This window comes from Lepidochelys kempii, chromosome 3, assembly GCF_965140285.1.
Source record: "Lepidochelys kempii isolate rLepKem1 chromosome 3, rLepKem1.hap1, whole genome shotgun sequence".
Lineage (NCBI taxonomy): Eukaryota > Metazoa > Chordata > Testudines > Cheloniidae > Lepidochelys > Lepidochelys kempii.
The window spans coordinates 159,296,960-160,440,742 of record NC_136382.1 but is presented as its reverse complement, the minus strand read 5'-3'; the positions used below and the strand labels follow the sequence as shown (position 1 = coordinate 160,440,742).

The window sequence follows — 1,143,783 nt, the reverse complement described above, 5'->3', positions numbered from 1 at the left end:
TGTTTTTAATTAGTCATTTCCTTAGACTGAAACAGGAAACATGAGAAAAAGGTTCTGCAGCAGTAACTGACTACATTAATTCTTAAATGGAAATTAATGGGAAGAATATAACAAGAATAAAGACATATACCTGAGGATAAAATAATCATTTCCCAATTTCAATTCTGACTTGACTGGAGTGGCCACTATGTTGAGAAACATTACAGGTAGAACCAATATTGCATAACACTTGAATGTGTGTATCTCCCAGTTTTTAAGAAGTATAAAACATTAATCTATAGCTCTAGGATTACATGTGTACAGTAGGATGGCTAGCAAATAATACAGTAATGGAAGTGTGGGTGGAGGGAAACAGAACAATAATCAGAAAAAAATTATTTTAAAATATGGGTGTCATCTAACTTTATAGTTAAAATGTTATTAAAAGTTAGCCATACAAAACTCATTCCACCAAAAAACACAATCATTTCCTTTTTCCACATTCAGGAAGAACTACATCAGCCCTCTGGAGTTAGGGAAGGAAGAATATCGTATTTAAAAATAATGAAGTCTAAGAGCTTCTCCACTTAACTTCATTAGGTCGTAGGGCGCTTCTCTTGAATGTGAAATCAGAAAAGGCTTGTGCTGGCAGCCTGGACCTCTAACAGTCTTTCAGATGTTGGGAGAAGGAATTACAGATTAGGCTATGTCAGGGTTCCTTCCCCACTCTGAACTCTAGGGTACAGATGTGGGGACCCGCATGAAAGACCCCCTAAACTTATTTCTACCAGCTTAGATTAAAAATTCCCCAAGGCACAAAGTCTTTGCCCTTGGATTAGGTAAATGCTGCCACCACCAAGTGATTTAACAAACAATCAGGGAAAGGACCACTTGGAGTTCCTATTTCCCCAAAATATCCCCCCAAGCCCTTACACTCCCTTTCCTGGGGAGGCTTGAGAATAAACAAGATGAGCACAGACCAGCCTTGGATTTTTAAGACCCAAAAAAACCCAATCAGATTCTTAAAAAACAGAACTTTATTAGAAGAACAAAAAAAAAGATAAGAGAACAACTCTGTAAGATCAGAATGGAAGTTAATCTTACAGACAGTCGGATTCAAAACATAGAGAATCCCTCTAGGCAAAACCTTAAGGTACAAAAAGACACAAAAACAGGACAAAAACAAATAAACATTTCCTCCAGCACAGCAAATTTTACAAGCCAAAACAAAGAAAACCTAATGCATTTTCTAGCTAGATTACTTACTAACTTTACAGGAGTTGGAGGGCTTGCATCCTTGATCTGTTCCCGGCAAAGGTATCGCACAGACAGACAAAAGCCTTTTCCCCCCCTCCAGATTTGAAAGTATCTTGTCCCCTCATTGGTCATTTTGGGTCAGGTGCCAGGTTACCTGAGCTTCTTAACCCTTTACAGGTAAAAGGACTTTGCCTCTGGCCAGGAGGGATTTTATAGCATGGTAATCAGAAAGGTGGTTACCCTTCCCTTTATATTTATGACAGGCTCAAATATTAACATTACATTTGTGAAATTAAGGAGTTTTTACGTAGTTAACAGTAGCACAGATATTGAGGTGCCTGGACAAAAAAATTCTTGGGAAAGAACAATACAAACGCTTGCAGGATCAGTAAACTTTTCTATGCATGAAGCCTGGACAAATGATCAGATTTTTATTTTTTAAACCCCAGAAAGGAGAGAGAACAGGAGTACTTGTGGCACCTTACAGACTAACAAATTTATTTGAGCATAAGCTTTTGTGGGCTACAGCCCACTTCATCGGATACAAGGAGAGAGTAATGTTGCTTTCTGTCTACAGGAAGAGTGAAGTCCACCTATGGAGAATGCCCTATCAAGGTTCTTTGTGCTATTTAAGATCCCTAACAAGGTCTTGTAAAGAAGTGAAAGATCACAACTAGGGGTTTTCACACTGTGTGTATGCTACAAAGAGGGGATCTGAATTGTGACAGATATGACAATTTTCTGCCAATATCTTTACAAACTTTATTGAATTAAGTTTAAGTATCTTTGGAATCCTCTGTATTGACTACAAAGTTTATGTATTATTGTAAACTGTAGGAAATGTTATGAATTTCAGACTGGGGGAGACAACAATGGACTTTTGGGACAGACAGTATTGATGGGACAAACAGTACTGACGGGTTTTCCTGGGGATTTTTAGAGAGAGGCAGTCTAGCTTGCTGTTGATATCACAGCATAGGCAGGGAAACACGCAGCCTGGAAAAACCCTGGTTAGGAGGGAGAGAGATGTGCATCTTTTTGCCTGACCTTTAGCTTATGTATTAATTATATTGATTACTTAAGAATCCCCAGTTATCACTTTTAGGGTTGCCAGGTTCTTGCCCCAAGATCAAGGCCAGTATTATTCAAATTATTATATAGTTGGGAACCCCGATGTGTACAGTTACAACACTCACACTATAGGAACTCTTTTATATTTACAAATATAGTTTAATACATTTAACACAGTCACAAACACCCCAACTTAGTAAAATAGATAGAGATACTACAGAATGTACATCTGTACATCCATATACTCATACCATCTCCTGTAGAACAACCTGAAATGTTAGCCATCATCTTTCTCATCACCATCACTGTAGGGACAGGATTTTATAACTGTACTATAAAAATTGATGTAAACTTTGAATTAATTCTGCCAGCCACCCTTTCTGAATAACAGAAAGGAATGAGACTGGGATCTTGTTTCCTATATGCATTATAAACTTCCCTCTAGTCATTTCTTTGGTTTAAGGTTTAGTGAGTAAAAGACAGGTTTCAGAGTAACAGCCGTGTTAGCCCAACTTGATTATCATACACATTGTAAGGAGAGTGATCACTTTAGATAAGCTATTGCCAGCAGGAGAGTGGGGTGGGGGGAGGTATTTTTTCATGCTTTGTGTGTATAAAAGATCTTCTACACTTTCCACAGTATGCATCCGATGAAGTGAGCTGTAGCTCACGAAAGCTTATGCTCAAATAAATTGGTTAGTCTCTAAGGTGCCACAAGTACTCCTTTTCTTTTTGAGTAAAAGACAGGATCTTGTATTGTGTCTGTGTTAATTAGATTAAACGAATGTTAAAGGCCTGAGCCACAAAGTAAACTGCTGGAAATGGCCCACCTTGATTATCACTACAAAAGGTTTTTTTTTCTCTCCTGATAATAGCTGGTAATAGCTCACCTTACCTGATCACTCTCCTTACAGTGTGTATGGTAACACCCATTGTTTCATGTTCTCTGTGTATATAAAATCTCCCCACTGTATTTTCCACTGCATGCATCCGATGAAGTGAGCTGTAGCTCACGAAAGTTTATGCTCAAATAAATTCTCTAAAGTCTCTAAGGTGCCACAAGTACTCCTTTTCTTTTTGCCGATACAGACTAACACGGCTGCTACTCTGAAAAATGTAAACTGTTTTGACCACAAGATTTAAGTGAAGTTTAATTTACAATGTATTCTACTGTATAAAATACTGCTGTCTTCTCTGTGAGAGATTGTTTGTGTGAATGAGGAATGAATGCATCAGGAAAAGATAAGGTGTGAAACCCATCACAAATGTCCAGATCCTCAAGAAAAGTGAGAGACTTGGAAACACCAGGAGACAATCAGAAAACATCCATTGTATCCGATGCTAAACATGTTAGCAGCATTGATGGCCTCAGAGGTGAGGCAACCGCCCCGGAAGGCAAGGCAACAAATAGGAGATAATGATGGGAAGCCTGACAATAACCATCAAACGATAGGTTTCAGAGTAGCAGCTGTGTTAATCTGTATTCGCAAAAAGAAAAGGAGTAATTGTGGCACCTTAGGGACTAACAAGTTTATTTGAGCATAAGCTTTCGTGAGCTACAGCTCACTTCATCGGATGCTCAAATAAATTTGTTAGTCTCTAAAGTGCCACAAGTATTCCTCTTCTTTTCATCAAATGATAACAGTGGAAAACCCCAAGATTACTACCACTTAAGGACTAATGATTACAGGATGACATTGCAAAATTGATGGACTCAAATGGGAATTTACAAGTATAAAGCTGGAGTGTTTTGCCATGAAACTCTGGGTTCAGTCCTGCCAAAACCTCGGAGCATCGGATCGCGATCGACAGAGCCCAGCTCCTCACTCGTGTTCAATCTAACTGGCCATTAGATTGACTCGAGCTACAACAGACTGGTAACTATAAAAACATCAACTGGCAGGACTGTTTGCATGATGTGTACGTGTGTGTGACTGAAAAGCATATGCTAACTTTTGTATTCTCAATGAATACGGCATATTTGCCTTCTCTCTTATAAAAGATCCTGTGTGCTTCTTATAAGTATCACATCACCTTCCCCATCATCACCAGGGGCCATCATTCTGGCACCTCCCAAGGACTACATCTTTCTCTCTCTACTGCCCCTAGGCTGGGATGCCACTTTTATAATATGTTACGTTGATGCCGCTATGTTTGACGCATTGTTGTAAGGGATTTTCCCCTTCCTTATTTGTATTTCCTCACCTTACTAACGTTGGAGTGTCTTTTTTCTATAGCTTAGTATATCAGTGATCTCAACTTATTATCATATGCATCAATTTGATACCATGGCCCTTTTGTGATTAGGTATCACATTTGTTATTTCTGTCCTAACTGGCTATTTTGGTTCTTTCCAAGTTCCAAATTGTGATGTACCTGTTTAGTTTAAAAGGGTATGACCTTAGGAAAGCCCTTATGCCAACCTGCTTTAATGCATCCTCTATGTTAAAGGTCACAGCCATACATGGACCTTATGCTTTAGCTTATCACCATCTATCTAGGTCAGGGGCTCTCAAACTGGGGGTCAGGACCCCTCAGGGTGTCACGAGGTTATTACATGGGGGGTCGCAAGCTGTCAGCCTCCCTCCCCCAAACCCCGTTTTGCCTACAGCATTTATAATGGTGTTAAATATATTTAAAAGTGTTTTTAATTTATAAGGGGGGTCACACTCAGAGGCTTGCTATGTGAAAGGGGTCACCAGTACAAAAGTTTGAGAACCACTGATGTAGGTGAAAGGTCCTAAACTTATGTATGCTAACTTTGTCTTAGCTCAACGTATAGGATGTGGCCTGCAGGTCCCTTGTGTTACAGCCAAAATATACTCTAATGTAAAGCTATAATAATAAAACAAATAATCAAACCCATAAGAAAATAAGAAACTTATAAGAAAAGATATATAGGCGAGCAAGCAGGCTAGACTTAGACGTATTTCATGTACCTGTTATGTACATAAGTTCTTTGCCAGGACACTTCTGTGGTTGACTCATGTACCTGTGGTCAGAACTTCCCCTTAAACTCTATTTTCAGCTCCCCAAATACTTTGGGTTTTCCGTTGGGCCGTTTATCTATGCAAAGCTTATCTGTTCAAGGTTCATAGGCCTCAAGCCTTATGCTAACTTGCTAAAGCTAATGTCTTACAGGATACAGGCCTGTAGGTTTCTTGCATTACTGCTGAATATAATGCAAAGCAGATTTGTTGTAATTCAGCAGGGAAAATGTTTGTTTGCACACACAGCCGAACAAAACAAGGATTTTCTGTGACACCTTGCAGATATTTGGGAACTTTGTTTCACTCAAGAGGACATAAAACTCATACAGTTTTTCTCAATTGTTCTTTTCCTTCAAGTTGAAATTGCATTGGAGATCAATGAGCTCCACTTGTAATTCTTGCGGTGGTCCCTCGTAGTCAAATGACAGTGGGCATGATACCAGCTCCAGCATCTTCTCTATCTTCTCAAAGTCAGAGAATCAACAAGAAAATTCTCCGTGCAAGTCACTCATTTTGCTGTACTTTTCTGTCTGCTCCGGCGAAACTTCCAAGTATTTCAGTGTTGGAAAGTGAGCGAACACTTTGTCCTTAATTTGTTTTGAAAACAAGACTAACTTGACTTTGAAAACTCTCACACTAGAATACAATTCATGTACAAACACATTCTTTCCTTGCAGTTTCACATTAAGTTCATTTAAATGTGCCAAGAGATCCCCACCAAAAGCAAGGTCGCACACCCAGTTTGAATTCTTTAATTCAGGGAAATCATTTTCTTTCCCCTGCATCTCCAGAAAAATGCAACTTTCATCTCTGAACTCCCAAATTGCTGCAATTCCTTTCCTAGGCTGAGCCAGTGGACATTTGTATGATAAATTGGTTAGTCTCTAAGGTGCCACAAGTACTCCTTTTCTTTGTATGATAAAGTAAGTCCTCGTGTTCTCAATCAGTGTCTTCAAGAAGGGAAATGAATTGCCAATGATTAAGTCCCCTCGCTCTTATGTAATTCACTATTTTCACTATTGTGTGAACAACATGATCGATGTCCAGGACATTTTTGCAGAGGCCCTCCTGATGTATATAATACAATGCAGAAAAATCACCTCTTTATCAGGGTCATCTTCTTTTACTTTGTCCTGAATTCTTTTTAAAAGTCCTACGTTTTTCCCAATTAAATTTGGCAATCCATCTGTGGTTACGTTTGTCAGTTTACTCCAGGGGAGCTTCAGATGTTCAAGGCAGCCAGACACCCTCTCATATAAATCCGATCCCTTAGTTGTGCCTTTCATTGATTCCATTGATAAAAATTCCTCTGTGATTTCAAATTTGTCATCAATTCTTCTGACAAAAAAATCAATAATTGTGCTGTGTCCTTAATGTCAGTGCTGTCATTGAGAGCTAACGAAAACAACGTAAAGCCCTGGGCTTTCTTGTTCAACTCAGAAGCCAAATGTTCATCAATCACTTCTACACAGCGAGTAACAATTGTCTGTGACAAACTAATGTTCTCAAATTTGTTTTGGTAGTCCGGTCATAGCATGCCAGCAACATCAACCATGCATTCTTTCAGCAAAAGGCTTATTTTGTTTAGTGATTTCAAACGCCAGAACATAACTTGCCTTTGAGGTGGCTTCCTGAACTGTACCCTGTTGCACAAATATTTAGCTGAGCTTTTAAGTTCGTGGCAAGTTTCTCCGCTTTTCTTGCCCATTCCTCAGTTGTTAAATTGCTGCCATAATTAGGATGTTTTGTTGAAAAATGGCAATTCAAACTTGAACACTGCGATGCTCCTTGAACACTGCGATGCTCGCCTGACAAATCAGGCATACAGCCTTCGAGTTCATGTTTGTAAAAAAATATTTTGCATTCCATTCTTTGTTGAAAATCTGACACTCAGTGTCCACTTTTCTTTTTCTTTTCTTCTTTTTTTCTTGCAGCATTAATTTTTGAAAGGGAAAAGAAAATCCTCACTGCTGCCCTTATTTCAAACTGCTGTTTTACAAGATTGCACGCACTTCACGCAGGGCCTCATTTTCAAAAGAGCATGGGACTGATGTAGCCAGCATCGCAAGATATTTACGTGCCAGATGCACTAAAGATTCATATGTCCCTTCATGCTTCAATCACCATTCTAGGAGACATGTGTCCATGCTGATGATGGGTTCTGTTCAATAACAATCCAAAGCAGTGCGGACCAGCGGATGTTCATTTTCATTATCTGAGTCAGATCCCACCAGCAGAAGGTTGATTTTCTTTTTTGGTGTTTCAGGATCTGTAGTTTCTGCATCGGAGTGTTGCTCTTTTAAGACTTCTGAAAGCATGCTCCACACCTTGTCCCTCTCAGATTTTGGAAGGCACTTCAGATTCTTAAACCCTGGGTCGAGTGCTGTAGCTATCTTTAGAAATCTCACATTGGTACCTTCTTTGTGTTTTGTGAAATCTGCAGTGAAAGTATTCTTAAAATGAACAACATATGCCAGGTCATCATCCGAAACTGTTATAACATGAACTATATGGCAGAATGTGGGTAAAACAGAGCAGGGGACATACAATTCTCCCCCCAAGGAGTTCAGTCACAAATGTAATTAACGCATTATTTTTTTAACAAGTGTCATCGGCATGAAAGCATGTCCTCTGGAATGGTGGCTGACATATGAAGGGACATACAAATGTTTAGCATATCTGGCATGTAAATACCTTGTAGTACTAGCTACAAAAGTGTCATGCAAATGCCTGTTCTCACTTTCTGGTGACACTGTAAATAAGAAGAGAGCAGCATTATCTCCTGTAAATGTAAACAAACTTGTTTGTCTTAGCGACTGGCTGAACAAGAAGTAGGACTGAGTAGACTTGCAGGCTCTGCAGTTTTACATTGTTTTGGTTTTGCACGTAGCTATGAAACAAAAAAACCCCTACATTTGTAAATTGCACTTTCACAGTAAAGAAATTGCACTACAGTACTTGTATGAGGTGAATTGAAAAATACTATTTCTTTTGTTTATCATTTTACAGTGCAAATATTTGTAATAAAAAATAATATACACTTTGATTTTCAATTACAACACAGAATACAATATATATGAAAATGTAGAAAAACATCCAAAATAGTTAATGTATTTCAATTGGTATTCTATTGTTTAACAATGCGATTAAAACTGCAATTAATTGCAATTAATTTTTTGGAGTTAATCGCGTGAGTTAACTGTGACTAATCAACAGCTCTACTTTAAATCCTTCTGTAAGACTTGCCTCTGCTATGATGTTTACAAAATCCAGCTTTCATATCGAGGCAGGTGACAAGCTGTGACTGTTCTCCTTTCCCACTTTCCTTGTCCTATTCTCTTCCTCACTACCAGTACTTCACTTAAAAAAAATTCACATAGCTAACAAAGCCAGATTCATTTGTTCCTATGTTGTCTCCACATGTCCTATCCTTTGTCTGTGTATGTTTTTAGACTGAAAACCTTGCAAAGCAGGGATTGTCTCTTTTCTGTTTCTACAGCACCACGTGGTGCCCCCAATCCCAAGTAGGCCTTTGGTCACTACCATAGTATAAATATTAATGATAATAAAAACCTACCTTGACTGGCTCCTTCTGAACTTTGATGGATCCATCATAGTATAGGAACTTTGCAGGTAGGGCATTACACCTCATCGTATGATAATCAGTTCTCTGTATGTTTAAAAAGAATGATTTTGATTATTTTCATTTTGAGTACAAAGTACATTCATTCATTTTGAGTCAAAGTACAAACACAATGGGCACATATTGTTCCAAGACAATGTGCTTAGGTTCACAACAGACTTCAGAATCTTTGCATCACCTGACTTAGCTTCCTAGTTGCTGCCCATCCTCTCCATTTGTGGACAATATTCTGCCAGAGAACTAGATTTGCATTCTTTAGAAGCAGATCACTTTCCCTGCTACTGCACAGTATCTGTACTATGTACACCACTCTCAGTCCTCCAAGACTCAAGGCTTGTCTTCACTGCAGTGTGAAGTCGAGATATAACTCAGGTGTGTTACCTCAACCAACTCCGGAGCTAACACAGTAGTGAAAGCAAGCCTCAAATAGAGACATAAACCTTCCAAAGACAAGACAAGATTAATAATATCCACAGCAGAGTTAACTCCTGTTGAGTTAGCCTCGCTTGAGTGAAAACACTTGACATTATGAAAAAAACAAACAAACAAACAAAAAACCCAACCAAAAACAAAACCAACAACAAAAAAAACACTAAACCACTACACACCAAAAGAAACCCACTCAAGCTGCACAGAGTGATTGTACCAGCAGCCCAGGGTGTTTGTATTTGTAGTGGAGTCCGGACTGCATCTCTAGCTCCAGCATCAGTCTTACTTGAGCTTCAGCCCATGCCACTTGATAGACCAGCTACCTCAACTGTGACTGACAGAAACGTGTTTTTATCTTGTGATAGGTCATGCGCATTAACCTATCCCATTGTAAAAACACAGAGGAGACAGGGCACTCTCACTTTTTTGCCAGGTGAACTAGGCGAGGTCAACCCTTGGCTGGGATCTAGTGTTGACCTCGCCTAGGTTCCTCAGGGAAAAATACAAGGGCCTCTGTCACCACTTAGGATTTTACAGTGCGATAACTATCACGCCTTCCTTATCTGGCTGTAAAAAACATCACCTTTGGGTCTGTGAAGCCAAAGCCCTTAAAGCACCACTTACCTGGAGCCAGGGCTTTCCCTGCAGGGAGAGTTTGGTTAGAGGCAACCTTGGTGTCATACACCTCAAGCTAACCGGCCGTGCACACAGATATACATGAGTATCACAGCAACACGTCATGCCTGCACAGCATGGTGTGTGCACATATGGATCCCCCAGCCCCGCAAAGCGTGTTAGCACCATTTCAGAGGCTGGGAAATCAGCCCGTGACCGGCCAGGATAGGAGGGTGCTTTGCTGCTGACGCAGGCCAAGCGTTTCGCACACACGGGGGGGGGGGGCTTCTTGCATCCCTCCAACCTCCCCTGCCCCATGGCCATCCTCTGTTTCAGGGACTCTCTGCAGCCCCCGCGCCTCTGTATGACCCCCATTATTTCCCACCCCAGATGGGGGGTGGGGGGGCGACGTGGGGACACGCGGCGAGGAGGACACGCCGGGCCCGCAGAAGCGGGGCTTGGCAAGGCGGTGGATAGGGAAGCAGCCGGGGGAGGCTAGAACGTAGTATTGGGGGGGGGGCGGCACGAGGGAGCGGTGTCTGGGGGAGGGGCGATGCGGGGGCTCCCCTCTGCCCCCCGCCCCCTACCCGAGGAGGGTGACATGCTGACAGACCCGGCCTCCCCCGGGGCGGGCAGCGCTCGCGCCGCGGCCACCCCCGCCCCAGCCAACTACCTAACGGTCCTCCTTCACTAGGCTCCCGCCGCCGCCTACGTCACTTCTTGCCCCGCCCCGTGGGGCCCCGAATATTATCTGCAAACACCGTTATTTAATCCTTTAAAATCTTTGTAAATATTCGTAGAGCACAAAGGGGGTGGGGGTGGGGGTCAGTAAAAACGGGTTGAGCAAGGGGTGGGGGGTGAGGCCATCAGCCCCCGGCCAATCAGCAGCAGTGGGGGCGTAGCCGGCGAGACACCTTCTCGCTATATAAAGGGGGAGCGGCGCCGCCGCCAAGCTCCGTCCGCGTGCCAGTCGAGTCAGCCGAGGAGGCGTCCGGGCGGGCGGGCGCGGCAGCGATGGGGAACGCGGTAGCTCGGGAGGACTTCGAGTGGGTTTATACGGACCAGCCCCACGCCGATCGCCGCAAAGCGATCCTAGGTGAGCGAGGGGCCCAGGCAGCTTCCCCTCAGCGCCGGGGCGTCCTGCTGGCGGCGCGTGTCTCCCCCCAGCCGGCTCGCTGTCAGAGCCGGAGGTGCCCTGGGCTCTACCCGTTCCGGCGGCGGGGGGAAGGGCCTGGTGCCTCCCCACAGGGAACCGGTCGCCTCCAGGCTCGCCGTATCCGCTGGCAGCCGGACCCGCTTGTCGCCCTGCGCGCACGGGAGGGGTGCTGCCTGCGGGACGGGGCGGCCCGGTCGAGGGCAGGTGGCGTGTGTGGAGGCCTCGTGGGTGTCCCCAGCGCCGAGAGGGCCCGTTTCGGGGGTGGCGAGCCTGGTAAAATGGCTGCCGAGGAAGGGGGGCAGGCGGGTGACAAACGGGTCGGCCCCTTGAGCCAGGCTCGGAGGCCGAGCTCTTCAGGCGCCTCGAAGGGCCCACCCCATCCGTGACCGCTAGACACCGCTCCTCCCTCCGGCCGGCCTGGGGTGGGGGCGGGCAGCGCGGTTGCCGCCAGGACTTCTCTCCCCCTCCCCCCCCCCCAGCCCTGCTGAGAGGGGGGGCGAGACGCCTCGCTCGGCGGCCCGCGAGCAGAGCCCCGGAATGAGGCGTTTCTGGACTGTCCAGAGGCCGGAGTCAACCCTGCAGATCCGCCCTCCTGGCCAGCGGCTCTGCACGCGCACGGGGAGGCTCCTCGCCCTCGGAGTCATTTTGGGCTGTCTTCCGCTCAGCTGATTTGGGGGAGGGGATTGTCCTGTGGTCAGACACTCATCAAATTGTCATGCCCCTCTCAAGTGCACTCGCTGCGGTCGTTAGCCTCTTTCTAGGTAACGCGCTGGAGGGAGGACGGGTGGGTTGGCTTCCGGTAACGTCTCCGGAATATTTCTTAAAACTGATGGCCTGGGAAATGGTACACTTATACACACGTGAAGGAGAGGAGGAGGAGGAGGAAAAGCTCTAAGAAGAGTTTTGTATTTTGATCTTGCTGGCAGAACTGTTTGAGATGGAAATCGTGAAGCAGGCTGCATTTTCATGATGTGTACTGTTGGGCTGTGTAGTACAGTGATGGATGTGGCCAGTTATATACGAAACTGACAGTGCTTATAGGGTGGTGGAAAGGGAAATGGTGACTATACTACAGTGTTTGCAAAAAGCAGACCTTGCCCCACCCCTGAAGTAGAGGGGCGGACATGAAGAACTACTTAGGGAGAAGTCCATAGGAGACTTAAATAGGACTTCTGATCAGTTGTGACCGGATGAACACTTCCCTTTTTTTAAATTGGGGTGTTTTTTCAGTTAACACTGGCAATGAGCCCTTGTATCCGAGTGCTTGTCTACATAGCAGTAATGCAGACAACTGGGGTGTGATTTCTAAAGTGCACTAGTGTGCTGTGCATTAGTTTGTCCATGTGGACCCTGCTGGTGTGCATTAAAGGTTCCTTCCTGTGTGAATGTCGTGGTCGTTGAAGCAGTGCTACATTAAAGTGCACTAGGGAATATTACAGAAACATTACTTGTTAGTGTGTGTGTGATTTTTTTTTTGGCCATCTACATAGAACTCAAATTGCTAAAAAGAAACACTACGTATAAATTATGGTGGTTCTGCCTCTAACTGATGGGTGGGGATTGGTTTCACTTTAATTTCATTTTCTTGAGGCTGGGAAACACTACTATACCAAATGCAGAGGTTACTTTTTAAACCCTAAAGTGAGCATTAACACCCTGAAGTGTACAAAATAGTCAGTACTCTGACTAGTTTGCGACTAGCTTTATGACAGTGGTCCAGATTTGCCTAAATTAAGTGTAGCTTACACCTCTGCACAACCAAGTCATCCCAAGAGTGGGATGTGGAGGAAGAGCAGTTTTATTAGCTGAGGTTGTCTGTTCTGGGAAGGTAATACTAAGCCTCAGGAAGTTGTATCAAGTTTTCGACCATGCTGTCTCCTTGTCCATGACCACTTAAGGTTAGGACCTTTTGCAGTTTGGGTTGTCTGCCTTGTTTTGCTACAGCTTCCCAAGCCATCTTCCCTGGCTGTACCTATGGTAAAAGCTGGTATAGAGCCTGAAATATAATTATCTGGCAGCTGTGATGTATACAACTCTAGCAAGGACTATAAATCTTTGGTGGGTTGTGTAACAAATGCTGCTTGTACACTCTTGGTCTTAAAGGCATATTAATGCAACTAACAGTACTTTCAGAAGCTTAATTACTGAAGTAAAAATGACAGTTCATAAATAGGAATCTTTACATGTCTGCCCAAGATGAGTCTGAAGTTGCTTATCTTTAATTTTCTCATCCCTAAAAAGGGTGTAATATGTGCCTCAGGTGTAGGATTAATTTTAACTCTGTAACAAACTGTGGAATTGCATGCTAAGTATTAAGAGGCTTTGGGTTTCTAGATGAAAATAACACCAAGTACCACTAAACTACAGCAGCACTCTTTGATCTTGCTCAATATTTCAGGGATACACATGCCTACAGCATTCAAACAATTCCCAACACGTACATGCAAACTACTAATGTAATTGAATTACCAAAAATGTAGGAAGATTTGAGTTGAGTGGACTTATTCCTTAATGAATGGAATCCATTTGGGGGGGGGGGGGGGAAGAGAGGTGTACTAGTAAGCTGTTTGTGTGGCTGAGAAAACTTTGGCTCTACTAAAGAGTACTTGTGACATTTTTCTTTGCATGTAACTGTTTATCTTCTCCCCATAACAGCTAAACATCCAGAAATAAAAGCTTTAATGAAGCCAGACTACAACTTGATCTGGGTGGTTGTACTGATGGTTCTTGGGCAGTTGATTGCATTTTATCTAGTTAAAGACTTGGACTGGAAATGGGTTATGTTCTGGGCGTACGTTTTTGGCAGCTGCATCAGTCACTCAATGACTCTGGCTATTCATGAGATCTCTCACAATAGTGCCTTTGGCAACTGCAGAGCTATGTGGAATCGGTGGTTTGGAATATTTGCCAATCTCCCTCTTGGCCTCCCATACTCTATATCTTTCAAGAGATACCACATGGATCATCATCGCTATCTAGGAGGTGATGGAATTGATGTGGACATTCCTACTGACTTTGAAGGCTGGTTTTTCTGTACTCGTTTTAGGAAGTTCATATGGATTGTTCTTCAGCCCTTTTTCTATGCTATTCGACCTCTCTGCATTAATCCCAAACCAATTTCTCGATTGGAAATCATCAACTTGTTGGCTCAGCTCTCTTTTGATGTTGTAATATACTACTACTTGGGAATTAAATCAGCCTTCTACATGCTTGCAGGATCAATACTTGGACTGGGATTGCACCCAATTTCAGGACACTTCATAGCTGAACATTATATGTTCTTAAAGGGACATGAGACTTACTCCTATTATGGGCCACTTAATTTGCTCACTTTTAATGTTGGCTACCACAATGAACACCATGACTTTCCCAATATTCCTGGCAAGAACCTTCCATTGGTAAGTACACTTTCAAGAATTATATAAAGCTAATGGTAAACTGAAGCTTACTTCAGTGCTTGTTTTAGTTTAGGGGTTGGCAAACTTTTTGGCCCGAGGGCCACATCTGGGTATAGAAATTGTCTGGCGGGCCATGAATGCTCACGAAATTGCGGTTGAGGGGTGGGGATTGCTGGTTCTGGGCTCGGGCCAGAAATGAGGAGTTCAGGGTGCAGGAGGGGGCTCTGGGCTGGGGAAGGGGGGTGTGAGGGCTCCAGCTGGGGGTGCAGGAAGGGGCTCTGGGCTGGGACTGAGGGGTTCAGAGAGCAGGAGGGGGGATTAGGGCAGGGGGTTGGGGCACATTTCCCTTTTGCCTGGCCACATCTCCACCTAGGAGTCAGTCAGCTTTGTGCCTTGCCCTGTCTGCTGGCACTGCCCCTGCAGCTCCCATTGGCCACAGTTCCCAGACAATGGGAGCTGCAGGGGTAGGGCAGTGTGCAGAGCAGAGCCCCCTGGCTACCCTTATGAATAGGAGCCAGAGGGGGGGCCATGCCACTGCTTCCAGGAGCTGCACAAAGCAGCCCCCGACCCTGCTCCCTGGCTGGAGGGGGGCAAGCCTGAGACCCCGCTCCCCAGTGGGAGCTTGAGGGCTGGATTAAAACAGCTAGCGGGCCTGATCTGGGCTGTAGTTTGCCTGCCCCTGTTTTAGTTAAATTTTTGGTTGAAGTAGGACACTTAAAGTAGCAGTACCTTAAGTATCCACTAGAGACTTAAAACTACATTATGTGAAATAATTCTGTTATAGCAATCTTAAGTGTTACTTCTAATTGTCCTTCCCCCCCATCCAGCCTTGCAATCTGTTTTTCTATTTGCTGGGTAGTACTTGATAGCACCTTGCATACTTGGTTTTTTGTAATAATTCAGTTTCTCTTTCCCACACAGCAGTAGAAAAACACTCACTATAAAACAAAAATGGGAGGAAACAAGAACAGTGAAACTACATTCTTTAAAAAAAGACTGCATTTTAGTTTGAGCATTTCTCTTAAATAAAAGCTTGCATAGCTAGTCTGATCCCTTCTGCTTACATAGGGATGCTTCTCTTGACTATTTTTAGCAAACTGATTAACAGCTTCATGTTAACCAGCAAAAACTAAATGTTTACCTCAGACTAACATTGGGGGAGTTTTGAAATTCTTGATGGATCATCCTACCACAAACATTAAGTAAAGCTTTTTTATATCTGCATGCCAATTTAACTGCACCTGTACTGCCACAAATGCAGTACTCTGGCCACATCTCAACTGAGTTTTTTCACTAGTTCCCAACTGGTATAGTTTCCTCTGAAGCTGCAATGGAGACAGTATTGGTTTGTTTTTTGTCAATATTACTACCTCCACATGTGAGATGCAGCTGTTTAGCAATTTTAAGACTTAATTCCTATGTCCTACAATGGAATCTGAGAAATCCTTCAAGTAACCATTATACATAAGTCTGTCTTCAATCATGTCACATAATTTCTTCAGAATTTAAGATTCCTAAAGGTTGTTGCAGTTCAAAAAAGAGCAAGTAGTAAAGTTGCATAACATATATTAACAAATGCCCTTTGGAATACTTAATGCAAACCACACTGTGGGGGAACAACTGGCCTTTCTGCAGGTTTTGAACTGGGAATATTTATTCTGCCTCTCCCTGTGGAATCATTAATGAGGGCATCTTAATGGATTTCTACTCTGAGAAGACCAGTTAGAAGATCCGTATCTCAATGTTCTAAATTCAGTGCCCAGAAAGCACTGATAGTCTCAGATGCATCTGAAGTTCCTAGGCTGCTTGCTGTACTGTATTGATAGGTACCGGGAAAAGGTACTTGGTCAATAAGTGTCACAGGTTGCCCTGACTATTAGTCTTCCATTTCAGAGTAGTTCATCAGCTGTTACTGCACCAATATATCTGCCCTGACTGATTATAATCAGGGGCTTCAAATGCTCATGCCAGACCAGTTGTCTCAATCTCAGACCCAAATTTTCAAGCTTTTTCTCTCCTCTCTTCCCTACCCACATCCCCATTTCAGCTCTGTGCCAACTGCTTGATTGTTCCCAATTCAGAACCCAGTCGTCTTCAATACTTTGGTCCCCTTGCTTCTAAGCCCCTTCTGTGTATAAACTCCTTGGACCACTGTTGGGTGAACGTTTGTTTTTTATATACCAAGTGTTACACCACTCAGTTCTAGTTCAGTCTGAGGCTATGTACACGCTACCACCTTCCTGAATGACTTAAGTTACACCAACCTAACACCAGTGTGGACAGCACTATGTTAGCAGACTGTCTCCTGCTGATGCTACTGCTGCTTGTGGGAGCTGGAGTGATTAAGTTGATGGGAGACCTCTCTCTCCCATCTGCTTACTGTCTGTACTAGCAGTGGTGCAGCTGTGCCACTGTAAGCTCTGTAGTGTAGCCGTAGCCTCATTCAGATAAACAAAAGCAGACCAGTGGCACTTCTTTGGGGGGAGGGGGAAGAGTGTAACACACTCTGGACAAAGAAAGAACCATGATGGGCTGAATATCCCATGTAGATCCCACCTCTGTTAGTTTAGGAGTACCTAAAAAGGCCTTGCCTGTAATCAGATATTAAGCAAGCAGCTGGCTTGGGCATTAAAACAGCTTTGCCTTCTCCCAACAATGCGTGTTAAAACTTTGATAGCTCTACATTGGGTGAATACAATTTACTAAAAAAAACCCCACAGGTTTATTAAAAATCCATTTCATTTTAAATTTGAAACTGACAACCTATAAGGTCTAAATTTATAATCAGCTAATGCTGCTAAAAGTAAATTTCTTAGCACTCCCAGTTGTTTGAAGACTTTCTCTTCTGCTTCTAGAAATACTGGCAGAAACACTGGAGGGGAAGAAGTCTTGAGCTTAAATATGAATAAACCTTAATTTTTTCCTCTTAGGTGAAGAAAATAGCAGCTGAATACTATGATCATCTTCCACAATATAACTCCTGGATAAAAGTGCTTTATGACTTTGTGATGGATGACTCAATCAGCCCTTACTCACGCATGAAAAGGAAATTAAAGGGTGATGTGAAACAGGATTAAACTTCTGCCAACCAAAAGACTCTGCAAAGCAAGATCTAGGATATTTTCAAGTAGCTGGTACAAGGAATTCTTGCTAAAGAAGCTTATTTGTATCCTGAATTATTAAATTTCAGACATCTACAAGAATGCATTAGTGTATCCTAAAACAGACCTCTTCAGACTAATTAGACTACCATTCTAATTAGACATTAGCCTAAACATTCTAACAGTCATTAGTGTAACTAATATACAAAACACATGATTTAATATGCTCAATCTATGTGTAAAATAGTATTTAAGTTTGTTTTAGAATATGTATTTCACAGCAGCTAACAAATCTTGTACTCAAACACCTGTTTCTGGCTTGTCTAGACCTATAAAAGATACTTCAAAATATTTACACTTCTGGCTTGTCCTATGCTGCCCATTCCATGCTCATAACTTAGTCAATTATGGTATTAAAGTTCATACTTGATAAGCTTAATTCTAAGCTAACATTAACTTAAGTCTTGTTTCATTAAATGTGATTTCAACTTATTTCTGTCTCAACTTCTTGGGGGTGGGCAGTAGGGGAGAAAATAACCATCTAAACCACAGTTAGTCAGTGAGTGAATCTGCCTTGTTGGCTCATTCGCTGCTGAACTAAAGCAGTGGCAGATCCAGGTTTTATCAGTAATGACAACTCTACTACCACTAGTATTGAAAACTAATTCATGAGGCTGAGTACCAGGGGGTAGCTGTGTTAGTCTATATCCACGAAAACAACAGGGAGGCTCGTGGCATCTTAAAGACTAACAGATTTGTTTGGGCAGAAGCTTTTGTGGGCTAGAACCCACTTCATCAAATGTGTGGAGTGAAAATTACAGATGCAGGCATTATACTGACATGAAGAAAAGGGACTTACCTCACAAGTAGAGACACTGCCAATGATGGTGCTGCCCCCACTTACCATAAAAAAAAAAATTAAATTCCCAAGCTGCCTCTAGCTAGCTGGGACCCAGTTGTGGATTGCTAAAATCAGGTAGCCTGGACTTAACCCTACCCCTTCCAAAGAGGGATCCTTATGTCATTAGCATTTCCTATGGGTTAGTGTAGGTGCTCCCTGCCTAGTGTACTTGTTTCTGTGGATCATATTCTAAGATGCCTCTCTTCCCCATTCATTGGGTAGGCAGCCTGCAGGCCTAACTCAGCTTTGGCAACTGGTGTTCCTGAGATTGTTCAGGCATCTGACATTAGCTGCTCTGATACTCTGCATTGCAATGCCTGAGTCTCTTCATGGATCCCACCCTTAGGGCTGCCCTTATAATTGACAGATTTTATGACATACTTATTCCATCTAGAAAATGTAATTACTTCAGATAATTAGGAAAAATGTCACCTGAGGTATACAGATGACTAGGTGCCTCCTGAACAGGGAAATATAGCTATTGTAACCAGTTTTTCATAGAATATCAAGGTTGTAAGGGACCTCAGGAGGTCATCTAGTCCAACCCCCTGCTCAAAGCAGGACCAGTCCTCAATTTTTGCCCTGATCCCTACATGACCCCCTCAAGGATTGAACTCACAACCCTGGGTTTAGCAGGTCAATGCACAAACCACTGAGCTATCCCTCATTTGTGCACGTTTAATAATGTAGTTAAAATAAAGAATTAAAAACTAAACTGCATTAATACAAAAACCTTTCCCATATATTCTAGGTTAGTATCTACTTAGAAATATGTCTGGAGAACAGGAAGTGGGCTCTGTAAATTTCTGCATCTTCTAATCCTGCCTCTCTCCTTTTCACTGCCTTCTCTCTTTAAAAAAAAATGCAGATACCTTAGATATGTTCTGTGAAGAATAATTGATATAAAAACAGAAAATTATGCTGATGCCCCTTCTGCCATTTTAGAGTGATTGTTTATAGGGCCAGATTTCTAAAGGCACCAAGAGGGCTTTTTCAAAAGTGCCTAGTTGCACCTTTAAAAATCTGACCCAAAACAGCAGTCCCAAATTTGCATGTCTGTCATCAATTGCCTCCATTAAGTGGTGGTCTTTACAACAGAGGCTGAAAAACCATTTTGGCCTGTGTTTCCATTCTTTTGCCCTTCTCAAGCCACTTTAAAAGGGTCTGATTGCTATAGGAGTAGATGCTTATTTTTTGAATAGTGACCTTGTGATTATGGGTGCCTAACTTGAGTCACTTTTAAAAATTTAGGCCTGTCTGAATTTGGTTAATTCATAAATATTAGTGGCTTAAATTTACAGCCTCCCTACAAAAGTTTAGGTACTTACAACAAATTAACTTATTTGGGGCCTATGACAAAATAGCTGGCTTAGTGTACCATGTAACTGCAATCACTTTTTTTTCCTAACTATGCTTTCTTTACAGCAGTATAGTCAGCTAAGTTCAGTACTTAAAGGTAAACATATAAATAAATGCTTTTGGATAACACTGGAAAAGTGGCTTTTGTGCTGGATGCCTTGCTAGTAAACTAACTTTCATTGGATTCAAATGTAATGTTTTAGATCTAAACCTTAAATCTAGCTTAACCTCCCCAAAAACTTTTATAAAGGGCAGAAATATGAAGCAGCTTGAAATGAACTGTCAGGCTGGAGGGAGGTTACCAGTGGAGTTCCTCAGGGATCGGTTTTGGGACTAATCTTATTTAATCTTTTTATTACTGACTTCGGCACAAAAAGCGGGAGTGTGCTAATAAAGTTTGCGGATGATACAAGGCTGGGAGGTATTGCCAATTTAGAGAAGGACCGGGATATCATACAGGACAATCTGGATGACCTTGTAAACTGGAGTAATAGTAATAGGATGAAATTTAATAGTGAAAAGTGTAAGGTCATGCATTTAGGGATTAATAACAAGAATTTTAGTTACAAGCTGGGGACGCATCAATTAGAAGTAACGAAGGAGGAGGAGGACCTTGGAGTATTGGTTGTGGCCTGTGATGGGATGTTAGATGGGGTGGGATCTGAGTTACTACAGAGAATTCTTTCCTGGGTATCTGGTTGGTAAATCTTGCCCACCTGCTCAGGGTTCAGCTGATCGCCATATTTGGGGTCGGGAAGGAATTTTCCTCCAGGGCAGATTGGAAGAGGCCCTGGGATTTTTTCTCTTTCCTCTGCAGCATGGGGCACAGGTCACTTGCTGGAGGATTTTCTGCTCCTTGAAGTCTTTAAACACAATTTGAGGACTTCAATAGCTCAGACATAGGTGAGAGGTTTTTTGCAGGAGTGGGTGGGTGAGATTCTGTGGCCTGCATTGTGCAGGAGGTCAGACTAGATGATCATAATGGTCCCTTCTGACCTTAGTATCTATGAGTCTATAAGTAAAGGATCAGCTTGCTTTTAATTAACTTTTGGAAGCAGATGGGCATCTGGAAGACTAACATTTGTGTGTTTGGGCAGTGAAATTGTCAGATAAAATGTTAAAATGATTTTTTTTAAGTAAAATTATTAGCTAATGTATTGTTCAATGTCTTCCTGGTTGCTGTTACTTTTTTAGCAAGTTTTCAGGGTGTGTTTGTGAGGGACATTATCTAAACTCTTCTGTGCTGAGAAGGCTCTCCAGTGCCTGAATGGGGGATGGACCATCTTCATTAAAACCTTCCTACTACTTGATAAAACCTATCCTCTGCTGCTTTGAGTAGTGTCCCTATGCCTACTCACTCCACTGTAGGTGTGCTTGCATCCCTGTGCTGCTCATCAAAGGACTTTAGGAGCAGTATCTGTTGGGACCACAAATATGCTGTCTCTCCTCGTGCTGCACCACGAGGCTAGTCCGCACATGTGGGCTAATGCATCTCAGTTCCTTCTCAACCGCCCTTGGCTAGACATGGAGCCATTAGCAGTTCATTAAGACTATTGTTTTAATCTACATACCTATAGTTAGTCTCCTAGTTATAGTTCTAGGGGTTCTCCCCCCATTTTTTTATTTTATCCTTTAAAAAAAGGAATGACTTCATTTTTCTTCCCACTTTTTCCCCAAGACGGTATGCCTGTAAAGAGGCTATCCTCATCACAGATAAGTACACTCAGTCCACTTGTTGCCTCGGGGACAGCCACATACAACAAAAGTGTGGTCTTTGCCAACAACTCGGGCCAGGATCCCGCAAAGACAGAGCTCTGCCAGAAGATTATCTTCATCAAGGCAGCTCTCTGACCCTAGTTGGCTGGTCGATGCGAGTCCTCCCTACAACCTTCTGCATTTTAAGGGCTGTGGGTCAAAAAAGTAGACTACAAACCCTTTTCACAAATGATCTAAGCAGGAAGCTGCCATAGGGAGCACCGAGATAGTCATAAGTTATCACCATCTTGCTCAATATCACTGACACCAAGGCCATCTCAGTCTGGCACCCATGGCTCCCAGAGACCACCAGCAACAGGTATTGCTGGCAGGCCCATGGACCCGATGGGCACAGGCACTGACTCAGCACTAACAGACAGGAGTAAGCACTCCTCTAAAAAGCTGCTCCGGGTATGCAAGCCTGTGTCGGTACCATCAGTGACAGCTCAGCAGAACGAAGGACGTACCCTACATCTCACCTGGGGATTTTCTGCCTCAAGGCATAGCTCCTGCTTGGTTCCAAGACCTAGAAAGCTCCTGTTCAAGAAAGGTACAAGAGGATCTATCACACAGTAGAAAGTCCTTGACACAACATACATACCTGCAGAAATGGTCTAAGATTTCAGAATTGGTGCACATCCCAACAAATCTCCCTAGCATCCATGACTCTTCCACACATCCTAGACCAGTCATGCCCAAACTTTTACTCATGCACCCCCTTACCAGTAATGGAATATGTCTGCACCCACTGGAGAAGGGGCCGGCAGCTGGGTCAGGGCCATAGCTAGGGTGGGACTAGGGGCAGAGTAGGTCTGGGAGGGGGGGGTGTTGCTGGCCCAGGCTCTACTGTGCTCCTCCAGGCATTCCTCCCGTGGGGAGGGGGTGCACGTCACAGTTTGGGGACCACTGTCCTAGACTATGCTCTAACCCAAAATGGTTCAGACTTCCTGTAAGCTCTCTGAGGATCTACCTAGTGGCTATTACAGCCTTTCACCAACCTGAAGAGGGTTACTCAGTGCTGTTGCACCCAACTACAAAAAGGTTCCTCAAGGGTATAGTAAACCTCTTCCATCAATCTCAACTTCCTACCCCCACATGGGACCTGATCCTTGTACTGAAAGGACTGACGAGGCCCACCCCTTTGAACCCATGGCTACCTGTTTGCTAACCTGGTGGGTTTTTTTATACCACTGGGAGAGCTGTCTCCCAGCGCTGGTGCCATGACTACACAGCCACGTGTAGCATAGACTCTCTGCATAGACTTTTAAAATGTCAGAGCGCTTTGACCGTTGCTCTCAACCCAGATGCCCTACTTTTATGTAGAAACTATCTGATGTTTGGCTGTCAGCTTCCAGCCCCCAATTACAAATTATATCACTGCTAAAATAAAGGTAAAAAGCTCTAGCAAGATGCGGCCCTCTGCAAATGCAAAATACTGCCTTGCATCCACTACTTTTTCCTTCTCCAGGTGCTTATCTACATGTCTTCCACTCTGCATGTGCATATACCTCATGCACTCAAGATCAGAATCTTTTGGCCAGCACTATCCAGTGGGATCATACCTTTGCCTTGAGTGCCCTTGTTCACCTCCTACTGAGGGCATAAAGGGTAGAGCAAGGCCAACCAACTCAGTTCTATTTTTCCCCACCCATGGCTAAGAAATGGAACAAAGAGAAGTAACCCTGTGTTCAGAACCTGTGGATATATATATATATCCATCCTCTTAGTTAGTTTCAGTTCAGGTGAACTCTTTTCCAGTTATTTGTTTAGCAGGTGTTGAGCTTTCTGGGTGACCAAAAATCACCCAAATGTAACAATTGTTCATTATATTAAGGTAGTTTAACCCCCTCAGTAATGGGTATTCAAAATGTTTGTTGTGTGTTGATAAAGGGCATGTCACTGAGCAATATTGTTTGTTTTCTAAACAAACTTTAGTGAGGAAAGCTCTTAAAACTTTTTCTTTACGATAAATCAGTGAGACCTTACTCAGACCTGGGCAAACAAGACCTTTCAGGCTTCAAGCAGTCCTCTAAAAATGGCCCAGCAAGTACTGGTTCTTTGATAAACTTCAGGGCACAAGAGCAAACTATCCCACTGCACAGGAAATATAGGAAGTATGGCAAGAGACCACCCTGGCTAAACCAGGAGATCTTCAATGATCTAAAACTCAAAAAAGAGTCCTACAAAAAGTGGAAACTTGGTCAAATTAGAAAGGATGAATATAAACAAACAACACAAGTATGTCTGGAGAAAATTAGAAAAGCCAAGGCACAAAATGAGATCAAACTAGCTAGGAACATAAAAGGAAACAAGAAAACATTCTACAAATAAATTAGAAGCAAGAGGAAGACCAAGGACAGAGTAGGCCCATTACTCAATGAGGGCGGGGAAAGACAATAACAGAAAATGTGGAAATGGCAGAGGTGCTTAATGACTTCTTTTTTTTTACAGGTTTCAGAGTACCAGCCGTGTTAGTCTGTATTCGCAAAAAGAAAAGGAGTACTTGTGGCACCTTAGAGACTAACCAATTTATTTGAGCATGAGCTTTCGTGAGCTACAGCTCACTTCATCGGATGCATACTGTGGAAACTGCAGAAGACATTATATACACACAGAGACCATGAAACAATACCTCCTCCCACCCCACTGTCCTGCTGGTAATAGCTTATCTAAAGTGATCATCAAGTTGGGCCATTTCCAGCACAAATCCAGGTTTTCTCACCCTCCGCCCCCCCCACAAACAAACTCACTCTCCTGCTGGTAATAGCCCATCCAAAGTGACCACTCTCTTCACAACGTGCATGATAATCAAGGTGGGCCATTTCCTGCACAAATCCAGGTTTTCTCACCCCCCTCCAAAAACCACACACACAAACTCACTCTCCTGCTGGTAATAGCTCATCCAAAGTGACCACTCTCCCTACAATGTGCATGGTAATCAAGGTGGGCCTTCTCCCCCCCGCCCCGGGAACACACACACACAAACTCACTCTCCTGCTGGCAATAGCTCATCCAAACTGACCACTCTCCAAGTTTAAATCCAAGTTTAACCAGAACATCTGGGGTGAGGGGGTAAGGAAAAAACAAGGGGAAATAGGCTACCTTGCATAATGACTTAGCCACTCCCAGTCTCTATTTAAGCCTAAATTAATAGTATCCAATTTGCAAATGAATTCCAATTCAGCAGTTTCTCGCTGGAGTCTGGATTTGAAGTCAAGATCCATAAACCTGGAAATCCTGGGCGCCCCATCATCTCAGGCATTGGCACCCTGACAGCAGGATTGTCTGGCTATGTAGACTCCCTCCTCAGGCCCTACGCTACCAGCACTCCCAGCTACCTTCGAGACACCACTGACTTCCTGAGGAAACTTCAATCCATCGGTGATCTTCCTGATAACACCATCCTGGCCACTATGGATGTAGAAGCCCTCTACACCAACATTCCACACAAAGATGGACTACAAGCCGTCAAGAACACTATCCCCGATAATGTCACGGCTAACCTGGTGGCTGAACTTTGTGACTTTGTCCTTACCCATAACTATTTTACATTTGGGGACAATGTATACCTTCAGATCAGCGGCACTGCTATGGGTACCCGCATGGCCCCACAGTATGCCAACATTTTTATGGCTGATTTAGAACAACGCTTCCTCAGCTCTCGTCCCCTAAAGCCCCTACTCTACTTGCGCTATATTGATGACATCTTCATCATCTGGACCCATGGAAAAGAAGCCCTTGAGGAATTCCACTATGATTTCAACAATTTCCATCCCACCATCAACCTCAGCCTGGTCCAGTCCACACAAGAGATCCACTTCCTGGACACTGCAGTGCTAATAAACAATGGTCACATAAACACCACCCTATACCGGAAACCTACTGACTGCTATTCCTACCTACATGCCTCCAGCTTTCACCCTGACCACACCACACGATCCATCGTCTACAGCCAAGCTCTGCGATACAACCGCATTTGCTCCAACCCATCAGACAGAGACAAACACCTACAAGATCTCTGTCAAGCTTTCTTACAACTACAATACCCACCTGCGGAAGTGAAGAAACAGATTGATAGAGCCAGAAGAGTTCCCAGAAGTCACCTACTACAGGACAGGCCTAACAAAGAAAATAACAGAACGCCACTAGCCATCACCTTCAGCCCCCAACTAAAACCCCTCCAACGCATTATTAAGGATCTACAACCTATCCTGAAGGATGACCCAACACTCTCACAAATCTTGGGAGACAGGCCAGTCCTTGCCTACAGACAGCCCTGCAACCTGAAGCAAATACTCACCAACAACCACATACCACACAACAGAACCACTAACCCAGGAACCTATCCTTGCAACAAAGCCCGTTGCCAACTGTGCCCACATATCTATTCAGGGGACACCATCACAGGGCCTAATAACATCAGCCACACTATCAGAGGCTCGTTCACCTGCACATCCACCAATGTGATATATGCCATCATGTGCCAGCAATGCCCTGCTGCCATTTACATTGGTCAAACTGGACAGTCTCTACGTAAAAGAATAAATGGACACAAATCAGATGTCAAGAATTATAACATTCATAAACCAGTCGGAGAACTCTTGAATCTCTCTGGTCACGCCATCACAGACATGAAGGTCGCTATCTTACAACAAAAAAAACTTCAAATCCAGACTCCAGCGAGAAACTGCTGAATTGGAATTCATTTGCAAATTGGATACTATTAATTTAAGCTTAAATAGAGACTGGGAGTGGCTAAGTCATTATGCAAGGTAACCTATTTCCCCTTGTTTTTTCCTACCCCCCCCCCCAAGACGTTCTGGTTAAACTTGGATTTAAACTTGGAGAGTGGTCAGTTTGGATGAGCTATTGCCAGCAGGAGAGTGAGAGTGAGAGAGAGTGTGTGTGTGTGTGTGTGTGTGTGTTCCCGGGAGAGAGGGGGGTGAGAAAGCCTGGATTTGTGCTGGAAATGGCCCACCTTGATTACCATGCACATTGTAGGGAGTGTGGTCACTTTGGATGAGCTATTACCAGCAGGAGAGTGAGTTTGTGTGTGTGGTTTTTGGAGGGGGGTGAGAGAACCTGGATTTGTGCAGGAAATTGCCCACCTTGATTATCATGCACATTGTAGGGAGAGTGGTCACTTTGGATAAACTATTACCAGCAGGAGAGTGAATTTGTGTGTGTGGTTTTTGGAGGGGTTGAGGGGGTGAGAGAACCTGGATTTGTGCAGGAAATGGCCCACCTTGATTATCATACACATTGTGAAGAGAGTGGTCACTTTAGATGGGCTATTACCAGCAGGAGAGTGAGTTTGTGTGTGAGGGGGCGGAGGGTGAGAAAACCTGGATTTGTGCTGGAAATGGCCCAACTTGATGATCACTTTAGATAAGCTATTACCAGCAGGACAGTGGGGTGGGAGGAGGTATTGTTTCATGGTCTCTGTGTGTATATAATGTCTTCTGCAGTTTCCACGGTATGCATCCGATGAAGTGAGCTGTAGCTCACGAAAGCTCATGCTCAAATAAATTGGTTAGTCTCTAAGGTGCCACAAGTACTCCTTTTCTTCTTTTTTTTTGGTTTTCACCAAGAAGGTTGGTTGCGACAGGACGTCTAACATAGTGAATGCCAGTGAAAATGAGGTAGGATCAGAGGCTAAAATAGGAAAAGAACAAGTCAAAAATTACTTAGACAAGTTAGATGTCTTCAGATTACCAGGGCCTGATGAAATGCATCCTAGAATACTCAAGGAGCTGACTGAGGAGATATCTGAACCATTAGCCATTATCTTTGAAAAGTCATGGAAGACGGGAGACATTCCAGAAGACAGGAAAAGGGCAAATATAGTGCCCATCTATAAAAAGGGAAATAAGGACAACCCAGGAAATTACAGACCAGTCAGCTTAACTTCTGTACCCTGAAAGATAATGGAGCAAATAATTAAGCAATCAATTTGCAAACACCTAGAAGATAATAAGGTGATAAACAACAGTCAGCATGGATTTGTCAAGAACAAGTTGTGTCAAACCAACCTGACAGCTTTCTTTGATAGAGTAACAAGCCTTGTGGATAGGGGGGAAGTGGTAGATTGGTATATCTTGACTTTAGTAAGGCTTTTGATACTCTCTCGCATGACCTCATAAACTAGGGAAATACAACCTAGATGGAGCTACTATAAGGTGGATGCATAACTGGTTGGAAAATCGTTCCCAGAGAGTAGTTATCAGTGGTTCACAGTCATGCTGGAAGGGCATAACGAGTGGGTTCCCAGAGGTATCGGTTCTGGGTCTGGTTCTGTTCAATAACTTCATCAATGATTTAGATAATGGCATAGAGCAGGGGTCCCCAATGCGGTGCCCACGGGCGCCATGGCATCCGCTGGAGCATTTTTGTGTGCCCGCACGACACCCCGCTGCCAAAATGCTACTGAGAAGCGTTGCCGTTTCTCAGCGGCATTTCGGCAGCGACACTTCTTGCTGCTGCTGCTTTTCGGTGGCAGCAGTTCGGCAGTGGGGTGTCTGGCGCCCGCCACAGTCTTCTGGGAATAGCAATATGGTATGACGATACCAAGCTGGGAGGGGTTGCAAGTGAATTTTGTAAAATTCAAAACGATCTGGAGAAACTGGAGAAATGATCTGAAGTAAATAGGATGAAATTCAGAAAGGACAAATGCAAAGTACTCCACTTAGGAAGGAATAATCAATTGCACGCATACAGAATGGGAAATGACTGCGTAGGAAGGAGCACCACGGAAGGGGATCTGGGGTCATAGTGGATCACAAGCTAAATATGAGTCAACAGTGTAATGCTGTTGAAAAAAAAGCAAACATCATTATGGGATGTTTTAGCAGGAGTGTTGTAAGCAAGACATGAGAAGTAATTCTTCTGCTGTACTTTGTGCTGATTAGCCCTCAACTGGAGTATTGTCTTCAGTTCTGAGTGCCACATTTCTGGAAAGATGTGGACAAATTGGAGAAAGTCCAGAGAAGAGCAACAAAAATGATTAAAGGTCTAGAAAACACAACCTATGAGGGAAGATTGAAAAAAATTGTATTTGTTTAGTCTGGAGAAGAGAGAACTGAGGGGACATGATAATAGTTTTCAAGTAGGTAAAAGGTTGTTACAAGAAGAAGGGGGGGGGGAATTATTCTTAACTTCTGAGGATAGGAAAGAAACAATGGGCTTAAATTGCAGCAAGGGAGGTTTAGGTTGGACATTAGGAAAAACTTCCTAATGGTCAGAGTGGTTAAGCACTGGAATTAATTGCCTAGGGAGGTTGTGGAATCTCCATCACTGGAGATTTTTAAGAGCAGGTTAGACAAACACCTGTCAGGGATGGTCTATATAATACTTAGTCCTGCTTTGAGTGCAGGGGACTGGACTAGATGATCTCTTGAGATCCCTTCTAGTTCTATGAATCCTCATCAAAACATTTCTTGGCTGCTCCTGTTAAGCAGGGCCAGTTCTAGGGGTGGGTGAGCAGGGTGGTCTGATGCATACTGGTTGTTTTTGCTCTGCAGTTGCTGGAGTGGGAGCTCCAAAAAAGTTTTCCATGCTAGTCAGCAAAACAGCTAGAACTGCTCCTGCTGCAGAGTCTTCCTCTGCAGCTGAAAGGGGTACAATGCAGCACTGCTCCTCTAAGGAGCGAAAGACGTGGGTCACCGTTCCAGGGCCCCAGTAAAAGAAAGGAACAAAATCTCCTCTTTCCACTTTAAATAAAAGTGGCTCAAGGCCTGTCGTAGGTCCTCTGATACTCCCAGAGAACAAAATACTCATACTGTACTTCAATACCACCCAAGAGTCAGTTTTAAGCTGCCTGTGGTATGGAGTCTATGGTACTGCTGTATGGCCTTTTGGTATCAACCTAATCAAATTATTGTTACTCTTGATACTTTTAGCTTCAGCTTACATTTCTGGGGGACCTGAAAAAGGCACTCACTTTCACTGGGCTAGGGGGTTGGGTTTCAGGATGGGGTGCAGGCTCTGGGCTGGGGCCAAGGGATTCGCAGTGTGGGAGGGGGCTCTGGGCTGGGGCAGAGTGTTGGGGTGCAGGAGGGGGGTCAGGGCTGGGGCAGGGGTGCAGGAGGCAATTTAGGGTGCAGAAGAGGGTATGGGGTGCTGGCTCTGGGAGGGGGCTCCAGGCTGGGGCAGTGTTGGGGTGCGGGGGGGGGTCAGGGTGCAGGCTCCAGGAGGGGGCGCCGGGCTGGGGCAGAGTGTTGGGTTGCAGGAGGGGGGGTCAGGGCTGGGGCAGGGGTGCAGGAGGGGTACAGGGTGCTGGCTCTAGGAGGGGGCTCAGGGCTGGGGCTTGGGGTTCAGGAGGGGGCTTGGGTTGCTGGCTCTGGGAGGGGGCTCAGGGTGGGGCTTGGGGTGCAGGAGGGCGTTCCAGGATGGGGCAGTCTTGGGGTGCAGAAGGGGGGTGAGATTCCCCTGCTAAGGAAGGGGGTTGGTGTGCAGGAGGGGGTATGTGGTGCTGGCTCTGGGAGGGGGCTCAGGGCTGAGGTGCAGCCTACCGCCAGACATCACTTACCTCTGGCAGCTCCCGGTCAGCAGTGGGCGCAGCGAAGCTAAGGCACGCTCCCTGCCTACCCCGGTCCCACACCGCCCATGGAAGGGGCCAACGCGCTTCAGTGGCCCCTGGGGGGGGCACATGGCTCTGCGCACTGCCCCCTCTGCGAGCACCACCCCCCGCAGCTCTCCTGGCCAATGGGAGCTGCAGGGGCGGTGCTTGCAGGCAGGAGCAGCATACAGAGAGAGACCCCTGTTCCCTCGGGTTGGGGCAGAGTGTTGGGGTGCAGGCAGGGCCGGATTAACCTTTTGTGGGCTCCGTGGAAGCAATGGAGCATGGTGCGGGGAGGTCAGGCCCCGGATCAAGGGGCCAGCCAGAAGCAATGGGGCATGGCATGGCAGGGGTGGCCCTGCTCCACCCGATGCAAGGGCACTATTTACACACCAGCAGTTGCCAGACGCACAGTGGCCTGCCCGGCCCTGTGCTGCCAGCATACCCCTTCCCTTTGGGGGTGGGCCCATGCCACTCCACACAAGGCCCCCCCCCCAACACTCCTCTGACTCCCTATGGCCAGAGGCCTCCCAGACCCACTATTCCCAGCACTGCCACAGACCCACCCACAAATGCACAGCGCCCTGCACACCACCCCGCCCACAGCCCCACCACAACTGCCCAGCACCCCCCACAGAACCCCCACTCGCTAGTGCCCCAACACACAGAGATCCTCTCCGCCCTTTCATAGCCCAGCACACACCCCCTCGCCCCGGCTCCCCCCAGACCCACTCCCCCAAGCCCTGCCTCCCATCCGCACTCACCGACCCTGCTGGGAGGTGACTGTCTGCTGGGCTGAGCCAGCAGCACAGCCAGGGCTGCTCCCAGGACCAGCAATCGCGCCAGCCCTTCAGGAGTGGCACAATCAGCCAGGCCAGGACCTGTCCCGACCGGGGTCCCTCAAGACGTACTTGCCTGGAGGGGCCCAGCCAAGCCCTCCACGCTGTCTTCCCCCCGCACCTGGCTGAGACTGGCCAGGCTTCTGCACCAGTCCCAGGCAGCTCAGCTCCGGGGAGACAGGCAGGGCCCCACAGATGGTGGGAAGTAGAGACTGCCAGTGCAGCCAGGGGGCAGAGAGGAGCCCTCGGAGCAAGTGGTGGGCGGGGAGGAGCCAGTGTGGTCTCGGGACACAGCGCAGACGGAGCAGGCTGGGGCCCCTTCTGAGCATGGGCCCGGCTCCGTGGAGCCATTGTAAACCTGGCACTGAGTGCAGGAGAGGGTACAGGGTGCTGGCTCTGGGCTGGGGCAGTGTGTTTGGGTGCAGGAGGGGATATGGGGTGCTGGCTCTGAGAGGGGGTCTGGGCTGGGGCTTGGGGTGCAGGAGGGAGTTTGGGGTGCAGCTTCCTGCTGGGCAGCATTTACCTCCGTTGGCTCCCAGTCAGCGGCAGGTGCAGCGAGGTAAAGGCAGGCCTCTGTCTACCCTGGCCCCACACTGCTCCTGGAAGGGGCCAATGCGCCCTTGTAGCCCCTGGGGGAGGGGCAGTGGGCATGTGGCTCCGCGCGCTACCCCTCTCTTCAAGCACCACCCCCAGAGCTCTCCTGGCCCATGGGAGCTGCGGGGGCAGTGCTTGCAGGCAGGAGGAGCACGCAGAGGGAGACCCCTGCCGCCCCACCCCCAGGGCCACGCTGGCTCCTTCCGGGAGTGGAGCGGGGCCGGAATAGGGAGTGTGCCTTAGCAGCAGCCACACTGTGCCACCAGAGATTGCGACCGACCGGGAGATCTTCTAGGATCAACCAGTCGATCGTGATGGACCGGTTGGTAACCACTGCTCTAAAGTCTAATATGAGTTAGATTCAAATTTGGCAGTAGGTTTTCCCTTCGCAGTGCACCATGCCCAAGAAGAAAATATTCCAAAAGTTATTTCAAGTGGAAAAGACAAAGCTGTTCATCTGAGTATTTTAAATGGCAAAAAGAGGTAAGGACATATGAGGTAGATGGCTTAGCTAATTTTTGCTTTAGCGAGAAGATCTGGACTCCATGGTACCGAGTGCCGTGTAAACATCTCAAGCCCTAGTAAAATTAAAATTACTCTAGATCCAAGCGGGAGTGTGCATGATTTATTTTACCCCTGCCAAGCACATGGGAGTTGAGTGACTGATCTAGCTTATATAACTGGCTTTCCCAGTCCTGAGATCAATGCATGTTGTGATTTGCCACTTATGTTGGCCACAGCCTAGGTAGAATGCGTGTGTCAGTGTAGATTTCACAAGAGAGGGATACAGCAACATGTAGCTCCAGAAACATAACCATCATTGATTAAACTCAGCACAAGTAGAGTCATGACTTTTCAAGTCAGAATATCTAAAATTATAATTTCACACCTATAAACAAACCAAGTCTGGTGGGTTAGTTCACATTTAGGAGGCGACAATTTAGAGTAGATATAAACATCTGGTGGTTCACTTATGCCACAAAAATGGTATTACTAGTTGAATGTATGTTAGTTCTTCATTTTGGAGATTAGTTCCCAATGTGTAGGATAAAATATCCATATACAGTAAGCCCTGGAAAGGAGGACTATAAACACTACGTTTAGAATAATAAATTTAACTCAGTGATAGCGTGACAATTGCATTTTTATCTTTAAGCCTTAGCTCCAGCAATAAATAGGAAATTGGGAGTGACAGACGGACAATTTTAAAAAAATGGTTTGGTTACTTTTAATTGATTTATATAGTATGATTCATTCATTGTTTATTGCAGAAATGAAGGAAAGTAAAGTCACTGCCACAGTTGGTTTGCATTCTCTCAAAGTGAAGTGGGTAGTGGCATTAATACTTTCACAGCCAACACTGGCATGCACTTTCTTTGCAAGCAATCAACTCTTTCTCATAATACTGTAACCAGATGCTTCAGAGCTGCCTGTTTTGCTCCTGTTTCCTGCAAGGTTACACTGACATAGAACGAATACTGCTTCCTGCACAGATAACTTGGAGCTAATGGGCATTCTGACTTTCCATCAGAAAGGAACACATCTGCCAAATTCAGAGTCACTGTTTCCTTATAGCTAACCCCCTCTCCTTCTGCTCTTCCTGAGGTGTTTGGGGAAACAGAGCACCCATAATGTGCTATCAATTGTGTAGGGGAAAAGCTTATGACAGGTCTATTAATCAACAGTTTTACAGCTTCTCGTCTGGAAATATTTACTGTTCTAGGTTTCAGTGTTTTGGCAAGTAATTAATGATCAGAAAAGCATTTATATTTACTATGTGAGCCAGTCACGTATTTCCCTTACCATGCATCTGATTTAGCAGCGATAACTGCTCAGGCAAAGGGAGGAGGAGAGCATTTTTAAAGAGTGACATTGCTCAAGGACAACAATTGGAAAGATGTTTGCTTTAAATATTTCTCCTTATGAGCAAAATGTCTCCCTTTTAAAAAGGGGATTTTTCAGAAAATAGAAGAGAGCAATTTTGTTATTGAAGGGTTAAAATCCATTGCTGATGTAATAACCTGGTATATGGATTTGTGTACAGGCCCAAAGTCCAGAGTTTGGTCAAAAGGTCAAAAGCCTAGCACTAGCTAAAAGAAATCAAAATAACCAAAGAGAACCTTGCTTTTGCTAAAATATGGCCTCCTCCCACCTCCCTTTCCCAGGGACCAGTACCTGCCTTAAAACACAAATGAACTTAAAAAACAATCTTTATTGCCATATTCTTTCACTGTTTCTTTGCTTTTACCCCTAGATATGTATTTTTAAACAATCAAAGGAGCTACTTCATTCCTATAAACCCCAATTCAAAATTCAACAAATGTATTTTATACCAATACATTTATTAAAGTACTATTTAAATGTTAATTTATTAACTTAAGACCAGGGGCGGAGACACTATGTAACCTTTGACCATTGGCTACTGTGCTATCATGTCTTGCTGCTAGACCTATCCGGGGTTGTGGAACTGCCTACCCCGTCACTTTCCCCCGCCCATGGAAAATCCATATATTCCATTGTAATCAATTAACTAACAGTGTCTCTAAGCCTAATAAGCAAGGTAACACTCCGTCAGCACTGTACTTAATAAACTCCTGTGCTTAACCTCTACACGGTGTAAATTTATATCCTTTAGTTATGTAAAAATCAACATCCTTTTAGTTTTCGGTAATCCCTTCGAATGTAGGGGCTTGTCTACAAGAGGACACCCAGGAAAGTTCTGATGAATCAACTAAAGCTGAGAAGTTAATGAGCGAGACAAGGATATTAGACACACAAGATGGGTGAGGTAATATATATATATTTTTTTTAAATCAGACCTGAGGAGGAACACTGTGTAGCTCAAAAGTTTGTCTCTTTCACCAACAGAAGTTGGTCCCATAAAAGATATTACCTCACCCGTCTTGTCTCTCTAACATCCTGGGACCAACTTGGCTACAACACTGCAAACAATGTTAATGTGCGGAAATTAAAGTGCATTAACCCTGAGTGGACACACTCCCTCAGAAGGAAAGTGGGCGTAGCTGGTTGTAGCTTAATCCTCCCTTAATTTAGCCCATGCGTACATGGCAAGTTACGGTGCAGCAAACTGGGCTGCAACTCTACAGTGCACCACTTGCTGCACTACTTGTAACAGCCCATGTGGACACTGCTACACCGCAGTGAAAGTCCTGGAGTATGGCCCTGGCATTCGACATCCTGGCTTGCTGCACAGCAACACGTTGTGTAGACAAGCCCACATCTGTATTAGCTTCGCACTTTTAGTTAATTCATCTTAACTTTCCTGAGCGTCTCTGTGAAGACAAGCCCCATCATATTAGCTACTCAAATTAATGCTCCCTCTTATACTTGTTTCAGCTTGATCCTATAGGAAGGGAAGTTATGAGCCACCGTTCCCACAGAAAGCACTCAGCTTTCTGGATTACAGCTTCACTGCAGGAGCACAGCAAATAGTTTAGCTCAGCCTGGAAAAGAAAGGCTTATAAAACACAACTCTTATCTCCCTGGAGTGTTTAAAAACCAAACATTGCAGCACCAAGAACCCAACCTGATTATAAGGAAAAATGAAACTGGCTATGCTGATGTAATGTGCAAGCTAAGGAATATGAAAAGACCAAAGAGCAGTTTGATAAGTTGGCTTTCTAAAAAATTTGCTTTAATAAGCTAAGATCCTCTTAGAAACATACTGTAAACACATATGGGAAAGTTCTTTAAACGATACATATTTTTGAGAAAACTATTCAGATAATTTCAGCTGAGACATCTTGCTTGGCCCATATTGTAACAATGAGAAAATTCTACTTCAGAAGATTTGTCAGAATATGCTAAATTAAGAGTGATTCAAAATCATTAACAGAGATAGTAACGATAAGGCATAGTATCTTTCACTTTTTGCTTCTATTACTGATGTCACAATTTCTCCTCTCCTTGTTAAGAGGTACATGAACCCAGCTTGTTAGAGCATTTGAGACAGTAAAATTATTGCTCTTTTAAGGTGGAGCCCTCCTCCCACACACTATAGCAGCGGGCTGCAGACTTCCATTTCTTAATCCTTTGCATGAACCTTTAAAATTAACCATCTTTCAGTCCGAGGAGTTCCTTTTAATAAGATGAAAGGGAGGTTCTCAAGGGTTCTCAGTTATGATGGCACACACCCATCAAAACAGATCAGACCCAAATTTGGGAAGCGGGGGGGGGGGGGTAAAAATGATCCAATAGCATATGGCTCAACATCTTCTCAGCCCACTTACCTAGTTCTCTCCTCACAGAATGCAATGCTCTGAATAACAGAGCTCATCTTCTGAGAAGGTGCACTTTTCATGTACAACTGAAAATGAATTGTTTGAAAAGTCTAACGTTTTGAAGGGATGTTCATTATAGCTTCTCTGCCTGTTAAATAGTTCACGGGTTAACAGAGCACTGAATTTTAGAAATTGTTCTTCTATGCCTAAAAGTGTAGTTTTAAAATCAGAGGGTTGGTGAGAAGCAGAACTAGAAAGTCCCCATCTTACATTTTACTCTGTTTAACAATCCCAACTTAACCATTGTCAGAGTGGTAATTAAAACATGGCAGATTGCTGCAGATGCAGCACTTAGTAAAAAGTCAAATGAAACCATGGTCAAACTTCTGTTCCAGCTGTGTTTGAGGAGATACAATTCTAAGAGATCAGATGCTACCATTATGAGCCTCTTCAACAAAGCAGAATGACGGTCTCTTTCAGGAGTTGGCCAACTTTATCATTTGCTCAGCGACTGACGCAGCTCTTCATACATTGCTTGATCCTAACAATGACAAGTTAGGTGGGGAAAAAGAAAAGATACTTCAGCACAGCAAGAATGCATGCAATGTTTAAAGGTGACTTTATACACATTTTCCACTAGGAAAACTAAACAGAAATTATTTCTGTGCCTGGTGGCTAATATTTGGCTAAAATATTTACAAAAGAAAATCCAATTGGAGGCTAAAGAGGATCTCTTTTATGGGATTCACTTAAGACAAGTCACCAACAATCTGTAATTATTAACAGAAGACTCTGTTAGCAGAGTTCTTGTATAAGAAGTATAAGACACTGCCATGCTTGTCTGAGACCTTGTCTATGCACAGAACTGCACTGGTTTAAATTTAAGGTGTGATTTTGAACCAATTTATTTAAACATGCAAAGCCCTGTGCAGATAGGGTCTTATTCTGGTTTAAGAGCAATTTATTCTGGTTTAGTTTATGCCTATTCCCAATCCTAAACGGAAATGACAAAGACCATGCACACAGACAGGGTTTTGCCCTGGTTTAACGAAATCTGATTTAAATTACAGTTTAATTAGCTAAACTGTTATACTCTCTCATATAGACTGCTCCTATTCCTGATCTTCTTCCACAAGATGGTGCAGGATGGGGTGATGCAGCTAATGTCTATATTATTTGCCAGATCAAACTTATCTGGCTGAGTGGGAGCAGCAGTTGGAATGGGGTAAAGAATAAGGTTCAAAATGCACTTTTGCACTCCAAAACACCCTCACCACCAGAGAACAGGTGCCCTAAAATGTGAACAATTCAGCAGTTGTTTTATTGCATTATGTAACTCTACTACAGCATCACTTCACCTTATCTTTGGTTGCACAGCAACTAGCCAAAACAATCCCATTCCAGTCTTTACCAGTGTAACAAATAGGCAATTGTCCTACACGCTGCTTCGTCAAATATGTACTTCTCCAACCACTTGAATTCTTGCCTTTGGAGAGCACTTCTCAGAGCTTGTGCAGCATAGAAAGTGTTTAGATAAAGGCAACAGAAAGCACAGCAGAGAATTTCTTCTTGCCTGAATCTCTTGTGCTGGCCCATCCCACACACTAAAAGGAAAGGGAGCATTCACACCGATACTCTGTTCAGAGGATTTATTAGCTAACAGCCCAAGTGAACTTCAGGAAGGAACAAAGCTATAAGATAAGAATTCTACACACCCAGGCTAGAAACAGAGAATTTTTTTTTTTAAATTAGCATTACCATTTCCAATAAATTTCCCAGTTTTCTGCTGCAAGAATGGGACTCCTACTACCATCGTGCCATGTTAAAGAGGGTTTTCTGATTTACAAAGTGACCTTCAGCCTAATTCAGCTATTTGAAGTTTATCCCCTTAGTATATATAGAAAATATTTTATTTTCAACTAGTATGATTTAAAGGTGGAAGTCTAAACCATAATTAAGCAGTGGTTAGTGTCGCTATTGTTCCATTAGGAGCAGGAGAAGCAGCTCAGATCTAGCAAAGCTTTCCAAATGGAACGTAGAAAGTCATAATGCATTTTGGGGGGGGTAAAAGTTGGCTTTCTTGGGAATGTTCTACTGGAAGGCAGGGTACGGTGATTTTAATCAAAGAGATTTAAATCAACAAGCAGGAAACCTTGATTTAAATCATAAATTTTAATCTGGTTTTAAATTTGTACTTCTCAGTTGAGTTATTTTCTAAAAAAGGTTGATTCTCCCTGGTTGGTAACCATTAAAATATGTTCATTGGAAACTAAAAAATAGACTTTATACTAGAGTTGGTAATTTTTTGGTAACCAGGATACACTATATTTGCATACATTCATTCGAGCAATTATATAGCTTAACACACATTTATTCAGATTCTTAATTTTCACATTTTTATTGTTAGAAAGTGGTGAATTATGCATTTCTGATTTACTTGATTAATTTTTTTACCCTGATTTTTGTCAAATCCTACTTGGATAAAAATTGGAATTCAATTAAAAATTCAAATAGAACTGTAAAATTGTGGTTTTATTAGTTAAATGGAACTACTTTAACTGCGCTGAATACAAACAAAAAGCACGTCTATCAAACCATGTTTTGGATTTAATGTGAATTGATTATTATAAAAAGGAAGCAATGACTAGGCCTCCTAGGTGTTAGGGTAATATAAATAAATAATAATTATGTGTAGTTAGTGAATTGAAGTGATTGTTTCTGGTCACCATTGTCTTCACAATTTTAGACCCCATCCTCTCCCACCTAATAGATTTAAAGTGGAAAACAAGCTTTCCCTGTTTTTTCTACTCTCAATCAGTTTCTTAACTTTCAACGAGGTAGTCATTGAACTGAATTAGTGGGATAAACTGAAATGAAGAAAATACTCTCTTCTGCACATGTAGAAGAATCTACCACTATCAAAAGTTGGTTTAGCCTTTCAACAAACTCTAGTTCCAGGTACTTAGCCAGTGACTTCCATCAGTACAGTGGTCTGACTTTCTTTAAAATTCAGCAACAAATAGTTATTGCTTGAATATTATTTTTTATTTAATTTAAATGATTTTAATGCACTATAGTAAAGTTAGGTCTTAACATAGGTTATCATAATTTCAAATTTAATTTTAAATACGTTTTTGTAAAAGGTAAAATCTATTCAGCTAAAAAAAATCGATTTCAACAAAAAAAATCAATTTTTTATTTTTAAAAAAGGGATTTTTTTTTTAATCCACCTTGCTGGAAGGAGGGGCAAGTACAGTGAGCGAGACCAAACTGATCCCATCTCCTCCACTGCCTTCTGCTCACAGATCCAGACTGGTCCTGAATCCTCTTTGGCCAGAAACATAGTAAAACAGGCTGGGCAGGAACTGGCAGAGAGAGAGCAGCTTGAAGCTGGGCTGAGGAGAGCAGCCTCATTTACTGAGCTGAGGAAGGAAAGAGTGCTGGAGCAGGAAGCGAGGCAAAAGTAGAGGGAATGGAGAAGAGTAAACTTCGCTCCCACATTTAAAAACCCTGGGATAAAGAGTACTGTGTACAAGGGTTAATAATCTGTTAAATCTCCAGTGAAAGTACTATTTGCAGTCTAAAATAATGACTTTAAATCAGTACAAATATGCCAGGTGCATCCAGAGGCTAAGCACAACGTCAGTTCTGCCATTCGCTGAACACTGTTTAGAGAGATGTTCCCATTCTGCATTAGGACGAAACAGAGGACCCTTTCAAATTTTTTTTTCACAAAAAATGAGCGTGCGCAACAGAGTGACAGATTGATTCCAGTCCCTCTCCCCAGAATAGCCAACAGCCAGTTGGTTAGGGAACTTACGTGGGATGTGAGAGATCCAAGTCCCAGCTTAATGAATATTTAATTATTTACACAAAGTAAAACAGCACCAATAGGAGAGACAGAGAGAGAATCTGAGAAGGGACTTGGAACCTGGGTCTCCCACATTCCAAGTGAGTGCCCTAACCAATAGGCTACTGGCTATTCTGGGGCAGGTGTCTCTCTGGAACCAGAAACTTTATGGGAAGGTTTCTTAGGTCCAGGATGAAAGTTTCATCAAAGCGGATTCATTCTTGTGAAATGTCTTGGTTTTGATGACTCAGTATTTTCCAGCACAAAAAATGTTTAGTCAAAAAATTCCTAACCAGCTCTAATGAAATAAGGGTGGTTTACATAAACACTTAGTTTGTAGCAAGCTGGGTTGTAAATCTACCCTGCACAAGCCTGCCATGCAACTCCCCTGCCTCAAAAGCATGAGGATTCAGAACAGATGTCATTTTAGCCTAGGCAGGGTAACTGCAGTTACTGGTCTTATTCTTACAAGTACCAATCTTTTAAAGTCTTACTCAAGCCATTTACTTCCATATTATCCTGCATCAAGGAGTTTCACAGGTTAATACATATATTGACTACAGAAATTCATAGCTGAAAATAATGACATTTTTTCTTTGAGATAATATCCACCAGTAAAGGGATATTAGTTACCATGAGGGTATTAAGAAAATTTATCTAATCATTTTACACCTAGCACATTTTGAGTTTGAAGACAGTAGAAGAACGGGCTAATTTATTTTTAGCTCACAATCATACTGTAATGAAAGTGATTTCAATGCTTCATGACTTAAGTCCATAAAGCCAGCAAACACATGGAATCTTTCCAAGCCAGCAGACATGTGGAACCTTTCTATGAGAGGGGCCCTAAAGCAATAAAGGCACTATCTAAATTCCAAATAATTATCCTCTGGTCACACTGCATGAAATGAATGTTGAGAAGTAACGATAGTAAATACTCAACAAATTTACCTGCCATGCGTCAAAAAGAGAATGGTTCATGATTTGACCTTCCAAACATATGATCAAATTAGATGTTGACTTATAAAAGCATGAAAAGGCTGATAATCAGGAAGAAGAAAAAAAGCAATTGCTTTTTCTTATTACAGCGTCTTATCTCAAGACAAAGATGTTATCTTTACATATTACGCTGTACTGAGCTTTTTTTTTTTTTTTCCCCTCCATTCAGTAGGTGCATGCATGGTGGAAGCAAAACATAATGCAACCACAAGACTGGTCTGTGATCTCATCAGATCTCACAAGCTTAACAGTATCTTTAGAGTCAGTTCTTGGATTGGAAACTTCCTTGAAAAATCCAGGATGCTGCAGAAAATGATGTTAAGGAGGTATACTTCCCTAAGCCAGTACTGAACTCTCTCATCACTGTGGTGCTGGAAGAGCAATAATCTTTCTGGATGAGACTTAAAACAGAGAACTTAAAATGCTTGAGTTCATTTATGAAAACTGCCATGGGATCTTTTAGAGTATTAACCCAGATGTCCTGAACAGATTCAAAACACAGTAAATATATTCTGACTTCAGTTCTTCTCACCAGTTTCTAGTGACTATAGCATTCTTCACTTCCTATCCTCAACTGGCTTTGTGTGATGTTAAACAATATTCACTGACCCACAATTTTATAGCTTCTCTTACCTTTCTTGATATAGATGATTTCACTTTCTTAAATGCTTCTTCAAAGTATTTTCGGCTAATCTTGATTTCTCCTTAAAAAGAACACCATACAATGGACTTAATGACTATGATTTACCCCCAATTCAGTATATAAAACACACACCCACATACTGCTTTCCAAATAACTTCCAGACTGCCATTAGTGACAATATCTCAAGTCTTTGCATTTGACTAACTGCTTGGTCTATTCTGCGTAACTGGCTGAGGTCTGAGCCACAGGCTTTATGAACTCCTGAATTTCAATATCATGTCTAATACAGACTCTGTGATCTTGAGCAAGTCCCTTCCATCAGTTACACCATCAGCAAAATGGAGATAATACTTACTTACCTCACAAGGTTGTTTTAGGTATCACTGTTCGCAACTACAGATTAAGGGCTTGATTTTCAAAGTAACTGTAGCTCCCATCAAATTTAGCTAGAATTCAAGGTGCTCAACACTTCCGAAAACAAACAACAAGCAAGCTCTGGTCTACATCCGATGAAGTGAGCTGTAGCTCACGAAAGCTCATGCTCAAATAAATTGGTTAGTCTCTAAGGTGCCACAAGTACTCCTTTTCTTTTTGCAAAGACAGACTAACACGGCTGTTACTCTGAAACCAGCTAAAACTTAAGTCATCCTAGCTACTTGACTCCTGGGTGTGAAAACTTCATACCTTGAGACACATAGTTAAGCTGATCTAAGTCCCAGTATATACACCACTACGTTGCTGGAAGAATTCTTTCTTCAACTGAGCTACAGCCTTTTGAGGGGATGGATTAACTGCACTGAGGGACAAAACCCTTCCGTTGCTGTAGCAAGCGTCTATGCTATAGGAGCACTGCTGCAGTGCCTTAGCTGTGCCACTATAGCCTCCATAGTGTGGACATGCCCCGACTTGCTAAAGATCAAAGAGAAAATCTATGACAGGGCTAGCTTCAGAAGTAAGGGCTCCTCATTTTCAGTCCTACGCTCTCATCAGATTACATATTATACACATATTGGGTTTTTTTTTTTTTTTTACATTTAGGAAAAAAAACTTTCAACAACATTCCAAGTATTCTACACAACCCCCAGGCAGTTCAGCTCATCCCAGCACCATATTGACATTGTTTGGCACTCTCCAGCACCCAGGCAACCGCTTACCCATGTCATCACCCACCCAAACTTGCATAATCTGTATGCATATCAGGCTGTTTCTTTTTCCAGCACTTCCATCCAGAAATTACATGAATAAATAATTAGACTTAATGAGTCTTAAACACAGCCTTTGAGATAACAGGTCTATTGGGAAACTGAATTTCATTCCAAACAAATGGAAAAGAAGTGTGCATTGTTCAGCTCTCACTAGGAAACATAATATATGTGGATTTAATAGACAACAGGATCAAATCGGTACATAGATTTAGTACAACTATCTATCATGCACATAGGTAAGCTTCACATCAGACGTGCTGAATGTACCAGAATGTGTGTTTTTAAAAAACTTTGGTGATTGCTTTATTATGTATTTCATTAAGACACTTTCAGCTTCACTATCCTGCACCACCACTTTTCATGCTGTACTTTTGTTTTTGGTTTTTTTTGGTAAAACAGAGGACTTGAACATCTAGTCCTGTCAATCCAGGACTTCTCATGAACATAGTTAACCACTGTGGGTTTATTTAATGTAAGTCAGTAAAAATGTTGGTTAAAACTATAGCCACCACTAGAGCAAGATTCCACACAGATGGGGCTCAGGTAACGATGATATCTCTTCCAGAAAGGTAAAGTAAAATCTAGCTCAGCATTCCTCCACCTCATCCCCTCTTTTATACCACACAGACAAACATCTGGAAACTCCCTGTGACTGACTCAGAGTGTGTCATGGGGAACACACTGAATTATCGAGAGATCTGTAAGCATTTCACGCTAAATTAATTCTAAGCCATGTCAGGTCCACAAGTCCAACAAGCAATAGTATAAACATCTCCAATTTACTGTGCTGTTGTGACCCAAATGTTTACTTCAGCGTTTTCAACAGTTCAATAGACCAGAATTCCCTTTCAATGGGTTTCAGTATCTATCTTACTGACAGCAGCAGGAGCATTTGATAGGCACCTATAATAGCTTTAAAAAATAAGTAAAATGCTAGAAATACAGATCATCAGATTAATATCTTAAAAGGTGGTCAACTAAGGTTTTACAACACTAGAAACTAGTATTTTTACTTTGAACAGGAGAAATCACCTCTAGGGCCTCATCTACATTAATTAAAAAAACCAACAAAATTTTTCACTTACTAACTGCACCACATTATAGCAATAGTGGGATTTTTAAAATCCCCTAATGTAGACAAAGCATCTGAGGGAGAGGAGAGTATTCCTGTTTCCATGGCCCATTTAATTCATGGTCTTTATGCAGAGACTCCCAAAGGGGCCAATCATCATGGTGGTCCCTCCACAATGTGGACACTTGTCTGCTAAGAAGGGCAATAAAAATCAGATTCATTTAATAAAAGCCACCAAAATAGCACTTGGACAGCAATGACTTTTGGTCCCTAATTGACCCAGAATGGAGTCATACCTGTGACCTGGAGATGGTAGGCCACACATTAGATAACACCTCAGTTATCTGTATGTGCTCAATAGTCTGCCAGAGCTCCAAGTTTGATCTGAATGCTTTCTCTAACTAGTAAAGCTTGGAAGAGGCACTGAACCTGTAACAACAGCCTGGCCTCCTGTACAATTCCTGGATCAGAGAAACACTTGAGTAAACCTGAGGTCCAGCAAAAATGACTACCTACATCTAGCAGACAGATGGCAGATGCACTGTTTGATACATGCCCTTGTCTACAGTCAGACATAAAGAGAGGCCTAAATCCAAACCTGGGAAAACGAGAGAGAATAATGCAAATAATAAAAATGGTAATAGAGTACAATACTAGCTAGACACACCAGTTAGGACAGCGGCCCAACTGTGCTGTACAAAAACATAGTAAAAGACTTTCTTCACCCTGATGATTTTAGAATCTAAGGAAAGTTACAATGATCTAAGGCAGGGGTCAGCAACCTTTGAGAAGTGGTGTGCCAAGTCTTCATTTACTTACTGTAATTTAAGGTTTTGCGTGCCAGTAACACATTTTACATTTACAGGCGCCGGCGGCTGGAACCCCAGACGGAACCCCAGACCAGTAATGGGCTCAGCCCACTGCCAGTGTGGGGTTCCGGCCGCTGGCCCCTGCCAGCCGGGGTCCCAGTCACCAACCCCGCTCAGCCAGCTGCCGGGCCGGGGTTCCATCCATCCAGGCCAGCAGTGGCCTGAGGGGGGCTGGCAGCCGGGACCCCAGACTGGCAGCAGGCTGAGCCACTAAAAATCAGCTCATGTGCCGCCTTTGGCACGCGTGCCACAGGTTGCCAACCCATGCTATATGCAAAGGCATGAATTTAAACTGATATAGTTATACTGGTACAAGCCCTCCCATGCAGACATTCTTATTTCAGTATAAGAGGCCTGTTAGGATATAGATATTCAGGCCTGTCTATAAAGGCCTATACTCTAAGAATTTAGGTGTATTCTTATCACTTGGCTAATTATAGAGGTATAAAAGAAAGAATCAAAATCACTGTCTGCTGGTGTAAGGGCCTTCTCTTACTGTGACAGTCTGAGGCCCTGTTCTTAGGCTAAGGTTTTGGCTAAGCAGCAGAGGCAGCCATAAGCTAGGAAGCGAACAGTCACATCCTCACATTCCAAACTAGTCACATTGAAATAAGGTGCTATTGGGCTGTTAGGCACTATCAGGACAGGATTGTATTCCTATCACCTTCAGAGAAAGGGAAGTGCCTAGAAAATGTAAAAGGAAACTTAGTTTGATAGCATCCTGTCTGGCAAGAACTCACTTATCAATAGCTGGGATGTGAAATCCTCACTTCTGTATTGTTTTGTCATTATAGTTCCCACTTTGCTATTGTTTGTCTGTATAATCTCTCTGGTTCTGTGATTGTTCCTGTCTGCTGTATAATTAATTTTGCTGGGTGTAAACTAATTAAGGTGATGGGATATAATTGGTTACATAATCATGTTACAATATGTTAGGATTGGTTAGTTAAATTTCAGGAAAATGATTGGTTAAGGTATAGCTAAGCAGAACTCAAGTTTTACTATATAATCTGTAGTCAATAAGGAAGTGGGTGGGTGTGGGTGGGAGGGGGTGGGAGGGTGAGGGAAATGGGAGCAGGGAATGGGGGTAAGAAAATTGGAATCATGTTTTGCTAAAGGGGGAAATGGGAACAGGGAATGGGAGTAAGGAAGTTGGAATCATGTTTGGCTAAGGGTAGGAATGGGAACAGGGACACAGGTGTAAGGCTCTGTGGTGTCAGAGGTGGGAAGGAGGATACTAAGGAAGGAAACTGGAATCATGCTTGCTGGAAGCTCACCCCAATAAACATCAAATTGTTTGCACCTTTTGGACTTCGGGTATTGTTGCTCTCTGTTCATGCGAGAAGGACCAGGGAAGTAAGTGGGTGAAGGAATAAGACCCCTAACGAGGCCCTTTTTGGGTTTATCTTAAGTCACTTGGGGAGGGGCTTAAGGAGTTTAGTAATGACTAATCCGAGATTGTCTTTAGAACTCAAGAACAAAAAAGGTAAACCAGGACAGTTTAATTTTGTTTTTAACTTTTAAAAAAAGTATCTGTTTTCCCACCATCATCATTAAGCAGCTGAAGGTCCCAATAGACCCTACTACATTTTTATACTACTCATCACTATGGTATCGGACCCACATTCAAACAATTATCTAATCTTGCATGCAAACTCCATGGGAAATATACCATCCTTGATCTGATAGACACTGGAGAATTATTGTCCTTGCCAAGATTTCACTTTGAAAGACAGGGGAGCAAAGAGACCTGATTTATTGTCACTGAGATTATCATGATGCAATCAGACAAAAGCCCATTTAAACTGAATAATTATGTATATAGATTTATTTTATTGTTGAAGTTACTTTCTGTCTCCAGTGATACATTAAGAAATGTCAAGATGATATGCCAGCAGGAGAGAAATTTCTTCTCCATTGCTTATCGCTAGCCACATAGGTGATTATTTTATTTTTATTTATTTATTTTACAGAGCAAGAGAAATATTTAAGAAATGCTAAAGAATAAGTGTTACCTTATTCTCTTTCACAGCATACAGGTTGATGAAGGACAGAGAACACCCTGGGGACAGATCTCTCTCCCCCTGCCCCCCACACCAAACGATTTCCCCCAACCCAAAACAGGTAGACAGGACAAATGCATTTTCAATTAGATCTTGAAATGAAATCAAATAAAGGCTGGATTTGCCTTTAAGGCTCAGCATTCCAGCATGGGTGCACAACCTTTGCAGCCCCAATACATCTGGAACCACAGCTGCTGCTACACCCTTTTACAGGACATAGCATGTGCTCCTTCTCAGGGGAGGCCTGCTTTGCTGACCAGTGCAGAAGGTATGTGGGCCATTATTCCGCTTTCCTTCTGAAGAGGGCAACGGGAGCTAGCCTCAAGCAGTCATACTCCCTGGTGCAAAGACTGGATCTCTATTAGGCTCCTGTGCAGGGGGCTCAAAGGGGATGTGTGTGGAAGTACTTTACACCTCCCTTTTTAAAGTACTTTGAGATCTACTGATGAACAGTTCTATATAAGACCGAGGCAGGGATGGGCAAATTTAAGGTAGCAAAGGCCCAAAAAATCCACTAAAACTCTTTGGCAGGCCATACATTTTTTAAAAGCCGCCATGTAGTTCATAACGCAGAAGTGCTTCCTACAATACAGTATGTTAACATACAATTAACCATGTGTTAACAGTGTAAAACCTCAGTATTCTCATATATAAAATCCCCTTCGAGCACAATCTTTAAGAGAAATACTAACATGCAGTTCTATTAACTTAGTATGACAGAAGGTGAGTGGGGCTAGACAGAAATTAGATTAGAAAAATGTCACAATTCATAGCCACTGAAACCACAGAATGGTTGTCAGATAGTGACCGCACAGGGATTTTTTCATTCCAAATGTGAAGTTATCCTCTAAAATGTATTCTACCTGCCCCTAAGAACACCAGAAATTACAAATTATTTTAGGTCTTTGGATTAAGATCTTCTAAAAAGGCTTAAAAATGCATTTCACACAATCCCAGACTATATACTAAACAACTAGACTTGCATAGTGCAGGAAGCAAGCCAAAGGCTCTGAGGCACCAGAATTCCACTTGAATTTTTATGACCCTATTGCTATTACAAGTAATACCCAAGGTAACTATAACAAAGAAATTAGAGGAAAAACCCTCCATTTTTACGTTGTGCCTTTCACAGCACTTTATATAGAATGAATTTCAGTTTCCCTGTTCAGTCCAATTAGTTTTCCCTGTTTGTGGGGGATTGCACAGCAAGAGGGGAGGAAAAAAAACATTTTTTTAAAAACAGGAAAATGTGATTTTAAAACTACAAAAATTGGTAGAGGGACTTATGGGCAGATGCAGTACTTGGAACAACTTAACTCACTGTTGAAAAAGACCAGTATTCCAATTGATGGTGTCCCTTTAGTGACAGCTCTTCTATTAGTATTCTGAAAAATTTAAAAACTTTTATTTGGCCAGAACCAATGAGAGATGAAAGGTGTTCTGCTCCTCATGTCAGTTTTATTTGAGAGCACACAGCATGTCAGAATTGGGTTTTGCACAGAGGAAGGTTAAAACACATATCCATTCCCTGGGAAAAGCATAGTAATCAAAAATATTTTCCCAAGCCCAAAAAAGAGACTCATCTTCTCCCAAGACCAAACAATTTCTGGCCCAAGTATTCACAATTACATGTGTGCAATTTACATGTGCAAGCACCACATCTGCTCTATCAAAATGGATAATCCTTCATGCAAGGGACCAGACAATTTCACAAAGTACCTTAGTCAGATTGATTACAATAAATATTTGAAAATTAGGCCTGCAACTCCATGCCCAAATTTGAATTTCTAATACTACTCAAGCTTTTAAGCAAAAGCCCAGTTTCTAATAAATTTAACTTCAGCATCTTTACTGGAAATCCATACTCGTACACCTATTGTATTCACCACTATCTCTTAAAAGCAATGCCTCCTAAGGGTTATGTTTATATCTTTTCTCAACAGAAACCTTCCCACCTAGGTTTGGTTGGCCCAGTATCCTCCAAGAGTTCAAGCAGATTATGTTTATGACTTTTAACTAGTTTAACTACTTTCACCACTTAATCGTCTTCCCACTGTTCCATTTAGACTTTATATGCTTGTCTTACCTTTCTTGCTCTTCCCATTCTGTAGGGCCATTTCCTGTCTCAAGGCACAAACTGAAGCTTCACGCACTAGAGCAGAAAGATCTGCCCCCCTAGAGACAGATACAAATAGAATGGATCATTTTAGGATACATTTCTATCCATCATCTCTATTTGTGATGACATACATACAGCCAGGAGAATGCAAAAGATGCAGAGAAAGTATAAAAAGTGTATTTGTTTAAAAAAAATTGTTGGTTATAAAAAGCATCTGAAATCAAGTGGTGATCAAGGTGAGTTTAAAGATCTACTTCTCTCAGTAATTTACACACCTTGGGGTTGGGAATGCAGAAAATAGAGAATTTGGTACAAAGGTTATATATGCTTCACAAAAAACAATAGTTGAGTTAGATTCACTCAGAGGATCCTATATCACTTGGAAGATTATAAACTACAGTGCATTTGATCCTGAATAAACCTGACACAGAGACAAGAGGAGGGAACAGCTGGCTTATTGATTCTTCACTGAAATGTGCACTCTTGAGAACCACCTAATGCATCCAGAGTAGGTATTTCAGACATTAACTTTGGCTCTGAATTTATTTTGTAGACAAGAACCAAGTACAGCAGCCGTTCCTAGCTTTTTTTAAGTCAGAGTTGCATCTCACAATGGATTGGCACCTGGACATTCCCTATCCCCATGCAACTGTTGTTGTTCTCCAGGAAAGAGGGGAACAGGGCAGCAGTTATGCTGTGAGAAGCTGAAGGCCAGGTATGAAAATCATCAGAAGTATACCTAGAAATTGCTTTGGAAACCCAGATATGTACGTAGATCAGAAATGTTTAGGAAGACGCTATTAGGTTTATTTCTTTTATTTTGTAAGGCTTGTGAACTCCTCTGTGCTAACCCCAGATTGCTTTTGTTTTGCTTGTAACCTTTATGCTGAACCTCAAGAGAGCTATCTTGATGCTTAATTTTTGTAATTGTTTCTTTTAAGATCTAGCAAAAAGCCTAAGTTCCAGATGTGTTTCCCTTCTTTTGGGGTTTAATAAAATTTACCTTTTTTAAGAACAGGATTGGATTTTTGTGTCCCTAAGAGGTTTGTGCATACGTTATTTAATTGGCTGGTGGCAACAGCTGATTTCCTTTGTTTTTTTTCTCAGTTCTTCCCAGGAAGAGGGGTGAAGGGCTTGAGGGTACACCACAGGAAGAAATTCCCATGTTTTCCTTCCTGGGTTCTCAAAAGGGGGGTTTTCTTTTTGCACTTGGGTGGTGGCAGCATCTACCCATCCAAGGTCAGAGAGAAGCTGTGACCTTGGGAGTTTACTACCAGTCTGGAGTAGCCAGTATTAATTTTAAAAATCCTTGCGGGCCCCCACCTTCTGCACTCTAAGTGCCAGAGTGGGGAATCAGCCTTGACATGGGCTTGTACTCTTCACTTTGCTCTCTCCCCAGGCTTCACCTCCTCTCCTTTATTTCATTTTCCACCAGCTGAGCCTGGCAGGCCACCAGCTGCCTTGTGTTATATCTTTTAACCCCACTGGAATTACCAAGCACTTTTTTCTGATCACGCCCCCACCTCCTTACCAACAGCTGGGACCAGGAAAAGTGGGAGCCTGTGCTCATTTAAAGTATTGTCAAATAACCTTGCTTGTGGGAGCTATTATAGACTGGGGTTATGTCTGGGTCTAACTGGGAAACACGTGTTGTTTTGTGACCTCCATTTTGTGATCATAATAATCATTGTGACTTTCACTTGGCAATGCAACTTCCAGATTGGATTAAGACACCCACATGGGGTTGAAAACCATTCTAATCCTGACAAGGTCAGTCTGTCCTGGACATAGTGTCCTCATGCTATGGTGGGGGACACCACCACATGCAAGTGGACCAGACTAAGAAGATGGAAGCTAGGACGGGCTGCCTGGCCTAGGGCCACTAACCAGCCCTCAGACTAATAGGGGGAGGAGGGGGGTGAGATCAGAGCAGGAGGGCTGTGTTATTTTCCAAAGATCCGTAACTCTCAAGTGCTTTCAAGAGTAAAAGTATCTGTGGTAAAGAAACTCTTTTGTTGGGTAGGAAATTGGTACATCAATTTTTCCATAACAACCACCTCCCTTTAAAAACAAAAACCATTCATCTGCAGCTGGACTTACTTAAATAATTAAACAACTCCCTTCCTGAGCCTGTGTTCCTTGCTTTAATGCCATAGTGTCCCAGAAGGGTTTCATTAGCTTACCGAGCTCCCACAGCCAGGTGGGCTCTAGTGGAGAACATGTCTAAGCAACGTGGGCTCAGAAGGCTGTGGCACCAGTTCTGCGGGCTCAGACACCTGGATTGCTGGGTTCCACTGTGCAAGAAAGGTGTCAGACATGAAGTCTGCACTAGGGAGTGTGCCTGAGAGACCCAGAGCTAAGAACAGTGATCAGTCAGGACCCAGAACAAGGGGGCTTAGAAGTACATGGGCCGGGGATTGGAATTGATTTACAGCAGCACTTCCAGAGGGGGAGACTGGGCCAAGTTGTAACAGGAGCACCCAGCACCCTCATCTTTTATTTATAAATACACATCCATCTCATAGAGTTAGATTCACTGCTAGAAAGGATCTGATAAGTTTCTCAGCCCTGAACTTTCATCCAGGATCTCATCTCACATCTTGAATACTGCAATATCCTTTTCCTCTGGCTTTGACAAATGCAGTCTTGCCACTCGGATATCCATTCACAATGCTGCTGCAGAGATGACTTTTCTATCTTTTGTCACTTTGACCACATCACTCCTCTCCACACATCCTTCCATTGACTCCCCCTTCTCTATTGCATCCGACAAACTGCTTGTCTTCACTTTCAAGGCCTTTAACAAACTATCCCCGCTCTACCTATCATCTCTCATTCACTTGAGACTGTGATGCCAGCTTTCTTTGCCCAACTGTTAAATTTTCAAATAAGCACCGTTGCGTGCTCTCCAATGTTGCCCCTCATGCTTCGATGGAGCTTCCCATAAATATCTGCAAAGCCACCTCATTATCCTTCAACACTCTCCTTAAAACTCTCCTTTCCCATGATGTCTACAAAAAACCACCACCACACCCTGGCAACAGTTAGGCCACCAATACACTACCACCAGACTATTGTGTAGGAAGAGGAAACCTGTACCATCTACAACGTCTTAGAAAATCCCTGGAAAAACTTCAAGTGTAAGTGACAGAAATAGAGGGAAAGGCGTTTGAACCCTGAGAGTCAGCAAGTCCAACGTTCCTGTTAATAATAATGTAAAACACATTAACATGAGTAAAACATTTCTCACTGCATGCATTAGAATTAAAAATAGAAGACACTCACGTATAGCAATCACAACGCCGATCATAAGCAATTTCTTCAAGGTTTACATCAACATCCAAAGGGGGTCGGGTACCATCCTAAGGAGTTGGGAGTGATGGGAGAAGAAAAGAAATGGTATTTTTTTAGAAATAAGAAACCTCCAAAGTGACTATCACACAAAGATCATGTGGTCAGGCTGTACAATTTCCTGATTAGCGGGGGATTAGTACACCTCAGAAATGGACAAGAATGAAGGTCTGCAGAACCATTTGACACTGAATTGATTCAGAAAACGATGCTGAATTCTAGTGCTGATGCTCGATGAGTCAAGTTCAGCATTACCCTTACAGAGAGGAGGAGGACTGTCCAATTATGCTGTTCACAATTCAAGAAGAATGTTGAAAAACTGGAGAGGATTCAGAGAAAAGCTACAGGAATACAGGATGGGAAAACATGATTTATAGGGAAAAACTCAAGGAGCTCAATCTATTTATCTGATCACAGAGAAGGTTAAGGGGTAACTTGATCACAGTCTACAAGAACGTGGGCCACAGAAATTTGATAATTGGAGTGCTCTTCAATCTAGCAAACAAAAGTATATAACAAGATACACAGGCTGAAAGTTGAAGCTAGACAAATTCAGACTGAAAATAAGCTGCAAATTTTTAATAGTAAGGGTAATTAATCACTGAAACAATTTACCAAGGGTTGTACTGGATTCATCATCACTGGAAATACTTAAATAAAGATTCCCTGCCCCCCCCCCCCATATGTGCTGTATTTCAAACAGGAATTCAAGGAAATTAAGCAGGAAGTCAGAGATAATCACAGTTGTTCCCTTTGGTCTTGGATTAATGTAAAGCAGGGGTGAGCAAACTACAGCCCACTGGCTGCGTCTGGCCAGTCAGACATTTTAATCCAGCCCTTGAGCTCCCACCAGGGAGTGGGGTCAGGGGCTTGCCCCACTCCATGCATGCTGTGGCTCTGCGTAGCTCCCAGAAGCAGCAGCGTGTGCCTCCTCCAGCACCTATGCGTAGGGGCAGCCAGGGGGCTCCACACACTGCCCCTGCCCCAAGCGGCACCCCCACAGCTCCCATTGGCTGGTAACCACAGCCAATGGGAGCTGCAGGGGCAGCGCCTGCAGACGGGGCAGTGTGCAGAGCCACCTGGCCGTGCCTCCACTTAGGAGCTGGAGGGAGGACAAGCTGCTGCTACCAGGAGCTGCTTGAGGTAAGCGTCACCCAGAGCCTGCACTCGACCTCCTCCTGCGCCCCGACCTCCAGCCTCAGCCCTGATCCCCCTCCCATCTTCCGAACCACTAAATCCCAGCCTGGAGCACCCTCCTGCACCCCAAACTCCTCATACCCAGCCCCACCCCACAGCATGGGCCCCAACCCCCTGCCCCAGCGGAGCCCCCTCCCATACCCTGAACTCATTTCTCAGAGCCCTCATCCCTCCCAAACACCTGCCCCAGCCCAGAGCCCCCCCCACACCCCAAACACCTCATCCCCAGCCCCACCCCAGAGCCCGCCCCCCCAGCCAGAACCCTGACCCCGCCCCCCCACTCCAACCCCCAATTTTGTGAGCATGCATGGCCCGCCATACAATTTCCATACCCAGATGTGGCCCTCAGGCCAAAAAGTTTGCCCACCCAGATATAAAGTGTTACAGAACTATGTCTCTACTTCCTCTCCTCCTTTATACAGATATTCTTAAAGCACGGTGTAAGGTCAACAATGTTGGTTAGCCAAATGTTTTCCAGCTTTATTTAAGAGAAATTTTTCTGGGGAAGAAGTAGACTGAAATCAAATAATGGAGAAACATATGCAGCATAGTTGTAGCCATGTTGGTCCCAGGATATTAGAGAGACAAGGTCGGTGAGGTAATATCTTTTATTGGACCATTTTCTGTTGGTAAGAGAGACAAGCTTTTGAGCCACACAGAGCTCTTCTTATCATAGAATCATAGAATATCAGGGTTGGAAGGGACCTCAGGAGGTCATCTAGTCCAACCCCCTGCTCAAAGCAGGACCAATCCCCAATTAAATCATCCCAGCCAGGGCTTTGTCAAGCCTGACCTTAAAAACTTCTAAGGAAGGAGATTCTACCACCTCCCTAGGTAACGCATTCCAGTGTTTCACCACCCTCCTAGTGAAAAAGTTTTTCCTAATATCTAACCTAAACCTACCCCACTGCAACTTGAGACCATTACTCCTTGTCCTGTCATCTTCCACCACTGAGAATAGTCTAGAACCATCCTCTTTGGAACCACCTCTCAGGTAGTTGAAAGCAGCTATCAAATCCCCCCTCATTCTTCTCTTCTGCAGACTAAACAATCCCAATTCCCTCAGCCTCTCCTCATAAGTCATGTGTTCCAGACCCCTAATCATTTTTATTGCCCTCCGCTGGACTCTCTCCAATTTTTCCACATCCTTCTTGTAGTGTGGGGCCCAAAACTGGACACAGTACTCCAGATGAGGCCTCACCAATGTTGAATAGAGGGGAACGATCACGTCCCTCGATCTGTTGGGATACTTATGCATCCCAAAATGCCATTGGCCTTCTTGGCAACAAGGGCACACTGTTGACTCATACTCGTCCACTGTCACCCCTAGGTTCTTCAGGCCTGGGAAAGGTATTTCCAGTGTCACAGCTAAACGAAAGGTGGAACAGATTGTTTAGCATAAGTAGCACATATTCTAAGAAACCATTCAAGGTAGAGTAGCCTGTTAACAGCTCTGCAGTCCTAGGACAAGAAGAGGCAGTTAGTGGGTTTCAGATTGTTGTAACAAGCCACAAGTCCAGTGTCTCTGTTCTGAACACCTGCATAACGCTTTCAAAAGATGAGCCTCGGAGCTTAAGTTCGTAACTCTGCTAGATGCTAAAAATCACAGACTGAACAGACACTGGATTTATGGCAAGATTTCTGTACCAGCTTGAATTTGTACTATTACCCATTGTGCCATGTGCATCTAAACTAGATTGTAAACTCAATAGTGATGACACCTGTCTTATGTTTTATACAGTGTTGAGCACAATGTCAGTGCTCAAACAAGGGTCCATGTATCCACACTTTCCAGGTTTATGTATCCAGAATGTATGGCTGAATTCTTTGCAATGTGCTGAAAAAACATCTTATCCCCTATTTTAACATGTAATATTTTCCACTCTCCATGGCTACATAATTCAGCCTGGAACACTACAACCTAGGAGTGAGATTACTCAATAGATATTTTATATTTGCTTGTAAACCAATTGTTTTCTGTGAAGTCTTTCTCTCAGAAGGTCCATCTTTATGCAATATAACCAGCAGCTGAACATTTAAAGAAAAACCCCAGTGGTCTTACAGTACAGGAGAGTCATAATTGGAACAGCCTTACTTTTTCATATTATGATGTTTTTCTCAGCAGGCAAATTTTGGACAATTCAATTTTCAGAAGTGGTTACATTTATACTTGACCTTTCATCTGAAGAATCCCATCTACACCCAATATCACCACTGTAATGCAGCTACCTATGCCAGTGGTTCTCAACCAGGGGTACATGTACTCCTGGGGGTGCACAGAGGTCTTCCAGGGGGTGACATCAACTCATCTAGATATTTGCCTAGTTTTACAACAGGCTACTTAAAAAGCACTAGCGAAGTCAGTAAAAACTAAAATTTCATACAGACAACGACTTGTTTATACTGCTCTATATACTATACACTGAAATGTAAGTACAATATTTATATTCCAATTGATTTATTTTATAATTATATGGTAAAAATAAGGAAGTAAGCAATGTTTCAGTAATAGCGTGCTGTGACACTTTTGTATTTTTATGTCTGATTTTATAAGCAAGTACTTTTTAAGTGAGGTGAAACTTGGGGGTACGCAACACAAATCAGACTCCTGAAAGGGGTACAGTAGACTGGAAAGATTGAGAGCTACTGACCTATTCTACATGCAGAATAGTACAGGGAAGGAGAAGTTTTGAACAGAGATGCTGGGGACAAGCTTCCATTCACATGACAAGTACTATGGGATCTTTACAGTGAACTGCATGGCCCTCAAGTTAGTTACTTTGGAAGACTGAAGGGCAGAGTTGACCATGGTGAGGTCTGAACCTATGGTTGAACTTGAGGATTAGCTTTTCAAAATCATCTTCTCATTTTCAATAGGTTTTGGTATGGAGAATTAGTAGAAATTTCCAAGCAGTCTCCAATCTCCAATTCCAATAAGCATCAACTTTGCATTAGAACCCCACAGCTGTATCCTAGCATCCCGCTTCCTGGATTGGCAGGAGTTGCGCTTGATAACAAGATGTTGCATTCAGTCCTCCAAATGGCAGAAGGGCTGGAACATTTTGCATCACTTCAGAACTCCTCCTCCCAATTGCTTCAGGCAAACTCTTCCGCTGGTGGGTAAAAGTGTTTAGATGGAGGGTGTGTACAGTGTGTGGGAGAAGACAGCAAGGGGCTTCTTAGAGCTCTAGAAGTGAAACACAACCCCACCCCCTACCTCAGAAAAGGGATGGGTGAGAGCCACCCACTCAAAGACACATACCTCCATCCTGAATGTGTCTTGTATTTGGGTATGACAAGTTTGAACACATGCATATAAAAAAGTAGTTTGATGCAGGTACTTTAAATATAATCTGCAAAAGGCTTGTGTCCTTTTTTGTTTAAGATGCAAAAAAAAGGCCTGAAAGGGTATGTCTCCCACAACCTTCCTACATACTATCACCTTTACCTGGAGAGGTGTGTTGTTGTTTCTTTACGTTAGAAATACAGGTCTTTATCTAGTTTTAAAGACTTTATGGTGACTGGAAAACTAGTGCAATGATTTAGGCTACGAGTCAGTCACGGATGCTGTGATTTTACAACACCTCCATGACTTCCTGAAAATTATAATTCAGCCCCATGCGGCAGGGCTGGGGCTCTCAGGGAAGGAACTTTTAGTCAGACTGTTTAAAACTTGTATCTACCGAAACATATTCAATTCCAATGCCTAACACACACTTGGGAGTGTTGAATCTTTAAAAAATATTCCTTTCTTCCATCATTTAAAGAATTAGAGTAGCTCAAGACTTCTCCAAGATCCCCATAAATTCTCCAGCTGAATTGGGTGGGGAGGGCAAGAAGGGAGGAGGTAAAGCCCAACCACAATAAAACATTTTCTTCCTACAAAAAGCTTTTGGGGTCTTCTTTGTATACCACAAAACAACAACAAAAAATGGCACAAGCCCAATTTTTAGGAGATACTTAACAGGTCACCTTTAAAAAGAAATTGTTAAAATTACAACCCCATCCCCCATAATGTGTCCTCAAAACTGACTCGTTAAAAAAACAAAAAAAACCACCCCAAAGAACAGTCCCCTCTATGGCTTCAGAGCCAATAACTGACAAGGTAACTAGGTTGTTTCAGGTAGGCTGAGTAAATGGAGAGAGGCTTATTTCCACAATGCTATTATACAAGAACAACGTGTGAGAAATATATCTGAAGCAAGTCAGAGTCCTAGTGGGAGTCAGACTCTTGCATGAGTCATGACAGAAGCAGACATGTTCCAATCTCTCTCCACATTTTGCCTTCCATTATGAGATTTATTAATAGCCCACATATATTCAACCATAACACTGCCTACAATTTCAAGGGAGTTTTTGTGTTGTTTTTTTTTTAAATCCTCTTTCACGGTTTCCTCCACATCATTCGTGGAGTCTTTAAAGTCCCATCCCTTTTTTAGATACAAGCCTCAGCCAATTTTTCAATTCAAGGAAATTTGACGGGACTCTTTCAGAGCCACCAACACACTAGTCCCTTAGTAAAAGGAAGAGGTGCTTCTGAATAATTCAAAACACTCTTCATATCTTATTACTGAGAGAGTATTGTTATGCTGTACTCTTTACCTAAGAGAGAGAAACACACTGCAGCAGGAACAGAATCCAGAGCTCATGCTGGGCAGAGTAAGCCACTACCCACAGATGGAATCCACAATTTAAAAAAAATCTTTTTTTTACATCTACCTCTTCCTGCAGCCCTAGCAAACCCAAGTCTCCTATTGATCCCAATGGGAATCACATAAATAACTACTGCTGAATAAGGTCTATAGCTGGAATTTGTGTCTAAAGTTTTATAAATCCACCATCAAACACCTTGGTGTGACAAAGATAGCAGACCCAACAGATATACAAAAGCATTGTATGCACATTCTTATGAAGGAATGAATCCCATTAATTTGTCCTAATTGTGAACATAACATGGGAACTAGCATTTTCAGTTTAATTCTCAAGTAAGGCAATTTTTGATCACTTATTATTGTTGGTCCATATCAACCTTAATTACTATGTTAAAAAAAAAAAAGTTGGGTGCTTCTTATAATTACTCTTTATTACCAGTTATTTTAATGTTTTGTCAAACTGGGCCCTGCAATTCTTCTGTGATTGTAGTTTGTATAGTATTATTCCACACAACTTAAAAAAAAGACAGTTACCTTTTTCCGTAACTGGTGTTCTTCGAGATGTGTTGCTCATGTCTATTCCACAGTAGGTGTGCGTGCTTGCCACACGCACCGGTGCCGGAAGTTTTTCCCCTACCAGTACCCGAAAGGGGAGCACCGCTGCGCCCCCTGGAGTGGCACCTCCATGGCGCGGTATAAGGGGAGCTGTGTGCTCCCCCCACCCTCGGTTCCTTCTTGCTGGACAACTCCGACAGAGGGGAAGGAAGGCGGGATGTGGAATAGACATGAGCAACACATCTCGAAGAACACCAGTTACGGAAAAAGGTAACTCTCTCTTCTTCGAGTGATTGCTCATGTGTATTCCACAGTAAACAATTCCAAGCTATATCTGTTGGAGATGGGTAGGAGTTCACAGATTCCCAGCCCTACCAAACCCGGCATCGTCCCTGGTTTGGGAGACAATCGCATAGTGCGAGGTGAACGTGTGAACAGAGGACCAGGCAGTGGCCCTACAGATGTCCTGAATTGGGACGTGGGCCATGAAGGCAGCTGATGAGGCCTGTGCTTGCGTCAAGTGTGCCTTCACAATCAGTGGTGGGGAACTCCTGCCAGATCACAACAGGTGCGGATGCACGAGGTGATCCAGCGAGAGAGGCGCTGGGTGGAGATCAACCGCCCCTTCATGTGCTCAGCCGAAGCAATAAACAGTTGTGAACACTTCCTGTACGGCTTAGTCCATTCCAGGTAGAAAGCCAGCGCCCTACGCACATCGAGCATGTGGAGGAGGTGTTCCACATTGGATGCGTGAGGCTTGGGACAGAGGACAGGCAGGAAGATGCCCTGGCCCATGTGAAAGGCGGAGACCTTATCCTTGTGAAAAACCGTGTATGGGGGTCCAGAGGTCAGAGCCCTGAGCTCTGATACCCGCCTGACAGACGTGATGGCAACCAGGAAGGCCACTTTCCATGAAAGATGAGACCAGGCGCACGTGGACAGAGGCTCGAAGGGGGGTCCCATGAGATGGGACAACACCAAGTTCAGATCCCACTGTGGGACAGGGAACCTAGCATATGGGAAAAGACGGTCCAATCCCTTGAGGAACCATCTGGTCAAAGCATAGGAGAACACCGGACGACCTTGCACAGGCGGATGGAAGTCCAATATGGCCACCAGGTGCGCGGCCCTGGGTCCTAAGGTGGAGGAGGTAATCCAGGATAAGCTGAATCGGGGCGGCCGTCAGGGAAACACCCTGCTCAACAGCCCACCTGGAGAACCTGGACCACTTTGCCAAGTAGGCTCAGCTTGTGGACAGCCGCCGACTTTCCAGGAGGACGCGTTGGACCCCTTCCAAACACGTCCGCTCCTCCCCGCCTAGCCATTGAGCAGGCATGCTGTGAGGTGCAGAACCTCTAAGTTTGGGTGGAAGAGAGGGCCTCGGTTCTGGGAGAGCAAATCCGGGCGAAGAGGCAATGGCTGCAGCAGGGCCACCACTAGGCTCATGAGGGTCCTGTACCAATGCTGCTGGGGCCAAGCCGGGGTGATTAAAATGACCCATGACTTGTCTAACTTCACTTTCTCTAGGACCTTGCTGATGAGGGGAAACAGGGGGAAGGCATAGAGAAGCTGGCCTGACCACGGCAGGAGGAAGGCATCTGAGATAGCACCCCGTCCCAAACCCCCTCTGGAGCAGAACCGGGTGCAACGATTGTTCTGCCTTGTTGTGAACAGGTCCACCTGGGGAATTCCTCACACTCGGAAGGTCTGGTGAGCCACCTCTGAGTGGAGAGACCACTCGTGCTGGGAGGAGAAATCCCTGCTCAAATGATCGGCCCATATGTTGCGGGCTCCCGGCAGGTGGAAGGCCCTCAGGAGATGTCATGGGCTATACAGAAGTCCCACAGCCTAAGGGCTTCTTGGCAGAGGGCCAAGGACTGGGTCCCGCCTTGCCTGTTGATGTAAAACACGGAGGCCGTGTTGTCCGTGAGGACCCTGATTATCTTGCCCTGTAAGTGTGAGCGGAAAGCCACACATGCCAGGCGTACCACCCTGAGCTCCCTGACATTTGTGGATGGACAACTCCGTGGTCGACCACAGTCCTTGGGTTTGAACTGTCTCCATATGGGCCCCGCAACCCAGGTCTGATGCATCGGACACTAGCTCCAGTGACGGGGCCAAGTTCTGAAAGGGGACCACTTGGAGCCTGTTGCTCGGGGAGGACCACTACTGTAGGGAGGTGATCACCGGGTCGGGCATGGTGAGCACTTTGTCCATACTGTCCTGGGCCTGGGAGAACTGTGAGGCCAACCAAAGTTGGAGGGGCCTCATTCGGAGTCTGGCATGGTGTACTACATACACGCACGCCAACATGTGACCCAGGAGCTGTACACACACCCTGGCCTCTGTCATGGGGAATTTCGAGACCGAGGCGATTAGCTCTTTCAGGGTCTCGAACCTGCCCAGCAGGACAGAGGCCGTGGCAGTAGAGGCGTCCAGGAGCGCCCCAATGAACTCTATGCGCTGGACTGGAACTAATGTTGACTTGGCCTTGTTTACCAACAGACCCAGGTTGGCAAAAGTGGACAGAAGGAGCGCCACGTAGTCCCGCACCTGCGACCAGGAGCTGCTCTTGACCAGCCAGTCGTCCAGGTAGGGGAAGATCTGGACCCCCCAGCGCCTGAGGTAGGCCGCCATCACCGACATACACTTCGTGAACACCCTGGGGGCAGTGGATAGGCCAAACGGAAGGACCATGAACTGATAGTGGTTCTGCCCCACTAGGAACCGGAGGAAGCATCTGTGCCCCTCGAATATATGAATATGGAAATATGCCTCCTGCAGGCCCAGGGCCACGTACCAATCGCCAGGGTCCAGGGAGGGTATGATAGAGGCCAGGGAGACCATGCGGAACTTGAGTTCGACCATGAACTGGTTCAGGTCCCACAGATCCAGGATAGGCCTGAGACCCCCTTTTGCCTTGGGGATAAGCAAATAATGGGAGTAAAACCCCTTGCCCTTGAACTCCCCGGGCACCATTTCCACAGCTCCCAGACTGAGGAGTCGGCCCATCTCCTGCTCTAACAGGTCCACATGTGATGGGTCCACAGACCAGTGAGGAATGGGGGGTGGTTGGGCGGGGGCGAGACAAGCTGCAGCGTGTAGCCCCAAGAGATGGTGTTGAAGACCCACTGGTCTGAGGTTAGCTGCGACCATTCAGAGAGGAGAGGAAAGTACATAAGCGATTGCGGAAGGGAAGCTTTATTGAATGGGGAGTCCCCTCGGGAGTTGCCTGGGTACCCCCGGCGCCCAGGTTGTGGGGTAGGATGCGACCACCGTTGAGGGTGCCCCTTCTGGTCCTTAGACCTGTTATAGGCAGGCTCATATCTAGGCTGAGAAGCCTGGGCAGCGGCCTGCTGTGGCTTGAACTTGGCTTTGGCCAGCAGTACATAAAGGCCCAGGGTCTGCAAGATCGTGCGGGAATCTTTCATGCCATGCAGCCTGGCGTCCATTTCTGCGAACAGGGCCTTGCCATCAAACGGGAGATCCTGCATAATTGACTGGGACTCCGTGGACAGCCCGGACAGCAGGAGCCATGATGCCCTCCTCATGGATACCGCCGAGGCCATGGATCGAGCAGCCATGTCCGCCGCATCTGACGCCGCCTGTAGGGCAGCTTTGGTGGCAGCCACACCCTCCTCCAGCAGCACCTTTAATTCTTTCTTGTCTCGCTGTGGGAGGGAGACCTCGAATTTTGGCAGTGAGCCCCACAAGTTAAATTTGTATCTGCTCAAGAGAGCTTGGTGGTTAGCCACCCGCAGCAGGAAGCTTGAAGATGAATACAGCTTCCTACCAAAAGAGTCCAGTCTCTTTGAATCTTTATTTTTGGGCATGGGAGCTGGTTGGCTCTGTCTCTCTCTGTGGTTGACAGATTTGATCACCAGGGAGTTGGGCGCCGGGTGGGTGTAAAGGTATTCATGCTCTTTGGCGGGTACAAAATATTTGCACTCTGCCTTCTTTGAAATGGGAGCCAGGGAAGCTGGCGTTTGCCACAGGGCATTCGAAATGTATGCCACTACCTCTTGGAGGGGCAGAGCCACCCTGCCCTGCACCGGGGAGGACAGGACATTAAAATGGGAGTCTGAGGGCCGCTCCATCTCCTCTGCTTGGAGGTTAAGGCTCGATGCTACCCTTTCTCAGGAGCTCCTGGTGTGCTCTGAAGTCCTCTTGTGGGGCAGAGGGGCTGCAACTGTGTCATCCAGAGCTGGGGAGGAGGTTGGCATGGAGCTCTGAGTGTCTGCCGGCACTGGAGGGTCCACCCCTTGGTCGGACTCCGGGCGTGGCGCCGAGGACATATGTCCCACCGATTTAGCTCCCAGGGCCCTAGAGAGCAAGGCCGATGGCACCTCTGAAGCTCCAGTTACTGAGCGAGCCCCCACCTGGGGCTGCATCGAAGGTCACGGTGCCCACTGGTACCACTGCCCTTGCCACGGAGTCCCGTGCCACTGCCTTGCTGCGGCACTGGTGGCACCAGCTGGCCGGCTTGACTAGGCTGACCCAAGGAGGGGCGGCTGCGAGCGGAAGTCGGGCTGACAAGTGACCCGGTGCTATCGCAGGAGGAACGGCGGTGCCTGGAGTGACAGCGTCCACGGGACTGCGACCCCGACGCAGAGGCGTGGTACCGCTCAGAGCTGCTGCTCCGCGATCTGCTCTGACGCTCAGACCTTTGACGGCCGCGGTGCTGGCGATCTACGCCTTTAGCTGCAGTGGCAGTGTCTCAGTGGGGAGCGAGAGCAGGAGTCTGACCGGGAGTGGCGACGGCACCCGTGCTATGACTGACTGCGGTAGCCCCGACGACTCAGTGACTGTCTGCAACGCCTTTCTCGGTGATGTCGGTAATCGCTCCATGGTGTGGAGCGGTGCCGGAAGCCCCATTTGGATGGCACCCAACCAGACAGTCTAGTTGGCGTCAACGGCGATGCACGAGGACTGTGTCCCGAACAATTGCTGGGCGCCGAGCAGGGTCGGGAGCGGTCTCCTGACCAAGATCTGTGCCGAGCTAGGGCAATTGCAGGGAGCCCAGCAGCGGTTTGGCTCTGGAGCGAGGATCTGACACTGGTGGCACTTCCGGAACTGGCATGATCATGATGTCTTGAGCCGCTTGCAAGGCCTCCAGCATCGAAGGCATCCAGACATCTGGAGAGGCCTGACCTGACGTGGCCGGGCTACTCCACTCAACATGAGTCGGAGGCCTAGGGGCTGGAGGGGAACGAGGGCTGCCCGACATGGGTCTAGCCTCTACCCCTACTTTGTCTCGATGCCACTGCGACGATGGGCCTTTCCTTGGCTTCTTGTTTCCCATAGATCGGGAGCGGTGCCAGCTAGTGGAAGGCACCGAAGGGTCACCATGTACCGAAGTTGCTGTGCCCGGAGCCAAATAGGCACAGCGCGCCAGAGCTGGGGTTAGCGCTGACTCCATGAGAATGGCCCGGAGTCTAATGTCTCTTTCCCTTTTTGTTCAGGGTTTAAAGATCTACAAATCTTACAGCGGTCGCTGATGTGAGTCTCACCCAAACAGCACAGGCAATCCGTGTGCGGGTCACTTCTTGGCATAGAACGCCTGCAAGTGTCACACGACTTGAAGCCCAGGGCCTGGGGCATACCCCATGCCCTGGGGCATACCCCATGCCCAGGTACTCTAGCTAACTGAACTGACTGAAAGAACCTACTAACAAGAGGTACTAGCACTAAGCGAACGGAAAAGTTCTGGGGACAAGCTACAGCTAAGCTGGAGCACGGCAGTTCCGACGCACCTTCGCTGGCGGCAAGAAGAAACTGAAGGTGGGGGGAGCATGCGGCTCCCCTTATACTGCGCCATGGAGGCGCCACTCCAGGGGGCGCAGTCGTGCTCCCCATTCGGGTACTGCTAGGGGAAAAACTTCCAGCCCCAATGTATGTGGCGAACATGCACACCTACTGTGCAATACACACGACCAGTCACTTGAAGAAGAATGACCTCTCATAGTATAGATCTCTTTCCAAATACTCACTTTGGTAATGGTCTTTAAAATAGCAAGTCGATCCACAGGTAGTGGCAAACCCACATAGAGTGTTTTATCCAGTCTGCCAGGGCGTAGGATAGCTGGGTCAATTATGTCTGCGGAGGGGAAGACAAAATATAATCCTGAAATTAGATGCAATACGAGAAGTGTGTCTTTAAAATACCATTTCAGTGGTACCTAATACCAATCAGGTTAAAAAAACAGAAAGAGAGAGACTGAATGGTTGGAGGGTGCTGACATAGCTGAACAAGGGAGTTCCACATTAATTCACAAAACGAAAAAATATTTTCAGCTTGTTCTCTTGGGGGTAAGGCAAAAATTCTCGCCAAATCAACTATAGCCAAAAATGTTTAAAGTAATATAAAAGGTAAATTAAAAATCAATGTTCATCTTGGCAAAGTATAGCTATGCAGGTGAAAACACATTCTTATAAACAATCCTCCTTTTTATTGTTCATTTGCATTGCTATAGGATCTTACTTTTCTGGAAGGTAACAGAGGAGAGGATATGTTCTTTGAACATATCAAAATATGAGATGGAGCTGCAAAGCAGCACATGACCTTGGTCTCCTGAGAGGCAGTGCAGACAAGGGACTCCAGATTTTGTTTGGCCTTGGGAGAGAAATGAACACTGAGATGAGAGAAACTGGAATCCTTCATGAAGTCAAATGTTCGCAAGAGCCCATTCACTGTTTTTAAGTACTGCTGGAATCTATGGGAGCTTTTAAGCACCACCAGCATATATGTAGTCTTCAATCACAGCAGCAGCCCATAAATACTAAAATCCTATTGTAGTAAGAGTGGAAAGATGGTCCAATAGTTAGGACTCTAGGCTCAGGTTTGGGATAGACTCAGCTCCACCACACACTTCCTGTGTGACCACAGCCAAGTCACTTAGCCTCTCTCTTTGCCTTCATTTCCCAGCTGTACAATGAGGATAATAGCACTGCCATACCTAACAGAAGTGTTTGAGGATAAATACAATACAGACTGTTAGGTGCTCAAACACCCAAGTAATGGGGGCCACTTTGCATACAAGATTATTAAAGTCTAAAGGTATTTATTAAAAATATAAATTTCTTTGCAGGCAGGTAGGAAGGTTGAGAAAGGATGCAAGGAAACACAGCTATTACAAACTACATACTAATGTTACAATTAAGAAAACCTAATATTAAAAAGCCTGGAAAAGATCAATTAATCCAGACAAAGATCCTAATACCCTTATAGTTCATATATGCACTAACAAAAATTCAGAGGTGTGAAAAATTATGAGAAGTGCAAGACAGGTTCATACCAGCCTAAAGTGATGCAATAAAGAAGGGAATCCAGCAGGATATAAGCTCTTCAGGGGGTAGACTCTCTTTTCTGTGTTTGTACAGTGCTTATCACAGTGGAGCCCCAAAGGAGACTGAGGCATTTGCATGCTACCATAATTTACTATTACTACTGATAATCCTGGATTTAGAACTGTACTCTGTTTTGTGCAAAGGTTACAGTTACATTCGGTGTCTTAAATACCCTTCACCTCTGAGAGAAAACTGTGATATAAAAGGAAATAAACAGGTCAAAGATGTGCTGACCACCTTTTTCTTCTAGCAATACCATCAACAAACCAGCGTTTCACCAAGATACAGCAGTCATGCATCCATTTTAATACACAGACTGTGCATTCAGATGTCCCCAAGTGGTTAATGGCCATAAATTCACCTCTTGTGAACTGAGGAGTTGGAGAAATCTGCTGCTAGATGTAGATGTGATGGGTAAGGCGGCACAGGCAATTTATCCCTATTGCTGAAGAACCCTGGTTTCTTTAAAATCACAGACTAAGGAAATTTATTGGATGACATCATAGTCAGGTATTACTGTAGCTGGCTATCACAGTCAGGAAAAAGGACAGGAAGTACATCCATAGCCATGGCACACAGACATACCTCTAGTGGTGTTAGCTACTGCAGGTATAATGGTGGAAGGACACAGACTGAAGAGTGATGTACTGTAGACTCTTCATCAGGCAAGAGAAGGGTTAGCCAAGATTGGTGCCCAGTCCTGCATTTTTTCCCGTTATTCTTCTAAGCACAGTGCTGTCAACAACATTAGCCTCTTCTGGCACAAATACACTTTCCAGCTGCTACGTGTGTGTGTGTTATGGGGAAAGTTATGCCACATTAAGAACAGATGACAAGAAGTCATTCCAATAGCTAAGAATTGCTTTCAGTGCAATGGTATCAAACAGTCCACATTATGCACTTTTATTCTACTTTCCATCTGAAGATCTCAAAGTGCTTTACAAATATTAAATTAAGCCTCACAAGTCCCCTATATGGTAAATATGATTCCCATTTTACAAAACAGGAGGTTAAGCACAGAGAGGTTAAGTGACTTGTCCAAGGATACACAATAAGTTAGTGACAAAGTCTAGTAAAACACTCAGCTCTAACGCCCACCCACTTGCTTTAACTACTAGTCTATACTTCCTCTTACCCCTTTTTTCAGTCACTGGCCCTTCAATGATCCTGAGAACCTGAATGACTACACTTCTGTAATGGGGAAAGAAAAATTTACTCAATGTTCAAACACACCCCCTAAGGTGGTGCTCAGCATTTGTTTAATCATTTTGGATAACATCCAACCCTTTTCCATAAGTATCTCACGCCACGCAAATTACAAAATGCACTTACACAACAGAGAACATAACTACATGACAGAGCTACCTAAAGAGCTAGGACAAGAGTCAACAAGGTTTGTGGATAAATTTAATATACTCAATAGAATGAGACAGGTTACTAATTATTGCAGACCAAAATCCACAATGGTTTCTAAAGAATTTTGGAACAATTCAAACCCTACTTATAGCAATGATTCTTGACGTTCTTGTAAACTAAGGCCTGGGCTACACCACAAAGTTTAGTAGACAGCATGTGACCAAATGGAAGAGGGCACAGGAGATGCACAGAGTTTTACAGAGTCCCCTGGATCAAGCATATGTACAATAGTTTACCAAAGGGTGACATGTAAAGTCTCTACCAAAAGCCAGTAGCCCACTGATCGTCAATCATTTCAAAATGTGTATATGAATAACATGTAAGAAGTTATGTACCTATTCTGGAAACTATGTTCTCAAAGTCTTGAACTTAAGGCAGGTAATCAAGCAGCGATGTATTAAGCAGGTTCCTTTCAAGCAGGAAGTTGCACACACTTATCTCCCTTTCTGGTCACAAAACATAAGACTATCTGCATATGGTGCAAGATGCTAATTAAAAGATTGCAAGGTCAACAAGAGAGGGAGACCATGGGGAAGAACAAAAACAAAACAAAAACAAGGGTGTCCTGTTTATGAAAAAGAACAAAGAACTGTCCTGATGTATCTAAGGGTACCAAGAGATGCCTGAGATCTTTTACCGAAGAGACAAACTGTCAGAATGTTTTGTCTGGAAAATGCTGCAAAGGTTTTGGGTGAGCTAAACTTCAGTAGACAGGAGAGTATCTTGGTAATGATCTAGGCTTTAGAATGAGTGTTATGATTTTATTTTACATGTTACCATTTGTTTCCAATATTCTGACTTGCTACTTCTCAAATCTTTAAGTGTCCAGTGGAATAGGAGAAGGATACTCTAGGGCTATGCTCAGAGATTGGAGCATCCAATTGCTAACATGTAGAGGAACAGTGGAGGCTGGGGGTGGGAGGATGCTTGTGTTGCTCGAGGCCGGTGGAGTCAGGGGGCTGACGCATGACAAGCACAAGGCTTCCTCATGCTAAGGGCAGGTGGTAGCAAAGTGCCTCACAACCCTGGGTACCTCCAAGAAGAGTAACAGTAATGACTGAGAATCACAGTCCTGTGTAGCAGGAGACATTTTACGGCCTTACACACTTGGGTCACAATGTAGATTTTCCAACTCCAAAATGATTGCCCAGTGACTGACAGCAATTTAGTGTTGCAAATTTCCAGAGCGTGATTGCCAATTGCTTCTCCACTTTCAACGCTGCTCATTTTGGTGTCCCTGCACCAGAGGGCTGAGGCAATTTGGCACCCAGCCCCAGAAATGTGGCCTTTTGCATCCGAATGTTCTGCAGCCACTGCTTGCTGTTCCAAACCTGCATTATTATCCAAACCACCAATCAGTGCTCATTTATTGGGTCCAGAAATGGCACTTTGCCACGTGGAGCTGCTTTGTGAACGCCATCAGCAACCTAGCATTTTGTTTAGTGTCCATCAGCATCCAGTTGTGCTCAAACACCTCTGCATCATGCTCACCACAACCCCAACTGCAGCAATACACCCTCAAGCTGCACAAATACTAGAGAATTGTGCATCCTGTATTAGCAACAGACAAGAGAATTGTGCTGAGGTCTGCAGGCTCCATGCTTCTGTCAGAGAGATGGTGGATACCGACAAGTGCCGTGTGGACTATGAGAAAGTTTTTTTTAAAAATGGAGCAAAAATTCGGGGATGTGAAAAGTATGATGGGATGTAGAAAGTGGCATGGTGGGAACTTGACCTTATCTCCCACAAATCCCTGGGCCACTTGCTACTGTGCCACAAAGCATTGCAAAAATGTCCCAAAAGGGATCGCACTGGATGGTAGTGCGGGGCACAGTGAGGAACCTACTCAGGGCGTGCCACACTTTACATTAAACGCAAGCACTCTTAGTATGTGCCGTGCTGACACAAGCAGCCAAGTGTACATGCGCCAGAGCAATACACAAACTTCAGGGGCTGTACCTTTTGTCAACCAAACTTTGTAGCACAGACATGACCGACGTCTTTGATCCCAGATTCTGGGAAGGTAGTGGAGTGAAAACACAGTACAATTATTTGACCCCATCTGAGCTTTAAAGACCTTTACCTGAGATAGCACTCTGCCTCTTTTGCATTCTCTGAATTTCTTGAAATTCTGGGAGCGCTAAGGCTTAATTCTCTTTAGGTTAACTAGACAGTTGGAATTTGGTTCCACATACAAAAGGAAAGAGATACAATTAAGTTTAGGGTATCGAATCTCTGATATTATGGCAGTAATGAGAAAGATTTAAGAGAGTTCATCAAGGTCATTTGGTATGTGCAACAAGAACTTCAGAAACATCCTGTATTTAAGGGGAAGTTGGAAGTCCTGTTTCAGAACCCTTAGCATGTGACGCCATCATCATTACAGATTTCACAGGACTGGTGAAGAATAAATCCTTCTCTCTACATAAAGTAGGAATCAGATAGTTCCTAAGGGCTTTATATTTTAAAAGTTTTTACAAAAGTTCAGTATGTGTCTCCATTACCAACAGCTCTACAGTATTAAAGGAAGTTACAGTCTTACTTTTATGTCTGGGCAATACTGATACTATTAAACTAAGGCCTGCTCTACACACAGATTTTGTACCAGTATAACTATTTCAGTTAGGGGTGTCATTTCCCCCCCAAACAATAGTTATATTGGTACAATCCCTAGTGTGGTTGCATTTATACGAGTATAAAGGTAATCTGTATCTGCATAGCTTATTCCCTTTTGCATATGGGAGGAACTATACCAAGATAAAGAACCTTTATACCAGCAAACTGCATCCACACGAGGGGAGAAGGTGTTGCACTGCTTTAACTATACCAGAATAGTTAAAGCAGAACAAACTGTATGTGCACAAGGCCTAAGTAGCAACCATTTGTCCATAACTATACTGGAGGCGTGATAGTCTGCCATGATACATAAAACTGAAGAGACCAGAAAAAAAATTGTGTGATCTTTCTACCATTAGGATAGTAAGCTAGAATTTTTGGATTCTTGAACAACTTCAAATTGTGTATTCACAGTTGTCTGTTTTTCTCTGAGCAATTCCAACAGAGCTTCTCTCAATTCCACAAGAGTCAGAATAATCTATTAAACATTTTGAACTGCATCAGTTTAAGGATCACATCCTAAGTAACTATGATAGCTCATTTTCTTTGTTTGGTTCATTTCTCACATGAATTCCAGATCTTTTCACCAAATACACTTTAAATAAATGGGTTTTATGCCATGTAATACATTCATCCATGAAGCCTGATGAGCTAGAGGTCTCAATTTTCCTAAAAACTCATTATTAAATACTTGCTTTGGGCACAAAAAGCTCATTTCAAGGTTCTGTACATACAATAATAGATTTGTAAATTCTGCCAAGATGTCTTCATCTATTAATCCTATTTTTTTCCCAGCTGTAACACATCCAAGAAGTCTAACATCTTCATGCATGTGTTTCTTTCTGCATCCAAAATATTAGCTGGTCATTATCTTTAAGTGATCATACATAAACTGAGTATTTTACACTGTGAAATTACATCCTGCAGCATTCTTTATTCAGTGCTCTATGTATGCATTGTAAGGGAATTAAAGGCCTGATCCAGTGCTCAAGATCTCCCATTGTCGTCAATGGGCACAATGAGGTAACAGCCTCTATGTAATTTAAACAGTCTCCTAGAGAGATGGTGCTAGGGAAAAAAAGTTACTATGTGCCCCCAAGTCATAAGTTCCCTTTTGTAACTGCAAATAATGTACCAGTCATAGAGTGCACTTTTCTAATAGCCTTTGCTTGGAGTTCATTAGCTATACTCAGGAAGTACTGATTGTTTCCAGGAGCAGATTCCAAGTACGGAACCTGCCTTGGTGCCCAGTGGATGCACTGCATGCAGGTAACAGCTGATAAATCACTTCAGTTAGACAAAGGAGTAGTGAAGGCAGCCAAGCCTATGGGGAACATGAATATGACCTGAAAGAAGCCATTAAAGCAGAACTGTAGAAGTATTTGTACTCTTCAGCAGGAAGAAATGCAAACCTGTGCTCTTCAGAACAGCAGCATGTACACTGCCAAAATACCTTCACCCCACAATTCACATTCGGAGGGAGACTGTTCATAGTGAGTGAGAAAGCCCTTTTGGATCCAGATTGCATATTTCATTTCAAACAACAGATTTCCAATATTATTTATCTAGTGCTAAAGGTATGTGGTACTGAACTGAACCTATACCAAGTAAGAGGTTCTCTGTTTGGCGGGATTAACATTGTAGGGGCACAGGCAGATGATATGCCTGTTCTTTAAGTCTGGACATTTGACAATTTACCAGACAAAAAACCGAAAATTTAAAGTGTGCTTTGACAGTTACAGGAAGTTCGATTGATAGATATAAGGTGTGATGGTGTGGTGGAATGCCCCCATTGTCTAATAAGAAGTACTTGCTCAAAAGTTTTCAACAGCATAATAAAACATAGTGCCAAGTGGGGATTACAACTGTAACTGGAGCAGACATGTAGTTTCAAGAGATAGCTGCCCCGACCCCTTTTTGTATGGCTGTGAGACCCCTCTGGAATTACCCCTCCTTCAAGCACTCTCAGACCCAGAATCATGCATGGGAGAGCCTCCCTTTGGGGATACACCATGGCCTGTGCTGCCCCATCCCTCCACCCAGCCATGAGTTCAGAGAAGAGATACCAGAAACTCAGCTGGAAGGAGCAGAGACAAGCAGTTGCAGAAGGGATCGTAGGGCACCGATGAGACCAGACTGCTTTTTTCAGGTTTTATTCTGGACATTCTTTCGCCTACCTTGACTGGATTTCACTCCATTTCCCACCCTCCCTGTCTCTTTACTTCAGCTTTACTCATTATGCCTTGCCTGGTCGCCTTCTCCCCAGGTACCTTATCCCCATCTCTTCAATGTTCCCTCTCCCTTCCTTTGTCTCTATTTATCTAATTCCTTCGTAACAAAACCCCACTCAAATTAAAAACCACAAACACCGAAAGAACTGCAGAACACACACAGCATTTGCAGACCTTCATATTGTTCATTCTAAGTTCTCTCTCTTTGTACCCACTCTTTGCCTTGTCCATTGAGACTGAAAATTCTTCAGGACAAGGAATGCCTCTTACTCTGATTGTATAATCCCTAGCAGAATGAGACCCTGGCCTCAGTTTGGTCGATAAGCGATTCTATTATACAAATAATGTAATGAGTGAGTTTTAAGAAGTGTCATGTTGAAACAAAAAAAAAAGAGACAGTTTTGTGTGTATTAAGTGGAGAAGCTGTTGCTAGCATATATGAAAATCACCCAGGGTACATCTACACAGCAAGAAGAAACCCATGGCAGCAAGTCTCAGAGCTCGGGTCTACAGATTCGAGCTTGCACTGTGGTACTAAAAATAGCTGTGTCAATGTTTGGGCTTGAGCTGAGCCTAGGGCACTAGGCTTCAGAGCCTGAGGGTTCAACCCAAACGTCTACACAGCTATTTTTAAACTCTGCAGCGCGAGCCCAAATCTGTAGACCTGAGCTCTGAGACTTGCTACCATAGGTTTCTGCTTGCCATGTAGACATACCCCAAGATTTCAGGAGTCAACAAACAATGGGGACAGAGTGGTCAGAAACAGAAACATGTCCAGGATGAGAGGAAGGCAACTGAAAAAATAGAGCATGCTAGGGTTCTTGAGAATAATTTTTTTTTTCGGGCGGAGGGGAGGGGTGAAGAGGGGAGAGAAGGAAGGTACTGGAGTGGAGCGAGGAGATGATATATGGAAAATCTGGTATAATATATACAAAGCCATAAACCTAAACTACACAGATGAGCTGTAAACAATATAAGCAGAAAGGAGCATGCACTGTGTGCACTATTTCTAATCTTATTTTCTAAATTCCAAGGACCTAATTCAAAGCCCACTGAAGTCAATGGCAATTTTTCCATTGACCTCAATAAGCTCTGATTCAGGAACCAACTGAGACAGCTTTATATCTGAACAAGTTAACTTCATTTCACATCCTGTTATTTGTGACAACTTGGAATAGACCTCTATCTGCATGAAACTTGATCTATGCCAGGGTCTTACTCTGAACAACCACTGTGCTTTTATGTACACAAAAAGGTTAGTTGAAAGTCACCTGACCTCCTCTGAATATTAAAGAATGCAAACAAAAAATACAAGCAAGACAACACACCTGCTTTAAGTGTCACAGTCAATTAAGCCTTAAAGAAGATTATATAAATTAAGGTTTTAAAACAACCTTCATGTAGAAATGTTTTCTTGACTTCTCTATGAAATAGTGTTTGAGTTCACATCTCCTGCAGTGTTTGCAACCCAAACCTTGCATCATTTTGTTAGTAAATGAGAACCAGAAAATGACTCTTCATCGTTCAAGCAGAGAGAAACATAAGTAGTAAACATAAATGGTGAAGAGTTAAATAGTGAAAGTAGTTTCAGTTGCAGTAAGTTAAGGTGGTTTTAGAAACACAAATAAAAAGTACTTGTTTTTAAAATATATTCTTTTAAACCCGAGAGTCCCTTTGTGGCAAAAAAAGCAAGCATGTTTGTTTGTTTTTTGTTTCTCACCTGGCCTGTTGGTAGCAGCCATAATGAAAACCTGCTGACGATTTTCCAGACCATCCATCTCTGTTAGCAACTGGTTTACCACACGGACACTGGCACCTGCCTGAAAACAATAATGTGGTTCCAGCAAAATTGAGAAAGCAAGCAAGTGAATCATTTAAATACAGAAAAAAGTACTTATTAGTCTTCCAAAATACCACTCCAAGATTATGCTTCTCTCGCAGCACTTTGATCAAGATTCATTCCTGACCACTTCCCTCATCTCCTTTGCTCACCACCAACCCAATTTCATGTGTCACGCCACCTTTGCACCTGGCACACATCTCCTATGTAAGAGGTGACAAGCCGCCTCCTCCTCATTAAATAAAAAAAAATTAGGACTATGCTATCCTGTGAAGCACTCGCCGCTTGAACCACCGGCCATTCTGTTTGTCTTGCTTAAGTATAGACAATAAAAACCACATATACATAGGCTTTGAGAGCCCTGCCCAATTAAACTTCTAAACCAAATACATTTTGACCAGCTCAACTCAACTCATAATTAAATGCAGTAGAACCTCAGAGTTAGGAACACCCGAGTTACAAACTGACTAGTCAACCACACATCTCATTTGGAATGACACATACACAATCGGACAGCAGCAGTGACACCCTCCCAAAAAAGGCAGCAAACATAGTACAGTACTGTGTTAAACAAACTACTAAAAAAATAAGAAACCAGCATTTTTCTTCTGTATAGTAAAGTTTCAAAGCTGTATTAAGTCAATGTTCAGTAGCACACTTTTGAGAGAATCACCATAACGTTTTGTTCAGTTATCAACAACCTCCATTCCCGAGGTGTTCATAACTCTGAGGTCCTACTGTACTAACATCCCCATTATAGCTACTACTGTTCTAAACTCTATTGTATACTACTCAACACATGCTTTAAAATTACAAGATCTTGGACAGGGATTCTATTAGCAGAAGTAGACTTATAAGCCTCTCTTAAAAAAGTGGAATCCTATTGAACTTTGCTTTTCATGAAAGTTAGGCTAAGAGCAATGGCTAGAAATATGCCTCTATTAGCACACAAATGTAAGTAGACATGACAAGGAAGAATAGGTGGAGAGGTATGGGGGGTAGGGGACAAGGGCTCAATTACAAGAGGAGGTTGTTTGGTGATTCTGCAGATGTCTAGTTGGTTGTTTTAAGATTTATAATTTTATTCAGAAATTAAATATACAAAACCATCAACCTGTCCAGATTTGACAGATAATCCAATCAATGGTAGAAACACACACATTATTATAAAGAGCAAATGGAAACACCTAAGATGATAAGAATCCCAACTATGCACCACAAGAATTATAGCTCTGATACTGGAGCATAGTAGGCAAAACAGCACCAGTTTCCTTGAGCTCGATAACCGTAGGACAGGGAGTTCTTAAAATTATGTTGAGGAACTATACATAACTAGGGTCTGATTCACTACTGCATTACTCCAGTTTTATGCTGATGTAATTTCACTGAAGCTACACCAATGTAAAAACTGGAGTAACAAAATGAACCAGGCCCATAGCGTTTATATTGATTTGGGCCCCAAATCCAAGTCCTATAGAGTTCACAGCGCAGGCCTGGCAGGGACTCATCAGCCTAGCTGTGCTTTGCAACAATATAAATCTCTGCACTTTCTGAAGATGGGGTAGGAACAGGGTACTTAGAGGCAAGCTGCTCAAACTCCCTCCTTCCTACCCATAGGAAGGAGTTGCACTCTGCCCAACCCACCGATGACAATGCACAGACACAGTGACTCCATGGCTACACAGAGGGCATGAAAGCTCCAGGTAGCTGTAGAAAACTTCAAATGGGCTCCATCTTTGAACATCTATATAGCAACATGTCTGTACTCATCCAAACAAAGTTGTGCTCTACACTTAAAATTAGCCTAATTTCAGCCATTGGTGTAGCTGCTGTAGCCCAAATCCCTAGCTTATATGAGGAAAGCTGCGATTTGCACTGGTGGAACTCTGATTTCAAGCAGGCATCAACTCCACCAATGCAAATTGCTGCTTTCCTTGTATGCATGGGAATTTGTGCTGGTGCAGCTACACTGATGACTTAAATAGGAGCTAATTCCACATGTGGACAATGCTCAAGTTTCTCTTCCACAAGGCAATCAAGACAGATGGGTTCCTCTGGTGAAGCAGCTATGAAGGCCATATATACCACTCTGCTCCTGCCATAAAACAGTTCCTTTATTGGTTGGGCCAGCACAGACTCAGCATACATGACAAAAAGGAGCTTCTGTTCCCATCATTACTGCAAACAGGGTTCAGGATTTGGCCCGATTTTGCAGTTACGACACTAAACTGCAAACTATTTTCCATTATGGCTTTCCAGTGACAAGAGATATTGCGACTCCCAAACTAACATATCTCAATTGGAGGAATTTTCCATAATCCAAGAGCGATTTGCATATACCTATGAGCACAGAGATCAGCAGGAGTAGGTATCATACCCAATTCCATATTTGGTGCTTGCATTTTTATCTTTGGCTTAAATCTATGGGGCAACCCTGAAATTGAATTATTGTTTCTGGGAGACAGCAGACTGAATGGTCTCTGAGGAAGGGACCAATGAGACAGTATTTGACAGTTTACACAATACACTCCCTACTCTGAAATCCAAAACCGAGTGAAGTTACTTGTGGAGGTGTTTTCAGACTCACCTCACGGTCTGATCTCCGAGGGCACAAAGCGTCAACTTCATCAAAGAATATAACGCAAGGGGCTGAATTTCTGGCCCGCTGGAATACCTGACGTACAGCACGCTCACTTTCACCAACATACTGAAATAAGCAAGACAAAGCTCAATGAAACTACGTGAGACATCTACATGTTGCCTGACAACCCCAATTTAACCCATAATTTGAGGGTTGCCAGTTCACTCCATTTAAGTCTGCCACATCATTTTTTTTAATTGGGGACAAATTTACATCTGAACTGTTTATCTTTGTGATGTCTCTCAGTTACACATGCTCACATTTGATAAAATGTTACATGCAACACAGCTTCAGTGCCAAACAGGCAAGAATCCCCCCCTTTTTTAAAAAAAAATTATATCTGTGGTGTTTTGACTAAGAATTAATAGTTAAATTCTTCACTAGAACCTTCATGGATCTTCAGCCGGTCACATCATTTTAGTTATCAGAGTCATCCACAGATTTGCATCATCTGAAGTTCATATTGTAATAATATGAATATAGAAAGGAACAATTGAAATAGAAGTGAGAGGTTCACTCAAAAGCAGTCAGTCATTACTTGTAAAAAAATTTGTTCAAATTCTGAATAGGAATGTTTCATTTTTCCAAACATGTTCATTTACCATTGTTACACTTGGCACTCATTTATCTTCAAAACTCTCAGAGTTCAGGAGTCAAACAGTTTCTCTTTGCACTTAAGGAGACAGGGATCCCCACTATGGCGGATTTCTCTTTCCCTGCCTAAGGGGATCTCTTTCAGCAGACTTTAGGAAACCCAGGACAATCAATCAAATCCATTGTTTCTAGTTTTACTTCACCCACTACCGATAAGCAGTTAAGTGTTACACTCCTCCAACTCTGCTTTGAAAAACTAAGGCGGAAGCCATTGTGCTCAACACACTTCTCACTTTGAATCAACTGTAGCACATATTAAAATTTAATTACTGTAAGTGTTTCTAAGCCCAGTGCTCAGAAATATGAGAGACTGAAGCTTCAAACTAGTGTTAATCGTTGATCATAAAAAGCAGTGACATTTAAGCAACATATCTTGAACATTGACATCTTTTCTGATGTTTAAACCTCTATTAAAAGTAGATTGGGAATGAGTTTTGATAACATTTTCAAGCTTGATTGCCTCAAGTTAGTTTAGTAGTTAGTTTGCTTAGGTAGGTGGCCTGATTTGTAGATATGCTGAGGACCTACAGCTCCCATTAAGAATGAAAATTTGTCCTTAGTCTTTCTTACATACTGGCAAAGATGGAAGTAACTGGCTACTTCACCAGGCCCCCCACGGCCTCATTTTCTTTACCATGAGAGGTTGTTTGAACTGGGACAGATCTAAGCCACCTAAAATTCTTCTTTCCTCTTTCTAGAGCAGTGGTCACCAACCAGTAGATTGCGATCGACTGATCGATCCTGGAGCCTCTGACAAGTCGATTGTGATCTCCAGCCACTAAAAGTCCAGCGGCGCAGTGGGGTTAGGGCAGGGCTCCTGGGGTGGAGGGGCAGGGGTCTCCACATGCTGCTCCTGCCTGCAAGTACCACCCCTGCAGCTCCCATTGGCTGGGAACAGGGAACTATGGCCAATGGGAACTGCGGGGATGATGCCCGTAGGGAGGGGCAGTGCTTGGAGCCATATGCCTCCCTTTTCCCCCCCGCGCCCAGGGGAGGGCTGGCTGCTTCCAGGAGCAGCGTGGGGCCGGGGCAGGCAGACAGCATGTCTTAGTCTCGCTGCATCACTAACAGGGAGCCACCCGAGGTAAGTGCCGCCCGGAAGGAGCCCGCACTTCTCCCACATCCCAACCCCCAGGCCTGAGCCAGCACCCCGAGCCCTTGCCCCATCCCTGAGCCCCCTCCCAGAGCCAGCACTCTATACCCCCTCCTGTACCCAAACACTCTGCCCCAGTCCGGAGCCCACTCCTGCACTCAAATTTCCTCCCAGAGCTTGCAACTCGCACCCTCTCCTGCACCCCAACCCCCTGCCCCAGGCTCATCTCGGAGCCCCTTCCCACACTCCGAACCCCTTCACCCCAGCCCGGAGCCCACACCCCCTCCCAGTGAAAGTGAGTGAGGGTGGGGGAGAGCGAGTGACAGAGGGAGAGGAGATGGAGTGAGCAGGGCGGGGTAGGTCCTGGATTGCACTTAAATTCAAAAAGCGATCTTGTGCGTAAAACAGTTGGAGACCACTGCTCTAGAGAGCAACCTGCCTGCCATAAGGGCTAGAAGAACGAGGAAGAGGTTATACAATGCAATTTTTGTTGTGCAAACTATCATCTATGTAACGGTTAGGATTCTCACTTGTCCCAGGCTTTAGCCAATAATTCAATGAACAGCAGAGGCCAAGGTGCCATAAGCAAAAAACTTACCATATTTAACAGTTCAGGACCTTTCACAGAGATGAAGTTCAGTCCAGACTCATTTGCTACAGCCTAACAAAAAGATCAAGACAGATATAATTCAGCTCCCACTCTTTATCCTCAGACTTTCTGAAGTCTCTGGGGAATCATCATAGTAAAAATAAAAATGCGATTCATTTTCTCTCCTTGACTGGTTTGGCAAGATTCCAGATGCTGACACTGAGCTGGGATATTATTTTTTATCCTGTCCACTGAACTACGAAGACCATCAAGGAAAAGGAGATCACCTGTCAAGACTTTGTCAAAATATACAAAGCTCATTAGGAGATATACTATCCCTTTACCCACTCCCTAAAAACAAACACAAAGTTTTGGGTTCATCCAAAACAAAAGGGTTTTTATTTTTTTTTTTTGGGAGAAATGAAAAAAAAAATAATCATTTTTGGGTCAAATAAAACATTTTGTTTCTGAGGTTTTTAGCCTTTTTTAAACATAAAACTAAAGTAAAATTCAAAAAGAAAGTTATTTCAACCTTTTCAGATCTTTTGGTGGGGCTGAAACACTTTAGGAAATTCATTACAAGTTCACAAAATATTTCAGCCAACTCCAATGTAGGGTTTTTTTGGCAAAAAACCTTTGTCAGAAAAATTGTGCCCAGCTCTATTTTTAAGACATTGCCTGCACAGTTCTCATTGACTGATGAGAGCTACACAAAAATTTCAGCCCATAAACAGCGCTCGATGTTCAAAGACAACAACTGGTCAGAAAATTTTGGGTGCTGGAGAGGGAGGAAGGCCATAAGAAATGTAATGCTCCAACAGGAACGCAAGAGCATTTGCAATAGAAGGAATAAGGTAAAGAAAAAAAAAAGCACAGCCAACCAGGTCTGATCACACCCCCCACAGTGGAAAATTCCACAGTGATGAGCACCTTATAAATGAACCATTTTCTTTCCTCTATTTACTATTTTATTTTTATAATTTAATTCTTTGCCTTGTTTTTGCCCCATTCAAGTTAAACCATGATTATTTTACTAAGAAACTGAATAACTTCCAAAGAAAATCTTGTACTCCAACTCCTGATGGGGTAAGTGCAGGAGCTCAACTCCTATTATATGGCCGTCAAATATAAAGGGAAGGGTAAACACTTCTAAAATCCCTCCAGGCCAGAGGAAAAACTCTTTCACCTGTAAAGGGTTAAGAAGCTAGGATAATCTCGCTGGCACCTGACCAAAATGACCAATGAGGAGACAAGATACTTTCAAAGCTGGAGGGGAGGTGGGGGGGGGGGGAGAGAGAGGAGAGAAACAAAGGTTCTCTCTGTCTGTGTGATGCTTTTGCCAGGGACAGAACAGGAATGGAGTCTTAGAACTTAGTAAGTAATCTAGCTATATATACGTTAGATTCTGTTTTGTTTAAATGGCTGATAAAATAAGTTGTGCTGAATGGAATGTATATTCCTGTTTTTATGTCTTTTTGTAACTTTAGGTTTTGCCTAGAGGGATTCTCTATGTTTTGAATCTGATTACCCTGTAAGGTATTTACCATCCTGATTTTACAGAGGTGATTCTTTTACTTTTTCTTCAATTAAAATTCTTCTTTTAAGAACCTGATTGCTTTTTCATTGTTCTTAAGATCCAAGGGTTTGGGTCTGTGTTCATCTATGCAAATTGGTGAGGATTTTTATCAAGCCTTCCCCAGGAAAGGGGGTGTAGGATTTGGGGAGGATTTTGGGGGGGGAAAAGACGTTTCCAAGCGGGCTCTTTCCCGGTTATATGTTTGTTGGACTTTATTGCTGCCACCACCAAGCGTCTATGGGCAAAAGGTAAAACAGTTTGTACCTTGGGGAAGTTTTAACCTAAGCTGGTAAAAAATAAGCTTAGGGGATTTTCATGCAGGTCCCCACATCTGTACCCTAGAGTTCAGAGTGGGGAAGGAACCTTGACAATGGCCTGGACCCAGTTATTTTCTGTTAGAAGCCAACTGGTCATTCTTACAAAAAGATCTACTTCTTTTCTAGGACTCTCTGGTCTAATTTTGGTTCTCTCCCACCTTCCAGTAGTCATATGCAGGGTGTGAATTACTAAACTCCTACCTTTGCCAGAAGTGTTTTGCCACACCCAGGAGGCCCTGCAAGTAGAACACCAGCTGGAGTTGTCAGGCCAAGAGCTTTGAATTGCTCTGGATTCCGCACAGGTGCCTATAAAAAAAAACCCAAACAGTTATCAGTGACAGAAATTACTCAATTTTCATCTAACTGCAAACTAAAGCCAAAGCAAAAGGTGCATAACTCTGCACCGAAACTGAACAAGCAAAAATATGGGCATATTTGGAGCTGAAAAATAGGTGAGTAGGTACTGGCTTGTGGAAGCAAATGACTATGTTGTGCATAATTTAGGTGCAGACATTGACTCTAAACAGTTTTATTAAAAACCTATTACTTAAGCCCACCATGAATGCCCAGTTTATGTAAAGGCCTGTTGAGGAAGAGGAAATTGCAGTGAGAAATGCATGCACAATTATTTTACAAGTTAGAAAATAAAGTTTAGCAAATTGTCAGAAAAGTCTTAGACCTAAATTCACTCTAACAGTTCAAAACCATAAAATAAATGTCCCCATAAATGTTTCATCATTAACCAAGACCAATTAGATCAACCAGAGAAAGTTAGTTGTATATTAGTTAGTTCATTCATAAAATTGTGAATATTTTACCAGCAGTAAACATCAGATACAACAAAGCAGAGTTTTCAGAACACTAGAAACAAGGCCTTACAAAATTGGCTATCAGGATCTTAATAAAGACATACAGAACCATGGACAAAATTATGCACTAATACATTCTAGGTACATGTAGAGGGCCCCATGTACCGTGGCTATGGAATTGGCAGTAGAATCTATCCCTTGCCACAGAACTATGCTCTAGAATGTAGGCTTTCCTTTAAAAGTAAAATATTTTCCTAGCCCATATTGTGAAGATAAAATTTGAAAATGTAAAGTGTGTGTGTAAATCAATGCAATTATCCTCTTGAGTTTACAGATATTTTAAAATGATAGCTCAGAGAAGTGCAATCTCTTTTATTCACCTCAATCAGGTATTGCCACCTTTTTGTTTCATAGTTCATCATCATCATCATCATCAACTATTTCACTGGGGGACATGGATCAGCGTTCACGTCGCAATCCCTGTCAGAAACCAGCAGACCAAATTCGGTCATGAATCCTGGTCACGTGCCTCCTGAGGCAAGTTGCACATATGCTAAGACGACTATTTCATGGCTGGTACTTTCATAGCAGAAGCATCCAGCTGATATGCTTATCCCAAAACACCAAACGGCCTCTCATTCCTCTAGGTACCAAATCCCCAGTTACCCCAACACAGCTGCCAAAACTTCCATGATACTTCACATGCAGTTATCCATCACTTCAAAAATTCACAACACACCAAAAACTCAACAAGTGTGGGGACAGTGTAAAATAAATTAAATCTCAGAATTTGAGATTTGTTTGATTGTTTGATTGTTATTATGATTCATTTTTATATTAGTTAGACATCTCTCTGAATGCTATAATTTTAAATGAAAGTGCAGCACAAATTTCCAGTTTGCTACACCAGCATGCTGCAGAATCCTGGGACCTTGTCAAAAAATTTAGGACCAGTTTGCTGTGGTACACATAAGACCCTGTGTATACGCCCAAAGAAAACATTATGTAAGTTTGACTCCGGCTAGATATCTTAACCTGGCACTCCCTAACAGGACTTTAAACAGCATTCATGCCTACCAGTATTGCCATAGTGAGCTCCTCCCGAATGTCCTCCAGGGCTCCAACATCCGCCCATGTCACATCAGGGACGGTGACAAAGCCTTCTCTCTTGGCAGAGGGCTGCACCGAAGACAGCGCAACAATGAAATCATTCATTTCAATGCAGAGCTTCTGCAGCTGCTCCTCAAGCAGGGGATTTTGCTCCTTTAGCAACTCTAGCAGCCTCTGCAATTCATCCTGAGGGAGAGGGCGGTGGGAAGAAGAAACAAAGGACAAGATTTTAAGAACAAATACCATTTTTCTCAGGGTCTTCCCTACAGCCAAAGCCCGTCAAGAGTCCAATGTGGTAACATTCACGACACAGTGCGTGTGAATTTAACACTGGAGAAAGGTAACAGGCGGACTACCCTGGAGTTTAAATCATTTTATATGTATGTTTGTGTGTATATATATATATATACACACACACACACACATATATATACACACACACACACATATATATACACACACACACACATATACACACACACACACACCTCTACCCCAATATAACACAACCCGATATAAACACGAATTCGGATATAATGCAGTAAAGCAGCGCTCTGGGGGGTGGGGCTGCTTGCTCTGGGGATCCGCGAGTCAGCGTGTCTGGCTCCGACACGCTGCTCTGAGTGGCGTGTTAAAGGTGCTGGGATGGGGGCTGAGGGGTTGGATAAGGGGCAGAGGGTCTCGGGGGGTGGTCAGGGCAGAGGGGGGTTGGGCGTCTCTGGAGGGGGCGGTCAGGGGACAAGGAGCAGGGGGTGCTTAGATGGGGTGGGGTCTTAGGAGGGGTGGTTGGGGTGGGAGGTCTCTGGAGGGAGTACTCAGCGGACAAGGAGGGGACAAGGAGCAGGGGGAATACTGCATATACCATGTTAGTTCTAACAAAAATGATTTGCTGACTATTAATAATGGAAATGCTCAAGGCCAAAGCAAGTTCGATATGATGCGGTTTCACCTATAATGCGGTAAGATTTTTTGGCTCCCGAGGACCGCGTTATATCAGGGTAGAGGTGTGTGTGTGTATATATACACACACACAAGTCTAACATGGGCAGTGGTAACACAAACTTTCTCCCACACTGCTCTGGAGAGAGTTCTCTCCACGCTGCACATGCAGTTCTTGACCTCTTCTGTTGGGACTGCCAACAAATCTGTCAAAATTCATTAATTCTATTTAAAAAGGTCATTGCTCATAACAGGTTTCAGAGTAACAGCCGTGTTAGTCTGTATTCGCAAAAAGAAAAGGAGTGTAGCTCACGAAAGCTCATGCTCAAATAAATTGGTTAGTCTCTAAGGTGCCACAATTGCTCATAACAGAGAACAAATTACTGGTTCTGCGTAGCAGCACTGGGAATTTCAGCCATGCATTTACATTCAGTTGTATGTAGCCCTTAAAAGTCGATGCTCATTTATAACAAGCTTTCAGTACATTTCTCTGCATCACTGCATCTATTTTTAGGTTCTGTGGTTAATGCTGTGCAATTGCTATATGCAATTTCCAGTCACCCTCTCTTGTTCCCCGAAGCTGACCAGATCGGTGTTTGATCTTCAGGCTCTGGGTACGGTGGCAGTGAACGACAGAGAGCACCTTGCATTGCTTAACACTGCCCCATCTGGCAAACTGTGGTCCAGACAGACTCTGAAGGGAGAGGGTGAATACTATGCAGGTCTTCGGCGGGAACAATCTCCCTAGCATTTGGAGTTTAAAGCATTGATAATTGAAATCAGCTCCTTACTGAGAGGCTTTTATCAGAGAATTCCTTGACCAAATAACTCCACCTTGCACCATTAACTCTCCCTCTGGTCCTAACATGGTATGGTAATATTAAGGTGGGATGGTAGCTCCAGGATTTCCATTTCAGTAGAGGTTCAAAAGGTCTACAAAATTCTGTCTTTTGGTTGCTTGATTTTCCCACAGCAGTTCATGGAGGGGAAATGTCGGGTGAGGTTTGCTTGACTGTTTCAAAAATGGCCATGTGACTAACATTTTTCTAGTGTCCAACATTTCCTTCAGACCCTTTCCCACCTGCCGCCCCCCCAAAAAAATCCCAACTACATCACTTTGAGGGGTGAAACTCAACAAGTGTGAATGCTTGGTTTTTGTAGATTGGATGAATTGCTGTAGAAAAAGATTTTTGTGTGTTTATTTTTATAATAAGCATATGTTACTGTTGACTGTCTAATGTAGTCCTAGGATACTGTCATCAGAATTGATCTTACCAGTCCTTAGTATACAGATCCCTGAGTGTTTCCCCAATAATCAGAAACCTCTTTGATCATGCTGACATGAGAGTTGCAGCTATTTGCCTTAACAACAAACAACAACAACAAAATCACTCACTCCTAGTGTTCTGGAAACAGGTGAGGAGCATGAGTCATGATTACATTACCCTAATGCAGCTGCTTATTAGAGTCTTTCATCTTCCCTCTACTTAAATTAAAACTACTTTCCTGGACAATATTTATATAAGCAGAATCCGAGTATGCATGTAGAGTTTAGAGTACCCTGAAATATCAGCTCTTAAACCAGAAGCAGTTCTTGCAGAATGCAGGCAGAGAACAACTAATGTGCACAACACATTTTCAGGAAGCTTCCAAGGGCAGTACTTAAATTTACAGCAGATGGGTGCTGCTCACATTCAATGGCCACACTGTTTCATCTTGAGACATCCAAATATTCTGCTATCACGCTGCCTGCAAACACTCTGGCTTGAAACAGAGCCCCAGTCCTGCTACACATGCACAAATGACTTTTTCTGCGTTAAGCCGTATTGTAGATCCAACTTTTACCCTTTTTAAAATGTTGCTTCCCCAAAATAGGCAATGGTGCCATACAGTAGAGGAGATTGAACACCAATGAGTGATATCAGCTTAGGAGAACCAGACCCATAGTTTTAGCACCAAGGTGCAGCAAAAAGTTATAAAACGTTTTGGTGTCATAATACCCATACAGTTTGTACTGTCATTTAGGAAAAGTACATTATAAACCAGATGGATGAAGAATGCTACATAACCATAAAAAATAATTTAGAACTGAATATTGCTGTGATCAGAAATGTTTAGTGAGACTGAGTGGGAAGCTCACAAACAAACTGGTTAGTCTTTAAGGCATTGTGAAATGAGTGTAACAATGGATTAATACCTTAGCAGGAAGCTCTGGATGTTTAGTATCCTTTTCCACTAGTGCTTCTGTTCCAGTCTCCAAGCTTTGCTCAGTCATTGCTTCTCCAGCCCGTACACCTTTCCATTTCTGCTCCTCCAACTTTATCAGGACCCTGTTTACTGTACACATAGCTGCTTCACGACAAAGTGCCATCAAATCAGCACCTACATAGCCTGGAGTCATATGGGCTAAATAATGAAAATCAAAAGATTCAGGGAGCCTAAGTTTTCGACACAAAGTCTGTAGAATTCTGTGTAAGAGAAAAAAAATAGAAGTTGCAACTATTTTCCCTCCGATATGAAAGCAAACATCACTGCTCAGAGATTTAAGTCATCTCAGTTCACTTGTGCAGATCCTAATGGTGCAAGAGGCAAATAATTCACACTTAACTGGAGAGTCGCTTAATGCTGAGAGACACAAAATTAAGCTATATGTTTTCTCCTGACACTCACACTAAAAGAAACCTACAGCATCAGCCAGGTGATGCTCATTTAAAGGTTAAGAGTTTTGCTGAACATATATTATAATCAGCTACAGGTTTTGTTTGAGTTAATAAAAAAAAACCTAACAAACCAACATTGAATTTAAACTGTCACATGACATCCCAACTGGGTTCCACCAAAACTCAAATGGGTTACCACCCACTCAAGTGTTTACTTGGTTCACATTCCTGCATATGACAACATCTATTTACATTGTACCTGCTGCATTCTTTACAAGAACCCCGTTTTTGTTTGCAGAACATGAGCAGGCAGATCTAGTTTAAGGTCCAGCCTTAAAAAGGCACAATCTAAGTATGGAGCAGGTTGAAGCACTTCTATATAGCTAATGAGAATAAAAGTGTTCAAGAGAAAAGATACAGCAGATAGAGGCATAGAGCAATAGTAAGGAATTTCTAGAATGTTGCTCTGGCTGATGCTTGTAAATTCTACCAAGCAATACAATTTACTCGCTAATCCAAGATGATTCCACTTAAATCATGTCATCAATTATGTTCTTCCCTTTACATTAAAATATTTTTTATTAGAACAGGGATACTTTTCCTCTCTCCTAGAGCATTCTCCATGTCAGAGCTTAAAGGATTTCCTCCCCAAGGCCCAACAATCGTTCCACCTGAGGACTGCAAAGAATGCTGATAAGACAAATAAAGATGCAAACCTTACAGAGCCATATTATCTTCCAGCAATACAGAAATCTGGGAGAGAGGAGCTAACCTAGTTTTTACAAACAGCAAAGTTTTATTTCAGTAGGGAAATATTAAAAGGCATCACAAACCAGAGAAATGAAATCCACCACTTAAGTGTCCTTTTAAATTTAAAAAAAACCTGCCATTTGACTGGACGGCACTGATCCAAGCTGCTAGCACTGTGCTAAAACTTTGAATGGAACAATTTATTAAATGACTATTACCTTAAAAAGTTCAATATGTTTTTCTTTACCCACCTAACAGACAAAACTAAGTATCTTTAGTTTTGATTTATTTTTAGTGGCATCGACTTATTTTCTTCCAATTTTTTGGCTCGTTTGACAACAGTTCAAGGGGAGGAAGTGACTCAAGGTATAGAGGTAACAGTGACTGGCTCAGCCTGTGATCTAAGCACTATCATTCCTTCATTTAAGATAATAAAAGCATATTCCTTGACAGAAAAGGTTACATTTTTTATAAGTGTATGATTAGAAGCGGGCATGAAAGCTGCCTAATATGTGCATGCAAATCGAGTTCATATTTGCACAAAGATGTGTATGAGCAAACAAAACCTGCATGCACAACTGATGTGTACACATCTTCAAATAACTGAGATTAAACGAACAGCACTAGCCACTTAGTACCAGTTGGAAACATTCCCTCTATCTTATGGATTCACTGTATGTTAAATGAAACACTAACAATGCCTGTAACTTTTTCCTTTATTCTGTTACACTGTTGTCATGCTCCTATAAAGAAGATTGATTTTTTTTTTCCATTCTTTAAAAAAATGCAGCAATATTGGTAGTTCCTGTGGGCCCACATCTGCAGGAACTGCAGAAAACAACAACAATATGGAGGAATGCTGTTAGACTCCCAACTTCAACTGTTCAAAACAATGATCAAGATTTTCTTGTCTAAACAATCTCTCTCACATGGGAGGAAGATTACTGAAGATTCTACTCACATTCACCATTCCTGCTCCTTGAAACGGCACAAGTTGTGAAATATCAAAATGCTGATAAGACAAACTACATAATGTCTACCTTTTTTTTTTTTTTTAAAAAGAACATGGTTCATACCTCTGTGTGTTTAGTTAGGACGGGTTATTTACCATCGAGTCAAAAGGGATTGTAAAAGGAAAGGTAAAATAAATGGCCTAGATGAGGAGCATCCCAAATACCTAAACACAATAGCCAGATTTATAGCAGCGAAGATGCAACTCCTCTGCCTCAACCCTGGTAACATAGTTGTTTTGCCAGAGCTGAGAAAAGAGATCAAAATGAACAAACTATTACAGGACCTCACACGTAGAAAAGTGTTGGTTGAGTGGCCAGAGACTGTGCAGAGGGTCAGCAAAAGCTGACAGGCTGGCAAGGGGACACAGAAAGAGCACACTGCAAGCGGACCAGTTTGTTTTTCCTAACAAGAGACGAGGATTAGCTCAGTTTACTCTTTCCTTACCAACATTTGTAAGCAAGACACAAGGGCAGGCTTTTCATTGTTTTTACTCTTTTCTCTACAGACTTTGTACCCTTGGGGAATTAATAAATAATCTTGGTTTTGAAGACACTGTTTCTGAACTGTTTTAATCAACCCACTGGTCACAAGTCCCCAGAATGAAAGGGTTTATAGGTGCCAAATGCAGTTGGGCCTATTGCAGTAACATGATTAGGAAACAGGGCAGCTGCAGCCTAGAGATCCACTCTAAGTATAGTTGAGCCACGTGGTTCCACTCAGAGTTCGGTGCAAGAAGTCAAGCCTGTCACCTCTGGAGTCTACTCTAGAGGTACTACAAAGAATCTAAGGTGCAGTTGTGCCCTGTAGCCATGACAGGTGAATAAGGAGATTCAATGACAGAATACTCAACAGCAAAATACATATTGCCAACTCCAGGGTCTATTCTCTTCTTAAAGTTGCCCAGAACACTTGTTAATGCAATGTTAAGAGGAGATTTATACATTCATCCACACGGAACAGCCCTGGATTGGACAGGTAGCATAGAGATATACACACTGTTACCGCTTCTCCACTTACCCATGCAGGCTGATTGGGTGCACGTGGTTATGCGTGCTATATATTTGTCCTTAACTGCCCACTAATTTGCAACAGTTTTACTAATCAGAAGCCTTGGCCTACTAAGATATACCTCTCTCTAGCTGCTTCATCAGGAATCCCTAGACAAATTTCTCGATCAAATCTTCCAGCGCGCCTCAATGCTGGGTCTAACGAGTCTGGTCTGTTAGTAGCTCCAATAACTAGGACCTGAGCAGTGGCAGCCAGATTATTCAGGTCTGAGGATGGAAGGCAATAAACAAGTACTCAGAAAAGAGCTATATCTTCCTATTGGAACATCACTGTTAATGCTACTCTTCTTAAACACATGCTGCAAGAACATATTTACTCTTGATCATAGTTGGGAAACCATCTACTGTTATGCTAAACATCCTGAAGCTGCTTCTCTTTTAACCATGAAAATTTCTAGGCATTTATCTTTATTTCCACTAGCAACATAGTTTGTGCTTTATACAACCTCAGGCATTTGAAACATTTATATATCACTTTTCCAACACATATGTTTACATAGCACTGAAAGGGTTTCCAGAGTGCTGTATAAATGGATCTGTAAATAACAACCTTCAGGAATATTTTCTCTTCACACTCAAAAGAAGCCGCATTTAGGATGAAATGCGGCAACTGTTAATGGCATATAATGACACTGCAACACAGGACAGGAAGTTAATACCACGATATCCAGAAAAAGCGAAGAGTGCCACACTGGATCGCGAGGGGAAATCTAATAAGGCAGAAATAAGTTATATGGAAACGATTTTAACCAGGGAATTGGTCTTAATATCCCCCACTTCTGCAAAAATATGTTGGGATCTTCAACTACCGCAACTGTTCAGAGCTCAATTTAACTCTAATTTTAAACAAGTTAAAAGAAAATCAAAATTGGACTTCAAAAGAGGGGGGAGGTTAATTTAAAAAATAAAAGTATGTTAATTTCATTGCTGAAACTGACCATCCATACAGGTTAGAAGCTGGGCGACAATTCTCCGCTCCATGTCTTTTGAGGCGACTTCTCTTTTTGGGGTGATTGCATCAATCTCGTCTATGAAAAGGATGCATGGAGCATTGGACTAGGAACAAGAACACCAGGGTAATCACTCTCGATACACATAGCATATAAGAAGTAATAATTTAAGAAAAGTGCTTCTCCCATTTCAAAGCTTAAAAGATATTACTGCAAGTGCTGTTATGTGTTCTGAACAACTACCCATTCTCAAACCCCAGCACCCCTGCTCCCAAACACTGCTCTCTTCATTCTCTTAGAGAAGCCAAATACATTATGGAACCGTGCATAGGGCTGAGATCTTCAGGAAACTAAAGCATGAGATTTTTAAAAAATATATTTTATGTTGCTTTATGTCTTCTACAGACACCGCATTGTCGTGATTGTTTGTTGATTTGAAAATATTCAAGCCCAAGACAGAAGCTGAGGCATTTAAATTTTTGTTTGGCAAGAAGTCACTCATGCTGTAGAACCTGGAGCGCTAATACCATGCAACGGACAAGGGGCTGGCATGGGCAATAATGGAAACTATTTGCCAACTCAGATTACTAGAAGAATAGGATCATGTTTTAGGAGCGAAAGCAGGGAGCACATAAATCATTATAGATTTCCATACCATTTCATTTAATGAACTCCATGTTCATAAAAGGACAAAGCTAATAAAAAGTAGCACTTACTTGGTACTTTGGTTCACCAGTGTATTTAAACAGTAACTAATCCTAAAAAAAGTATGCTAAAGGCAATAACAGAGAGGCTTCTCCATTCAGGTCTGCCATTACCTCCCATCTAGAAAGGCAGTTTAAAAGCACATCCCAAAGTTGTCAAGCCAGTGCAGCATGTGCGCCACCTAGCTGCTCGAGCATTATTTCTCTGAGTTTATCAGCACTTTTGGTACAGAAAGAGCATAATTTTGCTATACAGGGATTATAGTACCAGGCATATGGCACATGCTAGAATAAAAAAGTATTTTGTTCATGAGACCCAAGAGTCACTGAAAAAGCAATTTAAGATAATAAATGTAAATGGCTAAGCTAAAAAAAAAAAATTTTTTTTTTAAGTTGAAACATGCTTCATACAATAAATTCAACTGAAAAAGTTAATTTTGATAGCTAAGGGCCAACCATTTTAAAAGCAAAGAATATTTTAATTAAAAAAAAAGCCACTCCACATTATCCATTTCATACCATGATTTTGGTTCTTGTTTCCTTATTGTTTGTAATAATGGCTTTTTTAATTCAAAACAACAGCTCGGGTTCATATTGGGACAAACTATCATGACTCCACTATCCTTGCTTCCTCTGAATCCCATGAAGAAGATTGGTAAATATGTTTTGAGGCCTCAAAATAGTGGGGATGGTGGGGAATGGAAAAGCAAGTATTCTCAAAAGGCAGATATGGAGGACTCTCTAGGGAATTATATAGAGATTTACTTAAAAGTGATTTTTAATAAGTAGCATATCCTCAACCCCTTCTGCTTTTCTTTGCTTCTCATGGAGAACGAGACATAGAGCAAGACACTCTCACATCAGTGTTTGGTCATCACCAACCTGGGCTGGATTTCAGCCAGTAATCCAGCAGTGCTCTTGTTTATTTAAGACTGTGAAGATATGGGAAGATTTAATCCTAACATTTTTCATAGATTCCTAGATCTTTGCCTGCAATTCCCTATTTCATACTAATATCACTAATGTATCCAAATTCACAGATCTAATGAAGAGGTCAACTTCTTAAGTAACACAGAGTAGTAATTACTCCAGTATATACAAAAGCCAAGTATTTTATGTAGTGAATTGCCTGACACAGTGACTATACATTAATAATTGTATTATAATTTATATTTGCATTGAAGGCTCTTTGGGGCAGGAACTGTCTTTTTGTTCTGGGTTTGTACAGCACTTAGTACAATGGGGTCCCAATCCATGACTGAGGATCCTAGGTTCTACAGTAATACAAATAATTCAATCTTCATTTCAAATTGCAGCAGCAGAAAAGGACCATTAAAAGGTTTTATGAAGAGAAAGGATCAAGCAATTTATTTGCTCAGCTCCCTGGCCTCACCACAGCTTGTTCAAACAACTCTCTCAGCTTCTGTTCAGACTCCCCAGAGACTCCTGATACAATTTCAGTAGCGGCTACTTTGAGCATCGGCAGTCCAAGTTCCTAAAATAAATGTAAAGAACATGGTTATGAAATCTCTAAACTTCAAAAATATTTCCTCTTAGCAGGATTTTCTTTGACTAGGTCCCCTAGAACCAGTATTTATACAATTTATGTTATCATAATACCTTACACTTTTAAGGAGCCTTTCAAGAGAAATTTTTAAAGTGCTTTAGAAACCCCATGCAACACCCCTATATCTAAATGATCAGAGGCACTTAACCAAATGAACAGAGCTGGGAACAGAATCCACGTCTCCTGCTCCCACTTTAACAGCTTAATAGCATTGCCACTGATTACAAAACACTTAGATCAGACATCAGTGTATAGACTATGAGGAATTTCAGTGACAAACTAACAGAGGGCTTGTCAACATGAACATTTAGTTCATGGCAAACTTGAGAGTAATCTACCCTACACTAGCTTGCTGAGCACTAAATGTCCATGTGCACCCTAACAGTTCCTTAGTGTGCTTTGAAATGGGAGTACATCAAAGCACAAAAACAAACAACAGATAGTGTGCATCTGCAGGGTCCACACCAACACTTAGTGCACGGCAGACAAGGATTTACACCCCAGCCTGCAGTGAAGTACATGTTTGTGTAGGCTAAAAATACCCAAGATTTAATTCCAAAAGAGTCTATCAACTTTACACAATAAAAGCCTGCAAGTTTTCATTTTGAAAAAAGCTGTGCTCCAATAGCTCATAATTTATGTATAATTTCCAAACTATATAACCTACGGCCATTTAAGTGAATACAGCAATAAAAAACAAAAAAGAGATACTGTATTTACAAGCCTGGCAATAAAAGTCCTCCATTTACCCCCAGAACAGGCACAAAGACAGTGATAGTGCAACTGCTCCATAGTGCCATAAGCTGTCTCTACCCTGAATTGCAGGTACCCTCTACAAGTAGAAAGTAGTTTATCCTCAGTAATAAAATGCAGTAACAATCCCTGACCTCTCTGATGACACCAACTATAACAGGGGTGGGAAAAGTACTGCCCGCGGGCCGTGTCCAGCCCATCAGATCTTTTAATCTGGCCCTTGAGCTCCCGCCAGGGAGTGGGGTTGGCAGCTTGCTCTGCTCCGTGCATGCTGTGGCTCCGCACGGCTCCCAGAAACAGTGGCATGTCCTCCCTCCGGCTCCTACCCATAGAGGCAGCCAGGGGGCTCCGCACACTGCCCCTGCCCCAAGCGCAGCTCCCATTGACTGGGAACTGTGGCCAATGGGAGCTGCAGGGGCAGCGCCTACAGACAGGGCAGCACGCCGAGCTGCCTGACCACGCCTATGCGCAGGTGCCTGAGGAGGGACATACCGCTGCTTCCGGGAGCTGCTTGAGGTAAGCGCCGCTGGGAGCCTGCGCCTGACATCCTCCCAAGCCCCAACCCCCTGCCCCAGGCCTGATCCTCCCTCCCACCCTCCAAACCCCTCGGTCTCAGCCCGGAGCACCCTCCTGCACCTGAAATCCCTCATCCCCAGCCCAGAGCCTGCCCCCCCCAGCTGGAGTCCCCCCCTCCCCCCCGTACCTCAGCCTCCTGCCCCAGCCCAGAGCTCCCTCCCGCACCCTGAACTCCTCATTTCTGGACCCAGCCCAGAGCCCGCACCCCCAGCCAGAGCCCTCATCCCCACCCTAACTCCCAATTTCACGAGCATTCATGGCCCGCTATACAATTTCCATACCCAGATGGACCAAAAAGTTTGCCCATCCCTGAGCTATAAGGATGCCACTTGTAGAGGTGGTTGTTTGATGAGGACAGACCATCACCTTATCTGACAAAGGCCCAACAGTTGTTGTATGGTAACTTCCAAGTTTAATGTCATAGAATTACCTCCCCATGGAGTCAGCCATGTCACATCCCAAAACAGATTTCACCTTCTTTTTTAAAATATCCAGGCTGAATACTTTTCTACTGTAAACAGATCAAACTGTAATGTAATATATGGCTTGTTGAAAGTCCATTCCTTTGAGTGCTTTCAAGAAGAAACTGAGCTTTTAATAAAATATTTTCCCCTGCATGAGGATCTGTCAAGGAATAATTCTGATTCAGATTGCATTTCTGTTATTTAAGTTCTAATGGATGTTTATTTTGAGACAAGATGGGAAGAGGCAAGAGAGATAAAAGCAAAGAGGAGAACGTTCTAGTCCATCTGCCCTCTCTCTATCTTAAGTCTGATTAAAAGAGCAGACAGGAGGAAGGGAAAGCACATATTAGGGCAGTCTCACCCCAGCAATTGCCTGTGCTAGTAATGTCTTTCCACACCCTGGTGGTCCATGTAAAAGAAATCCTCGAGGTGGGACCACACCTAAGTGATTGTATACTTCAGGGTGACGCACGTGTATCAGCATCTTGCACACCTCCTGTTAGAAAGAAGATAAAAATAGAGTAGATAGAAGAAAATAATGTAAACACTAAAATGCATAGAAGGATAACTTCTGTCTCACTTACTTCAGTGACAGATATTAGGGAGGTAAGTTTGGGTTAAGATCTATAGCTAGTCTTGCTGCCCTTATCAATCATTGCCAATGATTTGCTGAGTTGCTATGCAAATCAGTCCTGCTTCGGCTCCGGTTCCCTCATTTTGTATATATGTAGTTTTATTCACTAGGTTCTTTACCCCGTAAGTAACCTAGCAACGGTTTAATTAAAACTAACCTTCAGAGTTTCATCACTGCCTCCCACATCGTCAAATTTCACTAAAGGGAACTGCAGCTCTAGTCCTTTAGTTTTAACTGCAGGAAGAAAAAGGAAGGGAATAAATGAAGTCATTAGAATTTGGACACCGCAGAAGGCAGTGGCTGCAAACCCCAACAAGACAGACACCGATCTGAACACTTGGATAAAAGATTATATAGAACAAATTATTTCTTATGCAACAGTCACACGACTGGACTATTTTCTAGCACAACATGAAGGATGAACGTCTTCCTGAAAGGCTCCAGCCGAAAAGTCAACATTTCAGAAGTGCAGCATATCTCTGATTCCAAATGCTACAGCTGCCAACAACCAACATACCCGAAAAGTCACTTCAGAAATAGTAGCTTTCACCTTTCTGCTTACGCAAAACAGATTCTATTTCTTCATCTACATCTTGAGATTCCTCTTTCCTTCTTTTTCGTCTCTTGCTCTTTGTCTTCTTTCCCTCACTCTCCAAAAACGAAAGGTCTTTTGATTTCTAGAGCATAAAAACACAGAATGATATGACTGAGTCTTCAAATATTTAGTACATAAGTGACTGAGCTTTTCTACAGACACTTGAAAGAGCAGAACAAACAAAATCTGAAGACACATATGGTGTTTTATGCATAGATATTATGAGACTGGTAAGAGACAAGGTATGATCAATCCTTTCCGTATCTAAATCATTTTATGACTTGGTTTTTACTAAGGATTGTTTACAGTGATCTGTCTTTTCTTTTTTTGGCACGAAAGTTCCAGAAAAAATGTGTATACATAAGCTAGGAAAAGATCTAAGAATAAAAATCTGATTTAAATTAGGACTCATCTACACAGGAACTTTATTCCGGAATAAGGCAGGCTGCAAATTTAAAGCACAATAGTGATTCCAATATAACTCTCTGTGTGGACACCCTTCTTCTTGAATAAGGGCATCCATGTGGGTTACTATTCTGAAATAGATATTCCAGTATAGTTTATTCTGCAGTAGCTATTCTGGACAGTTTTCTCATGCAGACAAGCCCTGAATTGCATAATTACTGTAAAGTAACAACCACTGTCTCTTAATATAGCTGTGTGTGTGTGGTGTTTATATACATATATATAAAAATAAACCACCTCCATTAGAAACAATGTTAATTACCAGTAACACACTATGTTTGTACAGCACTTTGCACAGTGGGATCCTGGTTCATAAGTAGGGCTTCTAGGTGCTGTGGTAATACACATACTAATCACCACCAATATTATAGTAAATATTGTGCAAATATCGCTGTATATGCAAAAAAAATACAAATGAGAGAATGGACAGATGAGATTGAGCGTCTTGTTAACTATGTGTTTTGTTTTCAACACAATTTGGTGGACATTTTATTCCACAATGATCCCCCTGCTACGCCATCTCCCCTTGTAGGGGTAAACACTGCTAACTAGGGCTAAAATGACAACCTTCCACATCCACCATCAGCGTTATGTAAATCAGCCAGCACAGTGGTGAGTGAATAGGACGATATGCCTTGTCCACTAGAGAAGAAAAACATCAACTCCACAACATGCCTTTTATCCACTGACAAAGAGGTCCTGGGTGTCTCTTAATCCCAAAACTCCTGTATATTCCCAAGAAGAAAATCCCCTGGTTCTATTTTTGAACACTTTCCATTCTTAAAAACTGGCTCTGGGGTCGCAGTGTCACCATAAGGATATTTTTAAATATACTGAGAACACATTGCCTTAAAGGGTCAATGTAATCACATTTCTGCCTGAAAGCATTTTGCTGACTTTTGTTAAAGAACACCTAAAATTACTATAACTGAAAGACACCAAAGAAATTTATTTCTTTTCAGCTTGTTTACTTTGTACATTGTGGACCTAAGGGCCTCTTTATGTCAACTGACAAAGGGCCTACTCAACACACGTGTCATAATATTTAGCCAAACAGTGGCTTGTCAGGTATTATATAATATCTAGTAACACTGTCGTGAATATTGAGAGATGTATGGAAGGACTGTATATAAAGAGTTATGCATATGTGCTAGAAATATGCTCTTCAAATAAGTTTTGGAGGCATGTGGATTTCAACAAAGGAATGTAGATTTCCCTGTCTGCATGGTTCAAGCTAACAGGCTGATAGAAAAACAGTTGATTACAAACAAAGGACAATTAAAGTACATTTGCATCTGAGTTAAACAAAGTGATCGAGCCAACTGAGAAAACAAATTGATCAGAGGATGAAGGGACTTAGTGCCTGTACCCCAAAGAATTAGCAGCAGGGGAGAAAGAAAAGGAGTACTTGTGGCACCTTAGAGACTAACCAATTTATTTGAGCATGAGCTTTCGTGAGCTACAGCTCACTTCATCGGATGCATACCGTGGAAACTGCAGCAGACTTTATATATACACAGAGAATATGAAACAATACCTCCTCCCACCCCACTGTCCTGTTGGTAATAGCTTATCTAAAGTGATCATCAGGTGGGCCATTTCCAGCACAAATCCAGGTTTTCTCACCCTCCACCCCCCCACACAAATTCACTCTCCTGCTGCTGATAGCCCATCCAAAGTGACAACTCTTTACACAATGTGCATGATAATCAAGTTGGGCTATTTCCTGCACAAATCCAGCAGGAGAGTGAGTTTGTGTGTGTATGGGGGTGGGGGGGGGGATGTGAGAAAACCTGGATTTGTGCAGGAAATAGCCCAACTTGATTATCATGCACATTGTGTAAAGAGTTGTCACTTTGGATGGGCTATCACCAGCAGGAGAGTGAATTTGTGTGGGGGGGTGGAGGGTGAGAAAACCTGGATTTGTGCTGGAAATGGCCCACCTGATGATCACTTTAGATAAGCTATTACCAGCAGGACAGTGGGGTGGGAGGAGGTATTGTTTCATATTCTCTGTGTATATCTAAAGTCTGCTGCAGTTTCCACGGTATGCATCCGATGAAGTGAGCTGTAGCTCACGAAAGCTCATGCTCAAATAAATTGGTTAGTCTCTAAGGTGCCACAAGTACTCCTTTTCTTTTTGCGAATACAGACTAACACGGCAGCTACTCTGAAACCAGCAGGGGAGAGGAGCTTTGTCTGGGTTTACTTTTCAAGGGATTCATTTAAAAAGTATTCTGTACTATAAAAGGGAAGAATAGGGGAAAAAGGATCAGCATCCTCTGATTCTGTGAATAGTGGATCCACCTACCTGAGGGGCTGGAGACACTGATAGCTTGATGTAAGTGAGAAAGCTGTTTAAGCAATGACTGCAGTTTGCTAAAGTTAAGTTTGGTCACTAAAAAGAAGGTTGGGGTTTTTTATTTGTAACCAGACCTGTCTTTTTCTCTCTCTCAGTATCACTTAAATCTATGTTCCTTATCAATAAACTTATGCTTAGTTTTACTATAACCCATATCAGTGCTGTGTATTAAAGTCAGCTAGACTAACAGGCTGGCGTGTTCCCTGTCTCTTTGGAGGCAGCGAACTTGGTAATTTCTGTGACTGTCCAGTGATAGGGGCTGGATACTACAAAGAGATGTCTCTGGGGAACTCAGGAACTGGGGTTCACTGAATGCTACCTACCTGGCAGAACCTCAAGGAGTTTGCTGGTGAGGTGGACAGAAGGGTGTGGCAAGGAGCTGTTGCACAGGTTAAGCTCCAGCAAAAAACTTACCTCTCTGCCTCAGCAAGGGAAACACCCAGTGGCTTATGGTTCTGGACAGCATTTTGTACTGTTTCCCCTGTCTGTCAGTTTCCCCTGTTTGTGTGAGACTTTCACACAGCAACAGGAGAAGCCATTAAAAAAAAAAAAAATTAAGAAAATGTGATTGTAAAACCACAAAAATGGGCAGGGTAACTTGGTCATGTGTGGTTCCTGAAACTATTTTTGACTAATTTTTTTCCCCAGTCTTTTAATCTTGAGTATCTCAAACATAAAGAAGGCGTCTTAAAAAAAAAAAAAGAGTTTGATACAGTACAAATTTGTCTTGCATAAGAACATATAATCTAGTGTTGTTTGCACCAGAACATTTTTGGCAGCTACAATACTTATTGAAAAAAGATGGCACCAAGCAACTAAGCCAGTCTTCCATCGTAACATCTTATATTTACAGAACACTTCAAAAAAGTTAAAATCCACACACTGCTTCATCCACCAATGCAGCAACCTCTCTGTTGAAACACTGTAGGTGTATTTAAAAAGACAGGTTTGCATTGCCCATTAAAGGCTCAAACTTGTTTTTGTATACAATGTGCATCTTGGGGGCATGAGGAAGAACAAATCTGTTCTTCATACTGTAGTTCGAAGTATTGTCTCATAAGGTAAGAAATGTACTAAGCCCCAGCGTATATGCCTCATTAAGTGGTATCATATTTAAAAGAGAAGCTACCTCAGAAATCTGTTTCCTTTCCTCTTCTTCCTCACACAGGTCAATTGAGAAGTTGTCTTCTTTTCTACCTGGGGTTTTATCAATAAACCATCCACCTTCAGAGATCCTAGTATCAAGTGGGGTGCCAGATGGAAGAGCACTTGTTCTGGGTACTGTCATTTGTGCAGGGGTACTGGTTTCTGTTGGCTCATTCTTCGGAGTTGCCAGAAGAGAATCAGGATCTCCTTTCCGGTATAAGGTCAGCAGAGAGCTGTTCAAGTGATTTGTGGACTGCAAAGTTTATGTATTTAAAAGAAAATTAAAAACAAAAACAATTGTTTGCAGATATCTCCCTTAGGAAGCAAACAGTCGTAGTGCGATTCTAGAGTCTCTACTCTGCCCTCTCCCCCCGCCTTTGCTATGTTCCCCTTTTTCAAAAACGGCCCCTAGCCACAGTCCTGCCTCATTCTTCCTCAGGAAATAATCTTTTTGACTCTACAAGGTCTCCAGTTGGGGATTGCTGGTTGACGTGCTCATTCTGACAAGCCACCTGAGATTTGTCAGAATGAGGGCATCAGCCAAGCCATTAGCAGTTTGGCAACCAAGGAGCAGCATGGCCAGCCAGAATGGAGGGGGCATAGCTGGTCAGAGATACTGTGGCTGGTACAACTTCTAGGATGCTGACTTTTAAAAACACCACTAGCACTGGAACCTATATTTTTTAAAAACAAGTCTCACCATAAGGAATTATATGAATTCTAAACCAAAGTTTGGGCCTTTACCAGATGGTATACACACAGCTGTTTTAAAACTCTTGTATATTTTAAGTAAAGAGCACAGATATATTTCATATGTGCACTGCTGTGTTCATTTCAATTGCATTATACCTTACAGAGTGAAATATGGACTTACTAGATGTTCTGAGTAATCATCATCATCTGAGTCGTCTGTGTAGCTTTCCACATCCCTTTAGCACAAAAGTAAGGAGGCAGAAATTATGTGTTCAACATACCATAACAGCACAATGAGACATCTGCACAACTAATAGCAGAAATATTTTTCCCCTAGGAAGATGCTAGGTTCTCCGTGCTAGGACTAGAATACTATTGTGTGTGGGACAGAGGATAGAGATAGAAAAACTCTTCTGATGGCCCTCTCCCCCATCTAAGTCTGGTTGTGGAAGGGGGAAAACCTTCCCTCCTCAGTGCTTCCACCACCAGCTGGGCTCTCTATAGTAGATGCAGCGATTCTGGTAGTCCTGAAATCAGACTTCAAAGCCTGCTGGAACAGCTCACTCAGTTTGTGTGGCTGGAGGTCTTTGAGGAACTAAAGCTGTATTTATTGTAAAATTCTGGGGCTAGAATTCAAACCAAAGATAAAAAGGTTGGAATCATGAGCAGAATACCTCAAGGGGACAAGGAGGAGAGGGGTTTTTGTAATTTTAACAAATAAAAATATATTCTCTATTATTAGCCTTCTTTTGACTAATAGGTAACAAATTAACTGCTGAATTTGTCTTCATTAAAAAAATACTTTAAAACTTCAGTAACACACCTCAGTACATATTTACAGCAACTGAGAGAAGACATGAAATATTCATGTTTGTGTGGCAGTAATAAGGCTTAAGCAGGCTGTAGCCTCTAGAAGGTACATGATCACACTCAGAACAGCTAATGCCAGCGTCAATCCATTAATTCAAGAACAGCAATACACATACAGATTATATGGTTACTATAAAATTAAAAATTACTATAAAATTAAAAAGTTTCTCTGATTTCTTTAGCCATACGCAAACACTTGATTGAATTTGTCCAAAAGCTATACTCTAGGCTGCCTCCCCTTGATGAGTCCAGACCTGGATGAACCCAGATTATCCCTGTGCTGTTAACCCTAGAAATTAAAATGGCAGAACAGCAGTCATTGTATCTCTCCCTGCCAATGCTTGTCCTCTGGACTGTCATTACAGATATCTGCTTGCACAGGAAAACGTTAATATTTAGTAGGTTTAATAAAAAGCCAACAGACTCTTGTTTTAAAAGTAGTTTGATTACTGAAATTCAGAAGATCTGGGTATTTTGTACTGAATTCAACATAGCCTGTCTTAAAAACACTGATACAAATGGCTATTACTGTCACTCTAACTGAGAGAGAGAAAATATTTTAGCACTAATAAAAAGGGAGGCATATTTTCCAGTACTTAATGCAAAGTAGTCTCTACCACATTTAAGGAGGCAAAATGTTCTAGTGGAGTGTGCACAGGATTGGGAGCCAGGAAATCCAAATTCTAATCTCACCTCTAACACTAACTGGTTGTGTGCCCTTGGAAAATTCACTGAAACTCTCCATCTCAGTTTTCCAATGTCTAAAATAGTGATAACACCTGTGTGACAAAGAGGACTAGTAAGGATTTAACAGACAGGCCCCAACCCTATAAACTGCCCTATCCAGGAGGAAGGTGAATCCTTCTACCCATGAGGATCCCTTTGATTTGGGGGTCTGTAGCCTTGTCTTCACCCCCCTTCCCCCCGCACACACACAAAGTATTCTTAAATTAATTGAGTTAATCCGGGTGAAAAGGTAGTTTTAGTTTTTATGTGAGTTAGCAGGTTGAGTTCAAGTCTATGGGCCTAGTTCATTAGAATGTACCTTGAGTTAAGAACCCCCCCCGGCCCTTTTTATTTTTTTTCCCAGCAAAGACCAGGCTTAGGAGGGTACAAGGGCCCGCCTGTGTGGAACTGCTTGCAGGATCAGGGCCTTCATAGTAATATAAAGTTTTTTAAAGATACAAAGCACCGTGAAAATGTTAAATACTGACATTGTTGTTACAGTAGTCTTAAGGCAACAAGTTTTTCCACTTACTCATTCTCTTCTCGTCTGTGTCTTGCTCTTTTTGCCACATGTTCATTCTCTAAAGCTGTTAAATCTTCAAATTCTCTCTCATTACTGATTATACCAAACACTGAAAAAAACCCAGAACAATGTAGATGGCAGCAAGTGCTCAACAACAGCGTAGTCAGTAATTCAGAGAGCTTCTTACAGCTTCTTCGTATTTCAGTCATGATATTAACAGACTTACCTTTCTCAACCTGAATTCGAAAGGCATTTCTTTTTCTTCGTCCATATTCTGCACTGAAAAACAATCGTATAGGTTAGGATCTCACTGAGGCCTTCTTTCATGTATTGTCATTCTCAATGTAGATACAAGTTTCTAAAGTGACACAATCCACCATCTTTTACACAAGTATACCCTGGAACCAGTTATGTGGAAGAGTGACTTTGGTTCGAGCTATTCCAGGCTTTTAAAAAAGATTAGGTGTAACTCAAATGGCATCATACTAAACTCGATTTCTGGTATAAAAGGTACAAAGTGAATCACAGTGGTCTCTAGCTAGTAGCCTTCAGAAGGACATTTAGTGGATATTATGACCAGCATCATCAGCTGGATATGTAGAGCAGTGAGTGGCAATATAAAAGAAGAGACAGCCAAGAGGATTTTCATTCATAATAGGCTTGTTTGTTTTAAATCACACATACAGAGCTAGGGACTGGACAAGGATGGGTCGTTCAGCCATAGTATTATTTTTCCTTTTAGGCATGATAATGAAAAATTCAGCCCCTTTCATCATTAGCAATGAATGTGCTCTCCCAACTTCATGATCAAATGGCTGAGTTCCCTTCCACTAACAGACCATAAATTAAACATCCTCCCAATAAAGAGGCTACAAACACGGACAAAGCATCCTCCTTACCCTCCTTCAAATTCTGCCTTAAAATTCTTTTTGCTGTGATGCATAAAAAAAAAACAACTTAGAAAAGTTAGGCAAATGATAGATTAATATCAGTACCGTCTCATTGTTTCCTTGTGCTCCCTGTCTATCTCGACTTGTTGTCTCTTGTCAATCTTCAATGGTCAGCTTTTTAGTGCAAGAACTATCTGTTATGTGTTCGTACAGCACCTGGCACAATGGCTCGTAGTCTGTGGCTGATACGTGCCAACAATATGGTGCAATTGCAAAAAAGGCAAATATCCTTTTGGAGTGTATTAACAGGAGTGTTGTACACAGGTACAAAATAGCAAGTGTGAATAATCGGGATGGAGAGGTGGGGGATAATAGGGTCCCACATAAGACAAAGCCCCTAATATCAGGATTGTCCTGATAATATCGGGACGTCTGGTCACCCTAGTTGTACATAAGCCACTGGAAGTAATTGTTCTGCTCTACTAGGCAGTATTCAAGTTGAATACTGTGTTCGGTTATGGGCACCACACTTTCATAAAGATTGAAGAGAGTCCAGAGGAAAGCAATAAAAGTGATGATAGGTCTAGAAAACATAACCTATGAGGAAAGGTTAAAAAAATGGGCACATATACGTTCAAGAAAAGACAACTTATCAGGTACTCCCTCATCCTTCAAATATATTAAGGGCTGTTTTAAAGAAGATGGTGATAAATTGTTCTCCATGGCCACTGAAGGTATCAGGACAAGACAATCTGTTTAATCTGCAGCAAGGGAGATTTGGAGTAGATATAAGAAAGATATTTCTAACTATAAGGATAGTTAAGTACTGGAATAGATTACCAAGGGATGTTATGGAATCCTGTCAATGGAGTATTTTAAGAACAGGTTAGACAAGCAACTGTCAGGGATGATCTAGGTATACTTGGACCTGCCTCAGTACAAGATGGACTAGAGGACCACTCAAGGTCTCTTGTGCCCTACATTTCTATAATTCTCTGTGCTACTGCAATATAAGTAAGTTACTAGATATATGTCAGCCAAACAGAATCTTGCAGTGAAAACAATTTATTTTGATTGTACTTCTTCCTTGATCAGTGATGTACTAAGCAACTTTCAATCCCAGTTTATAATAAGGGTAATTCAGAACTGTCATGAGAAATACATTTACATTTTTACAAACAGATATGCAAATACATATTACTATTTCTATTGTTTATTTAAAAAAACAAAACAGAATGCAAGGATTAAGTTTTTTGCTCACCTGTAAGTTTTCTGTAAATCAGCTGCTAAAATTCCAATGTCCACATATCGGCCACATTTATTACTGCTTAGGTACTGAAATGCAGAGTTTATAGAAATGAAAAAAATCTTTTTGCTGAAGTTATTGACCTTCACAAGTTATCATAAAAGAGAAAATTTAAACTGAAAAATCTAAACAGTTTGAATTTGTTTTGCACAAAGTTATCAGATTGCTAAATAATTTGACAGGAAACTATTAACTATTTTAAAAAAACAGGAGTACTTGTGGCACCTTAGAAACTAACAAATTTATTAGAGCATAAGCTTTTGTGGATTCTATGCATCCGATGAAGTGGGCTGTAGCCCACGAAAGCTTATGTTCTAATAAATTTGTTAGTCTCTAAGGTGCAACAAGTACTCCTGTTCCTTTTGCAGATACAGACTAACACGGCTGCTACTCTGAAACCTGTTATTAACTATTTACACAGCCAACCAGCCACATTTACTGGGAAAAGTAGTACATTATATTTGGAGGCCAAACTAACTATTGTCATTAATTGGGGCAACTCCATAGACTTCAACCAACAGAACAGTGATACTCAGATTGGTTAATAATTAAATCACACATATGTGCTGCAAAGAGCTGCAGGACACACATTAGGAAGCACAGTTTAAGTCATTAAGCAATCAGGATGCTTTTACTATCTTACAAACCAATTAAGTTATAAACTTGCACTAAGTTATTAACTTACTTCCTGTGAAACTAAAAACTAAATATGTCCCCCCTCATATTGTTTAAATATGATTAGTACTATAGTAAATGAAACAATACATTCACACTTCTGTGGCTCTTTTCAGTAATGATAGCTAATTTGGCTGCTGAAGCTAGGTCTGAGTATCATTGCAACTGCAATAAAGGAAAGATGGTCCTGCAGCCAAGGCACTGAACTTGGAAATGGAAATCATGGGTTCTATTTCTGCCTCTACTAAACTTTCTGTGCAACCTCATTTCTGTGTGTCTCAGTTCCCAATCTGTAAGTTGCAGGTCATAATTTAACACCTAATAGGGGTGTTGTGAAGATAAATTCATCTTTGCAAGGCGCTTGGGGGGGGGGGTGCCACAGAAAGTATGTGACTCAAATGCTATAGCATTACACCAGCTTTTATTTGCGACTTTTAGTCTGACCTATTTTCACAATAATCACACCCTCACATGGATCACCACCACCAACTCCAAAGGACTTGAGTGAAACCACTGCTTCCCCTCCCTCAAATCAGTAGCTGCCTAGCTGTCTCGGGTTTTCTAAAGGCACCCATTACTGTGCGATCGCAGCTCTCTCTGACCGGGGGAGGTGTGCCCAGCTGGTGTAGCCCCAGGAACAAGGTGACAACTTGCATGGAGCCCAAGGACCGCGCCCAGCGTGTTTTACAGACACACACGGCGCGTGGCGCTGGGATTGGCCCCGACAAATGACACAGCCGCTCCCCGCCCCCAGGGCCCGCGGAGAGCCGGGTCTGTCGCGCGGCGCGGCGGCGGGCTGCCCCTGCTTTGCGTTCAAGGCAACCCCTCAACCGCCCTGGAGGAGCGCGCGAGGGAACCGCGGGGGGGGGGGGGGGGCGGGGCGCGTGACTTGGCTTCCCGGGGCTGGGGACCGGCAGGACCAAGCGGGGGGAGGGAATCCGCACCTGCTTGATTCGCTGCTTCAGGCGAGGGTCCGCAAAACTCCCCGCGCGGCCCCGCATGGCCCAGCGCCTCCGGCAGCTCTCGCCAAGCGAACCGAGGCTGCCCGGGCCGGGCGCCGCCTAAACCCTGCGGACGCGCCCCCAGAACGAGATCAACCCAGAGAGCCACTCTCGAATTCTATGCAGGCACCCGTCTAGCCACCTAAACCACCGACCGAAGGCCCCAGTCAAAATACCGCAACTTTATTGGCACTCCTGGTATTACGAACAAGACCTGTTCTGCGCTAGGGATCCCCTACGGTGCGTTTCCTGCATAGCAGGCGCCCCCGGCCCAAGACCCTCGGCTGCCTGGGGCTTTCTCACCATTCTGCCTTTGGGGCTGAAGATTCCTGCCTGTGGTCTGAGCCAAGCCAAATTCCTTCAGGCATTTTGCATTTATATCGTTTCGCTTCAGCGTAGGAAAGCCCTGTCCAGCCATTGGCCGCTCACTTCACCATTACTGAAGCTGCAGGCATAAAACTTGCCTTGTTTTGTAGATCCCATTCAGCCGTGGACATCAGCTATGTCTTTTTAAAGTCAGGCACAAGAAGTTGGTTGTATTGTGCTTACACTGAGGACCCAACAAAGAACAGCGTTTCAGTTAAAGCCATGCCAGAATCAGTCTGTCAATGGCAGGTTATTATTTATTATTGGTGTTATCACAGTGCCTAGGAGCCTTATGATTAAGCCAAGTAAATTAAATGCAAAGTTTAGGCATCAACACAACACTAAGTTTTACAAGTCTAGGATGCAAGTTGGACGTTTCCAATCCTTTCCCCCCTCCTCCTGGAACTTTAACACAATGTTGTCTTGTCCGCCTTGCACATACTGCAGGTAGTATTATACATTTCTGTTTCTCTTGTTAATTATGTTATTGAAATAACAAGATGTGCACACATAGCCCAGTTAGTAATGCAATAAGAACCTTAACTTTAGGAATGCCCTAACTTTCATGGGTTTTGTTTTATTAATGTCACGAGCATTAAATGTAAAAGTTATTATTTTAAATCCTATGCTAACCTCCCTCCACCCCATTTGCCCAGCTGTGGCAGCTATTAGGATTCTGTGCTTTCACCTGGGAGAAGGAAGTGGGTGGGTTTGGACTGGGGTCCAGGATTCCTGGGTGGGAGTCTGGGGGAGATGTGCTACTGGGATTCTATTCTGTGTAAGGTTCCTATCCCATCCTCATCAGCACAGTATCCCAGCCCCTTCCAGCAATACCCTATAGTGTGTGACACTCTCACAGACCTTGGGAGACAGGCCAGTCCTCGCTTACAGACAGCCCCTCAGCCTGAAGCAAATACACACCAGCAACTACACACCACACAACAGAAACACTAACACAGAATGAAACCCTGCAACAAATCCTGGTGTGAACTCTGTCCGCATGTCTATTCAAGGGACGCCATCACAGGACCTAACCACATCAGCCACACTATCAGGGGCTCGTTCACCTGCACATCTACCAATGTGATATTTGCCAACAATGCCCCTCTGTCATGTACATTGGCCAAACTGGACAGTCTCTATGCAAAAGAATAAATAGACACAAATCAGACATCAAGAATTGTAACATTCAAAAACCAGTCGGAGAACACTTCAATCTCCTGGGACACTCAATAACAGACTTAAAAGTGACTATTCTTCAACAAAAAAAAGCTTCAAAAACAGACTTCAGTGAGAAACTGCAGAACTGGAATTAATTTGCAAACTTGACACCATCAAATTAGGCTTGAATAAAGACTGGCAGTGGCTGGGTCACTACAAAAAGTAATTTTCCCTCTGTTGATAGTCACCCCTTCTTATCAACTGTTGGGAATGGGCCACAACCACCCTGATTGAATTGGTCTCGTTAGCACTGACCTCCCACTTAGTAAGGCAACTCCCATCTTTCCATGTGCTGTATATTTATACTTGCGTACTGTATAGATTCAGTCCATGCATCTGATGAAGTGGGTTATAGCCCACGAAAGCTTATGCCCAAATAAATTTGTTAGTCTCTAAGGTGCCACAAGGACACCTCCTTGTTTTTAGTATATGTCAGGTGCGGGATTTTCCCAGCCTCTTCCCAAAGGATGGGTCCAAGCCTCGCTTCCCAGCAGGCCACCACCTCACCGCCCTGGGCAGCCTTTGCAGGCCGAAGGAGGGAAGTGAAGACTACACTTCCCAGCATGCCGCGGGGTGAGCTCCCGAGGGGGCGGACACTATAGCTGGAGACGGTGGGCGGGGTAGGCGGAAGGGAGCCGGAAACGGCAGTATACGGTGGCCCGGAGGCAGGGCGGCGGCGGCGGCATGGAGTCCGTCGTATTCGTCTTCTCGCTTATTGATTGCTGCGCTCTGATCTTCCTCTCCGTGTATTTCGTATCCTCTGGGCGAAGGGGCCGGGGAGGGGGCGGCGTGTCGAGCAGAGCCGGGGGTGCTCGCGGCGTGGGGCGGCAACTCCAGGAAGGGGGGGCTTGGTGAGGGATAAGGGGTGCTACCCCTCCCCCGGGGTGGGGGTGGGGGAGGGGGAGGGCTGGGGTATCCCGGGTTGGGACACTCCCGGGGTGGCATGATACCCGGGGGATGGGGGTTGGAAGGTGAGTAGCTCCTAATTCTGCGGGGACATGTTTAAGCCTAAAGGCCTGATTTCATTGAAATGTTGTTTTAACAGTCAGGAAAGCAACATCTGTAGATGTTGGGGGTTTGTCAAATCCTGTTTTTGCAAAATCTCATTTGGGGCCGAAGTTGTTTCTCTGATATAGTTATTCTGTTGTTTGGATGAATAATGTGATAGTCATCCTTGTGAATTTCTCTGTGTTTTTGGGAATGATTTGCTAGTAATTTACATAGGATCTTTTAAATCGCACATTTGTCTCTCACTGTTGGCTCTCTACTTTAATTGGAGGATGAAGAACAATTAGTTAAGGATTTTAAAAAATAATTTGTACAATAAACATGGATGTTCCTCTGTCATACACAGATTTGGGTTCTGTTCCAATTTCATCATGATACAGCACATCTTGCATAGCTATCTAACAATAATCCATGAAGGTGCAGAAGATTCTGATTGTTGCTATGACTAAATGTACAAATCACCTACCTGGGTGTTGAACTGAACTCTGCTCTCCACAGAATTATCTCCCTAGATACATGAGCATTCAAAATACTTGTGAATTTTTGTCAGCCATTAGTTTCTTCTGAAACTGCTCGGGTAAAAAGGAAGTTGGAGAATGTTGCTAGGACTCAAAAAGGCAGCAGAGGAATAAGCTGTTACGTGAAAACATTTCTATAACACAGAAGAATGTGCAAAAACATGGTTCAGTAATGAAAGCATGCAGTATCCAATCCTCTAAATACAGAATTTCAATTAATTGCAATATGCTGCTTACACTCATAGTCCGCATAAGGAAAAGCACACTGTGCTGCTTCCATATAGTTCATGTTATCCTGATAACTGGATTTGGGGGAGGAGAGGTGCGCTAAAGTGTTGTTTTAAATCTCAAAAACCTCTAAAAGTTTGAGAAACCTTTGTAATCCAATGTTCTCTGGATTCTGTGGATGTCTTATTCTGTTGGAAATGTGTTCTTTGTGTTAGTATGCCACTAGTTCCTGGTTGAACTACCTTTGTAATTCTCCTTACACAAGGTTTCTCTAATCGCTCTTGTTTATTGTTTTATGGCATTGTTAGGATGCAAAGGGCACTGGGTCTTCATTAAAATCTCTCTTCTTGTTTCATCATGACACAAACGATGGCCTGAAGGGTTTTGTTTCTAAGGTAAATCAAAACCGGAAAGCCTTTAAAAACATCAGGAATATCAAGTGTCTTGTTTTTGCTGGAGAGCTTGAGTATGAACTTTTATACCTCATTTGGGGAGAAGTGGGGGTAAATCTTTTTTCAAAGAGAATTTTTCTGACTAAAAATCCCTTCTCTCTTCTGGAATCAGTTTCTTGTGATAGCATCCCACTTGTTCTCCAGCCGAACATAGAGAAACCTGACGTTGCTAATTTTTTTTTAAAATAGCAGAACTAATGTTTTTAAACCTTTCAGGTGACTTTGTATGTAAAAGAACAAAAAAGTGCACATTTTTCTTCCTTCACAGATTATCTTTAAATAATAGTTCTGATATTAAAAGCACCTCTTGTTTTTCTTGTGGAGTAATGTCATGATTATACATTTCAAAGTATCCATCACCAGAGCATCTGGGCACTATTTATAAAATAAACATTAGTTTGCATTTTTCTAGCACTTTGCATTGGGGATCTCAAAGCACTCACACAAATGTGAACTAATTATAACTCTCAATACCCCTGTCTGATGGTAGTATTCTCAGTGAGTTAAGAAATACTGTATTTGTTTTCAGTTATAAGCATAGGTGCCAACTCTGTGGGTGCTTGGGGCTGGAGCACCCACGGAGAAAAATTGGTGGGTGTTCTGCACCCACCAGTAGCTCCCCACCCCAGCTCGCCTCCGCCTCTTCCCCTGAGTGCGCTGCTGCATCCTGCTTCTCCCCTGTCCCTCCCAGCGCTTGTGCTGCAAAACAGCTGTTTCGCACAGCAAGCACTGGCAGGGAGGGGGGAAGAGGAGGAATGCGGCGCACTCGGGGAAGAGGCAGGGCCAGGGCAGGGATTTCGGGAGGGGTCCAGTGGGGCAGGGAGGGGCCGGGGCTAGTAAGGGGCTAAATTCAATTGATGTCAGAGGGACCATTTGTATAAATAAGTGTCGTAGGACAAGGCCCAGGAATGGAAACTGCGTTGAGAAATAAGCAAGCTCTGGAGTTCCCTAATTTGTGTTCAGTGTGTTGAAGCACTTGGCCGACAGTCATTAGTAAAAAGCATTGTGAGATCACTTGTGTGCTGACTCCACTGTGTTCCACATCTTTTCCTCACACATGTGATATAGTAAAGAGAATAAAATAGGACAATAAATGTAATTTACCTCCAATGTAACTGTGACAGTTTTGCTGTAACAGAAAAGAGTGTCCCAGTTAAGGCCTTAACTCCTCTGTCCTATAGTAACGATGTACCTAATTACTGTGAGAGTTAAAATATAGCTTTGAATTACTGTATGACAAAAGATGTTCCTTATCTTGGACTTCAGATAATAACACTATCAGATTTGGAATGTGACTATATTAATGCAAGATCTTGCTGTTCAAAACTAAATAAAGTAAGAAATCTTATGTTGCATTTAATTTGATAAAACTCAGTAGATCCTGTGTCCTACCATTGGAAACAATAGGGGGTGCTGTGAATCTCAGAATGGTGATGGGTGTTGCTTTTTCTTTTCCCATGCCTTTCTCTCACCTCAACTCCTAGAATGAACCTTTCTCCTATGTCCAACAGTGTGAACTGTGGGGCATTCCCCCTGTCCCTGGTGCTTTTGAGGCAGACAAATAAATTGGCCGTATACGTGCAGCTTAGGCAGCACTTTGCTTAGAATCTCTAGATTCTCTGCCTCTATCCCTGGGGATGAGGCAGACCAATTGTGACATGGTTTTGTGATCTTTCTAATGCTTTTTAGTTACTTTATTAGAAATCTGGCTATAATTCTTGGCCTTTTTTGACCAGAGCAGTTCTCAGGCCTTGTCTACCTGAGAAATTGTAGCATTTTAACTAGATCTGCTTAGAAACTGACGAAGTTAAATTGGTATGTTCCTCTTGTGTGGACATACTTATTTTGGTTTGAGTGGCATAAGATTAGGTTTGGCAGAATTCAGGAATTTTTGAATTTCAACAGATAATATTGATTATTTTTAGCCTTTATTAGTTTTTATCATTTTTAAATTTTCAGTTTCACAGTGAGGCTCCAGCATACTCTCTACACAGCCACGGGGCTGATGACAGCAGAGCTGCAGGGGGCTCCCTGCACAGGTGTGCAGCCCAGAATGCCAGATCCCTGTGGGTTCTAGGGCAGGGGAAGCTGCGTTTGCTGTATGGAGCAGAGACCCCCTTGGAGGGACCACAGTGAGGTGGATGAGTACTTGACTGTACGGGAGGCCACCCTGCTGCTGAATGGCTCCTGCCTAGAGATGGCCTCCTGCTCTTCTGGTTGGTGACTATAGGGGGCCTCTGCCTGGTCATATAGCAAAACCCAGGATACCAAATCCCTGTGGTTGCTAGGTGTGGTAAAGGCTGCATATACTTATTGCTGTCAATGGATTCCCCCTCCACCCCCCCATTTCTGTATGTTAAGTGAAATCAACATTTACAGATCATAAAAGATTTAAATTAAATCCTCCTGATGAAGATTCCCAACTTGAGATAAATCCGTATAAGGCCCTTTTACATACAAGTGTGTCCACTGAAGAGGGTTGCTCCAACTTAACTAAATCAAGTTCTAAGCCATTGGTACCATTTTTCCATGTAGCTCAGGTCTGAGACACTGATCTACACTTGTTGAGGTGGGTCACTTTTCTTGCTTTGGTTGGTTTTACATTGTTGATAGATTTGCTGCCTATTTTCTGAGCCCTGGGGGTACTGTTGTTCTCCGCAAATCAAGATATTTTTTCAGAGACTGTATCAAATTGAACAAACACCAAGGAGTGGGCTAATTGCACTGTAACCAGGGCAGCATGAAGGAAAAAAATAAATAAAAGGATTGATTTGTCAGTTTTCTGGGTTTTGAGATGGTCCCCACCTCTGTGGACACACGCTACATTTTGTTCACATTGTGTACATTTTACTTGTTCAGATGTCCATTATCCAAAGTGATAACTAGTGATTGATATTAAATATGTGTCACTGTGCATTCATGTGTGTGGTTTTTGGTTTGTTTTTTGTTTGTTTACTGGACTCTGAGTAGAGAATCTGAGAACTTTAAAAAGTTATTTCATAGTAAAACATTTTTCAAATATCAAATGATGGGAAAAAATCTATTTCAGATCAGTTGAATGTGTCTCTTTTCCTACTCAGTTACTCTTTTCCCCCCCCCCCCAAGAGTTAAATAGGTGAAGGTTACACTTTTGGTGAATTGACTTGTATGGACAAATAAGCAAATCCTCAAGTGTAGGGAATCATTTTGCTGAGTAAATACTTCTAATGAAACTGATAAAATGAAGAACCTGACTGTTCAACCTTCTGTGACACTTTTCCCAAAAAAGTGGGTTTGTGACTCATGTCCTGTCCAGATTTCATTACATTCTACCTACCTAAATCCCACGCTCCTTGCAGTTGATCTAGAATTTAATATTCTTCTTTTTCTGCCTTAAATTGTTGTGTAGTGTAGCTGTGTGCAAACAGCTATTGTGTTTCACCCCAGAATGTGATGCATTTCAGTGGAGCTGAAGCGATTCATATAGTTGAGTGCTATGTAGGTTCTTTCTCTGGCTTATCACCATGGTATCTGGATAAAAGGCGGTATATACATAGATCTCTAATACAGTGGGGAAATGTTTCCAGAACTCTTTCTTTAGACAAACAGGGTAGATTTTGATTTAAATTACTTCAAGTTAAATATTTTAATCATGATTTAAATCTGCCTGCAGGAAATCAATTATTTAAAATCAAGATTTTAATTATGTTTTGCATTTGTGAGTTTTTTCTTTCCTAAAGTAAGGTTGATTCTCATTGATTAGTAACCACTCAAACATGTTGATTTCCAACTAAGTATATCCTTTTTACCCTAAATTGGAACTTCTTTTTGCTAACCAGGAGGCTACAGTATTGTCTATATACATATGTTTAAACAATTATACAGCTTAACATATGTATATTATCAGATTCTTAATTTTTATTTTTCATAATAGAAAATGGGGAATGATGCATTTCTTATTCACTAGATTTTGTGTGTGTGATTTATATGGATGGAAATTGGAATTTAACTAAAAATGCTCAAAAACAGCATTTTAGTTAAATAAAACTAATAACTTTATCTTACATGTGCTGGAAACATAAGAAAAAAGTTTATCAGAACACGTTTTGCATCTTAAACTAACTGATTTACTTACCAAAGGAAATGTTATCTGTAGTTAGTGAATTGAAGTGATTGTTTCTGGTCACCATGTGCCTCAAGATTTTAGAATTAGTAGATGTCATCTTGCAACTATTTTTTATTCATATATTGGAAGAGGAAAATAAGCTTTCCTGCTTTTTCACTTCCAAGTGGTTTCTCAACTTTGAATGAAGTAGTCACTAGTTGAGTAAACTGAAATGAAGAAAACATTCTCTGCACGTGCAGAAGAAGCTGGTGTAGCACTTCCAACAAACTTTGCTTCCAGGTGCTTAACCAGGGACTTCCACCAGTTCAGTACTTTGATTTTCTTTAAAACTTTGGCAGCAAACATTGACTGCCTAATATAATCAATTAAAACCATATGCTAAATAAAAAAAAAAAAGTAAATTTAAGCCTTTACATAGTTTGTCATCATTGCAAATTTAATTTTAAAACCCCCTTTAATTCTAAAAAAGAAATCTGATTTTAATTTTTTTTATCAGTTTTTATCCACTATGTGTACACATAGAGGTTTTGACATAATTACACTAAGGGTTGGTTCCTTTAGGGGGCGCACTCTGTGTAAATGTTTAAACTTCTGTCATATTTCCTTTTTTGCAGTGGGTCCTCCCAGAATTGATTGGCCATACTATTGTCACTGTATTAATGCTTATTTCATTGCACTGGTTCATCTTCCTCCTTAATTTACCGGTAGCAACCTGGAATATATATAGGTAAGTGCACAGGATTTTATTTTCGTGTTCTCTTGAAATTTCACTACTTTCAGACTCGAGTTTGAAGATAAACTGTATGTTGTCCCAATACATCGTGACTGGATATTTCATTTATATCCTTGAGTTGTTTAATTCACTGTAGGCACTTTTGAAACTGTTCACAAATCTGACCTTTTTAAAATTTCCCATTTAGCCCAAAAGTTTAGAAAATTGGCCTCTCTAGCGCTTTTAGGTGAAAATTCAACAAAGTTTGAGAATTTGAGATTCTTCAGTCTGTTGTTTTTGTTGTAAAATTTATAATGATGAAGTACCTTGCTACTGTGAGTCAGCCTCAGGTTTTCAAGGGTATAATGGCTTGAGCCTTTGAAAATAGTAGCATGTTAATGGAGTGAAATACTGAAAGCTCTGGTGCCAAGATGTTTCCTCTCATTGCTCTGGTCCTGTGTCCGATGCCCATGTGCTTGTTAGATTCCCCTCTTTCAGGTTTCACCCCTCACTTTAAAATCTCACCAAGAGATGGTGTAAAGACAGTTCTTGTACTGCTGCAACTATGTGGGTATAGTGATACAACCTCTGTCGTGGATGTTGTTGTACTGGTATAAAATTTACAGGAATAAGCAACACTGATATTGGCACCGTTAGGGTATATCAGTGTCCATGCAAGGAGGCTATATTGCTTTAACTATTAATTTCTGCACCAATATTGTTTATAACAATTCAAAGATTGTGTATAGATGAGGCCCTAGGTGCTACACTTGGCTATGACTCTTCCCTTCTCTCTGTCTCTGTCCAAACTTCCTGTTCATTGCTTCTTTCACCTCCATTGTCCACTCTCGATTTTGTGCCATCTCCATTGTGCCTTGAACAGCCTGCCATTTTGTGTATCAAGCTCCATCTACCTGTCTTAAATGTGTGTGTGTTTATAAAAAAAAAAAAAAAAAAAACACCCCACACCTATAGCATAAAGCCCTCTCTCCATTTTGTGTGGTGTGTACTAGTATTGCTGCATTTTTGAACTGGGAACTCCTTAGGACAGGGACCTGTTTCTCGCACTTGTTTGGTTGCTGTACAGAGAAAGTGTACGCTAATGTCACCATATTAATGAAGAACATGAGCAAGATCCTTGCAAACCACCATTAACCTTCCTCCAGAAGCTACCTGTAAGATGAAGTGCATGTGGCCAGAAGACCAAATGCTTATCATTTAGTTGTATAATGTTTAACTCAGAGAAGCAATTCCATATTGTCATGAAAGATAAGTCAGAATAATTATGCTTGAGTTGTTTTTAGACAAGACATACAAATTTGTTATTGCCCTTGGCTCATAGAAAAGTGCCAGTCAGCCCATAGCATTTGAGTAGCATGAGTCTCTAACTTGTATACAGTACCTCCCTTGTATCTGTGTACGTAGACTGCGTTTGGCTGTGAAGTGTCTTGTGGTATAAATGCATGAAAGATGCTACATAAACTAAGTGATATTGCTCAAAAAGACTGTTTACCTTGGTAACTGACTAATTTGGGTTAGACTCTTTCTGCAGCAAGGCTGTACTTTTTCTTGCAAGACTTTCTGGGGGCGTTCCTCGGGCTTTTGAAAATCCCTCCTACTTATTTCCCCTTTGAATAACTCAAAGGTATTGTAGTGTCCCAGTCTCTGGAAGAAAATTTAAAGTAGCCTGTCAGTGTCGCTCCTTGTTGGCAAGTGGAGGTTATAGAGAGCAACACAATGCCTGCCCTCCCCATCTTTAATAAAAGAAACAATTCTCAAAGGTCATTTTGAATAGTCCGATTAAGTTTAATTATTAGATGTCAGTCACCCAGAAGTAATAGACCTTCTGAACACACATATCCAGGTTTATTTTTTTCAATTTTAATTTACAGCTGGTATGACAAATTTAATGTAACAATTCGGTTCTGCACTTCTCCTTCCCCTGCAGGTCAGAATTACAAACTGCGTTTTTAATATCACCTTCCGTCTGAGAATCTTGGCATCCTTTACAAACACTAATAAATATACCCAACAACGCTGTCAGTATGTAACTGAACCATTTTACAGGTTAGCAAATGGAGGTGCAGAGAAGTAAATGACTTGGCTGATGTCACACGGAAAGTGTGTGGTATGGGTAGGGATAGAATCCAGATATGGTCCCCGCTACTATCTGTCTGTACAGGAAATATTGTATTGAGATGAACAACAAAAAATGCACGGGTCTGTCAGAATACATTTAGGAAGAGTTGTGGGAGTTTCCATTTGTGAAACTAGGATTAAATATTAAATCATAATCCATTTATGAGCATGAACTCTAAACTGCTATCGTCAGAAAGATTACTCAGAATCTTCTTTCTGAGCTAATGACATTTCAGAAACCAAGTTCTGACCTACAACAAAATTACTGCACCTGCAGGAGTTTTGAGTGGTGCCAGACTATCCGTTTCATCCCAAGCTGTGTAGAGTACAAAACAAACAACTGAAGAAGTCTTCTTAGCTTCCTTATGATCTTAGCAAAACTGTGCTCTGTTAAGAGGCTGGTCGCCAGGGTGAATGTTCGTGTGGACAAAGTTAGGGTCATGTTGTTTTTTTGTTTTTTTAATTCCCCTTGAAATCCTGTATGTTAGGATTACCACACAAATAGCATGGAAGTTTTGTCATGGAGTTCAGTGAGCCAAATTCTGATGTTTATATTGAGTAGCATCTCACTCCACAAGTAGTCCCATTAATTTCTGTGAAAGTTTCATAGAGTCAGAGATGATCTGACATGAATAGGGTTATTCCAGTGTGCCCCAGTGGGGTCAGATGCAGGCCTATACTGCTTAATGAGGCTGAATATGAGACAGCTTTACAGGAACCGAGTTGCTTGAGGCAACAAAGGGGGGAGATTCCCAAGATTCCAGGTGGTCAGCTATTTAGAAATCCTACCTGATCTCCTTGTTCAGGGTCTGGGATATGTAAGATATCTGGTCACTTAACTTTCAGTTCCTCTACTTTTTGCAGGATAGCGGTGATACTTTTTACAGCAGTCTCAAATGAGGCACCATTTGGGGCTTCTGTATTAACACTCTGCTTTCAGTACCCAGTTTTTCAACTTAAAGGGACACAGTTAACTTGAAATCTAACCACTTTCAAAAAAAGTGAAATATAAGTAGTAGTAAGCGCCACAGCTGCCCAAGTAACCCTACCAATCGTGGTGGTAGTAGTAGCATGTTTTTCTTCTCTGGTGCTGTGTGAAAGACCCCACACAAACAAGCTAGGAAACTGGGAGCATGTCTATATGCAAAGGTCCTTCAGAGGTAAAGTAAAGCAATTGAAAAATGGTGAAAATACTTACTCAGTTATAGGCATCTTAGATGTTGCTTGTAACAATAGGTTTAAAAAAATTGTGATTTTTGTTTTTAGTAGGCAACCCTTTAAAACTTAAACAAGAATTAAGAAACTTACTTTAACGCAGCACTGAAATGCTTTCATTTCTAGTGAATTCTAATAGGATCTGAAGTCTCTCAGCCCTCCTTTGCCTCAAGGCTTTATGCCCTGTAGGAAAATCTAATACAAGCCTGTGCCCCTAAGATGGCAGCTCCATGTCACGAGTGGAGGTTGTGAAGCACTGACGTGTATTTCTAGGAACAGTATTGGCAACTTCTTTGCTATATTTATTTATTTATTTTATTTATGTAGTGCTCTTAATATGTCACCTAATTACTGCAATTTTTTTTTTAGAAACTGACTCCAAATAACAATAAATAACTCAAAATTCTACAAGCTTTAATTTAAAATTGCATCTCTTCCTGTTTTGTGTGTCCCAAACCCTCCAGTGAGGGCAGCAGTTCACACATTTACCCCAAAGGCAAAGCAGGTAAAGAAGTGTGGCATTCATCTGCTAAGCAGTTTAAGAAAATGATGCAATATGTTCCCCATGGAAGAGGCACTACCAGGATATGTTTCATACTAGCACAAAGTTCATGTTCTTTGCTTTATTTAATTGAGGCACCACAAAGTAAACTGGAAAGTAACTTTCGTCTCCAGCTTTTCACTTACTTTAATGTTAGGGATTACTTGTAAAAATAAAGAAACAATTAGCCAACATTTATTTTTTTAAAAATTTAAACAAGAATAAACTTGCGTTCAAACACTGAAATTCTTTCATTTCCAATTGTTTCTAATGAGACCTGCATTTTCTGTGTCCTAATCTGCCTTATGGCACTTTGATCACAGATGAAGTGAATCAGAGAAATAATATGGAGTGGATTTCTTTCTTTTGTCCTGGCTGTATTCTGGTTGAATTTACTCTGGAGTTGCATGGCTTATTAGTGCTATGAATAGTCTCTCTCTTTGCTGGCAATATCTTTTCCCCTATGTTTGGTAAGGTAAAGGGGGAAAGCTTCTCGGTACCATGGTAGGGGAGCCAAGTTTCTCTTGTATGCAGAGGCAACCAAAGGTTGTTTTGGATTTACACTTCTGAGATCAGGAAAAGAGGGCTCAGAGCAGGAGTTTAATAAGGATATGCCCAACTAGTCTTTCTGTTACTTCTAGGAAGGTAGGGCTGAGGGGCTATCCAAACTGGATATTAATCTGGGTCATTTGAGGTAAGGGCTGCAGTCTTGGACATATTCAGACTGGTCTTGTAATGGAAACACAGTCAGGTAAAATGTAATGTCAGGTGAAAATACTTGTTTGATATTCATATGATGCTGAAATTTATTTTAGTGGCTTTATTCAGGGTTGAATTTTTTTGCTTTTTGGTAACTATGCTGAGTCTCTGATTTTGTTTGTTCTTTATCCTGGGGCCACCCAATGTCTGTCTCAGACCCCACACTAAAAATATTTGAATTTCTCTATTTCTTATCAACTGACTTTCCTGTTCCCCAGCCTAGCTGTTTAAATCAACCTTGGGGAATTTCTAGTTTTTACTAGACACTGAATAACCTTTTTAATGGCTTTACCACTTTTAAACAAATGGAATAGCTGCTCTAGCAAACACACAGATGCTTCAGATTCTGCCTGCCTAGGAAGTGGGAGGCCAGGACTTCTGTCTCAAGTTCTGAGTGGTAGCATGAACCCAGCTGCTGCAGGAGAATTGCAGAAATATAAAATAAAATCAGTGCTTTGTTTAGTATATTCCCCTTCAACCATTTTGGACAAATATAGGTGACTTTGTCTTTGAACATTCTGGCATAGCTGGTCAGATGTCATCCATTACATGTTGCACTTTGCAATAGGTGGGACTTTATCATTATATACAGCAAAGCACCAAATTCTGGCCTCAAATGCTTATTATTCACTTGCCCCAAAAAACATCCAAGGGGAAAATTTGGTCCAAAATATCAAATGGCACCTTGTCAGAATCAAGTAGGAGTGTAACGGTCCTTGCTCCAGCATTGTTCTCACTTGCTTCACCTCTGGAATACTGCTACCCTTTTCCTCAGAGAATGGATTAAATTATGATTATCTGAGTTTTAGGTTATGTAACAAAGGAATACAAAACTTAGAATTTCTCATCTCATAATAAAAATGAGGTCAACAGCACTTCTTCTCATTCCTGCCTGCTCTCTGATTTGGTCTGTTACAAAAGGTGTTTTCTTCATTTCTATGGCACTACAGAATCAGAGCCCTCCATATATTAGTAAACGTGTTCATCACACACCTCTGAGAAGAAGGGATGTATCATCCTCATTTTACAGATGGGGAACTGAAGTATGGAGAGACTGTGTATTGCCCATGGTCACACAGGATGTTTGTGACAGATGTGGGACTAGAACCCAGATTTTGTACAGCCCATTAATAGTGTCTTAACCAGGAGAACACATTTCCTTTGACTAGTTGTATCTGGCAGTGGAAGATGCTAATTCTGCCCAGAATCCTAGCAAAACCACTAGTGTGTTTAGGTTTAAGCCTCTTCACATTAACACACCTCCTCACTTTCGTTGGGCACTTTCTCCATAAATCTTGGTAACTACAAGCAGTAAGAGAACTCATATGGAATCAGTTATTACCACTGAAACTTTAATATGTGAATGTAGGTATATTTATAGCTTTCCCATGGCCACCTATTGTCCAACTCATTTGTGGATGCAAAGATTAGGTGATATCCAATATCCTGAAATTTATGAGAACAGCTGCTTTGTACTGAATTAGAAAATGACTCTTAAAATGGGGAGCAGTCTTTGTTTTCCTTCAGATGTTTCACTAAGACTTGTTTAAATACTGAGACTAAAATTATTTTGTTTTTAAACCTTTCAGGTTCATTATGGTGCCAAGTGGGAACATGGGGGTGTTTGACCCCACAGAGATCCATAATCGGGGACAATTGAAATCGCACATGAAGGAAGCCATGATTAAGCTAGGCTTTCACCTGCTTTGTTTCTTCATGTACCTTTACAGGTTAGTCTTAAATCTTGTGCAGCATAGGAACAAAGGAATTGTCATACCCCTATTTCATATCCTCTTTATTCTGCCGGTGTAACTGCATATCTATCCTCCTTCTGCAGCCTATTTAAGCTCTTTGCCCAAGTAATACCTTGTGGCAGTCAGTTCCAGGTTGAACGTGCACTCTCAAAATATTTATCTTAATCAGTTTGATTTGTTTCCTTGTTCAGAAATTTAAGAGTGGGCCTGACTAACTTCTAAACTAGGATGATTTAGTTTGAGGGAATCGGTCCTTCATGCACCAGCTTCTAACTGTGATGTCACATTCTAGATTATGCAGGGAAGAAGGGATTCAAGACTCCCTACTTCTAATGTAGGGGGTGGGAAAGCTCTTTTGAAAACAAATGCGCACAAACTCTGTAGCTGACTTAATCCATCATAAGTGAGCAGCAAAGGGTACAAATTAATTTGATTTGTAGTTCAAATTTAAAGGAAAGTAAATGGCAGAATGAGGGCCAATGGGATGGTGTTTCACTTACCTGTTATTGATAGAACTTTAGATTTTTTTTTAAAACAAAATTTAAAAATCTGACTTAATTTTAGTCATATCTAGCATGTCTACTCTGGGCTTATCACTTTATCTTGGCTGCAACTGCACTGGGTAGTTTCATATCTGTCTAATAACAGTTTCTCTCTCATATCTGGTTATAATGAAGCCTATTTTTCCTCTCATTGAAACATTTCATTTAATCTCAAATTTTCTATAAAACTTTTCAAAACATAAATTTGAGGCCTAAACTCCTCAAGCATCCTTTTTAAATTATGCTGTCCTGTGCACAGTGAGAAGGATTGTGAGTAACTACAGGGCATGTCTTTTTTTTTTTTTAAGCTTTGTTCCATGTACATATGTAAATGTATATTTTTTTAACCCTTACATATCTTGGAAATCTGGGCAAAGTATCTTAGTGTAAAATCTTTTGGAAGCAGCATGCAGGGTGTTAAGTGGATTTAACACGGAGAATAAAAAAAGTGATAGTTAATATCTATCCAGTAAGGGAGCTACTTGGGGACTAAATTTGTTTTAATAGACATGTCTCATGCAAACCTTACCATAGGGTTGGCCAAGCTACAACTCGATGAGTTCTGTGACATAGCCACCTGCTCATTTCAAGATGGATCATTGCATGCTGGGATTTACAATCTCTGCAAATCTTGCCTTCATAATAAAGGTGAAGATGTGATCTCTGTTCTGCTTAAGCAAATGAGATGCATCCAACCATGAGGTGCTCAGAGATTTGCATATGCTTCAGTAATACACTGATTTCCTCTTTTTTGTCTTGCCACAGTATGATCTTGGCTTTGATAAATGACTGAAATTGAAAAGGAACTGGTTAGTTGCCAAATTCTGAACCATCCGACTCACTCCAGTGAACAGTTGTGGAGCCAGAGACACTTTTGAACATACCTGGACTGGTGTCGTCATGCAGTATATTTTTTCGTCTTTGAATAAGAAATATTTTTGCTGTATTTTTAACATAAAATATTTTAAAAACTGACAGTTTTTGTAGCAATTTGATTGTGTGGTATGAAAGGAACAAACAGTTATTAGATCTTGTTAGATTCAATTTTTATATGGAACTGATCTTGTAGCACAGCACCTTGCACTCTAAAGAAAAGACAGCCTGGTTTAGCAGGTCTCTGCTCAGGCCTATACCAGTGGAAGGTCCACATCCAAATTTAAGTGCAGGTTTAATACATCTGCTCATTCATAAAGGCCTTTTGTAAGTGCCTCTGACTGTCGAGTTGTCTGAAGATCTATTTTGGAGCCCTGTAGTGGACAGTGCACGCTACAGGCTGGTGCTCCAGAGCAGCTTGTACCCACATGGATCTTTTATCTGCTTAGAGCTATTCCATGAAACAGCATTATGATGAAAGTAGCCTTTAAAAAAAAACAAAACACTTCCATTATCTTATTTTCTGTATGGGGTAAGGCCCCAATAGCAAAAGCGATCCTGCTCTATGCTCTAGTGTAAACTTATCTGTCTCAACCTAAGAGAAACATGAATGATTCTTTTCCCTTACACTCTTGCTACATAATACATTAACCTACATATGGAGTCTCACGCGGGAGTAATCAACACATTGCAGCAAAGGACAGGAAGACTGGCAGAAGCTACAGTAAAGCTAAAGGACCTCTCACTCTAGTTATCCAATAACTTACTGTTCCCATTTCAAGATGGGTGAATCAAAAAAAACACTTATCAAAGAATAGTGTTCTGTATCAACATACTTTTGTCAGATACCTCCATGATGGTCAACTCTAACGTTCTCTTTGACTGCTCTCCCCATGCCACATTCACATCACATAGCTGAGCCTAAACTCATTTTTAGGGATTTTTATTTTCCGGTCAGTGTGTTTACTCTTTTTGATGATGCAAGCCACTTTTTCTAGATCAATCAGTCCATGTTTTTAAAATACAAAGTCTTAGCAAGACTCAGACAGGAAGGGATGAGAGATGCTATCCAAAAGAGCAATTGTATCCCTTCAATTTGATATGAAAAATTATAGTTGAAATTAAACTGATGCTAAAATAATTGCTGCAGATTCTTATTCTTTGAGGCCAGCACTAAAGACCTTTTAGAGTTGGAGAAATCAAGCTTCAGTATCTTGCCTTTAGCTTTCTTGCTGGGATAGCCTTGGCCTTAGATTTGAGGACATTAAACGTGCCATGTTTGGACACCAGTTGTTCCAAAATCAAAACCAATTATGTTTAGCAGACAAAATAGTTTGCATTGTTACCATGTTTACTTAAGTGCCAACAGTATACTCAGCTCTGCACAAGATCCAAAATAGAGATGGTACCAGCCTTAAAGAGCTTAAATAATAGATCCTGCATAGAGAGGATGTGCTAGGAAGCCCAGAAAACGGGGGAGAGTAAGGTTTTGTTTTTTAATGAGTCCTCATGTTAATCCTAGAAGGAATAGGTAGTAGGGCAACAGTAAGAATACTATCTCTCTACTGCTGCCTAGCTTACCATATGTGCAAAGGCAAACTGGACCTGTGCTGCAGCTCCATGTACTTTGTACACTCACTTGGAGATGCTACAATTGAATGTTCCTGAAGAATGCTTCCATAATCTACAGTAGCAGTGAAGAAGCTAAGTAGGATGCCCATCATGCTCTATGCATTGTCAGATCCAGTCTGCAATGCCATCTGCTATCATGCAAATATGCACCTAACTAAGGAAAGGGTGGGTTGTCAATAGCTATAGAAAAATAGGATGCAGAAAGCTTAATGCTGCTACCAACTCCTGAATTAGTACAAATAGTTCTAACCTCTCCCAGCACTTGTGCCTTGTGAGTACCTGCCTGAAAAGCCATGGCTTCTAACTGGCAGACAAAAGGCCAGCTAACACACTCCCCTGTAACTGTGCACCACCTTCCCCACTGTTAATCAGTACAGTCATTTGATGGATGTCTTATTCTGTTGGAAATGTATTCTTGGTGTTAGTATGCCATTAGTTCCTAGTTGAACTACCTTTTGTAGTTCTCCTTACACAAGGTTCATTACTGCTCACTAACTTTAGAAGTCTCATAGAGGAGCAGCACCGGTGACCTCTGCTCTTTCACATTAAAGATCCAGTAGTAGTGTCGTTTAAGGCAGGAAGACTAAAATAGTTGCTCAGTGGAATAGAGGTTGGAAAAAAAGCATCTCTCTGTAAAATGGCATAGTAAAAGCAGCCTCCTGTCCAGTGTAGCTTTTTGTTAGGAGGCAGGGTCAAATTTTCTATTTGTCTTATAGCTAGAAAGGATTATGAGCATAGATGATACAGTAGGGTTCTGTGCTGTTTAAGTGTATTATGACACAGCCTTGCTCCTAGGAATGTGCTGGAGATGGAAGGCTCCCTCCATGGCTAGACCAGTAAGTATACATACTAACATTCATACTTCAATCTAGGTAACTAAATCAGGAGCCAAACAGTAGTTCGGGAGCAGAAACAATACAAATGGCATCTTTTAAGGTATGCTCTTCCCTGCCCCCAAGAGCTATGCTGAAAAGAACAAGTGTTTTGAAATTTTCTGCAGCTCAACTGAAAACCTGTCTTAAAAGATTGGATAAGTAGAGGAAGATGAGTATACAAAGCAAAGTGAACATGGTAGTGTTAATACTAATATCTAATGCTTTTTGTCCATAGGTCTCAAAAGTGCTTTACTAAAAGTGGTATAAGTACTATCCCCATTTTACAGATGGGAAAGGGGAGGTGCAGAGAGGATAAAAGTGAGAGTTGATTACAACTTGGGTTTCTGACTCCATGCTCTTAACTACAGCCTCCCTCTGTCTCGTGGATACACAGATTTTTTGGGGGGGCTAAAGTGCTCACTCAGGCTTGCATTCAGGATAGAAGTAACTTTATCACCTCTTCTCTCGGAAATCCTCTTGGTGCATTCCACTAACTTCAGGGAACCAAGTAGTATCTATTCATACAAGTTTGCATTGCACCTTTTGGTGTTTGGGATGTCACAAAATAACACATGTTGAGAACTTCAGTACCCAGGCAGTAACAAGTGTAGCATTTGAAATTCATAGCCTATTTCTGTGCTGAATGGATGCTCCCTACTGTATTATCCTATACTTCTTACCATATTTCCCTGAAACGATGTGGGAAGACTTCAGCAATGCACCTCTTCTCCAGTCCCTTTAACTGCTACCATATCTAAGGTGTTTTCTCAATATGAAGGTCAACAGTCTAAAGACATTCTGTTAGAGCTCTTAAAATAACTGCAATATGGTGGATGGTCCAAAGGGTGGTAGAAAATGCTGACAGCTCACCTATAGCAACACTCTGACCACTGACACACAGGAGATTTGCTTGAAATTGCCAGTAGAGACAAGGCCTGTGTGAGTGGTAAATAAACCATTGTACTTGAGGGCTACAGGGGGAAAATGTGTGGTGCTTACAAAGGAAAGGTTGCTGTAGCTGGACATGTGGCTCAATGTATATGTATGTACACCAGTTAAATGCCCATTGTGAAGTCATTTAACATAATTCCAGGCAGGAGGCAAGGAACAACCAAGGTGAGTACCAAGGGTGAGATCCCTAACCACCTTGCCATCTGAAAAAAGTGCTACTAGAAGACTAAAGCTGCCTCCTTTTAAAAATAAACCTTTCCAAATCTCATTATTATGTACATATCACCACTTACGGAAAACTGTATCTTGAAAAGGAAGCCTAATGTCCCCCTGGCAAGGTTATCAGACATAAGCTCGTGTGGCTTGAGCTAATGCACTACAAGTCGTAGCACAGAGACTGTGGCTTGGGCTTTCAAGCTGTGGGCTGAAAGTACCCACAGCAGATCGTATTCAGGACTGTAGTAACTTTAATATGGCATCCTTGTGGCACATTCTGCTACTGTCAGGGAAACAAGTACTCTCCATTACTGGGGGTTTGAGAGTCTGAGCTGCAACATCCGTGCTATTTTTAGTGCACTAGGTTGATATCTGTTAGCATGAGTCTGTAACAAGGGGTGAAGATCTGGGGGTGGGGTGGTGGTAGAGTAGAAACATACCCTCAATGATTTCAGTAGGGTGCTGATTCAGTCCTAAAAAAAGCCCTCTTGAAAAGACAACTACTAAGGAATGGTTTTCCAGATAGCTGCTACATTTCTCCCTCTTGTCACAGACTCACTGCTCAGGGCAGTGACTGTTGCTTCAGACTGATTTGAATATATGGGGCAAGTAAATGGTGAAGAGCAGACATGAACACTTCATCTTTACAGATTGCTTAAAATTTAGGGGTTTTGTACTTGCTCTTTGGCAATACAGATTTCAGACCTTGCTGTAAAACTAATGGTTGGTTTAATGCCATGACATTCAGTAGGCTTAGGGTGACTAAGAGGGGAGAGGGCAGAAAGAAAGGGAAGTCTTGCCTTCTGTCACATGATAGCTACTAAGTTATTAAATGGCATTTCATAATAGAAATGACACTAGCCTCAATGTATAATTACACTGCAGAAGCTAAGAACATTTCAGCTAGTGCTACCACCTTGAAAGAAGAGAAATAATGAGAACCTATATTAATACATACATAGACTATATGAATGGTTTCTATTGACTTTTAGGGTGGTGATGGTCAGAATTCACTTTGTGAAGAGTGGGCAGGGTAGACCCAGTGCAGCCTAAGCTTGGATGCTGGTGCTGTTAAACTAAGAAGATTCCCTTCCTGATGTCTGTAGAGATATATCTTTGTTGGTAACATCTACTGTGGAATGGAAAAACCACTCAAAAGCCATCTGTTCTTCTACCCTCCCTGCCCCACCCAAGTATCTTAATATGACTGACTCCAATCTCTCCCCTGATAAGCAGCTGTATGGCCAAACAAGCACTTTAAGGAACTATACTTGAGTGACTAAAGCAATTTTCTAATTACAGTATCAAACTACTCAGATATGAACATAACTTTACTTTCAAAAACAAACAGGCTAGAGCTAATAATCTGTCTCTATATTACATACATTGGCTCAACGGTTGAAATGGGCACATGCTGGGCTAACACTAACCAAGGTGCAGGCTTTCACTACAGCAGCAGTTTCTCAAACTTTCAGAATCTGAATAATATGGATTGTGTTGTAGGCCCTCCCCAACATAGCATAGGTCACTTCCCCTCTTAGTCATGAGCTTATCACGTACCTGTGGTAGCTGTAAGAAGTGTTAACAATACATTAGCTGGACATGAGTGCCAACATCCTACAGAACCATTGCACAGTCTGAGGACTTAGAGGAAAATATATAGTTATCAGAAGACACTGAGCACAAATAGCCTGAGAGGAATGCATAGTAGAGTCTTCATACTTCCAGCTAGCAATTAAAGTTAGTCTGGATTTCATTCTACCTTACTACAGAAGTCAGTAGAATGATTCAGATTTTAGTGTTTAGAATCTGACTATCACTAGAATTTACAGGTGGGAGAAAGATGTATTCTAGATGATCAATAGGAGGGAGCGTACTCCTTTGTGAACAAAAGTGTTTTAGCATCACTTTACAAGAGAGGGCCTTAGTCCTTTACAGAAAGCCCTTAAAAGCTTGCTAATAGTATGTCAGCCTTGGGCTTTAACTTTTTCATGTCTTTTCAACACTGGTACAGTTTTATACTAATTGTTTATATTATAGTAGGACCTAGGAGCTATTGCACCAGAGACTGTGCCAACACTTTAAAAAATGGTCCCAGCATCCTAAAAAGTTTACAATTTAAGTATATAACAAGAGGCAACACGTAGAGACAGCCAGGAGGAGCACAAGGAAACATTGTGACAGTCAGTCTGATAGCCAGTGAATTCAGGGCAGCAGCTGCCTCTGTTGTCAAGATTGTTGTAGGGGTTATGGCCAAGAAGAGATTTAAGAACGAACTGAAAGGTCAAAGACGTGGCTTTGCAGAGGATTACAAAGCCTCTCCTCTAAATTTGTAAGGAGCCCCGTAGCAGAAAGCAAGGAAGGTGCTTATTTGAAAATTTAACGTTTAGATGGTGGAGACTGGCATCAACATCACGATATCAGGTAAGAGAACAGAGAGCAGGGGAAGTGAACGCATGTAGTTTATGCAATAAAAGGGGAAGCTAGGAGGAGGAATCTCCTTTAGGTCAACACTGTAGTTTCAATGCTAGCCTCAAGCAGGATCTGACTTAAGGTGGTTGGGAAATACCTACCCCAAAAAAAGTAGTTTAAATACCGCTGCACAGCATTACCTGGGAGGTCCAATGTAGCAGCACCCTACCGTACTAAGTGCTGTATAAAAAAATAAGACAATCCCTACCCTATAGCATTTACTATCTAGATTATTGCCCTCTCATATGAATGGGAAGGATTAGTCAGTCAGTGCTTGTACTGTGTTTTGAAAGTGCACACATTAATAGGATGTAGATAAGCACAGACTAAGATGCTAAAAAGTAAAGTGCTGTAAGTGTCAAGTATTACAAAACAGCTAGTGTAGGTTAAACCTGAACAAGCAAAGCCTAGGAGTCTACACATAGATACTTTGAGCCAAGTTAGAAAGGGTCAGCTTCATTTAAGTTAGATTCAAATACATATTTGGGAAAATATTCACTAAAAATGCTAAAATATTGAAAGTTCTATTTTAATTGTCAAATCTGAGGTGTAATGGACAGCCAATTGACAGCCATGTAACTGAAGGTTAGGAGTGTTAAGAACTATTCAGTCCAGTTATTCATTCTGTTTATTGAACTGAAGAAAGGGAATACAAACATTTCTGTTAAGTGCTGTGCACCGACATGGAAAAAGTGTTTTTTTTAAAAAACCCTAATAAAAACAAATCAGAAGTTATGTAGTTCCAATTGAACAATTTTCTTTTTAAAGATGTTTAAAATACTACACATTTATAAAATAAAAAAGTTAACAAAGGGTGTTCTGTAAATAATTAGTAAAACAAGTGAAAAATAAATATGAGACCCAACATTCTTATATTTTAATGTAATATAGCAAAGAAATTTAAACTACTAAATATAATCCAAGAGGACAGTAACAAAAAATCCAGAAAGTTTAAGAACGCAATCCTTTGAAACATTTAATATCAGTCCATAGCAAATAGTCATTACATACCAAAAGCTCTAAGTGTTAACTAGTTCCACCACAACTCCATATAAATCTTGACAATTTAGAAATCTTGAGATCAACAGTAAAGTTCTTTTCTTGATCTCTACAGCTTGGTTTGTAAGTACATACATGCTTTGATGATCCATTTTGTCCCATACATTTTCAAGGAGCCAATAACTTTTTTCCATCTGTGCCTAAAAATGTTAAGATTCAAATCTAGCACATTTCCCTAACAAGGAAAAATGTTTAAGTGAAAGATGGGGCACACTGAATTTCAAATTTATAAAAATATACCGATATTAACTGATGCCTGTAGTCAGAGGACATTTCACATACACACAACATGACAAAGTATGCAGTAAAACATGACCAGTACCTAGAACACTTGGTTCCATGTCTATGTAATACACACACACACTCACACTCTCTCTCATATATACCAAATAGGAAAACGTTCACACTTAGCTGTTTTACTGAACCCAGGTAATCTGGTTTAGCAGACAGGAAATGGGTTTATAGTTTGTGTTTCAGCAACAAGAGGCAGCTACTGCAGCAATTCAACACTGCACAATTCAATGAAGTCCACCCTGTTTTAAAAAGAAAAAAGTGTACAAGAGTTAATGAAGTTTTGCTAATTGTCTTTAAAATTAGCAGTTCTTCCTAAATCAAGTATGGTAGCTGAAAATGGACACGAACCAATGTGTATTTTTTTAAAGCCATATATAGGATTGGTGCTCCTCGTTCTAGGAGTTTCAAATAAATTAAATTGAGACAACTTATTGTTTTAGGGATATGGATTTGAAAAAGTCTACTGAAAGTCTGTCTGTCTTCTCTCCTTCTGGTTGTCCCTCATATCAGCCAACAAATTTGGCTGTAAACTAGACCTGTATGTTGATTTCCCCCACCTTTATGTATATAATATACTCAACATAGACTGATTTTGTGTCAGTTCTACTTTCCAGGAAGCAATATCCTAATAAAGAAACCTTCAAACTTTTGTTTGAATTGGGAGCATTATTTATTGGTGCAGCGAGATGCCACTAGACACAAATACTGCCAATAGTGAATTGATTGCATTAGACGTTAATTGCTTGAAACCAGGATGACAAGTTATTGGCAAGAGTTGAATAGTTTTCCAGCTTGCATCTTTGCACTAGTTTTAAAATTATTAGGGTTACTTCTTTTACATTTGAAGAACCTGTACTAAAAGAGTGAGGGAATTGGACATAAAAGTTTTTCAGAACAGAGATTTGTAACAGCAGCTTATTTCCCCCTTTGCGTTCCATCATCTCTCTCAAAAAACTACTTACCTGAACAGCACAGGCACATTCAGATAAATGGTTAAGCATAATTCAGGAAAGATTTACATTGCTGATAATGAGTAGCTATTGTGAATATTTTAATCAACAGCTACAAAAAAAAAAATGCAAAAAACCAAGCTTACAGTATGTTCCCCCAGAAGTATAGCATCAGTTACTAGACATAACTGATTGTTGGGGAGAAATAGGACTCTTATTTGCTCCAACCCTTAGATCCCAGCCTAGGAACATTTTTAAGCACATGGAAATGAACACATTGCAGATGAGTCTACTGCATTTGCTTTTTCCATAGCCAAAGTCTTATTTTTGGTCTATGGGCAAAAAGTATTGGTACTTTTCAAACCACACATTATGACTATGTGGTAGCATGTTAAGAATAGTTTAGGCTGCTCTTTTTAGTCTAGAGTCTAGAACAGTAGCCAGTCATCATTCACAGCCTATAGGCCTACAGGTAATCTTGCTGTCAGACTAAGTACCATAAAGCCACAGTCTCACCTTTCTATCAGTATCTGCATATCACGTGTAAGACGCAGGCACAATGTATATAGCAAACTTGGTAAGACAGACTTCTAGAAATGAACCACACCATCTAGCTGGTACAGAAGCCTTCCCATCTATATTGCATAGTTGAGTTACATAACTAAATTTAAATGGCAATCTCAAAATGTGCTTCTCACTAACCCCATTCCAAAGTGTTCACCATGTATACATTAGGAGTAGACTCTAAAGTCCAGAAGCTTGCCCGGGGGGGGGGGGGGGGGGGTGGAGGAGGAAGAGAAGAAATAAGTATTTTGGCAAGAGAATTAAAGTTTAATATTCTTTGTCACAATTCTCAATGAAAAAGAAGGTACTGACTCAAGTGTGCTGTACTGTAGCTTACACTAGATAGGGAGTCCCTGCTAATAGTTTTAGCTATAGGCGCTATGCTGAAAATCCTGTGAAGTGACTAAGCACAAATCAATCTTCTGGATTTATATTAGGGGCTTGATCCCACATTCCTTACACACACACAAAATTCCCAGTGAAGTCAGTGTTAGTTTTTGGGTGAACAAAGAAAGACAGAATGGGCTCCACGTCATCTAAAAGTATAAAGGGTTAAAAAAAACACCCTTCAGTGACTGCATTACATGCTCTTGGTGGAGAAGAGATTTTTATTTAGGTTTAAAGGAGACAGTAATGCTCTAAAAATGCTTAAAATGCCAAATTAATAGAATATATGTGAAGCCTGGAAAGTATAAATAGCAGCACAGTTGCTGTTATCAATTGTACGCTACTTTGAAGATGTAAAGCACTGTAAAAAATTCAGATATTTGACTTGTATTTAAACCAAAATGGTTAGCTTGCCAAGACTGAGCTCAGTGTTCTTTGCTTCTCCTGAAACCTGTACGAGTATCACTGACACCACAGAACCAAGACGATCATCTTAATGCTGTGACATGCCATCAACGGTGGCAGGAGAAACAGAATGTTGATCTCCAGAATTAGCAGGTCAAGAGAAGAGAACTAATTTTCCATTTTTTGGTTTAAAGTTTGTTTGTAATCCAAGTCTACACAGATATTGAATTCCAATATTAAACACTATTTTATATTTGTTTAAAAAGCATTTCAGCTGAATTTTAAAGTCATTTTAGGAAGCTGAAGACAAATGAACGAGATTGAAGGTACTGAAATTCAGTTCTTATTTCAGATGGGAAAATATCAAAATATAGGATGAGGTCAAATTAAGGATTGGTCTCAGCAAAAAGTGTGTATAATTTAAGTGTTTAAGATTACAAGCGAGAGTCAAAGAACCTAATGGCCATAGTCTGTTAGAATCTCTCTTGTATTATATGCCTTGGGAGCATCCATTTGGGTCCTGGCCCCACCCTTTAAAAAAAAAAAAAAAAAGGGTCTTATGACTGTGTTATTTCCTCCATTCCCATTACCCAACCACAAGTCTGTTTTTTCTTCCCATGGACAGTTATCCCTTCAACCAACCAAGGAGGACACTAGAGTACTTACTTAGTCCCAGTAGGAGACTCAGCCACCCTTTTGTTCACATCTTTCATGATGGCCTGCCTTCTTCCCTGCTCCCTCTTTACTTCATGGCAGCCCTGATACTACCTTCACCATCCAGTTGAGAAGAGGGAATTTAACACCATTCCATAATCAATTGCCGAGTAGTGCAGAAGCACACTAGAGATACCAGGCCACCTGTTTATTTTGAGAAGCATACAGTACTCAAACTGTCTTTTTAATAAGAAATTAAGGAACCATTCCTAAAAATGTCAGGCTATTCACAGCACCAGCACAGAACAAGGTCCAGCAGACACATTTAAACCTGTAAACTTCAAAATACCTCAAAAAACAAAAATCTATGCATCTTTGTTAGTCAAATACTAAGGAAAATGCTGCAGTTGTATTTAAGTTAGGGGAAAAATTATACAAATTGTCAATATGGATTGTAATTTGGATGATAAAGGTACTTTTAAAATTACAAAGCAAAACAACATTATCCTTGTTTCAGGTCCTTCCTAAGCTTTTATCAGAATTGTTGCACAAGTTAAGACAAAACTTGTTGCATGTATTTATGTAATCTAAAAACTGACCTTTGTCCTGTTTATTAAACTACTAGTCTCATGGTGCATTTTGATAGCTCTCACTTCTAAATAATTCTGTTTCTTCATTAAGATGGGAAATGAGGTTTCTTTTAAAAGAATACTTTACGTAGCCTGTGTAAAACTCCTTCCAGCCACTGCTTTTGACCATGTCTTGCATGATACTCTAAAAGAGCATCAGTTATACTGCATTTCATGACACTGTTTTTTAAGCTGGTTTAAATTCCAAATGTATACAAATGAAGTCACTTTAATCCTATAAATAATTTATTTTTTTTTAAAAAAATTGTGCTGTTAACCCCTTTACAGGGCAACGAGCTATGTGAAAAGTACAAAACTTTTTGTCAAGTGTGATATTGAGAGTGCTTTTGACATAGTTCACTGGTTTATCGTCTGGATTGATATATACTGCGCAACGGGCAAGGCTAGAGTCCATGAACCAAGCTGCAAAGATCTCAAGCTAAATAAGGCGGAGAGAGATTTAGAGAAACAAGAGAAGGAAATACTTTCCTATCCAATGTATACTCTTCAGACTAAAGCACTCTTTCTATCAAGCCTTCTAAACTGTTAAATAAAGTTTTCCAAACAAGCATTTAAACTTCATTACACAGAAGAGCAACAAGAACGGTAGCCCGCCAGACAAAAAGGCAGGAGGGAAAAAATATATATACTGAGTTCAATGGTTAGCCTGAATGTAGCACAGTTCTTCACAACCGATGGGGGGGGGGGGGGAATTCGACACGGCGTCCAACATCGTTCTGACGACGTGCTTCATCTCAACTGGTTACTATGAAGCAAGGTGGTAAATGTTTGGCCCCGATCGGGCTTCAGAAATGGTTCTTTTTTCATGACGAGCATGTCTGTCCAGCTATCAATCATGTTGTTTGCACCAAATCCCAAGCCATTTAAAATACGACTAATTTTAAGTTAAAGAGAAGTCGTCTGCTCCAAATTCGCCATCAACTATCCATGCTACTGCATTCCTCTGAGCAAAGACAAGATGAAAGGTAAAAAAGATTAAACTTGGATAAGAAATTTTTTCAAGGTGTAACAACCTCCACTACAAGATATATAATTATAACTTACTTATATACATGTAACATACACACAAATTTAACACGCTTCAGAGTAATCATGTGCTATGGATTTTATCCTCCTCACTGAAGGGGAGCTACTCTTTTGCATTCTATTAATGTATGTAACCAATAATCTTTTCGCTTTAACAAAAAGTAGCACGCTCCGACTTCCAAATATCCTCTCCTCTCTTTCAGGAGATTAATACACAGTATTTGGAGAGGTTTTTTTTGTTACTCAACACACACTACTTAAAACAAAAACAAACAAAAATTAGTGACACTAAAAATAAGCAATGGAGTGGACACTGATTTAGAACGGACATGATTTTTTTCCTACTGGAATCTCTTACTTACTCTGACAATTTTTAGATATAGATCTATACTGGGAAAGGGTCACTACGGAGACAGCCCTGTTGGGCTTCAAAAGTTCCCAGAGAACATTAAGTGAAAACAATTACAAAAACTGTTTGCTTATTTTCAGATTCCTGAAGTATCAGGACACTAATCCAACTATTCCACCTAGGTTATACAAGAGCACTATATAAAATAAATCCACATTGTTTTTACTTAAAGTTTACCCCCCTGCCCCACTTTTCCTGTTACTCATGTTATACAGGCATTTGCTTTCCTGTGGGAGGCAGATCTTAAATTTTAGATTAGCATACAGGTGGTAGAAATGTGAAGGGAAAGGAATGAGGAGAACGTGAGCTGGAAAGCATTTTGGGTTTGTTGGGACTGGTAATAGAATACAAAGTACAGGGCTGATTTAGTTTAAGTCATTACCACCAGACAGCTGTTCAGTGGCAAGTATTCATACAAGAGCTACCATCAGCAGCCACCTTGTTAGCAATCTCAGTAGAAGGGCTAGGGACTGAATAGACATGGAAACTGAAATACCCTCATTGTAATACAGGGAATTTCCTCAATAGAACTGAGACAACAGTGGGTGGGAAAACTTGCAATTCTACTGCCCGTGCTGTACCAGTTCTCTGGGGAAGTGACTAGTCACCAGGGCTATCTAGTATCTTTCAGGGGCATTAAATTCACTTAAGGCTAAATAACCTCATTCTGTTTCCAGAGTGAGGTTAGTATTTGTTATTTAATATTTGCATAACAGTTTGTTATTCTACATGCAGTGAACACAGGCAATGTTAAGCCATCTTGAGGTATCTAGGGACATTATAATCCACTCTAGCTCCATGTTGGGGGTTTAAATGGTTCCTGGATGCCTCTGATAGCATCACTTTCCAGCTGTATATGTTTGGGGGAATATGTAGACAGATTATTTTGTGGTCTGATGATTGAGGCCTTTTTCAGGAAACTCAATTTTGTTTGAGGGTTGTTTACTATATTATTTATATTCTTACTGTATGTTTTAATTATTGTCAAGAAATCCAAAGCAACTGGATGGATTATTTCAATTACAGAAGCTTTCTATTACAGTTTCTTTTTAAATATACATGGAAGTTGCTTTACCTTCAATATCCTGGTTGTCTATGAAAGGTGCTGGTCCCCATATTCTAACAGTGCCATCATCGGAGGCGCTGGCCATCATGGATGGAATCTGCGGGTTCCAGCTCACACAGTTAACTGTACGCGTGTGCCCTGTCAGCTCCGCAATTGGCAGTTCACTACGTTTGTGCCAAATATACACTTTGTGATCTAAAAGAAACATCGATTTGAAGCAGAAGCATGAGAAATATTGAATTAAAATGTTCTAAGCACATAAATCTCCTAATTTTTTCATATTAAAATTGCACTCTTCCAGAGACCTAAAACATAGTATTGCAAAAAAAATTAAGTGTTGCAAATTCTAAAATTGAACCCTGCTAATGTGCAACACCACAACAAGATTTTGGTTTCACTAAAGTCTAAATCAAAGTCTAAAGAGAGGATCTAATCAAGAGTGTGGGCACAACGCAGACATGTCTTATTAAGACTTACAACGCTAGTGAGCTCATTATCTGAGGGAAAGCATTTAAGATGGCACTGAATCTTATAATGGTCAGCCAACGCATGGCCAGAAACACAAAATCAACCTCCTTCTAAGTTAAGGCTATGCTGTTGCAAGTGGATTCAAGCAAAATACTGGTGATCAATGAACAATGTCTTGATAGATATAAAAAATTATATAAAAATTTATAGAGATTTTATATAATTTTTTATATTATATACACACAGATTTATATGTATCTATATATGTTTTATATATAGATATATATAAACACAATATTTAGAGGACAATCCATGTGTATTACATGGACCTTGTGTTAAGATGCAATATTTATGAGTAATAAATAAGGCTGCATTTAGCATAGTTAAAGTACAAGTCTTGGTACTGAGGCCTCCAAAAATTCTAACCAACTTGGTAAATGACCTAATGGGGTCATACACCTTTAAAATTTTGCTGTGCCTCGGTTTCCCTATGTGTAAAGTAGAAACAATTACTGACCAACCTCACAAGGTAAGGATTAATTAAATGTTTGTATGGCATTTTGAAGTTGTAGAGACCTACATACTACATAGATTTCAAATAGGATTCTAAAGAACCTACTTTTGTGAACAGTAGCAACTCCTATTTTAAAAAAATAGTAACTGGTCAAATAATCCATTGCAAATCTCTCAAATAAAAAAAAACCCCACACTGCTTTATAATGAACTGCATTTTATTTAAGACCAACTAGTTAAAATGAGATATTTTCTCCTAATGTAGATTAACAGCTTCTGACAAACCTGTAGATTGACTTGTTACTAAAGGCTGCATCAGGTTCTCTCAAATGGAGCTACGTAAACTGAGCTACAACAAACTATCTACTCACATGTACGTACACTACTAGACTACCTTTTCAGAATTAAAGCTTTAAGGAACAGACTAAGACAACACTTTACACAATCCAATGTGATTCTGAAGGTTAAAAACAAAAACAAAAACACACCTTACCCTGGGCCCTTACAAAACAGGCTCAACTCTCTGACCTACCTGGTAGAATAGGATCTGGGAATCATTTGGTAAAGAAATTGCTTTCTGCTTAATCAGCTCATTATGGTATTTGCATGAAATATACACCTTGTGTTTACATTTTTCTATCCCCTGATTTCAGAGGATAGAGATAAGTATCCATTCTGTTATCAAATAAAACAAAACCAGTGCTCTGTCTATTCTGGGCCATAAGTCCAGCATCTGCTGTGTGGAGAATCAAAGTGTAAACACAAGCCAGTATTTTGGTGCTTGACAGTGGATGTGTGTGTAAAAGGAAAAAGGACACACCAGGTAGATTAAGGCAGAAGTCAATTTTACTTTCAAAAGAGATTTCTTATTTTCTTCCTATAAGTGCAGGTGGTAGCAAAAAGCCTACCTAGCTGACAACATACCTTTACATTTAAGAGGTTATGGCATTCTAATCTGTTACTTTTTTTGTACAGAGAGACTTTCACAGCAGCCACATTTGCAACAATTCAGTGCAAAGAGGCAACAGCCTCTAGCAGTCCGAATCTAAATAAGGTGCCATCAGCTTCAACTACAGCTGGGTAGTTTTTAGACACTGAAAATAAAAAAAAATAAAAAAAGCTGTTCTTAAGATGACCTGGAAAAATTCATTACCACATTAATGTCACACACATAGTAGGTCATAAGTGAAGTGTCAATTAAAAAAAAAAAAAAAAAAGACTGGTGTACTGTAGCGTGTACACTCCCCCACACAAAGCATCAGTATGGCTAGGCACACAAGCCCTGAACTTTCAGGCACACAAGTACTAAACCCCACACTAGACTAGCTCAAAGATGAGGAGGAGGACACTGCATTAGAGGTGCTATCTTTCAGCTGGTATCTTCCACTAGGTAATGACAGAGGAGAAACTTGGTTTAAAATGTAAAGATCTTTCTGCAGTTTCCACTAAAATAAAATATGTAAGAAAGTGTGTCATAGTCAACACCTCTTTCTGAAGAGGCTCCACTTTGAGCTATTAAGTACAAACAGTGGCTACTCAGTTTACCTTTGTGCACTACAAATACTGGGCCTGAGCAGGGGTCAGCCCCCTCAAGTCCCATTGATCTCAAATGGGAGTTGAAGGAGCTAAGCCCCTCACAAGCCTGAACTAGTTCACTCGAAAGCAGTTTGGGACAGGTTCGGTAAACTAAATTCTATACTCACCATAGACTATTTTTAAGTACAAAAAACACAAATCTTAGTCACAAAAGAACAACCTTTGCTAGAGTTGCCATGTCATCAACTGCTGGATTTGAGACTTTGTTTTTCCTCCCATTATAATTAATTCCACTTGAGTTGAGATGACTGCTCTCCTGGAATTAAAATTATCTGACCACACCTGCCTTTGAAAAACTACCAATCAAATGAACTTAAGTTACTCACTACAGAACTATTTTGGCCAAAAGCACAACTGCTAATGTCATGCCTCTCAAAAAACCCAACATACCCGCACATAGTTAAAGCTTACTCAGTGCTATAAACCCATTATAGGAGAGAGACGGAAGAGGCAGAGCATACAGGCTATCCTTTCTGCTAGAGCAGGACTGTTCCTTACTGTATCTAACTTCAGCAGCACTGAGACACACTTTCGTTCACTCCTGTGGACAATAACTTTCTTTTACAGATGATCGTTGCCGGTAACAGCATTAACATTAATTAAAAATTCATTGCATCATCCCCTTTTATACCCAGTGTGTGCTTGAAATGTACATCAACTGACATCTGAAGTCTTTAAAGCCGATGTTACCTTCACTGCCACTAGCGATGAAGTCTTCGTTATGGCCTCCAAAACACGAGTGAATTGTGTAAAACCCTTGTGTAACACCTTGATACTTTCTCACTAAAACTCTGTCTTGCAAGTCCCATAAGTGAACTCCCTGTGGGGGGCAAAGAGCATGCCGAAGGTTATTTTTATTGTAAGACAATATCCAGCACCTACCTTTGAAGTATTGCACTTTTATCATTTGTTCATTTTTGGCATGTCAACAAGCTTAGGCAATAAAACAAACTATAATGTGAAACCGAATGGATCTCATGCACTAGAACAATGGCTTAAATGCTTGTCCTGTCTCTTTTTCTAGCACCCAATTCTCTAGTTTGGGGTTTCCAAAATACTTAAATTCGGAAGTCCATAAAGAAAAGTTATGTGGAACACCAATATTCCACGGATGATAACTCTAGAATATTGCTGCAACGTTGGGAAGCCAAACATAGTAAAATGAAGTGTTTAAATCTAGCAGCAGATATTTTGTAATTTACAGTCAAAATATTTCCCTTCATACTATGTTTTGTTAAGCCTTAAAAAAAAAAGATCTTCCCTTTTGGAGAATCCTACATTTGTTTATTTGTATATATGTACATACTGTGAACTTCATATGTTGTGTATGGAATACTGCTTTGTCTATTGTTTAATATCATTACAGATCCAAAATTCCCTCAGATTTTCTAAAAAAAATAAAATTAGCAGTGGAAAGAAAAAGTCTTATTTGTATTTTTAAATCTATCAACTTACCTGAGTTGCTACATTTAACAAAGCTAATCTGCCATTTTTTGAAATAGTAAATGACATAATAGGATGATCTTCTTGTACTCTGAAATCACAGGACAGACACCATAATGTTAGGAGCACTACTATTTGGACATTTAAAAAAAAAAAAAAGTAACACCAAGAAAGCACAAAAGTTTTCAGTTGCAATACTTCCATTCATATTTATAATTAAGTGGGCCATTAGTATTATATTTGAAAGGGGATTACAACCAGAACTGAGTTTAAGTCATCTAGTTCTATTTCAGTATTTGCTGGGTCCACAGAGAAAGTATACAATGTAGATAGATGTTCTGATACATTACACAGACTAACAGTTTTCTCAACAGGGGAATCGGACTAGATTTATGAGAGTTAAGAATTTGTAAGAAAAAAGGTAGTTACATGTTCCTGTCTGTAAGGTCCTCAAAGTTATAACCCCGAATTCGCTGGTGCGTGTCCGATGCCAGAACAGTCTTCCCGTCGCTCAAACACCAGAGGCATTGCACTCTCACCCCTTCCCAGGAGTCAAGGAGATTACCATCTAGATCCTGTTTAGGAAGGAAATATAACCAAGGTGTTCTTTTAAGTTAGATTTCTAAGCCCTGGTGTACACTATGAGTTTAGGTCGAATTTAGCAGTGTTAGATCAATTTAACCCTGCACCCATCCACACGATGAAGCCATTTTTGTCGACTTAAAGGGCTCTTAAAATCAATTTCTGTACTCCTCCCCGAGGAGGGGATTAGCACTGAAATTGACATCGCCGGCTTGAATCTGGGGTAGTGTGGACACAATTCGACAGTACTGGCCTCCGGGAGCTATCCCAGAGTGCTCCATTGTGACTGCTCTGGACAGCGCTTTCAACTCAGATGCACTAGCCAGGTACACAGGAAAAGCACTGGGAACTTTTGAATTTCATTTCCTGTTTGGCCAGCATGGCGAGCTCATCAGCACAGAGGACCATGCAGTCCCAGAACTGCAAAGAACTCCAGCATGGACTGAATGAGAGGTACTGGATCTGCTCGCTGTATGGATGAATCCTTGCTATCAGAACTCCGTTCCAAAAGACGAAATGCCAAAATATTTGAAAAAAAGTCTCCAAGGGCATGATGCACAGAGCTATAACAGGGACCTGCAGCAGTGCCGTGTGAAAATTAAGGAGCTCAGACAAGCCTACCAAAAAACCAAAGAGGCAGACGGCCACTCCGGGTCAGAGCCCCAGACATGCCGCTTCTGTGATGAGCTGCATGCAATTCTAGGGGGTGCCCCTATCACTACCCCACCCATCTGTGGACACCTGCAAGGGGGGAGTCTCACGCAACTGGGATGAGGATTTTGGGGACAAGGAGGAGGAGGATAGTGCACAACAGGCAAGCAGAGAAACTGTTCTCCCTGTCAGCCAGGAACTGTTTATCACCCTGGAGCCAATATACTCCCAACCGGGCTCCCGGACCATGAAGCCAGAGAAGGCACCTCTGGTGAGTGTACCTTGGTAAATATAATGCATGGTTTAAAAGCAAGTGTGTTTAAATGATTAATTTGCCCTGAAGACTTGGGATGCATTCGCAGCCAATACAGCTACTAGAAAAGTCCGTTAATGTGTCTGGGGATGGAGTGCAAATCCTCCAGGGACATTATTAAGGGGACATTCAGAGGTGGCCGTTCCTGCTGGGCTGTTTGCCTTTGGCTGAAATCATCCCCACTTTTAGCCATGCCGGGGGCAGGGGGAGCATTGTTCACACTGAGCTGTTTGCGTTTGGCCAGCAAGGATCTTCCCTGATACTAGTCACGTAGTGGGAGGAGGAGTGAAGCCATCATCCCAGAGAATTCGGGGGAGGGGGATGTTAGTTGGGTTTGTGTTACCTGTTAACCTGAAAACCGCAGCCCCTCCTTTTAAATGGCCAACCCAACGGGTGCTTGGTATGGGAAAGGAGGGTGCTGCTGTTTGAAACCATTCCCACAAGGTATGAAGATTGAAGAAGCCGAAAGACTGTGGCTTACCATGGCTGCCTGCAAGCCGAATTCTGTTGCCTGGCCCTGCGTGTGTGATCTCTCACAGCAAAACGGCAGGCCCTCAATACAAGAGGCAAAATGCGACCTTGTACCGAAGGCACATGTGCTATGTAATGTTAACAGCTTGGTTCAAGGTGAAAGTCTACCCATTGTTCTCTAAACTGTGTCTTTTTAAATACTACTCTCCCTTTTTTTCCTCCCGCAGCTGCAAATGTTTCAACGCTCCCCCCTATCAACTGTGGGATAGCTATCCCACAGTGCACCGCTCCATAAGTCTATGCTAGCCACGGTAGTGAGAACGCACTCCGATGACTTAATGCGCTTAGTGTGGACATACACAATTGACTGTATAGAGTTGATTTTTAGAAATCAACTTCTATAATATCGACCTAATTTCGCAGTGTAGACATACCCTTAGGAATTTTGATGAGAGGTTTTAGTAGGAGTAACTAAAAGAATGATGCACGAGAGAAGAGTTCTCTTGTCCCGTATCGGATAAAGTGTTGGTGATCATGAGAATTAGTATACTGTTTGGAATCGCCTTCCATCTCCACCCTCAAACCAACACAGAGACAGGAGAATCCCCTGTCCCATTTCCTTTGAGGTTTGACATGGTCGAAATCTAAACTCCTGGCTCAAGTCAGCCAGTTATTCGAAGACCTCAACTCTTTCAACGCCATTGCTATACCCCCAGACAGCAAGAAATCGGACCCCCAAATGGATGGAACTCCATAGCATATCCATAGGACTGATTCCTCCCTCCCTTTTTAAATGTAAATAGTTAAAAAATGATAGCTTCGCACGCTAGAAATTTAAATAGTCAATATGAATTCTATAGAAAGCTAGCTTCCTTGGCCTAAAGTGTTCACTAGTCAATGATTCCTGTGAACCAAAGTCAGCAAATGCTAAAGAAGTTGTTCAAATCAACTAAACTGACCCAGCATATTGATGTTTGTTTCAGTAATACTCCTGCTTTGGTACCAAAGAATGAAAAAGTCTGTCAGGGCGTTAGTATACATGCTACTTTACCTCCAAACGTAGGAGGGCCAAAAGATTCCACGGGTAACTAAATTTATAACAAGTTAAATTATTTTTCATTACATGTTCTCTAGTGACTACCTCAACAGATAGAGAAAACAGACCCATTAACCATGTTACACCTGTTTTTACTAGAGTGGTCAAGCGATTAAAAAAATTAATCGTGATTAATCACAGTTTTAAGTGCACTATTAAACAATAATAGAATACCATTTATTTAAATATTTTAAAATATTTTCCATATATTAAATATAGGCTCAGGGCTTCAGCCCCCACTCCACAAGAGGCTACCTCCCCGCCCAGAGATATGCAATTAAAAAAAAAAAAAGTTAAGTACTAATTTTGTTTTCAGGTAATCGCAGGCATTAACTGCAATTAATTGACAGCCCTAGTTTTTACTCCTAAGTACAATCTGCTGTTTTCAGCTGCAATGAAGCAAGTGTTCGGAGAGGACATGAACACACAGGTAGAACTTACACACTGATAGAACTGTCCACGTTGCCCTCCTGTTACAAAGCGTTTCCCATCTGGATTCCAAGCCACGCTGGTTAAACTGTCTTCATGAGATTGACTCATCTTTGTCCTCAGCTCCCCAGTCTGGAGAGGAAACAAAGAAAATCAACCACTACAAAGTCCAGTTTTGCCCACCCCTACAGACATATAATTAACAGATGTGCATGAAAACTTAACCTAGTGTTTCTAATTATGGACATTTCACTGCATTAATTGAATAAAAAGGTTAAAAAAGTTTTTAAAAAAGGTTGCACACTATGAAAGTCTTCTAGGGAGCAACAAGGAGGTGGAGCTGGGGTCATTCTAATTTTCTTTCAGCATGGGAAACTGTCAGCCATGTTCTGACTCCAGCTGCTGCAATGAGCTCCGCCTCATTTTGCTTCCACTTCAGATCTGAAGCCAGGACAGGCAGTGAGTGTATTTAATGGATTTTGAGGGAAGAAGAAAGTGAAAGATCAATGAAGGAAGGGAAAAGATAAATGACAGGCACAGAAAGAGTGAAGAAAAGAGGAAACCAAAAGAATGCAGAGACAGTCCATTATTTTTTACTAGAAAGCAGAGTACCAAAAATCTTAAGAATGTAAGAATGGTGATAGTGGGTCAAACCAGTGGTTTATCTAGCCCAGTATCCTGTCTTCCAACAGCAACCAGGGCCAGAGGCTTCAGAGGGAATGAACAGAACAGGGCAATTAAGTGATCCATCTCATTGTCCACTCCCAGCTTCTGGCAGTCAGATGGTTAAGGGACTCCCAGAACAAGGGGGTTGGATCCCTGACCACTTTGGCTAATAGCCATTGATGGACCCATCCTGCATTAACTTATCTCATTTTTTTAGCTCAGTTACGCTTTTGGCCGGGGGGGGAGACGGGAGACCAGAACTGCACACAGTATTCAAGGTGTAGGTGTACCATGAATTTATATATTGGCATGTGTATGTGTGTATATATATTATTTACTGTGTTCTTATTTATTGCTTTCCTAATGGTTCCGAACATTCTATTAGGTTGACTGCCACTGCACATTGAGCGGATGTTTTCAGAGAACTGTCCTCAGTGACTTAAAGATCTTTTTCTTGAGTGGTAACAGCTAATTTCGACCCTATCATTTTATAGGTATAGTTGCGATTATTTTTTCCAACATGCATTACTTTGCACTTAACACTGAATTTCATCTGCCACTTTGTTGCCCAGCCACCCAGTTTAGCAAGATCCCTTTGTAACTCTTCTCAAATAGTCCAAAGCTGCTTAAATTTTGTATCATCTGAAAATTTTGCAACCTCACTGTTCACCCCCTTTTCCAGATAATTTATGAACATGTTGAACAGGACAGGTCCCAGGACAGATCCATGGGGGATGCTCCTTATTTACCTCTCTCCATTGTGAAAACTGATCCTTTATTCCTATCTCAGCTAGCTACTGATCCATGAGAGGACCTTCTCTCTTTTCCCATGACTGCTTACTTTGCTTAACAGTCTTTGGTGCAGGATCTTGTCAAAGGCTTTCTGAAAGTACTCTATATCCACTAGATCACCCTTGTCCCCATGTTTGTTGACCACCTCAAAGAATTTTTAAAGATTTGAGAGGTATGATTTCTCTTTACAAAAGCCGTGTTTACTCCTGCCCAACACATCATGTTTATTGCCGTTTCTGATAATTCTGTTCTTTACCATAATTTAAGAGCACCCTACCTGGTACTGAAGTTAGGCTTACTGGCCTGCAGTTGCCAGGATCACCTCTTAAAAACCGGCGTTACCTTAGCTATCCTCCAGTCATTTGGTACAGAGGCTGATTTAAGGTACAAGTTACATATCAATTAATAGTTCTGCAATTTCACATATGAGTTCCTTAAAAACTCTTGGCTGAATACCATCTGCCCCTGCTGACTCTTAATTTATCAATTTGTTCCAAAATCTCCTCTATTGACTCCTTAATCTGTGACAGTTCCTCAGATTTGTCACCTAAAAATAAATGGGTAGGGGGTGGGATTCTCTCTCACATCTTCTGCAGTGAAAACCAATGCAAAGAGTTCATTTAGCTTCTCTGCAATGGGTTGTCTTCCTTACAGTAGCTTACAGTTAACCATTCTCTGGATATTGCATCTTAAACTCTCCATGCTAGGATGAACTTTTGTCCATGGATTGTAAAGTAGGAGTGTCACACTCATCTGAAAGGGCCAAATGCCATGTTTCACTGTGGTCTGAGATATAAATCTACTGGGATATAAATTCTGAACTTCATACTCCCCTCAATCCTCATTGATCTCCCACTGGTATCACTGGGAGGTTTGACCAGAGTGAAATTTTAGGAAGTGACTCTGCTGCCCTTTAGGCCACTACTTCTGCCTTTTGTTTCTCTCTCTTTTCTCCCCTATATACTTCCTTCCCTGAAACAACTCCCTGTTCTCTCAAGGGCTACACACCCATCCCCTAAAATGATCAGCAATGGAATATGTAACCTTGATACTGAAAGGTCTTTTAAGAGTCAACATTCCAACAGAGATTAATAAGGAACAGAGTTTACCTCTCAGTCATGGTTTCAGGCTGTCTGCAAACATAATTATTGGTTTACACTGTTAACTTTATTTCAAATGTGATCTCTGCAGCCACAGGTGCTAGAAACCTTTTTATTTTAAATGACACCTTAGATTCTTCACAATCTGAACTTGTCCTTTAGGCCAGACACAGTCTGTATGGGCCACACGCTTCTTCTAAAGCCAAAAGTAAATTACTCTCTCAACTGTCTCACACACTGAACAAAGAGACAGGACCAAATGCTCTTGGATCACACCTACAAGCATTTCAGCACTATGTGAATGGGTCAGACTCTACCACACTGGCCACTTGGATCACAAAATTAAAGAAACCACAAAACTTGGATTCCTGGCTACTTCCTCACCTCAGAGATAAGCCCTGTAAATGTCACTTGAACATTAGAAACATTACAACTCATCTTTGTAAAAACCATGGCACTAAAGGAATTCACTCCTTATAAATCCTCTTGAAGTGTATCATCCAGACTTCAGAAACACCACACAGTAACTTCTCTCTAGTGTGGATGATCACTTGGAATGGAAACATTACAGTCACCCCTTGGTATTCCAGAATTGAAAGGACAGAAGATCCATGGAGAGTAGACTCACTGACAAATTAGTTTCAGTTCTGTTAACATTTAGTATAGACATTTTATATTCTACCTAGATTTGGGAAAGATCTGGGTCTATTAGCAACATTTTTAATAAAATGAAAAACTGCAAATGTTTCCATGTTCACCTATATAGAAACAAGCTTACTGAAGTGATTTCATCCTTACTGAACAGTTCCAGTGCATAACAAAGCCAACTGCTAGAGTTAAACATGAAATTTTGTATTAATATTGGATTGCTTACTTGTACATTCCAGAGCCAAAGCTCAGAGCAGTCATCTGGGCCACAGGCAACAAGGTAGTTGTCATCTGGACTCCAAGCAATGTAAGAAACACCATATGCATGGCCTTCTAATGTTTTAAGCAATTTTAGCTGGTGTGTATCCTAAGTAAAACAAATACATATATATTAAAAAGACTAGTCAATATTTGACATTAGAATTTGGCTGAGGTTGTCTTGACAGCAGCTCAAATTGTTTAGTCCTGAGTTTCGACAGGATTTCTACCCAATTCAGGCCTATATGATTTGGCCATTATCTTTTAAAAGCAAAACATTCTCTTTCGAGAATAAATCTCTATTTGTAAGTGAGCAGTTATTACCCTATAGAGTAGATCCATATACACACAAAAAAGCCTTTCCAAGATCCCTAGCATACAAAGAGAAGTACTAGTAAGTATTCTGAGAATGTTATATTCTTCCTTTATTTTGTTGACAGAGTTCTGTGCAAAATACTACAATATGGCCCATACCTTAGATTATGCACAATACCTAGCAATTATGCAATATTTAATTTTCAAAGCACTGTAGGAACTTTATGCAGTGGAACCAGTCTTTACACCCTTGTGAAGTAGGCAAGTATTGTTAACCAAGTTTTACAAGATGCTTAAATAAGACAGAAGTTAGGTGAGGTGCCTTGGATCAGGCAGTGAACATGACAGAATTAGGATTAGAATTTCAGAGTTCCTGGATCCTAGTGCCATAGTCAGCTACGACACTTCCAACTGCTAGTTTGAAAATAAAATATTCAATTGACCATAATAAGAATATTTTCCTCCAGTTCTTTGTAGTTTTAGGAATGTAAGAGCCTCCCTTATTAAAGTGATATGTTTCAGGACTGACAGCCAATTATGAAGAAGTGCCTTTGTTTTAATTCTATTTAGTCATTAATACTGACGGTTTAGTTAATACAGCAGGCATTCCTTTTGCCTACTGAATCACTTTAAAATGGTAGTAGAGTGTAAAATGCAAGATAGTGCTGAGCAATAAAAATGGTAGGACAGCTCATTAGAGTGAAGTCTTAAGATATTTATCCACTATTTGACATATTAAGGTGTTTATGGTATTCAACACCTTGTCAGTTGCTGGCTTGATCCAAACCCTGAAATGTTCCAGCTGAGTACTGGCCCATGACACTGTAGTCACACTAGTGTCAAGTCTCATGAGTCTGTCCCAAGTCTCATTAAAGATGCAGCATATAGTGATCACAGCTTATAACTGGTCAATCAGGGGAGTATTTATTAGGTATTTTTACTCTCCATTATTTGAAAACATTTTCTATTTGCCCACTATCCTTTGTGGCGTTTGTCTTTTCCCACACTGAAAAGTCTCTTCATAGATTTGGAAAACAAAAACAAAACAAACACCCAACTCCACTAAATCACCCCAGCACGTAAAGAGTGCAGAGTTAACCTTCTGAACCAATGCAGTACTGAGTCTGCACACAGATCCAGTTCCTTTGTCACTGTTCATTGCTGCTAGCCAAAGCTGAGGAAATGGGATTAGTTTAGTCATTTTCACTGCTCCAGATCAGAACCTTATGGGCAGAAGAGACCATTCTTGCCATTTTCACATTTTCCCAAGCACTCAGAATGAAAGCAAGGACTATTCTTGCCATTTTCCCTGCTGCCCATAAGGGTCCAAACTGCAGCAGTGAAACTGACTAGACTCATTAAATACCAACCCCTTGGGAAAACAAGGACAAGCACAAAGACAGGCACTGGAGGTATTTATGGAACCTGAAAACAGGCTAGAAAAGGAGATAGATTAGGATTATTTATTTGTGCTTACCTGAAAATTTCCTCTCTTAAATAGCAAGGTCCATAGATCCTTAATGCAGAAGGCCCAATGCTTACTGCCTGAAGCAGACAGACCTCAGACACTGGCAGCAGCCTAAACTCCTTCCTCTGAAGTTGCTCTCCAGTTTAGGTTAAGATTTTTAGATTTAATTTAAAACATATGCCTACTTCAGGAAACGAGTTTACAGTTTTTTAAATTTAAGTACATGAACACCTTCATATACCCCTTCGTTTGCCTCAGATGGGCTGGGTGTACAGACCTTGCTACTGCACACACACACCCCCGTTCAGACAGAGGAGTTTTCCTATTCTTTGGTGAAGCAAGGTCCACAAATCCTATAACAGAATTTTGAGCAGTGTAAGAGCTTTAAGAAAGGGAACAAAGATACTGAAATAAACAGATTCTCTCTTACAAAAAACTTGTCTGCAGTGAAACGTGCAGCATTCCCTCCTAAGACTGTACCCACTGAAGTTTAAGAACTATTTCACAGAATTTAGTCAATGCATTGGTTAACAGCCATATGGTCACCTGAATGGCTTTTTGCGTAAGGGCATTAAAATAAGGTTATATTTTATATAACCACAAAAATGCCTGGTCAACAAGGCTGTTCTAGAAATTGCTGGATGTCCAGGTGCACTGAGGTGTTTTTGTTGTTCGGCCAGTTTCTTAACCAAAGGATGCAAAATAATGCAGAAACTTTATCATTCCCAAAGCTATGCCTTCTTGGAGGATTTCTACTACTTGTGGAATCGTAGTATCAGTCTCTGTTCCAGTCTCTTTGCCAAATTGGAAGGAATTTGAAGCGGACATTCAGGAAAAGATATCCTCAGAGTAACCATGATTGTCAGAACAACTGACAACCAAAAAAACTCTCCCCAATTAATTCCTTTTAAATGCCAGGCAACCCATGGTGAAGCACTGCTACAATACAGTCCTTCTGCAGTGTAGAAAGAGGACAGGTCTCTTCTATCGTGCTGTTATTGTAAAATAAGTCCCCTTACGCAGTAATAATGGGGCCTCTCATTTTTCACTTCCAGATGGACCTGACTACAGTGAGAACAGTAGGAATGGTTAGAGCTACACGCGGGTTTTCAGCTGGACAGTGTCTCCATGGCAGCAACCTTCAAGTATCTTCTCCTGGACAAGAATGACTTTGCTGTGCCTCCTGGACGTGAAGAAGCTCATGGTTGGTAGTCCAAAAAGTTGTCACACACTAAAGGCAGGGTTGAAGGTCCCATTCCTGAAGTCAGGTCTCAGCTTCCTTTTGTCTATGAAAAATCCTAATATAGAAGGGACTGGCAAAGTAGTCTATTGCCCCATAAGAACAAGATATTTGCTTCTCTCTGATGGGCTGAAAATGAATTGCCAAGAATCAGGTCCCAGCTGCATTAGAAACCACATCTCCATCTACAAACTGCCAAGAGATCTGCACTCCTCTGCGACAATGTAGATAACAAAGTAGCCGAGTACCACTATCTAACGTTAAAGCTGAGGGGATCCAGCTCAAACGGAACAAGCTTTCACTTAAGGTTAGACTAATAATGGATAAAGTCTAACCAACTTCATTTTACTCTTCAAGACCTCTTTTGAGGTTTTCCTGCTATAACCAGATGGACTTCAACAACTGCACCAATATCAAAACAAACACCCTGCCACACACTTTGCAATGTCTCAGAAGACTTACACCTAGGATCGCAGGGGTGAGTCACATGTGTCTAGGCACTTTTCCTTTTAGCCATCAGGGCCTTGAATCTTACCTTCAACTCCTCTGGCTTTTTTCTGTGATGGCGAGGAGAGGAAATGGAGTACAGCTTGTTGCATCCATTTTTTGCACATCCTCTTGTTAAGGGGATAGGCAATATCTCTCCTTTTGCTTGGGGCTCTTTGGACTCCTTGGGATATATACAGGAACTCTGGAATGCATTCTGAGACCTAGTGAGTTCTCCAACAATCCCTCCCTCTGTTTTAATTTTAGCCTTATTCAAGGCAGCTCTTTTTCACTTGGGATCTTGGAGAGAATTCCACTCCCCCCTGACAGAGAGAGGCAGTACCCCCAGTGAAGGAAGCGGAGGGGTGCTTGGGTGGCACAGGTAGGAAGGTTCCATGAGAACCAAGGTTCCACTGGTCAGAGAGCCTGAGAGGTACTTCCAGGGTTTAGATTGCCCTGTCCTTACCTTCAGGAGATGGAGAACAACCCGGGTATTCCTTATGTCCATGGTAGAAGACTCTTCAATTTATTATAGCTAAGTTAGGTTTTTCTATTATTTACTTATTATCAATATCTTTTACATCAACTTAAGTCAACTACTCAGAGTGACAGATACTACCAAACACGAAGATGCAGCTATGGTTCAGGATTTTGAAGACTGCCCATGTTTTTGAACCATATTTGAATGAGTTATCAAATCCTCATTTATGTAAGGCAATACTCAGTTAAGATTTCAAACCATGGAAATTGCTGTCCTTAAAGGCTGCTATGGAAAGGTTCCTTCCTATCTTTGTTTTTGCCCATATAAATAGAGAGTGTTGGAAGATCCACGTCCTCTTATGGATTGTAGAATTTCCCAGCTTTTGAGTGCATGTTAGATTTTGCCTTTTGAGATGGTAATAAATACTTTATACAAAAGAGATAATGTTTTTAGTATTTTCTTAATCACCAGTAATTAAATCAGTGGCAGTTTTTGCCCTTCACACATTACGTTGAAGAAGTTCCGATTGACATTTTAATGCATTATATGGATGTTGCTGTTTTAAATGGAGTTTTTCTTTTTGTGTTTGCATATGTCATATGTGATTTAATAAAACTGAATTGACTCAAGCCATACCCTGGAAATGAGCAGTCCCCAACCTTGGAGAATCTGCGATAAGACCGGATAGACAGGTGAGCTGGATTCTTGAGTGGAGATGTGCCCAAACAGAAAAACCGCTCAAAGCACACAGAAGAGGGCTAGATAAATGGCTGAGGGCAGGTCCTAAAGTCCCCCCTCACTGGTTTCACCTTGCTGTTCCCCATCTGCAAACAAACAACACGATCTCTCTGTGGCCACACTGGTCCTCAGTGACTGAGGACATAGGCTGAAGGCTCTAAGATACTGTCAGAAACTGTCTGCCCTCACCAGCTAGGGGAGGGCACATCAGTCACCTGCCATTTCTCCTGCACCTCCTTCTGTGTCCACTGGGAGAGGGACGCCTAGGCAATCCCTTTGCTAGAGAGGCTGCAACCACCAAATCCTTCTCTTTGTCACACAAAAGACAAATCTGTCCACGCATTCGATGATGGGGGTAAGAGCAAGAAAAGCAAAGTTCTCCTTTCTTCATGTTTCACTGCCAAACCACTTGCTGTTCTGCTGCTGCAAGGGGAAAACGTGCTGCTGCAGTACCTCAGGCAGGAAAGATCCCCCCCTATAGCCAGTTATGTGCTCCCCATGCCTTCCAAAATCTTAGGTCTTTTTACTCTGAAATCCAGTTGCTCCAGATTTTAGAAGTTTGCAACAGACCAGCAGAATTCGGTTATTAATCTAAACTTTGCAAGGAGAGGTCTGTTTTTCACCTGCCTGTAGTTGTGGAGTCAGAAACTGGTGAACTAGTTAGGAGGCGGAGCCCATGTTACTCCCAGAGATTGAAAGGTCTGTTTCTACCTAAATGCTGAAAGTCCAACGGAGGATCAATCTATGGCCCTTGTCTTGTTGAAGAATAACAGGCAACCTTTCTTCCATGAGACAGATCTCACCCCACTCCAACTGCAAGGAGGCGCTGAGGAAAGGGAAAGATCTAATCTTCTTTCCAACAAGGAAATTATAGGGGAGGTATAACAACAAATGTAAGTTTAACACACACCTCAAGGCCCTGCCCCTGCAGCTCCATTCCCCAAGCTTCTGCATTGGCTTCTGGTAAATATTTTTAAGTCTCTTTCTTTGTGCCTGGCGATCAGCTGTGGCAGCACAGCTACAAAACTAGTATGGATTTACTTCAATTTCAAAGCCAAAAACGCCACAAAAAGTGTTGAACAGGGTCAACATAATTATATTGTTTTTCACAACACTAAGCTGATATCCCCTTACAAAACAAACAGTTACAACATTTCCTACTATAAGTACTCACATTCTAAGACAGACAAGACAAGACAAAAAAGACATGGAACAATAGTTCAGGAAAAGGCGACCATGGCAGGAAACTTTTTCATTCTGCTTGTCTTTAAGGATGGATTTTGAGGAGAGGACACGTGGTAGTTCTTCTAGATATAGCAAGTAGGCAAAACAGAAAGACCAAAGGTAGAGTATCTTTCCCCATAAGTGGTCCCATTTAAGTCAAGATACTAACTGACGTGACAGAATCAGAGTAAGTGAGCAGTCTAGTAGGACTGAAAGTAGTGGAAGAAGGGCCAGAGAAAGTGAGAGCAAAAATATAGGGGCAGATAAGTTTGTAGAGCCTCTGGGTGAGGAGGCTGAAGCTGATGCAAGAGACCAGATTGAATTCAATGTGCGTGGGATAGTCAGAGTGACAGGAAAGAAAGAATTTCAGCAGCAGCATTTTGATTACACTGGACTTTCAGGGATGGGGAGAAGTTTATTTTCAGGGCAAATATGAGGGTCTGAATACTCTTTGCTGAACTATTGATGGAACCCAAAAGGATTCAAATAGACTGAAAATCTGAAGAATGTTTCCCTATCAGCACATAGACAGGGAATAGAATAAGTTTGGGATAAAGTTTGACAGTCTCTCGAACCAGTTATTTTGTTTACGTTCAACAATTACTTGAAACAATGGGAAGAGAAATAAATGAACTCCATATGCCCTGGTAACTATGAAACCAAATGACTGGTACGGCCTAATGCAATTTAAATCCATCTTCAATATGTCCTGTAACAAAAGTGTTCCCTTCAGCTTTACTCAGGAATGCATTTCAAATCTACTGATTGTTAACAGAGTTAATACAGTTTCTTGGAATTTCTCCAAATAACCACCATTAGAAAAGCTGTGTTTCACTAGTTTGTTCTTCTAGTGACCCTTGCTTGCTTAACATTTTGGCACAATTTCAAACACCTAAAGTGCATTTATTTTGGTATGATTAAATAGTATATAATTAATGATTCACTATGAAACTGCTTGCTACTACTGGAGGTGCCATTTTGTACCACAGATCTGCCCTTAAAATCGCTTTCCTTAAATAAGCTAGAACTTTCAATCCATGTTACAAAAAAAAAAAACACAAAAACAACGAACTCTTTTCTAACAGCCTCCTGACATTTATAAACTATAGAGTGGTCTGGCTCCAATTAAAAATCATCTCTAGCACCAAGCCTTGAGAATCCTTAGCAGTAAGTTTTTCCAAGCTGTATGTACACACACAACTCGTCTGTTAACTATTTTCAAGATCCCCCACCGTTCCCCCAAAAGTAAAGAGTTCAACTGGTATATTCCCTCCTAATTTTTTTTTTTGGGGGAGGGGGGAAAGAGGGTTAAGAAGAGGAGACTGTCCTTCAACTCAGATCCTGCTGCAGGACGCAGGAGCAGCTTGCAAATTTATAACTGGGGTTTGAGTAATAACAACCCAGTATAATTTTTAAAGTCTTCTCAAAAGGTTTGAGTTACAACTCTAAGAAACCAGAATATTGTGTGTGCACATGCACGTTGATATGTATATACATATATCATATAGTACATTATGTATATGTATTTGTGGCACATTTCCTAATATGTTTTCAATTAGTAACTGAACATAATTTCATCCAATTCATAATGCGGTTGAAACACCAACATATCACTAGGACCTGAATAATCTCAGAGTGACAGCTCAAGCATTTTATTTACAAGAAAATACAATACAGACAGGAAAGATACTGATATACAATAGCTAGGGTAAGGAGATTTGGCTGGCTTCTTGTAGCAGAAGAAAATAAGCAATATATAGTAACAATTTAAAACGTCAGGAGAACTTAGTCTTGAAGGAAAAAAATCAAAAAAACTGTACATCCTTTCTTGATGAGTTTTGCCAGGTTTTCATAGAACATGAATCAAGAAAAGTTCCTCAAGTTGTATGTACAATGGCAACTAGTAGATAGTTGATGAAACTTCTATATGGTCTGTGAACATTTTATCATTCAAAGATGGGGTGGCATGTTTAAATGGTGAACAGGACTTCTATTTAAAATAATTCAAATAATTAAAAGTAAAGAGGATTTAAAATAAAGGTCTTCACTGAAATAATACCAAAAACTTTAGGAAAGCCTTAGGCAAAAGCACAATGAAAATTTAAGAAACACTGCATGATTTAGAAGAAATGCAGATAGTTTAGGTCTTTTTTATCTTTAAACACACACGTTAAAGTCTGAGCACTTACTGGATCAACCTGCCATATAATAACAGTTGTGTCCTTTGATCCCGTTGCTAGTTTAGTTCCATCATTGGAGAATTTACAGAACCATACTTCATTACAGTGCTCTGTAAGTATTTGCTGTGTGTAACATGGGAACTGTTTCCTGAAACAAAGCAAAAACAAAACCATAGGGTTTGTTAAACACAATCCGATAAACAATTGGTAAAAACTAATTATAAAAGTAAAGATTTCTGCAGTTAACATGTATGTTCAAAAAAAGACAGGATCGTCTTCAAAGCTCATTATGAAGATTAACTAGCCAGTATCAGTCTAGTTTGAGGGCCACTAGATATTGGTGATTTTAAAAAAAGTCATATTCATTAAAGAAACCCCCCTAAATGACCCCAAAACATTAAGATGTGAATATAGCCAATCTACTAAGTCACAAGATCTTACTGTTATCCTCAGACTTCCCTCTCCATTCCTTCCTATTGTTTGTTACACTCACTGCGTCTCAAATTAAAATTATAAGATCTTCAGGACACTAACTGGATCTTCCTAAAGTTTTTTAGGACATACAACAGTCAATGCACCAATCTGATTGGGCCTCTAGACACTAGTGTAATAAAAGTTAAGGTTAATAAATTAACAATTTACACAACTTTTCACTTTAGTTATTTCTGGCAACTCCACAGAAGTGATTAATTATGTGCTAAAAAGGAGTAATGGAAATACTAACTTTTACAAGATCATTTTCAAGAAATGAAACTCACAAGATTTTTAATATAGTGTTTATCACTGAGGTATTTTGTTACTCTGCAAGCTACATACAAACACTACCCCACTTCTGAGCAAACAAAAACAGAGCAGTAAGCTATTTCAATAGCAGCTAATCCCCCTCCCCACCAATTATGTGTCAAGGAAGATCCTACCATCAAAAAGTTAAATTCATGCAGAAAAATGGAGAGAAGTTCGGTTATGTTTGCAGCTCACCAACTGGCACTAACTACAAGTAGTTATGCAGTGTTTGAAATCACCTGGCTGATTGCGTGTGTTATTTATGTCACTATAGCTTCCAGAGATGCCAATGTGCAAGACATTGTGCAAACACAAGACACTCTCTGCCCCATAGAGCTTACAAGTTAACAGGAGCAGGAGCCATTTTTTATGTATTTGTACAGTTCTTGGCACAAAGCAGTCCTGATCCATGACTAGGGAGTTACTGCAATAAATTAATACAATTTAGGTAAAACTAGTCATAAAACATTGTTACAAAATCTTACCTTACACTCAATACTGACAAATTCATGACACAAGTGACTGTCCTAAAATAAGTTCTCTCTCTTTATTCAATAATTTTTATTGGTAAGAGTCAGTGACATAATTAAGCCAATGCTGCAAAAAAGTACTACAAATTTGTTTAGTATGCCAAAGATGTGGATTCCTTTCAAGATACTCTCTGTGCATTCTTTAAGTAGCAAAACACTCTTGGTATTACACTAATCAGAGCAGCAAGCAATATCCTCCCAAAAATCAGAAAAACATAAGGCAGGAAAACACCACCCCACCTCCCCCCTTACAATTAGTTAGAACTGAAAAAAGAGTTGGAGGCATGCCTCCAACGTCATGGCTTTGTGGTTTTTAAGAATGGTTAAATAGAAAATTAGCCTAATTCAATATGTTCTGAGGGGGTACACGGTATTTTCAAATGGCATTTCCCAGTACTGTAACTGTTTCTAGACAATCGAGAAGTTTGTGATCTTAGGACTGTGTAAACTGAATTTGAGACACGGTGGTTATAGGAAGACTTGTTTTAAAGCATAATTTGTTATTAATGTTTACTACTGCTCTGCCAGTTCTAATACTGTATTTCTAAAGCTGCTATCCCTTTTTTAAAAAAATGGGACTTGGTTAAAAAAAAATACACTAAATGGTTTTGTGCAAGAACATATAAATATCAACTTAATGAATGAAAGTCATGGTACACAAGCATCATTTATAGCAGCAGACCTGACCGTCACTGACAGATTCAAGGAGTCCATGCAACTAACTTACACTAATGCAAGGAAACAAGGAGAGAAGAGAGATGTTTTTCTCACTCAACTAACGAAGCAAGTTGCTCAGAAGTTGCACCTCACAGATAGTGATGTATGTATTAAACAGGTACTCAATCACTGTTCTTTTCAGAAGATGTAACCACCCAAGAATATCAAGTTCTGTTCCACAAGACAAGATGTTGGTTAAGAGGGATAGTAGTTTGAACAGGTTTTGTTTAGTTAACTGAGTACTCATGCTCAATCATACTTCTCATACTTGTATTACCTAGGGAGGTGGTAGAATCTCCTTCCTTAGAAGTTTTTAAGGTCAGGCTTGACAAAGCCCTGGCTGGGATGATTTAATTGGGGATTGGTCCTGCTTTGAGCAGGGGGTTGGACTAGATGACCTCCTGAGGTCCCTTCCAACCCTGATATTCTATGATTCTCTACATTTCTGCTTTCACAAAAGTCCTTTATTACTCATCTGCTCAGTATAGCGCACTTAAACTTTAGGTCTTGTCCATACTAAAAACTTAGGTTGATCCAGCTACATTGATTAGGGGGCGTGAAAAATCCACACCCCTGAGTGATGAAGTTAAGCCTACCTAACGTGCCATGAAAAAAAAAAAAAAAAAGAGTTCTTCTATCGACCTAGCTACTGCCTCTCGGGGAGGTGGATTATCTGTGCCACTGTAGTGTTTCAAGTGTACACAAGCCCTTAATGCAGGGGTACTCTATTTTTTGTCAAGATCCAAATTTCTTGGTCAAGGTATAATCAAGGTCCAGACTCCAGAGAAAAAAAAAAAAATTGTTGGATTTTTTTTTTTTTAAATAAGTAAAAAAAAAAATTTCAGGGTCCATTCAAAAGCATCCGTGGGCCAAATCCAGATCACCAGTCTACCTATTGACTACCCCTGCCTTAGTGTTTCCTTATGCTTTATTCTACCATGTCAACACCATGGTTCACCAGTTACTGTGTTTTCACAGGTTTAGAATTCTAAATTTAATCCTTTAAAAACAGACCAAAAGAACTAAATTAAAATTACCGGAATAATAATTTAACAAAAACGTGAAAGTGAATTTATTTCCAGCGTTTACAATGAAAACATTGATCAATCAAACAGACACCATCAAAACTGACAGTGTTGCTAATCCAATATCTGCAAGAGGAAATGTTCACTTTGCTCCCAAAACCTTCAGTGTTTTTTAAATAAAAGTCATCTTCCTATGCATAATCCTACAACTACAAACTGAAGTGGTAGGAGAGGAGAACCAGGTAAGTACGCAGACTCCACTTTCTAGTTCTCAAAAAGGGTTGGGGGAGTTAAAATTGGGTTGATTATAAAATCAAATGATGCAGGAAAGAGTCCCCCACCTGCCCACCATTAAATTCTCCATTATCACAAGGCCAGTAATGTGAAAAAGCTTCACCCACCACTCTGAGCCCTCTCCATCATTCCACCTCCTGAGAAGCAGCAATCCTGTCTGTTTATCTCAGTATTGTATCTGTTAATGTGATATAAGCATGCCAGATTCCAATATTGTCAGAAATCCATACAGATTAACGCCATTAAAAATAAATAATAATAATAATAATAATAAATATGAAAGTGGAAGTTACCAGTAGACTATCCTATCAATTTTAACATTATCCAAGTTTCATTGTCTTTTTAAACTATTAGATTACTGTTACTTTAATTCTATCAATTTGTTTACACATACTTAAAAAGGCCTAAACACAAAATCCAGAATCTGGCTTCCACTGTCTTTAACTCACCTCATTATGCCCAAGCATTGCAGCATGTACGGCGCACCACATACTGATCTCAGACCCCTGCAATAGGTAGGTACAATAGGTTGAGTTGAGGACAGAGTGGAAGCCTTTGTTTTGAAGTGTCTTCTTTTGGGGGGGAAGGGGGGAGGGGAAGAAAGGGGGTACATGAGACTATGGTTTAATTGATATATATATACATATACATACACACCCAGTATGCATGTCTGGGTGTGGAGGATACAAAATTAGAAAAAGATAAAAGTTTGACCTATGTGGGCATATATTTCCTTTGGGTGGGGTTTAGACAAGCCCAGTCTCGTTACATTTGGCCCTTATCAAATATTATTGTATTATTTTATATCACTACATCTTAAAGGAGGTTGTCTCGATTGTATTGATATCACTCTCTTGTTAGCTGGATACAAAACACAGCATTAAACACACTTCTAGACTGGCAGTAAGTATTAAAAATCAATACAGTACACAATTTATTACTGCCCTAACGTTAAGAATCCTTTCTTAAGTACAAGGACCCCAATTCCTACATACATTAAAGAAAGCCTTCAAACCACTAGTTATTCCCCAGAATTGAAATGAAGTGAGATGGCCAAAAGTCCATAGAAGAAAGGAATTTAAGACGTTGTGGCAGTTAAAAGCACAAAAGTCTAAAGCCAAAACAATTACTTGAACATATAGTTATATTAAGATGGTCATTTAGATTCTAAATAAAAGTATTGAAAAGACTATTGAAATGGAAATCTTCAGTTTAAAAAATAGATACCAAATAGTCTAAAGCTAAAAATCCCATGTGGTTGGAGATATTGGCAATTTTTAGAGACAAACAGAATTACAGGGGAGTACTGAGAAGTTAGTAGCAGCTCTCTGTAGTAAGCATTTAATATGAAGAAAATCTTAATTATGAGCCAAAGAATTGAACTGCTACTCCAACCACCAAAAATATAAAACACCATCCCCTTTTCTTGTGCTACTTCAGTGTCCAGCAACTTGTGGCCTTACCCCCTAATTATACCTTTGAAATATCTACAAACTTTGTCCTTACATTCATGTCACTTCTGCTAGATCCCTGAGGAGCTTTAATTGTCTGAAGAAAAATACTCAAAACACAGCAACTGTTTCTCTGTGTGCATGATATACCACCATTGAGTTACTTCCTCCCTGGTGCCTGCACAAGTTTCACAACATTTTAAATTTCTAAGCAACACCAATGTTACTCTAGTTTTAAAAAATTCCTTTATTATCTAAACAATCAATGAGTTTGTGTACATGTGAAACTTGCACTCATATGTAAGAGTTAAGAAATGTGTGTGTTTTCTTATGAAACAAACGTTGCCAAATTTAAAAACATGTATGTGTGTGTTCTGTCTTACTCAGTTTGCATTACACATTTTTAGCTATGACCAAGAATTAGAGAGTGGAATGAATTGCATGTTCTTATTTAATTTCAACTTCTAAAATGTAATAGCATTCATTAATTAAAGGCTAAATCTGGAATATGACCTTGAACAGTAAACATAGATTTACCTTATGCATCCAAGAAGTTTGAAGACAAAGAATGGGTAGTAACAATTTGATAGCTATTAGACACTGACAGAATAATCAAACTTGCAGCCAATAAATTGCGAGTTTGTGCACCTAGATTAAGGCTAAATCCTCAATACATACACCCATCACATTAAACAGTAAATTTCATTCCCTTAAGGAGAAGTAGCCAGACATTAAGAAGCATCTTCATACATGTTCTGTAGTTTGTCTGCACAAACAGTTAAAGTTAGTCAGCTAAATGGACCTGGCTTTTCCCAGTGTACTCCAGCATGTTCTAATTTGAAACAAATGTACCTACATTTCAAAGGAACAATATTATGTAAGTGGATTGTATTATATATTTTTAAAAAATACCATCAATTTTAAAAGTTGAAAAAGAAATTCTTACCTACTACAAACATGGTCTATAAGCAGTGACACAGAATCTAGATTGTTATCTAGTTTGGTATTATGATATAGGCACCGGTCTCGTTGTAGCTCCACAGCTTGACGTAGCAGATTCTGTAAACGCCTTGGGGGAAGCATCACCGACGGTGGTAGGTATGCTTAAAAAAATTAAAAAAAAAAAAACAAACACAAACAAAGAAAAAATACCCACAAAAATTACAAATGCACATTTTATCTTTGAGATCTTTACTGAATAAAAACCCATAAAAAGCTCTAAATTAAAAAAATCCAACTGCTCAACTTGGTTTACAACTGTGTAACTGAGGACCCAAAGATGAACTCAGATTCACTGACGTTTTCAAACAGAACTACACTTTTTCAGCTCTCTGTTGCTTTTGATCAGCAAAAGTTTCATTTATACAAAGTAGACTGCTGCATGCTGATTTTACCAGTAACATCCTCAACTGTGAGAGTCTCCACTAGACCACCTTTTGTACTCACTATGAGGAATTCCCAATTAAAAGATAACACACTGTTAGTACTGCTATTAATGGAGCAGTAGAGTCCACCACATTACAGCAGTGCTTTCCAACCTCTTTTCATTTGCAGACTCCTCAAAAATTTCAAATGGGAGTGCAGACCCCTTCGGAAATCTTCGACCACCCCACCCCAAAGGTCAGCGGACCACAGGTTGAAAACTACTGTTTTATATGATAGACCCATAGAATTGAAATGAGATACCACATGCTCTAGGATCAGACAGTCTCCGAGTCAATATCAAGGGCAGCTGCAATACATCCAACATGTTGGCCTATCACAAGTGAGTGACATGGAAGAAGCAACCTGACAGAGCAGATAGCAGTGAAAACAATTCATATACTTTCTACATATAGCAGAGACACTGAGAACTGAAAGCTGTTATTACAAACAGCTAGAGACAGCATAAGATTGAGAGGCACAAGACCTAAGACCCACAAAAAAATCACTCAGTCATTCCCATTAACCAGAATTACCTTCCCCATAAAGCACCAGTCATTGATAGTAAGTGTAATTAGAATAAACTTTCCTCGAAAGTTATCCTATTAAATGGAATGTACTAGAAAAATATTTGGGGTGTATTTAGAAAAATCTATTTAAATGCTGAACATTAAACATCTTACTCTGGAGTTTGTCCAAGAGTTTAGATCTGGAAGCTGTTCCTTTTCCTTCCCATTCTGCTTTTGCACGCAAGTCTTCTGCATGACTACACATCAGATACCTGTTAAAACAAAGTGAATGAAAAATCCTATTATGGTCTAAACCTTTAAAATTTTTTTTTCAATTGTAAGGATGGTGTATATGGAGATGTTCCTGTTTACAATTCATATTTAAGTGGGGTGGGGTAGAGGGGGTTCTAAGAAGAGAGACCTCTGTTTGGGACCTCCCTCTCACATCAACTTATTACAGCCAGAATGTATTGATCTTTAGGACACACAAAACAGTCACTCCTGACCAACTTGCACTCAAGTGAAAGCTTGGACAAATGTATGAGGAGTCAAAGACTAGACTGGGGCAAATTGAAGGGAACAATGATGCTTTATTTTGTAAGCAATATATTTTGTTTTCCCCCCCATGCAGATTAACCCAAAAGCTTATGAATTTCAATACAAAAATCCCAACTCAGTGGACTCAGAAGTTTACATTAAGTTTGACTAGTCAATGATGGCACAAAATATACCTAGATGTAAACAAAATTGACTATGCTAACTGATCCCAGTGTGTTTGAGGTATACAGATGTGTTTCAAGCTGCATCATACTAAATTTCTGAATTTCTAGCATAATTGCATTGTCAACGCCGCCAACACTACCAGGCTCTGCAATTCGTCCTTGGGATGGTGACGATACAATGCATTAGTAAGATTTATTGTTGGAGTCCGGGTGATGGACAATAGACATTTGCTCTAGTTCTCTTTTGCTTTGTCACTAACTAGAAAGCTTTAAGGAGAGAAGGTACCAATACAAGGTAATGGATAAGAGACAAAACCGATCTTGTTTAGACTGGTCTTCAGGAGAGATGAAAAAAAGAAAGACTGTGCACATGTTGCACCCCCTCTCCCCACTCCAAAACAAAACAACACAACCACACACAACAAACAACCCAACCCCTACATCTACCAACTTGAGAATTATTCAGCTATAGGAAAAGAGACTGAACATGCTTCCTTTAAAGGACATAATTCCAGTCCTTATCAGTTTAGGTTCTGATACCATAAAGGCAGTATATATAAACACTTATTTTGGATGAATAAGGATATGATATGAATCACGATACAACAATACTGTCAGTATAATAAATTTCTTCCCCTTGCCATTTTAAATAGTAGTGATCACCAACAGCATAAATAATTCAGATTTTTAAAACAAAGTTAGTACTAAAGATTGAAGAAGGAGGGGAAGAGATAAGAGACCCTACTTCTGCAATGGAGTTTTCCCCACTGACTTCAACAGGAGTGGGCCAAAAAGGGAGAAGAGTGCTTCAGTTTTACCAAGACATTAATTTTACTTATTCCACATGATTCATGTGCACTTTTAATGTTATGAAGAGAGGGCTCAGGAAATATTGACCAGCACTTGTTTCCACAGAATTACACAATCCCTCAGGATATTCTGTAGAACTAATTGTCCAAGCTTAAACACCCTTACCCACTGAGGACATGAATGCGCTCTGTATTGTATTTCAGTGGTGTCAGTTCACAGCGTAGAACTTGAAGTGCCTCCAGGACCTTGCCATCCTCCAGATATTCCAGGTACTTCTGCTGTAACAGCAAGAACTTCATCCTCTGACATGACAGAAAGCAGCAGTCAGGGGAAAAAGGTTGAATGAAGTTTCAGAAAATGTTTGAGCCTAAACAGAACAATAGAAGCCATTCTACTATACCCTTCAGAAATACAGCTACATGTAATGTATCATTACTTCTGCCTGGTCTTTCAATATAATTGTGGTAACTACGTTAGAAGTGACCCAAAAAATTTTTTTCCACCTGCCTACTGGAGCTCTGAATATCTTCTTCTCCCTATTTTGAACCCATATCCCTTTCAGTCACTATCCTTCAAACCAGGATTACATGGGATTCCCTCAATCTCATGCCCAATCTTTAAAAAAAAAGTATGCTGCATGCTTGTACAAAGCATGACCAGTAGGTCAGCAAGTCAACCCCCTAACTGGTTTTACACAGATTATGTAGGAGCTCACCAAGGGATTCTCTTTATAGTTGTATAACATGCTGTAGCAACGTATTAACTCTGCAACTAGGCAAAACAAGGCACCGTGCAAATTAAACTTGTTTTCCATAAGTATTAACACTGCCATCTTCTTTTTACTGAAAGCGGAACGATATAGCTTCCCACATTTAGGGCTCACTTAGCGTATATTCACTCCTATCAGAATTCCAATGTGACCTTCACACATTTTCTCACATTTCTCATCAATAGTCATTATGTTAACTTTGTTAACATGTTCATGGACACAAAATGAAGGAACGCATTCAGTTACACATTTAAAATCTGGAGCCCCCAAAATTTCTTAACATGCTGATCCTTAAGATGAAAGTGAGACCGTTTAGTTGCTTCTACTTTATATAAGCACAGCCACTTGATGTATGCATCTTTTGCCTGTCTCCACTGCTGCTAGTGGCTATCGCCATGAGAAAAAACAAATCCCAGGCCTTCAACAAGTAATGGGGTAAGAGGAAAACCTGAGAATATCTAGAGTGAAACAAAATTAAATTTTTAATTAATAAATAAATAAAATAAATAGTGACTTACTATGCTTTCCCCATCTCTATAGAAACTGAATGAAGTGCAAGACAGATCATAAGTACACTTCAATATTTGATCATCGCCTTTCCCCATGTGAGTCCAGCAGACCCCAAAGACCATCAGCTTTTCAACACTACATGTATTTACTCATATTAGTGCATTATATAATTGAGCAAGGTGCTAGCCTCTTCAAATCAAGACACTTAAGAAATATAAAACATTTGTGATACCTTAACTTTACATGATTTACTGCATGTTGTTCATTTTTGCACTTCACCTTGGATAGAGTAGCTACACTGTTCTATTTGATCAGTTTCATTTAATTCTGTTTTTCCATACAATAGCTCAATGCTGAAATGTTCTGAGCTGCTAACAATAGAATATTTAAATAACTAGAACTTAATTGAAAGATATATAGAGTAATTTTTGTAAATTAAAAAAAATCCTAAGTTTTAAGACTAAAGGCTAAATTACTTGAGACTGTCTCTTGATTTGAGTTTTACTCAATTTAACATTTGACTGACTATGCAAGCAATATTTTAAAAGAACATTAGTTATCTCTCATTCATGTTGTTTCAGATATATAGTACAGTCATCACAATGGCATGGAGAAAGATACACTACTACAATGAGTCTCATAAAAATCTCATTCCTGCTATGCATTTGACTAGGTGAGAGATATAGATCTTAAATATTTTATCTAGTAGTGGTTTTGTCTGATGCTTTTTGAGGGAACTTAAAACATTTAGGTAAAATATTTGTTTTCCTTCAACTGGAATGCATTCCAGATTGATTATGAATACAGCCTATGACTACTACACTTCATTAAAACATTGAGTGCAACAGACCTTCTGTAACTCTTGAGAACAAACCACATGTATCAAGTTTTCATGTACATGAAAGAAAACTGCTGACTTATTGTATAGCTTTCAGAATTGTATGAAATTAGCTAGATATGCATCATCGGACAGATATTTGTAGCTAATTTCATACTATAGCATCTTAGTTTTCCAATACTCTGATGTCCTGTACCAGATAGGTGAGAACCCCCTTTATATTATTCTCTGTCAGTGCACAGATATTCAGTTTGTTTGCATTCGGCATGAAGAGGAGGCCCATTAGAAAACAGAGTATCTGTACAATTTTTACAGGTATAATGTTGCAGATTTTGGGGTGATGAGTCATTAGAAGTCAGCCTTCCCCTTTTAATACTTCCTATCCACTTATTAGGAAAGTGGAGGGGTTGGTTCCTCATGGTAGGTGATCACCACATACACTGAAGTTTGGTGGGGTTTTTTTTAAAACTTTGTTTTCTCAGTTCTTATCCAGAACTTCGTGTTGAATATTCTCCAATTCTCCCAGCATTATCTCAGACAATATTTTGTTTCCTATGTATCCATCCATTCACTTTTTCTTGGTTTCCCTTATCTGCATGGAGATAACTACTTCATCCAATCACTACCTCTACCCCTTTTTAGGACCATTATGCCAGGTAATGAAAGCCATTTCTGTGGAAGAAGAAAAGAGAAGAGAAAATAATAAATGTTTTTTTTGTTGTTGTGCCAATATCAGCAATTTCATGGAAATCCCTGTAAAAGCAAGGCAGAGGCACTGTCTCCATGACTCATTTTATCCATACTAGTACAAGAAGCATGTCAAAATTGACCAACGTTCAGCCTTTATATTGTGTATAGCAACCAAGGCAGAGTACTGTTGCCAAGACAGCTGAATATGTACATTCTCACAGTTGGTTCAGAGCATATTTTCCTTTTAAAAAGTCCTTTAAACCTTTCCTTTTAAACCTGATGTACAGCATTAAAGATGAATTGAGGAAGAAGTGTTGCATTCTGCTGTTTCTATGACATAATTAACACTAAAATTGGTTCAATGTTAAAGTGACCATACATAGAGAATTGCTAGGGTCTAAGCTTTGAACAGGGTTGAGCAAAATCAGGATTGAAAAATGTTACGTGGTTTAAGTATATATATTGTCAGTGCTTAAACTATAAAACGGGACGAAACTGGATGTTTTGTACTTTTTCTTAGTTTCCTAGTTATATAAAGATTCTATATAAAATATGAACTTCTTAGTGGTTTCTCTTAAAATACTCATCCAAGCTGAAAAAGCAAAGTCCAGGGCCCCATCAACATCCTTACTGTGAAAACCCTGCAAACCAGATAAGCAAATAGCCCATTCTAGAACTACAAGCAACACCATCTTTTGATATTCTGAATGTCCTCAAATTGAAATCAAGAAAATTGAAGTGTTTTGATCTGTGTTTGTGGTTTGAAGTCAATGGAATGTGTGTTCGTATATCATTTAGGAACCTTACTTTAGGCTTTTATTTTTGAAAAACTGACTTGCATATATAAAAAACGAATTCATAACAATTTTATTAGTATATTGAAAATCTAAATAACTTTTCATTGTTAACATCAAAGCAATTTTGTTTTGAAGTGACAATCACCACCACTAAGAGAGAAGTTTAATAAAAATATAATTTTAGCCTCCTAATGCTGCAACATTTATGTACATGCTTAGCATAAATAGTCCTGTTGAAGTCAATGAGAATATTTATGTGAGTAAAGTTATGTGTCTGGTTTGAAGAATCAGGGCCTTAACTTTCAATATTCTGTTTTTCCACCTATGGCAGTTTTGTAAAAATCAAATAAGATACTCTACTAAAAGTGGCACTTAACAATAGCACAATTTTTTCAAGCAAGTTTAACAAAACCTCAACCCAATTTAAATACCCCCCCCCAACAAAAAAAAAAAAGTCACTTGATTGATGTCAGCAAAGTAAGTTATTCCAAACTGGTCTGGATCTCTGCTCTCCTGTCCACAGGGAGGCTGTGCATGCCATTCCTGGGACAGAAACTCTTATCCTGTTGTTGAGTAGCCTCCTCTAGGCAATCCAGCAAAGCCATTGACTGAAACTAGAGGAAGCTGCATCTAGCAACTCTCTTTTAGGTAACCAGGTACAAGGCCTCTGAGTGAAAGCAAAAGGAAAACATGAGAGGATCCTGGAGTGTATCCCCTTCCAATAAGGAATCATTACATCTTTTAGGGCTTCTCTACACAGCAAATTACTCCTGATTAACCTCCATGTGTGGACACACTAATTCCACATGGAGTTAATAAGGAATAGTTAATCTGCTCTTAATTCACACCCTAGTTTATTCCAGATTAATTTTCATGTGTAGACAAGCCTTTAGCTGATACCATAGAGTTAGGAAACCTGAAAGCCCCCAGTTGGAATTCAAATGATCATTGAACATAACTGCAGGTAGAAGTGCTATTTCTCTTAAAAGTGTGATGCTCAAATTCACCTAGCTAGGATGAATACCATTATCTGACAGAATAACCCCAAATCAAGTGTAGACAAGTGAAATTTCACTTGGAAATTACAAGTGCACTGACTGAAATGCTGGCCTGGGCCAAAAACCAAAGTGGATATCCTTACATTTTTTGAAAATACCACCTAACACGGGGTGGGCAAACTTCTTGGCCTGAGGGCCACATCAGGTTTCAAAAATTGTATGGAGGGCCAGCTAAGGGAGGTTGTGCCTCCCTAAACAGCCAGACATGGCCCGGCCCCCCATCCTGCTTCTTGCCCCCTGATGGGCCCCCCCTTCCCTGATGGCCCCCCCAGAACCCCGACCCCTGACTGCCCCCCGCCGCCCCATCCAACCCCTCCTCCCATTCCTGACTGCCCCCCCCCCAGAACCCCTGCCCCCATCCAACCCCCCCGTTCCCCACCCCACCCCCATCCACACTCCCTAAGTACTCCCCCCAAACTCCCCTGTCCTCGATCCACCTCCCCGCCCCCTTATCACGCTGCCTGGAGGACCAGCGGTTGACGGAGCTACAGCTGCACCACCTGGCTGGAGTCAGCCACGCCACTGCACAGCACAGAGCACCAGATCTGCTGTACTGCCCCAGGAGCTGCAGGGGAGGGAAAACAGTGGGGGAGTGGCTGGGGGCTAGCCTCCCAGGCCAGGAGCTCAGCGGCCGGGCAGAAGGATCCCGTGCATAGGCACGACTCTGTGGGTGCTCCGGGGCTGGAGCACCCACAGAGAAAAATTGGTGGGTGCTCTGCACGCACTGGCAGCTCCCTGACCTGCTTCACCTCTGCCTCCCCCTTGAGCGCGCTGCCGTGTCCTGCTTCTCCCCCCTCCCTCCCAGCGCTTGTGCCGTGAAACAGCTGTTTCGCGCAGCAAGCACTGGGAGGGGGGAGGAGGAGAAGGAGGAATGCAGCATGCTCAGGGGAGAGGTCCAACAGGAGCAGGGAGGGGGCGGAGGGGCATGAGCACCCTCCAGCACCAACAAAAGTTGGCGCCTGTGGTCCCATGGGTCGTAGTTTGCCCACCTCTGACCTAACACCAGAAGAAAGTTTTGATTTTCATGTTTGGTCCACTACTCTGGATAAGGCTTTCTTCTGGCTCCTCACCCAATTGCATCCCCCATACTATGTGACACGAAGTATAGACATGGCTAGCCATATTACTCAACGGTAGTACAGGGCACAATTGCCTTTCAGTGGTGTTTACAAATTAACTAAGAGGGGAGGCTACTTTTCATTTTTAGCTCAGGCCAGATGCAGCAGCTGTTTAATGAACCCACAAGTTTAAACTTAGATCAGTAGTTTGTACCTTAATATGCAGCATTTATAGCACTTCCATCTGTGATCTCAAAGCACTTTATGCCCATGTTCACAGACAATTTAGAATATACATGCAGTACAACTCTATGTTCACATAGCTCATTTTTGATCAGAAGCTGTGAAAATTTTGATATCCAGATCACCCTTGACCAAGTCACAATAAAAGTAAGATTCCCTAGCCTATTAAAGCTTACAGCAAAATGTCAGTAAGATTGACTTTTTACATACACCCCCCCCCCCCGCCCACTCAACTTCAGATACATGTGGTTAAACTGCCAGGTTGAGATTCAGAAACCCAAACCCATATGATCTTGGTTCATAAAACACAAACAGCATTTCTTTCCCTAAAGGATATGGCGATTTACTGCACTTATTCTACTAAGTGCTGTTCAACATCAGCTGAATGAACACATTTTTTAAAATCTAAAATTATGATAAAGTTTGACTTAAAAACAGAAACCAGAAGATTGTCAATATAAAGTTGCCAAAGTGTGTACACATTGAATTGAGTTGTTTTACTTTTTTCATGATAGGGTGGAAACAGATTAAGTCCAGGCACTAGTAAGATTACTAGTGATTTAAAAAACAAAAAAACAAAAACCTGAATTATTTAACTCCCCCCACCACTAGGGCCATGAGTGGGAGAAAGATAACCCCACCCCTTAAAATAAATAGAAGTACCTACAACATCACTGAAAGTGCAAAACCCAGAGATTTAATCATCTTTTATTAGATCTGATTATGTTCTATAGATTGTCACAGCTTAGACTTTTTTTTTTTTGTAAAAAACAATTAAAAAAAATCAAGTGAGCTTTCCTTTTACAGTTGCTACTTATTGCTCTAAATTGGACTGAAATCTTGCAATAACCATAAAATAATCCAGACAAATATCTTCCAATCAACGTTAAAAAAAACTTGATAGGTCACCCCTATAAAAGTTTATTAATAGCTTTTTAAAAAAACTCAAATACTAAAACGTCTGACTCTAAAGATATGGATGATAAAACAGATAAAGTCCTATCCCCGTACCTTACATCTTTTATTTAAAAAAGTCTGCCACATGTACAGTAGTAAGAAAATAAATTAAAGTCAGTATTTGTTATTTTTTATTCATCAGACTCAGTTTAGATGAACAAAATACACTTTACAGCATCAACCTAGTTTAGAGAAGGTAGAGTCTGAAAACAAAATTCACATTTCTATGAGTTTTACTCATTTTCCCCAAGGTTAGGGCTGCTGATAATAGCTCATCTCAACTAATTAACCTCTCACAGTTTGTATGGCAACTTCCAACTTACTATATGTTGGATTCTATGCATCCAATGAAGTGGGCTGTAGCCCACGAAAGCTTATGCTCCAATAAATTTATTGGTCTCTAAGGTGCCACAAGTACTCCTGTTCTTCATACTTTGGATTCTCTAAAAGCAAATCGTCCTTGTTTTCCTCTTTTGTCAAGATTACCTATTGTACAAAAATCCTCATAGTTTGACAATTTTTTCATGCACTAGAATAGACAGCACCATTTTGAACGGAATCGCGAAAACGCATATCCCCAAAATGTAAATGTTATCAGAGTTCTAAATTCAATAGATGCTACACTTTTGGGTATGTAACAGGCTTCTGAATTCTCACTCCTCAGGAGACACTGAAAATGTACACATTATTTTGGTATACTCTGTTTGTATAGTCTGTCTTGACCCAGGTTTTTTTTCCTGCTGTCTTTTAAAAAGCTTGCCTTTCAATATTAGCCTGCAAAGCAAAATACAGGTACTAGAACTATAGCTTAATAGAAAAGACTTTGGAGGGGTTAAACTTTCACACAATTACAGAACAAGATGTAACTTCTTTCAGGCAGCCACTGATGTTTTGTTAAACATCTGTTTTTCCTACTTCACTTCCTGTTCTCTCTCTTCCCCTCCCCCACCAGGCAGGAAACTCTCCTCCTGACAACAAAATGAATCAGCTAGAAGTAAAAAGCTAAGCAGCCATCAGCTGATTCCTCACTGTGTACAGCCACAGGCACTTCAAAAAGCAGTGTTACTTTTTTCTCCGCAAATAATACTACAAAACTACACTGAATAGCTTATGTCCAATTAATTTCAGTAACATTTAACATAGTAAAAAAGATGTTTGAAGAAAGACTAGGGCTGTATGTAACCATTTTGATCCTGGGTCATAGAAATAAAACCAGAAACTCTTTGTATGTCAGAGTCCACAAAGTTATTGAAACCACATACATTAAAACCAAATAAGCTGTAACTCTGTCAAGTCACAGGATCGAAACCATAGCGTGAACAGAGTGAACACACATTACCAGACTGGTCTGCTTTAAAAATAATTTAAAAGAGGACAAAGCTCTACAAAAATTCCAAAGAGTGACACACACATATTTGTTCTTTAAAAGCTATCTAGAAAAGCAACAGTATTGTTCATTTTCTATAACAGCGACTATATTCCCATAACATTCTATTGCAGTATGCAAACTCCCACAGTACCTAGGTATTCTACATTGTATCTAAGCTTGGTTCTTTAAGAAAACATATAAAAATCAGCTATTTCAAACTCAGAAGCACTTTTCGAATTTCTCTAAAGTAACTGAATTAAACAAACAGTTTCAACTGAAGTTATCCAATGTATGGATTTTAAATTAGATATACAGGAGTACACAATTTGAATCCATGAAGAAAGACTTTAATAAATTTACACATTAAATGCATTGAGTATTGGTCTTAATATTTTTAGGCTCTCTCTCACATACTACAAAATGACAGGAGACCAAATTAGTATTGTGCTCGAGACTTCAAGCTGCTTACTAAAATAAATACATTAACTCTCAACTAGGTACAAAAAAAGTGTATTACTACAATTATTCCAAACTATATCTGAAACAATTCAAGATGTGTTTCTTACCACAATTGCGTGAGGAGAATGCACCAATGGCTTAAGTTCATTCAAGTCGTTCTCAGCCTGCAAAAATTGGTATAAAAAAGAAACATAAGCTTGAAGAACCATGAAATGCATTTAATATACTATACATTTAACAGTAGTTGTGCTGTCCTATATGCCTCACATACATTACCTTATCCCATTCTCCTTCCATTACATGATTGCGGAATTTGGTAGCAGAAGGATGTTCTAAACGACATCCTGACTCTTGCATGAGAAGATCAACAGTCTGGCTGCAGGAGAGATACAGTGTAAAAAAAAACTGACCAATTTTACCCTTAAAATGCACCACCCACTGCAATAAGCCTGCAATAGATAAAAACTGACTTTTTATGAAGCAAAAGAGTTATAACCAGATTCAGAAACACATGAACAGATAAGTATTCCAATCACTCAATTCACTTCAATAGACAGCTCTCTATCCACAAGAGTGGTTGATTGGTTTGAAAACTTGCATGAAGTGCCAAGATGGTCGTCTTTGACTAACTAATCGTCTCGGACAAGCATGTCTAGATAGAAATAAACCAGTTTTTAGCAGCAAGTTGTCTGCACAGAGGAAAATATAGGTTATAAACACTAGATGTGCCTCTATAACCCTCAGTAGAGAATGGGTATAAAGGGCTGCCACTGCTCTGTATTAACATGTCTGCAGAGATAGTCCTAGCCTTTGTTCATGTCAGGACTTTAAAAGGTTCGTTCCTTAAAATAAAAAATAAGCAAACCCACTAACTTGTAACCCTCCCCCTTTTGTGCTAAAAATAGCATATTTACTGTGGTGTAGCCTATAAACAGTCACAAGCTGTCTCCTGCTGTGGAGAATCTGCCTCCTATGTCAGTGGTGCATTTTATTTTATGTACTAAGTTCATTAGAATCAATCCAGCCCCACAACAGTTTGCCATCTCTCCTTTGGTACTTCCCTTGTAGCTTTATTTTCTGGGGCATCATCTATAGGAGCCCTCCGAAAATCTCAGTATCCACCTAGTTGCTATTATGTTTTATTTAGAAAAGGGGGAGAGGGGTGTTTATAAAATCCAGATGGTTCATCTCTCTGTATTTTTATTTCGCCTCCCTCCACTGCATACTCACCCAAAAATACTGCAGTGCTCTAAGCCACGGAAGAGCCAACCTATTTGTCATTTTAATTTTTTCACTCTATAGATAGCTTTTGAAAAAGCTATTAGACATATGGCCAAACCAAACCTACAAAAGCTTTCATCCAATTACACGAACACAGGCTCTGCAGTCAGAATCCTAAATACTGGTTTAATTCTTCGGTTGGTTTGTTTACAATTAACCACTGAGCTCTTAAGACTTTAACAAAACAAAAACCTCCAAGTGTCCAGGCTCCATTATGTTCACCAGATCACTTCGCCCCCACTACCACAATTGTATTGATCTGAGTTTAGTGGTATGTGATTGGGCTTTCATACTGTCATCTCTGGCAGAGGAAGCTCTACCTGTTCCCCACCACGGTTCAGACCGTCTGTCTCGAATGTACAAAGCTTGAATGGAAGAGCCTTAAAGACAGGCCCCTCACGTCATTATTTTCAACACATCAGGTCTGCCCCACAGTTCCCCTTCATATACACTTACTGATCTCTCTATACAATGGGATATCAAGCTGTGACAAGGTAGTATGTGGGAGAAGGCGGCCCCTTTCCTCCCCTCCACCGTCCAAATCTTACGTATGTGGGTCATAAACAGATTTGTTGGTCTGTCTCCCATGGGCACAAATGGTGCCCTAAAACAGAACAAGTCTCCCAGCACCATTCTTTTCCCCCGGCCCACTCCTGCACCAAGCCAGCCCCCTCCCCCACTTTTGACTCCTCTCTCCCTATCGATGTGCAATTCAGCTACATCAGCGCGGACCTACAGCAGGGGAGGGGCCCGGAGCCCCATTCCCACCCAGCCTCCCTCTGGTCCCTGTGGAGGAGGAGGAGGAGGAGGAGGCGGGGGGGGGTCCACATAGCACCGCTAGAGGCGAAGGGGAGGAAAACGGGGCCTCGCCGTGTGGGGCTCCCTTACCCCCACTAGCCCGCCGCCGTATGAGGGAGAAAGGGATCGGTCTCCCTTCTGAGAGGCGCGGGCACTTACTTGAGGCCCAGCCCGTGGAGGTGCTGCCCTATGAGCCGGATCACGTCCTCGTCGGACTGCGAGAGCCGCTTCTTCTTCTTCAGGGCGCTGCCGCCGCCTCCCCCCAGCTCCGCGGCGGCCGAGCCGGGGCCCCCGGCGGCCGGGACCCCGTTGTTGACGCTCAGGCCGCCGGGGCTGCTGCTGCTGCCGCCGCTGCTATTGGCCGCGGAGGGCAGCAGCCCGTTGGCGTGAGCCAGCTGCTCCCCGGCGGCCGAGCCCGACGAGGCCTCGCCGTTCTGGGCGCCCAAGCAGCCCAGCTCCGGGCCCGCCGGCCCCTGCGGCGGCGGCTGGCCTCCTCCTGCCCCGTTGGCCTGCATGGCGCTGCTGCCTCTGAGCGGGGCGGCAGGGGGGGCGAGCCCGGCGGAGAGCGAGGGGGACTGGGACGAGGTGAGGCCTGCTCTGCCCGCGGAAGCCCCGGGCTCGCCTGCTCCCTCCGCCGCCGCCGGGGAGGCCCGGGCTTTCTTCCGCGGGGGCGGGGAGGCTCCGCCGGTGTCCGAGTCGGAGGAGGAGGAAGCGGAGGCCAGAGTTTCCTCGCCGAGAGCGGCCGTGGTGGGAAGCCGGGGGGCGGGGGAGGCGAGGAAGGGAGGCGAGGGAAGGAGGAGCGGGGCCCTGTCCCCCCCGGGGTCCCGGAGGCAGCGCCGCCGCCCGCTCTGGGCTCCCTCTTGTTATTGCTGCCGCTGCCGCCGCCGCCGCCTGGAGCCCCCGCCCGGCCGCCCCAGGCGCCCGGCCTGCTCCGCGCCGCTGGGTTTGTCACTTCTCTGCCCAGCTGCAGCCTAATGGAGTCCGGGCCGGGACGTCACAGGAAATTCCTATACTGCCCCCTACACCCACTTCCGCCGCCCGGAGCCGGTGTGGAGCCTATGGGGTGGGGGGCCGAGAAGAGCGGGGCTTCACCCTGCTTGTGCAGCGGCAGGGGATGGGGGGAGAGCACAGACCCAGAGGGGGCTCTGCCACGCACCTGTCTAGCTGCCTCCCACCCAGCCCGGTGTGCCTACCTAGCATGTCTCTCTATACACACTGTGTACATGTGTCCTGATCTGTAATACATATGGACAGACTATATATAGGTGTATGCACATCTGTAGGCGAGTGTGTAAATACACACACACGTGTATATATACACACATACTTAGATATATAGATGATACACACACACATACACCCACACAAAGATAGATGGATAGATGACACACACACACCCCAACATCAAATGTGCTAAAAGAACATTATTAAGGTTGCCAAGTGATCACTGAAAAGTTGAATGCCAGAGTTAAAGTGAAACCCTAATTTGGCCCCCTTGTGCCTATGCATTAGGAGATCATCTTTAGTTACATGATCCCATAGTATTTTTTCCACAGAAGCCTACTGCAGTCAGTGCATAGTATAGACAGTTCTCACTTAATGAGCAACTAATCAATATTTTGTTTTCTCCTCATTGTTTAATAACATACTAGTCAAACCCTGCTCTCAATGCAGAATTATTAATTTTTCATGAACTTTATCATAGTGTTCACAAACCTCTATGAATTTATTTTCACAACATCCCTGTGAGGTGAGAGGATATTATTATCCCCATTTTACAGATGGGCTCCCGAGACACAGAGATAAAAGTAAAAAGTTCCCAGAAAGTTTGGATGCCAAACAGATACCTAGGATATAATTTGGCAGAGTACATATCATTACATAGCACTTTATGTGTTCAAAGCACAGTTCCATTAACTTCAATTGTAGCTGTGATTGCTCAGCAGTTTTGCAAATCTGGTCCCAGGAAATGAGGAGTATAAGAGTAGTGACCACATCTGAAAAAATTAGTTTCAAGTGACTTGTCTAGCAACACATAGGAATTCATTGCAGAGGCAGGGATGGACTCCAATTCTCCAGGGTGCATTCAGCTGCCATAACCACAATACTGTCCGTTCTGCAATCATCTGTCTCATCCACTCCATATCTATCACTCCATATCTATCATTTTCATGTGCAGGTGGTGGAATCCCCTTGGTGTGGCAGAGGATGTCCCGGCTGGTACCAGCAGACTTAGAGATCTCCTGGACTACGATCAAAGGGACTGGGTAGACCTGCGGCACTTGATCAGCACATGAGGCTGTCCACCCTGCATGTCTCCTGTTGTGTGCTCCAGGAGGTGAGGGCAGCCTTGTCTCCTGCTTCTCCAACTTTCCTTGAGCAGGTGCTGCAGGAGGGTGCTCCCTGACTATTCCTCACGCTGGCCCTCTGGATCTTGTCATCCTGCCTTGTGAGTCTCCCTGCTGTCCCTGACATGCCACCTGAGCTGGCTGCACAACATCCAACTGATCCACCTCTGAACCATGACTGGAAAAGATCTGTATGCACTCACCATTCATACTATTCACTTCCTCACCCCCGTGTTCCACACCGACACCAGGTGGCGGGACCTGCTGCCACTGGAAGAGGGCAAGGAACCCTGGTGGGCCAGTCTGTGCTCCACTCTGGTTTCACTTCCCACCAGGGATATTAGTTGGTGGCTCCTCTGAGCCATGAGCACAGGCGTGTACCTGACGTGGTTCATGCACTCCTCTGATACATATCCTTCCTGTGATGAGAGGGAGACACTAGTACACATCTACGTAGGGTATATCAGGTGGCAGCCCTTCTTCTGGCTCCTCCAGAACCTCTTACTAAGGTTATAGCTGCATTTGCCCCTGCTTTTCCTGATCTGTGCACCCCTCCTCGTCCATCTTCTCCTGGCTTTGGCAAAGATGGCCATCCATCACACCAGAAGAAGGAAGTTGGATGGGGGGTACTCTGTGACTGTGGAGTCTATTTCCATTCCCTTTTTCAATCATATCTGGGTAGAGTTCCTACCCAGGTGGTGTCTACAAATTCCTTAGACACCTTTGAGGAGTGATGGGCACTGTCCGGGGTTCTCTGCTCTGTGTCCCCCTCTGGCTGCCTTATTTTTAACCTTTGACTTAATAACTTTAACCCTTAACCTGTTTCTGTTTTCTCTTTCATTGTCCCAAGTACTCAACTGTGACTCGGGCTTAGTGGTTCCTCCCACTTAGTTGAGGGGGTGGGCCTTAACTTTTGGGCAGGCCTAGATCTGCCTGTCCCAGTGCTAATACATCTGTCAGAGGCACATCTTCATATGTAGGTGGTGGAGTACCCCTTGGTGTGCTTGAAGATAGTCCTGGGTAGTACCACCAGAATCAGAGACCCCTGGACTACAATTAGAGGGATTGGGTGGACCCCGTGGTGCTTGGCCGGTGGACCCCGTGGTGCTTGGCCAGTGCATGAGCTTGACTACCCTGTGCATCCACCATTTTGTGCTCCAGGAGAGGAAAGCTTTTGTCACCTATCTTGAGTGGTCCTGTGTGACAGTATTCACATAAACTGTGACTGTATAGATCATCATTGCAGCCACTGTTATATATTTGCAGCAAATATTCTACAAAGGTTGCCATGTGAGGTGTCTATAAAAAGGTTATGATTTGCTGGTTGTGATTATGATATCTGTATTCATGTATCAATTTTGTAGTTGAAGTTATAAATATTGGCTATGTACTTGTATCTCAGTGTGTTTGATTCCAAGTAGCCTCATTTAAGCAGTTGGTCAGCTTCTTGAGAAAGGACTATTCTCAGTAAGTGCCCAATCAAGAAACACTTAACTGACAATGGACTTTGGGGGATGCCAATCCACATCTGAGCTTTCCTGGGAACATTCAAACTAACATGTAAACAGTGGTGTCGGCCTGAGTCATGCATGGACATGTGACTTGCCCATGACTCCAAACTCCATCTTGCTGCTGTGAATTCCACAGTAAGAACAAAGGGGTATCCTTCCACCTGGCAGAGAATATAAAAGACCCTGGAAACCCATCCATTTTATCTTCAGTCCTGCTTCTTACTTCTGGAGGAACCTTGCTACAAACTGAAGCTCTGAACAAAGGACTGAATGACCCATCCCAGCTGTGGATGTACTCCAGAAACTTGATTTGAACCTGCAGTTTATCCCATCACTACTACAAGCCTAAATCAAGAACTTTACCATTATTGTATGTAATTGATTCCATTTAACCAGTTTTAGCTCTCATCTGTGTTTCTTTCTTTTTATGAATAAACCTTTAGATTTTAGATTCTAAAGGATTGGCAACAGTGTGATTTGTGAGTAAGATCTGACTTGTATATTGACCTGGGTCTGGGGCTTGGTCCTTTGGGATCAGGAGAATCTCTTTTTTCTTTTACTGGGGAATTGGTTTTCATAACCATTCGTCCCTATAACAAGTGGCACTGGTGGTAATACTGGGAAACTGGAGTGTCTAAGGGAATTGCTTGTATGACTTATGGTTAGCCAGTGGGGTGAAACCAAAGTCCTCTCTGTTTGGCTGGTGTGGTGTGCCTGAGAGGTGGAAAACCACCAGTTTGGGTCTGACTGCGCTGCTCTAAGCAATTTGTCCTGAATTGATACTCTCAGTTGTGTCCCACCAGAGGCAGCATCGTTACATCCTGCTGGAGGGCACTTCCTGCCAACTCCTCAACCTCAGCCCTCCAGTTCTCATCATCAGGCCTCTGCCCTGTGATTTCCTCTCTCCCCCACCCCGGATACCTCTAGTGCACCACCTAAGCTGGCTGAGCACCATCCAGCAGGCCCTTCTCCAAACCATGCCCCAAGAACATCTCTACATGCATGTGCTTCATACCATCCACTTCCTTGCCCTCATGTCCCACCCCAACACAAAAGTGGTGGGACCTGCTGTCACTTGCGGAGGGTGGAGAGCCCCAGTACACCATCCGGACCCACGATCCACTGGGGATCTCAGTTGGCAGCTCCTTCACGGACACATGAACATGGGCATATGTTTGGCACAGTTTACAGAGTCCCCTGACACCTGTCCTTTATGTGGCAAGATGTGACACACATCTACATAGAAAGTGTAAGCTGCTGCCCCTCTTTCAGGTACTCCAGAACCTCCTGATGAGACCCACTCATCTCAGTACCTTCAATAGGTTTAAGAGGGCACTGAGTCCATGTGACATGGTATACCAGACCCTCTGAGGCCCCCTGCTGGAGATCTTGTGACCCTGCCACACCCTGCCCCAAAAAAGGGCAGTGGAGAGGGTCCTCCAAACTGCCTACAGTGGCTGTGTGGGACACAGCCAATCAGGCCCAGCAGCCTAGTATAACAAAAGCTGCAGGGCCAGAGCAGGGTGTTCAGTGCCTTGCTGCAGCTGTATGAGTGTGGGTGTCTGATAGAGCAGTGCTGCTAGAAACCAGGGAGAGTGAGAAAGAGCCCTGAGCTGGTTGCTGGGACTCTAGTAGGAGAAGGCCCTGAGGTAAGGGTGAAGATGGTTTGGGGCCATGGAGAAGTGGCCCTGGGAATTTGAGAAGCCATGTGATATAGTTAAAGGTACATAGCAGATGGCTGTGATCTACAGGGTCCCTGGGCTGGGACCTGGAGTAGTGGGCTGGCCTGGGCCACCCCTACCCCCCATTAGTCACTGGGGGGAAGTGGCCTGGGTATTGAGGCTCCCCAAAGGGGGAACTGAACTCCAGTGGCACAGCTGGAGAGCTATAGCCAGGAAGCCCCAAGAGAGTGAAGACACTGTCTCCAGGGAGGGAGCCTGGGGGCACTGCTCTATCCCAGAGTAGGGACAATCTGAGAGGGTGTGCACAAGAAGTGAGTGCACCCTATTACAGTCCAATACATCTGAACTGATTGCCTGCTGCCCACTTGGGCTTAAGGAAAGGTACCTGGGCCTTATAAAGGGGGAGACAGCTGCATTTGGTTGTTGACAGGTGCTGCGGGGAATAAGAAGGCTTCTGCAAGGCTGTAAGTTAGCAGAGAAGGCTGAACTTCAGGCAAGAAGTGTTGGGAGAGCAGGAAGACAGACCCTCAGAGAGGAGGGTCTCTGCCCAACTTGAGACTATGTAAAAGTAATGAATGTGAAGAGGACAGACCTTTAGTGAGGAAGGACTGGGCTTAGCTGAAATTTGGATGAAGAGTTTGAAAGTTTGAGTTTTTTATTTTAAAAATCTTTTCCAGGGCTTAATAAATTGGATCCCAGAAGGGGAAAGTTTTGAATGTCTAGAATGTGGCCTTTTTAAGGGTCCTGGGTGGGGTGGATGGAAAGAGGCAGTTTTCAGCAGAGCCATGGACACTGCAAGATAGGTGTGCCCTTTGACATCTTCCTACTTCTGGAACAAATGATGGCTGCAGGTGATGGTCTCCTTTACTACACAGGTTTCAGAGTAACAGCCGTGTTAGTCTACCCCCCCCCCCCCAGATGTTCTGGTTTAACTTGGATTTAAACTTGGAGAGTGGTCAGTTTGGATGAGCTATTACCAGCAGGAGAGTGAGTTTGTGTGTGTATGGGGGTGGGGGGGTGAGAGAACCTGGATTTGTGCAGGAAATGGCCCAACTTGATTATCATGCACATTGTGTAGAGAGTTGTCACTTTGGATGGGCTATCACCAGCAGGAGAGTGAATTTGTGTGCGGGGGTGGAGGGTGAGAAAACCTGGATTTGTGCTGGAAATGGCCCAACTTGATGATCACTTTAGATAAGCTATTACCAGCAGGAGAGTGGGGTGGGAGGAGGTATTGTTTTTTATTCTCTGTGTGTATATAAAGTCTGCTGCAGTTTCCACGGTATGCATCCGATGAAGTGAGCTGTAGCTCACGAAAGCTCATGCTCAAATAAATTGGTTAGTCTCTAAGGTGCCACAAGTACTCCTTTTCTCTTTACTACACAGTGCTGATTCATTCCCAAAGCAGTTCCAGCCTGTTCACTGAATGAACCAGGTGTTCTGTAGAAAAGACAGAATGTGATCATGTAATTAAAACTGTATCTTAGTGCATATGCACCAAAGGACTGAATTAATGTTGCATGGACAACCTTAAGTCCTCCATTTCTTAACTTTTGAGTGCTTGACTTTATTAAGATTGCAATGTTCTTAACATGGTTATTTTGACTGTAACTTTCAAAAAAGAAAACTTTTAAAAAATCCATTATGGGTCATCCGTGGGGTTGGGACTTCTAAATCTACTGCAGACATCTGCCACTTCAGCTAATGGACAACTGATAGCAGTGGTAGGTTGTTATCCTCTGTCAGTGATGGACAACCTGTGGCCCGTGGGCCACACGTAGCCTGTCAGGGTAATCCGCTAGTGGGCTGCGAGACAGCTTGTTTACATTGACCGTCCACAGGCACAGCCGCCTGCAGCTCCCAGTGGTCGCAGTTTGCCGTTCCTGGCCAATGGGAGCCGCGGGAAGCTGTGCAGGCCACAGGGATGTCTAGAGACTTGCTAGAAATGCAATAGTTTTTCAAAGATTTATAACTTGGCCACACTTGGGTGGATTTTCACAGAAATACAAGAGACATATCCTTGACACACAGGCCATCGCCACCCTGCTAAACTTAAGTTCTGCTCCAAAACATAGGGGCACTATACCATCTCAGAGAAAAGGTTGCTAGTGTGTGTGTTAAACTGGCAAACCAATGTATTTTTTTACTAGCCTTGTTCTCAGAAATGACAAAAATGTCAGCATGAGGCAAACCCCTGTCATGGTAAATTTCAGCTTAAGCAGTTCAGCTTTGGTAAAATGATAAGCAATTGAAAACAGGGTCTTATAATGGCAAGTATTGGGCAATCTTCATAGGCTGTGCAACCAATCCTACCTGTAATGTGTGTTTCTGTGCATTGGTATATAAGTAGTGTATATAAATACCAAATACATATTAAATATAGACTATATATTGTATATAAATTGTGTGTGCATGCACACATATATCTTTATTACACAGATATTACAGGAGTTGGCCATAGTCTGAATAAAAGCTGTATGGCAAGAAACCTTGCACTCATGCAGAGCTGTATTGACTTTCAGTAGGGCTCTGCATGTATGCAAGATTGAGTTACACTCAGAGGCTCCAAACCTGAAATCAGATCAGTGTATCTCTCTCTGTTCTCCACTGCCTCGTATCACTTGTGCGGAGTATAATTCACTGATCAGAATTCTCCACTTGCTTACACCAGTCAGCATTTTAAATCCACATTACACAGGTGAAAATCACACAAGACAGTAGAGAATCAGGATTATAATGACATGGTTGCATCACAACTTCATTTAAAGATTTGACTTTTGTAAGTCTACTAAAATTGACATGCTTAGTCAGATTCCTGAGGCACATCAAATTTCAAAGGAGGGAGCATGGTGGGGATAGTGACCCAAATTTTGGGTCATTTGAGACTTTTTTTTTAAAAACTGAGATAGAGATCAAAGTATTGCTGTGATGCAGGTGAAAATGGACTCAGTCAATTTTTACCAAGGTAGTACATGCCATTCTCTTAATCTTGGGGGACCCAAATTGTGAATGGGTAATTAAGAAAATGTTCACTTCTTCACTTGAATAGACGTGCAGTCTGGATGGATTACAGTGCACATTGCCAATAAAGAATAAATCTGAAAGGGTTCCTGTGCAGCCACTTTATGCATGCTGGAGTAGTTCGAGGGAATGTGCTGATGCCATTGCCCCCGGTGAACACCCTGCCACTAGTTCAAACCTCTGTACACCTGTGCAATAAAAATTGAATAACTCATGTTGCTTACTACAAGTTGCCTCTTATGTTAATGTGTTCTGTTTTTTATTCAGAGGTTCACTGTGAACACAGAACAGTCAGCAGCTGGTCTAAACAAAATTTTTTATTCTATTAGGTGGGAAGGAGCTGGAGCCAGAGGACTTTGTGTGGTTGGTGGGTGGGAGGGAGGGGGACAAGTAAGAGGGTCAGATAGGGATTGCAGCTGTGGAGGGGGCAAGAAATAAGGGTAGGTGGTAGGCAAGACTTAGATTTCCTGTTTGAGGAGGAAATCTGTGTATTTTGCTAGACCCTGGGGAACAGAAGGTAGCAAGTGGCTATTTCCTGATCTCCGAGCAGATCAATGTGGTGGTTTCTAAGACTTGTATTGTAGAGGCTTGTAACTGACTGCACAGGGACCCCTTTCCACTGAAGGAAAAGACATTGGCAACCCTGGAGTGCACGTGTGTGGATTTTGGGAGATTGCTGGATTACTAGGTTGTAGAAGTTTGCAGGAGAGCAAGGAATACACCATGACATGGGGATTGCTGACTATAGGCTCATTTGGGTGGAGAGATGACCTGCCTTGGCATCATGTTTTGCCCACTCTGCAATGTTTAATGAGTGACTCGAGTTTGTGATCTACTGGACATTGTGATGATTCACTTGGGGAGAAATTATCTGGGCCTTATTCCTGGTGGTGGGCCATAAGCACAGACTGGTGGGATCAAGTCATCATGCAGACATGGGATGAGCAGCAGTGGCTCCAGAACTTTCACAAGAAGAAGCAGATGTTCCTGGAGACTTGTGAGCAGCTTGCCTCAACCCTCTAGCATCAGCATATACACATGAGGGAGGCCAGGCTGCTACAGAAGCAGGCTGCTAGAGCTATCTGGAAGCTGGCTTATGCCAGACCATCACAGGTCCCTAGAGATGCAGTTTGGTGTTGGCAAGTCCACTGTTGGGATCGTGATGGTGGAAGTTTGTGAGGCAATCGGGACTGATGTACCCAAAGGCAGTGAGCATAAACAATGTCTTGAAATAATATCTGGCTTAGCAAAAATAGGCTTTCCAAACTGCGGTGGGGCCATTGGTGGACTCCTGTGCCCTCAATTTGTCCACCACAAGGAGCGTGTGAGTACATAAGGAATAGTATCCTTTTTTGGTTTATGCAGGCCCTAGTTGACCCTCATTATGCAGGCCCATCTACCATGAGAGGTAGGTTCATAGACACTAATGTGGGATGTAGTGGCAAGGTGCATGATGCCAGGGTGTTCTGGAGATTGGAACTTTACCCTCATGGACAAGCTGTGGTATTATTTTCACCCAGTGACATTGTTATAAATGTAGTCACTGCCCCACTATTATTCTGGGGGACTCTGCTTACCCCCTCTTGCCATGGCTTATGAAACCTTCTCCTGATCTCAGAGGACCTGTCATGGAACAAAATTCTCAAACAGACTCTGGTTCAGCTGCAACAGCAGCACAGCACCTAGTGGGCGAAGAGCCAGGCAGCCAGTGCATTGAGCAGACACAGACTGGCACTCCCTGAGTTCTTATGGTTGGTCTGAGTGGCCTCTAGTGGGAAACGACTAATGAGAGGTAAGCTATACTAAGTCTATTGCAAGACATAGACTGTATGAATTCCTTACAGAACATGGCAAAAGAAGGTTCAACTACACACTTGGTACCTGTAGGGTGATGGTTGAATGTGCATTTGGCAGATTGAAGTCCTGGTGTCAATGGCATCCAAACAGTTCTGTAAGCAATGGCAGTCTGCACTATTGTTGCCTGCTTTGTCCTCCCAGATGTTGTGCAGAGCACAAGTGAGCTCTTGCCCCAGAAATGGGCTCAATACACTGCTAGACTTCTAGACAGGTGCATTTTCTGGCTGTGTGTACTGGTCATTACAGGGACAGGATCCACATGTGAAACAAAAATCAGGGATGCTTTGTGCACCCACTTAATGGGCTTGCCTCCTCCAATGGGTGAGGGGAATGATGTAATAGGAAATTAAACAGTATTTGTAATGTGTGCTACAGTCAGCCTGTAGGTGTAGGCCAGATCCAGAGGAGGGTCTTATGAACTTACATGATGCATTATGTATAATCCCATCATGTTCCTCATCACACAGTTTGATTTACTATGAGGGTATGTATGAAAAATGTTAGCCACATCATAAAAACTGGCCACATTCTTTAGACACACATCTTAATTGTGTGATGCTTTGAAATTAAAGGGGTGGTTTATGCATGTTTAAACATGCACGTCAAAGCCCAGTTTATAGATTACTGTGAGGAAGTTCCTCTGAAGTACACGTAATACACCATGATAATGACACCTTCCCTATGGAACACTTTATTTGTAAACAGTCATGTAATAGACACTCTCCATGTTAAAAACCTGATGGGGCAGATCAGCTGCCAGCAAAACTAACAATAGAACAAAAAGTGCAAAACCCAGTGAATATTAGTTGTGAGGAAATGCAATGCACAACAGTGCAAAACACTCATGCTCTATTCAGTGCCACTCAATAACTAATTATATCTGGGAGTCCACTGTCTCTCTGTTCTTTGGCCATTCTAGTGTGTGTGTTGGAATGTGGGCCACTGCAGGAGGTACATTTGGTGAGTCCAACTACTTTGGCTGGGTGGTCTGTGTCACAAGTGTGCATGAGCTATAGGACATGCTAGCATTGAGGGGATTCAGGGCATGAGCATGAGTTGCAGCTGGCAGCTGCAATCTTGCTGCCATAAGCACGGGCATTCTTTCAAAGTCTTTTTCTGCTGCATTCTATCTTCTTCCCTCAGCCTGCATTCTTGCTCCAAAACCTGTGCTGCCAAACTCTTTTCTTTCTTTCTCTGGAATTCCAGCTGAGGGTTGGCCTTCCACAGGATCTTAGCTGTTACTTCATTTTGGACCTATTTCCTCCATGCCCCACTGCACCAAAGCTGGCATCCAAAGGCTCCTGGCTGCTTATATGCGTCATGCAGAAGTTGAAGAGCCAGCGAAGGCAAGTGAAAACACAGTATTACATAGCATTTACTGTACAGGGAGGGGCTACAGCAACTCATGGGCAAAATATGCTACTTTTGTGTAGAACACGCATAGAACCCAACGAAAAAATTTTCTTTGCTCAGACAGTCCTGTGAGCTTCAATCAGCAGCAAGACTTCAGACATCATTGGAAGATGCACTTTACAAACTGAATTTAAATTACTTATAAATCTCCACCATTTTATCCTGGAGTTGCATGGGGCATAAGGGTATGAGGTTCACTATGCTTTACTACTTGTGGTTTTACTGTCCTTAGCCAGGGCAACAACTGGAGAACACTAGAGTTCTGGAGATTCTTGACTGGTAGCGTGACCTTCTGCTCCCAGTTAGCAGAGGCCGGCCATTCATCTGTGCTAAAGAGCTTTCTAGGCATTTGGTGACTGACCAGCATGCTTCTGAATGGAGAGGGCTTGTGAGCTACAGAGGTGGTCGTAATAAGTATGCCCTGTCCTGTGAGAAGTACACAACCATAACCAGCCAAGAATGTTATAATCCATAGGTCAATGAACAAAATAATGCTTTAGGTTGGAGACATAAGGGAATGAGTTTCACCAGTAACAGAAATGTGCTACAATCCCTGGGTTATAATAATAATTTCATTGGTCATAAACCAGAAATTTCTCCCATTTGTATATTAAGAACCAATATGGAGGCAAAACATACCTGCCTCTGATGCTGCTTTTGCCTCCTGTGCTTCTGCTGCTGGTTGCTCTTGGGGAGCCAACCCAAACAGCTCCTCCAGGTATGGTCCCAGGATGTGCTGTAGCTGCTCTGGTGGCATGAAAACTAGGCTCACGTCCCAGGTTTCAGCCGATGGCTGCTGGCTCTCTGGTGGCTCTGGTAACTCAGTGTTATTAGGGTGCCATGCCTGCTTAGCAGACTGTCATATTAAATAGTATTTGTAATGTGGCTGCTGAATCTCCCTGAATCTGGTCAAACTGCTTGTACACGAGGGAGGCAGAAGATGTATTTTCAGATGTGCAGTTACTGTTCCTCCCATTGCACTAGTCAGTTTTAAGCCACTTCATTCGCTCCTCACTGATGGCAGTCTGGTGGATCCCTAGTGCTACAAACTTCTTCAAGATTCCTTTGTACACATGATCTCTTGCACTCCTACTGAAGTTGAAGCTCTTGGTTGCTTTTCACCAGAGACTTACCAGAATTTGACTCTGTTCCTCTGGCCAGCAAGCAGTGCACTTGTTGCGGGGCTTCTTCCCATCAGTGGCCATAGCTAACAAAGGAGACTGTTAAATGAGTTTCCAGATGAGTGGTCAGCATTGAGTGGTAGAGCAACTATACTAGAACCAGGTGGGAGTTGCTTCCAGTTCCTGAGAATTAAGTTTTAGTTTAGAAGGGATGAGAAACAGGATTGTAGGAGTAGCACTGGTGGAATCCCCTGACAAGTCTGGGACTCCAAGCTTGAGCTGTGTCCACACTGCAAAATGACAGGGCTTGGACCTGAGTCCCTGAATGTCTTGGGCTCAGGCCCACTACCCCAGGTGGGCCCCGAGGGTTAGCTGACAAATCAGAAAGGTGTATGTGGATGGTGTGGGGATTTGGGCTCAAACCTGAGTCTGCACCTGGGTTTTACAATGCACAGTAGACATACTCCTAGGAGGCCTTTGCTCCAGGGTCTGCATGTGAGTTGGGTTATAGGAATGGGCGGGGGGGGGGGAAAGTATCAGCAATAGAAATGTTTGTATAGCAGGGAGTGAGGACTTCAGGGAAATGCTTGCAATGGAGTAGGGCTGGGTACAGTAGTGGGGAGTGGGCCAGGGTGGAGGGCAATCCAGTGAATGTGTCCAGGGCATACCTGAGGAGGTGTGCCTAAGCAGGGATGGTGTGGCCCACCTAGTGGCAGTGTGGAAAGGACAGGCTGGCTGGCTCCGTAATCAAACTGCAGGACATCCTATGTACAACTGCTTAAGCAACTTAGGCTTGTTAAGGTGATCACAGTGAATTGCAGGAGGAATCACAGCCTAAATCCTCAGTCTGTGGGGAGAGAGCGGAACACAGGTTCCCACCCAAAGAGAGGTGATAACCAGATCCCTAAGCATTGTGTGGTGCCATCAAGGGGAGGACCCAAAAGTGCAGTTTTCTCAGTAACTGGGACGACAAGAACCAGGTGTGTGAGGGGAGGGGGTTGTTTTTGTTTTAGGGGGCTTGATCAAGTGATCCCAAATTTGGACAACTAACACTATCCTGCACCCCCAAAGAGACATAGCAAATTTCAAGACAATTCCAGTGAGTACGTAGGCTTTTTTTTTTTTTTTTTAAGCACTTAGGAGAGTAGACCTCTAAACAGAAAGCACTGCTCAACCTTAACTATAGCAGAGCTCAGATTTCAGAGTAACAGCCGTGTTAGTCTGTATTCGCAAAAAGAAAAGGAGGACTTGTGGCACCTTAGAGACTAACCAATTTATTAGAGCATAAGCTTTCGTGAGCTACAGCTCACTTCCTCAGATGCATATCGTGGAAACTGCAGCAGGCTTTATATATACACAGAGAATATGAAACAATACCTATTCCCACCCCACTGTCCTGCTGGTAATAGCTTATCTAAAGTGATTTCCAGCACAAATCCAGGTTTTCTCACCCTCCACCCCCCCACACAAATTCACTCTCCTGCTGGTGATAGCCCATCCAAAGTGACAACTCTTTACACAATGTGTATGACAATCAAGCTGGGCTATTTCCTGCATAAATCCAGGTTCTCACATCCCCCCCCACCCCCATACACACACAAACTCACTCTCCTGCTGGTAATAGCTCATCCAAACTGACCACTCTTCAAGTTAAAATCCAAGTTAAACCAGAACATCTGGGGGGGGGGGTAGGAAAAAACAAGAGGAAACAGGCTACCTTGCATAATGACTTAGCCACTCCAAGTCTCTATTTAAGCCTAAATTAATAGTATCCAATTTGCAAATGAATTCCAATTCAGCAGTTTCTCACTGGAGTCTGGATTTGAAGTTTTTTTGTTTTAAGATAGCGACCTTCATGTCTGTGATCGCGTGACCAGAGAGATTGAAGTGTTCTCCGACTGGTTTATGAATGTTATAATTCTTGACATCTGATTTGTGTCCATTTGTGCTGTAATATAGACGCATACACTCAGACTTCTCAAACCAGAAGTAATATTTTGAAGAACAAATGCACCAGACTTCTGTCCAAAAGATAATTGACAAAGTTATAAACAGCTGAAAATGGAGTTCCGAGGAAGAGTGCTGGGTAACATTAACAGCTATCACAACAGCTCTAGCTATGATAGATGTACAAACAGAATACATGATGGTGTGGAATAAATATTTTTATCAGCACTGGTGGCATCTCAGCCAGTCGACTATTCTATATAGTCACATAGTTCATAGACAGATATTTTAGAAATGCAAGATGAAACTAATTTCTATGCTCCTCCACTGTTAATGGTAAGTGAAGAGCATTAAGGCTTTTCAGACTGAGGAGCGGAAAAGTAAAACAATACACCTAAGACACCAGTAAAAAACCACCTAAAATAGAATACTTTAGAGTTTTGACATTTTCATGTTTAAAAGCGCTATCTTGAGCACTTGTAGCTAGCCCTGTAATGTCCCTTGTCCAGCTGGAAAACTGAATCCACGCCCCCCCTTTTTTTTCTTCCCAAAAGTGTACAGCTCTCACTTGTAGACCTGCAAGGCCAAAAAATATCCAGACTTCTTGTCACCTGTGCAGGGCTGAATATTGCCTGTCTGGGCCTGTAATCCTTTTGCGTGTTTGTTTTTTGTTGTGGGATTCTACATTTGAGGGGTGTTGTGGTGTGTGTGTGTGTGGTTTTTTTTTTTTGGTTTTTTTTTTTGTAAATGGTGACTGACTGACAAGCTGCTCAGGGGTTTGGAATGTTAGAATAAGTCCTAGTGAGATGGATTAGTGAGCAGAGTGCAAATGAAGTGGTCAAACATGCATGATAAATTAAGTTTGTGTGTGTACATGCTGGCTTTTCTTTGCCACCCATAGCTCATAAGAAGCAAACAAAAACCAAGGTGATTGAAAAGAAAGGAGTATCAGAATGATGGCATTTTCCAGATTCTAAGCATTCATTTACTTGGCAAAGATATATTTGTAGTCTCCAAAAGATGAAACATGGACTGAGAGCAAACACCACTTTTAAGAGGTTTGTCGTCTTCCAAAAAGCAGCTTTCAAGCAGACTGTGTTTGTGTGATTCCCAGCCCTTGTCACAAGCTAACAGTACTTTAGACTCTCAATACATGCCATGCCTGCATCTGTCATTGATGTAATGCTTCAAAGGAGTCAAAGGGGGCGTCTCACCTTTTGGATGAGACATCAAATTGTGGTCTTGACCACTTCTCAGTAAAGATCCTATGATGCTTCTTACAAAAACAGGGGTGTTTGAACTTGGCCAGGACACTATAAAAATTAATTTTGGGTAATTACATTCCATCTACACTCTATCTAAATAACCTCTGTAATTTCAATGGATACAGTATTCTCCTCCACTTCCTGCCATTAACCTTGTGTAATGCTGCCCTATGGTGATAAAAAGCCATCGGATTTCATCCTGCAGATGGTTCTACTTGAGAGTGTAGGATGTCATTGAGTGCTATGGTATACTGCTCCTAGTTAAGATATATTAGAATGCTAGGTGTATTACAAGTGTAGAGGCAAGCAAGGTAGGTGTTCCAAATGGTAGGACAGCATACTGTTGAGCCCCTGGTGGGTTCCCAGCACTCTCTCACACTAAGTAAAATGCTGTCAGAAAGGAGAAGATGCAAATATCCTCAGTACAAAGGATTGGGTGGTTAAAGACAAACAGTTCTTCGTAGCTGGGGGGGAGCCCAATAGAGGGGTACAAAGGTAACTGTTCATTCCTAGTTGGGGGCAGGGGGAATGGTCAGCTTTGTCCTTTTATTATCCAGCTGCAGCAAATGCCTCACATTTACTACTTGTAGGCAGTAAACCTGGCCTTTCCTTAGCAGCCATCTCCCAGGCTGCTGCTCACAGCTACCAGCCTCTTATGTCTCTCCTTGAGCTTGATTATCACTTTTTTTTTTTTCCTGGTCACTTGGGGTGACTCTGGGCCCTCTGTTGCCCAGATGTTGAATTGAGTCCCTGCCCCTCCAACAATGACATGAACTTCTTTATCTCCAGTTATTCTAGACCAGGGATCAGCAACCTTTCAGAACTGGTGTGCCAAGTCTTCATTTATTCACTCTAATTTAAGGTTTCGCGTGCCAGTAATACATTGTAATGTTTTTAGAAGGTCTCTTTCTATAAGTCTATATTATATAACTAAACTATTGTATGTAAAGTAAATAAGGTTTTTAAAATGTTTAAGAAGCTTCATTTAAAATTTAATTAAAATGCAGATCTTATCAGTTTAGTGTGATCCTTGCCCTTGCTTTTCCTTGCTGAGTTTTCCAATGTCTGGCATGTATTTGGATACTTTAAGCTGCACACAGGCTTCTGAGTGATCAGTTGTTAACCGGCTCCAAGAGGGACAGATTTCATGTGTGAAAATACCTGTTCACACAGGTATGTGGATCCAAATGCTGAAAGCATTGCAAAAGCAATTTTCTTCAAACAGTTAAATTTCACTGGCAGGGACGTCCAGCAGGTCAGAATAGAGGCCCCATGATCTTTCTTGGTAGCACTCTGCAGATCTCCAAAGTTTGCCCACAATTCTGAGCTTTTTAACTGAATGAGCTGCATTTCGTAATCTTCAACACCCATCCACTGGAATACAGACAAATCCAAGTCACTTTTGTTGAACTTTTCAGGTTTAATTAGAAAAGAAAACATTGGGCCAAATCGCTTGAAATCTGTCAGAAAATTCGGATTCCCATTCTTGCATGTACATTCTAATCTCAACATCAAACACAGTGTGCTGTTCCACGTGGTGTGATAGTGATGTAAGCAGCAAATCAGGACTTAAAAATATCCCAGTACAGTGGTGCTGGAACAATTTTTAAGGTGGGAGTGCTGAGCTGCACCCCCTCACTACCCCTGTCTTCACATCTTGCTGCCACAGCTGGGGCCAGCAGCAGAGCACCCCAGGCTAGCAGCAGCCAGAACCCCAGGCCAGCAGCGAAGCCCCAGGGACCGGTGGCCAGGACCCAGGCAGTGTGAGTGCCACTGAAAATCAGCTCGTGTGCTATAGGTTGCCTACCCCTGATCTAGGATTACCAAGACCCTTTGTTTCAGTGACTTTGTAAAACCAAGGAATGGTTTTGTAAATAGCTGTTTTACCAATTTTTGCCCAAATTTTGGACCACGCAAGTAGATGAAAATACTGATTATGTTAAGAAAACCGAATATAGTTAGGCCATTCATCTGGTTTTAAAATGAACAGTCCTGTTTTCTATGGTTTCTCTCCTCTAGTCCTGAGACAAAACTGGACATGGTTTTTGTCCAGTATTGCCTGGGGGATGCCATTTTGAAGAGCACACCACTCTGCACTTGCAGCTCATGCAGGCAGGGGCAGGCCCACACTGTTCTTGGAAGTACCAGAATGTCAGGTATTTCAAGGATTCATGAGTGGCCACCCTAAACACATTACAGTAGGTAGATGTGTTTATGAGCCACACTACTTCCCACATCCTCAATGTCCCTCTTGGCTGAGCTGCTTTGGAAGGAATATTTTCTAAATTCAGCTACATCCAAGATGGCAGGAGAAAAAGCCTAGGAAAAGACACTAGCAAAACAACTGCTGTAAGCCTACACTACCCAAGACTTAGAAATTTAGACTGAAGCCCCTTATATCAAAGCATCACCACCATGAACTGTGTGTGTGTGTGTTTTAAACACACACAGACACACACACCCAGCATTAAACTGCTTTTATTTTCACTACTTTTACTTTTCTCTCCCCCCCCCCCCCCCGTATTCCTACACCCCAATAGTTACTTGGAAAACTGAAGTTAATTTTGTAGACTGATTTTTTTTTCACCCATTTTTAAATTTTGTACTAAACACTGAAATTTTAAACAAAATAAAAACGGGAACTGGAGGGCCTTAAAGGTTATCCAGCTATGAACTGGCAGGGTAGGGACTGGAGAGAAGTGACCTTATGAAAACCTAGATCTGTATATTGTAATTAATTTATTAGGGTTTGGTCCTGCAAACACTATTCATGGCGGGGAGAAAAGGTCAGGTGCTTGTGTGTCACCTTATTACAGAGTGTCAGAAGTTAATTAATATCCCTGCAAAAATGGAACAAATGAAGCTGCCTTAATCTGGAAAGGCACCCAGCAGACAACTATTGAAGGTGGCTGCAGTGCTTTCAAACTTCCCTGGAAGCAAGCGATATTGGAAAAGTTATCCTCCACACTGCTACACGTGGATGCGTGTGAGCGATCAGAGTACTACTGTGCAGTTCAGCAGGAACCCAAAGGGGACTATGAAGTATTAAATAGTCATTCAAGAATAGTTTTAAATCTCTCAAGAATGTCACTTGTAAAAGGCCCAATGGCCTACAAGAAGCCAGCTGCCACGACAAACCATTGACCATTATTTTATAGATCTGCATAATAAAGCTAAATTGTGAGAATGTGAACAGCTGGACTAAGTAGATACCAAATTATCTGAGATAACTAATACTCAGAGTAACATTATTGTGAAAAATGCACTAGACTTTGCAAACAATGGGTATTTGCAGAACTAGTGAAAACTGCGATTCCTAACTAAAGTGTTCAGCAAGAAATGAAAGCAATCAAGTACATATAATTAAAAATGCTTAAGCCAGCATTAAAACAAACTACACTGGCAAACAAATGGTAAAGTTTGGACTTATTTGTAGTCAAGGTGGAGGCAATCAGAGCATGCGGCAAAGGTGTCCAGCACAAGGATGCAGTGTCATTCATGCAACTATTGTGCATCCTTAGAAGAAATTGAAAAGGAATACAAAAGCAAACTTCATTCAGTAATTCATAGCTAAAGGACGAAGCTCTGCTACAGAAACTGAGTTTTTCAGTGGGTCTCTTGGACCTGGTCTAAATAGTTTTTGTACAATTTTAAATTTCAGTTAGCAGGTGATTTGATACCAAAATAGATAAATTGGTACTGATGTGGTCATGTGAAGGTGCTTACATCAATTTACCTTATTCCCATACATATATGGGGATAAATTCTGCCAGTACAACTGCACCCACATGAGAGTGTTTTACTGCTTTAACTATAGCCATACAAAAACTGTGTGTAGATCTATACATTAGAAAGGTTAAAGAGCAAGGGCTTACAACAGATTTGGTTGGTAGTGGGGATAAATGAACAGAATCTAAATTTCACAATAGATCCTGATGATGAGTGCAACACAACCACACCAACAGTATTCAAAAAGATTAGTGATTGCCCAATTTTAAAAATGTAACAACTATTTTTAATTGGCATACACAATATGAACCTATGATCACATACTGGCATGTTGGAATAAGGGCAGGCAAGTTTGAAATAGTAGAGCAAAAAATCCTATTCATGCTAAAATTAAGTAGTCCTCAAAGGCAGATAATCAAATGGGTATATACCTGGTATACTGAACAAAATATATTCTTAAATAATCTGAGCTGTTTAACACAATGGACTGCATTAAGAGTATAATACATCACATTAGTATAGCTCTACTGTGCCAGCAAAGTACATGCACCACATAGTCTCATTAGCATTGAGTAATACATTAAAAGATGACTTAGATAGGATGGTAAAATTAGATGTTGTATGAATTCAGACATCAATGTACTGGGTTAACAGTATAGTCACAGTAAACCCCAAACTAGTTAAGAACTTGTATAGGTCCAAAAAATTTGGTTAAGGCCATCAAACAAAAGAGTATCTCATGAGATCAGTTGAAGTAGTGCTGTCTGGATTTCAATAGGCAAGATTACTTTTAGTTTTGGATGTAAGTCAAGGTTTCTGACAGATCCAAGCTGATAGCGAAAGTGCAAAACTCAGCATATTGGTCTTCTCTTTTGGTAAACATATCTAAGTGACTTTCCTTTCAGAATGCCTTAAGGGACTGAGGTGTACCAAAGCATCTTGTCACAGAACTATAAGGGGATGGTGTGGACGTAATTGTTGATCTGCTAGTGCAGGGTGAAAAATTATCAACAACACAACAAGGCTCTGTTATGGGCCTATATCATGCCAGTATGGATACTGATCCCTGCCCTGTAACAGGGCTATAACCGTTTATAACCCTGACCACAATTTATATTACAGAAGCACTTGGAGGCTCCAATTAAGATCCAGATCCTATTGTATTAGGCCCTGTACAGACACATAGTAAGAGACAAACATTTTACAATATAAACAGAACTGCACAGAAAGGAAGCTATTATCCCCATTTTGAGGAATTGAGACCCTGAGATTAGTTATTTGATGATGTGGCAATTATTTCTTAAAGTACATGAGTAGTCCCATTTGAATTCAGCGATTACTCAAAGGCTAAAGTGCTTTCCTGAATTAAGTTTTGTGTGATCTGCCCGAGGTCACCCAGGCTGTGGCAGAACTAGGAATTGCACTCTGATCTCTTCTGTGCCAATTCAGTATATTAGCCACAAGATCATCCTTCTTTTCTGGGACCAGAAGTTTCTTAACAGTACCTCAATGCATGGAACCTAAAGGTCCTTCATTTTAGTTCAAAATTTACCTACATTCCACACAAATTCGATGTCTCTCCAGCTTTCATTGCTGAAAATTATTTACATCAAAAATAAAAAATCATGAGGTCATAACAAGAGCTAGCTACACTAAAGAAAGGAATCCCACAGCATTTTAAGTTTCTTACATGTGTAATTTTTGTGTCCTTCCTTAGTCTTCACCCATTGTGCCCCACACTGAGGCCTTGGCAGATTGAGAGAGATGCTTCTGTCTTACACATTTGTCTGCCCACCTTCTTTATCCCCTTTAACAGCATCTTTTTGTAATTCTCCCTTTCTCCTCTCTTCTGTCTCACCCATGGTCCCTCTTTTTCTGTTCCCATCCACTTGACACCATTTCTCTGACTCTCACTTTGTCTGTCTCTACTTTTGTTAGTCTCTGCTCCATTTCCTGTGATATATTTACCCCCCCCCCCCCCCCCCGCCCTGTTTCCTGGCCTCTTCTCTCTATTTGAAATATCAGGATGGTAAAGGAAGTGTCTGTGTGCTAACATTTGAAAGCAAACAAACAGCTAAGAGTTCTAGTACTTATGACCAAAGTAATATACATTATTGAAAACTAGAAAGAAATTTGTCGCATATATATATATATAATATGGAGGTGATACCTTGCCCCTTTGACCATCTCATCCGCAGTCTGCCCTCTTATCCATCAATCCTGGAACTACTTCTACCTCTCAGCAGCTTTGGAATTGCTGTTTTTTAAAAAAAAATTAAAACTACCTGTCGTAAAAATATTTCTTCCCCCATCCCCAAATCGAAGCCCTCTCCAAATTTACTCTGGTCTAAGGCACAGGATGGGAAATATGGAGTCATGGTGCAATAATTTTAAGGTCTGATCACTCAAGCTGTCAGGGAAATGGCACTTATGCTGCTGGGAATCTGGGATCATCCTTTCCAGTAGAATACAGTTCCCTCTGTAGCCTGGGAGGCCATGAGAAATTGGACCTTTTTATCATAACCTTCCGACGTACAGAAAAGCTAATTTAGAGCCTTTCCACATGTTCCTACTCTTAAATAACTCCCTTTTTCTTCTTCCACCCATACAGTTGGACTCTTGGTACTAAGACCAACCTGATTTTTACCAAGAGAAGACTTAGAAATATTAGAATTTTTAAATGTGTTTTTAAAAGTTCTGTAAAGCCTGTGGCATACACACAAGGAGTGGTATGACATGGAGGTGTTATTAGCATTTGTTTGGGATGAGTTGCATAACTCATTTGAGTCTTTGCCTCGCATGAGTAATGTAGTCATCTCAAATATATGCTAATGAAACCTTTATACTATTGTCTCTGAAAAAAGAACACAGGGAGGATACATGACACCATGGTATGGTATGAAGGCTTTATTGAATTTGGGATGGCCATATTACTCATGCATAATGTGAGTAATCAGTCACAGAGAGAGAGAGAGAGAGACAATATATTGCCAGTCCTCTTGTTACCTATCAATATATGTTAGCACTATATATGTGCAGATGACAATAGAAATCACTATGCTCCAAGTATTGTTTCTCTAGAAATACCTAAATTTGGCTACAGTTTTCTTTAAATATTAACACTTTACCTTAGAGTTTTAACAAATAGAAATGCTGTTTCTGTGAAAAAGAAGTGTGGACTAGTGGTTAGGGCATGGAATTGGAGGCAGACCCTCATGAGTAGGAAATATTCCAAGGAAAAATACCAGCTTTGTTAAATTGGAATTAAGGCCTTGATCTTACAAATACTTTAAGCACATGTATAATTTTGCTCCTGAAAAATACCATTGACTAAATGCAGGATTGGGAACCTAAAATTATAAATATGTATTGCAACAAGTCTGTCACCTGGAATATCATGGCTGTTGCTATGCTGACCATAGCTACTCAAAACTTTTCAGTAGTATCTGGAAGAAACACAAATCTTTTCTAAAAGCACAGCCCCCTGTCACTTGAGCTAAGAGAATCTCCATTAGCTGTTAGAAGTATGGGGCCTATGATACAGTTGAACAGTTCTGATTCCATTTTGCAAGGGGTAATGGTACACATACATGCTAGGCAATTTGATACTGCTTGACTACAGTAGTGTCACAGTGGCATAAATCTGCTGTAATGAAGTGGAGGATCAGGCCCTGTATCAACATTGTCAGATGAAAAATCCTTATTCTAAAAACACAAGCGTCTGAAAAATAGGAAATCACTGTGAATCATTAAAACCAGACAAATATTGGAAATGAAGTACACCCATCATGACATTCTTTGTAAGGTGCCAATCACCCTCTGACTACTGAATCTGAATTTATGGGGTGCAGTCACCATGAATGTAATACATTCAGGTGAGTCCTGATTCCCAGCAGAACTGCTCTCTTGCCCTAGTTTTGAAACAAGTTATCTCTAAACCCACAACCAGGCACTATCCCCACATTCCATAGATGGATATAGCTCTGTCTGTCAGCACAAAGGAAAGACTTAATCTGGTAATGGAACCTCCCATCTGCAATCAGACCTGCTGAATGGTAGTTTTAGGCCTCTGCAGTCCTTAAGCAACAGCACTACCCAGTGATCCAAAAAGGAGGATATCCAGGGTCCAGTCAGTACAAACATACTGAAGTCGGTGTAAGGCCCACAAACCACTAGTCAGTGGAATTCAGTTTTTATTGATCTTTGCTTTCTTGATCATTGAGTATAACAGATGAATCAAATCTTTCTTTCCATACTTGGCTCTGATCAGAGTTGGGATATTCAGTCCTTACTCTTATTGACCAGTGAGGTGGACTTTTAGAAAGATCAGATTAGAAATATTTCACTGATTTTCTTAGACCTTTTCAGAGGCAGGAAAGAATGACTCATCATTTTGAGTGACACTTGCGTGCAGATAAATAGCGCTGAAACTTGTAGGAGTGTTAATTAGAGCCAAGTATAACCTGTCCTGAACTTGCTTTATTTTCATACATGTGTCTGAGTTGGAAAGTCCATGGAATCATAGGGCCTAATCCTGAAATCTTTATGGGAATTTTGCCTGTGAAAAACTGAGTAAAAACAGAATAGGGTTCTCTGGATATGGTCCACAGTGATTGCCCAAAATGATCCTTTTTTTAGCGTTAGCCATTGTAGTAGCTTTAGATATACCATATATTGGGCATGATTATCCTCTTACCTATACTGACTTGACATTGGTTGAACTCCTGATTCTGATCTCACACTGATTTTATATCTGTGTAACTCCACTGAATTCAGTGTAGTTACTCCTGAATCCCACTGGTGTGAGATCAGAACCAGGTCCATTGAAACAACTGAACATCTACCTGAAGGCAGGAGTTAAGGGGCAATGTAGTAAAAAGACATATGGGAAAGTGTGCTTGCTACTAGAGAATTGTCACTGTATTGGGCTTGATTCTGTAACTCTACCGACAGTAAGGGATTTACACCAATGTAAATAAGAGGAGAATCTGGCCCACGGATCTAGCTTGATTGGGATCCTATGTTAGAGAAGCAGGTGTTTCACCACTTGCTTAAATTTTATAGATAATATAAGGATCAAATTACTCCATGGGTTTGTGAGAAGAAGAGATACCTTACACTTGGCATAGAGGCTTAAATATAACAGGTTTACAGGAGCAATAAATCAGCTTGATTAACCAAGTTGTATTCAAAGAGAATGTGTTACACAAATGCTGCACATCAATATTGTCTGACATGTATGGATGTAGATAGCGCAGGCCATGTTTGGGGTCACATACACTATATTTTTGTTCATTTTTTAATTTCCCAGGTACATAATTTTTCATGAAGACTTGTGGGAGTTTGGTTCCTTCTTCATTCCCTCACTGATACACCATGGGGTGGCTTCTGATCTTATACTGGGTTAATACTGTTCTGTTATTTGTATTCCAATAGCACCTAAAGGCCCTTGCCCTGCCCCTGCCCCACCCCTTCTCTGAGGCCCTGCTCACTGTATCACCCTTCCCTCTGTTGCTCGCTCTCCCTGACCCTCACTCACTTGCTCATTTTCATTGGGCTGGGGCAGGGGGTTGGGGTGCGGGATGGGGTGAGGGCTCGGGTTGCAGGCTCTGGGGTGGGTCCAGGGATGAGGGGTTTGGGGTGCAGGAGAGGGTGGCGGTATGGGGGCGGGAGTGACAGCTCCAGCTGGGGATGTGGGTTCTGGACTGGGGCTGGTGATGAAGGGTTTGGGATACAGGAGGGGGCTCTGGGCTGGGGCCAAGGAGTTCAGAGTGTGGATGGGAGGTCCGAGCTGGGGCAGGAGGTTGGGGTGTGGGAGGAAGTTTCGGGTGCGGGCTCCAGGAGAGAGTTTGGGTGCAGGAGGGGGGCCCAGGGCTGGGGCAAGGGATTGGGGTGCGGGCTCTGGGCTCTGAGAGGGAGTTCAGGGCTGAGGCAGGGGGTTAGGAGGCAGTGGGGGTGTGAGCTCCAGGCGGTGCTTACCTCAGGTGTCTCCCCGGAAGTGGCAACATGTCCCTTGGTTCCTGGAGGAGGGGAATCTCATTTGTCCCAAGGGCTGAATTCATTTGGAGTTTCACTCCCAGCTCATGTGGCTAGGCCTAAGAGGGGATTGCATGAGACCTAATGTCCTAGATAGGGGGTGTATGATGTGTGTACCCCCATACAGGCCCTGAAAAGGCTAATGTGAGCCTGAGAAGCAGGTTAGGTTATCTGGCTGCACCTGGAGGGAGAGCCAGGCTTAACTGTTCATGAAACCCAGCTGGGCAGGAACAGGCTGCTTCATATACACAGAGGATGTTTGTAGCAGAGGGGGGCTGCAAGCTCTGCTACTGGCATGTGGTGCAATGATAACACCAGTACGTGTGCTGCAAATAGCTGCTGCAGAAGCACCGATACATCTGAGGAAGAAACTATTGGAGCTAACCTTTCGGCCAAAGGTAAAAGGGAATAATGAAAATAGAAGTGCACAACAGATTTATGAGGACATGGGGAGCTTAGTAGACAAAATGATATGGATTGCCACAGACTTCCTCATGCTATTGGGTCAAAATAGGTAAAGGGGATATGTAAAAAAGAAAAATTGGGAGAAATAAAAATGTTTAGTCATGGGAAGTCAAATTACAGCTGGACAGTTATTCCCCCATTTGTGGATTTGGAATTGTATGAAAAAATGAGAGAATATGACCAATGAAAGTTCTGAATTTACTTATGGAAAATGGGGCCAGCTTTGCCAAGTCTATACAGACGGATCAAGAGATGACAGCATGGACTGAGTGGGAACAGCCTTCTGTGTTCCTAGTCCTGGAATCCAGAAATCTAAAAGGCTATAGAATTATGTAACCATTCTGACAGATGAACTAATAGGGATAATGTTGGCACTAGCCAAGTAAAAGATGGGCAACCAGCTGCAGCTGTAATTTTATCTTATTCCTTGTCAGGCATTATGACAATCAGAACAGGATTACAGAATGCAGACATGACACAATAAGTGAAATAATATTCCTAACTATGGAAATAATGCAACCTAGTGCCTGTGTAACAATAGCATGGATTCTGGCACATATCGGAATACCTGGAAATGAGATGGTTGACAAAGCAGTAAAACAAGTTCTAAAAAATGAGGAGGCAGATATTAAGATAGCTTTAAACAGGCAAGAATTTAAAATTGTGGTCAAGAAGGAGCTTGTGAAGGAAGAACTATGGACTAATGAAACAAAAGGACAAAAGTTTCATGATGTATGCTCAAAAATCAAAGATAATACTACACTCTACAGTTATGATAGAAAAAGCATTGTAGTCATGCTATAAATAGGTTAAACTTATTAAAAAGAAATAAAGATGGACTGTGTAATGTGTGCAAAACCAAAGAAACTGTTGATCACATACTATGGCATTGTGGGCAAAATTCTATGGAAAGAAAGTTTCTTTATAAAAAAGTAAGTTTGCTTGGAATCAAAGGATTTCTCCCTAAAGGAACTCGTGAGAATGTCATGAAAATGCAACAGTGCAAAAGAAGCCTTGCTGTATTTCTTAAGGATACTAGCCTGAGTGAAAGGAGTTATAAAGTGGCTAAAAATGAATGACGAAAGTGATGGTCACAGCTTTGTATGTTGAGGCTGCTGCACCAATCAACAAAGAGAGACCAAGACAAAGGGGGCTGCAGGGAGAGAGTCTGCAGTCACTGTCTGGGCACTAGAATGTGGAGATACCTGGAAGACACAGGATTGGAGCGAGCTCCTATGACTGACCCAACCCAAAAGTAGGAACCTGTAGCCTCTAAGGCAGGGGTGGACAACCTGAGCCTGAGAAGGAGCCAGAAGTTACCAATGTACATTGCCAAAGAGCCACAGTAATGATTTTGTGTGTGTGTGTATATATTATATAATTTGATAATATATATATATATTATGCATTTATAATGTATAGTTAATAGGGCTGTGGATTAATCACAGTTAACTCACGTGATTAACTCAAAAAAATTCATCGCTGGGATTAGAAAAATTACGATTAATCGCACTGTTAAACAATAGAATACTAATTGAAATTTATTAAATATTTGGATTTTTTTCTACATTTTCAAATACATTGATTTCTATTACAACACAGAATACAAAGTGTACAGTGCTCACTTTATATTTATTACAAATATTTGCACTGTAAAAAATGATAAAAGAAATAGTATTTTTCAGTTCGCCTCATACAAGTACTGTAGTACAATCTCTTTATTGTGAAAGTGTAACTTACAAACGTAGAGTTTTGTATGTAACTACACTCAAAAACAAAACAATGGAAAACTTGAGAGACTACAAGTCCACTTGGTTCTACTTGTTCAGCCAATTGCTAAGACAAACAAGTTTGTTTACATTTACGGGAGATAATGCTGCCTGCTGCTTATTTATAATGTGAGAAAGTGAGAACAGGTGTTCGCATGGCACTTTTGTAGACAGCTTTGCAAGGTATTTACATGCCAGATATGTGAAACATTTGTATGCCCCTTCATCCTTCGGCCACCATTCCAGAGGACATGCAGTTAATGCTTGTTAAAAAAATAATTAAATTTGTGACTGAACTTCTTGGGGGAGAATTGTATGTCCCCTGCTCTGTTTTACCTGCATTCTGCCATATATTTCATGTTATAGCAGTCTCAAATGATGACCCAGCACGTTTGTTTTAAGAACACTTTCACTGCAGATTTGACAAAACGCAAAGAAGGTACCAATGTGAGATTTCTAAAAATAGCTACAGTACTCAACCCAAGGTTTAAGAATCTGAAGTGTGGTCCAAAATCTGAGAGGGACGAGGTGTGGCGCATGCTTTCAGAAGTCTTAAAAGAGCAACATTCCAATGCGGAAACTACAGAACCCGAACCACCAAAAAAGGAAATCAACCTTCTGCTGGTGGCATCTGACTCAGATGATGAAAATGAACATGTCAGTCCGCTCTGCTGTGGATCATTATTGAGCAGAACCCATCATGAGCATGGACGTATGACCTCTGGAATGGTGATTGAAGCATGAAGGGACATATGAGCGCATCTGGCACACAAATATCTTGCGACGCCGGCTACAACAGTGCCATACGAATGCTGTTCTCCCTTTCAGGTGACATGGTAAACAAGAAGCAGGCAGCATTATCTCCTGCAAATTGTAACCAAACTTGTTTTGTCTGAGCGATTGGCTGAAGTAGGACTGACAGGACTTATAGGTTCTAAAGTTTTACATTGTTTTATTTTTGAATGTAGTTATTTTTGGTACATAAACTTACAAATGTAGAATTAACTTTCATGATAAAGACATTGCACTACAGTACTTCTACTGGTGAATTGAAAAATACTATTTTATTTTTTACAGTGCAAATATTTAAAATAAAAATAATATTAAGTGAACATTGTACACTTTTTATTCTGTGTTGTAATTTAAATAAATATATTTGAAAATGTAAAAAAAATCCAAAATATTTAAATAAATGTATTCTATTATTGTTTAACAGTACGATTAATCACGATTAATTTTTTTAATTGCTTGACAGCCCAAAAAGTTAACGACAATAATGACAACTTGTCTTAACCTTTTACTTAGTGGGACTTCTGACAATCTTAGCTTTCAACAATTCCCATGAAGTTTGGTTTGTGTTCAGTTGTGCTCACACGCAGCAGTTCTCTTAAGTGGCTGTCTGTCAAAATCTATCACTGATTGGATTCCCCATGTTTGAGTGTCAAGAGAACAGATTTACAAAGATAGGTTGAGGTAAACATCGAGATTTATTTTAGGGCTGCACCTCCGATGTTGGGGTATTTGGTCCAGTTTTCCGGAAAGTAAGGGTCCCTGTGTCTTCTGAACAGATTTCAGTCTGTCATCTTCCAAAAGTTCTATTTCCATCTGGGATGTTGCTTCGTCAGTGACTAAAGGGGGCTTCAGGCAATTGGCTTTAGCACTAAAAGGGTCAATTAGAAACAGCAGCAAGGAGTGGCACTGTCCAGACCCTAGCGGCTGGTTATACGGTCCCTGGGCTGGAACCCAGTGTACGGGGGGACCTGGGGTCCCGTTTCCGCTCCTGGCAAGGTGGCATGAGTCTGGATAAAGGGACAAGGACATTGGAAAGCCCTGAGGCAAGGGTGTGAGGACCAGGGGTGCAGAGTTAGGTCCAAAGACAGTCTTGTGGGGACATTGGATTCTTTTATGTTGGACTTTCGGTTACTCTGGAAGGGGAGGGCTAAATCTGCCCAGAGGGCTGAGTTTCGGGAAGAGAGACCACTGTAGTGACAGAGCAGTCATAGTCAGAGGGTGCTATACAGGGAGAGAGACAGTATGCCATGCCTGGCCACAAGGAGGCGCTCCTGCAGTGAGTGAACCCCTTCACATGGGGTCTCAGAGCGGTTGTTTCATACGCAAATCCTGTCTCACTGGCTGTTGATGTTCTACCTATTGATTTCAGAGGAATCACTCCTGATTCTCACTACGGTGTTAATGACCATAGTTTGTATTATAAGCGGTCTACTCTAGAAAATTATGGAGGCACTGTATAGAGGGGAGGGCAAGGGGGACCAGCAACATAGTGAATGAAAGTACAGCTTTCAAATTGCAAGCTACATTCTGGTAATCCCCGCTATTTTTGCTAATAAGATTTTCAGCATAGGAGACTTGGAAATTATAATGCCAGAAGAGATTGTTGTGATCATCTAGTCTGACCTCCAGTACAATACAGGCCACAGAACTTCCTTGAATTAATTCCTGTTTGAACAGGAGCATGTTTTTTAGGAAAACATCCAATCTTGATTTAAAAATTGCCAGGGATGGAGAGGTTTCAGAGTAACAGCCGTGTTAGTCTGTATTCGCAAAAAGAACAGGAGTACTTGTGGCACCTTAGAGACTAACCAATTTATTTGAGCATAAGCTTTCGTGAGCTACAGCTCACTTAATCGGATGCATACTGTGGAAAGTGTAGAAGATCTTTTTATATACACACAAAGCATGAAAAAATACCTCCTCCCACCCCACTCTCCTACTGGTAATAGCTTATGTAAAGTGATCATTCTCCTTACAATGTGTATGATAATCAAGGTGGGCCATTTCCAGCACAAATCCAGGATTTAACAAGAACGTTGGGGGGGGGCGGTTAGGAAAAAACAAGGGGAAATAGGTTACCTTGCATAATGACTTAGCCACTCCCAGTCTCTATTCAAGCCTAAGTTAATTGTATCCAATTTGCAAATGAATTCCAATTAAACAGTTTCTCGCTGGAGTCTGAATTTGAAGTTTTTTTTGTTGTAATATAGCAACTTTCATGTCTGTAATCGCATGACCAGAGAGATTGAAGTGTTCTCCGACTGGTTTATGAATGTTATAATTCTTGACATCTGATTTGTGTCCATTTATTCTTTTACGTAGAGACTGTCCAGTTTGACCAATGTACATGGCAGCGGGGCATTGCTGGCACATGATGGCATATATCACATTGGTGGATGTGCAGGTGAACGAGCCTCTGATAGTGTGGCTGATGTTATTAGGCCCTGTGATGGTGTCCCCTGAATAGATATGTGGGCACAGTTGGCAACGGGCTTTGTTGCAAGGGTAGGTTCCTGGGTTAGTGGTTCTGTTGTGTGGTATGTGGTTGCTGGTGAGTATTTTCTTCAGGTTGGGGGGCTGTCTGTAGGCAAAGGACTGGCCTGTCTCCCAAGATTTGTGAGAGTGTTGGGTCATCCTTCAGGATAGGTTGTAGATTCTTAATAATGTGTTGGAAGGGTTTTAGTTGGGGGCTGAAGGTGACGGTTAGTGGTGTTCTGTTATTTTCTTTATTAGGCCTGTCCTGTAGTAGGTGACTTCTGGGACAGAGACAAACACCTACAAGATCTCTATCAAGCATTCTTACAACTACAGTACCCACCTGTGGAAGTGAAGAAACAGATTGATAGAGCCAGAAGAGTTCCCAGAAGTCACCTACTACAGGTTCCTCTAGCCAGCCCTCAGATGCCTGCCTCCCAGCCAAACCCTTAGAGCTTCTGCTACCTGTCAGAGACCCTCATCCAGATTCCCAACCCCTAGCGCCCATCCCCAAACTCACCAACAGCACCCCAACCCTAGGCAGCACCCAGCCACCTACCAGACTGACCCCACCTATCGTATCACAGCAGGATACCCACCCCCTACCTGCCTGAGCCTCAGCTGCCAGGTTTGTGCAGCTCTGTGTCCTATCCCCACAAGTACTTGTTGAAGGGTGTATAGATCCTAAGTTGCAGTCTGTGATTACTTGCAAATGATTTAATAAGCTATTTTATGTTGCTGCAAATAATTGGCATACATTGTCACACATGGAGTTGCACACAACTTGGCAGCTAGTGTGTGTACAACAGCAAAGTGTTTATAGCGGCAACTGGATTGCATATCCTTGTGTGGGTGGGCCAGGCCCACTGCATTCTCCTCCTGGTACAGAGTCCTCTGCTGGGATGATGATGGCAGCTTGCACCACAGCAGTAAGCCTGGGAGCTAATACCCCGTTGTGATGCCTGGGACAGTTCAGATCTCTTAGAGATACTGTTTCAGACTGTCTGCAGACTTGGGCAGCCATTGCTGCACTGGGAACGCTCGTCACATTTTCAATATTTTCTTTGCTACCATGTGGACTAGAAATTTACTTTTAAAGCAACAATTTGAATGAAATCTCAGACTTTGACAATCACATGACTTCAGGAACAGGGGCTGTAGTCCTGGGTTTATAGTGCCTATGTCTTAATCTGGCCCATCTCCCCTTCCCCAAACTTTTACATTCTCTTCTAATTAAACTGTTTTCTTCAAAAATTTAAAGAAATTAAAGACCCTCCTTTCAAAGAATGCTTAAAAAAGGAGGCCTGTGGGAATTAGTCTCTGAATCCATGAAGCTTAGAATCACCTTATTCCATACCAGCAATGAAAATGGCTTTCCGAGACACAGTTTGAGAAACTCTTACTTGTATGCAACATTTTTAACACTTTTTCTGTTGAGCATTGGAGGACCACAGTCCGCATGCTACTTCAATGGTAACTGATATCTCCTTTACTAATCCTACCCTTGCAGAGTTAAGGTATTTATGATCTTATATGATTTTTTCCATCTCTAATGTTTATGTCTGGCTCTAAAATGAAATATAAACTGATGGGAGCTGGGAAAATCTTGCAAGTGCAGAGTATACTGTTGATAACTCTGACACCTAGTGGTCATTTGCAGAACCATAAGGTAGTACAGCCTTAAAGAACCTTATTTAAAATACTGAGTTTTAACTATTTTAAATTATATTTTTAAGAGTAGGACTCCCTGTATGAGGAATGATTCTATTCAGTGTAAATAAACTTTGTTGCTAGGAATGTTGTTAATTTAGTTCACCCCTGTAAAATATTAACACTTAACAAATATTCAAAAAATCCTATGTGTCTGCTTGTACTTACTTGTGTGTCACAAGCCAACTCAAAGAAATAATTGGAAAAATACTGAAAATTAGCTTGCCACTAAGACATGTGGCAGGTCCTTTCATTCCTAATGGTTAGAGATTAGCTCAGAAGCCTGTAAGACTAGGAGGCTTGGGTTCTGTTCCTGGCACTGCCACTCACTGTGTGACTTTGGGCAAGTCCCTTCACCATCTCCTGCCTCAATTTCTATATGTTGGGGGATGACAATTACCTCACAGGGATGTTGAGAATTAGTTAATGTTTGTCAAGTACCTCTGAGAAATTCAGATGGGATGTTCTACAAAAGTGCACAGTGTGATTATTAGTAGCCCAGGAAGCATTCACATCCAACCATGCAAACATCAAGAATGACTGCCTTATATACTGTGTTAATATATATCATACTTACTTTTAAATTATGATAGTATAAAGTATATACCGTGTCCGATTACTATGTGACTTTAGAGCACTGGACAGAAGTTTGTCAGTAGCATCATATGCATGTTGATAGTACCCAGTGAATACAGAAATCTAAGCTTATTATTCATATATAACCACATAGGTATGTGTACAATGCTTTACTATAGGTGAACTGTGTTAAACAAAGAAGAATCCTTGCCAGATATGCTTTAAATGTAATAGCAGTGAACCAAATGGCATGTGGGTATTATAGCGGGAATCTTCATGACGGATGCTGGTTTTCTGGAGTTTCTTAAAAAGAGAAAGATAGGGAGGTGAACATTAATTGGAAGGCTGTGCTCAGTGTAAGAGGTGATTCAGAAAAAGCATGCAGATGGAAAACAGCAAATGAGATGAAGAAAGTAGTGGAGCATAGACACACACCGCAGACATGAGTCTGATGTCATTGAAGTCTATACTAAAAATCCCAGTGGTGCAGGATCAGCCCCAGGGAGAGGGAGTAGAAGGCAGCCCATGTCTTCTTCCGGACTAGTGAATTCAGTTTCATGAGAGCAACAAGGTATTCCTAACAGGGCACTTTGAGGTTATATATTGAATTTCTCAGTAGAGTTAAACTCACTTGGGTTTTGAATTTCTACCAATAACCAAGGAGCATAGCAATCCTCAAGAAACACACTCCCTGGGTCTCGATGTTCAATGGATGGGTTTTTTTTAAGAACATGTTACTAATGTTCAGGAGGAAGGTAAACTGTGCTAGTGAATGTGTGCATTTTGGCATGTGTGTATGGAGCAAGACAGGGCCGTGCAGGATCCATTATTCAGTTGACCACCACTGCTCACTCCTTTATATAATCTGGTTGACCCATCCATCCCGTTTATTTAAAAACTAATGTTGAAATCCTGGTCCCATTGAAGTCCATGGCAAAAATCCCATTGGCTTTAATGGGGTTAGGATTTCACCCCAGTATCTTCTTTTACCTAAACAAATGGTGTGCGGGGAGGTCAGGAGAGGAAACATATTTAATAAAATAACCCCAGACAATTCAAAAAACAAACTTTGCTTAAAAAGGGGGGCTGGGGGAGGTTGCTGAATGACAAGAGTAACATATTTAATCACTTACAAAATCCATTCCCTTATTAGCAAGGAAATTAATAGTTAAAGACATTATAACTCTTACACTGCCAACATAATAAATACATTACTGTATTCTCCTCAAATTCCTTAATGTAATGCCACAACGTTAACTGTGATCCAGAGTAAACTGTATTTCGTGAGTAACTTCAAAATATAAACAATCCTTTTGAAACACACAATCCTTTTGAAAAGGTAACATGACCATTGCAAATTTAGACGTCAATGATCCATATTGATCAGCCTCAAATATACACTCACATATATGTATGTTACCATAAACCAATAATGTTTTGCATTTTTTTGGTTGGATCATATATACAGCATTATTCTCAATTTCAAGTATTTCCCCCCAAAGTTCTACTGTTAGTTGATAAATAACGGATGGTTTAACATTTAACATCACTTAAAAAATTAGCTGCTACAATTAAGATATTTAGATCTTAAAATCAAGGTAATAAAATAACTTCCCATGGGTTAGACTTAAAGCTGTGGTGATGGAATATGCATTTCTTTACACTTGATAAGAATGTGTTTGCTTATTGTGTAGGCAGCATAGGGATTTTGCTGTTATTAACTGTTCATTTTGTTGCTTTTAAATGCTTGGATTTTGTAAATGTTGTAAGAAGGAAGTACATTATCACTTAGCACACTTAACTCCTTTGTTAGATAGGTTTTTGTTGTTGTTTTTGGGGTGGGGTTTTTGTTTTTTTTGGTTTTTTTTTGGACTACAGATAAGAATACAGACACTTTGGTACAACATTGTTCTACAAAGATATATATAGTACATAGTACTGTATTATTGTTCATAGGTACATGGTACAATCTTATTCTATACTGATGGGCCCAGAATTAGATGGTGCAGTAGAAACATGGGTATTTGGTGTAGAAATATTACTTTCTGCTTAGCAGTCCTGTGTTACCTATTTTGTATGTAAATGAAAGACTGAATGTTCTAGTACAATATAGTTCTGGCTTATGGTCATAATTGTTTCTCTCTTTTTTTTTAATGTTTAAAATAGCTCTATTAAATCTAGACTCACATGTTTGTGGTTTCTTTTTAAAACATGAGTTTATCTTTGGTCCAACACAGGCTGGACAACTCATGTCAGAAACCGATTTGTCTGCCAATGTGTTTACAACTCATTCGTTAGCCAGCATGAAGAAGGCCTTGGGTGACAGGAAGATCCCAGTCCCAGCTTGGGAGGATTGCTACAATAAATTTCATGGTGTTTGTTTTACTTGTGCTGCTCCACTTCCTGCTCTCTATTCTAGGAGTGTGTTCCCAGCGCTCCAGTACAAAAGCTAAATTTTTGAAGAAAAGTTCTTTTAAAAGACTCTCAGAATGTGTGAACATTTGTATGAGTGTGTGTTTGTTGCCTTTGTTGGTACAGGTATACCGGTGAGGATAGGTGGATGTGTTCTAGAGGGAGCGTGTCTGACTGATTGATTTAATATGGGTGAGAATGTGCTGGGGGAGGGGAAGGAGTGTTTGTGAGTTCAAGGGATGTGTGTGTCAATATCTACCTGGGGAAGAGTGTATAGGAGAGTGAAGGTTTTAGAGTAGCAGCCGTGTTAGTCTGTATTCGCAAAAAGAAAAGGAGTACTTGTGGCACCTTAGAGACTAACCAATTTATTTGAGCATGAGCTTTCGTGAGCTACAGCTCAAATCAATTTGTTAGTCTCTAAGGTGCCACAAGTACTCCTTTTCTTCTTAGGAGAGCGAAGGAAATCTACATTTTGGAGGAAGATGAGTGTGAGGTGTCGGTACCCGTATGTATACTGTACTGTCTCCTGCAAAGTATCTTGGGCGGTAGTGCCTGGTGTGCAATTACTGAAAACGAATCTGCTTGTCATTGCCATACTGGAGAGACCAATGATCCGTGCAACCTTTCTGACAGTGGTCAGTGCCAGATGCTTCCGATAAAGATCTCACATAGTGCATGTATTTCTGCGATACTGTACTACTGGTGATTAGCTTGTGCCCTAAGATCTGGTGATTACTAGTCCTTTTCATTTCCTCCTGGACCCCTCTCCCTTCAAAGACATAAACTGGGCCACCTGTGCTCATGTTAATTTCAATAGTGGATTAAAGAGTCTCTTCACTTCCAAAATTACTGTTATCCCACCCACTAGAACATCACCCTTCTGAGCGTCAGGGACTGCTCCTGCAATTACTGGACACTCAAGGCACTCATTGGCTGTGAAGTCATTCAGGGGGAAAATAAAGGTGAAAAAGGGGAGCAAATACAAGAAGCAAGGAGAGACTGCCAGCAGCCGCCTCCAGAGCATAGCAACAGGGTGAGCTACATTGCCGTGCAGAGAGACCAGAACAGATGGCTCCACTCTTTTAATCTTCTTCTCACACAACCCTTGGCATGGCTGTATGTGAAACTGTTTAGAAAAGATCTTCCCACAAGAAGAGGCAACAGGAGGCAGACTGTTGATGTACACAACTGTTAGAGGAGATAGAAAGGAAAATCCAAACCAGCCTCCAGAGCCAAGGCTGCTGTTGCATCAAGTAAACTAACATATATAAGAGAAACAAAAACCAAGTTGATTTATTACCTATATGCAGCATTGAGAGAGAACAGGCCAGATTCATTCTGCATGATATCTTGAGTGTTGAGGAATAAAACTATGCACCTGGAGATACAAAATACCTCTCCTGGAGAGGATGGGGGAGAACCGCTATTGTTGCTGTATCTTCTTTAATGCTGTGCCAGTAATTTAAATATAAATCATACCAACTCCATAGGACACTGGGCTTCCAAGCCTGCACCTTAAAAATGGTTCTTGAAACCTTAGTATTTAACAAGCACCAGAAACCATGGCCAGTCTAAAGCTGCCTGTGATAGAGACCATGCTGTTCCTTTTGATCAGCCTGATAAGGTCATGGATCTGGCTCTTTTTTTGAAAGTGGCAAAACCCTTCCCAGATCCCAGAAATAATGAACATTCAACTCCTCATGTCCATCAGTCAGGCACCATCAAACCACCCCAGAACAACCAGTGATGTGTTGTGAAGTTGAGCCCTACCAGTCCTCTTTCAGACTTGAATTTGGATACTTGAAGGATTTTGCCCCAACAAAACCATCTATTGACAAGTTCACTACAATATTTTAATAGCACCAAAATGACCGTTTTCATTCTAGCTCCTTCTACAAGGAGATACAAACGTGTCCTGAAAGAGTCTTGCTCACTGGGATATGAATATTAGCACATGCAAAGCTATAGCTGCTAACAAACCAATTTGAATCAGAATTACACCCAGTGCAGGGATTTCTGAACTGAGGTATGTTAGTCAACAAGAGGAGTCGTTAATTTGCAATCGGAGAGCACAGGAGTTTTCAGCTAGAAAACACGAGTACATTTCCTGGACTGACTTGTGGGAAAGCCTGTAAATCAAGAATTGGATTTTTTTAGCCATCTATGAGTCAAGAAAAGGTCTTGCTAAATTGATCTACATAGTTCCAGGATGCCAATCACCATGGCGTGTAGGCACCAGATACAAGATTTTAAATGCGTCAGTGTCGTCTGTTCAATGGAGATTTTATTCTTTTGGTAATCTGTAGACAAAGATACCAAAGGGAGAAAGAAAACTAACTGATTAGTTTATTGCTTCTTGTGTTAAGCAAAGGCCCATGTCTTGCCTCTTTCAAAGAATAAAAGACATGGAATCATCCTGCTCTCTAGCAACAGGAAATTTTGTAGATGGACACCTTTCATCAAAAATACTTTGCTTGCAATCTCTTGGGGCCTTTAGGTTCTACCATCATACAAATAAGAAGGTATTTGGACCTTGCTTGGTTTTGAAGATGAGGGCCAGGACCTTAAGCTGGATCCAGTATTGAATGAAGAGCCAGTGTAGCATGCAGAGCTTGCGCGTTATGCTACCTCAGAAGAATGCAGGACTGAGGTGATCCTGCTGAGATTTGAAACTGTAGTTCCAGAGAGATTTTTAGATTTCTAGATTTTTGCAAACCAGAGGCTCAGGCCGCTATGCAGCGTCCCTTGGCAATGGACACTTACATTATTTTTCTTTGGTTCTTATTCTATCATGATACAGCTTTTTATATTTTTATCTGCCTCTCCAGGGCTCTGCCCCTTCCATAGACCTGCTGTGGAGTAAAATTCTGGTTTAAATGTGTCCTTTTGTATAGGCTGCCCAATCTGTCTTACTGAGGTGTTTTATACACTTTCACATCTGCAGTGCTTATACATGCTTTTAGTTGACAGCTCAGATGGCAAAAGAAGGGACAGCAGGGGGCACCAAATCTGCATAATTCTACTAAGATGAGATCTGAAAAGAATTTAGGGTCCCATTCATAAAATTACAGCTCTTGTGTATATAGTATAAGTTTCCACACTCAGTTTGGCTCCTGGAATTTCTTCCAAAAGCTGCTTTTTCTATAAAAATAAACTTTATTTCCCAGCAGGTACCATGGCTGGAGTGAGTGGCTATTCTCTACAAAACTTCTTGCATTTCAGTCTTTCTCCTTTTTGTAGAGGAAGAGGTAGGTTCCAGAAACCAAACTGGGGAAGATGGTCTTTCCCAGATACAATCCAACAGGCACTTGTGCAGGTGGTATTGGGTTCATTAATGGTCTGATCCTGCAGCCCTTAAGTGTGCAGATACCAGGGTGGCAAATGAGGAATAAGTAGATGCAGACTGAAAGATACAGACAAGACTCTAATTAAATCAAACTCAGATTTCACTGAGCACTTTGCCATCATAAGGTATATATGAACTGTCATGGGCTAGCATATTGTGATGCTTTTACTTAGGCTCTGTTCTTTTGTACAGATTGAAGATTGTGGGTGTCACCTATTTTTGAACAAAACTACCTGCAACCCCCCCCCCAAGTTTTTGTTTTGAATAGCTTCCCCTCCTGCCCCCCCCTCAAAAAGTTTCACCTGCTTGTATCTGTGTGAGATTTAGAGACATAAATATGGGTCTTAATCTGGAATCCTTCTTCACATGAGTAGCCTGTACTCATATAACATCTCTGGGAACACTGGTGTGAAGAAGAGCTATTTGTGTAAGGAAGTGCTGCAGGACTGGGTTCTAACTTTGGTAGCGCATGAGCACAAAGTAAGGGCTTGTCTACGTGGTGGGATAATGCACATCAGGGGGGCATGATTTCTAAAGTACACTACCGTGTTGAGCATTAATTGGCCCATGCAGACCCTGCTGGTGTATGCTAAAGTTTCCCTTGTGTACAATGCAGCCCTTTTAAATATTTTGAAATGGTTATTTCCTTCCCAACCCACCATTTCAGCTTGCCAGCTAGAGGTTCACTTAGGTGCCCTCCTTACAGCTGTTTAACACTTGAGTGCCTTAGGCCTTGTCTAGTCTGAAGAGAAACAGAGTAGCCAAATGGCCTGAATTACAGCTATCAGTGGCCAGCCGCTGATGTAGCTGCATTGGTGCAATCCCCAAGAGTAGACAGGCAAAGCAGCAATTCTTTTATGCAGGGGTGAGCACCACTGATGCAAAATGCAGCTTATAAGCAATTTTGTCTGTTTATATGAGGGGTATTGTAATACTCGCTTATAGGAATCAAAGGATTTATTATGACACTGCAAGTAACAACTCCAGCATACACAGGCTGGACTAAAGCTTCCTACAACCACCTCCCTCTGTCAAATACAACACAATATCAAGACAAGACAATAATTTAGCATTATGATAAAGATACAGCACCACCTTTGGCGGAGCTGCTGTTTACACTAATCATTACAACCCCTTCCACCCTCCCCGCCCTTGAGTAAGAATTTAAAAGTAGTAACAAAAGTTCTGTTATTGTTGTGACTCCTAGGAATCCATGTAGACTAGCAATTCTCAGAGGTTTTGGTGTTAATTTAACAGGGTGACTGCCATCTGAGTGCCCCCTTTTACCCAGAAGTCAGTCTGCACTGCAGCACCCTGCCTCAGTTTTCCTTCTTGGACTCCACATTGCAATCCAAAGGTAATTAAAATACTCCCCTTCTGGAGTCATGACACACATTGGTCCCAGTTCAATGTCTCCCTTTCCCCATGGGTAGGGCATCCCCACCTCTTCTTCCTGGACCTGGGTTGCACTTTCTTTACTCTCTGTAGACCCAAACTGCCCTGGTGGCAGGGTCTTCTCTGCATGAGCCTTTTTCATGCTGCAGTTTCCTGAGCTTCCCCATCCTGTTTCCTGCTCTCCGCTGGCTCCTGAGAGTATGTCTACACAGCGAAGAAAAACGTGCAGCTGGCCCGTGCCAGCCAATTGGGTCTCGGGCTGTGGGGCTGTTTCATTGCTGTGTAGACTTCTGGGTTTGGGCTAGAGCCCAGGTTCTGGGACCCTGTGGGTTGTCCATAGAGCTAAAACTCTCATCCAGGCCCTCCTCATCTCCTATCCCGACCATCTTTCAATCTACTTTTCGGTGGTCTCCCTCTCAACTTCTTCAGCCATCCAAAACACTGCCTCATGCAATGGCATCTTCCCTGCCCATTCTTATGGTGAAACCCTCCACTAGCTTCTCCTTTTGCACATATTCAAGTTTTTTGTCCTTCACAGATCTTCCCCTCTCTATCAGTCTACTCTGTGTCTTATCAAGTCCTTTGGTTTTATGTCACATTACTTCATACCTTCCCATTTCCTCCTTCTCCCACTTCAAATAAAACAAAAATACAGAAACATATACTTAACCAACGATCAATTTGGTTAGAGTGGGAGTTTGAAGTAATATGCTTGGATTCTATCACTTTCCAACCTCTTCCTGCCTCCCCCCCACTTAGGGGGACAGGTCTGACTGTATAACTGCTATAATATTTGTTTCACTACATATCTACTATCTATACGATACATTCCTACTTCTGAACAATTTCCTGGTAAATGCATTTAGATGTATTTTTGAATTAGATTCTCCAGCTAGTTAGTAAACCTCCTGGGGGCAAGAACTACATCTTCTTTAGTACTTTGAACAGAGATAAGCACCCTGTAGGTGTTTCCACGCCATTATTATTTGTTAGTTAGGTGAGTAGAAAGCAGTGGATCGTAAGTCTTTCAAGATGCTGTATATATTCACCCCCACTACATCCTCCATTTCTGAGTCAGTTTAGTGCAGAGTGGTTGCTAAATTGCATGCTTAATTTGCAATCTACTAAAGTACTGACACACATAACCTAGGTGACTGTCACTTTGATAACAAACTGGGAGTATTTGTAAATCAAGTATGCGTGACAGAAAAAAAAAACCTTTAGAAATGAAACCCTTTGGCAGAGGCTGCTCCATGGTACCCCCTGTAAGGCAAAGTGTGGTACTGAAGGCCTCCCCTGCCTTAATCTAGACATTTGGCTGCTTGCTTGGCACAGGGTGGCCTGTGACCTAAATTCAGCAACATTTTCTAAACAGTTAAGTAACAAAATAACAAAACTCAGAATTTGGCTGTCTGCATCTTTAAATAAAGAAACAAAATTCAAAGGCAAGCACTTAGTTGCAGTACTTGAAGGCCAGGCCCTAGGGTTTGGGCTGGCACAAGGATTTCCTCCTCAATCCCAGCCATAGGTAGGGTTGCCAACTTTCTACTCGCATAAAACTGAACACCCTTGCCCCACCCCCACTCACTCCATCCCCCCTCCCTCTGTCACTCGCTCTCCCCACACTCACTCACTCACTCACCTCATTTTCACCAGGCTGGCTCAGGGTACTGGAGTGCGGGAGCAGATGAGGACTCCGGCTGGGAGTGCGGACTCTGGGGTGAGGCCAGGGATGAGGGGTTTGGAGTGTAGGAGGGTGCTCCAGGCTGGGACTGAGGGGTTCAGAGAACAGAAGGGGGCTCCAGGCCGGGACAGGGGGTTGGGGTGCAGGGGGGTATAAGGGCTCTGGCTGGGGCTGCAGACTCTGTGGTGGGGCTGGGGATGAGGGGTTTGGGGTGTAGGAGGGTGCTTCGGGCTGGGACTGCAGGGTTTGGAGGGTGAGAGGGAAATCAGGGCTGGGGCAGGCGGTTGGAGGGGGTGAGGGCTCCTGTTGGGGTGTGTGCTCTGGGGTGGGGCTGGGGATGGGTTTGGGGTGCAAGAGGGTGCTCTGGGCTGGGATCGAGGGGTTTGGAGGGTGGGAGAGGGATCAGGTCTGGGGCAGGGGTAGGGAGTTGGGGCCTGGTTCCCAGCCAATAGGAGCTGCGGGGGTGGGGGCACTTGGGGCGGGGGCAGAATGCAGAGTCTCCTGGCTGCCCCTATGTGTAGGAGCTGGAGAGGGGACATGCCGGCTGCTTCCCGGGAGCTGCATGGCACAGAGGTTAGCAGGGAGCCTGCCAGCCCCACAGTGCAGTGCTGCCAACCGGACAGTCAACGGCCCGGTCAGTGGTGCTGACTGGAGCCTCCAGGATCCCTTTTTGAGTGGGTATTCCGGTCAAAAACCGGACACTTGGTCATGCTAGCCATAGGTGCTGGAACTAGGGGTGCTGAGGATGCTGCCTCACCCCCTGGCTTGAAGTGGTTTCTATTATATACAGGGTTTAAAGTTTGGTTCAATGGCTTTCTGTACCCCCACTATACAAATTGTTCCAGTGGCACTGATCCAGTGCCACTCACCCAGCTCTGCTACTGAGCAGTAGTAGGCAAGCCTTCTTAACGGGCTTGCTCTTGTTTGGGGCCACTTCTATTTAATATTATGATTCTGTTTTAGTCCTACTAGGATGTTATTCAGCCTTTTTAAATGGTAACTTAAAACTAGCAATACATAATTTTGCTTCATAACTGACCTATCTTTGTGTTTCAATTTATTTGTCTTGTTTATGTCTTTTTTTTTTTAATCTCTTGCTGGCTCCTGATTGGTCAGTATTTGCTCCTGGCCCTTCTAGGCATCTGGAGGACTGTCTTGAAGGTAGCCCAGTCTGACTGTGTTTTCCTTGAGAAGGGGATGTTAAGGTGCCCATATCTCCCAGGGCAGAGTATGCCTGATAAATGCCCTCACCAGGGCTAGCTCCAGGCACCAGTGAAGGAAGCAGGTGCCTGGGGCGGCCAATAGAAAGGGGCGGCACTCCGTGAGTTATTGGGGCGGCACGTCTGGGTCTTTGGCGGCAATTCAGCTGTAGGTCCTTCATTCCTTCTCTTCCTCTTCCATGGCAATTCAGCGGCAGTTCAGTCAGGTTTTTCTTTTTCTTTTTTTTCTTCGCCACTTGGGGCAGCAAAAAAGCTGGAGCCGGCCCTGGCCCTCACAGACCCTTGTAGGCCATGCTTGAGAGGGAAACACATTTGCCTGTCATGTACATAACTAGTGATTGAGTGGTACCTTAACACAGAGGTGTGTGACCACAGAAATGCTGATTTAGTAAAATCTACTACAAAGCTGAACCAAAGATTTCATAGGAATGCTCAATAAAAAGGAGCAACAGTGGTGATTAGGTGTTTTTGCAAGGATGCTTTAGGTCCAGGCCCCATTTTATCTGATCTCTGAGAGTTCAGGGGAGAAGGTTGCTGAGAAATTGTTCTTGTTTGGGGCCACTTCTATTAATATTATGCACAGAATTCTCATCTTCAGAATGTTTTGTAAATTGCATTTGATTGTGCTGCATCTGAAGCAAATTTTCATGAAGCTGTTCAGTCATTGACTAGATATGGAGTAAATTAGGGCCTTTTGTATTTGACTTTTTAATGAGATGATGGTTAACAATAATGTAGTTTGAGTAATTCATAACCCCAAACAATCCCAAAAAGGGAAAAGTACGGATGAGCCTGAACCATAGTGCAGAGCCGGCTCCAAAGACCAGGGGTGTCTCTCAGACTCACTGCTAGAAAGGTTTCTATTTAAAAGGCTTTCCCTCAAAATCCTGAAGGGTAGCAGCTTTATCCATTCACCACCCATTCCTTGTGCTGAAGGTTTCCCATACCTATAATTTAGCCTAAATGAGAGGAGTTAGCCAATGGAGCTGCTATTCCCATTAGGTAAGGAACAAGCGCAGTGAATTTTGTAGGGCACACACCAGCAGAGCACAACTTAATAGTCCCAAAACAGAAAAGCCTAGAGAGTCATAAACTCCAAGTTCTCATCTGCTGATTTCTCCTTCTCTCCCCACCTCCTACACATTTCTGGAGTGGATGGGGTTATGGCTGGGAAAGGGGAGTTTAACCCTTTCCTTGCGAAGTCTTGTGTGAGGTTCATCAACCCTACCACACGGATGTACTGTCAAAATTAGCAATCTGAGCAAGGTGGCTTAAACAATTTCCAAGTTTTCATCAGAGGACTCTTCATCTGAAACTGTTTCCCAGTAAGAAGAAAAGGAGTACTTGTGGCACCTTAGAGACTAACCAATTTATTTGAGCATGAGCTTTCGTGAGCTACAGCTCACTTCATCGGATGCATACCGTGGAAACTGCAGCAGACATTATATACACACAGAGATCATGAAACAATACCTCCTCCCACCCCACTGTCCTGCTGGTAATAGCTTATCTAAAGTGATCATCAAGTTGGGCCATTTCCAGCACAAATCCAGGTTTTCTCACCCTCCACCCCCCCCCCACACAAACTCACTCTCCTGCTGGTAATAGCCCATCCAAAGTGACCACTCTCTTCACAATGTGCATGATAATCAAGGTGGGCCATTTCCTGCACAAATCCAGGTTCTCTCACCCCCTCACCCCCCTCCAAAAACCACACACACGAACTCACTCTCCTGCTGGTAATAGCTCATCCAAAGTGACCACTCGCCCTACAATGTGCATGATAATCAAGGTGGGCCATTTCCAGCACAAATCCAGGTTTTCTCACCCCCCCCACCCCCATACACACACAAACTCACTCTCCTGCTGGTAATAGCTCATCCAAAGTGACCACTCTCCCTACAATGTGCATGGTAATCAAGGTGGGCCATTTCCAGCACAGATCCAGGCTCTCTCACCCCCCCCCCCTTTTTTTTTTCCTGGGGACACACACACACAAGCTCACTCTCCTGCTGGTAATAGCTCATCCAAACTGACCACTCTCCAAGTTTAAATCCAAGTTTAACCAGAACGTCTGGGAGGGGGGGGGTAGGAAAAAACAAGGGGAAATAGGCTACCTTGCATAATGACTTAGCCACTCCCCATCTCTATTTAAGCCTAAATTAATAGTATCCAATTTGCAAATGAATTCCAATTCAGCAGTTTCTCGCTGGAGTCTGGATTTGAAGTTTTTTTGTTTTAAGATAGCGACCTTCATGTCTGTGATTGCGTGACCAGAGAGATTGAAATGTTCTCCGACTGGTTTATGAATGTTATAATTCTTGACATCTGATTTGTGTCCATTTATTCTTTTACGTAGAGACTGTCCAGTTTGACCAATGTACATGGCAGAGGGGCATTGCTGGCACATTGTGGCATATATCACATTGGTGGATGTGCAGGTGAACGAGCCTCTGATAGTGTGGCTGATGTTATTAGGCCCTGTGATGGTGTCCCCTGAATAGATATGTGGGCACAGTAAGCTCATGCTCAAATAAATTGGTTAGTCTCTAAGGTGCCACAAGTACTCCTTTTCTTTTTGCGAATACAGACTAACACGGCTGTTACTGGGAAACAGGTTTCAGAGTAGGAGTTAGGGAGGCCAATAACCTACTTAGTGTTAAGGTAGAGCTTGAGAAATATGAGTGGGATTGTTGGATGGGATTGCTTGTAGTAATAGGGGCAGGCAGCTCTGAGGGTCCCTTACAGGATAAAAGGTTTAGAAACCCTGACCTAAGGGGGAAGGTTAAAAAAAAAAAAAACTGGGCATGTTTAGTCATGAGAAAAGAAAACTGAGGGGGGGCCCACCGGATAAGTTTTCAAATATGTTAGGGGCTGTTACAAAGAGGCCAGTGATCAATTGTTCTCCATGGCCACTGAAGGGAGGACAAGAAGTGATGGGTTTAATGTGCAGCAAGGGAGATTTAGATTAGAGATTAGGAAAAACTTTTAACTATAAGGGTAGTTAAGCTCTGGAATAGGCTTCTAATGCAGGTTGTGGAATCCCCATCAAACCACCTCTCAGGGATAGTCTAGGTATAATTGGTCCTGCCTTGCCATTGCACTAGATGGTCTCGGTGTCCCTTTCAGCCCTACATTTCTATAGTTCTGTTATTCTATGATATAGTTCCACTGGAGCTAAGGGGACTATTCAAATGAGTAAATTCACATCTGATGGACTGATACCATATTTCTCAATCATAGAGATATTTACATGGGTGGAGAATGCAGGCTTGTATAGAAGAGGAGACTCACCACAGGCAGATGGCTCATGGCTGGGTGTGGCATAGCAGGCTTTTCTCCTCTAGTGCCCCCTGGCAATGATTGCTTTGGTCCCTCAGTTGTCTACCTCTTTCCCTGACTCAGTCCTCCAGCCAGGTCACGTTTTGTTTTCACTCCTTCCTGGGTAATAGGATGGACTTTTGTTGTGTTGGATGATATGCTTACATCAGGTTTTCCACCCCTGATCGTGGGCCCCATATTCCTTACATCCTCTCATCCCAGGGCTTTCAAAAGTCCTTATCCCTCTTATCTCAGGGGCGGGGTCAGGTTTTTCACACCACCATCCCCAGTGGCAGTTAGGGGAAACCAGCCCCTTCCTTTCCTCTGGGTTTCAGTCCTAGGACACAGGCCCAGAATTTAAAAAGGTAGCTAGGTGTTGCTACACTCAGCATTTGTCAATGGGATTTAGGTTCTTAAGTGCCTACATCATTTTAGAAAATGAAGTAGGCTCTTAAATCTGTTCGGTGTTGCAAAACTCCAAGCAGCAATGCTTAAATACCTTTAAAAATCTGGGCTCCCTGTAATGAGCTGACAAGGGGTGTCTATATTCAGATCTGCCTCCTGCTACCTCCATACACTTCTTCCCACCTCAGCCTGTCAGCAGGTCTTTCCCACAGCCTCTTTCTGGCCTCCCTATGTAGCCTTCGCTCTTACTATCAGGGTTTTAGCCCACAAAAGCTTATGCCCAAATAAATTTGTTAGTTTCTAAGGTGCCACAAGGACTCCTTGTTGTTGTTTTTACTATCAGGAGAATGAATGCAGAGTTTCTCCTTACAGCCCCCACTTCTGCTCCAAACTTCTTCTGTTTATAATACCACCCAGCACTTCCCCTTTTGGATTTCATCATTAATTAGGCCTGGTCTACCCTCCAGGGGCAAGCAGGTAGGCTCTGACTGCCATTAATCTTTGGTCATCTGTCTAGGATAGACACCCTATGCCAGCGCTTGTGATAATGAAGTTGAAATTTGCTTTCTTCAAATATCCTGAAATATTTGCTTGATATTTGTAGTATGCATGAATGTTCCTGTCAGTAAACTGGTATGCTAGACTGTCAAGGTTCCTCCCCCACTCTGAACTCTAGGGTACAGATGTGGGGACCTGCATGAAAACCTCCTAAGCTTACTTTCACCAGCTTAGGTTAAAACTTCCCCAAGGTACAAATTAATTTTACCCTTTGCCCTTGGAATTTCCACTGCCACCACCAAACTTTAACTGGGTTTACTGGGAAACGTAGTTTAGACACATCTTTCCCCCCAAAATCCTCCCAAACCTTGCACCCCACTTCCTGGGAAAGGTTTGGTAAAAATCTTCACCAATTTGCATAGGTGACCACAGACCCAAACCCTTGGATCTTAGGGCAATGAAAAAGCATTCAGTTTTCTTACCAGAAGACTTTTAATAGAAGTAAAGGAATCACCTCTGTAAAATCAGGATGGTAGATACCTTACAGGGTAATTAGATTAAAAACATAGAGAATCCCTCTAGGCAAAACCTTAAGTTACAAAAAAGATACACAGACAGGGATAGTCATTCTATTCAGCACAGTTCTTTTCTCAGCCATTTAAAGAAATCCTAATCTAACACATACCTAGCTAGATTACTTACTAAAAGTTCTAAGACTCCATTCCTGTTCTGTCCCTGGCAAAAGCAACAGACAGACAGACACAGCCCCTTTGTTTCTCTGCCTCCTCCCAGCTTTTGAAAGTATCTTGTCTCCTCATTGGTCATTTTGGTCAGGTGCCAGCGAGGTTCCCTTTAGCTTCTTAACCCTTTACAGGTGAGAGGATTTTTCCTCTGGCCAGGAGGGATTTTAAAGGGGTTTACCCTTCCCTTTATATTTATAACATAGACTGTCTGCAGTAAATAGATAGGAAAAGGGAGCAAAGGTATGGTGTCTTACTCTGCTGGTGCCTGGGCCACAGCTAGAGGTTGATGAGCCCTGCTGCAGCCTTGGCTAGCACAGCTGAATCTTTTTGCTCAGACAGTAGAGGTTTGTGCATTTAAATTGAGAAGTCCAAGGTTCAACCCCCACACTGCCAATGACTCAAGAGCATGGCATTACAAGTTGCCACTGAAATTAATTCTGGAAAAAAAAATCTGGCTAGTCATTGAGATACTATTGCAGCACGTAAAGCTTACAAGGACAGAATGACCCTATGAAAGTATATGTAGCTCTGAGCTGATATTGTTTTGAGGATTGATTTAAAATGCAATTGAGAGCAGTCTCCGCTAATATATGGTATGGGAAATAAGTAAAAACCCACTCCAATCACATGCTTCTTCATACTATTTCATAGCTACTTTGTAGCCCAATAATTCATAGGACCAGGCCCATAATATATATATTGGGATGGATTCTGATCTTACTTACACCTGTCTAAATCAAATAACTCCATTGATGTCATCAGCATTATATCAATGCAAAACTGGTATAAATTAGATAACAATCTGGCTCAATGTTTCCCTTTAAAAGAACTAAATAATATTGTATTGCAAAATAGTGTTTTTGTGCAGTTCTCAGTGGAAAAAATATATCTGACGTTCTTGTGAGTCATGGTATTTTGTTATTGACTGTTCAGCTATCTCAATTTGACACATGTCATTATTCTCATCCCATGATATGATTAGTTAAGATCACATTTAGCTCTTCCATTTCTCCAGTAATCTCTTCACATTATATTTCATTGATCTCCCAGTCAACAATTGCTTCAGAGATCTAAGTGACAAGTAGCATGTCTCCAGGAAACGAAGTAAGATGGGTACATTGGGAGAGAAGAGGATGAAACAGCGAGAACAGGATGAAACAGCTGACACTTATTATTGCTGAGCTTCTTGTGTCTCACAAATGAAAGTGGGAACCAGTCTAAAAAAGCAGATAAACCTTGCCTTTGCCGTTACTGATGAATACCAGGGATAATAGGGATGAAATAGGAATGACAAAAGAATGAGATGAAAACAATACGGAACAAGGAAAGAAAGCAACAGAACATGTATGAAATACTTTGTATTTCCTTAATAAAAAGCATTATGAAGGGCAAATTTTTTTTGTTTTGATACATCCCAGTCACTGTTTCTATTAGCCTTTCTTTGTGTTTGTGACAATTAGCATCCAGACTCCTGAGAGAGAGAACCAAGGGGCTGAACCCCAAAGAATAAGCAATTGAATCAACTGACTGTATACAATATTTTGTAGTATAAAAGTGTGTCAAGTAAGGCCTTTTATGAAACTAATGACACACTGGTGATTAATACCATTGTGCAATGTATGTATTAACACTATATAAGGAGTTATGGATACCTACTAATAGTATGCTTTAAAGTTTGTGATCAAACAAAGGGAGAAACAAGTTTTCTCCTTCTGAGCCTGACTGGGAGGGACCACTGTACTCCTTTTGGTGGTAGGAGCCATGCTGGCTTCATCCCCTGTGCTGGAAGCAGAGGGGTGGGACAAGAAGTATAAGAGGCGGGCTCTTCAGCTCAGTGAAGTGGGAGCCAGATGTCTCTAGCTTGCTGCAGGATTCTGGGCTTGCTGCCAAGCAGTATAGTGCCCTGCCCATGGAGAAGACCGAGTGTGGAGAGAGCTGCTGGCACTGCTCTCTGATGTTTACCTGGAAGAGACTGAAGGCTTGCAGACTATGGAGCCATGCCAATGGAGGATGGTAGGAGGTAGTCCAGAGGAACAAGACATTAGTCCGGTTGTGCTGCCGGGAAGTGAGTCAGGATTTTTTGTGGGATTCTTGCGGAACTGGTGGTGAGACCACCCGCCACTGTTAAGGCCCTGATCTAAAAGCTGGTGAAGTAGGGTGGGCCAAGGTCCCCCGCTGACAACCCCAACCTTGGGGTAGTGGCCAATTCACCCTAGGCTGGAAGAGCTGAGCCTTGTTTGTGGCTTGCCCCAGACACGAGGCAGTGGGCCTTGACTGTGTGTGTTGTCTGCCAGAGCCAGGAGACTAGGCTAAAGACTTCTAGTTACTCAGCCCCACACAGAGAGCCAGGGCCTATAGACTAATTAATGATGTTTTGGCTGCCTGACACAGAGAGGCAGAGTGGCTTCCCTCTGAGCCTGACCAGGAGGGACCACTACACTCCCAGTCAGGGAAGAGGGTTTTGACCTGCTGCCTACAGTTCAGCCAGTGGCTGAACCTCTTGCAGTATTGTAAGAGGAGAGGTGTGATCCCAGGTGCTCCTCAGTGCCAGCTGGCAGAGGTCACTCAAAACTGTAACTCACACCCAGGCCTGACATACTCATTGCCCAACACGTTGTTGTCTGACTATATGCCTCAAAGGTGTCATGTAATGTATCCAATGTAAACTGGTAGCACAGTGGTCATGAATATTGTGACCAATATGGTGTATTTACAGATCGTATGTAAAGAGTTATGTATGTGTGTTGGAAATATGTTCGTTTTGGGGGACTGACTTGATAAATGAGTTTGGCTTAGACAAAGGAATGGGGATTCATCTGTCTGGGCCAAGCTTCGTAAGCCAGAGGACAATGAAAGTACTTTTACATATAAGCAAAAAGAAAAGGAGTACTAGTGGCACCTTAGAGACTAACAAATTTATCTGAGCATAAGCTTTCGTGAGCTACAGCTCACTTCATCTGACGCAGTGCACTGTAGCTCACGAAAGCTTATGCTCAAATAAATTTGTTAGTCTCTAAGGTGCCACAAGTATTCCTTTTCTTTTTGCAGATACAGACTAACACGGCTGCTACTCTGAAACCTTTACATATAAGGTAAACAAAGCCATCAAGTTAAACAAGCAGGGTAGAAGACCATTTAACAATCACTCCTGGGAACAGAATCTGCCTCCCAGAAAGCCTGCCTTCTCTTGCGACAGAGACAATGGACTCTGAGTAATATAAGGAGAGTAAAGAGACCCTTTAGTGATCCGCCACTTAGGGGACATAGGGAACAGCATCCTGTGAGCCTGTGAAAGCTGAATCCCCTAATCCCATGGTTCTCAACAAGGGGTACGTGTACCTTTGCGGGCATGCAGAGGTCTTCCAGGGGTACATCAACTCGGCTATACATTTGCCTAGTTTTACAGTAGGCTACATAAAAAGCACTAGCGAAGTCAGTGCAAACAAAAATTTCATTCAGACAATAACTTATTTATATTGCTCTATATACTATACACTGAAATGTAAATACAATATTTATATTCCAACTGATTTATCTTATAATTATAAGGTTAAAAATGAGAAAGGAAGCAATGTTTCAGTAATAGTGTGCTGTGACACGCTTTGTATCTTTATGTCTGATTTTGTAAGCGAGTAGTTTTTAAGTGAGGTGAAACTTGGAGTTACACAAGACAAATCAGACTCCTGAAAGGGGTACAGATAGGTTGAGAGCCACTGCCCTAATCTGAAGGGCTAGGGATCCTGGTAACCTGATGTAAGTAGAAAATTGCTTAGGCAAAGTTTTTAACTTGCTAAAATTAAGTTTTAGTGACTAGATACCATGTTTTGTTTTATTTGTAACCATACCTGTTTCTTTTCATCTTGCTTAGTATCACTTAAATTTCTCTTCTTTATTAATAAACTTGTTTTATTACAAAATCATCTCAGTGCTGTATACTAGGTGAAGATTTACTCTTCACTTCATGCTGATGTGTGCCTGTCTGGAAGCAGCAACCTTAATTTCTGTGACAGGTTTCAGAGTAACAGCCGTGTTAGTCTGTATTCGCAAAAAGAAAAGGAGTACTTGTGGCACCTTAGAGACTAACCAATGTATTTGAGCATAAGCTTTCGTGAGCTACAGCTCACTTCATCGGACGCATACTGTGGAAAATACAGAAGATGTTTTTATACACACAAACCATGAAAAAATGGGTGTTTGTCACTACAAAAGGTTTTCTCTCCCCCCCACCCTACTCTCCTGCTGGTAATAGCTTATCTAAAGTGATCACTCTCCTTACAATGTGTATGATAATCAAGGTGGGCCATTTCCAGCACAAATCCAGGGTTTAACAAGAACGTCTGAAGAACAGTGGGGCGGAGGGGGGGAGGGAGGAAGGAATAAACAAGGGGAAATAGGCTTGAATAGAGACTGGGAATGGTTGAATCATTATAAACACCCATTTTTTCATGGTTTGTGTGTATAAAAACATCTTCTGTATTTTCCACAGTATGCGTCCGATGAAGTGAGCTGTAGCTCACGAAAGCTTATGCTCAAAAAAATTGGTTAGTCTCTAAGGTGCCACAAGTACTCCTTTTCTTTTTTCTTAATTTCTGTGAGTGTCCAGTGAGAAAGACTGGACACTACAGAGAAATGTCTTTGGGAAATGGGGTTCACTGTTACCTGCAAAGCAAGGTTTAGACTGACAGTCTCGAAGAGTTTGCTGGCAAGGCAGACAGGCTGGAGTGTCAGGGGGCAGACACACAACTTAGCAGTAGCAAAGCTGCTTAGGCAGAGTGGTAATGCAGTGGCTCACAGTTTTGGGTGTCCTGACAATGTCGTCACAGTGTTATATTTTGTTTTTTCTGAGTAGCTGAATATTTATAAAGATCCAGATCCAAACTTCTCCAATGTTTCCATGGTGATGGTTTAGATTTGGTATTGTGGTTCAGGCTCATATTTATCTTTTGTAGGGAGAGTCTTTTGAGGCAACAGACAGAAAAAGAAGAAGCACAAAGAAAGAAAAGAATTTCTTTATTTATATTACAGCAGTGCCTAGAAAATCCAGCAGGGAATGTGACTGTGACCTCATTGTACTAGGTGCTGCATAAGTACAGAGTAAAATCACAGAAATCATTACAGACCGCAGGGCTGCACCCAGCTCAGAAATATTTTCTATAGTATTATAAAGAGAGGGGCTAGTGTGTCCAAGATCTACATTTAAAATATGAGTTATGTATGAGCATGGCCATTCTCATAAGACTGTATTTTTAAATAAGCAGTAATAGCCCAAAATGCTGCATCTTACATGATAGCAATATTGCAGATATTGCCACTTCCTATTATGGTTTTTACAAGGGATTTTGGCTGCATTGACTTAGGGCCAAAACTATAGGTGTGGGATTGGTTTCTAATCTACAGAGCCAAACACCCTAAAATTCAAAGGTGTTCCAATTTGAGATTTTGTCGCTTACTGGTACAAGGAGAATAGTCCATTTCATTAGTTTGTTTGTGTTAATTTGGACAATCTTGAATTAAATGCAGAGTCGCAAGCTTATAAAGATCCTGTTTTTGGCAGATGACCATTCCATCTTAAAACCAAGATTAGCAACACTATGTGCATCAAACTGCAAAACACATTTTCTGAATAAACATTTTCATAATTTAAAAATATTTATATATACATGTTAGTTTGCTCATTCATGCATGCTAAACACTTCTAACAAATCATTAATTCTTTTAGAATACCCAGACCAGCCTGGTAGTCACTTCTATTGCTTTATACTATAGCACCAATGATCAGGTTTGATTTACTGCACCAATTTGCTGTTCATTGGCCAGCCAGGAACTAGGAGTGCAGCTGTGATAACGCTCTCCATCTAGCGAAAGAGAGGAAGTGCTATTCATTCAAATAGCCTCTTCTCCATCTGATTAGGAGAACTGCTGAGGGACATCATAATCTGCTTTGTTCAGTCATCTGGCTGGAATGGTGGTGTCATGAGTCATGGTTTAGGACACAGGCTTTCAAGGGGGAAGTGGTCCTCAGAGCTTTTAGAGTTGGAAGACAACTTAGAGGGGGAAAAAAAGACAACACAACACCATTAGAATCTGCTGAATTTCTTCTATGCTGAACTTGGCCCAGAGTCTTCATTTCAAAGCTTAGACAAATGAGTATCTTAAGCAAGTTACCTTATTAGTGTGGATGGCACAGCAGGATCTTTAATGACTGTCTGGGGAAAGATTTCTTTTGTGTTACTTATAGACAGTCCCCACAGAAGGTTAATTGTTTTATTCTTAGCTTCTTTATGGAATTCAACCACTCATAAGATAAATGCTTATGTCGCTATGCAAAGATTTGCACTCAAAAATTCCATTTAATGTTAACAGGACTTAATAGAGATTAGTGAGAGTTATGTATGTAAAATTCCCATGCATTGATCATAGGCATAGATCTTAGTTCCAACTATAGTTAACGTTGCCCAACATTTCCCCTTATAAGACCCTGTTTTCAGTTCCTTATAATTTTGCCAAACTTTAACTGTTTGGACTGAAATTTTCCATGCTGAGTTTCTGCCTTTGGTTGAATGTTTTGGAAAGTTTCAGGAAAGGATCGTTCCACTATTTCCTAAAACAACATTAAGAAATATGTGGTGTTTTGCCCAAATAAAAAAATTCCTGCAGCTGTTTTGTTGAGGTGCTCTAGTGCCTCCGAGCTTTGGAGCAGGTCTTTAAGGCAGAGGGGCTGCCTTGTGCCTTTGCTGTTCCCATGAAAAACTACTCCAAATTGCCCAAGTTGTAAGTCTTTGGAAAATCTTAATTCACACGTGCTCGACAGAGATTTGTTAGAGTTTGACATCTAAATTCTCTGAAGATTCCTGTATTGCTACATGGGCAGGCTGCTGCATTCTACAATATGTGGATCTTTCCCCAAGATTAGAGTTCTTTTGCTCCAAAGTACAGTGCATGGCAGTAATCGAGCTTAGAGGTCATGAAATTGTAAATGGCTGTGGTTAGTCCAAATGACTGAGGATGGGCCGAGTATCCTTGCCAACGGTCAGTGGAATAGGGCATTTTTGCAGCTGGAAGCAGAGATCAAATTATATCATGGACATTGGCTTCATGAGCTGCCACTTTTTTCAGGGCTGGCACCTTGTGCTCCAGAGTCTAAGCTTTCATTTAAAATAAAAAGTCTCTCGGCTTTTTGGTTGCAAAGATAATCTTCCATAAGTAAATTGAACATAAACTGATGCAGAGATTTCTGCTTGCGTCCGCACACAATATAAAACAATAACTCTGAGGTATGAAATGCTTCCATTCATTTGTATGAGTTTTAACACTAATGCCCAATGATGGTGGCAATTTAAATATCAACTGTAACTATTTCAGTGTTATCAATATTCATAAGAAAGAGGGGACAATCCTATTATGAAGATCTGCTCAATCTAATGTGTGTGGCATTTCACTTTGGAATCACGAGTGGTCTGAGTTTGGTTTGTGGACAGAATTTCAGAGCATACCATCACTTACATTTTTCCAAACTGAATCCGGTAGCATTCTGGGCTTGTCTACACTTGAAACACTACAGCACTTCAGTGTAGACGCTACATATGCTGACAGAAGAACCCATTCTCTCTTCGGCATAGGTAATCCACCTCCCCAAGAGCAGTAGCTTGACAGAATTCTTCCATCGACCTAGCACTGGGCATTAGGTTAGCTTCTGTATGTCTCTCAGGGGTGTGGATTTTTCACACTCCTGAGAGACATAGCTAAACTGATATAACTTGTCGGCATATTAAAACCAAGTATATATATTACTGGTCTGGACTTTATTCTGCTTACACTTGATAAATGTGATCAAGTCATGATCACTTGTACCTAAGCTACCATTTAATTTTTTTAGAACCACACTGGGAGCCATTGGAGGGACCAGCGTACAGGCTTGATGGGTTCACAGTGGCCTAAACCATGCAGGAGGTGGAAAGCCACATTTTGTACCATCTGAAGCCTTTACATTGTTTTCACATTCAACTTCAGATATAGTGAATTATAGTAGTGCAGTTTGGAGGTAACAAATGAATGGCTCCCTGTTGCCAGGTCCCAATCTGTGAGAAAGGTGTGGAATGTCCTAGGGAGATGGCGCTAAGGAAGACATTTTTAATAATTGATTCTCCTCTTCGACTTATTGCTGAACTTGGATGAACTGGCCTCCAAATCTTAACACTTTGATGAATGGGGGCTGTATGCCTTCAGTGAAAGGTGGGAAACTGTGTTTGTTTTTCCCCTGGCTGACCAGAATAATTTTGGCCTGGCCTGTCAGAACCCCTTGTGGTTAGCCAATGACTCAGGGCTGGTTCTAGGGGCAGTTGAGCAAGGCAGTCACCCTGGCCACTGACTTCTAGCGGAGACCATACTGCTACACCATTCAGCCTCTCCTGCCCCTTTTTGCCACATGGCCAACTAATGTGCAATATATATTTGAGATGACTATCAGGAAAAATCATGTGCCAGCAATGCCCCTCTGCCATGTACGCCAAACCGGGCAGTCTCTGTGTAAAAGAATAAACGGACACAAATCAGACGTCAAGAATTATAACATTCAGAAACCAGTTGGAGAACACTTCAGTCTCTCTGGTCACTCGATTACAGATCTAAAAATGGCAATTCTTCAACAAAAAAACATCAAAAACAGACTCCAACCAGAGACTGCTGAATTGGAATTAATTTGCAAACTGGACACCATTAACTTAGGCTTGAATAGAGACTGGGAGTGGATGGGTCATTACACAAAGTAAAATTATGCCCCCATGTTTATTTCCCCCCCACTCCCCCCCACTGTTCCTCACATATAAGAATATGGAAATGGCCCACCTTGATTATCACTACAAAAGGTTTTTTTTTGTTTTTGCTTTTTTTTCTTCTCTCCTGCTGGTAATAGCTCACCTTACCTGATCGCTCTCATTACAGTGTGTATTGTAACACCCATTGTTTCATGTTCTCTGTGTATATAAAATCTCCCCACTGTATTATCCACTACATGCATCCGATGAAGTGAGCTGTACTTCACGAAAGCTTATGCTCAAATAAATTTGTTAGTCTCTAAGGTGTCACAAGTACTCCTTTTCTTTTTGTGGATACAGACTAACACAGCTGCTACTCTGAAACCAGGAAAAACTTTGTTATCACAGGAGGTATTTGACTGTGGAGCAGTCTCCAAAGAGAAGTAGTGGAAACCCTATTTCTTTGGTCATGTGCCTGAGTGCGTGGCTGGCACACAAATGATGATGGTGGCAATAATAATACATTTGACAATATACTATACCATATACTGTGGGGAACAATCCTGCAGTAACAGGGAGAAAGCCTGAATGAGATCTAATGTCTTGTATGGTTCTTTATCACAGTAATGTATGTATTTGCAGAATTGCTTCAGAACAAAATGTTTTCCCTAGGCTTGCTATGAGGCATCAGCTGTTCTTTAATCAGTGCTAAAGTGGATGATAAATATTCAGGTGTTGGAAGAACCGTGACACAATACAAAGTATGAGGGTTTTTTTTAAACAAAGACCTATTGTTCTGCAATCTATTTACAGCCTCTCTTCAAAATGTGCTGTTATTAATAAACCCTTTAATTTCTAAAGACAGTGCTACATTTCAGGGGGAAATGGCCTTTAGATACAAAAGGATAAAAAGGTCAAAGGATTGCAATGTAAAATTTTACTGCAGCCCAGCATAACTGTAAAGCCCATTATCATTTGCAGCAACTTGCCCTACTTAATGAAATCATCAAATCTTTACTTTACTGAGACTCTGTATTATAAAACATTGCTTCTAGCTAGCCATCCTAGGCCTGTTTTTTAATTATTGGCGTTGGCACTGGATTCAAGTCAGTTCTGTTTCCATGAGTCAAAAGTGTACATTAGTTAAAAATAAAACCTCTTCATTTTGAAGAAGAAAGGAAATTAAATATCTGTAAACACTTGATGAAGAAGAAGAGTCTATATTTGGCTTGGCTTTAATGTAGTTATGCCCTCTGTGCATCAGGGATGAATTTGGCTTCTGCTAAGTGACCCTGGGCAAATTAGTAAACAGCTCTATCACTCAGTTTCCTTTTCTAGAAATGGATGGATGCAGCGTTAGGAGCAGTAGTTCTTTCATGTCTTGTAAAGTGCTTTGGATTTATATAGCATCTTCCAACCATGGATTTCAAAGTACTGTTAAAACAACCCCTTCTCAGAGGATCCAGAGGATCTTCTCCAGAAACGGTTTTGAAAATACCTGCCATTTTGTATAAATGGGTGCATTCCAAAGTGGGGGGAAAAGGAGGAATGCTCTTGAAGCACCTTTGACAGATAAGAAATAACCATGGCAGGGATGGCTTAGTAGTACCCAAAGAGGGGATAAATGCCATCAAAGGCAAATACCTCTCCTTCTTCTTGAACATGGTCTTAAATTTTCATAAGGTTCAGAGAAGCAAGAATTGGACCAGATGGATACATTAGAACCTCAAAGTTACGAACCGACCAGTCAACCACACACCTCATTTGGAACCAGAAGTACGCAATCAGGTAGCGGGGAGGAGTACAGTACTGTGTTAAAGGTAAAGTATTGAAAAAAATAAAGGGAAAGAAGCATTTTTTCTTCTACATAGTAAAGTTTCAAAGCTGTATTAAGTCACTATTCAGTTCTAAACTTTTGAAAGAACAACCATAATGTTTTGTTCAGAGTTACGAACATTTCAGAGTTACCAACACCTCCAGTCCTGAGGTGTTCGTAACTGTGAGGTTCTCCTGTATTTCCCTGACCCCCAAAGGTGGCTAGGCAGTTAGTAGATAAGTACCCAGCCAGATGGTGGCAATTACGAATTTTGCTTCTTACATTAATAATTTGTTAAATATCCTTTTCAGCTACAGAATGTAGCTAGAGATGGAACTCCTTCCCAATAGCTGTATGCCTAGCTACCACCCTCTCCACATTTATATAGCTCCCCAAAACAACTTCTGTTATCTTGCCTTCAAGAAGTATGTTATTTCTCTTCCCCTCTCTCTGTCAAAAACCTATTTTCCAAAAGTGAGTAATTCTGTGATCTTCTTAATGTCACCTCACTCCATCACCCTTCTTGTTTATTACCCTTACTCATTATATGGGGCTAGGTCCCAGACCCCTGCTTTGTTCCATCCCTATAAAGAAGTCTACTTTGAGTTAGCCTACTGGCTAATTCAGGCTCACATCCTGGTTCAGATTTTGAAACACTGGAAAGTGTTTGAAGTGTAGCATTAAGGGCATGGGGGAGAAGGGGAACCCATCTCCACAAGCGGTACACCTGGTCTTAGAACAAAACTTAGACCCAGACCCTGCAAACACTTATGCAGGTGCTCATAAGCATGTGCATTTATGCAGGATGGGGACCTTTACTGTGATCAACATAAGAACAGCCACACTGAGTCAGACCAAAGGTCCATCTAGCCTAGTATTCTGTCTTCTAACACTGGCCAATGCCAGGTGCCCCAGAGGGAATGAACAGAACCAGTAATCATCAAGTGATCCATCCCCTGTTGCCCATCTCCAGCTTCTGGCAAACAGAGGCTAAGGACACCATCCCTGCCCATCCTGGCTAGTAGCAATTGATGGACCTATCCTCCATGAACTTTTCTAGTTCTTTTTCGAATGCTGTTATAGTCTTGGCCTTCACAACATTCTCTGGCAAGGAGTTCTACAGGTTGACTGTGAATTGTGTGAAAAAATACTTCCTTTTGTTTGTTTTAAACCTGCTGCCTATTAATAGGAACGTTCTTATTCTATTTGCATCATAAACTATTCACATCAGCAGTACAGGATGCAGCGGTGACAGAAAATATTGCTTTGTTAGGCAGATGAATCCCCAGCCTTCCATCATGTAAAATGCCCCATGCTCTAATGATCATCATTGGATTCCTTATTCTTCCTTATTTCAGGATCGTCTTTGCAAAGTTCCCTCTTATCCGGGAGGGAGGGGCCCTCAGGGGAATAATTTAAAAGCATTATTTTAAATACCTCCCGCTGAGGGTGGTGGATTTTGCTGTGTATGTTTTAGTGAGACGTTTAAAACCTCACTTATGGGCTAGTTTTATTAACATTCCTCCTGCAGATCGCCACAGCCTGAGCTAGCCTGGAAGTGAAGAGACACACAGGGGTGGTGGGGAGAGAAGGGGGAGAGAGGAGAAGCAACGAATCGTGGAAAAATCAGCAGCCTGCAGGACGCATGTGGTTTCCTGGGGATTTATGAAAACTCCAGAGATCTGCACGCGGTGGAGGGGGGGATGCTGGTGGCCGTGCTCAGGGCCCAGGTTCCCGCTGCTGTGGGGTGCGAGGAGCAGGGCTGCGGGGGGAAGGAGGAGAGAAGGGGAGGAGATCCCAGGACTCTCGCATCTCCTTCTCCTCACCCAGCAGCAGGTGGAGAATTTCCTTCAAAGCTGCTGCTGCGGACTGAGCGGGGGGACTCAGAGCGGGGGGTTCCCCTGCGCCCCCAGCCTGGGATTGTAACAGGAGAGGCCAGTGGGGGCGCGATTGAGCGTCGGGGGAGCGGAGCCGGAGCGGGACCGAAGGGAACAGAGAAAAGCTGCGGAGCGGGAGGAGAGGGCAGCGGCGGGGGCACCGCTCGCAGTCCGGATCCGGGAGGAGCAGAGAGACCCACCCCAGAGCCCCCACCCGGATCGGCGGCTTCTTCTGTGCGCTGGGAGCCCCTCAGCTCCGGGTTCGCCCTCTGCCTTGGGGCCCCCCCCGGTCGCTCTGGGGGTCCCGTCCCCTTAGTTCCGTGGGGTCGCTGAGCGCCGCCTCGCGTTGGGAAGGCCCCGGGACATTGGAGGGGCGGGGAGGGGGAAATCTCCGCTCCCTGCCTGTCCTGGCTCCCCGTCTCCTTTCCCGAGGTCCGATCCCTGCTCTCCCAAGCCGGGCTCCCCCTGGGTGTAGCAGGGCGGAGAGTCTCCCCTCTCTGTTGTTTCCTTGCGGGGGTGAGAACCTTTCCCGTCTCTATTTTGGGGGTAGCGGGGTCTCCTGGGCTTGGGGGCGCCCCGGCAGTGAGCGGGGGTCTCCCCCGGAGGCAGGGAAGAGGCACCCCCTCCTTGAATTTCTGGCGTTGTCTCTCCTCTGCGGCGCCGGGGTCCTCTCTGCCTGATTGGGGGTGCGGCGGGGGGGTTCTCCCCTCACCATGGCCTTCACGTTCGCTGCCTTTTGCTACATGCTGTCCCTGGTGCTGTGCGCCGCCCTCATCTTCTTCGCCATCTGGCATGTGAGTATCCGACACGCCCTCCCCTCCCTCCAACAGCGCCCAGCCCCCCAAAGCCCGGGACAGGAGCAGCCCCCCGCCCGCCCCCCGGGCCGCCATCGCCCCCTGGCTGCCGGGCAGGGAGGTCAGACGCCGCCAAGATCCCGGCCCGGCTCAGCTGCTGGGAGCGCAGGAGACAGCTCAGATCCCCAGCCCCAGTCGCCCCCCGGGGCTGCGACGGGTCAAGGAGCGATAACTAGGAGATGCTGGTAATGCCAGCCTCGGTGGTGGGTGCGTTTAGAAACGATTCCCGACAAAGGGAAGGAAACAACCGATGAGCGCGGGGGGGGGGGGCGGGAGAGGAAGCGGGTGACCAAGGCAGAGGGATAAGTGGGACTCTTGGGCTGAAGAAAACGGGACTTTACAGCACCCCCCCCCCCCAGTTTTCCTTCGTGCCTCCGGGACGTGGCTTTGTTGGCCTGGGCGCTGGGGGAGGTCCCGAGGCCCCGGGCTCAGCGCACGTGGCGTGACGAAGCGGTCGGAGTTACGGAGGCAGGAGAAAAGGAGCAGGGTGGGGGAGAGCGGCGGGTACTTTGCAGAGTAGGAAAGTTAAATCGGGGGCTTGTCCACGCTCCCAGCGCTCCAGCCGCGGCACTGCTGAGGGTGAAGGTCTGCGCAGTGTACAGGGAGAAGTGGGACCCTTTGGCTGACGATAAGGGTAATTTACAGCGCCCTGTCCGGGATGCTACACAGCCAGGAGATGAGCGGAGGCAGAGCCAGCCCTTTGTTGGCTGAGCAGTAAAGCCCAGGGCCTGACCCCTTGTTAAAGACCCCCTGGGACTTTTTGCTGGAGGAGGTGTGCGAACCTTTGTTTCCTATCCAAATTCCAACTCGGCTGAAGAGGCAACCTCAGGATAAAGGTGCCCCTAGAGTTGGGTTTGTGTAAAACAAGCTTTTAGGAGACCAAAGACCAGTGAAAAGAGCCTCAGGATTTTTTAAAAATGACAGTAGGAGATCTTTGAAAGGCATGTTCCCTGAATACTGGGCCTGATCCTGTAAAGTGCTGAGCACTCTCCACGCCCATTGGCTTTTATGGAAATCAAGGGCGCTCAGTGGCTCCGTGTCTGGCTTGGGCCCATTGATCATGCTAATCCATGAGAACTGGGAAGTAAAGTGCTAGTCATTTTCATTGTCCAGGAAAGGAGGAATGGGGGGAACATAAAGAAAAGTAAATTAGATTGTTTCCATTTTTTTCTGTTTTAATAATCTAATGTGTCACTAGCTACATAGATGAGGAAATTTGTGTTAAAATGTGATTTTATTTAACATGAGATTGCCCCCTTTCTCCACCTTCTTTTAATTCTCCTGCAATTATGGATATGGGGTTCTTCATGTCCTGTCCTAACTGTGTAGCTGTGTGGTGTTAAACAGGTAGGGGTGAAGGAGGGGGAGATGGAAGGGAGGGTGCGTTTCAGTAATGGGTTATAGTTAACCCTATATATAATTTGTCAATCAATTTAAAATTATTACATGTTTTGGAATCCTTTGGGATGAAGATGTGCTATATTAATAACAATTAATAATTTCCGTAATGACATAAAAGAACTACACTGGGACCAGATAGGATAAAGCAAAATAACCTGGAAAAGGGAGAAAGCACCATATAGAGCTTATGGAACAGATGTCTGATGGAGCAGGATAGAGGGATTTAGGATTTATTATTAATGAAACATGGGAAGGATAGAGCTGCTAATTAAGGTCTGTTTAAGCATTTCAGGAATATTAAGTGAAAAGATAAACATGTCTATATAGTCCAAACAATTTTTGAAACCTGATCATTCTAACATAATACAGGTGCAGTAACGAGGGGTCTATGTGTTAATGCAACTGTAAAAGTTTTGTGACAGGCACTACCTCTATAAAAACATAGAGCACCTGCAGCTACTGGGCCAAACTGTTCTGATGAACTGGTGTAAATCAGTAGAACTACTCAGTTTTCTCCAGTGTAATAGAACTGAAATTAGCCTAGTCTCTTCTTGTAGAATGATAACAAATAATATTACTTAAATAAGCGGTTTATGAAAGTAATAGAATAACAGAAGATTAAACCCCCACCAATTTTTAAATGTGCCTTCCGTATATATATAAAAAACCTGACAGAGCTTTAATTATTCCCATAATGAGAACAGTAATACTCCAATTTCTTATGAGATTTCACTGGAAGATGAGGGTATATGATGCAATATATTTAGTCTTTTATTCTAAATATGTCAGTGCAGAAACCTTCCCATCTTTTCCCCAGAATCTGACTTTGGTTCTTATATATTTATAATGGAGAGTTGATGTATTCCAAATGGATTCTCAAATTCACAACAAAGGATCTTTTTAACCATTAAGATGGCTTGATTGTAAGTCTCTTTAGGCAGTTTGGCTACTATGACTAAACTAAAGATTGACCCAACACCCAAACACTCACTAATGTTTAAAAGGGGTTGGGAGATTCAAAAGCTGAACCTGAATCTTAATTTTGGAATTATTTTAAAGAACCAGAACAAAATCCCATATTCAGACTTTGTGGTGGCATTCAGAGCCAGATCTAAAATTTGAGTCTTCGGGAAGTTTTTAGAATGAATCCATAGTGGTTCAGAATAAAATTAAAGTTCTCATTTTCATCCTGTACCTCATGCTAAACACGTCAAACTGTACTAATGGTTTGTATAATTATTATTAGTGTTACTGTAGTGCCTAGGAACTGTGAAACTAAAATAAAAGCAAAGACTAACAAAGGCTATTGTGTTATTTTTTATTTATTTTTTACTTCCATAGTGCTTTTTATCTGAGATGCTAAAAGTTCTTTAGAAACATTGATACTTGCAGCATCCTAGTGAGGGAGAGCTAATAAAGGTATATAGTATTTAACGTAAATTATTTGAAGTGTGTGAAAATAAAATCTAGATGCAATGTAGACTTCAGAAACTCTGTTAATTATCTGAAGGGTCAATACTATCTTTCCTACCTAAGGGCTGAGTGCACTGTCCCTGCAATACTCCCAATGTCTGCTTGCATGGAAAGAACTCTCTAGTTAGATGATCCATTGATTCAAACAAGTCCTGTGCATGGTTTACACTAGTGATACTGTTGTTATCACTATTGAAATTTCACAGATGCTAAATTAGTGATGAAAAAGTACTGAAAATTCACACTGTCAATGCACTTCATAATACTAAGACTTAAATCCAGGTCTCCATGGCATGGCAATCATCACACCTCTCAGATTATTTTTATTTGGAATAACATAGTACTAAAGTCATTCTGTATTATGGACACTCTGTCCTGCTCTTGTGTAAAAGTACTAGAGAAGGTGGAAGAGAAGATGACTTCTCTATAAGTTTCTTTTAATCATTTTATAGAATTTAATAGAAAATTATATTCCTGCTATATGATGATTAAAAATAGTCTATGGAAAGGTTAGCATTTTCTGTGAAATTCTGTTGATGTTTAGAGTAATTTTTGCAGACCCCTAGTGGCTTAGAGTCCTTTTCAAATTCTATATGTCTTTTTCATAAGGTTAACGTACGCAGGTCCTAAAATATTTCCCAGAGCTTGTTCAAGATCTCTTATAGGGCCAGATTGTGAAACACTTGCTTATGTTTTGTTGTACCTTACTCCTTGAATAGTTACTTTGAATTCAGTGGGACTTCACGTGGAGTAAGGTACTACTCAGTGTAAGGAAGGGTAGGGCAATTTGGCCCATAGATAATAAATGTCCGATGTAACAAATATTACAAAAATAATTCTAAATGTTAAAATATGACAAGCTGGGATGTCTACATGGACTCTGTATGGGTATGTCCAGTTAGCTCAATTGTGTTAACATGATTGAAAAATCCTATTAAGATGCAGGCTATCATGTATGAAGCCTTGTTAGTTGGCTGTGTTGTTGTCTGGTGGGAGCGTGGCTTCAAATGTGTTAGCCTGCATTTTAATGGGGCTTTTTAGTCATGTTAACCTAATTTGATTGAGATAACTCAACTGAAAAACTCACCTTTGCCCATCAAGATATACTCTATGTGATTGTAAAACATTGCAAAAATGTAACAAACTAGAATATATCCCTCTATTTTGAATTACTAGCTGAAATAGCCTCCGTATGTATATATTTGGCCAAATTCTGCTCTCAGCTGCACTCTTGCAACTCAGCTGACTTCAGTAGAGTTGCATAGTGTAACTGATAGCTGAATTTGGTCCATTTGCTGTATAGTTCTGTAGATTTTTCTGATTTAGTTATTAACCCAGTAGAACAAGGTCATCCTCTTCACTAAAGATCAAAGCTGACTCTATCTCCTCCTAAATCTCAGCTCTCATTGCTGCTCCTTTTAAGCAACTTTCCAACTATCCAAATCAGGATTACTCTTTGTCCTTACCTACTACCCTCAGTTAGGATTCCGCTGGCAGGTTAACATTTATCTAAGCTATGTTAAGTCTTTTTGAGTTCCCAACAGGACATAAGGTGCCACACTCATCCCTGGTATAACTCCATTGATTTCAGTGAAGTTACACTTGGATTGAATGTGCCCCAAGATGTCTAAATTGATGTTTATTCCCAGCTACTTGAAATGCGACTCCCTCATACAAAGTCCTACAACTTTGACACTCACTTCAGATTACTGTATTTGAACATCCATAAGTGGGGCCATCCTCTTTCAAATGTTTTAAGATGAAAGATGCTTCTGCTTTCAGGTTTGTCACATTAAAGGCTATGTTATCAATGCAGAGCATGGCTTTTTTCAAAATGTCTTTTTTTAATAGTACAACTTAGTAACAATTCGTAAATACAAAGTACTGTACTATTAACAGTAATTAATTATATACAATTTTGAGATCACACCACCATGTTTCTTTGGCATTAATGTAGTGTGTCCTGTGAATGCATAACAGTATTTAGCACTCAGTACTATGTAAGACTATATTAAGAATACAATTTTAATGGACAAAACTCATTTCACAATATGGAATATATATGTAGAGAGCAAGTAGGGTTATTCAATGCTTGCATAAAGAATAACATAACATCACCTAAGCATAGGGGGTATTTTGCTACAATCTTAGGTCCAAACAACCTTAGGTCCAAACAGAGGACTCCATTGGCCTAGTTCTCTGGGATGGCAAAAGTAACAATCTTTCAAATCAATGGGAGTTACTTGTATCCTGGGGCAGGAGAATAAGACCCCAAAGCATGACAATCCACATTCCTTTCCCTTATATTTAATGTCATATTTTTTTAAGAGAGAGGAGGGAGAGGGGAAAAACATTAATCCTTAAAAATAACATTCCTATAGTTCTGAGCCTGACTTAAAACCACAAATATACATTTGCAGTCATATTTGTGACAGTGGTGCTAGAACAACTTTTATCGTGGGGGTGCTGAGAGCCAGTGAACCAAACTGTAAACCCTGTATATGATGGAATCCCCTTCAAGCCATTGGGTGTGGCAGCACTGATTATTTATGATGCATTTCCCCCTCCCCATGTTGTGCCTAGACATTATGGGGGCAGTTATTAATCCTACATACCTTTACACAGTGATATGGATTAAAGCTGGCATTTCAGTTTTAATTGAAGATAAGGAGTGATAACAGCAAGGAGGTATGATTCAGGAATCCTCTGTTCTGTGCCTAGCTCTGCTGCTGACTCACTATGTGATTACTGGGCAAGCCATTTATATCTTTCTATGCCTCAGTTTCCTATCTGTTAAATGTGGATAATAGAATTAAATTCTCAGGGATGCTGCGTGTGGTCTTGGTCAATTTATATCTTCAAAATGCTTTGAGATCTTCCAGTGGAAGGTGCTTTGTGTATATATATAATTTTGTTATTAATCATTCTGTATTTTCTTGCTGGTATAGATTTAATTTTATTGGAATTCAATTTTTAGTAGTTTATGCTTGGATTTTCAAAGGCATCTGAGAGAGTTAGGTACTCAACTCTTTGAATTCAATGGCTGTTAGACAGCTAACTCCCTTAAGCTCTGGCTTTCTTTAATTTTTGTCAACCTGCATAAGCTTAACTTTGGAGGTGGATGAAAAAAGCAGAAGGGGATGTCTTAAAGTTCTGTGCTGTTAGGGAAGTCAATAGTTCATTGCAGGTAATCGGTGTACTTTAGTAACCAGCCATATAAGAGCAGGTCAGTATTTTTCACATATTATGCCTCACCTATTTCTTTAGCCATGGCATGGAGGGTAGATGTCTTACCTGGAAACGGTTACAGTGATCTGTGAACTAGCTTAACCCTGGGCCTCTCCTATGTAGAAGTTGCCAGTCATCTTGGTTCAAATTATTTGCAATGCATTAGAGTATGTGTTGGAATGAAAGTTATTTCCTTAAGAGCTTGAGGTTAGCCTGGAATTTACTTCCAATTATATATGGTTAATACCATCCCTTAATGATTGATTAATTTATCTGAGTACACTTTACGATTCTTTGGAGTTAAGGCAAGGGTGGGTCAAGGTTGAGGCACATGGACAGAATAGTTACACTGCCACTGCCTGTTTTGTACCTGTTTGTTGAGGATTTTTCTTCCCTTCTCTTCCCTCTCAGTGGCTGAGCCCATTGATCCCTGCAGATTTCCTAACCTCTCCCATTTAAGGAATGAGACAGATTGAAAACGGAATGCCACCTTCTCTCAAGGCTCTGAAAAGGCAGAGCACCTCCAGGCTGGGCTGACCATAATACATTTTAATAGTCAGCTAATAACCACCTTTGCAAAAGTTTCTCATATTAATGCTGACTTTAGCAGCCCTAACAGCATCAATATAATAGACAAATAAATTTTGTATCTTGAAAAAAGAAATAGATTTCAATTTGTTTACTTTGTCTCATTTAAATAAATAAATCAGCTGAAGGATTTATGATTTGTCGCAAAATTAAAAATAGTAAAATGATTTAATGGGGCCAGAAAAAAAAAGCCAGTGTGTATGTTTGAACTGTGCACATCGAGATTATTCTGGGGAGAGATTCTAAATTGTGAGCGGGTAACCATCTTGAGCTTACAAGTAGCGCCAGATGCTTCCCAAGTCACAGCCACTTCATCATCAATGAGCCATGAATTATTCTGTGGAGACTTATGTGCATTTTTATTGGAGTCACATAGAACTGTTATAATTTGAACACTGGCCAACACTGTATTTGAATTTATGTTGGATTTAGAAGGAAAATGTGCTTATTGCTGGGATTTTTCCTCTTAGTTGGTTTAATATTTTTTTAAAAGCACAAGCAATATGTTTATTATTACAGTGTTTCCTAATAAGCAGGGCAACACCAGTGCCATGTTTTATTGGGCCATTAACACACCTCTCAGATGGGTTGGGAGGAGTGAAGTTATAGGCACCTGTTGTACAGATTTGCATCTTCAACCATACGAGGTGTATGTTAATTCACCCCTAGAATGTCTTAATTCAATTATAAAATGGATCCCGTGTTTTACAGTTGATTTTTCTTCTAAATACAAAAGATCTTTTTATCAAACATCTTTCCAGTAAATGGGGACGTCTGCACTACCATTGTTGTGCCTGTTCAATGGATTAAGAATACTTACCCCCGAAGGAGCGTGAGAGTCAGTGGAGAATCTTGATCCTAGCCCTCTAGATATTGGGGCATCCACAAGGATTGTCAACTCCTTGACCTCTCTTCCTTCCCCAGCTTCTTTGACAGCACAGCTCACTTATGAGCAATATTGCTACTGACAACCATGGTATTCCCAAATATCTTTCAGTCTTTTCTAGTGGCCTACATATTGCACAGGAAGGGTGACAGAATCCAACCTTAGGGACTTTGTATGAGAAAATCTTTGGGGTGAGTGAGGAGCTGTCAACACCAACCTTTGACACAACACAGGAAGGAATGGAGCCATCAAACAATAACCTCCTCCAGCCCTGCCAGTTGATACTTCAGCAATTACGTGCCACACATAGTCACAGTGATACTAAAAATGTATGAGCTTTCTCTCTGGCTTCCTTGTGTCCTGTCTCATGTATTTATATTACCACAAAGACAGTTCCTAATTCAGCACTTTTACAATATTGTTACCCAGACAGGCTAGTTCCATTCTAATATTGTATGATGTACAGTGCCCTTTAATAGAACCATTATCAATTATATCCCTAAAGTAAAGTTCTGCTTCATATAGTGCAGTTAAAATGATTTTATACTATTAGAAGTGAAGAACATTATAAACTCTCCTCTGCATTATGCTTTGCTGTTTCACATTTGGATTTTCTATACTAGGGTGACCAGACAGCAAGGGTGAAAAATCGGGATGGGGGGTGGGGGGTAACAGACACCTATATAAGACAAAGCCACAAATATCAGGACTGTCCCTATAAAATCGGGACATCTGGTCACCTTATTCTATATGCATACTGAAACAATGGGCAACAAGGAGGCTCCTTTGTTCTGGTAGAGCAGCATACAGCCCAGGAGATCAGCATCTCCTTCTTTTGCTTTAATCCCTGGTAATTTTGTATTAACTTCTTTTGATGTGGCAATTGGGCATTCTTTAAGGGTTAATTACTAGAAGCAGCAAATACAGAATACAGTAATCATCCCACTGAAAAGAGTTGCATGACACCCCTGCTAAAAACATAATTGTTGAGAATTTAATGATTTTTACTGAATAGGAAAATGGTGGACAGCTAGGCGGCAGTGTTATCTAGTGGTTAGACTGGGAGCCGGGATTCCTGGATTCTGTTCCATCTCCCCCACTGATTCTACTTTGTCACCTGGTGAGTCACCTAATCTCTATGTGCCTCAATTTCCCCTTTTTAAATAATGAATATCATACTTACCTGCCTCACACGGGGATGTGATGCTTTCTGAATAATTTGCAGCATTGCCAATCCCAAGCATTCAAATATAATGTCTCAGGCCACCAAAATCATAACTGGATTTAAAAAAAAAATGATTTAAAAAAAATAAAGTTAGAGTTATTTGCCTTCTGATTTTTGAGATTGCTCTCTGGTCACATTTTCAAGTTTTATTTTGCAACTAGAAGGGCTAGAAACTTACTTTATAAAAAGAAAAAAGAAAGCAAACTGAGACTCTCACCTAATCACTTGAATCCAGGAACTGGAGCTTTAAGAAAAATACCAAATATTGTGACAACTCTGGAAGAAATGGAGACAATTGGCAATACTGTTTGTACAGTCCTTTATGATTCTTTGATGATAGATACTATGTAAATGTCAAGTGTTGTTATATGGGCCAGCTGTTTAGATGCAGTAAAGTTCAATTTCCTAAAAATTTAAATGCCAACCATCTTCATGCTGTGAGTCACTCTTTAAGTGTTTGAATGTTTAAAGTCAATGTTCCGTCTTGTTATTATGTTTTCAAGTTAAGAGTGCTGGCTAAGTAGTGTAGATTCATAGCTAACATCTCCATGCATGATTTTTTCCTCCCCTTAATAAAATTTTAAAGAGAACTCCTTGCTCACATATTGACAGCCCAGAAGACTAAAGCTCTTTTATACATTCACAGGATGGGTAGAGATAGACAGAAATGGTGAAAATTCTACCAAGATCATTTGGTTACATGCACTTCAACCATCACCTGCCATTACTATTACTAACTCAGCGATTACAACATATCCTCAGAGATGCCATTTCTGTTTGGATACAAGTTCAAGGCTAACCTCATTCCTGAACTAGACCATATCCCTTTAATTACACGAATGTGTTTCATGAGAACATAAGCGACTGGAGGGATAGAACAGGAAGATGTTTTAAGACCAGCATACTTGCCACTTCTGTGGTTATCTTAACCTCACCTTCCTGCTTTACCCACCTAATCCCTTTCTTCTTATTTATGTCTATGCTCATCTTTGATTGCCCTCCTCCCATAACCCAGGTGCAACCACTGCTCGAGCAAACATGTGTTTTCCTTCCCTTGGTGATGTCCACACCCAACTCTGCATGCCCTGTGGATGGAGAGGAAAAAATGGAAAGATCTTGAAACCTTTCCCTGAAAGGCCCCAGTCAAGGCTGAATCCCCACTCTGTCATGCCAAGAAAGAAAAGAAAAGAAAATACATCTGGAATTTAGGCATTTGCTAGATTTTAAAAGAATAATTCCAAAAATTAAGCACCCAAACTAGCTTTCTTGGGGGTTCAGCTTAAAGGTTACAAGCAAACAAAAGCATCAGAGGTTAACACAGAAGAGATCCACAAGCCAAAATAAGAAATCAACCTGATAGTGTCTAACTAAACATTCCCTATCCAAATTATTTTAGGTATGGAAAATATTTTTTCATACCTGTTTCAAACCTTGAACAGCATTTCTGTTTGCAGCATTGCTGCTCCATCCCTGCAGCCCAGAGAACAACAAACAAAGGGAAAGTTTCTTTTCCCATTTTAAAAAATTCTAGCCTTCCCATTGGCTCTTTTGGTCAGATGCCCACTTTTTTTCTTTACCTGGGGGACTTTTAATTCTTTTGCAGATAAAGCAAGTAAAGAACAGCTACCAAGAGGAATTTTATAGCTAACTGGCTGGCTGGGTATCCATCAAAGGGAGTTATCCCCCGGTTTATTGATCACCCTCCCCGCCATCATAGACGGTGCTGGCCAGACTGGTTCAGGTCCGGTCCACACCGGCTGGGATTTCTTCCTGGAGCTTTAGGAAAACAGAGATAATAAGATACATGCACCTCTAATTTTACTAATAATTACATGATGAACTAAACAGTTCTTTTTACATTTCAAGGACTACAATGACTTAGAATGCAGGGACATTTTTACTTGGCTGATTCTGGGAAACCTTCTCGAGAGAGTGCATCAGCCACTTTATTAGAGGCTCCTGAAATGTGTTGTATTTCAAAATCAAAGTCTTGAAGAGCTAAACTCCACCAAAGAAGTTTTTTATTAGTCTCTTTTGTGAAGCCACTTCAGTGCAGCATGGTCAGTCTGTAGGTGGAACCACCATCCTCAGATGTATGGGCGTAGCTTCTCCAGCGCATACACAATGGCATAGCATTCTTTTTCTGAGACTGACCAGTGGCTTTCCCTCTCAGAAAGTTTTTTGCTGAGGAAAATGACAGGATAGAATTGTTGATCTGGTCCTTCCTGCATTAAAACTGGTCCTACACCACACTCAGACGCATCTGTGGTACAACGAATGGTTAGTTAAAGTCCGGGTCCCTCAGTACAGGGTCAGACATAAGGGCCGCCTTAAGCTGATTAAAAGCTTTCTGACACTTTTCAGTCCAGCATTTGGCATTTTTTTCCTGGTCAGGTCTATCAGTGCGGTGGCAATTTGGCTGTAGTGTGGTACAAATCATCAGTAACACCCAGCCAAGCCCAAGAAGGTTTGGACCTGCTTCTTTGACTTAGGGACAGGCTAATTTTGGATAGCATTTACCTTAGCCTGTAGGGGGTTGATAGTACCTTGACCCACCTGGTGTCCAAGGTAAGTTACCCTATTTAGGCCTATTTGACACTTTTGGCCGTAACGGTTAATCCTGCCTCCCTTATGCACTGGAAGACAGCTTGGAGGTGTTCCAGGTATTCTGCCCATGAATCTGAGAATATAGCCACATCGTTGAGGTAGGGACTGCAAATTCCCCAAATCCAGCCAGAAGATTATCTTCCAGTCTCTGGAAAGTGGCGGGTGCATTTCGCAGTCCAAAAGGGAGCACATTAAATTCATACAGCCCTACGTGAGTGATGAAGGCTGACCTTTCCTTGGTTGGGTCACCTAGCAACACTTGCCAGTATCCTTTAATTAAGTCTAAAGTGGAGATGAACTGGGCACGTCCCAGTTTCTCCAATAGCTCATCTGTGCATGGCATTGGATAGTTTTCTGGGCGAGTTACAGCATTTAGTTTACAGTAGTCCACACAAAAGCAGATTTCCCCATCTGGTTTGGGAACCAGAACCGCTAGAGAGGCCCATGCACTCTCAGAGGGGCAGATTACACCCATCTGTAACATGTCCTTGATCTCCCTTTCTATTACAATTTTGTCTTGAGGAGCCATCCGGTAGGGTTGGGCTCTAATTGGGCGAGCATCACCTGTGTCAATGGAGTGGTACACCTGGTCTGTCTGTCCTGGTCTGTCTGTCCTGGGGTCCTGGTCCTGTCCTGTCTGTCCTGAAAACATTGGCACAAAGTTGGTGCACAGCTCCTGGATTTGCTGTCGCTGCTTACGCCCAAGGGCCATAGAAAGGCTCGCTTCTTCCACGCCATCATTGTTTGTTCCTTCATAGTAGACTCCTTCAGGTCACACAGCATCATCTCTCTCCTGAGCTGTAAACTGGAGAACCTTGATTTCTCAGGAATAAAAGAGCTTTAGAGAATTAACATGGTATACTTTAGGTTTTTGGGTGGGGTCTGGGAATGCTGTGAAATAATTAACAGCTCCCAGGCACTCTTGGACCATAAATGGCCCTTCCCACGAAGCTTCCATCTTATTGGCCTGGAGCACTTTCAGGACCATGACTTGGTCACCTACTTTGAAGGAATACTCTCTGGCATGTTTATCATACCAAACCTTTTGCTCTTGCTGAGCATCCTGTAGGCTTTCTCAAGCAAGAGCTAGAGAGTCTTTGAGGGTGTTTTCCAGGTTGGTTACAAAGTCCAAAATGTTAGTTCCTGGAGAAGATGTAACCCTCCCCCCCGCCCCATTGCTGTTTCACCCACTGTAATGGCCCCTTAACTTTGTGGCCATAAATGAGTTCAAAGGGGGAAAATCCCAAACTGGGATGTGGTACAGCCCTATAGGCAAAGAGCAACTGCTGCAACACTAGGTCCCAATTATTGGAGGGCTCATTCACAAATTTACATATCATGGCTCCCAAAGTCCCATTAAACTTTTCCACTAGGCCATTTGTTTGATGGTGATAAGGGGTGGCAACCAAGTGGTTTACCCCATGAGCTTCCTAAAGACTTTTCATGGTCCCTGCCAGGAAGTTAGTTCCAGATCTGTAAGGATATCAGAGGGCCAACCTACCTTGGCAAAAATGTCTTTCTGTCAATGTCATCTCATGGTTTTAGCCCTGGTGTTGCTTAGTGCTACTGCTTCTGGTCATCAGGTGGCAAAATCCATGAAAGTCAGTATGTACAGCTTTCCTCTGGGTGTCTTCTTAGGGAAAGGACCCAGAATATCCAATATCCATGCTGAAATGGAACCTCAATGATGGGGAGTGGCTGGAGAGGGACCACAACCTGATCTTGGGGCTTTCCCACCCTCTGGCACGCCTCACAAGACCGGACATAGGTTGAAACGTCCTTGCCCATACCCTCCCAGTGGAATAACTTGCCCAAACAGTCCTTGGTCCTGTTCACCCCAGCATGGCCACGAGGGTGATCATGGGCTAAGCTTAAGAGCTTTTCCCTATACTTAGTTGGAATTACCAACTGTCTCTGAGGGTGCCAGTCCTCCTTGTGCGCACCAGAAAGAGTCTTCTTGACCTGTTAAAAGAGTTGAGAGGTGGTGGGTCGCTCCATGCCGCCGTCCAAGCTCCCTTGAGTCTCTCATCCACTTCCTGCTCTGTCTGGAACTGCTCCCTTGATGCTGGAGGAGGAAGAAGCACAGATGCTTCAGCACTTCCTTTTGGGGCCCCACAATAGGCTCCTTTCCTCCACCGTGGAAGGACTACAAAGCACCAGAAGGTTGAGTAGGGCGTGGGGAAGAGAGCACCTGGGCAGGAAGGAATCTGGGGATAGAGAGCACATGGAGGGGAGAAGAAGGAGGTGAGGAGTGTGACAGGGTGACATCTTTCTTCTGCTCTGTCTATACAGACTTGGAGACCTTCATTTGTCAAGCACCCCAGCGCAGTTGTATTTTCATTTGCTCTTCCCACCACCTTACTGAGCCATACCCCATAATTATTTACAACTTTGAGTTTTTCCTCAGTTCTCTGCCAAGGAGAGGAAAGGGAAAAGATCTCTCTATTCAGCAGTCCTTCTCAGTTCTGGCTCTGCTAGCCTGCCCCTCTCTCTCTGCCCTGCACTTCCCTCCTGTGCTTCTTATGCTTACTATGTTAATGGGCCAATTTGATCATTACTCCTTCCCCAGCCCATTCTAATCCACTTATTAGGCCCCATCATGTCCACCCTGCAGGGGAATTAATTGGTGTTTAAGTGACCAGGGTGTCAGTCCCAGCACTCAGTCACAAGGAGAAGAGAGAACATGTATGAGCATGAGTGAGTGACAAGGAAAGAAGGAGGGGATAATAAGCATAAAAATTCTTGGTGCTGGGGATAGGAATGGAAGAGGAGAAAGGTGGAGAAGAGGAGGCTGCATGAGTCTGTAAGGTGAAGCTGAATATATGTGTATGTGGACTCTCTTGGGGGAGCCTGTGTAATGAGTCCTGTGTGGTTAGGGTGCAGGAGCCTACATGTATGTGTGAATGGATGTGTGGGGGAGGCAGCCCCCAAAGGTGTGAGTGGAGTCTGGGGGACCTTCAGATGTTTGTGTATTTTGCTGGAATTTGGGGGAAGGTAGTAGTGCATATGTGAGAAAGTGGGAATGGGAGCACAAGACAGAGGAAAAGAGTGGGGAAAGAGCAGGGTCAGCCTCAGGGAAAATGGCACCCTGGGTGAACTTGTATTTTCATGCAACTGGCCTCCGTTGCCTCCCCATCCATCCCCCCATCAACCGTGGTTCCCCTGCCTCTCCCCGATTCCTCTCCCCCAATTGGCCTGAGCTCCCTTCCACAGCATCACACCCCAGGCCCACCCTGCTCCTTGCCTCTTGACCACAGCTCCCTCCGACCACAATGCCTTGGGTGGTTGCCCACATCACCCACCTGAAAGGACAGCCCTGGGAGAGAGATGAAACCATTGGTGAATGGAGGAAGAGAACTCAACACAAGAAAACAAGAGGAAGGGATGGGTGGGAGGAGAAGGAACAATGTTCACAATATAGAAATAATATTGAGGAGATAATAGACTGGAAAGACAGAGAAGATAATAAGGGAACTAACAAAGTGAATGAAGAGAAAAGATGAATGTAAGGGAGACAAAGTCACGTTTAAAGTGTTCACTTAATAGAAAATATAAATGCTAAGACAATATAATCAGTAACAAAATATTGGAAGTTTTTAAAAAAGAAAATGGATGGGATTAAATGGGCTGTGAGGGCGAGACTGGAAACTTGCTAAGGGTCAGCACTGACTAGCTGTCCTGCCTCTTTCCCATGATTTTTGTCTTTCTTACGCTGAACAAAATTCCTTCTCCTGGTCTCTCTTCTCCCTCCCGTCTTCACCTGCAAATATTTTCTCTGGTTGCACCTAGGCCAGTAACTTATTCCATCTGTTTATTACCCTTTGCTTGAAGTGATTCTGCAGAAGCTTCCCATTTACTCTTAGCTTTGGGTTATTATGTCCCTTAGCTTTTGAACCCTTATATAGAAAATACTCCATTTCCTTCTAAGAATGTAACTCAGGAAGAAAAGACAGTGTAGATTTTATGCATTTGTTTTCTCCCTTGATGTTCCATGGGGAATAATTGATATATACTCTATGTGTGATTTAAAAAAAAAGAAACAAAGGAAAGTGGTGGTATTACACGAGAGCATATTGCACAAATAAGCTGCAAATGATCTTGAATGGGGAGAGAAAACAAGGGCAGAAGAACATTTCCTTTCCTCTAGTAATAAACCTGTGATGCACAGATATGTAGGTAATACATTTCAGTTGTTTATTTCCTGGCTGCAGCTTCCTGATCTGGGCCTGGGGTATAAAACAAGGAGTAACAGGGGGATATGCAGCTCCCCTTTTTATACTAAAGCTAAGGGGAGCCCTCCCTTTTCTGCCTGTCTTGTTGTCTTGGATTAACAGCAGTTCCCTGCAGCTCCCTGTACTCCTTAGCTGGGGTGGGGACAGCTCCCCCTCCTGGCTCAAGCTAATGGACCCACTGTATGGATGACTGTCAGAATGGTTAATACTGCTGCCACATCACAGGGGTCAGTGTTCTTTGATGCCAGTGGCTTCTATTAGCTGCTTGTGCTGCAAAGTTAAAATCCAAATTTTCCCAGAATTTGGGGTTATTGGGATCTGGGTTTCTGGTATGTGCCATTATAGAAATTAGGGCCAGTTGCAAAGTTTGGATGTGGATTTGAACTTCCCATAATTCCAGTGTTTTGGGGTATGGGTATTTGGTTCAGACCCATCTTTATTATGGGCTTTCCAGGCAGGAGGAGAGAAGAGAAACTGGTTGGAGAACACATTGTTGAATAACACAAGAATGAGTTCCCTGCTCATCTAGCATGAGACAGTCCCTGGGAATTCACGGTATTTTGTGGCATTCAAACATCAGAGTAAACTAGTTCATAAACAATAAGTCATGGCTTTCCTGATGTGTAATGTCAATGTGTTGTCACCTGCGCAGTCAATAAAGTATTGCCTTGGGTTTTCTGGGTGTAGTTAATAGCTGCCTGTGAACTCTTTAAAAAAAAGTTAAGTTACACCAGGGAGGTGTTTCACCTATTGTGTAATGCGACTTTCTACAACAAACTGTTGGCTTCCCTCTACTGAATGTAGTAATAGGAGGCTTCTAAATAATAATAATTAATTAATAATAGAAGAACTGTGACAACAATATGATGAAGTCCCTCCAATAAAGAAAAACCTGACAGTCTGGGCTTCAGAAATTCCTCCTCAACTTGAAATTTGTTTGAAATGTATTCTGACTGCAGATATAGTAAGTAAAATCATCAGCCTGTTTAGGAACAGGCTCCGTACAACTATATTTGCAACGTCTCTTCCACATAGCTTGCTTGTTTTCATCTCCATAATGAACAGCAGTTTATCAGTGCACAGCTGATTTCCCCAGCTGAATTCACTTGGTGTTACGTGGAAGTCCATGAGTGAGTTTAAAACTATGGTGGAGGTATAGAGAATTTCTGAATTTCTCTGGATGGATTTGGTGAATAGCTGGATCCTCTTTCTCCCACTCTCTCGCAGAGAAGGTTGAAATCCTTCAATTTTGACAGCCATCTGGGTAAACAAGGAACATATTTCAGTGGCTGGGGCCGAGGAGGTGGAATGTCATCCCATATCTGCCAGAGAAACCTCCTCTTTCAATTACCATTGGATAAGATAGTTTTTAAAAGGCCTTTTCACAGCAGTTGCAAAAATCTGTCAATTGTTGCTTGTCAAGTCAGCCATCTGGGAACATCATGTTCTCAACCATCTTACGATGCTGGAAAACTCCCAGTGGCTTGGACACAACCAATAACGACAAGTGAATATGGATTCCTTTCACTTCCAAATTTTTTTTTGCTTTTCCCAGGTATTGCCTGTAGTGTTACAATAATAATATTTAATAACTTACATGGAGACAGGGTCCTTCAAGATAAAAATTGCTATTTTGAAGGATACTATTGCATTCCTTAAAATAAACATCCTTATACACTTCCAAGACTTGGGTTTTCATGACAGAATTCTTCATTCTCAGAATAACAGATGGATTCTTTTAACTGACTGCCACATAATTATCCTTAGGAGTTTGCACTGCACTTGTCCACTTGCTTGGAAATCTGACTTTGCGGTAGCTGAGGCTGCTTGCCACGCTTGTATGTCCATACAGTCATTTCTACATGGAGAAATTTTCCACCATACCAATACCACTGTAGTCATACCGGTATAACTTTCTGTGTGGACACTCTTATTCCAGAATACAGGAATGTGTATAATTATGCCATCAAATTTTCTTGAGTAGACAAAGCTGTTAAAATCATATTTGCAGGGTCAAGACTGAGCCTGTATTGTGAGTATGTGTCTTTAATTTGACATACTGTAATGCCATGTAAAAGACATAGTAGGTTAGCTTAAATCACTGAGAAAGTAAAATGAGATTTGCATGCCTTTTGAGTTAGCTAAAATACTAGTTAGTGCCTAAGAGGCTAAAAATCATGTTTGGTAGTTGGACTAAACCTGATACTCTTCTTTCCTTAGCACAACCAAACAACAAACCTAGAATTTAATATCAAGGAAAAGATTAAGACCAAGTGGCTGGGTGTGAATTGGTGCAATTCAGATTGGAACCAACAGAAATTGTGCCTGCTTACACCAGGGCTGAATTTGGCTTTCAGTTCAGAAATATGTTTTTAAGTCATGGCAGATGCATTAGGAAGTTCAAATCAGATGGAGCAAGAAAGTGCCGTACAGTTATTGATGTGAAATCTGACAAAAACAGTTTTAAACCACCCAAGGGTGAGAAATTGCTATTTTCAATCTTAGCCCCAAAGGCATTGCCTAAAGCAGACAACTAACAACATGTGTTAGTTATGGGGGTTGCGTTTATTACATTTCACATTAGTCCATTACTTAGCCTCTTCTGTAATGCAGTATTCTGCAGGCACTAATCTGTTTAGGCATAGACATTCTTATTCTTCTAACATTCCTGATTTTCTACGTACTCCCAGGCTCATTCTCTTGTTTCCCCTGTCCCCCACAGTAATCTATAGGTTACAGCTTTCTCTCCCCCTCCCATTATTATTCTATGGGTCACTTCTACTCAACACTGAATGCATTAACTAAGTTAGACGTGCGCCCCACAAACACATAAAATGTACACAGCTTCAGCTTTTAAGTGGTTCAGTCTAGAGTTGGGCCAAAATTGGAACTGTCAATCTCTACTCCTTTGACTTTCTAGATGTGTAGGTTCAGATTCAAATCCCTGGATCTGAAGCTTCTGTAAAATATTGGCCTTTAGTCAAAGCTGGAAGAAAACCTCTGTTGTGTTTGGTTGGGACAAAGACAGAATCTCGAAGTATTCTGACAAAACTTCAACTCAAGATCACAGAAATTCCACAGGATCAGTGGATCTTGTGAGAAAAGTTTGTGAGATTTCAGTGCCAGCACTACCCACATCTAACTCTTTGTGTATGCCTACACTACGAAATTAGGTCGAATTTATAGAAGTCGGTTTTGTAGAAAGCGGTTTTATACAGTCGATTGTGTGTGTCCCCACACAAGTGCTCTAAGTGCATGTAGTCGGCAGAGCGTGTCCACAGTACCGAGGCAACCGTCGACTTCTGGAGCATTGCACTGTGGGTGGCTAACCCACAGTTCCCGCAGTCTCTGCCGCCCATCTGAATTCTGGGTAGAAATCCCAGTGCCTGATGGGGCTAAAACATTGTCGCGGGTGGTTCTGGGTACATATCATCAGGCCCCCGTTCCCTCCCTCCCTCCGTGAAAGCAAGGGCAGACAATCGTTTTGCTCCTTTTTTCTTGAGTTACCTGTGCAGATGCCATACCATGGCAAGCATGGAGCCCGCTCAGCAAACTGTCACCATATGTCTCACAGGAGGGCGCGGTGCACATCAGAGAAGCTTTGAAAACCAGTTTCATGACTGGACAGGCTACGGTGTGAAAGTTCTGTTTGTTTCTCCATGATGAAACCCACTGCCCCTTGGTTCACTCTACTTCCCTGTAAGCTAACCACCCTCCCATCCTCCCTTCGATCACCGCTTGCAGGGGCAATAAAGTCATTGTTGCTTCACATTCATGCATTCTTTATTCATTCATCACACAAATAGGGGGATAACTACCAAGGTAGCCCAGGAGGGGTGGTGGAGGAGAGAAGCACCAGGAGGGCTGGTGGAGGAGGGAAGGACAAGGCCACACAGCACTTTAAAAGTTTAAAACTTTAAAATTTATTGAATGCCAGCCTTCTGTTGCTTGGGCAATCCTCTGGGGTGGAGTGGCCAGGTGGCCGGAGGCCCCCCCACCACGTTCTTGGGCATCTGGGTGAGGAGGCTATGGAACTTGGGGAAGAGGGCGGTTGGTTACACAGGGGCTGTAGCGGCGGTCTGTGCTTCTGCTTCCTTTCCTGCAGCTCAACCATACACTGGAGCATATTGGTTTGATCCTCCAGCAGCCTCAGCATTGAATCCTGCCTCCTCTCATCATGCTGCCGCCACATTTGAGCTTCAGCCCTCTCTTCAGCCCCCCACTTACTCTCTTCAGCCCACCATTTACTCTCTTCAGCCTGCCACCTCTCCTCCCAGTCATATTGTGCTTTCCTGCACTCTGACATTGTCTGCCTCCACACAGTCGTTTGTGCTCTGTCAGTGTGGGAGGACACCATGAGCTCAGAGAACATTTCATCACGAGTGCGTTTTTTTCACATTCTAATCTTCACTAGCCTCTGGTAAGGAGAAGATCCTGTGATCACTGAAACACATGCAGCTGGTGGAGAAAAAAAAAGAGGCAGTGGTATTTAAAAAGACACATTTTCTAGAACAATGGCTACACTCTTTCACGGTAAACCTTGCTGTTAACATTACAGACACAGCACATGTGCTTTTGTTCCAAGGTCGCATTTTGCCTCCCGCCACCACGTGGCTAGCCCCTCACCCCCCCACCCCCACCCCGGCTAACAGCGGGGAACATTTCTGTTCAGCCACAGGCAAACAGCCCAGCAGGAACAGGCACCTCTGCATGTCCCCTGAAGAAAAGCACCCTATTTCAACCAGGTGACCATGAATTATATCTCACTCTCCTGAGGATAACACAGAGAGATAAAGAACGGATGTTGTTTGAATGTCAGCAAACATACATTGCAATGCTTCGTTCTACAATGATTCCCGAGTACGTGCTACTGGCCTGGTGTGGTAAAGTGTCGTACCATGGTGGGTGGAATAAGGCTGCCCTCCCCAGAAACCTTTTGCAAAGGCTTTGGGAGTACATCCAGGAGAGCCACAAATGCCAGGGCAAATTAATCATTAAACATGCTTGCTTTTAAACCATGTATAGTATTTTAAAAGGTACACTCACCAGAGGTCCCTTCTCCACCTGGCGGGTCCGGGAGGCAGCCTTGGGTGGGTCCAGGGTGTGCTGGCTCCAGATCCAGGGTGAGAAACAGTTCCTGGCTGTCAGGAAAACCGGTTTCTCCGCTTGCTTGCTGTGAGCGATCTACAACTTCATCATCATCATTTTCCTCATCCCCAAAACCTGCCTCTGTGTTGCCTCCATCTCCATTGAAGGAGTCAAACAACATGGCTGGGGTAGTTGTGGGTGAACCCCCTAAAATGACATGCAGCTCATCATAGAAGCAGCATGTTTGGGGCTCTGACCCGGAGCGGCCGTTTGCCTCTCTGGTTTTCTGGTAGGCTTGCCTCAGCTCTTTAAGTTTCACGCGGCATTGCTTTGGGTCCCTGTTATGGCCTCTGTCCTTCATGCCCTGGGAGATTTTGACAAATGTTTTGGCATTTTGAAAACTGGAATAGAGTTCTGATAGCACAGATTCCTCTCCCCACACGGCGATCAGATCCCGTACTTCCCGTTCGGTCCATGCTGGAGCTCTTCTGCGATTCTGGGACTCCATCATGGTCACCTCTGCTGATGAGCTCTGCATGGTCACCTCTGCTGATGAGCTCTGGCCAGTGTGGTAAGCTGCAGGTGACCATGGAAACAGGAAATTGAAATTCAAAAGTTCGTGGGACTTTTCCTGTCTACCTGGCCAGTGCATCTGAGTTGAGAGTGCTGTCCAGAGCGGTCACAATTGAGCACTCTGGGATAGCTCCCGGAGGCCAATACCGTCTAATTGCGTCCACAGTACCCCGAATTCGACCCGGCAAGGCTGATTTAAGCGCTAATCCACTTGTCAGAGGTGGATTAAGGAAATCGATTTTAAGAGCCCTTTAAGTCAGAAAAAAGGGCTTCATCATGTGGACGGGTGCAGGTTTACATTGATTTAACGCTGCTAAATTTGACCTAAACTCCTAGTGTAGACCAGGGCTTTGTTTTCACTGCCAAAAAAGGTGTGTTTTTACTGTGGGATAACTAACCCATGTTAGCTATCCCACTGTAAAATCCCAATGAAAGCAGGCATTTGTAGTTTTTACTGGGAGGAAGGTAGGTGAGGTCAGCACTCCACTCCACCCTCCACTCATGCTTGACCTTACCTAGTTTATCTTGTGGTAAAACTATAGTGCCGTGTTTCCACTAGGGTTTTAATGCGCATTAGCTATTCCACAGAAATGCAACTTTTTTGGCAGTGAAGATAAACCCTGAATCCGAACCCTGAACTACAGTTTATGCTTGATTCTGAGCTGGACCTGAACACCACCTCCTTGGCCCAAGTACAGTTCTGATTAGAGCTAGCTGGCTTTGTTTGAGTTTCAAAAACAAAGGCATTTTGAAATTTTAGTGATTTTTTTCCCCTCCAGCTTTTTGACAATCTCTAGAACTCATCATCAACCTTTATCAAATAAAAATGTTAAATTGAAATATTTGTATTGCTAATTATATTACATTAGTGCCTAGTTTTGAATCATGACCCCCTTGTGCTAGGCACTGTACAAAATGTAATAGAGAGGGCCCCTGCCCCAAACAACGTACAATCTTAAGTATAAGATGAGAGACAACAGGTGGATACAACAAACATAACTGGTCAACATGACAGGCAGCTGTCACTGCATACCTGCTGCCTAACTGGAAAATAAAAATGAAATCTGCTCTAGTTTCGATTAGCATCTTGAACTCTGTGCACACTGGCTTTTCCTTTTAACCCTCCCATGCCAAGAAAAATAAAAATCAGAGCCCCCTTCAATCATTTGCCAGTGGCATCTCAGCCTTACACCCAGTCACTTCCAAAGCTATTCAGTGACTCACTAATCTGGACTTGGTTATTTGAATGTCGTGGATCACCCCTTTTGCCATGCAAAAGAAGATTTATTATTACTATTATCATTAACCCAACCACGAATTAATTATTTAAAATATACTGCTCAGGAAAGTATTTAAGTAGTGGAGCAAAAGGAATGTCTTTGATCTCCTTTTGCTTTCCCACATTTCAGTTGGCTGTAGTGGGTTATTCATCAAAGCAAGCATTTCAGACTTGCTTGCTTGGGGACCCTAGGAGTTACACAAGAGGATATTGCTGAAATCCAAGATTTTTCTTGTTTTTCTTTTTTTAAAAACTTTAAATGTTTTACTAAAAGGATTTTGGAAAGGAATAAAGATAAAGAAATATTTAAGCATGAGGCTCTGTGGCATGTGAGGCAGGCTCCTGAAGATTTTGAATGATCACTCCAGGAAACAGCTGTCTGTCATTTCCTAATGGAGGAGAGAAAAGCTCTTCATAATAACAGGAAGTCAAGAGGGTTTATTTCCAGTGAAATTATACTTGACACTGCAAAGATTACCCCAAATTATTTTGCTTTATGTCCTATACTTGCTTCAGTGATCATGCAAGTCCAATTTCCAAAGAGGTCTAAGACTTACTTAAATATTATTGAGATGCAAATATGCCCTGCTACAGTAACTTCAAGCATTAGGCAAGTTGTAGCTGAGATACTAAGGAGAAAAGAAAGGAACTAAACCACTTGAGATTATACTGAGAAATTGGTCAATATATCCATCTGGCAAAAGGGGGAATGCTGTTACAGAAATAAAGGTACCTTCTGGGTTTTAAAGATTAGCAGTTAAAAAGAACCAAAATAGGGAATATTGTTGAAGAAACCTGAAAGATAAAGAGTTGATTCTTTGATGGTCTGATAATATAATGCAACTGGAGTTGGATACTTATATCACCGGAACAAAATACACAGCAAAATCAAATAATTTTTGGCAAGCTTTAAAGTGAATGGTCTAACTTTATCCCTGCAACTTCATCCAATAGAGTTACACTAGGCATGAATTTTGCCAGTCTTCATACATGTTTTGTAATGAATCCATGTGCTATAGAGAGACACAGTTAATACATGAATGACACACACCCCTGGGTAGCTGAGAGTAGAATGCTAGGTCTCTACTACTTTACCAAAGGAAGTGATAGCTTTGGGGTGCTAGTAATCAGCCCCCATCTGACACACAAACAAATCTGATACATGATTATACCCATGCCTGCACAAATACCACATAGGGCCTGGATTTGGTCTCTTAGTTTTTGTACTACCATTCCTTTGAATCTGAACTTTGTTCTTAAAACTAGATTTCAGTTTTTAACTAGAGAAAAGAAATTGTAGGAACCAAACCCCATGCAGTTGTTTCTGTATAATTTTCCATGAATGCAAAGCTTTATGCCATCTCTATATGGTAAATTGAATTTGGGAAGTGAATAGTCACTCCAAAAAATACTTATAACGACACAACAGCCATTCAGAAAATTAAGCCTCACACCTGCCATTTGTAAATTCCAGCAGCATGACTTTGATGTGAGAGAAGAGATTAAAGCTATGTCAAATCTCCCAGCTCAAACAGCCTCTAATCAAACTGGAGCCTTCGGGATTCAGCGAAGTTGGTATCTTACGAGCAGCTTTCTTTATCTCTCTGGCTCCAGCATGGTTCACGCAACTGATTTCCCTGCCTTCTGAAGAGTTTGAAGATGAAATTCCTGCTTCATTTCCTTGCCAGGGACTCTTGTTATTTTTCAGGACTTAGCAGCAAATGTAGAATTAAGCAAACTCCTTTTGGAGCCAGTCACTGAGTAAGTCATCATCAGCACTATGTGTCCCTTCCACCCCCATATGAAGGGAGCCGAGTCTACTGGATTTCCAAGAGAATCCAAAGTATGTAGGCCGTACTTTTCTATCCTGGGAAGCAGTGACTCTGAGAGGCGTAGGGGTCATCCTGGATGATCTGCTGAACTTGAGCGACCAATGCAACTATGTGGTCAAAAGGACTAATGTGATCCTTGGATGCATTAACAGGGAAATCTTGAATAGGAGAAGGGAGATTATATTATCTCTGTATTTGGCACAGCTGCGACCACTACTGGAATATCGCATCTGGTTCTAGTGTCCACAACTCAAGAAGGATGTTAATAAATTGGAGAGGCTTCAGAGAAGAGCCACAAGAATGATTAGAGGATTAGAAAAGATGACTTATTAGTGGGACACTGAAGGTGTTCATTCTATTTAGTTTTAACAAAGAGAAGGGTAAGGGGTGATTTGATCACAGGCTATAATTACCTCCATGGGGAACAAATATTTGATAATGCCCTCTGCTATCTAGCGGACAAAGGTATGAGAAGATTCACTGGAAGTTGATGCTAGACATATTAAGACTGGAAATAAAGTGTAATTTTTTAACTATAAGAGTAATTAACCATTGGAATAATCTACCAAGGGTCATGGTGGATTCTCCGTCACTGACAATTTGTAAATCGAGTTTGGATGTTTTTCTAAAAGATATGCTCTAGTTTAAAAATCAATTATTTTGGGAAGTCCTATGGCCTGTGTTTTGCTGGAGATCAGATGAGATGATCACCGTGGTCCTTTCTGGTCTTAGAATCTATGAAATATTTATCTGATTTTCCCCTCTTTTTACTTAAGTAACATTGATTACCATGGTACCACAGCAGTAGTGTCCTTGGTCCTATCATGAGGGCCTTCTTCTCTGTCCCCAAATCCTGGCAGGGTAGGATTAATAATGCTGTGACAGTGCGTTGGATTAGTGCAGCAGAATTTGATAGGCAAGTGGGGAGTTTAAGGTTTGGTTGGTTTTGGTTTTTTAAATGAGGCTGGTTGCTTTTGTTTTTTATTGGTAGGTGTGATGCTGGCAGACATGGTGCCAGCTCACGCCCTGGCCCCAAGCCTCACTAACCACTGACAAATGCATATCTGGAAACCAGTCTGGTTCACCTGTGTGTTAGGATCGTTAAAATAGATATTAGAGTTATAAAAATGTGTATAATGTTTAGACATTTTGGAATGCTTGTAGGATACTGCATGTGTTAATCCTGCGGATAGTATCTGTATTCCATGTCATAAGATAATGTTTAAAATGTTTGCTTTGTAACTATAAAAACGTTTTCTAAGACTGTAGATCACCCACAGTCAGGGGAGAAGCATTATCAAGTGCGAAATGCTAATTTACCTCAAGGTGTTTTCTCCTCCCCAGCAAAAGGTACTCAGACATCAGACAAGCCACTATGGACAAAAGACTTTGTTGATTGCTTTCTGCACACTCCTGAAGAGGATATGTGCACATGCTCTTGTCCCATCACTAGGGCCCTACCAAATTCTTGGTCCATTTTGGTCAATTTCATGGTCATAGCATTTTAAAAATAGTAAATTTCATGATTTCAACTATTTAAATCTGAAATTTCATGGTGTTATAACAAAAGCTCCAAAAAGGAGTTGTGAGGGGGTCCCAGGGTTATTGTAGAGGGGCTTGCGGTACTGCTACCCTTACTTCTGCGCTGCTACTGACAGAGTTGCTGCCTTCAGAGCTCGGCAGCTGGAGAGCGGCGGCTGCTGGCTAGGAGCCCAGCTCTGAAGGCAGAGCCGCCACCAGCAGCAGCACAGAAGCAAGGATGGCCTGGTATGGTATTACCACCCTTCTTTCTGCACTGCTGCCTGCAGAGCTGAGCCCTCAGTCAGCAGCTGCCACTTTCTGGCCACCCAGCTCCAAAGGCAGCAATGCAGAAGTAAGGTTGGCATAGCATGGTATTGCCACCCTTACTTCTACACTGCTGCTGGCAGGTCACTGCCTTCAGAGCTGAGTGCTCAGCCAACAGCCACCGTCTCTGACCACCCAGCTCTGAAGGCAGCGCAGGAGTAAGGGTGGCAATAGTGCGACCCCCTGCAACTCCATTTTGGGTCAAGACCCACAATTTGAGAAACGCTGGTTTCCCCCTGTGAAATCTATATAGTATAGGGTAAAAGCATGCAAAAGACCAGATTTCATTGGGGGAGACCAGATTTCACAGTCCTTGATACGTTTTTCATGGCTGTGAATTTCATAGGGCCCTACCCATCACATCTTGAATGTTGGGGGAAGGGAATAAAAATTCCTGTTAAGGAGAAATTGTTATCCCTATGCTGCTTGAACTCTGAAGGGCAAAGATTTCTAAGCATAAGTGATGAGTCTCCAGCTGTTTAGCTTGGGTTAGCCCTGAAGGACATATAGAGCTTGCAACTATCATCTTTCAGAACTTAAGACTGTTTCTCATTTGGGTGTTTATGTTTACCTTCTCCAAACTTGTCAATAACTCTCATTTCTTTTTAATAAATAAATCTTTAGTTAGTTAGCTAGTTAGTTAGAGAATTGACTACAAGTTTTCTCTTTAGAGCCCTGCGTGGATACAAAATTTGCACCCAACCACTTTGGGGTTCATGCTCTGTTTCTTGGCAGTCTGCCCTGAGGTTGGCACCCATGGTCATGAGTGCGGCTGACTCTAGGGCTGCCCGAGAAGCCGAGGGAGGGGGGAAGAAAGAGGGAGGCAGCCTTGGGGACTGCTGGAGTAGCAGCGGTCCTGGGGGCTGCCCCAGAGGCGGCCTGAGCAGTGGCTCTGGGGGCAGCCAGAGGTAGCCAGTCCCCACCGCCAGAGCAGGGGCCAGCCGTCGGCCCCCAGGACCTCCCAGAACAGCAGCGTCCTGGACTCCCCAGAGCAGCAGCACTCTAGGAGCAGCTAAGATTTAGTCAGGGGTATTTATAGTAAAAGTCATGGACAGGTCAGGGGCCATGAATTTCTGTTTATTGTCCATGACCTGTCTGTGACATTTACTAAAAATACCTGTGACTAAATCTTAGCCTTAGTCACAAGCCATTTCAGGCAGCGTGACAGTAGGTTTCAGAAGAGAGGTCCCATGGAACCTACCCAGAAATCCGAGAGTTAATTCATTTATAAAATAAAGTTTGAAGTGGAGATGTAGTGCAAGCACTGTGTGGGCCTATTATTAATCCTGATTCTTGTGCAGAGATTTTAATACACTGGCTTTGTGCGTGTCTGAATGTCGATGTCTTGTGCCTGGCTCACAGAGAGAATGAAGAACCTACTGCTAGTGCTAGCTAAGGGAGTGTTGCCAAAGGCGGCAACTTGGTGTTCGGGGGCACTGCTGTTGGATGCTGTTGTCGTTTTGTATGAGTTATAAAACTAAAGGCCAGACCACTTGAGGTCATTAAAAAGTCTCTTGGGATGTATGGGCGTTGATCCTGTGTATTGGTCAAATTGAAACTCTGGTAATTTTACATTCTGCCAACCTAAATCCTTCACTCCCTGCAGTTTCAATTGGATAGCTATTCTTCACTTCCTGCTGTAAACTGTTTATACAGTGTTTCTATTTACTGCTAAACAGCTGCTGTGTTCTACCCCAAAGATTGTGACTATCACTGATCCATACTGTAAAGCACTTTGGGATCCCTACTGAGGTGCAACTGCATGCAGAATTTGGCACACTTTGTGCAGATTTAAAACCGTCAGTTTACTACAGTGTGTACTACTCTAATGCCCAGGAAGATCGAAAATCTGGGTAAAAATAGCCCCAAAATGTTATTCTGTTATCCTGGAATGCACCATAACCCAGGGGCTTAAGCACCAGGCTAGAAGTCAGCTGCACCTGTGTTCTAATCCTGGCTCTGGCATAGATTTCTTGTGTACTGTGGGCAAGTCACTGAATTTCCCTGCCTCAGTCTCCCCACCTGTAAAGTGGTTATCTCACAGAGCTGCTGTGAGGATTAACTAATATCTGTAAAGCACTTTAATTTATAAAGTGCAGTAGCATAGGTAGGTAAAATCAACATCCTCTAATACTAGACTTCCAGTGCATTGGAAAGCTTGATTCTAAGTTTTTTGTACTTAGGATTGTAACCTTTGTAAATGGTTTTCTGCTATTCCAGTGGGTCACAGAATTAGATTTGTGAGGCTGAAAATGGAATTGCTCTGTAGCCTGTAACAAAACAATCCTTAAACCTTATCAGCTCCAGATCCAAAGCTAGATCCCAATAATAAGTGATAGGAATGGGAGTGACTACAACCATGAATGCCCTCCTAGTGTACAGATAAGATAATGGAACAATTTCCTCTTTATGGAATGACAACTGCCAAATTTAACTTGTCTGATGATTTTCAGAGATGGGCAAACGTTTAGATCTAGACTTAGAACGAAACTTTGTTGTTTGGGCCTCAGTCAGTATATTTTGTGACCCTCTCCAATATTACTCTTTGTTTTTAGGATATTGTTTTTCTTTCTTTTTTTTAAATGTCTCCTAAACAGCAGCAGCTGACTTTGGCCCATGCCCTGGAGAAACCTGATGATTTGAGAATTGATTCTGAGGAGATAGTCTCCTCTGCAGATCTGTCCAGCTCTGGGTATCTGGAGCAGAGAGTCAGCTGATACCCTCCTACCTTTCTTAGCTCATGTGGGCCTGGCTTCACTTCAGTAAATGAATTTTGTGGTTATGTAATTTTTATGATCTTGTTTTCTCTAAACTGCACTTTTAAATTTCTAAGGAATTTCTAAGCGGCTTGTGGGACAGCTGCTATTTTGTGAGGTGATGGGGAAGGGGGGGGCTGTGTTTTGGGGTAGAAGGATCTGAGTTCTATCACCTAGAAGCTCTGAGTGGTTGCAGCGTGCAGCATAGTGACAACAATGATGTTCTAGAAGGCCACGGATTTTTTACAATGTAGTTAAGCCCCTTCATTTTCAGTTTAAACCAATTTTTACAGAAAAAAATCCCAGGTTTTACAAAAAGTATTTGTTTTTTTATTTTCACCCTACTTTTGAATCATTCAAATATTTAAAAATAACTTGTTTTATTAGGAAAATACAATACATTGCAGGAGATATATGTATTACGAAAATACATCGGTCTGTGTGTATATGCAAAGCTGCCTGATGAAGTAAGGCTATGGAATAGTCTAGAAGATACACACAATAAACAAACAGGCATGCACACAAGCTCTGAAGTGCATGTGCATCTGAATGTACAGATGAATCTCATGCCCACAAAATACACATTTCAAGCTGTTAGCCGATAATGGTTGAAAGATCTGACACACTAAAATGGGAAGAAAACAAAAATCTGTATCAGAATACATTTCAGAACACAAGGAAATATTCAAAAGTTTAAAAAAAACCCCAAAAAACAGGAGAAAAGGATGCACTGCAAATGGTGTGGTCCAATTATTAAATGTAAATATTTATAGGCTAATAGTTCTAAGTCCACAACAGTAAACTGTTTATTCAAATGAAAAGTTTTATTTGGGGACTATAGATACATTGTTTTTTTAAACTCAGAGGTGGCAGTGTGTTTTGAGTTCTGTTTAGTTCTGCAGCAAACCACACTGAATTTCATTAATCAAAGCATTAGTCTACCGAATAGTTTCCCCCCGTCCTTCTGTCCACCAAAATAAACCCTGATATTTACCCAGAAAATTATTAATAGTTTTTCCCACCAATTTTCACCTGTTGTTGTTGTAATAAACACCAATACATTTCCAGGAAAAATTAAATAAAATAAAAACCAAAAATGAAGGGCCCTAAATATAGTTTGAAACAAGAGCTGAAAACTAGTTCTTCCTATACTTACCAGCCAACCCCTGAATTCAGGGTCACTAGACACCAAACGTTTAGCAACATTGCTTAAGATATTAGCAATGTTATCAGGCAGTTGAAGAAGAAACAGTAAACCCTAAACTCAGGCACTGGCGGGCAAAACATTTTTTCAGTTTACATCTCAGCTACACTCCATCTCTTGCCTCACCTGCAATTAGTTATCAAATGTCAATGGGCCAAACTATGCTCAGATGTACACATGAAGCTCTCATTAGAGATTTATCAGAAGTTACTAGCATGCAGGGGAGGACAGAGTTTACCTCAAACTTTTTTGCTGTTCCCATTTCAGGCCAGTATCAATATTATGCCATTTTAAAGGCTCAATAAATGGCCAAGGCCAGATGAGAGGAAGCATTCCAAGGCATTAGTAGTTGGATGGGTGGAGAAAAAAAAACAGGAGACTGTCCCTTTAAGGGCCTGTAATGTAGCTGGGTAGGGGAGGAGGGGAATGGGCTTCCTTATCTCTCAGCCAATTGGGAGGCGCTTTCTGAAGGAGGACAGTATATATGCTGTCTTCTCTTCTCAGCACAGGGAAGATGCTGACAGAAGGAAATCAGAGGTAAAAGGTAGAGCTCTTGCTAGGGAGGGCTAGGAATAGGCAACTTTGTGAAGAGCTTATTGGGATAGAAGAAGATCTCTCTGTGTGGTAGAACTAAGAGCCAGAGCTGAGTATGAGCTTCTGGGGTGTGGTGATGGACTTTATTTTGAGGACCATAAGGACTGTTCTATTATTTAACTAGCCCCAGATGGCAGGTGGGGTGTCGGGGTGGGAAGGGTGTTAGCCACGAGAAAGACTGTGGAGATCTTAAGGGCCCTAAAGATGGAAATGAGAGGCAGGCTGCTGCAGAGCATCTGCTGGCCACAAGGAGGCAACCAGGAGACAACTGCATTGGTACAAGGTCCCACAATGAAGTTTGACTGGAGCTGGGGTAAAGCCATACATGCAGCTAAAACTCTCATCCAGGCTCTCATCATCTCACATCTCAATTACTGCAACATCCTTTTCTCTGGCCTTGCCAAATGCAATCTTGTCCCACTCATACCCATGCACAGTGCTGCTGCAAATATTATTTTCCTAGCCCTTCACTTCGACACTTTCACTATTGAGATGTCGACTCCTGCCTCTGATTGGCCAATGATACCAGTCTCCATCACCCACTTGCAAAGTTTTCAAATGAGTACCTTTATGTTTTCTCTCATCCTGTCCCTCACGCTTGGGAGAAACTCCCCATAAACATCCATGAAGTTATCTCATTGTCCTCCTTCAAATTGCTCCTTAAAATTCTTCTTTACAATGGTGCCTACAAAAAACTGGACATCAGTTAGCCTGCTGGTGTGCTGAGACCACTGCTGTTCTGTGTTTGTTGTTCTCAGATTAGTTCAGCATGGACTGATATTCACCACATTATTCAGCACTAATTTGGCACCTTTGCTGGCAGTCTGAGCAGGCAAGACACAGTGTGAATGGGCTATGAATGGACGATAAATGTAGTCCCTCCAGCTCAGGCCTGTAGTATGTTTTCATTTCAGTATTTTATTTTTAGATGTTTCTAAGATGTGTATAAATTATAATCTTCAAGCCCAAGAGTTATCAATGCAGCACCTTTTACCAGCAATGAATTCACTTTAAAGAATATTCTCAGCAGATTTCCTACCCAGAAATTACTCGTCGTCAGTTTAACAACAAAAAAACCAAACACCTGCGCTCAAGCCAAACACGCCCGTAAGGGCTCAGTGGTCAAAAATTAGAATGGCCTCCCTAAAACACAGAGATCTGGATTTCTTCCTGCCACTGCCAGTTGAAATGTTCAGTTAGATCTCTGTGTAAAGAAATAAATGGAGACTGAAAATCAGCCTCAATCTCATGCAAATACTTCTGTATTCAAAGCTGTCATTGTCTGGAGAAGCATGCATGGGGGGGGGGGGGAATTCAGGCACATCTATAAATACCTTCCTAATGGTCGCTGTTCTGAAACAGGTGATGCCAGCACAGAATCTGTAAACTATGCAGCATAAGAATGTCTAAATTGGGGCAAATTCTGTGCTGATTTACACTTGGAGTTAATGGCCTTGCATGGGGAGAAAGTCACCACAGAGTGTGGCCAGTATGTTTATAAATCAAGGGAACTTTTATTCTGTTGTTTTATTAGATGCATAGTGTAGTGTGAGGTCATAAACACAGAGACATACTTTAAGCAGCAGCTAGAGAACCTCCTAACCAGGAAGTTCCTACCTTTATTAAGCTCCTTGCTACAACACATTCTGGTCCTCTCTAGTAACTGTGGAGGACCAGTATCTTTATAACCACTCCATAGGTAGCTCCAATACTTACCTTTTTCTTCCATCCACAGAACAAGTACAGCATAGGCAGTGGCAGTACAAGCTTCCTGCCATGCTGTGCCCAACAAATATTCCTCAACTCAGACCTCGAAGATCTCTTCTAGGAGTCAGAGGATAGTTCAGTTTCCATAGCCCATCCAATCTCATCTTAGTGCAAGGATATTAAATATTGCCAACTGTGATGGTGTTGGGGTTTGGGGTTTTTGTTGTTGTTTTTTTGTGTGATGTGGATACCAGTCCACCAGTAACTAGAACAATCGCTTATGACCTGAGATGAGGTGGGGGAGATAATTCTGTGGATATCACTGTCTCTGTGTATTATGCTTTTAGAGAGACAAGGTGGGTGAGGTAATATCTTTTACTGGACCAACTTCTGTTGGTGAAAGAGACAAACTTTTGTGCTTACACAGAGCTCTTCTTTAGGTCTGAGGAAGGTACTCAGTGTCACAGCTAAACACAAGGTGAAACAAATCGTTTAGCATAAGGAGTTAACATCATAAGAGACCATTTTAGGGGAAATGGGCAAGTAACACTTTTGCAGTCACAGGACAAAGGAGGCATAATGGGTTATAGATTGTTGTGATGATCCATAAATCCAGTTTCTTTATTAAGTCCATGATTTTTAGTGTCTAATAAAGTTATGAGTTTAAATTCCCAGGCTTGTGTTTTGAAGGTGTTGTGCAGGTTTCCTTTGAGGACAAGGACTGAGGGTCAAATATGGAGTGATCATTTTGTGAAAGGGGTTTGCCCACGGCTGATATAGTGTTTTTGTCTTTTATCATTTTTCTGTGTGAGTTCATTTGAGAGCACAGCGATTGCCTCATTGTTGTTGTGATGCCACATAGTTGTTTATTGGGGCATTTGATGCATTGCATGAGGTGCATCATATGTTGTAATAGGTGTGTGTAGGACCCATGGATCTTGAAAGGTGTGTTGTGGGGGGTATTGATCATCATAGCAATGGAGATATGTCTGAGGTTTTGCCTCTATTATGGCAGGATCTGGTGCCACATGCCTGTTACAACAGGTAGTGTACCTCATTCAGTGCACTAAATGCCCCAATAACAACTACGTGGGTGACATGAGAATCACTACAGTCTCGAATGAACTGACACAAAAATGATGTAATCTACTCTGGCATCCTTACCTGTCATATGTAACTTAAACTGTATGCTCCTCTGGGCAAGGACTGTCCTTCATTTCTTTGTGCAGCGGCTACACATCAGTAAGACTATAACAAACATTTAATAATAATGCTGTGATATGAAGAGTTATCAGCTGAATACATTGCAACCTGTAGTTTGCTATTGAAAATGCCACAATTCTTTAATTTTAAATGCTCTATAACTTGGTAGAAACAGTGTTGTTAGAGCAGGGGACTTGGAGTCTTTGATTTTATTCTCATTTCTGCCACTAGAGTGCTATATGGGCTCTGATCTGGCAAGTCTCAACCTTTCTGCACTTCTGTTTCCATATCTGCAAAATAGAGACAATCATAACTGCTTAACAGGATTGTTTTGAGGATTACTTGTTCGTAAAGCTAGGCAGTTTACATGCTGTGACCACATGTTTATTTCAGTTGCAGAACAGCTGTCTCATTGGATACGTCTACGCTACAAAAAACTAACAGCAGTGAGTCTCAGAGCCTGGTCAACTAGCTCAGGCTTGTGGGAATCACACTACAGGCTAAAAATAGCAGTGTAGATGTTCCTCCTTGGACTGGAGCTTGGGCTCTGAGACTGTCTCCCCTCACTAGGTTGCAGAGCCCGGGCTTCAGTCCAAGCAACCATGTCCACATTTCTGCTTTTAGCCCTGTACCGCAAGCCCCGGGTTCTGAAATTCACCTCCACAGGTTTGGGGTTTTATTCAGTGTAGATGTACCCGCTACCTTTCTGCATTCACCATCTGTTGGTTGTGTCTACCTGTTGTCGACTCTGGGGAGACCACACTGGGAATTGTAGGCCCGATTTTTGCCTCATTTAAACCAACTTTACACCAATATGTCTGTAGTCACTTAAATGGAGTTACTGGAGATTTCCACTACTGTAAGTAGAACAGACTCAGACCCGGTGTGTTCAGGGTACTTAAACACCAGAAAGATACAGACCAAGTAGGTGGAGTTCATAGGAGAACAACAAAAATAATGAAGGGACTTAGGTTACTGATTTATTAGGAAAGATTAAAAGAGCTAATCGATCCAGATTGGCTAAGCAGTGACTAAGGAGATGGTGGAGAGGGATGTCAGAATGACTGAAGAGTGTAAACAGCAAAAGCCAGATCACCCTCCCCAGAGGGAAAAACCTGAGGGTTTGTCATCAGCGAGGAGTTTTCCTTAGAAAGTTCTGTCAAAGGGACAGAATTTGTTCTCCACCTCCCCAGTCCTCTTGCAGAACAAGCAGGGAGTTCAGCCTACATAATCCTCGGACCACCTCTCAGATCGTCATTCTTCTTGGAAGAGCCACTACAGGCAATGGGCCATCCACACCAAGACGCTGTGCCTCCAGACTTTGAGGCTCTGTGGTGGTGGTGGGGAGACAATGCAAGTCCCTCGCTTGGTTCTGACCCTTTGTGACTGGGTGAGAAGTGAGCCAATCTCTCAGCAAAGTGTGGGCTACACTAGAACTGGGTGTTTTTTTTAGCATATTTCCCCTGAAAAAATTAGGAAACAAAAAGTATTTCTTTCTTTCAAAAATTTTCATGGAATTTTCTGTTTTTTTTCAGTGAAGCAAAATGTTTTGTTTCAGTTTTCAGCCCCCCCCCCCCATGACAGCTTTAAATTTTTGGCTTTCAGAGGGAGTTTTTATATTTGGTTCCTGCCTTTCTCCTTCATTCCACTTTTCCAGTGGAAAAGAAAAGGTAGGGGAGAGGAGAAAAAGGTGGGAGAGGAACAAAACTGTAAAATAAAAATAAAAAAAATCTATTTTTGAAAACTAAAATAATTTTTTTTTTCAAAATGAAAAAAATGCTATATAAAAAACTGGAAAATTGTGAACAAAAGCAAATTTTTCATTAAAATTTTCCTATTATTTGAAAATCTGTAAGGAAACAAAACAAAGAAAAAGGCTGAAAAAATGTTGACCTGGTCTCGTCTACACTGTATGAAAATTTGAGAATCCTTGCTCTATGGATCAAACTTTTTCTGGTTGGGGGTGAGATGTGGGGGTGTATGATGTAACTGGCACAAATCAGGTCTTTTTCATTTCTAACTTGTCTGATTTTGTGCTTAACCCCCTTAATGTTCAAATAGCGAAATAATCCTCCACTTCCAATTAAATCAGGTTGCCTTCTCACTTTTCCTTATTTTAACACAACACCCTTTTCCAAAACTCTCAATTTTAGGACTATGGTTTATTGCATTTATCTGTAGAGAAATGAATTCATTTTTGGAGTTTTGATCTCTGAAAAATACTATAGAAGCACATATTTATTGGAGGAGTGATTCAACCTTGCAGCGGGTCAATATGTATGTCCTATTATAGCATGACCTATCAATATTGCTTTGTACAGTGATCTTGTGGCTGAAGATAGATTTGTGAAATGTATATAGTTCTGTAAAATTATATAGAACATAATTAATTCGTTATATTTGGGATGAATTTCAACCCAAGTTAGTAAGAATAGATCTTAGTAACTACTATAAAGAAAAAGACCTGGATTCACTGAAATTATTGCTGTCATTACAATGTTTGAAAAAATTATTTTGCAGATAATCGCCTTTGATGAGCTAAGGACAGACTTCAAGAGCCCAATAGACCAGTGCAATCCAGTTCATGCAGTGAGTACAGCTTGAGATTTGACAAACATTAGATATTGAATGGAAGAAGATGTGCTGAACTGTCAATGGAAAATATGCAAATAGATTTAGGAATCCCTTATGAATGTAGTTGTAGTCTGTAAGAGCAGCTGCTATTTACTCTTGATTTAGCAACCCATCAATCTGATGGTCTCAGGGTGGATTTTTACTCAGGTAGTTCCCTTTCTTGCTGGAGATGGCTTGAGAGCACTTAGAGATTCAGAAAGAGGAGAAGTTGAAATGTGATTGTAGGGGTTTTGTGCATCTCTTAATTTTGAGGCACACTTTCCCCCTTTAAAATCCCTTTTCTCCTCTGCACCCAAGCAGTGGACTGACCGTTTTCTCCAGGTTTGCAGTGTTGTTGTAGCTGTATCGGTCCCAGGGTATTAGACAGACACTGTGGGTGAGGTAATGTCTTTTATTGGACCAATTGCTGTTGGTGAGAGCTTGAAAGTTTGTTGACTCTCTCCGGAACAGAAGTTGGTCCAATAAGAGATATTACCTCACTCACCTCATCTGCTTCAAGAGTGACCCATTGTCTGTACTGACTACTCAAGGGCTTTGATGAGGGACGCAATCATCACCTTTCTGCCTAGAGGCAGAGGTCAGAATTCTCCCCTACACTAAGGGGGGACCAACCCACTCAAGAAAATGAGGTTCCATCTGCTTCCAGTAAAGGGTAATTTGACACAGAGGCTGTGAGCTCTGCTCTACTCCAGCAGCCTGTCAATTATGTAGGAGTGTGGCAGATCTAGCCCTCACTGCCACTGTGCCTCCTGCTGGTCAGTCTGGGAATTAGCTCTTTTGTAGCGCCTCCTGCTGGCTGATGTCTCTCCTGCCTCAGGTCCCGGTGCCCTTTTCCCTTGGGGTTCTGCTGACCACAGTACCCCCATGCTCTGGGTCTCCCCTCCCAGGGGAGCCCCCAACCCTCTAAGCCCACCTTGCCTCAGTGGCTACTGCCAGTCATCATCTAGCCCTCTTTCTCTGGGGCAGACTGCAGTCTGTAATGGCCACTCATTGGCAAGGGGGTTGGACCTGCTGCCTTTCCCTGCAGCCCCAGATCCTCCCTAGGCCTTCCTGTCAGGGCTCAGCCTGGGAGGTCGCCAGGCCTGAGCTCCCCAGCTCAGCCTGCCCCTTCCCCAGCACTGCTCTGTCCAAGGTACCCTTCACTCCTTCAGGCAGCTAGGTCCATCTCTCTCCAAAGCTAGAGAGAGACCACCTGCCTTCCGGCCCTGCAGCCCTTTTATGGGGCCCAGCCTGGCCCTGATTGGCTGCCTCTCAGCCTTTTCTGATTGGCTCTCAACCCCAGCCCTCTCCTAGTGCTGACTTTTAACCCTTGCTGTGCCAGAGCGGGGTGACTACCCCACTTACAAGGAGCCTGGGCCAAATTTAACTAAATATAGACTGGAAGAAAGGGGTACATCTCCTTTGAAAGTCTGTGGGCCAAATTCTATGGGGACAGAAACAGTTGTATCGATTACATATTGGGTAAGTGGCAAAGATTTGGCATCCGCTGTGTGACTGCAAAACAAGTATAACTTAAAAAATAAGGGCATGTATCAGGAGGTCCAGTCAAAGGGTAAGAGACAGCTTTCCCTCTTCCCTTATTTTAACATATTCTTGACCTATTCCCAACATTCCTGGTGTCAAATTCAGTCCTGGTTTAAGCAGGTGCAAATTCTGCTCTCAGGTGAGCCAGTGTTAATCAGAGTGATTGCATTGGCTTCAGTGAAGTTACCCCACATTAATATCAGCAGAACAGAAGGCGGAACTTGGCCCATTGACCTCATTAGGAGTTGCATTTGTTTCTACTATGGGCTGATTGTGGTTCCCATGTAATATCAGATTGGTGTGTTATATACATCTTGCACTGCCACCAAAGGCCAAACAGATTCAAATTACAATACTTGGCCACTTAAATCCGTTTCATGACTAGTTTATTCCCAAAACGTAACTTATGCCATCTTTTATACCACCCTTGAATATGGCATTGTAAGGATAGTCTTGAACCTGAGTCTCCCAAGGAGCTTTGTACTACAGAATCATCGAGCCAGTCTAAAGTTAATATGTATGTTTATGTGATTAATTGTATCTGTTAATCTACTAAAATAAATCCACCCCTAAAATAGTAACTGAAAATGGAAACTGTAGGGAACAATCTCCACTGAAATATATTACAGCATTTTCTATGAAAGTAATATTTAGGCCTATTTATCAATGTTTCTTAATTCTCCTCATGCGTTTTTGTCCTCATCTTGTTATACAGGCACACTTTCTGTGCCTATCTCTGCATCACGTCCCAGTAATTTGTTTTGTTCCTAAACTTGTATAGTGCCCTAGAGAGAGAAACTGCTTTTGTTTTAGAATGCTAATGTAATTGGTTTCCAGGATAAGCAAGTCAATGTCTGTGTGTCCCTGTTCAATTCACGTTGTGATTTAATTAGTTAATTAATTCATTAATCCCAGAATGTTCAGTAGTTTTCATTTACTCTGAACAAACATTGCACAGAAAATGTCCAATAAAATCCTGCAAGTTATTCTGTATCAGTAGCACCATTTTGACTCTCACCTAGCAAACTTTCTGTAATAGCTCAAACTGTATTCTCATGATACTTTCTCCTGTTCAGTGTGGATGTTAATGGGTATTATTCTAGCACACTAGGAGAGATTTTTATGAGAGGAGGCATTTGCTCTGGTGTCATTCACCAAATGTTTTTCCTTCTTGCCTTATTGTGTATCAGTTGGTGCCCACATTTCCATCTATTTAATTGTGTGGACTCCAGATCATACTATTTTAATGTCTTGTACTAATCAGTTTATTCTCACAGCATCCCTGCTAGGTAAGGGAGTATTATTATCCCCATTTTACAGAGAGGGAGCTGAGTCACAGAGATATCAGTCAGGAAGACTATGGCAGAGCTGAGACTCAAACTCAGGTCACCTGATTCCCACTGTAGAGTCTAAAGAACTTCCTCTTCCAGAAGACCAGGCATGTTTATTCCCAGACCTGCAATGGGAGCTATGTTGGCAGAACCTTACATCCACATGGACCGCCCATTGAAGCCAGTGGTGTTTTGCGCAACCTTACATCCCACGTGGACCCCATTGCAGGATAGCACCATAATCTGAGAAGCTTCTTGACATAAAAGGTGCCATGTAAAGGCAAAATATTACTGTTGTACCTTCCACTGTCTCCCCAGACTGAAACCTTTTTTATAGGAGAAATATAATCCTCACAAAATGGAATCAGCTTAAAACAGTTTGAAAAACACAGGCAGTTTAGAGAGAATTGGCTTTACACATTGGTTCATCTCATTATTTGTTTCAGAAAGGTGACTGTAAATAGTAGCTTTTGCAATGTCTAGAGACAAACCTAAACAACCCTCAGGACAATGTACAGTACACGCCAAGCCACTTCTCTAATTTATTGTAAGAAGAGGTGTAAAACTTCACTTACTTTTGAATTGCTCACTCCTCTTGGGCAGAGTGCAACAGAGTCTGTTCTGTGCTAACCGCAGTAAATGCAGAATAATTCCGTTGAGTGTCATGGCGTTACTCTGGATGTACCCTGATGTAACCTAGAGCAAAATCTTGCCTGGTGGCTCGAGTGATATGTGTAAGCAGAGCAGAACATTGTTTTACTAGTGAATTTCTCACCTATGATCCATTTAACAGAAAGCCTGTTAAAGTTTTTGTTTTGACTTTCCTTGCATCAGCTGAGGCTGCATTGTCCTTAACACTGGAATCCTCAAGTACAGTATCTTTCAGTTCATGTAAATGTCTTCTATTTTAAAAGGCTATTTTTAGCATATTACAAATACATTGTAGTAGCCTGATCAACTATAAAAGTTCCACATTGATAGAGCCTCTTGGCAATTATAGAGGTACTTATATAAACAAATGTTCTCTGTGTGGATAGCTCAGTGGTTTGAGCATTGGCCTGCTAAACCCAGGGTTGTGAGTTCAATCCTTGAGGGGGCCATTTAGGGGCAAAAAGTGGGTATTGGTCCTGCTTCAAGCAGGGGGTTGGACTAGATGACCACCTGAGGTCCCTTCCAACCCTAACCTTCTATGATTCTATCTCACTACTGAAGTTAGTGGGAATCTGAAAGTTTGTGTCTCAGTCTCTCTGGACCAATTCAGCCTTAGTGTAAGAAGACACAAATACTGACTTCAAAGTTGTTGCCCTGCTAACTTGATGGCTCAGTTTCATCTCTGGTTTGTTTTCTCACATGTTATGGGGAATAATAATTACCTTCCTCACAAGGGTGTTTAGACAACTGAGTGAATCTATTTTAAAGTTATATGTGAGAGATAAATATTACTAGGCCAAATTCATCCCTGGTGTAACTACATTGATATCTGGATGTAAGCCATGGATGATTTTGGCCCATTATGTTTGTGATATATTTTCTTCAATTAATTACACAATATAACCTCCCACCACTTTTTTTCCACCTTTCTTTGGCAGCGAGAGAGACTAAGAAACATTGAGCGCATCTGCTTTCTTCTGCGAAAGGTGAGCATAAACCAACAGGATCTATGACATTGATGAGAATTGAGACCATCAGATGGCTGTTCTGGGTATGTCCATTTGCCCATCCCACTGATCCTCCACCATCACTCATGAAATCTGAGATTCCAGTGCGAAAATTGGAATCAGTGTTACCTTTGAAAAACAAAGTGGAGGTAATGAGAAGGGGCTGCCATAAGTTAGGATTTCCTGACGAGGACTGAACATTTCAGAACATTCTCAGGTTCAGATTTAATAACCTGCTTTTTGAAGGTGATGATTGGTTTCTGGAGGTGTAACTTGTGACAGTTATGGCCACATGCCCTGTGCTGCCATCAAGATCTGAGGTTTATAATTATTCTTTGCTGGACAGTCATTTACTAATTATTTGATAAATGGAGCATTTTATTTGCATGAGTTCAACCTTTTGAGTTTCTTACAGGCTGAATGAGAATGTTGAGATTATAGAGGCTGACCCTATGATGGTGCTGAGTAACCTCAGTTTATTTGGGAGTAAAGGGTGCTCTGCTCTTTGCAGGACTCATCCAGTAACGGGTTACAAATTCTACTGTAATTTAAGAATGGAATTTTTAAAAGCACTCAAGTGTTGGCCTGACTCTGCTTCCATTAAAGTCCCATTGATTTCACTGGATGCAAAGTTAGACCAACACTGAACATGTCTGGTTTCCTTAGGATGGGATTTTCAATGTAAGCTGTGCTCATCAATGGGAGAATAGCACCAGTGACCATCAGGACCAAAATCACAATGCCCCAGCACGTGCTAAAGAAGCAACACCATTAGCTGGGAGTGAGTACAAGGCTCTTAACCTTGAATCAGGCCAAACACTAGCTGTAGACATGATCACATGCACTTAGCCAGTATATTATGCAAACTGCTTACATCAAGTCTTTTTAACCATTCTGTCTCTGAACAGACCAAGTAAAAAGATCTGACCTTGCAAAAAAGGTTTTAATAAGTGTACCTATGCACTGTATTATAGTATTTAATGCAACATCATGACAATTAGCAAAACATTCCAGCCCTTAGAAGATGTCATTAGAATGTCCAGACTGGAAAGTATTTGTTGCTGCATTGTATTCATCCTGGATGTTTCTGCTACTGTGATCAGCAATGAAATAGCTAACACTATTGACTGCCTGTGGCTATGTTCAGAACAGCTAGAAACTCAGTTTCAAAATGTTGTGATATTGGCAGTGCTAAGTACTGGCTCAGCCTGATCCCAGGGCCTGATTATGTTCTAAACAACTGTATTTGCGCTAGGGAGGGACCCTACTTTATAAAACACTTCTGTTGAATAACTTGATTTATACCAGTTTAGACTGATCATGGGAACAATTGTGAGCACACTGCTGTCAAGAATCATGTGTAATCACTTGCACTGGGCATCTGACAAGGAGAGAAAATATTAATCCATGCTAGCTAAACATAAAAAAGAATCAGTACTTTCCCAGGAACTATTTTGCTGACTCAGCAGTCAGCTAGTTTCCAGCTGTGTCCCAGTTTCTCTGACAGAAAGCAACAGGTGCGTGGCAAATGTATTAATATATGTGAGTCCCGAGGGGAGTCCTTGCCCATAGGAAAGTTTAATTTTTATTGAGCCTGAGCCTCATTGCAAAGATGGTGCTTTCTGGCTAATTACTGATACTGCATACACCAGAGATCAGACTTCTAACTCACTTAAATTGTTTGTTAATGAAGCATCTCCTCCCAGGTTCTTTGGGGACACATTTGTTTTAATTGGGAGATGTGATACAGGAAGAGGAAAAAGGAATAATTACAGAGATGTGCAGTCTTCAAGTCCAATATTTACTAATAATCGCTTTTGTGTACTTAGCAGTTCTGGAGCATTCATGGTTAGTGGCAGAGCTTTGGGGAAGCAATTAAAACACTGAGTGTTTTAAGGACATGGGAATCTGTAGTTTGTAATGAACTCTAAAGACCTTCTGATTACTATAACATTGCTCTCTGTGTGACTGTGAGTAACTAACCTCTGTGTGCCTGTTTCCCTTTCTATAAAATGGGGAAATAGTAACACATACCTGTTTCCTAGGGTGTTGGGGTTGGCTAACATTTTCAAAGCACTTTACAAACATAAAGCCAGCAGTCTTACTGTTAATGCCACTAGAACTGGTTCTTGATTTTTGGCTATTAACCTCTATTTTAAAGGGATTTATGAGTGGTTTGTAAAAATGTGCCTCATTTCACTGTCCCAGGTTCTACAGGGGGGTCTCTCACAAGTGATCATGCACACAGCATCATACAAGTCACATATAGTGAGCCCCAATGGATGAAGAGACTGGATGGTTTGTCAGAATTATCTTGGAAATCCTTAGTTTTTTTTAATGTAGTGGAGCTCATTTGCAGGGTTTGACAATAGCTTGTGGGTATGTGTTTGATTATACTGGAAGATGTTACATAATTTGATTGAGTTTTCAAGCATGGTGGGGTTGACAAAGGAGGGATCCCACTACAGCACAACCAGAACATTCACAAACATCACTATCTGATGTGAATTAATTTGGAAAATGTTTACATACCATGAAAACAATATCTCACTCAGGCAGTATGTAAAGCAGGTGGCATGTATGTAATGTTCTGGCTTTTATGTATGTGTATCGCTGCCCTCTGCTAGATAGACCTAGACCTGCTCAAATTTTCTGCGAGACAATAAAGCTTTGATGAAAAAGAGGCTATGAGCTTTGTTCAGACTTGAGTGATCCCTTGGATTACAATGTAAATGCTTTAAAGATATTATTTCCTGAAGCCAGTTTTAAAACTGGGTTCCCAGTGAGATACTGAAATTCTCCTTTATCTCAGAGGCCTGTTTTTTGGAGCTCTGTAGTATGGTCTTCCAGTCACATGTGGTTTAGCTGGAAATCACACACTTTTTGTGTATGTACATGCCCATAGATTTATTACGTAAGCTGATTTACTTAAAGTATGTGCTAGTGATGCTGATAGCCGTGCAGGCTGGGTCTACACTAGCTTTTCCCCCTCCTAAAATTTGTTACCAATTTTGCAGCTCTGCTGGTGAGAACTCTCCTCTAGGCAATGTGCCAGTGGTGTTTTAACCATCATTGTTTGCAGTGTTGTTGTAGTCATTTTGGTCACAGGATATTAAAGAGAGTACTTTTCCCAACTCTGGAGAAGAGCTCTGTGTAGCTCAAAAGCTTGTCTCTCTCACCAACAGAGGTGGGTCCAATAAAAGATACTACCTCACCTACCATGTCTCTCTTTCAACCATCATGTCATTTAGACCAGCTGTGAGCAGAGAAAGGCATGGTACTTAAAATACTAGTGGCCCACTTGCTGTTGGTACCATGGGTGGTGCTGAACTGGTGTTAGCAACACTGGGAAATTGTAGGGGAAAACGGCTAGTGTAGACACAGCCACAGTGCTAGCGAGAGGTAGAAGAGCTGGGTATTTCCCCTCAGCAATCTGGATGCAGAGCAGTGCTGTAAAGCATGTGTCGGACTTGGAGCAAGCTGTTCTTTTTCTATGTTACCAGGGCATGTCAAGAGCTTAATCCTGCATCATCCCTGGGAAGGTAGAGGAAGGATGAATTGAACTGGCAGGAGACACTGCAGTTTGCTATGCAAAGTAACTGCTATGAGATTTTTAAAAAACAGTTTATAAAATTTAGCACATACCATCTGTAGTCACAAGACTTTTTCCATAGGTGAGTAGTACTAATGTTCCCATTTTACAGCTGGGGGAACAGAGGTACAGTGGGAAAATGAATTGCCCAAATTCACACATCAAATCTGAGGAACAGCTGGAAATATGGCTCAGTCCTTCTGATTTCCTTCTGGTACCTGGTCCACTGGACTCTCCTCATGCAGATCATCTAATAGGAATTTTTCTCTTATTTATATGGTTAAATACCATGATATTTTTTAATATTTTACTGTTCATTATGATGACTGTATTATTACATTATTGGTGCACTGCACAACATTCTCTAGAGAAACTTATTTAATTGACAGATGCCTGATGGAAACTTTTTTTTCTGGTTTTAAGGGCAGTTAGGATTTTCCTATCATTAACACAGTTGGCAACATGGTGGAGCGTAAACATTGTAATACTACAACACTGCCCTAGAGGACAAATTTTAAAAATGGCAACTTAATAGCAGGTAGCAATTCAGATGTGACTATGGACTGCATGGGAACAATGACTGAGTTAACCTCTCATTCCCCAACAGGGAAGTCCTTCCAGGTTAAAGCAGAACATTGTCTGGAAGGAAAATCTCCCATAATATCCTCTCTCAGCAGATAAGCTCCAGACCCCAGTTTGTTCACACCCACCCTTTCATGAGCAATAAAAATGACTCTACTCGAAAAATGATTGCGGGTTTGTTTTTAAACCTAGTTAACTTCAAGCAAGATAGGGATATGAGAAGCAGAACTGGAATTGGAGTCTGTGTGGAAGGGAACTAAGATTTATAAGAGACAGATCTTTCGCCTTTCCTACAGCTGTAAAGAAAGCATTTATGCTAAGTCAAACATAATATCTCTGGAGCTGCAGGATTAGAGACATGCTGAGTCAGATCTTTATCCTTTTATTTATTGTTTGTAAATTCAGAAAGAGCAACAGGGAACACTGCAAATTTCCAGGGTCAAAGCAACTGTAACCACAAAAAGAAAAGGAGGACTTGTGGCACCTTAGAGACTAACCAATTTTATTTGAACATAAGCTTTCGTGAGCTAAGCTTATGCTCAAATAACTTGGTTAGTCTCTAAGGTGCCACAAGTCCTCCTTTTCTTTTTGCGAATACAGACTAACACGGCTGCTACTCTGAAACCTGTAACCACAAAGTGACTTTGAGAGGGACATTTGCCCTCAGAGATGTTCCAGATAATTGAAAAAAAAGAAAAAAAGAAAAATAGGTTTTGGGGAGGGGGTTTACAATTGAAAGATAAACGTTGTATCTTTCTTTTTATTTTTGGTGTATTTGTATAAGACAATCCTGGAGACTAAAGTCCTCTTTTGTAATTTACTATCGCTTTTCCACAGAAAAGATAGAGCACGGAAAGCAGTAGTGCTAGGTTCACCACACTGCCCTACCAATGTCCCTGAGCCATAACCTGGATGGAACACTTCTAGGGGTGAGAGGCCCATAATGATGATACATTGCACTTCTTCCAGTGCACTCCATTGGAAGATCTCAAGACACTTTGCAAACATTCATTTCTCACAACAGCCTTGTGAGGTAGGTAATTATCATTAGCCCCATTTTACAGTTGGCAAAACTGAGGCACAGAAATGTTAAATAACTGGTACAAGGAGGTCACCTAGCAACTCACTGGCAGAGCAGAGATTAGAATCCAGAGGTCTTGACTCCCAGAGGTGAAAGATTAGTGCACTAACTCACTGCCTTGCCTTGTCTGAAGAATAGTTCATGGGGTTAAATGACAGCCAGAAGAGAAAGCTACACTAGTTTTTTTACTCCTAAAATTTCCCAAAATTGCTACCATAGTTCAGCTCCACCAATAACAGATGTGGTGGCAACCCTAGTGTAAATAAGCTGCTGGTGTTTTAACTATCTTGTGAACTCATCCTGCTCAGTACCAGTTTAGGCAATACAATGATTAATATGCCAGTGCTTGCTGAAGCTTTTTCTGTGATAGAGTTCCCACCATTGCTATCATCAGTGTAGATTCATAGATTCATAGATTCATAGATATTTAGGTCAGAAGGGACCATTATGATCATCTAGTCTGACCTCCTGCACAATGCAGGCCACAGAATTTCACCCACCACTCCTAAAAAAGACCTCACACCTATATCTGTGCTATTGAAGTCCTCAAATTGTAGTTTGAAGACCTCAAGGAGCAGAGAATCCTCCAGCAAGTGACCCGTGCCCCATGCTACAGAGGAAGGCGAAAAACCTCCAGGGCCTTCCAATCTGCCCTGGAGGAAAATTCCTTCCCGACCCCAAATATGGCGATCAGCTAAACCCTGAGCATATGGGCAAGATTCATCAGCCAGATACTACAGAAAATTCTTTCCCGGGTAACTTGGATCTTACCCCATCTAAAAACCCATCACAGGCCATTGGGCCTATTTACCATGAATATTTAATTACCAAAACCATGTTATCCCATCATACCATCTCCTCCATAAACTTATCGAGTTTAATCTTAAAGCAAGATAGATCTTTTGCCCCCACTACTTCCCTCGGAAGGCTATTCCAAAACTTCACTCCTCTGATGGTTAGAAACCTTCGTCTAATTTCTAATCTAAATTTCCTAGTGGCCAGTTTATATCCATTTGTTCTTGTGTCCACATTGGTACTGAGTTTAAATAATTCCTCTCCCTCTCTGGTATTTATCCCTCTGATATATTTATAGAGAGCAATCATATCTCCCCTCAACCTTCTTTTAGTTAGGCTAAACAAGCCAAGCTCCCTGAGTCTCCTTTCATAAGACAAGTTTTCCATTCCTCGGATCATCCTAGTAGCCCTTCTCTGTACCTGTTCCAGTTTGAATTCATCCTTCTTAAACATGGGAGACCAGAACTGCACACAGTATTCCAGGTGAGGTCTCACCAGTGCCTTATATAACGGTACTAAAACCTCCTTATCCCTACTGGAAATACCTCTCCTGATGCATCCCAAGACGACATTAGCTTTTTTCACAGCCATATCACATTGGCAGCTCATAGTCAACCTATGATCAACCAATACTCCAAGGTCCTTTTCCTCCTCCGTTACTTCTAGTTGATGCGTCCCTAGCTTATAACTAAAATTCTTGTTATTAATCCCTAAATGCATGACCTTACACTTCTCACTATTAAATTTCATCCTATTCCTATTACTCCAGTTTACAAGGTCATCCAGATCCTCCTGTAGGGTATCCCTGTCCTTCTCTAAATTAGCAATACCTCCCAGCTTTGTATCATCTGCAAACTTTATTAGCACACTCCCACTTTTTGTGCCCAGGTCAGTAATAAAAAGATTAAATAAGATTGGTCCCAAAACTGATCCTTGAGGAACTCCACTGGTAACCTCCCTCCAACTTGACAGTTCACCTTTCAGTAGGACCCGTTGTAGTCTCCCCTTTAACCAATTCCCTATCCACCTTTCAATTTTCCTATTGATGCCCATCTTATCCAATTTAACTAATAATTCCCCATGTGGCACAGTATCAAACGCCTTACTAAAATCTAAATAAATTAGATCCACTGCATTTCCTTTATCTAAAAAATCTGTTACTCTCTCAAAGAAGGAAATCAGGTTGGTTTGGCACGATCTACCTTTTGTAAAACCATGTTGTATTTTGTCCCATTTACCATTGACTTCAATGTCCTTAACTACCTTCTCCTTCAAAATTTTTTCCAAGACCTTGCATACTACAGATGTCAAACTAACAGGCCTATAATTACTTGGATCACTTTTTTTCCCTTTCTTAAAAATAGGAACTATGTTAGCAATTCTCCAATCATATGGTACAACCCCTGAATTTACAGATTCATTAAAAATTCTTGCTAATGGGCTTGCAATTTCTTGTGCCAATTCTTTTAATATTCTTGGATGAAGATTATCTGGGCCCCCCGATTTAGCCCCATTAAGCTGTTTGAGTTTCGCTTCTACCTCAGATATGGTGATGTCTACCTCCATATCCTCATTCCCATTTATCATGCTACCATTATCCCTAAGATCCTCTTTAGTCTTATTAAAGACTGAGGCAAAGTATTTGTTTAGATATTGGGCCATGCCTAGATTATCCTTGACCTCCACTCCATCCTCAGTTTTTAGCGGTCCCACTTCTTCTTTCTTTGTTTTTTTCCTATTTATATGACTATAGAACCTTTTACTATTGGTTTTAATTCCCTTTGCAAGGTCCAACTCTACTTGACTTTTAGCCTGTCTCACTTTATCCCTACATATTCTGACCTCAATAAAGTAGCTTTCCTTACTGATCCCTCCCTTCTTCCACTCCCTATATGCTTTCTGCTTTTTCTTAATTACCTCTCTAAGATGCTTGCTCATCCAGCTTGGTCTACAACTCCTGCCTATGAATTTTTTCCCCTTTCTTGGGGAAAGGCAAGCTTCTTGGGCAGTGTAGCTGCCTCAATGGTGGAAGATGTACTGTAGACAGGGCTTGGGTGATCAGATATGATTTTACCACCCTATAGGGTTTCAACTCTGTCTATACTAAATCCACCAAAGTAGCTACAACTTGTGGAACTGCACCAATTGGGAATTATGGATCTGAAAAATCCCAGTGTAGACACAGCCTAAAATCTAGTGTAAACAAGCCCAACAAATCAGGCCGTGTGTATGATACATTGGCACAGCTGCAGCTACACCACTATAGTGTAGAAGCTTCCTACGTTGATGGTTTTTCCATTGATGTAGTTAATCCACCTCTCCGAGAGGCAGTATCTACCTCTACAGAAGAATTCTTCCATCAACCTAGGTGTGTCTCACCGTGGGTTTGGTCGACGTAACCACGGTACTCAGGGCATGAAATTTTTCACAACCCTGAGCAACATAGCTAGATAGACCTAATTTTTAAGTACAGAACAGGCCTCAGTTGCAAAGCTGGGAATAGAAACTATACCCCTACCTTTAGTAGCACTATAAATCATTTTCAGCACTGATTAAAAATGAACCAGTTCCTAATTTAGACAGGGATTAATAAGCATAGCCATACTGTAAAGATAGGTCTGCTTTAGAGAGAGAATCTTGCATTGTCTTCACTGCCAGGTTTGAAACACAGCCGGTGCTGTCTCCTGCTCTAATGAATAGTAAAAATTTCCTTCTTGCCGCTTAGGTGCCTTTGTCATTAGAGGGGGAGACTGAATTGTTGGCCAGTGAAAATCAGGTAAATTAAGTCTGTGGCAGTAGCAGAACTTGCTGTGATATTTCACAGAACAATGTAGGATGCATTTTGAGTTTTGATAAATTGTTCCTAGGACAAAGACCATAATGAGAACAGAAAATGGCATTACATGAATCGCTTCCATTGACGGAGATTGTAACAAAGCTGGAGTATATGCACTTTGTCCACTCTTGTTAGAGTCCAAAGACTGCATCCTTGTTAGTGGCTTCTTGATGCCTTCTATATTTCCTGGCATACCTAATGCGTTTCTCTTTCATACCTCATGAATATCATGACACCGCTGAGTCTGACTCACCAGCTGGGCAGCAGGAAACCCTGCAGGAGGCTCCTCCTGCTGTGTGATTGGTAGCTAAAACTCACATCAAGGGGCAATGTAAATTAGTTATGAAGAATAACCTCTGCTAGTACGAACTGTGCTGGAGCTATTTGGGCAATCATTCAGTTCACATTTTAATAGCTTACGTGTCCTTATAAGACAATACAGATAGAAGCTTCCGCCCTAGCAGACACTGCTGCACATAAAGTGATTTGAATCAGTATTATAATTTTAAAGTTTTAAAATATTTATCATCTCATATATTATTTTCTTGGGTATTTAAACCATTTGCTTCTAACTTTGAAGCACAATTGTAAAATGGTTCTAGCTAGAGATGGCCTTGAATCACAAAACATGATCTGAATAGCTGCGGATGTAGGGAAATTTGAGTTCAGATCTAAAGTCCATGCCCAACCACTTTCTCTAATGATGGAGCATACTGACACTCCAGCTGTGAACACCCCAAAACTTCAGGGAAGTTTGAATCCCTCTCTGAACTTGACAGCCTGGACTCATCTGTATTTATTGTGCTGAGTTGAAATAAATGTTGACATTAAAACCCCAAACCACGATGAATGTGCCTGGTTTCAGTTTTTGTTACAAACTTGAAGCTCAGATCTGTTCAGGGATCTTTCCGTCTAGGGTTTTAGTTGAGGCCATAGTTTGAGGAAGGTGTCAGACATAAAATACAGCTGCAGACCCAAACTTTCCCAAAGTTCAGGTTGTGTTTGGATCTGATTTCAGGCTCATCTCTACTTTTAACAAGGGTCGGGCCCTAATAAGGACTGACCAGCTAAGCCATTTTCCCTGAAGTGGGTTTATACTATTTTAAACCTTTTCAGGAATCCTGATTCCTTGACAGGTTTGGATTGGTCTTAAGTATCTACTCTGTGACTGGGACCACAAAGACTTTCTTAAACTATTTGATTACCTGAAAAAATCTTAATGCAATTGATTAACAAGTGTTTTGTGTGTGTGGTCTTATTCACCGAGGTGCTCACTTGAGCACTTTGTTACTATCTCCTATTTGATTCAAGGAATAACCAGAAACTTTTACCTATCTAGCAGCCTACAAAAATGTTGGGTAAATATACTGTCGGGAACAATTCTGCTTTGGTCAGGGTGTGGATGAATAGCATATGTAAGAACGTTTTCTTTCTAACTTCTGGGTTGCCATTGTTATTATTTACATTTCCCTTTCATTTTTGCTCCCATTATTTATGGTAGTCCTTGGCAGGCTGAGGTACTGAAATGGATCATTGGCAGAAGTGTTTAACATGTTTAACATGAAAGCCTAATTCTTATTATTTGTATTACAGGAGTGCATCAAGATCCTAACAAAGAACAAGGCTCCTTTGAGCTAGGTGCTATACAAACACATAGTAAGAAATTGTGTGCTTTTCAGGGCAGGAACTATCTAAATAAACAAGACAGATAAAAGGTGGGAGACGAAACAGAGGTAGGAAGGCTGACAAAGGGACTTAGACACCTAGAAAATCACTGGAACAGCACTGTGACCCACAAAGCCCAAGTTAAGTGCTAGGCTCCCTATGCAATGCCTGGGGAGAAAGAGGCACTTTAGAATGCAATCCACAAAACCCAGCACACTAGGTAGGGAGCCACCTAAGCTAGCCAATGGGAGATGCTGAGGAGAGTGGTGTGTGCAAAGCCCTGCCTCTCTTATGGAGGTAGGCACCTAAGGCCAGCTACAGGGAGGTGCTGAGTTCTGCTAGTGATCAGTGAACAGGGAAAGATGTGTGTTTTTCTGCCTAATATGCATGCAGGCCCGATCTGGTAGGCTTGCTCAGAGGTTGCCTATCTCCAAATAAAACGAGCCAGGGAAGAGATGCTCCCTTTAGCTTAATAGTTAGGGTACTTGCCCAGGAAGTGGGAGACCTCCTGTTCAAGTCTCTTCTCTGCCCTGAGGGGCAGAAGGGATTTAAACAGGGCTCAGCCACCTGTCAGGTGAGTGTTCTAGCCACTGGACTATGGGATAATCTGATGTGGGGCCTCTCAGTCTCTCATATTGAAATTGTTCCATTTGAATTAAATAATTGAGCGAGAGAGAGAGAGAGAGAGAGACTGACACTATAGCCCAGTGATTAGAGCACTCATCTGAGAGATGGGAGATCCCTGTTGAAATTCCTTCTCACTGGGGTGAGGGGAGCTTGAATTGGGGTCTCCCACATCCTTAACCACTGGGCTAAGGGTTATAAGAGAGGGCTTCCTCCTTCCCACCCTGTCTTGTGTGGAGTTAAGCAGCCTCTGAGTACAACTACTGGATCAGGCCTCACACGTAAGTTAGGCAGGGGAACATTTTGTGGATCGCTCTGCAGTTCAGGCAGGTGATACCCATCCAGACCCCTATGGTGAGGCAGCTGTGCACATGCTCAGGGGCAGAAACATAGGCACCTAGGGAACTTTTACTGCAAATAATTAAGCACAAAGTGAGTTTAGGTGCCTATAGGGTTAGACGGCAGCCAAGCAGGAGTTTTGTGTATCACAGTGGTGCCTAAAACAGAACTTGGGCACCTAAGTAGAGCCAGGCCAAAGTGACTTGTCGAAGGTTACACAGCAAAGCCGGGAATAGCAATCAACATCTTCTGAGTGCTAGTTTACTGCACTACCCACTAAACTCCACTGCCTCTCCAAGCCAGCATGAGCCTGCAGTGTGTTGAGTGCCTCCCACAAGGATGCTTCAATAGATATTAAGCATTCAGTACCTTTCACAGGATTGGGTGCTGCCTGGTTTAGTCTCAGGTCTGTCTGCATATGTTGCAAAAAGGCTGTCTCTGGAGAATGCTGCATCCTGAGCTGCTTGTAATACTAGCTAATTAGATCGTGTTCTTCTGGTTCATTGATCATCAGTGTAATTCTATATTGATTTTTAATTGCTTACTTTTGTAAGTTTCTTAATGATAGCCTGGAATCTCTCTGATATGCTTTCTTTTAATTTTCTTAGCTGTTTTTTAAGCTCTCAGTTTAGTGATTTGTCCAAAATAGATCCTGGAAGAATTTGGGGCAAGAACTTTCAGTTTCTGTTCCCCCTGATTATGGTATCAACTTTCTGTTAGCAAGCAGAAAGCTACATTTCCTTTTAGTTTATAAATAATAACTGAAAATGTTTGCTGCTTTTTGGGGAGTTGATGTCTTAGGGATTTGATAATGGCGCATGGGACCTTTCATCTTTAGGACACCCATTCTAATCCAGCCCAGCTCTGTACTGACTTACAATTATTATAGTCTGATTGATGGCTCGTGGGTGTGAAATTACTTGGTGGTTTTCAGTGTTTAGATACTTTGGTGATGTGTGCTGTGCAAAACCCCGAGACTATGTTGCTAGAATGGTCTCAGCCCAGGTTTTAGTGGGCAGGAGTCCACAAAACCGCCATCTCACAATTAGTCCTTTTGCAGACTATCAGCAGAGACTCCAAGGACTGTATATAGGCATAGGGAGTGTAGTATCCTCTTGCCCCTCATGGTGTTGGTCAGCTCTGCAGTAGATCAGCAGGGCCATGTGGAGAAGCTTGCAGTTCCACCATACTTGTTGTGCACGTTCTGTCAATATTGCACTTCTGTCTCCAGGGCTGACAATGCAGCCTCTTTTTCCTTACTTTGTAAAACCAATGTTTCTCTTGGCCTTAAAGATAGTTCTAATTAGGGTGACCAGATGCCCCGATTTTATAGGGACAGTCCTGATATTTGGGGCTTTTTCTTATATAGGCACCTTTTACCCCCTACCCCCTGTCCCGATTTTTCACACTTGCTATCTGGTCACCCTAGTTCTAATAACATGTTTAAAACACTTCTAATGGGGTGTAACTTTGTTAGTCTTACACCATTGAAAATAAGATTTCAAGTAGGTTAAAAATACATTAGTACAAAATTTTCAGCTAGCTCATGGAAATCATGCCTTATGCATAATTTATTTTTAGACTGTTTCTGTAGAGAGTCTCTTGTTAGTCAGAGAAGAAATGGAACAATTTGCAGTTTATATAAACAGCAGGATTGTCACCAGTTTGCACAACTTGGGGAAAGATGTTTCCAAGATCTGGAGGGAGCATTATCTCCCTGCAGGGGATGTGGGAGGGAATAGGAAAAGCAAATGAGATATTTTGAAAGTGGTTTGGACTCTGCAGGTTTATGCACCTACATGAACTTCATTTCCATTATCGTGCTCCCTCTGCAATCCACATAGCTGGCCAAGTCTTTCTGGTATACTCCACAGTGTAAAGTCAGGGTTGCTGCAGGGTCTGATGGCCAGACCCAGATCCAAAGACAGTGAGAGGTTTTCAGATACAGGCTTTTGCTTTGGGCCAGTTGCAACACTTGGAATTAAGCTTCATCAAAATTCAGGAAGGATGGGAGAACTTGCTCCAGAGCCACTTCTCATACTAATGGGCCAAATCTAGAACTGATATAAGCTGTTGTAACTCCATTGAAGTCAATGGAACTGAGCTTGCTTACACTGATTTTGACTCATAGTTATAGTTTGACACTGGCCTATTTATGTCCTCTTTATTCCATTTCAGATTGTAACTGTAACCCTTCTGCCCGTCAGAGTTGGCAGCAACAAGGGCCGGGTTCAATATCTAGGGGTTCCATTCCAATAACACAGTGCAAACCGGCTCGAGCCCCCACCCAGTGACCTGGGACAAATATATACCACCCCCGCTGGGCGCCTCCAAGAGGCAATACTTCCCCTCTCGCAAGCACATAGTCTGAGTGTAGCAAAAGCCTTTTAATAACAGAGAGAAACAATGTGGCATTATGTTGGGGAAACACCACCAACAGGATTCATAACACAACCCATGAGCAAAAACAACCCCACCCCAGGCAAACTGGGGCATGCCCTTTTCCCTTTGGTTCTTGAGTCCAGCAATCCCAAATCACCCAAAGTCCCAAAAGTCCAATGCCCCAAAAGTCTCTGTCCCTGGTCAGGGCAGCCCCAGAGTTCGAAAGTTTATCTGCGGAGCTTTACCTCCCAACCTGGATGGAAATGGGACGGGGGTAAGAGGCACCTTACGTGATCTGAAGCTGACCGCCCCATAGCTCCATAGCGGCACTCCGCTCCGCCAGCTGCCCCACAAACTCCTTCGCTCAGCTGCACTCCGCTCCGCCAGCCGCCCCACGAACTCCTTTGCTCCGCTCCGCTCCGCCAGCCGCCCCACGAACTCCTTCGCTCAGCTGCGCTCCACTCCGCTCCGCCAGCCACCCCACGAACTCCTTCGCTTAGCTGCACTCCGCTCCGCCAGCCGCCCCACGAACTCCTTCGCTCCGCTCCACGGCCCACAAGCAGCTCCTGCCATCCACACACTGCTCCGCGTCGAACTGCTCCACAATATATCTTCAGGCTCCCCCACTACTTAACACAACACTCAGTGATTTCAGCTCTTAGGTGAATTCAGCTTGTAGTAGGGGAGCCCCAGTGCTGGTGCACTGTCAGCCCAAAGTGAGCTCAGCAGCCTATAACTAGACTTCTAATGAAATCAAAATTAGCTCTGATATTCCACAGTGGAGAGAGGAGGAAGTGCAATTAGCATGATCACTCTCTTAAATGACTCAATATTGCTTTTCTCCATCCTCCTTTTTTAAAATGTTTGTTGCAAGGATTAAGGTGCTAAACAAAATACAGTCCTTTAATAGAGAGTCTGAGACCGTTAATTCCACCCTCACCCAGGTTGGAGGCATCTCCAGGTAGAGGGTTGGGGAGGCAGATAACATTATGGAAAGATCACCAACTAAGATCAGAGTGTTTGTCCCTCTTTCCTTATCAGAAGGATTGAGGTTAATGGTTATTTATTGAGGTTAATAGTTATTTTATTAATAAACACTTATTTTATACCTATGCCTTATAGGCGTAGTAGAGTAAATGTTATACAATGCTAACAAGAACTCATACAGTTAAAGTTGGCAGTCTTTTTCAGTGGAGTCCGGCTACCACCCCAGAATCAATGTTCTGATTTTTTTTACAAAACTTAGACACCATTAAAAAAATCTGGGAAGTCTGAAAATAAAGAGTTAAGGGATACAGCTATTTCCACACTGGCATATAATACTTCCTCATTTGCTGTCACTCCCATTTGTTTACACTGGGCAGTCCACCTTTGGTTTGGTCTCTTGTTAAGCTTCTTTAATAGAAATGCAGTTTGGGAGCCTACTTGTGATTTAATATGTTTTTTATCAAGAGCCAAATTCTTTCATCTTTACTCACTGACTAGCATTTTATTCCATGAGTAATCCCATTTTCTTCACTGGGACCACTCACAGGGAGTAGGGTCCTACTCAACTTGAGTTTTTGTCTACGCTGAAAATTGTAAGTGTTTTAAGTTTTACACACACAAAATTTGAAGTGTTTCAACATTTTAACATGGATAAATGACACTCCCTCTCCCTGTTCCCCTCCATACCGCCCCCAGCCACCTGCACCCATGCACGCCCTACCCCAGTGCCCTGCACACTAGTACTTAATTTGTGATGAAACAGGTGCTGGGGCTCAAGCAATTATTTTACTTTCATAACTGACACAGCAAGCTTAGAGGTGTCATGGATCAGCCCTGGCACAAATTAAGCACTGCAACGCACCCATTCCATGTCCTCCATCTCCTGGCCTACCATGTCCCATCAGTGCCTCACCTTGTCATCTATGTCCTTACTCCATGCCTCTGCCATGACTAGAAGGGATTCCTGGTTTCTGGCCCAGATGTGCAATTCATGTAATGAGCATCCAGACTTAGGGACACTTGCTATCTCTATTGTCATCTGGCACTGTGAAAAGCTTCACTTCTTGGTCCTCTCTTCATGTGTTCAGCGCATATTCTTCAGTTCTAACTCAAGACAATGTTAATCACCCCAGTGCGAATGTCTGTAGGTCCTCTGAGCTATTGCTCGTGTCTGCTTTCTCCAATACTCATCACACAGCAAGCCAGAATGGATTCTTTTAAATATGTCTCCTTGCAGTGATAATAGAGCAATATAGGAACAAAGTTGTGACAAAAAATAAGTGTTAGCAACCACTCTGCTTCTAATGGCCTCCTGAGAACAGGCTCCTAAGCAGCTCTCAGGAACATAATTATACAGCTGATTCTCTGATGAGCTGTGTACAAGTTACTGACAAACTTTGAATCTCTAACCTGGCATATTTGTTTGATGTGAAGAAAATAAAAGTTTGCATATTATCCAAACAAAAGATTTAGGTTCTCTTCCCATTGAGTTCAATGTAAGTTTAAGTGGAGTCAGGATCAGACTCTTAATCCCTCAAAGTAGAGGCTCTATGCAAATAGGTACAATAAATACAATAGGTAAAGTGGACTGAGTTAACACCTCTTCCTGTTAAATAGGTTGGATAGTGTTACAGCTCGTGCTCACTTTCCCATTGGGCTTCTGCCTCCTCAGGTGGACATTGATTGTACTTGAGACCTGTCGGTGTCTTTCTTGTGAGCACGTTACTCGATGTTCATGAAACTGCCAACCTCAGGCAGACCCCAGGGATGTGGCCTGAAAGGCAGATGTCTGAACATCATTTTACTGATCCCTGAGGCCCTTTCATCAATATGAGCTTGTCTGTGAAATGAATGAGATGGTGGTTTCCAAGTTCCTAATGAATGGATGTGGTACTAATTGTCAGTCTTGCTGCCAATCTTGGAAATGGCCAAAGACTGGATGGGTTTGGGGACTGAATCATCCTCTTGCCCCATAACCAGGTCCTGCCTGGTTATGACTGAGGCACCTTGGTGAGGCAGTGCAAGGAAGCGTGCACCTCTGTTCCCGAGGCATGTACTTATACTGCAGATAATTAGAAGACTTCAGTCTCCAGGGCTGCCAGCCCAGCCTTTGTCACTATTGCCGAATTACTTGAAAACAAAGCTGGTGTTGATGTCACCTGCACTCTCTTGGGGATTCTGCTGGAGGAGGGAAGCTATAAATCTTGTCATGGACTCAGTATGGACTTTGTAAGCATGCAACCCAGGGGCCTTGGTCAAACCTGTTCTTAGTGCCAACCATGTTTTGCAGCCTCCCAAAGAAAGTGGTGGAAGCTGTGTTGCTTGGGTAGGGTGACCATATTTTCCCAAAGGAAATTTTCCTACTTCACATGGCTGACCTGAGGGCCCCCCCCCCACCACCACATGCAGGACCAGGCTGAGGGCTCCACCCGCACTGCCTGCTGGCACAGGGCTGGCCCAAGGCTGCCCTCTCAACCCTACACATGGGGCTGGCCCAAGACCCCCTGCTGCCTGCAGTGTCGGCCTGGCCCAAGCTGCTTACCTGAGCCCTTTCTCCTGCATGGGGCTGGTGTTGCCGCTTGCTCCCCTGCAAATTCCTCCATGGCCCCAAGGGGTCACATCCCACTTTTTTGGCAAAACTGTGCATTTGTCAGTTTGCTTTTGCCAACTGATGATCAGTCGACAAGAGCAAACGGGACAAACGCCCAGTTTTGCCAAAAATGTTGGGATGCCTGGGACAGGGCTTAAAAAAGGGACTGTCCTGGCCAAAACAGGACATATGGTCACCCTACACTTGCGTCATTTAAAGTGGGTTGGAGAGACACCCAGACAGGTGTGGGTGTGACAAGAGGGGAACTTGCACTTGAATAAAATATTTGAGACCGTTGAAAATGCTAAAACGTAATATGTGTATACAATGTGGTGTGTTTATACACAATTCACCAAGCATCTCGGTGCCTGTGATAAAGGGAGCAAACATTTACAGTGCATGCATTCTGGATGTGTGCCCATTCCAGAGCAACGCACACACTTCCAAAGTGCCACTATTTTTCTGTATAATCCAGTTCATTTTCTTCCACTAGTTTGCACTGAATTCTTCCAGCTTGGTCTATAGCTTGCAAGTAGCACAATTTAATAGCTGTCAAATAGGGTGATCACTTGTTATTATTCTCACAAAGGCTTTAATCTGGCAGTTGATATTTCTCGATAAACCCTGCTCGTACTGGGTGAGCTCTATTAAGATGGACTCTAAAGTGAAATTAAATTAACTCTCTCCTCTGAAAACCATGGATTCCGCTCCCCCCCCCTTCTTCCACTGGCATGAATGCAGACAAATTCCACCACTCAGCTTTAGTAAGTGATCATGTGGAAAAAATTGCAAACTTCTCAGCACAGACCTCATCAGGGAGGTGCTTCAGACATCTCCAGACTCCCAAAGGAGATGGTTTCGGGGGACCTTTAGCACTGGAATGGGTTACCTAGGGAGGTAGTGGAGTCTCCTTCCTTAGAGGTTTTTAAGGTCAGGCTTGACAAAGCCCTGGCTGGGATGATTTAGTTGGGGATTGGTCCTGCTTTGAGCAGGGGGTTGGACTAGATGACCCCCTGAGATCCCTTCCAACCCTGACATTCTATGATTCTATGACCTGGATGTTGTCCATCCACTGACTGTTCCTGCAGTGTGGAGGATAAAAAGAGTTCAAGTTACAGTGGGTGGAAGGAAAAAGAGTCTCTAGGCCAAACACAGACTTGGTATAAACTGATGCAGCACCACTGATGGAGTTACACCCTATTACATCAGGCCCAGATTTGGGTCTTTGATAGATTTTATGCATATGCATCATTTGCAGTTGCTTGTTGCTGCTATGTGGATGGAAAAGGACTGATCTATTCTTAACGTAAACAGACTTGTTTCCACTTGGCTAATGAACAGTTTTGTGTCACATGAAGGAGACCTAGCTTCCGGTTCAATGTCCTTTCTCCTTTTATTCCTCAGGATGCAGGCTCAGCCTCTAGAGGGAGCAGGAGAGTTTATGTCAGTTAACAGCTGGATAAAGAATGGCGTGGATGGGCTTGGAAGGGAATCCCATCTGGCCATTCTCTGAAAGAAGGAATGGTGCCTGGTATGAAGGGCTTTTGAAATTGGAGGTGTAAGACAAGTAATAATGTGGAGAGGGGGAGACTTTCACAGGGATGGAGTGGGTCCTCCTCGAGAAGTGGAAAAATTGTGGGGTTTCCTGTTGCTCTGGGATATTTGGGGGCATTAGCTGTGAGCTAAGGGCTTCTAAGTAGTATCAGATTCTTAGCACTTAAGTGAGTGACTTAGCAATAACTGGTTGAACGGTCTGACTTGGCTGTGACAGGTGATTTTCCAAATAGGTGCAGGATCCATTAATAACAAAGAAGGTTATGTAATATTTATTCCGCCACCACTACACTTTTCCAGTTGTAACTACTATAATCTGTCTTCTGTGTCTGTTCAAACATGGCATTATTCAACAGTGGACCAAGTTAGAATATTCATTTCCCATGAAAATGATGTAATGTGCTATAAGTGTGGTAACATACAAGAAAGATCAATTCCAATGCAATAGAATAATGACAAAAGGGCAAATAACTATATAAAAAGCCATGGATGTTTTGTAAACAGAACAACAACAACATATATACAGAAAACAAGAAGCCCAATGGTTTGGGATTGAACTACCTGAGAGACTGCCTCAGCTGTGAGGTAGCTCAACTGCTGCAATTTTGATCCGTGGGGGAGTTCAAGTTGCGAGGAAAATGAGGGTGTTGTCTGTAAGGGAGACTGACTCTGAAAGTCACCTTCCTGTGCCATAGTCCAGCAGAGCCCAGATCTGTAAACTCCTGGAGTTGCTGCAAGGTTCTATTTTCTCTTAGAATTCTGAGGAGGAGAGTACGTACGTGTGTGTGTGTGGGTGTATTCATTGTCTGGTGCACTGGGAGATTAGGTATTTATGATGAGATGAGCGATTTTTTTTCTGTCTATATTAAATTGTACGTTGTAATTGTTGTAAGGGCACCTGGTACAAATGATGGGTTTTGATTAAGGGATTAGCATCTTTTTCATAAAGTTAACAAATTATATTCAATAGACCAAAACACAAACTTACCCTAAACTACTTAAATAACAGTAGGATATAATGCATTTTCCTTACCTCTGCTTCCATGCATTGTACCAACCTGTGTTTCTGCTCATGAACTTTGGTCCTGCAAGCTGTTGATCTTCTTCTCAGATTTCCCTTCAAGGTCTTCCCTCTGGTGAATGTCAGCAGGCAGCATTCCTGGGCTACTACATCACCACTGCTGTTCATCAAGCAGCAGGGCCCAGAGCAGCCCAACAGCAGCAGTGTCTTACCAGTTGCTTTACTTTGACAGTTTTCTCCTCCAGTCCCATACCCTAGCACCTATTTCAAAAGATGCCAAAGCTGTGTCCAGCGGTCATCACTTGAGACTAAATTTTATCTGCAACCCTGTGGGGTTACATACATGTGACTGAGTGCAGAATTTGGCTGTTGGAATGTTCCAGGGCTACTGTCGCTAAATCTATCATCTTGGTACCTTGAATTTTCCTAGAATTGCATATTGTGGTGTCTGGTCTATATAACAGTCACCATGATTTGAGAAAGAAACCGTGAAACACCATTCACTCAGGGACTACATTATTCAAGACCAATTAGTAATGGAATTTGGAGGCTTCCTTTCCTAGGTCACCGGTTCAAATTAAGAGCAGATCAGATGTATCCTAAAGTGGGTACCTTCTGACAGCTGCTGTGTGGTCTGTATGAAATGAGTTAGTGCTCTCAGCCTAATTCCTAATGAACAGGTCACCCACATCAGAAAAACTACCACCAGAATGGACTGTCTTGGAAGAGATGGCAAGGACTGAGTGGACTTGGATTTTGAACAAACCTTTTCCTTTCTAGGAGCCCAATCCAGTGCCCACTGAAGTCAATTGAAAATTTACATTAAATTCATTGGGCATTGGCTCAGGCCCTAGGATGATTCCTCCAGCTTAGAGCTAAGGCATTGTCATAGGTGGTGGAACTAGGGGTCTGGGAGTCCTGCCACTCCCCCTTCCCCGCCCCCACCTTGAAGTGGTTTCCATTATATACAGGGTTTACCGTTTGGTTCAATGGTACTCAGTACCACAAATTGTTCCAGCATCCCTGGGCACTGTTATGGTTCAGGACCAGCTGTACCTTTGACCTCTCTCTCCGTTTCTCTCTGGACACCCTGTGAAGTGACAGGTCTTGCACTTTCACTTCTCTCAGGGCGGAGTCCCCTGACTCGCCATCTCCAGGCTATAGCATCCTGTGTACCAAAGATGATTAGTCTGCAGGCCTGACTATGTTTGGCTGCCTGCATGGATCCCCTTTGGGAGCTGTGACCAGTAGGGGACTCAGTGACTCAGATCAGCTTCTTCAAAACAAAATATTCTTGATATACATCTAAAGGAATGCAGCATTTGGAGAAAAGAGTTAAAACAACACGCAGCCTACATGCCTTTGTCTTACCTAAAGGTTACATCTAACTTATCCAAGACTCCTCAGCCTCAGGGAATGAAGGTCAGTCTGCTCCCTAGCACTCACCGCCTCCTTCTGTGTCCCTCTCAACTTCAGGACTGAGGTTTATAACCCCTCCACAATTCTTTGTTTCATTTCCCCCAGTTGGAGTTCCTTCCTCTTCCCTCCCCCACCCCAGAGTTACCAGCCAGCCTATTGACCAGAGCACTGTGGAGGTAAAACTTCAAAGGAATTGACACCTGTATTTAAGTACTAGTCAGTGGGTTATCTTCAGCCATTGTCTGCCAGGCTGAGGGTGAGCTCCTTCAGTAGTTAACCTTTTGAAACTGGGTAGCAAACAGCATAACGACAATTATATATGCAGAGGTACACATAATATTCATTGGTTTCAGAGTAGCAGCTGTGTTAGTCTGTATCCGCAAAAAGAAGGAGGAGTACTTGTGGCACCTTAGAGACTAACAAATTTCAAAGATAGCTGGGAGTGCTGGTAGCGTAGCGCCTGAGGAGAGAGTCCACATAGCCAGACAATCTACTGTTAGGGTGCCAATGCCTGAGATGATGGGGCGTCCAGGATTTCCAGGTTTATGGATCTTGGGTAGCAGATAGAATACCCCTGGTCGGGGTTCTAGGCATGTGTCTGTACAGATCTGTTCCTGTGCTTTTTCAGGGAGTTTCTTGAGCAGATGGTGTAGTTTCTTTTGGTAAACCTCAGTGTGATGAGAGAGTAATGGCCTGTAGAATGTGGAGTTAGAGACCTGCCTAGCAGCCTCTTGTTCATATTCCAACTTATCCATGATGACGACAGCACCTCCTTTGTCAGCCTTTTTGATTATGATGTCAGAGTTGTTCCTCAAGATGTTGATGGCGTTGTGTTCTGCATGACTGAGGTTATGGGGCAAGTGATGCTGCTTTTCCACAATTTCAGCCCTTGCACGTCAACGGAAGCAATCTATGTAGAAGTCCAGTCTGTTTCGACCTTCAGGAGGAGTCCATGCAGAATCCTTCTTTTTGTAGTGCTGGTAGGAAGGATTCTGTGGGCTAGTATGTTGTTCAGAGGTGTGTTGGAAATATTCCTTGAGTCAGAGATGTTGAAAGTAGGATTCCAGGTCACCACAGAACTGTATCATGTTCATGGGCCTGGAGGGACAAAAGGAGAGGCCCAAATAATACAGATACCTCCCACTTTCTTCACAGACACATTCTCCGAGAAGCGTTGGGGGGAGCTTGCCCCGCTACTGGCCCTGACAATCCTGATCCCTGGATAAACAGAGGACTTTGGTCTCCAGTGGCCAAATCCTGCCTTGCCTTATGTCCATGTAGCCTCATAGAAGTCAGTGAGGTCAGTTTCCCTCCAGATTTACCAGTTTTGTACATTTTACCGATAATGGATCACTTAAAAGACTAAAACCCTAAAAAGGCTATTAAGAACAGGTATATGGGAATGGATTAGGGGATGGATTTAGGGACCGAATGGCTAGGCAGCAGTTCTGTGGAAAAGGACCTGGGGTGACAGTGGACGAGAAGCTGGATATGAGTCAGCAATGTGCCCTTGTTGCCAAGAAGGCCAATGGCATTTTGGGATGTATAAGTAGGGACATAGCGAGCAGATCGAGGGACGTGATCGTCCCCCTCTATTCAACATTGGTGAAGCCTCATCTGGAGTACTGTGTCCAGTTTTGGGCCCCACACTACAAGAAGGATGTGGATAAATTGGAAAGAGTCCAGCGAAGGGCAACAAAAATGATTAGGGGTCTGGAACACATGACTTATGAGGAGAGGCTGAGGGAACTGGGATTGTTTAGTCTGCAGAAGAGAAGAATGAGGGGGGATTTGATAGCTGCTTTCAACTACCTGAGAGGTGGTTCCAGAGAGGATGGTTCTAGACTATTCTCAGTGGTGGAAGAGGCCAGGACAAGGAGTAATGGTCTCAAGTTGCAGTGGGGGAGGTTTAGGTTGGATATTAGGAAAAACTTTTTCACTAGGAGGGTGGTGAAACACTGGAATGCATTGCCTAGGGAGGTGGTGGAATCTCCTTCCTTAGAAGTTTTTAAGGTCAGGCTTGACAAAGCCCTGGCTGGGATGATTTAATTGGGGATGGGTCCTGCTTTTGAGCAGGGGGTTGGACTAGATGACCTCCTGAGGTCCCTTCCAACCCTGAGATTCTATGATTCTATGATTGCTAAGAAATCCACTTTCAATGCTGGGGTGCTTAGCCAGATATATGTCCACGATTAAGCACTTTGTATCTACAATTTGTGACTGTGATGAATCTCCCTTGCTAGAAAGGTTAGTGTTATACTATAAATCAAATTCTGAAGAAGGCGAAAAAAGCAGCAGCGATAAATTACCTGAGTCTGGAATCAAACTGTATAGTTGGGCCATGATTTGTCATCTGCCTAGGACAGGGGTTCTCAAACTGGGGGTCGTGACCCCTCAGGGGGTCGCAAGGTTATTATATGGCGGGTCGCGTGCTGTCAGCCTCCACCTCCAAACCCTGCGTTGCCTCCAGCATTTATAATAATGTTAAATATAAAAAAGTGTGTTTTTAATTTATAGGGGGGGGTCGCACCCACAGGTTTGCTGTGTGAAAGGGGTTGCCAATACTAAAGTTTAAGGATCACTGGCCGAGGAGATAGAGCTTTGAGGGTACTAGAACTGAAGCTACTGGCACAGGATAAGATGTCTCTACATGTGTTAAAAGTTCCAAAGATAAATAAAAGTTCTGTGACTGCGAGATGAAAAGATTCCGAAAAAAGGGAAAGGTTGGGCTCCATTACAATACCATGATAGAGCTCCAAAGGGGGGTCCCTATGGCAGCTGAACTAGTACCAACCAAACTCCAAATGCCTTTTGTGGGGCAGCCTGACCTTAGCTGTGGGGGCTCCAAGACACTGCAAGACATGAAGCCAAGATGCCTACAAAGGTTTCTGCCTGGTGAGAAATGATTGCTGTCGGCAAATGAATCTTTATGGTTGTAAAAAAGACCATCTGAGAAAATTAGAGAAAAAGACCAACTAAGAAAGGGGAAAAGCAGTAGAGATAGTGACAGGGCTCTATGGTCTTGTCTACAGGAGCCTTTCTTCCTTAAAATTTTATTTCCCTGTTGCTACCTATTCACTTCCACCAGCGTTGATGGTAGGAGCGTTTCTAATGTCCACCCAGTTTCTCTCTCTGAGAAATGACCCACGTCTTGGGTCCAAAGAGCCCTGACACTTGGAGCCATGTTGTTACTAGGGAGAGACTTTTCAAGGTTCCCTTCTCACAAGAGTTTGGCACAAACTGCTCTCTAATATCTACATGAGTCTCCCAGTGATTTAATCCTGTTATAGAAAATCGAAATAGTTGAAAACAATCTTCTGGTTTTTTTTTCAAGGGCACTTTAAATCCCAAACAAAAGTGAAACTTCAGTACTAGATCTCCACTTTTCTTTTCAAATGGTTCAGTTATAATACTTAGCCTTGGAATAACTCTTTGTAACCATTCACTCATTTATTCTCAGAACACCCCAGCGAGATAGGCAAATATTATAATCCCCATTTGACAGACAGGGGAAACTGAAGCAAGAAGAGGATAAGTGACTGATCCAGGGTCTCTCAATAAGTCATTGGAGTGGAGTCAAGATTAGAACTCAGCATTCAATCCTGTGCTCATTTCTTTAGACCATATTGCCTCTCATAGACCCATCAGACTTGCAGATATGCTTAGTCTACTGAAAAGCTGTTTTAAACTATAAAAATCACAGAGATGCTTTTCTGATAGACCTGTTCTCTTCTGCCTTTTCTTTTCTTCAGCTCGTGTTGCCTGAGTATTCTATCCATAGCCTTTTCTGCATCATGTTCTTGTGTGCTCAGGAATGGCTAACCCTGGGGCTGAATGTTCCTCTGGTTTTTTATCACTTTTGGAGGTAAGGCTGTCTTCTGTGTACTGGACTATTGTCACCCTCATTTGCCCAATCAACATGCGTGTATATGGCACCGGATAATGAAAACACGGCAATAACACGAAGGATGGATTTCTTTCTCCAATCTCCCTTTCTGTACCATTAGTTGCACAGGTGGATGAAACTCAGTTCTGCTGTGGGTTCATACTTTTAAGATGAAAGGGCCTCAAACTTTAACAGTCAGTCTGGAGAAAGAGGAAAACATGAGGCATTCAGGTTCCAGTGAAGAGGATGGCATGGATTTTAAAGTTTCTACAAACCTGAATATTAAAAGAAATATTTTAATGACTTTTTTTTGGGGGGGGGAAAGGAAAATAAAATAAAAAAATAAAATCTTAGATTAAGTTAATTAACTATTCCTACACAGTGTTGGAACACAAATACTACAGCAGCATAGTTGTGCATGAGAACCAGGAAATGACTAGAATATGAAAGTGAAACTAACCATTGCACTAGGCACTGTACAGACACAGGGCAGTCCTGGCCCGAAAGAGTCTGCTATCTAGAGATATTGATTTCAGGTGTGGAGACGAAACTACCCTCTCAACCCTTCCATCAGGGTTGTGGATCATTGATGGGGGGAGTCTGAGGGATGTTTCCACTTTCACTATCTGTACTTGTGGTTAGGGTCACCAACTGTCTAATTGCACAAACCCAAACACCTTTTCCCCACCCCTTCCCCAAGGCCCCACCCCATGCTCTGCCCCTTCTCGGAGGCCACTTCCCCTGCTCACTCCAGCCCCCCTCTCTCCATTGCTCACTCTCCCCCACCCTCACTCACTTTCATGGGCTGGGGCAGGGGGTTGGGGTGCAGGCTCTGGGAGGGAGTTTGGGTGTGGGAGGGAGCTCCAGGCTGATGCTGGGGCAGGGGGTTGGGGTGTAGGAGGGGGTGCCAGGTGGCTCTTCATGCTGCCCCTGCCTGTAGGCACCTCCCCTGCAGGTTCCATTGGCCGCGATTCCCCGTTCCTGGCCAATAGGAGCTGCAGAGTCAGCGCTCAGGGTGGGGGTAGCGCGCGGGGACACCCTGGCTGCACCTCCACCTAGGAGCCATGGGGACATGCTGGCCACTTCCGGGAGCAGCGCAGAGCCAGGGAGCCTGCCTTAGCCCTGCTGCACCACCAGACTTTTAGTGGCCTAAAATCTCCTGGATTGGCTTCAGTAGCCTCCAGGAGATCAAGCCCGATTCCAGGAGACTCCCAGCCAAAATGGGAGAGTTGGCAACCCTACTTGTGGCCAGATTCTCTGATCTTCTCCAGCCACTTTGTGCTGCTCTGCAGAGTGGCTGGATTCTGGCTGTAGCTGTCTGCAGACAAGTTTTCCATTAGTATAAAACTGGCAGAGGCAGCCTCCCCCATCCCATCCCAGTGGGAGGGAGGGGGCATTGCAGGAGTGGGACGTGGTGGCGTGGAGCTGCTCTATGCCTGATCTTCCACTGGTTAAGATCACTGAGGGACATTAAGAATTAGTTGCTTAAGGTAAAGCTTCTCTTCAGCAGCTCTAATTTATGCTAGAGCCAGACAATGTAGGATCAGGGAACTGCAGCCAGCCCCCTGGTAGCCAAGCCCCCAGTTCAACCTAGCAAAGAATCAGCCCTCCATCTGTCCTTAGGATAACTAAGGGACTTTAATTCCCAGTGCTGTCAGTATAGCACCTTTCAGGAGCACTACATTCCCATAAAAATTTAAAAAGACTTACATCATTTTTATCTTGTCAGGGTCTCTTTATATCAGGAGGGCTAAAGAATGTAGCAGAAACCCACTGCTGTGTAGCAGTGCAAAGAGCAGGGTTATAGTGAAGAAGATAATTAGGAGTATCTTGGTTTCGAACTAAAGAGCGGTAGCTCTGTCGTGGTATTTGCTACAAAAGCTCAGTACTAATTACAAGTGGAATGGCACCGTGTATTATTCTGAGTTTAGAGTGACAATCTAATTCTCAAAAAGCTTGATGGAGTTGTGAATGTGCTTTCTCTCTGGTGGGGCTGAACACATGAAAGCTAATAGTATTTCCAACACAGTTTTCGCAGAGGGGAACACCTCAAGTGTCACAAGAACAGGTGTCTGGCAAGTGTGAAAATTATATTTAATGTGCAAGGCAAAAATGTTGTTTGTGGATGGCAAGTGTTTATCGTCATGCTTTGGGGGGAATACAGTCGATCTTTAGCTGCAGAGATTTCTGGGTATGTATGCTATTACTTTTATTATTATGCCTCTAGTAAGGATCAGGGTCCATTATGCCAAGTGCTATACAAAGACACAGGAAGATGTGGGGTGAAATCATAGCCCCAATGAAGTCAATGGAGCCAGAATTTCACCTGTGGCCCCTTTTGAAGAATCTGCAGTCTATATAAAGATGAGTGAGTGTGACAAATGCTAGAAGGGAAGGCGGGAGAGAGGACATGGTTATCATTAATGAGAAGTTAAACATCTGGTTCCATAGGTTGGCTATGTGCTGGCTCTGCATCATTTAAAAGGATGGGTGGGTTTTTAAATAAACATGTAAATATAATCGGTTACTATCCTGTATTTTTAACAGTAATAATAATACTTCATCTAAGGATCTCAAAGCATTTAACTAGAATTGATCAGGAAATTATTTTTCCCCACAAAATAATTTAGACAAAATCAATGTATTTTCTTCAACATTTTTCTTCTTTTTTTTGAGCTTTTGTTATAAACCCAAACATTTTCAACAAATATGGAAATTTCCCTTGTGCAGAAAAGTCATTTTCCATTCAAAAATTATTCTGGTGGCAAATTTTTCAGCCATATAACAATGCAACTAAGCCATATAATACATGCCGTATGAGTAGGGCCCTATCAAATTCAAGTTCCATTTTGGTCAATTTCACAGTCATAGGATTTGAAAAATAGTAAATTTCATTATATCAGCTATTTTAAGTCTGAAATTGCTGTAATTGAAGGGGTCCTGACCCAAAAAGGAGTTGTGAGGGGGTCACAAGGTTATTGTGGGGGAGGAGGGAGGGGTACTGCTACCCTTACTTCTGTGCTGTTGCTGGCGGGTGCTGCCTTCAGAGCTGAGCAGCTGGAGAGCGGCCACTGCTGGCCAGGAGCCCAGCAATGAAGGCAGAGTAGCTGCCAGCAGCAGCAGCATAGAAGTAAAGATGGCCTGGTATGGTTTTGCCACCCTTCCTTCTGCGCTGCTGCCTTCAGAGTTGGGCCCTCAATCATCAGCTGCCACTTTCCGGCCACCCAGCTCTGAAGGCAGCAGTACAGAAGTAAGGGTGGCATAGCAAGGTATTGTCACCCTTACTTCTACACTGCTGCTGGCAGGTCGCTGCCTTCAGAGCGGGGTGCCCGGCTCACAGCTGCCACTTTCCGTCCACCCAGCTCTGAAGGCAGCGCAGGAGTAAGGGTGGCAATACTGCGACCCCCTGCAACTCCATTTTGGGTCAGGAACCCCAATTTGAGAAATGCTGGTTTCCCCTGTGAAAACTGTTTAGTAATTGGGTAAAAACACGCAAAAGACCAGATTTCATGGAGGGAGGCCAGATTTCACGATCCATGACGTGTTTTTCATGGCTGTGAATTTGGTAGGGTCCTACATATGAGGTATGCAAGTATTATTATATTCTTTTTACAGATGGATAAACTGAAGTGCTTATTGGTTCAGAGAGAATTACCTGTTGTCATGCAGTTAGTCAGTGACGTAGCTGCTATTAGAATTCAGGAATCTTGATTACCTGTTCTGACCACTAGACAACACTGCCACTCATAACATATTAGTATTAGAGAGTAAGTCACAGTCACATAAGGAGGATGGTTTCAGAGTAACAGCCGTGTTAGTCTGTATTCGCAAAAAGAAAAGGAGTACTTGTGGCACCAGCAGGAGAGTGGGGTGGGAGGAGGTATTGTTTCATGGTCTCTGTGTATATAATGTCTTCTGCAGTTTCCACAGTATGCATCCGATGAAGTGAGCTGTAGCTCACGAAAGCTTATGATCAAATAAATTGGTTAGTCTCTAAGGTGCCACAAGTACTCCGTTTCTTTTTTTATAAGGAGGATGGAATGTATTTTTCTAAACAGTTAATCGAACATAGGAAGTCCACAAGAATTAATTGCTACAGGGATATATGAGTAATCTATTTAGATTAGTATCAGATTTCAACAATGGCCAATGCCATATGCTTCAGAGGAAGATCTAAAACCTCCACACTGAACCTTACTGTGGATTGCTATATCATGGGAGGAAATGGGATTTCTTCCTGACTCTGGCTAGTGATCCAGGCCATGAGGACCTGCAACCTGTAAAAATTTGATTGAGAATATTAATGTCGCTCCAGATGTTTTCTCTTGCTCTTTCAGGTATTTCCATTGCCCAGCGGATAGTTCAGAGCTCGCATATGATCCACCTGCAGTCATGAATGCAGACACCTTGAGTTACTGTCAGAAAGAAGCATGGTGTAAACTAGCTTTCTATCTCCTTTCCTTCTTCTACTATCTTTACTGGTAAGCTTGATCATTCCCATGTGGAAGTGGTACAGAGCTGTTTTTTATGTAAAAATTAAGCTTGCGCTATAGACCAACAAGAACAGACAACCTCATTCCCTTTGTCTTGAGTAACCATTTCAGTCCCTGATTCAGGACAAGATCCCTGTTCAGAACAGCACTTAAGCATGTGTTTAAGACCCATTGAGGTCATAGGACTTAAAGTGAAGCACGTACTTACGTGCTTTCCTGAATTGGGCCCCAATGCATCCTTAAGGTTTCCAATACAGTTTCATTCAACCTTCAGTCAAAAAGCTATCTCTGCTAGGAAACTAATTTTTTTTTGGTCCTTTGGATAGTCTGTTTAGATGGATGTCACTCTATATTGATATCATAGCAAATAAGTTACATCAGCTGTTAATAAGATATAATATTAGGGTCAAATCCTGCCCTATGCTTTGCGAGTTGATTCTTACCTAACACTTAAAAGAGCACTAGAAAGGGGGCTCCATGGCTGCAGGTGCATGCTTTGGTCTGCAGCAGTAAGGTGCACTTGGCAGTACCTCTCCTGTGGCCTATCCTGAGCCAGCCTACCTTGCATTATAAAGATAGATAAGGCCTCATCCGAATGTCACTGTAGGTCAAGGAAAGACTCCAGGTCCATGGACAGCTCCACCCCACCCCTCCCCCTTATACTGTCACATTTACTAAGGGCAGAGACGAAAATGGCTGATGCAAGGAATATGCAGGGATCATGTCTAGTTAAGGAGACACCTGCATGATCCTTGCACTTTTGCTGGTAGGAGCCATGTAATTACACTAAAGCAGCTTGACAACACAAATTCATGCTTTTAATTTTAAATGAAGTTATTTTATTTTAGTTTTCCCTCTACTCCTCTCATAGCTGGGATCATGTCCGGTACCCCATCTCCAAGCACCCTTATGTTGCATAATGCTTTGTAAAGTGGGGCTTGTTCAATCAATACACTGCTGTGGGAGGCTGAATGTCCCTTCCTGATTAGCAATAGTGATAATGTAATATCTGCTCACTTGTCAATTACAGCATTATCCTGAGGTCTAAATGCTGCAGGCTGCATGTTAAAATTTGTGGCAGTTAAATTAAAAAGTAATAACTAAGAGCAAAATTATGTCTGGCCAAATCTGTGTGAGAAGGCACAAGGGTCCTGCCCCCTCTTACCCATCTGCTCTCCTTGGCATGAGTCAGATACTGTCTGAGTGGGAAGGACAGGGATTATGCTTTGTTAGCTCTCCTGGCAGTGCTAACTTCACCCATCCCTTCCTTGGCCTGTTTGGAGAAGGCAGAGCCATAGTACCTTTTCCTTCACCCTTTTGTACTGGCCAGCAGACTAGTATCAGCTAGTTACAGTCTTTTCAGAATTCCCTGCAGGGCTCAGCCCCTTCTGAAGCACTCATTTCTGTCATCCTAAAACGTGGCCAGAAACTTACCATTCCAATCTGGCCCTAAGCAATTTAGTGTAAATTACAGAATCACCTATGCCACCCCTACCTATATTATCAGAGATGGAGATACAATGAAGCAGGTCTGTGGTAGTATAATATGATTTCATAGTTATACAGAGTTACACTTAAGATATATGTATCCTGTCCAACTGATCTCTTTATTTTTGATGTTTGCTCCATTGCATGAAGATTTTTTCTTTTAAGAAATGAAACAACATTATTTCAGTGGAAACCCTGCTTTCCCTTCTGGGAATGGCTGGCAGAAATTTCAAAGATCAAACACAATAGTAGAATGGTTTTATTTTCTTCACTTTTCAGGCTCAGACATTGTCCATTATTAAGCTCATACACAACTTGTATGGAAAATGGCTAATGAGTTCATAGCATTTTGAGTGATTTCTGATACTAATCTTGAATCCACCGTAATTCAGTTGCTATAGAGAGATGGAAGGAACGTGAGCCAGTATGGCAAAGGAAGGCATAGGCCGTTAGAGTCAAAAATTAGGAATGGAGGGTAAAGGTTATAAAAATGAAAGTGTTCTGCATACTTCAAAGGGACGCTTTCATATTGGCTCTTTCTCTTTTGCATTCAGCATGATCTACACTTTAGTGAGCTCTTAACTCAAAAATCATCATTAAAGACTGGGAACAACAAAGGATGGAGAGCAAGGACAAGTCAGCCTACAGTGATGCTTGGTAAAAAGAATAGCAAGGAGAGGAAAGCTTTGAACCTGAGCAGTAATACAGTATATGAAAGACACATACAGTAAGAATAATGGCCAACTGCGGCTCTGGAGTACCATGGAGACTAGGCTGAGTAAACTATGCTTATCTTCTGCTTCTCCGTGTATCCCAGTCTGTGGCTGTAAAAAAAACCAAGCAAAAAATTATTACATGTGGAAGCAAAGTCAAAGAACTATTGGCATCTGATGGGAGATGCTGCTTAGTGAAATTGGTTCATCACAAACTGCTATTTCACAAGGAGCAAAGCTTCTCAATGACTATTTTGTACTGAAGAGTGAAGGGCGAGGATCACCATCCATGGGAATGGTGGCTAAGGATGCTGCTAATACACACGTTAAATACACAGCATTCTGAGCATGAACACTCATCGGAATCAAGGTGGGATTCATGTCAGTTATCCAAGGATGTTCATCTGACTCCAAGGAAAAAGAGTTATTGTATCTGACAATTAAGTGTTTTTAATGCTTTTTTTCCCACCCATGACAAAGAAATTAATAACTTGCACTGGTAGTGCAGTGAGTTCCAAAAATATACTGTTCCTGTGATTGAATATCCAGTGGTATATATTTTTATATTCCATCTGTGATGCAACAGTTTATGTATGGTACAATTATGTCTAAAATGCATTCAGTTGTGACCTAATTCTGTCAACCATCCAGTAGCATAGTTTTCCTCTTATTGGGGAAAAAAATTGTTAAAAATCACAATATTATGGAATGGTATAACATGAATATTCTACACACCAGAATGGTGTATACAAGATATTGTACCTGTAAAGGACCAGATTATTTTAGTCTGTAATTTTCTCATGCTGTTTCATGTGTGTTGTCCAGTTTAATCTGAAATTAATGGGCTGTTTAGTGCTTGTTTCCCCACATATTGGACAAGTATTGTGAAGGACGGTCAATCCTTTTTAAAATAATTGAATGCAAATGTTTTTATTTCATCTTAGAATACAGGTTGATATGATGGACTGTGTGTGCTTGTGAATGAATAAATATATATGTACACACACACAATCCAGCTATAAATATATATTAAGGTAAACTGTTTGAAACCTGTGACTAGGGTGCTGCGCTTCTGGAAAGTATTTTACACACTGGCTATTGTATTGAAAACAAAAGGTAATGTAAACAGTAATTTAACTTCTCATCTCATTGAGAAGTCCAGCCCTATACTTCTTAAATGAAAACTACAATGTAATACAGAGATATTCAAACTACACAATTCCAAAGAAGAGTAGGTCACTATAAAGATAATTAATTGCCATAAATATTATTTGGCCAGATCCCATTGGCTTTACTCACACGTAACCCTTATTCTCACAAGTAATCTCCTTGACCTCAGTAGGACTGCAGGATGGGCCATTTGTCTCTACTCAAGGCAAAACTTTCAATCAAATCAAAGGGTGAATTGTTTGAATATGGGGCCAGATTCTGGCCTTCACTAAATTTGCTTTGAACTGCGCTAGAAATGCAAAGCAGATTTAAAGCTGGCCTAAGTAGCTAGCTGAGGATTTCCTTAATGTAAGGGGAAGCCTTGAGTGGCATAGGGCTGGCTACATCAGCCCTACACAACCCTGCTTGTAGCCTTAAGCATAAGAGCTGTGTCTGGTGGAGGGTGTGAGGTCAAAGGGATTTGAGGAAAGATCCCTCACAGCATCTTGCAGGATCAGCCTCCAAAGAAGCAAGAACCACATAGTAGCAAACCAGCCCTGTTTACTAAATGGAGATGCTAAAATAGTGGCAGGCATATCTGAATGCTATATTCTCTTCAAACATATACCAGATCTTTGCAGTTTTCTTGTAAAGGCAAGTTTGATTCCATAGAGTTTATCAAATGGTACAGTAAGTAGAACAGATTGTTTGTTTTGTTTTTAAAGTAAAATAGCTTTGTTTTATGATAAAATGTCTCGTTACTGTAAACAATCCAGAAACTTAATCTGAATTCCTTTGTATTGTGACTGAATGGCCTAGCATCGTAACCAGTATAAGGAGCTGAGGGATGTGTGTCACAAAGGGTAAAGAATAAAAACGTTTGCAAGACTGAAATTATCTTTTTCTATTTCTAGTTTTGCCAGCCTTACTTTAAGAGGGGCATCATGAGTGGAGCAAGAGACAAGAGGTCTGGGTTCTGTCCCTAACTCTCCAGTTGACCTGCTGTGTGCCCTTGGTCAAGACACTAGCTAGAATCAAACCTGAGTCAGGGGAGTGTGTGGCAGGGCTCTATTGTCCCAGAACCTGGGCAGAAACTGACTGTGATTCTGAAAGTCACAATCTGGTTCCTGCTTCTCCTTTGCTTCAAGAGGGAAGTACTCTGTGCCAGCCCTTTGCTGGTGCTGCTTACTTCTCTCTCTGAGCTGGCTCAGCTGTGCTGGTTGGTGCATCGTGGGGGGCAGGGCATAAACTCTGTCTACTCTCTGCCCACCTTTACTTCTATTCACCCTCAGTGGCAGCAGGTTTGTATAATTTTTGGTGGTGCCCAGAATGGGTCCAAGTCCTGCCCCCTGCCACACCTGCCTTGTAAGCTGATAAGTATTTTTTTAAATAATGTAAAAATGGACTGGAAACAGTAAGTGTTTAACAGTTTCCCTATATTGCACAATATCATGATCATAAGAAAAAAATATTTAACTAAGAATATCAGCTTTATTAATACTCTTTTGAATACGGAAACAGCCAAGCACACTCTAGGATCAATAACCCTCAAAAGCAAATACTTTCTAAAATTAAAACAAAATGTAGCCCCTTCTTTTGCAATGTTCTTCAGGAGCCAGCAAACAGTGTTTTCAATGGAATTTTAAAAAATAACAGGGGGAACATTTTTCTGTGGGTCTTAAGGATTTGTTTTTATAAAGCTAATTTTTTAGATAAAGTAGAGTTGTCACCGTACTAAGGGCTTGTCCACACTGGAGTTTCATACTGAGATAAACTGTGCCAGCACAAGTCAGGGTTAACTGGGCATGGATTGTCTACACTAGGGGCTTACACAAATGCAGCTATGCTGGTGTAAAATAACCCCAGTGCAGACAAGGCCTACAAGTCAGACAGTCTAGCACCCACAGCAATGCACACCTAAGAATCACTTATAAAGAACAAAGGAAAGAAATGCCAACTCCAAAGCAAAGAATGGGACCAGGGATGAGGGGTTCACAGCGCAGGAGGGGGCTCAGGGCTGGGGCAGAGGGTTGGCGTGCGGGGAGGGGGGGTGTGAGGGCACTGGCTGGGGGTGCAGGCTCTGGGGTGGGGCTGGGGATGAGGGGTTTGGGGTATGGGAGGGGCTCAGGGCTAGGGCAGAGGGTTGGGGTGCGGGGGGAGGGCTGCGTGGTGGGGAGGGGTTGAGGGGTACATGGTGCAGGAAGGGCTCAGGGCTGGGGCAGAGGGTTGGGGTCAGGGGGTGAGGGCTCTGGCTGGGGGTGCGGGCTCTGGAGTGGGGCTGGGCCAAGGATGAGGAGTTCAAACTTTGGGGTGCAGCAGGCAGGCTGCCTCGGGGCTGGGGCCAGAGAGGAGGACCCCCCCCCCCCAGCCCTCTCCCCACCGGCAGCAGCGAGCTCCGGCTGGAGCTCCGGCCGGGGGAGGGCCCCCCCCCCGGGCATGACACACCCCAACTCCAGGATGCTGCCAGGAGATCTCAGAGTCGCCTGCAGGGGGCGGGGGAAGCTGCCATGCCTCTGCGCCTCCTCCCCTCCTCCCCTCTGCAGGCGCAGCAGTCAGCCTGCCGCCGCCGGCACCGCTCCCTTAGTCAGCAGCGGCTGGCGAGGGAGTGCAGTGCGGAGCTTCAGGGAGTGCAGCTCCCGCTGCCCAGGGCACAGGTGAGGCAGGGTCCAGGGATGCTCGGGAGTGGCACGCTGAGTCAGCAGGCGGAGCAGAGGGAGAGACCCGTCCCCGAACATTGGTGCAGCCGGGCCCCCAGGGCCCTGAATTTGCTGGAGCACGGACGGGCCCATACAACTTGCTGTCCCTGCTCACCCTCTCTGCCCATCAGTGTGGGAAGGTAAATAACAGCTGGGCACCAGCTTCCCTCCCATTGCACAGACTCCGGTGATGCAAGTAGCCCAATCAGGGAAACAAAAAGGTTCCTTATGCCCCCTTATTCCTCTGAATGCATGTATAGCCCAACACATGACTGAGCCATTAACCTTTCAGTGCCTCTGTGTCCTCACCCATAACATGGGGATAGTGGGACCTACCTTGTGACAGTGCTTAGAGCTCTGGATGAAAGATGCGTTAGAGGCTCAAGGTTTTCATACATAACATGTTCTTTGTTTATGGGAGATGAATATTTCTAAAGGAAGGAGATAAGAGATGGAAATGAACCAAGTGTGGGGAAAACAAACCTGAAGGAGGTGCCGGTACATGGAATCTACCTAGATAGTTTTGGGTTGAGATCCCCAAAGAGTGGGCTTACTGACATGGCCACACTGTACCCTGGCCTTGTAGCTGCCTTTTCATGCAGTTGTGCTTAGCTGAAAAGGCAGCCCTGTGAAGGAGTTTTCTATTAGAATCATAGAATCATAGAATATCAGGGTTGGAAGGGACCTCAGGAGGTCATCTAGTCCAACCCCCTGCTCAAAGCAGGACCAATCCCCAATTAAATCATCCCAGCCAGGGCTTTGTCAAGCCTGACCTTAAAAACTTCTAAGGAAGGAGATTCCGCCACCTCCCTAGGTAATGCATTCCAGTGTTTCACCACCCTCCTAGTGAAAACGTTTTTCCTAATATCCAACCTAAACCTCCCCCACTGCAACTTGAGACCATTACTCCTTGTCCTGGCCTCTTCCACCACTGAGAATAGTCTAGAACCATCCTCTCTGGAACCACCTCTCAGGTAGCTGAAAGCAGCTATCAAATCCCCCCTCATTCTTCTCTTCTGCAGACTAAACAATCCCAGTTCCCTCAGCCTCTCCTCATAAGTCATGTGTTCCAGACCCCTAATCATTTTTGTTGCCCTTCGCTGGACTCTCTCCAATTTATCCACATCCTTCTTGTAGTGTGGGGCCCAAAACTGGATACAGTACTCCAGATGAGGCCTCACCAATGTTGAATAGAGGGGGACGATCACGTCCCTCGATCTGCTCACTATGCCCCTACTTATACATCCCAAAATGCCATTGGCCTTCTTGGCAACAAGGGCACACTGCTGACTCATATCCAGCTTCTCGTCCACTGTCACCCCTAGGTCCTTTTCTGCAGAACTGCTGCCTAGCCATTCGGTCCCTAGTCTGTAGCTGTGCATTGGGTTATTCCGTCCTAAGTGCAGGACCCTGCACTTATCCTTATTGAACCTCATCAGATTTCTTTTGGCCCAATCCTCCAATTTGTCTAGGTCCCTCTGTATCCTATCCCTGCCCTCCAGCATATCTACCACTCCTCCCAGGTTAGTATCATCCGCAAATTTGCTGAGAGTGCAATCCACACCATCCTCCAGATCATTTATGAAGATATTGAACAAAACCGGCCCCAGGACCGACCCCTGGGGCACTCCACTTGACACCAGCTGCCAACTAGACATGGAGCCATTGATCACTACCCGTTGAGCCCAACAATCTAGCCAACTTTCTACACACCTTATAGTCCATTCATCCAGCCCATACTTCTTTAACTTGCTGACAAGAATACTGTGGGAGACTGTGTCAAAAGCTTTGCTAAAGTCAAGAAACAATACATCCACTGCTTTCCCTTCATCCACAGAACCAGTAATCTCATCATAGAAGGCAATTAGATTAGTCAGGCATGACCTTCCCTTGGTGAATCCATGCTGACTGTTCCTGATCACTTTCCTCTCATGTAAGTGCTTCAGGATTGATTCTTTGAGGACCTGCTCCATGATTTTTCCGGGGACTGAGGTGAGGCTGACTGGCCTGTAGTTCCCAGGATCCTCCTTCTTCCCGTTTTTAAAGATTGGCACTACATTAGCCTTTTTCCAGTCATCCAGGACTTCCCCAGTTCGCCACGAGTTTTCAAAGATAATGGCCAATGGCTCTGCAATCACAGCCGCCAATTCCTTTAGCACTCTCGGATGCAACTCGTCCGGCCCCATGGACTTGTGCATGTCCAGCTTTTCTAAATAGTGCCTAACCACCTCTTTCTCCACAGAGGGCTGGCCATCTATTCCCCATGTTGTGATGCCCAGCGCAGCAGTCTGGGAGCTGACCTTGTTCGTGAAGACAGAGGCAAAAAAAGCATTGAGTACATTAGCTTTTTCCACATCCTCTGTCACTAGGTTGCCTCCCTCATTCATTAAGGGGCCCACACTTTCCTTGGCTTTCTTCTTGTTGCCAACATACCTGAAGAAACCCTTCTTGTTACTCTTGACGTCTCTTGCTAGCTGCAGCTCCAGGTGTGATTTGGCCCTCCTGATTTCATTCCTACATGCCCGAGCAATATTTTTATACTCTTCCCTGGTCATATGTCCAACCTTCCACTTCTTGTAAGCTTCTTTTTTATGTTTAAGATCTGCTAGGATTTCACCGTTAAGCCAAGCTGGTTGCCTGCCATATTTACTATTCTTTCGACACATAGGGATGGTTTGTCCCTGTAACCTCAACAGGGATTCCTTGAAATACAGCCAGCTCTCCTGGACTCCTTTCCCCTTCATGTTAGTCCCCCAGGGGATCCTACCCATCCGTTCCCTGAGGGAGTCGAAGTCTGCTTTCCTGAAGTCCAGGGTCCATATCCTGCTGCTTACCTTTCTTCCCTGTGTCAGGATCCTGAACTCAACCAACTCATGGTCACTGCCTCCCAGATTCCCATCCACTTTTGCTTCCCCTACTAATTCTTCCCGGTTTGTGAGCAGCAGGTCAAGAAAAGCTCTCCCCCTAGTTGGCGCCTCTAGCACTTGCACCAGGAAATTGTCCCCTACGCTTTCCAAAAACTTCCTGGATTGTCTATGCACCGCTGTATTGCTCTCCCAGCAGATATCAGGAAAATTAAAGTCACTCATGAGAACCAGGGCGTGCGATCTAGTAGCTTCTGCGAGCTGCTGGAAGAAAGCCTCATCCACCTCATCCCCCTGGTCCGGTGGTCTATAGCAGACTCCCACCTCTACATCACTCTTGTTGCTCACACTTCTAAACTTAATCCAGAGACACTCAGGTTTTTCTGCAGTTTCGTACCGGAGCTCTGAGCAGTCATACTGCTCCCTTACATACAGTGCTATTCTCCAGCCTTACGCCATTCTATTTTTAGTCACAATCATTGCAATGACGTTGAATAAACTTGTCACTGTTCTGACTGTTTTGGTCTCAAATACAACAAATTAATGTTGATAGCAAAGTGCTTTGACTACACATAATTAACTGCATTTAGGCTATCATTACTTTTGTCTGTTTCATCCATTTCCTTGGGCCCTTAACCCCCTTGTACAAAGCCTACGTAGCTGGAGAAGGAATCCTCCAGGCCCCCAAAGTCACGTAGAAACTACACCAACCCCAAGGCTATTGTATTGGGGAGGGGGGTGACTGCTAATGAATCAGCATAGTCGCTAACAAATCCATTGCTCCTGCTCCCTTCTCCCTCCCCTACACCTTAATGTGCAGGGATGCGAGTCTGGAATCCAGCATGCAGAGATGTGCATTTCCCTTGTGGAGTCCAGAAATCCTGCTTCCACTCTCCAGCAGCAGAACCACTCTGGTGTCTTCACTTCTAGCAACCCTTGCTCAGAAGGCCTAATCCAAAATCCATTGGAGTCAGCGGACGTTCTTCCATTGACTTCAATGGACTTTGGATCTGGACTATAGATTGCTATAGAAGTGTGGGAGTATCCCCACTGCAAAGCCATTACTGTGTCCCATCTGTGCAGGACTGAACGTTGCATCAATGATCTGAGTCATATTACTGCTCTGGTGAGTTATTCAGTCACTCATTACTTGTGAAAATGCTGCTATATATTGTAGTCTGTGTTTCACTGGGATTAACTAAGGCTAAACACCAGGAATATTTTACAACATACATGCAAAGAAAGTAGTCGTTTTTTTTACAGTTAAACTGCAGGTGTGTGAGTAATTAACTTTTCTCCATGCAAATACTATACATATGTAGCCTGATCCTGTGAGCTGCTGAGCATCCTAAACTACCAATGAATTCTTTAGGCAGATGGGGTGCTCAGCATCTTTTAGTATCAGGCCCACCATGTATAGCTGCTTTAGGAAGGCAGAGGAAGAGACAGAGGGGTCACGGGGTACTGTAGCACTGGAGTGTATTTTCCTTTGCATGGAAATGTGGTCAACTAATAAGAGATAAAAACTAATCAACTGGTTTAAAAAAACCCAAATATTTAAAGGCATTTTATTTTTCTGCATTGACACTAATGTCAGCATTTATAGTAACACCATATACATTCTTCAATCAATCAGCTACTTAGACATAGTGGGGGAAAGATAGGGCCAAATTCTGTTATCCAGCACAAGGCCAGAGTTCATGGAGTTTTCTGCAGGAGAGGGGATACTGGCCCCATGGTAGGGGGAACAACAACCAACTGACTATCCATATGTAGAGTGGTAGCTTTAATCTGGTTAAGTATAAATTTACAAGCATTAATCCACTGATCCTTAAGAGTAACCTCATGACTTTAATACATGGCTCCAACAAAATCCATTATGGTTTCTGGGAACTCTGCTTGAAAAATGTGTCCAGATTATACCATAGAGAGACAGTGGAGTAATTCATACACCAGTGCAAAATGAATGTAAAATGCTACCAAACTGACATTTTCCACTCCTACCTGAAATAAAGTTTTACCACCACTTTTCACAAGTGTAAAAAATCTACACAAAGTGAAAGGCAGAGGATAATCAAGCTGTCAGTGTTGGTTAAAAACTCTGCAGTGTGGATCAGAGAGGAACATTTTGACCGTAGTTGTTTACTATTGTACAATATCATTTCTGTTTCTCTTGCAGTGTTATTGACAACTCTGCAGGGGATGGGGTGGGGGGGAATATGGAGTTAAAAGTAAATATTCACTAAAAAAATGAAGTTCAGATTTATTGAAATGAGTATTTAAAATCCATCTAGTTACTTTAAAACACACGCCTGATATATTTTCACATAAACCTTAACGGATTCTTTGATTGTGAATTACACAATCCAGCAAATGGAAGAATGGATACTTTAACAAAGCTCCATGGAGCATTATTATGTGAAGATGTTTTCTAATTGTGATTTTTCCATTTGCTGTTTCTGGTCTCCCAGCCTGCCAGAGCCGACCATAGTGATGCCCTTGCCCCGCATATCTATAACAACAGTGCCCCAGCGATATGAGAAAAGACAAGCATGGTTGTGCCTTCCAAGCTGCCAAGTAACATCTTGTCATGTAACCATATTTACTCCTGAACAAATTACATCCGCTTTGTCACTTTGAATCACTTGCCCTTTCAGAGGGTGGGGACTTCATATTCAAGAACTTGTACTAGCCACATGCAGCAGTGATGTTAAATTATCTTGACTTTATAGTCATCATGCTGAAAAGTACTTTAAGCCAAGGGCAATTTTCACTGACCTATTTGTCCTTGAGTTTCAGCTTTACTGTATTTCTTGGACTGGAAAGGAGATTTATCTCTTAAACTTTATTATCAACCTCAGTACCTTGTGTTTGGAAGTCTCCCTCCCCCTGCCTTTCATAGAGTGAATTTTAGTACACATTAAAGTGACTGATAGCACTAAACACACTCCTCTGAAAATGCTCCTCAATTCTGACCTTCAGCTTCCCTGCAATTTCAGTCCTGAACAGTCTTGGAGGCAGTAAGAGGGCTGTAAATGGATGATGAAGTTACATAAAATAACCAATGGAAGAGAGAATTTAAACTGGGGGCTCTTATTTACCCATTTTCATAATACAAGAACAGGGACCATTCCATGAAATTGAAAGGCAACGACTATGAAACTGATAAGGAAATAGGCATATAATTAACCTGTGGAGCTCATTGCCACAAGAAATTGTTGAGGCCAAGAGTTCAGTATGAGTTCACAAAAGCCAATACCTTTATATAGATAATGAGATAATCTAGTTACATGTGAGGGAATAAAAATGAATGCAAGATATAAACCCTCATGTTGTACTGTAACTGATGGAGTTTAGCAGACAATTTACTCTATGAACAGGTTATTCCATTATGAAGTTTTATACACCTTTCTATGGTATCTAGAAACAGCCACAGTCAGAGACAGGCTAGTAAACTAGATGGGCCATCAGTCTGATCCAGTATGGCAGTGCCTATTGTGATGGGGCAAGGCCAGATGGCTATACAAAAGTAGTGGGAGATAGATATATTTGCTCCAGGCTAAACAAATCCCAATAAGACCAGGTTAAGTGAAATGGAAGCTGCTCCAGGTCAATTAAGACACCTGGGGCCAATTAAGAACTTTCCAGAAGGCAGGGAGAATGCTAGGTTGATTGGGACACCTGAAGCCAATCAGGGGCTGGCTGAAACTAGTTAAAAGCCTCCCAGCCAGTCAGGTGGGGGTGTATGTCAGGAGCTGTGGAAGGAAGTTGTGCTGTTGGAGAGGCTAAGCAGTACACACCATATCAGGCACAAGGAAGGAGGCCCTGAGGTAAGGGTGAAGTGGAGCTTGAGGAAGTGAAGGCTGCTGTGGGGGAAGTAGCCCAGGGAATTGTACATGTCATGTTTCTAAAAGGTCAGCTAACACACCGCTACTATTAGGGTCCCTGGGCTGGAGCCTGGAGTAGAGGGTGGGCCTGGGCTTCCCCCCCCCCCTTTGCCTGCTGATTAATCACTGAGACTGGGAGACAACAGAGACTGTGCAAGGAAGGATCACTTCTCCTCACCTCCCTTGCTGGCTTATGATGAAAATGGCTCAGTAGACTGTGACCCTTCTTCCTAGAGAGAGAAGGGTTATGTGGAGGGTCACAGTGAGCCTCTGAAGCTAGTGAAATCCGCCAGGAAACGCAGGACCCATGGTGGCAAGGATAGAGCTTTGTCACGCTATATTCAGAGTCTGTTCTGACACAATTGCAAATCCAAAATAAGTCTGCTGAATGCAAAGTAGCTTTTAAAATTATTTCATTTTCTACACTGAGGGTGACATTTTTTACACTGAGGGTGCCTAAGTTCCAATTTCAAGAGACTTGTGTGTTTAGTAGCCTAGGTCTCATGGAAAGTCACTTTTGAAATTTTACCCTAAAATTAGTGTACATATTTATTTAACACCATAAATGTACTTGAATCAACTACTTAAAAATGAAATAAAAATAAGGCAAAATCCTGTTTTCCTGTGTAAAGTTTCAGTAAAGCAAAGAAGCATGGTCATGTGCTTAAGGCAGTAGACTAGCCCTCACGAAATCTGAGTTCAGTTCCTGTCTGTGCACAAGCTTCCTGTCTGACCTTGGTCAAGTCACTTAATACCCCATTTCACAGATGGTGAATTGAGACATTAATACTTTTCTTCTACTTTTCTTTTCCTTGTCAATTTACATTATAAAGTCTTCTGGGCTGAGATTTTTGCTTACTATGTGTTTGACAAGTGCTTAGCTCGATGGGGCCTAAACTGGGATTTGAGTTAGCTGAATGCTATGCAATATTAATAAAATTTTTTCCATAAGAGGGAGCAATCTGAATTCAGTGGAGTTAGTCAGGATTTATTCACACCAATGTAACTGAGATCAGACTTTGACCTTTTGGGTTGCTGCTAAATAGAGCCCTAGCAGCAAATTTAAAGGTGACAGAAATGGTGGTATACTTTACCTATTGAGTGGAGGGAATGTGATGATCTACTGTAGCAGAAAATGCAATTAACACAAAGAATGAGTTAAAATAGAGGGGGATTATGTTATCCCACATCTTTCTGCACCCTTTTCTTGCCTCTTTTCTTAACCCTTTGTCCATCTGGTCATATAACATACACTTACTTACACAGACCTTCCAACATTAAATGTAGGGCTGGGCTACACACCAACTTGCACTGAAATACCTGTTGTAGAGAGATGTTTATGAAAGACTGTGATGTGAAGATGCTCCCTCAGAAGGGACAGCATTGTGAGTGTGGGAATTTGGAGATGTGCCCTTTGAGGTGTAGGTTGGGAACACAGCATGGCTGTGTGCAGCAGCTCTCTCCAGAAGTGCTCTGGTTTGTTTTATTCCTTTCTCATTTGCTGGTTTGTTATTTGATGAACCCAATGATCGTGACATGGTGTCAGAAGTGCTGAATGAGAAGTAAACTGCTGTCATTTTGAAGTTAACTCCTGTGTTTGCAGCTGAAAGCAGAGACAAAGGGAGGCACCAGAGAAGCGTGTGGAGTGGAGCACCAGGCACAGAGGTTTTTCCATGTCTTTGGTGAGCAGAGTAGTAGCTTCACTTGCTTAAGGGGGTGTGTGCGCCAAAAATGGATGTGTTGCAACCTCCATCAGTCTGCCGTTGTCAGGCAATGGTGCAGAGACCTGGAAAAAGTTCAGCCAGAGATTTGATTGTATTTAGCAGCCATAGGGGCAGAGGAGAAAAATAATAAAGTGACATCATCCTGGTTTTTTTTTTGCATGTTGTTGGGGAGGAAGCATCAGATATTTGTAACAAATTGTTTATGTTGAAGGTGTGGATCACAGCATGGCCCCAAACAATGTGTTGCCTTTGGGAAACTCCGTCATAGATGTGGGAAAAATAATCCCAAATGCAGAAAAGTCAAATGCATTTAAAGACAATCTGGTTGAGGAGTTTTTCATAGTTGTACTGGGATCTACCAAGCCTGAGGAGAGGGATTGTCTATGACAATGAATGGAACAATTATTCCTCTGAAACTGGGCATAGGAGCTCAGGTTAATATTCTGTCTGAAAAAGATTATGAGAGACTAAAAATAAGACCAAATATAAATGACAAAAATATAAGTACAAATATAAAAGACAAAATAAGTACAATATAAGACAAAAATAAAAGTAACTGGTTATTGTGGAACAAATATACCAGTGAGAGGGAGGTGTATTGCTAGCATCAACCATAAAAATGCCTTGTACGGGCTCGCATTCATTGTAGTGCCAAAGGAAATGACACCAATTTTAGGCCTTGCTGCATGTGAGAAACTCAATCTGGTAAAACAGGTGCTCTCACTGTAAGGTCATACTAAACCTGGCTATGAGGCACTCTTTTGGGAATATAAAGACTTGTTTCAAGGGTTGGATTGTTTGCAGGGTGAACATACAATCTGAATAAACAAACAGGTCTCTCCAGTTATCCATCCATGTAGAAAGGTGTTATTTGTACTCCGTGATAAACTCAAGGCTGAGCTTGCAAGGATAGAAGCAATGCAAGTAATACAAACAATTGAGGAGCCAACAGAATGGATGAGCTCCCTAGTCATTGTGGAGAAAAGCAAAGGCCAGCTATGCATATGCTTAGGTTTCAGAGACCTCATCAAGGCTGTAAAAAGAGAACATTTCAAACTACCAACCAGAGAAGAGATTATGGCTCAATTTGCAAATGCTCAATATTTCAGTAAATTGGATGCATCCTCAAGGTTTTGGCAGCTAAAATTAACTGAAAGCTCAAAGCTATGCATATTTAATACCCCATTTGGAAGATACAGTTTTTTATGCTTATCCTTGGCATACCTTCAGCACCAGAAATGTACCACAAAACCATACATGTGATCTATAAACATATTAATGGTGTTGACACCTCAATGGATGATATCATCATCTGGGGCTCAACAAAAGAGGAGTCTGATCATAGATTTCAGGAAGTCCTGAATGCAACTAGAGCTGCATACCTCAAACTAAATAGGGAGAAATGTGTTTTAGGGTTTACGGAACTGACTTTTTTGTTGGGGACATTATTTCCAATTAAGGTGTAAAAAGTGATAAGAGGAAGATTTGAGCCATTGAAATGCCACATCTCCAGTCAAAGAAAGATGTCCAACGGTTCCTGGGAATGATTAATTATCTTGGAAAATTCATATCTAATCTATCTACCAAAGCAGCAGCTTTGAGAAACTCCTAGAGTATAAAAATGAATGATATTGGGGTGCAGAACAGGAGGAATCATGGCAAGGTTTAAAACAACAACCGATACAAGAGCCAGCGTTGAAGTTCTGGGCACCAGGAAGGCCTATTAAAATTTCAGCAGATGCTTCACAGTCTGGGTTAGGTGCAGTGATTTTACAGAAGCATGAGGATTGTCGGCAACCAGTGCCATATACATCCAAATCACTGACTGAGGCAGAAACCAGATACACACAGATCAAGAAGGAGCTTTTAAGAATATTGTTTGTCTGAGAAAGTCCATCAGTATATTTATGGACAGACAGTGGAAGCTGAAACGGACTACAAGCCCCTGATAGCATTATTTAGCAACCTACTAAAGCTTATGCCCAAATAAATCTGTTAGTCTTTAAGGTGCTACCGGACTCCTTGTTGTTTTTGTGGATACAGACTAACACAGCTACCCCCTGATACTGAATGACTGTACCTTAAGGATTCAAATAATTTTGATAAATATGCAAAAGTATGGTTTGGGTGTGACCTACATGATCACTGCAGATGCACTTTCCAGAGCAGTGACTCCTATGAAATCAAAAAAGACTTTAGAGACAGAGATACAAGCCTATACAGATCTGATTGTAAAGTCAATTTGCATAGCTAACGGGAAACTGCAACAAATAAGAGAGGAAACAGAGAAAGAAGAATCATGGGACTCCTTAAAGAAGTGACAATTAAAGGGTGGCCTGAAGAAATAAGCAGTTGCTATCCAGGTATAAGACTATTGGAACTGCAGACATGAACTTACTGTGATAGGGTGATTTTTCAAGGGCAGTAAGGTTGTAATCATGGGCGGCATGTGAACTGCCGGCTGGGGGAGGCTAGCCACCAGGCCTGCCCCTTCCAACCGAGACCCCCTTCTGTGCCATACCCCCCACTGCAGCCACCACCCCCCCTCCCCGCCCCAGCCCCGGAGCAATGGGAGGGCAGGTGGTACAGGCTGAGCTGGGGCTACCCCACAGGGAGATTGCAGCCATGCTGAGCAGGAATCAGGAAGGGGGAGTCTGGGGGCAGGGCCATGTCTGGCTGTTTGGGGAGGCACAGCCTCCCCAGCCTATGATGCCTGCTACCCATGGCTGTAATCCCAATGAGCCTCTGAAAAGAAATGCTACAGAAGATTTATGAGGGTCATTTAGCAATTGAGAAATGCAAACTGTCATAAATATAAAGGGAAGGATAACCACCTTTCTATCCACAGTGCTATAAAATCCCTCTTGGCCAGAGGCAAAACCCTTTCACCTGTAAAGGGTTAACAAGCTAAGATAACTTTGCTGGCACCTGACCAAAATGACCAATGAGGAGACAAGATACTTTCAAAGATGGGGAGAGGGGGGGGACAGGGTCTGTCTGTCTGTCTTTGTGATGCTTTTGCTGGGAACAGATCAGGAATGCAGCTCAGAACTCCTGTAAAAAGTTAGTAAGTAATCTAGCTAGAAATGCGTTAGATTTCCTTTGTTTAATGGCTGGTAAAATAGCTGTGCTGAATGGAATGTATATTCCTGTTTTTGTGTCTTTTTGTAACTTAAGGTTTTGCCTAGAGGGATTCTCTGTTTTGAATCTGATTACCCTGTAAGGTATTTACCATCCTGATTTTACAGAGGTGATTCTTTTACAGAGGTGATTCTTTTCTTTAATTAAAATTCTTCTTTTAAGAACCTGATTGTTTTTTCTTGTTCTTAAGATCCAAGGGGTTGGGTCTGTGTACACCTGTACAAGTTGGTGAGGATTTTTTATCAAGCCTTCCCCAGGAAAGGTGGTGTAGGGATTGGGGGGATATTTTGGGGGGAAGATGTCTCCAAGTGGGCTCTCTCTGTTCTTTGTTTAACACGCTTGGTGGTGGCAGTATAGGGTTCAAGGACAAAGCAAAGTTTGTACCTTGAGAAAGTTTTTAATCTAAGTTGGTAAGAATAAGCTTAGGGGTCTTTCCTGCAGGTCCCCACATCTGTACCCTAGAGTTCAGAGTGGGGAAGGAACCTTGACACAAACAATGAATACAAGAGGTGCTGCATTGGCTGCAGATCAATCACAACATTGCTAATATGGTAGGAAACTGCTTTTCCTGCTTGAAATACAAACCATGCCAACAGGCAGAGTCACTGAGACCTCATCTAGTTCCACAAAGGCTTATGAGAAGGTCAGCATTGACTTATTTACCTGGCAATCAAAGGATTATTTAATAGTCACAGATTATTATTCTCTGCATCCAGCAACTTTCGCACTTCACAGTACTAATAGTAAGTCAGTGACAGCCAGCATGAAGAGAATCTTCTCCAGACATGGAATTCCACATAAAGTCTTTAGTGATAATGGGCACAATTTTCCAATGAGGATTTTAGGCAATTTGCCCTAGATTGGGATTTTCACCACAAAACATTAAATCTAAATTACCCCATGTCAAATGGATTTGTGGAAAGGTCAATACAGATGGTAAAGAACCCTGTGAAAAAGACTTTTGACAGTGGGAGTGATTTGTACAAAGCGTTACTGGTTTACCGAAGTACACCCCTGGAGTATGGCTTTTCTCCAGCTCAGTCCTTAATGGGAAGAAGGATCAGATCTAATTTACCAATTACTGGTAGCTTGCTGAAATCTCATAACCATGCAACCATACAGAAGATGAAAGAAAATCAGAAACAGAAGCAGAAATATTATTTTGACAAGGGCCTGTGATTTCCCATCTCTTCACCCAGTTGATAGAGCGCGCCTGAGGAATCACACCTCCAATACTTGGAGTCAAAGAAGTACCATTAAAGAACAGCTGCATCCAAGGTCTTGACGTAGTCCAGACAGACCAGGGGGACACATTTTGACATAGTCAGAGATCTACAAGTAATCCCAGAAAGTTTTAACACATTGACAGCTGAGGTGGACTCTGGCATTTCCCATCTGACTGATTCTTTATCGTGAACACACAAAGGAGAAACTGTCAAGGAACAAGAGAATAACTCAGACTCTAATGAATGGCTGATACTGAGAAGATCAGAGCTGGAGATTAAACATCCTCAAAGACTGATGGAGGTTTGCTAACCTGCCTGGACAAGGGGTATTTGAGGAAAGTGAGTGGTAAAGACTCACTCGAGAGAGATGTGCTGGTAGTCTCTCCTCTCTAGGTACTTGACACATTGGGTTTATGGAAATGTACTACATGGATTGAGAATTTAGTATGTGTTATTAGATACTTAACTGTTTATCAGAGTTAATTTGTTTTTCTTTAAGAGGGAAGATGTAGAGCAGTGATACCCAAACTTGTTCATGCATCCGATGAAGTGAGCTGTAGCTCACGAAAGCTCATGCTCAAATAAATTGGTTAGTCTCTAAGGTGCCGCAAGTCCTCCTTTTCTTTTTGCGAATACAGACTAACACGGCTGTTACTCTGAAACCAAACTTGTTCTGCCGCTCCCATTGGCCTGGAGCAGGGGGAGCCGCAATCGGACGAGCCTGTGGACGCAGCAGGTAAACAAACCGGCCCGGCCGGCAGGGGCTTTCCCTGCACAAGCGGCGGAACAAGTTTGGGAACCACAGATATAGAAATGTTTATGAAAGATTGTGATTTGGAGATGCTCCCTTATAAGGGATAGTGTTGTGAGTGTGGCAGTTTGGAGATGTGCCCTGGAGGCAGGAGTTTGGAACACTGCATGGCTGTGTGCAGCAGCTCACTACAGAAGCTCTCCAGTTTGTTTTATTAAAGTTTTATTTCTTTCTCATTCACTGGTTTGTTATTTAATGAACCTCAAGATCGTTACACCTGCATGAATTTTAATTCACAGCTTTTGTTGTTTCAGTGCAAGTCTGTGTGTAGACACTCTTATTTTGGAATAAAAGTGTTCTAGTCTGATTTTTTTTAATTGTTAAAAGCTAAAACAAAATAAGTCACTTTTACTCTGAAATAAATGTGACCAGATAGACTTGCCATGATATAACAAAAGCTGTGAATTAAGATCTATTTAGTTATTTTAGAGCAAGTCTTCAGATAGCCCAGCTCTGAGGCCTTGTCTATGTATAGAAGTTGCACCAGTTTAACTAAAATTGAAATAAAAGCAGATATAAGCCAATGGCTAAGCAACAGAAGTGTGTCCACACAGGAATTTGCACCAGTTTAAGTAAATCATTTAAAAATCAATTTTTGTTAAAGCAGGTAGAATTTCTGGGTGTGGACTTTGCCTTATGCTACCATTTACATCAGCCTGGGTCCTGGACATTCTCTTCTATTATCTCTGGGTTCAAATTCCAAGGAGGCTGTTTTTGGTGGTGGTGGGTTTTTTCTTTTTGAAATACGCATATTTTCCTTTTCCTTAAGAGATTGTATGTTATGAACTGTGAATGGATTTGAATATATCTCTACCTTCTGTAGCCAACCTTATGTATAAAAGCTATATATAGGTAAGACATAGGTATTATAAGACTGTAATGCAAGGACTGTATAACAATTAGCATATTCAAGGCCTAGCTTGACATGAGCAGCTTGGGAATAAGGAACTAACTGTTAAAAAGACCCTAAGTCACAAAATAAGTATAATAGTAAACAATAGTGTTATGTGCTGGGAAAAGATGAAGTATGGAACCTAGCCTCTTACAGTTGGTATGGGTACTTCCACTTTTTCATGTTCTCTGTATGTATAAATATCTTCTTACTATATGTTCCATCCTGTGCATCCGATGAAGTGCGCTGTAGCCCATGAAAGCTTATGCGCAAATAAATTTGTTAGTCTCTAAGGTGCCACAAGTACTCCTGTTCTTTTTAAATGACTAAGTGATCTGTCGAAGTTACGGACCCTGATATTCTTGAGGTATGGAAGTACATATAATGAAAGGAGGTGGAAACCATCACTGGATATGTATAAGGTATGGAGGACATTAGTGTAACCCATTTATAAAAGGAGCTACCCAGCCTGTATGCCAGTGGTGCCCACATTTTTCTGTTCAACCCCCCCCCCTTTACCAGTAATGGAAACAGTCCGTGCCCCTCCTCCATCACTGCACAGTTGGCTCAGCAGAGGAGTGTGGGCAGAAGGTGGAGCTGTGGGCAGAACTGTGGATGGGGTTGGAGAGGGAATGCGCGGAAAGTTGGTTCGTGTCATAGTAGGGGCCAGAGTGGAGCTGTGGCTGTGGCTGGAGCTGGGTTGGAGGCCAGGAGCAGAGCTGGGAGCCGGGAGCAGAGCCAGGACCAAGCCAGGAGGGGCGCCTCAGGCAAGGCCGGGAGCTGAGCCAGGGCAGGAGTGGGGCTGGGTGGCGCTTCCTTCTCACACCCTGTGGGGGCTGGCCCAAGGCCCATCGTGCCTCCCAGAATGTTCTTCCATGCCTCCCTAGTGGGGCATGCTCCACAGTTTGGGGACCACTGCTGTAGGCAGTGGGATATGTTGGGACCTGTTGACCTGATGACGACCCACTAATTGCCTCACCTACTCCAGGTTTCTCTGAAAGGGATGATGTGAGTAATATAAGTACTGGACATTCTGTATGGACTCTATCACCTTTGCTATATTACGTTTTGTTATTCTGTTTGTTTTGCTAACAAACTTTATAATGTAACTAGTCAGAGAACATGAAGTGGATTGTTTGTTGTGTGCTCCTCAAGGTCCTCATTCTAGTGGCAATGCCACCATTAGAATCAATGTAGCTGATTCAGAGGCAGAACCGTCTCAGACCACTGCCTGGTCGATAAAATTAAATATCCCCTGACTGATCAGGCTACACTTCACTGTTAATTTCTGTGCTTTTAAATACTTTGGGGGTTTTTTAAAGTGCAAAATTCCTTGGTATGAATATCTGTGTGCACACACGCGCACACACACACATACCTAGTAGCCACCTTGAAGTTATAGAAATTTGTTGCCTGTTAGAAGAATCATTGACATCTATTCATTATATTATCGTCTCTATGCAGCTGCCACTTAAGCACAGCAAGCCCCAAGCCATAGAATTATGTATGAAATTATAGTCAGGGAGAAGAAAAACTGGTGGTCATGCACAGCAGTGGCTTTTCTAAAAGGTTCATTTGAAATCTGCTTTTGGGAAGCATCAGTGGAGGGTCGTTATAGAGCTGCTGCTCAGTTATTACCAGCTCCTACCACCTGCTGCTGTTTCAGAGTCTTTTTGCTGGGGAAACTGAAGGGTCAGCTCTAAAGGGTGCTCATTTTCTGATTGCTTGGCCTTCAAGAGCTAAACCCAGGATAGTGAAATGAAACATTTCATCTGACTATGTTTGATCAATCAGACCTTGCATCCACTGTAATAACCTTAAATCATCCCTGAAAATGCACCCTGGGGGTTTGTGAGGGGGTTTCATGCTCCAGGGTACCTACTTTAATGTGTTTGCCTTACCAGGGAAGCTGAAAGCCCTTTACTGTGGACACTTCCCTTTAATGTAACCTTTTCATATGGTAATAAAGTGTTTCTGAAAATGCAAAATGATTTTTCCAACACCTACTGAGCTTAAACAGCAACAAAATCTCCACTTCAAGCATATTCTTAAGTGGTGCAGGATTTTAATGGGCCTTTTCTCAATCATGGTGGAAAGCCAATAACAATGATTTTCTAATCTTCAAGGGATTTTTTTCCATTTCAAACTCCCTTTTGGTGCGCATTGACACTTAGCTCAGCCTCAAGAAAACTCAGAATGTCTTCTCAGGGGGTCCTTACTTTTCCTCCTTAGAAGTGAGCTACTCTTGTTATGCTTAGCACAGTGATCTGATGCATCACGTAATTAGACTTCCCAATCTTTTAAGTGTAAATTGAATATTATACATATATAATTTGAGCAGAATTTCCAGAGAAACCTCTTTGAATCCCGGGAAATGCAGCAAGGTATTATCAGACCATACAAGCCCCATTTTATTGTAGGTCCATGTCTCACAGCCTAGTCAGGGGACTTCACTTTGTATCCCCTTTTCCTCTGTGGTGTTGGTAGCTATGAACCTTTGATTTCTTTACCATTAGCATAGCTTTCATAGTCAGATTTTATTGTCCATAAAATTATTTATCTCTTTTTTTAAACTTCAGCCTCAGTACTTGACTTTGTGATTTTTCTGCAACCATGGGCCCAGATCTTGGGCTATTTTAAGATAGCTGTGTACGACTCCCTTGAGTCAAAGCTGCTCTCAACCCAGCATAACTGGCTCCTGGAATATTCCGACTGCATCAAGGAAACCTCAGGAGGGCAGAGCTCCTATGTTACCATACTGGCCAGAAATTCCTTCATCCCTTGTGATCCCCAGCTGGTGGAATAGCCCCTTGGGGCCACTAACAGCAGACACAATTAAGAGCAACTTTCTTGATGATGAAAGGTGATGGGCTGCTCAGGTGATGGGCTGATCTGTCAGTCCTAGATGTATGGTCTGATGTTCTACCCATGAATCTAGTTCAGAAACATAATTGAACGATCTAGTAGCCTTGGAGATGTGCAAAAAAAAAAAATTAGTAGAAGATGTTCAATGGGCATCTGCCAACGTAATAGTAAGAAGAGCAAATGACTGTAGATGCTTTATACCCTGTTAAAGGACACTGAGCTTTTTGTCAAACCAGTCCAAACTATGAACAATTCCGTTAAATCTCAGTCAGTGAAGGCTTGACCGGCAGGCTGCATCTGCTAAAGCATATTTGTCTAGGAAGATGATAGCAACAAGGAAAATATGCTTCTGCAGCAATACCGGATGTAACCTGTTGATATGTAATGGTAGGATTAAAACCGTTTTTTCCTGTTTCAGCCTGACAAGTGACTATGGTATGGTTCAGATTCCTTTGCTGTATTCAGAAAATTCTCATAATATGGGGCTATGTAATTCCCTTGATTTATGATCAGTGGTCTTCCAGGTCCCTCTCCATGGAGGCACTTGACCCACTAGTTAGAGCCCTATTCCTGATTCCCTAGCTGACTGTGGAATTTCCACTTTTTAATTTAACTGACTAACCACCTGTCCTTGTATTATGAAACAGGCAGAACAGATGTTCCTGATCTCTTTTTGCTACACCATTCATTGTTTTATATATTTTTTCATGTCCTCTCTTATTTGTCTCCTTTCTTAGGTGAACAATCCCATTCTTTACAATCTCTCTCTGAGGTTTTTCATGCTCTGGATCAATCTCACCTTCCTTCTCTGAAGTCCTTATAGTTCTGCCAATCCTTTTTTGAGCTGGGTACTTCACACAACATAACAAATGAGGACACATAATTAATTTATATAAAGGTGCTTTAATATTCTCCATATCATTCACTATTCTATCTCTTATTGCAACTTAACATCTTATTTTTGTTTTTGGATCACAGCTGCACATTGAGAAGAGATCTTCATTAGCTGTCTGCAATGACCCCCAGATCCCTGTCTGGAATGGAAATTGAAGTAAGCCACTCGTAAATTGAAATTAGAAACATATAAATGTAAGACTGGAAGGGACCTCAACAGGTCATCTAGTCTAGTTTCCCTACACTGAGGCAGGGCTAAGTATTAGACCATCCCTGACAGGTGTTGGTGTAACCTGTTCTTAAAAACCTCCAATGATGGAGATTCCACATTCTCTCTAGGTAATTTGTTCCCAGTGCTTAACTACCCTAATGTCTGTCCTAATTTTCCCTAATGTTTTACCTAAATTACCTGTGCTGCAATTTAAGCCCATTACTTCTTGCCTTGTCCTCAGTGGATAAGGAGAACAATTTATTACCCACCTCTTTATAATAACCTTTTATATATTTAAAGACTGTTATCATGTCTTCGTCCTCATTCTTCTCTTCTCCAGACTAAAAAAACCCAATTTGCTCAGTCTTTCCTCAGAGGTCATATTTTCTAGATCTTTAATCACTTTGGTTTCTCCTCTGGACTTTTTCAGTTTGTCCACATCTTTCCCGAAATGTGGTTCCCAGAACTGGACACAGTACTTTGGTTGATGCCTCCTCAGTGCTGGGTAGAGTGGAAAAATTACTTCTCGTGTCTTGCTTATAACACTCCTGCTAATGACAGGTTTCAGAGTAGCAGCCGTGTTAGTCTGTATTCGCAAAAAGAAAAGGAGGACAAGTGGCACCTTAGAGACTAACCAATTTATGCTCAAATAAATTGGTTAGTCTCTAAGGTGCCACTAGTACTCCTTTTCTTTTTACTCCTGCTAATACATCCCACAATGATGTTTGCTTTTTTGCAGCTGTATTACATTGTTGATTCATATTTAATTTGTGTGCACCTATAGCCCCCCCCCCAGCTCCTTTTCTGCAGTACTCCTCCATAGGCAGTCATTTCCCATTTTGCATTTGTGCAATTGATTATTCCTGCCTAAGTGTAGCACTTTGCATTTGTCCTTATGGAATTTCATCCAATTTTTTTCAGACCTTTTCTCCAGTTTGTCAAGATCATTTTGAATTCTAATCCTGTCCTCCAAAGCACTTGCAACCACTCCTAGCTTGGTACCATCCACAAACTTTATAAGTGTCTCTTCTATAGGTAGGGCTCTACCAAATTTATGGTCCATTTTGGTCTATATCATGGTCATAGGATGTAAAAAATAGTAAAATTTCATGATTTCAACTATTTAAATCTGAAATGTCACGGTGTTGTAATTGTAGGGGTCCTGACCCAAAAAGGAGTTGTGAGGGGTCACAAGATTATTGTGGGGGAGGAGGGGTTGCGGTACTGCTACCCTTACTTCTGCACTGCTGCTGGCAGGGCATCACCTTGAGAGCCGGGTGCCTGGCCAACAACCTCCGCTTTCCAACAACCCAGCTTTGACGGCAGCACAGAAGTAAGGGTGGCAATACTGCAACCCCCTTGCAACTCCCTTTTAGGTCAGGAACCCCCAATTTGAGAAATGTTGATTTCCCCTGTGTATAGTATAGGGTAAAAGCATACAAAAGGCCAGATTTCATGGTCCATGACTCGTTTTTCATGGCTGGGAATTTGGTAGGGCCCTATCTATAAGAGTGTCCACATGGGGGCTGCACTAGTTTAACTATGTCAATTTAGCAAAACTACTGGTGCAAGTTAGTATGTAGACCAAGCTCTAGGCCTGGTCTGCACACAAAGTTGCACCTGTTCAACTAAAGGAGAGCTTTTTAAACTGTGATAAGGGCTACTCTCCAGGTTTTGATGGCATCACTATGTTGGTCAGGGGTGTGATACACTCATAAAATTCTTGTCTAGATTCTTCCCTTCAGGAGTGTAGTAGCCTTTGTTATAAATTAATTCTGCTCCAAGGAAGAGCGTGACCACATGAGAGGTTAATGTTTAATTTATGCACATTGACTTCACACCTCTAATTGATTTGCCTTAACTTTCTTGAGTGTTGCTGTGTAGACCTGCTCTTACTTTTGAATATGCTTCCAAGCCTAGGAGTCACTGCTATTCTCCATTGAAATGAGACTATATGGAGGTGTCAGTGACCTGGACTTGGGAAGTCATGCCTCGTGCCTGGAGCAGGAGTCACACCTAATGGTTGGACCAGGTGTCGGGGCCAGATGTTAGAGCCAGAGATCACAACTGGGTTACCTGGAGTGAGGCAGAGCTAGGGGTTGTGGGCGAATGCTTTGAGCACCCACTGAACTGCTGCTGTTGCTGCTGGGCTTAAGAGTCAATGCACTAACTCTCCCAACAATCAGGCAGTGTAGCTTGGAAGTGAAAGGGTGAGAAAATTTGTTCTTGTGAGATGACAAATCCATTTCTTTAGATCCAGGAAATCTGAATCATTTGAATAAGAAACAGTGTTTAACTGCTTTTCTGAACTGACCCTACAAATCTTCTGAGATTTACCTTCAGTGTCATTACAATCACTTGAGAGATAAGAGTGCCCTAGAGGCACTCTTGTATTTTAATCCCCCTTCTGACACTTACTCACTCTATGACCTTGGGCAAATCACCTAACTGCTCTTGCCTAAGTTTTCACATCAGTAAAATGGAGATAATGGTATTTAAATGACTCACAGGAGTGTTGTGCAAGGGGATTTGAAGATATCCAGTGCTACACATTATTACCTACTAAGTGAAACCCTTTTGTATTAAAGGGAGGCAGCATTGTCTAATAGTTAAAGCACATGAGATGTGGGTGTTATTTCTGACTCTCCCATTGACTCACTGTGTGACCTTGGACAAGTCACTTCACCTCTCTGAGTGTTTCAGTTTTCTCTGTTTGTAAAATTGGGATGACAATAACAAGATACCCATTTTTGTAAGGCACTATGAAATTGTCAGATGAAAATTATTATTACAACTCACAAATCCTGGATAGCTTAAAAATAAGGGATTCTTGAAGGGTTAATGTCATAGTATGAAAGTCCTCTTTGCAGCATAAGCCTCTAAAACAGTATCATGTAATTACTTTGGTTTTAAGGAATTGTAAATTCTCATTTGCATAGAAGGACTCCCTACAAATTCATTTAAACTTATCTGCTGTTTGAAGGAAATCTAATGTGTTTTGTTAGCAATCAGAGCAGTTCATAGACCTAGAGGATCTCACGGACTGTGACATGTTGTGTAGGAGTAGTTCAGGTCTGACGGGTGATAATATCAGGAATTAGCAGGAGTTGACAGGCAGCTATCGGAATTATTTAGTTTTTATTTAAAGTCACAGTGTGAAGAGGGGGAAAAAAAAAGCTAAGTTGAGTTAGTCTATAGAATGACAGTGTACCTGTAATTCTCCGATTTAGGCCAACAAAGTTAATACTGTTGAGAATCTATTTGAAGATGAAACCTTGCATAACTAATTTAGTGTTTGACAAGCTATATCACATCTCAAGTACCATAGAGCAATTTGTGTAGGCAAAGTAACACAGTTCTGGCTTACAGGAACAATTTGTAACAGTGGATAAGCAATGCATTCATTTCCATTTGTGGATTCATTAGCAATATTTTATATTCCAGGCAAGTTGGTAACACAGTGATATATTAATTCTATTAAAGATATCCATCCCCAGAGGTAAGAGTAGAAAGCAAAACCACAAACAAGTTCAGATATTAAAAATTAGCATGAAACCACAGTGATAAAACATTTATTGAGAGTGTCACTTTTTTGGTTTTTAAATGTCTTATTTAAACACTAAAATCTTGACATACAGGACCTTGCAACGTGAAAAAGGTTATGCGATCCATTTGACTGACGGTGTTTCTGTTTAAACCATATGTTTTGTTTTTCTGCTTCTTCACAGACAAACAGCAAAGATACTTTTCATCTGAATTTTTTTATAGATTAAGAGAACAAGACAAGAAAGAACAGAAGTAAAGTCTTTACAAAACAGTGTATAGTACATTCACTCTGACAGTCTGCTTTGCATGTGAATACAAAATGGCTACCTGTTTCTGTAGCCCATAGAATGCTTAGAGTTAAAAATGCAGTACATAGAAAATAAAGGAAAACCAATTACATAACTAAGTATATCACACAGTGGTGGCTGGTCATTAGGGACTCGTGGGATAAGCCCCACAAATAGTGTTATAACTGTCATTCAACTATTGTACTGGAGGCTGCAATATCACATGCTATCAATAGGAAACTCCTTATGGGTTGAGCTGCTCTAGCCCATGGAGGCTACTGTACATCTAGCTGCTGCCAGGTGAAGGGAAAGAGGCTTCTGGCCCTGCATCACATAGATGACAGGCAGCAGATGGAGGAGAGGCAGAATAAGGAATACTGTCTTTGGTAGGGCTAGCCCCGCAGGGGCAGAGTATAAGCCTGTCTGCAGCACAGGGAGGAGAAACAGACCAAGAAAGTCAGATGTCTGTAGGGCTGTTTCAGGTCTCATGCAAATACTTCATGCTGCCTCTGCTTTTCCAGAACCAGCAACGGGTGGGGATATTTTATGAGAAGAGGATACTGAGAGTGGTGGAGAGTGTTGATTAGAAGTGAGAGCTTTGGAGGTTGGGCTTGTGTTCTGAGGAGTGTGAGAGAGTTCAGAGCTGATGGGGGTGGTTCTGAGCTGTGGAGAGATGTAGGAAGGGAATGGGGGGAGTTCAGCCTGGGGAGGGGTTCTGAGCTAGCGGAGGGTGTGTTGAATTGAACAGAGGGGGTCTGGGAAGATTCTGAGCTTGGAGGTGAATGAGTAGTGGGGAATGTAGCCAACTGTGTGTGAGTATTTTTGAGGGGGGAGAAGAAGACAGTGTGGTGAGATGGTAGGGTAGATCAGGTGAGGAGACAGGCTGGATTAGGAGAGAACAGTGAAGGGTGACAGAGAAATATGGTTTTCACCTTCTTCACCATTTGTTGTAAGGTGTCATAAATATAAAGAGAAGGGTAAAACCCTTTAAAATCCCTCCTGGCCAGAGGAAAAATCCTCACCTGTAAAGGGTTAAGAAGCTAGGATAACCTCCCTGGCACCTGACCAAAATGACCAATGGGGAGACAAGATACTTTCAAAAGCTGGGAGGAGGCAGAGAAACAAAGAGTCTGTCTATGTGATGCTTTTGCTGGGGACAGAACAGGAATGGAGCCTTAGAATTTAGTAAGTAATCTAGCTAGATAGGTGTTAGATTATGATTTCTTTAAATGGCTGAGAAATTAAACTGTGCTGAATAGAATGGATATTCCTGTCTGTGTCTTTTTGTAACTTAACATTTTGCCTAGAGGGATTCTCTGTTTTGAATCTAATTACCCTGTAAGGTATTTACCATCCTGATTTTACAGAGGTGATTCTTTGTATTTTTACTACTTTTTTTACTGTTTCTTTTATTAAAATTCTTTTTGTAAGATCTGAATGCTTTTTTAATTGTTCTTAAAATCCAAGGGTTTGGGTCTGTGGTCACCTATGCAAATTGGTGAGGATTTTTATCAAACCTTCCCCAGGAAGTGGGGTGCAAGGGTTGGGAGGATTTGGGGGGGAAAGACGTTTCCAAACAACGCTTTCCTAATAAAATAAACCCAGACAAACGTTTGGTGGCAATGGAAGTCCAAGGGCAAAGGGTAAAATAGTTTGTACTTTGGGGAAGTTTAAACCTAAGCTGGTAAAAGTAAGCTTAGGAGGTTTTCATGCAGGTCCCCACATCTGTACCCTTGGGGAAGGAACCTTGACATAAGGGCATTCTTGTTTTCCATTCTGAAAGGCAAGAGAGCTTGAACAGGGTAGAAGGCATCCCTTTTCTTCCTGCTTGGTCATTAAACTCCCTTATCCCCTAGCAAAACACTTCCTTGTGCCCTCCCACAACCACAATGTCCCAGTTTTTCATTTGAAAATATGATCAACATGTAGGGAGAAGACAGCTTTTATTTTAGGCACCAGTTGCCCTTGGCTTGCTCATGTGTGGCCAGATTGCAGGCTAAATGCAACCTATAGAATTCTATTGTGTGGCCAGGACTACCCTCATCCTTGATACAAAAGTCTAGTCCTCAGGCCTAGGTCTTCAAAATATTTAGACACCTAACTCCCATTGATTGAGATTTGGGCCTTAGTGACAACAGGTCCCAGCATGCTATGTCCAGTAGTGAACAAGAGATGATAGACACGGTGGGGATATACAGTAGATTCTGCTTAATAGCAATCTTGATATTAGCAAATTCTGGTTAATGGCAACGTTTCTGGGAACCAATCCCACCCCATTAACATCAGAGTTAATGGGATTCGGATATTGAAAATGGCATGTGGCTAATTAGCAGCTTTCTTTTTTTTTTTAAGGAAGGCCTCACCTGCAGGCAGGTTTGTGAGGCTGCAGCCATGGAACGAAGTATTGTGGGCAGTGGTGTATTATCGCCTAGGCCGAGAAGGCCTAGGCCTAGGGTGGAAAATTTGCAGGGGTGGCAAATTTACAACATCAGCCAGAGACGCCAACTTCCCCCAGCGCTGGTGGGTGCTCGTGCCCCCTGGCCCTGCCCCAACTCCACCCCTTCCCTGCCCTATTTCCTGCCCCCATTCCAACCCCTTCCCCAAAGTCTCTGCCCCAACTCCACCCCCTCCCTGCCCCTATTGGTCCCCTTCCCCAAATCCCCGCCCCGGCCCTGCCTCCTCCTCCCAAGCACACGGCATTCCCCTGGCAGGGAGTGGGGAGAAGCAGGACCCGGCGGCGCACTCAGGGGAGGAGGCGAAGTTGGAGTGGAGGTGAGCTGGGGTAGGGAGCTGCTGGTGGGTGCTGTGCACCCACCAATTTTTCTTCGTGGGTGCTCCAGCATCCAGGGATGCTGCAATTCTACCAATCATAGCGTGTATTGAAACTATTAATGGTGGCGTGAATTTGTAAAAAAAACTAAAAACAAGTTCATATGGGGACGGCAATTATTTCAGGGCCTAGAGGCGGCAAAATCATTAATCTGCCACTGATTGTGGGACATGTGGGGCACCCCCTACAAGCAGGTTTAGAAGGCTGCAGCCAGGGAAAGGAAGTACTGGGACGTGTCTTCGCTAGCTGAAGCCCAGCAAACCTACCTGCCTGCATGGACTGCATAGGAGGTAAGGGGCTGCAGGCGGGGCTGGGGGGAGCAGGCAGCGCAGTAGCAGAAAGGAGTGGCTGCAGCCTGGATGTCAGAGCGGCACCATACATCTCCCTCCACTCTCCAGCTGTGGGCACCATGCCAGGGGAGAGCACACAGGGAAGGAAGCGCTGGGATGTGCCTAGCCCTGACACCTGGAGAGTGCAGGGAGAGGTACAATGTAGCCTTACGGGGTCCCTAGCATCCCAGTTCCCTGTAGTAAGCCCTGACATTCAGGTTACAGCCCCGTCTCCTCTGCTGCCCAGTCTGCAGGCAGGTTTGCAAGGCTGCAGCCAGGGAAGGGCATCCCAGCTCTTCCTTCCGTGGATTCTGCTTTGCAAACCTGCCTTCCGCTTATTAGTAAGTGACAGATAATAACAGGTTTCAGAGTAACAGCCATGTTAGTCTGTATTCGCAAAAAGAAAAGGAGTATTTGTGGCACCTTAGAGACTAACCAATTTATTTGAGCAACTCTTTGCTGGCAGCCAAGGGGTTGTGGAGAAGTGGAATCTATCAAGGGTGCTGAAATTGGCAGTACTGGGGGTGCAGTAGCACTCCATGACTTGAAGCAGTAATAACTAAATACATGGTTTCCGCTTTCAGCACCCCCACTACAAAAATTGTTCCAGCACCCCTGAAATCTTTTGTACTGTGAAGGGCCTTGAAGGAGAAGGCAAATAACTTATGTTTGATACCGTAGAGAAGGTGGAACCAGTGGAGAGATGAAAAGAGAAGGGTAACTTGGTAAAAGTAATGGACTAGGAAAACTATCTTTACAGCAACATTGTGAATGGATATGAGTGGCACAAGATTGCATTTGTGAAGGCCAGAGAGAAGGATGTTATGGTAATCAAGACATGCGATGATAAGAGTTTTAGCTGTGTGGATGGATAAGAAAGCATCTGTAAAATACAGCCTATGCGGAAGTAATTGCCAAGATTTAGACCTAGCCTAGATGTGAGGACTTAGAGGTCTAAGCTGAAGATGACAAACATGTTATGGACCTGAGTGACAAGCAGGATGGTGGTGCTGTCCATAGTGAAAGGAGGTAGTGGCGATGACTATTGGATATTGTGTGGATATTGTTTTAGCTAAGTTGAGCTTGAGATGACAGATAAACATCCATGAGGAGATGTCAGAGAGAGAGGCTGAGATTTTAGTTTGGACAGAAGGAGCCAGGACTGGAGAAGAGAGATTTGTGAGCTCTCAGTGTAGAGATGGTAGTTGAATTTGTGTTTGCAGATGACATTTCCCAGAGATATGGTGTAGATTGAGAAAAGAAGGGGACCAAGGATAGAGCCCTTGGGAATCCCAACAGAAAGTTGGAGGGGGGATAAGGAGGAGCCTTGAAGGGACACTCTATGGAAAAAGTGATTATAGAGGTAGGAGAAGAACCAGGAGAGGACAGAGTCACCAAAGTCAAGGGAGGACAAGATTTTAAGAGGAGGATGGTTGACAGTGTCAAAGTGGCTGACAAGTCAAGGAGGATGAGGATGGAGAACTGATTCTGAGACTTGGCTAGGAAAAGGTCTAGACTTTGGCAAGAGCAGTTTCAGTGGAGTGCCAGGGAGGGAAACCAGATTAAAGAGAGTTAAGGATGGAATTGGAAGAGAGCAACTTCAGACCGTGATTGTAGCCAAGGTGTTCAATGAGCTTAGAGATGGAGTAGTAGTTGGGAGAGGCATATGGAGTAAATTTTGGCAGGGGGTTAAAATGGGAAAGACTAAAGCATTCTTGAATTTTGAGGGGAAAGAGCCAAGGAAAGTGAGTATCGGGGGGTAGTTGTGTTAGTTTGTATCCACAAAAACGAGGAGACTGGTGGCACCTTAAAGACTAACAGATTTATTTGGGCATAAGTTTTCATGGGTAAAAAATATGCATCTGAAGAAGTGGGTTTTTTACTCACGAAAGCTTATGCCCAAATAAATCTGTCAGCCTTTAAGGTCCCACCGGACTCCTTGTTGTTTTAGAGGAGACTGAGAGGTTAGAGAAGAGTAAGGGAGGAGATAAGTGAGCATGAGGACATCAGGAGATGGGATGGGGTGGATCAAGTAGAGGTGTTAGAGGAGGAGCATTAATTGATGTATTGGAGGGGTGAAAGGCAGATTGCCCAGCATTAATTTGTTGTGGGAGGATCTCAGTGTTAATGAATTTATTAGAGGAGGCCGCCCAGCACTCATTTGGTGGAGTGGGGATGATCCAGCTTTAATTTAATTTAACCTCCATCCTTAGAGGTTTTTAAGGCCCGGCTTGACAAAGCCTTGGCTGGGATGATTTAGTTGGTGTTGGTCCTGCTTTGAGCAGGGGATTGGAATAGATGACCTCCTGAGGTCTCTTCCAACCCTAATAGTCTGATTCCATGATCCTAATTGATTTGGTGTTTGGAGGGCAACATTAATTAGCAGCTCATCGTGGAGGTCAGATTCTTTAGGCCCAAGCAGAGACCAGGCAAGAGGGGGCATGTCTTGGATGGTGGCACCAGTGTAGTTTGGCCTGGTGAGTGGGCTTAGTCACTGGGCTAGTAGGTGTGTGGTAAACTTTTTGGCTAGGTGTATGTTGAGTTTTGTGATTACTGCTGTTGATTGACTAAAAATTGTGCACACAGCTAGTCAGTGCTAGAATATTCTATTATTTTGGTTAGTGTGTTCTCTTTTCTCCATCTACTTGTTAGCTTTATCCAACTGTTATCTCTTGCCTCTTGGATGATAAGCCCTTTGGTCAGGGACTGCCATTTATTATATTTGTAAATCACGCCTGGCAACCGACAAACCCTCCATGTTAAGTTGTAACACACATAGAGCTGGAGTAGCAACATAGAAGTCACCAGGCTGCACATTGGGGTTGTCGGTGATGACAGCGGTGGGATTCATTGAGCTGGTGCTCGTAGAAGTCGGCTCTCTGGTTGGATCATTAGCTTCCTGACTGCTGTCAGGTACTGTCAGGTGGCACAACGAGGATGCTGATCCATTGTTGATGAATGCCTGCTGGCTAGCTTCAACGGTGGCCTAGAAAAACTGCATCACACCACTGAAGATGCCATTGCTTGGCTAGATGACTACACGCATGCTAAATAAATAATTATATTTGTATAAGGTTTTCATAATGGGACCCTACTGCAGTGTAAATGACAGGGTACAAGTCCTTGCCATTCATATTCAGGTGGGAGTGCAGTGGGAGTGTATCTCAGTTGCAGCTGGAATAGAATTGCACTCTAGGATGAGGGAGGCTAACCATTTTGTCAACATCAACAGCATTACATTATAGAAATTGACTTGTGAAATATTCATGGCTTGCACTCTGTTTATATAACCTTGAGATATGGAAATAATGATGCAACTCTCTCTTCATTGAAAAGCATTTGACTTTGAAGGAAATAGTGTTAGTGTTTTTCTTTAATTGTAACTGATTTTTTAATTTTTTTAATTCTCTAATTTCTATAAACCTTGGATCATTGTGGCACCAATGCTTCCATTCACTTTATGTTCCTTTTGGCCAACTTGCCCATTATCTGCAATTGGAGGCAAATTCTGTTCAGTTGTCCTTTTTCTTTACTAGCACAATCAAAGAGGATCCTGTTTTTATGTAATTTTTTTCTCCCCGATCTCTCACAGAGAACCCTCTGGGAGTGTTCAAAGTGCTTAGAAAAATTTATTAGGCAGAAAGTTAAGTTGTACTACACATTTCGTACAGAGCTGAGTGATCTATGGTGATGGTAATAGTCATAGACTGCTGTAATGTGGATTAGTGCTTTCTCAGATGCTAATGGCAGATGTTTTGAGGAAAGGTTGTTGATGGTCACAGTTAAGTTCTTCTGACTACTGTAGTAGCTTCAGCTCCAGATTTAATACTGACAGTATGGCATTTCCTTTGATTTTACTCTAATACGATACAAAAATCCATTTTGAAGGCTTAGGAGAGATATAATAATGTTTTGGGAAAGCAATCATTTTTAAAAATTCTTTCACAGTGAAGTTTGAGAAATGAACTGTCTAAGATGGGAATTTTTAGGAAGTGAAAATTATTTAGTATTGTCTCAGAAACTCAAAAAAAATGGAAATGCTAGAAAAATTTGCTAATAACAAAAATGTTGATTTGTGTGTTTGCTAATATTGCCAAAGGAAGGCAAAGTTGTATTATACAGGACAGAAATAATCATGTATTAACTCAGTGATTATACTGTGAAAAATGACCATGCATTAACCACAGGGTCATGCTGTTATTATTGTGAGCAAAGCTTTCTGTTGATTTCAGTGTGTTTTATTGATTTCAGTGGGGAGGTCTGCTTGAAAACTGATAACACAGTACAGCCTAAACTCATGGTCCCATCACATTTTTTTCTGTAGCTGCTGCAGTATTTGAGTATGGTGCATGGAAAAAGTAATTTGAGGCGAGTATTAAGGAGATATGAAGGTAAATTCACTTGAATAGGATGGGTATAGCAGATTGGCTATCTTCTCACCACTCATTTTGAATGTACCTAACTAGTCTGAAGATCCCAATAAGCAACTATAAAATTAACATAGGCCAAGCAGATTTTACAAAGGGTCCACTAGGCCCTTAATATGTATTCAAAGCCACTGAAAGAGTGAAATGGCATGTGCCAGAATTGCACTGTGATGGTAAATAGGCCTGACCCTTGTGTTTCTCTTGATATTTGTTTACAGGAAGTTAGTAAAGAAAACTTGGGTGCAAAATGTTTAAAGAAATTTGAGTCAAATCTTTTATCTCAAATAATATATGCACATACGGACACATTGGTACAAAAATTATCTCACAGGAAAGATCATGAAATGAGACAGTTCAAACTTCCAGGGAGATAATGGCCTGATAATGGTCCATAAATAACAGAGACAGAGAAAGACAGTATGTTACTGTGGATGACAGACTCCTTGCCTGCTTTCTTTTAGGCTTGGGAAATGAAAGAAACAATGAGCTTATAGTTTAATAAAAATTGTATGTAGGTGGATATCAAAATATTCCCCTTCTCACCAGAATTTGGTAGGATCGTGCTCTTTGAAAGGAAGCCTCTCTAGCTGGAACATGCAAGAAGTGGAAAGAGAAAGGTGACTGGTGACTCTTCCTTGGAACAACCAAGGAAGTTTCTAAAACCCAGATGGATGTCTCCTTTGGCATTGGGAAGAAGCCTCATTCGTCAAAAGAGTGAAACAAGAAAAGGGTCTTTATGCACATTTCTTCGAAATGGGGTGTTTGATGGGACTGCAATGTGATAATTTGCAGCATTCAGCGCCTCTCAAATTCCTTTTGTCTTCTGTGGTGAGATGACCTTTTTCTAATATATTGTGCTTTAACTTAGAAATTAGGGTGGAGCAAAACTGCAGACCATTTTTTATAGATTTATAGATTAAATAGCTGAGAAAAATGTTCATCCCTGTTCACACCTCTTCCCCAATCTTGTTTTTCTGAAAAAGTGCCATTCAGAGTTATAATGCTATAGGTTCTGTCAGCAAGAACAAACATACTTTGTTGAAAGTAAGCCCATTTTAGCTTGAAAGCATCATGAAAATGGGGCTGATTTTGAATTCCCAGAGCGTGGCGGAGAGAGGCATCATCTGAGCACAAGACTGGGAGCCAGAATATCTTGAACTGTAATCTCTTACTCAGTCTTTTTGTGGCTGGAGTAGTCACGTGACATCCTGGTCTCACTTCCCCTATCTCTGAATGAGTACTGTAGTAATTTGTATCTCAGTAATGCTTAGAGGTCTGAATCAGCCTCACCCCTAACCCCTTATGTTAGGTGCCTTAAACCTATATAACAAAAAAGAAAGTCCACCCAAAAGAGCTTACAATCAAATTGTTTGACACTGGAACTGAAATCTGACCTCTGATGTTGGGGTCATTTTGGATCCTATAGCAGCCATCTTAAAGACCACTCATTCTGAGACACTAGATGTGCAAACAGGTCATCCGAGACAAACTACAAACTGCAAGTATATTTATATAGGGCCAGATTGGCCTTGCACTCTGCATTAGTGGAGGTGGAAGGACACAAAGGGAAGGACACCCTGTGCAAGAGCTAAGGCTAATTGTAGACCTACACCTTGTGAAGCAGAGGGGCTGCTGCCTCCATGCATCCTGGGTGCGCAAACTGTTTACAAAGTGGTGAGGAAAGACTGAGCCAATATTCCACCAGAGACCTGGCTGGGTGTGGAGAGGGGAGTAGACTGCATTGTCTTGAATATTCCCCCTTGCCACTGAGGAGTGGGGTTGTATATATTTTTGTTTCACTAAAAGCATGCAATACTATATTTTTCTCATTTTGTTGTGGATCAGACTGTGCAGTTAAAGTACAGGTACATATATATGCATAGGCCTTGACTTGAATATTCAACAGACAATCTAACAGGGATAATAATTGCATGTGCTATCCTACTGGGATGTTGTAAGGGTAATTAGCTACATTTTGTAAAGTACTTTCAGTATGACTGTTTTACCATGACTATTCCTCTTAACACAAGTTTCTTCAATGTTAAAGGAATCCATTCTCCCTCCATTTCAGCTTAAGCCTCAAAGGGGTATCAAGCTTTGTATTTTGACAGCAGCAAAAACATAATCACATTTGGATTTTTTTTCCCTATTGGAGGAGTAAAGGTAATGATGTCTTTTGAAACCCTCCATCAAGCCCCATTAACAAGCAGGCAATAAAAGCATAATACCAGTTTTAATCTTTAATACTCCAAGTTGAAACCTGTTTCAGTGCAGTGGACACAAAGGGTGGGATCCACAAAGGAACTTAGGTGTTGCAGTGCTGAGCATCACAGTTCTTAACTTCTAGGAGCCTAGAAAATCACAGGAACAACACCGCAATCCACAACACCAAGTTAGGTGGTTAAGATCCCTATGCAAGGAATGGGGAGACATAGGTACCTTAAAATATGATCTACAAAGCCAACACACTAGGCAGGAAGCTGTCTAAGCTCCCCAATGGGGGATGTGCATGAGAGGGATGTATGCTAAGCCCCACCTCTCTCAGAGATAGTGACCTGAGTGAAGACTGTAAGGAGGTGCCTAACTTTGCTCGTTAGGTGCTCGTAGCAATCTATGAGCGGGAACCAGCTGCCTGGAATCAGACTGTTTAGGTGCCTTTTGTGAGAATGAGTTAGGCGCCTGCCTTGTTCCACACAAAATAGCTGGTGGAAGAGACACTCATCTAATAACTTCTAGCCTAGTGGTTAAAGTAATTGCTTGGGATGTGGGAGACTTAGGTTCAGTTTTCCCCCTCTCTGCCAAAGGGGAAGAAAGGATTTGAATGGGGGTCTCCTACCTCTCATGAGGAGTGCACTGACCACCGATATTGGAATATTCTGATGTGGGGCCCCTCAGTCTTTCCTGTTAAAGATGGTCCACAGTGGATAAATAATGAAAGTGTTTGGAGCAAGGCACTGGACCTTAGGTCTCCCACTTGAGTGTTTAGGGCCAGAATCACCTCCAGTGTCTTTTTGGTGTAGAAGCCAGATTAAAGAGGTTGAGTTTCAATCAGTTTTTAACAGCAGTCACACAGTTAATCTCTTCTCTCCTGCTTATGAGAAGAGTCACAGGGCAGAACTGCAAACACCTTGGCTTCAAATGACAGCACTTAATTGATAACCCTCCCAGCCAAAGCAGATCAGAGAACTGGACCTGGACAGGGGGAATCCACAACTCTTACTCAGACAGAATGCATGTTGCTCTAAAACAAAGTGTATGATCATAAAATCAATGTGGTGTTCCACAGGCATTGGGTGGTGCTTTCTAACATGTAATAATGAGGTGAACTTGGTGCCCACAAAAGTGAGATAGACTGATAGATGGTGGTGCTGTGTGGGGAAGCTTGCATAACAGCCTATACACGCACCATAATAGTCCAGTTCTGAGCCTTTTCTGAGGTGAGGCTGTCATTCATGTTAAATTATGTTTTTCATCTAGACAAGCAGCCATTGAAATGATCAAATTCACATTCACTTGTAACCTACCCTGAAGCCCAACTGAACATATATTCAGAAAAAAAAGGCTCGTGCCTTATTCCGCTGTGCTAACAGCAATGGGTGTAAATTAAACCCGTAGGGATAAGTTACTGTTTCAGGTCAGTGATATAATGGTTCTCAAAGTGTTGTTCATGGCCCAGTTAAAGGTGGACCATGGAGCTGCTTTTTCTCACAATGATGAAGCTTCAGTAAGACTACAAGCGATAATTAGCTGCCAGCTCTACTCATTCTCACACTATTTAGTTTCCAGGTGCATTTTTTTATGATTAAAATAAATAATGCAGGCTCTCCTCAGCACTGTGTATAGCCGCTTTGTCTTTCTTTGTCAAGAGTTTCCTCAGTGTATATTCAACTGGAATCAAACTTGTGCACTCACACAAACTGGAAGGCTAGCAAAAGTACAGGATGACAGAAACAAGCTGAAAAATGACCCAGAGAGATGGGAAGAGGGATTTACAAAGACCTAAATATCAGTTAGACACCTAATTGCCATTTGTGCCTTCAAAAATCTCCCTGTAGTGCAGCAGGGGTTGAAAAGACAAAAAGGAAAGGTTTAGCATTAATAAAATATGAATTCTACACCCAAAGACAGTATAGCACAAATAAATAGCACAGATTGAAAATAGGAGGACGTAACTAAGCAGCCATATCCACCATATCAAGATTATTTTTATATTGTGTCCTCATTTAAATTATTGCTGTTTCACAAGCATGAGGTAACCAAGCATGATCATTACTGCCATGAAGCAGTGGGGTTGGGGGGTGAGGAAAAAGTCTACCAAAGAATCTCTGCCTTAAGAAGTGAGTCTCAACATGAAAGTGTTTATTTGAGTGGCACTGATAAAAAAGCAAGCTGTATTCTATCCATGAACAAGGAATTTCAATAACCCGGTCAAACATCACAAAAATAAGAACCAGTTCTTTTTGATCTCTTGCATGACATAGGTTTTAGTTTTTCAAAATTGTACGAGTTATAGACTCGGGCAGTCATTGTCATGAAGCAAACACCAGGCTATCACGATAAATAAGAACCACAAATGCAGTTTTGATTTCACATTATCTCTCCTGTGCTTGGCTGCTTCCAAGTAGCTGTCACTAACTTTTGGCTCTATGAAACTGGAGGCAAAGGAGTGTGTCATATGCTGTAATTCTTTGTTCTGTCAAAATCAAGTTTATAATCTGCTTTGGTGTCTTCAGCTACTGTCAGCTTGCAATGTAGAATTAAATAAATCTCGGTGGTGAAACAAATAACTGGCATATTGTTTCCCTTTTGTGAAATGTGGGGCTATTTTTAAAACATATTTTATACTCCATTGCTGATTAAAGGTGGAGGATTGACAGCTCTGGACACTGAAATCTTCTATCTATCCACAGAAAAGATTGTGGCCTCTTAAGCATTCTTGTATGGGTCTTACCATCATACACCACCCCTGAGCTGAATAGACCATCTCCACTCCCATTCAGTCTCTGCTGAAACTGCCAATAAGATAACAGGTAGAGGAGAGAACAATTTGTAACCAATAATTTGTTCGTTTTTGCTCTCCCCGCAACTCTAGTTGCTAGTAAAATTTAATCACAGAATAAACTCAACCAGTAGTTCTTGATTTGCAGATGATTCACAAGCAGTTCATTATATGTAAACAGTTTCTGTTTGGAATCTGAATGGCACTGCTTAGCTTTGCTTGTACGTAGAGGTCATGTAGCATTCTGTTCTCTGATTGTATGACTGTTGTCATAAACAAGTGTTCAGTACAAATGCTACTATTTTGAACTGCGTGTTCCAAACTTGCTTTACATGAATGTTCTCTCAGGGCTTGTCTACACTTGGAAATGTACTGAAATAGCTATTTTGGAATAATTATCTGGAATATCTCCTCATGTGGATGCTCTTATTTTGGAACAAGAGTTTCCATGTGGGGTTTTTACACGAAAATAACTATTCTGGTACAGCTATTGTGGTAAATTTCTAAGTGTAGACAAGGCTTTAGAGAACATTCATGGAAGGGGTGAAGGTGTCACAGGAAGTAGATCCATTAACAACAATTTCCCAGATGAAATGAAAATAAAATTTAGCCAAAATTCTTCCGTGTGTAGGGTTTTTTGAAATCCTGGCTAGAAGGACCTTGTTTTAAGATGAGTGCCTTTTGAAAATAAACTTATCACAGGGCTCTGAAGTTCACTGCTTCTTATGTATCTAAATAAATAGTACATGGAAACAACAGCTGCATATTTTAACAAGTGTCAGCTCTGCATTCCCACCTTATGATCGGGCACTATATATATATTATAATCATCTTTAATTTAATATGTAATATTTATTACTAAGTCCAAGCTGTGATATAGATAAGACAGTTCAAGTTTATATTTATGTTCCTATCAAATTATGTTGGGTTTCCAATGATGATATAACTTACTCTCTAGGCTATTATAATTTGACAAGTTTCTACCTAAATTCTTGTTTGGTATTATCATTTCCAAGTGCATTTTTAACCCTTTGAAAATATAAAGGTTTATAAATATTCTTCATAGGAAAATAAAAACATAAGAAGACAGTTTAATTACTACTATGAATGATTTTTTGATAAAGCGATATTTGAAAATACTTCACCACATCTATAACTCCTCAGTTTCCATTTTCTCTATGCAATATCTTGGGGGGAAAGTGCTGGTTTGACTCCACTAATTTGTTAATTGATAACTAGGCTGATGTAGCAGAGGGACAGATTGGCTTCCCTGCTGCTTTTAGTGCTGCTCAGGAACACCCTGCAGTTCATTTCATGCTGAGTCTCCAGCACAGTGTTGTTGTATCTGACCTAATTATTGAATTGGAGTGTCTAAATCTTTACACCCTCCCATTGTTCAAAAACAAAATGGTCTGAGGAAAGAGCCATTAAAATGCCATTAGAAATATCAGGCAATATGTGCTGAGATTTGTGAAACTGCTCTGAGACTGAGAGGGACTGAGAGAGGAGGTGATATACATTATTTACTTGAGTTTTCTATTTGATTTTATTAAACTCATGTGTCTACCAACCAAAGTAACAGTGATTCTATCTTGAAAAAATAACTTTTTAAGGGGAAAGGGGTTGAGTAAGGAAAAACTCTTCACTTACATACTCTAGAGATGGGTTCTCTGGTTCAAATGTCCTCAAACTTTGTGGTGGTTTTGAAATCTAGACATAAATTTGACAACTTGATCCTATTTTTTATTTATTTATTCTGATTGATATTATTGTGTGTCAGGTATACAAATCCACTCATTCATTTAATTATTTTTCTATATCAGACATACTCAGTTCCCTGCAGAACAAAGACCATTTTGCAGGTGGGGTTGGGAGGAATCATGCCATGTTTGGCCAGTATGGCTTACTACAGTTTCAACATAATTGTCAAGATTTTCCTCCTTCCTAAATGTATCTTTATTTGTCTGTGGTCCCCCAATGGCATTGTTTGGAAGTTCTGTACATTGCCACTTGTGGAATGTCTGATACATTAAACCTTTAATTAGTATGTAAATATTTTGCAACTTCAAGCAGCTAGCAAGTGTCACACTCTGGGGGTATGATCTGCTAGTTCTTCTTTGTATGGCAAAAGAGGTGACTAGCAAAGTTCAAATAACCAAGTCCAGATCAGTGAATCAGTGGGTAACATTGGGAGTGGCTTGATGTAAGTCTGAGATACCACTGGTAAACAATCGAAATAGGCACTGATTTACAATGTAGTCCATAGTTTGCAGCTGGTGTTCAGTCACATTGTACATCTGCCATACAATGTTCTAAAATGGTTTCATAGAGCCATTGTTTCTGGAGTAGGTTGAAGCCTGGAAGTTTTTTTGTGGGGTCAGCAATCAGGTATTTGGGACACTGGAAAGAATTTTGGAATACTGTTAATGTGCCTCAGAATTGAATAAGGGTGCTTTAAGGGAGTTTCCAGCACACCCTGGGACGTACAGTTTGTAAATCCAGGAAATTTCAATTGAATAAAATAATAAAGTTTCAAATTAAACAGCATTTGCATAAGGTCAGAGTGGTGCCTCTGACTCTGTTTCTAAAGTATGCATCTCCTGAGTTGTAAATGAATCCCCAGTGCATCTCTCTCAAAGTGCAAGCCTGCAGATAATAAATTTTGTCTTTTTTTTTTTCAAGTCAGTAGGTCTAGTGAATAAGGCGGGCAGTCAAGAGACCTGAGTTTTATTTAATCTGTACCATTGACCATCTGTGTGATCTTCAGTGAGTCGCTTCATATTTTCATGCCTCTGTTCCTCTCCCACCCCCGCATCCCATTGTTTATTTAGAATGTAAGCTCTTTGGGAAAGTGACTCTTTCTTGTGATATTTTTGTGCAGCGTCTAGCACAAGGGGGCCTATCATAGGTTGGTTGATCCTTTGGTTATGTCTACATTGCAATTAGACACCTAGTGCCAGCTGACTTGGGCTCTCAGGGTTTGGGGCTGTTTAATTGTAGCATAGATTTCTTGGCTTGGACTGGACCCTGGGCTCTAAGACCCTGTGAGGTGGGAGGGTCCCAGAGCTCAGGCTGCAGCCCAAGCCCGGAAGTCTACACTACAGTTAAACAGCTCCATAGCCTGAGCCCTGAGAGCCAGAATGAGCTGACGTCTGTGGGCCACAGGGTTTTAATTGCAGCATAGACATACCCTTAGAGGCAAGCTGGGCTTAGCGTTACCTATGGCCTCACTGATGAGCTGAGACAACATAAGGCTTAATTAGTGTCCCCAGCTGTGGGTAATGAGGCTTAATTAGAAAGACTGACCACTAGCTGTGGTGGTGAAACAGGAAGGCTACTATTTAAGTTGGGATGCAAGTAGGTGCCTGTGAAGGAGCCTTGAGCTAGTGCCTCTGAGGATAAGGGAATAAAAAAAACCACAACAAGGTTAGTGGAGGCTGAGTGCTGCAGAAGTACTATCAGTATAGGACTATGAATTAAACTTTTAGCTACCCTGAAGGGTAGTAAATGGTTGTGTGACTTGGCTGGAGTGCTGAGTCATAGAGGTCCTAGTAAGAGAGTCTGGAGAAGAAACTGATTGGGACTGCCTATTACAGCTGAGAAAGTGGCCCCCTGGATGTGGTGTGAGGCAAAGTCCCTTACAAGGCTGTGTCTGGGTAGGTGGGGATGCCCTAGAGAGGTAAGGATGTGTGTTTACAGGGCTTCTAGATGCTACTATAATGCAAATAATAGTGTACAATTTGTAGTATGTAATACTCAGTCATAACTTTAAGGATTTTCCCCCCTAAACTTAGCAAAAGATGCTAGACTGCAATAAGGTCTGTGGACTATCCAGCCCATGTTTCAAACTTCAGTTCTATGAAAAAGCATGCTTTTAAATTTCTTTTGAAAATGTATGGGTTGGGTTGAGGAGGAATTTGGTTAAAGATTTACCTTGGGGTGGATACCAAGTATGGAAAGTTAGGAAAAGATCCAATTTTTCAAGTTAAGTATGTGAAAACAGGGTTATAATTGAAACACTTTTCAACTTAAAGATGTATCTGGGAACTGTTATTAAAAATAAGTATCAGAAAATGCCCTGAAATGTTTCTACCTCCACCTTTTATCATGCTTTGCCTAAGTCACTTCAGCCTACCCTTTATAGAGTTTAGGGAGGTACATGATGTGATTCCTTTCATGTAGTTATTGCCTGTGTGAACTAGACTTGCCTTTGGTCTGTAATAGATCACTGAGTGGCTCTTAGACATCTGCAACTGGATATCTTGTGATTATATGCAGCATTCTGCTCTCTTCCCCCCAACCCCTGTCTCCCTTCTTAAAAAGAAAGCTGGTACTGTTAAAAGACACCAGATTGATTGGTAACTATGAAAATCACAATTTCAGATGTTTACCTGAACTGAACTAAGCTCCAAACCTTTTTAAAGGCTGATCCTTTGAGAATGGCTACTCCTCCACTAGGGGAGTGTACTTTACCACTTTCGAAGTGGGGGCCACTTTGGCAAAAAGCCATCAATGTGAGAGCCACATCAACCCAACACAGACGGTTGACCACTCCAAGTTCTTTGTTGGTGGATATGGTAATATTACCATTATTGGTAATATTGCTTGGGCTCCAGGAGGGGGTGAGGGGCTGGGGTGCAGGAGGGGGTGAGGGGTGCAAGCTCTGGGAAGGAGTTTAGGTGCAGGATGGGACTCCAGGCTGGGGCAGATATCTGAGTGCAGGAGGAGGTATGGGGTGCTAGCTCCAGGAGGGGGTTTGGGGTGTTGGCTCTAGGAGGGGGCACATGGGTGGGGCAGGAGCTTGGGGTGCAGTATGGGGAGGCTGCAGGTTGGGTGGTGGAAGAGCTATTCAGAACCTGCCCATTAAAAGGAACGGCACTTTCTTTGGGCAGCTCCGGCCCCACGCTGCTCCTGAAAGGGGCCAACGCACCCCTGGGGGCACATGTGGCTCTGCACTGCCCCTCTCTGCGGGCATTGCCCTCGCAACTCCCATTGGCCACAGTTCCCCATTCCCAGCCAGTGGGAGATGTGGGGGTGGTGCTTGCAGGCAGGAGCAGTGCATGGAGACCTCTGCTATCCCCTTGGCTTCCATGGGGGCATGCTGGCCACTTCTGGGAGTGGCATGGGGCCAGGGCAGGCAGGGAGCCTGCCTTAGCTGCAGCCCCACTGCCACCGGAGAGTGCAATCAACAGGGAGCCGCATGTAGGGTCCATGGGAACCGCCACTGGCTTGCGGGCCTTGCAGAAGACTGCCTAGTGCAGTGTTTGTCAGACAAGGGCCTGGTGATCTCACAACTTTCCTATGTGACCTTAGGATTTGAACAAAAGTCTGCAGCAATGACAAACTGGAAAATAATCTATTTCACATAGGCCCTGATTAACTTTTAAAACTTTTAAAAGTTAAGTATTCTCAGATGAAATTAGCCTGAGAGGTTACTGTGTTTGTGTGTCGGAGAAGTAGGAATTTTTCCAGTGCCTCTAGGAAGGAACTGGAAATGGGCCTGGAAATTCTTATTTATTTATCAAAAGTAACCCTTTTGTGTTTGTAAATTTTGAAAAAATCTTATCAACACTCACAATATTATTGTTCCAGATAATGCTCCATATATATTGTAGATGAGGGATCCTCCATTTTTCTGCTTCTTTGCAAAAGTAATGGCTCAGCTGCTTCTGCAGCATTCCCTCTCCCTTCTCTGGATCCTGTGGAGGGATTTTAGGGAAATTTTGTTACAGTTCTGGGTCAGATCTGGTCTTTGTAAGTCAGACTCACCTCTTGGAGGGCTCTTCAGTATAGCCACTGCTGAATGCTCATAAATCAGATCCCCGAAATTATGAATCTGACTTAAAAATCCTAAAATAAAGAACTTAAGTTTTTGTTATCTGACTTGTGGTGTTTGAGCCTTCAGGGTGTGCTTGGGTCACATTTTCAACAGTTTCTCTCTAACTAAGAGCTAGAAAGTTTTTTTTTTTTTTCATTTTTTTAAATGAAAGCTGAGATTCTTACATATTAACTTTTCTCTTGAAGCTGAGGCTCTAAATAATCAATCAGCTGTGAAAGAGCTTCCCAGGCACAGTTAGGTCCAAATAACTGTTTATACTTACTATACATAACATGCAAGGCCTAGCTACATATACATACTACTACTCTGGCAGGATTTTGCTGGCTTCTGAAACATAGACAGTGAGGCTGCTAGAAGGCTCTCAAAATATTTAAGGAAACTACCCATTTCCTCAAGCTATAGTTACACTGCCTCTTCCATAATTTATCTGATCTCTAATAATAATGCTTTGTATTTATTTTGTATATTGTTGCAAAAAATCCAAAGCACTTTAAACTTGAATAATAGTAATAAATGTCAGGTTTCAGAGTAGCAGCCGTGTTGGTCTGTATTCGCAAAAAGAAAAGGAGTACTTGAGGCACTTTAGAGACTAACATTTATTTGAGCATAAGCTTTCGTGAGCTACAGCTCACTTCATCAGTGAGCTGTAGCTCACGAAAGCTTATGCTCAAATAAATTTGTTAGTCTCTAAGGTGCCTCAAGTACTTCCATTGAGCACCTACAATCTGCAGTTCAAGTCAATCAGTGAGAATCTGGCCATTCATTTAAGTGGCTAAATGTGATATGTTCTGTGTCAAACACGCAGTTGGTGTCAGAATAAAGCAGAGTTCTCTTGATTCCCCAGTCCTCTCACTGGTCCAGCCATTAGACCTATCTCTGAAATGACTGATACCATTTGAGAGAGATTAAAAATCTGATATCCTTTATAATGGCTTTCTTTTAACATTTTATCCTCTAGTAATCACTAAACTTTCTGCATAATAGTTGCTTATTATATGGTAAACTATTGATTGTTACAGTGAGACTTTTTTTAATATGGGTCAGTGGTAAAATATGATGTGAACTTGTTTTTAATTTTTTAATCTGTGCTCTTCCTTCCATCAATTGTCACTCTATCAATTTAAACTCTATGTTGCCATGAAGTTTAATCCCTATCTCCCTAGGATAGTAAAACCACTTGAGACAATAGTAAAGTGTGGCAAAGCACATGGTGAATAGTAATGCAGATACAGTACTTCATATTCCAGATTGAATGACTAAACTTCCAGCAGGAGGACTGGAAGAAAACATTTAAATATTTCATGAGCTTGACAGCTTTTATAAACTGCAAATCAAATGAAAGGAAATGTGAGGTTTTTTCTTCACAGAATGTGAGGGGTTGTTTTTTTGAGTAATTAGGAAATGCTCAACAGAAAAAGTTAATTTTAGTTTAGTTTGTTTCTGAGAGCAGCTGTGCATTTTTTCGCAATATGCACAGAAAAAGTGAGCTTCATTCACTTGACTAGAGGCTAGATAGAAACCACTGGAGTCAGCAGTGCCTAGGTACTTGTTGTAAAAAGGGTGTGACACACAGGAATGCTGTTAAGAGACAAATCTTTATTTCCTGGTCCATTGCATGACAGGTCAGTTACAAAAGGCTAGACTGCTGTCACATGGCAGAGGTCAATATCCATTGACTCCAGGGACTACTGTTATACTTCTGTGGATCCTATTACTGCAGTGTCTGGGCACCTCACAAAGGCTGAGTTTATATTCACAGTACCGCTTTGAGCTCACTGGAGAACTGAGCTGTAGAGAGATAAGTGACTTCTTCAAGATTGTACAAGAAGCTTGTGGCAGAGCTGGGAATTGGACCCAGTTTTCTTAGACCTAGTCTATTGCCTTAAATACAAGGCTATGCTGCCCTGAAACAGGGCAAGGCTGTCTTACACTGCCTCACTAAGAAGCAGTATGAGGCTATTTTATGTCTGGAGATGGGCTCAAGCTACACATTTTGGATGCAGAATTAGAGATTAATTTTAACTTTTCCCAAAGTACAGAGGGTTTCAGTTTGGGGCTTCAGAATCAGTATGGATTTAAATATAATTTTGCACTGTTTGCAGCTTAAACTTCTCTTGGCTTATGTATGACAAGCAAGTATTAGACTAATACTTTTCTTTGAAAGTTTGTAAAACAATGTACCACATTACTGAAGTACTTTTTCCCTCATTTCATTATGACAACTACATCCTAGCTAAATGTTTCACAGAAAAAGGGTTGTAGACAGTGCTGGTTAAGACAACTTGTCTATTCTTGCTTGACATGTACAGGCACTACTCACTCTTGTCCTATAAGATGCTGGCTTTTGTTTTCAAGTGCAACACTATGCTCTACTTGAACATTGTGAAGCCTCGTGGTGGCACTTCTAGATTGTACATAGATCAAGGGACAATTCCCAAAGATCTCAATGGGAATGCTACTAGTAGAAAACATTACTGTATATATCTGTCAGGCTTTTAAAAAAACAAAGCTCTTCTACTGAACTGAACCAATCTGACTTTCTGTGGGCTTCATGGTAGGAGAGGCTTGAAGGTGGTGGAATTAGGAATAAGTTCAAGGACTGTTTTTCCTGACTAGGAAGTGGCATGGAAGGAAAAGTGAAATCAGCAGTGGGAGAAGCAAACAGATCAGTGGTCAAGGTTGGTGTCATTGGTGGAGTGGATGAGGCAACAGTCATCTGCTCTTGTCTCCAGTGAAGTAGGGAGTGGAATTTAAATGATAAATGGAATTTTTTATTTCTTAAGCTCTGTGTGTGTGTGTTGGTGGCTTGTGTTACCAGAAATGCATTTCTAACTAAATAGGCTAGGACATAACAAGAAATATAGCCTGAGGAGCATGCAATTATTCAGTGTATGGAAGTGAAATAATCATGTCAGGTACACTTCCGATTGCTGGGCCTGCTCGTGTCAACTTCTAATTATACCTGTTCTGTGGCACAGAATAAATAATTACAAGCACTACAGTACTTTGTTGCTGTCATGACTGAAGTCAGATCATTATGCATCCACTGTTCCATTAAACACGTATATACAACCCAGATTAAAATAACATTATGGCTGAGAAGCTAAACTATAAGAGTAAGGCTGTCTTCCAGTTGGTTCTCCTGCACCTTTATCTCAATCCAGTTTTTATTAGGGCAGTGCAGCAGGGTTAGCCCTATCTCATCTGAGAAGTTGAGCAGTATTAGAGCATTTTTAGCTTATTGTCTTTAGAGACAGACTGTTACATTGTAGTAGAACAGGTAGCACTATCCACAAACTTGCCCTGGAAAAAGGGGCAAACCATGAGGTGGCAAAGCTTGCAAAGGATACAAAATTACTCCAATAAGTACAAAACAGACTGCAAGAGTTACAAAAGGATCTCACAAAACTAAGTGACTGGGCGACAAAATGGCTGATAGGTTTCAGAGTAACAGCCGTGTTAGTCTGTATTCGCAAAAAGAAAAGGAGTACTTGTGGCACCTTAGAGACTAACCAATTTATTTGAGCATGGCTGATGAAATTCAGTGTTGATAAATGCAAAATAATGCATATTGGAAAACATCAATCCCAACTATCCGCACATAATGATGGGGTCTAAACTAGCTATTACCACTCAAAGATCTTGGAGTCATCCTGGATAGTTCTCTGAAAACATCTGCTCAGTGTGCAGCAGCAGTCCAGACCGCTTACAGAACGTTAGGTACCCCTAGAAATGGGATAGTGTCATATTTACTGTCTTATGTAAATCCATGGTACGCCCACACCTCGAATACTGCTAGGTTTGCCAGGTATCTGGGGTTCAACTAGAACACCTGGTTGAAAAGGGACCCTAGTGGCTCTGGTTAGCACAGCTGACCAGGCCATTAAAAGTCCAGTTGGCAGAACAGCAGGGCTAAGGCAGGCTCCCTGCCTGCCCTGGCTTTGTGCAGCTCCCCAGAAGCAGCTGGCATATCTGGCCCCTAGGCGGAGGGGCGATCAGGGAAGCTCCACGTGCTGCCCCCATCGCCAGCTCTGCAGCTCCCATTGGCATGGCGCAGAGCTGCCTGGCCCCTCCACCTAGGGGCCAGACATGCTGGCTGCTTCCAGGAGCAGTGCGGTGCTAGGGCAGGCAGGGAGCCTACCTTAGCCCTGCTACGCCGCTGATCAGGAGCTGCCTGAGGTATGCACTGCCTGGCCAGAGCCCATACCTCTGACCTGAGACAGGGTGTTCCTCCTATACCCAAACCCCCTAACTCCCTCCCAGAGCCCCCTCCTGCACTCCAAACCCCTTGGCCCCAGCCCACGGCCCCAGCTAGAGCTGGCACCCCCTCCCTCACCTGCATCCCCCACTAGCCCTGAGCCCACTCCTGCACCCCAAACCCTCATCCGCAGCCCCACCCTATAGCCTGCACCCCCCAGCTGGAGCTCACTCCTGCATTTGGAACCCCTCATTTCTGGCCCCACCATGGAGTCCACACCCCCAGCTGGAGCCCTCACCCTTTCCTGCGCTTCAACCCCCTGCTCTAGCCCAGTTAAAGTGAATGTGGGAGGGGGGCTGGAGTGAGTGGGGGATGAGGCCTCAAAAGAGGCTGGGGCAAGGATGTTCAGTTTTGTGCAATTAGAAAGTTAACACTAAATACTGCATGTAGTTCTGGTTGGCCCCTCAATAAAGATATTAGAAATGGAAAAGGTACAGAGAAGAGCAACAAAAATTATTATGGATTTGGGACAGCTTCCATATGAGGAGATACTAAGACTGGAACTATTCAGCTTGGAAAAGAGATGACGGGGGTGGGGGGGGCCTCGGGAGATATGACAGATCTATAAACTCATGAATGGTGTAGAGCAAATGAATGGGGAAGTTTACTTCTTCACATAACACAAGAACCAGGGGTCACCCAATGAAATTCTAGGCAGCAGGTTTAAAGCAAACATAAGGAAGTACTACTTCATGCAATACACAGTCAACCTGTGGTACTTGTTGCCAGGGGCGGTTGTGAAGACCAAAAGTATAAATGGGTTAAAAAAAGAACTAGATAAGTTCATGGAGAATAGGTCCATCAATGGCTATTAGCCAAGTTAGGGATGCAACCCCATGCTCTGGGTATTCCTAAGCTACTGGCTGCAAGATGCTGGGACTGGATGACAGGGGATGGCTTACCTGATCTATTCATTTCCCTTGAAGCATCTGGCATTGATTGCTGTCAGAAGACAGGATGCTGGGCTAGATATACCATTGGTCTGACCCAGTATGGCCGTTCTTATCTATTGATGGCCATTGGTGTGTGGACTTTATTGTGTGTTATAATGCCTGCCATTACCATAGCTTCCGAGTGCCTAAATGTGTTATGACAATCTTAACTCAGAATGTACTGCTTTTGTGGATCATGCTGCGTTGCTTTGCTTTAATTTCAATTTTAAGGGCTCAGTGACTTCAATGGAAAACTTAAATGTATGAGGATTTCAGAAATTGCCCTAGTTCCATGGAAATACCTACAGAGGGGGCTCTGAGGAAGGAGAGTGCTATGAGGAACCCCCTGTGATGTTACACCCCATAATGCTTTATGGAAATATGCTTATGAATGTACATACATTGGGGGGGAGGGATAGCTCAATGCTTTGCGCATTGGCCTGCTAAACCCAGGGTTGTGAGTTCAACCCTTGAGGGGGCAATTTAGGGATCTGGGGAAAAATTGGGGATTGGTCCTGTTTTGAGCAGGGGGTTGGACTAGATGACCTCCTGAGGTCCCTTCCAACCCTGATATTCTATGATTCTGTGGTAACTGGAATATGTTTTATGCTGCATATGCCATGTAACATATCTCTACAAAGGTTATGATGTACTGAATATATTCATGTATCACTTTTTGTATTCAAAGTTATGAATATTTGCTGTGTACTTATTTAATTAGCCTTAGTAAGGCATTTGGTCAGCTTCTTAAGAAAGGAATTTGGAAGTTAAGCGCCCAATCAAGAAACACTTAATGGACAGTGGATCTTGGAGACTCCAATCCACATCAGAAGTCTACTTGGGGAGGTTCAAGGTAGCATGTGAACAATGGCTGCCGCCTGTAAAGTTCTGAATCATGCATGGACATGTGACTTGCCCATGGGACTCCAAAACTCCACCTTGTAGCTGGGTTTCTAGACGGGGGACGGAGGGGTGTCCACCCACAAGAGAGGAATTATATAAAGTCCTGGCAGACCCCTCCATTTTGTCTTCAGTTGGCTCAAGAGATACCGGAAAGAAACTGGAACAAAGGACAGTAACCACAAGGGTGTGAGTGGCCTCTGGACCCAGACTAGGAGGAGACTAGTCTGTAAAACAAACTTATTGGAACATCTCTGAGGGTGAGATTTCATCTGTAATCACTTTCTTACTGTTTTAGGCTTAGACTTGCGTGTTTTTATTTTATTTTGCTTGGTAATTCACTTCTGTCTATTATTACTTGGAACCACTTAAATCCTACTCTTTGTATTTAATAAAATCACTTTTTACTTAACCCGGAGTATGTATTCATACTTGGGGGGGGGGGCAGCAAACAGCTGTGCGTATCTCTGTGTTATAGAGGGTGAACAATTTGAGTTTATCCTGTATAAGCTTTATACAGGGTAAAACAGATTTATTAGGGGTTTGGACCACATTGGGAGCTGGGCATCTGAGTGTTGGAGAAAGGAACACTTCTTAAGCTGTTTTCAGTTAAGCCTGCAGCTTTTGTGGGATGTTGTTCAGAGCTGGGTCTGTGTTTGTAGCAGGCTAGCATGTCTGTCTCAAACCAGGCAGGGCACTGAAGTCCCAAGCTGCCAGGGAAAACTGGCTCAGAGGTAGTCTCGGCACATCAGGTGGCAGTCCCAAAGGGTGTTCCTGTGATCACAACCTATCACACCCCCAGTGGAATTTTCCCCTCAAATCACTTTGTTATGAGGGACAGTTTTCTCCCTGGGTTAGTTTTCACCACCAAGAAGTGGGTGAGCTTTGGCTCTGCTCCAATAACTCATAGGATGAAATTTTGGCCCTAATGAAATCAATGGAGCTGGGATTTCATTCAAGGTTGCTAAGGGGTTCTTCAAAAGAAAGACATCATAAATTGAGAATAATCAACTTGTGATCACCATACAGCTGAATTGAATTTACCTTGCCCTTTTACCAGAAAAATAACTCTGTATCCATCAACATCAGAATTGGAATCTACCTCTAAATGTAGGTCAACCTTTATAGATGGATTTTTACTAATGTTGGACCCAATCCTGCACCTCATACTCATGCAGCTGGCCCCTTTGCAGTCAATGGAAAACAGATCATGTGCCCACATTCCATTTATTTCAAAGAGACTTTGCTCTGAGAATACAATGGTTTCCTCATACAAAAGTGGCCTTTAAGCTTGGCACTTGTTAGTGCAATACACAGTAATGGCTCTGAAGAATTGTACACTTGTGCTAGTGTTCATGTGTTGCTTGGCAGTGAGCTACAGTGAAGTGACTTCTGAGGCAAAGCCATTTTCTGGCTCTCAAACACAATTTGTGCAGCAGAAATTTAAGAAGTGCACGAAATTCTCTAGTCAATGATTTTTTAGAAAGGCATGGTATGCAGTGTGCTTGACTTTAGAAGTAGTGCTGCTGGTCCATCAGTTTTAACTTGTTTGCAGTTGGTGGCTGAGATCATAGTGCATAGTAATATCAATTTACTATTTGTCTCCTGCATAAGGGTATATGTCCTCCTGGTAAAGATGATTTAGGCAACAATATAGCTGATCTTTATAATCTATAATTATTGTGCTCAAACAGGTTGTAATTCCAGGTGTCATGCTGCATCTTTCTAGCACCCTGTTTTGTCTCCCCAGAGTTCCTTTTAACAGAAGATGCAATGGTGAGTGCACTAGCTTTTCATCCTGTAGAGCCAACTTCAGATTCTGGTCTGTTGCAAGTCCTATTTTTTTTTCTCTCCACATAATCAGGAGCTTTAGTTCTAGCTATGAAATATTGGGAGTGTTTGTTGCGCATCAGGTCTGAAGTGGACATACAGAAGTGGGGATGGAAAGCTTGCAAGGTGCTTTCCTGCACTATGGCAGAAATGAGTTAGCACTCAAGAAGAACAATTAGCACTAAAAATACCACGGTCCAATAGGAGTTGCTATAATACAGTTGTGAGTTTCTTCTCCATACACACTGACATGCACATTCCCCTTCAAATTACTGTTAGCAGAGCTAAATGACACAAATGGGCAAAATGCTCTTTCTCATCTTAACTGAAACTCCCAGTTAACTGAAGTTTGGTTGTGGCTATACTGAGCTAGTAATCTGTTTCCATATAATCCAGTGCTCCTACATCCCCAATCCCTGAAAGCAACCTCTTCCATCTCCAGTGTTAGAAAGCAAGTTGGCATTCTCTGTTCAGTTTAGCATGCAGCTAGTTCCACCAGAGCTAGTCAGCCTGGGTCTGTGTCTAAACAGTGCAGGTAATGAAAGATATGACAAATATTGTGATGCTGAGCCTTTCTGGCTTGTAGGGACAAAAGAGGTGTTTGGGGGGGAAGGGGGATGGGAGCAAGGCTCTGATCAGAGTGTGAGATGGTGGTCCAGCAAGGGTCAGAATTAATTGCTGGGTAAGGGATGGATGGATAGATAGATGTGGAGGTGAGACTGGGGGTCAAAATCACCTTTCCCAATAAATTTGGGAGAGTGGACAACTCTAATTGTCTTTTGGGCAAGGAGAGGTCAAAAATCAAGACAGAAAACCACAATTTAGTGTGGGTGGTTTTTTTTGTTGTTGTTTTTAAATGGGCTGACTCATGATTTTTGATCTCTTGAGGTTGGCAATACTGAGTCAGTAATAACCAAGGATTGTTACTATCATTAAATATTTGGTTGCCTCCATGAAATAAATTAGTAGCCTTAGTTCCTTTCTCAATGGATACTACTTAAAATACTCACCTCTTATATAGAGCTTTTCATCAGTAGGTTTCAAAGTGCTGTAAAAGGAGTAGTTATCCCCATTTTACAGTTAGGGAGACTGAGTGGGAAAGTGGCTTGCTAAAGGTCAAGCAGCAGGGCAGTAACACAGTCAGGAATAGAATCCAGGTCTTCTGAGTCCCAGTTCAGTGCTCTAGTCAGTAGGCAACACTGACTCATCACAAAAATAGCACCAAAACTGGCATCTATTAGCTCTCTTATTGATAGCCTCAGCAGAGACTAAGGATGGAATGACCAAGGAGATTGAACTTGCTTTAATCTTGATTCAGGGGATTCAGACTGGCAGGCAGTAGGTGGGTGGTGGTAGTAGTAAGGTGTGGGCATAGGCTCTACTATGCCACCATTACTCACGCTATATCTGTTCTTTTCTGGGTAAAGTTGACTGATCCTGAAGATGACCAGGAACACCCAAGACTCCCCACCAGATTGGAACTTTGCCTAGGACTCCTGGACTCTGAATGCAGATGCATTGGTAGGTGTCTTCCCTTTCAGACTGTGATACCACTGGGACTGTGGGCCCTTGTGTTGAATGTAACCCTGTTTTACCACTCTCCTCATCTTTCCCCTATTTTTTCTCCATTTATCCCTCTGAATAAATATTTCCATTTCCTATATTCATTGTACTATTCTAGTGTGTTTTCACTCTGGGGGGTATGGAACAAGGTACCCCTAGGATGGAAGAGATCTTCCCCGCTGCTTTCCTGTGCATACCTTTTCTCAGTTGGAGCTGCCTGCAGAGCAGACTCTATTTTGGCCACAAGGTTGCTAAAGTTATATCTGGATAAATGGAGGATTTTAGTCTCTAGTGATAATTCATAAGATCTGAATTCACATTAACAACTTTAAAACTAAAATATTACTATTCTTACAACTCATGGGATTAGATTACATGAGAGAGCGGACTGTTTCTATGCAATAAGAAGGATACAGTTCATATGAGCTTGAAGGGTTGATCAAGCACCACTTTCCTCATTGACAGATGGGACTAAACGTGTCTGAGTGCAAGTGTGTGCATGAGAGAGAGAAAGAGGAAAAGGACTTATTTCAAAATCTTGTCAGAATGCACATTTATGCAAAAGACATCTATAGCATTTCTTTTAGTGGTAAGACTGCTCTCCGTCCAGCTGTTTAAGATGGGGAGTGGGAGAGATGAATATTTTCACTGACAGAGTAACTGCAGGATTCATACTGTGTCGGCTGTATTCAAAGCCTTACTGTGGGTTTACACTGGGAATGCCAGGTGTCCAGATACTAAGGTGATGGAATATGATAAGCTATGAATAGATTTTATTTATATATTTTTAAGGCAAGAAGGGACGCTGATCATCTCAACTAAAATTTTCAAATAGCACTGAAGTCCCATTTTCAAGTCACCTGGTGCTGTATTAGTCAGGATATCCGACTGCTTCAAGCTATGACAGACATGCAGTGCATGTATAATTCAAATAGATTCCAAGGTAAAAAAGGACCATATTGATCATCTAATCTCACCTCTTGTATAACATAGGCCATACAATTTCCCCAAAATAATTCTGAAAGCAGAGAAACATCAAACATTAGAAAAACATCCAATCTTGATTTTAAAAATGGTTAGTGATGGACAATCCACCACAACACTTGGTAAATTGTTCCAATGAGTAATTACTCACTGTTTAAAATATACACCTTATTTCCAGTCTGAATTTTCCAGCTTCAACTTCTTGTCACTGATGTTAGACCTTTCTCTGCTAGGTTGAACAGCCCATTATCAAATATTTGTACCTCAGGTAGGTGGTGGTGATTTTATGTTCTCTTCCAGGTCACTAATAAAAAATTATTAAATAGCATCAGGCCAAGAACTGATCCCTGCAGGACCCCACTAGAAACACCTGCTCGATGATGATTCCTCATTTACAGTTACATATTTAGACCTGTCAGTCAGCCAGCTTTTAATCCCTTTAATGTCATGTTTTTTAATGCAATGGTGTACAGTACCAAGTCAAAAATGCTTTATAGAAGCCCATGTATATCATCACTATTGCCTTTATCAACCAAACTTGTCATTACATAAAAAAAAAATCAAGTTAAATGGGATTTATTTTCCATAAAACCATACTGATATAAATATTACCTTCCTTTTAGTTCTTCTATTAATCAAGCACTGGATCAGCTTCTCCATTATCTTGCCTGGGATTGATGTCACTGACAGACCTACAATTATCCTGGTCATCCCCTTTTTAAAATATTGGCACAAGATTAGTTTTGTTCTGGAACTTCCCCAATATTCCAAGACTTATTGACAATCAACATTAATGTTTCAGCAAGCTCCTCAGACAGCTCTTCTAAAATTCTTGGATGCACATTATCTGGACCTACTGTACAGTGCTATGTAGTAATTTTATGAACACTGTGACTTGGCTAGCAAGGCGAAATAATTGTATATTGGGGTTATGAGACTTGCCTCTAGGAATGCACTGATCTAGCTTAATAGGAGGCTGTGAGACAAATAAACAGGAAGGCCACACTATGGTCCCAGATGGGCAATCTCCCAGTAAAGACAGTAGCATGCATCATGGCTCTAGGCTGAAGTGACATAGCTGTTTTGCCAGGCTAGGAGGATAGAGATCAGAAGATCTATAAACAATTAAAAAGTGACTTAACTCCTGCAAAGTTGGGGTGAGTGCCCATGTAGATGGTTAAACCCCTGCAAAGCTAGTCAGTTGTGTAGTATTCTTTTATTGGGTTTAAGATGGTTTCTCTTAAATGCTTTTTGTTCTAAATACTTTCCTTTAAGGCGGCTATTTGATTGCTGTATTAACCACTGACATTGTTCTTGGAGGAAACAGAACTGGAAGGTCTGGGCATAAATCCAAACTGCTGAGGTAAATCATGGTTAGTACTAGGAGACTGCAATCCAGGGCCCAGCCTGCGAGTGGGAGAATTGTGAGATTCTATACTAAGAGACCTCAAGCAGTCACATGTCTAAGACCTTAAGGGGTGTATGTTTGGAGACCCCAAGGGGGATCAGAGGTACAGCTTACTTAGGAACTATGACACATGCAATAGAATATTACCAAGATATGAATCTGTCATACAGTACCTATTACTTTGTTTAGAAGTATCTTTGGGTTTTTATGCCTATTTCTGCCAGTTTTCTGTGAATGTTTTCATATATTCAACTATTTATTGATCTGTTCATCCTGATTAAGGATGAAATGTAATTTCATCATCGCCTAACTTCCTCTCACTTACTAGAACTGTGTGTTGAACATTCCAGCCTATCTACATCTTAGAACACACACTGAAACACCGCTCTTACTGGGCTAAGAGATGTAAAATGCAGAACCAAATGAGGGGGTGGCTTTGCTGTAATGTACTGGCTGACAGTCTGACTCCATCCTGCTCAACAGTGCATGCGATCATACTGCCTTCTAGTTACTGCTGGTTGCATAGGCTATTTAAGCCCCAATGTTATACAGCTAGTGGAGGTATTACTTAACCTCCAAGTGGCTGAAGCCTGTGTTTTTGGAGCAAAATGTTTACAAAGTGAGTAGATATGAAATGCAAAGGGGGCTTCATGACAACTTATTCTTTTAAGAACTGTTGATTTAGGCAGAGGACTAAAGACTGGCTGAAAGGAGGTGATGTAATTAACCTGTTGCTAATCTCTGAGAAATCCTCAGTAATTAAGTAGTTTCTGATAATATAGAATTAAAATTACTTTATTGAAACTGCATGTTCAATTTCATCAGTTCTCTTTTTACTGGATGTATGTGTGAGTGGTAGACTGTGAGTTCACCACCTTGACCGTGAGTGTCTGGCCATGGCAGACATGTACTTGAGCCCTCTGGGTTTAACGCTGTTACATCATTACAAAAAATAACACATCAAGGAAAAATAAATTCCCACATTCCCAGAATTAGAATCCAAGAACAACTGTTAGTGTCTGTAATGACTCAGTCTGCTGGCAGAGTGATGGGGTCCATCATATCCCCATCTGTTTGTCTGCTAGACCCCATCAGGCACACCCATATATCCTTCTCCCTGGGTCCCATGGGTGTGACTTGACCCTTTTCTTCAATTCTTTCCCTTTTGTGCATGTATAGCATCTTCAGAGCAACATTTTGTAAATGCAGTTGTGGGTCCATAGATCATTTCAAGGCCTCTTCTGTGACATTGTCCAATTCACCTGTGAATCCGTATTTGGGGCACTGTATTATGTGTTCTATGGTTTGGCTGCTCTCACCAGAGTCACACAAAGGGGAGTCTTTGGTTTTTCCACTTGTGTATCAAGTAGTTGCATCTTCCATGGTTTGTTCAGTGTGATCCGAAGTCTGCTTGGTAGATCAAAACCAGGTGGGTGGCTTGTTGGGTTAGTAGTAGAGTGCTTTTTGGAACAGTAAATGAGGTCCAGACACTTTGCCATTTCCTGGCTGGATCCAGAGACATGCAGTCCATAGTGGTTTTCATGATTTCAGGTGGTGGTGAGTTATGTTATCCATAACCTGCTGGATGGGAATTTCTGTGTAGTCTTTGGCACATTTAAATTCTTGTGCTGTGGCTCTAGCTTGATGGATAGCTGGATGTTTGTTTGCTAATACAGCAAGCCAATAGAGGTGTTGATTTGAAAGTTCCTGTGATGATTCTCATGGATTGATTCAGCTGCCTGACCACAAATTGGATACAGCTGCTAGTGCACAGTACTCTGAAATGGAGTACACTAGGGACAAGGCCAATGCTCATAGCTCTAGGTCAGTTGATTTTTCTCTTCTCTCCTCACGCCTGTCCCCCCCCCCCCCAAGCTTGTTCCCACTAAACTTGACAGTTACTGTTTTTGTGCAATTCTGTTGCCATGGTGGAAAGTAGAGACTACAGATTTTGCTCAGATTTGAATTTGCTCTTCAGTTAGGGACCACATCTTGAAAGAAACCTTTCCCAAACTCCCTCGCTTGGGAAGGTTGGGAGTTTTTCATCATGAGAAGCAAGCTTCCCCAAAGATCAGGACCTACCAACGTAAAGTGCACCAGACCCTGCCATAACAGATGCAAAACATGCAGACATATTTCCATTGATACGGCAATTAATACTCTCCAAACACACCTTTTGAAGATCCATGGGTCCTACACTTGCCTATCTCAACATGTGGTGTAGCTCATCCAGGGCACTAAATGCCCTATCATAATACTCTTGAATGAACTAGCACAGAAAAATAAGACAAAAACACCATATCATCCACGGGTGAACAAGTTTCACAGAACAGTCACTCCATATCTGACCTCTCATCCTCAAAGGAAACCTGGCTCCAATTTTGAAAATATTGGACTAGGAGACTAAATTCGTAACTTTGCTAGACACTAAAAATCATGGACTTAAACTCTAAATCCAGTGTCTTTATTATTAAAATCTATAACGTACTAACCCCCTCCCTTTTTTTTTTTTTTGGTCCTATGACTGCAGAGGTGTTAACTGGCCACTTCACTTTGAGTGGTCCTTTGAAATATGTGTTAACTGCTTATGCTAAACTATCTGTTCTACCCTTTTTATTTAACTGTGACACAGCCTCTGAGTACATTTCCCAGACCTGAAGAAGAGCTCTGTGTAGCTTGAAAGTTTCTCTTTCACCAGCAGAAGTTGGTCCAATAAAAGATATTACCTTACCTCTCTGGTCTCTCTACTACAAAGACAAAGCATTCTTTTTTTAATATTCCCCATCCCCTTTAGGTATGAGTCTTCCAGCCCAAATAGATTCAACCACTGGTAGGCATAAATAATCAACACCACATGCCTTGTCAGCTCATCATCCTTATAATGAAAAAGGAAAACAACCGTCGGCATATAGGTTTGGTTTTTTTATGGGTGGTGTAGTTTTAATTGGCATTTATAGGATGTTTCTAGAAAATGAAATGAATGTCTGTACATTAGCTTGAATCCTTTCTCAGCATTATAAGTAATTTATAATTAAGTAATGATGACAGATGTGGAGGGCATTTCCTGGCAGATAATGACTAGAGGAGCCAAAGGCTATAGACAAAAACATATAGAATAACTAATAGGAAAGCAGCAATACTTCATTGTTACTAAAATTTTTTTTCTTTTAATTGACAATCTCTATATTGGGTCACATTACATTACAAGTTCCTTTTTACCAAACACATTCTTCTTTCACAATCACATTCCTCCAGCTTCTTTATGGGTTTGTTCTTTCCTGATGATCCAAACACCAACTCCTGCAGTATTCTGAAACGAAAGCTGTACGCTTTATTCACGTCTCTTAGACAAGTTTTCTATTTTACTATTAAATCAACAAAGGGGGAAACAGAAGCCACCACTGATCCTGGAGTGTAGTCCAGCCATATTAGCAAAGTGGTTTGAGATCCTTAGATGAAACCTACTATATACGTACAACACATTTATCCTTGGTTGCTTTTGTACTCCAAAAAGATTACTGATGTGAAACCAAAGATGATTGCCTGTACTGTGTTTTTTGTCTCTTTATCAAATATATGAATTGTATAATACAGTTGTAGAGCTCTACCAAAAGCAACTTTAATGAAGTTAGTGGAATGTTGTGCAACGTGCACTTGGGGGCGGGGGGGGGGGGGGGAGAGACTTTCTTGATTGATTGACTGTCCGATGGGGCTGCTGCTTCTTTTCCTTTTTCCTTTTAGCATTGCAAATTAATACTGTAGGAATCTAGAAATGAAGGCACTGGTTAAATCTGCAAAGCTGGAGCATATCAGTTTGCTGCTAAATCTCTAATGAAACTCCAAAGCTGAAATAATTCCTGCAGATGGCAAGGTCAGCAGTAGCCTTGTCAGTTTGTTTTAGCAGAGTCTGATTCTTTTTTTTTTTTAACATCCCCCTCCCCCCCTTCATTTGGAACTTGGGGCAAAATATCCTCTTAGATAAGGTGGAAACTTCTCATATAGGAATAAGTGATTGAAAATCATAGGGGTCCAGTGTGCCTGGCTGTTTTACTGACAGTTGCCATATTTAGTGATTTTTTTTTTTTTTTTTTTGCTGTACAGGCTGTATTACATTTAGGCTGTCTTCCAAATTCCAATAGGAAATGGCCTCTCTGCTGAGCTGCTAACATGGTTAGTATCTATTCTAGTGGTAATTTTTAGTGATGTGGACACCTGGGAACTGGCCCAAGAGCCAACACATCCATTTCACCCTTGTGAGAACACACTTAGATCAATGAAGTATCACTAAAGCATAATTAAAAGAAGTATAATTTCACTTCATTGCCATGGAAAGCTGTGCAAAATAGAACCACTAATGTTTGTTCAGTCACAGATTTCACTCTTTGAAAATGAGTGGAGTTTTAAAAATGCAGTGGTGATTTTTCATTTGAGTGCTCAGTTTTTATATCCGTCATATAAAAGCGTTTTGGTGAATCAAGATACCTGAAATTCCGAGTCGCATTTTATTAGTACTTTGTTTTATGTCTCATAAGATATTTCAGTAGGTCAGCCTATTTTCTTTAACTGTTCTTTTTAAAATTACGAGCTTTTTTGTACGAAGCAGGCAGGAATTTTTATATATGAGATTTCTTTATTGTAAGAGAGCCTTAATATTTAATGTTGCTCTGGTAACATGGCAACTAAATTGGCAGTTGTTAGGAAGGAGGTGAATACCCTTCCCAGATAATTCTGGAATATTAGGGTGAAATTCACCCCAGGGGCTTATGTGGGATGTAAGTGTATTTAGGCCTTCTCCTGGCCCCTCTTGTGCAGAGATGGATTTCACCCTATGCCATCTAGGATATTGAGAAATGACCTGCTCTCTATTTATTCACTCTGTCCCTCCTTTTGTGTGTAGGTGGGATGTGGGGGAATCCCCAGTGGTTGGGATGGAAAAATAACATGCAGCAAAGCTGTTGAACAGTCTCCATCCAATTTATAGGTACTGTTCAAAATCAAATATTTTCTACAGTGAAAATGCTTTTTCCCCCCTCCAGGGAAAAACAGTTCACATAATTAAAACCCCCACAGTTTTCATTCTTTTTGTTTTGTAAAAAAGCTTATCTAAACCAGCAAAACTTTCTGAAGTGCATACATAGTGCCTTTGATTGCATGAATCTGCCAGGGTGGATTCGTCAGTGGTACGCTCTGTTTCCCTCCTAGATCCCTTCCTCTAGTTGTTGTATATGATGTGATGCAGTAATGGTATTATGTTTTACAAACAGGATGATAAGGTTCCTAGATTGAGGAATTGATGATCTAGGGGCCTGATCCTGCAAACCTTCATTCGCAAAAGTAGTTTTATCGACTTGCTTCTGCCAGTAAGAAATACTTGCATGAGTCAGGATTCAGGGCTGGGTTCTATGCAGTTTTAAGGAGCTGCATTCTATGGCTTTGAACCTTTCAGGAAGTCACCCTGGCCCTGATTGCTCTAGGGCAGTGGTTCTCAGACTTTCGTACTGGTGACCCCTTTCATACAGCGTGCCTTTGAGTGCAACCCCCCCCCTTTAAATATAATTTTTTAAAAGTATTTTTAATTTATAACACCATTATAAATGCTGGAGCCAAAGCGGGGTTTGGGGTGGAGGCTGACCACTCATGACCCCCCCCCAAGGGGTCCCGACCCCCAGTTTGAGAACCCCTGCTCTAGGGTCATCCCACCCCATACCTACTGCGGTCACATAGCTTTTTCTGAAGATGGCATTCATAGCTCTAAAATGCTGCACCCAAAAATCATGCTGTAAAATTGTATTTGTTTTCTAAATTCTTTCTTTTAAAAATATGACCAATCAAAAATCTCTGAAGGTTTTTTGATGAATTACATTGCATCAGCTAGTGTCCTAAGGTGCTGCCGTATGTTGTACAATACTAGCACACTAATGGTAATAGACATATAATAATACAGCATTGTATACTACATATGCTGTACAAAACTCTGACCCTGACACTTGAATATGTTTCCATAATTGACATTGAGTAATCATTTCCAACAGCTGATTCAACAACCCCATTCCATGTACACAAGTATCTAAAGAGGAATCTATACAGAGATAAGAACACACAATGGTAGCGGAGAGATGCTTAACAGGAAGATACACACACGTCCATCAAGTTGAAAATCAGAAAAGTGTGACTAATAATGTGGAGCCGTCTTGGCTTACTGCTGAAGTGGGTGTATGGATAGACCTCAAAGACTTCAGAGGCCTATTAGTGAATGGACATCATTCATTTTACCAGCATAGTGAAATGCCTGTGAGGTAGGTGGAAACCCATCAGATCCATGGAGATATTAAACTAATGCAGGATGATCAGTGTCACTACAATTAACATAAAAGCCATTCAGAATGACTTGATGCATGGCACAATGCCACACTTACAATGATACAAGAACCATTTGGAAAAAAGCCAGAGAATGACAGTCAAATTGGGGGTATATCATGGCTTTTAAGTCCAGGCTTGTATTTGGGGAATGGACATGTGGGGTGGCCATGCAGCAAAAGGAGGACCCAGAGATATTTTAACTGACTCAATTAGAATAACTTCAGGGGTTCCAGAGGAATGTGTATCTGAGCTGGAGCTCCCCCATCCTTTCATGGCGTGCAGCGTGCATTCTCCTTGTCCTTGCTCCATATGCTGGCTTAATTTCATCATCTTGTGAGGAGCAGGTGCTGGGCTATGAGCCCTCTTTCCCTTACCCTTCCTACCAATAGGAAATCTAAAACCAGAGTTGCCATTCAGTCTCTCCGCCATTGAGCACCAGAAATACACGGTCCCAGATTGTGCCAGCCCTGATGTTGTTTGTGCCTTCCTCTTCTTCACCTCATGCAAATGTACAAACTTGCTGTAAGCTATTTCCATATTTTATTTTAGTTCTTCTGTCATGTCCACTAGGAACTGGAGTGAAGGTGCCAAGGAAAGATGGTCATGTGGCTAATGCACGGAACTAGGAGTCAGAAGATTTAGTTTTATTCCCAATTCTACTTCAGATATTCTAGGTAACCTTGGCCAACCCACATAACCTCAATGACCTATCTGCAAAACAAGGTTGATGATTCTTGCATGCCTCATAGCAATAATATGAGGATTAATTCAACAATGTTTATACAGTGCTGTGATAGCCCCAGAAGGAAAATTCTTTGTGCAAAGTGTTAACTGAGGAAGCTCAACATAAGTATTGGCTGGGCAAGAAGACTGGAATTGGGAACAGGTGGGGGGTGTGTGTGACAGGGACAGAGAGTCCAGAGGGGAAGACTGTGATTGGCTAGGCAAGAAGACTTTTTGATTGGGATGAGAAGCCTTAAGCGTGGAGAGTAGAACTGGGAAGAGGGGACAGGAGGGGGAAGAGGCAGGACTGGGACAGACAGGTTAGAGAGGATGGGACAGAAGTGGTCAAGCTTGGGGGAAGGGAGGGGAAATATAGAGAGAAGGGTAGCATAAAATCTCTCCTTGGCAGCTGTACTGAATCGCCATACCTGTAAGGGGTTAAGTAGGTCAAATAACCTAGTTGGCACCTGATCAGACGGACCAATAAGGAAAGAAGATACTTTCAAATCTGGGGGGGAAGGTTTTGTTTGTGCTCTTTGTTGCTCCCTCTCCAGATAGAGAGAGAAGCCAAGCAGGTACAAGATCTCCTGAAAATATACCTGGGATATACCTGCAGGAGGTCAGACTAGACTATCATAATGGTCCCTTCTGACCTTAAAGTCTGATTCTAGGTTATCTTTTGTTTTAGCTTGTGAATTTTCCTATGCTACAGAGGTAGTTTTATTCCTGTTTTTGTAACTGTGAAGCTGAGCCAGAGGAGAATCCTCTGTGTAAATTTTTTTTATTTACCCTGTAAAGTCACCTTCCATCCTGATTTTGCAGGTGTGATTTTTACTTTTTCTTTATAAACAAAGTTCTTCTTTTAAGAACCTGATTGATTTTCAGTGTCCTGAAGACAAAGGGTCTGGTCTGTGCTCACATTATAACCAATTAGTTGGTATATTATTCTCAAGCCTCCCCAGGAAAGGGGGTGAAGGGGCTTGGGGGGATATTTTGTGGGGATAGGGATTCCAAGTGACCCTTCCCTGAATTTTTGTGTAAATCACTTGGTGCTGGCAGCAATACCATCCAAGGACAAGGAAAGGAATTTGTGCCTTGGGGAAGTTTTTAACCTAAGCTAGTAGAATATAAGCTTGGGGGGATCTGCATGAAAGACCCCCCCCATCTGTACCCCAGAGTTCAGAGGATGGGGGGGGGGCAACCCTGACAGCCTACTATAGCACATTCCCTTCCAGAGCCTGGAATGGAACCCAAGTTTTCTGAGTCTCCTCATTCCTGTGCTGTCAGCAAATATCTGTGAAACCCACTGGCAAAGTGTCCCATTCTCTTTTAGTGCTAGACCACATTCTGTAATCTTCTATATAGGTTTTTGTACCATGCTGTGATGTAGTGGTGCCTAGCCGACAGCCCACCTCTAGTCACATGGTACGGCATGTCAATATTTAGCAGTTTTTTTTTATTTGTTGTGAATACATAGACCTAGGGATTAAGAGGAAGCAGTCCTGGAAACTTAGTGTTTGGGAGGAAGTCAGTCACTGTTTCTTTAAGGGCCTGGGACCAGGAGCCTTGCACAGCAGGCGGGTAAGAGCGGAGCCTTACTCTAACCATTGGGAATGAGCTGGGGGAAGGGACTAGTATATATGCTGCCTCCTCCCTCATAGGAGGGCAGACATCAGCAGGAAAGCCTGCTGAACTCTTCAAGCTGGGACACTAGTTGGGAAAGGGTGCTCAGATGAAGACAAAGCTGGCTAACATCTTTCAGCTGTTCTAAACCACTACCCCACCCCCACAGAGGAGGGCTGAGTGGGAACTCCTGTTTGAAGGAGGGAAATACTGATTTTTCCCATAAGCAAGAGGCAGAGAGACAACCTTGGCCCCAGAAGGAGGGCTGAGGGTGAAACTCCCATCTGGATTAGGAAGATGAGACAGAGGGACTGCTTGCAATACTGTTCAGCTGCTGCAGAGAGTAGCTGGGAGTGGCTTTGAGGAAGCACTTCTGTAGCTGACTAAAACTGTGGGGAACCATAGATCCAACGTGGGGATAGCAGAGTCTGTGCAGATCAAAACCTGCATGGCAAAAGTAGGAACAACTCAGGGAAGTTATTTAAGCTTAGTATCCATGTGGACACAAGAACAAATGGATATCAACTGGCCATCAGGAAGTTTAGACTTGAAATTAGATGAAGGTTTCTAACCATCAGAGGAGTGAAGTTCTGGAATAGCCTTCCAAGGGAAGCAGTGGGGGCAAACTACATATCTGGCTTCAAGACAAAGCTTGATAAGTTTATGGAGGAGATGGTATGATGGGATAGCCTAATTTTGGCAATTAATTGATCTTCGACTACTAGCGGTAGATATATCCAATGGCCTGTGATGGGATGTTAGATGGGGTGGGATCTGAGTTACTACAGAGAATTCTTTCCTGGGTGTCTGGCTGGTGAGTTTTTCCCACGCGCTCAGGGTTTAGCTGATCACCATATTTGGGTTTGGGAAGGAATTTTCCCCCAGGGCAGATTGGCAGAGGCCCTGGGGTTTTTCACCTTCCTCTGCAGTGTGAGGCATGGGTCACTTGCTGGAGGATTCTCTGCACCTTGAAGTCTTTAAACCACGATTCAATAGCTCAGAAATAAGTTAGGGGATTGTTACAGGAGTTGGTGGGTGAGATTCCATGGCCTGCGTTGTGCAGGAGGTCAGACTAGATCATAATGGTGCCTTCTGACCTTGAAGTCTATGATTCTATGAAGTGATAGAGGGATTGAAGGAACAGTCCTTAGTTGTCTAAAACAGCAGGGTGCTAGAGGAGAGGGTGGGTCTGGGTTCCCCTCTCATCTCTGACAAAGAGGGGAAGTACAGGCATCAAGAGTAAGAGGCCAAGAACCACAATGTCCAGACAGATCAAGGGAGGCGTTAAGAGGCCATCAGACTTTTCTGTTAGAGAATGGACTAAGAGGTGATGTGGTCAGAAGGCTAGGGCATGGAAACAGAGGACCGTTGTGGAACCAAGACCGATAAAGGGAGCACTAGAGTGAAAGAACCCCTCCAACACCACTTCCTGACATGAAGTCACTTTTGAGGTGAGAAGCTCAACTACATATGCTGTATCTAACTGCCTTCCGGTAGTTCATTAAGCAACATGACTACACGTGTTCTCTCATCCTCTCCCTACAAGGAGAAGTGTCTTGCAGTGGAGTGTCTTGTTTTGGTAGGGTTTTGTATTGTTCTAAATAAATACACCTGTTGCTGTGTGGGTGTGTGTTAGAAAAGGTAAGTTCAAAGAAATGCGCCTTGCACTTGGAGCAGAAAGTGGTGAGGTTTGTGATGGTTCTTAGCTTTTTGGGGGGGACTTCAGACTGCTCCCTGAGCAAGTTCTGTCTCCTGCACAGACTATCTTTACTCTTATTGTTGAGAGTTCTGTTGACCTCAGTCTTTGTTCTGGAGCTTTAGATGGTCTTTTTAGATATCCTGGACCCAGGTCCATGGAATGCTTTGAAGATAAGAGCCAAGGCCTTGAACTGTCCCAATTCTATGGGAAGCCAGTGTAGAGAGTGGATGTCAAATCTGATGTGCCCACTGCTATTGTTGCCAGTCACTCAGTTAGCTCAAGTGGCAGAGGACTGTGCAGTGGATCTACACAGTCCTAACACTGTTGATCTGTGATGGTGCAACATGCTGGAATTTTTTTCTTTTCGGTTTGCTTTTATAAAACCTAAGAAATTACTGTGTGTGTGTGTAAGTAATGTTTGTAAGCCCTGTGATTAAAAGCTCCAGAGTAGGAAGAGCTTGCTACTTCATCTATTGATGAAAAGGGAAAAGTGTTGCCATAGAAGTCTTCATTACTATAGACTACCTACCTACGATTCTTTTAGTGACACTTGAGGAATCACCATAACTATACATACAGTGGCTCCTCCAAACCTCCAGTTACTTAGAAATGCTCCCTCAGAGTCCAACTGGCTATGGGAGCTCTGATTTCTTAATTTGTCCCATTCAGGGACAACATGGCAGGAAACAAGCAACCCAGGCTTAGAAAAGGAATTTCTTAAACATGTACAAAGCACAATGGAGAGACAAATATTTGGAAAATATCACATGGTCCTGAAGACAGCCCAAGTCTGATCTCCCTTCTCTTGTGAGTCCTGGGTTTGGTCAGTGTCCTTAGGCTAGGCAGCCCTTCCTGCTTTCCCTTTCCTCCAGCCCTTCTGAAATGAGGTGGTGGACACATCTCCACAGACAGTATTCCCACTTTAAATATAGTTCCTGACCCCTTTGGTCAGGTTGCCTAGCAATGTGCTTCCACTGGGGGACTCCCTGGCTCCAATTTCCCACCTCCTCATCCGTTTCTGTGTAGAGAGGTTCTTGTATAAGGGCTGGTAGTTGAGAGACCAGCAGAGTTGATGGCCCTAGGTCGGTCTGTGCCAGTTTCTCATACTTAGTTGTTCAATTAGGTGTCAGTCCCCCATTACAAAACATATGCTCGCAATGGAGGTTGCAATATGATATGAGGGTTGAGCCCCAACTTGAAGGGTACAATACAAAAGGGGAGGGGAAATGAAACAAAATGCAGTCCATAATATAGCATAGATGTATCCTCAATCTGTCACAATACTGACCTTATAAATTCCCCCTGCCCCCCTTTCTTGGCATGATTTCTTTATTAGTGAAATGTTTGCAACCTTGAACAAAGTAAAGGCTGCTTCCTGTCTGCTGCATTGTGGGATGCTTTTAAAGACATTTTGATATCCTTGATCTTGACAGGTAGGAATAAATGTATATTTAAGAAAGGCTTGCTAGAGTTTAGAGTTCTATTTCTGAGACTGAAATTCAATAAAATAAAGTGGGTCTATAGTAATTCATGGTCCTTTCTATTAAATTTTGGTTAAGAAAAACACAGCACCAGGTACTTGACTGATTCAGTATTTTCACTGTGGAAACAAGCCCCCTCACATGTGCTATAGGTAGGACAATAAAAATAGTTAGTTTCACCTTTATTATTTAATATAAAGGTATGTACTGATGAAACAGCAAACCACATTTTTTAACTAAATCACTAGTGTGCATGTGTCCAGCTTTTCCTCTATTGGACAGGATGAGAACTTCTGAAAGTGTCGTAGGCCTTCTCTACATTGTGGGTTTATTGCATGCTTTGCTGAAGTACACTATCTGGTGCACAGTACATAACTCTCAATGATCGTATCTGCTGCACTGTTAGTGGGTAGTAGAGACTCTCTGTCAGTTCATTTGGTAGGTGCCTATGATTCTGAAACAGGAGGTCTGTTCCCAGTACCAACGTGAAGTTCCAAGACATGGTGATATGCTGCATAGTCCCAATCTATGAAGCTTCTAGGTGGACACAAATTTGCCACAATAATTAGGGACAGGACTCAGATTGTGCCAGTATGGAGCAGCATGGCATACTGGTACTTCTCAAGTTGTCATGGTGTTCTCCAAAATATTACTTTCATTCAACAAAAGTAAATATCTAGCTGTTATGATTGGGAAGAAAATATCAGAATTGTGAACTGAATGTAACTGTTGCAGAGATGTCTGCAGAAAGCATGGAACAATGTAGGTCACAATTCAGCATTCATCTAGGTGAGGTGTTCAGTGAAGATAATGTAATTGTTAACATGAACTGCTTCATTTCTCCTGTAGGGATGGAGAATCGCAACTCTGCACAATTCACTGTAATCTGTGTCTTTTTGGTGCCACCGGTGGGTGGCATTTGGGGGATACCACCACTTACTTTTTCCCCAGTTAAGGAGACAAACCCAAGTTGCCTAGCAGAGCCCATGGGCACCTTCAAGTCCTATTGAGAGTGAATCAAGTTCAAGGAACCTAGTGGAACTCGGAGAGAGACTCACATTTTGAACACTTGCACAATCTACTGTGAGCCACAGCTCCTTTTTGCTGATTTATTGGGTGGAGTTTATTTTGGGGCAGGGTGGGAGAGGAGCTGGGAAGACTTGCACCACCTTTTTTCTCCCCAAATTCAACCGATTAGGGATAAATCCAAACCAAAATCCTGGATAGAAACACCACCAAATTATGTGGCAGTCCTTTTATTTAATATAAGAAATAGAAAATTCAGTAAATGCTCATTCAGAATGTTTTATTGTGATATGTATTCTAGGGTTCCAGTGAAAGTGTAATACTTGGAGAGCTGTTTTTGTTCATCTTTATCACACAAGTGTTTGAATTATGGATTTTAATCCATAATCCCTAAAAATAAGGGAACAGGTGGGTTTTAAGGAGTTAGTGCTGTACAATAATTGTTCCTTCCTTTAAAGAATCGGATTTTAAATATGAACATATTTATTACCATAACTTGTCTGATACATGGCACTTTTAAGGTTATGTTCTAAATTTTTGTTTTCCTTTTGGCTGCCAGACTCTGAGCTGTTTCTTATGTGGAGTATGTGCCATTATTCAGCACAAAACACATTCAAATAAAGTAATGATCAAGACTTGTACCTAAGGGGCATAAAAGCTGATCACCATAGGAGTTGGATTTTTTTCCCTTCTATGTACAGCATTGCACAAATGTGTGGAAAATATTAGGATAGAAATGGTATAAAACACACATTGGCTAATTCTAATTAATCATCCCAGGTTTTTCTCTCGTGTTGAATTCTGGGTTGTTTAATCTTTAGAAGAGATTTGAGCCTTCTTATAAATGTATGATTTATTATTTTTAATAGTCTACTCTGGGGTTTTTAGAATGCAGTATAGCAATCTGCTGCATCCTAGTAAACTGATTTAAACTGAATCAGTTTATCCCATGTCTTATTTTTTAAACTTATTAAATCACTTGAGCCATCTGTTTATCACACTGAGTGGCTGTTCTTTCTCTATTCTGAGGTTGGATCATCTTGTCTGTGTATTTCTAATCAAGCTGTTAACTAGCTTTGTGGCTCTTCAGTTCTTTAATGATGTATTTGGGTTGGGTTTGCCTTGAAGATTTTTCGCATCACACTGGTGTTTTAACTTATAAATGTTTCACTGATCTTTGATATACCTTTGTTCATTATCTTTTAAGTACATTATCTTTTCAGTTTTTTCAAGTTCTTTTTAAAATTCTATTTTCAAAAGTGGAAATGGACATTTTCTTGATGCTTTGTGATTATGGTGTCCTAGCAACATAAAGCTGACCTTGTCTTCCCCAGGAAGGGGGTCTGGTCTATTTTAAATCTTACCACCTTTCTATAGTGTATAAGGGCAGGTCTTCAGTTTTTTACCATTTCAACTAAATCATTGTAAGGCCATGTCTACACTACAGAGTTAAGTTGACTTAAATTATGTCAATGATCATAAGCTGCTATAATTATATCACTTGTGCATATTCATGCATTACTTCTTGTCAGCCGTGCATATCCAAAGTTATTGCTATAGCACTGACAGAGCAGTGCACTATGGTTAGCTATCTCACACTGCAAATTGCCACCTTCTCCCACTAGGAGTTCTGGGAATAGATCACAGTGCATCATGGGGGTGGGATCACCACCCCATGATGCAATGCAGTTTTCTCCATCCCATAATTCTAAAGGTTTCCAAGTGCGTTTTTGTGCTGTTTTTTGACAGCCCCTATAAACTTTGTGCCTGCCATCTCTGCCTGAAAGCATAGCTCCTGCACCACTTGCTAGTCTTGTGATAAGCGTTATGAACACAACACAACTGAACCTGCAGTTTTTCATGAGCTGCAAATCTGAACAAGAATCCATGGTGCCTGCCCTGCTGTGTGCCATGGAAAGAAACCATTCAAGTTTCGATATTGGCATTCATGGAGCAGCTGCACACAGTAGACCGTTGCTATTGGGCTTGGGAAACAAGCACTGAGTGGTGGGATCAGATTGTGATGCAGGTATGAGGTGATGAACCATGGCTGCGGAACTTTTGTAGGCACAAAGCCACCTTCCTTGAACTATGTGCAGAGTTTATCCCCGTCCTGCAGTGCAAGGACACCAAGATGAGAGCTGCCCTAATGGTGGAAAAGCAAGTGGCGATTGCTGTGTGGAAGGTGGCAACTCCAGACTGCTACTGGTCAGTCCATGAATCAGTTTGGACTTGGGAAGTTCACTGTGGAGGTTGCAGTGATGTAAATGTACAGGGCCATTAATCACCTCCTGCTATGAAGGACTGTGATTCTGGGCATTGTGCAGGGAATCCCATGGCTGCAAAGCTATCCACTAGTTCCTAACTGTGGTGGGGTGATAGATGGCATGCATATCCCAATTTTTGGCCCCAGGCCATCTTTCGATGGAGTATATCAATAGAAAGGGCTACTTCTCTATATGGTAGTACAGGTGCTGGTGGATCACCAGGGTCATTTCAATGACAATGTGGGGCGGTCAGGAAAGGGACATGACTCACACATCTTCAGGAACACTGCCCTATATAGAAAGTTGCATGAAGGGACTTTCTTTCCAGACCAGAAGATTCCAGTGGGGGATGTTGAAATGCCCATAGTGATCCTGGGAGACAGTCTACCGCTTACTCCCATGGCTCAGTCTGCATAAATTCTTCCATAAGAAATAGCAAGGTAATCCAGACCATAGCTGGAGACCTCAGTCTTCCAACACAAAACCTCCCCTAGTACTGCTCAAGCAGATGTGAGATTAAAAAAGGATCAGGCCCAAAGCTTCCTTTATAGTTGAAGCTCATCTGATAAACCTCTTGACAGCAGCTAACAGAGCAGGTATTCCTTGGGTGAAGAACTGGCAATATACATTGTGGCTTTGAAGTAAATTCCTCTTTCCTGTGTATCCACAGGTAATTAGTTGCATTCAGAGTGGTAGCTGTGTTAGTCTGTATAGGCAAAAAGAACAAGGAGTATTTGTGGCACCTTATGCTCAAATAAAATTGTTAGTCTAAGCTTTTGTGGGCTAAAGCCCACTTCATCAGATGCATGCAGTGGAAAATATAGTAGGAAGATGTATACAGAGAACATGAATAAATGGGGGCTGCCATACCAACTCTAACAAGACTAATCAATTAAGGTGGGCTATTATCAGCAGGAGGGGAAAAAACTTTTGTATTGATCAGGATGGCCCATGTCAAACAGTTGACAAGAAGGTGTGAATAACAGTAGGGGGAAAACTAGCATGGGGAAATAGTTTTTAGTTTGTGTAATGACTCATCAACTCCCAGTCTTTTTCAAGCCTAATTTAATGGTGTCCAGTTTTCAAATTAATTCCAGTTCTGCAGTTTCTCATTGGAGTCTGAAGTTTTTTTTGTTGAATAATTGCAACTTTTAGGTCTGTAATTGAGTGTCCAGGGAGGTTGAAGTGTTCTCTGACTGGTTTTTGAATGTTCTAATTCTTGACGTCTGATCTGTGTCCACTTATTCTTTTGCATAGAGACTGTCTGTCTGGTTTCACCAGTGTACATGGCAGAGGGGCATTTCTGGCACATGATGGCATATCACGTTGGCAGATGTGCAGGTGAACAAGCCTTTGATAGTGTGGCTGATGTGATTAGGCCCTATGATGGTGTCCCCTGAATAGATATGTGGACATAGTTTGCAATGGGCTTTGTTGCAAGGATAGGTTCCTGGGTTAGTGTTTTTGTTGTGTGGTTGCTGGTGAGTATTTGTTTCAGGTTGGGGGAGGGGGGGCTGTCTGTAAGCAAGGACTGGCCTGTCTCCCAAGATCCATGGGAGTGAGGGATCGTCCTTCAAGGTAAGTTGTAGATCCTTGATGCGCTGGAGAGGTTTTAGTTGGGGGCTGAAGGTGACAGCTAGTGGAGTTCTGTTACGTTTTTTTCTTGGGCCTGTCCTGTAGTAGGTGACTTCTGGGTACTCTTCCGGCTCTGTCAATCTGTTTCTTCATTTCAGCAGGTGTGTATTGTAGTTGTAATAACACTTGATTAGAGATCTTGTAGGTGTTTGTCTCTGTCTGAGGGGTTGGAGTAAATGCGGTTGTATCATAGAACTTGGCTGTAGACAATGGATGGTGTGATCTAGTCTGGATGAAAGCTGGAGGCAGGTAGGTAAGGATAGTGGTCTGTAGGTTTCTGGTATAGGGTGGTGTTTATGTGACCATCACTCATTAGCACTGTAGTGTCCAGGAAGTGGATCTCTTGTGTGGACTGGTCCAGGCTGAGGTTGATGATGGGATGGAAGTTGTTGAAATCATGGTGGAATTCCTCAAGCATTATCCATTCATGCAGTTCATACAAAGTTAACTACAAATTTCAAAGAGAAAAAGACAATATTACAGCACATTTCATGTAATTGCTAATATTCCCTTTTGATCTCTGAATCAATAGAATTCAGGAAAAGTTTATCTACTAGTTATATCTTGTGAGATGTTAACAATGTAACCAGATTAGGTAAACCGTCAACTACAATCAGTATCTTATTCTCTAACAATATAAGTTTAGACTTTAAAGCTCTAGTCTAGCTAACATGGCTTTGTTAGCTATGTATAAGGAATGACCCTAATTACCATTTATATACTTTTCTAATGTGTCTTTAAGGGTTGAATTTAGGTCATTTAGCCTGCTAGTTGCTTAACTCTGCCTAGCTCAGTGTCACACTCCATGTGACTAGTAGTGTCATCCTGCAGTGAGTAGAGCAGCCTTGTGGCCATTCTGAGGATTAACTTTGCCAGGCCAAAGCCTCTTCCAGCAGCTACACACTGCCACTCTCTCAGCCTGCAGCTTCTCTCTCACTTCAGTAAATGCAGCATCCTCTTCTGGACTCAGCCCTCTAGCTAGATCACTGTGTAGTTTTTTCCCTTCCAGTGATGTGTATCAAAGTCCCTGCTCCCCAGCATTTTCAGGCAGTCCTCTAACTGCCCCAGGTGTCAGGGAAACAAGGGCCCATCCTCTACTCCAGATTCTGGCTTAGGGATGCTCTAAACAGCATCTAAGGTGTGGTTCCCTCCTGTACCTTGCTGCCTTTCCATGAGCCTCTTCCTTACCTCCTGGCCCTCCCCACTTCCTTCTTGCAAGGCATGAACATGGGCTAGTTATCTCTCTAGCACCCTCCTAGGGAGTAACTGCAGACTATTCCTACATCTTCCTCTGCTTTCAGTTTCCTGTCTTCATATAAGCCCTGCCTGTACCCACACAGATGACTTGCTTCCCCTAATTCTCCCAGGCTGCAAACTGATTGGGCCCACTTGGCCCAATTCAGCTCTTGCAAGGCTAGTGGGGGGAGTATATCCCATTACAGTCCCATTAAGCTGTTTGAGTTTGGCTTCCATGTAGGTTTTGGTAATTTCTACTTCTGTATTCTCATTACTCACTCTGCCCCCAAACTCCTTATTACTCTTACTAAAAACTGAGGCAAAGTATTTGTTGAGCCATACCTAGATTATCTTTAATCTACACCCCATTCTCAAAGAAAAGGAGTACTTGTGGCACCTTAGAGACTAACCAATTTATTTGAGCATGAGCTTTTGTGAGCTACAGCTCACTTCATCGGATGCATGCCGTGGAAACTGTAGCAGACTTTATATATATACAGAGAATATGAAAAAATACCTCCTCCCACCCCACTGTCCAGCTGGTAATAGCTTATCTAAAGTGATCATCAGGTGGACCATTTCCAGCACAAATCCAGGTTTTCTCACCCTCCACCCCCCCACACAAATTCACTCTCCTGCTGGTGATAGCCCATCCAAAGTGACAACTCTTTACACAATGTGCATGATAATAAAGTTGGGCCATTTCCTGCACAAATCCAGGTTCCCTCACCCCCCTCCCAAAAACCACACACACAAACTCACTATCCTGCTGGTAATAGCTCATCCAAAGTGACCATTCTCCCTACAATGTGCATAATTAAGGTGGGCCATTTCCAGCACAAATCCAGGTTCTCTCACATCCCCCCCACCCCCATACACACACACACACACACACACACTCTCCTGCTGGTAATAGCTCATCCAAACTGACCACTCTCCAAGTTTAAATCCAAGTTAAACCAGAACATCGGGGGGGGGGGGGGGTAGGAAAAAACAAGAGGAAATAGGCTACCTTGCATAATGACTTGGCTTAAATAGAGACTGGGAGTGGAAACTTAAGAACAAAGTGCTGCGCTGCTAACAAAAATAGGTGGCCTTTTAAAAGGCCACTATTAAACTAGAGGGTACTAAATGTAGCTATCCTATTCAAAAAGGTGCTAGAAGTGATTCTTGGAATTCTACACCAATGAGCCTCAGTGGAGGAAACTGGTAGAAATTATAATGAAAAAACATATGTTAACATGATAGGGACAAACCAGCACAGCTTCTGAAAAGGAAAGTCACCTCTCTCTAGTCTAATGGAATATTTCATTGTCAGTACAATAGTGGATAAAGGAATATAGGTTTACATAATTTATTTTGACTTACAAAAATCCTTTCTCACTTCAGTTTTGTCCAAGATTTTCAAAAGTGATTATTGATTTTCTGGTGCCCAATTTGAGGTGTCTTAAAGAGGTCTGATTTTTAATAAAATCCTGAGCGCTCATCTCAGACTGCACCCCAAAAATCATGAGACTTTTGAAAATCTTAGTTATTATTTGTATTTCAGATGTGCTAAAGTCCGCATTGAGGGCCTCATAGTGCCAGGTGCTGTATATACTTAGGACAGGGGCGGGCAAACTACGGGCTGGATCCAGCCTGCAAGCTCTCACGGGGGAGAGCAGGCTGGGGCTTGCCCCACTCTAGCCCTCCAGCTAGGGCAGGGATGGGGGCTGCAGCATGGCCCTGTTGCAGCTAGGGCGCAGGGTTGAGGGCCGCTCCATGCAGCTCCCAGAAGCTGTGGCATGGCCCCACTGCAGCTCCTATGTGCTCCAAAGGCCCCTCCAGTGCTCCAGTTGGAGCTGCATAGACGGTGCCTGCACACGGGGCAGCCCAGAGCCCCCTCCTAAACCCCAAACTCCCCAGCACCCCCCCAGTGTGTCCCTACCCACCTCCCCCGAGCCCTCTCCCCCTAACCAGAAGCCTCACCCCCTTCCTGCACCCTGAACTCCTCATTTCTGGATCCACTGTGGAGCCCTCACCCCCCCCAACCAAAGCTCTCACCCCTTCCTGCACCCCAGCGCAAATGTTATGAGCATTCATGGCCCAACCTCCAATTTCCATTCCCAGATGTGGCCCTCAGGCCAAAAAGTTTGCCCACCCCTGATTTAGGAGAAAACTGCCTGCGACAAGGAGTTTACCGTCTAATCTGGAGCTCTCCGGGAAAAGGAGGTAGTCGAAGAGTGAGCGCTAAGCACTGCTATGGATTGGAAACTGGTTTATAGGCAGAAAACGTGGCACCAGGTCCCCTGCGTGGGGTGGGGCGATGGAAGGCTGAGCAGACCGTGCGCCCAGAGCCCAAACGGCCCGGAGAGGGAGGAGGCCAGTATGAGGGGAGGCCTCCGGCCCAGCGCCTTTTGGGGTTAGCCTAGGCGCAGCCACACTGACCCCTGGCGGCCGGCGTGAGAGTCGACAGCGGGCATACAGCGCACGCGCCTGACTGACGAGATCGCCGCGTGGGCCGGGCATTCGTTGGGATAACGGACCCACCTGCCGGCCCCGCAGGAGGGAGCGTGAGGGGAACATGGTGAGCCTGTCGGGCGGGGCAGGGAGGAGCCTCTCCAACTCGGGGGAAAAGATCCTCCCGTGGGGTGTGGCGCCTCCCTGAGGCGGGGAATATGCGGGAGGTAAAACCGCCCCGCAGGCGAGTTGGGGAGCGGCCACACCCCTGTCCCCGTCCGGCGCCGGGAACGGAGACCCTCTCCACTGGGGGTGGGGACTAAGGGGAGGTGTTCGCGGGAAGAAAGTTTCGTAGTCGGGGGTGGGGGAAGCTGGGCGAGCGCCTCTCTCTCGCGGCGTGGGGCGCAGCGGGAATAGCAGGCGGGCAGCAGGTCTCGGGACAGGAGAGAGCGGGGGGAGCCTCCGTGCGGGTCGCTGCGTGCGGGTCGCTGCGTGCGCCTGGGGCTCCCGAAGAGAGTCCGCGCTGCCTGTCCTGGCCGGGTCCCCCCGTCGCGGGGCCGTGGGAGCCCAGCAGGGCGGCCGTTGCAAAAGAGCGCGGGGACGCGGACTGTAGCCGCGCGTGTCGTGAGCTTGGCGAGATCGCTGGCGTCAGGTGTCCGTGGCAGGGTAAACGTGGCGTCGCTCTGTGCGGTCCCAGAAACCCACCAGAAAAGCTGTGGAATTTTAGAGTTCTGGTTTGTTAGTGTAGGGGAGACTTTCCTCTAGTACAATCAGTGAGTCAACTTGGGTCAAATCTTGACTTTGTCCAGTTAACCTGGAAGTCCACAGTAGTGTACTTAGCGGTTGTAAAACGGGGGAGGGTGGGGGAGATGGAGACTGGGCTCCTTTAAAACAGTGGTGGCCAAACCTTTTTCAAATTTGTGATTATTTATTGTGGCTATAAAGCACCTTTTACAAATTAATGGTCCTTTACAATTCATCAAACACTGTAGATGCCTTTTTTTCAGAGTAGGCAGCCCTGTTAGTCTGTGTTCGCAAAAAGAAAAGGAGTACTTGTGGCACCTTAGAGACTAACAAATTTATTTTACAAGATGCCTTGTAATTGCTCAAACAGAATTCTAGCCTCCAGTCATCGAGATTACCCTAGCCACTGGCCTGATCTTCATGCAGTTTTGCTCTGTTTTAATTAAAGGAATAATACTTCAAGGAACTTTGTGAAATTGTAAATTTGTGAACACTCCTATATCTATTTAAAGTTGGTTGAAGTTTGTTTAGCTTGCTTCTCTAACTAAATTGATATACATCTGAGTTTGAAGGGTCAGGGCCTAAGAATGTCAACATAAAATTTACATTGATTTATCTAAAATGGTGCAAGTCCCTGTGTCGAACATGCATTCACAAATGTTTTCTTTCTTCTTTGAGTGGAAACAATTCACAGACTAACCCCTTCAGAATGTTAGGAGGTAGGCTGAGTTTTGCTTTCCTGGAGGAGCATTTTCTCCAGATGAGTACTTGACCCTCATCTGTTCACTTAGTATAGACCTGATGCTTACCTACTGGAACTCTGTCATGCTGCTAAGAAATAAGAATCTGTAGTTTATAATGTGCACCTGCAAGGGTGGATCAGAGCAAATTGAGAACTGCTCCCAACTGGTGAATGATTTTACTCTCATTTTAAGGAGATACATTACCAAATGCTCAGAGGCTATGTGACTTTAAGATCTTTTTGAAAGAAAACATTTAGCAAAGCACTTCCACACATGCTTATGAGACTTAAGCATGTTCTGAAGTGCTCTGCTAAATTGAGACCATATATTCTATCTTTATATTTTTATAGGTGACTGGTGTTCTGTACATTCCCACAGAAAGAGTTGGAACTGGGAACTGTTTTTGAGATGGTTCTAAACTTAAAGGTTATGCCTAAAATGACCATGCTGTCTGTTTGTAGCTCACTCCTGTTGATTAGCAGGAGGATCCCATGCACTTCTTATGTGCCTGCCTCCTAGCCTTTCCAATACAGAATGTGTAGAGGTAATTATTTTTTCATGCACAATATAGTTGTTTTGCTATGTTACAGAAAATGCAGTGTATAAAATCCCCAAATTAGGGAAATGCCTCTTATGTGTAAAATGAAACAAGTGGGTCTGGACGGTTCATAGGATTGGTAATAGAGCCATCTATAGATTTATTGAAGCTGGAACCCCGGTGCTGCAGGGCTGAAGTTGTAGAAATCACATAAAATCACTGAATCCGTGACCGACTCACACATAGCCTTACCTATCACCAATGCACAGCATTTTAATCCTTTAAAGAGGCACTGTAAATCACTGACATCTGAGGATTTGCCTACACTTAAAAAGCTGCAGTGGCATAGTTGCGCTACTGTAGCGCTACCATAAAGACACTGCCTACCCTGAAAGGCAGTAGCTATGTCAATGGGAGAAGCCCTTCCACTGACATAACGCTGTCTACGCCGGCTGTTAGGTCAGTATAAATGTCACTCAGGGGAGTGGAAAATCCACACCTGAACGACGTAGTTATACTGACATAAGTTTGTAGTGTAGACCAATGCTGAACATGAAGGAACTACACACAGTCTGAGACATTTTTCCTCTGATTATGTATCTTCCTCTGGTTTACAAAAATGCCGAATTGGTTGAGGGAGAAAAATATGCTTTTCACTGACCTTTTGGTATGTAGGTCTTGACACTGCATGGTGGATAGAATTTGCAACTTGAGGATCCATAAACTGACTGTTTATGCAGTGAGTTAGCCATATTGGGCCAAATTCTAATTTTAGTTTTCTAAGTGTTAATCCAGAATAATTCCATGAAGAAAAGGAGGACTTGTGGCACCTTAGAGACTAACCAATGATGATTTAAACCTAGCCTGGTGTGAATTGTGTAGCCAGTACTGACTCCTATGCTGCAAAACATTGAGCAACTTATGAAGGCTGAAATTAGTGGGAGTTGAGGACACTGGACAGCCTCTCCTTAATTAAATAAAAGAAAAAAGCAAGACTTTGTGATTGACTTCTAATTTTTAAGCCCTGGACTCGGATAATACATGCTTTCCTTTTGTATGTAATAGGACAACTCATCATGAGACCACAAAAGAGGCATAATCACAGTTTGGTGATTCATATCTGGTAACTGTTTTTCATCGTTAGGACCAAAGATACCTAACCCAGATGGATGAGAAGAGGACATTGCCAAAAACAAAACTGGTATCTCGTCTCCAGTTGGGACCAGAGAATACAGAAATACCACATATGGTTGAAGGAAGGTATATTATGCGTGAACAAGCTGTCAACATTGAGGAAAACAGAAGTTCACTGGTGAGAAATCAGTGTTTTTCTTTTTAAAATGAGATAAATGCTTATGTTGTTAATATCTTATTAACTGTAATCACATTACATTAAAGGACTGACTTAAGGATATTTACTCTTGATTTTAATGAGAATTTTAAGTAGAATTAGCTGTTAGCTAACAGCATATAAATCAGGGGTGGGCAAACCTTTTGGCCTGAGGGCTACATCAGGGTTCCGAAACTGTGTGGAGGGCTGGGTAGGGAAGGCTGTGCCTCCCCAAACAGCCTGGCCCCAGCTACCTATCCGCCCCCTCCCACTTCCTGCCCTATGACTGCCCCCCTCAGAACCCCTGACCCATCCAGCCCCCCCTGTTCCTTGTCCCCTGACCATCCACTCCTGGGATCCCCTGCCCTAACCACTTCCCCCGGGACCCCATCCCCTATCCAACCCCCCGTCCCCTGACTGCCCCGACCCCTTTCCGCCCCCTGACAGGCCCCCTGGGACTCCTATCCACGCCTATCCAACCGCCCTCTGCCCCCCAGGACCCCTTGCCCCTTTTCTGACCCCCCCTTACCGTGCTGCTCAGAGCACCAGGACTGGCAGCACAGTTTTGCACAATATTCTACAATACATTTTAATGCTGTAATCTGAAAAATGATGAGAAATAATGAAAACTCAACTGCATTTGTCAAACAAATTACATTTTATTTTGCATTATTCTGGCCCTCTTTGTTCACTTGCACAGTAATTCATAAATGCCAGTCGTTCACAATGGATCACCCAGCCATTAGTGTGAGCCAGTGAGGTTCTACTGTATGATAATATTTGAATCATGGGGCCATATTTTGTTCTGACTTTACTCTCCGTACAACTCTTTGATTTTAATGATTTCACTGGGTTGCCTGTTAGCCAAATTTCTTTACAAAATATTTTGTTCTCAGTTCTAAGTTCAAAGACATTTATTCCTGTCTATGGAGGATGGAAAAGAGGAGGGAGAGAGAAGTTTATGTTCTGTATGAAAATAAGGGAACATAAGTATTGTTAGATTTATACAAAACATTCAAGTACTTTTATTTGATTTAATTCAGTCATTCACTGGAATATTCTTTAAAAAAAGTTTTCATAAACTAAAACATCTTTTAATCTTACTTCAGAAAAAGTTGTCAATGGAAGCAGAGTTAGGCCATCAATCAGTACTTTTGAAAATCAGCTCTTAAGTGGTTTCCTCGGTTGACTTCAGAAATATTACTTGACCATCAATTCAATATGTATTAAAATTAATGTATTCCTACTTTCTTTTCTTCCTCAGCCATCTTCAGTAGAGAAGTGTCCTACTGTACCCTGTACAGCAGTTTACAGAACAGGCACGGAAAGGAAACACAAAACAACAGTAAAGGAAGGAAAGATGGGCTTTGAATACGTGTATGTAAAACTTATATTTTTTTCATTCTGTACTTCCTGTTTTTTAATTTAAAATGCTGGTGACCCCCAAAAGAACACCAAATCTAAAGCCTTTCTCTCAGATTCTGGAAAGTGTATACTTACTTCCAAATATAAGCTTCATGGCACAGGCCCAACTCTACTATAAAGGGCCAATAATATGTAATTTACAGTGATGTAAATCCAGAGACACACCATTGAAGTCAGCAAAGTTATTCTGGATTTACAGTAGTGTAAAAGATCACAATCTGGCCCAAAGACTATCTGGGGAGGCAGAGAAAGAAGAATGCCTGTGAGCATGTCTATGCTGCAAAAAAACCTGTGGCACAAGAGTCTCAAATTAGCAGTATAGATGTTCAGGCTCTGGCTGGAGCCCAGGCTTCAAGACTCGCCCCTCGTCCAAAAGTTAACACTGCAATTTCTTAGCTCCACAAGCCCAAGTCAGCTGACCCAGGCAAGCCACACCCATGCCGCAGGTCTCTTATTGCAGGTCTCTTAGGCATACCTTGGGAAAATTATAGAATATCAGGGTTGGAAGGGACCTCAGGAGGTCATCCAGTCCAACCCCCTGCTCAAAGCAGGACCGATCCCCAATTAAATCATCCCAGCCAGGGCTTTGTCAAGCCTGACCTTAAAAACCTCCAAGGAAGGAGATTCCACCACCTCCCTAGGTAACGCATTTCAGTGTTTCACCACCCTCCTAGTGAAAAAGTTTTTCCTAATAACCAACCTAAATCTCCCCCACTGCAACTTGAGACCATTACTCCATGCTCTGTCATGTGCTACCACTGAGAACAGTATAGATCCATCCTCTTTGGAACCCCCTTTCAGATAGTTGAAAGCAGCTATCAAATTCCCCCATATTCTTCTCTTCCATAGACTAAACATCCCCAGTTCCCTCAGCCTCTCCTCATAAGTCATGTGTTCCAGTCCCCTAATCATTTTTGTTGCCCTCCGCTGGACTCTTTCCAATTTTTCCACATTCTTCTTGTAGTGCGGGGCCCAAAACTGGACACAGTACTCCAGATGAGGCCTCACCAATGTCGAATAGAGGGGAATGATCACATCCCTCGATCTGCTGGCAATGCCCCTACTTATACATCCCAAAATGCCATTGGCCTTCTTGGCAACAAGGGCACACTGTTGACTCATATCCAGCTTCTTGTCCACTGTAACCCCTAGGTCCTTTTCTGCAGAACTGCTGCCAAGCCATTTGGTCCCTAGTCTGTAGCGGTGCATTGGATTCTTCCATCCTAAGTGCAGGACTCGTCCTTGTTGAACCTCATCAGGTTTCTTCTGGCTCAATCCTCCAATTTGTCTAGGTCCCTCTGTATCCTATTCCTACCCTCCAGCGTATCTACCTCTCCTCCCAGTTTAGTGTCATCTGCAAACTTGCTGAGGGTGCAATCCACACCATCCTCCAGATCACTTATGGAGATATTGAACAAAACCGGTCCGAGGACCAACCCTTGGGGCACTCCTCTTGATACCGGCTGCCAAGTAGACATGGAGCCATTGATCACTACCCGTCGAGCCTGACAATCTAGCCAGCTTTCTATCCACCTTATAGTCCATTCATCCAGCCCATACTTCTTTAACTTGCTGGCAAGAATACTGTGGGAGAGTGTCAAAAGCTTTGCTAAAGTCAAGGAACAACACGTCCACTGCTTTCCCTTCATCCACAGAACCAGTTACCTTGTCATAGAAGGCAATTAGATTAGTCAGGCATGACTTGCCGTTGGTGAATCCATGCTGACTGTTCCTGATCACTTTCCTCTCCTCTAAGTGCTTCCGAATTGATTCCTTGAGGACCTGCTCCATGATTTTTCCGGGAACTGAGGTGAGGCTGACTGGCCTGTAGTTCCCAGGATCCTCCTTCTTCCCTTTCTTAAAGATGGGCACTACATTAGCCTTTTTCCAGTCGTCCGGGACTTCCCCCAATCGCCATGAGTTTTCAAAGAGAAGGCAGTCCTCCTCACCCAATTCTGAGGACTGTATTTAAAGCCTTGGCTGAGATTTATTTTTGTTATGTTTGTTTTTTGCATAGGATGATTTGCTTAGATCTATGGTTAAAATGATTTGCTCCTGATACAAGGAGCTTGCTCTTTACTGCTGTGTCTTATTTCCCATTTCACAGAAAAGGGTAGGAAAACATTTTTCACACCGCTCTTAAAAACAGTTTTACATTTATGCTGGTGTGCAGAAGAATATTTATATCAGTAGTGACAGTTACTTAGTACTAGTGTTTCTGGGGCGTTTGGGGATCTACATATGTATATTTTGAAAACAGTTTCCCAGATCCTGCACTTCATTTTGCTGTATCGTTGGTGCAAATTGACATAGCCAGGCTTTGTCGGATCATCTGAAGTATAGGTCGATCTGATGACATAGAGTAGGTCCTACACCATCCCTTTTTGTGGGCCAGTGCAGGGGCCATGGGTTGGGAAAAGGAGCTGTAGTCAGAGCTTCCATGAACCTTGGAAATCTTCAGGTGCTATAAAAGGAACTTGAATTCGCTGGCAGCTAGTAATTTTAGAGTAGCTGTCAAGATGTTGTGATTTATGCTGGGACACATGCCTATTGTTAGCTTTTGACTGAAGTGGTTGGCCAGAGTGTGGGACTCTGTAGGTTGTTTCCACTAGGAGGAGAAACTGATGATTAGTTACATCTTTGATGCGATCTGGTTTGTTTACAAAGAATTTACCATGTCCTGTTTCCCAGAACACAGGAGGAATCAAACAGCAGACAGTATTTTTTGCTCACAGCTTTCAGTCAGACCTAGAGTACACAGAAGCACACTCTAGGCTTTTTCTCAGGGTCACAATCACAGTGCTTGTTCATATTGTGTCTGGAGCTTCCTTGTCTTCTCTGTTTCTCTGGTGTTTCTCCCCCCATCTCCACCAAATACCTAGCAAAAACCCTCTGACCACATAGTTCTAAATCCTGAGCCACTTCATGTGTGCCTTTGTTTTGGGTGATGAGGTCTGTTATATTAACTGAGATGCAATATATCGGATATGTTAGCATCTTTGGCCTAGTCACTCCAACATTAAACAGTTTTAAACAAGGTTTGAGGTTTAGTATACAAAGACCTCAGCCTACTTAGCACCATGGCAAATGTGCTGTTAAAAATCCTTTTAACCTTTTATTAAAGGTACAGAAAAGAAGAAAAAACAGTCAAAGAATTTGAAAGTATTAAATAAGTCTTTCATTTTAACAGGTTTCAGAGTAACAGCCGTGTTAGTCTGTATTCGCAAAAAGAAAAGGAGTACTTGTGGCATCTTAGAGACTAACCAATTTATTTGAGCATAAGCTTTCGTGAGTTACAGCTCACTTCATCGGATGCATTCAGTGGAAAGTACAGTAGGAAGATTTATATACACAGAGAACATGAAACAATGGATCGCTCTTATTCCAGTGTATATGGTAAGGTGAAAAGAAAAGGAGTACTTGTGGCACCTTAGAGACTAACCAATTTATTTGAGCATAAGCTTTTGTGAGCTACAGCTCACTTCATCGGATGCATACTGTGGAAACTGCAGAAGACATTATATACACAGAGACCATGAAACAATACCTCCTCCCACCCCTCTCTCCTGCTGGTAATAGCTTATCTAAAGTGATCACTCTCCTTACAATGTGTATGATAATCAAGTTGGGCCATTTCCAGCACAAATCCAGGTTTTCTCACCCTCCGCCGCCCCCCCCCCCCCACTCACTCTCCTGCTGGTAATAGCCCATCCAAAGTGACCACTCTCTTTACAATGTGTATGAAAATCAAGGTGGGCCATTTCCAGCACAAATCCAGGTTTTCTCACCCCCCCCACCCCCATACACACGCACAAACTCACTAATAAATTGGTTAGTCTCTAAGGTGCCACAAGTACTCCTTTTCTTTTCACCTTACCTGATCGCTCTTATTACAGTGTATATGGTAACACCCATTGTTTCATGTTCCCTGTTTATATAAATCTTCCCACTGTATTTTCCACTGAATGCATCCGATGAAGTGAGCTGTAACTCATGAAAGCTTATGCTCAAATAAATTGGTTAGTCTCTAAGGTGCCACAAGTACTCCTTTTCTTTTTGTTTCATTTTAACAACATCCTTTCTTCTCGTTCCCTTTAGCAGGAGAGAGTCTTTAAAGGAAAAACCTCCTTGTTTGATAGTCTTTTAAATGGGATTAAAGATGGTAATAACTGTTCTTTTGGGGATAAGAGAAGTTGTTAGTTGAGATGGGCTGAACGTGGGGTTGTTAAATTCAGTCTTAGAAGGAAAAGCCCCCTTGTTTGACAATCTATTAGATGGTATTAAACAGGTAGTAACTGTTTTCCCAAGTTACCGGGGATTCAGCTGGAGCTGGTATGGGTGTCATTGTCCTCTAGGTTCCTCTCTCTGGCCCTGTCTTGTCAGGCATCTCTCAGGAGCAGGATGATGAAGGTGACCCAGGTGACGGTGATACTGAAGCTCACTCCAGTAGTCTCCATCTGTTGTTTCTAGTGTTCTTCCTTATTTGCTCCCCAAAGTCTTTCTTTAAGGACCCAAAAAGGAAGTGATGAGGGGAGTAGCCCATTCCCTCATTATTTTGTCTACCACTTAGGTCTAACATCTGACAAACCAATTTTGGCTCATAAACTTCTGACTCCGCATCATCTATTTTTAACAAGTGTGATTTTTAACATAGTCCTTGAATTATATCAGCACATCCTTTTTGTTTAGACTAATTCAATTTCATACCTCTTCTCATCAGCATTTTGTTGTTATAGGTTTGGGTGACATATTACAAACTTTCACTCAAGTCTTACGATTAAACTCATGATTAGGGTAAATTTGTAGGCCCTATTGTTTCTTGCATTTATCCCAAATGAAGGGGTACTACTACACTCACCAGTTTGTGTTGTTTCACGTACCCAACAATATCATCTCCTGTTTTTTAGCTCTGCCCATCATCCTAATGGGGCCCAAAAGGGTAATACCCTAGGCAACTTACCCCATACAGAAAGACAAGAAATAGTTTATCAAATTACAGTTGATACTGTCTTAGCTACTTACATATTTATATCATCTTTCTGTCAGGAAGTTTTCATGTCACCAACCCAAAATGTTTTACTTCCATTGAAATCTATCTATCTTTCTTTCTTTCTTTAGCTAGCTTCCTTCAGGCAATTGGGAGAGGGCACATACAATGTGCTTTGAAGTGTCTGTTGTTTCTGTGGAATATGCTGGCTGACACAGACTCTGCCCATTTTGTTCTAATAGGAAATCATTACTGTCACAACTTTCCCAGCCTCAACATCCACAGCTAAATTCTCAGTTTTGTGGCTACCACACTGAAATACTGTACTTCCGATACCTCCTTAAATGGTCTTTGTGGGTAACTTTGGGTATAGTCCTGGGAAACAACTGTATCCAATGCATCACTTCATTTATTTAGATGAGTTCTGTAGTTGATCCCTCTTAAGGTTTATTCAGTTAGGGTTCCTACCCTTCTTTTTCCTTGGGTTGTAAAAGTATACCAGATTCTCTTTTTAAAAATTCCTCATATGATCTTACATGTAGAACCTTTTCATCTTATCAGAGGCTATCCTCAAATTTTCTCTAGCAAAGGTGTGTGTTATTTCAGTTTTGAATTGTGGGGTTTCTGTATAGTCCAAAAAATTCATATTTCTTTGTTCCTCTTCAGGAATGCCATACATGAGATTTGCTCTGGTCCCTAGCTCATGCCCAAATATGAAGAATGCTAGGATAGATTTTGTACTCTCATTGACTATTCTATAAGCCATCAAATCATAGAATATCAGGGTTGGAAGGGACCTCAGGAGGTCATCTAGTCCAACCCCCTGCTCAAAGCAGGACCAATCCCCAATTTTTGGCCCAGATCCCGAAATGGCCCCCTCAGGAATTGAACTCACAACCCTCGGTTTAGAAGACCAATGCTCAAACCACTGAGCTATCCCTCCCTCCAAACAGGAAAGGCCCCAATTCATAGAATATCAGGATTTTTGAAGGGACCTCAGGAGGTCATCTAGTCTAAACCCTTGCTCAAAGCAGGACCAATCCCCAATTTTTGCCCCAGATCCCTAAATGGCCCCTCAAGGATTGAACTCACAACCCTGGGTTTAGCAGGCCAAATATGCAGGTTTCAGTCCCCTGGGTGCTGTTCTACAAAGGTAGCCAGCTGAACCACAAAAGTCCTATTGAACTGTTCTGTCATCCCATCAGATTGTGGGTGTGCCCCCCCCCGAAGACTCTCAAGTTTTTTCATTTAAAAAAAGGAGGAAAAGAAGAGGAGGAGGAGAAGGAGGAAAAAAACCCATTTTTTCTGTTTCAATTTTTTTCTGCATTCCTCACTGCTAGAGGATTGTAGCCCCCTGCCCAGAGACATTCCTGGCTCCAAGAGGTGCCTCTCCTACAAGGAGTCGATTCCTGTAATGGTGAGATGCTCTCACTGTGTCTGGTGCCTGGGAGAGTCCCACAGAAGTGCTTCCCCTGCCACAGCTAAAACTGCAGTCTCTCAGGAAGTGGGAGCTGCAGTTAAAACTCCTCCTTCTGGCGAAGGCACTTCAGTCTCCAGGGGACTCTGATGCTGACCCTGGATCGTCCCCTGAGCCTTTAACTTCAAAGGGGGTAGAGTTGTAAAAAAAGCTCAGCAGACTCCCCCTGTAAAGGCTTGTAAAAAGGGCTCCGAGTCGTTGGCCAGCGAGAGGGGTTCCCCAGTACAGTCACCTCAGTACTGACTGCACTGGAATAACATGGGCTCCGAGTCGTTGGCCAGCCAGGAGAGTTCCCTGATGCAGCCACCTCGGTACTGATGGCACCAGCAGTTCTGAAGCATGGTACTCAGAAGGGAGCCTCTGCTATGAGCTCTGCCATACCAGGGGCTCAGGCAGTCAGGCTCTGAGGTAAGGGTACTGCCCCCTAAGGAGAGAGACTGGTATTGTACCATCTATAAAAGAGCGGCACAGACAAAACTCCCATCTAGGGAGTGCTCTGCATCTTCTCAACCTTTCATACTGACAAAGTACCAAGGACATTGCTCCGTGATACCGAGTGAGCTTAGAGTACCGCATGAGCTGTGGTACCCTGGAGACCTGATGGTTGGGGGGAAGAACTGCAATCCCCATCACTTGGTATTGGGGCCCTGGTAAACGCTCTTGGCACCGGGCTGTGTACCACCAATATCCCAGTCAGTGCCACCCTTACCCTCCCAATTAATGAGCAATTCTAGATCTTACCAAAGTCGTCTGGCAGACACCAGCCTCCATCGCTTCAACCAGCAAGAGAGGGAAAAAAACAACAACTTCATCCCTCCCAAAGAGGCAGACTTCCTGTTTCAACATCTGCAACCCAACTCCATCATAGTGGATGTGATTAATGCACAAAGTAAGCAACATCATGCCAAGGTGATCCCATACGATCAGGCTTGGCAGGACGGCATATTTGTTGGTGACATTACAGTTTAGAATCGCGAATTACCAAACTGTCATGGCCAAATATGATTTTATTAATTATGGGAAACTCAATGTATTTATGGAATATTTACTGGAGATACAAAAAGAGCAGTTTCAGGCCATTCTTGGAGAGGGTCAGTTAATTGCCAGACTGGTGCTAGAGACAGCACTAGATGTAGCCGATACAGTGGCCTGCCCGCTCTCCATGACAGTGGTACTGAAGTGGGCTTCTTGGCTACACCTTTCTGGGTTTCCCAAAGAGCTGCAGAAGAGCTCCAATTTGAAGGGCCCAAACTCTTTGTGGAGAAGACAGATTCCTCTCTCTACATCCTGAAGGATTCCCGGGCCACATTACACTCCCTAGGAATCTGTACTGCGAGACAGAAGAGAAGATACACCTCTCAGCCACAGCACAGGTCACAACTTCCTTAATACCCACCATCTTAGCGCTGTTAGGAGCTGCAGCGTAAGGGGACCAGGGCTCAAAACCAGAAGCAGTTCTCACCCCAATCCATGACCTCTCAAACTGCCTCCTTAAGCACTTTTGACAGGCTGGTCAAGGGCCCGAACAATTATACCTTGCAACATCAGCTGCCATCTACATCTGCCTGTCACACCCCTTCAGAAATTGCCTGGCCCTTTTTCACAGCAGTTGGGAGAATATCACCTTTGACAGATGGGTCATGGAGATTATTTCGAAGGGTTACACCATTCAATTCATGTCCCTCTCCCATTCCAACCCTCCTTCCTTGTCCCCCTTCAGGGACACTTCTCACGAGAACCTACTTCATCAAGAAATACATAATTTGTTATGCCTAGGGGCCACAGAACCAGTCTCGGTGCAACTCAGGAGCAAGGGGTTTTACTCCCATTATTTCCTGATCTGCAAGGCGAAGGGAGGTTGGAGGCCCATTCTAGTTCTAAGGGCATTAAAGAAATGCAGGAAGGCGCAGATGTTCAAGATGGTCATGCTAGCAGGCATTATTCCAGCTCTAGAGCAAGGAGATTGATTTCCAGCTCTCCACCTACAAGATGTCTACTTCCATATCTCAATACAGCCATCGTACAGGAGATTCTTATAGTACCGACTGCTCCACCTAGGGTATTCTCCAAGGTTCTCTCCATTGTAACAGTGCACTAGCCCCCGTACAGTTAATAGAATTTATCAGCACCAACCTCGATGCAGTACAAGCAAGAACATTCCTCCTGCTACACGGACTCGCCATCCTGGAATGGATGCCTCACTAACAGGCTTGGGAGTTCACTACACAACCACAAGGTTCAGGGCAAATGACCTTCTACAGAAGCGACCCTCCATATCACTCTTTTGGAACTAAGGGCTGTCAGGAATGCCTGTGTACACTTCCTGCCTTTCGTTGAGAAAACCCACACGAAGGTCATGATGGACTTAATATGCCCTGTATGTTTTACATAAATTGCCAAGGTGGTGCCAGATTTCCTTCCCTCTGCACAGAAGTACTCAGACTTTGGAATTTGTGCATCCATCACAATGTGCTCATCTCAGCAGTGTATTTACTAGAGATACAGAATGTGACAGCTGACAGTCTCAGTTGGAATTTTTCTCACGACCACAATTGGGAACTGAACTCCGAGATGCTTTGAGATATATTTGTCCTTTGGGGAACCCTGACCACAGATCTCTTCGCTACTTACCGGAACAAGAAATGTCCTCATTGCTGGCCTAGGGAAAAATTCACTGGGAGACGCCCTCCTCCTCCCATGGGATGGGGACCTTTTGTCTGCTTTTTCAGAGTTTCCTCTTCTATCCAAGGTCCTGTTGAAAAGTCAATGAGACAAAGAGTTATGATTGCCCCTCCGGGCTAAGACATGTCTGGTTCCCTTACCTGACAGATGACAATATGCCCTCCGATTCATTTTTGGCCCATTTCTCACCTGCTCTCTCAAAACAATGGGTTCACCCGACCTGCGGGTCCTCTGCCTCCAGGGTTGGCTCCTTCTTAGTTCCAAGGCTTAGAGGCAGAATGCTCTGATGAGCTGAAAGATGTGTTGCTACACAGCCAAAAGTTGACTACTCAACCTACCTACAAAATTGAAACCATTCCAAGTTTGTTGTCATTCTAAACACACAGACCCAACCTCGTCTTCCCTTCCTCTGATTTTACACTACATTTTAGACCTCGAGGTCAAAAATCTCTCAGCTCCCTTTAGGTACATCTCGCGGTGAAAACAGCTTTTCACCAACATGTAGACAGATACTCAATGTTTGCTCACCCACTGAAGCGTAGATTCCTTAAGGGCATTGGGAATCTCTACCTGCATGTGAGACCACCCACTCCAGCCTGGGATCTTAACCTAGTTCTCAGGACTTTGACTAGACCTCCCTTTGAGTCCATGGCAACTTGCTCTCTCTTTCATCTATCCCCGAAGACAGCATGTCTAATTGCCATTACCTCAGGTAGACACATAGGAGAAATAGCGGCCCTGATGGCATGCTCACCATTTACAGTCTTTTTTTAAAGACCAAGTAACTCTAAGGCCATATCCTAAGTTTCTCCCTACTTTCTCTGCACTTTGCATGTGAATCAACAGATCCGTCTCCTTGTTTTTTTTCCCCCCTAAAACCACATTGTGACAACAGGGAGATGATTCTCCATATGCTAGATGTTAGAAGAACACTAGCATTCTACTTGGACAGGAGTAAGGACTTCAGGAAATCCCTACGCTCTTCCAAAGGCTCTGTGATATTGGCTCAAAGTACTACTCAAATGGGTCTCTGGTTGCATTAATCACTTTTATTAAGGGTGCAACCTGCGGCCTCCATCCAGAGTCCATACGAACATCATAAGGTCAGTTTCTACTTCAGTCACATTCCTTAAAGATATTCCTATCTCAGTAATCTGTAGAGCAGTGATTTGAGCCTCTGCCCACATAGAATCATAAAATCATAGAATATCAGGGTTGGAAGGGACCCCAGAAGGTCATCTAGTCCAACCCCCTGCTCGAAGCAGGACCAATTCCCAGTTAAATCATCCCAGCCAGGGCTTTGTCAAGCCTGACCTTAAAAACCTCTAAGGAAGGAGATTCTACCACCTCCCTAGGTAACGCATTCCAGTGTTTCACCACCCTCTTAGTGAAAAAGTTTTTCCTAATATCCAATCTAAACCTCCCCCACTGCAACTTGAGACCATTACTCCTCATTCTGTCATCTGCTACCATTGAGAACAGTCTAGAGCCATCCTCTTTGGAACCCCCTTTCAGGTAGTTGAAAGCAGCTATCAAATCCCCCCTCATTCTTCTCTTCTGCAGGCTAAACAATCCCAGCTCCCTCAGCCTCTCCTCGTAACTCATGTGTTCCAGTCCCCTAATCATTTTTGTTGCCCTCCGCTGGACATTTTCCAATTTTTCCACATCCTTCTTGAAGTGTGGGGCCCAAAACTGGACACAGTACTCCAGATGAGGCCTCACCAATGTTGAATAGAGGGGAACGATCACGTCCCTCGATCTGCTCGCTATGCCCCTACTTATACATCCCAAAATGCCATTGGCCTTCTTGGCAACAAGGGCACACTGCTGACTCATATCCAGCTTCTCGTCCACTGTCACCCCTAGGTCCTTTTCCGCAGAACTGCTGCCTAGCCATTCGGTCCCTAGTCTGTAGCTGTGCATTGGGTTCTTCCGTCCTAAGTGCAGGACTCTGCACTTATCCTTATTGAACCTCATCAGATTTCTTTTGGCCCAATCCTCCAATTTGTCTAGGTCCTTCTGTATCCTATCCCTCCCCTCCAGCGTATCTACCACTCCTCCCAGTTTAGTATCATCTGCAAATTTGCTGAGAGTGCAATCCACACCATCCTCCAGATCATTTATGAAGATATTGAACAAAACCGGCCCCAGGACTGACCCTTGGGGCACTCCACTTGATACCGGCTGCCAACTAGACATGGAGCCATTGATCACTACCCGTTGAGCCCGACAATCTAGCCAGCTTTCTACCCACCTTATAGTGCATTCATCCAGCCCATACTTCCTTAACTTGCTGACAAGAATACTGTGGGAGACCGTGTCAAAAGCTTTGCTAAAGTCAAGAAACAATACATCCACTGCTTTCCCTTCATCCACAGAACCAGTAATCTCATCATAAAAGGCGATTAGATTAGTCAGGCATGACCTTCCCTTGGTGAATCCATGCTGGCTGTTCCTGATCACTTTCCTCTCATGCAAGTGCTTCAGGATTGATTCTTTGAGGACCTGCTCCATGATTTTTCCAGGGACTGTGGTGAGGTTGACTGGCCTGTAGTTCCCAGGATCCTCCTCCTTCCCTTTTTTAAAGATTGGCACTACATTAGCTTTTTTCCAGTCATCCGGGTCTTCCCCGGTTCGCCACGAGTTTTCAAAGATAATGGCCAATGGCTCTGCAATCACAGCCGCCAATTCCTTCAGCACTCTCGGATGCAACTCGTCCGGCCCCATGGACTTGTGCACGTCCAGCTTTTCTAAATAGTCCCTAACCACCTCTATCTCCACAGAGGGCTGGCCATCTATTCCCCATGTTGTGATGCCCAGCGCAGCAGTCTGGGAGCTGACCTTGTTCGTGAAGACAGAGGCAAAAAAAGCATTGAGTACATTAGCTTTTTCCACATCCTCTGTCACTAGGTTGCCTCCCTCATTCAGTAAGGGGCCCACACATTCCTTGGCTTTCTTCTTGTTGCCAACATACCTGAAGAAACCCTTCTTGTTACTCTTGACATCGCTGGCTAGCTGCAGCTCCAGGTGTGATTTGGCCCTCCTGATATCATTCCTACATGCCCGAGCAATATTTTTATACTCTTCCCTGGTCATAAGTCCAACCTTCCACTTCTTGTAAGCTTCTTTTTTATGTTTAAGATCCGCTAGGATTTCACCATTAAGCCAAGCTGGTCGCCTGCCATGTTTACTATTCTTTCAACTCATCGGGATGGTTTGTCCCTGTAACCTCAACAGGGATTCCTTGAAATACAGCCAGCTCTCTCTCACACTTTCGCAGAACATTATGCTATCACTGGAGATTCGGCCTCCGATGCCACCTTCAACTCCACAGTACTCTCCGTAGTAACAGACTCCACTCCGAAGTCCCAGCCTCCGGTGGTGGATATTTCTTCGGAGTCAACTACAACGAAGCTCCCATAGGGACGCTACTCGAAGAAGAGGATGTTACTCATCTTGTGCAGTAATGATGGTTCTTTGAGATGTGTCTCCCTGTGGGTGCTCCACAACCCACCCTCCTCCCCTCTACTTTGGAGTTCTCCATAGGGCTCTGCAGTAGAGAAGGAGCTTGGGGAGGAGGGGGTTCTCCCACACAGTGCTAGATAGCCTCAAGGCAGACCATGAGGGAGGGGAGAGCACATGTGCGGGCTCAAGACACTGCTACCAAAAATCTCTGATTAAAGGTGCAGGGGTGCACATACACTTATATTGGAGCACCTGTAGGGGGACACATCTCAAAGAACCATTTTTATTGTGCAAGGGGAGTAACTTCCTCTTTCTTGCCTTTGCCAGCATTTTATCCAATAAGAATTCTCACCTGGGTTGGTTATATTCCTTACCGCTGGTTTTTCCCATCTCCGATACAATATTTATTCTTAAACTCCAAGCTTTCTCACTGTTACCAGAGCGCTTTTGTTGTGGTCTGGTGAGGGGATATTCTGTTCTGGGGTGGCTGCGTTTGTGTCACATTATTCTGATATCAGGGTCCCCTCTTTGGGCAGCTTTTCATTGCTGTAGAATTCCACTCTTGCAACCCCACATTGACTGACTGTCTCAGTGGATGAACCAGGAACATTTTCACTTCTGTGAATTATGGAATGAGAGGCAACTGCCATCTTTTCTTGAATGTACTCATTCCATTGAGCAACTAATTCCTTGCCCTCCTGCTTAAGGGCAGTGTTTGCAATATGCCCTTCCAACAAGGTGGTTTGTTCAAGGCATCAGCATTACTATGCTTATTCCCAGGCCTGTATGTAACTGTGAAATCAGAGCATTACAGTTTTTCCAGCTACGTGGCAAGTTATCCCTCAAGATTGCTGAATCTAAAGAACCACTGCAGGGAAGTATGGTCTGTCCAGATCATAAACTTCCTCCCATACAAATAGTGATGAGAATGTTCTGTAGATCTAACCATGGTTAGAAGCTCCTTTCAGGAGGTGCAGTAATTTGTCAGGAGATCTAAGGGTATGTCTGTACTACAAATGCTATAGTGGCACAGATGTAGAGATGCTGTTGTAGTGTAGACACTACAGCAATGGAAGAAGAATTCTTTTGTCGACCTAGCAGTGTCTATGTTGGGGATTAGGTTGTCTTAAATGTGTGTCTTGGGAGTGAATTTTTCACACCCCTGAGTGATGCAGCTAGATTGACCTAAGTTATAGGTGTAGACCAGGCCTCATTGTTTTTTTCCAAATTGCATATTCCCTTCATAGAGAATTACCTTTTTCACTTCATGCTAGGAGGAGTTGTGCCTTAGCTATAAATGTGAACCATTGCATAAATGTTTTCTCCTAGTCAATTATTCTTTTCTCTTATTTGATTGGATGTTCAAATTATTCATACAAAATAATTTTCTTGTTCAATTCTAGACTCTCAAGAAAAAAGAGAGAGAGTCCTGAAATGGCTCAGTGTGAGACGATGATATCCTTAGAGCTAAAGAGTGACACTGGAAAGAAACTTCCCATGATTCCTGTTCATGAAGAAGTCCACCATGTTATTGGCACATCAGCGTCTTCTACCATAGATAGTGAAGGAAAGTATAATGATCATAAACTTAAAATGGCAGAAAAAGAAAGCAAGAGAAAATCAAATCTGTTTTTTGTATTGGTATAGATGTACTTAGGATAATTCTTATGATGATAAGAAAAAATTGCCTTCTGTGCATTCGTGACAAGAAGGGCACAAATCATGAATACTCCTATTTCAATTACAATCTTATTTTAATTCACTGTGCTCTTAAATATAAACTATTTCTGTCTGTGCGTTTAGTGTTTGGCTAATACATTGATTATAAATCACTTGTCCTCTGTAAAAAAAAAAATAGTGTAGTATTAATGTTTGTTCATTCTGCCTCTGCACAGGATTTTATAATAGAATTGGATTAAGTTTTGCTTGCTTACTAGGAGTGTGATACATCTTGGAATCATTAACAAATGGTGCTCTTTCTTTGAGTGCTTGTGCATGTGTATTCCACTTTAGGGGTGTGTGCACCCAGTGTACTCAAGCCAGAGAATTCTGTGGAGCATGTGTCCTGTACCTCCTGGCGAGTGTTTGAAGGTTGGAGCAGCTCCAGCCCCTATTTGGTTCCTTCTCACTGTCTGAGACTATAAGCTAGAGCTCCCCTTGTTCTGTCTTGGTCTCTTTCCTTTGTCTCAAAAGTTTTTTTTCCTTTGTAAATAGGTAGTAGTATCATTTTTAGCATTTTGAGGAAGTAAGTAATAGAGCAGGCAATGAGACCATTCTCTGATTCAGGACTGCCTGATATAGTAAGATCTCAAACCAATATTCCTAAAAGTGCCTTCTTTAAGTGCCTTCTTCATTCAAGCTCTCAAAAACATGAGAAAGTGGGATCCATCTGTCATGAGAAGATGGAAGCTCTCCCCTTCTCTGTGCTCTTCTCACAAAGAACCAACATCTGAAACTCACCCTAAACCAAAAAAAGAGCTCTTTGAGTCTTAAAAGGATTTTGACCACAGACATTCCTCTAAAAACCTTCCCCAGGCTCTAATCCATACCAAGGTTGGAGCGATGTCTTTGGCCTGACACTCCCCAGTACCATCTCAGCTCTGGCACTGGCCACCAGGCTTCAGTTGAGTCTGGCACTGTCTGGCCTCTCACAGACTTATGATCCAGCAACTCTGTGGCTCCTGGATTATTGGCACTGACTACACCTGAGGCTTATGCTGCAGCTGGAGAGGTATGCCTATCAGTACCACAGACTGCTGTGATTCAACCACACTGAATATAATAGTGACATTATCTGTACTGAAGTCAGCACCAGCATCGGTACTGGTTTCACCCTCTGTATTGGCACTGACTCTACTCTCGGCACGACTGTTGACTCACTTAGTGACTGACACCACTGCAGCTTTTGGTCTTGGTACTGTTTCAAACACCTGATTGGTGCACCTCTAGTGGTTGATATTGAAGCAGATACAACCATCGGTACTGAAGTTGCACCATGCACAGTTCTTGGTGTACATCGCCATAGCATTGACATTTGGTTCTGTGGTGACTTTGAAGCAGCCCCCTATGCTGTTGTCAGCTAAGCCTCATTTGTTTAAGCTGCAAGCAGAGCAGCATGGTACATTATCAACCCATCGTGGCATGGCTCCTCCAGTGACATGGGACTATATTGTATGTCCTCTGAATCAGATTACGGTAGAGCAGTGGTTCCCAAACGTCTTCATGCTGCAACCCCCTTTGGTGTCACCTCTGTTATGCAAAAAGAAAAGGAATAGTTGTGACACCTTAGAGACTAACCAATTTATTTGAGCATAAGCTTTCGTGAGCTACAGCTGAAGGGATGAAGTGAGCTGTAGCTCACGAAAGCTTATGCTCAAATAAATTGGTTAGTCTCTAAGGTGCCACAAGTACTCCTTTTCTTTTTGCAAATACAGACTAACATGGCTATTACTCTGAAACCTCTGTTATGGTGACCTCTAAGGGTCTGAGCTGAGGGGTGTCATGCTGGAAAACCAGGTGCTAGTTCTTGCCAAGGTTTTAGGCCTCAGACAGACACTGACAAATTCATTGCTGGCAGCCAGTCTGTTTTACCTGTGTGTTAATGTTGTTAAGATGGGTATTGAACATAAAACAATGTGTTTAGTGTTTATGAAATGCGTGTAAGTTGCTGCATGCATTAATCTCACTTGTAATATCTTTATCACATGCTAAAAGCAAAAGTAAAGCAAAAACTTAAATATTACCTTTATAAGTGTAAAAATGTTTGCCTTGAAACTGTCAACCTGTCAGAAGGGATTCTCTCTTGCCCATCAGGTAGGACTACCAAAACTCAATGGGCTATTGTGGGACATCATAATACAAAGACTTTGCTAATTGCCCCTGCACAGGTTATGTGCAGAAGGGCTCATCCCATTAGCTTGTATTCTGGAAGAAGGAAATAAAGATAGTGAACAACATTTTTCATCTCTTTTGGTGTTTGGACTCTGACAGGGCTAGAGCTATGAATCAGAATCAGAGATTCCCCAGGGTCAAACTGGGATAGCCCTAAAAGACATTAAGCGCTCACAGATTACTACAACCCTCACCTTTTGTACCCATAGATTGTAACTCATTTGTGTATATATGTTTGCCTGCTTTAACCTGTAAATAACTTTTTCATTTCTTTTTCCTAGTTAATAAATCCTTAGCTTGGTATAGGATTAGAAACCAGCATTGTCTCTAGTGTGAGATCAAAGGTACCAATTGACCTGGGGTAGGTTACTGGTCTCTTGGGCCTGGAAGCAACCTGAATCTTTTATGATCTCTGGTATATAGCAATCAATTATCACTAAGACCAACTTGCCTGGGTAGCAAAACAGACTGGAATGCCCAAGAGAACGGTCTGTGACTTCATGGTAAAACTGTTAGTGCTTCAGGAGTTCATATTTGTTACTGTGTTGTTGAAATCTAATTATAGAACATACAACCAGTTTGGGATGTCTGCCCTGCTTTTTGGCAGTCTGCCTTGAGATTGGAACTCATGGTCATGAACCACTGCGGACAGCATGGGGGGGGAGGTGCTTGAAAAATTAGAAGCACGAAAAACTGTTTTTGATCATTCTGCTACTCCAAACATGTCATTTTGATCCTAAATTTATATTAAAAGTTATCAAGTCTCAGAATACAGCCAAGCAAGAGCCAACTGTGCATGTCCAGTATTGCAGTAATGTGGACAGGAGAAGGTGTTGGAATGGGGAGTGAAGGGAGCTACTGAGACTTGTGTGTGTGTGTGTGCCCTGTGCACCACTACCCTCTGCTCAGGGGTTCTGTCCCCCTGCCCCCAGCAGTTGGTACATGTGCTCTGAGTCCTGTCCTTCCCCTGTGCTCAGTGTCTTCCCCCAGGTGTTTTCTGCGTACTCCCCAGCAGCTGGCCTGATCTCATGCACCACAGCGGCCGCTTCATCGTCTCCTCTGGTCCCGTTCTTGCATACCAGTCTGTGAGATTGTGGGAGCGACAACGTTGGGGCAGAGGGGTGGAAACATGTCTCGCAACCCACAATTTGGGAAATACTGCAATAGAGGACCATTACCTAGCAGATCGAGGCCATCTCAGCACTTGTCTTATTTCTCAGGTAAACACATGAGATCTTGTTCTAGTAGGGTTTATCAACATTGGCCTTGTGGGAGATCTCCTTTGAGTTTCTTACTGGCCACCCATGCTATGCACACACTGGCCTTGTTGGGCTCCCTGGGGAAGCTCTTGGTCCTTGAGTACGGTTTTGCTTATCCATTCCAGACATGGATTTCCTTCACTTTGGCCGACTTTGCAGGCTTTTCAGCCATCTCAGATACTGTTCTTCTTTTGTACCTTGCCAGGACCTATTGAGGAAAAAAGAGTAGGAGTTATAGGCACAGATGGACTCCTGATCCATCTAGGTGCCCTGTGGGTACTAAGCAACAGTTTCGATGGTTTGATTGAGGATGCCAGACCAGTTTTCATGATTCCAGTCTCTCTTCTTTCTTTGTTAACAGTCTATCCCATTTCTTCAGTGCTTGGTCCCAAATTACTTTGGACCAATGGGTCTTATGCATAGTGGAAGTTGGATGCATTCTTTGGTTTGTTTCTTCACCCTCCTTCCCATTCTCCTTCCCCATCCCTTTCAGGGACCATTCTCACAAGGAGCTTTTCCTACAGGAGGTTCAATTTCTCATCCAGGTGGGAGTCATAGACGAGATTCCTCAGTGTCAAAGAGGAATGGGATTCTATTTTTTTAATCCCAAAAGCACAGGGGGTTTCAGGCCAATTTTAGATCTGCATCAACTCAACCAATATCTAAAAAAAGAGAGTTTTGCAGGATCATGTTGGCTTTGATTATCCCCTCCCTGGAGACTGGTATGCCACCCTCAACTTAAATCACCACATGGAAATAGGTATCCTTATCAAGGCCACAGAAAATATTTCAGATTCCTGTCATCTCATTACCTGTTTGCAGTGCTGCCCTTCAACCAATCAATAGTGCTTTGGATTTTTATAAAATCCAATGTATGATGTATGAATATATGATGATGGTAGCTGCCTTCCTGAGAAGGTTAGGAATCCAAGTTTATCTCTGCCTGGATGACTGACTTGTGTGAAGCCATTCCAGGATTCAGTTATTGTCCAGTGTAACTCTCATCCAATCAACTTTCAAGGCACTGGGTCTGTTGATCAATTCAGAAAACGTCTATCCTCTCGCCAGTTAAGAGGATAGAAGTTATAGGGGCAGTGTTGGACTCTACCCCAGCTGGAGCTTTCCTTCCAGAGTCAAGGTTTCAGACTATTCGATCCATTGTTTTAGATCTCAAGACTTACCCAATCACAGCTGCATGGAATTTAGAGGCTTCTGGGACACATGGCCTCTTGAACATATGCAGTCCAGTATGTCACATTGCATCTCAGGATTCTACAAGATTGACTGGCTTCAGTATTTTTTCTGAGCCATTCCCATTGGAAAACATGTATTTTTCACATTTTAGACACTTTAGGCTGGTAGACAAACCTTGTCAATACTTGTGTAGGAGTTCGTTTAGTCCCTCCTCAATCATTGCGAATTATAGTAGAGGATGCATCTGCCCCAGTTTGGGGGGGGGGCGTTGCTCATCTGGGTTCTCTTCAGTCTCGGGTTATGGTATGCAAAGGACCTAATTCTTTACATAAATGTCAGGGAGTTGATAGCTATCCAGCTGGAATGCCAGGTTTTCCTACCCCGTGTCCAGAGAAAAAGTCTGCTCACTCTCACAGACAACATAGCAGCAGTGTTCTGTCTCGACAAGGAAGGGCACATTCATCCCTGCTCTGCCAAGTGGCAACTTATCTATGGGATTTTTGCATTGCCAAATTGATCTGTATCAAAGCTGCTTACTTTGCAGGAGTGCAGAATGAACTGGAAGATCACGTAGACAGGTCATTTGCGAGTCGCCACGAGTGGTCCTTTCATCCCGATGTAGCCAGATCCATTTTCCAGATCTGGGGAACTCCCCAGGTAGATCTGTTTGTAATGAGATACAACAGGAATGCTAGCAGTTTTATTTCTTACAGGGTCACAGTCTGGGTTCCCTAACGGATGCTTTCCTATTGCTTAGGATATGTACACTAGTACATGTGCAATCACTCAAAGAAGAAAAAATGATTACTAACCATGTGTCCATTCCATGACTTGTCTTCCTAGCCTTCTGCATTGGAGGCTTTCTAGCAGGGAGGAACTGTGGGGGTTGGGAGGCCGCCGCTCAATGCTTCACACCTTACATGCAGTGGTGCGCTGCAGCAGAGGATGCTTGAGCTGCCCCAGTGGATACCTCTGAGGGAAAATCTTCTGATTACTGTGCTTGGGGCATGCATGCACCAAGAATGAAATGGCCATGTGCAACACATCTCGAAGAAAGCAGATATGAAACAGGTTAATGACTCTCTTTTTTCTATTCCAAAGTAGGTAACAGCTCAGGTTCCTTCACAGATTCATTCCTCCTTCTCTAAGGTTCCAGTCTGACCTATGCTTTTCCTCCCATAACACTCATTTCCAGGGTTATACTCCAGCTGAAGTAAGATGATTCTGATAGCCTCAGCTTGGCTAAGACAGCACTTGTTCTCAGACGTACACAGACTCTCAGTTCAGTTACCTCTAACGCTTCCTTCAGACAGGGACATATACTGTATTTTCTCTCCTTTCCAAGTCCTAAAGCTTGACTGTTGAATGGCTGGACTGTACTGCAAAGGACTGGGGTGGTGTGTGGGTGTTTTTTAAAGCTGTCCAGAAGATTCTTTTGAACAGCAGGAAACTATTTAGGAATACTTACCTGTGTAAATGGAAACATTTCTTGTGTTGATCAGAGGTTCATAGCTTCCTCCCCTCATCAGAAAAGATATAGGATATTTTATCTGCTTTGTTGCAGGGAATTGGAACTGTCCATTAACTCTCTAAAAGTACATTTAGCTACTATCTCTGCTCTACATCCTCCTGTCCCATGATGACTAGTGTTCTCTAACCCTATAGTAGATTCTGCTATCCCTTTTAAAAACATAACCATCTCCTCATCAAACAGACAGTTCCTCCTTGGGACCTGAATCTGGTATTATTAGCTCTAATGGGACCTCCATTTGAGGCTCTTTGGCCCACCTTCAGCAAAAATTTTCTTTCTTCTGTTTATTACTTCTGCAAGGAGAGTCAGTGAACTGCAGGCTCTGCTGGTGAGGCCCCTGTACACTATATATTTTTTAAAGACAAAGTGTTTGTGAGGTTCCATCCAAAATGTATTCCAAAGGTGGTGTCTAGTATCCACATTAACCAGATTGTCGGTTTATCCACCTTTCCCCCTAAGCCGCATACATGTAAGGATAAGAAAAGGCTTCATATGCAGGATGTCTTTCATGCCCACTTCTTGTATATAGACAGAACAAAATCCTTTTAGATCATCTCCATGTCTATTTATATTCTGTGCAGACAGTATGAAAGGACAGGAGGCTTCAGCTCAAAGATGGTCTCATTGGATAACCTCATGTATAACCACAAATTGTGAGATAGCAAACACGCTCCCTCCTTCAAAAGTGTCAGCTTATTCCACAAGGGTACCAGCAACTTTCCTTACCTTCTTGAGAGATTTGCCTGCAGAAGACATCCATAGAGCAGTGACCTGCTCATCAGTGCATACTTTCTCCAAGCACTGTGCTATTAGCATAGCCTCCAGAGCTGACTCAAACTTTGGGAAAGCAATCCTATAGTCTTTCTTCAGATAGAATCCCAACCCCACCACCATTCCGTATTGCTTGGGAATCACTGAGGTGGCATAGACTTTTGCAGGCACTCAGATTAAAAAAATGCTTACTTACCCATGTAGTAGCTGTTTTTTAAGATGCATGCACATGTTTGTTTCACGATCCATTCTCCTTCTCCTTCTCCGCTTCAGAGTCTATTCTATCATGATTCAGTTGTGAAGGAGCTGAAGGAGGGTTGGGATGGCTCCACCCTTTATAGACTGGCCTGGGGCACTAAGACATGCAGGGTGCATGTTCCAACTGGACAGGTCTGGCTACACAGAACTCTCCGGGTCAAGGTGCACTAGGTATGCACACAGCTGAGTGGAATAGACATGTGCAACACAACTCAAAGAAAATTTTTTATGATACAGGTAACTTCCCCCCTGCCCCCTTTATTTGATAAAAACACACCAAGAGAGAGGATTCCCATTTTTTTTTTTACAGTTCAAAGCATCAGCTACAAAATATATTTATCCAGGTGATAAATCTACCTCCACATATCAGAATTACATGCAGGTCTAATTCTAATCTATGTAAAACCTTCTCTAAGTTGGTGTATTCAAGGTGAGAAGATATTTTATGGTGATCTTGAATTTAGGTTTCTTCCTGAGAGGAGGGGGATGATAAAAATACAGTTTATAACAGTCTTCCCAAAGGCTGAAAAATACCACCTTCCTCCCTTCAAATGTATTTTAAATAAATACAAAATAAAATCATCTCTGGAAAGAATAAAAGCTTCATTAAAATGTATAGAAGGGTTCTGAAAAGAAGTCAATGGCACCTCCTGGTCGTCTTGGCTTTCGGTAACTTGTGGTGCTCCCAAGATGTTAAGGTTGATCCTGCATCATTGAAATCAGTGGAAGTTTTGCAGTTAACTTCGGTGGGTGAAAATCAGGCACTTAAGTCCTAAGCCAAAACTCATTTGGAGGCGCGGGGGAGGGGAAGAACATTCTCAGGGACTTCAATTAGCTTTGGACCAGTCCTTAAATGAGGCTGAAAGGAAGGGCTGATGAACCAAGGGACTATAGCAGATATTTTTTTAAGCGAAATTGAGGGTGCTAAGTGACTTGCAGAATTGGGCCCATGGTGATGGCATGCCATGATTCAATGATTGAACAAAGCACTGAAGCACATGTTTTATTTTAAATGTGCTTAAGTCTGATTGATTAAACATGTTTAAGGTCTTTGCTTATTAGGGATACACTTAAGCATATGCTTCAGTGCTTTGCTGAACTGGGCCCCTAAAGAAGTAAGGACTGGGTTCTTTTTCTCTCTAAAAATGAAAAGGTTAATCTTTAATCTATTAAATTAATCCTTAACTTAATATATTAGTCACAGCTCTCATTGACTGCAAGTAGAATCAAACCCGAAGGAAGGTTAAATGCAAGAGCAAAATACAAAAACACTCCTATTTTTTTCAAAAATGTTGAAGGTAAAATACATGTTCAAACTGTACACTTTAATACTGATTGTTCCATTGTAACAGCAAAAGAAGTTTAATGTGGATTTCCAGTGCATTCATTGTGATGAAGAAGAGGAGTACTTATAGTTCTTTAAAAAAACTTTTTACTGTGAATGTTAGATTTTACATAGTGATATTTTAAAAATACATTTAAATTAGAATGTTATTTAAAAAAATATAAATTGCATAAACGTAAATGAGAATATATATTAACTGTACAATTGTAACTTTTATTCAGAAAACAAGTGAGGCCTCATGATCTACTGTCAGCAGCATAATACTTATATATTTAAACTGTTTGTTACAGACGATGATAAAGAAACTGAAATTCAAACAGTTGTTTCAGAACCAAGTTGCCACACGAAGATCTGTAAACAACAGAAAGCTGGAACATCACATAACAAACCTATTAGGGAAAAGGTTTACTCTTATGATAGAACAGGTATGTAAATCTTAGTATCCCAGACAAATTATTTTCTCAGTTATGCCATTGAAAAAAATGGAGTTACTCCAGATGCAAACTGATGTAACCCAGAAATATTTGTCGCAATGTCTTTTTGGGGACAGCTATCTACTTTTTGGATAAAAATTCTGTGGGACAGTTCTAGTTAAGATGGCACTTTAATTCTGAAAGACATGTCAGTGGCTTATGACTTTTTCTGCAAATTACCTTTAGGGTTGACATTTTTCACACTTTGTCTTAGACCAGAAGTAAATTTGATTATAGGGTTAAAAATATGTGATTATTTTTGAGTTCTCAGGTTAAAAATGACTGTCTAGGTTCTTAGTTGACTTTTAACATTCTGACAATTCAGGTTTAAAACTTCAGTTATGGCATGTACTGAAGTCTCCATTGCAGTGATCTACTCCGGTACCATCTAGATGGATTGAGACGGGATTGGACATCCAGTGTAGGGTACTTGCACCTTTGTCTGAGGTGCCACCATTCAGCCCAAGGGATGAGCCTTCTTCAGACTCTGAGGTCTCAGTTCAGGGCTCCTTTTCAACGCACCACTCACTGAGACAGCATTTGGATGAAGCTTCTTGGGATGCTACCAGACATTCTAGGATCAGGGGTTCTGATTATCCATGGGGAACCTATCCTTATCTGCCCATTTTTAGTGGGCCTTCTGGAATCCTTAAGGACGCTTTGGAGAGCAATTTTACAGGTCTCCAACAACCAAGAAAACGCAACACCCACTAGTACTGCACCATTCTCAGACACCATCTGACCAGCCCCTGGTACCGCAGAACTGCCATCTGGTACTTCATGGTCTTCCTTTGCTACCTTATACATCTTCTGTATTTTGTTGAAGGTTGGATATTAGGAAAACTTTTTCACTAGGAGGGTGGTGAAACACTGGAATGCGTTGCCTAGGGAGGTGGTGGAATCTCCTTCCTTAGAAGTTTTTAAGGTCAGGCTTGATAAAGCCCTGGCTGGGATGATTTAATTGGGTATGGGTCCTGCTTTTGAGCAGGGGGTTGGACTAGATGACCTCCTGAGGTCCCTTCCAACCCTGATATTCTATGATCTTTCTATCTTTCCTTGGCATCGGGAGTTGTGCCTTTAATATTGACTCCTTGATAAATTGCCAGCTGTCCTGAATTCCCTTAGGTTTTCTTCTTATGGGATCTCACCTACCAGTTCTCCAAGTTTTTGTTAGTCTGTTTTGAAGTCTATTATCCTTATTTTGTTTCTCTCCTTCCTGTCCCTAGAATCATGAAATCTATCACCCCATGATCACTTTTACCCAAAATTGTCTCCCACCTTAATATTCACTACCAATTCCTCCCTTTTGGTCAGAATCAAGTCTAAAATCGCTGTCTCCCAGGTTACTTCCTCCACCTTCTGAAACAAAAAGTTGTCCCCACTACATTCCAAATATTTAGTGGAAATGGTCTATTTTGTCATATTACTTGTTCAGCAGATATCTGGGTAAAGACCCCCATTTCTACCAGGTTTTGGGTTTGGGATATTTATTTGTTCTAGAATGTCTCATCCAGTTCCTCTTTCTGATTTATTGGTCTATAGTAGACCCTTACCAAGAAGTCACCTGTATTTTTTTTACACCCCTTTTACTTCTGCCAAACACACATTCAACTACCATTCTACATCTGCTGAGAATGTAACTAAATCTTCTTTTGTCAGGGCTTCCAAGATCAGGATATGGTTTCGTAAACCCAGGCAAAAGAGGTCTCTGGAGGTCCCTTAGAATAACAGTGGGGAAAGTTACTTCATTTATGATAATATCATTTGGTGGGAATAGTGTTCCCGCCTGTCCAGGAAAGTAGAATTTCAATCGGTGGAAAATCTTGGTATCATGAACTTTTCCAGTGCAGTCCATATTGGCATCCATAATTCAGCCTCAGTGGTTGACAAGAGCCTGTATAACAATGGAGTAGTGCCTTTTGCGGTTTATGTATTCGTGTCCATAGTTTGCCCTCTTCAAGAAGCACAAGAGTCCCATCAATGTCCATGGTCCAATTAGGGAACCCCATTGTCTCAAAGTCAGCAACTACTTAGGGACATTGTTCATGCTCATCACCTTTGGGTAGATCACATTCCTGATTGCTTTGGAAACCTGTGCACCACAACCCGAGCAGTCGACTTGTCAACACCAAATTGGTAATCAAAGGCTGTGTCAGGAGTGACTAGCTTCCAGATAGCTATAGCAACCCACTTCTGGAGCAGCCTGGCTGCTCTTGTGTATCGTGATGCTGGAGGACTGCTCCACAGAGCTCTAGAAATGTTGCTTTCTTCATGGGAAAGTTCTGGAGCTGTGGTCATCCCAGGTGTGCATGACAATGTGATCCTAACAGTCTGTGCTTGTGGCCCTGCTCCAGAAGCACCAGTTTACCTAGGGGGCATTAGCAGCTATACTGTGAGTTGTGAGCAGCCTCAGGCAGTTGGAGTCTGCTGCATCTGTATTGTCATTGTCCTCGTCCTCCTCTTCCTCCAACAAATGCTTTTTGGTAGGTCAGAAAGTGCCACCAATATGTGCACCAGTATCTCTTGGATGCTCTGCCTGTTTCCTGACACAGGAGAGAAAATGCAAGTAGGACAAGTTCTTCAAATGGTGACTCCTCTATGTGGCTGGCACTGGTTGCTGGGAGAATGCAGACTCAAAAGTCATCTCAGCTGGATGTGTTTGTGGGCTGTGACAAATTCCTCACAAGTGCCATGGGATGGACAGTCAAGCTTTCTCATAATCCACCATGAACAACGGACTAGAGTGACTACAGCTGAGATCACTTGGCAGCATAATATAGGCTGGTTTGGCTCACGTCTGCATAGTGCAGTGTGGACATGGAAGTGTGAGACCCACGTTCAGAAATTCTATCTTAGGGTCAGTATTCAGTGTGGATGCTCAAGCATGAGCTTACAAATACCAAGCCTGTGCCTAGAGTCCCACAGACCTGGCTTTATGTTACAGTGTGGACATACCCTAAGAAACCTCTTATCTGTTCCCATTCCTCTTCCCCACTATTGGATCCTCACCCTACTGCTGAAGCGTCTACTGCTGGGGGCCTGGCAGGGATAACCTTACTGAATTTGGGGCAGCTCTGGCATTTTCACCATGGGATTTAAGAAAACTTGGTGTAGTCTGAATAGAACAATGTATACTTCAGCAATCCTCCTCTATGTTCCTACTTCTCTCTTCCCACCATTGTTTTGCTTACATAGGCATTGAACTCTACCACATGGAGCTAAGAATGGCAACTGTTGTCTTGTAGATGGACATAGGCAAGCCTTAGCTCTGACCCATTTGCCCTCCTAATAATGCCGAGACTGGGGAGGAGCTGAGGCTGGCTTATCCCAGTGAACAGGAAGGCAGACTAGCTCCCCCCAAAGTGGGCTTATATCCATTGAGAAGAGAGGAATGAGGAGACAGGTTGGTCTTTCTGAAAGTCACCCTGCGCTGCTCAAGTCTCAACTGCCAATTTCCTTTCACTACTCCTGGTAATCTCAGTTGAGCACCATGGTGACAGTAAGCTTAGCATTTCCCAACCCTCCCCTACAGCAATTGCCTCATCAGGAGAAGGAGCACAGAAATGCCTTATCCTGATTTCAGGACCTTATTCAGCTCTCATGAAAGAGTAAGAGAGAGACATGGTGATCCCCTATTGGCCCCAGGGAGCATACTTACTTTTAATAGTCCTAGCACTCCATAAACCACAAAGCTCACTAACCTGCCCTGGTGAGTCTCACATTAATATGGAGTAGTGTGTATGGTGGTATTAGGGGACTAACTGAGAGATATCCTTTAACTTTTGTTATATGTTATCCTTTTGTTAGTGATGGCTGCAAGATACTGTGAATTTGTGCTTTAATTAGTTCAGTGTTGTGTGTTTCTAATGATAGGTTTATTGTATATAACTAACAGTCCAGAAATGTAGTACATAGATGGATCTGTAAGTATCTATAAGGTGGGAATAACAGTACTTTCATCTGATGTATGCGACCATCAGTTGTTATTCTCATAATGCAAATTAATTTGTGGGTATTCATCCCCCTGGTGAATTTGTTCCTTGATTTTATTTTACTCAGCTATGTACCTTGTTTGGGTATGTCTTACAAATATAAAAAGATTCCTGTAAAAAAAAAATTGATTTCCTCTCCCCCCCTCCCAGAACCATTCGATGATGATGTCGTAAAGCATATTTTGAGGCTGAGAAGCAAACTTGGCTGGCAAACAATATTACCACCACATGGATACAAAGCTGAAGAGACGAAGGTGACTAAAATTCAGAAGATTGCACTTAGGGTAATTTTCTTTATTTGTTGAATTTTGCCTTGTGAAAATGAGGATTGAATGTAAATTTAGTTAAAATAGTTCTCCCTTGCCTATTTTTTCCCCTCTGAACATAATTCTGTCCTTAAATCAGAAGAACAGAATGCTCAGCATGAGTAAAGCATTGGTAGGATTGGGGCCTAAACCTTTAAAATCACAAGTAATATAGCCTATGCCTTGTAAGAGGCAGAGTCCTTCTGGGGAGTGGAAGGAGAGAGACACCTTGAATAGTGATGCCTGGCAGTGCTATATTTGTCTCCAATGTCCTGGGAGGGCATAGTAAGAGATGGCCTTTAATAAAGCCAGTGTGGCTCCTGTACTGTGAGATATTTAGCCAGATATTTCTTCACACTCACTGGAGTTCTGACAGCCAAAATATGTCTGTCCCTCTGTAAGTGCAGTAGTGATGGTAAGAGGCCTCCCTGTGTTCTCTCTTCAATCAAGTGCACTCTTACAGAGCCGGACATAGTTTGGGCCTGTGTATGCAGAACAGCAAATTATGCAAGTCCTAATGGGGCAAATATTCTTTGTTATCAACAACAAAACAAAACAGTCTTTTTTCATTAGAAATTTTTCCCTGTATAGAATGGTTACTGATGCCAATGCAGCTGCATTGGTGGTAGTTCAGTGGTCAAAAATGTTTAAAAAAAAAAAAAAAGTTCAGTGTAGACCAGGAATCTGATGTGCAGGAATAAGGGGCACCTCTTCATCCATCTGGATCTTTGAATGCTAACATTTATATAACTGGGATCAGCTTCAAAAGGTCAACTACTGTTGCAGGAAGTCAGGAAAATGTGCTTCATAGTACTAGTTATTCACTGATTGATTCTTTCACATTTGTTACCATTGACCCTTAATTTGTTGGTATTTTGCATTTTTCTTTAAAGTTCTCGCCATTGCATCTTCACCAGTAGAAGCTAGAATGGCAGTGCTAGTGTAGACAGGCTGCTGGTGTCTGTTAGCATTATAACCACCAGCTGTAACGATGGTAGTAAAAAATAGGAATATTGAATAAAAGAAAAAAAAAGCCTTAGTTGCTAGGCTAAGTGGATGCTCCTTATTCATAGAGATATAGTAACAAAATGAAGGCCATTTGGTAAATGAAATTTTGATTTGGAATGTAGGAGGGGATACAGGAAACTTCATTTCAGGCATAGCACTTATATAGACATTGAAGAGTGTTGCAGTGAGTACAGAGCTTTGTGGTAGCCCATTATGTGTGGCTTTCTGGTTTGACTTCTGAGGTATGGAGTAGGTGCAAGCAAACAATATGCCTTTTACATTTAGCTATATTAAACGTAAACATCTAGGTACAAACAGCGTAGGCCATATTTACAGTATAGGAGACTATCCTGGAAAGCAGTGACTCTGAAAAAGATTTGGGGGTCATGGCGGATAATCTTCTGAACATGAGCTACCATCTTATGTTATAACTATGTTATGTTATCTTATAACATCTGATGAAGTGAGCTGTAGCTCACGAAAGCTCATGCTCAAATAAATTGGTTAGTCTCTAAGGTGCCACAAGTACTCCTTTTCTTTTTGCGAATACAGACAAACACGGCTGTTCCTCTGAAACCCATCTTATGATGGTAGGACCAAAAGAGCTAATGCAAACCTGGGATACATAAACAGAGGAATCTCAAGTATGAGTAGAGAGGTTATTTTATCTTAGCACTGGTGCGACCACTACTAAAATACTGTGCCCAGTTATGGTTTCCACTATTCAAGAAGGATGTTATTAAATTGGAGAGTGTTCAGAGAAGAGAAACCAAAATGATTAAAGTATTAGAAAACATGTCTTATAGTGATAGACTCACGGAGCTCAATCTATTTAACTTAACAAAGTAAGAAGTGACTTGAGTACAATCTATAAGTATCTACATGGGGAACAAATATTTGAAAATGGGCTGTTCAATATAGCAGAGAAAGAGTTAACATGATCCAATGGCTGGAAGTTGAAGCTAGACAACTGCAGCCAGGAAATAAGGTGTACATTTTTAACAGTGTGAGTAATTACCTATTGGTACAATTTACCAAGGGTTGTGGTGGATTCTTCATCACTGACCATTTTAAAATCAAGATTGGATGTTTTTCTAAAAGGTGTCCTCTAAGGATCATTTTGAGGAAGTTCTGTGGCTTGTGTTATAAAGGAGGTTAGGCTAGATGATCACAGTGGTTACTTCTGGCCTTGGAATCTGTGAACGTTTAAAAACTCTCCTGTCATGGAACAGAAGAATAATTGGATTGATGTTACTTGAAGAGCTGTATGATGTAATAATAGGTAATTTCCCAGCTAATTCTGATGACATTATTCACCATTCTGTTTTTAGTCAGTCTGTTTTAATTTATAATCCACTTACGGTAAAGTACATAATCAATTTGTAATTATGAAAAATAAGTTGTGCAGTAACTTAATGTATTTATTCTTTGCTAACAGAGACCTTTATTACTGAAAGATAGTGGAGAATATGTATATTGTCTCAGAAGAAGCAGGAACAACCCTAAGGCTCCCTATAATCCATATGATCTTCAAGTTGTCTCTGCAAATACAGCTAGACATAATAAAGAATATTGGACTGTTACTGCATCGTTTGTGTCCAAGGTATCTATCTAATAATTTCAGAATTTATATTCACAGTAGTAATTGTAACTCTGGAGTTCTGAAACTTTTTTGTAGAATGTATATACCCCGCCTCCGATTTATGATCTTACAACATCCCAGTGGAAATTACAGTACTTGCATATTTAAATCATACATTATGACACTTGAACTCCTCTAATACCTGGGCCACACATACAGATTGATGAGTTTGCTTCTGGCTACAACTTAACAGAGCTGGGTCGTTTTTCTCAGGCAAAAGAGGCTTCTGCTTTTAGACCCAGAGTTCTGGGTTTGATACCTGCTGTCAACAAGCCATTGAGAGGCATCGCATTACACTTATATGAAAAAGTAGTATTGGGAAAGTATTTAGGGTGGATTTTTCAGAATTGATCAGCATTGGCCAACATTTGCTCCCTTGAAGTCCATGTTAAAACTCCCATTGATTTCAGTGGAAGCAGAATTAAGCCAACAGTGAGCATTTTTGAAAATCTCACTCAATGTATTTTTATCTGCCTTTTAGTGATTTACAGCTGGAAATAAAGAGGGAGAGCCATTGCCGTATGACTAGTCAGCTGTCCACGGACCACAATTTGAATAAGGCTGTCATAAATATAAAGGGAAGAGTAAGCCCCTTTAAAATCCCTCCTGGCCAGAGGAAAAATCCTCTCACCTGTAAAGGGTTAAGAAGCTAAAGGTAACCTCGCTGGCACCTGACCGAAATGACCAATGAGGAGACAAGATACTTTCAAAAGCTGGGAGGAGGGAGAAAAACAAAGGGTCTGTGTCTCTGTGTGATGCTTTTGCTGAGGACAGAACAGGAATGAAGTCTTAGAACTTAGTAAGTAATCTAGCTAGGTATGTGTTAGATTAGGATTTGTTTAAATGGCTGAGAAAAGAGCTGTGCTGAATAGAATGACTATTCCTGTCTGTGTGTCTTTTTTGTAACTTAAGGTTTTGCCTAGAGGGATTCTCTATGTTTTGAATCTAATTACCCTGTAAGGTATTTACCGTCCTGATTTTACAGAGATGATTCTTTTTTACTTCTATTAAGTCTTCTTGTAAGAAAACTGAATGCTTTTTCATTGTTCTAAGATCCAAGGGTTTGGGTCTGTGGCCACCTATGCAAATTGGTGAGGATTTTTACCAAACCTTCCCCAGGAAGTGGGGTGCAAGGATTGGGAGGATTTTGGGGGGAAAGACGTGTCCAAACTACGTTTTCTCAGGAACCCAGATAAAGTTTGGTGGTGGCAGTGGAAGTCTAAGAGTAAAATAGTTTGTACCTTGGGGAAGTTTTAACCTAAGCTGGTAAAAGTAAGCTTAGGAGGTTTTCATGAAGGTCCCCACATCTGTACCCTAGAGTTCAGAGTGGGGAAGGAACCTTGACAAAGACCTATTAGAAAAAGAGCACTGCAATAATCTGTGCAGTCTATTTCTGTGGTACTGAACTTGATGGGAAACCTAAGTTATTTTCCAGTAGCTTGAAAGGTCTCCTTTAGCACAAGTACTAGAAACTTGTAGTTTGGAAAGATAGACTGAATGACCTAATAGATTGAGTCACTGTCCCTATGCGTGCTCCACTTCAGATGTGCGCATGTCCATGCGCTTTCAATCAGAGATTCTTGTCAGCAATGCCTGCTGGTCTGTGCCTGTGCCCTACACATTCTCATACTCTGGTACAAGAATATACAGGGAGGGAAGGATCTGCCATCACCTCCCTCCTGCCTCCACCCCTGGTACTGACACCTATAGCTCCTCCACTGGAGATAGGAGATGATATTGCCTCAGACATTTCCATCGAGCTTTCCACCACCTTCCCATTCAACCTTCCGCCTTTGAAGTATATCCCAAGGACGAGACCACAAAAACCAGTCGATGACTGACTTGTCAACCTTAGCAAGAACATTTTTGGGGACCCACTCCTTTTCCTTATGCCCCCACAGCATTTTTCTTTTTGGACCCCTTGTGCTCCTTGTGGTGGCCAATTCTATAAGGTGCCCTCATGCAAGAGGACCTACCAAGATCAACAGCCACTGGCACCTCAGGATTCTCTTCCCAGGAAGAGACACCTTCATCTAACAAATCCTCTTCCTCACCAGACGAGACGGTTATGCCCCCACCCCCATTCTCCATGGGTGACTTCAAGGCCTTACAAAAGTTTAGGAAAAGAATCATAGAGGCCTTGTGGAACTGCTTGGAGAAAATAAAAGTACAGTGCTCCCTGGTGAATATTTTGCATATCTCCTCTCAAGAGCAAGATTGCCTTGCCTGTCAGTGATGCTTTGCTTACTATCACGAGCCTGTATGATTTGGGAGAAACAGGCAACCATTCCACCCATATGCTGACAAAAAGTACTATGTGTTGGCCATGGATTCGGAGTATTTTTCTCCCATTCCACCCCTAACTCTTTGGTAGTTGATGCTGTTAATGAAAGGAATAGGTGGTATTGGTCCAGATCAACCCCCTCCAACAAAGAACTTAAGTGCCTGGACCGTCTCAGTTGCAAAAGCTATTCTTCAACTGCTCATGATTTGCCTCAGGACCAAAAGGAATAGTTTCAGACTCTCATTACTGAAGGCCAGATGATTGCCAGATGTTCCCTGTAAACTTTTCTTGATGTGGCAGATGTAGTCTTGTGTTTTATGGGAACTCTGTGGCAGCTCTCCGATCTCTTCAAGTTGCAATGGGGGAGGTTTAGATTGGATATTAGGAAAAACTTTTTCACTAAGAGGGTGGTGAAACACTGGAATGCGTTACCTAGGGAGGTGGTAGAATCTCCTTCCTTACAGGTTTTTAAGGTCAGGCTTGACAAAGCCCTGGCTGGGATGATTTAACTGGGAATTGGTCCTGCTTTGAGCAGGGGGTTGGACTAGATGACCTTCTGGGGTCCCTTCCAACCCTGATATTCTATGATTCTATGATTCTTGTCTCATACACTCCTACAACAAAGAGAAAATATGGAAAGCAGTAGACAGCATAATGGTCTTACCCAGTCTAGTGTCAAACCTCCTGAAGACCAGTGGAAATATCTAGAAAGAGGTCCAGACTCCACAAAAAGGGACTGTCATTTTAGTGAGCTCTCAGACACTATTTTGATTTGTTGGTTGAGGGTCATGAATCACCCCTTATACTGGATCTTGCGCTGCATGCACCAAACCACCCTCCATCCACCCTATGGAGTCTTCCTCTCCCATTTCCTACCTTCCTGGGAGCTACTCACTTCCAAGATCCATCAGTCTGAAGTGATTTCAGTGGGCTATTCATCTAATTCAGTCTTATCCCCCTTCTCCCTTGTTCCCCCCCACTTTCCCTATTCAGGGAACTTTCTCACAAGGGTCTCCTAAGGCTGGAGGTATAATTTCTCCAATTTTGGGAGTGATTGAACCTGTTCCCGCTGCTTCATCGGGAAAGTGTGTTACTCCAGACATTTCTGATCCCTAAGAAAAAAGGGGATGAAGACCAATCCTGGATCTCAGGACTCTGAACATTATCTGTGATTTATCTGTGATTCAGGATGGTAATCCTAGTAGTGATGATTCATCTGTAGAACCAGGGGACCAGTTCATCACCCTTGACCTCCAGGATGCATATTTTCATATAGCTATGCACCAGTCTCACAGGTGCTTCCTATGGTTCATTGTTGGCAAGGACCATTACCAATACTGTGTTTTCCCCTTTGGTTGTTTGACTGCCCTGGAAGTCTTCACAAATATCTTCTATGTCATCATGGCCCATCTTCGTCAGATGGGAATAATTGCTTTTCCTTGTGTGGACAACTGGCTCTTCAGGTGTCATTATTTCCTCCAGGTATCATCAGCAACCAACAGGACCCTAATCCTCTTAGGTTTTGTGGACCCTTTCAATACAGAAAAGTCTGCTGTGACACCTGTACAATTTATAGACTTCATCTGAGCCACTCTAGACTGCAACTGCCAGATCATCTGGGCCGCAGTTAAGTTTGCCACTATGTCCAGCCTCATTTTAACATTACACCGGAGCTCTCAAACCAGAGCAAGTTGTTTGCCTTCAACTTTTGGGTCACATGACAGCCTGTTTGTTTGTAACACACCATGCAAGACTGCAGTCTTGATTCAGGACTGTTTAACAAATCGACTGTCCAAATATGTAGCAATACTTTACAGAAGAAGTCCTCTTCTTCATCATCATCATCATCATCATCTGGTGAAAGGTTTATGTGGGAGTTCCATTTTGTGTCTGCCCCCCACAAAGATCACCACCACAGTTGTCTCCCTAGTGGGTTGGGGTGCCTATCTCCAGGACTTTACAGTTCAAGGCAAACAGACTCCCCAGGAATTGTCACTCCACATCAACTCTCTTGAACTTAGAGCAGTTCAGTATGCTTGTAGTCACTTCCTATCCATTAGAGTCATTTAGTCAGAGTAATGATGAACAGCAGAGAGCCCATGTATTATATAAATTGCCAAGGAACAAGATCTCAGTCGTTATGTGCAGAGTCAATAAAGCTATGGAATTTGTGCATATCCAACCACATAGCCATCTCAATGTCTGCTGGGACTCCAAAACACCATAGACCTCCTGAGCAGGCATTTCTGTCAAGACCGTGAGTGGGAGTTGACCATTTTGGTCTTTCAGGAGATTTGTCTCATCTGGGATTCCCCAGGGAGAGATCCCTTTATGACACCATCCAACATGGAGTGCTGGTGTTTCTGCTTGAGGGAAGGGCATGGTTGCAACTCATGGAGAGATGCCCTCCTTTCCTCTTTCTGATCCTACAGACGTGTAGCTCAAGAGTTAACTGCATTTAAAGTTGTGGAGTTACAATGGTATAAAAGTGGTGTAAGTGACATCAGGCTCACTGTACGTAAGCTTTGAGTTTTGCACAATTTATTTCTTTATTAATTATTAGAACTGAATATTCTCAGTTGGGTATCTGAATGTAGCTCTACAAGTTCCTACAAACTTTCAGTGTTTTAATTTGCATTTCTCCTAACCTTTTATCCCTCAAAGCAGTCTTAGATTTATTTTTCTTACCTTTTTCTAATGGGGGATGGTGGGGAGAGCTAGATTTATTGTTCAAACTGTTATACAGTATTGGTACAAGATGCCTATAATCAGGACTCACCATGAAGAATTCTGTTTTCCACCAAATCCTTAAGAGGCCATCGCTAGATGCAGTCGACCTTGCCACCTACTACTTGTTGTAGTACTCCCTTTTTGAGGAAGCTAATATGAAAGATAGCGAATAGCTGTCCCAAAGGTGCACCTCTCCACTGGCCGTGACCTTAATCTTTCCTAATCAGATACCGGTCCAGGATATGGAACTGAAATGACGCTGATGGATGATCTTCACATTCTCACGGACGAGTAACAATCATCTACTCTCTTAGGGTATGTCTACACTACAAAATTAGGTCGATATTATAGACGTTGATTTTTAGAAATCGTTTTTATACAGTTGATTGCGTATATAAACACTAAGTGCATTAAGTTGGTGGCGTGCATCCTCACTACCGTGGCTAGCATTGACTTATGGAGCTGTGCACTGTGGGTAGCTATCCCACAGTTCCCGCAGTCTCTGCCGCCCATTGGAATTCTGGGTTAAGCTCCCAGTGCCTGATGGGGCAAAAACATTGTCACGGGTGGTTTTGGGTACATGTCGTCAGTCGCCCCTCCCTCCGTGAAAGCAGTGGCAGACAATCATTTTGCCCCTCTTTCCCGCGCAGACGCCATACTACGGCAAGCGTGCAGCCCCCTCAGCTCACCGACATCGCCACTGTTGTGTCCTGGGTGCTAGGATGGCTAACCGTTGTCATACACTGCTTCTGCTGCAACTCTGCTCTGCTGCTATTGTCTCAATAGCGAATTTCTCCATGTTGTCTGTCATGGGCTCCTGGGTACGTGTGTTCTTCCTCGGGAAATGTGCGATGTGCTAACCGTCTTCCTCCACCGCTTTCGCTGCAACTCTGCTCTCCTGAATCCACCTTGCAGGTCCTCTCGTCGTTCTCTAGAAATATCTATTCTCATGGCATCCGTCGTCAGCCACCGCTTCCGCTGCAACTCTGCTCTCCTTCAGATGCCATACCATGGCAAGCATGGAGCCCGCTCAGATCATCGTGGCAGTTATGAGCATTGTAAACATCTCGCACATTATCGTGCAGTATTTGCAGGTTCTGGTTCTGCACAAGCAGGCGAGGAGGCGACGGCAGCACAGTGATGAGAGTGATGAGGACATGGACACAGACTTCTCTCAAAGCACGAGCCCCAGCTGTTTGGACATCCTGGTGGCAATGAGGCAGGCTCATGCCGTGGAATGCCGAAACTGGGCCCGGGAAACAAGCATAGACTGGTGGGACCGCATAGTGTTGCAGGTCTGGGATGATTCCCAGTGGCTGCGAAACTTACGCATGTGTAAGGGCACTTTCATGGAACTTTGTGACTTGCTTTCCCCTGCCCTGAGGCGCAAGAATACCAAGATGAGAACAGCCCTCACAGTTGAGAAGCGAGTGGCAATAGCCCTGTGGAAGCTTGCAACGCCAGACAGCTACCTGTCAGTCGGGAATCAATTTGGAGTGGGCAAATCTACTGTGGGGGCTGCTGTGATCCAAGTAGCTAACACGATCACTGAGCTGCTGATATCAAGGGTAGTGACTCTTGGAAATGTGCAGGTCATCGTGGATGGCTTTGCTGCAATGGGATTCCCTAACTGTGGTGGGGCAATATACAGAACTCATATCCCTATCTTGGGACCGGACCACCTTGGCAGCCAGTACATAAACCGCAATGGGTACTTTTCAATGGTGCTGCAAGCACTGGTGGATCACAAGGGATGTTTCACTGACATCAATGTGGGATGGCCGGAAAACTTACATGATGCTCGCATCTTCAGGAACTATGGTCTGTTTGAACAGCTGCAAGAAGGGGCTTACTTCCCAGACCAGAAAATAACTGTTGAGGATGTTAAAATGCCTATTGTTATCCTTGGAGACCCAGCCTACCCCTTAATGCCATGACCCATGAAGCTATACACAGGCAGCCTGGACAATAGTAAGGAGCTTTCGGTACAAGGTCACATTTTGCTTCTTATATTGAGGGGTTGTCGGTTTTATGTGAGAGATCACACACGCAGGGCTGGGCAACAGAATTCGGCTTGGAAACACAAACCCAACTAACCCCTCCCCCCCACCGAATTCTCTGGGATGATCATTCTCCTGAAGATAACAGAGAGGTAAAGAAAGGATCTTGCTTGAATGCAGAAGACACCAGGACCATACGCTGCCATGCTTTGTTATGCAAGGATTCCAGACTATGTGCTCCTGGCCTGGTGTGGTAAAGTGTTCTACTGTGGAGGATGGAATAAGGCTGCCCTCCCCAGAAACCTTTTGCAAAGGCTTTGGGAGTGCCTCCAGGAGACCTTCATGGAGATGTCCCTGGAGGATTTCCGCTCCATCCCCAGACACGTTAAGAGACTTTTCTAGTAGCTGTACTGGCCGCAAATGCATCCCAAATCTTCAGGGAAAATTAATCATTAAACACGCTTTTAAACCATGTATTATATTTACAAAGGTACATTCACCAGAGGTGCCTTCTGCAGCTTCGTGGTCTGGGAGCCCGCCTTGGGAGAGTTGGGAGGATATTGGTTCTAGGCTGATAAACAGTTCCTGGCTGTCGGGGAGAACGGTTTCTCCGCTTGCCTGCTGTGCGCTATCCTCCTCCTCCTCATCCCCAAAATCCTCATCCCTGTTGCATGAGACTCCCCCCTTGCAGGTGTCCACGGACAGGCGTGGGGTAGTGGTAGGGCTCCCCCTCCCCCAGAATTGTATGCAGCTCATCATAGAAGCGACATGTCTGGGGCTCTGACCTGGAGCAGCCGTTTGCCTCTTTGGTTTTTTGGTAGGCTTGCCTGAGCTCCTTAATTTTCACGTGGCGCTGCTGCGGGTTCCTGTTGTAGCCTCTGTCCATCATGCCTTTGGAGATTTTTGCAAATATTTTGGCACTTAGTCTTTTGGAACGGAGTTCTGTTAGCACAGATTCATCTCCCTATACAGTGATCAGATCCAGTACCTCCCATTCAGTCCATGCTGGAGCTCTTCTGCAATCCTGGGACTTCATGGTCAGCTGTGCTGATGAGCTCGCCACACTGGCCAAACAGGAAATGAAATTCAAAAGTTCCCGGGGCTTTTCCTGTATACCTAGCTAGTGCATCTGAGTTGAAAGTGCTGTCCAGAGCGGTCACAATGGAGTATTCTGGGATAGCTCCCGGAGGCCAATACCGTCGAATTGTGTCCACAGTACTTCAGATTGCTCAGAGCTCAAATATGAAACTGCAGAAAAACCCGAGTATCTCTGGAGTAAGTTTAGAAGTGTGAGCAACAAGGGTGATGTCGTGGTGGGAGTCTGCTATAGACCACCGGACCAGGGGGATGAAGTGGACGAGGCTTTCTTCCAGTAACTCTCGGAAGTTACTAGATCGCAGGCCCTGGTTCTCATGGGAGACTTCAGTCACCCTGATATCTGCTGGGAGAGCAATACAGCGGTGCACAGACAATCCAAGAAGTTTTTGGAAAGCGTAGGGGACAATTTCCTGGTGCAAGTGCTGGAGGAACCAACTAGGGGCAGAGCTCTTCTTGACCTGCTGTTCACAAACCGGGAAGAATTAGTAGGGGAAGTAAAAGTGGATGGGAACCTGGGAGGCAGTGACCATGAGATGGTCGAGTTCAGGATCCTGACACAGGGAAGAAAGGAGAGCAGCAGAATATGGATCCTGGACTTCAGAAAAGCAGACTTTGACTCCCTCAGGGAACTGATGGGCAGGATCCCCTGGGAGAATAACATGAGGGGGAAAGGAGTCCAGGAGAGCTGGGTGTATTTTAAAGAATCTTTATTGAGGTTACAGGGACAAACCATCCCGATGTGTAGAAAGAATAGTAAATATGGCAGGTGACCAACTTGGCTTAACAGTGAAATCCTTGCTGATCTTGAACACAAAAAAGAAGTGGAAGATTGGACAAATGACCAGGGAAGAGTATAAAAATATTGCTCGGGGATGCAGGAGTGAAATCAGGAAGGCCAAATCACACCTGGAGTTGCAGCTAGCAAGAGATGTTAAGAGTAACAAGAAGGGTTTCTTCAGGTATGTTAGCAACAAGAAGAAAGTCAAGGAAAGTGTGGGCCCCTTACTGAATGAGGGAGGCAACCTAGTGACAAAGGATGTGGAAAAAGCTAATGTACTCAGTGCTTTTTTTTGCCTCTGTCTTCACGAACAAGGTCAGCTCCCAGACTACTGCACTGGGCAGCACAGCATGGGGAGGAGATGACCAGCCCTCTGTGGAGAAAGAAGTGGTTCAGGACTATTTAGAAAATCTGGATGAGCACAAGTCCATGGGGCCGGATGCGCTGCATCCGAGAGTGCTGAAGGAATTGGCAGATGTGATTGCAGAGCCATTGGCCATTGTCTTTGAAAACTCATGGCGATCCGGGGAAGTCCCGGACGACTGGAAAAAGGCTAATGTAGCGCCCATCCTTTAAAAAGGGAAGGAGGAGGATCCTGGGAACTACAGGCCAGTCAGCCTCACCTCAGTCCCTGGAAAAATCATGGAGCAGGTCCTCAAGGAATCAATTCTGAAGCACTTAGAGGAGAGGAAAATGATCAGGAACAGTCAGCATGAATTCACCAACGGCAAGTCATGCCTGACTAATCTAATTGCCTTCTATGACGAGATAACTGGCTATGTGGATGAGGGGAAGGCAGTGGACGTGTTGTTCCTTGACTTTAGCAAAGCTTTTGACACTGTCTCCCATAGTATTCTTGCAAGCAAGTTAAAGAAGTATGGGCTGGATGAATGGACTATAAAGTAGATAGAAAGTTGGTTAGATTGTCAGGCTCAACGGGTAGTGATCAATGGCTCCATATCTAGTTGGCAGCCGGTATCAAGTGGAGTGCCCCAAGGGTCAGTCCTGGGGCCGGTTTTGTTCAATATCTTCATAAATGATCTGGAGGATGGTGTGGATTGCACCCTCAGCAAGTTTGCAGATGACACTAAACTGGGAGGAGAGGTAGATACGCTGGAGTGTAGAGATAGGATACAGAGGGCCCTAGACAAATTAGAGGATTGGGCCAAAAGAAATCTGATGAGGTTCAACAAGGACAAGTGCAGAGTTCTGCACTTAGGACGGAAGAATCCCATACACCGCTATAGACTAGGGACCGAATGGCTTGGCAGCAGTTCTGCGGAAAAGGACCTACGGGTTACAGTGGATGAGAAGCTGGATATGAGTCAGCAGTGTGCCCTTGTTGCCAAGAAGGCCAATGGCATTTTGGGATGTATAAGTAGGGGCATAGCAAGCAGATCGAGGGACGTGATCGTTCCCCTCTATTCAACATTGGTGAGGCCTCATCTGGAGTACCGTGTCCAGTTTTGGGCCCCATACTACAAGAAGGATGTGGAAAAATTGGAAAATGTCCAGCGGAGGGCAACAAAAATGATTAGGGGACTGGAACACATGACTTATGAGGAGAGGCTGAGGGAACTGGGATTGTTTAGTCTGCGGAAGAGAAGAATGAAGGGGAATTTGATAGCTGCTTTCAACTACCTGAAAGGGGGTTCCAAAGAGGATTGTTCTAGACTGTTCTCAGTGGTAGCAGATGACAGAACAAGGAGTAATGGTCTCAAGTTGCAGTGGGGGAGGTTTAGGTTGGATATTAGGAAAAACTTTTTCACTAGGAGGGTGGTGAAACACTGGAATGCGTTACCTAGGGAGGTGTTAGGGGGCTTATTCCTTCACCCACTTACTTACTTCCCTGGTCCTTCTCGCATGAACAGAGAGCAACAATACCCGAAGTCCAAAGGTGCAAACAATTCGATGTTTATTGGGTGAACTTCCAGCAAGCATGATTCCAGTTTCCTTCCTTAGTATCCTCCTTCCCAGCTCTGACACCACAGAGCCTTACACCTGTGTCCCCTTAGCCAAACATGATTCCAACTTCCTTACTCCCATTCCCTATTCCCATTTCCCCCTTTAGCAAAACATGATTCTAATTTTCTTACCCCCATTCCCTGTTCCCATCTCCCCCACCCACACACCCACCCACTTCCTCATTGACTACAGATTATATAGTAAAACTTGAGTTCTGCTTAGCTATACCTTAACCAATCATTTTCCTGAAATTTAACTAACCAATCCTAACATATTGTAACATGATTATGTAACCAATTATATCCCCCCACCTTAATTAGTTTATACCCAGCAAAATTAATTATACAGCAGACAGGAACAATCACAGAACCAGACAGAGATTATACAGACAAACAATAGCAAAGTGGGAACTATAATGACAAGACAATACAGAAGTGAGGATTTCACATCCCAGCTATTGACAAGTGAGTTCTTGCCAGACAGGATGCTATGAAACTAAGTTTCCTTTTACATTTTCTAGGCACTTCCCTTTCTCTGGAGGAGATAGGAATACAATCCTGTCCTGATAGTGCCTAACAGCCCAATAGCACCTTATTTCAATATGACTAGTTTGGAATGTGAGGATGTGACTGTTCGCTTCCTAGCTTATGGCTGCCTCTGCTGCTTAGCCAAAGGCCTTAGCCTAAGAAAAGGGCTTCAGACTGTCACAGTAAGAGAAGGCCCTTACACCAGCAGACAGTGATTTTGATTCTTCTTTTATACCTCTAGAACTAGCCAAGTGATAAGAATACACCTAAATTCTTAAAGTGCAGGCCTTTGCAGACAGGCCTGAATATCTTTATCCTAACAGGAGGTGTTGTGTTAAGGTTCTTTTCCCACTCTGAACTCTAGGGTACAGATGTGGGGACCTGCATGAAAACCTCCTAAGCTTACTTTTACCAACTTAGGTTAAAACTTCCCCAAGGTACAAATTAATTTTACCCTTTTCCCTTGGATTTCCACTGCCACCACCAAACTTTATCTGGGTTTACTGGGAAACGTAGTTTGGACACGTCTTTCCCCCCAAAATCCTCCCAATCTTTGCACCCCACTTCCTGGGGGAGGTTTGGTAAAAATCCTCACCAATTTGCATAGGTGACCACAGACCCAAACCCTTGGATCTTAGAACAATGAAAAAGCATTCAGTTTTCTTACAAGAAGACTTTTAATAGAAGTAAAGGAATCACCTCTGTAAAATCAGGATGGTAGATACCTTACAGGGTAATTAGATTCAAAACATAGAGAATCCCTCTAGGGAAAACCTTAAGTTACAAAAAAGACACACAGACAGGAATAGTCATTCTATTCAGCACAGCTCTTTTCTCAGCCATTTAAAGAAATTAAAATCTAACACATACCTAGCTAGATTACTTACTAAAAGTTCTAAGGCTCCATTCCTGGTCTATCCCTGGTAAAAGCAGCATACAGACAGACACAGACCCTTTGTTTTTCTCCCTCCTCCCAGCTTTTGAAAGTATCTTTTCTTCTCATTGGTCATTTTGGTCAGGTGCCGGTGAGGTTACCTTTAGCTTCTTACCCCTTTATAGGTGAGAGGATTTTTCCTTTGGCCAGGAGTGATTTTAAAGGGATTTACCCTTCCCTTTATATTTATGACATGGTGGAATCTCCTTCCTTAGATATTTTTAAGGTCAGGTTTGACAAAGTCCTGGCTGGGATGATTTAGTTGGGGATTGGCCCTGCTTTGAGCAGGGGGTTGGACTAGATGACCTCCTGAGGTCCCTTCCAACCCTGATATTCTATGATTCTATGAAATTCAACCTGGCAATGTCGATTTCAGAGCTAATCCCCTCAGTGGGGAGGAGTACAGAAATTGATTTTAAGAGCCCTTTAAGTCGACAAAAATGGCTTCGTCGTGTGGATGGGTACAGGGTTAAATTGATCTAACGTTGCTAAATTCGACCTAAACTCGTAGTGTAGACCAGGGCTTAGATCTCTTGTGTTTGATTCAGTTGATCATAGGGTGCTGCCATCTCATCTGAAAGATGGGGTAGAAGTCAAAGGAAACCGTCTTAGTAGCTTGAATCCTTCCTTTGGGGCTTCACTCAAAGGGTGGTGGTTGCTTTGCTTATCAGCATCCTTACATGTGGAGCGTACTGTAAGGCTCACTTCTCTCCCCTCTCCTAGTCAATATTTACATGCAGTCACTAGAAGAAATTGACACTCCACTTGCTTAGTTACCAACAAATGTGCAAATAACAGCTCTGTTTATCCTTCACCAAGGCCCTGATTTAGATAAGCATCCCTATGGGGGGAGGGTGTTTAAAACTCACTGAAGTAAATTGGGTTTAAGGATGAATTCTAGACTTATTTATGGACTTCCCCACTGATGCTGAACTCATATAACACCAGCATTTCAAGACAGTTCTTCAACTCAGCACCTGATACCCAATAAGTGTAAGTGCACAGAGGTAACTCTCAAAGAGTAACTGTCATAAGCATAAAGCTAAGGGTAGCCTAGAATTCCTCCTTACCTGTAAGTGGTTAAGAAGCTCAAATAACCTGGTTGACACCTGGCCAAAAGGACCAATGGGGAAAGAAGATACTTTCAAATCAGGGGTGGGGGAGGCTTTGTTTGTGCTCTATGTTGTGTGTTCTCTGGGGAAGCAGAGAAGCATCAGGTCAGAAAACTCCTTCTCCTAAAATCATCCTAAAATGAGTCTCAGTATTGCAAAAAGAGTAAGTAAATAAGGCAAGGCGCGTTAGATTATCTTTTGCTTTTAGGTTGTGAATTTTTCCTATGCTTAGAGGGAGGTTTATCCCTGTTTTTTTGTAACTTTAAAGTTTTGCCTAGAGGGGAATCCTCTGTGTTTTGAATCTGATTACCCTGTAAAATTACCTTCCATCCTGATTTTACAGAGATGCTTCTTTTACTTTTTCCCCCTGTTATAATAAAGTTCTGTTTTTTAAGAATCTGGTTTACCTATTTGATTGGTAGATTATCCTCAAGCCTCCCCAGGAAAGGGGGTGAAGGGTCTTGGGGGGATATTTTAGGGAAACAGGAACTCCAAGTGGTCCTTTTCCTGAAACTTTGTCTAACTCACTTGGTGGTGGAAGCAGTACCCATCCAAGGACAAGGAAGGATTTGTGCCTTGGGTAAGTTTTTAACTTAAGCTGGTAGGAATAAGCTTAGGGGGTCTTTCATGTGGGTCCCCACATCTGTACCCTAGAGTTCAGAGTGGGGAGGGAACCCTGACAGCAACAATTATTGATGTCACCTCTTTCTTAGCAGAGGTTCTCACTGAGATGATGCTTAGGTCCCTCTTCTGAGTTGTTACAGTTAATTTATAACTCTGTATGAGTAGCTGAAATTGTTCCTTTCACTGTTCATTACTTTGCATGTATCACTATTGAAGTCGGTCTGCACTCATGTTGCCCTTTCATCTAATTTGGTTAAATCCTTTCGAAGTTCCTCACAGTCTTTTGTGGATTTGACTAACCTACATAACTTTATCATCTGCAGTTTTTGTTGTGCCACTGCTTGCCACCCTTTTCCAGATCATTAGTAAATGTATTAAACAACACCAGACCTTGTGCACAGCCTTTTGTTGAGGGACTTTGTCAAAGACTTTTTGAAGAGCTAAATAGAGTATGTCAATACAGTTCTACTCTGTTAAGAATTTTATAGATTAGTGGCACAATTTCCCTTTGCAGAAACTGTGCTGGTTAGACCTTATCATATCATATCAGGCTCTTCCAGGTGTTTTATTCTATTTTTTATTATTGAGAGTGCATCATTCCTCTAGTGGTCTTACAACACTGCCTCCCCCCTCCCCACCCCTCCCCCCCTCTTTGAACATTGAGTCAAGCTTAAGCTGTTGGTCCTTCAGTATTCTGGGATAGAATACCTAAAAGGTGTCCTTCAAGGACTCTGAGCTTCAGGAAGCTCTACCCTTACATGAAACCTTCAGAATACAGGAAACTCTGTACTTTTACTGTTTGAATAAACTGTAATGCCCAATGTCCCTATAGTGTGACTGTGTAATCTAGTAACATTTCTAAAGGACCTATCACAGTAATGTCTAACTACTCTTTCCGGGTGCAGCTAGCAGAGATTGTTAATCATTATGAATTGTGTTGTGATGTTGGCTAGAAAGTGAAATGAGACCATCATACTCCCTTTTAACTGTAATCTAATCAGGATTTTGACTGAAGATCTCATAATTAAAAAGTTTATTGTGCACTGATCCCCTGTGAAATGTTGCCTCACAATCACACAGGCACTGTGAAGTAGGATATTTGACATTACAGAAAAGATTGATTTTTCCGAAATCCTCTTCCAGTAAATATGATGATGTCAAGCCTTTAAAACCTTATCACCACGTGGTTCATGAGGTATAAGATGGGTCAGACAGACAGATCCTCTTTCAAGTGTTGAAGTATCAGTTCAGTAAAAACTAATAGCATTTCACACACAGACAGATCCTTATTATAGGATGAAACTTGATTGTCTTATCACTTTTTTTGTGTAGATAACATTGTGTCCTTGACTAAAGCCCTGTATCTGTGACTTGATTCAAATTGCAGATAAAGCTATTGCTATGTTTTAAAAAGAATATAAGGAAGCAATCCAGGAACAGTTACGTTGCCTGATGTCAAGACCTATTGGCTTTGTCTGACTTTGCATTAATCCTGCAACTGTTTCCTGTGCGTGCAGAAGGCAAACATAACAAAGCCAGGCTTGATTAGCCTTGGTTTTTATGATTGCTTTTTAATATTCACGAGAACAATTATGTCTTAGATTTATGTCTTATTTTGGACTGTAAAGAGGAACTTAAGAACCATTCAGATTGTTGTAATTTAAACAAAATGATAATTTTATGTGCTTCTCTGCCAAGAAGCATCTTTTGGATCAATTGTATACTGCGATGCTTGAAAAAAATATTCTGCATTAAACAGTATGGACACTTTTATATAAAAAAGAGCTTGGTTCAAAAATTCTTGTTTGCTGCTAACAGCATAACTTAGCAGTAATAAATACTGATTCGTTGTATCCCTACATATAACTGATTGCAACAGAAAATATAATTTTATATAACTATACTTATATAACTATACTTTATTTCAGAATTTTCTATTACTAGCTGAAGCTGTTCGTTATCTGTTTTTTCATATCTACTTAAGTTTATACTGAGATTAAATATGAGGAAAGAAAAACGGAACAGTTAATTTGCTACCTCTAAACCTCCTGTATATTTTACTCTTTTTGAGTAGCATAGAAAGCATGTGAATGGAGAGTCACAGTGCTAGAAACCGATGGTTAAATATATATTCCAGTCAACAAACAACGAAACATGCTGTGTTCATTTGTATGGGAATGCAGAGAGAGGAGGGATATATGTGTGGCGTTGTAGAAAAAACAAAAATCTTTGAAATGCAAAATTTTGGCTATCTGCAGTCAGCTCTGCTGGTAACATAGTATGTTGCCATGTAGGACTCCTTGGTTAATATCCAGCCTAATGCATTCTCTCACCTCAAACATGCAGGGTCTCAAAACATTCAGAAGTAGTACTCTTAGACACTGAGAAGGGCACATACTACATAATTTGTGAGCAGCCTCTAAGAGCCTGGAAGAAAGGAGCTTCGCAATCCTACACAAGCATAGCAGCTCTTTCAGCTGCTGATTTTCTATTTGCCTACTATTGCCATGCAGCTGCTATTATTAACCAGATTTTGTTTATTAGAGCAGTTAATAAAATGTCAGATTTACTCTGTAGCTAGTAAACTATGTATTGCAATAGTGGAAACTCCATAATGTCGCAAACATCTTGAAGTAATGACTATTTTTTATTTAATTTTTCTAGTTTTCTGTAGTACACAAAGCAGAAGAAATGGAAATAGTTCCTGTAATAGAATGGCTGCGTGAAAGACAACTTTATTATATGATATGTAATTTTAATGTGTTTTCCAATGTCCGGTAAGAGAGAGAATATATAAAAATAATATTAGAAAATATTATAATCTGATAACTTGACAATGCCTTTCAAAATGCCCACTAATACCATGCCTACAATAATTTGTCAGTTTCATAAATTGATATTCTTTCCAGAGTTATGCTATCTAAGGATGATCAACAAAGAGAAAAATATTTGAGAGTGATTTCTTTTTCTTTTCTCCTCTATTTTTTGTGTGGGGGAAGATTTTTGCTTCTTTATTTTAACCTTAGACTATCAGGTTTGCCAAGCCATATCTTTTTGGTTTTTGTCAGAAGACTTTGCATACTGTACACCTGATTTTGAGAAGTGGTTTTAATCCTTCTTTCATGGTAAAGAATGCATGAAATGACTACCAGTACTCAGTCCACATATAGAAAGCTGCTGAGCAGTCCTTTATGTATTAAAGATAAAGCAAAATCTTTGGTACTAAAATTGTCTGTTCTTCTGATTCGTTATTGTGGATACATCCATAACAATGCCATAGTTAAAGGATGAGTTGACCATTTCACTTAAAGCAAGATTTAAAATCCCTCTATTGCACACTTTGTTTATTTGGGCTTCCATTATCAATGTTGTTATCATTATCAGTTCCTAGCTTCTGATTTTATATTCATTACTGTCAACTTCCTGTGTCTTCCATTTGTTTATAAATATATAATTTGTATAGCTGTCTTTACTTCCTCTTTAAATCAGGTCAGTTTTTTAGCCAATACAACCTTCTTCCTTGGTTGTAGCATTTAGGCTTCTAGTAAAGAATTCTTAAACAATTCCCAATAATCATTTGCATTTTTCTGGTTAAATTATTCTTCACAGTTGATGTGGCTCATAATTGTTTTCAGCTTTGTGAAATTGGCCCTTCTAAGTTATCAAATATATATATTACCGGTCTGGATTTTATTCTGTTTTCACATTATAAATGTGATCAAGTCATGATCACTTGAACTTTAAGCTATCATTAATTTTTAGTTCTGTGATGAATTCCTCTGTATCTCTCAAGGCCAAGTCTTATACAGAATCCCCCCATATTGGCTACAACACTTTTTGAGTTGGGAAATTTTCTATAATATTAAGAAATTCCATGGATGTTTTAGTACCGGCACCATGAAATCTCCAGCATATGTTGCTCAAATTGAAGTACACAAAGATTTAGCAGGTTTTCCCTCTACAAATTGTAGATAAGTGCACAAGGAATCAATCAGTGTGTTCCCAAATGTGATATGGTGGTCTGTAGCAGGCACCAACTAAAATGCCATCTTGTGCTTTATCTGTTAGGACATTGATCCATAAGCATTCAGGATCATTTTCTCTGCACTATTGGTGATTCAAACAGGTAATGTCAGTTTTAACATGGGGTGCCATTCTCCCTCCCCTTTTGCTTACTCAGTCCTTCCTAAATAGGTAATAGTTGTTGATTTTAACATTCCAATCATATAATTTATTCCACCAGGTCTCAGTAATACCAACTATATCTAATTTATGCTTATAAATGAACAATTCCAGTTCCTCTTGTTTGTTATCCAGCCTCCTAACACTGGTGTATAGCTAATTAAACTATTTCTTCTCTTCATGTCCTTTGGTTCCTTGACTAATTTTGTTCTCAATATCTCTATTCTGTTCTGAGAACTTATATCTCCTCTCTTTTTACCCTCATGTTTTATTAATTTAACCCGTTCCTGACTACTCTGTCCAGCCTGTTCCTGAGGCAGTTAGTTCCCCTTCTACTATGGTGGAGGCAATCCAGTATATACAGCCCTCTCTCCCTATAGAATGTGAACCAATGTTCTGTAGAACCAAAGTCCTCCACAATTTACTTAGCCAGTGGTTCATTTCCAGAATCTTCTGCCTTCTTTCTTCCTTCACTTGCAGGACAGGTAGGATCTCGGAGAAAACCTTCTTCTTCAGGCCACTTCTGTGTTCTGTTATCTGTGAGACAGTCTATGACTCAGTGTTGTTAGTGCTGATATGTACCATCACCAGTGGGTGCTTGTCCAATGACTTCAGAAGCCTATCCAATCTTAGAGTTGTGTCTTGTGTCTTGAGTCGGGAAGACAGCATGCCATCCTCTTGTCTGCTTTTCCCTTACAGAATGTTCTTTTGATTAGTTGAGTAATGAATCCCCAGCAAGGATACTCTGTCTTCCTTGGATGGTTGGAGATTTCTTTGTGGGCAAGCTTGATTTTCTTACAGGGTGGGCCGAGGTGGCATCCACAGGAGTGTCTTGTACATCTCTCTGTTCCCTGGACCAGCTGAATCTTGAGAAGTATTGTTCGTACTTTCCGCGTTGAGGACCTGGTGTTGATTGAAAAGCACCAGCTGTGTGGAATTTCTCCTGGTTGTCTTCTCCTTGGTGGCCACAGGCTGCCCATCCTCATCTGTGTCTTGCCATATGGAATGCCATTGTGACCTCTTGCCTCTGATGGCCACAAACTTCTAGGCCTTCTTTGACATCCTCTGTCTTCGACTCCTCAGTGGCCAGCTCCTTTCTTCGTTGAGCCTGGGGTATTGGTATTTTCTGAACCTGGCTGTCTAGGAACTCCTCAACTTCTCTGATTCTTAGTAATGTCTGTACTTATCCTTCCAGTCCAAGAATCTTTCACCAATTTGAAACTTCATTAACAGGAAGTCCCTTCTGGCTGCAAGCAGGAAAGAAAATAAGGCCATTGCAGGTCATCAGCACTCTTTTTTTTTTTTTGGTAGCCTTCTTCAAATTCCACATTAATATAGCATTGACTTGGAAGGAAAGCCTCTCTCACTCTCTTTTTCTAAACTAACTCCAAAACTCTCTGGTTAGCTGCCTCTCTTTGTGTCTCTCAAGTTTGCCTAGTAAGTGAATTTGTATACCAAGTCTCCCTGCTTAGTTTAGCTCTGTCCTTCACCACCAGAGACTTCAAACAGCGGGACTGATACAAAAGCTCCAAGGGTCAGAGCTTCCCAGTCCTTACCAAGGCACCAACAAACAGATCCGTCTCAGGTGTTTTATGCCGGGGGCAATGGACCACACTTGCAACCCTTACACAGAGAACAAACAAACAACCTACAGATAGACCAAATGCACTACTCACCAAGCCCTGCTACCTCCAAGCACAGAGTCTGGAGGGACACCATTCAAAAGTCTGTTAACTGGCCTTGTTACAGCTAAATGTTAAACATCCAAAACATTTCAAAATGTAGCCCTCAGTGTCACATTTTTTTGCCTCACTGTAGCTATATAACATGTCACAAACTCCACACTTCTTTATTTTCTTCGCAAGGTGAAAGCCACTTTTTACATTTAAAACTCAACCAAAACAGAGTTATTCGCATTATTTCTTGGCTATGGTTGTCAGAGTTCTGAAGGCAACTCATGACCCTTAGGAGGGTGGGCAGAAGAGCAAGGGAGTCAGTTTCATAGAATAGAATTATATGACAGAGACCTGATTGTCAGAATTGTTTCCTATCCACCTACAGTGCCAATGTAAGCATGATCAATGAGATTTCAGGAGTATAGCCTGATATAATAATAAGTGAGGGTTGTTCCAGTGTGTAACTCTGCCATGTACAAATAGTATTTTCTGCAGCTCCGTGTATTGCACAATTCTGATTTGTGTGGGCTATTCCCCTCTTGTTTGCAGTGTCTGGAGTACAGCATGATCTAGTCATGTCCCCTTCCATGGTCTGCTCCCAGATCTTCTGCCTCTGCAGCCGTAGTGAAATGGTTCATTTGTGCCCAACTTTTCTTAGCCAACTTATTAGTTTATCCATTTTTTTCAGGTAGTAGCACCATCCTTTTTTCACAAGTGATGGTTCCTATGTGTGTTCCATTGTGTGTATTCAGGTACTCCATGTGCTTCATACTGGCAATTTAAATAATGTCCATTGGTCCGTGCATGCACCCCTGTTCTCCTCATGCTCCGTATGGAGCATATAAGGGGCGGAGTGGACTGACCGTCCTTCCAGTTCCTTCTTACAGCCACATGGCTTGAATCAGAACCTCCAGAGTTTCTCCTGTTTCTTCAGCCTTGTCTTCAACCTGTTTATCTTTAATATAGCTAGTGTAAATAGCTTCTAGTAATATAGTTAATACTTAATTAGATTCCCCACCAAGAGGAACTCTCCACCTCCTCCCCCATAACTCCTCAGCTCCCATACTGAGCTCAGCTCAGTATGGGAATTGGTCTACGTTCAGAAGACATGGGTGTAAAAACTCTCTCTCCAATCTGTGCTCCTTCTCAGTAAGCAACGTCCACCAACGCTGCTTTTATTGCTTTGGGGAAGCGCATATCTCTGCCAGGTGCAGTATTTGTTGCTCGTTCCCTAGCTGTACCTAGCTGGTGTGGAAATTTCCACTTAAAAAGCACGTCACAGAAAAGGCTACTAGGCCCTGGTCTGACCCTCTCCGCATACATTGGCAAGAGTCAGCAAGATGTGCACCTCCTAGATGTGCATGAGGCCTGACCTAGGAGCAAGGGGGATCACAGTCTCATCAGGAGGGCAGGGAACGCTTTCATAAATACAAGAGAAGATCCCCCTTTAAGTCTATTCCATAGAGGACTGATTCGATCCTGTCCAAGTTGGAGAAGTCTTCGTGCCCAGCTCCTAGAGACTTAGACTGTCCGAAGTCCCAGGGCCATAATAAAAAGGCTCATAAAAACGGGGCTTCATTGGTACCAGATTGCACTGCCGCTAACCATACCAGTCATATTGCCCAGGTCAGAAGACCAAGGACTGCCAGTACTGATGTAAAGTATCTGTTGGGAACCTCCATCGTCAACAACATATAGACCTGCCAACCCAGAGCATCCCTACTTTGGCTCCATCAGTATGGGCAGAGAGAACTCCACACAATGCAGGGAGAGCAAAGAGACATACCATCCCAAAGGACATCTTTGTTTTTCCAGATCTGCAGTCTCCCCTGTTGTTAGGACCATCCCTCAGCAGGGAGAGTTTGATACCACCCGGGGATATGGGCTATAGAATAAATCTATCTCCCATCCCCTATACTAGCCACAGCTTTCTGCCATCGGAACTGTTGGCCCCCCATATTAAACCAGATCTGGCCTTTTTGTCATTAGGAGAATTAGAGCTACCAAAGGAACCATCATCACCACCTCCAAGGGAGATCAGTGCAGGCAGGAGATCAAGAGTCTCCTGGAACCAACCTCCACTCAAACACACCCCTCAAGATTGGTAGTACCCCATGAGGCCCTCCACAACCCACCTTCAGTCGCTCCTGTTGGGGCCCATGGAACCCATATGCACAATACCCAGGGTCAGAACAATCTCATAGGAAGTCATTCCACCCCCAGCCCTCCAAGAGAACAACCAAAGCTTTCTTGCGACTCCGTAGAAGAGAACTATTAGTTGGATCTACCATTTCCACTGGTACTAGCACAACTATCTTCCCCATCTCCTATTGTCTCAGCTTCACCATCCTTTCTGGATGGCCTAAGCAGTTTTGAGAGCTGCTGTGCAGGGTGGTGGAGGAAATTCAAATCTGCCTCGAGGAAGTCCAGGATACAAAACACAAGATCCAAGACATCCTACAACCCACAGGATCCAACTGTTTATCACTAGCGAGTCTATGAACTGCCTTGTAAAAGACAGAGGGCAAAATCCATGATACCCTGTACCTTCCAAGTCAACCACATCAACCCAACCTCACCTCCTGGCAAAAAAGATACTTTTGACCGGAAGCTCTGGAGTTGTGAACCACTGTTGTTGCTGTCTCCACGGAATCTTCCTGTCACTCTTTTCCCACAACTGGAGTGCAATAACAATGGACGTGTGGGTGCTAGATATCCATTCCAGCTAGCTACATCATCCAGTTTCTCTCTGTATCCCCTCAGAAAACCCCTTCCGTCTCTCGTCGTCAGGGACCATTTTCATAAGGAGCCACTCTGCCAAGAGGTAGAATCTCTCCCCTCCAATGGGGAGCAATAGAGGGGTACTTCTTCAACATCAAAGAGAAGGGTTCTATTTGAAATATTTCCTGGTTCCCAAAGAGAAGGGAGGGTGGAGGCCCATTCTTGATTTCCCCTACCCCCCAATTATAATTCCGTTTGGTTACACTGGCATTGATAATACCTTTGCTGCGAAAGAATACATGGGTCACAGCTCTCAGTATGAAAGATGTGTACTTTCATGTGCATAATCACCCCTGCACAAAAGATTCCTTAGCTTTGTGGTGGGTCCTGAGCGCTATCAATTCAAGGTGCTTCCATTCAGTATACCAACCACACCAAGCATCTTCACCAAAGAGTTTCTAGTAGTAATACCATAGTTCAGATGAAGCAGCTTCAGTGTCTTCCCGTACTTAGATGATTGGCTTCTCATTGGCAGGATATGTCTAGAAGTGCTTGCATCAACCTCATCCCTGCTTCAGCATCTTTCATCCCTAACAGTCTGTGAGAGTTTGGAAAAGTCTGTCCTGTTCCCGATGCAAACTGTAGATTTCATAGGAGCAACTTTAGACTCAGTCAGGGTTCAGGCTTATCTCCCGATGGAAAGATTTCACGTTACATGCAACCTGATAGGCCAGGTTACATGCAACCCTCAAATGTCAATCTGGATTTGTCTTTTTCTTCTGGACCACTTGGCATCATGCACCTCTGTTGCACTGTTTGTCAGACTCCAGCTCTGTTACCTGCAGATTTGGCCCTGAACAGTATCTGTACTAAGCAAATACAACATGAATACCATAGTAACAACCTGTATCATGTTGAGGACCTCACTAACTTGATGGAAAGATCCTGAACAAGTTTGTGTGCATGTTCTTTTCCTATCACCTGTACCCAACAAGTAAATAATTGTAGATTCTTCCCTGACAGGCTGGTGAGTGCTCATGGACCATCAGCTCAGGACATTTGGGTGTTCCAAGAGACCACAATGCACATCTGTCTTCTGGAACTCTGGGCAGTCTGAGAGACTTGCAAAACTTTTCTACCTTTCATTCATCCACCTCCCCCCCCCCCCCCCCGGCCAAAGAAGCTGCAACTCCAACCCAGAAAAGCCTCATCTGGAGACCCAGAGCAGAGTGGGGAGAGATTCCAAGGAGAGAGACTCACAATCCAGGAGGGTATATCCTGGGACAGAATAGGATCGCAAATTAAAAATCCTGTCCTCGATCCCTAGCCCTAAAGTAGGTCTTAAATTCTCTGGGGTGAGAAGCAGCATTCATACTCTACTTCCCTTCTCCCCAGCTTGAATCAGGGAAATTTCAGTGATAATACCCCATGTTCCAGGCAGGTGGAGTGGGACTACAAAGGGGAGGACATTGAGGGAGACATACCCAGAGGGCTCAAGGTTCTGAATAAAGACCATGTCCTGGCTTTAGCCAGGCAGAAATACCTAGAAAGCCAACCTAAAGGGCAACAAAATCCAAGAAGAGCAAGAAGGAAAATAACCAGGTAAAAAAAAAACCCAAAGAGATATTTGTCTTACACAGACATCACCTCTTCTACTGAGGAAGGGGAGCTCTCAGATTCAGGCACTGAGCACACATGGAAAAAAATGCAACAAACTCCCCCTCCCTACCCCCCAAAAGTTTAAACCTATGTACAAAAAGGTTGCATCCACAATCCAGATCCAGCCTGAATAGGCATTAGAGGATAAGCCTGAAAGCAAATACCTGCTTTCTAAATTCTCGCCTGAGACTGCAATCCTGCTGTAACCATCCTTCAAGGATGTATCAGAGAGAAGTGGGAAACTGCTAATAGGGGAAAAAGCATAAGCAGGAATTTACTTGGATATTACAAGTTGGAAGAGCCAAAAAAATGCCATTATGGATCTACCAAAGGTTGATGTTGAGGTGGCATCTCTAGCAAAAGACACAGTAATCTCATCTTGAGTGTATTTTTTTCCTAAAGATCCCACCTGATAGAAAGGTGGAAACTACCTTTGAGGCTTTGTCAGACACCCTCAGATTATCCCTGGTGGCTACATTCTTCACAGGAGTCTGTGTCCTGGCTGGATATCCTTAAGACTGGGAAGGATGGAGGCTTCTGGTCTACACTTCAGGACGTTTTCCTGGCAACAGCCTTTATGGCAGATGCCTCAATGGATGCAATGAGATTTTCAGCTGAGTCCATGGCATCCAGGTCAGCAGACACCTCTAGCACACATCTCATTTAGCTTTGCCCCAGGAAATTGATGCTCACTGCAAACAAATTCTGTGATCCTCTAAATTCACAGGCTCGCTTCTCTTTTGGGGGAAAAACTAGATAAAATAATGACAGAAAGTGCTGCCAAACTGGAACAGACCCTCTCTGCCACACTCAGTACTCTAAGGAGGGACCAGAAACCCAGCAACAGACAAAACCTTTCCTGTTGCCTATCCTCTTGGCAAAGGTACCAGAGGAAAGAAGACAGGTTTATCGGGGAAAATCCTGGAACTGGGAGTCGGGTGGAAAATCTAGAGGTGGATCCATCACCTCTAAGAGCTCATTATGAAAACAAATGAATGTGCCTCCACCCAGACCTGAGTGTAGGAGGCAGAATTTCCCACTTATCAGGAGAAAGGTCTCTATCGACCAGAGACAAGTAGACAAGAAAGGTAGTGAGTTGTGGCTACTCTCTCAAATGGAGGGCCCCACCCATCTCTTCATCCAGTCCCCCTTCTTGAATGACCCCATCAAATGCAAACTGGTGTTAATGAATTCTCACATTTCCTGGACATAGGAGCAATAGAAAGGGTTCCCTCAGAAGAAAGATTCTTAGGTCTACACTCCATTTTTCTTAATTGTCCAGAAGCGTGGGCTGGGGTGTGGGGCAGCAGGTCAGAGCCAACTTGGGTCTCAAATAGCTCAACAAATAGATCTGTGGATCTTGCAGATGTATATATCCACATTCCCATTCAACCATGCTACTACAGATTGCTGAGATTTGCTTACAGCACTGCCAACTACCAGTACCAAATGCTTCCTTTTGACTTTTTTGTCAGCTCCCAGGGTCTTTAACAAGATGCTTATGACAATAATAGCCAGACTGAGGTGCCAGGGCACTCACTTGTATCCCTTCCTAGATGACACCTTCATCAGAACTCCAACCCAAGCAACAGAACACATTGCCGTAGTCAGGTCTTTGGATTTGCTTCAAGCATATGGATTTGTGATAAACACCAAGAGTAGCTGGGAATATAAATAGACTTCTGTGACAAAGGTCTATCTATTGCCAGACAGATTTCACAAGGTACAGAACGTGATTCCAGTTGGTAAAATGTTCAAGTCTGACCATAGCTCAATGTTTACGAATAATGGGCTGCCTGGTTTCATGTATAGGAGTCACTCCATGGACCATGTCAGGTGCCTCCAGGCCTTTCTCCTGAAAATATGGAACGTTTCAGCATAATGCATGCAAGGTTCTGAATCAGGTGCTAATTTCTCTAAAATGGTGGGCAGTCTCACAGAACATTGCAAAGGTCTTCCCTATATCTTCCAGATGCACAGGTACTCATAATCGATGCTATCCTGAAGGGATGGGGAATGAATCTGGGGCACAGAAAAATGCAAGGTACCTGGAACCCCAGGGGAAATTAATCAAATGGCAGACTGGCTCAGGAGATGCACAGTCAGCAACTCAACATGGTGATTGAATTAGTAAGTCTGCAGTATGATTTTTCAAGAGCTCAGTCTTCTGGCAGTCAACCTGTTAGCCAATCATAAGAACACAAAGTGGCCAAAGTATCTCACAGGGATGCAGATGCCAAATCTCTGGTGATGGATGCTCTTTTGCACAGATGGCTACAAGGCCTGCCATATGCTTTCCCCTCTTTCCATTTCTAGGAAAGGTGATCCTGTAGATAAGTCGAGGCAAAGGCAATAGGGTGCTAACTCCTTGTTAGCTAAGGAGATTGTGGTTCTTCAACCTGTTTGAATTGAAATTGGAGCCACCAGTATAGCTACCGGTGAGACTAGACGACATTGACCAAGTCCATTCTTCCATACAGACCCAGACAGGCGCCTGCTGTCATCCTGGCTGTTGAGAGGGAAGCTTAGCTATGCTAGGATTATCCTACAAAGTGATTGGAACGCTACTGTCTGGATGAGTCTCAACGCTAAAAGCCCCGTCTTCCATTTTATTAAGTTTAACTCATTGGGTCAACACAGCAAGAATCCCAGTGATCCTGGTATCCCAGGTATCCTGTGTTGATCGGTTCTTTCCTGCTACCCAGAATGCATGGGTTCACAGACAGACTCTTGAGCTGAAGAAGTATGTCATTTATTTGGTGCTTCAGTGTGTGATCAGTCCATTGAAACAGGGCACAGCATAGGTTTAAATGCAAGCATGCTCCCTCATTCATGAGCTCGCCTTAAATAAATTGTTACAAAGTTATTCACTTATATATTTCGTAAACACTTTTTCTGCCTTAGCACTAAGATTAGTTTGCTAACTCAGTTGTTTACCTGATCAGCTGACCCAGTTGTTTACATGATCAGATTGCTGGCTCAGCATTTTACCTGGCTGTTCTCTTTCCTTGCCAGACAAGCATCTTTCCACATGTCCACATCTAAAGTAAACGTTCTACATATTACATCATTGACTTTCTTTAGGAAAGAATAAACCAGAAATTTCACCATAGGTCCATAGTCTGCCAGATATCCGCTATAAATAATATTCTATTTGCAGGATTGCTTGGTTCCTTGACCGAGACCCCTTAGGTATTCATATTTCTCAGAGTAGTCAGATTGGCTAGAACTGCAGTTAGACCATTTTTTCCCAGTTGGGAGATACCAATCACACATCTTTTTAAGCCACTGTTACAATATCTCCATTTTACCTATTCATTATAACCTGTTTTCTGGTCGCCATCATGTCTGCTAGATGAGTTTTTGAACTGAAAGCTTTATCTGTGCAGGACCCCCAGTGTGTATCATGATGACAGATTGGTGTGAAGAATCCCAGAATCACTCTTGCCTAAGGTGAATTCATCTTTCCATGTTTCACAGAAGATTGTCATCCTTTCATTCTGTCCAAAGCCACAGCACCCAATAGAAAAGCTGTTAGCACACTTTGGGTGTTGGAGCACTAACGAGCTATATCAAGCCTACTGCATCAACAAGAAGATTGGGCTTCTTATTTGTATTTCACATGAAGTGCCAAGTATCCAAACTTTTGCTAGCTAGGTGGATCAAGCTATGCATCGTTCAGGTATGTAAGGCAACAGGTACTCTTTTTTTCCAGACGTCATCCAGGCATGCTCTAGTCTAAAGGACCTATGGCGACTTTGTGGGTGGAAAGAGCTTGTGTTTCCACTGCAGAGGTCTGCAGGGCAGCAACATGGTCCTATATTAACACCTTTATTAGAATACTAAAATCAACTTTCTGTCCCCTGCAGAGGCTTTGGCAGGACGGTTGTGCAGGTGTGAGTCTAATAATAGCATTACTATTTTGAGTGAGTAAGTTGGAAAGGGGGAACTTCCTAACTCATTCTGTTCTGTGTTGTTTTTTATCCCTCCCTACTTTGGTTCACTGCTTGCTACTTCCCATATATATCAGAATTGTGGGAAATGCTGAGATCAAGAATGGTAAATTTCTTACCTAATAATTTCTTTTCTGCTAGCAGCATTCTCCCACAATTTTTACCCTCCCTGGTTGGCATCCTAGCCAAGGGACTGAATTTAATTTCAATATTCATGTTTGAAGGCCACAGCCTACTGTACATAGTTTATTAGCTGGTGTTTACTAACCATATTCTACAAGTTTTTAAACAGTTTTTGAATTAATCATCTGGCAGCAGGCCAGAGATTAGGGGCCTGACTATCCCAGGCTGTGCTACAGCTTTGAACTGCTTCCAGAAACTGCACACAGGAGGGGGATACCCTACACATATCATAATTGTGGGAGATGCTGCTATCAGTAAGGAAATTATTAGGTAAGGAATTTACCATTTGTTTGTTTCTAGAATGAAGACATATTTTTCCACCTGGAAAATCAATGTTCGAAGAGCTAAGATAACCAAGAGCAAGTAAGTTGTCATATGATCTGAATCAGTGGCAGAAGGGGGAACAGAATTCAGGCCTCCTCACACATAGTCCCATGTTCTAACAGCTAAATCACACTGCCTCTCTATGGCTCCATGCTTCACTATGTAAACTAGAGCTAGAGAAGTGCCCGAGGGGTCAGGACTCACAGAATCATAGGACTGAAAGGACCTCAGGAGGACATCTAGTCTAGTTCCCTGCACTCATGGCAGGACTAAGTATTATCTAGACCATTCCTGACAGTTGTTTGTCTAACCTGCTCTTAAAAATCTCCAATGATGGAGATTCCACAACCTCCCTAGGCAATTTATTCCAGTGCTTAATCACTCTGACAATTAGGAATTTTTTCCTAATGTCCAACCTAAACCGCCCTTGCTGCATTTTAAGTCCATTGCTTCTTGTCCTATTCTCAGAGGTTAAGAAGAACAATTTTTCTCCCTCCTCCTTGTAACAACCTTTTATGTACTTGAAAACTGTTATGTCCCCTCTCAGTCTCATTAAAATGATCATATCATAATATCACTGCAAAGAATATGGAGTGCAGTGTCAAAGGTATGTTTAAGCTAATGGGGTAGTCTGAGGAGTCAGCACTGGTTCCAGAGGCTAGGCAGTAGGTCATATGGTCAGAGCTCTGCACCATGAGCATGTGCTTAGAGCAGTGGTTCCCAAACTCGTTCCGCTGTTTGTGCAGGGAAAGCCCCTGCCGGGCCGGGCAGGTTTGTTTACCTGCTGCATCTGCAGGTTCGACTGATCACGGCTCCCACCGGTGGCCAATATGTCCTTCGGCCTGTGCCGCTTCGCGCAGCTCCCATTGGCCTGAAGCAGCGAACTGCCGCCAGTGGGAGCCGCGATCGGCCGAACATTCAGACGCCATAGGTAAACAAACCGGCCCCGGACTGAAGATAGGGACAGTGCGTGGGCTCTGTTCAGACTCTGGAGGCTTAAAACACCTGGGGATTCAGCAGTTGGATTCCTGCTCAGTAGTTTGGCGAGGGAGAGCCCTCTCTTTGCCACCTATTTGTGTGTCAGGGTGGAAGTGGGAGAAGGCTACATGTACTCTGTCCCTTCCTTTGCACATTCATGTGTGACTAAGCACAATCTAACCATAGTTAACATAGTCTGTCTTTACCTTATTTTCAGATACTTAAATGGGAAAGGCATTGGGAAGTCATTACTCAATTTTTAATCTGTATTTAAATTCAGGCATTTTCATTTATGTAAATAGGAGTTATGCATGATTAAAAACTGAATAAGAATTCCAAAATTTTGCTGATTGATTATGGAAGTGAGAACATAATGGTGTCATTTATAATCTGTTAACTTCTGTAAAAGAGAGATAGCGGTAACATTTTTACAGTAATTATGCTAATTAGATACTGTGAAGAAGGCACTGTCATTATAAGGCCCTCTTTTCCAATGCTAATAGCTAGCTGAAAATTTTACCAGTTGTGATTTTCTATTTTACTGTCAGCAGTTTGCCCAAATGCAGTTTTCTTTTGTGTGTGGAAAGTTTGTCATAATTATCTTGGGGCACTGTCAGACTATCCAACTATAGGAAAATTGTATCTTTATTTTAAAAAAATCAAATTTACTCTTGAATAACTGAAAAATGAAGTATTTTCAAAATGTATCCTGCAACCATAGTACCTTGTACTTATTATTTGTATTACCATGACATTTAGTACTGCAATCACCTCGCATCCCACAAGCTAACCCCTATTCCTCAACACACTTAGGCATCTGAGTAACTTTTTTTTGGTGATTAGTTCCACTAAACTCAACAGATGAAGGAAGTGGAGGCCTCATTGAAGGCCACATCGGCACTGACTCCATGAAGGAAGAATTAGCTGGTGCTTAGCACCCGCTGCCAGCCAAGCTCCCACCTCTCCTGCCCGCCCCCCAGCGCCTCTCCCCCGCTGGCAGCCCTGCTGATCACTCCTCCCCCTCCATCCCAGTGTCTCTTGCCTGCCACAAACAGATGTTTCTTCAGGTGATCACATCCATTCCAATTAGGTGCGCGCGTGGTGCGTGCATGAACATCGGAAACTTTTTCCCTTAGCAGGTCCCGTTGGGACGGCAGGGGAGCCCCCTAGAGTGGCGCTCTTATGGCGGTGTATATAGAACTCTGCTGGCCCAACCCCCGTTCAGTTCCTTCTTACCATCCGTGGCGGCGTTGGAATGTTCTCTCTCTCTCTCGCTTACGAGTGATCCCTTAGCTTTCAGTCTTCTAGTTAGAGGAGTTGTTAGATAGTTATCAGTTAGTTAAATACCATTGTATTCAGGTTTCTGGAAGCTAGTTCCGGCACCAGCTTTGGGGCATGCTGAAAGCCCAGGGTTTCAAAACTTGTGTTACGTGCCGTAAGTCTATGCCTCACAGCAACCCCCTCGACACCTATCTCCAGTGTCCAGGAGAGGCTCATCAGGCAGAGCGCTGCAAAATCTGCAAGGCCTTCAAGCTGTGCACTAAGAAAGAAAGAGACTTTCGCCTTAAGCAGTTGCTCATGAAGGCTGCCTTACAACCACCAGCCCCAGACCCACCGGCACCGGCTTCCTCAGTGTGAAGTGCCCCGGCATCCGTGTGCGATCCGGCACTGCCCCGGCATCCGTGTGCGATCCGGCACTGCCCAGGCACTGTAAATTGCCGGCACCGAGATGGGACAACCAACCTTGGCACTGGTCAACCTCTCCGGCACTGAATAAGCGTCACAAGAAAGGGGAAAGAGGGCACTCTCCCCAAAGAGCCGCTAAGCTACCTAAAGAAGCTTCCAGCCCGCAAAGACAGATTGTGGGCCCGAGCCAAGAACTGGTACCCACAGTTTTTAGTGCCGAAGAATGTCTGGAGGAGGTCCTGGAACACCTCTCTATGCTTGACACTTTCGAGGCAGCAAAAGACCTCATTGAGCTGTCAGCGCCAGATCCCATCCCATACAGGGAGAAGCCTCCGGCACCACCCAAGAAGGTGCCGTCTAGAGGGAAGCCAGCAGTGGTGCGCCTCTCAAGGTGACCGTATCGGCACTGCTCACAGCACTGTTCCAGTTCGAGCTTGGCGTCCCGCTACTCCCCGGCACTCGTGACCTAGCGCAAGGTTACGGCACCAGAGGTGAAACTACCAGCAGTACCCACGGCAACAACATGCTGGTCCACGACGCCGTCGGTCTCCCATCACTGGAGCTCATCACCAACAACCTCATCGGCACTGAGTGAGAGGCACTGGTCCTGGTCCCAAGAATCCTGGTAATGTTCGATGTCCCGGTCAGCCAGGCACTGCTCCCTGGCCCGCACCTCACAGCACCCTACGGCCGCTCATTGTTCAGCACTGCCCTGGTCTTCTCTGTTGGCATCCTCCAGCTCCAAGGCTGACTCCAGTCGCTCCAGCTGTAGCAGACATTGGACCGTGGCCGGCAGAGAATCTCACTCAGCATGGCAGCCACAGTGGCCTCCTCCGGGTCAGTGGCCCTTCTGGACCCCATGGGCCTACCATCAACAGCAGGGCACCATCTCCAGAGCCTCCAGGTCTGGGCACTCCATGTGATGCCATTCCAGGTCGCCACACAGACATGCATCAATGACAAGGGAGGCCGCTCTCTCCAGGCCATCCCCGGACCCCGAAGAGCAACCAGTGATGCCAGGCCCAATGCCCGAGGTGGTGCCAACCACTGTGACACCTTGAGAGGTGTCAGCCCAGTCTGGCCCTGAAGTGTCCCAAGCCTATGGAGACACACAGAAGGGTCTAGATGAGGGAAACCAGCAGCAAGTCACTTCCTCCTCTTCCCCAGACAAGGTTGTGGTGGGAACATCAGTCTCAGGACCGCCACCAATCGACCACAGAGCTCGCCAGGAGCTGCTCCACAGGATCACCCTCAATATGGGCCTCCAGGCGGAAGAAACGGTCGAGCAGGAGGATCCGATGGTGGACATCTTGGCTCCTGAGTGTCCCTCTAGGGTTGCGTTCCGTCTCATAAAGACTATACAGACAAATTACAATACTATATGGCAAACACCGGCCTACATCACACCGACAGCCAGGGGGGTAGAAAGGAAACACTTCATCCCTTCAAAGGGCTACAAGTTCCTGTTCTGCCATCCAACTCCCTGTTCCCTAGTTGTTTCAGCAGTCAATGAGAAGGAACGACAGGGCCAACAAGCCTCAGCCCCAAAAGCCAAGGAGGTCAAACGTTTGGACCTTTTGGTAGGAAGGTCTCCTTCGCCGGGGGCCTCCAGCTATGCATAGCCAACCAGCAGGCGATCCTTAATAGACAAAACTTCAACTCTTGGACAGCCATGTCCAAGTTTAAGGGTCGCCTGTCCCAGGACTCTCACTCTGAGTTTGCTGCGTTAATCGAGGAAGGAAAGGCAGTGGCTAAGACTTTGCTACAAGCCTTCCTCGATCCAGTTGACTCTGTGGCCAGAACCATTGCCTTGGGAGTAGTCATGTGATGCTCAGCGTGGCTCCAGGCATCGGGCCTCCCTCCAGAGGTCCAGAACACCCTCCAAGACCTCCCCTTCGAGGGCTCGGGCCTTTTCTTGAGCTGCACGGCCTTAAGGATTCTAGGGCCACCCTGAAGTCGCGAGGGATGCATACGCCAGCAACCCAGAGAAAGCCCTTCAGGCCTTAGCCTCCACAGCAGAGGCAGTATCAACTGCACCCCAGACAGGAGCCATATCGCAGGCGGAGCAGAAATAACAGGCAGAGACAGCAGAATAACATGCCTAACTAAGGCCAGAATATACCCGAGCCCAGAAACAAGCAAGGGTTTTGAAGGTGCGCTCGAGGACAGTGTACCAACCCAGTACCCGGATCCATCCCCTTGGTTTTTAAACCAGCTATCCCACTTCTACCGTGCGTGATCCCATACAACATTGGACCACTGGGTCCTACTCACGGTACAAGTGGGATACTCCCTTCAGTTCTCCTCCTTCCCTCCCTCCCACGCACCTTCCCCATCCCTCTTTAGGGACCCCTCTCACAAGCAACTCCTTATGCAGGAGGTTCGTTCGCTCCTCGAGAAAGGGGCGGTGGAGGAGGTTCCACAAGAACTAAGGGGAAAGGAGTTTTACTCCTGTTATTTCCTAATCCCCGAGGCAAAGGGGGGTCTTCGACCCATTTTGTACCTTCGCGGACTCAACAAATTTATGGTCAAACTCCAGTTCCATGTGGTCTCCCTAAGCTCTATCATTCTATAGCTAGATCCAGGAGATTGGAACATAAGACGCCTACTTCCATATTGCCATACATCTAGTGCACCATCGCTACCTCCTGTTTGTCATAAACCAACATCACTACCAGTTCATGGTTCTCCTGTTCGGCCTGTCCACAGCCCCCTGAGTGTTCATGAAATGCATGGCGGTGGTGGTGGCCTTCCTCCGGAAAAGGCAAGTTCGAGTGTACCCATACCTCGACGACTGGCTACTGACAGGTCGTTCCAAGGATGAAGTCCAGTCCCACGTGACAATGGTCATGGACACGTTTCACAGACTGTGTACCCAAATCGTCACTCATACCTACCCAAAGAATAGAGTTTATAGGGGCAGTCTGAGACTAGGTACAGGCAAAAGTGAGCCTTCCAGAGCTCAGGTTCCAAGCCATAGAGCAGATGGTCAAAACAATGCTTCAGTATCCCATCACAACAGTCAGGTGTTGCCTGTAGCTAATAGGGCATATGGCAGCATGCACGTATGTGGTCAGGCATGCCCGACTGAGACTCAGGCCCATAGGAGCATGACTCGCACTGGCTTACCGTCCGTACCGAGACCCCTTGGACCTTGTGGTGATGATCCCGGGACAGGTACTAGAATCCCTGCATTGGTGGCTGGACCGACCAGTGGTCTGTGCAGGGGTTCCCTCCGCCAAGCCCCAACCTTCTCTGATGTTAGTAACAGACGCATCAGATCTGGGCTGGGGTGCACATGTAGGGGATCTGAGGACACAAGGTTTGTGGTTGAGGGACGAGATACCTCTCCAGATCAACCTGAAGGAGCTCAAGGCAGTTTGTCTGGCCTGCCAGACTTTTCATGCCAGTTTGCAAGGTTACAGCGTGACAGTCTTGACAGACAACACCACCGCCATGTTCTACATAAACAAACAAGGTGGAGCCCTCTCCTTACGTTTCTGCCGTGAGTCTCTTCTTTTCTGGGACTTCTGTATGGCTTGATCCATTCAGCTGGAAGCATCCTACCTTGCAGGGGTATGGAACGAGCTGGCAGATCACCTCAGCTGGTCATACCACAAGCATAAGTGGTCAATTAGATCGGACATCTTACAATCAGTCTTCCAAAAGTGGGGTTATACTCAAGTAGACCTCTTCGCTGACAAGAGCAACAGGCAGTGCCCTCAGTTCTGATCATTCCAAAACCACAGTCCAGGCTCGATTGCTGACATGTTCCTAATACCATGGGGCAAGGGGCTAAAGTATGCCTTCCCTCCTATCCCGTTCATCCACCGGGTCCTCCTCAAAATTCTCAGGGACAGGGCGATGGTAATAATGATTGCCCCGTCTTGGCCGAGGCAGCATTGGTACACGACCCTCCTAGAGCTGTCTGTAGGCGCCCCGATAGCCCTGTCCCTCTACCTGGATCTGATCCTGCAGGACCATGGGTGCCTCCTCCACCCGAACCTGCAGTCTCTACGTCTCATGGCTTGGAAACTCCATGGTTAAATCCCATGGAGAGCCAGCGCTCTCACTCAGTGAGACAGATTCTCCTCAGTAGTAGGAAACGTTACACTCGGGCTACCTACCTGGCGAAGTGGAAAAGGTTTTCCTGCTGGTGTGAACCCAAGCTCCTTCAACCGCTCCAGGTTCCTATTCTGGTTATTTTATACTACCTTCTACACCTTAAGCAACAGGGTCTGTCCCTTTCCTCTGTCAGAGTGCACCTGGTGGCAATTTCAGCTTTCCATCCAGGGGAGTCTGGGCGCTCGGTGTTTTCAAATTCCATCGGGGGGCAATTTCTCAAAGGGCTGGAGAGGGTGTTCCTGTACTCTCGCCCGCCAGTCCCAACCTGGAACCTGAATTTGGTCCTCTCCAAATTCATGAGCCCACCATTTGAGCCTCTGGCCACTTGTTCCCTCCTCTACCTTTCTTGGAAGGCAGCGTTCCTGGTGGCTGTTACATCTGCAAGGAGGGTGTCCAAGCTGAGAGCTCTGACCTCCGAACCTCCTTACATGGTGTTTCATAATGACAAGGTACAGCTTAGACCACACCCCACATTTCTCCCCAAGATGGTCTCCCAATTCCACATGGGTCAAGACATTTGCTTGCTGGTGTTCTTTCCAAAACCCCACACAAGCCTGAGACACCGCAGCCTGCACACACTGGATGTCCAAAGAACTTTGGCGTTCTACATAGAGCGCACTAAACCTTTCCACAAATCAAACCAATTGTTCATCGCCAGAGCTGATAGAATGACGGGCCTTCCTGTCTCTGCGCATCACATATCGTCCTGGATCATAGACTGCATTTGCACGTGCTACGAGCTGGCCAAGGTCCCAGCCCTAGTGATTATGGCTCATTCAACTAGAGCACAGGCATGTTCGACTGCCTTTCTGGCTCAGGTCCCCATCCAAGAGATCTGCAAAGTGGCCACCTGGTCTTCAGTGCACAAGTTTACAGCCCCCTGTGCTGTTAAACAACAGGTCAGAGATGATGCGGCGGTCAGCAGAGCTGTTCTTCAGTCAATCGTTCCATGACTCCTACCCTCCTCCAATGGTAAGCTTGGAAGTCACCTAATTGGAATGGATGTGATCAACCACTCGAAGAAGAAAAGATGGTTACTTACCTCTTGTAACTGTTCTTCGAGATGTGGTGTTCATGACCATTACAATAACCACTCCCTTCCCCTCTGTCTCAGTCAACGACAAGAAGGAACCGAAGGGGGGTCGGGCTGGCAGGGTACTATATACACTGCCATAAGGATGCCACGCTAGGGGACACCCCTGCCGTCCCGACGGAAGCTGCAAATGGAAAAAGTTTCCAACGTTCGTGCACGTGGTGCACGCACACTTAGTTGTAATGGACGGGAACAGCACATCTCGAAGAACAGTTACGAGAGGTAAGTAACCATCTTTTCGCATGGCAGGTCAGCTCCGGGAGGGAGGGGGAGGAGTGGGGATGGGGCAGGCTCAGGGGTGGGGGCAGAAAGAGGTGAGGCGGAGCAGGGGCAGGAAGGGCCGGGGGCTTCAGGGTGGAGAGGGGGCAGGGCCTGGGCGGGGGGCGGAGGGGATTTGCGCACCCCCCGGGTAGAGGGGAAGTCTGCAACTGTGATAGGAGCTTTGATTATTCATCAGCATAAAAAGAAAAGGAGTACTTGTGGCACCTTAGAGACTAACCAATGTATTTGAGCATGAGCTTTCGTGAGCTACAGCTCACTTCATCGGATGCATACCGTGGAAACTGCAGCAGACTTTATATACACACAGAGAATATGAAACAATACCTCCTCCCACCCCACTGTCCTGCTGGTAATAGCTTATCTAAAGTGATCATCAGGTTGGGCCATTTCCAGCACAAATCCAGGTTACTCTTGGGTATAAGTATTTGCAGGCTCTTGGCCTCTGATGAATAGTGGGGTTTGAGATCCTCATGTAATATGGAAGATATTGTAGAAGTTCAAATTGTTCCAGTCGTTATTGATTATAAAAATTGTTTCCTACAACTTTAGGGCCTGATCCAAAGCCCTTTGGAATCAATGGGATTCTTTCCACTGAATTTTAAAGGGCTTTGCATCAGTCTTTTATGAGGATAACTGCCTTTAACATGTTAGGATATTATGTTCAGAAATAACAATGTTTAGTTTAATCAATAATAGGAAAAGAATTATATGTATCATAAAGAGAAATTACAACATTTTTGAGTGCAGTTAATGTCTCCAGGTTGAGAATATTAAAGAATTAATAGGGGGAAAACAGCATGGAGTTCCAGTTACAATATATTTCTGTAGTGTCTACTTAACTTGTAATGTTACAAAAAGAGAAGCACTTGCATACATTTTATACCCTGAGATGCTTTTCTTGTTTCCAGAACTCTGATGTACAGCCAGCTTTTTTTGGCTGATGAATTATTTCTAAGCTGCTTGCTTTATATCCAAGGACTGTGTGAAGATGCATGTAACATTAATAGCCGCAAACGATCAGAAGATAATGCAATTTATTTGATAAAGGTGAGCAAAGCAACAATATTTTAAAGTGTAAATACACAAAAAATTAATGGCTCCATATATCACACTTCAGTAAATATTAGTGAAGAAGTTAAAAAGATACGTTAAGATATTCTTGCATAATTCTGAAAAAGGGCAACAAAGGCGTTTCAGGCATGGGGAATGTGAGCACATGACTGGTTATAGAGTTTTAATTTCCAACAAAACAAGTGAATGGGGAATTGGGTGTCAGCTTGCCAACTGATAATGGGACTGATTTGAAGTATCCGTTTAAGAATTGATGTGCATCGTTTAAAGTGTGTGAATTGTACAGTGTATCAACAATACAATGCAGTATGTTATTGTGACATGAAGTCATTTGTACTAAGTCCCAAAAAGCTTAAAATTTATCTCACTGGTGACGTTGGGTATGTCACTTCCCTTATCTGTACTTCAGTTATCTCATCTGTAAAATGGGGATAATGATACTAACCTCTTTTTTGTAAAGCACTTTGAGATTTATGGATGAAAAGTACAAAGTAAGAGGTAGGTTTTATCACTGTTGTTCTGATTATTTCATTACATGTGTATTGTGGGGCCCTGATTGGGGCCTCCAGGTGCCATCTACCACAATATAGAAAATAAACTGTGTGAATACTGATGGAATCTGCCATAAAGAAACACAGTGATCTGAAAAAAAAATTAAGTATTCTTTTTCATTGCAATAGGAAACTAGTATTGTTTTAGACAGTTTTTTCTATATTTGACATTTGTAAACAGCTACATTTTATACATTGTAAATACAATTTTCACAATGATATTTTATTTGTTCACTGGAATCTTCTTAGCTTACTTTTCCTTTTGCCATGGACCTCTACATTCTATACAAAATATCCCTGTTAAACTAATAGTTCTTCACTGAGTGGTTTTCTAGATGTCTTCCGTTCGTAATATTGCACATCCCTTATCACCAGAGTTTGGAACATTTTTCTTGCTAGCAGTCCCCCTGTTGGTCTGTGGATGGTCCTGGAATGCTCCCTCCTGTTCCACCTCCAAAGGCATAAAGAGACAGGGTTGACCAACTGCCACTCAGTTCTTTCAACAATGGCCTTAGGCTAGAGGCAGAACGTTTTAGCAGTCCCGTATCTCTGTTTTAAACTTGGGCAGTTAGGTGTTGTAAACAGTTTTTGTTTTAGTCAGATAGCTTTAGATAAGTTCTTTGTTAGTATTTTAGTGTTAGCTAGTATTTTAAGATAGGTTTAACGTTTAGTTAGGTACTAGGTGATAGGCAGCTATGAGGGCTCCTAAATCTCTTGGTTTTAAAACATGCCTCTCATGTAATGTTGCCTGGTCAGAGACACTGATAAGTGTTTTAGTATGTGAGAGTGACGGATTGTCCTTCAGGATAGGTTGTAGATCCTTAATGCGCTGGAGAGGTTTTAGTTGGGGGCTGTAGTTGACCTGTCCTGAAGGATGATCCCTCACTCTCACAGACCTCGGGGAACAGGCCAGTTCTCGCTTACAGACAGCCCCCCAACCTGAAGCAAATACTCACCAGCAACTACACACCATACAACAAAAACACTAACCCAGGAACGAAACCCTGCAACAAAGCCCGATGTCAACTCTGTCCACATGTCTATTCGAGGAACACCATCATAGGATCCAACCACATCAGCCACACCATCAGGGGCTTATTCACCTGTGCATCTGCCAATGTGATATATACCATCATGTGCCAGCAATGCCCCTCTGCCATGTACAGTGGCCAAACTGGACAGTCTCTGCGCAAAAGAATAAATGGACACAGATCTGACATCAGGAATCATAACATTCAAAAACTAGTAGGAGAACACTTCAATCTCTCTGGTCACTCAATAACAGACCTAAAAATGGCAATTCTTCAACAAAAAAACCTTCAAAAACAGATTCCAACGTGAAACTGCAGAACTGGAATTAATTTGCAAACTGGACACCATCAGATTAATCCAGAATAAAGGCTGGGAGTGGTTGGGTCATTACAAAACCTAAACTTAATTTCCCCTATACTAATTTTCCCCCTACTGTTACTCATACCTTCTTGTCAACTGTCTGAAATGGGCCACTCTCATTACCACTTCAAAAGTTATTTTTCCTCCCTTGGTATCCTCCTGTCAATTGAATTGTCTCATTAGACTAGCCTCACACTTGGTAAGGCAATTCACATCTTTTCATGTATTTATACCTGCTCCTGTATCTTCCACTCCACTCCATGCATCTGATGAAGTGGGTTCTAGCCCACGAAAGCTTATGCCCAAATAAATTTGTTAGTCTCCAAAGTGCCACAAGGACTCCTTGTTGTTTTAGCTGATGCAGACTAACACGGCTACCACTCTGTAATCTGAGGATGTATCTCCTGCACAGATGTAAGACCGGACTCAGATCCTGGTGAGTCAGATCAGTCAGTCTCCAGTATCCCCTCTACAAGTAGTGTTTCTGTGGCAGTTAAAAATCTTTGGCTGAAAAGGGACACAGTTCTTTCTCCAGCTCATTTGAAGAAAAAGAAGACAAGATTCAAGCTGCTGTTTTGGAAGGCATAGATAGGTGTTTTCTGAAGCCCTGAAGCATGCCTCTGAGAGATTGGTACTGTTAAAAAGAGTGGCTTCAGTGCCACCTCTGCAGGTAACAGTAGCATCTACTGTATGTACTTCATTGGTACTCAAGGATTTAATACCAGGTGCACAGATGCCATCTCAGGTCAAGGGTGCTGCTTCCCTGACTACTTTCTTGTTGGTATTGTATACAACTTTACCAATAGGTTAAATAGCTCAAGCATTGGTACTGATTACTTCAGCTCCCACATTCGTGGTACCATTAGATTTAGTAGTATGTGACCATTCAGAATCACCAGTGGCTCATGCTTTTAATCAGTTATTGGTACCATATATGGGTGAATCATTGGTACTGGCTATTGAACATCTGCCTGCAGGATCTGACACTCACTTAATGAAGACTCCTTCTTGAGCTAGTCATCTTTGTTTGAGAGAATGTTCAATGGCTTCTGAGGCAAGTTTGGAGGGATCTCTTTCTTGCCCGTCTGCCTATTGTTCCTGAGATTTGTCCTAAAATCAGACTTCAGAAGTCTTCCCGGAAGGATTATATATTAGATTCCAAGGCCAGAAGGGACCTCCTGTATAACGCAGGACATAGAACTGCCCCAAAATAATTTCTAGGCCATATTTTTTAGAAAAATACTCAATCCTGATTTTAAAATTGCGAGTTACATTTTTAACAGCAAGGATAAGTATGCCTTATTTCCAGTATGAAATAGTCTAGCTTCAAATTCTAGCCATTGGATCATGTTATACCTTTCTCTGCTAGATTGAAAAGACCTATTTTCAAATATTTATATACCCGTATAGACTATACTCAAGTCACCCCTTAACCTTCTGTTTGTTAAGCTAGATAGAATGAGCTTCTTGAATCTGTCACTGTAAGGCATATTTTCTAATCCTTTAATCATTCTTTTGGCTCTTCTCTGAACCCTCTCCAATTTTTCAAAATCTTTCTTGAATTGTGGGAACCAGAACTGGATACAGTATTCCAGCAGCAGTCACATCAGTGTCAAATAGAAAGGCGAAATAAACTATTTACTCCTACTGGAGATTCCCCTCTTTATGCATCCAAAGACTGCATTAGCCCTCTTGACCACAGCATCGCATTGGGAGTTTATGTTCAGCTGATTATTCACCACGAGCCCTAAATGTTTATCAGAGTCACTGCTTATGAGGATAGTCTTTGTCTTGTGTACATATGGCCTACATTCTGTGTTCCTAGACACATGCATTTACATTTAGCAATATTAAAACACATTGTTTGTGCCCAGCTTACCAAGCGTATCAGATTGCTCTGTACCAGTGACCTGTCTTCATTACCACTCCCGCAATTTTTATGTAATCTGCTAATGTTATCAGTAATTGTTTTATTTTTTTCCAGGTCATTGATAAAAATATAAAATATAGTTGGATCAAGAACATTCCCCAGTGGGACCCCACTTTTATCTGGAAACAAAAGTTCAAAATGCTGACTCTTGCTGTTATATTCTTGTGAGTGAATGGACTGGATTGGTTTACAGCCCCGGATATGTTGGATGGGTATATTCACATCTCCATCTATCCAGCTTGCAAACAATATTTAGGATTGTTTAAGATCCTCAGCCTGGCAGGATCCAAGTGTGGAAGGGCTTGGTGTGGGGGGGATCCAGTTGTAGGGTTAGAGGGTTCTGTGTGGGGCAGTCTGGGTGTGGGTGGCTCCGTGGGGGGTCCAGGGGTGGAGGGGGAAGTCTGAATGCATAGGAGCTCGGGAGAGTCCAGGGGCAGAGGGAATGGGACTCTGAAGGGGGTGGGGTGAAGGTGGTTGGGGCTCAGCAGGAGTGGTCTGGGTGTTGGGAGGGTGAAGATCGGTGTGGTCAAGGTCCACGTGCAGCTTGTTGGGGCTCAGTGGGATGGGAGTCTGAGTGCAGGGGCCTGGGTGGGGTGGTCCAGATGTGGGGAGGTGGGGTGGGACTCATCGGGGTGGGGGTTCAAATGCAGGGGAACTTAGCAGGGAGTGGTCTGGGTGCAAGCATAGGGGTCCAGATGCAGGGGGGTGGAGCTCAGCAGGGATCCAGGTGCAGGAGGGATGGAGCTCGGCGGAGGGGTATAAGCTCTTCTAGTCGCTCTCCTCCATAAAATAAGCTTTCCATTCCCCTGACCATCGTAGTAGTGCTTGTATGTGCCTCTTCCAATTTAAATTAATCATTCTTGAACATGGGTGACCAGAATTGAACAGAGTATTCAAATGAGGTCTTACCAGTGGCTTGTTAATGGGATTAATACTTCTCTTGTCTCTACTGGAAATGCCTCGCCAAGTACATCCTAGGATCACATTTGCCTTTTTCAGAGCTGCAACACATTGATGCTCATAGTCATCCTGTGATTGACTCTCACAACCAGGTTTCTTTCCTCCTTTGTTGTTTCCAACTGATGAGCCTCAAGCTGGTAACAGAAATTCTGATTATTAGACTGCAAGTGTGTGACCTTGCACTTTGTACTGTTGAATTTCATCCCATTTCTGTCACTCCACTGTTCTAGGCTATCCAGATAGAATCATAGAATATCAGGGTTGGAAGGGACCTCAGGAGATCATCTTGTCCAACCCCCTGCTCAAAGCAGGACCAATCCCCTATTTTTGCCACAGATCCCTAAATGGCCCCCTCAAGGATTAAGCTCACAACCCTGGGTTTAGCAGGCCAATTCTCAAACCACTGAGCTATTCCTCCCCCCCCCGCCCCCCCCAAAAATACAGGGGACGTGTCAAGAGGAGAGGCAGCTGTTACTTATCTCTTTTCTCAATCCAAGGTGGGGAACTGAACCAGCATCTCCAGCACCCCAGGCTAGTACAGATCTTCATGTATAATATTCTGATCCTCCCCTAAATTGATGATGACTCCCAACTTAGTATCATCAGCATATTTCATTAGGACACTCCTACTTTTTGTGCAATGTCATTAATAAAAATATTGAATGATATTGGTCTCCAGACTGATCTTGGGAAACTCCACTAGTAGCGTCCCTTTAGTCCAGTAATTTACCTTTCAGTACAATTTGTTATCTTCTTCCTGTTAGCTGATTCCACATCCACCTTACAATGCTTGTACTGATCCCCATCTTCCCTAATTTAACTAATGATTTTCCATATGGTACCATGTCAAATGCTTTACTGAAGTCCAGTTCCCTTGTCTAAAAAATCAGTTATTTTAGCAAAGAAGGAAATCAGGTTAGTCTGGCATGATCTATCATTGGTAAACCCTTGTTGCATTACATCACCTTTACCATTAACTTCTGTGAATTTAATTATTCTTTCCTTCATAGTTTATTCTAAAACCTTGCATACTACCTAGGTCAGATGAAAAGGACTATAATTGCCCAGATCACTTTTCCCCCCTTTCTTAAATATTAGTATGATGTTAGCTGTTCTCCAGTCATATGGTACTACCCCCACATAAATAGATTTATTAATACTCCTTGCTACTGGACTAGCAATCACGTGTGCCATTTCTTTCAGTATTCTGTGATGTAATTTATTAGGTCCCTTTGATTTGAGTGCATTAAGCTCTTTAGATGTTTCTTCCACCTCAGAGGTGGTACTTTTCTAGACATTCATTTCCATCAGCAGTACTGCCTTCATGCATATGCTCCTTATTGTCATCCTTATTGAAAACTGAGGCACAGTATTCATTTAGTTTTTGGCCATACCTACATTATCATTAATCTTCCCCTCTACATTACATAGCGGTTCATCCTCATCCTTCCTTATTCTCATTTTATTTATGTAAACTAAAAATCCTTTTAGTATTTATTATAATTTCCCTGGTAAGAGCTAATTCAGCTTGACTTTTAGCAATTCTCACTTTATTTCTACATTTTTCTAACTTCCATGATGTAGTTTTCTTTGTTCATCAGCCCCTTTTTTCCATTCCTTCTGGCTCTCTGCTTACTCATAATAATATTTTTGAGATGGTTGTTGATTGAGATGGTTGTTGATCCAGCTGGATCCAGAGGCTTTCCCTACAAGTTTTTTTCCCCCTAAGTTTGGGGTGCAAATTTCAGATTGCTTTTTGTATAGTTGATTTGCAGAATTTCTAAGCCTCTGTATTTAATCCTTTAAGCTCTTCGGTCCAGTTGACCTCTTCGACCAACTCCCTTCATTTCTCAGAGTCTGCCCTTTTGAAATAAAAAATCGTAGTTGCTGACTTGGTGTTGATTATCTTTCCATTTAATTTAAACTGAATCAGCTTTTGATCACTTGATCCAAGGTTATTTCCTTTAACCAGCTTGTTACAGTAATGATAGGATAAAGAAAGCAGACCTATCATATCCAGGAATAAGTTGTCCCTATCAATACTAATAGCATTTATTCTCCAATCTATATCCAGGAAGTTAGGCTTCCGTTATGAAACAAATCCCAAAGTATTTTCCTATAATAATATTAGAGATTATTATCCATATCCAAGATTGACCCAGAAGGTCTATAGCAGACCCCTAATATTATTCCCACAGATCTTCTTTTACAATTCTTTCCCAAGGCGATTTTGACCCAAAGAGATTGATATTTTTTTAATAATGTCACTTCATATTTCATTACAGTTACCGTTTCATTGATGTACAGTGCTATTTCATCACCTTAGTCCTCTCTCTCCTAAACACACATTTCTTTCAAAACCTGTATGTCAGTCATGAACGCTATTCCATCATGTTTCTGTAATCCCTAGAATATCTGGTTTGACCTTCTGCACAAATAGTTCCATTTCCTCCATTTTACTGCCCAGACTCTTTGCGTTCATGTAGAAGCATTCCAGTTGTTTCCCTTGGACTTCACCCAGTTTTCTAGCTGGATTGGATATAGTCCTTTCACTAAGTGTAACACCTGCCTGAATACTACTCCAATCAATGTTTCCATTTTTTTCTCCTTCCTTTTCATACTCTTACCTTGTGGTGTTCCATTATCCCTTACTGCATCTTCATTTACTTGATTTTCTTCCTACTGGGAGTTGAAGCAAGGCGTGTAGAGATTTCACAAGTTTCTCCCAACCTTCTCCCAGTATCTTCTAGCATAAAGCCCTTCTTATCAATCATTCTAGTCTTGATCCCAAAAGGTTAATACCCCAGGTACTCAAGTGGAGTTCATCAGTTAAAGAGTCTCTTTGTGAATTCTTGTCAATGGTCAGTCATCCCAAAACGTTCCTCATAGCACTAATCCTTGACACTGTACAGTCTCTACAGTTCCCCAGTGAGTTCTGATGTCCCTTCATTAATGGTTAGAGCCTTCTCAAGCTTGCAGAGGCCTTCCGTTTGTGCTTCCTCAACCAACTCTAACAATGATAATGGATACCAGTTTGGAGGTTACATCCAAACATCATCAGACTCGAGCATTGTGGCCTCAGAAAGAGACTCTTCTACATACATATGGTGTTAGAACTTTGAACAATTCATCTGGTCTGTATAATCTTTCATCTGATTCTGGCCAAAAAGTTTTGGAGATGTTGCTTACCCTCCAATTTCACTAATTCTAAGAACTTTAGTGAAGCTCAAGCAAGCCTCAGCTTCCATAAGTCTCATCGCACCAGTATGTCCCAGACAATACTGGCTTCTGGATGGTTGATACCATCACAGATCGCCCCTCTTCTGGTTCCCAACTTGATATCTGAGAACAATTGGACAATTCTTTACCTGAAAGTGTCATCCCTACATCTGACAGCCTGGAAGCTAGCTTCTTGAATGAGACTTAAAAATTCTCTTCTCAAGCAGTTCAGGACATTTTAATAAATAGCAGAAGCTTTCCACTTGAGCAACTTGGAAAAGATTGGATGATTGGCCTCAGAGTCTTAATATTTCACCTTTTCAGTTTAATATACCTTCCATTTTAGATTACCTTCTGTCCTTAAAATCTTCTGCATTGTTGATTAGTTCCATTAAAGTGCACCTAGCCTCAGTATGTGCCCATCATCCTAAGAATGATGGTTTTAATATATTTTCTTATCCTACTTCTCAAAGATTTCTTAGGTATTTCCAGCTATAAAGGATCCATATGCTCCATGAATTCTGAACGTTATGTTGTCTAGTTTAATGAAAACCCTGTTTGAACCGTTAGCTACTTGTCCATTAAATCTTCTGTCCATAAAACCCGTATTTTTAGTAGCTATTACTTCTGCATGAACAGTGGGTGAAAACGTAGAGTTCTGGTCCTGCCCATATGATTTTTCAGAGGGATAAGGTTTTATTAAGGACTTATCCGAGTTTCTTGCCTCAGACTGTGAATGAATTTCATGTTTAACCAGTCAATTAATGTACCACTATTTTGTCCAAAAACTCACACTAATAGAGTAGAAAGGACCTTAGTTAGAGTCCCAACTTTAGCCTTTTATCTGAACAGAACTAAATCTTTTAGGCTTTCTTTAATTATTTGTGGCATCAATAGAGTTAAAGATTTGTTTTTTCTCAGATACTTTCAAATTGGACTTCAAGATGTATTAAATTGTGCTATCAATTTGCAAGTTGGGATGCCCCGTTGACAGTTAGGGCACATTTTACAAGAGTCCAAGCTACTTCTGTAGCTTTTTAATATTGTTTCAGTTTTAGAAATTTGTAAGGCACGTGGGTATCTGTCCATACTTTCGTGAACATGCAGTTGAACTGGCAACTAGAGAAGATGCAGCCTTTGATAAAGTAGTGCTTAGATCTGTCTTTATGTAAAACTTTGATATGCACCTCCATTTGTGAACTGCTCTTCAGTCTCCACAGTGGGAGACATATAGACAAATGAATGAGGTTACTCACTTCACAGTAACTGATGAGTTTTTCTATATGTATCCATGACCTGCCCTCCTTCCCCACAATTCAAAGTCCTTACAAGATTTTGGCTGGTGAAGGATCTGAATGGAAGTTGGTCTGCTCTGTCCCTTTATGCCCTCTGGAAAGGTGGAGGCAGGAGGGGTGCATTCTGTGAGCATGTGTGGAGTGCAGGAGACTGCTAGCAAGAAAAAAACTCTGACCTCTGGCGCTAGAGGGTATGCAATACTATGAGTGCAATATGTATAGACAGCACATCTTGAACAACATCAAATTACTATAAGGTAAGTAACCTCTCTCTTTGTCTTCCACTGCTCTAACCACCATATGTTTCTGTCTCACACACACATACTCCTTAAGGGAGTGCACTGCACTGGTTCTGCATGACCTGCATTCATATTAAACTCATTTTTCCTCATCTTCCTGCACTGAATTTTAATTCATTGTTCTCACTTTCCAGGCTTTATGTAGCTCCTCCCCTGCCTATATTGCACTTTTCTGTCATCTCAAACTGTTCTTCCACTTGGGGGCCTACACTCTGACAGTTGTCCTTCCTCTTGTGTTCACTTTGCATTTTGGGGCCTAGTGTCTGTATGCTGCTTCTGTGCAGGAGGATGGGTTGGGATGACACATGAGCTGATGTCTAAATGCTAGGTTTTCTTTCACTACTCGTGGTATTTTTTCCATTTATTCATTTAGGTGGACAGGTCTCGCACATATTCTTTGGATGAGTTTTGTGAGGAGCAATATCAACAGAATAAAGAAGCACTTCATCAACTACAGGCTTTCAGGGAGAAAGTAATTCAAGCCATTCAAAGTACTTTTTTAAGGGTAATTATTTAAGATTCTTTGCTATTTTTATTTTTATGGTTTTATCCTGCATGTTTGTTCCTCTTCAGGTTCTATTAAAAAACTATTAGGTGTTTGCAGTATGAGAAGAGAAGGTACCTGTACATGCAAACTACAAAAACATTTATTGTATTTTAGTTTTCCATATAATAAGATTTTCCTTTTTGTTCTTTACTCTACTTAATAGAAATACTATATTGTATATAATTTTCTTTTAAGAGCCATGTAGTTTCCGTGAGGTCTACAGTTTAATGATTTTGAAATTCAATCAAATATTTATTTAATATAATACAATGCTTTGAAGTCTACTTCAAGAAGTGGAAACTGACTGTACATGGTAAATAATTGTACACTAGGTTCTGTCAAATGGATTAAATAAACTGAAAAAAGAGAGAGTTTTTCTTTTCTAATTTCTTTCAGTTATAATGCTCTTGGGTGTTACTTGTTACAATAGCACATTAAGAATTTTCAGACAGAAGTATGATTTTTTTTAATTGAAGGTGTCAGTATACATATTGTAAAATGGCATCTGGGTGATGCAATTTTTCTAAGACTACATACAGAGGTTTTAACTCCTGTGTATACAATCCTACTGAAGACTGCATAAGCACCTTCTGCTCTGGGGCAAAATAAACTTGCCTATTAATGGTTCTGGTCTTGCAGCCCTTGCTTAGATTAGTAGTCCTGTTCATTTGAATAAGACTATGTAGGAGGGTAAGGGTTGCATGATTGTGCTCTTTGTTAGGGCCATAGAAACCTTTCCACTCAAATGTATAGATCTTTAAATTGTGTGGTCTGTTTGAATGAGTCTCTTCAGCCCTGTGCACCTTTGCCTGATATGTATGTGTACAAATGGAGGATTTTCACTTAGATCATGGTTCTTGTGCACCTGAATGGTGGTATCATCTTGCTCATGCACTATTTTGGAGGCTTATGTGCAGTCTTTTTTTCCTGCCTGTAAGGTGTAGGACATGAAAATATTTATTGAAAATATGTTAACAGTTATCATTCTCACTGTGCACTTAATTGTGCCTGAAGCAACCGAGGGTATGCTTACATTACAAGAGCTGCAGCGCACTGTAGTTATGCAGCTGTGGCACTGTAGTTATGCAGCTGTAACACTGTAGTGTAGACATGTGCTATGGTTTGTCACAAACAGGACATGAGTGCTCTGGTCTTGTGGGTAGGACCAGGCATCGTGCCTAGTGGTCAGAGCGGGAGTAGAGCCTGGTGGTTGGAGCGGGGAGCCAAGCTAGGGGTCGGTGTCAGGGATCAGAGCTGTAGGCAGGAATCAAGAGTCAAGCCAAGGATCAGAGGCAGAGTAAAGTGTCAAGCCATGAATCAGAGCTGGAATCCAAAGCAGGGAATGAGATTAGGATAGCAATGGGCCAGGTACTGCTTGGTTGCACAGACAGCTTCCTGGAACTCCCTCCATGCTTAAATAGTACACCTGGACCAATCTGGGGATGTGTGTGCTCTAACTGGGTCTTCAGTGGGTGGCACATCCTATGGCATTTAGTTCTGCCCCACCCTGAGTTTATAGAGCATGTATTGTGGCTCTGCCGTGGCTACAGAGTTGCGGCATGTAAGCATTGCTCACCTGGACCCCACTCCTCTAGTCCTCCAGATCCTTACACAGTGGTAGAGGGTTTTTTCACATCACTATATTGAATCCCTCCCAACCCCAAAGAGGCAGTAACTAAGAATTCTTCTGTCAACCTAGTGATGTCGACATCAGCACTTAGGCTGGCTTAACTGTCTCTCTCTGGGGTGTGAATTTTAGGTGTAGATCAGGCTTAAGAGTGCCATCAATCTTTGTCTTCCAAACCTTTGGCTTCCTCTCAGAACTAAAGACAGTGAGGCCAGGTCTATGCTAAAAAGTTTAGGTTGACCCAGCTACATTGCTCAGGGATATGAAAAATCCACTACCCCGTAGAAAGTAGTTAAGCCAACCTAATGCCCAATGTAGACAATGTTAGGTTGCAGGGAGAATCCTTCTGTTGTTCTATCTGCTACCTCTTGGGGAGGTGGATTAACAACAGCAATGGGAGAACCCCTCCTGTTGCTATGATTGTCCACACTGAAGTGCTACAGCAGCACAGCTACAGTGTTTCTAGTGAAGACATAGCCTGAGAGTCAGTAAGCCCATCACAACAGATCGGACATCTTCTCTGGGGAGGATTAACTAAGTGTAAGTTAAAATATACAATTCCTAGGAAAGGAGAGTGTGAGGATCGACAGGTTTTGAACTCGGATCCATAGAGTGTCAGGCATAAGAATGGCCACAATGGGTCAGACCAATGGTCCAAATAGCCCAGTAACCTGTCTTCTGACAATGACCAATGACCCCTAGTTCTTGTGTTACGCGAAGGAGTAAATAACTTACCCTTATTCACTTTCTCCATACCAGTCAAGACCTTTATAGACCTCTATCATATCCCCCCTTAGTCGTCTCTTTTCCAAGATGAAAAGTCTGTCTTTTTAATCTCTCCTCGTATGGAAGCTGTTCTATACCACTAATAATGTACTTGCCCTTCTCTATATCATTTCCAATTCCAGTATATCTTTTTTGAGATGGAGTGTCCAGATCTGCACACAGTATTGAAGATGTGGGCGTACCATGGGTTTATATAGAGGCATTATGATATTTTTCTGTCTTATCTATCCCTTTCCTAATGGTTCCTAACATCCTGTTATCTTTGACTACTGCAGCACATTGAGCAGATGTTTTCAGAGAACTGTCCACAGTGACTCCAAGATCTCTTTCTTGAGTGGTAACAGCTAATTCAGAGCCTATCGTTTTATATGTATAGTTGGGATTATGTTTTCCAGTGTGCATTACCTCGCATTTATCAAAATTGAATTTCATCTGCCATTTTATTGCCCACTCACCTAGTTTTGAGAGATCCCTCTGTAAGTCTTTGCAGTCTACTTTGGACTTAAGTATCTTGAGTAGTTTTGTATCATCTACATATTTTGCCGGCTTACTGTTTACTCCTTTTTCCAGATCATTTTTGAACTTGTTGAACTGTACTGGTCACGGTATGGACAGTTGGAGAACACCGCTATTTATGTCTGTCCATTCTGAAAACTTGCCATTTATTCCTACCTTTTGTTTTCTATCTTTTAACCAGTTACTGATCTATGAGAGGACCTTCCCTCTTATCCCATGACTACATATTTTGCTTAAGAGCATTTGGTGAGGGACCTTGCCAAAGTGTTTCTGAAAGTCTAAGTACACTAAATCTACTGGATCATCCTTGTCCATGTATTTGTTGTCCCTCTCAAAGAATTCTAATAGATTGGTGAAGTGTGATTTTCCTTTACAAAAACCATGTTGACTCTTCCCTGTGTTCATCTATGTGTCTGATAATTCTGTTCTTTTCTGTAGTTTCAACCAATTTTCCTGGTACTGAAGTTAGGCTTACTGCTGTGTAATTGCCAGGATCGCCCCTGGAGCCTTTATGAAAAATTGGTGTCACATTAGCTATCCTCCAGTCATCTGATAGAGAAGCTGATTTAAATGATAGGTTACAGACCACAGTTAGTATTTCTGCAATTTCCTATTGAGGTCCTTCAGAAGTCTTGGATGAATACCATCCTGGTCCTGGTGACTTACTACTGTTAATTTATCAATTTGTTCCAAAACTACTTCCACTGACGTCTCAGTGTGGGACAGTTTCTCAGATTTGTCACCTTAAAAGAATGGCTCAAGTGTGGGAAGCTTTGCTCTTTTTTTTTCCTCTTCAGATTCTTTTTGGCCTGCTTAATTATACTTTCACACTTCACTTACCAGAGTTTATGCTCCTTTCTATTTTCCTCACTAGGATTTAACTTCCAATTTTTAAATGATGCCTTTTTGCCTCTGACTGCTTCTTTTGCTTTGTTGTTTAACCACATTGGCACTTTTTTGGTCGTCTTACTATGTTTTTTAATTTGGGGTATACATTTAAAGTGAGCCTCTATTATGGTATCTGTATAAAGCTTCTGTGCAGCTTGCAGGTATTTCACTTTTGGGACTGTACCTTTTAATTTCTTTTTAACTAGCTTCCTCATTTTTGTGTAGTTTCCCTTTCTAAAATTAAATGATGCTGTGGTGGGCTTCTTTGGTGTTAAATTTAATTATGGTCACTATTACCAAGTGGTTCCTCTATATTCACCTCTTGGACCAGATCCTGTGCTCCACTAAATCAAGAATTGCCTCTCTTTTGGGTTGCAGGACTAGGTGCTCCAAGAAACAGTCATTTATGGTATCAAGACATTTTATCTCTGCATCCCATCCTGAGGTGACATGTACCCAGTCAATATGGGGATAATTGAAATCCCCCATTATTTTTGAGTTGGCAGCCTTCTCATCATGGCCGCCATCCAGTGGCTTGCTCGTAAGTAGTGGTATGAGTGGCTAATGGAATCCTGGCACCACCAGAGGCACTGTCAACGGTGTCCTGATTAGAGGAGTGCCCAGCCCCATCAGTTGGTCCAGCTGCTGTAGTTAAGCCATAAGGAGGTACAGGAAGTTGTCTGTGCAACTGGGTGAATTCCTGGTTGGTGGCTACATTGGCCCCGGCGTTCTCACCTGACTCTCTAGCCCTGCTTTCCTGACTTGTCCCTGGTTCTTGCCTTGTTCTTGATTCCCTGCCCCCTGTTTCTGACTCCAGCTCCATCCCTTGGGTTGACTGTCTGACTCTGACCCTTGGCTCAACTCCTCACTCTGACCCAGCTCAATACTCTGATCTTTGGCTAGACGCTGATTCCTGCTTCAACCACTAGGGATGACTACTCAAGTTCCGGTCATGACCGAAAGCTCCAATGCGCATAACAAAATTTTCAAACTAAGTTAAGCACTTAGAAAGCTTTAATGAGTTGCATGTGGATAGAATTCCCATCCCACTGTCTGGCTACAAGGAATTAAGAGGCAGAGATAAGTGTAGAAAATATAAACTTTAACTAGCTATAAATAACTTGCCCTGAGACCCAGAAAACTGAAGGTCAAATGGAGCACACTGCCAGTGTTCTCAAGAAATGTGCATGACTTAGACTTCACCCCAAACCATACACTTGTATGCATTGTGAATCAGAGATATATCATTCTATGCGAATAATTGGTCTTGTTCCTCCAATTTAATGTCTCATATCCCATGAAAGGTCTTGAAAAATGTGAAGTGAAAAGTTCTGTATATTATCAAAGAAGGTATGGACTATGTTCACTAGATTTAGAGGAATTATAAGGGATTTTGTGTGCTTTCTCTGATAATGATAGTTTCATCAGAGAAGTGACAGGAATGGTATAACACAAGAAGGAAAAGGGAATGTTGAAATGTATAAGCATCTAACTAGGATATAACTTCTTGGAATATTAAGAGAAATCACTTGGAAGGGATACCAAAATTAACAGGGTAAATACTAAAATGCAATCCATGAAATTAATTAGACCCTCCAACTAAAAAGAGCATCAAAATTTTTTTTATGCATTGGTGCCTTCACTGGATACTGATGGAAGCAGCAGAAAAACTAAGATCTGAAAGCTGAGAACCATTTGGAATCAGAAGGAATCAGAGAGGTCCCCTCCAACTAGTCCTTAAATCAGTGTATATAAAACTGAGGTCACTGTGCATGACACCCCATGGATGGCCTCTCCCATTGTCCAGGGTCACAGGACCCAGAAGAGATATTGAAGAATTTTGCTAAAATCTTATGTGGGAAAGACTTGCCCCCATCTTCAGGGGCAAGGTCTAAGAAGAGTTGTTGAACTCCAGATAAGCTGCAGAATCCAGAAGCATCAGATGTATGGACCAGCCATGTGTAAAAGACTTCCTTATTTCCAGATTAGCAGGGCAGGAAGTGGTGAGATTTCATTTCAAAGATTGTATTTCTCCTGTTTTTTAATATAAATAACTGGAGGTTATTTTGAATTTTAACTACCTAATGTTATATGTGTGCCCTCCTTTATAAATCCAAACAAATTAGCCTAAGAGAAATTTAAAACAATAACTTTAAGCAATTGCTTTTGATATTGCAAACTTTCCCTTCCACACCAAACCATTCAAATAGCAGGGATCATATTCTTAAAAGCGCCTTTAGTAAAAGGGTATCCTTATTTCTTGGGGAAACACTAGAAGTGTGAAAAACATTTTAGAAATACTGATGAAATGATGATTAATGATCATATATAAAAATAAGAAGACATCTTGGCGATTTGTATTGTTCTTCTTCAGGTGTTGTCACTATGATTGTTTCACTCTAGGTGCACTTGTGCCACCTGTACCTTTGATCAGAGATTTCTCATAGCACAGTCTGCTTGGTCTACACATGTGTTACTCAGTCCTGTGCTCCGTGCTGTTGTTATATAGCACTCTGTGGGTGGACTGCCTTCAGTTCCTTCTTTACCACCTCAGCCTGAGACTGAGTCTTTGCAGTTGTTTACGTTGAGTTTTATTTCAGATGTGTCCCCTTAACTCTTTTACTTGTTAGCTTATTATAGTTGTTCTTAGTAGTAGTTTTAGCTTGTAGTAGTTTAAAAAAAACTTTCAATTTTTTTAATATAGTTTTCTTCTAATATCTTTTATATAGTTTCTCTCCTCCCAGGAGTTTTACTTTACTGGGAGGGCATGCCCAGTTCTCTTGGTTTCAAGAACTGCCTGTCATTCCAGGAGGCAACCCTGGTGACTGATGGACAATCCTCATACAGCTGTTGCCTCAGGGAATCTCATATTTCCCAAAAGTGCAACTTCTGTCTGGCATTAAAATCTAGAGCCAGAAAAAACAGGGAGATAATGGAGAACTCACTGCACTCAATCACTGACCCTGGCCAGGGGACCCCCCTCTCTGCCCCCCGTTTGCTGGTCTCCTAGTAAATCCACTGTCACTGTCTGTCTCTGAACTACACTCCATGAGGGCATCTAAGAGGAAGACCCAGGCTTCCTCCCAATGACCATCCCTTGAGTTCTCCAGGTAGGGGATCTGCCTCAAAGAAATACGGTCTCTAATGACTCCAGCTACTTCAGTATCCACTGCTCTCAGACCTGGTACCCATGAGGCTGCTGGTTCCTCAGGTACCAAGGGCACTGTCAAACCTAAAGACTATGAAGACCAAGGCTCCGAGAGGCCATCGACACCATCAATGGAGTGAGGCAACAAGAAGAGCGCTACCTCTTCTCATTTGGAACCGAAGAAGCCTTCTCAAGGTCTTTCTATACTCCCCTTAGAGTGGTCAAGATTCACAATACCGGCAACTCCCTCAGCCACTGTCACTTCAGCGCAGGCCATGGACAAGGTACTGCAGGAGTTTTGTTTTCCCTGAGACCTTGCTGTGTTCGAGATGCCCAACTCTTCATTTCTAGGCTCTGATATACTCCCAGTACCGAGGACTTCCAGGTTGCTGGACGTTGTGCCCAGTTCTGACTGTTTCACCTCATGGTTTTGTCCGGTGATCCACTACTATGGAATGATTTGGAAGAGACGGATTCTGATGAAGATTTTTGCCTCAGTCTCCCAAATATATGTGCAAGGCTCTCCTCTGCATTTGTGTAGAGGCTCTTTTCCAAAGTTCTTTGAGGAGATTGGTATCACTTGTGAGAAATGGCCACAACCACCATCTAGCTGGTATGAACCCCAGGGATGCCTCCACCCATGCCATATGCACCACCTCCTTGGCCATGCTGGAACCCTCGAGTGTCCGATCGCCAGCAGTTTGCTAGGGCTTTGAGCACCATCAGTCGGATAAATAACCTTCATCACCCTCCCTGAGGTTCCAGTTTTCTAGAGAGAAAGAAATCTTTGAGGAATGGGAAGCTAAGGCTGATGAAGACATCTCTCCACTGGCCAATATCTCTTCTTCATTCCTGGGTGAGGCAGTTATGCCACCTCCTCCATCCCTGGTTGAAATTTCAAGCAGTTTCAAGACCTTGTCAAGAGAATTGTGGATTATTTGTAAATGCCTTATGAAGAGGTTAAAGAATCATATCATAAGCTGCTTGACATCCTTCATACAGCTTCATCTGCCCGCACTGCCTTGCCTGTTAACTTTTGCAGGTTCTAGAGGGGCCTCATTATCTGGCACATCCCAGTCACAATTCCACCTACATGCAAGAGAGTTGCTAAAAAATATTATCAGTCTGTCCTGTATAAGGAGAATTTTTATTTTCTCATCCCTCTCCTTACTCTTGGTGGTCGACATGGTTAATGGCTGTGGAAGGAAGCACCACGCTAAATCCAGGCCCTATCATAAGCACCTTTACTTGTTTGGTAGAAACTCATATTTGTCAGCTACTATACAGTTCAGATTTGCCTACTACCAGGCTTTAATGCCAAAGTATAATCATGCAAATTATACTAAGCTGAATTTGTTTACTGAGCATCTACTAGCAAAACAAAGAGAACAGTTCCAGGGAATTTATTGCAGAAGGCCAGCTGCGTGCTAAAATATCTCTGCAGACCTCCCATAATGCTGCTAATACTGCCACCAATTTGATTTCTACAGTGGTAGTTATGAAGAGGGCCTCCTGGCTCCAGCTCTCAGGATTTTCAAAGGAGATGCAAAATACAGTCAAAGACTTTCCTTTTGATGATATCAAACTGTTTGCTGACAACATGGACAAATCTCTGCATTAAAGGACTCGAGAGCTACTTAATATGTTCTCTTGGGATCTATGTACCTGCCCTCAAGAGAAAGTTTAGTAAGCCCCAGATAGCACAGATATCCTGTCCTGTCCTACTCTCAAGCTTCCAGAGATCATACAAACCTCAACACAAGGGACAGAGGTACCATAGAAGAAAACCACTCACTTCTAAATCTTCAACCTCACAGTCTTCCACCTTCACTCACAAATTTTGATGGGGGTGGTCGAGGTTCTGAGTTACCATCCCCATTCTTGCCAACTGCATCTATTCACCTACCTTCCTTTCTTTGGCGACTGCCTTTACCACTCTGGTGGGCTTGGGAGTCAGTCACTATAGAAAAGTGGGTTTTGAAGATTTCTGCACAGGGTACTCCATCCACATTATTTCTCTGCCACCTGCCAATCCCCCTTCCCCATCTCTCTATAGGGACCACTCTCATGAGAATCTGCTACAGCAGGAAATGGACTCTTTCCTATTCTTATAAGAACAACTATACTGAGTCAGACCAATGGTCCATCCAGCCCAGTATCCTGTCTTCCGATGGTGGCCAATGCCAGGTGCTGCAGAGAGAATGAATAGAACAGGTAATCATTGAGTGATCCATCCCTTGTTATCCACTCCCACCTTCTGCAAACAAAGGCTAAGGACATTTCAGAGCATGATTTTGTATCCCTGTCCATCCTGGCTAATAGCCATTGATGGATCTATCAATGGTGGACTCTTGGGTGCTATAGAACCGGTTCTCATGCAGCACAGAGGAAAGGGATTATATTCCTATTTCCTGGTTCCAATAAAGAACAATGGTTGGAGACCCATCCTAGATCTAAGGCAACTCAGCATGTTCGTGAAGGCACAAAAATTCAGTATGGTGACACTTGTAGCAATAATTTCATCACTGGACCAAGGGGACTGGTTCTCAGCCCTTGACCTTCAGGGTGCATATTTCAATATAGTGATCCACCCATCTCTCAAAAAGATTCCTACATTTTACTATTGGTCAGGACCATTTTCAGTACAGGGCGCTCCCTTTCAACCTACCATTTACCTCAAAGGTCTTTTTCAAAGGTGTTTTCAGTAATAGTGGCACACCTCTGCAGAAAAAGACATCTGGTGTTCCCTTACCTAGATGAGTGGCTTCTGAAAGGTTGTTCCTTAATTGTAACTTCACAGGCAACTTGTGAAGCAATAGACCTGCTCCTCAAATTGGGCCTACAGTTGAACTTTCAAAAATTCCCCTTGACTTGTGTGTGAAAGTTAGATTCATTGTAGCTTATATCATTTCAATAGAGGCAAGAGCCTACTTCCCAGTGCACAGATTCGTGGTTGTATCCAACATAGTCAACACAATCCAGATTAGCCCTCAAACCCCGGTTAAAGATTGTCTTCAGCTGTTGGGGCATATGGCAGTTGGTAGTTTTATTATAGACAGTATAAGACTGGGAATGTGTTGCCTTCAGGGGTGGCTCAGGACTGTTTTATTCACCAAACAGACACAGTCTAACTACACTACTTTCCATACCTATCTTTGTGGGTGGAAATATCTTCACAATGTTTGTGCAGGAGTCCCTTTCACCCACACTCCCCCAATGATTGTCATAATGATGGATGTGTCCCTATTGGGGTGGGGAGCTCATCTAAACACCCACATAGCTCAGGTCAGGTGGGTGCCTCAAGAAACCACTCTATGCATCAACCTCCTGTTACTTAGGGTGGTCAGATATGATTATCTCCAGTTTCTCCCACTAATCAGGGGCAAACACATAAAGGTCATGATGGATAACATGTCATGCATGTTCTATACCAGCCAGCAAGGAGGGACAAGATCTCCCTACCTCTGCGCCAAGGCTGTCTAGCTTTGCAATTGGTGCATACGTAATCAAATTGTCATCACAGCAGCTTACCTCCCAGGAGTTCAAAATGGGACCACAAACTAATTCAGTGTGCATGGTCTCTCTCAAGACCATGAGTAAGAGATGGATTCCATCATTCTTCACCACATATTCTGGCAATGGGGCACTCCTCAAATAGACCTGTTCACAATGATGATAAACAAGAAATGTGCCCAGTTCTGCTGCAGAGGCGGGCTGAGTCACTGATTCTTGGGGGATACCTTTCACTTTCAGTGGTTGTCAGGTCTACTGTATGTGTACTCCTGACTCCTCTGATATCCAAATTTCTACATGAAATAAAAATGACAAAGCCAGAGTTATTCTAATAGTTCCGACCTGGCCCAAATGAACATGGTTTCCTTACTTGATACAGCTGGCCATTTACTCACTGATCACTCTCCAGGCCTCTCCCAGGAATGAGGGAAGGTCCTTCACCCCAGTCTCGGAGTTCTTCGCCTCAAAGCATAGCTGGTCAATGGTTCAAAGGATTAGAAATGACTTATTCAGAGAGAGTAAATTTTCTGAACTTTCAGCTGCAGAAAAGTCTATGCACTACACTTACTTACAAAAATGGGCAAGGTTTGATTGCAGGTGTGACCTCAAACACATTCTGTTAACAACGTTATCTCTGTCAGATATATATTGGACTACATCCTAGAACTAAAAAACTTGGGGCTGTTGCTGATCTCTGTTAGAGTCCACCTGGTAACTATCATGGCATTCCATTCTCCAATAGAAGGTTATTCCGTATTCGACCACCCAGCGACAGAGAGGTTCCTGAAGGGGCTTGAAATCTTTTTCCACCGGTCAAACATCCTACTCTGGTTTGGGACCTCAGTCCGGTTCTTAAATGCCTTATGAGATCACCGTGTGAACTGATGGCTGCCTGCTCACCCCTCCATTTATCAATGAAAACAGTGTTTCTGGTAGCCATTACATCAGCTCGACGAGCTGGGGAAATAGGAGCCCTTATAGTATATCCCCCTTTCACAATATTTTTCAAGGACAAGGTCACATTACGACCAGATGCCAGGTTTTTACCAGAAATATCTTCCGAGTTCCGCATTAACTAACCCATTCACCTCCTGATCTTCCATCCTACACCTCACCTAGACAAAGAAGAGGCACTGTTACACACAGTTGATATCAGGAACCCTAACCTTCTATCCTGACAGAACTAAACCTTTCAGAAAGGCTCCCGAATTATTTGTCTCGTTCACAGACGGCTCAAAAGGGTCTGCAATCTCTGAACAAAGACTTTCCAAGTGGGTATCCAACTGCATTAGATGTTGCTGCCAATCTTGAAGCACCCTTGGACATGCAAAACTCACTCTACAAGGTCCATTTCCACCTTTACAGCCATTCTCAAAAATGTTTTCATTAAAATGTATAGGGCTTCGACTTTGACCTCTGCACATACATTGCGGACCACTATGTAATAAGTCATGACTCTGCTTTTGATGCAGCATTCAGCTTGGCTGTGCTTTCCTTGATCAGAGAATCATAGAATATCAGGGTTGGAAGGGACCTCAGGAGGTCATCTAGTCCAACCCCCTGCTCAAAGCAGGACCAATCCCCAACTAAATCATCCCAGCCAGGGCTTTGTCAAGCCTGAACTTAAAAACCTCTAAGGAAGGAGATTCCACCATCTCCGTAGGTAACGCATTCCAGTGTTTCACCACTCTCCCAGTGAAAAAGCTTTTTCCTAATATCCAACCTAAACCTCCCCCACTGCAACTTGAGACCATTACTCCTCATTCTGTCATCTGCTACCACTGAGAACAGTCTAGATCCATCCTCTTTGGAACCCCCTTTCAGGTAGTTGAAAGCAGCTATCAAATCCCCCCTCATTCTTCTCTTCAGCAGACTAAACAATCGCAGTTCCCTCAGCCTCTCCTCATAAGTCATGTGTTCCAGTCCCCTAATCATTTTTGTTGCCCTCCGTTGGACTCTTTCCAATTTTTCCACATTCTTCTTGTAGTGTGGGGTCCAAAACTGGACACAGTACTCCAGATGGGGCCTCACCAATGTTGAATAGAGGGGAACAATCACGTCCCTCGATCTGCTGGCAATGCCCCTACTTATACATCCCAAAATGCCACATATCCTTTTCTGCAGAACTGCTGCTGAGTCATTCAGTCCTTAGTCTGTAGCGGTACATGGGATTCTTCCATCCTAAGTGCAGGACTCTGCACTTGTCCTTGTTGAACCTCATCAGATTTCTTTTGATATTGGACTCAACTCCGAAGCTCCCTCCTCCTTAAGGGGAACTGCTCAGTAACCACCTAGAGTGGCACATCCCTAGGGACGCTATTTGAAAAAGACGACGTGGTTACTCTCACTGTGCAGAAACTGCGGTACAATCAAGATATGTATCCCTATGGTGATCCACTACCCTCTCTCCTTCCCATCTGCTTCAGAGTTCTTTGCTTCCTGATAGAGAGGAAACTGAAGGTGGTTTGCCTGCCAATACTATATAACAGCATGGAGCATGAGGCTGAGTAACGTGCATGCATGAGTCGAATAGACGCTACTATTATAAATCTCCGATCAAAGGCGAAGGGGTGCAAGCATATCTAGAATGGAGCACCTGTCCGGGCACATATCTTGAAGAACCACAGTTGCTGTACCGGTTGAGTGACCATTTCTTCCTTGGTATAGCTGCTGATCCTCAACCCTCATCTACAATGTTTGCTTTCAAGACTGTATTTTTACGTTCAGTACATGCCTAGAATATTGGTTGTCTCTTCAATTGATTTGGGAAATGTTGATTTTATACTAATGTGTTTCTGCGTGAATTAATAAATTGTTGATTGGTTAAGAGTAATCAAGTGTCCTGATTAAAAAAAAAAAGGTTCAAGATGAAAATTGATTTGAAAAGAACCTAGCATTAAATTAATAAGCTAATGCTTCCTGGACTCAATAAAAAGGGGTTATCCTAATTAGATTCTGTTCTGATGATGGCTATAACACTTATCACATTGACAAATCTAGCTTGTTGGATACTAGATATAAAACATAGTTGGCACGATGGCAAATTCATAAAATTGACCCCCTTTCATGCCTGTATGCCCTCCTTAAAGAATCAGTGTTTAATTCAGCTAAACTGCTGGTAGATATGTCCATATTATATATATATATATATAATGAATGAATGTTTGTTCACACCACATGGAAGAATCCTGTATGAAAGCCTTATCTTGTCCAAACCAATGCCACTGGACTCTATGAGCCAGCCAAATGCAGCTTCAGTCCCCTAGAGGTATCATATGTGCTGTGTAGTAATATCTATATCTGTACTGAGACTACCGGCAACAGGACCCCCAGTCTCCTCTCCCATATATTGACCAGTCATGGCCTGCCTCCCAGAATTATTTCACAGGCTGATTATGTCCCAACGGACACCAAAAATCACCTCTGCTCTTTCCTAAATTGCACTTCAGTTCTGTGATCCAACAAATACTTCTGCCAAACCCTGTTTTGGTGACTGAGAACACCTTGGATAGTGTGCATGCAGCATGTTTGTGCAAATGCATTGACATTGAGGAATTAATTTTAAAAGTTAGTGTATGTGTGTATAAACATATATTATAGTAAAAGCTTAAATTAAAGTATGGTAGGCATTAGGCTTTGAGGACACTCTGGATAGGGCCTTAGTTTATTTTAGTGTTTATTACTAATGTATATTTTTGGTTATTTTGTAATATTTATCTTTATTTATACTCTACTAACATATTAAAAAGATAAAGAATTATTTCTTTCAGAAGTATTGTCTTATTTAGCATAGAAAAATTGAATTTCCATGGTGTGTCTGTCTCTATGGAACTTAAAAGCATTTCTGAACAATACAGAAAAGTCTGTAATAAAAGGTTGACTGTTACAAAATGTGCTGAATGTGATGTATAAGGGAGTTAAAGCATACCTGTCTAAATTTATTTTTACTAACACTGTAGGTGGCAGAAATGAAGGGAGCTCAAAAGCTTTTTCAGTCTGTGCCAACTGACAGCAAAGAAAATCCAAAATATGTTGAGATAAGTGAATGGCGTCAGATGATGAAACGCTTTTCAAGGTTTCTTCAGCTAGTTGACAAGATCTTCCAAGAACTGCTCCGTAAACTGGTGCACAATGCTCTCCAGCTGCTGTTGGAGTTATTTAAGGATTCCAGCAATGTGACCAATCCAGATGAAAAGAAGAATGAAAACCTTATAAGGTTATTTGTGGTGCTCTAGGTTGGGAGCACTGGTTTAAAACATTTTAATTTCATTATATTATTTTCTTAAAGTAATCTGATTCTTTTTTATTTTGCTCTGCTTTTAAATTGTTTGTGGACCATCAGTTTCTTCTACATTGTTTTCAAGCCCTCTACACACATGATTTCCTTATTGTAAATACTTAGAGATGTGAGATTTGACTCTTAATGGAGACATCAGTACAGTAAGCGGCAGATCCGTGGCTCTTAGACCCAAGGCTGGGGAGGGGCTCAAGGGCAACATTAATGTGCTTTCTTCACTGCTCCAGGTGAAAGGATTGTAGGCTTCCAGATTTTGGGTGTGGGCAGTGTGCCTCTCTTGGATCTAAAGCTCCGTACTTTACTGGTCCGTGGGTTCTTTCCACATTTAGGGCTCAGATCTATAGATCCATTCTTATGTTCTCATCCAAAGTCCACTGAAGTTAATAGGAGTCTTTCCATTGACTTCAGTGGGCCTTGGATTGTACCCTTAGTCTGCAGTATAAAATTGGATTTGTGTAACTTGGCTACAGTAGCATGCATTTGTGATGGAAATACATGACCTGTTGTTTTAGACTAATACTTCCTTATTTGGTTAGTGAACTTTCTTTATTTGTAATTGAGGCTGGGGAAGTTACACATAATGAATGAGTAGATCCATGAGTAAGGAAACTATGGCATTTACTTGACATTAGTTCAAATGTAACCTACATTTGATGTGAGTATTCATAGTTTGTAGTTTTTCCTCATTGAAGTGCTCTCCTCTTTGAAGTATTTCAAATGTTTCTTTTAAGTGAATTTTAGTGCCGTGAAAGAGTGCAGAATTAATGTTCTGGCATCTGAATTTTTTTCTTTATCCACAAAACAGATGTAACACAGCTAGCAAGTATCCAGTTATCTCTACACCACCTAATCAATGTGTCCTCCCAAAGTTCCAGAGAGAACCCCTAGAGGTGTCAGAGTAATTTTAATTTCTGTTTCCATATAGTTCTTCATATTTCTGCTGAGGTTAACAGGCTGCCACATGATATTGGTTTATATAATGTGTGGGATCTGGACTGGGATCACAACTCCTTTCACAAAGACAAATATATATAGTGTATGACAATATTCCATTACTACTTGTCTGAACCATATTTGAACGCATGGCCTAAAACTGAAGATCTTCATATTTCTTTACCAATTCCCTGAGTCATCCAGTTCCCCACACACTGTAAATTTTTATATTCCTTCTAGATTACATTACAAATACAGGTTTGTGTTTTTATTTGGAAAAATGATAGTTCATGCCTGATATATAAAGCCATGATGTGAAATCGTGATGTAGTGAAGTGTATAGTCTGTCTGTCTCTCTATCTCAGTGATACTCAGACTGAGGCTTGCAAGCTCTTTAAAGTGGTTGTTTAATGTGTCTCCTGCAGCTCCTTATAACACATAATTAAATTACAGAGTGTTTTAATATCAACCAATCTAAGTTATTAAGTTATTTAATATCAACCAATTAAGTTATTATCCAATCAGGATATAGATTATAAAATCATAATACTTGGTCAGTCGTTTTGCTGTGAGAATATATATAAAAATAGTAAATGAAATAATAAATTCACACTACTGTGGCTCTTTTGGGTAATGTTGATTGCTAATTTGGCTCCTGAAATGCTGAGATCTGAGTATCACTGATCTTACTAATAAGTTTACCTGAAAAATAGAGAGATCTATTGAAAAAATGTTACAAACATTTTTAACGAAGCTGCTTTAGTGTTGAAAGATATAGGTAATCAGTAATTCTTTTCTGTCTAATTAGTAAGAAACATATAATATCATTTTCTTTGGTTCATTTTGTTAATTCAGTATTTATAAGAACACTCTTGTGAGACAGTCTGGCCTGTTGGATGCAGAATACAGTTCAGTAGGAGTATCTGAAGAATTCATTCAAGATTTTGAGAGAGCATCTCAAGAACCATCTTTCCATTCAAGGGAGGACAAAGTTTTAAATCCTGAAATAATTACTGTAGCTGATATTGACAAGGTAAAGCAGCTGCCAAAATATAGGATTTTTCTTTGAGTGCTTGACATATATATATTCCACTGTTAGTGTGTGTGCTTCCCAGTGCACTAGAACTGGAGGATTCTAGTGATCAATACCCATTGGGGTGGTGCACACTCCCTGAGTGTCCTCATTCCTCCAACTGAGGGCATAAAGGGCAGGATTACCCGTCCACCTCTCAGTTCCTTCTGACCACCTGTTGCTAAAAGTTGGAGATCCCAGTGACATCTTGTGCTCACTGTTTTTCTGTGCTCATCAATAACTTTTCTTGTGTAAATACTTAGTGTAGTCATTAGTGTATAGTATTTCCTTTGTTGTCTTCTAATAGAAGATTTGCTTTTATTTGTTTTGTTCATAAGGTGGTGCTCCAGTATTGACTTGAGTCATGCATAAGTCCCCAGGCTTTAAAAACTGCTTGTCTTGCAAGGTAGTTACGCCTGTTAATGATAGCCGTATTAGATGCCTCATCTGTTTAGGTGAAGATCATGTCAGGGACATGTGCTATTTGCAAGTGCTTCTCTAGAGAATTAAAAACCAGAGAAGCCTGTCTGAGAGAATAGCTTATGGAGAGTCATATACTTCCAGTCTGTGATCCTGGCCAGCCTGAAACTGATCAAGTGAAGCACGCCACCTCTAGAAGTGCTCCAGCAGCTACAACTTCATATGTTCCATCATTGAGGTCCTTGTCCTCTGATAGATGGAGAAAAATCCTTAAGATGACCAGAGAAAAGAAGCACTGTTCCCATGCCTGGGAACATCATCAAAAACTCCTAGGACTTCAAGCTCTGTATATATCAATGATCGCTCAGGACCCAAAAAGGGCTTCTGGAGCACCTGTGGAGACTGACCCATCATACTCTCAGTGAAAAGGTACCTTATAAGTTGACTGGTACTGAACTAGTACTGTCTACATCAGGTTACTTGGCACTGGTACCAATGATGCCAGTATTGACCACTTGGGTGCCAATGAAGCTGCTACCCTCCACCGTTCTTTTGGTAGCAGTAACCCTGAGATGATTACCATTGATGTGTTCAGAGATGGCACTAATGACTGCAGCACCAATACTCTCAGTACCATGAAATCCCCAAGTGTCTATGGCAGCCAGAGACTTGCTCCGCATGTCAGTTCCAGGGTCTCTCATATGTCAAATCAGGGGTCTTGGGACTGGCTTCAGTACCATTAAAGCCAGTCTGAAGCCTTCAAATATAAGGGCTCCAGGTTACACCTACTGGCACCGCACTGTCCTTACCAAAGGAATATTCTTTTTCCCCATCAGATTTACAGAGCAGCAGAGAGGCTTCCCCTGCTAAATCCCATTCATCCAAATTTCCCCCACCATCCACATCCAGGCAGTATTCTATAAAGTGTTTTTACAAGCATACCTACAGGTCCCTGGCAAGAAGATAACTTCTTGATGTCCTTCTTGTTAGCCACCAGCTCCTTACACTTACTCCCTGTGATATTATTGAGTGCCGGGGAAATCCTGCAAGCAATGAGATCTCTCAACTTCAATCCAGACCAACCTTCTAGAAAAGATATTGTGCTCCCTCAAATGGCTCATCCTGTTGCTAGCTTAGCTCCTTTGGATGAGGGCATGCAGGAAGAACAGCAGATTCCAATGCATCTGTCTGTCTTCCTCACCAGAAGAGACCATTATACCTGAATCATCTTCATGGGTCCTGGATGACTACAGATCCTTCCAGGATCCCATGTAGAGGGTTGTCTTGTCTCGCGCTATCCCTGGGGTAGTGGTCCAAGAAAGCCTTCACAGATTGTTGAATATATTATACTGAGCTGTACCCAGGCAGGTATCTTTACATATCAACACCATCAAATCTTTGGACCCTGCTAAATTCCTGTGGCAAACACCAGCTTCTCTGGTGTTGTGACAGTTAGGGTCCAGACACCTCAGGGAGAGAGCAGGGGGTCTGAACCCCGAAGAATAAGCAATTAACTCAACTTATTGTACTATAAACAGTGTCTTGGAAGGTATCATATGAAAAGTGACAGGTTTCAGAGTAACAGCCGTGTTAGTCTGTATTCGCAAAAAGAAAAGGAGTACTTGTGGCACCTTAGAGACTAACCAATTTATTTGAGCATAAGCATGAAGTGAGCTGTAGCTCACGAAAGCTTATGCTCAAATAAATTGGTTAGTCTCTAAGGTGCCACAAGTACTCCTTTTCTTTATATGAAAAGTGGTGACACACTAGTCATGAATATCATTGCATGAAATACATATGAATGATGTGTAATGGGTTGTGTGTGTGTGTGCTGGAAATATATTCCTAAAATATTTTTTGGGGGTGGACTTGATGAACACATTTTTCCTGGGCTAAGGCATGTTGTTTAGCCCATTTACCTGTGCATCCAGTGTAAATTGAGCAAGGTGATGCCAGGTACAGTGGAAGTACATTTGAATTTAAGGTAAACAAAGTAATCAACAGAAAGAGCTAATTCCCAAGAGGATGAGGAAGACTGTGTCTGTTAATCAGCAGGGGAGAATAACTTTATCTTGGGATACACTTCAAAAGAATACATTTCAAAGGTTTGCTGGACTATAGGAAGAAGGTGAGAGAGAAGTGCTTAGTATCCATCACTTTAAAGGACAGAAGAGGCCGGCACTCTTGACATCTGTGAAAAGTTGATCCTTCAACCATGGGGGATGAAGAGAATGAGAACTGACTGTAGATGAGAAATTGCCTGAGACCAGGATTGTAAACTTTCTTTAGACAAAAGAAAGTGTGTTACTTTTGTTTTATTTGTAACCATGCCATTCTCTTTTTCTCTTGCTTATTATCACTTAAATCTGTGTTCTTTATTAATAAACTTTATGCTTATTTTTACTACGGACCCCATCTCAGTGCTGTGTATTAAGTTAAGATGTGTTCTCAGTGAGTCAGGAGGCTGGTGTTTGTTTATTGCCTCTTTGGAGACTTCAGACTTAATTTCTGTAAGTGTCCAATGAGAGGGGCTGGATACTGCAGAGAAACATCTCTGGGGAGGTTGGGAATTGGAGCGCACTGAATGTTACTTATGAGGCAAGGTCTAGACTGGCAGAATCTTGAATAGTTTTCTGGTAAGGCAGACAGACTGATGTGGCAGGGAGCTGTCACACAGTTTAAGCTCCAGCAAAGCTCTTTCTTGCTAAGGCAGAGAGGTAACACAGTGGCTTAAGATTCTAGGTTCCCTGAGGAGACCATCACTAATCTCAAAAAGAGCTGACTTCTACTATTAACTGCCATTGCAGGGGTTTGAGAAGCTCTTTATTGACCCTCTGCTGGGTTCTTTGGTGATAATGGTGAAGGGAGAAGGTCAGATGGGCATTTCAAATCTACTCCAAAGGACAAGGAGCCAGAGAGGCTTGATTTGCTTGGAAGGAAAGAAGACTTATTTTAGTTGTAGCCTCCAAATAACAATTACAAACTACCAGGCACTATTATTGAAATATGATTTTAATAACTGAGTCACTGAACAGATTTACTGACAAATTGCCTCAAAAAGTGAAGGACCAGTTTAAATCTGTTGTGGCTGAGGGCCAGCAAATAGCCATGACATTGTTGCAAATGACTCTGGACACAGCAGATACAGCCTTCAGTTTCATAAGTGACTGCTGTCACCATTGGGAGATCTTCCTGGCTTCCCACGTCAGGCATATGTAGGGAAGTTCCAAACTTGACCTTTATGGTGCAACCTCTTCAGTGGAAAGATTGACAAGGCTTTATACTCTCTTAAAGACTCTAGAGTGACACTAATGTCTTTAGAAATGTATACCCCAGGCCCCAAGAAGAGGCAGTGTAGGCCTCAACAGTGCCACTGCCAGTGCTCCTTTCAACATTGGCAGGCTGATTTCGCCAGAGTGTGACATAAGTTTCTATGAAGAAAATAATCTACATCTGCATCAATGAACTCTACCCATCGACCTCCATCAGCCTCAAGGAAGCCAATTTGACTACTTCACTGGGAGCAGAGACCAGTCATTTTGGATCTTCCCAACCAGTCCCCGTCCTCTGGGAATCAGTTGTACCATTTCTGCAGTATCTGCAACTTCATAAACACAAATCGTTCTAGGCGCTGTGGAATTGGGATACACCATCCAATTCCACATTTTACTGTATGTTGCCAACCTCTTTCCCCATCCCTATTCAGTGACTTATCACAAGATTGGACTGTTTAAGATGTACAGTCTTCTCTAGGTCTTGGAGCAATAGAGGGAGGTCCCTTTACAGCACAGGGGAAGAGAGTTTTACTTCTGGTATTTTCTTGTACCCAAAATAAGAGGGCATTTTCAAGCCTGTCCTGGACCGAAGGAAATAGAACATCTGTTCAGAAAGCTAAAATTAAGTATGAGAGCCCCTTGCCTTCATTATCCTGTCCTTCGATTCAAACAATTGCTAAGCTGCTATCGACCTCAAGGTTGCCTATGTTCATGTGGTTATCCACCCAAGGCACAGAAAATACGTAAGGTTTTTAGTGGGGGTCGTCACTACCAATATACAGTGCTTCCGATTAGCTTCTCATTAGCTCATTTCAGACAACTTGGGATCCACTTATTCCCATAACTGGACAGTTTAATTCACGGACAAGCCAGCCAACAAGTAACAGATAGCATCTGTCAAATCCACTTGCTATTTGCAAAACTGGGTCTGAAATAAACAAGGAAAAGTTGATACTATCTTATGTACAAAGAATTGAGTTTATTGGGGCCATTCTAAACTTTTCTGCAACCATCTACCTGCCTCAGGAAAGGTTTCAGTCCATCTAAACCTATGCACCAATCTGTAGGCTCACCCAAGTACAACAGTGAGGACTTGTCTGAAATTACTAGGATGCCTGAAATGAAATGAAATAAAATCTGCCTCAGATCATCTCATCTTCCCAGAGTGCAGAATGTTCTAGTGGATTGTCTAAGTAGGAAGTTGATCAGCAACCATGTATGGACCCTGAAACACAAAATAGTTCAGATTATAGTTAACAAATGGGGTATCTGTGCTTTATACCTGTTCACTACCCACAGAAAACAAAGTGTAACCGCTTCTGTTCCTGGCCATTCGTAGTCTAGGATCAATAAGACGCATTCTGGCTTCCTTGCATCTCAGAACTTCTATATGCATATCCTTCAATTGTACTGAGTTCTAGATTTATCATAAAATTGAAATAAAATCAGACCAACATTATATTAATAACTCTAACATGGCTGTTGCAATATTGGTTTTTGGATATTCAGACTCTGTCATGACAGCCTCCTATAACCATGCAATTGTTCCCAGATTTAATCTCTAAGAATCTGAAAAAGTTTCTGCACCAAGATCCTTACAGCCTCTCCCTCACTGCATGGTTGTTGACTGGCTACAGATGCTGGAGAGGATCTGCTCATATAATATACAGAACATCATATTAACAGCAGGAAAAGCTCACCTAGAGCAATTTGCCTAGATAAGTGGGAAAGATTTTATTTGGGCCCACTGTCATCTGCTGTCACCATCCAAAGCGCAGTTTCAAGGTATTTTGGAATATCTGCTGGACTTAAAAGAATAGGGTCTTTCTATGAGTACAGTAAAAGTTCACTTTGAGACCACATGTGCTAGTTACCCTTTGGTCCATGGAAATTCTATTTTCTCCCATCCCATGGAGGGAAGATTTCTGAAAGGCCTGACCTCACAGTAAGGTCCCTCCCTGGGACCTTAATTTAGTATTGGTAACAGTTATGTATCTGCCGCTTGAGTTTTTGGACTCATGCTCTCTTCCATTTATCCGTTAAGACAGCTTTTCTCATTTTAATAACGTTGGTAACAAGAATGGGAGTGCTATAAACTTTAATAGTAGGACCACCACGTACAGTTTTCTACAAAGACAAGGTCTTATTAAGGCCTCCCTCAAAGTTCTCGTCAAAGGAGTTCCACCTAAACCAGGTCATACATCTACCAACATTCTTTCTGAAACTACGTGCTCACTGGGATAAGGAGAGGTTGCACTCACTGGATTCTTGTAGGGCACTTCCTGTTTAGACAGGACAAAACCATGTAGATCCTCACTGAGACTCTGGGTAGCTTACACAGAGAAAAGAAAAGGAGCACTTGTGGCACCTTAAAGACTGATGAAGTGAGCTGTAGCTCACGAAAGCTTATGCTCAAATAAATTTTGTTAGTCTCTAAGGTGCCACAAGTACTCCTTTTCTTTTTGTGGATACAGACTAACACGGCTGCTACTCTGAAACAGAGAAAAGAGATCATCTAATATCAGCATGAAGCATTTCCAGTTGGACCTTTGCCTACATCAGGTCCTGTTATGACTTCGCAAAGCTTGTACCACCTGCAAAAAGTATTGCACAATGTTCCAATCATGGACCTTTATAAAGCAGCAACTTGGTCTTTGATACATAGGTTCACTCCACATTATGCCACTGTTGAAGCATTTATTGCACTTTGGAAAGGCAGTTGTGCATTTGCTGTTTAAATAGACTCTGAGTTCCTTCCACAAAAGGAGTACTGCTTGGGCTCACCAACACTAGAATATATCTGTGTACAAGTACTTGAAGAAGAAGTAATAGTTACTTAACTGTACAGTAACTGGTTCTTCAAGATGTGTTAAACACATATATATTCCATGACCCAGGTTACATCACATTTACTAGAGTCTAATATCACCAAAATTTGTGTGGTGAAGGAACTGAGAGGGTTGGGCTGGCCCTGCCCTTTATGCCATCAGATAGAGGGCACGTGCACAGGGGTGCACATGTGGGAGGAAGAGCATAATGGTTTTCTTTTCCCATGTGAAAGCCAGTCTCTCCCCTGCCTTCCAGTGAATGGCCACAGTTAGTCTTTGTATTCCTCTTTCTGACAACAAGTACCACAGGGAGTTAGTGCTGCTAGTATGGTGTAGCAGCAGGTGTAGTGTCTCAGTGCACCAGAAGGATCTGGAAAGTATTAGAGTTCCTGTTTGGAATGGTATGCATCTATTCTGCACCAATGTAGAGTGATACTTTTAAAAACAAAAATGGTCCTTAAGTTTTTTACTAAATCTATTCATTTTAGTGGGAATTTGCATGAGTTAACTGAGTGAGGATCTCATAATTTTGCTCAAGAAGATTAATGAAAATGATTGAGATTTTGAATCTGTTGTTACTATAGCATATCACACAACAAATGATTTTCAGCTAACAATTGTATACCAGTAAATATTAATTGGTTTTATTTAAACCCACCCAAGTAGTAAAATTTGTAATATTATTTGACACTATTAAAGTAGACAAGATATAATAAAACTTAAGGAGGTGTGGAAATATGAAGTATTCTACAAGTTTAATATTAAATCTACTAAAAATAGGCAGCTGAAATGAAAAGGCTTGTAATTCATAAAAAAATGCATCTGCATCCATCTGAGATTCAAAAACAGACCCATAAAAGTGGATAAGTACAACTCCCATTTTAGAATTAGGGGAAAATGAAGCACAGAGAGTTTTGTAACTTGTTGAAACCAAGAACGGAATTGGTAATAAAATTCACATCTGACTAGTCCCTATCTGTAATGGTTTAATCATTTCATCCTGTCATCTCCAGATCAGAAGTGCTGGCTCTGTTTTGTATCTGGAATAATTACTTCTAACATTCATACAACTACTTTTTAGTGAACACTTTTACACTGATGATGATCAATAATCTCCCTCAGCTTTTGGTCTTAGGATCAGATGTTTTCATTTTTTTTCACTGTATAGTGTCTTTACACAATTGATACTTGTAATTTACGCTGTTGTATAGTGTGATGTTCTGTACTTTTTATTTCTGTTTTGGGATACAGTTTGTAAGAAAAATGCTATATTAAATATTTTAATGTATCCTTGCAATTTAATAATATCTGAATATCAATTTAGGTGTTAGAAGATGTAAAAAAGCAACTGGAAGGAGAGCAAGAATATGCACCAGTATTTGAAGTAAATATAGGTCTAAGAATTCCTTTTGAGAAGTTTAATGATAGGGGCAGCCATCAGGAGGATGAGCTGGAGTCCTGTGACATGCAAGATGATGATTATTTTTCACTGACCTCAGTAGAGTTTTTGAAGCAAAGGTTAAAAGATGATGAAAATTTGAAAAATTGTACCCAGAGTAACAGCAAAAGGGCATATGAGGAGCTGTTGGAAAATACAGAGAAAAAAGAGAGATTTAAGGAAAGTCAAGGAAAAACTGACCTTTCTGGTAAGATAAACAGAGTCCTTTAGGAATAAAGAAAAGTATCATACATGAAACTGACATGTAAACTATTACCGAAATAAGATTTAGAGTATATCCAGTAGCACAGTAGAGATTGAATGAATATTATGCAAATGCTAGAATTTTTGCAAGTAGCAATAACATCATTTAAAGATTACTGTATTTTCTGACCTTACTAGTGACTAATGAAGTACATTTAATTTCTAAGTATTTTGATATTGTAAAAAACCATTTCCATCAGTTAAGCTGTGTGTGTGTGTATGAGAGAGAGAGAGAGAGATACTCTTATCATTTTTCAGTTTTTTTTAGTTACTGCTGTAAGCTAGCCCAAATACTTGGTTGTGACTCCGCATACCAGTGATGGAAACATGGAGAATAATATTTTTGAGACGGAGACCAGCAGTCCATTGATTAAGCTTAATCTTTATAGTGGCATAGCATCTTCTGGAGATGTTTGTTTCTCTCTGCAGGAAACTTTCCAGAAGCTAAAACTATGCCTTTTCCATAAGCAATGTGGTAGAAAGCTTGTGAAAATATCTGTGGCCAGTCAATAAAATGTGCAGACTGCTTCCAGATATTCCTCATGTACATCTCTCCCTGGAAAGTATTTGCTGTTTTTTTCTGGGTGTCAGGTTTGGGAAGAATTAAGTAATTAGATAATTTCACAAAGACAGGTACATGCTAATGGTTGTCAAGAGTTCCTCATATACTTCAACCAGCATCTGAAGATGTGGCATTGAGAATCTCTACAGACAGCTGGAACGGCCACTAGATGTTAGTCAGATTCATCTCAAAGTGCTTCATCAGTCAGCATTCATTTTGGTTTGATGCCGAGGGGGACTCCTCAAGTAGGCCTAATGGCATCCAAACTTCCTGGACAGTGGCAGGAGTCCCTGTCCTGAACCAAGTCGTTGGGAGCTTTCTGCTCTGGAGCAGAACCACCTAGTACCAAGAAGGACTGGACTGAGATTTTGAAGGGCAAAATCATGGCACTTTCCAATACTGGGACTGCTTCTCTGGTACTAAAACCCTCATTGGTACCACTGGATCCAACATCTTCTGCCTCAATGATCTGAGTTATAGTAATGACTCTAACTCTCTACTTGGCTCTAGAATACCTTCTACTGCTTCCAGAAATAGAGTTACCTCCTTCTCCAGACCTCAACGCCCGGCACCAGGACTTCAGCTGCTTCTGATATCACTTTGGTATCCATCTCTGTCCCTGTCCTCAAGTAAGGGGTGAGCCTGATTGGCTCTGGTACTGTCAGTAAATAGAGAGGCAGGTCACCCTACCTCCCCTGATACTAAGGGCTCCCCTTCTGGATCTGGGATAAGAATTCTCAGGGTTGGAACAGAACTATGAGAGGGACCCCTTCTGCCTGGGTAGAACATCAGAAGTCTCCAGGGCTTCTCGCCACTCCCATATGAGAGAATATCTCCTCCCTCCCCTCCCCTGCCACTCACTGATGCCCTGCTCTCTGTGGACCAGTACAGAGGAATATGAGATCCCGCAGTGGCAATACTGGATCCCAGAAGATCTGTGGGATTACCACATTTATACCCATTTCATGGCATAACAACCCAAGGAGACCTAGGGTTCTCAGAGGGTGGAGGAGGAACTTCCTCAGCCTTCTCAAGAATCACAACTCCAGCAGTATGAGGAAGAATAGAAAGAAGAACAGAAGTTGTCTATGCCTGTGACATTTTCTTCTTCCCTGGATGATGTGTCGTTCTAGTTTCGCCACCATGCCCGGATGACTAAGGCCCTCCAGGACTTACTGAAGAGACTGCAGAATCACTTCATATTCCCCTGAAAGAGGGGTAGAAAGATCCAAACAAAGTGCTGGTCATTTTGTGTAGATCAGTCCCGAGCAGAGTGGTGCTTTCTATTAATGAGGCCATCCTCAAAACTTCCAGGCCTCTCTGGCAGACACATGTCATGATCCCACTAGTCTATAGTTGGGCTGAGAAGAAGTACTTCATACCTGTGAAAGGGTCAGAGTACTTAATTTCTCACCCGCTTCCCAACTCATTGATGGTGTCTGTAGCCATCGAGCATAGCTGACAAAAACGACCCAGTTCTAGGTCGCATGAGAACAAAGTGAAGAGGGTTGACCTCTGTGGTAGGAAGGCATATTTCTCAGCCTCCTTTCAGTTCTGAGTTTCAGACTGTCAAGCTCTGTGACAAGCTGGGTGGCTTCACTGATAAGGTGCCTCTCAGGACTTTAGAGACCAGTTCTGGGCTCTGACTGATGAAAGAAACTGGAAACAAAGATTGGCACTTCAGACTGCCCTAGACGTGGAGGGCCTGGTGGTGAAATCTCTACTCAGTGGTGTGGTAATCAGATGCTCATTGTGGCTCTCCTCTTTGGGAATCCCAAAGGAGGTACAAACAATGGTGGAGGACCTTCCATTTGAGTGCAATGATCTATTATGCAACGCAGTGTATTCCACAGTCCTGGATCTCTGGACTGCTCTCCTCTCTCCGCAGCTCACAGAGATGGATCAGTGTTTTGGTGCTGGATGGTTTCGCCATGCCCCCTCTGCTCCTGCTTGTTGCCAGATTTTCTGCCTCCACAGCAGCAAACAGCGGCAGTTTCTTTTGCTCTTGCCCTTACGCCTTCTATTTTAATTTTTCTGCCCAATTTTTTGGGCAGTGGGGAGCAGTGTTCTCCCTCCTTAGCATTCCTCCTCTTCCCTGGGTCTGTTAACTTCTCAAGAGTTTAACCTTCCCATAGCCTCTGATGCAGTATTTCCCTACTGGCTCCTCTGCCCCTTACATGTATGGCAGAGCAGCCAAGAAAGCAACGGGTAAAATCCAAGTGGTGCTCTATATGTGAGACAGCATTCCCAGGCTTGGTTGACAGTGAGTTGTGTCTAGCCTGCACCTAGGTTTTCATCTCTAGCTCTGATAAGTCCTGGGGCTACTAGTCAGACAGGCCAGAGGGGTCCCTTGCCCACTGAGATGGCCATGACTCTAATGGGGAAAAAATAGACCAGGAACCCCACAGAGGGTTGTATCCCCCCCCTTAATCAGCACAATCTGTTGCCTTCTCCCTGTTAGCCATTTTTTTATCCAGCTTACAATGCTTGTATTGATACCTATCTTCCCTAATTTAAGTAATGATTTTCCATATGGCCATAGCTCCACTCCATGGCTGCGGCTCTGCGGCTGGGGCTGGGAGCGTAGTTGCAGCCAAGCTGTGGTGGGGGCCAGCAGCCAGGCCTGCGGCCAGGTGCATCTCCACTCCCACTCCAGCATTGGTCCCTGGCCACAGCCCTGCCCCTGGCCCCAGACCCACCCCCAGTTCCTACCCAAGCCTCAGCCCCCTTACCCCTGTCCATGCCCCGCAGCCCCGCTCCCGACCCTGGCTGGGGTGTGTGTGTGCAGACAGGGGCAAAGAGGGTGCAACCCTAAAAAGTTTGGGGACCACTGCCTTAGGGATATGTCTTAGCTCCCTCAGCTTACACTTTATGGTATCTCATCCATCATTTGAGCCCCTGGCATCCTGCTGTCTTCTATATCTTTCTCAGAAGATAACATTTCTGGTCGCTATCAAGTCAGCCAAAAGACTTGGGGAACGAGGGGTGCTTATGGCTTATCCTCCCTGTACAATTTTTCAGAGGGACAAGGTATTCATAAGACTAGATCTGTAGTTTATCTCTTAGGTGTTGCTGGAATTTCACATCAACCAGATTATGTACCTCTGTTTTACTGTAAGCCTTGTTCTATCAGAGAGGAGTTGCATGGCTTTCACTGGACATAATCGGGGCTCTTGCCTTGTACCTGCAAAGAATAAAATCATTTTGAAAATCCCATAAACTCTTTGTCTCATTTGTGGAATTTATGAAAGGAGAGGCTCTTTCCTCCCAGACGCTGTTGAAATGGATCTCAGAGTGCATCTGACTGCTACAAGATAAATGATATTTCCTTTGAGGGCAGCGTGAGAACTCACTTGACTAGAGCTCAGGCAGGATTGGTTGCTTCCCTTAGAGACGTTCCTATTACTTACTTCTGCAGAGCAGCATCTTGGAGTTCTGTACACACCTTCACTAGACAATATACACTGGTGCAAGGAGCTGCTTTTGATGCTTCCCTAGGCAGGGCAGTTCTGCAATTTACTGTGCCATAGGACTCAAGGAACCAGACTCAAGGAACCTTAAAGAGGCATTGCATGTGAATCACCTGAAGTTCACTATATATAGGGACAATCAGTCAAAGAAGGATGAGTTACTCACCTTGTAGTAATTTGAGTTCTTCAAGATGTGTTGTCCCTGTGTGTAGTACACTACCTGCCTTCCTTCTGCACCACCTGGTTCCCCTTACTGGGGACTAGCAGCAGAAAAGTAACTCAAATGGTAGTGGTCCAGCAGCCCCCTTTATTCCTTTAGGGTGGAGCATGAGGGATAGGTGGGGAGGTGCATGCTCAGACCCTCCTGACATTGCTAAAGACAAGGTCTCTGGTTTTGGGCACATGGAGCACATTCAGAATCTGAATGTTCACTACTCATAGGGTCAACACATCTCAAAGAACTCCAGTTACTACAGGGTATGTAACCCATCTGTTCTCCTCACGTCTTAATATGGCATTCCACTCAATTTGGGCAGCAATATTGTTGGACCAGAACACTCCTTTTCTCTGAATTCCTTATCTTTTAGGAATTTTAATTGAATTTTTTCTTAGATTTTGTGTTTATTGCACAAGAAGTCTTAAACTGAGGGCATTCAGCCTGCCAGCACCCTTATCTCCTTAAAAAGAGAGTAATGTCACACACACTTGACTTTTTTCCTGTTTCCATCTGTTGGTAGAAGAAGTTACAGCCACTGTTTGGACTGATTAGCATATTAAGGGATATAAGACACCAAATCAGGAGGTAAGACATTAGAATTTTGTTCAATACTTGTGCTTTCTTTTCTGTAGCAGGCAAAGCAGAAGGCAACCCTGAATCAGATAATAAAGTGGAATTAAAACATGTATGGTAAGTGTAATCTTAGAAACATATTTAACAACACATTATTCAAAGTATAACAGCTGATAGTAATGGGGTAAAAGTGCGCGTTTTAGTTGAAACCTCTATAATAGTATACAAATACTTTTAAAATATTTTACCAATATTCAGAATGTTGATTATTTTCTTTCCTAGTTCTTCATCATTCTGTACAGATATCTTTTTAATTCCCAATAGAAGACAGTTTTCTAAAAAATTACAAGGAATTGTGGATGGTCTAGAAAATACTACTGGTATGTATGCTTGTTGGTATCACTTCGTAAAGCAAATACTAGCGAATATGTAATAGAACAAAGCACTAAGCAAGAAAAGAGGAGAGGTTAGTAAATGCTATGGATTGGGTGGAAGAGAGATTTAGGAAAATGAAGAAAGGATGACAGAAGAGAGTTAAAAATAGAAGACAAAAAAGAAAGGGAGACAAATACAATGAATAGAGGGAGAGAAAAGAGGTGTGGGGAGAATAACATTGGTGGTGGTGGTCCAACTCCTTTGTTGTTTTTTTGTTGTTATTTTTACAAATGTTGATCCACGCATAAATTTTGTATTGAGACTTGTATACACTACTGAAGTTTAGAGTAAGCTATCAAATGTGCGCTTTGGCAGCCCATTGGCCTTCCATACCATAAATCAGCTTATTTCTCACACTGGGTAGTTTCAGGACATTGCTTATTTATAGTATGGTATATAGAATTGATCTGGATGACAGATCAAAAATAATACGAATTTTCTTCTTCTAGAGAGTTCCTATGGGTTGTCAATTCAGGTGCCTGTACACCCCATATACCTTTGATTATATTTATTGCTAGCAATGTCTGGTTGATCCATAAGTACACCCTAGCTATCCTCATGCCCTGTACCTAGAAGAAAAATCTCTTTTTAAGGAGCCATTGATGAAGAAGATTTTTCCTAAGATTCTTATCAGTGTGTGCCCAGTTCACCCACTTATTCTTATAGGTTTCCTTCTACAGGGATTGTCTCTGAAAGGGTTTATTCAATACCTAATTGGGATGAAAATCCACATCATCACTCTCATATGCCCTGGTACGAATCTCCCTGGGCCCCTCCCTCTCTCGCATATGGGGCATCACAATGGCCTTTTTGGAATATGTGGGAACCTTTTTGGGGATAGATACGCGAAGATGCAAAAACATGCCAATGAGAAGATTCATGGAAGACAACCAGTGTTGTCACAGCCTCTTCCTATTCACTCTGTTCAGAATGAAGACATATGATGTCAGGAAGTGCAACAGCTAGGGGATGAATCACCTCTCTCTCAAAACATCACATCGACCTTGCATGATGAGGATGTTATGCCTTCATCTCCATTTTGTGTGGATGATTTTAAACTGTTTCAAGAACCGATGAGAAGAATTGCTGATGCTTTACAAATTTCTTTAAAGGCAATTCAAGAATCTCAACTCAAATTATTGGGTATACTTCAGTCATCTTCCAATGGGTGGTGCTTCCAATCAACAAAGCTTTATTTGAGCCAGCAAAAACTGTTTGGATGAGTCAGCCACCATTCCAGCTACACGTAAGAGAGTTGATAAGAAATATGAATTATCTCCCAAGGACTCAGTTACTGTTTTCCCTTCCAGTTCAAAACTCTTTTAGTAGTAGATATTGCCAATGAAAGGTCAAAGCATGGTTGTAGGTCAATCCTTCCCGACAAGGACCAAAAATACTTGAATTTATTTGGAAGAAAAAATTATTAGTCTGCCACACTTCAGTTTAGAGTAATGAATTTCCAAGCACTGATGGCAAAGTACAATTATATTAACTATAACAACTTTAATCTTTTATTAAGTTTCTGCCACAAGCATCAGAACTTTCAGTTTCAGTCCTTGATAGCTGAAGGTCAGACAGTAGCCAGATATTCACTTCAGGCTGCTTTCATGTCACTGGCAACACACACTGTGGCTGCAGCTATAGTAATATATAGAGCATCATGTCTATAAGGGTCTGGAATTCCTAAAAAGGCCCAGAGCACAGTGGATGAGCTTTATTCAGTGATAAAACAGATGCTTCACTTCATTCAGTGAAGGATTCCAGGGCAACCTTACATTCCCTGGGAATTTACACATTTGTCAATAAGAGAAAATATAAGTGCAGTTTTCACAAAGACAGTGTTCTGTGCAAATGTCTTACCAGTAGAGACTGTCTGAACTTCCCAAAAAGAAGGGAAAGTTTCAGAAGAGGCCTTCCTTTGCCAACAATAGAACTATGCAACCATCCTCATCTGGGAAACAGCAATTTTGCTCAGAAGTTTGAGAGCTGCTAACCACTTGTCGCCTACCTTTCTATTCAGAGGTCACCTTTCTCTTTTCTGGAAAGCTTGGGACTGCATAACATCCAAAAAGCGGATTTTAGAAGTGGTAACCTCTGGATACACAATCCACTTGAAAGTTATCCCTGTCCCATCCCTTTTCAGTGAGTGTCTTTTGAGAAAAGAGGTGGATTTTCATTGAAGCAAGACCTCTCACTTACATTGGTAGAGAGGTCTACTCAAGGTACTTCCTAATCTCCCAGAAGAACGGGGGATAGAGACCCATTCTAGATTTAAGGAGATTAAACATCTTCATCCAGCATTCAAAGTTCAAGATGGTCATATGATCCAGGAGACTGGTTTGCACTTTGCAGCCCCTATTTTAATACAGCCATGAATATGGCTCTCACACATCTGCTATGATTCACTATAGATTAAGATTATTACCAGTACAGTGTGTTCCCATTTGGACTTTTATCGGCACCCAGGCACTTCATCTTCGCTCTTGGTTTATTCCCATGGTGGTCACAAATGTGCATATTAATCAGGAAATTCATTTGCTGGAGTTCTATCCTAAGCCTTCTGGGAATTCTGGGGAGGCCAGATTGAATGCATTATATGTGGACAGCTCTCACTTTTTGCCATCAAAGAACTAAACCTTTCTGAGCCCCTCTAAATCGTTGTCTTGTTTGGAGAAAGACTGAAAGGCTGCCCAATTACATCTCAAAGTTTATCTTATCTGATTGATTGTGGCATGTATACAAAGCTGTTACGAAACCTTGAAAATAAAACCACCTACAAATATTAAAATTCCTTCTACAAGGGTGTAGTCTTCTTCTATGGCCTGGTTAGCGAATGTCCTTATACTTGATTTTTGTAAAACAGCTATGTGGGGCTCTGTCCAGTGTTTACTAGACTGCCATTGCTTATTATGCCCTTGTTCAAACTTCTTGAGTTGATGCCTCTCTTGTTTTGGCTGTACTTCAATCTGCTGTAAATAAAAAAGACTCTGAAGCTCCCATCCTCATAAGAGGGTTACTGCTTGGGAGTCACATGAAGTGGAACACCCATTCGGGACTGTCACTCAGCAAAGAAAGGAAGGTTACTTGCCATGTATAGTAATTGGAATTCTTCAAGATGTGGCCACTACTCACCATCTTTCCCCTCTGCTTCAGAGCCCTTAATATTTGAAGAATTCCACAGTAGCAAATGAAGTGGAGTGGCAGTTGATCCCACACTGCCCTGTATACCCTTAGTAAAGGGCACAAGGACAGCTAGAGCACTTGTGTACCATGTCTACACTGCTAGCAAAAAATCTTCAATTAAAGGTGTCTGTGCACCTCTGAGGTGCATCACCCATAAGAACACACATCTCAAAGTACAATTTCTTTTGGATACATTGGATCCAGCATCGCAATCTACCAAGAAGCCCATGGCAGTGAGGTCTTCCTATTGGTTTCATCCTTATGCTGTTGTTGTTCTTGTATATTGGCTGTCTTATACCAGTAGCAGTTTTTGCTTGCCTGGTAGGCAGGGTCTGTTGTCGGTTTGCAGAGACTGGGAGACCCAATCACAGGTGAGGTCAAAATTGGATGCGTCCCATGCCTCCAAAATCTGGGGATAATTGTGGACTAGTTAATGTCAGTATTGTTCTTTAGGGAACTGAGATAGCATGTTGTAGTGAAAGCTATGAGCGCCTCAGTTCTAATCTTGTCTTTGCCACTAACCAGCTGTGTGGCTTTGGCTAATCACTTAACCTGTCTGTGTCTTAATTTCCCTTTATATAAAATAGCATATGAAATCTGTGTGCGAGACTTTACCCGTATTGGGCAGCTTCTTATCTTAACAGATGGCATCATGTTCCTAAACATATTAGGCTTGGTTCACCCTATAAATACAATGAGGTAGGGATGCAGTTTGCATCCATCTGCTCCTATAGGAGCAGTTGCATCAAGAGAGTGGTCCATGGGAACAGTGGCAATTTTTACACTATCTTCTCACAGTAGTTCCTCAAGGGGAGAGCAACTTTAATTTCTTACTAGGTTTGCCCTCTTTGGTCATTCCTCCCCACTTCCTAGGCTCTACCAACTGGCTTCATCTGCTCCATTTGAGTGGGACTTCTGGGCAAATTACGTCTTTGTGATTTTTCCACTGGACAGGCTTTCTGCTAATGAGGCCCAGCAGAATGGGTTATAGAATATCAGAGTTGGAAGGGCTCTCAGGAGGTCATCTAGTCCAACCGCCTGGTCAAAGCAGGACCAATCCCCAGTTTTTGCCCCAGATCCCTAAATGGCCCCCTCAAGGATTGAACTCACAACCTTGGGTTTAGCAGGCCAATGCTCAAACCAATATCTTGAGTGTACAATTTTGTGAAATTCTTTTCCTCTTTCATTAGAAAACTATTTCTGTTAAACAACCAATTTTTGGTGGTCATTTGAGTGTTCACCTAAACCAAGTTTCACTATCTATCTGAAAGGGTGTTTTGAGGATTGGTTTGTATATGGTTGTACAGCACTATGAAGATGAAAAGTGCTGAATTTAGCTATAGCAGGTAGCAGCTGATTTGCAAATTTAGTTACATATATATTAACAATCTTGCATTCTTCATGCCTAACATAGATGGATGTATATGTTCCTGTATGCCTGTTGTTCAAAAAAGTGGGGGAACCCTTACCTCTGTGTTTGTTGAAATAATAATTACATTTATACTTGCATATATTGAATATTTAGATACCAAAGGCCAAATTCATTCCTGGCATAGTGGGAGCACTTCTATTAACTTCACAAGAGTTGCCACTACTTATACCAGTGATGAATTTTGCCCCATTGTGTATCTTCTTTTTCTTTATCATGACACCAAAAATTAGTAAATATATATGTGCAGTTATACTTGCCATGTTAATAGCACTTGTCCCTACCACTGGCACACACTAGCTTTTAGTGACAGTGTCACAGGAGGCACTTACGTGTATGCACATTAATCTTAACTCCAGGGGTTAAAACTGGGGTCATAGTAAATGTATCCTGGCCTCAGTTACACTGGAAAAACTGCAATGGCCTCAGGATTTAACCCCTTGAATTTAGACAGAAATATTTTCCATTACTAGAATATCTTAATAGCTTTTAAAATACTTTACATCACTGTTGTGTGAAGATGAATAAATTCTGCAATATATTTTCCTTATGCTCTGTTATTTCACCTCCTGTGCGTAATATGTGGTGCACCAAATCAATATTGTTCTCATTTGTAAGTAACAAATTAATCTTTGGAGGCTTGGAATTATTCATACGTAAGTATAATTTGTTAATAGAAAAAAAAGGATTTTAGTGCTCCAAGATTTTGTATGTGAAATGAGACAAAGATTGCCATGAAATAATGATAAATTTATAAAATATATAGAAAATAAACAAGCTATAGAAATCTTAATTTTTAATTCAGTATATTCAGTTCAGTGTGGTGATTTCTTCATTATGTATCATTGCTGTAGATTATATGGGGAAGTACAATATTAGTGTAATATTTGGAGAGTGGAGAATATGCATGCCGTTTATGATCTTTGCTTATGTATTATTGTAAATTTGAGTTCTGAGATTAGTCTCAGAAAATTAATTTGTTTGAATTATCTCTCTTTAGCTCAGGTTATTCCATTTTGTCGTGATACTCGTCTGTCAGTCTTCATTACTCAATCTTTACATAAAATAATGCAGTCACCTGAAAATTGTACAGAATTGTGCGGAAAAGAGTATCCACCACCATGGCCCAATTGGGAGCTACTTCTAGGAACAGATCCATGCTACCAAAACAAAGTGTGTGCTGCAAAGTTAAAAATATGTATATAAGTAACATAACATTTGATTGTAAAAGTATATTTTAAAATAATCTGTTATGTTGAATGCTAACCCTGTTTTTGGCACTATATACAACAGAAAATAACACACTCCCTGCCCTGAAGAGTTAACATTCTAATAGACACACATAGGATGCGCTGGGAAACCCAGCGCTGGTAATATTTGAAAAAATGTTATCAACTTACTTTCTGTGGGCATCATATTAGAAGTGAGTCTTTAGGAAGGACTCTTGGGAGTTAATTGTAAACTAAATGTGAATATACCAGTCTGAATTGGTATAGGTCCTGTGTGTTTTTAAAGAAGTTCAATTTATATATTTTGACAATTAGTGTTCTGAAAAATTGTTAATTTACAAAACTGGTCAATAGATATTTAAATGGCTGTTAACAGAGAAAATTTAATTAGACCAGCCTTTTGTCAAAATGAAATTTGTAACTATTTCTTACAATATTAAATCTACAGATTTTGACTCTACTGTCTATTCTTAGTAGTTCAATGGAACAAGTTGAATCTTATAGCAGAAACTTTATGCGATACTGTGCTATGGTGGATGAAGCTAAATCTATGAATATGGAAATCTTAACACTACAACGAGAATTATCATCACATGATTTCACAGGCATCTTAAATAAGTATACAGATGATGTAAACAAGATTATATGTATGACTATTGAAAGACGCATTCATATGATTAAGGTCAGAAGTGTTAACTATCAAACAAACTGCCTGCCATATTTTGAAAGCCTGCTTAATATAATACGTTCATCATTGTATGCAATAGTTGAAACAAGGAACTCGCATCTCTTAGAAGTAAGTGACTTGATCATTTTTATTGCACACACATTTAGGGTTAATAAATGAAAATGTTATATAGCATATAGTATGTATGGTATTATTCCACACATATATTAATCAACAATATCATGAAATCAAATACTGCTTAGTTGCTATGATGTCATTAAAAGATTATATAATTAAAATGATCATTTTTACGTTTGTGAAGGGAAACCTTAAACTATGGTTCTTTTCAAAAGTTACTCTAAAAAGTCATATAGGGTTCTACATTTTTTTATTTTTCTGTTTACCATAGCAAATTTCCTCAGTTTCCAAGAAGATTATTTATTTTCTAGTTGTCAGATCCATCCATCCCTCTGATCAATCGCCTTTCATTAGTACCGTTCCACATAATCTAAGACATGCTCTGGAAAAGGAGTTTTGCATAGCAAGATCCATATTGGACTTCATAATGTATTGTGCTCTTTACACTTTGCAGACTCTAGGAAGCTATGCTTGGGGGATGTGTCATCTTCAAAATTATTTTTATAAAAAACAATTCCAGTTCTTCAAGTGGTTGTCCACATGTACGGCATTTATGGTGCATAGCATGAGGCCAATATCTTTGAAGATCGGTGCCCCATAGTTTAGATATAAAGGATGGGGTGGGCAAAACTGCACTCCAGTTCCTTCTTTCCATTTGTGGCTGTGAGACCGAACATCTGCAGTGTCATGCCAATGTGCAATTTAATTCTCATAGTTAGTTAGCTGTAGTTTATGTAGTTAGTTTCATTCGTTGTAGCTCATTGGCTGTATATATACACTGTAAAAACCCAAAACCTTTGAGCTTTATTGTAAGTCCATGTGCTCTTGTCACCAGACCCTTAGACACTGTGGAGTCCAAGACCTGTCCCTCTTGTGAGGAAGCCATTTCTATCAACAATAGACAATGTAAGAGCCTTTTTGTTTGGGGGATGTGCATATACCACACAAGTGCTCTGTATGCTGTTCCTTTTCTAAAAAGGACCCAAAAATCCAGGGTCACCTGAAAACATTCCTCCTTAAGAGCTCCACAATGGCTTTGTTGACTCCTGAGCATGAGAAATATATCTGATCAGACCGTACTGTCTCTGAAAGCACTCCAGTAAGTCAGCGGTTCACTTTGAGCTCCAGAACTCATTTTGTTTTGAGGAAGTCCCTCTCTTTTCCAGTGGGGTTGGCCAGTATCTCTTCAGTGTCCTCAGGTCAATTTTCTGAATAGAGAGACCTCAAAGAGTACCAATCCCATGGTCACTGGAGACACAGATGTGCATCTCTGGCACTGAGCAAGTCCAATACAGCAGGCAGTTCAAAGCCTGTAACCGTTCCCATTGATGCCTTAACATCAAGCAGTCATCACAACATCTGTGCTCAGTCTCCAGATGCCACGGAGAAGTCTGGTATTAGCAATTGTGGACTGAAGTGCTTGGTACTGAAAGAGTCAGCTCCAAAGAGCTCAGCATGAGAGCTTTGTGCGCATGAATGTACTGTTTCTGACTCTGAAAATCCCAGTAACAAAGGACCACACCCAGAAGAATCTACCTATGGCACTGGTGTAGGGTGTGAGCAGTTATTGCTCTCTGGTACTGACTGTACTTCCTCCTGAGACCTTGCTGCCTGAGCCTCTATTTGTGGTACCCACCCAGCTCGAGGTACTGAGACATCTAATGGTAACTGACCAAGCTGACATTCTGCTACTTTTTTCTGCCAAGAAGTTACCTTCTCTGGCACAGACCTCAGCACCGTTACTGGTTCATGATCTCCCTCCTGGACACCTGAGAGATCTGCTTCATGGATGGAGGTAGCTTATTACTTCTTTGAGTGCTAGTCTCTATTTGCATTCTGTTTTAGGTTGTACATGTGCTCCATGTGCCTGTGAATGGAAGTTTTTGCTAGCAGTGTCCATTGGTCTGTGCATGTGTCCTACCTATCACCATACCAAGGCTAAAAAGGGCTATGCAGGACCAACTGCCACTATAGTTCCTTCTCACCACCCTTGGTCTGAGACAGAGCACTAGTGTCCATAGCTAGTCTGAGCTTAGCTTCTCTTTGTAGTTGTATATAGTTATTCAACTGTAACCCTTCTGCCCGTCAGAGTTGGCAGCAACAAGGGCCGGGTTCAATATCTAGGGGTTCCATTCCAATAACACAATGCAAACCGGCTCGAGCCCCCACCCAGTGACCTGGGACAAATATATACCACCCCCCGCTGGGCGCCTCCAAGAGGCAATACTTCCCCTCTCGCAAGCACATAGTCTGAGTGTAGCAAAAGTCTTTTAATAACAGAGAGAAACAATGTGGCATTATGTTGGGGAAACACCACCAACCGGATTCATAACACAACCCATGAGCAAAAACAACCCCACCCCAGACAAATTGGGGCATGCCCTTTTCCCTTTGGTTCTTGAGTCCAGCAACCCCAAAAGTCCAATGCCCCAAAAGTCTCTGTCCCTGGTCAGGGCAGCCCCAGAGTTCGAAAGTTTATCGGTGGAGCTTTACCTCCCAACCTGGGTGGAAATGGGACAGGGGTAAGAGGCACCTTACGTGATCTGAAGCTGACCGCCCCATAGCGGCGCTCCGCTCCACCAGCCGCCCCACGAACTCCTTCGCTCAGCTGCGCTCCGCTCCGCCAGCCGCCCCACGAACTCCTTCGCTCAGCTGCGCTCCGCTCCGCCAGCCGCCCCACGAACTCCTTCGCTCAGCTCCACGGCCCACAAGCAGCTCCTGCCATCCACACAGTGCTCCGTGTTGAACTGCTTCACCAGCCGTCCCGCAAACTGCTCCACAATATATCTTCAGGCTCCCCCACTACTTAACACAACACTCAGTGATTTCAGCGCTTAGGTGAATTCAGCTTATAGTAGGGGAGCCCCAGTGCTGGTGCACTGTCAGCCCAAAGTGAGCTCAGCAGCCTATAACTAGACTTCTAATGAAATCAAAATTAGCTCTGATATTCCACAGTGGAGAGAGGAGGAAGTGCAATCAGCATGTAAGGCCCTCACCAAGGGGCCCATACCACCAAGTATTAATACTTGTCCCCAGCCTCTCTCTATTCACACAGTTTTGGAACCCATGACCCTTGCCTAGCGAGTGCTACTTAGATGATGGTGAATCCCTCCATTGTAACAAAAGGCCACGTACAGTTCCAAGCACAGTTCCCATAATCAGGGTAATAACAATTTATTCTTCCTGCCCCAATAACAGAGACACTGGGGATCCCACAGCAGCCAAAGTGACCATTTGGGCAGCTATGGTCTCATTCTAGGCGTGGTGGGTGTGCCTATGCAAATGAGATCAGCCCCTGAAGTTCTTTTCCACAACTTGCCACACCTCACCACCAGATGTCAGGGTGGAGCTCATCCTGACACTGCTTACACAACTAGTAGTGTATATATTGTTTGTTGATCAGATTAGTTACCCCTCTGTGTGGGCAGGCAGGCTCAGCAAGGCAGGATCCAAGTGTGGAGGGGCTTAAGTAGGGGGAATCCAGGTGTGGTTTAAGAGGGTTCTGTGTGGGGCAGTCTGGGTGCAGGTGGGTCTATTGGGGAGCCAGGTGAGGGGGCGGGGGATTTGGATGTACAGGGGCTTGTTGCGGGGGACCAGGTGAAGGTGATTGGGGCTCAGCAGTGTGGGGGCGGATAGAGCTTGGTGGGCGGGGTCTGGGTGTGGGGGGCTCACTGAGTGTTCCAGATGCTCAGGGAGTGGGGCTTAGTGGGATGGGGATCCAGGTGTGGGGGGCTTGTCAGGGTGGTCTAGGTGCAGCGGGAGTGGGGCTCATCAGGGGGTTTCTGAGTGTGGGGAGGTGAGGCTCGTCTGGAGGGTCTGGATGCATGGGGGTTGGGCAGATGCGGAAGTGGCTCCCTGTAGAGGGATCCCTCCCCCTGCAGCTGAGGCGCAATGGGTGTGGGGAGGGGGTTTTGCAGAGCTTTCTGCAGCCAGGGGAGAAATCTGTGGGTGGGTCTGACCCAGCCCAGATGCTGTGCAGGGGAAGAGGAAGTCCCATCCTCCCCAGCCCAGCCGGGACTAGCAGCTGAGCCCAATGCAGGGTAGGAGCTACCAGCCAGGTCTCTTCCCCAGTCCCACCTCCAGCCCCACAGTGATTTAGGGAACTCAAAACATACTGCTGGGGAGGGTCGCAGTACACAGTATAGACTTAATGGTCTATAAACAATTGTAATCCCTGTTTTTCTCAGGGAATTTACAGTAATATCAAGTAGCAAAATAGTTCCATTAGTGGTACAGTATTCCTTCCCTGTACCATCCACGAATCAAGGTAAGACCCATTCCTCTCTGGAACCAATGGCATTGCCATTGAGAGGTCTCCTGTTCCTTCTCTGAATTCATAGCCAGTGGAAATACATCACCTTCAGTTCAAAGGACATTAGTTCAAATGGGGTATCTAGGAATGTCTCAGTCTGTGTTCCCTCTAAACTGCACACACTTGATTAGCAGAGCCATGTACATCTGGCAATGTGTGTTTAGGTGCCCTTTCCCTCCACCCCCCACTTCTTTGCAGCCATGTTGCTCCTGCAGCTACTCCCAGGATCATCCTGCTGGCTGTGCAGAGTGGGGAGGGGAGGGAGGGTGCTGATATCGGGGTGTCCTTCCCCCACCCCTGTACCCCATCTCCACAGAGTAGGGCAGGAGCGCTGCTGAGGTCTGAACAAGCTTTCCAGGTTGTGAGTGAGTGCCTTAAAGAGAGCGCGCAATCTCTGAGACTTCCCTAGGAGTCAGCACACACAATCTCTCTCACTCACTCACTCTGTCTCTCCCCCTCCCCCCTGCCCATGTACCCCATCTCTGCGGGGCAGGGGCAGGGGGGACGGCTCAGGAGCAGGAGAGCTTTCAATGAGTGCCTTAAAGATACAGCACATGGTGTCTCTCAGAAACTTCTCCAGCATCCAGTTCACACAGTCTCTGTGTGTCTCACACACACACTGTGTCTGTGTCTCACTCACCTCCCAACACACTTGGTTACTTCTTGGTACTTCCTGCAATGCACATATATTATGTAATTTTATTCTTTCAAAGTGTTGTTATTTTAGTTTTTTGACTGGTCTATGCATTTCATAATTTTTATTTCTCTCTTACACGTAAATTTAATTATTTGAGTAGTGAGTTCTAAAATGCCTAACCTGTCCCAGCTGGAGTAATTATTCCTATGGTAACTTTTCAAAATATGTATATTATATCTAGGTTTTTTATTTCTACTGGTGGTGCACATTCACACATTACCTCGGTGCATAAAACAAAATTTATTCCAACACATGGATGGAAAAAATTAGAGAAACATTGGTCTCAGCACTCCCTTGTTAGTGACTGTCAGTCTCATAGGATACGGTATGCTCCCTGCGGGGCTCCTGCTCCCTTCCCCTCTGAAACATCTCAGTGTGCCTATTGAATTTCCTGGGACCTGTATACAAGACATCCCTCTCTGGGACCACGTAGTGAGCATGACATAAGGCCACAGAAGGCCGTTTTAATCCAAGGAGGCTCCTTCTCCGCTTCCTAGACAGGAGAAACAGTCAGATGAAGTCAGTCAGCTGGAACAAGGGGACATCTCAGCTCCACTGGTCCTGTCATTTTCACCCAACGAGGCAATGGTATGAGCTTTGCTTTCAGTTCCTGAAAATTGTCAAAAAGGACTGCTGAAGCCCCTCAAGATACCACTAGAAGTGTAGGAGGCTCCTCAGAAATTATTGGATATCCATCATAGCTTGATTCCGAATAAGGCTGCCCTCTTTATCAGTGAGGCAGTCTGAGAGCCAGCAAAGACTGTGTCACAGATTCTGGCCACCATTGCCCCTGCACCTGGAAGAGCAGAAAAAATATGTACCAGCTAAAGGGGCAGATTATCTCTTCTCAGACCCTGTCCCAAACTCTCTCAAGCAGCAAGTAAGAAGAGTAAGCAACAGAAAAGGTCCTCATCAGTTTACAAGGATACTAAACATCTAGACCTCTTTGGGAGGAAAAAACTATTCATCACTGAGTTTTCAGTTTAGCTGTTGGGATAGAAAGAAAGAAAAGAACTTTAGTTTACATTTCCCACCCTGTCTAGGGGGATTCCCCACCTCCCTGCTAGGGGCATTTAGAAGATTCTCTAATTCTTTCAGTTAAAAAAAAGAGGAGGAGGAGGGAGAAATAACTCTCTTCTGCATTCCTCACTGCTAGAGGGTGATAGCCCTCCCCCCAGGGGCATGCCCAGCTGGGCTTCAAGAGGTGCCTCTCCTTCAAGGAGTCAATTCCTGTAATGGAGAAAACACTCTCACTGTGTTCAGTGCAGAAGTAGTCCCTCTGCCACCAGCTAAAGCCAAGGTCTCACAAAAACCAGGAGCTGAAGACACTTCTGCCTCCAGGGGACTCCCATGTAGACCCTGGATCATCCCCAAAGCCTTCAGTGTCAAAGGAGTAGAGTTGCAGAAAAGACCAGCAGATTCTCCCTATAAAGGCTTGAGAAAAAGGGCTCAAAGCCCCCAAACTGAGTTGTTGGCCAGCTAGAGGGGTTCGCCATTGCAGCCACATTGGTACTGGCGGTACCCAGAAGTATCAGGATGCTTCTGCTGTGAGCTCAGCTGCACTGCCTGGAGGCACCAGGAGTCAGGTTCTGAGGCAGCGGTAGCACCCCCTAAGGACAAAAAGTTTCTGTACCATCTCTAAAAGAGCTGCACCAAGTAAACCTTTGGTACCGGATGTGACAAAGCTCCCATCTAGGGAATGCTCTGCACCTTCTCAGCCATCAGTACCAATAATGTACCACAGACACTCAAATAACGAGCCCACGGTACCACAAGAGTTCTGGTACCCTAGAGACCTGATGGTTGGGAAATAACCACAATCCCCATTAGTTGGTACTGGGGCCCTGGTATCGAGCACATCCTGGCACCCGGAATCACCCTCTGCATGAGGCCATGTCACTAATAGCCTGGTCAGCGCCACTCTTACCCAGTGACAAAGAGGATGTCATTTTCCTGGTCTCTCATTGTGGCCTGCTGTCACAATACGAGGGCACTCCTCAATTCCATCGAGCCAATCCATGATCATGGTATGGGCCCACTGGGGCAACCCCACTACCTAATACCCTTCCCCCCAGTGGCGGTATTGGGATCCTTGGGTGACTTACATATCATGACCATCCAGTATCTCTCAGAGAGAGTCCACCAGACAGTTTTCTACAGCCTCATTGTCCAGAGCCCCTGAGCCAGGGGAGGAAGAAGCTTTTGCACAAGAGGAAGAAGGGCTTGAAAGGGAAGCCTCCCTCAGCAAACTCCTCCCAGCAAACTTGTCCCCATTTCCACCAGATGAGGCTGTAAAACCTCCCCCCAATCAGTAGGTGATGATTTTAAGAGAGCTGACCAAAAATACTACATCCCTCCCAAAGAGGTAGACTTCCTATTTCAACATCCGCAACCCAATTCCATCATAGTAGATGCGGTTAATGCACGAGGCAAGCAACATCATGGCAGGTTGACCTCATACAAACAGGATTGGAAAAGACTAGATCTCTTTGGAGGGTAGGCATATTGGTCTGCAACATTGTAATTTAGAGTTGTGAAATACCAAGCTGTGATGGCCAAATATGATTTTATTAATTATAGGAAACTCAGTACATTTCTGGAACATTTACCAGAGACACAAAAGGAGTTGTTTCAGGCCATTGTCAGACAGGGTCAGTTAGTAGCCAGAACGACGTTACTGACAGCACTGGACGCAGCTGATACAGCGGTGTGCTCAATCTCCACGGTAGTGGTAATGAGGCAGGCTTCTTGGCAACACCTTTCTGGGTTGCCCAAAGAGCTGCAGATGATGATGGAAGATCTCCTGTTTGAAGGGCTCGAGCTCTTCACGGAGAAGACAGACTCTTCTCTCCATACCTTGAAGGATTTCTAGGTCACATCACGCTCCCTAAGAATTTACTATGTGGGAATGGAAGGTACAGAAGGGAAAATGTAGTGCTCAGCCACAGCACAGGTCATGACTTCCTCAATACCCACAGTCTCAGCACTATTATGAGCCACAATGTAGGAGGCCCAGGGTTCAGAAGCAGTCAATACCTCAACCAGTGACCTCTGAGACTGCCTCTTCTAAACACTTTTTTGATGGGTTGGTTGAGGGTCTGAACAACTATAACTTGCAACATGAGTTGCCATCTACTCTGTCATACCCCTTCGGAAGTCACCTTGCCCTCTTTCGCAGCAGTTGGGTGAAGACTACCTCTGATGGGTGGGTCTTGGAGATTAATTTGAAGGGTTACACCATTCAATTCACATCCCTCCCTCATCCCCCCCACTCCTTCCCTGCCCCTCTTCAGGGACGCTTCTGATGAGAACCTGCTTCACCAGGAAGCAGATAATCTCTTATGCCTAGGGGCCATAGAACCAGTCCCAGCACAACTCATGGGCAAGGGATTTTACTCCCATTATTTCCTGATTCCCAAGGCAAAGGGAGGGTGGAAGCCCATTCTAGATCTAAGGGTATTAAACACACATGTGAAGGTGCAAAAGTTCTAGATGGTCATTCTAGCAGCCATTATTCCAGCTCTAGAGCAAGGAGATTAGGTTTTGGTCCACGACCTACAAGATGCCTATTTCCACATCCCGATACCACTGTCACACAGGAGATTCTTATGGTTTTTCTTCGGGCAGGACCATTATCAGTACAGCGTGCTCCCATTTGGCTTCTCATCTGCGCACAGGATATCCTGCAAGGTTCTCTCCATCATAGCGGTGCGCCTGCGAACATTCGGCATTGTGATCTATCCATACCTAGGCAACTGCTTCCTCAGGGATCCCTCATTTCAGAATGCCGTACAAGCCACCCAGATGACCATCCACACATTTGTGCAACTGGGTCTACACCTCAGCTCACAGAAATCAACACTGACCCCGGTACAGCGACTGGAGTTTATTGGTGCAGGCCTCAATGCAGTACAAACAAGAGTGTTCCTCCCACTACACAGACTCATCACCCTTACGAATCCCATAGAGATAGTTCAGTCCAGCCCTCAAACAATGACCAGGAACTGCCTGCAACTGCTAGGTCATATGGCAGCATGCACCTTCAACACCCCAAACACCTGGATGTTCATGAGGCATCTTCAGATGTGGATTACTTCTGTCTATTCCCCAAACAGGAACAGACTAAACAAACTGCTATCACTACTCTCCACAGTAAAGCACTCTTTGGACTGTTGGACAGACCCAGCCAATGTTCAAGCAAGTGTTCCTTTCGTGTAACTGACACTGACTCTAATAATAGATGCCTCCCTAATACGCTGGGGAACTCACTAATAGGCTGGGGAACTCACCTACATGACTGCGAAGTTCAAGGCAATTGGTCTTCCACAGAAGCAACCCTCCACAGCAATCTTTTGGAGCTAAGGGCCATCAGGAACCTATGTGCACACTTTCTGCCTTTCATCAAGAACACCCACACTAAGGTCATGATGGACAATATGACCTGTAGGTTTTACATAAATCACTAGTGAGCACCAGATCTCCCTCCCTCTACATGGAAGCACTCAAACTTTGGAATTGGTGCATCTTTCACAATGTGCTCATCTCAGCTATCTCTGCTAGGGATACAGAACATGACAGCCAACAATCTTATTCGGAACTCTTATCATGACCATGAATGGGAACTGAACTCAGAGGTGCTTCAAGACATATTTACCTTTGCGGAACCCCGACTACAGAGCTCTCCACTACTTACCAGAACAAGAAATGTGCTTGTTACTGTTCTAGTCCCGACGTGCGGAAACATTCACCTGGAGATGCCCGCATCCTTGCATGAGACAGGGACCTCTTGTATGCCTTTCTCCCATTTCCTCGTCTGTCGAAGGTTCTGTTGAAAATTCAGCGAGACAAAATGAGTTATTCTGATTGCCCCCTCCTGGCCAAGGCAAGTCTGGTTCCCTTACCTGACACAGATGGCAGTATGTCCTCAGGTTCCTCTTAGGCCCATTTCCCACCTGCTGTCTGTTGGGATGAAGTAAGAGGCTGATTCTTCATCCCAACCTGCAGGTCTTCGGTGTACAGGCTTGGCTTCTTCTTGGTTCCAAGTTTTAGAGGTAGAATGCTCTGACGAGGTGAAAGATGTGTTGCTACACAGCCAAAAGCCGACCACTTGATGGACTTACCTTCAAAAATGAAAACTATTCCAAATTTAGTGTCATTCTAAGCACACAGACTCAACCTTGTTTTCTCTCTCTCTGATTTTAGACTACATTTTAGACCTCAAGAGGTAAAAACTCTCACTCAGCTCCCTTAAGGTACATCTTGTAGTCACAACAGCTTTTCACCATTAGATGGATACTTGGTGTTCGCTCATCCACTGATATGTAGATTCCTTAAGGGAATTGGGAATCTCTTCCCAAACGTGAGACCACCCACTCCAACCTGGGACCTTAACTTAGACTTCCCTTTGAACCCATGGAAACTTGCTCTCTCTTACATTGTCCATGAAGATGCCATTTCTAATAGCCATCACCTCACCTCACTTCTTTCTTTCAGCTGGGTGCATAGGAGAAATAATGGCCCTAATGGCATACCCACCATGCATGGTTTCTTTTAAAGACAAAGTAACTCTGAGGCTGCATTCAAAGTTACTCCCTAAAGTTGCCTCCACTTTCCATATGAATCAACAGACCTAACTCCCTGTTTATCCCCAAAACCACTTCATGACAACAGGGAGATGATTCTGCATGTGCTAGATGTTAGAAGAGCACTAGCATTCTACTTGGACAGAATTAAGGACTTTAGGAAATCTGCTAAGCTCTTACTTTGGTTCACAGAAAGATCCAAGGACTCTGTGATACCGACTCAAAGACTATCCAAATGGGTCGTCCGTTGCCTTAATATTTGTTATGAAGGACACAACCTACTGCCTCCGTACGGAGTTCATACGCACTCCACAAGGTCAGTTTCTACCTCGGTTGCATTCCTTAAAGATGTCCCTATCTCAGCAATCTGCAGAGCAGTGACTTGGGCCTCTGCCCACACTTTCGCAGAACATTATGCGATTACTGGAGATTCAGGTTCTGATGCCATCTTCAGCTTGTCAGCACTCTCTGTAGTAACAGACTCCACTTCAAAGTCCCAACCCTCCATGAGGGATACTGCTGTGAAGTCACCTACAGCGAAGAACCCATAGGGTTCTTACTCAAAGAAGAAGTTACCTTGTGCAGTAATGATGGTACTTGGAGATGTGTGTCCCTATGGCTGCTCCATAACCCGCCCTCCTCCCCTCTACTTCGGAGTTCTCCCTAATGGGCTCTGCAGTAGAGAAGGAAGTGAGGGGGGTTCGCCCCCGTGCTGCTAGGTAACCTCGAGGCAGACCATGAGTGAGGGAGGGTGCATGTGCTGGCCTCATGGACACTGCTACCAAAGTTCTCCGATCAGAAGTGCAGCGATGCAAGCACACGTACAGTGGAGCACCCATAGGGACACACATCTCGAAGAACCATCGTTACTGCAGAAGGTGAGTTAACTTCCTTTTTGTACTACCTGTCTATGAAGACTGCCTTTTTAGTAGCATTACCTTGACCAGAAGAATAGGGGATATTCAGACCCTTATGGTGGGACCTCCCTGCATAGTACTTCACAAAGACAAAGTGACTGAGACTTTACTCAAGCTTCTTACCTAATGTGGTTTCTGATTTGCATCTTAATCAATGATTCACCTACCTATCTTCTTCTCCAAGCCTCACACTACTCAGTGGGATGCCAAACTTAATACCTTCGACATTTTCAAGTATCTCTCTATTTAGAGAGAGAACGTAGCTATTCAGGGAATCTTGACTGTCTCTATCATTTGCTGATAGAATGAAGGGACGACCTATGTCCACTCAGAATGTCAAAATAGGTCTTGAACTATGTTAATGCTATGAGCTGGTCCATTTAGAGCCACCTGAACAAGTTAGGGCTCATTCAATCAGAGCCCAGGCTGCCTCTGCTGCATCTCTTTGACATGTCGCAACTTCAGAGATTGCAAAGCTCATATCTGGAGTTCAGTTCACACCTCCACTCAGCATAACTCCTTGGTAGAAGGTCCCAGACCTGATGCCCACTGTGACAGAGCTTTCCTGTAGTCGTCATCCCAGATTCTGAGCAACCACCTCGGGACACAAGTTATTATTGTGAGTCAATAGAAGTGGAATACTTGTGGACGTTCACTCGAAGAGGAAAGAACAGTTACTTAGCCTATAATAAGTAGTAACCGGTTCTTTGATATGCTTTCTGTACATCTGTGCCACACCCAACCCTCTCCCCACTATTGTAGAGTTCTTGCTAATTGGGAGACAGTGTTAGTGATGGAACTGGGGAGTGGTTACGGATGCCCTGCACTTTAAGCCATTGGCTATGGCGCATTGGAGAATACATAGGACATAAGCCACAGCCCCCAAAGGACACTACTGGTCAAAAAACTCTGGTCTTATGTACATGGGGCCTGTGCATACCACACGTGGAATACATGGGTACAACACATCTCAAATAACTAGTTACCTGTAATGTAAGTAAATGTTCTTTTTAGTGGCAGCATTTTATAAAAAGAAGGGTCCAGCCTTAAAGTATGTCACTTTACACTGAAAAGGTGTGAAAGAGTCTTAGGCTACATCTGCAATATGAGCTAGGCCCAGGATTCCCAGTGTGTGTACACATGCTCGTGTTAGCTCTCATTGGCACTAGCACACTCAAAATAGTGTATCTGCAGTAGTATGGGCTGTGGCGGCTGTGGCAGCAGTGGCCCGGGTTTGCTGCCCCAAGTACATACCCATGGGGGTTCAGGCAGGTTTGTACTGAGGCAGCTAGCCCATGCTGCTGCTTTCTGTGCTACCATCTGTACGCTACCATTTTGAGTGTGCTAGCTCAGATGAGAGCTAATGGGAGTATGTTTACATAAGCTAGGCATCACACCCTTAGACATAGCTTTAGTGTAAATTAATATCCAGCCATTTACCTCCAGCTCTCTCTCACTTCATTTTGTTTTCTTAACTGCATTGTTCCTGACTCCTCTCCGATTATTTTGATGATAAAACAGAGAAAAATATAACCATATAAATAATTTAAGTGTGTGTGTGTGAACAATATAATGATTGATTTTTCATTTATTTTAGGTTATCCATTCAGCACTTAGAAAGCTGGACAAAGATCTCAGAACAGTGGAAGAATTTATTGAGCACTTGACTTTTCTGAGCCAGATTTCCTCAGAGTTGCCAATGCTAGAGACTCAGTATAACACACTTTCCCAATTGTATTCTATTGCAAGAGCCTATGACTTCTTTATTCCAGTTGAACAGTTTGCCTTATATCAGACCCTTACTCGCAGTCTGCATGATCTCAAATCAAGTATCCTTATTTGTGAAAAAGGAAAAAACGACAATATTATAAAATTCAGTGCAGATTTGGATGGCTATTTTGGCAACCTACAGTCTGAACTTAGGAACTTCAAGAACAAAGTAAGTTACTGGTCTGTTAAAACAGCATATTTTCATCTTTAGAGGCAGTCTGGTCTAATGGATTGAAAATGAGTTTAAGAACCAGGAACTCAAGCATTCTGATCCTAACTGAAAAGGAGTACTTGTGGCACCTTAGAGACTAACCAATTTATTTGAGCATAAGCTTTCGTGAGCTACAGCTCACTTCATCGGATGCATACTGTGGAAACTGCAGAAGACATTATATACACAGAGACCATGAAGCAATACCTCCTCCCACCCCACTCTCCTGCTGGTAATAGCAGGTGGGAGGAGGTATTGTTTCATGGTCTCTGTGTATATAATGTCTTCTGCAGTTTCCACAGTATGCATCCGATGAAGTGAGCTGTAGCTCACGAAAGCTTATGCTCAAATAAATTGGTTAGTCTCTAAGGTGCCACAAGTACTCCTTTTTTTTTTTTTGCGAATACAGACTAACACGGCTGTTACTCTGAAACCTGGTCCTAACTGTCACTCTGGCTCATATTGTGACCTTGTGCAAATTGCTTAATGTTATATATCTCATTTTCCCTATGTATAATGTGTGGGTAATTATACTTTTGTAGCAGACTGAGGTATTAGGATTAATTATGTAATATTCATAAATTCCCCAATTTAATAAAGCACTTATGCATATGCATAAGTTCCATTTACTATGTTTGTATATTTATTTGTATTGCAGTACCACCCAGAGACCAGTCCCTGTTGTGTTAAGTGATGTACAAACAAAAAGACTGTTCTTGGCCAAAAGAACGTGTACAATCTGTATTTAAGACAGACGAGATGGACAGTTAGTGGAAGTGCAAGGTGACAATGAGTTAGAATCATGGAACTGGAAGGGATCTCGAGAGGTCATCTAGTCCAGTTCCCTGCACTCAAGGCTGTACTAAGTATCATCTAGACCATCCCTGACAGGTGTTTGTCCAACCTACTCTTAAAAATCCCCAAAGATGGAGATTCCACAACCTCCTTAGACAATTTATTCGAGTGCTTAAACACTCTGACAATTAGGAAGTTTTTCCTAATGTCCAACCTAAACCGCCCTTGCTGCAATTTAAGTCCATTGCTTCTTGTCCTATTCTCAGCGGTTAAGAACCATAATTTTTCTCCCTCCTCTTTGTAACAACCTTTTATGTACTTTAAAATTGTTATCATGTCCCCTCTCAGTCTTCTCTTCTCTAGACGAAACAAACCCAATTTTTCCAGTCTTCCCTCAGAGGTCATGTTTTCTAGACTTTTAATCATTTGTGTTGTTCTCTGGACTTTCTCCAGTTTGTCCACATCTTTCCTAAAATGTGATGCCCAGAACTGGACACAATGTTCCAGTTGAGGCCTAATCAGTATGGAGTAGAGTGGAAGAATTACTTCTCGTGTCTTGCTTACAATACTCCTGCTAATACATCCTAATATGTTGTTTGCTTTTTTTGCAACAGTATTACAGTGTTGACTCATATTTAGTTGGTGATCCACTATGACCCCTAGATCCGTTTCTGCAGTACTACTGCCTAGGCAGTCATTTCCCATTTTGTATGTGTGCAACTGATTGTTCCTTCCTAAGTGGAGTACTTTGCATTTGTCCTTATTGAATTTCATCCTATTTACTTCAGACCGTTTCTCCAGTTTGTCCAAATCACTTTGAATTTTAATCCTATCCTATCCTTTATGAGCATGTTGAACAGTGGTCACAGCACACTAGCTGCCCAAGAATAGTCAAATGTTTTATAGGCATCGAGGCATAAGTGGATGTTAATGGACCTTTAATGGAGCTTTAACACGTGCTTAAGTGTTTTGCTGAATCAGGTTGGACTTAAAACATGCTTAAAGTTAAGCACATACTTAAGTGCTTTGCTGAATTGGGGTCAAAACATTCTGGAAATATAGAGATATAACTAATGTTTTCAATTATTGCCACCAACTCCATTTTTGGAAAATGGAAACATCTCCTGAAAAATAAACAAGTTAATAAATATTCAATATGTAGATGCACACCGTGCATGCACTTAAAGTGATACGGATGTGCACACAAGAAATGTTAATTCAAAATTTGAACCAAATTTATTCAAATGATTACTGTCTGAACACAACATACTAGTTGAGTTGCCCCTGGGCTAAACACAGCTAGTGCAATACTACTGTACAAAAAAGTAATTAATAATGGTGCCTGGGGGGGGGGCCACGCTGAGATTGCTCAATTAGGGCAAACTGCAAAAAATGGGGCAGACAATCCCCAAAACTGGTGGGTATTCTAATACTGAAAATCACCAAGCCAGCAACGGAACCGCTTCTACAATACCTTACTTGTTATCCAGAAACCAAAACATAGTTCCCTTAAAGCAACACAGCTTTGGACTCCCACCCAGACAGCGAAGTCAAATATGATGAGGATTCCTGAAAATCTTGATCATGTAAAAAGTTATACCAATCCCAAAGGATCGGACATATTACCCACCAGATTAATGAATATCTTAGATCTTACCCAAATACACATTTACAGCCAATTCTTATTAACTAAACTAAAATGTATTTGAAAAGTAGAGAGAGTATTGGTTAAAAGATCATTATGCGTACAGATAGAGTAGAGTTCTTTGGCCAGTTTCATAGTAGGGATGGTGAGCTTTAGAGTTACAAAGAGTTCTTTCAGAATTAGTCCATAGGTTACAGTCCAATGTTCAATATCAGGGTGATCCAGAAGGGTCTGGAGACCTCAATCTTGTGATTCAAACTTCCCCTGATGAAGCTTATGCAGATCTGAGATGACAGGATCAGGGCTCTAGAGTTCTTTTTATAGTTGTCTAGCAGCCTCTTGACAGCATGCTGTCCTTGGGTGAACAATAGACAATTATCGTAACTTTGAAGTAGACCTTCTATTTCTTAAGCATCACCAGTAATTAACTACATGGATTAACAAAAACTGCCCATCTCCCCTCCCTCCATTTACAGATAGTTTAATACATAGTTCAAAGAGAAATTAAGACAGTGATATTACTACATTCACAGTTCATCTAAATGTTAACACGTCCTTTTGATCTTTGGATTAACAGAATACCGCCATAGATGGAAAATGTTTGGTTATATTGTCAGCCTCTAACAATATGTATGTAAATACACAAAACCACAATCATTTTCTACTTATATGTCTCTAAATGTTGAATTTGGGTCAATTAACCTGCTAGTTGCTTAATCCTTTCTGGTTTAATGTCACAATAAAAAAAATAAATTTAAGACTTACATATACCACTTTCTTCCTCTGGTAAGTGTAGATTTTTGATAGATTGCATGTGCATGCAGCAGAACAAACTAACAAAATGATGTGGTAAAAGGTAGAAATTCATAAAGAATTCAATATTTTTTCAGATATTTGACTTTGAACATATTTTAAAAGTTTTATATGAGTACTGTAATTAATTGGTTACTAATAGTAGGCTCTGTACTTCGTCATTCTTAGAACACATTTTAACACATTTTTATGTCACATAGGTGAGAAATCCAGTTCTCCTCCTTAGCAAAACATTGCCTAAGACAGCTAAAGAGATGATCCAAAGTCTTGTGGAAGAAGCTGCAGTTATTTGTAACAAATCCAGAAGTTATGCAAATTACCAGGATCTCTTTGACAGTTCCATTGCTGACATGAGATCAGTGTCATTGGAAAGGATGTCACAGAAGAGTCAAGTTGGAGATTCAAGTTCTCAGAGAGTGAATAAAGAGCTCTCTGAAGTTGAAAGTGAATTAGCTTTACGAAAACTCTTGTGGGACTCACTAGAGGAATGGGGAAAGCTTTCTTTTAGGTGGAAACATACGCTTTTTGAGAACCTTGATGTAGATTTAATACAAAAGGATGTTAACAGATTTATGCAGACAATACAGATTCTAGAAAAAGGTAAAAATACTAAAATCACTAGCTGAGGCTTGTAGCCATTCATCAATGTCTTGAGGGAAACAAAATATTTAGAAATTATGGGCTAGATCCTCAACTGGCATAAATTAGAATAATTTCAGTTATTTTAATAGGTCTGCACTGATTTTCACCACTGTTTCCTTATTCTACAAAATCAAGTTATGAGATGCAAATATGTTGAATTTGTGGTGCATTCATAATAGCTTTTAAACTTAAAGAATATTCCTGGTTCTTCTCCTTTGTGGGGGATAAAGAGGGGTTTGGACTTCTTTAAATCATAGAACATGAGGATATTGATGTCCAAATTATTCAAAAAGCCATGACCATTTGAATAAAATTAAATCAAAAAACTATAGATATGTTTCATTATTGTATTTTAATATGTTCTTATAAATGATGCCAATGGAACAAATTAATATGATAATGGAGCACAGTTAGTAGGATGCTAAAGAAAAATAATTAGAAAAATATTTTGTGTTACAACATTACTATTAAGTATATATATCTGCTTACGCAAACTGAAATAAGTCTGATATATTGCAAACATTTTATATTTTCCAAGGTTTACCCGAAAATAATATTATAATAGGTGTGAAGCAGTCACTAATGGATTTTAAAGAAGGCCTATCTGTGATTGTGTTTTTAAGAAGTCCATGTCTTCAACCAAGGCATTGGGAGGCTATACAGTATATTATTGGGCAATCCATTTCTTGGGATAAAAAGTTTACCTTGGAGGATGTTCTGCAACTCAATGTAAATATATGTTACATTATTTATACCTGACTCAGGAACTGATTAACGTTTTTGTTGTAAAATGTGATTATAATTAGTTTATTACAGCTGTATTTAGGATTAAAGTTTTACAGTTAGCTTTTAAATATATAGTCCAGTCTACTACTACTACGACTACTACTGCTACTGCTGCTCCACTTCTGCAACTTTTATAGGGATATTGTATATTTTGCAGGAATTCATACTCCAGTTATTTAGTAAAATATCTGTATTATCACTTGTTTATCTATTGTTCAACCCCGCGTAATACAGTTTTCCTCTTTAGTTGCTTCAGTACAAGAAAGAAATAATTGATGTATCAGTAACAGCAACCAATGAAGCTACCCTTGAAGTAATGCTGAATAAGATAATTAACCTTTGGAATAAAACTAATTTCCATTTATCTCCTCACTGCTCTGAAACTTCAACTGTCATGATTATTTCATCTGCTGAAGATATAATGGCTCAGTTAGAAGAATCTCAAGTAACAATTTCAACAATTAAGGGTTCTTGCTATGTTGGGCCAATTAAGGTAAAGATTACTTGTGACATTTGTGTATGTTTGGAGAATAAAGTCTGTGGAAAACCTGTGCAAGTGGTGTACAACTGAAATAAATAGTATCCTTGTTGTTTACTTTCTTTTTACTTTCAAAGCCTGGCAGCAAACCTTTACTAAAGGTGTGCATTCCTGTACTCATGTTGCTGTAAACAGTTGCAGAGCTGCTACTCGGGAGGGTCTTCGTAGAACTCCTCAGAAGTTCTGTCTCCACAAGACCATTAGCAACATTTGCACTGCAGTTACTGTATACTATATGTGATTTATTTGATTAATTTTTGGCAGTTTTTCTATTCAGCAGCAATTAGTCCTGGTTAGATTTATTTTTGTTATTAAATAGCTGCTTTTTGGTAGCACTACTGAATATGTGGTCACTTTTCAACCCTGTCAAGGGTAGAAGAGAAGTTAGATCTTTCCACAGCATAGATCAGCAGGAGAAAGAGTGGGAGCAGAGCATTTAGCTTCTAAAGCGTCCAGTTCCTTCTTAGCTTTCTGTCCTGACTTCCATGCCTTATATGTGAATTTGTCTAATCACTATGATTTGAAAAGGAAGGCGCTATATTTGGATGCATCTAACTTTGTGTGCAACTAGATTGATGCTGGAGGAAGATTGCCACTAATATATGTTTTGGATGGACTGAAGGGAGTCAATGTGGATGTTGCAGAGGCTTAAGAAGGTGGTTATAATAATTGATACGCACGATGATGAGGACATGAATGAGTGTTGTAGGTGTCAGGCAGAGAGAAAGGGATTGATTTGTGTGCTGTGAAGAAAGAAACAAAAAGATTTAGACATGGCCTGAATGCATGGGGAGGAGAAAGGAATTAAAAGGGTTTGAGCCTGGGTGATTGGGAGGATGGTGGTGTTGATTACACAACCAAATAAATGGATGGAGAAAAAATTATGATATAGGATAGATTTTAGCCTTGGTAACTTTATGTTGTTACCAAGATCTTCAGGAAGATATGGTGGAGAAATCAGTTGAGGTGTGGGACTAGAGAGAAAAGGGACATAGGTGTGGAAAAGGAGACTTGTTCATTAGGATAAAGACGCTGAAGCTGTAAGAGTGGATGAGGATGCCCAGGTATCGTGAAAGAAGGAAAAAGGACAAAGAAAAAGCCCTTTATGACTTCCATAAAGAGGGGAGGAAAGGAAAGAAGAGTAACTACCAAAGGAGTCTCAAATGCTAAAATAGTGCTGTATGGACACAGTATAGCAGACTACATAAGAATAGCGTCCTGAAGTTTTTAATTCAGTCCTGTCTTCAAGTCCATGAGAGTTTGAGTAAGGATTTTGTCCCATAGTATTTTGCAGTGTGCATGAATTATAGAGCTAAAATCTGTATTGTGTGCAGAGTGCTTATCAAATCATGCCTTTACTTTGTAAAGTAATTAATCATGTGTATGAAACAAATTAAGATGAGTATATGCAAATTCAGTTGACATTATGATGTTTTGTAACCTGTGTTTTCATTTTTTCTGCCTTCAAATAGGTCCTTAATAATACAGATTATTTTGGGTCCTTTTAATTATATGAATCGTGATCTTACATATAAAAAATCACAATTTCTAGTCATTTTTAAGGAGTCCAATTGTTTTATATAGCTGGGTATGATTTATAGTTTTGAGTCTTAGCCCGGATTGCAACTGTAAATGGCTTTAATTTATATCTCCTAGAACTGATTGATTATTATTAAAAAGATATGCAGCTGGGTATTGCAGCTGTATCAGTATCTTAAAAGGAAACCAGATATAGTAAGTAGTTCTTCTTAGTATCAACTTGCAAAATTTTACTTGCCCTTTGTTTAAAACAAATATGAACATGTATTTTTGTCAAAAAGTTTGAAGAAATAGGTTCACAGAAATCTCCTTACTGTTCTGTTGGCTTCAGTGAACAGTAACTAACAGTGAGGCTCATTTATGAGCAAGGAAAGCAGGATTCAGCTCCATAATTTATACCACAACAAGTAAAGTTAATTTTTAATTCATGCCAGTGCCCTGAAATGAAAAGATTTCCAGCTGAGTGATAGCTATTTTCTTCGTACTCTAATGTATTATTGAAGCATAATATAAAACAAATTTATGGCATATCTTAGTATGTCTTTTTCAGATACAAGTAATTAGCTCCTAATGAAGCAGGTTTTTTTTGTCACATTATATAGAAGTGTGGACATTTTGTATTTAGTACTCTGCTATAGTTTGCTTAATACTATATCAAAATTTTGTTTGGGAGTCCTTAGGTAACATATATCTTGAAGTAGTAAGAATTTCCACCAAATTTAGTTTTTACTTTATATTATTCTATTTTATATGGTAGAACCTTGTAGATGCATGGGATCGTAAGTTAAATCATTTCTATCGCACCCTGGAGGAATGGTTGATTTGCCAAAGGAATTTGATTTACCTGGAACCAATCTTTCATGCTCCAGAAATACAAAGGTATATATGAATGCGTATCACGTTGTCTCAGGGCAAAGTGATCTTAGCAGATCAGAGAATTGAACCTCAAGTATGTTCAATCATTTAAGAAATAGTGACCAATTTTTAAGAGATGATACCATGGTGATGCATGAGACAAAAGACACAGATGAGTGGATAGCTAAACTGTAACATGATGAAGTTTGATGTCCTAGGATGGGGCATAATGCTAGAGAGGTACAATAGTACTGTGACACTGAATGTCAGGGAGCTCTATTTTATAAAATCAACCAAGGTATAAATAGCTTGAAAAGAAAAGTTAAAACATTTTGCCCTTTTCTGTATTCAGAACTGTATTTAAAATTTTTTTGATTTTTGAACTGATTCAATTAAGTTAGTGCAAACCCTGTGTATTCGTTCTTTTAATTAGCTTAATTGGATATCAAGGTAAAATAAATTGACATAAACCAGGTTTAAATTGAAATAAGAGTGTTCACACTTGGTTTTGCACCAGTTTAACTCAGATTTTAAAACTCCATTTTATAGACGAGGCTTAAGAGGCTAGATTACATGACCATTTCAGTAAAAGGCAATAGTGCAATCTATTTTTAATTACAGTAGCCTTTATCTTGTTTTTGTATGATTTTTTTTAATTCTTTGCTTGCTTCCAAGTATGGGGATGAGTGAAGCAATCACATGAAGAGGAAAAACTAGGTTACTTCCTGTTTACTAGAGTTTTCTGAATATTTTTTTCGCCCCAGATCCACATTCATCCTTCTCTCCATAGTATCTTATCTTGGTCAGAAATTCAGGGGATATGTTGGATGTGTATCTTATTATAGAGGTTTTGGCAGTGATTAGTGCACATTGAGGTACTCAGATAAGTAACTCCTCACTTAACGTTGTAGTTATGTTCCTGAAAAATGCTACTTTAAGTGAAACGATGTTAAGTGAATCCAATTTCCCCATAAGAATTAATGTAAATGGAGGAGTTAGGTTCCAGGGAAATTTTTTTGCCAGACAAAAGACATATATATATATATACACATGCACACATATACACAGTATACATTTTAAACAAACAATTTAATACTGTACACAGTAATGATGATTGTGAAGCTTGGTTCAGGTGTAGGAGTCAGAGGGTGGGATATTTCCCTGGGAATGTCTTACTGCTAAATGTTGAACTAGCACTCCGCTGAGCCCTCAAGGGTTAACACGTTGTTAATGTAGCCTCACACTGTACAAGGCAGCACGAATGGAGGGAGGGGATGGCAGCATGTCAGAGAGAGACAGAGACATACACCCTGTGTGTGGGAGAGAGATGCACATTGCCCCTTTAGGTACGGTGACCCCACTTTAAGTACACTGCCCTTTTAAGTAGATCAGCAAGTTGAGACAGCAGCTGCTGCCAGCAAGCTCCCTCTGCCCTGAGCCCTGTAGTGTCCCCCCCTCGATGCAGATGGGGTAAATAAGTGGGGGGCAGGAGCAGGGGGAAGGGGGACACCCTGACATTAGCACCCTTCTTCTCCCTTTTCCCCCCCACACAACGAGCAGGGGGCTCCTGGGAGCAGCTTCAGGGCAGAGGGCAGGAGCAGCACATGGCAGGGGGGAGGGACAGCTGAACTGCCCAACAATTGATAGAGTTCTGGGTGGCTTCCCCACAGGGAACTTAGGGGAGTGGTGAACTGATGGGGGGCTGCTGGTCCACCCTGGTTCAAAGCCCCCTCCCCTCCGCCCAGCTAGCTCCAATGGGCTGCTCTTTCTGCAAGCAGTGGACAAAGCAGGTGGTTGCCAAACAACTTTAAACGAACATTGCACAACTTTAAACGAGCATGTTCTCTAATTGATCAGCAATATAACAACGTTAACTGGGACGACTTTAAGTGAGGAGTTACTGTCCTATGGTAAGAGACATAAGTGCCTAAATAGATAGATTGACCGACTAACCTGTGATGAGGCATGCTACCCTGACTCTGTGTACCTCAACATGCGATTCCAAAATGTGGGTTTGTGAAAGCAGTATAAAGGATGTAGGGAAAATAAATGGACAACATTCAGAATTAGGTATATTTGAATGCTGCATTCTATAAATTGATCTCTAATATGATCTGTGATTTAAATAGGCAGCTTCCAGCAGAAGCAAGTATTTTCTCTCAGGTCAATAACAAATGGAAAGAGATAATGGAGTGTACAGACGATGACCCAAATGCTCTTAGGGCAACCACAACTGCAGGAGTCCTTGAGATGCTGCAGACCAGCAATGCACATCTTGAAAAAATACAGAAGTCTCTTGAGGTAAAACCACACCAAAATTCCCACTGTCAGCCATGTTCCCTATCCACTAAACCATGCTGCGAATTAGTGCTTTTTCATTAGTAAAACTTTGTGATATACTAAACAAATAGTATAGGAATCTGTAATTAATTGTGGGTGTGAGTGAGATATTTGGAAATGACAACCTAAACATACCATGTTCAAAGAACAAACATTTTGAACATATCTTTGGACATGACTCTCTGCAGATACATTTTTAACCCTTCAAAATAAAAGTCTAATGAAGTCATAAATCACTTATGAGAGTTAACTAAGCTTCAGTTTATATCTATACAGTAGTAAAAGGCAAAATCCCTTTAAAAGACTCACTAATAAAGAAGTAAATCCAAATCTTACTGTACGCTGAAGTGCTAGATAATGAGGTTCTAATATTTCACAGATGAGTGGTGCCAACTTCATATGTAAGACTGGGCTGTATTTTACAATTACAGTAAGAGTTTAACCTCTGTTTTTTGTATGAAAAAGTTTATCTGCTTAAAATTTTTAGCACATAGATTTTGAGTAAAGTCTGCATTTTCTGAGAATTTTCAAACAAATCTGTATATTTGTTTCTGAGTTCTAATCTCTTAAAATTGGCATTAAAAAGTGGACATTTTAAGTCTCATTTTCTGGGCTTCTGTAGCTTAAAAACTAAGTACAGTAGGAACTCAGAAACTGATACATAATTAGTGTTTGGGCAGTCTCTCTAGAGTTGCATAATTATTTTGTTGTTAAAGAAAAAAATTAGTGTTACTTGTCGTAACAGAAACCTTTTGTGCAACTGTTAGCTGGCAGAGAAAATGTCCTATGTTGGCTTCTCCCATTGTCTGGCATGTTATGCAGAAGCCCTTTTGAATGGCTCAGGAAAGGAATACAACCCTGGCTCTTGTCCCCAGGTCTACTATCCCTACTGTGGCAGAACAGAAATTGTAGTTTATTGTTTATGTTGTTTGATGGTTGTTCTAGTAGTGAGGTGTGTAACTCTTCTTGGAAGGGTGAGGGTGTGTAATTTTAGGTGCCCTAACTTTGCATTTCCTCACTTATGTGGTCTTGTGTTAAGGTTGGTGTGTACATAAAATTCCTAACTGTATTTGTGCATCAATGATGAGGCAAATCTGTGCCTTTGGAGTAAAACTTATACAGGTCTGCTCCTTGAGAAACGGTTGGGTTTGACTGCATGATGGGAAGGCTGGGAGAGGGCAAAGGACAGAAGATCCATCTCAGCACGGATCTCTAGCATGTTGCAGGGACAAATAAGGTAGTCTTCAGCCCGGCACTCAGCCAGGCTAGTTGGCTTGGGTGCTGGCATGAGGCTATGGCCTGATTTGCATGATAGCTACATGTTTTATGTTGGCTCTGTGAATAGGATGAATGATGTAAAGCCATGACATTTTGCCAAGAATGACAGCCATCAAGATTATATAACACCTGAAGGAGGTGGACTTGCAGTTTATAGGAAATAATTTGCAATACAGTAGTAAGTTATGATCCAAGTGCATATGTTTTTTTATTTACATGCAGTTTTTTTTACTAAATGACTAATAATAGAATCATAGGGTTAGAAGGGACCACAAAGGTCATCTAGTCTAGCTCCCTGCCAAGATGCAGGATTTGTTGTGTCTAAGCCATCCAAGACCGATGGTTATCCAGTCTCCTTTTAAAAACCTCCAGTGAAAAAGCTTTTACAACCTCCTGAGGCAGTCTGTTCCATTATCCTGCTGTGCTTACAGCTAGGAAGTTTTTCCTGAGATTTAATCTAAATCTACTATGCTGTAGTTTGAACCCATTGCCTCTTGTTCTGCCTCTGTGGCAAAAGAGAACAACGTTTCTTCATCTTTTTTATGGCAGCCTTTCAAGTATCAGAAGACAACTATCATATCCCCCCTTAATCTCCTCTTTTCCAAACTAAGCATACCCAGTTCATTCAGCCTTTGCTCAAATGGCTTGCATTCCATTTCTTTAATCATCTTTCTTGCTCGCCTCTGAATCCTTTCCAGTTTCTCTACAGCCTTTCTATACATTTGTGACCAAAATTGGACACAGTGCACCAGCTGAGGCTGAACCAGCACCGAGTTAGAGCAGTACTATCACCTCCCTTGCTATGCCGCCATCAAGGTTCCTCCCCCACTCTGAACTCTAGGGTACAGATGTGGGGACCTGCATGAAAACCTCCTAAGCTTACTTTTACCAGCTTAGGTTAAAACTTCCCCAAGGTACAAATTAATTTTATCCTTTGTCCTTGGAATATCCACTGCCACCACCAAACTCTAACTGGGTTTACTGGGAAGCGTAGTTTGGACACGTCTTTCCCCCCAAAATCCTCCCAACCCTTGCCCCCCACTTCCTGGGAAAGGTTTGGTAAAAATCCTCACCAATTTGCATAGGTGACCACAGACCCAAACCCTTGGATCTGAGAACAATGGAAAAGCATTCAGTTTTCTTACAAGAAGACTTTTAATAGAAGTAAAGAAATCACCTCTGTAAAATCAGGATGGTAGGTACCTTACAGGGTAATTAGATTCAAAACATAGAGAATCCCTCTAGGCAAAACCTTAAGTTACAAAAAAGACACACAGACCGAAATAGTCATTCTATTCAGCACAGTTCTTTTCTCAGCCATTTATAGAAATCATAATCTAACGCATACCTAGCTAGATTACTTACTAAAAGTTCTAAGACTCCATTCCTGTTCTATCCCTGGCAAAAGCAGTGTACCGACAGACACAGACCCTTTGTTTCTCTGCCTCCTCCCAGCTTTTGAAAGTATCTTGTCTCCTCATTGGTCATTTTGGTCAGGTGCCAGTGAGGTTACCTTTAGCTTCTTACCCCTTTACAGGTGAGAGGATTTTTCCTCTGGCCAGGAGGGATTTTAAAGGGGTTTACCCTTCCCTTTATATTTATGACAGCCACTTTTAATGCAACTTAAAATTGTATTTGTTTTGGCTGACTTATGTTGAGGTTGTGATCTACCTAGGGTGACCAGACAGCAAATGTGAAAAATTGGGACGGGGGTGAGGGGTAATAGGAGTCTATATAAGAAAAAGACCCAAAAATCGTGAAGGTCCCTATAAAATCGAGACATCTGGTCACCCTAGATCTACCACAACTCCTAGTTCTTCAAGTAGTTTCCCTTTGAGTGCTACACTTTAGGTGGCAGTGCATCCCAGTGCTGTCAATCGGAGATTTATGGTAGCTGTGTTTGCTCATGCAAAGTAGTGCGTGGTGGTGCTGTTGGTGCCGTGTGTAGCATGCGCATGACATGAGCCCTCCAGTTCCTTCTCAACTGTCCTTGGCTGAAGACAGAGTGAAGGGGCAGTGTTAGCGCTTTTCCCTAAAACAGTTAAGAAAGAGCTTTTAGATAAATATTTAGATAAGTTGTTATAGAGATAGTTAGAGTTAGTGTCAGTGTTCGAAAAAAAAATTTCTTGTTAGCTTGTTAGAGAACCCCCCCTTAAGGGATTGTTACTAGTTAAAATGCTGGGGTCTCCAGGCTTCAAATGATGCAGCTCCTGCCACAAGGCCATGCCTGTTTTAGATAGACACTCTTTATGTGTACACTCCCTGGGTGAGGGGCATATTCCCCAGAAATGTCCCCTCTGCTGCAACCTCAAAGCCAGAGCCCGACGTGACAGGGATTTCCAGCTTAAAATGATCTTGATGGAGAAGTCCCTCCAGCCTGAGGTGGACAAGCAAACAGCCTTTCCAGGCACTCCTCAAGATGGAAGAGGAGACCACAGAGAGGTTCGTGAAAACAGAGGTATTCTCCTGTCATGTCTCTACCCGTAATGCCATCTTACTCTACGGTGAGCACCTATGACAGTTGAGGACCTCCAGCACTGCCAAGGTCAGAACAAAACAAACGGAGCCGAGGCACCAAGAAAAACATGCCTCCTCCATGGCACCGAGCTCACCAGTAAAGGACTCGGCACTGAGTGTCTCAGCCACCATGCCTCCATCCCCAGCACCAACAACTCAGTCAGCACTGGTAGACACCACTAAATCGGCACCGGCCAAACAACACCACCAGTCGGCACTGACTCCATCAACGAAAGGGAAAGCACCCACGGCATCGACTACTCAGAAATCAGGACCGACACAGTCTCTGCTGCACCAGAGAGACTTAGAAATCTCATCGGCACCACATTCACCAATACTCAGTGCCAAGGGCTCCCCCACAGGCTCCAGAGGAGATCACAGCCCAGAAGACATGGCACAGTTCTCCAATGATGATGAGAAGGAGATGCAGGGACAATACCTCCTATCTCCATGTCACTCCTCACCTAAGGCCCACCAACCAGTGTGGAACCACATGGGTCCAAGACACTAGATGAACAAACCAGGGTGAGGACCCCCATGGATGTACCCTCCTATGGCTTTCCCAATGCAATGGGAGCTCATATAGGGTTCAATGTTCTAGATCATCCGTAGCACATAGACGTAAGCTGCGCTCTAACCCAGCATCTCCCACACCACAATCCCTGGAGACACAGGAAGGGGGAGAGAGGACTCAGAGACGGGCACAGACCATGACACATCTCCTGTACACAATTCATCTTCCTCTCCAGATGAGGTGATGATTGCCCCCACCACCAACCTTGGCGGGTGACTTTAAACAGCTTCAAGAGCTGTTCAAGAGAGTCATGCAAAGCCAAGACATCCTGCTGGAGGAGGTAAAGATAAACCACCACAAGCTGGTACAAATACTGCAACCTGCATCTACCTCTAAGATTGCCTTTTCCATCAATGAGACCATCTTGGATCCTGTGGAGATAGTCTGGCAGACACCTGCTTCTATTCCACCCACCTGCAAAAGCACAGATAGAAAATATTACGATACCATCCAAGGGGGAGACTTTCTATTTGTGCACCCACTTCCCAACGCCCAAGTTGTCGAGGCAGTAAATCACCCTAACATACAGCCACAATTCAAGGTTACACCCCATGACAAAAAACACAAAAGACTCTACTTGTTCGGATGCAAAGTATATTCTTCCAGCACCTTTCAGTTTTGAGTGCCCAATTATTCAGCACTACTGGCAAAATACGACTATGACAACTATGGGAAACTTGCCCAGTTCACATCTGAGCTCCCAGATAAAAAACAGACACAATTCTAGGCCGTTGTCATCGAGGGCCATCTCATATCTACAACAGCCCATCAGGCAGCATTGTACAGAACAGACACTGCAGCCAGAATGATGGCCACAGCTGTAGCAATGTTTCAAGCTTCATGGCTTCAGGTCTCGGGGATACCAAAAGAACTCCAGACAAAATTAGAGGACTTACCTTTCGACCGGCAACAACTCTTCTCTTAGAAGACCGATGAGGTGCTTCATTCAATAAAGGAGACACTGGCCACGCTCCGCACTTTGGGGATTTACACCCCCTCTGCAAAGAGAGGGAGATACCAACCATATCAGAGACTTAGAGACTCCTTAAACAGGCAACAACAACAGCGACCATACGATAACCAATGCCAGCGTCAATTATCACAACACCGGCAAACACCTCAATCTCAGGTGCCAACTTCTCGGTCAGCACCTCCAAAACTGCAATTTTGAAAAGTTGGTCAAGGGTTTGAACAACCTCCCTCATGAAACAGCACTCACACCTGACCCATCCCCAATTTTTGGCCATCAACTCCGGCCCTTTTACCACATCTGGACCACCATAACATCATACCAATGGGTGTTAGAAGTTATCAAGTCGGGATACACTATCCCCTTAACCTCCTGCCCATCTACCCTACCCTCTTCCCTGTCCCTCTTCAGGAACACTTCTCACAAGTACTGACTAGAATAAGAAGTTGATCATCTTCTACAACTAGTTGCCATGGAACAAGCACCACTACAATTCAGAGGGAAGGGACTCCAATTACTCTCTGACCCAGAAGAAGAGCGGGGGATGGAGACCCATCACAGATCTCCGGAAGCTCAACAAGTTTGTCGGATCGCAAAAGTTCAAGATGGTCACACTGGGTATGATACTCCCAGAGCTGCAACAGGGTGACTGTTTTCAGCCATCGACCTTCAAGATGTTTATTTCTATATCACCATTCATCCTGCTCACAGGAAATGTCTACGATTCACGATAGGATGAGAACACTGCCAATACAGAGTACTACCATTCAGCCTATCCACAGCACCAAGAGTTTTCTCCAAAACTCTAGCGGTGGTAGCGACACAACTACAGAAACAGGGAATAATGATTTCCCCTGACCTGGGCGATTGCCTTACCAAAGGCCCAACTCTACAAGACACAATGGATGCAGTCCAGTCCACTATCACACTATTCTGGGAGCTACAAATAAACAGAAATCAACCATAGACCCAGTCCAAGAACTAGACTGTATCGGGGCACACTTTGATGCCATAGGAGTCAAGGCATCATTCATTACCCCTTACCTGATTCACAGACCTCACAAACCTCATCTCAGGGGTACAAGTCAGTCCTCAAGTTTGGGCTCGCACAGTCCTACAATTACCAGGACACATGGTGGCCATGATGTTTGTGGTACGACATGCAAGACTACATATGTGATGCCTACAAGGTTGGCTAAGCATGGTATGCATACGAAGCAAACACAGCCTACACAAACGGCTCACAGTTCCATCAAATGTCCTGAATTCATTACTACGGTGGACAAGACCACAAAATGTCTGTATGGGTATCCCTTTCCAACAGGAACCCCTGACAACAGCGATCACCACAGATGCCTCACTGATAGGCTAGGGTGCTCACATGTGTCAACACACGATACAGGGCAAAAGGTCTCTGGGAAAAACTGAACTGCACATCAGTTTGCTAGAGTTACAAGCAGTCCACAGTGCCTGCAGACATTTCCTACCTCATCTACGGAACAAATCCATTGAAATTATGACTGACAGTATCGCCTGTATGTTCTACATCAACAGGCAAGGAGGAGCTCACATTCTCTATGCACAGAAGCCATGAGACTTCGGAATTGATGCATACAACACAATGTAAACATCTCAGCGTCTCAGCGTGTTACCTGCCAGGCTGTCAGAATGTGACAGCAGACGCGCTCAGCAGGAACTTCTCTCAGGAGCATGAATGGGAGATGAATGGAGAGGTCCTGGGTTCAGTCTTCAAACAGTGGGGCACTCCCACCATTGATCTGTTCACATCCCTAACGAATCATAAATGCATGATGTTCTACTTGAGAGCGGGACTGGGACTACAGTCTTCAGAGGGCGCCTTCCTCATCAAATGGGAGGCACAACTCACGTATGCATTTCCACCGATACCAATGATATCACACGCAATACACAAGATACGAGTAGACAGGGCCAAAGTTATCCTTATAGTCCTGACATGGTCCAAACAGGCATTTTTATCCTTACCTGTTACGCATGGTGATATGTGCCCGCGAGCTCTCCCTCGCCGGCCGGATCGGCTGTCTCAGCACAACAGTTGTACTCTCCACCCGAACCTGGAGATACTCCACTTACAGGCATGGCTCCTGAATGGTTCCACCATGACAAAATAACCTGCTCGGAACAAGTTAAACATGTGTTATTAAATAGCAGGAAACGGACTACAAGAAATACCTACCTTCAAAAATGGAAGAGGTTCTCTGCCTGGTGTCAAGGAAGACACTTGATGAGCGATTCAGCACCACTACCATTAATCTTAGAATACCTATTGGAGCTGAAAAGCACTGGCTTAACGATAAGCTCAATCAAAGTCCATCATGTAACCATTTCAGCATTCCACCAAGAGATCAATGGAACTTTGACGTTTTCACACCCAACTACGAAACGCTTCCTGAAGGGTCTCATAAACGTTTACCCAGACATGCAACGACCTACACCAACATGGGACCTCAGCTTTGTACTGAAATGCCTCAATAGACCACCATTCGAACCATTAGCCACCTAGTCATTACTCCACTTATCAATGAAAGTAGCCGTCCTGGTCACCATTACCTCAGCAAGAAGGGTGACCAAATAGGTGCTCATGGCAGATCCTCCATACACAACATTCTTCAAGGACAAGGTCACGTTATGTCCACACCCTAAATTCTTACAGAAAGTAACCTCAGCATTTCACATGAACCAATCTATTCACCCACTGACATTCTACCCTAAGCCTCATGGTACTCCAACAGAAGCTGCCCTACATACTCTAGACATTAGAAGGGCACTAGTGTTCTACCTTGAAAGAACCAATCCTTTCAGGAAATCCCCTAGAATTTTCATCTCTACTACCAAGTGCTCAAATGGAGATGCTGTATCCACTCAGAGATTATCCAAATGGATTTCCACATGCATTCAAATGTGCTACCATATCCAGAATACAGAACCACTGGAGCACGTTAGAGTACATTCTACTAGGTCCATTCAACCTTAGTAGCATCCCCAATAACGTTCCAATACTAGAGACTGTAAGGCAGCCACTTGGGCCTCCGTTCACACATTTGCAAAGCACTATGCGGTCACATAGGACTCCTGGGCTGATGTCATAGTGGGCCTCACAGTACTTACCTCAATGACTCGAACGAACCTGAAGTCCCCCGAGCCCTCAGGGGGCACTGCTCTACAGTCACATAAAGTGGAGCACCCACAGGGACACGAAGAAGAAGGAAATGTTACTCACCTTGTGCAGTAACTGGAGTTCTTCGAGATGTTGTATCTTCGAGACGGGGACACACATTTTGAAGAACTCCAGTGACTGCACAAGGTGAATAAGCTTTCCTTCATTCTCAGCAGTGCCGCCACCAAGCCAGTTTTCCCCCATTCTGTATCTGTGCATTTGGTTTTACTTCCATAAGTGTGGCACATTACATTTGTCTTTGTTGAATTTCATTTTGTTGTCTCTAGCCCAGTTCTCCCATTTATCAAGATATCTCTGAATTTTAGCTTTATCCTCCAAAGTATTGGCACCCTCCACTCTGCTTTGTGTCATCTGAAAACTTGATCAGTATGTTTTCTATAGCTACAGCCAGGTCATTAATAAAGATGTTAAACAACACTGGACCCAGAACAGATCCTTGTGGAACCCCACTTGAGACCTCCCTCCAATATGACATTTTTTCTTTAATACTTACTCTTTGCAGTAGTGTAACCAACTATGTATCCACTTAATGGTAGTTTTGCCAAGCCCGCATTTCTCCAGCTTACTTATCAGAATGTCATGTGGGATTGTGTCAAAAGCCTTGCTGAAGTCCAGGTATATTATGACCACCACATTCCCTCTATCCACCAAGTCAGTTACCTTGTCAAAGAAGGAAATCAAGCTGGTTTGACATGATTTGTTCTTGGTAAATCCACACTGGCTGCTAGTGATTACCCCATCATCTTCCAGGTATTCACAAATTGAATGTTTTATACATTGCTCTAGTAGCTTCTGAAGTAGTGAAGTCAGGCTGGCAGGTCTACAGTTTCCCGGTTCTTCCTTCTTCCCCTTTTTAAATATGGGCACGTCTTCCGGGACTTCTCCTGTCATTCATGACTTTGTAAATATGTTGCCAATGGCTCTGAGATTTCTTCAGCTAATTCCTTCAGTACCCTTGGGTGAATAATAACCAGCCCCACTGATTAGAATTCATTCACTTTGGTCAGAAGATCTCTGATGTGTTCTTTACTTATCCCATTCTGCATCCCTTCCCCTATACTGACTACAGTGACTTTGCTAGTCATCTGTTCACATGTTATTTTTGAGAGAAAACAAGCAAAGTAGGCACTGAGCTGCTTTGCCTTCCTATCATACTAGTCATCATTATATAAATCCTTGTCAAACAGTTAGTGTAATTTAACATTTGATTATTGATAGGATTTACCTACAGCATTTTGACTGCAGTAATTTCCTCTAAAAGAGGCTGCCAGCAAAGCAACTCTGTTGCATGCAACTAATATAGGATGTGGCAGTAAGTGGCTCATTGAGGTGAGCAGTTAGGCATGTATTGCACTGACATTGCATTGTTTGCATCAGCTCCCTTTTGAGCAGTCAGTAGTCTAGAATATATTTGTAGTGGTGGACTGAAGATGTGTTTTTATATATATGTGTGTTATACATATATATTTAGAGAGAGAGGAATGTTATCCTGTGGAGTTTTAAAATTGTCTTTGTGCTCTGAGCGCTTCAACCAGAGTAAGCCTGATAAAATTATTATTTTATAAATATGCATAGTGGACTACAAAATAAGTAAGATCACACATCACTGCCACAAAGAGTTTCTAGTTGAACACAGACAAAAGCAAACCACAGGACAAGAATTCAGTCACAGGAAGAAGTGGGGACAGTATTGGATTGATTATATTTATGCAAAAAGTGGATTTTCAGGAGAGGTTTGAAGGTGAGGAAAGTGAGGAAGGGTACTTAGCTGACTTGAAAGGAGGCTGGTCCAACTATAGTGGATAGTATAAAGGGCAGAAAACCAAACACAGGAAGGGAAAAGGTAATGAATAAAGAGAGAGGAGTAGGAACAATGTAAAGTGTGGAGGAAAAGGATGAAGTTAAGAGGGGTGTATGTATCTGGAATTCAGGGCCGTGAAAGTGAGGATGAGGATTTTGGGATAGTATTTCTGTATTATAATTTCAATGTATCTTTAAAATTATTTTCTTATTTTTTAATTTTTTTTTGGAACAGGACTATCTTGAGATTAAACGAATGATTTTCCCAAGGTTTTACTTTCTCAGCAATGGTGAACTTCTTGACATTTTAGCTAAAAGCAAAAATCCTGAGGCTGTGCAGGTAACATTTCAGTACTGCATGCTAGGAATATTCTTCTTGTTACACATAATCTCAGACTGTTCATATTTTATTCTGTTATTTTCTTTTATGTCTGTACCATAGCCTCATCTTGTGAAATGTTTTGCGAATATCAGGAAGTTATATATACACGGACATGACCAGAACTCTCCAGTGGTAGTGATGATCAGTTCTGCTGAAGAAGAGACTCTCTTAGTGCCAAAGTATGGTATACATATATTGCATGATAATTAACACAATGGAAATTTAAGAAATTTCTGCTGATTTTCCGACAGCTCTTTACAATAAAGTACTGTAACTTTGTATGGATTCCTTGGTGTACAGATAGTGTTGGTGTGAGGTCTCTGAAACATGTGACAGGTTGCTTCAAAGCTTCATTACGCCTCATCAGAAACATGCAGATACCATCTAATGATGGATCAGTTTTGAATATTTTGAATGGCTTCAAATATTGTGATGTGAAGCTCTTCTCACACTAGATTGTAACACCTTAAGGACCCATTTCAGCCCTGGAGTCAGCACATACAATTTCCACTGATTACAGTGGGAACTTCACATACTCAGAGCTGAATTTGAGTGTGGAGACCACTATAAATACTAGTGGCACCTTAGAGACTAACAAATTTATTTGAGCATAAGATTTCGTGAGCTACAGCTCACTTCATTGGATGCATTCAGTGGAAAATACAGTGGGGAGATTTATATACGTAGAGAACATGAAACTATGGGTGTTACCATATACACTGTAACGAGAGTGATCACTTAAGGTGAGTGATCACTTAAGTGATCACAGCAGGAGAGCGGGGGGGGGACCTTTTATAGTGATAATCAAGGTGGGCCATTTCCAGCAGTTGACCTGGACACCATGATTATCATTACAAAAGGTTTTCTCCCCCCTGCTCTCCTGCTGGTAATAGCTCAGCTTAAGTGATCACTCTTGTTACAGTGTGTATGGTAACACCCATTGTTTCATGTTTTCTATGTATATAAATCTCCCCACTGTATTTTCCATTGAATGCATCCGATGAAGTGAGCTGTAGCTCACGAAAGCTTATGCTCAAATAAATTTGTTAGTCTCTAAGGTGCAACTAGTACTCCTTTTCTTTTTGCGAATACAGACTAACATGGCTGCCACTCTGAAACCTACTATAAATACTAACTCCAGAGAATACATTGTCTCAGCATTTCTGTTTGTAACATGCACAGTGCTTTATAAATCTAGAAACTGGTCAGATTTGTCGCATAACAACTGGTAAACATTTTGCATTAGAACAAATGCATTCTGCAGCCCAGTGTTTCTCACATTTCTAAGACATATGGGATGTTCTTCGTCAAGTGATTGCACACATCCATTACACTGTAGGTTGTTGTGAGCTCCAGTGCACAGTTGTCAAAGAATTTTTCCCTTAGCGATAACCGTTGAGGCAGCATGCACACCAGCAAGCTCACAGGCATAAGAAAAAAGGCACCTGACCTCCCTCAGTTCCTTCTTACCGTTTGTAATGGTTTTTGGAGTTCCCTTTCCTTGCATCTGCAAGTCTTTAGTCAAATAATGTAAATAGTGCTCATTGTAGTTCTGTGTAGTTAGTGTATTTAATACAAATTATTGTTGTTTGTGTGGATCCAGCACCCAGTCTGGGTACTGGCTCTGGTACTGGAGATATGCCGTGTTCCCTGGGTTTCAAGTGCTGCTGCCCTTGAGGTAAGGCAGTGCCTAACAGTGACCCTCACCCCAGCTGCCTTAAGTGCTTCGGGGAGGCTCACATGAATAACAAATGTAGTATTTGTAAGGGATTAAAGCCCATTCCAAAAAAGACAGGGCAGCCAGATTGAAAAATTTGCTGCTGAAATTGGTTTTATGTCCTCCATCTGAACTATCTACCTTGGTTTGGATACCGAGCACCTCTGCTTTAGTCAGTAGTGCACATTCTACATTACTGGTACCGACAGGCAGATTGCTGTTGCTAGTAACAAAGAAGAGTCACTGTAAATTGTACTTGGTACAAGGATGATTGAAGGAAGTGAAGAGGTCTAAAGACTCAGGAGGGTGCTCAAAGAGGATGCACTCCCCAGAGCACATCTCTAAGCAGGGGAGTTTATTGACACCAGGGCCCAGTACAGGGCTGTTCTGACCAGCTCCTGAAGCACAATCATTGGGATCACCTCATGCCCCGGTACTGTCTACTTCAGAGGCATTTGAGGCATTTAAATCTCTCAGTGCCACCATTACTGGCAGTTCAGGAGTCTCACCTGGCACTGGTGCCCAAGCTACCAGTAAGCGGTTTCACCACCACACTGGGCAGGTCCAGCTGAATTAGCCATCAAGGTGCTGATTAAGACAATGCTGCCTAAGGGGAAGGCACAGATCTCCCTGAGTCTCCTTTCTTCGGAGTCTGAATCTTTCTCACTGGTACTGTTCAGTACAGCCCCACCATGGTAGCAGCAAGAGGCTTCTTCTTCATCAGACTCTGAAGTGGAATCCTATCTGTCCCAGCATAGCTAATCCCACCATCAAGCATATACTATCTGTCCACCCTGGTTTCATCCTCAGTATCAACCCAAGGGGCTTACTGAAAGGACCCTGGGGCCTTACCAGTAGCCATTTTAGAACTTGTGGGGGTTTTCCCCCTAATTAAGAGCTTCCCCACATCTACCTCAGCCGGCTCCATCTCGTGGCTGTCAGGAGCAAGCAAGAGAAGAGGGCTTGGCCAGCATGAGCTGTGCTACAACACTGAACTGCAAACAGGAGGGGGAATAGCTCATACAGTCTCAGAATTGTGGGAGACATTGCTAGCGGAAAGGAAGTTATGTGGTAATAAATTTCCCATTCTTTGGTAAATGTGTAGTTAAGACACAACTACTGTGAAAGGCATGATAGCTTATTCAAAATTTTAAAGCTAAATAATCTACAAACTAAGGCCCCAACTCTGCAAACATTCATATGTGCGCTGAAATCAGTGGGTTAAAATATTTTTTTCCATAAATGTAAAGTATCTTTGACTGTGAGAAGTTTTTTAAAGAATCTAATTTATATTTTATCTGAATCTCTCCAGCATTACTTACAACAGATCATTTTTTCTATTAGGTGCCTATAAAATAGGGATAATAATCCCACTTTTGTTAAAAATTTTGAAATCTATAGATGAAAAGAAAGCACTACATACTGTAAGTGCTAAATATTATATTTTAATTTTTGAAGGCTTTCTTAGTTATTTCTCTAATTGTACTTACCCAAAATAGAGATGCACACTAATTCTCTCTTGCACTTGTGTTATTCTCTAGAACAGTTTCGCTTATGTTTTACATGATTAGCATGCCATTTATGGAGCTATAAAGTATAAATATGGTATTAATCATTTATGAAATGCATACATTGCTATCTCAGTTTTTGAATCTTAAATAAAAAAGTGATAATGAAGCCAGATAACAAAATTGGACAAATTATTAAGAATGTTAATGTCAGAGCAGGGGCTTAAAAAAAGAACAGTGTACTGATTAACAATATAAAAAGGTGCACAGTATGGAAGGGAGCAGCAAATTGCATTACACAACCTGAAAATTGGAATATGGCTGTTAGGGATTTTCAAACAATATGTTAGAGCTATGTTGGAACATTAAAAACAACAGATATTAAGCTTATTAAATCTACTGATTGGTCACAAAATAAATAAATTATAACTTGGATAGATACACATGTAACAAAGAGAGGTCAGATCCTTAGTGAAGATTTGGCCCAAGATGTTTAGGGAGTGACTACTGCTATGGGGAAATAGACTATGAGTGAAGGAGAAGATCTGCCATATAAATGTCAATAATTGGTAACTTATCTTTCATTGGAATGTGTTTCATTGGATTCAGAAATGTACATAAAACCTAAAGGTTTTATTTCCCAAGTGATTGTTCACATGGATTGCACTCTTGGTGCACATATACCCCATGCATGCAAGATTGGATTGTTTTGGTCAGCAGTATCTGTTGGAGAGGGACATTTTTGAACAATGTACCATACATTGTTTCTTCTCTAAGTAGACTCAAAAAGCTAGAGAAGCTCTCCTGAAATTGTTCCTCCTTGAGTGCGGTATGCAATCCTCTTCAGACACCAAAGGAAAGATGCAGCTAGACCTCAGTCCTACAATCAGTCTTGCTCCACAAGTGGCCTGTGAGCTGAGATTCTACCCTGTGTTCTCAGGATCCATTGACCAAGAGACCCCGTCCTCCTCCATTATGGCTTTGATGACCTCTTATGGGTGGGAAAGAGCACCAGTCCAGAATTGAGATGAGACATAGATCATCCTCTCCAGTGTGTATTGAGTCAAGGCACAAGACTTGTAGTTTACAGCTCAGTGGCGGAAGGGCATCTAATAGCCTGAGAAGAGTCCAGAGAGCACCAGAAGTAGCCATTAAATCAGAGTACCATGTATCTTCCAGTACCGATCCTTCAGCACTTGACATCTCATTACCCAACGTTCAGTAGAATGTGTTTCTGTACAGGAGGAAGAAAGTGGTGAGTAATAAAATCTTCCAGGGGAAGAACAAACTTGTGTCTAGTGTCATGACTGTGAACTCATCCTCTACTTACAAGACAGTAAATCCCTGGATTTATTCATTCAACTTCATTCAACAGTTTAAAGGTGTTCCACGAGAGTTTGATCAAGCTCATGGCAGACACTCCAAATATATCTCTGTAAGTGGTTCAGAACAAACTTCACAAAGTCCTGGACACTTTGCACCCTTCCATGCCTGGCAGGCTCAGCAGCTCCCTAAATGAGGAACTGTTGTAACCTGTGAAAGATCTGTGGCACACCCCAGAGTCCTTTCTGATCACATCCAAGTGAGCTGACAAGAGGTACCAAGTGCCTGCTACAGGATGTGAGTACTTTTATTCCAACCCAGTACCACAGTTGCTTGTGGTAGCTGCTATCCAAGATAGGTTGAAGCAGTAGGGGCCTCCCAAATCTATACTGAGGGAGAGAAACCCAAAGATATTGGACTTATTCTCACACACAGTGTTTTCATCTGCCAGCCTCCAGATGTGTGGCTCAATGTCAAGTTCTTCTGTCCAAATAAAAATTATTTGAATTGGGACAAACTGCCACAAAAACACCCAACAGGAACTAAAGACCCATCATGTCTGAAGAAGAGCTGATAACCTACATTTTCTTACAGGCTACACACACTGTGTCCGACCCAGTGATGCATGCTATGGCTACATCAGTGGCCATGATGGGAGGACCTTCCTGGCTCCAATCTTTAGGGATTCACAGAGAGGTCCAAACATCAAAGAAGGACCTTCTCTTTAACTTTAAGGGTGAGGATCTCCATTTCTTAAAGGACTGTAGGGCATCTCTGTGTTCTCATGCCTTCTATGTGTTCTCATGGCTTTCTCTTTCCCAAGTAGAAAACAAGACCACAGACTTCCTTCATGCAGTGTTCCTCCTCTTCTTCTTCTTAGCCTCAAAGGACCTTGGAGCCATCAAGAAAGAAGAAGTTCCACTGACAATCCTCTGCCTCTTCCTCTACTGCTGCACATTCTGCGGTTTCCCCCAGCTAGCAGGTTTGATACCAGTATTGAGAGTCTGATGGATCCTCCAGAGGATCTTCTTCCTTTTACTCTGTTTTATCCATCACCAATTTCACAAAGCCTGAACTTGGATCATGTTATACCAGTGGACCCAGAAAAATTTAAATAAGGGGTATTCTATCCAATTCCACTTCCTTCCTCATGCTTCCCCCTACCCTCCCCATCTCAAGAAATAGACTCTTTCTACAAATTGGAGCGATGTAAGAAGTGCCCTTACAGTTCAGAGGTATTGGGTTTTATTCCCATTATTTTCTTATCCCAGAGAAGAAAGGAGGGAGATTGGTGTTCCATTCAGGATTTTGAAGTTACAATAAATTAATCTGTCATTTCAACTTCAGGATGATGATTCTGGCCTCCTTAATTTCCTCATTAGATCCTCAAGATTGGTTTGTGATGCTCAACCTGCAAGACTTCTACTTTCACATATCCATTCATCTGTCCCACAGGAAATACTTCAGATTCTTAGTAGGAATATCTCACTACAGTACAGGGTCCTGCCCTTTCATCTTTCCATGGCATGGAGGGTGTTCACTAAGGGCTTGGCTATCATGACAAGTTATCTAAGGAGACAAAGGATCCAGATCAGCTCATGCCCTATGTGATGCAGTTAGCCAGACTTCACCTACACTGCATGCAAGAGTGTTTGAAATCAGTGTATATATGAGGAAGACATCCAATGGGCATAGAGGTCATGTCCTGGAAGTTCTCTCCTAATTAAACTGGTGGGGAAAAGTATGCAGTGGGGTACCCTTCTTTGCACCTCTGCCTTTCAAGTCTCTGGTGCCAGACCCCTCCATTCAGCGATGGGGAGCTCAGCTAGATCACCTTTAAATCCAGGTCCTGTGTTCCCCTCTGGAAGCTTGTCTCCACATAATTATCCTAGCTCTCAGAGCCATTCACTTGGCATGCCAGGCATTCCTGCTGCTACTCTAGGGATGCATAATCCAAATGCTGACATATTATACCACAGCTATGCATTATATCAACAGACAAGGGGAAGCAAGAGGCCATTCAGCAATGGAGCTGGCGCTTTCTGAGTCAAATCACACCAGCAGCTCTGCACCTTCCAGGCCTTCAGAACACTTTGACCAGGACAAGCTGGCTAATGATGGACAGACATGTGAGATGGGTTTAAAATTGTTTGCTGCAACATTATTAATTAAACATTGGGGAGGGACACTATATTGCCCGCCCTAGCTCTCTCATACCAAACATTTAATTGGTTCCAGTGCAGGTTACAAAGCTTCTAGCACAAGCCAAACAACAACTGTTTTGGAAGAAGTGTCAGAAAAGTCAAAACATACCGTAAATTCATGGTTTATAACACTTTGCTTTTCAATAAATGTTGCATTGACCAACTTATAGGGTGATGTGGTCCCACTGGATACCACCTGCCAAAATAATCCAGTCTTGGTGCAGGGTGCATGCGCACCAAGAGTGGAATAGATATGAACAAGTCACAAAGAACTAGAGTTACTTTAAGGTAAGTAACCATTCTTTTCTGGATGAGATCCTTCATGCATTATACAAGGGGTCTAAGCCCACAATCCCCATGGAGACTAAATTTCCATTGATTTCTTTGGGAGTTATGCACATGAATGAGCTGCAGAATCAGGGCCTGAGGAGTCTATAACTCCTGGAGAAAGACAGTGATTCCAAAGGAGAGCTTCATCCAGTGTGTGAGAAAACATTTCCTCAAGTGTGTAGAATTGAGAAATAAGAGGTGCAGTAGAACTCCTTATCCCTACAATTGAAATAAAGTTCTAAGAATATGAAATTAAAATGTTCGGTTGTTTTCAGTAAGTACTGACATTTCAAATTCTACATTACAGGATTATTCGTGTTAGAGGCCCTGTTGAGCAGTGGCTAGGAAATGTAGAGAGCAGCATGTTTGATATGGTAAAAAAGTAAGTATATTTTTCCCATTGAATAAAAAATTCTCTATTACAGTCATTTGTGTTATATATTTATTTGTATTTGTGGTAACATCCAGAGGTTTCAATCATGATTGGGATTCCATTGACCTAGGTGCTGTATAAACACACAGTAGGAGATAGTCTCTGCCCCCAAAGAGTTTACACTTGAACAAGAGACTTACAATTATATTTAAAAAAAACCAAGCAAGTGCATACCATAAACACTCTTATCTAGAGCTAAATGAAAGCTGACAATGTACAGAATTTCAGGCTTATGTTTGGTAGCATTGGCATGTATCATTTGAGATAACCAGACTAGTCTTTTCAAGACAGCAGAATATGATTTCACTGCTCTTGGAGCATATTTTATGTGCAATTCCAGTTGAAGATGGGGGATGGTTCTCAATAGTCTAATCACGTATTAAACAGCAAACAAAATTGTACTAACACTTCTTAAAAAAACAATTGTGCAGATGGTTTAGGTGTGTAATTTTCAATCCCAACAAACCTCATTTCTTTCCACTTCATGTACACTTGAAGCATTATTCTATCTTGTTTTGATTCTGAATTATCCTCTTCTCCTTATATAAGCTTTATTCTCAGGAGCAATCGGTAGCATGCCCCTCCCCAAACATCTGTCTCTGGACAGACGTCGCACCCCTTTGACCTCAGCCCAGGTCTCCCTTAAGAGGCGGAAGACTTTAGAGAATTCAGGGAAAGCTCCAAAGAAGAGGAACGTGATCTCCCATCATAAGGAGACAGCTTCCAAAAGGCTCCGATCTTCCACTAAATTTCCAGCGTTGGAGGCCTCAACCTCTCAACTTGGTATTATGGAAGCAATGAACTCTTCCTCCAGTACCAGCAGAGCCAGAAGATCCTGGAGTGTTTCAGAGAAATATGGCTCCAACAGGTCCATGTACCATGAAAAACAGGATGCCTAGGACATACACTTCTGTAGAATGGCACTGTATACCTCTGACTTACCATCGATGCCTTCTCCCTCTGACAAAATTGAAGCACCAGACACCTGAAGCCCCAGCACCTGCCTGCTCCAGATCAACAGTACTATCCAGCTCAACTGCTGCATTGGTACTGATCCACTCCATACCACAGGAATACCACTACTCCAGGGACTTATCAGATTTAGATGAGCTGGAGTCCCCACTGTTTATAGGTGCCAAACAACTCTTGGTACCAAGATCCCAGTCTCTGGGTTACCATTGCTTGCCAGTATTGCAAGATTCTCTGCCTTTTTTACTGGGGCCCCCGGCTTTGGAGGATATTGAGAAGGATGATGGATATATTCAGTCAGTCTCCTATTATTGATGCATAGTGGGACAGAATGCCATACTTTGACAGCCATACTTTGACAGGTCCACAACAGGAACAGTAGAATCACTTCTGGGTACCCCCCTCTCTTCCGTATGGCCTCCCCCTCCCCCCAGGGGCCATACTAGGATCCTTGGCAGCATATCGGCAGCAATTTGCCAAATTCCAGCTCCATTACCCAAAAGGCTAGGGTTATACAGTCTCCCCATCAAACCCCCTTCATGAGAAGATCTCTGAAGAACAGGAGAATACAGTGGATAAGGAGGCTGTGACGGGTTCCCCCTAGGTGCCACCCGGAACTGGGGTACCACTGAGCCCCTTGCCCCACCAGCCTGGGCTCTCTCACACTGTACTGGTGTGACAAGCTACAAAACCCTCCAGCCTGCACTATCACCAGCATACATACAGGTAGGGACACATCCAGCTGCAGTTACAGGCAGCTCTCTGACCAGCCCCTGCATGGGAAAGCTACTCCCAGCTCCTCAGGCACGCACCCCCTCTGGAGTAAAACCCCAGAATTATACCATCTTGTGCTGAACAGAGAACTGTACAGCATAAGCTCATAAAATTCACCCCCCCTTCAATCTGACCCTGAGTTATGATTCCCCAGCTGTACAGATACATAATCAATATTCATAACTTCAGATACAAAAATACATTCATACAAATAGGATAACCATATTTGGCAAATCATAACTTTTTCAATGACCTCTTATATGATTTATCTTGCATGAAATACATCATAACTATGTCATAATCATATTATCATAATATCACTATGAAGAGTATGGGGTGCAGTGTCACAGAGGCCACCCCTCAAACTCCTATTTCATCCTCATTTCCAGACAAGGCAGTCATGCCTCCACCACCATTGATGACTAACAATTTTTGCCAGTTCCAGGATCTTGTGGAGAGGTTGGTTGACAGCCTTCAGATATCTTTTGCAGAAGCTAAAGACTCACAACACAAGCCACTGGACCTTCTGTCGTTGGCAACATCCACCTGGGTTGCACTACCCGGGAAGCATCCCTAAATGCAGCGAAGACTGTGTGGCTAACTTCTGCCACCCCATCTCACCAACTTGCAAACCGGCAGATAAGAAATATCATGTTCCTCCCAGGGACTCAGAATTTTTGTTCTCCCTCAACCCCTACAGACTTAATTTTCTTGTGGTGGATACTGTAAGTGAGAGGGGTAAACAGCTACCAGGTCTGTCTCATATGATAAGAACCAGAAGAAGTTAGACCTTTTTAGACAAAAGGATTACTCATTCATATTCCTCCCATTTTGGATCGTAAACTGTCAGGCGATCATGGGCAAGTATGACTTCATGAATTACAACACTTTCAGATCATCTTTGTGAAGGGTCAATTATTAGCCAGAACATCTCTCCAAGCCTCCTTAGATACTGAAGATGACCATGCCAAATCCCTCTCCACAGCGGTTGTTATGGACAGGGTGTCATATCTCTAGCGTTTGAGGTTCATGAGAGAGTTTCAGAATACTTTTGAGGATCTCCAGTTTGATGGTCGAAAGTTCTTATCTGGAACTACAGATAAGTCCCTAGATACACTGAAGAAATCCAGGGTCATGTTGAGATCTCTGTTATATACACCCCTATGAACAAAAGAAGATTTAGCTGGTCTCAAACTGCCCGCACCTTTCCCAGTTCTCTTGATTTTACAGAACCACTGAACCTGCTAGAAAGAGACAAAGATTCCAGAGGAAGAGAGCTCATCACCCTCCTTCAGCAAGTACCCACTTGTCCCTGAAACAACCATTAGGATGAGTTGATCGAGGGTTCAATTCCTCCTTCACGTCTAGCTTGCAAGCTACAAACTTTTGCCCATCTTCCCAATTTTGGTGACCACCTTTCCCATTTCCAACAGGCTTGGTGGCATATTGCAACAGACAAGTCAGTCATGGAGGTTATAACATTAGGCTACACTATCCCTTCCCTCCCTACCTCCTGCAGCCCTTCTCCATCCCTCTACAGGGACCCCTCTCATGAGACTATACTGGTTTGAGAAATGCATTCTCTCCTTCAGTTAGGAGCAATAGAAATGATCCCATTTTCTCACAAGGTGAAAGGGTTTAACTCAAAGTATTTTCTCATGCCAAAGGACAGAGGGTGGTGACTGAGCTTAGATCTGAGACGGCTGAACAAATTTGTAAAGTCACAGAAGTCAGGATGGTGATGCTGGGAGCTATAATTCCTTCCTCGATCTACAGGATGCCTATTTCTCTACATATTTCCATTTCCACACACTGGAAATACCTGCATTTTACTGTGAGCTGGGAGCCTTTTCAATATTGAATACTTCCCTTCGCTCTCTCTTCAGCTCCAAAGGAATTCTCAAAAGTTCTGGAGGTAGTAGCTGCTTATCTCTGCTGAGAGGCAATTTTAGTTTTCTTGTATCTTGACAACTGGCTGCTCAAGGGCCAATCTTGGAAAGCTGTACTGACTTCCATCCAGACAGCCCTTTCTCTCTTCCAGGAATTGGGTCTCCAGCTAAACATAAAAAAAATCCATGTTAATCCCTGTATGGAGAATATAGTTAATGGGGCTGCACTTGAATTATTGTGCAGCCAGGGCCTTTCTTACCATAGACAGATTCATAACTTTGGCAAATCTGATCAGGATAATTCAATGCAGCTCCCAAACTACAATGAGGAGCTGTTTACAGCTTCTGGGTTGCGTGGCAGCTTGCGCTTTGACAGAGTATGAAAGACTATGCCTGTCATGCTGCAGATCCTTCAGAAGGATCAATTCCTTGATCAGAGACAACTTGGACAAATAGGTCATGGTTCCCTCCAGGTGAAGAACTCTTTAGACTGGTGGAAAAATCAACTCCGTGTCTGTGCAGGCATCCCTTTCATCCACCCAATTCCAACAGTAACTGTGACAATGGACACATCACTGTTAGGGTGAGAAGCACATTTCAGTACCCTCACAACTCAGGGCAGATGGTCACCTCAGGAAAACTGTCTCCATATCAATCTGTTGGAACTCAGGGCAACCTGAAATGACTGCCTTCAATTTTTACCCGTCATCAAGGGCAGATCAGTCAGGATCATGACAGACAATGTAGCTTGCATGTTCTATGTCATGTCAAGAAACAAGGAGGAGCAAGATTCCCCTCCCTGTGTACCAAAGCTATAAAGCTATGGAACTGGTGTTATAGCTCATCAGATTCAGATCTCAGCCTTTTACCTTTCTGGAGTCCCTGTCACAGCCAATATGTTCAGCAGGCACTTCTCCTAAGACTACAGAATGGAAGTTGGACTCTCAAAGTCTTTATGGGCTAATTCCAAAGGTGGGGACTTCCACAAGTTGACCTATTCGCCACATTCAGCAATGAGAAGTGCCCTCAATCTGCTCAAGAGGAGCTCTAGGTTGCCAGTCTTTGGGGGATGCTTTTCTCTTTCCCTGGACAAAGGGACTTTTCTTTGCATACCCTCCAATGACACTAATATTAAGAGTGAGGAACAAGATCAGACAGGACACAGCAAGGATTATCTTTATAGTACTGAACTGGACAAAAAAGGCTTGGTATCCTTATCTGCTTCATCTGCATGTCCAACCAATGTTCAAGCTTCTGATCATCCTTCATCTTCTCTCCCAGGATGCCACTTGTGTGCTTCACCCCAACCTCCATCTCCATGGCTGCTAGATGGCTCATTGGATTGGAATCCACCTGCTCGACAGGTATAACTAAACAGTAGAAGAGAGTCATCTCAGATTACTTAACTTCAGAAATGGAAAAGGTTCAATATCTGGTGTCACTGTCAGCATCTTGTGACTGAATCCTCTTCAGCCATCTTGGATTACCTTCTGGACTTAAAGAAGAGGAGGTTACTCACCCTGAGCAGTAACTCTGTTTTTTTTAGATGTATGTTCCTATGCATACTCCATTACCTGCTCTCCCTCCCCTTTGCTTTGGACTGTTCCTTTTTGGACATTCTGATAGAGAAGAAACTTGAGGGTGGTTCGCCCATGCAGCTCTATATACCCTCAGTGTGCAGCACAAAGTTGTACAGAGTACATATGCAGGCTGAGCGGACACTGCTAATGTAAAATTTCTGATCAAGGGCTCAAGAGGCGCATGCATAGCTGAAGACGAGCACCTTCGACACATCTCAGAGAACCACAGTTACTGCGCAAGGTGAGTAATCATAGAATCATAGGGTTAGAAGGCAGAACAAGGGTCATCTAATATTACCCCCTGCCAAGATGCAGGATTTGTTGTGTCTAAACCATCCAAGTCAGATGACTATCCAGCCTCCTTTTGAAAACCTCCAGTGAAGAAGCTTTCACAATGTCCCTAGGCAGTTTCTTCCACTGTCCTACTGTTCTTACAGTTAGGAAGTTTTTCATCAAGTAATGACCCTATGGCTGCTCAACTGTAGGTGCACTTGTGTCCCTGCGCTGCTGATTGGAGAACTTCGGTAAACAGTGTCTGTTAGGCCTGCACATGCGCTGCCTCTCTTTGAGTTGCACTATGAGGCTAATCAGAGCATGTGGGCTAACCTCTCTCAGATCTTTCTCAACCTTCTCAAGCCATTAGCAGTCCATTAAGACTCATGCTTTATTTTACATACCTATAGTTAGTCTCTTAGTTATAGTTCTAGTTGTAGTTATTTTCTTTCTTATTTTATGCTTAAAAATAAAAAAAAAAGACTTTAATTTCTTTCCTGGTCTTATATCTCTTCCCCCCCCCCAGCGGGGTATGCTTGGTGCATCGGTCTTCAAAAAACGCCTCACTTGTAAAGAGGCAATCCCCGTTGTGGATAAGCACTCTCAGTGCATTTTCTGCCTTGGAGAAGGCCAATCCAGTAGAAGTGTGGTCTTTGCCAACAACTCCGGCCAAGATCCCGTACGGACAGAGAGATCTTCTGGAAGGTCATCTTCATGGAGGTTGCTCTCCAGCCTGAATCACCTGGCAGATGTGAATCTTCCCCAAGCCCTCTACATCTAAGGGCTGTGGGTTGAAGAAACAAGCTGCGGACCCCTTTCATAAATCATCTATGAAGAGAGCAGGACGTCCCCACAGTGAGCTCCGAGATAGCTGTAAGAGATCTCCATTGCACTTGGTATCTTTGGCACCATCAGCACCAAGACAATCTCAGTCTGGCACCCGTGGCTCATGGAGACTGACAGCAAATGGCATGGCTAGCAGGCCCACGGACCCGATAGGCACAAGCACTGAGTCATCGGCACCAAAAGACAGGAGTAAGCACTCCTCTTAAAAGATACTCCCGGTATGTGAGTCCGCATCAGTTCTGCCAGCTACGGCTGGCCTGGCACTGCCACTGACCCTGGGATGATTGGAACTAGCAGAATCCCACCATTCCAGGGACCTCTGCATGCTAGATGCATCTGGGTCCTCACTTCTTGGGAACTCTGCACCAAGCATTTACTAAGCACAGGAAGTATCCACACTGTCATGTCATGCCCCTCTCTAGTGAGGCTTCAGACAGAGAGACAGAGGAGGTAGTGTTGCAGTACTTCTCCCAAGCCCTATGTGGTACTCACTACCAACAGAGCCCTAGGATATACCCACAGATGGCTCCACCATCTTCGTACGGCCACTCATGGGCTCCACCACTGGGCTGTATGCCCCCACCACCCAGTAGCCATAATGGGAACCTTGGGTGGCACATTACCAGCATGCCTCTCGGGCTTCAAGCCTCACCCAAAAGTCATCAAGATACATCTCCTTGCCTGCAGCATCCAGTGCTTCAGAACCTCCACAAGACATAGGGGAACAGGAGGCCAGTACTGAGGAAGAAGTGACACCAAGGACCATGTCCTCCTCCTCTTCGGAAGAAGTCATCATGCCTCCCCAATCATCTTTAGCAGTTGAGTTTCACCTCTTCCAGGAGCTGGATAAGAGAGTGGTAGACACTGTCTGGATACCATTGGAGGAAGTCAAGGATACTCACTATCAACTCTTTGACATTTTCCACTTTCCTCCTCCTCCAAGACCCAGCAAAAACTGTGTGGCAAACACCATCACCAGTGGCGTCGACCTGCAAGTGAGTGGACAAAAAGTACTATGTCCCTGCCAAGGAATCTGAGCTTCTGTTCTCCCACCCAACTCCATCATGGTGGATGCTGTTAACTCCCGTGGCTGACAACACCAGTCAAGGGCTATTCCCTGTTATAGAAATTGGAAGCACCTAGATCTTTTCATTAGAAAAGCTTACTCTTTGGCCACTCTCCAATTCTGTATCGCCAACTAATAGGCCCTCATAGCGAATATGATTACAATATGACTATTGAAAAGATGCCAGAATCACATTGTGACCAATTTAAGGCCATTATAAAGGAGGGCCAATTAGGGTAAAGACATCGCTGCAATCTGTCGTAGATATGGAGGACATAGTGGCTATGGTGACGCAACTTGTGCTATGGCTTCATCTGTTGAGCTTCCTGAAAGAGGGGCGGTCCACTGTTGAGGACCTTCCTTTTGATGGCACAAAGCTTTTTGCTGAAAAGACTGATGCCTCCTATCACGTCCTGAAGGACTCCAGGGCTACTCTCTGGTCACTGGATATCTAACACCAGGACAAAAGAGACAAGTTAGTCCCCAATCCCAGCATCGACCACACATCTCAATCTCAATGCCACTATGAGCCACAAAGCAAGAAAGGGAAATTCCCTACGCGCAAACCACCTGGCCCACCATCTTCTTCATCTCAGCCCTCTACATCAAAGCACCATTTTTGATGGGTAGATCGAAGTGCTCTTAAACCACTCCCCCTGAGTGACACAGCTGACCAGTGTTTCACACCCATTTGGCCACCGATTGGTAGCATTCCGCAATGTCTGGGAACGCATAACGTCGGACCAATGGGTCCTAAAGATTGTTCAAACCAGGTATTTCATCCATTTTGCCTCCCTGCCTCCTCCACAACACTCTTCCCCATCTCTCTTCAGGGACCCTTCTCACGAGAGTTTACTATGACAAGACGTAGATTGTCTCCTCTAGTTAGGAGCCATAGAACCAGTACCTCAACTTCTACGAGGCAAAGAGTTCTACTCTCATTATTTCCTAATATCCAAAAGGAAGGAAGGTTGGAGACCCATACTAGACATCAGAGCTCTCAACAAGTTTGTCAAGGCTCAACAATTGAAGATGGTAAATTTAGAAACTATCATTTCAGTGTTGGAACGGAGAGACTGGATTTTGGCCCTTAACCTTCAGGACGCTTATTTCTGTATCTCAGTCCTACTGATTCGCAGATGATTTCTCAGATTCACTCTGGGACATGACCTCTACCAGGACAGAGGGCTACCGTTCAGGCTATCAATGGCCCCAAGAGTATTTTCCAAGGTTCTCGCAGTGGTGGCCACTCACTTAAGTTCCCAAGGGATAATGATCTACTTGTACCTGGATGATTGTCTCCAAGTCACCAAATCTATGATGCACTTGTTTACAGAACTGTGCCTACAGATCAACACCCAGAAGTCAACCCTCACTCCAGGGCAATGCCTGGAATTCATAGGGGCTCACCTTGACTTGTTACAGGCCAGAGCCCTCTTGCCTCAACACAGGTTCCTATGCTTAGTCATGCTCATGGAGACTATTCAGAACAGCCCATAAATATCAGCTAGACTCTGCCTCCACCTCTTGGGTCACATGGCAGAAAGAACACCAGTGGGTCTTCACATGTGATGCCTCCAAATGTAGTTTAGTTTGGTCTACAGACCAAACAGGGACAGACTGGACAAATCTCACCAAGATCAAAAACTCCTTAGACTTGTGGAAGGACCCAGCTGACATTTGCAAAGGGATCCTCTTCTTGCAAACCTCGCCATCATTGCTCCTCACCGCCGATGTATCACTCATAGGGTGGGGTGTGCATCTGAATGGCTTCATGGCACAAGGCAAGTGGTCATCAATGGAGATGTCCCTTCACATCCATCTCCTCAAGCTAAGAGCTGTCAGAAGTGCCTGTGCCCATTTCCTCCCACTGATCACAGGATCACACACAAAGATCCTAACAGACAGCATAGCCTGTATGTACTACATCAATTGACAAGCGGGAGCGAGATCGCCCTCCCTATGCACAGAAGCAATGAGGCTATGGAATTGGTGCATCTCCCACAAAGTTACACTGTCTGCAGCTTACTTCCCGGGCACACAAAACTTGATAGCGGAAAGTCTCAGTCACAAATTTCCATACAACCGCAAGTGGGAGATACATTCAACAATACTTCACGATGGATTCAGATGGTGGTGGACATTGTCCACAGACCTGTTGGCCATTCACATGAATAAGAAATATCCACGCTACTGCTCCAGAGTGGGAATGAGTCAATATGCCCTGGGCAATGCTCTCCTCATCCCTGGAACAGGGACCTTCTCTACACCTTTTCACCATTACCTCTACTGTTTAAAGTCTTGCTGAAAATAGACAAAGCTCATGTCATCGTGATTGCTCCTACTTGTCCGAGACAGACCTGGTACCCGTACCTGGGACAGCTCAGCTGTGTCTTCACATGGTTTGGGCCTTTGCCCTCTGGCTTCCTGAAACATGTAACACCAGTCAGCGTTCCTCATGTCTGGGGCAAAGCTTCAAAGGCCAGATATTTTTGGCATAACCAATGTTGGGGAGCTTACATTAACTACAAGTAGAAATTACACAGGAAATTCCTTCAGTAAGCCAGGACCCTGAAAACACATTTAACTCTTACTGTCACAAAAGCCCATCCCTCTCTGGTCCATTTCAATATAATAGTCTTTTGAAGTTTACATATCTCCCAAGTCTCACGTCTGTCACAGTCATTATAGGGAATAGTGATGGCAATTAAAATTTCTTGGAATCCCATTTATTTTATACATCTTTTACTATGGATGCCTTCACTCTCAGAGAAGTGGTTTTATTTGAAAGAGGAGTGGTTTTTCTTTTGTAAAATTAGGTAATGTATTGGTCTGATATGGCATCAGTAAGCAGACACTGAAGCAGAAGTGGGATTTGCTTCTGTAGTCTGAACTGTCATCATCTGGAGGAGGAATTTTTGAAACTGATGTTAAGCGCAGATATAGCAATTTGTTTTATGGACAAAATGCTTGCATATGGCATGGTAGTTCTTTTAGGGTCTGTTCTACAAGATGCAAAGCACTTAATGCAAGGTTCTGAGCACCTCATGTGACACTGAAGGTGATGAGGACTTTGCATCATTGGGCCCTTGGTGATCTGCTGTAGCATCCAAAAAATATCCAGAATAGCAAATTCTGGTTTGTCAAAATACTTGCTATATTAGCTAGTGATTATGAAGTCTGCTACAAAATCTTAGTATATGGCAGCATCAGAGGCGACCCATGCCTGTCAATGGGGGGGAGGGGGCGGCGGCAAGTGAGGGCAGCAGCTTCAGCAGTGTTACTGAGCATGCTCACTACAAACCAGCAAGTTTGGGGAGGGGAGGCATGTGAGCGTGCATGCCCCCCTCCACACATCGCCTCTGGGCAGCATAATAATTAACTAATAGTATTTCTGTGATCACCTAATTTTATTTTAATAGTATGACATGTGTTGTAGATTTGTAAATATTGGAGTGGTAGAGTGGAATCAAATGGAATTTAAACAGTGGTTTCTGACTCATCCAGGACAGGTGGTACTTCTTGTGGTAAGTATCATTGCCATGGCCACTTGTATTTTGGATTTCTGTTTTAGTGAGAAACTCTGCCTTTAAATATCTAAATTCTATGCTAATAATGCCATATGAATGCAGATTTCTAAATTTCAGTACAAAATGCTTGACTACTTGGTTGATAAGATGATTCTTTACCATAAACCTTTTCATTTCTGCAGGTTTAGTCCTGCTTCTGTACTCTGGTTCTCTGATTATCAGAGGTGGTTGGAGCAATTTAAAAGTTGCTTGAGGGTGGGACCATTTTGTATTGCCCAGCAGTCAGGGAAAAAAGAGAAGGGATAGCAGTCTTGACTTGAGGGCCTCAAACTTAATAGGGTAAAAATAGAGGAATAGTGGGAGGAGGGTAATTTTAAGGGCTGTAACAGAAGCTTACAGAAAAAATAGTTATATGTGAATTACATTTAAATAACATTTATGAATGTGAAAAAATCATTAGTATTTCCAGAGTCAGTTACCTGAAGTAAATATAGAAGAATGTGATCATTTGAGAAGAAGGTTAAGATAAAAAAAAAAATCTTTAAAGTGTGAAAAGATTATATTATTTTTTCTCTGTGTTCAGAAGGGAAATATCAAATAAGCATGGGGTTCTGCTACCATTGTTCATCAAAAGCAGCACTTATCTTCATTACTCCATTATTTGTGGAGTAAAGTACTGGTCAATGTAAGGATGTCAGAATCTGGCCCCAAGTTATTAAACCAATTTGTGTATTTATGCAACATGTACTTTTGAATTCAAAGAAATAGAAATTGTAGTTAATGCTGCTAGAATAATATTTGCCTTTTTTAGAGCCAAATTATGTTTAATAAGGATTGTACAAGAAGTTTCCAGAGTTCTGATCCAAAAATGGCACTGACAGAAATTCAAGATGAACTAGTCCAACATCTAGAGCAGCTTGCAGAGATGGCATCTGATATTCTTCAGTTTCACAAGCAAACCACACTAGAGGCATTGCTTACTCTGTACATCCATTGTAGGGACATACTTTCCAGTATGATAGATAAACAAATCTTCAAAAGGGAGGATTTTGAGTGGACAAGGTACAAAGTTTTTAAATTATTATAGGTGGGGATGATAGCAACACCTAATTACTTCCCATTATTGGACACTATTTTCAGTTGTTTATAACTTTGCCAAACTTTAAGCATTAGGGCTGAAATTTTCTATGCTGGGCATTTACTTCAGGCTCGGGGAAGGGGGGCTGTTTGTTTGTTTTGAAAATTTTGGCCAAAAAGACTGGCCATTTCTGGGAATGAACCTAAGGGAAAATGCTTGTTTTCCTATGTTAAAAAATTCTGGTGACCTTTTCTTTGAGAAGCTGTGTCACTCCATACTTTGCAGCAGAGACTTGAAATTTGGCAGGGGAGTAGCCTTTCTGTCAGGGATGTTCCTTTTGCCCACCCAATCAAAAACTGCCTAAATTTGACCAAGTTATATGCATTTGAAAAATCACAATTTGCACATGCCCAATAGAGACTTGCTAGAGCCTTTCAACTAAATTCTCCAAATATTCTGTCCATATTGGGCATGTTCCAGTTTGGGGCTTAGCAGGACTTTCCTGACTGTTATAGCTCTGGGTTGCTGCTGGACAGTTTGGGACCAGGCATCAGAACTGAGAGAGAGAAGCCAGTCACTCTCCTGTGCTGTCAGTGCCCCCTCCCTCCCTCTCTCTCCTTCCCCGCCCACTGGGCCCATGGAGCGTGTAGAAGGAAGCTGCCTGGTTCTAATGCAGAGGGGACAGGAGCTGGATAGGTACGTGTTGGGGGAGTAGATTGGGACTGGAAGCCGGGGAGGGAAATGGGAAGGGACTGGCTAGAGAGCACATGAGGAGACTGGGCCTGGCTAAGCCAAGAGACTCAGGCAAGGAGCCAGGTGTGGGGACAACACTGAGATTGGATGAAGAGCCCAGTGTTTCAAACATCAGTATGTCAAAGTGCACTACAAAACTTTTAGTATGTGATAGCAGGATCCACAAGACCCAATAGTGCCTGGCAAGCTAGTGTGCTGTACATTAAAACCCTGGTCTGCTGTGTATTAGCTGACCGTGTAAACAAGTCCTCTGAGTTTGTGGTATTTTTACTCATATAGTCAGTATTCCATGTCATTATGATAAAGTGATGCTTTATTTTCAGTACGTAAAATAATTACCTTTGCTTTCTAAATTTTCTCCTATTTATGATTATTTTTTTTGTTTGACTCTTTCTGCACCTTCAATTCTGTCTAATTTATCCCTGCATTTAAAAAATCCATGTGTTTTCCACACAGTGAATAGGTGTGTTGTTAATTTCTTTGTCATTCATTTTACAAGATTCTAATACACAAATATTATTTCAGGCAGTTGCGTTATGAATGGAATGAAATGAACACCACATGTAGGGTAGTTCAAGGTAATGCCTCCTTTATTTATGGCTATGAGTACTTGGGCTGTTCCTCTCGATTGGTTATTACACCGCTTACCGAGCGATGCTGGTTAACCCTTACTGGAGCACTACACTTGAATCTGGGAGGCTGTCCTGCTGGTCCAGCTGGTACAGGAAAAACTGAGACTGTCAAAGACCTGTCAAAAGTAAGTACCATATGCTGATAGGACAGAATAAATCTAGTGCATTTATGACATTTCCTTTTAGAGAAACTATAACCAATAGTTTTTCTGCTACACAGCTTCTGTCTGCATTCATCACTAATGGGTAACACATCTCACTTGTAGAATTTGAAGGCAATCTAGTGCTGTTTTTGGAGGTTCCAGGGCTCAGTTCAGACCACCATATCTTCTCCCTCCAACAATGTTGGCAGTTTTGTTTCTCCTTACCATTTTGTTGTATAATTTACATTTTTATTTGTTTTCTTGCAGTAGTCACTTGATTTCAGCTTTTAGCTCCTCTCTCACTTTCCTAAGGTGAAGAATTAATGGACTATTGAGACTCCCACTCTTTGCCTTCTCCAGTACAGTACTTCTTGAGTGTGATCCTACCACCCTCTACTCTGTCAGCAGAGAAGCCCTGCAGGCATGAGTCAAGTCCAAGAAGTGTTATGGGCAGCCTTTCAGGAACTTTCAAGGGCAAGCTATGCCTTACTCCCACAAATTACCAATCCCCCGCTCTGCCAGGGAATGGGGCTTTGGGTTAGACAGGTGTGCTGGAGCCTCAGCCCCAGGCTCAGCTCCAAGCAATGAGCCATCATAGAAGGCTTGACCAGGAACAAGATGAGAACCCCTCACAGCCTGCTAAGGGGTAAATATTGCAAACACTAGAGACTCTAGGTACCAAAACGACAAAAGCAAATGTGCCCTTAATAAGGCAGCAATTTGTATAGTGAATGAACAAGCAATATAAAAATTGGGGTTTAAGCCCTTTTTCCTTTGCTTTCCCACCCTGAGGAAGAGTTTGCTGGAGCTTTTCTCCTCAAAGAGGCTCTCTTACAGTACTCTGTAACAAATCCATTGCTCTTCCTCCACTCTGCAGCATAGAATCATAGAAATATGGGACTCAATAGGGCATCTCATCCAGTCTCTGCATTGAGGCAGAACTAAGTAATACCTAGACCATTCCTGATGGTTGTCTAACCTGTTTTTAAAAACCTCCAATGACAGAGAGATTCCATAGCCTCTAGATAATTTATTCCAATGCTTACATAGCTTACAGTTAGGAAATTTTTCCTAATGTCTAACCAAAATCTCTGTTTTTGCTATTTAAGTCCATTACTTCTTGTCCTGTCCTCAGACAATAAGGAGAATAATTTATCACCCTCCACTTTATAACAACCTTTTATGTACTTGAAGACTGTTAACATGTCCCCCTTCACTCATCTCTTCTTCAGACTGAACTCCAGTTTTTTCTATCATTCTTTGTTGGTCATGTTTTCTAGTCCTTTAATCTTTATATTTATGACAGCAGAGAAGCCTGTTACTTCTGTGAAGCCCTGCCTCAGCCTACAGTGTAATGGGAATTGTGCCTATCTGGTTTTTAGCCCTGACCCTTACTCAGAGAAGGATGCTCAGAGTCTGATGGATAGAAAGGGATCTCTCTCTTCCCCTTTTCCATAGGCTGGCTCCATATTAAAGTGTGCAGAGCATTTCTGGCAGTCTGTGAACAGAACAGATTTACATGAGGACTTTGTTCCCTATCCAGCTGTACCATAATGGGATTACAGGGAAGTAAGTGAGAAATAACTTTCTAGATTTAAAATGACTCCTGTTTTGCTGAATAAAGGCCTGAGAGGTACTAGCTCTCCTTTAAAGTACTCACTTGGGTGCTAGCCAACCTGGGTCAGCAGACAGGCATCCTTTCAGGCTCCAGGGTCCATCAAGCAGGCTATCCCTACAATCAAGCTATTTGGACCAGTACCCCTTCTTAATTAAGGGGTCCTCAAACCAGGATGCACAGGGCACATCTCCCTCCTTTAAACAGGTGAAGTACTGCATGTGCACCATCAAACAAAATTTATAAAATAAAAATATTAAACTAAAATGTTACATAAAATAATAAAGGAACTTCATGGAACTGAAGATAGGTGCAGCAGTAGCACCTCCCTGTAACATGGTACACTCACCTCTTGTGAGCGCCCCCTTGGCCAAGTGCACACCTGCACACTCTCTCTGACTGTCTCTCTTCTAGGATATAGCAGCACCCCAGGCTCCCTCCCTGGAGACAATGTCTTCACCCAGTTCCCTGCGGCCTTGTGCCATCTTCACCCTTACCTCTGGGCCTTGTCCTGATGGAGTCCCCGCAACCAGCTCAGGGCTCTTTCTCACTGTCCTTGGCTTCTGGAAGCACTGCCTTATCTGAGGCCCTGTAGCTCTGTTGGCCAGCTACACACTCCTACAGCTCCAGCAAAGAATTGAACTCCCTCTGGCCCTGCAGCTCTTCTTATAGTAGGTTGCTGGGCCCTGATTGGCTGTGTCCCACATATCCACTCTAGGCAGCTTGGAGTACCTTCTCCACTGCCCTTTTTTGGAGCGGGGTGTGGCAGGGCCACGAGGCCTCTAGCAGGGGGCCTCAGAGGGTTTGGTATACCCCATCACATTCTTCCACCCCAGTAAAAACATAAACACACCTTCAGAAGGAGACTTCCTTCTGAAAGATCCCATAGATCATAAAAGCGAGGATACACTCCACAGAAATATCAAAACCTCAATTATAGCCAGTCAGACCAAAAGTTTTTTGTATACTTAATAGAAAAATCAACTAGGTGGCAAGTCTTTGTGTTCTAGCACACTGGTATTCTGATCCATCTCTAGGGTTCCTCGGTGCTACAGTAATATAAATAATAATTGACTAGTGATATGATCGTTGCTGGGAATGAGGTACCTTGGGTTCTATTCTGGTCAAATCCTTGGTGTAACTTATGATAAGAGTTATGACTCCTAACTCAGTGGCTATAAGAAAGCTGTGTTTATACCCATGAGTAGCAATCAGTCATTCTAAGAACAAATCTTGGGCTTCCAAATTTACAGGTGAGGAGGTATTTGGGGAAATACTAGTGATATTAGTCTCTGAGAATGCGGAAACCTCAGACCTTACTGTCAAAACCAGCATAGCAATAGCTACCAACACTGGACTATCCAAAAAGTGACTATTACCCTAGCAGAGGGAAAAATCTGGAGTAGAAACTCCCAGCAAAACCTAGATCAGTTTCTTCCTAAACCAACAAAAATCCTTAGCATGACAAAGACAAAAAGAGCATTTGTGTATGAGGGCTTACAATTCCTGTAGAAGACTTCCTTCTTTGAGTGCTTGCTCATGTCCATTCAATTTAGGTATGTGTGCTCGCCACATACACCAGTGCAAGAAGTTTTTTCCCTCAGCAGTATTTGGAGGAGACCAGCTCCAGCACCCCCTGGAGTGGTGCACACATGCTGCAGTATATAGAGCGCCGCCAGCTCCCCTGACCTTCAGTTCCTTCTTGCCACCAGTGACAGTGCTGGAACTGTTCTGCTTCAGCTAGCGCTGTTTCTTTCTTGTTCATATGAACTCTTTAATTCTTGTATTATAGTGTATATATAGTTTTCCATTAGTGTTAGTAAATCCCTTAGTTAGAGACTTCATAGGTCCTGAACAGGACTTTGCCTCGGGACAGAGCATGCCCCGGTCCTCAGGCTTTAAGCCCTGTGATCGCTGCAAGCAGCCCATGCCCATTAGTGATACACACAGCAGCTGTCTGCATTGCTTGGGCAAAGGGCACATTAGTGAAGAGTGCAATATTTGCAAGTCTTTCAAGCCAAGGACTAAGAAGGAGCACGATATTCATTTAAGAGTGCTCCTTGTGGCCCTCACCCCGGTACCGGAACAATGCTCCAACTCGGCGCCGAGCACCATGATGGTGCCAGGTCAGTCTTCAGTCCCCCACAAGGGAAAGGATAAGCAAGTTCCTGTGCTGGGCAACTCTTCACCCCCATCAGGATCTTGGTCCCAAGCTCCGGTTGAGTGTGTAGCCCAGCCCACTCCCTGCCAGCCACCCTGGATAGTGGCAGAGGCTTCCACCAGCTCTGGGTACTGTCTACACCGAAGGCCCTGCAGGCAGCGCAGGAGATCATATCTCTCTGGGTGCCGCCCACACAGGTTCCTGCAGTTCCCTGGTCACGGGGTAAACCCACATTCAGACCACCATGGTCCCCACCTCAGCCGCACCATTCCCCATTGTGGGGACGTCCCACCAGTGCTTGCCCTCCTAGAGCCGCCATGCCTCTGACTATGAAAGGCATGCGCAGCGCAGCCCCATTCAGTCCCCAGACCTTGGGCACAGGCAGAGAGGCTTGAGGCACAGGTCGCCAGCGCCCGGGCGCGGACCTCTGGAGGCATCTGACCCCTGGCAGGAGTACTGGTCCCAGCATCCAGTATCTCCAAGACCACGGTACCACTCCAGGGACCCATCAACGGACTGATGCTTCCATTCCTTGGACCATCACCCTTCACCTAGGAGGGCATCACTGTGTGCGGGCACTTCCCAGCACTGGGCCCGTTCCAAATCCTGGTCCCGCTTACCTTCCTGGTACAGTTCGTCAAGCGCGAGATGTAGGTCACCAGTTCCAGGCCTTTGCGGATCTGTCGAGTGCCACTGGTCCCCAAGACCCCCTTCCAGATCAGACTCCAGGCGGAGTGACTGGCATCGGCCGGGGCAGAGACACCATTCCATTCTGTCCTGGTTGCCTGGGAGCGATCACTCAGGATCTAGCCCTGGTTCGGGGCAAGGTTCCCTGATGGTGGGGCAAGCTCCAGTACCAGCGGTACCAGCTACATTGTCGGCATGGAAACCAGCCCCGTGGGCTCAGGCACAATGGCCGGTGCCATGGTACCCAGGGGAACCTGTGGGGGTTCACTCAGCCCTCCCAGGCCACCCACTCAGTGTTCGGAGCCTCAGAGAGACCAATTGCCTCTCTCTCCCGCCCTCCTTCAGTGCACAAAGCCTTGGGTGCAAGGACCCACAGGTCCAAGAGGGACTAAGGGAGCAAGCCACTGGGCCACCAATGGTTGAGGAGGACCCTACGGTGCCGGCATCTTCCTTGTCATTGCCAGATGAGGCTATAATGGACGCCCCTCCGCCGAATCCTCCAGATGATGCTAAAGTGCACCAGGAAGTATTGAAGAAGGTTGCTGCCAACCTGGCCTTCAGGCAGAGGAGTTAGAGGAGCCCTCGGACTCTCTCTTTGATGTCCTCTCATCCACAGCACCGGCCAGGATGGTTTTGCCTCTTCATAAAGGGGTCTCAAAGATCACCAATGCCCTGTGGCAAACTCGTTCCTCTGTGCCCCCCGTCTCCAAGTGGGCTGAGAGCAAGTACTTTGTGCCATCCAAAGGCCACGAGTACCTGTACACCCACCCTGCTCCCAACTACCTAGTGGTAGAGGTGGTTAACTACAAGGAGCGACAGGGTCAACCTGGGGCTATCCCTAAGAACAAAGATTCCAAGAGGCTAGTCTTGTTTGGGCATAAAGTTTATTCATCCTCTAGTCTCCACTTGAGGGTGGCCAACCATCAGGCCCTCCTAGGATGTTATGACTTTAACATGTGGCAAGCCATGGCCAAGTTCGAGGGCTCCCTTCCTGAGTCTTCTAGGAAGGAGTTCTGGGCAATCATGGAGGAGGGCACCATTGCAGCTAGGGCGACTCTACAGGAGGCATAGGATGTGGCAGACACCACCACCTGAACCATGGCCTCAGATGTCGCTACATGCCAAGGATGCTGGCTGCTCCTCTCTGGGTTGTCCACGGAGGCTCAGCAGTCGATGCAAGACCTTCCCTTCAATGGGCAAACCCTGTTTGCGGAAGAGATGGACAATAAGCTCCATGGCCTCAAGGACTTCTGCATGACCCTTAAAATGTTGGGCCTGTATGTTCCCGGCCCTGGTCCGCAAGCAGTTCAAGCCACAGAAGCCTCAGGGCCAGGGGAATCACCCTCACCAGGAATCTCCCCATAAGAAATCCAGAGGCTATAAGTGGTGTCCTAGCCACCAGCCTTCGCAGGCTTCTCAGTCGAGCTCAGCTTGCAATAAGCAGGCAGGCAAGCGACCATTTTGAGGCTACGCTCGAGGACTATTCCCAGGATTCTTCCTTACCTATTTTTGCCAACTGCCTTTCTCCTTTCCTTTCTGCGAGGGCATCTATAATATCGGGCTGATGGGTCCTCAGTACAGTGGTGTGGAGTTACACCTTTCAGTTGCTTTCTACCCCTCCTTCCCACCCCCTCACCCCATCCTTCTCCAGGGACCCTTCTCACGAGAGTCTCCTCTCACAGGAGGAAGAGGGGTTATTGCAGCTAGGTGCAATGGACGTCGTTTCTCCAGAGTACAGGAACAAGGGGTTCTATTCCCTTTACTTTTTAATCCCAAAGGCCAAGGGCGGTCTGTGACCTATCCTGGACCTGCAAGACTTGAACCATTTCCTAGTGAAGCTGAAGTTCCGCATGGTCTCCCTGTCCTCCATCATACCCTCTCTGGATCTGGGACACTGGTACGCTGTCCTCGATCTGAAAGATGTGTACTTTCACATCACCATCTTTGAGGGACACAGACTCTTCCTCCAGTTTATGGTAGGTCCCAACCACTGTCAGTTTGCCATCCTCCCATTTGGCCTAGCATCCTCCTGTTCGGCCTAGCGACAGTTATTTCCCAAGTGCATGTTGGTGGGGGATGCTTACCACAGAAGTCGGGGTGTCCAGATCTACCTGTTCCTTGATGACTGGCTAGTCAAAGGCAGCTCCGGGTCCAAAGGGATGTCACACTACTGTTAAGCCACTTGCCGTTGCCTCGGCCTGTTGATAAACAACAAAAAAATCCATGTTAGAGTTCATTGGAGCAATGCTTGACTCGACCTGTGCCAAGACGTTCCTGCTGCTGTGGAGATTCAGGGCACTGACGAACCTCATCGTGGAAGTCTCTGCATTTCCTCTGACCACAGCCAGGGTTTGCCTGCACCTCGTAGGTCTCATGCAAGCGTGCACATATGTGGTGTGCCATCCCAGGCTCTGGATGTGACCCCTGCTGCAATGGCTGGCAACGGTCTACTCCCAATCCAGGGACCACCTGGAAAAGGTTGTTACTGTCCCCGCGGCGGTACTTACCTTGCTGTGATGATGGACTGACCCCAGGACAGTCCTGGAAGGAGTTCCCTTCATCAGCACTCCTTACTCAGGTGAGTTGGTTTCGGATGCCTCGGACCTTGGCTGGGGGGTGCACCTCTCCAGACCCAAGGGTATGTGGTCCCCAGGGGAAATGATGCTACACATAAATGTCAAATTGCTCAGGGTGGTGCACAGAGTGTGCGTGATCTTCCTACCTCATGTATCGGGCAGAGTGGTCAGAGTCTTGATGGACAACACAGCCTTGATGTTCTACATCAACAGACAAGGGGGAGCGCGATCCTCAGCCCTCTGCCAAGAGGCACTCTGTCTCTGGGACTTCTGCATCAACCATGGAATCCACCTAGAAGTGTGTCACCTTCCGGATGCTAAGAACATGCTAGCAGATCACTTAAGCAGGGACTTCTCCTCTCACCATGAGTGGGTGCTCCTCCCCGAGGTAACCAGCACAATCTTCAAGAGGTGGGGAACTCCCTAAGTGGATTTGTTCACTACCAGGCAGAACAGGAGTTGGCACAGGTTTTGCTCCAGATGGGGTCTGGGCAAGGGCTCCCTCTCCAATGTCTTCCTCCTGCCGTGGGCAGGAAGCCTGATGTATATGTTCCCTCCGATTCCGCTCATCAGCGAGGTCCTAGTGAAAATCAAGCGAGACAAGGCTCAGGTTATCATGATCACCCTGGCGTGGCCTTGCCAGCACTGGTTCAGGATGCTATCGAGCCAGCAGCAATCCCTCCATGGCCCCTGCTGAACCGACCGGACCTGTTGTCACAGGATCACAGTTGACTCTTGCACCCCAACATCGCGCCCCTCCACCTCACAGCATGGATGTTGCATGGTTGAACCCTGAGAAGCGGGTCTGTTCGGAAGGCGTCCAAAAGGTCCTCCTTGAGAATAGGAAGCCCTCGACTAGACAGACTTACCTGGCAAAATGGATGAGGTTCTCCAGCTGGGCGGCTGAATGGGGCATCTCCTCTTCGCATTCTTTGGTGCAGTCGATCTTAGACTACGTGCTACATTTGAGGAACCAGGGCCTGGCACGCTCCTCGGTCAAGGTGCATCTGGCAGTCATTTCCACCTTTCATCCGTCAATCCAGGGGCAGGGTCAGACGGTATTCTCCCATAACATGATCAGGTTCCTCAGAGATCTTGAGAGACTTTATCCACAAGTTCGGTTCCTGGTCCCTCAGTGGGATCTCAACTTGGTGTGGGATGGTTCCCAAATAAATCTTTAAATTACAAAGCTGTTGTTCTATAGAGCAGGAACTTCAATTAGTGACTATTGGTCTACTGTAAAAATAATTAAAACAGTGCTTAACCTTTGCCACCCTGCTTCTGTGATTCACCGCTCATTACTTCCCATTAGGGATGAATAAGCAGAGAAGGAGTGCAGCAGAATAAGAGATTTCTTACCTGTTGATAATTCAGCCATGCTGGTAGACTGACAAATGAACAGAATACTCGCTGTAACCATTTAAAGGTTTCTGTAAAGGTAAATGACATTGACATTTAATCACAACATTTTTATATCAGTTTGGTGTCTTAATGCTAATAATTAGTTGCTGGAGTATTTCTACAGTTTTAAAAGAACTTTTCTGGTGGCCTACACTGCAGGGTAGGCTTTAGTTCTGGAGCCTTCAGCAACGACGTTGGACTATTTCCGAATTCTGTAGGTGGGATATTTTACCTATTAATGATGAATTAGTAGAGAAGCTTCTACAATAGAATCTCAGTTATGAATAACAGAGTTACGAACTGACCAGTCAACCAGACACCTCATTTGGAATTGGAAGTACACAATCTGGGAGCAGCAAAGACGAAAGAAAAAAAGGAAAGCATATACAGTACCGTACTGTCTTAAACATAAACTACTTAAAGGGGGAAGCAACATTTTTCTTCTGCATAGTAACATTTCAAAGCTGTATTAAGTCAATGTTCAGTTGTAAACTTTTGAAAGAACAACCATCATGTTTTGTTCAGAGTTATGAACATTTCAGAGTTACAGACAGCCTCCATTCCCTAAGTGTCCATAACTTTGAGGTTCTACTATCATAGAAAATTATCAGTTCAGAAATGTATTATTCCATATGTGTGTGTGTGCTCGCACGCACATATGCATAAGTACATATACAGTTATATATTATGGATACACATGCATAAATTAACATTACTTGTGGTACAGACAAATAGAATTTGGGCTTGATTCATTGAGTTTGTTACAGTGTCTATTACTTTGTGCTATTATTTTAAAAGTGAACATCCTACCATATATTAATTTCAAGATGGCCATCCTCTTCCCCTGAGCTTCACAATAATATTCTGTCTCCCCTAATTTCTTAATCAGATTGCCAGATTGAACAATTGAATAGAGAGCAAGTTGCATTTTTTCCTCATAGGGAAGGAAAGATTGGGGAGGGGGGAAGGTAAAGAACAAAATTGAGACTCAAAATCTACTAAAGATATAGAAAAGGAAAAAAACAAACAAACAAAAAAAATCAGAATAAACAAAATATGAAAGATGCAGCAATGTTGCCATCCCATGGCATGTTCGGATGTAGAGCATGGTTACCAGCAGATCCATCATAAATGAGAGTGGGGTACCAACCCCAAAGGGCCACTGAGGTATAAATAGTTTGTGTAGCTTGACTCAACAATGACTGGGAAATCAGGTGTAACTGCGTGTCAGGATATATAATCCCACATTGGGATTGAGGGCTCTTCTGATGACTCACTGTCAACAGGTGTTAGAACCCTGTATAAATTTGGTGAGAATATTATGTTGACTGATCGTGGCAGGTGGAGCTTTTTAACTGCCCAAGATAGTACAGGCTATTAACTAGGAAGGCTTGACCCTTTGGTTTGAGAGGAGTAGGGATGAAGACAGAGATGAAATCCTTAAGTAAAGCAGGCTGGGGGAGAAATTTTAGGATGAGATTTATGTTTTTTTATGTTAGAAAGGAAACATGGTCTAGTTGACTGGGTAGTAGAGTAGGAGTCAGAAGACCTGGATTCTATTTCTGGCTCTACCAACTGACTTGGCACGCAAGACTTCATCTTCCTGTGCCTCTGTATCCACTCCGACCTTCTGTTATTTCTATTTATTTTAGACTATAAACTCTGAGAGAGACGCTGTCTCTGAGTATGTGTTTGTACCAGTTCCCTTGTACAATGGATTCCTGATCTTGCTTTGGACTCTAGGAGTTACTGTAATAGAAATAAGTATTATATTATTTGATTTTCCATTAAAGCCAAACCCCAGGAAGGGGTTAAGTGTGCCATTATACAGCTTGTGTAGACATTATTTGTAGTTGGGGAGCAGGGGAAGGAGAGACATGACCTACTCAGAGAGAGAGAGAGGGAGAAGGATGGCCGTGTGATTAAATCACTGGCTTTGTATCACAGAATACCCACGACCAATTCCTGGCTCTGCTACAGATTTTCAATATGATATTGGGCATAATTTTTCTGATTCATTTCTTCATCTGTAAAATGGGGATACTTCACTACCTCTCAGGGGTTTTGTGAGGATAAATTTATTAATATGTGTAAGGTGCTCTGATACTACAGGGCCATATAAGTATCCAGAGAGAGAGAGAGAGAAAATATTTGAAAGGTTTAAACACCAAAGAGAGAGAATTTGTTTAGTATAATTAAAGTTGGTACAAGTAGGGTAATGGCACATTTTAAATCTAGGTTGGAGAAGACACTGGTAAATGTACAATAAGAATCAGACCTGCACTGTCAGGGAGATGGACTAGATGACCTACAAGGTAGGTCTCTTCCATCTGTAGATTCTGTGTGTGATGGGTTGGGTCACAGAAGCCCCGTTGGGACTGCCATCTGACGTGCTGAGACTACCTCTAAGCCATTTTCCCTTGCAGTTTGGGACTTCAGTACATTGCCTGGTTGTGCCAGACACGCTAGTCTGCTACAAACACAGACCCAGGTCTGAACCATGTCCCCCAAAAGCTGCAGGCTTAATTGAAAACAATTTAAGAAGTGCTCCTGTCTCCAACACCCAGATACCCAGTTCCCAATGGGATCCAAACCCCAATAAATCCATTTTACTGTGTATAAAGCTTATACAGGGTAAATTCATAAATTGTTCGCCCTCTATAACACTGATAGAGAGATATGCACAGCTTTTTGCTCACCCAGGAATTAATTACTTGCTCTTGGTTAATTAATGAGTAAAAAGTGATTTTATTAAATATAAAAAGTAGGATTTAAGTGGTTCCAAGTAATAACAGACATAACAAAGTAAATTACCAAGCAAAATAAAACAAAAACTGCAAGTCTAAGCCTAATACAGTAGGAAACTAAATGCAGGTAAATCTCACTCTCAGAGATGTTCCAATAAGCTTCTTTGACAGACTAGACTCCCTCCTAGTCTGGATCCAGCAATCACTCACACCCCAATAGTTACTGTCCTTTGTTCCAGTTTCTTTCAGGAATCCCTTTGAGGTGTAGAGGCTATCTTTTGAGCCAGCTGAAGACAAAATGGAGAGGTTTCCAGGGGCTTATATTGTCTTCCTTTTGTGGGTGGAAACCCCTCTCTTCTCCTGTGCAGAATCACAGCTACAAGATGCAGTTTTGAAGTCACATGGGCAAGTCACATGTCCATGCATGACTCAGTTCTTTACAGGCTGACGCTGTTATTTACATGTTAGTTTGAACGTTCCCAGGAAAGTTCAGATGTGGATTGGCGTCTCTCAAGGTCCATTGTTAGCTAAGTACTCCCAATTACTTGAATAACCCCTTCACATTATGTTGAACAAATCTGCCTTATGTGCTTTCTTCAGCAAACACTTTAAATACAAGCATAGAGTCAATACTCATAACTTCAGATATAAAAATGATACATGCATATGAATAGGATGAATACATTCAGTAGAACATAACATTTGCAAAGATATTTTACATGGCATATCGAGCATATGTTATATTTACACTCATAAGCATATTTCTATAAAGCATTATGAGGTGCAACGTCACACTGGGCCATGACAGTTTGCCTTCCTTACATGAAGAGTTTTATGGAAATCAGTAAACTATTCATTGTGAGTAATTATCCTTATAAGAATTTTAATGAGTATTATATTTTTTGCAAACCTCAGTTGAATATAAAACAAATACTGTAGCTATGAAGAATGTAGTCACTCTTAAGGGTAATGGTTGTTCAGAATAAAACTTCAGCCTTGTTTAAAAGTTGAATCCTAAGAACACATATACATGATGATTTCAGGCCATTCTGAAAATAAATAAAAATATGGGAATAAATAAATCCCTAATGCAAAACCATTATAGTTGAGGGGTTACAGTGGGGATGGAACTGGCCCATTGCCTTTTATTCTTCCCTGTGTAGCTCTAAAATGTTGCATTATACCTTTAATTTATCATTTCCAAAGTGATTTTAATTGGTACAGAAATGCATCATTAATTAAAGTTTACATCAGAGTAAGAAAGCCAGTGATACTTGGAAGAACTTATGTTATGGAGGTCGCTAACCATTTTTTTTAATAATGAAGACCAAAAAGATAGTTAATTGTGTCCATTCATGATAAATGTTAAGGTTTTACTGACTGTCAAATTTATGAAACTCTAATTCAGGGCATATAATTCTATAGTTTGTTGCACTAATAAGATGATACAGTATCAGACTGCTATATTTTAAGATACGTCTTATTGCTTTCAAATCAGCTTTGTGAATAAAATTGGGCCATCAAGTTCATGTCATTTTCTTACAATTTAGATGTGTTTCCCTCGACTGCTGAAACAATTTTAGTTTTTTTAAATTGATCATATTATCATAAATATTTGGAAGTAAGTCAAAGATGCTATATGGTACATATCTGGGTGTAAGGGATTCAACTATATACATCAGTTCTAGTTTCCTTAATAGCATGCTGGTGAGAATGTTGAGCTTTTTTACCATGAGACCATAGTTTGTCTGTTTTGGAAAGGATTAATTAAATATATTACATAGATGGTGCCAAAAATATTTGTGATGCCAATATTTTCTTTCTTTTAATCTATTTCATTAAATTTGCTGTATTTAATACATACATTTTATTTAGCAAAAACAAATCAGTTATTTTAGCCCTTTGTATAATTTTAATTTCTTGTCCTTTGGTTGAGCTCTGAACTGTTCAGTATTAAAATGCTTAAGAAACATATACTTGGTAGATATGTGTTAAAAATATTGATGTTTTCAGCTTCTTTTTGGCCCCTACTTTTTATTAAGAGACAAAACTTACTGCTACTTTTCTTCTTTTAAAACTGTATATTGTTAGAGAATATTGGAAGCTTTGCTTCTATGATCTAAAAAGCCTCAGAAAATGTTTATAAACATCACTGGAAAACTGATACGTGAGATGTTGACCTTTATTCATAAAACAGTAATACACCAAGGATGCAATGCTGCAAAGTGTTGAGCATCCTCAACTCCCTTTGAATCGGACTTCAGAATACAGTAGAACCTCTGAGTTACAAACACTTCGGGAATGGAGATTGTTCATAACTCTGAAATGTTCTGAACAAACTCCAAACAAAACATTATGGTTGTTCTTTGAAAAGTTTACAAGTGAACACTGACTTAATACAACTTTGAAATATTATTATGCAGAAGAAAAATGCTGCTTTTAACCATCTTAACTTAAATGACACAAGCACAGAAACAATTTCCTTGCCTTGTCAAATCTTTGTTTAAACTTTCCCTTTATTTTTTAGTAGTTTACATTTAACACTGTTCTGTATTTGCTTTTTATTTTATTTTATTTTATTTTATTGTCTCTGCTACTGCCTGATTGTGTACTTCCGGATACAAATGAGGTGTGTAGTTGACTGGTCAGTTCATAACTCTGGTGTTCATAACTTTGAGGTTCTACTGTACTTAATATCTTACCGGAGGTTTTCAGTATCTCACAGCATCAGGTCTTATTTTCTCATATCTATCTTTTTATTCTTCATGTGTATGGTCAACCATTACAGTAGCTGTCTACTGAAATGAAAAAGAAAGAAAGCCCTTTTACATGGCAAATTACATGTATACAAGTTATAAAAGAGAGTGTATAAGGTAATCAGATGCATTAATTTAAAATAGCTGAATGAATTACATAACTATTTCAGAACAAGTAATTAGTATAGCAAATGGGAAATCTCACAATGAAGATTCTCACATCTGATTTAAAAAATATAGATGGGATTAGCACAGAAACATGTTGGGTGTGCATAGAGATGCCGTGCAGGCAACCCAGGATTAGAACCAAGTGGCCGTTCAGAGAAAGATTTTTTTTTTTTGGTTTCCAAAAGTAAGAATTCATGTCCCCCTGCTGTAAAGCTCTGGGTACCAGCTGAGCCATGTACGTAATTTTCTTTCTTTGGTAAAAGGAAAATGCTGTTGCAGAGTGGCTTTCTAACAATGGAAGTAGTGACTGAGATTATGGAAGATAGAGAATGGGCAAACTGCACTTAATGTGTTCAATTCTAATTTCACATTGCCCTCCTAATTTTCAAAAGGTAACAAGTGTGCTCCATCATTCTCCTTCCTACTCAGCACTTGTTTTGGATGTCACTCTTTTACTTCTGTTCCCTCTGTCTGGAACTCTTCCCTTCACCCGTACCAATTGCTTTGGCATTTTCAGTTTCACCTTAAACAAATAATTTTCTTGAGTTCATAATTGAGTCACTATAAAACACTTTGGGGAATTAGGCCACATTCAGCCCTTGAGTAATTTCATAGGCTTGTGGAGTTGGACCCATTTTTACATGCCGAGATGGGTAGTTTTTCTGAAAGTAGTAGAATTTCTATAGTTTTTCTATAGGTACATAGGCTGAATTTTCCACACTGCATGTAGAATAAAAAACAAAGTATAGTAAATATATTGTAATAAATTATTATTCTACAAGGGCTTATATGTGACCATTTCACTTCAGGTGTGTGCATGCCAATGCATTGAAGCCAGAGATATTTTTTCCATAATTGTACCATTAGCGTAGCGCATGCGCCCTCGGCATTCTTGTACTTCCTGCTGAAGTTATAAAGAGGCACAAATACCCCTACCCTCCACGGTTGTTTCTTCCTGCTCGTGGTTCGTAATCAGAGCATAAGTCTTAGTCACACTCTTTTCCCTTTCTCTTATCGGAGAATTTTTTCTACAAATTATTCTCTGTCTTCCAGAATGGAAGCTGCTTTGCATTCCCCTTAAAATCCAGCTGCTCAGTACATGGCGGTTCAGACTCCACACTGTCCAGGAGCACACCATCAGACTTGACAGTAGCCCCTTGCCAGAGGGAGTTGAAGAGAAGATGCCATTATCCTTCTCCGGTGCCAGATTTTACTTTTGGAATCAAAGTGTCAGGACATTCAGGCTATTTTAAAAAATTTCCTCATCTCCAAATTTTCTTATTAAATGTTTATCTTCCACATTTTATTCTGAGTCATTGTGGGGATGCTTGGATATGTAAATTGGTATGATAAGTCTTCAATTCCCAATGGCTCAGCTGATTATTTTAGGAGATTTTAATGCTCGAATAGGTCCCCCAACAAACACAGTATCAAGGGAAGAAAACACTGAAGAGACTTTAACTCCTGCCCTGTGCTAAGAATTTTCAATGCTAAAATAATATTGCAGATGCTCTATGGGGCCAAAATTTGGTGTAGAGGCCAAATTTCAGCCTTAGTATTTTTGAGGAGATTTTTAATTCTCCCAGTTTCTACCCCTGCCTCATTTTTACATGCCGAGATGGGTGTTTTTTCTGAAAGTAGTAGAATTTGTATAGATTTTCTTAAATTTTGGTCTAAGATCTGTACTCTTCCAAATTATAGATTGGTTTGTATTTGCCTTTAGGAGATGGAGGAACAACCTGGGTACTCCTTATTTTCATGGTATAAGACCATCCATATTATTATAGTTAGGTTCGGTTTTTCTGTTACTCCTTTGCAATATGTTTTAACCAATGTAATCAACTCAGAATGACAGATGTTACCCAAGAAGAAGATACGGCTATGATTCCTGATTTTAACTTTGCCTTTGGGTTTTCTACTTTGAAGATTGCCCATGTTTTTAACTATATTTGAATTATCAAATCCTCATTTATGTAAGATACATACTCTGTTAAGATTCCAGATCATGGAAACTGCTGTCCTTAAAGGCAGATATGAAAAAGTTCCTTCACATCTTCTTTTTTGCTCATCTGGAGCATTGGAAGATCTACCTCATTATAGAATGATTATAGAATTTTTGGATTGTAGAATTTTCCAGCTGCTGAAAGCAAGAATTTAACCTTTTTTGCTTAATAAAAAAAAAGAATTTTTATCGCCATCTCTAAAGATAATGATTTTAGTATTTTCACAGTCCACAGTAGTAATTAAATCAATGCGAATTTTTGCCCTATTAGCATTGTACCAAAGAAGAGAGTTTTTATTAAGTTCTGATTGGCATTTTAATATATTATACGGATATTGCTGCTGTTTTAGATTGTGTATATTTTTCTTTCTGTATTTGCAAAAGACGTATGTCATATGCAATCTAGTAAAACTGAAGAGAATGCTGCCCTTAAAGGATGTGAAATTGACAAAAACTTTCCCCGAGGGCTGCCCAGGATGCACTGACTCTGTCTTAGCCTCCCTGCCAGCTCTAGGGCTGTAGAAGCAGAGAACAGGCACTCAGCCTCCCTGCCTCCCCCTCCAGATCTGGGTCCAGAGAGACATCGAGTTGGGAGAGGTGGGGAGGCTGAGCATCCTCTAGTTCTGCAGCTGGAGAAGCTGAGCACTCCAGCTCTATGCCTCTCCAGCCTGGAACTGGTCTTGGGGGTGGAAGGGAGGCTAAGCACCCCAGTTCTTTGCTTCGGTTTTTTGAGTATTATACTGATCTTGAATAAGTAATAAATAATGTACAATGTAGTATGTTAACATTTTATTGTAACTTTGCCCTAATAAAAAGTTTTTTTTAGAAAGTCTTATGAAATTTTGTCCTGATTCAGGATGAACGTACATACCCACTGCTGTCAAGCAGGTTTGAGTTGGCACACCTGAACCATGCCACTGCTGCTGGTACCTGTGCTACCACAGCTACATTACTATTTATATTTGCATTAGCTCAATGAGAGCTAGCACAAGTATATGTGTGCAAACTGGGTCTCACACCCCTAGCTCCTAGTACAGATGTAGCCTAAATGTCAACATTGTTCACTATTTCACAGTTCTTTGAAGCATGTATAAAAGGAGAGGAAGTATCGTACTGTTAAGATTTCCACAATTTATTCCAGTTTCTCAAAGTATAGATTGTACCTGTCCCCTCCCGCACAAGCTGCTGGGGAAGAAGAGGTATGGAAAATGTTTACATTAAAATTATGTCTACGTTGCAAAAGAAAAGGTGTGCAAAGACACGGCAACTCTGCTTTTAGCTCAGTTTTAGCAACTTGAGTGAACGTTTGTAGGGCAGCCTTGGGTTGAACTTGACCTGCTAAAAGTTGAGTTTCTGTGTCTTCACTGTTATTTTAAACCTGCGTTAACTAACCTGAGTTAGGAACTTACTGGGGTTTTTTTGTTTGTTTGTTAGTTTTTACTTTGCAGTGTAGGCATAATCTAAGCGAAGGAGGCCTTTAAAAAATGCGGACTGGTTGTAGGGGAATGCAGTTTGTTTAATTTTCCTGAAGGGGGGCTCAGCTTTCAAATGTTTGGGAATACTTCCCTAATTGTAAATGTGAAGAGTGATGATTTAGAAATGTAAAGGGTGAATCAGACCTAAGGTGAGGTTACTTCTCTCCTTTTAGAATCATTTATAAAAATTTGTCCATCAAAAACAATTTTTCAAAAATATGCTTTCAACAACTTTTATGTCTATGGGGATGACCTTATTCATACACTATTATTTTAATGTTTCAAGAAATGTATCATATCTGCTCTAAAACAGTATTCTTTCCCTTAGGCCATGGGAAAACTCTGTGTGGTTTTTAATTGTTTTGAAGGTTTGGATTATCAGGTAAGGCATGTTATGTTCTTTATCTCAAATAACTTAGCAGGATAGTATTGCAAAGCAGAATAAATGTAATTCCCCGTGAAATGACAGTACAATAACAAAGTTCATCCGCTACTTACTGCAGGTATAAAGATAAGACTGCCAGTGCCATTTGCTCTTTTGGGTTTTTAATTCACCAACAGACTGGTGTTATAAATTGCTAAGGAATATATCTAAATAATAATGTAGAACATCTCTGTCAATATCCGAGCTTTTTAAGACTGTGTCTCACCTATTATAATTTAGCTTTCAAAAGAAAAAATATTTCATGTTTTTCCTGTTAGTTCTATCCTACAACTATAGTACATTTCTGTTTTGAAAACTATGATTATGATAATAATACAAGGTTTGTTGTTTTTTTTTAAGGAAAAGTGAATGCAGTTAAATTTAGAGATGGGATCAGGGAGCTGTGTGCAAGTCTAGATCCAGAATATGTTTAGATTAGGGTCAGAGAATACGTTTAATCTATTTGTCTGCTCCTTTGAGTAAATAAGATGATTTCTTTCTCTTTTTACTCTCACTCTCTTGTGCTTAAAGGACATTGCAGTTTTTCAAGAATCAGTATTACAAAAATCATCTAAAGCTTCAGCTATTAATACTAATTTCTGTTTGTTTTTTTTTCCCTTAAGATGGTAGGAAAATTCTTCTGTGGACTAGTTCAGTCTGGAACATGGTGTTGTTTTGATGAGTTCAATCGCATAGATATAGAAGTTCTGTCTGTAATTGCTTCACAAATTCAGACAATCAAGGCAGCAAAAGATAGTCATGTTATCAGGTATTTGTTTTCATTTCCTTGATTCTTTTGCAAGTAATAGTGCCTTATAGAACTGGCTATTTACTGCTTTAGCTCTAGAAAGGCACTTGAATTTCTTACACCTGTTCCACAGTATGGTTGATCCTGTGCTGATGATAACCAGATTTAAACATTCCTAGCAGGGTTAGGATGGTTTCTCTTAAGCAGTGTGGGCAAGGTTTGTTTTTTTGGTTTGCTAAGAACAATGTTACGATTGTGCCTCAAACTATTGTATAGTTTACCTTGAAGGAGTTAGTTTATATTATGATTGAGTGAGCAGAGAATGGGGCAGAGGGAAATCCTTGTATACGTTGTTCAGAGGACAAGTTCTGCTAGCAACAAACAGAAAACCTAAATATCTGTTTGGCTTCCCCACACTCCGAAAAAGGAAACAGAAAGCTAAATCATGCCCTCATCCCCTCCATAGGTACATAAAGGCCCTAAATGCACTCGAATCACTTAGGTTCTGCTACATGTGAGTGGGGAAGAGGAAACCATGGAGGGGTTGCACAAGAGGAGGACGCTGTACCCTCATTATAGCAGTGCTTGGTAGCAGCTCTCTCTGGAGCAGTGTGGAGGGGAGGATGTTTGAGCCAGGAGGGTAACGGGAGAGTTGTTGTGTGACCAGGTCCTTGACTGTAAATCCACTGACCAAAACGCTTATTGTATGTATGCATGAATGCAGAGGCTACAGCCATTACTATAGGTCATAGTCTGCAGTAATTGATGCACTGGCCTTTCCTTCCCTACAATGGAGGATTTTCACACTCACAGAGATTCTCTGTGAAAGGCCCATTTACTTGTGCTTTGCACTTTGTTCAAGATTTGTCCCAAAGTCATTCATCTTTGTCTTCCCTCTTTCCCTCATAATTTTGCTTTGTTTTTATGCATTTTAGGGCTTCTGTGTCTTTTTAATATTTGTATACACATTATACAGTAGTATTATCCAGTTAAAATTTGCAGAAAACATTTTTCTCCCCCCCCCCCTTTTTTTTTTTTTTTTTTTTGGTAAATGACTAATAATGTGCTTTATAACATAGATTTGTGCTGGAAGGAAAAGAAATCCGTATCAATACGTCCTGTGGAATCTTTATTACCATGAATCCTGGGTAAGTGACAATAAAAGATAGACTTGTTTGAGAATGCCGAAGCATGAGCTTCAAAATTCCCCTTTGATGCCTCATACAGATTAAACTCTAGGCTGCTTTTTGACATTAGTTTATCTTCCAGATCAGTTAGAATATTTGGCTGTTTAGTAACTAAAGAGTTACTCTCTTTTTTTCTGTAACTTGTTCCAGGACCCAAAAGGAATGATGAGACTGTTTTTCCTAATTTATGGTCATCATCTGTCCCTTAAGGCTCGGCATGTTGCTTTCTAACATATTTGCTCAAAATGAAGAAACCAAATTATTTTTCCTATTTTTTTCAATATATTTTTTGTACATTCTATGTCATGAATTCATCATTTCTTTCCTCCCCATTTCCCTCTCCCTCTTTATAGTCATAACATTTGTAACTTTTCCCCTGTCAAATGGGTTTATAGCTATAGAGTAGTATTTGCCTCCTCTGCTCTTCCCCTCTTATCAGGCTGTTGGCAAGTCATGTGATTCTTCCTTTATAAAATCTCTGAAAATCTGTTTTTTCTTCATCATCCTTACACCCTAGTCTGTGCGTTGGTAACCCCTTGTCTCAGCTACCGAAACCCCAGGGGTATTCAGTATGTAGGCTGTGGGCCAAATCTGGACTGCCAGATGCTTTTGAACAGAACCAGAAATATTTTTATTTATTTATCATTATTGTTGTTATTTTTATTATTTTCTCTGGAGTCTGGACCTTGACTATACCTTGACCATAAAAATTGGACCTTGACAAAAACGTAATTGACTTACTCCTGTTTACTCCATGGCCTCCCTGGCTTGTCCCCTTGCATCCCTGCAATCTATTCAAGACACTGCTGCCATAATTATCTTCCTCTCTGGCCACTATTGTTGACACTCCCATGTTTAAATCCCTGCATATTGGGTTCCAGTCATTTATCACCTGAAATCTGAGCTGCTTGTCCTCCATTTCAGCCTTCTGTGTCTGTACTTCTCAGATCTTATTTCTGCTTACCTCTCCTCTTATTGTCTGCTTTTCTCTCAAGTCACCTGCCTAGCTGCTGGTTTGGTGTTCTTCTCCAACTTCAGTCCTCCTTCCTTATTGTCACAGATCTGGCTGAGTTCCCGCTATTGGACACTCACTAGACTGCTGTGAGGAAACCTAAATGTTGAATCCAACTTGTCTTAAGCTTGCTGGGGCTGGACAGAGTTTAGTCCCTGTTGTGGCTTCGGGCACACACTCCCGGTGCAGACCTCAGGTCTGACTCACCTTTTGTCTATGGGGACCCTGAGGTCCCAGTTCCGTAGGCCCTGAAAATTTAGTGTCCCATTTCCCCCGTGCCTCTACAGCAGCTTTTGCAGATTCCCTAGAATGCCAGCAAAGGTGTGAGTCTTCTGGCTTAGTTTTCCTCTCAGGAGTACATGATAGTGAAAGCCAGCCAATAGATAGACTTTGCACAGGATTCATTACATATTTTCTCTTTACTTAGTAACATGAGAAATACACAGATCTATATAAAATAATTAACACACCTGTACACATATCTGTGCCTTAGCATCCTCTTCCGCTGGAGAGTTCTTTGGGCTTGTTTAGAAACCTACTGTCAGTATTTGTGCCATAAGTGCCCCCTTCCCCCAAAGCACAGCCACAGGTTATTGCCCAAAGGCTAATGCCCAGACACTTAATGGGTCATTGGACAGGATAGATGACAGGTGCCCCTCACAGGGCCCAGTAGTGGTAAGTCCGTAATGTTAAATGCCCTGCTAAGCCCAAACCAGTGCAGGAACTTGGGCCCAGTGAAACTTAGAAAGAAGACACAAAGGCTGGTAAACGACAAGGATCAGATGCAATTGTCTGCTACTCCTGTGGACAACAGCGACATAGATTTTGTGACTGCCCATCCATAGAGTGTAACTTTATTCACATGTGGACAAAAGAAAATAGGGCATAGAGAAAAGCCCTAGGAAAACTCACAATTCCAGTAGAGGCAAATGGCCAAAAAACACTGGCTCCTAATACTTGGGGTGTGACCAGAAAATTTTCTGGGAGCGGATAGTGGGAACAGTAGGGAACTTAGTGGCAGGGGGTGGGAATCCCCATTATACATCCATGGAGAATTTTTACAGTAACGCAGCATTACAGTAAAATTGGCTGCTGATGGGAACCAGGGAGAGATGAAGGTATGCGTGACCCCATTAACTCAGTAATATACTGTCTTGCACTGTTCAAGACCCTTTTTTGAGCAATGCAAGTTTATTAATTCGTTCACCATTTCATCAACGGAAAGTGGATATACACCAGCCTTTGTACACCTGAGCAGATTTACCAAGCACTTCAGGCAAACTCACTGGTAAAAGATAGAGTCAAACAATTTATTGACTGCAAAAGATAGATTTTAAATGATTATAAGTGATTATAAGTCAGAGTGGTTACCAAAAACAAAAGAAAATATAAGCATGCAGTCTAAACCTTAACCCTTATCACACTGGACAGTATTTAGATCAAGCAATGTTCTCACCCCACTGGATCTTACAGTCCTTAATACACAGGTTTGTCTCTTAAACCTGGGCCAGTCTCCTCCATTGAAATCTTCTTTCTTCTCAGTGTCCTTGTCGCTTGCAGCATAGGTGGGGGAAGGAGAAAAGGCAAAGCATCGGACCACTGTGTTCTGTTTTATACCCTTAGTTCATGTGCTTGGAGAACATAAGTCCAGACATGTCAGGTGGGCATTGCTGAGTCACCAGGCAAGATTGAGCAGTTCCCCGGATGAGGCCTTGTGCAAGCGAGTCATTGCATTGTAGCTCCCTTGCTGGACAATGGCTGTTGATGGTTGTTTGACACCTGCCTGGGCATTGGTTATCCCCCTGGTTATTGTCTTTGGGGAGCTAGGTATCTGGGCACTTCCCAAACCTACAGCATATTTTAGTGGCAATCATACAACACAATTCTCATAACTTCATATGCATTAATGATATATATATGTTTAGATGGAACAGTGGGTTTCAGCAGATCATAACCTTTGCCATGATACCTTACATGCTTTGTATGCGATATCACAATTATATGCAAATGATGAATATGGGAATTACAGGGCGCTCCCCTGGGGTGTAGAGTGTCACATTCCCCTTAGCTCAGGACCTCTAGGGAGACACCCCAAAAGAAGTATTAAGGGCTTTTACTCCTTTACGAGCCTCGCGCTACTCACCTCCCAGTTCACAAGGAAATAGACCTGGAAAGAGAAGTGACTAGAAAGGTGAGAGGTGAGTGACAATTCCATCTGGAGGCATAATGGAGACCACAGAGTCTGTAGTCAATCCAGGCAAGGCAGAAGATGCCAAGGAATGTTCTTCCATGAGTCCAGACGAGACACTCACCACTGCAACTGGACTCAGAGAGGCTCAGATTTCTGTGTGGAGCAAAGCAATGACATGAGACTTTGAGTCAGACCTTCGAACAAGTAGCAATGATCAATAAGGAGAGGATGTGGACCTCTTGAAGGCACAACAGTGCCCCCTCTTTGTCCTCAAGATGGACTGATTCTATCACATAGACCAAGACAAGAAGATGCAGGAGATCCATACACATTTACTAGTACCATGGTTATATCATTAGCTTCTTCATCTGCAATTCCTTGTGTGGGACACCTGGAGAAAGATAAGACTCAGTCTAGGTATCCTCAAAAAAGTTGGGAATGTTTGTACATCATGTACCAACTGCCAGTTTGTGTCCACTGACGGAGTCCCATGGGATCCAGTAGTATCCCTTCCCTTGATGGAGGCCCCCTTTGAACAAATAGGAGTCAACCAGATAAGCCCCCTAGAGAACAGTGCCTCTGTACAACAATTATATACTTATCATAGACTATGCCACCTGATACTTGGAAGCCATACCACTCTGATCCACAGACACCAAGACTATTGCTAACAAGCTGCAGAAGGTCTTCTCATGGGTAGGCATCCCCAAAGAGATCCCGATAGACCGGGAACTAATTTCATATTCTGGATGAAGAGAGAAGTCTGCATTGATATATTAAAAGTCAAAGCGCTGTGCACATCTGTGTACTATCCACAGACAGATGGCCTTTGTTAAAATGTTTAAACAGACATTAAAGAAAATACTCAAGAAATTCATCATCCAGGACCCTTGACAATGGGACCAACTACTCCCAGTCCTGCTCTTTGTCATCAGGGAAGTACCACAAGCCTCAACACGATTTTCTGCATTTGAACTGTTGTATGGACAAAAGCCAAGAGGCATAATAGACCTAGTGCAGGAGACATGGGAAAGCCAGGCTCCAAGATCCAAACACCTTGTACAATGTGTCTTAAAGTTATGTGAGAGACTGGGAACTGTGGGTCCCTACACTCAAAAAAAACAAAACAAAAACAAAAACAAAAAACCCCCACACCTTTGAAGAAGTGCAGGAATGGCAATGACAGTATTATAATAAAGGGGCTCAACCATACACCTTCCAGCTAGGTGACCAAATTCTGGTGCTTCTTCCAAACTCAGAATCAAAGTGGATAGCCAAGTGACAAGGACCTCATTAGGTAATGAAGACGGTAGGAAGCATGGAGTATTTAACAACCGGGGGCGGGGAAATGTCAGCAAATTTACCATATAAATGTGCAGAAGCCAGGGAAGGCCTCTTTGTCATGCTGTGCCCTGAGGACCCAAAACTAGGACCCCAAATTAATTAGTACCTGAAACAAACTTAGTGCCTCTCAGAGAGAACCTAAACTAGGAGCCAAAGGAGCAGACATCTCAACTGGTGGCCACATTTACAAAGGTGTTTTTAGCCCACCCCAGGAATATGTCCATTGCACACTATCTTTATTAATACTGAGCCCAGTAAAGTAATACAGAAGGGGCTCTGACCAGTCCCCAACAAACTGAGAGGAGAAGTTGAGAAAGAGTTCAAGGCCATGTTAGAACTTGGGATAACAGAGGAATCCCAAAGTGACTGGAGGAGTCCAGTTATGCTGGTCCCAAAGCCAGATGGCATTGTGTTTTTGTACAGACCTCAGAAAAGTGAGTGCAATTTCAAAATTTGATGCCCAGTTTCATAACGTGATGCCTACCCTATGCTTTGGGTGGATGAACTCTTAGACTGGTTAGGAGAAGCCCAGTGCATCACAACTCTGGATTTGGCAAAGGGGTACTAGTAAATTCCCTTAACACCTGACTTTCAAGAGAAGATGGCTTTTTCCACGCTACTGAGCTGATTCCATTTTAAAATGATGTCCTTCAAGTTGCATGGAGCAGTGGCTACTTTTCAACCGTTGATGGAGCGACTACTCCAACCTCATAATCAATATGTGGTGGCATTCCTCAGAAATGTAGTCATTTATAGGAAAGATTGGAATTCCCATCTGGACAAAGTATCCACTGTCCTTCAAGCACTGCGGGAAGCCAGGTTGATGGCCAACCTTGCCAAGTGCACAGAAAGTAAATGGGAAGTCCATTACTCGGGATACTTGGTCCGTGGCAGGTAAGACTGCCCCTTGTTGGATAAGATCCATGTGTTACAGGTCTACAAAACTTCCACCATTAAAATGCAAATATGGGCCTTCCTAGGATGCCAATCTGTGAAAGATACTTTCAAGACCTGAAAGACATATCCTGCAGACACCCAGTGTAGTATAGCCTGGACTTCAAGAAGTAATTTTGTCTTGAAAATAATTGCCTCCAAAATAGGTCAAGGAGCGGTCTCCATTCCCAGGAGGTACAGGAGAAGAACACTTGGTAGTGTACCTCAGCCAGAAGCTCATTTTTTTGAGAGGTATATTCGGTGATAGAGAAGGAATGTTTGGCTACCAAGTGGTTGATAGAGAACCTATAGTACTACTTCCTGGGGAACGAACTCACGTTGGTTAGCAATCATTCCCTGTTGTGCTGGCTGAATGTAATGAAATAGACCAGTGGTTCTCAAACTGTGGGTCGGGACCCCATTTTAATGGGGTCACCAGGGCTGGCTTAGACTTGCTGTGCCCAGAACCAAAGCCCACGGGTTACAGGCCCCCTGCCCACACACACATACACACTGGGGGCTCGGGCTGGCTCAGGCTTCAACCTCCCTCTTGGGGTCGTGTAGTAATTTTTATTGTCTGAAGGAGTTCACAGTACAATGAAGTTTGAGAACCCCTGAAATAGACAAACCCTAGGATCATGCAGTAGTATCTATTGTTGCAACCATAGGCCTTTTGGATACAAGCACCAGGCAGGAAAATTGCATCACAATACAGATTTTCTGTCAAGAGAAGTAGGCCTTGCGGATTCAGCCTTGAGAGGGAGGATTTGTGATGAGGTTTACAAATCCCATACAGAACATAGGCAGAAGAGAGAAGAAAAACTATGCTGATCACACCAATTATGGAGACAAGCACAGCTTGAACCAGTAAAGAAAACAAGCCCAGTTATAAAAGAAGAACAGAGAATAAGGGAGGCAGAAGGGCTTGGATGAGACAGGGTAAACAATCTAACATCAGGCTGTCTTTAGGGAACACCTGAGAAGTAGAGGAAGACTGCAAGCCCTGGAACATAAAAGCTGCGTGATTCATTTTATGTTAAATTGGTGGACTGGACTAATTGGACTTGAATAGAGAAAAGCCAGTTTGGCAAGAGCTGGACCACAAAGGAAAGGAAACTGCACACACAGCAGTTGACGCTGCCCCATTATATGTTTTCATTATGCTCACCTTTAGTTGTATAATTACATACCTTTTTTCCACATGATGCTTGCCTTATTTAGTGTACAAGATAGATGATATTCCAGGGATATTCAATATTTCTTTTTATCCTTATCATTCAACGTGTGGTCCCATACTATGGAAACCATTCAAATCCTGCAGTGACTATAGAATTATTAATCACTGAGGTGTCCAAAATTAATGGAGATTTTAATGGTTTTTTGCCTTAATCTCATTTCATTATTTGTGAAAACCCTTCTAATCTCTCAGAGATGTTGTTGAAGATAAATTCATCAATGTTTATTAGTTCAGATAAGCAATGATGAGAATGATAGAAAAGCCCAAAAAAAGATTAATAATTCTTTATTCATTGCAGGGTTTGGGTGACCTCCAGTAAATGAAGAATGGGCCCACGTGTTAAATAATGAGGATAAAAAGAAGTATTGAATATTTGCCTCATTTCCTGAACATTATTCATCTTATGCACTGAATGAAGCAGGGGTCCAGGGGAAAATACTATGTGATAATGTAATAAGACTGTCATAATGCCGTCATTTCTTTTCAGAAGTCTGTTTTTCTTGCTCCGTTACAAGCAGTCAGAAGAAATTATACATTTAAGAAGTACTGGTGATAAATGTTATATGTTCCTTGGGTGAAGGGAGAAGCATATGTCTGCGCCTTTGAAACCTGGCTGAGGGGACAGAAAAGGACTGGTAGTGAGAGACAAATGTACTTCTCTCTGCCTCCTATGCAACAGTATTCTTGTTTTAGCTGAGCCAAAAGGAACATTTTTCAGTCTCTGAATCATTAATTTTTGTGTTACTGAAAGTTAGTCCAGAATTACAGTATGGATTGAGTGAAGGGTCATGAATTAAAGATGGACAGCCATTCTCATCTCAATGTTCTGTCTTCAGAAAACACATTTGCTATTGATCCACATTTTGTTATGTGCATTCATCCCCATGTGTTTTGATGGCGCATGCTAACTCAGATTGGTCAGATTATTGTAGTAACAGCTGGAATGGGTGTTTTGTCCTGTATAGGTTTTATGGGCAGCCTGTTGTTATACTGCAAATACCATTTCTCTTTACAGCAAGATTCCTTGGTTTTATTGTTAAAGTGTAGGCATAAGAAAAGAAAAAATGTAAATGTTTACCATCTTTTCATGTACAGTGATTATGCTGATCCATAGAATAAAAGTTTAGGGATGTGTCTGCATATGAGATTTATGAATATAGCTCCTATATGCATTAATAGGAATTTTATATCAAATCCTGAGAGGTACTGAATGCCAGCTGAACACACACAATGAAGGCAAGAAGAGGTGCAGGTGTCTGAATCTGCATAAGTCTTACATTCTTCTAAAAGAGAATGGAAGCATATCTGTAGATAATTATCTCCTGCCTGTTTTTATACCAAAACTAATGATTGTGCATGCATGCATTTGTATTTATTCAAAACATCCAAACTTAAGGGAAATTGTTATAACCTGGCAATCCTAAAATAAATTATCTGCTGTGGACTAAATAAAATGTGTTGATGTAAGCAATAAAACTTCGCTGTTTAATTCCCTTAGGATAATACCAAAATATTTTATGTAATTAAAATATCTAAGTACTGTACCTATACTATAACTTTTTTGTGTTTCTTACTATTCTAACTCCCAGATAATTAATACAGATGTAACTTTTGAAGTCTTGAGTCATTTTCTTCTTCTTCACCAGCTACAAAGGCCGTGTAGAACTCCCAGACAATTTAAAATCTCTATTTCGACCTGTCTCAATGATGGTACCAGATTATCAACTCATTGCTGAAGTAATGTTATTTTCAGAAGGTTTCAAATCAGCAAAGTCACTCTCTGGGAAATTGGTCAATCTTTACCAGTTGGCTTGTAATCAGCTGTCACAACAGGTAAAATATAATTTTCAGAATTAGAGAGACAAGAGGTAATATCTTTTATTGGACCAGCTTCTGTTGGTTAGAGAGACAAGCTTTTGACTTACACAGAGCTCTTCTTCAGGTCTGGGAAACCTACTCAGAGTGACACAGTTAAATACAAGGTGGAACAGGTTGTTTAGCATAAGTAGTCAACACATATTTCAAGGAACCATTTGATGTGAAGTGGCCCATTAACACCCCTTCAGTCACTGGAGGGGATGGGGAACGGGAGGTGGAAAGGCAGCTGCGGGGCATTGTTAGTGCTTTATATAGTAAGTATATAGTTCCAGGGACAACTTTTGCCTTTGTCTGCATCCAAGCAATCCCACTGAGTTTCTTGTTCTCAAGTGCGTATGTCAATTTGTGTCTGATATTGTTTAAGAAATTGTTATGTTCTTTTAGCCTTGTTAAGGAAATATATTTAATGTTTTCTAGGATCATTATGATTTTGGTATGAGAGCCATAAAGACAGTGTTATTGAGGGCTGGACAGAAGAAAAAAGAATTAAAAATACAGTGAGTAAGAGTCTAAATCTCTCCCACGCTATATTACTAAAATTTAGGTCTTTATTATGGTGTCTTAACAAGCAAAATAACACACAATCTCACAACTAAAATTTGAGCAGAGAATCTTTAACAAAAGTATTGACTTACACACTGACATCACCAGCCCAGTGGATTTTGGTATATCTCATCACAAGATGGAAGTTAGAGGACTGAGGAGCTCTGTTATAATCATTACCCTAAACAAACAAAAATGTAAAATTGCTTTAAAAATGTGCAAAAGACTTAATCGATGATAGTTACATTGAAGACTCCAGCTTTAAAAACAATCAAGATCAATATTAACTCCATTGGTAAAACCTTGATTTGGCATCACATACTGCTTGTGAGCGAGCACAGAGGTGCTGTCAAGGTTCCTCCCCCACTCTGAACTCTAGGGTACAGATGTGGGGACCTGCATGAAAAACCTCCTAAGCTTATCTTTACCAGCTTAGGTCAAAACTTCCCCAAGGTACAAAATATTCCACCCGTTGTCCTTGGACTGGCCGCTACCACCACCAAACTATACTGGTTACTGGGGAAGAGCTGTTTGGACGCGTCCTTCCCCCCAAAATACTTCCCAAAACCTTGCACCCCACTTCCTGGACAAGGTTTGGTAAAAAGCCTCACCAATTTGCCTAGGTGACTACAGACCCAGACCCTTGGATCTTAAGAACAATGAACAATCCTCCCAACACTTGCACCCCCCCTTTCCTGGGAAATGTTGGATAAAAAGCCTCACCAATTTGCACAGACCCAAACCCTTGGATCTGAGAACAATCAAAAAGCGTTCAGTTTCTTACAAGAAGACTTTTAATAAAAATAGAAGTAAATAGAAATAAAGAAATCCCCCCTGTAAAATCAGGATGGTAGATATCTTACAGGGTAATTAGATTCAAAAACATAGAGAACCCCTCTAGGCAAAACCTTAAGTTACAAAAAAGATACACAGACAGAAATAGTTATTCTATTCAGCACAGTCCTTTTCTCAGCCATTTAAAGAAATCATAATCTAACACATACCTAGCTAGATTACTTACTAAAAGTTCTAAGATTCCATTCCTGGTCTATCCCCGGCAGAAACCAGCATATAGACAGACACAGACCCTTTGTTTCTCTCCCTCCTCCCAGCTTTTGAAAGTATCTTGTCCCCTCATTGGTCATTTTGGTCAGGTGCCAGCGAGGTTACCTTTAGCTTCTTAACCCTTTACAGGTGAGAGGAGCTTTCCCCTGGCCAGGAGGGATTTCAAAGGGGTTTACCCTTCCCTTTATATTTATGACAGGTGTAGTTAGAGGTTTTTATTTTGTATGTTGATACAAAGCCTTGGTAGTGATGCATCCTACTTTCAAACAGCTAGATTTTAAGTATTAAACTTCCAGAACAGTGAATTGCTGAACACCCTCAACTCCTGTTAGCATCAGCATGTGCTTGGTAGCACCTAGGTGTCCACAATGTCTTTTAGTTTTGGGTTTGTAAAAAGAATGTGGTGCATTTCTGTCCAGGAAGAGATAGCAGACAACCAGAAGCAGACATTATCTGTTGTACTTTACTTACCTTCACATGTTCAGAGTTACATCAGGGAGATAAAGAGCCAAATTCTTTCATGATATAACTTCACTAAAGATAATGAGGGTACACCATGGATGAATCTGGTCCAAAGTGTTCAGCAGCTGTTGTTATGCACATGTGGGAATTTACATATGTGTATATATTGTGACAGGGTCGGGCCAGATGGCTACAGGAGAGTAATAGAAGGCAGATATATTAGTCCCAGGCTAAGTAGGTCCCTTTTCCCTGGATAAGGTAACAGGGAAGGTTTTTTGAAACAGAAAAAAAGTTTATTGGTAACGCTTACAGAATTACCAAAGGAAACAAAACAACTATGCAACAAAACAACGCAATCAGAAGGTATAACACAGCAGCTTTCAGGAGGGAGAAGTGTTCAGGCTAGCCTGGGCCCAGAGCGGGGGGGCTTCCTCGACACTCGTGGTCTTCCACCCTCCTGAGTTACCTGGTGGCCTAGAGTGGGGGGGCTTCCTCGACACTCGTGGTCTTCCACCCCCTCGAGTTACCCAGTGCCGCGCCCAGTGTCACCGATCCTCCCCCTCCTGAGGGTGCCCGGTAAGATGGGCACGGCTGCGGGGTGGGCAGTTTAGGGGGGGGTAGACACCCATGTATTATAGGACCCCTCCTAGATGACAGGAATGATGGTATCCACAGCGGCAACGGCTGGGGCTGGCGTCTCTCGCTCTTCCCCTCAATCAAAGGGTCAGACGGAGGGAACCGGAAGGGGTCACCGAGCAGAGAACCCCAGACAGCGCCCACCGCTCCTCGAAGGCTTCAAGGGAGTCGGTGGACGCCGCCCAGAGGAACTCCGCCCGGATACATGAGTGTACTGAGGATCGAAAAACGGCCCCACAATCGCAGGACGCTTCATGGGCCAACCTCCTCTCTCTGGTTTTATAAATGGCTGTTTTAGCCAAAGCTAGGAGGAGGTTGACCAGAAGATCCCGCGACTTTGTGGGGCCACGGATGGGAAGTGTATAGATAAAAACGTGGGGGGACAAATGAAGCCAGAAGCGTAATAAAATATTTGTGAGGAGCCGGAAAAGGGGCTGCAATCTGGCACACTCTAAATACACGTGCACCAGGGTTTCCCTCACATTACAAAAAGGACAAGTGTCCGGAATGGGGGTAAACCGTGTCAAAAACACGCCCGTGCTCACAGCTCCGTGAAGGAGCCGCCAACTGATGTCCCCGACGGGCCTTGGGACCAGGGTGGAATACAGGCTGGCCCACCAAGGTTGCTCGCCCTCCAAAGGTGGCAGGAGATCCCGCCACTTTGTATCGGGGCGGGACACCAGGGTGTGGGCGTGAAGGGTGTGAAGCGTAAGTGTATATAAGTATTTCCGTGAAGCAATTTGAAAGCTAACCGGCTGCAGTTCGTGCAGCCGGCTTGCAGTGAAAGGGTGAGGGGTGTGTTGGGATCTACGGGGTGGGGGCCCGATGGAAAGGTCCGGCGGGCCCGGGGTAAGGGATGGGCGGGGTGCGCCCTCGCACAAGGCTTGGCTAACATAAGCCCGAGCAGCGGGGGTCAAGGCGGCCTTCACCTCCTGAAGTACGCGCCGGGGGGTACGGAGGCTGGATAGCCCCATGCGCCGAGCGAGCATCAGGGGATCCAGCCAGTCTCTCCGGTCGTAGTCCAGGAGGTCTCCGACCCTCGTAACTTCCGCCAGGACCAACCTCTGGCGCACCGAGCGGGACTCCGCCACCTGTACACAGAGCTGGGGGTTGTGTAGCAGGGGCTCCATGAGGAGATCTGCCCCCACGGTGGCCGCCACAGACCTGGTTGTTAGAAATAATTTCCAGGTCCGGAGGAGGTCTTGGTAGAAGGCCGGCAGCCCGGAGAGGTCTCGCGGAAAACCCCTCGGAGAAAGATAAAAGAGCTGCCGGTCATATCGAAGCCCTTGGAAACGGCGTAGGAAGGCGTGCGCCAGTATGCTCCATGCCGAACTACTTGCACTATAAAAGAGCCTCTGCAGGGCCTGGAGGCGGAAAACGCGGACCTGAGTGTACAGACACTTCAGGCCCTGCCCTCCGTCCTTCAGGGGTAGATGAAGAACTCCAACAGGGGCCCAGTGCATTCCTGACCAGAAGAACTCTAGAATCAATCTCCGGAGGTGGGTCAGGAAACCCGGGGCCGGGGCCAGGGTGTTGAGCCGGTACCAGAGCGTGGACAGGACTAGTTGGTTAAGCACCAGTGCTCTCCCTCGGAGGGAGAGACATCGGAGAAGCCTCATCCATCTCCGGATCCGCTCTATCACCCCGCCCTCTAAATTCTGCCAGTTCTCCGGCGGGGAAGGATGCGTGGCGGAAAGGTAAACGCCGAGATAGAGCAGTGGACCCGCACTCCACCGGATGGTCTGAAGTGCGGGTGGGAGGGAGCTCACCTGCCGCCAGTCCCCCACCGCCAAGCCAGAGCTCTTGACCCAGTTGACTCGGGCGGAGGAGGCTGCCGAATAGATGGCTTGGCATGCCTCCACTCGCGCCAAGTCGCCCGGGTCCTGGACCACGAGGAGTACGTCATCGGCGTACGCCGACAGGACCAGCCGCAGCTCCGGCTCCCGCAGCACCAACCCTGTCATTCTCCTGCGGAGGAGACAGAGGAAAGGCTCGATCGCCAGAGCATACAACTGGCCCGAGAGGGGGCACCCCTGCCGCACTCCTCGCCCGAAGCTGACCGGTTCAGTCAGGGTCCAGTTGAGCCTAACCAAACACTCCGCGGAGGCATACAGCACCCGGAGAAAACTCACAAACTGAGGTCCAAATCCAAACGCCTGCAGAGTGCTCAGGAGGTACCCATGGTCTACTCTATCGAACGCCTTCTCCTGATCAAGAGACAGGAGGGCGAACGATAGATCATCTCTCCGCCCGAGTTCCAAAAGGTCTCGGACGAGAAAGAGGTTGTCGAAAATGCTGCGACCCGGGACAGTATAGGTCTGGTCTGGGTGGACCACGTCCGCCATCACGGACCCTAGCCGCAGCGAGATTGCTTTCGCTACGATTTTGTAATCCGTGCTAAGGAGTGAGACGGGACGCCAGTTTCGTAGATCGCGGAGGTCCCCCTTCTTCGGCAGCAAAGCGAGCACCGCTCGCCTGCATGACAGAGGGAGGACCCCGCTCTGCAAAGACTCAGCCCAGACGGTGACTAGGTCTGGGCCGAGAATGTCCCAGAACGCGCGGTAAAACTCCACGGTCAGCCCGTCCATGCCCGGAGATTTATTGGTGGGCATGCGACGGAGGGCTTCCGAGAACTCGGCCAGGGTGAGAGGCAGCTCTAGTCGGTCTCGGTCGCCCACGCTGACCGTGGGGAGTTCCTCCCAGAGCACCTCGCAAGCGTCAGGATCGGTCGGGTCCGGGGAGAAAAGACTTGTGTAGAAGTCACGGGCCCTCCCACACATCTCCTCCGGACCCGTGAGGGGGGTGCCGTCTTCCGCAAGAAGGCAGGTGACGTGTTTCTTGGCCCCCCTCGTTTTCTCCAGGGCATAGAAGAAGCGGGAGCCGCGGTCCATCTCCCGAAGGAGGCGGATGCGGGATCGAACGAAGGCACCTCGGGCCCGGTGGTCCTCCAGGGCCCGGAGCTCCTCCCGCTTCTCCCGGCACGCTCCGCAGAGGGACGGGTCCTCGGGATCGGCGGCCAGGCGCCTCTCCATCTCTAAGACCTCCCGTTCCAGCTGCTTTATTGCCGCATTTCGCCGTCGGCTGGTGCCCCGAGTGTAGTCACGGCAGAAGAGCTTGGCGCGCACCTTCCCGAGATCCCACCATCGCCGCACCGAGGGAAAGGCACGCCACTGCTCTCGCCAGGCCAGCCAAAACTCCCGGAAGGACATCACAAAGCTCTCGTCCTCCAACAGGCTGTTATTAAAGTGCCAATAGGCCGGCCCCGGTCTCTCTGCACGGAGGGAAACCGTTACAGCGACTAAATGATGATCGGAGAATGGGGCCGGCCGAATGGCGGAGGAGTGGGCCTGTGAAAAATGGAAACGGGATAAATAAATATGGTCCAACCGAGAGTGGTGTGACCAATGGGCCTCCACCCGGACAAAGGTGAATGTGGAGGTGTCATCTGGGTGATGGTCGCGCCAGACGTCCACTAGGGAGTGATGGTCGACTATCCCTTGGAGAATATTCGCGGCGGCCGGACTCGGTTCGGCCCCTGAGCGGTCCCGTTCCTCGAGGGTGGTGTTAAAGTCCCCTCCCAGGACCAGGCACTCATGCGAATCCAGGGTGCCGAGAAAGTCGGACACCTGCTGATAAAATTGTGGCCGCCTAGAGCTCATTTGCGGGGCATAGATATTAACAAGATTAACCACGAGCCCCTCCATATGGACTCGAAGGTGCAGCACGTGGCCCGGCATGGCCTCATTGACCCCTAGCACCTCAGGCCGTAGGTTGGGGGAGAATAGGGTTGCCACTCCAGCCTGCCAGGTCGCAAAGTGGCTAAAGTATACCCCGTCCCCGCACTCCAGCCGCCACCTGTCTTCGGCGGCCGGGTCTGTATGGGTCTCCTGCAGGAAAACTACAGAGTACCTCCCCTCCCGAAGGTAAGAGAGCACCTGGGACCTGCGGAGAGCCATCCTACAGCCCCTGGTATTCAGGGTCGCAATAATAAGAGGCGTCATACGGAGGGCTGGGGGGGTGGGGGTCTCGTATTGGCGGGGGGGTTCAGGGCCCCCGGCGGGTTGCGCAGCAACCCATGACCCATCCCGTGGGTGAGGAGATCGCTTCGGAAGCTGCGGGCTCGCTCGTAGGCCGCAGCACCGCGCTTTCCTTGCCCCCTGCCCTCCTTTATAAGGGCCTTTGTGGCCTGGAGGAGTTGATCAAAGTCCCCCCATAGCCGAAGAGCCAGCTGTGCCCTATTGCGGGCGCCACGGGAGTGCTCTAGGAACTTCCGTAGCGCATGCCGCAGCTCATGGGGGGGTGGGGTTACAATTCCCGAGGTATTCCCTGATGGGCCTCTTAATACAGCCTCGTGGTCCGCTAAGGCAGGTAGACAGGGTGCGGACCACCGACGGGGCGTCTGACAGGCTGGGGTTATTAAATTCATTTCACGCCTTGGGGTGGAGGGGGATGGCAGGGGAAAAATTGCCACTCCTAACGGGTCGCGACTAGAAAGTGCAAAGACTGCTCCCTGGGGGGAGTCTGCAAAAGGCGGAAAGGAAGTAACCACAGGGGCGGCATTAACATTGCAGGAGGAGGGACCTTGGGCAGGGGCAGGGGTGGGGGCAGGGGCAGGGGTAAGGCTCTGGGGTGCAGGAGGCGAGCAGCGAAAGGAAAGTGCCTCCTGAGCAGAGTCAAGGGTTAAGGGGGAAGGGGAAGGGCTCCCAATAATGCCAGGTGCTGGCTCCATGGTGGTTTTAGCGGTCACGGCATCAGGTGGTGGACCGCCTTCTGCAGGGTGCTCACCCGGGAAGGCAAATAGGGGGAGGGAGCATGGGGAAAGGGAGGCTGGGGTAAGGCTGCCCAGCTCGAGGCCAGCCGGCAGCAAATCATCCCCTCCCTGGGTGACCGGGGTCAAATCTAGGGCCTCAATCTCCGCATACACGGAGGAGAGGCCAACTCCTGCCACCCCGGGGGCCTCTCCTCTAGGGCCCGCCTCAACGGCTGCCTCAGGGTCCGCGGGGGGTTCGGGTAGCGTCCAGGCAGAAGGGGTGTCCTCAGAAGTCTCGGAGGGGAGGGTCTCCCGTGGAGGGGGGGTTCTGCCCTCCAATGCCAGTCCGTCTTCCCCCCCCGACACCGGCGGATGGATCTCGCTCGCGGCCGTGGCGGGAGGCTCGATAGCAGTGCCTCCTTTCCTGGTCTTCCGGGGGGCTTCCGCGTCGGGTGGATGCAGCGGAGCTCGAGCCTTCCGCTTGCCTCGCTTCCCCTGGACTAGGGTCCAGCCCTCCATAGCATCATCTGGGGGCTGGTTAGCAGGGGTCGTGTCGGGGGGCGGAGGCGATGGTTTAGGGGTTCGGGGAGGTAGCGGTGGGGCAACATGAGGGACGGGGGCTTCTCCTTGGGGAGGGCCCTCTCTTATACCCGATAATATCCTTGCCACACCCTCCTCCATGGGCTCTATTGGGGTGGTACTAGCAAGGGTGGAAACCCCTTGCTCGCCCGGGCATTGTAGGGAAGGTATCTCTTGGGCCCGGACGGGAGCAGCGATGGGTCGAGTAGGAGGAGGGTTGTTTTCTGGTACTGGGCAGCCAGGGGCGTCGGCAGCGACGGGGCCGATGTCCTGCCGGGTCTCGGGGGTTTCGGGTGCCCCTCCCCCCCGAGCCAAAGGGCAGTCTCTGCGGACGTGCCCCGCTGAGCGGCAGAGGTAGCACCGGGCCTCTCCGGTAGAATAAAAGACCCGATAGCGGGCTCCCTCGTAGGGGACTAGAAAGGACCCCTCAAGCGCCTCTCCGTCACGCGCCCCTGCCGGTGGTAGAAGCTGCACTTGCCGGCGGAACGAAAAAATGTGACGGAGGGTGGGGTCCTTGCAGCCCAACGGGAGAGGGCTGATGACAGAAACAAGTTTCCCCAGGGTGGAAAGAGCGGGTAACAGGGCAGCATTGGGTAAGAAGGGAGGAACGGAGGTAAGGACGAGGCGAACGCCCAGGTCTTCTAACGGTTCTAGGGGGACAAACACCCCCCCTACCGTCAGGCCCCTCTCCACCGCCTCCTGGGCGGCATCCTCCGAGGCTAAGAAGAAAACGACCTTCCCATACATCTTGGAGGCCGCCACAATAGCCGTGGGTCCTACCACCTTCGCCAACGCCTGCACGTATGTCTCCACGTGGGGCGAGGCGGGCACCAGGAGGCAACGAACGCCGTGCTTCCTGGTCAAGGCGGGGAAAGGGCCTCGGCCGCTGGTGATGGTGGCGGAGGCGGGGGGGGGCGAGATGAGGAGGCGGCAGGCAGTGGGAAGCCCGCTGCCGCCCGGGCATACGTCCTGGGGGCCGGGGGAGGGACAATCGCAGAGCTGGTGGAGGGAAACGCTGGGAGGGGCGCCACGGTTGATGACGAGGCCGCAGCGGTGGGGGCAGCCCCTGCCATGGAGGGCTCAGTGGTTTTAGCGGGGCCCTTTCCTTTCCACCCACCCCGGCCCTTCTGGCGAACCAGGGGGGGTTTCCTAGAATCTGAGGGGGTGGTGGGTGCAGCAGCAGCAGCAATCACCCTGGTGCCTCCTGCTACCGGTGCCCCAGCAGGGGGGGTGGTAAATACCTTAACAATAGTAGTAGGGGGGGACCCTTGGGGGTTGGGCAGGGGTGGTGGTGGGGAAGGGACAACTAATTTTATTAAAGCAGTCTCGCCTCTCTCGTTCCCCGCCATTGTGAGCAGGGAGAGACGGAGACACCGGAAGAAGGAGGGGGGAGGGAAAAAGGCGGAATAGCCCCTCCTTCCGCTGGCTGCGGACGGGAAGGGAAAAAATGCCGAGGGAGGGGGGCTGGGAGGATGGGGGGAACAAAATCGGGGTCCAATAAAAGGGGCAAGTTGTGGGATAAGCAATCCGGGGGGGGGGGTGCAGACCCACACACGTTTGTCCAAAGAGTCTCGGTTGGTCGGTTGTTAGGTCCGGTCCGGAAGGCAAAGTTCAAAGCAAACAGCTGGATCCGAAGGGAGATGGCAGATTGCCAGCAGGGACAGACTGCGGGGGGGCCGTGACAGTTGTAATAATGATGGGGGGGTAGGGGCACCGATGGATCGGGGGTGGGGGTCTCCACGCCACACCCCCTGTGCCGCCACAAACGCAAGTAATCACAGTCAAACTCCCCCTCACGAGAGTATAATTCAGAAAGTTACTCAATCTCACGGTCTCCGTCACGATGATTTATATTATTTCGTCTGTCTGATGGAATCTCCGTCTCCGGCTGTGTTGGCTGTGTTCCAAGTCCTCCGGTATGTTAAGAATGTTGTAAGATCCGGGCTGCTGGCAAAACGGCTGGGTCTGGGGGTTTCCACTCCCCCCCCCGGACAGCAAAATCAGCAATCTTCCCCCCCCTCCTCCGGGGGCTCAGCTGAGGCAAATAGCTGCGCCCGAAAGCAGGCGTGGGGGGGGATGGCCGGCGAAGGACGTAGACGGAAAAAAAACACAAAAAATGAAAAGAAAAATCAAAAAAGCGTCTGGCCCGGTCGGGGGGGGACTAAGGCAGGTGCAAAAAGTAAGAAAAATCCGGGCCAGGGGGCTTTAGGAAAGAATAGAAAGCAGATAGCTGAGGAGCAAGCAAAAGACGTTCCGTTTCCTAACAGGGAAGGTTCCAGAACAATCAGGAACCTTCTGGAGACAATTAAGACAGGCTGATTAGAACACCTGCAGCCAGTCAAGAAGCTGCTAGAATCAATTAAGGCAGGCTAATCAGGGCACCTGGGTTTTAAAAAGGAGTTCACTTTAGTTTGTGGTGTGCGTGTGAGGAGCTGAGAGCAAGAGGCACTAGGAGCTGAGAGTGAGAACATGGACTGTTGGAGGACTGAGGTGTACAAGCATTATCAGACACCAGGAGGAAGGTCCTGTGGTGGGGATAAAGAAGGTGTTTGGAGGAGGCCATGGGGAAGTAGTCCAGGGAGTTGTAGCTGTCACACAGCTGTTCCAGGAGGCACTCTAGACAGCTGCATTCCACAGGGCCCTGGGCTGGAACCCGGAGTAGAGGGCAAGCCCAGGTTCCCACCAAATCCTCCCAACTCCTGGTCAGACACAGGAGGAGTCAGTCTGGACTGTGGGTTCAGAAAAACGGCCAAGCTGAGGGCTGCCGTGAAGCTCCAAGGCAAGCAAATCCACCAATAAGCACAAGATCCACCAAGGTAGAGGAGGAACTTTGTCACAATATATAAATAGTATAGACAAACCCATTTCCTGTATGGCTTGTGTTATCACTTAATTTATATAGAAAGTATATTTCCAAACATTTTCTAGGCTTCACTCCCTCTGTTTGCACCTGCTGTTTTCATTCTCTTGTTCAAATAGGCCAATATTTTCCCACTCCCAACTGCTAACTTCTCATCTCCTCCAAAACCCTTGGCTATACCCACTCTTCCAACTGGTGACAGGTTTCAGAGTGGTAGCCATGTTAGTCTGTATCAGCAAAAACAATGAGGAGTCCTTGTGGCACCTTAGAGACCAACAAATTTATTGGGGCATAAGCTTTTGTGGGCTAAAACCCATTTCATCAGATGGATAGAGTGGAAAAGCCAGTAGCAGGTATATATACACAGTACATGAAAAGATGGGACTTGCCTTACCAAGTGGGGGGCAGTGCTAATGAGGCAATTCAATTAACAGTAGAATACCAAAGAAGGAAAAATCACTTTTGTAGTGGTAATGAGGGTGGCCCATTTCAAACAGTTGACAAGAAGGTGTGAGTAACGGGGAAATTAGTGTGGGGAAATCAGTTTTTGTAATGACCCATCCACTCCCAGTCTTTATTCAGGCCTAATTTGATGGTGTCCAGTTTGCAAATTAATTCTAGTTCTGCAGTTTCTCGTTGGAGTCTGTTTTAAAAGTTTTTTTGTTGAAGAGTTGCCACTTTTAAGTCTTTTATTGAGTGACTGGGGAGATTGAAGTGCTCTCCTACTGCTTTTTGAATGTTATAATTCCTGATGTCAGATTTGTGTCCATTTATTCTTTGTGTAGAGACTGTCCAGTTTGGCCAGTGTACATGGCAGAGGGACATTGCTGGCACATGATGGCATATATCACAGACTTAAAAGGTCCCAGTCATTGGAGCACTCATTCACAAATTTGCATATCTTGACAGAGCCAATCCTCCCTTTTACCAGGACCTATGTAAAGTAAATTGCTTAACACTGGGTTTCTTATTTCCCCAAATGAATTTATCCTGAATTACCATTTGATCTAAGAGATTTCCTGGGCCTGAAACTTGAACTGTTTGGAAAAAGAAGTGATTTGGGGGTAAGACATTCATTTTAACTACTGCAGTTTTGCCAAACCTGAAATTTCATGTTCTTCTTCAAGTGATGTCCCTGTGACTGCTCCACTGTAAGTGCGGCAGTGCCCCTGGCACGTGGGATTGGAGATCTTCATCAGCAGTGCCTGTCGGACCATACATGCGCACCTCCTCCCTTTTGTGCAGTGAGTGGTACATATATATAGTGCTGTGCAGTCTGACTCCTCCCAGTTCCTTTTCTACCACTTTTAGTCTGAGATGGAATCCAGAGCAGAGCCCGCTTTTTCCTGTTCCCTCAGTAGCTAGTGCCCTACCTGTTAGTTGTAGTGTAGTTAGTATTTTTTCTTCTCCTTTTCTTCTTAAAAAAATTTTTTTTCTTAACTTTATCTTTACAGTTATTTCATAGCTTAGGTTTCATTTTCCCCCTGCTTCCCGCCCATACCCATTGGGAAGCCTCCCCTCTTCCAGTCATTCCCACCATCTTTCAGAATGGTAGCCAAGGAGTCTGATGGCACCTTAAAGAGCCACCGGACTCCCCACCATATTTGACATCCCACCAGTTTGGTGACCAACTAACTCCGTTTCTTCCATCATGGAAACTCATCACCTTGGACAAGTGGGTTCTAGAGATAATCAAGGAAGGATACTCCATTCCTTTCCTATCTTGCCTCACCATCTCTCCTCCCTGTCCCTCTTCCGGGACCCCTCTCATGAACCCATTCTATAGGGAGAAATAAGTCATCTTCTGCAGTTGGGAGCCATAGAACTGGTTTCTTTCCAAAACAGGGGACAGGGTTTCTACTCCCATTATTTCCTCATCCAGAAGAAATCCAGTGATGGGTGACCCATCCTGGAGCTTCGCAATCTAAATAAGTTTGTCAAACTGCAACACTTCAGGGTGGTTATCCTCTCCAGTGTTATCCCAGCAATTGAACAGGGGGCCGGGTTCTCAGCCCTCAACATCCAAGACACACATTTCCATATCACAATACATCCTGCCCACAGATGATTTCTCTGATTCGTCATGGGTGACAATCACTGTCAGTACACGATACTGTGTTTTGGACTATTGAGAGACCCTCAGGTGTTCTCCAAGGTCCTGGTGGTAGTTGCTGCCTGTCTAAGGAAACAAGGCATTGCCATCTTTCCATACTTGGACAATTGTCTCCTCAAGGCCCAATCCGAGCAGTCCGTGTAACGATGGACCTGTTTATGAAGCTAGGCCTTCTCATAAACCTAGAAAAGTCTACTCTAATTCCGGGTACAACACCTGGAATTCATCGGCGCACAATTGGATGCCATACAAGCCAGAGCCTTCCTACCACCTCACAGATTCTCCGCTATACTAGATCTGATATCCAATGTATAGGTCTGCCCCAGACATAGGCGTTGATTCCGTGGCTGCTGCAGGGCTGGAGCACCCATGGGGAAAAATTAGCAGATGCTCTGCCCTCACTGGCAGCCAAGCTCTCCCCGTCCCCACTTCTCCCTGTCCCCACTCCTCCACCTCCCAGCGCTTCCCGCCCGCTGCCTAACAGCTGTTTGGCGGTGCTTAGGACTTTCCGGTGGGGAGGGGGGGAGGAGCAGGGACGTGGCATGCTCAGAGAAGGAGGTGGAGAGAGGCAGGGCAAGGGTGGGGACTTGGGGGAAGAGGGTGGAATGGGGGCGGGGGTGGGGTGGGAAAAGGCAGAGTGGGGCGTGGACTTTGGGGAAGGGGTGGAATGGGGGTGGGGCAAGGGCAGTGCAGGGGTAGGAAGAGGCAGGGCAGGGGTGGGACCAGGAGCTTGGGGTTGGGAGGGGTCAAGCACCCACCGGGCAGAGGGGAAGTCAGTGTCTATGGCTCCAGATCTCTGCCAGAATGTGCCTGCAACTTCTAGGCCACATGGCAGCAGCCACTTTCGTGATCAGACACAAAAGACTATACATGTGGTGTCTTCAGGCGTGGCTCCATACAGTATCTCTTCCCCACAAACACAGCTTCCACAAACTTTTATCCATGCCGATGAGACTCAAGGACTCACTACTTTGGTGTACGCAGCCCAACAATGTCTGTGTCGGAGTTCCTTTCCTCTAACCACCACCGACCATGATTCTAACAACTGATGCCTCCCTAATCGGTTGGGGAGCACATCTCCACAATCACATAGTGAGGGCAGTTGGTCGTTAACTGAATCTACTCTACACATCAACCTTCTTGAACTACGAGCGGTGCACAAAGCCTGCCACGTTTCCTCCCTCTCCTCCAAACATCACACCATCAGAGTCATGATGGATAGTCTTGCCCGCAGAGCAAGATCCCATTCTTTATGTTCGGAGGCACTCAAAGTGTGGAACAGGTGTATCCAACATAACATCACCATTTCAGCAGCGTACCTCCCTGGACACCATGAATGCATTGAGCAGGAGATTCTCCCATGATTACGAGTGGGAACTGGACATGCAAGCCTGTGAGCCCATCTTCAACCAATGGGGATGTCTTACATAGATCTGTTTGCTACTCTGCAAAATACTCATTGCCCTCAATTCTATTCCAAAGCAGGACTGGAACACAGATTATTGGGAGACACATTCCTTATCACATGGTATGTATCACTCCTCTATGCCTTCCTTCCTTTGGCCCTCCTATTCTTTTTACTTTGCAAAATACAGGAGGACTGAGCTCCCATCATTCTTAGAGGTCCAACATGGCCATAACAGGTCTAGTATACTTACCTCCTTCACATATAGTATGTCAGCCGATCTCTCTCCGTCCAACACCACAGTCCTTCCACAAGACGCATCCTCCGTCCCAATCCACAGATGCTCCACCTCAAGTCCTGGCTCCTACGTGGTTCTGGAATTCGGAAATAAGCTGTTTGTGTGCAGTCAAACAGATACTTTTTAATAGCAGGCATGATATAATTAGATGCACGTACATTTACAAATGGACTAGATTTCAATGCTGGTGTGCCTCCCACCAAGTTGACGCAGCACTTGCTCAGCTACCACTTATCCTGGACTACATGTTATACCTTAAACAATCAGGATTATCTACCAGCTCTGTTCAGGTTAACATGGTGGCAATCACTACTTTTCACTGCCACATAGATGGCTATTCCACCTTCACAAACCCGCTCACAAAACGCTTTCTGGAGGGTCTCCAAAATCTTTATTCCCACATACGAGACCTGACCCCTGCCTGAGACCTCATCCTCATCCTATGTTCTCTGACTAGACCCTCATTTGAACCAATGGCGACCTGTTCTTACCTGCATCTATCAATGAAAATGTCCTTTCTTGTCGCCATCATTGCTGCCCGATGAGTGGGCAAAATCACGGTCCTTATGGCATATCCACCATACACACTGTTGCACAAAGACAAAGTTACCCTATGCCCACATTCAAGATTACTACCTAAGGTTCCGTCATCTTTCCACCTCAAACAACTAATACACCTTCCTTGCTTCTTCCCAAAGTGTCGTCATAACCAACAGAAGGCAGCTCTACATACCCTAGACGTAAGACAAGCATTAGTGTTTTATTTGGACAGGACTAAACATTTCCAAAAATCACCATGATTATTCTTCTCAACCACCAAAAGATCCAAGACACAGCCATCTCTTAACAATGCCTTTCCAAGTGGATCTCACAGTGTATACATTTATTTTACGAACTCCACCACAGACAACCTCCTACCACAATTACAACACGTTCCACACGTTCATTTTCCACATTGATAGCTTTTCTGAATAATGTCCGCATTGGTGACATTTGTAAAGCTGCCACATGGGTATCAACAGACAGTTTCACCCAGCACTACTCTATTACGCACAGTGGCGCAGCAGACACTCTCCTAGGACATGCTGTCCTATCATAGGCAATACATGTCGCTCCGAAGCCCCAGCTGTCCATTTAGGGGCACTGCTTTCTAGTCACCAACAGTGGAGCACCCATAGGGGCATTACTTGAAGAAGAAGAGAAGGTTACTCACCCTGTGCAGTAACTGAGGTTTTTCAGGATGTGTCCTCCTACAGGTGCTCCACTACCCCCTCTTCCCCTCTGCTTCAGAGCCTAAAACATATGCTCTGTGGCTGAGAAGGAACTGGAGGTGGTCAGACTGCACAGCGCTGTATATAAGTCCCACTCACAGCATGAGAGTGGGGAAATGTGCGTATGTGGTCTAATGGACATGGCTGATGAAGATCTCTGACCCCAGGTGCAGGGGGTGCTGTCCTACCTACAGTGGAGCACGAAGAGTGGGAGTCATCTCGAAGAACTCGGTTACTGCACCAGGTGAGTTAACCTTCTCTTGACCAACTTTCCAGATCTATTTTGATATTCTTAATCAAATTAATATAATTAATATTATTTAAGGTGTGTCGTCTTTTAGAAATGTGTATTCCCAGGTATCTTAGAATCATAGAATATCAGGGTTGGAAGGGACCTCAGGAGGTCATCTAGTCCAACCCCCTGCTCAAAAGCAGGACCCATCCCCAATTAAATCATCCCAGCCAGGGCTTTGTCAAGCCTGACTTTAAAAACTTCCAAGGAAGGAGATTCCACCACCTCCCTAGGCAACGCATTCCAGTGTTTCACCACCCTCCTAGTGAAAAAGTTTTTCCTAATATCCAACCTAAACCTCCCCCACTGCAACTTGAGACCATTACTCCTTGTCCTGTCCTCTTCCACCACTGAGAATAGTCTAGAACCATCCTCTCTGGAACCACCTCTCAGGTAGTTGAAAACAGCTATCAAATCCCCCCTCATTCTTCTCTTCCGCAGACTAAACAATCCCAGTTCCCTCAGCCTCTCCTCAGAAGTCATGTGTTCTAGACCCCTAATCATTTTTGTTGCCCTTCGCTGGACTCTCTCCAATTTATCCACATCCTTCTTGTAGTGTGGGGCCCAAAACTGGACACAGTACTCCAGATGAGGCCTCACCAATGTCGAACAGAGGGGGACGATCACGTCCCTCGATCTGCTCGCTATGCCCCTACTTATACATCCCAAAATGCCATTGGCCTTCTTGGCAACAAGGGCACACTGCTGACACATATCCAGCTTCTCGTCCACTGTCACCCCTAGGTCCTTTTCCGCAGAACTGCTGCCTAGCCATTCGGTCCCTAGTCTGTAGCTGTGCATTGGGTTCTTCCGTCCTAAGTGCAGGACCCTGCACTTATCCTTATTGAACCTCATCAGATTTCTTTTGGCCCAATCCTCCAATTTGTCTAGGTCTCTCTGTATCCTATCCCTGCCCTCCAGTGTATCTACCACTCCTCCCAGTTTAGTATCATCCGCAAATTTGCTGAGAGTGCAATCCACACCATCCTCCAGATCATTTATGAAGATATTGAACAAAACCGGCCCCAGGACCGACCCCTGGGGCATTCCACTTGACACTGGCTGCCAACTAGACATGGAGCCATTGATCACTATTGATCTTATTGAAGTAGTTACCCATTTGTTTTTTATATTTATCTTTTCTATCTTTCTACAGATCAGAGCCCACACCTACATCCAGAACTTCTGACTTGTCACAGTTTATTTTAAATCCTGACACTGTCAAATTTTTAGATTTCCTCTTGCACTTCTTATAGTATGTGAACAGGATTCATAGCAAATACCATGACATTGTCTGCGTATAAGGTTGATTTGCATTCCCTGTTTCCTATTGTAATTCCATTTATATTAGGATTATTGGTGACTGAACAGGCCAATCATTTGCCCAATCAATCAGCAATGTTCGCTAGTCATTGCTAGCGATAGACTACCAATATTGTTGATTGACTGGGCAAATGACTCTGTAGCAGGGTGGTCACCCCACACCTGCCCTGAGGGGCTTCAAACAGCCCAGGAGAGAGCTGTGGCTGGGGGCAAGCAGCTCCCAGGCTGATTGGGGAAAGCAGGCTCAGCTGTGGCCACGCTCCAATCAGGGCTCAGCTGGCCCTTATAAGAGGGCAGTGGGCCAGGAGCAGACAGAGTCTCCTCTAGCTGTGGAGCGAGATGGGCCTACCTGCTGGGGAGCATGAGAAGGTACCTGGAGTGGAGCCAGGGCTGGGGGAAGGCCAGAGGAGCTGGGGAGCAGCTTGTCCGTCTCTACAAGTATCTGAGATTTTTTTTTGTTAGCTCATTGAAGATACTGTTAATTGTTATTAGTTGTGCCCTAAAAAAATTACAGTATTCTGGATGAAATCCACCAGGGCATGGGGATTTACCATTTTTAAGGGACTTAATAACCTCTAGATCGTCCTCTGATTTAATATCTTGCTCCAGGGCTTCTAGGTCAGGGGTTCTAGATTTGGTATATCAGCTTTAGCTAAATATTCCTCTATCAGCTTATGGTCAACTGACTCCAAGGAGTAAAGTCTCCTATAGAAGTTTGCAAAAGTCTCACATATACCTTTTGGGCCAGTTGCCAGTTTATATGGAGCTTTCCAGACTGGCGGTATAATTTTGCTTCCTTTTAAATTTTTAGTCTATTAGCTAGTAATTTATCAATTTTTGTTAATCTTTTTGTAATATAGGTGTTTTGTGTATCTAATTGCCAGTTCAGATTTTTCGGTTTGGAGCAAATGTAACTTGCTTCTGACCTCTTGTTTGTTTTCTGCGATTGAGTTTTCTGGTGTAACTTAAATTTTTCAGCCTTGTTGACCAATGTTTGCATTTCCTCTTTTCTAACTTTTCTAACATAGAATTTTTTGTTAATTACGATGCCCCAATAACTGCTTTCAAGATATCCTACAGAGTGCTTTTTAAAATCTAGTCAGCATTGTTTTCCTTAAAATATTGCTTATTTTCCTCTCTGATATCTTCTATGGGATGACAAGAAAAGAGTTGAAGTGAGATGTTTAATCTCCATTTTTTCATTTTAGTGTGTCTTTCCACTGTCATATAAGAAGCCAAACTAATGCATGATATCATTGAGATGCCTCCTTGCAGTGCTGACATTGCTGTACTAAGCAAAGATCTAGAGATCATATATTTTCTATGAGATATTGAAAAAAAGGAGTAGTCTCTTTCCTTTTGGTTAATACACCCCTTGGACTCACACAAATGTGTTTATTCATTAGATAGAAAATCAGGAGCAGAATTAATCTGTCCTTTATTATACTACCTCTCTGATCTATCTAATCAGGGATCTGGATACAATTATAATCATATCCAATAATAATATCTCCTTCTCTAAAATCTTCTAGTGTCCGAGATAACTTTCTGAAAAAAGGCATTTGACCTTGATTAGGGGCATAAATACTTCCTAACATTAGTATTCTATCACCGATTGTACCTTTAACTAGACATTTGCCTTCATTATCTATATATTTATCATTTACTTTGTAAGGTATATGTTTGGCAATAATGATTTCTACTCTTTTATTGATATTCCTGGAGAAATATAAGGAGTTTGGAACCAGTTACCTTTGATGTGTTTATTATGTTCCTCCGTAAGGTGCATTTCTTGTTTTTTTAAAAAAAAGTCCCATGTATCTGGGGCCTCAGCTTTAATAGCTTGAAAAGCTTCTCTTTCTGTCTTTCTTTCTTTCTAACTGCTGTTAAGACCATGTTATAGAACTGGATTGTATTAGCCATGATAAGGCCCACATGACATTCTAATAAGCAAACTCGGGAAATGTGGTCTAGATGAAATTACCAAAACATGGTGCACAACTGGTTGAAAAACCGTTCTCAGAGTAATTATTAATGGTTTGCTGTCAAACCGGGACATCTAGTAGGGTCTTGCTCAGATCAGTCCTGGCTTGGGTACTATTCAGTATTTTCATTAATGACTTGACAATAGAGCAGAGAGTATGCTTATCAAGTTTACAGATGACACCAAGCTAGAAGGGGTTGCAAGTCTTTTAGAGGATTAGAATTCAAACTGACCTGGATTAATTGGAGAACGGATGTGAAATCAGCAAGATGAAATTCAATTTAAAAAAGTGTAAAGTACTACATTTAGGAAGGAAAAATCAAATCCCCAAGTACAAAATGGGAAATAATAGGCTAGACTGAAAAGAATCTGGGGGTTTGGTGGGTCACAATTTGAATATGAGACAATGTCTTGCAGTTGTAAAAAAGGCAGATATTCTGGGGTGTATTAACTGTAGTGTTATATGTTAGACATGAGAGGTAATTGTTCTGCTTTGCTTGGTACTGATGAGGCTTCATATGAAGTATTGTTTCCAGTTTTGGATGCCACACTTTCAAGTGTGGGCAAATTCAAGTGTGCCCAGAAGACAGCAACAAAAATGATAAAAGACTTAGAAAACATGACTGATAAGGAAAGGTTTAAAAAAAACTAGGGATGTTTAGTTTTGAGAAAAGACTGAGGGAGAGACCTGATATGTGTACAAATATGTTATAACCAGGATGGTGATCAGTTGTTGTCCTACTGTCAATGGATACGGAGAAGAAATAATTAGTTTAATTGTAGCAAAGGGGAGTGAGGTTACATATAAGGAAAATCTTTCTAACTGTAAAGGGTAGTTATATACTGGAATAGGCTTCCAAAGGAGGTTGTGCAATCCCCCTCATAGGAGGCTTTTACAAATAGGTTAGCCAAACACCTGTCAGGGATAGTCTAGGTATACTTGGTCCTACCTTAGCACAGGGAGATGGACTAGATGACCTCTTGAGATCCCGTCCAGCCCTACATTTCTATGATTGTTGTTTTAATATACTGTGACTTGAATTCCTGTTTTACTGTATTCATTTGCCTTTTTTCCCTCCTGTTGAATAGATTTTGTATGAATTTACTACTCATGGGCCTGGATCCAACTTTTATTGAAGTCAGTGAGAATCTTTTATTTTATTTCAGAGTTGGATTGGGTCCCAAATGAGAAAAGTGAGCAAAATTATGTTCCAAAGTGAAATTCAAATTAAATAAACAAGTTTGATCTCACTTTGTCCTTCCAAACTCTTTTCTGTACAAAAATGTGATTATTTCCAAAATATCTGCTAAAATATACAGTGTGATGCACAATTATAAATAAATTAGAAACTGAGAATGATATTCCCCCAAGGTGTAAGACAGGTAGAACCATATATTAAATATTACTGGGTTGACATGTTTTTATAATTTTTCTAGAAATTATGATACTAGTGTTCCTGCAGAAGAAGAAGCTCTCATTATAATCAATTCAGTGAAAGAAGCTAATTTACCCAAGTTTCTGGCAGAAGATGTTCCTCTGTTTGAGAACATTATGGCAGATCTGTTCCCAGGAATTACAGTTCCAAGAATAAGCACTCTCAAACTAGAGGTAATAAAATGAATAGGGCTTTTCAGGAATAGTGATTGACAACTTAAATGTCACTGTTTTGTTTTAATAAAGAAAGGGATAAAAAATCTTTAATGGTTCAAAAGTTCTTAAATTTTTTATTAAGGGAGAAACCCTGATATGCAGCAAATCAAAGTGATGTGGCTTGATGGAGGAGAGTTCTCCAGTGGCCAGGGAAATAGCATCCTTCCCCTCTCTACCCTAGGCCATGGAGCCACTATGCAACTCCTGAAGACTCAGTCCTGACCCACTTCACACAGATATATTTGAACCAGAGATCTCCAGTCCCAGATCTGCTGATTTATCCTCCATCCTTCACAGCCCCATGGAGACCAGGGAGTGGAGGCCTCCTGTGCAAGTTCCCCTCATCTGTGTTCTGTGCAGTGGAACATGTTCCACTACCTATTGGGGCCCTATGTGTCTGCAGAGGAAAGGGGAAGCAGGGTTTTCCCTTAACATTTGTTGTCTGTAGTCCAGTTATTTCAGTTGTCTAAAGAAAAAATGTTTTAAAAGTAAGTCAGATTTACTTTTTTGTCTTTTGTGTTAATTTCACATGTTGATATAAAATAGCATGGGATTTCTGTTAAAGGTGGGATTTCTAGTTTGTTTGAGAGAAACCTTTAGAGTTTTTTCCTCTTCATTTGTTGAAATTTGCCCAAAGATCTGAACACTATAGAGTCTTTTCAAGTCTTGGTGGTCATGTGTAGCTGGAATTTGTGTGTGTATTGAAGAGAAAATGGCTCTCTGTCCAGCCTTCATGAACGAATATCCCTTGATCATCTTGAGATCTCTTGTGAGACTATTGGGCCTGATTTTCCCGCTACTTAAGCAATATGCAAGTCTTTGCAGTTTGAGGACCTAACTTTAAGCAGGCAACGTGTCCAACTGACTTCAGTTAAATTAAGCACTTGCATAAGTCTTTGCAGGATTGGGACCTTACACTGATATATACTGAGAATAATTCTGTTTATGTAAAATCAGTCTGAGATTCCTCAAGCCCATTATTTATAAGGCTTTTACAGAAAAGAGCAAGCCATAACAGTGTCATAAAGGATTTAAAAGTTCTTCAAGTTCCCTGTGGGTGCTCCACTTAAGGTGTTGGTGCATCCCGGCACCGCAGTTCGGAGATTTTCGGTAACCGTACCTGGTGGGACGTGCGTGCACAGTAGCCGTCTCGCGGTGCTGTTGGCAATTCAACTCATGCTCATGAGTCCCAACCCCCTCAGATCCTTCTCAACCGTCCTTGGCTGCAGACGGAGTGCCAACAGCAGTGTCACAGAACCATAAGTGTTAAAAATAGTTATTAGTTAAGTTAGTCCTCAGTAGTTACTCATTGTTGAACTGGGTTTCTCCTTCTTTTTCTAGCCAGTTAAACTTAAACAAACAAAAAAAACCACCCCTTCCTAGGGGTTTTTTCCCTCTATTTCCTTCAGTTATCCCACGACCAAAATTGGACTCTGAAAATGCTAGCCTCTCTTGGGTTTAAAAGATGTACTTCTTGTAAGGACGCAATACCCACCTCCGACGGACACTCACGATGAATTTGCTGCTTAGGAAAGGAACACGTTCCTCAGAAATGCTCCCACTGCAGTAATCTTAAAGCCAGGGCAAGGAGAGACAGGGATCTCCAACTTAAAATGATTCTTACGGAGAAATCCCTAACACCACCGTCCGCTCCGGCAACAACCCCATTGGGGGATTCGCCAGGCACCTCCTCCCTGGACAGAGCAAGTACTCTCTCCTCCACAAGGCGAGGAAGACATCGCCTGCTGATGGAGAACTGTTGAAGAGAAAATGGTCTCTAGCAAGATTGCCACCCATGAGGCCGACAGCCAGCAGGGTGAGCATGTTTGATGCGCCGAGCACCTCTGGCACTGCCCGTACTGGGACCTCTGCTGGCAGAGATAAGGAGTCAAGTTGCAGGCATAAATCAACTTCCTTCACAGCACCAAGTACTCCAAGGAAGGACACAGTGCCGACAATGCCTCAGCTTGCTATGCCACTCCAATGGTGCTGCATACTCCTGAACCGATACCTGACCATACTAAGTTGGCACCGGCAAAGGCTACACACAGGCAGATGGGATCAATCTCCCAGGCTTCTACACATAAGAACATGGCACTGCTGCCCTTGGCACTGTGCTCCCTCACTAAAGTGGCCGATATCAGAATCTCATCCACACCGGGATCACCGATACTCGGCACTGATGGTTCTCCGGTGCCAATTGCACTGGTGCAACCAGAATCACCAAATGCCTCCAGATTCTCAAGTGATGAGGAAGCTGATATGTCTTCTACTCTGGAAATTCTTCCCCATCAGGCACAGAACCACCACCGTTGCACACAAGTGCCAGGGAACGCCTACACAGGGACATGCCTCCATAGCTGACTAACCCATGGATGTGCCTCCCATGCCATTCCCAATGCAATGGGCACAGTGGGACCCATGTGCAGTTTACCAAGCTCAGGCCCCGTACACCACATAGGTGACACATACGTCCTGTGACAGATACTGCAAATGAGCCCTTGGAGACACAGGAGGATTCCGTAGAGGAATTGGATGATTCCAACAACCAAGAACAATCAGCAACTTACAACTCCATCTCCAGATGAAGTGGTCATGCCATCCCAACCCACCATTGCAGATGACTTAAAACAATTTCAAGAGCTATTCAAATGGGTGGCACCCAGCCAGAATATCCAGCTGGAAGAGGTGAATGAAAACCAATGTCAGCTCAAGATACTACACTCAGCATCCTTGACTAAGGTTGTGCTACTGATTTAATAGTGCTCTAATGGAACCAGCAGAATTAGTGTGGCAAACACCAGCAACCATACCTTCGACATGCAAAAGGGCGAACAGGAAGTATTCAGTGCCCAACAAGGATATGGACTTCCTATTTTCACACTCTCAGCCATACTCGTTGGTTCTGGAGGCAGTGAACCAATGGGGGAAACAACCCCATTATAAATCCAGCCCACAGGACAAGGACTCAAAAAGATTGGATTTGTTTGGCTGAAAAGTCTATTCATCAGCAACCCTTCAATTTTGCATGGCCAGCTACACAGCAATACTAGTGAAATACGACCATGATGATTACCAAAAACTCAGTGGATTCATAGCAGACATCCCAGAAGACCGAAGGGATCAATTCCAATCCACCATAACCGAAGGGTCAGTTCATGGCGAGGATTGCTTTACAAGCATCCCTTGATGTTGTGGTCACAGCTGTTTGCACAACAGCTACTGCAGTAGTCATGAGGAGGGCCTTCTGGCTACAATCCTCTAGAATAGCAAAGGACCTCCAGACTAAAGTTGAGGACCTCCCCTTTGACAGGGAAAAAACTATTCTTGGCAAAAATAGATGAAGTCCTACACTCAATGAAGGACTCTCAAACTACGCTCCAAACCCTGGGTATCTATATGCCCCTTAACAGATGAGGGAGATACCGACCTTACCAGTGCAATTGAGACACAACCGGACAGAGACAACAGAGGCATTTTGATAATCAAAGACAAAGGCACAAATCACAGAGACGTCACCCTACCCAGTCTGCTACATCCCAAGCACCTTCAAACAAGATGCAATTTTGAAGCATTGGTTGAGGGTCTGACCGACCTCCCCCGACCACCAGCTCCAATAGAACCAATGACCCAAGTTTTTGGTCATTGACTCTGACCATTCTACCATATGTGGGCCACCATCTCTATGAACCACTGGCTTTTGGAGATCATTCGAGTGGGTTATACCATCCCCTTTACCTTCATACCACCTACTCAGCCCCCTGCTCCTTCCCTCTCCAGGGACCTTTCTCACGAGCACTTATTGAGACAAGAAGTAGATCACCTGCAACAATTAGGGGCCATGGACCAAGTTCCAACACAACACAGAGAGAAAGGGTTTTACTCCCATTATTTCCTGACTCAAAAGGAAAATGGAGGTTGGAGACCTATACTAGTTCTGAGAACTCAACAAATTTGTCCACACCCACAGATTCAAAATGGTCAAACTGAACTCAATCATCCCAGCTCTGGAAGAGGGGGACTGATTCTCAGCCCTCGACATACAAGATGCTTACTTTCACATTACATCCATACTGCTCAGACAATTCCTGTGATTCACAGTGGGACAAGATCACTTCCAATACAGATTACTGCCATTCGGACTGTTGACAGCTCCATGGGTCTTTACCAAAACCTTAGCGGTGATAGCTGCTCATCTATGCAGACAGGAAATACTAATATTCCCATACTTAGATGATTGCCCACTAAAAGGTCTTACCAGGATGGAAACACTACACATCACTTGACAAACCATCTCTCTATTTCACTCCCTAGGGCTACAAATCAACGAAAAGAAATCTATCCTAACTCCTGTACAACAACTGGACTTCATAGGCGTGCACCTGGACTCAGTAGAGACCAAAGCATTTGCTACCAATGCCCTGATTCACGGCGCTGACCTCCATCATATCGGTGATCTCAGGGAGCCTGTGGGTGTCTGTATGCACCTGCCAACAACTCCTGGGACATATGGTGGCCACCACTTTCATTGTAAAACATGCCAGACTACACCTACGTTGCTTTCACAAAAGCACAACCTACACAAAAGACTCATACCAACCCCAAAGGGCCTACATTCACTACAATGGTGGACAAACCCAATAAACGTGTGCTCAGGCATCCCATTTCAGCAGGATCTGCCAACAGTACAAATCACAACAGATGCCTCACTGATTGGATTGAGAGCTCACCTAAACCAATATACAACCCAAGGCAAGTGGTCCCCCACAGAAACACACTTACACATCAACCTGCTTGAATTACGCATGGTTTGCAATGCATGCCTACATGTCCTCCCCTTTATATGAGGTAAAACAATAAGGATCCTGACTGATAACATTGCATATATGTTCTATATAAACCGCCAGGGTGGGGCACATTCCCATTCCTTATGCACAGAGGCCTTAAAACTATGGAACTGGTGCATAAAACACAACATCTCTGTTACAGCAGCATACCTCCCAGGCTGATGGAACATGATGGCTGACATGTTAAGCAGACGGTTTTCCCAAGAGCATGAATGGGAACTGAACAACAAAATAATCCAACACATATTTCACATGTGGGGATCACCACACATAGATCTGTTTGCAACATTAGTAAACAAGAAATGCCCAAAGTTTTGCTCAGGAGCCGGACTCGGAGCATGATCCCTGGGGGACGCTTTCTCCATCAAATGGAGAGCTCCTCTCCTATCCACATTTCCATCGATACCTCTGATCTCCAGAGTGATGCACAAAATACAAACAGACAGAGCCAAAATAATACTCATAGTACCGACATAGCCCAGACAGACTTGGTTCCCTTACCTGTCATGCATGGTGATCTGCAAACTGTTCACTTTCCCTCGCCTACGGAATCTTCTCTCTCAGGACGATGGTCAAGTCCTCCATCCGGACCCGAAGAGACTTCACCCGAAGGCATGGCTCCACCCCAATGAACTAACGTGCTCAGAACAGGTAAAACAAACGTTGTTAAACAGCAGGAAACACAGCACATGCACTATCTACCTCCAAAAATGGAAAAGATTCTTCCTATGGTGCCAAAACAAACAGCTGCAAGCCGAGCACCACTTTGACTAGTCTCTAAGGTGCCACAAGTCCTCCTTTTCTTTTTATTATCCCTAAAGAACTCAGGGCTTGCTACGAGCTTGCTTAGAGTTCACCTTGCGGCCATCATGGCCTTCCATCAACAAGTAGATGGGACATCAGTATTCACCCACCCAATTACTAAATGATTCCTAACGGGCATACAGAATGTGTGCCGAGCCAGCCGAGAACCACACCAATGTGGGACTTAAATCTGGTTCTCAAAAGTCTAACCAGAGCCCCTTTCGAATCCTTAGCCACATGCTCATTACTTCACTTATCTGTGAAAGTGGCATTCCTGTTCGCGATTACATCAGCATGAAGAGTTAGTGAAATAGGGGTTCTCATGGCTCAACTCCCATACACAATATTCTTCAAGGATAAAGTCACACTTAGAATACATCCTAAGTTTATAACCAAAATATCATCTTCAATCTCAACCAACTGGCTCACTTACCTACATTCCACCTAGAACCACACACTAATGCTCAAGAGGCAATCCTGCACACACTGGAATCCTGCACACACTGGAAGTGCGCCGGGCCTTAGCCTTTTACCTAGACAGAACGAAGCCATTCCATAAATCTCTTAGACTCTGTGTCAACAACAGAACGATCAAAAGATTCTGCCATATCAACTCAGAGATTATCCAAATGGATATCCAGCTTGTAGCCATACATGCTATTCACTACATAACACTGAAGTCCCTCTGGGCATCAGAGCCCACTCGACAAGAGCTTTAGCTACCTCCGCAGCATTTCTACACACTTTTCCCATTCCAGACATCTGCAGGGCAGCCGCCTGGGCCTCTGAACACACATTCATGAACCACTGTGCAATCACTCTTGGCTCCAGCTTGGATACATAACTAGGCGTCACTGTACTAGCCTCAGCAATTGACTCCACTCCGAAGTCCCTTCCATCCTCATGAGGACACTGCTCTACATTAATGTGAAGTGGAGCACCCACAGGGACAACACTCGAAGAAGAAGAGAGGGTTACTCACCTTGTGCAGTAACTGAGGTTCTTTGAGATCTGTGTCCCTCTGGGTGCTCCACTACCCACCCTCCTTGCCTGTACTTCAGAGTTCGCAGTAAGGACTCTACAGTAGAGAAGGAACCGAGGAGTTAGGACACGCGAGTGCTAGTTGAATCGCCAACGGTACCATGAGATGGTTACTGCGCACTCACGTCCCAACCAGGCACTGGTATCGAAAATCTCTGATCAGCAGCACCGGGATGCACTGACACCTGAAGTGGAGCACCCACAGGGACACACATCTGGAAGAACCTCAGTTACTGCACAAGATGAGTAACCCTCTCTTTTCATTTTCCATGATATTATAGTTAACGTTTCATGTCTTAGGAGTTAAGATGTGTACAGTATTATAATTCAAATAACTGGAAATTCTGAGCATGTGTCTTTGCCCATAGAAAATAAAGGGAACTCTTTTATGAAGATCTGTGACAAGGTCATGACACTGAAGGACTAAGTAAAAGAAAGAAACTACTAGGTTAATAATTTAATCTGTTCCATTTTATCTGTCAATTTGAGCTGTGCTAAACCGGATACATGTGATATTTAAGCATTATAGTTGGAATTGCAATTCCAATCAGAGATTTCTTTATGGTCTTGTTAATTGCATTCTAGCATGCGTCAGAAACATTTCTATGTTCTTAGGGGATACAATAACCTATTTTATTTAAACTTTTTTTAGGAAAATCAGCCCTTGGTATTGTGGAAATCACCTACTTTTCTAATTTCTTCCGCTGCTGATACTGCTGCCTTCCTAAAAATGTTTTCAGGAAAATGCATGTGCTGCAGAAGCAGTCACTTTACCTTTTAATTTCTTTTAAGTACTATTACTGTGCTAACTGTGTGATTTTTATTTATTTTTTTTTTTTAAATCTTAGAAAGCAGTAGCTGTTGCAATGCAACAGTTATGTTTGCAGCCTTGGGAATCTCAGATAGAAAAAGTTTTACAGTTTCACAATCAAATTCTGGTAAGTACAGCAGAACATCTGTTAATATGACAAATGTCTTGAATTTGAGGTACAAGTCCAGAGATTCTTTGAAGATTTGTGACAGTATCCAAAAGATCCTAATATAATCACAAGCCTATTGAGAACTACAAAATTAATATTGGAGTAGAAAGAAAAATTATTTTTCAGAACAAAATCAAATTCATATCAGAATTCTAAAATTGCACACACGCTAAATCATTGAATTTTTTTTCTAATAGTCTATCCTTTTAGGAATAAGCTCCAGTGCCACTTAGAAATGATCTTTGCAAATGTGTTTTCAGGCTCGGGTTGGTGTGATGTTAGTAGGCCCTACAGGTGGAGGGAAGACAACTGTTAGAACAATTTTAGAAAAAGCCTTGGTAATTTTACCAACTTTACGTTTGGAAAAAAATTCAAAAAATGATGGTGTTTTGCAGGTAAGATATTTGAATATCTGCTCTTACATGTTAGTTTTAAGCTACTGGGTTTAGTTTAATTTTTAATGTTGACGGGCATTTATTTTAAAGCCTGGTTCATAATTCTGCATAGATCATAATTTTTCCAGCAAACAAATTTATCAGTAAAGATCCATATTTGTTTCTTTTTTTAAATTGAGTGCTTTGGGAAAGTAACACATTAATATAATTAATACCTTGGGGAGAGTATTTTGAAAAGTGCCCAAGAAAGTTTGATGCCTAACTTCCATTGTCAGTAGGAGTTGGATGCCTAAGTCTCTTAGGCACTTTTGAAAATTGCACTCTGAAGTGTGGGGGTGAGAATAGCAAGTTTCAATGCAAGTTTCCTCACTACACTCAATCTTTGAGCCTCAATCCTTGACCTAGGAAGACCATCCCTGTGGCTGAGAGGTAATTGGTTCTTCATACTTATTCATTCAGACCTTGGCCTTTCTATTGACTGCCACTAGTGCGCTCAAATAGATCAGTGATATGGGTAGTTGTCTACTAGAAAGCGGACTGAGACAACTTTTAGTAATTACAGACCTTTGCGAGATTTGAACCAGTAATAACCTAGTAATGAAACACTTCATGTCTCATTACCAATTCCTTAAGTCATCTAGTCCCTTATTTATCGTTTAGAATTAATTAATCAGACGTACACTTTTCAGCTAAGAAAACTGAAAGAGCAATTTATATTTCAAAAAGAATACATACTTTATGCTCCCATTTTTATTAAAGAATGTCAATATCTTGCAGTAAAATTTAATTTTTTTAGTTAGCCTTTTAAATGTAAATTATTTTAGATAACGGGTAACCCAGTAACAATATTGTAATTAAGAATTTATTGCATGATACTGAACCACAAAAAAAAAAGTCATGTATGGTGCAGCAGGACTTAGCAATGACAAATCTGGAAGTCAGTGCCACAAAAGATTTATGTAAAGAAGTCTGAAGCATAAATTACTCTTCTTTTTTTATACAGATATTTTACATTTAACTGCTAGTTCATTAAAATGATCTTATTCTAGTCTTTTGGGTAAGTATACATTTTTTAAATTGGCCAAAAATTTACTACTACTTTGAGTGATTGCTCATGTCCATTTCACTGTAGGTGTGTGCGCTTGCCACATGCACCGGTGGTGGAAGTTTTTCTGTCTGTGGTATCTAAAGCAAATGGGCTCTGGCGCCCTCTGGAGTGATGCACATATGTGCCGGTATAAGGACAGCTGCCGCCCCCCTCCTCTTCAGTTCCTTCTTACCGCCAGTGATGGTGCTGGAACATTCCCTTGCCTCGGCAAATTTTTGACTCTTCGAGTGTTGTTTTTTGCTGTATATAATTGTTAGTTGTTTCTAGTGTAGTTCTTATTAGTTCCCTTTGTGTAAGTATAGAATAAGTTAGTCTCCCGTGAGACTTAGCCCAGGGACGATACATGCCCCAGTCCCTGGGCTTCAAGCCTTGTGAGCGCTGTGAAAAACCTATGTCCATCAGCAGTCTCCACCAAAGCTGTCTGAAGTGCTTGAGGGAAACCCATGTAAGCGACAAGTGTCGCATTTGCAGAAGTTAGCTGCGCACCAAAAAGGAGTGGGACATTCAGCTTCGAGTGCTCCTTATGGAGCCAGCCAGATCAGATTCCACTCCAAGCACCTCCGCATCGGTGTGGAGTGTGACACTGGTCCTGACCTCCGAACGGCACCGATCCCCATCTCCAGTACTTGCAAAGAAGCAGAAGAAACACACCTGGATCAGGCGGTCTCCCATGTCCCATAAAGGGAAGGAGAAAGCCAGAGGTGAGCAAAGACCCACATGGTGCAGCTCATCCCCTCCAGAGCGCTGCCAGACTGCAGTATCACCAGCTGATCTGTCGAGCCCCCTCCAGGACCTGCCCAACACCCTGGGAAGCAGCAGAGGCATCCAGCACCTGGCAGTGCTATCCATACCAGAGGACTTTCAGGCTGCTTAAGGACATATTGTCCCTCCCGGTGCTGCCAATGCCTGTGAGAAAAGTTGCCCGCTCAAGAGGCAATCCTGCCCTACGGCCCTTAAAATGATCACCATCTGCATGGCACTGCTGCCTGGCACCACCACAGGTGGCATCCCGCCAGCAGTCTCCAGAGCTGTGCTGTCGGCCCTCCAACACAAGCCAGCTGGCCTGCCAGAGCTCCCAGCACCACTCCTTGGACTCCAGGCACCAGAGGTGGATTTACAGTAAAACACGGTGCCCTGGCATGGGGCACCCCAACAATAGGGGGCCCCGTGGCCAGGTAGCTGTAGGGGCAGAAGCTTGGTCCTGCAGGCTCCTGGGGTTCCTGCTGCAGGCTCCACACCCACTGGCAGCCAGGCTCCCCCCTTCCCCGCCTCTTCCCTGAGCATGCTGCGTTTCCGACCCTCCCTCTCCTTCCCAGCACTGCCCCTGCTGCCGAACAGCTGTTTGCCGGTGCTCAGGTCGCTCGTGGGGGGGGGTAGTGGGGCCGCAGTGCATTTGCGGGAGGAGGTACGGAAGAGGCAGGGTGGAATTGGGGAAGGATGGAGCAAAGGCGAGGCTCCCGCAATCCACCTACACATACCGCCCCCGCCGTAAGCCGCTCAGGGCAGGGGACTGGGAGCACCTCCACGACCTCAGCCCACACCCCCACATGCCCACCCTGAGCTCCAAACAGGAGCTCCTGCACACACACCCCATTCCCACTTGCACCCCTTGCACCAAATGGGAGCTGTCCCAAGTAAGCGCTCCACACTCCAACCTCCCACCCCAACCCTGAGCCCCCTCCTGCATCCTAACTTCTGGCCAGACCCTGCATCCCCACCCCCAGCCCGCTGCTGCACCCTAACTCCCTCCCAGACCCTGCACCCCCAGCTGTGACTCCTGCACCCCCTTATACACCCTCAGCCCCCTGCCCTCCCTGACTCCTGCACCCTCCTCACACACACCCAGCCCTGACTCCTGCACCCCTCTCACACACCCACAGCCACCTGCCCTCCCTGACTCCTGCAACCCCTTCACACACTCCCAGCCCTGACTCCTGCACCCCTCTCACACAGCCTCTTGCCCTCCCTGATTCCTGCAACCCCCTCACACACACCATGCCCTCCCTGACTTGTGCACTCCCTCACACCTCCAGCCTCCTGCCAACCTGAGTCCTGAAGCCCCCCACATCCCCACCTGCACTCCTTGCACCAAATAGGAGCTGCCCCAGGTAAGCGCTCCACACCCCAACCCCCTGCCCCAGCCCTGAGCCCCTTCCCACACCCTAACACCTGGCTAGACCCTGCACCCGAACCCCCAGCCTGCTTCTGCACCCTAACTTCCTCCCAGACCCTACACCCCCAGCCCTAAGTGGGCCCCTCCCACACCCTAAGTCATGGCCTGACCCTACAACCCAATGTTCTTTTACATTTTTTTATAAAGTGCCCTTATCCAAAGCGCTTTACAATAGTTAGCTAACGGTACAAACAATATTTGGAAAGATCATTAAGTGGTCTGCCGAGACCTTCAGCGATTTTCAAGTGGTCTGTGGAAAAATAAGTTAGACTACAAAAACAATCAAGGTACCTCACTTTATTTTCATTTACTTCCGATTACTTATAGGAGGAGGAGGAAGAAAAAAAGAATGTAAAATGGGGGTGGGGCGGGAGATAAGAGAGAATGTTGTTTTTCTTGGCTAGGTCCCAAGAAGGGGTGACAAAAATGAAGCTGCACACAGGGTCCCACTAACTCTAAATCCGCCGCTGCCAGGCACCATTCTCCAGAATCCCAGCGTCATTTGCTAGCTATCTGGCACAAACCTCCCAAGGCACGCCACCAGTCCCCAGTGGCCCAGCACTGGTCTCCTGAGTGTCTGCGTCACTCTCCAGCCTCATGGCACCGATTCCTTGAGTCTCAACGCCAGCCTCTAGATTGACAATATCGGTCTCCAGCAGCCCGACGCCAATCTCTGGAGTCATGATGGAGGTCTTCGGGCTCCCGGTCACTGGAGCCCTGGCACCGTTTCCAGAATGTGAGTCATCTATCACTGGGCAACCATCACTGATCCACTGAGTGCTGTCACCAGAGGACCCAACAAGTTCTGACATGCCAGCACCAGTCCCCAGGGGATGAGCACAGGGACGACCAGCATGGAAAGGGCAAAGAGGCGGTAGTGGTACACCTTGGTTCCCAAGACAAGTCTCTTCCTCCTCAGACTTGGAAGGCGAGGAGCTCGTAGTGCCCGCGGGCCAAGGTCACCTGCCAGTTTCATCAGGATTTCCCCTGGGACTGCCAGCAAGCACTTGGCCTCAGGGCCAGTGGACAGCTCCATGGCAGTTCTGGAACCCTTGGGGGTTCCCTCAGATATTGGAGCACGTGCAGTGATCAGTCTCAGGGACGTCTGAGAAGCGATCGGCGACAGTCTCCCGTCCACCCCAAGACTCAAAAGAGGAGTCAGAGCAGGGTGTCCAGGGGTAGTCAGCCTCAGCCAAGGATCCTCCGGCAGCGGATATGCAGTTGATCGACCCACCTGTGCCCACTTCCTCATCCTCTTCACTTGATAAGGCGTTGGTGGGGCCCTTCTATATGATTCCCCAGGACGATGTCAAAGCTCAGCAGGAGCTACTTAAGAGTTGCAGCAAACCTGGGGCTGCGGGCCAAGGAGTTGTCCAAACCTTCCAACACCCTATTTGACATATTGAGTGCAGCGGCCCCTTCTACGGTGGTTCTGCCTGTCCACCAGGAAGTGGTAAAGTTAATCAAGGCCTTGTGGCAAATTCCCGCCTTCCTGCCCCCCCATCTCCAAGTGGGCAGAGAGAAAATATTATGTCCCAGCTAAAGGCTTCAAATACCTTTACACCAACCCCTCCCTGAGCTCTTTGGTTGTATCCGCTGCCAGTGAGCGTGACAGGCAGGGGCAACCTGGTTTGACCCTTAAGAACAAAGATGCAAAGAGGCTCGATATGTCTGGCAGAAAGATTTATTCGACTGCCAGCTTCCAATTGCGGGTGGCCACCCACCAAGCCCTGCTTGGTGGATACGATTATAACACTTGGCAATCCATGGCCAAGTTTTTGGACTCTTTGCCAGAGGGCTCTAAGCAGGAGTTCCTGGCCATTCTCAAGGAGGGCAAGACACTGGCGAGGGCTGCTCTCCAAGCAGCCTCAGATGCAGCGGTCTCCGCAATCAGGACCATGGGTTTGGCCATGTCCATGAGAAGGGCGTCTTGGCAACAGGGATCCAGGCTCCCAGTGAGGGTTCAGCATTCAATCCAGGACCACCCCTTTGATGTCCTGGCGCTGTTCTCGGACCAAGCAGACAACAGATTGCATGGTCCAAAAGATTCCCTGGCTACATTGCGCTTCCTGGGTCTTCACATGCCTGTGCCCGCAAGAAAGCGGTTCAAACCGCAGCAGACCCGAGTTTCGGGAGCCAGTCCAGGTTGGAGTGCTACCATAAGACGGGCCAGGGCTATAAGTGCCACGAGGGCCAACTGCTGACCTCCTCTGCTCAGTTGGGCTCCACTCACCACCAGCCGGGTAACAAGCAGGCATTTTGAGGGTGCACCCAACAGTAACCTCCCAGTCTGCAATCGGGATCCAATGCCTCTCCTGCGGGTGGGAGCCAAAGAGGATGTTTCCCAGCATCTGAGAGGGAAAGAATTTTACTCCTACTGTTTTTTGATTCCAAAGGCCAAAGCGGGGTGGGGGGGGTCTATGTCCCATTCTCAACTTGAGACCTCATCAAATATCTCAAGAAGTTGAAGTTATGCATGGTCTCCCTAGGCTCCATCATCCCTTTCCTGGAGACTGGTATGCCGCCCTTGACCTGAAGGACACTTATTTTCATATTTCAATTTTTCATGGCCAAAGAAGGTTCCTATGGTTTGTAATCGGGCAGACTCATTACCAGTTCACAGTGCTCCCATTTGGCCTAGCAACAGCACCAAAAGTGTTAACAAAGTGCATGGTAGAGGTCGCAGCCTACCCCAGACATAGGGGTATCCAGATCTACCCATATCTCTACAACTAGCTTATCAAGGGCCAGTTTAGGGAGTACGTCCAATGCAGTGTTGCGGTGCTACAAGCCACCAGCCAAGCGCTGCACCCGTTGATAGATGAACAAAAATCAACATTGGTCCTGGTGCAGAAGATAGTTTATCAGACCAGTCTTCGACTCTTCCCAAGCCAGAGCATTCCTGCCAAAAGCCAGGTTTGGGGCAATATCAGATCTGATTGCCCAAGTCACCACCCACCCACTCACTACAGCCCAGCTCTGTCTCAGGCTGCTAGGATACATGGTGGCATGCACTTAACGTTGTTCAGCATGCAAGACTATGACTCAGACCCCTCCAGATGTGGCTGGCATCACTTGGCAAGCTCCTCACTATCCTGCCACAGTTACTCACTGCCCTGCAATGGTTGTCCAACCTGGATTTGGTGTTGGAAAGTGTTCCATTTGCGACTCCACAACCTACAGTGTCCCTGGTGTCGGATGCTTTCGACCTCGGTAGGGGAGCCTCAGTACACTCAGAACTCATGGTCTATGGTGTCAAGAGGCGTTGTCATTGCACATAAACATCAGAGAGTTCAGGGCCATCCGCCTGGCTTGTGTAGTGTTCCTTCCCCATCTGTCTGGTTGTGTAGTGCAGGTATTGACAGACAACACAGCCTCCATGTTCTATGTCAACAGACGGGGGAGCTCGATCATAGGCCCTTTGTCAGGAAGGGACTTCTATATCCAACATGCTATCCACCTAGAAGCCTCCAACTTCCCTGGCGTCTGGGACACACTGGTGGATCGCCTCAGCGGGTCCTTTTTTTCTCTCACCATGCTTCGTCCCTCCACGTGGAGGTCGTCAAGATGCTCTTCCAGAAGTGGAGAGCTCCCCAAGTAGACCTATTCATCACCAGACAGAACAGAAAATGTCACCAGTTCTGCTCTCTGCAGGGTCTCAACAGTGGCTCGTTATTCAATGCCTTTCTCCTGTCATGGACGGGCGACCTGATGTATATCTTCTTGCCAATATCACTGATCAGCAAAGTCCTCTTGAAGGTCAAGACAAGACGGGAGTCATTATGATAGCCCCAGGTTGGCTTTGCCAGCATTGGTTCGGCACACTCATGGACTTAGTGGTAGTAGCCCCGTGGACACTTTCCAACTGCTCGGACCTGCTCTCTCAGGATCATGGACAATTACTGCACCCGAACCTCGCCTCTCTGCACCTCACAGCGTGGATGCTGCGTGGCTGAATCTTGAAGAACAAGCCTGCTCTAGTCAGGTCTGGCAGATTCTTTCAGAAAGCAGAAAGGCCTCCACCAGAGTGACTTACCTGGCAAAGTGGAAGCGCTTCTCCTGCAGGGTGTCGGAGCAGAATATCTTTCTGGTCCAGTCGTCTCTACAATCCATCCTGGATTACCTCTTCACTTTAAAGCACCAGGGTCTTGCCTTTTCATCGATCAAGGTGCACTTGACGACCATATCGGCCTTCCGCCCTCGCATCCAGGGTCGATCAGTATTCTGACATGAGATGACAGTCAGGTTCCTGAGAGGCCTTAACACTTTTCACGCCGCTTTGGGATCCAGTTCCCCAGTGGGATCTCAACCTGGTCCTCTCCAGGCTCATTGGCCTTCCCTTCAAGCCTCTGGCTTCGTGCTCTCTTTCACACCTATCGTGGAAGATCTCATTCCTTGTCATTATTACATTGGTGAGGCAAGTCTCTGAAATTAAAGCTCTTAGAGCCCCCATACACGGTGTTCTACAAGGAGAAGGTAAAACTGCGTCCCCATTCAGCCTTCCTGCCAAAGGTGGTATCGCAGTTGAATGTCAATCAGGATATCTTCCTCCTGGTATTCTGTCCAAAGCCTCACACGTCCCATGAGGAGAGGCATCTGCACACCCTAGATATCAGGCATGCCCTGGCCTTCTACCTGGAGCTCACCGAGCCCTTCCACTGATCTACTCAACTCTTCATTGCAGTGGCTGACAGGATGAAGGGCCTCCCAGTGTCTTTTCAGAGGATTTCATCCTGAATCACTACATGCATCCAAACTTGCTAATAGATGGAACAGGCTGTGCCCTCCCAATAATGACAGCTCATTCCACAAGAGCTAAGGCATCATCGGCTGCTTTCCTGTCGCATGTCCCCATCCAGGACATCTGCAGAGCTACGACATGGTCATTGGTATACACCTTCAAGATGCACTATGCCATCACCCAGCAGGCCAGATATGATGCTGGCTTTGGCAGAGCTGTGTTGCCGTTGACACTCCATTAACTCTACCCGCCTCAGGAGGTACCACTTGGGAGTCACCTACAATGGAATGGACATGAGCAAGCACTCAAAGAAGAAAAAACGATTACCTTTCACAACTGTTGTTGTTCAATATGCGTTGCTCATGTCCATTCCATGACCCACTCTCCTTCCCCTCTGTTGGAGTTCCAGCAAGAAGGAACTGAAGTGGAGGCCAGCTGTGCCCCTTATACCGGCACATGTGCGTGCCATTCCAGAAAGCACCAGAGCCAGTCCCCTATGGATGCCACTGAGGGGAAAACTTCCAGCACTGGTGGATGTGGTGAACACATACACCTACAATGGAATGGACATGAGCAACACATAGAATATCAGGGTTGGAAGGGACCTCAGGAGGTCATCTAGTCCAACCCCCTGCTCAAAGCAACCAATCCCCAGCTAAATCATCCCAGCCAGGGCTTTGTCAAGCCTGACCTTAAAAACCTCTAAGGAAGGAGATTCCACCACCTCCCTAGGTAATGCATTCCAGTGCTTCACCACCCTCCTAGTGAAAGTTTTTCCTAATATCCAACCTAAACCTCCCCCACTGCAACTTGAGACCATTAGTCCTTTTTCTGTCATCTTGTACCAGTGAGAACAGTCTAGATCCATCCTCTTTGGAACCCCCTTTCAGGTAGTTGAAAGCAGCTATCAAATCCTCCCCTCATCCTTCTCTTCTGCAGACTAAATAATCCCAGTTCCCTTAGCCTCTCCTCATAAATCATGTGCTCCAGCCCCCTAATCATTTTTGTTGCCCTCCGCTGGACTCTTTCCAATTTTTCCACATCCTTCTTGTAGTGTGGGGCCCAAAACTGGATACAGTACTCCAGATGAGTCCTCACCTATGCCTAACAGAGGGGAATGATCATGTCCCTCAATCTGATGGCAATGCTCCTACTTATACAGCCCAAAATGCCGTAAGCCTTCTTGGCAACAAGGGCACACTGTTGATTCATATCCAGCTTCTGTCCACTGTAACCCCTACATTCTTTTCTGCAGAACTGCTGCCTAGCCACTTGCTCCCTAGTCTGTAGCAATGCATGGGATTCTTCCATCCTAAGTGCAGGACTCTGCACTTGTCCTTGTTGAACCTCATCAGATTTCTTTTGGCCCAATCCTCTAATGTGTCTAGGTCCCTCTGTATCCTATCTCTATCCTCCAGCGTATCTACCACTCCTCCCAGTTTAGTGTCATCTGCAAACTTGCTGAGAGTGCAATCCACGCCATCCTTCAGATCATTAATGGAGATATTGAACAAAACCAGCCCCAGGACTGATCCTGGGGTACGCCGCTTAATACCAGTTTCCAACTAGACATGAGCCATTGATCACTACCCGTTGAGCCTGATGATCAAGCCAGCTTTCTATCCACCTTATAGTCCATTCATCCAGCCCATACTACTTTAACTTGCTGGCAAGAATACTGTGGAAGACCATGCTAAAAGCTTTGCTAAAGTCCAGTAATAACATGTCCACTGCTTTCCCCTCATCCACAGAGCCAGTTATCTCATCATAGAAGGCAATTAGGTTAGTCAGGCATGACTTGCCCTTGGTTAATCCATGCTGACTGTTCCTGACCACTTTCCTCTCCTCTAAGTGCTTCAAAATCGATTCCTTGAGGACCTGCTCCACGATTTTTCCAGGGACTGAGGTGAGGCTGATTGGCCTGTAGTTCCCCAGATCATCCTCCTTCCCTTTTTTAAAGATGGGCACTATATTAGCCTTTTTCCAGTCATCCAGAACCTCCCCCGATCACCATGAGTTTTCAAATATAATGGCCAATGGCTCTGCAATCATATCCGCCAACTCTTTAGCACCCTCGGATGCAGTGTGTCCAGCCCCACGGACTTGTGCTCATCCAGATTTTCTAAATAGTCCTGAACCACTTCTTTCTCCACAGAGGGCTGATCACCTCCTCCCCGTACTGTGCTGCCCAGTGCAGTAGTCTGGGAGCTGACCTTGTTCATGAAGATGGAGGCAAAAAAAGCATTGAGTACATTAGCTTTTTCCACATCCTCTGTCACTAGGTTGCTTCCCCCATTCAGTAAGGGGCCCATACTTTCCTTGACCACCTTCTTGTTGCTAACATACCTGTAGAAACCCTTCTTGTTACTCTTAACATCCCTTGCTAGCTGCAACTCCAAGTGTGATTTGGCCTTCCTGATTTCACTCCTGCATGCCTGAGCAATATTTTTATACTGCTTCCTGGTCATTTGTCCAAACTTCCACTTCTTGTGGAAGCTTCTTTTTTTGTGTTTATGATCAGCAAGGATTTCACTGTTAAGCCAAGCTGGTCGCCTGCCATATTTACTATTCTTTCTACACATCGGGATGGTTTGTTCCTGCAACCTCAGTAAGGATTCTTTAAAATACAGCCAGCTCTCCTGGACTCCTTTCCCCCTCATGTTGTTCTCCCAGGGGATCTTGCCCATCAGTTCCCTGAGGGAGTCAAAGTCTGCTTTTCTGAAGTCCAGGATCCATATTCTGCTGCTCTCCTTTCTTCTTTGTGTCAGGATCCTGAACTCGACTAGCTCATGGTCACTGCCTCCCAGGTTCCCATCCACTTTTACTTCCCCTACTAATTCTTCCTGTTTTGTGAGCAGCAGGTCAAGAAGAGCTCTGCCCCTAGTTGGTTCCTCCAGCACTTGCACCAGGAAATTGTCCCCTACACTTTCCAAAAACTTCCTGGGTTGTCTGTGCACTGCTGTATTGCCCTCCCAGCAGATATTGGGGTGATTGAAGTCCCCCATGAGAACCAGGGCCTGTGATCTAGTAACTTCTGTTAGTTGCCTGAAGAAAGCCTCGTCCACCTCATCCCGCTGGTCTGGCGGTCCATAGTAGACTCCCACCACAACATCACACTTGTTGCTCACACTTCTAAACTGAATCCAGAGACTCTCAGGTTTTTCTGCAGTTTCATACTGGAGCTCTGAGCAGTCATACTGCTCTCTTACAAAGAATGCAATTCCCCCACCTTTTCTGCCCCGCCTGTCCTTCCTGTTTATATCCATCCATCACAGCATTCCAGGCATGTGAGTTATCCCACCAAAACATCTCAAAGAACAACAGTTATGAAAGGTGAGTAAGCAAGGCTTTTCTTTATATTCTTCCATTAAAGAACAATTTTTTTCTTTTTAAAATTTCTATGGATGTTTGGTTCTCACAGACCTGACAGGCTAATGTATCAGCAGTGGTTGTGCAAGCTTTCCCACATACTTTAAGTCTGCAACAGGTCTAGCTGTTTCAGTCCTAGACTACTAGAATTGTGTGTTGGTTTTGCAAAGGCAAATGTCAAGTAGGAACTAGGTATAGACCACATATTTATTTTTCACTTATTACATGTAACAAGTTATGAAACCAGGCCTCTAGAGTCTATGGCTAGTTCATTAACCCATTGCACTACCTAGCTCTACTTTTGAATAAGAAAACAAATATAAATTCTAATCAACATACTGAGTGTGAAAATAAATGTCATACTTTGTTGTCCAGTGTTGTGTTATTTTGAAGCTCTACTATAATGAAGGTTAGAATATTTTATGCTCACATTTCCACCATATCAAAATTAAATTAATCCTAAATTAATCTTCAATAGAAAAACTCAGATAATGTGGCTTTTCTAATATCAGACTTACTGTGTTTAGAAACTCAATAAAGCTTCTTTATGCTGTTTGAATGTAAATTAAACACACTTGTGGTGCATTTCAGACCTTGTTGCCGAGGACCCTGAATCCCCTTATGAAGCTAATGGAAGATTTGACTGAGGCCTGGTCTCCACTGAAAAGTTAGGTCAACCCAGCTACATCGCTTAGAGATGTAAAAAAGAAATTCCACATTGCTGAGCAATGTAGTTAAGCCAACCTAACCCACAGTGTAAACAGCGCTAGGTCAAGAATTATTTTTTTGACCTAGCTACTGCTTCTCAGGAGGGTGGATTACCTACACCGACAGGAGAACCCCTATCATTGCTGTAGGGAATATCTACACTGAAGCACTGCAATGGTGCAGCTGCAGTTGTGCAGCTGTGCTGCTGTAGCATTTCAAGTATAGACAAGCCCTGAGTAAGAACTCAGGGTGAAATGCAACAAGCTTTTTATGTGCATGTTTGAGTTAGTCCATTTAAATCAGTGGGACTGCTCAGGTGCTTAAAGTTATACACATGCATAAGTACCTTGCTGAATCAGGGCTTCACTAAGAATTGTTAGATTTGACCCTTTGTGGTGTATAAATGGTGTTGCAATCTGTTAGTCATTAAGGTTAAAGGCCTTATAATTGAAGTAGAATTAAGCTAATAGTAGAATACAAATTCTGCAATTAAAAAAAAGTCTTTACCTCAGAATGCACCAAAGAAAGGAAAAGTGGATACTTTTGTTATAAACCCAAAGTGTGTCAGTGTTGGTGAGCTGTATGGACAGACTGATCCTAACACTATGGAGTGGTCTGATGGATTATTGGCATCAGCAGTTCGAACATTTGCAAAATATTCAACAAAAAAATCTCAAAAAAAGGAGTCAAACACTGATGCAGCTACAAGAATCCAGGACGCTTACACTGTGAGTTCAGTTGTTATTTTAATGATTATAAGGAATATGTTAGTCTTGCATGACCTAATGTTGACTTCTAAAGTGGGCCAGCTGTAGGGTTTTGAGAGGCTGGCAAGCTATTATTTGGGCTCTCTTCCCCCAAAACTTCTCCTTTTAGTGCAATAATCCTCTTCTTTCCCATCAAGGAGGATAGCTAGCAAAATGTCAATTGATGCTCTTTTGGCCAAATTTTATTCGGACTTAAATCAGTAAAAGCTTTGCCTTGACTATAATGGGATCAAGATTTGGCCATCAGAGAGCTGCAGATCCTAATCACACATAAAATTTGGGACTGTCCCACAAATTTGGAAGCCTCAAAAAAAAAAAAAATCAATGACCCTGTTTTAGATGCAAATGTTGCTGGTTCCAAAAGTAGCTCTGCTTTTAAATCTTCAAGCTGCTGTGTTTAATTATATTTAATGAATGAAATTTGTGCTGCAGAACTCTCAACCCAGGGGGAGTGGAGCTAAGGTGGCTTTGTGCTCTGGTGGTCCTGTGCCCCTCTGTTGGAGTGGCCATTGGCATAATTTAGGCAGCCCCGGGGGCCTGCCTAAATTATGGCAACCTTCTGGGGCTTTCCTATGGGCTATTGCACTGGCCAGAATCTTGGTAGTACTCTGTGCTGTGGCCCTGCCCCTGACATGCTCCTACACCAAAGCTTGTTGAGGGGGGTTTTCGAAGGAAACCTTACAGCTTTGTTCCTTAATTCTTGTACTAAAGGAATCTTCTCACAGACTGAATGGGGACTTTTTAAGCCCCTTTAATCTTCTTTGGTCCATTTACCTTGTGTAGAGAGGACGGGGTGGGGTTGAAGATCCTGTCAAATATACTTATGACCCAATCCTACAGGTAAAATACTTTGTGGCTTATTGCTGTGTTCAGAGAAGTTCCTCTGAAGGGTAGCAAGTCCTGAGCTCAAGCAGCAAATACAATGGAGAAGTCAGAAATGCATTAATATATCTGGTCATATGTGATGTGCATGTTTTCTGCATGTGCTGTGTTTTGCACGAGGCAGTAACCCTTGATATGGAGCTAAACATATGCATAGTGGGCTTGCTTACAGTTAACATTTTTTGGCAGTTGTCATTTCTTGCATTTGGTAAATATTTTTGAAAACCAAACACAATAAATGTAAATTAGTAAATCTAAAGGTAGAAATTGAAAAGCTCCCCACCTCACTCCAAAGTTAAAATTTGAAATAGACTACTGCTTCATCACTGTTGAGATTGAAGCCACTAGTCCTTCAACTGCATATGACTCTAGTTTGCAGGATCTCCAGCTGCCACACATATAACAAGTTATCTCAGTTGGCACAAGAGTCACAAATCTAAGGGAATATCTGGACTCTCGGATTTGTGTATGTTACTTTCCTGAGCAGAGTGCTATTATATATTTGTATATAAATTTATACATGGTAGAAGTATATTTTATCTCCTATCACAAGTAACTGCATAAGGCCAATTCCTCCTGGTCTGAAGGTGAAGTAAGTGGTAGGTTTGAGTGGCTGAATAACAGCACGCCTGGAATCTAGCCCAAAGAGTATTTATTTATTTGTTTATTTTGCTTTAATCTTCCCACCTCCAACAGATCCCACGGTTCTTCAAGTAGTGTCCCTCTGGGTGCTCCACTTCAGTGGGTGCACTTGTGCCCTTAGCCTTTGATCAGAGATTTTTGGTAGCAGTGCCCATTCTGCACACGTTTGTGCCCACACAACCTCATGCTCTACACTGAAGTTATATGAGGTAAACCACCCTCAGTTCTTTCTCAACTGCCTTTGGCCCAAGACAGAATCAGCACTTCCTTCAAGGCTAGGTGTTCCCCCTCCTCCCCCCCAAAAAGATAAATTAAGTTTAAACTACTAGAGATGGAGCAATCTTTACATCCAGCTTTGGATCCAGAAGCAGAGGACCTTCCTATACATAGACTTCCCAATACAACTAGTGCTCTGTCCACATCAACATCTCAGTCACTGGAGACCAGTGGAGAGATAGGCGGTACCGCAGCACCAAGTACATTTACAGTACTGAAGTCCTCATCTACATCTGTCTCTAAGCAGAAGTAGGTAAGGAATAAATCTCAATAAAAATCTGGTCACCATCTTACGAGAAGGCTACAGAGATCTCAGGTCCCAAGGGGAGTTCAGTGCCTGCTCCAAGTGAGACTGGTACTGCAAAGGCAAAGAGTAGTCAGACATCTAAGATAGACTTGGTAATGGGTTTGGATACCTGTACCTAGAGCAACAGAGACAGGGTTGAAAAAAACAGGCCTATCCCTGAACAACACTCGGTACCTATAACAAGAAAATCAACAGTACCAAAGACTGCTCACCTACCTACAGTACTGAGGGCATCCCATTCCAAGCACTTGGTACCAGCTGCATCAGTACCAAAACTGTCCCACAGGTTCCCACTCGACTCAATCTTTGATACCATCAGAACTGCAAGAGTTATGGTACCCTATAGATCTGAAAATATCTTCTGAGCCAGAGTCTCCTCTCTTAACAAGTGAAGGTTTGTCAATGACAAGACTCTCCCACTCACTGCTCTCTCTGTCACCCAGAGTATCACACTGGCCCTTATCTACTCTGGAAGCCAAACAGCTGTCTCCCCATTTAGAATATGTAGAAAAAGACTCATCAGACTCTCAAATTTTGGTGCAAATTTCTCCTACTGATTCTAGGTCACATCGCCGTACCTCCTATACTGATATATTAAAGGAGGATAGACCTCAAGTGCCACCCACATGGCAGGTACACAGATAGCTGCTTCCACCTATGACATTTGGGCCTTGCTGGCACCTGTGGGAATTCTACCACCAAAAGTGTATATCAAGGTCCTTGCAACTCCAGAGGGAGCAGAGAAGAGCCCATTCTCCTCAATCCTCTTTACCACCGCCTATGCTAGAGGAAGAGATCAGGACTAATAAGGATAATATTTCCTCATCTCCTTATGTAGCTCTCATGCCTCCACTACCTTCTGTGGTGGATGACTTAAGGCAGTTTCACAAACTGATGGAGCAGATTGCTGACACTACAGATTCCATTGGAGGAGATTCAAGAGTCCCATCATAAACTCCTAGATATTTTACGCACTTCAGCATCTATGAAGAATCCTATTTCAGTCACTGAAGCTCTTATGGAGTCTGGTAAGACAGTTTGGCAAACCACTGCTGCCATAGTGCCTACCTGCAAGAGGGCAAATAAAACATATTACGTTCCAGGTATGGAATTGGAATTTCTATTTTCTCTGTACTCCTTCCACTTCACATGCTATTTCCCTGATGAAAATCAGTGGCTAGCATGCTTATGTTGTCTTAACTTTCAGGTATCTCTGGAACCTTAAGCTCCTATCAAGCTAATCTTCTGTGGTGATAGTGGAGGCAGACAATATAATTCAAAGTCCACCCCACTCAGGAAGGACCACAAGAGGCTCAGTCTTTTTGGTCATACTGTGGAACCTCAGAATTATAAACTAATCAGTTAACCACATACCTCATTTGGAACTGAAAGTACACAATTAGGCAGCAGCAGAGAGACACAAAAATACAGTACAGTACTGTGTTAAATGTAAACTACTTTATAAAAAAAAAAGGGAAAGCAACATTTTTCTTCTGCATAGTAAAGTTTCAAAGCTGTTGTGACAGACCCAGACCAGTGGGGTACAGGAGTCTGGTAGAAGACAAATATACTATCCACTGGATGAATAGTTTTCTGTTCCCTGAGTGACCAGAGCAGGGACTGCCCTAGAGCAATCAGGAAGGTGCTAGAACCAATTAAGACAGGTAAGCTAATCAAGACACCTGGAGTCAATTAAGAACTTTCTAGAATCAATTGTGGCAGGCAGGCTAATTAGCACACCTGATTTAAAAAGGACCTCCCATCAGTTAGTAGGGGGGCATGTAAGGAGCTGGGAGTGAGAGACCACAGTCCCGAAAGGCAAAAGGAAGCATCAGCTTTGCAAAACAGCAATGTGTATTGTTAATGAACAAGTGCAATTAATAACCAGGGGTTAAGCCCCTTCTCCTTTGTGCCTCCCCCTCGAGGGATTGTTTGCTGGAGCTTTTTGCCTAGTGTGACAGGGTCAGGCCAGATGGTTACAGAAGAGTGATAGGAGGCAGATATATTAGACCCAGATCAAGTAGATCCCTGTTCCCTGGGTATGGTAACAGAGGCAGTTCCAGAACAAGGAGGAACTTGCTGGAACCAGTTAAGGCAGGCTGGCTAATTAGGACACCTAGAGCCAATTAAGAAGAAGCTGCTAGAATCAATTAGGACAGGCTGGCTAATCAGGGCACCTAGGTTTAAAAAGGACCTCACTTCAGTTAGGGAGAGGCACGTAAGGAGCTGGGAGTGAGAAGATGTGCTGCTGGAGGACTGAGGAGTACAAGCATTATCAGACACCAAGAGGAAGGTCTTGTGGTGAGGATAAAGGTGTTGGGAGGAGGCTATGGGGAAGTAGCCCAGGGAGTTGTAGCTGTCACGCAGTTATTACAGGAGGCACTCTAGACAGCTGCAATCCACAGGGCCCTGGGCTGAAACCCGGAGTAGAGGGCGGGCCCGCGTTCCCCCCCAGACCTCCCAACTCCTAATCAGACACAGGAGGAGTTGACCTGGACTGTGGATTCCACCAGAGGGGAGGTCTCTGGGTTGTTCCCCGACCTACATGGTGGATCAGCAGAGATGGCGGGGGTTGTTCTTCTCTTTTTGCCCATGCTCTCCACACTTAAAAGACTCAAGAGTCATGCTGCAATCCCTAGGGATTTACATTCCTGTAAATAAAAAGGAGATTTAGTAGTTCTCAGATGATGCAATGAGCATGTCCAGCTCCGTATTCAACATATCGTAGACCCTCTGAACCCCCGGCCAAGAGACCAAAAAAGAAACCACCTTTAGCTACATATTCTCCTCCAAGTGACAGTTTTGATGGCTTGATCAAGAGTCTCAACCATCCAGCTGACAAGGTCTTACCCTCCTCTCTCCTTTTGGATGCCTCCTTTCCCTTTTTCAGGATGCATGGAAGCATATGTTAGCTGACTGAGATGAGGGTGATCTGGCCAGTGGCAGCAAGCCTAGTGCCTGGGGTCAGAGCCATAATCAGTCATTGGGAAGCAAAGCCAAGGGTCAAACCGGAAGGCAGGAACTGGATACCAAAGCCAAGGGTTGAGCCAGAGTCCGTAGTCAGGAGCCAGAGTCAAGAGTCATAAACAGAGGTCAGGAACTGGAGCAAGCAAGGTATCAGACAAGGTGGGGTTCAAGGCAGGGGGCAAAGCAGGAACAGAGTAACGCAAGAGCAAGCATAGTGTGCATTGAGAAGCCAGTGAGCTGCTGCTAGCTTAAGAGCCAGACTGCTGGCCTCTGCAGCCAGTCAGGTTGCATGGCTAATCAGGCAGCCTGCTTCAGGCCAGTTGCACTGATGACACTGCCTGTAGACTACCTCTGTTGCAGGCTGTGAGTCCTGACAGCATATAACATGAGGCATCTGGGTTTTGGAAGCCATAATTTCTGGTTACACTATCCATTTCAAATCTATCCCTACTACTTTTCTCCCCTCCCCTTCCCTTTTCAGGGATCCCTCACCATCAATTGCTAGAGCAAGAGATGACCTTTCTCCTAAGTTTAGGAGCAATAGAACCAGTTCTTGTGGGAAGGAGATTCTATTCAAAGTATTTCCTGATCCCCAAAAGAATGGAGCATGGAGGCCAATTTTAGACCTCAGGTCTCTAAAGAAATATGTAAAGCAACAAAAAAATCAGAATAGTGACTCTTCCAGCAATAATTCCTTCATTAGAAATAGGAGATTTGTAGTTCAGGAGTCGCAAACCAGACATATTTTCATGTCACGATTTTACTTCACAAAAGAGGTTTTTTCGTTTCCTAGTAAACAAGGAACACTACCAATACAGGGTGCTCCCTTTCGGCCTATCTTCAGAGTCAATATTTTCAAAGATTCTGTCAATAGTTGCCGCTCACTCGTGTTGTCTGGGTATAATTGTTTTCCATACATAGATGATTGGTTGGCAGATTCTATCAGGAATTAAAGATCACATGTTCCCTGTTTCACAGTCTAGGCCTTCAAATGAACATTAAAAAGTCTGTTTGTACTTCACTCCAGCATCAGGATTTCATAGGCACTTCCCTTGATGCAGTGACAGACAGAGCTTACCTACTGTCCAGCAGATTTTTCATACTAGTGAATCTCGTATCAAAGACTTGTGTCAAAGAGCAGTCCTCAAGTAACAATAAGAGATTGTCTTCAACTGCTGGGACACATCATCTTGCATCTGTGTAGGGCAGCATGCCACATTACATCTCTGAGGTGTGCAGAGGTGGCTTCAAACTGTTTACAAGCCAAGCAAACACAGTCTAGGCAAGTTACTGGCTGTTCCCCAATGGGTACTATAATCACTCAACTGGTGAAAGGACCCAACCAAAACCTGTGCAGATGTTGTGTTCTTGCAGATTCCCCCTACCATGGTGATAACATCAGATACTTCACTTTTGGGTTGGGAGGGTACATCTGGGACATCACAAGGTACAGGGAAAATGCAGCTTCTCCACATCAATCTTCTGCAATTGAGAGCTGTCAAAAATGCATGGCTATGCTTTTCTGTCTCTGTTCAAGTCAAAGTCATTAAAGATAATGACAGATAATGTGGCTGTATTATATAAAATGTCAGGGAGGTGCACATTCCCCATCTCTCTGTGCTGAAGCGATAAAACTCAGAAATTGGTGCATAGCCAACCAAATAGTCATCTCAGATTTTTACCTTCACACTATTCAGACTATTCATGGCAGATGACCTCAGCATACATTTCTTTCTAAATTACAAATGGGAACTGAACTCCAGTGTCCTCTGCAAGATATTCTTAAGCCTGAGGGTTCCTGGAGGTTGATCTGTTTGCTGCGGTAGCCAACACAAAATGGATCAAGTATTGCTCCAGAGGGGGGCTCAATCCCCAATTCATAGGAGTCATGTTCCTCATCTCATGGACTAAAGGACGACTTTATGCTTATACACCAACATCATTACTGTTAAAGGTTATCAATAAGATCAAGCCACATTCTGTCTATATTGATTGGACCAATGTGGCCAAGACAAGTCTGGTATCCCTAGTTGATCCTACTTGCCTCTTGCCCTTCATGGAGGTTTCAATCAGTTCTCACGTACTGACCCAGGATGATTGTTGAACACTTCACCCCAACCTGCAGATTCTCAGGCTCCAAAACATGATTAATTAGTTCTCGGGAATAGAGATATCTCATTTATCAGAGGTACAACATGTTTTATTAAATAGTAGAAAAGAATCAACAATAAATGCTTAGCCTGAGAAATGGAAAGGATATTATCTTTGATGTAACGGTCGTCAGATTTCGCCAACTCTCTCTCCTCTTCCCAGGGTATTGGGTTACCTATTGGAACTGAAAATACTGGGTCTTTCTATGAATTCCATTAGGGTTCCTTAAGCAACAGCAATAGCTTTTCACACACCTGTAGGGGTTTTTTCATTCTTTGTTTATCCAGCTTGAACAAGATTCCTAAGAGGTTGATTGAATATCTCCCCACAAATCAGAGATCTTACTCCAAGCTGGAACTTGAAGCTACTACTTAATTGCCTTATGAAACATCATTTTGAGCCACTAGCAATGTGTTCTTTATTAGATTTATCAATTTAGACAATCTTCATGGTAGCAATCACTTCTGCCCTAAGGGGGGGAAGGATTGGGGGTCTTAATGGCAGACCCTTCATTTATGGTATTTACCAAAGAGAAAGTGTCACTACGGGCACAGCCAAGATTTTTACCCAAGGTGTCCTTAGAATTTCATATTAATCAAACTGTTCAACTGCCAGTTTTTTTTCCCCCCAGAACCTCACTTGACTACTGAAGAACCCATATTCCATACCAGATCGGGGTAGTCAATTATTTTTTGTCAAGGTGCAAATTTCTTGGTGAAGATATAATCATGATCCAGACTCCAGAGAAAGTAATAAAATAATAATGATAATAAGTAAGGAAAAAGATTTCAGGGTCTGTTCAAAAGCATCTGGCGGTCTGCATTTGGCCTGCGGTCTACCTTCTGACTACCCCTGCATAGGTATCAGGAGAGCATTATCCTTCTACCTAGATAGGACCAAACCATTTAGAAGATCTCCTGGACTACATGTATCCATTGAGGACAGAAACAAGGTTCAGTCATTTTTAAACAGCAGTTATCCAAATGGATTTTTGGCTGTATTAAGATTATGACAGAAGTCACATTCAGCCCTCTTTGAGAGTGATAACACGGTCCACAAGAGCACTATCTATATCTATAGCCTTACTTAAGGATGTACCAATTGCAGGCATCTGTAGAGCGGCAACTTCGTCATCTTTTCATACTTTTTCTAATAATTATCCTTTGTTACCTTCAGCAAAAGCAGATGCTCTAGGCAATGCAGTTCTCTTCTGTATTGGACTCTGCTCTGAATCTTCCACCTACATAAAGGGGGTACTGTTTAGGAGTCACTTGAAGTGGACCTCCCACAAGAACACTGCTTGAAGAAGGAGAGTTTAATCCAGCAATAACTAGATTTCTTTGAGATGTGTGTCCCTGTGGGTGCTCCACTACCCGCTCTCCTTCCTCTCTGCTTTGGAGTCTCCCTAGTGGGTCTTTGTGGTGGAGAAGGAGCTGAGAACTGTTTGGCCATGCAGCCCAATATAGCTTCAGTGCAGAGCACAAGGATATGTGGGGTGCAAGCGTGGGCTGATTGGGAATTGCTATAAAAAAATCTCTGATCAAAGGTGCACAGATGCAAGCACACCTGAAGTGGAGCACCCATAGCAACACACATCTCACAGAACTCCAGTTACTGCACAAGGTGAGTAACCTCTCCTACTAGTTCACAGGCAGTATCAAGCAGGGAGTGACTTGTGTGATTATTTGTGTGACTGTTTAAAGAAAACAAAACATCCAGAATGTTTGACCTTCATCTTTGTTTTGTTAGTAATGTTTGGATATCCTGAATTTTACACACATTTGAGTCAGATAATCACCATAATTCAGTCAGACAAGCTTCTTAATAATAGGATGGAAGGGAAAGACTTGTATTTCTTTTAAATATCCCTCAGTTGTATAACTGGTATGAGTAAGGTTGCAGGTTTGTCGCAGTGGTAAAAACATCATGGATATATGATTTTTCTGTTTGTCCATGACTTTTCTTTGTGATTTTAATAAAGAAATGTTTTCCAAATAGTGGGTTGTGACCCACTAGTGGTTTGCGGGGTAAGGTTCTAGGTGGGTTGCCAGCCAGTGCAGAGCGGAGGCCCTGGAGAGGGAAACAGAGGTTGGAGAGCGAGCTCATCCTGCAGTGGTAGCTTTTGTCCCATAGAGCTGGGCCTGGCTCTGGGGTCGCAGCACCTCCCACTAAAATTTGGCTCAGCCCTTTCTCCGTGATTATGGAGGGTGATTAGGCCAAACTGGAGCAGTGCTGTGACTCCCAAAGAGGGGAACTTGGCGCAGCCCTACAGGACGGGAGGGCAGGGCAGACTCACTCTCCAGCAGCCTCCCGGAACCTCTCCTCCTCACCAAGCCTGGATTAGTGTTACTGTGCTGGGGCAGAGGGTGCTGCTGCAGGTGGTTGGTGCCACTGCAGTGGGGCATACAGGAGGCAGAGGAGGGATTTCTGTATATTATATTTAAAGAGGTACCATTGAATTTTCATACCATGACTTTATACACTATTTTTCCCCAATCCCATGACTTTTACTAAATTTATTGTGAATGCCTTGTGATTTTTTTATTTTTAAAAAGTCCATGACAAATCTTCACCAGTAGGCAAGAGAATCTAGCTTTTATATTACCCAGTAACTTACACTGTAAATATTGCCATTTGTTTTAGTTGAACGTAATGGATCTAACTGATGCTGCTGTGACTGCAAAAAACAAAGAAGTAACAGAATCTTCGTACTCTCACAGTAAGTGCTATGACTGTATAAACGTGGAACAAATGGCAAACATTTAACAAAGAAAACTCCTTTCTCTGAAGTCCATTGCTCTTTCTGCTGCCTCGTAAAGGCTAAAGGCCTCATAATTGAAGTAGAATTAAGCTTATAGTAGAATATAAATTCTGCAATTAAAAATTTTGTCTTTACCTCAGAATTCACCAAGGAAAGGAAAAAGAGACATGCAACTTTTACTCACTTAAGCAGAATTTTCTTAAATATCCCCAGTTAAACAACTGGGACTACTTAGAAGCCAGACTGTGGTAGCCTGATGTAAGCAGTGTCAGGATGAGCTCCACCCTGACATCTGGTGGTGAGGTGTGGCAAGTTGTGGAAAAGAACTTCAGGGGCCGATCTCATTTGCATAGGCACACCCACCACGCCTAGAATGAGACCATAGCTGCCCAAATGGTCACTTTGGCTGCTGTGGGATCCCCAGTGTCTCTGTTATTGGGGCAGGAAGAATAAATTGTTATTACCCTGATTATGGGAACTGTGCTTGGAACTGTACGTGGCCTTTTGTTACGATGGAGGGATTCACCATCATCTAAGTAGCACTCGCTAGGCAAGGGTCATGGGTTCCAAAACTGTGTGAATGGAGAGAGGCTGGGGACAAGTATTAATACTTGGTGGCATGGGCCCCTTGGTGAGGGCCTTACATGCTGATTGCACTTCCTCCTCTCTCCACTGTGGAATATCAGAGCTAATTTTGATTTCATTAGAAGTCTAGTTATAGGCTGCTGAGCTCACTTTGGGCTGACAGTGCACCAGCACTGGGGCTCCCCTATTATAAGCTGAATTCACCTAAGCGCTGAAATCACTGAGTGTTGTGTTAAGTAGTGGGGGAGCCTGAAGATATATTGTGGAGCAGTTTGCGGGACGGCTGGCGAAGCAGTTCGACACGGAGCAGTGTGTGGATGGCAGGAGCTGCTTGTGGGCCGTGGAGCTGAGCGAAGGAGTTCGTGGGGCGGCTGGCGGAGCGGAGCGCAGCTGAGCGAAGGAGTTCGTGGGGCGGCTGGCGGAGCGGAGCGCAGCTGAGCGAAGGAGTTCGTGGGGCGGCTGGCGGAGCGGAGCGCAGCTGAGCGAAGGAGTTCGTGGGGCGGCTGGCGGAGCGGAGCGCAGCTGAGCGAAGGAGTTCGTGGGGCGGCTGGCGGAGCGGAGCGCAGCTGAGCGAAGGAGTTCGTGGGGCGGCTGGCGGAGCGGAGCGCAGCTGAGCGAAGGAGTTCGTGGGGCGGCTGGCGGAGCGGAGCGCAGCTGAGCGAAGGAGTTCGTGGGGCGGCTGGCGGAGCGGAGCGCAGCTGAGCGAAGGAGTTCGTGGGGCGGCTGGCGGAGCGGAGCGCAGCTGAGCGAAGGAGTTCGTGGGGCGGCTGGCGGAGCGGAGCGCAGCTGAGCGAAGGAGTTCGTGGGGCGGCTGGCGGAGCGGAGCGCAGCTGAGCGAAGGAGTTCGTGGGGCGGCTGGCGGAGCGGAGCGCAGCTGCGCGAAGGAGTTCGTGGGGCGGCTGGCGGAGCGGAGCGCAGCTGCGCGAAGGAGTTCGTGGGGCGGCTGGCGGAGCGGAGCGCAGCTGCGCGAAGGAGTTCGTGGGGCGGCTGGCGGAGCGGAGCGCAGCTGCGCGAAGGAGTTCGTGGGGCGGCTGGCGGAGCGGAGCGCAGCTGCGCGAAGGAGTTCGTGGGGCGGCTGGCGGAGCGGAGCGCAGCTGCGCGAAGGAGTTCGTGGGGCGGCTGGCGGAGCGGAGCGCAGCTGCGCGAAGGAGTTTTGTGGGGCGGCTGGCGGAGCGGAGCGCCGCTATGGAGCTATGGGGCGGTCAGCTTCAGATCACGTAAGGTGCCTCTTACCCCCGTCCCATTTCCACCCAGGTTGGGAGGTAAAGCTCCGCCGATAAACTTTCGAACTCTGGGGCTGCCCTGACCAGGGACAGAGACTTTTGGGGCATTGGACTTTTGGGGTTGCTGGACTCAAGAACCAAAGGGAAAAGGGCATGCCCCAATTTGCCTGGGGTGGGGTTGTTTTTGCTCATGGGTTGTGTTATGAATCCGGTTGGTGGTGTTTCCCCAACATAATGCCACATTGTTTCTCTCTGTTATTAAAAGACTTTTGCTACACTCAGACTATGTGCTTGCGAGAGGGGAAGTATTGCCTCTTGGAGGCGCCCAGCGGGGGTGGTATATATTTGTCCCAGGTCACTGGGTGGGGGCTCGAGCCGGTTTGCATTGTGTTATTGGAATGGAACCCCTAGATATTGAACCCGGCCCTTGTTGCTGCCAACTCTGACGGGCAGAAGGGTTACACTTACAGTGAGTAGTATCTTGCTCCACAAATAGACCTCATTGACTTCAGTAGGATTATTCCTTCTTTAAGGTATTGTTATTCTGGGGGTTGGGTAAAACCTCAGTGGAGCTGATGAGCATAACAACCATTTTCCACTGAGGATAAATGAAGGAACAATTAAATGTCCCTTTGTTTAGAGAGAGCTGAAATAATAGGAGCCACCACCTAAAATACAGATAAACCACATGTAAGGCCACTCAGGAATCTGAACTGTAGGTGGAGGGGTTTCATGATGGCCTAAACCTGAACACAAGGGTGGGGTTGGTTTGACTGCTGTTTTGTGCTGTATGTGTGAGATAAGGAACAGAAACACCACATAAGTAGAGAAGGAGCAGAGAAGCCCTGGTAGTGTGATCCTGAGAAAAAGTGGAGAGAGTGAGCTTTTGGGCTCAATACATACTGGCTAGAAAGGGGTTTGCAACTGCGAGCATAGAAACTGTCTCCTGTTTGAAACCTAAAGTGTTCAAGTAAACAGGACTTTGTGTACGTTCTTTGTAAATAAAACAGGATTCCATTAAAGAAATACCTGACTCCATCACCAATTTCTTCCTCTAATGCAAACAACCCACAAGAACAAATTTTGGCTAACCACGTGGTTCAAAAGGGGTAACGGTACTATTCAGCATGAGTAAGGATAGAAGAAACTCATCCACAGTGAATAAAGTTACAGTATCATGTCAGTGGTTTGTCATTGCTTTTAACATAAACTTTCTCACTATGCCTCATGGCATTTATCTGTCAGTGCTATATTTTTGTATCAAATTCACACATTGTCTTAAAATTTATCCTTAGTTAACTAAAGTCCAGGCTCCGTGTAATCTGCAGCCACAAAAGTTGCTACCCATCATTGATGAGTAGATTACCATAAAATCTTGAGCTGAATTATAAACTAAAACAGTGATGTCTGCCTGAATGCTTGTCTTCACTGTAACTGTTAGCTTGACTTAGTACACTCAGATTACTCCACTGGAGCCTTAATCAAGTGAGAGTGACCACATTTTGAAACAACAAAACTGTTACACAGAGTGATTTGATTAGTGGTACAGAGTGACTGGATGAACAGTTGATGAGTTCTTGTTACTCAAGTTGCTGCATCTCCACTTCATTACTAGATTGAGCTTCAGCAGCACTTGAGTTTCAGCCTATACCCCCTGATGTTCCAGTTAGTTCAAGCTAAAAGAGACACCTAGCTGAAGCTAGAGGTTTTTTTGTGTGTGGACCAGAGGCAGGTTAGGAGTAAAACTCGAGTTATACCTTGAGCTAACAGTACAGTGAAGACAAGTCTTGAGTGTGTATAGAGCCAGAAACAACAACCCTGAGAGGTATGAATTGCCCGCATTCATTTCAATGCACCATTGATGCTAAATGTAAATGTCCAAAACTAATTATTTCACAGCTAATCATTTGAGCAGAAACAGAATTTATGATGTAATTATGCATCATCAGTGCAAAAAAATCCATGGCATATCAAAAAGTGAAAGTATGGGGACAGTGTAAAATAGATGGAATTTAATGGCAAAATAAGTATTACATGAGTTACTGTACTGATTATGATTGTTTCATATTTAATTCCATAAAAGCCTCCCTTTTCAATTCAAATGGAGCTGTGGAAGAATTTCCACTCTGCTGCACTGGAGTGCCAAATAACCAGGTGGTTTTAACATAGAATATAAGTCAAGTTTGCTGAGAAATTCATAGAAGTCTTCACTAAGGTTTCTTTTTATTATCATCTTTATTCAGATAGCACTGAAGATATGCATGGTGCTGTACAATGAATAAAATGTGCCAAGCATCTCTTTCTGTTTCACAGCTTCTGCCCTCATTCATCACTAATGGGGTAATGCTCCTACCTCTAAAATTCAAAAGCAGTCCAGTTTTGTTGCTGGAGGTTCCAGGGCAAAGCCCCACACTTCAGCTAAGGAGACAAGATTCTTTCTCAAGTAGTGTCCCTGTGGGTGCTCCATTTCATGTTCGCCTGTACCTTTGATTGGAGATTTTTGATAGCAGTGTCTGTTCACCTCAGTCATACACACCACACATCCTTCTACCCTATATTGAGACTATATGGGGATGCGTGGGTGAACTGCCCATAGTTCTCTCAGCTGCCTTTTGCCCAAGATGGGGTATTCTGTGTGCATGTTCTTGTTAGTATTCAATTTAGCAGTTAGTTAGTATACAGTTAGTTATTTCATAGTGTTGTGGGAAAAGTTGTTTCCTCTTTTTTCTTTTCCTTTTTCCTTTAAAAAGCTAAAAAGCAATTTTTAGATAAATATAGATATATAGATTTTAAAATCTTTTCCCCCTGAAAGGTCAGCTTTTGTTATTTTGCTCGGGAATGCCAGGGTCCCAGGGATTTAGAAGGTGCCTCTCATGGTGCAAGGCTGTCCTGAGCAGTGACAGGCATTCTCAGTGTCTCTGCTGTTTGGGAGATGTGTACATTCCCAGTAAGTGCAAGATCTACACTTCCTTCATGAGTAGATCCCAATGGAGCAAGCCTTAACACTGGCTTTGAGTCCAGGGATGGAGGGCCCCACTGTACATAGATATCCTAGTACAGCTAGTGCCCTGTACACCTCAAAATCTGTGCCACGGGAGGTTCCTAGAGACATAGGACATAGCAGTACTGTTTGTGTCTATGGGACTGAAATCCTCAAAAGACAGCTTTGATATCTGCCTCTAGGCAGAAAGAGGTAATGAGTAAATCTCCAAGGATGTTTCAGTCTGCATAAAAGGGCTATGGAGACCGCAGGTCCCAAGGAGAATTCCATGCAGGCTGCAAGTGATTCTGGTACTGCAACGGCAGTGAAGACAGTTTCAAAGAGTCATTCATCAAAGACAGAATTGGTACCAAGCTGGAGTACCTGTACCCAGAGCTGCAGACACTCTTCTGAGAAGAATTCTAAACTCATTCCTGAACAGCTGTTGGTATCGGCAACACAGAAGACTGGTCGATTACCTATGGTACCAATGGAATCAGAGTTGAGACTCTCTCATGCCAAGTGCTCAGTACCAGCTACATTGGAACCAAAGCCATCCTCCACAGCTTCTCGCTCAGAACTGTCTTTGATGCCATCTGTACCACAAAGATTGAGATATTCTTAGGACCTTATAGTATCTTTGGCACTGTAGTCTCCCCTATTAATGGGTATTGAGGGTTTATCCATGCAAAGACTTATTCAATCACTGACCTCTCTATCATCTAGTGTAACATACTCACCGTCATCTGCTTTACAAGCTGAACAGTTATCCTACTCCTTGGAGTATGTTGAAGAGGACTCCTCAACTCTCAGATACTGAAACAGAATTCCCCTATTTACTTTAGAACACACTGCTCCCCTTCCTACACTGACATATTGCAGGAAGGTAGACCTCAAACAACACCCTTGTGGCAAAAACACAGATCGATGCCTCCACGTATGCCATATGGGCCCCCTCAATGGCCTTTTGGGGACCCATGGACATTCTGTTGTCAAGAGTTTGCATTAAAGTCTTTGCATCACCAGAGAAAGCAGAGAAGGGCCTATTCCCCTCAACCATCTCTACCACCACCTGTGCCAGAGGAGGAGATCTTTGAAGAGCAAGAATCAGGGGCATACAAGGAGATGACATCTCTTTCTAATATTTCCTCATCATCACCCAGTGAAGATGTAATGCCTCTACCACCTCCTATGGTGGATGACTTCAGGCAGGGCCAGGATCTAGAATTGCTGACATGCTTCAGATTCCATTAGAGGAGTTTCAGGAATCCTACCATAAACTCCAAGATAATTTATATATTTCAACATCCATGAGTATTGCCATTCTGGTCAGCGAAGCTCTCAAGTAACCTATTAAAATTATCTGGCAAAACCCAGCTACCGCATAACTTAATATAAATCAATGTCCAGCCCACACAGTAAGGACCACAAGAAGCTAGATCTTTTTGGTGGCAAATCTTACTCTTCAGTCGCTTGAGTTCAGAATAGCCAATCATCAGGCACTCATGACCAAATATGACTATCTGAATTACAACAAATTTAATTCCTCTACTGATAATCTGCTAAAGGAACATCATGATCAATTTAAAGCCATTATACAAGAGGGTCAGCTCCTGGCAAAAGACATTGCTCCAGGCCTCCTTGGATGCAGCAAATATTGCAGCATAATCTATCTCATGAGAAGTGATCATGAGAAGAGCATCTTGTCTACAGTTGTCATGCTTCCTAAGACAAGCCAGGAAGAAGAGGTGAATGAGGCTTTTTTTAAACAACTAACAAAATCATCCAAAGCACAGGACTTGGTGGTGATGGACTTCAACTACTCAGATATCTGTTAGGAAAACAACACAGCAGGGCACAGATTATCCAACAAGTTCTTGGAATATATTGGAGACAATTTTTTATTTCAGAAGGTGGAGAAAGCTATGAGGGGAGAGGCTGTTCTAGATTTGATTTTGACAAACAGGGAAGAACTGGTTGAAAATTTGAAAGCGTAAGGCAGCTTGGGTGAAAGCGATCATGAAATTATAGAGTTCATGATTCTAAGGAATGGTAGGAGGGAGAACAGCAAAATAAAGACAGTGGATTTCAAGAAGGCAGACTTTAGCAAACTTTTATGTTTAGGGACAATAAAACCAGTTCCTGTGCATCACAGGATTCTATTCAAAGTACTTCCTGATCCCCAAAAGGAATGAAGGGTGGAGCACAATTTTAAACCACAGATCTCTAAACAAATATGTGCAGAAATTCAGGATGTTGACCCTTGCAACGATAATTCCCTCATTAGATTGGTTCATGACTCCCCACCTACAAGATACATATTTTCATGTCTCTATTTGCCTTTCATGCAAGGTGTTTCTTTGTTTTCTATACAACAAGCAACACTACCAATACCGGATGTTTGCTTTCAATCTATCTTCTATCCTAAGGATATTCTTAGAGATTCCGTTGGCAGTTGCTGCCCACCAATGTCATCTGGGTACAGTCGTTTTTCTGTACATGAACAATTGGTTGATTAGGGTACATCTTATCAGAAAGTGTTGGTAGCTTAAAGGCAATGTGTTCTCTCTTCCACAGCCTGGACCTTCAACTCAACCTCGAGAAGTCTGTTTTGACCCCAGTACATAGTATAGACTTCATAGGAGAGTCTGTGGATGCAATGACAGGCAGAGTGTACCTGCCTTCTAGAAGATATCTCTCTGTACCGAGTGTCACCTCAAGGATTCAGGACAGTCCTTAAGTAACAGTAATAGATTGCCTTCAACTGCTGCGTCACATGTTATCTTGCATCTTTGTAGTGGAACATGCCAGATTACATCTCCAGGGTGGCTTTGAACAGTTTACAAACCAAACAAGCACAGTGTAGGCAGGTTAATGTCTGTTCTCAGATGAGTTCTGCAGTCACTCAGCTGATGGAAGGAGCTGACCTAAACCTGCACAGGTGTTCCATTCTTTTAGAATCCCCCCTATCCCATAGTGATAACATGAAATACTTCATTTTGGGTTGGGGGGCACATCTGGGACCTCACAAGGTGTATGGGAAATGGTCACTGAAAGAGCAGCTTCTCCACTTCAATCTCCTGGAATGGAGAGTGGTCAGAAATGCTTATGTACACTTTCTACCTCTAATCAGATACAAGTCAATACAAATAATGACAGTGTGGCATGCATTTATTATATAATGCATCATGGAGGAGCCTGTTCCATATCACTCTGTGCCAAAGTGATAAAACTCTTGAATTAGTGCATAGCCAGTCACAGTGATCTCAGCTTCTTACCTCCCAGTGTTCAGAACAGCATGGCAGACTACCTCAGCAGACATTTCTTCCAAAATTACAAATGGAAACTAAAAGAAAAGGAGTACTTGTGGCACCTTAGAGACTAACCAATTTATTTGAGCATGAGCTTTCGTGAGCTACAGCTCACTTCATCGGATGCATGCCGTGGAAACTGCAGCAGACTTTATTTATACACAGAGAATACGAAAAAATACCTCCTCCCACCCCACTGTCCTGCTGGTAATAGCTTATCTAAAGTGATCATCAGGTGGGCCATTTCCAGCACAAATCCAGGTTTTCTCACCCTCCACCCCCCCACACACAAATTCACTCTCCTGCTGGTGATAGCCCATCCAAAGTGACAACTCTTTACACAATGTGCATGATAATGTGTAAAGAGTTCCAAGTTGGAACTTGGAACTTGGACATGTTCCAAGTTTAGAAAAGCGGGCACAAACCAGTTCCTCAGAGACAAAAAGCAAACTGACGCCTCAGCCAGGTGTCAACAAAATCAAATGGACTATCACCTGGTTAAGTGGCAATTCTTTGGCAGAAAAAAGGGTCTGAGTGAGAAATTTACAGCTGGCAGTTCCCACCTCTCGAGACGTTCTGTCTCCTGATCTCCAGCCAGAGATGATTCTCAAAGAAGAGGAAAAGGATAAAAATGAGGAAAAGAGGCCTCAAATCACCTCTCCCCTCATCTCTACTCACACCATCAACAATACCTTAAGGACATTGAACTGGGGGGAGGGGTCCTGGCTGAAAGGACTCCAGCCAGTAAGATTGCTAGAGCATATGGTGAGAGAAACTTTTGCTTTGAATTCACTTAGCTTGTTGAGTTAGGTGTTAGTTGTGTTTATACCTTTAACCGATTCTGACTTTATGCCTCATTATTTGTAATCACTTAAAATCTATCTTTCTGTACTTAACTTGTTTTATTGTTTTATCCAAACCACTGAGTGTTTGGATTGAAGTGTTTGGGGAACTCCATTTGATATAACAGGATTTGTGCATATCATTTTCTATTAATTAAATGATGGACTTTATATGAGCTTGTAATGTCCAGGAGTGTGCTGGCCAGTACAAGACACACATTTCTGGGGGAGAAATATGGGACTGGGATCTTGCTGGCGTTGCCATGCAGTGTAATTCATGGGTAGGTGGCTATAGCACTAATATAGCTGGGAGTGATTTACATGCTGGAGGCAGTTTGTGGGCAGGCACCTCAGCTTGGAGAATTGAGGGGACACAGCTATCCATCAGTCCAGATTGAACCCTGGGGAATGTCATAGTGGTGCAGTAGGGTCTTTGTGCCTTCTTCCTCAGCTTTGTTCATGTAAACAAGGTCAGACACAGTCTAGCATACTGTGTTTGTTCTGTCTTGTCTTACACTATATTGAACCTGCTCCAATTTTAGACTGCAAGCTCTTTGGCTCAAGGACTCTGCTAAATCCATTATACAGCACTGTTTACTCTATAACAAAAATAATACTAATATTAGAAAGAAACAATCATTAATTTAACATGTTAAATGTTTGCAAGTTTTGGATCCAGTAATCTTCTTTTACTGACAGACAGAGATGGTATGAGGCAAAGCTGAGTTCGTTTCTCAGGCACACTCAGATAATTATTGGAGTGACACCTTCCGTTCTATTAACTGTATTGCATTTCAACCACATATAGTAAGACAAACGTTTATGACCTCTGAACACTCTTGTCAGGTAGAAAATACAACAGAAGAGCTTCTTTTTATATGTGTAACAATGAGACTATAAAATGAATGCTTTTTTGTAGGTAAAACTATTACTGATTGGCAGTGGATAATCTTGGATGGACCAGTAGACACAGTTTGGATAGAAAACTTAAATACTGTGCTAGATGATACCAGAACTCTGTGTCTTGCAAATAGTGAAAGAATCTACTTACCATCAGGAATCAGAATGATATTTGAAACGGACAGTCTCTCTCAGGCCAGTCCTGCTACTGTCAGTCGATGTGCAATGGTTTTTGTGGTAAGTCTGTAAGAAAAATTACAGATTATTTTCTGATAAGAATTTTTTTGCCTTATTGAATTATTTGACTTCATCTGCAAAAAATGCCAACATAACAAACTGAGCAAATTAATGTTTAGTACATTGTTAAACCACCAGATTTGTATTATCCTGTCAGTGATTTTAGAGGGAACAATACACATGTGCCAAAGGCTGTATATTTGTATCAGAGTAACAGCCGTGTTAGTCTGTATTCGCAAAAAGAAAGGTGCCACAAGTACTCCTTTTCTTTTTGTATATTTGTAGAGTATTATTTTAAGTAATAGCCTCAATTTTTGTGGTCACAATTTTAAGTACAAATTTTGCACTCACAGCTCATGCTCAAATAAATGTGTTAGTCTCTAAGGTGCCACAGGTACTCCTTTTTTTTTTTGTAGATACAGACTAACACAGCAGCTACTCTGAAACAGAGCTAGATAGTGACTTTAGGCACAGCCATGAGTAAAGGGCAATGCATAAATTGCACCACCCCAGAAGTAGCACCAGGAGGCACTATGACTCAGGGATACAGCTGTGAATCACAAATTCCTCCCCTGCTTCCTTTTTGCTCTGTAGTGAGGAAGTAATTTTGCTGCTGCTGCTGTGTATGGGCAGCACGTGTTTGCACCCTCAGTGTCAGTCTAGCTACGGTAGCCAGTGAGTAATGTGGTTGGAGCCAAGTCTCTGCATGTTACCTGTCCTTTCTATTTGCTCTGTGGTTGGGGGAGTAAGTGGGAATGCAGTGATTATTAGTAGTTAGGGGTCTGGTTCACTGTTTGTGTCTCCCATCTTGCTCATTTTGAAGCCAGTGCAAAAATAAGCCTCCAGCTTTATAGTCTATAGCGCAAACACATTTCTCAAGATCTATTGTAAAGACTATACAACTAATTTGATTTAATTAACAGGACCCAACTAATCTGGGATGGGAACCTTGTGTAAAGACATGGCTATTAAAAGTTTCCAGAATAATTACACGAAGTGGCTTGGAGTGTCTTGAAAGTTTATTTGAAAAAAGTATAAAAAAAGGACTACATTTTTTAGAAAAACACAAGAAAATGCAGCCATTTCCCGTGCAGCAGATCGGAATTGTAATGAATCTCTGCAGAATTCTTGATTCTTTTATTGATATAATGAGCAAAAATGGACTCTTCTTTCACAGTGAGTAAATACATTTTAAAATTAATTTAAAATATTTTTTCCTTTCATAGTAGTTTGATTCTTTGATGGTGAGCATATAATTACCCATCTAATTAGTTTGTATTCACACACTTGTTTCCTCAAGACCGGGCAAAACTAAAATGACTCAGCCACTTATATGTATTGAGTTTAAAAAATACTTTCCACTGTTTGCATTACTCACTTAAACTGCTTGAAAATAAGTTTTTCTCTAAAGATACCATTTATACCACTCTTGAGTCTTGTGCCTCCAGAATGAGTCATGCAGAAAAATCCCTTAGCTTTTAAGCTTTTTGGCCTTCTGACATGGATGGCTCTACAGTGAGCCTATCTCCTCACCAAGACATTCTGTGCCATGGGTGATCTAATAAAAGAGGTCATCCTCAGACCTTGGACTACAGTCAAGACTTGCCTTTCCATGTTTGGCCACATGGCCTCATGCATCCATATTACACCATTTGCTAGGCTCCATCTCCATTGCCTACAAACCTGGCTTCAATCTATCTGCTTACAAGAAAAAAGACAAGATCGGTGCCAAAGTAGCAATTCTGACCAAGGTTCTGGCCTCTCTTACTCAAGGATAAAACCAGAGAAAGTTTGGATGGGAATTCCTTTCCTCACAGCTACGTGCAAGGTGACTGGCTTCACAGATGACTCCATTTTAAGTTAGGGAGCTCATATGGGCAATTGTACTGTGAAAGATGCCTGGACCTTCAGGAGTCCAGGATGCATATTAATCTGCTGGAACAAAAAGAGGTCTGTTGGGCCTGCGATGCTTTCTTTCCATTCATCCAATCCTGACATATCCAGATAATATTGGCAACATAATGACTGTCCTCTACGTAAACAAACAGGAGAACAAGATACCTCCCTCTGCATATAGAGACAGTCAACATGTGGAACTGGTGTATCTGAAATCATATAACTGTTTCAGCAGTATGCCTATCAAATGTGCAAAGCTCCCTAGCAGACAGTCTCAGGAGACATTTTTCCTCAGACCATGAATGGGCGAGATTCACAATTCCATTCTCAATGGGAACTCCCTTCTATTCCATGGACAGACCACCTCAGTGATGTCTGTCCTCCTAAGTCATTGATACCACAGTCCTTTGGAAAATCCATCGTGACAGGGCTTGGGTCATCCTCATCACACCCAGCTGGCTGAGGCAGTTCTGGTTCTCAGACCACCTGAGGATTTCAACCTGCTTGTCCATCAGCATCCAACAATTTCCAGATCTGCTAATGCAATACAATGGCACCATCAGACACTCCAACCCAGGGCCACAACAACTCAAGGCCTGGCATTTGGATGGGCATCAGAGGTAGAGCACTCACGTTCCATGGTGGTTCAATCCATCCTCAACCAAAGCAGGAAGAATTGTATCAGGAGATGCTATTCAGCCAAGTGAAAGTGTTTCTCCTCTTGGTCACAACACCAATTATCTCTAGATTCCAGTGAGATCCCTGCTATTCTAGAACATCTATTCACCTTAAGACATTGGGTGTCTCTGTCAGTTCCCTACAGGTTCATCTGTCAGCAATCAGCGCTTTTCATTCTCCTACCAAAGACCACACTATCTTCATTCATCCTGCGATGACTAGATTCTTGAAGGGACTTATTAGATCCTTTCCACCAGTGGTGAAGAAACTCCACCTCATTCTTTTGACTCTCACCAAACCTCCTTTCAGATCATTAGCCTCATGCTCTATGTCCCATTTCTCGATAAAAGTTGCCAGAAAGGTGATCAAGCTGGGAGCACTCATGGCAAATCCACCACAGATTGCCTTTCTTAAAGAGAAGATCTCTCTTCAACTACACCCAAAATTCATCCCTAAAATAATTTCAGAGTTTCAAATCAGTCAAACCATCCACTTACCAACATTTTTTTTCTAGAACCATGCGCCTCTGATGTGGCAAGGAGGCTTCATGCTGTAGACGTCTGATGAGCACTAGTCTTTTATCTACAGGGAACAAAAGCAACTAGAAAGACACCTAGCCTTTTTATTACCATAGCAGAGAACTCAAGAGGTCAGAGAGACTCTAAATGGATCTTGGATTGCAACACTGTTTGTTTCCAATTAGCTCTTATTTCCTCCACAGAGGGGGTGAGGGGCCATTCCACCAGAGTGCAAGTAATTTCTACAGCATCTCTGCAAGACTTGCCTTTACTGGAAATATGTATTGCAGCTATCTGGAGCTCCTTACACACCTTTACAAGACATTACGCTTTAGTGCAGTCTTCTACTGCTGATATAAGTGTAGGGACAGCAATACTACAGACAGTCATTACATCTGCATCTTCTCATCCACCTCCTGTTTGACCACTGCCTACTAATTTCCCACATGTGAAATTCACATAGTGACCATCACTTGAAGAAGAAATGGAGATTTACTTGTTACTACTGGAGGTTCTTCAAGATATGTGGTCCCTATCTGTATTCCACACCTTCCATCCCGCCCCCCCCCCCCCCCGCTGCAGATGATAACTAGATTTTCAGTAGAAGGAATTGGAGAGGTGTTGGTCTGCGCTGCCCCTTGTACTCCTGGTTCAGAGCATTAGAAGATCAATTGACGCTGCTTACTAAAAATCTCTGGATTCAGGTGCATGGTGTGCATGAAAACTCATGTGTGGAATACAAATAGGGACCACACATCTCGAAGACCCTCCAGTAGTAACAGGTAAGTAAGCATCCTTAATTTTGTCACTTAAGGCCTGATTCGACCACCTTTGCTCATGTTGAAAAGTATATTATTCTTGAAATAATTACACAAAAATCATTGCAACTATTTATATAGTGAAGTATCACTCAGAATGAGTACAGGTGACAGAAATGGGACCCTATTTCCATTTTCCTGTTTTAAAGTATTTTCTTTCCATACTTATTTCTAATAAGCTGTAAATATTTCACATTGTTCCTTTTTAGTTTGGTTTGGGTGAAGAGTTAAAATATAAATACTTTATTTAAAATATAAATATAAAATTCTGTTTAGATTAATATATATGGAAACACATGTTGTATTTGAAATGATGTAGACTTTTTTTTGTTCTATTATCTTTTTGGAAACCAAAGATTAGGTTTTTATATTATTTCAATAATTTAATAAAATTCTAACAGATATGTAATTGGTAAATAATACAAGTTTGGTGCAACATACAATATGTTGGATGTTACAGTCCCTAGGAAATACAGAGAATAATATTAGTATATTTCATAGTTTTATAGAGTTTCAGGCCAGAAGGGACCGTCAGATTATCTAGTCAGACCTTCTGTATGTCACAGGCCATCATATTTCACCGAGACACCCCTCTATTAAGACCAAAGACTTCAGTTTCCCTAGGACTGAAATGCTTTGGTCTAAATAAACTTTTGTGTGCCACAGTCAAAGAACAAGGTGCCACCAGTGCCCAAGGTGCCTGCAGTGGCAGGGAAATGATTAGGTGAGACATGCCAAGATAATCCCAGTGGGCAAACCATGCCATGTGCTACAAAGGAAGGTAGAAGAAACCCAAGGCCCTTGCCAGTCTGGGAGAAAATTCCTTCCCAGTCCCATATCTGGTGATCAGTATGCTCATAAGCATTTGATGAAGACACACCAGTAAGGCATTTAGAAAGAGAATTAACTACCATTTCAGAACACTGCTCCACCTCATCCAGTACCCTGTCTTCTGCTGTGGCCAACCTCTGATGACTCAGAAGAAAGTGGGGACAGAATATATCAACTGTGCTTTGGGGGAGGGGGAAGCAGGATTTTCTGCAGATTATCTTAATCAGAACTGCAAGTATTATGAGCACGTTAAGGGTAATGCAGGCAATCCCGTTCTCCCCATAGCCCATGAAAGAACAGAATGAACAGGTTGACTTATAGCCTTACAGATTTCAAGGCCTCTGAGCCCCTGCACATACAGGTCATAGAATTTCTCACAGAAGTTGAAATAGAGCATATCTTTTAAAGCATATATTTAAAATATATCTTTTCTTATTTTAAATGCTCCAAGTGATAGTGAATTCACCATCTTGCCTCACATGGCAAGTCTGTATGTGGAACTGGCACCGAGCCCTGCTTTGGTGCATGCAGGGAGTGTGGAGTCCCCCAGCGTCCTCTCTGTAGTTCCGTGGCAATTCTGCTACACTGGGGGCAATTTTTGGCCCTTACTCTCCTAAGTGAATTTTACTCATAAAGAAACCTATGTATGCTGTGATTCAGCTTTTTGTCTTCAGTTCATGTTAATCCAAATGAACTCCTATCAGTCTGAGAAAAAGATAATGAAAATAATACAACCAATTGTATGGTAAAGAAAAATCTGATACTAGTTAATGCTATTCTAGTAACTAACACCGCTAAAATTAAAATGGGTAAAGTTCAGCTACTACCTCTGATTTCCTAATGGCCTGACTCTTCACAGTATATTGGCAATCTTCAGAATAACTCATGCCTGGCATTCTGGATTCTGATTTATGAGCTCAGTCATCCCCCAATGTCTTAACCACCTGTTTTCCTACAGAGGAACAACCAGTTCCACAGTTACTACTTGTAATGCTTCCTAAAAGCAGAAGTAGTTAAGTCGATGAGCTTCTTGTCACCCATGTTCCATGTCTTCTGATTCTCCATCTTATCTGCCCTTTCTACAAAGGGCAGCATATTCTGTGGGAGTTACTAGTAACCTAGCAGTGCATTCAGACTTATAGGTACAGAGGAAGAACAGAAAGCTGAAAGATTTCATGTGTGTAGAATGTTGTTTATGTTTTATGTGTACATCTGTTAGGTAGAACAATTCTTTTCTATTCCTGAGTTGGTAGAAGCAAAAAGGACTTTTCTCTACAGTCAGTCATTTGAATTATTTTCTAGAGTAAATTATGATGAAGTCATAAAAAATTCTTTGGTAAAACATAGTTCCAATGTTAATCTAACATTTTCAAAGTAGTTGCCTTTTGACATTCCATAAAATGTGTAATGCAAATGAGAAGTTTCAAAGTTGATTGCCTAGAAAACGAAAATTAGTACAACTGTAGTTTGTGTAATCTTATAAACTTATTTCATACATATGTCAAATGATGTCTTCTAACTTTTTTTTAGGTGTTGAACGTCAAAACTCTGTTGCAGGTACTTCAGAAGTGCCCCAGACCCAGCACCTCAGCTCTCAACTAACAGTTGAAGCCAAAGCACTAATTGCAAAGGCCTCAGTAGAAAAGAAAAGGTCAGCCAATGGGTTTAGATTTGTTAACAATAAGCCATTATTCTTTCAAGAAAAGAGAAACCCTTTGATAAACAGTGTATTAATTCAAATTGGATAATTAGGAGTTGGCAAATAAAATTGGTCTTCCTTGCATCTTAAAGAACAGGCTACCACAAGGTTCTATGTTGACCCTAACTTTGTTTAATGTCTGCATGTCAAATCTTTTCCAAACTACAACCTCAAAGTGTGTGTATGCTAGTGATATCTGCCTGACTGCACAAACTGAGATGTTGGATGAAACTAACTAGATGATTGTTTACAGTTTTCTTTAATTCAAGAATTTAGAGAACGATCTGAATTTTGTACCTGAGTCCCAATAAGGTTGGTCTCTGCATATATACTGCATTCCTCCAGTATAATTATTTAGTTCACAACTTGTGATCGTGTTCTACGTCCCTCAACTTATTCATGACCACCAGCCAAACTACCGTATGTGATAGACCCAGGCCAGTTGGGTACAGCAGAGTAGTAGAAGGCAGATATACTGGCCACTGGATAAGCAGTTTTCTGTTCCCTGACTGACCAGAGCAGGGGCTGCTCCAGGCTAGGGTGGACACATGACTCCAGTTAGCCCGCAAAGAGTCAGTTGAAACCGTTAGGCTAATGAGAACACCTGACTTCTCACCTGACTCTTTGCAGGTTAATTGACCATTAAGCTAATGTGAACACCTGACTCTAATTAAGGCCCCTCTGATACTATAAAAGGGCTCACTCCAGTCAGGCCGAGGAGAGCCAGGGAGTCAGAGGAAAGGAAGTGCAGCCAAAAGGCTGGGTAATGAAGACACCCTCAAGCCACAGAAAAGGGAGCCCTAAGGTAAGGGTGAAAAAGGCGTTGAGAGAGAAGCGGGAGGGTTGTGTGGAAGTGACCCAGGGAAATGTAGCAACTCTGGCGGTGAGAGGTCAGCTGCCAACAGCTGCTGCCATTAGGGTCCCTGGGCCGGAACCCAGAGTAGAGGGTGGGCTTGGGTTCCCCCCAACCTGCCACTACAGAAACACCTCCTGGGAGGGGAAGACAGGCCCCTGTCAGGACAGGAGGTTAAACTGTTCTGGAATAAGCCTGTAGGGACAAAAGAGACTGAGGGAGTTCTCTCACCAACATCCTTGCTGGCTTATGATGAAAAGGGCTCAGTAGACTGTAACTCTGGCCCTAGAGAGAGAAGGGCTACGTGGAGGGTTGCAGTGAGCCTCTGAGGCTAGCATAAACCACCTGGAAATGCGGGACCCATGGGGACGAGGTTGGCGTTCAGCCACAGTATCTTGGAATTGTGTTAGCCCACCCTCTACTCCAGGTTCCGGCCAAGGGACCACAGTCTCACACTGAAACAGCACCATTGTATTAGGAAAAGTGGAGTAATACTCTTAATGTATCGTGCCTTATTGGGGCTTTTTGAGAACCCTTGGCAGCAGTACTACAGAATTATTTACCATCTGGTACACAACAACTGTGTAATATGTTGCATGCCACTTGGCTATTAGCAACCATGCATATCTTTTGAAAATGTCACCCTACCAGTCCTTATGTTTATAAACCTACTTGTTGCATATTAACAATTTATAACATATAAGTTAATGACTTGCAATGAAGCAGTTGACTACAATAGTAATAGCGTGTTGTAATATTACTGAACCTACTTCTTTTTCATTGATTTCAGGGAAGATCAGAAATGGTTTTTGGAGAAGTATCCTGACAAACTGCCATCATTATTAGGGAAACTGTATGTCTTTGCATTTACTTGGGTAGTTGGAGGAGTTTTAAGACGAGAGGCTGATTATGAGGAAGAGTCTCTGATTGGCATAGATACCCAAGATGAGTCTCTTGTAACTGTAACACGCAGTTTCAGTAACTTTGTTCGTGATATATTTGAAGGAGAATCACCTATTGGTAAGTTTTGCTATATGTCGTATTCATTAATTTTATGGTGTTTCTATTATAATTAGTTTGAAGGTTTTCATCTTTTAGAACCAAATATTATAAATAAAAAATGTTCATGTTTGGACTTAAAAGCCACATATTATATATATGGTTTTGTACACTTTTTACAATGTATAATACTTAAAAACTAAAAAAGATCAAATTAGCTGAATAATTATCTGTTTTCAAAGTCCCAGATTTTCTCCCCAAAATAATTTGTGTAATTATCATATTCAGACAAAGTCACAGTCATTAATAATACTGTGACTGGGAGAGGTGAAGTTGTCAGGGTAGGCCAGCCATGATTTCCACTTTGGCTGATTGCTGAAAAACTGTTCACAAAGCAGCAGAAAATACGTGTAGTTCCAGAGTTGCTAATCAGTTTAAATTTAGAAGGATCATTTATTTAGAGTGTGTCTACGCTGCAAAGAAACACTTGTGGCAGGGTACATCTCCACTGCAATTAAACCCCCATGGCTGGTCTGTGCTAGCTGGCTTGGGCTCGGGCTAAGGGGTTGTTTAATGATGGTGTAGACATTTGGGCTCAGGCTGCAGCCCAAGCTCTGGGACCCTCCCACCTCACATGGTGCTAAAGCCTGGGCTCCAGCCCAAGCCCAAATGTCTACACCATCACTAGACCATCAGGCCCCTTGGCCTGAGCCCTGTGAGCATGAATCAGCTGGCATGGGCCAGCCACGGGTTTTTAATTACAGTATAAACATATCATGAGCGCCCCAGTCTGGTGACTTTGTTTTGCAGGACTTGCACTATGGGGCTAAAAATAGCAGTGTAGACATGCCCTCTTGGGGTGAAGCCCAGGCTCTGAGACCCACCTCTCTTGCCCGGTTTCAGAGTGCAGGCTGTAGCTTGAGCAAGCACATCTACACTGGTATTTTAGTCCCGTAGCATGAGCCCAAGGCAGTTGACAAGGCTCTGAGACTCACTGCCATGGGTTTTTTTCAATGTGGCATACCCTTATTGATAATCAAAATGTATTTTTGACCTTGCAATGAGTGATAAGAAGGAGAGATGTTTAAAGTGTTTTTTAAAAATCTAGAAATATATGTACACATTTCATTTCTTTGAGAAATAAGCTATATTGACTACTGTTCAGTTGTTTAGCTTTCCAGCACCACACTTAAAGAGGCAGTTGAACAATATGAAATCTCTAATTTCTCTGGGGAAGATCCTCAGCTGGTATAAATTGTCATAACTCTTTGACGTCAAATTCTAATGTGCACAAGCTGAGGATTTGTCTATCTGCTTCAGTATCTGATTCCAACTTCCCAGGCATTCAGTTCCCAGCTGGAGACAGGGTTATCTTTGAGTATTTTGTGGATTTACAAACTGGTGACTTTGCACCATGGACAGACTTAGTTCCTACCACTCAGTTTCTAATTCAGCAAGGTAAGATTCCTCAGCAAAAATCTTTAGTACTGTATTATCTACTTTATTATGGGAGGATCTTTTTTCCCTTTAAATATAGTGCTTACAAAAATGAAAGATTCACACCACTGTAGATTGGAGTCCTCTGTTTATCCTCAGAACAAGTACAGTATTGTGAGTGATGGGGTAAACTATCCTCTGGGTGTTCATTGAGCATATCTCAAATTTGACTTGGAGATACCACCTGCATGGATGAGAGGATAGTTCAGTTTTTTGTAATCATCCATTTCTTAATGTCTGTGCTGAGACAGCCAACAGCATTCTCCTTCAAGTTATGGTCCCTATATGTATTCAGTCAAGGTGCACATGCACTTCATATGCCTGAGACCTGAAGATTGTTCACTAGCAGAGCCTTTGGTCTGCACCTGTGCCCTTCTACTCCTCATGTTCCAAACCAAGAATATAAGGAGTGGTGCAGACCTACGACCTCTCTATTTCCTTTTTACCACCTGTGGCCTGAGACAGAACTTGTCTAGTATCCACAGCTTTAGCTAGCATTCTTTATTTTAGTGTAAGCAGTTGTAAATAATTTGGCCTTATATAAGTTTATTCTAGGGTTAGAGATAGGTTTAGGAGCCAGAAGTCTGGGATCCCTGCCCTCTCTCTCACTCCCCTGTACAGAGTACCTAGTATGCCCAAGACCACAGGATTCAAGATCTGTGTAATCTGCCCCCAGACCTTCCTGGTCAGTGACAACCACTTGACTGCATTGCCTTGGGGAAGCTCACATCCCCTCTATGTATAATATCTGCTGCTCCTTTCTTCACTGAACCGATAAATCCCATAATTTCAGATTTAGAAGATTCCTGATGGATTGCTCAATGAGGCCTTGATCCAACCCATCAGACCCCCTTATACATCAGGCAGAAGTGTCAAGAAGTGCCCCATTCGATCAAGGTTGTCTCCAGCTCCAGAACTGCTGAGAGCAAAGTTAAGGACACTAGCAAACAAAGCAAACATGACTAGGGTAAGGGTAAACTCTCTCACAAGAATAAATGTGAGAAATCCCTCTCTAAGTCCTCATTTAAGAAAAGGACTTCTTCCCAGACCCCTTCTGACTCAGATGATACTCTATGCTCTGTTACATGTGTGTCAGGAGCTCACAAGGAGCCAGGGTACCAGTTTCTCAGCTCTGAGAACCAAAAATTCCCTGAGGAATTTCAACCGCTGAAGGAGTGAAACTATTCTCCATACCAGTAAGGGAAAGGAGCAAGTGGATGCCTCCTCCACCAATGGTACCAACTTGCATGGAGAAGGAGTTGTTGATACCAAGAACTGCCGTTCACCCAAAACTGGCACCACCAGCACCGCCAAGGGTTTGTCCTGTTTGTCCCCCAGCAATAAGGGTCAGATACACTATCCCAGAGGACCCTACAATCTGTGCAGACTCAGAGTTGCCAGTACTGTCAGATCTGGTCCTTGCCCACACCATTGGTTCGTCATTCACTAATGCCATCTACTAGCTGAGCCATGATAAGACCACCACCAGTACTGATGGTCCTGCCCATCCACACAGAGGATTTGTACTCCTCTAATGAATCTGGGGTCAGTGGGAGAGCTTCACGGGTTTTATCAAGATGGGAAGTCGGCCCCAACAGAGGCTCTAAGATTTAATGGGCACCTTCCCACTCCCACAGGAGAGGCTACCCAGTTCCTCGGAGGGACCGTTATCTCCTATCATTACCTCTGTGATCCCTCTCAATGGATTTATTGGAGTTCCTGGGATCCTTATATGAGAGATCCTGAATACAGAACAAGAGTCAAGGCATATATCCCCACCTGGGGAAGAACCCCAACCCACTCAGGAACACTCCAAGGAAGAGAGAGAATCTGACGGCAGAGTTATTATCAACCTCACCAAGTGAATAGGTCTCATCAGCCTCACTGTCACCAGCAGACAACTATAGACAACACCAAGATCATCTTAGAAAAATCACTCTAGATCCCCATGGAAGAAATACAGGATATCATAAATTACTGGATGTTCTCCAGAGCTTAGATCGTAGTAAGGTGGCATTGCCAATCTATGAGGCTATCTTAGAACCAGCCAAAATGGTCTGGCATACTCCATCCACCTATGCTTCCACTCCAAAAGGAATGGAGAAGAAATATTTTGTACTGTCTAAGGGCTTGGCTACATTTGCGAGTTAGAGCACATTAAAGCACCCTAGCTCACTACCTGTCAACACTGGCAAGGCATGTAGAGCGCTCTAACTCCACGGCTAGAGCGCTCCTGGTACTCCACCTCGGTGAGAAGATTAACGCTTGTTGAGCCTTGGCTGAAACACCTGGGCGTCAGTGTGAACGAGGTGTTGCATTACTGCACTCTGATCAGCCTCTGGAAACATCCCATAATCCCCTTAAGTCAAGTGGCCACTCTTCTCATTGTTTTGAACTCGCTGTAGGAATGCAGATATGCCCGTTGAAAACTCCATTTCTGACAGCTGGCATGCTTATCTGCTCCAAGACAAACTGGTGACCATTTACAAACTGGTGACTTTGCACCAAGGACAGTAAAGCAACCATTACTGTGGAAAGCTGTGAGTAAGAGAGAGAGGCGGGAGGAGAGGGGGGCCTGCTGCTGTCTGAACTTACAAGACAGCATGCTGACATACTCTCAGCCCCACCAAAAACCCACTCTCTCTCCCCTCACATACACACAACACACTCCCTGTCACACTCCACCCCACCCCACCCCCATTTGAAAACCACGTTGCAGCCACTTGCATGCTGGGATAGCTACCACAATGCACTGCTCTCTGTGGCCATTGCAAGAGCTGCTAATGTGGCCATGCCAATGTGCTTGTAGCTGTCAGTGTGGACAGATTGCAGCGCTTTCCCTACTGCGCTCTATGAAGGCTGGTTTAACTCAAAGCGCTCTATATCCGCAAGTGTAGCCATGCCCTAAAAGGGCATAATACTGTTTCTCACACCCTGGTCCAGACTCTTTAGTGGTGTAGCCTGTCACCAAAAGGAACAAGCAACACCAACACAGATCTGCACTCACAGATAGGGATACCAAACATCTAGACGTCTTTAGGAAAAAGAACTTCATTTCTGACACTTTACAGTTCTGCACAGTAAATTACCAGGCTTTAATGGCAAAGTATGCTTTTATTAATTATAATAGGGTCTCTGAATTCATCAACTAGCTGCCTCCAGAACACAAACTTCAGTGTCAAATAGTCATTGAAGAGGGTATATTGATAGCCAGGTCTGCCTTCCAGGCTTCAGTAGATGCAGCTGATACAGCCTCGTGCTTGGTGGCAACATCTGTAGTCATGAGACGGGCTTTGTGGCGCTGATCCTCTGGATTTCCCAAAAAGTCCAGTTAACTGTGGAGGTCCTTCAAAGGAAATTCTCTGGGTACCTATCCTCCTGCACCACAGATGAAATGCCCTAAGCCTCAGTCTCACTGACAACAGCAGCTACTTAACCCTTTTACCAGCAGAAAGCTAATGAGCCTCCTAGAAAACACGAAAGAATACAGCAAAGTAAACAGAACTTTTCCCCTTTTTTCTCCTTCTGGGCCCAGTCTCTCACTGAGTAAGCCTTTTGACAGCACTGTCAAGAGCTGTAAACCAGTCCGCCTGCCAAATCTACTTGTATCAGATTCCCATACCCCGGGTGACAGCCACCTTATCCTCTGCATGGCACCATAAAACATCAAACAAATGGGTTCTGGAAACTATCACCACTAGTTGTACAATAAAGTTCCTGTCCATTCCCCCTTTAAAACCCTCTCCCCCATCCCACTCTAGGGACTCCTCTCACAAGAGATGCTAAGAAAGACTCCCTGCTCCATCTGGGAGCCATAGAGCCAGTACTACCCCAACACCAGGGAAAAGAATCTTACTCAAGGTATTTCCGTATCCCCAAGAAGAAGGAGGCTGGAGGCCCATACTAGATTTCAGACAGTTTAATGTCTTCATCCTTCGCCTGAGATACGGAATGATCACTCTGGCCTCTATAATTCCCTCACTAAACTGGAGTAATTGGTTTACAGCTCTCAATTTAAAGGATATTTATTTTCACGTAGATCTCCACCCTACACACAGGAAATTCCTGTGGTTTATCATCATTACCAATACAGAGTGCTCCCCTTCCACCTCTTGACAGCTCAGCAAGTCTTCACAAAGGACTTGTCAGTAGTGGCAGCGTCATTGAGACACATCAACATTCTTATACCTAGAAGACTGACTGGTTTTGAGAAAGTCATGCCAGGAAGTACATGTGGCAACTCTGTCCCTAATCTGATCCCTACAATTGTAGGAGTGAAGGCAGAAAAATAAAAAGTAAAAGCAGAAAAGTCCACTTTAGCTCCCACACAGACTATAGACTTTATTGGAGTGACTTTGGATTCAAACATGGCCAAAGCATTCCTACCTCAGGTCCAGTTCCAAGCAATGAAGGATCTCATCTCTCAACTTGGATTGAGCCCTCAGATAACAGTACGATCCTGTCTTGTTGTCATAGACCATATGGCTTCATTATATATGTGACTCCTTTTGCAAGATTTTGTCTGTAATGTCTACATACATGGTTGCAGACAATCTATTTGCCAAGCAATCGCAATCTGGATAAGTTGTTCTTGCTTCTCCACAGGCTTTTGACAGCACTCACCTAGGCGGGAAAACATGAAGATAGTGTGTGTGTAGTGGTTCTCTTCATCATCCACCACCCACAAAAAGGTTAATTACAGACTTCTCCCTACTAGGTTGCACAAAGTGCCCAAAGCTTGCAATGGTTCTATCCATCCATCCCTGCATGTTTAGGTTATGTTGGACAATGTGGCAAACTGTTTATTATATCAACAAACAGGAAGGAGCAAGGTCCATCCTTCTTTACATAAAGGCTGTCAATCTATGGAATTGTTGTATCTCCCCCTAGGCAACCACCTTGGTAGTGCACCTTCTAGAGATTCAGAGCGCTCTGGCAGACAGCCTCAGCAGACATTTCTCCAAAGACAATGAGTGGGAAGTATGTGACTCAGCAGTTTGGAGCATTATTCAATGAGGACTCCTACCATGAGTTCTCTTTGTATCTCACAAGAGCAAAAAATGCCCAGCCTACTGCTCCTAAGCAGCCTGGGGCCAAAACTCCACTTTTGTGTATATTTCTAGTACAATGGTTGGAACCACTAAAGTACACATTCCTGCCTATACCTCTCTTACTAAGGAAGATCAAGCAAGGCAAAGTGTCACTGTCTCCTGTGTGGCCGAGGCACTTCAGGTTCACCAGCATTCTCCAGAAGGCCTTGCATCTGTGCATCTTCATTCAGCTCTTACCAGACCTATTGACCCAGGCCAGAGGCAAGATCACCCCTCCCAATACAGCATTTCTCCATATAGTGTCTTGGTATTTGGATGGATGACAAATTTAGAGAGGTCATACTCAGAGGTTGTACAATCCATCCTTAAGAATAGTGGAAAAGACTCCATGAGAAAATGCTATAAAGGAAAATGGAAGAAATTCTCCACATGATTAGCATCATAGGCTATCCCCAGACAGTTCTAGATCCCTATTATTCTGGACTACCTCCTCTCCCTGGAAAACACTAGGGTTGTCTCTCAGCTCCTTGCAAGAGCATGTGGTGGCTATTAGTGTCTTTCATCTTCTGGAAAACAATGAGACTTTGCTCATCTAACTACAGGAAGGTTTCTGAAGGGACTTGTCAGAATCTTTCTTCTGATGCTGAAACCTACCCCAATATGTAACCTCAATTCTCATCCTGTCAGCATTAATGAATTCCCCATTCAAACCTTTAGCCTCATGTTACTTCACTCATCTACCAATGAAAGTTGCTTTTCTGGTTGCAATCACCTCAGCCGAAGAGTAGGTAAGCAGAGCTCCTTATGGCGAACCCTCCCTGTGTGGTGTTTCATAAGGATAAGGTTTCCTTCAGGTAACATCCTAAATTCATTCCAAAAGTAATCTTAGGATTCCATCTGAACCAGGTCATCCACTTATCTGTCTTCTGTCAGAAGCCCCATGTATCCAGAGAGAACAGGAAGCTCTACTTTCTGGATTATCTGTTGAGCCTTGGCCTTCTACCTACAGAAGTGCAGCAACACTTAAATACCTTTAAAAATCTGGGCCCTACTGTTCAAATCAGATGCTCAGTTTGGTAGGGCAGTGCTTGAATCTATATTTAATTAGGACACCAAGTCCCACCACCCATTGATGGGGTACTACTTTCCAAACTAGCCAAAGAGAGGGAATATGCAGAGGACACTCAAAAAGAGGTGAAGACTTCTTACTTGTGGTGAGATTTTCAGGGTTGACTCTGCATATACGCACTCCCCACCCACCTTTCTCTCTTCCTCCGAGTCCTAATATAATCACTGCAGTGGCAGTGGAAGAAACTCAGGGAATAGCAGGTGCTATGCCCCTTTTTATAGCTTTATCCTCAGAATATTCAGGAACTCTAAGGGGAAGAGCAGGAGGGGGCACATGAGCACTCCAATGACATTGCTATGAGAAGTTTTAATCATCTAGGCCAGGGGTCGGCAATCTATGGAGCGTATGCCAAAGACGGCACGCCAGCCAATTTTTAATGGCACGTGGCTGCCTGCCGGGTCCCAGCCGCTGGCCCCACTCAGCACCCACTGCCGAACCCAGGCCGGGACCCCGGCAGGCAGCAGCGTGCCATTAAAAATCCTGCCCGCCCTGGCCCATTCTTCTTCTCCTGACCCCGTGCAGGGGTAGGATGAAGAAGCTTGGTCCTGCCAGCTGCTGCTGCAGGACAGGCAAGCTCCCCGCTCCCCCCACCGTGCTGGGTGCCTGCCCCTCCTCTCCGTCCCTGCTGCTGATCAGCTGATGGCCCTTGCTAGGGAGGGGCAGAAGCGGAGCCACAGCGCGCTCGCTGCTCCAGGGAGGAGGCGGAGAAGACGTGGGGACTGGGCCTTGGGGAAGGGGGGTGGAATCAGGGCATATCCCCTCCAGCCCCCTGCCGTGAGCCGCTCTGGGCAGGTGGCTGGGAGCACCCCCACGACCCCAGCCCATACCCCTAGCCCTCTGCCCTGATCTCTGCACCCCTCATACACCCCAGCCTCCTTCCCTGACCCCTGCACTCCCTCACGACCCCAGCCCTGACTCCAGCACCCCCCACACATGCCCCCAGATCTCTGCCCTGACTCCTGCACCCCCCACACACCCCAGCCCTGACTCCAGCACCCCCCACATATACCCAGCCCCCCGTGCCCTGACTCCTGCATGCTCCTCACACACTACCAGCCCTCTGCCCTGACCCCTGCATCCCCCCATGACCCCAGCCTTGACTCCAGCACCCCCCCACACATACCCAGCCCCACCCCCCATGCCCTGACTGTTGCACCCCCCACATTCTCACCCCCACCGTGAGCACCAAATGGGAGCTCCTATTCCCCCCCCCCCACATTCCTACCTGCATGTCTCGCACCAAATGGGAGCTACCCAGCTAAGCACTCCACACCCAAATCTCCTGCCCCAACCCTGAGCCCCCTCCCTCATTCTAGCTCCTGGCCAGACCCCACATCCCAACTCCCAGCCTGCTCCTTCACCCCCAGCCCTGTGCTCAGTGCACTCCCACCCTCAGCTCAGTGCAGAGAGAGAGGAAGACAATGGGCTAGAACCAGGGAGAAGGTAGGTACCCGCTCTACGTGGACAGGGCCGGGATCCCAGACTGGCAGCGGGCTGAGTGGGGCCGGCAGCCAGAACCCTGGCTGGCAGGAGCCGGAGGACAGAACCCCAGACCAGCAGCGGGCTGAGTGGCAGTGGGCTGCGCTGCTCAGCCCACTGCTGGTCTGGGGTCCCAGCCCACTGCTGGTCTGGGGTCCCAGCCATTGGCCCCGCTCAGCCTGCTGCCGGTCTGGAGTTCTGGCTGTCAGCCCCTGCCAGCCAGGGTCCCAGCCGCAGGCCCCGCTCAGCCTGCTGCCGGCCTAGGTGAACGGAACCCCAGGCTGGCAGCGGGCTGAGCGGGCCGGCGGCGTAAGATCAGCATTTTAATTTAATTTTAAATGAAGCTTCTTAAACATTTAGAAAACCTTGTTTACTTTACATACAATAGTTTAGTTATATAATATATAGACTTATAGAGAGAGACCGTCTAAAAAACGTTAAAATGTATTACTGGCACGTGAAACCTTAAATTAAAGTGAATAAATGAAGACTCGGCACACCACTTCTGAAAGGTTGCCGACCCCTGATCTAGGCTGTGCCCACAGAGTATGAATATGCAGTCTGTCTCAAAAAACTGGTTACGAGTAACTTCTGTTTCTCCATTCTTGACCCACTGAGGCAGCTGTTATCCTGTAGAACAACACAACTGACAAAATCCCAGGGACATTCTTGAGTTTTGTAGATAAGGTGTTTTTTTATGTGAAAGTGCTTGAACTGTGGAATGATCCATCAAAGGAGATGAGACTAGTTCAAGCCAGACCATTTTCAGAGTGTGCTGCAAGACTTCCGACAATAACTCTGACAATGACAATGAATGGCACTCACATGGAACCTGTAGACCTGCTTCCCCAACATGGTGACATGATTACCAATATTTATATTGTTTAGGATCAGACACACTGACATCCATAGCAAGGGATTTCTTTCAAAGACTAATTCATAGCAAGACACCAACTGGCCAGTCAAGCAGAGCATTAAAAGAAAATGAGGCAAATTCTCTTGTCACTTACATGTATCCTTGAACAGCTGGGCCAACTACATTTCTCACAGGAAGAGCAGAAGGAAGCATAGCAGGCTTCAAGCTCAGCTGCTTCTCTTTCTCCCTCCCAGTTTGTGAAGGGCAGCCCCTCCTCCTCTCTCCTTCTCCTTCTTACCCCCAAAAGTAACCATCAGCTCTTGAGCAGTTCAGCTCCCTCCCTTAGAGGGGGCACAGCAATGGGTGGCAGCAACAATGGACCCCTGCAGAGATGTAGCGCCCAGTGTAAATTAATTCAGTAGCAGGAAGAGGGCAGCATTATCTGAATTGTATTGGGAAGGAGGAATGGAAAGAATGTGTTCAATATGGAGGCAGCATGGGTGGAAAACAACATAATTTTGTGAGTTCCTTAATCAATACAATGATTAAAAAAACAGAAATTATAACTAAACAATCTATTTTTTAATTCAGAGACTACATCATTTTCTGATTCCCTGAGATCTGGGAGTAATAAAGACGTGAACTCTGGAAGAGGAGATACTCTAAAGCTTATACCCAATATGGATACAATTTGCTATTCTTTTCTAACCAGCCTTCTTTTAATGAATAAACATCCAGTACTTATCACAGGTAATAAAAACTCTTAACTTCTAAAAACAAAGCAAATACTGTAGTTTGTTAAATAAATTATTCATGTCCAAATAGATTTTAAATAAAATACAGACATAGGAATTCCCTTGACTCCCTTTAGCCTAGTGTTCTTTGTTTGATAAGTTTTATTTAATACTTTATTAACCCCTTCTCTACATAGGAAAAGCCGAATATAGTATTAGTTAACATCTAATATATAGCATATGCATAACAAAGGACTGATGGTGCTGAATCTTGCAGTATCCAATTCTGTCGCTCTTATTCATGTCGAGTAGTAACTTACTCCAGAAAATACCCCATTAGAATCAGTGGAACTACTCACAAAAGGTATTACTCAATGTCAGTGATGGTAACAGAATCTGTCCCACAGCAAGATGATGGGATTTAAACCGTTCTCAAAAAAAAAAAAAGCGTTTAGCAAAATGGTGGATGAATAGCAATCTGAATTGAACGTTCAAACAGCTTTTGATAAATTGACTTCCAGAAAAACTGTGAAGATGAGCCCTAAACTGACTCCTGAATCTGCAGTATCTGCTGTTGCTTTCCCAGCTCTTTTTTCCTTATGTGTAAGGGACAGTATATAATCTAAATCTTCACTTTTATGTAATCTTTGACTTTCAGGTCTTAAATTGTCCATTAAGAGAGAGATGAAAACAGCTGTAGCTTGGGTAGGAGTACTCTGATGCACAGTATGAAAACTTTCCAGCTTGAACATCACAGCTCCCCTGTGGCAGCATTTTCCAAAACATAATATTCTTATCAATTTTTCTCCTTTGTACATTTAAGAAAATATTGAAAGGTATAAAATAAACAAAGATTTAACATGTGCAATATCAGTAATAGTGTGCAGATTATGAATTCATGTTTTGGCACACAGTTTTGCCATGCATATTACTGAAAATTTGATCTTAAGTGTTTCAATTCTCTGTGTCTTTGGGTTTTTTTTAGGAGACTCTGGTATTGGGAAGACTGCCATGATTCAAAATATGCTTGAAAGACTTCAGAAACAAGGAGGATTATTTGTAAAATCAGGAACAATTTTAGGAGATGTCATCTTATATAATGAAGTTAAAAAAGCAAGGTTGTAGATGGCTGTCCAGTTTTACATTTTCCATCAGTATTTAATATCATAGGAAGTAATACAATCAAACTTTCCTTAGGATTGATAATGAATAAATAATAGGCATTAATAATAGCATTATACTATACTTATAGTGCGGTTGAGGCAGCAGTTTTATTTTAAACCCCCATTTTCAAGTGCTTTAACTTTCTGGAACAAACTAATATTTTAGCCAAAATAACTTATGCTTGTTCTTAGCTCAAAGATGAATTTGTTTGAGTTTTGTGAAATTCCATTAGTTTACATTTTTAAAGAAATCTGTCTTTCATGTAATGAGAAATTTTCCAGATTTTGTATGTGGCCAGATTGGAAAATGTGTTAAAATTTAAATTAAACTTTTTTTTAAAAGTAATAATAGTCTTCACTGAGAGCAAACTGTTTTCAATACCAAAGGAAGAAGTACCTGAAAAATGTTGACATTGTTATTCACAGCTCCATTGTTAGAACTATGTATAAATTCTCATCCCGTAGAAAAAAGATTTATTTCATTACTCTGATTGTATTATTTCTTCTTGGCACTTAAGTTACAAAAATCTTTTGTGTTTTTCCTACTTGTGTCTTCCTGATCAGTATGTTAAAGATTTCCAGTTACCTAACAGTTGATACACTCCAAGGTGCTCAGAAGAGAGTGTGGCCCTCAAATGGAGACTCAGGTATGAGATGGCATTCATTTCTAAAAGGTTTTAGGACCAGATTTTCAGTAAAGCTTTGATTTTTATCAGAAAAATTTTGCATCTCTAATTAAACTTTGGAGCAAAATGTTGGGGGCAGTTAATTACACCAACATCTGATCCTGATTAGATGTCTAACCATTTGAACTGTAGGTTCAAACTATACCTGCAGAAAAAGAGGCTGAGCTGAAGTCTGTCTGATAATCTGGACTTCACATCTAAAAATGACTGTAAAGTTGTATTAATTAGTAACAAGCATACAAGTATCCTAGTACTATACTTTTTTTTATAAACATTTGAATATTTATGTGACATTGGTAGGAGAACTGAGAATACAGGCATCAAAATTAGCTCAAGAACTCAAATCATGATAAGCTTCTATAAGAGTGACACCAAAATAAACCAAGCTTTTCATCATTATTGTATTTCAATTTGATTGGAAGGACAAAGCTTGTATGTGTGTGTGGTTGTTACATTTTATTGGTGTGAAAATGTGTTTGAAAAATGTAAGTATACTTCAGCAAAGTCTTTTTGATTTTTCATCTAAGTGCATCTATAAAGAAATTTCTGGGCACTTATACAAAATTTCTAAGAAATATACAGCACAAAAATGTATTTATTTAAAAATTATTTAAGTATGCAGTAGTAGATTCACTCCCAGGGATAAAATAAAAACATCATTCGTTCAGACAAAAGCCAGGGTAAATAGATCAGCCATGCTCCACCTGAGCTGAAAGTCAACGAGCTTACTTTCTTTAGAACTAACAGAAGAAGTAAAATCTAGCATTGGAATTCTTGCCTCTAGTCCTGTGTTTCTCAAACTTTTGTATTGACCCCTTTCACACAATGAACCTATGAGTGCGACACCCCTTATAAATTAAAAACACTTTTTTTGTATTTAACACTATTATAAATGCTGGAGGCAAAGCAGGGTTTGGGGATGGAGGCTGACAGCTCACAACCCCCCATATAATAACCTTGTGACTCCCTGAGGGGTCACGACCCCCAGCTTGAGAACCCCTGCTCTAGTCCCTTAGATATTCAAATATATATGGGGAATCACAGTGAGAGCATGCTGGTTGATGTCAGGTGTCATAACATAGCACAGGGAGATAGCTAAGAAATAAGTCTTGTAGGGAATTATACATCTTAAATTACATCTACAGGTGAACAAGAACTTACTGCAGTGTTTGGACAGTTCATGTGGTATTTTTCTAGTGCCACACATTGCTAAGCACTGCTGCACTAGCTGTAACTTCCAACTGGTCATCAAGCCCATGTAATGCACTGGTTGCTTCTTTTTTTGAGAGAGAGATGTCAAGCTGCATGTCATCTCCAGACTGAGTGCACTACAGTGTAAACTGCTTCGCTATCTCCCCTTATGACTTCACATAAATGTTGAACAGAAGGGATGACCGAAAATAATCCTGAGCAGCCATGCATTAGAAAGCCCTGCAGTTAACTGGGCAATTGCCCAACAACATGTTTTTGGACCACTGTGAAGGAACAAAAAAAGAATGGAACCACTTACGTGTAATTTCATCCATCCCAGCACAATTCACAGACAAGTCAATACAACCTTACGGCTAACAATGTCAAATGTTACCGAAAGATCTAAAAGAATCTCTATGACTGTTGTCCATTGCTAGAAGGAAATTATCAGCCAGTAAGATTGGTTCATTTTTCATACTGTTCTCTGGACTCAAGGATTATTATTACAGAAGAAATAAATCTGAGAACTCCAGATGACACAGGAGGTGCTTCACTACAACTTTCCCAATAACCTTACCTGAAGTGGAAGGTTAGAGACAGTATGGTTATGGAGTTCTGAGGATGTAAAATGCCACCACCTTAAAAGTATGCACCACAAAATGCCGCATTTGGCAAAGTCACTCATGTCCCTCAGTTTTAAGTGATGTTGCAGCACATTTCCTGTAGGGTCCTGGAATGTCTCTTGTACTAAAACTGGTACCTCTTTTGCAATTTCTTTTTGGTCATCAAGTTCTAATTCCAGAAATTTGCATGGCTGCCATGTGAAGGTTGGTGCATACAGGCTAGAATGGATATCCAATTTCAGTGTCCTCTGTCACAATTCAGTAGAGTTGCTATTCACAGCTTTTCATTCTTCATATACAACTGGAAATACAATGTCATCAGTTAGCGTTTCTCAAATTGGGGTCCACGGACGCCTGGGGGTCCCTGAGGATACTCCAGGGGGTCTTGAGCCCCACTGATCAACTCCTCCCCCTCCTTCCCAGCACCTGCACACTGAGGAACAGCCCAGAGCCCATACCCTGAACCCAAACTTCCTCCCAGAGCTCCCACTCCCTCCCACACCCAACCTGCTGCCCCAGCCCAGAGCCTGCACCCCATACCCAATCTCCCTCCTGCATCCCAACCCCTGGCCTCAGCCCAAAGCCCGCACCCAAACTCCCTCCCAGAGCCCGCATCCCCTCCTGCACCCCAACCCCCTACCCCAGTAGGGTTGCCAACTTTCTAATTGCACAAAACCAAACACCCTAGTGCCTCCCCTAGGCCCCGCCCCCACTCACTACATTCCCCCTCCCTCGGTGGCTCACTCTCCGCCACCCTCACTCATTTTCACTGGGCTGGGGCAGGGGCTTCGGGTGAAGGCTCCGGCTGTGGGGTCTGGCTTTAGGGTGAGGGGTTTAGGGTGCAGGAGGGGGCTCCAGGCTGGGGGATGGGGCCGAGGGATTCGGAATGCAGGAGGGGGCTGGGGGTTGAGTCAGCGGGTTGGGGTGAGGACAGGGTGAGAGCTCAGGGATGAGGGGTTCACGGTGTGGAAGGGGGATCTGGGCTGGGGGTCCAGGGGTTTGGGGTGTAGAGAGGGTGTGGGATCTGGGCTGGGGGTCCAGGGGTTTGGGGTATAGCAGGGGGCTCCGGGTTTGCGGGGGCTCAGGGTTGGGGCAGAGGGTTGGGGATTGGGGTTGAGGCGCAGGCTTACCTTGGATGGCTCCCGGTCAGCGGTGCAGCAGGGCTAAGGCAGGCTGCCTGCCTGTCCTTTCACTGCGTTGTACATGCCCTGGAAGCGGCCAGCAGCAGGTCCGGCTCTAGTAGGTTGGGCGGGCAGGAGGTTCTGTGCACTGCTCTCGCCCACAGGCACCGCCCCCCAGCTCCCATTGGCTGGTGCTCAGGGTGGGGGCAGAGCCAGACCTGCTGGCTGCTTCTGGGGCGCAGCGTGATGCCAGGACACATAAGGACTAGCCTGCCTTAGCGCCACAGCTCCGCCAACTGAACCTTTAATGGCCCGGTCGGTGGTGCTGACCAGAGCCACCAGGGTCCCTTTTCAACCTGGTGTTCCAGTCGAAAACCGGACACCTGGTCACCCTATGCCCCAGCCTGGTGAAAGTGAGTGAGGGTGGGGGAGAGCGAGCGATGGAGGGAGGGGGATGGAGTGAGTGGGAGGAGGGAAGAGGTGGAGCAGGGGTGGGGCTTTGGGGGAATGGGTGGAGTGGGGGTGGAGCCTGGGGCTGAGTGGGAGGGCTTGGGAAGTCCCCAAAAAATTTTAAATCAAAATGAGGGTCCTTGGTTTGCTGAAGTTTGAGAACCACTGTCATAAGTAATTCTGGTGGAGAATTAGCTGGTTTTTTGGTCGTCTTCCACTGTTAAGAACTTTTTTAAACTTTTTAATGTAATCTCTATATTTGGAAAAACAATTTTTGAATAAATAATGTATATATTTTACACAGTAGCTTAGTAGTAAACTTCCTTTATCTCTTTCAGGAGAAGAAAACATTTTTAACTTATGTTTTAAATATGCTTTTTTAAGATACACAGGCAATGAGATGCTTTGAATTCAAACTATAAAATTATGGTTAAATCATAGAAGTACGTTTGAATTGTACCAAAATCCAAACAAGTAAAACAGTGTTCTATTCTACTATGCTTAAAAACATTGGCAATGCTTAAAATACCACACTAATATGAAGACAGTACGCACTTTGATTTGAATTACATTTTTGGTAGTGATATTAAAAGAAAATATTAGCTGTAATAACAGTATGCAATATTAATAGCATCTTAGGTCTGGTCTACACCACGAGATTAGGTCTAATTTAGCCATGTTAGGTTGATTTTATAAGCAATGCAGCTGTATAACCAACCCCATTTCGCTGACCTAAAGGGCTCTTAAAATTGACTGCTGTACTCCTCCCCGACGAGGGGAGTAGTGCTAAAATCGACCTTCCTGGGTTGAATTTGGGGTAGTGCAGATGCAGCATTGTGCAATTTGATGTTATTGGTCTCCGGGAACTATCCCAGAGCGTTCCAACTTGACCGCTCTGGACAGCACTTTCAACTCCGATGCCCTAGCCAGGTACACAGGAAAAGCCCTAGGAACTTTTGAATTTCATTTCCTGTTTGGTCAGCATGATGAGCTCAGCAGAACAGGTGACCATGCAGTCCCAGAATCACAAATGAGCTCCAACATGGAGCAAATGGGGGACTCTGGATCTGATTGCTGAATGGGGAGAAGAATCCGTGCAGGCAGAACTCTGAATCAGCAGAAAACATGCTGATATATATATATATATACCAAAATCGTACAGGGCATGGTGGACAGAGGCTTCACCGGGGGATACAGCAGTGCCACGTGAAAGATAAGGAGCTCAGGCAAGCCTACCAAAAGACAAAGGAGGCAAACAGTCACTCTGGGTCAGAGCCCCATACATGCTGCTTCTATGATCAGCTGCATGCCATTCTAGGGGGGAACCCTACCACTAACCCACCACTGTCCGTGGACACCTACAAGGTTGGAGTCTCACGCAACATGGAGGAGGATTTTGTAGATGAGGAAGAGGAGGAGAACGCGCAGCAGGCAAGCAGAGAATATGTTCTCTCCGGCAGCTAGGACCTTTTCCTCACCCTGGAGCCAATACCCTCCCAAGACATATTGTTCCCGGACCCTGAAGGCGGAGAAGACACCTCTGGTGAGTGCACATTTGTAACTACACTACAGGGGTTAAAAGCAATTGTGTTTGATGTTTGATTTGCCCTGAAGAATTGGAATGGATTTACGGCCAGTACACCTACTGGAAAAGTCTGTTAATGTGTCTGGGGATGGAGCAGGAATCCTCCAAGGACATCTCCATGAAGCTCTCCTGCAGATACTCTGAAAGCCTTTGCAGAAGGTTTCTGGGGAGGGCTGCCTCATTTCGTACTCCACGGTAGGACGCTTTACCACGCCAAGCCAGTAGTCTGGAATCATTGCAGCACAAAGCATGGCAGCAAATGGGTCCTGGGTTTTGGTCGCATTCATGCAGCATTCGGTCTTTATCTTTCTGTGTCAGCCTCAGGAGAGTGATATCATTCATGGTCATTCGTGGTTGAAATAGGGGAAGTTTTGTAAGGGAACAGTAAAAGGACCAAGTTCATGCTGAGCTGTTTGCGCTTGGCTAAAAGAGATCATCTCAGAGAATAGCCACACGGGGGGGGTGGGGAAGGGTGTGCTGCACATCCACCACAAAACCTCAGCCCCTCCTGTTAAACGGCAAACCCAACCAGCATTGCTTGCTATGGGAAAGGAGGATGCTGTAGTTTGAAACCATTCCCCCATGTTATGAACATGGAAGAAGCCAACCCCACGTACCCTTTGATTTACCACGGCTGCCTGGAAATTGAATTCTGTTGCCCAGCCGTGTGTGATGTGTCACCATACCGGCAGGCGCTCAATATAAAATGCAAAATGAGACCTTGTACCTAAAACACATGTGCTGGCTGCTGTAAATTGCTTGATTCACTGTGAAAGAGTCTCCCTTTTGTTCTCAGAAATGTATTTTCTTAAATTGTGCTCTCCCTTTTTATACCCCCTGCAGGTGCAAATGTTTCTATGCTCCCCTTACCAACTCTGTCCCTGAGGTTATCGCAGATTAGAAGGTGAAAAAAACGCACTCGCGATGACATGTTTTCAGAGCTCATGCAATCCTCCTGCACTGATCGGGCACAGCTGAATGCATGGAGGTATTCGGTGGCAGAGGCCAGGAAAGCATACAGTGAGCGTGATCAGAACAGGCAGGAGGAGAAGCAGAGGCTAATGGGAGAGCAAACGGACATGATGAGGCATCTGGTGGAGCTGCAGGAAAGGCAGCTAGAGTACAGACCTTCACTGCATCCATTGTGTAACTACCTGCCCTCCTCGCCAAGTTCCATATCCTCCTCACCCAGATGCCCAAGAACGCAGGCTCCAGGCACCCAGCCACTCAACTCCAGAGGATGGCCCAAGCAACAGAAGGCTGTCATTCAAACAGCTTTGATTTGTAATGTGGCTACAATAAGCTCCCCCACCCCACCCGGGCTACCTTTTACCAGTCAGCATTGTCAGTGATCTCAATTTTTTTTAATAAATAAAGAATGAATGGATTCAAAACAATAGGGACTTTATTTCCTTTGCCAGCTGTGGTCAAAGGTGGGAGGGGGATTGGCTTGCAGGGAAGTACATTCAACAAAGGGGGTGGTTTTGCATCAAGGACAAACACACACAACTGTCACACCGTAGCCTGGCCAGTCATGAAACTGTTTTTCAAAGCCTCTCTGATGTGCAGTGCGCCTAGCTGTGCTCTTCTAATTGCGCTGGTGTCTGGCTGTTCAAAATTGGCCGCCAGGCAATTTGCCTCAACCTCCCACCCTGCCATAAACGTCTCCCCCTTACTCTCACAGATATTATGGAGCACACAGCAAGCAGCTATAACAATGGAAATATTGGTTGCGCTGAGGTCTAACCTACTCAGCAAACAATGCCAGCGGGCTTTTAAATGTCCAAAGGCACAGTCTACCACCATTCTGCACTTGCTCAGCCTATAGTTGAACTGCTCCTTACTACTGTCCAGGCTGCCTGCGTACGGCTTCATGAGCCATGGGAGCAAGGGGTAGGCTGGGTCCCCAAGGATAACTATGGGCATTTCAACATCCCCAACCGTAATTTTCTGGTCTGGAAAGAAAGTCCCTTCTTGCAGCTTTTCGAACAGCCTGAAGTTCCGAAAGATGCGAGCATCATGCACCTTTCCCGACCATCCCACATTGATGTCGGTGAAACGGCCCTTGTGATCCACCAGTGCTTGCAACACCATTGAGAAGTACCCCCTGCAGTTTATGTACTGTTTGGCAAGGTGGCCCGGTGCCACGATAGGGATATGCATTCTGTCTATGGCCCCACCACGGTTAGGGAACCCCATTGCAGCAAAGCCATCCACTATGACCTGCACATTTCCCAGAGTCACTACCCTTGTTAGCAGAAGGTTATTGATTGCCTTGGGTACTTGGATCACAGCAGCCCCCACATTAGATTTGCCCACTCCAAATTGATTCCTGACTGACTGGTAGCAGTCAGGCCTTGCAAGCTTCCACAGGGCTCTCACCACTCGCTTCTCACCTGTCAGGACAGGTCTCATCTTGGTATTCCTGTGCTTCAGGGCGGGGGAAAGCAACTCACAAAGTTTCATGAAAGTGGCCTTACGCATGCGAAAGTTTCACCACTGGGAATCATCCCATACCTGCAATGCTATGGGGTCCCACCAGTCTGTGCTTGTTTGCCAGGCCCAGAATTGGCTTTCCACCGTATCAGCCTGCCCCAATGCCGCCATGATGTCCCAATTGCCACATCCTGTGCTTTCAGGAACATCTGTGTCCATGTCCTCCTCACAATCGTCCTTGTGCTTGTGACTCCTAGCCAGGCTCTGCACATACTGGAGGATAATGCATGAGATGTTTAAAATGTTCACAAAAGCAGTGCACAGCTGAGCGGGCTCCATGCTTGCCGTGCTGTGGTCTGCGTGGATAATCCAGGAAAAAAGGTGCAAAATGATTGTTTGCTGTTGCTTTCAAGGAGGGAAGGAAGGAGGGAGGGAGAGGAGACTGACAACATGTACCCAAAACCACCCGCGAGAATGTTTTTGCCCCATCAGGCATTGGGAGCTTAACCCATAATTCCAGTGGGCAGTGGGGACTGTGGGATAGCTACCCACAGTGCACCACTCTGTGAGTCAATGCTCGCCACAGTATTGAAGGCACACTCCGCCGAACTACTGTGCTTAGTGGGGACATACACGATCAACTATATAAAATTGTTTTCTAAAGATTGACTTCTATAAAATCCACCTAATTTCGTAGTGTAGACATGCCCTTAGAATGGTGAGGAGAGTAGATCCACTGTTGATCAGATATCATTCTGACCCTTAATTTTGTATATGACACAGATCTGAAGTCAACAAAGGGGTCGTATTCTGCAAGTGAAACTGATGACATTGCTCCATCTGAAAGAATCAAGGGTGTGATAGTTTCCAAAATACAGTGTGGTGTCCACACCAGTGCTGCCCAAATACAGGCGTGGATTCGTCAGAAATTAATACTAAAAAGTAAAGATGCTCTTGGTGCACCAAAATCCAAACAGGTAAAACTGTGCTGTACTCTACCAATGCTTAAAAATGCTGGCAATGCTTAAAAGAAACACTAAAAAGATTGACAGAACTATTTGACTTATTTCAAAAGTGTGTCTGTTTAACTACTATTAAATACAGTGTTGTTGTAGCCTTGTTGGTCTCTCTCAACAACAGAAGTTGGTCCAATAAAAGATATTACCTCATCCCCCTTGTCTCTCTAACTACTGTTGTGTGTATTAGGCTGTTTGGATTATTGTTTGTATCTGTTACTGTTGTGCTTCTTTTCAATTAGTAATGTAATATTTCATAAGTAATGGCAGGATTTCGGGGATAAGATGTTCTTAATAAGTAATGTATTGTTAACCTTATTTATTCAGTCCCATTCATTTATGAACCTTATAGTCGCTACAAAAATAAATACAAAGCTTCCTAGATATTTCAGCCAGCTAGCCAGCCTACTAAATTAGCTGACTAAGTCAATGAATCTCTGACAATGAGCTGTTGCTGTTTCCATTGCTGGCTACCACCCTGGCCTCCACTCTGGACACCATTCACAAATCTAATACATTACAATAACTGTTTTAAAAATCCAAATAAGAACTAAGAAAATACATAGTATTAATCTCCTTGCATGTTCTTCCATAGCTGTGAAACCTCTCGTTGTTTGTAAAGTCAAATGTAGTTTGCCTGGCCCTGTGCAGTTGTGCAAGGAAGAGTGACTTCCTTTCCCAAAACTGCTTCCTGCAGGTTTTATTGTGGGAGGGAATGATCTCACTCAGTAAGACTATTGATTGAAGCAGCCAGTCCTGGAACTCAAAAGGGAAAAGGCAGTTCTTGACTTAGTCCTAAGTGGAGCACAGGATTTGGTCCTAAAGGTGAATATAGCTAAACCACTAGGTAATAGCAACCATAATGTAATTAAATTTAACATCCTTGGGCGGGATATCAAAGAAACCAGCACAATAGCATTTAACTTTTTTAAAAAAAAGAACTCCACAGGAGGCTAGTTAAATTGAAATTAAAAGGAAAGTTACAAGAGTGAAATGCCTGCAAGCTTCATGGAAATTTAAAAAAAACATAATAGAGGCTCAAACTATATGTTTACCCCGGATTTAAAAAACAAAACAAAAAACAGAAGACCAAAAAATGCCACCAGGGCTAAACAGAGTAAAAGAGGCGGTTAGAGACAAAAAGATACCTTTTGAAAATTGGAAGCTAAATCTTACTGAGGAAAATAGAAAGGAGCAGAAACTCTAGGAAGTATAAAAGTATTGTTAGGCCAAAAAAGAATTTGAAGAACAACCAGCAAAAGACACAAAAAATAACAGCAATTTTATTTAAATGCGTCAGAAGCAGGAAGCCTGCCAAAGCCTGTCAGTGGGGCTACTGGACAATTGAGGGGCTAAAGGAGCACTCAAAGAAGGCAAGGCTGTTGCAGGGAATCTAAATTAATTCTTTGCATTGGTTTTCACTGCAAAGAATATGAGGAGATTCCCATACCCAAGCCATTCTTTTTAGATGACAAATCTGAGGAACTGTCTCAGATTGAGGTGTCAGTAGAGGAAGTTTTGAAACAAATTAATAAATCAAACCGTAATAAGTCACCAAGACCACATGGTATTCACCCAAGAGTTCTGAATGAACTCACTTACGAAATTGCAGAACAACTAACTGTGGTATAAAGAAAAGGAGGACTTGTGGCACCTTAGAGACTAACAAATTTATTTGAGCATAAGCTTTCGTGAGCTACAGCTCACTTCATCGGATGCATTCAGTGGAAAATACAGTGGGGAGATTTATATACACAGAGAACATGAAACAATGGGTGTTACCATACACACTGTAATGAGAGTGATCAGGTAAGGTGAGCTATTACCAGCAGGAGAGGGGATGGGGGGGAGCCTTTTGTAGTGATAATCAAGGTGGGCCATTTCCAGCAGTTGACAAGAACGTCTGAGGAACAGCGGGGAGGAGAGGGAATAAACGTGGGGAAATAGTTTTACTTTGTGTAATGACCCATCCACTCCCAGTCTTTATTCAAGCCTAATGTCATGGTGTCCAGTTCGCAAATTAATTCCAATTCAGCAGTCTCTCGTTGGAGTCTGTTTTTCCAGTTTTTTTGTTGAAGAATTGCAACTTTTAGGTCTGTAATCGAGTGACCAAAGAGATGAAGTGTTCTCTGAATGGTTTTTGAATGTTATAATTCTTGATGTCTGATTTGTGTCCATTTATTCTTTTACGTAGAGACTGTCCAGTTTGGCCATGTATATGGCAAAGGGGCATTGCTGGCACATGATGGCATATATCACATTGGTAGATGTGCAGGTGAACGAGCCTCTGATAGTGTGGCTGATGTGATTAGGCCCTGTGATGATGTCCCCTGAATAGATCTGTGGACACAGTTGGCAATGGGCTTTGTTGCAAGGATAGGTTCCTGGGTTAGTGGTTCTGTTGTGTGGTGGCTGGTGAGTATTTGCTTCAGGCTGAGGGTCTGTCTGTAAACAAGGACTGGCCTGTCTCCCAAGATCTGTGAGAGTGATAGGTCGTCCTTCAGGATAGGTTGTAGATCCTTGACGATGCATTGGAGAGGTTTTAGTTGGGGGCTGAAGGTGATGGCTAGTGGTGTTCTGTTGTTTTCTTTGTTGGGTCTGTCCTGTAGTCGGTAACTTCTGGGTACTCTTCTGGCTCTGTCAATATGTTTCTTCACTTCAGCAGGTGGGTATTGTAGTTGTAAGAATGATTGATAGAGATCTTGTAGGTGTTCGTCTCTGTCTGAGGGGAAATACTTCATACAACGCACAGTCAACCTGTGAAACTCGTTGCCAGGGGATGTTGTGAAGGTCAAAAGTATAACTGGGTTAAAAGAATGATGATTTAATTGGGGATTGGTCCTGCTTTGAGCAGGGGGTTGGACTAGATGACCTCCTGAGGTCCCTTCCAACCCTGATATTCTATGATTCTATGAATGAGATAAATTCATGGGTGACAGGTCCATCAATGGCTATTAGGAAGATGGTCTGGGATGAAATCCTGTCCTTTGGGTGGCCCTAAACCTCTGACAGTCAGAAGCTGGGACTGGACAACAGGGGACAGATCACTTGATAAATTGCCCTTTTCTGTTCATTCCTTCTGAAACATCTGGCACTGTCCACTGTCAAAAGACAGGATACTGCGCTAGATGGACTACTGATCTGATGCAGTATGATCATTCTTATGTTTTTTATGTTTCTTAATATTAAAGCGTTGTCGTTTCCATTTGGATGAGATATAACAGCTTCCTGTACCTTGCAGTTTACATCTGAGCTACTCATATAATGACATATACTAGGTCATTTGTGCAAGTACACTAATTAATGTGTGTTTTAGATAAAGAACAATATAGCTGGTTCATAATTATGTGTGTAAAATAGTCACTTCATGTTAATACTCTGTAATAATAAGTAAAGCTAAGCTTAACATAACTGATATGATTTCTAATGTGGTTATATTTATTCACAGGTGATAGTGTTTATTGATGATCTGAATATGCCATTACCAGAGGAGTATGGTGCCCAGCCACCACTTGAATCAATCAGACAGTTTTTAGATTTAGGAGGTTTTTATGACACTAAGCAACTTGCATGGAAGGTACAGTATGGTTTTCTGATTTTTTATCAGTTCTAATAACTTGCTCTTTGCAGAAGATTAAATCTAAGGGCTACTAACCATTTCATATTAATATTAGGATCATATTTAAAAAATTACTGGTAACAATGGAGTATATTTTAAGTGAATTTTCCAGGAGGGATGGGGAGAGCCTTAAATGTGTCTTACTGATCTAAAAGACTAGAATTTTTTTTAAATTCTGATTTGAGAAGCAAGAAAATTTTTAAAAGAAGAATATTTTAACTAGAATTTATTTAGAAAATACGGTTTTATTGTATTCTAGTTAAGTAGATCACATTACATTTTATGAAATTAAAAATACATATACAATTTTTTAAAATCTCATATTCATCTCATACCTTGCTTCAGCTGGATAGAACTCCTCTCCCAGGATCCTTACAGAATGCCTTTTAGCCTTGCCCTTGCTCCTGAGGATCTTTTTCTCTTTTCAGAACCTTGTTTCATCACCACTGCTTTCAGGTCTTATGGTCTCTTCTTTCTGTAGCGTCAGGACATACAGTTAGGGTGCCATGCATTAAGCAGTAACTAGAGAACTCCCTGACCCAAGAAGTCCTTCTCTTTATTAAGCTCCCGGTGCAACTCATCATGGTCTACTCTGGAACTGTGGAGGACCAGGAACTCCATAACCACTCAACATTTTCCTTTATAATAAAAGATTGAAACTTAAATTATAAACCAACCTGTCAGTCTCTGTCTGTCTATCTATCTAAGAATTCAAAATAAACATTGAATTCCTTAAAATTATTTGCACTAATATGTCCCTTATCAATTCAGTTTAAATAGTCCTGAGCAATATTCTAAAGGTCAAGTCTTCTAGGGGGCCTGATCAGTCTTCCAGCCCATGTGTGTGAACTTCTCTGTGAAGGTGTGGGCTCAGGTCCCAGATTCCCTGTTGTCCTGGGAAGTATTGAAGATGAATTCAAGTCCCCCAGGTAAGTCCTTTTGGAGTCTCCACTAGTTAGGATCTGAGTGTTTCTGCTACAATTTGAACAGTTCCAAATGTCTGGGAGCTTTTGTTCCCTGGCTTAGTTCAGGTAGTGCTTTTGTTCAGTGCTGAACCTTGAAGTTTAGTTACTGCCAGATTTTTATTTCATCATCCCATTTTCAAAATTCCTTCAAACAATCATAGAAATGTAGGGCTGTAAAAGACTTCAAGAAATCATCGAGTCCAGCCCCCTCCACTAAGGCAGGACCAAGTAAACCAAAACTATCTCTGACAGGTGTTTGTCCAAGGTGTTCTTTAAAACCTCCAATGATACAGACTCCACAATTTCCCTAGGAAGGCTTTTCCAGAACAAAACTACCACCTAGTCTGTTCTCTACATTTTGTAGTTGTGCATTTTTCCTTCCAAAGTGAAGTACTTTGCACTTGTCTTTATTGAATTTCATCTTGTTGATTTCAGACCAATTTTCCAAATTGTCAAGGTCATTTTGAATTCTAATCTAATTCTAATCTAATCCAAAGTGCTGGCAACCTCGCCAGTTTGGTGTTGTCTGCAAATTTTACAAGCATATTCTCCATAGTACCAGACCAAGGACTGACCTCTGTTGGACCCCACTAGAATTGCCCTCCCAGTTTGACAACTAACCATTGATAACTATTCTTTGTGCTAAAGATTCATATGTCCCTTCATGCTTCAGCCACCATTCCAGAGGACATACATCCATGCTGATGGCAGGTTCTGCTCGATAACAATCCAAAGCAGTGCAGACCAGTGCATGTTCATTTTCATCATCTGAGTCAGATGTCACCAGCAGAAGGTTCATTTTCTTTTTTGATCAGGTTCTGTAGCTTCCACATCCGAGTGTTGCTCTTTTAAGACTTCTGAAAGCATGCTCCACATCCCATCCCTCTCAGATTTTGGAAGGCACTTCAGATTCTTAAATCATTGGTCGAGTGCTGTAGCTATCTTTAGAAATCTCACATTGATACCTTCTTTGCGTTTTGTCAAATCTGCAGTGAAAGTGTTCTTAAAATGAAGAACATGCTGGGTCATCATCTGAGACTGCTGTAACATGAAATATATGGAAGAATATGGGTAAAACACAGAGCAAGAGACATACAATTCTCCCCCAAAGAGTTCAATCACAAATTTAATTAACGCATTATTTTTTTAACGCACGTTATCAGTATGTAAGCATGTCCTCTGGAATGATGGCCAAGCCATGAAGGGACATACAAATGTTTAGCATATGTGGCATGAAAATACCTTGCAATGCCGGCTACAGAAGTTCCATGCGAACGACTGTTCTCTCTTTCAGGTGACATAAATAAGAAGTGGGCAGCATTATCGCCCGTAAATGTAAATGAACTTGTTTCTCTTCGTGATTGGCTGCACAAGAAGTAGAACTGAGTGGACTTGTAGACACTAACGTTTTACATTGTTTTGTTTTTGAGTGCAGTTATGTAACAAAAAAAATCTACATTTCTAAGTTGCACTTTCACGATAAAGAGATTGCATTAATCGACTTATGTGAGGTGAATTGAAAAATATTATTTCTTTTATCATTTTTACAGTGCAAACACTTGTAATAAAAATAAATATAAAGTGAGCACTGTACACTTTGTATTCTGTGTTGTAATTTAAATTAATATATTTGAAAATGTAGAAAAACATCCAAATATTGAATACATTTCAGTTGATTTTCTATTATTTAACAGTGTGATTAATTTTTTTAATCACTATTAATTTTTTTAGTTAATTGCATGAGTTAACTGTGATTAATCAACAGCCCTAGTATATATAAATTGTAGCTCTGCCTGCTATCATTGTTCTAGACACTGGATTTGTATATTTATATTAGGGATTAATTTGGCCCATTTTCTAACTACATTTACATTTGGAGCAAGATGGAGACTTTGAAGTGGAAATCCTTGCAATAGCATTGGAGCTCTAAAATTTTATTTTGTTTTGAAATGCTAATTCAGTTCCTGCCTTTCAAATTTCTCCCATTCTGTTTCTCACAGAATATCCAGGATGTCTCACTGGTTGCAGACTGTGCCCCTCCAAGTGGTGGAAGAAATGAGATTAGCCCACGTCTTCTCACACATTTTTGCCTGTTGGTTCTGCCTCAACCTTCCTTACAATCCTTACAACGTATTTTTCAGGTAATAGGTCAGATAGTTGGGGAAAATTATATCAGCAAATGGAAGTTCTTAAAATACCTCAAACAATTTTTTCATATTAATCACAAAATTGTATGTAGTATTGTTTAAGGAAAGAGGTGGCTTTAGGCATCTAAGAAACCCTCATTTGTGTGGGATTTCAAACCAGGTATGTCCTAAACATAGATTTTAGTTCTCTACTTCAGAAACACTTAAAGTTTTATGATCTTGAGTTCATTGAAACAATGTTTAATAAAGAATTCCTGGTTCTTATGAGAATTCACTGTTATGAGATTTTTATTAAAATAACCCTTAAAGCACTGAGGAAGATTTTTAGTTTATATGAATAAATTGCATTGGAGGAACAATAAGAGATTGAGCTCATCCTCAGTTTTTCATCGTTTCTTCTCCCACTTCTCCTGCCAAACAGCTGCACCAAAGTCTCCCATCAATTGCTGTACCCTTCTTTCTCCTGATAAAAAAAGCATCTTGCTGCCAGCTGTTGTTGGGACTGGGAAATTGAAGCAGTAAGGTGTGTGTCACTTGAAGAAAATAAACCAAGGATTGAGGAGGGTTTCCTATCATTCGAGCAGGAATCTTCATCCAACCTGTTCCATTTCTCAGCTGCTGGGATACCTTTTCTGATCCTTGGAATACAGGATTACCCTTTCTGCCCATCTGCTAGCAACCCTCCTTCAAATAGTGCCCTTTGCCTACCAGTCCCCAGTAGTTGTCTAAGGATTAAGATGCACATACTGTATATTTCTGGATTGGAAACACCTGTGATAAGGTAGAAAGGCACTCTATAAGTCCCAGTGTATGAAGTGTTAATGCAGACTCCTCCCTGTAACATGGGTAATCAAAGGTGGGGTATATTAAGTTAACGAGGAAGTGACTGTGGTGGTGGCTACCTAAGAGAAGGGTGTGAAAGAAGCTGCAAACATCTCTGACAAGCATTGAGATTCGTTGTTCTGAATGGATTATTTTTATTTTATTTGGAATCCTTTGTTTATAAATCAACAAAAGAAAGCCTTGAGGAAGGGGATTGAAACTACTGCTCGTGAGTGTTATTCATCTTCCCTAATTGTTCCCACTGACTTACATGCGAGTGTGATCCTGCCAACGTCTCTGACAAAATACGCAATGATACATGTGTACCAGAAATGTTATCTATCGCTGTGCATAACAAATCCATTATGTAAATTCTATTGTATCCTAATCTAACTGTAGGAAACTTGGATGGATTTGTTTTCTCTCATAGGGTTATACTATATTAGGATCTCATCCTGTTACTGCAAAAACAGATGGATGCACCCATTTGTAAACATTATGAAACCATTCTCTGTGTAACATGATTGGCATTCTCTGTTCAAGAGTGAAGTACAATGGAAGAGATGTGTTGGGAAGCTTGCATAGCATTTTACTTTCCTAGATTATGCCTGGCTCAAGATACTGTGCATTAATACCTACTTTTCAGGAACACTGAATTCACTCACAGTTTACTAAGGGAAAAGTAAAAGAGACAAATCAAGATGCATTATCAAAAGACTCATTTGTGAGTCTATTCTAACTACAAACAGTAGATATTGGTTATAATTCATCCTAGTGTTTTCAGGGATTGCCATTTACACATCTCTCCAGGGACAAGGGAAGCAGCTATGCCAGAAATGGGAATTCATCCCTGGGGAAAAAGTAGATACTTGGCACATTGCAGTGACTGATGTCCACGCTATCCTCCTTCTGTCAGTGGTGTGTGTCCTCACCAGGAGTGCTTCCACCAGCTGAAGAGGGGCAGTGTGGAGGGCTCAGAGCCAGAACTCTTAGCCCTGTGAAGCTCCTCACTGGGGGCCTAGCAGCCGCCCAAGTCTCTCGCCTCCCCATTTCCCGCAGGGAGCAGCTGCCTGGGCTTCTCGCCTCCCCATTGGGAGTGGGGGCAGCTACCTGGGCTGCTTGGCTCCCTGATCAGGGACTGGAGAGCTCCAGCAAGGAGCCCTGAAATTGACAAGACAGCTAACAGTCAATGCAAGTAACTCAGTGTCTGGACAGATACTGTGTCTCCCTAACTACATCAACATAAGCCCTTTGCCTCTCATGGGGTAGAGTTGTTATGCTGATCTAGTAGGGGACTTAGGGCATGTCTACACTTACCTCCAGAGCAACCAATCAAGCGCGGGTTGATTTATCGCATCTAGTGAAGACGCAATAAATCAACTGCCTAGTGAAGACGCGATAAATTGATCACCGAGCACTCTCCCATCGACTCCGGTACTCCACCACCGGAGCGAGAAGCATAGGTGGAGTTGAAGTGGGAGCAGCAGCAGTCGACCTACCACAGTGAAGACATCCGGTAAGTAGCTCTAAGTACGTTGACTTCAGCTATGCTATTTTCGTAGCTGAAGTTGCATAACTTAGACCAACTTAGTACGCCCCCTCCCCCAGTGTAGACCAGGCCTTACATCAGTGGGACAAGGCTGTAGTGTGTACACTGACATAATTAGGTCACGTAAGGCACATTATGTCAACCTAACTGCGTGGTGTAGACCAGGCTTAAGAAGACAAAGAATTATCCTTTACCCTTACCTCAGTGGCTGGCTCATTTGAGGATCCTCTCACAAATTCACAGATAATATATAGTACATCCTTCAAATCTTTACTAAGTTGGGTCTCCAGGTAAACAAAGAGAATTCATCCTTAGTACCATCCCAGATGATAGAATTTATAGGAACACTTCTGGACTCCACAACAGCTTAGGTAGTAGGTTCAAAGTCATGGAAGAGCTTATAAATAATTTACTAATAATTCTCAGACAACAGTAAGAATGTGTCTAAAAATACTAGGTCACTTCATGCACATTCATCACTTCTCATGCTATACATCACCTTTGTTTTGTGCAAGGCTGGTTGAAGTCATCTACCTACCAAGCAAACACCATATAGATATGGCAGTGCAGATTCCACAGCAGGTCCTATCATCACTAAACCACTGGAAGTAACCAGTCCAAGTATGCAGAGGTGTTCCATTTTCTCCCCCTCTGCCCACAGTCATGTTAGTAATGGATGCTTCCAACCTCTCATAGGGAGCATACTAGAATCACCCTTAGACCCAGGACCTATGGTCAAGAAACAGATCTCAGCTTCATAAATGCCTTAGAACTGAGAGCAATCTGTATAGAATGTGTGATGTTCCCACCTTTAATTCGAGGCAAAACAATACAAGTGATGATAGATGACACTATAGTGATGTTCTACATTAACTCCTGAGGAGGAGCTAGATCTTCTCAACTGTACCAAGAACCTGTTCACCTACGGAGCTGGTGCATCAGGTTTCAGATTACCTTGACAGCCATTCATCTACCAGGATCAGTGAACATCTTAGAGGATCATTTGAGCAGACACTTTTCTTTTGACCATAAATGGTCTATAAAGGACTCAATTATAGACTTGCTTGCCACAAAAGCAAACAGAAAATGCTGCATCTTTTGCTTTAGAGGGAGTCTGAGCCCAGGATTCCTATCTGATGTTTTCCTTATCTCATATTCCCAGGTTCAGATGTATACCTATGACCAGTTCCTTTAATTCTGAGAACATTGAGAAAGTTCAGACAGGATGCAGCAAAGTTGCTATTGATAGCACAGTGAGTACCAGGCAGTTTTGATTCAAAGACTCTTGGTGCAGCCCCCAAAAACGTGGCCTCTGGATCGGACATAATCTCCCTAAACGATGAGGAAGTCATCCAGTTCCAGAGTCTCTGCACCATACAGCCTGGATGCCAGCAGGCTAACTGATATTGAGAAGTCATGTTCCAAAGACGTCCAAAACATCGTGGTCCATAGCAGGAATGATTCCAGAAGACTCACTTGCAATTCCAAATGGAAGCATTTCACTGTTTAGGTGGAATAGCATTTCTCTCCATTTTAAGCTGACATTCCCTTTATTTTGGATTACTTTATCTCTTACAGTGCTTTGGACTTTCGGTTAGCTCTACAAGAGTACATGTAGTGGCTATATCAGCTTATCATCCTCCAATACATAACCACACTGTATTATTATACCCTACAGTGTCTAGATTCCTCAAAGTGTTGATATACATATGCCCTCCAGTCAGGGAGCCCCCGCCCTGATAGGATCTCAGTGTAGTGTTGGTTGGGTTGATTGGACTCCCATTCAGCTCAATAGCATCGTGTTCCTTACATCACCTTTTCATGAAAACAGCTTTCTTAGGGGCAATCACCTCTGCACTTAGGATAGGAGAATTGCAAGCTCTGATATCAGGCCCATCTTACACTACTTTTTCAAAAGGATGCTGGTACAGCTTGTGGCTTGAATCCACCTGCAAATAGCAAAACTAGTTATGTGCTCTGGGCTTGATGGCCATTTATTTGCTCATAGAGGCATATCCAAGTGTTAAAAGGTATCAGATTTTAACAGGACCACCATTTTCAATTCAAAGTGTTGTCTTTTGAGCTGACATAGGCGCACCATAAATTTGCCAAGAATTTAACAGTAATAAATGTCCATCTCCAGATTGGGAATACATACTGTTCCCTTTGTCTGGAATATTGATTTATCAAGGATAGCATCTTGGAAGGAGTACAAGGATTTGTTCACATCCCCACTAAAGTGCTGAAGTCACTAAGTTTCTTCTTAAAATGATTGTCTACACAGATTTCCCTCTTGGAGCACATGTACCCTATGTATGCAAGATGGGATTCTTTTAGCCAGCTGCTCTTTGGGGCTGCTCCTCCAGCTTAGGTGCCATCACATCCCTTCCCTCCCACACCTGGGGAATAAAGTGCAAAGCTGGTCCTAATTTCTCTCAGTTCCTTCTTACCACTCATGGCAGTGACGTGGAAGCCCTGCAGTCTTCACATATTCTGCACACTGTGCAATTTACTTAGCCTTGTATGCAGTAGTATAGTGTAATTTGTGTAGTTTCTCTTTTTCATGTTTCCAGGGGCGGGAAATTAGATACATTTTAATTAGCCTAGACATCTTTCTTCGTCCCCACCACCTCTACCACGCCCAGCCATACAGGGGTACTAACATTATGGCAGAAGGTAAGTCACCAGGGTTTAATGTCACCCCTATGATGCTTGGATGCCCATTAAGTGTGGACCCTTCCAGTACCTTCTTTTTCTTGAAGTATACATCCACGAGAGGTGTTTTGTCTGTTGCTCTTTCACCAAGTATACTCAGAGAAAGATGGAGGCGCAAATGAAATTTTTCCTCCTAGAGAATTGATCCAAGCCTTCTCAGACTTTGGGAGAAGAGCTACAGCCAGGCTTCAGACAGTGGGGTGGTGAGCTGTGATTCCATTTTGAGCTCTTGAACTACACCCACTCACAAGAACCATTCAGTCACACTTCACTGGCATCAGTGTCTGATGGGCAGAAAGAAGCACCAATCCAAAGATGAACCTCAGGCACAGGTTGCCGTTCCCAATACCTGGCAAGAAACAGAAGAGTCATCAGCTGCATGACTTCTCTTGGGCTCATTTATCCAACAGCCATAAGCTTGACAAGACCCATGCCAGTGACTCAGTACTGACTTCCAAGACAGCACATGTGGTACTCTCTAAATCAGCAAACTGCTGCCCTCAGTACCAACCCTTTGGTACAGACCATGGTGCTAACTGCATTGGTACTCAGATTCTCATTACAAGTGCCTCTGTGATTGTAGCCCCAGTATCTTCCACCTCAGTACCAACTACATCCATGGTACCCACTATTCCAGTGCTGAGTAACTTATTGGTGGACTCTGTACTGGAGTCCTCTCTCTTCAAAAAAATAAAGAGGAGTGATAGCTAACCCACCAACTTTGTAGCCACTGGTACTGCAGGTTAGAGAGATATCCCTGGTACCGACCTTTCCTATACAGTACACATGAGAGACCTGTCCCTCTCTTAGAGGAGGTGGTGTAATAATTGGTTCCTAGCAGGCCTACTTTAATTGTTAGCCTAACTGATAAAAAGTGGGTTAAGAGTCAAAAATTGTTACAGTAATTTGTTATATAAAACTATTTTTAACAACCTTGTTAAAAAGAATACAAAAACCCTAAATTTAATTTAAACAAAAAGGGTCGACTGTTACCACTCAAGGACTGTGTTAAAATTATGACTGGTAAATAAGAGAAGTAAAAAATCAATAAGTCAATATTGGTGTATCAAAATTAGGCCTAATTGATGGACAAAATAATGAGAGGATAGATTATTCCACTCATCGCCTTTTTTGGGGCCCTTTAAAAGTGACTTGGGGAACAAGAGGGAGAACTTTTTACTATCACCACAGCTGCAGCAGAAAAATTGTTGCCTTAGCACCAGACCTTAGTACTCCAGTGGGGACATTGGACTAGGTGTAGTAAAAAGAGGTCTGGGCTTCATGGGGGTGTCACCCTATCTGGTACCTCCCATGTGCCCTCCAACTCAATACTTCTGCCCATTCCAGTCATGGCTTTATTTGGCACCTTCAGGCGTACAGCCAGACTTCAAGAAGCCTGCTTCATCCACTCTCTCTATGGCTAAATCATCCTCCCCAAAGAGACAAATCAGGTAACTCATTACAGCCACAGATACTTGAAAGGCAGGAGAAGAGTGAAGAAGAACATCAGCTACCAGGGGAAAAGCATCCTATCTCTGCTATGATTTCCTCACTGTCCCCTGACAAGGCAGTGAATCCACCTCCCTCAGCTGGTGAGTTTAAGGAATTCCAGAACCTAATGAGACACATAGTAGAAATCCTAGCCATACATCCCTATCATGTCAGAAAGAGCAGACAGGAGGTACTGAGTCCCTGCTAAATGATCTAAGTATTTCTAGACATTCAAGAGCAAGTTCTCTCATAGTGGTAGCAGTACGAGAGAGATCAAAACATTGGGCCCTCCTAAGTCCACACTGAGCAAAAAGGACCCAAAGAAATTGGAACTCTTTAGCCTTAAGCTTTATTCATCAACTGTGATCCAGAGGTATGGCTAACTGTTAGGCCCTCCTCTCAAAATAAGATTTTTTTAAAATTGAGACAATGTCTCGATTTATAGAAAACTATCCAAAGAGTAGCAAGCGGAGATGAAATATAGAATGGCAGAAGGACATCTGACTTTCTATACTTCTCTATTGTCATAGCTTCAGTCCTCAGGGATCCCCAGGCAACAATCAAGGTCCTCACATTTTAGAATAATGAACTTTTCAACAACAGGACAGAGGAAGCACCCTCTAAACTTTAGAGTCTAAAGGATTCAAGGGCAGTTCTGTATTCTTTGAGACTCTACATCCCAAATCTAAAGAGGAAGCAGCCATGCCAACATACTTTTGACAGCACTCCTCTGTCAAATATTACAGTCAGCCACAGAGGACCTAAGAGCCACTGAGGAAGAGACAGAAATTCCAGTGTAAATGACCCTCTACCTCCTTTGCTGCCCCAGGGTTGACTCCAGCATTGAGATCCTGATAGAACCACCTGAGGATCTTTTCTGTACTACCCTCACACCATCCCTTGGCAACAACCATTTTTGTTTTTGAGAAGTTTGGTCAAGCATTACCTCAGACTAGTGGGTCCTAGAGATCATAAGCAATCCCTTCCCTGTTCTTTTTCAGAGACCCTTCTCACAAGAGACTGTTAAAACAAGTAAACTCCTTTCTATAGCTGGGAACTGTGGAGGAGGAGGTGCCCTTACATTTCAGGGGAAGATGCTTTTATTCACATTATTTTCTGATCCCAAAGAAGAACAAGGGGTTGGTGGCTTATTCTGGACCTTCAGTGCCTCAAAATGTTCATCCATTGTTTCAAATTCAGGATGGTGACTCTAGCCTCCATAAATTCCTGCATTAGATCATCAGGACTGGTTTGGTGCTCTTCACCTATAAAATGCCTGCTTCCATATATCTATTCACCCAACCCACAGAAATACCTCAATTTCCTTTAGGAACATTCCACTATCAGAATACGGCTCTGCCCTTTGGTCTATGTACAGCACCAAGAGTTTTCACCAAGTGCCTTGAAGTACAGGCAACTCATCCAGGTAAATAAGGAATCCAGATGTATCCTTACCTCAACAACTGACTGATTTGAGGAAGAGTTTCACAACAGGTGACTGACTCAGTTCAAATAACTCTAAAGTTCTTTGCCTTGTTTCATCTCAAAGTTAATAGCAAAAATCCACACTGACTGATGCATAGCACAGAATTCGTAGGAATCCTATTAGACTCCAGATATTGATAGCTTACATTCCACAAGAGAGAATCCAGACTATAGCAGGGCTTATCAGTCAACTTCAAGTTCACCCAAGAACATCAGTGAAAGCATGTCTCAGACTTCTAACACACTTGACCTCATATACTTACGTCACCTAGCATGGCAAACTTCACCTACACTCTCTGTAAGAATGGTTGAAATCACTATGTCTACCCAGCAGACACTTTATGGACTAGATGGTTATGATCCCACAAGAAGTCATCATTAAACTAGTGGAAAGACCCTCCTCAGGTGTGCAGTGCAGTACCCTTCTTTATACCTCTACATACTAAGACTCTAGTGACAGACAACTCCACTCAGGGATGGGGAGGGCTCATCTAGATCACCTTTAAATCAGTAATAGTTGCTGATCTCAGAAGGCTGTATATCCATGTGTTTCCATATCTGGATGACTGGTTAATCGAGGGTCAATCCAGTCAGCAAGTTTTGGACAATATCCTTCAAATTCAGTTTTTCTTTGCTCGATTTGACCTGAAAATAAACAATGACTAGTCAGTTCTGTGTCCTGTGTAAAGAATAGAGTGCATTGGGGCCATTCTGGACTTCACAATAGCAGATTGCCTATCGGCCTCCAGAAAAAATGTCCAATTATGCTCAACCTATGCAATAATCTGCAGGTTTATCTAAGAACAATTAGAGGATCTTGCCTCAGTTTGCTCAACCACCTGGCCTCACTTACATGACTCAGCATGCCAGACTTCACCTGTGTTGCATGCAAAGATGGTTGAAGTTTGTGTATCAGCCAAGAAAACATCACATGGACATGTTAATTCACACTGCATCTTGAGTCCTGGCTTCATTAAGTTGATGGATGGATCCAGTAATGTATGCTGCAAGGTGATCCCTTTCTCTCCTCCAGTTCCATTGAAGACACTAGTAACAGATACATCCGCTCTGAGCTGGGGAGCACACCTGGATGATGTGCAAACACAAGGCTTGTGGACAGCTCAGGAATCAGCTTTTCATTTACACATCCTAAAGCTGGGAGCCATTTATTGAGCTTGCAAAGTCTTCCTACCATTCATCAAGGGTCTCACCATAAAGATTAGAACATACAGTACGGCTTCAATGTTTTACCTGAACTAACAAGGCAGGTCAGAATCCACTCAGTTGAGTCAGGAGGAGGTACGTCTGGAACTTCTACATTCGTCATCGGGTCACTTTCAAGGCATCTGATCTCCCCAGAGTGCAGAATGTTCTGACAGATAACCTCAGCATAAAATTAATCAACAATCACAAATGGACTCTAAAAGATGAGGCGTTTCAAGTGATTTTCAGTGAATACGGTTTTCCCACCATAGATCGGTTTGTTATTAAAGAAAACAAGAAATGTCATTGTTTCTGTTGCAAAGGAAGACAGAGTTCAGGGTCAGTTTCCAATACATTCCTGATTTCATGGTCTTTGGAACATCTGTAGGTATTTTCTCCGATCCTGCTGATTCCTAGAACCATAAGAAAATTCAAACAGGAAGTAGCCATATCATATTAATAGCCCAGGTGTGGCCAACACAGTTTTGGTACTTAGACCTTCAAACCTCATCCATTCAACCTTCCAACACCTTACTGTTACTCTGAGGCATAATCTTTGAGTCATGGTCAAGTTTCTTTGCACTCTGCACCTCACAGCATTGAACGATTGAATGGTTAATTCATCAGAAAGTCTGTCTGGCTATGTACGGAACATTCTCAGTGAAAGTAGGAAAGACTCTACTAGGAATACTTACCTGGCTAAATGGAAGAGATTTTCGATATGGCTTCATCATCATCAATTATCTCCTTCCACAGCTCAGGTCTTAGACATATTAGAATAATTCCTGGAATTCAAAAAATTCAGTCCTGTAAATTAGTTTGATGAAGGTTCAGTTAGCAGCCATCTTTGCTATTCACTCTCTCATTCATTAAAGATTTGGTTTTTTTCCCACCCTGTGGTAGCAAGATTTTTAAAAGGTCTGATAGGGGTTTATCCCCCAGTAGGAAAACCAGTCCCTTCCTGGGAGCTTAATTTAGTCCTGGCAGGTCTCATGATTCCACCTTGGTCTATTTCACTTACCAGCAAAGACAGCATTTTGTTGGCAATAGCATTAGCAAGGAGATTAGAGGAGTTACTGTACCTGATGGCAGGACATCTGTATAGTGTCTTCCATAAAGATAATGTCTCATTAAAGGTCTGTTCCAAAAACTTACTGAAGGTGGTTTTTGATTTTCATTTGAAATCAGGTCATTCATCTGCTGATGTTTTTTCCTGAAATCCCAAACTCACAAGGGTGACGAGAAACGGCATTCTTTAGAGATCTATAGGGCACTTTCCTTTTACATAGATAGGATGAAACCATTCAGAATGTCTCTCGGGCTCTTTGTTATATATGCAGAGACAATGAATGGTCAGACTGTTGTGGCTCACAGAATCTAAAACTGGATCTCACTGTGCAACAAAATTTGTTACAAACTGGCTAATGCAAGTCCACTCCCTAGGATTACTGCCTGTTCTACTATAGCTCAAACTGCTCACTCTCTCTAAGGAATGTTCCTACTGTGGACATTGGTAGGTCTTACTTCCACAATGGTGTAATGCTGAGTGAATGTGGGGCTGTATCTAGAGGTGATGTGAACTTTGGGAAAGAAGTTCTATAGTCTTTGTTTTAAAAGACTCCTGGTTCCCACTTCCAACATGTCTACTGCTTGGGTGTCATCAACAGTGGAATATATATATGTGGACATGCACTCAAAGAAGAAACAGTTACTTGCCTGTACACACACATTCCACAACATCCCCTACATCCCTGCTACTGTGGAGTCTATTTTCATAAGGATTTCAGTGATGAAGGAACTGGGGGGCACTTTGAGTGGCCTAGTGTTTTATGCCCTCAGTTGGAGGCATGAGGACCCCCAGGGCACATCCCTCACCCGAACAGGTACTGCTGACCAAAAGTCTCTTGCTCAAATGCACTGGACACATAGACCAGCAGTGGGCAACACATCTTGAAGAACCAAAGTTACTGTGCAGGTAAGTAAGAGTGTCTTTTCCTGTTAAAATAATAATGAAAATTGCTGCTTTTTGTCTTATAAATTTTGTTATATTTCAGCAGTTAGCAATATGCTTAAACTTTTCTTAAGAAGTGGTAACTAAATCATATACATTTTTCTTCTTTAGGTTCATCTGGGAACATACCTGTATAACAACAGATTCTTATCTGAGGTTCGGAAATGCAATGACTTTCTAACTTCCTCTTCCATAGCTGTATACTATAATATGTGCCGCAGCATGCTCCCAACGCCAGCTAAGTGTCACTATACATTTAATCTACGAGATCTCTTCAAGGTGTGTTATACTGCACTAGACATTTCAGATTGCCATAAAAGTATTCTCAATTTTTGTGCATAGTGAACAAGCAAGAGCATATATAATTTTGTCTATTGAATTGAGCTTGGTTCTTGGAGTTAGATTATTAAATTAGTCTTGCTATCTGGAGTCCTATGATAGTTTCAATTTGGTTTATGACAAACAAGGAAAATAAATTTAGAGATTTCCATATAATCCAGTCTTTGCTTTTAGAATTGCCAAGATCACTCAGAAATAATTATTAATAAAAAGAAGAAAATAGAGGGTGGAATGGGATGGTCTCCTTCAGACTACAAATTGTTCATTTTAAAAGTATTTGTTGCTGCCTACCAGAGTGGCCATACCATGAGCACTATATACTAATCTATATCTCACTTACTTGTGCACTGGTATATACTGTTGTATCTTATCTTTATTTCCTTCCATAAAAAGATGTGTTAACATTAGAAACAAATATCTAGGAACTAAATAATTTTGGCCATTTTCAGCCCTGCTACATGTCAGCACAACTCTTTTGACTTCAGTTAAGTTGAACTTCCACTTATACCAGGGCTCAAGTAACCCTTTAAGTATATTTATTTACTGAAAAGATTAAAGTTTGAATCAAGGCTGAGCATATACATCAGTCCCTGTTGTGCATGATCTACAAATATAAAAACATTTTCGTGTACTATTAAAAATTTCAATAAATTGTGATTTCAGCAAGTGTGGTATTTCTTATAAAATAAAATACTACAGTATCCTACAGTAATGGAACTCAAACAAGAGATATTTAAGGAATTTTCAGGGCCTCATGCTGCCAGGGAAGATGGGGAAGGGGAAATTATTAGGTCAGGAGTTGCTTCTATTCCTAGTATGTATGGAAAGTTGGATCATGTAAGCTCTGTGTGTTGCAAATTATTCAACATTGCAAAAGGTACCCCGGGCAGCCACTTGCATTGCTTATGCTTATGGCTGACCAAATATGGGTGGTCATCTGGCTTATACCAACAGCCCTGTGGTAGGGCTTGTGGTGAGCTTTGCCACTCCATTAGGACTCCTGGACCCACTGTGCCTCAAGAGGCACAATCTTTTCTATAGTTCCTGATGCCTAGGGAAGATACACCTGCTGCTACATCTTATAGAGGATGCAATGTGCACTTTGTTTCATGTCCTCCCACCTTCCCTGGATAGCATGATGTTGTAACCATGGTCATGGGCCAGGAACTGTCATGTTACCATCCTCTGTGTGGGAGGTACAAGGTAGGCTTCTTGTGCTCTCCTGCTCCCTTGAATGCATGTGCAGGGGAAGAAAATACATAGCTTAAGTAAGAGATATTTGAATGCTTTAGTTCTGATTAAAATGTATGATACTACTGTTGATAAAGCTTAATACAATATATGGTAGTTTCAAAATAAATATAACAGGATCTCTTTTAGTAATCCAATTAATTTAAAACTTCATATAAACACTGTATACTAAAATTGCTAACAGGTGCTCCAGGGGTTGTTGCAAGCCCACAGGTCTGTTATTGTCTCAAAAGAAACTGCAGCTCTTCTCTTTGTGCATGAAACAACCCGAGTATTCCATGATCGCCTGATTGAATCTGCTGAAAGAGAGATTTTTTATCAGTTTCTCTCAAATGAACTCAATAACTATTTTAAGGTAAATATGTGCATTTTTCTTTAGACATTTTTAAGAAGAAGAATATTTTGTGCATTTGTTTTAGGCCCTTTTGGAAAACTTCCTTAGTTATAAAAAAGAATAGTTATCATAGATGTATAAATTAAGGGCCATGATCTGCTCTCATTCACACCAGTATAAATCCTGTGTGACTAAGAGCAGAATTTGGCCTGAAGTTAAAAAAGTTAGCCTGGTCCTCAATCCTGCATATACAGAACTCCTGCTGATTTCAGAGGGAGTTCCATGTGAAAAGGCTTGCAGGATTGGGCACTTAATTATTAGATGACTGATTCTATCTCACCCTGTGTGGGTAAACAAAGGGAGGGGGGAGAGAGGGCTTTCTCCACCTTTTACCACAGTTGGAGATGAGCAGAAGCAAGCATACTGGAATTTGATAACACGTAAAGCTTTCTGTTGATAAAGAAGAAATATTTCTCTACATCCAGGTGAGAAGATCATTTTCCGCTGAAATTTATCTGGAAAAATAAGGAAATATCTCACCATACTTTGCTTTAGGTGCTAAAAATTAAAAAATGAAGCCAGGAACGACAATAATATACACTCTCCCATTTATGTACTGTATTGTAGTGTATTTATATCTGTTTAACTTGCTGTCAGGAAATATGAATTTGAAGCAAAGTATGAATGTTTTCAGTCTGTAGCAATTTAGGAATGTTTAAAATATTGTGCAACACATTTTTTGTTGTGAATTTATTCAAAGAGGAATTATTTTATAAAAAACACCAACACTGCTTCCTATGTCACTCAGTTTTCCATAGTGTACACGCTTAGGCCACGTCTACACTACCCGCTGGATCAGCGGGTAGTGATCGATCTATCGGATTGATTTATCGTGTCTAGTGTAGACACGATAAATTGATCCCCGATCACCCTGCCGTCGACTCCGGAACTCCACCATGGCAAGAGGTGGAAGCGGAGTCGACGGGGAGCGGCGGCCATCGATCCCGTGCTGCGAGGATGCAAAGTAAATAATTCTAAGTCGATCTAAGATACGTCGACTTCAGCTATGCTATTCTCATAGCTGAAGTTGCGTAATTTAGATCGATCCACCCCCCCCCCCCAGTGTAGACCAGGCCTTACAGATATCAACTTGGCTTAACCCTGCTTAGTCTATGAGATTTGACAAGATCATAATCCAAGATGAAATGCTGTATTTTTCAAATAACTTCACAATTTGACCAATTATTAGCACAGTGCTAAATGTAGCCTTCCAAGGCATTAACATGCCTTTAACATCTGGTGCCAGATTAACATTGGCTGCCTTAAATTGGTGCAGCCCCATTGACCTCGGTAGAGCTACATCAATTTACACCAGCTGAAGAACTGGCCATTGGAGTTTAACTAGCTATCCGATAACAGTTTGCAAGAACAAAAACAACTCCAACTGCAAGACACATTTCACTGTTTTATATTTAACCACGTTCAACATTAGGCAGATTGTCGGCTTCTAAGGTTGTACCATGTTTTGAACGTGGCAAGTTGAAGAAAGCAGTTTTACAGGAAGAATCAAATGTAATTAGTAATATGTAAGTCACCAGGGAATTAATGATAAACAACTAATCATTGAAATATTTCTCTTGTAGTTTTTCTCTAATAGACTGCATGTTATGTTGTGTGTGTGTGTGTGTCTGAAAAGTTGCATGCTACAGTATTTTTAAATGTTTTCTTGCATTTGCAAAAGTTAATTGGAAATTGAAATGCACAGAAAACATCTGGAAGATCAGTCATTTTTGATAGGATTATTACCAAGGTAAATCAGTTTCATGGCCTATCAGTCTTCACCATGTCCCTTCAAATAGGTTGTGATGGATTACAATATGTTTGTTTTTCCCTGGAAGGAGACCGATCTTATGTCTAGAACTTGTGTTAGCTGTACCAAGTCGGTGGGTTACACACAGAACAAAATGTATGCCTACAATTGCATCAGGTTTTGTAAACCAAATACAGGAACGTTTTTATTTTAATATGTGTGGTTTGGGAGTTACAAATCTCCTAAAATAGAATAGTGAACATTTTAATAAATACAGTGAACATTTAAAAAAAAATACTGATCAATTGATAGAGATATAAATGCAAAATAGAGTAGTCATCTGTTTGCCATACATCTATAATAAATTGATATTATTGGTGAGAAGTGATTGTCATTTACAAAGTAAAGATTTCATTTTAAATGCTAGAGAACATACAATACATTGTTGATTTGTATACCCTTTACTTCAAATCCTTTTTTAAAGATGCTAGCAAAAAAAACCGTAATGCTCAAGAGAAAAACAGCATTACAAGTTACAGCCAGCCAGCCATGCTAAATTTCTGTATTTTGCTGCAAAATGATAAAGATGCTGTCCTTAGAATACACTATTTCTTGTCAAAGGCACTCTTGAATGACAAAAATACTTTCTTTATTTGAAATGGTCTTAATGGTTGAACACTTAATTGAATCTAAACATGAGAGCTGAATGGATTAAACTAGTCCTGTAAGCAGCAAAGAGCAATTTCTTCTTCAAGCAACTGTCTACACAGATCCCACTGAAGGTGTATGCATCTTGTGCATCTTTTAGTCCGCAGTGTCCATTAGTGGTGTCCATGCACCTTGTACACCCTCATGCCACCTACAGCGAGATTATAAAGAGTGCTGAAGCCCCAACCTGCCACTCAGTTCCTTCTAACCTCCCATGGCAGCAAGTCAGAACTAGTGTCCTACTGCCGCCTTGCTTAGAATTAGGGTAATAGATAGTTAGAGTCACAGACTTTAAAGCCAAAAGGGACCATCGTGATCATCTAGTCTGACCTCCTGCACATCGTAGGTCACAGAACCTCACCCACCAACTCCTGTAATAGACCCATAACCTCTGGCTGAGTTAACTGAAGTCCTCAAATCATGATTAAGACTTCAAGTTACCATTTGCTCACATTTAAACCAACAAGTGACCCATGACCCATGCTTCAGAGGAAGGAAAACAACTCACCATCCTGGGTCTCTGCCAATCTGCACTGGGGTAGAATTCCCTTCCAATCCCAAATATGGCCATCAATTAGACCCTGAGCATATCGGCAAGACCCACCGGCCAGACACCTGGGAATGAATTCACTGTAATAACTTAGAGTCCTTCCCATCTAGTGTCCCATTTCCAGCCATTAGGAATATATGCTACTATCAGTCACAGGTGGGCCACATGCCATTGTAGGCAATCTCATCATACCATCCACTCCATAAACATGCCAAGCTCAGTCTTGAACCCATTTATGTTTTTTGCCCCCACTGCTCCCCTTGGAAGACTGTTCCAAAACTTCACTTCTCTGGTGGTTGGAAACTTTTGTCTAATTTCAAGCCAAAACTTGTTGATGGCTAGTTTAGATCCATTTGTTCTTGTGGCAACATTGGCGCTTAACTTAAATAACTTCTCTCCCTGCCTTATCCCTCTGATGTATTTGAAGAGAGTAATCATATATCCCCTCAGCCTTCATTTTGTTAGGCTAAACAAAGCTCCTTAAGTCTCCTCTGATCATCCTAGTAGCACTTCTCTGCACCTTTTCCAGTTTGAAATCATCTTTTTCAAACACAGGAGACCAGAATTACACAGTATTCCAGATGAGGTCTCATCGCCAGGTCAGAATATTTCCTCCACAAATGGAAAATCAAAGAATCACCAAATTGGGACTGTGGTGAGGTACAAATCATGTGACATCACAAACAACTGTCCCATTTACGCTTACAGTGGTGGTAGTAGGAAGATCCACCTAGCTTATCCCAGAAACATTAGAATGGCTTTCAAATCTTAAAATTCAAGTATAATCCCATCCTGTTGCTTTTCAAATGTCATACAAAAGAAGAACCAATGACTATATAATGGTAATAACACATCCCTATTGCTACTGGAAATACCTCATCTCATACATCCTAGAATTGCATTAGCCTTTTTCACAGCCAAATCACATTGTGGCTCACAGTCATCCTGTGGTCGACCAGTAGAACCAGGTCTTTCTCCTCCTCCGTTGCTTCCAATTGATATGTCCCCAGTTTATAGCAAAAATTCTTAGTCCCTTAGTGCATGACTTTGCACTATTAAATTTCATCCCGTTTCTATTACTCCAGTTTTCAAGGTCCTCCAGATCATCTTATATGATATTCCCATAACTCTATTCCCTGAAGAACTCCCTTAGTAGCCTCCCTCAAGCCTAGCAGTTTACCTTTCAGTATGAACTGTTGTAGTCTTTAACCAGTTCCTTACTCACTTTTCAATTCTTGTATTAATCCCCATCTTTCAAGGTTCCTTCCGCACTCTGAACTCTAGGGTACAGATGTGGGGACCTGCATGAAAACCCCTAAGCTTATTTTTACCAGCTTAGGTTAAAACTTCCCCAAGGTACAAACTATTTTCCTTTTTACCTTGGACTTTATTGCTGCCACCACCAAGCGTCTAACTGATATATAACCAGGAAAGAGCCCGCTTGGAAACGTCTTTCCCCCCAAAATCCTCCCCAAACCCTACACTCCCTTTCCTGGGGAAGGCTTGATAAAAATCCTCACCAATTTGCATAGGTGAACACAGACCCAAAGCCTTGGATCTTAAGAACAATGAAAAAGCAATCAGGTTCTTAAAAGAAGAATTTTAATAGAAGAAAAAGTAAAAGAATCACCTCTGTAAAATCAGGATGGTAAATACCTTACAGGGTAATCAGATTCAAAACACAGAGAATCCCTCTAGGCAAAACCGTAAGTTACAAAAAGACACAAAAACAGGAATCTACATTCCATTCAGCACAGCTTATTTTCTCAGCCATTTAAACAAAACAGAATCTAATGTATATCTAGCTAGATTACTTACTAAGTTCTAATACTCCATTCCTGTTCTGTCCCCGGCAAAAGCATCACACAGACAGAGAGAACCTTTGTTTCTCCCCCACTCCAGCTTTGAAAGTATCTTGTCTCCTCATTGGTCATTTTGGTCAGGTGCCAGCGAGGTTATCCTAGCTTCTTAACCCTTTACAGGTGAAAGGGGTTTTCCTCTGGCCAGGAGGGATTTTAAAGGTGTTTACCCTTCCCTTTATATTTATGACACCATCTTTTCAAATTAACTAATAATTTCCCATGTGGAACTGTATGAAATGCCTACTGAAATCCAGGTAGATTAGATCTACTGCATTTTCTTTGTCTAAAAAAAAGAGTTATCAGTTCATTAGTTTGTTGTTAAGTTTCATTTAAGCCCGTTGAGTTTAAAAAAAAAGGGTGGGGTTGGGAGTCTCTTCTTCTTTCAGTCTTGCCTAAATAACAAGGGTAGGTCTGACGGCAGAATGCAAATCCCTAGGCTTAAAATATGCCCAGGATGCAAGACAGCTGTGCTTGCTAATGATGCACATTCGATATGCCTTCTTATTTCAGAGTAACCCATATACCTAGTAAGTGTACTATTTAAAACTGTCTTTCTAAGCATGTTGAAAAGATATATGATGCCATTTTAAATTATTTTTCATGGAGAAGTCCATGTCTGTATCTTGGACTCTGAGCTCTCTCCTAATAAGCAGTCTTCTTGGTTTCAACTAGTGCTTTGATTATGAGAGACACTACTCCAGGAACTAAAAGGTCTTCTGGCTCTGAAAGACCTCAGGCTTCCCTGAAAAAATCTGAGCCTTCCCATCAATCCTGTGCAAATCAGTCACTGACGGCTGCTGCCTGGGGTAGGGGGGAGTAGAGGTCTTCGGATGGGGCTCAGCACTTTTCACCATCTCCAGTACCGGCAAAATAGGCTAAAGGCTTCACAATTCTAACGTGCTGTGTCTGTTTCATTGGTATAGTCTCATTGGTATAGTGAGTTATAGAATCATAGAACATCAGGAATAAAAGGGACCTCAGGAGGTCATCAAGTCCAACCTCCTGCTCAAAGCAACTAAATCATCCCAGCCAGGGCTTTGTCAAGCCGGGCCTTAAAAACCTCTAAGGAAGGAGATTCCACCACCTCCCTAGGTAACGGATTCCAGTGCTTCACCACCTTCCTAGTGAAAAAGTTTTCCTAATATCCAACCTAAACCTCCCTCACTGCAACTTGAGACCATTACTCTTTGTTCTGTCATCTGCTACCACTGAGAACAGTCTAGATCCATCCTCTTTGGAACCCCCTTTCAAGTTGTAAGCAGCTATCAAATCCCCCCTCATTCTTCTCCTCTGCAGACTAAATAATCCCAGTTTCCTCAGCGTCTCCTCATAAATCATGTGCTCCAGCCCCCTAATAATTTTTGTTGCCCTCCACTGGACTCTTTCCAATTTTTCCACATCCTTCTTGTAGTGTGGGGTCCAAAACTGGACACAGTACTCCAGATGAGTCCTCACCAATGCCTAATAGAGGGGAATGATCATGTCGCTCGATCTGATGGCAATGCTCCTACATATACATCCCAAAATGCTATTGGCCTTCTTGGCAACAAGGGCACACTGCTGACTCATATCCAGCTTCTCATCCACTGTAACCCCTACGTTCTTTTCTGCAGAACTGCTGCCTAGCCGCTCGGTCCCTAGGCTGTAGCAGTGCATGGGATTCTTCCATCCTAAGTGCAGGACTCTGCACTTGTTCTTGTTGAACCTCATCAGATTTCTTTTGGTTCAATCCTCTAATTTGTCTAGGTCCCTCTGTATCCTATCCCTATCCTCCAGCGTATCTACCACTCCTCCCAATTTAGTGTCATCTGCAAACTTGCTGAGGGTGCAATCCACGCCATCCTCCAGAGCATTAATGAAGATATTGAACAAAACCAGCCCCAGGACCAACCCATGGGGCACTCCACTTGATACCAGCTGCCAACTAGACATGGAGCCATTGATCACTCCTCGTTGAACCTGCATTATGATGCAGTCAGCCTTATTTCTATCATTCCTAACTCTGAGTGCTTAATTTTGCAACCTTAATAATGTTATTTTAATGTAGTTTTTGTGTCATTTCCTTTGTTTAAAAAAACCTGAAAAAAACGGAAGTTTCATCATATAGCTTCATAGTGACACCCACATGCTGCATCATCAGGGTTGGAAGCTTCATATCCACTATACAGACCTCTGCCTCTTGAGCTAACTGAGTAACTAATAGCAATAGTAGCTCATCATGCTATATATGGACTAGCTCTAGAAGGGAGTGAGATGCACTTCTTCAGTTGGTTTCACATATATTTGCTGACAGCAAAGGAATGGTGAGAGACTCCAGAATCTTGAATTCTGTTCAGGGCTGTGGAGTGGAATGTGCTCTAATAGAGAAATTTTTCCCTGTTTCCCTCTTGCTTGACCCTTTCTGCCCCTCTCTTCCAAACTGACCCTCTCACAATCCTATTACTTACCCACCAAAAGCTTTTTCTCCAAGTCCCATTCTCCTTGGCTGCCTGGTCCTACTGTCCACTCCTCAGTCATCTCATCCTAGTCTCAGTATCCTTGCCCAGTTCAGTCCTCTGGGGTCCTCATCTGATCGCTCCCCTCTCCTGAACCAGCCTCCAGTCTTTACTCTGTTCCTCCCCCCACTGGCTCCCAGTCTGCTTCCATCAGGTCCTCATCTAATCTCAGTCTCCCATCCCCCACAGCAACCTGTCCCAGGCCCTTTGCCCAGTCAACCTCAGTTCTTTTCCCCATAACCTGGATTCTCATCTGTGTCCCGTCTTCCTACCACCCTTGTTTCACACCCCCCCACACACACACACAAACACATACAAAGGCTCCCGGTCTTATTGTCCAGCCAGCCCCATCTCTCCTCCATTATCTTTTCTGATCTTAGTGCCCTCTTCCCACTGCCAACTGGTTCCCAGTCATCCACCCATATTTTCCTCATCAGCTTCCAATCTCAGTCTCCACCCCAGCTCCTAGTCTGCTTGCACAGCCAGTCATAGTTTTCCCTCTCCCCACAAGCTCTTTGTCCCAGTCTTTGTCCAATCAGTTCCAGTCTCAAACTTCCTCACCTGGTTCCCCCAGGGAGTTACATTCCCTCCTCCCACACCCCCCGCCCAGTCCCAGTCTCACTAGGATCCTTGTCCTAACCTATTTCTTTCCATCTTCCCTGGTCTGACTTTAGTCTCTTCTACAGTCCAGTCAGGCCTCTTCTTTCTCAACACTGCGTGGCAGCCAGAAAGGGCCTCATTGAGAGCACACGAGAGACAGTCTTCATGCTCTCAGTTCTGGTGTCTCACCCTACTCTATCACAGAAAAGCTGAGAGCAGCATTTACAGGCATGCTCCTTCACTCTGTGAGGTTATCATGTGCGCACTCTTGTCAGTGCTTGGAGCTGTGAGGGGCTGGAGCATGTTCACTGAGGATAGAATCTTCAGAGATTTTATCTTCTAAATTCTACTGAGCAAGTGCAACCTGAGATTTTTCAGAGATTTATAACTCTGTCAAATTTGGATGGATTTTTAAAGTAACAGGAAAAGGTAAATCCTTGACACAAAACACCACCTGCGAAATTTAAAGTTCCTGCTCCAAAGCATGGAGGCACTAGATCTTTGAGATGAAAAGGTCACCAATTTAACATGACAAAAATAATGTACTTTCCCTAATTTCATTCACAGAAATGGCTGGACCCTTCTAGCTGAAAATTTAAAAAAAAAATCATCATTAGACAGATATCCAGTAGGGACAATTTCAATCCAAACAGTTAAATATGGCAAAGTTATGAGCAACTGAAATGAGGGTCTAATAATGAGAACTGTGGGGAAACAATAATAGGCAGAACTACCATTTGATTTATGAGCAGCAGTGAACATTGCTTTCTAACATATAAAATAGTGAGATTAATAGGTTGAACTGTATTTTTAATAGATCACATGGACCAAAGAAAAATTGATGGAGGAGTCTACCATCTTTGTGGATTTTCTGGATATGAACACATCTCTTGGAAGTAAAATCTATCAAAATATCACTAACTATAAAAAACTTGTTTCTGTCTTGGAAGAATTCCAAATGAAAATGAATTCAATGAATTCTAAGGTATAGAAAACAGATGGCTTGTTATCTGTAGCTATTAAACTAAAATTCTGAAGAGAACATTTTAGAAATATTTTGAGCATGCCAAAATGCTGTTTTTTCAAGTATAGGCATGTAAGTTGTGATAAAAAAATAATATACCTAGTTTACATTTGTACGTGCAATCTGGATAATGATTATAGTACCCAGTTACTTGATTTCTGCGAGCGGTGAGTATTTAAGTACACAAGTGTGAATTTTGCAAGCATGGCAGGTGCCCAGATGTGTTTTACTTGAAAATGTAGTCCAGGAGAGCTACTTATTTGTGTTTTATTATTTTCAAGGATGATCTTATGGTTAATGCACTGGACTGGGATTCAGGAGATCTGGGTTCTATTTCTAGCTCTGGTATCAGACTTCCATGATGACTTTAGACAGATCACTTATTCTCTCTGGTCTCAGTTTCCCTTCTGGAACATGGCACAAGGATTCTGTGCAGATAAATTCATTAAAGTATGGGACACACACAGGTACTATATGATGAGCACCAATATAAGCCTATAAATAAATAGTCTCTCACCAACGAAACTGTGTTACTGACCCATCATCAAAGATTTACAACCTATCCTGAAAAATGATCCCTCACTCTCACAGATCTTGGGAGACAGACCAGTCCCCGCTTACAGACAGCCCCCCAACCTGAGGCAAATACTCACCAGCAACCACATACCACACAACAAAAACACTAACCCAGAAACCTATCCTTGCAACAAAGCCCGATTCAACTCTGTCCACGTATTTATTCAAGTGACACCATCATAGGACCTAATCACATTAGCCGCGCCATCAGGGGCTCGTTCACTGCACATCTACCAATGTGATATGTGCCAGCAATGCCCCTCTGCCATGTACATTGGCCAAACCGAACAGTCTCTACACAAAAGAATAAATGGACACAAATCTGACATCAGGAATCATAACATTCAAAAACCGGTAGGAGAACACTTTAACCTCTCCAGCCAATCAGTAAAAGATTTAAGGGTGGCAATTTTGCAACAGAAAAGCTTCAGACTAACACAGCTGCTACTCTGAAATGTGTGTTACTGACCATCACTAGACAAAGTTAAACTCTCCCTACTCAAAAAGAATAATATGAAATCCACTAAATCATAGAAGCTATCATAAGAAAAAGTATTTCATTAGTTTAGCCTCCAATTTCAAAGCCTACTTACCATATGGCATGTGGTCTTATCCTTCTTTCTACCAACCACTCGTTATGAATCAACTCAGTGAGACGAGAAATAATGTCAAAACTAGATTTTAAATTAAAACAGTATTTTTTTAAAAAAATCCCTCCTTTTCCCCAATTGAAAGTTAAACAATGCTAGCCTTTCTTAATTTAACATTTTTAATGTTAAATAAATGTTTAATGTTGCCAAAGGACAACATTATATGAAAAATGCATGACAACATTTCATTATTTTTGTCACCAGAATAGTTTTACAGTGTCGTAATGGAGTTATCTTTACTTTCCTATTCTCACTATTAATGAAATGTCTCTTAAAGCCTTAAAATAGGACCTCTTTTCTTATTAATTTAATAAGTAATAATACACTTTAAAAGTGTTACCAGAGAATTTCACTAACTGAATTGTTACCAATGATCCATAGCACAAAGTCTGCCTTCACATCTCTGTACATGTCAGTGCAGAGTTCCCCAAATTCAGAGATACACTGATATGGTTACACCATAGTTGGAGTTGATTTGTCAGACTTGTATATGGTGTTCGTGTCTCCTGTATGCTGTAGAGCACAGCTTCCCACAAGCTCCCAGCATGCTGTTAGGGGAGAAGCAGTGCTGAGGCCATTAAAAAGAGTGGGGTTGGCAGAGTGCCAAATAAAAAGAGGAATAGGGAGAAATAAGTGCTGAGATGTAGGTTAGGATGGCAACATGTAGAGTCTTGAAAGTGAGGATAAGGAACTAGAATAAATTGAGTGATAGAGACAATTGACATGGACAGCAAGGAAGAATAATTTAGCTGTAGCATATTGAATTGATTGGAGAAGGGAAAAGAGCAAGGCTTAGAGCTAGATAGGAGGAGGTTGCTATATTACTTGCAAGAGATAGCCGGGTGCAGACCAGAGTTTTTTAGTGAGAACAGGCAAAGGGGTAAACATCAACTTATTTGCTTATTTGCTTGCGTCATGGCTGTTATATGGTATACAGACCAAATTCTGCCTGCAGATATGCTCAAGTTGAAATTAATAGTTGCATACTTACTTGCATACTGATACGGACAGAAGTATATACAATATATTGAAGTATATATTTTTTTCAAAATAATAAACACTATATTAGCATCACATCTCAGCCACAGGCTTCTTTTTTAAATTTAAAAATTAATCAGAAGACAAGTTATTTGGCTAACCATCATCACAAGTTTTATTTCTGCCCAAAGAAGTCAGCAGATATGTCTAACTCTGCTATGTGCTCCTATTTTCAGATGTTGCCTCCCTGTTCCCCATAGACCATTGCTATCCCCACAATAGTTTCAACACATTTAAAAAACAAAAACCAAGGAAATTTCCACACCAACATCTTCATTAACTAAAAGTTAAGCAAGTCTATTTTTGCTTCTGATCAGGCAAGAATTACAGTCTTTCACAAAGTATTTCAGTGAATTTGCTTCCTGTCCCAAGCTCAGGGGTGACATCCTGGCCCCATTTCAGTTAATAGAAATTTTACCACTGACATCAGTGAGATCAGGACTGTGCCCTGATGCTGCACAAAATTGAAAAATAATGAGGAGAAAAGCTTTACTAAATCATAAAAATTTGGGGCAAAGGTTTGGTGCCTTATATAAACTAGTTAATTATCTCTGCCTAAGATCTTCTGGAGTTCTAACAATTTGTTTTTAGTGACTACCTCACTGGTTCATATAGTGATACTTCCATAAACTTCCCTCCCCGCCTCATCTCCCTCCATTTCCCAAAAAGTAATCCCCTCTGCTGACCACGAAGCTCACTGAAGAGAGTCAAGGAGCAAGAGATTTTTGGTCATTTTGGTTGTCCCCACTGCAGTTAGTCCATCCATCTTCTTCTGCACTACTGTAAATCCACTCTGTCCACATGACACTAAATCATCCTCTCACATACATGGTTATAATGCTAATTAACTTCATTGGGGCTGCACCACTGTAACAGAGAGCAGATTGTAATTTATAGCACTTGTTTTTGCAAACTGAGTAGGGTATTGTTGGGTAGAATGGACAGAGCGCATTAGTGGCAATATGGGTAGCAGCATGAGGATCTCTTGTAAGTGACTTTGAGAGAGGCAGTCAAGAGGATAGGAAGGAAAAGAAATAAATATCTATTATAACTTTTCTAGTTATGGGAATTGAGCTGTCTCTCCCAGTTCTTGTTGGTATGTTTCCCAGGGTTAGCCCCTTCCCCTTACTTACCTACTGTAAATATCACTTGCCATGTGCAGCTGCTTTCTTATTAAAGTGAGCTTGTCTTTTTTGCTTCCCCAGACTTCAATGGTGTTCTTTAAGGAAGCTGTAGAACACACTACAAGGGCTGCTAGAGTCTTTCGGCAACCAGGTGGCCACATGATGCTAGTAAGAAAATTCATTTTTTAACATTTACATAATTCTAAATTTAAAAAATGTAAGAATCCCAATGGAAGTGGATTTTTATGCAGAATGTCCATTTGCTGTACTTACTAAGGAGATTCACCTAAGCCAGGGATGGGTAAACTTTTTGACCCGAGGGCCACATCAGGGTTGCAAAACTGTATGGAGGGCTGGGTAGGGAAGGCTGTGCCTCCCCAAACGGCCTGGCCCTCACCCCCTCTCAACCCCCTCCCACTTCCTGCCCCCTGGCTGCCCCCCTCAGAACCCCTGACCCATCCAACCCCCCTGCTTCTTGTCCCCTGACTGCCTCCTCTTGGGACCCCCCACCCCAACCAGCCCCCAGAACCCCACCCCCTATTCAACCCCCCCTCCCTGTCCCCTGACTGCCCCAACCCCTGTCCACACTCCTGCCCCCTGACAGCCCCCTGGGACTTCCACGCCTATCCAACCTCCGCCCCATCCAACCGCTCCCTGTCCTCTGTCCCCCGGGACCCCCTGCCCCTTATCCAACTCCCCCCCCCCACTCCCCACCTCCTTACCATGCTGCTCTGAGCAGCAAGAGCTCGCAGCCCCACTTGAGCCAGCCACGCCACCCGCGCTGCCCAGGAGGAGCAGCGGGCCAGAGCACTGGCGGCGCAGCAGCAGCGCTGCAGGGGAGGAGCCGGGGATTAGTTTCCCTGGCCGGGAGCTCAGGAGCTGAGCAGGACAGTCCCGTGGGCCAGATGTGGCCCACGGGCCATAGTTTGCCCACCTCTGACCTAAACCATATTACTTTCTAGCATCTTTCCATGTTCCGCCTGATATAATGTAAGATAAAATCAGAGCTAGCACTTGTATCTTTTGAGGTTACCATCTTTAGGATAATAAGATGATCTTTGTATTATATTTTAAAATAAATTATTCTGGCCCCGAATATGTTATCCATCCATCCATGTTCCCTGTATGACCATATCACCCCAAAAGTCTCCAGGAATCCTTTACCTTGAGAAGTCTTTGTTGGAGGCAGTTGCCTCCTTCTTCTGTAAGCTTCTGGAAGAATCAAGTAGCCGTTCCTCCAATCTTATATTATTTCCCCCCACATCTGTAAAGAACTTTGTGGAGGCAGCAGCTGGAAGCTACCAGTCCCCCTATTGGGTGATAGCAGGGCACAAAAGCCTTCCACTTCCTATACAGCACTTTGTACGTATGTGGGGGTGTCTGCGGTGTTTTTAGGTCCCTCTGATGCTTCAGTAAGGCCAGGAACTTTTCCTGCTCTGGTTCTCCCTAACAGGGGCTGGGCAGCCCCAGACCACACAGGCTTTTTCAGGCTTGTGGGACAGCTGATGAAAGATGTGGATGTCAAATAAGTATGAGATTAAGAAGTAAGTAGTTATCCAGCCTGAATTGTGAAAAACCTGAAGTTTATTGTTTTTTTCCAGATTTTAGTTGAATTTCTGTGTCACTCTGAAATATTTACATTAATAAAACACATATTAGAATGTTTTTATATTAGAAACTTTACACTCTAATCCTGGTCTATGAATGCAAATTTAGAATAAAGTTAAAAGTTAAGTGATGTGAACATTAAAAGGTTCTTGTTACATCTATCCTCTTTACTGCTATTATTTACTGCTCCCTGATTTTTGTGTCATCTGCAAACTTTATCAGTGATGATATATTTTCTTCCAGGTCATTGATAAAAATGTTGATGAGCATAGGTCAAAGAACCAGTTCCTGTGGGAACCCACTAGAAACACACCCGTTCGATGATGATTCCTTGTTTACTGTTACATTTTGAGACCTATCAGTTACTCAGCTCTTAATCCATTTAATGTGTGCTATGTTAATTTTATATTCTAGTTTTTAAATAAATTGTCTAATGCCTTACAGAAGCCTAAGTATATTATATCAACACTATTACCTTTCTCAACCAAACTTGTAATTTCATCAAAAAAAGATATCAAGTTAGTGTCACAGAATCTATTTTCTGCAAACCCATTTTGATTGGCATTCATTGTATTACCCTCCCTTTAATTCTTTATTAATCGAGTCCCATGTCATCCGCACCATTCTGTAGCCTGGGATTGAAGTATTAATGGCAGGTGAGAAATCACTTATGTTCTTATGTAAAACTGACAGGCTTAAAATTACTCAGGTGATTCCATTTGACCTTATTAAATATTGGCACATTAGCTTTATTCTCATCTTCTGGAACTTTCCCAGTATTCCAAGCCTTATTAGAAATCAACATTAACGGTCCAACAAGCTCCCCAACCAGCTCTTTTAAAACTCTTGGATGCAAGTTATCTGGACCTGCAGATTTAAAAAAAGTCTCTAGTACTTACTATTAAACATCCTACTGAGATACTAGTGGAATGGAAAGAGTGTTATCATCATCGTATGTTATGACTACATCATCTGTTTTTTCACAAATACAAAACAAATATTTATTGAACACTTCTACCTTTTCTGCATTATTATTGATAATTCTACCCTTTCTATTTAGTAATGGACAAGTACCACTACTAGGATTCTTTTTGTTTCTAGTATAGCTTAAAAACTCCTTGTTGCTGGCCATAGATTTCTCCTGGTGTCCCTTTGCTTCCCTTAGGAATTGTAGAAAATTGATATCTTCTGATTTATATTCATTACTATCAACTTCTCTTATGATGGTCCTTAACGTGAATATATGATGCACACAGGATTTCTTGGACCTGAATCCAGCTTGTCCTTTTCTAAGCTTTGGATCCACTGTCTCTTTCATCCTGTGTGGTATCACACCACAGAAGACTTTCCTTACAACAAAGAGTAGTAGAGTAACTCCTCTCCAGTTGTTACAGTCAGTGAGATCACCCTTTGGGGATATTCTGACAATGACTCCATGTTTCTACTGGGCAGAGTCGTCCCTTTTTTCTCAGAATTCATTAAACAGTTCTGTCAGTTTTGTTAGGTTGATGGTATCAAGTGCTTTTAGCATTTCTGCTGTAATTTGATTGTCTCCTGCCGCTTTGTTCTTCAAGTGCTTGTTCATATCGATTCCAGTTAGGTGTGCACGCACCGCGTGCATGGCCATCGGAGAATTTTTATCCTAGCAACACCCAGTGGGTCGGCTGTGGAGCCCCCTGGAGTGACGCCTTCATGGCGCTTGAAATGTACCTCAGCCAACCCAGCACCTCCTCAGTTCCTTCTTACTGCCCATAACGGTCGTTAGAACTGTGGAGTTCTGCTTTGTTGCTCTCCACTCTCCCTAGCATAGTTTCTTGTTAATAGTTTACAGTTAATAGTTATAGTTCTTGATAGTTATAGTTAGTATTAGTGAGGGTGCGGGGGGTTTCCCCTCCTGCCTGATTTTTCTCTTGGGCTCATGCCCAAGGGTCCAGGATTCAAGTCCTGCGGTTCCTGCTCTAAGCCTAAGCCAACAGGCAACCCCCATGACTCTTGCCTGAAGGGTCTGGGGGAGTCTCATCAAGCAGACAAGTGCAGGAACTGCAAAGGGTTTCATCCCCGGACTAAGAAGGAGTGGGACTTTCATTTAAAACAGCTCCTCATGGAGGCGGCTCTTAGTCCTCAGCCTCCTGTGGCATGCCAAGATCCAGCACCGAGCGCCTCGGTGCGCAGCACCCCAATGGCAGCGGTAGGAGCTGCACCGTGGTTCGACTCTGAACGAGAACCGCGGCACCGATGCTCCTCGGCACCACAACTGACTTCATCAGCCTGGCACTGCTCCCATTCTCCTGGCCAGAAGCGGCGCCGGAAAAGGGTGGCCGGCCTGCCTCAGAGACCAGTCTCCCTGGAACCACCCATGGAGACTCATCCCACAGGGGAACATCTAGGGGCACAGCTTATGGCTTTGGCACTGTTGACACTGGCCCTGAGGGGAGAGCCATTGAGTCCGGTGCCTCTAGACTCCCCGACACGCAGCGTGGTTGAGGTCCAGTTGCCGTGCACGCCGGATACCTTTGCTGCTGCAAGGGATCTTATTGCCATGACAGCATCGGCATCCCCTCAGCCTCATGCCAAGGCACTGGTTCTTGTACGTGCGGCACCGTCCGAGGCAAGCCGCCCCTAATCCACCCGTCAGTCGAGCCATGGCACTGATCCCGTTCTTGGCACCATTCCCACTTCCGCTGCCGTTCGTAGTCCCACCACCGTTCTCATTCGTGGCGCCGGTCATACTCGTGGAACCGCTCTGACTCCTAGCACCAGTCCCAGTCGCGGCGCCGATCTGCCTGCTGATCGCCATCAAGGAGCAGATCCCAGACCCGACACTGCTCTCGCCGCCGGTCATCATCTCAACCCAGGTCCAGATCCAGGCGCCATTCCAGGTCCTAATACCGGTCCAGGTTCCAGCACCGCTCCCCAGCGTTGCAGCACCGTTCCCCTTCACCTCACAGATGTGACCCGACGCAGATCCACTACACACCACCGTGGCCCTCACGTTCCACTTCTCGTTCTTCGGGATCGGAAGCAGGGTTGCGTTTCTCCGAACGCTGCCATTTTGACCATAGCTGCCTGGACTCAGGGGCTGGGCATTGGCAAGCGCAGGAGCAGGGTCCAGTTCAAGGGCCCCCTCAGTGGCCGTTCTGGATGCCCTGGGTGTACCACCAGGCCCAGGGTGCTCCGTCTAGGGCTTCTCGATCAGCCCCGTCCAAGCCATGAGTGCCAGAAGCTGCTGCCAGTCGGCCCGCCCTGGGAGGCATGGAGACAGTGGTGGCTTCCCTCCCCACTTCAGGACCTCCCCCAACACCAGTTCCTGGTCCAGGCCCTGAGATAGCTGGCACAGGACAGCCGGGCCCAGCCCCGCAAGAGGCCCTGGATGACCCTCTTCCCCCTGCGGCCTCCTCCTCCTGCTCCCATGACGAGGAGGTGGCAGGCACTGCAATCTCAGGTCCCCCTCCGATAGACCTCCATGCTCACCAGGACCTCCTGCACAGGGTGGCGTGGAACATGAACCTGCAGGTGGAGGAGGTGGTATAGGTGGAGGACCCAGTGGTGGATATTCTGTCTGCAGAAGTTCCATCAAGGGTCACCCTACCCCTTATTCAGACCATCCAAACCACCGCCAGAACAATCTGGCAGACACCTGCGTCCATCCCCCTGACTGCTAAGGGAGTGGAGCGAAAATACTTTGTCCCCTACAGGGTTATAACTATGTGTTCACCCACCCACAGCCCTGTTCACTTGTGGTGGCATCAGTGAACGAGAGAGAACGGCATGGACAGCAAGCCCCAGCACCCAAATCGAAGGATGCCAAGCGCCTTGATTTGTTTGGGCACAAAGTTTATTCCTTGGGGCGACTTGTGCTCAGGAACGCTAATCAGCAGGCACTCCTGAGCCGTTACAATTTTAAATCCTGGAACTCCATGCTGAAATATAAGGAGTTAGTACCTCCTGAGTACAGAGAGGAGTTTGGGGCTTTGACGGAAGAGGGCAAAACACTGGTACGGACATCGCTGCAGGCCTCACTGGACGCTGCAGACTCTGCTGCACGTATTTTGTCCTCAGGAGGCGTATCTCTTGGCTGCAAGCATCTGGCCTACCACCGGAACTTCAGCAGACACTGCAGGAGCTCCCCGTTAATGGAGAGGGCCTGTTTTCGGAAAAGACAGATTCAAGGCTACAAAGCCTTAGACTCAAGGGCAATAATGAAGTCCCTGGGCATGCACACACTGCCTGCCCAGCGGAAACCCTTCAAGCCTCAGCAGCCACAGCGCCCGTATCCTCCTCGGCCAAGGCAGGATTCTATAGGCAGCGGGGACGTAATGGCAGAGGAAGTCCTCCAACCCCCGTCAGGACAAGGTCAGGTCCCGACCAAGCCTTCATCTGGCTCAAAAGAGGCTTTTTGAAGGGACACCCGAGGATGGCATACCAGACCTCATTCAGAATCCTGCCTCCCTTTCTTGAATTGTTTATCCCATTTCCACCGTGCTTGGTCTTGGATGACCCTGGACCGCTGGGTCCTCCACAGGGTGGAAGTGGGATACTCTCTCCAATTCTCTTCCTCCCCGCCCTCCCACCCCTCCTTCCCCGTCCCTCTTCAGAAATCCATCTCACGAGCAACTCCTTATTCAGGAGGTTCAAACGCTCCTCGCCATGGGGTCGATCGAGGAGGTCCCAAGGGAGCTAAGGGGCAGGGGGTTTTACTCCCGATATGTCCTAATCCCCAAGGCAAAGGGCGAGGTTTGCCCCATTCTGGACCTGCGTAGAACTCAAAAGTTCATGGTAAAGATGAAGTTCCGCATAGTCTCCTTGGGCACCATTATACCTTCCCTGGAGACTGGTACACCGCCCTTGACATGAAGGACGTGTATTTCCACATAACGATTCATCCGGTGCACAGACACTTCCTGCACTTTGTGGTCAACTGCGAACACTATCAGTTTACGGCCCTTCCCTTCGGTCTATCCACGATCCCCCGAGTGTTCACCAAATGTATGGCAGTCGTGGCGGCCTTCCTTCGTCGAGGGTGTGTGCAGGTATACCCTGACCTTGACAACTGGCTTATCCATGGGCGCACCAGAGAACAGGTGCAGTCCCACTTCTGCTTGGTCACAGACACATTTCGTTCGTTAGTCCTCCTTTTCAATGTGGGAAAATCGACCCAGAGAATAGAATTCATGGGGGTGGTTCTAGACTCCGTGCAGGCATGAGCCCACCTGCCGGACGCTTGTTTCCAGTCTATTGTGGCCCTCATCTGGAGCCTTCAGAGCTTCCCAACCTCGTCATCAAGAAGCTGCTTGAGTCTTCTCGGCCACATGGCTTCCTGCACATAAGTGACCAGGTACGCCAGACTTTGACTCCACCCGTTACAAGCTTGGCTGGCATCAGTCTATCGCCCGGATCGGGACAGCCTGAACTTGGTGGTCACCATCCCGGAGCGGATCCTAGCCTCCCTCCACTGGTGGCTAGATCCTCGGGCTGTATGCATCTTCCAAAGCCGGCAGTTTCCCCAGGTCGACCTGTTTGCCTCCCGCAGCATCGGAAATACCCAGCTTTCTGCTCCCTCCAAGGCTGCTCCCCAGGCTCTCTCACAGACACCTTCCTACTCCCGTGGACGAGTCAACTATTTTACATCTTTCCCCCTTGTGTACAGGGTCTTGTTCAAAGTGCGCAGGGTCAGGGTGCAAGTGATTCTGGTAGCTCCAGCGTGGCCCAGGCAGCACTGGTACACCACGCTGTTGGAGCTCTCTGTAGACGCCCCAGTCCCATTGCCTCCTCTTATGGACCTGCTCACTCAGGATCACGGTCGCCTCTGCCATTCTGACCTACGATCTCTCCACCTCACGGCATGGATGCTGCGTGGCTAAACCCTTCAGAACTTCTCTGTTCAGAATCTGTGCAGCAAGTACTGATGGGCAGCAGGAAGCCCTCCACTCAGGCCACATATACGGCTAAGTGGAAGCGGTTTTCGTGCTGGTGCACTCAGCACAACACGCCCCTCTCCGGGCGTCCGTGCCTCTCATTTTGGAATATCTCCTGGACCGAAAACAGCAAGGCCTGGCGGCATCCTCCATCAGAGTTCACCTGGCTGCTATCTCGGCTTTTCATCCTGGTATGAATGACTGCTTTGTCTTGGCCAATCCCATGGTTGGCAGGTTCCTCAAGGGCCTGGACCGTCTCTACCCACAAATTCGACAGCCAGTCCCCACATGGGACCTTAACCTGGTCCGCTCCAGACTCATGGGGCCCCCATTTGAGCCGCTGGCCACCTGCTCTCTTCTCTACCTCTCCTGGAAAACAGCTTTCCTGGTTGCTATCACGTCAGCAGCGGGTCTCTGAGCTGAGAGCCCTTACCTCGGAACCACCTTACATGATCTTCCATAAAGATAAGGTGCAGCTTCGGCCTCACCCGGCCTTTCTTCCCAAGGTTGTATCGGCCTTCCATATCAGCCAGGACATTATTCTTCCGATTCTTTTATCCAAAACCGCACCCCAGTCACCAGGAACAGTGGCTGCACTCCCTCGATGTCCTTAGGGCCCTTGCCTTCTACATTGAGCGTACTAAGCTGTCCAGGCTGACGCTCTGGCGGACCGGATGAAAGGCCTCCTGGTCTCCTCTCAGTGGATCTCTTCATGGGTCATGTCCTGCATCCGCGCTTGCTATGATCTGGCTGGTGTACTGACCCCGCCCCCACTGCTCACTCCACAAGGGCCCAGGCTTCGGCAGCGGCGTTCCTGACCCGGGTGCTGATCCATGAGATCTGCAGAGTTGCGACTTTGTCCTCAGTACATACTTTCACTTCGCATCAGAGATGACATGGCGTTTGGTAGAGCGGTCCTATAATCCATGTTGTTTCACTCCAACCCCACTGCCTAGGTAAGGCTTGGGAGTTACCTAATTGGAATCTATATGAGCAAGCACTCGAAGAAGAAAAAACGGTTACTCACCTTTGTAACTGTTCTTCAAAATGTGTTGCTCATATCCATTCCAAACCCACCCCCCTTCCCCTCTGTCAGAGTAGCCGGCCAGAAGGAACTGAGGAGGCGCTGGGTCAGCTGAGGTATATATCAAGCGCCATGGAGACGCCACTCCACGGGGCTCCACAGCTGACCCACTGGGTGTTGCTAGGGTAAAAATTATCTGACGGCCGTGCACGTAGCGCACGCACACCTAATTGGAATGGATATGAGCAACACATCTCAAAGAACAACAGTTACAAAGGTGAGTAACCATTTTTTTTCAGCTTCTTACTTACAGCCTGAACTTCTGAGAATTCTATTGGACCAGTGTTAATGTCAAGTTGATCAGATTTGCTGAAATGGACACCATCAAATTAGGCCTGAATAAAGACTGGGAGTGGATGGGTCACTACAAAAACTAATTTCCCCCTGCTTATACTCCCACCTTCTTTTCAACTGTTTGAAATGGTCCACCTTGATTACATTGGCCTCATTAGCACTACAAAAGTGATTTTTCCCCTCCCTTGGTATTCACCCCTTCTTGTCAACTGTTGAGAATAGCCCACTTCCACCTTAATTGAATTGGCTCGTTAGCACTGACCCTCCCCTCCCCATAACTCGGTAAGGCAACTCCCATCTTTTCATGTGCTGTGTATTTTCCACTCCATGCATCTGATGAAGTGGGTTTAAGCCCACAAAAGCTTATGCCCAAATAAATTTGTTAGTCTCTAAGGTGCCACAAGGACTCCTCATTGTGTTTTCTTACATTTGTTATGTTCATTATTTATTTTTTATAGCTACCGTCACTTCCTCTCTAAACTACATTGGTTTATTAACCAATACACCATTCTACTTCAATTGTGGGAGTGTGGCTTTTTGGGCATCTAGTAAAGTGTTCTTAAACCATTCCCAATTGTCAGTCACATTTTTCTAAATAAATTCTTCCTCCCAGATGATTTAGCTCATAATTGTTTTCAGCTTTGTGAAAGTGGCTCTTTTAAGACACCAGGTATATCTATATTACTGGTTTTGAGTTTATTCTGTTTGCATATTATAAATGTGATCAAGTTATAATCATTTGTACCTAAGATACCAGGAATTTTTAGTTCTGTGATCAGTTCCTTGTTATCTGTGAAGCTGATGTCCAATATAGAATTTCCCTGTGTTGGATGCAATACTTTTTGAGTTAGGAAATTGTCATGTATAATACTAAGAAATTCCAAGGATGTTTTAGTACTGGCAGCACAAGACATCCAAAAAATTGAAGTCCCCCATGATTACACAGCTAGTATTGCCCCACTAGAACTTTCAGCAATGTATGTGGAGGCCCCACAACTGTTTCCTTCTTCCCTAAAGCATAGGGAGAAGAGAAAATATTTGAAGGAGAAGAAAAAGAAAAATTACTCTTGAGACCGGAATTGAGACCCAGAGTCCTTGGCACCATAATTTACAGACCTGACTACTATTTCTGTGTCCCGGTGCAATTTCCAAAGAGACCTTCAAATTCCTATCTTAACGCCAACCTCAACTGACTCGTGCTGACGTCTCAGTACACTAGCTTTTGTTCGTACTGTACGTGAGTCAGGTGAAGAACTCACAGTCACTCCCCTACTTTGTGCTTTCAGTTCCAGGGATGGATCAAATAAACTTTGGTGACTTCAGGAATAGACACTGAGGCACTTGCAGATAGTTCTTGGATAATGGGGCTTTGGACTCTAGGGACTATTCATCCTCTGCTATTTCCAACATGCCATACACCTGCATAAGGATGTGGCCTTTTTCACGTGGTTTTTGCTCCACTTGTGGAGAACTTTAGATGTCATAGAAAGAGATCTAGTTGTCCAGCCTCATCTCACTCCCACTGTCCTCTCAAGATGTCAAAGGCTCATTTGCTCTCTTTTGTTTGCTGTTCTGTGGATATCCCTATTGTTGAGGCACCAGCACTAGTATCATCACTGATAGCTAAGGTCACTAATAATCTGAGGCCCGTGATGATGATGTTAATATTCAGGATATCTGCTCTCCTCAAGAGAATTTTGTGAGACAGTGTTCTTGAGTATCATCACCGAACAACCTAATACAATTCCAAAACATGGTGCACTAGACCGTAGATGCCCTGAACCTGGTATCAATGGCAAGTGAGAAAAAATGTGTTTTGGATGTTATAAAGGCTAAAGATAATGAAAGACCTATGCTGCTTACTATTGTGAGTCTGTAGAGCAGAGGTTTCCAAAGGGTGGGGCATGTCCCCTACGGGGCATGGAGGAATGTTCTGAAGTGCAGGACCCCAGCTGCGAGCCGTCCTGGGGTCTAACAGCAGGAACCTCAGCTACCAGCTGCCCCAGGACTAACACCAAGAGCCCCAGGCAGAAGCCACCCTGGGGTTCACAGCTGTAGCCACCACTACCTTGGGGCTCTCAGCAGGAGCCACCGCTGCCCCAGGGCTCTCAGCAGGAGCCCCTGTGGCTAAGAGTGGAAGCCCCCGAGGCTGAGAGCTGGAGCCCCCCACCGGCCCACGTAGGGCCGTTCTTAGGATTTATGGGGCCCTATGCAGTATTATGAAACTGATGCCCCATGCCCAATGGCAGCCCGGGCTAGCATGTGTATTTTAGATAAGGGTGATCTTTTGAAGGATTTATTTTAAAAACTGTATGTCTGAAGATCCAAGTTTTTAAGGCTAAAGATGAATACTCAGATTGTGCATTTAAAAATCTATGCAAGGATTTTTTTAGAGACACACTAATTAAATATTTTTAAAGCAAATTTTAAACTAAGGTCCTGTAGACTAACATGTTCTGAGTAAATATTACAGTAATACACAACTGTTTTTGTCAGTAAAATCAGAAACTGACAGTATATACCTGGGGGTTGGCAAATGCCTGTTAATGGCTTCATTACCACTTGAATGGCTCTTTAACAGTTTCAGTGTTGTGCTAACAGGTCTGGCAGGCTGGAAGGCTTTTTCACTTTTAAGGACTAGATCCCCTCTGGAGGAAGATTCTTGCTCCACTTGTGGAGGACTTTAGATGTCATAGAAAGAGATCTAGGCATCCAGCCTCATCTCATTCTTTTCACTAGGAGGGTGGTGAAGCACTGGAATGGGTTACCTAAGGAGTGGGTGGACTCTCCATCCTTAGCAGTTTTTAAGGCCCAGCTTGACAACCTCAGAGTGTTGGTTTCAAAAAAATCTCACCACAAATTGATAAACTGTCTGCAAAGGAACAGGCGTGCCCTTTACATTAAGTATCTGTGTATTTGAAATTTACAGGTGTAGGGAATTTAATTAAAGTTCTGTTAAGGTCCCTCTTGGGTTTATAAGTGGGCTATCAAGCATACTTTTGCATGTGTCTGTTTTTGTCTGGACGGGGGGGGAGGGGGAGGGGGAGGGCCCAAAAACTGTACCTCAAGGGCGTGGTACTAAACTCAGCTCTAAAAGTTTGAAAACTGCTGTAGAGGCAGCAAGAGACATCTGTCTATCACCTGCGTAAGTGTCTGCAATTTCCAAAAATGAGGACAATCTTTATCAGATTCTTCATGAAGAATTCTTTATGCATCCCCTTGCTAATTCTCTGGTGGTTTCTACTGCCTCAGAAAAATCTACGTCTTCTAGTGCTTCTCAGTCAGCTACATCAGATAAGAAACAAAGAAGATTTATTCCTCTGCTATGTTGGTCATCGGGGCAGTAAACTATGAAGTTAAAATGTCTAGGTATCAGTTCTGTTCATAAGAAAATTTTGGAAGTAAAATTATGGATGAGAGAACAGTGGATTTAGAATTTAGTCCATTTTTAAAAGACTTCTATGTAGGCATCTCAGCATCAGTAGAATATATTTTTAGCACAGTTGGATTGGTTTGGCCAAAACTTAGGCTATGTGTTTTATGAGCAATTAAATTGGGAAAAGTGTATCAATATGGAAGGGAAGATATAAAAGACTGGTAAGCCTAAGAACTTAGTAGATTCCTTTTATTATGTTCTTATGGTTTCCTTACATAATTCCAAGCTTTTGATTCTTCATCAAGTGGTTGTTTACATGTCTTCCACTCTTGGTATTGTGTGCCTCCTAGTGCCAGATATCAGAACTTTTTCTTGGTTTGCAATCACCTGTTGGTCTGCATATGATCACTGAATGCCCGTGTGTGCTCCCTCTGGAGGGCAAAAAAGAGTAGGGTGGACCAATTACCTCTTAGTTCCTTCAACCACAGGCTTAGGGTAGAGACTGAATACTTTAGCAGTCTCTTACCACCGCTTTAAACTCAAGTAGTTTAGTTTGTTGTAAATGTTTTTAGTCAGCTTTAGATTAGTTTTTTATTAGTATTTTAGTGTTAGTATTTTAAGATATTTTTAACATTTAGTTGGGTTCCAGTACTGTCTCTGGATTAAGTTTAGAAGTGTGAGCAACAGGAGTGATGTAGTGGTGGGAATCTGCTATAGACCACCGGACCAGAGGGATGAGGTGGATGAGGCTTTCTTCCGGCAGTTCGCGGAAGCTACTAGATCCCACGCCCTGGTTCTCATGGGTGACTTTAATTTTCCTGATATCTGCTGGGAGAGCAATACAGCGGTGCACAGACAATCCAGGAAGTTTTTGGAAAGCATAGGGGACAATTTCCTGGTGCAAGTGCTAGAGGAGCCAACTAGGGGGGGAGCTTTTCTTGACCTGCTGCTCACAAACCGGGAAGAATTAGTAGGGGAAGCAAAAGTGGATGGGAATCTGGGAGGCAGTGACCATGAGTTGGTTGAGTTCAGGATCCTGACACAGGGAAGAAAGGTAAGCAGCAGGATACGGACCCTGGACTTCAGGAAAGCAGACTTCGACTCCCTCAGGGAACGGATGGGTAGGATCCCCTGGGGGACTAACATGAAGGGGAAAGGAGTCCAGGAGAGCTGGCTGTATTTCAAGGAATCCCTGTTGAGGTTACGGGGACAAACCATCCCGATGTGTCGAAAGAATAGTAAATATGGCAGGCGACCAGCTTGGCTTAATGGTGAAATCCTAGCGGATCTTAAACATAAAAAAGAAGCTTACAAGAAGTGGAAGGTTGGACATATGACCAGGGAAGAGTATAAAAATATTGCTCAGGCATGTAGGAATGATATCAGGAGGGCCAAATCGCACCTGGAGAGATGTCAAGAGTAACAAGAAGGGTTTCTTCAGGTATGTTGGCAACAAGAAGAAAGCCAAGGAAAGTGTGGGCCCCTTAATGAATGAGGGAGGCAACCTAGTGACAGAGGATGTGGAAAAAGCTAATGTACTCAATGCTTTTTTTGCCTCTGACTTCACTAACAAGGTCAGCTCCCAGACTGCTGCGCTGGGCATCACAACATGGGGAATACATGGCCAGCCCTCTGTGGAGAAAGAGGTGGTTAGGGACTATTTAGAAAAGCTGGACGTGCACAAGTCCATGGGGCCGGACGAGTTGCATCCGAGAGTGCTAAAGGAACTGGCGGCTGTGATTGCAGAGCCATTGGCCATTATCTTTGAAAACTCATGGTGAACGGGGGAAGTCCCGGATGATTGGAAAAAGGCTAATGTAGTGCTAATCTTTAAAAACGGGAAGAAGGAGGATCCTGGGAACTACAGGCCAGTCAGCCTCACTTCAGTCCCTGGAAAAATCATGGAGCAGGTCCTCAAAGAATCAGTCCTGAAGCACTTACATGAGAGGAAAGTGATCAGGAACAGTCAGCATGGATTCACCAAGGGAAGGTCATGCCTGACTAATCTAATCGCCTTCTATGATGAGATTACTGGTTCTGTGGATGAAGGGAAAGCAGTGGATGTATTGTTTCTTGACTTTAGCAAAGCTTTTGACACAGTCTCCCACAGTATTCTTGTCAGCAAGTTAAAGAAGTATGGGCTGGATGAATGGACTATAAGGTGGGTAGAAAGTTGGCTAGATTGTCGGGCTCAATGGGTGGTGATCAATGACTCCATGTCTAGTTGGCAGCCAGTGTCAAGTGGAGTGCCCCAGGGGTCGGTCCTGGGGCCGGTTTTGTTCAATATCTTCATAAATGATCTGGAGGATGGTGTGGATTGCACTCTCAGCAAATTTGCGGATGATACTAAACTGGGAGGAGTGGTAGATACGCTGGAGGGGAGGGATAGGATACAGAAGGACCTAGACAAATTGGAGGATTGGGCCAAAAGAAATCTGATGAGGTTCAATAAGGATAAGTGCAGGGTCCTGCACTTAGGACGGAAGAACCCAATGCACAGCTACAGACTAGGGACCGAATGGCTAGGCAGCAGTTCTGCGGAAAAGGACCTAGGGGTGACAGTGGACGAGAAGCTGGATATGAGTCAGCAGTGTGCCCTTGTTGCCAAGAAGGCCAATGGCATTTTGGGATGTATAAGTAGGGGCATAGCGAGCAGATCGAGGGATGTGATCATCCCCCTCTGTTCGACATTGGTGAGGCCTCATCTGGAGTACTGTGTCCAGTTTTGGGCCCCACACTACAAGAAGGATGTGGATAAATTGGAAAGAGTCCAGCGAAGGGCAACAAAAATGATTAGGGGTCTGGAACACATGATGTATGAGGAGAGGCTGAGGGAACTGGGATTGTTTAGTCTGCAGAAGAGAAGAATGAGGGGGGATTTGATAACTGCTTTCAGCTACCTGAGAGGTGGTTCCAGAGAGGATGGTTCTAGACTATTCTCAGTGGTGGAAGAGGACAGGACAAGGAGTAATGGTCTCAAGTTGCAGTGGGGGAGGTTTAGGTTGGATATTGGGAAAAACTTTTTCACTAGGAGGGTGGTGAAACACTGGAATGCGTTGCCTAGGGAGGTGGTGGAATCTCCTTCCTTAGAAGTTTTTAAGGTCAGGCTTGACAAAGCCCTGGCTGGGATGATTTAATTGGGGATTGGTCCTGCTTTTGAGCAGGGGGTTGGACTAGATGACCTCCTGAGGTCCCTTCCAACCCTGATATTCTATGATTCTACTGAGTGAGAGGCAACTATGCCAGCTTCTAAATCTCCTGGTTTCAAAACATGCCCCTCAAGTAATGTTGCTACACTGCCCAGAAATACTTACAAAAAGTGTCATTACTGTCTAGGTGAAGGACATATTCCTAATGAACGTGCTAGCTGCAGTTCTTTCAGCAAACTGTCTCAGAACAAGGACATTAAATTCAGAATGTACTTCTAAATACATGCATGAGAACTGACTCACATCCTGGTTAGTCAAGTCAGTCTGTCTCCAATGTTCCCTCTACAAGTTGTGCTTTTTGAGAAAAAATTATCAGTACTTCGACAGATTTCAATACAACATCCGTATATCTTCCTCATAACCAGATTTGACAACCTAGTGAATATCCTCCTGCATGTACAAAGACATTATGTAATGACTGTCAGAATGTGCCTGAGACTAGGAAGGCACATGGCATCATATGTGTTTGTCACTCCTCTTGCCAGGCTATGACTTCGTCCTCCATTTATAGTTGAAGACAACAGTTTATCTACATAAAGCATAAGTATGATTGTCATTGTTCCTCAAGTTCTGATGTCTCTTCACTAATGATTTAGACCTTTCTCAAGTTTGTGTGGGCTTTCCATTGTGCCTCTTCAGCCATCTCTAACAATGATAATAGATATTTCCAAACTAGGTTAGAGGGTGTCAAGATTCCTTCCCCACTCTGAACTCTAGGGTACAGATGTGGGGACCTGCATGAAAGACCCCCTAAGCTTATTCTTACCAGCTTAGGTTAAAAACTTCCTCAGGGTACAAACTTTGCCTTGTCCTTGAACCCTATGCTGCCACCACCAAGTATGTTAAACAAAGAACAGGGAAAGAGCCCACTTGGAGACATCTTCCCCCCAAAATATCCCCCCAAGCCCAACACCCCCTTTCCTGGGGAAGGTTGATAAAAATCCTCACCAATTTGTACAGGTGAACACAGACCCAAACCCTTGGATCTTAAGAACAATGAAAAAGCAATCAGGATCTTAAAAGAAGAATTTTAATTAAAGAAAAAGTAAAAGAATCACCTCTGTAAAATCAGGATGGTAAATACCTTACAGGGTAATCAGAGTCAAAACATAGAGAATCCCTCTAGGCAAAACCTTAAGTTACAAAAAGACACAAAAACAGGAATATACATTCCATTCAGCACAGCTTATTTACCAGCCATTTAAGCAAAAGGAAATGTAACGCATTTCTAGCTAGATTTCTTACTGACAAGTTCTAATACTCCATTCCTGTTCTGTTCCCGGCAAAAGCATCACACAGATAGTCAGACCCTTTGTTCCCCTCCCCCACCAGCTTTGAAAGTATCTTGTCTCCTCATTGGTCAGGTGCCAGTGAGGTTATCCTAGCTTGTTAACCCTTTACAGGTGAAAGGGTTTTGCCTCTGGCCAGGAAGGATTTTATAGTTCTGTATACAGAAAGATTGTTACCCTTCCCTTTATATTTATGACACACACCCCAAATCACAGATACGGTGAAACACTGGCTGTGATTTCTTCCTGGAGCTCTAGGAGAAAACAGAGTTAATAAGACACATGCACCTCTAAATATACTACCAAGTGTATAAAGACTAACAATATTTTCCACATCTCAAAGACGATTTTAACCAGTTGATTCTGGGAAACTTTCACAGAAGAGTGCATCAAGCACTTTGTTAGAAGGTCCTGAGATGTGCTGTATGTCGAAATCAAAATCTTAGAGAGCTAACCTCCACCAAATAAGTTTTTTTTTGTTCTTTCCCGGGGCGGTATGAAGCCACTGTAGCGCAGCATGGTCAGTTTGTAGGTGGAAACGCCATCCCCAAACAAATGGGCGTAGCTTTTCCAGAGCTTAGATAGTGGTGTAACATTCTTTTTCACTGACTGACCGGTTGCTTTCTCTGTCAGACAGCTTCTTGCTGAGAAACACTACAGAATGTAATTCTTGATCCGGTCCTTCCTGCATTAAAACTGCTCCCACACCATGCTCGGATGCATCTGTGGTTACTAGGAACGGTTTGTCAAAGTCTGGTGCCCTTAGCACAGGGTCAGACATGAGTGTCACTTTAAGCTGCTTAAAGGCCTTCTGACACTCTTTGGTCGACTGAACGGCATTTGGCTGTTTCTTTTTGGTTAGGTCTGTCAGTGGGGCGGCGATTTGGCTGTATTGCGATACAGATCGCCTGTAATATCCAGCCAAGCCTAAGAAGGATTGGACCTGTTTCTTTGACTTTGGTACAGGCCACTTTTGGATAGCATCCACTTTGGCCTGTAGGGGGTTGATAGTTCCTTGACCCACCTGGTGTCCAAGGCAAGTCACTCTGTTTAGGCCTATTTGACACTTCTTAGCCTTAACAGTTAGTCCTGCCTCCCTTATGCGCTTGATGACGTTTTTTAGATGTTCCAGGTGTTCTGCCCAGGTATCTGAAAATATGGCCATATCGTCAAGGTAGGCGACTGCGTAGTCTCCCAATCCTGCTAGGAGACCATCTACAAGTCTTTGGAAGGAGGCGGGTGCATTCCGCAGCTCGAAAGGGAGTACATTAAATTCATACAGCCCGACGTGTGATGAAGGCTGACCTTTCCTTTGCGGATTCATCTAGTGGTACTGCCAGTACCCCTTGGTTAAGTCCAAGATAGAGATGAACTGGGTCTGTCCCAGTTTCTCCAATAGTTCATCCGTTCGTGGCATTGGATAGTTGTCTGGGCGAGTTACAGCATTTAGCTTATGATAGTCCACGCAAAAACATATCTCCCCATCTGGTTTGGGAACTAGAACCACTAGAGATGCCCATGCACTGCCAGAGGGGCGGATTACACCCATCTGTAACATATCCTGGATCTCCTGTTCTATAGCAGTTTTAGCTTGAGGAGACACCCGGTAAGGTTGGACTTTAATTGGGTGAGCATTATCTGTGTTAATGGAGTGGTATCCCCGTTCAGTCAGTCCTGGGGTGGCTGAGAAGATCGGCATGTAGCTAGCGCACAGCTCCTGGATCTGCTGTCGCTGCATACGCCCAAGGGTCATGGAGAGGTTCACCTCTTCCATGCCACCTGCACTTTTCCCTTCATAGTAGACACCTTTAGGCCACTCAGTCTCATCTCCTCCCTGGGCTGTAAACTGACAAACCTTTAATTCTCTGGAATAAAAGGGCTTTAGAGAATTAATATGGTTCACCTTAGGCTTTCGGTTGGAGGTGGGGAATGCTATGAGATAATTAACAGCTCCCAAGCGCTCCTGCACCGTGAATGGCCCTTCCCACGATGCTTCCATTTTATGGGCCTGGAGCACCTTTAAGACCATGACCTGGTCTCCTACTTTGAAGGAACGTTCTCTGGCATGTTTATCATACCAGGCTTTTTGCTCTTTTTGAGCATCCTGTAGGTTCTCTTTAGCAAGGGCTAAAGAGGTTCGGAGGGTGTTTTGTAGATTGGTTATGAAGTCCAGAATGTTAGTTCCTGGAGAAGGTGTAAATCCCTCCCATTGCTGCTTCACCAACTGTAACGGCCCCTTAACCTCGCAGCCCTATACAGGTTCAAATGGTGAAAACCCTAAACTGGGATGTGGTACAGCTCTGTAGGCAAAGAGTAACTGCTGCAACACTAGGTCCCAATCATTGGACTGCTCATTTACGAATTTATGTATCATGGCCCTCAAAGTTCCATTAAACTTCTCCACCATGCCATTTGTTTGATGGTGGTAAGGAGTGGCAACCAAGTGATTTACCCCATGAGCTTCCCAAAGGTTTTCCATAGTTCCTGCCAGGAAATTAGTTCCTGCATCTGTGAGGATGTTGGAGGGCCAACCTACCCTGGCAAAAATGTCTGCTCGTGCCTGGCACACACTTTTAGCCCTGGTGTTTTAGAGCTACTGCTTCTGGCCATCGGGTGGCAAAATCCATGAAAGTCAGTATGTAGTGCTTTCCTCTGGGTGTCTTTTTTGGAAAAGGACCCAGAATATCCACAGCTACTCACTGAAATGGAACCTCGATGATGGGGAGTGGCTGGAGAGGGGCTTTGACCTGGTCTTGGGGTTTTCCCATTCTTTGGGGCACCTCACAAAACCGGACATAGATAGAAACATCCTTGCCCATTCCCTCCCAGAGGAACGGCTTTCCCAAATGGTCTTTGGTTCTGTTTACCCTGGCATGGCCACTAGGATGATCACGGGCTAAGCTTAATAGCTTTACCCGGTACTTAGTTGGAACTACCAGCTGTCTCTGAGGATGCCAGTCTTCCTGGTGTCCACCAGAAAGAGTTTCCTTGTATAAAAGCCCTCTTTCTACAACAAACCTGGATCGATTAGAAGAGCTGAGAGGTGGTGGGTTGCTCCGTGCTGCCGTCCAAGCTCTTTGGAGGCTTTCATCTGCTTCCTGTTCGGTCTGGAACTGTTCCCTTGATGCTGGAGACATCAGTTCCTCATTGGATTGTGGATCTGGGCTTGGTCCCTCTGGAAGCGATGCAGGGGATGGGGCTGTTTCCATTGACTGTGAACCGCTCTCCGCTGGTGCACTATGTTGGGGTTCTGGCTCTGGCTGAGCCTCTTGTGTAGCGTTATCTGCTGCTGCCAGTGCAGGTTTGGTGGGACCCGCTGGTGTTGGGGTTGCAAGTACTGGATTCAGTGCTGGCAATGGTTCTGGTGCTGGTTGTTCCACTGGTTCCGGTTCTGAGACTGGCTCTGTCTGTGACTGGATCCACTACTGCTGTTGCAGACGTTGGCATGGGGTCCAGTTCCATTACCTCTGACCAGGTCCTGGTAGAAGTTTCTGGAACAGAGCTAGGCGTGACGGCATGCTTAGGCTGGCTGTGGATGACCATTCCCACCCTCTTGGCTAACTTCACATGATTGGCCAAGTCTTCCCCCAACAGCATGGGGATTTGATAATCATCATAGACTGCGAAAGTCCACGTTCCTGACCAGCCCTTGTACTGGACAGGCAACTAGGCTGTAAACAAGTCAGAAGAGTTTGACTTGAAGGGTTGAATCGTCACTTGGTCCTCTGGGTTGCATGGAAGCATAGATAGCTGACACCTGTGCTTCAGTGTCCCTCCACGTGGTGACCTTCTTCCCACCCACACCCACAGTTTCCCTCTGCTCTGAGGGTATCTGGGAGGTATCTGGGCCTGAGGACCTCTGGTGTGATTCCGGTGCAATGACTTGTAATCTGTTGGGGTTCTTGGGGCAGTTGGCCTTTACATGCCCCGGCTCGTTACATTTAAAACATCGTCCAGCTGACGGGTCGCTGGAGCGAGGTGGGTTGCTGGAGAACGGTGTGGCGGGACGATAAGGTGTCTGGAGTGTTCCCTGGGGTGTAGTTGGGGCCTTGGGCTGCCCCCAGTAGTAGGGTGTGGTCTGAGGTTGTCCCTTCTGGTATCCGCTCCAACTGTGACCAGGGTTGTTTCTCTCTCTTCCCTCCACCCATTTTGTTCCGGTTTGCCCCACCTCTCTGGCGGTCTGGTACTGCTCATATTGATCAGCATAAGAAGCAAGACTTTCTGCTGAGTCCATTTTTTTATCCCATAAACGCTGTTTTATTTCCTCCTTGGACATATTCAGGAATTGCTCCTGAGCCATCAAATCACACATTCCTTCAAAGCTAGTTACAGCCCTTCCTGTGATGCATTTATCGAACAGATCTTTTATCTAGTTTAGATAGCCACGTTACTTAGTCCAGGTCCTCTCTTAAGGGCTCTAAATTTTACTCTGTAAGTTTCAGGTGTAACTTGAAATTGCTTTAAAACCAAATCCTTGAATTTATTATAGTCAGAAGCCTCATCGATAGGCATCTTATTCCAGTCAATTTTGCGACCAATGTGGTCATCTTGTGAGCTTCAGGAATTTTATGGAGTGTGCACAGTCTCTCAAAGGTGAGATAATATTCAGCAATATCACTGGATTCATCATATTGTGGACATAGTCCCTCCCATTTGTGGATTGTTGGGTAAGGATTGTTAGGGTTATCCGGTATATTCTGCTAAGCCTTTGCTTTCTCCATCTCCAGTGCATGCTTCCACTCTTTTTCCTTTACCTCCATTTCTCTCCTGTGGGAATCCTCTTTGGCTTTTTCTGCCTTGGGTTCTGTCATCTTAGCCTCTCTGTTTTTAACTAACTTTACATCCGAGAGTAAAAAAAAACCCAAAAACTGGCTTGTAAATTTTTGTTGTTGCTGTAACCTGATACCTATGTTCTGTGATAGCTATTCTCAGCCTACAGGGGGAAAAAATAGCTAACACCTCTGTCTCCAGGCAAAAAACAGAAAAACACTCTAGATCTGTGAAAAACTTGTGAATTTCCCTGCAGGGAAGAACTACCCTGCCTTTAGGTAGAGAAAACTCCAGCTCACAAAAGGAAGATCCCTTTGTTATACCTGCTGCTTTGGTCTCCAGGAAGAGACAGAAAAACTCTAACTGCTTTCAGCTTAAAACCTGCTTCCAAGCAGCCCAAAAGGAAAAAAAATGTCCTTTTAAAATCCTACTGTGCTTCTGGTTCAAAATGATCCCCCCAAAAAATCTCAAAATGATCCCACCTCTGCCACCATGTCAAGTTCCTTCCTCACTCTGAACTCTAGGGTAAAGATGTGAGGACCTGCATGAAAGACCCCTAAGTTTATTCTTACCAGCTTAGGTTTAAAACTTCCTCAAGGTACAGACTTTGCCTTGTCCTTGAACCCTATGCTGCCACCACCAAGCATGTTAAACAAAGAACAGGGAAAGAGCCCACTTGGAGACGTCTTCCCCCAAAATATCCCCCCAAGCCTTACAGCCCCTTTCCTGGAGAAGGTTGATAAAAATCCTCACCAATTTGTACAGGTGAACACAGACCCAAACCCTTGGATCTTAAGAACAATGAAAAAGCAATCAGGATCTTAAAAGAAGAATTTTAATTAAAGAAAAAGTAAAAGAATCACCTCTGTAAAATCAGGATGGTAAATACCTTACAGGGTAATCAGATTCAAAACATAGAGAATCCCTCTAGGCAAAACCTTAAGTTACAAAAAGACACAAAAACAGGAATATACATTCCATTCAGCACAGCTTATTTACCAGCCATTTAAGCAAAAGGAAATGTAACGCATTTCTAGCTAGATTACTTACTGACAAGTTCTAATACTCCATTCCTGTTCTGTTCCCGGCAAAAGCATCACACAGATAGTCAGACCCTTTGTCGTCCCCCCCTCCAGCTTTGGAAGCATCTTGTCTGCTCATTGGTCATTTTGGTCAGGTGCCAGTGAGGTTATCCTAGCTTGTTAACCCTTTACAGGTGAAAGGGTTTTGCCTCTGTCCAGGAGAGATTTTATAGTTCTGTATACAGAAAGGTGGTTACCCTTCCCTTTATATTTATGACAGGGGGCTTACATTCTACATCAGACTTAAGCATTATGATCTCAAAAAGTGATCCTTTTACATATAAACATGTTGGCACTTCAGACAATTTATCTGGATTATATATTCTTTCTTCATCTGATTCAGGGCAAGATTGTTCAAATCAGGATGGACAATTCCTCTGCCATGTTTTATATAAACAGACAACTGGGGGGAGGAGGAGCCAAGAGCATCACCTTTATATCAAGAAATGCTACTTTGAGAATGGTATATACAACATCAGGTATCCCTGAAAGTAGTTTATCTGCCAGGTTTTTGGAACATTCATGCAAACAGTTTGCATGAGACTACAAATGATCTTTGAAGACATCTATTACTTGTTACGATTCTCTGCAAATGGGGTTATATTATGGCTTTGTTTGCCACAGACCTCAATAAAAAGTGTTGGAGATATTGCACAAAGGCAGGAATCAATCTAGGCTCTGTAGCTGACACATTCATGATCTCATGGTCTATAGGTTTTCATTGTGCTTACCCTCGAGTTCCGCTGATTCCAAGCATTTTAATGAAGTTCAAACAAGACTCAGCTTCCATAATTCTCATCACACCAGCGTGGCCCAGACAATACTGTTTTCTGGAACAGGTCAGGATATCAGTGCCATCATCGATCACTGTTCTTCTTCATGTGTGCCCCAATGGGTGGGTGATCCACTGGATGTGTACCACCCTGCAATTCAGAATTGCTAATTGCCAGGTGTTTCTTGCTAAATACAATACAATTACATTAGCTACACAAAATTCAAATTCTCTATTGAACATCTTCCACAAGGAACAGTTTCAGGCTACCCTTGCTGAGGGCCAACTCCCGAAAAGAATGACTTTACAAGCTTCTCTAACTGCAGCTGACACTGTAGCTTATTCCATATTGACATTTGCTGTTATGGGCCAAGCTTCATGGCTACAGTCCTCAGTCCTCCCATGTGAGGTCCAAAATATTGTAGAAGATCTCCCTCTGGTGGGCTCAAGTTGTTTAGCGAGTCAAGTGGTGAGTCCCCACATTTCTCTTAAAAACTCCAGGACAACCCTTTGCTCACTGGTGGTAAACATACCTGCAAACAAAGGGAGAATTAGTTGGTCTTAGACAGCCCAGAGATCCTGTGCATCTCCATTCTCTGCCTATCACATGTCACCAGAATTACTCAAAAAGAAACACAGAACGTAGAAGGGAAAATTCTGAACTGCTCCACCTATATCAGTGCAACAGCCATCATCAGCCAAGCCTTTGTTTTGATGCCTTGGCTGAGAGTCAAGAACATCCCCTCACCCTGGATCTGTTGCTGCATCATCCAACCCAATCTGTCTTCTGACCTTTTGGAAATCATCTCTCCCATTTTCACACCTCTTGGGAGCAGATTACCTCTAACAGATGGGTTTTGGAGGTTATAAAATTGGGCTACTCCATCCATTTCCACTCCATAGTCTCCTTACCCATCCCTTTTCTGGGACATGTCTCCCAAACTTCTCCTGAGGCAAGAGGTTCTGTCCTTCGTCCACATTGCAGCTGTGGAACCAGTTCCCTCTCAGTACAGAGGAAGGGAATTCTATTACAAATACTTCCTGGCTTCCACAAAAGAAGGACAGATGGAGATTGATCCTAGATCTGAGGATGGGGAGTACCTTTGTCAAGGTACAGAAGTTCAAGGTGATGACACTTGCAGCTAACGTACCATCCCTGGATTCAGAGGATTGATTCACAACCCTCAGATATATTCATATCGCAATACACCTCTCTCATGAGGTTTCTACACTTTCTTGTTGGTCAGAACCACTATCAATATTGGATCCTGCCATTTGGACTCTGCCACTCCCTGCGTGTTCACAGAATTTATGGCAGTAATTGCCACACCGCTTCGTTGATGGGGAATGATTTTCCTCTATCTTGATGGTTTGCTTCTCAAGGGACATTCCTACATCAAAGTTTGAACTGCTGTAGGGAAAGCTATAACTATTCAATATGCTTGGCCTTCAGCACACCAGAAAGTCCTGCCTCTTACCTGTGCAATGAAGAGAGTTCACGGGAACTATTTTTGATGGTACAACATCCAGAGCTTACATACCAGAGGATTCACATTTACTGCTGAGTTGAATTGAGCTCTCAGGTAGCTGCCAGGTCATGTCTACAATTCCTTAGTCACATGGCACATGCACCTTTGTCATGTACACACTCACCTAGAGTGACCAGATAGCAAGTGTGAAAAATTGGGAGGGGGGTAATAGGCACTGTGGCAAATTGCCAGCACTACTATGATGGGTCTCATGCTTTCTCTTCTTGGGTGGGAGTTCAGGGTACCGTTTCTTGCCCCTGAACTGGGGTATTAACTGCCCCACTAGTGTCCGAGTGGAGAGGGAGGGACCCGGCCCACCCTCTACTCCGGGTCCCAGCCCAGGGGCCCTAGAGATAGCAGTAAACCACTAGAACTAACGGTTCTTTCCCCTGGGCTACTTCCCTCTCCTTCCCTTCAGCTTCCCTTGTGGGGCTTCCTGCCCTCCCTCTGCACAAACCGGATGTCCCTTTACCTAGGGTCTTGGTCTTCTTAGCCCACCGCAGCACTTCTCCAAACTCTCCTCTGCTTCCCTCCAAACTGCTCTCTGCTCCAACACCAATCCACTCTGCTTCAACTCCTCCAAACTGCTTTCTACTCCCACATCAATCCACTCTGCTTCAACTCCTCCAAACTGCTCTCTGCTCCAGTACCAGTCCACTCTGCTTCAACTCCTCCTCCTGTCTGATTGAAGCAGGGGTTTTTTATCATGTGACTGGCTTCAGGTGCTCTAATTGGCTTCAGGTGCTCTAATTAATTTATAGCAAACTTTCTTCCCTCTACAGGGAATAAGGCTCCCTTCTAACACTTTTCTGCTGCCCTCTGGCCATGCTGTATCACAGCACTTATATAAGAAAAAGCCCCGAATATTGGGACTGTCCCTATAAAATCAGGACATCTGGTCACCCTACGCTTGCTTACCTATATCTCTACTGCTTCCAGGCCTGACTCAGAGCAGTTTATATCCCCAGCAGACACAGTCTAAACAAACTTCTTTCCATTCCATGTCATATGGTACTTTCCCTCGATTGGTGGAAGAATCCAGACAAGATATGCTCAGAAATATCATCAGCCATCTCTCTCCTCTTCCCTACTCCCCCCACTGTCACAGTAGTTTTGGACAAATACCTTCTAGAATGGGGAGCTCATCTGCAAGATCATACTATCCAGGGCAGCTGGGCTATTCAGAAGTCCATCCTTCCTGTTGACATTTTGGAGCTCAGGGCCATAACTCCACTCTCATGATGTAGTCAACCTCTCCAAATAATGACAGACATAAGGGCCAGTATGGATGATGTAAATTGTCATAGGCATACAGATACCTGGCATGAACCTTCAGTGCACATGTTCAGAAGCAGAGACATTGCTGTTTAGGGAACTCTTACTGCAAAAAAATAGGCATAAAGTGATTTTTAGGTACCTACAGGGTTCAGGGGCAGGTAACCAGTGGTTTGATTCTGTGATTTAGGGACCTGAAGTGGCAGTTAGGCACCTAAGTCCTTTTATGAATCTAGTTCTAAATACACTTGCCTACTCTGTACTACAATATCTGATGATAATTTAGAAGGCAAGATGGTTTAGTATCAATGGCAAGAACCTGGAAGTTAAAAGATCTAGGTTCTATTTTTGGCTATACCAGTGACTCATTTTATGACCATGGACAGACAGCTTAACCTTTCTGTGCCTCAGTGTTTCTATCTGTAAAATGAAGTTAACAATATTTATCTTCTGTTCTAAAGAGTGTTGAAATCCCTTTACAAGGGGTAAATGTTATTAATAATGAATAAAAATTGCCTCAAGTGAATGGAATTGTATAAAGATGTTTAAATATTTGTCAAATCCTGCTGCATAGCATTTATGTCATCTCAGTACTCTAACTGAAGCCAGTAAACTGGTGCACAGAAAAAGTGGAAACATCTGCATGCTACCTTCCAAAGCTACATACACAAGTTGCAGAACTGCTGCAGCAACTGTCCGCTGACTTGATAGTTATCTGTGTAGTTGTATGCAGTGTTGTTGTAGCCATAATTGTTCCAGGAGAGAGACCCGGCAGATGCAGTAATATCTTTTATTGGACCAACTTTTCTCACCAATAAAAGATATTACCTCATCTTCCTTGTCTCTCTAATATCTGTATTTGTACAGTTATTTCATTTTATATGTTTTCCTCTCAATCTATTGTATAGTGAAGGGATTCTCAAACCATCTGCATGTGTTTGTGTGTGTATATATAAATAAATAAATAAATAAATAAATTATATCTTTCTGCAGGTTGGCCTGGATGGAAATGGGAAAATAACCTGTGCAACCCTAGCCTGTTACTTATCAAACTGTAGCCTCTTTAGATTGTCTGTTACCCACAATTACAACTACACAGATTTCAGAGAGGACCTGAAAAGAGTCTATAGACAAACAGGGCTGGAGGGCCAGAACACTGTTTTGCTCATCACTGATTCAGATATAGTTCAGGTAAATGCTTTCTTCCATGATGTTTTTGCTAAAGTTAGAGTACTTGCATACATGCTTGTTTTAGAGTTGTACCATTGTGCGGGTACAAATACGTTTTGTACAAACAAATGGAGACCATGGGCTGAAAATTGGGCTCTTTAAAAGTTTGGTCCTGCTTCCTTTTAAAGTCAATAGCAAAACTCCCATTGACTTCAGTAGTGCAGTATTGCTATATAGTGAGAAACGTCTTATTTCACACTGATGTGAAAAAATAGGCACCAATTTGAACAGAAAGAAGGAAATGAAACATTTAAAAGCGATCATACATTTCAATAAGTTGATTAGTTACCAAGATATATTCACAGTTCACCCATAGTTGAAAGAACGAGGTATTTGACTTTATGCTACAAAAGGCACTTGTGGCCATGGATTTCATGATGTACCTACATGCATCATTGTCTATATTTTTTGTATTTGTGTATATTATATATATGTGCTTAATGAAGACAAAAACCTAATATTTGGTGCTATCAGTAGTTGGGAATTTTTCAATACTTTGTTCTGGTGCCTGTGCAGAGCAAATCTCTTTGCTCGGACAACTGAACTGGAAACCTGACAAGAGTAGATCTTCATATAAAATTTCAGCATTTTTGTTAATGGGATCAGAGACGATAAGAAAATGGCCTCTTTTGTGGGATTTCTTTTTCCAGTTTTAGCCAAAAAAGCAGGATGAGAAAGCATATGAAAATTAATAGATAATGTAAAGTTAATCAGTTTTTTCACTTAGAGAAGTTTCAGGTTTCATTTGAGTTGCAGGGAAAGATTTGGGTTAATTCCTCTTTTTCTAAACTGGTCCATCCATCCTAATTTAATCCAAATACAGTAATTCTTAGGGCTAGAAATTTGTCACTTCATTTTTTATCAAAAACCACAGAGCAGTCTTGGTAAATTTAGTAAAAGTCGTGTGTTTAGGGGGCAATGGTGTGTAAAGTCACAGGTATGAAAAGTTAGCTATACCTCTTTAAATATAGTTTACATAAATCCCTCCACTACTGCCCCCTCCTTCTTGCCCTGCAGAAGGGGCACCGACCACCCACTGCAGCTTCCTCTGCCCCAGCACTGCAAACTTAATCCCAGCCCAGGGCAGAGGGGAGACCCTAGGGTGGGTTCGGAAAAGCTGGAGTCTGTCCTATACACATCCCACTGTGGTGACTCCTGTCCCATAGGACTGGGCCTGGCTCCCCAGTCCAAGCATTGCAACCTGACACACACAGTTACAACGCCAGTCAGGTTTGGCCTGGCCATCCCTCTGTCATGACAGAAATGCGGCTGAGCCAAATCTGAGTGAGTAGTCCTGTGACCCTGACAGATTTTAATGCCACTCAAAGAAATTTGGCCTGGCAGCGCTGCAACCCTTTATGCCAGGTCACATTACCTGGAGTGTGGAGCTGGGCCCAGGATATGGAATACTGTGGGTCATATTCACTCTCCAACTCCTCCCCCTCCCTGGCCTCTTCTGCACACCAGCCAGTGACTCATTTAGAACCTCCCTGCAACCTACTGGTTTGCGATCCACTGTTTGGGAAACTCATCTTTATTAAAATCACAGACATAAAGAAAAGTGACAGATAAACAGAAAAATCACAGTATCTGTGATATTTTTAGGTTTCAGAGTAGCAGCCGTGTTAGTCTGTATCCGCAAAAAGAAAAGGAGTACTTGTGGCACCTTAGAGACTAACAAATTTATTTGAGCACAAGCTTTCGTGAGCTTCAGCTCACTTCATCGGATGAAATTTCCACTGAATGCATCTGATGAAGTGAGCTGTATTTTTACCACTGTGATAAGCCTTCAGCCCTAAAAAATGCTTTATGTTATAATATATTAGTTTTAAAAGAAAATAAGTAACAAGTTTTGCAGGGATTGCTAATCGTTGTTCTTTACCCTAGGATTCTTTTTTAGAACATTTGAGCTGCATTCTGAATTCTGGAGAAGAGCTTGATTTATTTGATAAGGAAGAGTTGGAAGGTATTGTCGTGAAGCTTACAGCTGTTGCCGAAAAGGCTAACTACTCTAACAGCAGAGAAGCTATTCTTTCATTCTTCATGCAGGTACTATTTCAAATACATTAATTTTAGAGAATTTGAAACTTTTTTATCAAAATGTCCAAGGGCTAGACCCTGTTTTAGTTGAACAATAGTTTTGCCATTGTCATCAGTGTGAGCAGGAGTAGGTAGCTGTATCTAAGGCCATTTCAAAAATGCCTACCTAACTCAAAAGTTACTGAGGCACTTAAATCACTTTTGAAAATGCAACTTAGTCACGTCAAAGTTTTGAAAATTTTGCCACGTTTATATTATTACATATAATTTTTTTAATAGTGGTAGTTTTGAATTTTAAAATTTATATTTTGCATCATATTTCACCCTTTGTTTTTACATTCAACCATCTAGGATGCTTACTTAAGTATTTGATTTGCTGAAATGTTTTTTCTTCTTCATAAAAAGAAGACTAAAGAGATGGAATGTGTGACATTCCACAGGGTACAGTCTGCATTGATGGACTGCTGTGTCCCCTTAGCTGTCCAACCTGAAATGCTTTTTACACTGCTTTGCTGGTGAACAGCAACCCCTCCTGGCTCTGCTTACTCACAGCCACCAGCATGTAAAGTCACTCCCAGCTGAATACATGAATGCTATGCCCAGCCATTCATGAATTACATAAAAGGCGACACCCACATATTCCCAGTCCCAGCCTTATGCACCAGAAATGTGTGTTTTATACTGTTCAATAGCCCTCTGGACAGTATAAGATCAAAGATAGTGCAACATTCCAACACTGGGTAATGTTTATGTACCAGACTTGTTGACCTAAGTAGAGATTCTCAAGCACTTCAGCCAAAACAAGTTTATTAACTAGCGAAAGATGTTTTTTAAGTGATTACAAGTGATAAGGCTTAAAAATCAGAATTAGTTCAAAAGAAATAAAAAGATAAACACACAAGCTAATACCTAAACTTTATCAAGGGTAATAGGTTTAAAAGCAAAAAGAAGTTTTTGTCACCAAAAGCTTACAGCAGTCTGTGCTGGCTTGAAAACCTCCAGGCCAGGACCAGTCCCCCAGTTCAATGATGCTTCTTTTGTCTTTCAAGCAATGTAGTTGCCGTCAATAGAGATGGAGGGGAAGTGGTGAAGTGGAGGTCACTGTCTCCCATTCTTATATCCCACTCCCCTCTTTGAGGATTTGTACCACTGGAGTACAGACAAACAGTCTCCCATGTATGTGAGATTTGAAAAGTTTCTGGGAAGAAATGTAAATTCTTTGTCTATACCTTCCCGCCCTGCTGGTGAATAGCCAATTAAGTAGGTAATGGTGCTTTAGCACTTTGCTGGCATGCCAATGTGTCTTTGTCTCTGAGAAATTGGTTTGTGGGTGTTACCTAGAATAACAGCATATTCCAGTAATAATCATACATTAAAATCTCACAGCTTTACACACAGTGTTGTTACACACATCTTAACAGGACAGTGGTGTTCAGCAGATTATGAGTTTCCAAATGATACATCACAAGGCACACTTCGTACAAAATATATCATAACCATATTAACGTGGTGAAGATGGAGTACTGGGTGTCACAGTATGTCAACAAATTTCCATTACAACTGGGGTCTGATTCTAAAGTCCATATGACTGTGTAACTCCCATTTACTCTAAGAATTAAGGATGGGTATGGACTGCAAGATCAAGGATATTATGAGATAGCAAATTCGCTAAGTATTTGAGCCGTCTGCCTTTTCTTTTAGGTATTTTAATATTTTGTACTGTGGTTTTTATAGTCTTAAATGCGTGACTTAAAAATGATTAGGTACATTTTTACATTGTTGATCATGTATTAGTACAGTATTGTTGTAACTTAAAAAACAAAGCATTACATTAGTAAAAAGTAGTAATCTTAACATAATTTTTTAAATTAAATAATTCCAGCCAGCAAACAGGTTTGGGAAAAAGAGATATTTAACTGTAATTCCCCCTGCCAAAATTAAATCTTTATTTCAGAGAGTACGTAGCAAGCTTCATATTGTTTTGGCGACAAGTCCTGCAGAACTTAACTTCCGTCACCTTTGTCGGACATATCCTGCCATTGTTAATTGCTCTACCGTTGACTGGTACGACAACTGGCCTGAAGAAGCTCTCCTGCATGTTGCAAAAAGCTACTTTAGCCATGAAGACATTTGTGATGACAGTGAGGTAACGTAATAATAGAACTTACCTTTTTTTTTAAACTGTAGTTAAACACTTTTTCATTTATTGCGCATTTGATACCAGATTCAGACAACATGGAAATTGCAGAGCCAAATTCAGCAGAGATTTAAATGGTAATGTAGGTCTGGACCTGATTTTTGCACTTGTTACATGAGTGCAAATCAGGAATAATTTTATTGAAGCCAATAGGGTTATACTGGTATAAAACTAGTATAACTGAGAAAAGAATCAGGCCCATAGAATGTATGTCAGAACATTGTTAAAACACCAATTTGATATAAAGTGAGACCTGCATGCTGAAGTGCAAGAGCAGGGAGCAGTAGAAAAACCAGTTGTCAGGATGGTATAAAATAAAATTATTTCTACATTGCAAAAATGAATACAATTATTTTTCCCACTTCCATGGTGATATACAATTTTTGGCTTGGCTTATGGCGAATTTTACAAAAGCTGTTTTACTGTAGAAACCTGCTTTTCATTAAAGGAAAATTTAACCAAGCTATAATTGATGTGAAGTGAGTTTTCATTTTTTGCAAAAACAGTGACTAGGAAAATTTTGCCATTCTCAGTGCATACGTTTACATATTTTTACAGGGCCTGATTGTCAGACATGAAGGGTCAGAGTCTTCCCTCATTTACATTGGTGCAAATCTATTGGCTTTGTTTTTACCATTATAACTAAGGCTAAGATTTTGTCACGGATATTTTTAGTAAAAGTCAGGGACAGGTCATAGACAGTAATAAAGAATTCATGGAAGCCCGTGACCTGTCCCTGACTTTTACTAAAAATATCCGTGACAAAATGGGGAGCCTGGGCAGCTGGGGGTGGGCTGGGAGCTCCAGGGGCCCCCACCACCTGTAGGGGCTCGGAGCTCCTTATTCCCCCTCTGCTGGCAGCTCTGAGCTGCAGGAGTCCCCCACTGCATCCCACGGTGGTTGGGATGCCTTTGGCCACCGGGAGCTCCGGGGGTCCCTCCTGCTGTCCGTGGCAGCTGGAAGCAGCGAGGGTCCCCCCTGCCACCTGGGACGGTAGGGAACAGTGGGGGTTCCCCCTGCCACCCAAGGCGGTAGAGAGCGGTGGGGGTTCCCCCTGCTGCCCGCAGCATCCGGGAGCAGCAGGGGCACCTCACAGCTCCCTGCCTCCACAGGCAGCAGGGGACCCTGCAGCTCTCATCCGGTGCTGGCTGAAGTCACAAAGGTCTTTGGAAGTCACAGATTCTGTGACTTTGTGACCTCCGTGTCTAAATTGCAGCCTTAATTATAACTGAAGACACAATTTGACCCTTTGTATTGTTCAGTGTCTTCATCTGTAATAAAACTGTACAGGTTTTCACTTGGCAACAAGAGCTGAAATTCTTATTCAAGTATCCTTCGCATATTCCCACTCATGGGACATCCTAACTGGTGCAGTGTAAATGGTGGAACCTTCTTATAGCAGTGCCCCTGAGGGTATGTCTGCGCTGCAATCCAAGGTGTGAGAGCAGCATGGATAAACCTACTCTGGCTTTGCCCACACTACCATGACTAAAAGTATCAGTGTAGATGCAGTGGCACAGGCATCAGTGCAAGCTGTACAAGCACACTGGAGACCCTGGGTGTATATCATGTGGCTAGTCCACCTTGAAGCCCATGCTGCCCCATCTACACTATTATTTTTAGCTGCCATAGGTATGTAGTGGTAGGAGTCTGCTATAGACCACCGGACCAGGGGGATGAGGTAGATGAGGCTTTCTTCCGGCAACTCACGGAAGCTACTAGATCGCATGCCCTGATTCTCATGGGTGACTTTAATTTTCCTGATATCTGCTGGGAGAGCAATACAGCAGTGCATAGACAATCCAGGAAGTTTTTGGAAAGCGTAGGGGACAATTTCCTGGCACAAGTGCTAGAGGAGCCAACTAGGGGGGGGAGCTTTTCTTGACCTGCTGCTCACAAACCGGGTAGAATTAGTGGGGGAAGCAAAAGTGGATGGGAATCTGGGAGGCAGTGACCATGAGTTGGTTGAGTTCAGGATCCTGACGCAGAGAAGAAAGATAAGCAGCAGGATACGGACCCTGGACTTCAGGAAAGCAGACTTCGACTCCCTCAGGGAACGGATGGGTAGGATCCCCTGGGGGACTAACATGAAGGGGAAAGGAGTCCATGAGAGCTGGCTGTATTTCAAGGAATCCCTGTTGAGGTTACAGGGACAAACCATCCCGATGAGTCGAAAGAATAGTAAATATGGCAGGCGACCAGCTTGGCTTAATGGTGAAATCCTAGCGGATCTTAAACATAAAAAAGAAGCTTACAAGAAATGGAAGGTTGGACATATGACCAGGGAAGAGTATAAAAATATTGCTCGGGCATGTAGGAATGATATCAGGAGGGCCGAATCGCACCTGGAGCTGCAGCTAACAAGAGATGTCAAGAGTAACAAGAAGGGTTTCTTCAGGTATGTTGGCAACAAGAAGAAAGCCAAGGAAAGTGTGGGCCCCTTACTGAATGAGGGAGGCAACCTAGTGACAGAGGATGTGGAAAAAGCTAATGTACTCAATGCTTTTTTTGCCTCTGTCTTCACTAACAAGGTCAGCTCCCAGACTGCTGCGCTGGGCATCACAACATGGGGAAGAGATGGCCAGCCCTCTGTGGAGATAGAGGTGGTTAGGGACTATTTAGAAAAGCTGGACGTGCACAAGTCCATGGGGCCGGACGAGTTGCATCCGAGAGTGCTGAAGGAATTGGCGGCTGTGATTGCAGAGCCATTGGCCATTATCTTTGAAAACTCGTGGCGAACGGGGGAAGTCCTGGATGACTGGAAAAAGACTAATGTAGTGCCAATCTTTAAAAAAGGGAAGAAGGAGGATCCTGGGAACTACAGGCCAGTCAGCCTCACCTCAGTCCCTGGAAAAATCATGGAGCAGGTCCTCAAAGAATCAATCCTGAAGCACTTGCATGAGAGGAAAGTGATCAGGATAAACCATCATGGATTCACCAAGGGAAGGTCATGCCTGACTAACCTAATCGCCTTTTATGATGAGATTACTGGTTCTGTGGATGAAGGGAAAGCAGTGGATGTATTGTTTCTTGACTTTAGCAAAGCTTTTGACACGGTCTCCCACAGTATTCTTGTCAGCAAGTTAAGGAAGTATGGGCTGGATGAATGCACTATAAGGTGGGTAGAAAGCTGGCTAGATTGTCGGGCTCAACGGGTAGTGATCAATGGCTCCATGTCTAGTTGGCAGCCGGTGTCAAGTGGAGTGCCCCAGGGGTCGGTCCTGGGGCCGGTTTTGTTCAATATCTTCATAAATGATCTGGAGGATGGTGTAGATTGCACTCTCAGCAAATTTGCGGATGATACTAAACTGGGAGGAGTGGTAGATACGCTGGAGGGGAGGGATAGGATACAGAAGGACCTAGACAAATTGGAGGATTGGGCCAAAAGAAATCTGATGAGGTTCAATAAGGACACTTAGGACGGAAGAACCCAATGCACTGCTACAGACTAGGGGCCGAATGGCTAGGCAGCAGTTCTGCGGAAAAGGACCTAGGGGTGACAGTGGACGAGAAGCTGGATATGAGTCAGCAGTGTGCCCTTGTTGCCAAGAAGGCCAATGGCATTTTGGGATGTATAAGTAGGGGCATAGCGAGCAGATCGAGGGACGTGATCGTTCCCCTCTATTCGACATTGGTGAGGCCTCATCTGGAGTACTGTGTCCAGTTTTGGGCCCCACACTACAAGAAGGATGTGGATAAATTGGAGAGAGTCCAGCGAAGGGCAACAAAAATGATTAGGGGTCTAGAATACATGACTTATGAGGAGAGGCTGAGAGAGCTGGGATTGTTTAGTCTGCAGAAGAGAAGAATGAGGGGGGATTTGATAGCTGCTTTCAACTACCTGAAAGGGGGTTCCAAAGAGGATGGCTCTAGACTGTTCTCAATGGTAGCAGATGACAGAACGAGGAGTAATGGTCTCAAGTTGCAGTGGGGGAGGTTTAGATTGGATATTAGGAAAAACTTTTTCACTAGGAGGGTGGTGAAACACTGGAATGCGTTACCTAGGGAGGTGGTAGAATCTCCTTCCTTAGAGGTTTTTAAGGTCAGGCTTGACAAAGCCCTGGCTGGGATGATTTAACTGGGAATTGGTCCTGCTTCGAGGCGGGGGTTGGACTAGATGACCTTCTGGGGTCCCTTCCAACCCTGATATTCTATGATTCTATGATGTCTATCCATACTGCAGTCACACCTCAGATTGCAGTATACTTGTATCCTTAGACTGCTCAGGCTTTCCTCCAGTCCTCTCTCCCACTTCCCCAAACATTCTGGAGGCAAGCCTGTAAAAAGAGACTCAGTGGGACACAAGGAAAAATCTATGGCCAGTAGAGTTAAAGACAGAGGAGGTTTTTTAATAATTAGGAATAAAAAGAATCCCGAGAATGGTATTGGTCCATTATTAGATGGAAATGGTAGAATTATCAATAATAATGCAAAAAGGTAGGAGTATTCAATAAATATTTCTGTTCTGTAGTTGGGGAAAAATTTTATTGTAAATGAGGAATCATCTTTGAGTAGGTGGTGTAGTTCCAGGGGTCCTGAAAGAGTCTGTTCTTTGCCATATACTGTTTAACACTTATATCGGTGACCTGGAAGAAATCATAAAAATATCTCTGATAGAGATATCAGATGACACAAGAATTGGGTTGGTGCAAAAATAGACAATTGAGTAATATATTACCTAATCAGCTAGCCAAGGAGGGGTTACAGCTCCCTCCCACTTGAATGGGCCATCACAGAGACATATTAGTGCTTGGTGACTCACTTTCACTCCAAGCCATAGGGGCTTAATTTTCAATAAATAGATACATTATTCCTTAAATATTACCTGTATGCACATTTTACAATGATTAGGAGTATCAATAAGTTGCAAGTATTTGGTAGAAACCTCACCTGTTGCCCTTACCATGAAAGCAGTGTATTTGGTGTAGTGAGTTTGTCAGGTGTGAGGCAGGAGTTGCTCTTAAAGTATAGTGAACCCTTTGCCAGTTGGCACCAATGGGCATCTGTGTCACACTTCCCTAGACTTCAAGCTTAAATAAGAGTCAAAGATGTATACTTTTAGACACTAAGAGTGCTTTAGCTCAGTGGGTTCTCAACCAGGAGTCTGGAGTCCCTGGGGGGCCCATGAGCAGGTTTCAGGGGGTCTGCCAAGCCGGGCCAGCATTAGCCTTGCTGGGGCCAAGGTCAGAAAACTGAAGCCCCACCGCATGGGGCTGAAGCCTGAGGCCTTGAGCCCAACTGGCCGGGGCTGAAGCCAAAGCCTGAGCAGTTTAGCTTCACGGAGGCCCATTTGGCATGAGGCCCAGGCAATTGCCCTGCTTGCTACCCCCTAATGCCGGCCCTGGCTTTTATATGCAGAAAACCAATTGTGCCACAGGTAGGCCGTGGAGTTTTTATAGCATGTTGAGGGGGCCTCAGAAAGAAAAAGGTTGAGAACCCCTGCTTTAGCTTACTATCTTAATAGGGCTAAGCAATTTTGTAAGTCTCCCAATCTCTTTATTTCATGTTACAACCATAAAAGTCACATTACCTGTTCACAATCATTATCTAGATGGGTTAGACAGTGTATGGAAAAATGTTAAAGATAGCATCCATTCCTCCCCATGATGGGGTTAGGCCGTCGTCGGCTATCCCTTGATACGAGGATGATGTCTGCCAGGGGAAAAGTCATTGGTGAGACTTAAGATGGCCAAGGAGTCCAATTTGTACTTTACATGTAACAGGTGGTTGCTTGGAAAGAGCACAATTTCTGGCCAGGATGCTGTACCTTTCCTTCCTCCTCTGCTGTTTCTCAGCCTCTTGAGGAAGGCGATTCTCTTCAGAATGGGCTGAGGCTGGATGTATGATGTGACAACATTGCAGTCTATTGCCAGCCAGCTCTTCCCAATTCATGCAATGCCTCCCTTCTTAAAATATACTTTCAGGGTGTCCTTGTAGCTTTTCCTCTGTCCTGCATGGATCCTCTTACCACCACTAAGTTGAGAAAAGAGGACTTACTTCAGAAGATGAGTTTCAGCCATCCACACGCAATGACCAGCCCAGTTAAGTTGATGTTTCATAATTAAGGGTTTGATTTAGTCATGGATATTTTTAGTAAACATCATGGACAAGTCATGGGCAATAAACAAAAATTCATGGCCTGTGACCTGTGTGTGACTTGTACTATAAATACCACTAACTAAATCTTAGCTGGGGAGGGCTGCTGTTCGGGGGGAGGGAGCGGCACCAGCTGCCAGGGGCCATCAAATAGCACCTGCCCCCGGAGCCACTGACCCACCCCTGCGACTACTGCCAGGGGTTGCTCACCTGCTGGTGCTGCTGGGCTGCCCCCGGGACCACTGCTCAGGCAGTCCCCAGGGCCAGCTGCACCAGTTGCTGCTCAGGCGGTCCCTGGGACCAACTGCCTGGGGCCACCTGAGCAGTGGCCAGTGTGGCTGTCCCTGGGGCCACCTGACCACCTGGCCCTGGGCAGCCTTAGGGTCCGCCACACTGGCAGCTGCAGAAGTCACAGAGGTCGCAGAAAGTTACAGAATCCATGACTTCCATGACCTCCGTGACAGACGTGGAACCCTATTCATAATTTCACCTCAACATGGTGATGTTAGCTGTAGAGAGAATGCTGGCATTGATGCGATGGTCTTCCCATCTGATATGGAGAATCTTCCAAAGGCAGCTCTGTTGGTACCACTCCAGATGCTTAAGAAGGCTTCAGTACGTCATTCATGTCTTGCACTGATAAAGAAGAGAAGGGATGACTACTGTATTGTAGACCAGGATCTTAGTTTCCATTTGCAGATCTCTGTCAGTAAAGACACAACGGAGCAACTTTCCAAAGGACACACTGGCACAATGGATGCTATGTTCAATCTCCACATTGAGATTGGCTGTCTGAGAAAGGTGGCTACCAAGGTAAGGAAACGCTCAACTTTCCAGGGGTTCACCACCGGTGACAATTTGTGGGAGAAGGGGGGCAACTAATGCGGAGGCAGGATGGTAGAGGACTTCAGTCTTCCCATTCTTGAGGGACAGTCCCAAACTATGATAGGCTCCTGAGAAGAGATCTAGGATGGATTGCAAGTCAACCTCAGTGTGTGCGTGATGGCTTGCCAGATTTCCTCAGAAGATAGGGCGTGGCAAGAGGTTCTATTACTGGATGCTGAGGAATGCACTCAATGGTGGCACCTGAGACTTCAGATTCACGGTTCAGTAGAGTCTCAAAATGTTCCTTCTAACATTGCTTGAAGGCCATTGCCCTTAAGAAGGGTGGAGTTGCCTGGGATTGCAGAGGGATTGTGCCATTTGAACGTAGATGGCTCTTGTTGCTTGAAAAAAGCTTCTCATGTCATGTTGATCAGCGAAACTCTGGATCTCCATGGCCTTTGATTGTCACCACTGATTCTTGATGTCGTGCAGCTTCCTTTGAACTACAGCTTTAAGACAATGATAAATCTCTAGTATTTGCTGATTAGAGGGTTCATTTTGCCAAGTGCAAAATGCGCTTCTCTTCTAGCGAATAAGTGCTGTGATTTCCTTGTTGTTCTCATCAAAACAATCCTTATGGCAGTGAGTGGACTATCCAATCAATTCAGCACGTGCCTTTGAATAATGGTCTTGAACTCCTTCCAGTGTGTTTAGATGTCATTGATCTTGTCAGGTAAATCAGAGAGCCTCTCAATGAGGTGTTGCTGAAGAGTCTCACAACTAGCTTATTTTTGAAGTGCCTCGTGTTAAATCTCTTTCACATTACTTTTGGTTGTTTATGGTGTTGTGGTGCAAGCTGTATGTTCACGATTGATGTGACTAAGCGATGAATGTAAGACCACTTGGAAACACCCACGTTCCGAACACTGGCATCTTTTTCACTGTCATCGTCAGAGCCTGTGATCGTCCATATTACACGAGCCATGAGAGGTACAGAAGAGTGCTGGACAGACCGTCACCGGGGTTAGGACCAGAGCAATAGGTACTGCTATGGCATGTCTTAGACATGTTCCAGTTGCTGAGATCTGTAAGGCTGGTACAGGGAGCTCTATACATACATTTACAAAACACTGTTCCCTAGATCTACTGTGTAGATCAGACACTCAGTTTGGTAAGGCACTACTTTATTCTCTATTCAGTTAGAACTCCAAGTCCCACTAACCATTCATGGGTACTGCTTACCAAATTATCCTGTGAGTGGGAATATTCAGAGGACACTCCAAGAAGGAATGGAGTTTAGTAACCTGTAACTCGAGTTCTTTGAGATAGACTCTGCATAGTCACATTCCCTGAACAACTTCCTATCTTCCTTGGAGTCCTAATAAAAACTTGGCTCTGGGGAAGTGGTGGAAGGAGTTGAGGTGGCAGAGGGTGTCAGGCTCCCTTTTATAGCTTCACCCTCAGAATATTCAGGAACAGAGGAGAGGGGTAGGAAGAACACATGATTACTCTGAGTCACTGCTACAACAAGGTTTCATTGCCTAAGTTGCATCAGCTAGGACATCGCCTGAGTGGGGATATGCAACATCAATCTTGAAGAATTCTGGTTACAAGTACATAACTTTAATTTTCTATTAACTTTGCATGCCAGTATATGAATCATTATTGTATTAATTTATTTTATTATTACTAATAATATAATAAGCGTTAATTAATAAGCATTTTATTTATTTATTTCCTGTGCATTTAACAATGTTACATGAACCAAAATCTAAACAAAAATGAATACTATAATTTCAAAAATATGAAGATTTTACTTTTTCATACTTATTTAAAATCATGTTGTCTTCCAGAACTTAACAAACATGGTTGCCCAGGTATGTGTTGAAATCCACAAAAGTGCATCTAAAACAACTGAGAAATATTTGAAGGAAACTAAAAGGCACTACTACATCACTCCTAATAGCTATTTGCAATTCATAGACACCTTTTCAAGCATATTACAGAGCACAAAAAAGAAAAGTCTGTTTAACAGGTGAGAAATTAATAACATTTCCCATTGTGCTCTGCTACAGTGTACAGCCACATAAAATATCCCATTTCAAAGGAGCAAAATATCAAAACCAAACAATGGGTCAAATTTTCAAAATTAGACTACTAAAATATCCTTGTAAAATCTATGAGCGTGTATGCACTAATATTGTGCAATAGAATACAGATGCATAAGAGACATTGTGTGCACAATTACCCATTTAGAATGCATAATTTTATATGTGCAGTTACCTGATATTATTTCTAGGACTGTTGATTAATCGCAGTTAACTCATGCAATTAACTCAAAAAAATTAATCGCAATTAATCGCAGTTTAATCGCACTGTTAAACAATAAAATACCAATTGAAATTTATTAAATATTTTGGATGTTTTTCTGCATTTTCATATATATTATATTCTGTGTTGTAATTGAAATCAAAGTGTATATTTTTATTACAAATATTTGCACTGTAAAATGATAAAAGAAATAGTATTTTTCAATTCACCTCATACATGTACTTTAGTGCAATCTCTTTGTCATAAAAGTGCAACTTACAAAGGTAGATTTTTTTTTGTTACATAACTGCACTCAAAACATGTAAAGCTTCAGTGTTCTTGTTCAGCCAAGCGCTCAGACAAACAAGTTTGTTTACATTTGCAGGAGATAATACTGCCCACTTCTTATTTACAATGTCACCAGAAAGCGAGAACAGGCATTTGCGTGGCACTTTTGTAGTTGGCATTGCAAGGTTTTTACGTGACATACGCTAAACATTTGTATTTCCCTTCATACTTTGGCCACCATTCCAGAGGACATGCTTCCATGCTGATGATGCTCATTAAAAAAAAATGCATTAATTACATTTTTGACTGAACTCCTTGGGGGAGAGTTGTATGTCCCCTGCTCTGTTTTACCCGCATTCTACCGTATATTTCATGTTATAGCAGTCTTGGATGATGACCCAGCACATGTTGTACATTTTAAGAACACTTTCCACTGTAGATGTGACAAAACACAAAGAAGGTACCAATGTGAGGTTTCTAAAGATAGTGTGACAGGGCAAGGCCAGATGGCTATAGTAAAGTAGTGGGAGACAGATATATTTGCCCCAGGCTAAACAAATCCCTGTTACCAGGATAAGCAAATGGCAGCAGCTGCAGGTCAATTAAGACACCTGGGGCGAATTAAGATCTTTTAAGACACCTGGGGCGAATTAAGATCTTTCCAGAAGGCAGGGAAGACAGCTAGGTTGATTGGGACACCTGAAGCCAATCAGGGGCTGGCTGAAACTAGTTAAAAGCCTCCCAGTTAGTCAGGTGGGCACACATCAGGAGCCGTAGGAGGAAGCCATGCTGTTGGAGAAACTGAGCAGTACAAACCATATCAGGCACAAGGAAAGAGGCCCTGCGGTAAGGGTGAAGTAGATATTGAGGAAGTAGGGGTTGCTGTGGGGAAGTGCCCCAGGAAATTGTACATGTCCTATTTCCAGAAAGTCATCTACGATAGCTGCTACTATTACGGTCCCTGGGTTGGAGCCCGGAGTAGAGGGTGGGCACAGGCTTCCCCCTCACCTCCCTGATTGATCACTAAGACTGGGAGACAAAAGAGACTGTGCGAGGGAGGGTAGCTTCTCCTCACCTCCCTTGCTGGCTTATGATGAAAATGGGTCAATAGACTGTGACCCTGGCCTCTAGAGAGAGAAGGCCTACGTGGAGGGTCACAGTGAGCCTCTGACGCTAGTGAAATCCGCCAGGAAGTGCAGGACCCACGGAGACAAGGAGAGAGCTTTGTCACAATATCTATAACACTCGACCCAAGGTTTAAGAATCTGAAGTGCCTTCCAGAATCTGAGAGGGTTGAGGAGTGGAGCATGCTTTCAGATGTCTTAATAGAGCAATAGTACAAAGCGGAAACTACAGAACCAGAACCACCAAAAAAGAAAGTCAGCCTTCTGCTGGTGACATGTTACTCAGTTAATGAAAATGAACACACATCAGTACACACTGCTTTGGATTGTTATCCACCAGAGCCCATCATCAGAATCGAGACACATCCCCTGGAATGGTGGTTGAAGCATGAAGGGACATACGAATCTTTAGCACATCTAGCATGTAAATATCTTGCGACACCAGCTACAACAGTGCCATGAGAACGCCTGTTCTTGCTTTCAGGTGACATTGTAAACAAGACGTGGACAGCATTATCCCCTGCAAATATAAACAAACTTGTTTGTCTGAGCAATTGGCTGAACAAGAAGTAGGACTGAGTGGACTTGCAGGCTCTAAAATTTTACATTGTTTTATTTTTGAATGCAGATTTTTTGTACATAATTCTACATTTGTAAGTTCAACTTTCATGATAAAGAGATTACACCACAGTACTTGTATGAGGTGAACTGAAAAATATGATTTCTTTTGTTTTTTACAGTGCAAATATTTGTAATCAAAAATAAATATAAAGTGAGCTCTGTACACTTTGTATTGTGTTGTAATTGAAATCAATATATTTGAAAATGTAGAAAACATCCAAAAATATTTAAATAAATCGTACTCTATTATTGTTTAATAGTGCGATTAATCGCAAGATTAATTGTGATTATTTTTAATCACTTGACAACCCTAATTATTTCTAAAGATCCCAAAGTCAATATATAATAACTTATATTTTACTTAATCTTCACACTGTCCGTATACTAGAGGCTGTTTCAAAATATTAAAAATCACCTAAAATGCATTTGTTAAACTAGAGGCACCCAAGCAGGTGGAAGTAGTTGTAAATTATACTTCCCTGGACAAGCTAATCTCTCCCTGGGGCAACAAAATTACCCCCACAATCCTGTGTCTATCCTGCAACACCGTCTGTACAGTTGAGATTGCATAATAACCCTGCCAGGTATGATTCCTCAATGGATGTGGTAAATCAGCTCACCTCTGGAGGCCCGTCCCTGACCATCTCTCCAGCTCATACTGCAAATATTTGGGCTGTGTCGGCCTTTTGTGGGCCTTCATTGGAGGGGAAGTTATAGCAGATTTCCACTGCTACAGGCTATCCCTCCACCCCTGCAGTCAGATTTTCCCAGAGCAGAAGGTAGCAGAGACCATGGAATGAAACTGGACTGTTATCTTTAATGACAAATAAAAGAACACAACTTAATTTTTATTTTTAGGGCTTGTTTTTACAATGGGCTGACCAAGCTCCTGGAAGCAACATCACTGGTTACAGAAATGCAAGAAGAGTTGCTTGTCCTTGGCCCTCAAATAGAGCAAAAATCAAAGGTATTTACAAATTACTTTCTGAAGTAGGCTTTAAAAATCTTCTGTGACCTCCCATTCCACCTCCTCCTCTCCACAAAATTCAGGACCCAAAAACCTACTTGTTATATCACTCTTGACAGTGAGTTATATTATGCCCTTTCTCCTTCAACACTTTCATGGCTGACAGGAGATTCAGACACAATAAAGAGAAGTCAGTTTCCTGATTGGCTCATGAGAAAAAGAAAAAACAATGCATTTCTGAAATGTTTCAGCCTTCTCACTATTCAGTCATCTCACCAAGTGTATTTGAAATTCTGCAGTCAAAATGTATGGTAAAGGAAAAAATTTTTTTCCTGTTAGGAGATAGAAGAACTCGTGGAAAAACTTCAGAGAGACTCACTAGTAGTAGAGCAGGTTCGAACTCTTGTTAAACAGGATGAAGAAATCATGGCTGAGGAAACAAAAGTTGTGGAAGAATATGCTCAGGTACCGAGTCTCTTGTGGTCTCTTACAGATTTTGGTTTCTGTGGGCCTAGTTTTTCAAAGCATTAAAAACACTCTGGGCATTAACAACCTTGAAAGATCCAGTTCTATTTATGGTAAAAATAAGTTCCAAAAAGTGCAGAAATTTTCATATGCCTCCAGCATAGATATTGTTTTTTTAGAAATCTTCACCATATTATAAAATTAGAAGTAGGAAAAACTGATAGATCTCTGTTCTAGTTCTTTCAAGCATGATTCTGCTTAGAAAAATAACTGTGCATGAATAGCACCTTAGTACTTCATACCATCCTTTTGTGTGTCTTACTCGCAAAACATACATTTTCCTACTGTTGGTTACAATATACAGAAAACTGTTTTTGTTCAAGTACATATTGCCAAAAGAAAATGCCAACTCTGACTTTTTTCTGTGGGTTGTGGGGGGTTTTGTTTGGTTGACTTTTTTTTTTTTTTTACAATGTAGCAAGCAACTGAAGAGCTAAATGCTGTATTGCCAGCTTTGGAAAAGGCCCTCGCTGCCCTAGATGCATTGGACAAAGCTCACATTGCAGAACTCAGGTAGGTCTGTTTTGTTTTAAAACTTTGTCACTGTTCCAACTAATAGCAGTCTTCAGTTCTGGAATAATGATGCTGGCAAATTACACAACAGAGCAAAGGTTTCCACGGGCGTTCCTTCCATCCATAACTAAAGAAAATTATTCTGAAAGTGCAAACAGTGTAATCTTGCCTACATTTCAAGCTGACTCACTCTTTTACTCTTAATTCTTTATGCTTTCATGTGTCAAATTAGTTCCTATGGGTTAGTTTATTCTCTTTCTAAATAGAGACACAGACACACCCGCCACCCCTATATTGGGTCAAAAGGAACTTGTCAGAAATTTTCATTTTCTACACAGACCTTTCTCGGGAGAAAAGGGGTGAAGGATGGTGTTATCAGATCTCAGTAGTTTTCCTCTATTATTATAGGTTTGTTTTTATTTTCTTCTCCCTTCTATTCGTATAACAATATAGTATTTTGTAGTATAGTTATATACTAATTAGTAAGAACACATAGAAATTAGTATTAATTTAGAAATTAACATAATACCTCAGACTATTGAACCATCTAATCCAGTAGCCTGTCTTTGAGGTGGGCCAATACTGGATGATTTAAATGAAAAGTACAGCACCATACTTTCTTTGTAAAAATGTTTTGTATGAAACTGTTTATTAATTTTCTCAAATATTTGGGTTTTTTTTTACAGAGTATATACTCATCCTCCTCCTCTTGTACTAACTGTTATGAATGCAGTTTGTATTCTACTGCAAAAGAAACCTAGTTGGGCAACAGCAAAGCTCCTCCTTGCAGATGCAGGATTCCTCAAGAAATTAGTTACCCTGGATAAAGATAATCTACCAGAAAAGGTAAAGTGATGGAATGGTGCCCAATAATTTATCTTCACTTCTTCTAGGATTCTTCAAAGGGTGTTGATTTTGTCTTAATAAAGACTGAATTTTGTATAACAACTTTGGGCCAGATTCAGTCCCGTGTTGCAGCCCCTTTATGCCACTGTGGCAGGATGAAGGGGCTACAAAGGGGGCAGAGGCAGAAACAACCGCTGCAGAATCCTACTGTCATGGGTAGGCTCTCTCTTCCCAGCATAGACCTGACATAAATACCTTTATGCTGGACTCCCTGGCAGCTCCAGAAGTATGGGCCATATCAGGGGCAGGATGGGAGGGTGAGGAAACAGGAAGTCATGAGCACACTGTGCTGTCTGCCAGTGTAATTGTCAATAGAGGGCTATTACAAACTGGCACAATTTAGATTAGCTCTTGGGCTGTTCTGAGTTGACATGAGGTCTGGGGACAGAACAGAGGAGGTGCATAAGTGGTTTAAAGCTTCCTTTCCCCTCAACTCAAGTGGTTTAGTGCTTAATACAGAAATAGAGGAACACAGAATCTTCCCCTTTCTATCAATATGTAGAAAAGAATGAATGAGAGTAATGCTTTTAGAAAAAATTAAACCAGTAGTTTCTTTCCGTTTTGGCGCGCATGCTCCCCATATGTTTTTTTGGCCAGCAGTATCTGTTTGGGGCTGCACTACACCCTGAGCGTCCTTGTGGTCTCATACTGAGGGCAACAAAGGTGGAGGTGGTCCACCTGCAACTCATTTCCTTCTCACTGCCTGTGGCTGTAAGACAGAGCTTCCTAGTATCCATGACACATCTCTTTTTAGCTTATTATACTAGTTCTTTTGTACATATTAGTGTTAATTTAGGAAAAGATAGGATTAGTTGCCATTTGGCAAATTTTTTATACGATTTTGTTGTTTAGGAAGTTTTTAAATCTCACTTCCAATCACCAGAATTTTCTTCTTAATATCAAGGTTTAGGGGTGTTGTAATGATTTGGGGAACCTGCCTACATACAACTTCTGAATTCTGTTTGGTATTTTGAACTCAGTATACATCTGTATCAAATAATAACCCCCATTTTGTTTTCTAAGCACCATTGCATTTGTGAAAACTGTTCTGTGCCTTCACCTTGTGTGAGGCAAACACACAACCAGACTACCACTGCTTACTCAGCTACCAAGATTCAACCCTCCAACAGAGCCTGCAGTGACTCAGCACTCAGACATACTTTAGCAGCCTATCCCTGAGCAGGGCCTGGGTCAAATAACCGCAAGGCAAAGGTATTTTACTGATGGCATCAGATGTCAGGTTAGTCTGTGCTACAGCACTGCTCAGCCAGGAACCCTCCCACTGTCTCATAGGTTACAGACTCCCTCTGCGTCTAGCCTGCCCTTGGTGCAATTCCTATCCCAGCCTTACCTGAGCCTTGTTCCAGCTTGCTTCAGCCTTGCCCGTGCCCTGTCCGATTGCGCTCAAGCCCTGTTACTGACCCATTCCAGCCCTGCATCCACCTCCTGATCCCCTAGACCCTCAGATTGACTCCCACCCAGCTTCAATCTTTGGCCTGAATCGGGACTCCAGCTATAATCCTGATTTGGTTTATCTATGGACTCTGATCTCAGTTCTGAGCCACAGCCTCTCCCCAACTCAACCCAGACGCAACTCTGTGATGGTCTTCGATCCTTGTATCTGTTCTTGACCACCTCTCCAAACTACCAGGTCTGCCCGCCTCAAACCAGAGCCTGACACTTCGCAGGCTCTGTACCAGGTACTGGTGAGGACTCAGCTAGAATACTGTGTCTGCACTTTCAGAAATATGTGGACAAATTGGAGAGGGTCCAGAAGAGAGCAACAAAAACAATAAGTTTTAGAAAACTTGAACTGAGAGGAAAAGTTAAAAAAACTGGGCATGTTTTGTCTTGAGAAAAGACTGAGGAAGGACCAGATAACTGTCTTCAAATATGCTAAGGGCTGTTATAAAGAGAATTGTGATCTGCTGTTCTCATGTTCACTGAAGATAGGATAAGAAGTAATTTTCATCGAGGGAGATTTAAGTTAGATATAAGGAAAAACTTTTTAACTGTAAGGATAGTTAAGTAATGGAATAGACTACCAAGGGAGGTTGTGGAATCCCTATCATTGGATGTTTTTAAGAACTGGTTAAACAGATACCTGTCAGGGATGTCTAGGACTGCAGGGTCCTGCTTTGGCACAGTGGAATGGAGTAGATGACTTAAGGTCCCTTCGAGCTCTATATTTCTATGATACTATTCTATGATATAATTCTGTGTAAATCTAACTGAAGACAGTAAAATTACTATGGATTTACATCAATGAAAATGATCCTGCCCGAAGTATTTATAGTGGGTTTTTCTCCTCTTCACATAACTAAAAAATATTTTCCGTTGTCTTCTCCTTAAGCAACAAAGAACACTGTAATAGCTCTTCAAATCATTGTTCTAATATTTAACCTCTTTGGGTTTTTAGGTGTTTCTGCAATTGAAAAGATATGTAAGTTCACCTGACTTTAGACCATCAAAAGTGGGACTAGTGTCTATTGCCTGTTGCTCCATGTGTCACTGGATTTTAGCTTTAGATCACTACCATGAAATACAAAAGGTATCTTATTTAATAAAATTATCATTATTTCCAAAAACTCTTTTAATACAAGTTCCTATAAGAATATATTTGGTAGATCTTCTATTCTTAGAATATGATCTTTCATATACAAATGCATTCAACAATAACTGAAATTACCTATTTAAATTAGTAAGAACCTTCATGCAAAACAGTTTTTCTACTGGAATATTGATTCAGCCTCTTAGGCAAATACTTACCCATAATAAAGCTCATGGGCCAAGTTCTGTTAGTAATATCTGTGCAATCTATCTAAAAGCAGTAATCTCAAAATAGAAATGGTGAAAGTTAGTTTGCAAAACCCATGCTACTTATATTCCAGGAACTCAACTAGATGCCTTAGAGTACATGGAATAAAAAACAGAAATATTAAAATCTGTGCTGACTCAATCTCACTTCCATGTTATGCAAGCTGATAGAAACTGGGCATGATTAAAAAGCCAAATAAATTTTGAGTACCAATTTGTTCTTTACTATCTCTCATCATATATAAATCTTGCTACATCTATGACCATCCCTAGTGTCCTTCCCCGGATCTTTTCATTCTTGTCTTGTTGGGAGATCGAAGATTTAATAGCCCAGAAAACCAATCTTCTGTCTTTTTGAGGTTCTCTCTCTGGATCAGGATTGAGACATATTTGGAGGTGCTCATATTGTTCCTGTGATGTGGATAAAGAGAGATTTAGCCTCTCTTTCCTTCCCTAGGTCCTACCAGACACTTTTCACAACCAGTAAATTCACTTTTAAATACAAAAACGTATTTTAAAAATATTTTATAGAAATTCAATTTTAAGCAAGTTCTAGGTAAAATAGAAATAGGAATTTAACACTGGTTAAATAAGAGGGGCAAGATTCAGGTCCCAAGTACTTTTAGATCAGACAATGGACTTGTTTTCAGACCAGCTATAGACCCATGTACTTCCCCATGCAGATTGCTTTTTTTACAGAAGCAGCGTATGAGCAATCTACTAGCAATCTCAGACATAGGTTGCAACTTCAGAAGTGATTTTATTGTTACTTAAATCTAAATAAATAAGCCAAGTAAAAGAGTGCATCTTTCAAAATATAGGGTCCTGACTCCAGGTCCCACCCTGGAATATTGGTCTCCATAGCTCCAGCTGCAGAGGACCTATGTGGTGTGAACTCTGCAAGATTTTGGGAGTGGGACACAAAAATTACACCTTATGATTCCCTTCAGGCCATTTTTGGGTGTGTGTTGCATACAGTCTGAGCCTTGAATTTAGCTGTAAGAGTGTTTTGCCCAGTATAGTTATGTTCTTGAATAAAATTCACATGGTATAAACAGTAGACTAGGGTAGTTTAATTTGTTACAGCATGTTAAGTTTGACTAAACTCAATATATATGATAACATAACTGATAATATTTAGGTCTGTCAAGTGATTAAAAAATTAATTGCGATTAATCGTGCTGTTAAACAATAGAATACCATTTATATAAATATTTTGGATGTTTTCCACATTTTCGAATATATTGATTTCAATTACAACACAGAGTACAAAGTGTACAGAGTTCACTTTATATTTATTATAAACATTTGCACTGTAAATATAAAAGTAGTATTTTTCAATTCACTTAACTCAAGTACTGTAGTGCAATCTCTTTGTCATGAAAAGAAAGCTCAAATAAATTTGTTAGTCTCTAAGGTGCCACAAGTACTCCTTTTCTTTTTGCGGATACAGATTAACATGGCTGCTACTCTGAAATTTGTCATGAAAGTTGAACTTATAAATGTAGCGTTATGTACAAAAATAATTGTATTAAAAATAAAACAATGTAAAACTTTAGAACCTACAAGTCCACTCAGTCCTACTTCTTGTTTAGCCACTTGCTCAAACAAGTTTGTTTACATTTGCAGAAGATAATGCTGCCTGTTTCTTGTTTACAATATCACCTGAAAGTGAGAACAGGCATTAGCATGGCACTGTTGTAGCCGGCGTCACAAGATATTTACCTGCCAGATGCGCTAAAGATTCGTATGTCCCTTCATGCTTCAGCCACTATTCCAGAAGACATACGTCCATGCTGATGATGGGTTCTGCTCAATAATGATCCAATTGCATGTTCATTTTCATCATCTGAGTCAGATGTCACCAGCAGAAGGTTCCTTTTCTTTTTTGGTGGTTTGGGTTCTCTAGTTTCCACATCAGAGTGTTGCTCTTTTAAGCCTTCTGAAAGCATGCTCCACATCCTGTCCTTCTCAGATTTTGGAAGGCACTTCAGATTCTTAAATCCTGGGTCAACTGCTGTAGCTATCTTTAGGAATCTCACATTGGTACCTTCTTTGCGTTTTGTCATATCTGCAGTGAAAGTGTTCTTAAAACGAACAACATACTGAGTCGTCATCCAAGACTGCTGTAACATGGAATATATGGAAGAATGCGGGTAAAGCAGAGAGCAAGAGACATACAATTCTCCCCCAGAGAGTTCAGTTACAAATTTAATTAGCGCATTATTTTTTTAATGAGCATCATCAGCATGGAAGCATGTCCTCTGGAATGGTGGCCAAAGCATGAAGGGACATATGAAAGTTTAGCATATCTGGCACAAAAATACTTTGTAATGCCGGCTACAAATGTGCCATGCAAATGTCTGTTCTCTCTTTCAGGTGACATTGTAAATAAGACGTGGGAAGCATTATCTCCCGTAAATATAAACAGATTTGTTTCTGTTAGTGATTGGCTGCACAAGAAGTAGGACTGAGTGGATTTGTAGACTCTAACATTTTATATTGGGGGTTTTTTGAGTGCAGTTATGTAACAAAAAAAAAAAATCTACATTTCTAAGTTGCACTTTCATGATAAAGAGATTGCATTTTGGTACTTGTATGAGGTGAATTGAAAAATACTATTTCTTTTATCATTTTTACAGTGCAAATATTTGTAATAGTAATACAAAGTGAGCACTGTACACTTTGTGTTCTGTGTTGTACTTTAAATCTATATATTTGAAAATGTAGAAAATCATCCAAAATATTTAATACATTTCGATCAGTATTCTATTGTTCAACAGTGCAATTAATTGCGATTAAATCAACAGGCCTAACAATATTTCCATTATAGAAACAGATACATGGCGTGAAAAGAGTGTGTACAATATATTTATTGGGATTAAACATTTCAACAGTTATCACATAAGCACAGCACAATAATTCTGTATGTATATTCAGTGTCTGTGTAATACATACATATTCAAATACATACACAGAAGATGTAATACAAGCAGTCGGGTCCTGTCTTATCCCTTGAACTGTGTGAGGATCCCCAACCCTATTCTGAAGGCAGTTCCATTTCCATTGCACTCCATGGAAGACTGTCCATCCAGAGATCTGCATGGGTGGAGGGGACAGGCAGTTGAACAAGCCCAGCTCTAGGGAATGATGTGCATTGTCCATACACCAGGCCTCTGTTAATTTGACAGGAAAAGTAATATAGCCTCTAAATAAGGTATATTTAGGCATCTGCAACCAGGAAAATCCCTGACATTGCAGCTCCATTGGGTGCATGTTCCCAAGAAGCTGAGGTGAGGCACAAAGCCTGCCTACTGTCTAGTCCACGCCTACAATGAGTTTCAAAACCTGCCTCCCAATGAAACCATGTGAGAAGATCTTCATGAGGGAAAGTTTGTGGAATCTTCCTCTCAAGGCCCCTATTTGCGGAGATGTTAAGTATATGTACATGGAGAATGATAATTTTTTATTCCTTTTTCATTCTTTAATAATGTAATAAACCACCCTTTATTTAACAAATTGATGCTCAGAAGGGGGAATCTCACCACATATTGGTATGTAGCTAGAGGCAGGGAAACAGATGGAGCAGGAGGTGAAGTGGAGCATCCGGACCCAAATGGAGATTTAAATAGAGTGAATACGAATGAGGGAATAGAGCCAGGATGTAGGGAGGTTTAGGTAGAATGGTTATGGAGAGTTAGATGGGAGGTGAGGTGATGGTGTGGGAAGGAAGTTATTTGATAGGATTATCCTGGGGGCCAGGAGAAGGGTCAGATGGGGAAGTAAGAGAAGTGTATGGGCAGGTTAGATTAGGGTAATTGGAAGAAAAAGGAGTGGAGTGGGAGCAGCAGTTACCAGGGAATGAAAGTTGGACAAGCCTCTAGGATTCACATAAAATCAGGGAGCAAGGGTAGGAGCTAAGCAGAAGAGTTAGGAGTAGAACAGGACAGGTAGAAGTACCTGAGGAGACAGCCACTGACAGGAACACTTAGAGCTCTTTGCTTTCAGTTCCTCACTGTGGTGAAGGGGATAACTGCATTATCTTCTGACATTGCTCACAATTCAGAATTTGGCTTTTCATTTGAAATCCTCTTCCCTAAGTGTATGGAGTGCTTTGTCTTTATTTTCTGCCAGAGAATTACACCTTAGATCTTCAAAAGAAGATAAGTTAACTTTTGGGAGAACCAATGAATAAAATATTTCAAGTTACAGTCACATGACCATGGATTACAGTGCAAGAAGACATCATTGGATGTTTCCTCACATACCAAAAAGGTCACTCAAGTTTGTCTTCACGAAAAACTGCTGTCTTTGATCTCTCCACCATTAAGTTCCCATTCTTTGACCTCATATAATTTATCACTCAACCCCTTGCTCTCCAGTCTTGCTATGTAGACTTCCTCCAAACTTCAATCCATCAATATCCCTGATTTCTCATAAATGGTCAGCCCTGTCTGCTCCCTTTCCAGTTTTCAACTGTAAACTCATCAAGCTCACAATACACAACTGCTGTTTTAAGTTACCTTTCTCCAGTTCCATCTTGGATCTCCTCTATTGTAGCTTCTGACCTCTTCACGCTATTGAAACTACTACTCTTAAGGTTTCTAGTGACCTGTTCCTGCCCAAGTCTTGGAAACAATACTCCATCCTCCTAATCTTGGCATGATAATCACTCCCCTCCTGCTAGACATTCTTCCTTCCCTTGGTTTTTCTGATAGTCATCTCTCCATATGCCACTCATACTATTCCTTCAGCATCTCTTTCAATGGGTCAACCTCATCCCCTTTTACACTCCATATGCACATCCCACAGGGGTCTTTCCTCTGAATTCTCTCCTTGGCTGATCTCGTCCTCTTACATCTTAATCTACCATCTGTTTGCTGATGACTCTGAAATCTGCTTGTACATTCTTCGCAGCCTCCCTCCATCTAGACCCATGTCTCTGCAAGTCTGACATCTCCTCCTGGATCTCTTACCATTAGCTCAACCTTAACATGGCCAAAACTGAAATCCTTATTTTACCAAAAGGTCAGTTCCTCTTTCTGGCCTCTTGATATGTTACCCCCACATCTATTCATCCATCCATTGTACTCCCCCTTCTAATCCACATCAGGCTCAATTCTTGTCTTATCTTTAAGGCCCTATCCTAATTGTCTCTCCTATGACCCATTTTTACCATGATTACTTAGTTGCCAACTCTTACGATTTTATACTGAGTCCCCCAATATTTTGGAGTTTTTCCTTGAGGTGCCAATTCCAGGAGTCATTTAATTACCTGAGAATCTCAATTTTAATTTTTAAAGCATAAGACTCTAGCCCTCATGGTTGCAGAGAAAAGTTTGAAAATATAAACCCTAAAGACTCATAACAGAAAAAGCAAATAAAGAACTCCAAATCTATTTTAAAAATTTCAGAATTTTTAATACAATTGCCTGATTTTTGTTTTCCTGATGCATGTTTTGAGTATTTGGAGTTTGTATTCTATATATGTAAATATTTTCATTTATACTGAAAAAATAAGTATATCATAGAACTTACATTTGTGTTTGATTTTATACATGTCTTAAAATAGTATGAGAAATATGTGAACATTTTAGAGAAACAGTTATGCTTACCTTGAACTATCTGAATTAGAAGCCAAACAGATACTTTCGTTGATCAATAAATTCTAATGTGTTTATTACAAACAATTGACATTTTACAGACTGAAAGAAAATATTAATCTATACAAGAGCTTTTCCTCAAATGTTCTGCATGTAAACCCCAGAAAGGCAGACAAAACAATCAAATGCAGCCAGTAATAAAACAAATCAAAAGGAGGCATATACCCATGAAAGAGCGTATGGAGGAATAGCACAGAGTTGCAATGAATATAATATAATTTATGCACAGAATGAAAGATTTGGGCAGTCACTTGTCTGATTTGGACATCCTTTTGATTCACTTTTAATATTGACTTTTCAGTCATGTTCGAAAGTACAGGTTGCCACATTTTCTATGACTTGAGCTAAATATATCATTATATAACTATACTATAAGATCAGACGTTTATTTTTCTTGGAGACCTTCAGTAATATGCACCTAGGTTAATAAACATGGCCTTATGATGTCAAGGTAGGTATTTGCTTATGTCTACAAGCTAAACAAAGAAGGTACAATGAAGAAGTGGGAAAATGTAGTTTATACTTGTCTAAGTCTGCATTAGGAAATAAGATGACCAGCAGATAGTTCTTTCATATCAGTACAAACATTAGCAACCAATACCATTACCAACCAACTGATAACCATTAGTATTTCAGTTAGCCTAACTTCGCACGCCCAGTTTTGAAAATCTTTACCGGGGTGACTGCAGGAGAAAGGTGGGTGTTGGAAAAAGTCATTTTTCAGCTTTCTGAAAAATTCAAAAAAATGTAGGTGGTATTTAACACACTGTATACATTTTCTTCATTCAAAGTGAAGTGTAGCCTGTGATACATCTTTTTATCTAGTTGGTGAAGCCAAAACAAATCCGGGTTACTGAAGCTCAGGAAGTACTAAGACTTGCCCATCAAAAACTGGATGAAAAACAAAGAAGTTTGGCCTTGGTGAGACATTTCTCATTATTATATGTTATTGCTTAGTTATTGAAGCATGAAAATATTCATATTTTTCATAGACCCTACTAAAACTTGTACCAGTTATTTTTATTTTAAAAGCTTCTGAAGGGAGAGACACTTCTTTGCTAGAGAGTTGGGGCCCAGTCCTACAGTCCTAAGACTGTGGAACTCCTGTGTGATGTCTCATTTACTTCAATGGGAGTTTTACCTGCACTAGGACTGCAAGATCAGGCCTTTAATCAAACTTCAGCAAAGCTTAAAAAATAGTGATTTCTTCAGAGAAATAGCTTCCAATGCCTCCTGGTTTGCTTCATTCCTCTCAACCAACTACAGTTCAAATTTGGGACACTGACCTTTACTGTGGGAGGAGGACTTATTAATGCAGGAAGTGTTAAACAAGAGAAAAGTAATCAATAGTAATAAATAACCCCAAAAGAACAATTTCAGTACCAAGGGAAAATGTTGCTCCAAAACATAGGAAAGGCCCACTTGAAAATGAATAGAAATTTGTGTTGTGCCTATACTTCAGAGAGGGTGAAGACTAGAGGTGACTTAGCCTCAAAATTGCTGTGATCATTTGCCATTCGTGGATTGACATCTTATTGTCAGACAGTGAATAATGAGAAGACTAAATTTTAGAGCAATGCAATGTGAAACAACTCTCAGTTACTGCAATGTAAGCTCTTACTTTCTTAAATAAGCTCAAGCCTGTTACATCGGTAGCACATGTAGTAATAGAAGCAATGAAGTAGGTCTCTTAAGTCTGATAAATGGCAGGCAGGCAGGCGCCCCTCAGTCAAAATAAAAAATAAAAACCTTGATCTATTGTCTGCCAATCGATTATTAGATTGAAGAACATGAACAGAATTTAGAGGCAAGCTATCAAGAGAGCATAGCCCAGAGAGAAATGCTAGCAACTCGAAAGCAACTGGCAACTCAGCGTCTACAGCGAGTATCGATATTAAGTACAGCTCTGGCGGATGAGATGGTATTGCCTTTCATTTTTTGTATTGTCCACTTTTTGGCCTCAGAGCATTCAAGCATAAAAGCGTCATTTTTACTTCATTTACATTTTTCAGGGGTGGGAAGCTGCCTCCCCTTTTCGCATAGTGCTTCCCCTCTCCCACGTTACCGTATGGCTTACCATGCTGTTGTGGCCTTTTATGCTGGCCTGTCAAGTTTAATAACTAGATCCCAGCCCTGGGCAGAAGAAGAGGAGAAGTGCCTTTCTGAGGATTATTCTTGCCCAGTAAAAAACAACCTTCCCACCTTTCAACAGCTGCACCTTAGTTTCCTCCCTCTAGCAGGTACAACAGTATTTCCAATCCCTTGTACTGCAAGGCAGAAAGAGGCCTCCCCTATTATGACTTGTTCTGCAGGGCAGGAGGAAGTCTTCCCTATCATGACTAGTCAGTATTGAGGTGCTTCAGTAATGATTCCTTTCCTTGGTCCAGAGTTGCAACTGTCACTTCAATTACACTCCCAATTTCTATTCCACATAATTGTAAACAGTAAACTTTGATACATTTAAAAACAGTTACATTTTTATTGTAAATGATATTTCATTTGGATGTGTTAGGAGCGATGGAAAGAATCAGTTAATAACCTGGACAAAAGGCTGCAAGGTATTATGGGTGATGCCCTTGTTTCAGCAGCATGCATTATCTACAGCGGCGTGTTATCAGCAGGATATCGTCAGCAGCTAATAAACGAATGTCTGAGATTGTGTAATGAGAACATCGTTCCTGTGTCTCCAAATTATTCCCTAATAACAGCTATGACAGAAAAAAATGAGGTAATAACATGAGCAGATGGTGAGGGGCACAGCTGACTTTTTTACATCAAAATCAGGACTTCCCCCTTTCAGAACACTTGATTCCAAACCCGATTTACTAAGAGTAAAATGCAGAGGTCCAAGTATTTTACTGAGATTATTTACAATCAAGATTGTTGTGTTTTGTTGCATCACATTGTGTATGTCTTTATATATAGTTAATTGTAAGCATTGTATCCATGCAATAACAAGGATTGTCAAAAATGTAAAAATATTCAAATATTGAAAATTGAAACTTTTCTAGGTCAGTAAATGGCAAAATGAAGGTTTGCCTCTCGACCAGTACTCCATTGAGAATGCTATCCTTGTTAAGACTGGACAGCGATGGCCTTTACTAATTGATCCACAGAAACAGGCTTACAAATGGATTTGTCAAATGGAAGGTGACAAGCTACGACAAATCCATGCTTCTGATTCCAGTTACCTAAGAACTTTGGAAAATGCCATGCAAATTGGAGACTCCATTCTGCTACAGGTAGTATGGTTTAATTTTGTGGGGGTGTCGCAGGGCAACGACTCACCCGCGCAGCACCTCTTGTTGGTTGTCCTGGGAATTAGCTCTTCCGGCCAGGAGCACCCTCTGCAGGCCGGTGTCTTGCCTGTCACTGGCCCGAGTCCCTCGCAGACCCCAGTGCCCTCCTCATCAGGGTTCCACCCCAGCAGTAACCCACAATCTGAGTCTCCCCACCCAGGGGAACCCCTATCCCCCTCCTTGCCTCAGTGGCTACTGCCAGTCACCATCTAGCCCCCTCTCACTGGGGCAGACTGAAGTCTGTAAAAGCCACTCATCATTGGCAAGGGAGGTTTGAACCTGCTGCCTATCTCTGGGCTGCCCCTCTGCAGCCCCAGTACCCTTTTATAGGCCTTTCACTAGGCCTGCATCCTGGGGCTTTGCTAGGCTGGAGCTCCCCCTGTCCTTGCCCAGCACTGCTCCACTTCAGGTACCCTGCTAGTACCTTTTGTGTGTCCTTAACTAGGCCTGCAGCCTGGGGGTTTGCTCAGCTGGAGCTCCCTCTGCCCTTCCCCCGCACTGCTCCACCATAGGTACCCTTCTTAGCTGCCTAGGCAGCTAGCTCCTTCTCCCTCTAGGAAGCTAGAGAGAGTATCTATCCTCGTCTGGCCCACAGCCCTCTTATAGGGGCCAGCTGGGCCCTCATTGCACTGGCTACAGCTGTGGCTGCTTTCCCAATCAGCCCAGCTTTTCCCCTGGTACAGCCCTCTCCCGGGCCTGTTTTAAGCCCATCAGAGCCGGAGCAGGGTAACCATCCCACCACAGGGGCGTTCTGAGTTAATAACAAGGAAAAAAATTCCCATCAGAAAACTATACATGTAAGAAGAATAGAGTGCATTTGAATGTTAATTTCCCTTGTCAAAGGTGTAAGAGTAGGAGAGCAATGGAAGTGATGGAACTACTTTGTAGTTTTATTTATTTAAATTTAATAATAAACATCTGTCTAAAGCTCTAGGAACCTGATTCTCCTCACTGACACTGATGTAAATTAGTAGTAACTCCAGTGATGTCAATGGAGTTGCACTGCGTTAAAACTGGTGTGGAGAACAGGCCATAAGCACTGACAGTTTCTCCATAAAACCACATACATACAAGAAAATCTCAGTCAGCTACATGGACTGCTATGGGATCAGAATGCCAGAGCCATCTGCATTGAGGACTTATGCCTCTGCATTAGCTCTGTGTCCTTGCCATCCCCACACTTCCATTTCTAGGCAGCATGATTCCAATGGAGTATCACTGACAGGGCATCTCTAGTACCCACAGTTCCTGGGTCCCTCTTTAAGGGGAGTTCCAGGCTGGGCACAGAGGATATGAATATCCTTCCAGAAATTAAATGTAACGATAAAACCCAAGGTGTATATCTGATTTTGAGCTCACAAAGCTAAATAATTATTTAAGCTTATTAATTAACCATAATGATTGCAATGTAGACAATATATTTATGGGTTTTAGGATCTTACTGAAACTTTGGATTCAAATTTAAAGCCAATCTTAAGAAAGGAAATCTACAGTAGAGGAGGTAAAGACTTCATCAGGATTGGAGATGCTGAAACTGAATACAACCACAACTTTAGGTAACTGTCCTCATTAGTGACAATTGTTCTAACTACTATTGTATTAAATTGTACTATATATTAAATTACACTCTCAAAATGTATTTTAAGAACATTATTAAGGTAGCAAAGTAAAGTTAGAAAATGCAAGAATTAAGGTTGCCTGTGCAATCTTAATTCAACTCCTTTGTGCTTATCCATTGTGATACTGTATTGATTTATATGATCACATATTATTTTTTCCTCAGGACCCCTGCTTCATTCAATAAGAGCATGGATAGTGCTCATTTAATGAGTAGCTATTCAATACTTTGTTTTCTCTTTGTTGTTGAATGTGTGCCACATGCCTTATTTACTGCACAGTATAAACTCTGCTTTGAAGACAAAATTATTAGTTTCTTCATGGTCTTTTCTGTGATGCTTATCATTAAGGTATGCGATTGCTTCACAAACATTAAATAATTCATTTTCACAACACCTCCATGAAAATGAATTGTATTGTCCCCATTTTACAGAAGGGGTATTGAGGCACAGAGACATTAAGGTCAAAAGTATCCACTAATTTTGGGTGCCTAATCTGAGACACCTAGGCCCTGATTTATCAGAGTGTTAAACTTAAGACCAGCTTTCTGTTGAAAGCTTGACTCTTAAGTCGGGGTGAGCAAACTTTTTGGCCTGAGGGCCACATTGGGGTTGCAAAACTATATGGAGGGCCGGGTAGGGAAGACTGTGCCTCCCCAGACAGCCTGGCCCCCGCCCCCTATCCGCCCCCTCCCACTTCCCGCCCCACATCTATCCAACCACCCCCTGCAGCATGTCTGAAGCCGCGCCACCTGGCCGGAGCCAGACACACTGCCGCTCTGCCCTGCAGGAGCATGCAGCCCAGAGTGCTGCCTGCGCGGTGGCATAGCGCGGTGGCATAAGGGAGGGAGGATGGTGGGGAAGGGGCCAGGGGCTAGCCTCCCTGGCAGGGAGCTCAAGGGCCAGGCAGGATGGTCTCACGGGCCGGATGTGGCCCAGGGGCTATAGTTTGCCCACCTCTGCTCTAAGTATTCTAAAATCCACATGATTACTAGGATTGCCATGAAATTTGATGTTCCTCATGGGGCACAGAGTTCTGTTAGTGATCCAGAATTGGGGCCATTTGACCAAGTTGTTCCCAAGATACAGCCCCCAGAAAACACATTCTGACACTTTTTGTTCACAGGTAGAGATCAAACCAGGGCTCAGATCATCATACTAGTGTTACACTCAAGGATTATCTCAACAGAGTGCATGGCACCCACCAGCCTTTTGGGGAAAATATTATTTGAAATAGAGTTTGTTTCTCCAGTTAGGCACGTGCCAAGCAGTTCTAAGGCTCATGAACGTATTTACACTCCTAATGGCTCACACTGCACATGTGACGAGAGAGAGGCTAACTACAGTATCTGGAAAATTACTTCTGTGTCACAGGACCTGTGTGGCTCTGAGTTCTGTTATTGAATCTGAGCATTGCCCCAGGCACTGAGGGTATATCTTCACTGCAATGAAATACCTGTGGCTGGCCCGTGCCAGCTGACACAGGCTCGTGGGTTGCAGAGCTCGGGCTAAGGGGCTGTTTAATTGCAGTGTAGATGGTTGGCCTAGGGCTGGAGCTCAGGCTTTGGGACCCTATGAGGTGTGGGGATCACCTCTACACCACAGATAAACAGCCCCTTAGCCTGAGCTCTGCAAGTCCAAGTCAGCTGGCACGGTCCAGCCATAAGTTTTTAATTGCAGTATAGACATATCCTGAGAGTTTAAATCTGGTCCAGATTTGTAAAGTGAATACAGGAGAATATTCAGAGGCGATAAAACTATTTTTGGAAAAGAAAACAAACTGCACAAGCAAATGCTTGTTGGGAGGGGAGGGTGATTAGAGGTGAAGGTGTAGGTAATAATGGGGGAGGGGAGGTCGACGATCTGGTGATGAGGATTGGGCAATGATGCCAATTAGGGGGAGCAGGGGAGGGCAGAGCTCCCCCCCTCCAGTTTCATACAGGAGGTGTGCGAGCTCCCTAGTGGAGCTCTTAACTACAGAACAGCATTAGTGTGAAATGTAAGTTCTGAAAAGGAGAGGTGCCCCTGGGGCAGGGAGGCAGTATTTTGTTTACAGAGACAGGGTGATTAAGGTAAGAAAGGGATGGTGATTTAGCCTTTAACTTAGTATCATGGTTAAAGTTGCTCCCTCCCCCCCAACCACCACCAAAATCTGAAATGGTGCCTGTCAAGGTTCTTTCCCCACTCTGAATTCTAGGGTACAGATGTGGGGACCTGCATGAAAGACCCCCTAAGCTTATTCTTACCAGCTTAGGTTAAAAACTTCCTCAGGGTACAAACTTTGCCTTGTCCTTGAACCCTATGCTGCCACCACCAAGCATGTTAAACAAAGAACAGGGAAAGAGCCCACTTGGAGACATCTTCCCCCGAAAATATCCCCCCAAGCCCTACACCCCTTTCCTGGGGAAGGTTGGTAAAAATCCTCACCAATTTGCATTGGTGAACGCAGACCCAAACCCTTGGATCTTAAGAACAATGAAAAAGCAATCAGGATCTTAAAAGAAGAATTTTAATTAAAGAAAAAGTAAACAAATAACCTCTGTAAAATCGGGATGGTGAATACCTTACCTAGAGAATCCCTCTAGGCAAAACCTTAAGTTACAAAAAGACACAAAAACAGGAATATACATTCCATTCAGCACAACCTATTTTACCAGCCATTTAACAAAAGGAAATCTAACACATTTCTAGCTAGATTACTTACTCACTTAACAGAAGTTCTAAGGAGTTATGAAGAGCATTCCTGATCTGTTCCCGGCAAAAGCATCCCACAGACAGACAGACTGACCCTTTGTTCCCTCTGCCAGCTTTGAAAGTATCTTGTCTCCTCTTTGGTCATTCTGGTCAGGTGCCAGGGAGTTTATCCTAGCTTGTTAACCCTTTACAGGTGAAAGGGTTTTGCCTCTGGCCAGGAGGGATTTTACAGTTCTGTATACAGAAAGGTGGTTACCCTTCCCTTCATATTTATGACAGTGCCCCTGGGATTGGAGGAGGGGTGGGACACTGGGAAGGAGGATAGGGGCAGGGACACCTGTCAGCCCCACATTCTCTCCCATATGTGTGCCAAAATCTGGAACCCCCCCAATCCATCTACAGGGGTATGACCCTTTCTCTGCCCCTCCACATGTGAGCCAGCTTCTGGAGGAGGCTTGCCTATTTGGAGAGTGAGATGTTCTGAGCTGCTTTCCCTACCCACCATGTGAGCTGGGATCTGGGGTTCCCTGCCCATGTGTGGGGTTTGACCTCCCTTCCATGTCCCCCTCGTGAGCCAGGTTCTGGAGGGGGCTAGTTGTTCTGGAGGTGCTTGAGCCCCATTTTCTATTCCCATCAGGTGATCTGGGATACCTTGCCCTTCTAAGGGGATCTGAGCCCCTCTCCCTAACCCCCACATATGAACCAGAACCTGAGAAAGCCTTGCCTCTGTGGATGGGGAGCTTAAAACAGACATGCTGCTCAGAGCATGCCCCCCGAAATACAGTGCTGATACTGGGGTGAGGAACTGAGAACAGTTTGCTTGATGCATATCAGAAACTCTCCAGCACTGGGGGGGCAGGAAGAGAACACCCATTGACATTGAGGGGGGGATCATACTTCTCAGAGCTATTGTTTTAGCCTGTATTTATCTGCATTGGTAATTCTTTCAACTGAGAATCTCACTTAACATCCCTCTGAGCCTGCTGTAATGCTGATGGATGTGTAGAGCCCCTCTGCTCCATTCTCCCTGTAATTTCATACAATATTATAAAGAAGTGTTAGCTCTTCTTCAGTTAAGGTTGGGAAGCCCTTCCTGTGTAAAGCACAACTCTTCTAAATGCTCTGAAACCTGCATGTTTACACAGTTTTTCTTGAAATTTGCTATGCTTCATGTCAGTTTAGGGGGTAGGGTTAGCTATGCAAAAGTAGGTCATTTCAGCAAGATACAGCGCCCAGGGAAAAAATAGCATTTCACTAAGTTCACATTCTAGCAACTTTGAAGTTTGAAACCTACCATGAGTAGAAATCTGAGAATGAACAGTAAACATTTGAGAAAAATCTGCCTCAGTCAAAGTGTGTTTTTGATTTGTTTTTTGAGAAGTACAATCTGAATACAGAATATTCAGAAGGCACAAGAACTATTTTTGAAAAGAAAATAAATTACACGTATGAATGTGCACTGGGACTGTAGGGGTGGTTAAGGGGCAAGATAGGTGGTAATTGGGAGGGGGTGTGGGGGTGTGCCATGAAGGATGCAAGTATCCTGGAGAGGAGGATAAATAGGAATGGGTTGTAGGAGAGGGAAGAGAACCTGGGGGGCTCAGGTAAGGGAGAGAGGGTAAGGATTAGAGGGAATGGGAGGGGAAAAAGAGAATTGGAGAATGAGGTTGGGGGAGACTTTCTGCCCTGAATTCTCTCCTTCCGTATAAGTGATAGGTTCTGGAGGAGCCCTGCCCCTGTGCAGGGGTCTGAACCCCTCTCCTTACCTGCTGTGTGATCTGGGGAACACTGCTCCTCTTGGTCTGTTTGAGCTTCTTGACTGGCTCCTCCATGGGAGGTCGGGGGGGGAGGAGGAACTGAAGGTAACAGATTTAAACATCTGAAATCCAGAAAATGAATAGTTAAGTTACACATCACTGATATGTGTGGGTGGAGCTGGTGAAAGTGTATGGGAGATGGGCTCAGTTTGGAGAAGGGGCAGACTGGGTGGACCTGAGGCATGGCTGGGGAAGCCTGACTGAAGTAGGTGCAGGAGTCCCATCTGCAGGTGGGCAATGGAAGTGAGGTGCTAGTTGAGTGTGCATCTGTGGCTTCATAAGCAAGGTAGTGTGGGGCCCTCCAGTAAAGTGCTGCCTGTGATATTTTTAGTCAGCAGCACAGGGCAGGAGTCAGCAAGGAGCAACTTCTTACATGTTAATGGCTTCTGCCGTGCTAATTAATGGCTGAATGGGATGGGAAGGAGAGGGGGAACTGGAAATGTTGGCAGAGGGCTATATGTTCCAGGGAATGGTGGGGGATCAAGAGATGGAGAAGGATAGAGACATACCAGATTTCTCTCTCACGCTTGAAGCTACTGTAACAACCAAGTAATAAAACTATTGAGGGTTTAGCACATAGATATGGGTGAGATTTTTCTCATCAGCTCTGTTAGCAAATACACACTGGCAAAATTTCAAAGCATGACCATTATCCCCATTCCTCTCTAATAAAATGTTAGGATGGGGGAGGAGCACTTAGGAATTATGTACCAATCATGTCGTCTAGTGGAAAAACCACTTGTCTGGGGGACTATTCCTGGCTCAGCCACTGGCCTGCTGGGCAAGTCACTTCAACTTTCTGTACCTCAGTTTCCACATGTAAAATGGGGTTAATGATGTAAAGTTCTACTGCTGAAAAGCACTGTATAGAAGCTAGGAATTGATCTGTACTTAAAAGTGAGGTTGACATAGCTACATTGATCAGCGGTGTGAAAAAACACACCCCAACATAGCTATGCTGGCCTAACACCCGGTGTAGATACAGCTGTGTTGATGGAAGAATGCTTTTGTCAACATGGCTAACTTTGTTAGGGGAGGTGGTGTCCCTATACCAACAGAAAAATCCCTTCCATCAATGCAGGCTGCATCTACAATATGCAGTTATGCCAGCATAGCTACAATGATATAGTTATGCCGGTATTGTCTCCATATATCTATCCTATATCTTTTATTACCTAGCCACAGAAACATATCAACTGCAAACCTAAGTGAGAACTACAAATGCCTAAATGAGCACTAACTCAGGGGTTCTCAAACTTCATTGCACCATGACCCCCTTCTGACAACAAAAATTACTACACGATCCCAGAGGCGGGGATTGAAGCCTGAGCCCGCCACCCAGGGCTGAAGCCCTCCGGCTTCAGCTTTGACCCCAGGCAGTGGAGCTCAGGCTTTGGGCCCCAGCAAGTCTAAGCCTGGTGACCCCATTAAAACGGGGTTGAGACCCACTTTGTGGTCCCAGCCCACAGTTTGAGAACCGCTGCACTAACTCCTACAAACCAACATTTCTCTTTTTCTGTTTAAAAAAGAACTAGGAAGCTAAATGGCAAAAAAACTCCAGTAAGGCAGAGTTAAGGTTGCCTGGTGATAGCTTGTGCCCTTCCACAACACTGAGTTCAGCAAAACTCAAATTTTTGAAAACCAGGAATACAGAATTAAGATAAACACCCACACAACCTTAACTCTGCCCTCTTTGAGTGAGACCCCCACAAGATCCATAACTCACATATTTGCACTCTGTCTTTGCATTGTAATGGACAGGAGCAAACTGCGCTTCCCTATGTTCAAACTATGAGCCTACTCCCCCAACAGAATACCATACTTGTAAAATTTAACAATCACTTTATACCCTTTTACAGCCCCTTCACACTTACACACAGGTCACCACCTAAACTTATACTTTCTCCTGCGCATCATGAAATCCAGACTTCTCTCATATCCCCCTCACTATGACAGTACCCATGGTAAGAAGACCCCAGTACTCTCTAATGAGACAGACTACACAATTCTGTACTGAAATGATGCAGACTGGACTATCAAGGTACACATGCATCTCTTTCCTTTGATAACACAAATGGAGGGGGACTCAGAACCAGATCTCCTCATATCACAATCACAGCTCTTTCAAGTTGCTCCAACTTATTCCACCTCTATTCAGTACAGTTACACCTAACACAGAGAATGCAGCTGGAGTGCATTCAGATAACTGCTAGTAGCTATTGCTAGTTCCAGTGAGGGCAGAGTTAAGTTTGCGAGGGCATTTACCATAATTCTATATTTCTGTGTTTTCAGAAGTTTTAGTTTTGCTGAACTCAATATTCTGGAAAGGGCACAAGCTATCAACAGGCGACCTTAATTTAATATAGCATTTTATATGTTCAAAGCACAGATTCCTTTGACTTCAGTGGCAGCTGTGAGTGCTCTGCACTTCTACAGATTTGACCATAAGCTCTCAAGTCAGGCACCCATAAAGTGAAGAACACCCAGTTAGTGGTCACCTGTGAAAAGTTTCATTTAAGTGAAATGATTAGCATAATATAGGAATTCTGTAGCAGGAGCAGGGACAGCATTCAACTGTCTTAACCATAAGACCATCCTTTCTCTTCCTGAAATCCATAAGGTCATTCACCACGCAACTTCCTATTACTGCAGCAAATGGGGCAGAGGTCACACAGACAGCAGCATCCTTCACTACACAACCTGTATTCCGTCCCTAGAGCAGGCCCACATGAGTTATCAATGAGTTTTGACCCTTTAAATCCACTGCATAGACTTCTGCACCTTGAGCTAATGGAATAACTTACAGCAGTAGTAAATTGTCAGCCTTTATGTGGCCCAGAACAAGAAGAGGAAACTTTTCCAGTAGGATTCACAGATATTTGATGACATCAGAGGAATAGTGAGACTTGGTGTTGTGGGTGTGGGACCCCCTGCATCCTCACCAGTCCACAATTTGTACTGCTTACACAGTCTTCCCCGTTTGAGGCACACATGGGATTTCTACAAACAAAAAGGTACTTTTTCATCTCCTTCCCCTGCAAGAGACAGAGTCAGAGTGAAAGAAAAAGACAAATGTGGTCAGTCTCTTAGGAGGTCTTTTGGTCACCCCTTTGGGATTCAGTTTATCTGAATGTGTAGTGTCCTTAATCAGGGGGTAGGGTCACACAGGGACAGGTTGCTCGTGTGGTATCTACAGTTCATGCCCCAGTCTGCCATGGGGTGGAGTAAAACAGCTTTATGGTGGCTGACTCCTCATTGGGGAGTACCTGACAATCTGGATACCTTTTCCATTTACCTCAGTCCTGGCTGTGGGACACCTCCCATTCCTACCCCTATTTAACAGGGATAAAGCTGGGGCTAGGGCAGGAGAAGAGAAATAGCTGATTTTCTGGAGAAAAAAAATAGAGCAACCCTGAGGCCGTTCTGACTTGTAGTGGGAGTCAAACCAACTCCCAGACAAGATCAAGAGGACATAAAAGTGGTGTGTAGCCATCTTTTCTGCCCCCTCACCTCACCTCACTCCACCCCTTTTGGTTCTGCAAGGGTCTAACCCAATACCCAATTTATTTTTAAAGTGTTCTTAGTGTTGCTGAAAGATGCCAGATTAAAAGCGCTAGACAAGAAACATTTGATACTCAAATCCTGTTGTGATGGATGCCCTCATAATATACTTCTTTAGATAGATTTTCATTCACAGAACATGTAAAGCGTGGTCAAAGAAAGCACTGCCTTCTCTCACCTCAACTTGCCAATGTGCTTCATGCCTAACCTGAAGTTCAAATTAAAAGAAAATGTATGAGTAAGATATGTTGATATATGCATTACTACTTATTCCCTTAACACTTAAAATGCTTTGTGGTTTCAGATTATACATAACGACGCAAAAAGCCAACCCCCATTTTCTCCCTGCAGTTTGTAATGTGGTCACAATGATCAACTTCACTGTAACATTCCAAGGTTTGCAGGACCAACTGTTGTCCACTGTAGTAATTCATGAAACACCCAAATTAGAGCAACAACGTTGTAAATTATTGCAGAGTATCTCTGCTGACCAAATCACACTCCGAGAGCTGGAACAAAAGTCACTTAAACTGCTCCAGAAAACAGAAGGTAAGCAACAATGTTACAGAAATTGAGGAAACACTGTGCATCTGTTTGAGGAAAGTATAGAACAAAATTGCTTAATATGCTATACAGTAATGTGATAGTGAACATGGATAATTTCTTAATGTGCCTTGCAAACAATAAACTTCTGCTTCAGTTTCTTCTATTAATTCTTGTGTGTGAAATTATCAGGTAACTTTATTTCTGTGAATTTATTTTCATTACAATTTATGTAAAGTATGAAGATAAATATAAATTATACAGCAAGACAATAAATTCCATATAAAAGCAAATAATGTGAAGTACAATACTAACATCAGTTAGGTTTTGTGTGAAACTTTGTTTTTGTTTTTTGGGGTTTTTTTAAACTAACTTTATTAATACAAATACACTTTATGAAGTAATCTCCATAAAATACAGCATGGCTTATTTTTTAAAAATGTGTTAATTTGTCTGCTGCATTCTAGCTCACAAATTTTCAATTTGAATAAAACCTTTTTTACATTTTAGGACACATATTAGATGACCAGGACCTCATTGACAACTTAAAAAGAACAAAAGTTACTTCAAAAGAGATTTTTGAGCGTGTTGAAGCATCAGCAAAAACAGAGGCCACAATTGAAAAAACACGTAAAAGCTATCTCCCTATTGCAACTCGAGGTGCTGTGCTCTACTTTGTAGTGGCAGATCTTATTAAGATAAACTATATGTACCAGTTTTCATTAGAGTGGTTCCATAAAATCTTTGTAGAATCTATGGATTCTGTGAATAAACTGCAAAGTCAAAATTCTCTGTCAGATTCAACTTCTTCTGTATGTGGAACAGTACGAGCCCTTAGCCGGCAGAGAAGAAAGCATTCCACCCAAGAGCACTGGGAAGAATGTGAGAATGAGACAGACAGCTTTAACAGGCATCTTAAAGATATAATTGACATGTTGACGAATAATGTTTATAAGGTGAGGTGTCACCAAAATACAATACAGTTACTTACACATGAATCTTCTTAATTACTATAAGAAGCTTTGTGTCTGAAGTTATGTCTACACTATGAGCTATGGGTGTGATTCTCTTGCTTGTGGACGCATACTGCTAGCGTGAGTATAAACAGCAGTGTACCCACAATAACTTGGGAAGCCGCAGCAGAAGCACGGCTCAGTTGTGCTGAGTATGGCCTCCTCTGTATGTACCCATATGTACTCAGCATGGTTCAGCTGTGCCTCCATTGCCTCTACCAGTGCTACTGTGGCCACACTGCTATTTATATTTATACTAGCAGTATTCAAGCAGGAGAATCACAGCCCTAGTTTGTAGAGTAGATGTTGCTTTAAATATCTCCTTTGTGTGTTTTCTAAGTATATTACACTATTAGTATTGACACACACCTTTCCCCCTCTACAGACAGTTTCTTCTGCCCTCTTCACTGAAAACCAGCTCTGCTTCTCTTTCCTGCTCTGCACTAAGATCATGCAGAATAACTGCGGTGAAAATCAAGCCCAAGACGAACTTGGATTCCTACCTGAGAATGAGTGGAACTTCTTCCTCTACTCCAGCATGTTGGCAAATATTATGGATACACAATCAGAGTTTGAAAATTATGGTAAATAAAGCTCCTATCCTTCAGTTATACTTATACAACCCCACTGAAATTAAAGGGGCCTCATGAGTGTAACTAAGAGCAGAATTAGATACCTTTAAAGAAACACAGATGAGGTAATAAACATATATATTTAAATGTCTTTCTTGCCTCTGCTGTTAATAATACTTCTACTCTGTTACAGTGAAATCACTGGAGTTTCTCTGGTTTTACATCATATAACTGAGAATAGAATTTGGCCCTTATAACAGTAGAACTGAAAAGTTTGAAAAATCTCATCAAATGTTCAATAGAAAGCCTGTTATTGTTGTTGTTTGTTTTTCCTTCTTGAACTGGGTTTGACTGTAAATCTTGACTAATCTGCTTATATCCAATTTCACTTTCTGATTCTCATGCACTACGATAATTCTGTTGTGTGATAGATTGCAAATATTTCAGGAAAGTATTTAAATACAAAAAACATACTTGCATTTTTATAAACCATGAAAATATTTAATTAACAGGATTTTTGTAAAATATAAGCCTTTTATTGTTATGTTTAATATAAAACCTAAAATTTGGGTCTGAACTGCATGACACAGTGCCATTGTAACAACATTTCTTCTTTGAGTAGTGTTCCTATGGGTTCTCCACTTCTGGTGCACATGTGCCCCATATGCCTTTGATCAGAGATCTTCAGTAGTAGTGCCCATTCGGCCTGAGCATGCACTCCAGACATCCTCATACCAAGGTATGAAGATATCTGTAGAGCTGTGTGGACAAACTGTCTTCAGTTCCTTCTCAGTTGCCCTTCAGCCTGAGACAGAGCGTTGAGCATGCCCATTTCAATAGTTAAGTATAGTTATTCTTTTGTTTCTTTAGTTTCATCTAGTTCATAGTATTTAGTTTTTGTGGTTCTGTTGTTTGTTGTTTTCTCCCTTTATTTTTCCCCACTTCAAGGGTTCTTATATATATTGGCATTTTTTTATATACCAGGATCCTCAGGTTTTAAATGTTTTCCCTCATGCCGGGAAGCTCTCTTAGTCAGTGATGAGTCTCTTTCCACAGATTAAAGAACCCACCACAGTATGGGATTTGAACTTTTTCCTCAATTCCCTTATGAGATGTTTCTTTTGAGCCATTAGCTACATGCTCTTTATTTCACCTATGCATTGAAACAGCATTCTTGGTGGCTGACACTTGTGCCTCCAAGGAACAGAGAAATGAGGGCATTAATGGCAGAGTCTCCCTTTACAAAGTGTTTCAAGGGAAAAGTTTTGTTATGACTACATCCCAAATTTCCATCTCAAGTGTCTTCTGAATTTAATATTAATCATGTCATTCATCTCCCAGTTGTTCTCCAAAAGCCACATCAGACCAGGGAGGAAGCTACCTTCCATACCTTGGATATCAGAAGGGTATTACCTTTCTGTCTAGACAGAACAAATCTATTTAGAGAGTCTCCAAGACTGTTTCTATCCAAGACTCTCAAAGTGGACCTCTGGATGATTTATTTCATGTTACAAATCTATCAACATCTAATCTCCTTCTAGGATGCTAGCTCATTCTACAAAGTCTCAGTTTACTTCTGTGGCATTACTCAAAGATGTTCCAGTTGTTGAAATTTGAAAAGCTATAACTTGGACTTCACTGCATATTTTTTCTAAACACTGTGCTTTGGTTCATGCCTCTAGCTCAGATGCTGCAGCTGGCTGTGCAGTTCTGTCCTTCAGTATTAGACTTAACTCTGAAGCTCCCTCCTCTTTTCAGGGATACTGCTCAGAAGTCACCTGAAGTGGAGTACCCATAGAGACACTACTCAGAGAAGAAGGAGAGGTTACTTTGTGCAGTAAAAGGAGTTCTTTGGGATGCGTCTTTCTATAGGTGCTCCACTCCCCAGCCTCCTTACCCTCTGCCTCAGCATTTCCTTTTGCAGAACTTTGTGGTAGAGTAGGAACAGAGAGTAATTCACCTGCACAGCTCTATGTATCTTTAGTATTGGGCTCAGGGATATCTGGAACAGATCCATGGGCCGAATGGACACTGCTACCAAAAATCTCCAATCAAAGGCAAATGCGGTGCATCTGCACCTGAAATGGAGCGCCCATAGGGGAACACATCTCAAAGAACTCCAGATACTGCACAGAGTAAATAACCTCTCATTCGAATTAAACAGCATTAACGTTGGTAAAATAGTGTAATAGTAATGTAACAATGCTGTTTTAACATCCAAAAAGCATAAAGAGTGATCTTTCTACAATCTCCTTTATATTATCAGTTCATGATCAAACTTAAGTGAACAGACCATAGTTACTTTTTTTGCATCAATTAATTTTACTTGTATGACATGTGGATGAAAATCTAAGAAGCAAAGGATGAATGTGTTCTAATCCTATAATTCTTGTTCCTTAGGTTCATATATGTTTAATAAAACTCCTCATCTCTGGATTACTGAATCTATGTGGAAGGAATGTCAGTACATAAGCACTCACATGCAACCTTTCAATCTCTTGTGTGACTCCCTTGCATCAAATTCCCAACAGTGGAGTTCTTTCCTAAGCAGTGGTAACTTATATTATTTACTTAGCACACGTTACAAGCCAACATCATCACAACAAGGTACAAGCTCATAATTTTACTTTATTTTGTTTAAAACTTTAAATAATCTTGGGTAAGGAGTCATGTATCCTCAACTGTGCCTAGTAAATCTATATACAGTGTTGTAGCTGTCAGTACCAGGATATTAGAGAAACAAGGTGGGTGAGGTAATATCTTTTGTTGGACCAACTTCTGTTGATGAGAGAGAGGAGCTTTCAATCTTACAAAGAGCTCCCAGACCTGAAGAAAAGCTCTGTATAAGCTCGAAAGCTCGTCTCTTTCACCAACAGAAGTTGGTCTAATAAAAGATATTACCTCACTGAACTTGTCTGTCTCTCTAATATCCTAGTACTGACTTAGCTACAACAACACTGCATATAGATTTGTTAGTCACCTCTACCGCGTAGTAAAGCTGTATGTCAATCAAGAGGTTTATGATGACTTTATAAACCAGGAAAGTAACATTTATAAGGCTCTGATTCAGGAAGATACTTCAGGCTTGTTTACACACACAAATTGTACCACTTTGATTCTACCAATTTAGTTAGTGGTACAACCTTTGACAGGGTTATTGGCCTAGTACAGTGGTCCCCAAACTTTACACAGTCATGCCCCACCCTTACCCCGTCTGCGCCCCTGCAAGCCGGGGCCAGGAGTGGGGCCACAGCTCTGTGGGGGGGGACAGACATTGACAGGAGTAAGGGGGCAAAGGCTAGGGCTTTAGGTGGGGGTGGGGCTGGGGCTGGGAACAAAGTCTCAGCCAGGAATGAAGCTGCAGCCAGGGCCTGAGGCTGGGCACAGGGCTAGGGCCAGGGCTATGAGAAGCTGTGGCTGAAGGCCGAGGCTGGGGGTGGGTCTGAGGGCGGGAGCAGAAGCTGCAGCTGGGCCACAGTCAGGGGCTGGGGCTGGGAGCAGAGCCAGAGCCAGGGCTGCGGCAGAGCTGGGGGCAGAGCAGGGCTGTGTGGCACTCCCTCCCTACTCCCTGTGGGAGCTGGCCTGGGCCCCACCGCTTCCCCCCAAACATTCTAGTGGGCGTGTCCCACAGTTGGGGACCACTGGCCTAGTGGATGGGAGGGAAGCTGTAGACATGATATATCTTTATTTTACTAAGGCTTTTGACACAGTTCCACATGACATTCTCATAAGCAAACTAAAGAAATGTTGTCTAGATGACATTATTTATAAGGTGAGTCAAAACTGGTTGAAAGAATATTCTCAAAGAGTAGTTATCAATGGTTCATTGTCAAATTAGAAAGATGTATCTTGTGGGGCTCTGAAGGGGTCTATCCTGGGTCTGATACTATTCAATATTTTCATTAATGATTTGGTTAATCAAGTGGAGAGTATGCTTATAAAATATGCAGATGACACCAAGCGGGGGGAGTAGCAAACAGTTGGAGGGCAGGATTAGAATGCAAAATGACCTTGACAAATTGGAGAATTTGTCTGAACTCAACAAGATGACAGTCAAGAAAGACAGGTGCAAAGTACTACACTTAGGAAGAAAAAAAATCAAATGCACAACTACAAAATAGGGAGTAACTGAAGAGGCAGTAGTACTGCTGAACAGGGTGTGGGGGTTATAGTGCATCACACATTGAATATAAGCCAACAATGTGATCCAGTTGCAAAAAAGGCTAATATCATTTTGGGATTTATTAATAGGCGTGTCCTATGTATGACCTGGGAGGTAATTCTCCCACTCTTCTTAACACTGGTGAGGCCTCAATTGGAGCATTGTATCCAGTTCTGGGCATCTAGGAAAGATGTGAATAAATTGGAGAGAGTTCAGAAGAAAGCAAAAAAAACTATAAAAGTTTAGAAATCCTGACCTATGAGGAAAGGTTTAAAAAAACTAGGCATGTGTAGTCTTGAGAAAGGATGACTGAGGAGGGCACCTGATAACAATTTGTAAATATGCTAAAGATTGTTATAGGAAGGACTGTGATCAATTGTCCCCCATGTCCACTGAAAGTAGGACAAGAAGTAATTGGCTTAATCTGCATCAAGGAACATTTAGGTTAGATATTAGAAAAATCTTCCTAGCTATCAGGATAATTAAGCATAAAATAGGCTTCCAAGAGAGGCTGCAGAATTCCCATCATGGGAGGTTTTTAAGAACCGGTGAGACAAACACCTGGCAGGAATGATCGTGCCTCAGCACAGGGGCCTGGACTAGATGACCTCTCAAGGTCCATGATTCTGTGATAACCACCTCCCACCCCACATCAGAAGGTACACAATTATACCACTATAAAGGCACTCTATCCTGATAGAGCTATTCCTGTACGGGAAGAGGAATAAGCTATACTGATGTATGGCATCTTTATACCTGTATAATTGGGTCCACATGGGGGGCTATACCAGAATAACTGGTATATTATTGGTATATATTGGTAAAACTTTCACACAACTCTGTAAATCATCCCAGATACACTTTTGTGATTGTGTTCATATCAACAGACCTGAAGGCTTACTGTGTAAAGTTGGCTGCATATAATGCTATGTACTGTAATGAACTGGTTGCTGTACATGTATACCACTGCCCTCCACTGGATAGAATCTGAACTGCTCTAGTGTCATAGGCCCTGTACTGCTAATAGCTATTGAGATTCTCCTTTAGCTGAAATGGTAGGGGTTTGTGCTTTTGGAGCAGGATGTCTACATTCTCTACAACTGTAGAGTCCTAGAGGGCTAGGGATTTGTTACAGTATTATTCAGATGATGTCATTCTTGAAACTGATTCAATTGACAAAAATCTTATGTTTAGCTTTTACAAAGTAAACAAAAAGCCATCTAAAGTCTTTGATCAATGGCTACTTTTGGTGAGGTACTAACTGGAAAATATAGTTAGGCAGCTAAGTGCTAGTCTTTTTTATTTCTGTTGTATATTTGTAACTCTGGTTTTATGGTTCTATAACAGATACAGACCTGCAATCAGATGCACTGAAAGAAAGAATTGGGCTTGATAGTGCCGTGGTAGACTTTCATTGGGAGAATCTTTCTTCATTTCAAAGAATTATATTGGTAAGAAAAGAAAACGATGAAGGAATATTCTTTTACCAAAAGTTTTAGACACTGTTGACCACTTAGTTAGATATAGATTTGAGAGGACTTTATAGCTCCTAAATTCCAAAATATTTGTCAATGATGTAATGTTGAAGACACATAAAATAAGTTTGGCAAAACTCCTATAAGAAAATAAAGGGGGCAGGTTTCACAGAAAGCTATTTATAATGCAATTAAATCATGTTTTTTTCTGAATAAATACATTACTGTTCATTTTGTGAAATAAAAAGAATTATAAGGAGATCCAAATTCTCATCTGCATTCAGGTTGCTTTGCACCATACCACAAGTACAAAGGTTTGGTTCAGCCACTTCTCTGTCATGACAGAGAGATAGCCACACCAAACTTGAGTGAGAGGTGTTGCAATCTGGTGCACAGGGTTGCAGTACTGCTCAGGTTTGGTATGGCCATCCCTCCATCTGACAGGAGGGCAGCCAGGCCAAATCTGAGTGAGCAGCATTGTGACCCAGCACACAGGGTCACAGTGCTGCACAGTTTCTTTTGTTTTTTTGTTTTTCCCGGTTGTTAGCAGCCCCCTAAGATGATGGTCCTGTGCAAGTGAAATGAGTGCACATTGATTAATCTGGCCCTCTCTCCAATTCCCAGTTTTATTAATTTTACAGATTTCATAGAATTGTAGGACTGGAAAGGACCTCAAGAGGTCATCTAGTCCAGTCCCCTGCACTCATGGCAGGACTAAGTATTATCTAGATCCTACTGACAGGTTTTTTTTTTTATCCTCCTCTTAAAAATCTCCAATGATGGAGATTTCATAACCTCCAAGACAATTTATTCCAGTGCTTAACCATCCTGACAATTATGACGTTTTTCCTAATGGTCAACCTAAATCTCCCTTGCTGCAATTTAAGCCCATTGCTTCTTGTCGTATTCTCACAGGTTAAGGAGAACAATTTTTCTCCCTCCTGCTTGTAACAACTTGTTATGTACTTGAAAACTCTTATCATGTCCCCTCTCAGTCTTCTCTTCTCCAGACTAAGCAAACCCAATTTTTTCAATCTTCCCTCATAGGTCATGTTTTCTAGATCTTTAATAAATGTTGTTGCTCTTCTCTGGACTTTCTCCAATTTGTCCACATCTTCCCTGAAATGTGGTCCTAATCAGCATGGAGTAGAGCAGAAGAATCACTTCTTGTGTCTTGCTTACAACACTCCTGCTAACATATCCCATTTGCCTGATTTTAAATCCTGCAGCAATACTCCTGTCTCTCACACACAAACACACTGCCTCCCTCTTATACCCATGTCAATATACACATACACACACACCCATGCACACAAGAACCAATCATCCAATCTGTTGTTCACTTACTCTCTCCCAAACACACTTATTAAAGCGGTTATGCCCCTTTCCTTCAATAGTCAGTTATCTCTGTTTCCAAGGCTTAAGCTGCTTCCTTTTTTATCAAGACTTTCATAGAACTTTCTTTGTATTTAGGATTCTTCTGAGAGTGATTGTCCACACAGATTCCACTCTAGGTGCATATGTGCCCCATGCATGTGAGATCAGATTCTTTTAGAATAGCGGTGTCCATTGGGGCTGTGCCTGTACACTGGGAGTCCTCATGACTACCATAGCTCAGGGTGCTGTTTAGACTAGCTATCCCAGACAGAACCTCTCCATTTATTGAGGAGGCCTATTCCTTCTCCAGAGCATAGATGGCCTCCTTCGAAGGATTGTGTACATATACATTCCACTGTAAGAAACAAGGCATCTCTGAAATCTGTTCACCTTCCAGGGGTAAGGAACACAATTGTGGATTTCCTTCAAAAGAATTTCATAGACCAGCATAAGTGCCCAATGAGGAAGGGTATTCTTCTCCAGGTCTTCTACTAGTGGAAGGAAGCATCTGATGATAAATTTATTTCTGGCTAACCTGAACAACAATTGCAAGAGAATTTGCTCCACGGTGAGCCATAGCCCCAGTTCCATTACAGATGCCTTCCTTCTCCTCTAGTCCACTCATCTCCTATTTGCATTCCCTCCAGTTCTTCTCATCCCAAAAGTACTCCAGAAACTGAAAAGGCACAAGGCAACATTAATCCTAGTGGCATTGGCTTGGCCAAGCAGTATTGGTTCACACACCTACATCAGCTCTCCATCAAGTCACTGATAACCTTGCCCTGAGTCAAGGATCTCCTCTCTCAGAACCAGGGCAAGTTTCGTCTTCCAGCCACCAATCTCTCCATCTCATTGCATGGATGATCTCTGGTTGCATACTCACAAGAGAGTGTGCCCGAGACAGCTTGGTGAGCATCAGAAAAGAATCTACTAGAGCCACATACACAGAAAGTGGAAGAGGTTTTTGATCTGACTGCAATCTCAGCAGTTACTGCTCCATCACACAGAGGTTAGACATATACTAGACTGCCTACTGCATCTGAAATCATCTGGCCTTTCAAACAGTTCTGTTCACTTCGCCATATCTGCAGTACACCATGTTCTGTTCACCATATCTGCAGTATACCCACCAGTAAGTGGGTTTTCTATTTTCTCTTACTCTTTGGTTTCCAGATCTAGTCAATGTCTTCCTTCCCAGGTCTGATTCAATAACATGAAGGGATCTTAACCTAATTCTTTACAGGCTAATGGGTCCCCCCCTTTGATCTTCTGGCAACAACTTCACTATCTCTGTTATCTATAAAGACTGTGTTTTTGTTGGCAATCACCTCACAAGGAGAGTTTCAGAACTTCAAGCTCTCCTAGCTGACCCTCTTTTCAAGGTCTTCTAGAAAGATGCAGTGAAAAGCAGGCTGTGTCCATACTGTGGAGTGTAGCTACATACAGCAAAAAAGGGTTCTGGCAGCAGGGAAAGGCTGCAGTGGGGAAAACTTCCCCCTACCAGAGCCTTTCCCCGCTGCAGTAAAAGACTCCCCACTGCAGAGCCTTTCCCCACTGCCTCCCCCTACCCAGAGCCTTTCCCTGCTGCTGGAGCTACAGCAGGACATAGACATGGGATGCACTTCTTGGGCATGTAGAGAGCCATGAGGTTCTCAGGTGGCTTTACTCAGCTAAGCAGTGCCTCACCATTTACAGTGCTATTTACACGTGTGCTAGGGAACCATGCAGTGTCTGTATTCTACACACTGCCATAAGTGTAGACATAGCCTTATCTACACCCAAAGTTTGCCAAAAATAGTGTCAACTTTCCACCTGAATCAAACTGTCCATCTTCCAGTGTTTTTCCCAAAACCCCACACTTTCAGAGTTGAAAGATTCCACACTGTAGATGTTCCAGTGTTCTGGCATTCTATTTAGACCACACTAGGTCCTTCAGAGCTCTTTCAAGCTTTTTGTAGCCTATGCCAACAGAATCAAGGGCCAACCCATGTCAGCTCAGAGAATTTCATGTTAGATTTCTGACTACATTAAACTCTACTATGATATTGCTCAGTTCTCTCCTCCACTGAGAATAACATCTCACACTACCAGAGCTTAGTCCATTTAATCAGCTTTTCTGAGTAACATCCCAATAACAGATATCTGCAAAGCAGCAATGGGGTTGTCTCTGTATACCTTTTCCAGACATTATGCTATCACTCAAGCCTCTCATAACAATGCAAACTTTGGAAGTTGGTGTTACAGTATCTGTTCAGATGATCCTAAGTCCTAGCATCTGTAAGGGAACTGATGATCTGCAGTGGAATGTACATGTACACAATCACTCGGAGAGAAAAAAGTTCCTACCTGTACAGTAACTGTTGTTTTTCAAGATGTGTTGGGCACATATATATTCCACAATCTTCCCTCCTTCCCTGCTACTTCAGACACTAGATACATAGCAGTGCAAAGGACCAGAGAGGGAGGCAATAGATACACCCCTTTTATTCCCTTGGCTTGGCACAAGAGGAGAGCAGGGTTGCATGTGCTGCCGAGCGGTACTTCTGGCAAAAATCACGGACTCAAGTATGTTGGGCACCCATATACCTGTAAAGGAATGTATATGTGCACAGCACATCTTGAAGAACACAGCTACTGTTCAGGTATGTAACTGTTTTTTTCTCACTGGTTCATCTTCACTCCCCACCACTTCCCAGACCACTGGAAATCAAGAAGGACAGAGGGCAGGGACCCACAAAGAATATCCATCTTTGTACCCTCCTGTGCCCTCCACCACAATATGCCTAACAACCTATCAGCCATGGCCTTACTGATCTCTGTGGGATATAAACCTTTATGCTACAAAGCCCAGTTCTACTGTGACTAGATTGAAGTCTCCCTCTCTGAAGAAGCAGATTCAATCTCCTCCAGTTCCTCATGTACTGCAACATCAGATTCTGGAAGATGAGGACATTGAGAACGTAGATGACAACTCCCCAGACCAATAACACCCTCTCCCTCAATGGTGTCTTGTTCATTGCTTGAGGAAGCAGTTAATCCACTTTTTTGTGATTAATTTTTCTATTTATTTTCATAAAGAAACAGACAATGAAATGTAAAAAAAGATAAATGACTTATAGCTTTTATATGTTTCTGAATACTGCACGCTTCACGGGATTTGCAACAGATTTATGGAATTACAACTTACTAAAGCTGCAAAACCAGACAATACAAAACCAAGCCATGCTACATAGACATTACATGTTAGGATAGGGGTAATTAATAAAATAGAAGTACATGAATAGGCAGAGGAGGGAAGGAGGGGACTGGAGTGAGAGGAATAAAGAGGAGGAGTTAGGTGGAATTAGAGGTCTGGCATTCTTTGAGCTTTCTCAAATGTATTTAGAAATGGGGTCCAGATTTCTTTGAATTAATATCATTTCTGTCTACTGTGATAAGCTATTCTTTCTTTGGCTGCTAACTCAGACAGGTCCAAATACTGCTCAGTGCTGGAAATAAGCCTACTCTTCCATTTATGTAAACTCATGGGCTTGATGATAAGTGCAGCCCTCACAAACCAGTCTTTGTGTCAGATTTAAACCCAGTTTAGCAGGTAAATAACCTAAGATATAATTTTAGGATGAGGTTTGGCTGCTGAGGTCGAGCACTGTTTTAACTCTTGAGTTCACCTTTTTCCAGAGCTGCCTGACCTTTGGATAGTCCCATAGCACATATATCAGGGTTCCTTTTTCTTTGTTATAAAGCACACGCATCAGAAGTTAAGGCCTTTATCTTGTGCAACCTCTTTGGCATCCAGTATATTTTGAATATAGCCTTTTGTTGTATCAAACATAGCCTGAGATCCACAGAGGCATTTTTAACATGATGTAATATGCTCTGCCATTGAGATTCTTTTAAGGGCTGTGATAAATCCCCTTTCCTCACTTTCACAAAGAACTCCAGACTAGAACAAAAGAACAAACGAATGTCCATACTGGGTCAGACCAAAGGTCCATCTAGCCCAGTATCCTGTCTTCCGACAGTGGCCAATTCCAGGTGCCTCAGAGGGAATGAATGGAACGGGTAATCATCAAGTGATCCATTCCCTGTCGCCCATTCCCAGCTTCTGACAAACAGAGGCTAGGGACACCATCCCTGCCCATCCTGACTAGTAGCCATTGATGGACCTATCCTCTATGAATTTATCTAGTTCTTTTTTTAACCCTGTTATAGTCTTGGCCTTCAAAATGTCCTCTGGCAAAGAGTTCCACAGGTTGACTGTGCATTGTGTGAAGAAATACTTTCTTCTGTTTGTTTTGAACCTGCTGCCTATTAATTTCATTTGGTGACCCCAAGTTCTTGTGTTATGAGATGGAGTAAATAACACTTCCTTATTTACTTTCTCCACACCAGTCATGGTTTTATAGACCTCAATCATATCCCCCCATAGTCGTCTCTTTTCCAAACTGAAAAGTCCCAGTCTTATTAATCTCTCTCCTCATACAGATGCCGGTCCAGACCCCTAATAGTTTTTGTTCCCCTTTTCTGAACCTTTTCCAGTTCCAATATATCTTTTTCGAGATGGGGGCGACCACATCTGCACGCAGTATTCAAGATGTGGGTGTACCATGGATTTGTATAGCGGCAATATGATATTTTCTGTTTTATTATCCATCCCTTTCTTAATGATTCCCAACATTCTTCCCCCAGACCCTTTATGGCTTTCCCAGAAAAAGTTAGAAGGCAACCTATGTCCACAGAGAGGTTATCAAGTGTGTTTCTGTCTATATTTAGTGGCTCTCAGCAACCCCACTACACAAATTGTTCCAGCACTCTGCAAGCCACCCTCCATCCCAGATAATCAGAGTCCTGTTCTCTTGTGAATCTTGTTGGCAAAGGAACTGAGTGGCTGTTGAGGCTATGCTGTCCTTTATGCCCTCAGCTGTGGTGGTTGCAAGTTCTCAGGGTACAGGTACAACCCCAAGGGACACTGCTATCCAAACGAATCTGATCTCACACATGGGACACATGCACAACTTGAATAGAATCCGTGTGGAAAACACATCTCAAAGAACCACAGTTACCATGGGATAAATAACATTTCTTTCGCCTTCTTTTTAGCTTCTAGTCCTGATTTTATTGCACTTCTTCCCATATTACTTGATAAGTACTTTACTTTCCCATGTAGATGTCTTTTGATTCATGTAAAGTGAGAGGTATACAACGACCTCGTGGTTTTAATATTGGTTAAGTAAAACACAAATGTTGAGATTTTGGAATCTTTTAGAACTGTATAGTACAAAACAACCTGACTTTATTTTTATCACAGGCGTGATTATTATGCTAATATTAATTTAAATGACTTGATGAATTTGTTCTCTCATCTTTCATTGTTAGATTAAAATTCTCAGACCAGAAAGTTTAAATAGTGCAATACGAAAGTTTGTTATTGAGAAATTAGGAGCCAGATATCTTCAGACTGGAGGGATTAACTTGAAAGAAGTGTATGAAGACTCCAATGCCAGCACTCCATTAATATTTATTCATTCTCATGGTGAGATACTTATAAACTAAGAAGGGGCACATAAAACCTGGTTTATGAAGCATTACATTTCAGATTCTAGTTTAGCTTTTATGTTCAGTAGGTTTCTCCTGCTTCCTAGAGTGTTACCAACTTTTGCATTCATGTTACCCTTGTCTTCTGTTAAACTGAACAGCAAAGTGTGAAACTGGGACTAGACAAAAATCACAGGAAAAAGGAGGGTTGTGAGGGATGCTCCACATCAATCCACCAGTACATCTGGCCTTGGAACTCTGCTCCAATCTTCAAATTCCCCTTTAAGACCCAGTTCCAAGGTAGCTGCTGGTAGGGGAAAGCCCTGCTCCTCGTCACCAGAGCTAAGGAGAGTGGTGAGGCAACACAGAGTTACAAGGCCTGGCTTTAAATGGATTCCCCAAAAATCCATGGGCAGAGTTTTTCTCCTTCTAGACTGCCTCTCGTGGTTTTTCCATGGGAGTGAGTGCTCTGGCCCTATATTATCTGTGCAATATTTAAAATAACACTAAATAAATAACTTAACCAAAAACATTGGTTGAACCACACTAGCATTTTTCTGATAAGCAGTACTTCTGCTGTTCAGTATCATTTGCTGTGATAGTTACCATTTTTAGAAATACTTGAACTAATACAATCAAACCATCATTCTTATTGATCAGTGTCTCAGTGCTTTCTTCTGATAATATAACATTACCCATTTTTCCTCACCCCATGATTCCCTTATAATGAAATGTATAATATTACAAAAGTAATAACACAGAGTACTATTCTTACAAGTGAGGTAATTCAAGATGACATATTTTCAAATATGTAACTCTAAAGATAATTTTCAGCTGTGGTAGCCGCATAAATAAATCAATTCCATGTTGTTACACAGGAATAGACCCAGCAGCTCACCTTCTGCGCCTTGCACAGGAAATAAAAGGAAGCACACAGCATGTGAAAATGGTTTCTTTGGGACGTGGTCAGGGAAGCAAAGCTGAAGATTTGATACATAAAGCACAGCTGTTGAGAGGACAATGGGTTTTCCTCCAAAACTGCCATCTTGCTGCATCATTTATGCCCAGGCTTTGTACTATTGTTGATTCGTAAGTGTTTTATTTATATTCAAAATATAAATTAAGTTATAAACTTAACCCAGCCAAATCAGAAGCAATCAATATAAATGCAAATATCAATCTTTTTAACACAAGAGGTATGAATGAGGTCTCAGAAGAGGAACTGGAAAAAGTTTTCTTCTTCTTCGAGTGTTTATATATTCTACTCTTGGCCAGCAATATCTGTTGGGCAGTTCATACAACCTGAGTACCCTTGTTCTCCTCTCCAGAGGGCGTAAAGAGGAGAGCCATGCCAACCTACTCTTGGTTCCTTCATACCACCTAGGACTGAGCGACATAACTGAGGACAGTATTTGTCTCTTGTCCACTTGTGACTGTTAATACAATCATTTTGTATATAGTTGCTTTTAGTGTGGATATAGTAGTTTATGATAGATTTCTATTCTGCATAGTTTTTTCTCTGTCTTTTAGTTACCCGGTACCAGGCTTCTGACCTTACAGCTAAGCAAAAATCACCAGGTTTCATGCCAGGTGGCTATACCCTTCAATGACAGGCATAATAGATGCCTATTTTGTCTGAGTGAGTGGTATATTACCAACAAATTCTCCATTTGTTGGTCTTTTTTCCAAAAGAACTCAAAAGCAATGGAGGCTTATTTAAAACTGTACCTCCTTGGCAATCCTATACTTGGTCCTGGACAAAAAAGATCTGCCTGGATCCAAATATTTTTCTACTAGACATACACTGGTGAATGTGAGTGCCACAACTTCCTTCATGGTTCCAGCTCCCAAAAAGTACTTAGCTACTTCCATTTCTAAATCCTCTCTGTCAGAGAGATTCAGGCTGTTACTGAATGTAGCAGACTGCACCAACTTAGTTCTGTTCTTTCCAACAAGAACACCAAAAGATTAGACCACTTCACTAGGAAGAGTTTTATCTCAGCTAATCTACAGTTGTGCATTGTGAATTATCAGACCTCAATTCCAAATATGATTTTATTAATTATAGTAAGTTTTCTAAGTTCAGTTTCTAAGTTTCTAAACTGCTCCAGGAACCTAAAACACAATTGCAGACCATTGTCTGAGTGAGTGGACAAGCTGATAGCTTGATTGTCCTTCCAAGCTTCAGTAGATGCAGCTGACACAGCTTCCTGTTGCATGGTGACTTTGGTTGCAATGAGATAAGCTTCATGGCTTCAATTCTCTGGGTTCCCCAAGGAAATTCCTACTGTGGAGGATCTCTCCTTTGAGGTTAATAACATGTACAGTGACAAAATGGATGAGTTGCTACAGTCCTTCAGGACTCTCATGCAACCCTGCAGTCCCTGAGTATATACACCTTAGCACCTTGGAGAAGGCATTGCAAAACCACCTCCTTTTAAGCAAGAGCCTGCTTCTCAGCCCTTTTACTGCCAGAGAGCCTCACGAGCTGGAGCGCGTGAGAGGGCAGGGGTCCTGCCTCATACTGAGAAAGAGGGACAATCAGCGAGTTATCTCAAGTGCCTATACACAAATGCAAGAAGCCTGTGAAACAAGCAGGGAGAACTGGAAGTCCTGGCACAGTCAAGGATTTATGATGTGATTGGAATAACAGAGACTTGGTGGGATAACTCACATGACTGGAGTACTATCATGGATGGATATAAACTGTTCAGGAAGGACAGGCAGGGTAGAAAAGGTGGGAGAGTTGCACTGTATGTAAGGGAGCAGTATGACTGCTCAGAACTCGAGTATGAAACTGCAGAAAAACCTGAGTGTCTCTGGATTAAGTTTAGAAGTGTGAGCAACAAGGGTGATGTCATGGTGGGAGTCTGCTATAGACCACTAGACCAGGGGGATGAGGTGGATGAGGCTTTCTTCCGGCAACTCACGGAAGTTACTAGATTGCAGGCACTGGTTCTCATGGGAGACTTCAATCACCCTGATATCTGCTGGGAGAGCAATACAGTAGTGCACAGACAACCCAGGAAGTTTTTGGAAAGGGTAGGGGACAATTTCCTGGTGCAAGTGCTGGAGGAACCAACTAGGGGCAGAGCTCTTCTTGACCTGCTGCTCACAAACCGGGAAGAATTAGTAGGGGAAGCTAAAGTGGATGGGAACCTGGGAGGCAGTGACCATGAGATGGTAGAGTTCAGGATTCTGACACAGGGAAGAAAGGAGAGCAGCAGAATATGGATCCTGGACTTCAGAAAAGCAGACTTTGACTCCCTCAGGGAACTGATGGGCAGGATCCCCTGGGAGAATAAAGGGCCATGAAGGGGAAAGGAGACCAGGAGAGCTGGGTGTATTTTAAAGAATCCTTATTGAGGTCACAGGGACAAACCATCCTGATGTGTCGAAAGAATAGTAAATATGGCAGGCGACCAGCTTGGCTTAACAGTGAAATCCTTGCTGATCTTGAACACAAAAAAGAAGCTTACAAGAAGTGGAAGATTGGACAAATGACGAGGGAAGAGTATAAAAATATTGCTCGGGGATGCAGGAGTGAAATCAGGAAGGCCAAATCACACCTGGAGTTGCAGCTAGCAAGAGATTTTAAGATAACAAGAAGGGTTTCTTCAGGTATGTTGGCAACAAGAAGAAAGCCAAGGAAAGTGTGGGCCCCTTACTGAATGATGGAGGCAACCTAGTGACAGAGGATGTGGAAAAAGCTAATGTACTCAATGCTTTTTTTGCCTCTGTCTTCACGAACAAGGTCAGCTCCCAGACTACTGCACTGGGCAGCACAGCATGGGGAGGAGGTTACCAGCCCTCTGTGGAGAAAGAAGTGGTTCGGGACTATTTAGAAAAGCTGGACGAGCACAAGTCCATGGGGCTGGATGTGCTGCATCCGAGAGTGCTAAAGGAGTTGGCGGATGTGATTGCAGAGCCATTGGCCATTATCTTTGAAAACTCATGGCGATCCAGGGAAGTCCCGGACGACTGGAAAAATGCTAATGTAGTGCCCATCTTTAAAAAAGGGAAGGAGGAGAATCCTGGGAACTACAGGCCAGTCAGCCTCACCTCAGTCCCTGGAAAAATCATGGAGCAGGTCCTCAAGGAATCAATTAGAGGAGAGGAAAGTGATCAGGAACAGTCAAAGCATGGATTCACCAAGGGCAAGTCATGCCTGACTAATCTAATTGCCTTCTATGACGAGATAACTGGCTCTGTGGATGAGGGGAAAGTGGTGGACGTGTTGTTCCTTGACTTTAGCAAAGTTTTTGACACGGTCTCCCGCAGTATTCTTGCCAGCAAGTCAAAGAAGTATGGGCTGGATGAATGGACTATAAGGTGGATAGAAAGCTGGCTAGATTGTCGGGCTCAACGGGTAGCGATCAATGGCTCCATGTCTACTTGGCAGCCGGTATCAAGTGGAGTGCCCCAAGGGTCAGTCCTCGGGCCGGTTTTGTTCAATATCTTCATAAATGATCTGGAGGATGGTGTGGATTGCACCCTCAGCAAGTTTGCAGATGACACTAAACTGGGAGGAGTGGTAGATACGCTGGAGGGTAGGGATAGGACACAGAGGGCCCTAGACAAATTAGAGGATTGGGCCAAAAGAAATCTGATGAGGTTCAACAAGGACAAGTGCAGAGTCCTGCACTTAGGACGGAAGAATCCCATGCACCGCTACAGACTAGGAACCGAATGGCTCGGCAGCAGTTCTGCAGAAAAGGACCTAGGGGTTACAGTGGACGAGAAGCTGGATATGAGTCAACAGTGTGCCCTTGTTGCCAAGAAGGCCAATGGCATTTGGGGATGTATACGTAGGGGCATTGCCAGCAGATTGAGGGACGTGATCGTTCCCCTCTATTCCACATTGGTGAGGCCTCATCTGGAGTACTGTGTCCAGTTTTGGGCCCCACACTACAAGAAGGATGTGAAAAAATTGGAAAGAGTCCAGCGGAGGGCAACAATGATTAGGGGACTGGAACACATGACTTATGAGGAGAGGCTGAGGGAACTGGGATTGTTTAGTCTGCGGAAGAGAAGAATGAGGGGGATTTGATAGCTGCTTTCAACTACCTGAAAGGGGGTTCCAAAGAGGATGGATCTAGACTGTTCTCAGTGGTAGCTGATGACAGAACATGGAGTAATGGTCTCAAGTTGCAGTGGGGGAGGTTTAGGTTGGATATTAGGAAAAACTTTTTCACTAGGAGGGTGGTGAAACACTGGAATGCGTTACCTAGGGAGGTGGTGGAATCTCCTTCCTTAGATATTTTTAAGGTCAGGCTTGATAAAGCCCTGGCTGGGATGATTTAGTTGGGGATTGGTCCTGCTTTGAGCAGGGGGTTGGACTAGATGACCCCTGAGATCCCTTCCATTCCTGATATTCTATGATTCTATGAACCTCCCAGGAAGTATCAGAGAGCACAACATAGCAGACAGAATGTCCTTCAATCATTCTCACACCAGTCTCTGGCCAAAATGTCATCCCCCTCAGACACAAACCAGTCCTCCCATTTACTTGGCATCCACATGCTGTTTGGTGGCCATCTAGGTAATTGCTTATCTCCATGGCACCTTATTACATTGGACTGATGGATTTATGACATCATCACCACTGGCTGTACAATTGAATTTCTGTCCATACCTACTACAAAATCTGCATCTCCATCTCTCTTCAGGGACACTTCTCACATGAGGATTCTTAGACAGGAGGTGTTCTCCCTACTCCAGCTGGGAGTTGTAGAGCCAATCCCTCCTCAGTACCAGGGGAAGGGCTTTTATTCAAGATACCCCCTCATCCCCAAAAAGAGGGGAACTTGGAGACCTATTCTAGACTTCAGACAACTGAATATCCTCATACATCATTCAAAATTTAGGATGATCACCCTTGCCTCCATAATCCTCTCTCTAAACAAGGGCAACACGGAGTGCAGCACTCAGTTTGAAGGATGGTTATTTCCACATAGACATTTATCTGCATACAGGAGGTCCTTGCACTTTACAGTGGGCCTAGAACATTATCAGTACAAAGTGCTTCCCTTTGGTCTCTCAGTGGCCACAAGGGTTTTCACAAAGATTTTATCTGTGGTAGCGGCTTACTTGTGTTGCCAGGGCATCCCAGTATTGCCTTACCTCAATGACTGGCTGCTCACAGGTCAGTCATACCAGGTTTTTGAAAGGCCTTGTCAGAACCTTTCCTTCAGTACTGAAACCAACACCAACTTGGGACCTTAGTCTTGTTACTCCTGGGGGGATTCTGTGCCAAAAAATTAAAAATTCTGCAAAATTCTGCAAATTTTATTTGTCAAAATAATACAATATAATCACACCAGTTTCAATTGTTTTGGTAAGTTATTTAAACTACAATACAGAAAAAAGTCACATTAACTATTCAGCATTTCCTGAACACTGAAGAATCTGAAGAAGTGAGGTTTTTACCCACAAAAGCTTATGCTCAAATAAATCTGTTAGTCTTTAAGGTGCCACCAGACTCCATGTTGTTTTTGTGGATACAGACTAACACGGCTACCCCCGTGTTAACATGAAAGTTAAGTTCTTCTTCGAGTGTTTGTTCATGTCAATTCCAATCAGGTGTGTGCACATGCACAGTAGCCAGAGAATTTTTCACTTAGCAGCATCTCTGGGTCTGCCTGGGTGCCCCCTGGAGTCACGCCTTCATGGAGCTCAATATAGAGTGACAATAGCTGGAACTTCCCTTTGCTCTTGCTTCAGGGGATCCCGCTCCCAGCACGTCGTCTTCGGCGCAAAGTGCTCCGGCACCATCCTTGAAAGATCCGGCATCGAAGAAAGACATGGGCAAGGAAGTTCAGCACTGTTATGGAGCCCCTCGGGGGCACTCCAGCCTTCGGCACAGGTCCCAGTCACCGGCACAGAAGAAAAAGAGGTCAGAGAGAGGCAGATCCCCCTCAGACAGACCCAGGGACCAGCTACCAGTGGCATCTCAGTCGGGCCATGGCTCAGAGGCTCAGAGTGGGGCCACGTTGACACCTGCTCAAGCAAGGCAGTTGAATCCGGGCCCATCTCGCTCACTGAATCCATTGGAGCACCTGCCTCTCCCATCCACCCCGGAGGCTTTTGTGGCAGTGCAGGTCCTGCTCAGACTCACAATACCATTCTCACCACCAAGACAGGAAGGCGTGCCGGCGCCGCAGGCTCCATCCTGGCACCCTGGACAGTCTAAAGGGAAACGGGTGATGACGGCACACCGATCCTCATCACCTCAGCACCTCCATCAAGGGAGCACAGTCAGTCCCCTGGTTCTCGATGCTTTATGTTGAGAGGAGCTGTGCCACCCTGGTCCTCCTGTCCGAGTCGGAGTCAGACTCATATTGCTCTGAGTATAGTAGGAACAGAAGATCCACCTCTTGGCACCATAGGAGGTCCCACCTGACTCAGTGACCCTTTTGGACTCAGTGGGCCTTTCATTAAGCCCAGGGTTGGAGCCGTGGGTCCCACTCAGGAACAGCAGCAGTGGCATCCGTGATGTTCATTCCACCACGATCAGTGACAGAGCCATTGCCTCGGTCATTAATGTCGACAGCTGTGATGCCACTCTCGGTATCAGCGCCAGCCTCAACCACACCTTCGGCACCAGAGGCGTCAGTGACACAGATTGTGACTTAAGTGCACAATGTGCTTTTGGCACTGCCGACAGAACCAGTGCTGCCTCCATTATCAGCGCTGGCTGCGATGGCGCCTACAACAACCCCAGCGCACATGCTGCACCAGGCACCAGTGTGGGGCTCGGTGCCAGTACCAGCCCCCACACCTCTCACAGCACCGGGACCAGGCCAGCCTATTGCAGTCCCCCCAGGTTCATGAGATCCCTTGGGTGGGGATGGTAGGGAGCAACCACCTCCCCTAGTGGCCGCCGCCTCCTCCTCCTCACCAGATGAGGCCCTGGCGGGCACTTCAATTGCCCCAGCTCTGGAAGACTCCAGGGTGTTGCAGCAGCTGCTGCACTAAGTCACCTAGGGCTTGGGCATTAAAGTGGAGGAAGTTGTAGATGATGCAGACCCTATGTCAACATCCTGGCCCCTTCTGGCCCTTCCCGTATTGCCTTGCCATTAATCAAAACAATTAATGGACTTGAATAAGACCCTGTGGCAGAACCCAGCCTCACTGCCACCTACTGCAAAGCATAATGAATGCTGGTTCTTTGTGCCCTCCAAGGGCTACGAACATCTCTATTCCCACCCCCAGCCTGACTCTGGTGGTGGGTGCTGCTAATCAGCGGGAGAGGCAAGGCTTCCAAGGCCCTTCCCCCAAGAATAGGGATGCAAAAAAATTAGACTTTTTTGGACGAAAGGTTTACTCCATGGGGGGATTACAACTCTGAATATACAACCAGCAGGCCAGTGTCAGCAGGTACTCCTACAACACCTGCTCGGTGATGGCTAAATTCACAGAGTTGCTCCCCTCTGACTCCCGTACCGAGTTTTCGGCGTTGGTTGAGGAAGGGAGACTGATCTCAAGGACAGACAGCATTGACGGTGCAGATGCGACCACCAGGGTTATGGCCACAGGAGTGGCTCTGAGAAGGGGCTTGTGGCTCCAGGTTTCTGGCCTCCCATATGAGGTACAGCAAACCATTCAGGACCTGCCTTTCGAGGGTGAGACTCTTCTTAGAGAAAACTGTCAAAAGACTAAACAGCCTTAAAGACTCCAGAGCCATCCTCAGGTCACTGGGCCTCTATACACCTTCAACACAGCAGAGACACTTCCATCCACAGCCTCCTCAGCAGTTCAGTCATCAGAACTGCCAAGATGGTTCTAGAAGGAGAAATCGGAGTGGCAGGAGAAGACCATGTCAACTCTCTGGCCAGGGCTCGGGACAATCCAAGCCATCTTCAGGGGCCAAACCGGCCTTTGGAAGGTGCAGTCAAGGCCGGCACACCGGAGCAAGATCTGGATCCACCCCGCCTTACCTTTTTGTCCCAACTATCCGCTGGGTGCTCCACACAGTAGAGAGGGGATTCTCCATCCAATTCTGTGCCCTCCCGTCCTTTTACCTGCCTTCCCCGTCCCTCTTTAGGGACCCCTCTCACGAGCAACTCCTTATACAGAAGGTGCACTCACTCCTATCGCTAGGGGCAGTGGAAGAGATTTCTCAGGAGCAGAAGGGCAAGGGCTTTTATTCCCAGTATTTCCTAATACCAAAAGCCCATCTTGGACCTGCAAGAACTCAGCAAGTTCATGAAGAAACTCAAGTTCCGCATGGGCTCTTTGGCCTCCATCATCCCCTCACTGGATCCAGTAGACTGGTATGGCGTCCTTGATTGAAGGACGCGTATTTTCATATTGCAATCACTCAGCCCCAAGAAAGGACCTCAGGTTTGTGGTGAACAATACCCACTACCAATTCACAGTCCTTCCTTCTCTCACTTTTCCCAGACACAGAGAATCCTCTAGTCTTCAATTATGATTGTTGGGCTTACCATGCTCAGAAAACCACATAGACTTCTGATTTGTCAAAGATATTGGTGTCTGCACTGTTTTACCATATGCTGAGCTCTGGGGAAAGGCTACAGCTCCTTGACTTTAGCTAGCAGCTCCTGACCTGGACCTCAGTGGAGGCTCAGTGGAATCCAGCTGTTGCTACTATTGCTGCCCACCAGTACCCTTATCCCTGAAGGCAAGAGAACTGTCCCCCATTACTACCCTAGAGATTAGTCTGACCAGGGAGGGCCCCTCATGGCATGAGCAGATAGGCTGAAGGTGCTTTTCATTATCGAGGAGTGAGTGAGGAGTTCACCTACAATACCTGAAAAGGGAAGATCACCATCCAGTATATCCGTGAACAAAAGGTAGGGGCTGTGGGGTTTGCTGCCAGAGATCGGTGAAAGGGGATCCCGCTATGAACCTGTTGAATTCTCTCCTCTACCCCCTGCACCACTCACTTGGAATGCAGCTGAGTCTTTTCTGACCCTGGCACCCCCAGTATGTATCAATTAGCTACCAGGTAGGAATGACAATTCCCAGTCTTATAGTACATCCTTTTTGGTTCTAATGTGAGTGGATAGCATCACATTAGAACTGGACCATGATGTCAAGGTTGAGATTCTCTTTTGCAAGACCCACTAGCTCTCTTTCAATGCTTAATACTTCGAAGAGTAAGACAAAAGCTGGAGAAATCACATTATTTCTGTCCAGGTTGTTTCATTTAAATTACTTGAGCAAATGGTAATGAAATTTGATTGTTAAAAGTTTGCATCTTGTCTTATATATTTGGTAGAATAATAATTATGTTTCCAAACTGCCTGTCTTTACAGATTTACCCAGCCAAACATAAACATGGATCCTCAGTTTAGACTATGGTTAAGTTCCACACCTGATCCTTCTTTCCCCCTACCTATCCTGCAGAAAGGTTTTAAGGTAAGGGCATAGGCGGCAAATAATGTGGGTTCCACCAATGTTTGGGCTTATATTTTCAGAGACATTCCATCCATAGGATGGACTGAGGCAACTGCCAACTCTCCCCAAGCAACACCAGGAGCGGGCAAGGCGGAGCAGAGAGGGGTAGGCTGGGGCCAGGCCACTCGCTGCTGCCAGCACCAGGCCCCCCGCTAACCTCCCAGGCCACTCTGGACCCCGTGTCCCCCTGAAGCGTGTGGCCCCCCCCAAAGTGCGGGACCTGGGGCAGTTGCCCTTGTCTGTCCTATGGATGAGACAGCTCTGCTTGGACCCATTCTGGGCACCACCAAAAATATTACTAGCCTGGCGCCCCTGGGTAAGGGTTGATATAATTTGCTAAAACACCACAATCAGAAAGTTGTTGTGGTTTTTGCTGTGAATACTCAATTTGAATATTTCAAATTTCTCATTCTAATATTAATATTATCTTAACAAGAAACAGAGCCAAACCAAAACTCTGCACTCCACCACCCAACCTTCATGAGGGAACTCAACTCCAGTTCCCCCAGTTTGTGCACTAAAGCCAGTGGTGAGCTGGAGCTGGTTCCCACTGGTTCACTAGAACCAGCTGTTAAATTTAGAAGCCCTTTTAGAACCCGTTGTTCTGCGAGGGACAACTGGTTCTAAAATGGCTTCTAAATTTAACCGGCCAAAAGTGGTGCCTTAGGCCACTGGGTGCTCCAGCTCTGGAGCACCCAAGGGGAAAATTTGGTGGGTGCAGAGCACCCACCGGCAGCTCCCCGCACCCGGCCCCAGCTCACCTCTGCTCCGCCTCCTCCCCTGAATGCGCCACCCTGCTCTACTTCTCCACCCCCGCAGGCTTCCCGTGACTCAGCTGTTCGCGTGGGAAGCTTGGGCAGGCTGAGAAGCAGGCCGCAGCTTCTGGCTCAGGCCCAGGGAGGCGTAGGTGAGCTGGGGTGGAGGGGGGGCGCGAGGAGGGCCGCCCACGCTGCAGCAGGTAACCCGGGCGGGGGAGAGGAGGGCGCCCAGGGGAACCGCTCCACGCCCCAGCTCACCTCCACCACCCTCGGCCTGAGCAGGAAGCTGCCGCTTGCTTCTCAGCCCTTCCCAGCTTCCTGCCAAACAGCTGATTTGCGGGAAGCCAGGGGAGGGGCGGAGAAACAGAGCGGGGTGGCTCATTCAGGGGAGGAGGCGGAGCAGAGGTGAGGTGAGCTGGGGCCAGGCACAGGGCGGGGACCTGCTGGTGGGTGCTCTGCACCCACCAAATTCTCCCTGTGGGTGCTCCAGCCCCAGAGTACCCAGGGAGTCGGCGCCTAAGGCGCCACTTTTGATGTGATCAGTGGGGGAGCGGCCACTCTCCCGGCTCCTGCCCTAGCTACGCTCCCCCACCCCTAGGAGCCAAAGGGACCTGCCGGATGCTTCCTGAGAGCTGTCCCAGGTAAGCATCTCCGGGACTCCCCACCTCGTCCCCCCAGCAGGTGCCTCTGGCTCTTAGGGGTGGGGTGGGCACCCACTAGGGTGGCCCACAAGATCCTCCTGCCCGGGTCTGGGGGCAGTCAGGGGACAGGGGAGGGGAGTGGATGGGGCTGGGTGGGGCGTCAGGGAACGCGGGGGAGTTGGATGGGGCGTCAAGGAATGCGGGGGAGTTGGATGGGGCAGGAGTCCATGGGGATGGGCAACGAGGGGTGGGGTGGGGAGGGAACCTGTTGTTAAGATTTTGGCAGCTCATCACTGCGTACAGCCCAATTCTACTCTGAACTAGATGGCCTTGTGTCAAGTTTCCTCCCCCACCCTGAACTCTAGGATACAGATGTGGGGACCTGGACGAAAACCTCCTAAGCTGACTTTCACCATTTTAGGTTAAAACTTCCCCAAAGTACAAATTAATTTTATCCCTTGTCCCTGGATTTCCACTGCCACCAAACTCTAACTGGGTTTACTGGGAAATGTAGTTTGGACACATCTTTCTCCCCCAAAATCCTCCCAATCCTTGCACCCCACTTCCTGGGGAAGGTTTGGTAAAAATCCTCACCAATTTGCATAGGTGACCACAGACCCAAACCCTTGGATCTGAGAACAATGAAAAGGCATTCAGTTTTCTTACAAGAAGACTTTTAATAGAAGTAAAGAAATCACCTCTGTAAAATCAGGATGGTAGATACCTTACAGGGTAATTAGATTCAAAACATAGAGAATCCCTCTAGGCAAAACCTTAAGTTACAAAAAGGACACACAGACCGAAATAGTCATTCTATTCAGCACAGTTCTTTTCTCAGCCATTTAAAGAAATCATAATCTAACACATACCTAGCTAGATTACTTACTAAAAGTTCTAAGACTCCATTCCTGTTCTATCCCCAGCAAAAGCAGCATACCGACAGACACAGCCCCTTTGTTTCTCTCCCTCCTCCCAGCTTTTGAAAGTATCTTGTCTCCTCATTGGTCATTTTGGTCAGGTGCCAGCGAGGTTACCTTTAGCTTCTTAACCCTTTACAGGTGAGAGGATTTTTCCTCTGGCCAGGAGGGATTTTAAAGGGGCTTACCCTTCCCTTTATATTTATGACACCTTGTTTCTCCATATAAAAAAGAGACATTTATAAAGACATTTATAAAGACCTGTCTGACTACTGAATATTTATTCCCTTCCCCCAAGTGAGCTGAATGTTATTCTTGCAGTAACAAGAAAAAGTCAGAATTCAAACATCCTGGATTTGTTTTTTAAATGTATTTTAAGTTCAAGAGTTTGATACAAGTGTATGTTGTAGCAATGAAATAAAATGAATGTGCTCTAAGAGAAGATGGTGTCACGAATAAAACACTTTAATCTCTTGTTTTCCTTGAAGAAATAAACAGAATTTTTATGGTCACATCTTTTCTTGGTGGATGAGTGCTCCATTTTCCACTCTTTTAATTTGAGTGGTTTTCTGGGAATATGTCATTTTATATACACACATCCTTTAAGGTCATTAGGTTTACTCATTCTTGTGGCTAAGAAGAGCTGGATGGTGCTGTTGGGTCAGCTAGAGGAGGCTATTTGAGAAGAATTTAAGGTGGTCCATCCCCCATAATGCCCTTAGCTCCTGCTCAAAGCAGGAGATTAAGCTTCACACTGCATTCACTTTTCAGAAGACTATCCGCTAAAAAAAAATCGGGTCTCAGTACTGCAGATAAATTGATTTGAGTTTCCTGTTAGGGCAACATAACAGCTGTGCTCCTTCTCAAAAGCGGTGGTTGTTCAATGGCAGAGATCCCACCGCAGAAATTTTTATAAAGTGCAGTAGTTCTTCATATATTACTTTGACTCTTTAGGCCCAAATTCAACACTTGCATGGTTTATTTCCACCTGCTCAATGCTTAATAGTTCCACTTTAATTCCTAAATTTATGACCACATGACTACCATGATGGCAAAAACAAAATAATCTCTGCTGAATATTGATACTCAACTTTCAGAAAAAAATTATTATATATTTATATTGTTTATATTAAAATATTTCTTCAGAAGCAGTGTAATTGAAAACTAATGAGTTGTTTATTTACATTATATCCTACAGAATATTGTGTAATGTTTTCAGGAAAAATGCCCCGCTTATGCAAAAATGGTGAAAATAGTAGTGTCTAACCCACTGGTTTTCAGAGGGATAGTTGTAATCAGCCATCACTGAAATCACTTAGATTTCTTCAAGTGGCCTCTCTAGTCCCACTTGTGGGATTCAGTACCCCTGGCATCATGTTGCAGACTTTTTCTAGTGAATGGCATCCAGGAGAGGGGGAGTGGTCTCAGCTGCCCTTCCATTCATTTTTAACTGCTGAAGGTGTAGTGACCCTGAATCACATAGTGTGTGTGATGCTTTCCTCATCTTTTTCTTTCTTTTGTTTCTGTCCTTTGTGACTATTTTCTTTTTAATCAGTTAGATTAACAGCACAGGTTTCTTCAGTTTGAAGAATAAAGAATAAATGGTACCCAAGGGGCACAGGTATCATCTGGATGACCCACAGGAGTGGGAAGGCCACCTCAAACTCGCCTACTGATAGGGGAGGCTCCTCAGGCCCAGTTCACTAAGTCTGGCAATGTGTAAATCCAGCATCAATTTTGCCATCCATTAACTTAAAGTGGCTGTGTTCCTGTCTTAAGCCAGGCCCATCTCCATGGTCTTATCTGGGTGAGCCCCATGCCAAGGTCCTGGTGCCAACCAGCACCAAGGTCCTTGGATCCCTCCTGGTCAATCTAATTCAGTACTGAGGTACCAACACAGGTGACATGCTGCCAAAGTCTCCTGATCCCTCCAGACTGACCTATTCATCACCAAAGTCAGCATCCTTGTCACGGTGTCAAAGTCCCTGTATTCCTCTGGGTCAGTCTAATTCCAGCATCCTTGATGTGTGCTAAGGGTTCCTTGGATTTCTCAGGGTCGACCTAATTTGATGCTGACATCCCAATACTGTTGATGTAGCATCAAAGCACCTGGATCCCTGTGGGTTGACCTATTAGCATTGAGGTTCTGGCACAGTTGATGAAGTGCCTAGGTCCCTGTATTCCCCCAAATTGACCTGAGGTCTCAGTACTGTTGATACATCCATTGCAGGCCTTCTGTCTTTTTTGTAGAATTTGCACAGCTGTTGCGTGAAGCCCTGTATGTAAATATATTGAAATAGAAATGTCCTTTGCTGAGGTCTGATGTGGGAGAATGAAATTATGATCACTTCCAACATTCTCTTGTATTGCAATCTACAGCTGATGCTCATGTTGGTAGTTTGCAGTCCTTGTTCACGTAGACTTCCTCAGGGGTTATACATCTTTCTAATCTCTCACAAGTGGGAATATATGGAGGCCAGCTGAAGAGGAAAGAGAGGTTACTTACCAATAAGTGTTGTTCTTTGAGAGTATTGCTGCTGTATATTCATACTCCCTACTCACCTTCCCCTCTTCTTTGGAGTCTCAGGTAAAGAATTCCAAAAGTGGCAAAGGAATTGAAGGGTGGTTGGGGCCGCACCCTCTTTTATACCCTTGGAATCCTCCACAGAGGGAGCAGGGGGTAAACGGGTAGCATGACAGGTTTGGCTAGTCAGACCTACGAGTCAGAGTTAGGAGTCAGTAAACCAAGTCAAGGGTCAGAATCAGAGGTGGAAGTCAGAATCAAAGACTGGGGCATGGATCAGGAACAAGGCAGGAAAGCAAGTTCAGAAACACCAGAATCAGGAGCAGGCAGGGAAGCAGGAACCAGGGACAAGTCAGGAAAGCATGGCTCAGGAGTCAGGCAAAAAGGCAGGGTTCAATGTAGCAACTACCCAGTTGCACAGATAACTTTCTTGTCTCCTTCTGGTTTAAATAGCACAGCCAAACCAATAGGTGGGGCCGGGCACTCATCCAATCAGGACTTTGATTGCCAATGCCTTTGTTGGGGCTAGGGTTCCATTAGCCACTGAGCCCACCAGTTACTAGCAAGCCTCCAGATGGTAGCCAAAATGCAAAGGTTGCTTGGGGACCCGAGGAACGTGGTTCAAGACTCGTGGATCCTTATGGGGGTCAGGTGACTGGCACCAATGGATGTTGATCACTAGTAAAATTCCACAGCTCAACACAAGGAGTATTATATCTTACAAGTGTGAGGGACAACACTTTCCAAGAACAACAGTTACTTGTAAGTAATCTCTCTTTCTTTCCAATTGATCATATCCAATTCAATAACTAATCCACTAAAAAAAGAGTAAAAGGGTTTTGTTAGATTTCATCAATCTGCCTGCAGCATATTAGTTAGAAAATATAATAATAGTAATACACTTGCCTTGTTTCCCTCTTTTCTTTTTTTAAAGATGGCAATAGAACCACCTCAGGGTCTGAAGGGAAAATTACTTCAGACATTTGGATACAGTGGCAGTGGAGAGGTAACGGAAATTATCTTCAACAAGCCTGAATGTGGCTTATCATGGAAGAAGCTGGTGTTCAGCTTGTGTTTCTTCAATGCTGTAGTCCATGAAAGAAAAAAATATGGAGCTTTGGGCTGGAATGTCCCATATGAATTTAACTCTTCTGATTTAGAAGTAAGTATTTTTAAAAAAAAAAAAAAACCCAAAGAAAACAAACAAAAAGTTATCTGGAACTCTAATTCCTAGGTTCATGAATGCTTATGCTAGAGATGGGTCTGAACTGGTTTCCCAAGTACACAAATTCAGTGTCTCAGGCCCATGATTAGCTTATGCTGTACTTTGATTCTAAGTTTGCCTCCCAGGAACTATTCAGTTTCTGGGAGACAAAATCCCAATAAGTTTAAAATAAAAAGTAAACATTCCAGGGTCAGACCTGGGAAGAACCCAGTGATCATTAAGTATTTATAGATGTATCTGAAAAAGAGAAGATTATGGAAGACCACCATGTATCATTTTTCCCTACAATACAGGAAGGGTACCCCATATTCCTTCCAATACCACTAGTGGTATGGATCATGAAAACTCTGTGGAGAAACAAAGACTCCATAATTCCTGAAGCCAACAGGTAATTGTTCCTCTTTGATCACTGCACATGTGGATCCCACTCATGGTGTGTTGGGCACCCCAGCGCAATAGTTTGCAATATTTTCACTAGCAGTGTGCAGCAGGGCTCGCATTCACACTCTGCGTGCCCTCATGCTCCCCTTCCCAAGGGTATAAAGAGCCTGAGACCCTAACTTCCACTCAGTTCTTTGCAACCACCCTAGGCAGAGCAGATGGAACAACATGAATATCCATTTTATAGTTACTTGTTGCTTAGAGAGGGTAGTAGTTACTTTTTAGTAATTGGAACTTAGTAACACTAATGAATTCTGTTATTCTACTTTTTTAAAAGATACATTTTAATTTTGTTTTTTATTCTCCTCAGGCAGTAGGTTTTTAGTTTAGATACAACAGCGCTGAGCTCTATGGTGATAATTGAACCTACCAATTTACCCTAATTGTGGGCTCAACTGTAAAAAGTATGTGAACGTTCAAAAGATGTCACAGTAACAGATAATAACAAATGTTGATAGGAAACATTACAAAAGGGAGACTGAATTAGTCCAAACTAAATGGAAGTTATGGGGCCTCATCATAAGCAGCTTGATATCCTCCACCTCCAGAGGCCCTTATAGACTTACCTGTTAATGAGGCTCTTTTAGATCTAGCAAAGATTGTTTGGCAAACACTAGCTTCCATTCCCCCTACATGTAAAAGAGCAGACAGGAAGTATTACATCTCAGCAAAGGACTCAGAGTTTTTATTTTCCCACCTCTCACTTAACTCCCTGATAGTAGATGTGGTGAAGGAATGTGGTGGGCAGCACCATGCTAAATCAGCACCACATGATAAAGATCACAAGTGCCTGGATCTATTAGGAAGAAAGGCTTACTCCTCAGCCTCTCTTCAGTTCAGAATTGCCAATTATTAGGCCTTGATGGCAAAATATTACCACATCTGCTTTACCAAACTCACCTCCTTTGTCAACCACCTATTAGCAGAACACAGGGAGCAGTTTTAAGTGATTGTGGCAGAGGCCTGACTATTGGCTAGAACAATGTTGCAAGCCTCCCTTGATGCTGCTGATGCCACCACTCTTTCAGTTGCCACAGCAGTGGTAATGAGAAGAGCCTCCTGGCTCCAGCTCTCTGGTTTCCCTAAGGAGGTTCAAACCATGGTCAAGAACCTTCCTTTCAATGGTTCTAAATGGTTCACAGATTTGATGGATGAGCCTCTGTGAATATTGAAGGATTCCAGAGTGACTTTGCATTCTCTTGGCATTTATACCCCTTCATACAAGAGAAAACTCGGCAAGTCTCAGACAGCACAAAGATCCCGCCCAATCCAATTCGTCCCCCCTCAGAGGGCAAATGAACCACAGGTGCCGACTTTTCTAAATGTTGGGGGGTGCTCAACCCCAGGCCCTACCCCCACTCCACCCTTCCCTAAAGGCCCCACGCAAGTTCCTCCTCTTCCTGCTTCACCCCTGCCCTGCCTCTTCCCCCACTCAACCCCCACTCCACCCCTGTCCCGCCTACTCCCCCTCCCTCCCAGCCTCCTGCCTGCACGTCGCAAAACAGCTGATTGTGGTGGGTGGGAGGTGTGGGAAAGGAGGGAGGGGAAGACGCTGATATGACCATGGGGCCCTTGGTGGGGGGGAGCTGATAGGGGAGCTGCCGGTGGATGCTCTGCACTCACCATTTTTTCCCCATGGGTGCTCCTGCCCCAGAGCACCTACAGAGTCAGTGCCTATGATATGAACCACGCCTAAGAAGGCAGAGGTTTCAGAGAAGGAAACTATCCACTTCTCAGCCTTCTGCCTCACACCCATCCACTTCCAAACAGCAATTTTGGCATGTCTGTTGAGAGTGTGAACTACCATCCACATCCTCTCCTGCTGCACCAGTTCACGAGCCTTCCTTCCTTTGGCAAACACCTTCAGGACTTTAAGCGAGCCTGGGAGTTAATCACTACAGACAAGTGGGTCTTGGAGATCTTTTCCACAGATTATTCAATACACTTAACTTCACTTCCCCCTTCTCCATCCCTCTTCAGGGACGTCTTTAATGAGAGCATGCTTCACCAAGAAATAGACACTATCTTATGTTTGGGAGCTCTAGAATCAGTCCCCATGCAGCACAGAGGGAAGGGGGTTTATTCAAGGTACTTCCTGGTATCAAAAAAGAGTGGAGGTTGGATACTCATCCTAGATATGAGACTACTCAACATCTATGTGAAGGTGCGGAAATTCAAAATAGTGATGTTTGCAGTGATAATTCCTTCACTAGAGCAAGGGGATTGGTTTTCAGCCCTCAAACTTCAAGACACTGTTGGCTTAGTGTGATGGGGTGGACTAGGCTCTGAGGCCCCCTGCTGCAGGCTTTGTGACCCTGTCACACCCCACCCCAGAAAAGGGCAGTAGAGAGGTCCTCCAACCTGCCTAGAGCAGCTGTGTGGGAAGCAGCTAATCAGGGCCCAGCACACTAGTATAAGAAGAGCTGCAGGGCCAGTACAAATTCAGTTCCTTGGTAGAGCTGGAGGGGGTATGGATGGTGTGTGGCTGGCTGAGGGAGCTGCACACATGAGGTAGTTCTGCCAGAACCGGGAAGAGCGAGAAGGAGCCTTAGGCTGCTTGCAGGGATTCCATCAAGACAAGGCCCTGAAGTAAGGGTGAAGATGCCACAGGGAAGTGGCCCAGGGAATTAGAGCAGCAGCGCAACTTATATAAAGGGACACAGCAACAGCTGCTATTTACAGGGTCCCTGAGCTGGGACCTGGACTAGTGGGCGGGCACCTCGGTCCTCCCAACCCCCCATTAGTCACTGAGGGAAGTGGCCTGGACTTAGAGGCACCTCAGAGGGGAAACTGAACTGTAGTGGCCCAGCTGAAGACCTGGGGCCAGAAAGGCCCTGAGAGGGCAAACACATTGCCTTCAGGGAAGGAGCCCTGAGGCACCTCTCTATTCCAGAGCAGAGACAAACTGAGAGAGGCATTACAGAGGGCACTGAAAAGGCCCCTGTAGACAGACTGTGTATGATTTGGCCACAGGACTGAGTCACTGAAGACCCACCAAAGAGAGAAAGTGAGTGTGCACTTGGCCATGGGGTGCTTGCGAGACGTGAGTGTGCCTTTGTTAAACTTAGAAATTACAAATTGAAGGCACAAAGACTGCTAGCAACAGTGCATATTTCCACATCACTATGCATCTAGCCATTCATCCCACAAATGGTTCCTCCTCTTTGTTATTGGCCAGGATTACTTTAAAAAATGAGTGCTCCCCTTCAGCCTATTATCTGCCCCAATGGTCTTTTCAAAGATCATATCAGTGGTAGCAGCCCAACTCCACAAGAAAGGCCTCTTCCTCTAATTGGGTCTACAACTGAATATACAAAAATCAACATTGACCCTGGAACAGAGCCCAAAATTCATAGAGGCACAATTCAGTGATGGCAAGAGCCTACCTTTCTCAACACAGGTTCGTAGCCCTCACCAATGTAGCAAACATGATTCAACTCAGTCCACAACCCATGGTCAGGAACTACATTCAATTACTGAATTACATGTCAGCCACCAACTTCAGTACACCAGACTTTGAATGCACTGCTTCCAAGGATGACTCAGAACCGTTTACTTGCTCCCTAGACACAGTCTACATATGCTCCTTTCCATACCTGCCTTTGTGAAACAATCTCTCGATTGGTGGAAGAACCATCACAATGTGTGCACAGGAGTTCCATTCACAAATCCTTCCCCAATGGTCTTATAACAATGGATACCTCTCTGTTAGGCTGGGGAGCACATCTAGAAACTCACATGATCCAAAGCAAGGAGATGATGCTACATATCAATCTCCTGGAACTCAGGGCAGTAAGATGCACCGGTCTCTGATTCCTACTGCTAATCAAAGGCAAGCACATAAAAATCATGATGGAAAATATATCATGCACGTTTTACATTGACCTCCAGGGGGGAGCAAGTTCCCCATCCCTTTGCACCAAGGCAGTCAGAGTTTGGAATTGGTGCATGCAAAACCGTATTACTATCACAACAGCCTGTCTAGCAGGAATCCAGAATATTACTGTGGATGCACTCAGCAGACACTTCTTCCAAGACCATGAATGGGAAATAAATCCCAACATATTACATCCCATATTCCACCAGTGGGGCACTCTCCAGATAGATCTGTTCACCACAGAAGCAAACAAGAAATGCACCCACGTATGCTCGAGGAGCGGATTGGGTTCCGAATCCTTAAGGGATGCTTTTCAGCTTCAGTGGTCATCAACCCTACTGTATATGTTCCCTCCAACTCCTCTAATAGGAAAGACATTGCTCAAAACAAAAAAAGAATAGGGCCAAGTCATCCTAATAACCCCCACCTAGCCCAGGCAAATGTGGTTTCCTTACTTCCTACAGCTGGCTGTTTGCTGTCTAATCATTCTTCACAACACTCCCCACCTCCTCTCCTAAGACCGCGGGAGAATTCTTCACCCCAATTTCAAGATGTTTCCTCTCAAACATGATTAAGAGAGGGCTCACTGGGGTAGAGATCACCTGTTCAGCAAGTAAAAAGAGTGCTACTACACCCTAGGAAACAATCTACTTGCTACATGTATTGTCAGAAATGGACACATTTTGCCAGTTGGTGTGGCCATAGACAGCATTCACCAATGATTGCATCACTTCCAGATATACTAGATTATACCTTAGCCCTAAAAACTTCCGGTTTATTGATTAGTTCAATAAGAGTCCACCTGGTAGCCATCACAGCCTTTCACACACCCCCATTCAGGGCTGTTCTATCTTTAGCCTCCTAACCACAGGATGGTTCCTAAAAGGGCTTGGAAACCTCTACCCAGTAGTCCAACATCCATCTCCAATATGGGACCTCAATCTGGTCCTTAAATGCCTCACAAGACTTCCTTTTGAACCTCTGGCTTCTTGTTCACTACTCCATCTGTTGACAAAGACACCATTTCTGATAGCCATCACGTTGGCATGATGGTTTGGTGAGCTAAAGGCCCTGATGGCATATCCCCTTTTCGCATTGTTTTTTAAGGACAAGGTCACGCTTCGACCTCACACCAAATTTTTACCTAAGATCTCTTCTGCATGCCACCTCAGTCAGACAATTCACTTGCCCGTCTTCTACTTCATACTGCATCTGAACCCCCAGGATGCAGTACTGCATACCCTGGATGTCAGAAGAGCTCTGGCCTTTTGTCTAGACAGAACAAAACCCTTCAGAAAGACCGAAAAGTTATTCATCTTGATAGCAGACAGATCAAAGGGGTTGGCACTTTCTAGCCAAAGACCTTCCAAATGGATTTCACACTGCGTTAACTCCTGCTACCCATCTCATAACACTGAGCCGCCCTCACTCATATACACCTATTCAACAAGGTTCGTCGCCTCCTCCACGGCCTTCCTTAATAACGTACCAATCATCAAAATATGTAAAGCTGCCACTTGGGCTTCTGTGTGTACGTTCTCTGAACACTATGCAATCACCCATGACTCCACTGTGACACGATATTCAGCTCGATTGTACTTTCTGCTGTACTGGATTCAACTCAGAAGCCCCCTCCACCTTAGAGCGTACTGCTCAGTAATCACCTAGAGTGGAGTACCCATAGGGACACACATCTCGAAGGACAGTTACTGCACAGGGTGAGTAACCATTTCTTATCCCATCAATAAAAGGATTGCCATCATCCGATTCCTCTTTAGACTTCAGCAGGAGGCCTTCACTGAAGAATAGAGCAAGTCAGCAACAAAAAAACAATAACAGTAAAGGCAATACAAACTAGCCTTATGAATGTAAAGATTTAACTCCTAATTACTTTCCTTGGTATCCTCCAAGTTGGGTGAATGTGTGTCACCCATAAGATCCTCAACTGTGGCATATTGACCCCCATGATCACAGTATCTGCAACATTCAGGATGAGTTCCCCACAATACATGGAGCATACATGTAAGTCACTTAATTCAAGTTCTTGAGTGTCACATCATTCTGCTGCTTAGATTGTGGAATCAGAAAATCAACAGAATTATAGTGATAAAGATTTCCATACCTACTCAACTGGCGATGTGCCAACCAATCACTCTCCAGCCTGTTCCTCATTTCCTCTCTCAGGACACTAGCTAGGTACACCACCCCAATCTCCAGCTCAAGGCATGGCCCTTTGCTAGTTCCAAAGCTTGGAAATGATCTTTTCAGAGTATATAAAGGTGATACTGTTACATCTCAGGAAGCAAACTACTTTCACATGTATGTTCAAAGGTGGAAGAGATTCTAACTCTGGTGACTTGAGACGCAGTACTTCTACATCCTCTCCACTACCACTTGTGTGAGATTACATCCTAGAACTAAAGATGTCAGGATTATCTGCAAACTCCATAAAGGTGCATCTTGCAGCCATCACTGTCTTCCATCATAAGATAGAGGGTTGTTCTGGTTTTGCTGATCCTTTCACAAGAAGAATTCTCAAGGGAATGAGTAACCTCTTCCCACAAATCAAATGACCTACATCGGTATGGGATCTCAACCTTGTCCTCAGGTGCCTTACAAAGCCTCCCTTTGAACCCATGCCCATCAGCTCTCTTCATGAAAACCACATTCCTAGTATCCATTACTTCCGCTCGGAGAGTGGTAGAGATAGGGGCTCGAATGGCATAACCTCCCCTCCCCCCCGTTTATAATCTTTTTCAGAGACAAGGTTACACTATGACCGTACCCCAAGTTCCTACCAAAAATACCTTCAGACTTTCATATAAACCACACTGGGACAAAAGGGAGGCGACATTACACACATGATGTCAGGAGACCACTAGCCTTCTATTTCGATAGCACTAAGTCCTTCAGGAAAGCTCCCATACTATTTCTCTCCATTGCAGACAGAGCTAAGAGATCCTCAATTGGTAAACAAAGACTGTCTAGATGGATATCGGACTGCATTACCTATTGCTATCATTCTCACAACATTCAGCCTCCTCCTAGGGGATGAATGCACTCCATGAGATCTCTCTCCACTTCCACAGACTTCCTCAAAAACATTCCAGTCACAGAAATGTGCAGAGCACTGACTTGGACATCTGCTCATACATTTGCTGAACGTCATGCAGAATCAATGTCCAATGCCATATTTGGTCCACTGTCTTATCCTCAATTCTAGACTCAATTCCTAAGCCCCACCCCTCCATTGGGGCACTGCTGCGGAGTCACCTGCAGTGGAGCACCTGTAGGGACTCGAAGAAGATAAGTTTACTCACCTTGTGCAGTAACTGTGGTTCTTCAAGATGTATGTCCCTGTGGGTGCTCCACTACCTGCCCTCCTCCTGCTTGCTTGGAGTTCTTACCAATAAGCTCTGTGATAGAGAAGGAACTGAGGATGGTTTGCCTGCAAAGCGCTATATAGCCCTGATGCAGGGCATAAGACGAGGAGAAAGCAGAGTCAAATGGACACTGCTACCTAAAATCTCTGATCTGAGGCACAGAAAGTGCAAATACACCTATTGGCGCACCAATATTTTATTTTAATCTGTTTTTATAGTTAGTATGCAGCTAGGAGGGTGTTCTTGAAGGATTCACCTATATCATGAGGTTCTGATGATGATAACATAACCACAGGAAGAAAAGGAGTACTTGTGGCACCTTAGAGACTAACCAATATATTTGAGCATGAGCTTTCGTGAGCTACAGCTCACTTCATCGGATGCATACCGTGGAAACTGCAGAAGACATTATATACACAGAGACCATGAAACAATACCTCCTCCCACCCCACTCTCCTGCTGGTAATAGCTTATCTAAAGTGATCATCAAGTTGGGCCATTTCCAGCACAAATCCAGGTTTTCTCACCCTCCGCCCCCCCCCCCCCCACACACACACACAAACTCACTCTCCTGCTGGTAATAGCCCATCCAAAGTGACCACTCTCTTTAACAAGAGTCAAGTTAAAGTAACAGTACTAATGCTTAACTTCAATCTTTTCCTCCAAAGGTTTCCATACAGATCTTGGGGATGCTTCTGGCAAACAAAGAAGAGATTCCTTGGCAAGCAATGTGTTATCTGACTGGAGAGGTAGTCTATGGAGGTCGTGTGACTGACCACTGGGACCGTCGTTGCTTGCTCAGCATTCTGAACAATTTCTATAACCCTGTTGTATTGCAGGAGGGTTTCGCTTACTCTAGTGATGGGGTAGGAAAAATATTTTATCTCTCACTATTCTCAAGTGTTGTAATAAGTTGTAGCTTTATACTGCATCAAATATTTTCAGCCTTATAAATTACTGAACTTCAGAATATGGGTTTCCAAATCTAAATTTTGAACAGCAATTAATTGTTAAACTTTACTATGGCACAGAAGGCTCTCATCATTCAGATTAAAATTGTATACATGCACCTGTATGTGTTTTTTGGAAATGGTTGGTGAAATACAGTATACTTAGTTGCATTGATCTGAATTACAGTGGCACACTTTGATTACCATACTTGTATGAATTTTTGTAAATAAAATAAGAGCTCAAGGTGCATCTCTATGGTCAAAATGCACCACTGTCATTTTATGCGTTTGCATGTGACTGACTTAGTGGCAAACTTCTGGAAATGAGCAACAGAAGGATTTATTTGCACACTGTTAGCTCCTGGGTCCTGCTTTGCTGTGGTACCAATAACAAAATGACCCCCCACATTTTTAAAAAAAATCATGTGATGTGATGTTTAACTACAAAGGGGTATTGAAAAATGGCACAGTGTGGTAGTGAGATTACAATCACACTTTAAAATACATTATAATGTCTTATAATTATAGTCAGATATATGTACTGGGATATGAAATGGCATTTGATCCTTTTAAGATCCTCTAGCTAAGCAGGGATACAGGCATTTACTCGGAAACAAGTTACCCCTGAGGAGCATGGGAATTTATTGTGAGTAGAAATTAAACTAAAGCCTGTTTATAGCAAAACCAATGTAGCATTTTTGAGAAAAAAAATTGATTCTTCAAGGGCTTCTGTGAATTCCCATTTAGGAGATCTAGCACCTCTAGCATCGATCTGCAGAATGATAGAAAAGAGTTACGTCGATTATGGAATGCAGGAGCGCTTTTGTGCTAGGATATCATCGGCTCCATTGACATAAGGGAGTGCATCCCCTTGACCATCTCAGTTCCTTAGCTGCCAAGAGCTAAATGGAACTATCTGTTGTGTCATAGTCCTGGTCTACACTAGGAATTGAGGTCGAATTTAGCAGCGTTAAATCGATTTAACCCTGCACCCATCCACACAACAAAGCCCTTTTTTTTACTTAAAGGGCTCTTAAAATCGATTTCCTTATTCCACCCCTGACAAGGGGATTAGCGCTGAAATCGGCCTTGCCGGGTCGAATTTGGGGTACTGTGGATGCAATTAGACGGTATTGGCCTCCGGGAGCTATCCCAGAGTGCTCCATTGTGACCACTCTGGACAGCACTCTCAATTCAGATGCACTGGCCAGGTAGACAGGAAAAGGCCCGCGAACTTTTGAATTTCATTTCCTGTTTGGCCAGCATGTCAAGCTCCATGATGGAGTCCCAGAATCGCAAAAGAGCTCCAGCATGGACTGAACGTGAGGTACGGGATCTGATTACTGTATGGGGAGAGGAATCTGCTATCAGCACTCCGTTCCAGTTTACGAAATGCCAAAACATTTGTCAAAATCTCCGAGGGCATGAAGGACAGAGACCATAACAGGGATGCGAAGCAGTGCCGCGTGAAACTTAAGGATCTACGGCAAGCCTACCAGAAAACCAGAGAGGCAAACGGCCGCTCTGGGTCAGAGCCCCAAACATGCCACTTCTATGATGAGCTGCATGCCATTTTAGGGGGTTCAGCCACCACTACCCCAGCCGTGTTGTTTGACTCCTTCAATGGAGATGGAGGCAACATGGAAGCAGGTTTTGGGGATGAGGAAGATGATGATGAGGAGGTTGTAGATAGCTCACAGCAAGCAAGTGGAGAAACCAGTTTTCCCAACATCCAGAAACTGTTTCTCACCCTGGACCTGGAGCCAGTACTCCCCGAACCCACCCAAGGCTGCCTCCCGGACCCGCCAAGTGGAGAAGGGACCTCTGGTGAGTGTACCTTTTAAAATAGTATTCATGGTTGAAAAGCAAGCATGTTTAATGATTAATTTGCCCTGGCATTCACAGCCAGTACAGCTACTGGAAAAGTCTGTTAACGTGTCTGGGGATGGAGCGGAAATCCTCCAGGGACATCTCCATAAAGCTCTCCTGGATGTACTTCCAAAGCCTTTGCAAAAGGTTTCTGGGGAGGGCAGCCTTATTCCATCCGCCATGGTAGGACACTTTACCACTCCAGGCCAATAGCACATAGTCAGAAATCATTGCAGAGCAAAGCATTGCAGTGTATGTTTGCTGGCGTTCAAACAACATCCGTTCTTTATCTCTCTGTGTTATCCTCAGGAGAGTGATATCATTCATGGTCACCTGTTTGAAATAGGGTGCTTTTCTTACGGGGACATTCAGAGGTGGCCGTTCCTGCTGGGCTGTTTGCCTGTGGCTGAACAGAAATGTTCACCACTGTTAGCCACGGGGAGGAGGAAGGGGGGAAGGTTTAGCCACGTGGTTGGAGGAGGCAAAATGCGACCTTGGAACGAAAGCACATGTGCTATGTAGGTAATGTTAACAGCAAGGTTTACCGTGAAAGAGTGTACCCCTTCTTCTATAAAATGTGTCTTTTTAAATACCACTGTCCCTTTTTTTTCTCCAGCAGCTGCATGTGTTTCAAGGATCACAGGATCTTCTCCTTCCCAGAGGCTAGCGAAGATTAGAAGGCGAAAAAAACACACTCGTGATGAAATGTTCTCTGAGCTCATGCTGTCCTCCCACATTGACAGAGCACAGACGAATGCGTGGAGGCAGACAATGTCAGAATGCAGGAAAGCACAAAATGACCGGGAGGAGAGGTGGCGGGCTGAAGACAGTAAGTGGTGGGCTGAAGAGAGGGCTGAAGCTGAAAGGTGGCAGCAGCGTGATGAGAGGAGGCAGGATTCAATGTTGAGGCTGCCGGAGGATCAAACTGATATGCTCCAGCATACGGTTGAGCTGCAGGAAAGGCAGCAAGAGCACAGACCACCGCTACAGCCCCTGTGTAACCAACCACCCTCCTCCCCAAGTTCCATAGCCTCCACACCGAGACGCCCAATAAAGCGGTTCGGGGGCCTCCGGCCACCCAGTCACTCCACCCCACAGGATTGCCCAAGCAACAGAAGGCTGGCATTCAATAAGTTTTAAAGTTTTAAACTTTTAAAGTGCTGTGTGGCCTTTTCCTTCCCTCCTCCACCAACCCTCCCGGGCTACCTTGGCAGTTATCCCCCTATTTCTGTGATGAATTAATAAAGAATGCATGAATGTGAAGCAACAATGACTTAGAATCATAGAATCATAGAATATCAGGGTTGGAAGGGACCCCAGAAGGTCATCTAGTCCAACCCCCTGCTCGAAGCAGGACCAATTCCCAGTTAAATCATCCCAGCCAGGGCTTTGTCAAGCCTGACCTTAAAAACCTCTAAGGAAGGGGATTCTACCACCTCCCTAGGTAACGCATTCCAGTGTTTCACCACCCTCTTAGTGAAAAAGTTTTTCCTAATATCCAATCTAAACCTCCCCCACTGCAACTTGAGACCATTACTCCTCGTTCTGTCATCTGCTACCATTGAGAACAGTCTAGAGCCATCCTCTTTGGAACCCCCTTTCAGGTAGTTGAAAGCAGCTATCAAATCCCCCCTCATTCTTCTCTTCTGCAGGCTAAACAATCCCAGCTCCCTCAGCCTCTCCTCATAAGTCATGTGTTCCAGACCCCTAATCATTTTTGTTGCCCTTCGCTGGACTCTCTCCAATTTATCCACATCCTTCTTGTAGTGTGGGGCCCAAAACAGGACACAGTACTCCAGATGAGGCCTCACCAATGTCGAATAGAGGGGAACAATCACGTCCCTCGATCTGCTCGCTATGCCCCTACTTATACATCCCAAAATGCCATTGGCCTTCTTGGCAACAAGGGCACACTGCTGACTCATATCCAGCTTCTCGTCCACTGTCACCCCTAGGTCCTTTTCCGCAGAACTGCTGCCTAGCCATTCGGTCCCTAGTCTGTAGCTGTGCATTGGGTTCTTCCGTCCTAAGTGCAGGACCCTGCACTTATCCTTATTGAACCTCATCAGATTTCTTTTGGCCCAATCCTCCAATTTGTCTAGGTGCTTCTGTATCCTATCCCTCCCCTCCAGCGTATCTACCACTCCTCCCAGTTTAGTATCATCCGCAAATTTGCTGAGAGTCCAATCCACACCATCCTCCAGATCATTTATGAAGATATTGAACAAAACCGGCCCCAGGACCGACCCTTGGGGCACTCCACTTGATACTGGCTGCCAACTAGACATGGAGCCATTGATCACTACCCGTTGAGCCCAACAATCTAGCCAGCTTTCTACCAACCTTATAGTGCATTCATCGAGCCCATACTTCCTTAACTTGCTGACAAGAATACTGTGGGAGACCATGTCAAAAGCTTTGCTAAAGTCAAGAAACAATACATCCACTGCTTTCCCTTCATCCACAGAACCAGTAATCTCATCATAGAAGGCGATTAGATTAGTCAGGCATGACCTTCCCTTGGTGAATCCATGCTGGCTGTTCCTGATCACTTTCCTCTCATGCAAGTGCTTCAGGATTGATTCTTTGAGGACCTGCTCCATGATTTTTCCAGGGCCTGAGGTGAGGCTGACTGGCCTGTAGTTCCCAGGATCCTCCTTCTTCCCTTTTTTAAAGATTGGCACTACATTAGCCTTTTTCCAGTCATCCGGGACTTCCCCCGTTCGCCACGAGTTTTCAAAGATAATGGCCAATGGCTCTGCAATCACAGCCGCCAATTCCTTCAGCACTCTCGGATGCAACTCGTCTGGCCCCATGGACTTGTGCACATCCAGCTTTTCTAAATAGTCCCTAACCACCTCTATCTCCATAGAGGGCTGGCCATCTCTTCCCCATTTTGTGATGCCCAGCGCAGCAGTCTGGGAGCTGACCTTGTTAGTGAAAACAGAGGCAAAAAAAGCATTGAGCACATTAGCTTTTTCCACATCCTCTGTCACTAGGTTGCCTCCCTCATTCAGTAAGGGGCCCACACTTTCCTTGGCTTTCTTCTTGTTGCCAACATACCTGAAGAAACCCTTCTTGTTACTCTTAACATCTCTGGCTAGCTGCAGCTCCAGGTGCGATTTGGCCCTCCTGATATCATTCCTACATGCCCGAGCAATATTTTTATACTCTTCCCTGGTCATATGTCCAACCTTCCACTTCTTGTAAGCTTCTTTTTTATGTTTAAGATCCGCTAGGATTTCACCATTAAGCCAAGCTGGTCGCCTGCCATATTTACTATTCTTTCGACTCATTGGGATGGTTTGTTCCTGTAACCTCAACAGGGATTCCTTGAAATACAGCCAGCTCTCCTGGACTCCTTTCCCCTTCAAGTTAGTCCCCCAGGGCTCTGCAAGTGGTGATTGAAGGGAGGTGAGGAGGGTGGTTAGCTTGCAGTGTAGTAGAGTGAACCAAGGAGTGGGAAGGGTTTCATGAAGGAGAAACAAATAGAACTTTCACACCGTAGCCTGGCCAGTCATGAAACTGGTTTTCAAAGCTTCTCTGATGCGCACCGCTCCCTCCTGTGCTCTTCTAACCACCCTGGTGTCTGGCTGCGCGTAACCAGCAGCCAGGTGATTTGCCTCAACCTCCCACCCTGCCATAAACGTCTCCCCCTTACTCTCACAGATATTGTGGAGCGCACAGCAAGCAGTAACAACAATGGGAATATTGGTTTTGCTGAGGTCTAACCGAGTCAGTAAACTGCGCCAGCACGCTTTTAAACATCCAAATGCACATTCTACCACCATTCTTCACTTGCTCCACCTGTAGTTGATTACTGTCCAGGCTTCTTGTGTATGGCTTCATGAGCCATGGCATTAAGGGGTAGGCTGGGTCCCAAAGATAACTATAGACACTTCAACATCCCCAACGGTTATTTTCTGGTCTGGGAATAAAGTCCCTTCCTGCAGCTTTTGAAACAGACCAGAGTTCCTGAAGATGCGAGCTGTACCTTTCCCAGCCATCCCACGTTGATGTTGGTGAAACGTCCCTTGTGATCCACCAGTGCTTGCAGCACTGTTGAAAAGTACCACTTGCGATTTATGTACTCGCCGGCTTCGCGCTCTGGTGGTAAGATAGGGATATGGGTTCCGTCTATGGCCCCACCACAGTTAGGGAATCCTATTGCAGAAAAGCCATCCACTATGACCTGCACATTTCCCAGGGTCACTACCCTTGATATCAGCAGATCTTTGATTGCGTTGGCTACTTTCATCACAGCAGCTCCCACAGTAGATTTGCCCACTCCAAATTGATTCCCGACTGACTGGTAGCTGTCTGGTGTTGCAAGCTTCCACAGGGCTATTGCCACTCACTTCTCAACTGTGAGGGCTGCTCGCATCTTGATATTCTTGCGCCTCAGGACAGGGGAAAGCAAGTCACAAAGTTCCATGAAAGTGCCCTTATGCATGCGAAAGTTTCGCAGCCACTGGGAATCGTCCCAGACCCACAACACAATGCAGTCCCACCAATCTGTGCTTGTTTCCCAAGCCCAGAATCGGCGTTCCACCGCACGAACCTGCCCCATTAGCACCATGATGCCCACATTGCCAGGGCCCGTGCTTTGAGAGAAGTCTCTGTCCATGTCCTCATCACCGCACTGACGTCGCCTATTCACCCGGTTTTGCTTTGCCAGGTTCTGGTGCTGCATATACTGCTGGATAATGCGTGTGGTGTTTAATGTGCTCCTAATTGCCAAAGTGATCTGAGCAGGCTCCATGCTTGCCATGGTATGGCATCTGCACAGAAAAAAGGCGCGGAATGATTTTCTGCCGTTGCTCTGATGGAGGGAGGGGCAACTGACGACATGGCTTACAGGGTTGGCTTACAGGGAATTAAAATAAACAAAGGGGGTGGCTTTACATCAAGGAGAAACAAAAACTGTCACACAGAATGGCCCCCTCAAGGATTGAGCTCAAAACACTGGGTTTAGCAGCTCAACCCACTGAGCTATCCCTGCCCCCTGGTATTTCAGGCAGGACTGAATCTCCATTAAACTTTTCAAGGTGCCCCTGACAGACCTCACCGAAACGATTGTTGGCCATTGATTTCATGGAGGGAGGGAGGGGGGATCAAATGAATACAAAACAAATCTGGTGTATTTCTTGTTTTGATCCACTCCATCTATCTTTTACATCTTTGGCTGGCAGCAGACAGTGCAGTAGGACTGTAGCCATCCTCATCTCCTGCCTGCTTGCCGTAAGATGGTACAATAGGACTGCCGGCAGGACTAAAGAGAATGACCTGGTCGAGTCACTCCTAATTTAGTCCCTGCGCCCATGTCTGCCCAGGCACTCCTGACCCACCTTACCGAGGTGGCCAGGAGCACCTCGGACATGACGACGATGGCTATCAGGCCTACTGCACCATCTGCTGCCATAAGGCAATGGGTTGCTGCTGTGTAGCAATGCAGTACCGCATCTGCCAGCACCCAGGAGACGTACAGTGACAGTGAGCTGAGTGGGCTCCATGCTTGCCATGGTATGGCGTCTGCACAGGTAACTCAGGAGAAAAAGGTGCAAAACAATTGTCTGCCGTTGCTTTCACAGAGTGAGGGAGGGTCTGACGACATGTACCAGAACCACCTGCGACAATGTTTTTGCCCCATTAGGCATTGGGATCTCAACCCAGAATTCCAATGGGTGGCGGAGACTGCGGGAACTGTGGGATAGCTGCCCACAGTGCAACACTCTGGAAGTCGACGCTAGCCTCGGTACTGTGGAAGCACTCCGCCGAGTTAATGCACTTAATGCACTTAGAGCATTTTGTGTGGGGACACACACAATTGACTATATAAAAACAATTTATAAAAAACCGACTTCTATAAATTTGATCTAATTTTGTAGTGTAGACACACCCATAGACTCATAGATTCATAAACTCATAGATATTAAGGTCAGAAGGGACCATTATGATCATCTAGTTTGACCTCCTGCACAATGCAGGCCACAGAATCTCACCCACTCACTTCTGCAATAAACCTCTCACCTATCTCTGAGCTATTGAAGTCCTCAAATCATGGTTTAAAGACTTCAAGGTGCAGAGAATCCTCCAGCAAGTGACCCGTGCTACAGAGGAAGGCGAAAAACCCCCAGGGCCTCTTCCAATCTGTCCTGGAGGAAAATTCCTTCCAGACCCCAGATATGTTGATCAGCCGAACCCTGAGCATGTGAGCAAGATTTACCAGCCAGATACCCAGAAAAGAATTCTCTGTAGTAACTCAGATCCCACCCCATCTAACATGGCATCACAGGCCATTGGGCCTATTTATCATGAATAGTTAAAGATCAATTAATTGCCAAAATCATGTTATCCCATCATACCATCTCCTCCATAAACTTATTGAGTTTAATCTTGAAGCCAGATAGGTCTTTTGCCCCCACTGCTTCCCTTGGAAGGCTGTTCCAGAACTTCACTCCTCTGATGGTTAGAAACCTTTGTCTAATTTCAAGTCTAAACTTCCTGATGGCCAGTTTATATCCATTTGTTCTTGTGTCTACATTGGTTCTGAGCTTAAATAATTCCTCTCCCTCTCCGGTATTTATCCCTCTGATATATTTATAGAGAGCAATCATATCTGCCCTCAACCTTCTTTTGGTTAGGCTAAACAAGCCAAGCTCCTTGAGTCTCCTTTCATAAGACAAGTTTTCCATTCCTCGGATCATCCTAGTAGCCCTTCTCTGTACCTGTTCCAGTTTGAATTCATCCTTCTTAAACATGGGAGACCAGAACTGCACACAGTATTCCAGATGAAGTCTCACCAGTGCCTTGCATAACTTGTATAACACCTCCTTATCTCTACTGGAAATAACCTCGCCTGATGCATCCCAAAACCGCATTAGCTTTTTTCATGGTCATATCACATTGGCAACTTATAGTCATCCTGTGGTCAACCAATACTCCAAGGTCCTTCTCCTCCTCTGTTACTGCTAATTGATGCGTCCCCAGCTTATAACTCAAAATTCTTGTTAGTAATCCCAAAATGCATGACCTTACACTTCTCACTATTAAATATCATCCTATTACTATTACTCCAGTTTACATGGTCATCCAGATCCTCCTGTATGATATCCCAGTCCTTCTCTAAATTGGCAATACCTCCCAGCTTTGTATCGTCTGCAAACTTTATTAGCACACTCCCACTTTTTGTGCCGAGGTCAGTAATAAAAAGATTAAATAAGATTGGTGCCAAAACCGATCCCTGAGGAACTCCACTGGTAACCTCCCTCCAGCCTGACAGTTCACGTTTCAGTATGACCCATTGTAGTCTCCCTTTTAACCAATTCCTTATCCACCTTTCAATTTTCATATTGATCCCCGTCTTTTCCAATTTAACTAATAATTCCCCATGTGGCACCGTATCAAATGCCTTACTGAAATCTAGGTAAATTATATCCATTGCGTTTCCTTTGTCTAAAAAATCTGTTACTTTCTCAAAGAAAGAAAAGGAGTACTTGTGGCACCTTAGAGACTAACCAGTTTATTTGAGCATGAGCTTTCGTGAGCTACAGCTCACTTACATGGCTGTTACTCTGAAATTTCTCAAAGAAGGGGATCAGGTTGGTTTGGCACGATCTACCTTTTGTAAAACCATGTTTTATTTTGTCCCATTTCCCATTGACCTCAATGTCCTTAACTACTTTCTCCTTCAAAATTTTTTCCAAGACCTTGCATACTGCAGATGTCAAACTAACAGGCCTGTAGTTACCAGGATGACTTTTTTTCCCTTTCTTAAAAATAGGAACTATGTGAGCAATTCTCCAGTCATACGGTACAACCCCTGAGTTTACAGATTAATTAAAAATTCTTGCCAATGGGCTTGCAATTTCGTGTGCCAATTCCTTTAATATTCTTGGATGAAGATTATCTGGGCCCCCCAATTTAATCCCATTAAGCTGTTCGAGTTTCGCTTCTACCTCAGATATGGTAATATCTACCTCCATATCCTCATTCCCATTTGTCATGCTACCATTATCCCTAAGATCCTCTTTAGCCTTATTAAAGACTGAGGCAAAGTATTTGTTTAGATATTGGGCCATGCCTAGTTTATCCTTAACCTCCACTCCATCCTCAGGGTTTAGCATTCTTCTTTCTTTGTTTTCTTCTTATTTATATGGCTATAGAACCTTTTATTATTGGTTTTAATTCCCTTTGCAAGGTCCAACTCTACTTGACTTTTAGCCTGTCTCACTTTATCCCTACATGTTCTAACCACAATAAAGTAGCTTTCCGTGCTGATCCCTCCCATCTTCCACTACCTGTATGCTTTCTGCTTTTTTTAAATCACCTCTCTGAGATGCTTGCTCATCCAGCTTGGTCTACAATTCCTGCCTATGAATTTTTTCCCTTTCTTGGGATGCAGGCTTCTGATAGCTTCTGCAGCTTTGACTTGAAGTAATCCCAGGCCTCCTCTGCCTTTAGACCATAAATTCTTCAGTCCAATCCACTTCCCTAACTAATTTCCTTAATTTTTGAAAGTCAGCCCTTTTGAAGTCAAAAATCCTAGTTGCAGATTTATTTTTGTTTATCCTTCCGTTCAATTTGAACTGAATTAGCTCATGATCACTTGAACCAAGGTTGTCCCCTACAACCATTTCTTCTGTGAGGTCCTCACTACTCACCAAAACCAAATCTAAAATGGCATCCCCTCTAGTCGGTTCAGCAACTACTTGATGAAGGAATCCATCAGCTATCGCATCTAGGAAAATCTGAGCCCTATTATTATTACTAGCACTCGTCCTCCAGTCTTTATCTGGGAAGTTAAAGTCTCCCATGATCACGCAGTTTACATTAGTATTTACTTCATTAAAAACATTAAAGAGGGCTCTATCCATATCCAAATTAGATTCCGGCGGTCTATAGCACACCCCAAGCACTATCACAGGAGAGGCTCTAGTAGTTTTTTCCCCAGTGTGATTTTTGCCCAGACAGACTCTGTCTTATCCATTCCATCGCTTCTTATTTCTTTACATTCTACCTCATCATTGATATACAGTGCTACTCCACCACCTTTACCTTTATTTCCATCTTTCCTAAACAGCAAATACCCTTCAATAGCTGTAGTCCAGTCATGACGACTATTCCACCATGTTTCTGTTGTCCCTATAATATCTGCAAAAAGAAAAGGAGGACTTGTGGCACCTTAGAGACTCACCAATTTATTTGAGCATAAGCTTTCGTGAGCTACAGCTCACTTCATCAGATGCATATAATATCTGGTTTCACTTCCTGCACCAGTAGCTCTAGTTCCTCCATTTTGTTACCGAGGCTCCTCGCATTGGTGTACAAACATCTTAATTTTTGCTGTTTGGCCTCGCTCACATTCTGTACCCGATTAGGCACGGACATTCTACAGCCAGTATGACCTATTAGACTGGTATCCACACTGCCCTTCCTCCTTATGTCCATTCTCCTACCCATGGCTGTATCCTTTCTTACTTTGTTTTCTTCCCTCTCAATGCTAAAATCTGGCATGGAGATTACCTGGACATCTTCCAACCATCTCCCCCAAATTCCTAGTTGAAAGCTCTCTTAATCAGTTGTGCCAGCCTCCATCCTAGAAGTCTGTTTCCTTCCCTACTCAGATGAAGTCCATCCCGAGAGAACTGTCCTCTGTCCATGAATGCCTCCCAGTGGCCATACATCCCACAGCTCTCCTTATAGCACCACTGCCTGAGCCATCTATTGATAGTCATAATCTTGTCACACCTTTGTTGCCCTTCTCCAGGAACAGGCAGAATCCCACTGAAGATCACCTGAGCCTGGATTTCCTTAAGCGTCTTCCCCAGCCTGGCATAGTCTCCCTTGATACGTTCCAGTGAGAATCTACTGGTATCATTTGTTTCCACATGAAGGACAATCAGTGGATTCTTTCTCGTTCCCTTTAAGATCCTTTTCAGCCTCAGGTCCACATCCTGTATCTTAGCACCTGGAAGACAGCACACCCTTCTATTCTCTGGATCAGCTCTGGTTACAGGCCTGTCTATTCTTCTCAGTAAGGAGTCCCCGATCACGTAAACCTGCCTTTTCCTGGTGACGGTGCAATTCTCCAGTCTATCCCCTGTTCCCTCTGGCTGCAAGTTCTTTCCACTCCTGTTCACTCTTGTAATCCTCTTCAACCCATCCTGTATCCTCCTGGGGCTCATATTTGGTGTAGTCTCCATTGACTCTTCCCCTTTTCCTATAGGACTAGCCGCTCTTCTCTTCTTCCTTGCCCTTCCACCTTCAGTGATCACTTGCTGAGCCCCTTCTTCATTTTCCAACTCTGCAAACCTTTTCTTGAACTCTATTTCTCCTTCACTAGCCCATCTTTTCCTCTGCCTGGTACTCTTAGTCACATGCTTCCACTGTCCACTTTCCTCACCCAGCAGTCTCCCCTCAGAGTTCTTCGGTCCTGCTTCCATCTGCAAGTCTGAGCTTTTCCCTTCAGCTGCCTCATGTCTTTGCTCCATAATCCACTCGAACCCCCTTCTAAACTCAACCAGACTTTTCACCTGCATCTCCAGTCCTCGGATCTTTTCTTCCATCAGCTCTATCAGACGACACTTCATGCAGACAAAACTCTTTCCAGGTACCCCCTCCAGGATCATGTAGCTTCCACATCCAGTCATCTTCATTGTGTCTTCCACTACATGGGTCACTCCCACTGCTGCCTCTGTCATGGCCTTCCCACCTAAATCCTGTTAATCTGGGAAACACAAACCGCACCAAAACACCACCACCCACAGCAAAAACAAACCCCAAACAAGCACCACAAGACAAACTCCCACTCCAACTCCCCTGTTTACAGCTCTGTTTGCTGGCTCCTGTGTCGCTGCAGCTCTCTGTGCTGCTGCCTGACTGGCTAGTTAGCCTGTTTTCTTCTCTTATTGGTTATTTAGAGGGTAATTGTTGGGATAATTTGCCTTGGATTGTTCCCAAGACAATGTCAGGTCCCAAACTTGGTAGGGGATTCAAAAGGTATGCAAACTGCTCAGCCCTCATTCCTGGGGCCTGGACTACACTGTGGGGGGATCGATCTAAGTTATGCAACTTCAGCTATGGGAATAATGTAGCTGAAGTCGACGTACTTAGATCTACTTACTGCGGTGCCTTCACTGCAGTAGGTTGATGGCTAACGCTCTCCTGTCAACCCTGCCTGCACCTCTTGCCCTCGTGGAGTACCGGAGTTGACGGGAGAGCACTCGGCGGTCGATTTATCGTGTCTAGACTAGATTTATCGCTGCCTGTCGATCCAGCAGGTAATGTAGACAAACCCTGAGACTGACACACATGTTCAGTGTCTAGTGTTCCAGGGAGAGGCTCATGTTGTGTCACAGTTTATAATTTGGCATGCCTTCACTAGTTGGACAAGGAATGACAGATGGTGCAGGTGCCCTTGGCTTCCTTAAGCTTTCAGCCAGACTGTCCTAGCAGTCCTTCAGGAATTTCAAAGTCTGCCTCTTCTGCCGAGGTCTTCCATTAAATATCCCATTGCCTCAGTCTTGGTGCTGCACACAATACTGGGCCTGACATCAATCTCCCCAAGTCATATGTCTAGTGGGGTTGAGCACCCTGCCCAGCATCTCAGCGCCACAGGCTCTATCAAAACAGACAGCTCCAGCACTGTAGTCTACACTAGTATCAGCATTGGCACCAAACACTGCCTTGGTGTTCTTAGAATAGACATTGACACTACAAATAAAAGACAAGCTTCCAGATCTCCTCATTGCAGAGAGATGTTTGTTAAAATTTATAATTTAGAGAAGCTCCCTCATAAGTGACAGCATTATGAATATAGGAATTTTGAGACATGCACTGGCGACAGGAGTGGAAAACACAGGGTATGTGTGTACCATGGACACTTCCAAGTTTTCTACTAAACATTTATGCCTTTCTCATTCACTGGCTTGATGTTTAATGACCTCCAAGATCATTCTATCATGTCAGAAGTGCCAAATGAGAAAGAGGCGGAAGTAATTTTTAGGTTAATTCTGTGTTTGAAACTGATAACAGGAAAGAGGAGTGTGTGGAACAACAAACAAAGAACAACAAAGGCTTTTGTACATATTTTCTGAGCAGAATAGTAATCTGATACATTTGAGAAGGGAAGAAAACCAAAAAATGGACATGTTGCAAACTCCATCCAGTCTGCAATTATCAGGCACGTTGCAGAGAACTGGAAAAAATTCTGAAAGAGATTTGAATTGTATAGGGGCAGAGGAGAAAAGTGATGAAGTGAAATCATCTGTCTTTCTGCATATTGTTGGGGAGGAAGGATTGGATATTTGTAACAACTTTAAGTTTGAAGAAGGTGAAAGCATGAACTTAAGTAAAATACTGACCAAATTTGAGGAATATTGCATCCCAAAAAAGAATTAAACCATAGGCGCCGACTCCGTGCGTGCTCTGGGGTTGGAGCACCCATGGGGAAAAAATGGTGGGTGCTGAGCATCCACCAACAGCTCCCCTATCAGCTCCTCCCCACCTCCAGTAGCATCTCCTGCTTGCTGGACAGCCCCACAGATCAGCGCCTCCCCCTCTCTCCCCACTCCTCCTGCCTGCCACAATTGGCATGCAGGAAGCAGGCAGTGGGGGAGGAGCAAGTATGTGTCACACTGGAGGGAGGGGATGGAACTGGGCCGGAGGAGGCGGGGCAGGGGTGGGGCCTTGGGAGAAGAGGTGGCGTGGGAGTGGGTCCTGGGGCAGAGCGGAGGGTCCAGCACCCACTGGCACTTTGGAAAGTTTGCGCCTGTGAATGAGACCTTTGAGAGAGACAATTATTTTACATGCACACAAAAAAACTTAATGATAGTTTAGAGTAATGTGTCACAGAATTAAGGAAGCTCAGTGAGACCTGTGACTTTGATGGGCTGACAGAGATTCTGGTCAAAGATAGCAGTAAAGACAATGTTTTAAGAGAGAGACTGCTCCGTGAACGAGATTTAACTTGAGGAAAAATCTCTCTGTATATGCAAAGCAGTGGAAACTGTGAAAGCACGCGCCAAAGAGTTGAATTCCCTAGAAGGCGTTATTCACACACTAAATACAAAAGAATATAGCCAGAAAAGGTCAGATCAAAAAATGCAATCACCCACTATGAAAGCAACTGCTGAGGGGAGAGTAAATACAGATTATGTGGAAAGTGGATCACAGCATGGCCCTAAACAGTGTTTTGCCTTGGGAAGCTCTATCAGAAATGCTGCAGATTCCACATGCAGAAAAGTCAAGAGCATATAGTTGAAGACAACCTGGTTGAGGAGTTTTACATAGGTGTGCTGGAATCAAGCAAAACTGATGAGGGGGACTGGATCCCGCCAGTGACAGTGAATGAAACCATTATTCTACTCAACCTGGACACAGAAGATCAGGTTATTATTCTATCTGAACAAGATTATGAGAGACTGAAAATGAGATCAAAACTGGGACCAACAAAAATAAAAGTAACTGGTTATTCTGGAGTATACCATTGGAGGAGAAGTGCCTTTTTAGCATCAGATATGAGACCGCCACATATAGGCTCCCAATCATTGTAGTACCAAAGTATGTGACCAATATCTCTTGGCTTAAAGACACATTCTGAGAATGACTACACAGTGACTTAGTGCCTGGCAAGTCAGCTTGCTGCACGCTAACTCAGCATGTGGACATAGCTACAGTGCACTCCAGGACTTTTACTACTGCCTCTTTAGCTTGTCTAAGATAGGATCCTATGTAGAGATTTGCAAAGCAGCAACATGGAGTTGGGTTCAAACTTTTACTTAGCACTATTTGTTGGATTTGGCATTGTGTCCCATTGCTTGGTTTGGTAAGGTGGTACTACGGTTCATTTTTGCCTAGAATTCCTCACCTACCATCCTCTGATGGGAGCATTGCTTGCTAATCTCCTGTAAGGGGGAATGCACAGAAGCCCTCAAAGAAGAAAGAAGGGTTGGTTACTTGTAACTGTTGTTCTTCACGTGTTGCCTGAGTTCAGTCACACTTCCCACCTGCCTTCCTCTCTGCCTCAGAGTGCTTTATATTCCAGGAGAAAGATCTGAGGTGTCAGGCGGGGGAATATTCTGTTATGAAAAAGCACATCTGCAACTCCCAGCAGACATGGCTTTTTACATAAGTCCCCAGCTCAACACACCCATAAGTGTGAATGCACAGAGACAACTCTTGAAGCACCATAGTACTAGTAAGTAAAACTTTTCTGCACAGCTAAGTGTAGCCCCCAGAAAGATCTCTTGTACTGCTACCTCTGCTGCTCAGAAGTGCTAGGAAAAATTAGGAAAGTTAACTCTGATGCAGAAACAATTGAATTACTAGCTTAGAACTATCTGAACAACACAGTGACAGCATTAATTGAAAATATATTTCTTACTGAATTTTAAAAATAACTAACATATATATAAAGCAAAAACACCCTGTAAATTGACATAAGTTTACAGCACTTATGGGAGGAGGAGAATACTGCATTTTCTCCATGTCTTGTTCCTTTTTTGTTATTTTAAAGGACGGTCAATTGGTTTATCTTATATTAATATGTGATATTTTGGCCCATATATAAACTTATGAATAAATTATGCTGTTTATTCCTTTGTGTGTGTCTGTGTAAATGTACGCATGCGTGCATGCATGCATATACATATAGAGAGAAAGATGAGGGAAGGGATATATACTATTTTTATATAAACAGTACAGAATGAATCCTCATAAAAGAATCCTACCACCACCAACCCATGTATAAATGCATGTGTTAATCAGGTAACTGGTCAAGCAGAAGGGTATTTGCAATATAATTCCATTCTTCTTCAAAGTGGCTTGTGTATATTCCCACCTGTAAGGAATATCAGGCACCACTGAGTTTCAGGAATCTTTTAGAAAAGCAGTCCCTGTTAGGGCCATATAAGCAACCTTGCAAAAAAGTTACTTATGTGTAACCTTTTTTGCACTAAGCAGCCTTTCATTAAGTAGGGAAATAAAATATTTGTCATTTATTTTGCAGGTATATCGACCCGTGTCTGCCACAGATAGCTTACAAGACTGTAGAGCCTATTTAGAGTCTCTGCCAGACACTGATTCACCAGAGCTATTTGGAATGCACGCCTGTGCTGGAAGAGCATTCCTGGAATCTCAGGCACAAACCTTTATTGATACCATTGTCAGTATGCAGCCAAGAATCAGCATGGACACCCTGATCATGAGGTCAGTGTTTTAAAAAGAAACTGTTTTGGTGACAGAACAAAGCAGAATCTATTAGCTAAAAGAGTTAGAAAGTTATTTGTCATGCTTGCCCACAATTTTAAAGCTTATTTGTATATACTTAACTCTAATTTACTGAATGAGTAAAACAAGGGGAGTGAGTTAATATTTTTTTATTGGACCGACTTCTGTTGGTAAGAAAGACAAGCTTTCGAGCTCCACAGAACTCTTCTTCAGGTCTGGGAGAGGTACTCAGGACTTATCTACACTTAAAACATTGCACTGGCACAGCTATGTCGCCACTGTAGTGCTTCAGTGAAGACACTACCTATGTTGAAGGGATGGCTTCTCCTCAGGGTATGCCTACACTACGAAATTAGGTCGAATTTATAGAAGTTGGTTTTGAGGAAAGCGTTTTTATACAGTCAATTGGGTGTGTCCCCACACAAATGCACTAAGTGCATGTAGTCAGCAGAGTGTGTCCACAGTACCGAGGCAACCGTCAACTTCCGGAGCATTGCACTGTGGGTAGCTATCCCACAGTTCCTGCAGTCTCCACTGCCCATTGGAATTCTGGGTACAAATCCCAGTGCCTGATGGGGCTAAAACATTGTCGCGGGTGGTTCTGGGTACATATCGTCAGGCCCCCCTTTCCTCCCTCCTTCCGTGAAAGAAAGGGCAGACAATCGTTTTGCACCTTTTTTCTTGAGTTACCTGTACAGATGCCATACCATGGTGTCAAGGTTCCTCTCCCACTCTGAACTCTAGGGTACAGATGTGGGGACATGCATTAAAAACCTCCTAAGCTTACTTTTACCAGCTTAGGTTAAAACTTCCCCAAGGTACAAATTAATTTTATCCTTTGTCCTTGGAATATCCACTGCCACCACCAAACTCTAACTGGGTTTACTGGGAAACGTAATTTGGACACGTCTTTCCCCCCAAAATCTACCAACCCTGGGAAAGATTTGGTAAAAATCCTCACCAATTTGCATAGGTGACCACAGACCCAAACCCTTGGATCTGAGAACAATGAAAAGGCATTCAGTTTTCTTACAAGAAGACTTTTCATAGAAATAGAAGTAAAGGAATCACCCCTGTAAAATCAGGATGGTAGATACCTTACAGGGTAATTAGATTCAAAACATAGAGAATCCCTCTAGGCAAAACCTTAAGTTACAAAAAGGACACACAGACAGAAATAGTCATTCTATTCAGCACAGTTCTTTTCTCAGCCATTTAAAGAAAACATAATCTAACGCATACCTAGCTAGATTACTTACTAAAAGTTCTAAGACTCCATTCCTGTTCTATCCCCAGCAAAAGCAGCATACCGACAGACACAGCCCCTTTGTTTCTCTCCCTCCTCCCAGCTTTTGAAAGTATCTTGTCTCCTCATTGGTCATTTTGGTCAGGTGCCAGCGAGGTTACCTTTAGCTTCTTAACCCTTTACAGGTGAGAGGATTTTTCCTCTGGCCAGGAGGGATTTTAGAGGGGTTTACCCTTCCCTTTATATTTATGACACATGGCAAGCATGGAGTCCGCTCAGCTAACCGTCACCATATGTCTCCTGGGTGCTGGCAGACACGGTACTGCATGGCTACACAGGTTTCAGAGTAACAGCCGTGTTAGTCTGTATTCGCAAAAAGAAAAGGAGTACTCGTGGCACCTTAGAGACTAACCAATTTATTAGAGCATAAGCTTTCGTGAGCTACAGCTCACTTCCTCAGATGCATATCGTGGAAACTGCAGCAGGCTTTATATATACACAGAATATATACATATTCTCTGTGTATATATAAAGCCTGCTGCAGTTTCCACGATATGCATCTGAGGAAGTGAGCTGTAGCTCACGAAAGCTTATGCTCTAATATTCTCTGTGTATATATAAAGCCTGCTGCAGTTTCCACGATATGCATCTGAGGAAGTGAGCTGTAGCTCACGAAAGCTTATGCTCTAATAAATTGGTTAGTCTCTAAGGTGCCACGAGTACTCCTTTTCTTATGGCTACACAGCAGCAGTTTATTGCCTTTTGGCAGCAGACAGTGCAGTATGACTGGTAGCTGTCATCGATGTAGTCCTGGGTCCTCTTTTAACTGACCTCGATGAGGTCAGGGGCACCTGGGCAAACATGGAAGTGACTCAGCCAGGTCATTTCCCTTTTAAGTTTTGTCTTATGGCGATTGAGTCCTACCGTCAGTGCACTGTCTTTTAATCAGCAGCCAGCAGAAGATGATGCACCATCATACTGCACCATCTTCTGCTGAGCACCAAGGAGATGATGATGGCTAGCAGTCGTACGGCACAGTCTGCTGCCAGCAAGATGTATAAAGATAGATGAAGTGGCTCAAAACAAGAAATAGACCAGATTGTTTTGTATTCAAAACAAATCCTCCCTCCATCCATGAAATCAATGGCCTGCTAAACCCAGTTTTGAGTTTTATCCTTGAGGTTTTGAGTTCTATACTTGAGGGGGCCATTCTGATTCTCGCAAAGCCGCCCCCATTGTTGATTTTAATTCCCTGTAAGCCAACCCTGTAAGCCATGTCGTCAGTCGCCCCCCCTCCGTCAGAGCAATGGCAGACAATCGTTCTGCACCTTTTTTCTGTGCAGATGCCATACCACGGCAAGCATGGAGCCTGCTCAGATCACTTTGGCAATTAGGAGCACATTAAACACCACACGCATTATCCAGCAGTATATGCAGCACCAGAACCTGGCAAAGCAAAACCGGGTGAATAGGCGACGTCAGTGCGGTGATGAGGACATGGACAGAGACTTCTCTCAAAGCACGGGCCCTGGCAATGTGGGCATCATGGTGCTAATGGGGCAGGTTCATGCGGTGGAACGCCGATTCTGGGCTTGGGAAACAAGCACAGATTGGTGGGACTGCATTGTGTTGTGGGTCTGGGACGATTCCCAGTGGCTGCGAAACTTTCGCATGCATAAGGGCACTTTCATGGAACTTTGTGACTTGCTTTCCCCTGTCCTGAGGCGCAAGAATATCAAGATGCGAGCAGCCCTCACAGTTGAGAAGTGAGTGGCAATAGCCCTGTGGAAGCTTGCAACACCAGACAGCTACCAGTCAGTCGGGAATCAATTTGGAGTGGGCAAATCTACTGTGGGAGCTGCTGTGATGAAAGTAGCCAACGCAATCAAAGATCTGCTGATATCAAGGGTAGTGACCCTGGGAAATGTGCAGGTCATAGTGGATGGCTTTTCTGCAATAGGATTCCCTAACTGTGGTGGGGCCATAGACGGAACCCATATCCCTATCTTACCACCAGCGCGCCAAGCCGGCGAGTACATAAACCAAAAGGGGTACTTTTCAATAGTGCTGCAAGCACTGGTGGATCACAAGGGACGTTTCACCAACATCAATGTGGGATGGCTGGAAAAGGTACAGCTCGCATCTTCAGGAACTCTGGTCTGTTTCAAAAGCTGCAGGAAGGGACTTTATTCCCAGACCAGAAAATAACCATTGGGGATGTTGAAGTGCCGATAGTTATCCTTGGGACCCAGCCTACCCCTTAATGCCATGGCTCATGAAGCCACACACAGGAAGCCTGGACAGTAGTCAACTACAGGCGGAGCAAGTGAAGAATGGTGGTAGAATGTGCATTTGGATGTTTAAAAGCGCACTGGCACAGTTTACTGACTCGGTTAGACCTCAGCAAAACCAATATTCCCATTGTTGTTACTGCTTCCTGTGTGCTCCACAATATCTGTGAGAGTAAGGGGGAGACGTTTATGGCAGGGTGTGAGGTTGAGGCAAATCGCCTGGCTGCTGGTTATGCGCAGCCAGACACCAGGGTGGTTAGAAGAGCACAGGAGGGAGCGGTGCGCATCAGAGAAGCTTTGAAAACCAGTTTCATGACTGGCCAGGCTACGGTGTGAAAGTTCTATTTGTTTCTCCTTGATGAAACCCCTCCCCCTCCTTGGTTCACTCTACTTCACTGCAAGCTAACCACCCTCCCCGCCTCCCTTCAGTCACCACTTCCAGAGACAATTAAGTCATTGTTGCTTCACATTCATGCATTCTTTATTAATTCATCACACAAATAGGGGGATAACTGCCAAGGTAGCCCGGGAGGGTTGGTGGAGGGGGGAAGCACTGGGAGGGGTGGTGGAGGAGGGAAGGAAAAGGCCACACAGCACTTTAAAAGTTTAAAACTTTAAAACTTATTGAATGCCAGCCTTCTGTTGCTTGGGCAATCCTGTGGGGTGGAGTGGCTGGGTGGCCGGAGGCCCCCGAACCGCGTTATTGGGCATCTGGGTGTGGAGGCTATGGAACTTGGGGAGGAGGGCGGTTGGTTACACAGGGGCTGTAGCGGTGGTCTGTGCTCTTGCTGCCTTTCCTGCAGCTCAACCGTATGCTGGAGCATATCAGTTTGATCCTCCGGCAGCCTCAACATTGAATCCTGCCTCCTCTCATCACGCTGCCGCCACCTTTCAGCTTCAGCCCTCTCTTCAGCCCACCACTTACTCTCTTCAGCCCGCCATCTCTCCTCCCGGTCATTTTGTGCTTTCCTGCATTCTGACATTGTCTGCCTCCATGCATTCGTCTGTGCTCTGTGTGGGAGGACACCATGAGCTCAGAGAACATTTCGTCACGAGTGTGTTTTTTTCACCTTCTAATCTTTGCTAGCCTCTGGGAAGGAGAAGATCCTGTGATCCTTGAAACACATGCAGCTGCTGGAGAAAAAAAAGGGACAGTGGTATTTAAAAAGACACATTTTATAGAAGAAGGGGTACACTCTTTCACGGTAAACCTTGCTGTTAACATTACCTACATAGCACATGTGCTTTCGTTCCAAGGTCGCATTTTGCCTCCTCCAACCACGTGGCTAAACCTTCCCCCCTTCCACCTTCCCATGGCTAACAGTGGTGAACATTTCTGTTTTAGCCACAGGCAAACAGCCCAGCAGGAACGGCCACCTCTGAATGTCCCCATAAGAAAAGCACCCTATTTCAAACAGGTGACCATGAATGATATCACTCTCCTGAGGATAACACAGAGAGATAAAGAACGGATGTTGTTTGAATGCCAGCAAACATACACTGCAATGCTTTGTTCTACAATGATTCCCGAGTACATGCTACTGGCCTGGAGTGGTAAAGTGTCCTACCATGGCAGATGGAATAAGGCTGCCCTCTCCAGAAACCTTTTGCAAAGGCTTTGGGAGTACATCCAGGAGATCTGCGAATGCCAGGGCAAATTAATCATTAAACATGCTTGCTTTTCAACCATGAATACTATTTTAAAAGGTACACTCACCAGAGGTCCCTTCTCCACTTGGCGGGTCCGGGAGGCAGCCTTGGGTAGGTTCGGGGAGTACTGGCTCCAGGTCCAGGGTGAGAAACAGTTTCTGGATGTTGGGAAAACTGGTTTCTCCGCTTGCTTGCTGTGAGCTATCTACAACCTCCTCATCATCATCTTCCTTGTCCCCAAAACCTGCTTCCGTGTTGCCTCCATCTCCATTGAAGGAGTCAAACAACACAGCTGGGGTAGTGGTGGCTGAACCCCCCTAAAATGGCATGCAGCTCATCATAGAAGCGGCATGTTTTGGGCTCTGACCCAGAGCGGCCGTTTGCCTCCCTGGTTTTCTGGTAGGCTTGCCATAGCTCCTTAAGTTTCATGCGGCACTGCTTCGAGTCCCTGTTATGGCCTCTGTCCTTCATGCCCTGGGAGATTTTGACAAATGTTTTGGCATTTTGAAAACTGGAACGTAGTTCTGATAGCACGGATTCCTCTCCCCATACAGTAATCAGATCCCGTTCGGTCCATGCTGGAGCTCTTTTGCGATTCTGGGACTCCATCATGGTCACCTCTGCTGATGAGCTCTGCATGGTCACCTGCAGCTTGCCACGCTGGCCAAACAGGAAATTGAAATTCAAAAGTTCGCGGGCCTTTTCCTGTCTACCTGGCCAGTGCATCCGTGTTGAGAGTGCTGTCCAGAGCGGTCACAATGGAGCACTCTGGGATAGCTCCCGGAGGCCAATACCATCTAATTGTGTCCACAGTATCCCAAATTCTACCCAGCAAGGCCGATGTCTGCGCTAATCCCCTTGTCGGGGGTGGAGTAAGGGAATCGATTTTAAGAGCCCTTTATGTCGAAAAAAAGGGCTTCGTCATGTGGGCGGGTGCAGGGTTAAATCGATTTAACGCTGCTAAATTCGACCTCAACTCCTAGTGTAGACCAGCACTCAGTGTAGATAATCCAGCTCCCCAGGAGGCAGTTGCTAGGTCAATGGGAGAATTCTCTTGTCAACCTAGCACTGTCTAAACCGGGAGTTAAGTTGATTTAACTGCCTCGCTCAGGGGTGTGGATTTTTCACACCCCTAGGTGACATAGTTATGCCAACCTAATTCCCTAGTATAGACCAGGTCTTAGGGCATGTCTACACTACAGTCTTAAGTCAACCTATGTTAGGTTGACTTACAGCCACCTCAGTAACTACTGCGGTAGCTGATGTCCACACTGCCCTCCTTTTGTTGGTGGTGCGCGTTCTCACCAGGAGCACTTCCACCGACTGAAAAGGGGCTATGTGGAAGACTGAGAGCCAGGGCTCTCAGCTATATGTAGCTACCCGCCCAGCTGCCCCCTGGGGCTTCTCACCTCTGGCAGGGAGATCTGCATCTGGAGTCTGGTCAGCTGCCATGCTTCCAGTGGGGAACTGAGAGCCTGGGGGGCAGCTGGACTCCTGGCAGGAAGATCCCACGCCCGGAGTCTGGTTGGCTGCTATGTTCCCAGTGGGGAGCCAAGAACCCAGGGGGGCAGCCAGGCTCCCTGCCAGGAGTCTTGGTGCAGCCGGGCTCCCAGTGGGGAGCAGGGGCAGCAGGGCTCCCAGCCGGGAGCTCTGGTGGCAGCCCAAGCCAGGAGCCTGGGTGGCAACCTGGCTTGTAGCGGAGACCTGCTAGCATCCCTGCTGGAGAGCTGGGCTTTCCTGTCAATTTCACAGCTCTAGTGGAGCCGTGAAATTGACAAGGTAGCCAACACCCCATGTAAGTAATGCAGTATCTACACAGACACTTCATTGCCCTAACTACACCGACATAAGCCCCTCACAATATAAACAGACTTTAGTCTCCTCCGTCTTAAAAACCCACCCTTGATCCTCATGTTGCCTGTGCAGTTATTGATTATTCTTTCTTCTCTCCTTCATCTCAAAACTCATTGAATGCCTCATCTTCAACTGCTGTATGGATTTCATCTCCTCCAGTTCCATCCCTAGACCCTCTGCAGTCTGGATTCTGATCTGTACACTTCACTGAAACTGCTGTCACCAAACTCTCTAATGACCTATTCATGGCCAAATCCCAGGGCCTATACATTTAAATATTCTCATCCTCCTTAAATTCTTGGCTGCTTTTAACATAGTCAACTATGCTATTCTTCCTCAAGTCTTTTCCTCCCTTGGCTGTCATGATTCTCTCCTTTCCTGGTTCTCTAATTCTTCCTTCAGTGTTTTATTTGGTGGAGTCTCCTCCCTTCCAACTGTTGTGTTCTCTGCAGGGTTAAGTATTACTGTGTAATTCCAGAGGCCTTGCCACATTAATTAAATCTAATCTGCTGCATAGTAAAAGAGACCTTGCCTAGAAAAGAAAATGAGTATCTTCCTGGCCGTATTTTAGATTTACAGGCATCATTGTAACCTAAATTCCAACCCTCAGCTGGTTTGTTTGTGTTATATGGGTACAGTATTCTGTTCTTTGTGTATTGTGCAAGTCAAATATATTCTAGCTCCCATAAAACAACCACTAGGAAAATGATCAAATGTCCATGTAACTAACTTGCTTAGTGAACTGGCTATTTATCTGTAATTCCTAGTTTAAAATACTTATACCGCTTTGTCAGGAATCTGCCTTACTGCATAGATCATTGACTCTTCCCCAATGTCATGCTGAAAGGACCATTCTTTTGGAATATCCCCCACAACCTAACTCTTCAAACATATCCACTCATCTAACAACAGAAACCTGCTAGAGATGGTCTAGAAATTTTAGAATTAGAAGTGGGGAGATTAGATCATCTCCTGTTGGACCCCTCCAGCTCTGACAATTCCAGAATTATAAATCTTACCTTTTTTTTTTTTTTTTTTGCCCCTTCCAGTGGTGGAAAGAGCCAAGATGAATTAGTAATGGAAATAGCTTCTGACATTCTAAGGCAGCTGCCACTCACTGTAGAGGAACAAGATACAGAACTGACGCCTGGAACTGAACATTCTTCCAAAATGAAAACCACACTGGGAAGGTTACTGTCAGGCCCCATTTGGGCTGCTCTTGCAAAAGCTGCTAAAGGTCAGAACAACGGTTTACATAATGTTTAATTAGAAACTTTTATTTTCTCAAATTAATCTTTTATTTTAATATTCCTTCTCTGTTTTTAACATTCTACTGCACAGTTTCTCTCCTCATTCACAACATGCCCCCCACCTATGGAGCCCTCACCAACCCCAAGTAAGAAACTTAAAACTTCTCCTTGAATCTCATCTACCAAAAGTTGCAATTCAGAGTTCCATTCTAGTGCCCTGGCATAGAAGAGAAAAGTGACACCAAACACTCCTAAGGACAATGCTGCCTCTGGTACGGTGTAGGCACCATATGTTCTAACAGCATCTTCAGCACTGAAAGTTTTGGCACCTCATCCCTGGTACCAATCACAACCTCCTCATTACCAACAGACATTTTCAGCACCAGATGTTTTGGTGCTGTAAATTCTGCATTGAAGCTTTCATGGTACTGCCCAATCTACCTACAGGTTTGGTACCGGAGTCTCTTCTATTGCAGTACTTAAGAGATGTCATCTCCAAGCAGCCTGTTTCTCTGCCTCCATCTAACCTGGCACCTTTGTGTAGACCTGATACCCCAGAGAAGATTGTTCTACCCCTGGAGGAGGTTTGCTATTTTCGTTGTCCTCTCCAGATCATAGTAGAGACTTCTCTCCTTCCTTCCCCCACTCACCACCCTGGGTGGCACCAAGGAATCCAGCAGAACCTCCAGAAATGACTCCATTAAAGGACATAGAAAGAGGGCAGGTATTCTCAAAGAACCTCCATTTTGTTATCCTCCCAGATATCCCCTTGTTCCCTGATGAAGCATTCAATCCATCTTTCTTAGGTTCTCAGGACAAATTCTTTCCTGCTGAGAGGTGACCCGGCCTCAGATAGACACTCGGTGTGTCTGGTGCCTAGGGGAGACACACATTCCTCAGAAGTGCTCTCACTGCATTAACCTGAAACCTCACACCAGAAAAGATAGAGACCTATGTCTCAAACTTCTGTTAATGGAGAAGCCTCTGTGCCCAGCATCTGATCCAGGTCCGCACACTCCCCCGAACCCCCACCGCCCGGAGAGTGTTCCCCAGCAACTTCATCTAGCTCACAGTGGAAGGCTCACTCCTCCAAAAAGGCAGTGAGGAAAAGGGCTTCAACTTCTCCTCTCAAGGCAATAAAAGATGCAGTCCCCAGTCTGGCTGAGTACTTATGAGGCACTGGGATCATCCGGTGCCATGCGTACCGTGAAAGCCAGTGACGCTAAGGGGGCAGGCTCGGAGTCAGGGGGAAAACAGAAACCTACCTCCTCCTCTACAGCACCGACAGAGCTGCCTCAAGATGCCACACCAAGATGTTCTGCCCAAGTTATGGTGCCACCTCCTGTCCCGACAACATAGAGCACACAGAGGCCAGCACTGACAACCACGACTACAACAGCACTGTTGGCACTGACCACCTTGGTACAGAAACCATTGGCACCACACTTCTTACCTGCATGTCTCATCAACACCTGAATCATGTCTTTTCTGTACCAGTGTTTCCCTGGTACACGTGGCACTGCGTCAGCTCACTTCACCTCTGGCCCCTCCATTCTCCAGTGAGGAAGAAGATACTGAGGAGGAGGTTGTCTTCTCATCTCAGCACTCCTCTCCTATTCAATCTGTTAGAGGGCTTATTCCTTCACCCACTTACTTCCCTGGTCCTTCTCGCATGAACAGAGAGCAACAATACCCGAAGTCCAAAGGTGCAAACAATTCGATGTTTATTGGGGTGAACTTCCAGCAAGCATGATTCCAGTTTCCTTCCTTAGTGTCCCCCTTCCCAGCTCTGACACCACAGAGCCTTACACCTGTGTCCCTCTTCCCATTCCTGCCCTTAGCCAAACATGATTCTAATTTCCTTACCCTCATTCCCTGTTCCCATTTCCCCCTTTAGCCAAAGATGATTCCAATTTCCCCACTCCCATTCGCTGTTCCCATTCCCTCCCCCCACCGACTCACTTCCTGATTGACTGCAGACTATATAGTAAAACTTGAGTTCTGCTTTGCTATACCTTAACCTATCATTTTCCTGAAATTTAACTAACCAATCCTAACATATTATAACATGATTATGTAACCAATTATATCCCACCACCTTAATTAGTTTACACCCAGCAATATTAATTATTCAGCAGACAGGAACAATCACAGAACCAGACAGAGATTATACAGACAAACAATAGCAAAGTGGAAACTATAATGACAAAACAATACAGAAGTAAGGATTTCACATCCCAGCTATTGATAAGTGAGTTCTTGCCAGACAGGACGCTATCAGACTAAGTTTCCTTTTACATCTTCTAGGCACTTCCCTTTCTCTGGAGGTGATAGGCATTATCAGGACAGGATTGTATTCCTAACAGCCCAATAGCACCTTCTTTCGATGTGACTAGTTTGGAATATGAGGATGTGACCGGTCGCTTCCCAGCTTATGGCTGCCTCTGCTGCTTAGTCAAAGGCCTGAGCCTAAGAACAGGGCCTCAGACTGTCACAGTAAGAGAAGGCCATTACACCGGCAGACAGTGATTTTGATTCTCTCTTTTATACCTCTATAACTAGCCAAGTGATAAGAATACACCTAAGTTCTTCGAGTACAGGCCTTTACCGACAGGCCTGAATATCTATATCCTAACACAATCTACTACAGTTCTGGGTCCACCTATACAGCCTAAAACCCATCACAGGGCTGACACCCAGGGTATGCTCCCCCCCCCCCCCCATGGATGTGACTGCTTATGCCATTTCCCATTCAGTGGCCCTACTGGGACCTATGGGGGGCATACAGCCCCTGAACCCATATAGGGAGAGGCTTAGATCTCCTACACCACCCTCAGTTTCTGCACATATTGGGCACGTGTGGACAGCACATCTTGCAAAACCACAGTTAGGGTAAGTAACCATTCTTTCCAAGCTTTGATGAAATGTTAAATCAACTTTCTTGTAACTAAAAAGTTCTACAGAGCCATTAGTTGAATAAGCCTAGGTTATGTGGATCAGCAACTCACGATCACCAGTTATGCTCCTGAACAAATTTTAGGATATTATCTTACTTTGTGCTAATATATAATATAAGGGAGACATCTACCTATGACTCTGTCAATTTTTTCTAGCTTTTGATGTGCAATAGGATGCCAAAAACATGGAGAATTCTTCCCTTTCTTTAATGTTAATCTGGGGAGGAATTTTCTAATCTGTATTGCTCAAACATTTGGTCAGTGCTTTAACCAAAGGCTGACTCATATCTAGCTCTAGATTCATGTGTGCATGCATGTGAAATCCCAAAAGAAAATACAGATGTCGTGTAAAATACTTGTGGCATATTTGAGAATCCTATGGGTCCACACTTATGTTTTAGTCCCAAAGTATTTCAAGGTTATTTGAGCTTCGCCTCATTGATCTGCTGCAATGATTTGGCTGAAAGAGTCTAACAAAATAGAAAACGGAACAGTAAATAAATTCTAGATCTGTTGCTGTTGGACTATATTAATAATTTTATCCATATTTTTTCAACGAGAATAATAATTTTTTAAAAGGCCCAAAACTGAAGTCCATATTTACTCCTTAATCAGGCAAACTTCCCAGTAATTTCAGTTGTAGTATTGTCCAAGTAAAGATTAAGTATTGAGCAAAGATTACAGGATTTGCACTATTAATAGTTAAGAGAAATTCAAAATCTGAAAGAAAACCAAATTCCTATCTAGATTTGAGAACTTTGATAAACTTGGAAATTGGCACATTTGACATTCACTTGTTGCTCTAATATGTTAAGCAACATATTAGGTCTCAGACAGTGTTGCAGATACTGTGTTCTGTGGAAGCCACAGTCACAAAAGTGACTACACAAAGAAAGGAGGTTTTCCTTTTTTGCTGAAAAAGAGAAGTAAATTACCTTGAATTATAATAAAACTTGATCTTCCATTTCCCTGCCTCATTTAAGTGAGGAACACAAAGCATTGAGACAAAAAATGTCTCAGACATTCTGAATGTCATTTATGCATCTTACTTCAAACCTGCGGTTTGCTGATAGAAGACTTTTGATAAAGTTAATGCCCTAAATTCTCTCCCACTACTTCACATGGTGCAAAGTGGCTTGTCCCTAACTCAGCATAGGAGAGAAACTAAGGCAATATTTGCAAACTTGAATGTCATGATAATGAGCAGCTCCTCCTCACTTCTCTATGGGAGGAAAGCTCCATCTGATATTACTCTTTTTTCCTTTACCAGGACATGATCCTTTTATCAATTCAGCTTTGTTAAATGTTCTTCGCCAGGAGATTGACCGATTTAATCATTTATTGTCTGTAATAACCATATCATTGCATTCACTTCAACAAGTTATGAAAGGAGAGATTATCTTCACCACAGGGTTAGAAGAACTTTATAACTCAGTTTTGAAGTCCAAGGTGCCTGAGTTCTGGCAGGTAAGATTAAAGCCTCTTTGTTTACATGTGCAGGTATAGATAGATCAATAGATGGATCTTAAGTACTGAGGGACTCTTCCAAACAGGCTTTTAGTAGAGGATGATTCAATTCAGGAAGCTCCCTAGAATGAGGGAGGGAATTTTTAGTCTAAAATTGTGGCCCTTTTTTTAAACCAAAAAATGGTGTGAAAAATTTTTTCCCTTTTTTTCTTTTTCCTTTCTACCACTGAATGCAATATAATGACTCATGGCTAAGAAGTCTTTTTATTTTATTTTTGAGTGTTTGCTGTTTGTAAGCGGGGGAGTGTTGGTTTTGTCTTTGTTTTGTGGTTGGTTGGCTGTTTTTTGGAAAAGTCACAAAGTGACCAAAGAATGAACCTCTCTATCTCTGCCACTGTAACTTTGCAACAATTGTAGAAAGTTTAAAAAGTGACATTTACTAGAGTTACATTTTCATTTTCCCTTTTGTCACTTCATAAATTTTCCAAAGTTGAGGCAGCTTTGAAAAGGCAGAATGGAAAAAGGATATGGAAAAAGAAAAGTCCAATTAAAAATCTTGATGTCATTCATTTTATTGCACTGACTAGCATAAAGGGAAAAGGGAATGGGGAATTGAAATTTCAAAAATATTTTGCAAAAAAGTTTGAAAAAAATAAATTGTTCCACTTTTAAATCCTGGGAAATGAAAAAAATTCCAATTTTTTTGCAAAGTTGATCTGGTTTTTGAACCTTCAGTGACATAACTGATCTTTTCACATGTGTGTGTTGAGCACAAAGAAAGCATGGTGATATAATCACAGTACAAATGCTTAGACAGATTGATCTAATGTGACACTTTGGTTTTTGAGGAAACCCCTAGTACAAGTGTGTTTTGGAAAAGCTGTGCATTTCTGTTTTTGTTTTCTTTTTGAGCAAGTGTTTTCTGAATTTTAGTATTTTGTCAGATTTTGACTCTTATTTAATTTGACACTTTGGAAAGTCCATAGAGTGAAATCCGTTACAGGAGATTAAAGGGCATTTCATAGTGAGCACTATCAAAAGTCTGAGAGTTGTTTCTGAGTGTTCTTTCAAAGGCTTTTAATCTACAATTTGTCCCTTTCTACCTCTCATGCGCTGATTCCCTTCTGCAGACTCATTGATAACAGTTCCAGTTTATAAACTGGCTGTATTTGATATTGTAGTGGTATTTAATGAGATTCTGCTTTTCTGTCATTTGCACCAGCTACATTCCTATATATCAAATAAGTCTTTGGGATCATGGATTGATGACCTTATTCTACGAGTGAATTTCTTTGCAACCTGGGCAAACCAGGTCATCACCTATATACAGTTAAGGTAAAGTGAAACATGAAAAAAATAAATAGTAGAGGTAAAGGAGAAAACCGTAATCAAATTAAAATTCTAGCTGGAACTCTAAACCAAATACTTTGGGTGACATGGACCCCCCACCGGCTCTCCTCCTGAGTACCCCCTAGGATAGGAGGCATGACTGGGGATATGAGGAGTGTGTCAGGGTTGGGCCACAGCATGTAGTGCTGTGAAGATTCTGGGTAGTGCTGCTGCCATAGGGCAGCTCAGAGAGGCTAACATAATTTAGGTAGGTCCCCCCCACTCTCTAGAGCTGCCTTGATTCACAAAGGCACAAAGGGTGGTTATGCTGTATTATGAATTATTATTTCTGTTATCATAGTGCCTAGGAGCTAAAGTCATGGGCCAGGACCCCATTGTGATAGGTGCTGTACAAACACAACAAAAAGACAGTCCATACCCCAAAGAGCATACAGTCTAAGACAAGAGATAACAGATGGATACAGATAAACTGAAGGGGGGAGTACAAGAAAAATATGAGATAATATCGGTCAGCATGATAGGCTGTAGTCTCAGCACAGCTGTTGTCAATTTTTTTGTAGACCTCACGGCAAAGGAGAGTTTTAAGTAGGGTTTAGAAGGATAGAGAATTAGTTTTGCAAATGTTTATGGGAGCTTTTCCCAGGAGTGGGGGGCACTATGAGAGAAAGCACAAAGGTGCTTGTTTGAAAATTTAACAAGTGGGCAATGGAGGTTGACATTATGGACCTATCACAGGCAGGAATTGACCTTTCAATACTGAATGAGATGATAGGTAGGGTGGGGATAGGCTGTGAAGGCCCTTGAAAGTGAAGACAAGTAGCTTATGTTTCATACAACAGAGACGAAGGAGCCAGTAGAGTAGTGGTGGGCAAACTGCAGCCCGTGGGCTGCATGCGGCTCATCAGGGTAATCCGCTGGCAGGCCGCAAGACAGTTTGTTTACATTGACCGTCCGCAGCTGCAAATGGTCGCGGCTCGTGTTCCCAGCCAATGGGAGCTGCAGGAAACGGCAGCCAGCATGTCCCTGCAGCCTGCATCACTTCCTGCAGTGCCCATTGGCCGGGAACGGCAAACCGCAGCCACTGGGAGCTGCGGGCAGCCAGTCAATGTAAACAAACTGTCTCTCGGCCTGCCAGCAGATTACCCTGACGGGCCACCTGCGTGCCGCAGGTTGCCCACCACTGCTGTAGAGAGATACAAAGAAAGGGGTGACATGCTAAGTGATGGGCTAAGGAAACTATCTTTGCGGCAACATTCTGAATGGATATGAGCGGGACAAGTTTGTATTTGTCAAGGACAGAGAAAAGTATATTGCAGGTAATTGAGACATGAGATAATGAGAACCTTGATGAGAGTTTTATCTATGTGGATTGATAGAAAAGGCCATATTATAAGGAAGAGGACCAAGGACACACTCTGAGGAACTCCCCCCAGAAAGCTGATGGGGAGATGAGGAAGCTTGTCTGAAGAACATGCTGAAAGCATAATTAGAGAGGAAGGAGGAGAACCAGAAGAGTACAGAGTCACAGAAGTACAAGATTTTAAGAAGAGCATGGTTGCCTGTGGCGAAGGTGGCTGACAGGCTAAGGAGGTTGAGATTAGAGTATTGGATCTGAGCTTTGCTGAGAAGAGGTCATTAGAAATTTTGGTGAGAGCAGTTTCAGTTGAGTAGAAAGGGGCAGAAACCAGACTGGAATACTTCTAGAATAGATTGGAGGAGAGTAACTGCAGACAGCAATTGTAAGCATTGTGTTCAATGAACTTACAGATGAAAGAGAGAGAGGTTGGTAGTTGAAGAACCAAATGGGATTAAAGGTGAAGGTTTTTTAAAGATGGGAGAGACTAAAGCATTTTGAGGGGAAAGACCTAGAGAAGACTGAAAAGTAAAGGAGAATAGGCACCGCATAGAATCTCATGCAACTTGAGGAAGTGTATTAAAACAAGGAGAGACTCAAATTGTCAAGATGAGTAAAATAGTCCCTATTCAAGCACAAATCAGACATCAGGAATGGTAACATACAAAAGCCAGTAGGAAAATACTTCAATCTTTCTGGACATTCTATAACAGATTTAAAAGTAGCTGTACTTGAACAAAAAAAACTTCAGAAACAGATTTCAAAGAGAAACAGCAGAACTAAAATTCATTTGCAAATTTAACACCATTAATTTGGGCTTGAATAGGGACTGGGAGTGGCTGGCTCATTACAAAAGCAGGTTTGCCTCTCCTGGAATTGACACCTCCTCATCTATTATTGGGAGTGGACTACACCCACCCTGATCAAATTGGCCCTGTCATCACTGGTTCTCCACTTGTGAAGTAACTCCCTTCTCTTCATGTGTCAGTATATAATGCCTGCATCTGTAATTTTCACTCCATGCATCTGAAGAAGTAGTTTTTTACCCACGAAAGCTTATGCCCAAATAAATCTGTTACTCTTTAAGGTGCCACCGGACTCCTTGTTATTTTTATAGTGTGATTTATAATTAGGTTAAAAATCTAGGATAACGTAGAAAATATCTAAACAGAATCTATGTGTGTGGAAGTTTAAAAGTCTTCATACTAAACAACACAGAATGTTTTGAGCATTGTTTACATGTAAAGATTTTTAAACTTTAGATATATCTTATTCTTTTTAAAAAAAAATTCTTATATGATCCATTTTGCTTGAAGAGTGACCCTTACAGACAATTCTCTTTAACATCACAGCCAGTCAATACTTGGTTTGACCATGATTTTCTTTTAATTTTATTGAATGTTCACTGATGTTGAAAGGTGCTGGATTGCCAGCTCCAGAGAGTAAAGTCCTCTGTTTAGCTAGAGAACAGGTTCAATATAGGCAGCAAAAATGCAAGCTTCTGACCCCCAGCTTTGTCTGCAAAAGGTCAGTCTCCCTTTCTATGCAATACATTGTCCCCCTGCTCAGACAAGTAGCAAGTGGTGGTAAGGATTTTGTGATCTCTAGACACTTGTCCAGTACTGGACTGAGAGCACCATCTCATTTCATGTAAATAATAAATAGTCATTGCATTGTCACGTTAGACATGGGTAGTTAAATCCTCCTTGACTTTGTCACATGAGCAGCTATTTACCAATGAAATTATTCACATAAATAAGGAGAGCAAATTTTGGCTCGTACCTTATATAATATTTAAGATGAAAGGCTCTGGCGTCACTTTGAGGTAACTAGCTTTCTCTCCCATATGTGAATTGAATAGTGTTGTTTGAATAAAATACATTGTATCAGTCACAAGAGCTCACCAAAGCGCCAAATTTAATTCACAGTTGTCTGCTCTTAAATAGCATTGATTTAATAATATGATTTGCTGTGATCTTACTAGTTGCATTCAGCCATTAATTTGCTAATTTTTATGTGTTTTAGCTAAAGACGTTTAGAAAATTTGCTAGGGAATTCATATGCCTTTAAGAATAATGATGATGAAAGATTGTTTTCAAACAAGTGAGCTAGGGTTTGAGGGTTTTTTTGAGGGGGGCTGAACGTTAAAAAAACCTGCTTAAGCATTTATTACACTCTTTTAAAAAAACAGGTATAACAGCTTAATGATGCTTCAGAAACAAGCCAAAACATCTGGGATCTCATTTTCATCACCGACTGGCGATAGGCCCAACATATCCACCAACAGCATTCAGGGAAATCCCAGTCGCTTCTGGCTTTCAGGGTTTTTTTTCCCACAAGGTACACTAGTAAATAGGCAGTCATCAATAATGAATAGTGATTTGTAATTTTTTCTTCTCAAATCTTCTGCTCTCTCAGTCTTGGAACTGGGGGATGGGGGAGTTTCATGTCTTAGAGGCAGGCAACTGATTCTTCCTTTTCAGGGCAATCGGTCTTCTGTTTTTGCAGAAAATCATACCAAAACTTGGGCTGTTTCCCAATCTATATTCAGTTAATACTTAGTTTTGATTTAATTTATATCTTCATTTTTGGCTGACCACTTAGTTTCAATGCTGCTCGCCTCATTAATAATTAAATCAGAAGACATTATTATTTTGGAAAAGATTGGCCAGTTGATGCTTCCTTAAATCTGCCTGGATTACACTAAAAGAAAAGGAGTACTTGTGGCACCTTAGAGACTAACCAATTTATTTGAGCATAAGCTTTCGTGAGCTACAGCTCACTTCATCGGATGCATACCGTGGAAACTGAAGACATTATATACACAGTGTATATAATGTCTGTGTATATAATCTGTGTGTATAATCTCTGTGTATATAATGTCTTCTGCAGTTTCCACGGTATGCATCCGATGAAGTGAGCTGTAGCTCACGAAAGCTCATGCTCAAATAAATTAGTTAGTCTCTAAGGTGCCACAAGTACTCCTTTTCTTTTTGTGAATACAGACTAACACGGCTGTTACTCTGAAACCTGGATTACGCTGTTACTTTTCAGCAAAGATTATTTTGAAGGCAGTCAAAGGCTGCGTGCATAATATAGATCATAAAAATAAGGCTGCAGATTATATAGCAGTATTGGCTATCCATGTGGATCCTCTTTCTGTGTGCACTTTATATTTTTATGCTTCCAAAATGGTATTGCACAGCTTAGCCATATAACCTTTGTCATTTTTCATTTACTGATTAAATGATGACCGCTCATGGTGGCATCCGAAACTGAATTAACTGCCAACAAAAGCCAGGGCTATTTGGTTATTACACTGTAGTATTATGGCATCAGCACTTTTTTCACTGCATATTGCACCTGCGCCCCCTCACACAAGTTGAAGTTTAAAATGACTGGAAAAAACATTGACTGTGGGAGGAAGGTTTAAGGGGATGGAATAAATGCCCCTATTGGTTTTAAGAAATTGTTAATACATTATTTCCAAAGGCCTCATTATGAAAATGAACTGAACTTGGAACTGCTCAGTGTTGATACCTGCGATTTTTAGATGGAGTGTCTAACATTATGTGACGTGTGTGTGTTGGGACTCTCGGGAAAAAAAATGTGTGGGTCTTATGAGGATATCACAGTGAATAAACCTCTTCAGTTAAAACATCACGATTTAGTTCTACTCAGCAAATTCATTGTGTAAAAACTTAGGGCTAGATCCAAAAAGGGAGCCTTAGCATCAGCATTACAATGCCTAATGTTTAGGTGTCCTCTGCCACCTAGCGGCAGCTGCATAAGGCAGCCAGTCATAAGACTATGAATCTGTCACGGAGCCTGTGACTTTATGAGAGCTCCACGACTTCAGTTCAGCCCTGGGCGGTGGGGCTCCAGCTTCAGCACTGCATGAACAGGACTTAAACAGTTTTGTGTATGCCCACTGGCAGAAATTTAGATGCCAAGAGGACTTTACATGCCTATAGAGTTAGGCAGCAGGTGAACTGGGGTTTTGAGGCGCTAAATATTGATCTTAAAGTGGCAGTTAGGTGCATTGTGGCTTTGTCACTAAGTAAAAAGAGCCGATTCCAGATGTGCGCAGCTAAGAAGCTATGGGTTAGCTCCACAAAGGCCTTTAGGTGCCTAACTGCCACGTTAGGCCCTGACAGCCAACATTCAGGCACCACTGAGATGCTCAGAACCACCCCCCCGCCCCGTCTGCGCGCACACACACACACACACACAGTTTCTGCCAGCAGAGTTCCCAAGGCACCTAAAATTTGTGCTGATGGGCACAATCTGCCAAGTTGTTCATGCCCAAGCCCTGGTGGGAGTCTCAAACTAAGCATTCCCCAGGCCCCAGCAAACAGCTAGGAACAAGAATTTTCCTGTCTGGATGGTTTGTGCATGTCTGTATCCAACTTACTAGAGCACTCACCCACAATGAAATCTCCAACCTGCCTGAATCAGTGTAGCATTGAGAAAGGCACCTAAGCCAGGTCAGCCCTAAATCCAGGTATGGGTTCATGGATGTGAAGCCCAAGCTGACACTAGGCCCTGCCAAAGTCCCAGTCCTCTCCTCAGTATTTCTTAGTGGCTAGCTTCCCTGTTTTGTATAGAGAGCCTGGATGGCCACCTTGGAGATGATGATTCAACACAGTGGCAGGGTCCTTAAAGGTTAGGTATTGTGATGCCTAAATCCCTTTCTGCATTTAACCCAGATTACATTTTTGTTATTTTTTTTACTCTTGCAGAGAGCACAGGTCTAGTACTGAGCTGGATGCTGTTCTGGATCATGTATTAACAACAAATTTTAATTGTTTAAAAAAAACAAAAAAACAAAAACCTTGACTTTCAAATTCAGGGCGGGGAGTGAAGGGAGTGAGAGACTCTACTTGTCACTACTGCATATTTACATTACAGAGTAGCTTTAACTTGAAAGTCACTGAGAGATGGCACTCATGGAATGATATGCCAGTTTTCAGAGCATTTTGAGTTTGGGATGGCATAGCAAACGTGGGCTTCAGAATAAACTTGGCTCTGTTCTTAAATACACTTAGTGTTTTGATACTAGGTTGGTTTGTATTTTATTCCTGCAGGGTTTCTTACTGCTGTGCTGCAGAACTATGCTCGTCAAAATGGAATCTCAGTGGATTCTCTAACTTTTGCCCATAGACTGCTTCCTACGATCCACGATGAAGACTGCAACCTCAGAGATGTCAAAAGAAAACAAAATATAATACAAACTGCTTTTAAGGTAAGGGCCGTAACGGCAGCTAGAAGCCAAACTAAATGCGGTAGGGACCAAGGTCAGTTCTAAAACAGGGGTTTTTTAGACATCCTTGCCTGCGGGCTATTGCTCATTCTCCACCCCCTCCTCCCATATTTAAGTTGTCCTTGCTTTAAGTTGTTCCTAAACCACTAACATTATACTCATATTCATAAAACTTGAGTCAAACACCATGATGCTTTGAATATGTAGTGAACTAGAAAATACCACCCTGCCCTCTGTCCCATTTTGGTGGTTACAATTCATCAGCAGAAAATCAGAAGTAAAACTTTTTCATTTCTGTTTATTTCCAACTCATACTTAGAAGATTGACTATTGCTAGTACCTATACAGAGAGGGCTTTCAGAGGCAGAGTACAAGACTGAAGGGCTCTTAACCTCAGTATATACAGAACATGCCCACGGCTGCTCTGCTAGTAGGTCCCAGCTGGACCCTCACATTGAGGCCAGGCCAGCAATTAGGAGTGCATTTCTGACAGCAGACACCAACAAAATTTTGAGAATGGAAACGCAGCCATGAGAGACAGAAGGCAAGGAAATTAAGGGATAGCACCTCTTTACTGTCTTGGATAGAGGGGGCATAGATATCAGTATTTGGGGTTGTAAGTGGGTAAGGAGCAGTGAGTACTAGAGCAATATACTTTGCAATTTATTAAGAACAAGTCCTCTCCAAGGATTATGGTCTTATTTACTAAACCCTAAATTGGCAGCTCTAACAAGGTATTACCTTGAGGTAGGTAATCGCAGTTAATCTGCTTAATCACAATTAATCACAGTTTAAATTGCACTGTTAAACAACAGAATATCAACTGAAATTTATTAAATATTTTTGGTTTTTTTCTACATTTTCAAATATTGATTTCAATTACAACACAGTATACAAAGTAGACAATGCTCACTTTATATTGTTATTTTTATTACAAATATTTGCACTGTAAAAATGGCAAACAAAAGAAATGGTATTTTTCGATTCCCCTCTACAAGTATTGTAGTGCAATCTCTTTATCATGAAAGTGCAATTTACAAATGTAGATTTTTTTTTTGTTACAGAAATGCACTCAAAAACAAAAGAATGTAGAGCCTCCTACAAGTCTCGTTCAGCAAATTGCTAAGGCAAACAAGTTTGTTTACATTTATGGGAGATAATGCTGCCCACTCTTAATTACGACACCTGAAAGTGAGAACAGGCGTTCGCATGACACTTTTGTATCCGACATTGCAAGGTGTTTACGTGCCAATGTGCTAAACATTCATATGCCCTTTCATGCTTCGGCCACCATTCCAGAGGACATATTTCCATGCTCATTTTAAAAAAAAAAATGGATTATATTAAATATGTAACTAATCTCCTGGGGGGAGAATTGTACGTCTCCTGCTCTGTTTTACTCGCATTCTGCCATATATTTCATGTTATAGCAGTCTTGGATGATGACCCAGCACATGTTCATTTAATAACATTTTCATTGAAGATTTGACAAAACACAAAGAAGGTACCAATGTGAGATTTCTAAAGATAGCTACAGCACTGGACCCAGGGTGTAAGAATCTGAAGTGCCTTCAAAATATGAGAGGGACGAGGTGTGGAGCATGCTTTCAGAAGCCTTAAAAGAGCAACACTCCGATTCAGAAAACTACAGAACCCAAACCACCAAAAAAGAAAATCAACCTTCTGCTGGTGGCATCTGACTCAGATGATGAAAATAAGCATGAGTCGGTCTGCACTGCTTTGGATGGTTATCGAGCATAACCCCTTATCAGCATGGACTTATGTCCTCTTGAATGGTGGTTGAAGGGATGTATGAATCTTTAGTGCATCTGGTACATAAATATCTTGTGACACTGGCTACAACAATGCCATGCGAAGGCCTGTTCTCACTTTCAGGTGATATTGTGAACGGGCAACGTTATCTCATGCAAACTTGTTTGTCTGAGCAATTGGCGCAACAAGTAGGACTGAGTGGACTTGTCGGCTCTAAAGTTTTACATTGTTTTGTTTGTGAATGGAGGGTTTTTTTAACATAGTTTAACTTTTATGATAGAGATTGATCTACTGTCCTTGTATTAGGTGAATTGAAAAATACTATTTTTTTTGTTTTTTAAAGTGCAAATATTTGTACAGTGCTCACTTTGTATTTATTTTTAATTACACTTTGCTACATTTTCAAATATATTGATTTCACTTACAACACAGAATACACACATCCAAAACTATTTAAATAAATGATTAACAGTGCAATTAATTTTTTTAATCACTTGACAGCCCCACCTCATAGTAATACCCTGGGGGCCCCCATTGTGATAGCACCGTGAAAACAAAGAGACAGTCCCTTCCCTGAAGACCTTACAGTCCCCATTAAAACAAGAATAAGCAGCTACCAAAACTACTAGTATGTCGTTATATAGAGTTGTTATGACTTGGAACTATCAAGCTGTGCACAAACACCCTGCTCCCCTCTGCTTTCACATAAATTAAAAAAATAACCATGGACCTTTCCTGCTTGAACTTGTTTTCCTTCTTCACGCTGGACTATACCCACCGTGCCTGGATTTGGCATTCCAACTTCCTTTAATGGTGAGTATATTTTATGTTTAGAGTATGCCATCTTCAGGCTGCCAACCACCATGCAGCTGGAAAATTTTCACTCACTCTAGGTGTACAGGGGCCAGATGTACAAAAAGGGAGGTAAATTCCTTAGCAATAGTGTCTGTTACTTTATCCTTTACAAAAAGTTACTGTGATATGGAGTCTGACCTTTAAAATGAGAGTATTGAAGACTAATTTGTCCCTTTTAGCATGTGATGTCTCATTAAATGATAGGTGCCTGAACATTACCAATAAATGTAAAAATACTTCATGACTGATGTTCTTTAATAAGTCTTTACCAGCAGCATCCTTAAGGATGCCAAAAAGCAAAGTCTTGTTCTCTACCTCACGATATATAATCCAAGTATTTCTCTCTCTCTCTAATCATAGGGATCTTCCCCACCTGAAAATGGTGTTCTAGTTTTTGGTTTATATATAGATGGTGCACGATGGAGCCCTACAACACATGTGCTGGAAGAACCCTTTCTTCATGACCGATTTTATCCACTCCCTGAAATAGTGTTTTTACCACAGCAGGTGAGAGCTAACTTCAGATGTAGGTTTTGCCATCTGTTAGCATAAAAGTCAGATTTGTTTGTAGATGGCATAGCCATCACTTTGGGCTGCCCATGGAAATACCAATGGCCTCTATCTGTAGTTCTTACTTGGGCAAGATGCACTGTGCTGAGTGGAAATTTTGTATGAATAAGAATTGGAGCTGATCCCTGAGTCAGCTAAGGAAAAGGCAAGATTTAGTTTCTAATGTAGTGAAAATAGGACTAGATCCCCTAACCAAAAATTGTTGGGGTACATTTTCATTTGGTTTAACTATGTACCTGGTATTAAACAATCCTGTTGTGTCTGGATTATAATTTTTAGATTATCCAAGCAAGGCACACATGTCCAGATGAGGAACAAAGAGAACTAATGCATTATGAATGTCCACTTTATCGGACTCCTCAAAGAGCTGGAATATTGTTATCTACAGGTCTGTCCACTAACTTCATAACAACAGTTAGTCTACCAACCATGAGAACTTCCAGTCACTGGGTTACAAGAGGGGTTGCAATGCTGTGCCAACTGGATGACTGATAAATTGGAAGAAGAGAAAAAAAACACCACCATTTATTGTTCATGAAACCACATCTTATCTGCTGTACAACTAAGACTGGGGAGTGTAGTGGTTTCAAAAGCATTAGGACTAATAGCAGTCAGACAGCTAGTTGCTGTACAAATACTATCAAGATAATGTAGTACCTTCCACACTCCTTGGGTTAAATAAATCTTATTTAAAAATCTGTAGTTTGATGTACAACATATACTTTCCTCCTGCTTTGGTTTTATCCATTCACTTACCTCCCTGGTATCTGATTATGCATATGAAGTAGTGTGTTTAAATTCTGTAACTACGCACCATCTCTCTATAGGCTAGACAGAAAAGTAAAGCATTCTAAGTAGCACTGTGATTTAAGTTTAAAGAACACAGTTGTTAACCGCTCCAATGAGAAGACCTTTTAGATAGTATTAAAAGTGTATTCCTCACTTCCATCCCTGGTAATTTAAGTATTTTACCAAAGTGTGGCAGCTAGCGTGGAGTTATCAGAGCCCACTTCAAAATGACAGGGATAATCTTCGTGTTATAACTGATTAGAAACTACTACTTCAATTGCTCTTGTGCATTCCAGTTTTGCCAGGTTTAAAAAGAGCAGCCAGATTATATTTACCACTGATCTGGTATGAAGATCTTTTTCACTTCAACAAAATGTATATGAATATTAATGTACATTTTAGCCTCTGCACCATCATGAGAAAAAGACTGCAAATAGAATTTAGTTACTTACACTGATGATGCACAAAAATTAAAACTTTGTCCCAACATATATTAAGAGTACATGTAAACCTAACACTGCTCCCCATCCCAAAGCATACAGGAGGAGACAGAATTAGGTACCAGATTCTTCTTACCCAACAGCAGGCTGACCAACATTCAAGGGCTGGGCCTCTTGTCTTCTCTTGCAAGGACATCTTACCATTGCAGAGAAAATTAAAGGCACTATTTCATGGACAGCCTCCCCATTATGTTAGAAAAATCTCATTCCCACCCCTACATAAAACAGCACAGCATTAGCTGGGGCTGGGTGAGATTAACCAAGCAAACTAATGTGGTAGGTGCCTCTCACAGTGTGAAGATACATTTGTAACAAGTGTGGATTACTCCTGATTAAACCAAAAATGTGAAGAGGATTGTTTAAATAACTTTGCTTAAAATGTCCAAAAACTTGCTGATAGAGGATAAGTGCTGCCATTAGTGAAGGCCAAGAAAATTTTGGCAAATAAAACATCTCATTTGAAATTTTGTTTCTCTTTAGGTATTATACAAATGAAGATTCAGCTGGCACGGTTTTCTTAAAAATGCAATTAAATAAGTGATCAAAATTTGCACTCTACCACTTTTAAAAACAATTTTATTTCAGTTTACAGGTTGGTTGGTTGTATAAAATTCTACTTAAGAATCAAATTTACATCAAAAATATGAGCATACAGAACAAATTGCAGTTGATATATACCCATGTCTCTGAGGAACAGCATGCAGACTGTAGAAAGGTTGCTAGTTTATTTTTCAGTAGCATAATTTAACCTCATTAAAAAGAGTGGTACTTGTAACCACATGTTTTTTCCAAGAATCAAAATATTTGGTGTTAAAATATTCTCCTAACAACAGCAACCACATGGACCTGCTGAAGCTGTCATGATCATGTTGAACAAGTTATGCTATATTCACTAAAAGGACTCTCAGTGCATTTAAAAAAAACCAAAAACACTAGCTTTTCAATTATCACTATTTTTAAAAAATCCAACTATTCAACATTTTTAAAATTTGTAGTTTGATAGAAACCCTGACTATGGAGTACCTAATTTCCCTCCACAGTGCAATTAAAATTCAAGACCAATGACTAACTAAATTTTAGTATCTGGAAAAAGCTACCAACTGAAAGACAAGCAGGATAAAACTAGTTCCCCAAGGTTCATTAATGCAAAATTACTTCAGCACTCACTCAGTCTTATTAAAAATTACCCACTTAGTTAATCAAATAAAAATTAAACCTTTGCAGTGGGACAGAATTCCATTCTTGGGATATAAAGAACATAACTGACAGAAGTAGCTAAGAAATATACATGTTAGTTAAAAAAAGTCAAATATATACAAAAATATATTAGAATGTGACAAAGATTCACATAAAAATTGATTTAAATAGAAATATTGAAAAAACTTAGCTATTTGCAACAGTATAAAAGGCAAAACCTACATTTGAGGTAGTAGTAATGCCAGATTCACAAACTTTGGATTGAATATATTTTCTACATTTTCATAGCAAAATTTGTCAACAATATTTAAATGAACACTTCAATTAATTTTCGAGACAATCAATACATTACTTTACAAAATCCTTAAGAACATTTTTTTTAAAAAATACTGGAAATGGTTTTAGTTTCTCCCTGTTCCTAAAAAAGCTATTGTATCTCACATTCTCAAACACTGTACAGCAAAAACGTGAAGGTTTTATAATACAGTCAATGGATCCTATGGTACATTAAGAGCTATTTTACAAAATTCAGAGCAAACACACTATAGCTATTTTACTTCAGAGTGTGTACTACACACCACACCTTATAATACCTTCCATTTATCACTGAATGCAGGACTATGTTTTTTAGCTCCTCACCGCTGGGAACCAGCAAGTGATCGAAGAAAAATGAGCTGGATGGAAATCTTATTCCCTTAATATAACAAAAACATACATCACATCACAGTGCTCAATTAAATGAACTTTTTCTAAAAAATATAAACTCAGTAGATTAAAGTTTAACTTGAAAAATTGGGTAATCATGAATAAAAAGAAACTTACAAAACCTTACAATTTTGATTGGGTAGTAAACCCCAAAACCTTACAGCCTACAGTTGTTGTTTTTTGTTTGGGGGGGGGGAGGGGAGGAGCACATTTTTTCAGGGGGTAATACTGAAAGTCAGTTAAGTATGTGAGTTCTGTGAACTGTCTATTTGCTTATCTTTTACTTATTCATACATCACAAGGTAACTGGTTTATTCTAATTGAACACACTGTGAAGCTTAAAATGACTAGTTGGTAAATATTTGGAGAAATTATGTCTAATAATCATATTTGTTTGTTCACTACATCGTTTGATCACATCTTTAAGAAAAGCCTAAAAATTAAACAAAAAGACCAAGTGCAAAGGTATGGGGCACGTTTTTATTTGCAAAGAATCTAGAACTGCAGACTTAGTTTGCAACCCAAGTTCCTGGAGTACCTTAGTAGATGTAAGGAAATATACGGTATGGTACACGTTGACAGTATCTTTCCCATGCCAGGCCATATTTTTTCTTACACTGATGTTCATCACGAGCTTCTCGATGAATAAGCAAGCAGGTGAAATAAATCATGTAGAAATATGGCAAAATATGATTAAAACCTGTAGAACACAGTTGGAAAGTCACTGTACATATAGCAAAACTCAGAAAAATATGCTGGTATTCAGAGTTAGAGTAAAAACCTTGAAATACAAGTCATGATACAGGTATTGGGTTCCAACCATACGGTCAAACATTATACAAAACACAACATCTTATCTATACCGAACTGTATGGCATGTGCCTGCTCTGGCCTGTGAGCATCTTCAAAGAGATTGCATCTATTTGTACAGCGCTGAACACCTTGTTAGCTAGCGCTCAATATTAGGATATACCAAGACTGCTATGGCACATTTTGCAGGCAGTTTTGTCTATACTACAGACTAATAGTTTGCTTTTGGAGGACAGGTACAAGGAAGAAGGCATGTTTTAGTTTTGTAAACCTGCTCTCTCTGTTTTATGTACACATGTGACAAATTTTACAATGCTTAAAGCGAGTAATTTTGCACTAAAGCTCACAAATGGCCACTTCCTGTAGACTAAAGCAAAAGGGAGATTCAGGCAGAAAAATGCATTGAGAGAACATTATAGTATTGTGAGATGCATAAAAATGCAAGGAAATGCAAAGGTGAAGTATCCTCCCTACCTAGAGCTCCAAATTTAAGGTAAGAAAGACTGCTGACAGTGCTCTTTAGGTGAACTTCACTATAGTCAAAATATTTAAAAGCTGAAATAATTTATATTTGAAGCTAAATGTTGAATTTCCATACTTTCTGAAGTTTGGATTTTTTTTTTTAACTGAAACATTTTTAATAGTGGAAGATTTGCTCAATTTTAGCTGCATCCTAATTCTAATGCATAACCTTTAGAATTTAAAAAAATAATGTTCAGCTACAGGAGTTCAACACACAGCCCCCTTCATGTGTGTTTGCTCTCACATCAATTCATTTGGATGTACTCTGTTTTGAGATCCTGCCCGTATCTGGTGATGCCTGTCCCTAAGCAGCGGGAAACCCTGCCTACTGAAGAAGTGCTTCCTCTAGCTCCATTTGTAAAAATCATAGCCCAGCTGACAGCCCCAGGATGAACAAATGAAGAAGGGGCTCACCAGTCAGCCATCCCCAGAAGAGCATAGGGAGAGCAGGAGGAGTCAGAAGTTTATCCAAAAACTAAACCTGGTTCAAAGGGGTTATATAGTGGGACACCAGATGTCAAATCAGGCTTACGCCACTGAATTTAACTTTCTGTTAATTACAGGCAGTCTAGCGTCTTAAATAATCATTGGCAAATTAGAAAATGGAAGTCAGTTGCCAAAACACATGCACAAATTTTTAATAGCAAGCACTTTAGTTTCAGGATCTTACCACATGGTAGGGACCAAGCCAGAGCCATGATAATATCACCTAGATAGTTAGGATGACGAACCAAGCCCCACCAGCCTGTGACTAGAAGACTTTTTCCAGCTGCAGTGGGAATACATTTCAAGTCTGCGTACAGAAAGTAGGATATAAAATAACGTTTAAAATGCATGTAAAGAGTACATAATTGAGAGATATTGTATGGACAGTAGTAAAAAATTGAACATTAAGTTAGCCAAAAGATACTTACGAGCCAATTTGGGATCGTTTGGATTCCTCCGAAATGCATTTTTCTGTGAGTTTGCACCACGGAAAATGTAATACCCAAAGACTAAAATAAAGAAAATAATTATTTTCATTTCATAATTGCAATAGGTTTCAGTAAACTTTTCTATCATCAAAATATCCTCTTGTGCAATCAGAAGATTATTTCATTAGGCACATAGTTATAATTACCCAGCTCTCAAGAATCACTCACTAATGGAACTGAAATATTATAAAGAAAACTTGGGTATCAAATATTAATATGTTTCATATTGTATCTGAAGACATATATATAAGTATACGATTTTGGAGAATCTTTACCAAGAACTTTGCCTTTTTACAAGTTTTATTTTTAAACATGATGCCGGGTTTTACATTTCTATTAAATAACCCACAAGAGCAACTGTGTATTCCTCAGCAATACACCTATTTTGGGAAAATACATGCCCAATATACCACTGCAAGTAGATGTACATCCAAAAGGCCACAACATTTCATGGTTGCCTCCTTTTTTATTACTCTCCTCATATATACTACTACAGTCTTACCATGTTTAATTGCCCACTCTCCCCAGAATCTCCCACAATTCTGATATTTATGGACTATTCCCCTCTTGTCTGCAGTTCAAACTGTTGCCTAGATTGTGCTAGCCACACCCCTTTTTCCAGCCTGCTGCCAGATCTTCTGCCTCCACAGAAGCAAAGTGACAGTTCAGTGTAATGAAGGTTGAAGAAGCCGAAAGACTGTGGCTTATCATGGCTGCCTGCAAGCCAAATCCTGTTGCCCGGCCCTGCATGCGTGATCTCACACACCAAACCGGCAGGCCCTCAATATAAGAGGCAAAATGCAACCTTGTAGCGAAAGCACACGTGCTAGGTAATAGTAACAGCTTGGTTCAGCGTGAAGGAGCCTACCCATTGTTCTCTAAAATATGTCTTCTTAAATACTACTCTCCCTTTTTTCCTCCCGCAACTGCAAATGTTTCAATGCTCCCCCTATCATCTCCGTCCCAGAGGCTAGCGCAGATAAGAAGGCGAAAAAAAACGCACTCGCGATGAAATGTTCTCTGAGCTCATGCAGTATTCCCGCACTGAAAGAGCTCAGCAGAATGCATGGAGGCAAACAATATCAGAGTCCAGGAAAACAGAAAATGAACACAAGGACAGGAGGGACGAGCGAGATGAGAGGTGGCGGGAGCAAGATGAGAGATGGCAGGATGCAATGCTGAGGCTACTGGGGGATCAAACCGATACCTCCAGCATCTGGTGGAGCTGCAGGAAAGGCAGCAGGAGCACAGACCAACACTGCAGCCCCTGTGTAACCATCTGCCCTCCTCCTCAAGTTCCATAGCTTCCACACCCAGACGCCCAAGAACGCGGGGAGGAGGCCCCCTCTGGGCACCCAACCACTCCACCCCAGAGGACTGCCCAAGCAACAGAAGGCTGGCATTGAATAAGTTTTGAAGTGCAGTGTGGTCTTGTCCTTCCCTCCTCCACCACCCCACCTGGTGCTTCCCTCCTCCCCCAACCCTTCCGGGCTACCTTGGCAGTTATCTCCCTATTTGTGTGATGAATTAATAAAGAATGCATGACTTTGAAACAGTTACTTCATTGCCTCTGCAAGCAGTGATCGCTATCTTTGTCCATCCTCCTCACAAAGGTACCGGGGGAAAACCCTGGAACCAAAGATTGGGTGGAAAATCGAAAGGTGGGTCCACCACCTTTAAGAGCCCACTATGACAACAAACAAATATGCCTACATCCATTTCTGAATCTAGGAAGCAGAATTTCCCAGTTCTTAGAAGTATGATTTCTATCAACTACAGACAGCGGGTAAGAGAGGCAGTTACTTCTTCAAACTAAAGGCTCCACCCCATCCCTTGTTCATCCAAACCCCCATCAAACACAAGTTGGTGTTAAAAACTCACATTTTCTGGCCATAGAAGCAATAGAAAAAGTTCCCTCAGAAGAAAGATTCTTAAAGACTATACTTCATTGTTCAGAAGCGCACCGGAGGGGACTGTAGGTGTCCCAGAGCTATCCTGGATCTCAAGCAGCTCAACCAAGTGGATGAAGAAGATTCTGGATTGAGATCCTAGCGTCAACAGTAGCATCCCTGTCTCAAGGGGACTTCCTTGTTTCTGTGGATCTAGCAGACGTGTATCTCCACATTCCCATATGACCATGCCACCACAGACTGCTGAGATTTGCATACCAGATCCAAACGCTTCTAATTTTTTAGCCTTTCATCCACCCCCTGGGTCTTTACCAAGATGCTGGTGGTGGTAATAACCAGGCTCCAGTCTCAGGGCTTTCACATGTCCTTATCCCTTCCTAGATGACATCTTGATCAGAGCTCTGATCCAAGCAGCAGCACATAGTCCAACAATCCAGACACTAGATCTGCTTCGAGCACATGGATTTGTGTTAAACACCAAGAAGAGCTTCTTGATTCCCTCCCTTCACAAAGACAGTTTACCTGGGAGTGGAAAGATTTCTCTGGCAAAAGGTCTACCCATCACTAGACAGATTTGACTGGATCCAAAACTTGATTTACCTGTTAGTAAAGTGTGCAGGCTAACCATAGCTCAACGTCTATAGTTACTGGTCCTCCCACTTTTATGTATAGGAATCACCCAATGAAGAAGGTGCTTATCAGGTGCCTCCAGGCCTCTGCCCTGAAAGTATGGACCCACTCACCACAATGCATGCAAAATCAGGCACTGGTTCTGAACCAGGTGCTGAACTCTCTAAGATGGTGGACTATCCCATTCAACAGTGGTTCCCAACCACAGGTATGCGTACTTCTGGGGATATGCAAAGGTCTTCCAGGGGGTACATCAACTCATCTACCTATTTGCCTAATTTTACAACAGCCCACATTAGGTGACTAAGTCCCCCTTGTGAATCTAACACAAGTCTATTCTTTGCAGTAATTGCTAGCCAAAAAATATCCCCTCTTAAGCAACTCATTGGTTGCCCAGAATATGTTCAGGTTTTTTTAGTGTATGTAAACCTATAATACTTAATATGCCTGCTCAAGAACTATTGTAATGGGGGCCTCACAATTTTTAACTTATGGTGGGGAACTGAGACAGAGATTAAATGACTTGCCCAAGGCCACATAGGAAGTCTGTAGCAGAGAAGGGAAATGAACTCCGGCCCTCCTACGTGCCCTATCCACAGGACCATCCTTCCTCTCTCAGCTAAGGAAATAAAGCATATTTTTGTAACTGTAAAAAATTTTCATGACTTACTATTCAGAATAATAATTGCAGAAGCAATAGGCCAAGAAATTTCACTAGGATGATTGACTAAATAGAAGGCTTGTAAACTGTAGACGAATGGAATCCATACCAAATCTCCAAATGCTAGCATGAACCCAAACCCATCGTGGGTAATGTCCATTGTAGTCAAGATAGCTTCCTAGAGAAATCAGGAAGGAAATTTACAATACATAAAAAAAAAACCATGAGTACATTAGTCTGTCACAATTTAACTAGATATGCAAGCAAAAGTTTAATATACACTGAAGGGAATGTTAGTTACCTCATTCCAAAGAGCATCCACCACATAGAGAAGTTGGAAACTATTAACCAGGATCATTGACAAAGATGGCTCATTACGATCCTGTACCTTCATCTCAGCCAACAGCATTGCCAGGTTAATAAAAACCTAAAAAAAGAGTCAGATTTCATTACAAATTTTGCACAAATTTAAAGGCACTTATTTCTACCATGTTATAGTTCATTTTTAAAAGCAGACAGTCTGGCAATTTAGACCCAAGATTTAGGTTACATTTATTTAAAAAAAACCTACAAATTTTACAAAAAGGTAACTCATTAGTAGCCATTGTTCAACAAAGTATAGCCTCTGCATAGTCACACTTTTAGAATGCTTAATACAAGCAATAAGAAAAGGAGGACTTGTGGCAACTTAGAGACTAACAAATTTATTTGAGCATAAGCTTTCGTGAGCTACAGCCAATGTGACAGAGCTGTAAAAACTGTTCTCATGAGATCTGTCATGACAGTTTTAATCATGTCTTCTAATACATAGCTGTTTTGCACATTTCCCCCTCTTTCAAACATATATTTCTTTACCACAATTAAAAGTTTTCATATTTAATAAGATCCAAGCAAGTGAAACAAACTGGTTAAAAGTACTCATACTCACCCAGCCAATTAAGCCTGGACGTAACTCACAGAAGTATTTGAGGTCAAAATTTCCAATGCGAGGGTTTAATTCACGTCCAATGAAAAAGTCATAAACAAAGTTCCCTGCAAACAAAATGCACATGCTTCCAGTAATGGCTTTCTGTCTGTTCCCCACCACCTTCCTCTGACACTTATAAAACAGCTATTACTTTATCTGTGGTTAAAAGTCGTGCTGTAATCCTAAAATGTGAATTAAAAAAAGCTATAATGGAATTTTCCGTGAGAGCCCTCATATGGTAAAAACATAAGCTAAGTCTGCCTAATAATTGCTTGAGGAAATTTTTCATCTTTTATTCCTCCTTGAAGTTTGCCTCTTTCATAAATTCTGCTGTCAGGAGCTTGTGAAACTTCATTTTCTGTGGTTTCAGAGTAGCAGCCGTGTTAGTCTGTATTCACAAAAAGAAAAGGAGTACTTGTGGCACCTTAGAGACTAACAAATTTATTTAAGCATAAGCTTTCGTGAGCTACAGCATCCGATGAAGTGAGCTGTAGCTCACAAAAGCTTATGCTCAAATAAATTGGTTAGTCTCTAAAGTGCCACAAGTACTCCTTTTCTTGTTTCATTTTCTGTGACACAGTGACATCACAACCCCCATGTGCAAGTTACATACTAACTAATCTTAGCTGCTCCTACTCTTAAGTTCCCACCCCACCCCTCACTCTGTGCTGGACAGCAGCAATGTACCTTCAGCCAAGTACATGTAGCAGTTTTAATCAAGAAAATGAAACAATACATAAGTGAATAAAGTGTGACTAATTTTTTTTTGGTGTGTGTGTGGGGGGGTGGAAGTGGGAGAAGAGATAATAGTATATGCATATGCTAGAAGGCAGAATTCTTGTTAACTTTTGAAGATGGACAAGAAGGACAGAAATGGCTCAGCTGGCAGATAGAATACCATTTTTAAAAAGTCACCTTTTGAACATTAGAACTATACTTTTAGAAGCACAATTATTGAGACAATTTCTCATATTCCTTCTTGTTCACTCCCAAGCACCAGCAAAAAGCCAGTAAGCTCAAGTTTTCAATAATTTTCTTGTTTCACTCATTCATTTTATCCGATAACTCCCCTTGTTAGTCATCATACTGCTATTCCATTAGAAGCAACACTGTCAGTTTAATGTCGTGTTATATACACACATTTCTGCAGTTAACCAGCAAGGTCTGAAGTCCTATCCCCCCCCCCCCCATCCTGTTACAAGTAAAAGACAAAATTACTACTGTCATAACTGTATGTTTAGGAAAAAAATCTACTTTTATTTGTACATTTGGTAAATTTGTGCATAGTCAATCTTTTCCCCCAATTTATCACTGACCCTACAAAAACCTGGTGCATATGCTTAACTTTGCATAAATGAGTAGAACCACCACTGGAGCCAAACTATCCTTCCAAAAACTAAGTTAAACTACTAGATTTAAAAAAGGATGCAGCCAAGTAAAAAAACAAACAACAACAAAACAGAGTTAAAATAATACATTGAAATTCTCCTCTACCCCTACTTCCCACTGCCAATGTTTCTAGTTTTTCAGTCAATCATTTTCTCCCTGCTCCTCCCCACAAGCTGTTGTTGGAAAGCTTTCAACAAACAAGGGAAAGTGTAAAAGTGACTATACAGAAGACTACCAAATGCTGAAAACTGAAAAAGAAAAATAATTTTCCTCTCATCTCTAAGGACAAGGCTACATAAAATACTTCAAATAATGCTTCTGAGTTCATTATGCAAAAAAAGGCAACTAAATTTGAGGTGCTATGCAGCATCTGTATCTTTATTAAAAAACATTCAACTTGCAATATAAATATGAGAACAGTAAAACATATAATGATTAGCCAGACCATTATGGCAATTATCCTAAAGTGTACTTAAGATTTGACTTTGCAAAGACTTGTTCATACAATGAAAGTGTAATAAAACAGAAGGGAGAAAAGGTTTGAAATATTACTCACACACTTACCAGAATTTCCACCAGGTGACAGTTCTTCCTTAGGTGCTTTCAGGGACCGGGCATAGAGATAAATGCTCAACAACACAGAAAAAATTGCAGCAGAGACTGCAAACTGCAGGAAATGGTCATATAAATAATGAAGCTCAATTTCAAAATATAAAGAATTTCCAACAGCGGCAGCAGTCAGAACAAAAGCATAAAATCCTTTAAAAAAGACAAACAAACAAAAGTTACAAATAAGCCAAGTCAAAAGACATAACTTTTAGTATAGCAGTCATTCATTACATTTGTGCATGATTTTGTGAAGTTTTGAAAAATAAAATTTAAAGATACCTACAATGACATAAAGAAAAGGAGTACTTGTGGCACCTTAGAGACTAACCAATTTATTTGAGCATGAGCTTTCGTGAGCTACAGCTCGAAAGCTCATGCTCAAATAAATTGGTTAGTTTCTAAGGTGCCACAAGTACTCCTTTTCTTTTTGCGAATAGACTAACACAGCTGTTACTCTAAAACCTACAATGACATAATTATCTAATTTTTTAATCATGTGTATAGATGTGCCCCAGTTCAGCTAAGCATTTAGCAGAATCAGGGCTTCCATGTACAGGAGGGGTGGCCAACCTGAGCCTGAGAAGGAGCCAGAATTTACCAATGTACATTGCCAAAGAGCCACAGTAATACGTCAGCAGCCCACACATCAGCTCCTGCCCCAGCGCCTCCCGCCCACCAGCAGCCCCGACAATCAGTGCCTCGCTCTCCCTCCCCGCAACTCCCAATCAGCTGTTTTGTGGCGTGCAGGAGGCTCGTGGGTGAGGAGAGATCGCGAGGTCATAGCAGGCTCAGAGGAGGGGTGGAAGAGGTGGAGTGGGGACAGGGCCTGTGGCAGAGCCAGGGGTTGAGCAGTGAACACTTCCTGGCACACTGGAAAGTTGGCGCCTGTAGCTCCAGCCCCCAAGTTGGTGCCTTTACTAGGAGCCGCATATTAACTTCTGAAGAGCCGCATGTGGCTCCGGAGCCACAGGTTGACCACCCCTGATGTATAGGCATAGCAACATGCATGTAACAGGCCAAGCAGAGGTCATGCTGGCTGGGAGAAGAAAAGATTTTTTAGGAGTTTTCAGCCACAGTCTCCTCTGGTTGAAGGTCCATACCCACAACTGATCAAGCCAGTGTGCAGTTTAGAACTGACCCTGGATTCCAGGTTTATGCTAAGCTCTCAACATAGCAATGTCTATGAGCAATGAATTCTACCACCTCCAGCTGGCTAGGGTCGCATAATGACTTGGTTTTCAGCAACACACAACAGGACTACAGCAATACAGTCTACCTGGCCTACAGTTAATACAAAATGCAGCAGCCCCCTCCTCAGCAGCATAGGTTTGATGTGCTTGAGGGCAACCTATCTATTCACTTCACTGGCTCACCATAGAATATTGCATCAAGTTCAAGACTTCAGTACTTTTCTTCAAGACAAGTAATAATCTGGGCCTGGATTATCAAACAGGTCACCTAAAGCTCCAGGACAAGGACCACCATCTACAGCTATGATCCTCTGGCAACATATCCACCACAGGGCTAAAAGTTCAGTTGTGTAGGAGATGAAAGTCTTTTGGGAGATCCAGGAATGTGCTCTCCCACAGAAACTAAACTAAACCAAACCACAGGCTTTGCTGCTTTCCATCCCACATGCGCACACATACCTCTTCAATCTAAACTTCATAATAAAAAGCACACAGATCATCACACACACACACTTACGCTTGAATGTCTTTTTTTTTTTTTTTTATTATTATTTTCCACTAGGGAAAAATAAAAACAAAAAGATAAGCACCACAGAACAGATGCTAGTTACATGCAGTGTTGTTGTAGCCATGTCAGTCCTAGCATATGTAGCCATGTCGATCCCAAGATATTTGATATTTTTTATATATATATAAAAATAGCCTGGGATCGACATGGTTACAACACTAGTTGACATTTACTAGACCTGTCTCAACTTCTTAAAGCAGTACTAAAAGGTGCTCAATACATGATGATGGTGTAGTGTAAGAACCTGAACAGAAAAGGTAGAGGTTTGGACATCAGTGTTGTTTTTTCAACAGTAAGAAAAACTTTCTTTCGTGAGCAACTGTCTTATTGCAGTGTGTTGTGTTGCTCAGCACAAGAGGATCTTCTGAACACTACTCTATAGGTGTTAAGGGGACAGAGCGCTGAAGCATACAGAGCTGCCCAGCAGAAACATGGGAGGGTCCTTTTGAAGCACATCTTGTCCTTGGAGGGACAGGGGATGTGAAAGCATTGAGAGTTAGGTTAAGAGATCCTATAGGATGAACTGCTTATTTGAAGTGGAAAGGTGAGAGCAAGAACTTGAGCTCTAAACATTGCATGCCAGGTAAGAAAGCAGGCAGGAACAGACTTGTTACCTGAAGCCCAAGATAGAGGGGAGCCAGAGTCCTTTGTCTGCTGCAACTGCCACAGGCCTTGGTGTAAGAGTCATAGCTGGACTTGGGGGTGGTAGGACCCTGTGATCATTCACTCTGCTGGATAAGTTTGAATAATGGAAGGGAAACCTTTGGTCCAGAAAGAGTAAATAGTGCACAGAATACCTACTCTCCATATGTATTTTTGTATGGCTATTCTATTTTCAAAGTTTTGCTCTATTATTGTCCGAGCTTGTGAGGGCATGCACTCAACTCGATAACATTTCTCTATCTCTTTAAACACATTAACTTTTGAATGCCAAATTGAGTTAATTCTAAAATATCAGGGAATATTCTGGGCATCAGTAGCCAGAACCTTATTGATTTAGGGAAAATTGGAAAACCAAGAGCGGGGGAAAAGGGAAGACACACCTCTATCCTCTGTTTAACAGACCAACTGCTTCAAGCACCTGTGCAATTATCTGTAGATCAAATAACTGGTTGATAGCACTCAATAATGCTTTCCAGCACAATACTGCTAATTCAGCTATGCCCATCTTCCCAACAGAGTTTAATGTATGACACCCTGAATAACTTCCCTCCAGACAGAAAAATTACAAATAAGAATGATGGAAGGACAGAGGGCATGCATACAGCCCCAGCATGAGGGGAGACTAAGGGACTCTGGTATGGGGGAGTAATGGAGCAAACAGAACCTCTGGGCCAGGAGACTGGCAGTCTCCCTGGCATATGGCAGAGTGGGGAATGGACAACACACAGCCCCCAGCGTTAAGGAAGGGGTAAGGAAGGGCATTGTAGGGAGTTATAGGGAGCACGTAAGGAGTGCCTGAAATGGAAGGGTATAGATGGGTGGCACACAGGGATCTTGTGGGGGGAATGGAGGGAAGCAATGAGCCCGACTGTGTCATGTGCATATCCTCCAAAAGCTGCAAACTGCACAACTCCATAGTATTTATGAAGGGATCACCATGAGAAGTTACTTGAGCTACAAACTGCTCAATATACTGAGCATCTTGGAGTTATCGGAACAAAAAAAACAAACACACACACCAAATTTTGTTTCTATGGACAAGGACAGATGCACCAAAACAGTAGGTCTCCATAGCTATGCAATTACTTAGCAGCCTCCGAAGTAAGCTAGGAAGTATAACAGACCAAGAAAGACAGGAGATAACATAGCCTTTCCTGTTTTTAGTTACATTAGGAGTGATTTTAAGGAAAATGTGAGCATGGACATGGAATCACCAAAGGTAATAATACAAACTGACTTGAGTTAGCCCAATGATCACTTTATTCATGTTGCACAGCTACAGAAGACCTTGGAGAATGTGTGCCCCCAACAAGCCAACATACAAAAGCAACACCACAAAGCAAAAAACATTCACAAAACATCTAACTTTTCCCCACTGTTACTACACAATGTGCATTTTAATTAACCTGTGGCACTGAGTTAATTAAAACTGAGTGTCACAGATTAGACAAATTTCAAAGGAGACTATTGAACACACTTACCATTTATTCTGTATTGTAGTCTTCTTCCATTCAAAAGTGGCATTCCTTCTACAACCTTAGAAGAGAAAGGATGAAAGACTAGTTGATTTTTTTTAAAAACTTGATTCAAATAATTTCATTTGCCAACATGACAGAAGTTCAGTCATGACAGTCAACTAGAGGCATGCCATCAACTTGAAAATCTTACTCCTTTCTAAAATTTTTGTACCTTCTGTAATAACTATCAACAGCTGATATCATTCAAAAATGAAAGCTAGCAAGTCTATTCTCTCCATCACTTAATTAGTTTACAGAAAGCATTGTCAAATGCAAAGTATAATGTCAGGTTCCCTTCAGTTAGCTTCCCATTTATTTTGTATTTTCCCACACAGAGCAGGGAGGGTCATTTAAAAAAGGGAAAATAAAATAAGAAAATGTGGTTTACAAGGGGAGTCAGGAGCAGGTTCAATACCTGAAACGACTTTTCAATCTTTTTTTTTTTTTTTTAAATAGAGACAAGGTAGGTGAGGTAATTATCTTTTACTGGACCAACTTCTGTTCATGGAGGAGACAAACTTTTGAGCTACACAGAACTTTTCTTCAGGTCTGGGGAAGGTAACCAGAGACAGATTAAAGCATACTTAAGGGTTCACACACACAACCACAGAAATGTTGGGTGGGAAAGGACTGCAAGAAGTCATCAAGTCCCGCGCACACCACTGAGGCAACACTAAAGACTAAGTAAACCTAAAACATCTTTGACAGGTGTTGGTCCAAACAGTTTTTAAAAGCCTCTAAATGATGGGGATTCCACAAGCTCCCTTGGAAGCCTATTCCAGCACTTAACTACCCTTATAGTTAGGAAGTTTTTCCTAATATCTAACCTAAATCTTACACTGCTGCAGATTAAGATGATTATTTCTTATCCTACCTTCAGTGGCCATGGAGAACAATTGATTACTGTCCTCTTTATAACAGCCCATAATATATTTAAAGACTTACCAGGTCAACATCTCAGTCTTTTCTCATGACTAAACATGCCCAGTTTTTTTTAACCTTTCCTTATAGGTCAGGTTTTCCAAACTTTTAATCATTTTTGTTGATCTCTTCTGGAGTCTCTCCAATTTGTCCACATTTTTCCTAAAGTGTGGCACCCAGAATTGGACACAGTGCTCCAGGTGAGGTCTCACCAGTGCTGAATAGTGGGATAATTACCTCCTATGGCTAATATATAACACTACTGTTAATCTACCCCAGAATATTTGCCTTTTTTGCAACTGCATCATATATTCAATTTGTGATCCACTATATCCCCCAAATCCCTTTTCAGATGTACACGTCTACCCCTTTATAATGCGACTCAATATAACGCGGGTTCGCATACAAAGCGGTAACGCTCCGACACGCTGCTCTGAGCAGCGTGTTAAGGGGGCCGGGCTGGAGGGGTTGGATAAGGGGCAGAGAGTCTTGGGGGTGGTCAGGGGCTTCCCCCCCCACGGTCTGGGAGGAAGGAGCTGGGGGGGGGAGGGGGAAGGGTCCACTTTTGGATGCCTTGCAGTCCCAGAGTGGCCCAAGGGATTAGCGGGGGGCTGGGAGCAGACCGCTTCGCTTCCCTCACCCCAGCCATGTCGCTCGGGGGAGGGGGCTTGGGGGAAGGATCCCCCCCCGCACTCACCGGCAGCGGGGGAAGTAGAGCAGCCCAGCCCCAGCCTGCTCTACTCTGCCAGCTCCCAGTTGTGGCACTCCTGTTCCCACAACAGGTGAGTGCGGGACCTTTCCCCAACCCCCACCCCAGCAACACGGCTGGGATTGGGGCAAGGAAAGCGGAGTAGGCTGGGGCCGCATCGCTCCACTTCCTGCTGCCAGTGAGTGCAGAGGGTGTCCTTTCCCCAACCTCCCCGCACTCACCGGCGGCGGGAAGCGGAGCGCCACGACTGGGAGGTGGTGGAGTGGAGCAGACTGGGGCCACGTTACTCCACTGCCTGCGAGCACCTGTCAGGGGGCGGGTGTCGCTGGAGGGGGCGGTCAGGGAACAAGGAATTGGGAGGGCCAAAGCAAGTTTGATATAACGCGGTCTCACCTATAACGCAGTGAGATTTTTTTTTTGTCTCCCGAGGACTGCATTACATCGGGGTAGAGGTGTACTACCACGTAACCAATTATTCCCCATTTTGTAGTGATACAATATTTTTCCTTCCGAAATGAAGTACTTTACATTTGTCTCTAGTGAATTTCATCTTGTTCATTTCAAACCAATTCTCCAATTTGTCGAGGTCCTTTTGAATTCTAAGCCTGTCCTCCCAAGTGCTGCAATCCTTCCTGGTGCGGTGTCATCTGAAGATTGTATAAGCATACTCTACACTCCATTATACATGTCATTAATGAAAATATTGACTAGAACTGGACCCAGGACTGACCCATGTGGAACCCCACTAGATATGCCCTTCCAGTTTGGCAGCGAATCATTGATAAATCCTTTTTGAGTACTTGTGGCACCTTAGAGACTAACCAATTTATTTGAGCATAAGCTTTCGTGAGCTACAGCTCACAGACTAACACGGCTGTTACTCTGAAACCTGTCCTTTCTGAGTATGGTCTTTCAACCACTTGTGCACCCAACCTTAGTGCAATTTCATCAAGACCTCATTTCCCTAGTTTGCTTATGAGAATTACATGGGACTGTGTCAAAAGCCTTACTAAAAATCAAGATGTATCATGTCTCTACTTCTCCCCTCAACCCTGCCATCCATTAGGCCACTAACCATGTTAAAGAAAAAAATTAAGTTGGCTTGGCATGATTTCTTCTTGACAAATTTATGTTGGCTATTCCTTATAACCATATTATACTCTAGGTACTTACAAAATTGATTTTTTGATAATTTGTTCCAGTATTTTTTCAGATATCAAACTTAGGTTGACTGGTCTATAATTTCCTGGGTCCTCTTTGTTGCCCCTCTGCAGGCCTCTGGGACATCATGTGATCCCGGGGAGTTCTCAAAGATGATGACTAATGGTTCCAAGATTGCTTCAGTTAGTTCCTCAAGTACTCTAAAATGAATTTCATCAGGCCCTGCTGACTTGAATATATCTAACTTCTCTAATTATTCTTTAACGTGTGCTTTCCCTTTTTTTGGCTTGTATTCCTTCCCTCTTGTTAATATTAATTCTGTTGAGTATCTGGTCACCATTAAAGTTTTTAGTGAGGACTGAAGCAAAACAGGCATTAAATACCTCAGCCATCTTGATATCAGTTATTAGCAATCCTTCCCCACTAAGTAATGGGCCTATACTTTCATTTGTTTTTCCCCTTGCTCCTAATGTATTTAAAGAACTTCTTACTGCCTTTTATGACCCTTGCTAGGTGTAATTCATTTTGTGCCTCAGTCCTTCTGACTTTGTTCCTATTGTTTGTACTATTGTGTATAATGCTTGTGCTATTCTTTGTACTCCTTAGCAATTTGTCCATGTTTCCACTTTTGTAAGACTTTTTTGATTTTTAGGTAATTGAAGAGCTCCTGATGAAGCCATACTGGCCTCTTACTATTCTCCCTATCTTTCCTTCACATTGGGATAGTTTAGAGTTGTACCTTTAATATTGTCTTCTTGAGAAAGAGCCGACAATACTAAAATCCTATTTCCCTTAGTTTTTCTTCCCATGAAACCTTACCTACCAGTTCTCTAAGTTTGTTAAAGTCTGCTTTTTGAAGTCCATTGTTCCTCTCCTGCTCTCACACCTTCCTTTCTATAGGATCATGAAATTTATCATTTCATGATCACTTTTACCCAAAATGCCTTCCACCTTCAGATTTGCTACCAATTTCTCCCTGTTGGTCAGAATCAAGTCTAAAACTGTTGTCCCCCTAGTTACTTCCTACACTTTCTGAAACAAAAATTTATCCCCAACATATTCCAAATACTTATTAGAAATTATGTTTTGCCGTTTTACTTTTCAGACAAATTTCTGGGTAGTTAAAGTCTACAATTACTACCAGGTCTTGTTTTGCATATTTCTGTTGTTCAAGAAATGCTTCATCCCATCCACCTACTCATCCTGATTTGATGGTCTATGGTAGACCCCTGCCACGACATCACCCTACAGCACATGCTATAGGCCACTTAAAATGAAATGCACAATTAAAAGTTAGCAGGCAGTAAGGTGCATAACGAATTGTAATGAGCCATAAAAGCACTCTCTCTGTTTAGTCTACATTTTTAGTGTCTAGCAGAGTTATAATTTTAAGTTCCCACTCATCTTTTGAAGGTGTTATGCAAGTTTCCTTTGAGGATAAGGACTGAGAGGTCAGATATGGAATTAACGCTTTTTGAAGCGTCCACCCCAGGTAACATGATGTTTTTGTCTTTTATTATCTTTCTATGTCAGTTCATTCGAGACTATAGTGATTGTCTGGTTTCACCCACATAGTTGTTTGGGGCATTTGATGCACTGGATGTGACAGACATGTGTAGGACCCATAAATCTTGAAAGGTGTGTTGTGGTGGGTGTTGATCATTGTAGCAATGCAGGCATGTCTGCAAGTTTTGCACCTGTTGTTCTGACAGGGTCTGGTGCTGTTTTGAGTTGGTGTGTCCTAGTCTGTGGGGAGCTTGCTTCTGATGATGAGCTTAGTGAGGATAGGGGATTGTTTGAAGGCCAGAAGAGAGGTTTTTAATTTTTTTAATTGACTAGACCTCAAGTAGACCAAGTCCCTAAAAAGCATTCTTTCAAATATTATTTAGAGGGCAAGGAAAATTAACGGGAAGAGAAAGACAGAAATACAAACATTAGCTATGTTTATAAAAACTTTCAAGGAACTTCTATAAGCATGGGTGTCTGAAATCTCAGTGAAATTTATGTCTGAAGAAAGCGGGAGGTGGCAATTTTTACACAAGTGTTACAAAGTCAGAAGCTTCTGTTTCCCAGAGTAGAATCAATGAAGAGTCCAATGACCGATTTTAAACAGTCAAACTAAAGGATTGTCGACTTGTATAGAAATTGTCATTCCAAACTAGACCAACGGTTATCTACTTTTGTAGTCTTTCTTCCAGAAGTGGGCAATATCTGATTCTTCAGAGAAAGGGTAAAGAACAATATAATGTAGCTGTCCAATTGTGCATACATGTGTAGGAGTGGGGTGGTTAGGAATGACTTCCTGAGCTTGCAACTTCCCAACAATGAAGCTTACATCTTGAAGTAAATACTCTCTTCTATTTGACGTAGTGGTGGAACCATATAGAAACTCAGTAACAGAAGCTGGTAAAAATGTATATGCTCAAAAGTTACCATATGTCATTCTTCTACGATTCTATCAGTGCATCAAGTCCATTTTACTACATGATCCCTAAATGATAAATGGTTACTGTATAGTGTATTGAGGGACTGGGATATATGACCAGAAATCAGACTTTTGGCAGCAAGGGTTTTCAAGGTGGCAGTTGTGTAATTTAAGCTTTCAACAAATCTGAAGTAATTATATTCCAATATAGTATTGATAAACAGATAGTTATTGGTTAATTAACAGTATTTCAAATAATGGAATCAAACCTTCTATCAACCCAGCCCACAAAACCCTCCAGAACACATTTACTACTAGAAGTTTACCTTTCCAACTGGCAGTAAGGAAAACAGAGCTTGAAGAAAGAACCACAGAAGAAAGACACCAAACACTCTGGTCTCCCATAAACTATCAAATGCTGGCAAAGGAGGGAAGTTCATAACACTGGGGTCTTCCTGTTTGCACTTCAACAGCAAATAAAATACAGTGGCAGGCAGGAAAAATATCATGCAAAAGGCCCCTGTAAATAAAAACCACACAATAGTAAAAGAAACTTGGAAAATAAAAACATCCCATTAGAACAATTCTCAATCTGTAGATTAATAAACCCATCCATTATTTCATACCAGGATAAACACTTATTTGATAAAACAAACAATTGCATGTAATGCTATCAAAGATTACCACCATGTGTTTACAATGGCTGTGTTAGCCACAAGTGAAAAAGTCATCCTAAATAAGTGCCAATTAAAAATAATAATAATAATAATACCACGCTACATAGTTTATTTGGTTTTAAAAAAGAGGATTTCTATAAACAAACCACGCACTCTAGAGTTACCTTAATACCAGAAAGAGAGTGGTAAAAGAAATTTTATAATGTAAAACCATATATAAATTATCTAAACTGGCATTTCTATAAATTGGTGTTGCTGTTTTAGAGCAAAACTTCCTCTCTAGAAACAGACTATTATAAACAAAGAATTCCATAACCTTAGATAATATAAATAAATTGCTTTTAAGACAGGAAAATCTTAAAACTGCCAACTCAACCAGTTGTGAAGTTGGACAGTGTAATTTTTTTTTAATTCAAACTAGGTTCAATGTAATTAGATCAGCGTAATTTTAAGATCACTGTTTTCATCTAGACTCTTTAAGGAGAGCAGCTGAAGGTGCTCTGAAATTTAGAATATTAGATCCAGTGCCAGTGGAGACAGATTATCTTGCTTGCCCTGTGTGACTAATCAAAAGACAAAAAATAAAATAATAGAAAGGTAGGATTGGAGAGGACCTCAATAGGGCATCTAGTCCATAGATGAGGCAGGACTAAATATTATCTATAATATCCCTGACAGGTGTTGGCCTTACCTGTTTATAAATACCTCCAATGACAGAGATTCCACAACCTCCCTTGGTAATTCATTCTAATCCTTAACTACCTTTACAATTAGGACATTTGCCTAATGTCTAACCTAAGTCTCCTTGCTGCAGTTTATGCCCATTACTTCTTGTCCTGTCTTCAGTGGATAAGGAAAAAAAACTTATCCCCCCTCTTTTTATAACAACCCTTTTACATACTTGAAGACAGTTATGTCCCCCCTCAACCTTCTTTTCTCCAGACTTAACTAACCCAATTTTTTGTGTCTTTCCTTGCAGGTCTTGCTCTCTAGACCTTTAAATATTTATGTTCCTCTCTTCTGGACTGCCTCTGAAGTGTGGTGCCCAGAACTGAACACAGTACTTCAGTGGAGGCCTTATCGCTGCTGAGTAGAATGGAAGAATTACTGCTCATGTTTTAGCCACAAGGTGCCACAAGTACTCCTTTTCTTTTTGCTCATGTTTTGCTTACAACACTCCTGCTAGTACATCGCACAATGATGTTTGCCTTTTTCCCCCCCCTCAACAGTATTACAGTGTTGACTCATATTAAGCTTGTGATCCACTATAACCCCCAGATTGTTTTCTACAGTACTCCTACCTACACAGTAATTTCCCATTTTGTATGTGCGAATGTGAGGGGGTGTGCCAACCCTGCACTAGCCCCGCAAGGGTTAACCATGCACTTTGGGGTCAGGAGCCCACGCCCCCACTGGGCATACTCCAGTTGGAAGCAGTATATAAAAGGTGGCAGCTTAGCTCAATCAGAGCTGACTGAGGAGAGCAGATGCATGCTCCTACCAGGGAGCTGCTAGAACTCCAGCCTGCAGAGCCTGAAGGCACTGAATCCACATCAAGACCCCAGTCAACCACAGAGAATGCAAGAGATGGAAGGCTGCTACCCCAGAAGGAACTACAGGATTCAGGACAAACGGTATGAAGTGGCCCAGGGAACATGTTTATTGAGCAAGGGACCTAAGCCTGAAGCCAGGACTACAGGTTCTGCAGGGCACTGGGTTGGGACCTAGTAGAGTAGGGTGGGCACAGGTCCCCATAGCCTAATACTAGGCCCCACAGCCCTGAGGCCAAGGGCAGCCCCATAGACTCTAGCTTCTAGCCCCAACCAAGGGAAGCTCCCTAATCTCTGTCTGCTAGGCCTCGCCACTCTTACTATGAGAAGCCACATTCACCAAAAGGGCGCGTTCTCCCCCAACAGTCTGAAATCCTGCTACAGCGCAATAGATTATTCCTTCCTAAGTGTAGTACTTTGCATTTGTCCTTCTTGAATTTCATCCTGTTTATTTTAGACCATTTCTCCAGTTTGTCAAGATAATTTTTAATTCTAACCCTGACCTCCAAAGCACTTCCAACCCCTCCTAGCTTGCTATCGTCCATATATTTTATAAGCGTTATTTTCTATGCTATTATCCAAATCATTTGAAAAGATATTGAATAGAACCAACCCAGGACAGATTCCTGCAGGATCCCACTCTATATGCCCTTCCAGCTTGACTGTGAACCATTGATAACTACTCTGAGCCCTGGGCTACATTGCGAGTTTAGGTCGGATTTAGCAGTTTAGATCGGTTTAGCCCTGCACCCGTCCACACTACGAAGCCATTTTTTCCTGACTTTAAGGGCTCTTAAAACCGGTTTCTGTACTCCTCCCCGATGAGTGGATTAGCACTGAAATCGACCTTGCTGGGTCCAATTTGGGGTAGTGTGGATGCAATTTGACGGTATTGGCCTCCGGGAGCTATCCCAGGGTGCTCCATTGTGACTGCTCTGGACAGCACTCTCAACTCAGATGCACTGGCCAGGTAGACAGGAAAAGCCCTGCAAACTTTTGAACTTCATTTCCTGTTTGGCCAGCGTGGCAAGCTGATCAGTACAGGTGACCATGCAGTCCCAAAATCGCAAAAGAGCTCCAGCATGGACCAAACAGGAGGTAGTGGATCTGATTGCTGTATGGGGAGACAAATCCGTGCTATCAGAACTCCGTTCGAAAAGACAAAATGCCAAAATATTTGAAAAAAAATCTCCAAGGGCATGAAGGACAGAGGCTATAACAGGGACCCGCAGCAGTGCCGTGTGAAACTTAAGGCGCTCAGGCAAGCCTACCAAAGAACCAGAGAGGCAAACGGCTGCTCGGGGTCAGAGCCCCAGACATGCCAGTTCTATGATGAGCTGCATGCAATTCTAAGGGGTGCCCCTACAACTACCCCAGCCCTGTGCGTGAACTCTGTCAATGGACTCTCACGCAACAGGGATGCGGATTTTGGGGGATGAGGAAGATGAGGAGACTGAAGCATAGCAAGCAAGCGGAGAAACCATTTTCCCCGACATCCAGGACCTGTTTCTCACCCTGGATCTAGTAACGTCCCAACCCACCGAAGGCGGGCTCCTGGACCTAGAAGGCAGAGAAGGGACCTCTAGTGAGTGTACCTTTGTAAATATAATACACGGTTTAAAAGCAAGCATGTTTAATGATTAATTTGCCCTGAAGACTTGGGATGCATTCGCGGCCGGTACAGCTACTGGAAAAGTCTGTTAACGGGTATGGGGATGGAGCGGAAATCCTCCAGGGACATCTCCATGAAGCTCTCCTGGATGTACTCCCAAAGCCTTTGCAAAAGGTTTCTGGCGAGGGCAGCCTTATTCCGTCCTCCATGGTAGGACACTTTACCACAGCAGACCAGCAGCACGTAGTCTGGAATCATTGTATAACAAAGCATGGCACCGTATGGTCTCAGTGTTTGCTGGCATTCAAGCAACATCCGTTCTTTATCTCTCTGTGTTAGCCTCAGGAGAGTGATATCATTCATGGTCACCTGGAATCATGGGAATTTTATTAAGGGGACATTCAGAGGTGGCTGTTCCTGCTGGGCTGTTTGCCTGTGGCTGAAATCATCCCCACTGTTAGCCACGAGGTGGGGAAAGGGGTGAAGCGATCAACCCAGAGAATTGGGGGTGTGTGTGGGGAGGGGTGTTAGTTGGGTTTGTGCCGCATGTTGTGAAAGTAGAATGAATTATATTGAAATTATAATTCATTAAAGAAATGCTACTTGAAGGGTTTGTTGAAATATAGTTGTCAGGAAGAGAAACATTTAAGGAGTGTCAGACAATGGGTCCTCAAACTAATTAACTTAGAGCTCCTACTGAGCTAGGAGATTGGTAAACGTTAGTATGCAAATAAGGTATGTATATTTGTCAGTTTCTCCTTTCTTTTGTCTCTTATGTTAAATTGGCTTTGGCTTAGCTGTATAAATAAGTTATCTTGAGCCCCAGAGAGAGGCTCACATCTGGGTGCATTAGCAAAGCGCTTTGCTAATAAACAGAGTGGTCTGACAAATTATGTGAGTCCTGAATCTGACTTTGACAATTTGGAGGTTCCACTGAGATGGCAACAGTCTTCACTGGGGCCGTGTGACTCCTGACTGTTCTTAGGATGGCCATGGCAAGCCGGCACCTGGGCATTTGGCCTGAGCGGTCCTCCCCCAGAACAGAAGGGTGCATGACCACAGAGAAGTCTACGCCATTGAACCTGTTGGTTCCCACTCTGTTCTGGTAGGGATCCCGGGATCTGACATCAGGAATCTGGTCAAGTAATTATTTCTGTGTTTTGTCCGGACTGAGGACTGTCTTGTCTCTGTGTCTATCCGTCCTCCCTGTGGTGTGTTTAAGTCTGGGCGCCGTCTCCGTCCGGGGATCAGCTGACCAAAGGGTTCCTGTCCCCACAGTCTGAGTGAGTGAAATCTGCACAATCGCAGCTCCACTGCATCTTGGGTAAAACCCTTGGTGTGAAAGCAAGGGCGATTGAGGCAGTAGCCTGTGGGCTCCTTTTGTGTGTTGCACCGGGCATCGCTCTGACGAACCCGACTTTCCTTCTTGTGTGATTGGTGTATAAAGTCCTCCTGTATGGGTAACCAGACGTCTAAGTCGGGACAGTTCCCTAAAGGAACGCCGGCTCAGTTTATGTATTTTAGGAAGAGTCCGGACTCCTGTAAATTTCTGGAAAAATGGTCTAGGCTAAGGGGGTCAGGTCGAGTGGCTACTACCACCACTACACTTCTGTCCCCAGAAGCCTTTACCGCTATTCTGAGGGAAAATGGGCCCTTTTCCCACAGAAATGGTCTATAAGGGACTGCTGCAGGCAGCAGACAGAGAGAGAATCTGATCAAAATTGTTTGACTATTGGGTAATGTAATCAAAATCACTAAAGGATGTAAGGGGTTTCTACTGGAACTTAACTTGGCTGCTCCTGGTTGTGTCTAGTTGTACAAGATGGAAGTGTAATCGGGGTACAGTTGTGTAAAAGAGTAATCACAGTGCAAGGGATGTTAGGCAAAAGAGAAAAGTGTGTGTGTGTGTGTATAGTGCTAAAATCTGAAGCTGTGTCTCAGCTATTACCTGAGAATAAACTTATTGCTTGGTACAGCAGAGATACTATTGCAAACATGGTCTGTTGCACAAGAGGGGAAACTGAGGTACACCACCTCATGAATTTCATAAATGACCAGTGAGTGGGGTAATTCACTAGCCTGACTATAGAACAAAATAAAGTATAGCCTGGAGGTAATTCTTCTGTTTTTCCTGCAATTAGCAAGGAAATTTGTAAAAGAAAGTGGTATTATTATTAAGCAATAATCTGTCCCCACCAGGGGGGTGGAAATTGTTTCTTTTGTTTTTAGACTCTACAAGCAAGCTGGCGCCAGTGGAAGAATAACTCAGAACACTATGGATCTGTGTTTTGTGTTGTTTGTCTGTGGTGTTTGTCTTGTTGCTAGCATTGTTGTGTTTTAATGAACAGAAAACCTCATGACATGGGTGGGGGATGGCTTCAAAAGGCTGACCTGCGGGGGTGGGGAGATGTGTATGGGAATGCAAAAGGCTAACTCAGGAGAATCCCAAAATTCAGTGGCCACTGTTAGCATCTTGCGACAAAGACAGAGTAGACATCTTAAAAGACAAACTCAGCCAACCTAAAACTAAATTGGCAAAAGGAGAGGTTGATTGTTTCATGCAGTGGTGGGAAGAGGCAAATCATAGGTGGACAGAATCAAAACTTGCCTCTCAAAGATTCTGGCTTCTATCCCACCAGATGCAACTCATTTTACTGTTGTTGATTTGTGCTCTGCTTTCTTTTCTGTCCCGGTTCACCCTGACTCCCAGTTCCTGTTTGCCTTTTCTTACAAGGGGCAACAGTACACATGGACCACAATGCCCCAGGGGTATACTGAAAGCCCGTCACATTTTTCCCAAGCATTAGCCCGAGACCTTGCTGACCTTGTTTTCCCGTCCAGGTCCACACTAGTCCAATACGTAGATGATCTAACTCCTCTGTTCCCCTTCATTGTCTGCCTCTGAAACTGACTCTTTAGTGCTCCTTACTGCCCTAGCAAATAAGGGTCACAAAGCTTCTCGCTCTAAACTACAACTCTGTCAAGCTTCTGTCACATACCTTGGCTTTCTCCTCTCCCAGGGTTCCCGTGCACTTTCTCCCACCCGCTTCCAAGCTATCCTTAGCTTTCCCCGACCCCGCTCCCCACGCCAGGTCTGGAAGTTTTTCGGCATGGCTGGATTCCCCAGACAACGGATTCCCCAATATGCCTCCCTTGCAAAACCTCTCCAGGAACTCACTCGATTCTCTGTGCCTGACCCCATGCCGTGGCCCCCTGAGGCCAATTCTGCCTTTGTTTCCCTCAAACAGGGTTTGGCTTCTGCCCCTGCCTTAGGGCTGCCTATTCTAAGCCTTTTACCCTTTTCTGCCACGAACAATCTGGGTGTGCACTTGGAGTTCTCACTCAGATGCACGGAGAAAAGAACCGCCCAGTGGCTTATTTCTCTGCCACTTTAGACCCTGTTGCCCAAGGTTTACCCCCCTGCCTGCGTGCTGTGGCTGCTGCAGTGCGCCTCCTCGAAGTGTCTGATTCCCTTGTTCTCCGCTCTCCTCTTACCCTCCTGGTCCCTCACTGACCTCACCGTGCTCCAAGATTCTGCCCCAGAAACCGAGAAAGAATCCTGGGTTGCCCAAGGTTGCTCTCTACATCCCGCTTCCTTTTGGCGCTCACCTACTGGCGCCTTTGTAGCCCCCTTTTCACTCTACCCATCTCTGGCCGCCCTGCTACACGGTGTTTTGCATGTTGGAAAGGAGGGGATGGTCTCTGCTGTAACAAAGACAGGATGGTACGCGCCCCCCCATTTTAGCTCTTTTGCAGCCCGCCACTGTGCAGCCTGTACCATTTGCCAAAGCCATAATATTGGTAAACCTGTAAAAGTGGCCCAGGGGTTCCGAGGCCTGCCTCAAGCACCGGTCTTGCACAAATGCCTAAGTGTCAACAATATGAATTTATATTGGTTATGGTATGTTTACTCTCTGGTTGGATTGAAGCCTTTCCTTGTCGCAAGGCTGACTCACTGTCTGTTGCCAAATGTTTGTTAAATCATATTATGCCTGCCAAGGGAATTCCTGCTACTCTGTCCAGTGATCGGGGTACACATTTTACCTGACAACTTGTTCAACACCTTGACCATATATTGCATATCAAACACCTGTTGCACTGTCCCTACCACCCACAGAGTGCAGGTACAGTTGAAAGACGAAATGGTGTACTTAAGAATAAGCTTGCTAAAATTTGTGACTCTACAGGATTAAGCTGGCCAGTAGCCTTACCATTAGCCCTTATGGTCATGAGATCCACTCCATCTCAAAGGCATAAATTAAGTCCCTTTGAAATTGTTATGGGATGCCCAATGCGAGCTATGACTACCATTACTCCCTTTCCAGATTTGAACTTGAGTCACAGTGCACTCCTTCAGTATTGCAAGGGACTAATGCAAGCTGTAAGTCACTTCCATTCACAGGTTCGAGTCGCCTGGCCCACGGAACCCACCTCCGATGCTTGCCACAACCTCGAGCCAGGTGATTGGGTCTACGTACAGCGCCATCATCGAAAGCACGCCTTGGAGCCCCGGTGGAAGGGTCCTCATCAGGTACTGCTTACTACACAGATGGCTGTTAAACTATCTGGCATCGCAGCATGGATACATGCTTCACAGTGTAAGAAGGCACCATCCCCAGAGAACCAGTCACCACCTCAGGACAACGCAGAGTCAATTTTGACTCCAGAAGACGACGCAGAGGAACAGTCTGCAATAGTTTACAATCTATGCTCTCATAAGGGTTGCCAGAAGCAGATGACGAATCGAAAAAAAAAAAAAAGCAGTAGCGAGCCTAGCGCCTACTGCCTGGTGGGCGTAAAACCGTGACTGCGGTTCCCTCAGTTGAGGTTGTCAGAACCAGAAGAGCCTTGCCTCCAACATGTGCCTCTGCCTGTTCCTCGGCTGCTGGTATCTTACGGTCTGGGGAGACCACGATGACAATTCTTATATCCAGCAGCAGGTGTGGATAGCTCAGACCCTTAATATTTCTAATTGCTGGGTCTGTAGCCACATCCCAGCCCACTCTCAAACTGGTGTTCCTGTCCTCGCTATCCCACTCAAGTCCCCCGACCTCACTGGAGGGCCTCGTCCGTTTAAGAAAATATGGAACAGCAATGACACTTGGGAAGCGGTGGGAATAAATGCATCTAAATGGATAAGTGTGGTGGGAGGGAAAGGGTCATTGGTGTTGGGTGTGTAATGGGACAGGGCTGGATCTGGGGAAAAGTAGTTGCCTACAGCATATTGTGGCCAATGGTGTATGGGATTATTCAAACAAAACTAAAAAGTGGCGGGCCGGGTATGGAGATATGAATTTTTTCTCACCCTGGGATCAAACAGAGAAATCAATCCCCATATAGTTTCCCCATATAGTAACCTTAGTGAAAACAATACAATCTTTCAATGTCATGCAAATAACACCACTCCTCGTAAGGAGAATTACCCTGTATCCTTTGGGGGATACTACTCCTCCTTTGCAAACACCTATATGACAAATGGGTGCAACCAACCCTTCCCGGCCTTAATAGACTATCACTGGGTGTGTGGGACCAGAGCTTATACCGCACTAACAACTAATTGGTCAGGAATCTGTTATAATGCCTGACTCTTCCCACAATTCTGAGTGCTAGAAACCTTCCCTCGAGAACGCCTCCGCAATTTCAGGCGAAAAAGAAGGGCCTTAACAGATGCCCAATGATATGTAAATAACATAAGCCCCTTAACCTGGGAACATTGGCAGTTCCTTAATACCATTAGGGGGAGTAATACACCATGCAAAAAGGCTCCTAAGATTACAAGCAGTAGTTGAAATAATGGCAAATGAAACTGGAGAAAGTTTAACAGCCCTGGCCAAAGAAACAGGGGCAATCCGACAGATGGCCCTCCAAAACCGTCAGCCATTGGACATAGTGCTGGCGGCAAAAGGAGGGACTTGTGCTCTCACTGGAAAAGACTGCTGTGTGTATATACCAGACAACACCAATGAGGTAATAGATTGTGCTAGCCACTTAGAACAAACCGCATATCTTCCCCACGAAGAGCCAAGTTCTTTATGGAAGTGGCTAAGTAAACTTTTCAATTTTTCTGGTATAGGAAACTGGTTGTTTCAAGGAGCCCTAACTCTCCTGTTTGGAATCCTAATAATTTTTGTATGTTTTCAGTTACTTTCCTGTTGTATCCAAAATTGTGTCAGGCATGCTACACAGATAACTGCCCCAAACCAGAGTGCTAATTTGATGATTTTAAATATCACTGATGAACAAAGAGATAAAGAACAATTGATATGTGGAACCCAGTCATTGTTGGTCATTGCGAAGCTTGACCAAAGGAGGGATTGTGAAAGTAGAATGAATTATATTGAAATTATAATTCATTAAAGAAATGCTACTTGAAGGGTTTGTTGAAATATAGTTGTCAGGAAGAGAAACATTAAGGAGTGTGAGACAATGGGTCCTCAAACTAATTAACTTAGAGCTCCTACTGAGCTAGGAGATTGGTAAACGTTAGTATGCAAATAAGATATGTATGTATATTTGTCAGTTTCTGCTTTCTTTTGTCTCTTATGTTAACTTATTTATACAGTTAAGCCAAAGGCAATTTATCTTGAGCCTCAGAGAGGGGCTCACATCTGGGTGCATTAGCAAAGCGCTTTGCTAATAAACAGAGTGGTCTGACAAATTATGTGAGTCCTGAATCTGACTTTGACAACGTTAACCTGAAAACCGCAGCCCCTCCTTTTAAATGGCCAACCCATTTTAAAGGGCCAACCCAACAGGTGCTTGGTATGTGAACTGAGAGTGCTGCTGTTTGAAACCATTCCCACGTGTTAGGAAGGTTAAAGAAGCCAAAAGACTGTGGCTTACCACATCTGCCTGCAAGCCGAATTCTGCTGCCCGCCGGCCCTGCATGTGTGATCTCTCACACCATACCGGCAGGCCCTCAATATAAGAGGCAAAATGCAACCTTGTAAAGAAAGCACACGTTCTCTGTAATGTTAACAGCTTGCTTCACTGTGAAAGTTTACCCATTGTTCTCTAAAGTGTCTCTTTTTAAAGACTAATCTTTTTTCCCCCTCCCACAGCTGCAAATGTTTCATCGCTCCACGTATCATCTCCGTCCCAGAGGCTATCAAAGATTAGAAGACAGAAAAAACCGCACTCGCAATGAAATGTTCTCTGAGCTCATGCAGGCCTCCCACACTGAAAGAGCCCAGCACAGTGCACTGAGGGAGACAATGTCAGAGTCCAGGAAAGCACAAAATGAACACAAGGACAGGAGGGAGCGAGAGGAGGGATGAGCAAGGGGACAGGAGGGACGAGCGAGAGGAGAGGTGACGTCAGCGTGATGAGAGGAGGCAGGATGCAATGCTGAGGCTACTGGAGGATCAAACTGATATGCTCCGGCATATGGTTGAGGTGCAGGAAAGGCAGCAGGAGCACAGACCACCGCTGCAGCCCCTGTGTAACCAACCGCCCTCCTCACCCAGACACCCAAGAATGCGGTGGAGGGCCTCCGGCCATCGCCTACTCGCCAGCTTTTGCAGGTTCTGGTTCTGCATATACTGCATGATAATGTACGTGGTGTTTAGAGCGGTCACAACTGCCGCGGTGATCTGAGCGGGCTCCATGCTTGCCGTAGTATGGCGTGAGCAGGAGAGCAGAGTGGAAGCGGAAGTGGCAGAAGGATGACAATGCTGACAGCAATATGGCGCCCGCAAGGAAAAAGGCGTGAAATAATTGTTGGCTGTTGCTTTCATGGAGTGAGAGAGGGGGGAGCAAGGGGTAGGCTAGCAGCAGATGGTGCTGCTGGCTGGGAGAGCAGCCTGAGACAGAATGGTCCCCTCAAGGATTGAACTCACAACCCTGGATTTAGCAGGCCAATGCTCAAACCACAGAGCTATCCCTCTGCCAATATTCCAGGCAAGACTGAATCTCCATTAGACAAAACTTAAAGAAGAGAATGACCTGCATCACCCCCATTTATTTGCAGGCACCCCGACAGACTTTACTGAGGTCTGCCAGGAGCACCCCTTGTCTGCCCAGGCGCGCCAATCGACCTGACCGAGGCCGGCCAAGAGCACCCAGGAGACGACAAGGACAGCTACCAGTCATACTGCACTATTTGCTGCCACAAGGCAATGAGCTGCTGCTGTGTAGCAATGCAGTCCCACGTCTGCCAGCACCCAGGAGATGTACAGTGACGGTGAGCTGAGCGGGCTCCATGTTTGCCATGGTATGGCATCTGCACGGGTAACCCAGGAAAAAAAGGCACAAAACGATTGTCTGCCATTGCTTTTGGGGAGGAGCGGGGGGCCTGAAGACATATACCCAGAACCACTCGCGACAATGTTTTTTGCCCCATCAGGCATTGGGATCTCAACCCAGAATTCCAATGGGCGGCGGAGACAGCGGGAACTGTGGGATAGCTACCCACAGTGCAACACTCCGGAAGTCCACACTAGCCTCAGTACTGTGAACGCACTCCGCCTACTTAATGGTCTTAAGTGGGGACACACACAATTGACTGAATAAAATCGCTTTCAAAAAATCCAACTTCTATAAATTCGACCTAATTTCGTAGTGTAGACATACCCTTAGTATGATTTTACAACCAGTTGTGCACCCACCTCATGGTACGTTTGTCTAGGCTAGATTTCCCTAGTTTGCTTATGAGATGGGCAAGTGAGACAGTATTAAAAGCCTTATTAAAGCTGAGATATCAAATCTACTTCTTCCTCCCATCCACAAGGCTCATTGCCATCAAAGGATATTAGGTTTGTTTGACATGATTTGTTCTTGACAAATCCAAGTTGGCTGTTATTTATCACCTTATCTTCTAGGTGCTCACAACTTGATTATTTGCTCCACTATCCCTCCAAGTACCAAAGTTAAGATGACTGGTTTATAATTCCCTTGGTTGTTCATATTCCCCCTTTTATTCATAGGTATTATATTTTCCCTCTGATCTCTCCCATTCTCCCCAGGTTCTCAATGATAACTGCTGATGGCTCAGAGATCTCTTCAGCCAGTTCCTTAAATATTCTAGGATGTATTTCATCAGTCCCTGCTGACTTAAGCCATCTCACTTGTCTAAGTTAGGCCATGTCTACAGTAGCAAGCTTACAGCTGTACCGGTGCAGTTGCGCCACTGTAAAACTGCTTATGTAGCTGCTCTATGCCAACAGAAGACAGCTTGCCCATCAACATAATAAAACCGCCTCTATAGTAGCTATGTCAACAGGAGACGCTCTCCTGCCATTTGCACTGTCCACATTGGCACTTCTGTTGATGTAACTTATGTTGCACAGTGCTGTGTTTTTTTCACACCCCTGAGGGACATAGTTATACTGACAAAAGTGGTAGTGTAGACATGGCCTTAGATGTCTATTAGAGAGACAAGGTAGGTGAGGTAGTATCTTTTATTTGACCAACTTCTGTTGGTGAGAGAGAAGCTTTTGAGCCACACAGAGCTCCTCTTCAGATCTGGGAAAGGCGCTCCCAGCATCACAACAAAGTGCAAGGTGGAACAGTTTGCTTGGCATAAGTAGCACACGCTGATAAAGGACCATTCAAGGCAGAGTGGCCTGTTAACATCTTTGCAGTCATAGGACAAAAAAGGGGGTTAGTGGATTACAGATTGTTTTAATAAGCCATAAATCTGTCGAGTCCATGTTTTTCCATGTCTAGCAGGGTAATAAATTTAAGCTCCCAGGCTCATCTTGTTGTATAGGTTTCCTTTAAGGATTAGGACTGATATAGAGTGATCGCTTTTTGAAAAGTGTTCACCCATAGATAGGTGTTTACCCATAGATAGGTGTTTGTCTTATTTTCCTGTGAAAGTTCATTCTTAACTTGTTTTTCCCTATTTTAGCCTCAGATCCTACCCAATTTACACTGATGTTCATTATGTTAGTTGTCAGATCACTGCTAACCTTTTTGGTGAAAACTGGAACAAAAAAGGTGTTTAACACTTTTGTCCATTGTTTTCTGTTATTGTCTTTCCCTCCTCATGGAGTAATGGGCCTATCTTATCCTTGGTCATCTTGCTTCTAATGTATTTGTAAAATGTTTTATTGTTATCCTTTATGTCCCTAGCTAGTTTAATCTTGTTTTGTGCCTTTGGCCTTTCTAATTTTGTCCCTAACGCTTGTGGTTTTTTTCCCCCCCCACATCTTCCATGATTTGACTTTTTTTCCACTTTTTGGAGGAGTCTGAGCTTCAGGTAATTGAAGACCCCCTGGTTAAGCCAGGGTTATCTTTTACTGTACTTCCTATCTTTCCTATGCACTGGGATATATCTTTAAAAAGCTGCCAACTCTCCTGAACTCTTTTTTTCCCCCTTAGACTTGCTTACCTACCAATACCTGCTAATAAAAGCAGTTCACCATATAGCTATAGATATAAAGGGATTTATTCGAGGGTTGTGTCCAACTACAGTAGTATAAATTAATAAATAAGTCACCACATGCAACAGGCAGTGGTGGTTAGCACAGGCACTGTGTGAAAATGTGTGTGCCACATTCGAGGTGTCTGTATTCACAGAACTAAGTGCAAGAATGCTTCCCTCATGGATTTTTTTCTAGTTTTGTCCTCTCTAATTGTAACTCCAAAGGGCTACTTCTGTAATAACAAAGAATGTAAGACTGAAAACCCAGCGTCCCAAAGCAATGGTACTCCACTATTTCCCTTTGTAAACTATTCCAGATTTCAATCAACTAATGGTCAGAAATCTTTCACCACCCCTTATTCAGCCAAAATTTTCCTTGTCTTATTTTTACAGCATTAAACCCAGTTATTTTGCAATTGTCTTTTAAAAAAAATAAACTGATCATACTAATTCCATTGAAGTAAAGTACATTTGCCTTCAGTAGTTCTCCAAAAGGTAGAATATCTGAGTTTGAGACAACTGGCTTTTCAAATTATGAAATTTAAAGATGCTTACTCTAGTAACTTCAAGGAGTATCCCAACATGCAGTAGAAAGATCATGATAATCGCTCATCTGCCTCACAGAAGGTCACAACAGAACCAAGTGTGAGGTATCAAGGTCACCAAAGGCAAACAAGATACAGTAGCATCAGATGAATGACCATAATTGGGGGAGAAAGAAGGGAATCTTTGAGAATGGCAACGTGATATCAAGTAAAAATAAATCTGTGACTATCACTATTGTTAACATACATACCAATTCTTCCACCAAACTCGAGCTCCTTTGTTTGTGTTGATACTTTTTCAGTAGTTTTTGCTGTCTCAAAAACTCTCTGTTCCAAAAATATTTCTTCCTTTTTCTTCTGTCTTCTTGGATGTAAGGTATACTGGTCAAGCACATGCCCAATTTCTAGCTCTGATTCAACTTTCTGCTGATAAAGAACAAAAGGTTACAAAAACCAAACAATTACCATGTCTTATTTTACAGAGTGGTGTAATCAAGAGAACATTACTCAGATCTGAGCACTGAAGTACAATGCATTTTTCCTCAGTTAAAAGGTATTCAACTATATTAGCAGTAGAAGAGAAGACAGCCAAAAGGCAAACATTCTGCTTAATAAGCACATCTGCTGTCTCCACCCTTTCCAATTCTACAAGCCCTAGTCCTCCCTTCAGATGAGTGTTAACCTAAATGACCACCTTCCCCTGCTAGAAGAAATTATTTTAAAAAGCAGCCATGGAATTAGTGAAATGAGTGCTAAACTTCACTATTCAATCTCTTCTTGGCTGTGTGTTGCATTCCAAAGCCCTCCCCTTAATTTATATATTGTCCATTTAGATAGTAAATAATCTCATTAGGACAGAATCTCATCTTCATACCAATCTGTAAAATGCTTAGCACCATACTAATAACAAACACTATTTTCTAGTAATGCTGCAGATTTACTGTGGTCATAAGACATACAGTTCTTAGCTCTCTCACCTGTAATATTTTGTAGGAAGTATCATTCCTTTCTGTACTATCAGGTTCACCATTGTACCTGCTAGTGTTGTTCTCATTCAGTTTCTAGTTAGAAGAAGAAAGTGAATTTTTAAATGCGACCATTGAAGTACATAATGAACAATTAAAAAAATATTTGCCAACAGTAGTGTTTGTAACAACAGTAGACTACTGTAATTAAAAAAAATAGAGAAGGTATTTTGTTATCCCTCCCCATTTGTTTACTTTGAGCACCTGACAGCCTTTTTCTGAAAAACAAGTAGAGGCAATCTCCACTGTTTGGATGCGTCTTAAAGGAAATAGGGGAGAGAACTCCTTTAAAAGTAGGAAAATAATAAATCAGAAAAATCAATTGGGGGAATTCAGGGGTAGGTACAGTTCCCAAATCACTTTTAACTCAGTGAACTGAAACGTCAATTACAAAAAGTGTGTCCATTTAACCATTTTGTTACGCAAGCTAATTCACTCTCCCAAAATTGTTTGTTCTGCAGAGATATACAAAAAAGGAGCAGACCTGCCAAGTCAAAAAGATGCCACTTAACTTATACCTTTCCACAGTAAAAATAGGAGCCAAATATGTCCTTCAGACAAACCTGAAGTCTGGCTACACAGCTTTTGAAAAATCTAACTGATCAAATAAAATTTTGGTTTTGGTTTCAGTTTCTGCTTCACAGCAGGGAGGCTCAGAAAAACCTGCCTGTAGCTAAGGAGACAGAACAAAATTATGAATTCTTCACGAGCTAGTCACTCCTACCATGCCAGTGTTCAAAATGTCTGCTCCCTAAGCTTTAAGCAAGTTGAAACTCCACTGTTCTGCATTATGAGGACCCTCATGCACAGAAGGAGAATTGCGGGCCACAAGTCAGAAACACAGCATGTGGGCATGTTGTCAACAAGCTATGCCCTGGGCCTTTAAGTCATCTGAAAGCTAGAAAATTAGGTCATTATAAAACAAAATCCAGAGCACAAGCCACAGTATGTTTTTAAGGAGTTATAACTCAGCCAAACGAAAAATAATTTTAATGGATTAGTGAAAGGCACATTTTTAAACTAGAAACTATGTCCCACCCTTATTTCAAGTTCCCATCTCTTCTCACTGAAGCACTTCAAAACAAAGTTCTTATAAAAGCAGACATGTGTCACCTCTGCTAATCTTCATTCTCAAAAGCTGCTAGTCCATTTTTAATCAAAATTTTCAACACAAATTCACTTCCAAGTTAGAACAAATGTGCAAAATTTCAGCTTGAAAGCCAAAAGTTTGACAGCTAAAAGCTATCAGAAAATGATCCTTTATAATGAAAACATTTATGCATCCTCATGCATAGGCAAGGCCCCATATACTCCACAGCAAGTTAGTCCTAAATTCTGCACCAAAATCCCAACTTTCTGCAGCAGCTTCAGATAAATTTTTAATATACAGGTTTTTAATTAATTAAATGTGAAAATAAATATAATCAATTCTGCTGCACCTGCTCATTTTGATACTAAATTTGACTTTATGTTGTCTCCACATTTTCAGTGTGGCACAGATATTCATCTTTAGATTTCAATATTAGCAACAATTAAGATAAGTGGGATAGTTCAAACCTCTTAGAACTAGCGCTTCAAGTTCTGTGCAAACTCAAGGAGGTATTACTGCATCCTCTTTACACATTTTCAAGTTTCATAACCATGTAAGCTAGGAAATTTATTTTGTTAAAATGAAAGTGGAGCTTCCTGAGCATAATTCTACAGCCAGGCCCTGACCATAAGCAATACTATGCTTATAATAGCAACTGGGAAGGAAATCTGTTTCAACCTCTATTTACAGTGCTATTAATTTTTTTCTTTAAATCTAGACACATACCCACAGATCCAAATCTTCAAAGTTTTCACTCCTCTAAAAAAATGTCATTTTAGACTATACATATTTATAGAACATAGTACATATCAGTGCAAGTGGACAGATCTCAATCAGAAATGAATCCAATACCAGAAGAGTTAAGTTAGTTTCCCGAACGGTTTTCTTTTTCTCATCTCTAGATTCTCTGCTTTGGGAGGAAGAACGACGTTTGCCTTTTGCTGATCGACCAGGAGAACGAGATCTGGATCTGCTACCACTGCGTCTGGAAGGAGAACTGGAGGAAGAATTGCTTTTTCGAGGTTTAAATGATGACACAGACTGAAAGAAATAGGAAACATTAAATATGATTTGTAAAGTTTTTTCTAAATGAAAGAACAAGTTGAGTTATAAAGATACAATTAGACATAGTAACTTTAGCTGTTATTTCTCAACATATATTTGTACCGCTTTAAACATCTAATACCTATAAAAGTGTTTAAATATTTGTAGTAAATTTAGGACTCAAAGGGACTCAATTTTCAGCTCTAGTAATTGAACAGACACAGGGGTAATGCAAAGCTTCCCTACTCAGCTAACATTCCATAAGACCAAAATGGCTGAATCTCATTAGTATTTAATCCCTATTCTTCCATTTCTGGTTAATATCAAAGCAACTGAGGCAAGACAGGCTTAAGTATATGGTTGCTTCAGGTCTCATTAATCCTTGCCAAATTTGGGTGCACACCTGGGTATAGCACAGAGATTTCACTAACAACATTGTAATACATTCTCCCTCTAGCAGCAGTGAAGATCAAGGTCTTCATGTCAGCTGCCTATGATACCACTGACTCTTCTCACAATCCCAGCAGGAATAAACAGGCTGCCTTCTGAGATCTTGTTCCAGATATCAGAAGGGGGGGAGGGATAGCTCAGTGGTTTGAGCATTGGCCTGCTAAACCCAGGGTTGTGAGCTCAATCCTTGAGGGGGCCATTTAGGGATCGGGGGCAAAAATTGGGGATTGGTCCTGCTTTGAGCAGGGGGTTGGACTCGATGACCTCCTGAGGTCCCTTCCAACCCTGATATTCTATGATTCTATGATATTGCAGAGCATAGTTTTTGGAAATTTTCTGCCATCTGTACTCTCTCATGGAGTTCTGCAGAACTCTAACTTGTTTCCCCTGTTGTTCAGTGTGTACGCAGGTCCCTGAGGAAGACTGGAATACAGTATTTTCAGTACGCTAATACCACCCAGCTCTATTTCACCGTCATCGATTCAACCAGTTCTGTTGAATGGCTTCTCCCTGAGATTGTAGAGATTAGGCGCACAGATGAGACCTAGCTGTGGAACTTCTGCAAAGATGCTGCTACTACACTAACAGGAGGGCTTTTCCCTCCGACAGAAGTACCGCCTCTCATTGAGGTGGATTAACATATTGACAGGAGAAGCCCTCCTCTCAACATAGTGCTGTCTACACCAGAAGTTTGCTTGATATAAATGCACTGCTCAGTGATGTGGATTTTTCACATTCCTCAGTGACGTAGTTATACCCATATAAGTTTACAGTGTAGACTTGACCTCAGTCTAAAATAAAACTAACATAATCTGAGAGAAGCAACTATAAAATGAGATATGACAACAATTATCTTCCCTTTAATGTAAGGTGCATGCCTACTACTTGTTAAAGTTTGCATCATGACAGTATGGTTGAATTCCCAGCTGCTGCTCAATGATTTATTAGCAGCTGTGGTAAGGAAGACTCATCGATATCTGACCAGGAGACTGAAACCACTTCATTCAGATGTGAACTCTGTTACTTCTGCATTTATCACCCCAAGATTAGATTACTGCAATGTGTTTTGCACAAGGCAACTCACTTTAAATCAACCTAGAAACAGAGTGCTGTAGAATGTGGCAGCCCATTTAAAAAGCAGTATTTCTCACTAAGAACACATAACACCAAAGTTTCAGGATCCACACTGGTTTCTGGATGGAGTTTAAGATATTGTTTTTCACATATAAAACTGTAAGGGTAAAGTTTTCAAAAGCACCTAAGATTGTATCTTCACTAGGAAAAAAGTATGTCTAAGGCTAACTCTACTCTACACAGCTTTTAGCGCCATGGCTGTGTCACTACAGCCATGCCGCTAAAAGTCGCACAGTGTAGCCACTCTTTGTCGGCTCTCCTGCCGACAAAAACCTTCCTACCCAAGCGAGCTTACCGCCAGCAAAATGTTTGTGTGTGGGGGGGGGGGAGAGAGAGTTTTGTCGTTCAATTGCCAGTGTAGACATTACCTCACTCGAGTAAGGCTATTAGAGGTCAAATCCTAGTGAAGACAAGGTAATCTGTAGCTTTCGCACAATTTAGCAGGTTAAGTTGGTGGCCGACGCTAACTCAATTTTCTAATTTGCATTAAGAAACGACCAGTCTTTGATAATGATGACAAGGCCACAGTGATTTAGAGACCTACATCCTACTGACTTTCAGTAAAAATTTAAATGTCTAAGTCATTTGGGAACTATTTGGAAATTTTATCCTCAATGGCTTGGGGACCTGACTACTTTGAAAGGCACAGCTATTCATTCAAAGTGATAAAGATTATGGAAAAAACTGACATTAGGAAGGGACCAGTAGTAGAAACCTTAGCTTTTCTTATCAGGACTTGTTCAGGACACAGCCAAGGAGATGTTAATATCTCTGGTCCCTTCTCCTCACCTGATCTGAACATATTTCAGGATCAGGAAAGAGAGGAGTTTTTTTGTCCCAAGAGTGGTGGTGAAAGCCATGACGGTAATGAAGATTTTTATTCCCTTCATTATCAAAATTGCTAAATGTTGTTCAGAAAAGCAGTGTTTAGAATAGATAGCAACCCTGCCCCAAACTGAACGGAACAAGCTTTCATTAGTCCTCATATGCATGCTTCCTATCATTTAAACATATTTTTTCTTTCTAAAACAATTCTAACCTCATCAGTAGCCATAAGAAACCCCTAACAAACAGATTCTCATTTGAACAAAAAGAGTTCACATAATTCCTTTGACTCTTTGGTGTTGAACAGCGATTTTAAATAACTTGCTTATAAATTAAAATGACCTTTCCTTCATCTTTCACCCACTTTAGACTATTTAAGACTTCAACAGAGAGTACAATTCAGCATAATTCCACGAGTTACCAATGGTGGAAACTGAAATGTTGAGAGGATTCAGGCATTTTTCCCACCGCGTCATCTAGATTATCTCTGGAGTAAGCACCTGATAACACACCGATGAAAACGCCTCACCCAAGTCTACAATACACAACCACAATTACCATCTCTAGTGGAGAATTCAGAGTCCCATTTTTTCTTGTGCAACACAGCCAACTACAGAAGACAAGACTGCCATCTAAAAATTAGACCTACTATCTGAAAGATCTTTTTAAAAAACAACTTTCAAGCCATTACACAAAAAAAACAAAAACACACAAAAAAAGGAAGTATACTTCCTTCCATTCTTTTGCAGCTCGTATGTAAGGGTCAAGATTAAGCAGTATCTTAGAGTACCATCCACTTAAAAACTATGTCTAAAAAGGTTGTACCTTCTATCTGTAATATTATAATGGAAATGTCTTCCTCCCTGTGTACTTTATGCATTTGACAGCATTTGGTGTCTATTCAGTTTTAGCATTCTGCTGCTGTCAGTTGACTTCCTGTCTCACGCATTAGCACATAGATATTACATTCAAGGGAAACTCATAGGCAGGTCCTACAGGAAGGCATTCACAAGTAATAGCAACTGAACAAATTTAAGAGGCAAGAAGCAGGCACATGGCATAGAGTAAGGAGGAGAGGGATGGGCCTGAGCCCGTTGCCAACTGTGTCCACATATCTATTCAGGGGACACCATCATAGGGCCTAATCACATCAGCCACACTATCAGAGGCTTGTTCACCTGCACATCTACCAATGTGATATATGCCATCATGTGCCAGCAATGCCCCTCTGCCATGTACATTGGTCAAACTGGACAATCTCTACGTAAAAGAATAAATGGACACAAATCAGATGTCAAGAATTATAACATTCAAAAACCAGTCAGAGAACACTTCAATCTCTTTGGTCACTCGATTACAGACCTAAGAGTGGCAATTCTTCAACAAAAAAACTTCAAAAACAGACTCCAACGAGAGACTGCTGAATTGGAATTAATTTGCAAACTGGATACAATTAACTTAGGCTTGAATAAAGACTGGTATTGGATAGGTCATTACACAAAGTAAAACTATTTCCATGTTTATTTCCTCGCCTCCCCCACTGTTCCTCAGACGTGCTGGAAATGGCCCACCTTGATTATCACTACAAAAGGTTTTTTCCCCCCTCAAATAAATGTGTTAGTCTCTAAGGTGCCACAAGTACTCCTTTTCTTTTAGGATGTTTGGTGTTATTCTCCTCATCCTTAAGAACTCTACTAGTCATCATTGGAGCAGAATACCCTTACGAAAAGAGTATTTTTTTAATTGCTCTGTACATACTATTTTAAAAAGGGTATTTTAAAAGAAACTTAGATTTTGTTTTTTAAATTGGCTTACTTAACAAAAATCTAGCTAACAGCTCTGTAGGCAATTCCACAATTGTGTGGTACAGTCCTGTAATGGGAGCTCTATTTGTGGAATACTTGCAGGCCTGGGCCTTCATTTTCAAAATATATCACCAAGTTTTCTAGATAGCAAATGGGATCAAAGTTCTTAAAACTTTTAATATAGTACACATTTTGAACTTAGTCAGGACTTCAGTATGGATTCTAAATATTATTATACAGATGAACACTTACCCTTATATCGCTTTCCCTCAACTCAAGCTCAGTTCCATCTTTGTACTGAACAGTGTAAAAGTGAGTGAGGTCATTATAGCTAGTTATTTGTACTTCATAATAGAGGACACTTCCTGGCCAACGACCCATCACCACCTCACCAGCCGCAAATCTTCTGTTTGGCATTTTCCAAAAGAATCCCTAAAAAAAAGTACATCAAATGACAAATTTAAGCCAGACCTTCATTCCCACCTTTTTTCCCCTAATCTTTCTATACAGAAGCACAATTGTGATGGTCTATTCCGGAATGCAAAAATAAAGCATTCCAAATCTGTTGAATCTACGTGTGTTATCCATATTATGCACCAAAACAAAAAACCTATTTTAAAAGAACATTATTAAGATTGCCAAGTCAAGCACTCAGAATTTAGGAAATACCAGAATTAAAGTTGCTTGTGCAACTTTAATCCATGTGCCCCCAGAGAATATATTATGATACAGTCCTTAATGACATGATCACAAACTATTTTTTCCACAAGATCCCTACCTCATTCAGTGCACAGGATGGATGGTACTCACTGAAAGAGCAGCTGTATTATCCATATTGAATGACATACTGCCTCATGTCTTATTTAATGCACATTATTGAAACTGCTCTGAAGAGAAAATTATTAAATTTCCTCATGGCTTTTTCTATGGTATACATCATGATAATATCTGAGTGCTTTGCAACCATTTATTTATGTATTTTCACAATACTTATGAGATATGGAGATATTATCCCCATTTCACATATGGGGAGTTGATAGACAGATTAAGATCAAAAGTAAAATGACCAGATGTCCTGTTTTTAAAGGGACAGTCCTGTATTTAAACCCTCCTGCAGGTGTCCTTTTTTCTGCAAAATGGGCAAACTGTCCTGTATTTTCCGTCTCCCCACTCCTCTCCCATCAGTCTCAGCAGGTCCTGCTGTTGGCCGGATCCCTGCTTGCCAGCCTCCCACCCACCAGTGGTGAGTGGGGGGATCCAGCAGCTGACGGTGGGGGTGTGTGCGTGAGTCTGGTAGCGGGATGAAGATGCAACGCGTGGGGCTAGCCACTCCTCCTGCTGGTCCATCAGCACAGCCCCTGCTGCGTGCTGGCTCTTAGCCAGCAGGGCCCCGCCCATCTGTCCCATTTCTGACCAGCACTGACTGCAGTGGCTGTTGTGTGTGGGCAGATGCCAGGCAGCAGTTGGTTAGGTGTTGCCTCTGCTACCCACCCATCAGCTCCTCCCTGCTTTGCTCCTTCAGCTCCCTGAGCCCTACTGCTTCTCCATATCCCCCCAACTGGAGCGCATCCCACTCCCAGCGCTGCACAGAGAACCAGCCCCTGGTCGGAGCGCTGAGCTCACCAACAGCCCGGCCAGCAGGCTCCTTCCTTCCCCCCCTCCGCCAGTGGCTGGGCCAACACCCTGGGAAAGCCCAAAACCCTCTGGCCTGGGGTGCTAGCCAAGCGGAGCCCAGTCCTGCCTGTGTCAAAGCCCCACATAGCGCTGGCACAAGGAAGGCTCTCTCTGCTAAGCTCTGGAATGGCGGGGGAAAGGACGAGGAAGCCATTTCCAGCCTGCTCAGCCTGAACCTGCAGGCTCCAAGCAGCCCATCGGGCAGGGGCTTAGCACCCTCTTCACCCACCCCCCTCAGCAGAGCTGTCCCTCGGCATACGCAGCTGCGTAGGGCACCATGAAATTTGGGGCACCAAATTGTCCCAAATTTCATGGTGCCCTACACAGCTGCGTGCTGCATACGCGGCAGCACCAGCTCTGACAGCCAGCTCTATCCCCCAACCACTGCCTGCCCCCACCAGGCCGGCTGCAGCCACTGCAAGGGGCAGGGCCGTCCCTACAGGGAGTGTGGGGCCAGGGACAACTCCCTCCTCCCCGCCTCTTAGTCTTCCCCCCTGCTCCGCCCCTATTCCACCTCTTCCCCGCAAGCCTCTTCTCCAGCAAGGGACGCTGCCTGGAGGATTAGCAGGGGGCCTGCACCAGCAGCAGGGGTCAGGCCAGACCCTGCACTCACCAGCAGGAAGCGGAGCAATCCGGCCCCAGCCCGCTCCACTCTGCCAGCTCCCAGCCGAGTTGCTTCACTTCCCACTGCCGATGAATGCAGGGGTCGGTTCTCCCCGCCTCAAGCAACACACCTGGGGGCAGGGCGGGGGAAGCCGAACCAGCCGTCAAGAAGTGGAGTGGCCCCGCATTACCTGTGAGTGCGGGGGACAGTCCTTTCCCCAACCCCCCCTTGCACCCAAGCAACACACCTGGGGCGGGGGGAGAGGACTAGGCTGGGTTGCTCCACTTCCTGCTGCTGGTGCCAGCCTCCCCATGTGAGGCCCCCCCCAGCCTCCCCATGTGAGCAGCCTCCACAGCTCCTGTCTCCACGGTTCTGCAGCCCTTGAGCATGAACACCCCCCCCACACACACACATACATAGGGCACCATAATTTATGGTGACACACTGCCCCTCACCCTGGGTCCTGCCCCCAGGGAGCACAGGGCTGCTCTGTCCCCTAAGCACCTTCCCCTGCTGAGCCACCTCTCTGGCCAGTTCCTTGAAGCTCCTGCAATCAGGTTCCCTGGGCCCTGGTGCATAGTCGTTGGAACTTAACCCCTTTCTGCCCATGCTGTAGATGGAGGCTACTGGCTTATGTCAAGTGGCCAGCAGCAGCCTGGAGGTGTTAGCTGCCTTTCAACACTGTGCCAGCAGGAAGGGACAAGCTCCTTCCAGCCACTGGGGGTGGGGATGGAGGGGGTGGCCACAGGGAAGAGATGAGCCCTGAAAGACACAGGCCAGGTCATCCCTCCCCACCCACAGCTGGAAGCAGCTCCCATTCCTTCCCTCCTGCACAGTGCCAAAAAGCTTCTGCTGGCCACATTCTGTGTGTTGTCTTGGGAAGACCCGGTGCCAGGTACCAGGAGAGGCGGGTCCATCCCAGGGGCCCAGCCAGGCATGAGGGCACCAAGTGCTGGCGAGGTAGGGTTGGGTTGCTTGGTCAACACCCCTCCCCACCCCTCCAGCATGAGCAAGAGGTACCAGAGTGTGTGTGTGTGTCAACCCTCCCCCTATGAACCCGAAAGTCTTAAAAGATAAGAAGGTAAATAAAATAAATCCAACTAGGAAGTATTTCTTTTTAACGGGGGCTCAGTCAACTTGATGTTAATTTAAATGTTTGTACTGCATAGTTCTGATTTATTCAAGTGAGTTCAACGGCAATCAGAGTAATTTTACCAGGTGTCCCGTATTCAGCATAGGAAAATACAGTCACCCTAGTCAAAAGTATCCACTATTTTTGGGTGCCCAATTTGAGACCCTCCCCCCCGGGCCCGATTTCCCCCTCAAGTACTTCACATTATATAGCATGGGGTGGCCAAACTGTGGCTCATGAGTTACATGCGTCTCTTTTACAGTTAAAGTATGGCTCATGGAGCCACCACCGCCCGCCTACTTTCCCCCATTCTCTGACTACCAGACTGGGTAGAGGGAGGGGAGGTTCGGGGCTTCTGCCCTGCAGCAGGGCTAGGGGTTTCTGCCAGAGACCACTAGTGCCTACTGAGGGTGGAGGGCACAGTTTAAAGGTTCGCCCCCATAACAGTTTGAGTCATGTCCCCCGACCACCAGCAAACTCCCCACTACCCTCAGGGGCCAATCCCTGCAGCTCCCAGGAGTTAGCTCCACTGCAACAGCAAACAGCTGGGAGCTGCAGGGAGGGGCTTCTGCTTTAGCTCTGTGCAGAGAGGCAGCAGCAAAAGCAGAGGCTCTCCCTGCAGCTCTCAGTTCTTTGCCACTGAGACTGTATTATAATGCATATACTCCTCCAAAAGGGGCCAAATTAAGGTTGTGTGGGCCTTTCTTAATTATTATGTGATATAACTAGATGTTCATTTTGTTTTCTCTCCACTATTCCAACATAGGAGACCATCTGACTGAAGTCCTAGAATGAAAACATCAATTCCAGGACTTTCCTATTCCAGGTAATCTTCATTTTTGTTGAGTTCATGGATGCCACAATCAAAGTAGTTACATAGCCTCTACCTTCAGATTCCAGTTATTTGAGTAATAAGTCACGCTAGAGGTATGGACAAGATCACTTCATCGCACTGTTGAGTAAAGCCAGTGGAAAGTGTGGTAAAGAGGTTTATAGGGTTAGGTCACACTGATCATATGCTTCAAGGGAGGTGGACAGAAAATAGAAGTTCTACTGGCATCGGCAAAAGGCGCAAAACTATTCTGTTGCATCCCTGAGAAAGACCAATAAAGGTCTGGTAAAACAGCAGAATAAACAAGGCCTCCCAAACACATACTGAGGGACCCAGAAGAACAAAATATTCAATACACTGGATCGCCAGTCTGCCCTAAAAGAATGGGCAAACTAATTCCGATCTGTAAATCCGATTTATTTGAAGGTATTGGATTTGTTTTCTGTCTTATCCCACTCCCAACCTCTTTCTGTGAGAGCTCAGGATCCAATGCTGATAGCCCAAAAGGGGTGAGGATCTTGAGGATGCTTTCAAATTAGAGAGCCATCAGAAGTTTTAGAGCTGGTTCGGAGGTACTGCTACCTCTGGTGCTGAATGACACATGCATAAAGTGAGCTAGAGAGACACATGAATATTCAGAGGCCACACAACAGGGACGCATACAGGAGGCCTCCTGCCCTTCTTACTGACCTGATCTTTGGACTAGCTAAGAGAGAAAGAGGCAGGAAAATGCTTTCCAAAAGACCAGGTCCTACCACCAAAATGACAGGTTTCAGAGTAACAGCCGTGTTAGTCTGTATTCGCAAAAAGAAAAGGAGGACTTGTGGCACCTTAGAGACTAATAAATTGCTCTATAATAATATAATAATAAATTGCTCTAATAAATTGGTTAGTCTCTAAGGTGCCACAAGTCCTCCTTTTCTTTTTACCACCAAAATGTTACCCTTAAGCAATTTAAGGCCTCCTTGCACTCTTGCTGCTGTGGAATGCAGAAAGAGCTATAGCCCCTTTGAACCACTGAATGGGCATCCAATAATACTGTCTTCCCTCAGAATCCTTTAGTAGCCCATCCCCCTACCAGGACTGAAGGGAGAAATAAAACTGAAAAACCTTTCCTGTTTGGAAATGTTGGGAGAATGCCAAAGGAACCCACAGCTTTGCCATATTGAGCAGAAACATTGAGGAGGAAATATTGAGGAGAGCTGAACATTTATGCGTTATGCTGTGCATACTAGAAGAGAAGGCTAGTTTTTCAGAAGACAGAAGGTGAAGAGAGACTCTCCATACTTTGAAGATAAGGAAGAACATGCCAGTAGTCATATCTAATGGAACAGCAGGTATTCACAAAGGAGAAGTTAGTTTATTCTTAGTTTTGTGTTCAAACATTCTGTAAGACACATAATTTTAAGACCACCATTTCCACTATTTGTCTGGCTACTTGTTTTGCACACGTAAATGCTGGCATCTACCACCATTTTAACCATTGTGTAATCTGGACCTGATTAGGTAACATGATTAAAGTTAAAAGGAGTACTTGTGGCACCTTAGAGACTAACCAATTTATTTGAGCATAAGCTTTCGTGAGCTACAGTTCACTTCATCAGATGTAGCTCATGAAAGCTTATGCTCAAATAAATTGGTTAGTCTCTAAGGTGCCACAAGTACTCCTTTTCTTTTTGCGAACACAGACTAACACGGCTGCTACTCTGAAACCTATGATTAAGTTAAAGCATCAGCAGTCAATGGGACCTTACCCATACTACTGTTCCCACCACTAACAGCAGTGAACATTTTTAATGAAGAGTGGCTGTCTCTATGCTAGGTTATATCATCAGTCCTCCTATGGTCAACATGTTCTCTAGCTGCTCTTCAAACTGTCTTTTGCATTTTAGTTTCACAGTGCAGTTTCCAGGCCATGGACTGTACAGTACTTAAATAATATTTAATCACCCTTTAGGAAAAGCTCTCCACAATACTCACTAAGGCATGGCCTTCAATGGAAGAAGTTCTCACAGTACATATGTACATTTTTGTACAATTGGGGTCTAGGAGATTATGTTTGCCCACACCATCACTCATGCCACTTTCACATTAAATCAACAAACCTGAATACAAAAACTTCAGGCCCAACCATAATTACATTTACAATCTTAATTATTTGTATAGTGCCAATTTAGAGATTTGATTAGAAAGAATGGAATCAGCAAGCTAACTTTTTAAGAACTAAGAGGACTAAAATACTATCTTAATACTATTTTTAAAAAGTCAGATTATACATTTTTACATGTAATTTAATGCATTTACAAAATCTGGAAAATAAAATGTGCTTGCAAGCAAACTTAAATTGGCTTAGAGCAAAAACAAAACAATACTTTGATCTGACTTTAACTATCCTTATATTACATATACCAAAATAGTATAGTAAAATAGTTGGGTGTCAAGTCAAAACATTAGTTGGTGTATCTAACACAAAAGTATTTTGCATAGTATCTTTCACACCAGCCTTACCAAAAAATTAGTACCTAGTTTTTTGTCGCGTTAAGGGGCACAGGCAAAGAAGAAAAGACAGCAACACCACTCCATCTCCCCATTTCTATACAGTATTTACATTTTAAATTTAAAAGCAACTGACAAAGACCATCACTGACAACTACCAAATACCCAACTGAAGAGAAAACCTGCCAGCCTTTGTAAGGCGAATCTTGAAGATAGTAGAGAAGGGTGCATTCGTTCCCTTTAAATATACTTTCAACCAGAACCATTCAAAATGGAGGGAAAACGTCATTATTTAAACTTTTCCCATTTAACTTGACAGAAACGCTTCAATGATCAATGGCTAGAGCACGACATGGAAATGGAACAACCAGATCTCAAGTTTGCTTTGTGGATCGGGAATCCTCCCCCGGCCGTGCGAGTAAAGAGAATGGAAGGGGACGAGGAAACGACCCGGGGCCATCACTTTCCTCTGCAGCCCCCCCCCGAAGCCCCGCTTTTGCGCGCGATATAAAGTCTCGCTCTTGTTTGTTTCGCAGCATCCCGCGCTCCCCCCGGCGCCAGCGTCTCAGCCCCCGCCTGCGCCTCGCTCGTCAGCTCGGACGAGGCGAGGCACCCAGTCGTCGTCCGGCTCTTTGACAGGGTGTAAGGGGGGGGGACAGCCCCGCCCCAGAGGGGAGCCGGCCAGTCTCGCCCGCTGGAGAGGGCGCTACACGCCTGTTTTCATGGACGCTTCAGCTCGCGGGGCTGCCCCGCCACGAGCCTCCCTCTGGTCACTGTCCGCCCCCAGCCGCGTACAAACGGGAGGGGAGGGCGGATAACGGAACCGGTCACCGCCCGCTCGGGGATGCGAACGCCACCAGCGGGTTTGCGAACGAGCGGAACAAACAGGGGCGAGAGAGGCTCGGGGGGGGGGGGGACGGGACGGGAGCAGTTTAACGCCAGCACCCAAAAGCACAGAGCGAAACGTCTCGGCACCGCGAGGCCCCAGAGCGTGGGGGAGGGGAAGAGAGGAAGCGACAGGACGGTGCCCTTCCTCCCGGGAAAGCCGCTACGGGGGCGTGTCCTGGTCCCCACCTGCCCTCAGTCCCGGATCCTTACCTGGGCTGCCGCCCCCACCTGGCCTGGCAGGAATCGCCTCTGCGACACGGCCGGGCCGAGCGGACCGGACCGTCGACGAGCTACGGTAAACCACCACCGTGAGCGACGGTTACAGGGCCGCTGGCGCGCGCGGAGCTTCGGCCGCAGCCCCGCCCCTTCCTGCGAGCTGCTGGGCGCCAACAGTCCCCATTGGCCAGGTCGCCGGGTTTGAATCGCGACCGAGACACGGAATTGGCTACGAGTCGGTGGCGCGTTCCACCCTTTTGTGCCCCGGTCGGGCCCTCCAAGTGACGGAGCTGCCCCAGCAGGGAGCTGCAGGTCCGAGTTCGTCCCCCCCGCCTCGGGGAAAGGAAACTTCAGACTCGCTCACTGGGACACTCAAGTCCGAGCACCGCCCCCGGGCTCTGCCTCATTGGAGGGTGGAGGAGACAGATTCCCTCAAAGGACACTAAGGCCCCGCGAAAGGGACGTTCCCTTCCTTCTGTCAGAGCCAGCCACCTGCCACTAGGTTGCCAGCCCTCCAAGATTGGTCTGGAGTCTCCAGCAATTAAATATTAATATTTAATTAAAGATTATGTCATGTGATGAAATCTGGAGGAATACATCCAACCCCCCAGTTGGCAACCCAGGAGGAAGGGAGACTGACTCAGGGAGGGGAGAGGGAACACCTGAATAACTGAAAATGGTTTCACTGATTGAAAAGCGCTTATACAGAAGTGTTTTTTTAATATGTGGATTCTGGTGAGCAGTAAAGCCTCTTCACCATACACACTGCAGCGGCGCACCGCTATGGATAACAGCTGTGCCACTGCATCACTGTATGTATAGACATAAGACACAACTGTTCCTTTTTCCTCGGAGACAAAGAGTAGATCAGGCCTTTTTCATGTAAAGAAAAAAACCCCACAAAGACAAATCTGAAATCTTCAGGAGAGAAAGATGGTTTGCTCATTTGCACTAGCATTATTCCAAGTACCGATTTAGGGGGATCAATTGCTGACAGTCTTTGACAGCAACAGGTTCATTTGCACAGATAGACAGAGCTTGGCCTATTCTCCACTAATATTCCAAAACATAAGCTTAACAAGCATTTTACTAATAGGTTTTATCCACATCTGATGATGGACAAGGATGAGGGACAATCTCAGCACATGGGAAAAACGTCACAAAGACATCATGCTAGTTTACGTCAAGTTAAAGCTTGTGGAAGGATTCAGGGAAAGGAACACAAGGTTTGGGATGGAATACGGTTTTTAGGAAAACTCTAGAATAGTGCTGTGTATGACACTCATTTTAGCTCCATTGTGTACAGCCTTTGTATTAAACACTTTTCTAAACAGTTAGTACATCCCAGCAGCAGATGGAAGTACATCCAAAATTCTGACTCATAGAACCAAGTTTGAGGACTGTATAGAGGTTATAGGCATTAATTCATCTAGGTTTTTATTTACCACTCAGTCATGTGGTAACTTCCTAGCCCTGGGAGCTCTACTTTTTGGAACCTAGTACCTCATAAAATTGTACACAAGAAGGCATACGCTTCAGGGCTGTATCTAACTCGGGGATGGGCAAACTATGGCCCGGAGGCCAGATCCTTGAGCTCCCACTGGGGAGCAGGGTCTGGGGCTTACCCCACTTCGGTGCTCTGGCACCCAGCCGGGAAGCAGGTTTGGAGGCCGCTCCATGTGTCTTCCAGAAGCAGTCGCATGTCCCCCCTCCAGCTCCTATGCATAGGCGGTTCCACTCCACGTACTGCTCCCTCCATAGGCACCACCCCCACAGCTACTATTGCCCGGGAACCAAGGCCAATGGGAGCTGTGGGGACAGGGCCTGCAGAGGGGGCAGTGCACAGAGGCACCTGGCTGCATCTCCACATAGGAGCCAGAGGGGGGACATGCTGCTGTTTCCAGGAGCTGCTTGAGGTAAGCACCAGCTCTGATCCCCCTCTAAACCCAGCCCAGAGCACCCTCCTGCACCCCAAATTCCTCAGCCCCACCCGAGAGCCTGCACCCCCAGCCCCCACACCCCACTCCTGATCCCTCTCCTGCCTTCTGAACCCCTTAGTCCCACCATCCTAAACACCAAACTCCTCAGCCCCACCCCAGAGGTCACACCCCCAGTCAGAGCCCTCACCCTTCTCCCTGCACCCCAACCCCAATTTGAGCATTCATGGCCCGCCATACAATTTCTATTCCCAGATGTGGCCCTTGGGCCAAAAAGTTTGCCCACCCATGATCTGATTCTCATTTAATCACATTCATCTGTGGGCTGCAACCGTAATAAGTTCACCAAGTATCATGAGAATTGGCAATACTGTCTAAAGTTCAGGTGATACTAAAAGCTATATTGAGACAGTGATCAGACACACTTACACTCTTGTCTAAAGATTGCAGTATTAGAAACACCTGAGTCTTATCTGCATCATCTGTAGGCAATCACTCCATATCTGACCCCTCAGTCCTCATCCTCAAAGGATACCTGCATAACACCTCTTAATTCCCAATCTCGTCTTTTGAACCCATAACTCTACTGAACCCTAAAAACCACAGACTTAACAAGTACAGGTTTTATGGCCCATTACAACAACTTGTAACACACCCTGCTAACTCCATTGTCCTATGTCTGCACAGGTGTTCATTGCCCACTTCATTTGAAGTGGTCCCCTACAGCATGTGTGAATCCCTTATGCTTAACAATCTGTCCCACTTTGTATTTAGCTTGGACTCTCTAGTTTCCTTCTCCAGACCTGAAGAAGAGCTCTGTGAAGCTCAAAAGCCTGACCCTTCCACCAACAGAAGGTGGTCCAATAAAGATATTACCTTATCCTCCCCCCGTTGTCTAACTACACAGTTTGACAGCCTAAGGGCTAAAGATACAATTTTCTCTCCCTTCATTTCCATCTGCAGGAATTGGATAATTTTTAATTAATATTATTATAGGTAGGCTAAGCCAAAGAATGTAAATTTTTCTCTAAAGAAGCTGAGGTTTTTAAGTCATGCTGCTTCTCTGCCAGGAGTTCCAGGTTCATGGGCATTTGGTGCAAAGACTCTGTCACCGATGCTTATAATACTCCTCAGGGCATACTATGCCAAAAAATTAAAAATTTTGCACACATTATTTTAAAATTCTGCAAACTTTATTTGTCAAATGTGGAGGCTTCAGCATGGCATTGGGGAGCACATGCCACTGGCTGCACAGAGGTGGGAGATAACTTTGCAGCTCCCCACTCCCGGGACATGGAGTCAGTGGTAAGGCTGCACCCAACCCTGACACAGCACAATGATCAGCCTTGCCCCAGAAACACCCCAAAGCCCTGCCCCTCTGTGCCAGGTGCACCTGGACAGGCAGGCTCAGCAAGGCAGGATCCAAGTGTGGAGGGGCTTAGTGTGGGGGGAATCCAGGTGTGGCTTGAGAGGATTCTGTGTGGGGCAATCTGGATGTGGACAGTTCAGTGGGGGAGCAGGGTGCAGGGCGGATCTAGATGCACAGGGGCTTGTTGGGGGGTTCTGAGTGCAACGATAATGAGACTCTGTAGGGGGGTCCAGGTGAAGGTGGTTGGGGCTCAGAAGGGGAAGTCTGAATGTGGGGGGAATAGAGCTCAGCGGGGGGGCTAGGTGTGGGGGGCTCAATAGGTGGGTCTAGATGCTGAGCAAATGGGGCTTGATAAGGTGGGGATCCAGGTGCAGCTAGTTAGGGCTCGGTGGGGGGTGGGATCTGGGTGCAGGTGACTCGTCAGGGTGGTCCAGGTGAAGGGAGAGTGGGGCTCATCATGGGGGTTCTGGGTGCGGGGAAGGGATGAGGCTCAGTGAGAGGGTGTGGGTATGAAGGGGTCTGGATGCACGGGGGTTGGATGGATGGGGGAGCAGCTCCCTCTAAACGGATCCCTCCCCCGGCAGCTGAGGAGCGATGGGTGCAGGAAGCATGGGGTGGAGTTTGCAGAGCTTCCTACAGCTGGGGGAGAAATCTGGGGGTGGGTCTGAGGAAGGGCAGGGCAAGAGGAAGTTCTGTCCTCCCCACCCCAGCTGGGACTAGCAGCTGAGCCTGGTGCAGGGTAGGAACTACCAGCTGTGTCTTCCCCAGTCTCACTCCTGCCCCACAGTGATTTACCTCTCTGCAGGCTGCCCTGGGCACCCAAAACATACTGCTGGGGAGGGTCACATGACTGCTTTCGTGGCTTCCCTTTGCTTCCCTGTCAAAAAGTCATTTTTCTGCAGGGAAACAAATCTCCAGTGAACATAAATTCTACGCATGCGCAGTGGCACACAGTTCCCCCAGGAGTAACATAAGATTGCCTCTTGAGGTTGACAGCTCCATTGTTTCAGGGGAATGTAGCTGCCCTGGGAGATGATGATCTGTGTAAAGTGATAAATTTTGACTTATTTCATGAGTGGTTTTGAATGTCAAAGTCACAGCCTTGATTTTGACCCATCATATGACAAGGAGCCAAAGAGGAAGTGTAAATCGCACATTATTTCCTGCCTTTTTAAAATACTTCTGTCTTTCCTGGGGGGAAGGGGATTGTCATATGTGGGTGTGACAAAGTAAGAATTATAATTATACTAGTTCATATTTTACTTTTTAAGACATCTATTGTTGGATTAGCACCTTTCACCAAGGATCCAGAAGCACTTTATATAATAAGATTTGCAACATGCCTGTGATGTTGAATGGAAATACAGGACCCGCTTCACTTAACCACCAGAAAGCAAACATCTCTTGGATTAAATGCAGTAGACCAGGGGTTCTCAAACTTGACCCCTCAGGGGTCGCGAGCTGTCAGCCTCCACCACAAACCCACTCTGTCTCCAGCACTTATAATGGTGTTAATATATTTAAAAGCATTTCTAACTGATGGGGGGTCATACTCTGAGGCTTGCTACGTGAAAGGGGTCACCAGTAAAAAAGTTTGAGAATCACTGCAATAGATAATATTTTTGAATGTCACAAACAAGATATATATACAGATTTTGTATTTAAAATTTATAATAATTGGTGGTATCCCTTTAAGCCAGCCTGATACAAGAAAGTATATGAGAATGACTGGCATATTTTGAAATCAGGAAACCTAAGCAATAATATTTCTTGTTATCTGCACAGAAATATATTGTGAAAAGGCAACATAAATGCACTATATTTATTTCTCAATAAAATTCAATTTAGTTTTTTATTTCCACCAGTAAGGCAAGTGATTTATCTATTTTACACGTGCTCATTTAAAATTAATTTAATACTGATGTATGTATTTGGATTAAAAACCTCAAAGTCTTCTCTTCATCCTTAATATACTGAATAGTCAATGGCAATACAAGCTCCCCTTCACTGTCCTGCCAAAGTTCCTCAACTCTGTCATGGAGAATTGACATGACAGGGAGTTTATTTTGTAGCCCAATCAATACTTCACTTATCCATCAAGACTGCCAAGAAGGCTAAAAATAAACATGTTCATTTGCTTTTGTGGTGTAAATAGTATCCATTAAAAGACTGACAACCCCATCCACGCAGAAACCATGAGTTAGGCCCCGAGAAATCATATGACTATCTTAAAAATCCTGAGATTCTAAAAGTACTCCTTTTCTTTTTTGCAAATACAGACTAACACGGCTGCTACTCTGAAACCTGAGATTCTAAAATTAATACATTGTGCGTTGTTTTTATTTGCTTTCTGATTTTTGAGCCTTTGGAGTTTGTTTTCAAGATTTCCTCTGTAGTTCTGACAGCTAGAAACTTACAGGTTTAAAAATAAATTAACACAGATTCTCACCTAATTAAATCAGTTGGAGCTTTAAGAATAACACTAAATATTGTTGGACTCTTAATACAATTGAGAGAGTTAGCAACACTTCATTATGAACTGAACCGAGACATCATTTGTAACAAACCAACAGTGTGAGTGCAATATCATGTATGTTGGAATATACAATTCAAAAATTTCACTGTGTTGGTAATAAACCATACATATGCCCATAAAGGATGACAAAATTCAACATGACTTATGTAACTAATCAATAAAACACAATTTTCAAGTTGCCTATTTCATTGTAATACTCATTTTTTCACTGTCACCTATATATTTAATACCCAGTGTGAACTCTATTATACTTAGAAAACTTGAAATTCACTTTAAGCTCAAGTATTCATCTAAAGTTTGCTTTTCACAGATATTCACATTAGTATATTTCAAAAGCCTTAATATTCACAGAAACCAAATCTGAAAGTGAAATCCACTTTCATTATCAAATGAAGATTTGTAATAGAATCATAGAATCATAGAATATCAGGGTTGGAAGGGACCCCAGAAGGTCATCTAGTCCAACCCCCTGCTCAAAGCAGGACCAATTCCCAGTTAAATCATCCCAGCCAGGGCTTTGTCAAGCCTGACCTTAAAAACCTCTAAGGAAGGAGATTCTACCACCTCCCTAGGTAACGCATTCCAGTGTTTCACCACCCTCTTAGTGAAAAAGTTTTTCCTAATATCCAATCTAAACCTCCCCCACTGCAACTTGAGACCATTACTCCTCGTTCTGTCATCTGCTACCATTGAGAACAGTCTAGAGCCATCCTCTTTGGAACCCCCTTTCAGGTAGTTGAAAGCAGCTATCAAATCCCCCCTCATTCTTCTCTTCTGCAGACTAAACAATCCCAGCTCCCTCAGCCTCTCCTCATAACTCATGTGTTCCAGTCCCCTAATCATTTTTGTTGCCCTTCGCTGGACTCTCTCCAATTTATCCACATCCTTCTTGTAGTGTGGGGCCCAAAACTGGACACAGTACTCCAGATGAGGCCTCACCAATGTCGAATAGAGGGGAACGATCACATCCCTCGATCTGCTCGCTATGCCCCTACTTATACATCCCAAAATGCCATTGGCCTTCTTGGCAACAAGGGCACACTGCAGACTCATATCCAGCTTCTCGTCCACTGTCACCCCTAGGTCCTTTTCCGCAGAACTGCTGCCTAGCCATTCGGTCCCTAGTCTGTAGCTGTGCATTGGGTTCTTACGTCCTAAGTGCAGGACCCTGCACTTATCCTTATTGAACCTCATCAGATTCCTTTTGGCCCAATCTTCCAATTGGTCTAGGTCCTTCTGTATCCTATCCCTCCCCTCCAGCGTATCTACCACTCCTCCCAGTTTAGTATCATCCGCAAATTTGCTGAGAGTGCAATCCACACCATCCTCCAGATCATTTATGAAGATATTGAATAAAACCGGCCCCAGGACCGACCCTTGGGGCACTCCACTTGATACCGGCTGCCAACTAGACATGGAGCCATTGATCACTACCCGTTGAGCCCGACAATCTAGCCAGCTTTCTACCCACCTTATAGTGCATTCATCCAGCCCATACTTCTTTAACTTGCTGACAAGAATACTATGGGAGACCGTGTCAAAAGCTTTGCTAAAGTCAAGAAACAATACATCCACTGCTTTCCCTTCATCCACAGAACCAGTAATCTCATCATAAAAGGCGATTAGATTAGTCAGGCATGACCTTCCCTTGGTGAATCCATGCTGGCTGTTCCTGATCACTTTCCTCTCATGCAAGTGCTTCAGGATTGATTCTTTGAGGACCTGCTCCATGATTTTTCTGGGGACTGAGGTGAGGCTGACTGGCCTGTAGTTCCCAGGATCTTCCTTCTTCCCTTTTTTAAAGATTGGCACTACATTAGCCTTTTTCCAGTCATCCGGGATTTCCCCGTTTCGCCACGAGTTTTCAAAGATAATGGCCAGTGGCTCTGCAATCACAGCCGCCAATTAAATGATTTCCACTATATGTTCAGCTCTGTCCTTAACTTTCCAGTTCTGCAAGGCAATGGAAATCTTGGTGCAAATACTAATACCAACCCAGAAAGTCTATTTTTTATTCAGCTTTCTTACTAAGAAGAACAAACACCAATTTGTATTTTCTTTATCAAAATGCCCTTTGTATTCATTTTATGTTCCACTACATAAGCTATTAAGAGGCTTCTAAATTAAATCAGGCACACCATTGAACCGGAATCAGTGTCACAAAATCATGTTAGAGTACAGATTTGAAACAATCCAGTTAGTACAAATTTGCTCTTTAATCCTATTAAGACATTTATTTTTGACTGACGGACATTAGATAGATCTTAGTGCAAGGAGCAGAGCAACTGAAGCACGTTTCTGACCTCAAGTGGACAATTTGTTTCTGAACTGTAATCCAATATTGCACAGTTTACAGTGATAATCTATTAGGATTTGTTTTCAGGCAGACAGTTTGTATATTTAAACAAAGAAAGATCCAATTCATGCTTACAGTGAGCCAACTTTATTTTACTAGTGATAAAGGCATATAATAAATTGTCTAAATATGTAGGTTTTCAATTGTAATCTCATTTGGAGAATAATATGCTTTCACAGTGAAAGAGGGTCTTTTGGAGTTGTTTGTCAAACCTGGATTGGAGATCTTGTAATTTGAACAATTGAGGATTTATTTACAAAATTCAGCCAATGTACTTGCTGGTATGGATGTTAAATTAAGTGGTCATTTGAGATTAGTAATCTAAGATGATCCAATAACATTTTAATAATTAAAACATCACAAACTTGAAATCTAGTAAATTTAAAAAGGCTAAACTACTTTCCCTGAGCCCCCTGCAAATATATATGGCTTTACAATCAATTTTTTCTATTTTCTTTTTATAAATGAAATCTCTCTTTTGTTGCCTAACTCACCCAAATAGGGAGAAGTGGCAGACTATATACAAAGTCACAAAAGCTTATGCTCAAATAAATTTGTTAGTCTCTAAGGTGCCACAAGTACTCCTTTTCTTTTTGCGAATACAGACTAACACGGCTGCTACTCTGAAACCAGAAAAAGTATTGTTTTTCCTCTAATCATTTTCATTTTAGTGACTGCAGGTATTGATTGTAACAATCGTGGGAAAATATTTTCAGACAGCTGGGGATATTTAAAAGGGCTGTGTCCCTTTAAGAATCTGAAACTACAAGGTAGGAATGTGCTTGAAGCTGCAAACCTGTAGATCTTGGGCAGGGGAATCTCAGCGCCTGCTTCCAAAGCAGTATGGCTCGGATGAAACTTTGCCCATGATTTTCTCCTCTAGCTGTTGCCCCTTAACTACTCCTCATCATTGGGGCAGAATATACTTCAGATAATGTTGAATAAGTGAGGATTAATTGAGACAGGGACTTCCCACAAAGTCAAGGGGATGGTGAGAAAACAATGCTGGTGAGCAGTAGTGTGACTGTCCCACTATCCTTGCTCCCGTGGAGAAGCGTCTGCATATTCAAGGGAAGTGCCTCAGCAGAAGAATGCTTTAAAAGGAAATTGAACAATAGATCCCAAATCTCCCTAGCAGAGGCAGTTTGCAAAAGGCTATGTCTGATGTTAAAAGGAAATATAAAAGTGATGGACTATAGTAGGAATTTCATGTGAGTAGTTACATCTGTGCTCCATATGTTACACTGTTTTCTGGTTCACGTCCGCGTGTAATTTAAGATGTGCGTTGAAATCTATAAAGCCCTACATCATGCCTGGAGACCTAACTATTTTAGGCCCTAATCCTGCAAACAACTTATTCCCATGCTTAAAATTACATGTGAGTAGTCCCATTGACTTCAATTATGCTGAATATGTGCACAAAATTAAGTATGTGAAGGTTTGAATTACCAGGGCCTTACAGACTGCTTTTCCCCACAGTACGCACCCACCCAAGAGCAGAGTTCAGCCCACTCATTCTCAGTTAACAGTCCCAAGATTTAAAACTCAGAGGCTGGCGGCAATGTATTTTTGGTGAACAGTCCATAATTCTGGATCTAGCTTCCCTTCCTGCCAGAGCCTGAATCTGATGACCTTCAGGAGCCCCTAATTGTTTATCCATGCCCTTGCCTGAGTAAGGATTTGAATGGGAGGTACTTTTTGTCTAACTGATTTGGCTAGAGACAAAAAGAAAAGAAATAAGAATGGTGGGGAGAAATAGGAGGGCATTGGGGAAGGGGGCATACACAGAGTCCCTGGCATGGGCTGCCCCGCCCACCTTTGCCATCCATACACACACAACTCCTGGCATGGGCTAGTTCATTTTTCATCCTTTGTTACTGGTTTACTTTTAGCATTTCACTTACTTTGAAAAATGAAACTATTCTAATTAGTTTATGGTAAATTTCTCATCTTGGTTCTTATACCCTAACATTAATCAAAATGCTGTAGCATTTGATTTACAGTCCTGACAGAGGAAAGTTTAAATACTTCTTTAAAAAAAAAACCCAAGGCTGGGGAATGCAGGGGGGGAAGGGCAAAAACTTACTGAACACTGCTGGAAAATTTTGTAATATTTTGCATCAAAACTACTTGGCATGTCAGTTTAAAGAGAAACTATTAACAGAGTAGAAAAAAAGATTTGTTAGTAAATAGTCTAAAGATTGATCTTTTTGAACTTTTAAAAAAATATTATTAATAGGAAAACTACCAACAAATTAGAATATTCTTTTGGGAGAATCTTGTAGTTAGGATAGAACAAAAAGGCAGGACTCCTACCTCCTATTTCTATCTTTGCCACTAATTTATTTTGTGATGCTGGGCAAGTCGTGGGGGTTACATGTTGAAGATACAAAGTAATAAATACATTTTACTTTTTACCCAGGCAAAGCTCCTATTCAGTCACATACCGCACATTGAGCTAACAAGAGCGAACTACTCATAATTCTCCAAAATTTCCTTTGCTTGGGGCTGTTCCTGCAATATTTATTACTCCTTTTTTCTTACAGCAGAACTCAGCTCTTCAGTCCTCATTCAGACCTTTACAACTGAGACTAAATCTAATTGCATGCACTCTAAGTATCCAGTTAACTTTGATTTTCTCTTTTCCACACTCATGCAGTGACATACCTAGCAGCCAGCCTTTGTATCAGTGAACACAATAATACTTTTTGTAACGATATAGTGTAATTTTTCATCTTTTCTTTCAAAAAACAAATTTTCATGACAAGTTATTACGTTCATCCTTTCTTGTACATTTTCCTATAGTCCTATCCTCTTTTTAAAGATTTTTGTATTAAGATTTTTTTTCTCTCACTTGAAATGGTAAATAAATGTTATGGAACAGACAAATAGCTTTGCAAAGGTACTCATTAGTCCAGTCAGAGACAGGATACTGGACTAGGTAGACTTCAAGTCTGATCCACTATGGCAATTCCTATGTTCCTATTATTTCTCCTTTTTAAAGATGGGGAAAGTGAGGCAAGAGAGGTTGAATTATTTACCCAAAATCACACAGAGAGCCAATGACAGAGCAAGGAATACAATCCACATATTATAATTCCCAGTCTCATGCCCTGTCCAATGGACTGTATTTGCCCCCACCTCACAATTGGAACTATACAGGCTGGCCCCCCTGACCACACAGAGCCCCATGGATTTCAGTGGGGTTTCAGGCAGGAACAGGAATTCACCTGCACAAAGCGGACTGCAGGGTCAGCTTTGTGCATGTGCTGCCTCTATTAATAGCCTGTAGGAACTCCAAAAACAACAGGCTCAGAGATGAAAACTAGTGAGATTTATTAGAAATTTTAAAATGCAGAGTACACAGAAAACAAAGGTGTCTGTTTTATAGCTACACACACTAAAATGAATACACCTGAACTTCGGGGAAATGCAGATCCACATTAGAGCTTTGCAGTTCAGGTCTCATCTTTGATACACAGCTCAATATTCAAAATTGTACATCTGATGAACTGAAAAACCATCACACTATGTAGCTTCTGTGGTGCAGATCACACAGCAAGCAGATCACACAGCAAGGAGGCTTTCTGGGCAGCTTATTCATGATAATGGGATTTCTCATTTGCATCAGTGCTACAGATGTTTGTTCAGCAATATTTTTATCTAAAAATATCACCTTGAACGGGGAGAAAGGTTATGAATAAGAACAGAGGAAGGAAGAAACTATCATGAAAGGGCAATCTTTGGCTGCTAATAAGGGAACATGAAAGGCGGCCCACTCCATAAAACAATCTAGGTGAAATTCAGCTCCCCCACAAAACCTTGAGTGATTGAGCTTCATGTGCATGAAGTGCATGGAGGCTGTGAGCAAAATCCCTTAGCAGCCACTCCTCCAGTCTATCTGTTGAAATAACACCTATAGCCCACCTGTGCCAATTGTGTGGGGCTCTGGGGACAATGGGGACTGGTCAGTACTTGGGATTTTACCCATCGGTGACCAGCCATTGATGCAGGTTCACCCGTGCAAATCCCTATTGTAGACAGGCTGCTCTGCTATAAATCACGATTCATACTGGTGCAGCTACAGCAATGGCTGGGCACAAATGGGTGGAATCCCCCGTGTATGCCGTGGCTTAGCCTGGCTATATTGGATATTTGCACAAATGCAGTTGTACTAGTAGCTGGCCACCAATGGCTATAACCAGGGCCAATCCCAGTATCTGAATAATCACAGATTCTCTGACTTTTTCTCTTATCTGTTGCCATTGCTATACATGGGGTCAGCAGAGATCCTCTCTGTGATGTACATGCATTATCGAACTCACCTATACAGCTAATTAATTGGTAGATGCTCCCATACTGCCCCATTATTATGCATAAGTGAGGTGGAGGCCTTCCAGGGCATATCCACATTAAGATGTATTTCACCTGTACACTAATCTACTGGTTAAAAAAAGACAGTTCTTTATGCCTTTATTTTATCATAGATATTTCCCAAAACAACTTTTTGTAGTTTTTTTAAAATACTTATTACTCACTCATTCATAATAGGCTTCACCTCAAGCAATTGAACCTACTTCTGGAGGTACTGAGCTCCTTGTGATAAATCAGGAATATATTTTAATGGTAGCAAGGTTTCAGTGAAATACCCATGACAGCTACCTATTGAAAAGCAGAAGTTAATACATGATTACACAGTGAATTCAACAGACATTAAAAGAATGCAGTGAAATACTTTTGTAAGCATTGTTTTAAATCTGCATAGCACTGGACGAGGAAGGCAAGGGCCTCCAGGAAAGAAGAGGAGAAAAGAGAGGCCTAAAAGGGAACTGAACTGTATTAGCTCATGCTTTGTCTACTGATGGTTTCTGTAGAGCCCGAGGGCTGGTCTACACTAGAAAGTTAGGCTGACATAACTGTGTCACTCAGGGGTGTGAAAAACCCACAGAGACATAGTTAAGCCAATTTAGGGCTTGTCTACACTGTGAAGTTGTTGACAGAACTTTTGTCTTTCATGGGTACTTAAAAAAGCCCCCCTGCGAAAGACAAAAGATTTGCCAACGCAAGTGGCAGTGTGAACGCGGCTTTGTTGGCAGGAGCACTCTCTTGCCAACAAAGCTAATGCTGCTCACAGGGCTGGAAGTATTTTGTCGGCAAAAGTGCCGACAAAGTACCGAAAAAGAGCGTTTACACATGCTGACTTTTAGCGACAAGGCTGAGTCGACACAGCCTTGTCGCCAAAAGCTGCATGGTGTAGACAAGCCCTTAAGCACCAGTACTAGGTTGATAGAAAAATTCTTTCATTGACCAGCACAGTACTAGGTTGATAGAAAAATTCTTTCATTGACTTAGCTACTATATTTACTGTCTAAATTACAACAGCACACCTGCAGCTGTGCCACTATAGAGGGTGGGGGGAAATTGAGTACATCATTCCTCTCGCTGGAGACATAGGTTGGAAACACAGGTGCCAGCTTTTTCCGTTGCCCAGGGGTGCTCAACCCCCGCTCCACCCTTTCCCTAACCCTAACCCCTGCCCCTTCCTGCCCAGTTCCACCCCCTCCCCCGAGCGCACCCTGTCCCTGCTCCTCCCCCTTCCTCTCAGTGCCTCCTGCATTCCGTGGAACAGCTGATCACAGTGGGTGGGAGGCGCTGGGATGGAGAGGGAGGAGTTGACTGGTGGGGCTGCTGGCGGGTAGGAGGTGCTGAGGGGATGGTGGGGAGCTGGCTGCCGATGGGTGCTAAGCACCTGCTAATTTTTTTTCTGCAGTTGCTCAAGCCCTGGAGCACCTATGGAGTTGGTGTCTATGGTTGGAAATACAACTGCAGCTGCTTCATTCTGAAATGCTTTGGCAGGCCTTGCGTCTTGCCTGCCACTTGCTCTCTCTTGTGTTTGAATTTAGTACATTAATATGTTATGCATTAAAAGGTTTCTTTGTTAAATTTGCTTTCTGCTTTTGTAGAAGAAAATTGAATCATGAGACTCTGATTTAACAAGAAAAACAATGGCAGGGAATCCAAACCTGTCTGGTCCAAAAGCTTAAGTCTATACCACTTGAGTTACCACTGTCAGCAGTACAAGGGTGTATGACACACAGTTTAGCAGTTCCAGTTCCATCTACTAGGAGAATGATACACCCACACACATCTTTTGGTTAAGGCCATGATCCAGGGATCAGGAGAGAGGGTTCAATTCCCACCTGAATACTGGGCAAGCCATTTAGTCTCTGTGTCTCAGTTCTCCATCTATAAAATAGGAATATTTCCCTACCTCAGGAAGTTGTGAGGATTAATTAATTAACGTGAAGTGCGCAGACACTATAGGAGTTGTACAGGTGGATATACTAATTTTATTTTTAATTTCTCAGTGATAAAGTGGTGGGGCAGGAGATTGGAAGTCAATGGAAGTTATGTCATTGACTTAATGGGGCCAGGATTTCACCTTTAGAAAGTGGAAGATTCCTCATTAGATCTCAATTTAAAATAGGTCAGATTGGAGACCTACAATTCCATCTTTTTGGAGAGTATAAAATACTTTCAGACACTACCATTTACCAGGGGTTGTGGTGGATTCTCTATCACAGGCAATTTTAAAATCAAGATAGGATGTTTCTCTAGAAGCTCTGCTCTAGGGATTAGTTTGAGGAAGTTCTATGGCCCGTGCTATACAGGAGGTCAGACTAGATGATCAAAACCATCCCTTCTGGCCTTGGAATCTATGAATCTACAGCTCTCAACAAGTGTGTGTTGGACACTTGCATTCTGGGAATTTTTCCAAAATGTTATCTTCACAAACACCTTTAAAAAAACTGGCCAGAGTTATAAATAGCTTTTACTTTGCTGCATGTTTTTTAGCTTTTGCCCAGGAATACACAGCAAGGAGAAGGGGTACGGTGTTTACAAAGTGTTTTCAAATTCTCTACGCAGGAGAAGTAGAAAAATTGCATTCAAACTTTGATCTCTAAATGAGTGTAACAAACTTCCTCTTTGTTCTGTAACTACATGAATTTATAAATAAGGCCCATTATTGGCTAAGGGAGGTTCATGCTATTCTCAGAGACCTTGTGATTACAATAAGCTTTCTTGCCGCAGTATCTTCTGGTGAAAAGTTGAACACTCATTGTTGACAATGCGACCCTTACATTGCTCCAATGACAGGTTCTTGGGAAAGGATCATCTCTTTCAGTATGAAGAGTATTAACAAAAGTGTGTATTGCAATAACTGCCCATGAAGTACTTTCCAAAGGTCCATAGATTTTGTGATATATGAGCCAACATATTTCAGCCATGTCAAAGGCAATTGTACTAACAGAACAAGAGAGTTTGAAATGTTCAAACCAAAGCATTTTTGAATCCTAGGATAGAATACAATATTTAACAAATAAGGTGTAGGCTAAAGGAAAAGCTAGTTTCCTCCATACCAAGTGCCTGTAACTCACAACCAGCTTGATGGAGTTTTTAAATCAGTGACTTCTGGCCTGTTTGCATCAGTGTAGCCATCACAAAGGGGTTGTAAGGCATCCTGACATAGGGGCTTCTCTGCCAGGTGGATGGCCACCTCTGTTAGCTGTGTACCCCACGACCCTGGTGCAAGAGACTCTTCTAGGAGCGTGATAAGGATAGGAAGGAGCCTGGGCAGAGGGTACCTATGCTCCATCTATTCTGCTACAGTCAATAGGGGCCATTTCAGAAGGTGTGTAAGTTAGGGCAGTCCATGAGGGCTGAATTGATCCCCAGAATAGGGGAGGCATATTGAATGCTTTCTCAGTTCCCGCATCAGGACCTGCACTGGATGAGGGGATGAATTTGGGCCTTTGTGCCTCAGTGTCACCATTTGTAGAGTGTTAATGATGACATATCCCCTATTTCACCGGGGTGTTGTGAGGTTTAATTCATTAATATCTCTAAAGTGCTTTGAGACACTCTAATGGAAAGTCCTGTAACAGTGCAAAGCTGAGGTTCTTCATGCAATCTATTAATTGCAGCATCTGGGGCTTTAAGGGAAAGCACCAAATGCCACAAGACTTGTGATAAATTTGTGAGAGTTGGTAACTTATTTACTGAACAAACTAGAGCAGCTCAATTTCATCCTATCTGAATCATAGCTATCCTCCTCCCTCAAATGGCATGAATATGGATGCCCCTGAGGCACTCCAAACAGCATATGTGCTAGTTATGCTGCATTTTTTCTAACCTCATACAGAAGAAGATACCATGCAGACGGAGTTCAGGATTGTATTCAGCCTTCCCTACTTCCTGTTCTGAAGGCTAAAATAGGTGGTGCTACATGCAAAAATAGCGGCATCCAGGATCCAAGACATATTGTGGTTGAAACACGTAAATGTAGCTGTGATGCCAAGTTGCATATTAGTATTTCATTTTTTTTTTTAAGGTAAGTTTCTGGCCCTCATAGCGGAAGAGAAATTTTGAAAAAATGAAGTGAATACAGACTGAAGAATCAGAAATCAGAACACAAATAAAAAGAACCCAAAAATTATTTTAAAGAAACAATGATTTCTATGCCATCATTAATATTCTTGTCTTACCCATGATTTCTTCAATACTTGAGGCTGGCAATACTGCACAATGCCTTGCGGTAGCTGGGATGGTGAGCAGGGAAAGCAAGGGTTAAAGGAGGCTTTGTAGGGGAAGCTGAAAAAAAATGAAAAGGCAGAGAGAAAGCAGTACAAATTAATATACCTTGTAGCATCCCTGAACAACTAGTACTATACCACTAGAACAGATTCATCTACAAGGGATGTCAGCTTTGCCTTTTTGTCCCTCAGCTGAGCATTGACAGAAAGAGTCAGTGCTGAATCTAATTTGCATAAAATGAAGGCAATTGGATCCAGATGAAGCATTGCTCTGGGGACATTAGTCTGGGACCACTCCTCAATATTAAAATAAAAAGAGGAGGAAGGCCACACCTTGCAATTTGGCAACCCCATAAAAATGTGCTCACTTTGCAAGACCTGTTCTCTAACCACTTCAACAGTAGGACACTTTGAAATGCTGGTCTCTCTCCCTATCTCTCTCTGTTTTAAAGCAAAGGTGAAAGCATCAACTAGGGAATAATGCCAGTTTCTTTAATTCCCTGCCTCCTCTCACAACACTAGGAGGCTTCCACATTTAGCATACTTTGCTGAAGTGATGAGACCTGAAGCAGAGGCAGTAGATCAAGTGGACAGATGTGGTATATCCCAAAAGACTAGCTCCTATCTAATGGCTTTAGAAATAGGGGTCTGTCTTCAGAGATAATACACTTAAGTTACATTTACTTAACTGACTTAGCTGAGTTATTTCCTACATACACCAGTGGAACAAATTCTGCTAAGGACATTCCCTGAATTAACTCCATGAACTTCAATAGTGATTACAGATTTACACCAATGTAAACATAGGTGTTGGAACTAGAGGTGCTGCTGCATTGCCCTGGCTTGAAGTGGTTTCCATCCATGGATGGCAGGTGAAATCCCCCTTCAGGAAGGCTAGCCTCTGGGCCCTGTCCCTTCCATACCCACCCTCACCCACCAGAGCCCTGAGCCCCCTCCACCGTGGCCAGAGGAGCCTCGACAGAACCGACCCAACCCTCGTGCCGTCAGCCAGGCAGAGCACCCACCTGACCTCCGGCCTTAGCACTGGTCTGAGCCATTGGCTCAAGCTGCCCCAGTCCAGGACAAGCTTCAAGCTCCAGGCCACTGGCTGGAGCTGAGCCCCCGCTGGCTTTTGGGGAGAGAGGGGTGAGGAGGATGTGGTGAGCAGCGGAGGGGGGGAGGGGGTCTTGTATGGAAGGGGGGTGAGGAGAGATGCGGCAGGTGTGGGGGACCTTTGGAGAGGGGGGGTGGAGTGGACTTACCAGGCAGCAGCTGCGGTGGATGGTGGGGGCCTCGGGGAAGGGGTGGAGCAGGGAGGGGAAGAGGCAGAAAGCAGGCAGGGCCACCACATCCCAGGCATTTGGTGGCAGGTCAGTGGCAGATGCACCAGGGGAGACTTAGCCTCCCCTTCCCTATTATACCTGTCACCTGTTTCCAGCATATACATGGTTTACAATTTGGTTCAATGGCTCTCAGCACCCCCTTATACAAATTGTTCCAGCACCCCGAGTGTAAAGGAGAGCAGACTTTGGCCTCTCGGAGTTACATTGGCATAAAATCACAATGAGAGATCTGATTCAGGCCCAAGAATCATATATGTGTACCTGTACTCACTAATTTCTCCAAGGTATTTTTCATGCCTAGTTTTATTATTGCTTGCTAAAGATTTTGTTTATTTAAAGGAGAATGGAAAAACGTATTGAAGAGATATGACTATCAAAATTGTAAATCACGTTGATGGCATTTGGACTCAGTTCACTCAACAAAATATAGCCTTGTATTTCAACACCTGCTATCATATCATTTCAACACCTGCTTTCTGTACCATTATACTAAATAAAATAATCATGAAGAAGAAGCCTCATTGATATGGCCCTACCAAATTCACAGTCCATTTTGGTCAATTTCATGGTCATAGGATTTCTAAAAAATTGTAAATTTCATGATTTCAGCTATTTAAATCTGAAATTCATGCTGTTGTAATTGTAAGAGTGCTGACCCAAAAAGGAGTTGTGTGTGTGTGGTCGAAAGTTTATGATAGTGGAGGGTTGTGGTACTGCTACCCTTATTTCTGCACTGGTCCTGGGAGTGGCACTGCCTTCAGAGCTGGGTGGCCGGAGAGCAGAGGCTGGTGGATGGGAGGTCACCCCTGAAGGCAGAGCCACCGCCAGCAGCAGCAAAGAAGTAAGGGTGGCATGTATGGTACTGCTACCCTGACTTCTGTGCTGCTGCTGGCAGGGCACTGCTTTAAGGGCTGAGCGCCTGGCCAACAGCTGCTGCTCTCCAGCCACCCAGCTCTGAAGGCAGCACAGAAGTAAGGGTGGTAATACCGTGACCCACCTAAAATAACCTTGCAACCCCCCTGCAACTCCCTTTTCAGTCAGAACCCCTAATTTGAGAAACGCTGGTCTCTCCTGTGAAATCTGGATAGTATACGGTAAAAACAAAAGACCAGATTTCATGGGGGTAGACCAGTTTTCACAGTCCCTGATGCGTTTTTCACGGCCATCAGTGTGGTAGGGCCCTACTCATTGATGTTCAGTTACCACAATAGCTGTCCAAGTGACTATTAGAATAGGGTTTTATTGTAATCTTGTGGTGGTCCTTCCTGGGCATGAAGAAGTTACAAAACAGTTTTGATGGCCTTACATTTTCATTTTGTTACAAAAACAAACCAAAAATATCCACAAAAACTTACTAGGGAGTGCACTGGATGAACAAGATCAGAACAGGTTTCAGAGTAGCAGCCATGTTAGTTTGTATTTGCAAAAAGAAAAGGAGTACTTGTGGCACCTTAGAGACTAACAAATTTATTTGAGCATAAGCTTTCGTGAGCTACAGCTCCAATGAAGTGAGCTGTAGCTCACAAAAGCTTATGCTCAAATAAATTTGTTGGTGGTGGTGGTGGTCGGGGACTCTCTACTCCGGGGGACTGAGTCATCTATCTGCCGCCCTGACCGGGAAAACCGAGAAGTCTGCTGCTTGCCGGGGGCTAAGATTCGCAATGTGACGGAGAGACTGCCGAGACTCATCAAGCCCTCGGATCGCTACCCCTTCCTGCTTCTCCACGTGGGCACCAATGATACTGCCAAGAATGACCTTGAGCGGATCACTGCGGACTACGTGGCTCTGGGAAGAAGGATAAAGGAGTCTGAGGCGCAAGTGGTGTTCTTGTCCATCCTCCCTGTGGAAGGAAAAGGCCTGGGTAGGGACCGTCGAATAGTGGAAGTCAATGAATGGCTACGCAGGTGGTGTCGGAGGGAAGGCTTTGGATTCTTTGACCATGGGATGGTGTTCCATGAAGGAGGAGTGCTGGGCAGAGACGGGCTCCACCTTACGAAGAGAGGGAAGAGCATCTTTGCGAGCAGGCTGGCTAACCTAGTGAGGAGGGCTTTAAACTAGGTTCACCGGGAGAAGGAGACCAAAGCCCTGAGGTAAGTGGGAAAGCGGGATACCAGGAGGAAGCACAGGCAGGAATGTCTGTGAGGGGAGGGCTCCTGCCTCATACTGAGAATGAGGGGCGATCAGCAGGTTATCTCAAGTGTTTATATACGAATGCACAAAGCCTTGGAAACAAGCAGGGAGAACTGGAGGTCCTGGTGATGTCAAGGAATTATGACGTGATTGGAATAACAGAGACTTGGTGGGATAACTCACATGACTGGAGTACTGTCATGGATGGTTATAAACTGTTCAGGAAGGACAGGCAGGGCAGAAAAGGTGAGGGAGTAGCACTGTATGTAAGGGAGCAGTATGACTGCTCAGAGCTCCAGTACGAAACTGCAGAAAAACCTGAGTGTCTCTGGATTAAGTTTAGAAGTGTGAGCAACAGGAGTGATGTAGTGATGGGAGTCTGCTATAGACCACCGGACCAGGGGGATGAGGCTTTCTTCCAGCAGCTCGCAGAAGCTACTAGATCGCATGCCCTGGTTCTCATGGGTGACTTTAATTTTCCTGATATCTGCTGGGAGAGCAATACAGCGGTGCATAGACAATCCAGGAAGTTTTTGGAAAGCGTAGGGGACAATTTCCTGGTACAAGTGCTAGAGGAGCCAACTAGGGGGGGAGCTTTTCTTGACCTGCCGCTCACAAACCGGGAAGAATTAGTAGAGGAAGCAAAAGTGGATGGGAATCTGGGAGGCAGTGACCATGAGTTGGTTGAGTTCAGGATCCTGACACAGGGAAGAAAGGTAAGCAGCAGGATACGGACCCTGGACTTCAGGAAAGCAGACTTCGACTCCCTCAGGGAACGGATGGGTAGGATCCCCTGGGGGGACTAACATGAAGGGGAAAGGAGTCCAGGAGAGCTGGCTGTATTTCAAGGAATCCCTGTTGAAGTTACGGGGACAAACCATCCCGATGTGTCAAAAGAATAGTAAATATGGCAGGCGACCAGCTTGGCTTAACGGTGAAATCCTAGCGGATCTTAAGCAAAAAAAAGAAGCTTACAAGAAGTGGAAGGTTGGACATATGACCAGGGAAGAGTATAAAAATATTCCTCGGGCATGTAGGAATGAAATCAGGAGGGCCAAATTGCACCTGGAGCTGCAGCTAGCGAGATGTTAAGAGTAACAAGAAGGGTTTCTTCAGGTATGTTGGCAACAAGAAGAAAGCCAAGGAAAGTGTGGGCCTCTTAATGAATGAGGGAGGCAACCTAGTGACAGAGGATGTGGAAAAAGCTAATGTACTCAATGCTTTTTTTGCCTCTGTCTTCACGAACAAGGTCAGCTCCCAGACTGCTGTGCTGGGCATCACAACATGGGGAATAGATGGCCAGCCCTCTGTGGAGAAAGAGGTGGTTAAGGACTATTTAGAAAAGCTGGACGTGCAGAAGTCCATGGGGCCGGACGAGTTGCATCCGAGAGTGCTAAAGGAACTGGCGGCTGTGATTGCAGAGCCATTGGCCATTATCTTTGAAAACTCGTGGCGAACGGGGGAAGTCCCGGATGACTGGAAAAAGGCTAATGTAGTGCCAATCTTTAAAAAAGGGAAGGAGGATGATCCTGGGAACTACAGGCCAGTCAGCCTCACTTCAGTCCCCAGAAAAATCATGGAGCAGGTCCTCAAAGAATCAATCCTGAAGCACTTACATGAGAGGAAAGTGATCAGGAACAGTCAGCATGGATTCACCAAGGGAAGGTCATGCCTGACTAATCTAATCTCCTTCTATGATGAGATTACTGGTTCTGTGGATGAAGGGAAAGCAGTGGATGTATTGTATCTTGACTTTAGCAAAGCTTTTGACACGGTCTCCCACAGTATTCTTGTCAGCAAGTTAAAGAAGTATGGGCTGGATGAATGCACTATAAGGTGGGTAGAAAGTTGGCTAGATTGTCGGGCTCAACGGGTAGTGATCAATGACTCCATGTCTAGTTGGCAGACGGTGTCAAGTGGAGTGCCCCGGGGTCGGTCCTGGGGCCGGTTTTGTTCAATATCTTCATAAATGATCTGGAGGATGGTGTGGATTGCACTCTCAGCAAATTTGCAGATGATACTAAACTGGGAGGAGTGGTAGATACGCTGGAGGGCAGGGATAGGATACAGAGGGACCTAGACAAATTGGAGGATTGGGCCAAAAGAAATCTGATGAGGTTCAATAAGGAAAAGTGCAGGGTCCTGCACTTAGGATGGAAGAACCCAATGCACAGCTACAGACTAGGGACCGAATGGCTAGGCAGCAGTTCTGCGGAAAAGGACCTAGGGGTGACAGTGGATGAGAAGCTGGATATGAGGCAGCAGTGTGCCCTTGTTGCCAAGAAGGCCAATGGCATTTTGGGATGTATAAGTAGGGGCATAGCGAGCAGATCGAGGGACGTGATCGTCCCCCTCTATTCGACATTGGTGAGGCCTCATCTGGAGTACTGTGTCCAGTTTTGGGCCCCACACTACAAGAAGGATGTGGATAAATTGGAGAGAGTCCAGCGAAGGGCAACAAAAATAATTAGGGGTCTGGAACACATGAGTTATGAGGAGACGCTGAGGGAACTGGGATTGTTTAGTCTGCGGAAGAGAAGAATGAGGGGGGGATTTGATAGCTGCTTTCAATTACCTGAGAGGTGGTTCCAGAGAGGATGGTTCTAGACTATTCTCAGTGGTGGAAGAGGACAGGACAAGGAGTAATGGTCTCAAGTTGCAGTGGGGGAGGTTTAGGTTGGATATTAGGAAAAACTTTTTCACTAGGAGGGTGGTGAAACACTGGAATGCGTTGCCTAGGGAGGTGGTGGAATCTCCTTCCTTAGAAGTTTTTAAGGTCAGGCTTGACAAAGCCCTGGCTGGGATGATTTAATTGGGGATGGGTCCTGCTTTTGAGCAGGGGGTTGGACTAGATGACCTCCTGAGGTCCCTTCCAACCCTGATATTCTATGATTCTATAATTCTTTTCTTTTTAAGATCAGCACAGTTATTCAGAGCAGAATTTTAGCTACATAGGGTTAGGCTCTCCTTCTCCCCCCTAACTTTCAAGGAAGATGAAAGCAACAGTTTTAGTAAATAATGTCATTTTACTCTAGGCCCACTTACAATACAATGGAACTGTTTCAAAGTCATAGCCCCCTCTGGATAATCATTCACACAATAGCTATACATGGCAAACAACTAAACATCTATGGAAAAAATCCCAGTGAGACAACATCTGTGAAACATGATAAAAAGAAAGACACTGATGTACTATACTTCAGAGTTGTCTTCCTCCTCCCCCATTTACAAAGCAGGAAGACCCGGCTTGATTCTGGTTATCAATCTGTGGTTCTGCTCTCAAGTTTGTCTCCTGCTTCTGATCTCCTGGTAACCTGACCCTGCCTGCTTCCTGACTCTTGATTCTCAGTTTGCTCTCTGGCCTGGCTTGTACTCTGACCTCCTAGTATCTGACCGAGCCTGACTCCTGCTTTGACCACTAGGTCAGACTGCTGATGTCCCAGTTGTGACATATATACAAAGATGACTTTAGGTATATCCTTATATATGGGGCATACACTTCCAGGATCCCAAGGTTACACACACATGCCTCAGTTAGAACACCGTTTCCAGTTCTCCAGCTATAACTACAACTGTAGACTCAGACTGGACTAGTACCACTGTGCTGTGGGAGACACAAAATTATCTAATAGCTCCTTTCTCTCAGAAAGTTGTACTTTGGCTTTTGTAATCATCAGTTTCTTCCATGATGCCTGCAAAGTCTAGACCGAGATTTAGGGATACTGTGTGGTGACATTAGGTTGAGTTAGTCTGGGAGCTAGAAAGAAAGCCCCTGTGGGTGGGGGTGCTCTAAGATAGTACAGAGACTCAACCACATGGAGGAACAGTTGCTAAAGAACTAAGAGGCAGAAAGATTCATAGGCAATGGATGGCCACAGGATATTGTCTCTGGCATGCAGAAGTGAAGGGACATTTTTACAAGTATGGAGAAAAGCAGATGTGGCCTTGCATATAGTACATTATGTAGATCCACAGAAAACCTAGGGCTGGACCTGATTAGGGGTCTTTTTAGGTTCTATTGCGAATAATGTAAAAGAAACTACAATCTGGCTTCATAACCCAGGGAAATGCCTATTTGCTTAAAGCTGTTTAAGCCTATGACACAAAGTGAAAGTGCCTCTTGTTTCCAGACACAGCCCTGCATCTGGGACCAACTTATTGTTTCTGAGACCACAGAGCACAGTTCAATCAATTCATAGAATGTTCCATATTTTTAAGTAACTGGTCTTTAGCAGTTATGTAGAGTTCAGGCTGTCATGGCATGACTGTGTAGAGATTTATTCAGACTAGAATTAGACTGCTGTACACTTTGGACCTGGGATTTCCATGGCCTGTGGAGGGTAGGATCTTGCTTTAAGATGCAGCTTTATTTGGTTCTTTACCCAGATCGCTCTCACTGGCATTTGACAATCACTTCCCTGAACAGCATGAAGCAAGAATCCAGACCTGCGGTCTCCCCACATATCCGTATATGTCATACTTATGATGAAAGGCTGGCTGACCAAGCACACTCAGACATAATCACTATTTAAATCCCCATGGAAGGACGCTCTGAGGCAGCCTGACCTAAAAACACCCTCAGAGCCAAACACTCTTGCATGAAAACAAAGATGTTTCCGGCTTATGCTTAATGCCTACTCTCTTGTCAACAGGCATTCTGGCTCAGAGTCTATTTACCTTTATAGGTTGACTATGGCTTGGAGCCAAAGAATAGACCCTTAGTTGTTCATGTAGGCTAGAGGTTTCATAGCACCCTTCATACTCAAGGCATCTTCAAGTACTTTAAAAAGTCAGACAGACTGCTGCTGTGGCCCCATTGTAGGGTTAAGCAACATTACATTTTCCCTTTTGTATCTCTGCAATTTTGAGTGGCAGTTAGAACCAAGATACAAAAGTGATGAGCATCTTAGAAATACACAGAACAAACAGTACATTTACATAAATAGTATTTCAGCAATGACACAGGGTATTTTCAAAAAGTATTCTTGTATAATGTTTAAATTTAAATAAAGACCCTTTATAGAGCACCAAGCTACACACAGAGCCAATCAAGCAGAAGACCCATGGTTTACATTTGAAAGTGAGTGTTGCTTTCACATTCAGAGCTAGTATTTCCTCTTCCTGTACACAGCTCCAGCAGGCTTTTGAAGTTTCTCAAGTTCTATAAATTTCCTCTGTCAGAAGAGCTGCATTTCTTTGTTTAAAAATATTTGTTTGCCTCTCACTGTTCCACTCCCACTCCTTAGCTGCTCTACCTAACTCAGGCTTTTTCAAAATTAAACAAAAACTTGATATTTCTGTTTGCCCACTTGCGTCTCTCCACTCCCATTAGCCTTTGTGCTTTTAGCCATCTTGTTGTTTTGTTTCTTCTTACCGTTGCAGCACAAGTGGGATTGAGCAAAGTTACTTTACTGTGAACATGTCAGCACCACCCCACACAATTTCCTTATTTATGACCAAAAATCCTGAAATTTACTGAGCACCAACAACTTGCACTGACTTTCTTTTGCAGGATGAGGGCCCCACCATTCTCCAAAGATTTCTTTGAGGGGTAGAATTGAGCTTTAAGGCACAATAAAGTTACTATTTGAGACCTATAGCAGTTGATGCATCAGCCCCTCTTTTCAATTACAAAATGTACCACAAGTCAATATGATTGTTAGACTTTGTTGAGAAGTGCCGGAGTGGAAGGGCAGATGCTACATCAGGAGTAATAATACACAGTGTTGGGCGAGAATGTGAGAGTGAAACACAAAGGCTATTGTCAGGACAGCAATGGTGTGTAGTCCGAGCTGGATGTAAAGGAAATCATCAAGACAGCTTGTGGGGGATGGGGTGAGAAAAGGCTCATTAATGTAATGTTTGATCTTTGTCGCATATTTCTGTTCACAGGTATTCCTCTCACGTTCTGGAGTCAGGTAGCTTGTTACAGCTTGGGAAGAGTTCCTGGCAAACAAGATTTGCTGAGTAAAACACAATGACATAAATGTAACAGCATTTCCCCCACTTTATGTAGCAGGATAAAAAGATCAGTCTCGCTTCCTTATGGGAATGCTTAAGTACACTGACAGGCAGAACCAAAAAATGTAACATACTGAAGCCAGAGACCAAACTCTAACTGCAGCATGTATACCCCAAGGCAGAACTCTTGCAGTCCAAAATTCTTAAGAACCTGACTTATGCAGTTTTAGATTTCTGGGTCTTAGAGAGTGACTTTCTTACTATATTTAAAATCTTTTCCTTAATTCAGCCACTTTTCAGCTTTGCTTGTCCTTTTTGCTAATGATGCAAGACATAATTTTTTAAATAAAATTTTCAGCCCAGCTCCTCAGTCCTTCAGAAGCTGTGACATCTTTGCCATTTCTATGGGCACAAATTGTTGCAATTAACACAGGATTACAACTCCACTGCAGGATAGCCAAGTACATTTGTTACCTATTGAACCAGAAGAGGAGCAGAGCAGGGCAGGGCTTTGGATCCATGTTCCACTCCTGATAGATCCCACCTCTTGTACTATTGAGATTGAATACGCTTTACTAGTATATAATCAATGCTAAACCTGCATTGCAAAAATGATTGGCTGGCTTCTGAAAGTACAGCCAATCACAAGGAAGATGGAGCATTGCAGCATGGCATTGGGATCAGCACATTAAAATAAACAAATCTGCTTCTAATTTAAGATGTCTAGAGTGGTTGCGACTTGAAACCATTAGTCACTTTGAGCAGATGATATAGTATATTTGGGATCATAACTGTAAAAGTGGAAGGGATGGGAAATCTAAAATCATAAGAGCTGGAGACTGAAGATATGTATCTGGTAAGATTATCTCCCTGTCAATAAAAGGACAATTCTTTACTAGAGATGGACCCAAGGAAAAACTCTGTCTCCATTTTTATGCCTTGAGCCTACTTCTGTTTTTATACCATAGTCTCATGTGTTAACCTGCTACAAGAACAGGTAGAAAGGGGAATTGGAAGCATTATTCAACCATCTCCAGCAGCAACACAGAGAAAACAGAAAGCAACCAGTAAAATAAATAGGTTTGTGATTTTAATTTAAAAAAATATTTTTTGTTCCAGTTTGGCCTGGAGTAAAGTTTTTTCATGTAAAGGCCAATCTCATAACTATAGAACCATTTCAGCTTAATCTAACGGGAGAGTTTCTTTTGTGTGTGTGATACTAAATAATTTCAATTAAAAATATGGATGGAAAAATGAACAAAGACTTGGCAAGTTAATGAAGACTCACTTTTATGGGACTGGGGCAAAAGCAATTAGACTTATGATAGGTCATTAAAACATCTGTATGGATCCACCTATTAGCTTTGTGACTTTAGACACAGGAATATTAACAGTGTAGGAGAAAAAGGCTTTAAGGCCTTGTCTGCGCTAGGGATTTGCTCCAATTATATCCACCCGTGTAGCTGCACTGGTATAATCCTAAAGCGTACAGAGGCAAAGCCGCTATTTACACTACTGAAATTTACTCCTGAATAAAACCAGGTGAAGCTCCACTAGTGCAAATAGTGGCTCTGTCTGTCTACGCTCGACATTTACACAGATGCAGTTATGTTGGTGGCTGGCTACTAATGGATGTAACTGGGGCAAATCCTCATTTTAGACAAGGCCTATGTTTTAGAAGCAAGAAAAATAGTGTCTTCTACAATGGATAGTTTTACAGTGATTCCCTTGCAATTTAAAAAAAAAAGGGGAAAGAAAGACAAACAAGTTATCATCATTTCTCCCCTTTCCTTCATTCTAACCCCTGCCAAACCATACTTTTCATTTATTCTTTTCCATCCTCCTCCCCTGAATCTCTCTGGAAGGTTGTGGTGAAGGGCACATGCACACATGGCTGACACATCCACACAAGTGCATTTCAGTGCTCCACACAAGTAGGCTAGTAGCTTGTAGTCTATAACAATTAAAATGCCTAGATGGTTTTCAGCTGCACGTGTTTACTCCCATTAGATTAGGAATGTCAGATGAGAAATCAGAACTGGCAACTGAATCCAAGACTTTGTGTTCCCTAGGATCAGACTGTCAAATTAATTTATTTCACACTAGGTGAAGTGTTGTGTGCCCATCTTGCTTAGAAGACCTGAACTGATTTTTCATTAACTTGTTAATAATGTACCTGGGTGTTTTGGTGGGGCAGAAGGGAAGGCAGAATCTGGCTAGACACCTTTTTGCTGCCTTAGCCAACCCTTTCTCCCTTATATTTCCAAGGTTCTTTGAAGCTGTAGGTTTAGATACACAAAACAGTGGTAATATTTTAAAATAGCAGCTGATTTGTCCAAATATCTCTGTATATTCTAATAATTGTCCTGCTGGGTGCCTAGACAGAAAAAATGGGCTTTTGCCCACCCGGTTGAGGAATTCTTATCTGGTGTTCACATAGATAAATATAGATTTCCTGTAAGGTTAGTTCCCGAAATCCATTACAATTTAAACAGCAGCTTTGCTTAAACTTTGTCCCAGGTTTACTGGATATCACGTTCTTTTGTTTGAAAAGAGAGAGAGGGCTTTTCATTCCAGAATTTTCTGTGCCTCCCCATATGGGCTACCTGGAATACACAGCCCATTTCAGCAGACTGTGCCTTTCAATGACTAATGTATTACAAATTTCGCATTAGACATCAGCCTGAGCTGCAAAATGTGGATGTGTTCAGATTCTGAACTCCCTGTGTGCATGCATATGCACATACACTCCCTGCCCCCACCCCTCAAGCTTGAGAGATTGGATCCAGTGTTTCAGTTTAGCTAGAGAAACAGGTCAGCCTCGAAATTCCAATCTGGATTTTGATGCTTTCTGAAAGTTGAAGACTCTTCATATCAAGGATTTTGGCTCACCATTGTAAAAGGTCATTTTAGGACCATTCCTAGAGCCCAGAAAAGAGAAAAGAGACTATACTGATAATAGGTATCTGCTTAGTGTGTTGATGCTTCATACAGGAAGGTCCAGCCCCACAAAGGGATTTTGGTATTGCAACTCTGTGTTGCAATGCCTAACTTTCAGGTGACTAGAAAATCACTGGAACAACAAGAGGATTCACAAAGCCTGATTAGGCACATAGGCTCCCTATAAAAAGAATCAGATCCACAAAACCCAGCATGCTATGTGGGGAGCCATCCAAGCTAGCCAATGAAACATACCAAACAAGAGGTGTGTGTCCTAAGCCCCTCCTCTCCCATGGAATTAGGCACCTCCCTGCAGCCTAGACATAGCCAGGAACCTCTCCTGGAGGCAGGCAGCTTAGGTACCTAAGCCTTTTCTTGTGAGAATGAGTTAGTGCCTACTGAACTCCACACAAAATGGCCAGAGGGTTGGGGGGAACGAGGCCCTCCTTTATAACCTTTAGCCTAGTGGTTAGGGTATTCAGCCAGGCTGTGGGAAACCCTGTTTTGATTCTCTACCCTGACCAAGGAGGAGAAGGGATTTGAACAGGGGTTCCATGTGAGTGCCCTAACCACTGGACTCGAGTGATCCTCTTTCTGTCCCCAGACCAATTTAATTATTGTGAAATGGCTTCAACAAGAAAGAGAGTCCCACATCAGACTATCCCATAGTCCAGTGGTTAGCCCACTCAGCTGAGAAATGGAAAGCCCCTCTTCAAAGCCCTTCTCCACAGACCAAGGGGGAATTGAACCAGGATCTCCCACATCCCCCTGGAGTACTCTAACCACTCAGCTAACAGACTTGCTTTCTTTTCTCCAGCCATTTTGTATGGCATTAGGCATGCTCAGAGCATGGCTACCAGATCTGGCCCCACAGGGAAGATGGAGAAGTGGTTTCAGGTTTGCACAGGGACTTAGGCATAGAGTTAAAGGCCAGGAGGGACAGCAGGTCATCTAGCCAGACCTCCTGTACACCACAAGACATCATCATCACCTGACAACTGAAATTAGACCAAAATATTACAGCCCTCAGGAGACTAGATCAGTGGTTCTCAAACTGTGGGTTGTGACCCCCTTTGAATGGGGTCGCCAGGGCTGACTTTGACTTGCTGGAGCCCAGGGTTGAAGCCTGAGCCTCACTGCCCAGGGCTGAAGCCAAAGCCCAAGGGCTTCAGCCATGGGAGGCAGGGCTCAGGCTGTAGGCCCCCTGCTTGGGGCTGAAGCCCTCAAGCTTCAGCTTTGGCCCCCCTGCCCAGAGTTAGGTGAGACTTGGGCTTTGGTCCTTCCTCCTGAGGTTGTGAGGCAATTTTTGTTGTCAGAAGGCAATGTAATGAAGTTTGAGAGCCCCTGAACTAGATAGATCCCACAAGCAGAGCATAGGAGGGACTGAGTTGCATCAGTGCCTGAGGCAGGAGTGACGGAAGGTCCCTAAAAGTGAGGGGGCCACCAGCACTCAAACCGTGTCCCCACCCCCTGCCCTGGCCGTTTCCCCTAGACCCTGCCCTCACACCGCCCCTTCTCCCCAAGCCCTCACACTTGTGCCACCCCGTCCCTCAAGACCCCACCCCACACTGCCTCTTCACCCCAAGACACCTCCCCCGCTCACTCTTTTCCGCCCCTCACCCCCATCATTTGCCCTCACAGCCAGTAAAAAGTAGAGGGGTCATGAATCTCTGGGTTCCCCTGTTCCAGTGCCCCTGCCCGAGGACCCTGCAAGAGCAGAGATATGATTAAATGAGATATACCCAGATAATTCTGGCAAGTGACCTGCACCCACACGCTGCAAAGGCAGGCAACCCCCCACCTAAGTTCCCTCTAAGCTGCCTGGCTGCGCAGCTGCCTATTAAGCCCCATGCAGGGACTCTGGGCTGCGGCAGGGAGAGGTGCCCCTCCCCGCTGGCCCCAGCGCAGACCTGCCACAGTTGGGGAGAGGAGCCCCTCTCTTAGACTGTCCCAGCCCAGCCCCGACGGAGCTGCCACAGCCGGGGAGAGGCGCCTCTCCTCCAGCCCTGAGCTGCTGCAGCGAGATGACTCCCCCCAGCCCTCTCTTGTCCCACTGCAGCCCCAGGGCAGTCTGCACCCCAAACCCCTCATCCCTGGCCCCACCCCAGAGCCCCCCATATCCCAACCCTCTGCCCCAGCCCTGAGCACCCTCCCGCACCCCAAACCCCTCATCCCCAGCCCCACCCCAAAGCCCACACCCCCAGCCAGAGCCTCATCCCCCCACACCCCAACCCTCTGCCCCAGCCCTGAGCCCCCTCCCACCACATGAATTTTGTTATGTGCTCCACTATGGAGGTGTCACATATCCCCTCCATAGTGGTGCACATAACAAAATTAATTCCGCACACAGATATAAAAAATTAGAGGGAACACTGCGCCCCACCCCCTCAAGGGAGATAGGTGACCAGACACATAGACTGAGGTAGCATCTTAGGCGCCTAGGGAGCTTTTACAGTGGAAATTTAGGCTGAGTGAGTTTAGGCACCTATAGGGTTAGGTGGCAGCCAAGCAGGAGTTTTGTGGCGTGCAGTGGTGCCTAAAACTGGGATTTGGGAGACTTAAAATGGGGTTTAGGCATCCTAAGTCTCTCTGTGGATCTGGCCTGAAGTTCTTTGTTTTCTTCAGTCAAACAGATATGCTGGAGCCAATTCAGCATATCACTGTGCTTGCTTTCTTCATAACCAGTTCTTTCAATTACAACAGTCTTTCCTGTATTGATTACATCTATGTGCATCTACAAATATTCAGTAATGGGCTCTTTAGTCTAACAGAGAAAACTAAGACATGATCCAAGTATAACACGGCTGGAAGTTGAAGCTAGACAATTCAGACTAGAAATAAGTTGTACATTTTTACCTGTCAGGGTAATTAACCAGAGTGGTCCCTTCTGGCCTTGTATACCATGCCCCAAAGAAAACAGCTACTGCCATTAAGATTGTGCATATACTTAAGTTGAGCTCTTTGCCTTCTATTCTTCTGAAGTAAACCACCACAAGTCAGAGTGAAAGGGATTATGATGAATTATGTTGCTGTCTCTGCAAAAATACAAAGTAATGATACACTCAAAACGTCACTCACATGATACTGCTGATGGTTTGAGGAGTCCGAGTTTGACTTAAGCAGAGAACAAACAAGTATTGTTATGGCTTTGGCATTTGCCTCCTGATTTACTGCATTACAAATGAAACACTTTTTGATTTAGGATTTATAATGCCTTGTATACAGAAACTGCTCTATAAACCCTCCAGCTCCTTCTTCTAATGAAAAAAGACAAGAAGTTAAAAATAGAGAGTGCTGTGTGGGCTAATCAATATACCTTTCCCCTACTCCACCACCCTTCAAGTTATTAAAAAAATTAGATAAATATGTGTGGGATTAGTGTTAATTTCATGAATATCAGAGATGGCAAATGACAAGTCACACACAGTCTACTCCCTTGCCAATGGGGAATTATTCCTGCCCACTATCTCAGGAGCACTTCGTCCAGTTTTAGATGACTGGACTTCTATCACATCCTATTGAGTTCACTCTTAAAGAAATAAGTCTCAGAGACTGTCCAGATCTCCCACACTAAAGCAGTGGGTATAGCCATTATACTTGTTAGGTTAAGGAGCAGACAATCGTGAAATTATTATCTGAAACAAGACAAGGATAAAACATCATTCATCCTTTGCTGCTATGGTGTATCCCTTTTCTCCATTAGTCCACTGTCTTGTATGTGTTGAGATTGCAAATTGTTGAAGGAAGGCTTGGACCTGTCTTCCCAATAATTTTTTAAGGGCCTAGCCAACTTGGGTGCTGTATAAATACGTCTTGTACAGCTCTATATAGGGCCTAAAGTACAGCAGTTTCCACTATGCAAGTGAACACAGTTGACCTGAATTTATAGTGCTAATTTATTATGGCTCACCAATGATCTGACCAGAAAATACCTAGGTTCTTGTCCCAGATTCAGGCTATAGAATTAGAGAACATAGGGAGTACAATATCTTGTATGGACCCTCGGCATGTGTGGGGACAAAACCAAATTTTCAAGATCTTTATTAAAATCAACAAGAGAGTAACCAAAGTTACAAACCACAGAGCCACAAAAAAGTAATACAGCTCTATAGTCCCTGGTGGTAACATCCCTTTTATAAGAGGCTACTTAAACTAGCATACTTGCGCCCTTCCTTGGACACCTGGTTGTGGGAGACAGAGGACCAGCCTCGTCTCTGGCCGAATGAGTTTGATGCTCCAGGCTCTTCAATCCCAAACTGGTAGAGATCAGGTTCAAGTGTTGAATAGCTAAGCTATAGAATCATAGAATATCAGGGTTGGAAGGAACCTCAGGAGGTCATCTATACTGCAGATGCTAAGCTGATAGCTTAACAGAAGAGAACTATGAGAAGGAATGACCCCTCCTTATGGTGGTTTGCCCTCTTATAAGGTCCTGACACTGTCCTGAAAATTCACATCAATGCCCAACCTTCCACCCAGATAAATCTTTGGGTACACTTACTGTATAGGCTAGCATATTCATCTATATTAATATCAATTATCTCATCCTCAAAACCATTAGCTTTGGCCTAGATCATTACTTCCATGTTCAGTGGTATGCAGAACCTCGTGGTTACCGGTATTTTCCAGAATTTTGGTGAACACATTCAGTTTTCTGTTCAGTTCCCCAAAGTCAAAAGAGGTAACCACTAGGCCATTAGTCTATGCCAAAGGTTACAAACACTTATGCTAAATTTCTCTAGATAATCATACAGGATACAGGCCTGTACGTTCCTTGAGTTACAGCCAAGGATAATGAAGAAATTTGTACTGGAATTATTCAGTACAAAACATAATCCAAGAGAATAATAATCAAACCAATAAAGAAAACAGATTATATAATATAGCAAGCTAGCAGGCTAGCCCCATGGGCCACAAAACCCTTTGCATCATGGAGCAGCGCTGTGTAGCAGCTCTCCATACTGGACCATGGGTGTGTTTTGGGAGCAAGGAGGTGTGATCTCTACACACTTATGTTTGCTACCCCTCCTCATGTCCTGTAGTAATAGCTACAGCCATCCTCTGCCCTGGTTAGGATTCCATTTTTCAGCCCTTGCACAACCCATCCACTCCGACTGGGTGCAACTTGCTAGACGTTTGCTCAAACAGCACCAGTTACCTTAAAAAAAAAGAAAAAAAGAAAAAAAAGATTTTGAGACTGCAATCACCTAGCCATCCTCATCCTGTTCTCCCTTCCCAAATCTATTCAAAAATAAATAATTGAAGTCAACATTCTTGACTTACCACTTTGTCCACACATTTGTTGCCCATTTTGAGGTCTGTGCCTGCTGCTAAAGATATTTTACAGCAAAAAAGTTAAGAGCATCCATGACAAGTACAGAATATTTACTGTAAAATAGCATTTGTGCATAAGCAATGTTATTATTATAGCTCCACAAACTGAATTTCAGGAATGGAACCATGAGAAAAAGATTTGTTTCTCTCTCTAAAAGTATTTAATTTCAGAGTATGGTGCTAAAAGATTTTATTATTTTTCTCATGATAACTCCAGTCCCATTTTGTCTTTAATTTAGACTATCATAAGATTTATTGTTTGTTGGTAGGCAGAGTTCGTAATTCACACGAAGACACTGAATAGCATAGAAAGGATTTATTTTGTGCTTGTGGGATTTGCTCTCAGTTTGGAATATTGCACAAGACTGAATAGATTGTTTCCCCCTGCAAATCAGAGAAACTGTGCTAACAGGATCCATCCTTTCATCAGGAAGTGGCCTCTCATTATAGTTGCAACACTATGTCCTGAGCAAATGGAAAAGGAAATTCTTCAACTGGAGAGAGTTCACAGAAATAACAACCTCAAGGGCATTCAGGGAGCAGATTCTGTTGAGATTTGGGTGAAACACACAAATTAGAAGTTATACAGTGTGAAAAACAAGGATGTGCTTTTGATGAAAGAACATTCAAGACTTTAAGGGTCTAATAGGGTTAGTTATTATGCAACTGACACTAAGAGAACAGCAGTGATTAGTGTTTCTAAGAAACAGCCCTAAGAATGCTCTGACCTACCTTGCTCTTATTGTAGATATACTGTATAGAAGCTAACTGATGTAGTGATCGGCTTTTATAGGCTGACAGAATTAATGTGGCATCATTAGCAGTTATGGTTGCCTGTGGAGAAATAATTATGCAAGTTATGAAATGGCAATTATTGACCTGGCAGTGGCAAGACTGGGATATAGTCAGAGAAGAAAACAGACTACCACATTGATTCTGTCTCTCTCTATGGACAAGCGTGTATGTATATTTTTTGGAAAAGGGCACTATCTTAATCCAGAGGGAAAAGAAACACATAATTGGACCACTGTTCTAGCATCAGAAGGCTGAAAGTATAAACAGGTAAACTGGACATTTGTCAGGGCTTACTGAAATTCTGCCATATGAAGAGACTTGCTGACCACACTGCATATGGATCTGCAGTTGTTTTCTTAACCTCTTTCTGTTCTTATTACCAATATACAACCTGACATGTCTGTGGCACACTCAGGGTTTTCTAGCTGTAGCAAATGAAAGCTTGATTGCCAGTGCACACCGATAACTGACTCAATGCTGTGGTTTCTGTACTTTAGATCATTCATTTCCTGTTACAAGCTGCAGCCTGTTGATTTCTCTGCATTATTGCTAACGTGCCAGCAGTGCAACAGACATTTTTGTCAAACATGCAAATTGTCTCAGTTCATCCAATTTCTGTAAATCCCCCGTTTGGCATAGAATAGCTGAAATAGCTACTAGAATAAGAGACTAAAAATAAAGTATCATCTAATTTAGATATAAATTAAGCTTCTCTAGATCTTTAGTGTTTTTTTTCCTGGCACATATCACTGTATTACTGAACATCAACAGAGTAAATATACTAAATCAAGAGTACTGGTGCTGCTGAGTTTCATAACAAAGCCTCATAAATGCTTACAACCAAATTATGCTCTCAATTAAATCAATGTCAGTGGAGTTAGTCTGGATTTACACTGGTATAACAGAGCAAAATTGGGCTCTTACAGTACAGTATCATGTACATAGTGCCAAGAGGTGCATAGTAATTTTCAGACAGCTTGATGAAAAGTTTTTTGATCTAAACAGTTTACAATCCAAGTAGCCGTATCTATTGCGTCCATTATATCAGAATCCAAGTTTCATGTTTGAATGGAAGTAACTTCAGAAGGAATGTGGGTATACGTAAAAAAACATTGCATTATATACTGATAACAGTGCTTTTTTGCTTTACTTTTTTGTCATATTACAGCAAGGTCTATTCCAAGATGATCCTCTAACCACAGATCCTTACTCATTTATTACTTCTACAATTCAAATACAAAGATTTGCTGATAGTTATTTGAAAGACTCTGCTAGAAATGCGGTCAGGGCACAAAGGTATTTCATAGTGGCATTAGGTTAAGAGTGATTGGAATACACTGCTTGTGTACTGCAACTTTTGCAACTAAAAAATAATACCAATATCTCCCAATTTTAAACCTTTATGCAATTTTTCAAGAATTTCTCAAAACATAATGCAGTACACACTAATGCATTTTTTTCCTTGGAACAGATACACTTAGACAATAGTCCAAGAGACAATTTGGTTCTTGAAAAAAGTTTAATATCAGACAATGGATTCTGCACAGCATAACAGCAGCAGCTTATAGGAACGGATGGAACACTTCAATAAGAAACACTGGGTTCAGGAGCTTATCACAGAATTGAAATATGAAGAGACTTGTTGGATGAGCCTGTACATCTCTTTCCAGTACCTTTTGTAGAGTTTAGACACAGGATGTAAAAATTAATTTTAGACAGCTGAGTAGTGTCAAATAGGTGTATTTTACTTAAAAATGGCTTGGATCATCTAAAAACAGATTTTACAGGCACTTCCATAACCTATAATAATCTCTTCTTGTATTTAAAAGAAAAAGAGAAAAGAAACAAATTAGTATTTAAAGCTCCATGGGAAGCCCAGGATCAGCACAGCTGAAATGACAGCTCATTTTCATATGAAATAATAAATAAATATACACAATTCTTCCCAAAGTTTGGACTGTACTTGATTTTTCTAGTGACAATATAGGTATCATGATGCCTGACATAGGCCATATTTTCTGTCCTGCAGCTCTGCACCAATGTCCCTAAAAACAATGAAGTAAAAAGCATTAAGGGAATAATATTGGGGAAATGCTTACAAATAAACTGTAAATCATAGAATCATAAAATCGTAGGACAGAAAGGGACCTCAAGACAGGGGTGAAAGTAAGTCAAGTGACTTACTGGTACTCTGGGGACAGCTCTGGCCCCCGGAAGGGGCGGGGCCTATGGAAGGGGCGGGGAAGGGGAGTCAGAGCCAGCCCCAGCCCACCCTGTAAGGTAAGTGTCCCCCCCCCCACCAGGGTAGCAGTAGCAGCCTGGGGCTCCAGGGGCTATTTAAAGGGCCCGGGTCTCCCCTCTTCTACCACCCTGGCCCTTTAAATAGCCACCGGAGCCCTGGGGAAGTGGTGGGTCTCCAGCAGCTATTTAAAGGACCAGGGCAGCAGAGACAGCTGGAGCCCCAACCCTTTAAATAGCCCCTGGAGCCCCCGCTACCCCAGGGCTCCAGCAGCGGGGCTCTGAAGGCAATTTAAAGGGCCTGGGACTCCAGCCACTGCTGGGAGCCCCAGGCCCTTTAAATTGCCCCCTGGGGAAGCCGGGCTGCCCCAGTACGGTGCACTGGCTCTTGCTGGTATGCTGTACCAGGACATACCGGCTTACTTTCACCTCTGCCTCAAGAGGACATCTAGTCCAGTCCCCTGCACTCATGGTAGGACTAAGTATTATCTAGACCATCCCTGACAGGTATTTGTTTAACTTGCTCTTAAAAACCTCCAGTGATGCAGATTCCACAATCTCCTTATGCTGTTTATTCCAGTGCTTAAACACGCTGACAGTTATGAAGTTTTCCTTAATGTCCAACCTAAACCACTTTGCTGCAATTTAAGCCCACTGCTTCTTATCCTATCCTCAGAAATTAAGAACAATTTTTCTCCCTCCTCCTTGTAGCAACCTTTTATGTACTTGAAAACTGTTATGTCTCCCCTCAGTCTTCTCTTCTTCAGACTAAATAAACTCAATTTTTTCAATCTTCCCTCACAGGTCATGTTTTCTAGACGTGTAATCATTTTTGCTGCTCTTCTCAGGTGCCTTTCATCCACACTGAACTTTCAAGAAAAGGAGTCTATATTATTAACCTTGCTACAACACTGAGAACAACATCTGCAAAGGAAGTATAAGAACCCCTTAACATTAATTTGGAGGAAGCAAATCCTAAAAAGAATGGATTTACTCTGATGCATCATTACTTACAGCAAGGATGGGAAAAAATTATGATGTATTTCTGGTTCCTAGGTCTGATGTTCTGAATGGTTCAACAGAAAATTTCTTTAGTATTTGGGATTCCCAGGCTTTTGACCTATAAATAAAAATTTAGCATAAATTCTGCAGTTGTAAACCTTGCCACCAGGGGCCACTAACAGTAAATGTGCAGTAATGAAAATATTACAAACAAGAAAGAAGACAGATAACAAAAAGCCATTTTGTGCATCAGGATAGTAGATTGATCTGCCTAGATTTTATTATTTGTTCTGTTACGGTAGCACCTAGAGGCCCTGATCAGAATCAGGGTCCTGCTGTGCTACATGCCACATAGAGGTAGACACGGTTCCTGCTCTGAAGTACTTATTACGTTTGGTTTTCAATTAAATCATTGATAATTGGAACTTAATCTGTATCTCTGACTTTAGTGTCTCATGCTGCTCTTGTGTTAAGCACAGCAATAGGCATACAACATGACAAAGGGAGGCTTTCACTCATTCCAAGCATCAAAACCACATGTGACCAATGTTAGTCATGTCGGAAGGCACTAAGCTACTATGGTGATGTGGGAGGTATAAGAATCTGAATAGAATGGAGTATCAGATCTTCACATTCTGGTTTAAACTCCATGTATAGTTCAGAGATCTAATGGTTCTGTGTGTGGCTGGATGCACACCTGGATCTCTGTTCTCTTCCTGCTGGAAGCCAATGGGATTAACTGAGGCCTCTGACATCTCTCTCTCATCTTTTAGCCTGCCTGTCACTAAAGAGTGCACATAAAAACTTGGTATGCTAGTCATATCATTTCCAAAGTAACAGGTTCCTACGTTGGTATACAGCAGGAAGTCCCAAACGTACTTAATCACAGGCTGCATTGTCAATTTGCCTGGATGTCAAGGGCCACACTTAATTTGCACACCAATTGAAGCAGTCTGTAGTCACCTTCCTCTTCCATACGGAAGTATGGCTCATGACGGCTACAAGTCCCAGCAGACATTGATTCATTTTGATGTGAGCAGCCCACATAAGTGCTATATTCAGAAGCCACAGGTCTCAGCAATCACAAGGATGGCCACATGGTTGATTGTAGCATCTGTGGGATGCTCTTTGGCCATGTCTGATGTAGACACTTCTGCTTATTCTCTACAATCCAAAAGAGTCCTTAAGAGTTTCTTTCTACCTAAATAGTCCCCCCGCGCCCCCCAAAAGAAAAGAAAAGAAAAGAAAAGAAAAGAAAAGAAAAGAAAAGAAAAGAAAAGAAGATAGTGTTTCCAATAAACTAGCCAGACAATACTTTTTTTTCTTGGAGATGTTGGGAGGAAGGTAGAAGAGACACAGCATTTCTTTTCCTACAGTGGCTAGAGAGACAGTGTAATCAAATAAAAGGACCCACCCAGCTGCATAAGCACATCTAATGGTTGCCAATAACAGCTGCCTGAGGAGTCTGATAAGGCACCAGAAGCTTAACATCTGGGATCTACAACTTATCCAAGGAGTGGCTCACTACCTTGGCAAGAAATGTGACACAACACTGGCCTGCTACAGCTGGCTGAGAATATTTTGTATTCAATTTTGTTGTTAAAAAGGACCCATAAACAGAGATGGAGGAAGGATAAACTCAAGGTAGCTTAGTACAAAAAAAGCAAATGACATGGAGTGGGACATTTAAACCACAGAGCATTAGCTAATATAGCAGAACTTCTGAAGACAGTGGGTGAACACAGAGAAACAAGAAAACACACATAATAGCGTAGTTTGGAATTACCTCCAGGAAACATGAGAACAAGAAAAAACTTAACTCTTAAATCCAGACAACTGCTCAGCACCATTTCAACTCAAGCCAGATAGGTCAGCTCTGTTCTAAAGGACTGGGAGGATACCAAGATGATGTTGGAAACAAGAAAACCACTCTCTCCTCAAGCACCTTGTACAGCAGACTAGATGTGGAAAAATATCACCTAGGCTCTGGGGTTTCTAACAGCTGAGTCATTGTGCTCATGCTATTGATAGCGTGGGGGGTGTCATACCAACCCCTCTGCAAATTTGCAGACCAGACATGTGGGCTTTCTTCATGGCCACTGATGTCCCCATTTTCTTAAACCGTCCCAGAGATGTCTATAGAACTATCTGGAGGCTATTAGGGTAATTGCAACCAGTACTAGATAATTGCAGAGATGATCACAAAGCAATCTTTAAGCAAAAGGTGCAGAAACACCCCTCTCCCGCCCACAGATATGGTAATCTCCATGATAACTGCATCTTTGCCCAAAATGTCTGTATCTCAAGGCAACGCCACCAGATGAGAAGGCAAGAAAGCCATATTGCCTGCTTCCTTCTGGCATAGCAGTCCAATTGAAGTGTTAATGGTGCAAAGCTTAGGTATATGTTGAGTGAATCTCTATTTGTATTTCTCTTTTTATTTTCTTCCGCTTGCCCCACTTCCCCTGGATGAGAACCCAGCCCTCTAAGGTGTTAGGGGAGGACTGGCCAGCAGGGGCGAGGTCAGGGCTAAGGGTGATGGTATTGTGGGTCGGGGATACAATGGGGGGGGGGCAGTAAGAGGGGGACAAGGGCAGGTACTAACTGGGCAGAAATGTGGTACCTTTAAGGCTAACCTGCCTGCTTCAGAGAACCAAGGCTCTACATTTTGCTCTCTTAGGGACTGACAAAAGTTATTAAGAGTATAAATAAGCTCAGTGCACTATGGACCCACAGTACAAGCTTAGAACACTCAGTTCAATGTCCATTCTTGCATCTCTGAATATCTGTACTTCCATGTGCCAGGTGTCTGTTCTGAAACTGATGGGACATGTTCATAGGATTATTTAACATTTATATTGTGGTAGCAACCTGAGACTGCAAACAAGTTGTGGTCTCATTGTGTTAGACATTGTGCACAAATATAGTAAATGACAAGAATGGCACAAGTCACAAAGTTTAGGAGGTATCTGGATCCATGGTTTTGCTTTGTACTCATCTTTATGTATCATGTCACAGAACTGAGTCATGTGATTTCCTGAAGGCTAATACTGTGTTACTGAAACCCTGGGAAATTCATAGAATCAGAGGGTTAGAAGGAACCAGAAGGGTCATCTAGTCTAACCCCCTACAAGATGCAGGAATTGTTGTGTCTAAACCATTCAAGACAGATACAGTTCACCTGTATCTTCTCATCTTAGTAACTGGGCTTGAACTCAGCAGCTCAGAGCAGCCCTCAAGGCTGAAATAAGAAAATACATGCAAAGAGGAAGATTAATTTAAATTAGGGCTGTCGATTCCAAAAACTCCAAAAATTAACTGTGATTAAAAAAATTAATCGTGATTAATTGCAGTTTTAATCGCACTGTTAAATAATAGAATACAATTGAAATTTATTAAATATTTTGGATATTTTAAATTTTTTTTTTACATTTTCAAACAAATTGATTTAAATTACAACATGTGATAAATGAAGGCGGGGGGAGGGGGGGAGTTCCCTTATGTGGACACCCAGCTAGCCAGTTAGCTATAGAATCCCTCTTGGTAGTTGTTCTCTACTTGCTTAACCTGTACAGGGTTAACAAGTCCACAGGTAAAAGGAAAAAAGTGGGCACCTGACCAAAAGGAGGGCTAGAACTTTTTAAAATTGGGAAAAAAAACTTTCCCTTTCTCTTGTTGTTGTTCTTCGGAGAGAGAGGAGAGAGCAGAGACAGGGCTAAGACTATGCTGTAAAAGCTTTTTGTCAGGTATGAAAATCATCAGATCATACCTAAACCTTCTCATTTAAAACCCCAGATATGTAAGTATATCAGAAAATGTCTAGAAATATGCGATTAGGTTTATCTCTGTTTATTTCTTATTGGCTTGTGGACTTCTCTGTGCTAATCCAAAATGCTTTTGTTTTGCTTAAAGAAAAGGAGTACTTGTGGCACCTTAGAGACTAACCAATTTATTAGAGCATAAGCTTTCGTGGCTGTTACTCTGAAACCGTTTGTTTTGCTTGTAACCTTTCAGCTGGACCTCAAGAAGGTTAGTCTTGATGTTTAAATTTTTATAAGTGGGTTTTTTAAATCTAGCAAAAGCCTAAGTTCCAGATGTATTTCTTCTTTTTTGTTTTTAATAAAATTTACCTTTTTTGAGAACAGGATTGGATTTTTGGTGTCCTAAGAGGTTTGTGCACATGTTGTTTAATTAGCTGGTGGCAACAGCTGATTTTCTTTGTTTTCTTTATCAGCTCTTCCCTGGAAGGAGGTAAAAGGGCTTAAGGGTACCCCACAGAGAGGAATTCCCAAGTGCGCCTTCCTGGGTTCAAAGGGGTTTTTTGCATTTGCATGGTGGCAGCATCTACCCATCCAAGCTCAGAGAGAAGCTGTAACCTTGGGAGTTTAATACCAGCCTGGAGTAGCCAGTATTAATTTTTTTAAAAAAGGAGTACTTGTGGCACCTTAGAGACTAACAAATTTGTTAGTCTCTAAGGTGCCACAAGTACTCCTTTTCTTTTTGCAAACACAGACTAACATGGCTGCTACTCTGAAACCTATTAATTTTTAGAATCCTTGCTGGCTCCCACTTCCTGCACTCAAAGTGCCAGATTGGGGAATCAGCCTTGACACAACACAATACAAAGTATACAGTGCTCACTTTATATTATTTTTATTACAAATATTTGCACTGTAAAAAATGATAAAAAATAGTATTTTTTCAATTCACCTCATACAAGAACCATAGTGCAATCTCTTTATCATGAAAGTGCAATTTACAAATGTAGGGGTTTTTTTGTTACATAACTGCGCTCAAAAACAAACCAATGTAAAACTTTAGAGTCTACAAGTCCACTCAGTCCTATTTCTTGTGCAGCCAATCACTAAGAGAAACAAGTCTGTTTACATTTACAGGAGATAATGCTGCCTGCTTCTCATTTACAGTGTCACCTGAAAGTGAGAACAGACATTCACATGGCACTTTTGTAGCCAGCATTGCAAAGTACTTATGTGCCAGATACGCTAAACATTCATATGCCCCTTCATGCTTTGGCCACCATTCCAGAGGACGTTTCCATGCTGATGATGCTCATTAAAAAAATAATTAAATTTCTGACTGAACTCTTTGGGGGAGAATTGTATGTCTCCTGCTCTGTGTTTTACCCATATTCTGCCATATATTTCTTGTTATAGCAGTCTCAGATGATGACCCAGCATGTTGTTCATTTTAAGAACATTTTCACTGCAGATTTGACAAAACGCAAAGAAGGTACCAATGTGAGATTTCTAAAGATAGCTACAGCAGTCGACCCATGATTTAAGAATCTGAAGAGCCTTTCAAAATCTGAGAGGGACGGGGTGTGGAGCATGCTTTCTGAAGTCTTAAAAGAGCAACACTCTGATGCGGAAAGTACAGAACCCGAACCACCAAAAAAGAAAATCAACCTTCTGCTGGTGTGTCAAGGTTCCTCCCCCACTCTGAACTCTAAGGTACAGATGTGGGGACCTGCATGAAAACCTCCTAAGCTTACTTTCACCAGCTTAGGTTAAAACTTCCCCAAGGTACAAATTAATTTTATCCTTTGTCCCTGGATCTCCACTGCCACCACCAAACTCTAACTGGGTTTACTGGGAAACGTAGTTTGGACACATCTTCCCCCCCAAAATCCTCCCAACCCTTGCACCCCACTTCCCGGGGAAGGTTTGGTAAAAATCCTCACCAATTTGCATAGGTGACCACAGACCCAAACCCTTGGATCTGAGAACAATGAAAAAGCATTCAGTTTTCTTATAAGAAGACTTTTAATAGAAGTAAAGAAATCACCTCTGTAAAATCAGGATGGTAGATACCTTACAGGTAGATTCAAATTTGAATTAGATTCAAAACATAGAGAATCCCTCTAGGCAAAACCTTAAGTTACAAAAAAGACACAGAGACAGGAATAATCATTCTATTCAGCACAGTTCTTTTCTCAGCCATTTAAAGAAATCATAATCTAACACACCTAGCTAGATTACTTACTAAAGTTCTAAGACTCCATTCCTGGTCTATCCCTGGCAAAAGCAGCATACAGACAGACACAGACCCTCTGTTTCTCTCCCTCCTCCCAGCTTTTGAAAGTATCTGGTCTCCTCATTGGTCATTTTGGTCAGGTGCCAGCGAGGTTACCTTTAGCTTCTTAACCCTTTACAGGTGAGAGGATTTTTTCTCTGGCCAGGAGGGATTTTAAAGAGGTTTACCCTTCCCTTTATATTTATGACACGCCCCCCAAATCTCAGCTAGGGTGAAACGCTGGCTGGGATTTCTTCCTGGAGCTCTAGGAAAAACAGAGTAAATAAGACACATGCACCTCTAAATATACTACCAAGTACATAAAGACTAAGAATTAACAATATTTTCCACATCTCAAGGACGATTTTAACCAGTTGAATCTGGGAAACTTTCACGGGAGAGCGCATCAGCCACATTTCCTCGGCAGATTCATCTAGCGGTACCTGCCAGTACCCCTTGGTTAAGTCCAAGGTAGAGATGAACTGGGCCGATCCCAGTTTCTCTAATAGTTCATCTGTGCATGGCATTGGATAGTTGTCTGGGCGAGTTACAACATTTAGCTTACGGTAGTCCACGCAAAAACATATTTCCCCATCTGGTTTGGGAACTAGAACCACCGGAGATGCCCATGCACTTCCAGAGGGGCGGATTACACCCATCTGTAACATATCCTGGATCTCCCGTTCTATAGCAGTTTTAGCTTGAGGAGACATCCGGTAAGGTTGGACTTTAATTGGGCGAGCATTACCTGTGTCAATGCAGTGGTATGCCCGTTCAGTCAGTCCTGGGGTGGCTGAGAACGTTGGCGCGTACCTAGTGCACAGCTCCTTGATCTGCTGTCACTGCATACACCCAAGGGTCATGGAGAGGTTCACCTCTTCCACACCACCAGCACTTTTCCCTTCATAGTAGACACCTTCAGGCCACTCAGCGTCCTCTCCTCCCTGGGCTGTAAACTGACAAACCTTTAATTCTCTGGAATAAAAGGGCTTTAGAGAATTAATATGGTACACCTTAGGCTTTCGGTTGGAGGTGGGGAATGCTATGAGATAATTAACAGCTCCCAGGCACTCCTGGACCGTGAATGGCCCTTCCCACGATGCTTCCATTTTATGGGGCTGGAGTGCCTTTAAGACCATGACCTGGTCCCCTACTTTGAAGGAACGCTCTCTGGCATGTTTATCATACCAGGCTTTTTGCTCTTTTTGAGCATCCTGTAAGTTTTCTTTAGCAAGGGCTAAAGAGGTTCGGAGGGTGTTTTGTAGGTTGGTTACAAAGTCCAGAATGTTAGTTCCTGGAGAAGGTGTAAATCCCTCCCATTGCTGCTTCACCAACTGTAATGGCCCCTTAACCTCACGGCCATATACAAGTTCAAATGGGGAAAACCCTAAACTGGGATGTGGTACAGCTCTGTAGGCAAAGAGCAACTGCTGCAACACTAGGTCCAAATCATTGGACTGCTCATTTATGAATTTATGTATCATGGCCTCCAAAGTTCCATTAAACTTCTCCACCATGCCATTTGTTTGATGGTGGTAAGGAGTGGCAACCAAGTGATTTACCCCATGAGCTTCCCAAAGGTTTTCCATAGTTCCTGCCAGGAAATTAGTCCCTGCATCTGTGAGGATGTCGGAGGGCCAACCTACCCTGGAAAAAATGTCTGCTAGTGCCTGGCACACACTTTTAGCCTTAGCGTTGCTTAGAGCTACTGCTTCCGGCCATCGGGTGGCAAAATCCATGGAAGTCAGTATGTACTGCTTTCCTCTGGGTGTCTTTTTTGGAAAAGGACCCAGAATATCCACAGCTACTCGCTGAAATGGAACTTCAATGATGGGGAGTGGCTGGAGAGGCGCTTTGACCTGGTCTTGGGGTTTTCCCACTCTTTGGCATACTTCACAAAACCGGACATAGGTAGAAACATCCTTGCCCATTCCCTCCCAGTGGAATGACCCCCCCAAATGGTCTTTGGTCCTGTTCACCCCAGCATGGCCACTAGGGTGATCGTGGGCTAAGCTCAAGAGCTTGGCCTGGTATTTAGTTGGAACTACCAACTGTCTCTGAGGATGCCAGTCTTCCTGGTGTCCACCAGAAAGAGTTTCCTTGTATAAAAGTCCTCTTTCTACAACAAACCTGGATTGATTAGAAGAGCTGAGAGGCAGGGGGTTGCTCCGTGCCGCCGTCCAAGCTCTCTGGAGGCTTTCATCTGCTTCCTGTTCGGTCTGGAACTGTTCCCTTGATGCTGGAGACATCAGTTCCTCATTGGATTGTGGATCTATGCTTGGTCCCTCTGGAAGCGATGTAGGGGATGGGGCTGTTTCCGTTGACTGTGAACCGCTCTCCGCTGGGACACTATGTTGGGGTTCAGGCTCTGGCTGAGCCTCTTGTGTAGGGTTATGGGCTGCTGCCGGTTCAGGTTCGGTGGGGCCCTCTGGTGTTGAGGTTGCAAGTACTGGATTCAGTGCTGGCAATGGGTCTGGTGTTGGTTGTTCCGCTGGTTCTGGGACTGGTTCCATCTGGGTCTCTGGGACTGGATCCACTACTGCTGTTGCAGACATTGGCCTGGGGTCCGCATCCATCACCTCTGACCAGGTCCTGATAGACGTTTCCGGAACAGAGCTAGGCCTCACGGCTTGTTTAGACTGGCTGCGGGTGACCATTCCCACCCTCTTGGCCCGCTTCACATGATTGGCCAAGTCTTCCCCCAACAGCATGGGATAATCATCATAGACTGCAAAAGTCCACGTTCCTGACCGGCCCTGGTACTGGACAGGCAACTTGGCTGTAGACAAATCGAAAGAGTTGGACTTGAAGGGTTGAATCGTCACTTGGATCTCTGGATTGATTAAATTGGGGTCCACTAAGGAAGCATGGATAGCTGACACTTGTGCTCCGGTGTCCCTCCACGCGATGACCTTCTTCCCGCCCACTCTCACAGTTTCCCTTTGCTCCAAGGGTACTTGGGCGGTATCTGGGCCTGCGGACCTCTGGTGTGATTCCGGTGCAATGAACTGTAATCTGTTGGGGTTCTGGGGGCAGTTGGCCTTTACATGCCCCAGCTCGTTACATTTAAAACATCGCCCAACTGACGGGTCACTGGGGCAAGGTGGGTTGCTGGAGAACGGGGTGGTGGGACAATAAGGGGTCTGCAGGGTTCTTTGGAAGGTAGGTGGGGCTTTGGGCGGCCCCCGGTAATAGGGTGTGGTCTGGGGTTGTCCCTTCTGGTCTCCGCTCCAACTGCGACCAGTTTTCTTCTTCTCTGCCACCTCCACCCATCTGGCTCCAATCTCTCCTGCCTCGATTACAGTTTTGGGCTTCCCATCTAGGATGTATCTTTCTATTTCCTCAGGAACACCCTCTAAGAATTGTTCCATTTGCATTAGGAAGGGCAAATTTACTGGAGATTCAACACTGGCTGCTGATATCCAGGCATCCCAATGTTTCACAATGTGGTAGGCATGTCGGGTAAATGACACGTCTGGTTTCCACCTTAGGGCTCTGAACCGCCGACGAGAATGCTCGGGTGTTATCCCCATTCTGACTCTCGCCTTGGATTTAAACAGTTCATACTTGTTCATGTGTTCTTTAGGCATTTCAGCCGCAACCTCAGCTAAGGGTCCACTGAGCTGCGGCCTCAACTCTACCATATATTGGTCGGTAGAGATGCTGTACCCAAGGCAGGCCCTTTCGAAGTTTTCTAAGAAGGCCTCCGTATCATCACCTGCCTTGTAGGGTGGGGAACTTTCTGGGATGGGAAGTGGTACCTGGAAAAGGATTGCTAGGGTTTGTTGGTATATTCTGCTGAGCCTTTACCTTCTCCATCTCCAGTTCATGCTTCCTCTCTTTTTCCTTCTCCTCCTCCACATGCTTCCTTGCCTCCATTTCCCTCTTGTGGGCAGCCTCCTGTACCGCCTTCTCCAGCCACAGGAGTTCTGTTTTTCATGTTCCTTTTGTTTTTCCTCAGCCTGAAATCTGGCTAATTCCAACTCTCGTTGAGCCGTGGATCCTGTCATCCTAACCTCTCTGTTTTTAACTAACTTTACACCCGAGGTTTAGAAATAAAACAAAAAAAACTTGGCTGTAAAATTTTGCTGTGCTGGAATAGGATACCTATTCTCTGATACTGATTGTCAGCCTACAGAAAAAGACAATTCCCTTTGTCTCTGCTCTGGCCCCAAATCAAATAAAAAAACCTCCAACAACTTGGAAATCTGCTTACCATCAGCCCAAAGGAAAAAAATTCCTTTTCAAACCTCTTCTCCTTGTAAAAACAAACAAAAAAAAATCAAAATCCTAAAAAAAACCTCTTGCCACTTTTGTCTCCAGCCAAATGGGTAGAACACCCCCCACCCCCCCGTTTACTTTTAGGGAAAAAAAAACTCTGGTTTGGAAGACTGTGAATTTCCCTGCAGGAGTTAAGTACCCTGCCTCCAGGCAAAGAAAACCTGCAATTCACAAAGATAATCCCCTTTTGTCTCTGCTCTGGTGCCAAAACAGAGAAAAAACTAGCTGCTTTCAGTTGGACCTCCTTTCCAGCAGCCCCAAAGGAAAAAAAAATTTTCCTTTTTAAAATCTGTATTTCTAGTTCAAAAAATCTCAAATTGATCTCAAAATGATTTCAGGTTAATCCCACCACTCTGCCACCATGTCAAGGTTCCTCCCGCACTCTGAACTCTAGAGTACAGATGTGGGGACCTGCATGAAAACCTCCTAAGCTTACTTTCACCAGCTTAGGTTAAAACTTCCCCAAGGTACAAATTAATTTTATCCTTTGTCCCTGGATCTCCACTGCCACCACCAAACTCTGACTGGGTTTACTGGGAAACGTAGTTTGGACACATCTTTCCCCCCAAAATCCTCCCAACCCTTGCACCCCACTTCCGGGGAAGGTTTGGTAAAAATCCTCACCAATTTGCATAGGTGACCACAGACCCAAACCCTTGGATCTGAGAACAATGAAAAAGCATTCAGTTTTCTTATAAGAAGACTTTTAATAGAAGTAAAGAAATCACCTCTGTAAAATCAGGATGGTAGATACCTTACAGGTAGATTCAAATTTGAATTAGATTCAAAACATAGAGAATCCCTCTAGGCAAAACCTTAAGTTACAAAAAAGACACAGAGACAGGAATAATCATTCTATTCAGCACAGTTCTTTTCTCAGCCATTTAAAGAAATCATAATCTAACACACCTAGCTAGATTACTTACTAAAGTTCTAAGACTCCATTCCTGGTCTATCCCTGGCAAAAGCAGCATACAGACAGACACAGACCCTCTGTTTCTCTCCCTCCTCCCAGCTTTTGAAAGTATCTTGTCTCCTCATTGGTCATTTTGGTCAGGTGCCAGCGAGGTTACCTTTAGCTTCTTAACCCTTTACAGGTGAGAGGATTTTTCCTCTGGCCAGGAGGGATATCTATAATAAAAAATAAATATAAAGTGAGCACTGTACACTTTGTATTCTGTATTGTAATTGAAATCAATATATTTGAAAATGTGGAAAACATCCACAAATATTTAAATAAACAAACAGTATTCTATAATTAACAATGCAATTATTCATGATTAATTTTTTTAATTGCTTGACAGCCCTAACTTAAATCTCTGAAGTTTGTGCCAGTTTGGGCCCTTAATATTCCTCATGGTCTTGGAGGCAGCTGGATCCATAGATGTTCCCCCATTCAAGGAGAGATAGTTACCCTCTCCAATTGTACTCAGGAGATGATGAAACTAGCTCCTCTTCTTCTACAATAACAGGAGACTGAACAGGGGTGTGTTCATGCTTTTTCTGCCCTGGTTGCCCCACTCCCCCCATATTTTTCCAAGAGTTCTTTTTGTAAATTTTAATGAACAGGATTCATCTGCAAAGGGAGCAAAAGTCTGTAGGTTCCCCCTCCCATATACTTTGCCTCCCTCCGCACAGGTGCTGTTTCATGTGGCTGTATAGTAACTACCTCAGGTCTAGAGCATTGTCTATGACCCGTAACCAAAGGCTGCTCACCTGTTTCTCTCTTATCCCTTCAATTTTTGAAAATTTCACCTGAAAATAAGCAGGGTGGAGAGCAATGATCCCTCTAATTTTTAACAGGCCCTGTGCGCAAAAAATTTCTTCTGTGCTGCTGCTGAAGCCAAAAAAAAAAAAAAAAAGCCTGAGTGCCGCTGAAGCCAGAGTGCGCGCAGTGTTTCGCCATGTGCGGGGGGTTTAATCTCTGTGTGCGCGCCCACACGCACAGCTTAGAGGGAACAGTGGGTGAGAGTATCACAGAAATATAGAGCAAATAATTTCTCTGCAATGACTCTAAGATTTGCTCTATAAAGTCGCTTAAAAGAATGAATGTAATTAAGTAAAAATACCAGCGACTCTCACGAGCTGCACAGTTCATAAAAGAAAATGAAAGCAACAGATGCAGAGTCCTCCACATTCATGATTTGTAATTGGTGGGCCTTTCATGTTTAGCATTTGAAGTGTTCCTCTTGTGATACAACCTAGTCTTCTGAGAACAGTGAACCTAGCTTTAAGGACCCATGCAGGATAACTTGATCCAGTAGACAGAGGGTAGACTGGCTTCTAGTCCCGGCTCCTACATAGTCTTGTGATTTCAGGTACCTCTCTTTAAAAAAGGGGACTATAATTCACTTTTGGGAAGGTCTTGAGGTCTATGGATGAAAAATACATTGAGTACAAAGTATTTTTATTATTAGTTTAAATAAAAAATGCAGACCGATTAGAGGACATCCAAACTTTTAGTTCTTGTGCTCTGACACATGCATTTTTTGACGGAAGCCACTACAAATTATGAATAAAGGACTTACAAGTTTTGGGGCCCGCCACACACTTGCTGTCCTCAGTCAAGCAGGAATTCCATTGACCTGAACGGGAGTTTTGGCTGAGTGAGAACTGAAAGATCACCTCCTGTGTAAGATAATCACTTTTGTGCTGTGTACAATAACCTGCATCCTATTACGTAGTCTAATTTTTAACTTGTACGGAATTTAAGCTAAGAGCTGTGGACAAAAATTTCTTCAGGATGTTATTGAGTAATCAGTATTCAGTTTGGTAATGCAGACTATGTTATTGAATCCAGCTGGTGTAGTTCTAAATCATCAGCTATTAATGCACAATCAGACATACATCATAATGCAGTAGGTTGTGAACTATGACAAGTTTTGGGGGCCTTTCATTGTAAGAATAGTGGCATGCATTGGCAGATTAGCCACTGGGCCAACGGGGTCCATGTCCAAGGGCCCTGGCTAATTGGGGGGCCCTAGAAAAAAGTTATTTAAAAGTTGCAGTAAAACTGAAGATGCATTAAATAATTTGAGCTACATGTGATGAACTATGGCACTTCACAATGAACAACTGTAATAAAATATGAATCAAAGACAAATGTGTAAATGCTTTATTATTTAAATAGCATGTATATAAGATTTTATTTCTATTACAAATTAAGGAAATTCAAATAAACTTATTTAATTTTAGTTAAGGTAGCTTTCTCAATAAATTAACCATAAAAATAGAAAATACAAAAATTAACGATTAAAAAGTTGCAAAGCTAAAAGCACTCAAGTTAGAAAATACCAGAATTAACATTGCCCGTGCAACCTTAATTGGCTCCTGTGAAGGGGTTGACTCACCACTAGCACCTTCTTGTGGCCAGACATGGTATAGCAGCACTCCCACCCAGATACCTCCTGCTAATGGTCACTCCATGCCTGCAGTGGTCTGCCTCTTCCTGTGACATGGCCCTCCAGTCAGGTCACTTTAAAGTCTCTCCCCTTTTGGGAAAGTCAACAAACAAAACCAGGGGGAATTAACACAAACAAACAGGTTCACAGATAATAGAGAGGAGAGGTGCCCTCTTTCCTCAGGGAGGGGCCTTCAGGAGGTGGGTGCTGAACATCTACCATCAACTGAGCTGGGGCTCTCCCTCTTAAGCTCTTTTCACCAATCCTGACATGTTGCATAGGTGTGACAGGGCGGAGCCAACTCAGCCCACATTGTTCAGTGTGTTGTACCCCACCACAGCCCCCCTTGTATGTATGCATTATGGGTATGAACCTGAGTCTTTAATTACATGATCATATATTATTATTATTAATTTTTTTTTTTTTTTTTTTTTACAGAGGATCCCTGGTTCTCTCTATGTACAGGACAGATCTGCTCTAGGGATGAATTGGAGTTGTGTTGTCTGCAGGGCCCCTGCCACATTTGTTGCAGAACTTGGTAGGTGTCTAGTGAATGAAACAGAGGATTACAGCTAGAGAAAGGATGGTCTCAAGGTTAGGGCAGTTGAATGTTGCCCTGGAGACTTGGAGTCTATCTCTGCCTCTGAGTTCCTAGGTGATGCTGGTCAAATCACGTACATCAGACTTTTTAACAGGTAGTTACTTCTGAATGTAAGTAAAGGCTGGATCATAATGCATATGCACAAGGGAGGCAAATTAAGGTTGTATGGGCAATGTTCATTCTGGCATTTCCTAACTTGAGTAATGGATCTTTTAATTGTTAACTTTTTATTTCCTCATTTTTATGGTTTTGTTTATTGATGAAAGCTGTCTTAACTAACAAAAATTTGTGTGTGTGTGTGTGTGTGTGTGTGTTTTATATTATATGCAACATTCCCTACAACCTTACTTTAAAAGAATGTGGTTGGAAACTCAAGCACTCAGAAATTAGGAGCTGGTAATAAGAATTTAGAATCTTTAAATATACAAGTTGTATTAAGAAAATATCCAAACTCTGTCACAATGGCTCAGCAGAGGCAGTTTTGCCTCTGCTCAGCAGAGGGTGATAATTCCATTCCACCAGTAATTATGTCTCTAAATGCAAACAGGTAGTAGATGTGTTGAATAAGATATTGCCATTTATTAAAAATATTCTCATCACAGGATTCCATGCTGACATCTCAAGCTTCTAGCATGAGCCAGATCAATAACTCCTCTAGCCTATCTGTGTGTACACATCGCCTTTGAGGGGAGGAAGGCAGGTGCCTGAAGGCGAATGTTGCTCTTGCTCCCTCCCACTGGTAACATATTGCCAGTGCCTCAGTCCCCATGAACCTTGCAGTCATTCTCTTTGATGTTCCATGCCTCCTTTTACCCTGTCCCCTCCCTCTAGCTCTGCTTTGCCAGTAATCCTTTATCTTTGTCTCTCTATTCTCCCCTCAGCCACTCGTGACAGAGTAGATTATGCTTCCTGGGATTTGCACTACTAATTGCTTTGTTCAGGTTTTATTCTGAGTGAAATTTTCTTGTTCTTCGATAAAATGGACAATGTTGCACTTATTTTGGAGCGATAAGGGATGATCTGGAACATCATCATCAGTCAGCGAGAAGCTGTGGCTCAGAGGATTGATAATAGAATATGGACTCTTTCTTCTCTAGTCTGCTGGATCAAATCCGAGCAAGTCAAATGCTCATGCCTTTCACCCTTGAGCAGCAGCCTTTGTGAAATGAGGTGGTAATCTCAGTCCAGTTTCTAGTGGATAAACATCCATAATACAACAACATCACAAGGGGTACCATCATTGGCAGTCTTAATAGAGAGCCTAAAGATTTAATGGGACTAGAAAGTAAACTATTATCTCATCATTACAGTTTCTGTTTAAGCACATTGAGAGAGACAAAGTAGAGGGGGTGGAGAAGGGAACTCATACTACCTGGTCTGCTAAAGACTTCAGGAATGCAGGTGAGTACATGAAAACAGAAGAAAAGATTTAAGAGTTTAATACAAACTAGAACAATCTATCATAGGAAACTGATTGGGCTTCTCACATGGCTAACACTGATAACAACAAACGAACCATTAAATAACATGTCAACATGCTTTCTCTGTTAGACTCTAAACCCCAATCTTATTAGATTAACACCTGAATAAAGAAGATGCAAAATTTTTCCACCAGTGATTGAAATCATGTACTGAGTACAGATTGGGTCTTCTATCACAGCTGGACAGCATGCCTTCAGAGCTGCCCATGCAGTAAACATTGTTCTGAAGCACTAGTGGAAACCGTCAGTTTGCAAACCTTCGCTCTTTATGGCATTATCTCTTCAGCACTCCTCTCTCTCTCCCACCTCACCTAAGTAATATTTTAAAGACCATCTGATACCTGATATTTCATATCTGATATGAAAAAAATTCAATTTAGGGACTAGACAATTTTGCCTGTGTATTAGAGGTTTTGTATTTCCCTTTCCCCCTTTCAGTTATTACTATAAATATTTGCATTAAAACAGCTTCTTTCTTGCTTATGAGTTCATCTGCTCTTGTCACTTCTCTCTCACCCAGTTATAATCCTTTGTCTCTGACCTCACAAACAGCAGGTGGTAAGTTCCTAAGGATCAACAATTCTATTTTCATGCAAATACCCTTAATATGGCAATAAATATGAAGAACACACATAAAATAAGTGTCAGATGGCAGCAAAATAGTCTCAATAGAATGGATTTCAGGAGGTATGAGCAGTGCTGAGGAGTTGGGTCATTTTTACTTCAGTTGAATTTGGGGGTTTCAGAGTTTGAGGTTATGGGGCAAGGAGCACTCGCCTGAGTGAAAACTTTTGCCAGCTCATTTGCATCTTTTGGCTTTTATCCACCTAGCTTCAGTATTTCTTTTAGGGTATGTCTACACTACGGAATAAGGTCGAATTTATAGAAGTCTGTTTTTTAGAAATCGGTTTTATATATTCGAGTGTGTGTGTCCCGACAGAAAATGCTCTAAGTGCATTAAGTGCATTAACTCGGCAGAGTACTTCCACAGTACCGAGGCAAGCATCGACTTCCGGAGCGTTGCACTGTGGGTAGCTATCCCACAGTCTCCGCTGCCCATTGGAATTCTGGGTTGAGATCCCAATGCCTGATGGGGCTAAAACATTGTCGCGGGTGGTTCTGGGTACATATCGTCAGGCCCCCGTTCCCTCCCTCCCTCCGTGAAAGCAAGGGCAGACAATTGTTTCGCGCCTTTTTTCCAGAGTTTCCTGTGTAGACGCCATACCACGGCAAGCATGGAGCCCGCTCAGGTAACCGTCACCGTATGTCTCCTGGGTGCTGGCAGACGCGGTACGGCATTGCTACACAGTAGCAGCAACCCATTGCCTTCTGGCAGCAGACAGTGCAATACGACTGGTAGCCGTCATCATCGTGTCCGAGATGCTCCTGGCCACGTCGGCTGGGAGCGCCTGGGCAGACATGGGCGCAAGGACTAAATTTGGAGTGACTTGACCAGGTCATTCTCTTTAGTCCTGCAGTCAGTCCTATTGAACCGTCTTATGGTGAGCAGGCAGGCGATACGGATTGCTAGCAGTCGTACTGTACCATCTTCTGCCGGGCAGGCAAGAGATGAGGATGGCTAGCAGTCATACTGTACCATCTTCTGCCGAGCAGCCATGAGATGTGGATGGCATGCAGTCCTTCTGCACCATCTGCTGCCAGCCAAAGATGTAAAAGATAGATGGAGTGGATCAAAACAAGAAATAGACCAGATTTGTTTTGTACTCATTTGCTTCCCCCCTCCCCTGTCTAGGGGACTCATTCCTCTAGGTCACACTGTAGTCACTCACAGAGAAGGTGCAGCGAGGTAAATCTAGCCATGTATCAATCAGAGGCCAGGCTAACCTCCTTGTTCCAATAAGAAAAATAACTTAGGTGCACCATTTCTTATTGGAACCCTCCGTGAAGTCCTGCCTGAAATACTCCTTTATGTAAAGCCACCCCCTTTGTTGATTTTAGCTCCCTGAAGCCAACCCTGTAAGCCATGTCGTCAGTCGCCCCTCCCTCCATCAGAGCAACGGCAGACAATTGTTCCGCGCCTTTTTTTCTGTGTGGACGCCATACCAAGGCAAGCATGGAGGCCACTCAGCTCACTTTGGCAATTAGGAGAACATTAAACACCACACGCATTATCCAGCAGTATATGCAGCACCAGAACCCAGCAAAGCAATACCGGGCGAGGAGGCGATGTCAGCGCGGTCACGTGAGTGATCAGGACATGGACACAGATTTCTCTGAAAGCATGGGCCCTGCCAATGCATGCTTCATGGTGCTAATGGGGCAGGTTCATGCTGTGGAATGCCGATTCTGGGCTTGGGAAACAAGCACAGACTGGTGGGACCGCATAGTGTTGCAGGTCTGGGACGATTCCCAGTGGCTGCGAAACTTTCGCATGCATAAGGGCACTTTCATGGAACTTTGTGACTTGCTTTCCCCTGCCCTGAAGCGCATGAATACCAAGATGAGAGCAGCCCTCACAGTTGAGAAGCGAGTGGCGATAGCCCTGTGGAAGCTTGCAACGCCAGACAGCTACCGGTCAGTTGGGAATCAGTTTGGAGTGGGCAAATCTACTGTTGGAACAGCTGTGATGCAAGTAGCCCATGCAATCAAAAATCTGCTGATATCAAGGGTAGTGACCCTGGGAAATGTACAGGTCATAGTGGATGGCTTTGCTGCAATAGGATTCCCTAACTGTGGTGGGGCCATAGACGGAACCCAGACCCCTATCTTGGCACTGGAGCACCAAGCTGCCGAGTACATAAACCGCAAGGGGTACTTTTCAATAGTGCTGCAAGCTCTGGTGGATCACAAGGGACGTTTCACCAACATCAGCGTAGGATGGCCGGGAAAGGTACATGACGCTCGCATCTTCAGGAACTCTGGTCTGTTTCAAAAGTTGCAGGAAGGGACTTTATTCCCAGACCAGAAAATAACTGTTGGGGATGTTGAAATGCCTATATGTATCCTTGGGGACTCAGCTTACCCCTTAATGCCATGGCTCATGAAGCCGTACACAGGCAGCCTGGACAGTAGTCAGGAGCTGTTCAACTACAGGCTGAGCAAGTGCAGAATGGTGGTAGAATGTGCATTTGGACGTTTAAAGGTGCGCTGGCGCAGTTTACTGACTCACTTAGACCTCAGCGAAACCAATATTCCCACTGTTATTACTGCTTGCTGTGTGCTCCACAATATCCGTGAGAGTAAGGGGGAGACATTTCTGCTGGTTACGCGCAGCCAGACACCAGGGCAGTTAGAAGAGCACAGGAGGGCGCGGTATGCATCAGAGAAGCTTTGAAAACCAGTTTCATGACTGGCCAGGCTACGGTGTGAAAGTTCTGTTTGTTTCTCCTTGATGAAACCCCCCGCCCCTTGGTTCACTCTACTTCCCTGTAAGCTAACCACCCTCCCCTCCTCCCTTCTATCATCGCTTGCAGAGGCAATAAAGTCATTGTTGCTTCACATTCATGCATTCTTTATTCATTCATCACACAAATAGGGGGATGACTACCAAGGTAGCCCAAAAGGGGTGGTGGAGGAGGGAAGGAAAATGCCACACAGCACTTTAAAAGTTTACAACTTTAAAATTTATTGAATGCCAGCCTTCTTTTTTTTGGGGCAATCCTCTGTGGCGGAGTGGCTGGTTAGCCGGTGGTCCCCCCACCGCGTTCTTGGGCGTCTGGGTGTGGAGGCTATGGAACTTGGTGAGAAGGGTGGTTGGTTACACAGGGGCTGTAGTGGTAGTCTGTGCTCCAGCTGCCTTTGCTGCAGCTCAACCATACACTGGAGCATACTGGTTTGGTCCTCCAGCAGCCTCAGCATTGAATCCTGCCTCCTCTCATCACGCTGTCGCCACATTTGAGCTTCAGCCCTGTCTTCAGCCCGCCACTTACTCTCTTCAGCCCGCCACCTCTCCTCCCGGTCATTTTGTGCTTTCCTGCACTCTGACATTATTTGCCTCCACGCATTCGTCTGTGCTCTGTCAGTGCGGGAGGACAGCATGAGCTCGGAGAACATTTCATCTTGAGTGCCTTTTTTTTTTCTTTCTAATCTTCACTAGCCTCTGGGAAGGAGAAGATCCTGTGATCATTGAAACACATGCAGCTGGTGGAGAAAAAAAAAAGGGACAGCGGTATTTAAAAAGACACATTTTATAAAACAGTGGCTACACTCTTTCAGGATAAACCTTGCTGTTAACATTACATACATCGCACATGTGCTTTCGTTACAAGGTCGCATTTTGCCCTCCCCCCACCGCGTGGCTACCCCCTCAACCCTCCCTCCTCCCCGTGGCTAACAGCGGGGAACATTTTTGTTTAGCCACAGGTAAACAGCCCAGCAGGAACGGGCTCCTCTGAGTGTCCCCTGAAGAAAAGCACTCTATTTCAACCAGGTGACCATGAATTATATCTCACTCTCCTGAGGATAACACAGAGAGATAAAGAACGGATGTTGTTTGAACACCAGCAAACATACACTGCAATGCTTTGTTGTACAATGATTCCTGAGTATGTGTTACTGGCCTGGAGTGGTAAAGTGTCCTACCATGAAGGACGCAATAAGGCTGCCCTCCCCAGAAACCTTTTGCAAAGGCTTTGGGAGTACATCCAGGAGAGCCGCGAATGCCAGGGCAAAGTAATCCTTTCACATGCTTGCTTTTAAACCATGTATAGTATTTTAAAAGGTACACTCACCGGAGGTCCCTTCTCCGTCTGCCGGGTCCAGGAAGCAGCCTTGGGTGGGTTCAGGGGGTACTGGCTCCAGGTCCAGCGTGAGAAACAGTTCCTGGCTGTCGGGAAAACCCGTTTCTCCACTTGCTTGCTGTGAGCTATCTACAACCTCATCATCATCATCTTCTTCGTCCCCAAAACCTGCTTTCGTGTTGCCTCCATCTCCATTGAAGGAGTCAAACAACATGGCTGGGGTAGTGGTGGCTGAACCCCCTAAAATGGCATGCAGCTCATCATAGAAGCGGCATGTTTCGGGCTCTGACCCGGAGCAGCCGTTCGCCTCTCTGGTTTTCTGGTAGGCTTGCCTCAGCTCCTTAAGTTTCACATGGCACTGCTTCGGGTCCCTGTTATGGCCTCTGTCCTTCATGCCCTGGGAGATTTTGACAAAGGTTTTGGCATTTCGAAAACTGGAATGGAGTTCTGATAGCACGGATTCCTCTCCCCAAACAGCGATCAGATCCCGTACCTCCCGTTCGGTCCATGCTGGAGCTCTTTTGCAATTCTGGGGCTCCATCATGGTCACCTCTGCTGATGAGCTCTGCATGGTCACTTGCAGCTTGCCACGCTGGCCAAACAGGAAATGAGATTAAAAAGTACGCGGTTCTTTTCCTGTCTACCCGGCCAGTGCATCTGAGTTGAGAGTGCTGTCCAGAGCAGTCACAATGGAGCACTCTGGGATAGCTCCCGGAGGCCAATACCGTCGAATTGTGTCCACAGGACCCCAAATTCGAGCCGGCAAGGCCGATTTAAGCGCTAATCCACTTGTCAGGGGTGGAGTAAGGAAATCAATTTTAAGAGCCCTTTAAGTCGAAATAAATGGCTTCATCGTGTGGATGGGTGGAGGTTTACATCGATTTAACGCTGCTAAATTCGACCTAAAGTCCTAGTGTAGACCAGGGCTTAGAACAGTGGTTTTCAAGACTAGGTCTAAGATTTCCAAAGGGGTCTTACCTTCATTTTAAAATTTTTAGGGGTCCGCAAATGAAGAGAGTTTGAAAATGACTGCTTTAGTAAATCGCATTAGCAAAAGAAGTTACATGTTACAGAGGGCAGGGTGATGGGTTACAGTAAAATGTTACATTTATTTCTAGCACTACATCTGTCAGTCTCCTTAGGTGGTCTATTTCAATTTAGTTTAAATTCTTTGTCTAAATTTAATTTCTGAAGGTGATGTTTAGGGGAGTGAGATTTGATTAAACTGTCCAAACAGTTTACTTTCATCAGAACAAACAGTATTGTCCAACATGAGAGATCTTGTCATGATAATAACTGTGACACTGCTGTCAGTCACTGTAGTTTAGTGCAAAGAAGTTTAAATAACCTAATTAATGTTTAATCCATCTCTGACACACACAAATAACTCTCAAAGAAGAATGGAGGATATTTTTAATTTGTATTCTCTGCTGGGATTTATATATTTTATATTAATGGGGAAGAAATATTAGAAAAAATCCTTTTTAAAAGTGTACAAGTGCTATACTTTGGCAGTGGCATCTCTCTTCCTTTTTAGTTTTAATTACCTATTGTACTTTAGCTGAATGCAGTGGAATGGCAAAATTCACCCTATTAGAAATAAGAAAAGGAGTACTTGTGGCACCTTAGAGTAACAAGTTTATTTGAGCATAAGCTTTCGTGAGCTACAGCTCACTTCATCGGATGCATTCAAAAACCCTTCTGGAAAGTACAGCCAGTAGCGAAGGGCACCATATGTCACACAGCTTCCCAGCTGCGATGGGCTTTCCACGGAGCTGCGGGAGGGCATTTCCCAGCTCAGGCCCAGAACAGCGCAGGGGGAGGGGGTGGGGAGCTATATTTAAAGCCACCCAGTGTATTTATAAAAGCCCAGATAATTTGCACCCTGCAGGCCAGTTGTGTGTGTGTGTGACTATCTCAGGGGGGCTTTGTCTGCTGAAAGTGTGAAAAACCTCTGGAAAACCTGAGTAACAGAGGTGACCTATAAGAATGTCAGTATCTATATTCTTAACTCTCCACCGCAGGCAAACAGGGTTATTTTCATGCCCTGGGCATGGCAGAATTTAGTAGAGCGATAGCTCCAAGCAGACAAGGGTGATGCTGCCGGAGGGTTATTTCGGGATGTGTCTCTTTCGAATCTTTTTTTTTTTTCTGTGCATTTCTTTATTTTACTGCACCAGGGAGTGTTTTTCACCTTAATGCATCCGATGAAGTGAGCTGTAGCTCACAAAAGCTTATGCTCAAATAAATTGGTTAGTCTCTAAGGTGCCACAAGTACTCCTTTTCTTTTTGCGAATACAGACTAACACGGCTGCTGCTCTGAAACCTATTAGAAATGTGGTTTCAGTTCCCACAGACCGTATTTTTCTTCTTCATTGACCCCACTTATTTTAGATGCTTCATGATGTAACACAATATGATGCATTGTATTGGAGATGAGCCTTCACGCAAACCCACTGTAGCTGCTGTCTCTTACAGGTTACTTTTTAAATTGTGGTCTTGTTCTGGAGCAGATGCTGTACATTTGGGTGGTTATGTTCCATGGCTTCCTGTTTTTTTTCCTTGTTTAATAACTACAACCATGCTGCTTGAAATGATGCTTTGGGGTTTTCTCCCCTCACTGCCCTTTTATCTAATTATGGACGATCAGTTTTCCTTCCCCCTCACCTTTCTTTTTTTAACTATAGCTTTCACATTCTTGTCATTTAGAAACCAGAGCTCACAAGATAACCTGAGGGAGAGTCTAGTATAGCAGAACTTTTGCTGTTGCTGTAGTGAGCCAAAATAATAGTATTTCTCCTAGTTACTGATGAAATAATGAATTGTGTGATGTGTGGATCTCCTAGACCTGTTGCTTTTAATTTCTATAACCCAGGTCACTCTAGTTCAGGCTTGCAAAACAGACACACACATGTACCAGCTCAGAAACACAATCTATTCATCCACCCTTTAACTCACCTGGCAAAGAATCCCAATTTTACCTACTGCAGATAAGCAGAATGTCTCCAGGCTGCAGTACAGTGAGATTTTACTTCTCAGTGAGTTTCAATGGTCTAAAAACATTTTAAGTGGTGAATTTAAGTCTGACAGTATACCAGAAATGAGACTATTTAAAAAAACACTTGTGTTATAGTTGCATCTACAGCAGGGGTGGGCAAACTTTTTGGCCTGAAGGCCACATCTGGGTGGGGAAATTGCATGCAGGGCCATGAATGTAGGGCTGGGGCAGGGGGTTGTGGTGCGGTGTGCAGGAAGGGGCTCAGTGCAAGGGATTGGGGCAGAGGAGGGGTGCAGGGTGTACGAGGGGGCTCAGGGAAGGGGGTTGGGGCGCAGAAGGGGGTGCGGAGTGCGGGAGGTGGCTCAGGGAAGTGATGCAGGGAGGAGTGCGGAGTACGGGAGGTGACTCAGGGCAGGTGGTTGGGGTGTTGGAGGAGTGTGGGGTGCGGCAGGGGGTTGGGGTGTAGGCAGGGGACTCAGGGCAGGGAGTTGGGGGCAGGGTGTTGGAGGGAGTTGGGCTCTGGCCCGGCGCTGCTTACCTAGAGCAGCTCTGGGGTGGCAGCAATGCACACCAGGGCTAGGGCAGGTTCCCTGCCTGCCCTGGCCCTGGCCCTGTGCAACTCTGGGAAGTGGCCAGTACCACATCCCTGCAGCCCGGGGGAGGGGGGGGGAAGGGAAAGGGGCACAGAGGGCTCCACACACTGCCCTTGCCTGTGGGTACCTCCCCTGATGCTCCCCTTGGCAGTGGTTCCCCGTTCCCAGCCAATGGGAACTTCAGGGGAGGTACCCACAGGTAAGGGAAGCACGCAGAGCCCTCTGCGCGGGGCCGCAGGGACGTGGTGCTGGCCACTTCCGGGAGCGGTGCAGGGCCTACGGGGATGGCTGTCCCGTGGGCCACATCCAAAGCCCTGAGGGACCAGATCCAGCCCACAGGCCATAGTTTGCCCACCCCTGATCTACCCCTGATCAGGGTATGACTGACCCCATTGTGTTAAGTGCTATATAAACATATAGTAACAGAGATTCCCTAAGCCAAAGAGATGGCAATATAAATAGACAAGACAGATGAAAGGAGAGAAAAAGGAATTATTATCTCCGTTTTACAGATAGGGAACTGAGGTACCAACACACTAAGATCACATAGGAAGCTCTGTGACAGGGAAAGGAATTATACCCAGAGCTCCTGAGTCCCAGTCCGTGCCTTACCCAGAAGGCCGTCCTTTCTTTCTAATTCACAATATATTATGAATTTATAAATAATCAGGTAGAATGTTAATCAGTTGAATCATATGGGTATCAAGACATTGGATACTTTGGTAAAATATAAGAGAAGAAGTACTGCAACCGTCTATGGAAAAAAATAAACACGAACTTGAGTTGTTTAAAAAGTTTTCAGCTCAGTATTATTTTTAATTCACAAATGATTCCCTTAAATAAGCATCTCTTTCCTAAGACTCAAAGCAGCCACACTTACATTTACCATCTTAAAATTGATCCTCTTTGCTCATTCAAATTGCACTTACCTTTAGCTTCTGCTGTTTCCACTTTAGGACTGATTATAGCTGAACAGACATTGACATAATGTCCTTTGAAACCATAAAAGCCTTACTGACGTGACCAGATTTAAAACCAGATTTTTAAAATTATTTACTTATTTATTTTGCATGGAGAGAAAAAAAAGTGTTCTGGTTATTCCTATCTTCACTGAAAGAATCTTACATTCTTTAAGTGGTCAAGAATGTATCCAGTGACTTCTGAGTCCTGAAACTTAAAACGATTCTAATTATCTGTAGCTCCTTGTGTTTCCCTTTCCTAATCTTTTCCTTAGGTTCTTATTAACAATTACTGCCTTTTGTTTATACAGTATACAGATATCCTACCCTCTTTCTTTCCTACCACTTCCCTTTTCTACCTCTCCTTTATAATGTTCTAATTTAGATTCACCTTCTACGTGGATTAAATTCTTGACACTATTTTCTCTTTGGGACATTACTAGGTCATAATGGGCACTGTAAATTAAACTTTTAAACCATAGATGTATCATACACATTCTCTCTTACATCCTTAAAATAGGCGGAGCACATAATGAATATGCAGTATGTTCTGGGTTATCTATATTGAAATGATAGATGGGAATTGCTTAAAAAGACCACACGATGCCACTACTATGCCACAGAGACAGAATTATAAGAGCAACTAAAATACCTGTTAAGACAGATTTTAAAAGAGAAACTTAAGAATAAAAGACAGAAAAAACCTAGTATATATCCTTATGAAATTATCCCTCTAGCCTCAAAACCTTGTTTGCCTTTATTGCAATGTATTTAAAGCAGCACAGTATTTCCAGCTCCCATACAGCATTAAATAAAAGATTTGTTGACAAAAAGAGCCGTACTGTAACAACTGTGAAAATACATAGCTTCCCGTCCAGCAGAAATAATCCAGTTCTTACCCCAAACCAAAATACTATTTTACAATGCAACATTTAACAGGAATAAGGATTCTGACATAAAACCCTCAGAAGTCCACATTCACTGATGACAAATGCAGGTGCCAGTTCTGTGTGGGTGTAATTTGTCCAGAAAACAGGAAGTGGGAAAGTAGCTCAGATACCATGGTATAAACTGATAAGTACTGTAACTTGTACGGTTTGATATTTGGTAGATGTGTGTAGAACAAATGTCAGCTTTCATACTAAGGAAAAGGCTGGTCTTGTAAAGGCATTGGACTGAGACACAGGAGATCTGGCATCAATTCTCTGCTCTGCTACAGCGTTCCTATGTGATTTAATCTCATTTAATCTCTCTGTGCCTTAGTTCCCCCATTTGTAAAATAGGGATACGAATTCTCCCACCTTTTGTCTGCTTAGTTCATTGACATCTTTATGCGTTTGTACACTGCCTAAAACAATGGAACCCAAATCTCTCTCACTGGCTCTAAGTGCGGCTATAATACAAATAATCGGGGTCTGAAATGGGAAAAAGCAGGAGGGCGCAATATAAAATAAAATAAAATATTTAGTTATAATGGCTGTTAAAACTGAAAACTTACTGATGCTCATTCCCCACTCCAGCTTCTTTATGCCAGGTGAAAGAGCCAGAGCAGGAGTAAAGGGGCCCTAAAGCCCCAATGGTGGGATTTTCAAAAGTGCCTAAGGGCTTGTCTACACTGGCACTTTACAGCGCTGCAACTTGCTTGCTGAGGAGCGTGAAGACCCCCCCAGCCCCACCCCCGAGCACAGCAAGTTTCAGCCCTGTAAAGCACCAGCATAGACAGTGCCCCAGCGCCAGGAGCCGCGCCCCTCGTGGAGGTGGTTTTATTAGAGCACTGGGAGAGCTCTTTCCCAGCGCTCTGCCGCGACCACACAAGCCACGTTGAAGCACGGCTGCAGCAGTGCTTTAGCGTTGCCAGGTTAGACTAGCCCTAAGTGACTCAGGAGCACAAATCACATAGAAGCATAAGTCCTAAAATCATTCAGTACTTTTGAAAATCTCACCCAAAGTCAGGGTGGATAAAAATCAAAGATTAAAAAAAAAAAATTGGATTTTTTTTGGTTTAAATCAGATTTTTTTTTTATAAAATGCTTTTTGAGGAAAAAACCTATCTAAAGATAGTTTTAATTAAGATACGTTATAGCTCAAAGATATCTCATCATGAAATAGGGATTATAAATTCTAATTCTATAGTATGAGACAATATATTCATGTAATGTTTAAGAAAAGTTTTGTAAATGAGTTCCAATATTTCATGGATTAGGGACCCAATCTTATGGGGTTCTAGGGGCTTCAGTATAGATTATTTAGGTTAATCTTTCTATCTACCCAATGGGACTCTGTGTTCAGTCTAGAACAGGGATTTCCAAACTTGGTTCGCAGCTTATTCAGGGTAAGCCCCTGGCGGGCCGTGAGATGCTTTGTTTACCTGAGCATCCGCAGGTACGGCCATTTGCAGCTCCCAGTGGCTGTGGTTCACTGTTCCTGGCCAATGGGAGCTGCAGGAAGCTGTGGCCTAGCCCGTGGTGTTTCACACAGATCCCATTGGCTGGGAACAGCAAACCACAGCCACTGGGAGCTGTGAGCGGCTGTACCTGTGGACACTAAGGTAAACAAAGTGTCTTGCAGCCTGCCAGGGGCTTACCCTGAACAAGCCGTGAACCAAGTTTGGGAACCCCTGGTCTAGAAGACACCAGATATGCTTAATTTTACAGTTCTCAAACTGTGGATTTGTGTCTCCAGAGATAACATGCTTGTTAACAGCAAAAATGGTTTTAAATAAATAAATAAAATATAGAGGTGAGAAATAACAGACCTCAACCCTATTGTCCCTCTGCAAATTTGTGTACACACAGAGTCAATCCCTTACCTCTCTCTAAAAGTGCAAAGTTTCAAAAAGTTCAACAAATAGAAGATTGTTGCGGGCGGAATAGATGTGGACAAGGAGAACAACTCTGGAGATAAATGTGAGACGGGAGGGACAGGCAGTAGAAACAAAAGTGAAACTGTTTGAACAGCATATTCAAGAGGTCTTGACGTCTTTCTGAGTGTAGTCTTGATTGATTTGAGAGCTACCATACCATTCTCTCACTAGAAGGGAAAACCTATAATGGCAGCAGGCCATAAAAGAGACCCACTTTGGAAATATTCTAATGAAGTTCCTCTACCTATGGGTAAGACAGGCATGCGTGCAAAATGCAAACAGTGCAACAAAGAAATGCAAGGCCTGGTTGCCCGAATGAAACAACATGAGAAGTGTTCCCTCTCAGGAGGAAGCGGAGTTGAAGATGATGAAAGGAACATGTCTGACCACACAGGATCTTCAGATTGGTAAACTTTTTTATTTCATACTTCTTTCTTAAGGACTGCCTGTCTTCCTTCTGGACTATTCTTGAATTCTCATGTTTGAGCAAAAAACATGTCTTCCTGACTAGTGATTTAAATCAAATCCACCCTGTCCAAAGCAACTTGTAAAAAGCAAGGAAATAAAATACTAATTTTAAAGGCAAAGAATGCACTGTATTAAAGCACATAAACCGTATGGAGAAAGGAATGGTCCCCCTCGAGAACACATCAAAGTGCCACTTTCATAGCAGCAGGAACTCTGGCTTGCCAGTGCCTTGCGCTTCACTGAGACTTCTGCGCACACAAGCAGAAAATTATTGTTTCAGAATTAAAATAAGCCCATTTAGCAAGATTGCTTAGATGGCAATTTTCAGAGCCTATTTTAATGTGTTGCAGAGTAATCTGACTTTGAAAATATGTAAATAATATTATCCTCCCAGACCCTAACAGTGCAGGGAGAAGAGAGCAAGATTATTCAAAGCATTTAAAAACAAGAGCTAGTTTCTGCCAAGGAGCAGCTGTATTTGCTTTGAAAGGAACAGAAGAAAAGACTGAAAATTAACCTTTTAGTGCCATTGAGTATGACTACATAACAATGCTCTTTGCAACTGGGAGAAAGACACAGAACCTAGCTATTGTGAGCTGTGCTTTTGGACTGCTACCTCAGATGAACAGTGGGTTTTTTTTTTTTTTTGGTATCTGAAGAATTTGTTTATCTTAAAGGTAATCTGCAAAGGGCGGGGGAAGAGGCGAACTGGGCTTGTGCTCTTTTCAGTTGAAAGGTTCCCCTCCAAAATAAAACCCTTCAAAATACTTTTAAAAAACATTTGCAATTTTGGTCCTATCTGATATGATTAGAGAACTAGTAAAATAGTGACATATCAAAGCCAAGAGAGTGAAAGTTGAGGTATTAAGAGGGGAAAGAATTTTTAGGTCTGTCTACACTCAAACTTACATTGGCGTGGCTAAACTGATGTAAACCCCTGTGGCCTTATCTAGACTGATATTTAGGGTATGATGTTGGCATGTGCTAACATGTCCATTAAAAAAAAAAGTCTAGTGTAGGCAAGACATGCTGCCTTTAGCACATACTAAGATGGTCAAATTAAAGCAGATTGTAAAATGTTCTCTGAGCTCCACTTGGCTCCCTTGTGGTGGGGCTTGACGGCGCGGGGGGCGGGGAGAGAGTAGGTTTCTTTACAACTATATCAACTGAAGGCTTTAAACAAAGCTGAGATTCTGGGGAACATAATAGTTTGAGAGAGGAGCCAGTTCACCATGTACCAGCCCAATTAGATCCCTGTGTTCTAGGATCTCAAGAAGGTTAGCGAACTGTATGTTGGAACCCCAGAACAGATGCAACTCTAAAATAGGTTTGCAGAGTTTGTTCATTCATAATTTTGAATGTGTTGGGGATATTTTTGTTGCAGTGTGTTTGTAATGGTTATTTTTGTCAATAGATGCATTAGTTATGTTAATCAGAGAAATGGAAGGTGCCTAAGGCCATGGCTACACTTGCAGATGTAGAGCGCTGTGAGTTCAACCCACCTTTGGAGAGCGCTGCAGGGAAAGCGCTGCCGTCTGTCCACACTGACAGCTGCAAGCGCACGGGCGTGGTCACATTTGCGGCAGCATTGGAAGCGGTGCATTATGGGCAGCTATCCCACAGAGCACCTCTTCCCATTCTGGTGCTGTGGCTTGTGGGAAGGGGGCGGGGATTGCAGGGCATTCTGGGTCCTGTCCCAATGCACCGTGATGCATCGGTTCACATCCCAGCATTCCCTGTGCTTCCATCCACATTTGGTGCCATCTTTCAACGTTTTTTGTAGTGCGCGCTCTGTCTTCCCTTTCGGTCTGCGGGAATGGAGCCCGAACTGCTGAGGAGGATGCTGACGAGTCTTGCCAGCACATCACGTTTGGCAGTCGAGTTATTCCTTAGGATCCAAAGTGACAGTGAGGGCTCCAACAATATCGACTCGAGTAACGCATATGACATGAGTTTGCTTGTGGCATTCACAGACATGCTCACCACCACTGTGGAACGCCACTTTTGGGCTTGGGAAACAAGCACTGAGTGGTGGGATCACATTGTCATGCAAGTCTGGGATGACGAGCAGTGGCTGCAGAACTTTTGGATGAGAAAAGCCACTTTCATGGGACTGTGTGAGGAGCTCGCCCCCACCTTGTGGTGCAAGGACGTGAGATTGAGAGCTGCCCTGATGGTGGAGAAGCGGGTGGCTATTGCGGTCTGGAAGCTGGCAACTCCAGACAGCTACCGATCGGTTGCTAACCAGTTTGGAGTGGGAAAGTCAACCATTGGAATAGTGTTGATGCAAGTTTGCAGGGCCATTAATTGCATCCTGCTCAGAAGAACTGTGACTCTGGGTAACGTGCAGGACATTGTGAATGGCTTTGCACAAATGGGTTTCCCTAACTGCGGAGGGGTGATAGATGGCACACATATTTCAAATCTGGCACCAGCCCACCTAGCCTCTGAGTATGTTAATCGGAACGGCTATTTCTCTACAGTTCTCCAGGCGTTTGTGGATCACCGTGGGCATTTCACAGACAACGCAGGCTGGCCCAGAAAGGTGCATGATGCACGCATTTTTCGGAACACTGGCCTGTTCAGGACGCTGCAAGCCGGGACTTTTTTTCCACAGACCAGATCACCGTAGAGGAAGTTGAAATGCCCATTGTGATCCTGGGAGACCCCGCTTACCCTTTAATGCCATGGCTCATGAAACCCTACACAGGGAGCCTTGACAGCAGCAAGGAGTGGTTCAACAGGCTGAGCCGGTGTAGAATGACTGTGGAGTGTGCTTTTGGCCGTTTAAAGGGCCGCTAATGCTCTCTGTATGGGAAGCTGGACCTGGCCGATGACAGCATCCCCGCGGTTATATCCGCGTGCTGTACCCTCCATAACATTTGTGAAGGGAAGGGTGAACGATTCACTCAGGCATGGAACTTGGAGGTTCAACACCTGGAGACTGAATCTGAACAGCCAGAGAGCAGGGCTATTAGAGGGCCCAGCGTGGGACTGCAAGGATTAGGGATGCCTTGAGGGAGCAATTTGAGGCTGAAAGCCACCAGTAATGTCTGGTGCCCTGCATGGGAGCGAAGTGCAGTGGTTCCAATGTTAGTAGGAATCTGTGTTTGCTACGCTGACTTGCAGTGCCTGTTTCTTTCCTGGGATAGGGTATCTTTTACTTTATGCAATAATAAAGAATGTTTTCAAAGCCAAAAAATCCCTTTATTGAAAAGAAAATTCAGTTATTGAAAAGAAACAACTGCTTGGGGAAAAAAGGGCAAGGGGGTGGGGTGGGGAACTGTACAATCACAGATTTGCATATGTCCTGTTTGAAGTACTGTGCAATGAGTGCTGCACTTCAGGATGGCTATACTGCATGGAATGGGGGTTGAGTGCAGAGGGTAAGGGTCGTAGTTTTCAGGGCTGGATGGTGAAGCAACAGGTGTTGGAGGTAGCTGGGGCGGTAAGAACCCGGATGTTGGGGAAAGTGGGTTGGAGGTGACATGAGGGCACAAGGGAAAGCGTTTTGGGACAAGGGCGGCGGGGCGGGCGTGGTAGTCCTCCCCCTGCATGGCTACGAGCGCCTAGATAGTGTCCACTTGGCGCTCCATTATGCTTACCAGCTGATCCATGTTTTGCTGCCGGAGCACCGCGCTTTTGGGCCGGCACTCCTCATTCTGCTGACGGATCCTCCTTTCACTCTCCCACCACTCCTGCACTTTTTGATTTTCATTACTTGAATGCTGCATTACTTCATGCAACATGTCTTCCTCGCATCTATGTGGCCTCTTTCTGATTCTTTGGAGTCTTTCGGCCGGTGATAACACGGACGGCTGAGATTTCAAGAATGCATCTGTAAAGGCAAAATGCAACACTTTACAGAGGCAGCATTGTTCACACCAGACAGAGCAATGATTCCCCCATACTTAAGGGCAAGCACAGTCTACACAATAGCATAATTTGCCCATCCCAAAGCAAGAGCACATAACCCACGGGAGCCCCAAAATGGTGAGTAAGCACAGGGTCAAGTGTGACTGATTGTTTCATGGCTGTACTGTCCTCTGGGTTTCTGTGCCTTGGGGAGAACCAACAGTAGCAGGGGGCCCCTACACTGAACTGGATGAGACCTTTGAAGAGATCACTGAGGCCTATTACCGCGATATGAGAGAGCACATCAACGCCCATTGCACATCTAGGCATACATGCAGCTCTAATCCTCCTCACCCCAAGAGCCCGCACCGAATACCTTTCTTCCCAAAATAAAGCTGCTTACTGAGATCCTCTTCTGGTGTTTGTCCTTTCCCAAGCACCGGCTGCTGCAACTGGCTACCTTCCTCCTGGCTTGAGAACAGCTCCCGGCTGCATGCATCTAGGGATTCTGGGGTGTCTTCCTGCACCTCAGCACCCTCGCTCCCGCTTTGCTCCTCCTCCTCCTGCCTTGTTGCATTGGGCTCTGAAGTGTCCATGGTGGTCCTCTAAAGTGGAGGTGGGGTTGCCCCCAAATATCGAATCCAACTCTTTGTAGAAACGGCAGGTCATGGAGGCAGCACCGGAGTGGTTGTTTGCCTTGCGGGCTTTGCGGTAGGCATTTCGCAGCTCCTTCACTTTAATCCTGCACTGCACTGCGTCCCAGTCATGGCCCCTTTCCATCATGTCCCTTGATATCTGCCCAAAGGTATCATAATTTCTACGGGTGAAGCGCAGCTGGGACTGGACAGCTTCCTCCCTGCAAACATTGATGAGGTCCAGCACCTCACCATTGCTCCATGCTGGGGATCGCCTGGCGTGTGGAGGCATGGTCACCTGGAAAGATGCACTGAGAGCACTCCATGCCTGGCTGAGCAAACAGGAAGGGGATTTTCAAAATTCCCAGAGAATTTAAAGGGCGGGTCTGACGGTTGGTCACCTGACGGCAGGGCAGTAGAGTTCAAAGTGATGACCAGAGTGGCTAGAATGGGCATTGTGGAACACTTCTGGAGGCCAATCAAAGCGCATTAACAGGACAGGTTGTCCACACTGGCGCAGCAGCACTTCAGCGGGGATGCGGCAAACGTTATTCCACTCGCTGAGGTGGATTACCAGGAGCGCTCTAGCCACGGAGTCAGAGCACTCTATGTGCCTTGCCAGTGTGGATGGGGAGTGAGCTAGTGCGCACGGGGCTCCTTTATTGCGCACTAACTCGCAAGTGTAGCCAAGCCCTAAGAGAGAGACTCCCCTGTAGCCTCAGGGAAAGTGTGATGACCTGATAACAGAGGCTGGAAAGATCACTGCAGACAGAGCTGAAAATAGAACCCAGACAAACCCAAGTCTTATCCACTTTTCTACACTGCCTTTCAGAAGGAATCAATCAAGTATCTGCATGTGTAATTCTAACTAACTGTGGATCACTGTGCCTCTAGTGGCTAGATCATACAGAGTCAGAATTAAAGGCCAGAAGGGATCACTGGATTAGAATTCTTCTTTTAAAATCTAAAAATGTAAATTTAGGTCAAATTCTGCCTTCAGATGTGTAAGTAGAGCAGAGCTCTCATTTAAGGCAATGTGAAGTTGCACATCTACACCTCAAGGCAGACTAGCTCCTAATAATTTTGTGCAAATAACACCTCAGCTTGCACGTTTGACTTAATGTCATAACATTTTAAATGTTCATGGTACTTGACAGATTCCTAATAAAACTTCTTAAGGGTATCTTTGGAGTAAAATTAGTGCTTATTTACTGATCTTTCATTAGTCTAAGAAATAAAGCACCAATACTAAAATGACTGTGAGAAAAATTAAAAATTCATCAGCTTCTGCCTTCACACTGTGTATTGTTCTTTAGCTCAAGTGGTAGAAACTCAAGCTGTTAACTCTAGAGATCCCAGTTTAATCCCTGAAGATGATGCAACCAGGGGCATCATCATGCTTCCCTGTGCTGTCTCTAACTACTAGATCATAGCCCACTCCCAGACCTAGGAACAGAACCCAGGAATCTCGATGCCCAGCATATTAATGCTAAAACACAGTTGTATAACTCAGCCTGTAATAAAGTATGTGTTTATCTCCCTCAATGGTCTGCTCCTTGTAGAGAAAATAACAGCACACTTTCACCCCTCCCTAATTCCTATAGGTGAAGTGGTAGAGGTCAGTTTATGAGGCCATAGAGGAAAAGTGCATGTAATTTAGCATGAGGACTCTTAATAGTTCATATTATTTTATATTGTAATACATATCTAGAAATTAGTTTGGCCATTGGGCTAATATTTATTTTGTTTTATGCTTAATGTTTGTAGTTTGGTTAAATTGGAGGTGTCCTTTAGGAACAGGATAGGGCATATTGTATAGACTTTGTATGAAAAACAGGAGATGTCACTGGTATGCAGAGGTGCAGGGGCTGTGCCAGTGAGAATTCCAAAAGGTCAGAATTTGATTTAATATACTTCTCTTTCAGACAAGTATCTTTCTTGCAGGGATAACGTTATCTTTTGTAAGGGGACTGGATGAGGTAGGGCTTTGCTAATGACCTTCAGATACTTTTGCCTTGAAGTCACTCATATGAATCCAGACCAAATGAATAGGGATTAAAAGTTGTTCCCATCTAATAGATGTCTGAGGGCCTCCACTTCCAGATCCAAGATCACAAAGTCCTTACCACACTTTGGACTACTTGGCAGGCTCATCAGAGAGGCTATGAAATTTACTGGCCACAAAAACTGAACTACTTATGTTACTGCTAGTAGAAGCTGCCTCATCCCCTGCCACTCCAGATGAAAGCTGAAGCAAGCAAGGCATGTGGGAAACTTGCCCTGCTGTTGCTGTGCAGAAAAACTGAGGGCTCCACACCTGGAACTGCAGAAAACTTGGCAGGGAATAGGACAGGAAACTGTGAGGATTCAGAACATGGGGGCAGGAGGCAGACTAAGGGAGTGCAGGGGAATGTGGCATTGCAAAGAGGGAGAATGTAATGAGCTGGAGACTGAGGGGAAAGGGAAGGAAATATAGATAGCAGGTGAATGCAGGAGGGCTGTTGGGGGACAGGAAATTCGGGGGAGCATGGAGACAAATTGTGAGTGGGGCAATTATCTGTCCCCTATATAGGATACATCCTGTCTATATATACGGAGGGGAGTAGAGAGGCAGCTCTGACTCCTCAGAGGATAGAAGTGAATAAGCAGCCCCTTCTGAGTAGCAGACATGCAGGGGATGCTTTTTTGTGTCTGTATTTAAACTTGAATTTTGAACCTGAAATTATTACACAAAATGGGGATGGGCAGCTTCCCCCTAAAATGGTAAGAAAAAAATCAGAGAGCAGGTAAAAAAACACGTTTGTTTAAAAAATCATGATTTTTAGACACCAGGGTTTGGCAATACTGCTGCACTTGAATGCTAGACATGGGATGGCAGGCAGGGCAGAGTTAAGGTTGGTGGTAGAACTGTAATTTCCTAATTGCTATTTAGCTATTTTGAACCATGGGTACAACAGTATTTTCTTCATTTGCAAATACTATTTTTTAAAAAGACAGGAAATTTGAAGTATCTATATACAGCATTAACTCTATTGAATTAGACTTTCAGATTCCTTTGTACAAAATTATACCATTTAGCAAAGAATACATTACAGGCTTTGGCCATTTTGGGGCTCAGACTCTGGAAGAAAAGCCAAAAGGGGAATAAGGCTTCCTGGGTTATGTGAAAACAGAAAATATTTAGTTCAAGCTACAGCCTGAGAGGGCCAGCATTTCTCCTCAGGGCCTGTTAGGGAATAAGAGAAAAGGATGGGATAGCACATTGTGGGAAATATCCTGGTCCCCCCAAAAAAGAAAATCTGAATTCATCTTGGAAACAAAACTGGGAACTGTTCTAAAGGTCTTATCCAAGTACAAATAATAAAAGGACGTATAAAAGAAAGCGCAGTTCATTCCCTTGTCCACTTGCTAGACAAGAGACTGCAATTAAGGACTATCCCAAAATAAAGAAAAATTAAGTCCATTGGCTTGGAAAAGGATAGAAAAATGGGATGGCAAAATCTTCATAACATGAAATTGAGCTTCCAATTAGCAGCTATTTTGCTAGAGCGGGCAGCCACTTATTCCACTACTCTGAAAAATCGGTTAACAGAGGAAACTTATCCAAATGGACCCTCAGCCTCCCCACACAAACACACTCCCTGAGGTAAAGCAGAACTCTTTAAGAGTACTTAACAATAGATTTATTGCTGCTGCTAGGTATAACAGTGCCCTAAGCATAGGACATCCTCATTTAAAAAGCTTATAATAAATCCTTGTGACACCTCCCCCCTCCAAAGCAGGCTGAAATGTAGGGGTCTGCATAAATAAAATCTAAAAACCAAGGTACTAAGCATAAGCCATGCTTTTCTTTTCCATTTCCGTAGAACCTACCATCGCCTGTCTTTTCTTTCATCTCTATTCTATTTTCTCACCCTTTTGTTTTCTTTTCTCCTTCTCCAATTCCTCCCTTCTCCCGGTCCCATCTTTATTTTTCTATCTTATCCAGATAACTGTAAAATCATCTACAGGCATGTCACTAAACTGATTAGGAGGAATGAAATACTGTAAAGATGGTGAATGTTTTAAAAATGTATTTCATAGAAATGGTAACTTTTAAAAACAATGCTCTTTGGCACTTCTAGGGTGCTTCTCTCCACACTGATTGGTTTAGAAATAATCCAAACTAATAAAAAATTTAACATTTCTGCTTGAGAAGGTATTTGAGTGTTTCAACTGCAGATAAAATAGGTGTAAGTTCATCGCTAAAGAGGAATATGAACATGAGCTTTTTGGAACCTGAAGGCTGAAAAACAGCTGGAAAATGCTGATGTACAGATTTTGGAGTGGACAGTCCAATCATCCTTCTGATAGTCTTCAGTCTATACGAAAGCTCTTTGTACAAAATCTATGGTTCTTATCAAATAAAAACTACTTTGATTTTTCCACTGTTCTGCATCAATACATCTTGACATTCTAAATCCCCTTTATAGTGAAAAGCAAATAGTCAAAGGGTCTTGACAAGAAAAAACAGGAACTTTAATCATCTTTCCATAACACAGAAAAAACACACAGTTCATTAAATGCTGGAAAAGAATACACATTTTGCATCCATCTTAAATAGTTCAGCATTTATTTAGTAAGAAAAAGTGATAGCAAGAGATATAGAAATGAAGCATCTAGAAACCAACAAAGCAGAAACGTGTGGGTGTAATGAGGGAAATGGAAAATAAGAAAAGCAGAGTAGACCTCAGTGATAAAACTGATTAATGCAAACATACTTTGTTGTATTCAAAATTTACATATCACTAATATCATGCACACACAAATTAAAATTAGTGGTTACATGAAATCTGCATGCAGTTCATACAATGTCAGACCATTTGTAAGGCACTGTTTTTGTGTGCAGAAAAAAATACTTATTTCTGGTAAGTCTCTTTGAAGCATTGCACCTAGAAGCTTTTCTCTCTATTTTCTGAGCATTAGCCTTTGTATCATTGGCACAAGACTAAGAAGTCTCAGCTTACTCGTTCCGTTTTTTAAATGATTTTTTATTTTAAAGCAGCTATGAAGTCACTTATGGATTATCTGACAGGTTAATGAGAATTGTTATTTTAAATTGTTACTTCCTTTCCCACTCCACCCAAACTTAACACTATCAGAATTCAGCAGCAGAACTTTCAGCTTCTGTAAAACAATGTTAACATTGTATAATTCTTGCTCTAAATTTCATCATTATTGTAACATAATTTCCTTATTAAAAAACAAGGGTCACCATGCTAATAATATTAAATCATTACTATTTACTTCACATTTAGAATCTATATTTGCATTGGATTACCAGATAACTTTTATTTTAAAAATGCTGCCATGAAAGAACCTTTAATGTTAATTCATAACATTTTTAGAAAAAAGAAAAGGATACAGACTAACATGGCTGCTACTGTGAAACCTAACATTTTTAGAGTTGCTATATTCAATCATATAAATATTAATATTTAAAATCAGTAATTAAGATTTAAAACACAGTGTAATGCTGTGCAGAAGAAAACTTGCAAGTGTAGAAGGTATACATGATAATCAATTAAAAAACTATTTTGAACCATTTTATCACACCTTGGAGGGTGTTACAAACACAAGGCCCAACAGCCAGTTTCCAAGTGCAATAAACATCCTTAAATTCCAGTTGGATTTATTGCTAATATGAAAAAGAATGTATACATAAAAATAAGAGAAACAGTGGTATTTACTGGATATTACAGACATGACATCACCATTAACAAAAGATAGAACTGTGATGTCCTGAAACATTGCAAACCATACAAACAGCCTATGGATTTACTATTTACTATTTTTTTCAGAGTAGCAGCCGTGTTAGTCTGTATTCCCAAAAAGAAAAGGAGTACTTGTGGCACCCTAGAGACTAACAAATGTATTTGAGCATAAGCTTTCGTGAGCTACAGCTCACTTCGTCGGATGCATTCAGTGGAAAATACAGTGGGGAGATTTATATACATAGAGAATATGAAACAATGGGTGTTACCATACACATTGTAACCAGAGTGATTACCAATAGCTCACCTTAAGTGATCACTCTGGTTACAGTGTGTATGGTAACACCCATTGTTTCATGTTCTCTACGTATATAAATCAGTATTTTCCACTGAATGCATCCGACGAAGTGAGCTGTAGCTCACGAAAGCTTATGCTCAAATAAATTTGTTAGTACTTGTGGCACGCTAGAGACTCCTTTTCTATTTGTACTTTGTTCATTTACCATACTACCCAGGTGGGTTGAATACGCAGAGAAGCTGCTAGTAGAAAGAAAATGATCAGGTAAGAAATTTCTCATCTGTTGCACAGCTTCTCTTTCCCATTCATCACGAATGAGAAGTATCAAGCAGTGAATCAGAGAATTGGAGAAGGATAAGCAGATTTTTAATTATTATAGTAGAATAATAGGCAGGAATGGAAGTTCCTCCCCATATAAAGCAAGAGCTTTGTAAACTAAGGAATTATATGGGAATCAACTCTTCCTACCAAAGGATGTCTTTGTGGAGAAATGCAAGTCTTCCTCAGATAAAGTCTCATATACTTTTCCCACATCGCTTCCCAGCTGCCTATCATGTGAACTGGTGGAGGGTTCTAACATCTTGTGGCCATAAGACCCAGGCATTTTGGATGGCATGACAGGAACAGGGTAGAATTGGTATCTGTACTCTATATGCTCGAGATACTAGAGGGAAGAATAACCTTTTAGAGAACTAATTCCAAACACTGTTTTTCTGAGGTAATGGCAACTAGAAAAGCCAGTCAGCCACAGGGCTGTCATTCTGATTAATCTTGACATCTGATGATTCTCGGATGTAGAGTCTGATGTGCCTTCCTATGGAATGCAAGTAAGGCTGGTACTTATGTTTTTGTGATGCTTTGTTGAAGGACTCCAATCAACAATAATGGAGATACTCTAGTGTAGCTGAAATCACTAGAATCTTATTATATTTGTATTACACTAGCATCTAAAGGTCAGGACCCTCTGGTGCTGGCACCATACAAAACAAACAGTCTTTGCTCCAAACAGTTTACTGTTTCCCTTTGCCCCAGGAATATAATTTGAACAGATTATTGAATGAAATTTGCTGGTTAAATTCTGTCAGGATACCCAACATAGGCTAATGGAGAATCCCTCCTGAATTGCACTTCGCTTCTGATTCCTGGGTTGTTACATAGGTCATCCAGATTTGTATGAAAAAGGAGTTCCTGTTTCATGAGTTATGGTGTTTGCTGCAGGCTAGACAGCTGACGGACCTCCATTGCACTATTCTCAAGTGCCTTCTGGGAGGACTGGGAGGATTTCAATTCTCCCTTTTCCTGTATTCTTTATCTGAACTTTCTTGAAAGGCTGCTGATTCTTTTCTGCTCAGGACATTATTTTCATTGTTGCAGAGGAGATTTTCTCTCTGTTTACACCCTGGTTTTGGAAAGGATATAAACACTCATGCCTCAAACAAAAGACTACTGTAAACAGGAGGTAGGAAAAAACTTCCTCCGCGTGCACCATCGTTGCCTGGTATGTGGCTTCCTGCCTCATCTTCTGAACCAGCTGGTACTAAGCACTATCATAGATAGGAACTACACTCGATGAACCACTGGTCTGATCCCATATAGCCTGTTTATATTTTTATTCAGACATGCCACTGATAGAGTGGTTGAGGAGAACTAAAAGGATATGTAGTTTGAGATTTTGGAAATTTGTCTTGCAAGTATGCTTCTGCAAGGCTTGCATCCATAATGAGTACTGCAAGGGCCTAGACTGAAAACTGGGTTGGCTTTGTATTCGGTGCATGATTCCAAGCCCTGAGAAGAAATTTCTGCAAGTACATTTCAAGAAACCCACTCAGAGGATGACGCTGATACATAGCATTAGCAATCCTAGTCACTGGAGATACTTGGCTAAAGATGATCACTGCCAGGAAACAACTTATGCAATGGAGTTTTGGATCTTTTCAAACGTTTACCATGATGGCACAATTATGGCCAGAGCCCTGTATTGACCCCTGGGTGAACAATACTGTGTACTGGGTTCAAAAGCTCTCAATTTTGGACAACTGGTGGGTATGAATCCTTTTTAGTAGCCATCCAGTTATGGGTCTGTTTTTCTGGATAGTGCTATATATGGATATAGTTGTGAAACTTGTGGCCTGAGTCTTCATTCAACTAGTACCAGCTGTTAAAACTCCAGGTGCAGAGAAGCATCTGGCATTCCCTGCCTGGTCTCCCATCCAAGTATTAACCACAGCCAGTTTAGCTTCAGAGATTAGACAAAAATCTATGGTGTTCAAGGTGTTATGCCTGTAGATATGGATCGGAAGTAAGAGTCTTATGTGGGAACTATGAGTTCTTATACACAAATGCTTGTTTGTTCTTTGTCATGCTGAGAATTTTGTTGATAAATGAAAAAAATGCATCTAGATTTCCTCGGAGACTTCTGCTCCAGATTTTTCCCTCTGCCAGGGTAATAGTCCTTTCTTGGCTACCCTTGGTGTTGGTAATAACCCACCAACACATTGCTACAGTGGCTTTGATAGTGCGGATTGAGGTCTCTCTGCTAACTCAGTTACTAATATATCTAGTGTTTCCCCAAACAGTAAGTTTCCTGTAAGTTTATGCACAAGATAACTGTTTAGAATGATTGACTGTGTACGGAAGTAACATGGCTTCCTTGTAACCAAGTTAGAAGACACTGCTTAACATCAAGGATTTGACAGAGCAGAATGCAAGACATCTTACTTTAAGCAAGGATTAGATCCCTAGACAATGAGCTACATCAGGGGTTCTCAAACTGGGGGGTTGGGACTCCTCAGGGGGTCGTGAGGTTATTATGTGGGGGGTCACGAGCTGTCAGTCTCCATCCCAAACCCCACTTTGCCTCCAGCATTTATAATGGTGTTATAACCAGATAAAAAAAGTATTTATGTTGGTGGGGCACACTTAGAGGCTTGCTATGTGAAATGGGTCACCAGTACAAACCTTTGAGAATCCCTGAGCTACATGCTTGCCACCAAGTAGGCTTTTCTTAATATATGAAAAATCTTTGGTCTGACTGGCAATAGCTCAGGTTTTGAAATTGCTGCGTAGCATGTCTTCGCTTTTATACTCTGTGGGGTATTTTAGAAGGCAATCTACTTATGAAAGTGTGAATGTCTCACTGGTGGTGCTACTGTTACACCAAACTTTGGCTCCCAAATCCTAGGAACTGTCTTTGTCTTTTATGTGAGAGACAAGATGGATGAGGTAATGTCTTTTAGTGGACCAACTTCTGTTGGTGAGAGAAACAAGCTGCTGAGCTTACATGGAACTCTTCTTTAGGTCTGGGTAGGGTGACCAGACAGCAAGTGTGAAAAATCGGGATGGGGCAGTGGGTAATAAGCGCCTATACAAGACAAAGCCCCAAATATCGGGACTGGCCCTATAAAATCGTACATCTGGTCACCCTAGGTCTGGGAAACATACTCAGAACGTCACAGGTAAATACAAGGTGGAAAAGATTGTTCAGCATAAGTAGTTAACACCTATTTCAATGGACTATTCAAGATTAAATGATCCATTAAGACTCCTACAGCCATAGCGGGGGCAAGGAAGGCAGCTGGGGGGGGGGCACTGTTAGTGGGATTGTGGTAATAAGCCATAAATCCAATGTTCAGTCCATGATTTTGTGTCTAGCAATGTTATGAATCTAAGGTCCTAGGCTCATCTTTTGGAAGTGTTGTGCAGGTTTCCTTTGAGAATGAGGACTGACAGGCCTCATAGAGTGACTGCTTTGAGCCTTTTTAACATTTTAGTTTAACATTTGGTTTTAACCAGTAGTCCTCATTTGGATCTTATGAGTTTGTCAGAGGAGGCAGTATATGGGAAACCACCTAATAAGAGCTGAAAGGAAAGATTTTATTAATATTAATCAGGACATTGCAAGCCACCTGCCTCCTTTCCTGAAAAAGTCCTAACAGTTGGTGGCGGTTTGTTTTGTTTGGGGTGATTTTTCTCCTGAATGTTTACAGGGGGAGGGTAGCAGGCTGCTCATCCTGCCTTGGGGAATCTCTTCATTGAGGAGGGGTACTGATACTAGTACCTAGACTGTGGAAGTAGCTGGCTAGATGGCCCCAGGAGATTAAAAGGTTTCCTGCCTGCTCCCCAGGCTGTTTAACACTCAAGTACTGCAAGAGGGGTAGAGTTACTCAGGGCTTTACTCAGTAAATAAGGAGTCATTTTGAACATCGGAAGAGATTTCTCACTTACCCTTCTGTAATCCCCACAACGGTGCAGCTTTGTGGGGAGTGGAGTCTTTATGTGCCTCTGCTCTGGTCACAGACTGGCTGAAGTATGGAGCCAGCCTGTGGAGCAGGGGAAGGGGTGAGACCCCTGCCCGCCATTCAGACTCTGAGCACCTCTCCTTGGCTGTGCAAGCACTTACGGCTGATGATTAGCAGGCACAACTCCTCCCATCCTGCTGCTACTGCCTGAAATCTGAGCCCCTTTCCCTGGCAAAGTGAGAGTCAGAAGGCACAATTCCCATTACACTGCAGCCTGAAGGAAAGGTCACAGAGGTGACTGGTTTCTCTGCATGTCCAGACATGCTGCAGGGTGGGGGAGGGGCGGTGAGCTTGATCGAAAACACTGAGAGACTCTCTGTGGAAGCAAAAAGCTCCAGCAAACAATCCCTCGATGGGGGAGGCGCAAGGAGAAGGGGTTTAACCCCTAGCTTGTTATCGCACTTGTTCATTAACAATACTCACTGCTGTCTTGCAAAGGTGACGCTTGCTTTTGCCATTTTGGGACTGGAGTTTACAAGACTTACCCCTAAGCATCACAAGAAGCTCCCAGTTCATAGTGAGAAGAAAGGGAGCTCTGTAGCAACCCTGCTTCTTTCCTCAGGGAGCTGAGGACCCCCTCAGTACCTGGGGGAAAGGCTGACTTCAGATCCTTTGACAGGTACTTCCCCACTCCAGCCAGAGTCTGTTTCAAGACTTATGCCCTGAATTGGCCAGATAGCATCCTCCTTGTCCTTAGACTCTCTTCTGGAAATGCTCAGAAGCTCCTGATGAGGTTTTTCTGCTTTGGAGTCATGGCTCTTCAGGGTGGGGGAAACCCAACATGCCAGTCTGACTCTGAGCTCCTTGGCCTGGTAACATGAGGGTCAGCTAGCTGTGAACAGTAGTCAGGCATAATTTATCCTCTCCAGAGACTTTAAATGCTGCCTCACATAGAGAACATTGCTTAGATTTAGCCCAGTATTTGCAGTGCAACACTTCTCTGCCCACATACTGGCATGAAGTCCTAAAGAGGACTACTGCTAGTGGCAGATCCAGGTAGTTGAAACAATCATGCTGCCAAATTCCTGATCCAGGAGGAAGAGAAAGATTATATATTGCTTTTGCACAAAAAAATGAATGAAATTGAAGCTATATACCAAAACTGTCAGAAGAAATTTAACTGCCAATTTATACCACTGTTGGGGGGAGAAAATCTGGTGGCCTGAGCAGAAGGGCAGAGCTTAGTGCTGGAGCCTCCAAATTCCATGCGTGGGGGCATTAACCCATTAGTGATGAGTAAGTAGAGCAGCTGTGCAACAGAAATTGAGTGTGCTCCTACTAACTGCTCTGGATGCCTTCCATTTTAATGCTATGCAATGGCTCATAAAGGTGCGACACTGGGTACAACAACATTAAATTAACAAAATGTAGGACACCAGGTTCCACAAGAAACTGTCTTAGAAAAGCATTTGTTCACTATGGGGACATTTACACTCCATTTATAAACTCTGAGAGATTAGTTAAGCAGGACAGCTGCTTGACCTTCCGTACCATCATAATGGCTGGCAGCACGAAAAACTTAAATTTACCATTTTTCTTCCAGTGACAGGTGATGTTGGTTGCTAAGCTTAAGCCATGTTACCAAATGAGTTATAACTACATCTGACTAGTTTAAAAGTTTTGTTTAGTGGATCTATCCTGAATTGCAGTCCTTAAAACTTTCATTAGACTACACAATCCGCATTATCTCAAGCAATAACACTATACATTAGATATTACTGATTAGACAATCAAGCTAAATAATTCATTTCATTTCAATAACTTATATTCTTCTCTTTGAGTTAACTCCTCCTTAAGAAATAAGGTGAGATACCAGATCAGAAACCCGAATCATGGAAATGCCTTTTGATTATAAGCACAAATTAGTTGTCTGTAGAAATACAGGCTGATTTTTGTCTTAGATTTTCAAGCAATATATTAGCAATGTAGCACCTTCATCCAAAATCTTCCTTGATTTCCCATGGGATGCAAGTTCATTTAATTCTCAGTGTTTCTGTATATAAAACTTTCCCCATTAAAAGAAATAGCTTGAGACAACTTTAATTTCTTTTTCAACTGCATCACACTCTTAACTCTAATTGAAACCAGCTCTTTTCCACCTGCCTCTTGTCACAAATAACAGGCTCAACCCCAACAGGATATGTTTAGGAAAGTTCCCAGTGCCTCAAAGGGAAAGATCATGTCAGTCACAGCATGATACACAGATGATTCTGGAAAGTTTTTTTTTTTTTTTTGGTTTCCCCACCCAATCCTTCCTTCTTCTCCACTGGCCCATGGAAAATTATGAAGATCCTCTTTCTATTTTGTGAGCTTCATATTTGGTTGGTAAAATAATCACGCTCAAAAGCAACAGCATTGCATTGCAATTAGCCTTGCATTTATAGTCATATTTCACGTGATTATGCCAAGAGAATGTTACCAATTTTGATAGGTTTCAGAGTAGCAGCCATGTTAGTCTGTATTCGCAAAAAGAAAAGGAGTACTTGTGGCACCTTAGAGAATAACAAATTTATTTGAGCATAAGCTTTCGTCAGCTACACAAGTACTCCTTTTCTTTTTACCAATTTTGATATAATTGATTAATTTATTCAGAATTAGACACCTCTGTCTTCCTGTCTGAGCTGTTGTTTATTGTATTTTAACAGCTCTTTGACAACAGTGGATAGGATTTCTTGACATTGTTTCAGTACCTAGTTGATAATCCTGACACTTGTAGCTAAAGGTTTAATGCATATCTTTAAAAATTGCTTTTGGAGAGCTTCAGATAAAATTGTATAATACAGCCACCACATGCCTATTACATATATCCTGTGCCCTTGCACCTCCCATACCTTGCTGGGAATACTCAGCACCCTCTAAGTATATACACATGATTAAAACTTACACTTCAGCAGTGCAGTCTTGAATTTGCATTTTGTGAGCAGGTGAGCATAGGTTTTTAAAGAAAGACAAGTTAAAGATTAAGTTATTGTGAAGTACTTTTCTACAATATGAGACTTCATGTACACAATTCTTTGTACTTAAAAGGGCCAAATGAAAGTTTTTCATTTAACTTTTTAAAAAATGATTGAGAACATGAGGGTCTTTTCAGTTTTTGCTCCCAAGAGCAAGGGGACATTTAAGTAACCTAGGCCTAGGGCTTGATCCACCTTGAAATTGCTATCTGATGGGAGAATTTTTTTAAACAATAGCATTAATGTACCAATAAAAATCTTAAATAGCCACTGCTAAAAAACTGTCACAGTTAATTCATATGACATTTGTAGCCTGGTGCTTGAGAGGCAGTCAGCAGAGGGAGCACAGATTCATTAAACCTTTGTTTTCAGGACTGTACAGAAGGCATCAAAGCGGTTTGTGAAAACAAAGCAAGCAAGCAAGCAAGCCTGTATTGCTTTGTGCTCCCATAAGATACAAGAGGTAAGTGGAGGAAAGAAATCAATGTTTCCTAAATGGAATAAAATGGAGAGTAGAGAAATGTTAGTCTCAAGGCTCGAATCCAACAAATAATATTTGAAGTGTTACTTGGAGTATATGTTAAACTTGTCAGGCAAGATTTTTCCAGCCTTCTGCACAGCAATGTGAATCTTTAAGGGTGGGGTTTCTTTATTACTAGAGTTTAAATATTTTGTTACACGGGGAAACACAGCAGAGAAAAGGTTGGGGAAATTCAATCTAGATTTTTTTCATAGCATTTTCTTGGACATAAGGGCAATAGCCTGTGCCGAGTCAGACCAATAAAGGGGATCAACAAAGCAAGACTGACAACAACCGTCTTGAATTTATGTACAATAGTTTTTCATTCATAATTTTCCAAACTCCCTTTGATAACATTCTTTGTAGAGCAAGCATTTTAAAAAAAAATCCCTTGAAATTTATAAACAGAACAGCAATATGTAAACTATCAAGTGGTAAAATCATAGACTAAAAAGGTATTTTTTGCATTTCAGTAAGACCCATTTAGGAATTACAACAGAATCTTCTAGATTTATCATTTATCAAGCTCCGCAAATGAATGGTGGCAACATATATATATATTGCAATTTTATTTCATTCGCTCAAACAAAACAAAGTTAGCATGTAAGAAATTTAAAATGACACAAATATGGTAAAAATAGCAGAGAATGAACTGAAAACTAAAAAGGAGATAAACCTAAATGCATGAAAATTCAACATTCATTAGTGTTTCATCTTCAGTTTTGATTGACACTTGATGCTTGAAAACTTTTTTAAACAATGAACTTGAAATCATGACAACTATCTGAAGAGATTTCAGCACCAGCACTAAGATTTATACATTCAGTTTGTTTGCAACTGACTTGTTAGCCACTTGTGTATAGCACAGATTTATCACAGATCAGATCACAGTGTTGAGGAAAGCAATACCTTCCTGGAATTAGAAAGGATCTCCTAAACTGTACTCAGTTTCAGACATCCACTGTACAAAAGCACAGAACCATCATAATATGGTTTTTAAAGAACTTATTTCAACAGTGAGCAAAATAATCTTAGCTTCTGTAGTTCATTTTAATTACGGAAATCTCTGGCAATGGCATAACTGTCAGCATGACAGCAAGTGGTTACAGTAAGCTTTAATTCAATCAAATTTTCTGGAAAGGACCAATTCAGCAACATGAGATTATGTAAAGTATGTATGTAGAAACAGCCAAAAAAAGACATCTGCTCTTCTTTCTTTTAAACAGAAATCATGTTAATTTTAGACCAAGGCACAAATGTTTAGTGCATAAACCAGGTTTCTTCCTCTCCCCCCTCCCCCCGTCTGACAGTTTAATTGTTTATTACTACTTTGGACCACTTATTCCCATTACATTTCTAGCAGGCTACTCTTGAACTTCCTTAAACAAAATCAAACATGATTTCTGACAAGAATAAACTTTCTTAATGTTAAAATGTTTGCAAAAACAAAAGGTATCAAAGATGAAAATGCCTCCTTTTATTTTGAGCTTGCTGCAATTTGTTTAATGCCTTCACTAATGCATGAAGATGGATGATCAGTTTTTGGAAAAATAATTATATTCTGATTTAGGTAATATTTCCATTGTAGAACAAGTTTACAATTCGAGTCTCTATAGAAACAGGAACATGTTTAAACTGGAGAAAAATTCCTTCATTCAAGCCTTTCAGAAGCAGAAAGTGCTGTTGATTTGCTTTGGTTTCCAGCACTTAGGAGCATATGCCATTTAAAACTTTTGTTCTATGAATGGAGCTAAGTAAGCTGTAACATGAACAATGCCTCCAAAACCACAGGTAATTTTTTTTCTAATCAGCAGTATAGAAAAGCAAATATGGCACTATTACAGCTTGGAAAAATTCAAGATGCAATGAAAAAGTGCAGATTTTGATCCACAATATTTTCAAAGCATTACGGATCTGACTTGCAGGATTTTTATTCCACTGAATTTTATTAGTTTAAAATAAGATTTGCATATATGATTTGCATATATTGCACATATATGTGTTTTAACACATTTTTAAACCATGGGAAAGGGGAAAGTGTCATCTCCCCTGAAAAGTTCTCACGTTGTTCACTAAAGCTAATGCTGCCCCACTACTGTTCTTTTGCTTCCCTTTTTCTTTTTCTGCTGTGACCTTGTGCTCTAATGCTCCATCATAGCCCTTTCCCTTGTTTCCTCAGAGAGTCAAAAAGCAGCCTCAGAGAATACAGAAGCAGGTAATTGTTGTGCATCCTGTACTACCACAGGTGCATCACTGGTAATCGCTGAAAAATTTAAATCGACTTGGATTTTGACCAAGCTAAGAAATGAAACAGAAGTGAGATGGGAGTTTTAGAACCATTATTGAATCGGAAATACAAATAACTCAAGAAATGATACCAAAAGGATTAAGTACCTGGTTCTGTTAACATGGTTACTTATAAAAGTCACAAAATTTTCCTCATTATTACACATGCATGTAATATGACGAAAAATAGTGCAGAAATTAATAAAAATAGTTTTAAACCGAAACTATCGCCTTCCCCTCCTCCCGCCCCAACTCTTTTCCTTGGCATTAATTAAGCCTTAAAAATGAAAAAGGCTACTTAATATTTATGACATGCAATGTTTTTTGTTTAATTAAAAAGCTGATTGTGTTGTGTTAACCTTAGAAAAATGTCCACATGCATAAATCTTAAAAAAAAAAAAAAAAAAAAAAAAAAAAAGCAGCCTGAAAAATCTACTGTAAATCTACAACATACTAATGATTTACTTTTGACCACTGGTTTGTATTATGTAGAAGTCTTAGATTTGGTAAAGCATTGTAACAATTTAGGAAGGCATCTACATCTCTGCTTGCTTTTTTGTTTACAAAATTGCATGAAGGCTAACTAGAGAGGCTTCCTATGATAAAATTCCAAAAACTTGATATACCCTCGCTTTCTAGGTGATATCGCCCTTTAAAGCATACATTTCTAATTATTTCATATTTTGTGATATGAACTTACATATCTGCTCTTTGACGTTATTAATGGAAATATCAAATATGACAGGAAGACAAACCTGAGATACATTTGCAGTACAACAGGATAGCTTGCTAAATCCTTCATTAATAAAGAAAACCTCTCTGAAAAGCCTTCCCAAGCTTTTCTCCTTTTTTGTGTTAACAATGAATTCTGAAATATGTGCAATTTTATCTTGACATGAGAACATCTCAATGCACTGTGATCTTGTCTGACAAATGTGGGAATTTCTGCATAATCATTACAGTAACTTTTAGGACTCTTTTCCACCCTGTTGTAAAGGTCAGAAAAAAGCAGCAAACTAGGAAGGAAAAAGCATATCACCAGAGTGATGTGTCTGAAAGTTTTCAGAATGTCGTTTTCCCCTCCTTCCAAGTGTTCGTCTCCATTTTCTTCTAACAGCTCACAAAATGTAGTTGACTTTATACCAAGTGAAAGAGTCACATTGGCTTAGTCCTAGTCTTTCTATGCAGTATTTGACTTGCTCAGTTCTTGCCTGATTGCTGATTAGGGAAGAAAAAAGCATAAATTAGCATTATATATCTTTAAAAAAAAATACACTTGCCTAGACTGACACGTCTGTCCTTTGAACAAAAAGTTCATCCTACCAGAAGCCACCTTGTTAAAAATATAGTATACTGGACATTAAGATTGTTTGACACCACGAAACAGAATTTAATTCTGACCCCAGATTACATCTTTTTTCTGGCATAAAATATTCTGATATTTGATACTTCAGTTTGTTTCTCTGTCTCCACCCACACTACTATCTTTTTAATGAAATGAACCACAACCAGTACACGTGTCAGGAGGAGGATTTGGGTTCTATACCGACTTCCGCCATATTGTTTAAGTGGTCGCAGTATGTAGCATAGGTGACAAAGCAAGCAAAAACGGGAAGAAAAAAGAGGAGAGGGAACTGCTACATTAATGCATACAATAATTATTCATCCCAGTATTGAAAAATTAGTGTGGACCATGAGTAATTCCAGGGGCAAGTTAATGAGAGAAAGGAAAGAGAGATATCATTTGATTCATAAATATCTATAGAATCATCATTTCAATGGTGTCACCCGCTGCAGCATGAAGGGGGGGAGGGGGAGAAGGAGGAGGTCGTGTCACTGGCCCTTCCCCCACTACTTCCAACCTCTAGTTCCTCTGTTTTTTGGAAATTTTGATAATACAGTGTCATAGGAAACGGATTGCATTGGGTAACATTTAAAAGCCCTTTTCTCCCACAAAGATAGTGGCACCAAACATTACAAACTTAGAACAATGATGTAGATACATATTTGAGAAAATGTTTAAAAGCCAACTTTTTTTTAATACATGCATGTCAAACTTGCAGCCCTCACAAAGTTCAATTGTGGCCTTTGACTGACCGTACTGTGTTATCAGTTAATGCTCAGAACATGATACCTGATTAGTTTTTTTAGTGTTACAGATTACTATAAATGGAAGGAGTGCTTCAAGTTGATTCGCCATCATCTACAAAAAAGAAATGATTCAGAGGTATTGATCATCAGCTTTGTTTATTATGCCAAAGGAGTTGTAATGAGGCACTGATTGAACATCAGCATCCAGCCAGAAATTACTGGAATCCATCTGCAAATAGTATGTACACATTTGCATATCATACTTTACATCATATAATTAATTACAATCCTTAAGTAATTTATTACAAAATCCTCATTTTTACTTTGGTTTTGATCATTTTAGGCATCAACCAGTAGCTGAATTTGTGGAGAATAATATCACAGAAGACTGGTTAAACACACAATGCTTGGTGGCACTTTACATGCTATAAGAAGTGAACCAATATCATAGAAGATTAGGGTTGGAAAAGACCTCAGGAGATCATCCAGTCTAACTCCACATCTTTACAGTGATATGTGAAATTGGCTCCTTTGTTGATGGCACTGGCATTCCTGAGGCCCCAGGTATTTTGCATAGTGACAGTACTGTGAATCAAATTCTTAAAGGGAAAAAGTTGTGATATGCTATAAAAGAACACACCCAAGCACTTGCTGCCCTTAAAAAATGCTACCTAGATGTCTTCTTTGGAAAGCATAAAGATGTGTTTGAAGTCATTTCCCAAAGGGAACAGGACTTACGAGACCTGTTCCCTGCATCCAGTGTGCATTCCACTCTCAATGACCTATTGTGCACAAAGGAGAGCTTCAATATCACAGAATGGGTCAAGCAATTTGAAGAAGATGAGTCAGCGACAAAGCCAACTTTCAGGATGGTGCGGTGATACATTAAGATGGTTGAGTCTTTCCTGCTCTTTATTCCATCTGTCAGGACTGCTAATTGGAATTTGCACCTCACAGCACTAGAAGACTTAGTCAAATGCTTTTTTGATTTAGATTTAGCCACCTATTCGGCAATGATTGCCTGGTATCTCGCTGAAATAAGAGGTGTAGAAAAGTCTGACCCCGATATACGAGACGAATTTCTAAAAGGAAATTGGGATGTTTAAAGGTTGCCAGTTCCCTTCTGTTCAGTTGGTTCAGACAATGGCCCAGCACATGAAAAAGAGCAATGAAAGTCATTGGGGGAGTTGGTGGGCATAATAGCACCCACATGATCTTGTTTTTCCTGACAGGCCCAGAACTCATGTTTGACAGGTATGCAGAAGAATCATTAAAAATATTACCAGAGAGAAGAGACTCAGTAGTATTGTGCCTGTCCAAATCAAAATAATTGACTCCACGAACATCTTCAACGTCACAATGAAGCTACTATCTCATACTCACACAAACTGCACACCCTGCAGGAAAAACACTCCAGCATGCAAAGAATTACTCAAAGAATTTTGTCATTGCATGGTGTAATGAAGCTGCTGCCTTGCATCGTTCTGTGGAGTTTCTTCGTAGTTCCCATGAGGAGGCTGACGCTACCATTATTTTGCATGCTATCAGTGCCACAGAAACAGGTGCTCTGGAGCTCTGGAGTTTTGCACACGGCATAGGTGTTGTGGTGCTCTCTGTCAGACCCTGCCCAAGATTTCTGCAAGATTGTTTTAGTGCTTGCTGCTGGGGAACAAACTCACCATAGATCCCCCAGCAATGTGCTCTGACCACTTGGACCACCAAAAGCCACCGCCCTGCCAGGTTTCCATGCCCTTTCAGGATGCAACACTCCTGCAAGGCCTTTGGCTGGAAAGACCAAATTATTTTATTGGAAGGCATTCGATTCGGCTAAGGCTCTCTCCCTCACTCTGAAGACGCTCAGCACGGCTGACACAGTCACTGATGCGATCATAAATGCACTCGAGGAGTCCATATGCCAAATTTACCATTTGAAGACTAACATTACAACACTTTGAGTTACAAAGGGTGGATGCTTTCCAAGAAGCAGACAAATGGAAAAAAACTGCCACTGACAAGAGGTGCATTTACACCTGCTCCTGAATCAATCCTTCAGATAATCAAATGCTGGTATACAAAGGCCAGATGTTAACTGCCTTGTATAGAGATGTATGAGTGCGGCACAGACAAAGATCAGCCTGACAATGTGTGTAGCTGTTGTGCCCCCGATGGAGACAACACCAACAGTGACTTTGATGAATAAATGTTTTCAGTCCTACATGTCCAGGCTAACTTCCCTAGTATTAGCTAAGATCGTTGTCATTTTTATGTAAGCAATGCAACCCTGTGTTAAACTATAATTAAAAAGGTGACTTTTAAACAGTTTCTTAAGCGTGTAGCTACATATTTATTATAGATGTGTCATGTTTTGTATCATTGTGTTAGTGGAAAAAGGGCTCTTGAATGATACCTAACTCTGTCCATTCCCAATGACAACGTATTATCAAAATTTCCACCAATCAGAGGACCTGGACCTCGGAGCTGAGGGAAGGGAGTGAGTCTCCCCTGCTATGCTGCAGAGGGTGACACCACTGAAATTATGATGGCAGATTTTATGAATCAAATGATACCTCCTTTATCTTTCTATCACTAACTTGTCCCCAGAATGAGGTTTTCCTAAATTATACTCCCAGACTACATTCTATTTTCTCTATAATGTGAAAGTAGGCAACAATCACTCTGTTCAGGGCTGATTAACACATTACTGGACACTTGGCAAACATACACAGATGCTGCTTAGTTTAAATGAAGCAAAATCTATGCACTAGGAGCCAGTCACTGACTGACTTGGATAGAAAAGGGTTAATTTACACCTCTCCTGTCCAGGTCAGTCAGCTATTAGCACCTGCTGCATGGATACTGTTCCATTAACCTCCAGGTGCCTGCCTCCCCAGGACTCTGAGTGGCCCCTCTCCCAGCTGGCTTCCCTGTCCAGCACCTGGATAATGGCAGCAAAGCTCCATCTGGTTCAGATACTGGCACAACAGCTAGCCCCTGACAGCCAGGAGGAGGAGCAGTGCTAGCTACCCCATTGACCATTAAGGTTTGGCCTCACCACCTCTCCATCATGACAGGGGGGCAGTAGGACTAAATTTAAATAAGCAGCTTTGTGACCTGGTGAATGGGGTCACAGCACCACTCAGATTGTCTCTCCGTTATAACCCCCTGAATTGGGTCCTAGGTACATGGCTAAATTGCCTATTTTTTAATCAGGTCTTGACTCTGCTACTCTGATAATATTTATCATTAATCATTATAAAATATAGTGTTATCAGTACTGCCAACCCCAAATTTAAAACAAAAACTACGCCACCCTCCAAAAAAATTCTGAGCCTGGTTTTCAAATTATGAGATTAAAACAACAATTTTGGAGTTTTTTGTCTTTTGGTTTTTTGAGCCTTTAGGGGTCATGTTTTCAAACTCTCCCAAAATGAAGAGGGTTAGAAATCTACTTATTTTAAAATGAAAGCCGTGATTAATGTAAAATCCCACTTTCTTGAATCACGTGATTAAGAAAAACACCAAATATCAAGAATTATGATAAAATGTTGAAAGCAGTCATTAGTATAAAATGTCACAGGATAAATACTGACTGTTTTGAAATATGTGCCTCAACTGCTCTGGCTTTTATTTTAAGTGGTACATTATTATATGACAATCTTGCCTTTCCTAAACTAAAGCAACATCATGAGATGGAAAACATCTGCAAGAAGGATCTTGCTCAATTTCTGCACCATCCATCCATCCACTTATAAAGACAGACATTGCTCAGCATCATTGCTCTATCCAAAAACCCTGCAGATAAGGTATAAAGTACCTGATTGTGCAAGAATCATCAAAACAAATTAGGATAAGTTAGTTTTTCTTTTACTATGTGGTAATGAGAAAAGGAGTGGACATTAGAAAGAGCAGTTCTATCATGAACTTGGCATTCTAGAATCCTCAGAATGTAGACAGAATCTTAAAAATAAGTTTCCATTTCTACATCTTTTCAGCTTTAAGAAATGCTTATCCATTCCTTAAGACTTGGAAATCCAAAATATGTAGTGAATCAAGTTCATACTCACCATCAATGAGTTCTTCCTTTAATTTTGTTAATTCCTTTCTCATTTCATCTAAAATATCCTATGGTATCAGAATATAAGTAATAATAAATCAGTGTGGTTTAAACTTTCAGCTAAGAAAAAAATGAAAGTAATTCTAATTTTTGTTCATTTTGAAACATCTCAAACTTATATTCCAGTCTGTATCGATATCTTCAAAATTCACCCTTAAACTCCCTTACTATTAGTAAGTAATAAATATCCTTTTTAAAAAATATGCTTCCCAAATCTTATAATTGATTTCTATGGTACTTATCCCACCTGAGGTGGGAGGTATGTGAGTTACAAAGATTTATTGCACAAAATTCATGTTCTCTCACCACAAGTGGTGGCAATTTATGTAAAACTAGCAAGCATAGCTAGAACTACAATTGCCCTGCAGATAACATGTGAAAATCCAAAAAACAAACAAAAAGAGAACCTAGACCAACAAATTATTCTCAGTTACACAGATAAAAAGTAGAATCTGACAGTAGTGCTATCATAATGCCCCCTCTCATCTCTCTATCTTCTTTTCTATTGCTGATTTGATATTTTAGATGATAGTCTGAAAATGCATTTAAATCCAGAATGTGAAGGAATACAATTCTTGTGAAAATGTACTTTTCAACTTGGCATCATCGATAATCATTGAGAACAACAAAGAACCATCCAAAGGACTGCTGTCTTGCTAAAACTTTACCATTCTCCTCAATTGTTATTAAGATGGTACACTTTTTTGTTATAGCTGAAAATATTAAATCAAACACAATAATCATTATCAGTTAAAACAATCTTGAGACTATATTCCTGACTTTGCTATATGTCATTGCAAAATTATAGCTAGTAGAAAGTATTTAACCAGATATAAAAAAAGTATCCTGGATTTAGGTTTGAAACTAGGCAAAGGTTAAAGTTTGGTATTTAATAAAGAACTGTTGAAAGTCTTTAAAAATTCTGCTATTACCTATTCTGAAAAGGTTTCTATTGAAGGTACTATATACCTGCTTCAATCTGTCATAGTCTAGCCCTTCCGACTGTACTCCATTGGCACTGGTTTGCCCAGATGGTGTAGATTTTGGTCTGTAGAACATAAAAAAGAATCAATGTATTACAGGTCTCTAATTACTGTACTGTATGTAGGCTTATTACAAAGCAGACCCCCCCGCCCCCCAAAAATTAATACGTTTTGTTTATAGTTACTATCTTCCAAGATTGTGATAAAAAATTAGAATGAAAAGAGGATTTATATAAAGATGTAGGCAGCCCCAGAGACACCAAAGCTGTACATACAGAATGGAAACCACCAGTAAAGGGCATTTTCCTGACATGGAAATATTAACTATTACATTAATATATAATGACAAGGTGGGTGAGGTAATATCTTTTATTGAACCAATTTCTGTTAGCAAAAGTAACAAGCTTTTGAGGTACGCAGAGCTGTTCTTCAGGTTAACAGGTACAACACTGCAAACAAATAATATATAATGAATTATTAGTTCAAAACAGGAACAATTGAAGAAGCAAAACTATTTTTGTCAGTGATATCTTATTTTCTCCTCCTAGAGCACATGAGAAAGGAAGAGCATCTCCTCTGAATTTATCTTGTAAACCCTTTATATTTTTTCTTTTTTAGTTTAACTTCTTACTCATTAAAAAGAGGCTTATGTCACAATGACCTTTCCCTTCTGATTAAAGAAGGCAGTATGCTGACCCTGCTACAATGTAATACATGGTGTGCCTCCAAAAAGAATGCTGGATTGATCTATTCAAAACATGCTTGCAAACTCTGTGAACCAGATGATTTGAACATTTACAGAAATTACTAGTTTGGAAGTTGTAACACATTTCTGATGCATGTAATCTTTTTCCTTTAAATCACCTACAAATTTGTTTACAGAAGACTATGCCACATTTTAAAAATGTTCTGCATGCAGAGCTAACATTCTTAAGTAAACAAGCTACATAGGAGGTTTTCAATAAGATCTCCACATTTGTATTTTCTGCCCTCTTCCATCCATGTAGTGTACATCGCTCACACTTGGGAACATAGATACTTGCTGCAGATATCTCCATGTCTCAGGAAATGTTTGCCTGATGGACTGGTGTGGTACATTCAAGGGATGAAAGTTTTGAAAATAAAATCCAACCACCTTCCTTGAAAATTATGCATTAACTTTCCCTGGATTCCTGAACACTTTTGAGACTTTATAGAAATTCCTGTGTAGTAGCATACCCAGGATCTCAGGCCTTGCAGTAAATTGGCTCACATGCGCCTTGATTTAGGTAGGCTACACATGCCTTGGAGAGTTCAGTAGACTCTGTATACGACCCTCAGAGTGGCATGGGAGAGAGGGGTAGATGCCTGAAGCAGCCATCCCCTGCCCTCCTCTCTACCTGTGCTGCTACCCAGAATGGTCCATTCCTCTTGTCTAGTTTACCTGTTGAGTATTCTAAATAAAATTGTGGCCACTCTGCCAAAGATTCCTGATGTTTGTCTCTCTTCACATTTACCCCACAACATTGAACAACTTAAGCATTCATGTTCAGTTTTGGTGTATTAATTACTTTTGAAATCCTTTTTTCTTCTAACACCTTGCCTCTGCATCATTCTGGGACCATTTTTTTAAACCACATGCTTCTGTTTGCAGTGTGATTAAGTTTACAGTTGATTTCAAAATTTGTTTTCTTTATGTTAGAATTAACCTGGTATTATGGTAAAGAATCTCTCTAGTGGGGTAGGAGGAAGCAGGTTATCTTTCACTGTCTGCCTGACTGCACTGCTCTGAATAGAAAGGTAGAGCAAGGCTGCAGTTTTTGGCTTTGGAACTTTTACATAAGAGAAACACTTAAAAAAAACAACTGTGTTTCTCCTAGCTTTTGTCCTCTCAAGATGAAGCTTTATTTACTGAAACAAGGGACGTCTGTGACTGAGAGCAGAAGCCAGTGTGGGGACACAGCTCAGCAACGAATGTCCCTTCCCATGCAGGATATATAACATGGCCTCAGTTCTTCCCACAGCTCCATAAACACAAAGCAGAAAATTTAAGTCATTAAAAATAAATTGATAAAGAGAAATGGGGGCTTGTCATATCTCCCTCCTTTTAATGTCTTCTCTTCCTTCCTTTGCCTTACCATCTAGCTAATCCCTTTACATTTAGCCAAACTCAGGAAAGCTGTATCCCTCCCCCCACACCCGCAACCTCCACAGAAACGAACGGAAAAATATCATGGAACTAATACTATGCTCGCAATCCATCATTATTTTCATGGTGTATCCTTTTTCCTTACAGCCTAAACAGAAAAGGCAGACAAAGGGTAAATTCTTTGGGACATGGACTGTCTATTACACTATGTTTTTACAATGCTTAGAACAGTGGGTCCCATTCCTGGTTAACCTCTGAGTGCTCCTAAGTTGATAGAAATCTCTCTGGAAAATATTTCTAACAGCAGGAGAAAAACTATCACTTCCCACCCCAGCTTTTCAGTTGGACTGGTACTGTACACTCAGCTACCAGACAAGCTTTTTCCGATATTACAGAAACTTTTCTAACTGGTGTGATTCCAGACAGAACATGGGCTTTCCCCTGCACTATATTCTAGGCTTGTGGTGTATGCAAAAGGATATTAATTGAAAAACCAATCTGAGATACAAGAGTTAGGATTTTTTTCCCAACCAATTTATAAAAGCCTATCTGAAAAACTTGACACCCAAAATACACGTTTATGCCCATAGTGTAATCCTGGAGAGGAGACACTTGAAACTAATATGCCTGAGGGTTTGTTTACACTAGAAACGCTACAGCAGCACAACTGCAGCTGCACTGTTGTAGCGTCATTACAGTTATGGAAGGGTTCTTTTGTCACTGTAGTAAATTCACCTCTGCAAGATGTGGTAGCTAGGTCGATGGAAGAATTCTTCCATCGACCTACAGGTGTCTGTACCAGAGCTTAGGTTGGTTTAACTACACTGCACAGGGTATGAAATTTTTCACAGCTCTAAGTGATGTAGTTAAGATGACCTAGCTGCAGTGTAGAATAGCCCTGAGGCTGTTCACCTTTTCTAGAAAGCAAAATCCTCACTGCAGATTGAAGAATCCAGTATTTTATTTTAGTAGTTTCATGGGTAATATGAAGGAAAAATACCTTCTCAGATGATCTGAATCAGAGCAAATTGAAATAAAAGTTGATCCAAGGATTTTAAGCTAAACTGGGAGCCAATACGATGTTAGAATATGTGGAAAGTTAAATTGTACAGTGGAAGTAACTGAAAACTACAGTTCACCTTGCACCCCACAGAACTACTACACAGTTTGTGCTAATGCTATGAAGCCAAGTCACAGTTCAAAGTCTGTTGTATAATCTTTAGATACTGAACTCTACTATATTTCCAGATTAAAAAAACTCCTTGTTTGAAACTTACAGTTTCACCACAAATCTGCAAATACTGTTGAAAATGAACACAGAAGCTGGTAACTAAATGTCCGAGGGACACATTTTACTAACAGAATGTAAGCATTATTTTTGTTTTCACACAGGTAGTTTTCCATATACCAAGAGTTCTTCTATATACTCCATTAATGTCCCGTCAGTCCCTGAGGATTTCCATCAAGTCTCATTTAACTGTTCCCACTCTCAGTGTCTTGATTTATGACTAAAAACCCTGAGTGGGAAAATGGGAGCTACTCTTCCAGAACCAATAGTGTGGTTGCTGACTAATGACAATAGGAACAAAGTACATACAAACACAGACTGCTTATGGTTTAGAACTTTAAAAAACATTGCCAGTGTTTGCACTCCTATTCACATTTCCTGTCAACATTACAATCATAATTTGTCTGAGAATTGGAAAGGAAAGGGTCTACAGACAAACCTAAATTCTGCTACTCAGGGTGAAGACATATTAAAGAAAGTATTAAAATTATATGCTTTTCCTTCATGGACGCGTTGGTCTCTTGCAATAAAGGAATTTTGTTCTATCAACCCCATCAACTCTAATTTCCTTCGGAATATGATATTTTTAAAAATTTCAGTCAAATCTAAAGTTTCCGCTTACAGTATTTGGTACCCTTCATTTCTCACAGCTGCACTTGTAGGTGGCTACTGATACTGCCAAGAGAAACTACTATCTAATGAAAACACAGCCTCCAAAATATCTCAACCATGAAGTTCTGAGATTGCTACTGAGCTCTCCCATGTGGCGATTCATAGCATTACCAACCAAGACTGTGAGCCAACTATAATACGCAATAAGAGAACTTGATTTAAACATGCAAGATAAAGATTTGACTCATGCTAACATGCAAAATACCACCACCAAAGATAATTAGATAATGGGGGAACTTTTCATACAAAAGAATAGGTAGTCACCACAGTGTTTGCTTTCATGAAAAAGACATTAGCAAAAACAATTTTTAAAAAGTTGAGAAGTTTGTCAGTAATTTTCTAGATTGTACCACACTTTTTTTTTAAGTGAAAACTATTTAAATCCTGTACCATTCTGTCCAGAAATATATTTAGTCTTTTTTAAGTACTTTCTTAAGGCACTTTCTTTAAAAACAATTTAACCCTTTGAACACTGGCATTTTAAAAACTGCTAAATTAGTTGCTTTGGATGCCAGATGCATAGTTTCACCCCCCCCCCCAAGGTTTAAAATATGCTCAGAATTACACAATCACAATTCTGCAATTGTCTTTGCAACATAAACATGCTAATATGTTGAATGATCAGGGTATGCATTTAACATGTCCTTTCTTATAAAGAAGGATCTTTTAGACATTTATGTTAGACAAAATCTATTCAGTGAGCAGATCACTGTTACTGTATGATGAACAGCAACTATTCTTTTAGCTGGGGATACCAGTTGTGAAATACAGTCTGGGATGAAATACATTCTCGGGAAGTTAGTAGCTAGATGATTCTATGTGCCAATCTTACTACTTTGAAAAACTGTAGCTTCTCAGGCCTGGTCTACACTAGAGAGGGGGGTCGATCTAAGTTACGCAACTTCAGTTACGTGAATAACATAGCTTTAGTCGACGTACTTAGACTTACTCACCGCGGTGTCTTCACTGCGGTGAGTCGACTACTGCTGCTCCCCTGTCGACTCTGCCTGCGCCTCTCGTGGCGGTGGAGTACAGGAGTCGACGGGAGAGCGCTCGGAGGTCGATTTATCGCATCTAGATGCAATAAATCGACCCCTGCTGGATCGATCGGTGCCCGCTGTTCCAGCGGGTAATATAGACATACCCTCAGGACATTACACCTTGATAAGGTGCTCTTGAGACTGTAATCAGACACACAGTTATACTGTAATCCACATGTTTAATTACTGTATAATTGAGATATTTTATATAAGTGAAATTAGAAGTTGCATGGAGTTACTTTACAATGAGATCTATTTTTGACTATAGGACTGTTCTCTGGGTCACTATTGATCAGATGTTGAGTTATTTTAAATTGCATGGGAAAACATGGTACATTCTGCAATTGGGGATGAAAAGAAATTCTACTGCACCCAAGCAGCATGATATACATCTTAAGCACCTTATTTTGAACTGATAGCAGATAAACTGCCTTGCACTTAAAATTACCAGTGAAGCTACCTATCTTTAAGGATTCTGAAAATGGATACAACTATAACCGAAGGAAAGACGGACAAACTGTTAAGAGGAGCTTTATGTCAGTGGTTCTCAACCAGCGGTCCAAGGCCCCTTGGGGGGCCGAGAGCAGTTTTCATGGGGGCTGCCACGTATGGCGGGCATTAGAATCGCTAGGGCCTAGGGCAGAAAGCCAAAGCCCCACTGCAAGGGACTGCAGCCCAGGACCCTGAGCTCCACTACCCAAGGCTGAAGCTGAAGCCCGAGCAACTTAGCTTTGCTGTGCTCCCTGTGATGTGGGGGCCCGAACAATTGCCCTGCTTCCTACCCCTTAATGTCAGCGCTGGCTTTTATATGCAGAAAAACAGTTATTGTGACTGCCATGGCATTTTTATTGCATGTTTTGGGGGGGGGGCGCTCAGAAAGAAAAAAGTTGAGAACCCCTGCTTTATATCATTTGTGTTTGTGGTGATTACCGATCCATGTAGAAAAGCCCAGCCCTGTTCTGTCAAGTTGATTAATTAAAAAAAAAAAATCTCAAATCCTAACAGGATGATACCTGTTTAATGAATCATAGGACCTGTTTTCAGAAACAATCAGATTTTTCCACGGAGACTCCCGTCTATGAAGGGGGAAAAACACTAACTTAGGCTATATTAGAGCTAGGTTATATGCAGTTTTAGAAAATGAGTTATATTATAGTTTAATTACTATACCAATTAAATCCTGAACACTAAAGGAAAGGATACTTAAGTCATTTAGAAGCCTAATTTTAAATAGGATAAGTAGGTATTTTATTTATTTTGCACATTTACTATGAATACTAACCTCCCTGTTGAGTCTCCTTGCTTAGTTATTCTGAAAAGAAAAAATCCTGCTTTACTTGTCAATTTTTCAGACATGTCCAACAATCCTCATATGCAACTTATGTCTTCTCTACATATATTAGAGGGAGATTTCAGCAGGGCTTAGCCGGAAGGAGACTCCTACTACCTGTAAATTGAGCTTTGGTGACAAAGCATTAAACAGTCTGGACCAAGGTACTCTGAGCATCCGTGCTCACTGACTAACTAGGGACAGAAAGGCCTTTACAAAGACAGTTCTCAGCATACGTCTTTGCTAAGGAACAGACATCAAGCTTTCAGTGGCTTGTAAGGTATGAAAGGACCTTCTTGTGGCAACCTTAACACACATTCTATCGAAGCTTTTCCCCCTCAGCCCATGAAGCATCCACGGCCAATGTTGATGGGGGAAGAGGGTCTTGGCCATGGATGCTTCATGGGCTGAGGGGATAAAGTAAGACCTTTATCCGCTTGGATCTGCTGTTGCTAGAAAAAATAACTTTTCTGTTATACCTTTCCAGGTGACAAATATGGAGTCCTTGTTTGACTGGATGAGTTCTACATAAATACAACTAAAAGGCTCTGACTCATTCAAACTATGCCAAAATCTCTCCTTGGAGGATTTAGAAGATGGGCAAAATCTTGGTGGGGCAGTTTCCTGCTATGAAAGAAGACTCAGACTTGTGAATAAATACTTGGAAACAGCTTTATTCTGACAGATCATAAAACATTCTTAACAGGAGATGGCAGCTCTCTGGCTCATCTGACTGAAGTAATCATGATGATAAAGGCTTTTTAAAAAGAAGATAGTGCAAAAGTTATGACTATAGAGGCAGGTGGAAGAGGAGGTTATTTAACTGGAGGTTCTTCTAGATGTGTAGTCCCTATCTGTATTCCACTGAGGGTTTACACATGTACACCATGAGCCTGGAGTCAGAGAATTGAAAAGTAGTAGTGTCTGTTGGTCTGTGCACATGCCCTGAACTTGCCTCATGGTTTCGTCCAAGGTTATAAAGGGAGGAGCGGACTGACTGTGTCTCCAATTCCTTCTCCACTGCAAATCAACAGAACTGCAACAGAGGAGAAGGAGAGAAGTGGACTACAGACAGGGACCACACACCTCAAAAAACCTCCAGTTACAGATAAGTAACCTCTTCCTCTTTGAGTGATAGTCCCTATTGTATTCCATTGAGGGCAACCAGCAAGCAGTACTTAAGTTGGAAGAGGGCGCAAGTATGTAGATGGGAGAGATGAGTGGAGGACAGCTGCACTGAAAGAGGCATCTGCCACTGAGTCTTCCACCAAGGCAGGGGTAGGCAAAATTTTTGGCCCTAGGGCCACATTGGGTACAGAAATTGTATGGAGGGCCAGGCAGGGAAGGCTGGGGGAGGCTATGCCTCCCCAAACAGCAAGACGTGGCCTGGCCCCTATCCAGCCTCCCGGAACCCCCACCCTCATCCAACCCCCCCTGCTCCCCAGCCTGACTGCCCACCAGGACTCCCACATCCTATCCAAAAACCCCTGCTCTCTGCCCCCTGACCATCCCCCGGGACGCCCATCCCCTATCCAATCCCCACTGCTCCCCACCCCCTGACGCCCCCTTAGGCCCCCCGACCCCTACCCAACCCTCCCCCTGCTTTCCCCGCCCCACATTACCTGTGGGGTGGGGGAAAGCAGGGGCTCAGTCTTTTCGCTGTGCATTTCCCCTGCTCCTTTGGCTGCTCTCCCTGGCAGTCAGGCAGGGCTCGGTCCCTGTCTGGGCTTGGCTGCTGGGGACAGGGGCCAAGCAAACTTGGGGCTGAGGGGGCCCTGGCTTGCTCTGCCCCTGTTCCCGGCAGCAGGGCCCAGGCCCCTTAACCTCCCCACTGCAACCTCCCCTGCTCAAATTTCCCTGTTCCCCACCCCCTGACCGCGCCACCCTAGAGCACCAGGTCTGGTGGTGCTGTAGCCGTACTGCCTGACCGGAGCTGCAGCCATGCTGCCCAGGCTCTGGGGGAACTGTGACTGCGAGGGTGGGAGTGAAGGGGCCAGAAGCTAGCCTCCACCTCACTGCACTGCCGAGGAGTTGGGCTGGCACCTCCTCAAGCCTGTCCTGACCCCACTCCCTGGCAGGAGCTCGGGGGCCAGAGAATAGGGTCCTGCGAGCCGGATGTGGCCTGTGGGCTGTAGTTTGCCCCCCCTCTGCACCAAGGCATAATGAGTAGCGAAGGTGTGAACCAAATTCCATGTGGCCACTCTACATATATCCTGAAGTGGCATGTCATAGAGGGAGGCCATGGTTGCAGCATGGGCTCTTGCTGAGTGGGTCCACACATTGAGGGTGGCTGCTGCCCCTTATCTCTTTCAGCTATTGCAATAAACAGAGCATTCCTGATCGGTTTTGTCCTGTGTAAGTAGAAAGCTAAGGCCCTACAGACACCTAGGGAGTGGAGTCTGTTACTCTTCCAAAGCAAGCAGTTTCGGGAAGAAAACAGGTAAGTGGGTAGGTTGATTAATGTGAAATTGTGAGACTACCACCTTTGACAGAAGTTTGGAATGCAGAGGCGAGGATATTTTTATCAGTACAGAACGTCGTCAAACGAGAGCCCGCCATCATGGCCCCAGGTTCGCCAACTCTTCCCGCTGACATGATAACCACCAAGAAGGCGACTTTCAGGGAAAGGAGAGACGGTGAACAATGCCAGCAGATCAAAGGGTGGTTTTATTAACATAGATAGGATCAGGTTGAGATCCCATTGGGGACCAATGGGTTGTACAGGTGAAAAGATTCTAATGAGGCCCTTCCAAAACAGGTGAGTAAAGATGGAATGCCCCTCCGCCAGGGAGCAAAAGGCACTAATTGCTGATAGGTGGACTTTGATACAACTAAGGGCAAGACCCCATGCCTTCAAGGACAAGAGGCAGTCTAGGAGGAGGGGAATCCCCACCATTTCTGGGGAAAGTCCTTTGTTTTCTGCCCAGCAGGTGAAGTGTGTCCACTTGGCTTGGTCACCACGCCTGGTCGAGTCCTTCCTGCTGCTGCAAAGGATATTTTGTACTTGTGATGAACACGCCCATTCTAGATAAGATGCCCGTCCAAATACCAAGCTCTGAGGTGAAGTGCTGTGGACTGAGATGGCTGATGCTGCTATTGTGTTGTGTCAGTAGATCAGGCAGGGGAATTGGGGGGCATGGATACTGTGAAGGAAGTTGGGAAAATAAAACTGTCAGGACCAGTGCAGGGCGATCAGGACGACCGTCGCTTTGTCCAGTTTTATTTTGGGCAGTACCCACAGTAGGAGCGGGAGAGGAGGGAAGGCAAAATTGAATTGATCAGACTGGAGAGGATGAGGGCATCGCTCTGAGAGTGCTGCCCCAGAACCCTCTTGAGCAACATACACTGCATTTTCTGTTCACTGAGAACATAAAGAGGTCTCTGATCGGAGTTCCCCACCAGTTGAAGATGGCCCATAGTACATCGTCACGGAGTTCACGCTGGTGATCAATCACGAACTGTGTGCTGAGTGAGTCCACAATCACATTCAGTGTCCCTGGGAGACAGGCTGCAGACAAGATGATCTTGTTGATGCACCAGTTCCAAAAGGTGACTGCTTTTAAGAGCAGAGCCAGCAACCTCACACCCCCTTGTTTGTTGATGTAGGAACACCGTTGTGGATTGTCCAATATGAAGAGACTATGATAGGAATGAATGATGGGGAGAAAAGCCTGGAATGCCTTTCTTGCAGCTCAGAGATTCAGAATATTGATGTACATTCTGGATTCCCGAGAGGCCCACATTCCCTGAGTCATGTGTCCATCCATATGTGCTCTTCAGGCTAGAAGGGAGGAGTCTGTGACAACAGTCTTTTCCAGGAATGGGGGCAGAAAGGGAACTACTACACAGACCTGACAAGGTTCCTTCCATCTCTGGAGGGATGAGAATACCTTGGGGGGAAATGTGAGCCTGAGGTCCATGGTGTGATGAATTGGCAAGCAAACTTTCTGGAGCCACATTTGGAGGCAACGAAGGTGAGGACGAGCAAAGGTGGTGACGTACATATACAAGGCCATGTGACCCAGGAGGGAGAGGCATGTCCTGGCTGTGACTGACAAATTGTCGGTTACACAAGTTATGAGTTCTTGCACAGTCTGGAATCTTGCCCTGTGGTGGGTAGGCTCAAATCATGACTGAGTTGATGGTGGCCCTATGAAGTCTAGGCATTGTGCAGGTTTAAAGGTGTACTTTTCAGTATTGATACTGACCTCAAGAGAGGAAAGGAGGCCCAGCAACATAGAGGTTGAGGCCCAAGCTTCTTGTCTGCACTGTGCTGCCAGGAGCCAATTGTCGAGATACGGGAATACAAGGACCTCACAACGTCTTATGTGGGCTGCCACCTTGGTGAACACACTGGGAGGCATGGTGAAAACTCTGTAATGGAAATGTTCTGTGTCAACTATAAACCTCAGGAACTGTCTGTGGTTTGGATGAACGTCTATGTGAAAGTAGGTGTCCCGCATATTGAGAACCTTAAACCACATGCCTTTTTCTAATGAAGGGATGACTGCTGCTAATGTAACCATCCGAAACCTTGGTTTTCAAATGAACCGATTGAGAAGATGAAGGTCCAGGATAGGCCTCCATCAGCCCTTTTTCTTGGGTATGCAGAAGTAAGCTGAACAGATGTTTCATGATATTCTGGAGGAATACGCTCTGTTGTTCCTCACTGTAGTAAGGAGCAGACCTCTTAGGTTCTGATGCTGTTGTGAAAGTGGTCCATGGAAAGGGATTGGGATGGGGGCTGTGGATGATGTAGCATGCTGAACTTGATGGTATAGACATGATGGATGACATTTAGCACCAATTTGTCCATTCTTATTGCACTCCAAGCTGGAAAGAAGAGTGCTGGACAACCCTTGAAGGGGATGGAGTGCTCTTATGACAGTAAGTATTATAGTTGACAGATCTCTAGGAGTTCTTCAGAAATATCATTTCTGTGGTGGTTGTGTCTGGGAGGAGGAAGACTGCGAAGATGGTCCTGGAGGGCGCAATCTGAGAGCTTTCTGACTCTTGCATGGTGGTTCATAGGGCCTCTGATGGAAGAACTGCATGGCCCTTAGTATTGTGGAGGTGGGCGATGGAACTGGCACTTTGGTGCAGGCATGGAAATGCCCAGGGAAGGCAGTGTAGCTCTGGAATCCTTGAGAGGGTGTAGGGAATCATCTGGTTTTTTTGGTTAAAAAGATGGGATTCATTGAAAGGGAGGTCTTCAATGGTATTTTGTTTCTCCCTGGGGAAACCAAAGGTGTTGAGCCATAATGTCTGTCGCATAACTATACCCGTGGCTATGGACCATGAAGAAGGATCCACTGCATCCATAGCGGATTGAAGCTAAGTCCTCACCAACAGTTTACCCTCGTCTATGATCACTGGGAAATGGGCCCGATCTGGCTGTGGTAGTTTTTCAGCAAATTCGTCCAGTTCACAGTAGATTAGGAAATCATATTTGGTGAGCAATGCCTGGTAGTTTGAGATTCTGAACTGAAGACTTGCCGATAAGAATACCTTACAGTCCAATCTCTTTCCCTCCTTATCTGATGGAGTGGAGCATGGATACTTCCTTGGAATACTCCATCACCACTTGGACCACAAGACAGGGAGGGAAGTATGAAAACGGAAACTCAGACCCCTTAGCAGGCACGTAATACCGCTTCTCAGCCCCTTTGTGAGTAGATCTACATGTGGCCTGTGTGCGCCAAATTGTCCTCGCAGGCTCAAGTATAGTCATTGATGGGTAGCACTACTCTACCCAGTGCTGATGAATGATGGATGTGCTGGAGCTGGTGTCGGTTATCCTGTACCTCCTCTGTAGATTTGAAGCTCCCCTGCAACCCTCTTTAGGAGATCCTGAAACTGGAAGAAGTTATCGGGGGTGAAAGGGATGCCGAAGCAAGTGTTGCATTCGGAGAGGAAGACGGAAATCTGCTCTGTCGATACCATTGGAACTGGGCTAAGCGGTTCTTCCTCTCTCACCAGTTCTGAGCATCTGCTGGAAGGTGCATTGGACAGGAAAATTGGAGAGATCTCCCTTGCTGAACATGTGGGTCAAATGGCTGGTATTGTGGCTAAGATCTCCAATATGGTTAGTATGATGGATCCTTAGGGTGTTTTGGAGGACGCCTTGGTGTGGGAAACCAATGGCTCCGAGGCAGCTGCAGCTGAGGATAATGCCACAGTGCAGATGGCTTCCTGTAGTAGTCCTGGTGGTGGTATGTGATGGATGGACCTTGACCCTCATCTAACTCAACTGAAGATGAGAACTTGGAGACAGGTTCCATAGGCAGTACTGTCAGAACTGGCAGAAGTGTGTGTACAACTAGAGCGGGAGATGAATGATGACCAAGAAGGAAGGCGGGCAGGAGGCACGGATTTTAAAGCTGGGGATCTTCAGCGTAGTCCAGTATCTGCACATGAATATGGCGGGGGGGGAGGGGGAGTTGGAGACAAAAACAGGCCCCCAAACTAACTATTCTATTCAAATTACTAGAAACTACCTAAAGACAACAATAAAAATCTGTAAAAATTAACTGTATAAAAGGTTGATTGAGAAAGTGCACCACAAGCAAATGGACACTAATTGTTCCAACCTGGACCATGCGGCAGTGAGACAGAACTGGGAGATGCAGTCGGTCTGCCCTGCCCTTTATCACTTTGGATAAAACCATGAGGCCAGTTCAGCATGCATGTGCAGACCAATTGACACTTCTATTTTTAAATTCTCTAGCTCTGTATGCACGGTGAGCCAGATGCATGGTGCACATGTGTAAACCCTCAGCGTAATACAGTAGCTTATGCTTATGCTCAAATAAATTGGTTAGTCTCTAAGGTGCCACAAGTACTCCTTTTCTTTTTGCGAATACAGACTAACATGGCTGTTACTCTGATACAGTAGGTACCATCACTCAAAGAACACCAAAGATTTTAAAACCAAGTTTAGATTCCACAGATGGACCACAAGGTTAAACTTGGTTTCAGGCAAGATACAGCACTAACAAAACATCTCATATAGAAATGAACTTGTGTTATGAACTTTTCCATTTTCCTTCTGATTGCTCCAAAAATGGAAATTTATCCTTGAAGGATGGTTGGTCATTGGTTATGAAAGCATGTGTCCCAGAGACCATTGTTTAAAATAGCAGTTCCCAAACTGTGGGTCAGGAACCCAAAGTGGGTCACGACCCCTTTGAATGCAGTCACCATGGCTGTCTTAGACTTGCTGAAGCCTGAGACCCACTGCCCAGGGCCAAAGCCAAAGCAGGACTCAGGTTGCAGGCCGCCGGCCTGCTGAAGCCCTTGATCTTCAGCTTTGTCCCCCCCACCCAGGGCAGTGGGGCTTGGGTGGGCTCAGGCTTCGGTCCCCCTGCTGGGGTTGTGAAGTCATTTTTGTTGTCAGAAGGGGGTCGCGGTGCAATGAAGTTTGAGAGCCCCTGGTTTAAAAGTTCAGACAACAAAATATGGTGGAATGCCTTCTGGATTCCAAAATAGAATCCCTCATACAAATAGCATTTTGTGACTAAAATCTCCCACAACTGCCAGGCTGTCAGTTGTAAGCTGGACAGACCTGGTGAAAATGAGGTCTCTGTTGCAGCACATACTGCCTGATGTGAAAAGACACAGGCAAATAAGGCAGCCATCTGACCAGGCTAGGTTAGTGTGGCATCACATGGCACAGCACTTAACTTCAGATAGTATTTGCATTAGAAGTGACAGAAAACAAAGCACTTGTCCTGTAGTAGGAACAGAGAAGTCAACTGCTAGAGCCTGCCTAGTTCTTGGAAATTAGAAAAAAGGTGCTAACAAGCTGATTGTGCTTGGTGCTGCTTTCATTTTCAAGCACAAGATCTATGGGGATGAGAATATTTTGTTAGTGACAGAAATGTCGCATTCAGCTACAGCAGGGGTGGGCAAGCTTTTTGACCCAAGGGCCACATCTGGATGGAGAAATTGCTTGCAGGGACAGGGCAGGGGGTTGGAGTTCGGGGGCGGAGTGCGGGAGGGGGTGCAGTGTGCAGGAAGGGGCTCTGGGCAAGGGGTTGGGGCAGAGGAAGGGGCTCAAGGAAGGGGGTTAGGGTGCAGGAGTGGTGTGGAGTGCAGGAGGGGGCTCAGATCAGGGGGTTGAGGTGCAGGAGGGGTGCAGGATGCAGGAGGTTGGGGTGCAGGAGAGGTGCGGGGTGCGGCAGAGGGCTCAGGGCGGGGAGTTGGGGTGCAGGAGGGGTGCGCGGCACAAGCAAGGGGTTTAGGGAAGGGAGTTGGGAGGCGGGATGCAGGAGGGGTTCAGGCTCGTGTTTCCCTCATCTGTGGGTACCTTCCCTGAAGGTCTCATTGGCCGTGGTACCCCGTTCCTGGTCAATGGGAGTTTTGAGGGAGGTACCCACAGGCAAGAGCAGTGTGCGGAGCTCTCTGCCCTCCCCACCTCCACGGGCTGCAGGGACATGGTGTGGCCGCTTCCCGGAGTGGCGCAGAGCCCGCGGTGGTGGCAATCCCACGGGCTGGATCCAAAGCCCCGAGGGGCCATATCCAGCCCGCAGGCCGTAGTTTGCCTACCCCTGAACTAAGGGATCTATGTTTGATTATTTTTTCCTCCCTCTCTGTGTCGTTATCACCAAACTGTCCTTTCAAATTTTAACAGCAAGAATCTCTCATTATATTTGAAAGAGAACATTTTCCTCAGGGTTAAATCGAGAATCTGGCTGTCTTTTTTTTAGATCCTCACATGGTATTTCTCAAGGGAAAAAAAAATTATGTTAGACTAACTAAGATATTTCTCAGAGTTCCTCAGCACACTTGTATGCAGGACATACAGGATCATATATTGAACAATTCCTTGTTTTTACCTTATGGACAAATATATGCATTTTAGGATCTTTATGGGAGCATTAGTTAAGCAATTTATCCCAAAAGGTAGAATGGCTATCCTGGCCATTTCTCTGTCAGCTCTGTTATCTAACTAGGCACTGACGTTCTGTCTGAGGTATTAGCAAAGAATTGGGTAGTGTGCTGAAGGATCTTTCTTTGCTGTATCCCTTCAGGATGATGTTGGCCCAAACACATTGCTTAAGGTTGTCATGAGAATCAGATTTGGGTGAGATCATCAGGCTTTTGCCTAAATACCTAGATGGGTATGTATATTTCAAACCATCATAATACAGAGGGACTAGGCTGTTAGGCAGATTCATCTGCTGTTGAATGCATGAATGAAATCTCTTACCTGCCTTTAGTGAGAGGACAACTCATGTTTAAGGATTGAGGGACATGCATCTTGAATGGAAAACAAAATGTTTCCATAATCAAAGTTATACCACTATCAGCGAAGTTGTACTTTGCTATTTGTTAATAAGATTCTACTTTGTTTAGCATTTTGCATTCATTCATCAATCCTCCTCAAAACTCAATATGAATATTCCTATACCCATAAAAACATTAGAAATGAAATCTTTTCAGCTGCCTTATTTATGATAGTTAGATGGTATTTATTATTTTTATTCTAATAATTTTTATGCACAATGAGTAATGACAATGCTACACATCTGAGAAAGATAAGTACTGGTTTAAAAAGCAGCATACCTGGAGATAACAGGAGACTTGCTTCCATTCACTGTATTTGTTCTTTCCCAAGGTTTCCTTGTTAGTTCTTTAGATATATAAATAAAATTGTTAGACACACCAGCTTTCATATTCATTCATCACTATAACAATGCATATGAAGTAACTTCAGGTAGCTTTGACTTAAGATATTTAACTTTTACCATCTTGCATTCTTTATTAAAATTAAACCACCACCTGGAAAACTATTATCTTTTTATTTTATTTTTTTAAATCAGCTACACTATGTGTAGCGCGGGTAGCACCTAACTGCCTGAATCACAGATAAGGGCCCTACTGAGCTAGGTGTAGAAATACATAATAAAAAGATGGCCCCTGCCACAAAGAGCTTAAAATCTATAGTTTAACTATTTCATTCCTTCAGATATGAAAGATGATTTCATTATGTTGTAATATCTGTGTTCATGGGTATTATGGAATAATATTAGATTTTTCAAGTTGGCAAAGTTCTCTGTTTTGAGTTGTGAACATGTCTTTCAAAAGCTGCTTATGATCAGTTCAATAGAATTGGAGAAAGGATAACATGGCTCCATAGGGCTTGAATATTTTCCATCAATGAAAAAGTGTATTGCACTGTGTATTGTACTAAAAGGAATATAAGTTTCTCAAGTGCCTTTAAACCTCTAATGTTGGTAATAATGTATTGTTTTGTCTTTGATATGAAATAAAGTGAGACCTAAAAGTAATTAAAAAGTATATTGATTTAGCTAACAAGTACAAGTCAAATCAGCATGGCCTACTAGATAGGGCATTAGTTGGATTAGGAGAAAGTTTCTGTCCCTGGTTCTTCCACTGGCCTGCTGCATGATGTCATTTCACCTCTCTGTACCTCTGTTTCCCCTCACACCTTCTGTCTTGTCTATTTAGATTAAACTCTTTAGGGCAAGGACTGTTTTACTCTGTCTTTGTATAGCACATTGTACAAGAGGGCCATAATATCGGCTGGGGCCTCTAAGTGTTACTCTAACAATCACATCTTTAGATTCATTGTATTCATATTAATGTTGAAAGCTAGCCCATATATATTCAAGTTCTGTGCTCCACCTAGTGGAGTGTGTTTTCAGTTCTATTAGAAATTCTCTAAGAAGTTTTGGCTCACTACCTTGAGTCACCTACAGCAATCTAGAGACAAATATGGGTACATGATCATGGGCAATGAGATGCACTTCTGTCCAACAGTTCAGAATGACTGCGTAAGTCACTGGCAGGGTACAGCCAAGAATCAGCTATTAGTGATTAACTGCAACAAATAAAAGTCCATTTCTCTGTCTAGAGTCCCGTTGTAGTAGTTATATATCAGAGGAGGAGCCATGCTGCAGAGATATTAGAGGTATACACTTTATTAATATAAGTTTAGAGATATTAGTATACAAGTATACTTTGTCAAGGTACAATAACACCTGCTAATAGTCCAGGTCTGACCAAGGTAATCTATTTTTTTTCCCCCCATTTGAACTCCTATCCCTGCCAGTGTTCTGTGATTGTTGTCAAGCAATTTGCTTGATAGCCTTCATCTCTGTTCCCTGCCAGTTGCCTCTTAACTCCCACACACACAACTCAGTGGGTCCCTGCACTAAGCCAGGAGTTCTGGGGCAAGTTCTTTTGGTGTATTTCACCTGCTCTTCCCAGGTGGTACGAGATGTTTGTACTACTACTGGATAGCAACAGAGACTTAGCCATTCAATGGCAGCATACATGAGGTTTTGATTATGGGATAAAAACCAGATGGCGAATTTAGTACAGTCTACATTTACAGCTTTCTCCCCACATATTACTATTATATCAACGACCGTCTATCCTGCAAACACATTGCCATTAGCCTTTGTTAATTTTTTAAAACTTTGAATCCAGTTCAAGAGTTTGCAGCTGTACATTTCATGTGAAGTTTTACATTTAGCTGTGTATGGTAAATGCCAGACAACAAACCCATTTAAAAATCGCATGACTTTGTTCACCTCAACTTTGTTCAAAGACTGTGTACTCTCTATATTAAGGCTATCAGTGGATTTGTGGACAGTAACGTAAGAGAAAATAGTTAAGACTAACTATAAATGGGGATAATTTGAGCCTTAGACAAATTATCACCAAAGAATAAAAACAAGATTTATTTTTAACCAACAGGAGAGTGGGTTTGTGGTGGGGAGGGGGGGGAGGAGGCGTGGGGAGAAAACCTGGATTTGTGCTGGAAATGGCCCAACTTGATTATCATACACATTGTAAGGAGAGTGATCACTTTAGATAAGCTATTACCAGCAGGAGAGTGGGGTGAGTGGAGAGAAAACCTTTTGTAGTGGTAAACACTCATTTTTTCAAGGTTTGTGTGTATAAAAAGAGCTTCTGTACTTTCCACAGTCTGCATCCGATGAAGTGAGCTGTAGCTCACGAAAGCTTATGCTCAAATAAATTGGTTAGTCTCTAAGGTGCCACAAATACTCCTTTTCTTTTTGTGAATACAGACTAATACGGCTGTTACTCTGAAACCACCCATTTTTAACTACTGATCATACTAAGATACTTATGTTATTTCATTTTCATTATAAAACACTCAGGATTATGAATTCTGATACCATAACAAAACAGTTTTTAATAAAACTTCAGCACTAACACTTAAAGGGAATTTTGAAAAGTTAAAGTGCACTTCACAGATTTATACTACCTACCAGGTGTGCTTGTTGAAGAAGGCTTGGAAGTTGAAGGCTCTGATTCTTCCTGATTAAAATGAAGAGAAAAAGCTTTAGAATCCTGAAAATCTGGTCAGATTGATGTAAAGTTGTTTAATGGAATTGTTTAAATATTTATAGCTAAATCTTTTTCAGGCAGTTAATGAACTCTGTTCACATAAAATCTCACTAGAAAGTACAGAAGAAATTTGCAAGAACTAAATTGAACATTTAAGACAACCCCATTGTACTTGTACCCTTTGAAAAAAATGGAGGTTATATTTCCCATTAAGGCAAGCTGTAAATGAGCTGTAATTTGAACCACTAGAATAGCTTTCTTATATGGCCTTATATTAAATAATTCAAAGCACACAAAATAATAATCAATTTACAGTTTTATCCTCTTTCTGCTCTGGTTCTGTTGATCCCTTTTCAGCAATTCTTCTCCTAAAAGACAGAAACGTGAGTTAAGAATGAAAGGTAGATGGCTAAAGTTATCGAAGTTATAGCTACAAAATGGAAAATATTTGTTCAGTATTGTTAAAGGCATACACAACTTGAAATCTAGATCAACTTAAAAACAGTAAAAAGCAGTTTCAGGTATACACTTTCCACTGAGTCTTCTAGCCAACAATTGTGGTTTTGCAACCACATTTTCCTATTTAAAATGTTGGTTTTTGCTCCCACCCTGCTGAGCAAAAGACATACGCAGAGGAAAGTAGCTACTTGACTATTCACGAGTGAAAATAAAATTGACTATACACAAAGTACTATGAAACGCACAAAGGAAAAATATTTCTGTAATTTTTCAGTTGTAGTTTACAATAGTAGGTACATTCTATGACAGAGGTACGATTTTTAAGTTTGCAGTATCCCTTTAAGATTACTATGAAACCATCATACTATCTACAGCTCTATAAGAATAAAATTATCTGTTTACCTCCTGGCCAGGAGGGCACTCATTTCTTCCATTAATCCACTGCCTCCCAAGGGAAGTGGTCCATTTCCACGAACAGTGTCTGTTTTAGATGAAGCTCCTCCACTTGAACTAGAGGACTCTTCACTCTTTATGACAGTACACAAAATAATAATATATTTGAGAACTATTTAATAACTTCATGATTTTATATTCATGCAGAAAACTACTAACGTAACATACTACAAAATCATCTGGGCATAAAATACAGCTTCAATGAATACACCTAACAACACTGCTTTAATTAGTCAAGTTGCTCTTCGGGTAGACCTATTCCTGCTATTCAAGTTATTAATATATGTTAGTAGAAATTATTCCAAAATTACCCTCATAGAATTTAGAAGTGTAAGTCACAGACAAATCCAGATTTACATTTACCCGTGACACTTTCCTAAGTTTGGCTCCAGCGAGTGCAGCTGCTAGTCCAGTTAAAGGGCGACTGTCTTCAGACATAGATCCCATAGAAAATCCAGAGGTAGGGAGAGGAGGGGCAGGAGGTGGAGGAGGAACAGGAGGAGGAACTTGGCTAGGAAGAGGAGGTGGTGGCGGTGGCCCTGAGGGTGGAAGTGGAGGTGGTGGTGGAGGACCTGGGGGAGGTGGGATTGCTGCTGAAGACTGGGCTGGGCCAGGTGGTAGTGGAGGTGGGGGTGGAGGTGCAGGTGGTCCTTGGATGACACCTATTTGAAACGAAAAACAACATTAAGAATTAAGACTAGCTGGATTTCCATTGAAATAAGGGCTTTTCTTCTTAATACATACTATGAAAAAAATGTCTTCCTAAATTAACTAGAAAAATATTTTGTTTCTTGGGGGAAAACAAGCTTTTAAAATACATTAATAGTCACTATACTGTACATAATACTGTGGAAGAGAACAGGTTAGCTAACAGAATCCTTAGACATGCAACACAATGACACTAGTCAGTCTTTTCACTATAACAAAAAAACTGCTACATAAACAGAAAAGTGGGTAGAATTTTTAAAGAAAACCAATAAGGAACAACACAAGCACTACAAATTATAAGAGAAAAACACTCCTTCACCTGATAACTCAGAATGAGTCTTGGCTCAAATGCAAACCTAAAATGGAATGTTACTTTACTAGCAGGCGCTCCCACTCCACCCAAACTTTTAAAAAAACCTTTTAAACGTTATTGTTCAAATGAAAGTTCTGAAACTTGACTTCTAGACTTACATAAATACATCTTATCTGTAAATATTGCAGAACTCAACTCTAATTATTAAATACAAAATACATTAGTGAGTTAGAGAATTGTTATTCTTGTAAGATAGAGTTTAGAGGGAGAGCACCTGTTTTTAATTTTGTGAAAAAATACATTTCATACGACTCCTTTAATTCTGTAAATTCAGAATTATACACAGTATGTTTTGAGGAAGAGCATTGTTTAAGTATTACTACAAATGCAAAAAGAGTTTATTCCATGAGCACAAACAAGCAACGATATATGAAACTGTAACTTAATTTTTTTTCACTTTTTCTGATTATTATAAAATGGTCTTAATAAATTATTGGAGTGGAAGATAATCATCCAACTTAATAAATTTAAGAGCTTGACTTCACATAAAAGTTGCACCAGTTTAGCTAAAATTAGTATTTAGTTTAACTGGTGCAGACATATACATGGATACTCAAATCTTTTTAATCCTTGTTTATGTCAACTTAAAACCTGTTACTTGTTTACTTGAATTATTTTAAACTAGGTTTATATCAAATTAAGAGCATGCACAAGCTTTTGCATCACTGTAACTAGAATTTAGAACTAATTTTAGCTAAAGTGGTGTGACTATGTGTAGATCTTGTCTAGCACATGAGCGTGTGTATTCACAAATTCACACAGTCCAGATATATCTTGTAGTAATTACATACATATAGCTAAAACTTGAACTACCTCATAAGTATCAGTAAATGGTTCGGCTTACTTTTCACTAAGACCAACTCACACATTCGAAGCTCCATCATATGCTCCTTGGTTCACACTGCAATTAGGAATTTACTACTACTACCTAGTTTTAGGGAATTCTAAATAAACTAATGATGCAGAATTCATCAAATCATCACGACTCAAATGATTCTTGAAAAATAAGACCCAACGATTCTAGATATGTATTTTATATCTTTCACAGAGCATATTATCCCAACTCTTCTTTTCAGAGCTTTATAATATCCCCTATCATCCCTTCAAAAACTGTATTTTGTTGCAGTATTAAGATCACTGCTATGTTCAAAAGTGTTTTATTAAGTCAAGACACTTAAAGGTTTTGATGCAAATTGGTTTTGGGTCTATTCCTGATTAGTTAATTAGTAGCAATAACAGAAAGCCTTACCCTGCTGGGTCGGAGGTTCAATCAGCTGAGAGGCTGCCTGCAAGACTGGCTCAGAAGCAGAGGAGTCTCCCAGCACAGAGTTTAGAGAGTTCTCAACAGAGGCAGGGGTAGCTGCAGAGGGAGAAGGGAGAACACTAGGCTTGGATGAGGGAGTTGAGGCATTAGGGGAACTAGGAGAAGGCGAAGTTTGAGGTCCAGAGAGTGAGACAGGTGGAAAGGAAGGCAGTGGTGGTGGTGGCGGCGGCGGCAGCGGCGTTGGACCTGAGGTAGAAGGTGAAGGAACTGAGTAAGTTACAGACTCAGGAAGCCCATTGGGAGGAGGAGGAGACTGGGGCATTTGGGACACAGAACTAGAAGCAGAAATTGGGAGGACAGGTCTTGGACCAGTAGCTTTGCCCGGTGGGCTGCTGATCATTACTGGAGGAGACGGGGGAAGTGGTGCAAAACTGGGAGCAGACCAGACAATGGACTTTGTATTTGGGGGCAAAGAAGTTGGGGCATTCACAGGAGAAGGTGGCCGAGAATTTTTGTTCAGAGGACGAGGAACTGTAGCATAATGGGGAAGAACAGGGTGGAAGGCTGAGCCTAAAGATGTAGCAAAACGTGATGCGGAATGCCTTAGTGGCGGTGTAGGGGGAGTGGAAGTCGGTGGTGCAGAGGTCACTACAGCGTAATCCGGAGTGGAATCTGACCCTGGTGCTGATATTGCTTTTGCATATGATGGAGGAGGTGCTGAAGGAGGCTGGCAACTGGAGTATTCAGGAAGTGGTGTGCTAAACAGGGAGTTGTCGAAAGATGAAGCTGGACAGAAGATGGAAAGCAGCAGCAAAGGCAGGATAAAAAAGGAGAGAGAGAAAAAGGGAGCTAATGAAGCAACAAAATCAGCATTCAAACAAAATGTATAAATGTAGACTATAGTTAGTACCAGAGGATTAGGCACAAGTGAAAATCCTGTTAGGAAAGTTTTTACATACTATAAAAATCTACTTTTGATTTCATCAACTATTTTTGTGCCAACATTTGAATTTACAAGCACATTCTGGAAATCTAAAGAAATATGGCATAAGTTCTCAAATTCCATTAGTGAAATGGATCAGGCAACACGATTTATTAACTGGTCCTTCCATATCAGCTTTATCTTTGGTTGGTTGCAACTCAAGTGTAGTGATCTTAACATTCATTTTAATTTCACCAATAAAACTAACATATAGGCAGTAAGTAAACCTGATTCTTCCCCTCCCCAGAATAGGGAGATCACTCCACACGAGTAAAAATATTCAAAGCGTAACACAAAAAAACAATACTTTCTTCTCAAGCAATTTGTTTTACATTAGATAGTTTAGTTTAGTTTCAACAGCAGTTGATTTCTCAACAGCAGTTGATTTCTCACATGCACTAAGTTAAGTAATTAATTAAGAAATGCTTAACTATATGTCTCATTACATCAGAAAACAAAGTTAGATCCTGGCTTATTTTTGGATCCTAGCTTGTTGCAGATAGTTTACTACAGGTTATATCTACTGATACATGAAAAACTGATATCTTAATACAAACCATATTAATTGATAAATAAGAAATAAGACTCTTGGTGAGATATCTGCCTTGCAATGTTACCAAGCTGGCTTATGCATGTGCACACTTACAGAGTGTACAGATTCTCTTAAGCCAATGGTGTCATTATCAGAATACATAAAAACGTATATGGTCTTGCTTAATTGATCAAAGCAGACTAGAAAGTACTTAGAAACTTTAATCTTCAAATGGTCATGTCTTCAGGTGCCAACAAGTTCAAAAACCTTTTGTGCAATTAGAAAATACAGTGAACAATAAGCACCATTTACCCATTTTATTTCAGTTACTGGAAATTATGACAATTCTAGAGAAAAGGATGTTCTCCTGAGGTCAGACATCCAGAATTATTATAGTTAAAAAAAAGAAGCTAATCCTAGAAAAATCAAGAAATATGCAATTGAGAAACAGTTTTTTTTTTGTCTTCACATAAATACTTACTGTCAACTCTGCCCTGTCCCACTCCATTGACCAAACACAAACAATCAAGCCAGTACTTGAATACATTCAGTTTTGAAATTCTTACCAGCATTTGAAATTCTTCTCTCTCTCTCCCACTCCAGTTGTTCCCTTTCTAATTGTTCCTGGCGTTCTCTTTCTTGTCTTTCCCGTTCAAGTCGTTCAAGTCTCTCTCGATCTTGCCTCTCCCTTTCTTGTCTCTCCCTTTCTAGTCGTTCTTGCCGCTCCCTTTCTTGACGCTCTCTCTCCAACTGCTCCTGTTCTAGTCGCTCTCTCTCAAGTCTTTCCCTTTCTAGTCTCTCTCTCTCCAGCCTCTCCCGTTCCATTCTCTCACGATCCAGCCTCTCCCGTTCAAGCTCCTTCTGCCGTTGTTGCTCTTGCAACTGTCTGCAATAGAGAAAACAAGGGAAAGGTTAAACTGGAGAAAAGATGCACGAGTACTATTAAGTAACAAAATATGTGCAAATATGCTTTGCCATTGAAGTTTTTTGTGAGCTCATTTGCCTAAGGCTCCTGTTGTAAAAGGTCTTGACTAAGATAAAAAGGTGGTTTTTAGAACATGTTGGCTAGCATGTGCTAAATCTATAGTAATAGCTGATGTTTTACATATGCTTAAGTACAACTTGTCTTGTCCACATTAGTTTTAGAATGAGAATGAGTGGCAGCTAACACACCTTTTTCCTGGTTAAGACAAGTCCTTAATGACTGCACTCTGTGTTCCATTTTACAATAATTAACTTTGTTTGCTGGCTAAATTTTTCCAAGCTCTTAGTTAAGTTCTGTGTCCATATTTGTTCAGATCCCTGAATGCTGGACCATGTTTTTATAAAACAAAAACAGATTAATGAAAATTTCCTATTAGAATCTAAAAAGACAAAAAGCCTTGGATTTCAATCATATATTTAAGAAAGCATTACAATAGCACACTGAGACACACAAATAAGATGACTTATGATGGGACTAAAATTCCACACTATTAAGATTAGAAGGCAGGGATTGCTTAGAGGTGCTCCAGACTGAAATTTGATGAAGATGGATCAGTCATGGTGCGGTGAAACATTAAGATGGTTGAGTCTTTGCTGTTCTTTATTTGATCAGTCAGGACTACTAATTGGAATTTGCACCTCGCAGCACTAGAACACTTTCTGAAATACCTTTTTTGCTGTCAAGTTAACCAACTATGCTGCAATGACAGCCTGGTACCTCATTGAAATAAGAAGCGTAGAAAAGTCTGACCCTGACATATGGGAGGAATTTCAAAAAGGAAACTAGATTGTTAAAAGCTCCTTTCTGTGCAGTTGGTGCAGATAAAGCCCTAGAACATGAAAACAGAGCAATGAAACTCGGGGGTGGGGGGTCATTTTTTGCTCATCTCCTCGTCACGTCCAGACCACAGAGTGATGTTGAACTATGAGAGACTTCAGGAGAGTACAAGTGCTTTGTGGCACCACAATTGATGTTTGAATTCAATGGAACTGTTCAAATGTGCCAGGCAAAAAACAATCTAATGTACATCTCACATGATCTTCCTACACCAGCATCTACTGGCAACATGACCAGTACCTTATGCCTGCATAAGCGTAGCAATCATAGATGGTATGGCTGAGGTACAAACTCTTGACAAACCAGAAACTATTAACTCCTGCTGAGATACGGCTGAACACTTCATGATGAGGCTACAGAGAAAATACTGAATATATGACTAATTCCACCTTGCGTTTGACACATATGCACAGGAACGGATTAAAAATATTGCCAGAGAGAAGAGACTCATGGTACAGTGGAGTTGCATCTTATGCAGGGGTTAGGTTCTAAAGTTAGCGCGTAAGGCGAAAATTGCATATAGTCAAATTACCCTTGAAAATCCCTTAAATAGCCCATACAGTACAGTATACTGTACATGGTTTTATGTATACAACCCTGTACAGTAATATGTATAATGTATACAGTAATGTACAGTACATAATAAAGAGTACATATGCAAAATAGAATTTTACAGTACTGTATTTTTAATTACAGGGGGTCATCAGAGCTTGATGTCGATCCAGGAGACGGAGGTGATGGAGAGCTTGGGTGACGGAAAGCGAGTCGTAGACCAAGTGGTTGGCTCTGGTTCAGCTCGAGAAATTGATTGCATAGGCTCATCTGCTGCTGGTTGTTTTTCCTTGAAAAACACAGTGATCGGCAACTGTCGCTGTTGTCTCAAGCTGCTCAAACATTTCTTGATATGGTCTCAAATCATCCGTAATACTAGGTTTGATTTTGAGGCTTTGTTCCATAGAGGGATTGTATTCGAAATTAAATCATTCAAGTGTTTTGCTGCTTGGAACAATTCAGCAAATTTATGAAGATTCCAACTTGCTGGCTCTTCCTGTTTGTTGTCGTCATCTTCGTCTTCTGTAGACGATTTTATCAGTTCCTCCAACTCTTTGTTAGTTAATGTTTCCCTATGGCTCTCAATTACTTCTTCAATTTCTTCCTCAAGGATGTCGACGAAGCCATCACCACCCACTTGCCTGGCCGCCTCAACAATGCGTTTCACTTCTTTGTCAACAGTCAGGAAACCCTTAAAATCATTCACACATACTTTCCATAGGTTTCACCAACATCCATTGACTGTTTCAGGCTTGATTGCATCCATTGCCTGTTTAATATAAGTGATGCAATCAGCAATGTTGAAGGACTTCCAACACTCTATCACATTAAGGCCTGGTCTACATGGGGGCGGGGGGGAATCAAAGATATGCAACTTCATCTACAAGAATAGCGTAGCTGAAGTCAACGTATCTTTGATCGACTTAGAATCACTTACTCTGCGTCCTCGGGGCGCGGGATCGACGGCGGCCGCTCCCCTGTTGACTCCGCTTCCGCCTCTCGCCATGGAGGAGTTCCGGAGTCGACGGCAGAGCGATCGGGGAAATAGATTTGTCGTGTCTACACCAGGCGTGATAAATCGATCCCCGATAGATCAATCACTACCTGCCAATCCGGCGGGTAGTGTAGACATGGCCTAAGATTGGGATCAGCATCCATAGTGCTATGTATCTGTGAGAACGTAAGCCTCGTATACGTGGCCTTGAAACAGCGAATCACACCTTGGTCGACAGGCTGGAGGTGGTACGGGGGGGGGCGGGGAGAGAAAGACGACTTCAACGTTATTATGCGCAAACTGCAGGGTGGCCAGGAGCATTGTCTATGATCAGCAACCCTTTAAAGTCAACTCCTTTCTCTTTGAGGTACCGCTTGACCTCCGGAATGAAACGCTTGTGAAACCAATCCAGAAATAATGCTGCCGTTACCAAAGCCTTTTTATTTGATTGCCAGAACACAGAAAGGAGATTTTTGTTCTTGCCTTTTAGGGCACGGAGATTTGCAGCCCTGTAGAGCAAGCCCAGCTTTATTAAATGCCCAGCCGCATTGCCACAAAAACAACACTGTCACATGGGTCTTTAGCTGCTTTGAAGCCAGGGGCTTGTCTTTCTGATTTCGAAGTGTAAGTGCGGTTGGGCTTTTTTTCCCCCCACCCCAGAAGAGCCCAGTCTCATCAGCATTAAAAACTTGTTCCAGAAGATAGCCCTTTTCTTCTATGATTTTCTTTAATTGTTTGGGGTAGGCTTTTGCTGCCTCTTCATTGGCAGATGCAGCTTCACCAGTAATCTGCACGTTTTTGAGGTTGAAGCAGTTCCTAAAACTGTTAAGCCAACCTTGGCTGCCTTTGAATTCCTTCTCATCAGAAGGCTGTCCCTCTTCGGCAGGAGGTTTGAACAGCGCATAGAGGCTAAGAGCCTTTTCTTGCAATGTGTTGCCACCGATAGGCACATGTTTACGGTTCATGTCTTCCAGCCATAAGTTTAATGCCTTTTCAGTCTTCACTAAAGTCTTATCATGCACCTGGCTCGTCACCTTAGCAGTTATTGGAGCACTTGATGCCAGGGCTTGATGAATTTCTCTCTCAAATCTTGATGGCAAGGATGCTAGATTCGTTGTGGCTATATTTACGTACCACGCTAGAGACCAGCATACCGTCTCTCAGTAAGTCCAACACAGCCAGTTTTTCCTCCAGCGTTCGAACAGATCGCTGTTTCTTTGGTTGAGCACCAGATGAAGTAGTTGGCTTGCGTTTAGGGGCCAAGTTACACGAAAAATATGTACAGTATCTTTAAACACTAGAATCACACTCAGCGTGGCGAGATGCTCACACTATGAGAGGCATGTGGGAACTGAGACCGACTGAGGGAACAGCAGATTCATGTCTCCCATCTCATGCTCACTCCGGGGCATACGTTCATTGAGTGGAATGGTGGACGGAATCACTCACACTATTTCCAGTATCTTGTTATTTTTCTTTCTTTCTTTCTTTCTTTCTTTTTCTTTCTTTTTTTTTTGCCAAGCACGTATAGTTGAATTTGCGTAAATTAAATGCGCATATGATGCGGCTCACCTGTATTGTACTTGTCCAAACCAAAATAACTGACTCCACAAATATCTCCATACTTGTCTGATACTTGCACAAAGGACAAGTTAACCACATATTTTTCAGGAAAAATGCTTCAACATGCAAGGGGTTATCTGAAGAATTCTGTCATTGCATGGAGTAACGAAGCTGCTGCCTTGCACTGTTCAATGGAGTTTCTTCGTAGTACTCATGAGGAAGCGGACACTAAAATTTTCTTGCATGCCAATGCCATCAGTGCTAGGGAGATGCTACTGAACTCTGGATTTATGCAGTGCTCTCCGAGAGACTCTACCCAAGATTTCCACAAGATTCTGTTTTTATGCCTGCAGCTGGGTAATAGACTCGCCATATCTCTCTGAGATGTGTTCCTATCACTCAGATCATCAAAAGCCACCGCACTGCCAGGTTTCCATACCTTTTCAAGATGTGATACTACTGGAAGATTGGAAAGACCAAATGATCTTACTGGAAGCCATTTGATTCAATCTTTGAAGACTCTGACCCTCAATCTGAAGAGGCCCAGAATGGCTGAGACAGTCACTGATGAAGTCATAAATGCACTAGAGGAGCCCATATGCCAAGTTTACCATTTGAAGACCAACATTACAACACTTGCAGAGTTATACTGGAGGACATTTTCCAGGAAGCTGACAAATGGAAAAAAATTGCCATTGACAAAGAGTGCATTTATACCTGCTAGTGAGAGGGCAAATTATCAAGCAATGGAATGGATCTGGGATGAGCAAGCACATCCAAAACTACTGTCCTCTATCAGTCTTGGAGGATGGACTGATCACACCAGTTGTGTGTGAAATATTACCTGCTCCAGAATCAATCCTTCAGCTAATCAAATGCTTGTGTGCAAAACCACCCTGCAAATGATTGGCCAGCAGCCTATCTTGTATGGAGATATGTGAGTGCAGCATGGATGAAGATCAGTGTGACAACGTGTCTAGTGGTGGTTCCCTAGCAGAGATGACACTGATAATGACTTTGATGAATAAATGTTTTCAGCCCTACACATCAAGGCTAATTTCCCCATGATTATCCAAGGTGAGTATCATTTTTATGTAAGCAATGCATCCTACGTTGAAGTATAATTTTTAAAAGTTGCGTTTTAAACATTTTCTCAAATATATATCTACACACTTGGTTTGTCATGTTTGGTATCACTGTTTGTGGGAGAAAGGGCTTTTGAATGATCCATAGCTTAGCCTATTTCTAACAACACTATTATCAAAATTTCCACCAATCACAGGACCTGGAGCTGGGAGCCATGGGTGGAGGGGGGCAGAGAGTTCCCACCGCCATACTGCAGAGGGTGACACCGCTGAAATTATGATTCTGTTGATTTTTATTAATCAAATGATACCTTCCTTACTTTTCTCTTACTAACTTGCCCATGGAATGAGATTTTACTATATTATGCTCCCAGACTATTTCACCATTTTCTTTTCTGTGTCTAAGGGACCAGGCCTCAAGTCATACTCTAAAACATATTCGTTTCCCAAGGCCACACAAACTACTGTAACAATTGCTGCTGTTCCTACCTAGTTTCTTTTGACTTGGGGGAAATTCTAATCTACATTTCCAGGGAAGACAGACATGTATTTTTCCCCCTCTGTAATAATTATTAAATCAGACCATTCATGTCACTATTAAATAACTACTTAATAATAATTTAGTTGTTCTCTTAGGACATTCTACTCTGGTTGAAATATTACAGAAATGTTAAAACTGTGCCACAAATGCTATATTACAGCCAAAAGTTAATTACAGCATCACTAGGACACAATTATTCTAATTACATTTTAAAATGTGGGTTACTAGAAAACTAATATCTGATTAGCACTGAAAAGTCAAGATGGTGTACTAGTATCTTGGTGCATCACAAAAGAGATACAAGTTAAACATGTAGATATGTTCTTAGAATCATAGAAGGTTAGGGTTGGAAGGGACCTCACGAGGTCATCTAGTCCAACCCCCTGCTTCAAGCAGGACCAATCCCCAATTTTTGCCCCAGATCCCTAAATGGCCCCCTCAAGGATTGAACTCACAACCCTGGGTTTAAGCAGGCCAATACTCAAACCAGTGAGCTATCCCTCCCCCTTAAATAGGACTCTTTCCTATCTGCTAGAATGTGATTGTGGTTTTCAGTTTAGCTTTTTGTTTTGACTAAAATTCACTGGAGTAAACAACGCCTTCCAGGGGTGGAATGGACCAAATTACTGTCTACTATAGATAAATGACTGGATCTAGACCCTTATTCCCTTTCTATAGTAGCATACACTAAATATCTGGTATAGGTCACTTAGAGGAAGTAGTGGAAGGGGCAGTGGAGATGCCGAAGGATAGAATGCAATACTGTTTGTGGTCCCTGAATACCACAATACACAGGAAATGTCTGTGCAAGGGGTGCATACATGATGATATAAAAATAAGTGTCCTGAAGGTCCAGGGAAACAAACCAATCTTCTGGATCCAGAGAGGGAATTATTTCTGCTAGAATTAGTATTCTGAACCCCTGAGAGTGGACAGAGGTGTTCACTGACATTAGGTTCAGAATGGGTCTCTATCACCCATTTTCCTTCAGGAACAGGAAGTACCAGGAACAGAACCATTTTCCAATGAAGTCTGGTGGGACAGGATTGATCTCCTCTAGTGTTAGGAGGGATTGCACCTCTTGCCTCAGAAGACCTTTGTGAGAAGTAGGGTGACCATATTTTCCTATGCCCAATACGGGACCCCAGGCAAAATTACTCTTATTCAAGCAAGTTCAACGGCAATCAATCAGAACTATGCAGTACAAACATACAAATAAACTGACGGAGCCCATTCAAAAGAAATACTGCCTAGTTAGATCCTTATCTATTTTCCTTCTTATCTTTAGGGTTCACATGGGGAGAGGTGACACGCACACTCCCATACAGCTCTCTCACACAAGGAGTGTGGTGGGGAGAGGTGGTGTTGACTGACCGACCCTCCCCACCTTCCATGCCTGGCTGGGCCCCTGGGACGGACCCACCTCTCCTGGTACCAGGCTCTGCGTCTTCCCAAGGCAACTGCTGGTGGGCAAGCGGCTGGTGAGCAGGGATTTGGCCAGCAGCAGGACCTGACAGTACTGATTGTGGGGGAGACAGAAAATACAGGACAATTTGCCCTTTTTAAAGAAAAAGTAGGGACACCTGCAGGAGGGCTTAAACACGGGACTGTCCATTTAAAAACGGGATGTCTGGTTATCCTAGAAATATGGAAATGAGCATCCTGAAGATCCAGGACCAAGAACCAGTCTCCCTGTTCCAAAGTTGGACTAACTGCTGCTCGAGTGACCATCCTGCATTTTTTATAAATTGATGAACTTGAGTGCTCCAAGGTCCAGTATGGGTCTCCAACCCCCCTTTTTCTTGGGTATTAGGAAGTAAGGAGAGTAAAAATCTTTGCCTCGTACTTGCTGAGGTACGGGTTCTATGAGTCCTACATGGAGGAAGTGATATATCTCTTGTTGCAATAAACTCTTGTGAAAAGAGTCCCTGAAGAGGGAGGGGGAAGGGTGTTGTGGGGAGGAAGAGAGGTAAAATGAATGATACCCATTACGGATGATTTCCGTCACCCATTTGTTGTTTTAAAACCTTCTGCAGATGATAAAACAACTTCAAGCACTGCTCTCTAACACTTTGGACCCAAGAACTGAAGCTTGCACAGACAGAAAAATGCCTCAAGGAATGACCTCACTGAAGTAAATAAAGCATTTAGTGGGCAGGTCTACTGCAGACATTTGAATTAAACAATGCACAATGTTTGAAGCCTGACATCTGTCAGTCTTAACAATAGCTCACACAATACAGAGTCAGGTGTTCTGTCCTAGATCTCCATCATTGGGGATTTTTAAGACCAGGTTGGACAAACACCTGTCATAGATGGTCTAGATAATACTTAGTCCTGCTTTGACTGCAAGGGACTGGACTAGATGACCTCTTGAGAGCCTTTCCAGTTCTATGAATCTGTGAACAAGGAGAAGTACCTGGGATAAACCAGTCAGGAAGTCGAAACAGTGCAAGGTCCCTTTTGGGAATAAACAAAGGTCTAACAGTAAAAATAATAATAATAATCACAAACAAAACTGTAATAGTCTGAAGAGCATCAGGGACAGAGACGGCCCTAATGCCTATTGGCTTATATGGAAACGAAGGACATCCAAGACTCAGAGAAAAAATAAAGGGGGATTCTCAGATTTGTACTCCTCACACCACCCCAATGGTTATTGCTTTTCCAGATTATTCCTTGCATGCACCATTGTAGATCCCTAAAAAAATTATATTATATTCCCGGAGGAAAACGTAAGTTAAGATGAAGGTTGAGTAACTTAAGGATGAAATTCATTGCCGGCTGTTGCAATAATTCCCCCAATCAAGCATTATAAACTCAGGAAATTCAGAGTTTAAGGTTACACTTAGAATAAATCCAAACATGTTAATAGAGGAAATGCTGTTAAGACACTCAACCTTAACTCCTCCTTAAGTTGTTTATCAGACAAATTTAAAAATGATTTAAAATTTCGTACAGCAACATCAGACAAGAATCCCATAGAGAATGCTACCATGTCATATTTGAAGATATGTAGTATCAACCTTAAATTAAAAACACACCACACAGATTCTGCAATACACCAAAGCAGCAGAAATCAGCCAAAGAGTACTGATGAATCTGGCCCTTAATTTTTAATTGGTTTATCTATTTAAAGGACTATGTTGCAGAGACAGGGAAAAGAGCGGAGTCTCAGAATGTCTGTGCTTTAAGGGCTCCCCCTGCACTCTTGCCTCAATTCCGCAGGTAGTACTGCCTCAATGTGTAGTCTGTTATGACAATATTTCAACATAGGAGTTTAAATATAAAAACCATGTTCAATAGCTGTGTAACAAATTTACTTTTGTAATACATTAGTATTATATGCAACGATTCCATTGTCAATCTGACTGTATTAAACACATATTAAATCCTCAAATTGACATATTTGTTCCATGATATTTCCTTAAAATGTCTTTTTAAAAAAAATAGCAGCTCAACTGGGCAGCTTTCAATTTGGTGCCCAAATACCATAGTGATGGGTGCACTAGAAATGTGCTTCTTCTGGGTTTCTTGGATTGTGATAACTTGATCACTCACTTCAACTTAAGTGAACAGGACCAGGTTCTGCAGCATTCTGCCTTGCAGAAATCAAATTACAGAAAACCTCCACAAGTGAAACTTCAAATGATAAAGAACTGATCTAATTTAAAATAATCCAACATCATAACAATCTTATCCAGGACAAATCACTACCAGACGAGACTTCTATATAGGATTGCCAACGCTCCTGGATTGGCTGGGAGTCCCCTGGAATTGGTCTCAATCTCCTAGTAGGTGGTGAAGTGGGGCTAAGGCAGGCTCCCTACCCGTCCTGGCTCCGTTCGCCTCCTGGAAGAGGCCGGAATGTCCTGCTCCTAGGCACAGGGGGTCTCTGCGCGCTGCGCCCACCCCAAGCGCTGACTCCGCAGCTTCCATTAGCCAGGAACCGCAGCCAGTGGGAGCTGTGGGGGCAGCGCCTGCAAGCAAGGGCAGCGCGTGGAGCTGCCTGGCAGCCCCTGAGCCTAGGAGCCACAGGGACACGCCGCTGCTTCAGGGAGCTGCCCAAGGTAATCACTCCCCAGCCGGAGCCCGCACCTTCTCCTGCACCCCAAACCCCTGCCCTGAGCCCCCTCCCGCACCCAAACTCCCTCCCAGAGCCTGCACCTCAAACCCCCTCCCATAACCCAACACCCTGCCCCAGCTCAGAGCCCCCACCCCCCAGGCCAGAGGGTGCACCCCAACCCCTTGCCACAGCCTGGTGAAAGTGAGTGAGGGTGGGGGAAGAGTGAGTAACGGGGGGCGGGGGAGATGGAGTGAAGGGGGGGGCCTTGGAGAAGGGGCAGGGCAGGGGCATGGCCGCGAGAAGAGGTGGAGAAGGGGGTGGGTCAAGGGTGTCTGGATTTGTGCGATCAGACAGTTGGCAACCCTACTTCTATAGCACATGTAGTGAGGAATGACAGAACCAGTTCCATAAAAGGGCCTAGGAAAATGTAAAGAGAAACAAAATAAAGATAACCATGATCAGATTACAAACTAACTACTTTGTTTATTTAAAAATCATGAAACCCTATTTAAAGAGATTGCAGGAAGAATAAGATTGCAAACAAGAAACATTGAAAATAATTAAAGCTAAAATACATAAATTCTCAAATCTGCTCTTCAAATAGCAATGTACTTTTTGTTAACTGCAGCAACTGAAGCTACTATTATATAGTAAAACCATATAGTTACGAATACCAGAGTTATGAACTGACCAGTTAACTAGACACCTCATTTGGAACTGGAAGCATGCAATCAAGTAGCAGCAGAGGAGGGGGGAAAAAAATACAGTACAGTACCGTGTTAATTGTAAACTACTAAAAGTTTAGAAAAGATTTGACAAGATAAAGAAATTGTTTCTGTGCTTGTTTTATTTAAATTAAGACAGTTAAAAGTAGCATTTTTCCTTTGCATAGTAAAGTTTCAAAGCTGTATTAAGTCAATGTTCAATTGTAAATATTTGAAAGAACCATAACACTATTGTTCACAGTTATGAACATTTCAGAGTTACAAACAACCTCAATTCCTGAGGTGTTCATAACTCTGAGGGTCTACTCTACATTAAAAAAGTTGCAAGTGTAGTCAAGACAAGACTGCCTAATCTTGAAGGGGTAATTCAGTTCTCTCCACCACCTTCTTTTTCCACTTCTAAAGAAAGGAAGACGCTATTCAACTAAAATAATGTTTTCCAGTCTATTAAACACGCCCACGTTACCTGACATCTCTATCATATATCATCTGATCAAACTGTGCTTACTAGACCTAAATGAAGACAGTTATTCCATTATATTTTAGGCTACTATTAATTATATTTTGTCTACACTTAAGACATTTTGCCAGCATAGCTATGTTGGTTAAGGGTGTGGAAAAAAAACACAGCCCTAACTGACACAGCTTTGCCAGCCAAAGCCCTAGTGTAGATGGAAGTTATACCAGCAAAAAAGTCCTTTTGCCAAAATAAAATGCATCTACACTAGGAGGGTTTGCCAGTATAACTTTCTAATGTAGACAAGGTCTTAGAAAGCCAGACATGATAGGAATAACCTCCTTGAAAAAAGCTCTACTATGAAAGGAAAGACAGACCCTTTTCTATAAACAAATGGAAGGAGGAGTTCTTAAACTCATTATGGAGAAAATTTAGGTGTATCATCTCTTACCCATTTTCCTTTCCTACACTCTCTTCCCTCCTTTTTTTTTTTTTTTGCCCTCTTATTACCCACATAAGTACTCCCCCTTCCACTATGCTGCACAGAGAATCAGGAAAAGCCACAGATGTAACTAGTAACAGGCTGTCTTATAAGGCCATCCCCACAAGCCTTGGCATAAGGGGTGTGATGGGGCAGGGCCACTGCAGATGCCTCTGTAGTGGTTCTGGGTAATGCAGCTGACCATAAGCATCTCAACTTTGGCTGCCTAAGTTATGCAGTTTTGGCCCCACAGCAGCCCTGCATTAGGAAGGTACAAATGTGGCTTTTAATATCTCCACGCTTCCCGCAACTGGAGTGGGAGTTTTGTGCTATTTGAATAAGATACGCAGCACAGAAATCGCAATGTTTTATAGCATTCTACTGACCACATCAAAATGTGAAAAACTTGCTAAATAATTTATATAACATCTTAATGCCATTCAATCTTTTCAGTTATAGAATGAGGTTAGTTATAATTAGGGTTGAATTAAAGAGCTTTCAACAATACTGTTAAGCTTTAAGTTTAAAATAAAATATATCCCTTTCTAAATCTTCCAATCCACCCGAAATAAAAATTATCACCTTCTCATTACATGAGCCAATCTAGCACCATGAACTAAAAACTCCCAAAACATTAGCAGTGGCATAAATCAAAACCATTCTCTGTATACACACTACTCTGTACAGCAGCATAATTAGACTTCTGTGTTCTGCCTTTACTTCTGTCAGTAACTTAACCTCATGAAAGTAATAAACAAAAGCTATAACAGAACTTTAAGACATTTAACACTTAAGAAAACATCTAACATACATGCTGTTTCTTCTGAAAACTAATCAGACTCTTGAATACTCACAACAGGAGCCGGTCAATCTGTGGTCCATTACTTCTTTGAAGGACAATGGGAGGCCTATACACTTTCATTGAACCTACAAGCTATACAATTATTCTCTTCTCATGTGTTTCTTGTCCTCTTTATAAATACTTGTATGCAGAGGTGATGATTTCCAAGCTATTTATAGACCTTAACTCAATGAGTTCTCCACTGACATGATAGAAGATATTACTCCCAGTGCCTGACTCAGAGGCCTCACAATATATTATTTATCACAGCTAGACTAGGAGGTACAATATTATAAACACAACATGACTAGCATGCAAAGGCATGACATGAACTAATGTTCTGTATTAAAACAGAAGTTATAATGCTTATTTGTTCTTAAGTCATTTAAAAAATACAGACACCCATTTGAGAAAATTCATTGAATATTGAATAACCAAAACCAATCAAATTTACTCAAATGTTCACATTTCTTTCACACATCCTCTATTGTGTTAATCCCTCCCTATACCGACTACCATTGCCCCCATGACAAAATGGGGGGGGGGAATTCATATTTGATAATCTAACTGGTTATCATCAAAAAATTTGGCTATAATATGTTGGAAAAACTGCAGCACTATATTTCCTTTATTATGCTTTGAGGCCTATCATTGATCCCATATAAATGAACACTTAAGAATAATTGAACACTTTGCCTTCAGTTTTGCTTAGTCATTCTGCCTAATGCTAGGGGGCACATTCTGTTATGAGCTAATGTTTTAGAAAAACTTCAATAAATAAAATGAAGATAGTACTAGCAAATTGGAAGAGTAAGATGTCAAATGGCCAGACAAAGTATTTAAATATTGATTTGACTGCATGATGTGTAACTATAGCCTTATAAAAATGACTCATGTAAAATGTTTTGGATTACATGTTTGGTGCTAGTGACTTTATTTATTGCACATTTAACGATGTAATAAGTCTATAATTTCGATACAGATCCATTAGGTCAGCAGTATCAAGTACACAGTTTAAAGTAAAAGAATTTAAAAGCATTTGAGCCTTAAGAGGATGAGATTATAAATCTATTATACACCAAAGAGAAAACATTCAGTATACATATGTAATTAAAATTCTTTATTACATTTTATTTTGTAGCTCATCCAAATGTTTCACATTACTAAAATATGTTCTTTCACCTTGAACAGTTTTAATCTCAGTCACTAATGTCCCAATCTTGCCAGGTGTTTAGCATCCTCAATTCTTGAGCACTAAAATGTATCTGCTAATTCTGTCCTTTCAAATCAATGCAAAGAAAGGCTGAACAGCTGCCTGACTAGAGATAACATCTTCACTAGTTCTGCTTTGGAATTCAATAGGTAAAATGTTGGTTGCTGTAGCCCAGTGTATTATAAAAGCACAAAAAGGAATCTTAATACTCCTAACTGAAGTGAACAGCAGGTATTAAGAAGTACACCTATGATTAATAAATCTGGTTATATAATTTTTTGATTAAAGATTTGCGAGAGAAACCTTCCCTTATTATTTGTAGACGGGAAGTCAATCTGAGACATTTATATAGCTCTTGGCTGAAAATACTTAAATATGCCATTTTTCCTATCTATGGTTGAAAATAACTTAAAGGACTTACGTACGCAGGACGGCTGGGGTCCTGGGCAAGGGGTTGGGGGAGAGAGGCGGCCTCAGGCAGAAGGGTCAGGGCTGGGGCCAGACTCCCCCAGCCAGCCCTTCAGCACTTCCCAGCCATGTGCCCCGGGCTCCAGCAGCGATTTAAAGGCATCCCTCTAACATCAACTGTGTACTGGCCTGTACCAGTGGCCACTTTCTTACTGGTATGCCGTAAAGGCTTACTTTCACCTCTGCCTCTATCTCAAATACATATAATTAACCCACAGTGGAATTCAACTATCTCTGGGGTAAGGAGCAGCAATAGCTCATAGCAGCATTACACAGCAGTTGAAGACCATTTGAATTATTATAGCAGATTAACACACAAACTCTAGGGTGAATTTAGATAGGCAAAGTTTCATTATCCAACTAGGACAGGCCTCTGGGACTAGCACCTTTATTCTTCTGCAAATTTACCATGTGCTCTTTAATGACCACATTTGTCATAGAAAACCTTTGGTAAACTGTCCATCCAAATGGTGGCCCTGCAGATTGGGAGGGAGGTTTTAGAGAGGCTGGAAGTGCTGGACATTTGTAAGTCTGGTCTATGCCTAAAAGTTTAGGTCAACCTAGCTATGTCACTCAGGGGTGTAAGAAGTCACACCCCTGAGAGATGTAGTTAAGCCAACCTAAGTCCTGGTAAAGAAACTGCTAAGTTCTCTTGAGGGGGTGGATTTACTACAGTGGCAGAAAAACCCCTTCTGTCAGTGTAGCAAGTGTCTACACTACAAGCACTGTAGTGTACATATCTTGATACGTTCAAAATGCATGCAGAATAGGGGTTCTCAAACTGGGGGTTGGGACCCCTCAGGGGGTCGCGAGGTTATTACATGGGGGATCGTGAGCTGTCAGTCTCCACCCCAATCCCCGCTTTGCATCCAGTATTTATAATGGTGTTAAATATATTTTTAAAAAGTGTTTTTATCTTAATTTATATGGGGGGTTGCACACAGAGGCTTGCTATGTGAAGGGGGTCACCAGTACAAAAGTTTGAGAACTACTGATGTAGAACACCTTTCTTAAATGTTCATTGTTCCCTCAATTATACAAAAGACTTTTCCTGAATATTTTGGTGGCTTTTTATTATGACAAGAAAGTCTGTGGGAATTTAAAAGATGTTAACACAAACAATTGTACACCTCAAGTTTAAAGTTAACAATTATATTCAGTTTAAATAATGTATTTACTAAAGAAAAACTGCAGAAGGATTTAGAATTACACATTCTAGTCAAATATTTCACAAAATTATGAGTTTTCAAAATTATCTTGAAATCATTGAAAAAAGCAAGGGTACGTGTAGTCTTCCGATTCAATAAGTGGACTCTTCTTGGACATAAGTTTTGAGTTGAGGGGGCACTGACCACCCACAGCAGCACCCTCATCTGAGCTCAGTGTGGAGGGAAAGGGCTGGAGAGTGAGCCTGCTGGCATTGCAACCTGGCACACGGGTACACAGCACTACTCGGGTTTGGCCCGGCTGCCCTCTATCATGATCGAGGGGCAGCTGGGCCAAATTTGAGTGAGTGGAATTGGAACCCAGCATAAATGATCGCAGTGCCACTCAGGTCTGGTACCTTTGGTTTCATGATTTCTTTGGGTGCAGCTGAATCCCTGAACCCATGCTAAAGCTGCCTCTGTGGAAACGTGACCAAAATGCAATGCTTTTCCAGCCCTTTTTGCTGCAGGTAGTAAAGCCATCAGCGTATAAGTAAACACACACTGAAAGTTCTTTAAAAAAAAAAAAGTCCACAAGGCACCAAACTTGAAAATGGAAATAAGTTAGACACAAACAAGAAGAGTACAATAAATAGAACTGAACTCCTCTTCTAGTTTTTTAACTAGAACTATCTGTTTCTGTTCACTACTTCATACATAAGATGCATGCAAAAAAAACAAGACTAGAATTAAATCCATAAGTGTTAAATTGGTATTTCATTGTTAATTACTTGATACTGAAGGTTTAACATTTAACTTGTTTCCTAAATTCCACTGAAAAACACTATTTTGGTTTAAGAAAAAAGTTATACAAGGCATACCCCGAACTGGAAAGGTTAGGAAATATTGTATCCTGTTGTCAATATTTCCCCTGGGAGGGAAAGAGAACAAGTGAGCCCCATGCCTCGCCCACACATCTCCTCTGTCCTTGCAATCCACTCAAAAGCATCTTGCACTCCAAATTTGGACGGCGGTCTGCCTATTGACTACCCCTGCCTGTGAGGGATCACAACCAGAAAGGGGGCTATTCAGTCCCCATTGCATTTTAATCCTTTACTTCTTTCTATGGAGAAAGTACCCTCCCTGTCACTCTTTACTGACTGACAGAGAATGTTAATAGGCAGAGATATCTAAAGTTCAAGAATGAAGGTACAGTATTTAAAAACAGAGACTTGGACTGGAGAATAAATCAGTCTGGTTGAAAGTTGTGGTACTGAATTCTCCCAATATTCCTACTGGTAATCACTACCTTAGTGACTGGCCAATGCCAGGAAGGTCTATGTTGTCCAGACTGGTGGATCCCTGACCCAATATTTATCTGCACTAGGTTTTCACACTGGTACAGCTGCAACAGTGTAAGAAATGATTTGGAAAGGGTAAGCTGTACCACTGCAAGTCGCTTGTTTTTCATACCAATGTAGCTGCACTGGTGGGGAAAATGAAATAAAAACACCATAATATAGATAAGCCCTTGAAGGTGGAATTTCCGACATAGCTAATCTATTTCCCTTTGTCAACATTATTACATTTCTGTTCTATGCCTCCTTTAACAGATTGGCTCTTGATGACATCTTCAGCAAACGTGCCTGGAAGTTCTCTGATGCCATTTAAGCTGCTGGGTTATTGTGGTACTATTTTAAAAAGTGAATTTATCAAAATGTGAGCTTCAATTAAGAAGTTTGTAAGACTAAAGTTACCAGCAGATTATACCAATTAGAAAATGATTTACTTTGTTTAAATAAAAAATTTAAATGGCTGTAAATACTAAAAAAGTTAGATTTAAAAATAGGCTCTTATTTTTATGAATGGTTGAAATTGTACTGCAACGTAAGTACTGGGTACATCAGTAAATTATAATGAACCAATTGAGCATTAGGAGACTTTGAGCATTCATTTTTCTAAAAAGTCTTCTAACTGATATTGGGAATATAGAGCCTTTAAAGAATGTAACTGTGTGTGAAGGAATAAGGGATAACAATCCTCTGGATCAGAATGCCTGGAGCTGGCATGGCTACCTAGTCAAACCACCACCTGCACCCGAGGAAAGAGGTGGAACTTAATTAGCTGACCCTGAGAGAAGAGGACAGCAGGAATCCAGAAAGGGGACTGCAACGTACTCCAGGAAGCTAAATGCCTGGGCTGGTGCTCCCAACGGACTGCCACAGGAGGTACTGGTGAAAGAAATTGTTCCGAAAACTAAATGGACAAGAGGACAGTCCTTGAGGGCCCAGGCTCTGAGGTAGGAGCCAGGAAATCTTGTTACAGTAATTACTGGTGCAAGAGACCAACTGGAGGGAAGACATTGCTATGTTTGCACAGACTTAGAAGTAAGAGTCTGCAAGAGGTGGGACTGTGTTTGTTAAGTAGGCTCAACTAAAGAAACTACCCCAGCTGAAGACAGTTTCCCAGGACTACTTGAGAAGCACAAATGAGGGTTCTCCCACGGGACGAACTGACAGGAGAAAGGAACTACAAGATGGGCCCAGTCTTTTCCCCTAAGAAAGAAACTTCACGAGAAGGAAAGCAATGGGGCACCATTTGAGAGTTAAGACAAAAGAACCAAGTCAAATAACTAATAATATTATATTTTGATTCAGAGGATTGTAAAGCTTGTTGAAAAATGTTCAGGTATATTATTTCAAGGAACACACATTTTACTTTTCAATATTAAATCTACATGGTACAGTTAATGCACAATAAATCTAGGTCATTGCTATTACAATGTAAAATTAAGTTCTATTGGTATCTCTCTCCATAGCTGAGTATCAAAACCAGGTAAATACGCCATTAATGTACCCTTGTTTGCTAAAAATCTTACCTTCTCTGGATTTCCAACTCTTCTTGTGATGGGCCATTTTGCACTTGTGGGGGGAGTTGTGAATTCTGTCGAGGCAATGTTGGACCTGTGAGTGAAGATTAGAAGTGAATGTAGTTCAACTTTCAAATTACAAAACGGCACAGGAAAGTAGGACAGAGAACACATGGAGTTACCTATTTTTTTTTCTTTCTAGCAAAACAAAACAAGCTCCATAACACAATATAGCAAATGAAAACTGCAACAAATTAATTTGTGTATTCCCAGAACAGATTTATTTGAAATGGATGAAAGTTCAACTGGAATGCAAAAATAAAGGTTTTACATATGATGAGACTTAACACTAAACACATGTATTCAAAAAGCTTTGAATAGGCTCCCAAATTTGAGATTCTCTGAGACAATAAACAAACACTGTTGGGAAAAGGGGAAAAGACTCAAAGAATTCAAAAACTCACCTAAAAAGAACACTGGAAACGAAAAACAGGAGAGAAAAAACATCAGAAGCTTATCACCATACTGACAGTATGAAGATAAAAATTTGTTCCTCAAGTTGCACTGAAATTTACTTTCCACATTTTAGCTTGTCATCTCAGATCAAATGTAAATTCCTTGGACCGAATGTAAATTTTTTACTAATTATGTCTAACACATTTATCTTAAACTCTGAAATTTGCAGCCGGAGCTCAGAACTGTCACTTTCAAGGGACATAGACAACTTTAAAAGTACATTAATTTTTCTTAAAACTTACTGTTAAAAGTAACACCTAAGATTACTGTATAAAGTGAATAGTGAAAAAAAGTCAGTTTGCTTTGTACATTTGGCAACACTTCATATCTAGTAATTTTCACTGACTGCTCTGTATAGTCAGTCGATTTCTTCTTTTGTATGTGTGGGTCTCACATAGCAATAGAAGTGATTAAAATTTTTAATAGGAAAGTGTCATTGTAAAACCACAAAATTTAGCAATAGGATTCAAAGTACTATCTTAAACCACTCATAACTTTTATTTTTAAAGCTAGATAGTCAGTGTGTCCACTTAAATATGGTGCACTAAATACCTAGTTTTACTCTGTGGTCTCAATTTTTCTAAGTTCTCTATCAGAGACAAAATAATCTATGTAGGAGTTGGTTTTCATTCACATCCTTCCTCCACCCAAGGGAATGTCCTGAAAGACCTGTCTCATAGCTTTCACTGTTTACTCTGTACTTGTTCTTAGGTTAAATTGAGTTTATAAGAGATTAATAAATATTATATAATATGTGGATTTTCACTACAGCTCCCACTTAAGTAGAAATGTAAAATTATGTATTTAATATGTAATGATCTTAGGAATTGCTTGGTATACCTCAAATTGTGTTCCATTATAAATGAGATGACTGACCTATTTATAAAAATAAAGTGTTCCATGTTTTCCCAAATATCCTCAAATATTTCCTATTTTGAGCCAAATAAGGAATTGTTTTGATTTTGACTTTTGTATGGCAGTAATACCTAGACACAGTGTGACTCCCAATACCACCATTTAAAAAAAACAAACAAACAAACAAAAAACCCACACACACCCAAAAAAGTCTTATTTGCATCATAAGCAGATACACTCTGTGGCTAAAAGTACAAAGAGTACAATATAATTCCTTAGACATGTCTCAAAGGATACAACGTATTGTTTACTAGTTGGATATCCAACTGAGTTTTTGAAATGTGACAGACTAGGTATCATCCAAGAGAAAAAACATTTGATATGAAATATAAAAATAGCAAAGGGGTATTAGACTGTGTGGGTATGCTGTTCTCTAAACTATCAACTAAGCAAGGGAAAACAGATTGCCTTAGGGCCCTGGGGAAAGAGGCTAACCTAGTCAGAGACAAGAAAAGCTATGTAAATGTTAACAGACCTTATTCAATAGGGAAGAAACACATGTGCATGTTATGGAAGGCAGTAGCAGACACTTAGATGCTGTTTTATTGTATATTCACGCTTTAATGTGAGCAAACATCTTTTGATCTGGTCCATGTCAAAAACATACTGAGGGTCCAGAACTCAATTAAAATTATACATACATTAGTTTTAAAAAAAATATAAAAAACATAAAAAGAATTCAGAGTAAAAGCTTACTCAATTGTGTTGTGATTGAGAAAATATGGTTGTCCATATACTGATAGGCGATGACTTCCGGTCTAAAGTGGTAATCAAGGATGTTCACACCTAAACAAAGGGACCTAAAAAGTATAAACAAGAAGGGTACAAGCCAAAGGGGGAGGGAGCGGGGAGGAGGAGACTTTCAGTGACTCAACAAGTGTGTGACTGAGCAGGGTTAGTTGACTTGATGCAAATACATGCACCTGGCTCTACCACTGGGCTTACATCGCTGGTAGCACTGATGCAACTACAATTTTGCTGGAAAATGGGCATAACACTTTTTAGAATAAAGAAATATTAGCAGATTGAGGAAAGCTTTGGGTGACTATAGTGTAAGAAATTGTGGTCAGGGGGGAAGCTCCAGTTAGAAGGCAATCATTGCATACATCAAGTACGCACTCTGGTGCATGCATAAAATGTATGGGGAAAATAGGGATGGGCTGGAATTAATTTTTATTTATTTTTTTAAATTATTGATTAGGCATTTTTATGGATTTCAATTCTGCAAAATAACTGAACAAGCCAGATTTGCTTATTTCTCCTAAAAACTCAAAAGGCATTTCAAATGTTGAACATCTGTTTTACGTCCTGATCGTTTTAAAGGACATAAAAAAAAGCAAAAAGCTTTAAGCACTTACAATCTCTATTTGAAAAATAACAAGTGTATGTACAAATTTGGAGTACAATATCTTGTGATAAGTATACTGTTTCTCTAAAAGAGGATTTTGTACAATGATATAGAAAAACAGATGCCTCTGAAGAGATTTACCACGACCTTAAAAGAACAGGGCAATTGTTTAGATAGCATATCAGCACCTAAATAAAGTGGAATAAACACCTGGAATAAAATGTGTAGGACAGGAGAAGATAGCACAGAAAGCCCACGTTGAAAACATACAGTGGACAAATGTTTTCATTCCTTACTCTTACTTTTTAAAAAGTGTAATTTCATATCTAGATTCTGCAAAAACAGTAAGAGAAGGAAAATTTCAATGATACACATTCACTTTTATATTTTGATATTTAAAAAAGTCACAAAATTAAACAAAAAAAAAACCTAGCCAGAAATATTAAAAAACTGGCTGGTTATGTTGAGGCAGCACAACAGGATATTTGCTGAATATCTGGTGCAAACTGAACACTGTTTTGTTTAAAGAATGCATCTGACACCTAGAAGATGGAACGTTTACACAAGAAGGCAGCAGCATTGGTTCTATAAGAGTCAAATGTTTTTCTGGGGTCTGAAAATGTGTTTATTACTACAGTTTTTTAAAAAACATTTTGCTCTAGCCTGAGGTTTTTTAAAAAGTACCTGATGCCAGCTTTACTACTACAGCAGAAAACCCAGTATAGTATTTATAGAGGAGGGTATTCCTGTCCTTCCTGACTTAGTGCCTTATGAATACCATAATTAAAAAAAAAAAAAAATCTAAGTAACAGCTCAGTACATGAACTAGTGCAACTTCTGAACTGCATCTACAGTTTTCCTGAGAAGATGTCTTTTTTCATTTAACATTCATGTTTCAGGTTGCCCTCCAGGGCATCCTGATGTGAGTTTATTTCTGGTATGGGAAATTATTTCCACACAATAATTTAGAATTAATCCATTTGGACTACCTGTACTTGCAATATCTTCATCTCTCCACTCCTAACCTATTAAGACTTCACAATGTTAAAAGCACTTGTTTTTCTGAACAGGTAACAGTCAGCACTAAAGGGATTTGTTTACACTGATAGCAAATATTGGCATTAGGTGAAAATTAACTGGTTCAAGTACTTGAATTCTATGTCATCTACAAGAAAATCATATCCAACTGTTGTCCAAAAACCCAGTCTCATCCAAATATATGTTTTTTGTCTTGACATAAAAATATTGACAGTACATCTAAGGCTTTTTCTTCTCATGCAGCCCTATATTTCCTTCAAGAACTACTCCATGACAACCTTGACTGCATTACAATGCGAAAGACAGTTCATTTCCAAGAGCTAAATGACCTGAATCCAAAGGTGACTGCCTGTCTGCCAAAAGTTGCATGAAAACCACAATTCTAAATGGAACTGTATGCTGTTTTTGCCAGTGTAAACTGGAAAAAAATTGAGGGGAAAAAATACCATACATAAAACATAGGGACCACATTATGCCTTTCCATTTCTCTCCTTGTGATATACATAAATGGTTTCTTCATAGTCCACGTGGATTACATTTCCTGTACACAAACTTCTATCAAGAAAGACGACCAACCATTTATTTATTAACAAAAAGCTATGTTTAATTACAGGTAACGTTGCATCAGGATCCACTCCACCAACACAAAGCCTTAAAAGCATAGAAAAGAACAGTTACTTACCTTACAGTAACTGTGGTTCTTTGAGATATGGATCCTGCTTGAGGGAGGTAGACCCTCCCTCAAAATTCAAAGCCCATGTTAGCTGAGGACTCCAGAAGTGGGAATGGAGTGAGGGTCTTGGGATCCACACTGACTAAACATCTCTAACAATCACAGTTACTGTAGGATAAGTAACTGTCCTCTTTGAGTATGTGTCAGTGTGTATAGCAGTATCCTCTTGAGCAGTGGTTCCCAACTGTGAACTCCTCGGGGTTTGTGAAATATATCAGGGGGTTCTCAGAAAAAAAAATTCTATAATGGCGGACAGAACTGTTCCTAGGGACCCCAGGCGCGGGGGTCGGCAGTCCGACCCCCCTGACCATGACTTCCTGTCAGAACACATTTAAGCTATGTTGTAGTCATGCGTTGTTTGCCTGGACTGCTCAAGACCCAAATGCTCGTGGGAGGAATTCTTTATTTATTTGAGTTGGCTTCTTAAATACCTTCATGCTGTTTCACGTCTGGTACTCCTTGATGAAACATGTAGGAGGTTTAATCAAAGGGATATGAGCTACAACAGTGAAATCTTGGAAGAGTGTTGCCGTTTTCATAATGTAATAAAATAATGTAATGAATAATAACGTAATAATAAATAGTGTGTAATAAGCGTGTGTCAAAAAAAATTAAATTATTTCCAAGATCACTGCTTCTATAATTTATGCTCAAGTAAGGGAGAAAATCCCTGGAAATATTCATCTTTAGGAGGGGGTTCGCGGATCGTTGAAGTTTGGGAACCACTGCTCTTGAGGATGCAGAGCATGAGGAGTATCAGCTGCATTAGTTGATGATAGAATGAAGGTCTCCCAAACCTGGCATCTGACCTTGCAGCCAGATTCTGTGTATAATGCTTAACAAACATGACTGGACTGCTTCACATAGTAACTTTGCAGATTTCAGATACTGCACATTGCAGAAGCATTACTGGGATGCTGCTTGAGCTCTGGTGGAGTGAGCTTTAACAGTGGGAGAGGTACACCAGTTAGCTGGTAGCACAGAGATACAATGTATTATCCCATTTAGAAAGTTTTTGGGATTAAATTGCATGACCTTTAGACTGGCCAGCACATAAACAGACATGGGGATAGTCTGAAAGATTTGCTCCTGTCAGTACAGTATCGAAGAATCCTGAATATGGCCAAGGTGTGGAGTTTCTTCTCTGTCTGCATGGAATATGGCCTTAAGACACAAGGAAGTTGACTGATTCAAATGGAATTCCAAAACCATGTGAGAAGGAATTTTGCATGAGGAAGGATGAAACTACTACTGCACAGTGATACTTCACGGGGGACTAGATCAACCTGAGCCAGACCTCAGGTCTCAGGCAAAGTGTGGCAAGCAGCATCACATATGGACATATGGCTTAACAACATAAGGCAGGTCCACACTGTCATCAGTGGGTGTGAAGTCACAGTATTTGGTAACAACCAGAGAGTAAGGAATCTTAGAGTAAAAGTATCTCCTTCCTATGGTGGAATTTTTCCTGGCGCCTATGAACTCTATTGTCTATGATGGTGAACTAAGAGAAACAGTCTCTCATCCCGGGAGTCCCAGCCAGGTGAACATTAGAAGGGCACAGCTGAAGCCTATCAAAGCTTCCTGATGTGATCTTCCTCCCATCAGCCAATCATTCAGATACGGGTAGCAGTACACACCCTGGTTCCTTAGGTGGGCTGACCCTATGGGTAGGCATTTTATAAAAACCTTCAGTACCCTGGAGAGTCTGAAGGGTGGTATCTTGTACTGATAATGGTTTGGCCCCACTATGAATGCTGAGTATTTCCTGGGGGTTGGGTGGGTGGCGATGTGGAAATATGTGTTCTATAAGTTGAGAGCCACAAACCAGTCCTGAGCTTGAAGGGACGGAATAATGGAGGAAAGTATTGCCATCCTGAATCTGAGGTGGCATATGTATTTGTTTAGCTTTCTTAGGTCAAGGAGAGAACAAAGAATCCTTTTCTTCTTCAGAATGACTAAGTATCAGGAGTGCAAACCTCTCCCCCTGTACACCTTGAAACCTGTTCTACAGCTCCTAATGAAGTAATGAGGCCACTTCCATTTGCAAAAGACTCATGAGGAGGGTCCCTGAATAGAAATGGGGAAAGAGGGTCAGTAGGAGGCAAGGAATCTAACAGAATGGCATAGCCATGGACAACAATGCTCAATACCCATTTGTCAGCTGCAGTGTGCATCCATGCCTGATGAAAAGGGGCAAGCTGGTTTCTGGAGGTCAGCTCCAAGGTGGTTTTGGTGTAGCTCCTGATTATCTTGTCAAACTTGCTGCTCTTCATAGGGAGGTTAATGCATGATGGAAGAGATGGTGGCAGGCTCCTATGTGAATAGCAGGGTCAATTTCTGCAAGAATACTGAGGCTGCTGACAGACAGAAAGATGGCATTCTCCATCTCTGAGGTGGCACTGGAAAACTTATGGTACAGTGCTGGGATATACATGCCCAAGGATCTGACTGTCACTCTAGAATTTCTCAGAGAATGTAGTGCGTCATCCATTAATGTGATATATAAGTCCACACCTTCAAAGGCCAAGTCCTCAACTGTGGATGTGTATAAAATGTGCTTGAAGGCCTTGGATGGGACCCGGTAGCACTCTTCCACATGCACTGAGGTCAAGGGGAGCAAGGCCAGGGTGTGCCATAAACTCTTTGGGAGAGCAATTCTTATGGGTGCAGAGGAACTGACAATAGCCCCTGGAAAGTCCAGAAGTTATCAACAGCCAGGTGTCAGGCCACAGTGATTGCTTCATCTGAGGATGAACAGGATTCTTTAGGCAGGAAATGTTGCTATGTCTTCCTAACTACCTCTGCAGCATCTTCAGGAGGTTTCCTCCTGGTTCTGGTGAGGGTGCTCCAGCCAACACCACCATTGGTGACCATACTTTTCCTCCTTTTTGCCAAGATCTAGAAAGGAGCCACACTCCAGAATCTGTGGGATGGGGGGCCTCAAAGCCAGTATGGCCATAATGGTAGGTTGTACTGGTGCTGGCCAGACTGTGGGAGACCCATCTATTGCCAGTTCTGCTCTGGGGCTCAGTACCAAGTCTTCAGAGTACCAATCTTATCTCTCAGGTGATGGCTCCCCAGTCAAGGTGGGGGACGAAGAGTGGCCCAGTAAGGAGCAGGAGAAAGCTCTCCACAAACTGCAGTTCCAGTGGGCATCGTTCCGGCACTGATGTTAGTGGAGCTGGTCTGGTTGTCAGCACTGTTGTCATTGTTAGGTCCAGCGCAGAGAGTAGCCATGAAGAGCTCTCAAATAGTGTATCTTGTTCCAGGGCTGGAACTCTCATTACATCACATAAAGCCTGAGGCACTCATTACACTACATAATTTGAACATATATTACATCTCAACTGTACTCTCATTACATTGCATAAAGCTTAAGAAAGATCTGCTCCCCTTACTTCCTGCTATGTCTGCCCCTTCTTAAATGCCTCTGTAATCAGTATGGCCTTTCCTAGGACAAAAGGGTTAAAACTTACCCTACCCACCTCAGGATGAGGGTTGCACATCCTATCACACATCTTTCCCAGGAATGTAGATAGGAATACACATAGTAGAAGCCCTGCTCCTTACCAACCCAGGGATGGGGTCTACATACCCCATCACATCCTGTTTAAAAGTTACTGAACTACACATACCAAGAGCAACCTGCTGTATTTAAAAGTTTGCTCACTTCCTATAACATGCTGCAGCCTGTCATGGACTTAGAAATTGGATGCGGTCAGATATAGCTATGTCAGAAGGCTGTATGCCTGAACTCCAGCACCACATCTACCTACTCTGCTCCTTCCCCCTCTTGGTCTCCCATCCCTGCGTGAAGCATGCCTCAATATTCAACACCTAAAACCCAAATGTGATACAAATGACAAAAGGTGAAACTCCTATACAACATAGTTTAGCCAAAATAATTTAGTGATTACCATAGTTTTTATATTAAAAATGTTTAAAAGATTCTTCTCACTGGTGTGAAACACATGCAGTTATAACATTCCGGAGAGATCAGCAACAGAATTTGAACCCTGAACCCTCATATCTCCACTTCACACTTTTGTAGCGGAAGCGGGTAGAGGTAACTGATAGACATTTTTGGACCAGTCACTAGAGCAGGGGTGGGCACACTTTTTGGCCTGAGGGCCACATTGGGGAATAGAAATTGTATGGCGGGCCATAAATGCTCACAAAATTGGGGATGGGTGTTGGAGGGGTGAGAGCTCTGGCTGGGGGTGCGGGCTCTGGGGTGGGGCTGGGTATGAGGAGTTTGGGGTGTAGGAGGGTGCTCTGCACTGGGATCAAGGGGTTTAGAGGGCGGGAGGGGGATCTGGGCTGGGGTAGGGGGGCGGGAAGGGATGCAGGTTCTGGCTGGGGGGTGTGGACTCTGGGGTGGGGCCGGGGATGAGAGGTTTGGGGTGTAGGAGGGTGCTCCGTGCTGGGATCGAGGGGCTGAGCCGCGTGGTGCAGCCCCCGACCCAGTACCCCGGCTGGAGCACCAGACTCCCCAGCGGGATCTCGGGGGCCGGCTTGAAACTTTATCAGTATACTCTCTACCCCTACATCCAGGTCATTAATAAAGATGTTAACCACCAGGCCCAGAACAGATCCCTGCGGAGCCCCACGTGAGACCTCTCTCCAATCCTACATCATTCCATTAATAGTTACTCTTTATTCACAGATGTTTAATCAATTATGTATCCACTTAATGGTAGTTCTGCAAAGCCCGCACTTCTCCAACTTACTTATCAGAATGTCATGTGGGACTGTGTCAAAAGCCTTGCTGAAGTCCAGGTATATTATGCCCACCACTTTACCCCATCCACCAAATCAATTACCTACCAAAGAAGGAAATCAAGCTGGTTTGGCATGACTTGTTCTTGGTAAATCCACAGTGGCTGCTAGTCATTACTCCTTAATGCTCTATAAACAAACATTACCTATGAGTAACTGATATTTTCTAAATAGGCACATGAAGAAGAAACATGTACAGCAAAGTACAGACTGCAGAGTGTTTCAAATTTCTTGCAAATGGGGTCCCTAAAAAGGTAAGACACTCCTGTGAGTTGAAACCTGTAATATAACCTGAACTACGGTATAGCTATGGCTACACCATAATAGGCAAGGTTGGTAGCACTGTTGTTAGAGTTGCTGAACATTTCCCATTTAAAACCCTGTTTTCAGTTATTCCTAACGTTGTCAAAAACTTTATGCATTTGGGCTGAAATTTTCCAGAAAGGGATTGTGTGGAAAAAAAATAGTTTGTGATCACATAGTTAAAGACAATATCATAATGCATATTAATCGGGGACCAAATTAAGGTTCCAGAGGCAACCTTGATAATGATATATCCTAACTTTTGAGTGTTTGACTTTGCATTAATATTCTTAACTTTTTTTAGTCTAGTCCAAACCAAACAAATCCTTACATCTGAAAAAGTTCTACACAAACTCCTGTTTCAAGAAGCTTTAAATGACCACTATAGAAGATAATTCACAGGTTGAGGTTTTCAAAGCAATCTAGGGGATTTAGACATCTCTTCCATTACAATTAATGGAAGAGATGGCTAAATCTCCTAGTCTACTTTGAAAATCTCCATCAAATTTAAAATTATTCTAAGATATCCTACCAAGATACCAACAAGAAATTAGACAATTAATATCCAGACAAACAATAGATACTGATATTTATTTTAAAAGCTAATTTATGTTTTCTACTTCTATCCCATACTTTTTCATAATTGTGAACTCTTCAAGGCAAAGATAGTTTTTATTTAAATGTGTGTGTTTGGACGATACCTCACACAGAGGGCATTACTTTAACTATCAGCTTCTGTATTCTCATGAAAGAAAAGTCAAACATTTATATTTCAACTTTGTTCTTTAATTGACTAAGCACAAAAAAAAACCCAAGTGTAGGCTTTTGGCTGTTTTAAACAGTTTTATTCTCAACTAAGGGAATTGAAGTACTACTGTACAGCTAGTGAATCTGATTTTATTGATATAAACCCTATAGGAAAAGAAATTATTTTTTAAAAAAACAAGTATCTTTTAAAAATACTTAAAGTGATTGTAGTTTACTAGACTGTGTGATCACACACTCCAAACTCCTTTTTAATACCTTCTTTTCATATCTGTAGTTGTACATACAAGACTCTAATGGGAAAAATATTCCATGACTTGCAGTGATTACAATGCAGACAACCAGCAGCACATCCAAGTACAGTTTTCTGCCAATTGTGGCATTTTTCCCCATATCTATACTTGGTCCATTCCACTGTCATATGCATACACGTCTCCTAAATTGCCTACAATTAACAGTGTTTTCACATTGCATTTGTTATTAAAAATATATCAGAAGTATTAAGAGTGACAGAAAATTACAGAAACTTTCCATGAAAGGAGTGTTGAAATCATAAATTATTGCACTTCTTCTCTGGACAACTCTCCAGGGCAAACGTGAGCTCTGAATGATCAGTATTTACAGGATGTCAAGTTATAGATACAGCTTCAGATATCCAGGACATTGGGCTATGGGTTGGTTCAGTAACACAGAAAGGAGAAATTGTGCACTATCTTAGCAATCTTTAAATCATAACTGTTGAGGGGAGCAGCACAGGTGCCTACTTCATAGCTAGAACACATGTAAAGTAGATGCACCAGAAAAGATACTACAGCAAATAAGGGATTAAATAAAAATTTAGAAAGCAAAGAGTGCTACATAATAAATACAAACTCTTGTAGCACCTTTCAGAGATCTCAAAATGCTGTGGAAACATTAAACTCCAAGCTCCTGTGAGACTGGTGTCAACTGGATAAACTGAAGGTTCAAAGATTAAACGAGTCACCCAAGACATCACATTATCTAACAATACGCATCAAAGTGAGAACTGGAATCCATGAGTCTCTCATTCTAGTCCCTGCACAATACTCCCTCCTCTTCTTAGCAAGAGACATTTGCCATAAGGAGGGCCCTACCAAATTCATGGCCATGAAAAACGCATAACGGACCATGAAATCTGGTCTCCCCCATGAAATCTGGCTAGTGCAGGTGAGGGGCAGGACTGGGGGCTCCTACCAGACACCGGGTTCCAGCTGCTAGTTCTGGCCGGGGAGCGATGGGACTTCCTCTCCCTCTGCAGGAGCTGCTCCCAGAGCCAGGTCAGACCCACCTCTGCAAACCTCCACCTTCTGGAGGAAGCTCCATGGCTGTTGGCTGGAAACTCAGCTGTGAAAGCAGCACCACCAGCAGAAGTGAGCGTGGAATGCTACGGTATTGTCACCCTTACTTCTGCGCTCCCGCCAGTAGCAATGCAAAAATGAGGGTGGCAATACCATACTATGACACTCTTACTTCTGCACTGCTGCTGGTGGCAGCCCTGCCTTTAGAGCTGGGCACCTGGCCAGCAGCTGCTGTTCTGCAGCTGTCCAGTTTGAAAGCAGTGCCGCCACCAGCAGCAGCACAGAAGTAAGGGTGGCAATACCACGACCCCCCTACAACAGCCTTGCAGCCCCCGCCTCCACCACAACCACCTTTTGGGTTGGGACCCCCACGGTTCCAACACCGTGAAATTTATTATTTTAAAAATCCTCTGGCTGTTAATTTGATCAAAATGGACCATGAATTTGGTAGAGTCCGAGCCATAAAGCAGGATGACCTATGGTACTCTTCAGTCAAATTCTGCTTTCATGTGGCAATTCAAGCATACACCATATGAGTTACAACCAACAAAAAACAGAGGCAGCATAGGAAGAGCTGACCTGGTAAAACAGACAGGGAACATTGCTATGTTATGTCTATGCAATATTATTTTGTAAATATTTAGTAAGCATTATTTGGCTGCACTACAAATTTCAAAGACAAAATTCACGAGGCTGGTATGTTTCCTATAGAATGTTATATTATGACCTTCAAACAATAACCTACCATCCAAAGAGCAAATGCAGTTAGCCATTTTGAAATGGGTTCTCTCTGCAAGCTGTGCTATCATCGGGACAAAATGACTACTATTTTTTTTAAAAGATACATCTGTTCCCAGTAAATTAAGTTTGCTCAATCAGTGTGTCACTATTTTGCTCAAACCAACTGAAGAAAGAGGGGCATAAGCAAAATAGTGCCAGGATGACTGATTGACCATAATCACTTGCAGAACACATTGTGGAGTCTGTTCACAAGACCATATTATCTTCACAAGTTTAGTGCAGGAATGATAAATCACTAGATTTGATAGTTCATTCATTCTGCGAACTCATGTTACTGAAACCAGAAGAAAAGCTAAAACGTTCATCCTTTATATTTTAGAATGATCTAAAATGCAAAAAATGTTCTTGTAATTACTATAATTTTCTCAGCAAATATGTATCATTAGAGACATTTTATAAGGCTCTCTTTTTCACCAAAAGAATAAGAGTTATTAAAAAAAATTCAGTGTTACTGGAAACAGTATAGCTGTAACTCAGTCAACTAGGCAAGATTTATACAGCAATACTTTGGTTCAGGAAAGGGAGCTCTCTGGAAAAAGTGTTTTGAGATAGATGTATAAACATATGTAATTCACAGTGCAATCGTTTAATAATTAAAAACTGCTAAGTAGTCACGAACTTAAGTAACACTAACATTAAATTAAACTATCCTCACCCACACTAAAATAGGTTCTGAGGGGTCTGTTATTCAAATCAAAATCTGAAATATAGCTTTTCAAAGGAAGAATGGATTGGAGGTAAATAGGAAGTTGACTGATGGGGAAGTATGAATTTTAGAATAGCAGTAGTGAATTGTTTAGTTATTTCAAGGAAAGTTCACAATCACTTTTTATGAACTGAAAACCTCCCCCTTCTCACATTTTCCTCCACTAAAACAAAATTATTTTCAGGGACAGGAAGTTAGGATTTGCCAGTGAAATCAATTAGATTTTGAGCTAACAGAAGGACCTGAGGACCTGTTATTATAAGAACATCAATCTCATTTTCCCCAAACAAACGAGCTGTTCCAGCTATCTGATTTTATTTGCACAGAAGAGATTATTATATCACCAAGAGGTTTTAGTAAGTGTGACATACAAATAAAAACAAAGCATTATACTCAACACAGCAAAATAACTTAATATTGATCATTAAAATTCCTCCTGAAGTAAATATTAGAAGGAGTAGCTCAAAAACATTTATTAAACAAGGAGCATATGCAAGAGTTTCAAAACCACAGTAAACGTATATGTTTCAGTTAAGAGCACATAGCTCCGTCCTAGAAACTAGTTATTCCTATTTTCATAAATTAACTGCTCAATATCCATCAAATAAGATATAAGCTACCTGGGGCATAGCCTCTCTCTTTTTGTTCTGGATTTGTACAGCACCTTTCACAACAGGGTCCTACTCCATGATTAGGACTCCCAGGCACTACAGTAATACAAATAGATAACCTGGAGTGCTAGTAAGGATCCATTTCTGACTACGGACTCAAAGATAACAATATTTGCATTTACACAGAGCTTTGTGTTTCCAAAGGGCTACATAAACATCAACATCCTGTGAAGTCATTAAATATATTACTTTTACACTGGGAAAAACATACAATAGTTAAGTGACTTGTCTCACCACCTAGCCAGAAAAAAAGAGGAAAATGATTGAAACAAACTCAGACCTGTTTGCAACTTTGGAGTTTATGAACCCATGCACAAAACTATTCTGCCTCAAAGATAAGGAAGGCATTAACAGGTGACAAAACCACCCAATAATCCATTTATCAACCCTACTCAGAACTACCAAATATTCCCTTTATGGCTTCTTCCTGCCTTTAAAAATCCATTTCCTGCTAGTCATTCTCTAATGACTTGGATAATGGAGCGAAGAGTATGTTTATAAAATTTGCCGATGACATCGATTTTGGAGGGGTTGCAAGCACTGTGGAGGACAGGATTAGAATCAAAGTGTCTTTGATAAACTGGAGAATTGGTCTGAAATTAACAAAGTGCAATTCAATCAAGTCAAGTGCAAAGTACTACACTTCAGAAGAGAAAAAAACCTGCACTATTACAACATGGAAAATAACTGGGTAGGTGGTAGTATGGCTGAAAAGGATCTGGCGGTAATATTGGATCACACACTGTGTAAGAATCAACAATGTGATGCAGTGACAGAAAAGGCAATTATCATACTGGGGTGGGTTAGGAGCAGTGTTGTGTATAAACCACAGGAGGTAATTTCCCCGCTCTACTTGGCACTGATAAGGTCTCAGCTAAACAACAGTGCCCAATTTTGGGCATCTCACTTTAAGATAGATGTGGACAAACTGGAGAGGGTCCAGAGGAGAGAGAAAGAAAAAAGGATGAAAGCTTTAGAACACCTGACCTATGAGGAAAGGTTAAAAAATGGGCATGCTTAGTCTTGAGAAAAGAAGACCAAGGGGGGACCTGCTAACAGTCTTCAATCATGTTAAAGGCTGTTACAAAGAGGACAGTGATCGTTTTCCACGTCCACTGAAGATAGGATTGGCAGTAATTAGCTTAATGTGCATCAAGGGAGATTTAGGTTACGTGACAGGGTCGGGTCAGATGGCTATAGGAGAGTAACAGAAGACAGATATATTAGCCCCAGGCTAAGTAGGTCCCTTTTCCCTGGATAAGGTAACAGGGAAGGTTCCAGAACGATCAGGAACCTTCTGGAGACAATTAAGACAGGCTGATTAGAACACCTGCAGCCAATCAAGAAGCTGCTAGAATCAATTAAGGCAGGCTAATCAAGGCACCTGGGTTTTAAAAAAGGAGCTCACTTCAGTTTGTGGTGTGCGTGTGAGGAGCTGGGAGCAAGAGGCACTAGGAGCTGAGAGTGAGCACGCAGACTGTTGGAGGACTGAGGTGTACAAGCATTATCAGACACCAGGAGGAAGGTCCTATGGTGAGAGTAAAGAAGGTGTTGGGAGGAGGCCATGGGGAAGTAGCCCAGGGAGTTGTAGCTGTCGCACAGCTGTTCTAGGAGGCACTCTAGTCAGCTGCATTGCACAGGGCCCTGGGCTGGAACCTGGAGTAGAGGTTCCATTCGTCGACCTGGACCATGAATTCAGGAAAACGGCCAAGCTGAGGGCTGCCGTGAAGCTCCAAGGCAAGCAAATCCACCAATAAGCACAAGACCCACCAACGTAGAGCAGGAGCTTTGTCACAACTGGTGTTGGAAGTGGGATCTGGTGTCCACAGAGCGGTGGAAGAAGGAGGGTGTTTGGAAGAAAAAAGAAAAAAAAAAGGGTTGGGGTGGGGGGAGAAGAGGGTCTATTTTTATTTTTTTTCACCACAATGGAGGAGTGAGGGCACTGATACAAGCCACGGCTGCCGAGCAAGAGGCTACTCGTGTCCAGGCAGCCGCCCAACAGGAGGCAGAGCAGCTGCAGCAAGAGACTAATTGCCTGCTGATGGACCAGGCTGCTCAAGACCAGGCTATGTTGCGGGAACTGGTAAACCAGGTAAAGGCCCTCACAGAGCTCAACTATGATGGAACAGAAATCATGCGGGCCAGCAATTGGCTGCAGAAAATGACGCAGGAGGATGATGTAGAGGCATACCTCCTGGCCTTTGAGAGGACAGGCCTGCGGGAGGCTTGGCCCCGAGAACAGTGGTCTGGCATCCTTGCTCCATTCCTGTGTGGGGAGGCCCAGAAGGCCTACTATGATTTGCCTGAAGAGGCTGCGGCAGACTATCCCCAGCTGAAAGCAGAGATCCTGGCCAGATCTGGGGTAACGACCGCAGTGCGGGCCCAGCGATATCATGAGCGGAGATACTAGGAAAACAAAACCCCACAGTCCCAATTATATGACCTCATCCATCTTGCATGAAAGTGGTTATGAACTGAGTCCCGGAGTCTGGAGGAGATACTAGAGGTTCTGGTCATCAACCGGTACATGAGAGACTGGGGAATGCCTAGGGCTCCATACCGATGTTACGCCTGCGGGTAGTGGGGACACATAGCTGCACAGCGTCCCAATGCCGAGGAGCCTATGCAGTGTAACCTGAAGAACTGGGCAGACCCATGCTCCCTAATCCACCTTGTGGGGATCTACACTAGACCAGTGAAGCTAAATGGGGTAGAGACCACAGCACTGGTTGATTTGGGGAGTGCTATCACGCTTGTCTCAGGGAAGCTCGTGAAGCGTAATCAGCTGCTCTGGGCTAAGTGTACGGGGATAACATGCATCCATGGGACAGTTGGTTATTACCCCACCATCCCAGTAAAAATTGAGATTCAGGGGAACACTACTGAGATAGCAGCAGGTGTAGTCCCTAAACTCCCTTACCCAGTGCTCACAGGGAGGGACTTCCCAGGGTTTGGAGACTTACTCCGGGTAGGGGAATTGGAGAAAGGGGGAAGCCCTGAAAGTAGTGAGGCATCCACCGTAGACTGTTAACCTCCAACCTTCTCTGAAATATTCCCAGATTTGTTCTCCACTCCCCGACAGTGTAGAAAGATGAAAAGGGAAAGAAGGGCAGCTAAGGCCTTGGGAACCCGAATACTGGCCCAAAGCCAGAGGGTCGCTCCCGTAGGTAGGCGGACCCGAGCAGCTGAAAAGGAGGCCACCCAGCAGGGAGTAGCACCCGAGTCTGACCCACACCCTAACGCCTCTGAGCCAGTAGAGGCAACAGAGACTGGCCCCCTAGATCTCGCGCAGATTAGCCCCGGGAGAGGAAATTTTGGACGGGACCAGGCTGAAGACCCAAGGTATGACAACATTAGGAAGGAGGTGACCGAAATAGATGAGGTCCCCGTGGAAGGGAAAACCCAGGGACCAGAACCCTACTTCATAATGAAGAAGAATCTCTTATACCGGGTTGCACCAGTACAGGGAAAGAAGGTACAGCAGACCTTAGTACCTCAAAAACACAAGAATGCTGTATTAAGTCTGGCCCATTGTCATCTTTTTGGGGCATTTGGGGGTAGAGAAGACGCTGGCATGGGTCCTGCGATGATTCTTCTGGCCCGGAGTACATAAAGAAGTGCGGAGGTACCGTGCGTCCTGCCCGGAGTGTCAGCTGCACAGTCCCGGTCCCCACTTGAGGGCACCTTTAGTACCCCTTCCCATCATAGAGGTCCCCTTTGAGCGAATAGCCATGGATCTAGCGGGACCCCTAGAGAAGAGAGCCCGGAGCCACCAATATATACCTGTCGTTCTGGATTATGCTACTCGCTACCCAGAAGCCGTACCCCTGCGGAACATGGCCTCTAAAATGATAGCTAAAGAGTTGGTGGGGATCTTTGCCCGAGTGGGGCTACCAAAGGAGATATTAACAGACCAAGGTACCCCACTTATGTCGAAGCTAATGAAGGACCTCTGTATGATGCTCCATATACATACCCTGAGAACTTCAGTCTATCATCCGCAGACCGATGGGCTGGTGGAAAGGTTTAACCGAACCATCAAGGCAATGATAAGGAAAGTGGTAAGTCGAGATGGGAAGGATTGGGACACCCTACTATCCTACCTTATGTTTGCAATCCGGGAGGTACCTCAGGCCTCAACAGGGTTTTCCCCCTTTGAATTATTATACGGACGCCACCCCCATGGCATACTAGATATTGCAAAAGAAATCTGGGAAGAGGAACCCAACGAGGGGAGAAATATAATTGACTGTGTGTTGCAGATGCGAGAATGGATAGCCCGGGTCACCCCTATTGTATGGGAACATTTGGAAAAGGCACAGGAGGCCCAGCGAACCCATTACAATCGCCAGGCAAAAGTCCGACAGTTCCAACTAGGGGATCGGGTGATGGTGTTGGTACCCATGGCAGAAAGCAAGCTTTTGGCCCATTGGCAGGGGCCCTATGAGGTGGTTGAACCCTGTGGGGGAAGTAACCTACAAGGTGAGGCAGCCAGGATGCTGGAAACAAGAACAAATTTATCACATTAACCTCTTAAAGCCTTGGCACTAACGAGAGACATGTCTAGTGGCCCAAGAGACCCCGATCCAGGGAAATAATATGCAGGAGCAGATCAGGATATCCACTGATCTGACACCAAACCAGAAGGAGGAGGTAACTGAGATGATCAGCCGATACCAGGACATGTCTTCAACCAAACCAGGCCGGACCACCGAAGCATATCACCACATTATCACAGATCCTAGGGCGAAGGTAACCTTAAGGCCCTATCGGGTCCCAGCAGCAAAAAGGGAGGAGATCAAGGCAGAGGTAAAAAGGGATGTTGGAGCTGGGAGTCATCGAAGAGTCCTACAGTCAATGGTCAAGCCCGACTGTGTTGGTGCCCAAACCTGATGGCACCACTAGGTTTTGTAATGACTTTTGCCGGATGAATGAGATATCCAGTTTCTATGCATACCCCGTATCAGTGAGTTAGTTGACCGCCTGGGCAATGCCCAATTTTTGACCCCCCTTAATTTAACAAAGGGATACTGGCAGACTCCCCATGCCAAAGATTCGAAAGATGCGGCATTCTCTACACCAGAGGGTCTGTTTCAATATACTGTTCTTTTTGGACTGCATGGGGCACCTGCCACCTTCCAGCATCTTATGGACAAGCTCCTATGGCCCCATACCAGTTATGCAGCAGCATACCTGGATGATGTGATTATTCACACCCCCGACTGGGAAACCCACTTAGGAAAGGTGGAAGCGGTTCTGGACACGCTAAGACAGGCTGGCCTCACAGCCAACCCAGCCAAGTGTGCGATTGGGCTAGCGGAGGCTAAATACCTTGGCTACATTGTAGGAAGGGGCATGGTCAAGCCCCAACTAAACAAACTAGAGGCTATCCAAAATTGGCCCTGGCCGAATCGGAAAAAGCAATTCCGGGCATTCCTGGGTGTGGTGGGGTACTACCGATGATTTCTTCCCCATTTTGCTACCAGAGCGAGTCCCCTGACAGACCCCGGGGTCCAGACATGGTGAAGTGGACAGATGCCGCAGAGAAAGCATTCATGGATCTACAGACAGCCCTTTGCAGTAACCCCGTGCTTATAGCCCCAGACTTCAACAAAGAATTCATTTTACAAACAGATGCATCTGAAGTAGGATTGGGAGCTGTCCTATTGCAGATGGTCGGAGATGAAGAACACCCAATCCTCTACCTCAGCAGGAAACTCCTCCCGAGAGAGCAGAAGTAGGCCGTGGTTGAAAGAGAGTGCCTAGCTGTGAAATGGGCCATGGAAACACTACGTTATTACCTTCTGGGACAACGGTTTACCCTTGTGACCGACCATGCACCCCTCCAGTAGATGCAGCGAAATAAACAGGAACACAAGGGTGACCAGATGGTTCCTGTCCCTACAACCTTTCCAATTCACCATAGAACACCAGGCTGGAAGCCACCATGCCAATGCAGATGGCTTGTCACGAGTACACTGCCTGACATCCCAAGTTGCCCAACTCCGTAGTGTTTTGGGGGGGGGGGAGGGATATGTGACAGGGTTGGGTCAGATGGCTATAGGAAAGTAATAGAAGAAGATATATTAGCCCCACACTAAGTAGGTCCCTTTTCCCTGGATAAGGAAACAGGGAAGGTTCCAGAACAATCAGGAACCTTCTGGAGACAATTAAGACAGGCTGATTAGAACACCTGCAGCCAATCAAGAAGCTGCTAGAATCAATTAAGGCAGGCTAATCAAGGCACCTGGGTTTTAAAAAAGGAGCTCACTTCAGTTTGTGGTGTGCGTGTGAGGAGCTGGGAGCAAGAGGCACTAGGAGCTGAGAGTGAGAACGCGGACTGTTGGAGGACTGAGGTGTACAAGCATTATCAGACACCAGGAGGAACGTCCTATGTTGAGGATAAAGGTGTTGGGAGGAGGCCATGGGGAAGTAGCCCAAGGAGTTGTAGCTGTCGCACAGCTTTTCCAGGAGGCACTCTAGACAGCTGCATTGCACAGGGCCCTGGGCTGGAACCTGGAGGAGAGGGCGGGCCCTGGTTCCCCCTAAATCCTCCCAACTCCTGCTCAGACATAGGAGTCATCGAACTGGACTGTGAATTCAGAAACACGGCCAAGCTGAGGGCTGCTGTGAAGCTCCAAGGCAAGCAAATCCGCCAATAAGCGCAAGACCCACCAAGATAGAGCAGGAACTTTGTCACAGTTAGATATTACAAAAAACTTTCTAACTATAAGTATAGTTGAATATAGGAATAGCTTCCAAAGAAGGTTGTGGAATTCCTGTCACTAGAGGTTTTTAAGAACAGGTTAAACAAACACCTGTCAGGGATGATCTACATAGATTTGGTCCTGTATCAGTGAGGAGCTGGACTGATGATCTCTCGAGGTCCCTTTCAGCCATATACGTCTATGCTTTTATAATCATCCATTTTATCCATACCCTCCAAATCTCTAGTTTTATTTTAGCCATCACTTTGTTCTATCTCTCTTTAGAGACTGACATGGGTGTTCATCTTTTATACTCATAGCACACTTGCTCTACACGAGGGGTGCACAATATCTTATAGCAAATCAACTATAATATAAATATATATATATATAAATCAACTGGGTTTTCAGTTAAGGGTTTGGAAAGGTATAGTGTAACAAGAACCCAACAAACACAATTACTCAAAGAATAATTGGACCAAACACCCCTAAATTTGACTACAGATTGACCTATTATCTATACTAACATCCGAAACAAAAGCTATGCTGGGGTAGAGGAAAAATCTCTCTTCGTAAGTATCAAAGTTAATTGTATCAATACTATGATAAAATTATTGTATTTTACTTTAATTCTATCAGAGTTTTTAAATATGAATGCTATTATCTGCCTAAAAGACCACTGTCCATGTTTACCTACAGTACTAAGAAATGTGACAATGTGTTAAAAATAAAGTTGGCATAACGTCTCCAAGGTTGTGCACAAAATCGTAAATGCAGCCCTCTGTTAAAAAAAATTGCGTTAAGACAGTTGCGACTTGTATTAGTTTTACTAAAGATCAATACCTAGCATCAACAGAATTAAAATTAAGTAGTTTAACAAAGTTTACATACATTAAACTCTCTTATCCTCAAAATGAAAGATACATCCGTGGTTTCTAAGTTAGGCCAATTGCAGCGTTTTAATGAAATTCTCTGACTCTTACTCCCAAACTTTCACTCAATGCTTTTATGCAATACATTATTGAAATTTAGGATGCTATACAAACACTTGGTTAATAGTTAGAGGCAAACAGAAACCTGCTAAACACTTAATGATCCCCAAAACTGTAATACAAATAAAGTCAAAGGTAATACTTCTTTCGATGTTATATACAATAGGATTATAAAGGAATAGCAATACACTGTCAGACAAAGACTAATTACAAAGTTCCTGTTATTAAAATACATATTTTAGTTCAATGTTTTGACACACTGAAAAGGTAATCTTTCCAACGGATCCAAGTTGTTTTGTATTTAAATTTGCTTGTGGAAACTCTGTTTCACTAAAAGATTAACAACAGCTATTACTATAGAATCTAACATTAAAAAATGAAGTCTAACAATCTTATACATTTATCCTCCTTTTTTCCTTTAATCAATTTTACATTTAAACAAGAGGAAGAAAAAAACAACTTACAAGCAAAAATGGAGATATTATCCCATTTCTGACAACACAGATACTGCCACATCCCATTACTATTCTGGCAAGAAGAGAGGACAATGCCCTCCAGAGAACTGTCAGAATGCAAGTAAACCACCATTATTGCAACTCAGCAGGATCAGCTTCCACCACCACGCCCCTACACATTTTATAGATGCATAAACGGGGACGGACACGGACCATTTGTAGTCATAATCAAGGTGGGCCATATCCAGGAGTTGACAAGAACGTCTGAGGAACGGGGTGGAGGGTGGGAAATAACGTCTGAGTGGGGGGTGGAGGGTAGGAAATAAAAATGGGGAAATAGTTTTACTTTGTGTAATGACCCATCCACTCCCAGTCTCTATTCAAGCCTAAGTTAATTGTATCCAGTTTGCAAATTAATTCCAATTCAGCAGTCTCTCGTTGGAGTCTGTTTTTGAAGGTTTTTTTTGTTGAAGAATTGCCACTTTTAGGTCTGTAATCGAGTGACCAGAGAGATTGAAGCGTTCTCCAACTGGTTTTTGAATGTTATAATTCTTGACGTCTGATTTGTGTCCATTTATTCTTTTACGTAGAGACTGTCCAGTTTGGCCAATGTACATGGCAGAGGGGCATTGCTGGCACATGATGGCATATATCACATTGGTAGATGTGCAGGTGAACGAGCCTCTGATAGTGTGGCTGATGTGATCAGGCCCTACGATGGTGTCCCCTGAATAGATATGTGGACACAGTTGGCAACAGGCATCAGAATGCATCCGACGAAGTGAGCTGTGGCTCACAAAAGCTTATGCTCAAATAAATGTGTTAGTCTCTAAGGTGCCACAAGTACTCCTTTTCTTTTTGCAGTAGTAATAACGTAATTTCAGAGAAAGATTTAACTTTCAACCTGAAAATTATTTGTTAGTTTCCAGATGAAACTAGTATAGCTTTTCCCTTTTCTGATGTGTATTTGTTGTTTCTTTTCTCTTTTGCAATTTAAGTAAGAGATGCCTAGGATTAACTAAGATTGTTAGGGGAGTTTGGTTCTTTTAAATTGTCCTTATACCAACTTATATCCAGAAAACCATATACTCATTTAAAAAACACAAGAAACAAACTGATGGTTAGAAAAAAAATGATGCCAATCAAACCCAGAGGATTCCTACATAAATCACAATTATTTTGAGATAGAAGCGACTATATGGAACAACCTATGCAACTACTACAGACACCATCCTATAAGCATCTTCTCTCTCTGCCCTCATCTCCTTTCACTACTAACTCAAAGTCCCCTCTAGATGCAAGTCGCACATACAAATTTATTCTTCTCATACTCATTCTTAAACCACTCCCTTGGGCTAGCATTTCTTGAGACCCTAAAATAGATACTCCACAATAGCATTTGTTGTTCCTTCCCAGTTCAGATAATATATTTTCTGAGACCTCTATCGCAGGGGAATAGATTGTGGTCAATACTAGACACCTCATACTATATTACTGCTGTTTTTTTTAAAACAGGAGTATTATATGGGCAACCCTGAAGAGGAAAAAAGCAAAAGACATGTATGCATATCATTAATTACCTGTGCCTTCCCCTATTTACAGCTATTCTCTTAAAAGACTGAATATTGTAAGTGAAGGCTCTCAAATGATTATCCTCATAGCTTCGCTCCTTTAACATTTACCCTGTCATTTCATTCACTTTTTGACTGCCAAATTGAACTTTTCAGGAAGCAGATATCAGGAACTTTCCTTCTGTTATTGTGTGAAACAATTTCCCTTCCTTACATCTACAGTGTGCAAACCTTCACAAGAAGTACTATTGTCTTTGCTATAGGTGATTGTTCTTGTACTCACCAATACCAATTTAAAAATACACTCCTGGAAGATTATTAACTTAAAATCAGACATTCCTTTCAACTGAACTCTGGATAACAGTGCTAGATATCTTGTAGCTGTCAAGGTTCCTTCCCCACTCTGAACTCTAGGGTACAGATGTGGGGACCTGCATGAAAACCTCCTACGCTTACTTTTACCAGCTTAGGTTAAAACTTCCCCAAGGTACAAACTATTTTACCCTTTGCCCTTGGACTTCCACTGCCACCACCAAATGTTTATCTGGGTTTATTTTATTAGGAAAGCGTTGTTTGGAAAAGTCTTTCCCCCCAAAATCCTCCCAACCCTTGCACCCCACTTCCTGGGGAACATTTGCTAAAAATCCTCACCAATTTACATAGGTGACCACAGACCCAAACCCTTGGCTCTTAAGAACAATGAAAAAAAGCATTCAGTTCTTGGAAAGAAGAATTTTAATAGAAGTAACAGTAAAAAAGAAGTAACAATAAAAAGAATCACCTCTGTAAAATCAGGATGGTAAATACTTTACAGGGTAATTAGATTCAAAACAGAGAATCCCTCTAGGCAAAACCTTAAGTTACAAAAAGAGACACAGACAGGAATATCCATTCTATTCAGCACAGTTTAATTTCTCAGGCATTTAAAGAAATCATAATCTAACGCATATCTACCTAGATTACTTACTAAATTCTAAGACTCCATTCCTGTTCTGTCCCCGGCAAAAGCATCACAGAGACAGACCCTTTGTTTTTCCCCTCCCCCCCAACTTTTGAAAGTATCTTGTCTCCTCATTGGTCATTTTGGTCAGGTGCCAGTGAGGTTATCCTAGCTTCTTAACCCTTTACAGGTGAGAGGATTTTTCCTCTGGCCAGGAGGGATTTTAAAGGAGTTTACCCTTCCCTTTATATTTATGACAGTAGCTGATTAAGGATCCTGATGCCTTCTGACCCTCTTAGATGTATGATTACCCACTGTTTAATTCAATCTTTCAAAGCTTCCTAATATTAATAATATTAAATACTAAAATATTAAGTATAAAAGTAGTTAAACTTCAAATTGAAGATTTTTTGGGCAAAGTCACATTTTTAACATTTACAATGATCCAGATGACCTCTGAAAAATACCAACATGATTAAGTAATATCACTTCATCAAGTTATGAGTAACTCTACAATTTGTCTGAAGAATATGCCAAGTGTAACTGTCATGCCAAAAGAAAATATTTTAGTGTGTTTTCCACAACGCAAGAATAGGTTCACTAACATATGAGCAAACCAATTGCAACTACACACTGGCAGTCAAATTTCATTATTTTTCTTCTATATTTTCTTAGTCTGCATAGTAAGCAATTCTTGCAGCAGAACTGGACAGGTATAAATAGGATTCTCCTACTCAGTTTGAAGAATCTGAAGGATTTTAATATTGTTACACATAGATCTAGGTAAAATATATCCTCTTGAAGATTAATATTTTTAAATATAGATTTCTCAAATTTGTTTCACCTTTCACTATTCCATCTTGGGTTAAATACATTTGTAACTATTTTAATATATAGTAGAGAACTCAAAAGGACCAAAAAATTAGATCAACCTACCCAATAAGGAAACTGCTCCTAAACACTAAAATTCCCAGTGTAACATTCTTAAAAATTTGTACATACTTTAAAAAAAGAAAAGTGATTGAGATTTGCTTTTATAAAAAGCTATTTAAGTTTAGGGCAGTTTCAGCACATTTCCTAGCAATAGAAGTGCTGATGACATTTGAGCTGCTGAGCCAGTGATTTGTCCAGGTGAAAAAACTTCCATGATGTAACGAGTAACAGAAAACGGGATAGAGAAAAGCCCTGCACTTTAAAGTTGTTGTTAACTAGTGCAGATAAATATCTTTCACATATGTACATCAAAACAGGTTTTTGTTTTTTGGTCTGGAGAAAAGGGAAACTTAACTATGAGCTCCATAAAACAAGCTGGATGATGAGACATCCTGGTTTTCATATTAAATTAACAGGCTGGTTAAATGTCCTTGCCTGATGATCAAACGTCCAGGGCCCTTTCCTTTGCCACAGCTAATTTAAAGTGTATCTTGGACCAAAACATATTCAGAGTTTGGGCACACCAAATAAAGATATTTATTTGGATGAGAGCTAGCTAGCCAAGGCTTAATCCTGACAAGACTGAAGTGATATTGATTAGCAGCTAGAGATGCCAAGAATAATATCTGCCCCTTTAATTGAGGTTGTCTACCTTTAGTTGGGTCAGGTTTATGATGTAAAAATATGGTTGGGCTCTCAGCTGCTACTAGGAAATCAGGCAGCAGCAACATTCACAGACAGCTACAGGGTTACAACCATTCCTTTCAGATTAGGACTTTGCAACTATCATCCATGCCCTTGTCACTTCAAGATGAGATAAATATAATGACATTTACACAGAGCTGCACCTTAGAAAGCATTCAGAAACCGAAGCAGAGGCAGAATGCAACACTCTGCTTGGTAAGTAGAGTACCTGACCATGATTCTATTCAATCTATGTTTCATGTGCTGCACGGGCTACCTATAGGTTTGTGTGTGATTTTTAAGGTGGTTTTGACCTGTAGAGGTCAAAATGGTTGAGCATCTATGTACTGGAATGCCTTTACCCATGTTATGCCATCACAGCTGAAAGCAGCAGAGATACTAGACATGAAGCCCCACTAAAGGGACTGCTAGCAGGGCATTCTCTAGGAGAGCTCTATGGCTTTGGAATTTACTCACTTTGTCCAAAGTAGTCTAAATCCAATGACCTACAGGAACACCATAAAAGCTCATCTTTCCACCCTCTCTTTTCTCTCTCTTCCCCCCGCCCCCCCAGCTTTTGGGGAAGTGGTTAGGAAGCAGCAAGAAGGGGAAGATTAATTGAGTTGTTTGGTTTGTTGATAGTCGGTTGCGTTGATTGTACGGCTGTGCTTTAGTTATATTTTGTTATTTTTTCTTGTTTCAACTTTTAAAGTTCTGCCAGGAGTCCCTCGAGAATACAGACAGGCACTCTTTATTTAGACTTGTATGAACTAAAAAAGAAATCAATTGTTCAGAACAGACTAATTCAGGATGTATGTGTGCAGCAGACTGCTAGAGCTTCTGCTACTAAAAAAGTAGCAAGAGTGTACTTGTGTGTGACTGGATATACTTTATACTAAATAGTACAAGACCCATCAAATTCAAGTAACCTGCACACATGGACCATTATAAATATTTAGGTTAAATGAAAAACTGGACGTGTTGGATGTAATTGTTAAGGCATGAGAGCACTGCTGAGTCTCATGCAACCTCACTGCATATGTCATTTCAGTCTTTACAGCAGCTCAATTCTGGTGAAGAGGTGATTATTAAAGTGGCATAATGTCATAATAAGGAAAATGACAAAGTGTTCAATGACAGCTAAGAAAGAAAAAAGTGCAGAACTATGACAAATGTGATTCCATTTTACTCTACGGTGGTTCTTATATTATGCCAGGCACTCATACTATGGTGATAGATGCCAGTACAAACCCGTAAGATAGAGGGGTCCAGAAAAACACGGCTGCCTGAAGCCTGAGCTCGGAGTGGGATACCAAATTCATCTGCTTCCATCAACCCTCAAAACTTATTAACCTTCCCAAAAAGCAGCACAGATTTGAAGATGGATTCTACAAAAAATCCAAACATTTTAAAAAAAGATACCTCAACTAAGAAGAGTGTTACTGGCTCAGAGTGTGAAGAGACCTCTCAAATTCCAAGTGACAGTAAAACCAGGCAGAAATGCCATTGCTGAAGAAAATCAAATGGTTATCAAAGTGGATATTTTGGAGTAGATCTCCGAGTTTAAGGCCATGAAAGGATCTGATGCCCAATCTTCTAGCAGTAATGAAGAAAGCTACTGATGTGAAAAGAGTATGTCACTGTGCCAGAAACTGGCCTAAGAGAAACAAGTGAGACACAGTCATATGGCACTGATGGAACAGAGAGAGAGAGAGAGATGCAGCTTAAACTGGATGATATAGAAAACAGAGTGAGAAGGATCATCATCAGAATTAAGGGAATAACTGAAAACACTGATGACTAAAATACAATCTGGTATATAAAAACTTTAATTGCAGAGTTGTTACATCTGAGCTCTCTGGAACAGATGAAGTTCGAGAGAGCACACAGGGTACTGCTTCCCTGGCCTGGACCTCATAATAATGGACCCAGAGATCTAATTGTGAAATTTCACTATCTGAATATGAAAAAGGCCAGAGACCATTCACTGCTCATACTCAGAGGCCACAAGCTATGATTTTTCCATGACCCCTCTGTCCTAACTTTAAAAGAGAGAAGGGAGCTGGGGGGAAATTACAGCAGCACTCAGGATCGCAGATATCCACTACAGATATAAATTCTTATTTAAACTCTCATTCAGCTTCCAAAATCAGTATTATACAGTAAGAAACTTTAAACAAGAAAAAGGTCTCGCACATCCAAGATGGGGCACAGGCCCCCTTTGGCCTTCGGAATGAAAAAATACCAGGAGTAAAACCCTTTCCCTCTTTATTCCATGGGAACTTGCTCTATGGCCCCCAGTAGTAGGAGGGCTTGCACTTCCTGGGTGAGCAGTGAGGGGGGAAAAGGGGTGGGAAGGAGGGACAGAAAGAAATTAGAGGTGTACCTTACTGCCACTGTATTGAGAACCCAGTGGTCCGTAGTTACAGTGGTCCAAGCAGAGAGGTAAGGCAACAAACGGTGGGAAAATAAAGGATGAGACAGATCCTGGTTGCAGGCTGGGAGGTCACCCTACCACTAAAGTATATGAAAACAGTAAGAACTGATAACTATCCACTAAGCATAACTATTTACAAAGAAAAAAGTTCAAAAAACCACTGAATAGGAACCACTTGCTAGAGCAAGGGAAGCGTTCCAGCACCAACACTGGCGTAAGAAGGAACTGAGGGAGGAAGGGGGCCGGCGGCATCCTTATACTGCACATATGGGCGCCACTCCAGAGGGTGCCAGAGCCGGTTCCCTACAGATACCACTGAGGGTAAAAACTTCTGGCACCAGTGTATGTGGTGAGCACACACACCTACAATGGAATGGACATAAGCAAGCACTGGAAGAATATATGATCATTTGAAGGACTGCTGGAGCAAGTTAAGTTGATCACAAACTTATTCAACTTATTTCAACATCTGAAAAAAAATATATTTTCAATGTAATATATAATATGATACTTGTCAAATCAGAATGATTATTTCATCTTCATTTTCTCTAAACAGGAAGTCTAGTTTTAGCTGTATTAGTCTTATAACCTGGAATCATATTTTATTTGCAGATCTTTGTTCAATAGCTATGTAACAGCAAACAGTATTATGCTTAGACAAATAATTTTTGTTCATGATTTTCACTATACACCAATATTCTCTAGGTTATCCATGCCTAAAACAATTTTTAAATCAGTTATAGTTAAAGTAAAATAATATTAAATTCATAGTGATTCTCCCAGTGCCTGATCTGAAGCCTGTTGATGTTAATGGGCTTGGGTTCAGGCCCAAATGATTTCACATCAAGTATATTCAGTTTATAAGTTAACTGCTGCCACTGAGAGCTGTGGGGGGCCATGCCTGCAGAGGTCAAAGTAAACAAAATGTCTCAAGGCCCACCTGATGGGCCGCATGCCAAAGGTTGCCGACCCCTGTTCTAGCCTGACAAACTCCAAAGAATTAAGCTTTGTTTTTTTCCACTTACATCACTAGTATCAACAACTTATCCTTGATAGCAAACTATCTGTAGTTACAGTAGCATGTTCATAAGGCAGCTGTTTTAAAGGATTATGCTGCTACCATTCACATTTTAGTAGCAGTATGTAAGTATGCTACCTGTATTCAGAGCTAAGTGCAAACTGACTATTTTTATTTAACTGTTAAAATGTAGTGAAATATTTAGGTCAGAATGAATTTAGACTACTTATTCCTGCTTTCTTATTTTCCTATATTTAAATAGGTCATAATCTGACTTTATATTCAACTAAGCTTAAGGAACAAAAGGTAGGAAGCTAAAGAATACTATTTACAAAATAAGGAACATGTATACAGGGAAACAGTGTAATAAAAGAAGCAATCTTCTCTTTAGCATTATATTTACTATTCAAGTTTTTCATTTTTGTGCTCAAGGTAATCTGACTCTTCTCGGCCTTTCCCTTATATAGAACATCAAAAGTTCTATATAACCAAAGTTTCTCTAACAATTTAGTTGATGTATGAAGCAGAACATAGACTTTGAAATGCTAGTAGTAGAAAGAAATGGTTTTGGTTGGCTAAATAAGTAAGTGGGTTTCACTTGAAGACACAGGTAATACTTTTTGTTGACAAAAAAAATCACTTTTCTGACTAGTGACATCTTACAAAGGGCAAGCATTCCAAAACTGTTCTATTTCAAACTGTTTGCACAGTTTACATGTTGCTGTAATTTCCTTGTCCTTTTCACAAACAAAATATTTGGACTGAAATAAGAGCTCTTTCCTTAATGGCACAAACAAATTCTGACTCACTACAGAATCAAGGGACAGTTTGGTAGCGAGGAACAACAATTTTATACATGCATGAATATCTGGCAGGGAAAATATAAAAACCCTGGAAAAATAAATTACTACTTGCAGAATTATCATGACAATTTATCATCACATGCAAAACATCTACTTGCTGATTCTCATAATGATGAGGAAGCAATTTTACTTGCTTACCAAAAAAACTGCCCCAGGAAATTTTGCATGCCAGCTATATTTCTTTCACTTTTCCCTCTTGCATTTAGAGCTTTTTCCATTCTCCCATCCTGCCAGCATACTGCTAATTAAGGTCACATTGTAACTGAAGACATTAAATATCATCTTCACTCCTCATCCAAATTCCCCCCAATGAAGGTTTGGGCAAGAATTTTATCCTTTATTTTTATTTTTATTAAGGATTCACACAAAAAAATTAGATCAACTATGAAATGTGTAAAGACTACATATTGAAGCAATGTAATTTTGATTCATTTAAGTGTCCTACAAACTTCCAGTATCTTTTACAAGTTTATAAACCTGGAATAAAATCCAAGATTTACATTTCACTGTAATTTGGAATTTACTACATAATTTATGCTTATTTGTGTTTATTACATACAATTGTTAATCTAACCAAATGAAATGAAGAATTCCGATACTTTTCAATACTATTTCCAACTCTTCTAAATTTGAAATCATCCTTAAAAATTTTAACAATCTGGCAGGAACTGTTCTCTACACTAAGGTTTTTGACAGCAAATCTAGGTTAGGCTTAAATTCTAAAGATTCCTTCAGAAAACCTTGCAGATATAGCTCAAGAAGCCAGGATGTTGTCAATTCTCTGTTACTAGTGGCTTCTTTAAAAGTGAGACAAACTGGAATTAAGACAACAATATGCCTATTAAGCTTACCAACTAAAGCACTGAATCAATGGGGGCTAAACTCCTAGGATTGGGGAAGAGATGTTAGATTTTCTTCATTTGACTTCCCCTTTTAATAATAAATTAAGATATTATATAAACAAAACAAAAAAAGAAAAATCTGTATAAGATTCACAACATTTTCTCTAGAAAGGAAAATCCTCAAAAACATCTTGAGAAAAGAAAAATTAAGATTTAATATTTAATTTATTTTCCACATTTCTACAAGTAGTAGATGAACTGCTCTCAAGGATGGTATTGCGTGAATGATAATCAAAGCTGGTAGGAGAGTTTAAGCATATAAATACACAATCAACTGAGGTGTCTGGAGGCCCATCCGTACTAAAGAAATAGTATCTTCTCCACTAAAAAACCCAGTCTGCATTAAGAATCACAAAACTTGGCATTGAAAGGTCAAGAAATTAAGATTTCAGTTTAAATTTTTCATCTAATCTCTATATTCTGAATAATCTGCAGTCAAAGAAAAAGTTTAAAAGCCTTACCAGTTTCCTGTGAATTCAACACTTCTAAGGCATGCATCATGGCACTTGCGAAGACATTGGCATCTTCTTTACTGCCAAAGTTAAGACCATACACCTGTCTAGCATCACGCCACTGGTGGAAGGTCTGCGTAGCTTGATTGTACTTCAATCCTTTTGGAATGGCACAATTTATTACCACCTACAATGACAAAGTAAATACTTGTAAGTAAATTTTAAGTCTCAAATATTTTACTGTAATTTTTCCCCCCCAATACATTTAAGCTTTATTTAATTTCTTTCCTGTAGACATTTTTGATTATTTAACTGTTTCATCCTGTTTTTAATAGATACAACAACACTTAACTACTCATCAGGAGACCAGGTAAACTTCTCCTTTTAAGCCAAGTCCCAACACTGCCCCAAATCTGCGGGGAAAACCTGGGGGCCATCAATTTCTGCATAATTTTAAGTTTAAATTTTGTACTTCTTTGAAATATATGAACTTTGTGATGTGAGCCAAGACAGCATTTTCTTCTGGACTTTGAGAAGTATTTACTGTCCCCTTTTCTCTCAGTGGGGTGTTACTTTGCTATTATTAAGCTTCACAGTTCAGTGTCAACACTGACTGTTTTTTCTATGACCATTTCATTAGGAATAACCTTGTAAACTGTGAATGTGTGTGTGCTTGGATATCAGAAGTTGTTTACAACCCACAATCCCAAAGGCTGTCTCTGAGCTTTAACATGTCTGGTGGCTTTCTGTGCATAGCAGGCAGCAAGAAAATTAAAGAGATCTTGGGGGCGCTAAGTAGATAGATATAGGTAGTTCCAACAACGAGATAAGCTTATGGATACTCATTTGGCAGGTAATTGCAAGGTTTAACATGGACTCCACTCTACACAGATAACCACTCTTCGCCTGCGAAGCAATGTTGACAGTTATGCAAGAGTGGTGCTATTTGTGAAAGTCTCTGGAAGTACTACTCAAGAGATTAAGAAAAATAATGGCTAAGGAAGTGGTCTTCTAATGGCCTTCTAATGAGCAGCACTGTACATGAAGTGATCTGTTTTAAGTGTTCCAAATATACTGAGATGGGGGTTGCCTTATATATGGTTCACTACAATGACAAAAAATGTCTGCATTAAAACACAGCAATTATTTACACTAGACCATATCAGTTGGCTTACAAATAAAAGCAGTGACCGTTCTTACTGATCCTCATATCCCTCCCAGGCTCGGGCACTGCACAGAACCTCTCCAGCCACGGATCCAGAACACCCCTCTAGATCAGGACTTGCAAAGGAGTCCTTAGGCAGCAGTCTTATGGCTATCTTCTGTATGGCGGACAGCCAGATATGGGACTTGTAGGGCCCCTACACTGCATAAAGTGGCCAAAGTGGGGATGAAGGTCTGTCTCACCTGAGTATATCAATAAATGTAGAAGTTGCCACAACTATTAAATGTTTACAAATATAGTCAAAGTCCTTCCCATTTTGAGATATTTTTAAATTAAATGTAAGTATAGTTCAACACTGAAAATGTAAAAGTGGCACATTCTTACTCCACAGATCTGATTCCTGTATGTCCAGAGGCATACTGTACTTAAACAAAATATAGTATGTTGTACTCCTGTTGGACCTACAGAGCCAATACAGATGAAGAAACCAGAAAAGGATACTGGTGTGTTTGCTAGAACTCAATATTTGATGACAGAATCTTAATTGTTTGTGATGAGTGAGCCAGAAAGAACGAAGCTTAGACACGAACTGTAAATCTCCACAGGGATAAAAGACCTGTGGCACGGCTGCAGCTGGCCTGGGTCAGCTGCACTAGGGCTCGGGGCGCTCAGGCTGTGGGGCTAAAGATCACTGTGTAGACGTTTGGTCTTAGGCTGGAGCCCGAGATCTGGGACCCTTCTGTGGCACTGCACCCCATATTCTTCACAGTGATATTATTATGAGATATGATTATGACATAACTATATTTTATGCAAGATGGGTCATGTGAGATGTAAATGAAAAGTTTATGATTTACTGAATATGATTATCCTATTTGTATGCATGTATCATTTTTGTATCTGCAGTTATGAATATTGACTATTAAACTGTATTTCAAATGTAGTTACACCTGGGTAATGCCCACTAGACAAGCTGTTTTCAATCTAGAGAGTGGGTGGGAAAGGGCCTATTCAGGGCAATGGGCCATTAGGCAAAAACAATAGGCCTCAGGAGTTGCTTATCTCCCACCTGGTGAGCCATCCAGTGAATGCTCCAAACAGCCTGAGAGTCACGGCTACTATAACTCTACAACATAGGTAGGCAAACTTTTTGGCCTGAGCGCCACATCTGGGAATAGAAATTTATGGTGGGCATGAATGCTCACAAAATTGCGGTTGGGGGGCAGGAGGGAGAGTGAGGGCTCTGGCTGGGGGTGCAGGCTCTGGGGTGGGGCTCAGGATGAGGAGTTTGGGGTGTAGGAGGGTGCTCCAGGCTGGGACTGAGGGGTTCAGAGGGCAGGAGGGGGATCAGGCTGGGGCAGGGGCACAGGGAGAGGCTCAGGAGTGCAGGCTCCAGGCGGTGCTTACTTCAAGCGGCTCCCGGAAGCAGCAGCATGTCCCCCCTCCAGCTCCTACGTGGAGGCATGATGGCCAGGCGGCGCTGTGCACTGCCCCGTCTGCAGGCACCACTCCCACAGCTCCCATTGGCTGCAGTTCCTGGCTAATAGGCACTGCAGGGGTGGTGCTTTGGGCAGGGGCAACGTGTAGAGCAGAGCCCCCTGGCTGCCCCTACATGTAGGAGCCAGAAGGGGATATACCACTGCTTCCAGGAGCCACATGGAGAGGCCCTTGATCCTGCTCCCAGCAGGAGCTCAAGGGCTGGATTAAAACGGCTGGCAGTCCAGATCCAGGCCCTGTGCTGTAGTTTGCCCTCCCCTGCTCTACAAGGACGTGCGATGAGACCACATGTCTCTAGACTCCATCTTGGGATGTCAGTAATTTTCCACTGACTGGTCTGGGAACCAAGCTTTGATGCAAAGGGTTCCTGCCATATACAAAAGCTATATAAGGCGGCGAGTGACATCATTTGGGGATCTTTGCTCCTCACAAGACAACTCCTGGAAACACCTGAGGAAAAAAGACTGAACTGGGGGAAGTGCTGGACACAGGCTAAAGGGATTTTTAGCCTGAGAACGAAACACCTGGGGATTCCAAGCTGTAAAGCAAGTGCTAAGTGCAGCTCCCCCCTTAAAAATCTGCAGCCTGCTTATATCATCTCTTTGGATATGAACAGCGGATTCTCACCTGATCTATTTAGTATACAGTAACTCCTCCCCTTAAAGTCGTCCCAGTTAACAGTCTCATTGTTACGTTGCTGATCAATTAGAGAACATGCTCGTTTGAAGTTGTGCAATGGATCCCTTATAATGTTGTTCAGCAGCCACCTGCTTTGTCCACTGCTTGCAGAAAGAACAGCCCATTAGAGCTAGCTGGCGGGGGCTTGGAACCAGGGTGGATCGGCAGCCCCCTATCAGCTCCCCGCTCTCCTAAGTTCCCTGTGCAGCAGCTGTCCAGTAGGCTGTCAACTGCCAGGCAGTTCAGCTGTCCCTCCCCCTACTGCTGTGTGCTGCTCCTGCCCTCTGCCTTGGAGCTGCTCCTGGGAGCTTCCTGCTTGCTGTGTGGGGCTGGTCAGAGAGCCTGCTTGTAACTGCAGCTGGGTGTCCCCCTACCTGTATGTATGCTGGTGAAAGTGCAGGTTGGAGGGCTTTGTAGCTTGTAGTACAGTGTGAGAGGGAGCCCAGGCTGGTGGGTCAGGGGGCTCAGTGGTACCCCAGTTCCAGTTGGCACCTAGGGGGAACCATCACACCTCGATCCTCACAGGGTCCAGGAGCGCAGGCTCCAGTCCAAGTGTGAACATCAACACAGCGATTTTTCAGCCCTGGAGCCTGAGCCCTGCGAGCCCAAGTCAGCTGACCCAACACAGCCATGGGTTTTTTATCCCTGTGTAGATATATCCTCAGATTCCACAGTGAGTTTATGGGGCTGGCAGTGTGAAACAAAATCTTTACATGTGAACTAACCGGAGTTGATCTGAAAGCCATTAACACCAAGAATATGTACCTGCGTGATACCAAAGTCATTCTACAGAGTAGAACTGCATTATTAGATAATTTTATGGGCTCAGACCACAAAGTTTTGTATGCAAACATGGTAAGATTTCCAGAATAGAAGACTTTAAAAAAAATTTCTATCTATTCTACCTTTTTTATCTATTTGAGAAAACGTGGACCTTATTCTGCTTCTGTTACATCAGCTTAACATCAGTAGTTATATCTATAGTCACATCAGTTTGAGTAAAACTGTATTTTGTCCATATTTCTTCAATTGAAATTCCACAGCATAAATCTGCATTAATTTACAGGTAAGGTAGTTTTACTCAAGTTCTTGCACTTACTTAGTAAGTTTACTGCTATTAAAGCTAAACCTTGAGAAGTATGGAAGTGATCAGTTAAGGTAACATTTTATTATTGTTGTAGTTTATGCATTTGATTAATATTGATGTGAAAATTCACCAGAAACATTCCCATAACAACATTAACTCTAATTCACAAATGTATAGTACCAGTGAATTTTCAATATACGCATCACTACACACTTTTCATGGGACATGATATCCACGGATTAGTAACAAGTATGTTAACAGTTTTCATACATACACCTCTACCTCGATATAACACGAATTTGGACATAACGCAGTAAAGCAGTGCTCTGGGGGGTGGGGCTGCGTGCTCCAGCGGATCAGTGCATCAGTGTGTCTGGCTCTGACATGCTGCTCTGAGTGGCGTGTTAAGGGTGCCAGGCCGGGGCTGACGGGTTGGATATGGGCAGAGGGTCTTGGGGGGCTGTCAGGGGACAGAAAGCAGGGAGGTAGGGTATGGGGTGGGGTCCTGGGGGTGATTAGGGATGGGGGGGTCTCTGGAGTTGGCAGTCAGGTGACAAGGAGCAGGGGGGCTTAGATCGGGAGTGGGGTCTCTGGAGGGGTGGTTGGGGTGGGGGGTCTCTGGAGGGGCGGTCAGGGGACAAGGAGGGGGACAAGGAGCAGAATGGGTACTGCATACACCGTGTTAGTTCTAACAAAAATGATTTGCTGACTATTAAGAACGGAAATGCTTGAGGCCAAAGCAAGTTCAATATAACATGGTTTCACCTATAATGCGGTAAAAAATTTTGGCTCCCGAGGACCGCGTTATATTGGGGTAGAGGTGTACCTTGAGAATCAAACAACGTAATTGGAATGTATAATGTAAATGTTGACGTTAATACTAAGTAAATCGTTAACTTTAAGAGCAACAGAATGTTGCCTTAGTTTATCGTGTGCATAGATTAAAATTCAGTATTTTTTTTTGTTTTTGAAATAGTTCCTAGGTATTTTCTATAAAGGTTATACTATTCACTCTTGCAACCTTAGCTAAGTTGACATTTCTATAAATGAAAATTTATAATAGCCAGCACTGCCAAACAAAGAATTTATAATCCAATAGCAGGATTTTTTTGAAATTACAGGAGACTGAACAAAAGGCACCTGTCAAGATCAGAAACATGACTGACCATTATACCATCAGTAATTGTCACTTTATATTGGAAAGTGGGAATATTTTAAAGTCAAAGTAAATTTGTCAAGTATGCCTTAAGATAAAATAATGTATCATATATTAAAGTTTCCAAACACAGACATTTATCATCCAGTTTTAGAATGCACACCAAAGACACTAACAATTTTTGCCATAGGTTTATGAGACAATCAATTTGCATGGTCAGTAGTGAAATATCTGAAAAAAGACCCATTTGTTATAAAAAATATTGATATATAAAATTAGAGATGGAACATGAGAAAAATGACCTTCTTTCTAGTACTACTTTTAATATTTCAGTCAAATGCCTTTAGTCAGGACAAACCATTTTAAGTTACAGAGGTTCACAATTAAACCAGTATTGCCTCCACAATATACACATCCAGATAAGTAATCAGGTAATTATACAAAGATCTTTATAAAATATATCAAGATCAACCTAAAACTAAGTTTCAAAACAATACGCATAACAAAAACAGAATCCATCAAGCACTGAATTTCATTAGTGTTTTTTCCTAAGAAGGCTCCATGGCTAACATATAGCAACATCTCAGATATTAACATTCTACAAATACATTAGAAGCAAGAGGAAGATCAAGGACAGGGTAGGCCCATTACTCAATGAGGTGGGAAAATAACAGAAAATGTGGAAATGGCAGAGATGCTTAATGACTTCTTTGTTTAGATTTTCACCAAGAAGGTTGGTGGTGTTTGGACATCTAACATAGTGAATGTCAGTGAAAATGCTCTTTTCCAGATGTCTGTGGCAAATACAGTGCCAACCTATAAAAAGGGAAATAAGGACAACCTGTGAAATTACAGACCCATCAGCTTAACTTCTATACCAGGAAAGATAATGGAGCAAATAATTAAGCAACCAATTTGCAAACATCTAGAAGATAAGGTGATAAGTGACAGTCAGCATGAACAAATAGTGTCAAACCAACCTGATAGCTTTCTTTGACAGGGTAACAAGCCTTGTGGATAGGGGGGAAGTGGTAGACATGGTATAGCTTGACTTTAGTAAAGCTTTCAATACTGTCTCGCATGACCTTCTCATAAACAAACTAGGGAAATGCAACGTAGGTGGAGCTACTATAAGGTGGGTGCAAAACTGGTTGGAAAACCTTTCCCAGAGAGAAGTTATCAGTGGTTCACAGTCATGGTGGAAAGGCATAAGTGGGGTCCCGCAGGGATCAGTTCTAGGTTTGGTTCTGTTCAATACCTTCATCAATGATTTAGCTCACCGGTTCTCAAACTGTGAGTCGTGACCCCAAAATGGGTCACAACCAATGGGGTTGCTAGGACTGCTGTTAGACTTGCTGGTGTTCAGAGCCGAAGCCAAAGCCTGAGCCCCACCGCCTAGGACCAAAGTTGAAGCCCAAGGCGCTTCAGCCCTGGGTGGCAGGGCTCAGGTTACAGGCCCCCTACCTGGGGCTGCAGCCCTTGAGCTTCAGCTTTGCCCCCCCTGGTCCAGGGTGATGGGGCCTTGGGTGAGCTCAGACTTCAGTTTCCCCTCCTTAGGTTGTGTAGTAATTTTTGTTGTCAGAAGGGCGTCGCGGTGCAATGAAGTTTGAGAATCCCTGATTTAGATAATGGCACAGAGAGTACACAAAGTTTGCGGATGATACCAAGCTGGGAGGGGTTGCAAGTACTTTGGAGGATAGGATTAAAATTCAAAATGATCTGGACAAACTGGAGAAATGGTCTGAAGTAAATAGGATGAAATTCAGAAAGGACAACTGTAAAGCACTCCATTTAGGAAGGAACAATCAGTTACACACATACAAAATGGGAAATGACTGCCTAGGAAGGAGTACTGCGGAAAGGGATCTGCAGGTCATAGTGGACCACGAGGTAAATATAAGTCAACAGTGTAACTCTGTTGCAAAAAAAGCAAACATCTTTCTGGGAAGTATTAGCAGGAGTGTTGTAAGCAAGACACGAGAAGTAATTCTTCTGCTCTACTCCGCGCTGATTAAGCCTCAACTGGAGTATTGTGTCCAGTTCTGGGCACCACATTTCTGGAAAGATGTGGACAAATTGGAGAAAGTCCAGAGGAGAGCAACAAAAATGATTCAAGGTCTAGAAAACCTGACCCATGAGGGAAGATTGAAAAAAAACAACTGTGTTTGTTTAGTCTGGAATAGAGAAGACTGAAAGGGGACATAACAGTTTTCAAGTACATAAAAGATTGTTACAAGGAGGAGGGAGAAAATTGTTAATTTCTGAGGATAGGAGCAATGAGCTTAAATTGCAGCAAGGGAGGTTTAGGTTGGACATTAGGAAAAACTTCCTTTCAGGGTGGTTAAGTACTGGAATAAATTGCCTAGAGAGGTTGTGGAATCTCCATCGTTGCAGATTTTTAAGAGCAGATTAACAAATACCTGTCAGGAATGGTCTAGAGATAATACTTAGTCCTGCCATCAGTGCAGGGGACTGGGCTAGATGACCACTGGAGGTCCCATCCAGTCCTATGATTCTATGATTTAAAAAAAGTTTAGACAGTTAACGACAATCTCAGAGTCATCTGTAATTCTACCAGTTGAGTTAGATCTACACCAAAATAATTTCACAAATCACAACATGACAGGAACTAGTGTATCAGCATGCACATTTTGCTTCAAGGACGACTGTCAACCCTAAATACCATATTATTTCACACCTTAAATTTAGTTCAGCTTCAGAGAAAGATAATCCAATTAATATTTCTGTATTTTTTTCTTTTAAATGAAGATTTGTCAAACTTTGACATCAGAAATAAAATGCCTTGCCCTTATAGTGGAATCATTTTAACACTAGAGAGATTAACATCTACTCATTCTTTGTAGAAGAAACAAAAACAATGAGTTTTGTCACTTTTGCTTCTCACTACATTCACTCTCATGAACAATTGGATGTTGATGAGATACCCAATACAAGAGTACTACTTTCACATCACCCTCCATAGCATTGGTGTCCAAACTTTTCCTCTCAGCCCCGCATCAGTAATGGAATGTGTCTGCAGCCCCCTGGGCCAAAAGCCGAGCTGCGGCCAGAGTTGGGAACAGAGCTGCGGTTGGGAGCAAAGCTGCAGCTGTGGCCAGGAGCAGCGCCGGAGTGGAGCAGAGAAGGGCTGGGGGTGTGGGGATTGGCCTGGGCCCCGCAGTACCCCACCTCAATGTTCCTGCACACCCCCATAGGGGACACGGCCCACAATTTTTGCAACCTGGCATCATTTTCAAAACCACTCTTAACCAGCATGGAGGGATCACTTCTGCATGTCATGATCCTGACAGTTACTAATACACAGAGGCTGCTGCACATGTATTTGAGATCATGCACCCAAGTGATGGTTGCTTTGGAGGCTAGCTGTCACACTACCAAGCTGATCTGGCTAAAGGAGAAAGAGGATGTCAAGCTGCTACTTGTGGATGATCTTTTCCTGGGAGCAGCTTCACTTACTGCAGAGCAGTTTCTGGACTTGGGAAATGAGCAGTAACTGGTAGGAAAACAAAGTGATGGAAACCTGGGGATGACCAGCAGAATTTCAGATGACAAAGGCCACTTTCCTAGAGATCTGCAGGGAGCTCACCCCAAATCTACAGCAACAGAACACCAACATCAATGCTCTTCTAAACATGGAGAAATATTTGGGCATTCCCATCTGGAAGCTCAACACCCCGACTGCTTCCAGTCAGTGACTAACCAATTTGGTGTGTTAGGTTGACTGTTGGAGCTGTTGTCATATAGGTGTCATACCAAAAAGAAGGTGCTGATTGGGTGGGCCAACAATGCTCAGAACCACTAACCACCACACAACAGGACCATCAGAGGCTCGTTCACCTGCACTTCTACCAATGTGATATATGCCATCATGTGCCAGCAATGCCCCTCTGCCATGTACATTGGTCAAACTGGACAGTCTCTACATAAAAGAATAAATGGACACAAATCAGACATCAAGAATTATAACATTCAAAAACCAGTTGGAGAACTCTTCAATCTCTCTGGTCACTCGATTACAGACCTAAAAATGGCAATACTTCAACAAAAAAACTTCAAAAACAGACTCCAACGAGAGACTGCTCAATTGGAATTAGTTTGCAAACTGGATACAATTAACTTAGGCTTGAATAGAGACTGGGAGTGGATGGGTCATTACACAAAGTAAAACTATTTCCCCATGTTTATTCCCCACCTCCCCCACTGTTCCTCAGACGTTCTTGTCAACTGCTGGAAATGGCCCACCTTGATTATCACTACAAAAGGTTTCCCCCCCATCCCCCTCCTGCTGGTAATAGCTCACCTTAAGTGATCACTCTGGTTACAGCGTGTATGGTAACACCCATTGTTTCATGCTCTCTATGTAGATAAATCTCTCCACTGTATTTTCCACTGAATGCATCCGATGAAGTGAGCTCTAGCTCACGAAAGCTTATGCTCAAATAAAGTAGTTAGTCTCTAAGGTGCCACAAATACTCCTTTTCTTTTTGCGAATACAGACTAACACGGCTGCTACTCTGAAAAATGCTCAGGATGTTATTGATGGATTTGCACGCTTTGGATTCCCAAATTGTACCGAGGACATTGACAGAAACCATTTTTGCCCCCTGCATCAGGCCTCAAGATTTATAAATAAAAAGGGTTATTGCTCCAAGGCCTGTTTGATCATTGTGGCACATTCAACGATATTTATCTGGGGTACTCTGGAAAGGTCCATGATGGAAGGATCTTTTGAAACTCCCATCTGTTTTCCCTAATCAAAAATTGAACTTCTGCTAACAAGATCACTATGGACATTAACAGTGTTGTGAATCCCTGTGTTATTCTGGGAGACCCAGCTTACTCTCTGCTTCCGTGGCTTACCAAGTCTTTTACTGAACTTGGATAGAAGAAAGGACCTGTTCTTCTATACCTTGAGTAGCTTCAAGATGACAGCGGAACATACATTTGGAAGGCTGACAGGGAAATGGGGATGTCTAAGAAGACTCGAGGCTGCTGAGCAATATCTGCCCTGTGTTACAACTGCTTGCTGTATTTTGCACATCTATGAGAACAAACAGAGCCCCACTGATATGTGGGAGGTAGAGGTGAAGAGACATTCAGAGTGCTATGAGCAGTGAGACAGCCTTCCTCTGCAAACTGCAGCAAATCATCAACGGCCACATTGTCAGGTATGCCTTGTGCTCCCTACTAAGGGCTGAAAATGCTGAAATGATATTTCATTTTGCTTTCTTGCAGGGTTTCATCGCCTTGTGTGTCAGCTGTAGTCTTTTGTGGCTCAACTGTTTTATACAAGCTTTGGGCAACAGTCTATTGAAAGATCATTTGTTATATTTAAGGGATGTGTAATTATTTTTCAGAAAAGCTCAAAGTTTACATTAAAAACTTTAATAAATATCAGACAGTGCAAACTATAAAGCGATTAACTGAACAAATCTGTGCAAACTTTAACCATAGTCACACAAACCACAAAAATTAAACAGTGTAAACTTTGGAATAATGAAAACATGTGAAACACATCTTTAAAAGTACTGAGTGCACACATTTGTGTTGCACTTTTCACAAACATGATAAGGTGCAGGAAATCTGCCTGTTGTCTTTTCCCGAGGTGTAGAATGACAAGGAAAGATGTCATCACTTGTGGTTGTTCACATGAAGGTGGAGTCCCAGATTTAGCTGTTTTCTCTATCTGCGAGTGGGGAGGGAAGTGCCTCTGACTGAAATTTTGGGAAGGATACTGCTACTCCCAAATAAGCTCTGTTGCCAAGGACTGCGGAACACGGCTGAGATGTGATTATGGCTGTAGGAGGTAACATTGTATTAACATGTTCTCCAACAAAGCTGTGTGCTTCTGCATCAGTTCAGGGAGCTGTTTCTGCAGGTCCCTGTCTTTTTCTATGACTTCCCCTTTCAGCTCTGTCTTTCTCCTTCTCCACAAGGAGAACTCCCCTCCAGTCCTATTGTCTTCTTGCTCCTCAAGTGTAGGAGACAAGGGGTCACACATTTCATCCTTGTCTTCCTTTTCTTGACACAGAGATTTGCCAGGCTTTCGGTAGTAAACAACATTCCTGTCCTTGGGGGTTTTGGGGCTTAAGGTGCAGAAGCTGGGCAACTGAGAAACAGAACAAGTAGATACTGTACAAATTCCAGTTTCCATGCCAACAATGATAAAAAAAATTCCCTCAGTTTTGGAAGGCCATTCCTGTAGCCTCTTCCTAGACTGGGATGGGCTTGAAAATGGTAAGATGTTTTTCCATGTTACTTCCCCTTTGCATAGGGATCCTGTTCTTATTATGGGTTGCTGGGGTGGTGAGTGGCAGGGGTAAAGGGGTAAGTGGCAGGGGTAAAGGGCTTGTTCTTGGGGTGTCCGTGGGCGATGGGGTGCTTGCTTTGGAGGATATTAACCTGATACAAGTCACAGTGCAACGTTCATGCCAGAACAGAATGGTTTCTTTGCCTTAAATTCTGTTTTTTCTCACCTACAGGCATTTACAAAGTGCATTAAAAAATAAATAGAGTTCAGCAGTAATTGTTGAGAATAGAAGGGGTTAGCAATGCTGGCAGTCTGATTACAGCTAACCAAGTGCCTTATAATTTCTATGCCTTTTAGATGCCTCCTTTTGGGAAGTATACCGCACAAAATGCTATGTATAGCTGCAAGTTCAGGCCATTGTTCAAAGCAAAGTACTTTTTATATTACCTTATTTTTATTACCTGTGGTTCTGTAATTTATGCCTCTTTATTTAAACCCATCACAGTGCCAATAGCTTGAATGGGATGGAAGTTGTAGGCCACAGCAGTCAACTGAGAGGACGTGGGAAAAGGGACGAGAAATAGGAGTAGGGAGTGGGTGCCAGTCCTGCTGGGGCCCATGAACTATTAAAATATAGGGGTCAACAATCAGCTACTGAGTCAGACTCCCCTCCACCCCCCAAATTGTGAGGAAATATATGACCTCTTCATGACACAATGAGGATACATGGGGGAAGGCTGCTGTAGCAGTGCTAAAATAATGAGAAAGGTATGTGGCTCCAGGAGTGTGTAATCACAAATGGGGTGATCCTGCTTGCAACATTTAAATGGGGATGTAACATTTGGTCTGTATGACTCCAGAGCATTACAGGGTATTCTTGCCAGCAAGTTAAAGAAGTATGGGCTGGATGAATGGACTATAAGGTGGAAAGAAAGCTAGCTAGATTGTCAGGCTCAACGGGTAGTGATCAATGGCTCCATGTCTACTTGGCAGCCGGTATCAAGTGGAGTGCCCCAGGGGTCGGTCCTGGGGCTGGTTTTGTTCAATATCTTCACAAATGATCTGGAGGATGGTGTGGATTGCACCCTCAGCAAGTTTGCAGATGACACTAAACTGGGAGGAGTGGTAGATATGCTGGAGGGTAGGGATAGGATACAGAGGGACCTAGACAAATTGGAGGATTGGGCCAAAAGAAATCTGATGAGGTTCAACAAGGACAAGTGCAGAGTCCTGCACTTAGGATGGAAGAATCCAATGCACCGCTACAGACTAGGGACCGAATGGCTCGGCAGCAGTTCTGCGGAAAAGGACCTAGGGGTTACAGTGGACAAGAAGCTGGATACGAGTCAACAGTGTGCCCTTGTTGCCAAGAAGGCCAATGGCATTTTGGGATGTATAAGTAGGGAAATTGACAGCAGATCAAGGGACGTGATCGTTCCCCTCTATTCGACATTGGTGAGGCCTCATCTGGAGTACTGTATCCAGTTTTGGGCCCCACGCTACAAGAAGGATGTGGAAAAATTGGAAAGAGTCCAGCGGAGGGCAACAACAATGATTAGGGGACTGGAACACATGACTTATGAGGAGAGGCTGAGGGAACTGGGATTGTTTAGTCTGCGGAAGAGAAGAATGAGGGGGGATTTGATAGCTGCTTTCAACTACCTGAAAGGGGGTTCCAAAGAGGATGGATCTAGACTGTTCTCAGTGGTATCTGATGACAGAACAAGGAGTAATGGTCTCAAGTTACAGTGGGGGAGATTTAGGTTGGATATTAGGAAAAACTTTTTCACTAGGAGGGTGGTGAAACACTGGAATGCGTTACCTAGGGAGGTGGTGGAATCTCCTTCCCTAGAAGTTTTTAAGGTCAGGCTTGACAAAGCCCTGGCTGGGATGATTTAGTCAGGGATCGGTCCTGCTTTGAGCAGGGGGTTGGACTAGATGACCTCCTGATGTCCCTTCCAACCCTGATATTCTATGATTCTAGGGCACACAGGCAAACAGAAAGTAGATTCTGGTGTGATGCCTTGTAGTATGGGATAGCAGTCATACTGTCAACTTAGTTCAAAATACAGATGCATTCACATGAACTTAACACACTAACTCATTCCAAAATTAACTAAATCCACTTTCAAAGTAGGTTATTCAATTTGCAGTTATTGACTGGTTTATTTGAAAGAAGAATTGCATCATGTGGACCCAGGATATTTTAATTTGAAAAACAAAAGTTAGTGCAAAAAAGCTTCTTGGTGTAGACACGCCCTAAGTGTAAGTACGCAAAAAAAAAAAAAAGAAAAAAGAAAAGAATCATAGAATATCAGGGTTGGAAGGGACCTCAGGAGGTCATCTAGTCCAAACCCCTGCTCAAAGCAGGGCCAATCCCCAATTTTTGCCCCAGATCCCTAAATGGCCCCCTCAAGGATTGAACTCACAACCCTGGGTTTAGCAGGCCAAAGCTCAAATCACTGAGCAAAGTAAGGCACCAAGGCTATTGTAATTAAGTTTTAGTTGTACTTAATACCTATTCTCCTCCAAACTTTTAAATCTTTCTTAGTTGAATAACTGGACTGCTGTCTATATAAAAGTAAATTACATAAAAATCAAATTGAAATGAGGTTCACTTTTAAAGTGAAAGCATCTCTCCTCATTCCCCGACACATATGCCTGGCAATATTGGTATTTTAGATTGCTACACTATGCTATATCCACCTCTCAAACACCAATCAAAAGGATGGCAACCCCTCTCAAAGCCAGGCCCCTTTTTGCAATTGAAAAACACTGTCGAGCAAAGATTGCCCTAGTACACATTCAGTGAGTAAGATATTCCCTTCTATTTACTTCCACACCCAGATGAATAGCTTCTTTTTAAAAAAAAAATACGTCGGAGCAGCAATTTCCAAACTTTATTAAAAAGAATGAGGAGTACTTGTGGCACCTTAGAGACTAACAAATTTACTTGGGCATAAGCTTTCGTGGGCTAAAGCCCACTTTGTCAGATGCATGCAGTGGAAAATACAGTAGGAAGACGTGTGAGTGTGTGTACACACACACACACACACAGAACATGAAAAAATGGGTCTTGCCATACCAACTCTAACTAGATCAATCAAATTAAGGTGGGCTATTATTAGCAGGAAAAAAAAAACTTGTAGTGATAATCAGGATGGCCCATTTCAAACAGTTGACAAGAAGGTGTGAGTAACAGTAGGGGAAAAATTAGCATGGGGAAATAGTTTTTACTTTGTGTAATGATACATCCACTCCCAGTCTTTATTTAAGCCTAATTTAATGATGTCCAGTTTGCAAATTAATTCCAGTTCTGCAGTTTCTCATTGGAGTCTGTTTTTGAAGGGGTTTTTTGGTGAAGAATTGCAACTTTTAGGTCTACAATTGAGTGACCAGGGAGGTTGAAGTGTTCTCTGACCGATTTTTCAATGTTATAATTCTTGAAGTCTGATTTGTGTCCATTTATTCTTTTGCACAGAGATTGTCCGGTTTGGCCAATGTACATGGCAGAGGGGCATTGCTGGCACATGATGGCATATATCACATTGGTAGATGTACAAGTGAACGAGCTTCTGATGGTGTGGCTGATGTGATTCGGTCCTATGATGGTGTCCTTTGAATAGATATGTGGACACAGTGGGCAACGGGCTTTGTTGCAAGCATAGGTTCCTGGGATAGGTTTTTTCGTTGCGTGGTGTGTGGTTCCTGGTGAGCATTTGCTTCAGGTTGAGGGGCTGTCTGTAAGCGAGGACTGGCCTGTCTCCCAAGATCTGAGAGACTGAGGGATCGTCCTTCAGGATAGGTTGCAGATCCTTGATGATTTGCTGGAGAGGTTTTAGTTGGGGGCTGAAGGTGCCGGCTAGTGGTGTTCTGTTATTTTCTTTCTTGGGCCTGTCCTGTAGTAGGTGACTTCTGGGTATTCTTCTGGCTCTGTCAATCTGTTTCTTCACTTCAGCAGGTGGGTATTGTAGTTTTAAGAACGCTTAATAGAGATCTTTTGGTGTTTGTCTTTGGCTGAGGGATTGGAGCAAATGCGGTTGTATTGTAGAGCGTGGCTGTAGACAATGGTTCGTGTGGTGTGATCTGGATGAAAGCTGGAGGCATGTAGGTAAGTATAGTAGTCAGTAGGTTTCTGGTATAGGGTTGTGTTTATGTGACCATTGCTTATTAGCACTGTAGTGTCCAGGAAATGAATCTCTTGTGTGGACTGGTCCAGGCGGAGGCTGATGGTAGGATGAAAATGGTTGAAATCATGGTGGAATTCCTCAAGAGCTTCTTTTCCATGGGTCCAGATGATGAAGATGTCATCAATGTAGTGCAAGTAGAGTAGGGGCATTAGGGGACGAGAGCTGAGGAAGTGTTGTTCTAAGTCAGCCATAAAAATGTTGGCATACTGTGGGGCCATGCGAGTACCCATAACAGTGCTGCTAACTTGAAGGTATACATTGTCCTCAAATGTGAAATAGTTGTAGGTGAGGACAGTCACAAAAAGTTCAGCCACCAGGTTTGCCGTGACGTTATCGGGGATACTGTTCCTGACAGCTTGTAGTCCATCTTTGTGTGGAATGTTGGTGTAGAGAGCTTCTACATCCATAGTGGCCAGGATGGTGTTTTCTGGAAGATCACCGATGAAATGTAGTTTCCTCAGGAAGTCAGTGGTATCTTGAAGATAGCTGGGAGTGCTGGTAGCGTAGGGCCTGAGGAGAGAGTCTACATAGCCAGACAATCCTGCTGTCAGGGTACCAATGCCTGAGATGATGGGGCGTCCAGGATTTCCAGGTTTATGGATCTTGGGTAGCAGACAGAATACCCTTTGTCGGGGTTCTAGGGGTGTGTCCGTGCAGATTTGTTCCTGTGTTTTTTCAGGGAGATTCTTAAGCAAATGGTTTCTTTTATGATACAGTTCTACGGTGACCTGGTATCTTACTTTTGATGTCTCTGACTCAAGGAATATTTTCAACACACCTCTAAACAGCACACTAACCCACAGAAACCTTCCTACCAACACTACAAAAAGAAGGATTCTGCGTGTACCCTCCTGAAAGTTGAAACAACATACTGGACTTCTACATAGAGTGCTTCCGCCAACATGCCCCGGCTGAAATTGTGAAAAAGCAGCATCACTTACCTCATAACCTCAGCCGTGCAGAACACAATGCCATCCACAGCTCAGGAACAACTCTGACATTATAATCAAAAAGGCTGACAAAGGAGGTGCTGTCATCATCATGAATAGGTTGGAATATAAACAAGAGGCTGCTAGGCAGTTCTCTAACACCACATTCTACATGCCATTACCCTTTGATCCCACTGCGGGTTACCAAAAGAAACTACAGCATTTGCTCAAGAAACTCCCTACACCCTGAGCTATTTTCAAACTTTTGAAGCTAAGCCCCCCACCTTTGAGTTATAATTTTTGGTTGTGCCTTCCTCCCCCCAACCCAGACAGGCTGGGTGACCTGCTGAAGTAAGTCAGGGGGTGGAGGTGGCACTCGCTCTCCGAGTACCGCTGGACCCTGCCCACCCAAAATTGAAGTCAAACTACACCTATGCCTGAGCGTCTGGCACCCCAAGCCCACAACCCCAAGTTATGGGGGGGCTCAGAAAGAAAAAGGTTAAGAATCCCTGCTGTAAAGTCATCTGGAAGGGACAAGTGTGAGGGCCCCACTACTGCTCTTCTGGTGAGATGATGATGGCACCACTGGCGGAGGGGTGCGGAAGATTCCACTGGTGTCGGCAACTGCTCCTCTGTCCCTATGTCAGAGCCCATGCCTTGTTCTGAACTCTGTGTCAGTGGTGCGGGGGGTAACTTTTCCAAGGCCTGAGAGGAGTGATGCAAATATGGCACTGGTATCATTGGAAGGTCCCACGGATTCCAAAAGTGCTACTGAGCTGGCCAGTGGCCCTGCTGTCACGCAGCCGCTGCCACCGCAGTGTTGTCCTCCAGAACCCAAGGGGATTGCTGTTTATGTGGCGAAGGGCTGAACTCTTGATCCAACTCATAGAATCATAGAATATCAGGGTTGGAAGGGACCCCAGAAGGTCATCTAGTCCAACCCCCTGCTCAAAGCAGGACCAATTCCCAGTTAAATCATCCCAGCCAGGGCTTTGTCAAGCCTGACCTTAAAAACCTCTAAGGAAGGAGATTCTACCACCTCCCTAGGTAACGCATTCCAGTGTTTCACCACCCTCCTAGTGAAAAAGTTTTTCCTAATCTCCGATCTAAACCTCCCCCACTGCAACTTGAGACCATTACTCCTCGTTCTGTCATCTGCTACCATTGAGAACAGTCTAGAGCCATCCTCTTTAGAACCCCCTTTCAGGTAGTTGAAAGCAGCTATCAAATCCCCCCTCATTCCTCTCTTCTGCAGACTAAACAATCCCAGCTCCCTCAGCCTCTCCTCATAACTCATGTGTTCTAGACCCCTAATCATTTTTGTTGCCCTTTGCTGGACTCTCTCCAATTTATCCACATCCTTCTTGTAGTGTGGGGCCCAAAACTGGACACAGTACTCCAGATGAGGCCTCACCAATGTCGAATAGAGGGGGACAATCACGTCCCTCGATCTGCTCGCTATGCCCCTACTTATACATCCCAAAATGCCATTGGCCTTCTTGGCAAGAAGGGTACACTGTTGACTCATATCCATCCAGCTTCTCATCCACTGTCACCCCTAGGTCCTTTTCCGCAGAACTGCTGCCGAGCCATTCGGTCCCTAGTCTGTAGCGGTGCATTGGATTCTTCCGTCCTAAGTGCAGGACCCTGCACTTATCCTTACTGAACCTCATCAGATTTCTTTTGGCCCAATCCTCCAATTTGTCTAGGTCCTTCTGTATCCTATCCCTCCCCTCCAGCGTATCTACCACTCCTCCCAGTTTAGTATCATCCGCAAATTTGCTGAGAGTGCAATCTACACCATCCTCCAGATCATTTATGAAGATATTGAACAAAACCGGCCCCAGGACCGACCCCTGGGGCACTCCACTTGACACCGGCTGCCAACTAGAAATGGAGCCATTGATCACTACCCGTTGAGCCTGACAATCTAGCCAGCTTTCTACCCACCTTATAGTGCATTCATCTAGCCCATACTTCCCTAACTTGCTGACAAGAATACTGTGGGAGACCGTGTCAAAAGCTTTGCTAAAGTCAAGAAACAATACATCCACTGCTTTCCCTTCATCCACAGAACCAGTAATCTCATCATAAAAGGCGATTAGATTAGTCAGGCATGACCTTCCCTTGGTGAATCCATGCTGGCTGTTCCTGATCACTTTCCCCTCATGCAAGTGCTTCAGGATTGATTCTTTGAGGACCTGCTCCATGATTTTTCCAGGGACTGAGGTGAGGCTGACTGGCCTGTAGTTCCTAGGATCCTCCTTCTTCCCTTTTTTAAAGATTGGCACTACATTAGCCTTTTTCCAGTCATCCGGGACTTCCCCCGTTCGCCACGAGTTTTCAAAGATAATGGCCAATGGCTCTGCAATCACAGCCGCCAATTCCTTCAGCACTCTCGGATGCAACTCGTCCGGCCCCATGGACTTGTGTACGTCCAGCTTTTCTAAATAGTCCCTAACCACCTCTTTCTCCACAGAGGACTGGCCATCTCTTCCCCATTTTGTGATGCCCAGTGCAGCAGTCTGGGAGCTGACCTTGTTAGTGAAGACAGAGGCAAAAAAAGCATTGAGTACATTAGCTTTTTCCACATCCTCTGTCACTAGGTTGCCTCCCTCATTCATTAAGGGGCCCACATTTTCCTTGGCTTTCTTCTTGTTGCCAACATACCTGAAGAAACCCTTCTTGTTACTCTTGACATCTCTTGCTAGCTGCAGCTCCAGACAAGTCTCCCCTCAGTGACCACCTCACATGTCTGCAGCTGACATCAGGGACGGAAGACCAGTGCCTAACAGGTAGTAACCAATGACTTTCCAGAGAGCGGTGCTGGGTTAATGGGGACTGGTGATGTGAAGGTTAAGAGTGATTCTGTACAGGTGGCAACTGGCACGCCAAAGGTCATTTGGGGAAGGAGACTTGCACATACCAAGGTGTTGAGGGAGAAGGAATGGTACTGGGAATGCGGAGTTCAGTGCCTCGAGTAGGCTGGCAATCCGTGCTGCAATGGTGGGGACCGCAAATGTGGAGCCAGTGACCTGGGGTGTATGGCCACGGACCATGGTTGCAGAGCTGGGGATCAAGGTTGCGGAGTCGAGGAACAGTGCCTCTGCTCCGGAGACCAGCAATACGCCTCTGCCCTTTGAGGCGGGCCCATAGCTAGTTTGCCCTTGGATTGGGGATGCAGCATAGGCAGTGCCGGAAGGGCCAAAATATCCCCAGGTGTCGAAGGCACTAACAAGTGCCGAGGTCCCCTGCTGCTCCCAGGAGTCAGAAGCGGATCCCTGGGTGCGCTTAGTAGTTCAGTCAGAGAAGTACCCCCTTGCAGCTCTGGGGTGGGCGGACCTGATAACTTTCCCTTCTGTGCTCGGTGCCAGGGAGCAGCTGCACTGTTTCTTCTGGCTCTTCCTCCTCGCCTCTTCCATTATCTGTGGGGGCACCCAAAGGCTCTGCCCACGGTCAATTGCTCTTCTGAATTTACAACTTATCATCTGACAATTTCATCAGCTCACAAACTTCCTCTATCATCACTATGCTGAAGACTTTAATGCTCCAGTTTTTATGGATAGAAAGAAAGGCAGTAATACAAAAAAATAGGAGGGGGGGGAAAGAGTTCAGAGAAGAGGGTACTGTTGTAGTTGAGTCTGGATACAATGAGGTTTCTGAATGACAGATCTGGCTTTTAGGATGGCTATAAAAGGTTGGAGCTGCCAAGTGGGAAGAAGTGTAGCATTTGATTATGGCATTGATGTGTAGGGCAAAGGAAAGGGAGTGGCAGTCAAAAATAATCCCCCAGGATTGCGGGCCTGTAACTAGGAGGATGACGGCGTTGACAGTGAGAGAAGAAGGGAAATCGAGCAGGTCTAGGAAGAAAAATTCTGTTTTAGCGATATCAGAGCTTAAACAGTTTACTGTGAATTAAGTTGGCTTGCACATAAATTGCTTCATGTTGTTCTCCTTCCCTGTCCACTTGTTTGTCCTTACAGCAATGACCATACTTTCCTCAAATGTTTGGAAAATGCCCAATATGTCCTGGGCGATATCATAAGCTAAATTTGTATTTTTATTATTTTGGATAGTCCCATTACTTTACTGAACAGAGATTTCTTAAATGGAATAAGTATAATAGTTAAAACTAAGTTCCCATTGAAAATTATTAGAGGTTCACTTACCTGATGATCTTGAATTTTCCTGCCCACTACTCTAAATGTATTATTTCCTGTGTGATGATATATATGAACTCTACTGAATCCAGTCGACCCACCAGCTGGTACCCATTTCTTATTGGTATCATCGTAGACCATAACTGCAGCTCGTGCTTGGCAGATGCTCTGTTCACTATTAAGACAAGAAAACAGATATTTAAGGTTAAAAAGTAAAAGCAGAGTTAAGGCAAATGAAAGCGCTACATGTAAACAAAACACACACAAAAATTACCGGGCAAGTTAAGGTAACCCTACAGGAATTTTACCTTTCATCAATGTAGAATTGCTAGCACCATAGCACAGCAATTGTTTCACTTACAGTGTATCATTCTGAAGTAGAGTTCTGCTCACAAAAGGGATGAGCAAAAAGAACCCTATTAATGGTAAAGATGGACCAATATATTTAGCAAAAAAATATAAAGAGTATAATTTAGTTTAAAAAAAAAAAAAGGGAGAAGCATCAGAGAAGGGGGTCAGCTTATGAACGGGTATAGAGAGAGGGAGAGGTGGGACACAGCCTCTCCGCTTCTGGCCAGGCTGCTCTCCCTCCAGCCTCCGAAGCAGCTACAGCTCCGGGGTTGGCAGGCTGTGGCCGCGCCACCCGGCCTGTCAGAGCCATGCCGCCCAGCCTGCCAGAGCAGGCTGCAGCCAGGCCAGGGACATCCTCCCCTGGCCCTCCCCAGATAAGGTGGGAAGGGATGGGGAGAGTGTGGGGGTCCCAGGCTAGGGGTGGGGTTATGGAGGGGGGGTCCACAGGGGTTACTCTCCTGACCCCCAGCTTCTCCCCCCCAAAAAATTTCCCCACCAGTTGCTGTCCCGGCCCCTCAGGGTAAGCAGCTGGCGCACCAGGACACTTTGTTTACTTAGGTTTACCTCCATGTCTGCGGAAACTCAAGGTAAACAAACCATCTCGGCCCGCCAGCGGCTTATCCTGATGGCCTGGGAGCCAAAGTTTGCCAACCCCTGAATTATAGGGTCGGGTTATGAATGGGTCATAAACCGGTTCCTTTATAAGCCGACCCTTCCCAAGATGGATAAGTGAAAATGTTTATGATCGAGTATATACGGTACTTTCCATGCCTTTCTAGGTTGCCTCCACAGCACAATGCAGTGAGTTTTACATTACCAGCAAAGTACATACTGGACTGGCACTTACTCAGCCATTTTCCAACAGATGTGGAGTGAGGGGCTGCAAAGGGGCAAAAAAGCTTTAATTTGCTAAAGTGATGAATGCCACCATATTCTAGTAGTTAAAGCCACTGTTTTAATGTTAGGGATCTGCAGTGAAAATTAAACAATCAGTTTCAGCAATTTGAGAAATGTAGGTGTAAGCATTTAAAAGTAAGTATGCATAATGTCTACTAAATACAACCATGTATTGACAGAAAGGTATAAAAATGAAAACCCAGTATTGGCATATCAAGCTATTTTGTTATCAAAAACGGCTGGCACTGGCAATCAACCTGAAAAAGAAATTATTATTTCTCCCACTTCCCAAAAGGTTGAAACTACTCTGTTATACATTCAACTGGAGAGTAGTTACTTATTTTGCTTCATAATTCTGGCTTTCTGACACATACAAGAGCAAGAAAAATATAAGCTCTGTAGAATTGTTCTTTGATGGTCATGGATTGTTAATGGATATGTTACTATCTACAAACATGAATGTGAAAGTAACAATAACTGGCCAACTATTTTTAACAAGTAAGCATGCATCAATTGCTATAGTTTGGCCACCCCTGCAGTTAATTAAGTTGCTATAAAATCACCTGAGTCACATCTAGGACATCTGAATAGCACAGCATTTAGAACACTCATTTGTAGCCAATATTTACTACTTACATCGACCAGGTATCAATTACTTTTTTAAAACTTAAATTCTAAAGCCTAGTTGGAACTGGTCTCAATATATTAAGGTCTCCAACCAAAGTGAAATAAAAAAGGAGAGTGGGGTACATAGCAGATGAATGCTATTATCAGAGTCATTTCTGGTTTATATGCTTTAGTCTTCATTTTACTGTGGGATTCAATATAGTCGCATCTCTCGGTTAAGCTCAATTAGAGCTTCACTGCTGTGAAGTACATCATACCCTTCCTTTAAAGGATCAGTAGTAAACCAATGCCACAGCATGATGGGAAGCACACTCCTGGGGGAATTCTGTGCCAAAAATTAAAAATTCTGCATGCGATATTTTAAAATTCTGCGTATGTTTCTTGCCAAAATAACACAACGTAATCCCACCAGTTTCAGGTTTTAGAGTAGCAGCCATGTTAGTCTGTATCCGCAAAAAGAAAAGGAGTACTTGTGGCACCTTAGAGACTAACAAATGTACCTTAGCATAAGCTTTCACGAGCTTTTTTCCCACGAAAGCTTATGCTCAAATAAATGCGTTAATCTCTAAGGTGCCACAAGTACTCCTTTTCTTTCCACCAGTTTCAATTATTTTGGTAATTTATTTCAAAATGCCTATCATTTGAATCTGTAACAAACAAAAAAAGATTCAGGAAATGTTTTTTGACAAAGATTCCTTACTAGTTATATTAATAAAGAATTTTGAGTAATATAATACTGAAACATATTTCCCTTCAGAAGCAGTGCAAAGGCTTAGGGAAGTCAGGGGTAACGGAGGAGCTGAGGGAGAAGGAAGTAATTGCTGGGAAGGAGGCTGGGAACAAACCTGAAGTGTTGTTGGGTGTGGGGGATTGGTAGGGAGCCTCCCCCATGAGGGCCCTGGATGCCTTCTAGCCTCTCCCATTCAGTCAGGCACATCTCCCCCCATGTCCCTCCTCCCTTCATCCCCAAATGTCCCCACTCAGCCACCGTTCCTCCCTCATCCCCATGTGTTCCTGAACCCCCACTCCCATTCAGACCCTGGCTTAAAGCTGTCATCCCACTAGCTCTTGTACCTCCCCCCGAGTCTGTTTCCCCACCTATTAGTGCTTCTGAACCACAGTCTATGTGACTCCCCAACAGCCCCATATGCCGCACTCTGTCCCCCCACCCCATATCCCGGGCCTCCTCACGTGGCCCCATGGGTAGAGAACTGAGGAATGCAGCCACTGCCCCTTCCCTATCCACAGCTGACTGTTCCTCCAGTGAATAAAGCTGAAAAAGTTTAATCAAGGCTCTACCCTCCACTAGGGTTTGCTATGTGAAGTCAATTGTACTTGTTCTTTTAAGTTATTTAGTTGATTTTGAAAATCCCATCTTTAGGTACCTAAACATGGGCTCAGGCACCAAACTTTAGGCTCCTATTTTGAAAACTGTCTTCTATGTATAAAAAAAAGTTCATAAAATTGTTAAACTATTGAAACTAACTTTCTGTTGTCAACACTGAAGAAATACAGTTTTAAAATGACAAATTTTACATCACTGAAAGAAAAGATTAAATACACAATTTTAGCTCTTAGAGCTGGAGACACTTATGTACATGCTTGTTAAGCATGAGTAGTCTCACTGAAGTCAGTAAGTCATTAGGACATGTGAGTAATGTACCTGTTGACGTGTTTACACTATCAGGGCCTTAATTTCCATTTTTGTGGTTTTGCCTTTAACAATTTTTACAAATTTCAAATAAAGTACTCTTCCCAACAGTGGGATTTAAAGATAGCTTTTATAATTTAGTTCATTACAAATTTTAATCTTAACTTGTAACAGCACAAATTTTCAAGTTTAGAACAATTGTTTAAATTGCTCCTGCTCTGGATCTGGTGTTGTGTGGTTGGGTAAGGGAAGCCCTTGAAGAAACAAAGGTGTAACCTATACCTTAAATTTTAATAAAAAACAATTTCTGGATTCTCCCTTTTCCGAGAGCTTGGAAACGCAAATCTGCTCTAGAACCTGCTTAAATTTAAAGTTGCATCTCATCTACGGACCAGTTGTACTGTAAGATCTAAAGCTGAAAGCCTTAAGAGGGAGTTGCATGTCAAAGAAATCCATTCAGTTTTTTGTGTTTCATAATTCGTTCTTTTGTCTGTGGATTAAAAAACAAACCTGATGCAAATAAAATAAGAGCTTGTCCCACTGCAGCCCATCTGTTCTTCCTCTGATTTTCCTGTTTTAGTGGCAACCATTTCCACAGCAACAGGCAAATATCAAACAGGTGTAAGATTTCATTGCAGGACAAGCAGAAGAAAGTTTTTACTCAAATATGCATCTTGATGTCAGAGATAACTGACAATTCCATATAATAAAATATTAACCATCATCCTAAAACTTCTGGACTTGATGAAATTGAGCACAGCTGGTCAAAGTATATTTCATACTAAAACTCAAATCAAAATGGAATTGTTAATTCACATTTTAGCTTGTGTTCCATTCCCCTTGTTAATATTAACTTTGGTAAGGGCCTAGTCAGCATTGCTTTTTTTATTGAAGACCGAAGCAAAATAGGCATTAAACCACCTCAGCCTTCTTGGTGTCAGCCATTATTAGCTCTCCTTCCCCACTAAGTAAAGTGACTCCTCACTTAAATCGTCATGGTTAACGTTGTTTGGTTGCTGACCAATTAGAGAACATGCTCGTTTAAAGTTGCACAATGCTCCCTTGTAACATCGTTTGGCAGCTGCCTGCTTTGTCCACTGCTTGCAGGAAGAGCAGCCTGTTGGAGCTAGCTGGTGGGGGCTTGGAACCAGGGTGGACTGGCAGCCCCCTGTTCCCCTAAGTTGCCTGTGTGGCAGCGGCCCAGCAGGCTACCAATTGCCAGCAGTTCAGCTGTCCGTCCCCCCACTGCCATGCACTGTTCCTGCCCTCTGCCCTGGAGCTGCTCCCTGGAGCCTCCTGCTTGCTCTGCAGCAGGGGGAAGAGGGGGCTAATGTGAGAGTGTCCCCCTCCCCCCACTTCTGCCCCCCACTTACTCCATTTCCATGGTGGGAGAGGGAAACATGACAGGGCTCAGGACGGAGGGAACTTCCTGGCAGCAGCTTTTATCTCAACTTGCTGATCTACTTAAAAAGGCAGTGTACTTAGAATGAAGTCAGTATACTTAAAGGGGCAATGCGCATCTCTCTCTCACACATGGTGTCTCTCTCTGTCTGCCACGCTGCCTCTCCTCCCTCCATTCGTGCTGCCTTATAGAGTGTGAGGTTACATTAACAACAATGGGTTAACCCTTGAAGGCTCAAGCTGATTGCTAGTTCATCATTTAGCAGTAACAACAAGGAGTCCGGTGGAATCTTAAAGTCTAACAGATTTATTTAGGCATAAGCTTTCGGGGGTAAAAAACCACTTCTTCAGATGCATTTAGCAGTAAGGCGTTCTCTGGGAAATATCCCACCCTCAGACTTCACCACCTCAACCAAGCTTCACAATCACCGCTGTGTACCAGCATTAAATTGTTTTTATATATACGAGACACACCCACACCCACCCACATCTTTTGTCTGGTGAAAAAAATTTCCCTGGAACCTAACCTCCCCATTTACATGAATCCTTATCAGGAAATTGGATTCGCTTAACTTCGTTTCACATAAAATCACATTTTTCAGAAACAGAACTACAACGTTAAGCAAGGAGTGAATCTACACTTTACTTACTTTCTCTTCTTCCTATTGTATTTATAAGACCTTTCTGATTTTATCCTCTACATGCCCAGGTTGTTCTTTTGTACTTATCCTTAAACTGTCCATGTTTCTGCTTTTTGTAGGATTCCTTTTTTTTTTTTTTTTTGACTTTCAGGACATTGAGGAAATCCTGATGGATAGGGCCCTACCAAATGCAGGGTCCATTTTAATCAATTTAACAGCCAGAGGGTTTTTTAATTGGTCAATTTCACGTCTTCAGCTGTTTACATCTGAAATTTCACGGTGTTGTAACCATGGGGGTCCTGACCTAAAATGTACCCGGAAGTGGCTTTGATCGCCCCTCCTCCCCGAGCTGCCATGCAAGGGAAGGACAAGTCGTGTCTCTCTCTCCAGCCCAGCAGGGACACTCAGCTAGGAGCTCCCTGACTGGGGCGCTTCCAGGAGCAGGGGGATATCAGACCCACCTCCACAAGTCTCCTCCAGCTGCAGGAACCTCCGGTGCTGGACAGGGAGCTTCCTGAAGGAGGGGCAGGCACTCTGAGGTGGGTCAGATCTCCCCCTGAGAGCAAGAGCGACCATGCAGGGGTAGGACAAATCCTTTCCCTCTCAAGCCCAGCTGGGACTTGCAGCTAGGAGACCTCTGACTGGGGCACTCCCAACAGCAAGGGGGAGATCAGATTTCAGGGGGAAGGGCTTATTTCAAGGTCCAGGACACATTTTTCACGGCTGTGAAACTGGTAGGGCCCTCCTGATGGAGCCATAGTGACCCCTTAATAGTCTTTCTACCTTTCCTTCATATCAAGGTAGGTTGCTCTTATGCCTTTTATATTGCCTGTTTCAGAAACTGTCTGCTCTCCTGAATCCTCTTTTCCCTTAGATTTTCTTCCTGTGGGACCTTACCCATGAGATTGTTAAAGTCTGCTTTTTTGAGGTTTACGGGTTTGGACTGGACCGAGAAAGTTGTAAGCATCCCTGTTGTTCACAATAATTCACTGTCATTATAAAAGACAAAAGCATCTTTCAGAGTAGCAGCTGTGGTAGTCTTTATCCTCAAAAAGAAAAGGAGTACTTGTGGCACTTTAGAGACTAACAAATCTATTTGAGCATAAGCTTTTGTGAGCTACAGCTCACTTTATCAGATGCATGCAGTGGAAAATACAGTGGGGAGATTTTATATACACAGAGAACATGAAACAACGGGTGTTACCATACACACTGTAACCAGAGTGATCAGATAAGGTGAGCTATTACCAGCAGGAGACAAAAAAAACTTTTGTAGTGATAATCAAGGTGGGCCATTTCCAGCAGTTGACAATAACGTGAGAGGAACCGGGGGGGGGGGGGGGGGGGGGGGAGAGGAGGAGAACATGGGGAAATAGTTTTACTTTGTGTAATGACACATCCACTCCCAGTCTTTATTCAAGCCTAATGTAATGGTGTCCAGTTTGCAAATTAATTCCAATTCAGCAGTCTCTCGTTGGAGTCTGTTTTTGAAGTTTTTTTGTTGAAGAATTGCCACTCTTAGGTCTGTAATCGAGTGACCAAAGCGATTGAAGTGTTCTCCGACTGGTTTTTGAATGTTATAATTCTTGATGTCTGATGTGTGTTCATTTATTCTTTTATGTAGAGACTGTCCGGTTTGGCCAATGTACATGGCAGAGGGGCACTGCTGGCACAAGGACTGGCCTGTCTCTTAAGATCTGTGAGAGTGATGGGTCGTCCTTCAGAATAGGTTGTAGATCCTTGATGATGTGCTGGAGACTTTTTAGTTGGGGGCTGAAGGTGATGGCTAGTGGCGTCTCTCTCACAGATCTTGGGAGACAGGCCAGTCTTCGCTTAAAGACAGCCCCCCAACCTGAAGCAAATACTCACCAGCAACCACACACCACACAAAAGAACCACTAACCCAGGAACCTATCCTTGCAACAAAGCCTGTTGCCAACTGTGTCCACATATCTATTCAGGGGACATCATCATAGGGCCTAATCACGTCAGCCACACTATCAGAGGCTTGTTCACCTGCACATCTACCAATGTGATATACGCCATTATGTGCCAGCAATGCCCCTCTGCCATGTACACCGTTACACAAAGTAATGCCTTTTCTAAAAGCATCTTTAACTTCCTCTCCAGACGCTCCTACCATCTGTACCCACTTTCCTTTCTGCACAGAATCTCAGATTTTTTCGAAGAGAAAAATCAAGATCCAACACAACCTCCCCACCCTTTCCCATCAGCGACAGGAGTCGGAGTTTGTTTTGGGAAGTTTGTCTGCTCACCGTCTAATCTTCCACTTGCCCAAGTAACCCCATCCCATCTTCTGATCTCCCTTGCCCCTTTCTCAACCTCTTACTCTCCTCCTCCTTCAAAATACAAGGGTGCATTAGTCTCTCCACCCTTGATCCTACTTGCCTCTGCAGCTAACTCTGCTCCTTCTACACACACCATCTCAATCATCCTTCTTCCATTCATCTCCCAAGTTCACTGATTGCACCATCTACAACTGCAATTTGGAGTTCCACTACTCTTATTCTATTCTAGAAACTCTTCCAATCCTGCTTCTGACACTTGCACATCACTGAAACTGCTCTCACTGAAGTCTAACGCACAATTCCTAGCCAAATCCAAGCCAGTACTTCATTCTCATCAAGCTTACATGCTTTTCCATGCGACCCCTTGTGTATCTGCAAAATCACCTCATTAGCTTCCTTCCAACCCCTCCTCTGCTGCCTACAAACAACTTGACAATGGTTAGATATCTGATGTGTGGTGATTGCTGCTTATCATACTGACAAGTGTTGTTTCATAATTACCTTATGCTCCCCCTGATTTTTATTCTCCAGTTGTCTATTGTCTTATACTAAGATTGTAAACTCTTGAGGGTATATGGGTGGTTCTTCTCTTGTGTTTGTACAGCAACAAGCCAATGGAGCCTTGAGCTATGACTGAGGCCCCAACAAGCTATTGTGATACAAATAATAAATTTAGAAACCCCAGAGGTTTTTGAATGCTGAAATTCCTCTGGTAATCTACTACAAAGTACCAGTATTTGGTGTCCATCTTAATTCATGTGTGCAACTAATGCACTTCTGATCCAATACTGGTAGTTTTTTTCTCTTGTTATTTAAAAGTAAGCAAATCGCCAGGGCTTGGCTTACATTACAGACTTATGTCAGTATAACTATGACACTCAGGGATGTGGATTTTCTACACCCCTGAGCAATGCAGTTATACCAACCTAACCCCCAGTGTAGACAGTGCTATATTGACCTCTTAGGGAGGTAGAGTACCTACAACGACGAGAGAAGCTCTCCCATCAGTGTAGACAGCATCTTCATTAAGCACTACAGCTGCATCAGTGCAGCGGCAGTGCTGTTATGTGTAGACAAGCCCAAGAAGGCATAACACAGGGAATTTCTAACGGACAAGCAAGTGGATTGGATAACAAGTTTCTTCCCACCATAAACTTTGATTCTAGGACTTAAGATAATACAACACCTGGATGCTTGTCCTGGCAAATGTATTACTCCCCAGCAGGTTACAAGACAGTTCAGAAAAAACCTACATAGAAAACAGAAATAGGTCAAGGTAATCGCTTTTCCTTGAAATTATTCGGACCTGAAATCATAATTTTGCACCATCGAAGCAAAAAGCACAGCTACACAGGGAGCATAAATGGCAATACTGAGTTGACATAAGGCAAACTCATAAGACCATGTAAACAGAAGCACATATTGACAGAGAAAGTGCTTCACAGATGCTAGGTAAGTGGCAAAGTTGTTGTTTTAAGGAATCTGAACAAAGACTTGACACATTCACCCCACACAATGTGCTCTTCCTTGTTTTCAGAGCCACCTTTTAGGTTCATTCCCCAACCCTATGTCAGGAGACATAAGCCCACACTTCTCCACTCTATAGCACATAATTGGCAGAAGGACTCCACACTGGCAACATGCAAAGCTACAGTTCGTTTATATTTGCATTTCCTTCCTCCACTTTCTGCCATTTTTCTGAAAGGAATACAACACATTAAAGCCCTGTGCTCCAATTTTTTTTTGCAACAGGTTTGCTAAGACAACCCAACTGAAGCACTGTGATGACTAAAAAGGACTTAAGTGGAGAGTCAGCAAATAGACAATGCTAACACCAGAAAAACAGTCTGCCAGATTGACAGGAGACCCAGTATGCTCCCAGAAACAAGCCACAATTACAAATTCAATAGCTTATTTGCCATATGACTAGCAACCATGAAAGTGAAGGTTTAGATGGTTGCTACAGAGTTACTGAAAGCATGTTCTAAATGCTGGCACAGAGTACTAAGAGATTCAGAGAACTATGAAAAAATGCACAGAGCAGGTAAGCAAGAGATGAGATGCACCTGTCTTGTCAGTCAGTACAGCTGTGAGATAAGCCACAAGTACTACTAATTATATCTTAATTAAATTAGTTATAATCCATTCCAAGTTATTACAAGACAAAGACACTTCAATTCAAAAATTCCTCTCAGCGGAAATATTTTGCTCTAAAAAACCAATTACTCGTGTATACTATATTAGAAGAAACAGAATGATTAGCAATTACAAAATCTTACTTAATGTATTAGACTCTCCATTAAAGTTTTAATTTTAATATATAGATTATTGCTTCTTTAAAAATAGTCTACAATCTCATGGTATTTTGTATACTTAATTCTTGGGCGAAATTTCATGAATTTAAAGAACATGGAAGCAGCTCAAATATTTTAAGCTCAATATAAACACGACTATAACCCAGTGTAGTGTGTTCATTAAGGTGTTTTTTTTATTTATTTATTTTTTTTTTACAATCACATCACAATTTATCAGATATAATTCCTTTAAGGGTACTGCCTCCCCGCCCTCCGCGACAATCCCAGATCTTGTGATGAAGTGTGAGCAGCTTCCAGCTCCCACAAATTCCATTGTGACTCCTGCCATTTACTTAACCTCCTCCAATAATCTCCAGCATTCCAACATCTTTCTAACAGCACTGTATTTAGACTTGCAGCCAGAAAAAACAGGGGAAAGGCTGGAAAATCACTCCATCATCAGGAAAAGGCTACTAAGAAGAACAGATAGGCCTGTCACCAGAGCTGATCCGGAGAACAGAAGGGTGTGCTGTCTGACAGGAGCTCAGATACTGGATGTGGATGTGAGGCTGAAGAGGATCCTAGTGGGAGCAGAAAAGAATCCACTAACTGTCCTTCATGTCAGAACAAATGATTTTCGCTGGAACTTATCAAACGAGACTATGGCATGCTGGGGAAAATGCCTAAGGAAATGGAGGCTCAAGTGATCTTGAGTAGGATTCTGCCTGTCCCTAGAGAAGGGGAAAAGGCGGCGACAAGATGACTATCAACGGATGGCTCAGGCAGCAGTTGCTGTAAGAAGGGCTTTGAGATGTTTGACCACTGAGGCATTCATGAACAGAGGACTGTTCTCATGGCATGGACTCCACCCGATTAGGGAGAGAAATAGAATTCTGGGATGGAGGCTGGCACAACTGATTAAAAGAGCTTTAAACTCAGGGAGACAGTTGGGAGATGTTCATGTAATCTGCGTGCCTGATTTTAACATTGAGAGGGAGGAAAATCAAGAAATAAAGGATACAGCAATGGAAAGGAACAGAAGTGGGTAGAAGAATGGACATTAAGAGGAAGGACAGTGCGGATACCAGTCAGATAGGTGATACTGGCAGTAGAATGACTGTATCCAATCGGGCGAGAAATGTGGGGCGAAAACAAGCAGCAACAATTCAGGTGTTTGTACACCAACACAAGGAGCCTGGGTTACAAAATGGAGGAACTAAAACTACTGGTGCAGGACATGAAATCAGGTATTATAGGGATAATAGAAACATGACAGAATAGTAGTCATGACTAAGGCTACGTTTTAGTCACAAGTATTTTTAGTTAAAAAAAAAAGGCCATGACTTTTACTATATACCACTAACTAAAACTTGGGCTGGAGGACCGCGGGTGCTCAGGGGAGCAGGCTGGGGGTGTCACAGGTGCTGGGGGGGGGGGTGTAGCTGGCTTGGAACCCCTGCTGGTGCTGGGGGGGGAGGGGAACGGTGCTTCCTAACTTCCCAAGTAGGCCCCACCTTGGGGTCTGTGGGGATGGATTCTCCAGCACCACAGTGACTATACAGCAGGGGGGCACACTCCTTGCTGATTCAAGCTGATGTAAGGAAAGTTCCTTGGCCTGGGTCCAATTGGGGTCTCATGGCTTTCTCCATAAGGTACTTGCAGAGACAAAGTGCTCACGCTTCTTGGGTACAGCTGGAGAATGACCAGCAAATACTTCACCGAGCCAAGATGTGAGCTTACCCCAGACAGCAGAGGCAGCATTGATGGTCTTCGGTAACCAAGGAGGACAGTGGACAAGAGGCGCAGAGTTTGAAGTCCGAAGTCCTGGGCATAGTTTGGTACCTGAACAGGCACAGAGGGGGTCCACCATATATAGAGCCCTACCAAATTCACAGCCATGAAAAATGCATCATGGACTGTGAAATCTAGCCTCCCCTGTGAAATCTGGTCTTGTATGCACTTTTACCCTATACTATACAGATTTCACAGGGGAGACCTGCACTTCTCAAATTATGGGTCCTGACCCAAAAAGGATTGCAGAAGGGGCTGCTGGCAGGGAGCCCAACTCTGAAGGCAACTCCCCACCAGCAGCAGTGCAGAAGTAAGGGGGGGTGGGGTGTATTACAAGAACCTTGCAAACCCCCTCCACACACACACACACACACCCTCCTTTTTGGGTCAAAACTCCTATAATTACAACATGAAATTTCAGATTTAAAATAGCTGAAATCATGAAATTTGCTATTTTTAAAATCCTATGGCCATGAAATTGACCAAAATGGAGCATGAATTTGGTAGGGCCCTAACCACAGGCTAATCTAAATCTAAGTAGTATTCAAACTAATAAAATCTATTGAAAGCTATTAAAAACTACTAAAACTATGAACCATTTACAACTCAAGTGATATTGCAGAATGACATCAAAACTGTGGACATTAAGGGTTCCAACCCAGACCAAGTGGCAGTGAGAAGGAACTGAAGAGCCCATCAATCCACCCTGTGGGTCACGCATGGTGAGCATGCATGACCCATAGTAAAATAAAATAGGGACCATCACTCAAAGTAGTAGTTTTGGTTAACTCAGACAGTCCTGTGCTGAGAACCTGCTGAATTTCTGTAGCCTTCTGGTCCCAGCTCTAAATGCATACATAGTATTAAATCAAAGCTTGCGAAGACACATATGAGACTTCAAAGACTCTTCAGCAATGCCTGAATCTGCCTAGTAGGTCTCTTAGGGATGCAGTCCCTTCTACCTCCAGGACACCTGTACCCATTCTCAGATCTTGTCAGCACTTGTGTCTAATGGTGTCATAGGGTAATGTGATCATGCTCTTACAAGGACACATCAGTCATGGACCACTGCTTTCCACATCTTTGTGTAGGTGGGTGGGTAACATCTAAGAAATCTTATAGAACAAGGATGTCTTGCTGCCCCCTACCACTTACCTTTCCCTGCTCTGGTATCTCTCCTTCCCAGCTCTCATCAGGCGAGGCATACCTTCCCCCAAATCAAGAATTTCCTTCCCTTTATGATATTTATAGCATAAAGGGGAAAGATGCCCTTTTCTTGCTTTTGTTTTTCCTTCAAGAAGAATCTGAGGTTTGGAATCCACACATACTAGGTGTGAGCTGAAGTGTTCCTAGTTCCCAGCAGGATTTCTTTACCTGACTGTGCTACAGAGCAAAAAGGGAGACCGACCTTCTTCTGGGTATGTCTGTGATGGAAAAGGAGCCTCCAGAGGATGAGCTGTCTCCACCTGCCAGTGGGAGGAACTACAGTCTGGGCACCTGGACTGGTACAGAAGATCAAACAAATTAACCAAGTATGGTGTCTCACACTACTCTGGTATGATAGCCATTAATGTGGAATTTAATTAAAATGCTGCTGAGCTGCAGCCCTTCCATTCCCTTTTGTTCATTTTTAAGTTACCACTGTGTTTGTTACAGAGTATTAATGTGCGAGTCTTAAAAAAAATTAAGATAACACAAGGGACTCAAGAAGGTAAGGGGAGAGAGAATAAACAAACCAGAAGACTGAGAAAGAAAGGTAAAGAATTCACAGCTTTTTAAAATTATGTTTGCTGGCAGTTAACAGCTCTTGCTGTCTTGATTGGCCATTGTGTTGTCTAGTCACCCAGTTTTGAGAGATCTCTTGTAACTCTGTTTTGGACTTACTATCTTGAATAGTTTCGTATCACCTGCAAATTTTGTCACCTCACTGCTTATCCCTTTTTCCAGATCATTTATGAATATGTTGGACAAACAATTTCACACAAGACATATTGAGATTAATTGTGTCCATAATTTAAAAGTTGTACAAATTATACTAAACCTGTCAGCCTCATGTTTAAATTATTTCTTCCTTCCCTTCATCTACTCTAATTCTCCAAAAAAGAACACAGACTATTTCAACTCAGTTTTTTGTGTAAGAAACTTACTGGAAATTCTTAAAGCTGTAAAGTTTAGCTTTAAACAAAGAAGAAAAGTTATATTGGTAAGCAATTATTAGAAGCATGGCCAGCCTCGATCTTTTCCCCCAAACAGCTCTGTAAAGCAGGGAGGCAGAGGGAAGAGAAGATGCATCTTGGAAGGGGAGAGGCTTTTCAAAGTAATTTCAGTGTTGATATTATAGCAGGGAAGAAGGGTTTTTTAAGCTATTAGGCTGTTGGGGACAGCTATGTTGCGACAGAAGAATGCTGTAGTTTCTTTCAGCTCCCTCCCGCAAAAAGTTATAGGACTTGTGTTGTGTGTATATTGCAGAACAAAACAACCTAAGTGTTTCTGGAAGCACTCAGTTGATTATGGAGCATAAAACTGAACATACCACAATTAACAAATTGGTGTGGTTAGGGCTATGAAGTTAGCTACTCCTTTTTGCATATACTTTCCCAAATTTAAAAGGCATTTTAAGTGTAAAATAAGAGAACGTGTAAGATTAAATAATTTTTAGTCTTGCATAGCTTCATATTGTACATGTTCAATTTCTGCTGCATTTTAATTCAAGTCAACAAGTACAGTACTCATATGAGATTGACGAAACAATTTATGAATGTCTGCTGCACGTTTAAAACAAGTATGCTACATATAGATACCTTACACAAAGCAAAGCCTCAAACCATAAAAGCCAGCAAAAGCAACAGTATTTCATATGCTAATGTCAATGTTTAAGTTACTTACAAAATCTAATCTAAAATTAAGTTGGTTTCAAAATCCAGGAGGTAAATTTTCAAGCGTTAACCAAAATTTAGTTCCACAACTCATTGAATTTTCATATACAATTAATAGTGATTAGTGTCTCACAAATAGTTATAAACCTTGGAATACAACTGCATATGCCAATGCATTAACCACAATTTCACTTAACATGCATTAACCACAATTTCTCTCACACACACATTCCATTCTGTACTTTTTTTTTAAAAAACAGTAGTACAAATTAACAAATATGTATGTGTAAGGGATAGATTTTTGCATGGTAACATATAAACCACTGAAATACATACACCTTGTTTCACATGCATGGCATTCTTCCCAGGCATTTTGAAATGAAGATCAAATCAACAGCCCACTAGTTCTTAAACCTAGACGTTTCTTGTGTCTCATCAAGCAGTTTCATCAAGGTAGTAAAACATTCATTGAAATACGAACTTGCACATTAAAACATTGGCTGCAGCAAAGTGTAGTGAAACAGTTATCCTTCAGTGTCTCACTAGTGAATCTGATAATATCTTAAAGAGAGACGAGACTTATTTTGGAGAGTTTATATTATTTTCTACCACTCTTGTCCCCATACCATGTCCCCTATGGAAATCAAACTAGGCTACTAAACATGACAAGTGACAAGAAAGATAACTGAAAATGTAAATTACTTAAGTGTTTGTTTCACAGCCCACACAGGAAGAAAGTAATTTCCCAAACATCATACTACATTTATTCCAGAATCCATCTAGAGACAGTCTCTAGATTTTTTTTTTTTAAGTTTCAAATTCAAATGGTAAAGTTAATTAAAATCATTAAAAGCCAATGTAAGGTTTTGGCCCAGGATTTCATATGACACTGAAATGGAATTATTTTGGCTCATATTTATATTTAAATGTTTTCAGAATCCACAAACTACTATTAAACTTCTCCACACAAAAACGTCTCTCCCTCTTTTGAAATCTTATGACGTTGCTTGGCAATATAACTCTACTGCCAGGAACACAACAAACACCCCTTTTTGTCTGGCTAGAAGTCTGATCATATTGCACAGGTGTCCTTTACATCTGAAAAATAAAAAATGGCTAGGCAAGTACTTACTTGTAACCAGAGTTACAGCAAGCATCTGAAGAAAAATGTAAATGTATATATCACATTAAGTCTTCCGTAGAAAGCCTGAACTATAACCTCCCCTTGGAGTATGAACATGCAGAGATATGTGCAGAGAATACAAATTTAATATATCCTGTACTAAGTGACATTCTGTTTGTTGCATAGCAACAGGAATCTGCTGCAGAAAAACAATATGGAACTTCCTTTCTTGACCTGGAAAGCTACAATTAACCGTATCAGTCTTTCTGAAAAATATGAAGCCCCATAGTACATACAACTGCAAATAATATTACAAATGTAACAAACATGTAAAGTTGCTAGGCCCAATATTTAGCCTATTTTATGTTAGCAGAATCTTTCTACTTGAGAAGCTTTTTAGAAATTGGGTTTCTGTACTAATGAGTTTCATTCTTGACATGATTTACCCCAGTTCTGGCTTGCAACCTGAAGCATGCTAATTCTACAGAATTTTGTCTTGGCCATTATGGTAATTTTAATAGCTCCTTTAAATATATCTATATACACACACATATATACACGCACCTATTACATTTTTTATGCCAAATATTGATAACAGAATACCTCCCCACATCCAAAAAGGAATTAAAATGCTCCAAGAATACTAGGAAAAACTCAAAACATAGCTTAATATTTGTGAATGGTTTCGATTTTTTTTTTTTTAAAAAAAGCTTCCTAACAGAATAGTGAAATTAAGCCCAAACTACCTTAAGGTTTTTTCCTTGCCAAGGTGATTTCAAAACTTTAGATGATGTTCAGAGTTTCACAGATGTCAAACTATTCCCATTCCCATACAGCAGAAAATTTCTGAGTACACCTTAATAGGGTTTTTTATATTTGACTGACAGTACCCTAATTCTTGGGGGGGACGGGGACGACACAGACTGTACTAGCACTACGCTGGATACATTTTCAACTCAGTTACAATGACCAAATACTACTATGAATAACTACTGCTGTTTTCTGCTTTATTCTTCCTTTTATATCCACTTACTATATATTGTTGTGGCTATGCAAGCTATATTTTAGTTATATTTATGCTCAAAAGTATTAAAAAGAAGAAAACCCCAAAGTGCTGGGAAACTGATGTTTTATATGGGACATGAAAAAGCTGAAACACCAAATTAGACTGACACCAATAGCATCACTGGCCACTTCTCTTGACCCTCTCAAAAAAGGCAAGGTTGAGTTCCTCAAGAGCCAGGATCAAAGTAGTCCAAAGATCAGTCAACAGCTAACGTCCCCACTACAGACATTTCTCCATGACAAGAAACTCAAAGTTATATTTCCTGCTTGGTACGGAAATTATTTTTAAAGAGGTAGGCAGGGTATGGAATTTATGCAAGTGAAGACTGTGCTCAGTTTACGCCATCACTTAATAAATCAAGACTTGCAACAATAAGGGAAACCAGCTTTATAGCTCGTGTTAGACAAGGAAGTAGTCAGTGATTTGCAGTACTAAGTTTTGCAGGTGTTTAAAATGCTTTACAGTCACACAGGCCTGAAAAAGAAAGTCTGCTTCTCAGTGCAGAAAGTGCAGAAAAAGCAACTTGTCAGATTTGTCATTAGTATTTTTAATCTTTTTGCCATTATGGGTGTTTTCCAGCTGCCAATAAAGAAAATGGCAGAACTTCCATAAACTTCACTGAGAGCATGATTTCACTCTGTGTGTCATGAAGAATTATCAATCAAAAAATTTTCTGCCTGAATAGTTTACTACAAGGTAAACCAGATAGATACAAACCAGTCTTGATTCATTAATGAATCAGTTAATAGGCCACGAACAAGTTTCTTACTCTTTCCTTTTACGAAGGGAAAACCTTAAGAATTCAGACACATCAGACAGCAAGAACAGTTATTTCCTAATGTTTCACATGAAGCTAGCCAAACCACTTAATCATTAATCACTTTGCAGACAGTTGCCTTAACTCTGAATCTTCATTCTGGAAGTACTTATCAAGCCAGTCTCATTTATGGTGGTTTTCAGGATAAGTTAAAATTAGCTAAAGATAAAGACCTCAACAAACAAGGCAAGTTTTTTTTTTTTTTTTAAAAATAAGTGTATGCCAAAACTATCTAAGTAATTCCTAATGCACCTATCACCTACACAGGCAGCACACAGAGGTTAGTATCATAGTCTATAATAAAAATAGTGTTATTTCTTAACTTGCCCCAATGCATAGGTGTGTATGATTTTAAGGTTGGATTTTCAAAGTGCTAAACACTGGCCTAACACGGCTCCATTTGAAGTCAAGGGGATTACTACTATGGTCTTCAATGGAAGCAGAGTTAAATCCCTCCAGTAAGTGATGATTTTTTTCAGTCTTGTTTATGGGTACCATTTTTGTGGGAAGGATTGCTGAAAGTTACATCTTGTATCTGAACCTCTACACAGTCATGCTTAGACTCTGTTTGACCTGTGGAATGCATATGAAGAGTTGGGCTCCTTTAACTAAGGATACTCAAGAGCAGACTGATTTAAATCAAGGTGATTTGAAATGGATTTAAATTACCAGGTGGAAAGCCTCAATTTAAATAATCCATTTTAAATCAACTTTCCCATTTGTACTTCAGTTATTTTCTAAAGAAAGGTGCATTCTCACTGGCTGACATGCTGATTTACAACTAAAGAGAGCCCTTGGCACTACATTTGGTACATCTGTTTGCTAGCTAGGAGGGTACACTAACTTTTTACATTTATTTAAGCAGTTATACCGTTTAATATTTTCATATTAATTGTACATTTTCAGTACGTTAGAAAATGGTGATTGATATATTGCTTATTTACTAGTTAATTAACTTTTTGCTTATATTTGTGCTAAGCTGCATTAGGATGGACTGTAATTTAAACAAACAAAAAAGCACATAAAAATTTTTACTGAAACACCCTTAAATGTTTTGATACATGAACTTCTCATCAAAACATGTTTCACTTTTACAATTAAATGATTTATTAAAGGAACAGAAGGATTAACTGCAGTCAGTGAATTAAACATTGTTTCAGGCCAGCCTGTAAAATTTTTCAAATATGACAAAGTGAAAGTGACTAGAGCTTAAGTTGTTACTTGCTAATTCCCCTGAAAATGAGAGTCTCCTAAGCTATTTAAACTGCTTTTCAGACTTATAAACCCAGTAGATCTCATACCCTCCTTCCTTGTTTTTATTCATAGACCGAAAGAGAAAAAGAATTTCCTAATTTTTCAGCTCCCAATCAATTTCTCAACTTTGAATGAATTAGTTCAAACAAAGAAAATATTCTTTATACCCGCAAAAGAAGCTATTGTTCTGAAAAGCTGTTTTAGCACTTCAACAAACTCTAGGTCCAGCTGCTTAGCTAGTGACTTCCACAGTTTAAGTGTTCAGAGTAGCAGCCATGTTAGTCTGTATTCGCAAAAAGAAAAGGAGTACTTGTGGCACCTTAGAGACTAAAATTTATTTGAGCATAAGCTTTTGTGAGCTACAGCTCACTTTATCAGATGCATTCAGTGGAAAATACAGTGGGGAGATTCATTGTTCCATGTTCTCTGTGTATATAAGTGTTACCATACACACTTTAAGAAGAGAGAGTGATCACTTAAGGTGAGCTATTACCAGCAGGAGAGCGGGGGGGGGGGGGGGGGGAAGGGGGGAACGCATGACACCTTTTGTAGCGATAATCAAGGTGGGCCATTTCCAGCAGTTGACAAGACCCTGTGAGGAACAGTGGGGGGGGGGGGAATAAACATGGGGAAATACTTTTACTTTGTGTAATGACCCATCCACTCCCAGTCTCTATTCAAGCCTAAGTTAATTGTATCCAGTTTGCAAATTAATTCCAATTCAGCAGTCTCTCGTTGAAGTCTGTTTTTGAAGTTTTGTTGTTGAAGAATTGCCACTTTTAGGTCTGTAATCGAGTGACCAGAGAGATTGAAGTGTTCTCCAACTGGTTTCAGGGATGTGACTTTCTTTAAAACCATCAAACACATACTGCTTGAATGGTTCACCTGCAGCACTGAAGTTCATTGTAATTGGCATGACTGATTGGATGATTATTAGATGCCCATGTCATAGCAGCAATATCTTCTTCAGCAGTTAGGCATCTACCCTGATACTTTGTGTTGAGAATACTGGCAAGAAAATGAGTTGGAGTCAGTGCTTCATCGATTGCTTCTTTACTGCCTGCAATTTAATTTTGTTGTTGGTTATTTCTTTCTTCAACACCTCTTCAAAGTTCTTTCCAAGTTTCAGCAGCATGAGCAATACAGCAGCCATCTTTCTGCAGTCTGTCCAAGGCTATGGAAATATGCTGAATATACTGAAACCTATCCTCTACATTTCATTTTAATCCGATGTTGATTATTTTCGTTATGATAGTGCCATCTATTTTGTCAAGATTTTCTTCACACATTGACAACAAAATAGCCCAGCCCTTAATAAATAAAGGTTTAGCTGCAGCACAGCTGGTGGTACCAGCAGAAACTCTGAATTTGTAGACACTGTAGATGGACGTTCATAATTCCTTATGTCTAAGATAGACCCTAAAAACAAAAAAGCAGGGGAAAAAGTCACTCACTATTACTCAGAGCACTGCTTTAACAAAAGTGAGACTGTAAATGAAAGATTAATAAATCATAAGAACTTAAATCTACTTAAATCCTTAAGCAACATACTGACCATCTTGAAAGACATGAAATGTTAAAATTCATAAATGTCTAATAAAACTACTTTTAAACAGGAAACATCACCTACAATGTTTGACTATGCTCAGCAATTAAAAATAATTTCAGAAGTCCAGCATTAACAGTAAAAATTTAACTGATACTCACACAAGTAAAAATTCCAATTATATTTTGAACACACAGTTTGACATTCATAATTAATCCACACACAAACACAAATTTATGACAATAATCTAAATTTATCATTTACCAGCATAGTAAGACATGGCAGGTAGGTCCATAAGAATGATGCAAAAATAAATTTACTAACCAGTTGATCCAGATTGTTCAGACACGTTCACATCATCTTCAGTCATTGCCTTCTGAGGTATATTTTTCATAGTGCCGTTTCATTCTCACAACCAGGCCTTGCATCTCTTTGTTGCACTGTTTACATTTGGGATGTGTTCCTTTTTCTTTTCTTTTTTTTTTTTTACCCAGAGGTACAGGAATTTCTTGAAAATATTCCCAAATAGGGTCTTTTTTTTACAACCTGCAGCCATGGCAGGTTTTTTCCCTTCATGTCTCCAGTGTTGAAATTAACACTTAGAGGCTGTATTCTGAAGAACATTGTCCCTTCTTTCTATTGTGTCCCACTTTGACACTAGTGTTGCTCCTTTCTGGCTGCAAACACTGCACTTCTCCCTTGTTACATAACTCCTCCACTCCATCCCCAGAAAAATGAAAACAAATCCAAGACTTCAGTTCATGTAATACACATGCCTTTTGCAGCTCAGTATTCCATTTGTTTAGAGACAGAAAGGGAGGCAATTGAGAATTAATGGATTTCTCTTTCTTTCAGAGTAGCAGGTTTCAGAGTAGCAGCCGTATCTGTCTGCATACACAAGAGAGCAAGGCCATTTACCAGAAGTGCCAAGAACCAACCAGAATCAAGGGCAGGGGAGTATTTTTCCATGAGCTAGAGAGTAAATTTCCATGTTGTGTGGGGTAACAAATATTCATAATTCGAGAAGTGAACACTCAAAGCTCAGGTACAGAGAAACTATAAAACAGGAGTATGAGCCCACACAGGTGGGCTCAGTGCACATAGCAGCAGCCAGACTGGGTTAGACCAAAGGTCCGTCTAGCCCAATATTCTGTCTTCTGACAACGGCCAAGGCTAGGTGCTTCAGAGGGAATAAACAGAACAAGTAATCACCAAGTGATCCATCCCCTGTCACCCATTCCCATCTTCTGGCAAACAAAGGCTAGGGCCACCATCCCTGCCCATCCTGGCTAATAGCCATCAATGGACCTATCCTCCATGAACTTATCCAGTTCTTTTTTGAACCCTGTTATAATCTTGGCCTTCATAACATCTTCTTGCAAAGAGTTCCACAGGCTGACTGTGCATTTTGTGAAGAAATACTTGCTTTTGTTTGTTTTAAACCTGCTGCCTATTAATTTAATTTGGTGACCCTTAGTTCTTGTGTTATGAGAAGGAGTAAACACTTCCTTATTTACTTTCTCCACACCAATCATGATTTTATACACCTCTGTCATATCCCCCCTTAGTCGTCGTCTATTTCAAGCTGAAAAGTCCCAGTTTTTTTAACCTCTCCTCATATGGAAGCTGTTCCATACCCCTAATAATTTTTGTTGCCCTCTACTGTACCTTTTCCAATTCCAATATATCTTTTTTGAGATGGGCCGACCAGATCTGCACCCAATATTCAAGATGTGGCCACACCATGGATTTATAAAGAGTCAATATAACATTTTCTATCTTATTATCTATCCCTTTCCTAATGATTACCAATATTTTGTTTGCTTTTTTGACTGCCGCTGCACATTGAGCGGATGTTTTCAGAGAACTATCCACAATGACTCCAAGATCTCTTTCTTGAGTGGTAACAGCTAATTTAGACCCCATCATTATATATGTATAGTTGGGGTGATGTTTTCCAATGTGCTTTACTCTACATTTATCAACACTGAATTTCATCTGCCATTTTGTTGTCCAGTCACTCAATTTTGAGAGATCCCTTTGTAACTCTACACAGTCTGTTTTGGACTTAACTATCTTGGGAGTAGTTTCATATCATCTGCAAATTTTGCCACCTCACTGTTCACCCCTTTTTCCAGATCATTTATGAATATATTGAATAGTACTAGTCCCAATACAGACCCCTCGGGACCTTTTACCTCTCACCATTCTGACAACTCACCATTTATTCCTGATCATGACGGTGTCATATGAAAACAGAAGCTGGGTTCCAACAGCTGTGATGACTTTGCCAGTCTCTCACACCCAGTAGCACAGCCCATGGACCCCCCACAGGATCAAGCCCTTAATACAGTACATGACCTATTGTGCCATATTTTTAAAGCTTGATCTCAAAAGTTAGACGTTTTTCCTCCGATTCTTTCTTTGTACAGAAAAGCAGCATTTCACTCAAAGGGGAAATTTTTTATTTTTTTTTTATTATTTTTTTTAAACAAAGGCTCAGTCATGGATTCAGCATATTTATTTTTTATTTAGATGTTTTAAGAGATTATAATAATTTTAGGCCTTAACATTTTGTAGTACAAATTCAGATTTCGCTTTAAACAAATTTCTTTTTAAAAAGGAAAAATTTTACCCTAATCCCCCCTCCCCCAATGCATTTTTCCAGTTTTGTTCCCCAGACTGTGCCATGTGGTAAAAGGAAACAGGTGCCTGTATTACTGTGATGAATGTACTTGATTATTGAAGTCTGATCTAAAAATAAATTATACTGACTCTGAGAACTATTTTCTTTAAATTCACTATTAACAAGTTCAAAAAATAAAGTTTTGTGATGCAGATTTTTTAAATAGTTTTTTAAAAAAATAATTTAAATTTTATTCAACAAAAAATCTATTTTTATCCACCCGAGACACATCCCTAATGCCCAATACTGTAGGAGAAACATTCAAATGTTTTTAAAGCTAAAACATGAAGTAAAAACGTCTTACTCTTCCTCTGGAAAGTGTGAAAACTCAAAATAGGTAATTTACTTTAGGAATTTCAATTCCTGATTTATTTTTCCTCACCATCTTCAGTTACCCGGTAGACACTGTAATTTCCTAGTAACATAAATGGCTTTAAAAAATTCCCCCTTTTCTGTGCTCCAGAATCTAAGCTTTTATTTTGAATGAATTATGTCTTTCCCCATTATTGTTGCACAGGTGGCCTTCCAAAACGTGAACCAAAAACCAACTCAAGCAGTGATATCTATCTGCATCTGCAGATTGTCTGAAACATCTCTGAGAGAAGTGTGTATTCATCACAACATGGTGTCTCTGAAGCCTCAAGACAACAGTTAAATGTCAACATTGTTAGCTATTCAATTATGGCCCATTTCTGTGCTTATGTACAGTTGCTGGAGATAGTAATAAATATTAGAGCCACGGGTTCCTCAGGTGGGAATCTACACTATTGTCCACCACATTTCAAGTTACTACTGTCCTTGTCCAAAACAGGAGAGGAAAGAGAGAAACATATCCTCCTCCCAGTTCTAAGTGTTGCCACTACCCCATGGATACCAAAACAAAAACTAAGTCCCACTACCCAGTTGCCAAAATCTCCAGTTTCCCCAATAACTAGAGCCCTGCAAGTCTGCGGATACCCACAAAAATGGTCTGCAGATCAGATGCGAATACAAATTTTGTAACCACGCAGGGTTCTAGCAATCTCCACATAGCAATCTGAATGCCGCTGTTAACGGATGGGATGGAGGCAAGGAAGATGCTCTGACCCCAAGAGCAGAAGGTATGAAGGGCCCGAGAGGTGGGCAGGTATGGGGGGGAGGAGGGGGAGCTCTGACTGCAGCACACATTCACCCAAACGGAGCAGCTGTCATAGGGTTGCCAACTTTCCAATTTCTAGAAACTGAACACCTCTGCTCTGCCTCCTCCCCTTGAGGCCTCACTCTCCGCTCACTCCTCTACCTCCCCCATACCCTGCGCCCAGCCCAGGGAAGGCCGCACCCATGTCTTCACTAGATGCGCTACATCGGCGCAGCTGCATCCATGGGTGGTAGCGAAGACAAGTCCAGTCTTATCTCACTAGGGGCCCTTCCTCCATGGCCATCTGTTGCTGATGTAATACCTCCCACACTTCTGCTCACAGACCATTTTCCCTGGGCCAACAATTAGGCTACAAACCAAACTTTTTATATATATCCTATATCTCCTCTAAGAAAAGAGCGGCCAAGCCTCCTTGGACCTACCACTCAGTCAGATCACACTGTCTCTTTCCCCTAATCTAATGTCTGCCTCTTAGACACCTTGACAGTAACCAATTACTGAATGCAGTTACTGTCCCTTTATGAACTTTGGAGGACTACTATGTCCAAGCTCCCGAGAGCCCTGTTGCTATTTAGCTTTCTGGCTCCAGATCTCCCAGCCTAGTCTCTCCTGGTTTACCACAGGCTCTGTATAGATCTGTATCCAACTGCTGAGTAAACTCACGTTAGGACCAGCTTGCTCCCCCGCTGGGCTCTGGGCATCTTCACCAGCCTCAGATTCCAAGCTGCTTCTTGCTCCTACTGCACTATAGCCAGCTACCTTTCTGAGACAATCTCTTTTGGCAATATGGTGAGACAGTGGGTCTGTCCTACTACCAGTACCTCCATACACACTAGTAGTGAACCTGCTGCTCAGCAGATTCATATTACCTTTGCAAGCTTAACAGCTGTCTATTAATCCAGGAAGATCTCTCATCCTTTACAACCAAAATATGCTCCAATGTTCAGTTCATCCGAGCTGACCCAACGAAGACTGACTCCTGATATTTATAGTTTATCAGCAATGAGTGATTAATAATACTGCTTTTATGCTGGTTAACAGTTTAATTTCATATTAATAGCCACTGTTACTACTTTTTCATAAACATGGAATATCTGAATGAAAAATGACTACTAATAAAATTAACAAAAACCAGTTATTTTGTTACTATTTGGCATCAGTTATGCTCAGGAAAGTGGGTTAGCATTCCATCTATGCTTCTTGGAGGATGATGCACAGTAAGGCTAACCTCAAGTCTTGGAAACACCCAAGTTTAGAACTAAGAGTGACATGCCAGGAAAACAAATTTGGAAATAAACCTTTGGGTTCTTTAGGTCTTAGATTATCAGATGTGTATAGAAAGTTAGCAGCCCTCTTCAGCCATTTGCTTCTTGCAGCACAGATAAGAAACTAGGAGCTCACCAACATGCCTCATGTTCCTCCTTTGACTAGATGTTTTAATAGAACATGGCACATCTGCAGCTAATATGTGGATATTCTATATACACGCTCCATACAGTATGCACAGGAAATAGATGTTGCCAATCAACCTGTCTCATTCAGACCAGAGTGACCAGATTTTGAGATTAGACTGAGTGATGCATTAATGTACACTGAGCGACTGAAATATATTTCTCTACGTTTACTACAAATTTATGAGCAGCACACTGGTCACACTGTCTATTTTTATGAAATAAAAACAAAACAAAAAAATAAAAACTAATAAAAACAGAAGTTAAAATTGTCACAAGAAGCCAGATTAGAAGTGGTGTTATACTCTAGTTTTCTGAGCCAGTAGTTTATTGAATTGGAAATAGAAATTCAGAAGTATTTTTCAAACTTCTCCCTTTCTGAAAGAATGAATATTGAGCAGGGAACTAACAAAACACAAATCTCCCTAGGTATTAGAAAAAGAAAATAAAAATTAACTGAAACAATGTCTATACACATTATTTTAAAATCCATATTTTCTAGACAAGTCAACACGTTGATCATCAAAATATCTAGTTTACTAGTAATTAAAATGTTTCTATTAAATTCTAAATCTGATCAGCAACTAGAGCTACACATGCATTTTCAACCCCTGAAACAGAGCTGAGATTTAAGCATTGTCCAGCCCCTTTTGCAGTCATTCCACAATTCTGATTTATGACCTCTGCCATAATTAAGTTCATCATGATTTTTTGTTTGTTTAATTGTTTGGCCATCAAGCAACTCCACTGCATTTCAAACATTAGAATATGTTTGCTGTAACACAGCAAAATTAGTTAAGCTTATTTCATAGTAGTTTATTGAAACATTAACTAACTGCACATACCAAATGTTAAAATCATTGCACAATTAAGTTCTTCACTAGAATTCAGTCATTTCAGTTTTTAAGTTTAAATTCTCAACTCTTGCTTATAAAAAATTTGCTATTTCATTAACTCATACAAAATAGTATGGACTCGTAAGAGATTTATCACTGGATGAAGGGCCAAATTCTGCTAAAAAGTACATACATTTATTTCCCACTGATTTCAATGACAATTTAACACAGAGGGCAGACAATATGGTATTGTGCCCATCTAGGAGTGCATTACATTATGCTGTTTTATTAGCATATTTGGCTGCACCCATAAGAGGGAAAGAGATTGAAATGGCATATTCTAGAATACCCAAAGTAAAAAAAAAAAAAAAAGGGGGGGGGGGGGAGGGGGGAGGAAATAGGTTCTTTTAAATGTTTTAAAATTTTACTTGTTTATGTAGTGAACTTACAAACAGACTGATACTGAGTAGTGAGTAGATAAAACACCAACATGAAGACTTCACAGTAAGCTTTTTTTTTTTTTAGTTTACACAGGCATTAAAAAATAAGCTACCTAGAGAAAATTATATTCTGTGTATAATACATGAGAAGTTTAATGAAACATTTGCTATCTTATAGAGATTAAATTTAGCATTTGAAAAGTTTCATTTATTAGCTCTAAAAGTAGACAGCTCTCATGCATCTCTACTAAAAAACACTGAAAATTACATTGCAAGGTTCCAGGACAAGATTTTGCTCAGTTTGCAAACCAAAGTGATTTTTCTGTCAATACCTTAAAGTCAACCAATGATCGATCTCTCTCTCTTTCTCACTAAAAGCTGTTTGGGTGACTTTATAAAAAAACCTAGATATTTGTCTACCTCTTCCAAATACAGAGAATAATAAAGATTCTGAGATCAAACTTCCACTGACAGTTTTGTTGAAAATGCACAAGACAGAACAGAAACCAGATCACTCTTGCATTGGTGTATTGACTCTGTAAGGTTAACAATACTAAAAATTGTTTGCCAAAGTAAACAAATATGACCCAGATAAAAAGTGAGCAGTTATGCTGAACAAGGGAGTCCCATTTCTAATAGTAACTTTTCGGACAAAAACTCTTAAAACGTCAGTATACTGAATATCTAGGATGTCAGAAAGAAAAAAAAAGTGAACAATTTCAAGTATAAAATTCTGACCAGAGGTACAATCCACAGAATTAAACAGCCTATCAATTTTCATTACTAATAAAAATGTCTCATCTCCACTCCAGCAGAGCAATAAAAAGTATAAGGAAGTTAAATGAAAGCCATCAAATGTACAAAGATTCTAGAAGAGAACTCGGATCTTAGCAGTAAGTACTAAATCCTAAAAGGGACATTTTGAGAAGTTATTCTATTTATTGTTTGAGCACCCAGGGTGCTCCGAACTGCACAAGGCAATGAAAATAGTCCCCACTTTGAGGAACTTACATTCTAAATTTAGTTTTCTGTGTATAGCCACTTCTGTGATATGAGGTTAATGAGAGGAGTGAGGTTTCAAATTTCGGAAGAAAAGTAAAATACCAGAACCTCTGAACAAAAAACACACGCCACAAAAAATACAGCCACTTAACACAGCTTAAAGTAGAATCTTCCCGAATCTGTTTGTGCTGCAAATCAGCTATAAACATAGCAAGTAAGCACTGTTAAATCAACAGATTTGATTTCTGACACCACACAAAAGTGCTACTTTGCTGGACTTGTATCCCACTTCAGGGTGCAATCAATTTCTATTTTTCCTCCCACATGCTGCAGTGGATGCAGGCAACTTTCTTGGCCATACTTTCTTAAAAGGAAACTGTGTGTCATTATTGAAAGGATGTACTAATTTTAGACTAAATAGAAATGGCTCTTACTAATGTTTCCTTATGTGCTCCAGCTTGGTCTAGCCACTTTCTAATGTAAATAATTATGAAAGGTAGATTTATTTTCCTTGAGCATGGATCTTAGCTTACACTTTATTGTCCCCACTTAAATAGAAAGCAAGCAAAAACATAGTCTCACTTAACTCCACAATTTAGCTCCTGTATTGACTTTAAAATGAATACTTATCAGTAAATGTCAAGATGCAAATCAAAGAAAGAAAATTAGGTGGAAAGATTAATCTGAGGAAACATAAGAAATGCACGGCACTGCATAAAAAGTGGAAGTAGGGCCTTTCACCCCTTTCTAGAGGCAACTTTTATTTGTAAATATTTGGTGGAAACCTAGCATGAAATAAAAGTTACAAGAATGAACTAAAATGTCAGTTGTGCACGGAAGCCAGTGCTAAAAGTCACTTATTTTCAAAAGCATTAAGGTTATAAAGAAGTAGTGTTTTTGTTTTAAGTTCTGTCTCTCTGCTATGGAAATAAGCAGGATCCTACAATTACAAACCTGACTCTAGCCAGGTGATTTAGATACAACTGGCACGTATACTTCTACACTACTGAATAAAGCAGACATGAAGTATCAGGAATGATTTTAGATGAAAGGTCAAAGTTGAGAAAAAACATAACCTGAGTTTAAAAATGGATTTCCCCAGTAGCAGAAGATGCATGCAACTCTGCTTAGTGCTCTGTTCCTACCCTAGTTATGCATGAAATACACAGGGTGCGCAGGGAGCCAAGTTCCATTATGAAGTACTTCCAGTCTGATGCACACATAAGCCTAAGGCAGGGTGAAGAACTCCTGTCACAGATGCTTGTCTACACTACAAATTTTGATCTACATAAGTAGGTAGCCACGTATGTATGTGGAATATACTTACGTCAGCACTTAGTATGCTTACTAACAGTGCTTGTGTCAATGCAAAGTGCAGTGCACCACGGGTAGGTATCCCAGTGTGCCACATTCCACCTACGCAGCACAATGTCTTTTGGGATATTTTCACAGCTTGTTGTGGGATAGAAATGAGTCATGCAGGGATCTCCAGGCACTAGGCTTCAAGTTTCCAGCATGCAACTTTCTCCATTCCATAATGTAATCCATATCCCATAATTTTCAGGCTTTTTTAAGAAAATGTCCCACAAACCCGCACAACCCTTTTTGCCATCCACCATCTCTGACAAAAGCATGGAACTTGCACTGCTCCTTTCTCACGAATATTGCAAGTACATGACGTATAGTCCTCCAGTATTTGCAAGGACATAGGACTAACCATAACAAAGGGGGACATGACAATTTCTTCAAGTATGAAGTATTGCTGTAGTCGTGTTGGTCTCACGTTATTTGACAGACAAGGTGGGTGAGGTAATATCTTTTATTGGACCCACTTCTATTGGCAAGGAGACAAGCTTTCGAGCCTACACAAAGCTCTTCAGAAGAGCCAATTTGAACATGTGTCTCTCTCACCAACAGAAGTGGATATTACCTTACCCACATTGTCTCTCTGATTTCTTCGAGGTCAGACTGCTAAGGGACATAATGAAACAATTAAAGGATGTTGGTGGCATTTCAAAAGCAGCTGCAGATAGTGAAGCACTGGTTCTGGGCCCAAGAAACAAGCAGCAAATGGTGGGATCACAAAGGAATGCAGATTTGGGATGATGAGCAGTAGCTGTAGAACCTTCGGATGTGAAAGGACATGTAATAGGGTGCAGCGGTCTTGGCAGTCTAGTGGTTGGCACATCTGACTTCCAGCTCCTTGCTTCCCTGACAGAGGTGCCTCAGTTCTTAAGGAGATATGGAAGGGGGACCTGGGCTAGAGCCCTGTATGAAGCTACACCAGCAGGATCCTCCCAACAGAAAGTATAAATCCACTGCCCTGAGCTACTTCCTACCTCTATCTCTTCAGTTTGGTGCATAGCCATTACAGTCCAATCTGTAGTGGCTTAACTCAAATAGCACCCCCTTTGTGGTATCCTGCAATGGCCTAAGGGACCTTTGGGCAGGGCAGATGCAAGATTGGAGGGGCCTAATCCCACAGTCTCTCTCTAGTTCATTAACAATTCACTCACTGCTGGTGCTCTTCGGTCTCCTCAGCCATCTCCCTCGCTCCCTGAAGCGGTTCTTCTTCCCCAGTGGCTGTCTTGGCTATCAGGCTTCTAGCAATGATTCCCTCATGTAAGGAAGCAGAAAGTGCCTGCCTCCTTGCCAGTCAGCTCTGAACTGAGCCAGGTTCTCTCCTCTTCTTCTCCCTCCAGGCCTGGCACTGGTTGCAGATATAGCAAGGCAAAGCTAGCTGGGTTCACAGTCTCTCTCTAACCCTTTCTGTGTTGGTTTGAGGCTTCTCAGCTTCACCACATGCCACATTCCTAGATCTGTGTGCCAAGCTTGCCCAGCCCTCCAGCACAAGGACACCAGAAAGAGATGCACTGACAGCTGAAAAGTAAGTGAGAATAGCACTCTGCAAGCTTGCAGGCACCGGTTGGTTTTGGTCAGTGGGAAATCATTTGGAGTTGGAAAATCCACTATGAGGGCAGTTGTCATGCATGTGTGTAGATCCATTAATCATGTCATGCTATACAGGACTGTAACTCCCAGGAACATGCAGGAAATAGTGGATGGATCTGCAGCAACGGGGCTCCCAAATTTCAGTGGGGGCAAAAGACAGCACACACATCCCTATTTTGGCACCAACCCACTTTGCCATAGAGCAGGGGTGGCCAAACTTACTGACCCGCCAAGCTGTATACGACAATCTTCAGAAATTCAAGAGCTGGGGTGCACCTGCCGGGGCTTGGGATTTAAGCCCCTACTTCTGCTGAAGCCCCAAACCCTGGCAGGTGCACTCCGCAGGGCTGAAGCCGCAAGAACCACCTCCCTGCTGGACAGAAGCCCCTGCGCCACCATCCCACTGCAACGCCTCACAGATATTATGCAGCACACAACTGGTAGGGGGAGAATTGGGGGATGGGGCTGTGAGGTGCTCCATGAGGCACACGTTAAATGTAAAAGAGCCACATGCAGCTCGTGAGCAACCGTTTGGCCACCCCTGCCATAGAGGATATCAACAGAAAGAACTACCTTTATATGGTTATGCAAACATTGGTGGAACACCACGAAAGCTTCACTGAGATCAGCGTGGGCTGGTCAGGGAACTTGCACGATGCTCACATCTTTAAGAACACAGAACTGTTCATAAAGCTGCAAGCAGCGACATTCTTTCCAGACTGGGGATTACCACTGGCGACACTGAAGTGCCAGTAGTGACCCTTGGAGACAAAGCCTACTCCCTGCTTCCCTAGCTCATGAAGCCACAGACACCCTGACAGCAAAAAAGGAAAGATTCAACTACCAGCTCAGCAGGTGCAGAATAACAGTTGCTAGATTGATAGGGATGCTGCTGGAGTTTACTCACAAGATTGGATCTTGGTAAGAAAAATATTGCAATGGTTATAGCTGCCTGTTGTGTGCTGCATAATATCTGTGAGGCAAAGGTGAGGGGGAGAGGGGGGGTTGCTGTCTGCTAAGTCTGAACAGACAGACAAAAGGGCCATCATAAGAGCTCAAAGTGTACCTATGCAGCTACAGGATGCTTTGAAAGAACACTTTAACAGTCAGCCACATTAATGTACTGTGCTGGACTGTGCTCTGGCCCTGAAAGCTTGGGGGCTGTTAGAATTGATATAGATTTATAAATATTATACTGTGTCTTTTAGTGAATCTATGAATATGCGGTGCTTGCTGTCAATTTACCCATATGACTGGGTGTTTTGTTGAACCTATGAGTTCTGTGGTGCTGTACAATAACAAGAACTGGGTGCTTTGAGTACTACTATGCATTTTGCAGTATGTGTGGTGAACTAATAAAGATGACTATTTCAAAAACAATTCTGAGTGACAAACAGTGCAAATAAAGAAGGACAACACAATACAAACTTTTAACTTAAATTAATGGAAAAACTTTAACATTAGCGAGGCAGCAAACATTTCTGTCCATTTCAGCGCACAAATTAAGTCCATTCTGGCTTCACATACACCAACTGTGCCTCTCTCAGATCAGTGTATATGAAGCTACAGAACTGTCTTTCTTCTCTGACGTTAAGTGGTAGGAGTAGGGATGTGGCCCATGATGCCATGTGGAATGTTGAAGGTATGGAGAGCAGCCACCATGGAATTCTCCAGAGACTGTAAAAGATGGTAAGTCTGTGATTACTGAACCTGTAAGGTCACCTAGAGACAGCACTATTTGGGCTTGCTGCCTGAGAAGCTCTTTATGTCCCGGTGCATCTCCCTTTCCCTGCTGGGATTCCTGGATCTTTCTCCTATCCTCTCTGTCCCTCTCCATGCCATCCGCCATGTTGACGCTGAAAATATCCTCCCTATCTTCTTTCTCCTCCTCATTCAGGTCAGCCATTTAATGGGTATAGAGGGGGAACCCCTCAAGGTCGCAACAGCTACAGATAAAACAGACGCATCACTGGTTTTACAGTCACAATGGAACGGGAAAGATAAGTTTCAAAACTCCCTTCTCTTATCCCCAATGGTGCCTGCTGAAGTCATCGCGGAGTGGCATGGGAAACTGTCCTACCACAGAGGAAGAAATAAGGCAGCCATCCCTGGAAACCTTGATGAAATTGCATGGAGATATTCTGCAATATCTGAGGAAGGTATAAGGGACATCCCTATATACATAAACTGCTCCAGATACCCTTCCCCGCACCTAACCCTACAGGGAACGAAAAGCAGATAGCACTACAACAAAGGTAGAGTTCTCTCTCCTTGTACGAAACAAACAATGAAAAGTCAATACCTGTGTCTTGGACACAAATCAGATATTAGGAATGGCAATATACAAAAACCTGTAGGAGAACACTTCAACCTCCCTGGACACACAATAGCAGATTTAAAGGTAGCCGTCCTGCAGCAAAAAAACTTCAGGACCAGACTTCAAAAGAGAAACTGCTGAGCTTCAGTTCATTTGCAAATTTGACACCATCAGCTCAGGATTAAACAAAGACTGTGAATGGCTAGCCAACTACAAAAGCAGTTTCTCCTCCCTTGGTGTTCACACCTCAACTGCTAGAAAAGGGCCTCATCCTCCGTGATTGAGCTAATCTCGTTATCCCTAGCCTGATTCTTGCTTGCATATTTATACCTGCCTCTGGAAATTTCCACTACATGCATCCGACGAAGCAGGTATTCACCCACAAAAGCTTACGCTCCAATACGTCTGTTAGTCTATAAAGTGCCACAGGACTCTTTGCCGCTTTTACAGATCCAGACTAACACAGCCACCCCTCTGATACTTGATACCGTTGTCTTGCTAACTTGTGGATGGGCTAGGATCCATCTTTCTATTTAAACACTAAGGGAAATTATATGCACATACTTACCTACAGTTCCTTCCCCTTCACTGGATTCATCTGTGCTCAGCTTGAGGGACTGGTTAGATTGTGGTAAAGTCACAAATGGATCCTGACATAGCTAGACCCTCTCCACATCTCCCCCCACACCTTTCTCCTTACTATTCTTGACAGGAGTCTGTGTCTAAGGCTCCTCCAAGGTATCCACGGTAGTCTTCAGGGTGGTGGGGTCTCTCTCAAATATGGAAGGCAGCTCATGGTAAGAGTGGCAGGTCTGCAGCTCAGCACCATATCAATTGTTGGCCTCTCTGGCCTTGTGGTATGTCTGCCACAGTTTCTTCACTTTCACCTGGCACTGCTGCCGATCCCTGTTATCTCTCTTCGCCTACATCCCCCCATGCAATCTTTTTGTAGATGGCCACATTTCTACAGGTAGTCCATAGCTGTGCTTGCATAGCCTCTTCTCCCCACAGGCCCAGATGATCCAGTTCCTCCTGTCTGCTCCAGGCAGGAGCATGTTTAGTGAGCCAAGCCAGCATGGTTGGCCAGGCAGTTGAACAGAACAAGGGAGAATTGCTAGGTGTGCTTGCCAAAGCAGGCAATCAGGAAAAGGCATTTCAAAAACACAGAGGGGGTGGATTCCAGTTTCTGAGACCCCTGGGCAGTGGAATTCACAACTGTGACCAGAGCAGTGACTGCTAGGCATTTTGGAACAGTTGGAGAACCGTTAGGGTTGAAAAAGGTCACACAGTATCTACACTTGCACTACATTGACCTCAGTATTTTGATCATGTCTCAATGCTTTCAGGAAGATGGTTTTATTGCATGGCCTTAACAGGGTACTTACATCAGCTGAAGATAAATTTGACTATACACACATGCATAAATAGGTCAACACACGTCAACTTATGTCAACCTAACTTTGTAGGATAAACCAGACCCCAGTGTCAGGTAGGCGTTCAGTGAATAGGTGCTGAATGAACAACTTCTTCCCATTTTTGGGGGAGGTACAGAAAGGACTATCTGGCCCTTCATGCACTACAGTTCAAAGTGGGAAGAGAGAGAAGAGCAAGACAAATTTAACTGACTGCTTAAAAATACAGAGCCTGGCATTAGAATCAGGAGGAAGCAGCCTGCATGTATGCTTCCAGATTGATGCTGAATTTTAGAATGCCTTCCTGGACTCCCACCCCATATCATTTGTAATGTTTAGATCTCTGCAATATAAACTTGATAAGATGGCCATAAGTAGTCTTCTATGAAGAATATGCATTTTGGGTGATGTACATTTCAATAATTTAAACTTGTGGAATAAAACCTTATAAATCTACTATCAAAATAATTCATTAAACTATCCAGAGACTTTGGTAAGAGCAGTTGTCAGATTCCATGTGAGATGGGGGGGGGGGGGGGGAAGGAAAGTGCAAGAATTACTTGCAACTGCCACAAATGAAGCGATAGCTAGCAAAATCTGCAATAATATCAGACAGATGACTCAATGTGTCTGTTAGGCTACATCTATACTAAGAGCTAGAGACGCAATTTCCAGCTCTCTCACACCTACTTGTGCTAGCTTGATGAGAGCTAGCACAAGTATAAATAGTAGTGTAAGCCATGCCAAATATGTACCCACGGGGTTCAAGCGGGTTTGTATTCGGCATGCTGCCTCTGCTACTGCAGCTACATTCCTATTTACACTTGCACTGGTTCTCACAGAGCTAACACAAGTATGTGTATGCGAGCTGGGAATCACACCCCAAGCTCATTGTGCAGACACAGCCTCAGTCCACTTAGAGCAAGGAAAGTAACCTGAACTGAATTCTTGTGCCCACCTGAAAAGTCTGCCTACACTTCCAATTTTACTCTAGAGAAATGAGCAATTTAGTGTTTGGGAACATGTACAGCAATACAGTTTGATTTAACTGACTGCTATGCACTTTCAATATTTTGTCAAATATTTCAAAGCTAGATTACATTTCTATTCCAAATATGTAATATGTCATGCAGGTAGTAAAAGCTACAACAAAAGCCCAGTTATGAAATTTTACCCTATACAGCAAAACATGCTGCAATAAATACCCTTCTTATTCTCTCATTCCTCAGTTACTGGCTCTTTCTGCTTGACCACTATAAACAAAATTAATTTAAATTACCATAAATTTATAACTGTCATGAGTAGTGTCACCTTTTGGCATAACTCTAGGACACACCTGAGATTCCTCAAGAATTCCAAATCCTAATGAAGCTAGCTTTGCTACTACTGGCTTGGAACTACTTTTTCTTCCCATTTCATTAATAGAGTAGTGAATGAAGTCATACCTTAATGCAGCCTTTAAAATGTCAAGAAAACATACTTGCACAGACCCAAAGTCTGCTTGACTGATTTTTGATGATTGATATACATAAAAGTTTTACCCAGAAAGAAATTTACCCAAGGCAAGTAGAATTTTTGGAAGGTTGTTTTAAAGAAATCTAAAATCAAAATAAAAAAGGTTAAATAAATCATGAATGAGGAAACCATACAACTTGCTAAGAAATGGACTGCATTAGAAAGATTAGATCTGCTACTTCTCCTGTTTAGAAATCCAAGTGCTATTAAAAATGTAGTATAACCTATAATAAAGGGGGACAGTCAGACCCGGACATTTGTAAACAAAGTAACACATTAGAACGAAATATTAAAAATGAAAATTTTGAACATTTCATTTACTGTTCTTTATGAATTGTAGAAAGATGTCAGTCATCAACCCCTAAGATACAGATATTCAGAGTACTGTTCAAGAGAATTAAACAAATGCTGCTATTATATCACAGTAAGAAGTCACACCACCACCAAAACAGGAAAGTTAGATCATGCGAGCAGCATGATATACAATCACTGTAAATTACTGCATTCTTAAAATAAGATATTTTAACAGCCACTTTTTTCAGCATCCCAATTGGCTATGGAAATCCCTAGTCACATATACCTATTTCTGGATATCTATTATTAGATTAGTCCATTCACATAACACACTATATTCAGACCAACACCTAGTCTGTCACTTACATGTCTGTTGCTCTTTTTGCATTGTAAGAATCAACTGTTTACCTTGGGGGGGGGGGGGAGAAGTGGGAGAGAAGGAAGAAAGACTACTGCATAGTTTTGTTTCAGAAACAAAACTTGTTTTGTTACAGGCACTTGTATTTATTCCTGAGCAATTCAAGATTTAAAATTCACCTGAAGTCGGTGTTCAATACCAAAGATCTACATAGCTATTATATAATGTTCAGACAGCTACAAACAAGCCACTACAAAATTTAATTGCCATGGTCTGGTATTTACCCTTGATGCTTACATATACAACCTATTGTGTTGTTTATTACATTGTACAGATTTCAGAATTTGGTTACAGTTACAGCAAGCTATATTTAATAAGGGAAAAATTGGTAAGCTACTGTATTTCTTAACTTCTGGCCACCTAGCTACCCCAAATATGGCAGCAGCCATTCATAAGTCAGACCAGCGTTACTTCAGAATTGGGATGACAGGAGAATAGTTTTCTGATCACTTTGCCGTATGTGCCTTATCGCATGCCTGAGTGCAGAAAAGTGTACACTGAAGTTATAGTTCAGAGCAATTTTCTCTACCAGTGTACACTGGAAAGATTATGCACATCTAGTCCTTTTGTATTTGTCAGAGTGTCAATAGTATACATTCTGTCTGCTTATTATAAATCAAGCTATAAGCTTGTTTTCTATTGAAAAGTGGAAGAGCCTCCATCTCAGAACTACACCTTAGTTTATGATCATTTATATCTAAATGCTTGTCTAGACTATGATAAAATATTTTAAAAAGGTGTTAGCTATCAAGTTTTAATACTTGGCCTGTCTGTGCTAAGTTGTCTTTGATGTTGAAGCATAGGCTCTTCCTGTTGTCATCGTGCCCCCCTCCAAAGGGTTTACCTTAACCAGAAAACATGTTTTAAGATATAACCTACTTGTCTATAAGACTGTGTAAATAAAAATTAACTAATGCCTTTAAACTAATATGTTTGAGAAATATACCTTTTAACCTAGTTTACACAAGCCCTAAGAGAACATGAAGTCTTGGCTACACATACATGTTGTACCTATTTAACTAAATGGATTGAGAAACTGATTCAATTTCACACTGTCCAACACAAGGAGAATACACTGATTTAACTAGTTAATAAACCAATTTAGTTACACTGATACAATCTGTATGCTTGGGCAAGACTTGGATTACGGAATTCCCGAAGAATTCTTGAGGTTCCTTTAAAATATAAGCAATCATTCACAATGAACATTTAATTTCAGACAACTTCCCGCTTTAAAAACAGTTGCCATTTAGTATTTAAAGATAGATGCACAGACTTTTACCATACTTATGAGATGTTTTGCTTATACATATACAGACAGTTTAAAGTTGATTATACAAACACCTATTTAGATAGCCTAAGGGGAGGGTCTACATTAGAAACTTTTGCTGGTAATGTTGGTTGGGGCATGATTTTTTGCAACACTTCTAAACTAGCAAAAACTCTATTGTGCATACAATTATACCAGCATAAAGGTGTTTTTGCCAGTATAGCTTATTCCACTCACTGAACCAGTACAAGCTATAATGGCAAAAGAGAGCTGCATCTACAATAGGAGGGCTAGTTGGTATAACTATACCAACAAACCTTTTCTAGTGCAGACATGGCCTAAGTAAAATGATTGTCTCAAAGCTGCCTAAACAAATTCACCTCTAAAATATGCAGCAAATTATATATAAAACTAGGCTTTTTAAATTATCAAAATATTCAAAACTACTATGCACAAAATATGCAGTTATTATGAATTAACTGAGTATTTTTCAAGTGTCAAGAAGCTAGCCACTTTGTGAAAAACAGCTGTACGAATAATAGAAAAAAGTTATGATTTAAGATTTAAATTACAAAACAGCTTTGAAAAATTCAATTTAAGGCATAAATAACTACAAACAAAATACAATAAAGCCATCCGAGGAACAGAATACAAGAAAAAGAAAAAAAGAACCAAGCTCTCCATATGCCAAGCCTGCATGCATATTTGCCCTTGGGAAAACAAAAAACCACAAACCTTAAGAAAAAAGTTTAAAATAGAAACTTCTTACATTTGTGAAGAATTCCTATGACTTGACACTTTGTCACAGCAAAGGAATGTGCGGATTATATCACGTAAATCTTACTGTTGCGTTCTAAGGACTTGGCAACTGCTGATAATTAATCTTTAACACAAAGAAGATTCAAATCTAACTACAAGACAGACAATATCTTTTGAAGGGCAATTTACACCCTCCCACCCCCCCAACTGTTTAACCTAATGGGTAGGCCTATACGGATTACAATAACGCAACCCCAAATATACCACCCAAATATACCAGCATTCAGTCTACCAAGTCACATTTCTCACGAAGTCTTGCACCAATCCAAAAAGAGCTTATGGACACAGAACAGGCACGAAACGGCTGGAGGGGGTGGAAAATAATCTCCAAGCAAATAAGACCACATAAAGGTTCAGTCTCTTAGACAAATGGACACAGACACAATCCAAAAAGCGCGAATTATTAATGTATGGCTCGATGTTTGCATCTGAATTAACAAATCCTACGAACAATATATTCACGACTGCTGGGGGAGAAGGGGGGGGGGGTTGCCTCTATTGATTACACAGGGAAAAACCCAGCTGCTGCTGCAATGCAACACGCACCGATAAAAGGGCAGCGCTTCTCCCTCCCCGCCTTGGACACGGGATCGCGAGCAGCCTCTAGCCCCCCCAAAAAGGACGCTTCAGGAGCTCACGAGCCGGCCCCTCGCGCCACACAAATCACGGGGACTCTCTCTCTATTGACGGACAGCCGCGCCCGGCCGGCTCGCTCGCTCCCCAAGGCGCCGGGGGGCGGGGGGGGGTTTGGCCATTATTATCCCTGCGGAGCCAGCCCTGCCTTCCCCGGCCGGGCCGGCGCCCGAACGCCCCTGCCGGGGAACAGACACAACGGCTGAGACACAACGGGCCCCAGGGTGTTTTCACACAGCAACAAGCCAACGGCGCAAGAGAACCGCCCATGGAACAACGCCCCCCCCCGCCGCCGCCTTTCTCCTCAGACCCACAGGGCTGCCCCCCTTCTCCCAGCTGCCCCCCCCCGCCTAGGCCCTCCTCCCACCGGAGATCCCCACAGCGCACCCCCTGCAAACACCCCGGTGCGGGGGTGGGGCGATGAGCCTCGGGGCGGCCGCTCACCTCATGGCGCTGCCCGGGCCGGGGAGCCGCTCTCCCCCCGTCCTCTCGAGCGGGTGCTTCAATGGGCAGCGAGTCCCTGAGTGCGAGCGAACCCTCCGTTCGGCCGCCGGGTCGGGCCAGACCCGACCACAGCGGGGAGCCGCGGGTGAGGGGAACGAGGAGGAACGAACCAACTCGCGGAGTAGGGGAAAGTGGAAGGGACGGGAGCGCCTACACCAGCGCGCGGGCGTCTCGAGACACCGGCTTGCTTGAGGGAGTTGGAGGGGGGAGGCACGGCCGCACGCAGGGGACGCGGTGGGCGGAGCGGCGACGCCACGCCCACTACTGGTCTGCGTTCGGTGCAGATTCTAAAAGGAGAAAGAGAGGGGACGTGAAGCAGTTGCGGGCAAAGCGAACAGGGGTTAATGTGCTTTGGCGACCCCCAGTGGGGAGTACTGGTCCCTCTGCACACTTGTACTGC

At 42.8% G+C, this 1,143,783-nt stretch overlaps 9 protein-coding genes and 3 long non-coding RNA genes across 49 annotated transcripts; 5 read left to right on the top strand and 7 right to left on the bottom strand.

The window, feature by feature from the left end:
- Positions 1–977: 977 nt before the first annotated feature.
- Positions 978–11,923, bottom strand: LOC140909459 (uncharacterized). 5 transcript variants are annotated; one of them, XR_012158216.2, is made up of 4 exons: positions 10,658–11,923; positions 8,875–8,967; positions 7,992–8,049; positions 978–7,750 (listed from the first exon to the last, which is right to left on the bottom strand). It is a non-coding gene; the product is annotated as an uncharacterized LOC140909459 (long non-coding RNA). The 5 variants fall into 5 exon arrangements; XR_013635582.1 differs by lacking the exon at positions 10,658–11,923 and adding an exon at positions 9,994–10,648 and having other exon boundaries at positions 978–7,734; XR_012158218.2 differs by lacking the exon at positions 10,658–11,923 and adding an exon at positions 9,119–9,378 and having other exon boundaries at positions 978–7,734.
- DEGS1 (delta 4-desaturase, sphingolipid 1) lies at positions 10,924–20,083 on the top strand. Its single transcript, XM_073338773.2, has 3 exons — positions 10,924–11,080; positions 13,796–14,538; positions 17,469–20,083. Exons 1-3 carry the CDS (start codon positions 10,999–11,001, stop codon positions 17,613–17,615), a joined length of 972 nt encoding a protein of 323 aa, XP_073194874.1. The 5' UTR covers positions 10,924–10,998; the 3' UTR covers positions 17,616–20,083.
- A 15,194-nt stretch (positions 20,084–35,277) lies between these two features.
- NVL (nuclear VCP like) lies at positions 35,278–106,159 on the bottom strand. 2 transcript variants are annotated; one of them, XM_073338759.1, is made up of 23 exons: positions 105,973–106,159; positions 104,309–104,382; positions 102,384–102,436; positions 102,167–102,266; positions 100,220–100,274; positions 99,329–99,598; positions 95,328–95,454; positions 94,935–95,011; positions 94,505–94,639; positions 92,177–92,278; positions 90,068–90,185; positions 89,192–89,336; positions 85,836–86,106; positions 82,667–82,885; positions 80,982–81,086; positions 78,897–78,959; positions 76,498–76,617; positions 73,791–73,890; positions 64,451–64,557; positions 51,991–52,067; positions 48,673–48,761; positions 41,368–41,438; positions 35,278–36,426 (listed from the first exon to the last, which is right to left on the bottom strand). In XM_073338759.1, the coding sequence occupies exons 1-23, from the start codon at positions 106,027–106,029 to the stop codon at positions 36,382–36,384; spliced, it is 2,580 nt and encodes an 859-aa protein (XP_073194860.1). In that variant the 5' UTR covers positions 106,030–106,159; the 3' UTR covers positions 35,278–36,381. The 2 variants fall into 2 exon arrangements, with proteins under 2 accessions (XP_073194860.1, XP_073194862.1); XM_073338761.1 differs by lacking the exons at positions 35,278–36,426; positions 41,368–41,438; positions 64,451–64,557.
- Positions 106,160–108,259: 2,100 nt separating this feature from the next.
- Positions 108,260–122,566, top strand: CNIH4 (cornichon family member 4). 2 transcript variants are annotated; one of them, XM_073338757.2, is made up of 5 exons: positions 108,260–108,369; positions 111,089–111,157; positions 114,542–114,654; positions 120,883–121,023; positions 122,355–122,566. In XM_073338757.2, exons 1-5 carry the CDS (start codon positions 108,301–108,303, stop codon positions 122,380–122,382), a joined length of 420 nt encoding a protein of 139 aa, XP_073194858.1. In that variant the 5' UTR covers positions 108,260–108,300; the 3' UTR covers positions 122,383–122,566. The 2 variants fall into 2 exon arrangements, with proteins under 2 accessions (XP_073194858.1, XP_073194859.1); XM_073338758.2 differs by lacking the exons at positions 108,260–108,369; positions 111,089–111,157 and adding an exon at positions 111,782–112,038.
- Positions 122,567–129,558: 6,992 nt separating this feature from the next.
- WDR26 (WD repeat domain 26) lies at positions 129,559–175,177 on the bottom strand. Of its 13 annotated transcripts, none has more exons than XR_012158213.2 (16): positions 174,480–174,928; positions 172,518–172,617; positions 172,349–172,405; positions 163,659–163,795; positions 162,136–162,233; positions 160,977–161,133; positions 159,029–159,151; positions 155,240–155,378; positions 147,067–147,207; positions 143,647–143,766; positions 140,522–140,667; positions 140,105–140,183; positions 139,340–139,469; positions 136,082–136,267; positions 132,934–134,514; positions 129,559–130,200 (listed from the first exon to the last, which is right to left on the bottom strand). XR_012158213.2 is itself a non-coding variant. In XM_073338750.2 (15 exons), the coding sequence occupies exons 1-15, from the start codon at positions 174,833–174,835 to the stop codon at positions 134,489–134,491; spliced, it is 1,995 nt and encodes a 664-aa protein (XP_073194851.2). In that variant the 5' UTR covers positions 174,836–175,177; the 3' UTR covers positions 129,559–134,488. The 13 variants fall into 13 exon arrangements, 11 of the variants coding, with proteins under 11 accessions (XP_073194851.2, XP_073194846.2, XP_073194847.2 ...); XR_012158214.2 differs by having other exon boundaries at positions 134,201–134,514; XM_073338750.2 differs by having other exon boundaries at positions 129,559–134,514; positions 174,480–175,177.
- Positions 175,178–235,413: 60,236 nt separating this feature from the next.
- Positions 235,414–311,311, top strand: CNIH3 (cornichon family AMPA receptor auxiliary protein 3). Its single transcript, XM_073338744.2, has 6 exons — positions 235,414–236,301; positions 272,603–272,671; positions 277,161–277,208; positions 302,449–302,561; positions 306,920–307,063; positions 309,118–311,311. Exons 1-6 carry the CDS (start codon positions 236,221–236,223, stop codon positions 309,143–309,145), a joined length of 483 nt encoding a protein of 160 aa, XP_073194845.1. The 5' UTR covers positions 235,414–236,220; the 3' UTR covers positions 309,146–311,311.
- Positions 311,312–381,995: 70,684 nt separating this feature from the next.
- On the bottom strand, positions 381,996–386,146 carry LOC140908312 (uncharacterized). Its single transcript, XR_012157832.1, has 2 exons — positions 385,999–386,146; positions 381,996–383,030 (listed from the first exon to the last, which is right to left on the bottom strand). It is a non-coding gene; the product is annotated as an uncharacterized LOC140908312 (long non-coding RNA).
- A 148-nt stretch (positions 386,147–386,294) lies between these two features.
- Positions 386,295–405,299, top strand: LOC144930427 (uncharacterized). The gene is made up of 4 exons (XM_078852261.1): positions 386,295–386,384; positions 389,427–389,594; positions 390,877–390,989; positions 405,052–405,299. Exons 1-4 carry the CDS (start codon positions 386,382–386,384, stop codon positions 405,293–405,295), a joined length of 528 nt encoding a protein of 175 aa, XP_078708387.1. The 5' UTR covers positions 386,295–386,381; the 3' UTR covers positions 405,296–405,299.
- A 2,826-nt stretch (positions 405,300–408,125) lies between these two features.
- DNAH14 (dynein axonemal heavy chain 14) lies at positions 408,126–862,731 on the top strand. Its single transcript, XM_078851974.1, is given in 89 exon segments — positions 408,126–408,759; positions 412,568–412,723; positions 414,188–414,322; positions 418,513–418,646; positions 421,114–421,278; positions 438,034–438,146; positions 450,044–450,106; positions 459,140–459,278; positions 469,322–469,453; positions 483,933–484,189; positions 486,059–486,236; positions 494,123–494,444; positions 499,382–499,439; positions 499,605–499,751; positions 506,025–506,394; positions 519,509–519,850; positions 523,346–523,521; positions 523,552–523,745; positions 524,326–524,516; positions 524,821–525,066; positions 527,408–527,529; positions 529,635–529,806; positions 540,437–540,541; positions 540,644–540,762; positions 547,973–548,047; positions 558,935–559,022; positions 559,837–560,087; positions 561,382–561,613; positions 579,548–579,601; positions 580,267–580,412; positions 581,471–581,539; positions 589,942–590,128; positions 590,591–590,670; positions 594,356–594,378; positions 611,218–611,363; positions 618,946–619,035; positions 619,338–619,472; positions 624,265–624,898; positions 626,641–626,972; positions 632,084–632,299; positions 642,207–642,282; positions 652,185–652,402; positions 653,326–653,578; positions 658,674–658,794; positions 660,486–660,715; positions 662,015–662,152; positions 671,298–671,456; positions 672,426–672,558; positions 673,168–673,250; positions 681,479–681,672; positions 685,160–685,288; positions 688,296–688,436; positions 699,830–699,997; positions 701,493–701,663; positions 710,485–710,679; positions 714,161–714,247; positions 741,276–741,473; positions 743,400–743,561; positions 745,507–745,698; positions 754,524–754,705; positions 757,872–757,980; positions 758,320–758,445; positions 758,924–759,018; positions 759,705–759,864; positions 762,344–762,475; positions 769,230–769,325; positions 770,185–770,325; positions 770,917–771,132; positions 771,416–771,646; positions 773,138–773,259; positions 781,696–781,940; positions 782,445–782,714; positions 782,766–782,890; positions 783,333–783,531; positions 785,920–786,126; positions 789,029–789,132; positions 795,910–796,066; positions 796,947–797,157; positions 806,352–806,454; positions 812,268–812,495; positions 820,928–821,125; positions 838,089–838,288; positions 846,400–846,587; positions 850,828–851,024; positions 852,247–852,359; positions 855,920–856,068; positions 858,816–858,973; positions 861,980–862,126; positions 862,469–862,731. Coding segments are annotated over 88 exon segments (14,775 nt in total). The 5' UTR covers positions 408,126–408,759; positions 412,568–412,656; the 3' UTR covers positions 862,682–862,731.
- A 1,306-nt stretch (positions 862,732–864,037) lies between these two features.
- Positions 864,038–913,045, bottom strand: LBR (lamin B receptor). 2 transcript variants are annotated; one of them, XM_073338741.1, is made up of 14 exons: positions 912,966–913,045; positions 905,382–905,561; positions 900,724–900,912; positions 898,734–898,817; positions 898,008–898,182; positions 883,333–883,526; positions 877,755–877,809; positions 873,808–874,002; positions 871,816–871,919; positions 871,189–871,314; positions 870,897–871,065; positions 867,627–867,707; positions 867,383–867,505; positions 864,038–866,080 (listed from the first exon to the last, which is right to left on the bottom strand). In XM_073338741.1, the coding sequence occupies exons 2-14, from the start codon at positions 905,544–905,546 to the stop codon at positions 865,920–865,922; spliced, it is 1,821 nt and encodes a 606-aa protein (XP_073194842.1). In that variant the 5' UTR covers positions 905,547–905,561; positions 912,966–913,045; the 3' UTR covers positions 864,038–865,919. The 2 variants fall into 2 exon arrangements, with proteins under 2 accessions (XP_073194842.1, XP_073194844.1); XM_073338743.1 differs by having other exon boundaries at positions 898,008–898,179.
- Positions 913,046–929,725: 16,680 nt separating this feature from the next.
- On the bottom strand, positions 929,726–953,474 carry LOC140909446 (uncharacterized). 2 transcript variants are annotated; one of them, XR_012158212.1, is made up of 6 exons: positions 953,328–953,474; positions 951,520–951,625; positions 948,205–948,306; positions 947,149–947,296; positions 944,995–945,173; positions 929,726–929,821 (listed from the first exon to the last, which is right to left on the bottom strand). It is a non-coding gene; the product is annotated as an uncharacterized LOC140909446 (long non-coding RNA). The 2 variants fall into 2 exon arrangements; XR_012158211.2 differs by lacking the exon at positions 929,726–929,821 and adding an exon at positions 937,559–939,183.
- A 47,413-nt stretch (positions 953,475–1,000,887) lies between these two features.
- ENAH (ENAH actin regulator) lies at positions 1,000,888–1,143,571 on the bottom strand. Of its 18 annotated transcripts, none has more exons than XM_073338722.2 (17): positions 1,143,324–1,143,571; positions 1,103,062–1,103,227; positions 1,081,929–1,082,106; positions 1,052,196–1,052,285; positions 1,050,078–1,050,162; positions 1,031,813–1,032,132; positions 1,029,718–1,030,518; positions 1,027,745–1,028,049; positions 1,027,337–1,027,461; positions 1,026,789–1,026,843; positions 1,026,397–1,026,445; positions 1,023,698–1,023,764; positions 1,014,083–1,014,112; positions 1,013,814–1,013,876; positions 1,007,659–1,007,737; positions 1,006,640–1,006,697; positions 1,000,888–1,001,702 (listed from the first exon to the last, which is right to left on the bottom strand). In XM_073338722.2, the coding sequence occupies exons 1-17, from the start codon at positions 1,143,326–1,143,328 to the stop codon at positions 1,001,665–1,001,667; spliced, it is 2,514 nt and encodes an 837-aa protein (XP_073194823.2). In that variant the 5' UTR covers positions 1,143,329–1,143,571; the 3' UTR covers positions 1,000,888–1,001,664. The 18 variants fall into 18 exon arrangements, with proteins under 18 accessions (XP_073194823.2, XP_073194824.2, XP_073194833.2 ...); XM_073338723.2 differs by having other exon boundaries at positions 1,027,751–1,028,049; XM_073338732.2 differs by lacking the exon at positions 1,143,324–1,143,571 and adding an exon at positions 1,089,923–1,090,017 and having other exon boundaries at positions 1,103,062–1,103,142.
- Between the last annotated feature and the right edge of the window lie 212 nt (positions 1,143,572–1,143,783).

Bases quoted from the DNA above. Each gene is read 5' to 3' on its own strand.
- DEGS1 (XM_073338773.2), top strand. From the start codon at position 10,999: ATGGGGAACGCGGTAGCTCGGGAGGACTTCGAGTGGGTTTATACGGAC. The intron at 11,081-13,795 runs GTGAGCGAGGGG...TCCCCATAACAG, and splicing joins TCGCCGCAAAGCGATCCTAG to CTAAACATCCAGAAATAAAA. The intron at 14,539-17,468 runs GTAAGTACACTT...TTTTCCTCTTAG, and splicing joins CTGGCAAGAACCTTCCATTG to GTGAAGAAAATAGCAGCTGA.
- NVL (XM_073338759.1), bottom strand. From the start codon at position 106,029: ATGCGGGGCCGCGCGGGGAGTTTTGCGGACCCTCGCCTGAAGCAGCGA. The intron at 94,640-94,934 runs GTTAGTTTTAAT...TCTTTCTAACAG, and splicing joins GCAGTGATGAAACTCTGAAG to GAGGTGTGCAAGATGCTGAT. The intron at 92,279-94,504 runs GTGAGACTGCCC...CATTTATTTTAG, and splicing joins TAGCACAGGCAATTGCTGGG to GAACTTGGACTGCCGATGCT.
- CNIH4 (XM_073338757.2), top strand. From the start codon at position 108,301: ATGGAGTCCGTCGTATTCGTCTTCTCGCTTATTGATTGCTGCGCTCTG. The intron at 108,370-111,088 runs GTATCCTCTGGG...CTTGGACTTCAG, and splicing joins TCTTCCTCTCCGTGTATTTC to ATAATAACACTATCAGATTT. The intron at 121,024-122,354 runs GTTAGTCTTAAA...GTCTTGCCACAG, and splicing joins TTCTTCATGTACCTTTACAG to TATGATCTTGGCTTTGATAA.
- WDR26 (XM_073338750.2), bottom strand. From the start codon at position 174,835: ATGCAGGCCAACGGGGCAGGAGGAGGCCAGCCGCCGCCGCAGGGGCCG. The intron at 155,379-159,028 runs GTGAGTTAAAGA...GCTTTGTTTCAG, and splicing joins CAATGCTTGGGCATAATGAG to GAAACAGTTCCCATGTTACA. The intron at 140,668-143,646 runs GTAAGTTCTACC...CTTCCTAAACAG, and splicing joins GTGGACAGTTCTATCAGTGT to GATCTAGATGGTAATCTCCT.
- CNIH3 (XM_073338744.2), top strand. From the start codon at position 236,221: ATGGCCTTCACGTTCGCTGCCTTTTGCTACATGCTGTCCCTGGTGCTG. The intron at 236,302-272,602 runs GTGAGTATCCGA...ATTATTTTGCAG, and splicing joins TCTTCTTCGCCATCTGGCAT to ATAATCGCCTTTGATGAGCT. The intron at 277,209-302,448 runs GTGAGCATAAAC...TCTTTTCTTCAG, and splicing joins TCTGCTTTCTTCTGCGAAAG to CTCGTGTTGCCTGAGTATTC.
- LOC144930427 (XM_078852261.1), top strand. The intron at 389,595-390,876 runs GTGAGAAATCAG...TTTCTTCCTCAG, and splicing joins AGGAAAACAGAAGTTCACTG to CCATCTTCAGTAGAGAAGTG. The intron at 390,990-405,051 runs GTATGTAAAACT...GTTCAATTCTAG, and splicing joins AAGATGGGCTTTGAATACGT to ACTCTCAAGAAAAAAGAGAG.
- LBR (XM_073338741.1), bottom strand. From the start codon at position 905,546: ATGCCAAACAGAAGATTTGCGGCTGGTGAGGTGGTGATGGGTCGTTGG. The intron at 874,003-877,754 runs GTAAGTGTGTTC...TCTTTTTTAAAG, and splicing joins ACTACAATACAGAATAAATG to GATTTTATGCTTTTGTTCTG. The intron at 867,708-870,896 runs GTAAGTCATGAA...TCTTTATTTTAG, and splicing joins TGCAATTATTATTCTGAATA to TCTTTGGGTATTACATTTTC.
- ENAH (XM_073338722.2), bottom strand. The intron at 1,050,163-1,052,195 runs GTAAGCTTTTAC...CTTCACTCACAG, and splicing joins CTCAATCACAACACAATTGA to GTCCAACATTGCCTCGACAG. The intron at 1,026,844-1,027,336 runs GTAAACAGATAA...TCTGTCTTTTAG, and splicing joins AGTGCCCTCCTGGCCAGGAG to GAGAAGAATTGCTGAAAAGG.